This window comes from Chrysemys picta, chromosome 11 (assembly GCF_011386835.1).
Source record: "Chrysemys picta bellii isolate R12L10 chromosome 11, ASM1138683v2, whole genome shotgun sequence".
NCBI lineage: Eukaryota > Metazoa > Chordata > Testudines > Emydidae > Chrysemys > Chrysemys picta.
In genome coordinates, this window is record NC_088801.1 from 60,589,043 (window position 1) to 61,629,773 (window position 1,040,731).

A 1,040,731-nucleotide genomic window follows, 5' to 3' on the forward strand; every position below is an offset into this window, starting at 1 on the left:
GTTTGGGTTAGTTTCTATGTGTATATTTATATTATATATTTATAGTGTTTGGGGGATGACAGATGCAACTTGCTGAATTCCAAGTGTCCTTCAGTAGCTGGAACATTGCACTCTAATGCATTCTGATTAGTCAGATTACTTATTTGTCACATATGTTGGTAATGCAAGGAAATGTATTCAGTCCAAAATTAATCCAGGCAGCCAGCCATGGACAGATGAATGAAAGTGACCAAAAGCAGATCGGAACAGAAAGCAATGGGTGGGAAGGACCTTTAAGGCGGTTTAGGCTCCAAATATATCAGATAAAAGGCTTAAGGGAGCAAACATCAACATTTCCCAATAAAGAATGCAGAAATCCTTCTCCTTCTGGTCTTGTGCAGCGATCCTGGCTTGAGAGACCACTGCATACGTTCTCTTTCTCTAGGTTTGTATGTTTCACTTCCGTGACCCATTCATCCACCACTGATCCAAGGATGGAGGAGAAAAAGCAGCTCGAGTGCTGGGAAGCTGTTCACCAGAGATTTGGAGAGTATATGGACTCTCTGGCATGGCCTGTTGAGGATGCTTGTTTGGGAGGAACAGGAAGGCTGAAAGCATTGCCAACCTTGTGCTGAGCTGCTGGTCTCTGGAGCTCAGCAAGGTTGTGAATGCAGAGAACTACACCTGGGCCACTAGCCACCAGCCCCGCCCCTTCCCGCCGAGGCCCCACCCCTTCCATGCCCCTCCCACCCTGCTGCAGCCCAGAGCCCTCCCTCCACTGCGGCCACCGGCACCTGCCCCAGGCTAGCAGCCCCAGCCCCGCCCCAGACCCGGAGTGCCAGGCAGGCAGGTGGCACAGCCCAGCCCCGGAGCACCAGGAGGGCAGGCGGCATGCACGGCCCCAGTACCAGACTCAGTCTGACCTGAGCCGGGGCTACTGCATGGGGGAACTGGGAAGAGTGGGCCAAAATGGGAAGTAGGAGGGGGCCTGGCTGTTTGGAAAGGCGCAGCCTTCCCCAACCTATGATACCTGTCATCCATGTCCAACACTGTCTGGACCAATGTGCGAAGTGAAAGGAGGGGGAGCAGTACTTGTTCCATTGTCTAGTGGTGGTGGGTGGTGGCAGTAAACTGCTTGGAAGGGGGTGGTTCTTCAGTTTGATAGGGGAGGGTTCAGAGCTGTCAATCAGATTGCATTTTTAGCATAGGCAGCTCATTCAGACTGTCCCCATCCAGAGAAGACATTCACCTGCTGGGACATCAGGGAAGCTGCAGAATCCCCGGCACTGCTCCAGTAGAAGCGAGTAAGCGGGATTGGGCCTTTAAATATTTTCTGGAATACATGTGTCCTTAGGAGCAAACTTTTCCCAAGCCATCCCCATCCTGGCTGGGTGTGGATATCTCGCTGTAACCTGGGAGATGCCTTCAGGCCACACAACTGACTCAGACTCTCCCTTTTCTGGGATTTAGCCAGGGAGGTGAGGCCTCACCATGCTGGGATAACCATGTTGGACTCTGCATTAAGTTTCATTGTTTTGCCTCAAGGAAATGGTGTATTCCCCCTCAGAATCAACGTAGCCATCCCTAGCTGTGCAACACAGCCACAGCTGAGGCCTAGACTGGCTCTTGTAAGGTATATTTGGGGCCATTACTATAGAACAGGGGCGGGCAAACTTTTTGGCCTGAGGCCCACATCGGGTTTCCAAAATTGTGTGGAGGGCTGGCCCCCACCCCCATCTGACCCCCCCTGCTTCTCGCCCCCTGATGTCCCCCCCCAGGTCCCCTTCCCCATCCAACCCCACCTGTTCCCTGTCCCCTGACCGCCCCCGGATCCCCTGCCACCCCATCCAACCCCTCCTCTCATTCCTGACTGCTCCCCCAGGATCCCTGCCCCATCCAACCATCCCTTCTCCCTGACTGCCCCCCACCCCCGGGATCCCTGCCCCTGACTGCCCCCTGCTGCCCCATTCAATCCCCCTGTTCCCCACCCTCTGACAGCCCCAACCCCTATCCACACCACCGCCCCCTGACCACCACCCTGAACTCCCCAGCCCTCTATCCAACCCCCCCTGCTCCCTGCCCCCTTACCGCACTGCCTGGAGCACCAGTGGCTGGCGGTGCTACAGCTGCGCTGCCCTGAGCACCAGGACAGGCAGCTGTGCCGCCCAGCTGGAACCAGCCACGCCTCCGCGCAGCACAGAGCACTGGGTCAGGCCGCGTCTCTGCAGCTGCGCTGCCCGGCAAGAGCTCACAGCCCCGCCGCCCAGAGCATTGCGCTGGTGGCGCAGTGAGCTGAGGCTGCGGGGGAGGGAGAACATCAGGGGAGGAGCTGGGGGCAAGCCTCCCTGGCCGGGAGCTCAGGGGCCGGGCAGGAGGGTCCCGCGGGCCAGATGTCTATAGACCCCCAAACCACCTATACCCGCAGGCCGTAGTTTGCCCACTCCTCTGCTATAGAGTGTGGTGGTGTTTTTTAAATAAGGGAAATCAAATATTTCATTATTTGATCACTTTTGCTGATTTTATTTCTTTCCTCTGAGAAAGGAAGCTGAAATCCCTGAGGCCAGGAAGGCGTCAAAGGAATTTCAAATCCTAGACTAATACATTTTGGTCTTACTTGTACCGTAGTAAATCCAAAATAACTCCATTGACTTCATTGGATTTACTCTTACGTTTACACTGGTGTTTCAGAGCTCAGAATTGGAACATAATATTGTCTGAGACATCCCGCTGTTCCTGTAGAAAGGGTTTTACGTAACGCAGTCTTTCCTCTCTCTCCCCTTATGGCCTCACATACACTTTGAATAGGAAGGGTAACAGAATAGAACCCCATACGAGAGGCCCCTCACAATCCCAAGAGATTTAATTGTCCCAGCTTGCTTTCCAACTCTTCATTACAAAACTTGAGTAAAAAATTATATATCCCTCTCCCCCATTTGTGGTTTGAGCATTGGTCCCCTGAACCTAGGGTTGTGAGTTCAGTCCTTAAGAGGGCCATTTAGAGAACTGGGGTAAAAAAATCTGTCTGGGGATTGGCCCTGCTTTGAGCAGGGGGTTGGACTAGATGACCTCCTGAGGTTCCTTCCAACCCTGATATTCTATGATTCTATGATTCCTTGCTACAGAAATACTGTCAGCTCATAAGACAGAGGTGGGCAAACTATGGCCCATGGGCCACGTCCAGCCGCGGGACCCTCCTGCCCAGCCCCTGAGCTCCTGGCCCGGGAGGCTATGCCCCTCCCCCGCAGCCTCAGCTCACTGTGCCGCTGGCGCAATGCTCTGGGCGGCAGGGCTGCGAGGTCTTGCCGGGCAGCACCGCTGCAGAGCTGCGGCCTGACCCGGTGCTCTGTGCTGCACGGTGGTGTGGCTGGCTCCCTAACCGGCCCGCCATACAATTTTGGAAACCCGATGTGGCCCTCAGGCCAAAAAGTTTGCCCTGTCATAAGAGTTCTCTGGGCTGAAATATTGTAAGTTTAACTTACGGACTCTAGTAAAACTCATTTGTATTAATTTAAGTGACTCCTAGACAATGCTGCTGTTCACTTCCCAGGGCTTTAAAAAGGCAGCATGATGATTCCCCACTTTAAACCTACTCCATCAAAGCCTTTCATCACATCCACGACCCTTTCGGAGGACTGGATAGAACCCATTTCAGAGTATATCAATCACCTTCCTTGATTGCCCAGATGGGATTGTTCTGACCATGTGTGTCACTCTACTGATTGCCTTGTCTCCACAGCTCTCCCAGACCCTGCTGACCCAGGGACCATAATCCAGATCCAGAATCACAACCTCCTTTCACACAGACCCGTGCACACCACTACTGCAACCCCGCCAGCGTGCACACTGAAGTTCTTACTTACTTGTATGAGTGACCATTTGTCTGTAGACCCCCAAACCACCTATATCCCAGAAAATCGGTTTGTATAAATTCAGTATACAGGCTTATCTCCCCGATCTCTGTGTTGTCATAGCAACCTGTTTCACAGGCAGTCACGTTGGACCTTTCTCCACCTACCATTCTATAGAGTTACAAACGGCAGACACAAAGCTGGGAAAGGGTTAGTCAAACTAGCTTTGTCTTAGGTCTGACATAAAACTCCAGGCTAAGGATGCAGAAGAAACCTAGGGATTTTACACAATCAAACACATTTTAAAGAGACAGGCAGTTACTTTAGAAATAACTTTCATAACAATCTCTGACCAGTCCTTCCTGATACCTATTCCGCTTCTCGATGGTAGCCGCTCCCTGAGGCACACTGTACCCAGGAAACAGCCTCTGGAAAGCTGTGTGCACTTTAGAGGGTTTCCATCTTGTGGTCTCTTAGGTCTTCTGACGCTGGAGCGGATCAGCCAAGGACTCCAACCTTGGATTAAGCTGTTTAGGAGCCTTCAAATTTTGTCTCCTCTTACCAGCCACCACACAAATGGGCCAATTTCGCTATTGGCCTAAGCAGGCTCAGCTGTACTGTCTTCAGTGGATTTGCAACCACTCCTGCCAGCAGAGACTGTGGTTCAATATGTCTTAGCAACCACAACCCTTTCAATGTGACTCCCAACTCTAGACTTCCAACTAATTACCCACTTTTCCTTTGTGGTTTCCAGCTCCAGAATTCTCTGCAAGCCATTCAGCTCCAAACAAAGAGGCCTACCACATGCATTCCTAGGGTGCCTTAGAGATAGACAGCCAAAGTTAGCTCTGGCTGCAGCCGCCAACTCCCTAGCAAGTCAACGGGAATTGTTTCTGCTTAAACCAGAGCTGAGTTTGGTTCCCCAGGATAGAGATCTCTTCCCGTTTCAGTGCTACTAGCAGAACATTCTTACATTCCAGCCTCATTCTGCCCATTTATTTCATAGTTCAAAAACTAATATTCCCCATTTGTAAGCATTTCACAATGAGTTATTTGTTTAGTGGCAAAGGAAAGTGATTAAAATACATAACACAGCTAAAATCATATTCTCCTCTTCAGCACTTCTATATAATTCACCATGAAGAACAATGAGATTACAGTTCTGGGACTGTATCCAGAGTAAGTTACATTTGTCCTCTTTCCCATTCTTGTTATGCTCTTAGTCAAGACAGTTGAATGATATGTCCCATTTGCACCCCCTCTCACAACATTTGTCAGGTTGGTGCATTAATAGAATTGCCTGACACCATATACATGATATGAATTATTTTTTAATGTTAGGGAAGGTTGTTTGCATAGAAAGCATTCTGTTTGACTAATTCAGCCCTTCCCATTAAAGCTGTAAGCAGGTACAGGTCACCATTATTCCTTTTTACTGCTGTTAAGATCACATTTTCTGTTCAGAGTCTTTTCTTTAGCGGGGCAAGGGGTGGAATGACAGATGCAGTGTATCATTTTGCTAATTGCAAAGAGAGATGCAGGTGTTAATGAAAACCAGAAAGACTAATATAATATCAGCAGCCCTGAAGGACAAATAATTACAGCACATAAACAGCACAGTGTTCAATAAACTTGCCATTAAAACAGCCGCCTATCCCCAAGCAAACAGCTTTGAGAAAACTTATCTTCTTATGCAAGCACTTGTGTAGGATTGATAGTCATCAACTAACAGCATTTATTTAAGCTTACTTCAAAAGTGGATAAGCTCTGGTAGCTCCTGAGTAAATGCAAATAGGGAAAGCAATGGAAATAAATGAAAAATTCTGGTGAGGCTTCAAAATATATTGTAGAGTGGGGTGGGGGGGTAGTTATTTACCTACCTTGCTCTCACCAAGAGGAATGTCTCACATGAATACTAAGATGGACCAGTTTAGCTGGCCATACCACCGGTTTACGATTTCTTCTGAGTCTTCTTTTGAGAATGTCCTTATTGCCATGTCATCGTAGCTTCTCACCTTTTCCCATTGAGATCTTCCCCGTGACACAGGCTATCACCATGATCAACAGCCACAGACTTAGGGCTAACATTGGTGCAGTCTAACTTTCACTTCAAAGGGACTTGTTCCAAAACACGTTCAGATCACTGCTGTAGGTGATTTCCGTAGGGCAGTACCATAGCTATTAAATCCTCAGACACTTATTTCCATAGCCGTTCTGTTTGTGCAAAAACAAAAAAAGAAAGAACCTCAAGAACCAGGGGGTTTCCCAATGTACCGCACCTTGCTTCAGGAAAGCAAGCAGATGGTATAATTATTCCAGCATGACATACGTGTGCATAAAATTAGGCCGCTCTAAATACCGGCAGTCAATAAACCCTTTAAGTCTATAAAAGAGTTTTTCAGAACACATTCAATTTTACCTATTGGGATGATGTCAAATAACTTGGGAAAGGAGGAAAGACTTTAATGCCACATTCAGACATGATCTTTAAGTACTGGCAAATGCTGAGCAGTTACTGGCAGTGCAAAATCTGAACACGTGTGTTTTCCTTTGTACACCATTTTAGCTTTTTATGCAAATCAAGAAGCATTTTTTTAAATGTCCATTATCACATCTCTTGGTGATTGGGAGGAAATTTTAGACCACTACGGAGTCCTAACCTTCACTCCTGCCCTCAGCACCATGCAGCGTTTGTTCCTTCAGCGGGGACCAGAGACATCAGCTCCCTGCCCCCCGATGTCACATACACAAGCATTCAAGTTACTCAAAAAATAAGTCACCCATCACCATGCCTCATGGTAAGAAAATTTCAGTGACTAATTTCAGAAACTTGCCAAAACTCTCTCCTCCACACCCACCTGCTAGCAGGGTGTGCTCTCAACAGAGCAGCTCTCACTGAAATACCTCTTGCCATCTCTTTGGGAAGAGGAGAGAGCTGCTCTGCGGCTCATGTGTGTCTGGCAGGGGCAGAGCAGGAAGAAGGTTGTTTGCCAGGGTCTGTTCGCCTCTCTCCTCTCCCAAGTCTTTTGGTCATATAAATTCTGAATAATAAGAGGGGAGATGCAAGAGCTGCCAGTCACCCAGTCCGCAGGATCCTGGCAAGAGGGAAGTAGGGCTGCAGCAGCTCCAGGGTAAGGAAACTCTCCCCTGCTGCTCACCCAGCAACCCTGGCTCAGTGCCAGCCCTGGTGACAGGAGGAGAGGACCCAAGAAGGGAGCCAAACCTGTTGGGGGTGATGTGTGGGAAGGGAGTGGAAACTTGAAGCAGTGGAAGTTATTGATGAGGGTTAACCAATGTAATCATGAGTGGACCTTCAGAGCTTCCATTTTGAGAGGCAGTACATGGGGGAGAGAGCTTCCCTCTGAACGAGTAGAAACTGTCAAAGAGGAGGAAACCTTTTAACTGTGCTCTTTGTATAAAGAGATACCAAATAGGGAAAGTACTGCAGGCACGTAGGTAACCTGATCTAAGGCAAAAACTAGAAGATTTTTAAAAGTGCAACCACTGTGTTATGTGGGAGGACATACATGGGCATGAAGGACGTTTAAAATGCTCCATAACCTTAAAAAATAAAACTGCCATACCATTCAATCTAAAGAGAAGTCGTAGAAATCATAGAATCATAGATATGGAAGGGACCTCGAGAGGTCATCTAATCCAGTCCCCTGCACTCAAGGAAGGACTAAGTATTATCTAGGCCATCCCTGACAGGTGTTTGTCCAACCTGCTCTTAAAAATCCCCAGTGATGGAGATTCCACCACCTCCCTAGGCAATTTATTCCAGTGCTTAACCACTCTGACAGTTAGGAAGTTTTTCCTAATGTCCAACCTAAACTGCCCTTGCTGCAATTTAAGCCCATTGCATCTTGTCCTATCCTCAGCGGTTAAGAAGAATAATTTTTCTCCCTCCTCCTTGTAATAACCTTTTATGTTTTTGAAAACTGTTATCATGTCCCCTCTCAGTCTTCTCTTTTCCAGACTAAACAAAGCCAATTTTTTCAATCTTCCCTCATAGGTCATGTTTTCTAGACCTTTAATAATTTTTGTTGCTCTCCTCTGGACTTTCTCCAATTTGTCCACATCTTTCCTGAAATGTGATGCCCAGAACAGGACACAATACTCCAGCTGAGGGCTAATCAGCGCGGAGTAGAGCGGAAAAATTACTTCTCGTGTCTTGCTTATAATACTACTGCTAATACATCCCAGAATGATGTTTGCTTTTTTTGCAACAGTGTTATACTGTTGACTCATATTTAGCTTGTGATCCACTATGACCCCCAGATCCCTTTCTGCAGCACTCCTTCCTAGGCAGTCATTTCCCATTTTGTATGTGTGCAACTGATTGTTCCTTCCTAAGTGGAGTACTTTGCATTTGTCCTTACTGAATATCATCCTATTTTACTTCAGACCATTTCTCTAGTTTGTCCAGATCATTTTGAATTTTAATCCTATCCTCCAAAGCACTTACAACCCCTGCCAGGTTGATATCGTCGGCAAACTTTATAAGTGTACTTTCTATGCCATTATCTAAATCATTGATGAAGATATTAAACAGAACCTGACCCAGAACTGACCCCTGCGGGACCACACTCATTATGCCCTTGCAGCATGCCTGTGAACCACTGATAACTACTCTCGGGGAACACTTTTCCAACCAGTTATGCACCCACCTTATAGTAGCTCCATCTAGTTTGTATTTCACTAGTTTGTTTATGAGAAGGTCATGTGAGACAGTATCAAAAGCCTTACTAAAGTCAAGATAAACCACATCTACCACTTCCCTCCATCCACAAAGCTTGTTATCCTGTCAAAGAAAGCTATCAGCTTGGTTTGACATGATTTGTTCTTGATATATGCATGCTGACTGCTACTTATCACCTTATTATCTTCTAGGTGTTTGCAAATTGATTGCTTAATTATTTGCTCCAGTATCTTTCCAGGTACAGAAGTTAAACTGATTGGTCTGTAATTCCCCGCATTGTCCTTATTTCCCTTTTTATAGATGGGCACTCTATTTGCCCTTTTCCAGTCTTCTGGAATGTCTCCCGTCTTCCGTGACTTTTCAGAGATAATTGCTAAGTGGGGCCTAATGCAATGTTGTATGTATTAAAAAAGTTGCCTTCACATAAATCATTGATTTGGTTAGTGAAATAAGATACTGTTACTTTCCTCTGTGTAACTTGTGCAGTCGGCAGTTCGGCTTCTTATACCTGGGAAGCTGTTGTGGCCTTTGACCTGAACTCTATGGCCTCTTGAGAAATGTAGTTTAATAACTGTGTGGCCATTTTGTTTTGTGAAAACGGGTCATTGTTATTTATATTTCAATGATCTGATTTTGCTATTGGTTCTTTGTTATTGGAGTGTGTGGTGATGAGTTAGCTGGTCTGTTCACATATGTGTGATTTAACTGGAAGGTTTGGGTTGTGGTTTTTTTAAAGCAACAGGAAGATTTTAATTAATTGAGTGATGGAACCATAAGCAATTTACTGGTAGCAGGGTAGCAGTATTTGCCTGAAAACCTCACCTTGTTAGCAGATTATAATTAATCTTGAAAGCATTACATAGGTTTTGCTGAATCACTGGCCTAGCTGGCTCATTACTCTACCCGGCTATATGGGAAGGGGAAGCAGTGTTCACACAGAGAGTGAGTGTGGATTTAGAGAGCCCCACTTCTGAGAGATGATAAAATTCAGCCAAGTTTAGGCTGAGATACAGCAACTCTAGAGACAGACTAGCCTGGGGAAGCTCAGGCTGGGTTTTCACATGTTGTTGTTTTAGAAGTGCCTTTTCATTAATAAATCATAACCCAGACAGAATGACTCTAGAAGGGTATAGTTCTGTTCGGAGGAGGAGGTGTACACTGACAGGCCCCGATAAGAGGCTGTGTGGTCAGTAGACACGTGGTTGGGAATTGGAACATTTTGATTCAGTTCCCAGCTCTCTACTGCTCATTTACAATGTGGTGTTGGACAAATTACTTCACCTCTTATTGACTCCTTTTCCCCTATCTGTAAAATGGGCAGAAAGATACCCCACCCACTTCACTGTGTGAAGTGCTGCGAGAGCTGGGAATCAGACATGTTTATACAACATACTGTGAGGGGAAGCTTCTCTTAGTAGAGATTTAGGATCTGCTAGAGGCAACATGGGAAGAGGCAGAAACGGGGCTGGGGGGGACAGGCGTTGAGTTAAAATGCTTCTCTGCACTGCTAATGATCAAACTTGGGCAGTAACAGTGTTTGTATATGGGCTGTCTTTTACTTTTTAAAACAAAAGAAACTTTCATGTAATCCTTCCTGATTCTTCCATGAAATTTCCCTGCCTCGCACAGTCAAAAGAGATGCATCAAAACTTGAGCTGCAGGCTGAATTTCTCGGGGGGAAGGAAAGTCCATTTTAACCCTCAGATTGATACCTGCCCCCATGTGTTTTGCTTCCAGGTTAACTCTAAAACCAGAAGGGGCTTATTTTATGTTTGTGAATTTGAATGGGGCTTAAATCTCCTGGGACCAACTGTTCTCTTGGCCCAAGAGAATGAAAATATCAGAGCAACAGCTAAGCTGGTGAGGTTTCCATCTTCATAACGTTGATTTTCAGAGAGGAATCTTGTGGCAATAAGGAGTGGGAAGCTGAATCCCCACTGTATCCTTAACAGAGCAAAATGGATCCTGACTTAGGACCTGCTCTAGTTCAAGTCACTGGGAGCTGGAGCAGGATCTCAGTGTCCAAAACTCAGCTCCATCTTGAGGGATGGTTTTGTTGATGATGCAGAATCAATAACACAGCATGAACCTCCGCCTTAGCTTCCTGGCTGAGCTTGGGTGATTTGAGGCTCTCTCCAGTCCATGTCTGTCCTAATTTTCTCTGGCCCAAAGAAACAATCCCATTCCCTTTATTTACATCCTGATTGGAACTAATGATCCAACAGCAATTTCTCTAAATCTTAATGGAGGATTTTCGCACCTAAAAAACGAAGTAGTCTCAGGAAAAGAACTAGAATGCAGCATTCTTTGGCCATGTCCCATCACCTGTGCAGAGTATTAACAGTCTGCCACCCTGGGGCAAACAATGTGAGATTTCAATACCATCGAATATGCACCCAAACTTTAGCCCTGATCAGCCTTGAACCTAAACCCCAAATTTGGGATTAACCTAAAACACTGCCTCCTTGGCCTAAATCTAGTCCTATTTTGAAAGAGAGGCTCTTTTTCTATTGATGATAGTTGTGTGTGAGAAATAAAAATTCAAGGAGAAGTCTAATGGCCCATCCCTGCCCTCAGTTTCTGTGACCAATAGTCATTAGTGGTGAAAAGATTTTTCATGGATATTACAAGCTAGATCCTCTCGTTTAGCCAAGCTATACTGTGGCTCAGGACCAGGGATGAGGCAAAGACAAGAAGAAGCTTAGTCACACTTGTGGGTCCCCAAACCTGAGTCAATTCAGCACCTGGTGCAAATCATAGCAGCCAAGGGGGTTGTTGCAGCACTGGGGACACATTGGACTGCAGCATTCTTTGGTCATGTCCCATTTCCCTGGTGAAGCCTCTTACACCAAGGCTCTCTGGTATCCTACATAGAATACCAGGATTGGAAGGGACCTCAGGAGGTCATCTAGTCCATCCCCCTGCTCAAAGCAGGGCCAATCCCCAACTAAATCCCCAAATGGCCCCCTCAAGGATTGAACTCACAACTGTGGGTTTAACAGGCCAATGCTCAAACCACTGAGCTATCTCTCCCCCACCTGGTGCGGGGGGGAGGGAGGGAGGGTCTTCAGGTAGCCAGTCAAAATGAGGCTCTAGCCCTAGGGGTGAATCAGCTTTCATGAAAAGTTCAGTCAGTGTCACCATTCGCCCACATCATCTCTTCAGCCTGCTGCAGGAAACCGGTGGACATTAGGGCTGAGATTTTTCAGAGCCCTGAGGGAGTCAAGCCAGTGGGAACTGAGTAGCTAATGCCCTTAGGCAGGTTTGAAAATCCCCACCTAGATCATTTTAGTAGCACACTTTTCGGCGGTGCGTACGTACGCTGTAAGTTCCCTTTTTGAAGCTCATCCTTGTGTCATCTAAACAGTGAAGAATTAAAAAGTAAGAGGATCCTTTTCTTACCCATTGGCAATATTTCTTCCTCTGCTTGGGCTAGGAAGGAAGTGTCTTTGAATCAGCTGGATTTTCAATGCGCACACTCGCCAAAGCTGAATGCATCAGTGATCACTGACCTGGGCCGGAGAGGGTTCTTGATCCTCTGGTCTCTGTTTTCAAGCATAAATTGTTAGCGCTTTGAGGCACGGTCTGTCTCTTCTCTCTGTTTCTACCATGCTTAGTACAGTGGTCTGTGGGCACCACAACAATATCAATAATAAATCAGTTAAGATGATTGTTGTGATTGCCTTCATAAGAAGTACAACTTCCACTTGGACATTCATGTTGGCAGCTAAATACATACAACGGCATGTACTATGTGTGTACATACATGATCTGAGCGTTTGGATCTCCTGGTAAGAGGCCTAGGTTTGAAAATTCAGCCCCTACTAGCATCTAGCTGGAGAGGTTCAGCATCTGATGAATGTGGATTTTAGGTCCTAAAGCATGGAGCACTCACACACCAATGGCAGGGACTGACAGCTTTTGACTAGGAATGGCCTGAAAAAAAAGTGCACAACCAGCACCTGCAATTTTTCAGTGATGTTCCTACAGCAAACAGACAACTGACTTGCTGAGCTGCTGTCATATGGCAACTGTAAAATTAGGGTGGAAGAGGGAGAACGACTCAACCATGCACGGTTTTTATCATCAGGAGAACTGGATTTGAGGAAAGGATGTGCAGGTCACTGTTCATTGAACTTAATCTGATGTGGGCTTGGTGAATGGAAGGGAGAGAATGGAAAGACCCCATTGTGTACTGTAACTGGAATATCCTCTGTGACATTCTACACCCTGGAGGAGCTCCCTGTAACCCCCATAGTCATCATTTGTATATAGTTGTGATAGCTCATATAAAGCAGGCCATGTGAGGTATCATGGGAAAGGCTATGATCTGCTGCAACCCACTGTTCCATCTAAATATGTATATCATTACTGCATATGAAGTTATGAGATTGTGTTGTATGGTTGTCACTAAAATATGCTGTCAGTTAGGGAACAGACCAGATATCAGATCCCCAGAGACAAGTGTAACTCCGACAGACCCCGGTCGTTGGCAGGCGGGATCAAACCTGAGACCTCTGGAGCTAAATGCATGAGCCTCTACTGCATGAGCTAAAAGCCCCATGCCTCTTAGCTAAAGCTATAGCAGACTCATTCATCTCTAAGTGGTCTCGGTGCCACTACATGGGACAGAGCACCACACCCAGGAGGTGTGTGGGTTACACAAGGACAAGTGAGCTAACCAATGCCAGGGCAGATGTCAAACAACAATCAACAGCCATTATCCAGCAAGGGAGTTACAATTCAATGACTCACTTGCACAAGGCCACACCAGGGGAATTGTTCAATCTTGCCTGGTGACTCAACAATGCCCACAAGACGTGCCTGGACTTACGTTCTCCAATCACGTGGATTACAGGTATAAAACAGAACACCGTGGCCCCATACTTTGCCTTTTCTCCTCCCCCACCTATGCTGCAAGCAACAAAGATGCTCAGAAGACTGAAGACTCCAACAGAGGAGACTGGGTGAAACCTGTGTATTATGAACTGCAACATCCAGTGGGCTGAGAAAACTCCTTGATCTAAATAGTGCCTAGTATCTTACAGATTTAAGATTTAGATTGTGCACTTATTTTGTTTTCTTTGGTAACTGTCTCTGACCTTTTGCCAATCACTTAAAACTATCTTTTATAATCAATAAACTTGTTTTAACTGTTTATCTTTACCAGTGAGTTTGCCTGAAGTGTTTGGTAAATCTGCTCAGGTTTACAAAGGCCACTTTCCATTGACAAAGAAAGGGTCTTGAGCAGTGCAAGATGGTATATTCCTAGGGTACAAGGCTGGGAGCTGTAGGGGATTTGGCTGGTGCCTCTCTCTGTGATTCATGAGAGGCTCTGGGAGCATTCATGCAATCCAGCTGGGTGTGGGGCTCCACATGCAGTTATACAGAGCGGTAACAGCAGCTGGAGGGGTGTGCTGCTTGCCACCGGTAAGGCATTGTGAGAGACAACCCAGAATAGTGAGTAAAAGGGGCACAGTCCCAGGTTGCACCTGCGGAGCCTGTCACACCCTCTTTGTTCTATAATGAGGCTGAAGAGTGCCTTAGACTAGGCATGATTCATGTTTACAGTGTTAGACAACTGGGAGGTTTCATGATAGAATTATTTGCATTTCTACTGTAAATCTTATGCTGAGTTGTTGTTGTTTTATTTCTCATTAGCACAAGAGCTGGGCAAATCCACCAGACAGCCCTCTGAAGAACAGCTTTCTTCATTTTCTCCTCCCTAAAATGAAACAAACTAACTAAATACCAAATCCCTCAATGTTTTGCATTGCCCCTCACCCAAGGCCCACTTTCCCCTGTAATCATCTCAGTGGTAGTGCCCAACCGATGAATATTATCACCCTGACTACTTAAATGTTTCTAAGCACTCAAACTTGTGCCACAGCATTAAATTAAAAAAAGCCAAACCAACAAGCAAGGAAACTACAGGCGGTCTTTGTTCTATCACTGCATCATGGCATCAGTCCAGAGTCAATTATGTAAAACAACAGCACCTCAACACCATTACCAACAGTCTCGTCAAGGGAAGAGTTGCACCTATTCAGATCTGGAAACATCTTGAAGAAATTTAATTATTTTTTTTAGTTTATTGCTTTGAGCGTTCTTCTTACCTTATTTCACTGTAAAGTGCCTGGGGGTATTATTCATGTAGAACATATGGAGTGCTATATAAATCCAAGTTGTTGCTGATTTTACTTAAAAGTCAGTTTTTATTTTCTGTTTTACTCCTGCCTGTTTACGCTTCCTTGAAACATCTTTTGCATTGCCACAGATGTCGTCTTCTCAGAGTGCTTTATCTTTTGAACACATTAATCTTGCTTCCTCAGTATATGTGACTCTGCCTTGCATCGTGATGGAAAGAAATGCAATGCCAAAAACTAATTTTCAAAGAAAATGGCAAAATGATTTAAGTTCATTTCTTTTAATTCGGTATCAATTAAGTTTAACGGTCAAAATTCCTTCATCGATTTATGGAACTAGGCAGATCATGATTTTTAAAGGAAGGAGTAACTCCAGGACGGCTCTTTTTAATTGAGAAAAGCTTTTTTTTAAAGTCTAATGTCTTAACTTTATTATACTAGGGAGATAATTTGTAGCCTTTTGTTCTTGTGTGGGATTTTCAATGATCCTGGTCCAGGATTCCAAGTAGACACCAGGTTTCTACGGGTTCCTATAGCAGCTGTAGACAAAGTATTTTCCCTGTACAGCAGTTGGTTATAAGAGAGACCAGTTTGAGAAAGGTTTACTCTCAGACCCTCCAGTGATGGACACTGTAGAATATCTGAAGATAGCTAGTCATTTGCTTTATGTCCTGGGGACATAGCAAGTCACCAAATAATGACCAAAGCTGTAGCACTCTTCTGTACTGAGACTACAGTGGTTCCTGATTTCTTACCTGGCACCCGCACAGCAGGAATATCTTGCAGATTGTGGCCATCTCTGGAAGGAGGTCCTGTGATCACCTCTTGGTGTGGTCTTTCTGGGGTCTCAGCTTCTCCTGATTGCAAACAAATGGAGGAGGGCCAGTTAGATCAGATCATGGCTCCGCACTTTAAATTGAGTCTGTCAGCCCTTCAATTGTAGGGCTTGCAGTCCCCTTCAGTCTCTTGGTTGCTTTCTCAGGTGCAGCCTAGTATGGGGCTGTAGCCCTTTTCCTATCTCTGGCCTTTCTATCTCCCTCTCCCCCTCTGTTCTCTCCCCTCTATAGAGGCTTCTGTTTTCTCTGTTGGTCACAGCTGTGGGCAGCTGTATCCATGGCCACATCCATGGGCACATCTACATGGGAATAAACAGGATCAGCAGGTTTGTATCATTTGTGGTGGTGCCCAAAATGGGTCCAAGTCCCGCCCCCGCCCTCCTCACCTGCCGAAGGCTCTGGGTTTCGGGGCTGGGTGCGGGCTCTGGGCTGGGACAGGGGGTTGGGGTGCAGGAGGGAGTTCAGGAGGGGGTTTGGGGAGCTGGGTGCAGGAGGGGGTTTGGGTACTGGGTGTGGGCTCTGGGAGGGGACAGAGGGTTGGGGTGGGGCTGGGCCAGGGATGAGGAGTTTGAGGTGCAGCAGGCAGGCTGCCTCAGGGCTGGGGCAGAGGGCCAGAGAAGAGGACTCCCCCAAGCCCTCTCCCCACCAGCAGCAGCGAACTCCAGGGCAGGAGGCCTTCCTGGCCCCCCCTGGCACGACACTCACCCAAGTCCCCCCAGGCTGCTGCTCAGGAGGTCCAGCCAGGATAACCCCCCACCCTGGGAGTCGACTCGGAGTCGCCTGGTGGGGGCGGGTGGGCAGCTGTGCTTCTCCTCCCCTCCTCAGGCGCAGCAGCTGCCTCAGCCTGCCCCTAGTGCCGCTCCCTTGTAGGAGGCGTGCGGGGGCGGCAGGCGGGGCCTGGGGACACTCCTGGAGAGGCGCGCGGGATGGCAGATGGGGTCGGGAGAGAGACCCGGCACCGAACATTGGTGGAGCTGGGCCCTGAATTTGCTGGAGCCCAGGCACCACGGGCCCATACAGCTCACTGCCCCTGGGAATAAAACCCCGCAGCTGGCCTGGGTCAGCTGACTGGGGCTCAGGCTCTGGGGCTGAAAAGTTGCTGTGTAGACATTCGGGCTCGGGCTCCAGCCTGAACCCAAATGTCTACATAACAATGTTTAGCCCCACAAGCCCCTTGCAGCTGACCCTGGCCAGCTGTGGCCGTGCTGCAGGCATTTAGCTCCATGTAGACATACCCCATGATTGGAAGTTCTAGCAGCTGTGTGGGGGTGTAATCAAGCAGTTTGCCTTGAAGCAGGAGTGGCTTTCCTCTCCCTTCTGCCTGTGCTCAGTAAGGGGTTTGTAAGCCCCACTTTGAGGCCCTTTTGTGGTTATAGTCTTGACTGACAGAGGGTCATCTCTGTTTATCACTGCATAATAGTTCACTGCCCAAAAAAGCAACACGTTTCTTTGTGTAACCATTAGCGTTGCATTTTTGATGAATATGTGGCTTGCTTATACTTCCTAAATAAACAGTTCTGAAAAAGGAAAGGGCCGGATAATTGTATCTCCATTGTAAAAGGGTAATCCAGTGTTAAGGGTCTTCACAGCCCCTGGTTCGTGGTATGAAATGACTACATGCCAGGGGGAGGGGAAATATTTTTCCTTCATGTACAGCACTACACAACTGGCTAGGTTGATGCATTACCAGCCTCTTTTCCACCTGGTTCTCAATTGTCTTGGATATTGGGCATTCCTGGAAGCAGGATACCAAGCTGTTTGGTGTTGATCCAACATGCAAATCTTATTACTTTAGCTTTTTAAGACAGTGGCTACAGGTCATCTTATTCCAACTAACATTATTTTATGCACAGCCCTTCTCTGATATGAACTGGTATCCTGGATCCTGAGAATAAAAGCCCCCATTTGAATACATTCTGGATATGCTTAGTTACTCATGCGACCATATAGCCATAAAACCTGTGTCATTTCAAATGTCCGTGGCCTGCGCAGGGGAAACTAGATTGCATGCCCAGGGAACCTGAAAGTTGAGGTAGTACATACTCGCAATTAATATACAGTACCAGCCGACAGCCAGGGCATCTCTTAGTATTGTAGACAAGGAAGAAGTAATAAAAGTATGAAAAATTGGAAGGAGGAAATGTGGATTCCATACTTAGATAAACACATTTCTGGTAACGTTATCAAACTTTTTTTTGGGGGGGGGGGTAAATGGGAGGGGTCTTATATGGCAGACTTTCATCTTGGTCCTCACTGGAAGACTCCACCCTCTGCCAGCTATGGTGGCCCTGCATCTCTGAAACCTTCCTCAGTCATTAAAGGCATTCTTCTGCTTCCACTTAAGTCAATGGGAATATTGACTTAATTTCTTACACAATCAGGCCATAGAAAGCCTATTTGCACTGGGCCGGATCCTCAGCTGGCCTCAGTCTGCATAGACATCAATAGAGCCCTGCTGATTCATACCGACTGAGGATGAGGCCCATGGTCTGTAGGTCAGGCACAGGGATTGCTGCAAGGGATTTTTAGCCCTTGTTAGCCTGGGGAACAAGAGATTGGGCCTGGGAACTGATGGGTTTCTCACACAGCGGCACGTTAACAATAGCACCACAGCCTTTTGCCATTTCACTTTCGGTAACGAAGAAGTGTGCTGTGACTCTGGCAGGAACCACTGCAGGCCCTCTCACTACATTATTAAATCCACTGTTCCTAGGTACTGCAGCTGATATATTGTTCCTTCCCCGTCCCCACTTCGAGATCTACTGTTCACATTGTTATAAGGGTGCCCCTGAGAGCTCCTTCAAAGGAAGGAGCTGTTTAACTGCTCGGTGAATGGGTTTCCTGAAGCCAGTGAATTGCACTAACAGACATTAAGAAAGCTGTGTTGGTTCTGCACAACTGCAGAAGCATTTCACTGGGATCACTGGAGTTCAGCAAATACAAACTGGAGACTACCGAAGGATTTGCTTTCCAAACAGCTAGGGGAGGCATTGCTTTCACTAAAGTAAACAAACATCAGCCTGCTTCCAGTAGTAACAGTTTGTTGGACACCCTAAGTCAGCTTGTGCCACTGATTGAGCTACTGCCTGCATTTGCGGCAGTTCAGAGCAGCACCACCCAAGGGGGAACTGCGGGAGGCACAGTGTCTCCAGGCGATCCCCTGCATGCAGCATGCTCTCCACTGACAATCTGGCCTGCGCACACAGCATCTTCTCCCCACACTCATTTGGGTGATGTTTGCACCACAGGGGATGCTAGCAGAGAGTAGTACCTGCACGTAGGAGAATGAAGGGACTGCACAAAGGGAGAGGGAAGTGCACAGGAAGGGAAAGTTTCTTGTACTCTCCCTCCAACGCCATTTTGAACACATACCCCCAGAGGGGCCAGCCGCCGGGTAAGCTATAGTGATGTTACTCTCCTGTTTGTCCACTGACAAATCCAATATGTTCTGTCTGATGTTTAAAATGGTCTGAATTTAGATACCTAGTTCCAAACTACTAATGCACTCTGTACCAGGACTCCTGAATACAGGGATTATAATCCTCGGCACTAACAGACATCCAGAAGGCAGTCCAGCATTAGGACCCAATCCAGCTCCATCTAAACATCAGTGGAACGATTCCCATTGACTTAATCTGGGGGGAAATCCTGGTCCCACTGAAGTCCATGGGAAAACTCCCATTGATTTCAATGGGGCCAGGATTTCACGGGCTTGTATTCTGGAAAAGTCCATTGGGCACTTCAGAGCTAGAGCCTGCATTTTGCATAATCTAGAGCTTTCGTTAAAAAAAAAAAGGGGGGGGGGAGGGTCCAACATCTGAAAGTGAAGCCAGCATTGAAAACCCAAACCACCGCATGCCTCTCTTGTTAAGTCTCCAGCCAGGCAAGACTGAAGCAACAGTGTCAAGAACATTATAAACTTCCCCGTTCACTTTAAAGCAGTGGTGGGCAACCTGCGGCCGGTCAGGGTAATCTGCTGGCGGGCCGTGAGACAGTTTGTTTACATTGTCCGTCCGCAGGCACAGCCTCCCACAGCTCCCAGCCTGTGGACGGTCAATGTAAATAAACTGTCTTGCAGCCCGCCAGAGGATTACCCTGATGGGCTGCGTGCGGCCCATGGGCCGCAGGTTGCCCACCACTGCTTTAAAGGAAAGGGCAGTATAGCGTGCTGTGATGCACCACTACGATAAGTGGGGTGCAAAACCCATACAGACCTCAATGAGTCTTGCACAATTTGCGTAAAGTCAGGCACCTGCTTAAGCACTTTGCTTAATCGTGGCATAAGTGACTTGCCCACCTTCACATAAGTCTGTAGCAGAGTCAGGAATTGACTACAGCTCTCACGGCCCTGTCCGGTCCATTAACCACAAAACCTACATTTCATCCTCAATGGCAACAGGCTAATGTAGTCGTCATGAGAGAAGCCTGCAGAAAAGGAAGGGAACTGGACAGCATCAAGCAAGAGCCATTGTCTACTGTTAAATTAACCAACCTGCCCCCCCCAATCTTTTATTAAAAGATAACATATAATAGAACTTACCTAACAATAACTTAGAAAATCTGATTTCCCATCCTTTCCACTAGCGAGAGCCATTTCCTTTGTCTCAATCTACTTCTCAGCAGGAGAGCCATGCTGATGAAGTATCATCAAATTGTCAGCTCCCACTGAGACAGTCCCAAGCACTGCTCACTGATTGGAGAGATGGAAGCAGTGACAGGTGTTGCTAAAAACTGTTGGGTTTTAAAATTAAAAAACAACTTTTTTTCCTCTCTCAAAGGATATTTCAGAAATAGAAAAGGTCCCCCAGAAGGGCAAAGAAAATGATATCAGAAGAGATTAAAGCAAAAATAGGACTATTTAGCAAAGCAAGGAGCTGAATTACAAGGGACACGATAGAAGTATACGGGAATAACAATTGCTATAGAAAAAGTCCATCAGGTGCTGCTAGTCATTATGCTACTAATAATGCTGGAACAAGAGAGTCACACAATAAAATTTAGAGGTTTCAGATTCAAACCGGGTGTTTCTGGGGCAAGCCGAGCTTTGCACTGTGTCAGAGTTGGGTACAGCCTCACCACTGAGTCCGTGTCCCAGGTGGGAGCTGCAGAGTGATCTCCCACCTCTGTGCAGCCAGTGGCCTGTGCTACCCAATGCCATGCTGGAGTCTCCACATTTATCTGACAAAATTTTCAGAATTTTGCAGAATCTTAAAATATTGTGTGCAGAATTTTAAATTTTTTGGCGCAGAATGCCCTCAGGAGTATTGTTAAGTAAGCACCATGTAATGGTGCATATCCTGGCCACTCTCCTGTTCCACCCCTGTCTTTGACCCCTGCCAACTCTCTTCTGATAGATGCACCGGGGGCAGGCCTACCCCTCCCCGCACTCACTTACACCCCTGTATGATGGAGCTGCAGTAGTCTCACTATACTCTGGGTTCTCAGAAAAGGGGACTGCAGTTGGGGCTAAATTCAGGTCAGAAATTATTTTCCCTCTTTAATGTGATTTTTTTCCTCCCCCCTTTTTTCTTCTCATATCCAGCCCCTTCTTATCGGGAAAGTCTCATAGAATTTAATAGGGATGAAACTGGTAGGGTTCTATACAAAGTAACCGAGTTCTATAGAAATCACATTAGAATTTAAATAGAGAATAGTATCCTTTCTCTTGTCTTTTTGAACCATCCCACAGGATTCTGTTCTACAGCAGAGATTTTAATTCTCTCATTTCTATAGGCTGGTTCAAAAATGTATAGACAGGTTATTATTTCCTATTAAATCCTATGGAGCTTTATAATAGGAGACAATATCACAGAACATGTAAAGCGGGCTCCACATGAAGTATGTCATCGTCTCTTTTGTTAGATGTTTTTTATTTTTGTATGAATTATTTTTTAATCATTAATACCGTTATATACACGGGGGGCGGGGATGGTGGTGGTAGTAAATTGTGCTCATGAATGTGACCAATAGGTGATAGAGGCCATGCGGTGATAATTACTGGAGTTTATGAGCTCTCTCAAGCCTATACAGGTTAAAGAAACATACCTTTGTCAATAGGCGAGGGGAAAACATAAGATAGTCTGGAATATTTAATATTTAATTTTGTAAGATGCTCAGATACCGTGGTGATGAGTGCAATATAAATACCTAGATAGACAGATGTCGTCCATTTATTCACCTGTAATTTTCATCCCATACACTCGTCACAGTGAAAGACAATACTAAAACACAGTACCAATAACATCCTGCCCTTATATAGAAGTTCCCAGTCCCCCCGCACCACCACCACCACTGAGCTTAGAGCACTTTACAAAGGTGGAAAAATAGAATCATCCCTTTTTACAAATGGGGAAACTGAGGAACAGAGAGCAGTGACATGACAAGCTAATGGCCACTCAGTAAATCTGCTACAGAGTCAGGAACAGAGCTCAACCATGAACAGAACACTTTGCTGTTTCCATCATTCTTATGTTATACAGAGCCACATATTTGCTTCCATTGTTACGGTCTACACAGTGCTGCTAGTCATCTGTTTTAATATGTCTAAGCCACTACTAAAATACCTCTGATATAACTGATCCGGAGGCCACCTTGGAATGAACACATTAGGGATACAGTACAATCATCACACCCGTCCCCTCATAATTGCATTTTGACCTTCTCAGGCAAGTTACCCCTGTGGCTGATCACCAATGCATTTAGCTGTAGACTCTCCTGCTCAAACACAGCCTTGTGCCTTGGTTCCCCTTCTGAAAGCTACTTACATTTTTGGCCCACTCTCTGCATGGCTGTTAGATAATTAGTTGCTAAAATAAGTACTTAATATAAATGCAGGAGCAAAACAACACAGCTCTACAAAATAGGTGCATTTTATGGAGCTGTCATTTAGGGCAGTATTTGGCTGATGATTTGAGCGATGCTTGCATACAGATGTTATTGGGGCGGGGGGGGGGTTCCATAGTCGAAGAGCAAATGTACTCTCTGCCTAGGTGGCTTGTTTTAGATTAAATGAAACAGAGAAACTTAACTAAAAAAAGGCTTTAATCCTACAATCAGATCTCACCAGGTGCACATGCATGGAGAGTCCCACTAACTTTATTGGGGCTACGTGCAGGGGTCCTCGCATGTGGATTGTGTTGTCTGTTTGGGGATAGCAAGATTTGTCAATGGAAATATACCAATGTAAAACTGGAGTAATGTGTATGACTTGCTCTGTGACAGCAGCTACCTTGGGACTCACAGGGAGCACCCCCTGTAGACAGACTACAGGGTCGCCTCAGCCTTAAAGGTACAGTTCAGAGAAAATAACCTTACAGTCACATAGCTGCATACGCCACAAGAAGCTATTTTCTTGTGCCAGTAAACATGGCTACCATCCTTTTAGAAGAGGGGGACTGACTGGGCATTAAACCTCCAAAGAAATTATAGTCAAACGGTACCAAGATCTCGCTCCTCAAACCCCACCCATGTTCAGCCTCAAGCCCACTAAGGGTTGACCGATCTCCTTGATTTATTTTGAACTTCTTATTTTATTTAATGTGTAAGCACATTATCAGATTTGATTATGCAACCTCAGAAAAAAAAATTAACATTGTATATATTTTCTACAGATCAGCAAACCAGTTCAGAAAAAAATCAAGTACAATAAATTCTCTGAACCACTAGTAAAAACTCCAACCTCTTTGAGGTTTAAAAAAATCTGGTTGATATTTTTCATTTCCGGACTCCTTTCACAGTCCAGCCAGCATTCACAGATGCATAGAGTCTAAGGCCAGAAGGGATCATTGTAATCTAGTCTGACATCCTGCATAGCACTGGCCACAAACCTTCCCCAAAATAATTCCTAGAGCAAATCTTTTAGAAAAACATCCAATCTTGATTCAAGATTTGCCAGTGATGGAGAATCTACCACGACTCTGGTAAATTGTTCCAATAGTTAATTACTATCACCATTAAAAATGTATGCTTTATTGCCAGTCTGTATTTGTCTCACTTCATCTTCCAGCCATTGAATTGCGTTGTACCTTTCTCTGCTAGATTGAAGAGCCCATTATTAAATATTTGTTCCCCAGATAGGGACTTATAGACTGTAATCAACGTACCCCTTAACCTTCTCTTTGTTAAGCTAAATAGATGAGCTTCTGGAGTCGATCACTTTAAGGCAGGTTTTCTAATCCTTTAATTATTCTCAGGGCTCTTCTCTGAACCCTCTCCAATTTATCCGCATCCTTCTTGAATTGTGGATCCCAGAACTGGACACAGTATTCCTGCAGCAGTTTCACCAGAGCCAAATACAAAGATGAAATAATTTATTTCTACTTGAGAGTCCCCTGTTTATACCTCCTAAGATCACATTAGCCATTTTGGCCACAGCATTGCACTGAGAGCTCATGTTCAAATGATTTTCCAAATCTTTTTCAGAGTCACTGGTTCCCCATATAGAATCCCCCATCCGGTAAGTATGGCCTGTGTTCTTTGTTCCCCCAAAAAACAGAAGTGTACTTTATACCATTTTTGTTGCCCATAAGTCAGTAAAGCATCCCTATTCAGGAAACTGCTAAAACATGTGCTTAACTTCAAGCATGTACGTATGTTGCAATGGGACTTTAATTTAATTATGTTTGTAAGTCTGTGCTTAAGTATTTTAGGCACGTGCTTAAGTATTTTCCTGAACAGGAATGGACTCAAACGCCTGTTCTTAAGTGCTTTCCTGAATTGTGTCCTTGGTATTTTAGGCCAACTGGAAGCAGGAAACATAGGAAGTCTCACAAGAAAGCTTACTTTTATATCAGCTGCAATCTAATTCTTCAGCCGTAAGAAGACTGAAACGTTTTTTTGAGAGCTTAGCTCAACCCAAACTACAAACATCACCAGCATTACCAGCCCCAAACATTCAAAAATCGTTAGTCAGGCAACAACAAATAATGAGATTTGCTTAAAAATAAAAAAATTATTAAAAGATAAAAATTTACAGTTCCTTTTATTTTCCTTCTGGGTTTCTTGAGCCTTTTGGGTTCAGGTTTTCAAGCTTTTCTCCACAATCTCTAGGGCCAGAATTTTTTGTTTTGTTTTGTTTTGTTAAATGAAAAGCTGAGATTCTCACAGCTCCAGGAGCTGGGGATTTAAGAAAATAATTCACCAAATATAACAAGACCCATGATAAAATCATGATTAGGCAACCCTGCAATCAATACGATCATCTCCTCTTGTCACAGCTTTCCCCACGGGCTTGGGCTTCGTATCAAACAAAGAACACACAGCACGTTCTCACCTACCGGAGTGTGACTCCATGCCTTACAGTCTGGCTTTATTTTCAAAGGTTTAACACTCACAGCTCCGCTGATGTCATTGGGAGATGCAGGTGCTCAGCCCCTCTGAAAATCAGACACTGTGTTCAAATCTTTTTTCATTCCATTCTTACTGCTGACCGGACAGTTTGCCCGTTTCTGATGGACACGTTCTATGAGCTTGTCTGTGCGATGAGCAGAAGAGTGGCTAAGTGGTGAGGGTGCTGGCCGGGGTGGGCATGAATTCAACTCCCTCCTATGCCACAGACTTCCTGTGGGATCTTGGGCAAGTCACTTAGTCTCTCTATGCCTCCGTTTCTCAGCTGTAAAATGAGGATAATAGCCCTGCCTCACAGGGGCATTGTGACTATAAAGCCCTTAAAGACTGAAATGTTCAAATGCTAGATAATAGGGGGCCTATAAATACAGGCACCGACTTTTCAAACTGCCGGGGGGTGTGCTCGACCCCCAGCTCTGCCCCAGGCCCCACCCCGCTCCATCCTCCCCCCAAGGCCCTACCTCCTGTTCGCGGCGGGAGGGAGGTGCTGGGAGGGAGAGGGAGAGGCTGATCCGTGGGGCCGCCAGCGGGCGGGAGGCATGGGGGGGGGCAGAAGCTGATAGGGGGGTTGCTGGTGGGTGCAGAGCACCCACCATTTTTTCCCCGTGGATGCTCCAGCCCCGGAACACCCACAGAGTCAGCGCCTATGCATATAAATACCCTAAATAGATGTCAGAGCAATATATCACCTAATCAGTGTGTTAGTAAAGGAATTTTTACTTCCAAATTACTCTTATTCCACTCGGGATGTTTTGTTTTGTTTTAAATATGCCATTCCCTTTCCCCTAAAGATCCTGTTGATAATAGAACTGTTTGGTTTGGTGATAGGCAAAGACAGAGGCCAACGACTACAGTAAGTGAATACAAGCAGGTGTTTGAATTGCACCCCCTCTAGAATTTGCAAATGCTTCAATTCCTATATCCTGCCTCTTCTCTTGATCTCAAATGTCCAGCCTAGCTTGGCTTCTTGACAGAAGCTTATTGGCTGCAATGAAGCCAACAGGAGCCGAGTTTGGCCAACATTGAGCGCTTGTGACCCTTCCACCCTATGTAACCTGGCCAGGGTCCTAAAGTGACTTGGTGAAAAATGAGAGACCAGAGGTCAAGAGCCTTGTTTGCTGCTCTCTTGCCATAATTGCCTGACCACCCCACCTGACATGGACATAAATATTTCCAATGAAAATAAGAAAACAGTAATAAAGAGAGTGGAAACCCAGAAATCATTCTTGAGGATAACACAGCTACTTCCCCATGTGTGATGAGTGAAAAGCAGCCTTCAACCATTAGATATGATGCCACCTTACCTAACCTGGCAAACATCTACATTTGAGTGGTAAAAGACACATCCTAATAAATACAGACTTGAAAAACAAAGTGGCTGGAATGTATCACACGTATCAAAGCAATAGAAACTTCACAGTACTGCAAGAGGGGTGTGCCTTTACAGTGGCTACCTCGCACAAGCACAGAGTGAGGCGAACAAAACCTGTCTCTTTTCAAAAGCTGCCCTCCTAATATGTATTCAGTACTTTCCTAAGTTGCAAACACCTGGGAACTAGCACAAGCTGGAGGGAAATATGGATTTCTCTCCCTGATGGTTCCGCGTTGATTACAATTAAAAAAAGAGGAATTGAAAGGAAAGCGTATTTGAGTGCATATCCCCCAACCAAGATGAGCTCTCGTTATTTGACTCTTTTCAGTATTTTTTTTCTGTTCGTTAAAAGTGCGAATTCTATAACTTTGCACAATGATGTGAGAGCACCGTTCACACATGGTAACAAATGTTACAATTCATTGGGATGCACAGCTTTTAATTTCAAGTTAATACAGTATAGAGGTTTTTATGTCCAACATTTCAAATGCCACAGCATGTTGATGAAAAGAAATTACATTGATGAAACAGTCTGGCAGTGATTAATATCATCCATAACTCCTAGTGATGTAACAGCTTCACTATTCTCTCTTCCACAAAGTGATGTCCAATTACTTGCTATTGATCAGATATTGCATTGCACCAAATGGAATGCCAGCATCAATTCATTCCATCCTATTGAATTTCAGCCAATATCAATGGATAGTTGGCACATGTTTCCCTGGAACATTTGTCTGCCATCAGGGAGTTGATTAACAGGTTGGCAGTTTTTGTTTGTGAAAGGGGTGAGGGGAAGAAAAGAAATGTGCAAATTCTGTTTGTGAATTTGTTCTTATAACTGTCACTGAGATAATGGGAATGTTTTTCCCCGCGTCTAAATTTGTTTTATGCAAGCAGCTGCGTGCGCCTTGCAGACATGTTAACATTCTAGGCCGCTCTTCACTTATTTTTTATTGATAATCAGGTGAAAAATTAAAGTCCAATAGCTACCTGAAAACCACACAAATCATCTTCTGTATCCAGTCATATGCTCAGTCATAACTCACATTCGAAATGAAGCCCCAGAAATCCATGATTCATACCAGCGTGTATCACTTCCTCATGCAAAGCTCATCAGAGCAAGCTTGTGTGCCAGCCAAAGCTCATTCCCACGAAAGGAAATGGAGACGAAGTGCATGGGTTATCTTAGGACACCAGTTTTGACTTCCCACCGCATAGAATGGTGCTTTGGGCTTTACATCTCTTCAGCTCAGCTGTCAATGTGTTACGTGGCCAGCTGATGTGTCATGAAATCTGATGTTCCCCTCCCTTCATTTTTATGGATTTATTTATTTTTTCATCCTGCTGTTATTGGTATACTTGTAGCATTATTTTCATACTCACTTGACAAAAAAAAAAAATCCTCACGAGTAGTGTCCGTGCCCATTAACCTCTCTTGGGAATGTCATCAGCCATGTGACTGACACGGGGGGGATTACTAGACAAAATGTAACAACATCTGCCATGCATGCTACAACTTCCCTTAGATTCCTCACACCTTATTTTCACTTTCAGCTCTGAACAGGAGTGAGATTTGTTCTGCTGTCTCTCGGCTGCCAGGCTGCTGGTAGTATGCCAATCTCCTACAGCGAACTGAGAAGATTAAGAAAACAGCCTCGTTAAAACTGGGCATTAAAATAAGGGTTGTCATGAGCTGTCCACAATGCTTTGCTGCTGATCTCTGAGGGCCTGTGCTTGGCACATGTTGCCCAAGAGCATGCTTGCACTTCCTTGAATAATAAATATTGCAGCTGAGAAATTACAAATTTAGGAGTCGCAGTCCTGCAAATACGTACACCCGCTTAACTTTGTGCACTTGAGTCATCCCATACGAGTAGTCAGGGGTGCAAAATTAAAGACATGTGCAAGTCTTTGTGGGATCAGGCCCTATGCCTTAGAGACCAGATGGTATGTCTTGGAAAGCTTTGCAAAATATTTTGTTTAGAAACAATTCTGCTTATTATTCTATTTGTGCATTTATTTAGTGATCAACGACGGTGTCCTTGGCACGATGCACACGCTGAGAAACAGTCCCTTCCCCGAGGAGTTTGCAATGTAACTTTTTGCTTCAGCTGTGGCACTCCGGCTTTTATTTATTTATTTTGCTTGGGACGGCAAAAAACCTGGAGCCGGCTCTGCATGGATAGAAGGTGACTAGTTACCTGATCTTTGTTTCTTAAGAGTTCATCTGCCTCCATCTGAAACCATAATTTTCTGTTTGTGACAGCCCAACCATTTCTACAATAGCCGACTGCAACGTCTCAAATGGGAGTAGGATTTATGGTGAGGAAGATGGTGAGTTTTGTAGGGCAGGACCAGCTTGCTTGTATGATTGAATGCACAACTCTGCTAGGAGCAAAGTGCAATATAGCACTAGTTTGGAAGGACAAACGTTCTCCTTTCCTAGAATGGTGGAGAGACGATTTAAGGGATAATCCCAATGGCATTGGCTTGTTCTTCCATGGACAACAATCTGAGTATGATGAATTAATCTGGTCCTCACACTTGAATTACATCAACCACGTTCCCTTAAGGAACAATATAATATCCCACGCTCTAGATCAGATCTTCTAATGTAGCAGGCCCTACATTTTCAAAAGTGACTAGTGATTTGGGGTACCCAATTTGAGAAGTCCTAAACCAGCCTGATTTTCAGAGAGCAAGTGCTCAGCATTTTCTGAAAATCAAACCCTTTGAAGTGTCTCAAATTGAGTACTCCAGTATCGAGGCACTCAAAATCAGGAGTCACATTTGAAAATTTAAGCCCATATACCTGCACAATGGAACGAATTCCCTTCTTTTTGAATTAACAGTATTGCCAACACTCATGATTTTATCATGAGTCTTACAATGTTTGATGAGATTTTTTTTGAAGACCCCCATTTCTGGAGTCATGTGATGAGGTGAGATTCTCCACTTTCAGTTTGTTTTTAAAAAAAGGTAATTTCAAGTTTTCATGGTTGTGCAGAAAAGTTTGAAAACATGACTCCTAATGGCTCAAAAACTGGATAGCAAATAAAAAAAAACCCAAAATTATTTTTTAAATCTCATGATTTTTGGACATGTGGGATTGGCAATACTGTGGGGGTGGGGGGAAATGATCAAATATGATTACATGGGGTTTAATAATTCTAAGACATTTTATGTGAACCTATGTTGTCTCTAACAAGAGATAATATTTCTTCTTATTCCCCTTTCTGAATATAAGAATAATACATTGCACTTATTGACTTCCACTCAGGGATCTCAAAGAGTTATACAAACCTTAATGAATTTAGTCTTACAACATCCTGTGTGGCAGGAAAATACTATTAACCCCAGTTCACAGCTAAGGACATTGATACAAGGCAGAAATTCAGTGTAGTGTGCACTGCTTTTTGCACCGCCTATACCCCTTGGGACTTGAATGGTGCAGGGGGGCATGAATTCCTCCCAGAAGGATGAAATAATTTGAACCCAGATCTCCTGATTCTCAGTCTTGTAGTTTAACCATAAGACCACCCTTTTTACGCACCTTTCTCAACAAAACTTGTTTGGAATCTGCGATGGGAGATGGATGGTGTCTTTGTCTAGTTTGTTTTTGTCCTCTGACATGTTTGTCAAGAAGCCAGGGGAAGAAGGCTTTAGTTTTTGTGAAACGTTTGCATTTATTATGATATTGATTAATATGTATGTTATGCTATGGACATTTTTATACAAACTCTGTTTGCTGCAATCTTCACTAGAAGTAGAGAATGAAGGAAAAGAAAATACAGAGACTGATTTCTATCAGCAGACTTTCTCTTTTTCCAAATGGAAAGTGTTTAAAACAGAGATGAGCCTCAGCCAAAGTCCTCCATTCAAATGTTCAAATTCACTGAACTTTTCACAAATTCAGATCCAGTTCTAGAACCAAAAAGCTCCGAAGAAGTGGGCTGTAGTCCACGAAAGCTTATGCTCTAATAAATATGTTAGTCTCTAAGGTGCCACAAGTACTCCTGTTCTTCTTTTTGCAAAAAACTCTGCAGTTCTGGTCTATCGCCAGCTTAATATTTTCTGAAACATGTCAGTGGTTCTTTAAATGGTAAAAAAACAACAACAACAGAGAAAGGCAGAGAAATATTCACACTTTGTATATTGCAACAGAGGGTCCTGTGGCACCTTTGAGACTAACAGAAGTACTGGGAGCATAAGCTTTCGTGGGTAAGAACCTCACTTCTTCAGATGCAAGACCCTCTGTTGCTTTTTACAGATTCAGACTAACACGGCTACCCCTCTGATACTTTGTATATTGTAGTATGTATATTAACCTCATCCTGAGTTTGCTAACCTTCGGCTCAGATCATGCCCCCTCCAGCCTCACACATGGCTTTCCTCCACTCTGTGCAGAAGGAAGGGAACAGTTCTGTCTCACACACCCCTCCAGGCCCTGCAGAGGACTCTCTGTGGGCCTCAGTGCCCAGTCAGGAGGAAGGGGTGGAGATTGTGTAGATCCAGAGAACCCATCACAGTATTGGCAACCCAAGCCTTTAAAAGTCATGAGTCAAGTCCCAGAAAAAATCACGTGGCTAAAATAAATAAGATTTTCTAAGAAAATAATAATTTGGGTTTTTTTTTAATGTTTAGGGTCTGCACCATTCATATTTTCAAGCTTTTGTCTGCAGCCGTGAGGCCTAGATAGATATGTACTCTCGTCCCGTCCCCCCCCCCCCCCCAGTCTTTTTAAGTGAGCTGAGATCTCGTCGTCTCCAAGAGCTGGGGATTTAAGAAAAAACAGAAATATCACAAGACTTTGTGATAACATCATGAGCATTGTCACCGCTGACATGGCCTTAGGTTGCATTACATCTTCCATGGAGATCTCACTGAGATTTCTGGGGAAGCTGCATCCCAAATACCTTGGAGCCTAGTATTTCTCCTTCCCAATCTGTACTCCAAGCTCTCCATCATACCAGAGGAAATCCAGAGTCACTTCCTTGGATGTTCTGGTACTTAACTCCATTGCAGTTACTCTAGATTTACACTGGAGGATCTGAGAAGAGATTCTGGTCTTAAATTGTAAGTGTGAGCGGCGGGGGGAGGGGGGGCGACTTCTCATTCCCACTGAGATCATACACATTCTGCAAAATTAGGGTTCAGATACAGTATTATTGCAGTATTCAGGTGAATAAAGAAGGTGGGGTGGGGGAGAGAATTGAGGAGACAACATGATTTAGCCAACACTCCATCCATGGCAAGAAGCTTCACAATTCTAGAAAGCCCTCAAATATTTAATAAAAAATACAGTAATAGGCTTAAGTGAAGAAGGCAGTGGGATAGGCATCATCTGATGCCCATGATAAGAGAGCCCTGTAATTGAGCTGGAATGAAGGAGCAGTCCCATCCCACCCCCTCCCTCCCCCCACATACAGTGATATTACATTTTTTCCACTTGGATGCCCTCTCCAAGCCCACTAATCTATAGGTCTCAGAAAGGATAATCCACTGACATCCAATTTTCTGGGAAGGTTTTTTTTTCCCCCCTGAATGAAGCAATTTGTTCACTGAGTGGTGAAAGTGTTAACTCTTTCCCTGCTAAATGGTCTTCACAAAGCAAAGATTAGCATGTTCGCAGGAGATTAGCGAACCAGTGCATCCAGTTGCCTCTCTGATGTCCTGAATGTGATGGGCAGCCACATCTTCGGTCTGAAAGTACATCCAAAGGGAAAACTCTGGATCACCCCTCTGCGAGTAAAATACAGGCAAAGCCACCAGCCCAATTTCAGGATCTCAAAAATTACAGACACCTAGATTAAGAGATGGGTTCAAACGGCACAGTTTTGGATCCATGCTCAGATTTAGATCACTCCATAGTTTTCTGGTGGTTGGATATGAGTCAAGCCCATTTCTAAGGCCAGGTCTACACTGGGGGGGCGGGGTCGATGTAAGATACGCAACTGCAGCTACGGGAATAGCGTAGCTGAAGTCGACGTATCTTATTTCAACTTACCTCCCGTCCTCACGACACGGGATCGACAGCCGCAGCTCCCCCATCGACTCCACTTCCGCCGCTCGCCCTGGTGGAGTTCCGGAGTCGACGGGAGCGCGTTCGGGGATCGATATGTCGTGTCTAGATGAGATGCGATATATCGATCCCCGATAGATCGATCGCTACCCACCGATCCAGTGGGTAGTCTGGACGTACCCTAAAATTGATATTCCTCTTTATTACAGCACTAATGTGTTTCTTTTCCCAATCATGAAGGCTTTGAAGATGGGATAAAGATGCTATTGAATCAGGATAGCACTTGATCCTTCTCCTGTTGAGGAAACTCCCCTTGACTTCACTGGAAGAATGATAAGAAGGAACCAGTATAGAGCACTTCCAGACCAGGGTGTGATGATCAGATACTAGCCAAACACTATGAAAGTGCTTTGGATCAAGACACTGCCCTGGGATTTAACTGGGACATCATACACAGCAACTGGGAAACTGAAAAGATATCCACAATTAATATACTTTGATCATATTATAGCTAGAGGAGGATGAATGTGGTTAATGCATCCGTACACACACTGTGCCCAGAGGAAAACACTCTGGGACTCTTTCCTTTGAGGTAAAAATACTGCTAGAAGACCTCACAATCTATTTATTGGAGGGCTCGCACACGCAGGCACAATCCATAATGTCAAATGAGAGCCTGGTGTTCTCTTTGATGAGAGGTCACTGGATGCAAATAACCTGTCCTCCAGCCAAAAGATCTGTGCTGTTCATAGGCGCAGCTAGGGGTATAAGTCAGGAAGCGTCCCCACTGCTCTGCCCAGTTTGAGGAACGATTTCTCTGACTCAAAATGCGGAAGCCTGAGGTGTTTCACATGACATCAGTCTCTTTACCTCCATCGGATGACTCAAATCCTGGCTGCAAGGAAGTGCAAGTGTGTGTGTGTGTGACATTGGGGGGTGGGAGGGGGAGACAGTTCCTAATGCTATAAATTAATCCCTTCACAGGAAGAAAGCAAGTAAAAATAAAAAAAGGCAGAGGAAGCGAAAAAAAGGACCTGTCAGAGACTTTCACTACCAATACAGAGGGCGTCGTTCTGGAAAAAGTTGGCCTGCAGTGCTCCAGCCTCAGGAAATCCTGAGCAAAACTGCAGTCTGCTCCCTGCACGGTATAAATTCCTTCCTCAGTGGGGCAGGACTCTTGTGGGGATGATCTCTAGGCTGACCTCGGTGGCTCTCAAGGGTTAATTGAGAGAAGAGCTACAATCTCCCACAACCTATTGCTAATTAAAGTCTTATCTAATAAGTGGGCTCCCTGAGGGATAAGTAGCATTTTACAACTAAGTCTCCTTGTTTCTTTTACAAACACACACACACCCCCACAGGCCCCTCATGTTTCATTAACTTTTCCCACGGGCTGTTACCCCTGTACCCTGACACTGGCCAGTAGCTGGCAGATTAGATGGCCAGGACTTCTCGGCACCTAGCTGTTCCCTGGCTGCTAATTCAGCACACCCTCCTCAAGTTGTACTGTACTCTCTTCAGCCAGAGCTGGGGATCTGGGCCAATGTTATTTAGTAGCCACTAAGCTGTTAGAACCTATCTTTCACTCTATGATTTGCTGGTGTGATTGCTTTCCCAGCAGAGAGATCTCCCATTTTCCTTCAGACTACTTCCACCCATTGGCTTCACCCTATGCCACCTTCTGGCATGAGGAGTTTGCGGCACTGCTCCTGAATTGGCAAGAGGGAGGCTGCAGTGGGAGCAGCCCCCTCCTTCCCCTCTGTCTACACTTACTCCCAGAGCAGAGCTGGGCAGATAGTGCAGAAACATTTCCATGCATATTAATTCACATTTTTACATTATACACAGAAATTATTTGGCCAATAATTTGGAATGACTAATAGAGAGTCAAGAGAACTGGGGCCGGAAAAGAGCAAAAAAAATAGTTGAATAATGTAATCACTGCAAATTATGGACTCAGATCCACTTATTCTACAGCACTCCCAGTCTCTGTTGGCATGAGAGCAAAAGGCCAAGACGGGATCTCAGAGTCTATCATATGACTTAATGTTACACTAGTTCTAGATGGATGAGCAGCTCACAATTCTTTCGAATCCAGGCGCTCCTCTGTGCTCCTACCTCTTCTCTCTTTAAATGAAATGTCTCAGTTCCCAAGGTGTTTACATGACGGCTTTGCCTCTCATACAGCTTCCTGCTCGTTCCCCACTTGGAAATGTGCACGTTGGTTTGTTTAATGTAAAGCCTTAGCCAAGGAAATTGTCAGATAAGACAGACTGGATGCGAGAAAGTTTTTTCTAGTCCTCGATTACTCGCTCCCTCTGTCTGCCTGTTACTGCTTCTAGCTGGTGAGGTCTGAGACAGCTGGCTGATGAAAAGAATGAGATGGGGGGGGGGGGCTTATATTCCATCAGGGCATGAGACAGAGTCTAGCTTGACATGAGCTCACCTCCCTTGGGGTGGCCGAGGCCTGGCTGGGCTGTCATTGTCTTACGGTCTGCGAGGATGCCCATGGTTTTGCAGAGGCAGAGTCCCCAGTGAGTAGCAAAGCAGAGTAGTAATGGGCTAGTTGGTTGTTATAGCAGTTGATGAAGTAATAGCGTTAGCCTGCTGTTTCCTCTCTCATCATTTCCATACTCGTTTGTTACAGGGGATGGCCACATGTCAATTCGACTCAAGTCGACATGGGAGTTCTTGTATTCCAACTGTGGTGATGTCCAGCGGCACCTGGAAATCTGTTGCAGTTATAGCTGTGATTCTTAAAGCTTTACGTGACAGTATTTTCAGGAAACAAACCTAAGGCAAGATTCTCACAACTGTAAACATGGACTACCTCTATTGAAATCAGTAGTGTTACCCCATATTTACACTGGTGTATCTGAGATCAGAATAGTACCCTAGTACAGAATAGACCCTAGTTCTAATAAACCGCCCAGATGGTCAAAATGGCATGAACCCATTGTAATCAAAGTATATATCTTAATAGCTCTGATTTTTCCAGCGGTCATGGCAGGATGTCACCTCTAAGGGGCAGTATGCGTGTGTGTTACAAGAAAGGTAGCAGAGCTAACGTTCAGTTGAGATAACTCTGCAACTTGTTTTCCTGGCTGAGAAATAAGACACAATATATAAAGTTGCTTTAAGGACAAGTATAATAAACACGTCCCATAAATAATGTAAGGCATGAGGAAAGTCCCGCATTGTTTAGAATATTTTATGAGAAATTTATTGCAGTTAATTGAAGGGGAGAGATTGATCACCGAGGAATCTAGCTCATTACTTTACAAAACCTGGATAAATGGCATGTCACTTCTCTGTCTGCTTAGCGTTCTCCTTTTAAAACCTCTCTCTTTAAAAAATGTATTCCAAACCACATCCAGCATGATGTCCCAAACCAGAGTTTCCCCTTCCCCCCGCCACTTAAATACGCAGGAAAATAAAAGGAGGCAGGCAGTATCATAATTCCAGTTCATTTCCTTTTTCTCTTCCCCGACATTTTGAAATGTATTTTAATCCTAGCACAGTGTTGTAAGAGGGGAGGCCAGGAAAAATGTCCCTTCATCTTGCCCCTTCTTCCCCTCCCTCGGTGGTTCCTTCAGTTGTGCTCACACAGTGAACTAGTGATGTCGAGCGCTAACAGTAGTGGCCTGCAATGCTGCTATAAGCTTCTTTGCAGTGGAACCCTGCCAGCCATTGATCCAACAGTGGGCGTTATCTCAGCAGTGCAACTGCACTCAGGGCCGGAGTCTCGCTTGTGGAATATTTCTGATAATAAGAGTGCCTAAATGAAGCATCCTTTAAAAGGTCTTCACTGTTAATTTGGCAGGGGGGAAAAGCCAGAACATTATGCTCGATTTTTCCAACTGCTTTGGCTGTACATGCCAGCCTCTGAATAGATGTCTGTAATTAGATGGCTCAAAACAGAAATATTACCTGACGTAGAATTAGACTAGGCTAACTAGACGTGTGTAGGGATGATGATTAGACCCAATCCTCTGCTACCACCCTCCGCTGACTGCGTGAGTATTATTCACTTCACAATTATAAGCCATGGGAAGGGAAATTGAAGGGTTCTAGAAAGTTGTTAGAGTAGAACCCGGCTATTTTGCACTGAAGACTGAGAATCACAGAACCTGGCAGGTTGGTGAGTGAGTGGTAAGAAAGCAAGGGAACTCCAGCACAAAATGGACTGTCCCTACTTGCTTTGCCTATAACCCTGGACCATAGCAGCCAGGAGGGAGCCACCCACCTAGTGCACAAGGGGCTGAGGGCTGGAGAAGCAGCACCTGATAGAAGCTGTGGGGGTTAGCTCTGCCCATGTGGCAACATCACAGCTCTAGCCTGCAGGGATATCGGAGGGTACACTGCCATGAGTAATCAGTGACCTCTCTGATCTCCTACCCCTGACAGTAGCACAGAAAACCTCCGAGGAGCCTGTAGACCTTTAGGCAGGTACCCCAGTGGGAAGGGTCCATGGTCCACCACCTAGTAACTGTGGGGATGATCTCTGTGCAGTTCCTGGTGGTCACCGGGCCAAGTGGGTACAGTAGGAGGGATTGGGGAACCAGGGCTCATCCGCTCCACTGAGTTCCAAACCCAGGGCCCATCCAGCGTCTTCCACCCGGGCACCTCAAGTAAGCCTCCCTGGGTCCCTTCTTATCCCCCCTTTCCTACAGCCTGCTGCAGTTTGTCCCTGTAAGTGCTATCTCATGGGCTGCCTACCTGGCTCTGGCCCGCAAGGACTGCTGCTCACCAACTTTCCTTCTTCCACTCTAGATCCGGCTATGTCCTCCTCCAGAACTCTCAGAGCAGGTCCTTCTCCTTGTCCTGTCCACCTGCAACTGAGCCAGCGGGCTCCCTTTTAAACCCCACCTCCAATTGGAGCATGCTCAGCAAGGGCAGAGAAGTGGGGCCTCCTGAGCCCAGACTTGCTCTTTAACCCTTTGCTGTCCAGTGAGGGGTTTGTACACCCTGTCACAGGTCTAGCAATATGGCCCTTCTTTATCCTCTTACAGTTGCATACAGTGACATGAAGCAAAGACATTCCCTTCATCCACATGGTGAACACTGAAAATGAGAGACTGATGTACATAGTGGTTTCCAGATGGGAACTGGGAGTCAAACTGTGCTGTGTCTCATGAGCAATAGACTACACACACACTCACGTGTACTCACACACACACAGAGTATCGCTGTCAAGGATTCATCACGGACACTATATAAAACAATAAATAGAATTGTTCTGCACTTGCTGTGAGCATGGGCGGTAACTGGGGTGCAGGTCCCTGGAGTAACAGTGCCTAGAGGGGGGGCAAGTGGGGCAATTTTCCCCAGGCCCCCATGAGAATATAGTATTCTATAGTATTGCAACTTTTTTTTATGAAAGGGGCCCCCAAAATTGCTTTGCCCCAGACCCCCTGAATCCTCTGGGTGGCCCTGTAACAGTGGGAGACAGACACCTGTGCACAGGGAGAAAATGGAGCTTATAAAAAGTGCTCTTACTTTGCTGACCCCCCTCCAATCAGATGTTAGACCAAAGCACAACCTTGATCTAGGTCAGTGAATAGTCTCAGTGTACCATGTACTGTGATCCTATACTGCATGTAGTTGCTCCTTCCGTATAAATGGAGGGCCTGATTCTCCAGGACTTACTCACTATAAATAGCAGTTATAGGGGCAATTGCTGAAACCAATCTCCTATATTGCCTTGTTGTCCTGAACTGCCATTGATCAAAGGGTACATGATGGGGACTGAAAGGAAAACACGGATGGCCACTTGTGCACATGCCCTGAAGGAAGGTCAGAGATTTGAAAAATGTTCAGATTTCTTTTTTAAAACTGCTGCCCTCTGGTCGTTACACTACTGCCACCCTCAGGGTCTTAGGCCTGGCCTAGACCTGCTACCTGGAAGTTCTTCTAGAACAATGTAGGGTGTGACTTTAAAGCAGATTAACTATTCCTGATTAACTCCATGTGTAGACAAGCACTTAGGCCTTGGCTACACTGGCACTGTACAGCGCTGCAACTTGCTGCACTCAGGGATGTGAAAACGCACCCCCCGAGCGCAGCGAGTGCAGTGCTGTAGAGCGCCAGTGTAATCAGCGCCTGCAGCGCTGCACGTTCGCTCGCAGCGCTGCAAGCTATTCCCCTCGCTGTTAATTGCCAAGTGTAGCCAAGGCCTTAGGTTTTGTCTATCTACGCTATGAACCCTTTGGCAGGAGAGCTAGCCCGGCAGAGCCCCCTGGTATAGGCGTGGTGTACACCGACACAAGGAGAAGTTCTGCCGGTGCAGGAATACCATGTCTCCTAATGACGTTAGCAATGCTAACAAAAATGTTCTTCTGTCGCCACAGCTGCATCTATACCAGGAGTTTTGCCTGTGCCAGCCGGGGGCGGGGAGGGGGGGAGGGTAGGTTTTTTTCACAATGTGACCGACATAGCTTTGTAGTGTACACCTGGCCTTATTCTCATTGACACGAAAGCCCTTTTGCACCATTCTGGCAGTGTGAAGGAGCCTCAAAGGGTCATTTACCAGCGCAGGGTAAAGGAGAAGCTTTCCCTCAGTGCCTCAGGAGCTATTGGCTGGGAACCTGATCTTGTTGACCCTTACTCGTGCAAGTAGCCCATTGACTGTAACGGGGTTGCTTCCATCTGCGGGAGTACGTGTGTCATCGGGGCTACTTGCAGGAGTATTAATCCCAGGAGTGAGGATTTTCAGGAACAGCTCCTGCTTTTGAGGAGCTGGTTACTAGACAATCATTTTTCAAGTGGGCTGGCCCTCTCCTGCCTTTCCCTGTTATTTTTATTCTTGGGCATTATCTGATTTGGTAGAATTATTGTGCTAAGGGTAACCAGCTCTCATGCAGCAGGCTGTAAACCAGTCATTCCCAACCATTGCTGGCCACGCTACCCTAGTGAACATTTAGCAACCCCTACACTCTGTCCTCCATGCTATGCCCTGTGTAGCCATCCATTTCCCCCCTCACCTCACCCTTTTTAGTCTCTCTGTGAAGGTACTAGGCATACAATTCCCCTGAGGTGAGAGGCCAGCCACTAGCTGGCTGGTTGATTAGCTCCACCTATAGGCACCGACTTCGTGGGTGCTCCGGGGCTCAAGCACCCATGGAAAAAAAATAGGGGGGTGCTCAGCACCCAACGGCCACAGTTGTTCGGCGGGGCTGCCAATCAGCTGTTTGGCAGCTGGCGGGAGGTGCTCGGGGGAGGGCGGAGAGCAGTGAGCGGTGAGGGGCCTCAGGGAAGGGGGGTGAAGTGGGGGCAGGGCCTCGGGGGAGAGGGCGGAGCAGGGGCGGAAGAGGCAGAGTGAGGGCAGGGCCTTGGGCAAGGGGCGGAATGGGGGAGGGGCTGCAGGGCGCAGCAGGAGTGGAGCACCCACAGGGAAAAATAAAAGTCAGCGCCTGTGGCCCCACTTGCTGCACTTGGGAAAAGGACCTGCAACTTAATTGGCTGATCCTCGTAAAAGAAGGTAGCTGGAAATGAAGGGCAGTCCCGCAGTACCAGCCAGAAAGCTGAGGGGCCAATGGCTCTGTGCCTGATGGACTGCAGCTGGAGCAGCCGCAGAGGGGTACTGCTCCCAAGCAACAAATGGCCAGAAAGGTGTCTGTGGGAAGTCCTGTTATCACTAAGGCTCTGAGGTAAGAGCCAGGAAAGTCTGGGTTGATGGATTTAGGGGTGGGAGAGACAGATTGGGGACGGGACTACGTAACTTGTACAAACTCTGAGGGCAGAGTCTGTGAAATTTTTGATCTTGTTTTGTTAAGGAGGCTTGAAATAAAAGAGAACAACCCACAACGACTAATCCTGCTGGAAACTGCATCCCCTGGGTTCTGGGAGAGGGCTCCAGGCAGAATTTCCCTGGCGGGGAGGTGGCTCAGCACGAGCTAACGCGGGTCCAGCAGAAGGAGGATGCTATAAGGTAGGCCCCAATCCTTTAACACTCTCCTTTACTTTCTCCCCTTGTTTCATTGCTCCTTCTCCCCTGGGGCTCTTCTTTGGAGCTGGGCAAATTCTAGCAAAAAGTGCAGTTTTGGGGCAACAAACTTTACAACTTTGGGTGCAATTCGGTGAATAGTTTGGGATGAATAAAAACAAGGAGGGGGACACTGAAAAGAGTCAAAAGAGTTCATTTCCACATCAATTAAAAGTGAACTGCTTTGACATTTTGCTTCAAACGGAGCAGTTTCATTTCAAAATGCCACTTCAAAATGACACTCAAAACATGTCAATGGACCCCACATGAAATTTTCTCAGTTGTTTCAGTAAGAAAAATAGAAAAAAATTCAGTTTGGGTTTGAAACAAACCAATTTTTTTCCTTCAGATTTTTTTGGTTTGACCACCAACCTGAAAAATCAATTATTCACTCAGCTCCCCTCTCCCTCTCCAACCCGCTGCTCACTGTAAACTTGCCTCTTGTTCTGGCTACTTCTGTGTGGGAACCTCTGCTGGCCGCTCCCTGGGGCCAGGCCGCAGGTGCTCCAGCAGCAGAGCTGACTGCAGTGGGAACAGAAACGGCTTTGCCTGAGGCTCCCTACGGGTGAGCTGCTTTCACAGCCAGGCCATCGTGAAGAAAGACAGGGAATGCGGACAAGGAGCCACCTGCTACTTCACCTGGAGCCATGGGAATGTGTTCACAGAGTGGGAATATGGGGTGATCATTGCAGGGACGCTTCCCACTTAAACCCTAATCCAACTCTCGCTGAAGTCGATGACAAGACACCTGTTGACCTGGGAGTTGGATTAGGCCCTTGCGTCTTTATTTATTCGGGCCCTGCTTTAGTGCATGCTGAATCAGAGCCTTGCCTAGTGCACTATAAGGGAGTTGCACCTTCTGAAGCATGAGCTATTGGCTCTGCTGGAGGAAACATAATGGAGTTGCTGGGACAGTGATGTGGTTTAGCATATCCTCCATCTCACGTCCTACTTGTCATTTCAAATTGTTGATGGCATCTTTTTACGAGTCTCAAATGAAATCTATATGTTAATTTACCGACCTTCTGTTCTCTCGCTATGCCCAGGAGAGGCGCATCTGTGTTGCCTCCAGCACTCAGTGAAGTTTGGTTCCTGATGCTCAGTCAGGAACATCTGGAACGTCATGATGTTGACTCGTCCTTTCAAGAGTCCTTTTCATTTCCAACATGTACCCACTTAACCATGAACAATAATATTTATGGAGAGAGCTGTCCATTCATACATGAATATTGTTGGTCATGCTGTCTGTGACAACTGCTACCTAGGCAGCCAGCTATTTCTCTGACAATGTAGGCAATGGATTAAAGCCCACCCAAGGTAATTAATCTCCTGACTGTACTGCTAACCCTGCAACAGATGTTGCCACCCTGATTAGCACTGAGTCAGTGCTGACCGCCTATTTGAGGAGTCTCCTCAATCCGAGCAAGGATGGCAGAACCGGGAGGGCAGGGGGGAGGAGGGGAACAACAGCAAGCAAATATGAGAGTCAAGACACTATGGACTGTGTCTGATTGGGACTTGGACAAAACACTGGTGCATGGAAGTAAAAGCCCCATCACACCTCTGCATCCAGACCTTGGGGCCAGGTACATGCTGTGTGCTGGCTTACTCACCCCTCCTAGAGCACGTGGGCCGGGAAGGGTGAGGAATGATCAGAGATTAGCTCCACCATCCTCCACTCTCCAACCAATGCATCTGAACCACCGTGTGCTGGTTGTCATTTGGGGCTGGTGTAGGAGAGCAGCAAATCACAAACCAAAGCAAGGGGGAAAGAATTGTGACGCAGAGGGGTGTGTTTGTGAGTCACAAGGCCTCTCAGGGCTCCCACTGGGGAGTGACACACAGTAGGAGTTGTTCCGGCTTCTGGGCTGTGCTTAGAGTTAGAATCCAGCTTCCGTTGACTGCCCAGAGAGTTTGGGGTGAATAAGCAATGCAAGGCTGGGCTCTGAAACATTTTACATGGTTAAGTTAAGATTTTAAACAAAAATTACTTTAAAATTAAACCAACTTGAAATTTTCAAAGAAAAATGTTGACAAAACTAAAAAATTTCAATTAAACTTTTTCACAGGGGAAAATCACTTCCCCTCCAGATCTCATTCCTTAGAATAAAACAATACAGAGGAAAAGAAAAAACAGAGAACTTGGATTGTAAGTTCTTTGGGGACAGGAACTGTCTTTTTGTTCTGTTTGTACAGCGCCCTGCACAATGGGGTCCTGGTCCATGACTAGAGCTCCTAGGCACTCCAGTAGTACAAATAATGAATCATGATAATAAATGAAAGCAAATGATTGTATTGGATGGTGATCTACCTTTCAGCTTATTAGTTTATAAGGCCCTCTGTCAGCTAGGTATATAGCCACTGTGTTGTGATAAGAAAATATGTAAATATCTGATATCTAATCTCGTCTTTTAAAAGGACGATTGCATGGTATTACATGAAGCCTAATTTAAATTCATCTCACCGCACTGCATTTATTGACTGTTGTACTGTTCCATGTTACTGTTTAATGGGTTGGAGACAAATGTTTTATATTAATTCTAATTTCCCTTAAATTGCCTTATTTCATGCTTTATAACAAATTAACACAAGGGCACCTTTTTTTGTTGGGTAGCTTATAGTTCATCATAAGAAATGAAAATGCTTTTTTAACTTCATGGTTCTCTCATGCATGCTTGCTGGACACACCGTGTAAGTACAGAGAGATTTTTCCTTAGGGCATCATCGACAGTAATGTTGGGATTAGAGATGGTCATAAAAATTCAGACAAAAATATTGTTTGGTCAACATTTGCTGATTTGGCAAAATTGTTCCATGGAGACAATTCAATGTTGCTGATGTTCCGACAGAATCCAGGGTCCACAGCTTCTGGGGTCTGTGACTCTGGGGCAGAGCCAGCTCCAGGGTTTTGGCCGCCCCAAGCAGCCAAACGAAAAAAAAAAAAAAGCCACGATCGCGATCTGTGGCGGCAATTTGGCGGGAGGTCCTTCGCTCCCAGCAGGAGTGAGGGACCGTCCACCGAATTGCCGCCGAACAGCTGGACCTGCCGCCCCTCTCCGAAGTGGCCGCCCCAAGCACCTGCTTGGTAAGCTGGTGCCTGGAGCTGGCCCTGCTCTGGGGCAACCAGCCACGTGGACTGCCTGGCAGATGGGAACCCAAGAATTCCAGCATCCGTGGCCCTGGGGTAGTCCACGAGGTGGACCACCTCAGAACTGGGGAGCCCAGGGCTTCTAAAGCCGGTAGCTCCAGGACTCCATTCCCTTTTCTGGAGAGTTGAGATGTTTGGTTTTCCTAATCGGAATGAAACCAAGTTTCACAATATTAAAATCCTCCATGAAACAGAATTAGCTTCCTCCACCCAGTGCTAGCTGGGCTGTCCAGAAGCGCTCATCATTGGCCTAACTGCTCTCACTGAAATTTGGAAGCTGAGTAAGGCCAGTTGTTGATAATTCCAGCCTACCTTTCTAATACCCAAAAGCTGTCTAGAATAATGTGAACTGCAAAAAAGGTTGATTCAAAGAATGATCATTCTGTATTACAGAAGCTTCTAGAAACCAAGCCCTTTTGGTGCTATGCACTGTACAGACATACGATGTAATTCTTAGTTCCCCAGAGCTACCTCCCTCCCCAGTGTAATTTCAAATGTCTTCTCCCATCACACATGCTCAGGAGATAGGTACAATTCACACCTCACCTTGGGTGACAGACTATTGTGCCATGGAGAGTGTGCACCACAAGCCTCAAGAGGAAATGTAGCGTAGCCAGGTTGTGGGAGAGCATGGCCAGTCCTCCCCCGCCTGCATTCCTGTTGAACAGCTGGCACTGGAAAAAGAGCACAAGGCTCCACTCTAAGGTTGGCATAAGGAGCGTTCAGCAACACGCGTCCATGAGCGCTCCAGGGGGCAGGATATTCCAAAGCACTACCAATGAGTGCGGCAGCCGCACAGTCACTCCAGAGAGGAAGGTGGCAAGCAGTGGGCCACAGATGTCTAATATGAAAGCTCTGTTTTGCTACTGGTGAGGGACGTGCCAACCTGTAGCGAATGTGTGTGCTGGGACCTAAATGGGAAGGGAGTTCTCTCTCTCAGAGACAACGTAAGTTAATCCCTGACACTGCTCCTGGAGCGAAGGGCATCTTTCTAGACCTAATTTAATTTCTCACATTTTCTAACTAGTGCAGGGGTTGCTTTTGTACCATTTTAGACTCTCTGATTCTGCTCATTCAAAATTTGTTTTATTTTCTGTTGAACAAACACCCCCAGAGCTATCACATACCCACATTCACTTACTTGGAAAGAAAGACTTTCAGAGGCAGAAGATAAATAGCATGTCAAACGTGGTTTGGAGGGGCGGCAGCTGAGTAATTCCTGGCTTCCTAGGACTTTCTCCAGCTGTTGTGTCCCACTGTAATTCGGCAGCTGTGCACGGCCTCAGCATAGCTGCTATTTAGTCAGATCAGATCAATACTTCTAAGCACTTGTCTGATGTAATAATCTCTGGTTAGTCCAGGAATTCGCACTTCTCCTCACATGGATTGGACAGACTGGCTGATAATGATCTGTCCATCCACCCATGATCAATCACTTACTAATCTGTAATTAGATCCCTTAGCAAGGAAACACAGAAAAAGAAATGATATGCTGGGAAAGAAATAGGCCCCAATTCAGCAAAGCCCTTAAGCACTGAAGTCCCACACTAGATGAAAGTTTGTCAGTTCCTTATGTGTAAGATCATATGCTTCCATGGATAGTGCTCCACAGAGGGAAGAAAATATATCAGTTTACTACCAATCCAGTCTCTAAAGTTCAAGAATTCTGGTTTATGAGGATGATTTATATTATGAGAGCACCTAAGGGTCTCAACCAGGCCAGGACCCCATTGTGGTAGGCATTGCACAAACACATGGTGTGTATCAGAGGGTCACTGCTCCAAGAACTCAGAGTCTAAAAGAACTGGTCAAGCTCTCCTGCCTGATATGATGATTGGTAGGGCTGGTCAAAATTTTTCCATTTAAGCTGTTTTTTTGATTAAACAATATTTTTTTGAAACACCTCTGCTTTCCATGGCAAATTTTGATTCTTCATCAAAAAATGAATAAAAAACCAAAATATATTTATTCTAAAATACTGTTGGGATGCCTCATAGGCGTTTGAGTCTGTGTGCTTCATACTGCCTTTCTCTTCTGGAGGCCGAGATTCCCAGCCAAACTACATCTTCCATGATGCACTATGGCCAGAGGACAGCCATGACATATCACCTCTCCTCTCCAAAAAAGGAGACTGTGGTGCATCAGAGGATATGTAGTCCAACCAGGGAGTCCAGGGTAGAGAGAAGAATGGAAACATGAGGCACCTGAACTGTATGTCCCATGAGGCCCTGCGGAGCATTTCAGAATTGAAATATTTTGTTTCACTTAAACACCCTGATAAAAACAGGACGGTGAATGTTGGTTTTGGCACTAGTTTCTTCAGGACAAGAACCCCATTTTACAACCAGTTTTAATGACTATATTGAATGACCAAAGCACCGAGTATGATACCCTGTAAACAAATACAGTGACTGCACCTCGACAGTGAAATGTGAAAACATGGCAGCAGATTTCCAAACAAACATCCTCCAACAACAGTGAGTGGGGATATGTATCTGGTACTGTGCATCTTCCCGGACTTCAGTTCCGTATAATAATGTTTTGTGGCTGTTTTCCCTTCAGTTGATACATGTTTTTCCCCACAACTCCAGTAACTAAAGATTTTGAGGTTGATCATTTTGAAGGAGCAGCACAGGAGATGTGGCTATTACATAAGCTCCATGACTACAGTAAATAATAGGTTGGCAAGTAAATGTTCAGCACTGTGGGCAAAATTCTCCTCTGAGAGCCACTCAGCTGATCTCATCAAGTCAACTGTAATATTCTGCTCTCCATACAGGCAGGGAACCTCCCATTAACTTCAACTGAACATTGCACAAGTAGGGAAAGCAAAATATCAGAGCCAAGTTCTGCTGTAGGGAGAGGAGAATGTTGCCAAAAGTTGGGAAATCTGTTCCTGTGGAACAGTGAATGAAATATCGGTTTGAGTGGGAGAGCTAAAATGGACAATTACAACAAGTCAAATCGTGAAACACAAACAAGCATTTAAAGGGAAGATTTTTTAAAAAAAAACATATAAACTAAAGTAAAAGCTGCTGCTCTCTGGCTGGCAACTCCGATTTAAAAAAAACCCCATAGATTGAATTAAAAGCTTAATTTTTGAAGCAGCACTTGAAGCAGCGCTTGAAGTGGAACCACTTGTGCTCAGAGAAGACTCCATTTCATTACAACACAAAAACGCTCCCTTCCACAATTGGTTTATGGCGCTAGTACAGTATATCTAGAGAGGAAAATAGATTAGTTGAGCTATATCTGTGAATGACTGTGCTTATACATTCCCACACATGCTGTATGTGCATTTGTCATTGTAATGATTGTTATTAATTTGCTTATTGTATGAACAGTGTGCTGGAAGCTTTACAGATAAGGCATCTTCCCCCAAAAACTTCCAGTCTAACTGGGCCAGGCACAAATGAGGGCTGGGGAATGGGATATATTGAAAAGCAGGATGCCTGAATGGGGAAGTTTTGCATGCCTCTTGCTAGCAAGAATTTTTTTTTTTAAACACGGATTTTCATGTGACTTAATACTTCTTGGCAGGACAAACTAGGTGCCTTAGGAAAGAAATGAATGTTTGACCTTGAGGACAAAGGAGTTGAAGCATGAACAGGGAAGGGGGTCAGGAGTAAGTGGGGGTAGTCACGGAAGAAGATTTGGAGGCAAAAGTGAAAGGAAAATCATGACTGGATGAAGGAGGGAACATTGCTGATAAAGTTTGCAGATGACTCAAATTGATGGAGCGGTAAATAATAATGACCAATCAATTCTGCGGAGTGACCTGGATTGCTGGGTAACCTGGGTTTTTCTGAAAAACGTGCTTTTAATACATCTACAAACCAAGAATGGTCACACTTTCCAGATAGAGGCTGAATTCTAGAAGGCAATGATTTTGAAAAGGACTTAGAGGGTCATGGTGGATAACCAACTGAACATGAGCTCTCAGCGTGATACTATGGCTAACAAAGCTAATGCAATCCTTGGATGTATAAGAGGAATATAGTAGGAATAGTGAGGGCATATTACCTCTGTATACTGTATTAGTGAGACTCTTACTGGAATACTGCATCCAGACTTCAAAGAGGATGCTGAAAACTTCAAAGGGACTCGGAAAAAATCTTGAAGAATTATTCAGGTTCTGGAAAACCTGCCTTGCAGTGAGAGACTTAAAAAGCTCAGGCCATTTAGCTTATCCAAAAGAAAGTTGAGTTGATCATTATATGTAAGTACTGATGTGGGGAGAAGATTTCTGATGATAGAGAGCTTATTAATCTAGCAAAGAAAAGCATAGTGCGATCCAATGGCTGGCGGCTGGAGCTAGACAAATTCAGAATAGAAATAAGACACAATTTTTTTAACAGTGCAGGTAATTAACCATTGGGTCAAGGTGAATTCTCTGTCACTTGGCTTCTTTAAATCAGGACTGGATGTCTTTGTAAAAGAAATGTTACCGCTCAAACAGAAGTTATGAGCTTGATGCAGAAATTCCTGAGGGAAATTCTATGGTCTGTATTATGCGGAGGTCAGACTAGACGATCCAAATGGTCCCTTCCGGCCTTAAGCTCTACGAATCTGTGAAAACTGAAGAGAGAACTGAGACATAAAGAGGAGCTGGATAGAGCAGGGCCTGGAAAGCAAGGACAAGATTCTGAAATTAGATGCAGAAGGTGCGAGGAAGCTCTTGAAAGGGATTTGAAGAGGAGCTGGATGTACCAAGGGACATGATTTTTGTTTCGGCATGTGGGACAGATTGAAGATGATACTAAACTGCTCAAGATAGTTAAGACCAAAGCAGACTGTGAAGAACTTCAAAAAGATCTCGCAAAACTAAGTGATTGAGCAACAAAATGGCAAATGAAATTTAATGTGGATAAATGTAAAGTAATGCACATTGGAAAAAATAACCCCAACTATACATACAATATGATGGGGGCTAATTTAGCTACAACTAATCAGGAAAAAGATCTTGGAGTCATCGTGGATAGTTCTCTGAAGACGTCCACACAGTGTGCAGCGGCAGTCAAAAAAGCAAACAGGATGTTAGGAATCATTAAGAAAGGGACAGAGAATAAGACAAAGAATATCTTATTGCCCTTATATAAATCCATGGTACGCCCACATCTTGAATACTGCGTACAGATGTGGTCTCCTTATCTCAAAAAAGATATACTGGCATTAGAAAAGGTTCAGAGAAGGGCAACTAAAATGATTAGGGGTTTGGAATGGGTCCCATATGAGGAGAGATTAAAGAGGCTAGGACTTTTCAGCTTGGAAAAGAGGAGACTAAGGGGGGGATATGATAGAGGTATATAAAATCATGAGTGATGTGGAGAAAGTGAATAAGGAAAAGTTACTTACTTGTTCCCATAATATAAGAACTAGGAGCCACCAAATGAAATTAATGGGCAGCAGGTTTAAAACAAATAAAAGGAAGTTCTTCACATAGCACACAGTCAACCTGTGGAACTCCTTGCCTGAGGAGCTTGTGAAGGGTTTAAAAGAGAACTAGATAAATTCATGGAGGTTAAGTCCATTAATGGCTATTAGCCAGGATGGGTAAGGAATGGTGTCCCTAGCCTCTGTTTGTCAGAGGGTGAAGATGGATGGCAAGAGAGAAATCACTTATGAAGGGGACAAGGTGAGAGTCTAGGAGGTCCAGAAAGAAGGAGGATGCTGTAGTTGAGGCAAAGAAATAACCAATGCCTGTACAAGCGCTCTTTGCAGTAGGAGTAGAGAGAAATGTACGGATCTTGGGAGAGACAAATACATCCCCATTATGAGGACATGTCACTACCTGTATAAGGGACAGGGAGGATAGCAGGATTGCCACTGATGACAGAGAAGGGAGGAAGAGTGGAAGTTCTTGCCATGTTAATTTTGACCTGGGGCTGGGATATCCAGGAAGAGATGGCACAGAGGGTACGTCTACACTTCAAGGTGACAGTGTGATTTCCAGCTCGAGGAGATATACTCACGCTAGCCATGATCAAGCTAGTACACATGGCATGGCAGAGTAATGGTGGGAGACATGGCAGCATGAGCTAGCTACCTGCATGTACCTGTCTGAGATCCTAGGCACATATTTGGGACAGCTAGCCCCTCCCACTGCTCAGGCAGCCATGCCTACGCTCTACTTTTAGCGTGCTACCTTGATCAGAGCTAGTACAGGTATTTCCTCTCAAGCTGGGAATCACACCCCCAGCTCAAAGTGTAGGCATACCCACAGACAGAGAGATGGATCAGGCCTGCGGAGTGATCCGAGTGTAATTTGCATTGAAGCGACAGTAGAACCATAGCAACATGAGATCTGATTCTGAGCTACACGGATGTAACTAAAGTTATCTTCAGTGGTGCTACCTGTGGCTTACACTAGCGTCAGCAAGATTAGAACCGGGCCTCCAAGGTAGAAACACAACAAACTACATTTCAGCTGCTCCAGGCTCAAAACCAAATCATTCCTTTCCAAAATACCAGATTGATGGCAAAATAGTTAGAACTCAGTAAGTTAGATAATATTGCACTGAATATAAATGAGAGTTATAAGATAAATGACATTTAGTGACATTAATTAACTGATTAAATTAAACCTGATATTTTAATCAGAATTTGTTTATGCAAAGCTCTGGATAAAAAATATAGTTTAACCTAGTTACTTTTAAAATTCTGGTTACCATAACAACTTCTCATGATATCAATTAAAGGTGGTCTTTTCTTTGCATTATTTTTAGAACTTTAGTTACCATAACAACAGGATGCCAGTTCATTTGCAAAGAGTTAAAATATGTTGTTGTTCTTTGAGAGACAATCAAAATATGATAAGTGGGGTGCCAGGAATTAATACCCCAAAATGGTTGCATGAACACATTTTTCAAACTCCTCATATGTGGAATAAGAGACTTGAGAGATTTCTTGGTGGCTGAAATAAAGAAGTTGGGAAGGAATGGGGCCGTCAGACCCCAGGGGTATCATGGACTATCAGAACTACAAGGAGGAACGACGCAAATGACAAATCCTTTCATGCTAGATCTCTTGCACTATCAAAGGGGAGAGCGTATCCCAGAAGTGAGACAATGACCGGGATTGGCCCCTCCTACAGCAGTTCACTTCAGCAGAAGGAAAACTCTGAAAGGAGCCCCTCATGATGTTCCCCAGCCCAGATCTTTCTGGTCCTTGGTCTATGAATACAGTCCTGGTAACACAGTCCTGGCAGACAGCCCTGCTGAGCAAGCAGGCCACATCAGCTGAAGCTTCCAGATACTTCTTGGAGGGAGCTAGGATGTAGGTGCATTCAAGTAACCCAATCCGAACATCACGGTGGCTTGGGTGATCAAGGCAAGATCCACAAATGAAAGAAAAACACATCGTCAGTGCACCAATCACATACAGAAAGGCTACTGCTACCACCTGGCATTTTAGGGGTAACCAGCAATGCCAAGGCCCCACCTGAATTCCATACCTGGCTCACAAAGGATGGGCAAGGTGTGTGAGCCGAAACCATTCTTGCCCCATTCTCTCGGTGTTACCTCCAGATCACTTGCCTCCTATTGGGACTGAGCCTCAGCAAGGTCATTCTCAGACAAGTCCTTATCACAGCCAGATACTAGGAATAGGGGGTCATCACATTGCCCTAGGGTGAAGAAGAGAGACACTGATCTAAACGTCCTTCACTTGCCCAGGGCACTGCAGCCAACACGACCTCACTAGATTGGAATGCCTAGAACAGCGGAGTGGATGGAGCCCATCACAGGAGAGAGTACTCTGAGTGGATGAACCATTGTCCAATGCAGGGACCTCTTAGAAAAGAAGGAATAAAGTTACATAAATGTGATCCCATTCATCTCTGTTACGGTTCACAGTAATGTCAACAAATCCTTGTGGTTGATGGTATCAAAGGCTGCTGTCAAATCTAAAAGCAAATCAGGCTGGGTGTCTGAATGTATAAACTGCTATGAGATGCATCTGTCGATCCGAAGGAAAGAACAAACAGCAGCTTTCACTCCTGCCTAGTGAATGCAGCGAAAAGAAAGATCCATATTAGATCTCTCTGTTACTGCCCTTTGACCACAGGACAGGGCCGCCCAGAGGATTTAGGAGACCTGGGGCAAAGCAAGGGAGCGGACATAAAAAAAGGCGCCACCCACTGCGGCGCTTGTACTCACCAGGCGGCACTCTGAGTCTTCGGCGGCGGGTCCTTCACTGGCTCCGGGTCTTCCGCGGCACTGAAGGACCCGCCACCGAAGTGCCGCCAAAGTCCTGGAGCGAGGTGAAAGACCCCCCGCCGCCGAAGTGCCTCCGAAGACCCGGAGCACCGCCGGGTGAGTAAAAATTAAAAAGGCGCCTCTAGCCAGGAAAGGGATTCTCGGCCAGGGCTCTCGGGGGCCCCTGCGGAGCCTGGGGCAAATTGCCCCACTTGCCCCCCGCCTCTGGGCAGCCCTGCCACAGGATGAGAAGACAGTGTGCTCCAGATTGCATTACTCTGTGCTGTCCTTGGTCCATACAAAGAAAGGCAGGCAACTGCCTGAAAGAAGGAGGGCCAACCCTGCATTCTTGGTTTAATGGGGATCCCTTTTCTTAATGAGGAAGAGAAGGCGGTGGCTGTGGGGGGGTTTGTGTGTGCTCGAGTGGCTGGGGGTTATTTAATTAAAAAACAATAAAAATGTCAGCTGCTGCCAGTTAACAGGCTGCATTCCTCCTCCCTTCTTGGTTCTTCCTCAAAAGCAAACAAATAAAAGTGAGGGGAGGGGCAGGGAGGGAGCTGTTGTAAAATGCCAGTTTGTATAGCTTCCTCCCGTGCTTTCTGGTAGATCTCTTACGCCAAACACCCCCTTTCCCCACCAGAAAGTCAGTGCTGGTTGTTCTGTTGCAGCAAATGTCACTAAAAGACAGGATCGGATGTGTCAAACATTCCTCTCTCCCTGACAGCCTTATTCTCCTCCCAGGGAGAAACAAATAGGCTGCCTTGTATCTGATCTAGGAATTAGTGATGATGAAATAATAATATTCTCCTTCCCCAGCCCCAAGAGGAGACCTTTGAGTCTTTTTCAGATTCCTGGAGATTTCCCCTACTTTAACCCCTCACCTCTGGGCTTTGGCACTCATGTGTCACCACCTACAATTTTAATTTCGTAGGAGAAACTTTAAAAATCTCACACGGCCTTTTATAATAGCTGAGTGGCTGTAGCTCTCTGCATCCGCTGGGTGTGCCAGCATTGTGGGTGCTGCTATCAGCTACCTTGATGCAGAACAGATTTACCAGGGACAAGTGGGCAGGCCAGCGGATAGAGTTTGTCAGTGTTCCAGATTCTTAACTACAAGCCTTCCCTCATGCTGAGATGAGACTCCTTTTGAGACCAAGCAACATCTCTGTTTCACCACTTTTCTGTTATGTTCTGCAGGAGCTTCCGAATGCAGCAGCCTTTGTCTGAAGTGCCCCCCCTCCCCAGCAACGCCAGTGCACACGTGTGGTGGCAATTTGAATACGCTTTGCCTATGTGTTGGATAGGTGTGGCTGGCTGGGGCACTCCTTGATTAATCAGTCAAGGAGGGTCAATACTGAGCAACACCAGGCATTCTCTCCTAAGCACTTGGCCTGCAGCTTCAGCAATGCTCCCATGCAGTAGATACACGGGGCCTGATTTTCAAATATGCAGAGCACCCACAACACTGGGTCAAGTCAGTGGGATTTTCAAAGGCTCAACGCCTCTGAAAAATCAGACCCTAAATGTACTCAGTGAATGCTAAATATCTAATTATTTATCATAACCGCTGGAAGAAAGCTACAGTACTGATGAGGTTATAGATGTCCCATGTGTTTTATGGCCAGTCACTGGGGTAGCCACTTCTTTGGAAGGTAGGGTGGTTTTACTATTAAAAAAAAGGAGGAGAGAGAGAAAAATGTATTGACAAGTGAGAAGAATCAGTGTTCTGCATCCTCCATCCTATAGATGTGTCTGACGTACCAAATTATGATGTAACTGGAGGAGTGATGGCTGCAGCTGTTGCCCCTGTAAAGTGATCTACAATACCACATGATAATAAGTAAGACAACATGTCTAAGTCACTTTATACAATACCAGCAAACTAATCCCATGCCACACACGCACAATGCCAAGAGTGGTCATAACACAGCAGTAGGATCAGTCCTGGAATAATCACATCCTTAGGAAAAAATCCTCTGTGTAATACAGTGAAATCCCACTTAAACAAGTCAACCTTGTGAATCTATTATAGCAGCATCCCCAGAGATCTGCTACCACAGCTTCCCTTTAACACAAAACGGAACATTCATGTGTAAAAATGAATACAGGAGTAGAATATTTACTAGTGCGAAAACAGGCTTTTAGTGGGAATAACAATGAGTAAGCTGATATGATTTCCATGAAGAGGATGATGAAACTTACAAGCACGTGGCTAAAATTAGCTTAGCTTCAGCCCTGCTCTGTGCTCCTCACTTGTGAAAAATTCCCATTGCCTTCAGTCAGAGTTTTGTTTGAGTAAAGAATGCAGGATCACCCTCCTAATCTAAATAAATGGAGACTTTTGTTGAGATCTTCTATTATAAATTTGAACAGGAGCTCGGTGTCCCCGTTCCTGCAGCAGTTTTGAAAATCGAATCCTTCATACCTATAAAAGCTGAATTGATTTTTTCATTTATTTTGTTTTAGTTCCAACACCGCCTTTGCGGGGGGGGGGGGGGGGGGGGGGGGGGGGGGGGAATGTGAGAACTGCTTACTTATAAGATAATGAACCCAGCCTGGCTAATTCGGCTGTGTGCTGTGGACCAACCTGATTTGCCTAACACCGGGGGGTTACCACTTAAGTTACTAACGGCTCTTTCCTTCTATGCCCCAGAAGTGGACAGGAGCATGTGGTCCTTAAATAAGCAAGGCGATGGTTGACAGCACCTAAAGCAACAATCACTTTTATGAAGCATTAGTCATAACACTGATGAGGCCACAACCAGCTATAATAGCCTCTGTCTTCATCTTATCATCACTCCAACACTGTTTAACCAAAAAGGAAAGAAGGGTCCTTAGACAGAGGCAACTGATTTGCTCACTGACTCACCTTCATCCTTTTCACCCAAGCAACTCTCAAAACTATCACTACAGCTGCACGAAGGGTCTGGTGGAGCTCTCAAAGCTCTTCCTACACAAAGAAATTCTGCTCTGCATGTGATACTGCATATTCCGGGAGTTCCCCAAAATGGCTGGCCTCTCCAGACCAGAAGTCCTATAACTGTATTGTAAATATTTTGATCAGTTTCCCATGCAGCCAATAAAATTTACTCAGGATGGAACATTTTGTGGCTTAGCCATTGAAAACAGCTTGAAATTATTTACTGAAGAAGAATGTTGTTTGGGGGCGAGAACATTGTCTGAAAAAGATCAGATAATTTTCAAAGTGTAAATAAAACAACTCTGCTCTTAAGCATTTTCTTTCCTCCTTTCTTCCTCTACCCCGTTCCCTCATTACTTATTTTCCTGTCAGTTTGGCAGGGTGTCTTGATTTACAATGGTGCTCTCTTAGAAAATTTGCTTTGGGAATGTCAGCTAATTAATTATTGTTTCAACATCATTTTTAGTCTCGACCTTTGACCTCTTGGCAGCTCTGCAAAGCACTCTGATGCATTCCACATTTGCTCAGTAAATATTTCTTTCAAACCATTAATTGAGAAACCAGGGAAAGAATTCATTGTCTTGAAAGAGAGCGAGGGAGAAAAAGAGAGGGAGAGAAAACACAGACTTAGCTAACTGATCAGACACTAAACACAGATCAATGCAGATGACATTAGGTCCTGTATAAAAACGTAGTAGCTGACTGTGTACTTATTTGATGGTGGAAATGAACTGGCCAAGTACTATTACTCTTCTACAATTTTTTATAATCCACTTTCTCTCATTGTTTTGATTCCTCAGTTCCCTACATAAATACACACACTATCTCTTGAATGAACCATTTATCTTTACCCTGGCGGGTAGGTGATCATTCTTTTCAGAGACTGACACCAATACCACAATGTGAATTAGTGGCAACTGTTGTTCTCCAAGTGATCCATCTGACACTTTCCCTCTCAGACCCTATCAGTATTTATTCCACCTTCATCCCCCTCTGCCAGCCTCCAAGACCTGTCCAGAGAACATGAACTGTCTAGGACTGCATTCTCTTCTTACAGGTGTAAGCCAGCAATCATTCTACGGAAGTCAACGGACTGACACCACTGTAAAATGGGTACAAATGAGGAGATTCTGTTCCTGAGGCTTCTCTGCTCCCTCCTCTGTTACCAAATGGTACCCCACCTCCATCCCCATTTCTCTTTTAGACTCTGATCCTGCAAGGAGCTCAGCGCAGGCTGACCCTGTGTTTTAGCAAAGTCAGTGGAGTTCCATATGAGTCCAAGGATCAGTCCATGCTGAGCTCCTTGCAGGATTAAGGCCTAAGGAGGGAAATGGAATTGACAAAATGTTCAGTCTGGATCTCGGTCATGGCCAAGCCTGTACATTTATGATAGGCACCATCATTAAAACAACAGCCAATCGGATGTGATGAGATCCACAGTTTAGCCTGGCTTTTTTTTTTTTTTTTAATTTTTATTTCAAACACGTTTATTTCTAAAAATCAGTACTTTTTCAATACAGTTAAAACTAGAGATGGCCCAAAGCTGGGTCCTGATTTCAGATCAGAATTTCCCCACACTCAGGTGAGATCTGGATCTTTGCCCATTTCTGGCTGAAATAGGTACTTAGTTCAAATTAATCTGCTGAAGTGCATTCAGCGCTTTTTTTGATAAATTGGAGGCTCTTATTTGTTACAGGAGGAAAAAATTATCACAAAAATGCAAAAAAGTGGTCTTTTGGTTAAAGCCCAAGACTCAGAGTTTTGTCAACTCTGCTACACACTGCCTACGTGACTTTGGGCAAGTCATTTAAGCCCAGTTAGGTGTCTGCATCCCTAATAGCGTGAAAATAATGTGCCTGATTTTCAAAGATGATGAGAACCCACAGCTCTCATAAAAATAAAAAAATGTTTGGTATTTAAATATGGATTTAGGTGCTTAACTTTAAGGTACACAACTTGGAAAATTTTGACATTTGGCTTTAATCTCTCTGTGTCTCAATTTTCACATCTGTATAATAGGTATAGTATTAGTTCACTACCTTGTAGGGGCATTGAGAAGGTTAATTCAGTAATGTTTGCAAAGTGTTCGGAGAGCTAGGATGGAAGGCATTATATAAATGCAAAGTATTATTTTATAAAGATCGGCTAGTAGTACTTCATCATTTCAAATGGCACCAATTATACACAACGTACATTGATATATACTCTCTATTTTCATAAAGTGCTGCTGCATTTGGTTCGGACTTATTTGCAGTCTGATAACTACACAGATATGAATAATGCCAGGAAGAAGAGCGTTTTACATAGTTTATCATTCATAAAACTATCTTTCCAAGAATTATTTTGTATGTACTATGGGCCAGACCCACGTGCTCCGGCTGTTCAAACTGCTCTGGTAATGCAAAGCAGCCATAAACCTTAACTCTGTTTGTGTCACCAGAGTGGTGCGAAGCGGTTGAAAGAAATGGACTAGTGAAACTCACCCTGTTTTACACACTGACTTATGGTAGGTGCAGACTTTGTGATGGCCTTTAAAATAGACTATATTTTACTCCCTAAAAAACTACTAAAAATGTTCTGTAGATACATCAAATTAAGGTCATACTTGTAATTCCAAATTCCTTTTCAACACACAAAAGCATTACTCCTTCTCCAATGTCAAATTTGCAGGGGTCCCCTAAAAACTACTTATTTTTGGAGGTCTGTGAGCACTATCTTATCTGGGCCAGACACACAGTATTGCTTTCAAAAGTTACAATATCATACTTTGTAAGGTTTAGAAAACTGGAGAACTCATGCAAATGAAATAGTGCCCTAAATCTGCATGTTCAGTTCATATACATGACCTCATTAACGTAACCCAATCCTTGAATTCTTTGCTCCCTCTCCCCGTCACACTTTTCATTTCCCCCCTCAGGTTTTCCTTCTCTTTCCAACCCAGTTACTTGGCTCCCCTCCTCGAATTTCCCCTCCATTCTACCTGGCCTAGTTCTCCAAGCTGCCAGCTCTTGTGATTTTATTGAGAGTCTTGTGACATTTGGTGTTTTTCTTAAACCCAAGCTCCAGGAGTGGAGCAATTAGATGAGGATCTCAGCTTTCATTATATGTGTTTCCAGCCTTCCAGCCACTATTGTGATGGAGAAAAAGCTTGAAAAAATGAGACTTAAAGGCTCAAAAACCAGACCGTGAATACAAATAACCCCACATTTATTACTGTTATGTCTCATGTTTTTTAAGCCAAGATTTTTGGGGGCCTCACTCATGATTTTTGGATGGTTGGAGTTAGCAGCCCAGGGCTTCCCCACTTCTTTCTCTAGCTTCCCACATTCCTCGCTTTGATGTTTATCTTCTGGCTTCCTCCTCATGAGTGTGGCCTCCAACATACCCACAACCCTTAATAATGTTTACACTAGCACCCTATGGGACAGCCGTCTTTGCATTGCACTCAGGATCCTCCTATGGGGTTGTACTAAGGCGGTAGGGAAGGGGCGCCAGAACCCAATTCACCCACACAGGGACTGCTGCAATTCGGCACAGCATGTTCGTGCTGGTAGGGGGAGAAGCGGTAAGATTATTTTCACAGATGTATCTCCGCTGGAAGTCCTTCTCTCTGTGTTCATAAGGACACAGACAGGTAGGCCAAAGGGCAGAACAAGGCGCTTGTGTTTTGAATTTGTTGTTCACTTCAACTCTGTTTTTAAAAAGCCTTTCATTTGAATACATAACGTATTAGCTCCCCAACTACTTCACATGTCATTTGAAAAAAAATCATTCAGAGCTCTGCAACCTCTCCCAGTGGTCCAGACAGTCTGGGGGTGAAAAAAATCCAGCAACTACAAAGAAATTATATTTTCAAATGAATATATTTTCATCAAGTCTTCTGACAGCTGCACTGTTAGTGAGTCTGAGCAATTTGAAGACAGCTGCATAATTTTAGTTATTGATAAAAATACCTGTAAGATAAAGATTTTGGTTTTCCCATTTTTTTAAACAATATCTTATTTCCTTTATGTCCACCCCAGCAGAGTGGGTTTAAATTATGGATGTCAAACAATTAATAAAATTAATCACAATTAATTGCGTGATTAATCGTGTGATCAATCGCACTGTTCAACAATAATAGAATCCCATTTATTTAAATATTTTGGGATGTTTTCTACATTTTCAAATAGATTGATTTCAATTACAACACAGAATACAAAGTGTACAGTGCTCACTTTATATATATTTTTGATTACAAAATATTTGCAACTCTAAAAATAACAAAAGAAACAGTATTTTTCAGTTCACCTAATACAAGTACTGTGGTGCTCTCTTTATCATAAAAGTTGAACTTACAAATGTAGAATTATGTAAAAAAAATAACTGCATTCAAAAATAAAACAATGTAAAATTTTAGAGCCTACAAGTCCACTCATTCCTATTTCTTGTTCAATCAATCGCTTAGACCAGGGCCGGCTCTAGGATTTTTGCCACCCAAAGCAAAAACAATTTTGGCCGCCCCCCCCCCTTATTTAATTACCCCACCCCCGGCCCCGCCTCAACTCCGCCCCTTCCCCAAATCCCCAGCCCTTCCTCCTCCCCCCAGGCTCTCAAGCCTAGGAGGGAGGGAGGGAGGGAGGGGGAGAAGCGGCGCCACGCCGTGGCCACTCGGCGTCTCCCCCTCCCTCCCAGGTTTGAGAGCCTGGGAGGGAGGGGGAGACTCCGAGTGGCTGCAGCACGGGCGCCGCTTCTCCCCCTCCCTCCCAGGCTCTCAAGCCTGGGAGGGAGGGGGAGCAGCGGCGCGCGAAACGGCCGCTCGGGATCTCCCCCTCCCTCCCAGGTTTGAGAGCCTGGGAGGGAGGGGGAGACCCCGAGTCGCCGCAGCGCGCGAAACAGCTGATTCGCGCGCCGCTGCTCCCCCTCCCTCCCAGGCTTGAGACCCTGGGAGGGAGGGCGAGTAGCGGCGCGTGAATCAGCTGTTTCGCGCGCCCTGGCAGCAGCAGCGGAGGTGAGCTAGGGCGGCCGGGGCACATTTTTAGGGGCGGTATTCTGGTGCCGGCCATGCCGCCCCTAAAAATGTGCCGCCCCAAGCACCAGCTTGTTTTGCTGGTGCCTAGAGCCGGCCCTGGCTTAGACAAACAAGTTTGTTTACATTTGCAGGAGATAATGCTGCCTGCTTCTTGTTCACAACATCACCTGAAAGGCGTTCACATGGCACTGTTCTAGCCGGCATCGCAAGATATTTATGTGTCAGATGTGCTAAAGATTCAGATGTCTCTTCATGCTTCACCATTCCAGGGGACATGCATCCAGGCTGATGCCAGGTTCTGCTTGATAACAATTCAAAGCAGTGTGGACTGACGCATGTTCATTTTCATAATCTGAGTCAGATGCCACCAGCAGAAGGTTGATTTTCTTTTTTGGTGGTTCGGGTTCTATAGTTTCCGCATCAGTGTGTTGCTCTTTTAAGACTTCTGAAAGCATGCTGCACACCTCGTCCCTCTCGGATTTTGGAAGGCACTTCAGATTCTTAAACCTTGGGCTGAGTGCTGTAGCTATCTTTAGAAATCTGATATTGGAACCTTCTTTATGTTTTGTCAAATCTGCAGCAAAAGTGCTGAGTCATCATCCGAGACTGCTATAACATGAAATATATAAGGCGGTTAAAACAGAGCAGGGGACATACAATTCTCCCCTAAGGAGTTCAGTGACAAATTTAATTAATCCATTATTTTTTTAACAAGCTTCATCAGCATGGAAGCATACCCTCTGGAATGGCGGCTGAAGCATGAAGGGGCATACAAATGTTTAGAATATCTGGCACGTAAATACCTTGCAACGTCAGCTACAAAAGTGCCATGCGAATGCCTGTTCTCACTTTCTGGTGACATTGTAAATAAGAAGCAGGCAGCATTATCTCCCATAAATGTAAACAAACGTGTTTGTCTTAGCAATTGGCTGAACAAGGTGTAGGACTGAGTGGACTTGTAGGCTCTAAAGTTTTACATTGTTTTGTTTTTGAGTGCAGTTATGTAACAAAAAAAAATCTACATTTGTAAGTTGCATTTTCACGATAAAGAGATTGCACTACTGAAAAATATTATTACTTTTGTTTATCATTTTTACAGTGCAAATATTTGTAATCAAAAATAATAATATAAAGTGAGCAGTGTACACTTCGTATTCTGTGTTGTAACTGAAATCAATATATTTGAACATGTAGAAAAACATCCAAAAATATTTAATACATTTCAATTGGTATTCTATTGTTTAACAGTGTGATTAAAACTGCGATTAATAGCAATTAATTTTTTTAATCACGATTAATTTTTTGAATTAATCAAGTGAGTTAACTGCGATTAACTGACAGCCCTAGTTTAAATATTTTATGGTAAGAAAATGGTTTTGTTGAGTTTACAGGCGACATGAAAAATTTTCTGGGACTTTAGCTACAAATAAAATCTCAGTGAAGGATTCAGAGCAGAAATAACCTTCAGAATGTGGATTGCACATTCAAGCAAAAGGTTTTCACCTTAAGGCCAAAATTTTCAAACCTGAATGCCTAAAATCAGACTCTCAAATTCATACTTGGGCACCTTAAATAGAATAGCCTGATTTTCAAAGATGCTGAGTGACTTCAGATGCACAGTACTTCTGAAAATCAGACCATTGTTATTTAGGTTTCTAGCCATGGAAATAGGATGCTAACTTTAAGCACTCAGCTGTGGCCTGAAATCCTTTCAATTCCCATGTACAGAGGTATCTTTCTAGCTAAGGTTTTCTATAGGGTCCATCACTACCATGTCTTCTACACACTGCAACCCCACTGTAGTTGAATAAAAACATTCTTATAAGGGCAGAGTGCTATAGAGCGTTCCTACCCCAGACTTTCACCGTTGGTGACCTGAGATGGAACTTTGGGTAGATAACAAATGAGAACTCATCTTAGATTCTAGGGGGAATTTTTCCACAAACAACAAAACAAATCTTCTCCACTGCTGCCTCCCCAGGAAACACCCATGTGTGAACTATCCAGAATATTACAATAAATAAGTAGAGCTCTGTAACAAAGCTTATCTCAGTGTTTGCTTATCCTATGCCAGGGGCTCCCAAACTTTTTGCCAGCATGGCCCCATTTTAAGGAAGTATTTCCTGCTGGGACCCCAGACAGCATGGAAGACACCATATTGAAGAGCAAAATGGCATCCTCCACACAGCATGACCTCGCATGCATTTTGCTCTACAAAATGGCATCCTCTGCACAATGTGTCCTTGTACATATGGTGCACATATGGTGCATGCGAGGTTACGTTGTTGTGCAGAGGATGCCTTTTATAGAGCAAAATGGCATCCTTCATGCATCATGACCTCACACGCACCGTACATATGAGGTCAGGCTGTGAGGAGCAAAATGGTGTCCTCCACACAAAAGAGATCACCATGACCCCATCTGCTGATGGCATGACTCCATTTGGGGGCCTGACCCACAGTTTGGAAACCACTGTCCGATGTTTTGATCAAACCAATGCTATTTGTCCATCTCCCTTCTTTTAATGCCACTATCTAATGCACTATTTGTATAGTGTTCCAAATCAAGGGAAAAGCTGGTGCTATGTTCTCGGAGGAGTTATTGGTATTACCAACATTTTAAGAAGTTGACTTATTTAGTGGGGTAGCACTCAGAAGGTTTTGTTACACAAATTTAAGGCAATAATCCCCATAGGAAATGTAACAGCCATTAGTTATAAAATCCCTCTCCCTGTTGTCATCTCAGGATTGGCCGGTATAATTAAGGAATTAATTACAACAGGAGCCGGAGTAGTTCTGGCTCAGCAGACCCCATCTGCTGATGGCATGACTCCATTTGGGGGCCTGACCCACAGTTTGGAAACCACTGTCCGATGTTTTGATCAAACCAATGCTATTTGTCCATCTCCCTTCTTTTAATGCCACTATCTAATGCACTATTTGTATAGTGTTCCAAATCAAGGGAAAAGCTGGTGCTATGTTCTCGGAGGAGTTATTGGTATTACCAACATTTTAAGAAGTTGACTTATTTAGTGGGGTAGCACTCAGAAGGTTTTGTTACACAAATTTAAGGCAATAATCCCCATAGGAAATGTAACAGCCATTAGTTATAAAATCCCTCTCCCTGTTGTCATCTCAGGATTGGCCGGTATAATTAAGGAATTAATTACAACAGGAGCCGGAGTAGTTCTGGCTCAATAGATGTTGATGGATAGAAGATGAAGAATGTAAATGCAGTCTTTCCCAAACCTAACCTCAGAGTGGGCAAATATGGCAGCATACTTAAAATAACTGGGGTTGGACTATGCACAATGAGGAACACCCTAAATGGGTTGATGTACTCAATGAAGGAAATGCCAAAAGACTTATCAGATACCTGGATCAGGAAGCCAGAATCATCAAATACTGACCACTGATGAAGCCAGGTTACCAGACAAGATGGGCTGGGCTGGCATGGCAAATTGTACATTCCAATGACTAGCATATGCAGCATCTTTATCAACAATACCCCCAACCCGACCAATGATCTTGACTCCTCAACTCAAACTGAAGCTCCTCCTTGCCAAACTTGATGATTGTGACAATAGAAGGCAGAGGGAACAATCTTCTTATAATATTCAAAGATATCTTAAAACCAGACCTAGAAATGGGATGAATCCTGAAACAGGCCTGGGATTTGTTGGACTCAAATGAATCAGTTTATGAACATGACCAAGTATTTTAGGCTTTTACTTCTTTTGATAATCGTACCTCTTGTGGTTTCATTTTATTTGAACTCAGGTTTTGAGATGTATTTGGATTCGTTGTATTGTGGAAAAACACTGTGAGATATTCTTGGTGTTCGGATATAAATATGGGGTTCTCACAGATGTTTTCAGTTGAATTTTAATGGCAAAGCTGACATAGGTTTTTATATAAAGGCAAAATGTCCAGGCTAACTTTTAGCCACAGTTGCACAAATCCCCTGGATTGACTAATCCTAGCCCTGTCATGCTAAATAAAAAGCTAGACAGATCTGGAATGTGGAGACAAGCCTACAGGTTGCTGTCAGTCCAGTTATGATAGCAGCAACTATCTTAACCAACACAACATGGGAAATGTGCATGGGTAATGAGCGTGGTTTGAACAATCTCCCAGAAAAGTACTTGATAAATAATGCCTTTTGAAGATAGCTAATAAAGTGCAATTTGGGTCTAGACTGTCTGAACTCTTGGATGAAATGGAGTGATCATGCTCTCCTCTCTCATATAAGAGCACAGGGACAGGCTCAATACACCAATTACTGCAGGAGATGATGCAGCAGCTATCAAATTAATGAAATTAAACAAATCCCCAGAGCCAGCTGGCATACTCTGGGATTTTGCTGCTTAATTAGTGGGCTTTGTTCTTATCCTGCTTCAGTGGTTCCATGGGATTCTGAACTCAAGAGAGGAGCTGTGCTCCATGAATCTTGTTTCTATATTTTTTAGTCCATAAGAAAGCTAAGGAGGGCCCCAAGAAGTGGCCTGGACATTAACATTTTGGCAAAGGTACTGAAGGGATCAGGCCAAGAATTCTATGACCAAAATCCACTGCAGCTGATCAGTCAGGATACTGGACTTGATCCTGCACAGTGTTGTGTATATAAATCCAAATTATAAGGTGATGAGCAGGGCAGGGAATTCAGGGAACCGAGATCCTATGCTAGTGAAGCCACTGCTGTGCAGATGTCAAGTAACTCTTCCTTAGCAGCGGGAGGAAAGCCAAAGATGGAAATACACAGCTAAGGAACTCACTTGCATGCTGGTGTCTCTTCAGACGTGTGCATTTTTGACTCACACCCCACTACTTTATTAGCATGTGCTCCTATGTGTGAAGGAGGAGGGCGAAATTTACCCTGTGCAGAGGGCCAGCACAAGGTCTGCTTGCCACTGGAGTCCCTGAAAGCTGAAATAGGACTTCAGAGATTTTAATACACATTGTTGTGTGGGCTTCTTTAAAGGGTGCACAGGGATATGGAGATTTACTGCATGTCAATGTTTGAAACTATGCCTATTGCGTAACAATACCTGCACCCATAGCTGGGTTCTGTTCACATTGTTGTCTCCATATTCAGGTAAGTATGTAGGTCACCAACTCCAGGCAGTAGTGGAACACAACAGGGGACAGGAGGCATGAATTCCAAAGCCAAGGACTCTACCAAGAACACCCTGTCACCAGCCTCCTCCCATTTAACCTGAGAGCATAGCTCGAACACTTCCAATGACACATCAAAACCGTCATGGGAATTCATGGAGACGGAGGCATCGCTCGAATAGTCAAGAGCCAAGCCATTTAGGACTTTATAGGACAAAAAACAATCTTGGAGTCAATTTAGAGTCAATATGGTCTAGTGGATACGGCCCTGGATTAGCAGTCACCTGCTGTCAGGGCCGGCTCCAGGCACCAGCCCACCAAGCATGTGCTTGGGGCGGCGCCTGGAGGGGGGCGGCGTGGCGGGGCCCCAGCCGGGCTCGCCGCCGGGGAGAGCAGAGAGCCCTGCTCCCAGAGCTCTGGCCGCCGGGGAGAGCGGAGAGCCCCGGCTGGGCTCTCCGCCCTCCTCCCGGCGCTCTGGCTGGTCGGGGATTGCGGGCCCGCGGCCGGGCTCTGCGCCCTCCCCTGACGCGCGGGGGTGTGGGGAGGGCAGCGGGTGGCTTTTTTTGCCTAGGGCGGCAAAAAAGCCAGAGCCAGCCCTGCCTGCTGTGGCAAATCATTGCCACCCTTTATGCCTTTTTTCCCCTCCCACCTTTCCTTTGTATTGTCTATTTACATTGCAAGGTCCTTAGGACAAGGACTCTCTCTTACTAAGTGTGTGCACAGTGTCTAGAGCAGTGGTCACCAACCGGTCAATTGCGATCGACTGGTCGATCCTGGAGACTCTCCCCAGGGCCGGCTCCAGCTTTTTTGTCGCCCCAAGAGGTGAAGAGAAAAGTCCGAGAGGGCCTGAGGGACCCGCCACCGAATTGCCGCTGAAGACGCGGACATGCCGCCCCCTTCCCAGGGCCACCCAGAGGATTCAGGGGGTCTGGGGTCTTCGGTGGCGGAGGTCCTTCCACTCTGGGTCTTCGGGCACTTCGGCGGTAGGTCCTGGAGCGAGTGAAGGACCCGCCACTGGATTGCCACCGAAGACCCGGAGCAGAATAAGCCCTCACCGCCGAATTGCCACCAAAAACTCTCGTGGGGGCCCCTGAAAACTCTCGTGTGGGCCCCTGCGGGGCCTGGGGCAAATTGCCCCACTTGACCCCCCCTCTGGGCAGCCCTGCCCCTTCCATGGGCCGCCCCAAGCACCAGCTTGCTGCGCTGGTGCCTGGAGCCGGCCCTGACTCTCCCAGGCGATCACAATCTCTGGCTGCTAAAAGTCTGGCAGTGCAGTGGGACTGTTGCTAAGGCAGGCTCCCTGCCTGCCCCGGCCCCATGCCGTTCCCGGAAGCAGCCAGCACGGCCCTGCAGCCCCAGGGGAGGAGGGGGCAGGGGTCTCTGTGCGCTGCTCCTGCCTGGAAGCACCATCCCCACAGCTCCCATTGGCCGGGAATGGACCAGCGGGAGCTGCGGGGGTGGTGACTGCAGAGTGGGGCAGTGCGCGGAGCCACGTGCCACCCCCCAAGGGGCTGCAGTGCATTGGCCCCTTCTGGGAGCAGTGTGGGGCCAGGGCTGGCCTGCCTTAGCCCTGCTGTGCTGCCAAAGAGAGCCACCCAAGGTAAATGCCGCCTGGCGGGAGCCCACACCCCAACCCCCAGCCCTGAGCCCCCTCCTGGAGCCAGCACCCCATACCCCCTCCTGCACCCCAACCCGCTGCCCCAGGCTCAGCCCAGAGCCCCCCCACACACTCTGAACCCCTCGGCCCCAGCCCAGAGTCCGCACCCCCTCCCAAACCCCAGCACGGTGAAAATGAGTGAGGGTGGGGGACAGCGAGTGACGGAGAGAGGGGGGATGGAGTGAGCAGGGCGGGGCTTTGGGGAAGGGGTGGGACCTTGGGGAATGGGAGGGGTAGATCTTGGGTTGCACTTAAATTCAAAAAGTAATCTTGTGCGTAAAAAGTAATCTTGTGCGTAAAAAGGTCACTGGTCTAGAACAACGGGGCCCTGATCTCATTTCGGTCCTACAGGTGTTACCATAATATTAATAATAATCAATAAAATGTGGACAAGGGTGATCCAGTGGATATAGTGTACTTGGACTTTCAAAAAGCCTTTGATAAGGTCCCTCACCAAATGCTCTTAAGCAAAGTAAGCAGTCATAGGATAAGAGGAAAGGTCTTCTCATGGATCAGTAACTGGTAGAAAGACAGGAAACAAAGAGTAGGAATAAATGGTCAGTTTTCACAGTGGAGAGAGGTAAATAGAGCATCCCCCAAGGATCTGTAATAGGACCAGTGATGTTCAACATATTCATAAATGATCTGGAAAGAGAGGTAAACAGTGAGGTGCCAAAATTTGCAGACAACACAAAATTTGTCAAGATAGTAAAGGCCAAAGCTGACTGCAAAGAGCTATAAAGGGATCTCACAAAACTGGGTGACTGGGCAACAAAATGACAGATGAAATTCAATGTTCATAAATGCAAAGTAATGCACATTGGGAAACATAATTAAGGCTATGTTTTAGTCACGGGTATTTTTAGTAAAAGTCATGGATAGATCACGGGCAGTCCATGACTTGTACTATATACCCCAGACTAAATCTTGGGGAAGGGGGGATGGCCCAGGGGTGCCACGGGTGCTCAGGGGGGCCTGGGACTGCCACGAGTGCTGGGGGCTCAACCTGAGACCCCTGCTGGTGCTGGGGGGAGCAGGTGGCGGCATGCAGCCTGGGACCCCTGTTGGTGCCGGGAAAAGGGGGGGTTGGGCAGGCTCCCTACCTGGCTCCGCGCCTCCCCAGAAGCAGTGACATCCCCCTCACTCAACTCCTAGGCAGAGGTATGGCCAGGCAACTCTGCACGCTGTCTCCGCCCTGAGCTATGGCTCCGCAGCTCCCATTGGCCGGGGACCATGCATGCGGTGCCTGCGGACAGAAGCAGCGCACAGAGCTGCCTGGCCATGCCTCCGCCTAGGATCTGAAGTAGGGGGATGTCGTTGCTTCTGGGGAACCTCCCTCCCAGGTAAGTTCCGCCCACAGCCCTCACCCCCTCCTGTGCCCCAACCTCCTGCCCCCTTCCGCACACAAATTCCTGCTGCTGCTGGGGGAGGGGAGCGTGGTGGCCCAAAACTGCCACAGCAGTGGCCGGTGCAACTGGCCCAGGGGCTGCCTGAGCGGCTCAGGTGGCCCCCGGGCCAGGCCTACCAACTGCTGCAGAAGGCATGGAGTCATGGAAAGTCATAGAATCCGTGAATTCCATGATCTTCATGAGAAACCTTAAATATAATCCCAAGAACACATACAAAATGATGGGGTCTAAATTAGCTGTTACCTGTCAAGAAAGAGATCTTGGAGTCATTGTGGATAGTTCTCTGAAAACATCTTTTCAATGTGCAGCAGCAGTCAAAAAAATAAACCTAACAGAATGTTAGGAAACATTAGGAAATAGATAGCTAATAAGACAGAAAGTATCATAATGCCACTATATAAATCCATGGTACGCCCCCCTTGAATACTGCATGCAGATCTAGTTTCCCCGTTTAAAAAAAGATATATTAGAATTGGAAAAAGTACAGAGAAGGACAACAAAAACAATTAGGGGTATGGAAGAGTTTCCATATGAGGCGAGATTAAAAAGACTGGGACTGTTCAGTTTAGAAAAGAGATGACTAAGGGGGGGACATGATAGAGGTCCATAAATTCAAGATTGGTGTGGAGAAAGTGAATAAACAAGTGTTTATTTACTCCTTCATGTAGCACAAGAACCACAGGATCTCACAATGAAATTAATAGGTGGCAGCTTTAAAACAAACAAAAGGAAGTATTTCTTCACACACCACACAGTCAACCTGTGGAACTCCTCGCCAGCAGATGTTGTGAAGGCCAAAAAAATAATAGGGTTAAAAAAAGAATTAGATGAGTGCATGGAGGATAGGTCCATCAATGGCTATTAGCCAAGATGGTCAGGGACACAACCCCATGCACTGGGTTTCCCTAAACCCAGAAGCTGGGCCTGGATGACAGGGGATGGATCACTCAATAAATTGCCCTGTTCTGCTCATTCCCTCTAAAGCATCTGGGACCAGCCACTGTTGGATGACAGGATACAGAGCTAGATGGGTCTTTGGTCTGACCACGTGTAGCCGTTCTTGTGTTTAAAACTGAGAGCCAATGCAGAGCACAGGTGTAACATGCTTGCTACATAAAACTTTATTTAATAAACAGGCTGCGTAAAGTGGTCTGAAAGCATAGCCCCGTGTAGAGTGCCTTGAAGTAATTCTCTCTGAAGGTGACAAAGACATAGACAAATGTGGTAAAAGTCTACCTTTGACAGGAAAAGACACAATCTTTTTGCCCAGCGTAAATGGTTAAAAGCATTCTTGGCTGCCGCTGCTCCCTGGGTACTCACAGGCCAGCTGGGGACCTAGCAAGATGCACAAGGTGCATAGCTTAGCTACAAATAACAGACAAGCTCCCCCAACCAGAGGCACTGCTATAATTGTCACCCGTTCTTGTTGGTTCCCGCAGTCAACAGCATTCCCATCCTAGCTGGGTAGAGTCCCACAACAGCAGGAGTGAAAGGGGTGGAAATAGTAAGACCCAGTCCTTGCCATGAAGGTATCCTGAGTCCAAGTCCAACACCTTAACCACAAGACCATCCTTCCTCTCTGCCAGCTTCTTTCTCACATAGACCATGAGTAGGGTTACCAGATAGCAACTGTGAAAAAACAGGACAGGGGGGTGGGGGATAATAGGCGCCTATATAAGAAAAAGTCTCAAAAAACGGAACTGTCCCTTTAAAAACGGGACAGATGGTCACCCTAACATGAGTCATTAATACCTTACCTCCGCCACGCTGATTGAAAAGGATACCCACCCTACATTGAGTTGAATTGGGCTATCCCAAGGTGACTATTATTAACTGGTGTGTTACTCTTGCAATGGCATTCTCTCAAAAGAATGGTCAAAATTTTAACCAACAAAGCTACAGTGGGATTTAATTCACAGCCTTGGTTCCTTATTGCTCCAGATGCTAGGGTGTGCTATAGGACAATGAAAATGCTCTGATGTCTACTACAAAAACTATACATGGTTATTAGAAAATCCATCGGGTTGGCAACAAAGAGGGCACTTTGGGGTATAAGCCATGGATCTCTCGAGCCATAAAAACAGCTTGGGCTGTCTCTTTCTAAACACATTTCTGAAAGGCACTTCCATTCCTCTGTATCCTATTTCACTGGCTAGAGAAGAGTCATCTCTGTACTCATCTGCTGTCAGAAAAGATTTGTTACACTGCTGATTATTCATTGCTCAGCAAGTCATTCTAAGGAACTGGAGGAGAAATAATCCACCCAAAAGTGCTGTTGACTGTTGAAACTGGCAGAACTGAAACAAAGGCCCTTTGCTCAAATCTACTGCTTCAGGATCATGGGGAAGTCTGGGGCTTTTCAAAGACACTGCTGTTTGATGGGATGATGACCATCAGGGAGGCCGGGAATTTCGAAGGATCTTAAGGGAGTTAGGAGTCCAACACCGACTGGACTGGGAAACAGATGCCTAACTCTGTTAGACCCTTTGTAAAGCCCAGCCAGTGTCTGTGCTTATGTGATTTGTCAGAATTGAATCAATAGTTTATTTGTTGCTGCTCTTGACAGGCTTAGGTGTAGCCTGTAGACTAAATCTCCCCTCATCTAAACTCCATCCAGCCCCACTGAAGCCAATGAACACATGGATCAAGATGGGTGGAAGACAGCACACGACAGTCAATAAGTAATACACGCTACGCTTCCTGCACCTGGACATCACTAGGTCAAAAATAAACGTCTTGCTTTGTGGAACTGCTCTGCTTCATTCTGCAGGTTTAATGTAAAGTAAAGTATTCTGTAGGGATAATCAGTTGAATGAAATGGGACCAGGATGACACTCTAATGGGGTGGTTGGAGGCTCTAACAGAAATTAGCTTTCTTAGTACAGTATAGTGGCAAACACAAGGGAAATCTGAAAGGCGACAGCAAGCAGTAAGTCTCTGACCCAAAGACTGCCAAAATGGGTAGGTTTGCATTCCCAAAACACACAGTAGAAAGAACATCCAACACGATTACATGCATGGCAACTTGGAGAGCAACTAACCCCAGGCTGTGTATAATATTGAAGACTCTCGCATACGCTGTAGAGCATAAACGCCTTCTTTAAAGCTGTCCTCATTTCCTCTGGTGTAGCTATATGTGCTGAATTTGGTTGGGAAGTTAGTAGAACAGACATGGACTTTATATGTTTATTTTGGTATCATATTAATGGGGTCAATTTTTTGCACAGAGTTTGTGCTTATATATATATATGGCTTGATTTTTCAGAGGTGTTGCAAACCAAGAACTCTCACTGACTTCAAATGGCGAGATGGGCACTCATCCCTTCTAAAATCAGGCCCATCCTGTGTGTATAATAAATCTATCTTTTTTATTTACCTCAAAACTAAAAAGAGGTTTTCATATGAAGTTTGCTTTACATCTATTTCATACAGATAACATGTAGAATATCCTCTAGGGTTTTACATTTACATCCTTTCGCAATTAACCCTAATGGGACAAATGTAGCATTTTTCCAAGCAGATATACTCAAAGCTGAAAAATACACCGTGTTTAAATAGATCTCATTAGATCAGCTACCCCAAATCTCTCCTCTTTATATACAGAGGATTAGGCTTCTTTTCACTGTCATGCAACATTAAAATAGGAAGGCATACACACGGCTGACACGGATTTGACAAAAAATTAATGATTTGTACATCACTTTAATGCTTTAAATCTGCAATTCATGTATGCTAATTAGGTCATAATGGGGCTGTCTGAGAACAGAACTGTCATCAGGCTTCTCTGTAGGTTTCTGGAAAGAGAGATACAGCGCTGCCTGCCCCTGGTTGGCTCCTGGAATCTGCGCTGTAACCTGGCAGATCTCTGATACCATTTTTTTCTTACACAATTGTTTCCTGGCTGTGGTGCTTTAATCTATCAGAGTGATGATGGCATATCTCAAATAGCTAGCTCCTGGATTCTGTGATACATCCTAGTGGAAACTGTGTACAGTCACTATATCTCAGTGATTGATTCGTGGATTTTAAGCTGTCATACTGTATCTCTGAGGGCAGCTGTCAGCTTCCTGGATGCATGAGGATGTATTTATGCAGCACGTTATGAAAAAAAATATATAACTCTTTTATTTACAGATAAGTATGGTTGTAAAACTTAGGAAAAAAACAAAGGGGAATTCAAAGCAGGGCTGTATTTTATTCTCCTGATGAAAAGCCTTGCATATCTTTCTGTGACAGGAAAATAAAACTGCTCCCTTATTCAGAGATCTCTTCTTTAGTCTTACACCAGTGATGCAAAGACACAGGCTGTCACAGCAGAAAGAGAAAGCCACTTCACCAATCGAACAACAGGAATCAGCGTGTCTTGCTAAATGGTAACACTGCAGAATATCTTGCTATATGATAGCACAAGGTTCTGGTTCTGTTGACTGTTTTTTTTAAATGAGTTGTAGCAAAACTCCAAGTTTCTTGACAGCCTGCATGAGGGCATAAAGCAATAGAGAAGGAAGTTTTGCTTTCCTAGGGGACTGCTGCCCGGGAATAATCCCATACAGCTATCATAGACCTCCCTGATCCAAAGCCCATTGAAGTCAGTGAGATTCTTCAATGGCCCTTTGATTAGGCCCTAAATGAGCAGTTTAGGCAGTGGACATATGATACTGCCATGTGCAGAAGGACAGGGAGAGGCTAATTAACATTACAGACAAACATGTAAGTGATGTTGGTTTTATGGCATGTGGAGATGATGTGTCTATAAAAACAAACAAAAAGCAATATGGAACCAACAAGACCACATGGCATTTGTCAAGAAGATGACTTGTCAAGACTACACGGCATATGTCAACAAGATGACCAGTTTTGTTCAACATCTTTATCAGTGATCTGGATGACAGGATTAATTGGACCCTCAGCAAGTTCGCAGATGACACTAAACTGAGGGGAGAGGTACATACGCTGGAGGGTAGGGATAGGGTCCAGAGAGACCTAGACAAATTGGAGGATTGGGCCAAAAGAAATCTGATGAGGTTCAACAAGGACAAATGCAGAGTCCTGCACTTAGGAAGGAAGAATCCCATGCACTGCCTCAGGCTGGGGACCGACTGGCTAAGTAGCAGTTCTGCAGAAAAGGACCTGGGGATTACAGTAGATGAGAAGCTGGATACGAGTCAGCAGTGAGCCCTCGTTGCCAAGAAGGCCAACAGCATATTGGGCTGTATTAGTAGCAGCATTGCCAGCAGATCGAGGAAGTGATTATTCCCCCCATTCGACACTGGTGAGGCCACACCTGGAGTACTGCATCCAGTTTTGGTCCCCCCACTACAGAAGGGACGTGAACAAATTAGAGAGAGTCCAGCAGAGGGCAACAAAAATTATTAGGGGGCTGGGGCACATGACTTACAAGGAGAGGCTGAGGTAACTGGGGTTATTTAGTCTGCAGAAGAGAAGAGTGAGGGGGGATTTGATAGCAGCCTTCAACTACCTGAAGTGGGGTTCCAAAGAGGATGGAGCTAGGCTGTTCTCAGTGGTGGCAGATGACCGAACAAGAAGCAATGGTCTGAAGTTGCAGTGGGGGAGGTCTAGTTTGGATATTAGGAAACACTATTTCACTAGGAGGGTGGTGAAGCACTGGAATGCGTTACCTAAGGAGGTGGTGGAGTCTCCTTCCTTGGAGGTTTTTAAGGCCCGGCTTGACAAAGCCTTGGCTGGGATGATTTAGTTGGGGATTGGTCCTGCTTTGAGCGGGGGGCTGGACTAGATGACCTCCTGAGGTCTCTTCCAACCCCAATATTCTATGAGTTTAGTTGTTGAATTTCTTCCCCATCAGCTTCTCTTTTAGGACAGTGAGCTCTTTAGCACAGGGACTATATAAGGCCAGAACTTGAGGACTGTAAATCATTGTGAAATCCAGTGATGTCAATGGTGCTAGGCCCACTTACACCAGAGGAGGATCTGGCCCTCGATCTTCCTATGTGTCTGTACATCACCTTGCACATTTTGGGCACTGTCATAGTATAAATAATAATGTCCACCAGCAGGCATTTATGAGGGTGTAATCATCACAGGTCATTTTTTTTCCTCATGCCATGGTTATTCCTACAAAAGTGAGCCTTCTTATAATGCCACATGTTCACTGTGCAATGCAGATATATTCAAGGACTGAGCAAAGTGGTCTCCCATATATCCTTTTGGACATAGCCCCATGAAAAGCAGCATTGTAGTCCACATAAGCGATCACTATTAATTGTATTACAGGAGAGCCTGGAAGTCCCAGCTGAGAGCAGGGCTCCATTGTGCTAGGCACTGTACAAACACATGGTGAGAGTCAGTCCCAATCCAAAAGTGCTCACAGGCTAAGTAGCCAGGACAGACCGGGGGGGGGGGGGGGAGGGGAAGGATGGAAGAAAGGGAGGGGGAGGGAAACTGAGGCACGGAGAGGTAAAGTGACTTGCCCTGAGTCACACAGCAGGTCAGCGGCAGAGCCAGGAGCATAGCCCAGGTTTCCTGAGTTCCAATATAGCATCCTTTTAACTAGGCTATACGTCAGGAGTGGACAAACTTTTTGGCCTGAGGGCCACATCGGGGTTCCAAAACAGTATGGAGGGCAAGGTAGAGAAGGCGGTCTTCTTCAGGTATAGTGAGGAGTTTTGGAATATCATACAACATCCCAAATATACTGCTGTGTTCCTTGAGCTGCATGAAACGTTCAACTGACTGTATTGCACAATCTAGCACCTGGTTAAAGAATTCAACTTTGAATTGTTGTTTGGGGTCTCTTATGGGATTATCCCATGCCTCATAATCAAAATGTCTTCTTGTTCAGTGGCTCTTGTATTTTGAATGGGTGGGAAAATAGCTTCAGTGTGAAGTTCCTCTGCCAACTTCTGTGCACTCTTCAGAACGTTTTGAAATCCCTCATCTGACCGGTAAGACTGTAGGTATGACTTTGCTTTGTCCAGTTGTTCCATTGCTCCAGATATATCAAGGTCAACACCTTGGAGTCTCTTGCTTACAACATTTATTTCAAACAGTATGTCATGCAACAACACTAAGCCACACCGAAATTTGAAGTTATATATGTTTCTGGTGATTCCATTTCCTTCTGCCATTGTTCTCCCATGAACAGTTCCTGTCATAGCATTATCCTCCATAATGGCAACTATGGCATCATCTATCTTCCCAATTTGGTGTTTGATAGGCTTTATCGCCTCCACTCGACTTTCCCATCATGTGGCACTCAGTGGTTTCAGTGTTAGAGAGGATGTTCCCAGATTTTGCTTCAAAAATTGCCATCGATGAGTTGATGCAGAGAAAAATACACAGATGCTTTGAATTACATTAAAAAATTCAGCAGCCTCACTAGAAGCTGATGCTGCATCACTGACCACCAAGTTCATTGAATGAGAACTGCATGGGACAAAAGCAGCTCAAGGGTTTAACTCTCAGATCCTCTGTTCTTTCCTCTCATGTTGGCACCATTATCGTAGCCCTGACCTCTCATGTCAGCTATCACAATTCCTGTATCTTCCAGCTTTTTAAGAAGCACATTTGTCATACCAGCTCCTGTAGTATCATCAATGTCAATAAATTCTAGAAAATGCTCTCTGACAGTCACCATTGCAGGGACATTTTTACCAGGTTCTGTTGTTGTTACAAAGGCACCATTAAAGTCATTTGTTCCGTATGGTTGATGTCAGGTGTGCAGTCCAGAATAACAGAGTAATATCTTGCTGACTTCAGATCAGCCACAATCTTCTGTTTGTTGCCAGTAACTGCATGATCTCATTTTGAATTGTTTTTCCAAGGTAGTGGGTGGTGACTCTTCTCAGATGCTTCTGGAGTACAGCATCAAACTCAGCCATCAGCTCCACAATTTTAAGGAAGTTTCCATTGTTTGGCACATACAGCTGATCTGAAGTGCCACGCAGTGCTAGGTTTTGGGTAGCCAGCATTCTCACAATGGCAATGAGCCTTTTCAGAACATTTTGCCGGTAAAGAGAGACTGATGCAATCTTCTCTTGATGCTGATCATCTATGGTGGCCTTTAACCTTAGTCTCATCTCAAGCTCTTTTCACCTATGGAATGCTCTCTGGTGATTTGCTGCCTTCTCATGGCATGCCAGATTTATGGCCAGATTTTTCCAGTCCTTTGTTCCTGTAGAACCCAATGTGGCTGGAACAGTAGACTGGAAGAGTTTGCTACAAAAACAGTATGCAGCATTCTGGGTTTTTGAGTACATAAGCCATGGCCTCTCCACTTTGTCACCACTGGGGATTTCACACCAGTAATGTGTGGGAGGAAATTTCTATTTTCATTGTCTTTGGGGAACATGAAGTTTTTCACTTGCTGTGGCCCATGCAGTACAAGGAAGTCCCTCAGGCTACTGCTCAAGTGGATCCACAGTCCTGGATCATTTAGTCTTAAGGAACTAAACTCAGCAGCAGCTGTTTCTTGCACCTCCACCACACTCTTCTCTGATCTACACTTTTCTTCAGGACTGTGCATGGTTACATCCATTTGAGATGGAGATGTAGACGCTGCAGTAGCTGCCAGGTCACCTGCACTCTGACTAACTGGAAGATCAGGCATCTCCTCACCACTCACATCACTGGGGCCAGAAGGCTCACCGTGAACATTTGGGTCTATGTATCTCAGGAGAGCTCCTTCCTGCTTAGATAGAAAAGTTTCCTTTGCTTTCTTTCTTTTTCTGAATGCTGCCCCAGAGGGACGTTTTCTTCTTTCACTCATGACTGCTGTTCTGTCCAGCTATAGTGGCTCTCAACACTCAATTGAAGGGGACAAATAAGCAGGCTGGTAGCAGGGCCTGAGTAAGGGAAGATATCAGCATCTTAAGGGCCTAACTGGCTCCTATTACTTCAGTTGACTGCCTGTTCTCCTCAAGTAGGGTGACCAGACGTCCCGATTTTATCGGGACTGTCCTGATATTTGCTTCTTTGTCCCACGTCCCGACCAATATTTGGTCGGGACACTGGACAAAGAAGAAATTTTCCCTTCCGCTCCGGCGCTCGGGCCCCCCCCCCGCCCCGGCTCCGCCCTCTCCTTCCCCCATTGGCTCCCTCCCCAAATCCCCGCCTCTTCCCTAGCATTCCTCCTCCCTCCCAGGCTTGCAGCATGGCGGTGCAAGCCTGGAGGGAGGGGGTGGCGGTGGCGGTGCCTGGATCCTGGAGCTGGTGAGTCAGCTCCAGCACCCGGGCACCGGACGGGCGAGCGGGCAAAGGGGGCCTGGCAAGGGAGGGAGACAGGGAGGCTCAGCTGTGAGCCCCCCCGCCGCGCCAGAGGGCTTCTGCCCGGGCTGCCTCACCCGGGGCCGGGAGTGCAGCCTGGAGGCTGCTCCAGCCCTGCAGCCCGCAGGGCAGCGCGGTGGGTCCGGGCGGGGGCAGCGCGGAGCGGGCGGGGGCTGGGTGGGTGGCGTGGGCCGAATCCCTGCTGCTGCTGGGGAGCCCCGCGCCTCTCCGTCCAGCTCGCGGCTGCGGCTCCTTCCCGGCCGGACGCGCCCCCCCGGCTTGCCCCGCGCACATGCGGCGCACGTCCAGCTGCTCCTTCCCGGCGGGAGGGGGACTAGGCGTGGGGGACGTGTGCCGCATGTGCCCGGGACAGCGGAGGGCGCGTCGCGCCGGGAAGGAACCACAGCCGCGAGCGGGAGGGAGAGGCGCGGGGCTCCCTGGCAGCAGCGGGGATTCGGCCCCTGCCACCCACCCGGCTCCTGCCTGTTCCCCCCTCCCCCTGCCCGGACCCACTGCGCCCCGCATATGCCCGTGGCGGGCCAGGGGGCGGGAGGCTCCGCGGGGAGGGCAGCGCGCGGGGCCTGCTAATGCCCCAGGCCCCTTAAAACTTTTTTTTTTTGCTCCGTTCCCCCCCTTTTTTTGCTCCGCCCCCCCTTTTTGGCTCCGCCCCCGTCCCGATATTTTACACTGGTAATCTGGTCACCCTATCCTCAAGTGGGTTCAGAGAAGCAGCAAGAAACACGAAGCTCCCTGAGAAGCTGGTGTTAATCAGTCCAGGCTCCTGGGGGTGCTAGAGACAGGGTCGGCTCCAGGCACCAGCTGAGCAAGCTGGTGCTTGGGGCAGCAGATTGTTGGAGGCAGCATTCTGCCCAATCCTAGGGCGGCACGGCCGTTTTGTTGTTGTTGTTGTTGTTCTTGTTCCGCTCCGGCTGCCCTGTAGGGGGTGGCAGCGCGGAGAACCAGAGTGCCCTGCAGGGCAGTCCTCTTCCTTCCCTCCCCGCCGACCAGAGCGGAGCCCTCGCAGCAGGCGGCAGGAGGCGGCGCAGCGGGAGGGGCCACGTGACAGCGCTCCTGCTGTAGCCCTGGCCGCCCCCTTCCCGCCCACTCCCTCCCCTTCCCCCCCCCCCCCCAGCCGGTCCCCCTGCACCCGCGCTCTGGCCACACCGCAGGTTTTGTGTTTTTGGTTTTTTGGGGTTTTTTTGCTTTGCCGTTCTGGCCGCCCGGTTTTTTTTCGGGGGGGTTTTTTTTGCTTGGGGCGGCCAAAAAGCCAGAGCCGGCCCTGGCTAGAGAGGTACATAAGAGGCTCCTCCTCCTCTCTCTCCTGCAGCTCTTGCTGCTTTCTCTTATTCCCTCTCACTTTTTCTCCTGCCTGCCTGTTACGTCTCTTGTGCCCTCCTTCCTCCAGCACAGAACTCCACCATCTCTGTGCATCTAGAGCAGAGAGAATACATATGCACCAGCAGCAGACACAATTTTCTACACTTTGGGTCCTAGTGGCACCTCCCCCCCCAGTCTGACACCTGAGGCGGCCTCTCAGTTCGCCTCATGGTAAGGCCAGCCCTGCACACGAGTGGTCTTCATGGGGTTTGAAGGTATGCACTGCAGTATAAACAGTGTGAGCCTTTATGAATGCCCCGGCTTTGTCCCTTTGCTGTTCAGGTATTCTTGTTCCAGTATTGAGCAGGATGTGTAGACAGGTAAATAACACTGGCCTTCACACAGAAGGGGGCCTTGCTACAGAACAGATATCATTTGAAGCATTAGAGTCATCTACATTAAAAACTCAGCCTTTGCCAACAGTTGCTACATAGAGATATCCTTTTTTCCTCTAGACTCCAAGGACAGTAGAACAGCTGTAGCCCCTGTGTGTTATTGGTTGGTAAATGTTTGTCTAATGACTGCATACTTATTCATTATGCACAGGCTGTAGCTCCTGTAAGCGTAGGTAGGCTAGAGACCACATATGAGCATGAAATATGTTTGTTTAGAGCAATATTTCCAGCACCTTTGTAAGGTGTTATGCCAACGCTAATCCAGCCCTAAACTGGCTTCGGGCTGAATACAAACTGATGCTTCTGCAGCCCTGCAAGATCATACAAAGGCAGAGACAGCTATTCTTATGAACTTTCCACCCTCTGTTTGCTTTTCAGCTAAGGCCCATATACAGCAAGCCAACCCGCACTTTTGTGGCAGGGCCAAGTGAAGCAAGAGGAAGTCCAGATACAAAGCACTTGTTATAAAAAGAGAGTCCCTATGCATTTCAAGTGTTTGGCTAATATTCAGGTGTGCGAGTGTTCATGCGTGGGCGTGAGAGAATGAATTGTTTTAGGCCCCGGTCCTACGAGTCCTTACATAGAGGTAGCCTAAGGGTATGGTGCTCCGGTTCAGAGCAAAAGTGGGTGGAAGCTACCAGTAAGTTTAACCACTAGGTGTAAGTATCAGGGGGTAGCCATGTTAGTCTGTATCTACAAAAACAACAAGGAGTCTGGTGGCACCTTAAAGACTAACAGATTTATTTGGGCATAAGCTTTCATGGATAAAAACCTCACTTCTTCAGATGCATCTTTGTCCTTATTCTTGCTATTACTCAGGAGGAACTTATCAGCCAAACCGCAGTGTGTTAATGCAGCACTGAATTGCACTGTACTCTGTCCAACCCACCGTTCTTCATGTTGTGATGCTTCCCAGTGGTACCCATGGTTGAGAGGCACCTCACGACCACCTGCCCTTAGCAGGCAGAAGCCTTGTCTGTGCCTGCTGTGGGTCTGCTCCCTAACTGCTCTGGCCATGGGCAACACAAACATCCCCCACGGCCTCACAGATCCCCCGTCACTCTACAAGTTAGCAATAGCCTCACCCCAACCTGCAAGCCCTATGAGAATCTCCATGGTGCTGACAGCCCCATATACACTGGACTCTTGCAGTAGTCACAGATTTGCTGCTTCCACAGAAAACAGTACATCCCAGCTTACCAATTCTACCTCAGGGCACCGCTCCACTTCACGCAGAACTGTTTATAGTGAAATTAAGTATAAATTTATTTAACAAAGCATGGGGGTTCAAGTAGTAGCAAATAGAAGTATTAGAAACAAATGGTCACATATAAAACATCATCATAACATACATTCTAGAGCTTAGACTTTATTCAGAAGATACTTGTGTCTTGTAGACTATTGCTCACCTAAAATCCTTGCAGTGCTTTACAGCTTCCTTTCATGACAAGTACGCAGAGCCATCTTGCCCCTCAGGTGAAAGATTCCCCAAGATATACCAGTCCCATCCTTTGTTGTTATTCATGACCAGGACATTCCCTGCTTTTAGTTTCATCTTGTAGATTTCACCACTAGCTTAGTATGCACATTGGTGGAAGCCAGGATGAGCCTTTTATGCTTGTGGGGCAGTAGCGTAGCAGCCGCTTCCCCTGCCTTTCCAAAAGCGAGGAGGAGCAAGGTGGGGGGCGCAGGCTGGCGGCCCGCAGCGTGGCCGGCAGCCATGGGGGGTGGCGGGCGCGGCCGGAGGAGCGGGGGGGAGCAGCATGGCAGCCAGCAGCCACGGCCGGAGGAGCGAGGGGGGGGCCACGGGGGTGGCACGGCAGGGCTGGAGGAGCCATGGGGGGGAGGGGCGGTACGGCCGGAGGAGGAGCCAAGGAGGGGCGCAGAGCAGCCGGAGGAGGAGCCAAGGAGGGGCGCAGAGCAGCCGGAGGAGGAGCCAAGGGGGGCGTGGCCAGAGGAGGAGCCAAGGGGGGCGCCTTTTTTATGTTTGCTCCCCCTCCTCTTAGAAGCTGGCTACGCCACTGTTGTGGGGTGGCTATTGGTGTCAGGGCTCCGATTCATAGTAGCATAAGATTAACCCCAGGTTACAGGGCAGGCAGCGACTGAACTCCTTACTGGTTTGGATAGTCCCCAAAACATCACAGGGAGGCAGTCATTAGTCAACGGAATTCATCTTGCAGGGCAGGAAATTCCTCACAGAAAAGGAGGCATGTTAAGGCTCTGGGACAATATCTGTACAAACAGTCCTCTAAGTCACCAATATTACCCAACCCAAGACACTGGGGACCTGATTTGCCTAGGTGCCGAGTTCCCAGAACCAAATCATTGGAAGCTGTGGGTACTTAGAACCTCTGAAACTTAGGACCAAGGTATAGTCAAGTTGGATACACAACAATTCGGCCGCCCTGAATCAGAAGCCAGCTTTACAAAACATTGACCTAAATGCCTGAAATATCTACGGGTCAGCTTTGATACCCTTATCATTGCACCTTACTGCTTGAGTGAGCCCAGTGATTTTTCAAGTTCCCCTATACTTTGCTTTCTTCTTTATTTTAGCTGCTTCCCCGTTTCTGCACCTCTGTCAGCCAGCCTCCTCCATATGCATGTTGCTTGTCATTTTACTTGGAAAATACAACTGCAAAGCATAATTAGTATTAATGATGCGAGAGATTGAGTTTCTTATTTGTATTAATTACTGATTAATGCTTTAAATATCTCTAGCACTTACAAGTATTTGGAATTAGATGTATTCCTTTCTGTAGTGTCTTCTCTGAGGGGAGGCTCTTACCGACAGGCATTGACTCAACTGGAGCGCGCAGTGAAGTTGTTTATATGCTCAGCGTCTGTTACTACAAAAACAGGGAAAACACTGAAGGAGCTTCCTTTAGGGGGAAGAATTATTTCACAGCTAGCGCTGAACAAAGATGTGTGTTGAGCTGGAGGGGCCTTACAGGGCTCATGTGAGAGCGCTCCTTGTTAGCACTGAGACCTGGGGCCCAGTGGGGGAGGATCTCAGCTTTCAGCTAAAGAAACACACACACACGGAAGTCTCTAGCCCTTTACTTTGCAAAGATAGCCTGGAAAATAGATGCAAATTGATCGTTAGGGCTCAAAGGAATAGGCATAGGGCTCCATTCGTTCAGGGGAGGTCTGGACAATCCCCTAGACACAATTTTGATGTAGTCTGAGTCAAATCCTCAGTCCGGCCCTATACATAGCAGTGCCATTACAGTGAACAGGAGTCAGTGACATGCTGGGGCAGGGCAGGGAAGGGGAAATTGCTACACAGGCTGTCTCAAAAAGGCCAGCTCCGTTTGTTAAAAGCATACAAGTCTTCTGAGGCCTTGTCCGTACACCCAAGTTGTGGGATGGGGAAATAAGCTACACCAGTATCAGGCACCTGTCCAGGGACATAACCGTGTTCAAGCTTGGGGTTGTACTGGTATAACTATTGCATTTAAAATAAATCATTCCCCCCAAACTGACAGTTACACTGGTTCAAATTCTGTGGGTAGAGCAGGTCTGAGGCATCCATATTAGGAGAGAGGAGAGGAAAGGAGGTTGCAGTGGAAAGGCGTGATTGGAAGAAGTTAGCCTGGAGAAGGGTTGTAAATCAAGAGAATATTCTTGGGACTCAGGATACAGTGAGTCTCCTCCTGTCCACATAGTGCCAAACACAAGAATTACTGTTTACCAAATGCATCCCAAAGAAATGGTTAGAGCCTGCAGTAGGGAGCAAATACTGTCTCTTTCCAACCTGAGCAGGTGACTGAGGCCTGGTGGGCAATGGACCCCAGTGGACGGGACTGCTGAATGTAGGGTGCCTACCAAGCGGGCTGATAAGCCAGGCACTTTGCAAGTTTCACCTTCCCCCATGAACAGAGGGGCTTACAAGGACTCAGTGGCCTTCCCCATCTCTATACAGGGGGTAACAGGCCCTACTGCAGCCCTGTGGCTGGAGTTGCTGTTGTGGAGGTGCTAAGCTCCAACCCAGAGCTCTTCCGGAGAGCTGGGGGAAGGCAGAGGAATCTCTTACTGTCAGTCCATGCATAGTTTCCCTGCATAAATCCTGTTTACTCAGGTTTGGAGCAGCCAGGGGATGCATTTCACTCCAGGGATGTTCAGATGATAATCTAGTGTCATGGCAGCGTCACCTGCTTGCTGTCTAGAAGAGCTACCTACCCTCGCTGGCAGCAAGGGGCTGTGACGGGTTGGATCACAGAAACCCCCTTGGGAGCTGCCACCCGATGTGCAAAGACTACCCCTGCTTCTGTTTTCCCTGCCAGCTCAGGACTCCAGCACCCTGTCTTGCTGAGCCAGACACTCCCGTCTGGCTCCAGACACAGATCCAGGGTCTGAATCTCCTGTCCCAAAGCTGCAAGTTTACCTGAAAACAGCGTACAGAAGTGCGCTTGTCTTTAGCACTCAGATGCTCAACTCCCAATGGGGTCTAAACCCAAATAAATCTGTTTTACCCTGCATAAAGTTTATGCAGGGCAAACTCATAAATTGTTCGCCCTCTATAACACTGATAGAGAGATATGCACAGTTGTTTGCTCCCCCAGGTATTAATACATACTCTGAGTGAATTACTGAATAGAAAGTGATTTTATTAAGTACAGACAGTAGGATTTAAGTGGTTCAAAGTAGTAACAGACAGAGCAAAGTAAGTCACCAAGCAAACTAAAATAAAATGCGCAAATCTATGCCTAATCAAACTAAATACAGATAATCTCACCCTCAGAGATGTTTCAGTAAGTTTTTCTCAGACTGGACACCTTCCAGGCCTGGGCACAGTTCTTTCCCCTGGTACAGCTCTTGTTGCAGCTCAGGTGGTAGCTAGGGGATTCTTCATGATGGCTTCTCCCTCTCTCTGTTCTCTTCCCCCCCTTTATATATCTTTTGCATAAGGCGGGAACTCTTTGTCTCTCTGGGTTTCCACCCCCCCTCACTGGAAAAGCACCAGGTTAAAGATGGATTCCAGTTCAGGTGACATGATCACATGTCACTGCAAGACTTCATTACTCACTTGCCAGCACACACATATACAGGAAGACTCACAGGTAAATACAGCCATCTGCAGACAATGGGAGTCATCAAGATTCCAAACCATCATTAATGGTCCACACTTTACACAATTACAATAGGCCCTCAGAGTTACATTTTATATTTCTAGTTTCAGATACAAGAGTGGTACATTTATAGAAATCAGATGATCACACTCAGTAGATTATAAGCTTTGTAATGATACCTTACAAGAGACCTTTTGCATGAGGCATATCCCAGTTACTTACATTCACTTATTACCGTATTTTCTCTAAAACTATCTCAGTTACATTATATTGACTTATTATCAAGTTTTTATAAAACCATATAGACTGCACAACGTCACAGGGGCCTCGTGAGCTTTCACGTTTAAAAGACTACATTTAAAACTAAAACCCTGGAGGTAGATATTTTAAGTATGAAATGGCCATTGACCCAACACCTGGAGATGTCTCAGTCTCCATATCAGAGACATGGCTTTCAGGGAAGGTACCAAACTCTGGATTCAATTTATCCAAAGAGGAACCCATTCACTTCTGTCTGATTGATGCCGCTTATGCTCCTGGAGGGACGCTTACTACTGGAGAGGGCTGTGAAGCTGATTGCAGGGACCACATCTGGAGAGGTCTAATTTTGGTTGGGCCACAGTGGAGTCAAAGTCATCTTTGTCCTGAACTTGTTCTTTGAATTCAGTTCGTCCCACCTCTTTGCTAGTGCTGTCTAGAATCACTTGATGGGCTACCTAGCACCAAAGTGACCTGTGTCTCCTGCAACTGTCCAGTCTACACCCCTTTGACACATGACTGTCCTCTGGATATTTTAGAGTTACAACATTCCCACCTCCTTCTTAGTGTTGTGACTCTTAGGCAGGAAGGAAGTGACACATTTTCCAGCCCATGTAACTTTCCTGCTTGATTGAATTTTTCTTCATGTGTATGAGCCTCACAAGTTCAAACATCAATATATATTTTTAATTTTTTTTAATGTTTTCTGGTCACCCTGAAGAGAGGCTGATGAACAGGCCAGAACCAGGTAATACAAATGGGCATAAAACACAGCATGGGAGTGACATTCACTACAGGATAATACACAGGGTTCTAAAACAAAACTAAGAGCCCAGGGTTCCTTAGCTCAGGCCAAAGAGATGTGCTAGTGCATTGTGGGAAAATCTGGGCACAAGTTAAGTCTTCTCCTCCCTGATTTATAGCAATGCTGGTACAGAATAGCTACTGAATTCTGCACCAGAGATGGCTGCATTTAAGTGGTAGAAGAGTAAGGAGAGTATATAAAACACTTAAGAACTTCCAGGGTGACAAGTTTATTATATTTATATTCCATATATAAATCTATATTATGGTGTCTTCTATAAACATGCTCTAGTTTCTTTTTGCTAGCCTTGAGGTACAGAATCCTGGATACCTCTCTTCTCAATTGAAACCACTTTGTGTACTTAAACCACAGCCCTGTGTAGGAAAGTGTTAAAAAAAAAAGGTGCCAGCCCCTCCCATCCTTTTAAGAGGGTCCAGTATGAACGATCAGTCAAGCTGGCCAGCACCACTGGATGGGTGGGTTATGGTCTCACTTCATCCCCTTTGTTTTTGAAGAGTTTAGCAGGAGTGGGGCACTAGCCCTAAGTAGACTTCACACTTGGAGGAGTGCAAAGTCTGTAATTGTGGCCTCTCAGAAGGGGATAGGCAACTACTTCTGTGCACACCTGGCTGCCATCTCATCTTTAATCTTTGACAGCCCCTTTCCATCCTTGGTTTGAAAATCCTATTTTCACTTTCATTTCTCTTCACTACTTAACTCTACTCTCTTTGCAGCCTAACTGCACTAGTCTTCGCCCTGCTTAAATTGACACTTAATTACTCAGCAGACTGGAATGTGGTCTAGTCCCCACTTCTTCCTACACCTTCTCCCATTAAGATATTATTAGAGATAATTCCAGAGTACCCAGCAGCCAGGATATGATAGGAGGTCCTCACACGCTGGTTCTGGACCCAAATATATTTGTCTAAAGGGTCCATCTATGCCCATTAGCCTGCTCGCTTTTTATTTTTTCCCAGCTAACTTTTAGTCCCTTCTCTGGCTTAGGCTGTTCCAACCTAAGGCTGGTTCAAAGAGACACTTATCTTTCTGGCCTGACTACTTTGTCTCCTCTCCCTTGCCTCCTTCTTGGTAAATGAGAGTCCAGGTTTCTCAGGCCTAGTTCTGGAGACAAGCAGGGGAAATGAGATTAAGGGCTTGTCTATAATTGGAAATTAAGCCAAATTAAGTTGTGTTAATTTAAACTCATTAAACCCCTGTGTGGAGGTTCCAGTGGAGAAGTAAACTAGCCTTAAGGTTTGTCTACACAAACAATTAGACCACACCAATGTGAGGGGTGAATCTACCCTCACTAGCCTGCCCAGGTCTAACTGTCTGCATAGACCTTGCTGACGTGTATTAAATTTGTTAGAACACTTTTGGTCTAGTTCCTTTTGAAACTGGATTAGCTCAAAGTGCAGTAACAAACTATTAACACATGTCAGCAGGGTCCACACCGGCAGTTAGACCAAGGCAGGCTAGTGTGTGGTAGATTCACCCCTCACCTTGCTGTGGGGTAATTGCTTATGTAGACAAGCCCTCAGTTAATGGAGTCCCTTAGTGAATTCACTAATGCTAATTAAGATAAGCAAACTGAGGCATTGAAGAGACCATCTACACAGGGATTTAATGTACTTTAGCTAATACCCTTTAAATTGCACCTTTAGTTAACCAAGATAATTTTCCTCAGTCACCTCTCTCCCCCTACTCCTCCTCCTCCCCCAGAACAAAAGAAAAGTCACACATTCCCTCCCTTTCTCTCCACAGGCAGGAGAGTGCTTGAGTTGCTGCCGCTCTGGGTGGGCCTTCACTGGTTGCCTGAGGAACTTTCCCTGTATGTATCTAGCTCATGTAGTTAGGTGTATGCATTGTTCTGAAATACTACTGTTGTGTTCCCCTTCCCCCACAGTAGCCATTAAAATGCCTACATTCCATGACCCAAAGAAAATCTCTGCATAAGCTCAAAAGCTTCTCGCTCTCACCAACAGAAGATGGTCCAATAAAAGATATTTCCTCACCCACCTTGGCTCTCTGGGACCAACATGGCTACAACAACACTGCATATGTTCCAGGCTGTGAGCCCTTAACAAGAGACTGTTTCATAAGGGATCAACAACATACATCAGTTTAGATTCCCTCTAAATGCATCTCCATACACAACCTTAGGAGGGCTAGAGGATTGTAGTGTTGTAGCAAAGGTGAGGAAGAAATTCCCATGGCTATAGTGAAGTTAGATAAATGGAGTTGGGACATGAAAGGGTTAGCAGCTGTAGTTACTGCAGCCACACCTATCCCAGCATCATTAGCAAGTGATCCTCAGGGTGTTCCCAAGCTGCCCTTGAAAGCTATTGTCATTAAGAATGGGTGCTTTTTTTCCGTCCCAGATCCAGGGATTCCTAAACTGAGTTGGTTTTGGGTGGTGATAGGCCACATGGTCAAGGTGATTTGAATTTTAAACACAAGGGATTATTCCTGTGCTTTCAGGAAGATTTAAAAAAAAGACTCAGTAGTATAGTCAGAGAAGTACAGACCATTGCTGGCTGCAGTTGTTCAAGCACAGCAGCTTTTGTCAAAATTCTCAAAGCAGAGCTGGGCCTGTGACAATGTGAACTGGGCTGATGCCTTTACTATCATATTCCCTGGGGAAGAGAAAGAAAACCTGTGAACAAAATACAGGCACACAGTATTGTGTGTCCACTCATCCAGTGAGTGAGTAGCCTAGGCCTGGAGCTCAATCGCAGCTGCTGAGAAACCATGACAGAAGTCTTCAAGGTAAGGTGACTATTTTCCAATATCAAAAGCCAGGATGTTTTTGTGGTAACATTTTTAGGGCTGTGTGCAGTGTGGGGTGATGGGGTTTTTTGTATTTATTATTGCAATGGTTTCAGATCTTTATGAAATCTCACCATGCAACCATGCACAATTTGCACACAAAGTCCACATGGCTCTGGTACTCCTACAGAGAAAGGAAGTGAGGGTCAAAGGCAGCAGCACCCACCCTCTCCACCACCCCACCTGAATGGCCAGATCAGTTTTGCACTGACTAGACTGATTTTGATTGAGTTAAAAAAAAAAAAAAGTGAGGGGGAATGTTTCTGGCATCCCAGAAGTTCTTGAGATGCCAGGACACTGTATAATAACTATATAGTATATTTTGACTATACTAGGGAAACCGGGATGTTTACTTAAAGATACACTACAAGGCTTACTATAAATCAGCTGTCCAGGCTCCTCAGAACGTAACCCAACGCACATAAAGGCCAGATTGTGCCTGTTAAGTACAGGTAATGTAGAACCTTGTTCCCTCACAATGAGGGGCTACCAGCAGGGGCTACACAGACCAACTAATGTGCAACGCATTTGTGTCCTTTAGAAATCACGTCTCTGTACATTGCCCCACCATGTAGACCAGCCCAGCTTAGGAAGGGGAATGTAAGCGGAGCTGCTTTTAAAATTTATTTATCAAACCTGGGTCAGAGGTGGGGGAGTCGTTAAGTGTAGGCAGATATTTTTTAGCTTGAACATAGTTTGGATTTTTGGATCTTCATTTTTGCTGTTTTAGTATTTTCACCTATCGCAATTCACCTGTAGCATAGTAATGAGAGAGGTGTTAGATGGTACCCATTCTCAGGCTTCTCATACCTCGACATAAGAATTTTAATGATGCAATAAATTCTGTGAAAGATGGGAGGGACTGTACTATGGTGACCTTTTCACTATTCTGCAGTCTCTTTGGCTGCCCATTCCAGCCCTTCTAACAGGTTCAGTGTGGTGGCTGCAGGTCTGGGAGGAGTGGAAATGCCAGCCAATCAAAACCTAGAATATTGAAAAGGTCAACATAGTAGAGCTGCTGCTATAATTCACAGAGACATTAAAAGTCTAATATTTAATCTGATGACAAAGATTGTAATGAGAGTCGAAAATGGCATAACGTTAATTCATCTTTTTGACAAACACTGTAATGAGAATGGAAGTGTACAAGCTTCTCATATCCTTGTTACAGATTTTAGATTGTGGTCTGTGCCCCTTCTACTGTAATGGGGACACAATCCTCTGTCGCTTCGGAAAGGTACAAAGCCCAAACCGGCCTGGACAGCCATGTTATCATATGTTCACATTCTAAAATAGACAAATGGGTAGTGACGTGGCCATTTTAAACAAAACCTGGGAGGAATGTATAATCATGACCACTGGATTGTATGCATGGCTCTTTCATTTTAGCTGTGTGTGTGCATGTGGTTCTGTGATTGAGCAGTGGACAATTTGAATTAGTCTCCTATCCGTGATACTTTCACTTGGGAAGTCAGTACCAGTACCGCTTTGAGTTGGGTTGTTTTGTTTGTTTGGAGTGCAGTATGTGAGGGAAATAACTGGTTTGCAGATGTCCCAGGCATTAGCAGTAGGTGTTCAGATATGCTTTATTTTCTGGGCACATTTACTCTTAATGCAAATGATGCGTGTGTTTGTATTGGTCAGATATTGTAGATAAGGCATTTTCACCTACTTTATCATTTTCACTAACTTCTTCTAAGTTTTATCCTAATCCCCTGGCAATGCTACTCAAAGATGCATTGCAAAGTCAAATATTTCTTTTTGTAAGAGTCACTGCACGTTATAGGAGATGTGCCGTGATGCTTCTAGGAACTGGCATGTGGAAATTCTGGGATTTGTGCAATAAACAGAGAATGTAAAGTAAACAATGTTCTAAAACCTCTGCTTCTCCACTATGCATCATTGTACCTTTGGCTCCAGTCCAGCAAGGCAATCAACACAGGTGAGCCTTTAAACCTATGCAAAGTCCCACAGACATTTCTAAGATTATCAAAAGTGACTGAGGATTTGGGCATCCAAATGCTGAGGTATCCAAAAAAGAAAAAAAGGTCACTTTTGAAAATCTTGGCCAATGGCATGGCTCAGCTAGTGGGATTGGCGTCTTTATTAGGGCTTATTATTTGAGGCATTTCATCTAACCAGGAATGCTGGACAAGATTTAGAAGTGTTCTGAAAGTGTAATTTCACTTTAACATTTTATTTCAAGGATTCTCAAGCTTTTTCAGAGAATGGACCCCATCTTAGTAGAGAGAGAGTCTGGTTGCTCAGCCCCCTCCTGCTTGCAATTGCAGAACATCCCTGAGGCAATGAAAGCCATTTACTTAGGAAAGTAATGTTAGGAAGTTATTTAATGTGTATTTAACAGTGTCATAATACAATTTAGCAGCTGGAGACAAGGAGCAGAGCCTGCACCATGTGACCTGCCAGCTCTCAGTGGGCCACCCCCAAGTGCTCCATGGAGCACACTTTAAAAGCTATCGTCTTACTTCATTTCTTTTTAAAAACCCTTATATGAACAGAGTACCTTTCAAACTCCTCCCCCCTGTGACATTACAAGCTACATATACCAAAGTCAAGTCATCCAGCACCAAAGTGCAGCTCTGGGAAGGACTACAGGAGATGTTTAAGAGCACACAGTCATACTACATACCAGATTAGGCTAGGAAATGAAGAAGACTATTGTACTCAAGAGGGTTGTAACTCCAGGGGGAATTTAGGTAAATAAGAACGGGATGGGCACCTAAAGTGGAACTTGATCAGAGCACCTCTGCCAACAGACACCCTCCTACAAAAATAGTGTCACGGGATCATTAGTGAGCATGAGCGGCCCCATTATTACTGTACGTTGTACTTGGCAATATACAAACACACAAGAAGCTATGATCCCTGTCCTGCAGAGTCTATAATCTGAGGCCCCAGTGCTGCGAATACTTCATTTTTAAAGTACCAGGCTTAATCCCGTTGGCTTCAATGAGGCTACCCACAGTGCACAAAGTTAAGCCTGTGTATAAGTTTTTGCAGGATCAGGGCTTAGTTTAAGAAAAGACTCAACAAATCATGAGAGACAAATAGTAGAAGAGAAGGGGTGGGAGGCAGACAAAAGTAAGTGTAGACATATATATATATAGGTAGTTTTTATAGGGTGACCAGATGTCCCGATTTTATAGGGACAGTCCTGATTTTGGGGTCTTTTTCTTATATAGGCTCCTATTACCCCCAACCTCCTGTCCCGATTTTTCACACTTGCTATCTGGTCACACTCTAGATTTGGTACTGTCCAACTTCATGGTTCCTAGTCATTTGAAAAGGTGTTATCCTTTTATAAATAAATGAATACATATATAGCAGCTGTCCACAACCACCAAGAATAGCTTTGATTTGATTCATTCATAACTCATTTTAAAGGCAGCACCTTCAGCGTGTTACACTGAATAGCTAATGCAGCCTGAGGTTTTCTCCTTCGAGGTCCACTAACAAAGTCCTGGACAAGCCTGGCCCTCTCCAGCTTAGCTTGTGAGATATGATGGTATTATAGGTCGATGTGGTATTGTTTCAAAACACTTGGGTGGAATCCTGGCCTTATTGAAGTCAATGGCAAAACTCCAGTTGGGCCAGGATTTTCCTTCTTGATACTTCCATGAAGGGGGGAAAAAAAAGGTTAGAAATTCCATTACATTTTAACTGATTATAGCAGTGTTCTGAGCACTCCTCTCATGCTGGAATGTCACTTTAATTGGTTTTTAATCGAGCCTGTGCTTCCAATTTTCTAAATCCAAAAAAAGTCTAAAACTGGAGAAGTCTCTGCTTTTAAAGCTTATTGGCAGAGATACAGTCTCTAAGGCTTAAATTTTCACAGAAGAAGGAAGCTGTAGTTTTTGCTAAGCTCGACTGAAGGGGGATATTTCTTGAGTTGACATTATTTTTTTTATTTTATTTTTTCCCTCCCAAAGACAGTTCTTTAACTCTGGTTGTTTTCAGTGCATTTGATCCCAAGGGATAAGAAAACGATTGGACTGCCATGGTTACTTGAATTCTGCATACAGTATTTGGCCACCTGAATATAGTTGCGGGACTATTCCAGGGCAGAAAAAGGACCATAATATGTGAGGAATGTCCTGATGATAATCTGGACTATGGCCATACTGATTAAGAATATTCAAGCTACTACTGGAAGGGAAATCTTTAAACTGTAAGTCTTATTTTCTCATTTGAAATTGTTTAGTGTAAAATTATCAGGCTTACTTAAATCAAGACTGTCTTTCCTATCTGTGGCTTCAGAACTGTAACAATCTGTAGATAGACTTGACTTCTCTTTCTGGGGAAATACTGCTAGAAATGTACAGAGTATTATGAATTTGTAGAATTTGAAAGAATAAGCTCATGGCTTCTTTTGTGTCAGAAAAGAGAAAAAATTGCTTCTCATACTTCCATTTGGCATTTATTTTGTATCTTCTGCAATTAAAGTAGGGTTATAGTCTAAGTGACTCTAAAAATGACACATTTATCCTCTCTCAGTGACTTCTGTATCAAATTTGCTAAGATGATAAATCGAGAGTAGATTTTTCTACTGTCAACACTGCAAATTCATACTGGGATCTCAAACTCTAAGCTGTATTCTTTATGCTTATTACAATATCACTTGTAACAAAGATCTAGCAATAAGAACTTAATTGACGATGTATGATTCAAAATAGAATCCAGCTCACTTTTCCATAGCTTTACTGAGGGCTTATCTACATGGAGACATTGACCGGCATAGCTGTAAGCAGAATGTCACTTTTATTCCAGAATAGGAAATCCACACTGGGGAGTTGTATTGAAATAGGTATAGTGGAATAGTTATTCCACTGTAACTATTGTCACTCAGTTTCTCTGTGTAAGAAATCCCTGACTCTTCAGTACTAAAACTCATTTCATTAGGAAAATAAGCCATAATGACCCAGACACATAGGCAGTAAATATGTTGATTTGTGTTTTAATAGAGAAAAGCTTGACCTACTAAATACAAGATCTGGAGCCAATTCCTCAGAAACTGGGTGTGTTCAGGTCCATATCCTTCATTTGGGTCCATCTCTCTAACTTTTACATACATCAAAAAAGTGACTATTACTATGTTTTAAATGTCTACTGCTTATTTTTATGAATACAGTTCTTTTAGAGGAAATCCCTTTAAGCTGTCTTTAAGTCTGACAGTCACTGTACAGCTAGGGGGTGGTTATCCAATGGTTTTTCTGGAAATACTGTCATCACCAAGGTGAAGTTCAAACAAAGATGTTCTAAGAGACCAACAATCACCTTGCTTCAGGCTTATTTATCACCAGCCCGAGGTGTGGGAGTCCTTTGACATCAAATCCTACGTAACAATTAAGTATACTGCCACCACATCTTCAAGCTAATTACACTCATTCTCTAAGTACCTATCCCTCTTGCTAGAACAAGAATAGTGCAAGGCTAGCTAGGGAACAAAATACAGAAGAAGAGATTACATCAGTGTGATGCTGGGAGAGAAGAGAGATGTTAGCCTCCATACAGATGCAATAATAAAAGAAACATTTGAGAGAAGAATGTATTGACACATTGTTCCATCTTTCAAAGAAACAGACACTCTATTCTACAGCCAGGGGGTCCTGGCTACAAAGAGGTTTTGTGAACAAACTAATATGTCAGCCTGCCATTAATGTCTATATTCTCTTTTCTGGACAGTCTGTCAAAAGAAAAAAATCACATCAATAATAGGGCATTTTTCACAATTATATGGAAATAGTCAATCTAACTGTGCTTTCTAAAAGTAATAAATTGAGAAGCCTGACAGTGCAAGGTGAGAGCTGCATAACCGTCTCTTCAGCTGGCTCCTGCAGGAATTTGGGGTGGGGCTGGGGGGAGAATATCTTTCTTTGCTTCTCATGAGCACAGATTCTCCCCTGGATATCATATCCCCATGGGAAATCTGACTCTCCAGTTCCATTCCTTTGGAAACTGAAGACTCCAGATTCAATCCCCGCCCCCCAGCCCCCAAATAGCTTAAAGACCATCCAAAAATAAATAGTTCTCGGGTTGTCTCTATTGTGTGGCAAGCTCTGGGCATCTTCAGAGGGGCTGGTTCATCCTTGAGCTGCCTCTTGCACCTTCCCTGATCATTTGTATTTGTACACATAATGATGTAGTGCCATAAAGGAAAGCAGAATTAGACAGCGGGCCTACCCAGAAGCGCTTACGCTCTAAGTCAGACAAAAGTAAAAAAGAGGGCAGTACTTTAAATATAGGACTAGGTGTAGAAAGGACAGCAGTCTCCTCTTTGATGTCGGAAGGCTTTATGAAACAGGCATCCTATGAAAAAGGGAGCTGAAGGGGAAAGAAGGTGCCTGTTGGAGCTGGGAGGCTGTTCCAAACATGGGTCCTAATTCAGGAAAGCATCCCTCTTAAGATTAGCACTTAAGCATGTGTTTAAGACCCCTGGAAGTCAATGGGACATAGTGAACCAGGGTCCTAGATTGTAGGTAGAAGCATAGAAAAAGATGTGAAGATGAATATGGGTAAAGAAGAAAAAAAGTGAGGAGAGGATTGGTAGGCATACAGGGAAAGAACAAGAGGAAAGGGACCAGACCTTAAACTTGGAGTCAGAGATGTATCCCAACAAAGTGATACAAGGATGGAGTTAAACATGGTTGGACTAAAACTCCATGAAAGGAAGATTGCTTAGTGACATTTGGAGTCCTTGCCTAGATGAGAAACAAGAAATGCTTTTCTTTACTTCTTGGTTTTATCTATTTTTTTCTCTCTTAAATAAAGCGGGCGGAGTGTCTTGTTTAATTTCATTCGTGATTTGGATTTGACTGTTAGTGTTCAGGAGAACAACACTGACTAACTTTCCCCGGAGTCCATGTTTTTCAGGGGTGAAATGGCTCACAAGATCATAAAAAGGAAGATCAGGACAGGCTCCAGTTCCTACCTATGGCAGTTCCACAGACAGCTGAACAGGGCTGTGGGCTGGTGTACAGTTAGCCTTCAGATGACAGAGGAATACAGGCTATTGTGACACACTATTACAGAGAAGAGAGAATAACCTACAAAAGAGGAGGAATTCAGCATGGAACTTTCTCCAAAGTATTCAGCACAGCAGCTGCAGAAACAGAAGGAAAGACTTGCGGGGAGGGAGGGGAGAACCAAGACTGGGTGTTCAGGTGGAAAGAGCCATGAGAGTAGGAGCAAAGGGGTCAAGGGCAGAAAAGATCATCTGATTTTCATACAGCCAGTTTCAGAAAAAGGAGTTAAGAGCAGTTTCTCTCCTTCAGTATAACAGTTCAACTGGTTTTATTGAGTCATCAACATCTGTTTTACCAGCATTAGCTATTATATTTTGACCTGTATTTTTTTTTCTTATGCTTGGGGTGTTAGTGTGGGAAAACACTAGCGTGAGTTGTACACTGAATAGAAGTAAGTGCCCTGCTCAAGGGGATATAGTCTAAAAATCAAGTCTAACTCTTGGGGAAATTTTTCTTTACATAAAAACACCTTTTAAAGAATTTCTCCTGAAAAATGGAAGTTGACCCAGCAACAGTGGGAGGCAAAACACAATGCAACAAAAAGAAAAATCCAAAACGTTAGAGATGGGAGTTATCATGTCTTTGTCTGCACTCTTTGAAGCATTCAGCTTGCTACAGATAAGATGGCTATTTATTTCAGGCTGCAGCTTAGAGCTACCTTAGCTGTCAGAAGTCCTACATAAAAATATCCTTTCTTCAAGAGTGCCATTCATCATTCAACCAGTAAATATTACTCACTCCATTGATTATACTGTGATTATATTTTCTCTTTAAATGGCTGTTAGAATTGGGTATAAAAGACTTATTTTATTCTAGTATAAGTAGTCTCTAAGACTTTAAATACTTCAATGTTTGAATTAGTTAGTGCAGCTGCAATGCAAAGTGGGACATCTTTCTTGGTGAAGTCCTGGTGTTGTATCCATCAGCCTTTCTCTTCCTCCTTTTTACAGCCTATAACTGAGTTTCCACATTTGCTAAATATGCATAACTGTCTCTACTCATAGTCATAGCACCTATTTGCCTCAAGAGTCAGCACTGCACCTCTATCATCCCCTTTGGCTGCTTCTTCTGCACTACAGTATAGTCCTACCTCCTTTATAGTCTTTCTCTTACTGAGCTCCCTCAGCCTAGTTATAAGGACCAAGCGTCTAATGGAGCATCACCTGCCTCTGCCCTGGAGGCAATTTGTCACCCCACAGGTGTGAAGCGTGTATCTAATGGAGGTTTTTGATTTGATTTCCCCCACACACACACTTCTCTAGCAGATGATGAGGAACCCCATCACAACATGTTTGATATCTCCTTTTTTTTTTTTATTGCCCTGATATGCTGATTGGCCTTCCAAGTGCATCAGAAGCTACCCCAAACCTCTCAAATAATAAAAAATGCTGCTGCTGAAACAACATGATCTAGCAATTTGATCAAGGGACTGAGAGCACGGAGACTTGAGTTCTAAACCCAACTCTCTGCCCTGGCTCAGTATGTGGCATTGGCCACAGCACTTCTCACTGCCTCTGTTTCCCTATCAGTAATTTGAGGATAATGATGCCCTGTGAAGTGTTTTTTGAAATCTTTAGTGAACACTGCTATAAAAGCACATTGTAGTCTCACTATATTTCACTGAGTACCCACATATACTGATGGTATATAACAGAGGTCGGCAACCTTTCAGAAGTGGTGTGCCGAGTCTTCATTTAATCATTCTAATTTAAAGTTTTGCATGCCAGTAATACATTTTAACGTTTTTAGAAGGTCTCTTTCTATAAGTCTATAATATATAACTAAACTATTGTTGTATGTAAAATAAATAAGGTTTTTAAAATGTTTAAGAAGCTTCATTTAAACTTAAATTAAAATGCAGAGCCCCCCGGACTGGTGGCCAGGACCCGGGCAATGTGAGTGCCACTGAAAATCAGTTTGCGTGCTGCCTTTGGCATGCGTGCCGTAGGTTGCCTACCCCTGGTATATAATAAGAATACTTCCTGCTTTCAGAGAGTAGTGCAATATACTACATATGCCCAATGTCCAATATATATTTTTGCTACAACCAAGCATAGGTAATATGTTGCTTTTTGTTCTGTGGTCATCACTGTTCTTTCATAATTCCTTCATCCTGTTCCCTGCAGTTCACCACTGCAGCTCTCATAATCCAATACACAATGTCCTTTGAGGCTACTGTCAATCTGTGAACAGGCCAGCAGGTGATTCTCTGAGTGCCACTCACCCCTCACAAGAGCTGCGTGCAATACTCACCGAACATCACGCCCCCACATACTCGCCTTAGATTTGAGGAGTTTAAGAACCTGCAAAAGCCCAGTAAACATGGGAGGAGGTTATTCACACCACAAGAGAGTTGGAAAACCTCCCTTCCCACTGCCCAGCTTCTCTCTTCCCCTTCCCCCCCGAACATTTCCTTCTTTCCTGAGGTCCCCAGGTAAGGTAGAGAAGGAAGTTGTGGTGTGAAAGGACAGCTATAGAGGAACTTGAACCTTAATGGGTGGGGTTGCTTCCAGCCCCTGCAGCCTCAATGGCAGGGTTCTCCCATGCTTCACCCAAGGCCACTCCAGCAATGCAATATGTTGTACCTTTGCTAACGAGCCGCTCTAAACTAGTGGTTTTTAGTAGTTTTTCATTGTGGAAAATAATCTGCAACATTAAGTAAATTTAATGTGCAGTAGAGTCTGGTAGCAATGCTAAATTTTGTAGCCCTTATGAGAAAAGCAAAGCTAGCTTTACAAAAAAAAATTCAAGGGTACAAGCAAGATAATCTCACTGCGGGCCATGACGTTATATCCAGATCCATCTATCCATTATCTTCAAATTAGGAACCACCTGCTCTTCATAACTGTCTGTTTGTATGAATGAGGAACTCTGAGTTTAATTAAATAGCACGTGTGGGTGGAACAGGCTTTCCAACAGCCGTGAGGTTATTAATGGACGTCTATATTGAAGTTCTTCACGTTTCTGAAAGGCTAATTACAATGTAAATTTAGTTTTAAATTATTGCTTTGCTGTGGGATGGGAGTTGTCATTTATTATTAAGTATTTTTTAGATCCCAGAGAAAACATTGGTTTGGCTGAATAAACATTCTATATTCCTTTATTTTGCTCTAATTTAAACTGCTCACTCATGGCTCAATGAATTATAAAATATGCCTACATCTTTTACCTTCATTATTTTTACAGCTCTTCCTGGACTGTTTCAGGGCAGAAACAAAACCTATGTTCTGAATGAACGGAGGCCAAGATTTTTTAAAATGGCTCTAAATGTGTGACCTGACCTTCAATAGTCACTCCCATCGACTTCCCAAGTGAGGGGGTGACCGTTATTATAAAACATTATATGTGGTGCATCATTTTAGCACTATAAGCGCAATGCACTGGATATTAAATCTTACACTGTAATATTAACCTGCAATAATCAAAATCATCCCTCAAATCCTTTAGTCCTTGGCTTGTCATTTAAGTCATGGGCTGAAAAGAAAGGATAGGTCTTGGGTGGAACAGACCCGTTTAGGCATGGTGAAAAAGCAGTACTTAAATAGAATTTTGTCATCCGAGTGCAGTGTTTCCCAAACTTGGGATGCCGCTTGTGTAGGGAAAGCCCCTGGCGGGCCAGGCTGGTTTGTTTACCTGCCCCGTCTGCAGATCCAGCCGATTGCGGCTCCCACTGGCCGCAGTTCGCCGCTCCAGGCCAATGGGAGCCGCTGGAAGCGGTGCGGGCCGAGGGACATGCTGGCCGCCGCTTCGAGCAGCTCCCATTGGCCTGGAGCAGCGAACCACGGCCAGTAGGAGCCGCGATCAACCGAACCTGTGAACGCGGCAGGTAAACAAACCGGCTCGGCCCGCCAGGGGCTTTCCCTGAACAAGCGGCATCCCAAGTTTGGGAAACACTGTCCAAGTGTATTGAGAAATGTACTGGGACTCGGAAGACTAGGTTCTATTCCTAGTTCTGCTACTAGCCTGTTGGGTGACCTGGGGCAACTTACTTCACCTCTGTGCTTTGAGATCTACTGGTAAAAATCACTATGTTAGAGCTAGGTACTGTTATCATTAATAAGCAAAATTGTGGCACCAAAAGCCCAACCATTGACACAAATATGCCTGACACCAACTTTTTTATTTTAACTAAACGTGTGGATTTCACAAATTTCACAAAACTGCTGACCAGGAGAGAAGGTTCATTTGCAATTGAGGCTCTGGATTGAGAGGATGGGAGCTGCATTGTATTGCCGACCCTGCCCCAGGCTCCCTGTATGACTTTGGCCAAGTCTCCTTATCTTGCTGTGTCTCCTGAGGATAGTCACACTTCCCAATCTCACAGTGTGACCAATTAACTGTCTCTAAAGTACTTTGACTTCCTCCGATGAAAACTACTATAAAAATACAAAATATGATTTTCTGTTTCTTTACTCCTTAGTCCAGCTGCAATGGGGGGAAGAGATAGCTCGGTGGTTTGAGCATTGGCCTACTAAACCCCGGGTTGTGAGTTCAATACTTGAGGGGGCCATTTAGGGATATGGGGCAAAAGTCTGTCTGGGGATTGGTCCTGCTTTGAGTAGGGGGCTGGACTAGATACCTCCTGAGGTCCCTTCCAACCCTGATACTCTATGCAGGGCCAGCTCCAGGCACCAGCTTACCAAGCAGGTGCTTGGGGCAGCCACTTTGGAGAGGGGCGGCACATCCAACTGTTCAGTGGCAATTCAGCAGATGTCCCTCAGTCCTGCTCGGACCAAAGGACCTCCTGCTGAATTGCCATCACGATCATGGCTTTTTGTTTGTTTGTTTGTTTTGGCTGCTTGGGGCAGCCAAAACCCTGGAGACGGCCCTGACTCTATGATTTTAAGTGTCACAACACAGTGTTAGCTTTTCATTTTGACCATTCCCCTTTTCACCCACCTCCACCTTTAAGGATCTCCTTCTATTTTTTATGTACTATAAAGTTTCACTCCTTTCTTCATGGCCACATAGTCATTCGTTTTTATGTTATTAACTCTAGGAAGAATGCCTCCAGGTGAAAGGAGACTAATAAGTCTGTTAGATCTTTAATTTCAGGAATGGAGCCTGATTTATGTGTTACAATTTGGGAATGATAGTAACTCAAATTTCCTTGATAAAATGAGAAAATGCATGTACGTTATAGAAAAATGGTTAGGCTTTTTTAAAAATCCTACTGTTTTATTTTATCTACACTCGCTTTAAAAGTGAAATAACAGTAATATTATTAAAATATCCCAACCCATAAATTAATCATTCTTTCTAAATCCTATGAGAGTGGAGTCTGTATATCTTCCTCTAATCCTACACCAGCGAGGCAGTGGGTTCACTGTCCACATGCTTACATTAGTGTCCCACTGGTGTAACTAATCTGATTTCGGTGACACTGCTGCTCAGGAGCAACTCAATAGTTAAGTTTGCAAGTTCTGCTTCTAACTGTGCCAGCTACACTTATGCTTGCTCCAGTCAAGAACTATGCATGTTATGACCCTGAGGGTCCTGAACCTGGGTCCACACAGTTCCCCACTGGCACACCACCCTGCTCCCAACCAACTGAATGGAGAGACCATGAAACCTGAAGCTACATCAGGGAGGGCTTCCCTGGATCCTGATCTGAGGAAAACCTGGAACTCTGGTCAGGGCTTTCTTTTTAAATCCAACGAGAGGCACAGGAAGTAGTCTGCACAACTGGGCTCTGCTTCTATGCTACTTTGGACTCTGTTTCCCTGCCTTGCTCCTGCTTTCCTGGCTGTTCCTGGTTCCTGCCTTGTTTCTGACCCTTGCCCCCGGTCTCCAACTCCAGTTCCAACCCCTGGCTCCACTCCTGACCCTGACTCCAGCTCCGTCCCTTGGCTTGACTCCTGCTCGAATCACTGCACCTGGCCCTAACAATGTAACATTATTTCAGAGCTGGTACAGTAAGAGGGGTAATATCACACTTCACAACATTCTGCAGACCCCTTTCATTCAATGTATACACCATTTTCTCCAGTTATCTAATGGCGGGTGGAGGGAAATGTTTTGTAACAACTAATTAAATGAAGCATCGGTAACAGATTTTAATAGCCCTGCATATATGGATAAAAGGAACTCATTGAATTATGGGTTCAGAATTTCCCAAGGCCTGATTGTGGCTTCACATAAGTTCCAATGTTCTGGATATTGCATTTGCATCTCTGTTTGCTGAATAGCATATCGGAAAATGGCTTCCTGTTGAATATGTATCCAAAGAGGCTGTGCATGTGCATGGCTTATTCCTACAGGTCAACAATTTCAAATGTGAGTTTCTGAATTTAGGCACTTAAATCCATATTCAGGCACCAAAATATGTGACCCAACATTTTTGAAGATGTTGTAGGTGCTCGGTGACTCTGTAGCCAAGGTGAAAATCAAGGCACGCACTTAGGTGCCTAAATTTGCACATCCTTGTTTGAAAATTTTAGCCTTTGGAGGCAGCCTGTGGATTACATTGTGCTCAGAAAATGTGCTCAACATATAATTCTTTCCTCCCATCCTGCCCATGGTTAATATATGTTTTTGTTTTTTAATCAAAACACACCCCTTTTCTCAACTATCATTTGGATTTACATACAATTATTTGTCTTCAAGCACCTTTTGGAAGATGAGCAACAACTGCAGCAACACTGTGATACTGAGGCTGCTTTTAGTAGCTCGCATCACACACACACACACACGTTGTTTCACTTTTGGACCTATATTGGAGATCAGCATCAAGCCTTAAAATACTAACATGACAATTGGCACCAGGCCATAAAGGAAGTGTAAGTGAGATGTAATAAGACAGGGAAGAATTAGAATCCAGTGATATCACTAATAATATAATGCACCCTTCTAAAGTTGAAGGCTGTCAGAAATAAGAGGCAGAAAATAAGAATCAGAGCAATTTAGCTGAAAGAGTAAATAGAATGCAAAATGTACAGACGTGAATTTGCATTTATCGTAAGTGACATGGTTAATATTGGGTTTTCCTCATGTTTGTATCTGATTCTTCAGACAACCCTTTACTATGCTCTGATTGGAGAAAAGGGATATGTGGACCTGAGAACTTCATGACTGTAAGGAGTGCATAGGCATGAAAGGAGAAAACGTGCTGTCGCTCCATTATGCAGGTGTTGAGGTGCGTGATAATCGTGTGACGTTCTCTGAGAATGTGACTGACGATTCTGAAGGATGCCAGCCTGCTATTGCTGAAAGTTTTAATCCAAAAGAAAACACTGAATATGTAAATTCCAAAACACCAAAAAAAATCCATAGATGCACTCACAACTTGCCGACCAAAAATATGTGGCATGTACAAATACCTAATAAAGGCAAAGAAAATAAAACACACCAGTAGATTATCCTGATGTCATTTGTCCTCATTCAGAAAACTAACTATTAAATGTGGCCATAACTCTAGAAAGCACTTAAGCTTTATGTATGAGCTTAAGTCCCTTTGACGTCAGTTGGCCTTAAGCATCTGCTTAAACTTAAGCATCCTGATTAGGGATGTTTTACTGACTCTAGGTCCATTGCAGGGATGGGTTGAACTGGAGCTATTGAATACGGCACAGAAGGCAACATTTTAAAATATAGGAGCCTACATTTAGGATGCTAAATAATGAGCCAAGATGCTCAGTGTTCTGTCCTTTTGAAAATCTGGCCAATTATTTAGGCACCTACATCCGTACTTAGGCTCCTAACTTTAGAAACATTTAAAAACAAAACCTTGGGCCAAGTATTCCACTAGGAAGCCTTCAGGGAAAGAGAAAAAGCAAAGCACAGCCCACTGTCAGAAATGTACTAGGTAATACAAGTATGGCCAGGAATGTCTTCCTCACAGAGATGGTTGCCCTCTAAAAGGTCACCTATCATATAAGTGGTCCAAACCCAGTCACTTTGTGCTGCTCTTCGTGCTGTTCATTTCACGCAGATATTTTCTCCTTGAATAAGCCGGATGAAAAAGAATGCGATGCGCTGAAGCATTTAGAAAAAAATCATCATGTAAAGAGAGCTATCATCAGTTAAACCAAGGCTCCAGAGATCAAAAGTTCAGCCACTGAAACATGTATGCTGAATACCAATGTTCTTATTATACTGGTGAATGCAGAGCCCACGCTGAACGTTAGCCACATTAAAGAAAACATGAAATCAAAGTTACAACAAATGTGGAATTTGCCCAAATGATTCCACATCACCCTTGAAAGTGCCAGGTGTCCAAGACAGTCTGACTCCTTAATAGGGAGACACGAAAAAAAATGCCCTGCAACTTTCTTTGTAATTGAAGGCAATGGAGGATGCAGGCTGGGTCACTCAGCTGCTAAAACGTTAACACAGACCAACATTGGATGTGAGAAATGTAAACCTCCTACAGCAATGTTCACTCTGGCATGTGAGAGGCAATAGATAGATAGATGCTCCACAGGTGGGGGTCATTCTTTCACGCGTGCTATCCATTTATCTGACATGCCCCTTCTCCCCTTGGTTCACCCTCCTCGCTTCAAATATCACCTTGAAAGCTACCTGTTCACTTTAGCCTATGATTGATTCTAAGCATTACCTGGCATTAGAGAATTACCAAGGAGGCAATGTCTGGTAAAGATTAGGTTCAGAATTTGAATACGTAGATGAAACTGCGCTAGGATTCAGGTATGAATCCGGCGCTGTCAAAAATCTTATGAGCCATTCTCATGAGATTTTTATCCCACCAGTGCCACCACAGTGCTGCTTCCACAAGATTTCTTCACAGGCCAACTGCTCAAAAATCTCGAGTCAACCCATTTGGATCCTGAATTGTAACAGTCTAGAAGAATTTGGATCCAGGGATATGAAACTGACAGGAGAAATGTGAAGGAGTTTGAAGATGAGGTTCTAGTTTGTGCCCCTGGCCCCACCCAAATTAAAAAACAACATCAACGACAACCATGGAAAGTGCTTTAACATTCCATTCCTCACTGATTGCAGCTATGCCTCTACACTCCCTGCTTCTATCCCTGTTGCTCTTACCTATCAGGTGCTTTTTGTAAGGAGTTATCCCTCTCTTCTGCCTTTTTCCGTCAAGCATTTTTCTGATCGTTCATGTGAAAGTTGCTTTGTAGAAAGGTGCTCTAGTTTGGAACCTTTAAATGTGTTAACATGTAGCCTAATCAGAGTATCCCACTGCACAGCCATATATGTGAAATCTCATCTAAGAAAACAAGGGGATGATGAATCATGGAACTCCAAAGAATAAGGATGGCCAAAACCCTGTATTCAAGTTGTGCTCCACTTTGCATGGTTGTGGAAGAAGCTCTATGACATTCTGATGTGACAAAGTGGGGATTTTCCCTTGTTATGTTGTATGTGAGTCTTACTGTTGAGCCTATGTGAGTTTTACTGTTTTGCATGAATACTGTGTGTGCCTCAGTTTCCCTGTGTGCTGCACCAATACCTTGTGGAGGGAATAGGGGTGTGTGACTTTGGCTGAGACCTCTGGGGCAGATGAGGCTGCTCCAGCTGCCTGTACAAATGCTATGACTGGTGCCCTTCGTAACCTGAGACCCAGGAGGGGGGACGCAACCAAGTGACTCTTTGCCCAGGAAGTGAGACAAAGACAAGGAGGAGGGCAACGGGGTGTCTGAGGTCGGGTCACAGGGAGCTGGCTGGCGGTCTGCTTGGGGGCACTGGAAGAGGGAGAGTCCAGGGCATCTGGCCCAGGACTCCCCAAGATGGACTTGGCTGAAAGTCACTGATTTCTGTGCTAACAAGTTCTGGTCTATGCTGTGTTCCTGGTAAATAATAAACCTTCTGTTTTACTGGCTGTCTGAGAGTCACGTCTGACTGCGGAGCTGGGGTGCAGGGCTCTCCAGGCAGACTCGCTGCGGGAAGTGCATGGTGTGGAAGGGGATGCTGAATGCTCCGAGGTCAGATCCAGGAAGGTCAAAGCTGTGTAAGCTTCTTGCCCTGGTGACAGTATGCTCAGAGAGAGAAGGCTCCCCCAGAGTCCTGACTGGCCTCATATGGAGTAGTTCCAGAGCATCGCCCGGGGACGCCGTGACAACACTCCCTTACTCTTTTGCACCAGCTCCCTGGATCATGGGTAGCAGCACTGTGGGGAAAGCAGCCTCAGTGGAACTGCTGTGTTCCCTTCCCCCTGGGAGAGTGGGCAGGGAGCAAGCTAACATACCCTGGGCTGTGTCTACACAGTGGCACGGCTGTCCCCCTTGCAGCAAGGGGAACCTGGAGGGTAGCCTGTGACTCTCAAAATCACAATCTGCCTTCCTGTCTGCCCTACGGGAAGCACGCTGCTCAGAACTCATGGCAATACCATGACTGAGTCCTCAGTTAAAAATTCTATTGCCTGCAACAGGAGCGTTAATAGGGTATCGGCAAAGGACTGTAAGCTGCATCTCATTATTGTAAAGGCTGCCATTGAACCAGTGGATAAGCTAACTGTCTCTGACAAGCCAGCTTTCTTTTTTTCCTTTTTTTTAAAGTGACCCTCTGAATTTGTACCAACCTCTTATTTGAAAAAGCATTTTCTGCCTGCATTGTCTCAGACAGCACAAAAGATTAATGTGTGGAATATTCTCAGCTGTTGACAATTTTAAAGATCATATCAGGAAAGTAATTCAACGTGTTCCCAACACACTTAACCACAGTGACGAAATTCTAATCTCTGGCAAAATTCAGGAAGAACATTGTCACCCTTTCAGAGCAATTTGAGTGTCTAGCAGCTTACAATAAGCAGAGTCAAATGGGAATCCAGTAAAGCATCACCTACATTCGGTGGCCATGTTTTCCACCCAGAAGAGGGAAACCAGGCAGTGTGCTGAGGAAGTCAGACCTTGTGGTTAAGGTGCTAGACTGTGATTTTAAGGCTGGGGTCTGTTTCTGGCTCTGCCATAGACTTCCTGTGTAACCTTGGGCAAGTCAGTTCTGTTCTCACATCGGTAAAACAGGGAAATATTGATATTTCCTTTGTAGGGCTTGGGTATTTAGTCAGTCAGAGATTGCCCTGAAGAGATTACAATGTGTGTGTACGGTATCTAGTACAATGGGGCCCTAATCTCAGCTGGGACCTCTAGGCACTGCTGTAAAACAAATAATAAAAATAATAATGGATTGAAAAAAGAGAATCAAGCAAACAGACAACATTACTTAAAGGACTCGTCTACACTGCTATGTGAATAGCAAGTACGCACCAAAATAGTGCGCTGTCACTCCTGGGAGTGGATAGTGTGGATGAAAACGAGTTTGCAAACTAGTTTGTGCCTTTTAGTTTGCAAACTAGGAACCTTTTAGTTTGTGCCCCCAGCATCCACAAGGAGGAATTACAGTGCAGCACTTGGGTGCGCATTGCTGTTCATGTTCCTGTAGTCCAAAATGCGGGACAATGTAGACATAGTCATAGTATGTTCCTTTGTAGGTGTAACCCATGCTTGCTCAGTGTGGTACTCTGTCCCCCTCTAGTGGTGGCCAGAGATTGGTGAGCCTGCTACCACTGTGGCTAAGAGGAAGGTGTTTTTAAGCTCAGGCGGTCGAGGCTAACATATTAAGTTCAAGAGGTTCCTGGTTTGATCCCCACTGACAGCAACCGGTGTCTGTTGGCATTACTTAGGGAAAGGCATGTTGCATATCAGCTTCTTCAAACCGGAAGTGCACCATGGGGAGGAAATATCGAATTTCACTGATGAGCTTCACACCAACTTCTATGTAGTGACCCCAGTTGAAGAGCCAGAAAAGAATTACCTGTATGACAAATCAGACATAACAAAGGTGCATGCTGATCCCAAACCTGGATGTAGCAAAGCCAGGTGAAAGTACATTGGTGGGATGTATACACTGGAAGCAGATCTAACAAAGTACTTTGCAGCCTAGCACCCATCTAGGCATGTAAATGATATCGCATCTGTTTATGAACCTCCATTTACAATCGTAATAGATCACCGGGCATCTCTGACAACTTTATGTACTGCCAGCCCCAAATGTTAAAAATCATGAGTCAGGCCCTCAGAGATCATGATATTTCTTAAAATTGCCTTCTGGGTTTAGAGCATTTATGCATTTGTGTCACAATTTCAAACCTTTCTCAGCAAGTCTAAGAGCCAGAAACAGCTTCTCCCCACCCCCCAAGCTGCAATTTTCTTGTAATCTCTTGACTCCAAGACCTGGAATTTTAAGTAAAACACCAAATACACGAGACTCTCAATAAAATTGTGAGCGCTGGCAACACTGCGCAGTGCACACTGAAATGTAGGATTTGCAATAGCTATAAGTTATGATTATAAAATTGTATGGTCCAGAGAAAGAAAATAACCCAACAGACTATATTTCAAGGTACCCATTAGTGCAATAACACTATATACGCTATTGGTAGCAGAACAATACTTCATCTTCATAGCTACCCCTGCAGTTTTATAAGCTTTAACTTTACCAGAAATGCAAGAAGTAATAAAAGAAAAGACTCTAATGCTGTAATAGACCTAATGGGAGCACAGATATGGCAGAAGATTACAGCACTGTATGGAAATTGATGTGTCAGAATGGAAATTTTCCTCAAAGTTTGAAATGAGGTTACTGTTCTTGATATTGTTTAATGCTAATAGATACTAGAATCCTGGTATGGTTCTCCTTAAGAAATAAAATATAATAATATTTTTGCATGTGTATTGCAGTGGTTTTCATCTGAGGATCTCTGAGCATTTATGCCTGATTTTCAAAAGCTTATCCAAGTGCAAGCGACGTCTTTGCATGCTTCAAATTGATCTCAGCCCATGTATTCCGAGGCAAATTCTTAGTTGCACCCATTTTCCCTGGGTGCTGAGCTCTCCAAGGGGAAAAGTTTGGGGCTTTGTTAATAGGCTCTTCCCTCTTAAAGTGTTCCAGCTGTCATATTGGGAATACTATACAAACAAGGCCAACCCAATTCACAACCTATAAATAGTTTGTTTTAATAAATATTTCAAAAGTTGGCATTATGCTCTCAAACCCACAATGGGAACGTAATAATTTGTTAACTAAGGATTGATATGTAAACAAAAATGAATCCCACTGGAAATATTTTGTAGGCATCATAATTACTGCAAGAACCTTAATGGCAAAAAAAAAAGGGGGGGGGGATCTTCTTTTTTTCACTTTGAGCTCATTTAATATAAACAAGAAAGGGGGGGGGGGGAAAGCCTGTAGGTGTTTCATTTTCTGTAGCAAGCATTCAAATCTACAATAAATACCACAGAGGAACTTTCATCTCAGGCATTTTCCAGCTCCCAAAATGTAAAATATCACTTGTTTTTTTTTATAGCATTTCTAAATCTCTAATCACTACATTTTCCCCACTTGTGTGTTTAATCACTGCTCATCAACACTCTTCCTTATAATCTTGCTAAATATGTCTGTTTGCAATTGACCCTCCTGTTCTGTACTGTTCAGTTTCTCATGCATAACTACCTATGCAGAGTATTAATACCCTATTCAGGTAATACAGAGAACACTGTGATACATCAGCATAATTAAATAATGTCATCAGGCTCTGAAGTATACTCCCTACTGTGGCGCACTGCATGAGAAACCTCCTATTACAACACCTCGGGGTCTCTCACACAAAACTGACTTAACTGTAATGTACTCCATTAGCAGAGCTGAAGTTTAATAGAGAAATCATTGTTTTATTATACGGGGTAACGTTGCATAATGCTTCCAACCGCTGGATCTTGTTATGCCTTTTTCTGGTAAGGAACTGTCTACTTCAGAAATCTTGTCCCCATGAAGGTACTAATAGGTCATGATCAAGTCACCTCTTAACATTCTCTTGGATAAACTAAAGAGATCAGACTTCTTTAGTCTCTCACTATAAGGCATGTTTTAGGCATAATTCTTGTAGCTCGTTTCTAAACCCTTTACAATCTTTCAACATCCTTTTTGAAATCTTGACACCAGAAGTGAACACTGTGTTCCAGTAGTGATCTCCCTGAAGTTAAATTTAACCCCCCTCTGCTAGAACAGTCTGAGAAAATCTGAGCAGGGCTGCTGCCTTCTCTGCCTCCCATCTTAGCCCCTCCCGCTCTTATATTCCTGCTTTCTCTTTTTCACTGGTACTATTTACTGTCACTTTTGCTCTGCTCTGTTTTTTCAACTCCCTCCATTTCTGGCATCTTCTTTACTATCTATCTTTTTATACTATGCTCAAGACTATAGTATTGGAGCACAAAACTACTTAAAAAACTGTCTAGGCTTGGCTCGATCTGTTTGTGTTTATGTTGGTTGCCTGGTAGCAACTGCTATAATCAAAGTTGCAAAACTGTTTCTGTTAAAGCCCCTTGTTTTCAAACAGTCATAATTTTAAAAATAAAATCACCAACTGGGTTGAAGTTTTCCATATTTCAGCCCTGTCCAAAGGTAATTTTTATGTAGTTAGTTATTTAATTTAGAAAGTACAAGCATCCTTTTTAAAGTTCTTCAGGGGTGAATAAAGAAAAAAAAAAAACACTTTTGCCCAATATAACTTCTTAAAATCTTAACATGCATCCTTAATGTTGCATTAACATGACTGCAAAAAAAAACCCCAAATAAACTTTATTGTACAGCATCCTGTTGGAAGGTGGTGGGTTGACTGAATGGTGCTTCAAGTATCTATGAAAATGGCAACAGAGGCATTTCATGTTTATTGTCTCTCGGGTTTCAGAGTGGTAGCCGTGTTAGTCTGTATCAGCAAAAACAACGAGGAGTCCTTGTGGCACCTTAAGAGACTAACAAATGTATTTGGGCATAAGCTTTCATGGGCTAGAACCCACTACATCAGATGCATGAAGTGAAAAATACAGGAGCAGGTATAAATACATGAAAGGATGGGGGTTGCTTTACAAGTGTGAGGTCAATGTAACGAGATAAATCGATAAACAGCAGGATACCAAGGGATGAAAAATAACTTTTGAAGTGGTAAGAGAGTGGCCCATTACAGACAGTTGACAAGAAGGCCTAATCTAATGTACATTGGCCAAACCGGACAGTCTCTACACAAAAGAATAAATGGACACAAATCTCACATCAAGAATCATAACATTCAAAAACCAGTAGGAGAACACTTCGACCTCTCTGGTCACTCAATAACAGACCTAAAAGTGGCAATTCTTCAACAAAAAAACTTCAAAAACAGACTCCAATGTGAAGCTGGAGAACTGGAATTAATTTGCAAACTGGATACCATCAGATTAGGCCTGAATAAAGACTGGGGGTGGTTGGATCATTACAAAACCTAAACTTAATTTCCCCAATACTAATTTCTCCCTACTGTTACTCACACCTTCTTGTCAACTGTCCCATGAAAGCTTATGCCCAAATAAATGTGATAGTGTCTAAGATGCCACAAGAACTCCTCGTTGTTTTTATTATTTCTCAGTGATTTACACCCTACGGTGATCAGTTTTGAAGCCACAAAGATGTTGTTTCCAGCTGCCAGCCCTGCAGACTCTGCCTAGGAGCTGACAGTCCAGCTGAGTTCTTTCCATTTCACTTATTATCACTGGGGCTGGGAGGTGGGGAAGAGGGAATGCACGCAAGAATGTAGCCACATTATCATCAAATTCTGCCTTCAGGGACACCTGTGCAATCTTAGAGCCATGAATGAGATTTGCACAGATGCACCTGATTTGACTTAGCACACACTTCTGTTGATGATAAACAAGAAGGAACAGAATCCAGCTCACTTCATCTTAGCTATGTTGGAGCTGCAAGGCTAACAGGAATAGATGGCAGCAAAAATGCATTTTGCTACAATTTCAGAAGCACTCCCACCACAAGAGAAGTTTGTAGAAAGTGTGGAGGTGCTGGGAAGAGAAGTGCAAAAAGTAGGTCAGCTTCTAATGAAAACCAACCTTGTAATCTCCTGTTGACCCTACTTTGCTTTTATTTAGGGTTAGAATAAAATAGATCTAAACACATCCACACATATTGTACAAAAACTTTAAACACCCCATGAAGGCCTGGTCCGCCTGCAGAGGACTGAGTGAACTGCACTCCCACTGATATCAGTAGGCATTGATGGTGCTCAGAACCTTGTAGAAAGCATTCCATGCCATGCAGGAATGCGCCCTTAAGTGACCATAAAATTAACTTCAGTTCAGTCTACAAATTATAGCTTCTGCACTCCATAGCACCACAATAATTTGTGTGGAAACAGATGAAAAACTAATTATTAACCTTACAATGGAAAATCCACACTATGTAAATCACGGGGAAAGAGAGAGATTTCATGAAAATGGCAAATTTCACACTTTGTCAAATTAACTGAAAAGCATCTAAAAACACCAATAAAATTACTTCATAATATTTTAAAAAAAGAGTTATTCAATGCTCAAAGTTATTGAATAATGAATCCAAATATAAACAAAATTAGCACGACAGAATCGAATTCTGTATTTTAAAATAAGGAACGTGACGTGAAACAACCAGCAAAACAAGTCAAAAAATGTTTTTTTCTCATGTAATCAGCGGGTGCTTTTTACTCGGGAATGCTGATGAAGAGAGAAAGGAGCATTCTAAAATCCATTTAATGCAGGTTCTGGACAGGGTGGCAATCTGTTCTCGCTGCCAACGTGAAAGCTTCCTTTTTGTGATTCGCGCAGAGGACTGAAAATGTGAACTTCTGGGTCCTGTACGTGGCTTTATTTCTGACTTGCTGTATGACTGTGGACAAACCACTTTGGACCACGTTTCCAAGAGTCTACAACAATTTGGGGTGCTTCTGTTTAGGGAAGGGCTAATTTTAGATACCTGGAGGCTGGTTTTCAGGGGTGTTGAGCACCGAAACTTCATTTAGAGTTGCTGGGGCTCAGCACGTCTGAAAATCAGGGCCCTTAACATCTGACACTGAGCATCCAGAAATTGAGACACTTGATATTGGCGGATAACTTCAAAAAATGTTGGCTTTAATCTCTGGGTGCCTTAATTTACCAATTTCTAAAATGGGAATAATACTGATCTACCACCTAGGGCTGTTGTAAGCCTAAACGTGTTAATTGCTGCAGTATGTTTTAGCATCCTGGGATAAGAGACTCTGAACTACAATTGCAAAATATTATTGTATATTGTATATTCACCATAGGATTTACTTACAAACTAAAGATTACAACCATGTGTACTTTTTGCTCTTAATAGACTGCACCAGGTACTCTTGGGACTGCTTAACATTTCTGTTTATACAGATATAGTCTTGACTTATTTTATGCAAATCCCTTTAGTTTTTCTTTTAGAGACGCATGACCTATACTCTTTTCCCCAATTTTAGATTCCACCTTCTCAGCCTGACATCAGATGTTACATCCACCTTTGCCTTGACCCTAATATTCAATAAAATAGCCAGTGGTTTTTTGGGAGGATGATGGGGGGAGGGGTGTTTTTTGTTTTGTTTTTTCCCAGTTGTCCCTCCTCTCAATATTGTGTGAAGGAGCCTTAAATTGTCTAGTGTTCTAAGGTTATAGGTTTTAGAAGCTAAGAGAACTGATGCTAAATTGCTCTAGGAGAGACTGACAGTGAGTCAGCAATGTCTCAACAGTTTTGAGAAGAAACGGTTTTGGAAGAGTCTATGATATCCCTGTTCAACTCCTAGTGTAGTCAATGACTTCACTTGGAAAGGGTTCGGGCCCCTAGTGAAGGCAAAAAGAATTGGCCATTGGAGCAGATTGAGAAGTGAGGGAAGCTGTTGTCAGAAACTCTTTTTTGGTGTGTTCACCGCACACGGAAGAAAGCAAGGACATGTGGGATGGGTTTTAACCAGCCCACAACTTTATTGGTCAATTTACACCCAAAGTTCCCATCGGGGGACAGCCCAGTGCAGTCACTCGCACTGATACTCTGCCAATTTTGGGGTTGCTCCCACCACAGGGGGAACCAATTATCCCAGCACCTCCGCCTGCCCTTTCAGGGATTGAGATGAGAAGGGACCAGCGTAAAGAGCATTGGTGGGATGATCTGGCCAGAGTAGCATCCTGACCCATGGTTTGCATTTGCTCCTGGGGGTTAGACGTGTTTCACCCGTCTCATAAGGAGATGCCCTCTGCATGCCCACTATTGTTATCTTTTTGGATCTGGTGCCTAAATCAGTGAGTTCATGCACTGGACATCCGCCACAAGGAGGTGCCAGCATCAGCTGCCTCGAACCCACCCCTGCTGGACTACCGAGGAGTTTGGCCAACTGTGACAGGGAATACAAACCCCACACTGTGCAACAAAGGATTAAGGAGCTGCTCTGGGTTCATCCAGCCCTTCCCTGCGACACCTGCAAGAGATGCACCAACTGGAGGAGGAGTTAAAAGGGAGCAGAACAGCTCACTTGTAGCCAGGACCAGGATCTTGGAAAGGCAGGATCTCTCCCATCAACAACTGCCTGAAGGTCAATCTCTGATGGAAGGGAGGACCTGCATCTGATAGACCCTGAGTGGGAGGCATTTCCCCCACTCACATACTAACCCAGTTTATTTGTGCTGCTTCCTTGTGTTTTGTTTATGGACAACAAGGGCTGGAGGGCCAAGGCACAAGAGGAGGCAGCTGCCGCCCCAGGAAGGAGAGAGCTGCTATGCCAGGCCTGGCTGTAAAGATGAGCTGCCCCCCTTCCCGTTACAGACTGGGAACTGTGGACAATAGCGGAGTGATAGGAAGTGGCCCAGGGATGGCAGCTTTAAGGCACTCCTGAGCCTCAGACCCTTTTGTCGCCCTCACAGGACCCTGGCTGGAACCCGGAGGAGTGGGAAGGCCTGGGTTCCCCTACCAAACCCCCTCTCTGCATGTTGAATGGCCTAAACCCCTGACCACTAGGCAATGCTCCCCACAAGTGAAAACCATCACGCCAACCTGACACCAAGCTCATTCAGGAACAAATCAGCACCTATTTCAGAGAAGTGCAAGGCTATGCGGCCATGTTGGATAACCAAGTCACCTCCATTTCAATACTTGCTGGTTGGTCTTCCTCTCAGCCCTCTCAGTCCACCAAAGCCTGCAGGTTAGTATCTCCAACCATATTATCCCCATGCCAGGAAATGTGCCCACTAGCAGTCCAATCAGCCTTCCAAATCAGCTGAAGTCCAGAACACATTCCAAGGTCGTTCCCCCATAGCAGCGGCGTATTATCACCTAGGCCTATAAGGCCTAGGCCTAGGGCGGCAAATTTGCAGGGGTGGCATATTTATAATAGCAGCATTTTTGTAATCGCAGCATCAGTGATGCCATGATTCTACCAATCATAGCGCGTACTGAAACCACCAATGACGGCACGACGCCATTTAGTAAACATACTCGCAAGAATCCTAAACTGAACCAGACCCCCGCTTGAACGCGGGGTTTTGGATCCATGTGCGGTCCTGCGCTATAAGCGAAATCGCGCTATACAGACACGCGTTCAAGCGAGGGTCCACTGTACTTGTAATTTTATTTATAATAAAACTTGTAAATGTTCAATTATTTTAATGATATTTAGATTCATTTTAGTTCAAACAAATTTGTAAAAAAACTAAAACAAGTTCATATGGGGCCGGGGGCGGCAATTATTTCAGGGCCTAGGGGCGGCAAAATCATTAATCTGCCACTGCCCCCTAGGTGTATAACAATGATGTTCCCCATTCCTGCAGACAACTGGTGTGTTCTGTGACCCCCTTATTCATGTTGCCCTTGTGCTCCCCCGCAGGCCTGACCCTGAAGCCACTCAGAGCCCCACCCATCTCTCCCCCCAGCACTGCCCACCTGAGACTATGCAGCCCACTAGTGGGAATGTGGGGTCGGCTTATAAACGGATCTACACCAAAATTTGATGATTTTAAACTCTATGGAATCATTGAATTGAATATCTAATACATTGTCATTTTGTTTACCTGGAGCGTCTGCAGGCATGGAGCCCCTCAGCTCCCTGTAGCCGCGGTTTGCCATTCCCAGCCAATGGGAGCTGCGGGAAGTGGCGTGTCTGCAGGCATGGAGCCCCTCAGCCCCCTGTAGCCGCGGTTTGCCATTCCCAGCCAATGGGAGCTGCGGGAAGTGGCGTGTCTGCAGGCATGGAGCCCCTCAGCTCCCTGTAGCCGCGGTTTGCCGTTCCCAGCCAGTGGGAGCTGCGGGAAGTGGTGCGCCACTTCCCACAGCTCCCATTGGCTGGGAACGGCAAACTGCGGACAGGGGGAGCTGAGAGGCTCCGTGCCTGCAGACGCTCCAAGTAAACAAAACGTCTGACCTGCCAGCAGCTTACCCTGACGGGCTGGGAGCCAAAGTTTGCCGACCTTTGAAATTTAGGGTCGGCTTATGAAAGGGTCATACAGTTTTTGCTATTTTTACCTAACCATCTTGGGGGGTCGGCTTATAAATGAACAGGCTAATGAACGCGTATATACGGTAGCTATGCATTCTCCTCTCAGGCCTCAGTTCAGAAAAGAATATGAATATTCACATCCCTGAACAACATAAATTTTGCCGACATAGGCTGTAGTGTAGACATAGCCTAAGAGGAGTTTGGAAAATCTTTTCCTGACATCCACATGTTCAAGCTTCGCAGGTATGAGTGCCGTTGCTGCAGTTGGCAGAGAAAACACTGATTAATGAACATGGAGAGATGCCAAAGTAGCAAGGATGTGATAAAATGACTGAGCAGACAAGGATAGCACAAAGGCTGGTTAGGTGTGACCAGAAAGCATATGTTAATGAGAAACAAGCCAAATTCTCCTCTCACTTACACCTGTGAAACCCCATTGAAGTAAAGAAAGGGAGAGCTTGAGTGACAACAATATCTGCAAAACTCTTGTAGCTTGTTAATTGTTGTCAGAAAGCTTCCAAAAGATTTCAGGGTGCGTGATGCGATACCCAGCATGAATAAATATCAGAGTAAAATCCTGATAGAAATACATGAAAATAAACCAAGGTGGTGAAGGGAGTAAAACTTTCTTAAAGTCTGATGTCATGTATTTTTTCACTGCAGGGAAGATGTGAAGCGTTTAGCTATTGTTAAAAAAGAACCTCCAGCCCTGAGGGCTGCAATAGAAAAGACACTAAAAAAGAAAAAACTCTTGTACATTTTGATGTCTGTTGATGCAAGATGCTATTCATTCTGTTACCAAAGAGAAAAGATCTGAAAGCCTGTGCAATTACTAGCAACTCACTTGCAATAATGTGCGATTACTAACAATGCAATCACAAGGCAGGGCAATAACTAAGCAATTACACACTTATTAGTAAAGCACTGCTATTGGCCACCTTTGAATGAATTAAGAGAAAAGGAGAATTAGATGTGGTGCCACAAGGTAAGAACAAAGTCAAATACCTTTTCTCACAGCCATCACAGAAATGGCAAGACAATCATTCAGCAACAAGAATCAGGGCCGGCTCTAGGTACCAGCAAACCAAACACGTGCTTGGGGCAGCACGTTTTCAGGGACATCATTCCGGCCTTTTTTTTTTTTGCTTCTGGTGGCAAAAGCCTAGAGCCGGCCCTGACAGCAGCAGCACCTCATGAGCAGGGGCACCCTGGGGCCGCTGCAGTTTGTGCCGCGGGGGAGCAGCGCCCGCACCTTGTGGCTGGGCCAGGCAGGCTCTGAGTGGGGGACACTCGGGCTGGGGGCCGCCCTGCGAGGCACACTGAGCCGCCTGCAGGTGCCGCAGCCCAGGCGCCCCCCAGCGCCGCAGCCGGGGCTGGGCGAAGCGGCAGGGCAGCCAGAAGCAGCAGCAGCGGGGCCATAGAGGGCGGGGCGCTGCCGTGCGGGCCCCCTGTCCCACTCTCCGGGGCTCCGCTCCCTCTGGGGCTGCCCTGCCCCAGCACCTCAGCCCCCTGCCGGGGCGGTTCCCCGGCTCTGCCCTCCTGAGTCCCGGCCGGTCCTGGAGGCGGGAGCCCTGGCTTGAGGGACCCTGGGCTGAGGCACGTCCGGGAGCCTCGCTGCTTACCCCAACCCTGCCAGCGCCGGACTGGCTGGAGGCAAGGGGGGAGCGGGCGGAGTCAGCACTGGTAGGAGAGAGCCCAGGGCTGGGGCGACAAGCGGGGGGGGGGGGGGACAGCCAAATTTTTTTTTTGCTTGGGGCGGCAAAAGACCTAGAGCCGGCCCTGACAAGAATTCATGTTTATGTGATCTAGACCAAATAATGGCCATAGTACGGATAATGGAAGTTTAACATTGTCTTTAATGGGATGAGGATTTTGCCTTCTAAGACTTAATTCGTCATTCAAAGCCCTGGATATCTCTGTTGGAAATGAGCTTTCCTGCATACTTGTTAAATTACGGTACTGTTTCAACTGTGTCCAGAAACAGCACTCAGAATACCAAATATCTCCATGCTATGATTTTATTTTTCACAGTGATACCAAGAGGGTTCCCACTTAGAGCGGTGGCCCTGTTGTGTTCTCTCTCGAAGACTGGTACATCATCAAGAAATTCAATCTGTACTGAAACAGTAATGCATGCCACTGCTGGTGACACTGGTGACATTTGAATTGGCAAGAGCAAATTCCATGAGTTCATTATACTAATATCCTTGTTATTGAATCTGAGCAAGATTTTCAATATGCAGTAATGACAGGCTCTGAAGTGGGGTGTGGAATATGAGTTTCATGTTGGTATGCGGAGGGTGGGGCAATCACACTACTTCACTGAAGCTGTTGGGTGTGACAGCCACCTTCCATTCATGCTGACTGAGGGGACAATTAAATCATCGAATGTTTAGTGTCCCCGAAACAATGGAAAACCACTGCCTGAGGACTAGACCTCATGCAAGCCTGAGCAATGGCTGGGCCATGCAGTCCAAGGAGATTCCAGGGGGTCTGATAATAAACACAGGGGTGGAGGACTGATTTGATTGCAGCTGTGTGTGTGTGTGTGAGAGAGAGAGAGAGAGAAGCAGCAGAAATATCACAGAATCAGTGAAGGCAGTGGGAAAGCCCAGCAGCAGTTAGAGGAGGACTTGTAGTGTAACCCTGAGGAAGAAGCTCAGAGAGCGAGCTTTTTGGGTAGAGTGCTGGTTGGAAAGAGGCTTGACACTGTGAGTACAGAAACTTCCCTGTTTGGTTCCTACCATGTTCAGTGAAACAGAATATTGTGTACATTCTTTGTAAATAAACAGGATTGCATTGAAAAAAATACCTGGTGCTTATCATCAGTTTCTCCTAACAACCCTAAAGACCCCAAAAATTGTCTAATCACTCTGGCAAAAAGGAGTAACAATATGGACATAAAAAGGGCAAAAATGCATAGCTCATGAGAAGTCATAGATTTCACCAATACAAACTGGCTGAGAAAAAGTATTTCTGTTGGCCAGGTTCCATACTATATGAATTCGTGGATTATTCCAGAAAAATGTTCAGTGTTCGTGCGAATGACTATCGCTTCAAAGGAAAAGTGTGCATCAGTTACTATAAAAGTCAGACTGATGCACCCCATTGGCTATCAAGATACAGCGTACTGTACAGGTGTCAAAACTGGATTCTGATGGCAGTATATGGAAAAGAAGGAAGCTTTTGAAATGGTGTTAGGAAATACTGAGAATGTCATGGAAACAGAACAATATGTAGTGTATACACTATGTCATGGTTTTCAACCTGTGGTTCACGGACCCCTTGGGGTCCACAGACTATGTCTAAGATTTCCAAAGGGGTCGGCACCTCCATTTGAAATTTTGTAGGGGCCCGCAAATGAAAAAAGGTTGAAAATCATTGCACTATGCCATATACACTATCAGCGGCGGATTATGGTTTTGTGAGGCCTTGGACCAGAGCAAGTGGGGGTCCCTCTCCACCCCTTCCACCTGCAGTCCCCCCTTTCCAGCTTGCTCCCCCCCAGTGCTCTTGCCAGGGAGTGAGGTCTGGGCACAGGGGGTTTGTCCTACTCCCCAGCAGGAGCACTGGGTGGGCGGAGAGGGGTAAGCCCCCGCGCCCTGACCCCCCTTCCCAGCAGGAGCAGTCGGCGGGTGGGTAGAGCAGGTCAGGGTGCAGGGGCACCCATTTTTCCAGGGCCCCCACTTGGCCCAGTGGCTAATCCGCCACTGCAAACTATTGTAATAATTTTTGTGCAAGGTATGCCTTATGAGGTATCTTTTGAAAACTCGTAACTTGCTGAATGGTAATATCATGGTAAAGTGCATATAGCAACATTCTATGTAACATTACAAATATAAGCTGAAAGCATGACTGAAGTAGGAAGTAGGTTTCCCAAATAAGTCTGGGGAGTGATTAAACCAGTTTCCCAAAGACAAAGGGCAAGCTGACACCCCAGCCAGGTATCAACAAAGCTAATAGGCCAGCACCTATCAAGTAGGGAGTCTTTGGCAAAGAAGTGGGGCAGGGACAAAGAGATCAGCATTTTAGCAAGAAACAGCATGGTCCTTCCTCCAACAGTCTGCATGTCTCCTTGTTCTCAGCTGTAAATGCTTTTTAAAGGACTAAAAACCTCTAAAAAGGAGGGGCAAACACCCCAAGACATCCTTCTCTCTCTCTTCCTGCCCATCTCAGTCTCTACACCTGAGAAGACAAAGAAAATACCCTTTGGATTCTGAGGAAGGGGTCCTGACCTGAAGAGTTTGGTCAGTAATGCTGCTGGAAGCATGTGGTGAGAAACTTTTCTTGAATCTAATATAGATTAAGTTAGGCACTGGAGAGCATTTTATCTTTATTTTTCTTGTAACCATTTCTGATTTTTATGCCTCATTATTTGTACTCACTTAAAATCTGTCTCTTTGTAGTTAACAAGCTTGTTTTATTTAATCCAGTGTGTTTAAGTTACAGTGCCTGGATAGCTCTATTTAAGGTAATAAACTGTAGTGTATATTATTCCCTTAAAGGAATAACTGACTTAATATATTTGTACTGTCCAGGAGAGGGCTGGGCAGTACAAGACATATATTTCTGGGGGGAAATCCAGGACTGGGAGTGTGTTGGGGTCTCCCTGCAGTATAATCCAGGCTGGTGAGAGCCAGGTGTGACTGGCAGGCTGCAGTTACACACAGACACATCTGGGAGTGACCTGCATGCTGGCAAGCTGTTTGTGAGAGGTCCATGTTGGGAGATACAACAATAGGCATTGCAAGGAACCCCAGGTTACATGGCAGGTCTAGATTGATTGTCAAAGGAGGCCTAGAAATTATAGCTGGAATATTTTGGATATGTACAAGAAATGGAGACCATGTGGGAAAAGGATAATGCTTGGGGGTGTACCTGGTAAAAGGATGAAGGAAAGACAGATTGTTTAGCTGGTCTGTTCCAGATGGCTTTGTTAATAGGCAGTGCTGCTCCTTAGAATGCTTTAAATCCCAATTCCATTTTTAGTGTATGTTTGAATTCTGGAATGAGCTGAACTTGTGTGATGTTACAAAACTTCCCTTCCCGTGGGCTGCATTTAAACCCCCATTTAACTGTATTTTTTAAAGGTGTAGCTGATTGGGTTTGGTTTCTTAAATGGCTGGAGTTGGATTGGGCTGGATTGATCAGGGTAAGAGTTGTAGCAGATTCTGTCTTAAACTGCAAAGGACAGTGTAACATTTGTCTGAGATTCTAGGAGGAAAAAAATGAAATACAAGAAAACATTTTAAGGGAAGGCAAAAGAGCGCCGAGTTAGACAACCTTTGGGAATGGCTGAGCAACAGGACAGAGCAAGTGAAATGAACAAATAATCAGGGGCCTCATGCTCTTTTCCATTGGGAGGCGTGGAGTTGAGCAAACCACTGTAAAAAAGAAGGGAGTGAAGGCAATGCAGCATGCTAACTCTTTTCCTTTCGGAACCCCCCTTAAGCCAACCCTTTATAGCCAGGATTCTGTGGGTCAGGGGATGGGAATAGTCGCTCTATTCCACGTTGCTCCTTTTAGACACTGATGGTATTCCCACCAGAAACAGCAGGAGCAACTTTCATTTCTACTGTGCACTTTCCACTCCCTGCAGAGACTGAAGTAGTTTACATTCAGGAGATGCTGATAGATGAGGGGTGGATCTGTGTCTTCAGTACTAGAACCTCCTCTCTCTTTAGTCCCTCCACTAACATTAGTTTTGGAGCCTATGTTCCTTCCACACTCTGTACAAATCCTTCCCCCTTGAGGAATGCACCTGGGAGAAACTCTTGTTTTATCATCTCTAGATTTTATCATCAGATGGTATCATAGAGCCATGAGAAAAAGGGACAAAGGAAAATAAACAATTATTTACAAAGAAATAAGATTAGATAAAAACAGCCTATTCAAAAACCGCTATTTGGCAACTCTCACTTTAAAAATAAATATTATTCATTAAAACAAGTACATGGATATACACTGGCCAAGTTACAGCAAATATAAGTGTAGATGGTACCAGCCAAAAATATGTCTGTAAACTGAACTATTAATGAAACATGTAAAGTATAAAATAACAAAGAAAAACAGTGGTAGAAAACTGTAAGTAGGTAAATATAATCTGGAAATGACATGTAGCTAGTAGGCACAATACAGGGGTGGCCTCCTAAAAACTAGCACTTTCCTGTATTTAAAAGGCCAGAGTGGGCTTTTAGGCACAGCTTTGAGCAAGGGGGCGAGAGGAATGCATAAATCGCACCACCACAGCAATAGCCCCAGGTTGTAAAGAACAGAGGGTGGGTGTGACATCACAGCTGCTCACATCAGTGAAGAAATATACCACTCTATTCTGCACAAGCTGCAAGCAGTGGAGCTCTGCTGAGAGCCCTGCTGAGGGAGAATTACATTTGTCCAGCCTCATGGTCATGAAGACATATTACTGTTGCAAAGCTCTCGTGTGACATAGAGGCATCCCTGTGGAAATTTTGCAGCTGAAACCCTTCTCCTCCATGCATGGACTTTTTAACACTACATTCAACGGATTGCTTTCAATATCAAGCACGGAGATGAGAGACACACCAAGATAGATCTTAACCTGACTCCCTACCTCTTCATTAAGCTCCTCACTAAATGGGAATGGGAAAGAGCAGCACCGGCAATCCCTATTCTGCAACAAGGTTTCTGGGCTGAGAATAGGATACTTCCAACATAACCTGCTGACATTTTTGGCCAAACATTCCAACAGGGCAAAGATCGAATTTGTGCTGTTGGCAGTACAGCATATATACCGGTGTATATCTTCAGTTTACTATACACCTTACTTGGAAATAATCCCTCCTGCTGGCCTCTGTTACACTATGGCCTTGGCTACACTTGGCAATTCACAGCGCTGCCGCGGCAGCGCTGTGAAGCACGAGTGTAGTCGCGCTGCCAGTGCTGTGAGAGCTCTCTCGCAGCGCTGTAAGTACTCCACCTCTCCGAGGGGAATAGCTTGCAGCGCTGCGAGCGAGCGTGCAGCGCTGCAGGCGCTGATTACACTGGCGCTTTACAGTGCTGCACTCGCTGCGCTCGGGGGGGGGGGGTGTTTCACACCCCTGGGCGCAGCAAGTTGCAGCGCTGTACAGCGCCAGTGTAGCCAAGGCCTGAACTACATGGAGATGAGAGAGATCCCTGAGGGACAGCTGGTATGAAATCCTTTGGGATGACACATAGTTGCCATTAATACAAAATGTTGGAAATTTGTATTTTATTCCTTATTGTTTGAATGTTTGTGTTGAATAAGATTAAAACACTGACAAAAATAGACAAAAAAGGGGCAAATTTTAATCTATAATCAGGGCTGAATTAAGACATAGGCCTGTGCCTAAGGGCCCAGGTTCTGAGGTCATGTGATTATAATAGAATCTCAGTGTTTATTTAAGAAACAAAAACAAAACAACCCCCCCCCCTCCCCAATGGCTGGGGGAGAAAAACTTTCAAATGTGACTCAGGGACTCGGCTATAGCTGATGCAGTGATATCTGCCTGAGTCTGCAGAGAGCCTGAAATAACAGCTCTGAGAAGTTTGAATTGCCTCATGCACCTCACTGAGGTGTTAACTCAAATACCCACTGCTTTGGGAGGCCCTGCCAACTCTACTCCAGTATGTGTGGCAAGAGAAGAGCGATGTGAGCTCAGCCCACTCACCAAGCACAAACCTTGCATGCTGGCCAAAGTACTGGGGACCACCTGGCTGCCACCCTGAGGGAAAGGGGTGCTGCTCCTGATAGGTGAGGGAAGGGGCAAAAGAAGGGAACTCTGTTCCTTTGCTTTTGTCTCACTGAAGTGGGACAGGGGCCGCCTTCAACTACCATCCAAGAGGGGGAGGAAGGGCCATGGAGGAGCTCTGTGTTACATAGAGCCTGGAGGTCCTATATTACCTTAGTCTGGCTCAGACTATTCTACCTTGGTATTGCCATTCATATAGTACTGTTTATTTCAATCACAGACATTTTTCAGGTTCTTGAACTATCTAGATATAAAAGGCCAGATTCTCTACTGTCCTAATTCCATTGACATCAGTAGAATTAGATCAGCAGAGAATTTGGTCACACCTGTTATAAGGATTGTATCACAACTATTAACTTGCTTTTTGCCAGTACATAGCAAATTATTATTTTAAAGGGACACCGTCCACTTTAAATTTGACCCAAGTTTAAATTTTGTAAAACATTAGCCTTATACAATGCAGCAACAACAGAATGTTTCCCCAATTATTTTTGAATTTCCCTGAAACACTTTTGCAAAAACAAAAAACACTGCAGAAGAATGTTTATTTGTTAAAATGCAAACATTGCGGCACTGGGAACCTGCAAGTGAAACTGACTTCATTGACTTTTATTGTCCAAGCTAAGAGAAACCATTCCAGTCTAATGATTTACTCGTTGTCTACACTGGCAAGTTTCTGCGCAGTAAAGCAGCTTTTTGCAGTGTAACTCCCAAGTTGTACACACTGCCAAGCCACTTAGTGCACAGAAACTGCGCAGTTGCAGTGCAGTAAAAAAACCACCCTGGTGAAAGGTGCACAGCTTTCTGTGCCAAGGCTACAGCACTGTGGTGGCAGTGTAGACACCCTGGTTGATTACAGCACTGCAATTGACCTCCAGGAGGTGTCCCACAATGCCTGTTCTCGCCTCTCTGGTCATCAGTTTGAACTCTACTGCCCTGCCCACAGGTGACCAACCGTGAGCCCCACCCCTTAAATTCCTTGGGAATTCTGAAAGTCCCCTTCCTGTTTGCCCGGTGACGTGTGCAGTGGTTGCAGCGCATCTTTCCAGGTGACCATGCTTGCTCCACGCAGCAGGCGATCCCCCGCTTGGAGCAATGCCAAGCTGCTGGACCTCATCGGTATTTGGGGAATGGAGGCTGTCCAGTCCCAGCTGCGCTCCAGCTGTAGGAATTGATACCTACGGACAGATTTCACGATGCATGACAGAAAGGTGCAATGACGAGGACACACTGCAGTGCAGGGTCAAAGTGAAGGAGCTGCGGAACGCCTACCACAAGGTGCGGGAGGCAAACCGCCGTTCCAGTGCTGCGCCCATGAGCTGCCGGTTCTACAAAGAGCCGGACGCAATACTCGGTGGCGACCCCACCTCCACTGCGAAGGCCACTGTGGATACTTTGGTGGCTCATGTGCCAGTCGAGAATGGACCGAGCCAGGAGGAGGAAATCTTGGATGAAGATGTGAAGGGGGACCTAGAGGCAGAGGATGACTCGGAGGTCAGAGTTGTATGCAGCCAGGAGCACTTCTCTACCCCGGGGGAGGCTAGCCAGCCACTGCAGTCAGAGCTTGGTGAAGCACAAACAGGAGAGGAGGCCCCTGGTAAGTTGCTTTGATTTTGGGAATCACTGAGGCAAGTTGTTGGGGGCAGGAGGGTTGCAGAAAGCAGGCTTGTGTCTGTATGGTGCGCGTACCACCACATGCCTTGTCTGAGCGGTGGAACAGGGTGTTGATTGACTCCCGCACTTCACAGGAATCTGCCTCAAAGATCTACATGCAACTCTCATGGAGATACTGGGCAATCTGCTGCTGCAGGTTCTTTGGTAGAGCTGCTTTGTTTCTTGCCCCATTAAGTGGCCCTGCGCCACTCTGCTGTCACTCGGGGGGAACCATTGCTGTACACAGGCGAGATGCATAAGGGCCAGGGTGGAAGCCGCAGTCTTGGAGAAGACCCTCCCTTGATTCCCTGCTCACCCTCAGCAGCAAGATATCTTCCATAATGAACACAACTTGTGGAAAATATGGGGACAGGAATAATTATAAGGCCCCTCCTCAATGCTGGCTCTCCCCAAGAGCCACATGCCGAGTGTACAGTAAGGTCCTGGAACACTGATTTCCCCTGCCCCTGCGGTTACTCACCATTTTCGGGATCTTATGGCTCATGTGTGCTTGCCTGGGTCAGCCAGTTAGTGACAGGTATGTGAATAGTGGCTGTGTTTTAAGTCAGTGGTCTGTGTGTTGCAAACAACACTGCTTCTGTAAAATGTTGCATTTTGGCTTCACAGATATGATCTTGGGAGCCCAGCTTCCCTCTTTGTTATCGCTGGCTGAACGGCTGCGCAGAATGAGAAAGCGGCCACGAAGAATGAAAGAGGACTTTCTGCGTGATGTCACGATGCACTCCCCGGCCGAAAAACAAGAATTGAAGGAGTGGCAGGATAGCGAGAAGAGGGACTGAAAAAAGAACACGGCACGCCAGAACAAAGCCAAAGAGCACCTCTTAGGCTCCAGGCGCTACTAGCACTACAAACCGAGCAGCTCCGTGCCTGCTCTCCCCTGCAGCTGCTGTCGCAAAACTCTTTCCCATGCACCCCCGAGACTCTGCCAACACACTCTTACCAACCTCCTGGCTCCAGGCTGTACCCGCTGCATTCCACTCCTGCCCCGTTACAGTCCAGCCCTGCGGACTCCCACTACCCACTGCACTCAACACCCATCCCTCTGCAGTTTATGAAGTACAGTACCCACTGCACTGTACTCCAAAGGAGAAGGATGGATATGATACCCGGACATACACAAATCTTTAACTGTCCCAGGACCCCACCTCCTCCCTTCCCCCATCCCCCTCAGTGCTGATGTGTTCTTTTGTTTTTCTCTCTCCTCCAGTTGTTGTTTTTTAATAAAATAATTGTTTTGGTTTGCAAGCAATCTTTATTCCATTAATTAAAGCAAACGGAGCCCTGTAAAGCAACAGGCAATTTTCTTAATATTCTTCATAGTGCATTGTCTGCAACAATCACAATCACCTCCTAGCATTACAAGCACTGCAATCCAGAGCATAGCAACAAATATTAGTGGATTTCAGCTTTAAATTGCTGTCTCAAGGCATCCCTGATCCTTATGGCCCTGCGCCATAGGCGCTGACTCCGTGGGTGCTTTGGGGCTGGAGCACCCATGGGGAAAAATTGGTGGGTGTTCTGCACCCACCAGCAGCTCCCTGCCCCAGCTCACCTTCGCCTCTGCTCCGCCTCCTCCCCTGAGCGCGCCGCTGTGTCCTGCTTCTCCCCCCTCCCTCCCAGCGCTTGCGTCCCGAAACAGCTGTTTTGCGCGGCAAGCAGTGGGAGGGAGGGGGAGGAGGAGGAACACGGCACACTCATGGAAGAGGTGGGGCTGGGGATTTGGGGAAGGGTCCAATAGGGGCAGGGAGGGGGCGGAGTCGGGGTGGGGCCGGGGGGGTGCGAGCACCCACCGGTGCCAGCGAAAGTTGGCGCCTGTGCCCTGCGCTGCGCTCCTCTAATAGCCCTGGTCTCTGGCTGTTCAAATTCAGCCTCCAGGTGCTAAGCCTCAGTGGTCCAGCCCTTAGTGAAGCTTTCACCCTTCCCTTCACAAATATTATGGAGCATACAGTATGTGGCTATAAGCATAGGAATATTGTCATCAGCCAGGGCCAGCCTCCCATATAGGCAGCGCCAGCAGGCCTTTAAATGGCCAAAAGTACACTCAACAGTCATTCTGCACTTGCTCAGCTTGTTGTTGAACCGCTCCTTGCTGCTGTCAAGGTGCCCCGTGTATGGCTTCATAAGCTATGGCATTAAGGGGTGGACAGGGTCTCCCAGGATCCCAATGGACATTTTGACTTCCCCTCCGGTGATCTTCTGGTCCAGGAATAAAGTCCCTGCTTCCAGCTTCCTGAACAGGCCAGTGTTCCGAAAGATGTGTGCGTCATGCACCTTTCTGGACCAGCCTGTGTTAATATCTGTGAAACGCCCACAGTGATCCACAAGCTCCTGGAGAACCATAGAGAGCATGAACACCGCTCCAAATACTGCTGTAAGTGTGAACACACTATTGCGCAGGCAGCTGACAGTGTGAACACACAACAGCGGTTTCCCTGCAGCACTCTCTGAGTGGTGTTGTAACTGCTGGCGATGTAACTCTGCCAGTGTAGACATACCCTAAATTAAAACTTCATCTAGTTTAGCTTTTTAAAAAACCTAAACAAACGGCAAAAGGTTAACAGTGACTCCCTGGGCCATAATTACCACCCAGTCCCCTTCTACAGATTTTTAAGCTCTGGGTGTCAAACGTGTATCTCATCCATAGGTGCTGGATGGTTTGGAATCCTTAGGTGCAGCTTGGATGAATAACTTTTTCCAGGTAATCAATTTCCCCAATGAGAGGACTTTGATCATTCCTATAACAATTATCATTCCGGTAAATATTGGGCCTGATTGTTCATGCTCACACATTTACAAAGCTTGCAACATCAGTACTACTATTTTTTCAGTGGTGGTTTTAAATGATTTGTCTTTGTTTTCAAGTTCTAAAATGCCACTGTCTTGTGGCAGACACTTCCAGATTTAATAAAGAGAGTTTTGCAAAACCCCGGTAGTTTCAATTCACAAGGAATTTGTGTGATTCTTTTGTTTGTTATATGCAGTGTTGTAGTCGTGTTGGTCCCAGGATATTAGGAATATATTTTATTGGACCAACTTCTGTTGGTGAAAAGAGACAAAAGTTGGTCCAATAAAAGATATTACCTCACCAACTTTGTCTGTCTTTTCTTTGTGTCTGTTGCCTGAGTTCATGCGGCTTTATCACCTCATACCAAAGTTTCACTTTGAGTTTCTTTGAATCTCAAAATCAAATAGTTTTGGCCTGGTTTCATTGTGATTTCCACCTGATACTGTAATTTGGTTCAGGATAGATTAAACAAATTTTGAGCAATCTGAGAACATGGATTGCATTTTGAGACTGTAATTTGAGTTGATAAGGGGTTTAATTTTGCATAGCTGTGCTTATAGTCCCTGTGTGTTGTATTGTGTGTGTTTAATGTGTATGATGCATATTTTGGTGCTGTGGTATGTACAATGTTTTATGTATTGTGGTGTTTCCTGGTATCTTTGTTATGGTTTGCTAAGCTATGTGGTGTGTTATGGTGTGCTGTAAGTAGTATGATGTTTCTGGTGTATGCTGTGGAGTTAGACTGGCAGACTTCATTTTTGCAAAAAATAATGTCAGTGGAAAATATCTGTTTATTTTTAAGCATTTATTATTTTACATTTTCACAGATATGCAACATAATGGGTTTTAAATATTTTAATTTTTTTATAGAGCTAAATTTTCATAGTTATGGAAAATGATGGGGCGTGGATCATTATTTTATGACAGTAGACACTGAGATTCACAAAGTTAAATTTTATAACCATTAAAACAATAATGCCTGGTCTACACTACTGAGTCAGGTTGACATAAGCTGCCTTAAGTCAACCTAACTCTGTCAGTTTCTACCCTGCAATGGTGCTCCCGCTGATGTAAGTCACCCACTATCTTGACTTAGGCTATGTCTACACTGGCAACTGAACGACAAAACTTTTGTCTTTCAGAGGTGTTAAAAAAACACCCCCCTGGAAAGACAAAAGTTTTGCCAATGACAAGTGCCAGTATGAACAGCTCTTTGTTGGTGTGAGGTGCAGCTGTGCAGGTTTGATGTGTAGCTGTGTGTGATCTGTTAGGTGGGGTGAAGCTGTGCGGGCTGTAACTGTGCAGAATGTGGTGTGTGGCTGTGTGGGGTGTGAGGTGTAGCTGTGTGTGATCTGTGCGGTAGGGAGTAGCTGTGCAGGGTTTAGCTGTGTGGCGTGTAGCTGTGTGTGATCTGTGCGGGGTGAGAAGTATAGCTGTGGGGTGTGAGGTGTAAGTGTATGTGATCTGTGCTACGGGGTGTAGCTGTGCAGGGTGTGAGGTGTAGTTGTGTATGATCTGTGCTGCGGGGTGTAGCTGTGTCAGGTGTAGCTGTGCAGGGTGTGAGGTGTACTGTTTGTGATCAGTGTGGGATGTAGCTATGTGAGTTGTAGCTGTTCTGCGGGGAGTGAGGTATACTGTGTGTGATCTGTGTGAGATGTAGCTGTGCGGGGTGTGAGGTGTACTGTGTGTGATCTGTGTGAGGTGTAGCTATGCTGCGGGATGTCGGGTGTAGCTGTGTGTGATCTGTGCGGGGTGAGAGGTATAGCTGTGGGGTGTGAGGTGTAACTGTATGTGATCTGTGCTGCGGGGTGTAGCGGTGTGAGGTGTAGCTGTGCGGGGTGTGAGGTGTAGCTGTGTGTGATCTGTGCTGCGGGGTGTTGCTGTGTGAGGTGTAGCTGTGCAGGGTGTGTGGGGTGTGAGGTGTACTGTGTGTGATTGGTGTGGGATGTAGCTGTGTGAGGTGTAGCTGTTCTGCGGGGTGTGAAGTGTAGCTGTGTGAGGTGTAGCTGTTCTGCGGGGTGTGAGGTGTACTGTGTGTGATCTGTGTGGGGTGCGGGATGTAGCTGTGTGGGGAGGTGTACTGTGTGTGACCCGCGCTGGGGACTCGGTTACCGTGGTGCCGCAGGCCCTGCAGCCAGTGGCTCAAGGCGCTGCGGCCCCTTTAAGAGCCGGAGCCAGGCGGGCAGGCCAGGCCCGGCTGTGAGCGGAGGAGCCGGCACAAAGTTTTCCCTTTACGGCTCCGGGAGCAGCGGCCCGGGCGGGCGGCACCGAGCGCGGGGGGAGCCAGGGCCCGGGGGAACCGGTGGCCGCAACTAGGAGCCGCGCGGAGCCGTCCCGGCATGAGGAAGAGCCGCGGCCGCTGCATCCCCGAGCTCGGCCCGGGCTTCCCTTGAGAGCCGAGCGGGCGCCCGGCCGCAGCCGCTTCCCCTGCCCCTTCGGAGAGAGCCGCCTGGCAGGGCCCTTCCCAGCCCCCGGGGAGAGACTCGGCGCCTGGGGCCTCCCTGACTCCCTCCCCCCGGTGCGAGTGGTGCCCTTGTCCTGAGCGCCCCAGTGAAGGTCGGGGGTGGGGTTAGTGGCCCTCTCCTAGCCCTGCCCCCCCCGAGCCTGGGACAGGCACCTGCTCCTGACAGCAGGGCTCAGCCCCCCCCCCCCCGCCCGCGCCCAGGGGGCTGGGTTTGTCTGGAGGTGTGTTGTGACTTCCTGCCCCACGGTTTCAGGGAAGCAGCTCCCTCCTCTGCTCCTAGGCCTGCTCTTTGTCACCCTTGTTTTAATGACTGGTTGGGGTGATTGGCTGAGATGAAAGTGACTGTTTCTTTTGGGAAGACGGGGATTGTGGTTCCCTGTAAGGATGGGCGGCTCCGTGTCAGAGACTTAACCCAGCAGGCTCTTCAGAGATACCTCAAAACCAAAGAAAAGGTAAGACAAAAACACACCACATTACCACATCCACTTCACACCAAGATCACTTAAGTACACTGCACCCTTATACCAGACAGTCTGCTTATTAGTTAGCCCAAGTATACGGTGGATTTTTTCATTTAAAGGTGTACATTTTGCAATTGGTGACTTTACAGTTGAAATAGTAGATGGCTATGAGAGGAATGCTGAATCTGCGGGTTCAGAATGAGATGCAGCAGAGACACCGAAGACCAGAACTACTCAGCTTTGAAACAGAAGTTGGGTTTCAGTAGTTACTGTAATAAATAAGGACTAGAAGTCAGAGCTTGGTGGACTAGTGTTGTGAACAACACTGTCAAATAGTTGCGTGAACAGTTGATAATAGACAAGCTAAAAATGTGTTCCATTAGTCTAAATGTGTAAAGTTTCTTGTATTTTAGATTGTATGTTGTGCCACAGACGCTGTGCCACAAAGATAACTTATTTATCTACAATAAAGTCTACGTAGTGTGGTAGGACTTAGGCTCAGACCTTATGATCCTAGGGATACTGCATGAATAGAGGTGCCACTCTTCAGATGAATGTTGATCAAGGCTTCTTTTACCTGGGTCTGGTTGAGATTAAAAATAGTAGGACTGGCCAGTGAATAATTTCAGTATGGTACTGATCAATAGTTTCTGTTCAAAGACCTGATTTTGCAAGCACTTGTTCAGATGAATAGTTTGTGACTTCATTGAGACTGCTCCCATGAGTAAGGGCTTGCAGGATTGGGTCTTCAGAGAGTGAGGGAGATGTGAGTGCAAAAGGGCAATCAAAAACCCATGAGACTTGATTACTTCTCTGTTGCTGACTCATTCTGTGACTTCGGGCAAATCATCTGATTTCTCTGCCTTTGTTTTTCTCATGTGTAAAACTGGGATTATAATATTTACCATCCCTTCATAAGAGTGTTTTGAATATTAATATATGAAAACTTCTACTGAAGTGCTAAATTTATTATTGTACAAATCTGTATTAACTGTGGTAGTTACAGTGACTTCCATGTTTGCCTACACAAGCACCTGTAGTTCTTTGGCTATCATTGGCTATCTTTGGCATATTATACAGTATCTCCCTATGTGAGATACTGTATAAAACAGGACTACTGTATTTCTTTTCTATCCATACTGGTACATCGTGTGTATCTAGATAATCACTACTATGTATTGAATCAGCTGAGGATTAAATATTGTCATAATAGTGTTATGGAAATTAGCAAATATTATTTAGGCTTTGGGCCATCAGGATGGCTCAAACTGTACAAATATGCATGAACTTTGCATTAATGCTGAGGATTTATAAGAAGCAAAAGGACTTTTGGCCTAGGTAAACTTCTTTTAAAAAATATTGATTTCAGCTCTCTTCTTATGGTGGTGAAGTTTTGGACTCAAGTGCTGAGCCATCTGAACAACTAATGAGGAAAGTTTCAAGGTGACCTGAAAAATTTGGCTTGTGCTCTCTCTGCGGTGTGTGAAGAAGGACCAAAAGAAACAAGCAGGAAAAAAACGTATTCCAGATGGGCAGATCCTGCCTAGTCTAGAATTCTTTCTTTGATGGCTGGAGAATTAATGAAATTATTAACAAGTGTCCAGAATGAAGGCTGAACAATTGAGTGGATTTTTTTTAGACAGACTGTCAAACTTTTTGTTTGTTTGTTTTTGTTAATACCTACCTAGTTAATCAAGTGAGACAAGGTGGATGAGGTGATATCTTTTATTGGACCAACTTCTGTTGGTGAGAGAGACAAGCTTTCGAGCTTACACAGAACTCTGTATCTCTCTAGTATCCTGGGACCAACATGGTTATAACAACAGTATATATGGTTAAATAATGTTTCAAGAAAAGATTTTTTTTTTTTTGTTAAAGATTCAACACCTCTGCCCCCTTAAGTTAAGGTGTGAGAACTGACCCTATATACCTCTGAAACATCCAGTAGGTTCTTCAGCCAATCTTGGGGGAAACCAGATGTTGCATTCTTGATATTTCTAAGATAAAACGAAGCAAAATCCATTCTCACATTTCTCATCCCTTCTCAAACTTTTCAGGCTCTCTTTATACATCATAAGGAAACCAAAAAAGTTTATTTTAAAACTCTGGTCAGCTTTAATGTTGGTAATTTGAAACTACAATAAATGCACATAATAGGAAAAATCAAAAGAAAACAACGTAAGAGGCTCAAACAGTACTGACCAGATTTGGATTTAAATCTCTAATTCAGTGGCTGAGATTATGGTGTGTTCCTTTTCTATTTCACCGTGAGTTGCACAGTTAAATTTCTATGCACTTCTTTGAATAGCTGGTTTCTGGCAAATCTTATTGGCTGTCTTAGACCTTAATGCAAAATATTAAGTAACTTCAGTTTATTTAGCTAAGTATCATTGGAGGTTGTACTATTAGAAGAATTCCAAAGAATTATTACTGTTGTATTTTGGGTTGTTTAATTATACAATATATAGAATTCACTAACCATTCTAGTGGGCCTGTGATTTTTTTTCTTTTTTCTTTTTTTTTTTTCATTGTCTAACATGGATGGATTAGGCCTGTTATCACTTTATTCCCAATTTTAAAAATATAATTAATACACTTACAGATGTTAATATTAGTAAAAATATGAATACAGACTTGGGACCCTGTAGCACTAGTCACTACCTGAAATCTGCTGTAAAGTATGGGCATATAATACGTGTGAATTTCTAAAAGGCTTGTTATTAAAGACATTTACTGACTTAAGTTTAAAATATATGTATTTAGAATGTCTGGATCACTTTATTTGGAATGAAGTTAGAGTACAGAATAATAGTGATAACACTCTAAAACTGTTTCTCATATGATTATTGGAGTGTAAATAACTTAAAATGTATCAGGTTGGAAAATTGAGTTAAGAAAAGGGCCAGAAGTATGTAGCGATGGGATAGGGGAGGAGGAAAGTAGACACAGAAGGGGAATGTACCAAAGTTTGAGAATGAGAGGTTTGGGAAGGAAGAGAGTTGGAGAAGACCGATTTAGAGAAGACACTTTTTTTTTTTAATATTAAATAAAACAACTATAGCACCACATTTTACAATACTCATAATGTGTATGTAAGGTTTTAATTCCGTCTTGGGGATTCTACTGATATAAACAGACAACTTGAACTTTGCATTTATTTCTTATCTTGCCATATTCATTTGATGGAATTCCAGCCTTTGATAAAGCTGAGGGTGTGGGGGAAGTATTCTTTTTATGTATGTTGTACAAGTACTTTTACTATTATTTTTTATATTAGTCATATTTGTGATAGGGACAAAAATGTACAGTAAATTGATAGCTATTCCACTTCAAAATGATTTTGCAAATAAATAACTGAAAGTCTTGGAGGCACTTTACTTGCTATTTTATTAACAAACTTGGACTGATCTCATGGCAAGATTTGACCATAAAGGCTCATTAACAATTACTGTTAATAAGTCAGAATTATTTTATTTATCAGCTGAAAAGTCATGCAATAAGACAATTTTTCATTGTTGTGCATGAAGGTCAACTATTGGGACAGAATTCCCAATAAATAGGTGCAATTTTAAATGGTCAAACCTCTTGCTCTACATCCCAATTGACTCAACAGAGATTAAAAAGAACTTTACTGGACACTTAAATTCCCCATAAAACATAGAGGTAAATTCTCCCCATGAAAATATCAGTTAAAAAAGGTTGTTATACTTAGGAATTTTATGTTCAGAAAGAAGAGAATTCCAGATATTTTTGAAAAACAACAAACTGTGTGTGTGTGTGTGTGTGTGTGTGTGTGAGAGAGAGAGAGAGAGAGAGAGATGCGGAGAGAGAGAAATTTATAAGAATTCTAGTACTTGTTTTCTTGAGAATCAAGATGTATTGTTCTGAGAAGGCAATGTCTACTTTTGCTTCATCTCAGTCAATATTTACCTCAAGTAAACAAATCTTCAGTACAAGTCAATATCTACTTTTATTATTGTTTTTGTAGTGTGTAAATTAAGGTTTCCTATGTCTAGTTATACCCAGTAGGACTAATAGGCAGGGCTTTGGAGTGGAGCCCGGAGCTGGAGTGCGGAGCAGCTCCGGAGCAGTGAAGCTGCAGGTTTTTGCCTGGAGCTGGAGCGGAGCCGGAGCACAGCTCCAAAGCCCTGTAAATAGGTTCATATAATCTTTCTGAATGCCTCCATACCATCTCTTACTTCACTTGGACCACAGCTCAGAGAGCCAAGAAGCGATCTCTCTTTATTTAGATATTTCTACTATCTTAGGATATGTCTTCATTGCATAGCTAACTAGAGTTACCTCTCTTGAGTTAGTCAGGCTTCAGTGAGAGAGGCCACACTGCAAAATAACGCTTGAGTTGCTGTGTTTGCTTGTGTGCAGTGCTAAGACTTCTAAGGGTAAATATCATGGGAAGTCAAAGTGAGTGAAATTCTTTTGGACTTTTTTTTTTTTCCATGCCAAAGTGTATATCTGCCTCTGAAACATTTTGCAAATTTGACACAAATTTGCAAAATAAGTTTTTTTTTTTTTTTTTTTTTTTTTTTTTTTTTTTTAAACTAAAACAGACAGAAAACAGCACCTTAAAAAAAAAATCTAAACACTTTTAAAATACGTTTTTAATTCTGTTGCAAAGTGAATTTTTTTGCTTCAGGGTTTTCATGTTTTGGATAAAATTACTCTAACACTTAAAATGGTCAAAATCTAAATAAAATGTTTAGTTTGACCCTAAATGATTATCTCTTCCCCTCCCCCCACCTGAATTGCCAGCAAATGGAAAATCTGTTATTTGCCCAGCTCTAACAGTAAACCAAGTCACTTTCTGAATTCTTTCCCAGTGAATTGTGGGAGAATTTGTCTATCTTTTTAGGGTACGGAGGGAATTCTAGGAAGGTACCCAAGAATTCCAAATGCTTGAGTGCTATTAGCTTGTGTCTGAACTGCAGAGTGTTTGTGTTAGCAGCTGTTGCACTGTGCTCACTTGAGTTTTAGCCAGTTCCCGCTTTGGTGCCAGCCTACTTCAGTTAAAAACCCAGTGCACTTGAATTAGAGGTTTTTGCACATGGAAGGAAGGAACTGAAGTTTGGGGCAATGCTTGAATTATAACGAGTTAATTTTGCAGTGAAGGCAATCCCTTAATTAAGGCTGGACATTGAAACTTTAACTATATATTGTTTTTGTCTTGTTAACTTTGTCAGACTTTCAGTGGTATTTTATTAACTTAAAACATGAGCTTTTGTTCTCCTGGATGTTCAGTAGAAAGGAACAGCAGTGAGCCTGGAGAATGAAATATACAACATCCCTTCTTCTAGATAAAGTGACATTTACTTTATTTCCTTTTGAAACAAAATTTACAGCATTCCTGTAAACTTTCATAAAAGAACAGACAAAGTATACAATAGGGAAGAGCCTTACATGTAGATATGATCATATTCTGTTTGAATGCACATCAGTCCTCCTAAGGTAGAAACATTTATGTTCTGTCATCAAAACAAAGATGGTCTGTGTCCATAATCCCCTTCTCAAATCTGGGATCTGTTTTTAACCATTAGATAGTTCACTTGGTGGGACCACTTCAGACGGTGACTAAATTGCTGTGCCAACTGAATGCTTGGCTTCCCCCCCTTGAAAAGCCAACTAGACTACTAGAGTGTCAGTTATGGTTTTGTGATGTAGGTACCCACTGATTAGAAACTATACCGAAAACACTAATTTGTTCCACAGAGGTAGTGGTAAACTCCTTGACTACCAAACTGGATATCGGTGACATAGTGGTGAAGGCAATACAGTGGTCACACATCTCTGATTGGATAGGAAATAGTGTTTATTGACTTATTTGTGTATCGGCAGCACTGTGCTGAAAGGTATTTAGCGGGTTAATGTTATAGGCTGACTATCTCTGTCACCTTCAATTTTTTTGCTAATAAAATATTTCTCTCTGTTGTAACTTCATAAACCTCTCTGTTCTCATGCCTGCCTCCTAACGTGACAATCTCAGCTTTTGGAACGGTCTCTAGCTGCTGCTAAGCAGCCAGCAGAAGGAGTACTAAATGTTCTTTTGCAGTTTCTTTAAAAACAGAAGCTTTAAAAAAAAAAAAAAAATTTTTGAACCAAAACTCAGTATCTGACTTGCAAAAACAGTCCAAGTTTCCACAGATATTGTGGAAGATGTCAAAATGTAGAAAATGAACAGTGTTTTGCCCACTCTTCTGCTTGTTCAAATGTTGTGTTTTAATTTATGAGCAAAGTAGAAGGTGGGTAATAGAGGCAGAATATTAATGCATTTGTACTGCTTGTTTCCTCTTCCAGAAGTAGGTTTTAGCTTTTGTGGGCTTTTCCATGACCAGGTAGATTGTGGCTTAAAATTGTTCATTCTTTTTATATTTTAATACCATTTGTATTTATCCACAATCTGCTTTCTACATCAGGAATAATTTACGTATTTCCAAGCTCTGCTTTTAAACACTCTTACTCATATATATATATATATATATATATATTTTTTTTTAATTTCTCATCCCCATATCTATATTAACATTCTCTTGTCCTCTTATTAACTGCAGTTTGTTATCAAGTTTCTAATTTGTCTTTGGGGCTTTGATATATATTTTTGTATGTGAAAATCATAATTAAGCTTTCAAGTTTGCTCATTATGATAGCGCACTAATAAACTGGAGTCTAATTTGGTATATTAGATTTCCCACATTATTATGAGTGACTGCTTGAGAAGTCCTCTTCCAGATAAGTAAGAGGGGGGGGAAACCAAATTACTCCACTAACCTCAGTATTAAACAGGAGTTCAGACAGGAGTAACTTGACAATGGTATTGCTATTTCCAGTAATAGTGGGGAATATAACCTTCTATGGCCTCCTTTTTTTAACATACATGTACTATTGGCTAATTTGTGCCTCACTTCAACCTTTTGGAAGATATATCACGTTGACATTAGCTTTTTCTGTGACAATGGTTTTATTCTTCCATTTTTTTGCTTGAGTGCTGGTAAAGATGAACCCATTGATAAGCATAATAGCTGGAACTTCTTCAATGCTTTGTATTTAGACTAACATCATAGTTAAGATAGTAAATCTTTCTTGGCTGTTGAAAAACACTGGCTTTGGTATTTAAACAACACATTTAACATGTTTGTGTGGGAATTTCTTTAGATGATGGTTTCATGGGAACAAAGACGCTTTTTGATCTAGGGCTAACAGTATATTTTTTAATACAATTTTAAAATTGCTTCCATAGCCTAGTGTATTCCTTTAATTTCCCATAATTAAATTAAATTATCTCTTTGATAAGAAGCTACCATAACTACCGGTATTCTTTCTAATTGCTCTTGGACATCATTCCAGTGCATAATTTTTGGGGGGGAGAGGTGGAGGCAGAGGAGACATTTTAGCCATTAATATCAAAGGTATGCTGTCCTCAATTTTTCATGAAGTCTTAATTTTGATTAGTCTGATAACTCTATCAGTTTGCAAAGTTATAGTTAAAACTTAAACATTTTTCTGTGCAACATAGTTTATGGAATAGCAATAATGGTTACTGGTGCACTTCCATCACTCCCATTAATGCTGATATACTGTTAAGGCTTTTTTCCCATTCTTTTCCTGCCTATCATAGGTGTTTATAAATTGGCTAGAAAAACCGTCTTTGTGCTGAAAATCAAACTTGTCATACAAGACATTGTCCTGTGGGGTTTTCTTTACTTTACCTTAAAAAATAAAATGTCATGCCACTTTTCAGGTTTGATCAGTAAAAAGAGAGAATAGATTATTGGCTTCAGTTAATATTGAGTGCCTTGCTTAAAACACACAGGCATCAGGTAATCTATCAAATAAGTAGAGATGGATGAAATTGGTGAAAATGCAGTATGTCCATTCAGAATGACCCACGCTGGAAATACTGTAAATGTGTATGCTACATACATGATCATTCTGGGGTCTATAAATTTAAATCTTTGATCTTGTTTATCAAGTTCAAAGTGTGAAGAGTTGTCTGAAGTGTTTGAGAGCTAGACTAGAATACTCAGATATTGAAAGTGGAGTTCTAGAAGGAAGCTATTAGAGGGCTTCATAAAGTAGTACATACTGATAGGTTGCAATTCAACCTTCATTTGGGCAAACAGCAGTAGAAACCAATCTAGTCTGAATTGATTTACAGAAGATAGAGAGAGACAATTAGCAGGCAAAATTTCTATTATCCATTCACTTCTTCGAAATCAATATGCACACACTCTCCTTCCCTGATTACTTGCTTTATCATCTTCAAAAAAGCTTCTGGCAAAGGATGAAATTGAAATAAATTGATCTAAACACTTATTTCCCACAAAGGGAAAATGTTTTTGCTTGTATAGAATGTCGGTTTAACATGATTGTCAACTGCTTGTTAGAAATGACAGGCAGTATGTATCCTATTGATATTGTATAAAATGCCAAACAACTCTTGAAATAGGGGCTAAAGTTACTTGCCAATAATAGTTGTACTTTCTATGAAATATACTTTCCCCCATATTTGTTCTGTATGGTGCATCAATTGAATTGCACCATGCTGTGCTGAACCTTGCATCCTGCTGTTGAACCAGCAGACTTCCTCCCACATGGAGCACAGCATTTTTCAGCCTTTCTTAATCAATCGGATGCCATAAGAACTGCAGGTTTCAGTATAAACACCTGTCTTATCTAAAATATCCTCCAGTATTAATTAAAATGTCTGTCTTTTAGCCTTAGAATAATGGTGCCAAAAGGCTATAGCAATTAATACAATGCAAAAGCTGTTTTCAGCTGTGATTTGTCTTTATAAATAAAAAGGCTCAATAATATTTTCCTATTTCAAGACAGTTTTTTTTTTTTTTAAATAAAACAAGTATGGTTAGACTTGACCATCTTGATGATCAGAAACAAATTTTTGAATGCTAGTGAACACTCAGATCCATAAATTCACTAAAGAAAGGAAATTCCTTCAGGGAGCAAGTCTTTGAAAGTCAGTGTGTACAGTACTTATTACCCAGGTATCATGTCCAAATTCTCAGTGTATCATTCTTTCCTCTTCTTGGGCATGCACACTTTTCTGGTTGCTCTCTGTGGAACCTATTTACCAGTGGTCAGTGATGCTGGAGCAGTTTTGTATGGGGTGTGTGTATGGGATATCAAGTGGAGTGCCCCAAAGATCGGTCCTGGGGCTGGTTTTGTTCAATATCTTCATTAATGATCTGGAGGATGGCATGGACTGCACTCTCAGCAAGTTTGCAGGTGACACTAAACTGGGAGGAGTGGTAGATACTCTGGAGGGTAGGGATAGGCTACAGAGGGACCTAAATGAATTAGAGGATTGGTCCAAAAGAAACCTGATGAATTTCAACAAGGACAAGTGCAGAGTCCTGCACTTAGGACAGAAAAATCCCATGCACTGCTACAGACTAGGAACCGAATGGCTAGGCAGCAGTTCTGCAGAAAACTACTTAGGGGTTACAGTGGATGAGAAGCTGGATGAGAGTCGACAGTGTGCCCTTGTTGCCAAGAAGGCTAATGGCATTTTGGTCTGTATAAGTAGGGGCATTGCCAGCAGATCGAGGGATGTGATCATTCCCCTCTATTCGACATTGGTGAGGCCTCATCTGGAGTATTGTGTCCAGTTTTGGGCCCCACACCACAAGAAGGATGTGGAAAAATTGGAAAGAGTCCAGCGGAGGGCAACAAAAATGATTAGGGGTCTGGAGCACATGACTTATGAGGAGAGGCTGAGGGAACTGGGATTGTTTAGTCTGCAGAAGAGAAGAATGAGGGGGGATTTGATAGCTGCTTTCAACTACCTGAAAGGAGGTTCCAAAGAAGATGGAGCTCGACTGTTCTCAGTGGCACCAGATGACAGAACAAGAAGTAATGGTCTCAAGTTGCAGTGAGGGAGGTTTAGGTTGGATATTAGGAAAAACTTTTTCACTAGGAGGGTGGTGAAGCACTGGAATGGGTTACATAGGGAGGTGGTGGAATCTCCTTCCTTAGAGGTTTTTAAGGACAGGCTTGACAAAGCCCTGGCTGGGATGATTTAGTTGGGAATTGGTCCTGCTTTGAACAGGGGGTTGGACTAGATGACCTCCTGACGTCCCTTCCAACCCTGATATTCTATAATTCTATGAACTGAACTGTAAACCCTGTATATGATAGAAATAACCTCAAGCCAGGGGGTGCAGCAGTAGCACCCCTAGTTCCAGCACCTAAGCCGGTGGTTAACTTTTCATACAGAGTTACTTTTTTAACTGTGAGGAAAGGAGAATTTACAATATTAAAAAACAGTGATTGGATTCGAAGGGATTCTGGATCATGCTTCCTACTTTAGGCAAAAAAAAAAAAAGGCTAAGACTCTTCTCCCCCCCCCCCCCCATAAATGTATATAAATTTTCCTTAGATGTCTAGTGATTGTGCCATAGATACCTCCAATAGGTAAACTGCTGCAAAGTCTGATCTTATTATCAGTCTTTGCAATTATCTAAGATAAAATTATCATTTCTGCGCCATCATCAGTACTTGCATTCAGAAGTGATGTTTGTTCATGCTGTGGCACTACCTCACAAGACCCTGTGATACTCCTGTGCTTTGAAGTCTAAACCAGTTGTTCTTTGGCTTCCCAAGGATAATGGTAGCAGCTGTTGCTGAATAGAGACCTTTATTTTTAATTAATAAAGCAAAATGTCATCAAATTTTTAAGACACAAAAATGCAATCTACTTGAGTGCAAACCATATTTACAAGCAACAACAGACTGGCACCTAGGTTTCTTCTCCCTTTACCCCTTTATGAAAGGTTGTCTTTGCAGGTTACTATGATTTTAAATGGCTGACTGTGGTTGTCTGGAGGTGAGTCAGAACTTCAGTGGTGGAATTCTTGCTCCAAGTCTGTTGGGTTGCAGCCTAAAGGACTTGTTTGTATGTGTTTGTTTTTTGAGTAGCTATGCCACTGCTCTTTGGAGGGTAACAAATCATTTGTTTTTCTATATGAGGTGTTGACTAATGGAACTCTTCAGAGTGGTGGGTGTACTAACCAATTCAGAATGTTTACTCTGAAAAAGTTACTTCCAATAAAGAATTTGTCTTTAGGAAACCGACCAAAATCTATATTAATGAAGATGTTTGACATCGTGGCTACAGAATTGCAGGTAGGAAATGCACCACTTATTTTCATTCCCCCTCACCACCCTCAGTGATGTGGAGGATGTGCTGAGAGCTATGCCTGCCCACCTGGAGTTTGGACCCATACTTCTCATGGCTCGCTAATTCTGTAGTAAGGCTTTGGATTTTCTATTATAGTGAATTTTAATATTTCCTTTTGGGGAAGGTAAAGATTTAGCTGCCCCTAAACTGGTGGTTAGACACATACTGAAGATATGTTGCTTGACACTCCAACTTTATTCAAGTTTTGTACCTTCTTTTGGGGGGGTGGGGGAGGGAAAGGTGGTGGTATGGCAGCTCCAATCTCAGTGCTTTCTTGATCTCTATCAGAAAGGTCTAAAAATGAAACCTGATGAATGACATGAAGTGATGGATGCGGGAAAGGTGTCCATGCTGATTTATGTTAAGTCTCTCATCAGCCTCTGATGCCATGGCTTGCTCTGAGGCAATATTGACTCATCTAGGTTGGAAGGGGTATCCCTGGGGTGGTTCTGGTGCTTACTTGTTAATCCTTTGTAAAAAGGATGATGCAGAGTAGTTCTCCTCTCAGAATTCTCATGTGTGAGTTACTGCAGTTTGTTCTTATTGTGCATGTCTCCTGTTCAGTGTGAGAGAGAGGGGGAGATTGTGAGGTAGCTTATGGATTCCAGTGCTACTGTTGTGTAAATGACGCTCTGTTTCTCTTTGCATCAAATTTGGATTCATCTTGGTTTTGTGAGGGTGCTGTGCCCCACCTTTATTCACCCCTTTAGACCCTATAAAGATTTGGACCTGCATGGATGAGACAAAGGGTCCAGCAAGAGCAGTGGTCTCAAACTATGGGGCAGGCCTCCCAAGGGAGGCGCAAACTGTGTGTGAGAGAGAGAGAGAGCGCTCTGGCTGTCCGCCGTGGTGGCTGGGGCTTTTGCAGAAGGGCCGTATACACCCAGGAGGCAGGGATAAAAGCGACAGCCGGAACCCTGCCACCCTCGTGCTGACAGCCAGAGCCCTGCCATCCAGTCTCAGGCTCTCCTCTCAACCCCTTCCCCGATCCCTCACCAAGAGGTAGTGGGGCTCTGGCTGTCAGCCCCAGGGAGTGGGGGGCTAAGTCTGCTGTGAAAAGTGATATTCTGAATATCACTGTTCACATTGCCACCCCTACTTCTGTGCTGGTGCGGCGCGGCTTTCAGAGCTGGGTGCCCAGCAAGCAGCTGCTGCTCTACTTCAGAGCTGGGTGGAATATGTTTACACCTCCCCCCACCCCAAGTACAGAAGGGGGGGGGGGCAATAAATATGTTTGAGAACCCCTGAGCTGGAGGAATGGAAGGAGGATTGTGCCTTCATTGCTGACTGGGGTGTAGTGCTTCTCTTTGTCAAATGCCCAAAGATCTGCACTCAACACCAGCAAGGCTGTTCATTTCTGCAAATCAGGACCCCAAACAAAGCCCCTGGGTGGTGGTGGGGTGTGTGGGTTTTTTTTTTGTTTTTTGTTTGTTCTGCCAGTTGCAGAAGTGGTAGCTGCGAAAAGATGTTGATCCCAGGGTTTTGGCTGTTTCATCTCTGAAAGGGAAAGTGATAAATTATGCCTCAGACCACATACAGTTTTGGTCAAGAAATCATCTCCATTGTATTTGGAATTTGCTTGGGGTGTCTATGCCCGGAACTCCTGCTCTGAGGTCTGTTGCAGGAAGCTTACTTGAAGACCTGTAAGGTCTGACTGCCTAGCTGTTGTAGCTTGAATTTAGAGAGCGTCAAATCTTTCTGCAAGGTGCTGCTTTTTTTTTTTTTTTTTTTTTTTTTATTCAGTCAGGATTTTGACTGAGGTTTTTTTGTGATTTGATAACTACTGTGTATCATGTACGTAAGTTTTTGTTATATGTACTATGTCAGACAATAAATAACTCTAGTTCCAGCAAGTCAGCAGTACTCTTAAAAGTAATGTGGTGCTCTAGGGATTCTGTAGATGTGTGCTAGAACTAGGAATACTGGTTCTGAGACAGTCTAAGGCAGTGGTGGGCAAACGTTTTGGCCCGAGGGCAATATGTGGGTATGGAAATTGTATGGTGGGCCATGAATGCTCAAGAAAGTGGGGGTTAGGGTACGGAAGGGAGTGAGGGCTTCGGCTGGTGGTACAGGCTCTGGGGTGGGGCCAGAAATGAGGAGTTCAGGTGTGGGAGGGGGCTTCAGGCTGGGGCAGGGGGTTGGGGTGAGGGCTCTGGGGTGCAGGAGGGTGGGACCAAGGAGTTCGGATAGGGTGACCAGATGTCCCGATTTTATAGGGACAGTCCCGATTTTTGGGTCTTTTTCCTACGTAAGCTCCTATAACCCCCCCACCCCTGTCCTGATTTTTCACATTTGTTGTCTGGTCACCCTAGGTTTGGAGGGTGGGTGGGGGATCAGGGCAGGGGGTTGGGGTGGGGGAGGGGGTCTGGGGTGAAGTCTCTGGGCGGTGCTTACCTCAAGCAGCTCCCTGAAGCAGCGTCATGTCCCCCCTCCAGTTCCTACGCGAAGGTGCGGCCAGGCAACTCTGTGCACTGCCCTGTCCACAGGTGCCGCCCCTGCAGCTCCCATTGGCCCCATTTGCCGGCCAATGGGAGCCGCAGGGGTGGTGCTTGGGGTGGGGGCAGCGTGCAGAGCCCCCCTGGCTGTCCCTACGCGTAGGAGCAGGAGGGGGATGTGCCACTGCTTCTGGGAGCCGTGCAGAGCAAGCCCCTGACCCCGTTCCCCAGCAAGGGCTCTAGGACCGGATTAAAATGTCTGAAGGGACGGATGTGGCCCCCGGGTCGTAGCTTGTCTACCCTGGTCAAAGGGAAGCTATTGAGGTATTGCCAGGTTAAATCATGAGGATGCCACTCTGGCAGTTGCTATTCTTGGGCTTATAGAATCTAACCCCAAATATGCCAGAGTAAGGAAATCTAGCTGAATTCTATGAAGCTTGGTGGTAGGTAGTGGCTGTCTACAACTAGAGAGGGGGAGAAGCAGTGGAATGTGGGACAGAGCTTGTGTGTGCTGGGGGAACATCAAACTGCTCCTGCTTGGCTGAGACTACTATCCCAAACGTGGTGAAAACTGAAGCAGTATAAACACCTTTGAGAGCCAGGGGGAGAAGATCCTTGATAGAGGAGCATTTGCTGTAGATTCAGAATGAAAGATGTGTGTATTCATTCATTCTCTCTCTCTCATACTAGGGAGGGAAGGTATTTGTTAGTGTTAGCTAAGTTATCCACTCTCTCTGACTGTTTTTATCTGCATAATATGGAATAGCCACTCTACCTATAAGTGTCCTGCATTCTAGGTGTGTGCCCTAATGCCATTGGGCTATAGAGTCAGTCTCTCTCTCTCTCTCTCATCCAATGAATATTTAGTTAATTGATACAAAGTGAAACAGTTCCAGTAGCGTAGACTTTGAAACGGAGACAGAGACTGACTCTGTAGTCCAGTGGTTAGGGCAGTCACTTAGGATGCGGGAGACATGGACTCAAATCTCTGCTTCAAATGATGTACAGTAGGGGTTTGAACATGGGTCTCCCATATCCCAAATGAGTCACTCCCACATAGCTAGTAGCCTGGTGGGTAGGGTAGTCTGTCTTCCTCAGTTTGACCAGAAACTCTATCCTGGATTTGAGAACGCTTTCCTGGTGAAAATTTTCATTGAAACTGATACATATCCACAAAATCTTTAGTTTCAACACACTGATGTTTTCTGACAGTTGTCAAAAAATTCCTTATCAGTTCTAATGTAAATTACAGTGTTTGCTACATTTGTAGACTGAAAATAATGACTTAATGAAGTACATGCCATTGTGACATATTTGTAAAGTTTGAGTTGACCTCAGAAGTTAGATGTTTTTCTCCCTGATTTAAAAAAAAAAAAAAATGTAATTACAAACAGAATTAGGACCCTTTAACTTACTGAAATTTGGAGACTCATTGATGAAGCCAATTTTTTTATTTACTTAAATGGTTTTAATATTGTAGTAAGTTTAGGTGTTCATTTCAAATTTAATTTTAATCTGTTATGACAAACATGTATTTAAAAATGTATTTAAAGAAAAGATTTTATTTTTATTTTTTATATGTGTATATATATATATAAAAATTTTTTTTTTTAAATCCACCCACCAAAGAACACTTTATATTCTGCATTGAGGACTCATCACCTGTGGTAATATATTCCTTTTCCTTTAGGTTAGTCACCCAGCTGAGCATGACTACAAAAGTGGTGGTAATTTGGGTAGTTTTTTGGGATAGATATAGCAATATTCTGATATCTGGTTGACATGTTCATCAGTATATTTTTTTCAAAAGGCAGATACTTCATATGTCCATCTGGTATTCTAATTGTCCCTTGTAAGCAAGAGGACCTTATCACTGACTATTGTAAAACATTCAGCAATGTTCTTAAACATCAGCCTAAAGAATTTTTTACCCCTGCTGTCCTACCCAAAACACAGAAAATCAGAAACCAGATAAGCTACTTTCAGGAAATGGTCCCTTTCAAAAAGGTTACTTCCCATTGCTCTCCTTGTATCTCATATAAAGGTAGAAAGAGTGGCTGGGATTTCTTGAAGTAGCCTAAAGGAGATAGGTGTGCAACTCCCATTTCATTATGGCCTTTTGAGAAGTCCAAGTTGCTGCTAATTTAAATTTGTTTTTTTTTTATCCTAATAAGTTTCTGGAGAAGTTGCTCAGAATGTGCTCAAATCTCTGTGACATACAAAAGGAAAATTTCCTAAGAGTTGCAGGGTTTATGAAACTAGAATAGAAAAGTCGCAAGCCAGTCAATACATGTTACAGGCAGCTCACGGTTCTCAGTACAGGCTGGATTCCCTTCTCAGCCTGGGACTGAACTCCCTAGTTCAAAGTCTTTGTCTTCCAGATGATCTTCCAGCTATTGAGATGGAGGAGGAGAGAGGCCAAGTGAAGTCACTGTCCCTCTTTTATACTTTCTACCAACTGCTAGAATGATTCTTGCTGTGACATGGGGGCCTAAGCAGCCCTCATTGCATACGTGCCCTCTCCAGGGAGTCTGAGATATTGAATTCTTCTTGATGGGCCATCAAAGCCTGTCTGGCCAGTGATAGTTGCTCCTTTGTCACTATTGAAAGGCCAGCTGTGGGCATCTCACAACATATTTTAGTAACTTGTATAGCAATACTTCATAACTTCACATACAAAGATAGTATATAGAATTCAAGAGGCTATTAAGGTTCAACCGATAAAGACTTTAAAAATGATAACTCACGAGGCATGCATTGTACAAAGCATATCATATGACAGTGGTGAATATGGGGGTTTTAGGGTGCTACTTTGAGGTACAGAATGTTCACCTGCATCAGTGATTTTCAACCTTTTTTCATTTGTGGACTCCTAAAAAATTGAAAAGGGGGAGGGCAGACCCCTTTAGAAATCTTAAACATAGCCTGCGGACCCCTGGGGTCTGCGAACCACAGTTTGAAAACCACTACTCTAACCGTTGTTAGAGAGAAACCAACCTTTGCATAAATATCCCAGACATAAAATCAGTCGCGTCTTCTAAATTTTATTCCCAACTTCGATTTAAAATTGGCTTTTCTTATCAGGACTGTCCACTCTGTCCAACGTTAACTTTGCTAAATAGGCAACAAGAGATGAGAGCAGAACCTGTGTTTGTAAGTTCTAGAAGACTTTGAACTCTGCTGAAAATATTCTATTGATAGACAGTGAAAATGATTCCATATTGGGTACACAAAGCTGGAAAAAGGATTATTTGATTGCAATCCACTTTAAAGTTGTTCTCCTATGTAATTTTTGGAAAAACATCCTTCAACTTTAGGGATCTCTCATTTACTGATTTTTCTCAGTTAAAACAAGCAAGTCCCTTAGATTCTTCCACCTTCTTTGAATTCTGATAGCTTATTATCCTTATTATTGCAGGTTTGACAATGTTTATTAATGACAATGGATTTGAAATGAGCATTTTACTAAATGCAAGTCTTGGGCCAGCCTCTGTCCCTTTGTCTTAAAGGTTTGAGAACAGATAATGTGAAAGAATACGTTTGTTTCCAGATGGCTGAATGCTTGATGCTCCTTTATGTTTAGCTGTCATTCAGATGTGAATGCTGTGGTGATTATAAGTGTCTTCCATTTTGCTGGGTTGAAATGAAACCTTTTATGCATTGTGTATTAAGAAATTAACTGTTTGGCTGATCAATAGGGAAACTAGAACAATAGGAAGCAACTAGATGTTGTTGTAGTACAAGAATATTCTGCTAGCTGAGAGGTTGGGGTTCATGAGGAAACTTAAGAGCTCTCTTCTCAAGTTTGGGAAGTTAGTTCTATTGGTGAAATGAGATTGGTTTGTATCTTTTTATTTAAAAAAAAAAAACAACCCACAAACTGTCTGTCTTACTGCGTCACTGCCATCCTGTAAAATTTTGCCATATTCAGTCATGGTGATGATATCTCATGCTTAACAAAAAAATTATCCTAGTGCCCTGTCTGGGTGAAAATGTGACTTGTTTCTAGTTAACAATAGGTGGGAAAAGAGCGTATAGAAGGTTTGATGTTAGAATGAAGCTTGGGATTCTTTTATGCATGTGTGAGAAACTTTAGGTTTATACTGACTTCACTAGTGCTTTTTATGTAACGTGTTGTAAAACTAGGCATATATTTAGATGAGTTGATGTAATCCCTGGAAGACCTCTGCGTGCGACCAGGGGCACTCGTACCCTTGGATGAGAACCACTACTCTAGCAAGTGTGGTGTTCTTGGTAAAATCAGTGCAAGGAGATTCAAGCAAAGGAATATGTATAGCCATGTGAGATGGGGTGGCAGACTAAGGACTTCTCTACACTTGTTGGCCTCTGTTTCAGTCGTCAGTGTAGCTGTACCAGCGCAAACCACTAGCGTAGGCAAGAAAAGCTGCTTGTGGAGTTTACCTGTTAGGGGGAGCATGACTGGGGCCATAGGGGAAGTGCTCTGCCAAGAAACTGAATTTTATCTGAGGCAGCAGTCATCTTAAAAGACAAGCTTCTTAAAACTTAATTTGTGCAAAAATGGGTGTAAAGTATTTGATAATTATGGGTGTTCATGCACATGACATTTTTTACACCACTATAAATGTCGTCACAATATTGATTGCCTCTCATCTTGTATTCTGTCTGTAGTAACAATGAGTTCTTAGTATTTTTATATGTATGTATGTTTTGGAAAGGTTAATGTGGTCGAAAACTTGTATAGGTTAAAATTGGGACAGTCATTAAGACAAGTAGATTTAAAGAAGTGAAGCAGCAACCTAGATGGAAATCTTGTTGTTCAAATATAGAAACCAACTTGAGAATTGGATTATTATTGCTGCATCTTGTACTTAAAAAAAAATAATTAAAAACCTAGTTCTCCAAAGTAGTGTTCACTTTTTGGTTAATTTGAAATACTTGGTATCTGATGTTAATATTGTGTTTCCAAAGGTTAGTGATAATTCTGTTTGCTGTTAGTGTAATATTGCTCAACAATAACTTTAGTGTTGAGAGATCCCTTCTGGCTAGGCTTTTCTATGTGCATGATTACAGGGTTATCCATGGAAAAACCCAGTGGATGCGAATATTCCACATACCTCTCCCATAATTGCTTCTCATTATTCTTATTAAACTTTCAGGGCCAGCTCTTGACCTTCAAAACATCATCATAGCATCAGAAAGTGGAATTTTGTGTTTTTGAGCATATAGCAACTTTTGTCAGAGGGTCGTCATCTTGAAATCCTGACTTCCTGTTTTTTTTTTTTTTTGTTTGTTTTTAAAGTACACCTCTACCCCAATATCATGCTGTCCTCGGGAGCCGAAAAAAATCGTAGAGCATTATATCGAACCTACTTTGATACGCCCGAGTGCGCAGCCCCCCACCCCCAGAGCACTGCTTTACCGCGTTATATCCGAATTTGTGTTATATCGGGGTAGAGGTGTACATGACAATAGCTGCATGTCTGTATTAAAAGGTCCCTAAAGTTGTCCACAGTTGATCCAGAGGTAGGAATCTTTATATCCTGCCATGCAAACATTCGTGCCGGAATACACTTCATTTTATTTCATGAACCAGTTCATACATGTTCTCTGGTTCAGTGGTGGCTTCTTCAAAACTTTTAATGTTACTAGGAGGCTGTCAGGTTTCATACAACTTTCTCCTCCATATCCCCCTACTCTCCCCCCCCCTTTACCCCCACCTCCAGAGATTTAAATGCAAAAATGCAGCTCTTAGTTGACATGGATTTTTGTTCTTCTCTTTGGGAATGTAAAGCATTAAATATGAACTTATTTTCAGACTTATTTTTCTGTCAGAGACTACTTTATACAGATGAGGTGTATAAATGGCAATGCATAAGTTAAAGTTAAAATTAATGTTTTCTATTAAAATATCATATGTAAAAGACTGGAGATGACGTCTACAAATGTGAGTGAGGAAAGGTCCAGCATGGAGATAAAAGGTATTTATCTTCATTGACATTCATGTTACATGTGTCTCACTACTATAGTTTAGGATAGGCTTGAGCATAGAGGGGAAGACTTCCGACACCTGTTTATGGGTTTTTACTATTAAGCTCTTGTTTCTGTTTGAGTATGAGCCTGACATAATTGGTAATGTATAAGCTTTTGTGGAGGGTGCACAGTCCAAAAAAATGAATGATTTGGGAGTGATTCAGAGGATAAATTTGTGTTTATCTGTATATGATTGGAGGGATTCAGAGTAAGGAGATGGTTATCTGGAGTGTGTCAGACACAGGGAATAAGGTGAAGTGTGTGTGTGTGTGTGTGTGTGTGTGTGTGTGTGTGTGTGTGTGTCCTGACTGAAATGTTGTGGACTTAATCTGTGTGGAAAAGTCCTGTTGAGTCCATTTTGATATGTTTACAGATTTGTCACCCCATTTCATTAATAAGTGTAGTAAAATAATTGCCTTTCATATGTAACATGGATAGAATACAAGGTGGATTTGATTTAAATCACGATTTTAATCACTAGTCAGGAAGACTCAATTTAATCATGGATTTCTACGTAAAAGTGCATTCTTGTTGATTGTTATAACCTTAATACATATTCTTCACAACTCAGAGATAGATGTAGGTTTAATTTTTAAAGTGATTAATCTGAAAAGTTTTCAAAATAAGTTTTACAGCTATATCAGAAAATGAATGATTGTCTGGTTATTTAATTTACCAAAGGTAACTGAAGCAGATAGTTCACCTCCCAATGACTTCATAAATATCTCCAATTCCACAGGTTAATCATTAATATTTGGAGGATTTTCTTGCCATGCTGTATTAGGAGGAGACCATCACCAGACAGACATTTAAATTGTTTTATTTAACTAAAACAACAATGTTATGTATTCTGGATTTTTTTTCTTCAACAGCAAACATACAATATTTTAACAAAACAGGTATATGAATGTCTGAATTTAGTTAAACATTCAAGTTTTTTTAAAATCAGGCTTGTTTTTGTTAAAATTGTTTTAAACTAAAACAGTTAAATGAAATATTAAAACCAAAAATTAAATAGACTATGTCAGCCAGGTCTCATGTTCTTATGTAATCATGGAGGATAGGTCTATCAATGGCTATTAGCCAGGATTGGCAGGAATGGTGTCCCTAACCTCTGTTTTGCCAGAAGCTGGGAATGAGCGATAGGGGATGGGTCACTTGATGATTACCTGTTCTGTTCATTCCCCTGGGGCACCTGGCACTGGCCACTGTCGGAAGACAGGATACTGGGCTGGATGGACCTTTGGTCTGACCCAGTGGGGCCATTCTTATGCTCTTATGTCAACATGAGAAACTTAAAATATTGGCTTCTGCAGCTAACTCAGTCGTCTTTACCTTCATTTTCCTGTTCGTTCATAATCTGGAAAAGAAAAACAAGCTTTCCTGCTTTTTCAGGTCCCAAACAATTTCTCAATTTGGAATGAATTTGTCCAAAGGAAGAAAATATTCTTTCTACGCTGGCAGAAGAAGCTACTGCTGTTAAAAGTGAGATTATCACTTCAACAGTCTCTGAATCCAAGTGCTTAAGTGACTTCCACCAGTTCCCTGGTGTGACTTTCTTTAAAACATTATCGGCAAACATCTATTTCTTGAATGGTTCACCCTTAGCTCTGAAGTTTATTATAGTTGGCATTATGGAGAGGTGATTGCTGGACGTCCATGTCATAGCTAACTCCTCTTCTTCAGCAGTTAAGGTTTGACCCTGATACCTAGTATTGAATATTTGCAAGAAAATGAGCTGGAGATAGTGCTTGTCCCATTCGTTTTTTTTTTTTTAATGATTGTAATTTAACTCTGTCATTGCCTATTTCTCTTTTTAAGATCTCACTCAGTTTTTTCCAAATTTCAACAGCGTCAGCAATAAAACGGCTATTTCCCTGCGTTTTGGTCAAGGCTACAGAAGCAGGCTTCAGGGTACTCAGCATGTGTTCAACATTTCTCTTAAGCTCAGCGTTGAGAACTTTGGCTGTGACAGTGCTATCTATTTTTTCACGATTTTGTTCACAAACTGTCATCAGATTAGGCCAGTTCTTGATATAGTGCTCAAAATAGTCCACTACTGAGTTCCATCACACATCTTGTGGGAGGGTTAGCTTGGTTCCTCCCACTTTTTTTCAGAGCAGCTGCTGCAAAATGGTTGTTACGGAAGGATTTTGCAATTTCAACAACATTAGCCTTTATTTCTGGAACACTGAAGTCTTTGGCTAGGAGGTGCATCAAATAAGCACTGCAACAGTGTTATTAGCTTGGGACTCTCTTCGCTCCTAAATTTCTTCTCATTTTTGATACATTTGCAGCATTGTCCGTGACCAAGCTGTGTACTAGACATTTCAATTTTTTTTCACAGTTTGTTGTAGCTTTTACTGCTACTTCTTGTAAGTATTCTGCTGTGTGTGCATTTCTTGATATATCAGTTGTTTCTATAAGGAAGACATTCCCTTCTTTGTTGTCACAAGAGCACATACAACAGGATCATTGTGGACATTGCTCCACCTATCAAGACTTAGGTTAACAATTTCACCCTCTAGACGAGTGTTTCCCAAACTTGGGACGCCGCTTGTGTAGGGAAAGCCCCTGGTGAGCCAGGCCAGTTTGTTTACCTGCCGCGTCCGCAGGTCGGGCCGATCGCAGCTCCCAGTGGCCACGGTTCGCTGCTCCAGGCCAATGGGGGCTGCTGGAAGCAGCGTGGGCCGAGGGATGTGCTGGCTGCTGCTTCCAGCAGCTGTCATTGGCCTGGAGCAGCGAACCGTGGCCACTGGGAGCCGCGATCGGCCGGACCTGCGGACGCGGCAGGTAAACAAACTGGCCTGGCTCACCAGGGGCTTTCCCTACACAAGCGGCGTCCCAAGTTTGGGAAACACTAGTCTAGACCTTTTGCACACTGCTCAATTTCTCTTTCATGCACTTTACCCAGCAATTTGCCTGCGACATCTGCCCTGTTGGGTGGACTGTATCTTAATGACTGAACCATGTTAATGAAGTTTGGGTTCTCAATCATACGGAAAGGAGAGTTTTTGTTGCATAAACAAACCAAGCAATTTTTTCATCAGTTACCTTTTTTTGTAATCTGCTGGTTCTTAGCATGAACTTATCTATGGTTGTTTCTGGATGATGGAGGGTTTTTTCCTTTTTGCTACAGGTGATGTACTCCATTCAGTCACATGGTGTGACTGAAACACTATCATTGGCAGATAACTTTGAAACTATAGAAAATGATGGTGATATTGAAGGTGGATAGTTTCAGAATCCTGTATGTTGAGGATGGATTCTCCTAAACAAAATAAGTCAATGCAGTTATTTAATGATTATTACCATACTGCTCATTTAGTCTTGCTCATTGGATTCACTGACACTCAGTATTACTTTAAAAGTGAAATTGTAAAAAGAAGATCTGCCTATTTCAGTTATTTATTTTTTATCACAACTGCATCTAAGATGATAGTACCATCGAGTAACAACTATATTTTTTTTTTGATCAAACATGAGAATTCAAGAATAGTCCAGAAGGAAGACCGGAAGTCCTTAAGAAAGAAGTATGAAATAAAAAAGTTTACCAACCTGAAGATCCTGCATGTTCATCCTTTCATCATCGTCTTTAGTGCAGCTTCCTCCTGAGAAGGAACACTTCTCATGATGTTGTTTGATATGGGCAACCAGGCCTTGCATTTCTTTGTTGCACTGTTTGCATTTTGCATGCATGCCTGTCTTACCCACAGGTAGAGGAACTTCATTAAAATATTCCCAAACTGGGTCTCTTTCATAGCCTGCTGCCATTATAGGTTTTCCCTTCTAGTAAGAGAATGCTATGGTAGATATCAAATCAAAGAAGGCTACACTCGGAAAGACCTCAAGACTTCTGGAATATGCTGCTCAAACAGTTTCACCTTTGTTTCTACTACCTTTTCTCTCCCACCCCCCACATTTATCTCTTCTTCTCCTTGTCCAGATCAATTCCGCCCCCAACAATCTTTTATTCATTTAACTTTTTGAAACTTTGCACTTTTAGAGAGAGGTAAGAGATTGACTCTGTGTACACAAATTTGCAGAGGGACAATAGGGTTGAGATCTGTTATTTCTCACATCTATATATTTATTTATTTAAAAAAATTTTTTTGCTGTTATTAAGCATGGTATCTCAAAAGCTTTAGCAAAGCTTTGGATACGGTCTCCCACAGTATTCTTGCTGGCAAGTTAAAGAAGTATGGGCTGGATGAATGGACTATAAGGTGGTTAGAAAGCTGGCTAGATCGTCGGGCTCAACGGGTAGTGATCAATGGCTCTACGTTTAGTTGGCAGCCGGTTTCAAGCAGAGTGCCCAAAGGGTCGGTCCTGGAGCCGGTTTTGTTCCAGATCTTCATTAACGATCTGGAGGATGGCGTGGACTGCACTCTCAGCAAGTTTGCAGATGACACTAAACTGGGAGGAGTGGTAGATACGCTGGAGGGTAGGGATAGGATACAGAGGGACCTAGGCATATTAGAGGATTGGGCCAAAAGAAACCTGATGAGGTTCAACAAGGATAAGTGCAGAGTCCATTCACTGTTACAGACTAGGGACTGAATGGCTAGGAAGCAGTTCCGCAGAAAAGGACCTAGGGGTCACAGTGGACGAGAAGCTGAATATGAGTGAACAGTGTGCCCTTGTTGCCAAGAAGGCTAACGGCATTTTGGGCTGTATAAGTAGGGGCATTGCCAGCAGATCGAGGGACATGTTCATTCCCCTCTATTAGACATTGGTGAGGCCTCATCTGGAATACTGTGTCCAGTTTTGGGCCCCACGCTACAAGAAGGATGTGGAAAAATTGGAAAGAGTCCAGCGGAGGGCAACAAAAATGATTAGGGGTCTGGAGCACATGACTTGTGAGGAGAGGCTGAGGGAACTGGGATTGTTTAGTCTCCAGAAGAGAAGAATGAGGGGGGATTTGATAGCTGCTTTCAACTATCTGAAAGGGGGTTCCAAAGAAGATGGAGCTCGGCTGTTCTCAGTGGTACCAGATGACAGAACAAGAAGTAATGGTCTCAAGTTGCAGTGCGGGAGGTTTAGGTTGGATATTAGGAAAAACTTTTTCACTAGGAGGGTGGTGAAGCACTGGAATGGGTTACATAGGGAGGTGGTGGAATCTCCTTCCTTAGAGGTTTTTAAGGACAGACTTGACAAAGCCCTGGCTGGGATGATTTAGTTGGGGATTAGGTCCTGCTTTGAGCAGGGGGTTGGACTAGATGACCTCCTGAGGTCCCTTCCAACCCTGATATTCTATGATCTCTGGAGACACAAATCCACAGTTTGATAACTGCAAAACTAAGCATCTCTGATGGTATCTTCTAGGCTAAGAACTGAGTCCCATTGGATAGATAGAAAGATTAACCTAAATCTATGTAGAAGCCCCTGGAACCCCATATAATGGTGTCCCTAATCCAAGAACTATTGGAACTCATTTACAGAACTTTTCTTAAACATTACATGAATATATTGTCTCATACTATAGAATTAGAATTTATAATCCCTATTCCATGATGAGACATCTTTGAGCTATAATGTATCTTAATTAAAACTATGTTTAGATAGGTTTTTTTTTCCTCAAGAAACATTTTATTTAAAAAATCTGATTTTTTTTTAATTCATTGATTTTTAGCCACCCTGACAGAATATTAAACTTGATCTGACACAGAAGTGAAGTGTCTGAAGCGTTTAAACTTCATTTTCTTCCTTGTCACCTTCCATTTAACCTAAGCCTGTTGTATTGGAAGGGGGTAGGTGCACAGTGGTGGTTGTGTGGAATGACTGCATCTGTAAGATCTGGAACATTCTGTATTCCAATAACTCTTCTAGTCTGCTTCTAGAACAGGCCATCTAGCTGAGCTTACTTAGCTTAGTTTGTCTTGTTTTAAGCCAAGGAAAGTCACTGTAGTTAAACTGAAAGGTATGATTGGCTGATTAGATTTTTGGGACACATAAAACAGTAGGGTGGAAAGAAAAGTCAAGTTCCAAGAAAGTCATCATGGAGAACCTAGTCCCAGATATTCCATAACCTGCATAAGCCACATCAGTACAAGTAGGATTTTTGGTATTTTGACAAAGTTTCTGCTACATATTTGTTAGAAAGAACTGAAGCAACACCGTGTTCTATTTCATCTTGTTTTAAAAATACATCCTTTTACATTACTCAGTATGAAATAGGTCAGTTTGAGGTATTAAAAAAAATTATATAAAAGATGTCTTTGTTTTGCTTAACTTCTTAATCTCCATTCTCTCAAATGGTGGGCAGAAACAAACTTTCCAATTTTTGTGGACACTAGATAAATCTCACTTATCTATGTTCTGAAGATATGAACTGATTTACCTTTCTAGACAAAAAAAGTTTGATATTTGCCTGTCAAATGAAATTGTAGTGAAAATGTAATGGTTTACCAACCCAGGCAAAAACTTTCTTGTCCACACTTAGCGGAAATACCTTCGCACCAATTCTTCGCTATGCCCTATCCTCTCCTAAACACCATTTCTGTGTTTCCTTGCTCACTTCTCCTTTCCCTCCCATTCATCAATTTTTTTCTTTCCCTTTCAATTCCATAATTCTTTTTCTCACCTTCTTGCCTGCCCTCCCTCACACAGTTGCAAAGTTGTCCATTTTCCTCTCCATTACATCTCAGAAATGTCTGGTCAAAGCTGCAGTAGCTGCCTCAGCACCTTTCCCATAGTTGAGCCTGAAATCTTCTTCTTATGACTCTTTCTTCACTTGGTCCCCCAACTTGAAACACTATGACCCTAGTTGCTGCAAGAATCCATGTCCTTCCCTCGTTTTGGGGGACAAGGGAGAGATACCAAAGCTATTCTTGGACCTTACTTAGAAGGGAAATAAGGAATTGAGTAATTGCCTGTAGTGTGCCAGAGTAGGAATACTTTAGGCCTGGTCTTGGCCTGTTGGGGATTGAGAAGAGAAACAGGCCTGATCAGGGTTAGGAGAGTTTGTGGGAGCAAGAGTAACTGCTGAATACACTCACCTCAGAATCTGGAATAAATCAAAAAATTCCTGAGTCTCTGCTGTCAATCCTACCAGCAAACTGTGTCCTCACCTCCTTCTTGTGACTGACTGATATTATGGATGGGCCCATCTACTGCTGCTATCAGTCACTCTGTTAGCTGAAGTGACCAGAGTTATGTACTCTGTATCTGAAGGTTCCAGTCCTGCTCACAAAGTGATGAAAAAATATTTCCATCGAGAAGAATTGAAACCTAAAGTAAGAAAAATGCTGCTTGAGAAATTATTAATTTGTTTTAATTTTTGTCAATATCCTGTCACAATGTGTTTTAACAATTATAAAGCTTTAACTTCTTGAATCTGTGTCTACTGTTATTAAATTGTTTTCCCTTGTAACTTCCTGTAACTGTGAAAATTTAACTTGATAAAAATTGAAAAACTTCTTAACCTATAATTTTGCACAACTCTGAATATTTATAAAGTAAAAATCCATTTTTAAATGAAAAATGCTTAAATCATTGATATCTGTTTGAAATTATCAAATTAAAAAATCTAATTCTGTCAAACCTGATTATGGTATAGTCTTTGGGCAGATGCATTGCGATCATGTCATTAATGTGGCCAACCTTAATTCTGGACCTTCCTAAGTTCTGAGTGCTTGACTTTGCAACTTTAACTTATTTTTAGGTAATGTATAAAAGAGGGTGGGGGGAACCACAAAGGCATAAAGAGAGCTTTGTCCAGACTGCAGATGTTTCTCTCTTTTGATTTCCCCTTGACAGCAATGGAGAATGTGGGTAGTGGTGATGTAAAATATTAATTCCAAAAGTGATGACTAAATTCTTACCGTGGTTCAGGGTTAAAATATTAAAAAAAAAAAAAAAAAAAAAATGCCCAGGACGACTTGAGGGATTCACAAGAGAATGATTTATGCTGCTTAAGAAATTACTGCTGGCATTATTGTGCATCAGATAAAGAACAGAATGTTTAGAGGACTCGGTGAAGACCTGAACATGGCTTTTGTGAATCCAGTTGAGATCTAGTTCCAGAAATTGTGGAATCCAGATCAAACAATAGATCCTGTGCATGTGAATGGGAGTTCCCAATATTTTGTTTTCTTGCTGAAAGCCACATTTGTTATGTAATGAATGCAGTGCAGCCTGCTTTCTCCCCTCCTCCTCTCCTCCAAGTTTATCTGGCCAAAGTGAAGGCAATAGCTTTTAATATTATGACTAAAATGCTTTGGGACTCCTCATTCTGCTGAGAACCTGCTGGGAGACTAGAACAAATATATATATTTTTTTCTCCGTGAACGGAAAAATGGTGCATCATTGTTTTTGATTGTTGAAACAACAAGGAGTCTGGTGGCACCTTAAAGACTAACAGATTTATTTGGGCATAAGTTTCGTGAGTAAAAACCTCACTTCTTCGGATGCATAGGGATGCATCCCTATGCATCTGAAGAAGTGAGGTTTTTACTCACGAAAGCTTATGCCCAACTATGCATCCGAAGAAGTGAGGTTTTTACTCACGAAACTTATGCCCAAATAAATCTGTTAGTCTTTAAGGTGCCACCAGACTCCTTGTTGTTTTTGTAGATACAGACTAACACGGCTACCCCCTGATATTTGATTGTTGAGATGTTCAGAATGGGTGTAGGAAAAGATTGACAATCTATGGCATAAAATTAAGAGCTTTAGTAGATGTGTTGTACATGGGGTAGGGAACATATAGTTAGAGAGTAGAAATATGTGGAGAACCTTGACCACGTTGGGCCCTGATGGGCAACAGTGGACTGGAAAGATGTTCTCTACCCGTAATATCTGTACTAAGGAAAATAGTGTAGCTAATATTCTATACAAGCTTTTTATCCATACATACTGAGTCACTTTTCAAATTAAGGTAAGTATCCTTATCCTAAAGAGCTTTAGATCATACTAGTTTTGATTTGTTTTTTAATTAGCCTGGTGGCATCTGAATTGTATCTTAAAGGAGGATGGAATCAGCTACTGCAGTTGCATATTTGAAAGTCCAACTGTGCTGATAAGTGATTGACTGAAGGCAAGCCCAAAGAGTTAACCTCAAGCTGCTTCTGAATCTAGGAGTGAAGCGTTGAGTACACGGCTTTTCTTTCTTTCAGAACTGTAAACTTGTAGCCATGTGTCCTTTTTCTTTTTCAATATCTCAGTTGCTGTAAATCAGCATAGCTCTGTTAACTTGAGTAGAGCTGTATGGATTCACTCCAGCTGAGATAATACTAGCCCTCCATTCTGATTAACTGTAGTGGGATTAGATAATCTGGGTGCATAGTATTTTTAAAATTAGCTGGTACTATACACTTGCTGATCATATTTAATCTCAACTGACTCATAAAACCTTCCCAATAAAGTAGAGTTTAGGAAGTGGTAACTTTCTTCATCACTTCACAGTATAGTAATTAAGTATTGGCAGATTTAAGGAACAGATCAAGTTTACAATCCCATATGATATTGTCATTATATTAATTTGGAATTTTGGAACTGTGTCCTAACTGTTTTTCAGTAGAACTGCCTGCTTTTAATTTTTTTATTGTTGTAAAAACTAATACATAATTTTTTTCCCCCCAAGGTATTTACAGATGCTTCACAAGTTGGCCAATATAGTGTTCACAGTACCATTAGTGAACATTTATTTAAAAAAACAAAACAAAAAAACCCTCATTTGGCATACAAATCTTAAAATGCAAAAGCAACAAAATATTTGTAATGCTTTGGAAACGTGCAGAAGGAGTTTTCGTGGAGTTGTGGCTATGTTCACTTGAAAAATAAAAGTTATGTAAGACGTGCATCTTTGGAATATTTGCCTTTATATTAATGCGACAGTAATATAGTTCAACATAAATACTAGATATGTATGTTGGTCATCTGGTCTGAATTTTTTTTCTTATATACAGCAAGGTTTTTAGTTTTTTGTTGTTAGCATCTTGTGAATTTTTCTCTGTAAAATGAATACCAAAAACTGGTATGCAGCTCAACCGTTTAAACCTTTTTAAAAAAGGTTCTCTTAAAAGAGAGTTTTGTGTTCCCATGGTGAGAATTGCATGCCCAAGTCTATCTGAACCTGTGTTTGAATAGCCAATCTCAAATGTTTGATGATTTCTTTTAAAACCTCATGTGTTTGGAAAAAGAGCAGAAAGACTGGCTATATGATTACTTGGGGTAGGCTGCTGTTTGTCAGCTACTGTCAGGAAAGTGTGTTTCTCCATTGCTTATCCTCTAGAGAGGATTACATTTTATTCCTCAGTGTCAAGATATATACTTGCTTATTGTATGATTTGGTAGAGCATCTGTCTTTCTTTCAGAAGGATCTCAAAGCTGCAGACTGAATAGCAACTTGCAATCAGTTCGTATTGGATCCACAAATCCATAGTTTGGACACTTACCTCTTTTTAAAAACCTAGTGCTGGGGAGTTACCTGGCCACCTAATTCTTTTACCCCAACTAAGTGGTCAGTTCCTTGGGCAAGCAGAGTCTGGAGTGACCCACAATATTATTACGTGGGGCTTGCCACAGGAGAACACTGCTTCTTTTCCAAAGAGCTCCCCATGTATTGAGTGGAGGCATATAAGGAAGGCTTTATAGTTAGAGGTAAGGAACAGTAGAGGAGAAAGGGGAGGGAAAAAAATTGTCCTCAGCTGAAATACTGTGTAGTAGTCGTTTTTTCATTTGTTTTTGTATTGCAGGGGTCGGCAACCTTGCAGAAGTGGTGTGCCGAATCTTCATTTAGTCATTCTAATTAAGATTTCGCGTGCCTGTAATACATTTGAATGTTTTTAGAAGGTCTCTTTCTATAAGTCTATAATATATAACTAAACTATTGTTGTATGCAAAGTAAATAAGGTTTTAAATGAAGCTTCTTAAACATTCTAAAAATTAAATTAAAATGCAGAGCCCCCCGGACTGGTGGCCAGGACCTGGGCAGTGTGAGTGCCACTGAAAATCAGCCATAGGTTGCCTACCCCTGTTGTGTTGTGTGTTTGTTTTTTTTTTTTTTTTTTTTTTAAGCAAAGGTATGGATATCATGCAATGGTGTGGGGAAAGGCAGGAATAATTATTAATCCCTGTTGTTTTGCCCCATTGTTCATTTCCATCTGATGCTGCTACTATTTGTCCTTCTTCTGTCTTTTCCTTTCCTTTTAAAGGTAATGGAGTTATGGCTTTTGACACTGGGCGGAAAACTTGTCCAGGCCTTCCTGACCACGTATAGATACAAAGTATGTTAAATAGTGAAGAAATCATTAGATATGAGGCCTGATTAGAATGAACCATATTGTGCTGTGTTTATTGAAGTGCAAAGATTATCAAAGAGAATGTTGAGATGGAGTGTTCCAGGTTTGTGTCTAGGCACTTTCTTATACATTTTAGAATATCTAGCAAGCTGTTGGGTTATCCCTCCTCTCTTTGCAGACATTGAGAGCAGGTCAAACCTGTTAATTGGTGGTTGTTGCTTAGTCCCTCCTCTGCTGACGAACTGCCAGAATTGCCCTGCTTTCTCAAGAGGTACAATTTCCTTGATCTCTTCTGGAGCATGAGAGGATAGGACTATCCTCCCCTTTCCTTTTAAACAGGCTAAAAATTAATCATTTGAATTGGATTGACATTGTAAATGTATTAAACTTTTTTCCTTTAATCTATGTGGATGAGTTACATAAATAAGAGCCTTTTGACACCCCTTGTAAAGCACCACAGACCTAGCTCCTTTCACTGGCTGAGCCCATCTTTAATGCACCTGACAGAAGTAAGAAAATTAAGCAGTGCTCTACATAGTGTGTTACTTATTTTACTCCGCTCCTGCTGTGCATCAATAGCCCATTCTGCCTTTCTGTCTTGGTACTTATATTCTCTTCATCATCATCATCATCATCATCATCATCATCATCATCTGTCTCTCAATCATTGAATGAATTTTTCCTCTAACATCTATTTGAGGTTGGGAAATAGTGCTATCCCCATTTTCACACATAAGAAGTCAGTGCAACTGGAGATACAGCCCTGGTCTACACTACAGGATTACTTCAGTATAACTACATTGCTCAGGGCATGAATAATCCATGCCCCAGGGTGACGTAGTTATACCGACAGAGTGCTTTCTCGGCAAGAGAGCTTCTCCTGCCAACCTAGCTACCGCCTCTTGCAGAGGTGGAGTTATTAATCTGATGGGTTTACCTTAATTATACTACCTTAAGGGTCTGCTATAACAAATTACTGAGGTTCAATACTGCTGTTTTGGTGGGGCGGCACTGGGGAAGGAGGGTTTGTTTCCGCGGGGCAGGTGGTGCTGGAGGGGTGGGGGGTGGGGTGTTTCGGCGGCGCTGGGGGGGGTTGTTTCTGTGGGGCGGGCGGGTGGCGCTGGGGGGGGTGTTTCGGGGGGGTTGGGTGGCGCTGGGGAGGAGGGGTTGGCGGCGCTCGGGGGGTTTCGGCCCTCAGCTGTTTTCTTTGGCGTAATATGGTCCTCGCCGCTTTACGAGTTTGGCAGGCCTGGTTTAGAGCATCTTCACCAGAGGGGCTACAGCAGCACAGCTGCATCATTGCAAGTTTCTAGTGTAGACAAACCGTAAGACTCTGGTCCAGCAAACATTTAGGTGTGTGCTTGACTTTATTCACCTGAGTAGTCTCATTGATTTCAGAGGGAAAACCTGGTAGCGTTAGCGAAGAAATATGGTCTTGTGGTTAATGGGACGTCTTCATTAGCAATGTTAAAGCGCTGTCGCGGCAGCGCTGCCCTTTAACGTGGCTGTGTAGTCACGGCATAGCGCTGGGAGAGAGCTGTCCCAGCACTATTTAAAAAACAAAAATCTCCCACCTCCACGAGTGGAATAGCTTCCAGCGCTGGTGCAGTGTCTACATTGGCACTTTACAGCACTGAAACTTGCAACGCTCAGGGAGTGTTTTTTCACACCCCTGAGTGAGAAAGTTGCAGCTCTGTAAAGTGCCAGTGTAGACAAGCCCCAAGTCACTAAACTGGGGCTCAGGAGATGTGAGTGCAGTTAGCCATGATCTTCCAGTGTGACCTTGGGCAAACTGTAGGTTATGATTCTGCAGATATCTTTTGCTCTTTCCAATTTGACCCCTGCAGCTAACAAGCCAAAAGGGAGGTGCAGAGCTCAGGTGCTTCAGAGCCCCAGTGCATTGGAACCAAGCTTGTCAACCCTAAATCCTAGCAAATTGAGATTAATGAGCAGGTTTTAAAAATATTATCAGAATCTTCTCTGAGGATTTAATTTAGCATCTCCAGTAGGAAGAGTGTTCTATGGTTGGAACTTTCAAGAGGACTGCTATTCTTTTTACTCCTTCATTTTGACTTCTGAGTTTGCTGACAACTGAGATGGTAAAGCCTTTTAAAAAAACAAAAACAAATAAAATGATGTGTGACTCACTGGTATTCTTAAGAGATCAATGCGATCAATCTTGTATGAATTCCTAGAGCGCCCATTGCTAGTTTAAGTGTTCTGTTGAGCTTGAGTATGAGTTCTGCTGCGTTAACTCAATGACTATGTTAAAGTGGCCTTGTAAAAATTCTACTCTCTCAGGCCGGCTTTATTTATTTTTGATAAATGAGGGATTTTTTTTTCTCCATTCCCTCTCCTGTGTCTTTTTTTTTTTTTTTTTTTTTTTTTATCATGGTAAAAATCAGGTGAGTAGAATGTTTTGGGGTGATAATTTTTCATGACAATTTTGTAGTCATGGTAATACCTGTGATTGCATAAAAGTTTGGCTTCTATGAAATACATGGTGTAGAAAAACTGGTTTTCAGACATATTTTGCTTGCTTCAAATGTCTCTTGAGTGTATTATGAAAACCAATCTTCTAAAACGGTAGAAAAAACCTGATGCTTGTCCTTCTATTGCATTGTACTGTTTTACTTTAGCTTCAAATCATATTTGTTTATGTAGTTTCTGTACTAGATATTGTGGGGATTTCTATCTTCTGATTGTCATCTTGCTGAACAAATGAAGCCATTTAATTGTTTCTCTAAGAATTAATATCCATATTTTGGCAGCAAACCAAGTAGCAGACACACATTATCCTGAGAGGTCTTATTTCCCATGACTTTGCGTATTTCCTAGATTTGATTCCAGACCTTGCTTATGTATCGTAGGCATGAGCAGATCATTTCCCAATGTACTCTTTGTAGCTACAAACACCCCAGCATAAATGGCAGGGTGACCGGTGTTACAGGAGTCCCAGGGGCCACGCTGAAATTGCCCAATCAGGGCAAACTGCAAAAAATGGGGCAGATGATCCCCAAAACTGGAGGTTATTTCTAATAATTAGATTCACCAATCTAGCAACAAAACAGCTTCTACAACACGTTACCGGTTACCCAGAAGCCAAAAACAGTTTCTTGAAAACAATCCAGCCTTGGGCTCCCACCCAGACAGCCAAGTCATATATGATGAGGATTACTGAAAATCTTGTTCATCATATAAAAAGGTCTACCAATCCCAAAAGATCGGACACATTACCCACGAGGTCAATGAATATTTCAGATCTTACCCAATTATACACTTAGCCAATTCTTGTTAACTAAACTTAGATTTATTAAAAGAGAATATTGGTTAAAAATCATTATACATACAGATATGAATAAAGTTCTTAGGTTAGTTTCATAGTAGAGATGGTGAGCTGTATGTCTGGGGAGGCACAAAGGGGGAGCCAGAGCACCGGTTGGCTGCAGAGCCACTTAAGCAGTGGTCGGTGTAGCTGTCCTCATGGCTACCTCTGCACCTGGCGTCAGCCACACTGTCCACTGCAGAAGTCACAGAGGTTGCAGGAAGTCACGGAATCCGTGACCTCCGTGGAAATAGATGAAGCCATAGTGATAATCAATGGGACGCGGTAATACCAGGATACAAACTATATAGGAATGACAGAGTCGGTTGTGCTGGTGAGGGAATGGCACTGTATGTGAAAGAAAGCATAGAGTCAAATATAATAAAAATCTTAAATGACTCAAACTTTACTATAGAATCTCTATTGATAGAAATTCCCTGCTTGAATAATACGAATATAGCAGAAGGGATAACTACCAAGCACCTGATCAGGATGGTGACTGTGAAATTCTCCAGGAGATTAGAATGGCTATAAAAATAGAAAACGTAATAATAATTAATAATTAATTAATAATAACAATGGGGGATTTCAATTAGCTCAGGACGGGATGCAGAAATAAAGCTTCTAGATACCATAAATGGCTGCTTGCTTCTACAAGAGGAGAGGCAATCCTTGATTTAGTCCTAAGTGGAGCACAGTATCTGGTACAAGAGGTGAATATAGCTGAACCACTTAGTAATAGTGACCATAATATAAATAAATTTAACAGTAATAAGACACCAGGACCAGATGGTATTTACCCAAGAGTTTTGAAGGAACTTGGATATGAAATTGTTGAACTACTAACTGGGGTATGTAAGCTATCATTTAAATCCGCTTCTGTACCAGATGACTGGAGGATAGCTAATGTGACATCAATTTTTAAAAAAGGTGCCAGAGGATATCCTGGCAATTACAGGCTGGTAAGCCGAACTTCAGTACCAGGCAAACTGGTTGAAACTATAGTAAAGAACAGAATTATCAGACACCTAGATGACCACAATTTGTTGGGGAAGAGTCAACATGGCTTTTGAGAAGGGAAATCGTGTGTCTCCAATCTACTATAATTCTTTGAGCGTGTCCACAACCATGTAGACAAGGGTGATCCAGTGGATATAGTGTATTTAGACTTTCAGAAAGCCTTTGATAAGGCCTCTGACCAAAAGCTCTTAAGGAAAGTAAGCAGTCATGGGATAAGAGGGAAGGTCCTCTTCTGGATCACTAACTGGTTAAAAGACAGAAAAGAAAGGGTAGGAATAAATGGTCAGTTTTCAGAATGTAGAGCGGTAAATAGTGGTGTCCCCTAGAAGTCTGTACTGGGACCAGTGCTGTTCAACATATTCACAAATGATCTGGAAAAAGGGGTGAACAGTGAAGTGGCAAAATTTTGCAGATGATTCAAAATTACTGAAGATAATTAAATCCAAAGTAGACTGTGAAGAGTCGCAAAGGGATCTCACGAAACTGGGTGAGTGGGCAACAAAATGATGGATGAAATTCAATGTTGATGATAAATGCAAAGTAATTCACATTGGAATACATAATCCCAACTATGCGTACAAAATGATGGGGTCTAAATTAGCTGTTAGCACTCAAGAAAGAGATCTTGGAGTTATCAAGGATAGTTCGCTGAAAACATCTGCTCAATTGCAGTGACAGTCAAAAAGCTAACAATGTTAGGAACAATTAGGACAGGGATAGATAATAAGATAGAAAATATAATAATTCCACTATATAAATTCATGGTTTGCCCATATTTTGAATACTGCATGCAGTTCTGGACACCTCATCTCAAAACAGCTCTATTCTGTACTTTCTCCAATTCTAAAAGGACAATGATTAGGGGTATGGAATAGCTTCTGTATGAGGAGAGAGTAAAAAGACTGGGACTGTTCCGCTTGGAAAAGAAACAACTGGGGGGGGGGAATATGATAGAGGTCTATAAAATCATGAATGGCATGGAGAAGGTGAATAAGGAAATGTTATTTACTCCTTCATATAATGCAAGATCCAGGGCTCATGAAATTAATAGGTGGCAGGTTTAAAAGAAACACAAGGAAGTACTTCACACAATGCACGGTCAACCCATGGAACTCCTTGGTGTGGGTGTTGTGAAGGCCAAAAATATAATTGGGTTCAAAAAAGAATTTGATAAGTTGATGGAGCCAAGATGGTCAGAGATCTGGGTGTCCCTAGTCCGTTTGCCAAAAGCTTTTAGTGGATGATGGAATGGATCACTTGATGGTTGCCTGTTTTGTTCATTCCCTCTGAAGTATCTGGCATTGGCCACTATCAGAAGACAGGATATTGGGCTAGATAGACCATTGGTCTGACCCAATATGGCCTTTTTTATGTGAGGCCTGTCATGGTGCAGTTTAAATACGAGAAGTGGTTGTTAGTATTTTTATCACGAATCTTACACTACACAGCCACAATGTAATCTGGACTAACTTAAACTCATTTTATTGGTTTACGTGGCAAAGTGCAGAGGGCTCTTGGCTTATTTTTGAAAATGCACAATATCCCATCTACTTGTGACAGCTTGTACTGTCTCTCCTTCATACCACTGTTGGCTGTCTTGGCTTGGAGAAAAGCCTGTAGCCAAGTCCTATAGCCTGATGGAAATTGCAATGCTCATGTAACTTGTGTATTTAGGCCCTGATACGGTAAAGCTGTTAGGCACATGATTAAGTCCCATTGACTGCAATAGACTTAAGCATGTGCTTGAGTACTTCGCTGAACTGGTGCCATAAGTAATGTCCACCTCTTATGATGGGGAAATTGAGGTTGAGAGAAGTTCTGGCTTGCCCAAGGCAGCAAGGAGAGTAAATGCAGGAACTGCAACTAGAACTTTGTTTTGATCTCCAGTCCTGTACTGAGTCATGGTGTATTTTAATAAGATTTTAAAGATTCTTGCCCATGTACACAGAGATTTAACTATAGAGAAGAAATTCCCACCCCTCAAAACCAAAACACACATACAGGAAAGGACCTTCTGTTGGAACTAAGTCCTCTAGACTAGAGGGTTGAGTGGGGAGCATTCATTAGGATTACTTCACACAGCTGTCTTCTGCCCACTGAAGTCACAGGGCCTTAATCTTTTCCATTATTTTGTTGAAGAGGCTGACGCTGCATGCTTGAGTGCATTGTCACATCCTTCTGAATAGATTTTGGTATTTTTTGGTCTGATTTTAAATTCTAAGCAAGCTTTGGATTTGGGCCTGGACTTGGACCTCTGTCTAGTAAAGTTCTGATAAATGTGAAGTTACATCCACTCACTGCTAGAAGGGAGAAGCAGCTTTGTCTCCTTCTTCCTCTCTGTAGTCCAGAGACTCCTCGCTGCTTTGAATGGAGGGGCGGAGGGAAATAATTACTCTTTATTTCTTCATGCAGTGTTGTTGTAACCATCTAGGTCCCAGGATATTAGAGAGAGGGAAAAGTGGGTGAGGTAATGTCTTTTATTGGACTAATTTCTATTTGTGTGAGAGAGACAAGCTTTTGAGCTTACAAGAGCTCTTCTGCAGGTCTGGGAAACTAAGCCCTTGTCTACACTGCCACTTACAGCGCTGAAACTTTCTTCACTCAGGGGTGTGAAAAAACACACCCCTTGAGCGATGCAAGTTTCAGCACTGTAAAGTGGCAGTGTAGACAGTGCTACAGCGCTGGGAGCTAGTCCCCTCGTGGAGGTGGTTTTATTACAGCGTTGCGAGAGCTCTCTCCCAGCGCTGAAGCTGCAACTACACAGCCACGTTAACATCGGCTGTGTAGACATACCCTTAGAGTGTCAATTAAATACAAGGTGGAACAGATGGTTTGTTGGTTTTAAGTTTCAAGGGATCATTCAAGGTCATGGGGGGAGGGGGGAGGAGAGGAGAAAGGAATGGAACTGGGGAAACTAAAATGAGAGTGGGGATATTACATTTCCCAGACCTGAAGAAGGGCTCTGGGTAAGCTTGTCTCTCACCAATTGAAGTTGGTCCAGTAGAAGATATTACTTCACCCACCAGTTTCAGAGTGGTAGCCGTGTTAGTCTGTATCAGCAAAAACAATGAGGAGTCCTTGTGGTACCTTAGAGACTGACAAATTTATTTGGGCATAAGCTTTCGTGGGCTAAAACCCACTTCATCAGATGCATGGAGTGGAAAATACAGTAGGGAGATATAAATACAGAGCATATGAAAAGATGGGAGTTGCCTTACCAAGTGCTAAGAGTGCTTACCAAGTGCTGAGATCAGTGCTAATGAGCCAATTCAATTAAGGTTGAAGTGGGCTATTCTCAACAGTTGACAAGAAGGTGTGAGTATCAGCAGGAGGAAATTAGTTTTTGTAGTGACCCATCCACTCCCAGTCTTTATTTAAGCCTAATTTGATGGTGTCCAGTTGGCAAATTAATTCCAGTTCTGCAGTTTCTTGTTGGAGTCTGTTTTTTGAATTTTGCTGTTGTTGAAGAATTGCCACTTTTAAGTCTGTTATTGAGTGTCCAGGGAGATTGAAGTGCTCTCCTACTGGTTTTTGAATGTTATAATTCTTGATAACAGATTTGTGTCCATTTATTCTTTTGCGTAGAGACTGTCCAGTTTGGCCAGTGTATATGGCAGAGGGGCATTGCTGGCACATGATGGCATATCACATTGGTAGATGTGCAGGTAAACGAGCCCCTGATGGTGTAGCTGATGTGGTTAGGTCCTATGATGGTGTCCCTGTGGACAGAGTTGGCACCACGGTTTGTTGCAGGTTTTGGTTCCTGGGTTAGTGTTTTTGTTGTGTGGTGTGTATTTGCTGGTGAGTATTTGCTGCAGGTTGGGGGGCTGTCTGTAAGCGAGGACTGGCCTGTCTCCCAGGGTCTGTGAGAGTGAGGGATTGTCCTTCAGGATAGTTTATAGATCCTTGATGATGCGCTGGAGAGGTTTTAGTTGGGGGCTGTAGGTGACGGCTTGTGGTGTTCTTTTATTTTCTTTGTTGGGCCTGTCCTGTAGTAGGTGACTTCTGGGTACCCTTCTGGCTCTGTCAATCTGTTTCTTCATTTCACCAGGTGGGTTCTGGAGTTTTAAGAAAGCTTGATAGAGATCCTGTAGTTGTTTGTCTGTGTCTGAGGGATTGGAGCAAATGCGGTTGTATCTTAGAGCTTGGCTGTAGACAATGGATCATGTGATGTGGTCTGGATGAAAGCTGGAGGGATGTAGGTAAATATAGCGGTCAGTAGTTTTCTGGTATAGGGTGGTGTTTGTGACCATCACTTATTTGCACTGTATTTTCACCCACCTTATCTTTTATTACTTCCTCGGGGGGTGGTGGTGGGGAGGGCTTCTGTGTGTGACTAAGGCCTGATCTACACTAAAATGTTAAGGTCAACTGTTACCTTGCTCAAAGGTGTGAAAAATTCACACCCTTGAGCAATGTAGTTAAGCCAACCTAACCTCCGGTGTAGACAGCAGTAGATTGACAGACATAGCTATCGTGTCTCTCCGGATGGGAGACTCCCTCCCTTTGGTGTAAGTAGTGTCTACACTTAAGCATTACAGTAGCACAGCTGCTGTGCCACTGTAGTAGTATTTCAAGTGTAGACATACCCCAACTCCAATACCTGTCTTTGCCAAAAAGCTATAAGCATAATTCTTGATGGTGGCAGCAGTGCAACTAAGGTTCTGAATGATCAGTTTTGCTGCTGCCAATCTTGTTAATTTCATGATGCTGCTGCTGCTCTGCAAAGCTACGGAGAGGAATAAAATGCTGTATCGATTTAAATTCGGTTCCAGTTTGGAAAGTATCTTCAACAATGAGAGCTAGAAACTTAGGTTTGTAATAGCTTTTTAAAAAATGAAAGCCTAATTTTTGCAGAAATTGAGGCTGAGCAGGGAAAAATTGCTACTGACAAATGTTTTTTCAAGTCTTAGTCTATAACCAGTCAGACTTCATAAACTGATCATGGTTTGGTTTGGTCAGCATCTGGATAAGAAACATCTGTCTTTTGTGGAATAAACTGCAGCTGCTACATCTCCTTTGCTGCAGAAAGGGGTCTCTGCAATTAGTTTCTCTTAATATAATTCTAATATATTTTAATATTTAAAGAAAGAAATATAATCAAAAATTTAATATTGAATGTCACAACAATCAGATTTAAGATTCCTACAGCAGATTCTGTACTCCCTTGGGTGCAGGCATTACAGTTTGTTCTTTGATATGTGATCACTCCACAGTGGACAATTTTAATATAGGCAGGCCAGGATTCAGGTATACTATCCTGTTACTGACCCAGAACGGTGACGTTAGATCTGGCTGAGGGGCTCTAACAATCAGCAGAGTTGCTAAGTGATTATTTATCAGCTGCATAGTATGCAAATCCCCTGCTCTGAAATGAGCAGGCAATCAGAACTCCTTATCCATATGCCCCTAACAAAAATCTTCTGATAGCAATGGAGTAGTCTGCTGGCATTTGTACCTTTTTTTGTGTTTTCTAGATCTGCTTTAAGCTGGTTTAGGTAACATGGTGGGTTTAAAAAAAAATGTTAAATACAAAACTCCATGCAGACACAGCCAAACTTGGCTACCTGAGTTTCTCATTTCCCCCTATGCAATTACTTTTCTCAATACTGCTTCTGGGTTTTGAAGAAGGCGATCACATTCTCTCTTTCTCCAACTAAATTTATTTTTTAATGTGTCTTTATAGACTACATAGACTTCCCCTCTGTAACCTTTTCACCTTTCCCTCCAGTCTCTCACCTTTGCAGGCTGTGGTTTGTAAGTGTAATACTTTAAAATGTTGTGTGGTCTGGTAGATAAGATAGCCTGAGGATGTCATATGTCAGGAGATAATAGATCACATTTTTGAAAAACGTCACCACAAAAAGATTGTGACATTGATTTAGGAGAGACATGATTGAAACATTTACAAGAAGAAATCTCTTACAAGCTGCGTTAGTTTGTTTATATGAACATATTTAGTGTATGTGTGTTTAAATTGGATAAAAAAATTAAAATGTATCTATAATGCACATAGAAAATTGAATAAATAGAATTTAATACAGGAATCTTTAGCTCATGATTTTCTTTTTCACCTTTATTTATGACTGAGGACAAAAATAAATAAACTACATAAACACTTTTTTTGTCTCTTTTCAAAAAGTTTCTTTTAAACCTATTAAATATCAGACATCCAAATAACCAGGTTCCAAATGCTCCCTAAGCCATAAAGCAGTAAGATACATGTTTTTTACATCTGTGACAAGATGACCCTGCTGGACACTTACTAACTAGGCTAATCCCAACACTGTATTTGTGTGCTATTAGTGCCCCTGTGGTCTGGGTAGGCTGTAGGAACTACTAGGCACACTCCCTGGGCATAGACTTTGTCTGGTATCGCTTTCAGAAGTGGGACCCTGCAGTCCAGCTGCCCAATCCAAGACTCTCCAGTAGCTTAAGCACACTCTTCCCAGAGCTCCATTCTTGTGGTTACTCTGGTGTACAGTTTACCCTTTCAGGGACACTGGATGATTGAAGCAAATAATTAGGGTTACCATATTTCCACAATCAAAAAAGAGGACACTGGGGGGAGGGGAGGAAGCCCCGCCCCACCCCACCCCCATCCACTCTCTCCCACTTCCCACCCCCTGACTGCCCCCTCAGAATCCCAACCCCCCCTGCTTCTTGTCTCCTGACTGCCCCCTGCTGAGAACTGCCCCCCCAGGACCCTACCTGTCTCCTGACTGCCCTGACCCTTATCCACTCGCATGGGTGGCAGGGTTGTAGAAATTTTGGTGATGCCCAGAACCCCCTCCCCCTCCCCACCTGCCTAAGGCTCTGGGAGGGGGGTTGGAGGTCTGGGGTACAGGTCCTGGGCTGGGGATTAGGGTGCAGGAGGGGTGCAGGCTCTGGGATAGAGTTTGGGTGCTGGGTGCAGGCTCAGGGCTGGGGCAGGGGGTGGGTGTGCAGGAGGGGATGAGGGGTGCAGGCTCTGGGATGGAGTTTGAGGGTGGGAGGCAGAGCAAAGGGAGGGGGTGCAGGCTTTGGGAGGGAGTTTGAAGGCAGGGGGTGTGTGGGAAGGGGGGAGGGGGTTTGGGAGGGAGTTTGGGGATAGGAGGGAATGCAGGGGTGAGGGCTGTGGGTCTGAGGATGAGGGGTTCATGATGCAGGAGGGGGCTCAGGGCTGGGGCAGAGGATTAGAGTGTGGGGGGATGAGGGCTGGGGATGAGGGGTTTGGGGTGTTGGAGAGGTTCGGGACTAGGGTGGAAGGGCAGGGTAAGGGCAGCCTGTCTTCCCATTAGTGGATGGGGGACGCTAGGACCTGGGGGCAGCAGACAGCAGTTACTGCTGGCTCTGGCAGTACAAGCAGGCAAGGGAGAGGCAGGCAGGGAAGGGGGGCCCCACGGGGGGGGGACACGTGGAACGGGGGTGGCAGGTAGAGGCCGGGGACCCATCCAATACTCCCCTGCTCCCTGATTTCCACACCCCCCCCGGACTCCCCTTACCATTCTGGCTCCACGTGTTTGCAAAACACGCTGCCCTGTGGGTCGGTTTGTGTGTTACACAGAGCTGCAGACAGAGGGAGGGGGGGAGCAGGGGAGGGCTCTGGCTGCTGGAGGCCAATGGGAGCAGCTCAATCAGCCCAGCCGCCCAATCATTAGCTGCACTCTGCATGGAAGGGAGGGAGGGAGGCGAGGGAGGAAAACCCCCCGGACATTTTAACCTTGTTACCAATTCCTCCCAGATGGCTGTTTAGAGATGCAAAAGCCAGACATGTCTGGGGAAATACGGACGGATGGTAACCCTAAAATAATGCATAGATTTTGCAGAAGAACCTGCTAAATCACCCCCACTTCTGAATTTCTCAGTGTGTCTTGTCTTCTATGTATCTTCCAATGTACTGTACATTCATAAAGACAGACTGTTTATTTTTGTGTGCTGTATAGTGCAAAGCATGGCACTAAACAAATAGTAATCCCAAACTACCAAAAGAGTAAACAGCATTGTACATTGTACAAGAGGACTGGTTTCTCACATCTATTTAACATTTAGTAAGGTTCTCCTTACTCATAATGTTAAACTTAATAGTCCTTACTACATAGCTCACTTTGGGTGATGTTATAGGTGGCAGTGTAGCCAAGTATTTAAAAAAAGTGATAAGCTACTTCTGTCTGAATATATTATTGGAAGAAATGAGGATCAGGATGGTGTGGCATGATTTTTTTTCCCTTTATTTGGTTCAAAACCGTGTCCATTTCAAGCTGTAGAACTCCTACAGTGAATGAGTAAACTAACTTGGTACACACAATGCAAATTTAATTAAAAAGACAAACCATGTACTCTTACGCTATGTCCAGGCTTTTGCTTTTGACCAAAATAAATAATCTTGTACTTGATTGTTACATTTTATGTGCAAATCTTTGCTATTGAAGTTGGCTGTTGCCATATAGGTATATTTTAATTTTAACGAAAGCCTAAACTTATTGGTTGAGTGAAGCAAGGTCTTAAGCTCAATCGAAGGGTATTTCTGTGCCTACTTGGCATTTATGCATTCATGTGACCTGGCTTTAATTTAGCATTTGGTAAATATTTGCATAGTAATTCCTAATATGCTGTCCCTCGCATAAAGGAATAGATGATAAACAGCCTTTAAATGGTTTGATGTTAAACATAAACATGACTTGCAGCCCTAAGGCAGAATGAATATTGAACAGTTGTATTAATGTGCATGTGTATTTGAGAAATGCTGAGGTGAATTAGACCAGGTAATGTCTCAACATTTTTTTCTTTAAATTTAGGATAATGCCTTGATAAAGGTATAGATAGACTGTATAACATATGTAGCGTTCCAGGGAATACACACCCCCATTCATGTAATTAGGATTTCAGGAGCTATTCAGAAGAGGCGGCTACAAATGTTTTTCTTAAATGACCCCATTAACACAAGAGTGCATTGAGTGACACAAGCATACTGTATGCATTCTTCAGCAGTTGGCTACAGTTTCTCTGTAGCTATTAACGTTTTATGTTTTCAGGATACTAGTTTTCTTGCTCTACTTAAAAAGGGAACTATTTGGACTTGCAAACTTCCTGTCAGGAGGGCTTAGAAGGAATCATTCTAGCAGCAGATGCACCTTAGAAGATAGTTACCAACAAGAGCTGTGAGAAGTAAACAAAAAGAAAAAAACCCTCCACGTTTCCCCAAACCCCAAACATCTTTGCTTTTTATGTGTGAATGTTTTTGGGGTCTTGAGATTTTTCTGAGTAGCCTTAGCACTGGTCAACTTTTCCTCCATTTTAACTTAGTGAAAAACATTTATCCTTTTGTCAGTGTTACAATAGTTGAAATTTTCCAACTAGCTCTATCAACCTAGATAAATTCATAACAAATTTATAATTATTATAGTTGATTCTGTATCCAAGAAACAAATTGACCTCATTTGACTTGTTTTGATTTCAGCGAAACTCATTGAAGTGATGCTGGTATGTGCATTGAATACTGGAAATCATACCACTTAACAATTACAACCCCTACGCGATTGAAAGTATGCAGCTCTGATAAATCTTGAGTTTGGTTTTGGTGTTGTATTTTGATGATTTCCAGACTGTATTTAAGCTCCTGAAGGTGTTCCTGGCTTTATTGATTTTGTTTCGGCTCTCCTGGCTTGTTCCTTTAACCTGTGGGTAAACACTTTTCACAAGCAATCACTCTATATCTGCTCTCTGTCCTCATCCTCAAAGGAAACCTGCACAACACCTTCAAAAGATGAGCCTCAAAGCTTAAATTCATAATTTTGCTAGGCACTAAAAATCATGGACTGAACAGACACTGGATTTATGGATTATTACAACAATCAATATCCCCCTCCCCTCCCCAGGACTAATGTGAGGGGTGTTAACTGTTCACTTCACCTTGAATGGTCCATTTAAAATATGTTTTAACTACTTACGCTAAACCAGAGCTGGGCAAACTACGGCAGCCTGCGGGACCATTCTTCCCGGCCCCTGAGCTCCTGGCCTGGGAGGCTAGCCCCTGGCCCCTCCCCCACTGTCCTCCCTCCCCCGCAGCCTCAGCTCACTGCGCTGCAGGTGCAATGTTCTTGGCAGCGGTGCTGCAAGGTCCTGGGGCAGCGCAGCTGCAGAGCCTGGCCTGACCCGGTGCTCTGTGCTGCATGGTGCGTGGCTGGCTCCAGCCGGGTGGCGTGGCTGGCTCCAGCCGGGTGGCGTGGCTGCTTGTCCTGGTGCAGCCGCGCCGCCAGCCACCGGTGCTCCAGGCAGCGCAGTAAGGGGGCAGGGAGCAGTTGGATAGAGGGCACGGGAGTTCGGGGGGTGGGCAGAGACCAGGGGGTTGAATGGGGGTGGGGCTTCCGGGGGCGGTCAGGGAGAAGGGGTGGTTGGATGGGGCAGGGGTGCCGGGGGGCAGTGGTGAGCTGGAGTCGGTTCACAAGAACTGGTTGTTAAATTTAAAAGCCGGTGTAGAACCGGTTCCTAAAGGGGCGGGCGGGTGAGCAAACTCTGGTCCGCGGGCCACATCCGGCCCGCGGGACCGTCCTGCCCGGCCTGCCTGAGCTCGCAGCTGGGGAGGCTCCCTTGCCCCCCTTCTCCTCACAGAGCCCCAGTGCGCCGCGCTGCCGGCGCCAGCGCTCTGGGCAGCTCTACAGCTCTGCCTCTTTGAGCGGCATGGTAAGGGGGTGGGGCTGCGAGCTCCAGCGGCCGCGCAGCATCCTTACACAGCAGCATGGTAACGGGGGCCAGGGCGGAGCTGGGAGGAGGGGTTGGATAAGGGGCAGGGAGCAGTTGGAGGGGGCAGAGGCTCTGGGGGGGGCGGTCAGGGGCGGGGAACGGGGAGGGGTTGGGTAGGCATGGGAATTCCGGGCATCTGTCGGGGTGGAGGTGGATGGGGTCGGGGCAGTCAGGGGACAGGGAGCGGGGCAAGTTGGCTAGGGGGTGGGGTCCTGGGAGGCAGTTAGGGTGGGGGGTCTCAAGAGGGGGTGGCCAGGGGACAAGGAGCAGGGGGGGGTTGATGGGTTGCAGGTTCTGAGGGGGGCAGTCGGGGGCAGGATGTGGGTTGGGGTTGGATGGCGGGAGAGGGAGACAGGCACATGGGGCTTGTACTCACTGTGCGGTTCCGTACCAGGTCTTCGGCGGCACTGCAGTGGGGCGGGGTGGGGGGGGTCTTCACTCACTCCGGGTGAAGTACTTGCTGCCGAAAACCTGGAGCGAGTGAAGACCACCTGCCGCTGCCGCCGAAGTGCCACCGAGGACCCGGTAGGGAACTGATTCTTAGGATTTTGGAAGCTCATCACTGCCGGGGGGGGTGGGGGTATTGGATAGTGGGCGGGGGCCGGGCCACGCCTGGCTGTTGGGGTGGCACAGTCTCCCCTAACCAGCTCTCCATACAATTTCTGAAACCTGATGCGGCCCTCAGGCCAAAAAGTTTGCCCACCCCACCTTGTATTTCCCTGTGGCACTCTGAATAGTACATTTCCCAGACCTGAAGAAGAGTTCCGTGTAAGTTCAAAAGCTTGTTTCTCACCAACAAAAGTTGGTCCAGTAAAAGATATCTGTAAATATGGTAAAGGGACTTGATCTGGTATGGGGGTATATTATTTAGGCTGTGTTCAGGGGGAATGCATTTTCCTATGGAGAGCAGGTGGCCCTTCCACCCCGGGGGAGAAGAAGTGATAGTTGGGGAAGATGGTTGAGGGACTGAGGCAGCCAGGAAGAAGCCCAAGGCCAGGTCTACAATATAAACTTACATCAGTATAATTGCGTTGCTTGGGGTGTGAAAAATCCACCCTCCTGACTGACATAACTATACTGACCTAACCCCCAGTGTAGACAGCACTATGTCGACAGGAGAGCTATTCTGTCAGTTTAGCTATTGCCTGTCACAGAGGTGAAGTGCTACAGCGGCGCAGCTGCACCATTTTAAGTGTAGACCTACCCTAATTGTGTGTGTGTGTGTGTGTGTGTGTGTGTGTGTGTGTGTGTGTGTGTGTGAGAGAGAGAGAGAGATGGAAATAAACAGTCTGTGAGTAAACGGAGAGATACAGGGGGAGGGGAGAGAGCAGCCAGAGAGATGAAGGGAAACCAGGACTGAGAGAAACTGAGAGTAAGTGGAGAGACTGAGGTTGAACTGGACAGACAAATGTGCAGCAGATGGTCCCTTTAGTTTAGGGCAGGGGTCGGCAACCTTTCAGAAGTGGCAACCTTATTCACTCTAAGGTTTCGCGTGCCAGTAATACATTTTAACTTTTTTAGAAGGTCTCTTTCTATAAGTCTATAATATATAACTAAACTATTGCTGTGTGTAAGTAAATAAGGTTTTTAAAATGTTTAAGAAGCTTCATTTAAAATTAAATTAAAATGCAGAGCCCCCTGGACCGGTGGCCAGGACCCGGGCAGTGTGAGTGCCACTGAAAATCAGCTCGCGTGCCACCTTCAGCACATGTGCCATAGGTTGCCTACCCCTGGTTTAGGGCTTGTCAAATCAGTTCATGTTTGATGGTGCGTTCCTGTTTGTTCTTGATCATTGGTTCTGGCTGTCTCTTATTGATCCATGTGGTCCTGAAGATGTGGAACAGGAGAACCAAAGGTACTTTAGATCCTGTGGGTCTGGTCTAATGTCCCCCACACCAGCGAGCACCATTGGAGTCGAGTCCATGACTTCAGGAAGTCACAAGAGGCACGTAAAGCTCAAAGACTGCCTTGAGCATTTGACAGTACCCAGCAAGATATCTGGGGAAAAGGGAACCTTGAAGAGAATACAGTGATAATAATCTATAATATAATAGCCTGTGCATACAGAGGTATAGATATTTCTTTATTTAGAGGGTTATATTTAGTTACACACAACTTACTGAAGGGTACTTATTTGAATTATTCTAAATTTTTATTATATATATTCTTCGTCAATTTAATGAATCCAAGTGGAATCCAGTTCCATTGGTTCCAATTTAAATGAAATATTTTTTTGTTTTTGTGGGTTTTTTGGACACCAGTTGTATGATCTTGGCTACCATTGAATAACCTTTTATTGTGGTGTAACCTCTGTTTTCCCACCTCCCCCCCCAGCTCTCACCTGCCTGGTAAATTATATTACCACTGGGGCAGACCATTACTAAATCTTAGGCTTGGTCTACACTACCCCCCTAATTCGAACTAAGGTACGCAACTTCAGCTACGTGAATAACGTAGCTGAAGTCGAAGTACCTTAGTTCGAACTTACCTTGGTCCACACTCGGCAGGCAGGCTCCCCCGTCGACTCCGCGGTACTCCTCTCGCCGAGCTGGAGTACCGCAGTCGACGGCAAGCACTTCCGGGTTCGACTTATCGCGTCCAGACTAGACGCGATAAGTCGAATCCAGAAGTTCGATTTCCAGCCGTCGAACTAGGGGGTAAGTGTAGCCAAGGCCTAAGAGCGGTTTTGGAACGGGGTAACCCTCGGCTATATTTCAAATTATAACACAATAACTCTATTCTGAGAGGTTTGTTTACCTATTACCTCTTCACCTGGTCTCTCATATCTCCTCAGACCGACAAACCTTTGCATCCCTAGATGAAGTTTCACTTCCACTTTTGTACCACAACTACCTCTTCTGTAGACTCCAATTCGGTACATTAAAAAATAAAGCAATTGTGCTGGACATGCAGCCAGAAATACAAGAGGCAAGGGACGTGGATTAACTAGGCCACAATTGCATTGACTCGTTTGGAATAACACAAACAATGAAAAGGTCCTCTATCATTTACTAACTTGTTCAGTCTTGTAGAAGGGCTGCTTAGCAGCCCATTGTGGTGAGGGTGAAAGGGTTGGGGAAAAGGGGACTGGGTCTTTGCTGTATCAGACATTAGGAGCCTGAACCCCATCCATCAGCTTCTTTAGGAGATGCCTTCACCTAATTCTGGTTTATCAAGGAATGGGAGCTCCACTGCCTTGTACAGCTGCCAACAGAAGGTGCCAGCAATTAGCCTGTCTGCCTGCCCTTCACCTCCAGCTGAGTTTACAAATAGTTAACTCCCTTTCTGATATCAGCCAACATATATATCCACTCCCTAATCAAAGAAGTGTTCCCCATCTTCTCTGCAAACTTGGGCACCAAATATATATATATTTTTGATTTGTAATCTCCCTGCTTGCATATGAATGTAGCCACCTTTCAATTCACACATACTGTGGCTTGCTCAACTTGTAAAGGCCTGCCAGGTCCCTCACATATTGTCTGCTACAGCATTTCATGCCAGTTTACAATTACCCCTGGGAAAAGGTCTCGCATCTACACCTACCCTAAATCTCTTTGCTCTAATGATTAAGGCTGTGTCTATACTGCCTTACAATTTGGACCATGGGGGTGTGAATAGCAGTTTGTACCAAACTGCTGTGCTGTAACCTTCCCTGTGTGGACACTAGGCACGAGTTAAAAGATTCCTAGGTTGCATTAATGTAGTCCTGCTGGAAGAGGACTATGTTAATTGGGGTGCTGGAACAATTTGTATAGTGCGGGTGCTGAGAGCCATTGAACCAAACATGGGCGTCAGGTTTGTATAATTTTTGGTGGTGCCTAGAACGGGTCCAAGCAGAGCCGTCCGGTCCTTAGGAGGGAGCAGGGAAACCGTCCTGGGCCCCACGCTTTGGGGGGCCCTGTGCTTCAGGGGGATGTGGGGTCCAAGGCGGCCTGGGGGATTAGCAGGGGGCCTGGTGCGGACTCCTGGTGTCACTCGGGGGAGGGGGTGGAAACCAGAAAGAGGCGGGGCAGAGGCTTGGGGGAAGGGTGGAATGGGGGCGAAGAGGGTGCGGAGCAGGAGCGGGCTGGGATTGGGTTGCTTGCTACGGCCAGCAGCAAGCTCCCCGCTAATCTCCCAGGCCGTCCTGGACCCCACATCCCCCCGAAGCGTGGTAAGCCCAAACATTTGTGGAACTGGGTCCACGTTCCTAAATATTGGTGGAGCACGGGCACCACGGGCCCATATAACTCTCTGCTTATGGAACCAAACTGTAAACCCTGTATATAATGGAAGACAGGCGGTGCTGCAGCCCCCCACACCTCTATTTCCAGCACCCATGATGTTAATGCAAACAAGGAATCTTTTAGTTCATGCTTGCAGTGTTCACATGGGGGTTACAGCACAGCAGTTTAGTACAAACCTCTTGGTCCAGACCGGAGGGCAGTGTGGATGAGCCATTATTCAACCCCTTTACAAAATCCAAAACTGCTTTCACACATGTGTACAATAATTTCAGATAGCTGCTTTATGGCTGCTGAAGAGGGGCATCTGCTGGTTCCATAGCATGTGCCTCTTTTTCCATGCCAACTCAGAATGACCTTACCACTGAGACCCGGTTGTGAACCTTTGGGGAACTGGCTTTCGGCCTATGGACCCAGTGCACAAATCTGTCACCGGCTGTTGTGCCCCATTTACTTGCTCCTGAAAATAGGGTAAATAGCAAAATGTTAACACACACTCATCTTAATATCTTGTTTTCATTAAGGATACAGTTATTGCCTTTAGAAGAAGACATGGTTACTGATTTTGGGTACAAACCTCAATTTTCTAGCATTTGAGTCTGTCAATAAATATTTTGTATATTAATTCATTCCAATCCTAAGCAAAAATGGGGAGATGTATGTACCCTGATTTTTATTTTTATATCCAAATTACGCCAGGATGTGGCAAAATATTAAATTATTAGTTGATAGGATATAGTTTTGTTTTTGAGTGTGGGAAGCAAGGTGCTACTTCAGCTAACAAACTTTACAAATTGTTACAGTCAACTCTTCCTTATGTATATAAACTGTTTTCCTTTGGTAAAAGTCTGTAACTTTACAACTTAAACTCTAACTTCCCTACTGCAGTCAGGGAATGGTGCCTATTAAGTCTGAATGAAAATACTCCTCTTCTAGTTGTAGTGCATCCTTAAAAAATGGTCTGTAACTCCAATGGTACTCAATTTTTTTTTTTTTTTTTTTTTTTTTAAAGAATCTCATGACATCAGAAAGACCAAGACCTTTAAAGTCCAGGGAGACCCAAAGTCTTCTTGATGCTCATAATAGAGAAGATCATATGGAACCTGTCAAATCAAAAAGTTTTTAAATAAAATTAACTTTATAGATCTTATGGTTTCTATTTTCCTTTACAGAAAGTTTAGATTCTTCAGATGTTGATGGTACCATCAGAGAAGTGCTGGAACTGCTTTCAGGCCTGTTCCTACTCACTTTGTACCTTAGCTGTGAATTTGTTTGTTAGTTGATTAGACTTGTAGTCCTTCTCTTTCCTTAAAATAAAGGTGGTGTTTTGGCTTTTTTAATCTTAAGGGATGGGGGCGGGGAGATAAATGCCATGAGAACAACTGACTTCACATCAACTGGAGGTGAATGGCTTGTGCCTAATTTGCAACTCTAGAGGTTGGAGTCAGGGAGGGTGTTATATTTATTGCAGTGATTTAGACTTTGAGTGGAAACAGTTTTTTCCTTCTTGTGCATAAGAATGTTTGGAGTCTGCTGAGAGAGTAAAATATTCTTCAGACTTGAGATGTATATGGAATGGATGGGTAATCTTGCAAATCTGACTATTTGTGCTTTTGGAGGTGAACCAAAATAATTTTCTACAATTAGGCTGTCCATAACAAGTTGATATTGTTATTTTGTAAACATCAAGTATGAACAAATCTTCTCTCTTCTTATGAGATAGCTGTTTACAAGGCTTAAAAGTCATTAGAAACATCCATGTGAAATTTGATCTCTTAAAACCAAATGTTTAATGCAGTCTTCTTTGGAGGTTACGTTCATAAGGTTATGATGCTTCACCAAGTGCTGGTCTTCTACTATATAGAAATGGCCAGAAATGTTAAGCAAAGGAGGAAAGTAGCACACACAAAAAAATTCTTATTTTTTCTGCTAATGTTGTTTAGTTGCTCATCTTTGTATTTTAGTGTAAATCTTAACAATTCCTTATGCTCACACATGTGAATACTGAAGAGTCTGTTAAAGTTCCTCTTGAATGTCTTGGTTTTTTTTTTTTAATCTTATTTATGAGAATGAGAAGCTAAATTTTATATTGGCAGTGTTTGTCTTAGGATGCTTGTGAGGAAAGTTTAAACTCTGCTGCTTCAGACTCATGCAGGAATTTGTTTTCTCTTACTTATGCCCACCCACACAAGCATTCTGTTGCTGGATTCTTTTTGTGGTCCCAGGTTACAGAAAAGTTAAGACTTTATTATCACATGTGGGGGTGGCTTTTAGTTGTTGAGCTTTTTGGTCTTGTATTTTGGGCAGCATGTTGCATTCTTTAGGACCACACAGCTTTTCTTCCTAAAACATTGGCATCTTGGATTATAGAAGCTATAAAATGTCAAGTAGACACAAACAGTGGAAAACAAAAAATATTTTCACCAGCTGTTTTTTCTTTAAAAGCATCTTAAAGCCTTGTACAGCAGACTTACGAAATAGCATAAAATTTATAACTTGTTTTAATATAGTTTGATATAAACACACTACCCCACAGAAATTTGTGTAATTTGCAAGTGTAATATTTAAATCAAAGGTCCCAGTTTTACGAACTATGAATACATTTATATGACCATTGAAAGGTAGGGGATAAGCATCTATTGTTAATGATGCAGTTTGAGTCATATTTTATAAGTTTATTCTTTTTACAAGGTTTCTGCATTAAACAAATTGTTTTGTTCATGAGATCACGTTTGTCTATGATAGATACATTTCTTTGATTTATTTTATTTTATTTTATAAATCTCAGAATTTGGTAAGCACATTGAAAATGCTCAAAACAGTTGAATTCTTAGCTTTAAAAAGTAATGTTTTGAGGTGTAATAGTGATCTGAAATTCAGATTAAGGTAATTAATAGACTGAATTTCATCATTATAAATACTGGTTTTGTCTTTGCATATTTTTAGTAGATTTTTGTCATTCAAGCCTTTTGATATTTAAGATGAACAATTTTGGTGGGTGGTTTCAATGCAACATTGGAGGGTGAAAACGCTGCCAAATTCCCAGAATATATAGGAGTATTTCAAATAAAGATACTTTTATTGAATTGTATGCTTGTTAAGCCACACTGCACCTTACAAATACCGAATCAAGGAAGAACAAGACAGACAATATTGAGTATATGGCTAGTGGTCCAACATGTGGGACTCTCTGGACTGAGAGAGAGGATACCTTGACAGTAGTGCATGCTAATGTCTTGTATAATATTACCCTGCAACTGAAGATGGGAGAGTGACTGTACGATCCTGGAACTAAGATTGGGCGAAATATATGTGAAAATTGTAATGTGTATAATTTAAAAACATATAGATTGAGGTGTGACGTTGCACTCTGTGATTTATGAAAGTATGCTCATGAGTGTGAATATAATGTAATTAAAATATGCTTCATGCAAAAGGTCTCGTGTAAGGTATCATTACAAAGCTTTTAATTTACTGAGTGTGGTCATCCTATTTGTATAAATGTATAACTCTTGTATCTGAAACTAGAAATGTGAAATATAACTCTGAGGGCCTATTGTAATTATGCAAAGTGTGGGCCATTAATGGTGGTTTGGAATCTTGATGGCTCCCATCAACCAGGACAATTGACTGTGGATGGCTCTGTTTGCAGGCAGGCCTTCCTGTGAGTCAGGCTGGGAGGAATGAAGGCTTGAGGTCTTACAGTGACATGTGATCCTGTCACCTGAACTGGAATGGATCTTTAACCTGGTGCTTTTCCATTGAGAAGGAGGGGTGGGAACCCAGAGGGACAAAGGATTCCCACCTTATGAAAAAGCTATATAAGTGGGTGGAACAGAGCAAAGGGAGTGGCCATCATGGGAAATCCCCTTGCTACCACCTGAGCTGGAACAAGGGCTGTACCAGGGGAAAGGATTGTGCCCAGACTAGGAAGGCGTTCAGTCTGTGAAAGAAACTTATTGAAACATCGCTGAGGATGAGATTTTATCTGTATTCAGTTTTATTACTGTACTAGGCTTAGACTTGCGTGTTTTATTTTATTTTGCTTGGTAATTCACTTTGTTCTGTCTGTCACTACGTGGAACCACTTAAATCCTACTTTCTATATTTAATAAAATCACTTTTTACTTATTAATTAACCCAGAGTATGTATTAATACCTGTGTGTGTGTGGGGAGGGGGGGGTAAACAGCTGTGCATATCTCTCTATCTGTGTTAGAGGGTGAACAACTTATGGATAAGCTGTATACAGGGTAAAACGGATTTATTTGGGGTTTGGACACCATTGGGAGTGGAGCATCTGAGTGTTAAAGTCAGGAACACTTCTTAAGTTGCTTTCAGTTAAGTCTGCAGCTTTGGGGCACGTGGTTCAGACCCTGGGTCGGTACTGGAGCAGACTGGTGTGTCCAGCTCAACAAGACACGGTGCGGAGTCCCAAGCTGGCAGGGAAAGCAGGGGCAGAAGTAGTCTTGGCACATCAGTTGGCAGCACCAAGGGGGTTTCTGTAATCCAACCCGTCACATGAGGTTTAAGCACGGGAAAAAGGTGAAATGAATTTTTGCTCATGCAATCAGATATTAATATATATGAAAATTCTCTGAGAGCTGTATCAAATATTCAATTTCAATTAAAATAGCATGTGGTAGTAAAGATGCTGTTAATTAGCTATTGAAACTATATAATGGGAAGTAAACTTGCCCTTTAAGTGCTCTTATGGAAACCCCTTTTCCTGGTTTATAAACTTCCCTTTATCAGTATAAAATTAGTTCAGTTTACAACTTGTAGGTAAAGGGAAGATAGATAAAGGTTGCTACAGAAAAATGACTTGTTTAAACATTACCTATGGCAGGGTGGAATTGGCTGGCTTCCCAGTAGATGTGTGGGTTTTATCAGAGTTTCTGTGGAGGGTGTGTGTGTGTGTGTGTGTGACTTGCTGTGTGAGGGAACACGGACTCACTTGGAAACTTTGCAGTGCAGACAAGGTAAGGTGGTAGCATGTAATGGACTGATACCCCACCCCCATTCTGATTTTTTTTTTTTTTGAGGCACTTAGCACTTCTTGGCTTTGGTACAGATGATAAGAATAGGCTTAGTCAAAATTGGTCCATAACGTGCATATATAGTCAGCCAACATGTCATTAATGTCTCTTGCTCATCTGCTGTAGGGTTTCTTCAGGTGGTCAGAATCTGCAGGTTTTTATGAAAACTCTGACAAAATATCACTTTATATAAATATGGTGAGGGACAATTTTAATTTTCAGGGGGTTATTTTGTTGCCTGTATCATAAGAGCACCCCAACCAAGATTGAGTTTTCATTGAGCTAGATATTATACAAACCTATGCAAATGTTCTCTGCTTCAAAGAACTTAAAATCTAAATAGACATGACAGAGACAAGGGGGTGGGAGAAATAGTTACGTTGCAGAAGAATCAGGATGGTGGCTGACAAACCTCTGGTTAGTTCAGTGTGGTTTTTCCCCCTCATGTAGCTTTTGTCAGTTTTGTGATTTATTTTGTGTGTGTGTGTGTGTGTGTGGGGGGGACTTTTAAAGAGTCTAGGAAATGGGATGGAGAGGGAAGGCTGGAGGGGAAGAATTAATAGGAGCAAAAGCGAAGGGGAAAATGATAGCAGCAGAGACGATGGGAACAATGGTGATGAGTGTGGAGGGCAAGGAGAGTCAGGCTGGGCACATAGGTCCTGTGTGGGAGAGGGTGGGAGGAAATCGGTGATGACGTGAGTCTAGTCGGGAAGTCAGGCCATGTCTACACTACAGGAACTAAACCAGGATAGTTACAGCACCGTAGCTATGCTTGCATAACCCTGTAGTGTACATGCAGTCTACATTGACAGAAGAGGGTTTTACTGCAGTGTAGGGATACTACCTCCCTGAGCTATGGTACCCATGTCGACAGAAGCATTCTTCCATCCACCTATCTGCATCTACACTGGGAGTTAGGTTGGTATTGCTACGGCACTTGGGTGTGTTTGCCTTTCCCCCCACAATATTTCAAAATTTTCAATGCAGATCAGGCCTCAGTCTGATATTACCAACATCCAAGAGGTTATAGAGGTACAAGGGAAGCCCTAGCTCGACTGTTTCTCTCTCAGCCTGTGATTTCGCTGTTTCTAACTTTATTGTTAGAGGGTAGCTCTCAGTGCTGGTTCCACCCTTAAAGTGTAGGTGCTTTTGCTTTTAACTTCCCCATGGATTTAAAATTGCTCAATCTTTTAAGGTGTGGATTTAATTATTAACTACTTTATTCAAATTCAGTGGGGTAACTTAAGAGTAGAATGGCATAATTTTTTCTAAATTTGTTTTTAATTTGTAAGGCACAATATGCTTTCTTTGAGTTCTTTTATTTAACTAAGCAGGTTGTCCTTTTTTTAGCCTGCTACAGAGAGGAGATCCAAGCCAGCACTATGTTTGCCAATATTATTGATGATTAACTCTGGTTCAGTGCTTAACCTCAGGAATGACACTTGAAATTCTCTAGTAAGCAATTCATTTAGAAACAAAACCTTCTTCCACTGAAGTTGATAATTGTGCCATTGGCTTCAGGGGAAGCATTGTGTAGCGTTCTGGTAAAGTTGGGGAGTGGGGAGCGTGCTGTCTTCAGAGGACTGAAACTTTGGTTCCTGTTGTGCCTTGTCAAATTACATGAGTAAGCCTACCCGTTCACAAACATTGTCTTCTGCATTTTGCCTCAGTGAATCCCATTCTCAGTTGTCTCTGTTGGGGGAGCGACTTTCATAAGCCGGGACTTCTTGGTGGACGGTGTAGGTGAGATGGGGTATGGTATGAGTGTGTGATTTGCAAAACTCTATAAATTTTTCCCCAACTTGTCAGGCAGTAAATTTTCTTTAAATTACAGTGGTTTACAGTGAAATAGCATGGTTTCTTTACATTTCTTTCTTGTAATGTGTAAAATCCATCTAACCTCATTTACATTTGGTAAAGGATTAAAATGTACAGTAAATCAATGCAGATATACATCTTAAGATCATATTGGACGTTATTCCATTGGTAGTAACCGGACATAAAAATTCACACTGTTTGTATCAGTAGATGTTTCTTTGAACTCTTCAACCAGAAATAGTCTGTCTAAAATGGAATATTTTGTAAACGTCTTTACCAAAGGAGAGAGAAGTAAAAATGGAATACAAAAATCTTATTGGCTTGATAGAACTAAAAAGCTGAAGTTTGGTTTGATAAAATACCTTGTTTTTGTTGTTGTTCCGCAGGACCCTGCTTACTGGGTGAACATTCACCACCTCGAGTATACAGATGGGGGGATCCTGGACCCAGATGATGTGCTGGCAGATGTTGTGGAGGACAAAGATAAGGTAGATTAAAAAGAGAGAGGTGGTGGTGGTGGCTGCAGAGTTTGAATTACAATATTGTACTTTCCTGTGTACCTTCAATAACCTTATGTACTTGCTTGGTACTTGAGTACCAAGAGTGTGGTGCAGTATTCAGTACCCTTAAATCAAATACATCTGCCTAGACATGTTGCAGCTATGTTCTTCATTCAGCACTACTGCAAAAGCAAAATGTATGACCAAAACAGCTGATATATTCACATAAGATTAGTATTTGATTTAAAACTTAATTCTTTAATTCAAGACATTTTATGGTTCTCTTGTAGTTTTATGAAACGGGGGTGGTTTTTGATGAGGAGAGGATGTGGAGTTGGATGGGATATTAATTTTATCCCAGTAATATTTCTAACTTTTTTTTTTTTAAATATCTCTAGAGGAAAGTTTGAGAACCACTCATGATAAGTCATGGATTAATGTGAAGAACTGCAGCAATTCTATTTTGTAATTCACATAGAATCAATGTGCTTCAGAACGGAACTGAAAGTCTGGGCAGGTCACACCCACTCCAGTACACTCGAGTGTGTGTGTGTTATATATATTCCCAAAGGCTATGGGTGTCCAGCTTGGGAATTCCTGATCCAAGGTATCCTATATGTACATAGAAATAGCTCACCTAAAAATACCTAGTATTGCTGCTTAATTACCCTGGCAGAATAGTGTAGTTTAAGTGAATTCATCAATAAATTACTTGCAGTATGTAGTCTGAAGAGTGTAGTTCAGCTCTGATTAACATTTCATTATTGTATTTGAATTATAATCTAATCCATAAGAGTATTCATGCCAAGAAAAATATATTAAAGCAGATGTCCAAAAAACTGGTTTCTGTTTATATATTTTTGAAAATGTGAAATTTGTTTTCCTATCCTGCAGAAAAAGCCTTTTCAATGTAGGACTCTTCGTCTCAGAGAGTAATCTTTTTCCTGACATGAGTAGCACCGATAATTACAGATTGATTCATAGCTTGCTAAACTAATTTATATCCTGGAGATGTGTGTGAGAGAGAAAAAAATGAGATTAGTGCTTATTGAAAGAAAAGTGCTTGACTGTTAGAGTTGACTTGCTGCTTGGAATAATTCCGACTTCAAAACAGTAGGTTGCTGTGTAACACTACAAAACATACTGTAATGTAGGATGACTAAAACTACATAATTTTAAAGCTCAGTGTATACAGAGTGGCAGCAGCAAGGTCTTTGAAGGATTTCATGTCACATTAGCTGTATTTCACTAAATTAACAAATGCAAGAAAAAACAGTTCCACTGTGTGTAATTAAAGTTGACCTTTCTAATACATTTTATAATCTAGCAGTGGTCTCCCTTGAATTGTACATTGTGGTGAGGTCTCATGAGGTTGCCACTGAGATCATGATGGGCCATCTTACTATGAAACCTTGTTCCAAAAAAACCCCCAAAAACCCAACAAAAAACAATAGCTCACATTGGAAAGAGTTTCATTTAAATATAATGGTAGGGGTTTGGATAACTCAGGAAATGGTTATGAAATTTAGACCTTTCACCTCTGTCACTTTGTTCTTTCCTAAAAAGAACAAGGAATACTTGTGGCACCTTAGAGACTAACATTTATTTGGGCATAAGCTTTCGTGGGCTAAAAGCCACTGCAGTTTTAGCCCACGAAAGCTTATGCCCAAATACATTTGTTAGGCCTGGTCTACACTAACCCCCCAATTCGAACTAAGGTACGCAACTTCAGCTACGTGAATAACGTAGCTGAAGTCGAAGTACCTTAGTTCGAACTTACCACGGGTCCAGACGCGGCAGGCAGGCTCCCCCGTCGACTCCGCGTACTCCTCTCGCCGAGCAGGATTACCAGAGTCGATGGTGAGCACTTCTGGGTTCGATTTATCGAGTCCAGACAAGACGTGATAAATCGAACCCAGAAGTTCGATTGCCTGCCGCCGAACCAGTGCGTAAGTATAGACAAGCCCTAAGTCTCTAAGGTGCCACGAGTACTCCTTGTTCTTTTTGCTGATACAGACTAACATGGCTACCGCTCTGAAACCTGTCATCTTTGTTCTTTCTGTATCTCTGGCAGAAATAAGATTCAGAACAGAAAGTATTCCAGGACTTTTTAAAACATTTCAAAGAATGACGGGAGAATTATTGTATCTTACGCAAATGCTTGGAAACAGTTATTTGAGCATATCATACTTGTCCTGGTTTTATGCACACACAAATACAAAGAGCAATGCAGCACCTAAATCCTTCAGTTTGTCTTTTGGACTAATCATTGGTAACTGTTTTAAATCTGATATTGCTCAGAAGCAACCAGCAGTGCTATTGAGCCCTGCTTCACAAAATTCCCAGGAACATTTTTGTATCAAACCAGGAACAACAGCTGGATGATGGTGGCATACATAAATTGCCAAGGAAAAACACAGCAATAATCTGAAGCACAAGGCCACTGGAATCCTTTATACTTGGAGAAACAGAACCTCTCTACCACAGCTTACATGGATGCCCGGCAAAACAAGAGTAAAGGTCAAATGGCTTAATTTTCAAATACTACCAGCAGGGAAATGGCGAGCTAAAATACGACATGTTTGATCTTTTGTCTCTTTGTGGCTTTCTCGCTCATCTAGACTCATTTGTAACTTAAAACAGCAGGCTGGTATTTTGCTCTCAATTAATGGAATACATGAACATAAAAGATGGACATCTTCACTTTTTCCATATATGTACTGGTATATACATTCTCAGAAATAACTTGAAAAATAAGACTAGATAAAGTGTGTGTAATTCTAATTACAGTGTATTGGCTTCACAGACTAATATTAACTAGGTTCTTAAAGATGGAAACTGCAAAACCAGGAAGCATCCAGTTTTTCAAAAGCTAGTTTTTTATCAGTACCCCCTTATTCACCTTAAACGTCATAACATTTGAGTGTTACATGGATGCTCCTGTTAACTAACATCCTATTTCAAAATCCCAGAAATTTCCTACAGTTGGAGCACACAAGGATTTGTGGGGTGGGGGTCTTAGTCACCTAGTACGTAGACTGAGGTCTGTCCAAACGTCTGTCACAGATTCAGTTTCTTATGTCAGGTTTCAGAGTAGCAGCTGTGTTAGTCTGTATCCGCAAAAAGAAGAACAGGAGTACTTGTGGCACCTTAGGCCTTGGCTACACTTACCAGCTAGTTCGACGGCTGGAAATCGAAGTTCTGGGTTCGACTTATCGCGTCTAGTCTGGACGCGATAAGTCGAACCCGGAAGTGCTTGCCGTCGACTGCGGTACTCCAGCTCGGCGAGAGGAGTACCGCGGAGTCGACGGGGGAGCCTGCCTGCCGAGTGTGGACCAAGGTAAGTTCGAACTAAGGTACTTCGACTTCAGCTACGTTATTCACGTAGCTGAAGTTGCGTACCTTAGTTCGAATTAGGGGGGTAGTGTAGACCAAGCCTTAGAGACTAACAAATTTATTAGAGCATAAGCTGTGTATATATATGTCCTCAATATATGTTCCATTCTATATGCATCCGAAGAAGTGGGCTGTAGTCCACGAAAGCTTATGCTCTAATAAATTTGTTAGTCTCTAAGGTGCCACAAGTACTCCTGTAGTTTCTTATGTGAGGCCTTAAGGGATTAAACCTCAGTTCTTTGTTGAGTAACGGTTCCTTTGTATCCCACTGTGGGTTTATGCGTATGCCCAATGCAAGAGAATTTGAAAGTAGTGTTTGTTGGTCCATGCCTTTGCCCTGGCTCTCCTCATACTTCTGGCTGAGGGGATAAAGGGTAGGGTGAATTGACCATTTCTCCAGTTACTTCTCACCACCGCATGGTCCAGGTTGGAACCGCCAATGTCAGTAGCTCTGTCTTCATCCTACAAAATAAGGTTTAGATTTTTGCTTTGTAAATAGTTTTAACAGCTTATATAGTTATTATAGTTGAGTGTTTGGATTGTCTCTTTGGCAGACACCCTCCACTCCATCTCCCTGTATCACGTTCAGGTACCCGACTATGCCCAGGACTCCAAGCTTCAAACTCTGTTTCTTGCTGACGATCCTTCTTGGTCAGTGATGACCATCAGTGCTGCCTGTACTGGCTTGGGGAAGCCCACATAGCGATGAGATGCAGTATCTGCTGATCGTTCTCCAGCTGTACCTGAGAAGACTGAGAACTTTGTCTCTGGAAACACATCATGGAGAAGGCCATGAAGTCTCAATCAGACCCTGGCCAGGGAACCCTCCCTCTACATCTGCCTGATTCAGCAAGGAGAATGCCTCCTGCTGCGAAGTCGAACTCTGGTGTGGGAGTGTCTACCCTCAGAGGCCCACCAGTAGAATTTATTTTCTCACCCTGCTCCCAACTCTACTGCTGGTCCAGGCCACTTTTGAAAGGGCTAGACCGCAACATCCCCAGTCTACTCCTATGGATAAAGAGGGCAAATGTCTGGACCTGTTTGGGAGAAAGTTTTGTCATTTAGCCTCCAGTTTAGGGTAGTCAATTACGACTTCCTGAACTATGCCAAGTTTGCAAAGATTACTGACAGGCATCTGCAACAGGACAGAGCTCCTTTCTAAGCTTTGATAGATGAAGGCAGGGCCGGCTCTAGGATTTTTGCCGCCCCAAGCAAAAACAATTTTGGCCGCCCCCCTCCCCCCCGTTTTTTCTTACCTGGCCCCGCCTCAACTCCACCCCTTCCCCAAATCCCCACCCCTGCCTCTTCCCCCCCAGGCTCTCAAGCCTAGGAGGGAGGGAGGGAAGGTGAGAGAGAAGCAGCGCGCGCGCCGCAGCCACTCGGGATCTCCCCCTCCCTCCCAGGTTTGAGAGCCTGGGAGGGAGGGCGAGCAGTGGCGCGCGAGCGGCAGCAGTGGAGGTGAGCTAGGGCGGCTGGGGCACATTTTTAGGGGAGGCATGGCCGGCGCCAGAATGCCGCCCCTAGAAATGTGCCGCCCCAAGCACCAGCTTGTTTTGCTGGTGCCTAGAGCCGGCCCTGGATGAAGGCAAAGTAATAACCAAGACCACGCTCCAATCCGCAGTTGACAACTCTGATACCTCCTCTAGAGCTATGGCTACTGCTGCTGTTATGTGCAGGGAATCATGGCTCCATGCATCAGGGTTCCCTAGTGAGGCCCAGAATACCGTTGAGGTCCTTCCCTTTGGTGAATTGCAGCTCTTCAACCAAAAGATGGACGAGTCCCTCCATACCCCAAATTGACACTACTTCCAAATTTTCCAGCTCTAGCTGTATAGTGCGCATGCATGCAACCCACAGAGGAATACAAATGGGGACTACACCTCTCGAAGAATGTTCAGTTGCAGATCAGTAACTTCCTCTTATCTAAAGGTTCAATTTTTCTACCCTCTGGTTTATTATTCAAGATTTTTTTTGTACTCTTCCCACATCTTTTTTTTCTCTTAGCTGTTGCATAGTTGAAACTTCCAGTGGGTCTCCTGCACTTCATCCTGGTTCTGCAGATCTTCAAAACATCTCTGTGTAATCTTCAAGAGGGTGCTTTGCCATGTTTGTTTGTTCCCTTCCTTATAGAAATGATATAAGGGGAGAGTGTTGGGAGTTCTGTCTGTTAAGGAAGCCTATATTGAGTTTTTCCTTAAAGTTTGGCCCAGGTTCTAACTGGTACACAGCCAACATGTAGGTTTCAGAGTAGCAGCTGTGTTAGTCTGTATCCACAAAAAGAACAGGAGTACTTGTGGCATCTTAGAGATTAACAAATTTATTAGAGCATAAGCTTTCGTGCCCAAATCTGGGCTGTAGTCCACGAAAGTTTATGCTCTAATAAATTTGTTAGTCTCTAAGGTGCCACAAGTACTCCTGTTCTTTTAGCCAACATACAGTTTCAAACTTTAGATTTGGAATCCGCTTGTAATGTCTTTCTACGCTTGAGTGTAGAGAATTGGCTATCTTACTGATTGTTCATGGGGATCTTAAATGCTTAAAGGCTCAGTCTCTCTGAATGGACCAATTCATATATATCAAGCATGTAGAATGGGTCGGCAACCTTTCAGAAGCGGTGTGCCGAGTCTTCATTTATTCACTTAAATTTAAGGTTTCAAGTGCTGGTAATACATTTTAATGTTTTTTTAGAAGGTCTCTCTTTATAAGTCTATATATTATATAACTAAGCTATTATTTTATTTGTAAAATAAACAAGCTTTTCAAAATGTTTAAGAAGCTTCATTTAAAATTAAATTAAAATGTTGAACTTACACCGCCGGCCCGCTCAGCCTGCTGCTGGTCTGGGGTTCTGTTCACCTCGGCCAGCAGTGGCCTGAGCGGGGCCTGCGGCCGGGACCCTGGCCAGCCAGGGTCTGGCAGCCAGAACCCCAGACCGGCAGCGGGCTGTGTGGGGCTGGCGGCTGGGACCCCAAACCGGCAGTGGGCTGAGCGGCTCAGCCTGCTGCCGCTCAGGGGTTCCATCCGCTGGCTCCTGCCAGCCGGGATCCCAGCTGCTGGACCCGCTCAGCCCGCTGTCAGTCTGGGGTTCTGGCCCTGCCCACATACAGTGGGTACCTACCTTCTCCCTGGTTCTGGCCCATTCTGTTCCTCTCGCTCTCTGCACTGAGCTGAGGGTGGGAGTGCACTGAGCACAGGGCTGGGGGTGAAGGAGCAGGCTGGGGGTTGGGGTGTAGGGTCTGGCCAGCAGCTAGAATGAGGGAGAGGGCTCAGGGTTGGGGCAGGAGGTTTGGGTGTGGAGTGCTTACCTGGGCAGCTCCTAGGGTGACCAGATGTCCCGATTTTATAGGGACAGTCCAGATTTTGGAGTTTTTTTCTTATATAGGCTCCTATTACCCCCCACCCCCGTCCCGATTATTCACACTTGCGGTCTGGTCACACTAGCAGCTCCCATTTGGTGTGAGGGGTGCAGGTAGGAATGTTGGGGGTGTGTGTGTGTGTGTGTGCAGGAACTCCCATTTGGTGCTCGGGGTGGGGGGTCCAAGAGTCAGGATGTGGGGGTGCATGAGGTGGGGGGCTGGGTATGTGGGGGGGTGCAAGAGTCAGGGCAGAGGGCTGGGGGCATGTGAGGTGGGTGCAGGTATCAGGGCATAGGGTGTGGAGGGCCTGGGTATGTGTGGGGTGCCAGAGTCAGGGCTGGGGTCATAGGGGGAGTGAAGGAGTCAAGCAGAGGGCTGGGTGTGTGTGAGGGGGGTACAGGGCTCAGGGCAGAGGGGTGTGTGTGTGTGTGTGGCTGCAGGGCTCAGGGCACAGGCCTGGGGTGTGTGTGTGGGGGGGGGGGGGTGCTGGGCCTGGGGTGTGTGTGGGGTGGGGTACAGGGCTCAGGGCACGGGCCTGGGGTGTGTGTGTGTGGGGGGTACAGGGCTCAGGGCAGAGGACTGGGGGTGTGGGATAGGGTCAGGGGGTGCTCACCGCAGGGGGCTGGAGGGGATATGCCCCTATTCCACCCCACCCCTCTTCCCCAAGGCCCTGCCTCCACTTCTTCTCTGCCTCCACCGGGAGCAGCGAGCACGCTGACTCCACTCCTCTCCCACCCCCTCCCTCGCAAGGGCCATCAACTGATCGGCAGGGAAGGAGGGACAGAGAGGAAGGAACCCAGCACACTGCAGGGAGAGGCAGGGGAGCCGGCAGGACCAAGCTTCTGCCCCTTTCCCCCGTGGGATGGGATGGGGGCGGGGAGGGGGGCGGAGAAGAGCGGGCTGGGCAGGATTTTTAATGGCACGCTGCCGCCTGCCGGGACCCTGATGTAGAACATCTAGTAAGGCTTACGGATACATCAAAGTGCATTTCAGGAGGTGCTCTTCAAAGGCTGTGAAATCTAGAGCTTCATACAAGGAGACTTGCCATTCGTCTACTGGAAGTTTGCAAATACTTCACCAAATGCTACAATACTGACATTCTGTCCTTGGGTGATGCAGCAGTTGGTCGTTCCATCTTCCCTCAATCTAAATTAAGGCAGGAAGGAAATTAGCATTAATTTTAATTTCCATTTTTATATCTCCTATGGGGATTTTTGGCTTAGGATGTGAAGTTTTTTTTCCCTTTCTAGGAATTGTTCTGAAGCTATTTCCTATCAGTAATATCCAGACAAATGTACAAGAGGGAGAAAACTAGTTCCCTGGACTGTACTTTCTATTTCTCAAAATGAAGGGGCAGGAAAAGGGTGAAGGAATATGGAGCAGTCTAAGTGGCATTGATTTTTGGTTGCACGAGCAAGTCTCCTCCTTGAGTAATATCTAGGGCAGGGAATGTCCTCAATGATAGAAAATAGTTTTCTCAGATAAATATTTCCTATGTAAGGAAACACATTCTGTGTGTCTGTCTCTTTCTCTCTCAATCTGAAGACAATGAAGTTCAGATATAGCCACCACCACAGAGATTTCCTAATACAAGATGCAATAACTGTACTAAAGAATGAATAATAATCAGCAGAGGGCAAACTGGTGTGAATTATGTAGAGTGTTCCTGTGTATGTATGAAGACAATGGTGTGAAATGTGTACAAAATATAAGGTGGCTTCTATGCGGAAAGAAAATATGGAGGGCTTGAATGGTAACTGAAGTCTTGCAAACAAACCAGGGAGAGACCAAAGGGAATAATTATCACGAGAGACAAAGCAGATTGAGACCTTCAAAAGGGAGAATACGTATGTGGGGAAAAAATGAAGGCATGATGAATCAAGAAAACAAGCAATGAAGGCATGTTATATGTTAGAAGAGCAGAGGAAAAATGTACTAGTGCAGCCAATTGATCTTCATATCTATAGTAGGAGTGCTGACTTTGGCAAAATTGTGGCTTGGCAGAGAGTCCAAGTGAGTTCAGTAGCCCAACCAGTGATCAAAATGCACTAAAAGGCAGCCATCAGAAAGAAAGGGAAGACAACAGTCCTAATTAGTAACTGGGAGGAATGGTAAAAGTAACATCCCTTTTGTGATAAACTTAACATAGCCTTTATCTTAGTACCAACTCACTGGTAGAGCTGCTGCCTTTGGACCCCAGGTTCCCAACCAAACTTCCTATTTGCAGTAATAGGCATGTCACACAACTTTTGGTTAGTCTAATTCAGTTTTAGTGTCTGGCAACTGCCAGTGTCAGAACTGGCTATATAATGCGTTTCTAAGAGGATAGATTGGATTTTTAATTGGATAAGAAACATAGTTCTAAAATGTTCTTGAAGTCTGTCTTGCACTATATGTATTCGTTGTTTTTTATTTGCTTACCTTGCTTCCTAAGATTCATAGGTCTTTAAGGTCAGAAGGGATCTAGTCTGACTTCCTGTATAACAGAGGCCATAAAATTTCACCCGTTTACTCCTTTACTGCGCTTGATAATTAAGTGCTTGTATAGGAGAGAAAATGTATTTTAGTTTGAAAATGAAGACCTAAATGTAGGGTATACCTCTAAATTCAGACAAATAACTTCTGTCTACAAGCAAAATCATGTATTCAATAATAATTTTATAAAAAGGAAAGTTTGCTATATTACATGGAGTAATGCCAGGGTTTTCCATGCTGATGAGCAGAGTGATTTTAATATAGTTATTAAATGGAAAGTGGATTACAAAGTTAAAACCTCTAGAAAGGGCTTCTCTATTCCAGTGCACCAACATTGAATGTCTACACTAAAGCATATTCTGCGTACCTCTAGTAGGATCCATATGGACGTGCTTACAGACAAGGAGACTGTGCTTAGCATGGATTCATTTGCTTTCTGACACATTTCTTTACTTACTGCAGAATATTTGTAGGCTGTTAAACACATTTATAGAATCTAGGGAGATTTAGCACTGGAATCCAAAGATGAATGTTGACACGTATTAAGCATGTAGACAGATTTTTGTGAGCAAATTCTATTGTGGAATGTTAAATAATCAAAGCAAAGGAAACTATTTTTTCATAGTATCCCCTGAAAAAGGAAAATCTGTTGTAACCAATTTAAAAGATGCATAAAAGTCCTGATACAGGAGCTCTTCAACTTACACCAATCATTTGTTTAACAAGTCTTATTTCACATTTTTTCTAACTTTAATATAAGGGAGAATTATTGTGGGTTTTAAAAAGTGTAGAATAAAAGCTTTAAAAATAACAAGCATTAAAATTAGCCCTTTTTAAAATGTGGAAATTTTTTTTCAGATACTTGTAATGTGAAAATAGAAGGTATTACTGAACTTCAAGATTCAGACAAAAAGAACGAGGAGTACTTGTGGCACCTTAGAGACTAACACATTTATTTAAGCATAAGCTTTCGTGGGCTAAACCCCATTTCATCGGATGCATGCAGTGGAAAATACAGTCGGAAGATATATATACACAGAGGACATGAAAAAATGGGTTTTGCCATACTAACTGTAACAAGAATAATCAGTTAAGGTGGGCTATTATCAGCAGGAGAAAAAAAACTTTTGTAGTGATAATCAGGATGGCCCGTTTCCAAGTTGACAAGAAGGGGTGGGTAACAGGAGGGGAAAAAATTAGCATGGGGAAATAGGTTTTACTTTGTGTAATGACCCATCCACTCCCTGTCTTTATTCAAGCCTAATTTAATGGTGTCCAGTTTACAAATTAATTCCAATTCTGCAGTTTCTTGTTGGAGTCTGTTTTTTGAAGGTTTTTTTTTTTTGTTGGAGTATTGTTTTTTTTTTTCTCCTGCTGATAATAGTCTCACCTTCTGGCGAGGAAGATGCTGAGACCGAGACCTTAAGAAAGGCACAGTCAATAAGGAGGATAGAAAGACCCCAGTATTTCCTTACGTTTCCTATCTTTTAAGTCTGCACTTGTAGAGCCCTTATGGGGGGCGGGGAAGGCCTGCTTCTTACAGGATTGAGGGGATGAGCAGTGAGAATTACCAGGTGCAATTACATTCCCTCTAGAAGGTATTCTACAAGTAGAATAGGCCCCATTCTTTCTCTCTGGCCTTGTGCATGAGCGGTCAGGATGGGACCTTCCCACAAGGAAAAGGGTATTGTGGTCTCGTCTCAATTTCTTGACTCCTATCTTCCCTCCTGTGTCCTCCAAGAGGGAAGCCTCTTCTCCCTCACCCCCCAGTGAGAGAGCAAGCCAGAGCTAGGGTTGCCAACTTTCTAATCCCACAAAACTGAACACTCTAGCCCTGTCTCTTCCCCGAGGTCCTGCTCGCTGTTCTCTATATTCCCCCTCCCTCGGTGACTCGCTCTGCCCTACCCTCACTCACTTTCACTGGGCTGGTCAGGGGATTGGAGTGTGGGAGGGGGTGAGGGCTCTAAATGGGGGGTGTGGGCTCCAGGGTGGGGCCAGAAATGAGGGGTTCAGGGTGCAGGTTGGGGCAGAGGGTTGGGGTGTGGGAGGGGGTGAGGGCTCTGGGATGTGGCCAGGGATGAGGGTTTTGGGTTCAGGTGGGAGCTCTAGGCTGGGGGGGTGGGGTGGGGGGGGGCAGAGGGATTCAGGATGTGGAGGGAGCTGTGGGCTGGGGCAGAGGGGACGGCTCCGTGTGGGTATGCAGGCTCTGGGTTGGGGCCCGGGGTGATGTGTTTCTGGTGCAGGAGAGGGCTCCGGGTTGGGGGGGGGCTCAAGGCTGTGGCAGGGGATTGGGGCTCGGCGTTGGGGCATGGGCTTATCTCTGGTGGCTCCCGGTCAGTGGCGCAGTGGAGAGGGGCAAGGCGGGCTTCCTGTCTGTCCTGGCACTGCGCACCGCGCTGCACCCCGGAAGCAGCCAGCAGGTCCGGCTCCTAGGCAGAGGCATGGCAGGCGGCTCTGTGCACTGCTCTTGCCAGCAGGCACCTCCCCTGAAGCTCCCATTGGCTGTGGTTCCTAGCCAGTGGAAGTGTGGAGCTGGTGCTTGGGACGGGGGCAGCGTGTGGAGCTCCGTGGCCCCATCGCCTAGGAGTTGGACCTGCTGGCCTCTTCTGGCGCTGCGCTGCACCCAGGAACGGGTAGGGACTAGCCTGCCTTAGTTCTGCAGTACTGCCAACCGGACATTTAATGGCCTGATTGGCGGTGCTGACCAGAGCTGTCAGAGTCACTTTTCGACCATGTGTTCCTGTTGAAAACGGGACACCCTGGCATCCTAGCCAGAGCACTGGCAACTGAAGGCCTCGAATATATTTTGGAGGCAGTGTCCAAAGTTCATGATTTGTCTGAGGAAGATTCCCACAACGGAGAGTCATGATGCAGGGGTCTTTTATGACTCAGGAGTTGCACCAGACCTAATCATTTCTGGTTATAAATATGAGGAGGTGCTGGAACAAATTGCCACATTTAAAGAACAGGTGGACCACCAAAGCTTTATGGTACAAGTCTGTCTCATCTTACGCTGGGGTTACATTCCGCGATCAGCGCATAAAGCGAAAACCACGTATAGTCAACATTACATTAAGTGTAATGGCGGGCGGAATCGCCCGCACTACAGGAACAGTATTTAAATTGTTGTTTTTCTATTTTTTTGTTTTTGTTTTTTGTTTTTGCCGACCGTGTAAAGCTGAATTTGCGCATGTTAAATGCGTGTAAGATGTGACAGACCTATATTCCTTTAAGTGTTCTGAAGAATTTAAGAATGCAGTGGCTGGGGGACAGATTTTTAAATCAGTGGCAGTTAGGCATGTAAATACCTTTTAAAATCTGGCCCTTAGCGCCTAGCAAAATAATGTAGTCTCGTTAAAATCGTTACACTCCAGTCCTTTTATAGAGTATCAGAGATTGTCTTTTAGAAAAGACATTACGGTTATTCTTGGAATTACCAACCAGTAAATTTTGCTTCAGTATCAGGTAGCCTAGTTGAAGTGATGATTTAAAAAAAATAAATGCCCCTAGATCATTGCATGATGGCAATAAATGAGCACAGCTTCTGAAAAAGAAAATATGATCACCAACCTATTAAGTCTTGTAGTGTGTGAACAAAATAGCAAACAAGAGAATCAGCAGCTATAACTTATTTGGACTTTCAAAAATCCTTTCTCAGAGTCCTTCACAATAGATTATTAAGGAGACAAAGTACTGTCGTAGATCAGAAATTGGTTTAGAGACAGAAAACAAAAAGAAATTTGTTTAGAGATGGGATTAAATGGTTAATTTTCAGGATTGCAGACTGTTGACTGTAGAACTTCTAATATATATAATGGTGGTTAGTATATTTAAGAATGCTTTGAGTCAGGGCCGGCTCCAGGCACCAGCTGAGCAAGCTGGTGCTTGGGGCGGCAGATTGTTGGAGGCGGCATTCTGCCCAATCCTAGGGCGGCACGGCCGCTTTTGTTTGTTTGTTTGTTTTTGTTTTGCTCCAGCCGCCCTGTAGGGGGCGGCAGCGCGGAGAACCAGAGCGGCCTGCAGGGCAGTCCTCTTCCTTCCCTCCCCGCCGACCGGAGCGGAGCCCTCGCAGCAGGCGGCAGCGCAGCAGGAGGGGCCGCGTGGCAGCGCCCCTGCTGTAGCCCTGGCAGCCCCCTTCTCTCCTGCCCACTCCCCCCGGTCCCCCTGCACCCGCGCTTCGGCCGCGCCGCAATTTTTTTTTTCTTCGCTTTGCCGTTCTGGCCGCCCCGTTTTTTTTTTTTTTTTTTTTTTTTTTTTGCTTGGGGTGGCCAAAAAGCCAGAGCCGGCCCTGCTTTGAGTAATGAAGTGACAAAATTATTTAGGTTGTGTTAAGATTGTAGAATGCTATAGGGATGTTGAGGTATGTAAGAAAGCTAGCTGAATAAATGAGCAGCACAGTGGAAGATGGAAATTAATTTTTGACAACTATGAAGTTATTCACATTGGAAGGGCTATCTTTAACTACTCAGATACATTGCAAGACCCTAAATTAACCAGATGCACGAGATAAAAAACAGTGTCACTGTGGATAGCTCAGTGAAACATCTTCTCAATGAGAATTTTTCTGTTCTCAGTGTCTGTAGCGATGAATTTGATGTCAAGACTGGAGTCAATTGTTTAAAAGCTATTGGAATCTCAAGCTAGTTTATATAGTATCTGATGGGGATTTGTGACTGTTTTAACAGTAAGGCTTTTCTGTTTTTGAATTGTACATAACTTTAATAGACCATAACAAAGGTTTTTATTTTGTCTTTGGAAATATTCTGATATCTCTTTCACATGCTAATTTTGCAAAATCTCACTTAGTTCACTGGTTTTCTCCTTTTACTTGTGGGGAAATAGCTTAAAATAACTTAGTTTCTTTATGGAGGGCCACATTCAAGGGTAGAGAATTTGTCTGCAGTTAAAATATGGGGAAAATGCATTTTTTTCATAGGGCTGTGTCTATTTTGACTCTGTAGACATTTGCATGTACTGTCCAGTTTTCCATCATGTTTTTAAAAAATGTAAATCTGTGTAAATACTTAATACAACCCTGCTCCCATTATTTCAATTGCAAAACTCATATTAACTTAAATGGAAATAGGAATGGGTACTTAACGTCCATTATATGCCATAATTCTATTAGGAATTTTGAAGTTATGTTATTTGTTAACATTGCGGGAATAAGAAAAAGGAACACAAGAGCCTATCTTCATGATGTTCTATTTTGTAAATTTAGAATCGCCTAAATGCTTGCAGATTTTAAAAATGGCCCTGTGCACACACTTGAATCTAGGAACAAACATTTAATTCTCCCTATGAACTGTCTCTGATTTTATAGGGTTTTTCTTTGAGGGTTATTTTTTGTTCCCCATATTTATGCTTTTTGAGGGTTATTTTTTGTTGAACACTTGAACATTTAATTATTCACTGTATTTAAGAAGTCTAAAGTTCCAAGGATGGAACAAAGGGCTGCACCAGCAAAATGAGCATGAATCTGATGACTCCACAAAGTGTCATTTCCATGAGCAACTGGCACTCAAGATGCAGTGACCAGTTTTTGAAATGCAAATGACTGTCATGCACAAATGTTGTTGTTGTTGTTTTTTTTTCCTCCCAGTTGCAGTTTCCACCTTTGAAATGTTTTTAACTTCCTGTTAAACCTGTTGCATGTTTAATATTACGAACATTTCCCTCCCTCCTCTCCCCCTCCCCCCTACCGGCCTGAATGTTATTTACAGTGTTTCTGTTGTATACATGGCTTGGTTTTCCTTTGTGCAGGTAGAGTGAGTACTTTAAAATGAGAAAGTACATTAGGGTTTCCTGATGAGAAAATATAAATATAATCTCCATTTATACACTTACCAAGTGGTGATTTTAAACTGAAAATATGCATTCACTGAAAATTTGTCTACGTAAAATTGGCATCTCCTTATTCAGTAGATCTGGTTTCTGTGTTTGTTTAAAACCATGTCGTCATGCCAAAGAGAGAAGTTTTTCAGTCCTCCCAGTCACCTCCCATTTTCATTGCATTCTCATGCAATTGAGAGAGTGAGCAAAATCACTGTCTGTCTTGTTCATGAGCAGAATTGGTTTTTAAGTTTCAGGTATGACCAAATTCAGAATGGTAGATGTGCACAGGTGAAACTGGTAGGCAGAATTTGGGTTGTGGTTATTACTACTGATGATGCACAAGCCAGAAAGAACATGGCTTGACTTGAAGCTTCCAAGGTGGGCTTGCAGGCTGGTAGCTAAAAAAAAAAAAAATCTTGTAAACTAAGCATATTTCAATTTTAAAGTTTTAACATAATTAATATAGATTCCCTGGTACTATTTTTAGTCTGTTTCAGAGCAGAATTTCACTTTGAGAAAATCTTATCGTATTAATGATTTAACATTAACAAACATTAGTGTAAATTCTTGTCAAACTGTAACAGTTGCTTTTTAAATCAATTAAATAATTTTAATCATTTTGAGCACATAATATTTTTCTGTAAGCGTTCTATCTATCCCTTCTTATACAGTAGTGATGTATAGTTTTGCCATCAAACTTGACCAACATTTTTAAAAAGTGCCAATATCTATAACTAACGTAGCCCCCCCACATTTTTCTGTCATAATGGAGCTTGTTTCTCACTCTCACTTTCTTCCTAATATGTATGGGTTTTCTCCTTCCTTCATCCACCTGCCTCTTATGTACTCGTCATATCTCTGTATGTGAGAGAGGTATAATAATTTTTTTAAATTGTTTTCCGTGAGCGTGAGCCAAAGCCTTCACAAAAGATTATGTACATACATACCTGTTAGCCACATGTAATACACCAACTTCTTTCTCCAGTGCAAGTAACAGCCTCCTAGTTTTTATGGAGGTGAGAAAAGGAGTATGACTACTGATTAGCACTCCAGGCAGAACTGCCATGGGCAAGCTTTCATAGTGTGGGGTGTGAAGGAGTGTATGTGAGTTTGACAAGACAGTATTCGGATTTTCACAGGATCTCCTTAGGAGGTGGCATGGAAGGTGGCAATTGGGATTTGTTTGTAGATGGCAAAGGATTTTTGGTAGTTGCTAGGATGGGGCTAGGGAGAAAGCAGTTGCAGAGGAGTTGCAATCTGCCCCTGTGAATGCAAAGAAGAGTGTTGGGGAAGAAGCTAAGCATGTTGAGTTGAAATGAAAACAATGTAAACATACACACTTGCAATATTCATGCCCATTTAATAACATTATTTGATTGTACATTCACTTTGCTGAAGCTATACCAACAGTGCAACTGCATTACGTGTAGTTCTTTAAGAAGTAGAAAGAAAAGGCTGCATGATTATAATTGTCACTATACTGATTCACAAGAACCAAGATTTTAATACTGTCTTAAATGTAAACAACAAAATAAAAAGCTTTTTAGGTTGACATTTGACATAAAATTTCAGTTTTAAGTTCTAATTTTAGTAGCAACATGTTTTCAAATTGAGTCACAGAAAAGAGACAGCATACAATTATAGAGTTACCCTTAAAGAATCTCATAAGAGCAGTAGCCATTAAGATGGTTACTCTGAGTAGATCAGATGAATGCAATAAACAGAGCATGGTACAAAGGATGTCAAAATGAATGTTTTAATTGCTTTTATATTAATAATTAAATATACAAAATAGCAAAACAATGAATTGCTTCCTATTAAATTCTTCAACAACAAAAAATATTATGGATTGTCTGTCTGTTTTATGGTGTTTAGAAACCTACTCTGCCATCTGGATAATGCCCAAATGCTACAGGAATCCTCAGCTGATCAATGAAACTGACTTTATGGCCCATGTGTGCCACTGTTGTAGGGCTGAGTATGTCTCAAGTTGTTGAGGGGTTTTGTTTTGCCCTTTTTTTTGGGGTAGGCTTTTAAAAGAATACTTCTGAGGGTTCACTTAGAAGTGAATTGAGTTTTGATGAGGAATTTAAAGGAGGAAAGTGTGCTAGATGTGCAAATGGGCTTGGGGAGGGTGTTCCAGATCTAGATGCTATCATGGAAAATGGCACAGAGGTAGGAATGAAAGAAGGAATCAAATAAGGTGTCAAGGTTGGTGTTGCTTGCAAAACTGTAGGGGAAAGGAGTGCAGTTAGAAGGCAAGGTCAGGTGCAGACTTGGAATAAAACTGTCAGCTCCATTCTGGACAAATACAAAACCTCTTTTAGGGTGATATAAGGTTCTTGTATTCTTAAAACAGCCTTCACTCTTAGGGCTTGTCTACATCATGGTGTTGTTCCTAACCCAGTTCCTGTTCACACTAATCTCGAGCTCACATACGTGGTGCTCAAAATTCAAGCTAGCTGGCCCATCAGGGGATATGGGTTGAAGCTTGAGTTTTGAACTAGTAACGCAGTTAGGGATGCAACTACTTTGGGCTGCTGATCCATTTGCTTGTGTGGGTGGAGTGCACGTTTGTTTTACGGTATGACCTCTCGAACTTGAGCTAGGCTAATGTGAGAGAAAGTAAGTTGAATATAGATAACTTGAGGCAACACTGAAGTGAAGATAAGCCCTTAGAGATCTCTGTGACATAAAAACCTTAATAACCCATCTGAGGTGTTGCATTCTTATAACCTTTAAGTGTACTACGGGCTTATACCTGGAGAACACATAACTGCTGCTGTGCAGCTTATTCTCATGAGATTGCTCAGATCTCTCACAACCCAAATGAAAAAGGGTCTTTTTAAGAGGTTCCAGAGCACTATTCAGCCCAACTCAACAATGAGAAAAGCCCACCATAAAAGCAGGGCCGGCTCTAGGGTTTTGGCCGCCCCAAGCCACCTCCCCTCCCCCCCACGCAAAAAAAAAAGTCGCGATCTGCAGCGGCAATTCGGCGGGAGGTCCGTCGCTCCGAGCTGGAGTGAGGGACTGTCCGCTGGGCGTGCCGCCCCCTCCGGAGTGGCTGCTCCAAGCACCTGCTTGACAAGCTGGTGCCTGGAGCCGGCCCTGCTTAAAAGACTAAGTGCATCTGATCTGATGCTGAGCCCCTGTGTCCATGTCAAATGTGCAGTTTGACAGGCAGACAAGGTTAGCAGCAGTTTTCTCTTACTGCTCACTTTGAGGGGTAAAACTATTAACCACATAGCTTCACGGGCTCCCTAACATGGAATATAAACAAAGATGTGGTTCCCTCTGAGAAACTCAGGTTGATGGACCATAATCCGGGTATGGTAATCGGACTGGGGTTCTCTTTAGTCCCATCTACAAGTCCTGATGCAGAGAAGGCTGCAGTTCTGACTAGTCAGAGAACTATGAGGAGCAGGCCAATAGTAAATGAAGCTCTGTTGTCTAGTTCTTTATTTAAAAAAAGGTCTTTGCTATCCAGTATACATTGTCTTTGAGTAGCCCCTCAGCCCAGCATGTCTCAGGCTGAACACTGTGTATTCTGCTTAGCTTATTAGGCCAGTGTACTGGTGACCCCTTTCACATAGCAAGCTTCTGAGTGCGACCCCCCTCCCCCTTATAAATTAAAAACACTTTTTGATATATTTAACACCATTATAAATGCTGGATGCAAAGCGGGGTCTGGGGTTGGGGGCTGACAGCTCACGACCCCCCAGGTAGTAACCTCATGACCCCCTGAGGGGTCCTGACCTCCAGTTTGAGAACCCTTGTGTTAGACTCTTTACTCATCACAGGGGTATTTCTCTTCATATAGCCTTGAGGCATGCCTTTTATTTTAGCAGATGCCCTAATCTTTCCATTACTCACAGTTAGGAGTAGTTAGGAATGATAGGGAAGATGTGCTGGTATTATACAGTGGTTCTCTACAACTCTATTTGCCTTTGGGTCTTCTGAGTTGAGTACCCCTGCTATAGATAAAGGTGACAAGCACAATTGTCCATGCATTGTAGTGCATATTTATTAATATAGATTGTCTAGTATTCCCCAGTTTTTCCCCACTGTTCTTCCTTGTATTCAGTTGTGCATTTCCCCCGCCCCCATAAAATATTTCTAGAGAGGGAATGTAGCTAAAGGCTTTCTGAGGACATGGATGGCGAAGAAATAGATAACCTGCATGTTAGTGTTGGACCAATTGAAGTGTGGCAAGGATCTACTTTAATACTATCAATATAACAAGGCAAATAGAGAAGAGTAATCTGAACAATAAAATGATGTGGAAAAGGTATGATGAAACTGAGGAAACTTTTTTTCTTAATATGAAATGAAATATTAACTTTGCTATTTTAGAACAATCCTACTCAGTGATTCACTTGGGGAGACACAGACCTTTAGACTGTTCAGGCTTTCTCTCTTTCTCAAACTGAAAGTTCCGTTTAAAGAAGGTAAGTGTTTAACGACATTCACTGAACATAATGATGTTACAGTTTCTACTTGACAGAATTTTTTTTGCCTGAAATGAACCTCATGCTCATATATAATACATATAAGTATAGAAAACCTTTCTGCTTGGCTAAATGTGATTTAAAGTCTAGTTTTGTGTAGGTGGTGGGGTGTGGGTGGGTGCTGGGTTCCTTGTAAACCCTTCTAGTAACTAAAAGTCAGGTAGAAATTAGGTTTTTTTTTTTTTTTTTTTTAAGTTATATTGTGCTAATCATATGCATTTTGAAAGTTCTGTTAAAATATTAAAGCTAGATATGTAGGGATTTTTTTTTGTGATTCTATTAATTTTTTTCAACAATGGAAGTGTAAACTGTAGACTTTCTGTTTATCCTGTTTTATGAGATTATTTTCAAGTTACCTAAATCTTTCCTTTGGAAGGTACAACATTTTTTTCTTTCTCTCTGAAAGGCACTGATGGTGTAAAGGACAGCGTGACACATGTCATGCTGTCGGGAGTGGCTCAAGAGCATGGGTACCAACCTTTGACTGGACTGTTAAAAAGCAGGGCACAAAGCCTAAACTATTTGTGAATTCTGTATTTAGATTTCACCAGCCAAGTATCAAGTGTAAGCTCCTCTGGCACTATAACATCCTAACCATGGAGTCAGAGTCCTCTTGGGTATTCTATCTTGCCACCTCAGCAAGCTTGTCGTTGTGATAGATGGTTCCTTATACCAAAAATCAAATGATACCCAAAGAACCAGTCACCCACCCCAGGTCAATTGCACTTCAGATCTTACACCGAAGATAGTGCTTGTAGTCAGTGCTACAATAAACTAACTAAAGATTTATTAGCTGAGAAAAAGAAATGTTGTTTTACAAAATTAAAGCAGGTAAACATAGTCACAGAAATGAGTTAGTCTTAGGTTCCAAAAGGTGGTAGAGGCTGCTGTAATATGCAAGCTCTATATGTCCTTTAGGGCCAAGCAGCTGGAGGGGTCTGTTGCTTATGCTTGCTTGGAAATCGTGCTCTCTCAAAGTTCAAGCAGCATAGAGGTCCTCCAGTTTCTTTCTGTCGGGGATTTTTATTCCAGTCTTCCCAGAGTTCAGGCTGATGGGATGAGTTCACACACAGGTCTCCTCTTCATGGGCGGGGGGACAAATGCAGTTAACAAAGTCTTTGTTCTTTGATGTTTCACAATGGCTCAGTTGGTTTCAGTGGGCCTTCTTGGTGGGCAAAACCTACCACTTTCTGTAGGAAGCCAACAGAGGTTTACAATGCAAACATTCAATATAACTTTTGTAACATGAAGTTATAGATGTTAAAAGTGAGATTAATGCATGCAGTATCCTACAAGCATTTGATAAAGTCTAAACACATTCTTATAAATGTAACCTCTATTTTAACACTGTTAACAAATGGTTGAGCCAGACTGGTTTCCAGCTGTGTATCGGTCAGTGTTCAGTTGACACATAGGGGCCTTGGCCTGAGCTGGCATCAGGTCTGCCAGCATCACAACACAGATAAAATCATTATTATTATTAATTTTTTAAAAAACATTATAGTAACTGATAAAATGGGTTTAAATCCTTTACTGTGAAATGTATGTATAATAATACAGGCCATTGTATTGTAAAACAAACTCTTGACTTTAATGAAACTTACCAAACAAGACGTTTTTGGGTTTTGTTTTTTTGTCTGTTAAAGAAAATGAGTGCTTTTCCTTATAAGGTATGGAATGCTGTTCTGGACTGAATTTTTGACACACAATCTTTTATTATGACTTCCAATTAATTAATACCATAGCAAAATCATTGTTTTAACATATCTGTTTTCCCTGGCCATTAAATCTGTTTCTGCAAGCATGCATAGAAAACTGACATGTGCGTCAAACTTTTTTTAGTTTACTTTGGGCTTCTGCCAGTATCTTAGTTGTAGTCTTGAAAGTTTGAATGCCTTGTTTCAGAAAACTATTCTTCCAAGGGCAGTCAGTTCTTGTATTTTAAGTTTCTTGGTGCTAAAGAGATGATACAGGGATTGCCAGTTCTAAAGTTAGGGATTTTCAGGATGGAAAAGGGGGAATGTAGTAGATACATAAAAAGAACCCATAAAAATCTTTCAAACCAGTTTTAAGTGTCATCTTGAGGCAACAGTTAATATCCCTGTCAAAATATGCTTAGATATCAGCCAAAGTGACACCCTGCTACTCAGTTCTTTGGAGTTTTCACTCATATTTTGTGTTGCTTCAGTAATGATCGAATGTATGTAGGGGGAAAGTACATTCTAACATTTGTGTGTCAGAGATTGGTAACTAAAAAGGTCATTTTTGTCAGCTTTGTTTTTTATATAGACTTTCAATTTTAAAAAAGTGTTTGATTATTCCTAGTAATACGACTGTAGCTTCTAAAAGCTATCTTTCAGTATTCCCATTTTTAGCTTTGCTACATTCAGGATACGGGTCTATGGTTCTCCATTCTGTATCTATATACTGTATGTCTGAGGATATACTTAATTTAACAGCAATAATATGTAAGATGACGTAACATTGTTTGCCCATGAGTTTAAATACTCCCTCATGTTTTGCCATTTACTTAAATTTCTTGGGATGAAAATCTTTTACCCATGTTAGGAAAATGTTGATAAATGGTATTTACGTGTTCTTAACTAATTCTCAGCAATCAAAATGTAAAAATAAAAATGTTTTTGAGAATCATTTGCATATTTTAAAAAGTAGCAGTTATATTCAAAACATCCTTCAGTAGGAATAAATATTATACAGTATGTAGTTACTAACTATGTAGCTGCCACTTGGGGATATCTTTCACTTAGAAGGAAGAGAATTGGAAGGAAGAAAATAATTTTAAAATAAAAAAATTACCCCTCACTACTCTTGTTTTAAAGCAGAAATACATTTGCAGGAGCTGTTCTAATAGCTCTTCCCAATATTTCATAAGTGACTTTAAATTTGATCTGGAAAAAGATTCTGACTTGTTGAAAAATAGTAGAGCTGTGTGAATCTCCACACTCTTCCCTTACAGGGACTCTGAGGACCTTTTTTCTCTCATCTCGATTTGTGTTGGATTGCACATTCTGAGTTTGTCTCTAAGAGTTTGGATTTGTTTTAAAAACACAAAGCAAAATTCTGCTAAAACTAGTGATTTTTTTCCACTGGATTTTTTTATTGAAACCATGTAAAAAGCATGTGAGTTCTGCATGATTTTGTTGTGAAAAAATCTTTAGGTCCTGGTTTGTTAATTTTTTGATGAACTAAGACAGAAGGTGGTTGTTTTTTAAAAATTAAATAATAACACCATGCCTTGAAAAACTCCTCTAGTTCCTGTTTTGTATTTGTCCCCTCCACCAAACCACACCATTTTTAAGGGGGGAGGAGGGAAGAGGTGATGCTATTGGGTCAATTCAGCGCATTTAGAGAACAGACTGTCTAGTTTAGCCTCTCTCTGAAAGAGTTGTGCCATGAATACAACTGTATTTCAAATGTAGTTAGTCAGTTCACCTGAGATGGGATCTGACTGATGAGTGCTAGAGAGGAAAAAATCAGCAACATCGAGTGCTTACTGGACTAAATGTTGCTTAGTGGCTCATTGTTTCTTGCAGAATATAGATTATGAATCTCTGCATTTTTATGAAATTTGTTTTAATTTCTTGCTGCAGAGGTGCCATGCATTATTCAAGGTTATAAAATGATTTGGATTTCAGGAGCAGTTGGATTTGCTGATGAGGATTTCAAGCTGTGTAATTATGAAACTGTATCCACATAGGCTGGAAGTTCAGAACTCATTAGCCTAATCATTAAAATAAGTGTAGTATTACATTCCAGGCTATGCAATTACGGTATCGTATACTTACTACTTGGATACTGGAGGCACTCTTGTGTTTGACTTCATGTTTCATAACGTGCTTCATAGTGTTCATGGCCACATAACTTTACAACTGGTCATATATTACTGCTTAGCACATTAAAGAAAAATCACTTTTATAAATTTAAAGCCATATTGCAATTCCTGTTTGAGTAAATTAACCTCTTCTTCATCCATTGAAGCTTTTAAACCTGAAGAAGTTTATGCTGTAAGTTCAGGTGACATGGTATTTTGTTAAAATAGATATTCTTGGGGCATGCTGCAAAGAAGAATAGTTTATTTCAACTAAACTACCAGAAGCAAATGTGATAGAAAGGACACTTACTTATGAACTCCAACATTTTAATTTTTTTCTAAAGTTAATGTAATATTTTTGTATCATAAAAGTCTTTTATCGCAAATTTTCTATGAACTGTGGGTGTGTTTTTTAAGGATCAGTTCAGACTGAGAAGGATCAAGCATGTATCTTTAATAAATAACAGCAAATATTTCAAAGCTCATAAGTAGCAATTTGTACAATTAAAAGCTTTGATTAGTAAGTATGTCTGGTAAAAATGTGACTACCATGGATCTTTGACCATCCCTAACCATCTAATATCAGCCTGCTTTATTAGTCAACATAATTGGAATTTCATTGCCAGTTTAAATGTGAAGAATGGGATTTTACATCTAGCATTCTTTCCATTTAAAATTACACACAAGCCTTAATGGACTCTGAGAAGGTAAAAATATTTTCCTCAAGTAATGCTTTGCTAAGTTGATTTTTAAAAGAAATTAAACAAAAAAAGTACTGACAGATGACACACAGGGTTGTGGGTCTGAGTCATTTCATTCTTGGAAAGATTCTAAATGTCAAAATATTATAAAATCTTATGCCTAAAGACAGGAACACCAAGAACTGCAGAGAGATTGAGCAAGACTTCATGTATTAGTGTTCGTTAGCATTTCCCAGTTTTAATGTTTTTTCAACTATTTATGTATTAAAGGGGGTGGGGAAAGGGAGGAGGAGGAGAAAAATGCATCGTGAACACAACAGTGTTGAGCACTAGTAGTGGGATCAATTGAAAAGTATTGTACCATAGAAACAGAACCTAAAATTTTGCTTGTGGGATATGCAACACTTCATTTGTAAACATTGTGCTTAAAGTCAAACGACATACACATTTGGTAGTAAGTACTTTCCAAACATTTAAATAGGGGTGTGGTTTGTGAAAATATATACATTGATTCTGAGGGAAAAGGCTTTTGAAAGATTAGATTTCAAATTCTCACTTTTAAATAAATTCAATAGTAAAACATATTTTTGCAAAGATGTAATAAATTCTTTTATATGCATTTGAGTATTTATAATGTGTACTACTACTACTACTACTACAGTATTTCTTTTGGTGAGTGGATTTCAGTGGTGATGTGATCTCAGTGGGAATACTTGTGTGTTAAGTTATGCCTGTGCTTAAGTGTTTGCAATGGTACTTAATATAACAAGACTAATATACTTTGGCATAGCAACTGCTGCAGTATTCTTAATTAGATATAAGGAGATATGCTATGTTTTAAGCAATTAAAACATAATTCTGTGATTTTTTTTTTTTGGGCAGCTGTTTCACTGCCTACACTGTTTTGTATTAGTTTTGACATTCATGTGGCTAAAAATGTATAGAACATTTGCTCTATTAATTTCCATGGGCCTTTTTGTAGTAAGCAAATACGGTGCTAATGAATCTTATGTGGCATTTGAAGTGGGAATACAAATCACTTTTACACTGCAGCAGGTGTGAAGAGTTAAGGACATGTGCTTTGTGACTTTCCTCTTTTAATGGAAGTATACTACCAATGGGCTCATGCGTAAGTATTATGACAAGGCAGATGCTTCATGAGAGAAAGCAAAGAACATCAGTGCTTGAGTTCAGGCTGAGATTACTTAGACTTGAAGAATAATGGACTTAGACCGTGTCAAGTTTTGAAGTAGATTAAGGCAGCATCGCTTCTCTCTCATAACATTTACACAATCTTTTTCATAGTAACTCCCACATCTTATGTGATACTGATTCTTACAGATTGCTCCCTTCAACTTAAATTGGTGAGTACAAATGAGGGGGCAGTAGTTCCACTCTTATATAGTCGAAGATTGTCACACAGAGGCCCAGTAAAAAGCATTTGGTGCAGAGTGAGCAGTTCTCTCACCATGTACATTCCTCCTAACCTGGTGGAATTCCATTAGGAAAGTTCCATAGCCCTCTTGGGGATGGGATAGAGATAGGAAGTGGTGGAGACATGGGAAGAGACCTGATGACAGTGTGGTTCCTGCCAAGGCAGAAGGCTTGGCCACTGCGCAGAGGGGACAGCTAAGGACACTATTGCCTCTTGAGCTGTGGAAAGGCAGAGGGGTGCTAGTCATGCTTCATCATCCATTGTGAGTTCAGAAACCCTTTCTTCTGCAGGGGAAATAAATTTCTCCTCATCCTCTAACTCTAGTCTCCTGCAATAGGTTTTTTCTTGTTCCCTCTTGTAATGAACTCTTTCAATGTTAGTATTCACTAATGGTTAAGAGACCAATGTAGGTAAAGCCTGGGATATTCCTCAAAGTATCTTACTTATTTCACATAATAGTTTGAGTTGCAAATGGAAATATAAAATTAGAAATTAAATATTAAACTTAATGATTGAAGCAAAATAGTTTATTAACTAGATTACTAGTATTTTATGCTATCTGCATATTCAAAATGTACAGAGGAATGGAGGTGGTTGTCTATAGCTATGGCTCTTCCCTCCCACCATGGCTCTCTCTGATACCATTAAAGTTGTAAAATGATTGATTAACTTGCACTATGGCAAAAAAAAAAAAAATTGTATGTGAGATTGGATAGCTCTAGCCTGTTGAGACCATAGTCTTGCATTGGTTTGCACTCTTCAAATCCTAAATTGAATTGTTATGAGCCTGGTTTGTTTGTTTGTTTTTCAAAATATGCAAGACAACTTAAATTGCATTGCTTTTAATGGCTGAATGTGCTGAAAATTAGTTTCTTAACCATTAATAATGGCATATTGCAGAAGATAAAGAACATTTATATCTGTGTAGCCTTAATGAAAAGAAGACTGAAGGGCCTGCCTTCACAAAAATAAGGTAATTCATAGTTGACCTATACTTTTAAATTATGTTTTTGTGTAGTATCATCTTTGTGCTAGACACTGAGTTATAGTATCCAGGAACAGTGGATGGGTCAGAAATGGGTAGAAAGCCTCAGCCTTTTTTCCTTGCTTTTCTGTTGTAAAAGACGGGGCCTTAATGTTAATGTAAATCTTTTTGCTTTGGTTGAAGTGGTTAACTTTGTGCAAATTGTGCTGCATATTAAAATAAATCAATAAATATTTTTTATTTTTTATTTTTCTTGAACTGAAACACGTTTTAGGTGGCTAGACTGGTTTTCCTTTCAATCCTCCATTTCTAGAAAGTTGTGCTGAAGTCTTGATTTTAACCGTGTTTCACTTCACAGGTTTTCTGAAGCAGATGCTGTTTTTCTTACCGTTGCCACTGTTGAGGAACAAAAAATATTGGTATTGCCACTGTTGACAGCACTTGATCAATTAAGTAACTAAGCTTGTACCCTATAAACTTCCTTGTTGTGTAGCTTATACTTTCATCACATGACTTCTTTGCAGTATAAACACTTTATTTATTTCACATTTTAATTTGGAATGTTCTGCTAAAAAGGCATTAGGAAAAAAATTAACTTGAGATAATTTGAAAATTCAGGTCTTTCTCCATTTTGATTCCCTTCTCCTTCCCCCCCCCCCCCACACTTAGTGTATAACTTCAGCAGTAGCTCCACAATATGTCTATAGTTTCCCATTAACAAACAAATGAACATAATTGCTGTTTTGAGGACCAGTGTTTAATGCTTCTTTTCTCTTGTCAAAGTTCAACTAATTAGCTATAAAAAGTGAAATAAAAATCTCTATTACATTTAAAACGTTATATCTCTCTTCATACAAGTAATCTGATATCCAGGAATAAAACACTTCAGCTGCAAAACAAAATCAAAAAGGTTAAAACATTCATAACTCCATGGCATGATAATAGCATAACACATGCATTACAATTCAAGAAACCTTGATTAGGCCTGTTTCTGTCTCTTCTGTTTTGTATCTCTGATGTAGCTCTGTACTAGGGGTGTAATCTCAATGTAATAAACATAGCCAGCGCTTTCGGATTCATTTTTTTTTTAATAAAAAAGATATCCCCTTCAGACAGTTGAATTGGAATCTGGTTTATAGGAAGCTATTAGTCCCCTCTCAGACGAAATTGAGATAATCAAGATGCTATCCAAAAAGGTAGGGGTTGCAGCCAAGGCAAAATAATAGACCATGTAAACAAGATGAGTGGGACAGCTGTGATAGGAACATAGGAATGGCTGCATCAGACCACTGGTTGATTTAGTCTGTTATCCAGTCTCTGACAATAGCCAGTCCCAGATGCTTCAGAGCAGTAGTTCTCAAACTTCTGTACTGGTGACCCCATTCACGTAGCAAGCCTCTGAGTGTGACCTCCCCCGCTTATAAATTAAAAACACTTTAAAATATATTTAACACCATTATAAATGCTGGAGGCAAAGCAGGGTTTGGGGTGGAGGCTGACAGCTCGCGACCCCCAATGTAATAACCTCGCGACCCTCTGAGGGGTCCTGACCCCCCGTTTGAGAACCACAGATTCAGAGGAAGGTGGGTTTTTTTGTTTTTTGTTTTTTAATCCCATCCTTTTTTTTTTAACAGATATAATGTGTAACTATAGGTATTTTCATTTATTCACTGTAAGGTGGCTTCTTACTACCACACACACCTGTGTCTCTCTCTGTGGAATCTAATGTCAACACTTGTCTGTGTCTCTGTATGAACTTTCACTTTCCCTGAGTGTCGCTGTATGTCAGAAAGGTTGATTCCAGGCCAGAACTCTCACCTTGACCAGCATGGAAGCAACACTGGCAGGAGCCAAAGTACAAGCATGCTCTAGCCTCCTTCCCCATGCTCCCATTGGACCAGGGCTGAACTGCACCAGGGGCACTGCAGACCTCCCTCCATTCATATGGAGCCTCGCTTACTTGGCCAAGGACTGTTTCAAAGTAGTTCTCAATGGCTTGTGACCCTCCCAGGAATGTTTGAGCCCCTTTTCAGTAGGCAGCCAGAATGGGTGACACTGTGGTGTTGAGTGCTGTTATCTAAGGTGTGGGTGTGGGAGGGTTGATTCATAGGAGGGGAGGTAGAGGGTTTTCCTTGATTGGGATGGGGCCTGTGTCTGGCAAATAGGGTTTGGGGGAGCATGATTGCAATTATTCTCTGTATCTCAAATGAAAAGATAGATAATTATAATTCTCTCAAATTTAAAAGGAGGAGTGGATGGGAGGAGGGAGACCAGAGCCTAGAGATTAAATGTTGAGACTACAGGGCCTGAGGCCACATGGGAAGAGAGGAAGGGGAAATGTTGAAGGGTCTGAGGAGGCCATGGGCTAGGTGAGGGGAAAATCCTTGGCCTGAATGGAAGGTGTGGGGGTCTGTACTAGGGACAGAAACAACCTGCCATTGTAGCTGTCTGAGTGGATTTGATGGTCAGGCCACTTTTTCCTGGTAGGAGAAGCCTTTCAATTACTTGTTCGGTTTGGGAGGTGGTGGTATTGGAATGTCCATTGAAAATAGAATTCTAAACGGAACTACTGTCTGAGTAAAGTCTGCAGGGATTGTGGATAAAGGTGAGCTGGCAGATTGCACACAAGTGCTGTGTAGTATACCGTTGCTGGAGTAGGGAAAAGACTGCTATTTCTGGGTTGCTATCCTGTTGCTGCCATCTGATTTGGAGGAGTGCTAGGCTTGGAGACTATATCCAGGTTGTTCAGTCCGAGCCTTGATCTAAACTACAAATTTATGTCGGTATAACTACATCACTCGGGTGTGAAAAATCTTCACTGTTGGGTGACCCAGTTATATCAACCCAGCTTCCTGTGTAGACAGCACTATGTCAATGGGAGGGCTTCTCCTGTCGACATAGCTATATGATTCTCCTGTCGGCATAGGTAGCATCTTCAGTAAGGGTGGAAGACGCCTGGATGCCTTCTTCACCACCCATACCTTTGATTTGCTGTCCCAAGGGAAAAGTTAGGGCAAAAAGTTTGAAAAGTCTCTTATAAAGCGTGTAGAAGATGGCGACACTCTAGGATGATCAGAGAGCGGAAAAGAGACTTCACTGGAGCATGCTCCATGTGTCAGACAAGAAGCATTTTTTTAAACATGTTACTGCTAAATTTGTTTCATCAAATGTATTAGCAGTTTAGCAGTGGGTGCCTTTTCTGGTGTGTGTGTGGTGGGCCGAGGGGGACTAAAGGGAGGAAGATGCAACACGGCGTGCCAAATCAACTTCTGTTGCGGCAGTTGGGCAGCTAATGCATAACATCATTATATATATATGTACATCTTTGTAACAAATGTACCATATTCAACATGAACAATTAAAGTATCTACCTGGGGAACAGAAATTTGATAGAGGGCTATTCAATCTATCAGACGAAGAGACAACAAGATACAGTGTCTAAAAGTTGAAGCTAGACAAATTCAGAATAGAAACAAGGTACAAATTTTTAACTATGAAGGTAATTAATCATTGGAACAATCTACCAAGGACTGTGGTGGATTCTCCATTACTGGAAAGTTTTTAATCAAGAGTGGATATTTTTCTAAGACATGCTAGTTCAGAGAGGTAAGGTGGGGGAGGTAATCTCTTTTATTGGACCACCTTCTGCAGGTGAGAGACACGCGCTTTTGAGCGCGTCTCTCACCTGCAGAAATTTGTCCAATAAAAGAGATTACTTCACCCAACTTGTCTTTCTAATAACCTGGGGCTGACACGGCTACAACTACACTGCACACAACATGTGCTAGTTCAAGCACAGCTTGTTGGACTTGAAGCAGAAATTAATACAGGATGGTCCTATAGCTGTGTTGAGGTCAGAAGGGACCAACTTAGTCCTAAAATCAATGAATCTATGAACGTCTTACAGTCATTCACAAGACTGTAACTTGAGAGCAGTGCAGAGTAGTTCAAGTATACAGTAAAGTCGTTGCTGTTGATAACACTTCTCTGCATTAATTTTCACTGAATTTTAAAGTTCTAATTTTACAAGTTCCTGTTATTCTAATTTTTTTTTGTCAAATCTTCTAGCATTTTATTATGAGTTGTCATTTATGGGTTTTTTAGAATATAGTTTTTTTCCCCACACAATTGGAATTTACATTTGTTTCGTATCCATGCTTAAGTCTGTATTGTAAAGATGTACATAGCAAATTGGGTTCCCTTAAACTATAAAGGTAGACACCATGTTGGTAAAACAAAGAACAGAAAAATGGTAAAGGGTAGTTTCTAAACTAAAATTACATATTTCATTTATTGTAGGGCCTAAAATCCCCAACTAGATTTTGAAGCTTTATTTTGCAGATGCCGTTCCTGCCCCATAGAGTTTACAATCAAACTTAAGACAAAGTAGCAAAGTTTACTTTAGTCAGAGTCAGGAGATGTGATTTGTAAATGCACAGATGGAGTCAGTTAGTTGAGAAGGAAGGTGCCATTTTCTACAGTCTCTTCTTCTCCAATAGAGTACTGGAGTAAAGCCAGCTAACTTTCATGCGTTAGCTTTGCAAACACAAATATTTTTTCATATTGTTGCTTACTTGACTTCATGCTGCTTTGTTAGAAAATAGTTTTGTTTTTGCTTGTGTTGATAAAATAGAAGAATCATTATTATAAAATGAGATGGCCCGCATAAAAAGGGGCATGAAAAAGGATATTACCTGCTGAACTAAAGCTCTTCCCTACATAAAACTATTTCCGTAGGTTACAGTGCTTATTTTTCTTTTAAAACACTAATTACTATTTTTTTCTAGTACATTATGTATACCTTGTATCACTAAATTATAACTTGCAAGTGGATAATAAAGCGCTTTCTGGTAGAACATTGGTGCAATCCAGTTGATACTCACTTTCTTGGAAGACATTTCGTTACAGAAGGTGAAGACTTGATCCTCTTTTGCAGAAGAAATTGTCCTCATTTACTACTGATTTGAGGTCCCAGGCTTAAGAAACTGCTGGGGTTAGTTTGACCTAGGTTATTGGCAGACCTACTTTAAAGTTATGAATGCTTGGTGTCCTGGGACTACACAGAGATTAGTGACTGTCAAGGAATCAAAAAAAGGGTATTTCACAGTCCTGAGGTTTTCCGATCTCAGTGTTTTACTTGTTAAAATCTATGGAGTCTTTCATTTGATGCAAGTGTATTTTGTATTAAAAACTTTTCAAAAGTGTTTTTTAGATTGGTATGTATGTTCCTTTTTTGTTTTTTGAATTTAAAGATGTTTCCAGAATTTCCCTTTATATCGAATGTTGTTCCATGGCAACCACTGTAAGTATGGAAAGGCTTGTATGGCCTTTGTATTAGGCTACAGGAAGTCCCTGTAGCCTAATATAGCATTATGGTAATTGGATCAACGAACGATGAGGCAGAAGGGACCAGGTGTCTTAAGATATATTGCAGTGCCTTTTATGACATTTAAGTTAAACTGCTGGAATAGGTAGGAAATACAGTATGTGAGCAGTTTTGATCACCATGTATAGGGCACTGAGTTTCAAGATATCAGATCTATATGAAATTAAAATTGCCTTTTGATTTTACTTGTAACCCTTGTGTAAATATATGTAGTTTGTTCTTTCAAAACTGACTACAGTCATTGTGATAATAGTGAATAGATCTAAGCAATCCCCCCTTTTTTTTTTTTTAAGATGAGTGTCATGCTTCTATTTTACCTTTTCTTGTCCTAGAGAAGGTACCTTTCTCGGCTAAAGTGATCTAAGATGAAAACCTGTCTTGGTATAATTATTTTGATAAGAGTGATTATTATTTGGAGACAGTGTATAGCCTTTTTGCCTCCCTCTGCCCCAGGAACGTACTGTAGCTTTAATACTATTTTTCTCAGCTGTGTAGCATTCTGTATTTGCCAATGGTACAAGCAAGTTGAGCTATCTTGTGACCAAGTTTTTTGTTTTATTTTTCTTTAAACCACTATTTATTAGTTGAAGAATTTATGCTATTGAAGACTTGACGAATGTTATGGGGGGTGGGGAGGGGACAACAAGGGGAGCTTTCCAGTCCAAAAATATCAAATTGCTTGGTCCTGATCTCTGCAGTATGATTTACTCAAACTAATTTTACCACCAATTGCAGCATATTGTGAGCAGTGCTAGTGACAAACTGCCATAAATCATGCAAATTATCCTGTTGGCATAGCACACTTATGCCACTGTTTTATATCAGTAAGCAGAAGAAAACATAAAACATTTACTTTTGATTTTCATGATAAGTATTTCTTACTTTTTAAAAATTTTTTGCTTGAGAGCAATTGGAATCTCTCTTCATATAGTATAGTAGATTAGCCAACGCCTTTACATATCAAATCTGAGTTGTTTCAAAAATCTTAAAATTTAAGTCTTTCCTGTAATATAAGATGATAATACTGGGCAAACTGGTTGAAACTATAGTAAAGAACAAAATTGTCAGACACCATAGATGAACATAATTTACTGGGGAAGAGTCAACATGGTTTTTGTAAAGGGAAATCATGCTTTACCAATCTACTAGAATTCTTTGAGTGAGTCAACAAGCATGTGAACAAGGGGGATCCAGTGGATTTAGCGTACTTAAATTTTCAAAAAGCTTTTGACAAGGTCCCTCACCAAAGGCTTTTATGCAAAGTAAGCTGTGATGGGTTAAGAGGGAAGGTCCTCTCATGGACTGGTAACTGGTTAAAAGATAGGAAACAAAGGGTAGGAATAAATGTTCAGTTTTCGGAATGGAGAGTGGTTAATAGTGATGTCCCCCAGGGGTCTGTACTGGGACCAGTCCTATTCAGCATATTCATAAATGATCTGGAAAAATGGATAAACAGTGAGGTGGCAAAATTTGCAGATGATACAAAACTACTCAAGATAGCTAAGTCCCAAGCAGACTGCGAAGAGCTACAAAAGGACTCTCAAAACGGAGTGACTGGTCAACAAAATGGCAAATGAAATTCAGTGTTGATAAATGAAAAGTAATGCATATTGGAAAACATAATCCCAACTATACATATAAAATGATGGGGTCTAAATTAACTGTTACCACTCAAGAAAGGGATCTTGGAGTCATTGTGGATAGTTCTCTGAAAACATCCATTCAATGTGAAGCGGCAGTCAAAAAAGTGAACAGAATGTTGGGAATCCTTAAGGGATAGATAATAAGACAGAAAATATCATTGCCTCTATATAAATCCATGGTACACCCACATCTAGAATACTGTGTGCAGATGTGGTCATACCATCTCAAAAAAGATGCATTGGAATTGGAAAAGGTTCAGAAAAGGGCAACAATTATTAGGGGTATGGAACAGCTTCCATATGAGACATGATTAATAAGACTGGGGCTTTTCATCTTGGAAAAGAGACGACTAAGGAGGGATATGATAGAGGTCTATAAAATCATAACGTGTGGAGAAAGTAAATAAGGACGTGTTATTTACTTCTCATAAACACAAGAACTAGGGGAGACCAAATGAAATTAATAGACAGCAGGATTAAAACAAACAAAATGAAGTATTTTTTCACACAACGTACAGTCAACCTGTCCTTGACAGAGGATGTTGTGAAGGCCAAGACTATAACAGGATTCAAAAAAGAACTAGATAAATTCATGGAGGATAGATCCATCAATGGCTATTAGCCAGGATGGGCAGGGATGGTGTCCTGAACCTCTGTTTGCCAGAAGTTGAGAATGGGTGAGAAGGGATGGGTCACTTGATGATTATCTGTTCTGTTCATTCCCTCTGGGGCCCTTGGCATTGAGGACATGATACTGGGTTAGATGGACCTTTGGTCTAACCCAGTGTTGCCGTTCTTATGTTCTTAAACTAATACTTTTTATAATGAAAGCTTTTCTCCAGTAATAGCTTCTAGTTGCCATAGTAGTATTCACAGTGGTTTCTTAGGATTGAAGATAACACCATCAATCTCTCGGTTTCCCTAGTAGAAAGGTGAGCATTATAAAGGGATTATTTATCACTTCAGACAGTGGCTTAAAATGGGTGCCTTCTCTTTCCTTTTTATTTTGTGTTCTTAAAGGATACCGCTTGGAATATTTTTAACCTTGTGTGTTAGCTTTGTACCATGTTCCTTAACAATAGCAGGAACAGTCTCACTTTATTTCTTAATGAGTTAGCACTGAAGCATGCAATTTATATACCTTTGGATAACTTCAAATACTTGACCAGTGTTTGTAATGTAAGAAGGTGTCACTATTAGACGTTGGCCAAAGAATTTTTAAGCAAACGGTCCTGTTCCAAATGGGAACTTTTAGTCCCTATTCAGCAAGGAGTTTAAGTTGATTGATTGATTTTAAATGGGATTACTCATATGCCTGAAATTAGGCACATACTTGACCCTGATGTAGCAAGATATTTAGTGCCAAAAGTCTACATGAGAGTTGTTTCAGTGATATCTGGCAGCCTTGAGTCTGTTACCAGTTAGGATATTGGGCCAGGTTCTTGGCTGGTGTAGTTCGGCCTTGCTCTGTGGACATTAGCAGAACTGTGCCAGTGTATTCCAGATGAGGATCTGGTTCACTATATTGCTGCTAATATACTGGCCAATAATTACAGAAGGGAAGACGTCGGTCTTCAGTTATCCACGTGCCATTTCCACTGGAATCTGAGAGTTGCTTGTGTTTAAGGACAGAATTTGGCCCTTAGATTTTTGGTTCAGTAGCACCATGGATTATTTCTTTTGATTTCCAGATCACTTCTATCCTCTCTCTATCTAGTGAAACCTTTACTTGGGATACACTGAAATAAGACAGAAGGAGAACCCCTCCTGTTAGTGTAGGTAGTGTCTATATTGAAGCATTACAACAGCATATCAGGATCATTCTAGCTATTCTGCTATGACATTATGTACTTCAAAGCAGCACCCTGGAACCTCCATATCCACCCTGGTTATATTATTATATGTTTCGTGCAAAGTCCATCTTGTGAGGTATCATTTTAAATCTTGTTCTGTTGAACATTAATAATCTATTGGATTGTATGTACTATCATTGTATTTGAAATTATGAAGTACTGCTATATGTGTTACTGAAATATTTTAACACCCACAACCAGCCTTTCAGTTCCAACAAAGAAGTAGCCTCCAATGATAATGGCTCATCAACACATAGCTCACTATTCTCGAGACTTCTCGGAGGAGGCACATGCGCCATGGGGGTGGACTAACCTACATCACAGTAAATATCTTTTCAACAAGCTGAAAGAAAATATTAGAGAGAGTGACATCATCAGCTGGCCTCTATCATCCCCCAGCTCAACAGCTGGAAGAATGTGTGGGGGATGACTTTGAACTAGAGAATGGTGGTCCTAGGCTGGAAGGTAGTCCCAGCCTGTGTATTGAGGAACTGCAAGCTGCTTTGTTACCAGATTTGCCCATTACTTTGGGGTACATTCATTTATTCGGGTTACTCTTCTGGTGTGTGTGGGGGATTTCTGTAATTCTATCAATGTACTGCTTGTGTCACGTTTTGTGTTTTCATATGGAGCTCTACTCCTCCCTTATGCAAGTCCCTCCCAATGGAGCTATCCTGCAGGACCTAGGTTCCCTAGGGCTGGGTTCCTCCAGCCCCAGAACCAGATGAACGAAAACACCCACACACACAAAGTCTGAGTGGACTGGGTCAATCAGCACTTTCAAGTTGACCTCTTACATGTCTCTGGACTCAATGGGCTGAATTGAGCAGTACTTTCAAGCTGCTCCCCCTTATGCTTCCCAGATTCAGCTCGTCCCTATCCCCAATCTGACATCACAATTGTACTCGTAGTCACCTACTGATGAGCAAACCCCACAGTATTTTGGGTGCTGCAGGGATCTTTAGCTTAGGTAAAAGAAGCGTTGCTGTAGAGTAAATGGGGGAAGCTAAAAACACAAGAGTAAAGCTCAGCAAGAGAGAGAGAGAAGCAACCAGCTTAACCATAGAAATTATTTATTGAATAATAGCGATAACTATACAAGGAGGGCTAAACCAACATAACCTACGTTATTAAAGGTTAATACCTAAGGTAGAAAGGAAAATGGAGAGAGAAAGAAGTGGAATCTCACTGCTCCCTGAAGCTTGAACTCGTTGGGGTTCCCAGGTGATGGTGGTAGCTCAGGGCACTGAGGGCTGGAGACAGGCAAAGCCGCCAGCATGATCAGTCAGGAGATGGAGTCCCAGTGGAACTGATGCAGAGCTTGGGTCTATGCATCAGAACACTTACTGGAGGGTGAGTAGGGATTTGTGTAGGGAGAGCACTAGATTTGTTTATAGGTAAACTGATGACTTAAGGGTTTTCTTTAGGCTAGACCAGGGGTGGCAAACTTTTTGGCCTGAGGGCCACATTGGAGTTGTAAAACGGTAGGGAAGGCTGTGCCTCCCCAAACAGCCTGCCCCCCCGCTCCCTCCCACTTCCCAACCCCCTCTGCTCCTTGTCTCCTGACTCCTCTGATCCCATCCACACCCCTGTCCCTTGACAGGCCCCCCAGGACACCAACCCCTATCCAAACCTCCCCCGTCCCCTGACCGGGACCCCTGCCCCAACCACCCCCCCCCCGGAACTCCACCCCCCCAACCTCTTTTGGAATGTGGCCCTGCGAACATGGATAGAGGACTCAGGAGGAGCAGGGACAGCTGCGCAGCCGGAGAGAAGCGGCGGTTTCCCTTTTAAAGCGCAGGTTCTCTCCGGCCGGCTGCGTGCTTGCCCGGTGCTCCTCCTGATTCCTCCGGCCGCGTTTGCCATGCTCCTGCTGCCTGCACCTCCCCTGAGGCTGTGGGTGAGCCTCCCTCCCTGCTTTCCCCTGCCCCCCTGCAGGGGGTGCGCCGGTGCTGAGCTACCTGGCGACGCAGTTAGCCGAGGCTGCAGCGGAAGGGAAGGGGAGGGGCCGGGGGTGAGCCTCCCCAGCTGGGAGCTCAGGGGCTGGGCAGGATGGTCCCGCGGGCTGGATGTGGCCCGTGGGCCATACTTTGCCCACCTCTGGGCTAGAGGTTTATAGAATTTAGTTTGTAAATTTATTTTTATTTCTTAAGTAACCAACTTTGATCTCTATGCTTGCTACTTATAATCACTTAAAATCTATCTTTCTTTGGTTAATAAACCAGTGTGTTTTGGTTGAAGTGCTTGGGAAATCTCAGCTCAGGTTAACAAGAGCTGTTGCCTGTCCACTACACTTTTGTCAGAGTGGTGAGCATGCTAATGAACTTACACTGGCCAGTATAGTTCTGGGGTGCAAGGCTCCGGAGCTGGGGGGAATTGGCTGGAGCCTCCCTATTGATGGTTCATGAATGGCTGGGAGATCATTCATGTAACAAATGGGCGTGTCTCTGCCTGTGGATGTCTGTGTAAGTGCAGTGCCTATCCGAGGCTTGTAGCCTGACATCAGTGTGGGGTCATACCCCAGGCTTGTGTATTTTGGAGGGCTCCGTGGTCCCACAGTCTAGGTTGCACCCATCACAGCTGCTGTAGCATTTTAAGTGTAGACATTTCCTCTATTTCAAGATTAGTACCCTCTCCTATAGTACAGCTGACAAAAGGTGTAAAAGCTTAATTTCAAATATTTTAATGTCAGTTTTCAGTAGACATACTTTATTACTGGAAAGGTGACCTGCAAAGGGGGAGTAGGGATTTGAGCTTGCGCATATTTTATGCTGTATAATGGAAAAAAAACAAGATTGAGTGTATTCTTCCCCCTCCCACCCTACTTTTTTTTTTTTTTTTTTTTTTTAATTCTGCTCTTGAGGGAGCTTGTCTGAGACAGCATGGCTTTGCTGGTCTCATATGCCTTGCTCATTGCTTTACTTAACCACTCCCCTTTCCTCCTATCCCTTAACATCTATGGATGTCTGTATTTGAACAATGACAAGGAGAGGAGATTACATTGCCTAGGGGGTTAGAAACGCGACTGACTATACAGCAATATGTTGATAGAATCTGCTTTAATTTCTAAAGGAGGGGCCCTCACTTTAACCTATTATGTTCTGATTCAAAGGTCTTCTTGGAAGTGGACGTGGTAGGTCTATCTCAGGTTCAGTTTAGTTGCTAAGAAGTTAGGTCCCCAACTCATTTTGCCGGTGGGACCCAAGCAAGAGTATAATGGAATCAGACAAAAATAAGATAATGTGGCTAAATAAGGTCAGAATTCTCCTTTAGAGATTAGGGTAGATTCTGTCAGGGTACTGCTGAGTAGAAATGTCCATCCCCCTGTCCTCCCTTCGGATTCCACCAACCTACTTTCTAGTCAGGTTTGTTAAGATCTGCTATGAGATTTTTCTGATAGGTGAAGCAGCAATAAAAACACCTAAGTGGAATCTGGTAGCCAGCAAACCCTTCTCTACAGGGGCAATGATATTGCAAAAAAAAAAGTTCATGTCTCCATTGCTGGAAAAAAGGAAGTTTTATACTCTTGTCTGGTATAGCATAAAGGGACTCACTGAAAACGAATGAACCATTCCACTGCAGAGTTTAGGAAATTGAACAGTTGGCCATGTACGGAAAATTTGCGCTGAAGTCAAACCATCTAGAACCCTGGCATTCTTACTTGAAAACAACTGATGGGAGTACAAATGATTCCACAATATTACAGGGTAATACCTATTAAAAATATGAGAGATACCTGGGGGTAGAGACTGTAGGATCTGGCTGGAAAAAAAAAATCAGATTCTGAAAATCATCTTGCCTGCTTAATAACTAATATCTGAGCACCTAAAAACCAAGAGGTTCCCAGACTGAGCAAAGTTCATCTGTATTTGAAAACGGTATCTTCCCCCATCCGCTCCCTTATTTGTGCAATATTATGGCTCTAGATGTCTCTGTGATAAAGAACTCTTGAAAATTTCAAACAAAAATCCTTCTTCTGTCTATTTTCTACTCTTCCCCCCCCCCCCAAGTGGAATTCAGTTTTTGTTTTTTTTAACTGTCCCTATAAACACTTTCCACTGTTTTACAAGCCATTTGATTAGTAACAGTGGCCGCTCTGTGGAGGATGGCTGAGAATATAAACAAACTTTACATCTCTTCTAGTTATAAAAGGTAACAATATTGAAAATATCACAAAAAAGTATAAGAAATATTTTTTAAATTCCTAAGATTTGACTGTATTGCAAACAGTAGGTGTTACTGTGAATTATAATACTTCGAATTTTCCCCAGTGTGCTCCTTTCTCCAGATTTTTTTTATTGAACATTGACTTGATAGCATTCTCATAATACAATGTTAAAGCATTATCATAGTAACTTGGTAAACCTCTTGTACAGCACAATTTCAAATAGTGTAAAATAACTATCCATTTTCTGGATTGTACAAATTGTTTACTACACTCTATGACAGAGAAAATGAAAATATTTATTAAAGATAATGAACTATTGATTTCTAATCTGTTTTGAATGTTCAGGAGGAGAAGGGTAAAATAAAATTATTTCACTATGGAAAACTAACAAATGTCTCTAATAGTCCGGTGCCATCTTTATTTGGGACATAGGCATCCTTCCTTGTAGTGATCCACTAGTTTTCAGAATGGCATGGTTTTTGTGTCACCCTCTTCCATGTAACCTAACCATCATTTATCATTCTTTCAAAGCCTTTTCTTTTGTGCATTAACTTAAATAAGATATTTTTGGTATGTTCCCATTTCCCCTCCCCCCCAACACTAACCATCTTCCCAAGAGAAGATCTTTCCCACACAATTATAATACTTAGCAGTTTTTATAGCTTTTTACACCTTCAGACCACTATTAACGTTATCTAATCCTTAATGTACAGATTACGATATGGATGCAGTCAGGTTTTTTGGACTTCAGTGTAGAATATTCCAAAGTATCTTTTCACTTATTAAGGATGTTAACATTAGTAGGTTCTTAATATTTTTGGCAAAATAGTCATCTGTAATTGACAAAGATATTGTTGCTTTTGAATGTGTAGATACAGATGGATAACCCTAAACATTCCCTCAGGGTGAGTGAATGCAGCACTTGAAACAAAGGGCTGGTCCACACTAACCCCCGAGTTCGAACTAAGATACGCAACTTCAGCTATGTGAATAACGTAGCTGAAGTACCTTAGTTCGAACTTAAAGGTACTTACCAAAGGTCCACACGCAGCAGGCAGGCTCCCCCATCGACTCTGCCTACTCCTCTCGCAGAGCAGGAGTACCGGCGTCGACAGCGAGCGCTTCCGGGATCGATTTATCGCGTCTAGACAAGACGCGATAAATCGATCCCAGAAGATCGATTGGGTACGTCTATACTTGCCTCCGGGTTTGGCGGTAAGCAAAGTTACAAGATACCAGTGTGCTAATGAAGAGATTTTTAACAACTAAATAAATAAACTCAAAATTTTTTGGTTTCCTGGTATATTGTCTTTAAAATTACATTAGTCCCCCAAATAGATCGTTTAAACAGTAATAAACTAAGTGTAATTGTGTAGATTTGTATTATGCAAAAAAAGTCATATAAGGGCTTGGTGTTTGTGGCTGCATCTGTGCTGGTTATTGTGTCTGGTGATTAAGAGTTTTGAAAAATAAAAAGGAGAAAGCGAATGTAAAAAACCCTATATCAGTGTACAGCTACAATGACTGAATTCTGTTTTAGTAATTGAAAAGAATATTTAAAACTGTATTAGCTAATCGGTGTCACTTCAATCCCAAACTCGTCATCCATTACTTTTGGCACATTAAAATATAGTGCCTATAAAATTGTCTTTTTATTTTATTTTATTTTTTTAATGGGATTCATTGTTCCCTTTTTGGTTAGTTTCCATGTTTAAAGCCAGAGATACGGACTAAATTAAGTGCCTAGCACATTGTTGGTTATACACAAATATTTAAAACATTACGCTTTTGTTTAGGAGTTCTGATAAACTAAGTCTAGTCACGTTGAGACCTATGGGAATGTCTCAAGTTAGTGTAGTATGAGTACTCATTAATATTAATTCATTTCAATAAATGTGAAATGTGTTAATTTTAAGGTCTAACACTTGTCCGGGTTTATAATATTTACTTTAAGGATACCATCAATCTAATAAATTTTAGAACAGTTATCACTTAAACTAACTCTTTCATCCCCAGTTTAATTACAGTACGTTGTAATTAAACTGTGTACATGTGTAATGTATTATGTCACAGCCCACATATCCCAGTTTCTCCACCCTAGTCCAGGAGCACCACTTCTATGGACTCACTGAAAACAAAATACCTTTCACATCTGTTGATAAGCATGCCAATAATGATTGGTCAACAGTTAATATGAAGTTTGAGGTACATTTAACTCTTCTCCTTTATAACTTGGCAATTTGAAAGTGTAATTAGGGAAGGAGAATGTACCCATTCATGTACTGAGACTATAACTCTTTTTGTTTTTAAGTTAACATGCTTTAAGGAGTATTTAGTGTGCAAATATATACAGGGAATTATAATCCATTTGTAAAACCTGGGAAATGTCAAGAAACAAAGACTGGAACACTTTTCAAACTGTTACACTAGTGATTATGCTGCATTTTAAAAATAGACATCAATTTGAATAACTTTTTTTTTCTTTTAAATTTTAAGAATTACAGCATAATTTAAACATGGCAGTTTTCGCGTTTGCAGTGTCGCACTGCTAATTAACTGACTAACAGCTGTTTGACATAATAGAAGTGGAAAGTATGTTTTAGGTGATTGAGGTGTGTGTGTGAGAGAGAGAGAGCGAGAGAAAATAAGTGAAAGACTAAATAAAGTTTTGTAAAACTCTTCAAATGTTGTTTTTCCCCCATCCTACAAAGAAACCGTCCTTTTACGGAGGGCTGTATGTCTTAATTTGCCTCAAAGATGTGAAAAACTGTCAGTGATGGCTCATGTAACTAGTAATTTGTTTATTTAGCTGGCCTTTTTTTGGAAGAAGGGGGGGAGAGAGAGAGAAAAAGAGGGACTGAATTACATACATGGTTTTGCCATTTTTGGATGGCCATTGTATTTTGTATTTCTGTATTAACTTTCATCAAATAGTCACAAAATGCTTTACGAAGTTGTAATTGACTTCCAGCCTTTCTGTGAGGTAGCAAGTTTTATCACTCCTGATTTGCATATGGGGCGAAAAAGTGAGTCTCAACGAGGTTGACTTGTCCAACGCCATGCAACACGTGAGCATCAGACCTAGGATTAGCACCCAGATCACTTAGTCCTATATGTAACTAACTGTGAAGAAATACATTGTTTTCATGAATAGCACTTAACATCCCTGTGCCTCTTTCTCCATCTTCAACATGTATCTATATGCACACACAATGAGTTTTTGTTTCTTTAGAAATTTGAAAATGTGTACATAAATGTTGTTTGTTGAAATATTCTGTATATATTGAGAGATCAGAGAACAGCACCGCATCCAGGATAGCAAACATCTCCTGGTTCTGCTGTCTTCAAAAGACTAGCCCCTGAGTCCTAGATCTCAGAGATGTTAGGCGGCAAATTTTACTTCAGTTTTTGCCTGTCATCAGTGTGCACCCTACTTAGAGTTTGATGCATGACTGACAAGTATCACAGCGAGTTGACATGCTAAGTCCATGTATAGTGGCTTCATGTTAAACTCAGGACTTGAGAAAAATACATAATGTTATCTCAGTATTTGCTGCATATTAATGAAGCAAAATTCCTTTTGTGTTCTCTATAGTAAATATAGGAAATTACAAGGTAGTAAATCCCAAACTATTTATCTCAGCTAAAATATAGTCCAAACTAAGAAGTGTGAGAACCTATGTTCAAAGAGAACAGGAGTACTTGTGGCACCTTAGAGACTAACAAAGAGATGTTCAAAGAGATGCAATGAACAAACTACTTACCTAATGCAAAACACTGACAAATTTTTAAGGGTTACTTGTGTATCCTGGTAGTTTAGCCAGTTACTAAGGAGCCCTGGGACATCTTAAATGTCAGATATTTTGGCACTTCACGTACAACTGTGGATTTATTAAACCACATCAATTGCTGTTTATGCAGTAGACTGTATGTGGTGAATTGCAAGGAGTAGACAGTGTTTGAAAATGTCACAACTACAAGATGTGTCAAACTAGTGTAGGCAGTTAAGGATTTTAAATGGTAACTAGTAGTTTGTTTATTTAGTTGGTTTTAGAGTAAGGGGAATATATTTGGAAAGTGGGTTCTTTTCTTTTTTTTCTCTCCTTTTTCCCTCTTTTCCTTATTCCATTTTTCTTCAATATCCTATGTCTTTTTCAGTGTTGCTCACGCCCTCTTTTCTCCATGTCTCTATCTTGAGGTTTTTTATCATGAAATCTCTCCTCTCTTTGGATATGTCTACACTGCCTATGTTACAGCGCGGTCGCTGTAGTCGCACTTCATTCCCGGGGTAGAGCTCTCCTGGCAATAAAAAATAACCACCCCAAACGAAGGGTGGTAGCTTTATCGCTGGGATGATGTGCTTTCAACTATCTTGACCTTGAATGGCTGACTAGCAGAAATCCAAAAATGTTTTTACTAGTGCTACTGCTAATATATCCAATTTAGGAGTTTGAAACAAATGTTTCACAGTTTTGTTTTATTTAATTGGAAAATAAGTACAGTACTATGGGACCAATTTCAAAGAGCCTTCCAAACTGTGCCTACAAACATTGTTCATGCATCTGGTTGCTTGTGAAAAATGGCTAATTGTGCAGATAAGTGCCCATAACTGTGTGCACAAATTTGGCCCCTCTGGAAAATTTGGACTTCTAAAACAGTAAGCTAATAGCCTGGAGGGTTGTACCTTTTTAAAGAGTTCATTTTTTTCAGGATTAAGAGGTCTTCTGCATTAACTCTTTTCTTGAAGAAATTGAGCTTTGTACCTGATCACAGTAAGCTGCGAGGGCTTCTAGGTGCTATGGTAATACAAATAATCAGAAATAAACATGTATCTTACATTGGTTGCTGTAAGTGTCCCTTATGTACTTTGTCAGATATTTTGTAAATGTAAATTAACTGTAGATCGAGTCGGATGCTATCAAAAGATTATAGAGAGAAAAGCAGACTAAAATAAAAAGTCTGAACATTTTAACAATGTGATACTTCTTGGCCTGTTTTATGCCCGCTTGGGTTGCTGGAGTGGGAGGAGGGACCAGGCCTGTACATCTTTTTTTCATCACTTATCCCCACTCTTCACACCTGCCCTCATGCTCCTTCTGTCCCCTTCTTCCACTCCATTTCCATTCAGTTCTTTAGGCATGGAACACCCCTTCCCAAGCTTCTATCCACTCCAAGCAAGCTGTGAACTGCAGATAACTTGAAGTTTTTTCTTTTGTTGGTGGTTTTTAATGTTCTTTCCCTGTACCTTGTATCTTCTCTATTCCATTTTGAAATTTTTGTGCGGTGGGGAAACTCTTTATTTTGTATCTTATACAGTGCCCAGCACACTCTTTGGCTAAAAATAAATAAGAAACCCTTCAGGACTTAACTACGTTTGTGAAATAAAACCACATGAACTAACAACATTGAGAATCCTGTGATTTTTGTAGTTGCCTTTACAAACTAATGAAAATTGGATTAGAAGTGAACTGTTAATTTGATTTCCAGTTGATAGCTCTACACTGGACTGCTGCTGACTCTGATTTCACTTTTTTAAACACCGTTTTACAGCCTAGTTAAAAATAATTCTCCTACACGTGGGAAATATTGAAGTAATTAAACACATTTGGGTTTTATGCATAAATTTTCTAAAATTAACTGTCTTTTTCACACTAATCTTTCTTGTCTCTAATTGGGTTGAAATGTGTGAAAGGGAAAAAACTTTGATATGGAACTATTTTTCAAAGAGTAGCTTAACTACAGTATACATACAGGTGTTATTAGATATGGTTTGAAAAACTTCTCTGTTAACAGGAGCAGTAGCTTTTATATTAATATCTGTTGCATAAGTTTGAATAAAAACCTGTTATTTCCAGATTGCTGTAGCTTTCATTCATGTGAAAAACTTAGACATGTCTCATTTGAGGACTGCATCATTTCAGGAATTAAGGGAAAAATTCAGGTTCTGTAATCAGCATGTCAATCACAGTAGATTTTTCCTTCCCATATCTTCAGAAAGTTACATCACATTGTTAGATGGATTTATATTGGATTTGGTTAGTTTTTGCCATTTTTTGATTGCATAGCAAAGAAAAGTCTATAGCAGTATTCCCCAGCCTTTTCAGTCCTTTAACCTGTCTCTAACAAATATAACCAATGAATGCCCCAGTTGCATGATAAACCACACTGTAACACGTCTAATATTAGGAATAGATACATTGATTATTTTGTATCACAATATTGTTGTAGTTGAGTTATTGCAATATAATGAAACCAGTGGTTAAAATCTTTAGACCAGCAGTTCTCAACTGGGGGGGCACCGAGCAGGTTTCAGGGAATCTATCAAGCATGCCGGCCCTGGCTTTTATATACAGAAAAACAGCTGTTATGGAGTTTTTATAACATGTTGGTGGGGGGCTCAGAAAGAAAAAGGTTGAGAACCCCCCCTTTAGACTATATCATCAGTTCTTCTGATTACCAGGTTATTTAAGTGGTGCACATGTTTGTTTATGGCAGAAACCCTAAGCATTTCCCTACGTAAGGCAATAGCATCAACTTTTCTCTAGCAGTAAGAGACTTTTACATTTTTAAATTTTGGGTTGCACAGAGTAGGAAGCTTCCACAGTTTGCACACTTTGCCTGGTTAACTTTTGTAATATGGGCCTAATTAGAGGTGGCTTTTCTAGTCTCAAGTCTCAGAGAGAATTCCTGACCCTTGTTGGCATTTTGGCCCAAAATGTGATTATGCTGAAATGCTGGCAAACTGCTTGAAATTTACTTCCCCATCCTCTGCAGAGGAGCCAAAGGTATTTCATAAAAACCTAAAGGAGAATAAGTCAGATGATTCCCACTGTGCAAATGCTAACTGATAACATTTGATCTGCACATAACTAATTGCATCCTTCCAGCCAATTCATCTAATCTTTAGAAGTTACCCATTGAAAAGAAAAGGTCTGTGAATTACTGCTCCTAATAGAGATTTGATTTTAGCTGTAGATCTGTAATAGAGGTCAACACCACATCTTCAGATACTTTGGCTCAAACAGCTGGGTAGCTCTCTAAAGGACTTATAAAGGAGTTGGTCTTGCGTGGTGCTGTCTACCAACTATGCCTCACTATTGTTTTTATTGAACGAATTGCTGTGCTCCTCTCTCTTCCACACAAGTCTCCCCATGAGGCAAGAAGTTCTCTGGCTTACTAGACGTGGTATCCACACACATGCTTTCTGAGATGCTCATAAGTCGAAAAAAGAACTGAAACTTTAGCTTATTTAAGCATATATTGGATTATATTATAAACAAATTAGCTTTCAACCTCAAAAGCAATTTTTGCCTAAGGATGGATAAAAGCTCTGAGATCCTATTTCATTTTCCTTTTTTATTTTTGCCGTTTATATTGTACTATTGACACATGAATCAAATTAAAGAACTATAAGTTATAAATCACCAGTTTGTACTATGATTTACAGTTCACAGAAGCAATTTGTAAGTATTCTGTATTTACTTTTTGTGAGCTTAATAAAATCCCCAACAAATATCAAATGGTGCAGGAGAGTACTGTTTTAAATAGCAAAGCAGAAAGAATTTGGAAAAATCTTGTTTTGTTGTTTTCTCATTAAACCTTCTTCTGGCCTCAAGTCCATGTCTTAGCACTTTGTGCAAAATTACTTTGATCTTTTAGCTGTCTCTAAAGTGTCTCTTTCATGTATCTTTAGGAAAGTCCTTCTTTACATTCTCTCCCTAAAGTAGTTGGCCTATGAATTGCTCTTTGTGTGTGCCCCACCAAAATATGTTACATGAAACTTCATACATAACTTGTGATAAATGCATCTGTCACAGTTCAGCGTAACTGTTTTGTATTCCTTCTCTATAGTCCAGCAAGGGCACTCACTTTAGGCTTCTGGCTCCCCAGCCATTGCCTATCTTTGGTGGAGACATATGTTTCTCTCCCTTCCCAGGCTGCACAGTACCCTGACTATACTTTGATATCCTCAGCAAAAGATCGGCTGCCAATGCAGGCTTCTTTGAGACAGTACACTGTCTTCTTCTTCTGAGACAGTACACTGTGTAATTGCCACAAGTGTAAGTCACCATGCAGATCGTTCGAAGCAAGACCATTTTATTCTCAAGGAAAAAGCATTACAGAAAAAAATATATTAAAAACAATAAAAGAACCTAAACACATGCTAATAAGTTTACCAGAGATTTCTCTGACTCCAACATGGACTCTGGCAGGTGAGGAGCAGTCCTTCAAAACTCATCCCAGGATTTCCTGTAGTTTCAAGTTCATAACACCCTTTACTCAGAAGAACAACACCGGTGACTGAGGACTTGGCGACAAAACTTGCTAGTGTAGACAAAACTGCCGTTTGCTGACCCGAATAATGAGCGAGTACACACTGTGAGGTGACTTCTGTTGGGGAAAATGCCCGGTTTGGGCGACAAAATACGTCCACCCTCATGAAAGATTTGTCTTTGTTGACAAAAACATAGAGGGAAAAAGTGGCAAGTGCAGAAACCACACTTCATTTCGTCGCTTTAATTGGCCTCCAGGAGGTGTCCCACAATGCCCATCCTGACCACTCTGGTCAGCAGTTTGAACTCCACTGTCCTGCAGCCAGCTAAACAACCATCTGCTCCTCCCCCTTAGAAGCCCAATCCTCTTGCTGTGTTGTTAACTAGAAAGAATTTCCCTAACCAAGGTTTATAAATATTTTATTTCAATAGGTTCATTTGTTTAGTTATAGCACTATTCATAATATTGTATATGCCTTCCATCTTCTAATGGGATTGCTTCGTTGTTGGTTTAAAAATCCACTGAGCTTGCTCTGAAGCCTGGAGATATTTTCCATATTTGCACCAATTTTAGGAATTCTTAAACCAGGAAAAAGGCTTGCCTTGTAGCTAAATGTCATCAAACTCGCTGATGTATTTAGACTGACTTTACGGGCAATCTGTGTAGTGGGCTCATTAGTGTATGTATCTACTTTATTCCCCAGTTGTACGGAAAGTGAATATAGATAGTTTCTTGCTTCAAATGTATTTTGTTGGCCAGTGATATTTCAACTTTCACTTGGAAATATTGTGCCAATGTTGTGTGTATATATAGTAGGGTTTTGGTGTACAATATCTGTACATGGGAAAAATAGGGGAGGAGGAGACGTTATCTCTGCCTCCTCTAGGTTCCCCATCACAAGTGAATCTTTTCTATCCGTGAGAAGTCAGGAGGCCATGCTGCAAGCAATCTTTTCTCTTTTCCCCCCTTCCCGGGCCCGAGCTGTTGGGCTGCAAAACACTGGTAATTTCAAAATTACAGCAATGACAACTGATCTTTTCCTTTTTGCCTCCCATTGCTGTTGAAAATAAAAGGAACAGCCCTGAAGAAATAATGTGTGGTATTTACTTGTCCAAGAGGGAGTGGGAGGTGGAAGGTGGAAGGAACACTGTTGGCAGTCGTCCTCGGGCAGTAAACTAATAATGGAAGATATAGCTCAGTGTCTATAAAAACCTGGTCAAGGATGAATACATCTCTGTGCCTGCACAATAGGTATGTTAGTTCGACTATGTTTCACCAGGCCATTGAAAATCTGTTGCGGTATCTGTTGAAACTAGATGTAATTTAAACAATTTAAAGATGACTGAATGGTGCTACTGTAGTTATAGCCTGTATAGGCAATAAATGATGAATTAGGAAGATGTGATTATTTGCATAACTGTGAACTTACATATAAAATACAAAAAATAGAAAAGTACATAATTTATAGAGTACTGCATTGTAGATCTACCCAGAGCTTTGTAGAACACTTAAGGATTTGAAGTCTCCATTCAGAAGGATTTTTAGTATAGCTTGTACAAATATAAAAGACCAACAGTTCAGATATAAGATTGGAGAGACAAAGATGGTGAGAATAAACATTACTGGAATCTTAGAATTTTTTCCATATTACCTTAGGTAGTAATTGTAGACTTTATTTCTTCTTCTAGACTAGCAAAATAGAAATACTGTATTGAATTGCATTTGAATACTTAATATTTGCTTTATATATTTCTGTAGACCATAATAAAGGAACAGGCAGGCTTATCTACAAAATGAGCAACTTAACATTAGAAACAGAATACTATCTAGATCTGTGTAATGTGTTCTTAATATAATCAGACAATAAAATGTCGTCTTGGTGTCTAGGTTTCAGAGCCTCTGTATTTCATGTTTCATAATTTATACTTCATTGTCATTGCCTTATTTTGCTTTGCAGACTAATGATACTGATACATTTCTGTGGCCAAATTCCGGCCTTCGCAGGCTTTGAGATGCTGCTAGGTATACGTTAATGATACAAACCCAACATTAATATGGGCAAGGAGGGAGGGTAACAGCTTTCCATGAGAGACACAAGTTTTCAAACCACACAGAGCTCTTCTTCAGGTCTGGGAAAGGAACTCCCAACCGCATCACAGCAAAATGCAAGGTGGAACAGATTGTTTAGCATAAGTTGTTAGTGCATACTGTAAGGGACAGAATGGCCCATTAACACCTCTGCCCTCAGAAGAGAAAAAGGGGGAGTTAGTGGATTACAGATTGTTTATAATAAACTGTAAATCCAGTATCACTACTTCAATCCATGAGTTTTGTTGTCTAGTAGATCCCATGCTCACCTTTTGAAAGTGTTGTGCAAGTTTTTTTGAGGATGAGGACAGATAGGTCAGATACAGAGTGATCGCTTTGCGAAATGGGCATGCATTTGGTTCCATGTGCAGATTATTTTTACCATGGGCAAGAAAAAAATCTGGGTGAGAGATTGGTCTTGGGTTTGAACTAAAGCTGCCCCTGCGCTGTGCCCAGAATGCACTCTGCAGCTCTAACCGCAGAAGACCAAGGAGGCAAATGGTGGGGAAACCCAGAGAGGGGATGCAACAGTTATGTCCCACTTTATGTGTACACGGAAGATCAGCTTGTATATAAAGAAAAACTGGTGGCTAAATTTAAAATATGAATTCTCTGAAACCTAGTTTAAATTTTGTTTTCTGTTGGGAAGTTTGTTTTAATATCCATAAAATGTTCATGTAACTTCCAGTAAGATGCCCCAGAATTTTGGAAAATGGCAGGTAAATTTGTGTTGGCGAAGCATAGTATTGTTGGGGGGGAAAAAAATCTTTACAGTGCTCCTGCTGAGGTGTGTGGTTGCTTTTGTGTCTCTTTTTTATTACACGAATCTGTATGACGGTTTTGTCTCATATTAACACACTTAATCTGCTATTGAAAAGCATCAGTAATGATTTTCCACTTTTTGCACCAGGCTATTTTTAAAAACAGTTCCTTTAAAAAAAAAAATCTGCTGTACAATTTTGGCAAACAGCATGAGCCCTGCATTTGATAACAAAGAAGTAGCAGATTGTAATGTTTTTGTTGGGGGAAGAAAAAAGTGCAATCAAAAAAAGAATTGAAATGATATAAATTAGCTTTATTGTTCAGCAAATTGCAAGAGTTAGGTAGGAATTGTAGATAAGAATAGCCCTTAGCCCTCTTAAGGATCACCAGAGACGTATGTGCATGCATGAGAAAACCAAGCCTTTGTTAGTGTCCTTTCTGAAATGGCTATTAAAATAATTATAGTAATTTATACATTTTTTTCCCCCCAATTTAAAATGAGTTCCATTTTCCTCATCCTTTGTCTTGATTTCCTGTTTTTGTGGTAGCAGTTGGGTAGCCTTTGAATTATCTGTACCCATTGCGAATTAGGTGTGGTATGTAAAGAACTATAATGTTTTGTGGAGATTGGAGAGGTAGTTTTGTCAGCTTTACTATCAGAAAGACTTGGTAATAAGAATTTTAATGTACAATGCTGTGGCTTAATGTTTAATTATAGTTTGTCATGGGACCATTTAAAATTGCTGTTTTGATTTTAAAAGACATTTTAAGATGCCTTTTAAAAAAAATTACTGTTCACAGCTTAAAAACAGATTTTGCTATTATCCTTTGTTGCTTTTTATCATTTTAATCTTGAATGGATATCAGAGCAGTATTACTTAATGTGCGAGGCTTTTAGGTGGTCTTTCTTTCTTTCTTTCTTTCTTTCTTTCTTTCTTTCTTTCTTTTAGTATAACTTTAATATTTTTTAATATATAAAATGCTCTTAAGGCAGGTTCTGTTAATATAATTTTTTAACTAGCAAGCAAATCTGAGAACATTCTGATTTTTTTTTTCATTAGACAAACTCAAGCCTTTTAGATTGACTCTTGCAGCTATTTTTGTTAAATGGACAGCTTACCAAGCATTTGGACAAGGGAGAAATACTTTTTTCAAACATAATATAAAACATCTTAAAAGAGATGATAGCATATAGTGAGTGATGTAGGGGTGCGTGATGGTTGATCAGCCATTTGCATTACTGATTAGTATGTTTAATGTATTGGACATAGGGTTGTTTTCTCCTAACCGTAGGGTCATATATGTTGCCTTTTAAAATTTCATGAAATATTATCGGTATTTTAACTTGCATTTTAATTTTGCAAAAGAGACAATGGCATCACTGATTTACAGTAAGCTTTTAGTTTTATACTGAGGAGGTTAAGGTAAAGTAACTTTGGTTGTTGTCTTTGGATCATTGCAACCACAGTGTAAAAGGGTGGCTTGCCCTTAAGGTGGAGTGGACAAACTTTTTGGCCCGAGGGCCATATCGGGGTATGGAAATTGTATGGTGGGCCATGAATGCTCAAGAAATTGTAGGTTGGGGGTGCGGGCTTTGGGGTGCAGGAGGGTGGAAGAGAGGGGTTTGGAGGGCGGAAGGGGGATCAGGGCTGGGGCAGGGGGTTGGGGCACGGGAGGGGTCAGGGGTGCAGGCTCTGAGCGGTGCTTACCTCAAGCAGCTCCCAGAAGCAGCGCCATGTCCCCCCTCTGGCTCCAACGCGGAAACGTGGCCAGGCAGCTCTGCGCGCTGCGCTGTCCACAGGCACCGTCCCTGCAGCTCCCATTGGCCCCATTTGCTGGCCAATGGGAGCTGCGGGGGCGGCACTTGCACAGGGGCAGTGTGCGGAGCCCTGGGCTGTCCCTACACATAGGAGCCAGAGAGGTGATGTGCTGCTTCTTCCGGGAGCTGCGTGAAGGAAGCCCCTGACCCTGCTCCCTGGCAGGAGCTTGAGGGCTGGATTAAAACATCTGAAGGGCTGGATGTGGCCCCCGGGTTGTAATTTGCCCACCCCTGCCTTAAGGGATGTAGGGCTGGGGCTAGCCAATCTGATTACAGAATGAGGCATACCTTCCTTGAATATGGTAATTCCCTGTACAGGGCAGCAGTGGGTGGAGTGAAGGGGAAAGCGTAGGCAGCAGTGGCAGAGTCTTCAAGGAGTGAGGAAGGGCTGCTGCAGGAAAGACCCAGAGACCAGGGTAGTTGCTCTAGGCAGGGAGACCTGGGACCAAGTAGGGGAAGGACTGCAAACATAGGTGCCACCGACTCGTGGGTGATCTGGGGCTGGAGCACCCACAGGGGAAAAAATCGTGGGTGCTGAGCACCCCCCGGCAGCGCCCCTATCAGCCCCTCTTCCTCTTGCCCGCTGGCAGGCCCTGCCAATCAGCGTTTCCCCCTCCCTCCCCATGCCTCCTGCCTGTCACAATCCGCTGTTTTGCTACATGCAGGAGGAGGATGGGCGGGGGAGCGGGGATGCAGCATGCTTGGGGGAGGGGGTGAAACGGGGCAGGAAGAGGTGGAGCGGGGGTGTGGCCTTGAGGGAAGGGGTGGAGTGGGGGCGGGGTCTGGGGCAGAGCCAGAAGCTGAGCACCCGCCAGCACAATGGAAAGTCGGCACCTGTGACTGCAAAGCTCTCCAGGCAGGGAGGCCTTGAAAAGACCTTGCTTCCTAAGGGGAGGAGGAAGAGAAAACTTGTGTGGAATTAGGAATGGACTTAGTTTTGGGATTTTGAGTTTTATTTGCAGTTTATTTTATATTAATAAACCTAGTCACAAAGGCGGGTTATTTTTGACCAGGAAAATGCTTGAAGGAATAGTTTTATTTGAACAGTCCAAGAGGGGAAACTGAGGCAGGTTGCCTGTCTCATGACCCCAGGCCACAAGGAGGTGCACAAGAGACAGCTAGCCCTGTTACAGCGAGCATAGCTGGCAGGATCCTGCAGACCTCTTCCCATCAAGGAGGGAAATTGAAAGTGTGGGACTTGTCAGATGCACAGAATGGAGGAAGTTGGTCATTTGTTGGCTGACCAGCAGCAATAGACATTGGCAGTTCTTCTGCAGAATGGAAGATGCAGTTGGCCATGCAGCAAAAAGTACAGATGGCAGGGTTATGGAAACCTGTCTACAAGAAACCTATTTCACACAATGGCACCAACAGGCATCAAATGGTAATTACAATACTTTTGGTCACTATAAACCAGGTTTGGATTTGAATTGATGACTTAGAGGTGAAAGACTCCCTATATTGTATTGCATTACCAACCACTTGAACCATTCAGATAATCTAGAACAGTGGCTTTCAACCAGGAGTCCGGGGCTCCCTGGGGGCCCGCAAGCAGGTCTCAGGGGGTCCATCAAGCAGGGCCAGTGTTAGACTTGCTGGGGCCCAGGGCAAGAAGCTGAAGCCCCACCACATGGGGCTGAAGCCCAGGGCCCTGAGCAACATACTTTCGTTGGCCCTGTAGTAGAGGCACCAGGCAATTGCCCTGCTTGCTACCCCCTAACACCAACCCTGGCTTTTATAGACCAAAAACCAGTTATTGTGGCAGAGGTGGACCAGGGAATTTTCGTAGCGTGTTGGAGGGGGGGCTCGGAAAGAAAAAGGTTGAGGCCCCCTGATCTAGAATGCATTTTAAATACAACCCCCTATCCAATTGAAGGATTTCTACCCAGCAAAGCTTCCTCCAAATTATATTTAGTGTTTGGAGAGAGGGAACAAAAATCCAGGCTCAAGTAGGAGTTAAAGAAAACATTTCATGTAACCCCAGCCTAATCTCAAATTAAATATATTGACTACAGTATCACAATGCTGGCTACATTGCCACAAAGCAGGATAGTGAGAGTAAAGGTTGGTAATCTAGTTGACAAAAGGTACTGTAGAAGCTGTTCTGTTGCTAGTTTGGTGGATCTAAGTATTAGAATAACCACCAGCTTTGGAGATTGTCTGCCCCATTCTTTGCAGTTTTTCCTAATTGAGGAACCTCAGCATCCTTGTCCTCCTCCCTCAAAACCCCGGTCACAGGGTAAGGGAATGAAAGCTTCCCCAGCTGCTCACTAATGTGCCTCACCCTGAAGCAGGACAGTGGATTGGCCTGGATGCATGTCAGTTCAACCCTTGCCTTCTCTACAAATCCTACCAAAACAAAAAAAACTTTACAAGAAAAAAATATGCCAGAGTTTCTTCCAGAGGCTGTGTGCAGTACATTTGGAGCACTTTTAGATCCCCCTGAGAAAGAGACGTCTCTTCTGTCCCTTTTGAGTCTCCACCTGGAAGTGCATTTATAGCCTTAGACCAGCTCTCTTTGCTGGTAAGAACCTCTGGCTGAACCCAGAGCCTTTGATTGTAGAGTTAGGGTAGGAAGATTAAGAGTAATTTAAGGCATTTTGTGGGGCCCTGGGAAGGTGCAGATTGTGTGCCTACGTAATACGTGTTTGGGAAGATCGAGGCAGTGCTAAAAAAATTAATATATCCTATGTGGATAAAACACTAGTGTTTACTCCCAAAATCTTTGATTCATGTCCACATCTGGAGTATATCTGATCTTAAATTTTATATTTTCCATTAGTCAGGTGGGTTTGGTCAGAAAGTGTCATGTGTTCAGCACATTTGCTATTTTTTGTTTGGAAGTGCCATGAAGAGATGGCATGGCATGGCAACGAAAACATCCTTTTATGCTATGTTTTGAGGATGGGGGAGTGGCGGAAAGGGAAAGAGGACAGGGCTGAGGTGCCTTTTCAGAACAGGATTATGGTAATTGGTTGGGCAGTGTTGTGGGGGAAAAGGATGTACTGGGGCTGCCTGCTGCATACTCTAGTTGGCTTGTGCATAAGTAGAGACTTTAAATTCCCTGTGTTGCCAGAACCTAAAGATACATTTATATTTGTATTTGACTAGCTTATTTGAGGACCTGTGCTTAAAAATTTAGATCTATTTGTGTTCTCTGCCACTCCAACAAGTGTTCCGTGCATTGTGAGATTCAGTGCTTTACTTCCTGCTAAGAATTTGAGGTCTTAGCCTAATTAATCATTAAATGTTGTCAGTCCATCATGATGTGGTTAATTATGAGCGACACTGTATGCATTTCAGATAGTCATGACCCTTTCATGAGTAACTATAGAAACCTAAGCAACCATAGTTATTTGCTAAAATTATGGAATTTAAAAGCATTTCAGCCTGTGTCAGTGATTAAAAATTTGCGAGTCTGAAATAATGAAGAAAAGCTTTTTAAAAACTCCATAATTTTGGCTCATTTATATTTTAAACAGTGAAGTTATCAAGAGAGATGTTTTTGTTGTAGTTTATAGATTTAGCTTTATAAGGCCTCCCGGTCCTGTCTTTCTGAGGAGTTACAAAATACTTGTGTGAACTGTTGGAGAGTATCAAACAGCGCAAGCTTCAAGCTCAGCAGCAGATTCCCAGTTCCTGGAATTACCCAAATAGTAACTGAAAGCCTTTTATAAGTTCCTGAAATGTATAGGGTAGGAGGAAGAGTACCTTTAAAAAAAAATGTATTACATAGTAAATATGTAAAAAGCAACAGAGAGTCCTGTGGCACCTTTAAGACTAACAGAAGTATTGGAGCATAAGCTTTCGTGGGTGAATGCCCACTTCATCAGACGCAAGTAATGGAAATTTCCAGAGGCAGGTATAAATCGGTATGGAGATAACGAGGTTAGTTCAGTCAGGGAGGGTGAGGTGCTCTGCTAGCAGTTGAGGTGTGAACACCAAGGGAGGAGAAACTGCTTCTGTAGTTGGATAGCCATTCACAGTCTTTGTTTAATCCTGATCTGATGGTGTCAAATTTGCAAATGAACTGGAGCTCAGCAGTTTCTCTTTGGAGTCTGGTCCTGAAGTTGTTTTGCTGTAAGATGGCTACCTTAACATCTGCTATTGTGTGGCCAAGGAGGTTGAAGTGTTCTCCTACAGGTTTTTGTGTATTGCCATTCCTGATATCTGACTTGTGTCCATTTATCCTCTTGCGTAGTGACTGTCCAGTTTGGCCAATGTACATAGCAGAGGGGCATTGCTGGCACATGATGGCATATATAACATTGGTGGACGTGCCGGTGAATGAGCCAGTGATGTTGTAGCTGATCTGGTTAGGTCCTGTGATGGTGTTGCTGGTGTAGATATGTGGGCAGAGTTGTCATCGAGGTTTGTTGTGTGGGTTGGTTCCTGAGTTAGAGTTGTTATGGTGCGGTGCGTGGTTGCTGGTGAGAATATGCTTAAGGTTGGCGGGTTGTCTGTGGGCGAGGACTGGCCTGCCTTCCAAGGTCTGTGAAAGTGAGGGATCATTGTCCAGGATGGGTTGTAGATCACTGATGATGTGTTGGAGAGGTTTAAGCTGAGGACTGTAGGTGATGGCCAGTGGAGTTCTGTTGGTTTCTTTTTTGGGCCTGTCTTGTAGCAGGAGGCTTCTGGGTACACGTCTGGCTCTGTTGATTTGTTTCTTTATTTCCTTGTGTGGGTATCGTAGTTTAGAGAATGCTTGGTGAAGATCTTGTAGGTGTTGGTCTCTGTCTGAGGGGTTGGAGCAGATGCAGTTGTAACCCCTCTGTTGCTTTTTACAGATTCAGACTAACACGGCTACCCTTCTGATAGTAAATATGGTGGCTGGAACCTTGTAAAAAGCTGCAAGCAACTGTCTTCTCCTAATGAATATAAAAATGTCTAGCCAGAATAAATCGGGAGCTGTGGGAGAAGCTGGCCTGGCCTCTTGAAACTGCATCTGTCTGAAGAAGAGAACCAGAGCTGGGGGGCCTAATTGTCAGTTTTCTCCCCATGAAGCACTGTCAGCAGATTCTCTGGAGAAGAGTTTCTTTACTAGCAGGCCTGTTGGCCAACAAAAACTCTAAGGAAGATCCTAGTCTACGACAAGTGAGGTGTAAGAAGAACGGGAGCTATAGAGTAACCCTTGTTTGCATAGCAGTATTTCATAGTCAGAGCATAAATGTTTCAGAAAATAGGTGCTTACATTATTGGTGTTCCCTCAGCAGATTGGTGGCATTGGGTTTAAGGAATTTATTTTTGCAATAATAGATTCTCTCTAGTTCTTCATAGGCCAGAAACTGTATATTTGATGTGCAACTTAAGCCAAGTATTTTCTTTAGTTTTTCTTTCCTTTTGCATGTCCACTTACATTCAGGTGAAACATGAAGTGAGGAGAAGTGGAGCATTCTTCTATGTTTTAGGTACAATAGCATAATACTAGATTATTGATGGGTGTTAGTTCTAGTCCCATGGCTTTTATTTTCAATTGATTGTAATGAAATCATAGTAATATACTTACTGTAGGGGTACGATAAAGAAAAGAGAACCAATGTAATTTTTATTTTAAGGTATTGTTCTAGTCAAAATGATTGTAAATAACAATGTGGAATTGTCTGTAAATTAGTTATTCTTTTTCAATGTTCTTGATCTATAAACTTTTTGTTCAGATTATAAACAAAAACTTTATTTTTTAACTGCCAGTGCCGGGCTCTAATATTAAGCCATGTTCTTTCTGCTTCTTACATCATCACTAGTAGTAAAGATTCTGGAATCAGAATCCCACTGACAGTTCGATTGAGGCAGAATGGAAATCTGCTCCCTTTATTAAAAAAATAAAAATAAAAAAATAAAAAATAGATTGTAGATCTGCAGTGTAAATATGTTGAGTACTAGGTTTCTGTATGAAGTTATTTCCTGTATGTAAATATACATTTAAAAAAAAAAGTTATTTGCTTCGGTAAGAGGAATGTCTGTGAACTTAGTTTCACTAGTCACCATGTTAAACAAATATGCTCAACATTTTTTGTTAAACAAAAGCTTGATTTTTAGAAGTCAAAATTTATAGTGATTGTGGACATCAGAAACTGATATTTTTAGGGATATCTTAAAAGTGTTTTTGGGGGGGCTTTTTGTTACTTACATACAATAACTCTATTTTCATTACATTATACAGTAACTTGCTTTGTAATTCTTTCTTTTAATTCTTCAGTAATAAGTGATATTATTTAAGATAACTAGACGTATGGTAACTTTTTAAAATTCACTTAAATCACAAATATTACAAGTACACAGCGTTCGTGTTTAAATTGTAATATGTAGAATGTAATGTGATGCTGGAATAGTGATCAACCTAATTATCTGACAATCTTATTGTTCTGTAGCATGCTGTAGCTGTAACTCTTTCTTTGTGCCTTATTCTGAATTTCATTTACATTGTTATAAACCTAATATAACACCATTGAGGTCAATGAAATTCCCCCTTTTAAAGTGAGTGTAGCAGTGAATTTACACATTGCTTATGAACTTGAGAACATTTTATCTGATCGCTAAATTACTTATGAGTTTAACTTCTAATTAATGGATGAACTGATGGATAATTATAAGCTTTTTTCCCCTCAATTATCATACCTGTAATGCAGGTTATGGAGTAGCTTTAACCTAAAAATGGTTTCCTTATAGGGGGAAAGAGGGAGAAATTTCAGGATTTGGACATGGCCTATAAATATATAATTAAACTGTGGAACTTATTGCCACAGGATGTTGGTAAGGCCAAAAATTGAACAAGATGGGGGGGGGAAAAAGGGGATTGGACATTAATATGGAAAACAAGTTACAATAATTAATGATAACCAATGTTAGAAGAAATAGTAAACATCATACTTCATGGTTTAAATGAATTTTTGGGGGATTAGGAGAAGCCTTAATGTGGGGAGGGGCGAACATTATCTCTCTGTTTCATGTGGTACTGACCACTGTTGGAGACAAGATACTGGACTACATCTAGTCCAGTATCTTGTTCTGATACAGTTCTGATACCGTATGGTAATTCCCGAGTGTCGCTATAGCAGTTAAAAGCTTTAAACTAGGGTCATTCTAACCCAGATCTGTGTACAGTGGTGTGGGTTAGGAAATGGGAATATATTGTAACTGCTTTCTTCAGAGAACAAGAATTACACGTTATTTTCAATATTGGCTGTTATTTTAAGTAGTTTTAATCTTGTCACTATGGACATTTTGTGAGATCAGATTTATTTCCTTTATTTTTTTAAAAAAAGGTAAATTTTATTAAAAACAAAAAGGAAAAAAGTTACTGTTGTGAGATGCTACCGGGGTGGTGCTTCTGCTTTCTCCTGTTGATATCACTCGGCTGCGTGCGTGTGTTCCCTCTGTGTGCTGCCCCAGCTCTGCAGATAGCTGACACAGCAAACCCGACAAGAACCCCCAATGACCACAGAGTCTTAGTAAGGTACAAAGGCACCTCGGCCAGGTTTATTGCGATCTCGGACACAATTGCAGTTCCCTGTAGGTTTCTGAGCCTAATTCAGGGCATACTACGAGAAAAGTGCCTCTTGGCAAGGACCCGGCTCAGTGGCGGGACTTTCCACTGCCCCCGTGGCCGGACAAAGACACCACCCCAGGGACACATTCTTATACACAGGTACAAACAAGTTACACATCACTCCTGACGTATTGAGGTGCAACCCCTCTACGTAGCAAGGTACAACCCCTCTACGCAGTAAGGTGCCGCCTCGCACCTTGTACCTGTTGGTTTGATCAAAACAACTCTATCCATCATTTTACCCTTTTGCCCCTGTCATTGGGATGGGTCGGTCTGTTCCCTGTTATCTGTGGAATGTTCCGGTATCGTGTATCTTGGTACCATGTTTATACTGTAACTATGCTAAATGAATATGTATTTCTGCAACATCGGCCCTTTCCTTGCCAACTTCTGTGAGCAGGGCCTGCCTCTTGCTCACAGCTTAACTTTGCTTCATATTAGCAAAGTCTTAACCATTACTTTAGTTCAGGCCTCATACTGGGCCTTCATTAGGCCTTCACTTACTACATTGCCTTCACTTACTACAGATACAACTGGAATTTAGGCTTTTGCTAGATTTTAAAAGAGCAATTCCAAATATTAAGCACCCAAAATAGCTTTCTTGGGGGTTCAGCTTAAAGGTTACAAGCAAACAAAAGCATCTGGGGTTAGCACAGAGAAGATCCACAAGCCAAAATAAATAAAAAAAATCAACCTGATCGCATCTATCTAAACATTTCTAATTTACTTGCATATTTGGGGGTTTCAAATAAAGCTTTACACAGCATTCCTGCTGCGTGACGGAGAACAACCACTGATAACAAAGGGGAGTCTTGTTTTCCAGTTTTAAAAAGTTCTAGCCTTCCCATTGGCTCTTTTGGTCAGGTGCCCACTCCTTTTCTTTTACCTGTGGACTTGTTAACCCTTTACAGATAAAGCAAGAAGAGAACAGACACAAGAGGGATTTTACAGCTAACTGGCTGGGTGGGTGTCCCTAAAAGGGAGCTACCCCCACTGCATTTATCACAAACACACTTAGTACACACTATTTATTATTACATTATTATTTATCGTTATTAATTTTACTACATTATGAAAATGGCAACACTCTTCCAGTATTTCACTTTTGTAGCTCATATCACTTCAATTAAGCCTCCTACATGTTTCATCAAGGAGTACCAGATGTGAAACAACATGAAGGTATTTAAGAAGCCAACTCAAATAAAGAGTTCCTCCCACAAGCATTCGGGTCTTGAGTAGTCCAGGCAAACAACTCAGGACTACAAGACAGCTTAAACTTGTTCTTCATAATAATTTTAAAAACAACACTTGCAGCCTATTTAATTTTAGAAACAGCAAAAAATATCCACGTCCCTTTCCATTTCTCGTAAGGAGTGTTGAAGTTTAAATCTCCTCAGTGTGAGGGATGCACTTGCTTTGATCTGCATAGCTCTTGGAAGTCCGGAGTCAGGTCTGGTTCAGCATTGAGTCTGCTTCTGTATTTGGTTTTGGCTTTTGCTGGGGACTTCTGTGTTTGATTTTTCAGATATGCGTACGAGGAAAATGCTTTCTCGCATAAGTATGTTGTTGAAAATAGTAATAAAACTATAGTAGCTTTTTCTGCTAGCAGGGGGTACTCGTTTCTTAAACTCAGCCAAAAGTTGATCAATAACTAGTCTGACCAGATAGTAAGTGTCAAAAATCAGGACAGGAGGTGGGGGAATAATAGGTGCCTATGTGAGCTAAGCATCAAAAATTGTGACTGTCCCTATAAAATTGGGACATCTGATCACCCTATCAATGACAGACTTCTGAAACTCCTTTTCCGTTCGTAATCACAGGTGATCTCAATCAATTTCTCTTTTTCCTCAGTGCTCAATATCTGCGTTGAGAAAATGATATCATCAAAGGGGTTGCGAAGCCAGTCATTATCACCTGACGTAGCTGGAAACTATTGTCTGAACGTTGTGCAAAGACCTTTTAGGTGTGCAGTTTTATATTGGTTTTAGTGCACTGATCCAACTGAAGTTTATGTTCTGCCAGGAAGTCATGGTCACGGGGCAGAGGCTGCCGGCCCCCGCGCGCAGAGTCCCTAGGGACTGCTCTGTCCGCCATTACAGTTTTTTTTCTGAGAACCCCCTGATAGATTTCGCAAACCCCCAAGGGTTCATGAACCCCATTTTGGGAACCACTGCTGTACAGAGACAAAATACAGCACAATCCAGTTTCCCTATCTATATATTGTGGCTAATTACTCCTGAGGGAATTATGCAGCCAACTGGCTGCATTGAGGTGGGAGATCATCCTGAAGCCCCCACCTCCCCCAGTACAGGGACTCGGCAGTGAGGATGCACCTGACCCTGACACAGTGCAAAGGCTGGACCTGCCCCAGAAACACCCCAGGGCCCCGACCCTCTGTGCCAGGTATGGGTAGGCAGGCTCAGCCAAGCAGGATCCAAGTGTGGAGGTGCTTAGTGTGGGGGGATCCACGTGTGGGGTGAAAGGTTTCTGTGTGGGGCGAGAGGTTTCTGTGTGGGGTAATCTGGTTGTGGGCATCTCAGTGGGAGATCTAGATGCACAGGGGCTCGTTGGGGGGTTCTGGGTGCAGGGGCAATGAGACTCTGCAGGGGATCCAGGTGATCGTGGTTGGGCTCAGCGAGGGAGTCTGGGTGTGGGGAGATGGGGCTTAGTGGGGGAGTTTGGAGGGTCCAGGTGTAGGGGGGTAGGGCTTGTCAGAGTGAGGGTTCGATGCCCCTCTCCCTCCTGATGGTGATCACGCAGGCATGCACATCCGGCCCCCTTCTCTGAGGTTGTTCCAGGCATGCTGGAACAGGCGCGCTGCCTGGGCTGCTGGGGAAAAAGCATGTGTCCCCCAGTAGATTTTTTTTTTTTATGCATTTTTCTGCGCAGGGAGCACAGAAAAATGCGGGCCATATGAATTCTGTTTCCCCGCATCGGCACAGAATCCTCCCAGGAGTAGATAATGATAGTTGACCTCCTTTGTAAAGCATTTTGCGATCTACTGATGAAAAATGCTGTGTAAGAACTAGATATTGTTGTTTATTGATGTGTCTCAGTAGATGACTTTTTGCAATAATAAATGGGAATCTGATTTAACAGAAGCCATTATTCTGAAGGGAAATCCTGTTACAGGACAGACTTGTGGAGTTGAGAGAGAACATTATCTGCAGTGGGATAGGACCGAATTGGCTGCCTACTGAGTCTGAGGGGTAGCTGCAAGGTGCCTAGCATGAATGAATGGCATGGAAGGAACAAGCTAGCAGACAGGAGTGCAACGTTTCATAGGCAGTCAGCATCTATCACTGCAATGGGGAATATGGAGATTAAAAGATGCTGTTAGAGGAGCAGATTCATAGAACCAGCATTTGTTTGAGATGTATCTAAATATTTAAGTTCCAATAAAATTGCTTATATCTTATTCTAGTTAATTATCACTCCCAGCCCCATAGTCTTTTGACTCAGTCAGTTAGGGCCAGATTGTGACCCCTTTAGCCACACTGGAGACCTGTTACACATGTAGGTCCATTGAAGTCAGTGGTGCTACTTGTGTGAGTAAGGGTTCTCAGTCTGGCCCTGAGTAGCATTGATTAAGTAGATCGTGAGTAGTAGTGCACTATACTGCATTACATGCTCATCAGAGAGAAACAGTTGTCCATACTATTGTGCGGGGGAGAGCTGGTTTTCTTTTATTTTTTGTTTTGTTTGTTTCTATTTCTCCTAACAATGTAGTTTATTATTATAACATGGGTTGTTCAATGCACAGGGAATGGATCACTTGATGATTACCTTCTCTGCCCCTTCCCTCTGGGGCACCTGGCATTGGCTGCTGTCAGAAGACAGGATACTGGGCTAGATGGACCTTTGATCTGACCCAGTATGGCAGTTCTTATGTTAACAGGAGCTTTTCTGGCAGAATGCCATTGGTTCACAGGGGAGGAGCTGCCCTCTAACATAAAAAATTAAATCTCTCTAGGTGAAAAAGTCTCTCTGAATAACATACAGTACTTCTCTAGAGTAGGAACAGTTCACAACTAACTCCTAGTTTAATAATTACTGTTTTGCCCTCTGTCACTAGTGGTGAGAGAATCTAACTTCATTCTTGTGTGTCCAATCAAAAATAGTGTATGTATGCATGTAATATAATTATGTATTTAAAAATACATAACCTGTCTGTGTGCATCCTCTGTATTTGCAGGTGTTATCCGGGTGGGTGGTGAATGCATTTCTGATGCACTTTTGAATGCTTCACTTGTCTTCCCCAGAAAATCTATCCACCTTCTTCCCTGGAACTTATTTCAGCATTCCAAGAAACTGAGAATTGTCAAATAGCCACCAGCTTTTTATAAACAACGTTTCAGAGAAGCATGTCTTTCTTTTCCCCTCATAAATATACCTGCCTGGTCCAAGTCAATTACAATTCAAGGTCTGATATTTTGTGACCCTTAAGTTGCATTTTATGCCTTTGGAATGTAGTAGATCTTCCCTTTTTTTAAAAATGAAAACAAGCCCCTGCCTCTAGCACCACTGTCTTTTGATTTTTAGATTTGAAAATGAAACAAGATTTTTATATACGTAAAAGCCATATTAGGTCATTCTTAAGAGGATTTTATGGCTATCCCTATGCAGTTGGCTTTATAGGTTGAGGTATACAAATTATAAAATTTCTTTGCAACATGTGCCATATTCAAAAATATATTATTAGCATGATGTTAATCACTTACGGCTTTGCTGCTTGTGATGAACGAGACCATGCCAAGTGCATGCAGATAAAACCTTTATATACAGCGTATATTTAGCATGCGTGCTTACACACACACACACACACACACACACACACACACACACACAATTTAAGATTCTCTGAGTGTATATGTTTCTGTGATTTAGCTTGGAAGGATTCGATTTTTATTAGTAAATCTAGATAAACAATTTCACCGAACACACACAAACCGACAAAAAAAAAAAAACAAAAAACCCCTAAACTTTTCATTGATCAAAATGTTCAGATAGGCCCAACAACAAAAACCCACATCGTTTTGAGAACTTATTAGAATTTGGTGTAAGGATGTTTACTTTATGTATTTTGATGTGATGACAATTTTGTGATTATAAAGATTGAACTTTTTTTAATCTCAATGTCCAGTCATTACATAATTGTATGACCCTTCATAATTTCCTGCAACTGTGAAAATTTAAATTGAGGGTGTGTGTGTGTGTGTGTGGAAATCAATATTATCCATCAAAATTAGAAAAAATTAATTTGACCAAGTCTATATATTGCATAGACTCAAATGTCGTGTATAGAAACATATTTTCTAAGATGTGGGCAATTTAACACTTATTAAAATTGCACAGTTTTTCTAAAGCTGAGACCCAGCCTGAGCACCCAGAATAAAATAAATGGACTTGGCAGAATTCAATTTTTATTTTATTTTTATTTTGATGGGTAATATGGATGTTTATTTTTAAGCATTTTTTTTTCATTTTGTATCTATTTAAATTTCCATAGTTATGAGAAATGGGATTGTGGTGGTGGGGAAATCAGACAGTTATTTAATGACAGTAGTCGTTCACATTCAAAAAATTAAAGCTTTATAGTGTTAAAACACAAGTTGTCAACATCACATGTCAAAATACACAAAGTAAATCTCCTTAAATCAAACTCTTAAGTGCTCAAGCAGCATTTTTTTTTTAAATTTAGCTTTTGTGTAAATTTTGATTATTCTCAATGGAAATATTTTTTTCACCAGTTTGTGTATATACCAATAAAAAAAATCTAATCCTGTCAAGTCTTAAAAGAATAAACCAGCCAGCAATCAAATAATGGTATGTAGAAATACTAAAAATCTATAACCGGTAACTTCTTAGTCTACTCATGCTGTATTTTGCAGACCCTTTCATATGTTTGGACAGTGTTCTAGGAGGGTTTTTGGGGGGAGGGGTCTTATTGGAAACATTCCTGATGATTTCTTCCCGTTCAGGTAGAGTTGTGGGAGATGGATCCTATTTCTCATTTATACTCAGAACTATTTTGTCGTTTTTTCACAAATGATTCCTTTTGGTAATTTGGCAGAAAATGTTCAGTTCCTTTAGATTTTCCAGCTTGTATTTTGCAGAGTCTAATAATTTATTGTTGTTACTATTCCCTTTAGCATTTCTGGGGCTGAAGGTTGCAGTGGAGTTCACAATGGTATTTGTTTTCCTGACTCTTTGTATATGTTAAATTTGGTCATTGCTCTAACCCTAGTGTCTAATTTTCTGTAGCACTCTTTACATAATTTTATAAATTGAGCAATTTTGACTGTCCAATCACCTGTTTTTCAGTGACACTATACGGTAAAGCTTGCTTCATTTCACATTCACAAGTTAGTTTTTCTTTGAAGTTATTCCATACAATATGTTTTTATTGTATGACCAGATACAGTGATATTTGAGCCTAGGAAGTCATCTAGTTTACTGATATGAAGTGGTAATGTCCTTGCTCTTGCTAACAGAACTAAAACAAAGGTATATTTAATGTAGAACATGGAAACACATAATTGCAAATAGATTTTTCCCTCAATCAAAATAGAAACAAAAGGAGTAAAAATATAAGGCAGATTCCACTGATTAACGTGTTAAAGTATCTTGGAGAGCCAAATTTAAGTGCAAAAAACAAAACAAAACAAACAAAAAATTGGGGGGTTCTGTAACTTTTGTGTGGCTGCAATACAGAAATGGGAGGTAGTTGTGTAGTTGAGGTGGGTTCATGTTTCTGGTTACTGCTAATATTTGAAATTTTATCATTGATTAGGTCTTGGCAGTGATGGCAGAATTTATCTCTAAAAGATAAAGGAGGGTGATGCTTTTTTTAAAAAAATTAATTTTATTTTTAAGTAAAAAGGTAGAAAATGGTGGGGGTATCTAAGTTCAATATAAATCAGTCTCTTGAGATTTGTTTTTATGTACAATTTAAAGGGAAGTTTGAGAGTAATTACTGTATTATGTGATATTCTTGAAAATAATTTCACCAGTGCATACGTTAATCCTGTTTAAAATACAGTGCTGAGGGGAAAAAAATGATAATATTACTAAAGAATAATTAGCAGAATGACATTGAGTTAATAGGTGCGACATCCAATTATTTTCTGCCCTGGAGATAAATATCAAGTGAAGGTTGAATATTACAACCTTAGTTTGGCACCCCTGCTTGTTCAAAGTCAGACTGAAAGGATAGTAGCCATATTGTGTAAGGAAAGAGATTCACTGTCTACCATTACTGCTATTGTGTGATTTAGACAGCTGCTGCTATCAGGAGTTCCTGCTCTTATTTGTTTTGAAGCTGGCATCATGGCAAGTTAATTTAAGTGTGTTTCTATGCTATGCAAGAAAACTATTCCAGGGACAATACTTCTACAAAAGGGTTGAAAATCTTCCTTATCTGGGTAACAGTTTAGTACATTTACACAGCAGATGTGCTTTTGACAGAACTGGTGAATCCCCATGCATCATCTGTCGCAACTGAAGTTGTATCCCTGCATTACTGATGTACGCAGTCCATAATTCCTACCATTATTATTAGGAGTGCTGGCTTTTGGCAATTGGTAAATACAATTGCATTGCATTGTGTAGTGGAGGATTGGACTGAGCCAGTGCACCTTCAATACTTTGGCTTCCTGATCCATATTGAGGGGGAAAACACCATAGCTTGAACCAGGTTAGGCAGAACTAAGTTATAGGCCTCTCCTTCATCGCAACCAAATTGTACAACCATTGCTTGTAAACTACCATAGATAGCTGTGTGAAATGTATTTCAAGTTTCTCTGAAATATTAAATAGACCGTAACTCTCTGAAGTAAAATACACTGAATTTTATACATTTTGCGTTTGCTGTTGGTGTGTTTGTATATTTTCGTCCGTTTTCTGGCATTGTGACTAGATCCAAGAGTTAGTGTACGTGTTCCCTAATATAGCTCTATCAGTGGACCTCAGTTCTGACTTCTGATACACTGCTAATGCAGTCTTCCACCTCCTCCTCATAGACCAGTGGTTCTCAAACTTTTGTATTGATGACCCCTTTCAGACAGGAAGCCTCTGAGTGTGACCCCCTTATAAATTAAAAACATTTTTTTTATATTTAACACTACTATAAATGCTGGAGGCAGAGGCTAACAGCTCGCGACCCCCCCATAATAACCTCGTGACCACTTGAGGGGTCACGACTCCCAGTTTGAGAACCCCTGGACTGTCAGATGTCAGACTGCCATGTTTTATGGATGTTTTGTAATGCAGACAAATGTCTACTGGGGACTAGATTTGAGAACGTCATACTCATTTCACTTGATTTGAGTATAACACAGGCATTCAGATGTGAAGAATAAGTTTATGAACTTCTAACACCATACAATTTAAACTCTTACGTAGAAGGAAGATGCACTGAGACATTAGTAAGGAGACTGACATCCATCACTCAAATGAAAAAAAAGTTGCAGGAATAATGGAAAGAATAACCTTGTCTTTCAAGTGCTACCTGGAAAATATGTAAATACTTTTGTAAAAATTAACAGAATTAATTTCATTTTCACTTTGATTGGATGAAACTTCAATTCCCATACCTTTCAGTTTTTCGTGTTGTATTTGTGTGGATCATTAACTTTTCTAGTAACTGGCAATAAGTGTTTGTTTGTTTCCTAGGAATAAACACAAGCTAAAAAAATCAGCGGTACTTTGTATAGAAATTTGAATAAAGCAATGATCCATACTCACTGTTGTTGAAATATTATTGTGTGTAGAACTAATGTAAGCAATCCAACATTAGCTGTGTCTTGCTGCATTTTTTTCAGATTTTGTCACATTGATGGAATAGGCAGAAAACCCCAGAGTGTTCTAGGGGAATTTACTAAATGTATCCTCTGTTGCACAGGAAACCGTAATGGTAGTGAAGACCTGTTCATTTGTGGTAATGAAATTCCAATTCCAGTGCTTTCAAAATCAGTTCAGAGATGTATATAGAGTTCCGTATAGAATATAAAAGCTGGAGAGAATTGACTATTGAGTTGTAATTTTTGGGAAACAAACCATCCCCTACGTTATAGGGTTGCCAGGTGTCCAGTTTTCGACTGGAACACCTGGTCGAAAAGGGACCCTGGCGATTCCAGTCAGCAGTGCTGACCGGGCCATTAAAAGTCTGGTTGGCGTGGCTGGCAGGCTCCCTATCTAGCTCCACGTAACTCCCCAGAAGCAGCGACATGTCCCTTGGCTCCTAGGCCGCGTGCTGCCCCCACCCTAAGTGCTGTTTCCGCAGCTCCCATTGGCTGGGAACCGCAGCCAATGGGAGCTGCAGGGGCGGAGCCTGCAGGCAGAGGCAGCGTGCACAGCGCAGAGCCACCTGGCTGCGCCTCTGTCTAGGAACATGTTGCCGCTTCCGGGGAGCCCCTCGTGGTAAGCGCCATTCGGAGTCCGCACCCCTTACCCTCTGCCCCACCCCGCACCCCCTCCTGCACCCAAACTCCCTCCCAGAGCCTGCACCCCCTCCCGAGCCCCCTCCCGCACCCAAACACTCTGCGGAGCCCACTCGTGCACCCTGAATGTCTCATTTCGAGCCCCACCTGACAGCCCGTACCCCCAGCCCAGAACCGGTACTCCCTCCCACACCCCAACCCCCTGCCTCAGCCTGGAACCCCCTCCCACACTCTGTACCTCTTGGCTCCATCCTCCCCAGCCTCGAGCCCCCTCCTGCACCCAAAGCCCTCATCCCTGGCCCCACCCCAGAGCCTGCACCCTGCCCAGTAGCCTAGCCTGGAGCACACCCCCCCCCCCCGCACCCTAAACCCCTGTGAGAATGCATGAGTGAGGGTGGGGGAGAGTGAGCGACAGAGGAAGGGGGGATGGAGTGGGAGGGGCAGAGCCTCGGAGAAGGGCCAGAGAAAGGGGCAGGGCAAGGGTGTTCGGTTTTGTGCGATTAGAAAGTTGGCAACCCTACCTGCGTAATGTGAAGCTTTACAACTAGTGTTTCTCTTGTGAAGTCCCTATGTATCCCTGAGCTCTTCGTAATAGCAGTTACATACTCTAATGGTAGACACCTTAATTATACAGTCATACCTCTCAGAAACTGAAGAATGAAACTCAAAGATTCATCAGAATAGAGGGGGAGCAAATATAAAACTCAAAAACAAATTGAAATCTATTTTGAACAAATTTGAGTTTTATTCAGTAAGTAGTGAACTATGAACTTGTTTTCTTGGATTTTTTGGCAATTGTTAATACACCATTGATTTGAGAATGTACAGCTTCCCCCCTTTAAAAAAAAATCTTTGAGATTATTGCTGTAAGATTCAGAAGTAAGGCCTGGTGCTTCAATTCAAATTATAAAATGAGTTTGAAAGCCAAATTCTGCTCTCCGTTATAACAGTGAATCTGGAGTATTTACATTTGCTGCCAACATGCAGGATACTAGAATGGCTGTTTCATTGATCATTTTAGCCTCAGCAGCTGAGAAACTCTTGGCTGTTTCAGCTACAAGGACAATTGATCAGATTGTTGCAGGTGATCATCTTCAGCGTAAACTCCCTCACTATGTGAATGTACTGACCCTGGAGGGTGTTAATATGAATATTGTTCTGCTTTGAGATATCAAATACACTGATGACATTTCCTGGTTTGGTGAAACACTGCAGCTGATTGCTGATCTGCTTGGACAAGAAACAGCACATATTGGTCCAATTATGAATCCAGATAAAACTAAGTCCCTGGCCATTACCATCAAGCAGCCTCCAGATTGCAACCAGCTCAGTGTTAACCTGTCTGGTTGGGACATAAAGCTGGTGACAACTGTCAAATACTTGGGCAGCATCATAGACAGCATTGGAGGCATCTCGAAAGATTTGGATGTTTGTATAGCAGAGCTGCTGTCGCATTTCAGTCCTTTTAGTGGTCTCTTTGGCGATGTCGTGATTTGAAGCTTGCTAGGAAGTGGTGGATCTATAGAACCAGGGTTTTACCAACTTTATTGTATAGTAGTGAAACGAGGGCACTAAGGAAGTCTGAAGAGCAGCAGATTGATAGTTTCAGTTATCATTGTCTTGGTCAGCTCTCCATATTAAGGACAAGATCAGAAATGAGGATATTCATAGTGGAAACCAGCAGCTGCCTCTGTCAGCACTGGTTTGGTTTCAGCGGCTTTCTTGGTACAGACATATGATTAGGACTGAAGATCAATGAATTATGAAACATGTTTATCAAGGAATGCTGCTACATGGCTGGTGATCATGTGGTCGCCAAAAGCTTTGATGGTTCAATAAAATGGCCAGTGATGACATATAAACTGAATAAGGTGGGCTGGATATACAAGAACCTATCTAGAGATCAGTCCAGGTTGCATTCTGTCTCCAATAGGGTGACCAGATGTCCTGATTTTATAGGGACAGTCCCGATTTTGGGGTCTTTTTCTTATATAGGTTCTTATTAACCCCCCCCCCCCCCCCGTCCCGATTTTTCACACTTGCTGTCTGGTCACCCTAGTCTCCAAGGATGCTATGTCCCTTTGGTATTTTTGGTGATGTAGATGAAGAAGAATAGACTGGAGTATTCTGGATTAACTCTAGTGTATGTGAACAGGATTTGGTCCTGACTGTTAATGCAATGTTCTAATTGCCTGGCTTGATCTTTATGGTTGTGTTGCAACTGTTTACTGAATCTCACTTAATATACCACTGAGACTTCATTCCTTACAACACTTGTAAGTCTATTCATCCATTATCTAAAGGCAGGGGTAAGAAAAAAGAAATGTTGACATTCTTCCCTTCTGCACTTCAATGATTTTTAAAAGAAAATAATATGGTTGTTAACTGCAAAGTAACCAAAACCTGTAATGCCAATGTCTTGATTAGCAGAGATCTGGGCTGTTTTGATCCACAGCAGGTGCAGACAAGACTTCTTTGCATCGGGGCAGGTGGTGGTCAGGTGCTGCCTCACAACTCTGGGTACCCCAGGAAGTGTCAGTCAGTCTATTAAGAGGAATGTCAACCCTGCAACGTTTTAAAGATATTGAATTATTGTTTACGTAATAATTTCGGCATTGAGGCTTGTCTATGCGATTCAACAATGCACAGTACAGAGGTGTGATTTCTAAAAGTGCACGATGTACTGGTGCACAACTGGCCTCTGGGGACCCTGCTGGCAGGCACTAAAAGTTCCCTAGTGCATGTTAATGTAATCCCATAAACTACACTGGGGAACTTTTAGTTCCTGCCAGCAGGGTCCTCATGGGCCAGTTGGTGTGCAACACATTGGTGCGCTGTAGAAATCACACTCCTCTAGTGCGCATTGCCGCGCTGCGTCAACAAGCCCTTGGACTGTTCATAATTAGGGCTTTTCTGAAGTTCTTACTAGACTTTCTCAGACAAAACTCTGATCGTTGGGGAGTTCCTAAGTCAGGATTTCAGGATGAGCTGGGTTCCTTTCATCTGAGCCTCTGCTTCTGACATGGAGAGAATGTGATTTGTTTTGTTTCTGGGCTATTTTTAAAAAATGGTCTCACATTTCATAATTATGGTAGATCTCTACCCATAATATGAGAGAGAGAGGGGGGGGAGAGAGAGAGAGAGTGTATGTGTGGGTGAGGCAATATCTTTTATTTAATTAACTTCTCATCCCTTCCAACAAGAGTTTTTGAGCTTCAGAGCTTTTTGAGTACAGGGCTAAAAAATGAGGAGGTAGCCAAAAATACAATCCAAACGGTATATGTGAAATATATTTCAAGTTTCTCTGAACATTAAATAGACCTTAACTCTTGGAAGTAACATATATTGAATTTTATACATTTTGCAAGTAAAATAGCAATAACCGGCATTCGTTATAAAGACTATAAATATAATACATTAATAATACAACTTCAATGACAGTTTTGCTTGAGATGAGACGCATTCAGGGTCATGCTCATTATACCATCTAAGAAAATCCACTTTCTTAATGTAAACTTTCAGAGCGAAATTCATACTTGTATAGATGGCTGGTACAATACCTTTGCATTTATGTCCCACTAACACACCCAAAATAGGGTTTATTTAGGGTTAAAAGTGGAAGTTTGTAAAGGTAAGAAGGGGTAGTTGGTGCCCAGCTCCTATAAAAAAATCAGTGGGTGTTGGTGCCTAATAAAATCTCCCCATAAGTGATGGAGCTTGTGCTGGACCTCTGTATATGGCTTGCCAACACCTCCAGTTTGAAGAGGAATAAGAAAACTGGAAATGCTTACAAGGTTTCATATAACTGCATATTCAGAACTATTGATTAGTTGTACTACTTGCACAATATCAAGAGACAAGAGTCAGTGGTTTGTTTTTTTTTAAGAAAAATTCTAAAATCCCTAAATGGTGTCAAGTATCAGTAGTCGTGTTTTCCTGTATCCGCAAAAACAATAAGGAGTCCGGTGGCACCTTAAAGACCAACAGTTTTATTTGGGCATAAACTTTCGTGGGTAAAAAACCACTTCTTGAGATGCATGGACTGAAAATTACAGATGCAGGCATTGTATACTGACACATGAAGAGAAGGGAGTTACCTTACAAATGGAGAACCAGTGTTGACAGTATTTTCCTTGTTGGGCCTGTCCTGTTGTAGGTGACTTCTGGGTACCCGTCTCACTCGGTCAGTCTGTTTCCTTACTTCCCCAGGTGGGTATTTTAGTTTTAGGAATGCTTGATAAAGATCTTGTAAATGGACACAAATCAGACCTCAGGAATGGTAACATACAAAAGCCAGTGGCAGAACACTTCAATCTTCCTGGACATTCTATAGCCGATTTAAAAGTAGCCATACTTGAACAAAAAAACTTCAGAAACAGACTTCAAAGAGAAACTGCAGAACTAAAATTCATTTGCAAAATTTAACACCATTAATTTAGGCTTGAATAGGAACTGGGAGTGGCTGGCTCACTACAAAAGCAGCTTTGCCTCTCTTGGAATTGACACCTCCTCATCTATTATTGGGAGTGGACTACATCCACCCTGATCGAACTGGCCCTGTCAACACTGGTTCTCCACTTATGAGGTAACTCCTTTCTCTTCATTTGTCAGTATATAATGCCTGCATCTGTAATTTTCAGTCAATGCATCTCAAGAAGTGTTTTTTTAACCCACGAAAGCTTATGCCCAAATAAATCTGTTAGTCTTTAAGGTGCCACCGGACTCCTTAAAATCCCTAAAAACATTGTAACGACTGAAGAGCTAAGTCCGTAATCATTCATGTAATGAATCATCCAATATTGTATTATTAAGGTACAAGAAACAGCTTTGATAAGAACTTGTCAGTTTAATTACAATACATTTAACTGTTCAGTTAATAGGACTATTTAGAATTTTGTTCTGAATATTGTTTTTAAAGTATTTTTTGTACAGAGATATGAAAGGAGAGATTGAAAACTAGCATCCTGAGTCTAGTTTTGACAATTTTTTTTGTCAATCAACTTTACTAGGAGTGGATGAAGACTCAGGTTGTTGCGTCACCCTTTCTATTGAAGTTGCCAATTACTCTGTATAATGTGTTCATATATAATTTTAAATATTTACAAGGAGATAGGTGGATGTCATCAAGATCTAGAGAACCTTTGCTAAACAAAAGGGACTTCTTTCTTAGTTTTGAGTTGATTCTGAGATATCTGGGAATGTTAACATTTTTTTTTAAACCACAAAACAACTTGTCACTTTGTAAAACTAACCCTAATTAACAAGCGTTCAGCATAAGAGAAAAAGAAAATTGTACGTTTCTTATAAGATTTGTTGGAACCTTCTAATTTGAATCTCATCGTTAATGATTTCTCAGGTTCTTCCTTGGCAGCCATTTCCATATGCTGTAACACTTCGCTTATAGGGGGAAAGCATGTCTTCCTAAAGGGGAGGAACTTCCTTTTTTATGAAAAGTTTTATAAAACTTAATTGCTAAATGTTCCATGGTGATCCTCATCACTATATTTTGAAAACTTGGGATTTCCAGTAAAGTCTTTTTTTTCAAAATTTCCTTTTTAATCAAATGCTTACATTGTCAGTGTGTCTCAGCCATTTTTAAGAAGGTTCCAAAAAAATTGTTTGTGGGGACATCACAAGGTTCTGATGCTGGCAAATTCAAAGGCAACTAATTACCCCGTCTGCTTTCTCCACTTTGCCATCTTGCTCCCCCCGTAGCAGTGCAGGAAAAATCTGTTGAAGCCAATGTTTCTTTTTGAGAGGAAGGAAGTAAAATACCACTCTACTAAAAAAGAGCTAAAAACACAATTTAGAGGAGTTGAGCAACACATTTGTTCAGTTATTTATTGATGTTTTAAAAGTGTATTAATTCTTGCTTTGCTTGTATTTACTAAATTCACATCTGAAGTTTTTAATGGGGTACTTCAAGCAGGCAGAGATTAAGACAAATATGTATATATTTTTAATTCTTGAAGCAGTATCGCTTCACATCAGTATGTTAATATACACCATACATCACATATAGTTATATATGTCATTGAAAACATTCTCATTTGCCTTTTTTAATTAACTTGGAGCAATAATAAAATGCACATAAATATTTTATAAGTGCATTACGTTTGCGATAATGAAATGATAACCGGTTTACAACTTAACTGGAAAATCCAAAATGGTATAGGATTGCAAGAAGAAGAATACTTGACGCTCCTGTTCATCAGAGATTTGTTTGTTAAATTATGTTTTCACTCATCTTTAGAGGGGAAGTTTAAAGAACTGTGTTGATTGCCAATTTGTACTTAAGTCTACATTACCTTGGCTTCTCACTACACTGGATTCATTATTATAACATGCACAGCTATTAAGATTGATCTGAGAGATATCTTGTCTTTTGTGGATGAAGGGACCCTGCTGTTCCCTGGGGAATTAGTATATCAAGTCACTTTTTAAAAATCTTTTGTTTGTAGCGCTCTTTTGAAAAGATTTTCTTTTGTGTGTTATCAGTCACCAGGCTCACCTTGCTCATGTTGAAAATGCTATAGGCTCTCGAATGCAGGCCTGCTTGATAATAGGCTCAGTCTGTAGTGGGGTTTACAGACACCGTTTACAGTGTGTTAGTTTACAGATACGGTTCGTTCTTGTGCAGCTTTATCTTTTTTTACTGAGGTCACCATTAAGAAAGCAAGTTGCCATACATCTGAAAAAAGTTATTTCCAATACTTAGTTTCTCAGATACAAAGGTGTGGTAACTATTCATTACAGCAGTAGTTCTCAAACTTTTGTACTGGTGACCCCTTTCACATAGCAAGCCTCTGAATGCAACCCCCCCCCCATACATTAAAGACACTTTTTTATATATTTAACACCATTATAAATGCTGGATGCAAAGCAGGGTTTGGGGAGGAGGCTGACAGCTCACAACCCCCCATGTAATAAACTCACAACTCCCTGAGGGGTCCCGACCCCCAGTTTGAGAACCCCTGCATTACAGCTTTCATGAACATAAACAGTCCTTCTGGAAAAGTCCTACAGAACTTTTCAAATTACTTTTCAGTAAGGTATTTTTACCATTTCTTTAATGTACTAATTAACATTTGCTATTAAATTGTATTGCTTTAAACTCTCTGGGCAGGGACCATCTTCTATGCAGTGCCTACCATGACCCTAATCCTTGTATGAGCCGTCTAGGCTATCACATAATACAAACAATAATAGTTTGTAGAGTCATTTCCATGGATTTTCTGACTTTATCCCTGTTAAATTCTATAATATTTTTACATATGCATACAATTACAGTTCCAGCTAGTCAGCGCAAATTTGCATTCACCTTGAGACTGGAGGATTTGGTATCTTCACTGAGTAACGCTGTGTAGCTGCAAATGTAACTGATTGTATGTGAAAGGACACTGTAAGATGGTACTTTTTTGGCATCTGGGAGCATCACTAAGATTTGTACCAGCTTGAGAAGAGTCCTAAAACTTCTCATCAACCTGCATCTTCCATAGGACAGTGCATAACACTGCCACTTAAGGACAATCTAACCACTCTAAAGTGGAGGAGAGTGCAAGGAGCCCTGTTATGTGGTGCTTGCACACCCAGAACTGTGAGCCATTGTGTTACCACTCTGGCTTAGCAAGAATGAGAGCTTTGCTGCTGCCAAGTTGTCAGTTCCCTGATGTACCAGTCTACTGCCTTGCCAGCTAAATTGTTCAAGGCTCTGCCAGTCTAAATCTTCCCTTGCAGGTAACAGTCAGTTCCTGAGTTCCCCAGAGGAATCTACGTGCAGTGTCTAGGCCCTATTGTTGGACACTCAGAAATTAAGTTCGCTACTCCAAAGAGACAGAGCACATGTCAGCCTGTTTGGTTAGCTGAAAATTCACCTTTCTTTTTAATACACAGCACTGAGATGGCTTTGTAATAAAACAAGAATCAGTTTAACAACAAAGACTAAAGATTTGTGATGCTAAGCAGGAATAAAAGAGGTGGGTATGAATACAAGCAAAACAAAATATGCCCTCTAATGACTAAAACTTTTATTTCAGCAACTTATAATCTGTATCTAAGTAGGTTTCGCGCTTACATCAAGTTTCCAGAAGCACTTGGCTTTCAGACCTAGAGGTAGGTTCCAGCTTTCGTAGGCGCAAAGAGTGCTGTACCCTATTGTCCCCTCAGTGATTGATAACTCTGTCTTTTTGCTCCCCTTACATTACCCAAAATTCATTTTCTCTGCCTCAACAGCCAGGAAGGATTTCTGGGGTGCAGACTCTGTCCCTCGGTGTGCTCACAAAGCTGCCATTTGTTAGCTTGATTGTTTTGTTTGTTATATGTAAATATACTTTCATTGCAGACTTGTGACAATCAGGGTGCAGACACTCTCTGAACTCCTCACGCAGGGGCCACCTGGAGGAAAGAACTGCATGGGACTAGACCTACTGTTGGCAGTAATGATCCTAATGGGGTATCACTGCCCATTCGGCCTTTGACTAGTGAACAGATTTGCCCATTTATCCATGATTGCCCTCTGCACCTGGAAACTCGAGAAGACAAACCTACCGGAAACACAGTGACTTACAGGCATAAGAGTTCTCAACCACTTGACCCTGGAATGTTTTCCTATTTGGTATTAAAAATAGAATGTAGTCAGTTCAGAGTCGATTGACCGCTCCTGTGATTTATGCAGTTGATGGCTACTTAACAATATTAGATTTATATATAGCTGTGTGCTGAGAATATGCTACAGAACTAAATTGTTCATTATTTTAATCGTAATATATCACAGTCACAGCTATATGCATCACCTGTACAGCCATAACATTTGCTGTGCTAGCATTGTTGTAAATAGGACACAAACGAAGAAATCACAAATTCAGGTATCAATGGGTTGATGACACTTTTAAAATTAATTTTAAACTTAAATAAATATTTTAATAGGTTTTTATTTCAAAATTCATAATGTTTGAAGCAACTGGATTTGCCCTATTTCCAACTACTGTTGCTTTATTTATGTTTTCGGAAGAGCAAAACGTCAAAGGTCCTTACTTGTTGATGTCACATGGATATTTATGATTTAGCAAGAGTATGAGCTCTTTTATTTAGCCAAGATTTGCCAGAACAATAGCTGGAAAATGCATCTAGCAACCTGTCCACGTGCTTCCAAATAGATTATCATTTTTAGCTTATTCGCTGTTAAGCATTGTATTTTTTCTTTCCTAAAACTGACAAGTAATTAAAAGAAGGTTAACAAGAAATATTTGATTAATAATGATACTTTATATTTATGAATGTTTTGTCTCCTGATCTTTAATGTCATGTGTGTCTGGTAGCATCCATAGTAAACTAACACTTTCCACTAACAACTTCCCCAAACTTGAAGACCAGATAGTGAATTATCTATTGCCAACAGCATGGCTCAGCAGTCAAAGCTCATTCTTTTCTAATGTCAGAGGACAGTATCTGTGAACACAGTTGCTAGATTTTCTGTGTCTGACAAATTTATTCAATAAATGCAGAATTAGTGTGTTTTTAAAAGGCTCCTCTCTAGAAATCTTACAACTAATTTTTTTCTTCAAGAATTCCAGATAGCATATTTTGTATTTGATTTTAACTCGGTGCAGCATTAAAATGATCCTGGATATTAATTGTTGAGTACAGTTTCTCTACTGTACATATTTTGTATATTGTCATCTCAGATGAAGTTCCATGTGATGACATTGACTCAAAAATTGGTTTTAGAAGATTAACTGAAAAATGAATCTGACAAGGCAAAAAATTGTAAAGTAACAGTCAATTTGGTATTGAAGGAAGCCATGCAGTCCAACTAGATCTGTCTCAAACCTGTTTATAGTGTTCATGGGGTGTGTGTGTGTGTGTGTGTGTAACTGCATGTTGATGAAAACACCTTTGCAGAATATTAACTAAACATTCTCTAGTACTGTTAACAAATGGCTTCTCTATTTATTATTTTTAATAATAAATAATTTTGACATTTCACCACTGATACAATTTCTTTTTTCCTTTTAGATCAGAGTTAGCACTTGCATTGAATTAACTGCCTCGGTGCAAAAGCATGAGTCTAAGACTCAATCAGTGATGAAATTGATTTAGAAAGCAGTACAGTGGTGCTGCAGATAACTAAGGCAATTGGATTGGAGTGCTGGGGGGTAAGTCCTTTAGTGTTACGTGAAGGGAGTAAATAAAATGTAATCACAGACAAACTGGTTTGATTCTTGCTTTAGGTCTGTGCTGTGCCCATCAGCTGAACAGAGTACTGGGTTTTCTTGCAATATAAAAAAGAACAGACGATTGTATTTGGTATCATTTGGTTAGAACTCATTTCACATCGGTTAAGTTTGGGGGCGGGGGGGTGGGGGAGAGAAAACCAGACTGAAAATGTAGTGATCGTATATTAACCAAGAATTACAAAGGGCAGAAAGCCATTTCTCTCAATCAATACGAGTTTTCTGATGGTAGGAGCCTTTCAGAATGTGTCTTGAGTACTGCAGCCCGCTCCTCAGTCTTGAGTGCAGCAATATTGTTCGTTTTTAATTCAGAATGCTGCAGCTACAGATGACATACTTGATAAAAAAGATAGATAGAGCAAAGCTAAATTGTGAAGGTCTTTAAAGGTAAGAGCAAGAAACCTCTATTGACTATAACTACATTAGCAACTCCAGACACTTCATTCTTAAGGCCTGAATCAGGAAAGCACTTGCATAACTAAGCATGTGAATAGCCACACTGACTTCATTGAAACTTCTGAGGACAAAATTCTGATTGCTCTTTAATTTATAAACTTGTTCCAACATTTCCGCCTTTGATACCTCAGTCTTTGACAATGCTCTCCCCTTCATTACTTGGAAAAAGTAGTATTAGAGAAGAAAATAAATATTTTTAGTATTGGTAATTCTGAAAGTTGGTGTGTCTACTATTTTCTACAAAATGAAGCAGATTATATTTTGCTATACCCCTCATGGTAGTACAATAGTTAGAAGTAGCATCATGGTTCAACTGCACATGTACCTGAACACTCAACCATAGTATCAGCACTGAGTTTTGGTAACGCGGAGCCAGATTCCTGTAGATACCAAGATTATAGCTCAGATCCTGAATCAAGGCACCCCCTATGTCCAACTAACTTTGTGCACAAGGATTGTGAATTTCCTGCTCTTCCTCTAATCACAGGAGGTCAACTGTGGACAACAGGGGAAAGGGGTGTGTGTGTGGGTGTGTGTGTACACACCCGCTAATACCAATATTCACATGTATGGAATTCTTGCAGGACATTTAAGATTGCTGTTCAGAGATACTGAGCCCTCACAATGTTAGCGGATATCTATGAGATCTGCAAGTGTTTTGCACCTCAGAAAACCAGGCCCTTAATTGTTGGACAGACAAAGTGGCTGGGATACTAGTGTAACCTACACACCTACTGGGTGCAGTGCTCTGTCCCCTTCTAGTGACACTGACACTGACACTGAGACCACTTAGAGATTAATGAATCTGCTTCAGCTAAGAGCCACATGGCTTTTAGTTCATGTAGTAGAGGCTCATGCATTAAGCTTCATAGGTCTCAGGTTCGATTCCACCGGGTTCTGTCGGTGTTACACTAGCACTACTGTTAGTGTCTATAGAGGGGGTTCTCAAACTTCATTGCACCGTGACTCCCTTCTGACAACAAAAATTACTACATGACCCCAAGAGTGGGGACTGAAGCTTGAGCCCACCAGAGCCTTTCCACCTGGGGAGGGGGAAGAGGCACTAATCAAAGTCCAAGGGCTTTAGCCCCAAGTAGGGGGCCTGTAACTTGAGCCCTGCTGCCCAGGCACCGGACGATGGTTCTCGGGTTTCAGCTTCGGCCTGAGGCCCCAGCAAGTCTAACGCCAGCCCTGGCGACCCCATTAAAATGGGGTTGCAACCTAAGTTCCCTCTAAGATGTGAGGCCATGCAGCTGCGCAGCTCCCATTAAGTCCCGCACAGGAGCTCAGGGCTGCAGTGGGGAGAGATGCCTCTCCCCCAGCACGAACCTGCCGCAGCGACCGGGAGATGCGCCCCTCCCTGCCGGCCCCAGCACGGACCTGCCATGGCGGCCAGGAGAGGCACCTATCCCCACCGGCCCCAGCGCGGACCTGCCGCAGCGGCTGGGAGAGGTGCCCCTCCCCAGCGCAGACCTGCCGGGGCGGCAGGGAGGGGTGCTTCTCTCTGCCGTCCCCAGCGAGGACCTGCCACGGCAGCCGGCAGAGGCACCCCTCCCCACCGGCCCCAGAGCCCGCATCCCTGCACCTCAACCCTCTGTCCCAGCCCTGAGCCTTCTCCCGCACCCCAATCTTCTCATCTCTGACCCCACCCCAGGGCCTTCACCCCTAGCCAGAGCCCTCACCCGCTGCACCCAACCCTCTGCCTCAGCCTTGAGCCCCCTCCCACACCCCGAGTCCCTTGGCCCCACCACATGGCACATAACAAAATTCATTCTGCACGTGGATCTAAAAAATTAGAGGGAACACTGGTTGTGACCCACTTTGGGGGCCCGACCCATAGATTGAAAACAGCTGCTTTGGAGAATCATCCCTGACTGCTGTATTGCAGTCATGCAGAAATGTTATCTGCTCTCACTTCTCCGGCTCATGCCCAGTAGCACTCGGATACTGATTGTTACTTTCAAGTAGTTACCAGGACCAAACTTAGTGTGACCCTATAAATGTGACTCTGTAAATACTGAGTTGGTGTGTTGCAGAAAGAAACTTCTTTTCACTTAAATGTGTTTGGTTTCAGTGGAGAACTGTTAATAATACAATTAGGTAATCTTAGAAATTAATTTCCTAACACTGTCAAAGGTTGTAGGAATAATGTATGAAGCATAGTGGTGTATGTGGAATTCAGATAAGTGAGGTAATAAAACTTAAGTTGGTATTTTTCCAGTGGTCATGTTAACTTCATAGAAAATTTACTATCAGAATAATTTATTGTTGAAGACTGAAAATAACTTGAAATATTATGTTTTCATGGTTTCTAAGGGATTCTTTGGGATCATGAAAATAATTCAGAAATGTAAATATTGCATTTATTTTTCTCATGTTCTTTTTAATCAAGTCAATCTCTGGTGTCATAAAGTAGGCAGTATAGAACACCCAGGCAGCTACTAAATTTTACATATGTTAGGAATGTCAGAAGAGAGAAGACGACTGAAGGATCGTATTGGGTTTATGTGCTATAGAATTAAAAGTAGACCAGGTTGTTTGCTTGTTTTTAAAAAAGAAAGTAAAACTTCTCTCAAATGTACAGAATGAAATAATAGATGTGAGTAGTTTACTCACATTTTGTGTGGAGAGTTGTAAATCATACTATGGATTAACAATAGAGGAAAATTAAAAGCAAACCCAAAACCCAGCGAACAAAAAACACCCAAAGAAGTTTTGGAAAATAAATACTTGTGATGAGTAAGGGAGTGGAATATGTTAAATTGTCTTCTGTTCATCAAGTTCCTAAATGGTTATTTTCTGTATTAACAGTTTTTATTGTTGTGTATTGAATGATGATGTGAACATATGTTGGTGGAATTTACAAAGGCTTCTTATGAGTATAATGAATGAATTGCGCTTGGTTTATAATTTAGTAGGTGTGTCCTGCAATTTTAGAATTATAAAAAGAATATAAGGTACTAAAAGTAGCCTAAGTAGTTCTGGAGTTAGGCAAAAACACATCCTGACAACCATAATGTCAGAAAATAAAATAATTAAAACACAGAAACCCTTTCATCTGAAGCTTTCAAAGCACTTTACAGGGGTGAATAAATATTATTCCTCTTATTTTACAGGTGGGGAAAATGAGGCAGGGAGGTTGAATGATGTGCCTAAGGGCAAACAATGGAGACAGTGGGTGAAGTGCAGTTAGAACCCATTCGTTCCTGGCTTCCATTGCTGTATTTAGACTGCTAGACAATGCTGTCTTTCTAGTTTGGCTTACATTTTAGAACCGTATAAATATACTGATGCCTTCATATTGTAAATGTGAAGAAATGCATACATTTGATACATGTAAAACTCATACTTCAAATTAAATTTATGATCAAATGAAGCCTGGTTATCTAGAAGACTTTTTATAACAGATCGTAGACCAATATCATTGATGCTCTCATACCCAGTAGGATAAGTCCGTGTTAACGTACCTAATTTGACAGACAAATCTCAAAGGCAACATGTAGGAATAACCTGCTTCTGAATGGAATTTTAAAATCAAGTTAGTATCTGCTTAGTTTTTTAAGATTTTACTGGTCTCGTTAAACTTGTATTTATTTATATATTATACAAATATAAACATAAATAATTTGGAATACAAGGAGATTCTTGTATTCCTAGGCACCTTCTGAAATTGTATCTGTTAAATATTAATTATAGAGGTAGGCAGAGAAAAGTATCCTGTTTCATGGAGAACTTTTGTCATAATTGAACTACCTCAGTGAACCTTTGATTTTGAGAAATCAGCAATTTTTAACGAAGAAATGTTTTGTCCGAATTTTTCCTATCAGCTTTAAGTACTTTTAGTCTTTTAGACATGATATATTCACCATGCAGGACCTAAAATATGTTTTTAACATGAGGTAAATTAACATCTATGTAGCTACAAAATAGGAAAGAAAGCTTCAATTTGAAAACATTTGTCAATTTTTTGTTAAAATATTTTAAAGCAGTTATTAAAAGCCCTTTATTTTAAGATTCACAGTGTTCCTTTTAATTTGTTCAAAATTCTTTTAATTACAAAAGGAAAGGCTGTGGCCAAATCGCCCCCTCAAATATATTAACTAGTAAATTTTAGCCTATATATTTATCTTAACATATAAGATACATGTCTGCTGTTTCAACACAAAACTTTCTTCTGCCAGTTAAAACCATCTGTTACCTTGAGGATGGAAAAACCTTATTTATGGAAAAGCTTCAGGTCATGAAGGAAAAATCTCCACATAGTTACTAATACCAGTTAAGGTCAATCACTGATCAAATACAAGTTGTTCCTATAAACAGCACAATTACCCAATAAGTCATTTGAAGCCATGGTGTTTCTAAAAGACCAAACAATAAAATGCATAATTTAATTAAAGCACAATTTGAATCAATTAATCTTGAATTCAATATTTTTTAAATGTGTTAGTAATTTCAGTTCACTTGAACTTATACAAATATTTACATTTTGGACAGACCAGGCAGAGAGACGTGGAGCCTGAATTATTTTTCCTTATCCTCAGATGTGGTCCTTTTGCTGTCCATTCATGGGGCACTCTGCTTATAAAGTTAATATAACTAATGGTAAATAAGGCCAGAGAGTAGAAAATAGCAAAACTCTTTTACAGATTTTTGAATTTAACTGTGTTCTATTGAAATAGCTTTTTTTCCTCTTATGGCATCTTTCAGTTGACATCATTGCAGCTAAAGTTTTGTATCTACAGTTGCTGTTCTTAAATTTCACTAAAATTGGGTGAATAAATTTTATTATTTGGATTTTGGATCCCAGCAGTTCACCTACTATATCATGGAAAGTACTACTAACCATTTTTAATATAAAATTACTGGTATCATAGCAAATTTCTGTAGTACTTGCTTCATGTTCAGTGTGTGTGTGTGTGTGTGTGTGTGTGTGTGTGTGTGTGTGAATATATGAGAGAATTAGCTTGTCATTCCCTCCTTCACCCTGATGCCTTAATACAAGGATTATGTATGTGCAGGTGTAGTTAAACAAAACAAATACTTTTCAAGCATAAGAGATTTCAAGTACAATGGCAGTTGACTTGACCTAAGCAGAGAATTTCTGTGGATTATTGTATTTCCCAAGAGGCTAAGTAAATTTGCCTTTGGCTTGTGCCTTAATGTACCAGACTAGACAAGTAGTAAATCTGCAGAAATGTAGTGCCCTAGAGTGTCTTATGTCTTAATTATATAAGAGTTCTAATTATTCTCCTCTAAGTGCTGACTTATTTGAAGTTCTGCATATAACTTAGTTGGAATGTGAACCAGGTGAATCAAATGAGGCTCACAAAAGATGATTCTAGAAAATGGACTTTAAGGTATTTTAGAAAGTATTAGTGATGAAAGGAGCCATCATTGATTGGATTAAGGATATTATTTAGAGAATCTAAGACTTTTAAATTATCTAAATCTGTACCACTTGTTTCTATGATGGCACCAACTCTCCCTGCTTAAGCAAGCAGTCGGACCAAACTTCTGTTTAGATTGGAAAATTGCAAGGAACTGCTAGATCTAGATGCATGCATCAGGAAGCAGTTATGTTGATTCATTAAGTATGCAGCATAGCTGTATCTCTGATAGTTAGGGTGACCAGACGTTCCGATTTTATCGGGACTGTCCTGATTTTTGCTTCTTTGTCCCGCGTCCCGACCGACGTTTGGTCGGGACACCGGACAAAAAAGAAATGTTGCGCTCCGCCCCACCTTTCCCCATTGGCTCCCTCCCCAAATCCCTGCCCTGGCCCCGCCTCTTCCCCAACCATGCAGCATTCCTCCTCCCTCCCAGGCTTGCAGCATGGCGGCGCAAGCCTGGGAGGGAGGGGGTGGCGGCGGTGCCTGGATCCTGGAGCTGGTGAGTCAGCTCCGGCACCCGGGCACCCGGCGGGCAAAGGGGGGCTGGCAAGGGAGGGAGACGGGGGGCTCAGCTTTAAGCCCCCCGCCGCGACAGAGGGCTCCTGCCCGGGCCGCTGAACCCGGGGCCGGGAGTGCAGCCTGGAGGCTGCTCCAGCCCTGCAGCCCGCGGGGTAGCGCGGTGGGTCCGGGTGGGGGCAGCGTGGAGCGGGCAGGGGCCAGTTGGGCAGCGTGGGCCGAATCCCTGCTGCTGCCAGGGAGCCCTGTGCCTCTCCCTCCCACTTGCGGCTGCGGCTCCTTCCCGGCGGGACGCGCCCCCCGGCCTGCCCCGGCCACATGCGGCACGCGTCCAGCTGCTCCTTCCCGGCGGGAGGGAGAGTAGGCGCGAGGGACGTGCACCGCATGTGGCTGGGGCGGCGGGAGGCGCGTCCCACCGGGAAGGTGCCGCAGCCGCGAGCGGGCGCAGGGCTCCCTGGCAGCAGCGGGGATTCGGCCCCTGCCGCCCACCCGGCTCCTGCCCGCTCCGCGTTGCCCCCGCTGGGATCCACCGCGTGCCGCATATGCCCGTGGTGGGTCGGGGGGCGGGAGGCTCCGCGGGGAGGGCAGCGCGGGGGGCTGGGCCTGCTAATGCCCCTGGCCCCTTTTAAACGCCTTTTTTTTTTTCTCCGCCCCTCCCCCCCCCCCCCCCCCCCCCGATATTTTGGACTGCTGATCTGGTCACCCTACTGATAGTCCCAGGAGAGACAAGGAAGCTTCTCCGCTCTCTATGAGCTGAGGGCTGAAAACATTATCTAGAGGAGGGAGAGATTTCAGAGTAGCAGGAGGGAGAGAGATGCTTTTGAGCCACACAGAGCTCTTCAGATCTGGGAAGGATCCCAGGGTTACAGCAAAATGCAAGGTGGAACAGATTGTTTAGCATAAGTAGTTAGCATGTATTGTAAGGGTAGAGTGGCCTGTTAACACCTCTCCAGTCATAGGACTAAAAGAGGGAGGCTAGGGTTACAGTGTGTGGCCCTTTTCCTTTGAAAACAATGCTCGAGTATGGTGTTTGGAGACATTACACTGCTGGAGTTGACATCCTTTAGATGAAACCTATAATCATTTTTACTGATTGTGATTTGAAGAGTCAAAGGCCTGTTTTTTTTGTAACAGGGTTGCTACTTTGATGTCCAATTTCAGTAGCTTCTCCTTGCAGTGTCAGGTGGGTACGTGTTATCTTCATTTCTTCTTCTGTAGTGTTGCTATGTGCTGTTAAAGCTACTTTATGTTCTATTCTAGTGGTAGCTGTGTTTATGGTGGCTGGTGAAGTGAACCTGATTATGCCACTAACAGGTTGCCAGAAAATTACATAGGGTCCAGGACTCACTTTTAAATGACTTTTTAAGGTGCCACAAGTACTCCTGTTCTTTTTGCGGATACAGACTAACACGGCTGCTACTCTGAAACTTTTAAATGACAGGTCAGATGGTGAGATTTATTATGTCAAATCCAAGAGATAGAAGAGGAGTTGGAGCCTCTCTGAGGTAGAGGGAAACTAGGAGCACAGACAGAGAGGGATCCCATAAGGAAAACCCTTGGAACAGCCAACCTGAGGAGAAACCTTCCGCCTAGGACTGGTTGTTGTTGTTTAAGTTAACAATAAATTCAAATCCCAGAAAGTACGTGCGCACTAAAAATGTGCGGAACTCTCTGTGGAGCAGGGTATGAATTCCACTTAATTACAGTGCTTTACCTACTGAACCTCAGAAAGGATGACAGGTTACTTAAACGTTAGTTAATTGTAAAACAGTTTGAAATCCTCCAATAAAAGGCGCCATTTATAAGATACTTTGTATTATTTTATTGCTAAGTTTTATAAGAAATAGGTCACTATTTCTGATAATCTTGTGGTATTTTGTTTACTCCACCTACCCTTAACTAATTCAATGAACAGAAAGGTAATTAAAAATAATAATGGCAGAGATTTTGGGCCTTTGTGTTCTATGGCTTGAGGGTGCAGTTCCATGGGGGGAAAAAAAGAAATGTTTGGTAGAGAGAATAATAATAATTTTATTTATTAAGCTTTGTTGTTGCTATGCAAATTAATTGTTTCTTCAATGCTGGTCTAGGAATTCTCACTTGGAAAGTATTCATTGTTTTACATTCTTCGAAACAGTGTCCTGAGATTGTGTAACGCAGTATAGCAGCAAGGCAGTGTGCGCATTCATGGGAGAGCCCTCAGCGGAATTCTTTAAGATAGTCATTTCAAGTCCACAATTTTTGGTTCCCTAACCATTTAAATCACAGAACTAGCTTTCCTTACCTCTATGGAATGCTTTTTTGATTATAAGAAAGATAGTATCAGTCCATATTCTTGTCTGCTCACTTTCTCAGTGCCTCTAACTCTGTCTGGGGCTAATGATTGTAAGTTTTCAGAAATCAAAATATCTCTGAACCACAGGCACCGACTTTCCAAAGTGTTGGGGTTGCTCAAACCTGGCTCTGTCCCAGGCCCCACTCCCGTTCCACCCCCACCCTGCCTCTTCCCATCCAGTTCCGACCCGTCCCCCCTTTCGCGCCGCATCCTCGCTCCTCCCTCCTGCCTGCACCCCGCGAAACAGCTGATTGGGGGAGGCGCTGATCCATGGGGCCTCCCGGCGGGTGGGAGGTGCTGGGGAGGTGGGGAGAGCTGATAGGGGGCAGCTGGTGGACACTCAGGACCCACCATTTTTTCTCCTTGGGTGCTCCAGCCCTGGAGCACCCAAGGGAGTCGGCGCCTCTGCACTGCATTCTTACTTAAACTGACTAATGGAAAGGATGGGTGGATGGATAGATAGATTCCAAAATCATCTCCCAGCAGCAGAAGAGACAGTAGCAGGGTCTGCATCTGCAGCTCCTGGAAAATAGTCAGCTAATTAGATGACTAATAGTTACTTAAGATACTGAAAATGAAAAGTGTTGACTCAATATACTGCTCCTGGGTCTGCCTGAATGGTTGGATCAGGGTTTTCCACTAAGCTTTTTCGGAATGGGTCCCAGAACGCTTAGATTCACAGGCAGAAGTGGTGTAAGTTTGTTTTTTTGTTTTTTTGTTTTTTTTAAGTGCCAAGTATAGCTATGAGCTGTAGCCCCGAACTGTAATTATTCTCCTATATTAATTTAGAGAAGACTCATCCATGAAAAAGAGATCTTGCTCAAAAAGGAGAGAACCATTTTATAGAGCTGGGGAATTGTGTTCAATCCAACAAGAAAACTACAGATTGGTTCCTGGATGGATTATTTCATACCCAATAGCACCGAAGAGTCTTAAAAGAACATAAACCATTCTCATTAATACCTTGGTGAAACTCTGAAATATGCAAAGACTCAAGAGCAGAAACTTAACAAGAGTCTTAAGGCACTTTTTTGTTTTAATGCTGGTGTGATATTAAATTGGCAGCACTATTTGTTATATGAAAGATATTTAAATAATTTTTTTTATTAGTTATAAGTATGCACTTAGCTTCAGTGATTTATAGGGGACATTTCCTGTAATAATTTTTATGACAGTCTATACTTTTGATGGTTTGGAATGAGCATAGTCTTTGCATTCCATATACTATATTCAGTGTATAATTAATGATATTGGTTCTGTGTTAACTTTAATAACTTGGACCCTACCAAATTCACAACCATGAAAAACGTGTCATGGATTGTGAAATCTGCTCTCCCTCATGAAATCTGGTCTCCCCCGTGAAATCTGGCTTGTGTGTGTGTGTGTGTGTGTGTGTGTGTGTGTGTGGTGGGGGGGAGGGGGCGTGGTATTGCCACCCTTACTTCCAGGGCCACCCAGAGGATTCAGGGAGCCTGGGGCAAAGCAATTTCAGGGGAGCGGACATAAAAAAAGGCACTACATGCTGCGGCGCTTGCACTCATCAGGCGGTGCTCCGAGTCTTTGGCGGCGGGTCCTTCACTCGCTCGGGGTCTTCCGCGGCACTGAAGGACCCGCCGCCAAAGACCCAGAGCGAGTGAAGAACCTGCCGCCGAAGTGCCGCCGAAGACCCGGAGCGCCGCCGGGTGAGTAAAAATTAAAAAGACGCCTCTAGCCAGGAAAGGGATTCTCGGCCAGGGCTCACGGGTCCCCTGTGGGGCCTGGGGCAAATTGCCCCACTTGGCCCCCCCCTCCTCTGGGCGGCCCTGCTTACTTCTGCGCTGCTTTCAGAGCTGGGTGGCTGGATAGCGGTGGCTGCTGGCAAGGCACCCAACCCCCCTACAATAGCCTTGTGACCCCTCCATCCCTGTGACTCTCTTTTGGGTTGGGGTCTCCATGGTTACAGCATTGTGAAATTTAAGATTTAACTATCTGAAACTGTGAAATTCAAGATTTTTTTTAAATGCTATGACTGTGAAATTTACTAAAATAAACCATGAATTTGGTAGGGCTATGTTCTATATTAAATCATGGCCATTTGCAAAGACTTTTTTTGTTTACAAACTGATATTTAATTGTGTATTCATGAAATAAAATACTATAAAAACACAATAATATAACAATAAAAATATAAAACTAATGTATACAAAGTCTAAATGGAAACAAAACTAGATCCAACATGAGTTTTTTAGAAGTATTATTTTATGGGAAACAGAAATTTCAACATTTTCCTGAGATTCAGAATGAATTTTTTTAACATGTTGGCATTTCCCATGGAACGGAAATGCCAACTTTCAACCACCTTGAGTAATGAGTCTGTTTGTGTATTTTGCCCTCAGCAGGGTAATCTATGTAGTTTTAGTGTGTAAGAATATTTTAAAATTTTGAAGGTTTTTTTGGTGTAATTATTCAGTTTTCATCAGACTGAGACCCAATAGTTTCCCTGTGAGAGGGTGTTTCTGGAAGGCAAAATTACATTTAGAACTGCCTGTTTAGACCAAAATTGGTTGGACAGACATTAAGAAATGCAGCCTCCCACCTGACTTGTACTTCATTATTTAGAGTTCTGTACATAGACGATTAAGGAAGTAATCACCCAATAAAATGTCAGGAAGTCCTCTTCTTTCATAAGAAATAAATCTGAATATTGCCTAATTCAGGAAACACCTCTAAATTATTGAATATAACAAATTAGGTGGGACAAGTAGTAGCTGCATTCCGTGCTACCTAGGAAGGAAAGAAGCTATATTAATACAAAAGAACTTAAGTTTTGTAATTACTTTAGTCACTGCAGATGAGAGAGGATGTTCTCTATTGTTTTCTAGTATACTGGCAATAATGTCTGATAAGGGTATAGATCTCCTGATAAATTTCTCAATTTTCTATCAGTTTTATGTACCAGTTATTCCTATCTAACAACTGAGTTCTTATTGGGAAAGACTTTAGTGCTGTGAAAACACAAATTCTATACTAGCCCCCTCCCCTCCAATTTCTAGATAAACAGAAAATCAAACCCTCAGTTCTGTCTTTGTGGAACAAGATGTATTGAATATCTGAAGGTGGCTAAACCCAAGTGGTAAAGATTTCATTTTTTTATGCCGATGTACATGATTCTCAACTAGAATACAATTTTTCAGTAAAAATGAAAAAGCTTTAAAATACTTAGTTTCTAAGATAAGTGTGGTACCTGTTTCAGATCATGCACCAGTATATGCAGTGATAGATTCACAATTATTTTAAAATAATTGTGAATCTATCTTGGGGGTTTATATTGCTGCCCATTATCACTGTATCTGAGCACCTGCCATATAAAATCAATAACAATAGTGAAGTCCTTTTGGGATTTTATGGAGTCTCTGGCCCCTCTCCATTTTCAGGTTAGAGTTTATTTATACATTTTATTTGATTGATTCCCCCTCCCCCTTGTTGGTAGAATGGGGTGTCAGCATTGTCATTCTGTTGTCATAGAATCATAGACTTTCAGGGTTGGAAGGGACCTCAGGAGAACACCTAGTCCAACCCCCTGCTTAAAGCAGGACTAATCCCCAGATAGATTTTTGTCCCAGATCCCTAAATGGTCCCCTCAAGGATTGAACTCACAACCCTGGGTTTAGCAGGCCAATGCTCAAACCACTGAGCTATCCTTCCCCCTGATATGACTGTCATTATGTTGAAAAGGCCTGTTCAGAGAGGAAGGTTTGGCACCTGATGTTCTCATGCTAGTCTAGACCATGGAAGACATGAGCGACTGCTTCCTGTACCAGCTGGAGCCTGTGCATTATTTTCACATTAAGGGCTTGTCTCCACTATCAGGGGGATCGACGCTGCTGCAATCAATGCATTGGGGATCATTTTAGCGGGTCTAGTGAAGACCCACTAAATCGACGGCAGAGCGCTCTCTGGGTATGTCTATACTTACGCGCTGGTTCGGCGGCAGGCAATCGAACTTCTGGGTTCGATTTTTTGCGTCTTGTCTGGACGCGATAAATCAAACCCAGAAGTGCTCGCTGTCGACTCCGGTAATCCTGCTCGGTGAGAGGAGAACGCGGAGTTGACGGGGGAGCCTGCTTGCTGTGTCTGGACCGCGGTAAGTTCGAACTAAGGTACGTCGACTTCAGCTACGTTATTCACGTAGCTGAAGTTGCGTACCTTAGTTCGAATTGGGGGGTTAGTGTAGACCAGGCCTCTGATCGACGCTGGTATTCCAGCTCTCTGAGAAGAGTAAGGTGTGTGTGTGTGGTTTTTTTTTTAAGTTAAACTTTTTTTAAGTGCCAAGTATAGCTATGAGTTGACCGGAGAGCATCCTCCGTTGTTGCAGTGCAGTGAAGACACCGGGATAAGTCTACCAAAGCTGTGTCGACTCCAGCTGGAGTAACGTGACTTAGATTGACTTACCCCAGTAGTGAAGGCAAGCCCTAAGCTTCAGATACAGTGAATTACAGCAATCCAGCCTAGAGATCACAGATTCGGGGATCACCGTGGCCAAGTTCTCATCTGGGAGGAAGGGACAAAGTTTCCTAGTGAGCTAGAGATGAAAGGCAGAATTTTTAGAAATGGATGCTACCTTTTATCCAAGTTTTGCGAGGAGTCAGCAGCTTTTCAACACTTTGAATGGAGGCTATATGCCTTCATTGGAAGGTAGAGACACTGTCTCTGCTAGCTGTCCAAAATATTTGCATTTACCTATGAGCATCACTTTGTTCCTGCCCAGGTTGATTTTGAGCCAGCTGCTCTTCATCCAATACCTGATTTCTTGTGGATTTTTTGACAACTTTGTTTGCAGTGTTGTTGTGGCCATGTTGTCCCAGAGTATTAGAGAGACAGGGTGGGTGAGGGTAATATATTTTATTGGACCAACTTCTGTTGATGAAAAATACAAGCTTTCAAGCTAGACAGAGCTCTTCTTCTGGTCTGGGAGAGGTACTCAGAGGGTCACAGCTAAAACCAAGGTGGAACAGATTGTTTAGCATAAGTAGTTAAGTAATATAAGTAGTTAAAACATATCCTAAGGGACAAACACACTATGAAACCAATGATATACCTGAGATACATCAATGATACTTTTATCCTCTGAAGAGAGGGTTAAACTCCCTCTCAGATTTCGGCCACAACTTCAACAACCACCACCTGTCCATTAAACTCTCTCTGTAACATTCCTGCACTAGCATCAACTTCATGAGCACCAGAATCAGTTTCACCAATAGAACCCCAGGGACAACTACATACAGGAAATCCATGGATCACCACACCTACCTTCATCGATCCAGTAACCACCCCAAACACACCAGGAAATCTGGTATCTACAGGCACTCAGATACCACAGAATATGCTCTGAGTAAAAAGTACAGGATACACTCGTTAACACCCTTGAAACCACCTTCACCAAACAAGGACACTCCAACAGATAAGTAGATCACATCATGGAATGGGCCACCCAAATACTGTGAGAGAACCTGCTTCAATTTAGAAATAAAACCCCCTGCTACTGCACACTCCTAGTTGTTATCTACCACTCCACACTGGAACCCATATGGGGTATCATTAAACAACTACATCCCATATTTGATGGAGACCCCATTCTGAAATCTTTCCTGAACCCCCTCTTCTGGCCTTCAGTCAAAAATTGGAACTACTGTATACTGGGCTATTTACTAAATTACAGTCATTCTGTAGGTTTTGTGGAGAGATTTAAGGAAATACCTTATAGGAATAACCATTATTATATACATGGTGCAAACCATAAGACCCCCTTTTAGCAGAGCAGTTGATCTTGGAAAGGAAATTGTAACAACATTGCTGCTTCCTAAGAAAAACTCAAGCCAAATAAATTCAGTTACAATTTTAAAACTGTCACAGACAACTCTCTTGCATGGCCCATAAGAGATTGGAAATACTGTATTGTTTAAAATTGTTAATAACCCAAATGTCTAACTCTCAGTTGTAATGGAAGAAAACAAAAAATGATTTAAAAAAATTAAGCACTACAAAATTTTTCATTAATTCTTGGAACCTCTTACTGCAACTCCAACATAGCTGTGCGTTGTCTGTATATTTGGGTGGGGTGTGTGTGTGTGGAGAGTTGAACCTAAAAATCCGACAGGTTACCAAATAACAAAATACTACTAATTACTGAAAAACGAAAAGTACAATTTTGAAACAGATGTAGTAGATGTAGAGGAAGTTCACAATTCTTCACAGGACCTTCCAAAAAGTTAATGTGCAGGGCCATAGGTCTTTAGCAGCAAGGTTTATAAATCCTTACAGAAATTCTAATACCTCAAACACTTTAAAGATTTTATCACTCCTTTTGAACAAGGAAAATTGCCCCAAATCCTGTTTAGAGTGCCAGTGTAACTGTACTTCTGAAAAAGGCTGAAAATTTCCTTTAAAAAAAGACACATCAGATTAATCCATATAATTAATTTAGACAATAAAATTTAGCAGAAGTCTTAATAAATGTGCTGTCACTTGCCCTACCATTATAATTCACACGGACCCATCTTGTTTTATTCCATGGGAAGCCACAAATCCTAATATTCAACAAGCACTGAATCGTTCATCACATTAAATGAGTAGATTAAAACTGTCTTTTGCCATCATTAGATGCAGAGAAAACATTCAATAGGGGTTTTCTTAGGACTATCATTTTGTAGTAGAGAAGAAATTTAACTTTAAACATCAATTTATGTCCGTCATACTGTTCTAGAATTTTTCATGTCCATTCTTAATTTGAGCTGGTTCCAGACAGACTTTCTCCTTGGAGAGCAGCACCAGGCAAGGGCATCCTTTATCACCATTCCTCTTTTGCTCCATTAGTTGAAACACTTGCAATAGCTATCAGAGTGCCCACTACAATGTCTCCACAATCCAGTGCTGGCTGAAATGACACCTTAAACAAAGATTTGTAGCTATTTGTCTTATTTTCAAGCGGCACGGGCATTTCTCAAGTTATTCCTAACATCGCCAGTAACTCTAATGGAAGATATAATTTTCCATGGTGACCTTCTACAGTAAGTTTCAGAAGTTCAAAATGTGACCTCTAACAATTCAACGAAATCTACTTAACCTTAATAAAAATAGCCCAGTGGACTAATGTGTGAAACAAATTTGATTCTAGATCAAGTCACTTTGGATTTATGCTTTTATAATTTTTTTTCTAAAAAACAAGCTTTTTTTGCAAGGTCGAGTCCCTTGTTTTTTGATTAACCTCAAACTTTAAAGAGCTTTGACCCTATAAAAGAAATTTTGGGAAATAAGGAAAGAAAGTTCAGTGATTATGGGTACAAAGGGAAAGGCTGTGTTTAAAAAACAAACAAACAATAAAATCCCACAAAGCGTCCTTTTGCCCCCTTTCCCACAGTTGGGAAACTGAGTCATAATTGTGGATCCATTGTGATAGACTATAGCTTGTTTTAAAGGCTTTAGTTCTGCTTCTAAATACAGTATCTGAAACTTAGATATAGAACTGCATCGTTTCTCACAAATGAGCCGGATAATCAGTTGAAACTTTATTTTTGTGACAGGGAGAGCAAACTTTGCAGTTTTCCAGATTTTACTGTTGCTGTGTTATTCTGGGACATCTGATGAGCATCTCAGAAAACAATCCCGGAAAGGAGGTTAGCCACTGATATAGACATTAGATAAACTCATTGTAGTAACAGACCTAGAAAGAAATACCCTGGAGTATAATCCACAGCAAAACCTAAACGCTTTTGCTTTAAGGAATTTCCTAGTAGCCCAAGGGAGGATATTAATGGAACTCCTAAGGTTTAACCTTGTTTTAAGACTATTATGCAGCCCTTGCTTTAAAGTGAGGAATTTTAACTAGATTAACATGACGAACAACATGGTACAGCATAAGGCTAGCATGACACTGTTGTTACTGTCCAACTGACTTATTCATTATAAGCATACTTGCTCCTTTAAAATCATGCAGATCAGTTCCTGGAGTTTTATTCTTTTTGGTTGAAGGGAAATATTTGACCTTCATTTAAAGGAATATTTTTCTTAATCTAAAAGAAAGATAAAACAATATGTATTTATGATAAATTGTTTGGCATTTTTACTTTAATGATTTTAAGTATGAAAGAGGGAGATCAAAATATATGTAACTTAAAGCATAATGTATTTGATTCTAATAGTAAATTAATAATTTACAGAGAACATTTCAAAGCACTGTTTAAAATTTACCAGAAAGTGCATCAAACATTTCTTTGATACCTATGAATGGGGCAGCTAATTTCTTGGGGATACTATGTTAAAACCATTAAACATACAAGTGGGATAGTTCACAAGCACTCTGACTTTTGCTGGGATTTTCAAAGGAGTCCAGGGGAGTTAGGTGTTCAGTACCATTACAGGTCAATGGAAGTTGGGTGCCTAACTCCTTAAGGCTTCTTTGAAAATCCCAATCCAAATCCAGAAATGCATATTTTATTTGTATTGGTGAAATAAAGGATAAGGAAAAATACTAGTACCAGTAAATCATGCTATTGTGGTTTAAATCTTTCCACACATCATTAGTTCTTGGTTTTGTTAGCCATGTAGTCATAACGAGTTACTTAAAAATTTGCTTCTAACCCTTGTTGTTCTTCTAAACCCTTAATCTTTTTCAGTAAGGAGTGTATTTGCATATACTTTACATCACATCCTTTTTTACTTACTGAAAGTATATGGTGACTTTTTCAGTAAGTACTAATTTATGGGTAATTGTGATGTCTACACATCTGTATGAGTATTCAAATTCAAAACTGTTTTGTATCAACTGAATGCTTTGCTGGGTGGGCCTAATTTAACTAAAGGAACTGGCGGAAAGTCGTTTTTATGCCTATCGTTTGATCTATTCTGTACTTCTAGTATATAAAGCAAGACCAGATAGAAGGTGTGTTGAAACAAAACAGGAAGAATTACAGCACAATTTCACTACTCAAACACGAAGAGCATTGAGGTCAAGCAAGAAGAACTGGAAGTGAAGTGATACTAAATGATGGAGGAACTAGAGAACATAATAGAAATTTGGTTGGGAGGATTCTCATAACAAGTATGTCACTATAGAGTAAGTAATATGAGCTATAAAGAAGAGATTAAATGAAGAAGAGGGAAAAGGGAGGATGTCAAAATTATGTACAATGCTATTGAGCTACAATCTGCCAGTGACTAAATTCTTTCAGAAAAAATTTAAAGAATGAAAATAAAGAAGTGACTGAGCATCTGCTACAGACTACCAGGACAGAAAGAAAAAAGGGACGAATTCTCAGACCTACAGTCAATATACTCTAAGGTACAGAGCACCATTTTATTTTCGGATTTCAACAATTGGACATGTGGTGGACAACAAACAATCTAACAGTTTTCATCAAAGAAGTTTCTAAGCTACAAAGAAGGGAAGTTTGAGTTGGAAAAATAAAGATTCCAAGTAGGGGAGAAGTCATCCAGTATCATCTACTTACTGATAGGGAATTTAGGAATCAGTGACCATGAGTTTCCTGAATTCAGCATATTAAGGAATGCGTTCATAGTACACTGCGGCCTGGTCTACACTACGGGGTTAGAACGAATTTAGCCGCTTTAGGTCGATTTAAAAATGAATATGTCCACACAACCAACCCCGTTCCGTTGACCTAAAGGGCTCTTAAAATCGACTTCTGTACTCCTCCCCGGCAAGGGGAGTAGCGCTAAAATCGACCTTGCTGGGTTGAATTTGGGGTAGTGCGGACGCAAATCGACGGTATTGGCCTCCGGGACCTATTCCAGAATGCTCCATTGTGACCGCTCTGGACAGCACTTTGAACTCCGATGCACTAGCCAGGTACACAGGAAAAGCCCCGGGAACTTTTGAATTTCATTTCCTGTTTGGTCAGCATGGCAAACTCAGCAGCACAGGTGACTATGCAGTCCCCCCAGAATTGTAGCGCATAGAATGTTCCTATTCTCCCCCTATCATCTCCGTCCCTGAGGTTATCACAGATTAGAAGGTGAAAAAACTGCACTCGCGATGACATGATTTCCGAGCTCATGCAGTCCTCCCGCACTGATAGGGCACAGCTTAATGCATGGAGGCATTCAGTGGCAGAGGCCAGGAAAGAATTAAGTGAGCATGAAGAGCGGAGGCAGGACGCGATGCTGAAGCTAATGGGGGAGCAAACAGACATGATGAAGCGTCTGTTGGAGCTGCAGGAAAGCCAAAAAGAGCACAGACCCCTGCTGCATCCACTGTATAACCGCCTCCCCTCCCCTCCTCCTCATGTTGCATAGCCTCCTCTCCCAGATGGCCAAGAATGTGGGGGAGATGGGGCTCTGGGCACCCAGCCACTCCAGAGGATGGCCCAAGCAACAGAAGGCTGTCATTCAAACAGTTTGATTTTTAGTGTGGCTACAATAAGCAATGTAGCCTTGTCCCTCCCCCCCACCCCCTCCCCCACCCCACCCGGGCTACCTTGTCCGTTTTCATTTTTTTTTTAATTAATAAAGAAGGAATGCATGGTTTCAAAACAATAGTTACTTTATCTCGAAGCGGGGAGGGTGGTTGGCTTACAGGGAATTAAAATCAACAAAGGGGGCGGGTTTGCATCAAGGAGAAAAACACACAATTGTCACACCGAAGCCTGGCCAGTCATGAAACTGGTTTTCAAAGCCTCTCTGACGCGCAGCGTGCCTTGCAGTGCTCTTCTAATCGCCTTGGTGTCTGGCTGCTCAAAATCGGATGCCAGGTGATTTGCTTCAACCTCCCACCCTGCCATAAAGGTCTCCCCCTTACTCTCACAGATATTATGGAGCACACAGCAAGCAGCAATAACAATGGGAATGTTGGTTGTGTTGAGGTCTGACCAACAGTGCCAGCGAGCTTTTAAACTCCAAAGGCACATTCTGCCACCATTCTGCACTTGCTCAGCCTATAGTTGAACTGCTTCTTACTACTGTCCAGGCTTCATGAACGGATCCCCTGAGCTCGTCGCTGGGGAGCAGGAGAGCAGAGTTGCAAGGGAAGTGATGGAGCCATACACCATGCCCTGGAGGTTGCTAGGAGCTGGGTAGGGAAGATGTTCCCAGAATCCCCAGCCAAGCTACATGTCTGATGAGGATGGTTACCAGTCCTACTGCACCGTCTGCTGCCAGCAGCGCCCAGGAGGACCAGTACGGATCCCCCGAGCTCGTTGCTGGGAAGCAGGAGAGCAGAATTGCAGCAGAAGTGATGGATGATGACGGTTAGCAGACCTACTGTACCGTCTGCTGTGAAGGTAAGGAGTTGGTGCTGTGTAGCAGTGCCAGCCGCTGCAGGTGCTTCTGTGTCGAATGCTTGGAGGTCCGGGTAGGGCAAGGTACCTCGTCCAAGGCAAAAGAGCAAGAGCCCTGGAGCTGTTACATGTATCAACCACAGAAGTGCAATGGGGTGTTACAGCGCCGACCGGACTGGCATGTACGGCTGCAAGACTTTTTCACTAGCGACAAAGGACAGGAATACGATGCACCTAAAATCTAAAAAGGCCCGCACATTTCCCAGAGTCACTACCCTTGATAACAGAATGTCAATGATTGCATTGGCTACTTGGATCACAGCAGCCCCCACAGTAGACTTGCGCACAACAGCAGCGGTGACAGTGAGCTGCGCTTAATATGGACATACGTAATAGCCTGTATAAAATCTATTTCTAAAAATCGACTTCTATAAAATTGACCTTATTTCGTAGTGTAGACATACCCTACTATTATAGTTCAAGGAAACAAATGTTGAGGAATTAAGAAAGCTATTGAATAAGGTGTGTTGTCAGATGCTACCGGTGTGGTGCTCTGCTTTCTCCTATGTTGATATCACTCGGCTGCGTGCGTGTGTTCCCTCTGTGTGCTGTTCCAGCTCTGCAGATAGCTGACACAGCAAACCCGACGAGAACCCCCAATAACCACAGAGTCTAGTAAGATGCAAAATCACGTCGACTAGGTTTATTGCATTCTCGGACACAATTGCAGTTCCCTGTAGATTACTTAGTCTACCGGGCATACTACTAATAGATGCCTCTTGGCAATGGACCCGGCTCAGTCAGTGGCGGGACTTTTCACTGCCCCCTCGGCGGGACAAAGACGCCACCCCAGGGATACATTCTTATACACAGGTACAAACCAGTTACACATCACTCCTGACATGTTGAGGTGCAACCCCTCTACGTAGCAAGGTACAACCCCTGTACATAGTAAGGTGCCGCCTCTCACCTTGTACATGTTGGTTCAATCAAAACAACTCTATCCATCATTTTACCCTTTTGCCCCTGTCATTAGGATGGGTCGGCCTGTTCCATGTTATCTGTGGAATGTTCCAGTATAGTGTATGTTCTGATATCTGGTGTCCCGTACCTTTCAGGTATGTCTCTCTTTGCAGCATCAGCCCTTTCCTTGCCAACTTCTGGGAGCAGGGCCTGCCTCTGGCTCACAGCTTAATTTTGCTTTATGTTAGCAAAGTCTTGACCATTACTTTAGTTCAGGCCTTAGGCCTCATACCAGGCCTCTGATACCAAGGTTTATCTCTCAGGGCCTCCTCTTACTACATTCCCCCACTTTTTGTCTTTTTACGGGGAGGATGTTTACCTATCGTCCCGGAAAAGCATAATGCATGGACTAAAGATAATCCAGTGGGCTAAACACTGTTATAGTTGGAGGGTGGCAGTCTGAAAGTGTTCAAATAGGAATTAAAGGATTTAAACCAAAGATTAGATTCTCTTTTTATCCAATAAACGCATAGACAAGATCAGTGGGACAGGTATGGTATCTACTACCTGGCCTGAGTGATCCATAGTAATAAAAGCATATTCCATATAGACAACCCATACCATTCCTGATAGGGTTTGGTAAATTCCACTTGGAATAAGTCACTCTTGACTTTCTAGATCCCCTGCAACTGACTATAGGAATTTCCACTGGAATGAGTATGGAGATTTTTATGTATTTACTTAATTTTTTGTCATGCTGAAGAAAACTTTATATAAACTGCAGTGGATTTGGTTTTCTTTTGGCATTTCTATTGTTAAATACATGAATTTGTTTTTGTAAAGATATACCACAGAGCCTCCCAAATTTTCACTTTGCTCATCTCTAAATAACCACAGTAATTATCACAAAGAGCATCGTTTCTACCCTCTAACTGGTGCAGTCAGAACTTGTTACTAAAACTTTCACTTATGAAAAATATGCAGCGCATGCTATGATTTAAAAATACTGTAGACTACAAGTGTCAAAATAAAGTAATGTTGTAAATTTTGTACTACAGTACAAAACCCTAAGGTTTTTAATATTGTTTGTTCGCTTATTGGGCAGTTTGCAAAAGTCTGTAACCCACAAAGCGTCTCCTAGTCGTACATACAAATCGATGAAATACTACTCTGTTGTTCATAGTGAGCTCATCCTGTCTCACTATTTTATCTGAAATTATATCAGGAATCTGAATTTATAACAGTTCAATCATTTCCGTTGCAAGAAAATGATGTAAAAACACAGGATTTTGCTTAACTGAAGAATCTATCAGACAAAACTCTCTATCAGTCCAGCTTAAACTTCTAATTAAATGAGTATCGTCAAAAATAGAAATTGAGGAAAATACTGATAAGAACATTTTTTAAATGTTCTCTTTAACTGCTGAAGTTTTGCATACATTTTTACTGACCCTTCCGCATTCAGATACAACATAGAAGTAGTGGATCAGTCTGGCAGCAGAATGGTTAAGCCAGTAAAATAGATGTTTCATTTTAAAAGTTAATAACTAATGCAGAGTCTGTATCTTAGCTGGTGATGTTTAACCCTTACGATAAACTTGCATGCTAAATGTGTCCTTAAAATAACATGTTCAACTGGAAACTAACTCATGTGTTTAGGAGAACTTGAAGTCTTCTCATAGTGTTTTGCAGGCTGTGTATTTTTCTGAGGCCTCTATTGACCTGTTGAGCAGTACTCATCCTGTAGCTCAGTGCATCTAATGCGCCTGCTAGGTCAATGAACGTTAACTTTGGAAAGGGTTTGATCCTTTGTCTTCTTGAATTAGAGAGTAGGTACGATGCATGTGAAACTAAGTGAGGTACGGCCGAGCATTTATAGGTTAAAAGCAGGAGAGTCCTAATTCCCCTCCCTTTGTTTTGGCAAATGAAGGATGAATTTTTATACATCAAGACTGCTACCTAGATGGAAAAAGATCAGAATGGAGAATAATCATATACATAAAAGAAATGGTTAGAACCAATTGTTTCATTTAAAAAAAAGTAAATTCACACCTATGCTAGTTATATAGTCAGTTTTTATATTACATTATTGTGTGCAAATCATGCTGAAATTTCCTGCTTCTGTATTTAGTTATTGCATTGAGTTCTGTTGTACAGAGCTAGATGGAGCTATAAGATCTTTTGTGGATAGATACAAGGCGAGGGACTTTTCTTCAAGTTCATTTGTAGCACCCACCAAGTTTCCCATTTTAAGAGGTTTCGTACCACCTTTCTCCTAAAAAGGGTGTCAGAAAGTGATTCTTGAGAGTTGCAGGTGCATAGTTCAAGTAGAAATATGATTCTGAATTTTATTATGGATTATTTGTCTGTGAGAAGCTTCTGAAAAGTAAAAACGTGCTAGCCCATAAATGTTCTCTAACTGAAGAGACATTGTCTAACTCACATTTTTTTAATCTGAAAAATGTGCTCCATTGATGAATGCAGACATTATTGAAACTGACAGGAGAGTGAATGTGATGGTAGCATATATAGGACCTGTCTGAAAAGTATGAGAGTGGAGGAGGCTGGAAGTGCAGACAACTTGGAGAAGCTGATAAACAGCTTTTTCTTTTCTAAAAGCATTTGGCTGGTATAGATAATTAACTACTCCATTCTTCATAAGTGTAGGGGCATGATGAGTAGTAGCAGAATATCATTTGTCAGAACTGTTACAGTAAACAAGTGCTTTCAGGCTCATCCTCTTCCCTACATTGAGAGAGCCATAATTTTGCCTTGTGCCTCAGAAAGCACCTGAGGCATATGAGCATTTAGCATGATGCACTGACTTTGTCTTATTACTTAAATAGGATTCTTGTGTATTTGTTAAGATGGTAGTTTATTAAAGGTCACCTTCTTCCTCTGATAAATTAATTGTAACAAATTACTGTGTTGGATGCTATAACTGGATTAGTTATGTCTTTACACTTTATGTATTTGGATAGTCAAGCTAGTGAGTTACTGCCATTTGTTAATTTTTCAAGCACTATTGGAATAAATTATCTCTCTTACTCTGTGCTTTAGCTCTCTAAATGTTGGTACATTTCTTATCTTGAATCTTCCTTTTTATCTGTCAACTTGCCTTCAGCCTGGTGAATACCACCAGACTATAGATCAGGGGTGGGCAAACAAAGGCCTGCAGGCCACATCTGGCCTGCCAGCTGTTTTAATCCGCCCTCGAGCTCCCGCAGGGGTCTGGAGCTTGCCTTGCTCCGGCGCTCCAGTTGGGGAGCAGGGTTGGGGGTCGCTCCATGTGGCTCCCGGAAGCAGCAGCATGTCCCCTCCCTCCGGCTCCTACGCCATGGGGCAGCCAGGGGGCTTAGCTGCCCCTGCCCCAAGCGCCACCCCCGCAGCTCCCATTGGTCGGGAACCATGGCCGATGGGCGTTGCAGGGGTGGTGCCTGCGGACGGGGCGGTGCGCAGCAGAGCCGCCTGGCCATGTAGGAGCCAGTGGGGGGACATGGGATAGCTCAGTGGTTTGAGCATTGGCCTGCTAAACCCAGGGTTATGAGTTCAATCCTTGAGGGGGCCATTCAGGGATTTAGTTGGGGATTGGTCCTGCTTTGAGCAGGGGGTTGGACTAGATGACCTCCTGAGGTCCCTTCCAACCCTGATGATCTATGATGCTTCCAGGAGCTGCTTGAGGTAAGCACTGCCTGGAGCTTGCACCTTGACCTTCTCCTGCCCCCTTGCCCCAGCCCTGTTTGAGCATTCATGGCCTGCCATATAATTTCTATACCCAGATGTGGCCCTTGGGCCAAAAAGTTTGTCCACCCCACTATAGATTCTTTGCAAGGTAACAGGGAAAAGGCCATAGAATTTTTACAGAAATATTATTGTGATGGTTTGGATGTTGTAATGAACGTATTTAATTCTGACTCTGCTATGCTGTCAGTCATGGTGACAAAAGTCCTCTATGTACAGAACATACAGTGACTGTGCGAAGTTCCCTAGTTAAAAGATATGCTGTTGTGCCTCAACCCTGGAAGGGCAACTTCCAAGACTGTGTGTGTAGTCCAGTCTCCAATCCTCTGCTGGATTGCCAACAAGTGTTTCAGTATTGGTGTTTGTTTTCTGATGTGCATGCATGTCCACTGGGTATTCGACTGAGGCTTCTCTTTATGTAGGAACATAATTGCCATTGTGGATCAGATCCTTTTTGTTTTTGTATTTTTAATTTGCTTATAGGGTTTTTGATGGCACTTACAATCTTGGCATGTAATTACCATATGTATTTCAGTGAATTTGTTCCCATAAGTCTCCCGAGGAGCTAGGGAAGTATTATTCATATTTTACAGATGGGGTACTTGGGTACGTACAGACTTTGTGTGTAACATTAAGCAACAGACCTTGGAACAAAACATAAACTTTCCTGAATTCCAGCCTTAACCAGAAGAGCATTCTCCTTTTTCAGCAATGGATCAGTGGTCCAACTAGTCTGATAGCCGGTCTCTGACTATGGCTACTATGAAAGGTATAAAATCCACGTAGTAACAAATATGAAATAGCTTGCCCATGGTTGAAATTTCTTTCTAATCCCCTGCAGTTAGTGATTGGCTTCTGCCTTGAAGTATATGGGTTTATATCTTTATCCATTTTCATCCTTTCTAATGTTACTGTGGATGTTCTCATTATCCATATAGACAGCTAATCCTTTTTTAAAAATTCTATTAAGCGCTTGGTTTCGGTATTTTATGCTAGTGAATTTCATAGGGTCATTATGTATTGTGTTTTTAAAAATGTTTTCTTTGATCATTTTTATTTTAACAGTTTAATTTCATTGAATGTCCTTTTTTTGCTTTCTGGTCCTAAATGACCCTTTCTGTGCTACCCATAATTTTTCATAACATAGACCATCAGTTGACCATTAGATGGTGACAGGTTCTGGTCACTCTGATCTTGGGCTGTATTTGAACTGACAACCTAGAAAAAGATTTCAAATCCCATTACCAATCTCCTGATCCATCTAATTCCCTTGTTTGCGTAACTCTTATCCAAATATTACTGTATTACATAATAACACTCTGAGCACTGAACTGTTCCTATACTGTCGCTGCACTTTGTTTTAATTGCTGTAGAATACTGCAGTATTTTAAGTGGTGGTGTAGCCCTCTTTGTTCTTGGATATGAGACTAGGGTGACCAGATGTCCCGATTTTGGGGTCTTTTTCTTGTATAGACTCCTATTACCCCTCACCCCCGTCCTGATTTTTCACATTTGCTGTCTGGTCACTGTATGAGACAGACAAGGTGGGTGAGGTAATACCTTCTATTGGACCAATATCTATTGGTGAAAGAGACAAGCTTTCGAGCTACACAATGCTCTTCTTCAGATCTATGAAGCTTTTGAGCCACATAGATGTGAAGAAGAGCATTGTGTAGCTCGAAAGCTTGTTTCTTTCACCAACAGAAATTGGTCCAATAAAAGAGATTATCTCATCCATCTTGTTTCTCACAGTATTGTAAGGCAGTAATCCTTTAATGTATTCATAAACTTAAGTCTCTTCTTGCTTGTTAGTTCATAACTACTTGTTACTGGACCACCACCCAACTACAATTTAATGAATGTAATTTAATACACTAAATTTTGCAACAAACACATGTAAAACCTTTTTTAGGTTTTTGATAGTGTGTTAATATATGATAACAAAGGCTGTTTAGCTGTAAAATATTGGAATGTGACACAGTGTGTTTGTTTTGGAATATCCTATTTATGTGATAACTAAATATGCAGACATAACTAAAATTGTCTGAAGCTTCTCCATTTAAGTATTTGTCATATTTCTGTTGCTGGACAAAATTACTGTAATGCCTACCTTGAACTGATTCCATTTTCTCTTATTTATAGACTATACGTTTATCAGAATACGTTTACAATGGTTCTCACAGCAACAAAAGATTGAACAAACATTTTAGCAGGAATGTTGTACTGTACTGTTGTACAGGGGTACTGTGTCCTGTTCTGGCTGCCACATTTCAGGAAAGATATGGACAAATTGGAGAAGTCTAGAGAAGAATAACAATGATTAAAGGTCTAGAAAATATGACCTATGAGGATTTTTTTTTTTTTTTAAATTGGGTTTGTTTGGTCTGGAGAAGAGAAGACTGAGAGGGGACATAATAACAGCCTTCAATTACATACAAGGCTGTTACAAGAAGAAGGGAGAAAAATTGTTCTCCTTAATCTCTGAGGATAGGACAAGATGCAATGGGCTTAAATTGCAGCAAGGGCGGTTTAGGTTGGACATTAGGAAAAACTTCCCAACTGTCAGAGTGGTTAAGCATTGGAATAAATTGCCTAGGGAGGTTGTGGAATCTCCCTCATTGGAGATTTTTAAGAGCAGGTTGGTCAAACACCTGTCAGGGATGGTCTAGATAATTCTTCATCCTGCCATGAATGCAGGGGACTGGACTAGATGACCTCTTGAGGTCCATTATAGTCCTATGATTCTATGATTTATCAGGGAAATTCTGGTTTTGTTACCCCGTTTTATTTATAACTGAAAGCATGTTAATATCTAGCTCCTGTATAGTTTAGCTCACAGTTTTAAATGTTTTTTGGTTTTGAAGTACTCAGAAAAATGGCTCTACTTTACAAAAGTAGATATTTTGCCAAAACTTTCAAACCTGGTTCCCTAGAATTGGGCACCTGAATCTATATTTAAGCACCTAAATAAGTAGCCTGACTTTTCAAAGATGAGCACCCACAGATCTCATCTTCAGGCATCTCTATCCTGTGTGATCAACCAGGTCTCTCTCATAGGTGTCTACATGCACACTTAAGTAGCTACCTTTAGCCACTCAGGTTTGAAAATGTTGACAATAGGCCTTAAATAGGACAGATGATTGGTAGTTTGCCTGGTGTTTTCTTTCTTCTTGGGTGGAGTCATGTAACACGATGTAATGGTGCTCTGTCTGTAGGATGGGGGGGGGGGGCGGAACCTTGACAAACTGAACTAATTACAATCTTTAGCTTTTTTTTTTAAAAAAGTGAAAATTATAGCAATACCAATAATACACGCACAGTACATCTGCAGTACTTGTTTAGGTTTACAAGAATAACTTTTAAAAAAAGAAGATTCTGCATTCTAAACTAACCTGGAGGTTGTAATTGTTGGGTGCTGTAGTTGCCCTCTGTTATTTGTGCCTCATCTACATCAGCCTACAAGAGTGCTGCTATAAATGTTCTACGACTATAATTTTCATTGCTGCAGAACATTTCAATTTCAGTTAGTTGCCAGGAAAGGAGGTAAGCAAATGGTATATGGTAGCCTAATAAAATGATGGCCTTTCAATTTCAAAAACTGCAAAACTTAGCACATTTCTATATGACTTGATCATTATGTTATTAAAAGAAATTAAGGTGTAGTACAGATATTTTCAGTTTTAGAGTTTTTCATTAGAGTTGGCAGCAATGAAATTACTGTGTAGAAGTTGTGACAAGCTTATTGCTCAGTAGGGATAGTGGGTGTCTGTTTGTGGGTCTTTTACATTTTTTCTTAGAATCACAATTAATCTTTTTATTGTTTTAAAGGCTTTTATATAAAGGGCAGGGGAAGAAAAAGGGCAAATTGATAAAATTGATGCAATTTGCCATTTCCCCCCCGGTCCTCTTTCTCTCCCCTCGTCCCCCCTCTCTTTAGTTCCTGTGCTGAGCAGGAACCGGGACCCACAAGACTCTATTCATGGAGGATAGGACCTTTAGTGGCAGTCAAGGACGCAACCCCATGCTCTGTGTCCCCCTAAACCTCCAACTGCCAGAAGCACCTGACACTGGCCACTGTCAGAGACAGGATACTGGGCTAGATGGACCATTGATCTGACCCACTATGGCCATTCTTCGGTTCTGAAATTCAAATTGCTGTTCCAACTCAGGCGGAAGGGAGATTTGAACCTCGGTCTCATGCTCTAATCTCTGGGTGTGGGTTTAGGTGTGCGCTCAGCATGCCTATGGATCAGACCCCAAAGACATTATAGGCAGGGAAATGCCTAGTTTGTGAGTCCTGCTGGAGCGTAGATGTGTTAAGTGCAGAGCTGCTGGGCTGCTACTTAAGCGGCTGTGTGCATGTCCTGCCCCTGCAATTTAGGCACCTCAGGGACTGTAAGTGTGGAAACGTAAGTGTGTAGGGACTTTAGGCACCTGCAGGGATAGTGGCGGCTGAGGAGAGCATTTTGTGAATGCTAGCGGCACCAAAATGTTGAACTTTGGCAACTAAGTCCCTCTTGTGAACCTTACTTTTTTCATCACCTCATATGTCTCTAGCATAGACGCGAACTCCGTGGGTGCTCCGGGGCTGGAGCACCCACGGGGGAAAAAATAATGGGTGCTAAGCACCCACTGACAGCCCCCCATCACTGCCTCCCACCCCCGCCAGCACCTTCCTCCTATCGGCGGGCCCTGTGGATCAGAACCTTCCCCTCTCTCCCTGCACCTCGCGCTCGCCTCAACCAGCTGTTTTGTGGTGTGCAGGCAGAAGGCTTGGGGGACAGGGAGGAGGAGTGAGGATGCAGTGCGCACGGGGGAGGGGGTGGAACTGGGCAGGAAGAGGCGGGGTACGGGTGGAACAGTGATGGGAAGAGGTGGGGCAGGGGTGGGGCCTTGGGGGAAAAGGGTGGAGTGGGGGCGGGACCTGGGGCAGAGCCAGGGGTCGAGCATCCCCCCCCCAGCACTTTGAAAAGTCGGCGCCTGTGGCCTCGAGTAAGAAAAACATCAAATATCATGAGATTTGTGTTAAAATGTTGAGAATTGTCAAAATGAACTGCATCTTGGGCTGTTTTGTGTGTGTGTGTGTGTGTGTGTGTGTGTGTGTGTGTGCGCGCACGCACTAGAAGAATTCCATCTTTGGTGGCAACAGCTTTCAGTATCCTGTGGCTTCTTTTGCTCTACCCTTCCATAGTCTTCTGAATCCAGTGAGTCTTTTAGGTATCTCTGCTTTGACACCACATGATAATAGATTCGTGGCTATTCCCTAAGTTGGCATGGGACTAAACTTTGTCCACCTCAATCCGTCATAACCTGCTTATCAAATTACAAATCAAAAAATAAAATAATAAATTCAGCTTCCTTAGGTGTGTTCTTACTTTTAATTTCTGTTAATCCCTGTGTGGTGTTAACGCATGGTTTTATACCAGGTCTCACAATATTTGGTGTTTTTCTTACAGTTCTGGGTACTGGAATCAGATGATTATGTGAAACTCTCAGCATACTTTTTTTTTTAATGAGTTTCTGTCCTTTATGGTTGTGTAATTAAGATTTAAAATGTAGCCTCCAAAGGAAAAAATAAATAAATAAAAAGTACCCAGAATTTATTTTTGTTTAAATCTCATGACTTTTAAAATCAGATTAGGATTTTTGAATGCTTGACAATACCAGATCCCTTTTTAATGGCACTAAATTATTTGAACATTTAACTTGTCTCTAGCTTTTAGATGTACTTAAATATATTTTAATTGTTACTGGGGAGGTATCTCTTCCAGCATCTTGCCAGAAAACGCCTTCTGCTTGAGTGGTGAAGTGGGTTGTCCTCCAAGAGAACTTGTCAGAGAATGCAGATGGGCGTAAGGAAAGGCGGAGAAAGATGGGGGAGGGGGAGAAAGGTGGGAGGGAAGAGTATTCTGGGTCTGTGAACGGGAAGGAGAGAATCTGTGTGGGGAATGCGAATGCCAGTGCTGGGTTGGTGGCAAATTTATTTAAGGTTTAGGTAGTGTGACAAAGTTCCTCCTCTATCTTGGTGGGTCCTGCGCTTATTGGTGGATTTTCTTGCCTGAGAGATTCACCATGTGGGTTAGGGAACAGCCCAGAGACCTTCCCCTCTGGGGGAACCCACAGTCCAGGTCAATTGGGAGGTTTGGGGGGAATCCGGGCCCGCCCTCTACTCTGGGTTCCAGCCCAGGGCCCTGTGGACTGCAGCTGTCCATAGTGCCTTCTGGAACAGCTGCATGACAGCTACAACTCCCTGGGCTACTTCCCCATGGCCTCCTTGAAACACCTTCCTTATTCTCACCACAGGACCTTCCTCCTGGTGTCTGATAACACTTGTGCTCCTCAGTCCTCCCAGCAGTACACCCTCTCCCTCTCAGCTCCTTGCGCCTCTTGCTCCCAGCTCCTCACACTCTCACCACAAACTGAAGTGAGCTCCTTTTAAAACCCAGGTGCCCTGATTAGCCTGCCTTAATTGATCCTAGCAGCTTCTTCTTAATTGGCTCCAGGTGTCCTAATTAGCCTGCTGGCCTTAACTGGTTCTAGCAGGCTCCTGATTACTCTAGTGCAGCCCCTTCTCTGGTCACTCAGGGAACAGAAAACTACTCATCCAGTGACAAGTATATTTGCCCTCTACCAGACTCCTGTACCCCACTGGTCTGGGTCTGTCGCAGTAGACTTCACATGTTTAAACCTTTGTATGACTAGGAAGTTCCGAGCAATCTGAGGTTTGACCATTACAATTTTTAAAAGACTAAAGAATAGAAATTTGTATCTGGTGATTCTGCCAGTAGAGTGCTATGCATGTTGTGATTTTGGAACTCAGACTGCTGAGCATCTTGCTGGAACTCTTGTTGCTAGTACCAGATTAATTTTGGATGGGAGTTTGCCAACAATATCCAGGGGCCAGGTGCTATAGAGTCTTAACTGGACATGTACTGATGTCTTTCAGGAATGTTAGTTTGGAGAAGAGAGACATCGTGCCTATGTGTTTGAAATAATTGGTGAGATTGTGGAATGTTTTCTTAGGCTTAAAAGGAAAAAATATTGTGATCGTATGGCTGTTGGATGAGTTCCATTTCTTATGTGCAATAGAAATTCCCAGCTGGAGATAAATTGTATTCCCTGGGAAGAAAGAGGGTGTGGACCATTACCTTTCTTTACCAAACCACTAGCTGCTAACTGGCTTTTTCTGCTCTGAATCACTCATTTCTAGACAAGAGTTTGCCTGGTTTTAATATCATTTCTTGCTATTTTAATACAGGGTATGGGAGACTGAAAGCAAGTAAATGAAGGCTGGTGGTGACATCCTGAGGGAAAGAGTCTAGAGGAGGAGCTAAAGATTTAATGTAACTGTAGGCCTTCAAAGTCATCAGCTCCTCTATATCTCCATCTCCTTTGGCTAGTTGCCTGAATGTTCCAAACAGCATTTTGAAAATACTGGGGAGTGTGTAAAAAGCCTCGTTATCTCACAGAAACTTACAGCTGATGTGTAGCTGCACACAAATTACTTTCCCATGGACAGGATAACTAGTTCTTCTTTTTTTTTTAATTTGCATAACCCTATAGGGAACAGGGGCTAACTAATGTAATAATTACTTAGGAGCAGAGCCAGCATCCTGCAATTATTTTAGAGAAAATATGCTGCAGTGTTTCTGTTTATTGATGTACTTCCCCTGACTTCTTGAATCAATGTTTTATAATCTTTCATAAGGAAAATACCTAGTGATAGAGACTTGGGAGTGAAATGGGCAGTTCCCTTATGTAGCAAGAATGGGAAATGATTCTTTGAGCCAAATCTGAGATGTCTTCGCACAAAATAAATTTTACTCCATTATATCATTTAGGACACTTGATACATACATTTGTGTGCTGAGCTGAGACCAAACAGGTTCTATCAGGTCTGTGAATGAGGGCAGAATAGAATTGGATGGAAATTTTGGTTAGAATTTTGACGGGTTACACCCCCACTCTGGCGTGCCCCCTGATGTACTGGGGTACGATTGAGCCGACCTATTCCACTAGCCTCGGCTCCCTTACACTGTCCTGCTGAGCCAGGCCCTTCAAGTCTCCTCCAGCCTGCACACAGGTAAGGTAGGGACACACCCAGCTGCAGAAAGACACACACACTGAAATCAGCTCTGCCTGGGAAGACTCAGCTAGGGAATTGCCCAGGACTCAAGTGCACACCCCCTGATTCTGGGGAGTTCCAAGTTGGCGTAGAGCCAGCACTTCCAGCTTCTCTTGCAGCCGCAATGCTGGGGGTGGCGTATGACTGGAATACTACTGGGCCAACTATTTTTAGGTGGTATACTGGCCCTTCAGGTCCATAGCTAGAGGGCACGGCTAGTGTCAGTGTAGAAATGACCTCAGGAGCCACAGCCAGCTCCTTCACATGCAAAAACCTTCCTGGTGCCTGTACTCAGCAGGGAATCTAGATCGATCGATCGATCTAATCTATCTATCTTTATATGAGACGTACTGAGAGTATATACAACTACAGATAACCCATGGTGATGTTGCTTGTTAGGTCATGGTGTGTGTGTCTAGACCTAGTAAGTGTTCGTTATTTGTTTAGTACTTAGAACTTTTTTGACTTGTTAGACAAAGAGGAGTCTATAATGAGAGTATGCTGACAACTTCAGTACTGTGTAGTAGTAGTAATTAATATTTAGTGTGGTATATGGTAATTTTCAGCTTCAGTGCACTTCACAAACATTAATTAATAGTCACAACACCCCCGTGCAGTAGGTAAATGCCTCTTTTTCTGCCATTTTATACAGCTGGCTGGCAGCCCTAAGATTTACAGATTTGCTGGGTTTGACTTATTGAGCTGTGTGTTTTTTTTTTTTTTTTTTTAAAGAAAAATTCTTCTGTTAAATTAGGATAATTTGTTATTGATGCTGGGTAAAATCAGTGATGATTGTATTATCATAGCAACAGATTCTGTAGTGTTGTCTTTCTGTGTTAGAGCCCACAAATTACCAAAAGAAGGCAAAATACAGCTTTAAAGACCATGATTGTTTTGTTTGCATTTAGATGTCTTGTGGATGCTGAGTAACCCCCTTCTGAGCTTTTCTTTGTTTATTTGAAAAATATTGAGTGAACACTGCTGAAACTGATATCTTTATAATGATTTTCAGTGGCATTTATACCCTGGCGTGTTGGTATCCCAAAAATATTCCTCATCTCTTTTGAGAACATAAGAACGGCTATACCAGGTCAGACTAATGGTCCATCTAGCCCAGTATTCTGCCTTCCGACAGTGGCCAATGCCAGGTACCCCAGAGGGAATGAACAGAATAGGCAATCAAGTAATGCATCCCCTGTCGTCCACTGCCAGCTTCTGGCAAACGGAGGGTAGGATGGTGCTGCATCCCTGTCCATCCTGGCTAATAGCCATTGATGGACCTACCCTCCAGGAGGTTATCTACTTCTTTTTTTAACCTTGCTATAGTTTTGGCCTTCACAAAATCCCCTGGCAAGGAGTTCCACATGTTGACTGTGCATTGTGTGAGTATGCAAGTACGTCTTTTGTTTCGTTTAAACCTGTTGCCTATTAATTTCATTGGGTGCCCCCTACTTCTTCTGTTCTGTGAAGGAATCAATAACATTTCCTTATTCATTTTCTCCGCATCAGTCAAGATTTTATAGACTTCTATCATATTCCTCCCCCCCCTCCCCCCCCCCTTAGTCATCTCTTTTCCAAAAGTCCTGGACTTTTTAATCTCTCCTCATATGGAAGCTGTTCCATACTGCTCATCATTTTTGTTGCCCTTCTCTGTACCTTTTCCAGTTCCAATATCTTTTTTGAGATGGGGTGACCAGATCTGCACGCAGTATTTTAGATGTGGGCGTACTGTGGATTTATATAGAGTCATTATGGTATTTTCTGTCTTATTATAGATCCCTGTCCTAATGGTTCCTAACATTGCTCGCTTTCTTGACTGCTGCTGCACATTGAGTGGCTGTTTCCAGAGAACTATCCACAATGACTCCAAGATCCCTTTCTTGAGTGGTAACAGCTAGTTTAGACCCCATCATTTTGTATGTATAGTTGAGCTTGTTTTCCAATGTGCCTTACTTTGCATTTATCAACATTGAAATTCATCTGTTGTTTTGTTGCCCACTCAGCCAGTTTTGTGAGATCCCTTTGAAACTCTTTGCAGTCTGCTTTGGATTTAACTATCTTGAGTAGTTTTGTATCGTCTGCAAATTTTGCCACCTCACTGTTTATCCCGTTTTCCAGATCATTTGTGAATATGTTGAACAGCACTGGTCCTAGTTCAGACCCCTGGGGGACGCCAGTATTTACCTCTCTCTATTTTGAAAACTGACCATTTATTCCTACTCTTTGTTTCCTGTCTTTTAACCGCTTACTGATCCATGAGAGAATCTTCTCTCTTACCCCATGACTACTTATTTTGTTTAAGAGCCTTTGGTGAGGGACCTCTTCAAAGGCTTTCTGAAAATCTAAATACACTCTATTCATCGGCTCACCCGTGTCCATATAATTGTTGACACCCCCCACCCTGCCCAGAGTATTCTAATAGATTGTTGAGGTATCATTTCCATTTACAAAAGCCATGTTGACTGTTCTCCAACAAATCATGTTCATCTATGTGTTTGATAATTCTGTTCTTTACTATAGTTTCAACGAATTTGCCTGGTACAGAAGTTAGGCTTGTAATTGCTGGGATTGCTTCTGGTGCCTTTTTAAAAAAATTGGGGTCACATTAGCTGTCCTCTAGTCACTTGGTATAGAAGCTGATTTAAATGATAGGTTACAGACTTCAGTTAGTAGTTCTGCAATTTCATATTTGAGTTCCTTCAGAGCACTTGGGTGAATACCATCTGGTCCTGGTGACTTATTACTGTTTAATATATCAATTTGTTCCAAAACCTTCTCTAATGATGCCTCAATCTAGGGCAATTCCTCAGATTTGTCACCTAAAAAGAATCGCTCAGGTGTGGGAATCTGCAGTGAAGACTGATGCAAAGAATTCATTTAGTTTCTTCGCGATGGCGGAGTGCTCCTTTAGCACCTCGACCCTGCAGTGGCCTGGCCACTGATTGTTTAGCAGGCTTTCTGCTTCTGATGTACTCAGATTTTTGTTTGCTGTTTTATTGGTTTTTGTGATGCTCTTGCCTATATTTATAAGAGTATTGCTCCTCATTGAGTCCTGGAAGTCTTGAGGGATACAGTGGAGTGTCCCTTTCTGGCCACTGTAATTGTTGTGATTTAAGAACTAAGCATTGCTGGAAGTTTGGTGCAAGAGTTCTGAGAGTGAGAAACAGGCTGCTAGAATTCTGCTAATAAAACAATGTTGAACATATACTTGTGGTGGTAAAAATCCACCACACACAAGTGACACCTCAGAGTCTTGAACTATATAAATCATGGCATGAAGTTAGGGTTACCATTCGTCCGGATTTTTAGAGTTAAAAATAGCGTCTGGGGGGAATTTGTAAATGTCTGGACTCCCCTCCCCCCCCCCTCCCCCCCATGCAGAGCGCGTGCGGCTAACAGGGCAGCCGGCCGGATAGTGCCATTTACATGGGGCTCCGACAGCCAGAGAGAGCCCCCTCCTCCACTTCCCCCTCCTCTCCCCTGCAGCTGAGAGCACTCCCTCCCTCCCTCCCTCCCTCCCTGCATTCGCAGATCACCAGCCAGCCGTTCGCACCGGCAGTCTGGAGCTCCTCCCCCTGCTCCTCCTCCCCGGCACGCTGGTCTGAGCGGCAGGGTAAGGGGGCCAGGGGGTCGGAGAAGGGGCAGGGAGGTTATGGAGCGGGCAGTCAAGAGACAGGGAGCGGGGGGGGGGTCAGGAGTTGGGGGGGGCTTTCAGGGGGAGGAGTGGATAAGGTTTTGGGCAGTCAGGGTACAGGCAGGGGGTAGGGTCGGGGGGGCAGTTAGGGTCGGGGGGTCTCAGGAGGGGGCAGTTAGGGGACAAGGAACAGGGAGGCTTAGGTAGGGGGTGGGGTTCTGGAGGGCAGTTAGGAGCAGGGGTCCCAGGAGGGGGCAGTCAGGGGACAAGGAGCGAGGGGGGGTTTGGGAGTTGTGGGAGGGCTGTCGGGGCAGGAGCGGGGAGAGGGATCGGAGCAGTCAATGGGACAGGGAGCAGAGCGGTTTAGATGGGTCGGGAGTTCTGGGGGGGGCTATCAGGGGGTGGGGAGTGGTTGGATGGGGCGTGGGAGTCCCAGGAGTCTGTCTGGGGGTGGGGGTGTGGATAAGGGTTGGAGCAGTCAAGGGACAGGTAGGGGGTAGGGTCCTAGGGGGCCAGTTAGGATGGGGGGAGGGTTTCAGGAGGGGGCAGTCAGGGGACAAGAGGCAGGGAGGCTTAGGGAGGGGGTGGAGTCCTGGGAGGCAGTTAGGGGCAGGGGTCCCAGGAGGGGTCAGTCAGGGGACAAGGAGCAGGGGGAGGGTTGGAGGTTCTGAGGGGAGCGGGAAGTGGGAGGGGGAGGGGCGGGGCTAGGGCAGGACGGGGGCGGGGCTAGGGCGGGGCTCCTCCTGTCCTCTTTTTTGCTTGCTGAAATATGGTAACCCTAATGAAGTCCTTTGTACATATGGCTATTGTCTGCGGTCTTCTGTTTGCTCAGTTCTGTATAAATCTCAAGCATAGCAGCTCTGACTGAAGACTTCCTGCTACTGTATTGCTTCACTCTAGAATCCAATTCTAATTAGAGCTGCTGACACCTCATGAAAGCATTTGAAAAACATTTTGCTTACAGGAACAATTCTACTGACATTTTCTTTCCTATCTTTTTATTACAAGTAGCATTTGCATGAAAACAGGGTCTCTGTTTATTGAGAGTTCACAATCCTCAGTTTGACAACATAATCAGATCAGTGTTCAACTTTCATAATGGAACTAGATGAAACTCCCCTGATTTTTCTCACTAACCTGAAACTCAGGCCCAGTTTAATGAGTTAGAAGCAAGATTGGCTCAAGTCATAGTTCTGAGTGGAAACCAGGCAAGATTAAGAATGAAGCTTGAGGGGTTCACAGGAGAACCCCCTGCTATAATTCCATCTCTGATCAGTGTGATCCATCTCCACAGCAACTAATTGTGATGTCTTTGTAGGCTAGGATTTTAGGTGAGGAATAAGCAGCAGAAGCAGATGAACTTCTGAGCAGCAAATATCCTGTTATCCAGATATGACTCGTATAGTTTTTTTTTTTTTTTTTTTTTAAAGGCTGGCTGTGAGGAGTCAGGGAAGGATTCACACGAAATCTGATCCATGTAAACAAAATTGTCTCTAAATAGATTTTTCATGTAAAAAGTGGCTCTTTAACAGTGAACAAAACAGCTGCCCTGACAGTGCCTAAATCTGTTGCCTCTGCCTCCTCTTAACACAGAAATCCCTAGTTGTTTATGCAGAACACAGATACGTAGATGTGCAGGGTTCTGTATTTTATGGTGAATGTTTTTTAGGAATTGTCTAATCCACCCATGACACAGATATTTGATAGTGTGCAAATGTTTCTTCATTTGCTCTTTACTAAAATAATGTGTTTATTAATTCACTCATGCATATTTTCCTCTCCTTCCCCTTTTCTAAACTGTATCTGGTGTTAATACTTTCTGAGGTTTGGAGTGTTCAGTGCAGATTTTTGCACTGCTCTGGTTTAAATGAATACCAGCTGGGTTCTACTGCTTCAACAGTTTGGAGGATTTTTTATTTTTATGTTGTTTGTTTGGAGTACCATCTGTTTTTTCTTGCAGGTAACTTTTTAAAAGAAACAGAGATTAGTTACTGTAGTTTCATAATCTTTTTCCATGATTATTTTTAAGGTGTACAGTAGCAGAAAATAGAAAAGGTTTTTTTGTTGTTGTTGTTGTTTTTTTTGTTGTTTTTTTTATGGTGCTCTGTTTAGAGAGCTTTCTGAAAAGTAGATTTTGGATGGGGGATAAGTTAAGTATTCTGAAGGAGACAGTAAAAGTATTGGAATGGCAGCAATATATTATTTTAGAAGTGTATGTTCTTCCATTGTTTCAGATTGCAAAACAATTTCAATACTTATAACTTCCTATGTCTATTTTTGAAATTGTAGAGTGGTATCATATTTTTTGCTGTGTTCTAGAATATTCTACCCAGTGTGCTTCCATTTTTTTCTATATTTTTTCATTTCAAGAAACAACTATCAGAATGTAAACATATCTGCTGCCTTGTTACATAGCCTTGCAGTAGATTGTCTGCAGTCAAGCTATGGTCTTGATCCTATAGACTCTTACTCATGTGAGTAATGGTTTGCAGAATTGGACCCTATGACAGTAGCAAAAATGTAAACTCTAACCCTTTATCATCTTTTATCTTAATGAAGTGTAAATTTCTTCTAAATGTAATTGACACTACATAAATGCTAATTTTAATAAATATTAACATTTTCTAGCTTTTGCCTTTCTTTTAAAAAAAATAACAGGGAGAACGATGTGCAAAGAGCAGCTCTTTTGGCCATTAAAAGGTTTCATGTAGTATTTTGTGAAGTACTTTGCGATGTTGAGATGAAATGTGCCGTATAAAAGTAAAGTGTTACTATAAATTCATCCTATAATTAACGTAAAATCTTTTTTCACAAATGTACCACTTGATTTTTCATGAAAGGAAGAAAAATCTAAATGAATTGTCTAAAAGTAGTTTTAAAACAATTTTATCTGTTAATTTTTATATTTCCAGTGTTGTAATAGTCCATTTTGGAACTATTGAAAATAAATTGCCCTAACAGTTTTGTTATCTTATATTAAGACAAGATACATTTTTTGCTTATTTTCTATTATTTTTTTAAATAATGGCACTATAAATGCATGGGAATGATTTTAAAAGCTTTATTTTATATACATACACTAAAATGTTTTGTTGTTTTCATTAAATACCAGCAGAAATGAGATTGAGAGTCCTGAAATGGTTTAGTTGCTGCTACAGACCAGAGGAAAGTCGAAGATAGTGACTACTTAATGTTAAATTTCTTAACAATGGAGTGGTACAATAGATAATTATTGGTGGTGGTGGGGGGGAACCCTAGTCTATAAAAATTTGAATATTCAATGTTCACATAAAACTTTGCAATTATAAATGTTGTTTATCCTTTTGATGCATAGTTTAAAAAATAATGGGTCAGTGTCTGAAGTATTATCCAGGGTCATGACATTCCCCTGTAATTATGTTGGGATATTCTGAAGTACTATATATTCTGACTGCCTCTTGCAAGTGAAGCAGAATGAATAACGGTATTTCCTTTTCATGTCTGTCTTATCACACCAAATTGGATTATATTCCTACTTGGTGGCTGCTGACAAAATTGCTGCAGGACCACTTGTAATATCCATGACTCGCTGGCAGCTCTGTTAATTCCTATGACACAGCTGCACAGTGGCTTTTCTTTTTTTTTTTTTTGGTTTATTTTTTGGAAGCAGTATGCTATTAAATACCTATATATCCGATTCATCTTCCTGCAGCTCCATTTGTTTGATTAGTATTACGATGGCATGACAAGGCAATATATCAGTAGTAATCGATCTGATTAGTATGGAGACGATATAAACACAGATTGTATTGATGTTTAATAGCACAGGCACCCAGGTGCTGTAAATATTATAGATGTTTTATATGCTGCACGAAAGGTCTCTATAATGAAGAAGCAACCACAGCAGATTTTTGAGCCAGACTTTTTTCTGCCAAATTCCACAGTAGGTCTTGGATAGTATATGACTCAGCTATGTTGGATATGGTGGTCAGATGAGCTTGCACTAAATGTTTTTAATTGGTTCTCAAAATATGCACACATTTTCACAAAGCAGATATTAATCTTTACTACTTAAATTTATTTACATTATTAACAGTTTATCGCAGCACCGTATTCAATATTGCACTGCAGATTTACATGAAAACAAATGCCCTTTTTCATTATTTGTTATCTTCATGTTATATTTCCATTTCCTATTTTCACTTCTAAATCTTGATCTGTAGAACAAGATTTTTCATATGGGGGAAACATTCTCTCTCCCCTCTCTTCTTCTGTTCCTCTCCCTGCCCCCACCCCAGGAAAAAAAAAAAAGACTGGTAAGAAAATAAGATAAGATGTAGATAAATAGGGTGAAGTCCATTAATAGTACAAAATATATATGGTAGCCTATTTTATTCAATGAATAAATAGAAATTAACAAGAGGTGTGGAAATAGAACTATATGGTAAAATTATGGAATGAAGCAGATATAATTATTTACTTTGAAGAGGAGGAGGATTAATTCAATATTCTATTAAGTTCCGAGTACTTCATTGGAATAATTATTTTAAAAGAGAAAATGGAGATACAATTTAAGTAATGTAGAGTAGTCCGAATGCATTACAGAAACAACATCCTTAACTATTGTGTACTGGCATCTGCTAATAGCACATTATAACTCTTATGGTTCAAAGTGGGGGGGGGGGGGAAATCAGTGGTACTTTTTCAAGCTCCTCTCTCTCACCAGTCTCTACCCATCTGAGACACAGTCTAAGATGCCTCGCTCAGTGCAGATGAAAAGATTATGTTAATATATGTCCTGCTGAGCTCCTCAAAGTTTGCACCCTTTAGGAGGGCTCATATGCCCAGTTGGGCCACTCAGGCTTCATTCTGGCTTGGTGGGGAATAACTCAGATGCTATCCTTGGACTTGCCTCAGTGGAGGTGCCCTGCTAGTCTCTGTTGGGATGCTTGCTCTTGGCTCTGCTTTGGTGGGCTCAGATGCCCTTCTGTGCTGTGTCAATCCCTTCTGGCTTGTCTCCTTCATGAGTCAGAGGGGGGAAAGTGTGTGTGGGTTAGGTTTCTTTGTAACCATTAGGGCTAGAGAGACTTGCATTCTCGTTTAAATGAAAGATGAAATTCTGAAGTTCAGAGTGGCAGCCTTTTAAAAAAAAAATTCCACAGAGCTGCCACAAGCTGGCTCAATTTGAGCCCTGATTATGCTGCAACTGACAGACTCCAAAAAGCCATCTTCCTGTAGTAGTTCAGCCCTCCCTCCTTCCTTCCCTCCCCCCACTACCTGACTGAAAGACACACAGATAATATATCCATGCTGCCATTTGTATTCTCTGCACTTGAAATATTTTCTCATTTCTTCCTATCAAGCTGAATCCTTGAGAGGAATTGGAAGGGGTGATTTTCCCCTTAGTTCTGACAGTGCCTTGGCATGGTTCCTGAAAACCCCAAACAAGAAAATCCAGATGAAAATATTACTCTTAAAATGTTAGTGCAGTTCAGATCTTCCTGCTAGGAGGGGAGAAAGGAGCAGGCCCCAAGCTGCAGACTCCAGAAAGAGGATTGGTTTGTAAAATGGAAAGTTGTGTGGGAGATGGAAGTGGAAATGAAAACAGCACTTCAGGTCTGACTTTTATTAAGGTCTACATCTATGTAAAATTGTTCAAAGTTCAATATTTTTTCCTACTAATGATCAGTATTGTTCCTTTTACATTCAGGGGACATAGCCAGTGCAGCTTAGTAGTTACTTTAACACCTGTAAAATCTCTTATTTTTAATAAACAAAGAATGTGCAAACAGTGGAAGAAAAAACACATTTCAAAGGTATTGCTTTCAGATCCTATATTACCTTGTGTAGCTTGACCATTTTAAATGGAAAGCCTTTTTCTTACCTGTTTATTTTTATAGCTATTTCTTATTTATATAACTGAACCATTCTCTTTCTAACTTCCCTTTTAAAAAAAAAAGTGAAATGTTTTGGATCAGATGATACCTAATTTGAACCAGGCGTCTGGTTAAAAATTCAGTTGAGGAGGGAAAAGAAGGTTGATTTACCCAACTGCCTTAATATCATTGAATATATGTCCTAATCTGTATTCAGCTACAAAATTGTTTGGAAACAGCTGCAGATCACTGTATGTTTTCTATTTGTATAATTACAAACAAAAATAGTGACTGAGGTTTGTAGACATTGATAGGAACAGACAATTTTTTGGGTAGCGCTTTGGTGAATTCCTTAGCTAAAGGAATTTAAGGATAGATGGAATACAAATACTAGTGTGGGAAAGAAGTGCGTAAATCCATGTTTATTAATGAAAAGTTTTGGTTTATAAAATGTAGGAGAGACTTGTTTGGGAAAACGATTCTTTTAAATAGCTGTTTTCCAGTGGCTTTTTTCCTAGATGAAAGGAATAATATAATCCAAGATATTTTGGGGTCTGAGTGGTCACATTTTTTTAAATTTATTGGATACAGTTCCTAATACTGGATTCAGCTTCCAATATTGTACCTTTGCCATTTAAGGAAGATAAACATATCACTGTATGTGAGGGGAAAAGAGTACTCTTCAGGTTCTTATAGCCATCCTTGGCATGACATTTTTTGGGTCCCTTCTTCAACTTCTAGAAAACTGTGCACAGTAAAGCTTTAAAATATTCATTTTGGTGGAGGGGTAGCAATGCTATAGTTAAGGACATGGCAGTGTTCATTTGGCAGTGTTCATTTTAATGGCACAGTTTAAGCCTTCATTTTTAAGTGTTTTTGTAAAAGTGTTTTATTTTGTGATAAATAAAACAAATTAGAATTTGTTTAGCTATCACTAGTACATTATATTTGAATTTTCTGTTTTGCTTTCGTGTGGTTCAGGTTCATACACAAAGAACAACAAGACTTCAAAAATTGTCACTTTACAAATTTTTTAGTGGGGTGCCTCACCATTTTTGTATCCTTCCTGCAAAACATCTGTGGGACTCACTTTTACATTATACTCTCTGTTTATGTAGAATATTGAGAGAGAGAGAACACGAGTGCTAGCTAGAACAAGAACAATTAGAAGTAATGTTTTTTATTTATTTTTTCAATTTTAAAAATTACTGTTGTTAAATATCTTGATATCCCCTTATTAGAGTGGTGATAATATTTTCAGCAGGTACTACAACAAAGTGTTTTCAGCATAGATTTTAAGTCAACATTAGATGATACAATGGCAGTCATTTACTTAAAATTTACATATTGGAGATGATTTCTCTCCACCACCTGATTTCAAGGATTTCAGTTATTAGCATCCCTTAATGGGGGTAGGGATGCATCAAGGAACCCCTCTGCTCCCCTATTCTGAAAAATAAGGAATGTTGGAAACTCACTGTGACTCAGGTGCTTACTTGGCTGTTGGTCTTATGCACAGGAGTCCCTTATCCATGTGCATCTGTGGCCTACTGACCCTCAAACCCTGATTTTTTGACTCCTTTCTCCATGATCCTTGCTGCGCTGACAGATTGACCAGCCTTATTTAGGCTGAAGCTGAAATATTGTCTTCAGTGTGTGCGTGCGTGTGTTTGTGCGCGCTTGCATGTGTTTTAAGTCTCAAGGATAAATGCCGCTTAATCCGCAAACAATTGTGCGGGAAAATGTTTGAATACACACGTTTTGGTCCCTTCTCACACACCTAGGATGCTAGTCATGTACTGGCAGATTTGAAAGCTTGAGAGATACATTTCACACTGGTACAGATGGTGGACCCAGAAGGAGAGGAAGTAGAATATGCAGAGCTGCTGCTGGAGTGCCTGTCTGTACACTCTGTGGCTGCAGTCACTCTTGTCCAATTTCCAGATATGCATGAGAGTCAGCAGCATGTTCTGGGAAGTGAGTGAGGATGCAGATTCCTTTGCAGAGGTTCTCTTTCCTGCTAAGTATGGTGGGTTGCTCCTGGTGTACATACTTTCAATAACTTTTAAGTAGTTATTTTAAACAAGGATAAAATGTTATAGATACAAAGACCTTCCTGATGCACATTGCAGCCTTTCATGTCCTTCAGAAGGATCAACATATTCAGGAGCAACTTCAGAAGTACAGTTTATCCCTCTGATTCCCAGGCAGGTGCAACTTCCTTACCACTTTCACCTCCCGGTGTCTGGAGGGAGAGCCACTGAAGCACACCAGCCTCGTGTGTGTATTATATTAATCTGTCCATTCATCTACGTGCCAAGGAAATTAACACAAACCACTAAGATTGCATCAGGGCACACCCCACGCATCCAAAATCTTATAAGATATTGAAGGGAAAGTCTCTGACATTCATTGCCACCATCATGTTGTCCATGAAGCTATCACTAGTGCATTCCATAAGCCATTCATTTTCATCTCAAATGGATACCAAAAAGCAATGTGTACCCCCCAAAAGCTTAACCGAGACTTCATCAATATTAAGGCAGAATAACTTTTCAATGTATGGATTGTGTGACAGTCAGATGTGTCGATCTGGTGATACAGTAGCAGATGAGGTGGCTGTTCATGTTTTGTGAGAGAGCATAAGTATGTCCTGACTCAACCTTAACTGTCTCTCTAAACAAGGGTGGTGTGGTTGAGCGAGAGAGAGAATGAATGAATTCTCAGCAGGCATCCTTCCTGAGAAATTGTTTAGAATTAATGACAGGTTTCAGAGTAGCAGCCGTGTTAGTCTGTATCCGCAAAAAGAACAGGAGTACTTGTGGCACCTTAGAAACTAACTAATTTATTTGAGCATAAGCTTTCGTGGGCTATAGCCCACTTCATCGGATGCATGTAGTGGAAAATACAGTAGGAAGATATAGATAGATATACACACAGAGAACATGGAACAGTGGGTGTTACTATACACACTTTAAGGAGAGTGATCAGTTAAGGTGAGCTTTTATCAGCAGGAGAGAAAAAGAACTGTTTGTAGTGGTAATGAAAATGGCCCATTTCCAGCAATTGACAAGGAGATATGAGGAACTGGGGGGTGGGGGTGGGAGAGAATAAATGGATACAAATCAGACGTCAAGAATTATAACATTCAAAAACCAATTGGAGAACACTTCAGTCTCCCTGGCCACTGGATTACAGACCTAAAAGTCACAATATTACAACAACAAAAACTTCAAAAACAGACTCCAGCGAGAGACTGCTGAATTGGAATTAATTTGCAAATTGGACACCACTAAATTAGCCTTGAATAAAGACTGGGAGTGGATGGGCCATTACACAAAGTAAAACTATTTTCCTATGCTTATTTCCCCACCCCCCCAGTCTTTTGGTTAAGGCACTGGACTGGGAATGAGGAGACCTGGGTTCGATTCCTGACTGCCACAGGCTTCCTGAGAACCTTGAGCAGTCTCTTAATCTCTGTGCTTCAGTTTCCTATCTGTAAAATGGGGATGGAAATTCGTCCTTTCTACTGTTCTTTCCTATTTGGATTATGAACTCGTCTGTCACCGTACAGTATATATCACAATGGGGCCCCTGATTTTGGCTGGAACCAGGATTTAATCCCAGATATCTGATGCAGTTCTGAACATGAATTGGCCAGATCTGAATTGGCTGTACAATCGTAGTCAGCATCATGTCATATCACTCAGTGTTTCATACCCATCTTCAAATGTCTCTGGTCACTCATCTTGAGTAACATTGCCTTCCCAAAATGGGTGAATAGGTTGTAGTTTTAGAAGTATAGGGAAAAAATACTAGGAACTTTTATCATATGCTAAATTATGATACTGTCAATGAGTAAATTTATCAAAAATGATTTTTGTATAGAAATAGATATTTATAGAAAACAAGTACTTTAGTGGATCATGTCACAATTCAGTATTTATGGTGTTGCATTTTACTCAAAGTATAGAAAATTAAAAGTTGACATTGGAACTTCTTGTTTAAAATGTAGCTGTAGAAAAATGATTGGGAATATCATTGTTGTTAATATTATGCAATTGAAAAGTACCTATTTTCAGTTTTTTCATAAATCAGTCCCATTATGGTAGCATTTTCCCAAAGAATTCATTTCAAAATGCAGTTGCAGTAAAGAAAGCAAATATATAGTGGGGATATATTGTTGGAAGGCTGAAGTGTGAATAAAAGGTAATTCTATGAATCAAAAATAACTGCCTGCCATTCAGCTCATGACTTCAGGTCAGTAACTCCCAAAGCTACTTCATTCTCAGCATGCTGCTGCTTTCCATTTAACAATATTCTCCATGTTTATTCTTTCTTTTAAAAGTTTTTCTAAATTTAGCTGCAACTTTTCAGAGTGAAAATACCCATTGACTACACTGTTTTCACAAATCCTTTCAGTTGCCTAATCTGCAAACATGAAAAATCCCTCTTCTGCCCTGAGATATATGTACGCAATCCTCATTGTCTTTACTGAGTTCCATAAGTTCATATGAGAGCAAAAGTCTCAATATCTTTATCTAATTCTCATGCATAATAATTGAATGTGGAGATCCATCATTCATTCTCTTTATTAGTAATCATTTTCTAAGTTGGAAAGGTTCCATATATGCTTAAACCTTTTGTTTCCTTACCTCAGTAACGTTTGATATCTGCTTATTTCAAGATTCCATCCCCCATGTGGAATTCAGTCAGCCATTTTGTTGCAAATCTATATCTAGAATTTTTCTTATTTACGCTGGCAGTAGTGTCCTCAAATAATTCCAACATTAGTGAGGCATGATCTTCTCATAAAATTGTCAGTGATTTTAAATTAAGTGTAAACGTGCCCATGACTGCTATAATGAACAGGGCCGGCTCCAGGCACCAGCTTGCCAAGCAGGTGCTTGGGGCGGCCACTCCGGAGAGGGGCGGCACGTCCAGGTATTCAGCGGCAATTCGGTGGACGGTCCCTCACTCCCGCTCGGAGCGAAGGACCTCCCGCCGAATTGCTGCCGCTTGGGGTGGCAAAAACCCTGGAGCCGGCTCTGATAATGAAATAGTTCTTAAGATAGTCTACTACAACTGAAGTCCATACAACAGGCCCATTATAAGCTGGATCCTGCAATGGGGCTGGTTTTCTGTCCCCAGAACAGTAAAGTAGTTAAGCAAGTGCTTAACTTTAAGAATATGTGTAGACCTATTGACTTCAGTGGGATTGTTCATGTGTTTAAAATTAAGCATGTGTGTAAGTGCTATGCTGGAATAGGGGCAGAGTGCTCAGCACCATGGAGGATGGAGCCCCCTATTGCTTGGTTTATTAAATCACCCAGTGTCTGATGTAGCCAATCTCAAAAGTGGAAACCTGTAATTACCAGCTTTCTGAATGTCTCCCTATTGTCTCTTATTGAAGCATATACCTATGGTAAAGCCTTCCTGATTAAAAATTTAAAATGCTGTCTGTATGCTATGCTCACTTGGGAGAATGGCTACAACACATTGTATGGTACTGAAGCAACAGTGGGACTCCACTTTACCCTAGTTAGGCTATTAAGCAGAAGTTACTAAAAGACCCATTAAATTCCAAAGTAGATGGATTGTTTTAAATTTTTATGGGTTGCCTTAAATAGAGTTGGTTATGATTCAAGCTTGTTTGGTGTGTGATGGAATGTTGTTTAATGAATTCTCTGCTAACAGCTCTAGTGTTTGGCCATATGCTGATTCATGAAGAGCTGTACAAACATAAGATCTTAACCAGGGAAAGTGTGAGGGTGGATTGTTTTCCACAATTTCCTTCTCGGACTTGTTGTAATTTACATTTTGGAATATAAGGCTGTGATGGATTTTATTAATTTTATTTATTGTAATTTTACTTTGTAATCAGAAGTTATTAATGTTCTATTGTGATCTTCCAAGATGCCTCCTGTGAAGTACAGATCACCGTTAACTCCCATTGCTGTTACTGGGAATTAAGATCAATCAACACTTCATTGGATCACACCCAGAAATTGGGCTGCAGTTATTGCTCTTTTTGAAAAATCTAGGACAGATGTGTATCTAGTATAGTCGTACACAAGATATCGTTACTCAAATAAAAGTTGTTATATTTTTAAATTGTTGATTTTTAAAAATGCTTCAGTGTAAGGAGACATAAAATGAAAATATATATTTTATCATCAGTTTAACATTTGAAACACTATAGTCTTTGGGAGCTTGCTTTTTTACGTAGGAAGCTCAAGTGGCACCCTCAGCTCAAACCGACAAGAACTTGAACAGTTTTGCTATTGGTGGCCACATTCCTTCCGCTCCAGATTCCATGGCAACTGACCTCAGATTGGCAGAACCAGAATGACTAACTTAAAATAAACACCTGAAAGGGTAAATGTTTTGAGGACCCTTGTCTCATTTTTGCAGATCCCACATTTGTTTCGTGAAAACAACATCCAGAATTGTTAAAACTCTTCCACATTTCCTCTAGGGTTCCCCAATGAACTCAGAGTACTATATTTGAGACATCCATTGTCTACAATCGTTAAGATCCAGTAGATTGCTAAAGAATGCAGATTTGAACTTTACAAAAAGAAAGAACTGACTTGAGGGATGGTTAATTAGCTGACTAAGAAGTGATACTGGGTGAGGAGCTGGGGCTAGAGCTGGAACTGGCCAGGCGGCGGAGAGGGAATGAAGACAGAGCTGGGTTGAGGATGGAGCAGGGGACGGAGTGGAGCTGTGTCTGGTGCTGGAGCTGGGTTTGGGGGTGGAGTGGAGCTGTGGTTGGGGCCGTCGCTGGGCTGGAGGCAGAGCAGGGCTGGGTGGTGCTCCCTTCCCCACCCCTTATGAGGGCTGGCCCAGTTCCTGCCGTGCCTCTCCAAATGTCCTCTGTGCCTCTCCTAGGTGTGTGGGGACTGCTGCATTAAAAGGTGTTCGAGGTTTTTGTATTTTTCAAACCTGGAGAAGAGACCAGCAGCTGCAGAAGACAGCTTTGGGCTTCTTCCTGTATTATGATCCCTGTTTGAACTACCGTCCTCTGCTTCTTTCATGGCTACAGGGAATCTTTGTAGAACTGGGTACAACCAATTGCAGATTATAGCCACATTTGCGTACCTGGGACCTTGTGCTGCAAAAATTCCCCAGAGGAATTCACATAATCTGTCCCAGCTCATTCATTAATATATCTCTGGTTACTACTGGCCAAGGAAACGATTGATTCCTTCTCTTCTTTGTTGAATAATAGTATTTTGGGGGTGGTGGTGGTGGGGGGGGGTCTGTGCATTATGGAAAGAAGCATTTGTAGTGGAACTACCCCTGCTTGTGAATTAACTATTGTGTGGTGCTAAGTGTTTCATACTACCTTATGTGATATCTGTATAAAGTGCTTTTTAAAAAATATGTACTGTTCAGTGCTGTGGCCATTTTTAAAAGTTACGTTTTATCAACTGAATATTTTGTGGAAAATATTAATATATTTTTGATTTATGTTGATGAAATTGTTGGTAAATGAATCCTTGAGATTAGATTAGATATGGTTTATGGGAAGGCGTACACACTTTGTCCACTTTTTTCCTCTCTTCCTGTGTGCTCAGTTCTGCCAAGCAGATGTTGAAACAATGATTAGTTCTGCTTTCTATAAAAGTTTGGGATTGTTTGTTTATTTTTTGGTTTGTTATTTTCTGGAAAATACGGTAATATTGTTTGTGTTAATGCTGATTTTGGAGTACTAAAAATGTATAGCTTTTTAATCATGGGGATGATTTATCTATATTTAACTAACATTGCTCCCTTCACCCCTCTGTTGAAGAAATGTTGTTTTCAGTCCTTTTAATTGCTTCTCAGGAGACAGACATTTTCTTCTTGACTCATGAAGAAACCAAGGGAAGGTGCTCTCCCATGATATAATGAGATTGGAAAGCACAAACGTAGCCAATTAACACACACAAAATATGTTTAAGTAACATTGAGGTTTTGACACAACATGACAGATGCAAGGAAATTAAAAGGTATGGCTGACGGTTCTTAATTCAACACATTTTGCCTAGATCCTGAGCATATATGGTACACTGCAACATCATTCATTGCTTGAAGTTCCATGCAGTACCTCATGAATGGTGGGCATAACAGGATAGGTAGCTTTAACTTGGAATTTCCTTGCTTTTGTCTGTTTACATCATATCTTCATTAAATATTCTTGAGTAAAATTTGTAAAGCTTTCAATGAGAAAAACCCATAAAACTATGAGAGTCTTTGTACTAAACCAAATCAACTTAATACCATTTATTGTCTAAGAAAATTAGAATTTAAGAAAATGTTTACAAACTAGATAAAGCTGGAGGAAGCTACTTGTACTGAATTCTGCTACAGTGAAGCTCCGGTTAAAGAGAAACTGTTAAATTGACTGACTTTAACTAATTTCCAAAAATTCCAGTTTCCATTTAAATAGTTGACACTGCACCCCATATTCATCATAGTAATATTATTATGATACGATTATGGCATAATTATGATGCATTTTGTACAAGATGGGTCATGTACGGTGTCATTGGAAAAGTTATGATTTGCTGAGTCTGATTATCCTATTTGTATGCATGTATCATTTTTGTATCTTAAGTTATGATTGACTATGGAGCTATATTTCAAATTGGCTTACTCTGGAAAACACCCACCACCAGCCTTTCAGGTATAACAATGAAGAAGCCAGACAGTGCTAATGGCTCATTGTCAAAGACAATGGGCTGTGGAATAGCTTAGCCTTCCCGAGAATGCTCCAGACAGCCTGTAAGTAATGGCTGCTATGACTCTGCAAGGGCATGTGACCAGACCACATGTGTCTGGACTCCATTTTGGGTACCTGTATTTTTCCACAAACTGGGCTGGGAACTGTTTTTGGAACAAAAGGTTCCTGCCATATGCTAAAGCTATATAAGGCAGGGAATTACATCATCTGTTGTTTTTCACTCCCCCACAACTGAGCACCTGAGAGAAGCTCCGAAAGAGAAGGACTTGGAACGGGGGCGGGGATCCCAAGCTGCAAAGCAAGTGCAGCTTGTGCCTTGAGAATCTGCAAGGCTGCTTGTGTGATTGTGGTGAGAAATTGCTAATTCATATCCAGTCATTGTGTTCCTGCCTGTGTGAATGCTGGAGGAAGTGTAGAACTGGGAGTGGTCTATAGCTTGTCACAGCAGCACAGTGTGAGAGGGAGCCCAGGCTGGTGAGTCAGAGCTCTTAGTGGTACCCCAGTTCCAGGAGGCACCTGGGGGGAACCCATCATAAGTCCTGGATTCTCCGCCTCCCCCCCCAAAAAATTGTAAGGGCTTTCTGTTCCCCTATAGGTGTTGTTAAGGGACAAATTGACTGACTGTTTATACTGGGGAAACACTAAAAACTAGCCCAGTAATGGTGGATGCACAAAGTTAACAAACAGGAAAAAAGTCAGGTTTCAGAGTAGCAGCCGTGTTAGTCTGTATCTGCAAAAAGAAGAACAGGAGTACTTCGGATGCATCCGAAGAAGTGGGCTGTAGTCCACGAAAGCTTATGCTCTAATAAATTTGTTAGTCTCTAAGGTGCCACAAGTACTCCTGTTCTTCTTTTTGAGGAAAAAAGTCATTTGTGGTGGTGAGACAAGGAGCTCATTTTAAAACCGCTTTCTGTGTCCTCAATGACCAACTTTCTGCACAGCCTATCTGTCCCTCTCTTCTTGTAAAGGGTTTACTACAGTCATCCTGGTGTAGTTTTGGGGGAAGGGAGAAGGAATTGGGCCTGCTGTGTGGAAAAATATGTATAATACAGGTTTGGAAAAGCTCAAATGATTTGGGATGGGGCAGCTTTGCCTTCAGTCCATTCAAGCCCATCTTTCATCCATAAATGACAGCTGTGTCTTGGATCCCAGGGACATTCTGTAAATTATTGGACCTAGTCATTCTCTGCTCTCACTGTGCTGAGGAAAAACAGCCTCCTTGCCCCAAAGGTACTGTGGATGTGCTGTCTACTTTGATCCTCAGCTGTCATGGACTGTGTTTCTGGGGAGGGAGGATGGGTTGATTACCATGCTTGAGGGAGTGTCCTCTACACATAATTCAGTTTTGTTTATGTGGAGCATAGGCAGACTGCCTTCTCTGAGAGCTATGCCATGGAGGAGTCACTCCTTCAGAGTCATCAAGTTTCCACTTGCTATTCTTATTGGAAGCAGCAGGTTCCACTGTACTATTTCCCATGGAATTCAGCGATCACATGCCAGATAGGTGTCAAAGGATGATTCTACTCTGAAAAGTGTCTTTGTAAAAATTACATTGTTTGTCTCCAGAGTCATTGTATCCCACTGATTCCGCATGTAATTCGCTCAGGTTTAAAATAAATAGGTGCTTAGTATCCTGCAAACTTGCCTTAGGGCTTGGCTACATTTGCAGCTGTAGAGCGCTTTGGGTTAAACCAGCCTTCGGAGAGCGCACTAGGGAAAGCGCTGCAATCTGTCCACACTGACAGCTGCAAGCGCCCTGATGTGGCCACATTTGCAGCACTTGCAGTGGCATTGGGAGCGGTGGATTATGGGCAGCTATCCCAGCATTCAAGTGGCTGCAGAGTGCTTTTCAAATGAGGGGGGTGGGGTGGCGTGGGTTGTGTGTATGTGTGGGGAGAGAGAGAGTGAGTTTTTGGAGTGCTGAGAGTGTCTCAGCACGCTAAGTTCAGATCCCACTAGCCCCCCTACCTCTCTCTCACTCACTCAGTAAACTTGCTTTGCCCCGTTGCAGATAAGCAGCCACTGTCTGAAATGGAGCTCTGAAAAGGCACGTCCGCATTCCTCAGCTGATTTCACAACAAAGAGAAGAGAGGCCACTTGACTTAAGGGGAATATGGAACATTTCCGGAGGTCAATCAGAGTGCTGTAATGTAACTCCTCGTTCACACAGGCCCTGCGGTGTCTCAGCCAATACTCAATAGCCGTTATCCCTCTCATGGAGGTGGAGTACCAGGAGCGCTCTAGCCAGGGAGTCAGAGCGCTCTACGTGCCTTGCCAGTGTGGACGGGGGAGTAAGGTAGAACGCTCTGGGAGGCTTTATTGCGGTATAAAGTGCCAGTGTAGCCAAGCCCTTAGGCTCTGACACTGAAGCTGGATTCTTTTAATCTCACATAATCACCAATAATGCAAGTATCAGAGGGGTAGCCGTGTTAGTTTGGATCTGTAAAAAGCGATAGAGTCCTGTGGCACCTTATAGACTAACAGATGTATTAGAGCATAAGCTTTCGTGGGTGAATACCCACTTTGTCAGATGCAGATTCTGCAGGCAAAATTGGGCCCTCATTGACACCTGTTCAATTTCATTGGGCCTTGAGTCATTGAAGGAAGGATCAGAAGACAATAGAGTTGTTAAAGGTGTAGATGAGGACCTATTTTGGCTTGGCTTCCTGAGGCTGTACTGGTGGTGCATGAGGTTGGAAAAAACCCAGGGTGAATTCGCAGGTCTATCAAAATATATATCACTGATCTATAGACCTCTACCCTGATATAACGCTGTCCTCAGGAGCCAAAATATCTTACCGTGTTATAGGTGAAACAGCATTATATTGAACTTGCTTTGATCCGCCCGAGTGTGCAGCCCCGCCCTCCCAGAGCACTGCTTTACTGTGTTATATCCGAATTCGTGTTATATCGGGTCGCAGTATATCGGGGTAGAGGTGTACATAAATTGTAGCGTTTACAAAGGTGTGTGCATGTCTGTATAATTTCTTGCAAACTTCATAATTTCAATATTAAATCAGTGAGATACCATCTACTGTATATCAGTGTTTTTTAACCCACAGCCCGCAGGGCCACTTGCGGCCCAATCAGCACGTAGCCGCAGCCCATGTGACATCCACAGGGCCGTACAGGTGGTATATATATTTTATGGATGCAGCCCACATACCACACAGAGAGCTGCCTATGTGGCTCACAGTGGAAAATAGGTTGAGAACCACTTATCTATATAGAGCACTATAGTACTGTTTTCTTTTAGACTATCATGTTTTTAAGGTATTCCTACATTAAATGCTGCATTTGAAGGCAATGGTCACCTTCTGTTTATCTTCAGCTATAGTAGAAGAGGAGAGAGAGAGAGAGAAAAGAAGTTGTATTTATCACAGGAATCCCTGACTCCTGGTCTTGATCCTGCTATTCTCAGCCATTGGTGAAGACAGGCTGATCTGGTCTTGTAGTGGGTGTGTTTGTTTGGGTGAGTTAACGATAAGGGCTTCCACAGCATCCTCACATCTATTGCTGCCAAAGTTCCCTGCAGCAATAGATGTTAGGCAGGCCCATATTGACTAAATCCAAAGCCTTAGGAGCACTTATGGGACTACGCATGGCTCCTCTCTTAACTCCATCTCTGTGCCATAGCCCTGACCCCACTTAGGAGCGTTGGTGGCAGAGGAGCAAGAGCATTGGCATGTGCACCCCCCTTTCCTTCCTGGAGTAGCAAAAGGGTTCTGTTCTCCCTTCTAGACAGGCTGCCGAAGGGACCTCTGGTATTTACTTTAGCAGGTGGGGTGGTATAGCTGTTTGGATGAATGGGCCAGGCTTGCTGCCAAGCACAGAATTTTCTCCTGGGGTGGTGGTGGGGAAAATGAAAACACATGCACACACTGTTTTTCTTTCTTGCTCTTTGCTGACTCAGAAGTCCCAACATCACCCACACTTAATGTTTTTAAGCTTTTGTTCACAACCATGATGCCTAGAACCTAATTTTTCTTTTAAATGAGAGTTGAGATGCTGGTATCATCACATGATTCCAGGAGCTGTGGCCCGAACCACAGACCTTCAGTGCCTATCCCTTAATCTAGCCTTTGCTGACCCTTTTCTTGTTACAGTGACATTTCACCTGTAATGAAGTGTTTTTGATTTTTAAATGCTTTATGAAATGCAGAATATTGAATCACTTACTGTAGCAACTATTTTAGTATAGAAATCAATATTGAAAATGATCAGGCTCTTCCACAAACAGAGCTTCAACACTTGTTTTGCAGCAGATATGTACACCAGGGCCTCTCTTGAAAATTTAAAAGAGAATAAAAAAGTTCCTCTTTTTTTTTTAAACAAGAAACCTACTGGAATTAAATAGAAGATTAAAGGAATAGAAAGAAGAAAGGAGTAAAGAATGGTTAATTCAAGTCTTATCTTATCTGTTAAGTGCTTGCTCCAGCATTACCATATTGCCTATGATCTACTCCTCAGCTCAGCCCTGTGCTGTAACGTTACAGGACTTTCTCTCATGCAGTAGTGGAGATGAAAAGGTATTATGAAAATGTTTTAAAATATAGAATTTTTAAATGAGTATCACGTCTTCAAATAAGCCAATACCAACTGGTCATGTTTTTGTATTTAGACCAATTGTGAAATGCTAATTGGGCTATCTGTATAATAATAATTCACCTTTTCAAAAGTGTAACCACAACCATTGTAAATATATATTTTGTTCACAATATATAAAACCTATGAGTTGCCATAACAGTTATCTGTTCAGTGTTTTGTTTTCTTTAATACAATAATAATATGTGTAGTTAAAAAAATATAACCAAAATTGTGCTGTTAAAAGATATTGTACAGCATGTTTGATCCTAGAAGAAATTTTGATGGTGCAGTTGTGAGGAATAATATAATCTTAACTTTAACATTGCAGGTAATATCAAAACAAACTCTCTTATACCACAGGATATGCTCCTAATGTGTTTTTTAAATGACTGTTTAGCCATGTGAGGTAGGGTATCATTAACAGGACCTGTATAGCTAAATCTCTGTACCAATACATTAAGAATTTGCCTCTAACTCTTACTGGCCACATTTTCAGTGAGTTCTATTTTGTGCTTTTGGTATGTTTTCATATGAACAGATACCAGTCGGGGCATGTAAATGATTGTGTGCACAAATATTGTATTCACACAAGGGAGTGGTCAGATAAAAATTTGGTACTAAATGTTAAGATTTTTGGGAGATGTCATCTTTAAAGATTCTGATATATGCTGTGATTTTGTTGTCACTGATGCATATTAACATAATCAGACAAATGAAGTGCCTTTCATAATTGCCCATTTCAAAGCATTGTAAAAATCCAATATGAAACAATTAAAAAATCATTTGAAGTTTACGGTTGTTAATTTGACTGATTAAAGGTTGAGAGATCAGTTCATAAATGTTCTTTAATAGACTGAGTTGTGGCTTCCTAAGGATATCACTTCTTCCCTCCATTGGTCATTCACTGTTGATATTAAAATGTCATATGAAGATGTGCCCTTTTCTTGTTATCCAAAAAAATTAAACAAAATATTGAGATACATTCAGTGAGATGGAGTTCAAAAAACTAAAACCGGTCTAGACTTGATTGCCAATCTGGGGTACAGCCCAGGCAACATCTACCACTAAAACTTTATTCTTTGTACTTTTGTACAGACCTGTTACACTCCAACAAAAGAGGTGAAGAAGACATTTAATACAGACTGTATAGCATATGCTGTCGGAGAAGAAATCCCCTCTATAGAAATATTTCAGGATTTTTGCTTATTAATGTATTTATTTAGAAGAAGCAAAATGCACAGTTACTCATGAAAAGTAAGTCACCAGTGCAGTATATTTTGGCAAGCTGTAACATATCATCATCATCATCCAGTTGGTCACTAGGCTACACTGCCACTAGGAAGCATGGGAAAAGGAGGTCATCCAGTATTCCTAATGTTTCCCCCAAAGAAGCTCCCTTGTACATACCTGGCTGCTGGTGCTGTACTGTGGCTAGGATTTGAACCTTGGGCAGTTCCCTTCCCTTGGTTTCTTGCTAGCTGTCTGCAAGATATATCCTTTCATATTAGGAAGGTTACCTTCATAACCGTAAGGGCTAGAAGCTTAACCTGGGGAGACGGAAAATTTAGGTTCTGCAGAAACTCCTGGGTAAACCCCCTGCTAGCCTTTCTCCATGGGCAAGTGGATTTGTCAAGCCCTATTTTTATGTAAATATCAATATGTTTGATTGCCTGGTTAGATAATGAATAATTAAACTGTGACAGAATAAAAATGGCTGGATTAAAAGAGAGTTCATGGTTTATGGCCTCAATCTTGCATTGTGACATATGCAGTCACCTTACCATGCCCACGTGGAAACCTAGTAAAGTTTATCTCCCAAATCACGCTGAATTCAGTGGGTCTCTATATGGGTACTGCAGCGCACCTGTATGCTATCAGTTGCAGAATTGTAGCCTAAATAGCAGCTATAAATGATACAATCCAAGGTACTTTGTTTCTGGAGTTGCACAAAACTTTAATTTAGGAGCAGTGAATTGGTAAGACTGGACCAAGTTTGCCATAGTTGTTTAACTAAGTTGGCCAGCATCTGTTATTTTTGCATACCTGTAAGTGTGCATATAGATATAGCCACATAAAGATATTATATTTTAACTTAGTATGTTTTATATGTGAAATGTTTAGTATCATGCATAAATTACTTTTTTAGTTAATCTGTATCAAGAAGATTCATTTCACATTAATTTTTTATTTTTAAATGTATGTAGGGTTCTTTAAACTGACAGTGACACTCCTGTAGCCCAGTTCTGCTAGATATTTTAAGGTGTAAAGAGATAACAGCCAATTAGTTTTTCCACTAATGGTTATCTTTTTTTCTTTAAACATGTAGGTGTTCTCAAGATTTTCTAAGACTAAAGCTGATCTTTTTAGGATTGGAGGATAATGAAGATTTTAATATTTAATAGAATATTAAAGTTCACTATCGTATATAATATTTTAATGTTAGATAGTGTTGGTGACTCGAAACAATGTACAACAGAAGTACAGAATGGTATATGTCAGGTGAAATACTAACAAATGTTTCACTGTGTTTTCTCCTTTTAGGAGAGGCAGAAGGTAGTGTAATTATCAAGAATCTTGACTAAAGATGAGTGCAATAATACTTTTTACGCAACTTTTTAACAACAATGTTTTCTACTTTGGCCTTTTTTCTTGGTTGTCTGTTTGTGAACAGTGGTTGCATGTGCACAGATGCATCAACTCTGATATTAGCTCAGAGTGATGAGACTTGCCATTGCTAGCTGTCTAGATCTGGAGAAGAATGGTTTTATAGTTAATGCACTGGCTGAGACTCAGGACCTCTGGTTTAGTGACTGGCTTTGCCAAAGACTTCCTGTGTGGCTTTGAGCACGTCACTTAATCTGCCTGTACCGGAGTTCCTTTTCTATATAATGGGGATAATAATAATCCTTTTCTCCATCCTTTGTCTGTCTTGTCAGACTTAAACTGGATGGGCAGGGACAGTGTCCCTAGCCTCTGTTTGCCAGAAGCTGGGAATGGGCGACAGGGGATGGATCACTTGATGATTACCCGTTCTGTTCATTCCCCCTGCATTGGCCACTGTCAGAAGCCAGGATACTGGGCTAGATGGATCTGTGGTCTGACCCAGTATGGCCGTTCTTACGTTTTTACGGAAGGTCTTTGGGTCAGCATCAGTCTCTTAGTACATGTTTGTGTTTATAAAGCACCTAGCACAGTTGGTCCCGAATCTTGGTTGGCGCTTCTAGTACAAATATCTAATAATAATAATTAATAATGACATAATATCCTGCCAGTTTTTAAGTGTGGGGACCATTCTTCCAGTGTCTCTACACCATATGTGAAAGAAGTGAACTCCAAATATTTATGGCCCTCAAGATATCTAGGAAGGGAGGACCATGGTGGATCTGATGTAGTTGAACCAGTACATGAAATACCAAAGCCAAGTCTCTCTGATGTTGACAGCCATTCACAAATGAACTTCTTTGCTTCCATTGTGTGTATTTGCATCCTGATTGTGTAGTCCCATCAGATTCCTTAGGTATGTGTCAGGTTATATTTTATCTTTCAGCAAGTAAAGGTTCCTCTTCTTTGGTTTGGCCTCACTCCTTGCCCCCCACAGGCAGTTACCAGACTTAGTCATTGCAGCATCCCTCTAAAAGGACAGAGTCTTTGTGATCCCATGCTCAAACAACACTTCCATTTGGGCAAAATCACATAGAGAAGCAAACAATGCAGTTGCCACATAAATCCTGATGTTCCAGGCCATGGTCCCCTAGTGGCCAAGAATAGAGTTCTTTGGAACCTTCAAAGACTGACATATCTCTGGTCAGAAGGATGCAGGAAAACTTGCCCTTCCCAGAAGGGGATTTCCATGGTCCAGTCCATTATCAGGCACACTGGGACAGCCACTTCATCAGCATGTCCTTGATCCAGATCCTGCTCTTGTGTCAGGATTTAATCCTATGGACACAGTTCCATTCTTATCCTCTCCAATAGCTCCCTTAGATATCCCTTCAGTAGACATTTTAATAGCATCTACTGTTTTCTTTATTTGGCTTTTGAGTTCTTCATCTCACAACCTTAACGTTACTTTAATACTAACAGAATATGTCTCTAGTGATCACAATAACAATTATAATGCATCCTTGCATTAGCCACTCCTATTAAAGGCTCAATCCAGTGTGGTTTAAAGCAAGACATTATTTGATTTGATTAAATGCAAAAATCTTTTCTTCTCTTATAAGCTTGCTTGCTTTTTTCCAGTGTGTGTATTGTATAGGCTTTTTATTTACACTGCCAGATTGACAAGATTATAAATGAGAGCTGTGTGTGGAAGCCTCTAATTTTTCATAAGTAAATGAATTAATTTATCATAGCTGTTGTGTTTTATTGCTGTCTCCATGCCAGGCTGGCCAGCTCCTTTATTCCCTTTTACCTTCTAAATACTGAATCCATGTCATTGTGTTTGACAGCTTTCTGATTCCCCTGTCAGATGCAATTTGGCGCTAATCACATTTCCTTTGCTTAGTGTCAGTGCTACAGGCCATGCATAATATTCCTGTATGTCCACTTACTTACTTGCCACAAAGCTGAAATGTCTTGGGCATTAATCTGATAGAGCTGCTACATTGAAATGCAAAAATGATGCTTGAGTAGTAACATAATGTGGTATGGCAGATGTGCAATAGATAAGTGAGGCTAAACTGGTGATCTTCACCAAGCTCTGGTGCATTTTATTTATCAGTTTTGAATACCTTTTGCAAAATGGAGACTCTAATCAGTACTGGTTCAATAGAGCCACATAATTTATAACAGAATTTCTTCTGTGTGGTCAATGTCTGAAATAATTAATTTTTATTTCCCCTCCCCCCTTTAAGCAGGTTATAGAATTTTTAAAATGTAGGGCAAAGTGTTCTAGATTGCTAACTAGTCACTACTAGCTATTTGGTTTTTTTGGGGTTTGGAAATGAATTTTGACTTTAAAATTCAGTATCCTGCATTTAAAATTATTTTTTTCAAGTTTTAAGCTTAGTTCTTGCATTGTTTGACAGCTTTCTCTTCACAGCTGTTGTTTTTAAGTGACTGCTGTACTTTAAATATTTAAGTTTTTTATAAATATTGGTAGCATGCAATAGCTGGTGACAGAGGTAGGTACTGTGGGTGCTCTTAGTCTGTTGAACTCCTGTCAAAGTTAGTTTGCAGCACTTAGCCAAAGCTATGTTTTATATAATATATTTTCTCCAGTATACTATTTACATTTTTGCTTTATGGGTAATTTTTTAATGTCTTTAACACTTCAAAAGGAAATGGACATTCCTATGGGATGTGAAGCAATAGAATCCTTTGAAACTTGGTTCCCTGTGGGGTATATAAAAATTTAGGTAACTACTAATAAAATGTAAAATTATTTTAATTATGCAATTTCTTTAGTTTCAGCATAATTTACATCTGCCCTGAAATACTGGTGCCTAATATCGTATTTCCTTTTAACAGCAGTGACTCCAAATGATGGGGCAACTCAGTAAGGTTATAGCTGCTTTGTGTGATTACTGAAGATTTTCTCTCTTCTTTCTAAAAATGTATCCTTAATGGTAAAATTGGAGAATGAGGGTTTTTTTTTTTTTTTTGGTGCTTGTGGCTCTGTCACCTAAATTGACTTTTTAAAGATACATATATTTTTTTTACCATGTTTTGCACTTGTCAACTGTGCAGTTAGTTGCTTCTTTAAGAAGTTTTCCTCTAATATTTGGTCTTTTTCCTTTTTCCATTCTATGACGAGCCTCAGTGAAAGGATTTATTTCTTTGAGGATCTATACTGCTGCCAAAGTGAGTACTTCAGCAGTATAGTTCATCACATTTAAATCTCCTGTGCATGTCGACTCCTTGCTCGGAAATTCCAGGCTGAAATAGTGCCCGATGGAGAACAACCCAGTCATCCATGAAGAGTAAAACTTGAATAATATGAAGTAAATCTCAAGTTCCCAGTATTTTAATCAAGTGGTAAGGGGATTACACAGCTAGAAGTTCCACAACAGTTCAGTCCCATGTGAAAACTCCCGGAAAGTCTCATAGCAACTCATGAGCAATATTCATGAAAACTGGTGGTTCACGTTGAAATATTCAATTAATCTCATTTGCTGTTTCTTCAGTCTGTGCAGAAATTGCCCTTCAGAACTTGGAACAAAAATGCTTGGATCCTAGACCAGTAAAGTTACAATTAAAGAAAGTGGATTAAAATCTCTAATCACTATCTGTAGCAGTAGTGTGTATATACACTTTGCTAACCTCTAGCCACTGAGGGTGCGTGACCATTGCAGTTTGTTGCTAACATGTTTAATATGAGCTGTACGTTTTTAATCTACCACAAGTCTAAGACCTGCGTATCTATTCCCAGCAGAACACCAGTTTTAGGAAGCTCACTGTTGTGTCTCAAATTGGCAGGTGAGCAAGCCTTTTCTGTAGTGGGCACTCAGGTCTGGATATCACTCCCGTGTGATTTCTGCCTCAGTCTGTTTCTGCCTACTTGTAAGAGACCCCTTTTAAAACTATGTATTTCTTAGTATACCCCTATGTTTGTTTGTTTGTTTTTGGCATGGGAGTGTGTTCCACACTGAGACTGTAAGATCTGAAAGGGAGTGTTGGTATTTGGGTGAATAAGATAGACAAAAGCTGAGATGTGGAAAGAATAGTTGCTGCCCATAATGTTACATGTATTGGTGAAGTGTGGGTCAGTTGAAGAGTTTTTTTTCTTAACAGTTGGGTTGGGTTGAAATTCTTGATAAGATACTGTTTTATGGCTCATGATAGTATTCAGGCAACAATGCTGAGATTATTTCTCTTGGTTAAAAATTTGCTTGGTCCAGCTTCAGGAGGATAAAATGTTCACATTCATGTGTAGTATTGTCATTGTGTTCTTAAGTGTTGCAAAGGGCAAATACGAAAGTCCTGCTTTTTTGCTCATAAAAATTAGTTGCAAAATGTCATGGATCATTAGATTAGCTGAAGCCCCAATTCCAGTGGGAGGAAGGTCAAAGCACTCCAGGCAGTAAAAGCTTTTTAAGAGTCCTCCATCTCAAATCTTACATTTCTGGTGTGAAGGCACGCTTTCGTTGAGATTTCAGTAAGTGTAGTGTACTTGCAATAATTTCCTAACAATAACTGTTCTCATCATTAGAATTAATAAAAAACATAGCGCTCTGTGCACATATCTGCCTTGGGTAAAATTATCCCTAGCCGTCGATAAATAAAATTTACAAAGAAACTAGTGCAGATGAGTAAAGTACTGGATTGCATAGTTACAGAGCCGCAATTAATGTACAGTGGATTTTAATTGATGGGACCCTGCGTTATCGGAGGGGTTTTAAATTAAGGAACTAGAATGTAGGCGTTTTGAAATATTGGTAAATGGAAATAGAGGAGGTTTAACTAATGAAGTGTGGGTTTATTAAACATTTCATCCATTAAGGGAAAAATCTGAGGAATTTCTATAGATGGTCTTCTCTTTGTAGGCTTAAAAAAGTAAAGTATTTAGACAACCTTGCAGGTAGACTATTATTTTTGTTATAGTTTGTATAAAAATTTACACGATTTGCTCTACTAGAAACCTACTTTCAGTGGAAAATCAGGAATATTTTTGTTGTTCCTGTTAATTTAATATTTAGTTATATTTATTTGCAATTTATATTTACTTATCTTTTTTTAGATTATTATCAGTAGTGTAGCTACTTAGTTACAAACACACAGATGAGTCCTCATACGTCAGTAGTAGAAAGACTTAAGCTCAAGTGTGAATTGTATTATTAGAACCAAATATACTTTTTGTAGAGTTTAATAAAGTGAGCTCAGATTTATAGGACAATACATAGAGCTACAAAATTTGAGTGCTAACACTCTGTCCCCTTCATTGTTTAAGGTAACCATACTCCTGATATATAATAGGTGTTTTTTATTTTATGTATTTGGAGTAAATTTTATCACCCCGAAAGTGTCAGATCGACATAACTGTAGACCAGTCTTCTGTTTGGGAACCCTTTTTAGAGAGATATGCTTCAGCATCCATGCCCATTCATTTCTTGTTCTTTCTGATGAAACTCCCAGTAGTAGTGGTACATTTTGTAATGTGGATACTTGTCCATGAGAAATTGGACTGAGACTCCCAAATTTTTTGTTTAGGTCATCATCAGTCAAGAGACTTCACATCCTTACTAATGTGGATCAGGTTTGGACAAATGACTTAGATAAGGCTCCTTAGGTACTAACAAATTCATGAACCGGTTATACCCCTGGCCCCACTCATGGTCCTGCTCCTCAAGGATAATGTACATTTGTGTTATTTAATGTCAGAAAATTATTAGTAGAAGGGTGACCAGTAGGGTACTGTGCTACGAACTGTTGTTCAGATGCATATGTGTACACTACAGGAAATGCTAATCTATATTCAGTGTCATTTAATAATATCTGGGAGAATCCAGTTTTAAGGAATGACTAAGCAAGATGATCTCTAGAGATCAAAGATGAAATGATATTTCTCTAGAACCCTGGAGAGAGAATAAGAGACTGGCATACATATATAAACTGGGAAGTTAGGTGAATTGAATGTATGCAATGCTGATTAGGAAATCTTGGACTTGCAGGATTGTGTGTGAGAGAGAACATGTAATGAATACTGAAAGGGGTTCAGATACCAGAGAAGAGCCACTCACCTACTAAAAGTTCAACCTTCTTCTAAAAGTAAAGTGTTGTTCTCCCCCAAAATTTCCTATTTGTCCATTCTAAAGAGTGGAATTTTAGATAGCATCTTCCGTGTTGTGTGTACTGGTGAAATTGTTTGATGGTAACTGATTGATTGATTTAGCCTCTTTGTACACAAGATAAGTCTTTAGAATATAATGTTTAGTCTTTTAAAGGCAATCTAGAAAGTACATTTTGTGCTGAAGGATATTTGGTATAACAGCCCAATGTTTTGGAAGAATATCATGATCAAGTTTAAAAAGAATTTAAAGAAAACCTTCTAGAGGTATGGTCATGAAAGCCTCTTTGGAAGGCAAATACAAACAGGGATGTTGAATAAACTGATTGTACAACTGAGTTGGTGCTTTCATTAGCAAATTCTTGTATATCACATTCATGACAATGAGTTCATCCTGTTTTTGCTGGTGCTTTTATAGGGGAAAACTTTCTGAGACAGTTAGCTGCATAATCAAAATGGCAATAGTCACCTTTTTGTTGTCATCGTTCACTTAGCCATAGTGTCTGCAATATCTTCATTTTTTGCAAACACGACTTACTATTAGAATTAATGTCTGATGTTGGGTCTGAAGAACGGCTTTGAATGTTAATGCTATTATGCATGCTTTATCTACCCCTTTCTGCTTGCATTTTAATAGGGTTGGCAAGAATTTTTTAGTTTTAATGGCATTTGAGAAGTTCGGTCAAGAGAGTAAATGTGTGGGTATCCCATCAGTGATGCACACTTTTGTGAGAAGCCCAGGTCTCCTCCATTCTCACTTTGCATGCACACACATACACGCACCTGATGCTCTTATTTACTGCAAAAATGGAAGGTGCTGAGATTTTTAGGATTCTGTCCCAGGACCCTGGTTGGTGACAGCAGCTTTTGTAATGAGCTAGTAGAATGTGTGATAAATTTGAACTTACACTTTCCTCTGCCTCTTTGCTGCTCCAGGAGAGGAGTTCCCACGCTAGCATTTCCCTAGCCTGTAAGGAGGAGAGAGAAAAATGATCTGTTTCTCCATCATTCCTGTAGCCTTTATTTCTGTGACCTCCTCAGTGAGCAACACCAGTGTTTGCCTCTGCTAATGTCCAGATTTTCAATGGTAGCATTGTGAAAATGGCATGATTCTTACAAGTTTCACTGCTGCCCACCTGGTTCTGATAACAGCAGACAAAACTGACTCAACTTCAGAATGCTGCTAATTGGCAGGGCTGTGAGCAGCAGCTGAGTCACTTCGCGTGTCAGTCTGCAGTCTAAGAAAAACACTGTTTCGGTTTTACATGGGATTCCCTTTTGGAGAATTCTTTGTGACCATAAAGGGTAGAACGTGTGGTTTCTTTTTTTTTTTTTTTTAAATAAAAGTTTTTTATTTTTATTTTTTTTTTATTTTGTAGAGATTGATGGTGAATGTCCCCCATGCTTTTGATGTAAGCGTCCCATTCACCATTGTTGAGTGGATTTTTGAAGCCGTCTGCCTCTGTAAATCAGAAATGATCTTATTCTGGAGATTTTACCAAACACCATTATGTATGGCTACTGACTTACTGATGGGAATGTTTGTTACAGATTAGATCTCTCTCTCCCCATCATGTGCACCCACTGAATCAGGAGACTACATCCGCTACTGTGCCCATTTCTTCCATCAACTTGAACATTCATAGATCTCAGTGTACTAGAAGAATGCCAATTTAGAAGACTTTAAAAACAGCGTAGTAACACTGTGATCTTAGTCAGGGACAGGACAGCATAAATGCCTGATTGTCAAAGATTTCCTGTTGTTTATCCTGCTCCATTTGTATGTATGTATTTATTTTAGGTTATGTTGAAGCCACAGGATCAATTTTACCCCAGTTATAAGTGTATACAGCTCTTGTAGTTAATGGGTCTGCACTGTCTTATGTCAGTGTGACCGGAGTCCCAGGAGAGCCAGCTGAGGTCACTCAATTAGGGTGAACTGCAAAGAATGAGGCAGACAATCCCCAAAGCTGGTGGATATTCCAGGACTTAGATTTACTAAGCAGGCATGAAACAGCTTCTATAATACCTTACTGGTTACCCAGAAGCCAACAACTCGGTTCTCTTAAAGCAACCCAGCCTCAGGCTTCTACCCAGACACCCAAGTCAAATATGATGAGGATTACTGAAAATCTTATTCATCATATAAAAAAGTTCTACCAATTCCAAAGGATCAGACACATTACCTCCCAGGTTAATGAATATTACAGATCTTACCCAAATGCATGCTTACAGCCAATTCTTATTAACTATCTTTTCTTTTTTAATAAATTTTATTTTAGAGAGCATTGGTTAAAAGATCAGTATACATACAGACATGAGTACAGTTCTTGAGATTCAGATTCATAACAGAGATGGTGAGCTTTGTAGTTGCAAAGAGTTCTTTCAGAAATAGTTCATAGGTTATAGTCCAATGTTTATATTCAGGATGGTCCAGTCAGGACTGGGATCTCAGTCCTTATGGTTTAGGCTTCCCCTGCATGAAGCCTCAAGCAGATCTGAGATTAAAAAAAGGATTGGGACCAAAGGTCTTTTATACAGTTTCAGGCCCTCTTGTGACAGCTTGGAGTCCTTCGGCAAACAATAGGCACTCATGGGGACTTTGACATGGACCCATTTTCTAAGCATCACTGGTAATTATCGAGACAGAGTAACATAAGGGAATTGCCTGTTTTTCTACCATGCACAGATGATTTGCTGTACATTTCAAAGAGAGATGAATACAGTGATATCCTATGTGTACAGTTCATTTAAATGTTAAGATGTCCCTTTGGTCTCTGAATTAACAGAATACAGCATAGACAAGGGACTGTTTGATTACATTGTTGACCTCTACCAATATATATGTATATACACAAAAACACGAACATTATCTACCCCTGTGCCTTTAAGGGTTGAATATGAGTCCTTTATCCTGCAGGATGGGATGCTTAACCTTTCTGGCTATGCGTTACAGTCAGGTTCTTACACCTGGTCTACACTACAAAGTTAGATCAATGTAAGCAGTCTTGCATCAATTAAGTTGTGCATGTGTCTACACTTAAAATTTGTCTCCCACTGATGTAAGCACTGCAATATGCCGACATAGTCATACCGCCAACATAGTCATACCACCTCCATAAGCAGCAGTGAGCCTTGGTTGATCTGTTGAGGTTGATGCAGTGCGAATGTAGACACTGTTACCTGTGTCAGCCCTAATAGTCTTACAACAGCTGTCCCACGATGCCTGATACTGACTGCTCTGGTCACAATTGTGAACTCCATTGCCCAGGGATTATGGCAACTGGAAGGCCTCCCCACCCTTTAAAGCCCCGAGAATTTTTGAAATGCATTTTTTTCTAATTGTCCACCTACGAGGTCTCCACTGTTGTGCACAACTGCCCAGGTGACCATTCTGGTTACATACTCCCGACATGCTCCAGTTTGTTGTAGACAGGAGATATTGGATCTCCTGGTCCTGTAGGGAGAAGAGGCTGTGCAAGCATAGCTATGGACCAGCTGTAGAAACATGGCCATCTCCAAGCAGATTGCATGGAGGATGCAGGAGAAGATGAGAGGGATCAGCAGCAGTGCCGCGTGAAAGCAAAGGAACTGCGGCAGGCATACCAGAAGGCCAGGGAGTCCAGTAGTCTATCCAGTGCCGAGCCACAGACCTCTGCTTTTACAAAGAGATGTATGCCATAATTGGCGGGAACACCAGCACCACCCCATGCACCGCTGTGGATACCTCGGAGAAGCTCAAGTCACTGACCCCTGGTGTGAGGAAGGATGAGGAACATGCAACCAGGGAGAAGGCGGGTGCAGCAATGCCATGAGCCAGAACCTATTTGAGACTCCACTGCAGTCCAGTCAGTCTCAGCAGGCGAGCATAGGTAAGCCTGATGCAGGGACAGCAACCTTGGGTGAGTGTGTATATTTATTTCTCATTCTGGTGGTGGCACCCCCAATGTCGCAGGACACAGGTATCGTCTTTTCATTAATTTACTCATAGTAGAAGAGAGAGCAGTACAACAAAGAGAGGCAGAGTTATCTGTTTTTCATTCCTGTGTTCAGTTAGGTGGGGAGGGCGTGCAGGGTAATTTGTTCATCTACACTGGGATATCGCTTGAATCTTCCTGAGAGAGCTCAGTGAAACTTTCATGGAGGTACTCTGCAATCCTCTCCTGAAGGTTTCTAGGGATGGCAGCCTTATTTCTTCCTCCATGGGAGGACGCTTTCCTATACCAGTTGACGATAACTTGGGCAGGCACCATTGCAGTAACAGCAGCGTGCGGGCCTGGGACGGCTTAGGGACGTCTGTAGCAGCTGTGCTCTCTCTGCCTTTGTTACCCTCAGGAGTGAGAGATCTAAAATCACCACCACCTGTCAAAAATCGTGCCATTATTCACTGCCATTGCCCTATACTCATAGTTTCATGCAACTGAGCAATTCCCTCCTCTTCCTGGTGGGCTATATTCACCATGGCTGGAGCCGTGAGTGGCACTGTGCAGAAGCACTCTAAAGCAGAAGTTTCAACATGTCCTCTGTAAAACATCAGGGGAGCAAGAGAAGGGAGTTCTGAAACTTAACTTCCGCTTTCTGTTGTGACTGTACTGACAACGGTACCTCTGTGCGTTATCTGTAATTGCTGCTGTTGTGGCCTTGAGGGGTTTCTCCTCTCCCCCTCCCCCATTTCTTTCCCCCCCACCCATGGAACACCTGAGCCAGATAAGGATGAGAATGGAGATGACTCGGGGTGACGTGTTCAGTGAGATCCTGCCAGCTTGTGCTGCATCAGACCATGAACAGAGGGCCTGGAGGATGAACATTACAGATTTTATGGAGAAGGAAAGAGGCCAAGGAGTCAGAGAAGATGTACCAGGACATAATGGGGCTTCTACGGCAGCAGAAACAGATGCTGCAGACTTGTGTACCTACAGGTTCAAAAATCCCAGACTCACCTCCCTATGCAATTCATGCAGAATTCCAGTATAGTACGTCCCTCCGCCCCTCCCCCCGCCCCCAAGTGGCATCAGGGACTGTTCCTACCACTCCACTCCAGGGGACATGAAAAACAACCACAGCTTCACATTTACATACACATCTGACCTGTGAGAGCCATGGTTGCTGTATGTGTAGCTAAAATGCACATGAATGTTCCTTCTCTTTCTTTAAGCTCTGTTTCATATATTTATTAAGGTTTTAATGTATTTGCTTTTAACTTGCATGGAATTTTTGGAGTGTTTTTGTTGCTCAGTAATACTCTGTTATTTGGAAAACAATTCCTCTTTAATAGTTCCCCACATATGCTGCAGAATGGCTGGTGTTATTGAAAGCATCCTCTTAATTGTGACACTTTAACACAACTCATAAGATCAGTGACAAACACGGTGTAATAATCATACGTGTACAAGAAGCACCACAAAAGGAATAGGTGCATTGTCACTTTTATTCGTAGATGTGCACCAAGCACCACCCAACTCCAAACTGCCCCCCACCCCCAAAGTGCAGGAGCAGGTAGAGCACTGTATACCACATGTTACTTAAGCTCACTGTGAAAAGTCTCCCTGAGCCCTATAACTCCTCATTGAGCTCTTCTGATCGCCCTTATATCTGGCTGTTCAAACACAGCAGACAGCCATTCCACCTCCAACCTGGCAGCAACTTTTCCCTCTTTGTCTCACAGATAGTATGCAGGACACACCAGCACCCTTTCAGTCTACCAAAAACACATTCAACTGCCATTCTGCACCTACTGAGATGGTAGTTGAGTCTTTTCTTGGTGCTGTCGAGGTGGCCAGCGTACAGCTTCATGAGCCCAGGGGAGTAAGGGAGATGCTGCATCCCCTTGGATCGCTATTGGCATTTCAACATTGCCAGTGGTCATCTGCCGGTTGGGGGAGAGAGGCCCTGCTTGCAGCTTTCTGAAAAGTCCTGTGTTCTTAGAGAGTCCCCAGTGATCCACCAGGGTTTTATAACTATAGAAATATAGCTCTTTCTGTTGATGTACTCTGGCAAGGTGTCTGGTGCCAAAATAGGGATATGCTTGCTGTCTCTTGCTCCCCCGCGGTTCAGGAACCCCATTGCTGAAAATCCATTATTATGTCCTTCACGTTGCTGAGAGTCGCAGTCCTGTGCTTCGGGAAATGATTAAAGGCCCTGCACACTTGCATGACAATGGCTCTCACTGTGGAATTTCGAATTCCAGAATGATTTCCTACTGACTAGTAGCAATCTGGTGTTGCAAGTTTCCACAATATGATCGCCACTCGCTTCTCCACTGTCAGAGCAGTCCTCATTTTGGTGTCCATGCACTGGAGGGCTGGGGTGAACTCGGCACACTGATCCAGAAATGTGACCTTGCACATCTGAAAGTTCTGCAGCTACTGCTCATCATCCCAAACCTGCATTATGATGCAATCTTAACAGTCAGTGCTCATTTCTCGGTCCCAGGAGTGGCGCTTTACCAGTTGCAGCTGCTTCATAAACGACACCAACAACTTTGAATTAGTTTTCACTGTGTCCCATGGCACTCTGTCCTTTACAAAATCGTGATTTTCTGCACAGCTCTTCTTGTGTCTCTGCAGATACTGGAGTATCATGTGTCTTGTGCTTTCAATGCTTATGACAACAGTGCAGAACTGTGCAGGGTCCATGCTTCTGTCACAGATGGCAGATAGTGACAAGTCCTGGGCAGGTTCATGGGATTTTCAAAATAGGTGCACATATTATAGAGAAGGCATTGTGGGGTGGAGAAAGTTGCATGATGGGAATTTGACCACTTGTTCCCAGTCACCTCTGTGCGACTTGTTTCTGCCCCACCATGCCTTGCCAAAACTTCCCAAAAGACACTGTGCGTGGATGGTTACAAGTTGCACACTGGGACACCTATCATGGTGCATTACACTGTGCATGGAAACAAGCACTCCTGGTGAATATGCGCATTGCTGATGCGAGACACCAAGTATGCATGTGCACAAACCTAACTGCGGTGGCTTTATGCTGATGTAACTTGTGTTGGCAAAAGTTTGTGGTGTAGACATGCCCTTAATGCACTGTTTTGTTAATCATAGAATGTATTTGATAATTTGAAGCCTTTCTACGTAATGTGCTGGAATATAGTTTTTAAGATGCACCTCTACCCCGATATAACATGAATTCGGATATAACGCGGTAAAGCAGCGCTCCAGAGGGGCGGGGCTGCGCACTCTGGCGGATCAAAGCAAGTTCGATATAACACAGTTTCACCTATAACACGGTAAGATTTTTTTGTCTCCCGAGGACAGCGTTATATTGGGGTACAGGTGTATGTTCTTTTATCCTTTAAAAACATCATTAGTTCTATGGCTGAATCTCTACCACTGTAATATTTTGATCCACTAGAGGTGCTGTATTGCTGACAGAACTATAGTAGGTGAACTTATCATACTAGGTATCTCCATTGACTTCTTATACTTGGAATAGGAGATAATGTAGTACAATGCACTGTGAAGTAGCAGATCAGTTTTTATTGGTGCCCTCTTGTACTATGATTAAGGCTACGATTTAGTCATGGGTATTTATAGTAAAAGGCATGGAGAGGTCACAGGCAACAAAAAGTCATGGCCAGTGACCTGTCCATGACTTTTACTAAAAATACCCCTAACTAATCTTATGTGCTGGGGAAGGCAGATGCTGCTGCTCTGGGCAGTGGGGGGCGGCCCAAGGCCCCACCACTGCTCCTGGGAGGGGCAGCTGCCTGGGGCTGCCTGAGCAGTGGCCGGTGCAGCTGGCCCCGGGGCTGCCAGAGCAGTGGCTGGCCCCAGGGCCATGCCCGGCTGCTCAGGCAGCCCTGGGGTCAGCTGCTGCTGCAGTGGAAGTCACAGAGGTCCAGGAAAGTCACGGAATCTGAGACTTCCATGACCTCCATGAAAGACTCGCAGGCTTAACTATAATGAATACATCTGCAACCACTGAAATCTCCTGTCTTGTCTATTATTAATATTTATTTTTCGGAATATGATATCTGTTGTCTTAAATGAAATAAAGATTTTGTAACATGTTGAAGTAATTAGGGATCTGATTGTGCAACCGTTACTCGCCTTGAGCGGCACTTACGTGAGAAGACCCATTGACTTGAATGGTTTACAGTAGAGCTATTTACATGCATAAATGCTTCTCAACATGAAGAATCTAGACAAACGAGAAAGTGGGAGCACTAGTCTTAAGTTATAGTGACAATTTTAAAATATTATCAAATCCATATAATTTCAGGAGCCAGAAAATTCTTCTTTGGCCAAAAGTGTTTATCACCCTCGAGGAACATGGTAGAGTTTGTTTAACTTTGGAACCATAGAATATTGGAGTCTAGTTCACAATTCATTTTTGTGCATGGGAATGCAAAAAGTTCTGTCTATGTTTTATGAATAAGTTCTTAAAATAAATGGCCAGCAATTTTCCCTTGAAGAAAACTACATTTTAAATTTATTATATGTGCACTGACCAGTCAAATGCGATTGTTCCCAAGGTGAATCCTTGTTTTGCAGAGAACTTGAGCTAATTTGATCAAAAGTAAATTATTTCCTAAACATGCAAAAGTTTTACAATGATATGAGGTCTTACTGGTCAGTCAGACTGATATTTTATCAAATAATATTATTCTGGAATGTGGATTTTTTCGCCAAATGTACTTTTGAACAATTTTATTGCCTAAATATTAGGCATTTTAGCTTGATTTAATTAGTAGGTGTTCCGTATGTTCAGTTCACTGGTAAAAGTGTGCATCCAACAGGATTGTTTCCCTTTGTTTTGCTGCCTTCCTAGTTTTAACTGAGGAAGATGTTCTCTAACTTTTTCATGTAGATTTACAGTAAGAATAGTTTTAACCTTTGTTCATACTGGAGATGTACAGAATTACAATGCTCTACTTTTTATAACTAAGTGAAACAAAAAATGGGTATGAGTCTGAAGTATTCAGCGAAACACTTGAAGTAAAGGTACTCTGAAACACAGCCTGACATTTAGGGCAATTCGAGAATCTAGGGAAGAAGGGCAATTACAGCACAATTTAAGAAAGAAATTCTAGTGTTATGTTTTGAATCCTGCATTTCATTTGGGATAAAAGTATTCCTAATACAGCAGTCTTCTGAATATTCGTTATTCATCATATGTATTCTGTTTGGAAAGGAGATGTGCACGCTCTGAATATGAAATGCAAGTGCTATATCACTTGCAGTAAACAGAAGAAGTGGTGCATTCTTGAAGCCCTGCTCATTCACAAATCTAACAGCATGTATGTGTGCATATGCACGTACAATATGTATGCACACGCACACCTCTCTCTAACTTTACATATAGTTCTCCATCAGCAGTAGTAGTCTGAATTCACTGTGAATTACAGCAGCTAAAAATATTGTACTTAATATCCTTATGAGTTTTGGGTGTGATGTCAGCGTTCTAGTTGTTTACTAAGAAACTGTGAAATTTAACTATGAAATTATACTGTAGGAAGCTAATGCTAGGAAAGAAAACGGACTGAAATTTGCAGCATGTAGACCATTCTTTTAAGGACTATAATAAGCAAAGCAGCAGTAGGATGTCTGCTACGAACTGATTGCTGAAGTGAGTAATTGTCACTGAAGGGTTTTTTTTTTTATTATTATTGCTAGAGCTGTGACTTTATCTCTGGAAATGTTACTTTTAGTTTCATTGTTTTCACAATAACGCTGCATTAAGATGTTGAGTCAAAATAGTTTTTCAAGTCTCTCCTTTTGATAGTTTGTTTGAGAACTAATATTTCTAAAAATGTAATGTTGAGGATCACAATTCTTCTAAATTAAGTTACTAAATGTTGCATGATTTTGCATTTTATTGATCTTCTCCTAAGAGGAACATAGCTTTATAGAAATGTTCTTTTTCACCCATTCTAGACATATGGATATCTCTTTTTTTAATCTTTGCCTTTAGAAAGAAAATAGATTATATATAAACACAAGTCAGCTGTGTGGGTCAGTAATTGAATATGCAGTCAATTATTAATTTATGTGGTAATATGAATCTTATGAACAGACCAATTACTTAAACCAGTTCTGAAGATTTTTGTGCAATTCCTGTTCACTTTTTTCCTCTTATGAATTTCATCTTCATGAAGAATGTATTCAAGGAATTATTAGAGGGTTTCTTTAGGGTCATGCCTGCCTGAGACAAGGTCACATTTAGTGTGCTCATAAGGGATAAGACTTTAGGGTTATTCCTAGTATGAGACTAGGTCACTCACAGTGCACATAAGACCATAGGAAGTGTTTTCTTGTTTCAAAAGTGTGTATAGTTTTTATAACAGACCAGGAGCCCCCCAGAATATCTTTTAGTGTTGGAGGGCCCTCAAAGATTTGTAACATCATCTTACTATTGGATACAACCTTGTCCACGTCATAATGACTCTCAGTTATGTATAAACTGTTGGAAGCTGGGCAAATGGTACAGACTTGCTAAACCAAACATCAGTAAGACTAATAGTTGTGGCAGCTGTAAATAACGAATGTTTTTCTGCATGAACAGGAATAGTGCTAGAGCTCCGTGATGAGTTGGCAGCATCCCAAGATTTATCAAGTCTGCATGTACTAATGAAAGTTGTCATGCACGTTGTGCTGTACAGATGGTTTTACATTTTCTCCTAGGCTTGGCCAGTTAAAGTATTGTTTGCATTTCTTTTTCTTTTCTTTCTACCCCTCAAGCCTCCTTATCTCCATTTCCACCCTCTTACCCCCACCCCCACACACTAAACCCTGGCATCAGCTAACAAAAAAACACCACCACCAAAATCTTATTTCAGTCAACCTTGAAAATAAAATTAACATCTATATTACATACCAAGGATGACAAATGTGGCTTAAGGACAGACCATATTGTCACACCTGGTGTAATACTTGAAGATTCATATGGTGCAGGGGGGAGAGAATAGACTGCTAGAAGTTCCTCCAGGCCACGTCAGTCCCTCTTTATTTTAATAGCATCTAGCTTGTATTTAAAGAGATTTTTGCTCTGGTTTTATGAAAATAACCAACCAAAATTAATGACTTTTACAAAAATGGGGTTGGAATCTGTAAAGAAAATTAAACAGTAAAATTATAAAAGCTTAATTGATTAGTTTACAGAGAAGCATGGCAATTTTTTGCTGTTCTGTATCATAAATATTTTATTAACTAAAAAGGCCAAGTAAATAGCTGTGTAAAACCTGCACAGGCTTGGAGGAAGCAAAGAGAAAGGGTCATATGTAGGATGAAAAAACGGGTATTTCAGTTACAGAAAAATAACTAGCACTGTACATAAGGCCAAATTTGGATTTGGTATGCAGATTTACTATATCTGAGAGCAACCAGGTGCTTACAGTTAGCTTGCTGTGGTTTGAAAAATCAGAACACATGCTGTAAAAGGCACATACAGTTCATATTCTCTCTCTGATGTATTAAATGGAATTATGCTCTCTCCAAATACCATTCAGTCCGCTTCCTTTAGAATGTTCACTTTTGTGTTTCTACTACTTTGAAATTCTTTAGAGAATTGAGAGTTGGCAATCCCAATAAAGATATAGTGATGTATCTCAGACATCATAGTGCAATAAAAGTTGCATATTTTATGGCAACCATTTGACAATCATACGTATTATATCTAATAAAGATCTTACAATCTGATTTTTATGGTGTATCTCAGTGTGACTTTAAAAGGTGTTCTCCAAAACCAGCCAGTCGTCTATAAAGTCCTCATATGTGACAGTAATCAGTTTGAAGGTAAATCAGAAAGCAAACAATCCATCTTGAATTTAATAGTGTTTCCTCTGTTTGTTTTTACTGGGACAGATGAAAAATGAAAACAAAGGGCATTTCTTATCGAGCAAAACTCAGAAGCAGTATCACATGAAAACATAATGAGTATGACAGCCTACAAATAACATTGAATGTGAATTTTCTTACACAAGAAAGGAAAAAGGTTCTTTGGGATATTTACTTCAATCAACACTAATAAGTCTTGCTTTATGTATTTTATGCATCTGCCATCATAATTATAAATCCTTGACATTTTAGCATGAACATTTATATATGTCAGGAAAGCAGCCTACAGTCAGCCTTAAAGGAATGGCTATATTGTTATTATAGATCTGCATAACTGTATTAAAATACTTGCTAAGTGGCTTAAGAAAATTATAATTCAGTCACGCGTGAAGAGTTCATCAGCTAAATTTTGCCCCAAATCTTAGTGTTAACTACTCAATCTACTGTCACCCATGCTAACCACAGCCAGAATTGGACTGAAATGAATAAATGCAGTCTCATCAATCAATTAGATATGCACACCTGGCACATAAATACGATGGGTCAGAAGATGAAAACTTTGGCCAGATTTGAAGCGAAATTGCTCAGATGATTTGAGAGATGAGAATTAGAAACATTGAGTATTTTGCCTGTTTTACAAATTAACACTTTATCACATTGTGACAAACTTTAAACTTGGTTTGTTGAGAAGATTTGAAGATTCTGCAACACACTGCCTTTGTCATTGACACTGCCTTTGTCATTTTCAAAAAATGGTGGTATGTATTTAGGAAGTTAATGGGGTTAATTATAAATGTCAGAGTGTACTGTCAATGCATGAAGCCCACCAATGTTCCACAGATCCTGTATGTAACTAAGATGTCCACAAACACGAGGACAAGGGTGATCCAGTGGATATAGTGTAATTGGACTTTCAGAAAGTCAATGACAAGGTCCCTCACCGAATGCTTTTAAGCAAAGTAGGTAGTCATGAGATAAGAGAGAAGGTCCTCTCGAGGATCAGTGACTGACTGAAATATAGGAAACAACGTGTAGCCATAAATGGTCAGTTTTTACAGTGTAGAGAGGTAAATAGAGGGGTCTCCCAAGGATTTGTACTGGGACCAGTGCAGTTCAACATAGTCATAAATGATCTGGAAAGAGGGGTAAACAGTGAGGTGGCAAAGTTTGCTGATGATGCAAAATTAGTCAAGATACTTAAATCCAAAGCAGACAGCAAAGAGTCTTAAAGGAATTTCACAAAACTGGGTAACTGGGCAACAAAATGACAGATGAAATTCAGTGTTGGTAAATGCAAAGTAATGCCCAGTGGAAAAAATAATCCACATTATATATACAAAATGATGGGGTCTAAATTAGCTGTTACCATTCATGAAACAGCTCTTGAAATCATTGTGGATAGTTCTCTGAAAACATCTGCTCAGTGTGTTGTGGCAGTCAAAAAAGCTAGCAGAATGTTAAGAACCATTAGGAAAGTGATAGATAAGACAGAAAAAATTGTAATGCCACTGTATACGTCCATGGTATGCCCACGTCTTGAATACTATGTTGCAGTTCTGGTTGCCCCATCTCAAAAAAGATATATTAGAACTGGAAAAAGTACAGAGAAGGTGAACAAAAATAATTAGAGGTATGGAACAGCTTCCACATGAGAGATTAAAAAAAACTGGGACTGTCCAGCTTGGACAAGAGACGACAAAGAAAGAATATGGGAGAAATCTTAAAATCATGAATGGTATGGAAAAAATGAATAAAGAGGTGTTATTTACCCCTATAAATAACATATGAACCAGGAGTCACTAAATGAAATGAATAGGTTTAAAACAAACAAAGAATTCCTTCACACAATGTACAGTTAACCTGTGGAACTTATTGCCAGAGGATGTAATGGCCAAAAGTATAACTGAGTTAAAAATAGAATTAGCTAAGTTAATGGAGGATAGAGCCATCAATGGCTATTTGTTTAGATGGTCAGGGACACAATCCTGTGTTCCTGAACTTCTGAGTGCCAGAAGCTGGGACTGGATGACAAGTGATGGATCACTCAATACATTTCCTTTTTCTTTTCACTTTCTCTGAAGTATCTGGCACTGGCTGGGTTAGATAGACCATTGGTCTGACCCAGTGTGGCCAATTTTACGTTATGTTCAAACTTGCAAAGGATCTGATGGATTGGCAACTTGGCCAAACAAATGCGTATCAGACTTCAGCAGAATTGCTAAGCCTCCGAAAGGGTGTAGCAGGCACTGGAAACATAAATACACTACATGGAGCATCCTAATCACTGCAGAACTCTTGAGGTCTTTAGAGTCTGATACAGAGGTTCTGAATGGAATTCAGAATTTAAGAAATTTTCAGGTGCTCCTTGGAAGATACTTTGGTGCAGATATAACAAGAAGGCAAAGAAGTTATGATGAGTAACATGGCTTTCACCTAAAAGAGGGTGTAAATCTGTTTACATACTTGGATGTAACTGAATGCTTCCATATGGCATGCATTTTTGTATTTTACCTAGGCAGCTTTCACAAAAAGCTAAAGACGTTGCAAAACAAAACATCATTAAACAAGATTTAACATTGCAAATACATGTCAATAACTTAGGGTAAAATATCTTAACTCTAAAGAAAGACATTAAAAAGCCAGGAAAGTTTAAATTTAAAAATTAAATAAAAATGGTGTGTGATCACTGAAGCCATGATATATTCTAGATCTGCAAACTTTCTTGTAGTGGACAGGTTCCTTACTGGTGCAGTTACATGATAGCTTGACTATCAAGCTGTGTCTAATGTCTCAGCCGAGCCATTTATGACTCTATCACCTTTTCTTGACACTAGGCACACCTGAGCCACAATGTCTTGGTACTTCCCAGATGCCTTATTTCATAAGATGGGGAAGAACATGTCCTCCAGGGAATTTCCTTTTTATCTTCCTGCAATCTGCACTAGTAGATCTAGAAGGTGGAAAGGGTTTTTCTCCTTGATCTCCATTCCCAGATTTGTGATCTTGGTAGGAGATGTGGCACCATGTATAAGTACTGGAGCTAAGAGCTATTTATCTAACCAGCAAGGCTTTCTCCTCTTCATAAAATCCAAATCTATGTAAATTGTGAAGGAATGCACTACACAGACCACCAAAGGGGTTCGTTCTAGCCAGCCGAGTCGAGAAATTTCTTAATAAATTCAGTATCCTCATTGATCGGGTTAAGATTTTGCCACAGTTATTTTTAGTAAATGTCATGGACAGGTCGCGGACAATACACAAAAATTCACGGAAGCCCATGATCTGTCTGTGAATTTTACTAAAAATAATGGGAGGGAGGGCAGGTTTGACATGGGGGCTGACTGAAGCCCGAGTCCCGCCACGGGGGGTGGTGGTGGTGGTGGTATGTATTTGAGGAGAAAGATCCTGAGCCTTGTTGCGGGGGGGACGGCATCTAGCACCCATCGCTGAGCTTAGCCGCTCAGAGCTCTGGTGCCCCTGTCACAGCTCCAGGGGCTCAGAGCTCAGGCCTCCACTATCCACAGCAGCTGACTGCTCCAGGATCCTTGTGTTACCTCGGACCTCCAGCATTCCTGCCATCCGCGGTGGCTTACGGCTTCGTGGCCTCCACCACGTGTGCTGCCTTGGAGCTCCAAGGCCTACTACTATCCGTGATGGCTGACAGGTGCACATCCCTGCGCTGCACCAGGGCTGAAGTAGAAAATGTCACGTATGTCACAGAATCCATTACTTCCGTGACCTCCATGACACAATCTTATCCTTATTTACAACAAAGTTCTCTGACTATGAAAAGTATGACACCTGCCTCCTTAAATGTAAATGAGGCTAAGGGACAAACCGATATTGTAGTGGTCTGAAAGAGATGGAGATACCAGGTATCTTACATAGTTAGGAAGGAGATGCAGGCAGGATCACCTGTTCAGTAAGAATGCAACTTATATCGCAATAAAGCTCTAAAAAGTCAAGAATGGCTTTATAGAAATACAGTACAAAGAACAATCTGACCAGTGTTTAAATGGAAGACTATTAGTTTTATAAACAAAAAAAATTACAATATCTGAGTTTATGCTAGAAGGGGACACCCTTAGGATGAGACAAATGAACCTATTCTTCAGTATTTGCAGTACATCCCAAGAATAACAATGCCAAGTTTAGTCCACATTTCTGTAGCTCTCACAGCAAAGTACTATCCCAAGCAGCTTTAGGTATATACTGAGCAACTCTGTCATAGATAAGGTTATTCAAAGTGAGGAAAGACTCTCTATCTGCAGCAGTGGTTGTAATAGAAAAATAACTAAATGTCTCTTGGTAGAAATCCAAAAAGGTGGGTTTTTTGGGTCTCTTTTGGGTGGGTTTGTTTTTGTTTTTTGTTTTTTAAACTATCCGAAGTATAATAATCTAGAACAGTCAAGGAGGATCTTATCAGATCCACTCACTCAGATGCTACATAGATGAAGAATCTGTTTCAATTCATGGAGTATGTTTGACTGATCAAAGACACCGCCTTTTTAATAGGATCTTTTAGACCTCAGAATAACACTCAGAATCAAGAATCCCAGAAATCTGGAATCAAGATGCCAAATATAGTCTGCTGGGTCTCCTTCCCCTGAAATGAGCCTCCTCCCATCATTTCAAAGGCTGGAGACCCAGCAGTTTGCAAAGCAAAAATTTATGGCAGTTAATATCTTACCCATGATATTGAATGACAGAATCACCAATCTTTAATGATGTCATGGAGGTCACAGAATTCGTGACATTTTCTGCTTCAGTGCAGGGGCAGAGCGGGCAGCGGGGGGGACCCCAGAGCTCCGAGCTGCGGCGGGAGGGACCCCCAGAGCCATCAGCTGCCAACGGTGGCGGGGGGTGGGAGGCCTGGAGCTCTCAGCTGCTGCAGGCAGTGGTGGGCCCTGGAGCTCCAAGGCACCATGGGCAGTGGGGGCCATAGAGCAGTCAGCCACAGCGGGTGGTGGGGACCTTCGAGGGGGCCTTGGAGCTGTCAGCTGCTGTGGGCAGGGGGCCCAGAGTTCTGAGCCACACGGGCTGTGGTGGGGTCCTCGGAGCACTGAGCTACTGGATGCCCACCCTCCTGCTGCGGGGCTTGGGCTTCAGACCCTTACCCACCGCTCGTTATATCCTTGGAATACTCCGGGATGTAAGGGGGAGGAAGGGGTAAGTGGCCCCAATGGACACTGCATTTCAGAATGTTCCGGAAATTCACAGTGTAGGCGCCCTGATCCCACAAGTATTAATATACAGAACATCATCTTGAAGAAGTCCGGTTACAGTTAAGTAACCTTCATTTATTTTTGTGAAGTAGGAAAGTGACAAAGTTGTATGAGACTGTACTAAACCTCAGCTTTTACTTCCATCATTTCTACGTAGGTCACAGAGTTCAATGGCAAGCCCATTGAACCATTCCTTTACTATGTACCAACAATTTTTTGTTGAAACATGAGTGATTCTTGATTGAAAATTCTTTGGTGAATTAGGAAATGTGTTTGTTATGAGGCTTAAGATGTTGAGAAATACTGTTCATGAAGGAGCACTGTCAAGTAGGAATTAGAAACTTATAGTTTGTTTAAAAATTAAGGTTTTTTAAAAACTTTTTTTCCTGCAGTGTTTGCAGTCACAAGCATGTATCATCAGAACTGAAACAAAGCTGATTGTAAATAAAGCAGGACCCTGTCTAGTCTGCATTCACAGTCCAAACTGAGTGAAGGGCATTTAAAAAACCCAAACCAAACTATGACTGGTGAAAACTATTTGAGGGGGGGAGAGGAGGTTATATTATCAAAGGCACAAAGTGCAGTTAGTCACCCATCTCCAACTGAAAGTTAATGGAAGTTGGTCACCTAACTCCTATTTGTAACTTTGAAAAGTATCCCCCTGCTTCTTAAAAAATCCTTCCTTTTTAATCTTCTAATGTGTTATTAACATAGGTAAAAACATTTACTTTTTAAATGATTTTTAACCTGTCAGTACTTGAAAGCTGATGAATTTAATTGCATGCAAGTTTTGTTATTTTCCTTTGAGGTTTACACCAAAGTGGCACTATGTAGATGAAGAATGTTTTGGGTTGGAGAGGAAATAGAAGTATCTCTTTAGTTCCACTTATGTTGGCTGAAATTAGTGAAGTCATATTTTTATGCCTGTTCTTGTACCCATGAAGACTCTTATTAAAAAAAAAAAAAATTAACAACACTAATCTAGTTGTCAAAAGCATTTTTTTAAAAAGAGAAATCATTTATGAAGTCTTTGTTTAAAACGGTATACAAAAAGCCAGTTGCTGTTGAGGTACAGATAGACAAATGCTTTCAAATAAGTCTACAACGTTCCACCATTCATTCAAAGGTGATAATTTGTTTTTCTCTCCTTGTGAAATTGTGAAACTTCACGGTACTATTTAGATTTAATTGTGCTTGGTTAAAACTTGAAACTAATCAGATTTTTCATTGGAACATATTATGTAGTTTGCTTCTTTTTATATTGTTGCATGCTAATAAATACAGTGTATATGATTAAACAATGTACTGTATATGTATGTATATGTTTATATATGCATGCACACTCTGGAAGTGGGGAGAACATGCAGTTGCTGAAGGTTATTAGGGTAGAATGTAGCCAGTTTTGAAAAGACTGATAGCCCTTGGAAAACATGCCATTTCTTATGGGGAGAAGGGATGAGGGAACATTTTATCTTTGGGTGACTCTTAAATGAAACATTCCATCAATTTTCTGCATCTTAGTGGGCCACTGATTCCCTCAGGTGCAACACTTTACTGATTTGTATTCAGTCCCTCTCATTCAATAGCATTATTTTCCTCCTATTGTCGTTTACCCTTCTTCTCGTATATGAGATTATATCTGTGTTTGCTGAATGCATGTTTGTAGCTCTGTGTTCGGGTATATATTCTCTAAACTTGTACACACATTTTTTCTGTAAATTATGTAATTGGAATAATTATAAAATGTTGATAGTTTTAGTACCTCTTGATATGCCTTTAACATAGAACACCCTTACAAAATCAAAATTTGACTTTACTAAATTGCTTTACAATAAGCTTTCCACACTTACTGGCAACTGTAGTGGTAATAAAATATCTGTTCCATGTTGCTATTATGGTGGGTTTTTGCATACTTAAAATCCTTTGTGTACAAAATAACAAGTAAGTGCAATAGATCTGATAATTTATTATTTGTCTTGGTGACTGATAGATTATTAAAAGGTGCTAGATGTAAATGGAGGTCACAATGATGTGTGGAGTTGAAGTCCTAATTATACAAAAATGCCTTTTAAAGATACTCCATAATGACAAATACTTGTATATTCTTTCCTCAAGTCACTTTTTTTTTAAAATGGAATATTTTTAACAAATATACCAAGTGGACAATTTTTATCAATAGAATAATGGGATCACATTTTGCAGATTGTTTGTATATATTGATAGAATAATCTTTTGATACACTGATGTATTTAAAATAATTAGTATGCTGATCCACATAGCTTAACTTAACAGAGTGACCATTTGAAAACATGAGGATATTTGGTAATATATATTAATGTAGGATTTTTTAAAATCTTGCTTGGAGACCATCATGTCTTTCCTGATGTGAGAGGATAGTAGTCTTCTCCAATTAAAGAATTTTCAATTCTGGAAATGAGAAGTCAATTACTAACATTATTTTTGAATAGCTATTTTGCATATCCTTAATTGTATTCATTCCTTTTTGAGAGGCTGAAGTTGATATTTATAATGTTTTGATTGATTAGTAATGCATTTGTAATGTTAATATGGTTACAAGCTAGGTGCTGTTGTAAATGGAGTCCTAAGTAGCTCTTCTGAATAAATGTTTTTAATAAATAAATTAGTTTTTATTTCATTGATGAAGGAAGATCTTAAATTTTTTAGCTACTAGTATCCTCAGTGCATGAAATATCACCTCTTTTACACGGCGTAAAAGATGGAAGTTTAAGTCCAGTTCAAATAACGTAATTGGTGGTGACTGTTATAGAATAGAGGTGAATGGAGCATGGTAGTGATGTGTTTTTGTCACCCTGTGTTGGTCAGCGGGTGGTGTATTGCATGTTATACCATGTGGAATTTCTTCACTACCTGTGGTTTTATTTCTCAGTACATTGCAATAATATACTATTATGATTACTGCTAATGTTTCATTTAATCTGTCTCTCATTTTACGGATGTGTAAAATGGGGATAATAATGCTTTCCTCACCTCCTGTAAAATGCTTCAAATCTATAGATGAAAGATGCTGTACCATTACATAGTAGTAGTATTATAAAATACTATTGTAATATGTGTGCTGTTGTATTGAGAGATATTATACTATTGTCATGCACTGGGGAATGAAACCACAGAGAAACTCCACCTGGTGCAACACAGAACAGTGTGCCTGTTGATCATCACATCACACTCACGCTCCATTCGCTTCACTATTTACCCATCAAATACCAAAATGAGTTTCAAATCCTGTGTTGATCTTCAAAGCTTTCAGTGAATTGGACCTGTGCTATCTGGCTCTCCTTCTCCCTCAGTAACAGCTACAATCCTTGGGAATGGAGGAAAGTTATTATGGGAAAGGTGAGACTGGTAAGAGCTGAAGACTAAGCCTTCTGGGAAGCTAACCCACAACTGTGAACTTCCTTGAACTATGAATGATACAGTCTTTACTACATTCATGAAAAAATGTGTGACACCTTTTTATCATAGCTTTCCCATGACATTACTGTTAATAGTTATTTAACAAACAAGAAAAGCAAGACAAATACTCTTGTCTTCGTCTTGATGTGTATGGCTACATCTACACTACAGGGGGGAGTCGATTTAAGATACGCAAATTCAGCTACGAGAATAGCGTAGCTGAATTCGACGTATCGCAGCCGACTTACCCCGCTGTGAGGACGGTGGCAAAATCGACCTCTGCGGCTTCCTGTCGACGGCGCTTACTCCCACCTCCGCTGGTGGAGTAAGAGCGTCGATTCAGGGATCGATTGTCCCCGAGAGGTCGATTTCTACCCGCCGATTCAGGCGGGTAGTGTAGACCTAGCCTATGTCTCGCTCTAGTTCCCCCATTTGGATGTATGTATTTGGTAAGGTGCACAGATACTATGATGGTGAGTTTCCTTGTACTTTACCATGACTTGCATTGCAAAAAAAGTTCTGTTACTAGAATTAGTCTTTTCTAATAAGTTTAGGTTAAATACAAAACAAATTATGTGTAATAAGAATATAAGCGTAGTCTTGGAAAGAAAGCAGTCTTCGTCTAAAAAGGAAAGCAAGTTTTCTTCCTAATTATTCAGGGTGTTTTGTGTGTTGCTGGAATATGTATTGGTAAACATGAACTGACACATTTCTAGCAACCAAATTATAAATGAGTGGGAGACCTAAAAATGTCAGTTTCTTCCTTAGAAGCACTTCAGTTTTTTTCCTCCTCTTATTCCCTCCTTTATTTTGTCTCTCATTCCTTTATCTTGTATACTTCTTTATTCCCTTAGGCAAACGAGTGTCTTTAAATGTTTGTCTCTTTGCTTCAATATTTTACTTATCTCAGTGTATCTTTTTGATACAAATCTTCAAGGTATATCTATATACGTGTATTCTCTCTCTCTCTCTCACACACACACATACATACACACACACACACACACACACACACACACACACACACACACACACACACACACACATATATATATATATATATATATATATATATATATATATATATATATATATATATATATATATATAACCAAGCATTAAGGTTCGGGTTATTTTTTTATATATATATATATACACACACACACACTATATCTTTGTATTGTGTATATATAAAATACAAAGATATATATTATATAGCGTGTGTGTGTGTGTATATGTGTGTGTATGTATGTATGTATATGTGTGTGTATGTATGTATATGTGTGTGTGTGTATGTATGTATATATATATAAAAACCCCGAACCTTAATGCTTGGTTTTTGGAATATTCTAGAAAGTATAGACTAAATCAATCTCTTAATAAATCCTAAGTATTAAAACAAAATACGTACATCCTAAACTGCAGAAACCATTTCAGATGATATTCAGTGGACAACATATGTCCATTTAAAGCACAGAATGAGAACTTTCTCAATGAAATGCACTGATTATGAAGTTGTTAATATTGTTGCAGTCACATCCTCTGCCCTTGATGCCAGTGGATACTCTGAGAATGGATCAAAAGACACGTGCCTTAAATTTAATCTCCAAAAGCTCTCTGATGTAAATGACACTGGGATTTTAAAACTGGAAAAACAAAAGAGGTTATTCAGTGATATTTTGTATTCTTGAACATGCTGTCTTATAAATAGCTTAGGATATTGTAAGATCACAGTATTCACCTATTGTCCCATTTTTATTTACCAGAAGATAAACCGAAAACAACGAAAAGTCTTGTATACCTCACTTATATGTACCTGCGTTGTACTCTGGGACCCCCTCCCCCCCAAGTGTTTAAACTTGGCCAACTGGATTTCTCTCCCCCCCACCCCCAATTTTGGTCTCTGAAAGTTAGCCTAGAAGAGTATGGAAGCAGTGCTTCAGTTAAGAGTTATTTTTTATGGCTGAAATATGGATTTCTCTAAATAGAGGTTTGTAATGAAAATCCTAATAGAAATTTTCCATTACACTAAGGTGCTAACTAATAATGACACCACATTGTGGCCTTGATTCAAACAAGCATCTCTTTTCGGGTCACCACTTTAAGAACGTGCTTAAGTCCCATTGAAGTCAGTGGATTTAAGCACACGTTTAAGTACTTTCCTGAATCTGTGCCTCTATCATCTGTCATTTTAAAATCTGTTTGATACTTTTATCCTATCGTCAAGGCAATATTTGTACTGAAAAACAGTGTCAGCCATCTTTTAAATATAAACTGTAATATCTTTTGTTTTACAGCTGATTGCCGTGTACGATGAACAAGAATTGCACAATAAGATTGACAGCATCAGTGGCAGTTTGACAGACAGACCCAGCCCAGAACCTTTTGAGATGGAGGTGGCTGCCCAGCTGGCTGCCTTTCAGCCGATTGGTGGTGAGATTGAGGTGACTCCTTCTGCACTGAAATTGGGTACGTGCGCGTTGTCTTCCAATTTTTAAAATGATTACTGGTCATCATCTAGGAGGGTTGTGTGCCTTAGCCTCTCTACATTGCTGGTCTCTTGCCTCTTTATTTTCATCCTTCCTGTTGGTGTGTGTTTGTTGCTTCTGTCTTCACTGGTGATAATGCGGTGGTGAGGCCACACAGAATTTTTCAGAAACAGATTGAAGGTGACTCCCATTCTGGTGTGCCCTCAAAGCAGCAGCACTGCCTGACAGGTATCCAGAAAATTAATGACACTAAGGGATGTTTTCCTGTTTTCTACGAGATCTCTCTTCAAAATTTTAATAGTGATCTCCCTAATAAACCAAGTATGTGGCTTAGAACACAAAACGTAAGAAGTAAGGCTACTACCCTGCCTTACTTTACCCTAAAGTGACTATGTATTATAGGGGTCTCTGACCAGTGTGTGATAAAATTCCTGAGCACGTGTGGGTGGGTTAAGGATAGAATTTCAGTCTTGGGTCTGAAATGTTTGTGCCTTTGTTGGTTTAAAGTTAGACCACTTATGACTTTTGAAATTGAATGTTTTAATTTCATTTTTTTTAAAGGAAAAGACTGATAAAAAGAACATTCCACCAACATTTTATTGAAAAGGAAGTTAATGCTGTGAACAGAACCTTTACTGTTCTAGTTTGTGCCTGTCAGGGAAAGCATTCAATTTAACTGAAGTCAATGAAACCTTCCAGACTAAGGTTTACATTATAATAGGTCATTCAGAGTGTTTGTAATTTCAACCTTCTGCAGGATTTCTTCGGGCCTGTAGTCTTGGGAAATGATGTATTCTTGCTGTAACTTCCATATATTTCAGAATGTTATGAACTGTATTCTTGATATGTATGGAAAGGCTTCATCTATCTGAAGGACCTCTAATTGAATGAGTTAACATTCTATGTTACACACACAAGATCTTGCATGAAATGTAAAAGATATCTTAACGTGTTTTGAAAAATAAATACTGTTCAGATAATCCCCCTGAAGCATATTTTAATGGGCCAGTACACATGCCCTGTCTTAGCTCAATACTGTATTCACATCTTGGGAGAGGGAAGGAATTATATTTCATATTTTAGCCTCCATGCAAACTTATGTAAAGCAACTAAATTGAATTTTTGTTCAGAATGGCAATGCCAATAGACCTTTAATTTTAGCAGTGCTGGAGGTCACCACTATGTCATTTACCAGATAGTTTCATTTTCATAACAGAAATGATGCTAGGATGTTCTGGAGTATTAAGGAGAATGAAGATAGTGTAAAAAGATCAGCCAATTATGGTCCCAGTTAATTTCCAATCTATACACATGTTTCTCTGGAAATAAAAGTAAATGTCTCCTCTAAAAAGGGACTATGTAAAAATGAGGATGTTGGGCTTCCATATTTGTCTCAATGATTGCATTTCAAATTGGTTTCATTTAAATGAAGGGTTTTCTGACTGTCTGCCCTACAAACTCAATATGAGTTCTGAAAGTCCACCTGTTTTCTTTCTGGCTATTACATCTCATTGATGACAAAAATTCTGCAAAGCTAATTTTGCCCTTATTGTCGTCTATGCAAGTCTATTGTCTTTTGTCCTCCGTTATACTAGATCCAAATGCAAACTGAATTAAAAATGCAAATAAAACATAGTTATCAATACTATTGAGGTATGAGCTAGATTAGAATATGGTGCATCCTCTTGATTCTGCATTGGCTACCAGCAGCAAAAAGTAGTAAAGTGTTTTCACTGAAGAAAGATATGACTGTGAATATACATAGTGAGCAAATCCCTGGAGTAAGAAGATAACCATTTTTATGTAGTCACTTTTCAGGATAGGCGTGTACTTTAAGCATGTGCCAGAGTTCTCAGACTTTTAAGGAGTCTCTAAATGTACAAAAGATCTCTGAATTTACTTAAATAGGGATTATATCTATGTGGTTCAAATGGACAAAATATATAGTTATACACCTCTACCTCGATATAACGCTGTCCTCGGGAGCCAAAAAATCTTGCCGTGTTATAGGTGAAACCGCGTTATATTGAACTTGCTTTGATCCACCGGAGTGCGCCCCCCCGGAGCACTGCTTTACCGCGTTTTATCTGAATTCGTGTTATATCGGGTCATGTTATATAGGGGTAGCGGTGTAGTCTGCTTTTAATATTCATTGAAGAATCTATACTTTAGAAGTCTGGGTCCACCATATTGTCCATATGATGGACAAGGTTTTAATGATGTCCCCAGAAGAATACCTAGAATTTGGGGCTGAGTAAACAGAAGATTACTAAACTATTTCTTTTACAACCATGAGGGAATCCATATAAAATTTAAGAAACTATATCGTAAGTGTTGGCTAATCAGTCTTTATTTATACTAGATATGTTACTAGATAGCTCTTTTGTTATTTTTTTCTCTTTACTTTGTCTTAGAATTACTTATTTCATATCCTTTGTGATCAGTGCTTTCCAGATAGTAACCAGTCCTACTAAGACTACGATTTTAGTTTTCCCTTTACCAAGTTAGTTATTCTTGGTTTTCTGTTAGCAAATCACTTGAACTTTGAAAATGATCCAATTCTTATTTCAAAAACAACCCTTTTTGACTTTAAAACTAAAAGTATGCCAGACGCTATATTGTTTCCATATGTGTGTTAACAAAAATTTTTCAAAAAAGTATATGAACCTTGGTTTTTATCTAATTGTTTTCATAATATTTAGCATTTATCTCTTTTCAGAAGTTTACAGATAATTATATAACTTGATTATTGTCAAATTTTATATAGTTTTCTGTTAAGTTAAATCAAAATTATTGCATGGAGAAACACATGGAAGTATTTGCATGCACTGTTCTAGAAAGCTAAAACCCTCTTCTGGTGTTGCCTTTAAGAAAATGAAGGGAAATGTGATGCCTTTAATTAGGCCGCAGTGTCTAAGTATCTGCCATGCCCATAATATGAGGTTAAATATTGGCATCTGATCCTAGACAAACATACTTGCACCACACGCACAGCAGAACTGAAGCAGGGTATCTGGTATTGCTGCTGACAGTGTCTGAATTCAGACTACAAAGCAAGTAAGTATGTAATGGTTTCTTATTGCTAGAAGGGCTTTGCTAAAGTCTTTGGAATTGAGGAATGAAATTTACTGCAGGAACTGGAGTTGTTTGCTTCAGTTAGCTCCATAAGTCACAATTTGGTCATGGGCTTTAATCTTACCGGTTTTGTTGTTAGGCCTGATTACCAAACAATTAACACTGAGGAGAAGGCCTTTTTCTTAGTCTAATGTCTTATCTATGCAATAGAGGAATGATCTAGTAATTAGCTATGGTAACTTTCTACTTTTCATTCAGGTACAGATATATAGATATATGAAGATCTTGCATACTTTCACATGACCAATTTCCTTGTTTCTTCAAGAAGAGTAGCAATGTTATTTTCATTCTGTTGGGCGGGAAGAGGACAGTAACAGAAAAGTTGGGTGGGACTGAGTTCATTCTCCCTATTTCTTGCCTTTCTTTGTTTTGTGAAATGGAAAGCACTCCAGTATACTGTGTACACTACAGGGCACTTGCCCCTTCAATTCATAACTCAGATATACTTCATGAGACTGTCAAGGCTGCCAAGAATCACTGGCTACACTGAGTTGCCCTAAAACAAAACCTGCCTTTTTAAACTCATATTGAAAATATTAATTGCAAAGGTAATGTCAAAAGTTAAATAAATTTAAATCAGATTTTCAGATATAAGTTTCATACCCATTTTTCAGTAATTATTCAGGAGGTGGGAGTGGGAGAGTGAAGAATTTTATCTCCTCCTCCCTCCCCCACAAACTCACTTCTTGACCCCTCTTCAGGGACCACTGTCCTGAGGAAATCCTCCATCAGGAGGTGGACTCTTTCCTCTAGTGAGGGCTATAGAGCAGAGGTCCCCAAACTGTTGGGCGCAGAGGGACATTTTGGGGGGCCCAGTTGCCTGGTCCAGCCCCCACGGGGGGTGGGGAAGATGCGCCACCCAGTTCCACTCCTGACCCTGGCTCCAGCTGCCCACCCTGCCCCCAGCTGTGGCCCCAGCCTTGGCTTCCCTTACTCCTGTCCACATCTCCCTGCTCCAGCTGAGCGGGGGCTGCAGACAGGAACAAAGGACGGGGTGTGACCCTAAAACATTTGGGGACCACTGCTCTATAGCAAGTGCAACCTCAGCATCAAGGGAATAGGGGTTTTTCTCCCCATATTTCATAGCTTCGAAGAGAAGAGGAGAATGGAGACCCATTCTTCATCTACACCAGCTGAATCATTATTCACAAATCTAAATTTCACTTGGTAACATGGGCATCAATAATTTCCTCCCTGGAGAAGGACAGATGGTTCGCGACTCTTGACACGAAAGTTGCTTACTTTCATGTGCATGTTTATCCATCCCGCAGAATGTTCATCAGATTCATAGTGGGACAAGACCACCACTAGTGTACTTCTAGAGTACTTCTTGTTCAAGCTGGCAACAGCACCCAGGATCTTCAGGAAGGTTCTCTCAGTGATGGTGGCCCAGATGAGACAAAAGGGCTTGACTGTCCTCCCATAACTTGGATGATTGTCTCCTAAAGGGCAGATCCAACCAAGAAGTTCAGTCAGCAACACTATCCTTGCTCCATCTTCCGTAGTCATTGGGAATCTGTGTAAACCGGAAAAAAGTCTCCTTTGACTCCCACAAATATTGTAGACTGTATAGGATGAGCCCTAGACTCAACCTCAGCAAAGGTCTACCTCCCCATGAACAGATTCCAGGCCATGAGCAGCCTGATTAAACAAGTCATCCTCTGACCTCCAATCACAGTCAAGATGTCCTTCTCCTCTTTTAGGTCCCGTGTCCTCATGTACTTGCATAACACTGTTCAGCAGGTTTCACCTCCATTGCTTACAGGCCTGGTTCTAGTCTGTTTACTCTACAGATAGAGACAACATGAATACCAAGGTAACAACTCCTGCCAAGGTCATGGCTTCTCTTGTATGGTGGATGAACCCAGAACAAGTGCGTGCAGGAGTCCCTTTCTTTCCACCCACACCTGATGCAACCATAATCACAGGTGCATCCCTTGTAGTCTAGGGAGCACACATGGGCAGTCATGCTGCGCCGGACACATGGACACCTATCAATCTCCTAGATTTAAGGGCAGTCTGCATAGCCTGCAATGCATTCCTCCCATTGAGAGTCCTGTCGCATCCAGATAATGTCGGACAACATGGCAACCGCCTTTTATATAAACAAACATGGTGGGGCAAAATTTCTTCCTCTATATATAGAGGCAGTCAATTTATGAAACTGGTGCATCAGAAACGACATCACACTTTTGGAAGCAGAGCTACCAGGTATTCAGAGCTCTCTAGCAGACAGTCTCTGTAGTCGCTTCCTTACAGGCTAGTGGGAGATACACAGTTCCACCCTAAACAAAATCCCCACCACCACCTCCCCCAGTGGGAAACACCATCCTGGGACCTTTTCGACTCCCAGATGAACAAGAAGTTCAGTTTATACTGCCACAGCACTGGGCTGGGACTCCAGGGGCAATGCCCTTCTGTTATCCTGGACAGAGCACTTGAGATACGCCTTTTCTCCAATGACACGGCTACCACAGATCCTGCAAAATATTCATCACATCAAAGCTTAGGCCATTCTCATTGCACCAGCTGGCCCAGACAGTTTTGGTTTCCTGACGTTTTACGAATGTCAACCTGTCCTCCCATCAAAATTCGTCCCTTCCTGGATCTATTAATTTTGGAGATTGACAAGATCAAGCATCTCAGCCCAGATGGTTGCCACCTCACAGTTAAGTATTCGGAGGGGCATGAGACCTAAAGCGTTCATATTCAGACACCATTCAATCAAAGCAGAAAATACTCCACTAGAAAATGCTGTCTGGTTAAAATGAGGCATTTATCTATCTGGACGCAACAGAACCAATTATCCCCAGAAACTGTGGATACTTCTGCTATTTTAGACTACTTCCTCATCCTCAAGATGTCAGGGCTTTCCATTTGCTTCCTGTATGTCCATTGAGCAGCAATCAGTGCCTTCCATACTCTGGTTGAAGGCTATTTTATTTTTAAATACCCCACAACAGTCACATTCCTGAAAGGTCTTATTTGGACTTTTCCACCGTGATAAAATGAACACTGCAATTGGACCTTATTCTTGAACTCTAACTATTTACAAGCCCACCCTTTGAACCACTGGCCAATTTCCCACCTGTCCATGAAGGTTGCCTACCTAGTTGCCATCATGTCAGCCAGAAAGGTGAGCAAATTTGGAGCATTCATAGCTGCCTTCAATATACTATATTTCATAAGAAGAAGGTTATGCTATTTCATTCATTGAATGGAGAATGTCTTGAAGAAAATACTGGTAAAACCCTGGACAAATTCAACAGGTTTAACAAATTTATTCTACAAAAATTAGCACCATTTTCATTTTGAAAGGGCACTTCATTTCCTGTAGAAACTATCTTCCTCTTCAAAACTAAGAAAGAATATTGATGCAGAACCACAAAATGTCTGTGAAACTTCCCCCCTCCCACTTTCACCAGAGATGAACATTTTCTCACAGATCTTTACTAAAGACTGCTGAAAGTTTGTAAAGCACTCTCAAAATGCTTGTCTAAAGGAGTCCTTTTAAAATGAAATTAACTACCATATAACAGCTCTATGTACCCAGGTGCAAGAGAAGCACAATTTGAAAAATCTCTTACAAAGGCAACAAAGATTTTTTTTTTAAAGATTGTTTGTTTGAAACCTGTGACATTATTATTTTATACTTCAGCCAAATTTTTTTGCTGGTCAGTCACAGGGGGAAAAATGTGTTTGGATCTGAAGCTAGAATGTATTTATAATAAATGTATGCACTTGTGCCCAATAGGTCTCCAACTTTTAGACTAAATGACACATTTTGCAATAGTATGGGTGTCAGTTTCAGGGCAAGCTGTGCTTTTGACCCCTTTTAGTCCTTCTCGAGTGCATCCATCAGGTAACAGGCTTAGCCTCTTTCACCTCTCTCAGAGGGTAGAACCCCATGAACCAACTACTGTTGGACTAGATCTGTGGGTGGCGAACCTCCTGTTTCTCAACCATGTTAACACAAGAGGCCTAACTGTGTTTGGCAACTGTAAGCCCCTTCACTCCAGGGACCAGCAAGCTGATTAAAGTGACTCAAAAGCAACTTCTTCAAAACAAAACATTCTTTATTTTTCCACTCACAGGTATATAGCATTCAGAGGGAAGGGTTAAAACAATAAAAACCATACTTCCCTTACGTGATCCCTGATCTTTCCTTGCAAATTTTGGTAAATTCCATTCAGCCCAGTTACCTCGATCTCTGGATTTAGAGACGCAGACTGCTGCTGTAGAATGCTATTTCTCTCTATCAGAGACTAACCTCCAGTTGATGGCTGATGATCCTCCTTCCTGCGTAGGCTAGGATCTTTTCTAGTATCCCCTTGGATCCTAAGTTCAGCATGGGAAGAATAAACCTTGCCAGATTAGTTGGAGCCAAGTTGTAGCTACCCTGTTTGTTTCCCCAAGGCCCCAAAAATAGTACCTCATCTTTGCCATTGCTGTTGGTTTCCCTCTCACAGCCTCCTTTGATTTAACTCTGTGCAGTCAGTCAGGATAATGTCAACAGGTAAACTGAGGTACACATATATTTACAAAACATAATACAGATATTACCCTCATTTTCCACAACAGGTATTAATTTTGGTGTCCTGGCCAAATTTCTATTTGGCTGATTGAAAATAACAGTAGATAGGCATAATGTAGTGTGTGTGTGTATGTATGTATGTGTGTACATACATACATATAATATAAAAAAATTATATTGCACCAAAACATAGTGTGTGAAATGCTTTGCAGGGAGATACATGTTATCTGCCTAATTTATAATACAAGTATCCAACATACTAACAAACATTCATAATTGATAAACATAGGGGGAATCAGAAACAACCTATACAAAGCATTGTAAATGAGCAGTGGAATTAGTTATGAGTTTTATTAGCTCTCTGAATTTTTACATTATTTTTTTTCTATTTATTGAGTTAATGTTTGATTTTTCAGTTGTATATTTAGTGATGCTTCTTTTTGGCTAGTGGTGGTTTACCAACAGGCTTTATAGAAAAGGAACTAAATTCCTTTTGTAGATTTAATTGACTGGTACTCTTCATTACTTGTTGTAAACTATTGTTGTAGTGATATTAGACACAGCGTTGTCATGTTTCCCCTTAGAGGTACATTCTATTAGCAAACGATATACATGCTTTTCATCCATTACTTAAATGCTTTTCTATAGCTCAAGATGAAACGGGTTACATAAATGTAATAGATACTAAAAATAAGTCATCTACAGTACTATCTGAGTATTTTTTATTCTAATAGATTGAGATGTTAAAGCAGATAAGCACTTAATCTCAGGACTGTTAAAAAAAATGAACCAGTGACACAGGAGAGGTAAGACGTGCTTTGTTAGTAAAGAGAGATCTAATGTGTTATGTATCAATTGATTGCAGGTCCACTAAAATATTGTCAACTCTTCTTCTCTGAGCTGCTTACCAGTATTGGACCCATATTGAGTCACTCTCTCTACAAATCTCTTCCATGTGAAAGGCCACCCACATACAATACTGTGCTCATAATAGTACAGAGTGCCCATGATTTTTTTAAATCTCTGTTGCATGTTGCTGCTAATCTAATATCTAGTGAAAATATGCTTGCTAAACACCCATCTATAAATATAGGGAATACTTTCAGTGTGATCATCAGCTTCATCCACACTGATAAGTTGTGTTACTAGAAACCACTCAGCACCTAATATTTCACTATATTTGCAATTGTCCTCTGCTTTCTAAATATTGTTACATATTATTTAGAGTATAGCAAGGTTTAGCTTTCCATTTCTGCCTTTGGTGATTTGAGGAAACACTTTTTACTCTTTCTTTAAGAAAATATTACTTCAATCTCTTTCTCCGCCTCTGGAAGCTGCTGTCTTAATAGTGGTATCATTCCTGTGCACTGTTTGGTCAGAGGTTTTATGTGGATGACAGCATGCTTGATAGCTCTTCTCCTCTGCAGCATTGTTTAATTTGGTTTTAAATAATTGTGATGATCATTTAAAGCCTACTAGTGCTTTTTAAAACAAATGGTGCCTGTTTCTGGAGATCTGAAGGTTTGACGATAACTTCTCTTTTCAGTCAGTGTGTAGGCATGATGTACTTTGAGTTTGTGACTTAAGGTTGAGCTTGAATCATGGAGTTAAGGTTTGCACTAGTTCCTCTTGATGGAACTGGAATCGTATTTCAGTGGTTTTGTAAAGAGACAGAGGAACAAGAATCATAGAATATCAGGGTTGGAAGGGACCTCAGGAGGTCATCTAGTCCACCCCCCTGCTCAAAGCAGGACCAATCCCCAACTAAATCATCCCAGCCAGGGCTTTGTCAAGCCTGACCTTAAAAACCTCTAAGGAAGGAGATTCCACGACCTCCCTAGGTAACTCATTCCGGTGCTTCACCACCCTCCTAGTGAAAAAGTTTTTCCTAATATCCAACCTAAACCTCCCACACTACAACTTGAGACCATTACTCCTTGTTCTGTCATCTGCTACCACTGAGAACAGCCTAGATCCATCCTCTTTGGAACCCCCTTTCAGGTAGTTGAAAGCAGCTATCAAATCCCCCCTCATTCTTCTCTTCTGCAGACTAAACAATACAATAATATGTATGTCTTCCAGCACATTAAGTAAGGAGTAAATGACTTTCTGGCTTGACTTCTATCTCCTATCCGAAAGTGACGCCGTGCCTGAAATGTCCAGGCTTTCAGAGCTTGTAGGTTTTTTTTTTTAAAGATAGGATTGTTTTTCTGTGGAAACTATGATGCATTTTCTGGGTATTAGACTCCTTTTAAACATATGTTTTCTGTGCGGATTTTAACCTCACACAAATTGTTTCTTGATTCCCTCTTTTACTGAGTATTATTGCATCTCTTGCTATGAAAATTGACATCTGTTTGTTTTTAAGAAATACGAAGAAAAACTATATTTTAGATTAAGAAGCGTAAAAGTATTAAGTTATATTAATATTAATTTTTTCAGCAGTTATAGTCAAAGTAAGACTGTGTTAGCAAAATAAAAACCCCTAAAGAAGGCCAAAAAAATAATAATCCTGGCCTCATGGTAGCAACCACCTTTTTTTCTTTTTTAAATCTAGGAGTCCAATTATATAATTTTTCATGTATATATTTAATTTGTATTAACCTATGTCTGTTTGCTATAGACATCAACATACCCATTGTACAGTTTGACCAAAATAAAATACAATTAAGGATTCAGACAGTTTGCCCACTGCCATATAATCCTTACTCATTTTCTATCATCCACCGTAACTTTAGCACTTTCAGGCCCTCACGTTGTGTTTAATTTTTGTTAGCCATTGGCTTTGGGAGAAGCATCCCTTCATATCTTGTTGGTTTTCAGGACAGAAATTTAGCGTCTTAGCCAGAACTGGAGAAAGAATCATTAATTTATTCTATTTTAAAGTACCTGGATTTCTTTTTCCTTGATTCAGTCCATGGTTTCCCCCTAGATGCACTGTGAGCTGCCCTTTATTTTGTTTTCTTCATAACTCTGTTACCCTAGTACCAAGAACTCTGTTTTCAGTAGACATTAAGCAAATGAAGAATGCAACTGCAGGCAAATGTGTCTCGTTTTCATGCCAAGGAGCTCTCTGCATATGCTTAATGAGATCTGTGACCAGATGAAACCACACAGAATATTTGGATGGGAAGAATAAGTGCTCTTATTACCCTTTGAGACTTGTTTGAAAGGCAGTAATGAATCCCTTCCCACACACTCCTTCACAAAGCCCATTGATATTGCCAGGAGAAGTTCTGAAGCTATTGGGTCTGTTACCATTGCTGTACTACATCCAGGCCTAAAACCAGTCCATAGGGTCCAAGTATGCCTATGAGATTATGAAGTAATTAGAGCTGCTCCAATACCAATTTAACCTTCCCTGAGAAATGGAAGATTAGACAAAGTGTAGCAACAGGTGAGGTTAAAAACGAGATTGGTTCAGGCAGGTGTTTGACCTGATTAAAGGTAACTGGTACCCTGCCTTCACAAAAGGAAGTGGTAATTCTTGTAATTCTCCAGAACCTCCCTCGCCATGAGGAGGCAAGGGTCTAGTTCAAGCTATTTGGAGCAAAACAGGATAAAACCCATCTAGAGACAATGATTTGTTTGATCTGACACTCATGGTTTCATCCAAATAATCTTGGATACAGTCTGTGTCTTCAGAAACATTGATGGAAAATTCCTTATAGTAAGAAGCTTGATATCCTAATAAAGTTAAGGCAACCTGTTGGTGACATAAATGCAGATAAAGAAATGATTTCACTTCTCTCCCCATCACACACAAATGTGTAAATTTTCTATACCCAATTGATAGCACTTGGAGTGAGGTTTTTCACGACTAGCACTCTAGCCTCTTTCCTTGCCACTTCATTGCCCATAGGTGTTCTATAAGTGGTTGTCTATACATGAAATTTGTTGTAGGGTAACTTGAATTATGTAATGTTTAAGTGCCTTATGTGCACAACCACATTGTTTTTGTTACAAATCATCTGGCTTTTCAATATGGGTTATTAAAGTGGGGTTATGAGATGCAGGATGAGTTTATCTGCAGTAGAGTAGAGGTGGATGCACCCCTACCCCGAAACAACTATTGCACATCTGCCAAGACCTCCCACAGTTATCCCACACAGTGTTTCTGGCTACCTGGGTTGGCCTGTCTGTTTACCTGTGTGGGCTGTACTGTTCCAGGGTCATTCTGACCAGATGTTACCTCTCTGTTTAAATGCTTGTGTGTAGCCAGGTGTTGTCCTTTGCAATTCCAGCCTGAGAGTTTAGATACCTGAGTTATACTCCTATTTATTGATCAGTCATGCCTCATGCTTCATCATGGTCTGATGCAGAGGTCCTTGACTTCATTGCCCTTTGGCAAGAGGAGTATGTACAGGCCCATCTAAATTCTAGCCACTGGAATGCACAACTATAAAGCAGCTGTCTGAGTAAATGAAGGAAAGGGGGTACAACTGGGACCCAAACCAGTGGCTCATTATGACAGCCTGTATCCCTATCTTCACCTTTTTTTACAAAACAACAGTGGATTTTGGAACAAAGTATGCCTCGTGAGGTATCATTTCAAAACTCATAATTCGCTGATCATTATTGTCCTGGTACAATATGTGTGGCAACATTGTATGTAAAGTTATAAGATTCTACTGTATGACATTAGTGAGAGATTACAAGTCTGCAAAAATAGCAACAAACCAGTTCCTCAGAAACAAAAGGCAAACCGACACCTCAGCCAGGTGTCAACAAGATCAAATAGATTATCACCTGGTCAAATGACCATTCTTCGGCAGGAAAAGGGGTGTGAATGAGAAATATACATCTTGGCACAGAAACAAGTTAGAGGTTCCTGTCTCCACTGACCATCTGTTTCCTGAACCTCAAGTGGAGATGATTTTCAAAGAAAGAGAAGTATAAGAATGGGGAACAGACACCCCAAAATATTTCTCCCTTCATCTCTACCCTCGGCATCGGCAACACTTGAAGGACAAAGGAAGCATCATGGGACTCGGGAGGGATCCTGGCTGAAAGATTCAGCTGGTAACACTGCTAGAATAGGAGGTGAGAGAGACCTTTTGCTTTGAATTCATTTAGCTTGTTAAATTAGATATTAATTGCATTTTACCTTTTATTTTCTTGTAACCCGTTCTGACTTTTTATGCATCATTTTCTGTAATCACTTAAAATCTATCTTTCTGTAGATAATAAACTTGTTTTATCAAAAACAGTGTGCTTGGATTGAAGTGTTTGGGAAACTTCATTTGTGATGATAAGATCTGTGCAAATCATTTTCTGTTAATGAAATGACAGACTTTATATGAGCTTGTATTGTCCAGGAAGGTGCTGGGGAGTACAAGATGCACATTTCTGGGGGAAAGTCTGGGGCTGGGTGTTTGCTGGTGTTGCCTTGCAGTGTAATTAATGAGTAGCTGGTTATAACACTCATACAGTATAGCTGTGAGTAATTTACATGCTGAAGGCTGTGTGTGGGCAGGCCAGGAGTGGTTGCTCTCACAGCGAAGCAGTGTAAAAAGTCAGCCCCAGCTGGAGAATTGAGGGGACACAGCTGTTTAACAGTCCAGATTGTACCCTGGGTAATGTCACACTCAGTAAGGGAAAGAAGCTCTGTCTGGGTTATAAGAATGTGAAAGATAATGATAGGGAGAGCTGTAAGGATTTCACTCCGCTTTGTGCTATGCAGAATGTCTGTTTTACAGTGCACTTTGTGCTGATCTAAGGGTGTTCAGAAAAGAGAATTTAAGCCAAAGGAAGTGTTCTGATTTGACATGAAGATTGCACAGCAGTGAAACTCTGTTGGCAGTACTCGTATGGGTTGTGGTTCCCTTCCATTTCTGCACCAGCTATGGGGACACCATCCTGGCAAACAGCAGCACACTATATTTTCCCAGTTTGCCCATTGCCTTTTTAATAAAACCCTTCTCTGTCTTTTTGGGGACATGCTTCAGGATAATATCTACCAAAGGAAGGAGAGTCTGCAGAAGTGCACGTACAGTTATTGACCTGTGTCTGCTGTTGGTTCCTGAACTGCTATCCTATTGGCGATCTGCAGAAGTGCATAGGCAATTACTAATCTGCCTCTACTGCACTGTCTTTACCTAGCGCCACCCCCAATGCCCACAGTCCACCTTATATTCATTACTCCTTCTCCCAAGTTGGCAGAACCATCCCACAGCCACTCCCCCTCACTCCACAGGCCCAGGGGACATGCATGAGTATTGAAAATATATTACAATCTGCAGGCTCACCCAAAGGACGGGGTGCTAACATTAAGTGAACTCCTGTCTGTGTAGGAAGAAGAGAAGCTCCAGGGTTGAGATGTTCAAAGAACTCTTGTGCGCATCCCAGGGGAGGGATAAAAATACAGAGAAGTGGAGGCAGGGGTTCCTGGAACAAGACAAAGAGGAAAGAGAAAAGGACAGAAAAATGGCTAGATCCTCACAGGCACATCTGCTGAGGATGGTATTGAGGCAGACACTCCTCTGGGCTGTTTTCTGATCAAGGACTGCACCACAACTAAGGCATGCCATGTAGCCCTCTACCTCTGAAATCTCCACATTCTAGGACACACCATTCACTGCAACAGTGCCCAGAAAAAGGGCCTTTTGGAGGCATTCTACACCACAGAACAACAAAGGAAAACAGGAGACAATGGGAGTTCTCACCTACAAGAGGCTCTTTTATTGCCATCCCACATCCCAAGATGCAGAGAGCAGTTTTGAGTGCCCCGTGTGCATACATTTGTGACCTCAGAAGTGTAAAATTGTTTTCACGCTACTCTTTACAATTTCTTAAGGTTGTTTGCTTTTCAATTTGCACATTACGTATGTGTAATAATATTTTTGTAGTGCTCTCAATGTTTAAAATGTTGTATTTATTATTTATTAAAATTCATTGAAAATGTCTTTGCAGTTATGGTTCTGTATCTAGAACAATTCATTAGTGTCTAACTCCACTGCACTAATTCAGTAAACAATTCATGAAAATGTTCACCTGCACGTGCAATATAATAAAATCCACAAGTATACTCTGAAAATTCGTGCATATTTGAGAATCCTCACCTGTTGCATAACCAAAGCTTTGCAGCACTGCATATACAGTACACATTGATATGTGTGCAGTAATCCTGATTTATTCTTTACCTGTAAGCATGTACATTGTTCACAAGTGAGCTGCTAGCTTCAAATTTAGAGCACAGTGCATCCCTGACTGTGCCCCTCAGTTAGTTGCAGCATGTTGTAGAGCAGAGGTAGGCAACCTATGGCACGTGCGCCGAAGGCGGCACGTGAGCCGATTTTCAGTGGCACTCACACTGCCCGGGTCTTGGCCACCAGTCCGGGGGGGCTCTACATTTTAATTTAATTTTAAATGAAGCTTCTTAAAACATTTTAAAAACCTTATTTACTTTACATACAGTAATAGTTTAGTTATATATTATAGACTTAGAGAAAGAGACCTTCTAAAAACGTTAAATGTATTACTGGCACGCGAAACCTTAAATTAGAGTGAATAAATGGAGAATCGGCACACCACTTCTGAAAGGTTGCCGACCCCTGCTGTAGAGGCATTGTCTCTGGCTGATGAAAACATTTAGCAAGCTTGCCACCCTTTTCCTCCCATCCATGTTCAAGGCTCTCCCCTTTTTCTCACAATGGTTGTGTAAAACACAACAAGCAGCTATTTCTCATCAGCCTCCAGCCTGGGCATTCTACCTTTGAATGAATGTTCCAAATGAACATTCCACTGTCTTTCTGCAGATACTCAGGGTTTAGTTCTTCTCTCATCCAACTGTCCGGTAAAAGGCTTTTTTAAGAGAGGAAAGAAGAGGGTAAGATGAATCTCCCAGAATGACTAGAGGAATGGCAATGCTATGAATGTCTATAGAGACCATGGGAGATGTCCAACTTGTAGTGACAGCAAACAGTCCAGAGTTTCTAAAGGTCCTGGTATCCTGTACCCTTACAGACCACCCTACATTAATAGTGGTGAACCTTCTGCAGTGATCAACCAGGTCTTGCTGCATCATGGAGAAATAGCCTTTTCTGTTTCTGAACTCTGAGGCATGGTGTGGGGTGCAAAGAATAGCCGTGCCCTCTCCCCCCCGCCCCCATGACCCCAACAGTGCCAAATCATTAATAAACTCCTGTGCATTGTCCAGTCTTATGACCTTTATTGGATTGCACCTTCTTGACAGGAGTGCACTCTTACTGGACAACAGCCTTGATGGTTGATCTGCTAACACCAAACTGGTTAGCTACTGACTGGTAGTGTTCAGCTGTGGCAAGCTTCCAGACGATGAAGGACACTTGCTTCCTCTATGCTGAGGAGAGCTCTCACGTAGGCATTCTGCTGCTGCAGCTCCCGGACAAGCGCTGCATAGATTTCTGGGAAAGTGTCTTTTGATACCTTGCAGAACTGCCATCACTGCTGGTCATCCCAGGTCTGCATCGTTATTGTTATCCCATCCGACTAGTCAGGCCCCAGAACAGCAGTCTATCAGGTGAAACTGCTCCAGGAAAAAATGTAGGAGACATGTCAGCTCAACTTCAGCCTCCTCCTCAGGTGCCCTCATTGCCCTGGTTCTGATTTCATTGCACAACTTTAGATATGCTTGCAACAGCCTGTTGATATTCATCACCATGGGGTTTGCAGATCTTGCCAGTGTTTCCTCCATGCTGCCTGACAGTGCTTTAAAAATGGTGCTGGCTTGCAAACTCCAGATGGATGATGGGAGGAAAGGAGAGTAATCAGGGGACTTATTTAGTTTGAGCTGAAGCCATCGAATTCCATTGCCTTCTGGGAGGAATACCACAATGCGCAGTGAGAAAAGTCCCAACATTTATGAAGCACAATGACAGTGCAATGCACTATGGGATGTCTGACCAGAATGCGAAGTGCTGATTTTGAACCATCGCTGTGCTCTGTGGCTGCAGTGATATGAGGCAAATGTACTTCCCTTGCGAAATGATGTGGTGTGCATGCATGGCTTGTGCAACAGGTGTTGCAGATCACATGACATAACATGGGTACACCAAAAAATAAGTTACAAGTTTAGACAACTGCCTACAATCAGTAGTGATTCAGTGAAGAAGAATTGTCCCTCAGAGGCACCTTGAACTCAATTCAATGTATACACTTCCTCAGTGGAGCATTAAAAACAGCTGCTCCACGATGACAGAGGTGATTGTAGGCTTTGATATCAATCTGCATCTGGCAGATGTAGTGATTTAACCAGGATCTATTCAAACTCCAAATTTCAGTCCTGAAGATAAGATCTCTTTTAAGCATGGTACATTAGGGAAAAAAAAAAATGTCTACAAGCAGTGCAGTTACTGGTAATTCTTCTGTAAATGTGTAATGTCGTAAGATAAGGAGGCATTAACTTCGTTTCATGCTGATATTTCAGTTCTGAAGTTTAAGGGTCTGGATTAAATGTACTACTGAAAATTTAACATCCAAGATTCTCGTTCTAGTAGGTAAATGTGTGAACCCAAGATGATTTATTTTAAAAATGTTCAATTCCTTAATAGTTCTATGATGTGACTCTAAACACCACGGTACGAATAAGTGACAGTCACGTTAACACCACCCTATACCGAAAACTCACCAACCGCTATGCCTACCTTCATGCTTCCAGCCTCCATCCTGGACACACCACACGATCCATTGTCTACAACCAAGCGCTGACGTATAACCGCATTTGCTCCAACCCCTCAGACAGAGACCAACACCTACAAGATCTTCACCAAGCATTCTCAAAACTACAATACCCACACGAGGAAATAAGGAAACTAATCAACAGAGCCAGACATGTACCCAGAAGCCTCCTACTCCAAGACAAGCCCAAGAAAGAAACCAACACAACTCCACTGGCCATCACCTACAGTCCTCAGCTTAAACCTCTCCAAAACCTCATCAGTGATCTATAACCCATCCTGGACAATGACCCCTCGCTTTCACAGGCCTTGGGAGGCAGGCCAGTCCTTGCACAGGCAACCTGCCAACCTTAAGCATATTCTCACCAACAACCACACACCACACCATAGTAACTGTAACTCAGGAACCAATCCCTGCAACAAACCTCGATGCCAACTCTGCCCACATATTTACACCAGTGACACCATCACAGAACCTAACCAGATCAGCCACATCATCACCGGTTCATTCACCTGCACGTCCACCAATGTAATATACGCCATCATGTGCCAGCAATGCCCCTCTACTATGTACATCGGCCAAAATGGACAATCCCTACGTAAAAGGATAAATGGACACAAGTCAAACATTAGGAATGGCAATATACAAAAACTTGTAGGAGAACACTTCAACCTCCCTGGACACACAATAGCAGATTTAAAGGTAGCCATCTTGCAGCAAAAAAACTTCAGGACTGGACTCCAAAGAGAAACTGCAAATTTGACACCATCAGCTCAGGATTAAACAAAGACTGTGAATTGCTATCCAGCTACAGAAGCAGTTTCTCCTCCCTTGGTGTTCGCACCTCAACTGCTACCAGAGCACCCCACCCTCCCTGATTGAACTGACCTCGTTATCTCCAGATTGATTCTGGCCTGCATGTTTATACCTGCCCCTGGAAGTTTCCACCACATGCGTCTGACGGAGTGGGCATTCACCCACGGAAGCTCATGCTCCAATACGTCTGTTAGTCTAAGGTGCCACAGGACTCTCTGTTGCTTTCTAAACAGTGAGAACCCCAAAGACGTTTGGCTGTGAATGTATAAAGCATAGGCGCAATTACTGTGTTTTATAAAATGTAATGAATGAAAATAAGTAAGTGTTTTATAATGTGTGCGACAGGAAAAGATCATGGTGTTGAACCTTCTTCCGGCACCGTTCAAAACAAATATATAAATAAAAGGCCCTGTTTTTGTTAAAGCCTCTTTAAGATTTTACTTGCACTTGCTTTTTCCTTATATGAGAAAAACCATTTCACTTTATGGGGTAGGGTTGCTTTATGAATTAATTCAAACGGGAGCATACAAAAGGGTTCATACTTTAGAAATGGATTTACTTCCATTTGGAGGATTGGATTGAGTCAATTGCCTGATTGTTTGCCTAGTCCCAGTCTGTTAATCTAATCCTTGTACCATGAGAATTTAAATATCACGGTGATAGGCACTCTAAAAATACCTAAGACAGATAGTCAAACATCTTCAATTATATAGATAGCTGCTATTATGAGTAATTAAAATTGGCTTTAACCTAAAAAGTAGAGGCGCATTACATAAGAGAAAGTGGCATAGCTTTGTAATGAGCATGGACTGCCTACTGAGAGTTACATTTTAAGTACATGTTAGGACAAATGCACATTGCCTCAGGTGATATTAAGTAACGAGACTGAAGGGTGAGTGAATTTAACTATCCTAGTTAATATGCACTGTCTTAAAATGCACTGACTGGCTGGAGTATCTCTTTGATTGTAACATGAAATTTCTGTAGAAAACTAAGGAAAACAGACCCATTTACTGAATACGAAGGGGTATAATATGTTACTGACAACCAAACTGGAGTTCTAATTGTATCTCGGGTTCTTATGATATTAAATAAATTGTAGCAATGCGCTTTCCTGGATTAAAAAAAAATCTTATTTTGTAATGCTTGCTTTATTTTCAGTGCCTGGGTTGATTCATTATAGAACCAGTTTAAAAGCCAGTGTGAGTCCTGGTTTGTATGGTTTTTACTGTCTGTTTCGTATGCCAGATATTTTTCAATCAATAATTATCCAACTACACTGAGACTGCAATTTCAGACTTAGATGGTGGTTTGTATTTTTGTGTACGTTCAACACTGGATAAAAGTTTTGAGATTTGAGCAAAGGCAGTTGTTCTAAAATTTCTAGGGGTGGGTGTGAGAGAGAATTCTTATTGTCTGCTGTAGAATATGTAATGCATAGCCAGTCAAAAGAGTAATTGTCATTGGAATGACTTCTCCAATTGACAATTTGATACACACTTGATGGGCAGCTTTTTCCCATCACAGTCAGCCTTTTAGTGTGCAGGAACAACATTTGAAATTATGACTTTAATTTTGTAGATGGTTTATTACAAATCTCCTTCCATCCAGTTTATGGTACTCAATCCAAGCATGTATGCTCACTTCTATAGTCATTCTTCCTTTTTATCTGAACAAACCAAGACAGAGGTGCCGACTCCAGGGGTGTGCTCCGGAGCTCAAGCTCCCATGGAAAAAAAAGTGTGCTCAGCTCTCACCAGCCACAGCTGTTTGGCGGGTCTGCTGATCAGCTGTTTGGCAGCTGGCTGGAGGTGCTTGGGGGAGGATGGAGAGCTGCGGGGGTGGGGCTTCGGGGCAGGAGACGGAGTGGAATGGGAGGGGGGTGAGGACGGGACCTGGGGGAAAGGGCGGAGTGGGGGTGGAGAACCCGCTGGAAAAAATAAGTCATCGCCTGTGAACCAAGACACAGAGAGTTAGAGAGTTAACACTTGCTAACATGATTTAACCATAGTATTAGTATTTTGTACATTAACATTACTTCTCTGGGCTGTTTCATCCCAAACTAGTGGTGTAGCCACTTGGTTGTATTCCCAATAACCAATGACAATAAAACTCACTTTCAAATTCACCGTATGTGATTTGATATTCACCTATCCAGCACTGTGTTAATGTGGTGGAGGTGGACAAATGCCACAGTGGACCAGAACAGGAAGTGGCCAATGATCTCCGGGGACAAGGGCTGAAGCTGGCCCCACAACACTTACGTGCAACATCAAGCCTAGAGGAAATAAAAAGGGAGGAATCAGGTTTCAGAGCTGATGCAGAGAGAAGCTAGACATTCGGCTGAGCAATCGAGAGCAAAGAACTCTAAGGGTATGTCTACACTGGCAGGGTTACAGCACCGGCAGTTACAGCGCCGCTAAGAGAGCGCTGAAAGGAAACCGCTGTTGTGTGTTCACACTGTCAGCTGCCTGTGCAATAGCGTGTTCACACTTGCGGCACTTGCATCAGTATTTGGAGTGGTGCACTCTGGGTAGCTATCCCACAGAGCATCTCTTCCTTTTCTGCCGCTAAGAGTTGTGGGAAGGCAGAGGGGATCATGGGGCATCCTGGGTCCTGTCCCAAAGATGCATTGCTTCACATCTCAGCTATCCCTGTGCTTCCATCTGCATTTGGCACTGTCTTCCAACAGTTTGTGTACTGTGTGCTCTGCCTCTTGGGTCTGCAGGAATGGATCCTGTACTGTTGACAAATATGCTGCTTGCTCTCAATAACGCGTCATGAGTGGCAGTGGAGTTATTCCTTCAACTACAAAGGCAAGAGGAATTCTACATTGATCTTGCCACACGTAGTAGCTACGACACGAGATTGCTTTTGGGCTTGGGAAACGAACACTGACTGGTGGGATTACATTGTCATGCATGTCTGGGATGACGAGCAGTGGCTGCAGAACTTTCGGATGAGGAAAGCCACATTCATGGGACTGTGTGATGAGTTTGCCCCAGCCCTGGGGCACAAGGACACAAGAATGAGAGCTGACCTGTCGCTGGAGAAGCACGTGGCGATTGCACTGTGGAAGCTGCTACTCCAGACTGCTACCGATCAGTTGCTAACCAGTTCGGAGTGGGAAAGTCGACCGTTGGACTTGTGTTGACTGAAGTCTGCAGGGCCATTAATCGCATCCTGCTCTGAAAGACTGTGACTCTGAGCAACGTGCATGACATTGTGGCTGGCTTTGCACAAATGGGCTTCCCTAACTGCTGAGGGGTGATAGATGACACGCATATTCCAATTCTGGGACCAGACCACCTAGCCACCGAGTACATTAATTGGAAGGTATTTCTCTATGGTTCTCCAGGCGCTTGTGAATCACCATAGGCATTTCACAGACATTAACGCAGGCTGGTCCAGAAAGGTGCATGATGCACACATCTTTCGGAACACTGGTCTGTTCAGGAAGCTGCCAGCAGGGACTTTCTTCCCGGACCAGAAGATCACCGTAGGGGAAGTTGAAATGCCCATCCTGGGAGACCTTGCCTACCCCTTAATGGCATGGCTTATGAAGCCATATACTGGGCACCTTGACACCAGCAAGTAGGTTCAACAACAGGCTGATCAAGTGCAGAATGACTGTTGAGTGCTTTTGGCCGATTAAAGACCTGCTGACGCTCTGTGGCTTCGTTCTGGTGCACCGCGTTCTCCTTTTGGTTCCTCTTCTTGCTGTCCCGCCACTCCTTGAATTCTTGTTTTTCGTCTGGCGAGTGCATCATGACCTCATGCAGAAAGTCCTCTTTAGTTCTTCGTGGCTGCTTTCTGATTCTGCGCAGCTGTTCAGCTGGCGATAACAGAGGGAGGCTGGGCTCCCAAGGTCCTATCTGTGAATGCAAAATGCACCATTTTACGGAAGCAGTATTGTTTGCAACACAGAGACCACTGATTCAGTGATTTAAAACACAGCCACTATTCACATACATGTCACTAGCTGGCTGACCTCAGGCAAGCACACATGAGCCACAAGACCCCCAAAATGGTGAGTAACCACAGGGGCAGGGGAAATCAGTGTCCCAGGACCGTACTGTACACTGGGCATGTGGCTCTTGGGGACAGCCAGTGCTGTAGGGGGGGCTGTGTTCATTATGGAAGATATCTCGCTGCTGAGGGTGAGCAGGGAATCAAGGGAAGGTCTTCTCCAAGACGACAGCTTCTGCCCTGGCCCTTATGCATCTCGCCTGTGTGCAGCAATGGTCGCCATCTCCCTCCCCCCGAGTGATGGCAGAGTGGCACGGGAAAGTTACCCTTAATGGGGCAAGACACAAAGCAGCTCTGCCAAAGAACCTGCAGCAGCGGATTGCCCAGTATCTCCATGAGAGTTACATGGAGATCTCTGGGACAGATTCCAGAAGTGAGGGAATCAATCAACACCCTGTTCCACTGCTCAGACTAGGCATGTGGTGGTAGGCACATCATACAGAGACAAGCCTGCTTTCTGTAACCCTCCTGCCCCCAACAACTCGCTTCTGTGATTCCCAAAATCAAAGGCACTTACCAGGGGCCTCCTCTCCTGTTTGTGCTTCAGAAAGCTCCGACAGCTGTGACTGGCTAGCCTCCGCCGGGGTAGAGAAGCGCTCCTGACTGCACACATCTCTGACCTCAGAGTTGTCCTCTGCCTCTGGGTCCCCCTCCACATCCTCATCCAAGATTTCCTCCTCCTGGCTCGGTCCACTCTCGACTGGCATGCGAGCCATCGAGGCATCCACAGTGACCTTCGCAGTGGAGGTGGGGTCTCTTTGTAGAACCGGCAGCTCGTGGGCACAGCACCAGAGCAGCAGTTTGCCTCCCGCGCCTTGTGGTAGGCGTTCCGTAGCTCCTTCACTTTGACACTGCACTGCAGTGTGTCCCGGTCATGACCCCTTTCTGTCATGCATCATGAAATCTGTCCATAGGTAGTATAATTCCTATGGCTGGAGCGCAGCTGGGACTGGACAGTCTCCTCTCCCCAAATGCTGATGAGGTCCAGCAGCTTGGCATTGCTCCAAGCGGGGGATCGCCTGGTGCATGGAGCAGCCATGGCCATCTGGAAAGATGTGCTGAGACCACTGCACGCATCACCGAGGAAACAGGAAGGGGACTTTCAATATTACTAAGGAATTTAAGGGGTGGGGCTCATGGTTGGTCACCTGAGGGCAGGGCAGTAGAGTTCAAACCGATGACTAGAGAGGTGAGAACAGGCATTGTGGGACGCCTCCCAGAGGCCAATCGCAGTGCAGTAATAGATCAGGGTGTCTACACTGGCACCGTGGTGCTGTAGCCCTGGCACAGAAAGTATACACCTCTCATCAGGGTGTGTTGTGGTGGTGGTGGTGTTTTTTTAACAGCGCTGCAACTGCGCCATTTCTGCGCACTAAGTGGCTTGGCAGTGTGTACGCCTCGGGAGCTACGCCGCAGAAAGCTGTTTTAGTGCGCAGGAACTTGCCAGTGTAGACAAGGCCTCAGAACAGGCAACTTTGAGCTTAAGGCTTGGAACACTGTTGTGTTATTGCTCACTTAGTTTCCCTAAAGTCAATCACTGGGAAAAGTGGTGAGTTTGAGCCTACACAGGGCATGTGAACTGTGCCTTAGAATGGAGGGGAAAGTAACCTCGTTAGTGTACGCATTCATATCTCATAAATACATTTGATGAACTTTTTCTAAAATAAAAATAAAGTAGTGCTTAAATGTATTCTGTATGGAGATATTTCCTCTGACATTGTATTTATCCAAATGTTTCAGTTATTAATTGGGCTCAAATAGCAGAACTGCTCTCCTCTACTTTCCCTAATGTAATTAATTTAAAATCTACGTGTAAAAAAGGCTGTGGTTTATACCATATGCTTGTTTCAACTATTATTTCAGTTTAAAAAAAAATTCTTTCCAAAACATAAGGATTAGTGGAAAATGTATTGTTAACAGTGAATCTCTGTAGATACTAATCCTTTGGCAAGGTTAAATGGAAAATGATTGATCTATATTGCTTGAAACTAGATAATACACAGTTTACTTTAAGGGAAAGATCGCAGGGCGTTTTCTTATCAGCCTTGTCAAAGTTTAAATATATAACAATAACGTTGACACAGCCATATGCACATTAGAGCCTTTAACATGCAATAGGATGTTGAATTTTTGGTTCTACATTAAAATTATAGAGTGGGGGAAACTCCCTGCATTAATTGAGGTTATAAAATATGGTCACAAGGGGCATTTACAATTTTAGAGGTGCATTTGAATTTGTCATCTGGAATTTATGAATTTCACAAAAGATGAGATAATACTTTCAGTTCTTGAACATAAATTTGGGGGTTTTACAATATCACCAAATACTTTACCTGCAAACAATAGTGTTTCTAGATAATCTGATTACTTGCCCTACCGAGAAAAGGATGTTATGTGTTTTGGCATTCAAAGAAAGAACTGCATTGTCTATCTGATCTTATATGGATTATTATAAATATTCAAAGCCAATGCCACAGCATAAGTAGAATAATATAGAAATACAAGGTAATAAAAGGAGAGCGGAACCCTCCGCCCCCTTTAATAAGACCCAATAAACTAACAAAGACACTTTGTTCCCTAACTGAGGTAAGGAAAAAGATGATAGAACTGTCTATATTTATTTTTTAAAAAAAAGTGTCCGGTTATCTAAAATAGATCGGCACTGGATGGAAAAAAAATGATGGTGCTCAGTGTGTGTTATCAGTGTTCGGAGGGGAGATAGTAGTGAATACGCTTAAGATATGTATGTGTAATGGGCACACACCATGCTTTTACTGTATGTATTATCAAGGTACCATTATCTATATACAGAGTTTCCTAATTATTCCTTAGTACTAACACTGGTTAGAGAGTATATTTGTATCACTATCAGAAGGTCCATATTTTTTTCACAAGCATTGACAGCTGGTTTGCACTGGAGTTTCGTGAGTACTGTACAGCTAGGTTTGGAAAGATTCAATTTTTATTGGTAACTGTCGGTAAACATCGATTTCACCACACACGCACACAAACCTATGAGAAAATATTTCCATCAGTAATAATCAAAATTTACAGATAGGCAAAGTAAGAAAAATGCTGCTTGAGAATTTATTAAAATTGTATTTAAAGATATTTATTTTGTATATGTTAACAATTTGTTTTAACAGTTATAAAGCTTTAACTTTTTGAATCTCAACATTTACTGTCATTAAATAATTGTTTAACCTTCCCCCCATAGGTTTGTGGAACGGTGAAAATTTAAATAGATGGAAATCTAAAAATAGCTTTAAAATAAACATGGATATTACCCATTGAATTCTTCCAAGCCTATGTACATCCTTATTACAGTTCTTTAATTCTTGTTAGCTTTCTCAAACAGATTTTTTTTGTTAAGTTTATCGTGTAAAGGTGACAATAGACCCTTGATTTCCACACTATTTGTCTCTTTCACAGGGTAGTAGCCAGTGACTTAGTAGGAATGTATCTTTATGAAATACCCGAAACAATAAATGACATACCAAAATAGTATCTGGTTTTCCCATGGCTGGCCTTTAATTGCAGAAAACAAATGGCCTTGGCTTTATTTATTGCAATAAGATGAGATTAAATAAATGCCACTCATTGGGTTCTGATTACTTTCTGTGGCTTTGTTTGCATGCTGCTTAGCTGGGAAATAGTTTTTCAGATACAACTGATCCTGGCATATGACAGAGGTCCCCAGACTGTGGGGCGTGCTTCTCTAGGGAGGTGCAGAGGAATGTCCAGGGGGGCGTGGCGGGGCCTGGGTCAGCCCCAATGGGGGGTGGGTGGGAGCACCACTCAGCCCCTCCCCACCCCCAGCTCTGCTCTGGCCCAGCCCTGCCCCCAGCCACGTTCCTAGCCCTGGGCCCCTCCCCATCCCCAGCCTCAGCGCAGCTCATTCCTGGCCCAGGGCCGGGAGCAGCCCACACCTGGCCACAGGCCCAGCTTCCAGCCCCAGTCTCCCCCTCCCCCCCAGCCACGGCCCCTCCCCCCCCAGCTCCCTCTCCAGGGCTGTGTGGGGGCAAACACAGGGTAAGGAGAGGCGCCACCTTCAAAAGTATGGGGATCACTGGCATATGATGCAAGTACAGTGTGGCACTGAACTGTTAAGACTATAATTATCTCACACAATATATATATATTTCAGATTCTTTACCACTTACGTGTACTGTAGCTTTTCTTGATCTTTAACCTCTTATTCCATGAAATGAAGAAGAAAATGGAACACAGCCAGTGCAACCATCAGTTTTTGACTGATTTTCTTAGGTTCATAATCAAGGCTAAAACTGTACACTTTTATGGGAGCTATTCTTATTACTGGACCAAATGACCCAGGCCATAGAAGCAGCAACAGTATAAATGATGTATCTTCTTCTAGTGTAAGCATGGTTTGTGAACCATGAGAAAATGCAGTTTGAGAGAGTGGCAACTACAGGATTGACTGGGTTTATTTCTCTGTTGCAATTTTCCTTTCCTATTTTGTTGGATTCAGTTTGAGGTTGATGTTGTTTACCAACCTTTATAACGTTGGGACTGGTTTATGAGAGTTCCGTGGGAAATTTGCTCGTGTAAGTAGAAATATAAGCTAAATGTTGAGTTGATGCAAATTGGTGATATGTTCAGCGTACGAAGGGAAGAAAACAAAGTAATAACTGCAGTAGTAATGGAGTATAGCTAGAGCTGGGTGGGATGTTCTGCCAAAAAACACTTGAGTTACAACGTGCTGATTCATCAAACTGAAACTGTTTGCAGGAAATGGTTGGCTTTAACAAATCTCCCAATTTGAAATTAAAAAAAAAAAAAAAAAAATTGTTGAAATGTCCCGTTGTGATGTTTTGAAGCGAAGTGTTGTTTTGGGGTTCAAAATTACTTTTTGTTTTGGAATTTCATGCCAAGAAAGCTAAACATTTTTAAAAGGTCAAAATATAAATGAAATGGTTCAAAATTATCAAAACAAAATGTTTTAATTCACACAATCCAAAAAATGTATGGATTATCAGTTTGTGAAAAAATTTGAGATTTTTTTTTTTTTTACTTTTTGTCCCGATTCAGGACTGGAAAATTTTTAGAAATCTTGAAAATTTTTGCAGGATGGGAAAACCATTTCCCTCCCACCTCTTAAGCTATTAATACTGTTATGACGTGAGTCATGCACCAGATGGCACTGTTACAAAGTATTTTTACTTAAGATGGGAGCACATATGTGAGCACCACTCAACCTTTTGAAGGAATCCTTGTACAGTATTGTTAGTTTTTTGATTGGGTTTCTTTTGGGGAGTAGCTGTTGCAAGCAGCAGGAACATTTGCCCTCTGCCTTAATATCATCAAGAGTGTGTCTATACTACCCGCCGGATTGGCGGGCAGCAATCAATCCAGTGGGGGTTGATCTATCGCATCTAGTCTAGACACGATAAATCGACCCCCGAGCGCTTTGCCATCGACTCCTGTACTCCACCACCGCGAGAGGCGTAGGCAGAGTTGACGGGGGAGCGGCAGCAGTTGACTCACCGTAGTAAAGACACCGCGGTGAGTAGATCTAAGTACGTCGACTTAAGCTACGTTATTCACGTAGCTGAAGGTTCGTAACTTCGATCGATTTTTTCCCCCTCTCCCCATCCCCCCCAGTGTAGACCAGGCCTAATTCTTGGGGGCAAAGCTGTTCCCAGAGTACCTAGCACTGGTGTCTGAGTTGAGATTTCTGAAGTATTTTAATGGGAAGAGGTCTCCAAAACAGAGGCTGTGGGTTGAGTAGAGTAGGGGAGATCACCTTGCAGCAGCCAAAAAATTAAGGGAAAGGTAGAATAACAAACACACACTGATTCATCCTATTAGCCAAGAAGCTGTTGGATGAAAGACCGAATGTCCCTTCTCTCACCAGTCTTGGGAGATTAGAGACTTCAAATATGTTAGTTACTAGCCGGAGACTGATATGGAAGATGGGGAGACCCTGAGCAGGGGTCCAGGTACAGCAACTTCGTAGGGACACTAGCACCTTCTACTTTCACAGCACTTAAGTTTAAAGGGGGTGGTGTTGGCCCCTTTATATGGGCATTGTTTTTGGACAGTAGGCCAGCCCATCTTTTGTGCATGTCTTTTGGTTGATAGGTTATCTAGCTATTAATTTTCAGATAAACTTTCTAAGGCCTGTGAGTGATTAGATAAGTGGGAGGGATGGGATGACAAGGAAAAGACAAAGCAGTCACAGAAGCCAATCCTAAAAAAGGAAACCTTTTTAAATTGCAGGGGGTGTGGTTTTGGAAGGGGGCATGACCTAGGGGGTTGGGGCTGGTGTTTTTCTCCCCCACTAACAGGTGTTGGGTAAATTCTTCCCTCCCTGCAAATCTTGATTTGTGACCCTGAGAGGAGGGAGTCATGAGGTTGGGATAGTGGCCTTTAAATAGGGTGACCAGATGACACAACTGAAATATCGGGACACAGGGGGGAGGAAAAATAAGAAGGCGGAGGAAAAAAAAAAAAAAAGCCTGAGTGCCCCCCCCCCCCCCCCCGGCATGCCTTGTCTCCACCTCCCCCCATGCAATCCCATCAGAGTGGCGGCCCCGGAGTTGGGGGAGCGGGGGCTTTCACAGTCAGGGTCCGAGGCAAGGCTTTCGCAGCCCCGCTCACGCCTGACTATCCCTCCACGCGGGTTCAAGTTCCAGCCATCCACTGGGGAATGGAGCGCAGTGGCAGCAGAGGCTCTGCGCGATTTTACAGCGCACGCTGTGCGGGGCCCGAGAGCCTGCGTGCACTGAGCTGGCTTATGCCCACTCGGGTCCCGGCTGCTTCCGCCCCAGGGCCGGGGCACACATGGTGGAAGTGAAACCCTGAGGAACCGGAGTCCCCACGCGGGCAGCTACTGCCCCCCCACCCCCACTCCCACCCCCACCCATTGGCACGTAGGGAGCCAGTTCCCCTGGCCGGACCCGGGGCTGCCCCCCCTGCAGGTACCGCCCCGCCCTCCTGCCTGTGCTCGGGCCGGGGCCAGGCCGGACTCACCCCACCGTCCCCGGGCCTCCTCCCTCCAGCGCTTGCCTGGGAGAGAGGAGGAATGCGGCGTGCTTGGGGAAGCAGTGGGGATTTGGGGAGGGATCCAATGGGGCAGTGAGGGGGCGGGGCCAGGGCGGGGATTTGGGGAGCTATGCAATGGGGGGACAAGGGGCGGAGTCGGGCTGGGGGGTGGGGCGCGAGCCAGAGCGGAGGGCAGAAATTGCTTGTTTGTCCAGTGTCCCGACCAAACATCGGGACGCGGGACAAACAAGCAAATATCGGGACAGTCCTGATAAACATCTGGTCACCCTACCTTTAAAGTATAGTTGTGTTTTTAGCTTTCCTTTTAAAAAGTGTATTGGGTGGAGTTGAAGTAAGAATCACAGAGTTTTGGAAGATATTAACAAAAATACCAATCTGACACTAGCCTTGGTAGCTTAGAGAGAGAGAGATCTTTCTTCTATGGTGTTTGCATTACATGAAAAGAGAATGGGCTATTAGAAGACACCAACTGATTCAAATTGTAATGTCTCAGGAGTTGTTTTGAAATCATTACGGAAGAGGAGAGAAAAAGGAAATTGTAGACAGCTCTTTCGAAACTGCCTGTTCCTACAAGGAAAAAATTTCTTTTAAAGAATAGGTAGCTTATCTGAGCAATCAAGGAGTGGCTTGTTTTTTCAAGTCTGAGTGCTTTGAAGCTGTTGGCTTGGCTATAAAATAAATGTTTCACACACAATTTTATCAAGACAGTTAGTTAATCTACAGTTAGGTTTCAGCTGGCATTTCCATTATGAATCCCAAGTTTCGGGTTTAATATTTGACTACCATCTGACAAACTATCAATATACAAATGATCAGCCACCATATTTTTATAATTCAGATAATTATCTAGTTAACTACTGTTGTGGTTCTTGAGGTTTAATATATTTTATTATTTTATTGAGTGAGAGTCCTATGTCCTGCAGGATTCCAGAACGTTGACTGGCAGAGCTCGCTCACAATAGTTTCACTTTGAATAGCCCGACATAAAAGTTATTGCTGCACAGCTGAATAATATTTGTAGAGAGAGTAAGAGATAAATTGAGACATAGGCAAAGGAGGAAGATAATTTCAGCTGAGATTTGAAATAAATTGAATCAGTGGGGCAAAGTGACATAGTAAGGTTAGTCTCGACATCCAAAGCTTGTGAGGAGAGTGTGGTATGCTCACGATGGTGAGACTGAATGAAGGGACAAAGAGGTTAATGCTGGGTCACCAAGAAAGGGGATGGAGAGAGTCTGGGTCAGTGAGAGAACTTGAAGTATATCTATGGAGGGCTTTTTAAAAAAAGAGGGCCGGTTTGACTTGGCAGTGAGGTTGTTTGAAGATGGGAGTGATGTGGATGTACATACTTCTCTGCACGTGGGAGGAGGCAGGCAACTGCATTCGGCACATGATACAGGTTAGCTGTCATTTGGAGAGGCCACAGAAAAGGTACTGCTGTAGTTGAAGTGAGAGGAAATTAAGACATGAGAGATGTGGGCGATTGAGAGACTATCAGAGTCCAGGATGATGCCAGGGTTACGGACCCTGCAGTTAAATGGAAGGTTAAAATCAAGGGAGATAAGAGTTTTATGTAAGATTGAGGATGTTTCTTATGCCCAACACAAGCTCTTTTATTTTGAGATATCTAGCTAAAGGAAGTTGAGATGAAGATGTAGTTTGATTTAATTTGTAGAAGATGTAGTTTGTAGCTTGAAGGCTGGCAGAGAAAGTGGATGGATTAGAGTTGGAGGTAAAAATCTGTACACGTAATATCGTTAGTATTAAAATATTAGTTAAGGGGAAAAGTAAAGACAGGATAACCAAAAAGGCAAATGTGCCTATGGATAAAATAGAGCAGAGTTCTGAAATTTATGGAGTGCAATAGAAGAGGGGTCTTGAAACATACATAGAGTTGTCACCGAAGGTAGGTAGGAATGAAACCTTCACAGGAAAGAAACAAACATGGAGTCTGTCCAAAAGGTCTGAATTGGCTAATTGCAGTAACTATGCTTAGGTCAAGGTTAGATTAGGAAGGAAAAGTAACTTTCATAAGCAGAAAGGTGTGTGACTAATTTTGTGGAATTGAGCAGATTCTGTGCTATTGGTAGACCTGAAATTGGTCCAGAATATTAGTGTCAAAGGTGTCTAGAGAGAGGAGGAAAGCCTACTGTCTCAAGCACTTTGCTAAGGATGGTAAGATTTGCAATATGACAGGTTAAAGAAAAGTGATAAAGTTACAGGACAAATGTGAACAGGATGTTTGGAATAAACACCAAACCGGATGGAATGGAATGTCACAAAAATATGTGTACTGATATCATCTTGGTCTTCTGGGGTAACCCCAGATAGAGTGCACTGGCAGTCATAAAGGCATGAATAACTTTGGTGAGATCCAAATCAGAGAGAAATGGCTGCAATAGGTGAGCCAAGTGCATGCATGCAGATAGATAGATATAGATATAAACTGCATTTGGCCACAGATGCTACCTTAGAATCCAGGCACAAGTCGGGGATCAAGAAGAACTGCCAAGGTTGTGAAACCTGTTGATGGAAGGTCTAGGCATGCTCAGTAATGTGGAACAGATACTGCTACTACTACAATAGATGTAGATGCTTGCTTCTGCCTAACACCACCACCACCACCTCTGTTCTGGACTGTGTCTGTCCGCTTCAGGCCCTTCCTGAGTCAGGCATTGGGAAAGCAGAGAGATGTACCATTTAAGTCTCGTGGAAAAGAGACTTAGAAAGGTATATTATTTCTCTGCTTGTGGCATTGCAGCCCAAATGGCCTCAGATGTATGTTGAATAGGGGACTATAATCTTTCAGAGCATTGCATAAAAGGCTTGAGACAGATGAGTAATTGCCCATACTGCTTTGGGATACCTTTGATGAAAGGAGAGAATTACTGAAATGTGTTCCTGAGATCTAATTCTACCAAGCTAGTGTCTGTAGTAAAACAATAAAATAAAAGTTGGCCTGAAACATGAAAGGCTGTTGGTACATCTGAAAATGTCAGCCTGGACACCTAACCTCTATTTATCACTGGAAACTAACAAAACTAGCAGTCTTTGTACCCTATGGGGTCATTCCTTAAAGTGGGCATATGGTTTCCATATTGGAATGTGATTCTACATATGGCCATAAAGCCCTGCAGTGGTTATTTTATTGGTTTTGAAAGACTGTCACTTCCCCCCCTGCTTGTCAGCATTTTTTTATTTTAGCGTCCGTGTGGTCAATTTAGCGTTGCCATCGTGGAGGATTGTGCAGTTGGGTCTATGGCTTTTGTGATGTCTGTATGTCAGTGGATAATAAGTGACAGAATACGATCAGATCGAATAATTTACAGGCACCTATAGAAATAATAAGCTTGTGTGAAAAAGGAATCTGCAAGTCTTTTGAATTAAATTGCACAGAGCTTTACCCTGAAGCTCTTTTGACTCAACCTTTTATTTTGTCTTTTAGGCACACCGCTGCTAGTGAGGAGGAGCAGTGACCCAGCGCTGGGCCCACCTGCTGGCTTCCACCCAGGTGTTGCACACCCCACCGACAATAGTCTGAAATCCGTTGTGGCTGTAAGTATCACGTCATTTATGTTTTTAAGAAGGGTGAAATTTGTTTTTCCAGTACTTGCATATATAACTTTGTTTTGTGAACTAAATTAATATGTCCTTGAAACAGGGGTGTCAAGCTCATTCTGTGGAGAGGGCGGAATTCTATTTACGCTCTGTCAGAGTATAATTTTTGGATTATATAATATCCTTAATTCACAGTGAGTCTCTTCTCTTATTAATGGGAGATTTAAGTAAAGAGTGAGAGTAGACTACGACTTTTGTGCAGTAGCTGAACTTTTAGTAATTCTCCTCATTCATTATTTGTTCAATACCATATAGTCCAATACAGCATCACTCAGTGGCAAAATTCTTTTTTTTAGGACCACCACAGTTTGTATCCTTTGTTTATTTTTTCTTCATCCTCCTTTCTTTCTGTGCTTTCTTTCCTCTTTTCTTCACTCTGCATTTCTTTCCTCCTGCATCATCCAGTCACCATTCTCCGAGGCCTTCACTTCACCCACTTCCTGATTTTACAGACTATTTAATTGCTGATCACTTTAATGTTGATATAGCTGTTCTCATTAGGCATTAGTGCTAACATACAAATAAGATTAATGGGATGGCCAGGGAGTTTATACCTCACTGGACCATTGTTTCAGGCTGTGTGCAGATTCATGAAAGCAATACAGTTCGGTTACAGTTGGGTCACATTTGGAAGGTTTTATTTGCAAATATAAGGTTAAAAACCTTTTTTTAAACATAAGACTAGATTCTGCAGAATCTGACTGTGTCCGATGGGTCACACAAATCTATCATGCAGGAGAGAGTCAGTCTGTGGGCCTGGTTTTTGCTCACGAAGCTCAATGGGCCTGATTCTGCACTTCTTTACCTTCGTTATTTGCTGGTGTAACTAATGAGTCACAGCATTCTAGAACTGAAATAACATAGGAGAGAATCAAACTACATATGTAGTAATGCTATGTGTGCTACTCTTAATTTTGCAAATGCTGCAGACTCACACTGTATATTATCTCTCTTACTGGATATTATTTACCTGTCCATTGATCCTGTTCATATGACTAACTCTTTTTTTACGTCCTGTTTTCTCATACGCATCCTAGTTTATAGAGTTGCTGTGTTGGTTATTTGCAAAGTAGTATGGTTCGAGTGTGCCAGAGATCCTCATGTATATAATATCCTACTTCAACACTCTACAAGGTCAATGTACTAATTCAGTTGTCAGTTCTTTTTAAGCTGAGAGGTAGATTTTCCTTGTCAGATGCCCATTGTCAACAACAATGAATTTTAAAAGGGTCAACTTAGTTGACACACGAGAATTCTCAGCACTTTAAAACACCTTTTTTTGTTTGAGTCCTTGAGTGGCCTGCAAAATAGGCACAGTGGTAAATAGTACCATCTGCACCATAGATGGTTGTCAGGGCAAGCTGGTAGTTTGGGCTGCTGAGTAGGGGCTGTCATCGCTTTTGGCACATGGGGCACCATCAATGAAATAGTTGACAATATTAGAATTCAAATGATCATCTTTTGGGTTGAAGATTTAACACCCAATTGAGGTGAATGGGGCAGCTCACACCTCTCAGCTATTCTATAGACTCATAAAGGGTTTAACTGTACCAGACCTAGCTACATCGCTCAGGGCTGTGGAAAATCTCTGGTACGTAGTTAGGTTGATCTAACTCCCACTGTAGATGTAGCTAGGTCAATGGAAGTATTCTTCTGTTGACTTAGCTACTGCTTCTTGGTGAATTTACTGCAGTGACAGAAAACCCCATTCTGTTGCTGTAGTAAGGGTCTAGGCTACAATGGTATAGCTGGAGCTGTGCTGCTGACGTGCTTGTAGTGTAGCCATACCTGTGTCCGTTCATATTTTCAGGGTTTTCTTTGCAACCATGAGGGCTAGAAAGATTTTTTTTTTTTAAACGTAAAGGTGAGATTCTGGGGTAAAAGCTTTGTAGCAAATGTGAATTTCGTGGCATTAAAGAATACATGGGACTCCTATTTCCCCACTTTATATAGATGGGAGACACAGAATGACTTGAATCAGATCACACACAAGATGCCTCTGTGCCTCAAACACAGGACAATCACTTCCATTATGGGTGCAACAAGAAAAACCAAACACCTAATAATAGTGGGGAAAGGCATCAGATTTTTAAATATCATCTAATTATTGCCTTAAAATCTCTTCTGGTGTCAAGAAGACAGAGAGGACAATGGCAATGTTTTGTGATATAAAAACATGTCTGGTATAGTACTTAGAGAAGCCTCTTTTTGTTGCAGCAGCACTAACAAACCCCATTCCTAGAACTTGCACAGTTAATAGTGCTGATGCTTTGTCAAAAAAGTTATTGAATTAAAAATCGTTACTAGCTAAAGATTGTTTTAGATCACAGGGAGAAAAAAAATCAATCTCTGGCAAACTGAAAAATGCAGTATCAAAAACTTACTTTGAACATCTGTAAGATCTTCCAAATGTATGCTAAAAAATTATTTTAACAAAAATTACATTGGATTTCCAACAGCAGAAGACTGAACAAATTATCCTCCCCCGCATATAACATTAATTTAATTTAAATTACCTTCATGAATGCAGAGCCAAAGGTAAATTACATCTGGTTATCCCTAACAGATGATGCCAATTTAGAACAGTGTGTGTAATACAAATAAGTATACATGTTCATGGCACAGCTGACTTTCCTTAAAGCTTTACATTATAATTGTGGTTAACTTTTATAATTAGATTGGTTTATGCTGACATTTGAACTAAGAGTAGAGAGAAATAAAAAGTTAGTATAGAATATATAGTTCAAAAAGTTGTATTCATTTGCTATATGGATATGTATTTACTAACACAACATTCTCTCTGTACTGTTACATTGGCTTACAAATATATTTCCAGGTCTTGAGAGGTGTATTATCATCTGAGTCCCAATGGAAGTGAACACTGATTTGGCTTACAAAGAATACACTACAAACAGATATGAGAGGATATTCTAGAAAATAAAATAACTAGGGTTGTCGATTAATCTCAGTTAACTCACACGATTAACTCAAAAAATTAATTGCGATTAAAAAAATTAATAGTGATTAATTGCAGTTTTAATCACACAGTTAAACAATAGAATACTAATTCAAATTTATTAAATATTTTGGATGTTTTTCTACTTTTTCAAATATATTGATATAAATTACAATACAGAATACAAAGTGTACAGTGCTCACTTTGTATTATTTTTGATTACAAATATTGATGATAAACAAAAATAGTATTCTTCAGTTCACCTCATACAAGTGCTGTAGTGCAATCTATTGTGCAAGTGCAACTTACAAATGTAGGGTTTTTTTTTTGTTACATACTGCACTCAAAAACAAAACAATGTAAAACTTTAGCGCCTGCAAGTCCACTCGGTCCTACTTCTTGTTCAGCCAATCACTAAGACAAAGAAGTTTGTTTACATTTACAGGAGATAATGCTGCCTGCTTCTTATTTACAATGTCATGAGAAAGTGAGAACAGGCATTTACATGGCACTTTTGTAGCAAGCATTACGAGATATTTACGTGCCAGATATGCTAAACCAGGGGTCAGCAACCTACGGCACGTGTTCCAAACATGGCACGCAAGCCGATTTTGAGTGGCACACTGCTGCCTGCCGCGGTCCCAGCCCCCAGCCCCACTCAGCCCCGCCCCGCTCTCCCCTGCAGGGGCAGGAGGCAGAAGCTTGGTCCTGCGGCAGGCAAGCTTCCACCCACCCCCCGCTTCTTCCCCCAGCGTGGTGCTTTCTTGCCCCATCTTCTCTCCTTCCCTGTGCCGATCAGCTGGTGGCCCTTGCAAGGGGGAGGGGAAGGAGTGGCAGCGTGCTCGCTGTTCCGTAGAGGAGGCAGAGAAGAGGTAGGGTCGGGGCCTTGGGGAAGGGGGTGTAACAGGGCATATCCCTTCCAGCCCCCTGCCATGAGCCGCTCAGGGCAGGGAGCTGGGAGCATCCCCACCAGCTGAGCACCCCAGCCCTCTGCCCTGCACCTCCACACACCCCCAGCCCTCTGCCCTGACCCCTGAACTCCCCCCACACACACCCAGCCTTCTGCCCTGACCCCTGAACCCCCCCACCTCCAGTCTTCTGCCCTGCATCCTCCCATACCCCCAGCCCTCTGCCCTGAACCCCCCCCCACACCCAGCTTCTGCCCTGCACCCCCCATGCCCCCAGTCCTCTGCCCTGACCCCTGAACCCCCCACACACCCCAGCCCTCTGCCCTGAACCTCCCCACCCCCACCGTCCTCTGCCCTGACCCCTGAACCCCCCACACCCAGCCTTCTGCCCTGCACCTCCCGCACCCCCCAGCCCTCTGGCCTAACCCCTGAACCCCCCCACACCCAGCCTTCTGCCCTGCACCCCCCGCACCTCCCAGCCCTCTGGCCTAACCCCTGCACCCCCTGCACCCCCAGCCCTCTGGCCTGACCCCTGACCCCCCCCCCCAGGTCTGGGGTCCCGACTGCCGGCCCCTTTCCAGCCGGCGTCCCAGCCGCAGGCCCTGCTCAGCCCGCTGCCGGCCCAGGTGAACAGAACCCCAGACTGACAGCGAGCTGAGCAGGCTGGCAGCGTAAGATCAGCATTTTAATTTAATTTTAAATGAAGCTTCTTAAACATTTTGAAAACCTTATTTACTTTACATAGAACAATAGTTTAGTTATATATTATATATATATATTATTGGCACGTGAAACCTTAAATTAAAGTGAATAAATGAAGACTCGGCACCCCACTTCTGAAAGGTTGCCGACCCCTGTGCTAAACATTCGTATGCCCCTTCATGCTTCAGCCACCATTCCAGGGGACTTATATTAGGTGAATTGAAAAATACTATTTCTTTTGTTTTTTATAGTGCAAATATTTGTAATAAAAAATAAATGTAAAGTAAGCACTGTACACTTTTTATTGTGTTTTGTAACTGAAAACTATATATTTGAAGATGTAGAAAACATCCAAAAATATTTAAAGGTATTCTCCAGTATAATTTTTTAACATCTCTATTAATCACGATTAATTTTTTTAATCGCGTGACAGCCCTAAAAATAACACATATTCAGCAATTTAATAAAAGGAAGTTCTGTCTTGGAGTTCTGGTGACAAATCACATGACAAGCTCCATGTCTGCTGTTTATAATGCCCGCAGGACCCAAATGGAAGTATTTGTATTACATGGTTGTTTATCTGGAACACATATATACAAATGAATAAATCATAAATATGTGATAACTGAAAGAACATTACAACTAATGTATAAGCAAGAAGTAATCATAGGTTACAGTAAGCTAATCTAAAATATATTTTTCTTGAAATTCACAAGCTGCAGGTCAGAAGCGTCTGTGGTATCACATAAGTATTACTGTTATAATGATGTTAAGTGTCATAACTTTCAAAGAGATGCCAACAGATATGTCGATATACATTGTTGGAAGTTGTGGTAAAGGAATACTGAATACGTGTGAGTTTGCAATAGAATGCCTTAATGTGGGTATGGATTACATTTGGTGCAGCCAGTAGGCTTCACAGCAGTGATGGACAATCTGCTGGCGGGCTGCCAGACAGTTTGTTTACATTTGCCCGGTTTCCCGCAGCTCCCAGTGGCTACGGTTTGCCATTCCAGCTAATCTGAATCTGAAATCATTCTAAATATTGATGGATGAAATGTTCCAACCAAAATCTGAATCCAAAATCATAACCCCATTGTATCTGTCACAAGATATCATAGTTTGATAAACTCACAAACAAGGTTCACTTTGAGAAATCCTGGCCCCAATGAAATGAATGAGAGTTTTTCCATTTACTTCAGTGAGGCCAGGATTCCACCCGCAGTGAACTCTCTGGCCTAATTTGGGGAAACATTATGACTTCCTTTATGTTGTCTTGGTCCCTGAGAAGATGTTTAGCTGACCTCTGAGTTAATCATTGGGCTGTTTAAATTGCATTTAGTCCATATTTTAAAGATTAAGAGCTGCTCCCATGGCTCAACCTACTCTCAATTTTTTGCTAAACATGTCAAAACTGGTTTCATTTTCTGTATTGTGGACATGTAATTTGCAATTTTGGATAAGGTTCATATTTAATCAGAACCTTTTCATGTTTCAAGTCCTTGTTAAAAAGGGTCAGAACCTCCTCCAGTTCTTCCAACGTTAATTGTGATTTTAAAGTATCAGCCTTTGTGATTAAGTGTCTGAAGATTAGCATAAAGTGTGTATGTGTATGCACCAGCCCAACTCAATTGTTTGTTCCCTTTACATATGCTTCTATATAAATGTGTAAACACAGATGTAAATTAATGCTGCAATTCAAAGCTTTCATTTGGGGTAAAGATTTATCAATAGTTTTTTCCAAAATAAAAAAGACAGAAATATTGTAAGAAAAAAATGGGCAAATACTATGTTGTTTAATCTCATTATTTAAAAGCACTGCAGGGCAGAAAAGGTCTTTTTGACGCAGTGATTTTAATAATAGCTGTAGACTTTGTAAATCCAGCAGTTCAAGCTGGATTCTGGTAAGACTAGAGCTAGGAGACTGCATTGCAATGAGGCTTTTTCATATAGCTTCGTTTTTAAAAGATGAAATCTATCTCCTAGAACTGGAAGGGACCCTGAAAGGTCATTGAGTCCAGCCTCCTGCCTTCACTAGCAGGACCAAGTACTGATTTTGCCCCAGATACCTAAGTGGCCCTCTCAAGGATTGAACTCATATCCTTGGATTTAGCAGGCCAAGGCTCAAACCACTAAGCTATCCCTCCCCCAAAAAACCTCTGTCCCATATGCTTAGCAGGGCCAAACGTTCACTCACGCTGGTCAGTTCAGGCAGTTTTAATTTCTGGTGTCTTTGTACATGATAGAATTTAAAGCTGAAATTCTTCCACAACTCCAGGAGCTGGGGCTTTAGGAAAGACACTAAACATGATGAGACTTGCGATAGAATTGCAAGAGTTGGCAACACTGGAACAGTCGTACACTTGATTTATTTCATGAAAGAAGGGAGAGGGAGGATCATATTTTGAGGATTTGCGCAATCAACTATGAGTGACACCTCACTTTGCGATTATGAATGAGGTGGGACAAGGACATACTGCCATCCACTTCGGTGTTCTTCCCTGGGTCATTAAGGAGCCTAGAAGGGCCCAGTGGAGTATCTGAGGTTCCCTTTGCCTTGCACCCCCAATAGGAAAACCAAGGTTAAAAAGGACAGTGGAGCATATGAGCCTCACTGGGGGAAAGCCAAGCACAGGCAGCCCAATAGAGCCTGTGTGTCCATGGACCCCACTGAGCAACAAACCCAAGGAGTTCAGAGACCTTGTGTAATTGTGATTTCAACCTCTGCAAATTCTACTGTAAGTGGCATCTCTGTAGGCTGAGACTATAGCATGGACAGAGTTTGAAAGCATATCACTAAGTTCACCCCCTCCCCCCAATCTGCCTTCTGATCAGATATGACCGTATTAGAGACATAGATGGAAAGTAAGCAAAAGCGGGGGATATCTTTTGTGTAAACTGTGTTTTGAATGCCACTTTTCTGCCAGGGAATCTAATGGGGTGCTTCTACTGATGTATGAAAGAAATACAGCCAGGAACATTTCTTATTTCTTAGATCCCACCTTCCCTGGGACAACAACAAACAAAAAACTAAGTGGAACAATTGAATTGGAACAATCTGACACACAAAGCCTGGATCTTTGTGAACCAGGTCTGCAAACTGGTGTTTCCAAGGCCGTGCTTGAGCGTCCAGACTGTGTTGGAAACCTGAGCCTCACAACCATTTTGACACATCCACACAGGCCCAGGTCAGAGCTTCAGCGTCCATAAGTGTATACTATTGTATCCCAGGATTTCTAGTACCCTCGCCAGATGAAGCTACTCTAGGGCTTGTTTCATAGTGGATTCTGAGAGAACTTGCCTGTGGATCCAGACTCAGTCGTACTTTGGGAAACAGGCAGAGCATCTGTGAGATGTTGATGACACTTTGGAGGCAATTTTTGAAGTGGCAGAAGGACCTCTCAGGGGCATGCTGACATGCCGGCTGTGACCCAGCTGATGCCGCTCATGCTTGTTGTCTTAGTGGCAGATTCCCCGCTGTGTAGAGCAGCACTTCTGGAGCACAGCCACAGACACAGGCTGGTGAGATCACATTGCTATGAGGACCTAGGATGATCAGCAGCATGTCCAGAATTTTTGCAAGAAGAAGCAGGTGTTTCTGCCATTGTGTGATTGGTTTGCCCCCCAGCATCAGGACATAGGCATGACGGAGGCCATGATGGTCCAGAAGAGGGTCGCTATAGCCATCTGGAAGCTGGCTACCCCAGCCTGCTATGGGTCTGTGGCTAACTAGTTTGGAGTTAGCAAATCAACTGTGGGGTTGTTGTGGCAGAGGTCTGTGAGTTGATCAGAACTGTGATGCACCCAAACGGTTGGACATTACAAATGTTCCTGAAATAATTGCTGGCTTTGAGAGAATGGGCTCTCCAAACTACACAGGGGCCATTGATGGGACTCATGTGCCTGTAGTTCGCCCACTACAAGGAGCACATAAACCGCAGAGGGTACTACTCCGTTGTTATGGTTAGCCCGGTTGACCATGGGGCAGATTCATGGACACTGATGTGGACGTGCACTGGCAGGATGCGTGATGCCAGGGTCTTCTGGAGAATGGGACTTTACCTTCATGGACAAAAAGAAGAACAGGAGGACTTGTGGCACCTTAGAGACTAACAAATTTATTAGAGCATAAGCTTTCGTGGACTACAGCCCACTTCTTCGGATGCATATAGAATGGAACATATATTGAGGAGATATATATACACACATACAGAGAGCATAAACAGGTGGGAGTTGTCTTACCACCTCTGAGAGGCCAATTAATTAAGAGAAAAAAAAAAACTTTTGAAGTGATAATCAAGCTAGCCCAGTACAGACAGTTAGATAACAAGTGTGAGAATACTTACAAGGGGAGATAGATTCAATGTTTGTAATGGCTCAGCCATTCCCAGTCCTTATTCAAACCGGAGTTGATTGTGTCTAGTTTGACACAATCAAACTAGACACAATCAACTCCGGTTTGAATAAGGACTGGGAATGGCTGAGCCATTACAAACATTGAATCTATCTCCCCTTGTAAGTATTCTCACACTTGTTATCTAACTGTCTGTACTGGGCTAGCTTGATTATCACTTCAAAAAATTTTTTTTGTCTCTTAATTAATTGGCCTCTCAGAGGTGGTAAGACAACTCCCACCTGTTTATGCTCTCTGTATGTGTGTATATATATCTCCTCAATATATGTTCCATTCTATATGCATCCGAAGAAGTGGGCTGTAGTCCACGAAAGCTTATGCTCTAATAAATTTGTTAGTCTCTAAGGTGCCACAAGTCCTCCTGTTCTTCTTTTTGCGGATACAGACTAACACGGCTGCTACTCTGAAACCTTCATGGACAAAGTGGGTCATTATTCCCACTGAGTGATGTTATAAATGGAGTCAAGTATCAGAGGGGTAGCCGTGTTAGTCTGAATCTGTAAAAAGTAACAGAGGGTCCTGTGGTACCTTTAAGACTAACAGAAGTATTGGGAGCATAAGCTTTCGTGGGTAAGAACCTCACTTTTTCAGATGCACTTGCTAAGACTAACTTCTGTTAGTCTTAAAGGTGCCACAGGACCCTCTGTTACTTGTTATAAATGGAGTCACTGTCCCTACTGTTATACTAGGGGACCCAATTTAACTGCTGTTGCCATGGCTTATTACCCTGATTTCAGAGGACCTGGCCAAAAAAGGTTCAGCTACACACTCAGTAGCTGTAGGATGGTGGTGGAATGTGCATTTGGCAGATTGAAATCCCATTGGTGCTGCCTTTAAAACTGCTTTAATGTCATCAGTGTAGTCCATGTTATTGTGGCGTGCTATGTTCTGCAAAATGTCAGCAAGAAGAAGGGGCTGTTCTGGGCACCACCAAAAATTATACAAACCTGACGCCCCTGCTTGGGGGTCCCCTCTGCCTCTGTTTTCCTGGGTTTTTCTGGTACATTTTCCACACATGGGCTATGGCTGGACAGACGTGGATGAATGCACAGAGTACATTTGTCTGTTCCATGTGTTACTGTTCATTACCTGATACATTGTCCAGCCATCCCCTATATTGTCCAAAGGACACACAGTCTGCAGGGTATGCTAGCATGGAGGAGACTCGGTGTGGGGCAAGTGCAGGAGCTGAAGGTGGCAGTGGAGCTTGCAATGTGGTAACCAAGAGTGCAAGTAATCTCTCGAGCAGCTCCTTCTGCTGCTCTCCGTCTTCCTCCCTCAATCTGCAGTCATGCTCCATGAGTCTGTCCACCAGTTTCCTCTTGTGTTGTGCAGCCTCTGTGTCTCTTCCACTCTTCGTGCATCCTTATCCTTGTGGAACCCTATCTGCCAATTTGTTTTATCTAGCAGCTTTCCCATCAATTCACCTTGGACTCTTACTCTTCCCCAGGCTCCTGGTGCCATGTGTTTGCACTGTGGAGGTGGAAAGACCTTGAAAGGAGAGAAAAGAGCATGTTGTCTGACCATGATGAAAAATTATATTTCCCACTCCGTCAATGGGCTGTATTTTATTCTCACACATAACACCGCTCCCTTCAGACATCCCTGGAGCAGCACTGAAAACCATCACACATCGTGGCAAGTCACACATACAAAATTCAGTTAAAATTATTTCTATATCCCCCACTTAGGAGTGGTCTGGTCATTAGCTGTGTGTTTTCAGTCATGTCAGGTGGGACAAGCTCTAGAGAACATTGATATTCTGGAGTCCCCCAGGTGGCAGCATGGGAACTTCTGTTTCAGGCCAGCAGAGGACAGCTATCAGTGCATGCTAAGGAGATACTTAGGCATCTAGTGACCAAACAGCCCATCATGGAATGACGGGAACTTGTGAGTTACAGTGGGGCCCTAAGTATGCTGTGCCGCACAATGTCATCAACCAAATGAAGTGCCTGCTGTTTGAGAAGTTCGCTTTCATCACCAGTCAGCAATGGGTGAAGAATCATAATAAAATCAAAAAGATGCTGATTTGGCAGAACACCCGTGTCCATGAACATGCCCAACTCACTGCCAGCCATGGGGATTGCTAAAACAGAGACACTGCCACCCTCTGCTGTAATTTGGACTTGTATATTAAAGCCAGCAATGGATCAAATACACACTCCAGTTTTCTTTGGACTCGTTACGGCCAGTTTTTTGGGGACTCAGTTTATAGGAAGGTTGACGTAGTGCAGGCGTGGCCGATGTATAAGGTGTGCTGTATTACTCGGGAGGGGTATGTGGAGTCACAACCCATACTTAAAACAATCAGTGAGTAACTAGTACAAGTTTAATGATAACTGCTTTAACTTTTTTCCTCCTTTTGTGTGGTCCATTTTGAATCCCATGTGGCGTGCGGGAAAAGTAGGGGGACTGTGCTAGGGGAATGGCATGGATTCTGCCCTGAATACCAAAACCACAGCTTGTAGTAATAACTTAATAGCCCATATTCCAGAAATAGCTCCCATCCCATCCATCTATCAATAAAAACAAACATGGCAGCAGAAACTTACCAGGCTCTGTCTCTGGCTCCAGCTTCAGCATCTTTTGTTTTGATGCCAGTTCTGCAGCGCGCTGCTGCCAAGGCCCGTCTGCAAATAACTCTTCTGAGTACAGATCCAGGAGGTGCTGTAGCTGCTCCAGCAGCATATTCTGTTTCCACCCTCAACTCTAGGGTCACTTCTTGCCCTTCGGCTGGCAGCTGGCTCTCTTCCAGTGGTGCCTGTGACCGTGGAGGCATTATAAGGGTGCCGTCCCAATCAGCAAATTGTCATGCACCACTGGGTTCAGTGCTTGCTACAGTTCCCAGTATGTGGTCACATTCCTCAGAAGGCAGGCAGACAGGGTGTTCCCAGGGGTGCCATTAGCATCCCTGACTTTGTGGTACTCTGTCTTCAGCCACTTGATTTGCTCGCTTCAGTGTTCTGCTGTCTGATCGCCAGTGCCTCCAGCTGCTTGGATATAGTTTTGTAGTCCTGATCACTTCTTGCGCTCTTACTGAAGTTGAGTGTCTTGCTTGCCTCTTGTCAGAAGTTAACCAGAATCTGTCTGTTTCTCTCTGGCCTGCTACCAATGTGCTTGATGCAGGATTTTTTTATTGCTGGCCATAGATAATGCATCAGCTGACATGTAATAAATGAGCACTGACTGTGTTTCCAGTTGAGCAGTATGCACAGAAATGAAGGGTTAAATGCTGTGAAGCTGCATTTAAATCAGGAGATTGCTTTGCTTTCCTGGCACGGAAAGTTTTGGAATTGAAGGACTGTGGGATAGCATTGGTAGATTCTTCATATCTGAATCTGGTGATCTGGACTTGAGCTCTGTCCACAGTGGAAAAATGTCTGGGCTTTGACCTGTGTCACAGCAGGGTTCAGGCTGTGACCCACCTCTCAGCAGGGCCTGAGCCCAGAGGGGTTCCTGACACCAGTCAGACTAATTTCTGTGTGGATGGAATGAGGGCTTGGGCTTAAAGCTGAATCAAACCCCAGATTTAGTGTGAGGTGTAGACATAACACGAGAATACTTTATACAGGTTCTAAACCACATACTTACAACTATGTAGTGCTGTTTTTTATATTCATTATGTGCTCCTATCCTTGACTCTTATGCACTTCAAATTTTATTTATCTTTGTAGTAATAATGTGAAAGAAAGAGATTATAGTATTCTGAGGTTTATCTAGTAATAGCCAGTTTGATTAAACTTACTTTTACATAGGACTAAAAGGGGCTGTTACTGTATTGTAGGTATTCTCAAACTAAGCTTAGAAAAAACAATTGCCCCTTCCCATAATTTACTAAGACAACACAAAGAATTGAAAATGCTGTGCTTTGCAAGAATACGAGTAGTAAAGTAGAAGGCTTTGATCTATATACAGTAGAACCTCAGAGTTATGAACACCTCGGGAATGGTGTTCATGGAGGTTGTTCGTAACTCTGAACAAAATGTTATGGTTCTTTCAGAATTTTACAACAGTACACTTACTTAATACGGCTTTGAAACTTTATTATGCAGAAGAAAAATGCTTCTTTTAACCATCTTAATTTAAATGAAACAAGCACAGAAGCAGTTTCCTACCTTGTCAAATCTTTTTTTAAACTTTTCCTTTTATTTTTTTAGTAGTAGTACTGTACTGTATTTGCTTTCTGTCTGTCTGTCTGTCTTGCCTCTGCTGCCTGATTGCGTACATCCAGTTCCAAATGAGGTGTGGGGTTGACTGTTCAGTTTTAACTCTGGTGTTCCTAACTCTGAAGTTCTACTGTAGTTATAAAGACAGTATTAGTGTCATAAATACTAATTTCATTTCATAAAGCACCCTTTTGCGTTATCACACAGTTCTGTTCAAAAAGAGTACCAATCGCAGCAGCTAAAATAATGCTGCACAAACATTTTAGGAAATCATAACACCCACTGATTGTGTGACACTTCCTGCTCTTACCAATTTGCACGGGCTCCAGGATGAAGAGAACAGGGCTCGTGGGTGCTGGGCTCACAGGAAGGGAGCAGAGCCTCTTTTAAGTGCAGGCGGAGCCCCCAGGCAGGCGGCAGACCAGGGGGTTCAGAGTGAGGCACTCACGAGTCCATCAGCACTTTGAGGTCTGTGTCAGTATGGTGCAGCAGGAAGTCAATGACGATGCTGGGTAACCTCCTCCAGGGATGGGGAAGGCCAGGTCGAGGCGAGGTCACCCCCAGCCAGGACCAGCTGCTTTACTTAGACTCCAGATGTACATTCTGCCATGGGGGAAGCACCACATCACTCAGGGCAGGAACTATGTGGGACCCAGCTCCTTGACCCAGGAGGAGCTCTGGTTGCATCTGCCCCAACCCCATGCTGAGTGGAGTTCTGGATATTCTCCAGCATCTCTACGTCCCTGGCCAAAAGACAGGGCTACTGGCCCTTCCCTGGCGCACTCCCATGCCTCATAGTTTGAGAACCCCTGCTGTATTGTATATCTCCTCTTCGTAACAGGTACCCAAGGAGCATGGTAGAACACTTTCTTAGGCAGGACAGTAACGTTGGTATGAGTATAGAAGAGAGGCAAGATTCTGGTACACTGAAGTACTGCAGCACCCAGTCCTCTCCACAGAGAATGGCAAGGTTATTAGATGTTTATAAGACATGAAAAAATTTCAGTATCAGGTTCTCCTATTAATAATCCAGTTTAACTGCTACTCTTGAAACATTTGCCATTGCAGTGTACAGAAAATTTTGGGGAGGTTTAAAAGATTTTTCTATCACTCAAAAGGTAGAGAATTTCTTCTCTGAACTGCTCATGTGTTTTAAAATAGAATTCTGATTTAGATGAATCCCATTTTTAAAGTAGCAACTGTGTGTGTGCATGTGTGTGTGCGGGTGTGTGTGTATGTGTTTATGCTGTGGAAACATATATAGAATACTTATAATCAGTGTGAGAGCTTGTCAGTGTACTGTTTTTGATGTCTGATTAGATGATCATAGGGACATCTGGAGTGAGTTAGTTTTGAAGTTGTTGGCGTGAGGCACTGCAGAAGCTGTCTGGCAGTTTTAAACCACAAAAAATGCTACTTTTTAAAGAATCTTTTATAAAGCATAGCATGCAACTAGCTGAGGACTGTCAAGTTAACAAATGCTGCTCTTTCGTCCTGATTTTTCTCTTGTTTCTCAATCCTGTACTAGTTTTCCTTCTACCTTTATTGTGAAGGGTGCTATGGTATATGTGCCAAAAGGAAACCGTATGTACTTCAGAAGAAAGGCGAGGGCATTACAAAAATTATGTTCAAACATTCAACAAGATTTCAGTACAATAAATTGATTAACTGGAAGAGGAGGTGAAAGTGTCCTGTGCTAGGTGATGCTTTTAGTTCTTTGTGATTGCTTGCTCTATTGGAACGTCAGATTTTACTGTTTTTTCTATGCTTTTGAGAACCAACTAAGGATTAGTGGAAATAAAAAGGCAAAAATAAATACATATAAATATTTGAAATGGGCAGCTAGGCCTTTTTGTGGTATTTAATAAGAGCTAGAAATTAACAGTTGCTATTTTAGTAAAATTGTTAGAGTAACATGTATGTTTACTCACACTTTAAATGTGTACATCCAGTAGAAGCAATGGACATTACCGTCATGAATATGTTACTTTCCATAGTTTGAGAGTTCCCTATGAGAGAAACGTAGTTGGTTTTTATGAATATGTATGAACAAAAATATGTAATACATAAAAGGTTTCAAAGATGGATGTTTGCTTGGTGCTGGAGCTGTACTTATTGTTAATTTTGTTTTTCTGTTGTAAAATACTCAGTCGGCCTTCGCTCTTACTTCAAAGAATCCTAGGGCCTGATTTGTCACCACCTTCTACCTTGTGCAGTTGTTTGATTGTACAAATAGAAGGCAGTGGAGAATCAGGCAAAAAAGAAGAGAGAATGTTTTGGAGAGAAAGGAATAAAAACACAGGTGAGGGAGGTGACACGTGGCTGACCAAAAGCGTGACTGGCTTTCAATGCCGTTTACACATTCCATCTCTCCCCACATTTTAGAGGTCCTACCAAATATTATTCTATCTGGGAAAAAATTTTATAGGCAGCTTAGTTAATTATGAGTTTCATAAACTGCACCATCACTGGCTTATTGCACAGATGTTGGAGTAAAACTTTAGTAAGTTACTTCACTGACAAGCTTGACAGTGAAATTTAAAAACTGAAGTGGAGAACCACAGTCAACATGTCTCATGCAGTTCTCTCACGTACAAGCTCTAGAAACATTTTGTTAAAATAAAGTGGAATCTTACATGAGTCTGACCTAATAAAATGTATATTTGTCCATCTGCTAGTCCACTCTGAGAGTAGTGGCAGAGATCTTACTGAGTGATGCATTGGTAACCTCTAAGAAATATATGGAATTTAAGAAAAACTGTGCTCAAACATTTTAATATAACATATCTTAGCGTATTGAAATATGATGCTTATCTCTCAGATTCTAGGTCATTTCTGTATGCTATTGCAAATGGGTTCAGTGGCTTTTTTCAGTCTCTAATTGACAGTGTACAGATACTCAGTGTTTAATTTGGCTCAATTAGCTGTGTGTGTTTGGATGAGTGAGCAGGATTCTTTACCTGTCCCTAGAGATTTTTCAAGTCTGGGGTTCAGTCATCGTGGGTACCCAATGTCTCCCCTGACCTGTAGTTACATGTCTTGAAATTATCATGTTGGTCTGCCACTGTTCAGCACATACATGAGCACTGGAAAAATCTTAATTCTTGGCAATCATAACTTACTTTAAGTTCATAGAGGAATTTAGTAAAAACTGAAATTAGAATATTCCTCTGAAGATTCCAGTTTTTACATACCCTTTATAGTTTTGATGTCACTTGTATTTATTTATATTTTATTGTATTTATACTAGTGACGTACCAAAGCTGGAACTAATAATCTTAGACACCTTTAAATTTGGAAGGCAGGTGGTGAGGGAGAATCAACAATCAGGATTTTGAGCCAAATATATGGCTTTGCTTGCATGTCAGATCCAAAACAAGGAGGGGCCTATTTTTCAATTCCAGTTTCACTGCAGTTGAAATGTCACAGGAGAATACAAATTTTGGCCCAAAGTAGGAGAATCTTGCAGAAATCTGATGATTATATCAGCTGTTATTGCAACTTTGGTTGAAAAATCAACTGGGAATAGCTATGAGATGTTGGTGGTACTGACTCAGCCCATAAATCTCAACTTAATCTAGATCTGAATCCAGACACCTCGATCCCCATCTCTGATTTTTATTAGTAAAGTATACAGATCTGTACGATCTTTTTCCTACTTGAATTGATCATACAATCGTTTGTGAGTAATATTTTAAATGCATAAATTGCAAAACATAGGGGAATTTGTTGAAGGAGTATTGTGAGACCTAAAATAGTTCCATATTACTCTCCCGGCTAGTCAATAATTGTTTGCATCCAGACTATTGTCTATTAAGCAATTGGCTGAGACAGGGTAACATGACCCTGTAACCTACAATAAAAGAGCCTCTGCACAAGGTAGGTCTGCTACAGCTCATCGAAGGCTAAATAACCCCATATTTGAGGCAATCACACTTATTCTACATTTAATACTCTTAGAGGTAAATTGGGCTCTTTTTCTTCCTCTCCTGCTGCTTTTTTAGTCGTATTAACCACAGTCTGTGAAATAGACTGTGAAAAAATTAAATAAAAATGGCATGAAAGTAGCATACACGTTAGCTTTTCTGAAAGAAAGAAGGTCCTCCATTTCTGCTGGCCTAATGTAAGGCTAGGAAATATGATGACTGCTCTTCCAATTTGGAGTTGGGGGGTGGGTGGGGCGGGGGGGGGGGGAAAGACTGTGCAAGATCTGCTGTTCTTTAGACAGCAGAATAGACATCAAACGGAAAATGCTGCTTTGGGGTGAGTGCGTTTCTGTGAGCAGCAATGCTGAGCAAGGGCCAGCTGTTCTCCATCCTCCTCATCTTTTGACATTTTCTACGGGAGCCAAAATTAATTATCTGCTTCTGACCCAGGAGAGGCGTATTCCAAGGGGGATTTTATGAAACACTTTTTAGAAAAGTTGCAAGGACATTGGGGAAAGAGGAAGGTCAAGGAACAAGACAAAAGATTAAATAGTTTCTAAAACCATGAAGGAGAAATATTTCCATTTAACAGTAAAAGAAATGATGTTATTCCCTTCTACTTGGTCTGAAAGTCGAACCAAAACTTGAATGTGCCAACAACAAAGATGCCAGACAGCCAGTATTCTTAGTAACAAATTTTATTATAGTGGTCTGTCAAAAATTCATATTCCCCTTTGTGACGGGTTGGATCACAGAGACCCCCTTGGGACTGCCACCTGATGTGCTGAGACTACCCCTGAGGCTGTTTTCCCTGCCAGCTTGGGTCTTAAGTACCCTGTCTTGTTGAGCCAGACACACTAGCCTGCTGCAAACACGGACCCAGGTCTGAACCATGTCCCCCCAAAGCTGCAGACTTAACTGAAAATGGCTTAGAAAGTGCTCCTGTCTCTAGCACCCAGATACCCAGTTCCCAATGGGATCCAAACCCCAAATAAATCTGTTTTACTCTGTATAAAGCTCATACAGAGTAAACTCATAAATTGTCTGCCCTCTATATCACTGATAGAGAGAGATGCACAGCTGTTTGCTCCCCCAGGTATTAGTCACTAACTCTGGGTTCAATAATAAGCAACAGTGATTTTATTAAATATAAAAAGTAGGATTTAAGTGGCTCTAAGTAATAACAGAACAAAGTAAGTTACCAAGCAAAATAAAAAAACAACACCACGCAAGTCTAAGCCTAATACATTAAAAAACTGATTTCAGATGAAATCTCACCCCCAGAGATGTTCCAATAAGCTTCTTTCACAGACTGGACTCCTTCCTAGTCTGGGTCCAGCAATCACACACATCCCCGTAGTTACTGTCCTTTGTTCCAATTTCTTTCAGTCCTCTCTTTGGGGTGGAGAGGCCATCTCATAAGCCAGCTGAAGACAAAATGGATCAGGGCTTTTTATATTTTCTCTCTTGTGAGCAGAAACCCCTTTGTTCTTCTGTGCAAAGTCACAGCAACAAGACGGAGTTTGTAGCCACCTGGGCAAGTCACATGTCTATGAATGATTCAGCTTTTTGCAGGCCAACACCATTGTTTACACATTAATTTGAACGTTCCCAGGAAAGCTCAGATGTGGAATGACGTCTCCCAAAGTCCGTTGTCAGTTAAGTGTTTCTTGATTGGCCACTTACTGAGGATAAGAACAGGAGTACTTGTGGCACCTTAGAGACTAACAAATTTATTTGAGCATAAGCTTTCGTGGGCTACAGCCCGCTTCTTCAGATGCATAGAATGGAACATATATATACACACACACACACACACACACACACAGAGCATGAAAAGGTGGGAGTTTGTCTTACCAACTCTGAGAGGCCAATTAAGTAAGAGAAAAAACTTTTGAAGTGATAATCAAGATAGCCCAGTACAGACAGTTTGATAAGAAGTGTGAGAATACTTATATGGGGAGATAGATTCAATGTTTGTAATGGTTCAGCCATTCCCAGTCTCTATTCAAGACTAAGTTGATTGTATCTAGCTTGCATATCAATTCAAGTTCAGCAGTTTCTCATTGGAGTCTATTTTTGAAGCTTTTCTGTTGCAAAATTGCCACCCTCAGGTCTGTTATTGAGTGACCAGACAGGTTGAAGTGTTCTCCTACTGGTTTTTGAATGTTATGATTCCTGATGTCAGATTTGAGTCCGTTTATTCCTTTGCGTAGAGACTATCCGGTTTGGCCAATGTACAAGGAATAGTCCTTTCTCAAGAAGCTGACCAAATGCTTCACTGAGGCTTCTTAAAATCAAACACATTGAGATAGAAGTATATAGCCAATATTCATAACTTCAAATACAGAAATGATGCATACACACAGCATAATCATATCCAGCAAACTACAACCTTTCCATAGACACCCCACTTGACGTCCTCTGTACAAGACCTGGTGCAACCATAGAACTCTGGTTCAACAATGATCTATACAGTCACAGTTCATGTCAATAATGTTACACCCTTCTCCAAAGAATTTTCTGCTCTTCTCATAGATGAGGTGTTTTTGTTTGTTTGTCTTTTGTTTTAAATTCCTGTGTTCACCACACAGGAACATGGAATCTTCACTCAAAGGCATCAACAGTTTCCACATGCTTTCACAGGGGCATCCTTTTTTGGCTTAATGATCTTAGTGAAAATACAGAAGCACAAAACACAAGTATCAAGGCTAAGATAATAATTTGAGGGATTACCATATTACTTCACAAGTGGCAGAGCCAAAGCTGGGATCTGAAGGTGACTTCAGTGATCAGAAATCTTTGCCTAATGCCCAAACATTATCTTAACAACTTTCCCCTTGTCTTGTAGTTGAAGCAAGAAACGTAATGATATAGAGGTTTTTATAGAATTGATTTTGCTCTGTCAGTGTCCAGTTCATTTGTGTGCAATTGCCATTTAAAAAAAACACAATAGTTTGAGAGACAAATTAACTGCAGTATTCCATTAAATAAACCAAAAAGGCATTTGTTATTGACAAGTAAAGTAAGATACATTTCTAATACTAATAAACCTTTGCAAACTCAAGAAATTGTGCTGTTGCTTAATGCTCCCTTTGGTTTTTACTGAGGTGCCATGTACGTAGAGTACTGCAATTTTTGAGTTTTTACTCTGACTAGAATATGTATTTAAAAATACGATGGTAAATATACAAAATATTATCAAATTATAGGTCTCCGGCCTTTTAACACTTATTACTCTATATAGTGCTTACTGCCACAAGTGGTCTTATTTACCTATTTTTATGAGTTTCCCAAATATAAGTTTCACACACAGGGTTTTATCAGTAAATGGTTTGTTTTATTAATACCTTGTTGGTGGCGGCATTATACCCCTGACCATGGAAACACTTTGTGGTTATTTCTTTAAATTATTAATTATTCATACTGAGTTTGAATCTGATCTTTCTTGCTATGAGCTCAGCCAGAAGGCTCTATATTTGGGGCTAGTTTGCAACTTTGAGGAATTGTAGGGATAATACCCAAAGACACATGGTTAGTAAGTGAAAATTAAACCTCAGAAACTATATTTGTTGTTTTGATATGTACAGTTTGCTACTGACTTATTTTGCAGTTTGAATAAGATGAAATTTCGGTTTTTGGCTGGTGTATATTAACTATCTCAAACATTTTTAGCAAGAGGAACATTTTTAAGTGGTACAATATAGATTAACCAGGAATACAAGTCTTACTTATTGGCTTCTGGAAACAAATCAGAGTATAATAAAAATTAAGAGAGGACACCAGGAGCTCTGTTGATTGGTGAAGACATGCTACATCATTGGGAAATAATTCTAAGCAATGCTGTCTGGTGACTTGTATCTATCAAGTGTGCATTCACCTAATACATTGTATTGCCAAGATATATTGTAAATTCAGTTCTTTTCTTATCTCAGATATTTTGTTGTTTGACAAGAGTGGACTAAATGTATGTATTTAGTTAGATTTAAAAATATTAGATGATGGTAGTCAACACTGTATGCACCCCAGTGCCTTCATTAGTTATAAAATATAATTGTATTCTATCAGCACTGAAATGATCATTCCAGCAGGACACTGACCAAAACTATTTCCCACCCCTTCCTCATCTAGGAAGCATTCCCTCAGCCCTCTCCAAACACTGTTTCAAACAGGGGCCATTTGCAGTGTGTCTGAAGATCACCAAAAATGGGCTATTTTGGGACAAGGGTGGGGGGACAAGTTCCAGAGTCCTGGAGCCCTCACAGAGATCAGTTGAACAGCCGCCCTCTCTTAGAGTGAGGAGGATCCAGTTCAGGTGTCCCTGCTGACCCGCAGGTGTGATGGTGTGAGAGGCAATCCCTCAGGCAGACCTGTCCCAGGCCATCTAGCACTTTTTATATTATAGTCAACACTTTGAACTCCACCCAGACACCATCAAAGACATTTAAAAACTGTAAAGGCTTTTTCTGATGTGGAATCACTTTGGTCCTGATGCAACAAGGTATTTTTGCATAACTTTGAGCATGTTAGTGGTCTAACTGGCACATGCTTAAGTACCTTGCTGAATTGAGACCTTAATCGTTTTTGGGGGGGTGGGGATGGGGTTCAGTTAATTCAAGTAAACAAGAGGGATTAAAACTTGGGTCTAAACTTTTTTGAGCTCTCCCTGTTGGTAATTCTAACTGGAATGAGTGTGAGAAAAGCTTGCTGTATTCTACACATAACTGGCATAGGGGAACAGAAGACAAAATAAGACAAATGGAACTGAAAGTGTTTAGCTTCTATTCCAGGGGTCGGCAACGTTCGGCACGCGGCTTGCCAGGGCAAGCACCCTAGCGGGCCGGGCCAGTTTATTTACCTGCTGACGCGGCAGGTTCGGCCGATCGTGGCCCCCACTGGCCAGCACATCCCTCGGCCCGCGCCGCTTCCCGCCGCCCCCATTGGCCCGGGACGGTGAACCGCGGCGAGTGGGGGCCGCGATCGGCCGAACCTGCCGCGTCAGCAGGTAAATAAACTGGCCCAGCCTGCTAGGGTGCTTACCCTGGCAAGCCGCGTGCCCAATGTTGCCGACCCCTGTTCTATTCTAATATGTTTTTCACACTGCAAATGGCACTCCTGGGTTCATTATAGTGTGTGCTCTTGTAAATAGTCTTTTCTGACTCAAGGCTGTTGTGCCTTGCAATTTAAAGCAGATAGAAGCTGGCACATTTTTTCTGTTTTAATTTTACAAACATGTCAGATACTGAAACTGTTCCTTATACTGGAAGTGCTTTGAAGTGGGGAGATAAACAAAGAGCTAAAATAAAATTAAAAGGAACACAAACAACTTTTCATCTTAGTGCTTTTTGAATTAATCTGAATGGATGTAGTAGCCTTGTGCCACTGTAGTAAGTCTGCAGACGTTATCCGATCAATCTAAATTGAGTTAGTGTATATGCAGTAAGCAGAAACAGGTGGAAATTAGTTTATCTGTGCCAGACTCTTTCTATTTACTTTGAACAGCGCAACATAAACTAGTTTTTAGACCTGATTAGTTTTGTTTATTTTCAGAGATGGGTGGAGGCAGAGCATGTGCTAGATCTATACTAGCTTTTAGGGCAGGAAACCATTGTAAAGTCATAGCTGCAAGTGCGACATCTGTAGATAAGAGAAAGGTCTTTCTATAGCTAAGTTTGAAATGAAGCTATGACCTTGGTCGTCTTAAGTCTCATTTTTATAAACAACTGGATTTATCTGCTCATTCCTTCATGGTTTACTAACAAGGGGAAGAGAACCTTCTTCCTCCACCTCCCTCCCCCCCCCCCCTTTTCTCCCCACGATCCAGAAACACTAAGCAACTGCAGCCTGGAAAAAGGTTAAAATCACCTCTGCCAGTTCTGCAGGTTTGCTTTTCTCCTCCATCCTCCACAGGAAAGAACATGTTCAGCATGAGCAAATGGTGTTTTAGCATCAACTCTTATGTATATTTGTATACATACATATATTTGTAGGTATAGCACTAATTTTTCAGCTTAATGGGATTTAGGGATCCAAATCCCTTAGGCATCTTAGAAAATCTTAGCCATCCATATATAACCTCTCTCCAGTAATGAGAAGTATTCACCAGGCAGAGGAACACAGACCTCTCAGAAACAGTGGAGTGGGTCACCTCTGTGCTACCAGGAACCAATTTCACTTCCTGGGTCTGATAGTGTCACTGCCCTGACTCTGAAAGTAGTAACTCGCACTTCCCCTTCACAGCAGGCAGCAGAGCACCTTCTCCAGCTCAGGCAATATTCAGCACCACCATGGGACATAGGCTAAATCTGAACCCAAGGCTGCCTCTACACTGCCACTTTCAGCTCTAGAACTTTAGTCGTTCAGGGGTGTGAAAAAACGCCTCCCCACCCACCCCCGAGCGACAAAAGTTTTAGTGCTGAAAAGCATCAGTATAGACAGCACTTTATTGCCGGGAGAGGTTTATCATTCAGGATAGTTATTTTTTATCACCGGAAGAGCTGTCCATCTAAAATCTCCATAATATCCACCTATCCAAACCTAAAATCTCCAAACTATCCACCTTAGGTTGCTCATAGGTAAACTTCAGACTCTCACGCATTGCCATCTATACCCTGGTTTGCATGTGTTCATAAGAAATTCAAGAATTTTGTGTCCCCCTATCTGATTAGACCAATTCCTCCTTCAGGTGGAAATAAGAATTCCATTGCAAGACAAGAAGAAATCACCACCGTGTTCTTCCCCTGAAATGTCTTGGGCTATGTCTACGCTGCACTGCGGACTATGCGAGTATGAATTGCAGAGCGTACCAGAGTGTTTCACTCTGACTGCCCCATGTGGACACTGCTGGCACAAACTAAAAGATACCTAGTTCGCATTAATGTAGTCCTGTTTTATTTTGCACCAGTGGTGTTCACGCAGGGCAGTTTGAGCACAGCGATTTGATGCGCTCTGCAGTTCACACCCATGTAGTTTACGCTGTGGCGTGGTGTAGACAAGCCCTAGGACTCTTAAATTACAAAACTTTGCCCAACGTAGAGGCGGAGTGAGCAAGCAGTACAATTTCCAGACTGCCTCCACTCAGCCCCTGAACTCAACATTTCTTAGAGTGAAGAATTATTTTATTCCGCACAGATTAGATTTGTCAGATCCAGGATGGTTTCATGGGCCACCAAGAACAACAAGCTGAACATAGGACAAGAAGCACTATGTCCTTCTTTCAGGAATTCAGCTCGCTCTCACAAGTAGTAGTCTTGAAGCATTGATGGCATTTGGGCTCTCCACTGATGACTTGAACACCTGTTTATCCTGGATAGCAAAAGCAAATAATCTTACTAGCTGAGAGAGTCAATGCTTCCTTTGAGAAAGACGATCCATCACCACCCTAAAATGTGCAATAGACTGAAAAGTATTAATTGCTTGGCACTAATTACTTCCCAAACTACTACTTGCTACCAGCCTCCCTTTTAGAAGCAAGCTAATTGCAGACTGGTTTTTGCTAGCTTCTCAACAACAGCAGTCAGTATACTGACTCCTATTTAATCAGGCTTCCAACGAGACTATGGTACAGATGCAGTCCATGTTGTTCTTGTGGATGATCTCCTTCTAGCTACAGAGAAGGGAGGGACATTCATTGTGTGTGTTCTCTGACATTTGATACCATTGATAATCAAATACTCCTGCCCTGCCTTCAAGTGGTTGGGAAGGTGAACAGGAAATAACTTGAGGTGGCTCAGGTCCTTCCCATCAGACTGAAGCTAGAGATGCATTATGGGCAACTCTTCCTCCACCTCCAAAGCCCTCATCTGCAGAGTCCCACAAGGCTCAGTTCTTTCCTCCTTTATATTATTCAACATCTGTATGAAGTCAATGGGAGGGCTGTTCCTCCACCGCCTTTGGAGGTGGAGGAACAGTTGTCCATAATACACCTCTAGGTTCAGTCTGACGGGAAGGACCTGTGCCACTTCAGGTTATTGGGCTGAAGTTGCAGGTGACACTGAGGTCAACATCTTTATGTCCAATGTAAGCAATATTATCTCCCAACTTTCTCATTGCCCAGACAAAATCAGGCAAGATTGAAGTGTTACAGGTAGGCAGAGGGAAGAACTTAAAGAATTTGACTGCCTCTTTATTATCCCTCACTTTCAACAGCATCTGGGTTCAGGCTTTTAAGTGGGTCTGCTGTATTGGGGTCTTATTGGTTGTTGCTGTTGATGTGTGAATAGCCATGATGACACAAACATCCACTTAAGTCTGATTGGCTAGAAGATTGTGCCCCTTGATATGGGGCTCAGACAGAACCATGGTAATCCATGCATACATGACATCAAGGCTTGTTTATTGCAATTTATATCTAGGAGTGAAACCACCTACCCTCAAAAAGCTCCAGTTGATACAAAATGCAGCAGTCTATCTACTTAGCCACACAGGTCAGCATGATCACATTGCCTTAGTTCTCTGTTCCCTGTATTCGCTATTCCCCATTGAATATAGAGTTCCATACAAGGTTTCTGTGCTGAATTTCAAAGCATTCAATGGGATTATACCCAACTACTTGAGATTAGTGCCTTTCCCTTCGTGACTGTGACTTCCACTGGACGTTACATTGCCCTAGAAATATGAAACTCTTGCACTCGCAAACCATGATTGAGAGAGAGAACTTTGACAGGATCCTAGACTAGGGACCTGGGCTGTGGAGTGAGTGACTACTATCCCTTGCCCCATTCAGAAGTAAAAATGCAAAACGAAATCCTTTGACTTGGCTTTTGTTCAATAAGGTGTGTGTATGTATACACACACACAGAGCTATTTCTCCTACACTCTGGGAAGAAAGCATGAGCTGTATTTTTACTTATAGTTTTTAAATACATGGAAGACATTCACATACTACAGTCACTTTTGTAGGCTATTAAGTATGCAGATAAATAGAAACTATAGTGTTCACTATAAGCTAAACTGCAAGCAAAGTACAATAACCTGAAATCAATTGTTCATACTATTAAAAAGATCTGTGGGAAATGCCTTACAATTCCATGAGGCAAAGTGGGGAAGCTTTAACGTGTGACCTCAGTACACAAAACATTCTACTAGCTAATTTATTTTTACCAGGTGTTTGTTTCAATTAGTTTAGCATAGATCTTCTTGTTTTCCAATAGGTGCATAGACATGTTGTTGTTCTTTCAGCAGTTCTGCCTGTGAAGTATTTCTAATTATAATCAGACCTGGATAATTCATGTTTGGTTTATCCGTAAGGAATAATATTTGAAATAATCAAGTGGTAAACAAAACTGCACTATTTGCTGTGTATAAGCTTATTAAACGGAAGTTTTAAAACCTAAATAATATATATACATACATACACACTCTCTCTCTCTCTCTCTCTCTTTTTAACTTATATTTAAGGTTGCCCAAGTAAATTTCCTATCAACATAGTCATTACAAATCAAGGAAATCACCAATTAAGGCAACTTTAATATTTAGGATGAACTTCAATCCACATTCTAAGCATTATAAGTACTCAGTCTCAGACTCCTTGTCACTTCCAACATCCATCCATCATATTCCTCCAACTCAATCACAGGCAAAACTTTAACTCTGACTCTGGAACTTTTTAAGGTGGTACTAGATTATGGCTTCTGAATTAAAAGTTTAGCAATAAGATTTTGAGGAACTGGAAGGGTGTGCATTACGTTTGGGTTGTATGTTGAACATGAGGGGAGGGTTTTTTTTTCTTTTTTTTGGATGGATTTTAATTTCTGTGTGAAGATGTGCTCGTTCTATCATGTTATGACTCATTACTGCCTCTGTGCAAAACAAATCTTTCAATCAACCCTACCTTTTCCTGGCACACTTGTACTAAGTGACCATACTTAGGTTTTAGGAGCTACTTTGAACTTTAAGCTGCCATGCTTTCTTTTCTCTCCTGCTATTTCCAGGAATGAACTGATTTTCAAAATATGAACAAGCAGACAGACAAACAGTATACAAAAACCCAACCTCAGACCAAGGTAGTTTGCAAACTAGTGGATATTAATGGCATACTCGTCTTCCATTTACTTCAATAACACTTTGATTTTCGTTTACAGCAGGGAAAGGAAATTATCACTGGACTAGGGTTGCCAACTTTCTAATTCCACAAAACCGAACACCCTTGCCCTGCCCCCTGCTTCGCCCCTTCTCTGAGGCCTCACCCCTGCTCACTCCAGCCCCCCTCCCTCCATCACTTGTTCTCCCTCACTCATTTTTACTGGGCTGGGGAAGGTGGTTGGGGTGCGGGCTCCAGCTGGGGGTGCGGGCTCTGGGGTGGGGCCAGAAATGAGGGGTTCAGGGTGTGGGAGGGAGGTTTCGACATGGGACAGGGGTGTTTGGGGTGCAGGCTCCGGACGGGCAGTGCTTATCTCAGGCGCCTCCCAGTTGGTGGTGCAGTGGGGCTAAGGCAGGCTCCCTGGCTTTCCTGGCTCCGCGCTGCTCCCGGAAGCGGCTGACATTTCTAGTCCCTAGGCAGAGGGGCCAGGTAACTCTGTGAGATGCATGCTGCCCACGTCCGCAGCTTCCATTGGCCATGGTTCCCGTGCAATGGGAGCTGCGGAGGTGGTGCTCGAAGTGGGTGCAGCGCGCAGAGCTTTCCTGATCACCCCTGTGCCTAGGGGCCGGATGTGCTGGCCGCTTCCAAGAGCTGTGCAGAGACAGAGCAGGCAGAGAGCTTCCCTTAGCCCCCACTGTGCCGCCGACCGGGAACGGCACTCACCACTGGGGAACGCCACTTTTGGGCTCGGGAAACAAGCACTGAGTGGTGGGATCACATCATCATACAAGTCTGGGATGATGAGCAGTGGCTGCAGAAATTTCGGATGAGGAAAACCACTTTCATGGGACTGTGTGCTGAGCTCGCCCCCACCCTGCGGCTCAAGGACACAAGATTGAGAGCTGCCCTGCCGGTGGAGAAGCGGGTGACTATTGCAGTCTGGAAGCTGGCAACTCCAGATAGTTACCGATTGGTCGCTAACCAGTTTGGAATGGGAAAGTCGACCGTTGGAATCATGTTGATGCAAGTTTGCAGGGCCATTAATCGCATCCTGCTTAGAAGAACCGTGACTCTGGACAACGTGCGTGACGTGGCTGGCTTTGCACAAATGGGTTTCCTTAACTGCGGAGAGGCGACAGATGGGATGCGTATTCCAATTCTGGCACCTGACCACCTAGCCTCTGAGTACATAAATCAGAAGGGGCATTTCTCAATGGTTCTCCAGGCGCTTGTGGATCACCGTGGGCATTTCATCGACATTAACGCAGGCTGGTCTGGAAAGGTGCATGACGCACGCATCTTCGGAACACTGGCCTGTTCAGGAACCTGCAAGCCAGGACTTTCTTCCCAGACCAGAAGATCACCGTAGCGGAAGTTGAAATGCCCATTGTGATCCTTGGAGACCCCACTTACCCTTTAATGCCATGGCTCATGAAACCCTACACAGGGAGCCTTGACAGCAGCAAGGAGCGGTTCAACAACAGGCTGAGTCGGTGCAGAATGACTGTGGAGTGTGCTTTTGGCCTTTTAAAGGGCTGCTGGCACTGTCTGTATGGGAAGCTGGACCTGGCCGATGACAACATCCCCATGGTTATAGCTGGGTGCTGTACCCTCCATAACATTTGTGAAGGGAAGGGTGAAAGCTTCACTCAGGCATGGACCACAAAGGTTCAACACTTGGAGGCTGAATTTGAACAGCCAGAGACCAGAGCTATTAGAGGGGCCCAGCGCGGGGCTGTAAGGATTAGGGATGCCTTGAGGCAGCAATTCGATGCTGAAAGCCACCAGTAATGTTTGGTGCCCTGCACGGGAGTGAAGTGCAGTGGTTCCAATGCTAGTAGGCATCTGTGTTTGCTATGTATGATGCCCTGACTTGCAGTGCCTGTTGTGTTCCTGGGCTACGGTATCTTTTACTTAATGCAATAAAGAATGTTTTCAAAGCCAAAAAAATCATTTATTGAAAAGAAACACAACAGCTGAGGAAACAGAAAGGGCATGACACATCTGTGCTATGTGGGAGGAGGAAAGGGGCGGGGTGGGGAACCGGACAGTCACAGATTTGTGTATGTCCTGTTAACATATTCAACCTTCCTGTCTGGAGTGCCGTGCAATGAGTGCTGCACTTCCGGCTGGCTAAAATGCATGGTGATGGGGGTTGAGTGTAGTGGGTAAGGGTCACAGTTTGCAGGGCTGGGTGGTGAAGCTACAGGTATTGGAGGCAGCTGGTGGCGATGATAAACTGGATATTGGGGGAAGTGGGTTGGCGGTGACATGGGGGCAGAAGGGAAAGAGTTTTGGGGCAGGGGCTAGGGCTGCGGTGTTGGGGGTGCGGATCTGCTCCATCTGCAGTGCTATGAGCATCTGCATCGAGTCCGCTTGGCGCTCCATAATGCTTAGGCGCCGCTCTATGTTTTGGTGCTGGCGATCCGCATTCTGCTGGCAGAGCCTGCTTTCAGTCTCCCACCACTCCTGTACTTGTTGATTTTCAGTAAGGTACTGCTGCATGAAGTCATGCAGCAGGTCCTCTTTGGTTCTTCACGGACGCTTCCTGATTCTTTGGAGTCTTTCGGCCATTGATAACAAGGATGGCTGGCATCTCAAGGTTGCACCTGTAAAGCCAAAATGCAACACTTAACAGAGGCAGCATTGTTCACACCAGACAGCGCAATGATTCAGCTGTACTTAAAGACAAGTACAGTGTTCAAAGTAGCAGAAAGTGCCGGTCCCAAAACGAGCGCACATAACCCACAGGAGCCCCAAAATGGTGAGTAAGCACAGGGGCAAAGGGGACTGATTGTTTCAGGGCCATACTGTCCTCTGGGGTTCTGTGCCTTGGGGAGAGCCAACAGCTGCAAGGGGCCCCTATACTGAACACTGTCTCCACATTTTCCACAGGATGAGTTTGTCCTGGAAGATATCTTGCAGCTGAGGGTGACCTGGGAAGCAAGGGAGGGTCGTCTTCTACAATGCAGCTTCCGCCCTGGCCCATATGCCCCTTGCCTGTGTGCAGCAATTGTTCCCCCACCTCTCACGGCACAGTGAGGCGGACATGTTAGCCTTACTGGGACAAGGAGTACAGTAGCTCTGCCAAGGAACCTGTGCAAGTGGATTACCCTTCTTCTGCATGAGACCTCTGAAGAGATCACTGAGGCCGATTACCATGATGTCAGAGAGCACATGAACGCCCTATTCCGCATCGAGGCATGCACACAGCCTTCTTTCTGTAACCCTCCTCGCCCCAAGAGCCCACACCGAACAACTACCTTCCCAAAATAAAAGCCAGTTACCAGGCACCTCCTTTGGTGTTTGTTCTTCCCCAAGCACCGTCCGCTGCAACTGGCTACCTTCCTCCTGGCTTGAAAACAGCTCCTGGCAGCATGCATCTAGGGATGCCAGGCCGTCCTCTGGATCTGGTCCCCCCTCCTCCTCAGCACCCTCGCTCCGCTTTCCTCCTCCTGCCTCGTTGAACTCTGGGCTGCTACGGCCTCTGAAGTGTCCAGGGTGCTCTTCGGAGTGGAGGTGGGGTCGCCTCCAAGTATCTCATCCAGCTGTTTGTAGAAACGGCAGGTCATGGGGGCAGCACTGAAGCAGCGGTTTGCCTCTCGCACTTTGCGGTAGGCATTCCGCAGCTCCTTCACTTTAACCCTGAACTGCACTGCGTCCCAGTCATGGCCCCTTTCTATCATAGCCCTTGATATCTGCCCATAGGTATCATAATTCCTATGGCTGGAGTGCAGCTGGGACTGGACAGCTTCCTCCCCACAAACACTGAAGAGATCCAGCACCTCGCCATTGCTCCATACTGGGGATCACCTGGTGCGTGGAGGCATGGTCACCTGGAAAGATGCGCTGAGAGCACTCCACGCCTTGCTGAGCAAACAGGAAGGGGATTTTCAAAATTCCCAGAGAATTTAAAGGGTGGGTCTGACAATTGGTCACCTGAGGGCAGGGCAGTAGAGTTCAAAGCGATGACCAGAGTGGCTAGAACAGGCATTGTGGGACACTTCTGGAAGCCGATCAGAGCGCATTAACAGACCCGGGCGTCCACACTGGCACCGCGACGCTCCAGCCAGGGTGCAGCAAACTTTGTTCTCGTGGAGGTGGATTATCAGGGGTGCTCCAGCCATAGAGTCCAGGTGCTCTAAGTGCCTTCCCAGTGTGGACACCTCAGGAGTTAGGGCGCCCGGGGCTGCTTTAATGCACTCTGACTTGCAAGTGTAGCCAAGGCCTAAGAAGCTGACCAAAATATAGCTACCCGCATCTAGTTAAAAAAATGTCAAAGCACTTCATGGAAACCTGAACAGAAAATCACAAGCATGTTAACACGAGCAGCAGTCTTATATGCTACTCAGATATAAGGTTTTTTATTATTATACATTCCGTGCATTAGTTAAAGTGATCCTAACATGGAATTTGACTGATTGTCATGAAGTCATTTGTTTTGATTGAGATTTAAGTGTGGAAAGACCAAGCTGATAGAATGACAATTTAGTCAACACCTACTAACAACAGATTAGGAATGTTGTTTGATTTTGTTATATGGAGCCAAATGTTGGTAACGGAGGTTACACTGTGAAGTTTATTGCGTCTCTGAGATATGACTATCCCTTATTTGAAGGAAGCAAAGAAAAGAGAGTTATTCTGTCACAGTGGATGTGTTTCCATTGAAATTGAAACTAGCTTGAAGATCTCCTACAGAGGCATGGGGAGATGATGGAACTAGTTAATGGCACTAGCGGAGATAGATTAGATGTCGCCTTTCACTTTGTATCACAGACGTCTGTACTAAACATGCTTCTGGGGATATCTTGTTTACAGGAAACCACCGTATAAGTGATAACATTTACTTAAAAAACAGTTACTGCTGCTAGAAGCTCATTTTATTGCTAACTACCCTTACAGCTCACTTATTTCCCTGTCTGAACAATGGGAGACCAGTGGGCCAGAGAACTTTGCATGTTTGTGTAGGGAGGTACACAAGAAACAGGAGATCTAATAACCTGTTCTATTGTCTCTCTTATTGAGTAGTACTCATTTGCTCATGTTACTTGTCATGCTTACCTAAGCAGCAACAATCTACTCCCTGACCCTTGCTCTTGCAATTAAGGATGCAGCTCTATTAGTTTACAGCTATAGTGCAATTAAACCCTTCTATAATCCCAAAGAAGTGATTTCAGTCAATAAACATACCTGTATGATATGAAAATGAAGTTAGCGATGGGTATCATGTTGTTATTTTCCTTGAATTAATTAGAAATCAGGCGCATTAGTAGCAGGTCTTACAGTACTTGTGATTGGTCCCTTTGTATTTATAATCTTTACCAGTAGGAGATTATGCAAGACTCTGTTTGTTATAGTATTTCAACCCTAATTAATTTTATATGGCTTTATTATTGCTGTGGTGGTTTGTACCCAGTGAATTTCCATCTGATGAACTGTCTTTGCTTAAAAAATTTCAGTGCACCTTAGCTTCTCTCAATCATTTTTTTAATAAAATAATTATTTTGCCTTTTCCATAGCAATTTATACCACCATGCTGTCAAATTATTTACTCACCCAGGCTGTTACTTCAAAAAGCAGTTAATAATTAACATAAAACCAAAAGCATTTTACAAAAGGTTATTTTCTAGTGTATTTTTAAACCCTGAGAGAGGTTGAAAATACCTTCATGGATTCAAAAGGATTTGTTAGAAATTTTCTCTCAGGTGATCACTCTTTGTGTTTTAAATTACGTTGTGGATTTAAGATAAGCCAGTGGTATTAATGTCTTAGTCGTGTGAGTCAACTCCTATGGATTTATTATAAGTATCCACTCATAAATATAGGGTTATACTAAAGCTGCAATTTCAGATCCTAAAATGAAGTTTACAATATTGCACGTTTTTGTATATAGAATTGTACAAAATTAAAATGCTAAAATTTAATTGTAGAGAATTAAAATAATACAGAGTTGCCTTAGTTCCCTTTGAGGATTAGGATCAAGATCAAGAGCTCTATCTAGGGCAATATATTTTCTTACGTTTAAATGGCAATCCTTAATTCTTCAAAGAGATTCAGGCTTTCATTTAACCCGTATTATGCCTGTATTGTGTTGGCTGTCTTAAACTCCCCTCCTCCCTCCCCTCCAACCAAGGAGAATGTTTGATTGGACTTGCAGGGGGGAGAGACCTACAGGCGTTTTGAAAGGAGGGGCAGGACTGTCTACTCTAGGGCTCCCCCTTCTCCCTGAGTAGCTATAGATGGATATCCTGCCTAGGTGGTGGTAAGAGGGGGAGGCGAGTATTCTCTACCTCTCCCCACTGCCATTGTTTAGGCTGGGGGTAGCTGATTGTCTCCCATATCTTTCCCCTTCCTGTATATGAAGCCCATAAAGCGTGCAGCATGCATTCTGCTGCGGCTGCTTGTTGCTGCCCCACCCTCGCACTCTTTTATGATGGAGGAGTAGCTTGAACTGGTGCTGCAGATCTGACTGCCAGCTTTTGGGATCAGGAAGGAAGTTTTCTCTCCGTGCAGGATTGGCAAGGTGTCCGGCCAGTGGACTTTTTTGCCTTCCTCGCCACATTCTGGAGGCTAATAAAGAGTAAGAACAGGATTTAAAAGTTGTAAGTTTGTAAGTGAGTTAATAATTAAAACATGGCTCACAACTGGGGTCTTATGCGGGTGAGAGGCTCAAACCTCCCAGAGGTAAATGTGAGACCCAGGAGATCAACTGGTGGACACTATTAGACTGGAGGAAGAGCATAAGTCTTTGCAGACTGATGTACCCTCATTCCACCCCATAAAATGGGCTGAATGCTATGGGTTAGGTTGAAGAGGGCTAACCTTGAATTTGTGATTTGATATGGAGGCTATTTAACACAGCTCTGGATTTAAATAATGGTTTTATTTGTTTGTTTATTTAGCACCAGTAAGGCTAAAAGTGAATTGTGTCCTTCCACTTCAAAATTTATCCCTATGTTTATGTCCCGTTCTCCTGCAAGTTTTGCTCAATACCCAGTTATCCGTGTGCACAGTAGGCCAGGAAGATCACATTTGGTGAATTTATTTTTTGAGGAATTCACCTGTCTTTGAGGATAGATTCTGCAAATACAAACGTGTTCAGTATATTGGCATTTAACAGGAAATACTTTATTTTAACAACCTATGTACATCCACAAAGTTAAAAGAGGTATTGGCTGGCTTTATATTTCCCGTATCCTGGTGCAGAATAAAGAAAAATGGGACCCTGGGGATTTGTGCACTGTACTGGGAAATGTTATGAAGCTTTTTATTGTCCTTATGTCCAGATATAACTTTGGGGGGCTTTTTTAGCTCTAGTTTTTTAAATTTCTTATGAGACTGAAGCTTCATCTATAATTGGGCGGTAAAGGCTAAACTATAAATGTCTGAGGGGATCATGCTTAGTGTTAGGGTTACCATATTTCCACAAGCAAAAAAGAGGACACTGAGGGGGAGGAGCCCCCTCTAGCCCCTCCCCTGCCCCCATCCACCCCTCCCACTTCCCACCCCCTGATTGCCCCCCCTCAGAACTCTCAACCCCCCCCCTGCTCCTTGTCCCCTGACTGCCCCCTCCTGGGACCCCGCCACTAACTGCCCCCTAGGACCTCACCCCCTATCTAAGCCACCCTGCTTCTTGTCCCCTGACTGTCCCCTCCTGAGAACCCCCTACGACCCTACCTGTCCCCTGACTGCCCCGACCCTTATCCACACCCCCACCCCATATTCACACCCCCACCCCCAGACAGACCCCCGGGGACTCCCATGCCCTATCCAACTGCTCCCCGCCCCTTGACAGGACCCCCAGAACTCCTGACCCATCCAACCCCCTCTGCTGCCTGTCTGCCTCGACCCCTCTCCACATCCCTGCCGCCCTGACAGCCCCCCCTGAACCCCAGACCCATCTAACCCCCCCGCTCCCTGTCCCTGACTGTCCCAACCCCTCTCCACACCCCTGCCCCCCTGACTGCCCCCCTGACACTCCCCCCCCCAAACTCCCGACCCATACAACCCCCCTCCCTGTCCCCTGACCAGGACCAGCTTTAAAGAGCCCAGGAATCAGGCTGCACTCCGGCCGGGGTTGCGGGGCTTGGGGCCGGGCTGGAGGTGCTTGGCCGGGGCTGGGCCGGCGCTGCTGGGGCCCGAGCCGGGCCGGGCCCGAGCTGGGCCAGAGCCGCTGGGGCCGCCGGGCACTGCTCAGCCCGGGCCGCGCCTCCCCAGAGCTCTCCTCTTCGCGTCCCCGTCCCCCCCCGCCCCAGTTTACCTGCTGCTGCCTCCTCCCGCTTGCCCCTGCTTCTTTTCAGACTTCCCGGGAGGATCTGATTCGCGGGAAGCAGGGGAGGGGGAGGAGCAGGTGGGCGGAGCGTTCAGGGGAGTGGAGGAGGGGGAAGACAGCTGCGGGGCAGGACAGCGTGGTAAGGCTGCAGGGGATGGGGGGAGCCGGGAAGGGGCTTTGGGTGCCCAGCGGCACTTGGCCGCCGCTTTTCTGTCTATAAATAGCCAACCGGGGGGGAAATCCCGGACATTTTTAGATTTTTAAAGATCACCCCCGGACGGCCATTTATAGATCGAAAAGCCATACATGTCCAGGGAAATCCGGACATATGGTAGCCCTACTTAGTGTGTTACAAATAAGCTACTTGCATTGAAGTGAGCTGATAAGTCTTTCATTAACTCAGTCCCTGAATGTATTGAAGAGCAAATAAATGTGCAGTCTACCCTCACCCCCTACACACACACAAAAGTGAATACTTTACTCTCACCAGGAACAAAAATTCCTTTTATCTAACTAAGTGATGTCACATTGGTGCACGGTGTTCAAGGGGTGGGGTTTAAGATGGGAAAGTTCTAAAGTAACCAGAAAGCCTGATTGCAGGCTTGTTCTGGAACTTTCTTGGGAAAGTGTTGGGTAAGTGGGTCTCAATCAAGTTGCTCCCTTTCCCTCTCAGTGTCCTGATCTTGAGTTACATAAAGATTTAGATAGTCATGGAGAATGATACTGTAAGTTTCAGGAAGTGGATATGTACTTTTACCAAATAACTATTTTTCAGCAAGGCATTCCTGTATAAATCCTGTTTTTAATTTCATGCTTCCTCAGTTGGTGTTCGACCTTGTAAATAGTGTCAAATAAATACTATATCCAGAATACCTTTTGACTGCACTGTATTTCCAGCGAGTTCATTCTTGTCCTACATCTTGACAGCATGTCCATTGGTGGCAGATCTGTAAGTCGTTGTTAGCCACCAAAAAGGGAAGAGGGCTTAAATTAAAGCCCTAATATCTAAATTGTGTGTGTGTGTACACACCCTTTTTAAATGCAAGACATGAGAGTTTGCACCCCTGTGCACTGAAGGGATGTGGGCCTTGCTCATCTGGGAAAGATATTTTTTAGTTGCTCTCTTTTCTCTTGTTACATTTTATAGAGGGCTAGATTGCTGCATAATAAGAAAAATGTAGAGCCTGATATTCTGCTACTTGCAAGGGCTTGGGTAGCATTGGTTTCTTTAAGTCATTCATAGTTGTTGTCTCCCCCCCCCCCCCCCTTCAGAGGTTAACTGGAGGCTAGAATATCCTGAATGGGATGTATTTCCACTTGTCCCTTTCGGAGTGAGACTAGTGAGTATTTTTCCTGGTTTGCCCTGCATCTTGCCCTGTGCCTTGTTCCCTAGTAGGCCACAATTCCTACATTGGTGGCAGGGAAGAACAGTTGGTATAGGAGCTATGGCATCGGAGGATCCCTGTACACTGAGTTTATCCTTCCATGGCCAGGTATAGGGCCATAATCTGCTAGTGATATAATGTAAAATAGCCTCTCTATACTGGAAGGTCAGGGCCATGTGATCTGCTTCTTATCATGTCCAAGTTTTATCTGTTGAGTTTATTGACAATTGGCCAAGTCACTTCCTTACCAACTGAACCTAAATCAATATAAGGGACCTTTAAAACAAAATAAAGGCATCCCCACACCAGGAGATTGCATTGATTTAACTAAGTTTCTAAACCAATTTAGCTAAATCAGCACAATTTTTTCATGTAGACAGGGCCTAACTTTTGCCCTCCCTCGCTATAGGATATTAGGTGTTGAAGACATGATGTGCCTGAAAGACAAGACATTCTTCTTCTCAGCAGTGCAGAATGAACAGAACAGTGGAAAAGCAAGCCATACTATTTTGTGATCACAAGCGTTAAGCTGTCTCTGATTTTAGAGTTAAAATCATTGGTGGTGAAGTGCAAACAAAAAAAATACATACCTTGAAATTTTAATAATGGGCAAAACTGGAAGCTGGTTTGGATTTTGACATTTGGAAACCAAGCTCACTGCAGTTTATGGTGAGGGGGTGGTTTCAGATAAATGCTTTTTGCACCATCACTGTTGATTTTCAGATACCAGCATAAGCTTGTGTGTGTGTCATTTAAAAAAAAAAAGGAATTGTTTTTGTCTATGAAACTCAGCTAAATTTGATAATGGGTTAACTGAAGGGAATAAAGATATAACACTAAGCTGTCATTTGTACAATCAGTTTTCAGAATATAAGTGTACTTTCAGGTGTTTCAGATAGGACTGAATACACATTGGTTGCTGTTAAAGAAAGGGTTTAGGTTTTAATTTGTTACTACTAACTAAATTTGTAAAGATTTTTCCATGTAACTGTATGTAATTTTGAAAATATTCCTTCTTGTCTCATATGCTGGTACTAAAATTTGGATTCCATTTTTCAGTGATTGGAGATGTGCAATAGCATGCATGACTGCACAGGATACAATTTAGAACATTAACTAGATGAAATAAAACTGTGCTTTTAGTGATTATTTTTAAAAGGGATGTGACCTATTACTCTTTGCACAACTGACAAAGAAACCAAACTGTAGACTTGTAGTCTTCAAATCTTGTCTACACATAACAGCGGTGCAGCTGCACGGCCACGCACCGTGACTGGTAAAGACGCTCTATGCTGACAGGAGAGAGCTCTCCCGTTAGCATAATAAAACCACCTCTGTGAGTGGCGGTAGCTTCTCCTGTCAACATAGCACTGTTTGCACCGGCGCTTATGTTGGTGTAACTCATATCCCTGAGCGACATAAGTTATGCTGACATAAGCTGTAGTGTAGACATAGCCCAGGAATCAACTCTTCCCCATCCTCCAAATACTATTGATCCAAAGAAAAGTACCATTCCCAAATAGTGCCATTTAGTGGTGTTTTCTGCTGCTTGTGGCAGAAATACAAAGAGAAAAGTATATCTGAAGTGCAGGAAAAAAATAAACTTATTGTTTTTTGTTAAATCATGTTGTATGCATACATACTGTTAACGTAAACCATTCAGTATCCAATATACACCTCTACCTCGATATAACACGAATTCGGATATAACGCAGTAAAGCAGTGATCCGGGGGGGCGGGGCTGCGCACTCCGGTGGATCAAAGCAAGTTCGATATATCGCGGTAAGATTCTTTGGCTCCCGAGGACAGCATTATATTGAGGTAGAGATGTACTAGTTGTAAATATACTAGATAGATTAAAATATAGATTTCCAGTGTGAATATTCTGAGCAACCTTCCACTAGTTTTCATTGCTAGTGTCTTACAAGAAAATTTATTTGCAGTTAATGCAAATGCTGAAAATGAACTAAGGTTGTCCTAGTGCCAAGGTGCAAATAATAATAAAAGTGGAGTATAAAAACTGCTAAGTTTAGTTCTGTTGTTTAATGGACAGATGTTACACTGGAAATAGACTATCCACCCTCTCTAATTGATATGTCTCTAGAGGTATTATACATATGTTTTTTCTCAAATAATATGCTTCATTCTATGCCTTTAAATTCAAAGACACTGCTTTATATTACAGTGGGGAGCAAAGGAAAATGAGCACAAAGTACCCAAAACTAATACAAGTGCAGAGTGGGCAGCATGACAGAATAATTTCCTGTTTCTCCTCCCCCTTGTGGGAAAGTCCTTCATGTAAACCATGTTTTGGGCTCTGGATTTTGAGGGGCTGGAGGTGGCATGTCAGGCTGGAAGGCGATGACATTAAGTTTTGTTCATTTACTCTGAGACCAATTGGTAGATTTCCTGGCAGAAATATATGTGAGATTAAATGCTACTTTTTGCATTTATTTATTGCCCCAAGGGAATTCCCACCCAGCTGGGAAAGAGGTAAGTGTTTTTGGAGCCAAAGTAGTTTCTCAGTGATCTTTGTTCCCATGTGAATGCTCCAAAACAACTCTGGTGGGAACTCAAATGTCCAAAGGTTATGCACCATACTTGAATACAAACCTCTCATGTCCAAGAGTGGGAAGCAGTGGGAACGGTAAATTTCAGCTCATAATACCTGGTTCTTCACTGTCTTGCACTGATGTTTAGTGTTGGTATATATTTTCCATAAATAAAGTAAGTCATGGATTTGCAGGACTGTTAATCTAGCACGTTTCTACTAAATCCACATCAAATTAATTAAAAGACCAAAAGATAAATAAGGTATTAAAATTAAAAAGTACATTTGCACAGCTGGAACCATCCACAGTGCCTGCCCATGCGATATCTGGCTCTTAGCAGTGCTTTCAGTGCTTTATTTACACAAGCTCGAAAATCTGCAAAGTAGAATCTATGTTGCTCAAAGACAGAGCAGTTTTTATTATCAATAAGACTTCTGCCTTCTGTCTTAGGTCTTATTTTTATTCTTTCTCGAAGCACTTAGGGTAAGTGATTGATTATAGATTTATACATTTTGAATAATTACTTAATTTTTCTGCTACTTTCTCTGTTAGCATGCATTCCATTTAAAAAAACAAAACAAACACAATTCTTTCTGCAGTTAGTTAGCTGATCTTTAGTATGTGATATAGTGCAGGCTTCTAATTGTGGAAAGATAGTCTTATTTAAAAAAAATTCTGAAGGTCTAATTAAAGACTCTTACATGTATATAGCTTCTTTCATCATGACGGTTCTCAAAGGATTTTAAAAACGCATGCATCTATGTAGGTGTATACATACACTAGACTGTGAAGTTGATATCTATGTGATGGGTGATAAATGTAGTCATCACACACCTCTGCTTATTAGATTCATATAATCACATGACTGGCCCATTCTATCTTCCTGGGATTTATTTTAATATTCCAAATCCCTGAGCAACTTCAAACAGCCGCTATGTTTTTTTCTTTCCAGAAATGTTTCCTTTTCTTCATCCCAAATGCTGAATTTCCTTTGCAAAAGTTTATTGCCACCTGAAGTCTAAGACAGGCAAAATTCAGTCTTAGGGCTTGTCTGAATTTAAAATGCTATAGCAGGAAACTGCAACTGTGCTGCTGTAGAATTTCAGTGTAGACACTGCCTATGCCAACGGGAGGGGATCTCCTGCCTGCTCCACTCAGGGCTGTGGATTTTTCACACTGCTGAATGATGTAGTTATGCTAGGGTTGCCAACTTTCTAATCACACAAAACCTAACACCCCCGCCCCGCTCCTTCCCTGAGGCCCTGCCATGGCAAGCTCCATCCCCCCTCCCTCCATTGCTCGCCCTCCCCCATCCTCACTCACTTTCACTGGGCTGTGGCAGGGGGTTGAGGTGTGGGAAGGGGGTGAGGGCTCTGGCTGGGGGTGCAGACTGGGGCAGGAGGTTGGGGTAAGGGGGGGTATGGGCTCTGGGCTGGGGGTGCGGGCTGCAGGTGGGGCCAGAAATGAGGGGTTCAGGGTGTGGGAGAGGGCTTCGGGCTGGGGCAGGGGGTTAAGGGTGCAGGGGGGGTGAGGGCTCTGGGGCGGGGGCTGGGGATGAGGGGTTTTGGGTGCAGGAGGGGGCGGGGGGTTGGGGTGAGGGGGGGTATGGGCTCTGGGTTGGGGGTACGGATTCTGGGGTGGGGCCGGGGATGAGGGGTTTGGGGTGCCGGAGAGGGCAAAAGGTTGAGGGGGGGGGCTCTGGGAGGACGTAGATGCATGGGCAGCTAGGGAAGCGCCAGGCCCGCCCCCCATGCCTGCAGGCGCCGCCCCCCCCCATGCCTGCAGGCGCCGCCCCCCCCCCCCCATGCCTGCAGGCGCCGCCCTTGCAGCTCCCATTAGTCGCGGTTTCCGGCCAATGTTAGTTGTGGAGCAGGCCTTTGGGGCAGGGGCAGCGCACAGAGCCTCCCTGACTGCTCATGCATCTAGGGGCTGCAGGGACCTGGCGTCCGCTTCCGGGCTCCATGCGGAGCTAGGGCAGACAGGGAGCCTGCCTTAGTCCTGGGCCCCTGCTGTGCTGCCGACCGGACTTTTAATGGTCCGGTTGGCAGTGCCAGCTGGAGCTGCCAAGGTTCCTTTTCGACCAGGTGTTCCGGTCGAAAACTGGACACCTGGCAACTCTAAGCTATGCTGACCTAATTTTCTGGTGTAGACATGGCCTTAGACCAGTAATGGCTTTAAATCCCAATATCTTGTATCCTTTGCAAGGCTTACAAAAGGCAGCTTTTATACCACGCTGGAGAAGAGACTGCTCATGTGTAGCCCTGGAAGCTCTCAAGTCTCAAGCCCTGGACTTAAGTCCTGACAGGTTTTGTGTGCAGAGGAGTGATGTGACATCACTTCTGAAGACGTTTACCAATATTAGTATTAATTTTTCTCTTCCTTTGAGCCCTGCGCTTAGTTACACTAGGATTTGCTCTGTCTGTTCTTCCTAGCCCCCCTCACAAAGCAACTGACTAAAAAAGGTGTAAATGCTAATACTATTACAGCTAATAGAGAGTTTCCTTTACCTTAAGTGTTAAGAGGACTTTGATTTTGGTGCTGAGGCCTTGTGTTTCATTGCCCTGGCAGCTTTTATACAGTTTGTTGGCTAGGGTTACCATATTTCAGCAAGCAAAAAAGAAGACGTGAGGAGCCCCGTCCCTGTCCTGCCCTAGCCCTGCCCCTCCCACTTCCCGCCCCCCTCAGAACCCCCAACCCTTCCCCCGCTCCTTGTCCCCTGACTGCCGCCTCCTGGGACCCCTGCCCCTAACTGCCCCCCCAGGACTCCACCCCCTACCTAAGCCTCCCTGCCTCTTGTCCCCTGACTGCCCCCTCCTGAGACCCTCCCCCCCCATCCTAACTTGCCCCCTAGGACCCTACCCCCTACCTGTACCCTGACTGCTCCAACCCTTATCCACACCCCCACCCCCAGACAGACTCCTGGGACTCCCACGCCCCATCCAACCACTCCCCATCCCCTGATAGCCCCCCCCAGAACTCCCGACCCATCTAAACCCCTCTGCTCCCGGTCCCCTGACTGCTCCGATCCCTCTCTCCACTCCTGCCCCCTGACAGCCCCCCCACAACTCCCAACCCCCCCCTCGCTCCTTGTCCCCTGACTGCCCCCTCCTCGGACCCCTGCTCCTAACTGCCCTCCAGAACCCCACTCCCTACCTAAGCCTCCCTGTTCCTTTTCCCCTAACTGCCCCCCAGGACCCTACCCCCTACCTGTACCCTGACTGCCCAAAACCTTATCCACACCCCCCTAGAAAGCCTCCCCCCCCCAAACTCCCGACCCCCCATCTCTTGACTGCCCCCTCCAGAACCTCCCTGCCCCTTCTCCGACCCCCTGACCCCCTTACCCTGCCGTTCATCCCGGCACGCTGGGCAGCAGTGGAGGAGGAGCGGGGGAGGAGCTCCAGACTGCTGGAGGCGATCTGCGAATGCAGGGAGAGAGGGAGGGAGGGAGTGATCTCTGCTGCAGGGGAAGCGGAGGAGGGGCTCTCTCTGGCTGTCAGAGCCCCATGTAAGTGGCACCATCCGGCCGGCTGTCCTGTTAGCCACGCGCGCTCTGCATGGGGAGGGGGCGGGGAGTCCGGACATTTACAAATTCCCCCCGGACGCTATTTTTAGCTCAAAAAGCCGGACATGTCCGGGGGAATCCGGATGAATGGTAACCCTATTGTTGGCAGACCAATACTGTGTGTACTAGTTACAATTTCCCAGGCCTGAAATGATCTCTGCTCTACTTAAATCTATTAAAATGCATAATTTACTCTTCACTTGCATCATAATCCCTTTCCTCTGAAGGAGCACAAATATTACTATTTCTACACCATCTCAGATTTTGTATAGCTCTGTACAAAATTCTTTAAGATACACATTGTTATACTACATTCAAATGTACACACAACATTATTTTCCTGGCCTTCAGTTTTACTTTAGGGTGAGATACAAGACAGCCTCTATCCAGCTTTTCATGTTATGATTATTTCTGCATGTATCATGATGCAATGCCTGAATTTTCAAATATTTACATTGGCCCTTGTGCAGTATATCTGTGTAGAGTTTTTACTGTAGCAGAAACTTTCCAAGGACAGCATGGTTTAGTTTTAAAAGATATTTAACATACTGTGTATATATATAATTTTATTAATATAGAATTTAAAATTACTGACCATAGTGATTAATGCTCATAATAGAGAAAACTCACAAAGAATGTGTGCAAACCCAAACAAATAACTGAAAACTAAACCCAGATTAAGATGTTTAAAATAAATAAGGGCGGGATTCCCCCCCTCCCTTTTTTTTTTTTTTTTTTTTTTTTTGCAGTCAGTAAGTTTTTTCATTTGAACTTTTGTTTCCTCTCCCCGTACCCCCTTTTGTCAAATTTTCCAGTGTTATTTTGATGATGGTACCATAACAGGTGTTCCTAACCACTAGCTCTTTCCTTCCTTGTCCCAATTCTCATCCTGGCACCAATTCAGCAAGATACTAAAGCATGTGCTTAACTTTAAGCACATGCGTAGTCCCATTGATTACCTAAGCACATGCTTAGGAACTATTTTATTGAATTGGAGCCTCTAGTGGCACATGCAGTCATCCAGGAAATCCCCATGTAGTCATGGGGGGTGGGAGGGGGAGGGAAATGTTGCTGCCACCATTTCTCGACTTATCACATGTTGGAAGTCAAAATATATGTGGCCTAAACGTAGTTACTAAACGTCAGATCACTTGAATATTGTGTTAAGAACATCTGAAGAAGTTGAATTTTTTTCTATTTTTTTTTTTTTAAATGAGCCCTTTGCTTAATCAGTCTACCAACTGGCCTCATACTACTTTCCCAAATCATATCAAGGAGTCCAGTGGAATACATTTCAATTGACAAAACTGAAAGAAGGTTTAAGATTCATGTTTTCATATTTGTTGCCTATGCCTGCCCTAAAACCATCTTCAGCAAGGGATTAATTGCATTTGTAGACACTGCACAATTCCATCAATTATCTATTTCAAATGAATTTTATTCTGAATGGTTAAGAGGATGATGTAGTTTAATCAGTACGTGAAATGGAAGTATTGCAGGCTGTTTAAGAATACGAATCACGTTTTATGGTGGCAGAGTGATCTACATTAAGCATACTTCTGGAAAGATTGGAAAAGTCTGGTAGAAAATATTGCAATCTTTTCCTTCAGTTTAGCAGTATTTTATTGGCTGGCATGTACATTAGTTTGGCTTATTTAAAAAGAGTCTGGTTGATGTTTTGATGGTAGTTATGCTATGGGGCTCCTAGACGAATGGGTGTTATACAATTAGGAATGTTTCATTCTTTTTAAAATATATATTTACAGTTATAAAAATATTGGTTAAAATATGGCAGTTTAGATGTCCATCAGTCAGCATCTTCATCTTTGAGATGGACTTTGCAATTAAGAGCATGCTCAGAAATGCATTTTTCTCTGACTGGCTGTTTTTCAAGGGACTAGTTTCATGTTTGAATTTAGTGGAGGAAATAAATAGCAAGGTGTTAAAATGAAGCCAGAATTCTCTTGAAGCCTCTTTTAGCTCTACATATGCAGTACTAAACATTCTGCTTGCAAACATCTATTTCAGACAGCTTTTTTCTCCTTTTATTTGTTACTGTGTGGGTAGAGACAGACAGGGTGGTGATAGCCTAATGTTGAAAGATTTGCTGAACAGATGAAATGCTGATCTTGACATCAATAGTTTTTGTTTCTGATACCTAAATGAGTTTAATCTTTTGTGTAGTCCACCAAAAGTATTTAATACACAGCAGGCTTGTGTTTTTTCTTTGCTGTTTAAAAAGTCTTTTTTGTATTGAGCCATCCTTTCTTCTACAAAGATGGCAAAGAACAGATTGCTGATAACTGACTGCTTATTTTGTAAGATACATCACAGTCAATATATTGTCTAGCTTTAAAATACCCTTGCTCTGTAGAAGAAGAAATAGCTAATGGTTACTTTTATTTAAAGTAAATGTCTGTTTAATGTTCACAGATATTAGCTTTCCCTGTGGTGCTTTCTTAATAACCAGTTAAAATTTACTTGGAGTTAGGCAACTGGTAATATTTAACTGCAAGCTACTTCATACAGACTTTTATGTTAAACTATTTGCCGAAAGGCTACTAGATTAGGGCTGGACCTATAAACCCAAAATACCACTGGAAGTTTTGTAATAATAATACTGCAGTAGTTAGAAATGAGCCTGAGATCAGTTATTTAGATTGGAATCCAGAGTCTGAATACCTCCTCCCAACTATCTTTCACACCCTAAAACTGAGAAGTGTTTGCATCCAAGGTTTAGATTAGGCCCATAGTAGACTTAGGGACACTAAATGTGCAGCAGGACAATGCAGATAAGGTTTGGATTCTGAACCCTTTACAATATTTCTAGGGTTTTTGGATTTGAAACCTGTAGTAATACTGTAATAATAAAAGACACTGATTATTGTAATTCAACAAACAGTGCTTCATTTGGTTTTTACACACACACACACACACACACACACACTGTTTATGTGTATATGTATGTGTTTATATATCAGTAGTCTTTGCTTTGTTCTAACAGAGCAAGGTGAAAAAAATACGAAGTTTTTCTGAGGAAATGCATTAAGATGTGGAATCATTCTATCAAAATCTTAAAAGCTGTACAACAGGTGTTTTTGAACATTTTGAACAGTTCTCAGTTAGTCGCACGTGTGTCTGTGTGATTCAACTGATTTACATTAAGGTTAAGTTAAAATATGTTAAAATTAAACAGGGTAAATTTGTATTCACCCCTTGATAGTCGATTGGGCTTGCGCTCTTTTGTCTCTTATGTGGAGTCTGGAAATTGTTGGGTCTAGTCCTAACTAAATGTAAACACCTTTACTTTCTAGCTGCTGCTAATTGGTTTGGGAATATTTATGAAAGTGTTTATTTTTAAAGCTAAAAATAGTGCTGCGGTGTTTAAACTCATTCTGGCTGTCAGAAATGCTCCCGTGATCCTGAAAGTGTTGCTAAAAATGTTCACTTTTTAAATGTGGTAATTAAACTTGTCTGTGAGAACAACAGATGATACATTTCCTGCATTTGTAAACTAAGTATCCCTTTAAGCCCACAAGTTTCCTTGCATGGTTCTTTCTCCATTAGGTTGGTAAGATCTGAACTCCTGCTGAACTTTCTTGAAAGGAGGGCTGCTATTGGCCAAATAAGGAAATAAAGAGCTGTAACCTGCTGCTGCTGCTTTATGACCTTTTACTTTTAGGATTAGGATTTTCTGGTACTGCGTTTCCTTTGTTAATAAAAGCCTGTGTCCTCAAGGGATGCGGCACTGTAAGCTTGAACTTCAAATAACTATTTTCACTTTTAACTCTTTCAATTAAAATAAAGTTCCAAATCAAGATATTTCACTTTGGGCTTCGTCTATATGTACATAAACTCCCCTAGTTGATGCATTCTTCAAAATGATAAAAGATAGTGTTAAGTGCACATCTTATGCACTAGGTGCAAGGTGTTCCTCCTGCAGGGCTGCCACCTGGGGTTTTCTTCAGGCATTTACACAGCACTACTCTCTCAACTCAGCATCTGATTCTGAGACTTGCTTTGGGAACCATCATCATCATGGCAAATCCCAAAGGAACATGGTCTCCTAGCAGACTGAGCACCTCCCAGATTGATCTCTAGATGGGTTCTTAAGGTAGTCTGGCTGAATACTCAGTTTGTCCATCCCTAGAAATCTTATCGCACCTCTGAAGTTTTTGGCGACCACCTGATCGCCAGCTGTGTAGCAGCATTCCTTGGTAAAGATGCTTCAGAATTTGTTGGACTTTCATCCTAATAACATGTCCATGCCAAGAAAGCTGCCTAAGCTGAACTAGTGCTGATGGAGGCAATTGCTGTGTTTGGCTTAGAATATCCTCATTTCTGATCTTGTCCTGACACTTAATGTGGAGCAGCTGGCAAACACAATAGGAATTGAAAATGTCAGTCCAGTGCTCTTCAGACTTGGTCAGTGCCATGTTTTGCTGCTATGCAACAAAGTTGATATAACCAAGGGTTCTATTGATATGCAGCTTTGAAGCAAGCTTTGATGTTGTGGCATCTCCACAGAGGCTGCCGAAGGGCCCAAAATATGGCAGCAGCTGCTGCTATACAGGTGTCTACATCTCTTGAGCATCCTCCATTACTGTCTATGATGCTGTCCAAGTCTTCAACAGTTGCCACTTTCCCAATGTCCTGCCCGGACAGGTTAATACTGAGCTGGTTATAATCTGGAGCTAGAGGTTGCATCATAGTGATGGTCAGGGTCTTTGTTTTAGCCTGCTTAATAACCAGACCAATGTGTGCTGCTTCTTGCCTGACAAGATTGACCTGTGAGTGCAGCGATTCACCAAATTGAGTCAACAAGAAATGTCATTGGCTTATTCAAGATCTCAAAACAGAATAGTGCTCAGCTCAGCAGCATCGACAGCTGCCTCTTCAAGCTTATCCATCACCCAGTCGATGCTAATATTGAAAACAATGGTGGCAGAACTCCTGTGGAGGTAGGAAACCACGCTGTGTATCTGCCATTGACTGGCCCACAAGAAGAAAATTATGGTTACTTGTCATAACTGTACTCTTCAAGAGTTTTGTATCAGCATTTTCACACTGCCTGCCCATCTTCCCCATTGCCTATAAGTACTAATCTCACAGCATTCTTGGTTTACCAGGAGGAATTGAGGTAGTTGGGGGTCCCTTTATAACCTGAGCTCTGAATATTTATGAAGCTGAGCATTGCTGAGTTGGGGACACATTCCTCTCTAGTGTGACTATGCAGACATAGTGCTGTTGAAGAATCACAATAAAAGGTAAGTAGCCATTTTATCATCCTAGCTTTGTAATGGAACATTTTTACACCTGTTTGCCTGGTTATCTCTAACATCTTCTCAGTGTTGTGTTTAATGTACAGCAAATCTAAACAGTATTTTTTGTTGAGAAGGAATGATAGTACATCTTCTCAAGGTGGGAGGTTTTTAATATATCTCAATCAATGGTTTGCACACACTCTCAGGCGCATGCAGGCGTGCGCAATTTGAGAGCTGTAACAAAAGGAATACAAGAAATTTTCAAGCACTTGGGTTATATGTGTTTGTACAGGACTGGCCAAGAGAATAGATTTCAAAGTTGACTTTATTACAGAAGGCTTGTTTTCTCCCTTCTGATTCTAATTTGAAAGACATGTTTTTAACAGCACTTTCTTTAAATTTCTTAAATAAGCTGAAAGTAAAAATATTTTCTCTATTTTTAGATATGTGCAATTTCATGACTTTCCTTTCACCACATGATTTAGCATGTTATACTCTTTATTTGCAAAATACAAACTGTAGTGCTTTTGTATTATGCTGTCAGTTGACTTTGAGTAAATTATGTGGTGACACAGTTATTACTTCTGCTGCTGTTGAAAAATCTAAAATCCGCCCTGGAAGCATTGTTGTGGGATTATTTGTTGGTTTTTTTTAATGGTTCTTGTGTTGCCATAAGCTTACGTGCTAGCATTCTCACATTTGGGCCAGAAGGTGATGGTCTTAAACCTAGTACACTTCTACAGGTTAGCTACGGTATTACATGGAATTCCCTTCTGTCCATTTCTGGCGATTATCGCACTGAAACAAGAGAGTCCATTCCACTTCTCCGATGGTAAACTCAGTGTTCTGGTCCACCTTCCCTCTGTCAATAAGAGGTTTTAATATGTAAGGCTGTGTGCATACTATTTGTCAGCTCCTAATAATGACTATTGTGATTGAGTGCCTTATGTCTTTGAGTCGAGAGTACAGCTCGAACAGAAGTTTTGGGTTTGATGCAGAAATTACGGGGTGAGTTTCTAAGGTCTTTGTTATGCTGGAGATCAGGTGATCAAAAAGGTCCTTTATGTCTTAAAATCTAGGAATACTTGTGAGTAAAAGGCGCAGTATGAGATCAAATTCTGATATTTCTATTCCTGTTACTATTGCCAAACCTATACAAAGGCAAAAGCCTCTTCGGCACCAGTATTACCATATTGTTATAGGGTTTGCTTTGCTAGTGAGTTGCTAGATCTCGTACATTCTTGTTAATGAAGTTTGTCTGCTTGTGGACCTTATTGTCATCAAGGCTGGATTTGCTAGGAAGTGGAAGTCATCACTTGGAGACTGTGTGTCAGATTTGCATCACTTACCCTTTGTTTGAGATTGCATTGTTCATTTAGGAGATAATACTGAGTAGGGAATTCTTACAGTTTATCAGAGAATTGTCCCTTGAAGAGTGGTTCCACTATGAAAATGTCTGCAAAATATTTGCCTCCTCTGTGTACTCAGTCTTATTTACTTACTTTAATGACAAAAAATAGATTTTGTTCTTATTAGCTGTATTGGTTTTACTGTTCTACATTGGAGTGAGCTGGCTTCTATTCAGATTAGGTAACAATTCTGTTGATATGTTAGATTCCACTTACAAAATAGTTTGTGAACAAGATAAAACCCAGCTTGATCTACCGATTCCAAACTTAGTTTGCAAGAAAACTCTATCTTTTTTCCACCTTGTTACTTATAAACTGAACAACTTGTCATAGAAATCATCGAGACACCATATGTATTGCTCCCACCAATGCCAGTCTTACAAAATCATATTTCTCTGAGAAATGGAAAGTTATAATATAGTTTCTTCTTAGGCCATAAGCTCTTATTATTGAGAAATAGAATAACCAATCCAGCTGGTATTTTTAGATTTGATATACAACCTTGCCACTCTGGTTACCTGAAGACAACTTGGTAACAGCAAGAATATACACTGGAAGAATGTGTGCCATTGCACCAAAAAAAAAAAAAAATTAACTTTATTTTTTATCTGGTTAAGATCAAACAATGAATTGAATTCTCTTTGTGTGTTGACATCTGAAGATTTATATCTTCCAGCTATATTCCTGTTACAGAGCTGGCAGAAGTGACCTCTCCAGAGAAGGTCTTTGTTATGGATTTTGCTCTGTTTACATTATTGCCATGAGGGTCACAGTGAAGTACAGTACATTAAAGCTAATACATCACAAGCTGACAGTTGTCTTATCTCTTTGGTACCTCTTCCCTTTCCCAAATAAAGAAAAAAGCAAACACAAAGAACATGAGGTTCTGGAACAGAAAGTTAAATAATAGTTTCCAAAGTGCTTTGGTGTTAATGTCAGGTCCCTGTGTGCAACAAATTTTGCGTCTGGTCAAATGGCTGTGTCATGTCCTTTTCTGTGAGGTTGTTGCAAAAAAACTGCTTTTACCACATAAATATTCTCCCTCGTATAGCACGATTGCCAAAGCAGATAATGAAGAAGAGGCAAAGCTATTGGGTTTCTTCAAAGCCAGCCAGTTCATCATGGGCTGAGGAGGTGGCTCTGGATCAGAAAAAGTGAGAGTTTCAGGCCAGCTCTGCATAAGAGAGAGTACCTCTACTATACCTCCATGGAGCTCAGAAGCTCCAGAAAAATTCAGCTTCAAGTACTTTCTTGCAGAGTTTCGGTGATTCTTCACAACACTTTCCCTCCAGCTATTCCCCCTCATCCTCTGGCAAATGGCATTGGGGAAGCCAGAAGGCTTTTTCTGTTTCCAAGCAGGTTTTTGGGTATGCAAGCTCTAGTCTGCAGCGTCTGCACTGTCCCTTCAATTTGGAGAGTGCTGTGGGGGCCACATGAGTATGTCATGCCTCTCTCTCTGACTCATGAGGGTAGAGGAGATCTAGACTTGTGGGGCAAGATGGCCAAGTGAGCCAGGCTCCAGCAGAATCAGTTTTCCTCCTCTCTGATCCCCTTCCACCCTGACCTGGCAGTCACTGAGCATATCTGAGTCACCAATGGACCATGTAAATTTGGGGAGGGAATAAACTGCTCAGGGAAGGCGAAGAAAATGAGGAATTAGGCACAACCACGAGATAAAAGGGGAGGTGCCTCACCAAATCCCTCAACAAGCCAAATAAGTTTGGGCAGGGGAGATTGCTGCTATATAATATAGACCTAATGTACCGTATAATACATGTGGCCTTAATTGCTGTACAGTATGTTAGCATTTGAGTTCTGAAAGATCCTTTCTGAAAGCAAATAATGATCATGGACTTCCCAGAGTATTAAACCAGAAAGTCATTGTAAACACGAAGGACGCTGTTCAGTAAGGAAAACACCTCAGATACAAAGTACTCAGAGAAACAGCAGAGTGCCTCACATTCTATATATAGAACAGAATCTCTCCTTTCAACTGCCAATTGGAATGCTGAGAATACTTCTTGTTCTTGTTTTCCATTTCAAGCAGAGACTCAAATATCATACAACTATTGTTTCAAATCCATAAAAATATATTTTGTTTCAAAATGTGACTCTCTCAATAGGGTGCAACACAATTATCTTTTGAAGATGGAGAAATGGATCTCACTGGGCACACTGAACAGCTGACATCTATGAAGGCCAAGTTCACTTTCAGGTATGAGCACCTTCTGTTTAATATTGATTCATGAATACGTTTGCCAGCATGCAGGACAAGAAGATTATTACATTTTTATTTCAAGTACATGTGCTCATCATCATAGTGCCTCCCTCCTTTTTTCCTTTTCCACCCTGAAAATTCACTTCACTCGCATACTTAAGCACTTTTATGTATGTGAGTACCGTTTACCTTGGATGATGAACGTTTATGACTTTGACTTGTATTGTATGTTCTGACTGGTTGTGGGATATGGGGGAAGGAAGAAATATGCTGTTCTTTTATATGTTTGTATTTTGCTTTTTAAACAATTTCACAAGCAGCTTAAAGACTTAAGATAGGTGGAGTGCATGTATCTAAACAAATAAGCACTCCTCTGAGCCACAATATCCCACAAAAAGTAGATAATTTTCTTGGTTAAAATGTCATCTCTCTTTTTATTATTAAGGTTATTCCTTCAGTTGCTTTTTAAATTTTTATTATATTTGTAGATACACTCTTATAACCTGTAAAATGCTATATCCAGAGCATCCACTATACAGGATAGGCAAATTTGCATAGGCACCTTTTGTGAGACCTGTTCCTCTGGGACAATCGGATGAGTAACTCCTCTTTCTCCCTCAGTTATACTAGGCAGGAGATAACTGGTGCAGAAGTCTAACACTGTTGTTGTGATCTAAATTGTTGGTTAGTTATTCTGACTGCTTGGGAAAGACTGCTGAAAGGGTAAACCTAGGCCAAGTTTTGAGTGAAATAAAGATGATTTCCAATTTGGATTGGAAACCATGGAAGATTTGGTATAAACTAGGTGTTTCACTTTGAGTTTTTGGGTTTCTTCCAATCTGAAATTCTAAGCAAAACTCAGAATGTGAACCAAAACAGAAAATAACCTTTGGGTAAACCCAGTGAACCAAAGTAATCAAGTTTCAAGGTGGGTCAGATCCTCCACTGGTATAACTGGTGCCATGCTGCATTTCATTAAGGACTTAGTCTAGTGAGTTCAGAGCAAAATGATTCCATGCTAGTGTTCACCTGTCCTTATGCCAAGTTAAATCTTAATCTTGGGAAGTTATTCATATGAATCACATTGCTATGAAGTCACTTTTTAGAATGTGAAATAATCTGGTGTCCGTTAATATGCTTTGTCGTAGAAAACTAGTTATGACAATACATTGCCTAACTGTGAAATAAAAGGTGTAATTTGGAAAACTAAACATGACAGCTAAGATATCATAATCAAACTAACAACTCAATTTTGGTGAAGGCAAATAATCCTTTCCTATAATTTTGCATTTTCTAGTCAGTTGTCAAAACTGTGTGAACTAAAAGCCCTGAGCAGTATGTATAAAACTCCATCCCCACATACAGCTTTGCTTTCATTTTGTTCTTCTCTTTTGCTCACTCCACTCCGTGCTATCTCACTCATCTTTGCCTTCCTTTAGTCTGCTCCTATGCTTGGAATCACCTACTATTTCTGTGTACTAAGCACCTTCCATTTTCTACTTTTAAATACCTCCTTAAAATCCACTTCTTTAATGTAAGCTTATTACACTGATTCGCTCTGAAATTGTCTCCAACTTCTTGTGACTAAATTGTTGTCCCGTGTTTCACACTTTAGCAGAGTTGGATAATAAGCTATTAGAAACAGTAAACTTGTTTTTTCTCCACGTTTGTTTTGTACATCTTCTGTACCATCTTATGGTGCTCTAAATCTAAATAAAGATTTCCCCATCCCTATCCTTCCTACAGTGTAGATGTATATTCATGTAGAAGACACAGGATGCCACAAGGATATTTAACCACTGTTTCACACTCTTTTTAGGACCCCTCTGGACATATGACAGTCTGTTCATGGAATACTTTTTCTTCCTTATTGAGCAGTCTTTGTTTTGAAATCTATTTTCTAATCACAGTATTGCTAACTTCTGTGATTTTTATCATGTCTAGCAATTTCGGGGTGTTTTTTAACCTCTCTCATGAAAACGTGATAAAAGGCTTATTCCCTTATTCAGAATGGCCACCATCTCCTATTACTGTCAATGGGGCTGAACTTGCAAGATAGCCACCAATCTCTCATGATTTTTGATCTCTTGAAATTTGGCTTACTGTAATCAGCACTGTCATGAGGATTTCTTATCTAATTTACCTGTCACACTTATATGGTCCCCATCACTCCAGTACCTGAGCCAGTCGCAATATTTAATGTGTTATTCGTACAACTCCCATGTGAAGTAAGGAAGCACTATTTATCCCCATTTTACAGATGGGGAACTGAGACAGAGATGGTAAGGACTTGCTGAGATCACACAGGAAGTCTGTTGCCTCTCACAAGACCCAGGCTACAGCTCTTAACTACCAGATCATCTTTCCTTTTTGGGCACATCACCAATTCCTTTTGCCCTATCAATAAAGATGCTTCTTTGTTTGTTTCTTTCTCTTTCTTTCTCTGTTTTTGTCATTTCACTTTGTGTCTGGCTTTCTCCTCTTTTAAGGAACAGTGGAGAAGGCCATGGTCTTCAACCCATCTGTCTGATTTGTTTTGTTTGTTTAGCCTCCCTCTTTGGGACCCTGGTCATCATCTGGATGATATGGCAATTTCCAGTTTCTTTTTAAATCCTTTCTGACATCGGTCTGTTTGTAGAATGGTAACGTTGTTGTGAAGAGGTATCAAAGTTTTTTTTTTTTTTTTTCCAGCTTGCTATGCACCTGCCAGGTCTCCAAGCTATATGCTTGCTGATTAGCGTTCATCAGACATGTATTGAACCTAGTCAGCTTGGTTGCCAATGTTTTTTATAAAATTTAGTGAAAGGCTGCTACAGCCTGTTTCACCTGATGTAATTATTATGCATCGCCAAATCTGTGCATTCATTTGTTTCTTTCATGTCTCTTGATCCCATTAATTTGTAATTGGGATTAATCAAGCCCTGCTCACGATATACTCATGATTATTGTTGTCCTTATCTTATGCTTGTACCCAGTGTGTTTTTGATAATGTCACTTCTTCCCTGATTCATATTGTTCTTGTTATTTGACATGTTTATCAAGATAACTAAGACCTTGCCTCTACTCAGGATTCTTCATAATTGTGTGCATCTCCAGCTATCAATCACTTGTCTTTTTGTATTATTGAGGTGCCTCCCAAGTAAATTAGACTTACAAGGTGAGGTCTCTAGTTCATGAAGTCTTCTGCACTTCTCTCTCACCCTAGTACAGAAGGCTATATTGTCTGTTTGCATTTAATCTCTGTATCCTGCACCTCATTCTGGTTGTGGTATGAAGACTTTCACACAAATAGCAGGGTTTTATAGCATGCCCATAAACTGATCAAACTCTGAACTAGTCTGACTTTGTCTGGAAGCTCATTTCACAGCCATTGAATGAGAATAGTTGATCTCCAGATCTTATATGATTCATCTTGAGTTTTGTAAACTCTCTGGCGGTTCATGGCTGGAGATATGCCATAGGAGATGTAATTGGCTCTTGATCCATTGAAGACTTTGAACATTGAAATCAAAGCTTGAACAGGCCGGGGAAGCACATTAGGAGCCAATGGAGGGGCCAGAACAAAGCGATGATATGTTTTGTAGTATATTCTGTCTGTGTTCCTTCTACCTGCAGTCACAGATACAGTGAGCTACCATATCCAGTCTGGGACTGATGAATTCAAGGATAATGGTGGCCAAATTTGAAAGTGGGGAGTAGGAAATGGATCCTAATGAATCCTAATCAGATAAAAAGCTGCACTAAATTAATTTTCTGGCAGAAAATACCTTGTTCATGCATATCACAATTTTAAACTTGTTTAAATGCGAGAGATTTGATATATTTAAAAACAATACTTTTCCCCTCCCCAAAACATTAAAGTGAGGCGTCTGAAACTCTTCTCCCCATAGTTTGGAAATATGTACTGGGGTAATTTCTTGCATTTTAGAGGATTTAAAGTAAATTCAAGACAAAGATTTCATCCTGAAAAAACAAAGGTGACCTGCGATTTCTGTGGAATTCAGCCAGCAGTGGATATAATCTATTAAAAACTCGGAGCAAAATTTCAGTTCTTAAATTTCAAGGGCTTTGCTTTGTTATCATGCATGCTTTCCCTTAGTAAAGAAGGGGAAGACTACCTTAAAAAAATTGACAGTCTTTGCTCTCTAAACAACTGACTTCTAAAGAAAATAGTGAGATGAGTACTGAAGAGAAACTATCCACCTTACTAATACCTCAATTTGACTGCCTGAAAATATTAAAAATATTAGCAATATTTGTAATAATAACAGTTCTTGCCAGAAATTAGCAAAATAGTTTTGTCTTTTATTAAGTTTCAAATTAGATCCTTTTGCTATGCTATTTCTGGAACAAGTATTGTCCTGTATATGCAAGTATTATTTCTTTTTATATTTTGCTGTCTTCTCTTTTTTTCCTCTTTAATTGTCTAAATGTATCTCATGTTTTTCTTGAGGCCTTTCTAAATGTTTAAGACTCTAAATTGTTACTGTCAGATGAGAATGATGTATCTTGAAATAACGTTCAAAACAAACTCCACAAACAGTTGCCAAAACCACCAGAACCCAAACCTTGTTGAATACTGTTCACCATATTCACAAACTTTTTTTTTCCCAACTGTGGCAAAATTGTTTCAGTGATTTTGAGTCATGCAAATGTAAAAAATAAATAAATTGAAAATCTTTATGCATATGTTATGATTGAAATTTTATGACTTTATAATTCAGTCAGGTGAAGTTAAAAGCTTCAGACAACTTGTTTTATACTCTTCATTAAAGTAGGAAAAACTATTCCATTTGAAGAAAAACAGTTCATTTACTGAAAGCTCTGAACATTTATATGTGGCGTCTCATGAAAATAGAAATGGAAGGTGCTAAGCACTTTCAGAAGGTGCTAAGAACCTCATAGGATGAGCCCTTATCTGCCTAGACTGTCCAAGCACTTTCCCTGTAAAGGTGCTTTGATACCCTGTGGACCTTACTTATCCTGTAGGGTTCTGAGACTCTTTTGAGAACTGAAGGTATTCAACACCTTGCAGGCAGAGAACCTGTGTTCTATCACTGACCCTCCCTAGGTTTTCTGTTTGTTTGGGTGGCAGGGGGGTGTTTGGTTTTTTTAACATACGGTATGAAGGCTGGAGTTTGTTACAATCCACTGTAGGTCTATTTTTTGCAATTTTTGAAGGTGTCATTTTTATTTTGGATCTGCTACAGGATGAAGATATTCAGGGGAAGAAGGGGGTGTTTTGTTTGTATAGCAGGTGGGGGAAATAATGGTCAAAGGGGAAGGAACAAATTGCATTGTTCAGTAATAAATGCTCCAATAAACATGTATAAAATAAAAGAAACACTTATTAAAATCAAATCCATATTTTTCTACTTAGCATGCAGATCACAATTTTATGGACTGTTATACAAGAACAGTAATACATTTGTGCAGAATAAATATGGTATTTCTCCTCACTACCATTCCCCTTTCCTGACTGGATCTACTTGAGTGAAGGGGTTTACAGCTAGCAGAAGGACTCTGGACTCTACAGTAGTTCAGTAGGAATTTATCGCCAGCCCTGAAATTCCACCCCTTGGCACACCATGTGGAAACAGAAGTGTTGTTTTTGCAGATCTCATTTTAAAAAGTTTTTCCATAGTAAAAATAACTCTTTTAACAAAAAATAAACCTAATCTATTTGAAAGTAGATATTTAGTTTATTAACATTGGATTACTTGGAATTCAGAGAATATTTCATGCATGGATAATTCATTAAGTGTTTAATTACACTTGTCCCCTCTTGCCTTCCATTTCTTTTTAGCAGAGGCGAGGGTCACAGTTTCTTGACCCACTTGATTTAAACGCTGCGAATATATAAATAAAGCATATCTGTAGCACCTTCCTTCTCCTCCTCTCTTCACTTTGCTTATGTTTTTCTTTGTCTTGCTGTATCATGACAGCCTGGAAAGCAGAGGTGGAGCATATTGTTAAAACCTGGTACCTGCAAGCTGTGTGATTTGTTTCTGCATTTTTAGGCAGTTGATCTAATGTGAATTAAGCAAAAAGAACAGGTTTTTAGTGGACAGATTCTTGATTTTGGTGCTCAGTAGTTTGAGTCTCTCCTAGATAAATACATTTAAGTTACATACATGAGGTGGGGAAGGTGAGGCTTCTTTTTAAAACTGATTTTGGAGGTTTCTTAAACTCTTTCACATTTAATGTATTTATTTTTCCTTTTTTTTTGGTGGCAATTCATTTGTAGGGTAGGGAGAATCTGTGGTTCTCCTCCTCTCTCTGACTGCAACTCCCACACCATTCTCTGAATGTTCAGCTGCCTTCTTCATCTCATGACAGTGTATTCTCCACTACCTTTTAGTGTTGTTAAGATCTTTCCCTTTATCTTCCACAGCACTCATCCCACCTAGCATCGCCATCCACAAACTCTCCTTTTAGGTTCTACGTCATTTTGGTTTGATTCTGACCATCTCTGTTTTTTTTTTAAAAATCCATTTGTCTTCTGACTGAGTCTGTTGGAATCACTACTAGAAGCAGATGCATCCTGGGGGGGCAGTTTACTCTCTCAACCAGTGAGTGTCTGCTGGCAGCTTTTAAAAATTCCAGGTTTGGTGTAGACATTGAATTAGCATATGCAAATACATTAGTATAATATGTAAATAAAATATTGGGTCAGAACCATGTACATTCCCTATATGGATAAAAATATTTATGCTTCCTCTGAAATTCCCATTAGTAATTGGGCACAGAGCATATTTTTGCCCCTGAAAAAGCACAACCCTGTGCTTGCCAAACAAACAGCACAGCCTGTGTTTGCGGGTGTTTTACCTTGTGGATGTTTTCCCTTATGGCAGGGCAGGCTCTGGCTTTTTTGCCACCCCAGGCAAAAAAGCCTCCCGCCGTCCCCAACCCCCCAGCGTGGCAGGGGAGGGCGCCGAGCCCGGCCGCGGGCCGCTCTCCCCAACCGGCCGGAGCGCAGGGAGGAGGGCGGCGAGCCCGCCGCGGCTCCGCTGGTGGCCGGAGCCCCGGGAGGAGGGCGGAGAGCCCGGCCGGGGCTCCGCTCTCCCCGGTGGCCAGAGCGCCGCGGGGAGGGCGGCGAGCCCGGCCGGGGCTCCGCTCTCCCCGGCGGCCAGAGCCAGAGCACCGCACCGCGCCGCCCCCCTCCAGATGCTGCCCCAAACACAAGCTTGGTGGGCTGGTGCCTGGAGCCAGCTCCAGGATGGAATGCTCACAGCCGTTGATATGGCTGGATATGTTTGTGTAATACAAGCAAGGGATGAAAAGCACAGTTCAGTAAATACATTTAACCCCCCTGTATTTGGGAGTAAACATTTCCTTTGCTTCTCATTTATCTATGGTCACTGTAGACTCCACAGGGTGTGCTCAGGGTTGCAACTCTGCATTCCTACTTGTTCTGGAGAATTCAATTCCAGAGGCAGCAATTTCATAATCTTCATTTTTTTCCTCTTACAAATTTCCATGGAATTTATAGTTTTCAGCCCAAGAAATGCTGCCTCACCAAGTTCAGCCTGTGCTAAGGATTATTTGGCACACCGCCTGGACAAGGCTGTAACAGTACTGGAGCTAAAGGAATAAGTAAATAGCATGTTGGGTATTTGACCTTTACCTTATTTATTCAGTTTGTTGCTGCTTGTTGGGTTACACACAATCTCACATACAGTTGAATGAGATGATTTTTCTCCTGTCCTCAGTCTGGAGGGAGGCTTCTTTCAGCAGAGATGGGGATACTTCCCCATCATGTCCTGAGGCCAACAGCCCAATATGGGTCCAATCCAGGGAATTCCATCAAGGCCCGGGTCCTCACGTTAACTTTATGAAAGTAAAAAAGAACAGGCTTCATTAGTTGTCTCTGAACAAATCCTATACAGCAGTCCAGATCCGTTGTCTGTGTTTTTCTGAAAAGTTTGTGTAGAATGCCTTAGTTTAAGAACTCATCAGATTAATTTTCCCATTTTAAATTTCACAAAACATTAATTCCTAATATAGTATGTTTGGGCGGTTGTTGGGGGGGAAAGAGTCAGGTATCTGGCTACAAAGGCATTGTAGGTACACAGCAACTCTGAAGATCAGGCTATGTACTTAGGGCACCTAAGATTAGGCCTTAACTTAGAAAATTTTGCCCTTGGTGTTTCAAATGAACTATTGAGCATGCATGCTACTACATTTTTTTTTTAAACCATACTCATCAGCATTTTTAACAGTGTGCTTGGAAGCCCATACTGACCAATGTGATGGACTGTAAAAGATCTGGCAGAGATCAATAAACCATTGAGCAATGAAGAATTTAAATAGTAAATGATAATAGCACCTTTGGTCCACGGTATGCCAGACTGTGGTCTCAGTTACCACAGTATGGTATCATCAGGCAGATATTCTCTTTTTAATATAGACCACTGTAGTAGATTTAGCACAATAGACTTGGAGGCACACAAGCACATACTTAGATTATCCTAAATATGCTAGTGAGGGGCGAACCTTGAAAGGCTGGCAAGTTTGATTCAAATAAAAGTGCTTGTTAAATTCTCATAGGATGCAAAATAATCTGTACTTTTTTTGTATAGAAATTATGTTGAAAGTCTGATAAGTCATAGACCTAACTGGTGCTATGGAACCTAGAAAGGCAGCGCGCAGACGCACATTCCATGCATCATTCCATGCACCAAAGTTCCCCTTTGTTGCTGTTCTGACTTACTGGGCCAGACCTGCTCTTTCCATTACAAATGTATTAAAATGCTTAAGATATGTAGGATGAGTTTTAAACATGGTTAAGGCAAAACAAACAAACATCACAAACATTTTGTGAGGGTGTGTTCCCCCCTGGCTCCACTGAGATGGTAGTGCTTGCTTACCCGTTTTTCAAGCCTTCACCCTTCTGTGTACGCTGGGTGGAACAGAGTCTATAAAGACCCTCTCCTGTGGGTCCACTCCTGGGTTCTTGTTTTGTGGGGAAACTTTTTTTCCTCTCTGAATTTTTAAACTTCAGCTGTCAAGAATTTATAAGGCCTGTGAGCACATTGTCAGCAGAGCTTGTAATTGCTGAGAGCACCACAGTCTACTAGATGTAGCTGTGCCTGTGGAATTCATTAATTTCTGAGGCCTGAAATTTGGGGCTCATTCATGTGATCATAAGCTCAGAAATTTTGCTGAAATAGCTTTTGAACTACTGCTCTCTACCTTCCCTCCGGTTATTCACCAAGTGATATGACATAATCTGCAGGGGCAGAGATACATCTATTGCGTCTTTTTTTTCCCTCCTCAGTATCAGCTTGTATATTGCTTGTTGACAAAATTCAATCAAGGGCCTGGATGTGAAGGCTGTAAGCACCCGTCTTTAAAGTACCCAAATATCCCTTCTATCCACCGTGGGCTGACTGGACGTGTGGAAGAGTACACTGTTGTAATTCATATACTCTAAGGCAGTGGTTTTCAAACTTTTTTTTCTGGGAACCCTGTTGAAGCAAATTGTTGATGCCCGTTACCCAGTAGAGCTGGGGATGGGGGGGTTGGGGTATGGAAGGGGCTCAGGGATGGGGCAGAAGGTTGGGGGGTGAGGGGTCGGACCGGGAATGAGGGGTTCAGGGTGTGGGAGGGGGCTCTGGGCTGGGGGTTAGGAGGCAGTAGGGGCTCTAGGCAGGTGGTGTAGGCTCTGGGGTGGGGTCGGAGATGAGGGGTTTGGGGTGCAGGAGGGGTTCTGGGTTTGGGGCAGGGGCTCAGGACTGGGACAGGGGATTGGGCGTGGAGTAGGGGTGCACACTTACCTCCGTTGGCTCCCGGTCAGCGGCGCAGCCGGGGTGCAGAGGCAGGCTTCCTGCCTGTCCTGGCACCATGGACCGCGCTGCGCCCCGGAAGCGGCCAGCAACGGCAACCTAGGCGGAGATGTGCAAGCGGTTTCACGCAACTTTCACCCGCAGGCACCGTCCCCGTCCCCAACTCCCATTGGCCGGTGCTCGGGGCGGGGGCAGTGTGCGGAGCCCCGTGGCCCCCCTGTCTAGAAGCCGGACCTGCCTTAGCTGGGCAGCACCGCCGACGGGACTTTTAACGTCCTGGTCAGCAGTGCTGACCAGAGCAAGGCAACTCAGTGCCTTCCATGCCGCGACCGAGTACTGCGACCCATACCGCGACCCATGGTTTGAAAAACACTGCTCTAAGGGACAGACTAAAGTGACAGCTAGCTACTCCAGATTGTGGGTACAGGGTGCACATGTATATAGGGAAGATGTTGGAAGTTTAATTGCAAATGTCTTGAGTGTCTGCTCTTCAGGATTTTTAAACCTATAAAGAATTATTTTCTGTTCTTGCACTGTGGCATTTTCATAGGTCTAACGAAAAGCAGAATTTGCTCCTAATAGTCTATTAATGTTGTTCTAAAGAGCAATATCTTCTCATCTTAAACAGTTTGGTTAAGAGAAAGTTAATCTGGGAGTAAAAATTCATTTAGATAAGGACTAGTGATCATTTTTTGGTTTAAAAAAAGTTTAAAGTATTTTTTCCTAGTGCATATATGAAATGTGCTCTTCCTATTTTAGGCCTCAATATTGCAGATACTCTGCACATGTGTAACTGTTAAGCACATGCTTAAGTGTTTGTGGAATGAGGACATTAATATATAAGTTGTCCATCTCCTGTTTTAAAAACCTTGTATTTCTGTTCATTTGTTTTTATGTTCGACTTAAAAATAAACGTGTATGTTTTCATTGGCTTTGAGCCTAAGTTTTTACCGGTAAATATATTAATTTAAGGTGACAGACCCTATCTGTCATGATTATCCTTACAATATTCCTCTATAATACACAGAAAGAACAGGAAGACAACCCCTAGCCCATAGAACTTAAACAAAATAGTAGTTACTTGGAGAAAGCTGTAATTCTTGCTAATTTTCCCTCTACAAATCAAACACCAAATTCACTTCTTGTGGTTGTCTTTTTTGGGTCTGTAGGAGTCAGCAGTTTAATTTCTTCGGTTCTGAACAGGTCTACAATATCAGAAAAGTAGTCGTCTTGTTTTTTCGTGATTCCACTTCTATCTGAAAGCAGGAATTGGAGGAAAGACTGAAAAAAATTAATCAAACTTTTTCTCTCACACAAGATTTTTACAGAGTTTTTGACAGTAGTTCTGATCAGACCTTAATTTTTCTGAACAATTTCATCAGTTAAATTTAGTCTATTAATTACCTAGAAATTCTACGTGAATTTATACTAATACTTTGATAATCCATCCCTCCCCTTCTAAATCTTGAAGGTGAAGTAAAGAAAAAGAAGGAAAATATGTAGCAAAATAAAGCAGAGATTTTGAAAGTCTATTGCTTGCGACTGCTATAGGAATAAAATTCCACACAAGATAAAGTATTTCATAGAAGACATTTATTTTGGGATTGATTTTTTTAAGTGGTCTCCATTCCATTTTTAGAGAGTATGCATTTTTTAAAACAGAATATATTTTAGCAGTAGCTGTGTTGAAAAACAAAGTTGCAAAAGATCATGTGACAAGGCTACTTTTAATTAGCTTTTCATTTCCACATTATCTTTAGCAAACCAGCCTAATTTCTAAATCAAGTTGCTTCCAAGTCATCATTATGCAATTGAATAAAGAATCTTAACCTGGAAATTTACTTCATTAAGGGAAAAGAAATGCCTAAATCTGTCAACATGCACTTGCAATCAGTGTCCTCTTCCTGGTCAAAGACGGTGGATGACTCACTCTTGGCAATATGTGGAGTGGCCCCCTTGGTGTAGCTTCACACTTTCTCTAAACAGTGAATTAACATCCGTTGTTTAATGTAACTTCTTGTAGTCTGATTACATTTGGATCTGCTTAAGATTGAAGAAACATCCAGCAGACTTTTGTTAGATGGTGAGCCTTCCCTTCTGCTCTTTTCAACACTGGTTTTGGAGGTTCCAACACTCTAGATGGCATAAGGAAATGGAAATCAGACTGACAAAAGAGAGTGGGAAATTTTTTCTACCTGATGGTTTTTCTTGAGATTTTATGTCAATCCAAATGCCTTCTTTTTTCATATCAGCAACTGCTGATGTATAGTTTACATTTTAATGCCTATGGAGAAGTCATGTGTTTCAAGATATTGTGTAAGCGAGTTTCATGTGACCTTCATTGAGCCAACAAGCAGCAAAAAAATATTAGCATCATCTCCAGCAGCTAGCAGGAAGGACTATATCCCACATCTGAACCGTCATAGAGGATCTCAAAAATTTTCAGGATGGAAATATTTCCCATTTAAGTGGGCCAAATTGTGTCTTCAGAGGTGCTCATTCTAAGTCAGTAGGGTTGCATGCATGTAATTGAGGGCACAGTGTATGGACCACTTTGTTGTAATTACATGTTGACTGCTTTTCATATTGGTTTGATATCCTTAAAATATAGTATGCATATTTAGGGATTGTCTGCATAGGGAAACTGACTGAAATAGCTATTTCAGTCAAGCTATTTTGCAGTAGTTCCCTATGTGGCTATTCTGTTCTGGAACAAGTCACTTTATTCTGGAACAACAATTATTCTGCAATAAAACAACTTTTATTCCAGAATAGAGTGCTCACACGGGGAGCTATAGCTCATTCTGCAATAGCTGCTCCAGTCAATTTCCCCATGTAGACAACTAATGTAATGTCTTCCTTTCTCATTCAAAACATATAAAATCAAAGAGATGTCAGCCATTTCTAGTTGCAACATCTCTTATGTACATTGAATTCTGCACTTAAATTCCTTTGACTGCCTTTCTTGTCTGTCTTAATGTGTTTTTTTTATAGATATTTCTCATGTATTCCTTAGTACTTCATGTGTGTTTTTGCTCCCTCTTTCTTAGTGATATGACAAGAACAGTAGAGATTTCTGGGGAAGGTGGCCCTCTGGGGATCCATGTAGTACCCTTCTTTTCATCTCTGAGTGGAAGGTAAGATGTTTTCCATATTTTAGAGAAGCATGTTAATGAAAAAGGTGTCAGCTATGTTTATTTCTCTTAAAATATCTCTACTGTGAAAACATGAGGGGGAGCTAAAACTGTTTTTTCACAGTGGATAACCAAGCCCAATATACTGTATTCCTCCACTGACATCTATTTTGTTCTGTGTGTATATTCGGAGAACAGAACTCATTTCTGTTGTATGTTCATAATGTTTGTACTTGCAAGGATCTCTGAATTTTTTTTCTGAATGAAAACATGGTAACATGGTCTCTAGTTAAGATTATTGTACTTCTTGAAAGGTGGTTTTTTATCCAGTTGGATTTTTCTCCCCGACCCCTTATTGCTAAATAGCAGAGCAGACATAGAAAAGTCAAAATGACTTGCTTGTCAGTTCTTCGTTCATTTTTTTTTTCTCAAGTCCCCTTTCGAATTAGGTTCTTTAGCATTTACAAAAAGTGTACTATACCATGAACTTTTCTTTGGCATGGTAAGATTATTTTAATTGTAAATGATTAAATATAGCTTATTGAGATCACAAAAGACTACCTTAGTGGAAAGTTCATATTGATGTATTGTAGTTGAGTATATGTCAGCATTTTCATTATAACTCCCTATTTTCCAAGTTATGTAACTCAGATGTAAAAATTTTCTCTAGACTGAAATTTGACATATGAGGTTTCTGCCAAAGAGCTAATTTGTAGTGCTGTCAGTATGAGAGCCCTGTGACAGGGATCGAAAATTGCTAGTGTCATAAATGGCATCACTTTATAGTAAAATGGCTGCTTCTAGTATTAGGCCAATTATAATTACAAACTTTAAAAAAGGTCATAGTCTAATAAGGAAAAGAAATGTTTCTTAATTTATTGATTTCACTACTCTACAGCCAAAATACTTCTGAAATAAATGTAGTCAAACTTTACTAATTCTGGGTCACTGAGAACAAAAACGATGCTTAAAATTGTTGATTGGCTCTAGTTTTAAAGATATGCTATTGGGTCAGTATATACGACCCTTGACTTGGGAATGGCGGAGGATAAGTGAGTTATAAAGGGAAGGGATCTCGATTTAAACCAGAAATGACTAAAAAACATCTTTGACTGGATCTATGAATAAATCTATGACTGGGTTTGGACAGTACTTGCTTTTTAGGCAAAACAGTGAATGATGCAATCTGAAGCTGGTATTGCGTCATATATGATATGAATTGCATCATGTTATTCCTAGAAGTCCTGGATGATGCAATCATAACAAAGCTTACATCACTCTGCTGAACAAATTGCCCTATATCAGTTCTAGAAATCATACAGTGTCGTGCTCTCTTATTTGTCAGTGTTTGATTTTGCAAAGGGACACATTTCTGTTTAGCCAAAGTGAGCAGAGATGCCTCGTACTTGTGTGAACAGTGCAGATAACTTCTGCTATGTTTGTGGTGAAGTGACTTTTGCATCACAAAAGCGCAGTATAACCACTATGGTTAAGAAAGCCTATCACCTTTATTTTGGCTACAAAATTGGAGATCAGGACAAGAGGTGGGCCCCATACATATGCTGCAACACTTGTGCAACAAATCTTCGCCAGTGGTTGAACAGGAAAAGGAAATCTATGTCTTCTGCAGTGCCGATGATTTGGAGAGAGCCAACAGATCATACCAGTAATTGTTACTTCTGCATGGTGCCTCCAGTTGGGAAAGGTGTGTCAAAGAAGAAAAAGTGGACTGTGCATTATCCAAACATTCCATCAGCTATATGCCCAATACCCCACAGAGAAGGACTGCTGGTTCGTGATGCACCAGAATCATTCTCACTTGAGTCAGATGAGGAAGAGGATGAAACTTCTGGTCCTGAACCATCAATGTCACAGGACCCACATTTTCTCCCATCCTCCTTCTCTGAACCACACCTCATAACACAAGGTGAACTGAATGACCTTGTCAGGGATTTGGAACTACCCAAGAGTAAGGCAGAACTGTTGGGCTCCAGACTACAGCAGTGGAATCTCCTGGCAGGTGATATTAAGGTTTCCATGTTCCATGACTGTCAAAAGGATCTTGTCCCATTCTTCTCCATGGAAGGTGATCTTGTAGCCTGCAACAACATAGATGGTGTGATGGCAGCCCTCAACATCGTTCACGATCCAGATGAGTGGAGACTGTTCATTGATTCATCGAAGACGAGTCTTAAAGCTGTTTTACTGCATAATGGCAATGTTTTGCCATCAATTCCAGTTGGTCATGCAGTCCATATGAAGGAAACCTATGACAACATGAAACAACTTTTGAGGTGCATAAACTATGACCAACATCAGTGGCAGCTTTGTGGTGATTTGAAGGTTGTTGCTCTCTTGCTTGGTCTGCAGACTGGATACACAAAGTACTGCTGCTTTCTCTGCAAATGGGATAGTCGTGCAAGAGATTCCCGCTACATCAAGAAAGATTGGCCACTCCGACAGTCATTGGAGCCTGGGAGGAAAAGTGTTCAGCATCCACCACTCGTTGAATCAAGGAAGATTTTGTTACCACCCTTACACATCAAGCTGGGTCTGATGAAGAACTTTGTCAAGGCCATTGACAAAACACAAGCAGCTTTCAAGTACCTCCGTGGAAAATTTCCAAGGTTAAGTGAAGCTAAGATAAAGGAAGGTGTCTTTGTTGGTCCTCAGATTCGTGAACTTCTTCGAGATGATGCATTTGACCATGCAATGCGTGGCAAGGAAAAGACGGCATGGAAAGCCTTCCAGTTAGTGGCAATAAATTTTCTCGGAAACAACAAGGCAGACAACTATAGGTTGCTGGTGGAAAACCTCCTCAAGGCATACAAAAGCCTTGGTTGCAACATGTCACTAAAGATACATGTTTTGCACTCTCATCTAGATTTTTTTCCACCAAACTGCGGAGCAGTGAGCAACGAGCACGGCGAGCGATTTCACCAGGACATTGCAACAATGGAGAAACGCTATCAGGGCAAATGGATCCCATCAATGCTTGCAGACTATTGCTGGACAGTGACAAGAGATGTTCCATTTAATGAATACAAAAGACAAGCCAAGAAGCGCCGAGTAGACACCGAATAGGACAAAACTATGTACATAATAGTTTTTTGCCTTTTGTTTCATAATAAATTTTATTTATATAATCCTTTTGCTGATTTTTAAAGTGTTACATAAACAGGACAGGTGACATATTATCATGTAAAGCAACCATAAACACATGAAAAGACCTAGGTTTACAATTTATGATTAAAACTCTACTATCTACACAACATACATAGACATAAAATGTAAAAACTTAAATATCTTAGAAACAGTAGCCAATCAGTTGTTTTAATTGTCATATTTGAATTCAGCACATCAAAATACATAATAAATAGCACATTTTATCTCTGAAGCAGACGACTTCTCAAAAATTGTAGACCAGTGTTTTCAGAATGTTACGGTGAGGAGAAAAAAGTGGTATGTGTTTCTTTTCAAGTAGTATATTGTTTGTGAATATTTCCTCAGCAGGATCTGAGACTTTAGATGGACTCATTCAACTGGGGTATTTTAGTTGCCAAATCAAAAAGCAGGTTGACCATTTGCTGCTAGAAAAAAATGTCATCACCTTATTTCAGGAGGAAGGATTGGAAGTCAGGAGTTCTGAGTTCTATCATTGGCTCCATCACAGACTTCCTGTTTTACCTTGGGCAAGCCATTCTGTTTCCCCATCTCTAAAACATAGGCAATGCTTCCTTATATTATAGGGGCATAGTGAGGCTTAATTTGCTAATTCTTCTTTGAGATCCTCAGATGGAAGGCACTATAAAATTGCAAAATATCAGTAATTTAATATTACTGCAATACTTGTGATGCTGAATTCTAACTGCTTAGGGTTCATCTTTAAAAGAATTCACTGAATAACCAGCAGAGCTCCTTGGCCTACTTTCTGTGCATGTTAATATTCTTGTTTACAAATGCTGTGGAGCATGGCTTACAGCAAGCTATTTTTTGACAGACAGGCTGAGTGTTTACCCAGTTGTCTTGAGAAATTCTAATGACACTTGGCAGAATTGTACTGGTGTCTTTTGTAAAATACCAGAATGGTTTAACCACTTGTTCCTGTTATTTAATCAAACAGGGACTAGTGCATACATTTCATAATTCATCAAAACACAAGAAAGAACAGAAGTGTTTTCCATTTCTGTTGATAACCGGGCAGGTTTTATCAAGCATGTTGGCCATCCACCTTGACTGGTATTTTTGTTGTAACAGTTTGTAGAAAACGGGTATTTTCTAATAAGAATAGTATTGATATTACACTAATAACAGGTATTCATCTTCAGTGAATAACATTTAGGAATAACATTTCATTGTAATCCTGTTCTGTTTGTTTTTTTTCAGAATGAGTTTAAGCAAAATGCTTGGCACTTAGGCTTTAGTATACAAATGAGCAACAATAACTAGTTGAAATAATGTTTCATTTTCTTTGCACTTTAGACTTACCATAAAAGAAAGGAAATTAAATTTAAAAATCACATTAAGGTAATGTTAAAGTTGAGACTTCAAACAATAAAAGTAATGAAGTAACGAGGTTAGGCTGTCACAGCATATTTAACTCAACCCATGTGTCCAGATAATGCAGCACATATGGGGAATATCAGGCCAGTCAGTGATCTTATAGTTCTATGTGGTGTTGAGTCTGGGCACAGTGGGATTAGTTAAGATCATAGCAACAGACTTAATTTTCAATTTCTTTAATTTCCTTATTTTTACTAGATTGAATCTTAATGTAATTATTTGAAATTAAATTGTAATATTTAACTCCTTGGTTGCAGCTAATTGGCTGTTTCTATTGGTATTCATGGAAATTGTCAAATTTTGCCTGCCCCAAAATAAAAAGCTTTCTTTATTACACTACAATGTTACTAGGGGTTCTTCTACATGACAAATTTATTACAATGCAAAATTCCAATCTACTAATGCTCCTTAGTGGAAAACACACACTTAAAAAAAAAAAGTGTAGATAAACAAAACTCATATCTTTTTGCCATTCTGTTACTTAGTAGATTTAAATACTAATCAGATGAATAGTACTGGTGTAAAGGAACTGTGAAGTTGAAAATTACATATTGGTGCTTTACTGAGTGAAACCAATGAAAAGGGCCTCTAAGGCAATGTCTACACTATAATGTAAGCCTAGGGTTAGTGGATCTCAAGTCAGTAGGTCCTGGGTTAGAGAACCCAGGTCTTGAGCATCTACATTGATTGTCAACCATAGATTCGGAATTTTCTAACCCAGGCCTAACTCGAGGCTCCGACGTTCATGTTGCAGTACGCAGACTCAGATCCAACCAACCATATCCCAGACTTCCTAGCGCCCTCCCGAAATGTGGCCGCTCTAGCCCTTGGTTTGTGGTGCAGCGTGGAAAAACTTGACTGTCCACCAAACTTGATTGTCCAAAGGAAGAGAGAGTTGTTTCATAGGATTGTGGGATCCTTTTAGTGATCTCCCAGTACACAAGTCTACTAAGACTGCATATATACTGCAGAGCAATAGGACTTGGACCCAGGGACTGACTTGACTCAGGTTTGGACCCACCACCCCTGTGGGGTCCTATGACCCTGGGTCCAGGCCCTGGATTAGCACGATTTTGTGTGTAGATGGAGGTCAAAGGTAGGCTTGAGACTGAGTTCAAACCCTGAGTTTACATTGCAGTGTAGACATATCCTAAATGTCATCTATGTTATGGCATGTGTAGGTTAATGCATAAAAATGAGATTATAAGGGCTCTGTGTACACAAAGTCTTCAATTACATGGAATGTCTCGGTGACACCCCAGGTTTTTAATCCAGTCTCAAGCAAGTACAGTTTTTTACCTGAAATCATTCCCATTTGCAGATTTAGTGCTTAGCATAGTGCTTAGCATGCTATGAGAAGGACATCATCCTCTCTAAGGCAGAAGTCTGACTCTTCTTTATGTAATTTACTTTGCACTTGTACAACAACACTTTCTGTTTGAGCTTCTGAAAGCACTTTACAAATATTAATGTAGTAAACTTCACAATACACCTGTGAGGTAGGAAATTAATATTGATCTCATTTGTCATGGAAATGAGGAAACTGTGAGTCAGTGGGGATTTAATTGACTTGAGAAACGATGTATAGGAAGTCCATAGGAATACAACACAGATCTCCTTGCGAGGGCTTTTCAAAATGTTAATAACAAATTCACACTGCCCCTCCACCTGGATCACTGTGGTTTGCAGTGGTTCAAGAAACCCTAGGCCTCAATACAGGCAAGATTAGCCTAATTTCTCGGTTTCTTCGGATTTGACTAGAAAGAGATTGTTCCTTGTGCACGTCATCCTTTCCTCAGCAGAAACAGGCTTCCAATTCCTTGTAGCAATGCCTCTGTATTTTGATCTAGTATAATTAGAACCACTGTTTTGCACTTAACTTTAACCTTTTCCTTGTAATTGATTCCATCATATTTGTTAACATGTATCTATCCTGCATAAATTCTATCCTAACATTTTGTCTGGAAGGATGGGGCTGGTTTCCCCCTCGCTTTCTCCAACCCCTGATTAATGCAGTTAACACTTTCTGAAGTGTTAGGAAGGGTTACCAACAGTGTCAGCCGACTAAAATTATACTGGCTGGTTTCATATTCTTTTTGGAGTCCTGGTTCATTAATGGAAAATAAATTTTAGAAATCTCTCCTTTAGACTAAAGACTTAATATGGTGTGATTAGTAGACCACAAGAAGAACTTTGTTCCTTCCTTAGTAGAGACCAATATCTATTTGTAATTATTATAAATGTCTTGTATACAAATCTAATACAGAATAATCATCAGCTTTATTATTGCTTTTCAGGATTCTAGGACTCTTTATTCGTGGTATTGAGGAGAACAGCAGGTCTAGGCGTGATGGTCTTTTCCATGAAAATGAGTGTATTGTGAAAATTAACAATGTGGACCTCGTAGATAAAACCTTTGCACAGTGAGTGCTACTTAATTACTTAATTGATTCTGTTAACCACCAGAATTTTATATAATGCTGTACTTATTGAGGTGATTAATGTAGCATGTTGCAAGTAAAATACCATAAAATTTGTATATAACTAAAGCATCATAATTCTCTTTCATGAAACTTCCAAATGCAGTAATATATAGTTCCCATCATAGACTCAAATTATAGAAATTATAATATTGGAAAAACCTTCACCTGCCAGTGAAGCAGAACTTCCTACAATGTATTCTAAATTGTTTTGTCCACTCCAGTTTTAAAGAATTCAAACAATGGAACACTACTTCCGATGAGATACTATTCAGCATTAGGAAATTTTTCCTTACATCAGTGCTTTTGTATTTCATTACTCCTTATTGCATGCCTTTGGAACATCCTAAATAAATCCTCTCCCTCCTTTGTGTTTACACTTCAGAAAGGTATTGGCTTTACATTATCACCTACTAGTAATTGTTTAGCCAAACAATACTGTGCAGATTTAGTTTGCATAACTTTTAAATATAAGTCAATCCCTTCACCCCCACTTACTTTTTTTACTCGTCATAGAATCATAGAATATCAGGGTTGGAAGGGACCTCAAGAGGTCATCTAGTCCAACCCCCTGCTCAAAGTAGGACCAATTCCCAACTAAATCATCCCAGCCAGGGCTTTGTCAAGCCGGGCCTTAAAAACCTCCAAGGAAGGAGACTCCACCACCTCCCTAGGTAACGCATTCCAGTGCTTCACCACCCTCCTAGTGAAATGGTGTTTCCTAATATCCAACCTGGACCTCCCCCACTGCAACTTGAGACCATTGCTCCTTGTTCTGTCATCTGCCACCACTGAGAACAGCCGAGCTCCATCCTCTTTGGAACCCCCCTTCAGGTAGTTGAAGGCTGCTATCAAATTCTTCTCTTCTGGAGACTAAACAATCCCAGTTCCCTCAGCCTCTCCTCATAAGTCATGTGCTCCAGACCCCTAATCATTTTTGTTGCCCTCTGCTGGACTCTTTCCAATTTTTCCACATCCTTCTTGTAGTGTGGGGCCCAAAACTGGACACAGTATTCCAGATGAGGCCTCACCAATGTCGAATAAAGGGGAATGATCACGTTCCTCGATCTGCTGGCAATGCCCCTACTTATACAGCCCAAAATGCCGTTAGCCTTCTTGGCAACAAGAGCACACTGTTGACTCATATCCAGCTTCTCGTCCACTGTGACCCCTAGGTCTTTTTCTGCAGAACTGCTACCTAGCCATTCGGTCCCTAGTCTGTAACAGTGCATGGGATTCTTCCGTCCTAAGTGCAGGACTCTGCACTTGTCCTTGTTGAACCTCATCAGGTGTTTTTTGGCCCAATCCTCTAATTTGTCTAGGTCCCTCTGCATCTTTTGCCTTCCAATCGGTGGAGTCTCCTTCTGCTCCCTTCCCTCACATGGGTCATCTAGTCCACTCTCCGCATTAGTACCTGTAGAGAGAACATGGAAATGATTGCTCACCTGTATCTCCATTGCTGGTGCATGGACGCTCTTCTTTCTCCTTCTGGAGGTCACATGCTGCCAAACCTCTTCACAATCCTTCTGTCCCTGCTGCACCTGCTTTGAATCTTCAGAACATTGTAGCTGTAGAAGCATCTCCTGACATCTGTCCAGGAAATCTTCATTTTCCCGTATGCAACGCAGAGTCGATACTCGTTTCTCCAGCCCTCGAACCTTCTCTTCCAATATGGAAACCAACTTGCACTTTGTACAGACAAAGTCGCTTCTGTCCTGTGGAAGAAAGACAAACATGGCACAACCTGTGCAGGTTACAACAGCTGATCGCTCACCTTCCATATCACCGTCCTCTTAAGAGCTTCCTCAACTGTTGCAGGAACTACTCAGAGAAACCTGCAGATGAAAGCCTCAGTGAGCTCTCCCCAGGTGAGCTCCCGGGCAAACTCCCTCTGTTAGCCTCTGCTGTTCGCCGCTCTGCTAGTTCGCTGCTGACTGCCCTTATATACCAGTCAGGCCTACTCAAGGCCCACCTGGAACAAAGCACTCCCAATTCACACTTTTCAGACAAGCAAGCAATCAAGCACACGGTCAAACTGACCAACTGTCCCAGCAGCAGACACTCAGATACTCACCAACACAGCCTTTTTAGTCTTTTATTTCCTTCCAGTTTTTTGAGAAATTTCTAGTATTAAGGTATCCAAAACTGAACATATAGTATTTTTGGTGGTGCCCACAACTTCTGAGAATGTGGTGTTTCTGTAAATAGTTAAGAAGAAAGAGAGAATCTCTTGTGCTACAACTCTTTTCAGGTGTCTAAAAATGGTTAAAGATTAATGATTTCCAACACAAAGTATAAAGCAGTTGAACTAAGTTGCAAGGCTAACTTTAGGTTAAAAGCATAGAGTAATAAGTTTTGTAGTTTTGACTTAAAATCTGTTGACGTTATTGTTCATCCCTAATTGGTTTATGTAACAGAGAATACTTTGGATAATCTGTGCATTCAAGACGACTTTTTTTTTGCTGGAATGAATAGCCTCTTAAATTTCACAGTCACAAATATTTGCTTAAAATTAAATAGTAATTTATTTTTATTTTTAATCCCTATATTACAAGACACGAGTGATATTCATCAGACAACAAAATCTGTTGAGGGCTCAAGGGAGTTGATGCTTAACATTTTAAACCATAAGCCAAATGCTCAATGTTTATGCTCAATGCAAAATTTCAGTGTTACATATGAATATGTGCAGTTCTACAGTAGTTTGATTAAAAACAGTGCTGATCTTATGCTTTAGTGGCTAAGGTTTTTGTGGATTCCCTCCCCCCTTTTTCCCTGGTTGTACATGTTCAAAATATCTGATAATAAGCCTATTCCATGGTACATTTTCGTTTTGGTGATTGATAAGTGTCAGAACCTAACCAATCTTTTCCCCCCTGCAGTGGAAAATAGTTTCCACATCATAACAGAGACCAATAGGGAGTTCCATGACCCCATGAATTCCCTGCTCCCACCTGCCAAATGTTCACAGATGATGCTAGGAAAACCTGGTGACTTCAGCTTCAAATTAGCAAAGTGTATGCTTAAGTAAAATCCTTATTCAACATGTTTAAGCACATGCTTCACTAGAAGTATCTACTCAGGTGCTATTGCAGTTAACAGACATTGGGCATGTGCTTAATTTTAAGGACCTTCTTAAGTGCTTTGCTGAATAGCTATGGACTGCTAAATCAAGGCATTTGTCCCATAAAACTGAAATGATGAAAAAAGTTTTAATGCTACATTTGAGTGCCTTCTGCATTTCTAGTCCATGCCAGAAAAGGGAAATTTTAAGAAAAAGGAAATTTAGACAAGAAAAACAATAGATTTAAATGTGATGTGTAAGGTAAACATAACAAAACCCCATCAACCTATATTGTTTGTATTTTCATATGGATATTTTTAGCCTACTACATAGGTAGATATATTTGGTGTGGTATTATACAGGTAAGAATGCAAGTATACAAATGTGTTGCAGTATGAATGTAGATGTGGTCCAGCACTGTTGTACACAGGTAGACATACTGGTATTTGGTGCAGTATTGTTATATGCTAGTAATAAGTCAATAAGCAATTGATGTAAAGCTTTTATACATAAATAACGTAGATGTTTGTTGCAGACTAATTTTTGCAAAATCAATCCCTTTTACTTATTTAGTTATCAATTATACCACAAAATAATTTGATCCCTAAATTGTCAAATGAATTTTAAGTTATGGGGTTGTAACGTAAAGGCCAATGGTCTTACCTAGCAGCTAGTGTTTTATTAAGAAAATAAAATACATCTTTCTCAAATGATTTTTTGCATTGATCAAATGATTTTTTGAAATTTTGAATGACTGAGTAGAAGTTTGCAGTCCCCTTCCTGCCTCCTCTGGAACACACTATAGATTTTGAATGCCTCTGGCCTGTAGCAATGTGGAGAATTTCACCCTCTGATTTCTCTGCAATACTGCTAGCTTTCTGGAATACTTGGAAGCACTACAGTAACTGCCAGTTCTCTATCAGTTTCCCTTTTAAACTGAGAGATTAAGGAGACTTCACTTGCTCAGTTTTTGCCAAAGATTTAATTTTCTTCTGACACCATGTAACCTACAAGAGTAACATAATAGTTTTTACTTCCTGGCCCCATCACCTGAAATGAATCGGAGGTACAAAAGTTTGATGCCTCTGTCAAATGACAGGGGTTTATAGTCACTTGTTGCATTGGCTACTGATACAGAAAGAGCAATCAGTTTGACTGTATTAGTGGTAAGGTCATGGTTTCTCCTGCTGATTGCAAAGGGTCCTTTAATGGTTAGCAAAGACTGTAGTGATTACATGTTCTTTTTCAGTTTGTCTATTTTAGATGGAAGTTTTTGAATACTGCTCTGAAAGGTTGCTTTTCCTCACTAGAAGGCAATTTGTTGTAGTTTCATGTTCATAATGGTTTTATATCTCTCTACTGTGAGTCTCCTTTTTCATTTTGTGTTAATAAATTCAATTATATTCTGCTGTGTTCTGGAGATCTTAGCACCTCTTTTGGTTGAGTCTTTGCCTTTTATTTCTTTAAGTATGCATTTGGGGGCTCAAAGAATTTGACTTTCACTGCCCATTACATTTTTCTAAAAAAAAAGTCCTGGCAATTATTTCCCCCTCAGGTACTGCTTCTATGTTTCCTACAGATTTACTGGTGTTCTCACCATTATTTTTAGTTTGTGAGAGATCTCCTATTTCTATCTCTCTGATAAGTTTAAAATGTGCATCTCCTAAAAATGAGCTTTTAAGCCACCATACAGTGTATTGTCACGTGGCTGCTTGCAATGATATGAGAATGGGGAGTGGTCTGAGATAAATTAAGTGAGGATTTTACATTCTTAAATATCTATTAGCTGGTGGTTTAGGGATGAGAAAGAAGTTTGTTTTGAAATAAACAGTATATGGTACAGAAGCAGGCATAACCTACAACTCTAATGTCTGTGGAGAATATGGACTGAGGAGCATAGTTCTTTCACTACTGTAGTTAAAGCATTTTTGAGCTTTATCTTGTGTGTATAATAGAGTTGGGGCACTTTTAAACTCTTCTGCTCAGATTAATCTAGGGAGAGTTTGTTCCAGAGATCCCTTTCAACTAGGATTACCATATTTAAAAAACAAAAACAAAAAGAGGACACTCCATGGGGCCCCGGCCCCGCCCCAACTCCACCCCCAGCCCTGTCCCAACTCCGCCCCTTCCCCACCCCAACTCCGCCCCTTCCCCAAAGTCCCCACCCCCTCTTCCCCCTCCCCTGCACACTCCGCCCCCCTGCTCCTCCCCCTCCCCTGCTTCCCGCAAATCAAATGTTCGCGGAAAGCCTGAAACAGGCAGGTAGCAGGTAAGCTGGGGCGGGGCGGGGGGGGGGGGGGAGGCGGCCCAGCCCGGCCCCCCCAGCCGAGCGGCTCTGGCCCCGGTGTCTCTGGCCCGGCTTGGCTCGGGCCCTGGGGCGCTGGCCCCGGTTCCGGCCGAGTGGCTCCAGCCCGGCCACTTCAGCTCAGCTCGGGCCCCAATCATTAATATTCTTGTGTGATGTATGCACATGGTGTGTATTAAGAGTTTTGACTATACTCTGGAATTAAAGTGTGTTTAAACTGTGCAACACAAGTATGTAGGGACAGAATTAGAAAGGCCAAGGCAGAAAATGAGATTAAACTAGCTAGAGACATAAAAGGTAAAAAGAAAACATTCTACAAATACATTAGCAGCAAGAGGGAAGACCAAGAACAGGGTACGCCCATTACTCAGTGAAGGGGGTAGCGGGGGGTGGAAACAATAACAAAAAACGTGGAAATGGCAGAAGTGTTTAAATTATTTTTTTTTGGTCAATTTTCACCAAAAAGTTTAGTAGCAATTGGACATCTAACTTAATGAATGCCAATGAAAATGAGGTAGAATTATAGACTAAAATAAAGAAAGAACAAGTTAAAAATTACTTAGACAATTTAGATGTTTTCAAGTCACCAGTGCCTGATGAAATATATGCTAGAATATTCAAGGAGCTGACTGAGGAGATATCTGAACCATTAGTGATTATCTTCTAAAAGTCATGGAAGATGGGTCAGATTCCAGAGGACTGGAAAAGGGCAAGTGTAGTGCCAATCTATAAAAAGGGGAATAAGGACAACCCAGGAAATTACAGACCAGTCAGTTTAAGTTCAGTACCGGGAAAGATAATAGGGAAATAATTAAGCAATCAGTTTGCAGAAACATAGAAGATAATAAGTAACAGCACGGATTTGTCAAGAACAAATCGTGTCAAACCAACCTAATAGCTTTCTTTGACAGAATAACAAGCCTCGGGGATGGGGGGAAGCAGTAGATGTGGTATATATTGACTTTTGTAAGGCTTTTGATACCCTCTCACATGACCATCTGATAAACAAACTAGGGAAATACAACCTAGATGGAGCTACTATAAGGTGGATGCATAACTGATTGGAAAACCGTTCCCAGAGGGTAGTTATCAGTGGTTCACAGTTGAGCTGGAAGGGCGTATCAAGTGGGGTTCCACAGGGATCAGTTCTGGGTCTGGTTCTATTCAATATCTTCATCAATGATTTAGATAATGGCATAGAGGACAATACCAAGCTGGGAGGAGTTGCAAGTGCTTTGGAGGATAAGATTAAAATTCAAAATGGAATGGACAAACTGGAGAAATGGTTTGAAATAAATAGGATGAAATTCAATAAGGACAAATGCAATATATTCCTGTAGCAGGGTGAATGCCCGCTCCAGCCCTGAAGGGGTTGGAAAAGTCCTGCAGAGGGCTGGGGCTGTGGAAAGGGGCAAAACCCCGGCTGATTGGGGAAGTGGCTACAGCTGGGGCCATGCCCCAAACTGAGCCACTCAGCCTTATAAGAAGGCCAGGTTAGCCAGAGCTGAGGAGTCTCCCTCTGACAGGAGAGAGAGAGACAGACCTGGCTGCAGGGAACTCACCAGGGACCTAGAGTGAGGCAGGGCTGGGGAAAGGCCTTGGGGGCTGGGAAGCCATAGACCAGCAACTCCCCAGGCTGCAGGGCCTGGTCCTAGGCCCACATAGGTATTGAGGTTACAGAGGGGCAACCTGAGGATGGTTAAAGGCAAATGTATGGATCAACACTATATGAGGAAATATGGATACTTAATGATATTATGCTTTAAAGTCTGTGGCCAAACAGGGAGAAACAGGTTCCCTCTCAGACAGGAGAGAAAGCAGCTATTTATCTGTCTCCTATGTATATTAAGCATGGTGGAATGAAAATAGTGGAAACCCCATTAATGTACAGGGGAATGGGAAATCCAAAGGAAGGGAAAAACAACATGAGTTCATCATGCCCCTTGAAACAAAGGCATTGAACTTTAGAAGAAGTAAGCAAAAATAGAAGCCGTCTTTGTCATCCCTCACTAGACGGAGACCAGAGGCCAGAGCTCTTGCAAGATGAGAAATATGGGTTCTTCAACCATGGAGGGGTTGAAGTCTCTGGAAACTGAATATAGTTGACACTTAGGAAGACAAGGGAAGCCAGTGCTTTGTCTTCTGTGGAAGGTCCTGACTGAGGGAAAGTCAACCATGGTTGGAAAGGAGGAAGACTGATGAGGGAAACCATCTAGAACAAAACATATAACTTGCTAGATTAAGTTTTAGACTTTTATGTTCATGTTTTCACTTTTGTTTGTATGTAGCCCTGTCTAGCTTTATTCCTTTAAATTGGTATCACTTAACCTATGTCCAATTGTTAATAAACTTGGTTCATTTTCCCTATAAACCAGCTCAGTTCTATGTTTGTAGGGAAGGGTGTATTTACCCCAGTTAAGTTACTAAGTTGTGATGTACCTTATTGTTTCTCTGAACTGTCCTGGAGAGGGCTGGACATTGCAGAACACATGGTTTTGGAAAATTTGGGACTGAGGGTGTATGGGGGTCACCCTGCAAGTAGTAACTGAGGCTGGTAGAAGTCGATGTGGGGCGGCAGACAGGCAGCTAAAGTCAGAGCTGCTGAACCATGGTGTGACTTGCATGCTGGTAGGCTGGCTGTGAGTGGCCCAGCCTGGAAGCTGCAGCAGCAAAGCATTGTAAGGCACTCAAGCTTGCTGGCAGGTCTTACTGGTCTGCATTGCACCCCAAACCCCATAACACACAGATTTTCTGGTTTTGATGAATCTGTTTTCATGCCTTTCTTTAAAGGGCTCAGGATATCTTCCGTCAGGCAATGAAATCTCCAAGTGTCTTCTTGGAAGTGGTTCCTCCATATAATCGTGAACAATATGAAAAGTCTGTCATTGCTCCCCTTTGTTTGCTCGATAATGATGAAGGAGTTCCAAAAACAAAGGTTTCACCTCCTGTTCTTACGAAACCAACTGTGAAAACAGTAGATCTCTCTGGAATGAACAGCCTGGAGACAGATCTGCAGGCAACACTACAACACGCTAAGAGCCCCAATCTCCCAAGGTTGGGTAAGAAACCATCTTCGCCATCACTGTCTCCTCTGATGGGCTTCGGCAACAAGAAAAATGCAAAGAGAATAAAGATAGACCTTAAGAAAGGTAAAGGTTCAACAATCAGCAGTGATGTACTGTAACAACTCCATGTTCTCTGTATTGGTACCTTAACTTTTAACTGAACTAGTGACACGGGGCCATCTGAGTGTTTAAACAGTTTAGTTATTGATACTTTAGTAAAAGATAAACACAATATTCTGAATATGTCACCGGGGACTCTTGCCACGTTTTTCCTGCCCTGTTTTGTTTTTACATGCTGGTGTGACATCGTTGGGGGAGGAAGTTCATATAAGGTGATGTTGTTGCATTCTGCACTTAGGAAAAAATGAGCAGAACAGGAAAAACAAATACAAAATTTCCATGGCTTTGTAGTTAGAAGAGCCAGAGGCCACATAATCTGAAGCGAAGAAGAAGCTGTGTAGAGTGTGCAAGGGGGATAGTTTAAAAGAACAATAAAGTAGAGTAAATACATGGGATGCAGCAATTAAATTTGAGAATGTGCGGTGGAGCCCCACAGATTAATTGGAGTGGAGCTTTCAGGCACATCCCTGTAATTCATGGATTTTGAAGCCAGAAAGGACCATTATGATCATTTGGTCTGACCTGATATGTGGTTCATGATATGTAACACAGGCCAGAGGAGTTCCTGTTATGAATGCCTGCATCATGTCCAGTAGTTAGAGCACATCTTTTATAAAAACATCCAGTCTTGATTTTAAAATTTCCGGTGATCGAGAATCTTCTACAACCTTTGATAAATGGTTTCAATGTTTAATTACTTTCACTGTTACAATCAGCACCTTATTTCTAGTCTGAATTTGTCTAGCTCCATCTCCCAGCCATTGGCTCTTGTTATACTTTTGTTTGTTTAACTGAATAATTCTTTATTCTCCCCATGTAGATGCTTAATTTTCTCTTTGATAAGCTTGAGTCTATCACTGTAAGGCATGTTTTCCAGTCCCTTAATCAGTGTTTTGACTTTTCTCTGAATTTCTTCCGATTGAATATCCTTTTTGAAATATGGATACCAGAACAGGACAGTGTGTTCCCATAGGAGTTGCACTGGTGCCCAATACAGAGATATTGCCTCCCTATTCCTACTTGATATTCCTCGGTTTATATGTCATGACTCCCTCAGTCCTTTTCAGAGTCACTGCTTCGCAGGATAGAGTCCCACATCCTGTAAGTATGGCCTCCATTCTTTGTTCCTAGATGGTATGACCTTATATTTGACTATATTGAAATTTGCCTGCACTCACCTTGCTAAGCAATCCAGATCTATCACCTTAATTATTTACCACTTCCACAATCTCTGTGTCATCTGCAAACTTTATCAGTAGTGATTTTGTTTTCTTCCAGAGCATTGATAAAAATATTAAATAGCTTAGAGACCAGAACCAATCCCTGCAGGACCTTACTGGAAACACACCCTTTAATGATGATTCCCTATTTACAATTATATTTCGCTATCAGTATGCTAGTTTTTAATCCATTTAATATGTGCCATGTTATTTTTTTTTTAGAATTCTAGTTTTTTAATCAAAATGTCATGCTACCAAGCCAAATGCCTTACCGAAGTCTAAGTGTATTTATCAACCAAACCTATTCTCTCATCAAAAAATGATGCTAACTTAGTTTGACAAGATATATTTTCCATAAACCCACGTTAGTTGGCATTATAAAAACATTAATTCTTTATTAATCAAGTCCCGCATCAGCCATTCTATTTTAGAGAGAGAGAGAGAGAGAGAGAGAGAGAGTTAGGTCATCCTATTTACTCTTTTTAAATATTGGTAAAATGTTATCTTTTTCTAGAACATCCATGGTGTTCCAAGTCTTACTAAACATAAGCAGTTAACGCTCAAGAGAGTTCTTTGGTCAGCTCTTTTAAAACTACTGATTTAAAGATGTGTAACTTTAGCTGCTGTTTAACATTCTGTGTAGTTATTGTTGGAATGGAAAGTGTATGATAGGAATATATCATCTGGCTTTTTTCCTAAGTACAGAACAGAAATATTTATTTAACATTTCTTTTTGTTATTATTACTGACAATTCTACCATTTCCATCTAGTAATGGGCCAATATCATTGTTAAGGTTTTTTTTTATTTGTGATGTTTTTAAAAAAACATAAAACCCTCTTTCTTACTGTGTGGTCTCTTCTGGCCATATATTTCTGCTTGTGTCCTTTTGCGTCCCTTATTAATTTTCCACAATTCCTAGCATCTGACTTGTATTTATTGTTATCAGTGCCTCTTTTTTCCATTTATTATAAATGGGGTTGTTTTGGTTCTGTTTATATTGCTGTTTTTTTGCTTCCCTTTTGAACCAGGCTGAGGTTTATTTTTTGTTTTTAAACTATCCTAGCCTGCGTTCTCGATTCGTGGCTTTTTGGGTGTTGGAGAAAAATGTTCTCAAACAGTTCCCAATTATCATTCATATTTTTATTTAAATTTTTTCTCCCAGCTGATTTGGTTCATAATTGTTTTCTGCTTTGCAATATAGGCTCTTTTAAATTCTGTTTACACATAACAAATGTAAGATAGTCATGATCACTTGCACTAAGCAACCGCTAATTTTTAGTTCTGTGATATATTCTTCTTTAGCTGTCAAACTGAGGTTCAATATAGAATTCCCCTGTTATAGCTGCCACACTTTTTGTGTTAGGAAATAGTCATATATGACTTTTAGAAATTACAAGGATGTTCTAATACTGGCAACATGCGAACTCTAGTATATGTCACCCAAATTGAAATCGCTCATGATGAGTTTTCACTATACATTACAGATGGGTGCTTAAGAAGACAGTCGTCTTCTTCTCTCTTGATTTGGTGGTCTAGAGCAGACACGCATTGGCACCAGTCTTGAGCTGTAACTGTTAAAACATTGATCCATAAGCATTCAAGATTGTTTGCGTCCAAAGTTGTCGGTGACTTGGAAATAGGCAATGCCATCATGACACAGAGTCTACTCCTCATCTCCTTTTGCACACTTGAACCTTCCTTGAATAGGTTATAACCAGAGATGTTGACATTCCAATCATGCAAATCTTCCCACCATGTTTCAATAATATCAACAAGGTTGAATTTATCCTCATAAATGAGCAATTCTAATTGCTCGTTTATTACCCACTCTCCTAGCGTTGGTGTACAGGCAATTAAAAATTTTCTTCTCTTGGTGCCTTGATTAATTTGGTTCATGGCATCTTGATTTTGCACTAAATAAATGCTCATTTGTCCGTCCTCTCCTCGCTTCACTCGCTCCTTTTGTTGTTAAACATCCTGCTGTTCCCTAGAAGCTTGGTTCGCCTTCTGCTAAAATGGAAGCTATCCCATCTATACAACCACTCTCTCCATAAGGGGTAGGTCAATGTTCCTCACAATTAAAACCTGTTACCTTACGCTACTTAGTCAGCAGTTCTTTACCAGAATCTCCTTCTTTCTGTCTTCCTTCACTCTTGGGACAGAAAGGATCTCAAGAAAAATCATTTGGACATGGCTCCTTCAGCACTCTTCCAAGTTCTCTGAAGTTGTCTGTAACATGTGAGATATCATGTGAAGCAGTGTCTTTAATGCCAATATGCAGGGCTGGCTTGCATAACCTCAATCTCCCAGACCCTTGCCAGACCGATGAAAAGTGTGCATAGATTTCTGCTTAAGATAATACTGAGTCATTCTGCATTACTAAGACTTAAGTAGAATTTTCCATACCCTTTGAATGGTATAAAGTTTTTGTGCTCTTCATCACTGTCACCATATTTCTGCCTTTAAATTAATTTTGGCATATTTTGGGTAACAATCATGCCATTGATTATAGGCACACAATATGGTGTCAGTCAGTCCCCCTTCCTGTATTTGTGCTGCTTTGCCTAATTTTTTTACCATAATTTTTTTTTGCTTTACCCCACTATACGCAAAATATTTTATGAGATGATATGACTCTAAAGGATTAATATCTAAAGCAGTCCCAAAACTACCTGGGAAAGAGGCATTATATTTAGAGTGTGAGCCCTCCATTTAGTTTCTGATTGGAACATGGGTAATTCAAAACTATTTTAGTTTATGCATATTAACAGCAGGGTCTGAACCTGTCTCTTCTGACAGTGGCATAATACTTACTCTTCTGGTCTTCCGTGAAATCATGCTCAATGGCTGAAGCAGCTTTCGTTGAAAGCTCATCTAAATGCTTGCTCTTGATACTTACACTTTTAAATTTTACTGTTCCGTTATTTTAATTAATATCATTTTCTTGTTGAAATTTACAATGAGCCTTCTCTGTCTGCACTCTAGGTCCTGAAGGACTTGGTTTCACTGTGGTTACCAGAGACTCTTCAGTTCATGGTCCTGGTCCTATTTTTGTGAAGAATATTTTGCCAAAGGGGGCAGCAGTCAAAGATGGTCGTTTGCAGTCAGGAGACCGAATACTGGAGGTTAGCAGAACTGGGAATATCAAACATCCCTTCCTTTTTCACCACTAAATATTTTTTTATTGACTTTTAAAATATATATTTTAGATATATTTGTATTTTCTGTAATTACTAGTGACTAACATAGCATGGCATGTTCCTAATTTAAACCCCATATTTCCCCATTTTGCAGGTTGGTGGGTTGTTGTTTTTTAAAGTACAGTGCTTTCATACTGCTTGTTGACTTAAATATACAGTTCAGAATCAGGTGCCTATGAAAATAGTCTTGCAAGGCATTCAAACAAGGGAGAGCTGATAAAATGGCTGCCTGATTTTTGAAAGTAGATACATCAATTGAAATAATATCCAAGAATCTGTGTATTCACTGTGAATGTTTTTCTAATGCACATTTTAAATCAGTTGCATTGTATTTTCTCGGTTTTAAATGTTCATACTTGTATGACTTATGAACTCATTATCTATGGGGCTATTTTTACTTGCTAACCTCAAAGAGCGCTAATGTAAACAATATTAATACTTACCTCTTGTTTAGTGGTTTTCATTTTCAAAGAGCTTTACAAACTGATTAATCTTTACAAAACCCCTGCCAGGTAGGTATTATAAATCCCCATTAACAGATGGTGAAAACTAGCAAAGAGGATAAGTGATTTGTGCAGGCCTGAGAGGAAACTCACTGTGGCAACCAAATTAAGAGCTTGGGTGCATGGCTCTAAAGCACAGATTACAGGGGTGTGAATTTCAGCATGCACTGAAGTGTTGCTCTGTAACTGCCCCATATAAATCTTGCTAGTATGAAGTCACAGGTTTGCAGTAATGTAGTCCCAGAAGACTATGTCAATGCAAGCTAGGTACTTTGTAGTTCCCGCTAGTAGGGTCTACACGGGGCATTCACAGCTCAACACTTCAATGTGGGCTGCAACTCACGGTCCCGTGGTCTGTGCTACAGGACCTTAAAACTCAATATTTCTTGGTTCTCAGACCACTGAACCACACCTCTCCCAGTTTAGAAAGTCAAAGACAGCACTCGTTAGTCAGAATTATTGTTTGTTTGTTTCCTAATTATGTCCATTAGGTGAATGGCAGAGATGTCACTGGCAGGACCCAGGAAGAACTAGTGGCTATGTTAAGAAGCACTAAGCAAGGGGAGACTGTCTCTCTGATCGTGGCTCGGCAGGAGGAAGCCTTTCTGCCTCGAGAGCTGGTAATGTTTTTTTCCGCTATGCCGAATCAGACTAGTTCTCTGTGTTTAAAAATTGACCTAAGAAATACAAGTAAACTGTCGCTGGATGAGAAGCCAGTGAAGGGCAATTATTTAAGGCTGGTCTTGGAGAAGTATTTATATTTAATTTTATCCATTATTTAATATAATTCTTTGAAATTTGATTTTCATCCCAGAAGTGACATCATAGGCATAATTCACAAGGGAATACTGTAAATGAATTATGTAATGATGAGATTGAGCATGTCTGAAAATAGAGTACTCTTTTTTTAGGCTTCGGGTTTTGTTTTAAGTTTGAGTGTATCTAGTGAATTTCATTGCTTGTGAAAGTAATGGACTAATGACACTGGTTGCTGACAGGCTCTGAAGCTTCCCTACACAATACTGACAGTGCCTCTAAAACATGCGTTGTTCAGAACTGGGCATCTCCTAAATTGGGAATGCCAATTGTGTGGTGGTTATATGTGCTGAAGGGAAAATTCCATAGTAGTTCTCAGGGCTAATAGGGGAGAACCTTGCTTTCTTGGCAAACATTCTAATATGTGTGAGCTATTCTTAAGCTGTTTAACAGATTTCACATTCATTTACTAAGCCAGTGTACTACTGTCAAATAGAGCAGTGCTTTGGGAAACCTTGAATGTAAAACCATATTCCTTTCCACCCTAAATATACATAGGAGGAGTCCATTAATGTAGAAATACATACTTGTTTCCTCTCAAAGAAGGCCATCTCTTTTCCCTTATCTTGACCGATGCATATACTTGTCTTTTCAGTGAGAGCTCTGCAGGATAAAGGAAGGACAGCACTTCCTGCCTTTGTCTCATTCTATTTTCTTTGAAGAAAACAAATGGCCTTTCTTGTTTTCTTACTTGAAGAACTTGCCTTCTCCCTTTTGTCAGGACTTCGCTTTTCCTTTTGCTTTACCCCCTGTTAGCACCATCTCCTTTTGCAATCCACTTTGGTATGTTTTCTCATACTTTTCCTCTTGTTTCCTTGTTATCACTTAGTCCTTGTTGAGCAAAGTGTGTGTGTTGCCTGCACTCCTATCGGAAGCCCTGGAGTAGGTTAGTTGCTGTGATGTGACCCTCTGTCTTTCTGCAACTGCTAGCCACTGCTTCCTGTACATGTACTACTGGTCCAGAGCCAAAATGAAGTGTGCTGAGCTAATCTATTTTTGTTTTAATTTTCCTTTTTGCTTGAGCAATTATGTAAGGGGAAAAATTAGTGATGGAATGCTATCAAATCCATCCCAGGTTTATTAAAGAGATAACATTGCTAATTAGTGGTTCCCAGAGCTGCCAACCATGCTGACCTTTGTGAGGCCCTATTTAGAAAGATCCTGAGCTCTAAATTCACTGTGTGTATGGGCATGAAGGAGAGAATTTCTAAGTAAATGTACAAACCTGTCCATCATATTTAGGATCAGAACTCAAATGCAATTCTCCTTCTTCCTCTCCCCAATTTTTTTAAACAATAAAGATAAAGGGGGAAAAAAGCAAACAGTGTTGTTATGTAAGTTAGAAAATACCATTGCTTGAGAAGTGTATGGGTTTTTTTAAGTGTGCCATACTTTTTTTTTTTTTAACCATTTCCGTGTCTATATCTTTCCCACCTAACGTTATGTTTTCTGCTTTGCTGCCAGATTATGCTGGAAATCACAGCAATCCCTGGTGGGTAAAAGAGGCTGTAGAGATTTCTATCTGCCAAGCTTGCTTTCTATTCAATTCTAGACCCTACAGCAAGGATTAGCTATATTTCACAAGTTACTTCTGACTGGCAAGATTGAGACCCAAAAGGTAGCCACATTTATCCTGCTGGTTTGGCCTTCACTTAAATTGCTTTCTCTATGAGAGTGATGCACAGATGGCCCTCAGAGCAACAGTGATGGCATGTGAATTCTAATACAGTACTATAGTCCTTGTAAACCCATTGACTTACCATATAACATATTTTAGTAACTGAAATTTATATTGGATGCTTTTAAGGGACATGTCCTTCTGATTTAGAAGCCTTTCAGTAATAGCTACTTGGTAGCTTGCTATAGAAATATGGCTTACAATACTGCTTGGCTACCAGATGTTCAGATTAATGCGATGTTTGATGGAAGTCATGTGGCATCTGAAAATAGTCTCAGCAGAGATTTAAAAGGAATCAAAACTACTTGATGTGCCTTTTTTGTTGTTTTTAATTTTAAGATTGAATAAGAGTAATCCTCTGCCACCAACAATACATTTTTGGTGGCAGAGGATTAGAAGAGAAGAAAGAATTAGAGGATTAGAAGAGGAGGAGAAGAAAACACAAACAAAATAACTTAGAATGTTTGTTTGTAGGAGGAAAGTAGATGGTTAATCCAATATTTGTTAAGGATGATTTTAGCTACAGGTTGAGACCCTGTGTACTGCATGTAGAATATGACCCAAAAGTTTGTTGTGGTGGTGGTGGTTTTAACAATAGGGTAAATGCTGCTACAGCAAACCTGTTCCTCATTTGAGCAGTGCTCTGAATATATGAGTTCACTTCAGGTTGTTGTTGGTAATCTCAAAAGATCTGAATGGTTTGGCAACTTTGCTGTTGAAAGGTCCAATTCAAATACTCCGTGTCCTCATGGCAGACTCTGTCTTTCACAGTCTCCAAGGCATGGTGCAAAACACCTTTATTTTGTTTATCATTCCATTATTTAAATAAACATATTGGCTGCTTCAAGCACCTGTCCCAACAGAAATGAGTAAAATAACACAGGGTGACATTCTGGTACCTGCCCCCTAACAGTATGTTATAAGGTAAAGTAATAGGGAGGGTAAAACAAAACCCCTTTTTATGAAGGCTTGCCCTCAGTAACATTTCAACTGTATTAGATTGCACAGGAGCACTATTTGAGGGTATTGCCATTCTGATCTTATGCTGATAATTTGCTATCAAATATAAAAATTAGATATTGAGAGCAGTAAACCTTTATCCTGAGTGTCTCTTGCTGCTGGTGTAGGTGAGTGGATGTTGTAAAAAGAAGATATTATTGGATTGCAGAGGATTGGGATTTAGTTATACTAACCCTGTCAAAGTTAACATCTGAGAGCTGTATGACTACATTGTTCATACATTATAAACATTAAATAAAACCTAAAGCATGCTCTTTGAGTTATTGTCATTACTCAAAAAGAGAATAAGGGGCTCTTATGAGATTTTCTTATTGAAGCAGATGAGCAACGTGGAATTTGGACCAACCACATACTGTCCAGTTAGCCAAAAGGCACTAGGAATTCCTGCTGCTTGTTAACCATGTAATAGCTGAGTAAGGAGGTGGTTACAAACTCAGGATGAGCTTGAATTGCTTAATTATCCCCGACTACAGACTAGCCTGTGACTAGTGCATACTATAGGTGCATTTTGTATTTGTTATGCAGTATTGTGTACGTTTTCTAAAGTGTTTAAAGATTAGAGAAAAAATGACTCACTGATCAGGGTTGGATTATCCAGCTATTACAAAATAAATAAAACATACATCAAACTGAGGCTACTGTTCCATCCTATTCTGAAAATATACACAGAGTTTTGATCATGTATTTATCTGTCTCTCTCTCTTCTCTCATTTTCCCCAGGAAAAAATGTGTGATCTTAAGGTGGCACTCTCTTTTTTTAAATGATTTAAAGATCATTTTTCTTTTTCTCCAAGTTGGTAAAATACAAAGCCACTTAAATTAGAATCAGCTAAAACTTAACCCTTCTATGGCATGGCACTGTTCATTCTCGGGGCAGTGGCTTTTAAAAATGTTCTTATTATTTTTAATGAGTGTTCAAGCTACAGGATGTGTATGCACAGAGGCAGAGAAGTGCCCTTCCACCAAACTTGTCACAAATAATAAAGCATTGAAAAGGTTAATATGTATTTTTATGTATTTTAAGCCTTGGCATGCACATTACTGTAAGCTTTGTTTTAAAGATGGTTTTAAATAATCAAGTCTAGTTGTGATCATTATTTGTCTTGTTACCGCACACATTTTTCCCCCGAGGGAGGAAGTAAACAAAGCAAAACAACAAACAAACAAAAAACCCTCACACTGGTGTTTTTATAACAAATGCTATAGGAGAAGAACCTGTATAATGTAACTGTTGATCTTTAAATCTAGAATTCTCTCTTTTTACATATTTATTACACAGTATGGAAGGAAGCACGGTTAGTGGCAAGTTCAGTTATGCTTTTTCTTCCACTCACTCAGTTGTGATTAACTTTTACGTTTTAGCTTTTTTCTAATTAATTCTTTGCACTACCTGGAATTCTTCACCTAAAGGAAGATTTCTTGCTTGTCTGAAATGTTGTCCTTTTTATTTTAAGTATTCAAAGCTTGATTTCTTTATTGTTTCTTACCTGTTAATCTGCAGGAAAGACTGCACCAAATTTCAGTGCAGCCTTAACCATTATTGTACCTCCTATTGTTTGTACTCCCAATTTCAATAACTTATATGTTTAAAATCCCTGATTTGGAACTCCTCTCATATACAAGTATCCTAAATTATGGTTCAAATAAATTCAGTCACCTCAGCAATTAACTGTTCTCTCTCAAAAATGAAGTCTAGTTTTTGAAAATCTGGCCCATGATACACATCACATGTTAATGCTTTTAAAGACTATATAATACAATTTCTATATGAATATTTTTGTACCTTATATAGATACAGGGGAGAAAATCTTAAATGTATATAGAACCTTTCATTCCAAGGTATAGAGTATATACATATCAAAATCACATCTCCCTCAAGAATTTCTTGTGCAGAGAGTCTTGGTTGTGGGGTTGTGGGCACCACTAATCTGGAACAATCTAAAAAGTATTGACAGAGGGGACCATGCACATGCATCTTTGTACATCAGAACATTTTGCACAAGGGTATAGTAGTCAGCCTTTAAACTCTGCAGTTTACATGAACTAAATGTATACAGTTACCTCAGTATTTGCAGGATTAGCTATACTTACTGTAGATAACAGCTAGAGTACTAGAAATATTGTACTGAGGTAGTGTTATTTAGTTATCTTGTTCATTATCTAAAATAACTATCACGTTTTTTATGCAGGGGATCATAGCATGAAGTATGGCGAGCTGGTCTTGATATCATCTACCTGTTTATTTCTGCTGCTTAGAATAATTTGTTTGAGTTTAGCTTTTTGTTAAGATTTTTTTTTATTGAGTGGGTGTTATTTTTGCACCATTTTGGCAGTGCTGTTGTGCATCAGTCTAGCTCCCATTAAAACAAAGAATTTTAGTTGGTTCCCAACCTTTCTCAAGGAGGGTCAGCAATATCTGTGTTGAGAGCTGCAGGGGAGCTGACTTCATTTGGAACTGGCGTTGCTTTGGACCCAAATCCTTTGAAGGTGTTTAAGGGTGGCTGTCTTGGATTTTGAATCAGGATCGTCTGTCTGTTTCCAAAGACTTATGAAAAACGCCTTGAAGATCTGCAGATAAGATCAGTGTATTTGGCATCATATACACCAGAGAGCTCAGAAGTCTTAGTTGGCATCACACTTGAATCCATGAAATTAGAAACCAAAAAGACTTATGAATAGGAGTGGAGACACTATAACATATGGCTCTCAACAGAAACTTAGGCTTTGTATGCCTCAACTCCCAGCTATCTGGGCTACAATATTTATTTGCTGTAAAATCAAGATTTGCTTTGGCCATTACTTAAATCCACTTGGCAGCTAGAGTGGGTTACCATCTGAAAGCATCATCAGATCTGATTTATCTACCCATCAGCAATGATGATCATGGTCCCTTCTGGCCCCAAGATCTATGAATGTATCTATGAAAAAGTTCTTCCAGGACAGTGGTTTTCAAACTTTTTTTCTGGTGACCCAGTTGATGAAAATTGTTGATGCCTGCAACCCAACGGAGCTGGGGATGAGAGGTTTGGGGTGTGGGAGTGGCTGAGGGCTGGGGCAGAAGGTTGGGGTGCAGGGGTGAGGGCTGTGGGGTGGTGCCGAGAATGAGGGGTTCAGTGTATGGGAGGTGCCTCCGGGTTGGGGAAGGGGGTCAGGGCTCTGGGCTGGGGGTGAAGGCTCAGGGGTGGGGCATGGGATGAGGGGTTTGGGGTGCAGGGCGGGGCTCTGGGTTTGGGGGGGGGCTCAGGGCTGGGGCATGGGGTTGGGGCGTGAGCTTACCTCAGGCAGCTCCGGGTCAGCGGCGCAGCAGGGCTGCTAAGGCAGGCTTCCTGCCTGTCCTGGCACCGCGGACTGCGCTGCGCCATGGAAGCAGCCAGCAGCAGGTCAGCAGGTCCGGCTCTTAGGCGGAAGTGCACAAGTGGCTCTGCGTGGCTCTTGCCCGCAGGCCCCCCGCCCCAGCTCCCATTGGTCGGTTCTGGTCAATGGAGTGCAGAGCCGAGTTCGGGGTGGGGGCAGCACGCGCAGCCCCGTGGACCCCTGCCTAGGAGCTGGACCTGCTGCTGGCTGCTTCCGGGGTGCAACGCGGTGTCAGAACAGGTAGGGACTAGCCTGCCTTAGCCAGGCAGCACCAACGATGGGACTTTTAACGGCGCAGTCGTTGGTGCTGACCAGAGCCGCTGTGACTTAGTGCCTAGACCTAGTCCTGGGTCGCAACCTGCAGTTTGAAAACCACTGTTCTAGGATATGACTTCTTATTGTGAACCTCTCTGGGATTTGAAGTGGGTAGACAAAACTATCCAAAGGGTATTCTCTTTACCATCCCTACTTTAAAACTGTAGTTATTAAGTCAGTTAGAAAAATTAATAAGATTTGTATGTGGCTGACCATCTACTAACAGTATTCCATAGAGTCTGTGTAATATCTCAGTGCTGTGCTAAACTCTTCTTTAAGGTAGTGTGCAAATTTAGGTCCTGATTCAGCAAGGTCTTCAACCATATGCCTGCCTTCAAGTATGTTAGATGTTAGTGGGATTACTTGCATGATTAAATGTCTTGCTGAAATGTGTCTTTGGTCTTAACTAGTTAATGTGCCTCCCAGTCTACTTCCCAGAGTCTCATAACTTACAAAAGGAAGCGAGGCTGGATAGTTAGGTGTTAAGAGTGCAGTAAGGCACTGAGCTATTACTTATGACAAAACCCTTTCACAAAGGGAGACCATTTTCTCTCATAAAAATCACCATGAGATTTTGAATAATTATACAAAGGAAGTTGGAGGATCTTGTTTTTGAAGTCTCTGACGGAGTCTCACATGGTAAAATGTGAAATGCAATTTATCATCCTTGGAGGATTGAAGTGCTGAATCTGATTCTGTCAGTATTCAAAGCTGTGGTTCCAAGGCGTCTAGGTATTTCAAACTAAAGCCTTTCTATCCAATGTGACATGAACTTGCAGTGCACTACATTAATGTGCAAAATACCCAAGCACAATAGAACATTCACCTCTGTCCTTTTAACAGGAGTTACCATTAGTGACTATTTTTATCACAATATAGTAGATAGATAAATGCAGATAAAAAGCTTTTGTAAAAGTGTGGTAAGGGATATATGCAACAGTGACGTCAGTTATTTACCTCATTGTGACATTACATCAGACCATTACCTTGGAGCATTGTTTTCAGAAGCGTCACAGTATATCTACCACAACATATAATATGGTAACTCACTAAAGAATTGGCCACCAAAGTGTGTGTATGTGTTTTTAAACTGTGTCTACGTTCTTATTGGAAAGAAGGTAACGAATGGTGTAAACAATTCGGCATGTTTTTTCAGACCTTTCTGTCAAATCATAGTCAATGTTCAGAGACTGCTCTTTAACCTGTAGGGTTTCTTGCAGAAAATAGTAGTGAAAGCATGTAAATGTCTTATTTCCTTCATAAGCCTTTGAAAATAATCCTCCTGGGTACATTGCCTCTCACTCTGAGCTCTGAATGGCACTCAAGGGAGTTGGCATCTCTTATCAGAACTGAGCAGCTAGGCAAGGGGCAGCCAGCACATTGAGAGGCCATGATAGTGTGTTGGTCAAGGGCATCAGTCAGGTAGTGAAAGGCCTCTTGTTGTGTTAAACAAATGCTATTTCCTTCCTGGCTTCAGTGAGAACTGTTTTTTGTAAGCTTCTCTTTTGGCAAAAGAACAATGGGGATAAATAAGGCAGCCCTTCCAGTCAGGGAGATGTGCATTAGATTATCATAAATCCACAGATAAAAAGTGCAGTGGTCAATGAGAACAGGCGTTCTGAGATTAAATAAGAGGTTTAATTGAAAGTGGTGTCTCAGGAGATGGAGGATTGAGCATAATATTTAGTAGATACCATGGACCGTATTGAGAAGAAATAACACAATGAAAAGTACTTATTTTTAAAACCTTCCAGTTCTGTTTCTTTTGTAGGTAGAAGACAGTTTCTACTGTAGACAGTGGGGAAGATTGAAGATGCATTTTGACTGTGCCCTGTAGGTGTGGAAAGATATTAGGAGTATATAAGTAGATATTACACTGTTTGAAGCATTACATATAGTTTTTTAATTAACAAGTCAGAGATCTGTAACACAGATGCACTTGTTAAAGCTAAGTAAAAACCAGTGGTGACACTTACTTGCATACACTGCTAGCTAACTAAGTCTCCTGAAACTCTCAATTCAAGATTTTCTATCTATTGCATTGACCATTGGTTTGCTATAGTTGTAAGTTTTTCTGCTAATATGTCTAACAGGTTTACACAGTCCTCTCACCTTTTTTTGAAGTGTAGTCCTTTATGAACTTTGTTGGCCATTTTCTGACTAATTTGACTAATGAGTAAGAGTTTGTAGGAGAGAGGGCTTTGGGGTGTTTTTGTTTTGTTATGTTATCAAACTCCAGTCATCAATCCCAGGTTTGGGAGCAAAACTTCTCAAACAAGAGCCTTGGTTTTACTGATATAACAGTGAAGTGATTTGCATTTTGAAACAATTGATTCTATTGTTCAGTCATATCAAACAAATTATAAAATTGCTGCAGATTGCCTATATCCAATATACATTGAATTTTCAGAGGTCTGCCATAAGATTTAAGAGAGATTTGATTACAGCAAGTGTTTAATTTTTGGAAAATTACTGTTTTCACTCATTTCAAATCTTGTAGTTGCCAAGTAATACCAGCTGTCATAATAATCTATGTTATTATTAATAATCCGGAGGCATAGGGGCTGCCCAAAGCCCAAGCACTACCGGCTTCACAGTTTGCCGGGCAGCCTCCAGACCCTGCGCCCCCGGCTGGGCGCTTCCCCTCCCGAGCTCCAGCTGTGCTGGGGAAGCGCCGGCTGGGGGCGCAGGGTCTGGGGGCTGCCCGGCAAACCCTGAAGCAGGTAGCACTAGGGCAGCCCTTTCCCCTTGGCTGGGAGTGGGAGGGAGGAGGGGGTGGAGTTAGGGTGGGGAAGGGGCGGAGTTGGGGCGGGGCTAGGGGTGGGGAAATGGGCGGGGCCAGGGCCCGTGGAGGGTCCTCTTTTTTTATTTATGAGATATTGTAACCCTAGTTCAAGAGGCCCACAGACAATGAGCTTGTGGTATAAAGGGCCAGACTGAACTGGCTGAGAAGGTTTCTCAGTTTGATCCAAAAACAACATAAGATTTTATCGAAGAAGGAAAAACCCTGCTGGAAGGGTTTCAGGGACTGGAAACCTAATAGTGTCTCCATGTGGAAGACGAGTGACGCTTGCTAAGCTTAGCATGCATATAGACTGTTTTTTCTTTGTAATACTTTTGTCCTAAAATAAATAGACTGTACTTTGTGAAAGCTGGTTGGCCACTGGTAACCCTGGCATTGTTCCCAAGAGAGCAATCTGCAGATGCTGGACTGACATCAAACCTGCTGGGATAGTCACAGTGAATTGCAGGGGACTGCACCTAAATCCCAGGTCTGGAGGGAGAGACGCAAGTCCTTTCCCATAGAGAGGTGAGGCCTAATACCTAAAGGGCACCCTTGAGGATACTGTGGAGGGAGCAGAGGTGCTGTTAAACACAGAACTGTGACCCACCGTACCCCTGAATTGCTTACCTGACTCTGTAGTGGAATGCAACTTCAACAGTACACTACACTTTAAGAGATGTGGGTGTATAGTCTATATACTGTGGAGAAAAATTCACCTTAATTACTGCCTGGAGTAATTCTAAAATATTGGTTGTGTTGAAAGAGAAACCCTGAGGTGATCCAGCAGAAACCCAAGTTTGTGTCACTTTGGACAGTCACTGTGTTCTTTCTGGAACAGAAACTAATTAGTGTTGCAGCTCATTGCATTCACACCATCCTCAAGTGAACTAGGATTATAGGATGATATCAGTTTTGAAGTAACGAACTGAGAGCAAAGGTATTTCTAATAGAATTGAAGACTTAGTGCATCAGAGTGGAGGTTGCTTTACCAGACCATAAGTCTTTCAGTCAAAGATTGCTGCTCTGCTGTAAAATATTGATGCATTGGGATAGTGTTCTGGCAATATAAGGGAAATTTAGGATTGGGGAAAATTGTTACTAACAAATGAATATTCATGAGACTGGTTGCTCAAAAAAGGCAGTTAATTGGACAGATTCCCTTACTTTTAGGAAGTTGCAGCTGTTTACGGTCACCGGTGAAGGGACATCTATTATAAAGAACAGAAGGAGTTACGAGGATGAGAATTTAAAGTTACTGGTGTATTGAAGGAAACCAAACTTTTAGGAAATATATTTGTATTTCTTCCTCTGCCAACAGAAATTTTCAGTAGGTTTTTCATTGCTGTAGTTGTCTGTGATGAAGTAATTGCTACTTGCTATGCTGAGCATCCAAGCATTTGCGGTTAGATTCCACGTAATAGGTAAGGAATGGTATGTCTTAAGTGAAGAGATAAGGACAGGGCTACTGTAGTTTCACACTGAGCTGTGGAATTGGCTTTTACGTATGATGCAGCTTTCCTCTCACCTATCCTCTAAAGAGTTGTAGTCAGTGGGATTTCATCCAGTTTCATTTCATGGCTAGCTAGTGTGTGACATTACAGTTAAAACAAACCAGGCTTAGTTTGATTTTAAGTCACAGTTAGCTGGATCTTAGGATAAACTTCACTTCATTTTTTGACTCCTTTTCCCATTTACACTGGATCAGAGGTGCCCACAATTCTTCGCCATCCTTCCAGTCCATAGCATGGGTTCATATGTCTTGGAGTTCCGTTCCTTTTCTCTTCAAACTTCTCTTAACACAGTCTTTCCACTGTATCCTTGGTCTTCCTTATCCTTTTTTGCTGTCCTCTTCCGCCCACACTTTCTTTGCTGATCATTATCACATGTGCCGCCCACCTCAAACATGTGCTTCCCAGGCTTTCTATAACTAAGGGTATGTCTACACTGCAGTTAGACCCCTCTGGCTGGCCTGTGTCAGCTGACTCAGACTCGTGGGGCTCGGGCTAAGGAAATGTTTGATTGTGGTGTAAACATTTGGACTTGGGCACCGGTCCCTCTCTTCTCGTGAGGTCCCAGAGCTCACTCTCCAGCCCAAGCCCAAACATCTACACCGCAGTTAAACAGCCCCATTGCCCAAGTCAGCTGACATGGGCCAGCTGTGGGTTTTTAATTGCAGTGTAGACATACCCAAAGAGTTCCAAGTTCATCTTTCCCCTGATTTCTTCCATGTGCCCTCTAAGCTCTGCTTGTTTTCCTTTCTCCTCAGTATATTGTTGTTTACTACCTATATATTTTTTTCTTCCCTTTCCATCAGATCCACCCTTTCCAAACCGTAGGCAGGCAGGGACAAACACATGCCTTGTACACTTTTCCTTTCAGTTTGTTCCTTGATTGCTGGTCCCACAGTGCTCCTGCCACCTTTTTCACAGCTGCCCATGCATACTGGGTGGTTCTTTTCAGTTCTCCAGAATTCTCTCCGTTGGCAGTAAGTGTATTTCCCAATACAAAATTATTTCTTCTGATTCAGCTTCTCTCCTGAAACTCCTATCAACAGTTCTTTCTCCACCTTCGTTGCTTGCATAACTTCAGTTTGCTTTGCATTTACTTTCAAACACAGATGTCCACTCTGATACCATGTTTACCACTTCCTTTTTGCTATCAGCCAAAAGGGCCAGCGATTGTCAGCATTCATTAGCTGGATCTTAGGGTAAAGCTGAATGTAAATATGCACCCAAGAAGGGGCAGTTTTTAAACCAATTTAGCGCTACTGCATAAGGAGCAGTTGTGAAAGGTATTAGGGGGATTGTCTGGAGAGTTCCTTGAGTAATAGGTACAAGCAGCTGTTGTTTTAAATTGAACTTTAATTTACTGAGGTTTTCTTATAATAAAATTACACAATACTTAGAGCGCTGCAGTGAAAGGGTTGTGAAACTATAAGGATTCCAAACTGGGTATTGAAGGAGAGCTGAAAGAAACCTAATACTGAAAAAAAAAATAGTATTTGTCTCACTGAACACATTTTAAAATCTCATTTGATACAAATAGCATGTCTAGGCACTCAGATGATAACCCAATGGATTAGTGAAAAGCACTAATGCACAGAATACCTTTATTAAATAAATGTAAAAATGTTGTCCAAAACTTGAAGAGTTTGGTTAGCTTTTCACATGTTTTAGCAGTCTACTTATATAGGAATCTAGTTTAAAACTGAACTCACTTATATTTAGAAACAATGTTATAAAGCACATGTTTGTAGTTATTATTTATAGCATACAAATATAAAGTAATTGCCTAGTTATTGTAATGTTGTCCACTAGAATTAGCAGCATTTTGCAGCTTCTTTTATAAAATATTCTGTCCTTTGTAGGGACATGGCAAAAAAGAAGAAAAGACACACACACACACACACACACACACACACACACACACACACACACACACACACACACACACACACACACACACACACACACACAACTTGACAGAGCTGTTCAGGAGTGAACAGTCTGTTTTATCTATGCTGTCTCTCCTGTCATCATTTAAGGACATGAGCAATTTTCCAACTTCTTCACTATAAAGATCTGTCTTACAGCCAGACTTCCTTGCACTGTGCTGAGGGGGCACAAAGGTTTCAGTTGTACTGGCCTGGTATGAAGATAGGGAGTTGTTTTATGTTTTGTGTTGTTTCAGCAGCTGTTTATTTTGTGATCCAAAAGGATACTGACAGAAAATCCCAGAGACTATATAAGTGAATGATGTCAGCAAGTGCACCCAATATTCATGATGTGAAATGATATGATTATATGAGTTATCATGGATGTTACCTGTCCATTTCCTATGCTGTTAGTTGAAAATAAAGCTCATATTTGGTGCAGCAAGCAAGTAGCAGGCAGAAATGTAGGTGATCCAGTTTATATAAGGCATTTGGGGTGCTATCATTGCATTAGGAGATACTTGAGATGTTTGGTGTGGTTGTGGTATATATTTCAGTGAGAAGCCAGAATTTTTTTGTTGTTGGTATTTTACTTTGGGTCCAAAATTTAGTGCCACGCCTCCCTCCCTCCCCACCCTCCTCCCGCATTTCAAATGTGCGCTCTCTCTCTCTCAGTATTTATTTAGAGCCTCATCTCCATAATATCTGAGTGTTTATGCTAAAACTCATCTTCCCTCACACTGATCCTGGGATTGTCAGATTTGGGCTTCAGTTCGCTCCACATCTAAGATTTCTTGTGGCTGGACAAAATACATCTTAAATCAAGGATTCCCTCTTTTGAGCCACGTTGTGGGATACGTATCTTAGCATTAGATTCCTAGCAGCCCCATTGTGGTAACATATTTCATAACTACAAATCATTAATCAGTAAGATCCAGTCTAATTAACTTCAGCTAGAGGTGAGGCTGAGGCGCTGCTCATGGGCCATGTGATTAAGTGACTTGACAGAACTCATATGATGAGTCATTGTCACAGGCGACAATACAAATCCACAAAAAGAACAGGAGTACTTGTGGCACCTTAGAGACTAACACATTTATTAGAGCATAAGCTTTCGTGGACTACCCGAAGAAATGGGCTGTAGTCCACGAAAGCTTATGCTCTAATAAATGTGTTAGTCTCTAAGGTGCCACAAGTACTCCTGTTCTTTTTGCGGATACAGACTAACACGGCTGCTATTCTGAAACCAATACAAATCCAGACATCCAACCATATTCTCTAATCGCTCTAGCCCAGTTTCCCTTATTTATTTTTATTCATTGGCTTTGGGAACTTTTACAGGACTGTTGCCTCCATATGTTATAATTTTGTTAATTACTTATGTAAGAAAAAAATGCCACAGAAAGTTGTGTACTTCAGGTGAACAAAGGCAAGAGCACAGAAGTGGAGCAAGAGTACTGGAGATAAGCTAATGTCATCAAGACAGTAATTATCAGTGTCAACACCGTGCCATTTTTGTATTTTCCAATTAAATTAAATGAATTGACTTTCATGCAATTAATTTTTAATAAATATTTGTATATGGTACATATTAGAATCAAGGTTTATAGTTCTAGCTCACTGAATAGTATGACCCCTCCCTCAGACAGTAGTTTCTCTCCATCAGCAATAGTGGTACCTTAGATACATGTAAGTGAGTCATGTATTCAGTTGATACTATTTCAATGGTTGACATTCACTTACATTTAGTTTTTACCCTTATCTTTTTTGATCACACCTCTTGCTGCCCATGTAGGGTGTTAAATGTATTGTATAGTGGCCTCAGTCCACTGCCAGTTGGACCAAATAATAAACTTTAAGGTCATAAAGGAACCATTATGATTATCCAGAAACCAGCCCCACAACTGCCACACATTGATACTGTGTGGACAATCTCAGCAGAGATGGCAAGGGGGTGGGGCGTGAACTTCCTTGTACCCATTGACGTGGTACAGTAGAACCTCTGAGTTACAAACACGTCGGGAATGGTTCGTAACTCTGAACAAAACGTTATGGTTATTCATTCAAAAGTTTACAATTGAACATTGACTTAATACAACTTTGAAACTTTACTGTGCAGAAGAAAAATGCAGCTTGTAGGCTATCTTAATTTAAATGAAACAAGCATAGAAACGGTTTCCTTATCTTGCCAAATATTTTTTTTAAACTTTCCCTTTATTTTTTTTTACTAGTGTGTGTTTAACACAGTACTGTGCTGTATTTGCTTTTTTTGGTCTCTGCTGCTGCCCGATTGTGTACTTCCGGTTCCAAATGGCTGATTGGTCAGTTCCTAATTCTGGTGTTTGTAACTCTGAGGTTCTACTATACCTCCAAGTTAGGTTTGAGGAACATTGGCAGGACAGTGTTGAGAAGTTTCCACTCCCACTTCCAGTATGGTGCCCACTTCCTGTGTGGATTAACAGAGGACTTCAGTCCAGCACTTTTGAGAAATGCTAACTTCATGTTCTGCTTTTTAAAATGGTATTTTTCTGCATATACCATTTTTCTATTAATTTTGTTTCTTACCCTGCTGCTCCAAACTTTAAAAGATATCCAAAGCATGCACCAATTCATCCACTAAGGGTGCAATAATTTTTTAAGGATTTTACTTAGAGCGGTATGAAATCTAACCACACAACTCCTATTAAAATCAGTGAGCGCTACATGTAAGGGCAGTGGGAATTATATGAGTACATTTTTAATGTAGCTGTTTGTATATGTTTGAAATGCAGAGTCCTTCGCCTTAAATGTCTTGCAGCATCAAACTTGTAGTACCTTGAACTGAAGTGTTTCCATATTCCATGTAATCATATTTATAAATATTTTTAATCATATATATTAGGTCACAAAATCATGTGACCAAATCATAGGCAATAGCCCAAAAGCTATTGACTAGATAAAGGAACTATGGCGTAAAACTATTTTTAGTTACATGAACCTGTCCAAAGGTTTAGATCTGGGAAACCTAGAATGCACTGTGTTAATATTCTCTCTTTTTTTTTTTTTTCTTCCACTGGTTTCATCTTTCAATTTCTCCAACAGAAAGGAGAGCCCAACTGCAGTATTCTTTCACTGGAGACCACAGAACAGCTGACCTTTGAGATACCCCTGAATGATTCAGGTTCTGCTGGACTTGGTGTCAGCTTGAAAGGCAACAAATCTCGGGAGACTGGGGCTGACCTTGGGATTTTCATCAAATCCATTATCCATGGAGGTGCAGCTTTTAAGGTATGGAAGAATTCTATTAGCTCTTGTCTCTGGTAGCATTCAGATGTTCACATGCTCTTCTAGGAGTTTTTATTGAGAGAGTTCTTGTCTTCTAACTTCCAGAAAATTACTGGAATGCTCGTCTAAATAGTGTTAATTCCAACACATCACATAATATCCCATGTACATTAACATATATAAATATATATATATTTAGCTCACACACCAATATTTACCTCATAGTTAAGATTGCTCAAGTGTTTCTTTACTCTATAAAAAGATCTTACAAAGATGCATACTTGTATTGAAAAAAAATGTATATTTTTCTCCTTTTTTTTACAGTGATGTCAGAATTAAGGCTGTGCATTTGAGTGAACTTTTGCGGAATTGACTGTGAGCTTTGTGGTTAGTGTATTTTGGAGTGAAATGGGATTTGGATAGAATTTCCAAAAGTGCCTACGTGAAGAGGACTTAGGCCTCCTTCATCACATAGGCATTTTTGAAAAGTCCACCCTTTGTCTCAGGCTACATCTACACTACGGGGGGGATCGATTTTAGATACGCAAATTCAGCTACAGGAATAGCGTAGCTGAATTCGACGTATCTGATCCGATTTACCCCACTGTGAGGATGACGGCAAATCGACCGCTGCGGCTCCCCCGTCGACGGCGCTTACTCCTACCTGGGCTGGTTCGATTCAGGGATCGATTATCGCATCCCGACGAGACGCGATAAATCGATCCCCAAGAGATCGATTTCTACCCGCCGATCCGGGCGGGTAGTGAAGACAAGCCCTTAGAGTTGAGGAGTCTGTGATTGTATTTGGTGGGGGTAAAAGATGTGAATTGAGGTTTGTTTGGATGTTAATGTTGCCTAAACTGGTGATTTCCTTGATTTTTAATTTGTGCTGATAGGAAATACACTCGAGCAACTTTAACTGTACGTTAATGGCATTTTTGGTGTGAGAATTTCCTTGGTGTGTGGTGGTTTTGTTTTAACAACAAAAGTTTTAAGTAGTCCTGGCGGGTAAGTACTGAAGGGGGAAAACTAAGCTCTGGTAGATGTCATGAGGCACACCATAGCAATGGTGGGTACTGCAGTGGACTCTTCTGCTTGTAGATTTTTATATATGGGGTGTGTGTGTTGAGGGGGGATTTATAGCTTCATGGAATGTGAAGGAAGGAAGATAGTTCAGGCAAGCTCTTTTTCCAAGTTGAAAGTGCTAAACTTTGCATGCTTAAAATGTCTAACAGGGAGAAAGGTGTTTCTCTGTCCCTGTGCCCCCTATGCTGCCTTCTCATTCCACGTTTGTCCCCGACCCCTATAGGTGCCTTCTGTACCCTCTGAAGTTGCGGCTTCCTTGTTATCTGTCATCCTCTAAATCACCCATTCCCCTTAATTTTTTGTAGACTTGCTAGAGTTTGAGACCGAAAGCCCTGAATTCGCATACCTAGCAAGGTCTGTCAGAATGAATGCCGATCTGGTAAGGTGCTCTGGAAGGTGTTTAGACTCCACAGTACAGTGCGGTGTAAGAACCTGGATAGGATTGTCAGATGGGGAGGTGGCCTTCCTCATGACCTGGGAAGCAACCGAAGCTGGCTGTGAACATTCAGTACTCTTCCAGCCTCCGTGGCGCAAGAAAACAAACCAAAACAAAGTTATAACAGAAAAACCAAATCACATTTTATATTTTTATTTTTCCTCACAAATAACTCCAGGTTGGGCTTTAATGCAAGTTGAAACCCTTGTGAAATTGTACATTTGTGACTTGAGATTGTGATGTTATGTGACCTTGGGGGGAAAAAAAATCGGTGGAAACCTGAAAAAAGCGATTTTAAACCTTTTTGAATTGTACCACTGTGGCACTTAAAAGTGTGAATGTTTCTGTGAATGTTCCTGTTTTAATTAAGGGATTCATACCTTGCTTTAAGTGGAGAACTCAAAACAGCCTTAACTACTGAGCCATTAGGGCAGTGGTGTCCAAATTGTGGTGCATGCCCCGCTAGGGGGGTGCGTAGGAACTTTTTTTGGGGGGGTGGAGGAGTGGCGAGGCCTGGGCGAGTGGCGAGGCCTGAGCCAGCCCCTACGGGGGATGGGGGGGAGGGCTCTGCCCCCAGCCATAACTCCACTCTGCCCCCGCTCCACTGCCAGGCCATCTCCGCCTCTAGCCCCAGCTCCTCCCCCATCCCGAGTTCAGCCCCCAGCTGCACCTTCAGCCCAAACTCCTCTGCTGAGCCAACTGTGCCGTAATGGAGGGGATTCCATTACTGGTAGGGGGGCGGGGAGGGCATGACAGGAAAAGTTTGGACACCGCTGCATTAGGGCATTTCTATAATAGCGTATTGCATGTAGCATTCTCTCTGGGCTGCTTTTAGTCTTTCCAGAGTTCCAAGGGTGACACCGCTGGACCCATAAAGCAGTGTAAAGACAATGACATTACAAACTTATTTAGTGTTTACAAGAATAAAAATTCAGCAAGCCTGTGAGATAGAGAATAATGTATTCAATCTGAACTGTCAGTGGAAACCTAGTTTGTCATATTCTTATTCCTTGCCAATCAAAATATTGTTAGTATTATGGACAAAGCATGCCTTAGTTGAGGTTAACAACAGTTGCATAGAACTGATGTCTGAGCTGAACACAAACTGATAAATCACAACATTATGACTTGTTCATCTCTCTCATGGAAGTAAGGACTCTTGTTCACTTTTTTGATTAAAAAGCACTTGAATAACTTGCTAATGTTTAGAAAATTTATTGGCAGCAAATTCACCAAATAAAATTTGAATAGAGATAGCTTTAGTGAAATTAAAAACAAGAGTCTTAATCATCTTGTCATGTAATACGTTTAGCTGTTTTGGATCTATAATGTAATATTTTCTTTTGTGTTATCTCAGCAGATCCGAACAATTCTATTTTCTGTAGAAACACCTTTAATTCAGTTTGTGTAAATTCCTCTCCTGATACTAGCCTGCTGAGTAAGACAATTCACAACATTAAAACTACACAACCACATATTTACAGCTGGTATTAAATGCCAGATGGCATCAATCAAGGCTTTAGCCTTTATATGATTGTTTAATACTTAGTTGCCTTTATTTACCTTTCCAAAAAAGGAAGGGGGTTGTTCTTGTGACAGCAAGAATTGATTAACCAAGAAACAAAGTTTATTTCACTGTTGTTGTTTTTCTTTGCTGGGGTTTCAAGCATCAGAATTTTACCCACATGACCTACTCCCCTTTTACCAACAATGGGATGAGCATTTTTCCCTGTTCTCCAGTTCTAGAATTGTGAGAGGGTTTTAAACTTTGTTTATTGTAGTATTGTGAATCCATGTATAGTTAGAAACATCTATAACAGATTTAAACTAAAATATTAACAATTAACACGTCTGCCAAATTCCTCCCATCATCTCCCCAACTCTTTCCGTTGCTGTTGTTTATAACAGTACATTTCCCTTTGTAGAGAGTGAAATTATAAAGAACATAAGGGAAAGAATACATATAATTTCTTTCATTCTAGGGTCACTGTTTGTTTCTTTTCCCACCTGTATAGTTGCTAGCACAGTACTTTGGGATAGATAGCTGTATCAGAAATGGATCTATGGAGGTGGTACTAAATTGTATGTTAAAGATTTTAATAGATTTTAATCTATGATAATGCAGCCTGACTACAGTGCTATTATCCTCATTTTATAGATGGGTCACTGAGAGACACAGTAACTTGGCCAAAGTCACAAAGGGTAGGGAATTGAATCCTGGTCTCCCAAGTCCCAGGCTAATCACTGGACCATCCTTCCTCTCACTGTACTTATATATGAATGCACTATTAACTACTGGGCAAAATCTGCTTACAATGCTCTAGGCATGAGCCACCCAAATGACCTGTTAACAAAAGTTCCATTTCACAAGTTGTTACATTAGGGCCAGTACAACCCTTAAAACCCAGACTGGATACAAAACGTCCTTTCACAAGGAGGAATAACATGCAGCAATGGAAGGGGGCAATCCAAAAAGAGGTTGCTCATTGTCCACACCTGCTTGGAACAGAATGATAAATGAGTTAGACAAAGCAAACGTGGTAAGATAATGTAAAGAGTATCAGAACTCGTATAGCTGTTGATATAAGGAACATAACTTTTGGAGGAACAAAGAAGCCAGGTATTCCTATAAAGCCTAGGGACTTCCTCAGACAGACACACACACTCATGCTGTTGCTGGACATACAACCCAAAGCTATTCTCTGACTACCAACTGGCTAGCTCCTCCCTCCTGTTTAGAGCAAAGGTAGTGGGAACTTTCTATGCACTATGAAAACAGCCTTCTACTGACACAGATAGCAAGTCCCACAGTCACTCCCAAGTCTGGATCTTCTTCAGAGTAGCCCAGTATGATACAGCCAAGTCACCACACCAACCTTAATTGTATTATGTAAATAAAGCTACTCTTTCTGAGTTTCCAATTCTCTGTGTTCCTGTGGTTGGATATCTTGCACAGAACAGTCGACACCCAACTGTGAACAACTATAAATTTCCTTGCATCAATTTAAAAAGAGTGTGTGTGTGTGTGTGTGTGTGTGTGTAAATCAGGACTTCTAACATTTATGTTAAAAACCTTATGTATTGGGAATTTTAAATTCAAATTTGCACTTATTCTGAGCATTTGCCCCTGCAGTTTATTGTACTAGATTCTAGAACCAAAAACACTTGGATTTAAGCACATGTATTGCTTTTCAGTAAACCACGGTTCTTTTGTGAAATTGTGACTACTGCAAAATCAAGACGTTCATAACCCTTTAGGCATGAGGATGATCTCAGTATCTCACTTTTGTGGCTGGAATGTAAAAACGAATCTGGTCTTTGTTATATTGTTAGATGTTACAGTTTTGAAAAACAACCTCCTCCCACACAATCACAATTGGTCTTCAGAAGAGCATGAATACAGGCTTTGCAGATCAGCTTGAAGTCATCAGATTATTTCTTACCCTTTTATAGATCACACATACCAGCAAGAGACCAACAAATTTGTCTCAGCATTGCAATAGATGTAGTGCTACAAATTGGATATTTATTCATGGAAAGTGCCTTTTTATGCTGTCCAAATGTCTTTAAAGTGTCAGAGTTTGAGACTTCTTTCACTGATGTCTATTTTCCAGAATGAAAAGAATGTATTAGGTTATGTACAAAATGCAAACAATTTGGTTGGTTAGTATTATCTCTTATCAGTCTGGACAGAAGGTCTGAAGACAGGCCAACATTTTTCAATGACTTCTGAAATTTTAGCACAGTGATTTAACTCACTTGTTTGAGCAGGCAGTGAAGAAACCCAGTAAATAAATTGTGGAAAATGTAGGGGGAAATTGAAATCTTTAGGCTAATTTTTATATATCTTATAGATTTTTAGAGAATCCCAACTCATGCAGTTTACCCACAGAAACCACCAGAATACCTAGTGATCATTGGATAACTTAAGTCCTCCAGCCGTTAGTGTCTTAAAAAAAAAAATTAGTGACATGGAAAAACTTAATAATCCTAATAAGAATCCTGATGCGTTTAAAGAACTGTACAAGATTAAACCACTGTTCTACTTGATGATTGCTCTTTAATGGCCCACATCAACATCCTTTTGTGATTTTTGCAAAGAATGTACTCTTTGGCTTCAATAGCTATAAGTGAGGTATTACCAATGTACATGACATTTGCAGTTATATAGGACAGGATGCTAAAGATGCTTTCATCTGAGGACAAGATGCTAAGGTGCCTATTGAGATGAATGTGCTTAGATGCATCCTCTCACTCTTTAATTGTATTGTTTGCCATTTCCTGTCTTGTACATATTGGCAGGGCACTTGGGATGGAATCCTGCTCCTCCTACACACATCCTCCTCTGTAGTGGAAATGAAGTAGAACTACTACTGTAAGCTTTTCAGGGCAGAGATTGTTTCTTCCTGTATGTTTGTACCACATCCAACACAATGGAGTCCAAGTCTCTTCGGAGGCTCTAGATGCAATAGTAATGTAAATATTAATAGTTAATTATATGGGTTGGGTCAGGGAACAGAATGGCTGCACTGAATGCCAGGAAGCAGTTCACTCAGAGGGAAGAAGGTCAAAGGTGGTCCCAGGGAGTGGCCAGAGTGTGATTTAAGGGGGCAAACTCCACATAGGAGAATACAGTGCCATGGCCATTGCAGTCAAAATGCTAAGTGTCCTGTGGCCTGCCTACAAATAGAGGTGGCCATAAATTTACCTTTTGCTTTGATTCCCCACATAAATCACATTTACTCAGACTATGCCAGGGGACATTAATTTCATTCTTAATGACTGTGGCCCACTTGCAGGTTCAAAGATAGAATGAAAAAATACCTAATTTGTTCAGACTCTAAAAGTTGTTTTCCTAATCAAAAGGCAGAAAGAAACCTTTTAGAGATAAAAGGAAAAGTACAAATACTGTACAGCAGCACAAACATGTGGCTTGTCTTGAGCCAAGTGGATTATCTTGCAGTACAGTGTACTAACACTAGACCATAACACCAGTAATGTGCAAATCTGAGTTTGAGGGTTGTTCAAACATTTTCCCCACTCCTCAAAATCACAGAAAGTCTCTGTGCTAAATAACTTTCTCCTGTTCCCCTGCAAAAACAGTATTCAGCTGCCTTCCAACTGTTTATTATCTTTGGTGGGATGGTTTAGTAGTTCTAAATGTACTGCATTGTAAAACATGTAGGACTACTTTGCTTTTATTCAGTCCATGTCATGAGCTTTGCATTTAAGCCTACCACATTTAAAGAGGTCAAAAGAGCTTTTAAGAACTGACTTTATAAAAGACAGCCAACATTTGCAGAAATACTAAATCTCACATGAAAGAATTGCAAAGCAAAAACCTGACAGTACAGGAGTTTCTAAGACTGTACTGATTAATTAAAAATAATTTATTGGCATATTCCTGTATGTAGGCTAAAATTTGAAAATGTCGAGTGTGTACTTGTACATATTTGTGAAAGCAGCTTCAACAGATTTTTAAGCAAGAGGGCTTACTCACAGATATATGCTCAGAACAGGAAAGAGACTATGGGATTGTACGAGAAGAATATTAATCTGTTTAAAAAAAAAATCAAAATCTTTAGAGGCTTACAAAAAGGCGGCTTTTTTTTCCCTCATGCTCCCCTTGAAATCAAGGGAATCATTATTTTCAGTGAATTTTATTAGGGCACAAAGGAATTATAACTGATGTGCAAGTAATCAAGGGCCCTGTCCCAAAGTGTTAATTCTTTTCACCTTCACATATCCTCAGGCACCATTTTTTGTATGGGGTGGAAGGGTGGAGCTAGCATATTCCTTTGGCTATATGTAAATTTATGTTGGCATCAAACACAAACAATGGAGTGTTTTCCATTATATTCCTCCCAAATGGTACTACTGCTTCCTGTGCTCTTTTCCTGGTCCCTCTCTATGAAGGTCATAATCATCCTTATTTTCTTCTGTCCTTTCACCCTCCCTCATTGTTTCACTCATCTTCCAGTCCTCTCCCTCCTAGTCCCTTCCTGTTTATTTTCCTTTTCTGGCCTCTATTGTTCCGTTTAGTACTATGACAGTGCTTTCTCATCGTACCCTGCTCTGGTAACAATGATTGATTCCCAGTTCCAGCTAAAATAATACTTAAGAAAACTGGGTTTAACATGGCTACTGTTACTCACACAAAAATCATTTAGTTAGACCTAGCAGCAATGCTACAAGAGTTAATTGAACATCAGTGTGATAGAAAAACAAAAATGGAAAAGTATACACATTTTGGACTGCACAGCTATGAGATGTATAAACAGTTCTGATGAGGGCATTATGAAGAACACATAAGTGAACCAAATTCATTTTAAGCCAGCTAATGTTTTTTTGGTCCCACTTCCTTTCCTGCTATTCTTTCAGCCCTTCTTCCCATTCATGATAGATTTCTTCAGTCTCAGCCCCTTTCTTTTTCTTCTTTCAGAGTTTTGACACCAACTTGATAGTTGTGAACTGACTGAACTCTATGGGTATGTCTTCACTACCAACGTAGCGCTTTAACATGGCTTTGTAGTCACGGCACCAGTGCTGGGAGAGCTCTCCCAACGCTATAAAAAAACCCCACCCCCATGAGGGGAGTTAGCTACCAGTGCTGGGGGCGCGGCTCCCAGCGCTGGTGCACTGTCTACACTGCCACTTTACAGCTATGAAACTTGCATCGCTCAGGGGGGTGTTTTTTTACACCCCTGAGCACGAAAGTTTCAGCGCTGTAAAGTGGCAGTGTAGACAAGGCCTAAGAGAAACCTTCAATTCTTGATCAGCAGAATTTCTCTGTATTTTTATTTCTCTGTATTCTCTGCATACAGAAACAAAAAAATCATTCACAGATATTAATAAAAGCAACAATATGCCTACTAAAGGCAGAAAATAAGTGTCCATACGTTTATTATGCCTACAGCTGTCAGCAAACTCCGGCAATGAAAGTGAATGGATTTCTTCAAAAACACAAACCGCTCTAGATGGCACAACTTCAATTTTGTTATTGGCAGCACGGTTAGCTGTTAAAATACATGAAGAGCTTTTCATTAAAATGTGGATGCTTTCGTCTTAGTGACCATTCTGTATGAGAACACTTCCTTATATGGTGGCATATTAACTATGGCATGATGAGCACTATAGGACAGAGTAATTTGTGGAGCTGTATCATTTCTTAGCAGATTCTGACAACAGATGCACAGAATTTAAAAATATGCTGCAATGTTCATTCTTGGTTGTACAACTGATACTAACAGATGTGGTATAAGTTCTCTATCCCAGAGTCCATATTCCCATTTTCTTCTCTTTAGGACTGGCACAAAGTGCCTATGCTTTTGTAATTGTCTCGTGAACTGTACTTCTCAAATACTGGGAATTGGCCAGCTAGCGCTACCTAGACTTTTTACATAGACTTGGTGATATTTACAACTGGATTGTATGTAGCTTCTAAGAAAGAAACACGACTGTATCTTGCTCTCCTATATATGTTGCCCCTACATGGTATTACTTTAATATTTTTGGTTGCCTTCTAGGATGGCCGCCTGCGAATAAATGACCAGCTGATTGCAGTGAATGGAGAGTCTCTTCTGGGGAAATCCAACCATGAAGCCATGGAGACACTGAGACGTTCCATGTCTATGGAAGGGAACATTCGCGGGATGATTCAGTTGGTGGTTCTCAGGAGACTGGATAGACAAATGCAGGTGATGCAAAAAACTTGTTCATGAGTTAGACCTCCTTGTGGTAAGCAAAGTATTGTATTCACAGTTCCATTAATAATAGCTATTGGGGCAATTCTCCATCCACCATTTTGAAAATATCTTCCTATTTCTATGTGCGTCTTAAAGATACTGGGTGAAAAATCTTGGCCTCATTGAAGTCAATGGCAAAACCCCTAATTGATTTCAATGGGGTTACAATTTCACTCACCGTATGGCTTTAACTAACACTTAAAAAATAAACTCATTTAAATTATAGTTCTGACTCCCTAAACCTGGCACATCCCTGCACTGATTCAAAAGAGTGCATTAGTACTTGCATTAAGCAAAGCCACTTTTTAAAAAAGTTACTACAGTTTTGAATTCTTGAATTTTTTTAACTCAACTCTAGGAAATGAGGTAAACGATCTGTCTGTGTGCCTTTACTATTCTTGTAAAGAAATATGCTGTCTGCCCTTGGCTTCTGGAGGTGCTTATCCACCCGTCACACTAATTTTAACGTTCACTTTTAAATAACAATTTTTTAGTGGATTTTCAATATATATACTGTTCACAAGAAACAGATACAACTGTGATTAAGATCAAAAAGAAAAAAGGGCCTTTAGAAATCACATGATAGTACTCTGGGTGAATGTTTGAGAATAATATTTTGTGTATGTATTTATGTATAAAAGATAAGAAAGAATGGTTGTTCTGTGGAAGGGAAGCTGTCTTCCCTTAAGCTGTGAATAGTTAACTCTGTATGGTAGATTCCACTTCACTAGTTATATTTAAACTTGCTTTACCTCCCACCTGGATTGACATTAAAAAAAAAAATTGCTAAATTTTATACTGTTACTGCACTGGGAAGTTGCTTTTCACAAAGGCTGTCTCATGTGGATACACTGTGACACAGCAGAGGGGAGACAAGGAAAGCAAGTGTGTACTTTACCTGGGGCATTTTCTGAGATTACTGGCTAATATTTTCAAATCTTTTCCTGTAGGAGACGTAGACCCTTTATAGTCTTATTACCACAATTAGACAATCGATGGTGATACCACTCTAGACAGGTTGAAAGCATATTCTAGGGTTATTATACTTAAATTTAAGAAAACTGCAGTTGAATCAATTTGCTATCTTTCATGGTCTGTACCTCATGTAAAACTAGTATTATGCATTTATATTTATTCTGTGTTCTGATGAAGTATGAATGATAATCCACCGACTGAGAAAACTAGAAAGAAAGCTTATCATTGCTACCTTCTATTTTTAAAAAGTCAACTTTGGCAAAAATACTACAACTGAATTATTGATGTAATAAAAATACAAGAAGCTGCTTTTCATAGTCAGAGTATATAGTTTTATACATTACCCAGATGTATGAAACACATAAACAATTCTGACACATGCCCTGTGAAGAATACATAATGAGCTCTTGATTGAATCAAATTCATTTTAAACAGAAATTAATTTTTATAGAATGTGCTCGAGGTTCAATTGTAATTCCATTTGAGGCTGGAGACTATAGCAAAATGGGCCATGACCCATTCTTTCCCTTCCCCAAAACTGTTTCCTGCCTGCTACATTCCAGCTTGGTATAAACAGAATATGTTTTAAAATCCATTATTTGTTTTATTGGTCAGGACACTAATGGAGGCCTTCCTTGACAGCTCTGTTTTACAAGCTGAATACTCTAATTAAGCTGGTTACTGATCAGTTGTTGGGATATCGATTGTGTCATTTATCAAAGAGCTGGAAAAGCAGATTTTTTGGGGGGGGGTGGTTTTTGTTAATTTAAGGCTGCCTCTCCCAGTGGATCCCCATCTTTAATTTAGTAGTAGTAGTTTGTATCAGTGCAGGGGTTGATTTTAGTCGGCATTATACTTGCAAAAGGTAATAGATGTGGATCACTTGGCATAAGGAATAAGTGTTAAATCTTCCCAATGTAACTTCAAGAATTCTGGTACACCGGAGGCATGTACAATTGTTAACCATGGGTGTTCCCCATAGTAAAGAGACTCTGAATATACTATTTAACTGTCTGTGAATGGAACATTCTAATGAGGTGGAGGGGAAAACAGTCAACATGTTATTTGGCCAGTGGCTACTGAAAGAAAAGAAGAAGCTTATGAGACTAGGTCTGTAGCTGTCTCTGTGTTGTCACCAGTAGGCTCTCAAAATTGATGAAGTGGTCTTAGTAAAGGTGGCCTTATGGCCAGCCTGTTTTTCTCTGGAAAATCACTAGTCTTATCAGGCAAAAGAAGAACCATGTAATGATCAATGGCAAATGGCAACGCTCACTGACAGATGCGAAAGTGAGAAGGGGTGCAGATGTTGGCAGCCACCACAACCTTGTGACAGCTTCCATCAAGCTAAAACTGAGAAGTGTGGGTCCACCAAACAAGGGACAGAGACATTATGATATTGACAAGCTAAAGTCCCTTGAAATACAGAGAGCCTTCGTTCTGCAGTTAAAGAACAGGTTTGAAGCACTTGCAGATCTTGATGAATAGAAGGGGAATGCAGATGTGGAGATCAACAAGAAGTTGGACAAAGTAACAGCAATTTATAAACAGAGCAGTGAAGCCTGTCTAGGCTACAGGCAGAAGAGAAGGAAGTAGTGGGTTACACCCAGCACATGGAACGCCATAGTAACCCTGAAGAAAAAAGTTTTAGACACAAAATCCCCGAAGCAAAAGGACAAATACCATGAGCAGTATAGCAAGGCACACTGGGAGGTCAAACGCCTTGTGAGAGCAGACAAACTGCATTATATTGATAATCTGGCAACACAAGCAGAGGATGCAGCTGCTTGTGGTGAACAAGGAATAGTCTACAAAATGATGGGGCTTATCAGTGGTAAATGGCAGACACCAACAAACACTCTCATCAGGGACAAACAAGGACACCTGCTAACAATCGAAAAAGAACAAGAAATGCGCTGGACAGAGCATTTCAAAGAATTGCTGAACAGGGAGCCACCTAAAGAGAAGGCAAACATCCAGGAGGCAGAAGAAGATCTTGATATCAACACAGACACCCCAACTAAGGAAGAGATCATTCAAGCCATCAAATCCGTAAATGGGAAAGCTTCTGGCAAGGATAACTTGAATGCAGAATTTTTGAAGGTAAATCCTAAATTAGCTGCATCTATCCCGACCCCTCTATTTACATCAGTCTGAGAAAGGGGAAAAGTGCCAGATGAGTGGACCAGTGGGGTTATAGTGAAGATACCAAAGAAATGAACTCTCAGTGATTGTAATAACTGGCGTGGTATCACACGTTTATCTGTGCCAAGCAAAGTATTGTGTAAGATCATAGTCCAGTGTATATCAAAGGCAGTTGATAGTGTTCTGAGAAAAGAGCAAGCTGGTTTTTGGAAAGGGCGTGAATGCACAGATCAGATCTTCACTCTACGAAACATAATAGAACAGTGCTTAGAATGCGACGGCAACTCGACATAAATTTCATAGACTTTGAGAAGGCTTTTGGTAGCATTCACGGGACTAGCTTATGGCGCATTCTGTGGGCATATGGAATTCCTTTCTATATAATCAACGTCATCAAAAGCTTCTATTTCAACTTTACATGCAGTGTTGATCACAGTGAGCTCAGTTTTGAAGTCAAAACAGAAGTACGTTGGGGTGTGTCATGTCTGCAATCCTCTTCAACATTGCCATCGACTGGGTAATGCGGTGTAAAACAGAAGACATGTCAAGAGGCATTAAATGGACACTCTTCTCATCCCTAGAAGACCTGGACTTCGCAGATGATGTCGCTCTCCTATCACATATGCAACACCATATACAAGAAAAAACAACCCGACTCAATGCATTCAGCCAGCATATTGGACTGAAAATCAACTGCAATAAGACAACTATCATGACCTTTAATGTTGCCTCACCATCACCAGTACGGATAGAGGATTATGTTCTCACCAATGTAGAAACATTTACATATTTGGGCAGCACCATCAGCCAGAACGGAGGAACAAGCCAGGACAATCCAGAACAAAATCAGTAAAGCCAGGAACACCTTCAGGAGCTTAAATACAGTCTGGAAATTATCAAAATACAATACCAAAACCAAACTGAAGATTTATCAGAGCTGCGTACTTTCAACACTACTTTATAGTGCAGAATGCTTCGGAATGAGAAAGTATGACATGTCCAAACTGTCTTCATTCCATACAACCTGCCTCAGCAAAATCCTCCGTATCTTTTGGCCCAGAACAATCTCAAACCAAGATCTATTGACACAGTGCAGCCAAGAAGATCTGAGCACCATCATTGCCAGGAGATGGATCGGTCATGTGCTTCCGATGGAAACTGATTCCATTGCCAGAATAGCAATAAGATGGACACCTAAAGGCAAGCGGAAACGAGGCTGCCCGAAAACAACATGGCGATGAGCTGTGGAAGCTGAGCTGAAAAACCTGGGGAACCATTGAAAGACTTGCCAGAAACAGACTGGAGTGGTGGAGCTTCGTCAGTGCACTAAACTCCAGAGGCGTAATAGGAACATGATGATGATGATGAAAAGTTTCAAAGGCAATTTAACCCAGTCTCTATTGCTTTGAGCATAACTTTGCAGACATGCTCACTTGCATGCATTTTTCAGTACCATCAGTTATGCGCATAGAAGATAAAAGTTATACACACAAAACGCTTAATCTGTGTGCACAAGTGATAGTACCCGAAAAGGGATGCATAAGTGTTGGTGCCTGTGTTGCACTCTCAGGACCAGGCGTGCTGTTTAAAACTGGAACATTTTATTAAAACCGTAATCAGAATTAGGCAAACACAGAGTGTGCAAAAGCCCACTGCAATAGAGGCCTTGGCTACACTTGCAAGTTACAGCGCTGTAAAGTCTCCCCCAACGCTGTAACTCACTCCCCGTCCACACTGGCAGGGCACTTACAGCGCTGTATCTCCCTGGGTACACCACTGCAGGTACTCCACATCTCCGAGAGGAATAACAGCTGCAGCGGAGTGGCTATGACTCACAGGTGTGAGTGCAAACGCTTGCAGCGTTGTACTAATCACCTTGTCAAGTGGCCAATCCTCTCCATTGTTGTGACCGGCTGCAGGAATGCGGAAGTGCCGGTTTCAAAGCTCGTACCACAGAGAAAAGCAAACAGTTTGCAGCTTGCTTTGAGTGAGTGAATGAATGAGCAGGGGGCCGGGAGTTCGGAACTTGCAAAATAGAGAGCTGACATGCTCCAAAAAGCACTCTCTCTCCCCCCACACTCCCTGTCACAATCCACCCCACCCCCCCATTTTGAAAAGCACGTTGCAGCCACATGAATGCTGGGATAGCTGCCCATAATGCATCGCTCCCAGTGCAGCTGCAAATGTTACAAGTGTGGCCACACCACTGCGCTGGCAGCTGTCAGTGTGGACAGACTGCAGCGCTTTTCCCTACTCAGCTGTACGAAGACAGGTTTACCTCACAGCGCTGTACAGCTGCAAGTGTAGCCAAAGCCAGAGTCTTCCAGGAGTGCTAGACTCTTCTTTCACCACACCCTGCTCCCTTTGACCTCTTCAGCACAGTTCCTTGCCTTAAAGTAGGCGTCTCAAACTCCTGGCCTACATCTGTGGCCCGAGAACCTCTCCAATGTGGGGCTCCAGCAATTTTGGGACCGGGTCTCTCCCTTGGCCCCGCCTGCCACCCCCACATGTGCTACCCCCTGCGCGTCCCCTGGGCGATTTAAAATGGCCCTGGGGCCCCGCCCACCACTGGCATCACAGTGGAGCTGAGTGGCTTCCGGCTTGCTCGCTCCACGTGGCTGCTGGTCCCTCCCTGCGGCCCCGGGACGGGGCTGTGCCTCTACACACTGCCCCCACCCCAAGCATCCCTGCAGCCAATGGGAAGCTGCAGGGGCGGTGCCTGGGGGCAGCAGCGCCCGGAGGCTCCCCAGGCCGCCCTGCCTTGGAGCCCCAGGTAAGTGCTGCACCCCCTGATCCCCTCCCAGAGCCTGCACCCACACCCCCTCCAAAACATACTCCCTCCTGCCTCCAAACTCCCTCCCAGAGCCTGCAGCCCCTCCCCACACCCCATCCTGTCCCCAATCTCCCTCCCAGAGCCTGCACCCCCTTCCCACACATCTCCTCCTACCCCCAAACTCCCTCCCAGAGCCTGCAACCCCTCCTCCTGCACCTCCACTCCCTGCACCAGTCCAGAGCCTGCATCCAGCACCCAAACTCCCCAGAGCCTTTGGCAGGTGGGGGCGGAGTTTTGGGGGGTGGGTTCTGGGCAGCATGAGTGACATTATTGGCCCATTGGGAGGATTTGAGGACTGGTGCTGGCCCTAAGGTAAATTGAGTTTGAGACCCTGCCTTAAAGGGACAGGATGTAGGTAAATATAGCCTTGGCATTCCATCTACTTCTTACTAAAAGATTCTAACATACATGCTCTAAAATGTATAAGTGCTACACCTGCAATATGAAATCCGCTGGCCCAGGTGAAGTCAACTTTGTAAAATGAAGGCCAAGTGGAGGCTCCTTTCTGGTTATGTATCAGCTTTTCAAAGAAACTACAATATTGAGAATATCATTCTACCTGGTAATAATTAGCCAAAGCATTTTACTGTCTATATTAATAATTTCCCCTGTACAACAACTACAGAAGTGCCTTTTTGGGTTTGTCCCAGTTTGATAAATTGTGCATTTTTTAACTGCAACTGTCAGGAGAATAAATTAGGAGCTGCAATATGGATATGGGGTGGGGGGGGGAATATCTCAAAAGAAAAACAGACTAGAGGTGTGGCAAAAGTTTGTTCAGCTGCCAGCCAGAAGACCTAGGTTTAGGGGTTACAAGGCTGCTTTAGTGTGTGATCATCAGAGCATACACACTCAGTCTCTGAGCGAAGGGAACCAGCTGGCTGGCAAAGAAATATCACTGGCATTGCCTGTGCCCTTATGTTGACAATGCCACAAGCTGCCCTCGCAGATGGAGGAATAACATGAAGCCAGTTGTGGGTCAGAAAAGAAGTCCTTTTCTCTGTTTATCATCCTTCATGATCATTTCTCATGTAAGGGTAATCTCTTTTTTCATGGTCAGCAATGGTCTGAAGACATCTTTCATGTTTCTCATTGCAGAGTTAATAATGTACAATAAACGCCTGACAAATAATGCACAAACCCCAGTGTGATTTAGTGATTACTGTTCCTTGGCTCTGTTGGACATTTATTTTTTACATTAAAATATGTGATTCTGTTTCTTCTTAGGAACACTCAGATCATGGTTTTTTTCCAAAACGAGCACTTGAGGGCAGTCAGACCTTTACCACTATCTCCAGGCGCAATGATGCTGTCCTGCAGCAATTTGTAACTTACAGTCCTCAGGAAAGACTAAAAGGTATGTACTGTACAGCCTTCTTCATGCCAAAAAAAAAAAAAAGGGCTCTTTTTGTTTTCAGAAATCCATATCAACTAGAAAAACAGTTAATTAGAGTAAGTGCAGGCTCTGTTACTTTGAAGCTTGAAGATCCGGGGAGGGTGGGAGAGCTGACTCAGAAGTTGTGAATTAAATTCCTGGCACACGTTCCAGTTTAAGTAACAGTTTCTAGCTCACTGCCCAACACGTAAGTTTGGATAAAAAACAAATGATGATTGCAAAATATATATTGTCAAAATGTTTATTTTCTATACATCCTTGATGGGTACAGTGATTATTTTTAAAAGCAAATTGTCTAGTTTGTGTCACGTTTTATAATCCAGTAGGAATTTATACTATACCATAATATTCGTAAGATTTGCTATTTTAGTTTATTAAGATTTAAAATATTTTTAAGGTTCGAAACAGATCCTTAATGTACAATAGAATTAGGACAACATATTTACATACCCCATTCCAGACTTTGAAACTAGTAACTATAATTTTCTTAGTCTGTAAATAACGGAGTACAACACCCAGCTTTAACACTGACACTTTATGTTCCTACCTCCTCCCCGTACCAGCAGAAAACCCCCACTGGCGGCCATGTGTAGCCTTGACTCCACAAGGTATTTAAGCATATGCCTAATTTTAAGCATTTGAGAAGTCTCATTAGGTGTTCTCACCCATTCAGTGGGACTCCTCATGTTCCTAATCAGGCACTTTTTAAAGTACCTAGATAAGGATCAGAATAAGTCCTGTTTGGAAGAGCTATACTTTCTGAGGGATCCTAGCAGCAGAAGTTGCTAGTGTGTGTCTTTTTGTTTTGCTCGTTCTTTGTGTTACATTTTTGAGGGGCTAAAGGAAGGAGACAACCCACCACGATGTGAGAGGTGAATGGATGTTAGATGTTGAGAAGACACCACAGACATAGGGCAAAGAGAGACCCCTTTATGAGGGAGGAAAGAGAGAGAGAGAGAGAAACCAAGGCCTGGGAAGATATGCGTGATGTCAGTCAAAGGGCTAAGGAGAGAGAATTTTAAATATTACTGAGAACTAAGTGAAGTATCTTTGTATTGTGACTTACATTTAAAAAAAGATTTATTTAGTGAAATCCAATAGAATTGGGGGGGTAGGGACGGGGAGAATGGGACACGCATTTGCCTAGAGTAGCAAAATACCTAGTAGAGGGTTCTGTATATCAGAGCTGAAATCCTTCAGGTAGATGTGAGCAGAGGATATGGCCCTAAAATAATACAGTGCACATACATGTGACATGTATTTTACTGTAGAAATAGTTTAATTTTGAACATTTAACCTACTTTAACCCACATTCCTCTCAGTGTTACCCTTTTCTCCATGCCCACCCCCATATCATTTGTTACAAAAAGTTTTTGCATTTTCTTTTATAATAGGCTCCGATCCTACAATGGTATCTGCACACGTGAAACCATGCAACCCCACAGGGCCACAGTGAACCCATGTGCTTGTGTGTCTTCCCACACTGAACAAGTTGCAGGATTACAGTCTTATATCGGATACAGGGATTGTCTCTTGCTATATGTTTTCATGGTGCCTTGCCCATTGAAGTTCCAGTCCTGATCTGAAACTTTGGGTGCTACCATAATGTAAATAGTAATAAAAGATAGCAGAGATGTCAATACAATACCCAGTGTGCCCAATGCAAAAAAAATTTGTGGCAGAAGTTGAATTGTGTTTAATAAATATACTCTCAGTTAATGTTTTCAAATAAGTTACTTCTAATACTAGGCACTACTCTACACATAAGACTGTTCTAGAAGCTCAATAAAAATAGATTGAAGCTTGGCTTATTAATACTAGATTTTTTTTTAAAGGATCTTTTTTGTTATACACGAGCAAGATCAAATGTAATGTCTGAGGAAAAGCTGTTATAGCCAAAACATTACATTTTGTCTTGCCTGTGGATATTTCAATAAAGGAGGGTTTTTAATCCAATATTGAAATGCCAATGTTCAGTCTATTTTTGCATGAATAATGCTTGCCACCCACAGGTCCCTACTTTTTTTTCTTGCCAAGCTGTTGTGCAGAAATAGCAGTTTTAGAACAACCTCTTCGAGAAGCAATACTTCAGTGCCAGCAACTTCACATTTCTGGTGCTGAAAGATTACTGGAATCTGCCTCATCAGAAGCTCTTTTACATCCAAAAAATGATCAGAGTTGCAAGGGAATTGATGTCATCTCTCTAGTTAAGAAATATTGTAAAGATAAAGTATCTACCCTCCAATAGCTTCGCATGCTGAATCTTCATGGATGTACAAGTATCTACATTTAAAAGTGGCATGTGTGCATGAAAAGATTAATTGATATAGAAAATAACTATTACTATTTTATTTTTAAAAATTTGCATGCTGTAAAAACAATACCAGAAATTCCCTACTCCAAATGGCATAAAACGTAAGGCCCAACTGTCACAGTTAGTGAGCTACTTGCACTGTTGACCCACTTGGTCTCTTAGAGCGCACTTCCCTCATGTGTCTATCTCAAGCCATATCTTCTCTCCTGGATTGGAATCATGCAATTCTCCTATTCTCAGATCAGGTCTTGGGCCACAACCTCCTGTAATTTAACCATGCTTATCTTAGCAGATCTGATTTATCTTCAATACCTGCAGCTTTGTCCCCTCCAGGTGCGATGATAGTGGTAACCAGTGACCAGACAGCCATCTTAAAGCAAAGTGTTATTTATTTAGAACCAAAACATTTCAAAGAACATTTTAAAATAATAAGCCAGTCTGTACGCAGACCTGTCTACTGAGAGTTTACCATCTCTCTGATGTTACTGTGGCAGGCCCATGCCCAGCTCCCTCAGACTCTCTGTGCAGAGCCTCTCTTTATGCCACCCTGTCCCCCGGGACAGCCCTTGACAGCTGACCCCTCCTTCTCTCCTGAGAGGGGCTTTTTAACTGTTGGGTGCCTTTTTTTGGTTTCTAGGCCCTGAGCCTGGCAAAACAAACCATATATCTTCATGGGAGACAGGATATAGGATCCTCAAAGCTAACAGCTGTCTTCATTGTCTCTCAAGTGTGTGCTGTGATGATCTTCTCTGGAAGCCATACTGTTGCTTTCCTGCTTGTTTTTTCCAACAGCCTCTACTAAACTAGATGAATATATTCATTCAGGAAAGTCTAATAGCCCAATATACTGTAACTTCACCTCATTGATCAGTTCACATGTATCGTAATTTTATGAATACTGTATCAGTATTAATAGATTATTACATGGCAGCTCTGCATCCACCACACCAACCCTCAGATGTACTGAGTACACACCATTCCCACTGAATTTCAGTGGAGTAAAGTCAGTGGGAATTTAAGGGCACGCACTATATTGCAAAATGCACTTGGTAACTCACAGGATCAGGGCCTTTAGGGAGGGAACTGATGTAATAGATTAGCTTGTGGTATAGGTCAATTTGGGACAGTGGGAGTAATGCTGTCTAGAAAGGAAAAAGGGCAGATTGGAAGGATGAGGGAGTGAGAACACGCAGTGGAAGAAGTCAGTATAGTCACTAGTTGTTCTCCAGAGATACTCAGTAATGTGAGACCAGAATGGAGGTAGCATATAATGGGGAGGTCAAGGGTGGGGCTTACGGGAGCATTCAGAATGGCATGAGAGGAAATGAGGAGTTACGGGGAGAGGGACAGAGTTGAAAGTGGCAATCATGATGCTGATGGCAGTTAGTGACGACAAGGAGAAAAGTGAAGACTAGGAGAAAGAAAAGTCAGAGATGTTCATAGACTGGTGATCACAAAGGGAGTAAGTGATAGGAAAGTACAGAGTAGAAGGAAGGAATGATGGTGAAGAGGAACTTGTCATGTTCGTAGTCGTAGACGGGTATTACAGGAGGAATTTAGACAATGATCCGGGGCTTCGGGCTTATCCATCCTGTCATGGGATAGTAGCAACTTTTCTTTTCTCCTATTAAGAACAGAGAAGGAGAAGAAGGAGATATCTGCAGGGAAGGCACCTTACTACCTATCTCGAAGTTAGTAAATGTTGCAAACCAAAAAACTTAAAACAGTTGAACTTACTATTATTTAGTTAGTTTAGGTATTTGTATAATTTGTGGATCACTTCAGGCCTTCCAGTCCAGTTATGGATCAGTGAACTGGTGTAATATAATTGCTGCTCCTACTTTGTTTAACCCTTTTTAGTTTCAGAGCTGACTATGTCTGATCGTGGGAGTGCCGAGAATGAAGTTCCACCTCCCCTGCCCCCACATCCCAGTGAGGAGCTGCTTTCTGAAGATTATAATCATAGGTTTGGATTTACTTTTTATTGCAGTTATTTTTATTATTTACAGCTAGAATGTCTCAGTTCTCACTGATAATTGTGATGTTATTTCTCATTGATTAAAAGCACTGTGTGTGTGTGTGTGTGTGTGTGTGTGTGTGTGTGTAAGTAGATGTGGAATCTGCACCATAATAGTTATGGTCAAGTTGACATTTCTGCAATATAAATCATGCTTGGTTATTTTGGAATGTAATATCCTGTTTATTTCAGTAGTTTTCAAATTATGGTACATCTATCACTCTTCATTGGTACACAGATTTAAAAAAAAAAATTATTTTCATAATCATGCACTATTTTGCAAAGAAAACAGTATATCATAGAGTTTTTTTCTATAACCTTAAACCAGTGATGGGCAACCTGTAGCCCTTCAGGGTAATCCGCTGGCAGGTCGCGAGACAGTTTGTTTACATTGACCGTCCGCAGGCATGGCCGCTCGTTGTTCCCATTGGCTGGGAACGGCGAACTGCAGCCACTGGGAGCTGCGGATGGTCGTGCCTGCGGACAATCAATGTAAACAAACTGTCTCATGACCTGCCAGCGGATTACCCTGATGAGCCGCAGATTGCCCACCACTGCCTTAAACACTTCATACCCAGGTAGATTCTTATAATTTTTTTTATTCTGTTTTACTTAATGTACATGAATTTCATTGGTGTCAATTTTGTTTTTTTAATATGATGTTCTCTTGTCTCTAAGGTGTATAACACACTCACGCATACAAACTAACATAAACACGCAAACAAAATCCTTTGTAAACTAATCAAATGATGGGCCAGATTCTCAGTTGCTTTACCCTCAGTGAGGATTTGGCTATATATCTCCTGCAGACTGGGAAGGAAGGGAGGAAGAGAGAGATTGTTGTTCTTATTTCTCTTTTTAAATATTTCGGATATGCTCATCTGACATGGATTGAAACTGAGAGTAGAGCTGGTCAGAAAAACTTGAAACCATTTTCTGTCAGAAAATGCAGTTGCAACTAAATTGAAATGCTTTGCAAAATTGTGTCTGTCTTGCTGAAATTCCCTTTGGGGGAAAAATGGGCAGTGGGGAGGAATCAAATTCTTGAAACATCCTTTTTCAATATTCTTTGAATGAAATTTTCCAGTCTTTCGTTTTGAAATTACTTTTGTTTGAAATTATCTTAAATTTTGAATTATATGTTTAAATATAAAATCAAAATGAAAACAAAAAGTTTTCATTGAGCCAAAATTGCTTTTTGGGGGGGCAGGCAGGGAGAATTTTCCTTCATAGAGAATTTTGAAATTTTCAGGTTTCATTCCAATTCTAAACTGAACCAAATTTCAAATCTCAGTCCTTTGTGAAACAGAATTTTGCTCCTCCATGCAGGTTTATTTCTGGTGAGCTTCTGTGAAATGGCGATGGGTGGTGGTGTTTTTAAATGCCATCATTCACATAGATTGTTGACATGTCAGAGAGTGTGAACCAGGTGCAGGGGCTGCATTTTGTGCAACCTCTTTGGTAAACAATTCAGACAGGAGGTAGTTAAATAGGAGCTCAGCAGAAGAGAAAACAAGACTGTTGGCACTGGATATTTCCCCTTCTGTTCTGTTAAATAAAATCATATTTAAATATTAAGCATGTAAAATCAGCAGTTATCTTCACGAAGAATCTGTATTCAAATATATATAATTAAATACATGTGAGTAGAGGTGCTAAATCTCACAAAAGAAACGTGACAATCAGAGATTGATTTAAGATGCATGATTGCAAACAACTGGAGGGGAAAATACATTTATATTGTGAAAGTTTTAATTACTTCACTTGGTTTTGTATTAGTGCCTAAATGTTTTGCATGGCTTTTTCCACAGCTCTGTAGTGGATTCAGCAGCATATTTAACAGATCAGAACATCAACTTCAGATCTTTGACAACAGCCAAGCAGCCTGAATCAATTAATCTGAAAACCTCCAAAAGCATGGATCTTGGTAAGATGGAGGGGGGTGAGGGTCATCAGGTCATCGTTTTAGCCATAGCACATCTGCAGTATCTCCTTATTTTCCGCTTTTGTTACTTAAACACATAGATCAGTGAGCATATTCTTCAGCAGAGCTGCTGTGGTAGGGACAATAGTCTGCCTCCTATAACATCTAATCACAATTACCATTTTTATCGAATTAAGCATATTTTTTCCCCAAATATCATTTTGTTGTCATGCATTGTATAGAAATTTCAGCTGAGGGAAAGAGAGCTTTTGTGAAAATAAGGTAGAAGAATTGCCAGAGTTATGTCTTTAAACAATCCATGCATGTCTAAGTTTATAACAAAACAATAAACATATTATTTTCTGATAGAATTTAGACGATTGTAAAACTGAATTAGACAACCGCTGACTTTCTTAGGACAAGATCATTGACAATAACAAAGTTGAACGATCAAAACATCGCAGTAGATTTTCATAGAGGCTTGAAAGGAGTACGGTTATGGTACAATACCCATCAGAGCTGTGTAGAAAATTTTGCAGTGTGGGTGACACTGAGGGAAAATTGTTTTTACAATATTAGCAAACTGTTTGTGCAAGGGTTGATTTATTGTTTTGTTTTGTTTTTACCCAATACTTTTCTATGGGGAAAACTGAGTTGTATTTTAGCAGTACCAAGAAGAAAAGTCTCCAAGCCTTTTAAAATTCAAAGGATCAGGAACCAAATAAAACCTTTTATATTTCTTCTGTATGGCACATCTCACTTTTTCTGGGTATTTCATATTTAGACACTGATCCAGTAGGTTTGAGTAGTTCCACTGGTGTGGCGCTAAGCATGTGCTTAGGTGTTCTGCTGGATGAGGGCCTTAAATATATCATGAGTCGTTTATTTATACACACACAGAGCCAACAGATTAAAGCTTCTTAAATGATGGTCGCACTGTATTTCCTTCTGACATAGTGCATGTTTATCTTAGTATTTTGTGTTCTGATTTTTTTTTTATCCAGAAAATATGTGCATTTTCATAGTAGGCAGGAAGTGAGCAACAGGGGCAGGGCCTTGGAGGGGTGGGGGCAAGAAGTGAAGAAGGGGTGTGGCCTGGGGGGAAGAGGTAGAGCAGGGGTGGGCCTTTGAGGGAAGAGGTGGGGCACTGGGCGGAGTCTTGGGGGTCTGATTACCAGCATTTAGAAAGGTGGCAACCCCAATAGACCTGTGGAATGAGATTAGACATACTGAAATCTCTGAGGAACCTTTACAAACATGCCTTTTATGCAGCTTTTTCCCTTTTAAACCAGGGAACTCTAATTTGAGTCCCTACATGGATACAATTGCCACAGTATCACATGGTAGAGAGAGCCAGTCTCTTCAGTTGCAAGGTCCAAAACCATTTAAGGCTTTCAGTGTCAACATTTGGAACTCTATATACAACCAGTACAGAACATGGAGCACTAGTGAAACAGTTTCTGAGTAGTCCCTAGGGTAGTCAAATGTACGATACGTTACAATAGCCTAATCTCAAGATGACAAAGGCACAGATAACTGCAGCAAGATCTGCATCAGAAAGATCACCCAGCCCAGAGGGCACATCCTTCTGCCTGGCATCCAGGAGCAACCTCAAACAGTGAACTTGTCTGACACACTCCCTAAATCCAGGGTTCCAGTCAGCACTTCTTCTAGTTGCTTCTCCCATTGCACCAATATTGTATTGAATTCTTCCTGCATTAAACCGGAACCAGCTCTCTTATCCATGCTCCCATCTTTTAAGAGACTGGGTCATTTGCTTCATTGCACAAGCCAGGCCAAGCATGGAGAACAGTGAGTTGGATGTTGGCATTATTCAAACACACCACGGCCCATGTCCCTTCACTGTCCCTTTCAACTAACGTGCATATCTGTTGAACTGGAGGGTGACAAAATCTATTTCTGAGGTATCCCTCATGACAGAGCCCTTAGAGCACAAGACCAGTTGTCCAAAACTATCCACTGGGGTCTCTCTCACAAAGACAATAGCAGTCCTACTTGCCCTGTTGGGTACCACAGATGAGCCCATAATATCTGTTGATCAGAGGCATCAAAAACTGCTGACAAACAAAAGAACTGTCATGAATACTTGACCTTCATCCATTGTTAGCAGGTCATCAGCCAGGCCATTTTCCGTCTTGTTCTCAGGCCTGAAACCTGTGTGACTTAAAGTCAAGGAAACCTGATTGAAAAAGGATCATAGTTTCCCTCAGAAAAGGCAGATTAGATCCAGATGGATAGCTGTCAAGACTGTCAGTGTCAACAATTGGTTTTCTGAATTAGCTGTCTTACAAGAACTTGGTTAAAAATAAGTCACACCCTACTCCCTCTTCCATGTTTCCTCATCCCATAGGGAACAATCTTAGCCAGTACTGAGCCCAGTACTTCCCTACTTGCCTTCCTTCACCACCAAGACGCGTGAGGGTCCAAATTACAGGTTGTAATCTGGAGCACCTCCCAGAATCAAGGTGAGCAACCCTGGTGGCTGAAACTGCAGAAGAAACAGTATTTGTAATCTCAAAAAAACCTCTGCCTCATCTCCATAGAGGCAGACAGCTCAGTTGTGATCTGACTAATTTTATTTACAAAGTATAATGAAAATTCTTCAGTGAAAAATATTCAGCTGTGATAGCGAATACTATGCAGTTTAACTAGGCTAATCACCATTCAAAAAGATCTGTTATCTGAGAGTTTGCAGACACTATGGGGGTAGAGACAAAGACAATCTTCTTTGCCTCCTGTACAGCAGTGACAAAGACTTCAAAAATGCTTTGTCACTATCAGTCTGACTCGTCATGGGATTTCTGCCACTGGTATTCTAGCATCTTCTAACTCATTTCATTTGTTGCAGATCATTAAAAAAGCATAGCGGCCTATGGCTACGGATCCAGCAAATGGTCATTTAGAAGCCACAATATCAAAAGTCAAGGACATATGGTTATTATAAAATTCTAGTAGTGGTTAGTGTGATCTGTCGGCAAAATAGTATTCTTCAAAGCCATCTGGAATATGATATGCTCCATTAGTCTAGAAGGACAGACCCTTGGGTCCATCACATTGATAAAAGAGGAGTCTTACCATTTATTAAATCACGACCCTCCCAGGGCAGCCTTTTACACAAGTTGGAGTTGAAGTGGGTACTTAGTTTTTATGTCCCAAGAAAATCAGACCTTGGTAAATCACACTCTCTCGCTTGCATATGGAGTATAGTCCAAAGTGAAATTTGTTTCTGTCCTAAGGCTGTGTAAACTGACACCTTCTGTGAAGAGACTCATGTTACAGCAACAAAAGCTCTCAAGACTCATTTTGCCAATGTTACGATAGCACAGCTACTGGGAGTTTTGTGCAGTTCTCCACATCATTGCTGTTGAGCTGCTGAGGCTAGGTCAAATGCTTGCTTGTGGAATATGATTAAGTTTATTCCTCTGCCCCCCTTTGAGAGTTTACACCTCGCTAGTCATCGAGGCTGGAGATCTTAGATGCAAATATTCTGATGCTTTCAAAAGTTTACTAGTATATGCTTTTAAATGATGCTGTATCATATCCTTGTTATGTACCAGCGTTCTCTTTGTGCAGTTTACTTACAGCAAAAGCCAGGTACTAGTTAATTGAAATACCAAAGAAACTCGGACACTGACATTAGTCATCCACAGAAAGTTGCAGACACTTACTAAAATGTGAAAATCAGTAATAATAGTTTGGATTTCTGTGCTTTCATTCTATTAAAGTATGTTGTGTACCCACCATTAGCTTTTATTGCACACACAGAAGTATCTCTGCAAGATAGGCTAGGGAGACATCTTCCAGGCATCAACAATAGTCTACTTCAGCTGTTTTTTGTTGTTTTTCACTTGCCCATTCCAGCTACATAGTCTTCACTGCAGTTGACCAGGTGTCACTGATTAGACCTGTAATTGGAAATTAGTAAACGCGTCTATTGGTGACACAAGAAAGAGAAGAGCCCAACTCACTACCTCTTATCTGGTTTGCACTGTGGAGCTAACAAGTTTATGAAATAGTAAAAACCTTTTTGTCTCTAAAATGAGCTGATATATACACAAGGAGCAATTCTGTTGAGTAAGAATATACTGCTGTTATATACTCACTTTTCCGAGTAGAATCATGCTTAAAACTATCATTATTTTCCCTTCACTTCTACTTTTTTTTGTAGGTCTGAAAACCTTTGTGGAAGACCAGTCTGTTTTCCAATTGTGGCAATACAAATTAAGTTAAATCATTACTAATACCTTTAATGACTGACACTTAATAGCAGGAAATAAGAGGGAGTGATCAAATAGTATAGGGGACTTAATATACAGCATCACTTTGTCATTTTAAATCTCCTCTGTACAGTTGAGGGAGCTGCACATATGAAGATAAAGCTAGAGATTACTTAGCAGTAGCTACTCCTCTTTTACAGTATTACTGTCTCCTAATTTCTGTCTCCATTGCTGATTGTACACAGGGGCAGCAACTAAGGGGGTTGGACCCTGGCACCTGTTTTTGTAGATGCAGTCTCTGTAATGCATATGTGATGAATCATATGGTCTGGCTCAAGGTTAATAATGACTCGAAGGTGCATGTGGTATAGCATTTGACTTCAAAAATGAGGCTCTAGGGAGCCTATATATTTGGAGAAACCCCCAGTTACTTGTAGGGTACCTAGTTTCTACTGGAATACACTAGCAGTGATTAAAGTGTTTATTGTTGGAAATACTAATTAAATTTTACATCCTTTGAAGTCTGAGAAAAATCTACATAGCAAGTGTGCTGATACTGTTTTTCAGGGAGGGGAGTGAAAGCATACCTTTTCTGTGTTGGTACAAAACATCCATGTGTGAGGATACTTGTAGATTGTTCTGCTATGTGTCTGGCTCAAGGCCCGAGCCTTCATTATTGTAGGGTAAAAGTCAAGGGATCTCTCAAACCTTTTATTGCCACCACTATAGCGGCAGGATACAGAGGGGTTCTAAGTCACCAGCAGATCCTAATGACATTCTGCCTGATTTTGAGGTAAAGGAGCCAGAATACCTCCAGGAGCATAGGGGGAGCTTATGTGAGAGCAACATTACCATTTGAAAGATGTGGTATATGTTTCCTTCCCTCCCCTGCTCTGATTTGAGTCCAACAGTTAGTGCAGGAGGAGGGTGACAGCATGACCTTTCCCCTTTTGTGGAGTCTATTGCTCCTTGTGGATCTCGACCCGCCGCTCCTTGTGCTGCAGGTGCGCACACATTCGGTATGAGCGATGCCCCTTGCTCTGTTGTGCAAGGAGGAGGAGGGCTCCTTATACCTTGCTGCCAGACACCAGTGCAAGGCCAGCCAAAATCCAATCCTGACGCTTGCACAATTAGATTTAGATTACTGGCCAAATTTAGACCTGTGCATTAGGTACCCTTATAAACCCCAGCACAACAAATTCAAAACTGTAGAAATGAAAATGTGTTGTATCTTCCTCTTCACAAATAAGTCAGACACTTATCTCAAAAGATAATGGCACATGAGAAAGAAGAGGCAGCAATCAATTCATCGAAAGAATGATTTTTCCCTCTCCTTTAACCACCTTCTATACATGCACATGTCCCCACACAGTTGTATAGAAAATAACTACCATAATAACTCACCAACATCCATTTACACTAGCTTTCTTCCCCCTCAACTGTTTTTCCCCCCCAAAAAGTAATACTATATGGCAACATGGATTTTTTTTGTTGCTGTTGTTGACCTGGAGGGTGAAAATTAGTGTGTTTTAAAAGAAAAAGGGGTGTTTTATTGTTTGCTTATAAACCCCTTTGATTTCCATAAATTGTTACGCACAGGAATAACTTGGGCTTTGCATAAATATACTATAAAAACTACATCCATGAGAACTGTATGCAAAACATGAAAGTGCTGCTTGCTTTAACCTGCAGCCACATGAAATTGAAGGATATTAGTGTATAGCAATTTTGTTTTATATCAGTTCAAGCAAAATACTCTGTAGACTAGATATTTAAAGATATCATTTTTATGTGCAACACAACACCCATGACCAGTATCCTATGGTGCTTTTCAGAACATCTTTCTACAACAAGCAGACCTCAGTTGGTTAGGCTGCATGATCTGGAAAAACAGGGAGGTTTTTCACCTGTTTTTAAATGTGGGTGAAGAATTAGCTGTTATAACATCATTAGACATATTCATAGAGTTCCTTAACCTTGTGGCATGATTAGTGGAGACACCAGCCAACTCCATTTATGTATTTAGGGGTAATTATTAAATGATATGCTAAAACACAGGGTATGGGATGTTCTGCAAGGAGGCAAACATTTAGCATTTCTCTGACAACGAAGGATTTTGTAGGTTACATATCAGACTTTTCAAGTCATCTCAAAATTGTGAGAAGTCAGTGTTTTAGAGAAGGGTATGGGAGATAGGATCTTTATCAGTTACCTTATTGGATTGCTCTGAGCCGGATGATGCTTTGGGAGACTGAGATAGAAGTCTGAGATCCCAGGAAGTAACTAAGCTGGGGCAGACAGAGTGGTAGTGGAGATAATTATTTCTCAAATGGAGGAATGTCTTGATTGGATGAAAAGCTACTTAGGGGAAGATCTGTGCTGACTGTTACAGAGACCAAATAGAAGAAAGTGACTCTGTCTGTGTTGGTGAGTAAGTTACTTCAGAATATAAATCAGACGTGTTTGAGTTGTGAACAAGTTTAAAACCCAGTCAAATTCCTGAGAGAATGAATGAAGAGATTGAAGACATGCTGGAGGATCACCACTTTCTAATATACTTTCTTAATAAGAATTTGGGTACAACTTTAATTTGCCAAATCATCCATTGGAGGGCAGGACTTTTTTAAAAATAAAAGTCAGACTCTCCTTTCAGCTAATATGGGGCTAAGCAAAATTATAATACACAAGCCCTTGGCTGTCTGGGGGACAAAGTATTAACCAGCATCTCAAAACGCTTCCATCTCACATCACAAGTAACTTTCTAATACTGTAAAATTTTCTGAGGGCAGATTACAGGGTGAAGTATTAGAAATGGATGCTATTGTGTTCTCAAAAATTAGGGAAACATTTGAACGCCTTAGTAGATTTCTAATTAGAGAACAAACCCCAATCTGTTGTAAAATTTGGGGTTACTTGATTTAGACAATTAAAATATTAGAACAAATTAATTATATGCATGTATTGATGTTCTGAACATGAAGAGACTAGTGGTAATCAAGTTTAAATTTTAGATCAGTTTTAAGATAATTACATTATAAACCTTATTCCCCACCCAGTGGCTCTAACTTATAAATGACAGATTTGATTATGAACTTTTGGATTAACTCTGGGAGCCTAGGAGAAGTGATAATGGCATAGTGTAGGTTTATAGTCAAGCTAGATCAGTATTAATGTTGTACTGTGTTTCATTAGAAAGATTCGTCTGCTTCGGTAGAGGTCAGAGAGAATTAGAAAAGGCAACTGTAGCCTTCATAATGTTGATGGGTTGATATTGCCAATGGTATGTCAAACTATAGTAGCCTGTGCCAAAGGTTCGAGCTCCCTAAGGGCTGCAATATCTGAATTAGCAGGGTGACAACCACTAATAGAAATATCATTAGGTCTGGAGACTGTAGGAGCACACAGGGAGCAATAGCAGTGACCACAAAAACATTCACAAGTTATCAATCGTCCCTTTATTAAAAACCATAATACACAGATAATGTTTTAGATACATAAATGAAAATGGAGGATTACCATAAAATGTCCAGCATCAATGTTTTCAGACTCACATCCCCAATGGTACCACTGAGATGGGTGGATCTCTCATCAGGTGGACATCTGTGGAAGGTGGAGGTGGATTTTTCCTCCCTATTGATGCTGAGGAAACACTTTTATTCTGTGTTACACTCTCACACCCGTAATCCTTATGCAGATGCATGATAGTTCCAACCCTTTCCCTTATCAGGACTTCCATACCCCATAAATCCCAAACCCCACTTTCCATCGCCTATATTCTGAGTTCCCCATATCATCATTTACATCAATAAGTTCCCATGGTAATTTTCAGTTATTGCAGAATTTCCCATGATGTTACCATCGGGCAACTTGCGGTAATGACGGGCACATGGTCGCATATTTTCCTGAACATCACCCATTAACACATCTTTTATGATAATCTTGCAACTTTGCTGGTACAGGGTTACCCTTGGGTCAACTAGTCATGTCAACTTCTTTCAGGCCTAAGGCCTTATGTGGCTAAGCTGAAATTTGACAGGTCTCATTTTACAGTCTTACCTTACTTGTATACCTAACACACTCTTACGAATAATATATGCATATCAATCCTATACCCCTATAATATTATCCTACATGTTCCTACACTATTACCTACAACATAAATTTATTCATCACACATTGATTACATATGAATTAACCCCAACAATAGAAAACAATGAAATTATTATATAAGGTATTTAGCTACACAACAAAGGTGTGAAATAAGGGGGATGGCCTCAGTTGACAGTGTAACACTGAAGAATGAAGTTGATGTGCCACTAAAAGAAAAGGAAGAATTTGGCGACTGTGATGGTACAATGAGGCGGTATGCTGCCAAATAAAAAGCTTTAATTTAAAAATAGAAATGTGGTCCCTGTGTACTGTGCAGCACTGAGTGTATATAGTCGGTTCTTTAGTAGTAATAGTTGGTGCAAGCAGAAGCTTGTGCCAAAGTATGGGTTGTATTGAATCTACAATGTCAGGGAAGCTCTTGGAACATAACTGAATTAAGCTGTCAAGTTAATTACAATCTTTCTTAAAAGAACAGTTTAGAGCAAAGAAGTACAGATGAGAAAAGGAATCTGAGAAGTCTTTCAGCTCCTTGATGCTTCAGGCTCTAAGTAGCTCACGTTGGACACCCAAATATTAAGGCACTTCGGAAAATGTTGCCCTTTGTTACTACTTAAAAGCCATACTTTATCCTCAGTCTTTGGGCAAACCTCCCATTAGGCTTCATGCTGGGAATGTTGAGTATCTGTAACTCCCATTAAAGTGAGCAGAGCTAGCCAGTGCTCAGCATCTCTCAGGATCAGGCCCATTGTTATCAGTAGGGGAGAGTGGTTATGGACTGCGGATAATTTATGTCTCTCACTTTGTAGACCTGGCCCATGATCACAATTTAAAATGTAAGATGGCCCTTGCGTGCTTTAGAGCATCACTAGAAACCGTAAATTCTAGAGGAAAAGAGGTATGAAATACGACTGCTTAGGGAATTGATCTGAGTTTTCAGCTTGTATCCTACCATGTAACAGTAAACCATCCTCCCCAGTACAGAGGGGATAAAAGTCCACCGCACTTCTAAAATGTAGTAGGGAGATTCCAAAAAATAAATGAAACGGCTAGCAAACATTCACAGGGATGGGTGAGAGCCAAAATTTGACGCCATCCCTGTGAGTAATTTACTCCCACGTCTAGATTGGGAGCCACTGCACCAAAAAAATAAAAGCTGCAAGAGAGTCATGTCATTGGCACGATCATTGACTACAATTAATTGATAGTGCTATGTCTTGATTATGCTGAAAGGGCTGTGTAAGGATAACATCCATCTGGAAAGCCAGTGACCGATTTGTCGCCTTGTTTTACTGTAATATGTTTACATCAGAAAAAGTAATTTATTTCGATTCTAAAAAGCAGCGTTTGTGTATGTAGCTAGGGAGTAAAGTCCTTGCTAATTAATGTGTTTATTATAAAAAGTTTTTTGTTAGGCTTTCTCAAACAGACGTTTGTTTGAGGAATTAGTTTTCCAGGAAATGTCTTGATGTTTTATTGGTTTAGGTTTGCTTTTTTTATTTTTATAATCAGAAACGCAAAACTGTGTCATTTTGTTGACAAGAAGTATGGTACTATAGCCTATGGTACTATAGCCTTCACACACTTTTAAAGGTTTTTTTAAATCGGTATCAGTCAGTGTGTAAAACCTGTGATGTAAAGAGGCACTGCAAGTTAAAATAGTAATACCCTGCTTTTGGTAAAAAAGAGCAACTTGATTTTTTGTACAGAACAGCTTTATATTAGCTTGAGAAAAGAAAGCTATGGTGCTAAAACTGATCTGCAAAAAAGGAGGAACATTGATTATCACTATTGGCAGATGAATTGATTTTGATTTTCTAAATAACTGTTTGAAATTAATTTACTGACCATTAAGGAAAGTGTTATTGTATCTAGAGAAGCAAAACTCTTATGACCCTATTTAGAATATGCACTGCATGCTACTCCACTGAAAAGAAAAACATTGATGTAAAACACATAACTTGGTTGTCTTGAGCGTGGCATGGAGATGCCAATCAAAGAGTATGTCTACACTACGGGATTAATCCGAATTTACAGAATTCGAATTTTGGAAACCGATTGTATAAAGTCGAATGTATGCGGCCACACTAAGCACATTAATTCGGCAGCGTATGTCCATGTACCGGGGCTAGCATCGATTTCCGGAGCGTTGCACTGTGGGTAGTTATCCCATAGCTATCCCATAGTTCCCGCAGTCTCCCCCGCCCATTGGAATTCTGAGTTGAGATCCCAGTGCCTGATGGGGCAAAAAACATTGTCGCAGGTGGTTCTGGGTACAGCCTCACCCCTCCCTCCATGAAAGCAATGGCAGACAACCATTTCGTGCCTTTTTTCCTGGGTGAACACTGCAGACTCCATACCACGGCAAGCATGGAGCCCGCTCAGCTCAAGACAGCAGTCACGAACATTGTAAACACCTCGCGTATTCTCGTGCAGTTTATGCTGAACCAAGACCAGAAAAACAAGGCGAGGAGGAGGCGGCGATGGCAGCGCAGCGACAAGAGTGATGAGGATATGGACATGGACACAGAATTCTCTCAAACCGCGGGCCCCGGTGCTTTGGAGATCATGCTGTTAATGGGGCAGGTTCTATCCATGGAACGCCGATTCTGGGCCCAGGAAACAAGCACAGACTGGTGGGACCGCATAGTGTTGCAGGTATGGGATGATTCCCAGTGGCTGCGAAACTTTCGCATGTGTAAGGGCACTTTCATGGAACTTTGTGACTTGCTTTCCCCTGCCCTGAAGCACCAGAATACCAAGATGAGAGCAGCCCTCACAGTTGAGAAGCGCGTGGCGATAGCCCTGTGGAAGCTTGCAACACCAGACAGCTACCGGTCAGTCGGGAATCAATTTGGAGTGGGCAAATCTACTGTGGGGGCTGCTGTGATGCAAGTAGCCAAAGCAATCACTGAGCTGCTGCTATGAAAGGTAGTGACTCTGGGAAATGTGCAGGTCATAGTGGATGGCTTTGCTGCAATGGGATTCCCCTAACTTGGCACCGGAGCACCAGGGTACCCAGTACATAAACCGCAAGGGGTACTTTTCAATGGTGCTGCAAGCACTTGTGGATCACAAGGGACGTTTCACCAACATCAACGTGGGCTGGCCGGGAGGGGTTCATTACGCTCGCGTCTTCAGGAACACTAATCTGTTTAAACGGCTGCAGCAAGGGACTTACTTCCCGGACCAGAAAATAACCGTTGGGGATGTTGAAATGCCAATAGTTATTCTTGGGGACCCAGCCTACCCCTTAATGCCATGGCTTATGAAGCCATACACAGGCAGCATGGACAGGAGTCAGGAGCTGTTCAACTACAGGCTAAGCAAGTGCAGAATGGTGGTAGATGTGCATTTGGCTGTTTAAAAGGTTGCTGGCAATCGTTACTGACTCGCTCAGACCTCAGCCAAACCAATATCCCCATTGTTATTGCTGCTTGCTGTGTGCGCCACAATCTCTGTGAAAGTAAGGGGGAGACCTTTATGGCAGGGTGGGAGGCTGAGGCAAATGACCTGGCTGCTGATTACGCACAGCCAGACACCAGGGCGATTACAAGATCACACCAGGAAGCGCTGTGCATCAGAGAAGCTTTGAAAACCAGTTTCATGACTGGCCAGGCTACAGTGTGAAATTTCTGTTTGTTTCTCCTTCATGAAAACCCGCCCCCTTTATTGACTCCTTCTCTGTAAGGAACCCACCCGCCCCCTTCCCCCAGCTTGCTTTCAAACCAAGTAAAGTCACTATAGTTTAAAAATCATTTATTCTTTATTAATTGATTATAAAAAGAGGGAGAGAACCCAGGTGGGGTTTGGGAGGAGGATCGGCGGGAAGGAAAAGGCCACTAAAAAAAGGTTAAAAAAATGACAGCCTTTTGCTTGGGCTGTCCACTGGGGTGGAATGGGAGTGTGTACGGAGCCTTCCCCCCACCCCCCCGCGTTCTTACATGTCTGGGTGAGGAGGCTATGGAACATGGTGAGTGGGGAGGGGGGTTATACAGGGGCTGTAGCGGCACTCTGTTATCCTGCTGCCGTTCCTGAAGCTCCACCAGACGCCGGAGCATGTCTCTTTGCTCGCACAGCAACCCCAGCGTTGCATCCTGCCTCCTCTGATCTTCCTGCCGCCACCTCTCATCTCGAGCATCTCTCCTATCCTCACGTTCACTGGCATCTTTCTTATACTTTGAAACCGTATCCTTCCACTCATTCAGATGAGCTCTTTCACTGCGGGTGGATTCCATGATTTCTGCGAACATCTCGTCTCGCGTCTTCTTTTTCCGATGCCTTATCTGAGATAGCCTTCGGGACGGAGGTGGGAGGCTTGAAAAATTTGCAGCTGCTGGAGGGAGGGGAAAAAAGGAGAGAATTTTTTTAAAAGATACATTTTACAGAACAATGCTTATACTCTTTCACGGTGACCAACACTATTCACATTACATAGCACATGTGATTTCTGTGCAAGGTCGCATTTTGCCTCTTAATATTGAGTGCCTGTGGCTTTGCTGCTAGAGATCACAGACACAGGTCCGGGCAACAGAATTCAGCTTGCATGCGGCCATGGTAAGCCATTGTCTTTCGGCTTCTGCGCCTTCCTTTCCCACATACCAAGCAAAGCCCGTTGAGTGTTGCGGTTTTCCTGTTAACCTTCAGCAGCAGAAAACAAACTAACTCCCCTCCCCAATCCAATTCTCTGGATGATCGCTTTACCCCTTCCCCCACCGCGTGGCTGGTATCAGGGAAGATCCCTGCTAGCCAAACGCGAAAAGCTCAGGGCCAATCCTCCCCCGCGCGCTTGATTAACTGCAGGGAAGGATTTCTTTTCAGCCACAGGCAAACAGCCCAGTAGGAACGGCCACCTCTGTCCCCTTAATTAAATTCCCGTATTTCAACCAGGTTACCATGAGCGATATCACTCTCCTGAGGATTGCACAGCGAGATAAAAAAGGGATGTTGCTTGAATGCCAGTGTGACGGGTTGGATCACAGAAACCCCCTTGGGAGCTGCCACCCGATGTGCAAAGACTACCCCTGCTTCTGTTTTCCCTGCCAGCTCAGGACACCAGCACCCTGTCTTGCTGAGCCAGACACTCCCGTCTGGCTCCAGACACAGATCCAGGGTCTGAATCTCCTGTCCCAAAGCTGCAGGTTACCTAAAAACAGCTTACAGAAGCGCGCTTGTCTTTAGCACTCAGATGCTCAACTCCCAATGGAGTCTAAACCCAAATAAATCCGTTTTACCCTGCATAAAGCTTATGCAGGGCAAACTCATAAGTTGTTCGCCCTCTATAACACTGATAGAGAGATATGCACAGTTGTTTGCTCCCCCAGGTATTAATACATACTCTGAGTGAATTACTAAATAGAAAGTGATTTTATTAAATACAGACAGTAGGATTTAAGTGGTTCAAAGTAGTAACAGACAGGACAAAGTAAGTCACCAAGCAAAATAAAATAAAATGCGCAAATCTATGCCTAATCAAACTAAATACAGATAATCTCACCCTCAGAAATGTTTCAGTAAGTTTTTCTCAGACTGGACACCTTCCAGGCCTGGGCACAATTCTTTCCCCTGGTACAGCTCTTGTTGCAGCTCAGGTGGTAGCTAGGGGATTCTTCATGATGGCTTCTTCCCTTCTCTGTTCTCTTCCCCCCCTTTATATATCTTTTGCATAAGGCGGGAACTCTTTGTCTCTCTGGGTTTCCACCCCCCCTCACTGGAAAAGCACCAGGTTAAAGATGGATTCCAGTTCAGGTGACATGATCACATGTCACTGCAAGACTTTATTACTCACTTGCCAGCACACACATATACAGGAAGACTCACAGGTAAATACAGCCATCTGCAGACAATGGGAGTCATCAAGATTCCAAACCATCATTAATGGTCCACACTTTACACAATTACAATAGGCCCTCAGAGTTACATTTTATATTTCTAGTTTTAGATACAAGAGTGGTACATTTATACAAATCAGATGATCACACTCAGTAGATTATAAGCTTTGTAATGATACCTTACAAGAGACCTTTTGCGTGAGGCATATCCCAGTTACTTACATTCACTTATTACCGTATTTTCTCTAAAACTATCTCAGTTACATTATATTGACTTATTATCAAGTTTTTATAAAACCATATAGACTGCACAACGTCACAGCCAGCAAACATCGGGACCATACGCTGCCAGGCTTTGTCATGCAATGATACCAGATTACTTGCTGCAAGCATGGCGTGGTCAAGTGTCCTATCATGGAGGACGGAATAAGGCTGCACTGCCCAGAAACCTTGTGGCAAGGCTTTTGGAGTACCTCCAGGAGAGCTTCATGGAGATGTCCCTGGAGGATTTCCGCTCCATCCCCAGACACGTTAACAGACTTTTCCAGTAGCTGTACTGGCCGCAAATACATCCCAAGTCCTCAGGGCAAAGTAATCATTAAAAAACGCTTGCTTTTAAAACAAGTTTTATATTTTAAAAGGTAAACTCACCTGAGGTCCCTTCCATGGGGTCATGGTGTTGGATAGTGGGTTGGGAGGGTACTTCAGTCAGGCTGAGAAAAAGATCCTGGCTGTTGGGGAGAATGGAGTGCTGGGTGCTCTCCGCAAGCTCGTCCTCCTCCTCCTCCTCTTCCCCGTCCGCAGAATCCTCAGGTGTAGCTGATGAGATTATCCCCGCCTCGGAATCCACGGTCAGAGGTGGGGTAGTGGTGGCGGCCCCCACAGAACTGCATGCAGCTCGGCGTAGAAGCGGCATGTCCGCGGCTCTGACCCGGAGCGACCGTTTGCCTCCTTTGTTTTTTGATAGGCTTGTCTGAGCTCCTTGACTTTCACGCGGCACTGATGTGAGTCCCTATTGTGGCCTCTCTCCATCATGCCCTTGGAGATTTTTTCAAAAGTTTTGGCATTTCGTCTTTTCGAACGAAGTTCTGCTAGCACTGAATCCTCTCCCCATATAGCGATCAGATTCAGTACCTCCCGTATGGTCCATGCTGGTGCTCTTTTTCGATTATCGGCCTGCATGGTTACCTGTGCTGATGAACTATCTGTGGTCAAACAGGAAATAAAATTCCACGCTGGCCAAACAGGAAATAAAATAAAATGTTCGCGGGGCTTTTCCTGTCTACCTGGCCAGTGCATCCGAGTTCAGATTGCTGTCCAGAGCGGTCACAATGGTGCACTGTGGGATAGCTCCCGGAGGCCAATACCATCGAATTGCAGCCACACTAACCCTAATTCAAAATGACAATATCGATTTTGGCGCTACTCTGCTCGTCGGGGTGGAGTACAGAAATCGATTTTAAGAGCCCTTTATTTAGAAATAAATGGCTTCGTTGTGTGGACGGGTGCAGGGTTAATTCGATTTAACGCTGCTAAATCCGAATTAAAGTCATAGTGTAGACCAGGCCAAAGACTGAGTAGAAGGGAGTAGACAAGCATTTTTACCATCATGCTACTTCTACTGATACTAAGCATTACATCATGTTCTAGAGTGCTGCTTTACTTCAAGCATTTCAACATGAAATATTGGAAATCTTAACATAATTGCATATTCATGTTATAGAGTTTTTCCACCTCTTGACATAGTGTTGGCATTGTAAAAAGAGTAATGCTAGCTGTGAGTGTTTAACTGGAGAGATTTCTGCTTATTAGCAATATGCCATCTTCTGTCATCAGAGGATGATCATGTGGGTCTTGCAAACTCCCCAGATCTGTACACTTGTATTAAGTGGTTGTAGTCCTTAGTAGGCACTTACATTTCAATGAGCATTGCAGGTGCTGGCTGCAAACAAGTGGCTGGTTTCACCAGTTATAATTAGGGCTAGGATTTTGTCATGGAGGTCACGGAATCCGTGACTTCCAGAAACGTCCATGACTTGAGCCCATGGTGCCTGGGAGCTGCAGGGTCCCCCCACCACAGGTGATGGCTGGGGACTGTGGTGGCCCCAAGCTCTCAGCCACTGCAGGAGGTGCCCTGGAGCTGAGAGCCACCGCAGGTGGTTGGTATGCCCCGCAGCTCCCAGCTGCTGTGGGCGGTGGGGGTTCCCCAGGAGCTCCCAGTCCCCATGGGCAGAAGGGCCCCCGGGAGCTCCCAGCTGCCACAGGCGGCGTGAGTGCCTCGAAACTCAGAGCTGCCACGGCGGCCAGGGTGCCCCAGAGCTTGGAGCCACAGGCAGTGGGGAGACCCTGCAGCTCTGAGCTGGGGCCCTGGAGTGGTGTGGGGACTGCGGAGCTTCCCAGTTTGTCATGCATATTTTTAGTAAAAGTCGCCAAGAGGTCACTGGCTTCCGTGAATTTTTCTTTATTGCCCATGACCTGTCGGTGACTTTTACTAAAAATATGCGTGACAAAACCTTATCCTTAATTATAATGTATTTCTTGAGATGTGCAGATAACTGACAAACAGATAATGCATATTATGAAAATAATCATTTCATTATATAGATGTATTCTACAATGATCCAAATGTATGTCTCATTTTTTTTTAATTCAGCAACAGAAAGTATCTTTAATGTGCATACATTTACTCCTGGATTTTGCGCCAAAAAATTAAAAATTCTGCACCTAAAAAATAAAAATTCTGCGCACAATATTTTAAAATTCTGCAAATTTTAATTGTCAAAATAACACTACATAATCACACCAGTTTCAATTATTTTGGCAATTTATTTCAAAATACCTGTCAGCAAGTATGTCTGTAACAACACAGACACACACAAATTCCCCAAGGAGTAGAGAGTTAAAGAAACCCCTATGACAACCTGGTCTCTGTTTCTCTGTCCCCTTCCCCTCCCCCAAGAGCCCAGCTTGGGGGTGGGGGGAGGGCAGACACCCACAATCCCTCTTCCCTTAAGAGCCCAGCCATGATCCTCCCTCCCACCCCCAGCCAATACACCCAAGCCCCCTCTTCCCCCAGAGCCCAGACGCAGGGCCCCCCTTGCCCAGATACCGACATCCACTCCCCCCCAGAGCCCAGCTGTGGCCTCCCCCAGCCCAGACACCTGCCCCCCTTCCCCACCCAGAGCCCAGGGATCTAGAGGGAGAAACAGCCTGATGCTGGGTCCAGGGCTTGTGTGGAGTTTCCTGTGCGCCGCCGTCTCCTTCCCTCAGGGCGTGCTGGGAACTGCAGCTGCCATGAACCCCCTAGTTCCCTCTCTCTCCCTCTGGCAGTGTCTTCTAGGTGCAAGCTGGGCTCTGCTGGGTCCAGAGGTCCTTAGTGGCTGCCAGGAGAACTGCAGCCCATTTCTGTGGGGGAAAGAAAATTCTGCGTGCACAGTGTTAATTTCTGCAAAATTCTGCATTGCGCAGTGGCGCAGAATTCCTCCAGAAGTAATACATCTTTATACTGCTCATTTCCATTTGTTTGTTTGCTCCCCATGCCTTACTTCCTGGTCCCAGAAATAAATAGATTTTTTTTGTAGTTTATCACATTTAACTTTCTTACATTAAAAACATATATATGTATATATAGCATTCTCATTAGGTAAAGTTATAGTTGAATTTTTGTACTGTGAAGTTTTTCTGTATGCACTGCTATCTTGAGATGCTCAGAACATTCTCAGGCATTTTTCTTTTGGGCTGAAACTTTCCATGGTTAGTCTTTTGTTATGATTTCAGAGGTAATTTCTTCTCTAAATGTTTCTTCAAAAACAATCCAGCTATTATTGAGTTAGTAGTGATTTGGAGAGAGGGTTTTCCCTCCCCCAACTTAAAAAAAAAAATCAGATGCCTTTCTGCAGAGATACTCCAACAGTGGCTGAAATTTAAAAATAAAACTTTCCATGTGGCTAGGCCTTGCTGAAGAAAAAAGAACACAAATGAAAAATGAATGTTGTCATTATTGTGCAGTACTCAGCTTATTAATGTTTTTTTATATTACTTAGATGTGAGGCATTATGATGGAATACATCCCTTTATTCACACCCTGCACATTTTTGTAATAATCTTTATACAATATATGCCTTGTGAGATCTCATTTGGAAAGTCAGAACTTGCTGATCAGTAATATCATGGTAAAGTGCCTGTTTACAACAGTATACGTAAAGTTATAAACATAAGCTGAAATCATGACTGAAGTGTGTTTTCCAGTTAAGTCTGGGGAATGTTTAAACGAGTTTCTCAAAGACAAAGGGCAAGCTGACGTATTTTTTGTAAGATTTTTCAGTTTATAATCATTTCACTCTTCTTCTTTCCCTCCAATATTAAAATCTAATTTTTATATGTGAAGCCAGTATGTAGGTATGCTTGAGTTAAATGGGTTTATCCCTTTTAATAATATAAACCTGTCTCAGGCAAATACAATCCTCAACAGAGTTTTAAAAAAAATCTATGAATCTTGGTATCTTGTTTTTTTTATAGTTACCATGTACTGTAATACAACCTGCTTCAGGTAATTACCATATATTATAGCGGTTGCCATTAGTGACTGCTATAATTAAGGTTGCAAATCAGTTTCCATTATAATCCCTTGTTTTCACACAATCATAACTTGTCAAAACATTAACCTTTGGGACTGAAGTTTTCATGCTTACTTTCAGCTTGAAGGTAGATATTTTCGGGGGCACAGTTTGAAATATCATGCAGGAAACTCATTTCCAGTCTTTTTGAGTTCTGAGGGCTGTTTAACTGGGTAGTGAAATGTGTGTCTGACTGTCATCTCCTCCAGAGATATGCCCTAAAGAATGAGTATAGGTCCTGGAGCCCATACCTCTTTTTTGTGTTCCCTTCCCACTTTGGCCTGGCCTCAACAATACTTTGCGCTTATACAGAAATTTACAAAGATTACTTGGGCCTGGCTACACTACCACTTATTTCAGCAAAATGTATGTTGCTCACTCAAGGGTGTGAAAAAACACACCTCTGAGCAACCTAAATTACACCGACAAAAGCGCTGATGTGTACAGCACTTTGTCGGTGGGAGAGCTTCTCCCGCTGACATGGCTACTGCTGCTCGTTGGGGGTGGTTAAATTATGTCGATGGGAGAGCTCTCTCCCGTCCACATAAAGGGGTTACATCATGAGCGATCTTACAGCTGCATCGGTACAGCTGTGCTGCTGTAAGCTCTCTAGTGTAGATATAGTCCCAGTCATTTTTCACAAGAGTCTCTCCCCATAAAGTAGTCCAAATTAAATTGTCTGTTTTACTGATGAGGAATGTGGGCTTTGTGTATTGAGAGTGTGGGGGACATAGTGGTCTAGTGACTTGATCATGGTCCTGTGCATCAGGCGACCTGGATTCTAATGCTGAATCTGACGCTGCCGTTCAGGTTGACTTTGGGCAAGACTCTTTACCAGACTGTTCCTCTGTTTACCATTTGTAAAACTGGGATGATATTTACCTACCTTTTAGATCTCCATTGAGACTTAAACATCAAGCCAGGTCTGATGGCTACATACAATACTGTAAATTATTGTACAGTAGTTGCTGTTCAATTTTGTCATTTACCTACATTTACCACACAGGGGTATCTAAGATTCTACAGTTTTTCCACATAGCGAGAATATGAAGTTTCCCTCGTATTACAAGTCTTACTGTGGTCTTTCCTGCAACTGTGGGTAAACATTGACTTTTTAATGGTGGTCACTACAGGGAAGGTTGTATAATAAATTCCAGTTTGTATTATATTTTGTATGACTTGACAATCTGTTATGCTGTAAAGGGAGACCAGGCATAAGTCCAAAGAGGTGGCTAGGCAGGTAGAGTTAAGGATAAGCGATCAGCCTTAATGCTCATTTCTCTGCTTGATTTGTGAGCCTTAACATTACATTAGCACTTGTTCTTTTGCATAAATTTCTTTTTAAGAAAAGATGATTGGTTTTTCCACACAAGCTTCTGCGAGAATGTTTTAATTAGTTTCATGAGATATATGATAATAAATTGAAGTATACTTACTATGCAAAATTACAGTTTTTTGTTAAGTTTAGAAATAGTTCTCCATGATTTATTCTGTATGCAGACTGATATGACTATATAGATCCATGCTTTGCAAGATGATGTAGACTGTAAAGGTATGAGTTATAAACCAGCTTTTTTCATAACTATAAGAAAGCACAAATCCTACAAAGGGATCTGCTTCCAGGAGACCTGATGCCTGCACAGAATCCATTGACTTCAGTGGGACTGCATGCAGATGTGAGGGTCCCCGCTTGTGGATTCTTTCCCAGGATTGTGGCCTCCGACCTGAAAATGTTACACTTCTCCAAAGTCCTATGATTTTTCTGGCAAAATATGGTATTTACAAAATCAGTTGCCCTGGCCACAACTGCATTTCAAATGTAGAAATGCTATGGGACTGTTCCATTGAATTTAACAGGCGTTGGATCAGGTGCTAGATCTCTGAGGTATCCCAGGTGGATGAGAGGAAAAAAAGCCTTTATGCAAATCATTACAAACTAAAAAATTAATATATCATGTGTCTGAAATGGTTTGACATTATTTCAAAGACTACTCGTTTTAAATGAATTTCTGATCTCTGTCTCTCGCTCTTTCTTTGTCTCCTCCAGTGGCAGATGAAAGCCAGGTTAGTTCATTGGCTGGACACAAACAAGGTAAGAACTTTCTTGTACCTTATTTCACCTGCCCTTCCCTCAAAAAAGAGCCAATCTGTGAGCAACAGCTGGATCTCGCTTATAGCAACTGTGGAGGCTGAAAGGTTTGCAAATTAATGCATAACTTCACTTCCACAGTGATAAATTAAGGCTTACTTATTGCTTGGCAGTGTATGTAGTTCCATACATAGGCTGGGCTCATTTGCAGGAAAAGCAATAACGGTTTCTTTAAAAATATATCTATTGAACATTGAGCAGAGTGTGAGTTAAAATAAGTAAAGGACAAAACCTGTAATCTTTTCATGTGCCAATGTAGGCACTTAAACAGTGTAAATTGTGAACAATATAAATGTCTTATTCTCTTTGTCCCCCTGGAAGAATTTCAGTTTTCCACTCTCACAATCTGAAATATTGAAGATAGACAGCCCTACCGAAGCTTTCACTATTGTTTTTTTATTCCCATTTATTCATCTGCAGAAGTTGTTCTTTCAGTGTGACTATACTAATGAAAGGATCCACTTTTTCTTAAACTGCTTAAGATCTATATTTGTTAGCAATGAAGGTTTATATCCAGCAGTTTTACCATAAAGTCTTGTAATAACAATTCTGTGAAACAAGTTGCAGTACTGTACAAGGTGCAGTTGCTTTATTACAGTAACAAGCCTTGTGGATAAGCGGGGAAAGTGATAGATGTGGTGTATCTTGACTTTAGTAAGGCTTTTGATATTGTCTCGCATGAACTTCTCATAAACAAGCTAGGGAAATGCAACCTAGATGGAGCTACTATAAGGTGGGTTTATAACTGGTTGAAAAATCATTCCCAGAGTAGTTATCAGTGGTTCACAGTCAAGCTGGAAGGGCGTATCAAGTGGGGCCCTGCAGGGATCAGTTTTGGGTCCAGTTCTGTTAAATATCTTCATCAGTGATTTAGATAATGGCATAGAGAGTACACTTATAAATTTTGTGGATGATACCAAACTGGGAGGGGTTGCAAGTGGTTTGGAGGATAGGATTAAAATTCAAAATGATCTGGACAAACTGGAGAAATAGTCTGAAGTAAATAGATGAAATTCAATAAGGACAAATGCAAAGTACTCCATTTAGGAAGGAAAAATCAGTTTCACACATACAAAATGGGAAATGACTGCATAGGAAGGAGTACTGCAGAAAGGGATTTGGGAGTCATAGTGGATCACAAGCTAAATATGAGTCAACAGTGTAACCCTGTTGCAAAAAAAGCAAACATCATTCTGGGATGTATTAGCAAGAGTATTGTAAGCAAGACACGAGAAGTAATTCTTCTGCTCTACTCTGCGCTGATTAGGCCTCAACTAGAGTATTGTGTTCAGTTCTAGGCACCACATTTCAGGAAAGATGTGGACAAATTGGAGAAAGTCCAGAGAAGAGCAACAAAAATGATTAAAAGTCTAGAAAACATGACCTATGAGGGAAAATTGAAAAAATTGGGTTTGTTTAGTCTGGAGAAGAGAAGACTGAGAGGGGACATAACAGTTTTCAGGTACATAAAAGGTTGTTACAAGGAGGAGGGAGAAAAATTGTTCTTCTTAACCTCTGAGGATACGACAAGAAGCAATAGGCTTAAATTGCAGCAAGGGTGGTTTAGGTTGAACATTAGGAAAAACTTCCTAACTGTCAGAGTGATTAAGCACTGGAATAAATTGCCTACAGAGGTTGTGGAATCTCCATCATTGGGGATTTTTAAGAGTAGGTTAGACATACACCTGGCAGGGATGGTCTAGATAATACTTAGTCTTGCCATGAGTGCAGGGGACTGGACTAGAAGACCTCTTGCGATCCCTTCCAGTCCTACGATTCTATGATTAATTTTCAAGTATGCATCCCAAAGGATTGTTATTTTTAGGGTAACCATTAAACAATGATGCAAAAACTCATGTGACTTAGGAGACATGGAAACAGGGTTTCTAGAAATTTCAGGTTATCCACTGATGAACTTTTACGTATAATAGATAACCACGAAATTCAGTGCTGTTCCTTATTACATGTTTTGATGCTATATTTTTACATCAGTTTGTGAGATCTGAAACAAGTTCACCTTTCTATTTCATTCGACAAAGTTTAATTTTTTCGTAAGTCTGTTGTTTTCCTAGTACAAGTATATATCTAATCATTTTTGACCATTAGAGCAGTGGTTCTAGTAAAAAAAAAAAAAAAAAAAAAAAAAATTCTTTCAACGTCTAACCCTGAGAAAAGTAGCAAATGAAAATTCAAGGCTCTCGGGGGAAATGTTTTTATGAAATGTCCATCACAGACCAGCATTTGCTCTACTTATTAGGTACAGTGACAGTCCCTATGAAGTCATGAGCCTGGTTTGTCACTTATTGTCTTTCTCTGATCTGGCACAAGAAATGACTGTGCCTGTGTTCCAGATCTTCTCACATGTGTGGACAGCTCCAGCTTTGCTTTCTGATAGTTGTTTTCTTTGTTTAGCTCTTCAGTTTTTCTCATGACATGCCTTTCTCTGCATGGAACATCCACTGATTTCCTGATTCAGTTCTCAAAGAGTTACTGTACAGATTTCCTTACAGCCACTTTTGTTTCAAAAACCTGGATTTAAAGACCAGTCAATAACGAGATTTCTTCATATTTATGGTGTACCTGGCCTATACAGCCTTACATGTCAGCTGTAGCTTTGTTGTTATACAGCTCTCTGATTTAGGCATTCCATACTTGAAGACCATTTCCTTAACTTAGGGAAAGCGCCCTTTAAATTCTTCCTCTGGCTTCCTCCTCTCGTTTGTGTACCTCAAATATTCTTTCTGAAACTAGAGGATCAGCTCATATGTCCTGTTCCTACAGCTGAGGAGGAACATTTTGTTTCAGCTGCCTCTCCTTTGGGTATGAAAAAGCTTCTAAAAATGACTCATCAGATAGAAAGGTCTTTGGGTGTGCCCCTTTTCTCCAGTCAGGAGAAGGTTCACAAATATTGCAACATCATTCAATTTGCCAAGGATAAAAAGAGGGTCTTCCAATCAACGAACACTGGAACAGAGCCTGTTGAGATCATAAATTGTTGGCAGTCAGTTGCTAAAAGGTGCTAATAACCTAAATATCAGGTTCTTAAGCAGCACTTCCAATTTTCTTTACACACCCTTCTCCAGCTTCTCTATAGACGACCTAATGAAAGATGCAGCAGTCCCAAGTCTTTTATTGTTTGGGGGTATTTTTAGACATTTTGGCCAATTTTAGGGAGACAAGAGCAACTGCTATCCTTTGGATTTGTCTGACCTCAACATGGAAAGCAACTCTGTCAGCGGAGGATTGAAAAGCACTTTTTCCCATGGATACCAGCATCTAGTATTGCCTAAACCACTTTTCAAAAAAACAAACCAAACAAACAAAAAGCAACAGACTCCTCCTTTCAGCTTCTTAAGCACCTTCCTGCATTGGCCCCTGCAAACAGTCATATTTAAAATGTGCTCAAGAGCATGGAGTTATTTTCCTACTGTTCCTGTTTGCCTGACATATTCTGTCACTTTATACTATTGGGTCTTAAAGGTTGAAAGACCAGGGCTATCCTTTCCTGTTTCATCTTCCATCACATAGCCTTCCTAGGTTTCCCATTTCTGCTGCAGGAAGCAAAACAGCCTATTATTTTCTCATTGCAAAAAGGAGAGATTCCACCTCATCCTAGACTTCAGGAAATTAAACATATTTCTCTAGTGAATTAATTATCACATACTGACAATCAATGCAATTATCCCTTCTCTCCTTCAGCATGACTAGTTCTATGAGATGTGTGGTTCAATAACTCTCGAAGGAAAAATCCTTCTGGTATGTAGTGGATGGAAAATGCTTCCATCCTTTAGTCTCACCCTTTGGTCTAGTTACAGTTTGGAGGGTATTTACTAGTTACTGGGCAGAAGTGATAGCACATTTTGGTCTTACCTCTGCCTAGGCAAATGTTTTTTCAGAGCTATGTCCCAAGGCAAGGCATTAGAAGCATGTGTAGCTATAGCCTCCTATTTCTATTTCCTGGTATATTTCACCCACAAAAAGTAGTCTTTTTTTATTCTCTAATGAAAATACGTGCTTTTAGAAACATCCCTGGATTTCCCCAGGACTGAAGCATTCCTATTGGAAGATTTGTCCCTGCAGGTACCTCTATTTCACTCACATGCACCACAAACAACAAGAGAATGACTGTACGTTCAGGTTATTGTGACATTAGGCACCTTGATTGTGCGCGTGGCCTGTCTGAGAATGAGGCTACTGCAAAACCTATTTTAAGTTCTTAGAACTGCAGATGTTTTCTGCAGAAACTTCTGCTCATTGCAGTGGAAAGAGAAGAATCCCTGAATTAGTGTGTTGATATGTCCCATTTAGCCTGCCCTGGAAAGAACCTAGAAGCTCAAAATTCCTTCAGGAAGACAGGAGTGTTTTCTTATCTCCACCTCCCCTTGCGTTTAGCATAGTAAACTTTTTCATTCCCTAAATCTCAGTGATAACAAAGTTGAGAGGGAGAGAGAGACAAACAGTGCCTCTTTAAAAATGTGAATGACCCAAAAATATCCAAGAGATCAAAATCTAGAGAATATTAGTTCAGTTTTGTATGAGCTCTTCCTTAAACTTGTCTTTCATTTTCTTTCACTAGAAGAACAATAACAGGAGGAGGAGGAAGATATTATTTACAAGAAAAGAACAGGAGTCCTTGTGGCACCTTAGAGACTAACAAATTTATTAGAGCATAAGCTTTCGTGGACTACAGCCCACTTCTTCGGATGCATATAGAGTGAAACATATATTTATATATATATTAGAGCTTATGCTCTAATAAATTTGTTAGTCTCTAAGGTGCCACAAGGACTCCTGTTCTTTTTGCAGATACAGACTAACACGGCTGCTACTCTGAAACCTGTCATTATTTACAAGATCCTTGTGATGTAGAAAAAAATACTGCCATTTCTTGATTTTATTAAAAGACCCAAATCATGTACTGGTAGCTTATAGCTATTTGTGTTTTATTTTCTTTTTTTCCCCCACTTTCCTTTTCTATTTTGATTTACTGCTTGAAATTCTTTTAATATGTATTGACTGTCTGCTGAGGTCCTTGCTGACACAGCTCTTTAAGATGATGCAGTACTGGAGAAAAGCTGATGAGTTCTTCTTTATGAGCTTTGACATATTAATTAGTAAAATGGGCTAAAAAAGCTTTCCTATATCTGTTTTAATGTCTCATTTTCCAAAACACCCTTCTGTATAGATGTAAAACAGAAAGGCACCATAAAAGCACCAGTGAGTGAAAGGGGTAAAGCTACTTGTTAGCAAGTTTATGATCTGTGTTTTACTTTCGATAGTCCAGATCACAAGATCAGGTGGATGGGGAAGCTGCAGTGTCTTCTCATAAAGGGTCTCGCTGTTTTACAAAGCAAGTGCTCCCTGTGACACAGATATCATTGTGGCTGGAAATTTCAAAGGGGCCTAAGGGCACCAGGCACTCAGCGCCCAGGGAATTTCAATGGGAGATAGATCCCAAAATGCCAGCCAAAGAAAATAGTTTAATAGTTTAAATCACTGCTGACCTACTTGACACTTGCAATTGGAAGCCCTGCTCTAAAAAGGACCTTACCATCATCTGACTGGAGGGGGGCAGTATATAAAGTCCTGCCATTTCCTTTGAATTGTGGGGGCTTTATTTATTTGTTTATTCATTTTGGATAATGTTCCCAGATGGGCCTCTCATTCTTGTTAGTGTTATTGGCGCTCTCATGGTTTGAATCTTTGGATTGTGGGGTGATGTTGGATGACTTCTTATTGTGCACATTTTGGCAGATAATCTTGATATCTTTTTTTCTTTATTCATGATGGATTTGCCTCTTTGATCCATTTTTTAAGTTCTGTTAAACCTTGGTTTGGCTTCTCTAGGTATATTGGCGCAAAGAAGTTGTCACCTGAAAATTCACACCATCATATGCAACTGGGAAACCTGAAATAGTTTGCTTTATGATTTTTTACCTCCCAGTTAGGTAGATTGTGTCTTCTGTGGGATTAGAATCAATACGTAGGCGGAGAAATAATCTGCTCAATCTGCAGCAAGGGAGATTTAGTTTAGATAAACTTTAGGAAAACTTTCTAACTAGAAGGATAGTTAACATCTGGAGGATAGGGATAATTTCTTCTTGTCAGGGATTTTGATTCTCTTCCCCCAGAGCTCAAGCTGTGCTGGAATGAATCTTTGTGCAAGTCTCCTCTTCATGAGTGTGGGGGAAGCAATCAACAAAGTCTTTTGTCCACTGATGTTCCATATTGACTCATCTGGTGTCTATGGGCCTTCTTTTGTGGGGCAGGAGATGACACTTCTTGTGGTAAACTAGTATTTCACACTTGGTAACGCTTCTCTCCTGACTGTGAGGGTTTACAGTAGTAGAGCAAACACTTTTATAGTCACAAAGCAAACACTTAAATATTACCCTATAGCATAAAAACAATGAGGAGTCTGGTGGCACCTTAAAGACTAACAGATTTATTTGGGCATAAGCTTTTGTGGGTAAAAAACTCACTTCAGATGCATGGAGTGAAAATTACAGATAAAGGTATAAATACATATTGGCACATGAAGGGAAGGGAGTTACATTACAAAGTGGAGAACCAATGTTGAAGGCCAGTTTAGTCAGGGTGGATGTAGTCCCCTACCAATAATCGATGAGGAGGTGTCAATACCAAGAAAGGGAAAATTGCTTTTGTAGTGAGCCAGCCACTCCCAGTCCTTATTCAAGCCCAAATTGATCATGTTAAGTTTGCAAATGAATTGTAGCTCAGCAGTTTCTCTTTGAAATATGTTTTTGAATTTTTTGTTGTTGAAGAACGGCTACTTTTAAATCTATTATTGAATGTCCAGGGAGATTAAAGTGTTCTCCTTCTGGCTTTTGTATGTTACCATTCCTGGTATCTGATTTGTGTCCATTTATCCGTTTACATAGAGACAGTCTGGTTTGGCCAATGTACGTGGCAGAGGGCATTGCTGGCACATAATGGCATATATCACATTAATAGATGTGCAAGTGAATGAGTCTGATGGTGTGGCTGGTGTGGTTGGGTCCTATGATGGTGTCGCTAGAGTAGATATGGGGCAGAGAAGGCAACGGGGTTTGTTACAGGGATTGGTTCCTGGGTTAGTGTTTCTGTGGTGTGGTGTGTAGTTGCTGGTGAGTATTTGCTTCAGGTTGGGTGGCTGTCTGTAAGCGAGGATTGGCCTGCCTCCCAAGGCTTGTGAGAGTGGGGGATCATTTTCCAGGATAGGTTGTAGATTGTTGATGATGCGCTGGAGTGGTAGGTTTTAGCTGGGGGCTGTATGTGATAGCCAGTGGCATTCTGTTATTTTCCTTGTGGGGCCTGTCCTGTTGTAGGTGATTTCTGGGTACCCGTCTCGCTCTGTCAGTCTGTTTCCTCACTTCTGCAGGTGGGTATTGTAGTTTTAAGAATGCCTGATAGAGATCTTGTAGGTGTTTGTCTCTGTCTGAGGGATTGGAGCAAATTCGGTTGTATCTTAAGGCTTGGCTGTAGACAGTGGATCGTGTGATGTGTCCTGGATGGAAGCTGAAGGCATATAGGTAAGAATAGCAGTCAGTAGGTTTCCGGTATAGGGTCATGTTTATGTGACCATCACTTATGTGCACTGTAGTGCCCAGGAAGTGGATCTCTTGTGAGGACTGGTCCAGGCTGAGGTTGATGGTGGGGTGGAAATTGTTGAAATCCACGTGAAATTCTTCAAGGGCCTCCTTCCCATGGGTCCATATGATGAAGATGTCATCAATGTAGCGTAAGTAGAGGAAGGGCGCTAGGGGATGAGAGCTGAGGAAGCGTTGTTCTAAGTCAGCCGTAAAAATATTATCATACTGTGGGGGCCATGCAGGTACCCCTAGCAGTGCCGTTGACTTGAAGTTATAGATTGTCCCCAAATCTGAAGTGGTTGTGGATGAGGACAAAGTCACAAAGCTCAGCCACCAAGTGTGCCGTGGCTACATCAGGGATACTGTTCCTGACAGCTTGTAGTCCATCCTCATGTGGAATGTTGGTGTAAAGAGCTTCTACATCCATGGTGGCCAGGATGGTGTTTTCAGGAAGATCACCAATGCATTGTAGTTTCCTCAGGAAGTCAGTGGTGTCTCGAAGACAGCTAGGAGGTACCTCCCTTCTCTTCATGTGCCAATATATATTTATGCCTGTATCTGTAATTTTCACTCCATGCATCTGAAGAAGTGAGCTTTTTACCCACGAAGGCTTATGCCCAAATAAATCTGCTAGTCTTTAAGGTGCCACTGGGCTCCTCGTTGTTTTTGTGGATACAGACTAACATGGTTACCCCTCTGATATCTGGTACCCTATAGCATGGCACACAGATGTTATAAGTGAGATTAACGCATGCAGCAACTCACAAACATTTCATTAAATCTAAACACTCAACACATTTTTATAAATCTAATACCTGTGTTAACAATACGAACACATAGGTGAGCCAGACTGGTTTCCAGCTCTGCATTTGTCAGTGTTCAGTGAGGCCTATGGGCCTTGGATGAGCTGGGACTTGGTCTGCCTGCATCACAGTATAATTACACTGATACAAAAAAAAAATCACACCCCTAACCCACGTAGTTATACTAGTACAAAAACTGTGCGTACACCATGCATAAGGGACAGGAACAGAACAATACTGAACTGTAAGAATCTTTATGGTATCTTAATACAGGATAATGTTACATTTCATCATAGATTGGAGGCTCGAGAGAATAAATCCTAGGCCTGTAACTTTCACTAGGTCTTAAGGAAGAATATGAATGAGATGATCCTTTACTTGCCCTAGTACTAAAGGTACTGACTATGAATTTTGAAACTTTTGTTATAGAAAAAACATGTCTTCCTACTCGAACTTTACTGATGCAATAAGCTGTTAATGAGTAAGCAGGAAAGCTAGGAAACAGAAGGAGTACACTTATCAAGTTCTAATGTTTCTTGTTTTAGCAAGGGAAACTCAGACTGGGTATTCCAGATGTTGATTATTATAATGCTGTACAAAAATTGAGACTGATGCAGCAATCTTTTTCCCCTATTGAATTGTGTGTACTTTTACATGATGACTTAAATTTCTCACTGACTCAGGAGGTGACAGGCTAGACACTTATTAGTTCTTGTGCCTCTAACGGTTGTTAGACAAGAACTTTGAGTTGACAAAATCTGCTGTATCATTTAATTTGAGTAAATAGCAACTTCTTCTTTAGAATCTTCTCTGAATGCATGCCTGGCAGTCCTCACTGATGATCCTCACTGCCAGAGACTGGAGACAGGCTACCAGGAGATCCATTGACCTGCCCTGTTCACAGCACTCCTGGGTTGCTTGGCTGGGTGATCTTCCACCCTGGAAGAGAACAGGCAGTCACTTCAACCCTGAGAAGGGAATTTTTTTTTTCACCTAAAAACACCTTCCCACCTATAACTTTTCTTGCCAACAGTGCCAGACGGTAATCAGTTTGGCCCCTTTTACGTTTTGGCATTGAGATGGAGAGAGAATGAAATGCTGGCCCATTGAGTCAATAGCACAACTTCCACCGATTTAAAATGGGCCAGTATTTCACCCTCTGTAAGCAACCTCCCTAGTGGCAGGGAAAGGGGGTGACAAAATGATGGACAAGCCTCGGCAAGAAAGAAATGTTTCCTCATTGTCTGGTTGCTAGAGCAAGGTGCCTGAGAAGGTTTTTAGGTGTCAAGAGTCCCACTAACAGTCTTCTTCTCCTGCCCTTATGAATCAACTGGTATAGGGCAGGACAATAAGGATAGTCCAGCCTCAGCAGAATAAGCCCTGAGTTTGGGCTGTGTCTGAACTGTGCTCAGCATAACTAGAGAATGGAGGCAAAGGGAGCTTTACAATACCTTTATGTACCTTTCTTCCCTCTACAGATGAGTCTCTGATGTAGATTAGAGAAGCTTCAGGTCTGCTCCAATTTACATAAAACTGCAAAGGGGTTGTTCTGGCATCCAGGGATTACTGGGGTAATATCCCCTTTTTCCAGATACATCCCTATTCAGGGGGCTGGTAAGAGGTGTTGGAGCCACTACAGCAGAATTACATTACGCAGGGAATCCTCCACCAGCCTATTAATCCAACTTTATAGCTTCCATGTGTTCCTGGAGCAGAAAAAGCAGCTGTAGACCTTGCTGTCTCCTGCCCCATGCTTCCTCTTCCTGTTTGGCCCCCTCTATTTCTGTGTTTTTCTTTATTTAACCCCCTTCTGCTCACCTGGTCTCTCTTGTTCTACTCCTGGTAAGTTTCCACTTCTCCTATTTTCCCCGTTCGAGGAATCCGCTAAAATGGTTTTCTAAGGAGACAGCTCACCCACGTTTCCAGATGTTTGCACCTGAATAGGGTCTTTACGCCATAAGCACCTTCTATTGTATCTGTCTGATGCGTACTTTCTACAGGGCTTGTCAGCGATGGTGGATCCACGCATGTACAGGCACTCATAATACAGCTGTGTTTCATAATACAATTTCACAATATCAATCGCAATTCATAAGTTGTACAGACATAGCCCCAGTTCATCACAGGGTTTTTCTTTTATCTTCCCATTACATAAACTTTGCTAACCAGAGTTTTATGTTGCTGGAATTTCTTCCTGTTGCTAGGCATTACTAGATGTTGTTCTGTATTTAATTCAGTGAAGCCAATCCAATTGGGGTGTGGCAAAATACCACAAGCATATTAAAAACAGGAAAATGTTTTATTAGTGTAGCATTCAATAAAGCCATACAGATTTTTAAGAGCTGTAATTAATATTTCCTTTTTGCATATGGTCTTTTAGTGTCTAAAATGAACACACACACCCTCTTTTGAGACTGAATATGTTGGCTGTCAGATTACAGTGGACTAAAAGGAGGCACACACGCAGAGGACTCAATCTGTTGCAGGCTGAAATACTCATCCTGGGAATGGTGCAATGTCAGCATGAGTGATTGGAGGGTGTTCACCGCTTGCATGTTCCAGCTGAAAATCACAGTCTCTTTTCTTATGCCTGCCTGCACTTGTTCCTAACCTGCCACATTTCATGTCCCCGCTGCAGAGTTCTGCTTTGAGTCAGAGCTTTCTGCTGCAGATGCTCTTGTATCATTTTCAGGCTTGAGGGCAGGAAAACTCTTAAACACTATGTCTCCGCTTCTCCCTTATTTGTCTTGCACCTTGTTGTTGCAATTTATACTTGTGCCGTGTGGATGCAAAATGCTGCCATTCTGATTTGGAAGCATTTATACCCACTTCGCACTGACGTAAATGAGAACCCAGTCTGACCTGCCACCCAGTCTGCTGGCGATGTGAAGAGGTCAGAGATTTCTCAAAGAGAGCTGTTAATTGAAACTGTCTTGGGATGTAATAGTCCACCTACCTCTGCGAAGTGAAAGGGACAAGGAACTTTCTGATCTGCCTTCAAAGCTTCCTGCGTGCTGTGAAGGCTGTGGGGAGGTCTGCACTATTATGCCACATACACACACACCCCACTAGAGCCTACTGGCTGATGGGGGGAGGAGGGGAGAGAACACCTCAATTTTGGGATCTTCCTTGCCCATGAATATCTCCAGGCCCACCACTTGCTGCTACCCCCTAGCTTTGTCAAGCAGCTGCTTAATTCTTGTCAGTTTCACCTCTGCCCACCTCTGTTCTGAATAGCAACTATCATGACTAGAAACAATTATTTTTAAATGAAACTTTTAACTTCTGCAGTAATGAATAGTTTATGGCCCCTGTAGCCTGCCAGAGAAAGTGTCCCACGTGCTGTGAATTAGGTTTGAGCTCAGTTTGTTGAATATAGGTCGTAAACTGATATGTTTTCACGTGCATAGGATGTGCAACTAAGGCAGTGGTTGGAACTACATCAAATCAAAATAACTATAGATTAGATTGCTGACATTGCACGCACATTTACAGGAATACACGCATACACACACCCAATCAAATTCTAAAATGATTTACATCCGGTGCAATCACACTAGAAAAGGGATGTAAATACGCATAGAATACATAAGTTCTTAAGACAGCTCTTTATGATACTCCAAACCCCTCAATCTCTGCTCCTAGCAGCAATGCTGTGAGTGAATGTGTGACGTTTCACTCCATATTCTTTATGAAAATATGCTTATTATATGAATGACATAACTGAGATATGCTTTATGCGAGATGGCTCATGTGAGATATCATTGGGAAGGTTATGATTTACTGAATGTGATTATCCCATGTATATGCCTGTATCGTTTCTGTATCTGAAATTAGGAATATTAACTACGTATCTGTATTTCAAATGTGTTACTTTGGGTTTCACCCCCAACCAGCCCTTCAGGTACAATAATGGAAAAGCCAGACAGGGCTCAAGGGCCCTTAGCAGAGACAAGGGACTGTGAAAGGGCTTAGTCTTCCTGTGGGCACTGGAGACCGCTTACGAGGAATGGCTGCCAGAGCCTTGCAGAGACATGGGTCCGAGTCACTTGGCCCTGGATACCCCTCCTCCTCTTTTGGAATGCCAGTGGGTTCCACTAGAAGACAAAGGGTTCCCGCCTTACACAAGAGCTATATAAGGCAGGGGAGTGACATTTTCATGGTTCTCCTCTGCCTCCCCACCCAAAGAGACACTGAAAAAACACCAGGAAGCGAAAAACTGGGGGTGGGGAGAAGGGTTGAGTCCAAGCTGGGAGGGCGTCTAGCTTGTGAGTAATAATACCTGAGGTCTCAAGAGGGAGACCAGTGCAGCTGCCTTTCAAGACTTTCTGTAATCTGCCTGCAATAATATCTAGGGTGAGAAATACTGTTTGTAACCAATTTCTTTAGTGAAACTAGCTTAGTTTGCGTGTCTGGTTTCATTTGCTTAGTAATCTGCTTTGTTCTGTTTGCTACCCCTTTTACCACTTAAAATCTGCCTTATATAGTTCATTAAATTTGTTCTGTTTATTAGTAAACCCAGTTTCTGTCATTTCTAATGTGGGGGGGAGAGGAGAAGTTGCACATACCTTCCTCCACATTGAGGGAGGAGGCGGATTTCATAATATATCTGTGGGTCTGCACTCCAAGGGAGGTGGACACTTGTGTGCTGGGGCAAGTCCCTTAAGCTGAGCCTTTCCAGAACTGATCTCAGTGTCTGTTCTGCAGTTGGGTGTGGCCCTGCCTGTGTATGTGTTGGAAGAGGCTTAATAGCCTGGCTCAGCAAGACAGGTAAAAAGGGTGCCCAACCTGGCATAACAGGCGGGCTCAGCGGTATCTCTGCACGTCGGGTGGCATCCTAAGGGCGGCAACCTGTCCAATAAGATTAAGAAATAATATCTAGAGTTTTTCTTTAATGAGCAGTGATGGTAAAATCTTAAATATAACGGAGTCTGCAATAGATGTAGCCAGAAGAAAAGGCCTAATATTTAGAAGTACTGAGGTCTTCCAACTCCCATTCACTTCTGTTGGAACTGTGGATGCTCAGGACTCTTTCAAGTTAAGCGTCACCTTGGGAGCAGTCAGTAAGGTGAATTTAACATTTAGAATCTTGGGAATTTTGACGTTGTTAATCTCTAAATCAAGGATCGCTTGCCTGCTCGTTGCATCTGAGAGTAAAGCAAAATGCTCAAAGGACCTGTATTTGGCTGATAAAACTTCAGTTTCTACATGGAAATTCTCTGATCTAAAGAAAACTCTTGAATCCTGCAAATGGGTCAGGCAGTTTCCATTCATGTATAGGGCCTTCTAAGCAAAGGGCTCTTCAAGAAGTAATGTTGATCAGATATGGTGACTGATTACAGCAGGCAGACTGAGTCCATTGCAGAAAGCACCAGGAGTGGCTTGAGAACCTGTGTCAGCCACTAGTGAGAAGAAACTGCTCATGTGATTCTAAAACCATTGGGCTACATATTTACAAATGTACAAATTCAGATCTTACTGTGTACCCTCATCACCAGTCTTTCTTCTCTGCATCTCACTGCTATGTTTAGTCCCCCAGCTAGTGTGTGTACCATTTCTCAAGCCCTGTTCATGACAATGGTCTGCAGATGTTTGGGAAAACCCTTGAGTGTATTAGGGAGTGAAAAGCATTGGCAGTTACTATGGTTCTTTTAGTTGTTCATTGTGACTGAAGAAACCTGCAGCCACTGTTGAGTGCCTCATTTCTTAATCCTTTCCCTCCAGGAGTTAAGTTTTTATGGGCATAACAGCCAGTGCTGGCAATGGGCACACTGAAATCACTGGCGCCAAGGAGTTGATGAATTTGGAAAACTTCCCAGATGACACATCTGCCCCTCTAACTTACAGTTCAGCGGATGAGGCAGTGAAGGAGGATTAGTGAACAACTGTATGCCCCCTTTTTCTAGCTATGCAACAAAATTGGGGGGAAGCAAGAATAGGTTATTGGTGACTCACTGGAAAATACAAAATGAAATAACTCATAGATTTACCTGGGTTTTTTTTCTGCTCCAACTCCACTGCTTACTGCATGCATCTTGTTCTACTTTCTGGGGGTTGGGTCTGTGGGAGAGAGGGGATCTATAATCCTCAGCAGAGTTGAGAATTTTTTATTATTATAATTTAAATCCTCTCATCTTTCTTTGCTAAGATGTAGGTTTTTAAGGGTAGCAGTGGGTAATTGATATTCCAACTCCAGTTTATTTCTCAAACATTGTCTTATGTAGTATTTACTTTTCATAACATTTTAAATAAGGTTTTATTGTAAGAAATAGGTTGCCAGCACTATTAATATACGTCTTTGCATAGTAAAAACTGTACACAGTAATATTATGCAGGGGGAAAAAACTTTGAAGAAAGAATTGTGTAGTTGCTCATGGAACAGCATCAATCATTTTTAGCAGTTCTTGCAATAATAACAACAATACCACCTAGCACTTTTCATACAAATTGCTTCCAAAAGGTTACTAAAATACTTTTTACTGTACATAGACAGCATGCTTAGGACAGTCAGTTTTAATTGTATTCCTGTTTCTGCTTTGCATTTGTTTGATCTTTACTGTTAATTATGAAGGGTGGCACTGACTGGATTAAGCAGTAATCCCTTAAATTTAGTTATCACTAGCAGTTCAGTTGTTAGTTAACCAGCAGAACTGAAGATTAAGCCAATGGCAGTTACTGCAGTTAACAATCAATTCTGGTTTCACTGTAATAGTGAACAGTCTGTGTGTGCTTGCAATAAGCTGTTAAGGAGAAAGCCAGTTGTAGGTTGTTTTGATGATGTTTGATTCTGTTAGAGACCAAGAAATAGGCTTGAAACAAGTTGGAAAACACCAGCCAGGGAAGGTGAAATCACACTCTGAAGGCACAGCTCCAATTCTCTTTTCAGGGTTTTTCATTATTAACAAAAGGTTCAAAACAAACCCATGCACCTCAAAGCAGCCTCACAGCCCTGCAGGGTCTTACCTTTGCTCACATCTCCAGGACTTCCTAGCCCTTCCCAATAGCCAGCCCCTACTCCCTGCAAGCATCTCCTTTTTATGCCCTTTGCCTTACAGATATGGAGTCAATCTCTGTCTCTTCTTTCCCTGACCAGGTATCCACCTACCTGCTCTTATGCGTCAGAGCAGGAAGCCTTCCTGTAGGGCACCTTACTAGGAGCTAGCAAGTGACCTGCAATGACAACTCTCCGTTTTAAAGGCTGTAAAAGGTGTATTGAGATGTAACAGGCCCAGTGCCCTGTTACAATGAGTATGTGTGCATATGTCTGTATGTATACAGATAAAAACATCATATGGTAATACATGCATAATTGTAAAATAGATCATTGGAGCCAAATTCTTTGGTTGGCCCTAAATTTAGCCCACGTCTGAGGATAAGAGGTGAAAAGGCAGCTTTAAGCCACCTTTGCTTTGAATTTATCCTGTAGCCCTTCTAGTTCTAGTCAACTCCCTGATGCTGTTCCTGTATAGGCTGCCCACAGCCCCAGGGGGCCATCAGCTGGGCCCAGGGATTATTGACTATGGTCTGGGGGAAGGGATAGCTCAGTAGGGGGAAGGGATAGCTCAGTGGTTTGAGTATTGGCTTGCTAAACCCAGGGTTGTGAGTTCAGTCCTTGAGGGGGCCACTTGGGGATCTGGGGCAAAATCAGTACTTGGTCCTGCTAGTGAAGGCAGGGGGCTGGACTCGATGACCTTTCAGGGTCCCTTCCAGCTTTAGGAGATAGGTATCTCTCTCTCTCTCTCTCTCTCTCTCTCTATATATATATATATATATATTGATGCTTGCACAGAATTTTTGTTGAGACTATTAATACTGTATTGACTTCCTGTGGATGATCTCATGCGGTCTTATTCATACTAAAGGCATAAAATGTGTTACTTTAAGTTTGAAAACTCGACAGAGAATATGAGGGAGATATATTGTGTTCATTTTTGAAGGGCTCATTAGGGACAAAGCACCTTGAGCGGAGAAGTTATTACAGAGACATAGAGTCTAATCCTGCAAAGCACTGAATTTCCTCATCACCCACTGACTTCACGGAGGTTGAGGTTGCTCAGTGTCTTGTAGGCACAAGGCCAAAATTGTGATGCCACAATGAAGGTTTTCTTCATGAGATCCAGTTCCTCCAGTTCAGCCAAGCTACACCCTATTTTTAGGACCTGGATGGGCCGGGAGAGAAATGTGTCTAGTTTGTCCCATGGTGGAAGTCTGCTCTGACGTTCGTTAGCTTATAGCAGCCCTTTAGGTGTCATTACACTAGTGAGGATTGCAAAAAAAAAAAAATCCCCAGGTAACCTGCTAGGGCAGTTTTCCTGCCTCTTTGTACTGTGGGAGTAGTGCATAGGGGCCTGAAGAGGAACTGAACATCTAGCATGGATTTGTTTGGGATTTTGATGTAATTACAGTATATGTGATTATATGCTAGATGTCAAGCAACAAATATCAAAAGAAGCAAACAACTTCCAAAACCTTGAAAAGATTTGGAAAAGGTGGCATGTTTGGCACTGACAAAAAACATAAATCTTTAATACCGTTGTTATGTCTGTCCTCCTTTTTGGAGCAGAGTCAAGGAAACCTACACAAGAAATTGATAAAATCAATTCATTCCAAAATAAATGCCTGTAGATCTTCTGAGTCCATTGGAAAGAGTTTCTTGCAACTTCAGAAATTCTAAGTAAAAGCAAACCAATCTAAAGTGTCAAATAGGGATAAGAATACAATGATGGACATGTTTAGGAACATGCTTAAAGGAGCCACTAACATGGCAAGTATATGGAGACCACCTGGAAAGAGAAAAAGAGGATCATAGAATCATATCATAGAATATCAGGGTTGGAAGGGACCTCAGGAGGTCATCTAGTCCAACCCTCTGCTCAAAGCAGGACCAATCCCCAACTAAATCATCCCAGTCAGGGCTTTGTCAAGCCTGACCTTAGAAACCTCTAAGGAAGGAGATTCCACCACCTCCCTAGGTAACCCATTCTAGTGCTTCACCACCCTCCTAGTGAAAAAGTTTTTCCTAATATCCAACCTAAACCTCCCCCATTGCAACTTGAGACCATTACTCCTTTGTCTAGGTCCCTCTGTATCCTATCCCTACCCTCCAGCGTATCTACCACTCCTCCCAGGTTAGTGTAATCTGCAAACTTGCTATGGGTGCAATCCACGTCATTCTCCAGATCATTAATGAAGATATTGAACTAAACCGGCCCCAGGACCGACCCTTGGGGCACTCCGCTTGATACCAGCTGCCAACTAGACATGGAGCATTGATCACTACACGTTGAGCCCGATGATCTAGCCAGCTTTCTGTCCACCTTATAGTCCATTCATCCAGCCCATACTTCTTTAACTTGCTGGCAAGAATACTGTGGGAGACCATATCAAAAGCTTTGCTAAAGTCAAGGAATAACACGTCCACTGCTTTCTTCTCGTCCACAGAGCCAGTTATCACATTATAGAATGCAATTAGGTTAGTCAGGCATGACTTGGTGAATCCATGCTCACTGTTCCTGATCACTTTCCTCTCCTCAAAGTGCTTCAAAATTCATTTCATGAGGACATGCTCCATGATTTTTCCAGGTGGGGTTGACTGGCCTGTAGTTCCCCGGATCCTTTTTTAAAGATGGGCACTACATTAGCCTTTTTCCAGTCATCCGGGACTTTCCCCGATCACCATGAGTTTTCTAAGATAATGGCCAATGGTTCTGCAATCACATCCGCCAGCTCCTTTAGCACCCTCGGATGCAGTGCATCTGTCCCCATGGACTTGTGGTCGTCCAGCTTTTCTAAATAGTCCTGAAACAGTCCTAGAGAAGTAATATACAGAACAATAGAGAAAGAATGCATCAATATGATCATGAAATGGTAGAGTTCATGATCTAAGGAATGATAGGAGGGAGAAAAGCACAATAAAGACAATGGATTTCAAGAAGGCAACTTTAGCAAACTCAGGGAGTTGGTAGGTAAAATCCCATGGGAAGCAAATCTAAGGGGAAAAACAATTGAAGACAGTTGGCAATTTTTCAAAGAGACATTATTAAGGGCACAAGAGCAAACTGTCCCACTGCATAGGAAAGATAGGAAGTATGGCCAGAGACCATCCTGGCTTAACCAGGAGATCTTCAAACTCAAACTCAAAAAACTCAGAGTCCTACAAAAAGTGGAAACTCTGTCAAATTACAAAGGATAAATATAAACAAATAACACAAGTATGTAGGGACAAAATTAGAAAAGCCAAGGCACAAAACGAGATCAAACTAGCTAGGGACATAAAAGGAAACAAGAAAACATTCTACAAATACATTAGAAGCAAGAGGAAGACTGAGAACAGAGTAGGCCCATTACTCAATGAGGGGGGGGGGGGTAAGACAATAACAGAACATGTGGAAATGGCAGAGGTGATTAATGACTTCTTTGTTTCGGTTTTCACCAAGAAGGTTGGTGGTGATTGGATGTCTAACATAGGCCTGATCTACACTGCGGGTGGTCGATCTAAGATACACAACTTCAGCTACGAGAATAGCGTAGCTGAAGTCGACGTATCTTACATCGACTTAGATTGACTTACTTCACGTCCTCGCGGCGCGGGATCGATGGCCGCCGCTCCCCCATCGACTCCGCTTCCGCCTCTCACCCTGGTGGAGTTCCAGAGTCAACGGGGAGCATGTTCGGGGGTCGATTTATCGCGTCGAGATGAGACACAATACATCAATCCCCGATAGATCGATCACTACCCGCCAAGACAAGTTAGAAGTCTTCAAATCACCAGGGCCTGATTAAATGCATCCTAGAATACTCAAGAAGCTGACTTAGGAGATATCTGAACTATTAGTGATTATCTTCTAAAAGTCATGGAAGATGGGTGAGATTCCAGAAGACTGGGAAAGGGCAAATATAGTGCCAATCTATAAAAAGGGGAATAAGGACAATCCGGGAAATTACAGACAAGTCAGTTTAAGTTCAGTATCGGGAAAGATAATGGAGCAAATAATTAAGCAATCAGTTTGCAGAAATGTAAAAGATAATAAGGTGATAAGTAACAACATGGATTTGTCAAGAATAAATCACGTCAAACCAACCTGATAGCTTACTTTGACAGGGTAACAAGCTTTGTGAATGGGGGGAAGCAGTAGATGTGGTATATCTTGACTTTAGTAAGACTTTTGAGTCTGTCTCGCATGACCTTCTCATAAAGAAACTAGGGAAATACAACCTAGATGGAGCTACTATAAGGTGGGTGCATAGCTGGTTGGAAAATCGTTCCCAGAGAGTAGTTATCAGTGGTTCACAGTCAAGCTGGAAGGGCGTATCAAGTGGGGCCCTGCAGGGATCAGTTTTGGGTCCAGTTCTGTTAAATATCTTCATCAATGATTTAGATAATGGCATAGAGAGTACACTTATAAAGTTTGCGGATGATACCAAGCTGGGAGGGGTTGCAAATGCTTTAGAGGATACGATTAAAATTCAAAATGATCTGGACAAACTGGAGAAATGGTCTGAAGTAAATAAGATGAAATTCAATAAGGACAAATGCAAAATACTCCATTTAGGAAGGAAAAATCAGTTTCACACATACAAAATGGGAAATGACTGCATAGGAAGGAGTACTGCAGAAAGGGATTTGGGAGTCATAGTGGATCACAAGCTAAATATGAGTCAACAGTGTAACCCTGTTGCAAAAAAAGCAAACATCATTCTGGGATGTATTAGCAGGAGTATTGTAAGCAAGACACGAGAAGTAATTCTTCTGCTCTACTCTGCGCTGATTAGGCCTCAACTGGAGTATTGTGTCCAGTTCTAGGCACCACATTTCAGGAAAGATGTGGACAAATTGGAGAAAGTCCAGAGAAGAGCAACAAAAATGATTAAAAGTCTAGAAAACATGAACTATGAGGGAAAATTGAAAAAAATTGGGTTTGTTTAGTCTGGAGAAGAGAAGACTGAGAGGGGACATAACAGTTTTCAGGTACATAAAAGGAGGAGGGAGAAAAATTGTTCTTTCTTAACCTCTGAGGATACGACAAGAAGCAAAAGGCTTAAATTGCAGCAAGGGCGGTTTAGGTTGAACATTAGGAAAAACTTCCTAACTGTCAGAGTGATTAAGCACTGGAATAAATTGCCTACGGAGGTTGTGGAATCTCCATCATCGGGGATTTTTAAGAGCAGGTTGGACCAACACCTGTCAGGGATGGTCTAGATAATACTTAGTCCTGCCTTGGGTGCAGGGGACTGGACTAGATGACCTCTCGAGGTCCCTTCCAGTTCTATGATTCTATGAGTATAATGTGACACTCGGAAGCCTGAACAGACATGACTGAAATAAATGGTGGAAACTGATGGAGGCTGAATGTACCGCATTGTGCAGGAGGATAAAGAAGAAAGTTAGTATTTGTTGCCTGTCTGCAGTTGGCATGATTTCCTATATTCACAAAAGGTTTATTTTTCAGTTTTAGATAAGAGAAATTAAATAAAATATGGCTATTCAGATGCCTCTTTTTTCATTGCTTTATAATCTGTTCAAATATTTAAATTCTGAAAATAAAATGATGAAATTCTTTGACTGAAGCCCTCTGGAATTGATACATTATTTTAAAATAAAACACTTCCTATTCATTTTACAGATACAGAAAATAGAAAAAAATTACATGTCGAGCTAAGTGTTTTCAACTATTATATAAAATAACTTGCTGCTTATTTTTGAAACCTACAACACGATAAAAATAAATGCAAATAGTAGTCAAAATATCATCCTAATCCTATTCCTCCAAATTATATTAAATATTGAATACACCAATAATAGATCCACGCATAAGGCTATTTATTAGAGTATTTCTTGTCTTTCTATCTATCCTTTAGACAATAAAGACAAACTACTAAAGTTATTAAATATCAGTTAATCCCTGTTCTCAAACCTATCATAACTAAAAAAAGTATTAGTACAGAGTGTCTAATATACAGATTAGTGTATTCTTTTTAACTACTTAGCAAATGAGTAAGAAAATGGAAATAAATTATGCACTTTATTTTTCATATGGTAGATACAGTATTATAGGGTTGGTAAACAAATTAGAATGTAGAAAGTGCAGTGCAGTCTATAAACAATATCTAGTTTAAAAAAATATTTACTGCTACTGAAATGAACGATAGCTAACAGTGAGGGTAAATGCACCAGCTTTTGAACAGTGTAGTGCAACAGAAGATAATTATAGAATACCTCATGCCATTGAAATAAATTTGTGAGATCATTACAAAATCAAGGGCCATGGTTTTCAGAAGTGACTAGTGATTTTTGAGGTACATCTTGACACATTAAAGTGCATGTTTTTGAGAGGGCAGTATCACAGTTAACTGCACCTATGTGGTCTCCTCAAGGGTTCCCCTTTTGGTCTCAGACCTCCAGCTGTCACCTCTCTATGATGGGGGCCCATATTCCTCTCCCTTCAGACTGGAGAGTTTGCAGTCTCCCTGCAATTCACTGTGACTATCCCAGCAGGTCTGACCTTAGTCCAGTACCTGTGGTTCTGCTTTTTTTCAGATATGACGACAGGGTTACCAGTGACCCTTTCACAAAGTGCCATACATTGATTTTAGGATAAAAATGCTATAAAGAAACAACAGTCTACACGCATGCTAAGCTTACATAGGCAACCCTAGGAGGTTTCCTATCCTTCAAACAATTTCAGCTGGGTTTTACTTTCTTGGTTACGATCTCATGTCAGTTTCTCCAACCAAGGTTGGAGAAATTTCAACAGAACCATACTCCATTGGTATATGTGGTTCCATCGAAACTGAGTTGATTTTCACTGAATTTTGTTTTGGAAGCAAACTGGAGAAAAAAGTTCTGCCAATGTTGAAGAATCCTGTTCTGACATTTTTGGAATAAAACATTTTGATTTTGAAATGACTTTTTGTTTAGAATTTGTTAAAAATTTAATGTGTAACGTACTACAAAATAGTAAAAATCTAAATGGAACTTATCGATCAACCCAAACAAAACAATATGGGGATTTTCAGTCATAGAGTATTTTTCAGTTTTATTCCAGTTCAGAATGAAGCAATTTCAAAATTTCTAAATCCTCTCTGAAACGGAACTTCCATCCTCTACACAGGTCTATTGAGCACTCTGAAAATCCCATCCATTTAAGGGGTTTAAAGTTAGGAACCCAACAAATTAAAGCACCCAAAATCACGAGCCACTTTTGAAAATCCTGACTTGGGCATTTATCTACTAAAGAAGTTAAACACACCAGAAAAAAATACTGCTTTGTTTTATGCCTCTATTTTTCCAAAGGCACCTGTGGAACAGAGGAAATTTAGGTAGGCCCAATGCATTTACCCAAAGACAGCCAATTTAGATACACATTTAAGAGCTCAGTGCCAAAACAAAATAATAAAAGAACTCTTAAGTGACTTTTATTCTTCAGAGTCATGAAACAACTTTCCTAGTAGCATGTATGCAGACCCTCAAAAGATTAATACCTTCTTCTGACTGGAATTTCAAGATAAAGCCAGATTCTGACATCCTTTCTCATGTTTAGTACCTTGTTTTCACTAGGAGAACAAGGAACTCCTAGTATCTAACATCAATGGTAAAATTGCCAGATATGGAGCAAACTCTGCTCCCTATGTTCATGTTGAATAGTTACTTACGTGAAAATAGTCTGATTCATTTCAATATAATTCTTCAAATGTTACAATTATAGTAAATGTGTATATAGTAAGTATTTGTTGTCATATATGATTTTATCTGGTTTGAAATAAAAACTGTACCTTCTTTCTCTTGTACTCTTTTGTTAGAGCAAATTTTCTGCAACTCCAGGTAAAAGATGAGAACTTGAACATCCATAAAGCAATTCTTTATAGTACAAGAAGTAGAAGCAAGATTTCTCTCTCCACTCTAATGATGAGTTACACTTACAATATATGAAGTGACTCCACTTACACTCTAATTTACATTAGTAGGAAAGACACTCCCATTTTGTGTGGTTTTTTAGAAAATGGAAACCATGAGTGGATTCTTGAGTAAATAGAATCAATAAACAATGAAATTAAGAACAATACTAGAATCACTAATGTTGAGATGTGCTTTAACAATTTTGATTGTGCCCACCTGTGTGTTCTCTTTGATAGGGAATTATTTTTAATTTCAAGTAGAATTTCTCAGTGTCTTTATATTAATCAATAGCCTGAAGTTTTCAAGATAACCAGTTTAATTTCTAAACCAGATTAAGAAAATCTAGTGATTGAAATGCAGCAGTCATACATTATATGGCAACATCAATGTTGGTTATTAATCAAACTAGCTATTTTCGATTAAACTGCCAAAATACTATCCTTCCAATTTCTTCAGTGTGCTCCACTGAATTTGAACATCATTCAAACCGACTACAGCAGGCAAGAATGCTGACATTGAAGACTTATATAGTTAACTATACAAATGTATTAATGCTGTGTCAAAATGTGAGCTACTGATGACTAGGTGGTCAGTGCTAAAGTAGATTACAGGCTTTTGATTAGAATGTACAGTATTAGGAAAATTTACCTTTTTTTGTAAAAATGGAAGGGCAGGGCTATTAACATTGACTCAGAATAATTGATTCTCAAAAACAGTTTACATATCAACAGCAGAAAATTCTGTGCTTGACTTCAGGAGCCAAGTTGATTGTATTATTTTTCAGAAGAGATGAACCACTTGTGTCTTCATCTGAAAGATACTATGAGGAGTTGACACTGACTCAATTACAGGCTGACACTCACAACATTCATCTGAAATACTATACTTAACTAAACAACAATTCAGGTTCAATCTCAACATAAATCTGAGAGAATTAATTTTACATCAAAACAGTTGCTTATTTCCACCTTAAAGTGGAAAACATCTGAATGGGCTGGAGAGAGAGAGACATAGGGGCATGTTGAGGTGACATGCTCATAAAGAGGAGGCATGTACTGTATACTACCCTTTTGCAGCTCATACAATGCTGAATGATCATCTGCAAGTAAAGTAGAACACTGCAAAGACAAGGAGTCTACAGCCTAGCCACTCAAAAGGAATACTGTGCATTGAAATTAGCCAGGGCTGCAGAAGGGCAACGAAACACTCTTAGGCTGTAAACCCTTTGGGGAAGTACCATCTTTTTTGTTCTGTGTTTTCACAGCACCTATCCCAAGGCGTTACTGCAATACAAATAATAATAATATAATTGAATGAAAAGTGTGAAGTGATGTTAAAAACAGCAGCCCCCTTTGTTGGTCGATTTTAGTCAGAAATTTCACAGAAGACGTTAAAGCAAGAAAATATTCCACCAAGCCAAGAAGCAATAAAATCATAATAGGAGGCAACGAAATTGAGAAAAACTTAATGAATAATTGGTTATTTTTACTAATATCCTTGATTGATGGTTTACCCCCTTATTGAGAGATCAGTCTGCTCTATAGAATCTCTAGCACTGGGAAATTGTGTTATTCACTGAAATTTCTATTTCAAGTGGGAATTATCCAGGCAATACTGGATTTACTGTGCCAGCACTTTTAGGGGAAAATATCAGGCCCTACAATTGGAGCAAAAATGTTCAGTGTTACTACTGTGTGGAATGTCCACTGTTCCATCATATTTGGGTTGCGTCTCCTTACTTTAGAGATGCAGGAAACTAGAGTTCTCAAAGTGAGTGAATTAAGGGTTCCCTACTACCAACTTCCATTCAAAAGTCTTTCTCTGCTAAGCTGCAGCTGACAGTAGTAGCTCCAATTTCCTCTTCTTACCAAGCTGCAGGAAGACATCAGCGACTGACTTTCTGCTGCTTTATTGTCTGAACTATTGCTTCATATTTTTTTCTTTTTTCACTTGCTCTCCCCTATAGCACAGAGTTTGGCGAATTCGGGCAGCCAGTATGTTAAAGATGGTAGATTTCCAAGAGACTTTCTGTTTTTCCCACCGTGGGGAGTACATCCGGACATAGTTCCAAGTGTCTCCCCTTGCTCACAGGCACCTGAGACTGACCCGGAACTCCTCAATTTGAAGAAAGTGAGTCTAGAAGTGACCTGGATTCTAGGAGTGCTTCCCTGTCAAGGTCCATGTGCATAAAGATGTCAGCTCTACCCCAATCTATAACTACATTAAATAAGCTTAGAGAGCTAATGGGATGGTAGCTTCAAAAGGGCTTAGAGCTTACTCAACCAAATCCGCTGGGGCTTGTTGGACAGAGAAGTCCTGTTCATCAGAAGAAGAAATCTGTGAAGCAGCAACCTGATCTGTCTTACACACATTCATATACAATTATATACTGGATCTCCAGACTTCTGCCAATGCATCCTTTGGCTTCTTTATGCTTTGGTATCTCTGTAATCTTGTGCCAGTATTTTTCCCTTGCCTCAGTTTTCTTTCACTCTGGACACATCCCATGTGTGATGGATCAATGGCCATGTAACTAGGAAGAGAGACTACTTTTGTCTTGCCTGTTAAGTTCTTTTATTTTATTTTAGAGAGACATGCCCTGCCTCTTATCCCATGTCCACCATGTGTGCAGACACCTTTTCTTGACAGGGATATGATTCAGCATGCTATTGGTCACATATAAAATTAATCTTTATGTTCCAAATATTTGAGTTTAGCTTCCTGGTCTGAGGTAAACGCCTTAATATGTATATGTATCAGTTGGGAGTTACCAGAGTATTTGTTGAAATGGATCTTTAATGGCCCACAGCGGGGCAAATTGTTACCGGCACCAATGAAAATTCAGATTCAATTTGCTCAGTGCACAGCAATTTATTTGAGAAAGAATTACACAAGCAGTAAAAGGTTATATAATACCTCTCCCTAGTAAGATTCAATTCCCCAAGCATAAACCCTCAGTAACTATGTTGGCCTTACACAGTAGCCTAATTGGCAAACAAAGCAGGTACAGCAACCAGTCCTAGATGGAGACTTCTTTTCCCCTCTCAAGTACTTGGTCTGTCAAATGTCCCCCGAAGCAGGGTCTTGGTTATCTTGAGGCTCTCTGTCTTACAGCGTCACAGACCTCTTCAGATGTTAATTGGGGAACTACTAACTAACTTCCTCTGCTTAGCATTTATACCTCTTGTTCTCAAAGGAGTCCCATGTCCCAGAAATGTGCCTTGTGGGCGTTTCATTACAGGTTTTTCTAATTAATATTGTAAAACAGACAGAAACAAAAGATCAGTTGGCGTTTACCCTCTCATCAATCATTCACTTGAGCTCCTAGTGCAGTGTCATCCAAAAGGGGTTATTTTGACCTGGGTCAACCTGTACCAAGCCCACTGATCGGGTGTTTTTGCATTTTCTTTACTTTGTGAGCTGGTCAATCGGCTGACATGTTTCAAAGTCTCATGTTAAAACACGCACAGATAGAGATTCAATTAAACATTTAAGTGCAATTTAAGCACCCTCAGTAAATTTCCACACCACCTGTCTGATGTTAAGAGAATCCTGCTCCCAAAATCCTCTAGCACATTCAGATGTACCAAGCCATACAAACTTCATGTTCACCACATTCATTCATATCAGTCACAGTAATTTATAATAATAATTTGTTAAGCATAAGGAGAAAAAGCTATTGAGTAATACTAGTTAGCCATGCCATGGTAATCATAAAGTTTTGAAATTTTTATAAATATTGAAGTAATTGATCATGAGTCAGTCCCTAATCATAATACAGGTTGCTATTAATTACCTTCCCAAAGAATTAGAATAGAATAACTTTTATAGTTTAGCACAAAAAATCCTCTTTTTTTTTAGTACAAATAATATATTTTATTGGTCTATAGCAGGGGTCGGCAACCTTTCAGAAGTGGTGTACCGAGTCTTCATTTATTCACTCTAATTTAAGGTTTCGTGTGCCAGTAATACATTGTAACGTTTTTAGAAAGTCTCTTTCTTCAAGTCTATAATATATAACTAAACTATTGTTATATGTAAAGTAAATAAGGTTTTTAAAATGTTTAAGAAGCTTCCTTTAAAATTAAATTAAAATGCAGAGCCCCCCGGACCGGTGGCCAGGACCCGGGCAGTGTGAGTGCCACTGAAAATCAGCTCGCGTGCTGCCTTTGGCACACGTGCCATAGGTTGCCTACCCCTGGTCTATAGAGAGAGATTGCAGGTAAAGAAAGAAAAATAGGATGTGTGCCAAATAATGGAATACAGGTTCAGGTATTCAGTCTTCAAATACTTACAGAAGAAACAAAGGCATAAAATAAAAGAGTTGATATAATTGTATGGGTTACAAAAAGGTTTGATTAAGCAGATCATGGAACACTCTAGAGAAGCTATTTTCCTCCACATTTGGTCAACTTAAAGTGTAATTTAAATTGTAGCAGTAGTCACAGTAACAAAAGGTACAATAAGATGTTCTGACATTGGAAAAGAAGTGTAGCAGAGCTGTTTAATATCTTTGCAATTGTTCAAAATGCTAATGTACATTGTTCTTAATGGTTATGAGGGAGGTGTTAACTTTAGTTGAAGCAGAAGCTATAATCTCTGGTATGTTAGCGATATTGTCATTATTTAGTCTTAAGACTCTATTAAAGAGCTAGTAACACAAGTAATGGTATCTAATGTGTATTTCCGACTCTTCTAACATTTAGAAATAAAATTGATGCATCCGAGAGGCAGCATATTACCACAAGAAGTGAAAGTTTGTACTTTTAGGTTGTAAATAAAAGTGTTTGACGATAGAGATAATTCAGATAAACAAGGCAGAAAATATTTTAGCAAAAGCCTGTTAAGAGTTTGGAAAGGGAAGGCTTTATCAGGGGAAAGGAACATGTTGAGGAGCTTGAAGATCAGGGCAGTGCAAGGTCCCTCATTTTCTGGGTGTCCAACTTAATACCCCGTGACCTGATTTACAGAAGTGCTGAGCATTCAGGTCTGCAACTGAACTCAACGGGAGCCATGTTTTGAACCTATAAAGTGCTGTATAATGGTAAGTGCTCTGAAAAAACAGGTCCTAGATGTCAAATTGGGCACCCAAAATTAGTGGAAGTTTTGACCTTAATCTATCTCTCTGTGCCTCAGTTCCCCACCTATAAAATAGTGATAATATCACCCTTTCATCTCAAAGGTGTTATGAAGATAAATTAATTGTTTGTAAGCCACTGGGATACTATAGTGATGAGCACCATAGAAAAGCTCAGGAGGAAATTAATCTGTCTTGAAAGCATGGGGTGAACAGTGTGCACTAAATAAGGCATGCGGGTCACAAATTGAACAATGAGGAGAAAACAAAATATTCACCACCTTCTTACACTGTGTGTGTGTGTCTGTGTGTGTAGGGGGTGGGTGAGTGGGAGGGCAGCAGCTAGAGTGAGACCTGGAAGCCAACTGATAGAGAATGTTGTGCTGTCACGCAAGCACTAAGTAATCAGAATGTAACACACAAAGAGAGATTACTGGAAGGGGGAGCATTTATTTCTGAGAACGCTTGAGGATCTAAAAAGCACATTGTAAACTAAAATATCACACTTGTATCTCAAAATTTTATATCTACTAACACTGAAAATTACCAGAGCAGAAAGAGATGGAAGAAAAATATTTTTCCTCCCTTGATTCCTGCCATCAGTATTAGAACAATAACTTTGTTCTCATAAAATGTTGTGGTTAGAGATCATGTCCACAACCCTTCCTCCGGCTCAGCAAGAGGATGGTCACTGGGAATAATGGCAGCAGTGAAACTGAAGAGTCTATAAATAGGCATTTGCACTGAGAATGCCTGACCCAATATACGTCTGAAGATGTTATCAGGCCCAAAAATGGCCATCTGGACATCAGCAGAAGAGTCGGGAACCCTATATATATTCACACACACACACACACTCTCACACACTATTTAAAAGGTGCTCTTATCAAAAATATATTTCACTAATTTAAAAAAAAATTCAAAAAGGAAGTGTTCTTTTTCATACATATTGGAAATATCTTTATAGCTAAAAGAAAATGAAAACTAGAAGAAGAAAAGACTATGCAGGGAAGAACTTGCAGTAAATAGACTCAAAGAAATGAGTAGTTTGGCAAAGTCAGGTAGCTAGACCTCACAAGAGAGTGGAGGAAGCAGTAATCAAGCCTGCTTTCATGGAGTGTAGTTTGCAGGAGTGCCCTCACAGATGATGGTTGCACATAGTTATGTACTTTGAGGTGTAGGATAATATTTCATGAACCACTGATAATCTGAGAAGGGATAATTTTATACAGTTTTTTAAAATCTTTATGATCTTATTTCTTTCCTCATGGTGTGAATTTCTTGAATAAATGAAAACAGAATTTACAGAACAGTAAAAATATGTTTGTGGTATTGGAAAAAGAAAAGCCTTGGATTCATGGTTATGGGGATTACCATAGCCTGACTGAAAATATTTTTTCTGGGGAACTAATATAGAGGGCTTAGTGGATTGTGAAAGCAATGAAAAGCTTTTCAAATGCACAGTAGAACCTCAGAGTTACGAACAGACAGTCAACCACACACTTGATTTGGAACTGGAAGTATGCAATCATGCAGCAGCTGGGGAGGGGGGGCAGAAAATACAGTACAGTACTATTAAACATAAACTACTAAAAATATAAATGGAAAGGTTAAAAAAAAAGATTTGGCAAGGTAAGGAAACTGTTTCCATGCTTGTTTCATTTAAATTCAGATGGTTAAAAGCAGCAATTTTATTCTGCATAGTAAAGTTTCAAAGCTGTATTAAGTCAGTGTTCATTTGTAAAGAACAACTGTAACGTTTGTTCAGAGTTACGAATATTTCAGAGTTATGAACAACCTCCATTCCCGAGGTGTTCGTAACTCTCAGGTTCTACCATAAGTCATTAGTATGAATTCAACGCAGGCTATAGTTGTTAACATCTGATCTTTGTGCTGTAATTTATATGAAATGGGTTATACTCTGACTGATTCCTTGTGGGCAGGTATCTCCTGGCAAAAAGTAACACCAAAATTTGGTGCCTGTATTCCAAATGTAAGCAGCGAGACCAAGGGTCAGATCCTCAGCTAGTGTAAATTGGTGTCCATTGCAGCAAGTGGATATTTGATTATTTACACCAACTGAGGATCTGGCCCTTGGTCTCCAGCCCTAAATATGGTCCCTGATGGTCTGGGTGAAGGTCTATTAGGATAGTATTTGTAGAATGGCCATCATCCACCCTTAGGTACCTGAATTAAGCAAAGATTTCAGTGTTCTCTGCTATTAATCTTTCATATGTGTCGGCTCACTTTAATGGGAGCAACAAACATTTCTGTGAACTGAACATTATTTTTTTTAAGATCATTATGATCATTTAGATCAGAAGTGGCCAACCTGTGACTCCGGAGCCACATGCGGCTCTTCAAAAGTTAATATGCGGCTCCTTGTATAGGCACCGACTCTGGAGCTGGAGCTACAGGCGCCAACTTTCCAATGTGCCAGGGGGTGCTCAGTGCTCAACCCCTGGCTCTGCCACAGGCCCTGCCCCCACTCCACCCCTTCCCTCCCCCGAGCCTGCTGTGCCCTCGCTCCTTCCCCTCCCCCCCACCCCTTTCTCCCGAGCCACCTGCACAACATGAAACAGCTAATCAGGAGGGGAGGGGAGGGAGGGAGAGGCACAGATTGGCAAGGCTGCCAGTGGGCGGGAGGTGCTGGGAGCGGGGGCGGGGAGGGGGCACGGTGTGAGCTGATGGTGCGGGGGGATGCTGACTTATTACTGTGGCTCTTTGGCAATGTACATTGGTAAATTCTGGCTCCTTCTCAACCTCAGGTTGGCCACCCCTGATTTAAATTTGCATTCTGTATTGCCTTAAAATTGCAGCTCTATCTATCCATCCCAACAACTTGTGGCTGAACTAGAGCCTACCTTTCAGAAAGACATACCTTAATATAAAGATTTCAACTGAAGGAGAATTTATCACATCCCTCGATTAGTTGTAACTGTGACCTGTCCTCAATGTTATTTATCATCCCACCAATATTAGCGTCACCTGCAAACTTTGGCCCTGAGTCAGGAAAACACTTTAAGTGCATGGTTAAGTCCATTCCTTTTTGGTATTTAAGCACGTGTTTTACCAAATGAGGATGCTTTCCTAAATTTGGGGCCTTTATCAGTAATTATTTTATATTTTCTTCCAGATCATGGATAAAATTATTAAATAGTGTTGGGCCAGAAACTAGGTCCTATGTGGCCTGACTAGAAATACACTAATTTGTTGATCATTCTCTATAAACAATTACATTTAGAGATCACTCTTTGTCTTCCTCTGACCCTGTATTTCCTGTAGTCTGGTCCAGTGTTACTGCTAGGAAGAATCTTTGCACCCATTCTCCATCTACTGGGCAGATGGATGGAAACCTAGCACTCTCATACACACACAGAACCAAATGTTCTAAACTTTGCACAGGTGACGTGAAGTGGAAGACCAGGGCGAGTGACTACATATATTATATTTAGGCATTCATTTGCTTGAAGTAGTAATCTAGCCCGCTGTATTTAAACCACGTGCATAGATGTGAACCATGCAAAAAAGGGAGGAGATGGAGGAGGAGATTCACTCTTTTGGAGCAACAATCCTACCCACATATTTATAATTTGCAATTAAAACAAGTCTTAGCAGTACAGAACTGTGTATGTATTTGTCAACTGTTTAAACACACAAGTAATTAGTAGTATGGTAAGGCTTATTTAAGGGTTTTAAAAGACAGACGTCAAAATCCTCCAAATAATATTGGGAAAAGGCTGTAATGGTAATGGAGACAGAGGAGACTAACAAGAAGAGATTTAGGAAGGCTTAGTCTTTTAAGATGATATTTAGGGTTAGAGCATATTTTGTAAATGTCTGAGTGGAGTGGGTTTTACAAAAATACAGATTTGAGGAAACTAGCTTTATTTGGTCTCTCATTCACTCTTGCCAATTTCTTTTTAAAAATAACTTTTGTACTGAAGGAACACATCATGACATAAAAATCCCATGGGGGAGCTACAAAACTCTTTTAAGAAGGATAGCACCATGTACCCAAACAGATTTAAAATACAAAGTAATACATGATAGAATTAAGCCTCAACCTTAATCAACATAGGTAGCTAAGGAGGTATTTTTTGTCGTATTTTTAGCTGAGGCTGGGTTTCTAAGCCAGTTGCGGATGCCAGCTAATCCCAACAAGGCTGCCAAATGTCATATTAGTCCATGTCTTTGCATATTGTATAATACTTCGTAAGACCTTCTGTTGTAGCTGCTTAGAAGAACATTTTTTTTTGCCACTTTCTGCCTGAATTGGACATGTTTTTATAACTATTCACTTTCATGGAAAAAGCCATAAAATCAGTCTGCTCGGTACTAAAGTTTTTCTTAATTTACTGATTTTTCCCCCACATCCATTTTGCCTTCCAGAGTTTACCACTTGTATCTTACCAAAGTTGTCGGTTGAGGAGCATTTGCAAGTATCCCTTTATAGCTGCGGGTGGGTGGATGGACAGATAATTGCTTGTTAATTGTTCATCTAAGTATTGCTAACAATGAATCTGAAATATGTCTGCATATTCTCTTGCCTGTGGGAAATGTTCTGTAGGTGCAAGATTATTGCCAAAATTAAACAGATCCAAATAAAGTTAGAGGAAATAAACCAGACATGGAAATTAAACTTCCCTTCTCCCCAAATCCTAGAAAGGAATCTAGTTCTCAGACTATTTACATGCAAAGTTTGGAAGATTTTCTGAGTTTTTGGTGAATGGGAAAAGAGTATTATACTTATGTTAAAATGTTCTTTTTCCCCTACTCAGTAACTCAAACATAGTTGAAGGGAGTTTTATTTATCCCCCCCCCCCCCATTTCCCCCCAAAAAAAAAAATCCCACCAAAAACAAAAAAAAACAAGACTTCATCTCTGGGCTGGGACCATGCATGGAAAGTTTCAGGATAATTTCAAGAAAGAGAGTCCTAATGTAACTTCAGCTGTAGCTCCAGCTATTAAGAAAGCTATAATAAAAAACTTTTTAAAAATTCTGATAATCTTTTTAGAACACAGAAGGGGATAAAAAGGACCTTTTGATGAGGGCACTTTTGTAGAAAACCTACATAATCCTTTCCCAGATCTTTTGGACTTTTTGAGAGAGAGATGTACCATAAAACCCCTTTTCTTGATTAATAATAGGTCTGATAAAATTCTGTATTTGCCAGTTTGAAAGCTGTATTTTTGTTTTAGTTTAGATACAATGGCTTTTTTTAACCCTTTTCCAAGAAAAAAATTATTTAAGTTTATAACCTGTAATTTCAAATGCATCAATGTTTTTGTGGAGTAACCTGTGTGCATGGGCCTCAACTGAATCTGCATCTTTTATGTGGGTAATTTAAAGGCATCTTCTGGCAAAAAGTGTGATAATTTCCCAGACTGAAACTTAACCAGCACATTTCCTCATAAACACATGTAGATAAGTACAAAAAAATGGGTTTGCATGATGACTCTTGAAAATCTAGTCACAAATTGAGCCAAATTTAGGTTTAGGATTAAGAGACCTGAAAGCAGTTCTGTTCTTTGATTCTGTTTTGTTTTCAAGTGCAATGAAGACTAATCTGTCAAGGTTTCTGTACTACTGGACATACTAATTATTGCTATAGGTGATTTTGTTTGCACTCAGGGATTACAGTTATGGGGGTAGGTGGCTGAAATGTACTAGGGGAAGCACATCTCAATGTCCACTGAAGCTTTTGTGCATAAGTGTTGCAGGATCTTCACAGACAGAGATGCATTTGTGTTTGTAGTCTGCTAATCTAAAAGTGGTTTTCTGATAAGGTTAATGCCCACATAATTCCTCAGGGCCTTGACATAGGGTTTAATTGCCACTTGGCCAACAAATGTTTGTTTCTTTTCCTGTGTGGAATTTGAGGGGACCCAGCAATGCAAACTATTGACTGATGGAGGGCAAACAAAGAAAATACAGTATTTTATGTTCTTTTAATTCAGATCCAAGTGGATTTGGATTAAGTGTTTATTCAGTTTGCTGGCTGCTTCAGATGCTGTGGCATATTGATTCCTTTTATTACTAGCAGCCATTTAACCTGACCTCTCCCAGATCCAGTATTTTAAAAGCCATAAATTTTAACTTTACTTATGAGCAAAGGCTGAAATGCTGTGAAAAGCCTTTTTATTAGCTGAGCTTTCCCTTGCTCCGTGTTCATGTGTCACCCATGGCAACAATATTTAGAGCTTCTTAAATGAGAGTGGCTGTTGGGCAGTTATAGGAGCGGGGGGGAACGGCAATAAAATGAACTCATAAACATCTCCAGTATGCAGGACTCACTGAGCAGAGAGCAGGCAGGTGTACAGAAGAAATATTTTATAAGCAAAGGATTTTCCCCCATTTATTTTGTTAGAGATTTAGTTTTCTGCTAGTCTTCTAATTTCTGCAGAAGGGGAAAAAAAAGGATTATTTTATGCAATGATTTTTTTTTTAATTGCAGGTTAAATCAGTAACATTGAAATGTTTTTCTTCGCTCTCCTAACCCTGGCTTTTCTTTTATAATAACGATAATCTTCCCATGTTGCTATAATACCCTTGATTAATCCCCAAAATGATTCTTGAAAAATTTTTCACCGCGGAGCCCCATATGGGGGTGTGTGTGTGTGTGTGTGTGTGTGTGTTTGTAAAAATGTGTCCAGACTGAAACTTGCTGTAAAAAATTGGCTTGGCACTTCTTAATTTAATCAATTGTAAATAAGATGACTGATTTTAAAAGGATTTTTTTCATTCACATGCAAATAACTCAGAAACAGCTTCAATTAGAAAACACTGAAAAGCTAGAAGCTCATAATAAGATTTTTTATTTTCTGTTTTTAATTTCAATATAGATATTTATATAAGATATGTTTCTAAAAAATCTGATTGCAAGATCGGAGCCTAAGATGATTAAGTGGTTACTCTGGCCCTCATTCAACAAACAGTTTAAATACATGCCTAAATCCCACTGAAGTCAGTGGAATTTAAGAATAGGCTTAACTTAAAGCATATGCTTAATTACTTGGCTAAATATAGATGGATTTAAATATGTGTCTAAAGTTAAGCATTTGCTGGAGTGCTTTACCAAATCAAAGCTATAAGTATAATTTCCATTGACTTGAAGTCAATGGGGTTTTTACCTTTGATTCTAATGAAATAGCATCAGGCTCCATATTTCCAGTCCCTGGGGCAACAGTGCTTTGTGTCACTCACCAGATCTCTGTCCTGTTCTACACCGTGGACCTACTGTGCTCTACCATGATTAACATTTTGAAAAGATGTTCCACTTCCTTTCTTTCTTTGGCATTAATCCACATCTAATACAGAAAATTAAGGCAAGCTTTTTACATTGAAGTCATTGCAAAAGGGGCAGTATTTCCCAATGTATAGATAGCCTAAATTTAAAGGAACAACAAAATGTCACACTGGGAAAATACACCTGTCTTAAAACAAATCCATGTACCTTGTATCTTTTATTTATTTATTTATTAAGAAAAACTGCCTATTTTGCTGATTATCAGAGCTTTTATTGTTTAAATGAGCGTTTTCTTCCTCAACCTATCAGCCCTTATTATGTTGCATATGGGTAGTTCCCTGTGCCCACACGGAGCCATGTTGAAGCAGATGCAGGGGTTCTCCTGTGCATAATACAGTGCAGAATCAGGGTCTGAATTTGTTTCTGAGACAAGTCATTATTGTGGATTTGAGATATCTGTCATTTCCTTAGCAACAGACTGATGTAATAAAAACAAGGTTATTACTTCACTGCAGTATCAAGCAAGAACAGAAGCTGAGAAGGCTCAAATGAAAATATTTGCAACTAAAGAAAGGGAAACGGAAACTAGCAAAGTAAATGGCATTTTGTATAAATGTCCACTTTTTTCATATTTCTCAGTAAAAAGAAGTCTCTCTCAAAGAAATGTTGTCTAATTGATTTGTCTTATTTTCCCCCATATCATCCTTCCTCCTACAGTCTATGAAGAATCATGCTACTGTGCTCAGAAGTAAAATTTAACGTTGTAGATAGCCCCATGTTCTCACACACACAGAAGTGAAGTTGCGTGGATATTAGCATTGGGCCCCTCATTTATTGTGCAGCTTTGGATTGGATTGTTTTATGTCTGTGCCTTTGTAATCTAGATGGATTTATTGAAAGTATCACGTCCCCTGGTCAACTGTAGCATGGAAAAGAACTGTGATTTTTATCAGAGAGTGGGGGGAATCGAAGTAAACAGGGCACTGGAACTCTTACTACTTTTCAGTTTTGGACTGATCAATTTACAAATTGCCTGAACTCACTCGGAATCATATTTTCTGAAACCTGGAGATTTTCCAGTCTGTTTGGCCTTTCCCATATGCATTCTCCACTAGTAGCTTGTAACAGCTAAATCCTAGAATGCATTTAATAGACATAAATCATCGTTAGGAGAAATCTCCTGTTTTGAAGACGGTAAAGTAGCTTAATTTATTCCTAGAGTCACACTAACTGCAGGCCCCTCAATTTGCACCAAATGGGAAAAAACTACAAGCTATCTTGGGGTAGAGACTTAAATTTCCTATGAAAACATTTTGCTGCATGTAGTGCTGTGGTATAAAGTAAAAGGTTGTGTCAGAGGTTAAACTGTGCCATCAAATAAAGAAAGCTAATTATTCTAATGGGGGCATCAAATTTTGTGAAGAGACTAACTTAGTTTGTATTTTGTCTAAAATGTTCATCAGAAAGCTAAACATGCCTTTGCTTGAAACTAACTTTCTTTTTAATTCGTACTCTTATTTCTGTGACTCTGTGAAGCTCATTACCATTTTGCTGAGATGTATAGAAAAACTCATGTTTAGTGACAGGCAGTTTTTCTTCTTGAAATATTAACACATTGCCTCACAACTGCAATATCTGTTAGTGGTAGACTGTCAAGAATGGCTACACCAGTGTTCGTTCCCAGCACAGCATAGTCCTGCATTTCTGACTAATATCTAGTGACTGCATTAGTCCATGCATTTCCTCCTCAGCTAACGAACGGCATCCTTTCCTGGCCTTCGAGATGTAAACCGCCATTATTCATAGTTGAAATTGTAGATCATACAAGTATGAACTAATTTGCAATCATGATGTACAGTAAAGTAGATTGAAATGTCAGTAAATCTTAAGTCTGTAGCAAACTTTTTCAATCAGAGAACTTGTTAAATTCCCCGATGTGTTGATTTTTCTTTCTTAGATGTATCTGTCAGGTGTAACATTATTCAGCACTTGGTATTTCTGCTTCTAATTTAGGATACTTGGCTTGAAGTATAAACCAACTAGAAGATGCACGTTATCTCTTATTTGTGAGTGCAGGAAATTTAGCACATTTTCCTTGCTTTTATCTAGTTTTTCATAATGTCTTCCATGCTAAATGAACCAGTGCTGAAAGGGCCATAGCATCATTAAGGTCTCTCTACAGAAACAGCCTCTGATAGCTGCTTGCTTGAAAAGCACAAACTAAACAGTGCAATGACTTTGAAATCCGTCCTTTCCAAATCATTCTGAGCATCTGAGCAGTTGATGTTTCGGGAAGTTTGAGTGAGAGAGAGAGAGAGAGAGGAGAAGTCCTTTTCAACTGTACACATTGTGACGCCTACCAGAAATATATGTAATCATGTTAAACTAAGACTGTTTGCAAAAAAGTGAATATGAATTAACTGAGTCACTGTATAATCTTACGAGACGCTTGTGGGCAGGGACCATGACTATCTTTCTGTTTTCTGAGGTGCCTAGCGCACCAGGTTGTTAATAATGACAACTACTTTCTCTTGTGACCTAGTGCTTATTAGAAGGGAAACTTATACTTTTTCTTTTATACATCAATTTATTTAGAGGAGGATTTTCAAAGGCATACAGGAGAATTAGGCAATCTACTTTCACTGGCTGCCTACCTCCCCTTTTGCCTTTGGAAATTCTCCCCCTGACCTTAAGTTGACCAAGTCTGTTGTTGTTGTATACTTTACTGTAGTTTGAATACTTCTGTGTGTGATTTTTGGGAAGCCTGAAGGCACCATTTTATGAGCTTGATACCAATACCTTAAGATTCTGTACAGTTGTGACCCTGCCTTACTCTCCTTGACTGAGAGCTACAGTGCTTCTGTAATTCTGTTTTCCTTTTCAACTCTGCTGTGTCAAGTTAAAAATAGCAATACATTGTCTGCTTATTTACTAGTGTAAATTAATCAGTTGACCAAACACATTTTTAGTTTAACATCAGCACACACATGGGTATCAGCACAGTCGTACAAAATTCAACCTATTCCATCAGTTCCTTTGCATGTAAGCAAAAGATCGAGGTCATATGCCCAAGTCAAGTCAAGTTTGGGTCCGGTTATTCTTTGCCAAATGACTCTGTAGTTGAGTAGTCTGGCTGCTGGGAGTGGTTTTGTTAACAATCTTCACATTGTCCCAGTTCCCAGAGGCGTAAATGGTAGGATATCCACTCTCCTTTGGTAAAAATTCTTTTTTGCCTGTTCAGCTATAAAAAAACACTCTCAGCATGCACCATGCAGCAGAAAGTAGTAATACGTATTCAGGGTTTCGGTAAATCTAATTCCTGACCATTCATAATCCAATACAACATTGTATTTAACAATTATTCCATTCCCCTTTCCCTTCCATTTTTCTTCAGAAATGGTCGTAACCACGTTATAGCTCCAAATACTCTCTCTTAAGCATGTTATTCTCATTTTTGTTATTATGAGGAATCACCATATACAATATAATATTAATGATAAACATGAGTTCAGGCTGTTTTAGGGGCTTTTTTTTATTAACATAGCCAATACAGGTTGATACCTCTTCCTGTTCCCCTCTTTCTTCAACCTCGTTCCCCCGCACCATTCTGGATGGCCACTTCTCCCCATAATGGTTGCATTATTTAACTATTTACCAGTCTTTTAGGTGGCTGAACAAGGGGCAGCATGCCTCAACCTGGTCTGTTCCCATCCGGCATAAGAGATTAAGGTGTAGGTTTGTTTGCATGTTGGAGAGAGAGAGATGGGATGTGAATGGAAATGTATGACCCCTACAAAGATAGGGTAGAAACAGGAAGAAAATTTGTCCTCTATTTCAGAGTAACAGCCGTGTTAATCTGTATCCGCAAAAAGAAGAACAGGAGTACTTGTGGCACCTTAGAGACTAACAAATAGTTTGTTAGTCTCTAAGGTGCCACAAGTACTCCTGTTCTTCTTTTTGTCCTCTATTTGTATATCAAAGAAGAACATAGTTATCGTATTGGTGTCAAAGAATGAATCAGGCAAACAATAGAGCTACACATGACACCATTTTCCTGTTAAAGATAATCACTTCTAGGTTGCTTCTTTGACCAGGGTCAGTAAGAGGGAAATTGCCCGCCTAACATATGGTCCAAAATAAATGTTGGTCTCCAAAGAAAGAAATCACTGAGATCAGAAAGACACGACCTCCAATACTTTGGAAGTTAGCCTAGGAGATAATTATTCGAGCCATCATGGAAAGAAAGAAAGATCTGCATAGCATAAGCTAAATTTAGATCTTGGAATATTGCACATAAACACTGTCAGAATTATTCATTTTGAATTGGTCCTGTTTCTGTTTATGAACTATTCCTGATTTTATTAATGTATTCTTTGTTCATAAGTATTCACTGAATCATCTAGACAAGCAGTTTTCAACATAGGACTTTACACAGCTGATTCACCTACAACCTTCATTATTTGCTGTTTTTGTTTGTTTGTTTGTGATTTTTAATTGGTCACCTAAGTCCCAGGGTATTGTTTCTGGAAAAATAATGAATGAAGAACCCTCTTGTTTGAACACAAATATCCTGGTTTACATGTGAGTTCAGGTATTCATAAGAACAACAACCAGTACCCAAAGAACCATATGAAAAAAAAACTGCTTATGAATACTGTATAAATAGTATGGACATTGTCAAACCAAACAGCCATTCATAACTCAGAGGATTTTTCACATATGCTGCTTATGCTCTACTAGCAGACCGTTTTTAAACTTAGTGTATTAGGAGCAAAACAGATTTATCAAGGGATATAAGAGAACTGATTCATCAGTAAGAGAAATCTAATAATAAACTGACAATTTCAGTAAAGTTGATCTACAAAGGATAATAGAGAAGGATTCACCCACTTTTTGGACACTGCGGTTAAGTTCAGATCAGTCTATCACAAAAGGGTTATGGCATCACCAGAAAGGGTCCCGAGAGAGCCAAAATTGTCAGAAGAAAGGAAATATACATAGGGGAGGAGATTTTAAAAATTAGGAATATGTATTTTAGAAGTAAAGGTATATAAAATAATGAACAGCTTACAAAAAGTAAATCAGGTGCTCCTATTTACACTTTATTATAAAACTATAACAAGGGGACATCCAATAAAATGAAAACACAACAGATTTAAAACTGATGATAGGAAATATTTTGTACATGGTGAATTAACCTGTGAAACTCATTGCTTCACTATTAGTGCCCAAAAGCTTGTTAGGAATCAGTAAAGGAATAGATGTTTACATGAACAGTAAGAATATCTACAGTTATTGCATAGGATGGATTTTGTACAAGGGATATAAATTCTCATGCTTCACCGTATAAGCCAATCATAAATTGCTGGTGGGGAGGGGGTAAGGGGAACACTTCCACAAAGAGCAGTCTATTCCATAATTGTTCATTATGGGGTTTGTGCATCTTAAAGCATCTGGTAATGGCCACTGTCTGTGAAAGGATAGTAAAGTAGAGGGGTCGTTGGTCTGCCTATTTGTGGCAGTTCCTACATCTCTTAACAAGTAGATTGACTAGCACGATTGCCACAGCCTCACGGAGAAAGATGAAGGAAATAAAAACTGAAATGGAAAAGGTGTTAACTGTAAAACCGTCTGAGAGTTAGACCTAACTCTCCTCTTAAAGTAAACACCTTCACTAAATATTCCCATTTTAATAAGGGAATAATTTAATAATTGATAGCACTGACATCAATAATGAAAAATTTAATCAATGTTCATCTGGATTCAGATAGTCTTTCATTGGCAGATTTTAGTGCTAGAGCGGGAAGTTCCAGTGTTGCCAATGAAATCTCAGCCTAAATGATTATAGCCTGAGGAAAAGGGGAACTAAATGCTCAACTATTAATCTGTTAGAGAAGGGCCTTGATAAGCTTTTGAATAAATGAAGATACCTTTTAAAATGACAGAAAATGGGGAGCTCACAGATGAAATTTCACTTTCATTTCTAGTGAGTGGGAAGTGTAGTTAATCTTTAGTATTTCAGCACATCTTTTGAAGGTAACACAATATTTTATAATATTAGGCCATAAAATGATCACAAGCTATTGAACTTTTGCTTTAATTTTAGGGACATTAGCAAGGATTTCAATTATTTAATGAAGCATTTGACTGAATTTACTAGATAAATAAATAGTGCTCCTTTTTTTCTCTCTTTTTGAACAGCAAACCTAAAACATTACATGAAAGTGACTAAGTGTTCTTAGGGGAAAAAAACAGGAAGTTCCTAGTTACTGCTAAAATTAATTCCTCAGAGGGACTTTCACGGTAGGACAAGCTGGCAAAATAAAGAATGCTTATACAAAAAGTTGAATACTTTGCCAATAACTTTGTGTTTCCCATGCAATTGTTGAAGATTTAAGAGTCTTCTCTCACAACCCAGATTGTTCTGGATAATATGGTATCATGTAACGAAAGACTGCATCTTAATATCTACATACAAACTGTCTGAGGGGTTGGTGGGATGGGGAAGAGGTGTTGGGTAGAGTGATGGGCAGGAGCTCAATAAGGTGGCGTACAGAAACATGAGCAGATGAGGGGACAGGGTTTAAAGCTTGGTGCCGGGACAAATTAAGGTTGTGCAAGTAACTTTAATTCTGGCATTTCCTATGTCCTGAGTGCTTGACTTTGCAACAGGAACAATGCTCTCTCTCTCTATGTAAGCGACTGCATTTGAAAAATAAAAACACTTACAATTTTAAAAATAACCCTTGTTTCTTTATGTGGAATTATATTGACCCCCACATGGGTCATCTGTAGCGCTGCAATCTTTATATCCATAGAACAGTCTTCTATCACTTGAGCTAATGGAGCAACTGGTAGCAGTAGAAGGTGGTTACCTTCTATACGGATGGGGATGGAGACATGCACTTTGCCGGTTGGCTTCACAGCTATTTGCTACACAGTAAGGGAGTATAGAGACTCCGGAATAGTGGGTTCAATTCCAAATTCTGTAAGGGATTGCTCTCAAGGGGTTACAGAGTCATCTTCCTGTGTCCCCTTCTGCTTCCATCCCACCCCTTCCTACCTCTTTCCCCTCCTCTGCTGCACACTCCTCTTGCCCTATTCTTGTTCCTGTCCTCCCCTATCTTCCTCCTGCTTCTGCCTCTATCCTTTTTCTTGTTCCTATCCCCCATCTGCTCCTGTTTTTAACACACCTTCCTCCTGAGTTCCTGCCTGTCATCCCACCCTCTACTGTTCCCCCTCCCAGACCCCATTCCCTACCCCTCTGCATTCGAGTCAGACTGTTTCCTCCTCATCATCATTAGTGCGTAGGCTCTGGGCTGTAGGGTGAATCCTCCAGGGAGTGTAGAGATGTCACACTTGGACACTTTTCATGCAGTCTTTGATGCCTCGGCACACTTTCTGCTGGTGCAGAAACTAGGCAGCCTGACTTGGAGCAGTTGCAGGCTGCAGCGACACAGAGCAGGAGGGAGTTTGTTATTTCACTGCTGTCCATAGTCCCTGTTCATAATAAAGAGTGTATCTTGATGCCACGCTGCTCAGCAGTGAGATACACTGTGGTGCCAGGAATGGGGCACAGCATGCTGGAAAACCTAGTGAGAGAGAACATTGAACTGGCTATTAAAGAGCCTGTGCAACTGCAAGTGACTCCTCCACCAGCCATGAGAATCAGTGGAAAAGCGGAATATGCCTAGAAACCATTCAAACAGCAGTATGAGCTCTATGTGAAAGCCACTGGGGCAAATAAACTGGAGGTTGAGCAAAAGATTGATCTGCTGTTAACAGTGGCAGACACAGAAGCCTTAGATGTATACAGTGTGTTCCATACAGATGGTGGTGGGGAAGGAGAGAAAAGCTTTGCAGAAATAATGAAAATGTTTAAGGATCATTTTGTTCGTAGAAAAAATGTACCGATGAAAGAGATGTCCAGGATAAGACCACGGAATGAAGGGGAAACAATAGAGGAGTTTGTCAGACTTAAAACTAAAAAGTCAGTCCTGTGACTATGGAATATTAAAAGACTCTCTTTAAAGACCACATTGTTCTGTGGTGTAACAATAACAAAGTCTATGAACAGTTACTAAGGGAGATGGATCTGACACTAGAAAGAGCAATATGTGTATGCCAAGCATCTTAAACAACAACAAAGCCTAGAGAAAGACACGCACCACATAACTGTGAGTATCAGAACTTAACCAGCAAGGGAAAGTTCACAAAAAATAAATTGGCCAAGGATGGAAACCAGGAAGTAATGCCAGTGATGAGGCAACCAGCATGTGTATAGGAAATGCCCAGCATTCAGGCAAATATGTAGAAACTGTAATAAACCCAACCATTGTGCTAAAATGTGCAGAGAAAGTGCATGTATTGGGTGCAGAAAGGAATTCCTGAAGTGAAGAGAAAAAGCTGTTCTTAACACAATGTTGGAGGAGGCTGAAAACTCAAAAGATTGGCTAATTAAAATGTGCACAAATGGCACTTATGTGAGATACAAGATAGACACTGGGGCACGAGTAAATGTGATAACAGAAAATGAAATTGAGATGTAAGGAGCACAGGAAAGTGGGAGTTTAAAAAGTGTCTATGAAAGTCTATAATGGAGGAACAATTCCAGTGTTGGGAGAGTACACACTGATGCTTCAATACAAAGGGAAATCATAGAACAAGAGTTTGTGATAATACACGGAGACAAGCAACCAGACTTGTGCCTACACACGAGAGACGCTTGGTCTTGTTAAGAGGATGTATGCTATAGAGAGTCATAAAGATAACACAGAACTGGATATTCAAGTATTGCTATGGTCACGTAAAGCTGTATTCACAGGAAATGGATGTCTCCCAGTAAAATACAAGATACGGTTAAGAGAAGATGCAGACCCTGTGGTGCATGCTACATGAAAAGCTCAAAAACCTTAAAAGAGAGGCTAGAAGAGGAGTTGCAAAACATGACGTCAAATACTATCATTTGGAGAAGAGAAGAGTCAACTGGTCGGATTCGCTCTTTAATAATGGTAGAAAAAAATGGGCTGTGTTCAGACCCTAGGGAGCTGAACAAAAACATACAAAGAGAACACTTCCAGTTGCCCACAAAGACGTGAACTGTTGTCTGAAACAGCAGGAGCCAAATTCTTCAGCAAATTAGACGCATCGAGGGATTTTGGCAGATCATCTTTTGAACACGGAGAGCTCCAAGATCTGCACTTTCAAAACAGACCTTGGCAGATACTGCTTCCTAGGACTGTTTTTTGGCGTATGTTTGGCTCAAGAAGTATTTCACCGTACAATGAGCCATTTGCTAGAGGGTCTGGCAGGCGTAAAAGTGCACATCGATGATGTAATGATTTGGGCCAGTTCTGTGATTGAGCATCAGGAATGAGGAGAGTACAGTAAATTGTAAGAGCTAATAACCAATTGAATAAGACCAAATGTCAATTTCAAACAACAGAAATTACATACTTGGGAGAGATTGACCTCCAAGGGTAGCTTTTCCAATCAATCAAAGATTCAAGTAAACCTGAACATGACTTTCATGACTTTCCCTATAGTCGGAGTGCCAAAGCAGAAACTCTCACAAACCACTGACTGCACTACACAAAAAGTGGCTTGGTGAAGCACCACCAACGATACAGTGGCTGCTTTTGAAAAAGAAAAAGTATGATGTAACCCTGAAGTGCCAGCTGATGCCACCACAGGTGCCAGCTTTTTCCTTTCCCTGGGGGTGCCCAACCCCTGCTCAGCCCCAGACCCCACCCACACTCCACTCCTTCCCCCAAGGCACCGCCCCTGCTCTGCCCCACCCACACCTTCCCCCAAGACACTGCCCCAGGCCCTCGCCGACCCATCCCTTTCCCCAAGGTGCCGCCCGCCTCTTCCTTTTCTGCCCAGTTCCGCCCCCTCCACCGAGCATGCCCCATCCCCGCTCCTCCCCATGCCTACTATTGCCTCCTGCATGCTGCAGAACAGCTGATCGTGGTAGGCGAGAGGCACTGGGCGGGGAGGGGAAGAGTTGATCGGTGGGGCCACCGGTGGGCAGAAGGCACGAGGAGGGGGCAGGGAGGAGCTGGCTGCCAGTGGGTGCTAAGCACCTGCTAATTTTTTTCTGTGGGTGCTCTAGTCCTGGAGCACCCACGGAGTTGGCGCCCTGTTGATGCCACATAGTAAAGGCAGACACTCTCCCAAGAGCACAAGCTCCATCTTACAATACATAGCCTGGAATAGACAGTAAACATATACAGAAACAGCTAAAAGTGAAATGTTGCAAGGAGTGATACAAGCAATAAGCAAAGGAGTCAAAAATCAACCCTTCCCACCGGCATACCCCTGCTGTAAAAAGGAGGTTTCTGTGATCTCAGGAGTGCTCTTGAAGGGAACACACATTGTGGTTCTCCAAGTGATGAGAAGGAAAATATTGGAGTGAATACATGAAGGGTACCTGGGAATGACCAAATCCAAAAAGGAGAGCTAGAGAAGTTGTTTTCTGGCCGCAGATGAATAGTGACATCAAAGTAATGGCAAGCAGCTGTGGAACATGTCAGAAGTACAGAACTCCTCTACAACTGATGTATAAATACTCAATTACCAGATAAAAACAAAGGATGACCAAGGCTATGGCTACGCTACAGCATAAGTCGACATAAGTTATGTCACTCGGGGCGTGAATTAGCCACCCCCCTGAGCAATATAACTTATGCCAATTTAAGTGCTGGTGTTGACAGATGATGTCAGCGGGAGAAGCTCTGACATCGATTTTGCCACTCGGGGGTGGATTAATTAAATCAACGGGAGAGGTCTCTCCCATTGGCTTAGAGCGGCTCCACTAGCAGCTCTCTAGTGTAGCCATAGCCGAAGAAGTCTGTTGATAATGAGGAAAGGACTGGGAAAGTACAGTCAGACACAATTTTACAATAAAAAAGCAAGACCTCCCACAGTTAAGAAAACAAAGAGTCAGTGAGAATTGGGCAAGAGGGGCACTGGCCAAGTCAAAGTTAAAGTGATGGAAGAGTCAACTCACTCACACTCAGTGATCACAGATGAAGGCAAAATCTTACTAAGGAATCGAAGTGTCTGCTCAAAGATACCTGACAACTTGACATGGTTGTGTCTGCTCTCACTTCAGTTAAGATTAAAGCAATTCATAAACTGACCCTGTTATTGACCATGAGACTGACCAGTCTGTTACAAATGAGGATTTGACAAAAGAAGGTTTGCAATGCAGCAGATTGGGAAGACTGCTGAAATGCCCTAAGAGATTGAATGAGGCATGTTAGGGTTGTGTTTAAGTGACCTGAACAGTTGAGTCAGAGTTACTGTATTTGTAATAGTTTGGTAGTGTTTTAGTTCCATCAGGAAATTTTTAAAAGGATCTAAAAAAAGGAAGTTGTGTTTTGAAGTAAATCCTCCAGAAAGTGTACAGATGCTACGTTTCCTGTACACTCCAGATACAGTCTTTGTTTTCTTAGACACACTGTATGGCTGGGGGCAGAAACAAAGAACACCAGCACAAGGCAGTCGCAGACTGCAACTACATAGAATAGTAGGAAGTTTCTTGCCTCTTTGTATACATAGGTCAATTCATAATAAAAAGTTTAGTCCTTGAAACAGGACTGCTCATCAGTGAAATACAACAGGCACTAGCAATAGGGGTCATTCACAGCATAGGATACATGGTCACTCTGTTCTCAGTTCCAGCACCGACAGCCCTGGGTAACGGGAGGCCCAATTGCAGAAAAAGGCCTGATTCATCTCTGAAGATCTGAAATGGAGCATGCTCAGTCACGCTGTGGGGGTGGCATATGTGCCGTCCACTCAATATGTAGGAGCTGTGAGAGGCTAGAACATGCCCAATACAATTGGAATCTTCAGAGAATTTAGCTGCCAAACTTTAACAAGTCTGTATTGAGCATAGGCTAACCAAGATTTTTCAGAGGCTCGTAACTTGACCAAATTAGATCAAATTTTCACGAACATGGTAAAACACAATTCTGACAGCAGGGCTATTCCCCCGCCAAATTTCAAGTCCCTGCTCCAAATCATGGAGACACTAGAGCATCTCAGTTAAACATCTGTATGAATATTTGAGAACACTTCAATCTCCCTGGACACTCAATAACAGACTTAAAAGTGGCAATTCTTCAACAAAAAAACTTCAAAAACAGATTCCAATGAGAAACTGCAGTATTGGAATTAATTTGCAAACTGACACCATCAAATTAGGCCTGAATAAAGACTGGGAGTGGATGGGTCACTATAAAAACTAATTTTCCCCTGCTGATACTTACACCTTCTTGTCAACTGTTTGAAATGAGCCACCTTGGTTACATTGGCCACATTAGAATTCACCCCTTCTTGTCCACTGTTGAGAATAGCCCACTTCCACCTTAATTGAATTGGTTCGTTAGCACTGCCCCCTCCCCCAAGGCATCTTTTTGTGTGCTGTGTATTTATACCTGCCTCTGTATTTTTCACTCCATGCATCTGGTGAAGTAGGTTTTAGCCCACGAAAGCTTATGCCCAAATACATTTCTTAGTCTCTAAGGTGCCACAAGGACTCCTCGTTTTTGCTGATACAGACTAACACGGCTACCACTTTGGGGAAAAAAACCATGTTTCCCTAACCTTGTTCTCAAAAAGAGCTGAACCATTTTAGCTGAAACTTAAAAAAAAAAAAAAAAAAAAAAAAAAAAAAAACAGCATGAGGCAGACATAATGTGAGAAATTTCACCCCAAATGGTTATATTTAGTGTGATATAGTTTTAAATTCAACATTTTCTCTAACCTCTCTCACAGTGCCTTAGCATAAGTGCAAATGCTGTGTAAAATGTCCTACTTATTTGGAAATCGATATGGATTTCATTGATGAGTTAAGGATAGTCTTCCAGCCTGAATTGCTGGCTTATTTCTATTTAAGGTACCTAGTTTTTATATATTACTTGTTTCTTGTGGAGGTGGGAACTCTGTGCATGACCTTCTCCAAACCTGCTGTTAACGATGCTCTATTAATTATTTGCCAGTGATGCAGGAAGCAGCTGCTCCCCATGGAAGTCAAAGGCATCACCTCTGTAATAACCTTGCCTACATTTGTCCAGACAGAAGTCCTAACCCTAGGTCTGCTTCATGGTTCAGTCCAGTTCCAGGGTTGTATTTAGTTTAGCTGATGCAATGTACCATGCTCTAATTTATTGAGAGCTGTGTAGTGGCTTCCTGTCCAAACCTAGCAATCAGAGCTGTTTTCTGACTGAAAAGCTCTTTCTGTGCTGATCAGAGAGGTTTTCACTTTGCCCTTTCTTTTGCAGTGATTATGCTTCCCTTGTCTCTTGTTCCTCACTCTCTGCCTGAGACAGACACCACAGTGCCTTTTACTGATGCACACGTTTTGAGTGATTTTAAGCACCTTTATGTTGTATGCAAGTCAATGCTCTAAATCCATTTTAGCACTCGCTAATTTGGCAATAATGGTAGTCTCCAGAATGGCAATTAATGAACAAAAGAAGGTTGCACTTCGTGACCTAGCAACCAGGTTTCCCTTAAACTGGGTTTCTGTCTTTTCATTTTTTTTTAACCTCATGTCAAAGTCCCAGGAAATGGCAGTGTAAATTGCTTTGTGTAGACTCTTATGATGATTCGACATTTGGTGCCAATGCTTAGCTTTTCCCATTTCTTTTTAAGATTTCACTAATTGCATTTTTTTTATTTCTCAGCTCTTATTTTTTACAAAAAAAAATGGACATTTAAAATGACTGAGACTTTTTCGAGAATTGCTGAAATAACAGCATAGTATCAATATTTCTGGTTTTCTTGTGATCCTAGAATCTCTTCAATAGGGACAGTCAGTGAAATTGTATGTGATAGTCTCTTGTTCAGATGTCATCCAGCTACTTGTGGTGGTAACACCTATCGACACGGTTTTATATATTGTGCCTTTTAATATGGCTTACTCTGAAGCCTTGGAGTACATAAGCTGCTTTTATTTTCTACCTTTATTGGTTCTATTTCCTGGCTTGTCATATACAAATTAAGTAAAAACCAAAATACTATTTCAAATTGAGTCATTTCCTACATTTCCCTCCGGATTAGTGTATCTCAGAACTCTCACTTTCTTTTTAGCTTTCCCGCCTCTTGAAACCTGTTTTTGTAAGTGAAAAATCTTGGTGAATTGCAGTGTGGCACAGCAATTATATTAACAGTAGCCTCCCCCAAAAATTCAGTCAGCCATGAGATGGATGTGTTCATAGACAGAAGATATCTACTAGGAATCTACTTGCTTTCTCCTGAAAAGGAAAGAGGCAGCATCCCTGGGCAAATAAGTTTATATTTTGTTTGTTTTGCTAGAAATGTTTATGCTTTGTTCCTGAAAACCATTATGAGTGTATTGATAGCATAGCACAGCATTCAGCTTATGTGACTTGAAGTGAAGGCTTTGGATAAAGACCTTGTAGGAGATCTGGAGATCTATTCTCACAAGAAATTTGTTTGCAAATATCTACCACCCATGCAATCTGAGCCATTCCAAAAGCCAAAAGTTTGTTTTTCATAAATATTTCTGTGAGCTCTAAGGATACGTCATTTCTAACAGCAATGTCCTGAATTGGGGTGTTTGCTGTCGGCAGGGCCGGCTCCAGGCACCAGTGCAGGAAGCAGGTGCTTGGGGCGGCCAATGGAAAGGGGTGGCATGACCGGGTCTTCAGTGGCAATTCAGCGGCGGGTCCCTCGGTCCCTCTCGGAGGGAAGGACCGGCCACCGAATTGCCGCCAAAGAATGAAGCGGCGTGGTAGAGCTGCCGCCGATCGCGGTTTTTGTTTTTTTTCCTTCTTCTTCGCCTCTTGGGGCGTCAAAAAAGCTGGAGCTGGCCCTGGCTGTCGGTACAGGAATCATTGCAAACCTCACCTTAAGTTTGGTCAGAGGGGAGCTCCAGAACAGCACTAGTAAAATGTCTCCTCTGTAAAGACACAAATCTTAGCTGGAATCTCTATAGAACTTTGTTTATCTTGATGTTGTTAAAATTAATTCCATTGATTGCATTGTATTTTAAAGCCACTGAGTAATGGATGTGTACAGTTAAACATGTATAATTGTTAGGGCAGTCGATTAAACGCAGTTAACTCATGCGATTAACTCAAAAAAAATTAATCACGATTAATCGCAGTTTTAATAATCAAATCCCAATTGAAATTTATTAAATATTTTTGGATGTTTTTCAACATTTTCAAATATATTGACTTCAGTTACAACACGGAATACGAAGTATACAGTGTTCACTTCATTTTTCATTACAAATATATGCACTGTAAAAATGATAGACAAAAGAAATAGTATTTTTCAATTCACCTCATACAAGTACCATAGTGTAATCTATTTATCGTGGAAGTGTAACTTACAAATGTAGATATTTCTTTTGTTACATAACTGCACTCAAAAACAAAACAGTGTAAAACTTTAGAGCCTACAAGTCCACTCAGTCCTACTTCTTGTTCAGCCAATTGCTAAGACAAACAAGTTCATTTACATTTACGGGAGATAATGCTGCCCTCTTCTTATTTACAGTGACACCTGAAAGTGAGAACAGATGTTCACATGGCACTGTTGTAGCTGGCATTGGAAGGTATTTACATGCCAGATATGCTAAACATTCGTATGCCCCTTCATGCTTTGGCCACCATTCAGAGGACATGCTTCCATGCGGATGTCGCTCGTTAAAAAAAAGAATGCTTTAATTCAATTTGTGACTGATCTCCTTGTGGGAGAATTGTATACCTCCTTCTCTGTTTTACCCGTATTCTGCCATATATTTCATGTTATAGCAGTCTCGGATGATGATCCAGCACGTTGTTCATTTTAAGAACACTTTCACTGCAGATTTGACAAAACGCAAAGAAGGTACCAATGTGAGATTTCTAAGGATAGATACAGTACTTGACCCAAGGTTTAAGAATCTGAAGTGCCTTCCAAAATCTGAGAGGGACGAGATGTGGAGCATGCTTTCAGATATCTTAAAAGAGCAATACTCGGATGCAGAAACTACAGAACCCGAACCACCAAAAAGGAAAATCAGTCTTCTGCTGGTGGCATCTGACTCAGATGATGAAAATAAACATGAATTGGTCTGCACTGTTTTGAATAGTTATTGAGCAGAACCTGTCATCAGCATGAACGAATGTCCTCTAGAATGGTGGTTGCAGCATGAAGAGACTTATGAATCTTTAGCGCATATGGCATGTAACTATCTTGTGAACACTGGCTATGACAGTCCCATGCGACACCTATTCTCACTTTCAGGTGACATTGTAAACAAGAAGCAGGCAGTATTATCTCCTGAAAATGTAAACAAACTTCTTTGTCTGAGCAATTGGCTGAACAAGTAGTAGGACTGAGTGGACTTGTAGGCGCTAAAGTTTTACAGTGTTTAATTTTTGAATTAAGGCTTTTTGTACATAATTGTACATTAGTAAGTTCAACTTTCATGATAGAGATTGCAGTACAGTACTTGTAATGGGGGAATTGAAAAATACTGTTTCTTTTGTTTTCAAAAATAAATATAAAGTGAGCACTGTACATTTTGTATTGTGTTGTAATTAAAATCAAAATATAGAAAACGTCCAAAAATATTTAAATAAATGGTATTCTATTATTGTTTAACAGTGCGATTAATTAATGTTTTAATCGCACAATTAATTGATTAAATTTTTAATTGCTTGACTGCCCTAATTGTATTGCTTTTATTTCTATGTACTTTAAATGTAAACATTAAGTTTTCCTTCCCCAGAATCTCCTGGCAAAGATTTTGGTCCCACTCTGGGCTTAAAAAAGTCCAGCTCCCTGGAGAGCTTGCAGACGGCTGTGGCTGAAGTCAGGAAGAACGAACTTCCTTTCCACAGACCCAGACCTCACATGGTCCGTGGTCGGGGCTGTAACGAGAGCTTCAGAGCTGCCATTGACAAATCTTATGATGGACCTGAAGATGCAGAAGAGGGTATGCTGTTTCATGTACTTATTTGGGAAGCTTTCACCAGTTAGTACAGACTAAGGCTCCATTCAGCAAAGCATTCAAAGGAGGTGCTTAAATCCAGTTGAAGGCATTGTGCATAAGTGTTCTGCTGAATTAGGGCCAAATTACTGTGTATGCTGTCCTAGAGCCTGAGCCAACTTCCACTGAAGTCTCGGCAGTGAGTCTCAGCCTTTTCCTTTGCAGCTCCCTTTTCCATACGGAGACCATACCGGAACCCCCTCCCGTCTAGCAGGAGCCCTGTTTAGCAATACAGGAAGGACAGAGTAGCCACAACACCTTGACCCCACTTGTTCATGACACCTATGGGGGTCACAATCCCCAGACTGGGAACCCCCTGCTTTACAGCATGAACTGCATCATTATGTTCAGTTCTTGAGTTCCTAAAGTGAAACTACCCTAGCTCTCCTCTAAACAGGCAGAGAAATTGTCTTGCTGTTCCTTTTAGAGACATCAGAAATAGCCTGAGAGCAAGGAGTGACTGCAGTAGTTTTGTACAGTAGTTAGGATATGCAGGTTCTTAGAACCTCTTGTTGAAATAAGCTCTCGCTGTTTGTGTCCCAGCTTGTGGGCTTTCTTGACTTGATGGAAGTTAACAAGCCAGATTTCAAAAAGAAGTATGTTTTACCACATGTCAAGATTTTCATACAAGAAATAATAACTAGAAAACAAGTAACTATAATAATTCTGTGCTTAATTGACAATAGAGCCCTGCTTGAATTAACTAGATATATGTTTAATCTGCTTTTTTAAATGATACGATTAAATGAACGTGCATTGTGAACTATTGCAGCACTTTATTCTACATTGATTCCATATTGCTCGTTTGCATTTTCCTGATCATAAATGGCCCATAACCATGTTTACTGATTCTCTTTCTGTCTCTGCAGATGGTCTGTCTGATAAGAGCTCTCTCTCTGCTCAAGAAACTCAGAACTTTGAATCAGCCCCGCAAGGGAATCCTGAACTAGAAGATGTAGAAACCAAGGCAAAGAAAGACAAAAAAAATAAAGAGAAGGAGAAGAAAAAAGGAAAGAGCAAAGCTAAAGTCAAAGAGAAGAAAAGGAAGGAAGAAAATGAAGATCCAGAGAAGAAAACGAAGAAGAAGGGTTTTGGTGCCATGTTGAGGTATGGTTCTTGTGCTTAAAACATATGCACGCACGCGCGCACACACACACACGCACACATATTTTCCTGAAGAAGCTCATGAAAATATTCTGTGAAATCACTGATGATCTCAACAAGCAGACAAAAATGTTTGTCAGTTAAAAAGAAAGCACTATCGATTTTTATACCAAACCATTAGCTAAGGGGAAAGACCTTTAGCTGGCAAAACTTTTTGTGCCCTTGGAATTCATGTGCATTTGGTAGGAAAACTGTATGAGGCTTGAGCATAAAGAAAATATAAGGGAAAAATGCATTTGGAGGGAATGTTTGCTATTTCCAGGTATTACATTAAACTTTTGGACACTACTGGTATATTCTGGCCTGTAGGCCAACCTAGTATGGAACAAAACCTTGGTGCATAGTTTAAATGGAAGAAGTGTTTTGCTGTAACCTCAGAAATTCTACTACAAAGATGCCCCACAGATCATGCTTTTCAAAATATAGAGATTGGAACATACAAACTAGGGCTTGTTTCCTCTTGATGTCCTTGATACACCGCATAAGGAGTTTGTTTCCAAAGTGTTATGTGCAAGGACTTCACTGTTTTTCTTCCACATAATGTCAATACAACCCTATTAAATTTGTGCACACCATTTAGAAATTTTCCATGTGTTTATGGACTGCCAGGGTATGATTGTCCAAACTATACGTGCACAAGTGTATACTTAATTTGCACATACAGTTACCACAATGATTAATGAGAATAAGATAGCTGTCCATAAATGCACAGATATGCATACTATTTGAATAATTATACATGCTAACTAAGTGTGCAATTTGCACACACATTTGTGTTCATAGAGTTTAAAGAAATCTGTCTTAAAATGAATCTGTCAGGGTTTTTTTAATTAATTATAATAGTGAGTTCTTCAACAGCTCTTCTCTTTGTGTATCTTTAGTCTCATATCTGCTTTTGTGCTCCCGTTAACCCTGGAGAGCTAATAAAGCTGTGAGAATGGAAACTGGATTGCACGCTAATTTGGCAAAAATGTAATTATTCTGGCTCATGCATCACCAACAGATCTGTTGACTAAGATCCACATTCAAAATCTTTATTACTGGTGAAGATGTATGCTTGATTTCAGATCCAAGATCGAGTTTGTTCGGTTGGCAGTGTTATTGATAAACAAGAAACATGGAACCAAAGGACTCCAGTACTACTGATTCACTTTTTAGAGTATAACTTCACTTCAAGCAAAAGTAATACTGTTTTTCTAGAGAGAGATAACAACATGAAGTCTACATGTTTCATATTTTGACTACATGCATATATTATTCATCTGAACTTTTCCCACAGTTAGATTTAATTTTGATAGGGAGTCTTATCAACTGATATTTTTCATTATTACTGTTTATTATATATCCATCAAGCATGACAAAGGGACAGGACAAAGATGGAATTCCTGCCTCAAATTGTTTACAGTCTAAATTAAGACACATGGAAAATGGAGGTGACAAGATTAGATGGAACAGAAGGAGGGAAGTTTGTAGGCAAGGACAATATAATTGTGTACTCACTTGGGAAGTTTGTAGATCTTCTAAAGAGTAACTAAGGGTTTTCTTTTTGTTTTTCATTTGTTTGTGTTTTTAAAACATGATTATAATTTATATCTGTTTTAATGTTAGGGGGCTATCACTTAAAAGCTTTCTTGAAGAGTGGATTTTGAGAAGGGACTTGGAGGAGGAGCAGGTGGAGGCATGATGGGTGGGGTCAGGAAGGATGTCCCAGTCATAGAGGGGAGCATGAAACAAGGAATGGAGATGAGCAATTTGGGCTGAGCAACGAGGGCATTTGAGGAAATAAGAGTAGGATTTAGCAAAGCACCTAAGTGACTCAGAACACGTCTTATTGACTATCAAATCAAACCTAAATGGGGGAGGGGCAAATGCAGACAGGTATGGGGGGGGGAGGCAATTGTGGATGGCCTTAAAAGCATGAACAAGGAGCTTTGGGGCACAAGTGAAAGAATTTTAAAAGGTAGCATTAGGTATCAGAGGTGATATTCACAGCAAAGTTTTGGATTGATTAGAGTAAGGAGAGTGTCAGAAGGGTCAGAAAGAAGGGGATTGAAGTAATAAAGGTTCAGGATGATCAAGGATTTTAGCAGCAGGAATGTAAAGAAAGAGGCAGATTTTTAAGATGTTACAGAAGTGAAACTGGCATGATTTAGTGGTAGAACATCTGTAGGGTAGAGAGAGAAGATGAAGATGACACAAAGGTGGTGAGTGCTACATGGAGGATGGCGGATAATAGTTAATATTTATAGCGAAAGAAGTGGTGGGAAGTTTTTTTTTTTTTTTTTAATAAAGAAAGTCGAGTTCGGTTTTTGACATGTTGAATTCCAGCTGGCAGAAGGAAATGTCATAGGAGTTATAAGAAATACGAGTGCAAACAAGGAAGAGAAAGTTTGGATGGAGAAAGAAACCTGGGAGTCTGCGTTATAGAGATGGTAGTTCTAGTTACAAGGTTGCCCCGAAAAAGTGTAGAGTGAGAGGAGGATGAGGGCAAAGGACGTAACCCTGTGATAGACTGATAGAGGAAGGGAGGAAGTGCCAACAGAGGAGACACTGAAGGAGCAGCTAGAAGAAGTAGGAGAACTGGCAAAGCAGAATTGTTGAAACCAAGCAAGGAAGAGGTTTTAAGAAGGGTGGTTCTGCCATGTTGACGGTCCCAGATCTAGGAAGATAACAATGGAGAAGCAGCCTTGAGATTTGATCAGGAAGAGATCATTGTTAACCATGATACAGGTCGTTTCAGAGGAATAGGAGGAGGCTAGACTGTAAAGAGAGAGATAATGACGAGCTGTTCAAGGCACAAATTAATCCATTACCTACTAGGAAAGTTACACTAGGCCGGAGTGGGCCAACTTTTTGGCCCAAGGACTACATCGGGGTTGTGAAACAGTATGGAGGGCCGGGTAAGGAAGGCTGTGCCTCCCCAAACAGACTGGCCTCCGCCTCCTCCCACTTCCCGCCCCCTGACTGCTCCCCTCAGAGCCTCCAACCCATCCAACCACCCCCTCCCAGGACCCCAACCCTATCCGCCCCCCCGGAACCCTCCCCATCCAACCCCTGTGCTCCTTGTCCCCTGACCACCTCCTCCCAGGACCGCCCCCTATCTAACCCCTCCCCCCCGTTCCCTGTTCCCTGACTGCCCCGACCCCTATCCACACCCCCGACCCCTGACAGGGCTCCCCCCCAGGACTCCCACGCCTATCCAACCCCCCTGTTCTCCGTCCCCTGACTGCCCCCCCCAGAACCTCCAACCCATCCAACTGCGCCCTGTCACCTGACCGCCCCCCGGGACTCCCCGCCCCCCCCCAGGACCCCTTATCCCACCCCACTGCTCCCTGCCCCCTTACCATGCCTCTCAGAATGGCAGGACTGGCTTATTAGAAAGCCTGGGAGGTAGGCGGGCGCAAGCTGTGCAGCCTGACAGGAGCGACAGGCCAGAGCGCTCCCCATGCGGCAGCGCGGCTGCGGGGAGGAGGGGCAGCAGGGGAGGGGCCAGGGACTAGCCTCCCCCACTGGGAGCTCAGGGGCCGGGTAGGACCGTCTTGCCGGCTGGATGTGGCCCGCGGGCCGTAGTTTGCCCACCCCTGCACTAGACTGTGGTGGATATTTTTATGCACTACATGCATACTTACTATGCAGTATATAGTGATTGCATATTTTTCATATCTGTAATATGGCTATGTGAGCTTGCTTGTTTCGCTTGTCAACACCAATGCAGTTTAATGTATTAAAACCACCCCTAACCTTTGTCTTTAGTACGAAAAAAGTAACTGCTGCTATAGCCTTTCTCAGATGAGATTTCTGAACATATTGGAATCGCTGCTGAACACTTTCCCCTCCCCTCCCCCCCTTTTAACAACAGAAAATATCAAAGCTGTTACCAGTTGCTAACAGATTTCACTTAGTTCCTCATCTGTTGCTCAGCTGCTATTTACTTGTGGATTGTGAATCTTTTTTTTTTTTTAATTAAAAAAATAATTGCTTTCCTGCTAAATTTCTCATGGATTGAAGTTTTATTTAGGTGGATATGATTCAGGGAGACCATCAAGCACGAATGCTTGTATTGTTCTAATCACTGTTTAAAAACTCAGTGTTATATTTTAAACAGTTAAACATGGACTGTCAGCTTCCACATTTTCTGGGTTTATCCCTTTTGGCCAGGTGTGAGATTTTTAAACATAGCTGAAGCTGGTTCTCAATTTGACAGTTTTTTAAAATCCATAATAGTGTTTGATGGTGTTTAGTTGCAGGACACTTCATTGTACGATGTTTGATGTTCTACTTCTTGGTAGTAAGGGCTAGGTATTGTGAGTAGTGATGTATTTATGACCTCCCTCAATATTGGCCCATATATGTACTATCCAAAGAATAACAGACATCTACTTGAGTAAGATGTTTGCATTTAGGATTAGCTCACATAGCGTCATTATGTATTTTACCGTACCCTGTTACATTGGCTCATAATGACTTATAAAGTGACCCAACACAAGACAACATAATTAAAGTTATTTGATGTTGTATATCAGGTAATAATTACTGTATATTAAATATTGTCATTAATGGAGCTGTGATTGAATTTATGCCATAACGTCAGGAAAAGCCAATGTCTAGCACCAAGCAATTACTCTTTTTGAATATATCAAAATATTCTCATTCAGTTACACTCTAAACTTTTATGTATTTCATAGAAACCTGAAACAGCAGTGAGACTAGACAGTATCCCATTAAGTTCTCAGTTCAGCCCTTTCTTCCTGCACTAATCATTGTTTCAGGCCATGGCAAGGTTTGGGGAGGCGTGCTCTTCCTCAAGTCAACTCTCTTCATCTTGAAGGATTCTTCATTTGCATGAGAAACTGTGTGCTGTAATGACATACTTTATGCTTTAAATAAGGCCATTGTGTCATTCATTGTTTCAGAATTGCATCTAAGCCCTTTCTAAATTACTCTTTTGGCTGTTTTGAAGGGTTAATTAACCCCTTGGTGCAGGGCATTGGAATTTCCTGATGTTGAACACTAATGTAAAATGCATTAGCACTTAGCATTGGGAGCTCTGGACAGATCTAACCAAGAGGTTAATCTGAGGAAAATATCTTTTTCCAGAGTTTGCTAGGTGAGGGACTCTAGATTCTTAATTTGTGGTCTATAGTTATTTAATTGTCCTGCCTGTCATTATATACTTTCCCCACAAAGCTGGGCTTTAACTCAGGTTTCAAATTAAGTTAAAGACTGAACCTTTAAATCCCCAAGGGAATGTGACATCTGTCCTACTCTGTCCCTGATCCCACCACAGCTGCTACGGGCCTAGTGTATAATAAATGTCACATGTCTATGGCCCTGTTATTACCTTTTCCAGATAGGGTTGTAAAATTTCTGGCTAGCCATTCAGCTTTATGGGTAAGAAGGTAAGTTAGCTAATGGACTGCAGCCATGCCAGTGAAATTTTAATAGCTAGTTCCCTGCAGGCAGAGGCCAACAGGCTGCAGTCATGATGTTTTGCTGTAGTACCAGACCAACTGTGTACTTGATGATGATTCAGAGGCAAAAGGACAGCCAAACTGGCGCGCACAGGGAAGAAGCTTCTCATTCTTTCTTCAGTTTGGGTTCAGAAGCCCACTGAAAAGAAGAACTCTTGTCTTAATGTAACATAACTCCATTTGTACAATTAGCTTTACTGGATTGGTATCAGTAAAAAAAACACTAGATTTGCATGTCAATGGCCACTGCCGTTCACATAAGTGGTTCAAGAAATAGAGAAGAGAATATTAGTTACAGTCACTTTTTTCCTCTTTGGAAATGCTACTTTTCCTCACATAACAATTCATCTTAAATTATTTACTTTCCTTTTCACAATATGAGCCATGAATATTTTATTTTTTGTACTCTTAATTTGCCAATTTTCCTTTGAGCTAAGTGCCCTAGTGATTTTAATTTTTCATTTTAGTTGGAAGAGAGAAATGACCCTCGTTCCCTCTATTCCCACCCCCTGTTATTACCATTACAGGCCTTGTACTCAGATACTTTTTATGACTGGCGGTGTTGATCCTGTAATGGTATTGCAGAGTAGATAGCATAATATTCAGGTATTGACTTCCATTAAGTGTAGTGGTGTGATACCTTATAGTATCATTTTTTTCTAGCCTGTGTTGCTCTGCAAAATTAAGCGTTTGTGAGAAAAGTTAGCAATATAACGTAGACCGATAGGGCAAATAATAGCTATCTGCTGCCTGGAGAGAAATTTAATATGTATAGAGAGAGTGATGGAAATAAATAGGTAGACATGGGTAAACAAAAAAGAGACAACTAAATTAAATTATAATCAGATTAATTTAAGGTGATTTTAGAGTCATTTGTATCTCAACTAACAGAGAAATCTGAGACAGATTGTCCTTTTGTATTTGGTGGAGAGGACCAGTTGAGGTGGCCAGTGTTCTGGGAAGCTGTTAAGCTATTATGAGACCTTAATTTCCTTTCATCTGTTAAGCACATCTACTGTACAAATATCTCAGTAAAATAAAACTGTTTATTTTCGTGTGTACAGAAGGGGGGGGAGGTTGCAGCTATTGAATTTAAAAATGTATTGGTGGTTTGTCAAATCATTTTTTTTTAAACTGAATGATGTATGACACGTTCTTCCTCCTCCTCCATAGTATTGATGACTACTTAGTTATGTTTATAGTTTGTCCAAAGCAGAGACAAGAGGATTTTTCTGTACTAAAAATGATCATGCAGACTGCCTACTAAAGACTTATTTGTTTAATTAGGGGTCTGTTCTCCTCTTAATATGCATGCATAAATCTCATTAATGTTAATGAGACTTGTACAAGTGCACTGAAGAAGAATAGACCCCTTATTCTCATTCCTTCACTTGGATAATGAGATATTTGCTTAACAGATCAGAGCACAAAGTCCAGCTTGATTACTTTTAAAGACTAGAAATCACAAACTTGTATTTTGAGAAGCAAAGTATACTTTTATAAAATAGCTGCATCTCTACTTCAAGTTAAAATACCATTATTTAATATGTAATTAAATGAATACAATTGAGAGCTGTATCTTTAAAGGACAATTTGCATACTCATTTACTTAAATATACACACACACACTTAATTTTCATGTCTGTGTATGTAGTGCTTGTTAAAACAAATGGGATCTCCAGTGCTGCTTAAAATATGAGTTCTAATTTAATAAGCAGGACTTTCCTGGGGATGACAAGGTTCTCACAGGCTTTTCTGGGCTTCTGTGTTCGAGTTAGTGCATGACTCAATCTACAGGGCACTAGCTTGTTGTGCACTAACTCGCCGTGTTGCTCCTGCTACTGAATTCACTATGGAACTTAGTGTGCAGTAGCAAGGTCCACGCGATGTGTTAATGCAGTGGTGCCCAAACTTTTCCTGTCATGCCCGCCCCCTTAACAGTAATAGAATCTGTCTGCGTCCCCCCTACATTACGGCACAGTTGGCTCAGCGGAGAAGCTTGGGCTGAAGATGGAGTTGGTGGCTAAACTGGGGATAGGGGAGGAGGTGGGGCTAGAGATGGAGCTGGCCTGGGGGGTGGAGAGGGAATGAGGGCAGAGCTCGGCTGGAGGCGGAACAGGGGGAGAGTAGAGCTGTGGATGGGGGCAGAGTGGAGCTGGGGTTGGAGCTGGGCTGGGGGCAGAGTGGAGCTGGGGTTGGAGCTGGGCTGGGGGCAGAGTGGAGCTGGGGTTGGAGCTGGGCTGGGGGCGGAGTGGGGCTGGGGCTGGACAGGTGGCGGAGCAGGGGCCGGAGTGGAGTTGTGGCTGAGGACAGAGCCGGGCTGGGGGCAGAGCAGTGGGTGGCACTCCCTCCCCACTCCCCCTGGGGGCTGGCCCAGGTCCCACCTCATGCCCCCATGCAAAAATTCCTCCACGTTTCCCTAATTGGGCATGCCTCACAGTTTGGGGACCACTGTGTTAATGCACGGCAGGCTAGCATGCTGCACATTCACACCCTGGTTTGCAACATATAAACCCACTATATAGACCAGACCTCAGACTCCAATTTACTTGTTTCCCAGAGTACTCCTCTGCGGAAGTGGCCTAACACAAACTGCAAGATGAGTCCTTGAAGTGTTTCCTCAGTGGGTACACTTTAGTGTTGTGTTTATTCTTCATTCAATAGACTTTTCCATTACTCATTTTAACAACCTTTATCAACAAGAAATAAATACAGTGCAAGTACCAGACATTAATTCTACCTTTAAAGAACAGTATTTTTTCTTTGGCTCGTGTACTTCAATAATTCTTGCTACATAAATAAAGAAAAAATACTTAACAGCAAATTTATAGAAATAGGGACATATAATAGGAATACTAACAGATTCCTTAACTACAAAGTTTTGGCAGGTGCCAGTTTAACAGGTATTGCCATTAACAGCCATCTGTACAGAAAGTGAAATGTACTTATCTCACTGAATTATGATTTATGCCAGACAAAGCAGTCAAACTAAAGTAATATTTATTTTATAATACAGAGACATTGATTAAATGCACATGGCATCTCAAATCCAATTGACATTTTAAATCACAATGATTAAAGACATGCAGCCATTTATTTAACTATTGCTTTAAAAAATATGTCTTGCTGTTACTAGACGAAAGTCAGGCCTTGCCAGTATTTTTTTAGCAGGCTGACCTTTTGTTTTGCTGACATGTAAAAGGGAGCAAAGCTGATTTCTGGGTAATCATAATTTTAGAGCATGTGGAGTTAGTCACTTAAGAATACCAGACCCCTTTGAGCCACTCTTCCCCACACTCCTGCTCCTTTTTCTCAGTGCAGGATGTTAGAGGAGGATAGTCCAGAGAGGAAGAATAGTCCAGTGGATACAGTATTAGTGTGGGACTTGAGAATCCTAGATTCAATTCCTTAGTCTGTGGCACCTTGGGAAAGTCCTGTGGGACCAGATTTTTAAAGGTATTTAGACACCTAACTCCCATTGATTTTGATGCCTCAGTTCTCTACTTGTACAGTGGGGATAATATCACTTCCCTACCTCACAAGGTAGCTGTGAGGATAAATATATTAAAGATTGTGAGATGCTCAGATACTACATTAATAGATGTCATATAAGTACTTAAGATTGTTTTCTTTCTTAAAAATATAAGATGATCTGGCATGACTTCCCCCAGCCCTTTTTCCTCCAGCTCTCTAGTATACCCTCCTCCTCTTCTCCTGTCACTGAGACTTTCTGCCTGCTTTCTTCCAGCCTTTCAACTCTTTACCTCCATGGTATCTACTCTCACCTCCCCTCTCAATTCTCTCATCAACTTCTCATTCTCAGTAGGTTCTTTTCTCCCCAAGTATTAGCATGCTTTAAACTCCCCTATCTTAAAAAATGACCCACCCTCAAGCCATTACCCTATCTTTCTCCTCCTCTTTGTCTCCACCTCCTTGAACATGCTGTCTACAATCATCACCTGAATCTCCTTTCTTGCAGTTTCTTGACCCTACCTAATCAAGCTTCAATCCTCGACACTCCACTAAAACTGTTCTTGCCAGAGTCTCTAATGACTTCTTCTTAGCCAGTCTCTGGGCCTGTGTTCTGTTATCCTCCTTGACATGTCAGAATCTTTTAGCACTCGTAGCTTTTAGAATGTTGAGTTCTGACCTTCATTAGCTTCTGCTGTCTGTTCGCTCAGCTTCTCCTATTCCTCTGATTGTTCCAGCTAAGTCTTGTTTCTTAATTGTCCTCTTCACTTTTCCCCCTTTCTCTGGGTATCTCGCAAGGCTCCATTTGTGGTCCCTTCCTCTCCCTCTACTCCCTATCTATAATGAGGAAACTAAGGCACAGAGAAATTAAGGCAAGGTCACAGAGGACGTCTGGCAGCCATTGCTATGTGGAATTCTAGGTAAATGATGACTATGCTGTATAATTTGTGGTGAGATATATATTGCTGCCTATTGCCAGTAGTCTAGGAACTTTAAAAAATGTGTTTTGAGTCTTGAAAATTGACTCACAAGTTGAATAGTAGTCTGTGTATATGTATAGTATCTGTTATACAAAGTTCTGAGACTACTGTAGCTCTTCACTATTTAACTTCAGCGTTAGGTTTGAAATAATATACCATAGTCTTGTGCCCTTTATTGTTCTGTATTTGAAGGTAGTGGAGACCTGGCCTTGCACTAACCCCGGATTATCAGATTTATAGGTAATAAAGTGAAAATAGAGTTGTAAAAATTATTTTCCAGTGACAGATGGCCAGTAGAGTTATATAGAGACTTTTTTTTCTGGTAAGAAAATAACAAGGTAAAAGGCAAGCTGTACTTCTTTGTATTCTTTCTGCTCCACAACCGTGTTTTGTTGTTCTTTTGTTTTGTTTTTCATCGTCTGGAAACCTGGATGCTTTTGCTGTTGGAGTTGTTTAATATAAGTGACATACTAATGTTCTGCATTGAATTAAAAACTAGATTGATGAGTAAACTATTCAAAGAAATCCACTTTCCTTTATTCTCTTGTTGTGGAAGGGTGTGTCCCTTAAAGTGCTGCTCAGCCTCCCTGACAACCAACAAAAGGTGACTGAAAGAGTTCACTGGGTTAAAATATATTTAGTCTTGTTAGAGATACATGATAACATGATTGATTTTTTTTTTAATGTGACTGACACTATAAAATAACAATCTAAATGTGAGAGCTTTGTGACAAAAGGTGGAGATTTTGCAGTACGGTACTTCCCATTACATTTCTGTAAAGCAATAATTCATGCTCCATAAAAGGACCAGGAAATGTGATATTTCCTTGAGGCTGGAAGTAACCTGCTTGACCTAAATTACTCTAAAATAAATTAGTAATTATTTCTTTCCCGTAAAAAAGTTAAGAGCAATAGATTAATTCACTAGCCTTTCTCCTCTGGACACAATTTTTTCTTAATGTCTACCTGTTTAGTCTTTTTCTGCTTCCTACTGGATATTTGTCTCTTCATAAAGCCACTCTTCACCTGGAACACTTCAGCCTGCTTAACAAAGGGTCAGGACTGCAATGGTAGATCCAGACTGAAATGCTTTGGAAAGTTACATGGAGAAATTTTCAAGCATGGTACTCTGTGTCTGCCTATAGCCACTAGTGTTAACCACTTCCATCATGTATAGTAAATATTTGCTGAATTCATTTAAATTTAAAATAGCAGTTTAAAATCCTTCAAACAATAGATAAAACTGTATCTGTGGCATCCTTAATATGAACACCGATGGCGTTTTATGAAATCTCCCCATTATGATGTTTGTAATTCTTGCAGACTGGTTCTGTGTGAAACTGCCTAATTTGTTGATTTGCATGTGATGTATGTTGTACCCAGTGAGTAGTGAAAACCCATCTGGCATGCCTTTTCCTAGTTCTGAATGGATAACTGGCTTTAGTCCTTACTAAAGTCCCGTACTTCAACGTTCTAGAAAGACCTTTCTGGATTTTTGGCAGGGAGAGAGAGGAAGCCGTGCTGTGATGTAATATGTGATCTATCATCCCAGTTAGAAACCCATCACATTTTAGACAGTCTGAAATACACTAAAAATATTTCTGTGTGTGTGTGTTTGTATAATCCTTCACATTTATTTTAGTTGAAATACTGGCTTCCTCTTATCTTGTGAAAGTATTCAAACTGGAGTGAATGGGTTTTAATCATTTCTGGGTTTAGCGCGGAGTTAAAAAAAATTGTAAGTGGATGATCCTGTCATAGTGGGGGAAAAAATCACTACAGACTAGGGCCTACTGTGGAAAACTTATGTCATACTATAAACTGCTGTCCACACACTTGCTCCATTTTCAGTTGGGTACACAGACAAGTTAATCTTTGACTGGAGGAAGTATTTTTTTTTTAAACTACCAAAAGTAAAAAATAAAATCTCCGTGGACTGAAGTTTGAATAGTTAAAAGTTCAGGACTTACCTCTGCAGTTAATTAACTTACAGATATCTCAGTCCAACACCAAGCAAAGGAACATGCAATAAATACAACTCTACTATCAATACATTATCTTTTTTTGGTCTAGATTTTTATTAAAACACTGTATGTACACACATAGTAAAAGTCTACAGCAAAGCTAAAATTAGAGCATTTAACCATCTCTTCTGAGATGTGTGTATGTATATAATGTATAATATATAGTGAAGGTCCATAACATTACTGTTTTAAATTCCTAGCTATATTCACACACAGACCCTGTGGATCGATATGAGTCACCTGAAATGTTATTAATTTAGTTTTCAGAAGAACACTACACATCTTTTTCGGAAAAATTAGGTATTATTCTGTCTCTTAACTCTTATATAATGCTTTGCATCAGTTGATCCCAAAATGCCTCACAACCATTCATGTGTCTATCCTCACCGCACCCTTGTGAGAAAGGGAAATGTTATTAGCTCCATTTTACAGATATCTAACTTGAGGCACAGAGAAGCTAAGGGACTTGCCCAAGATCCCACACAAAGTCTTTGGCAGAACAGGGAATTGAACCAGGATCTCCCAAGTCCTAATAGGTGGCCTAACCATTGGCCATCCTTCATATCAGTGTTTGTAAGCAGGCATAACACATTTGAGTCATGGGATGTCAGTGTTTTTTGTTTTTTGGTGTGGGAAGGATGCCTGTTACAGAGAGGGAAAATTAAGGAATAAAGAAACCAAGAATAATCTTGTGGAGAAAACTCATTATGAAGTGTTTCATTGGTCTGCCCACAGAGACTGATGGACCTAAATCTGTGGATGACATCTCTAAGGGAAGACATCAAATGGCTAATGGATCTTAATATTAGTGGCCTTGGGGGATATTGTAGCTGTTAATACAGTGACTCTTAATTGTCCTTCTCAGATATTTATTTATTGTAAATTGTCATCTCATCAGTCACCTTGGTGACCACATGACCTGTCAGAAGTTATTGGGAAGAGATTAGATCATTCATGATGGTCCTTTCACTGTGAGGCTCTTTGTGGCAGCCATGTGTTGCTTTTTGTTTTGTTTTGTTTTTGACATCTGCAGAGCACTTATCACAGTCGTATCCAAGCATACAGGAATTAAAATACAGTGCAGTTGTTCCAGGTGGTGGACAGCTTGGTGAATTTGGGCTGTCATCATTTGGAAACAGTCAAAAAAATTCATCGTGAAGAGTTTTCTATCTTCTTTTTGCAGATCAGATTTAGACTGGATCACTCACTTCTATAAAGGTGGGTCCATGCCTAGAAGGGGCAAACATTACATCGTCTCTGCTTCAGCTAAGACCAGTTTCATTCATAGGTTTCCATAAAACTTAATGGGAAAATTACTTAAACAGTTCAAAGCTTTAAGCTTAATGAAGCAGGGGAGGCAGAATATAGACACAAAACAAGCCTTGTAAAGGTGTAGCAGAGATCTGTGCCTTAAATATCAGAAAGAATTCTAAACCTTAATCTTTAAAATCTAGAAATGACCAGTGCCTGAAATGAGTAGTTTAGAAGAAAGAGGGAACAATGAAAATGAAATGGACTGTGTAATGCTATACCGATTTATAATCCCAAAGGAGAATGTTTGTGACGTCTAGCAAGAAGATCTTGCTTGTGATAAAGCAGAGAAACACTCGAGCTTAGTCACAAAATCTATCAGCCAGTCTTCAATTTGGGAAATATTTAGCAAATGCAATCTGAAGTTTCCAATTATTTACTTGAAATTTGAGTTTAAAAAGTCAGAGTATAAAAAATACTCCCAAATGTCACAGTCTACAAACCAGTTAAACGGAAGGAAGTGTTTTTCTCAAAGCAAAAAGACCAAAAGTAGAAAACGAAAACTTATTGTATAGCTACAGTTACCTCATATTCTTGTTCAAATAAGAAGCTCATGTACTCAGTTGCAAAGATCAGCCAAAGAGAGAAACATTCTAAGGTAGAAGCCTTCAGAAAAAGATCCTCAGGAGGAAACAGACAGACACCTAACACCTAGAAAGAATTTCAGAGTAGCAGCCGTGTTAGTCTGTATCCGCAAAAAGAAGAACAGGAGTACTTGTGGCACCTTAGAGACTAACAAATTTATTAGAACATAAGCTTTCGTGGACTACAGCCCACTTCTTCGGATGCATATAGAATATATATGTTCCATTCTATATGCATCCGAAGAAGTGGGCTGTAGTCCACGAAAGCTTATGCTCTAATAAATTTGTTAGTCTCTAAGGTGCCACAAGTACTCCTGTTCTTCTTTTTACCTAGAAAGAAATGTCAATTGACACATCATCTACATACAGATAATTGAAGCAATGAGATTTAATTAACCACACCAAGTGACTATTGCTATTAAGAATAAAGCAGTGGGCCCAGAAAAGAATCCCACTGATTATCCACAGGAAATTTAAAAACGCAAGATAAGGAGAAGAAGAATTTTACCATAGACTACACAGAAAAAGACATTACGTGAGGAAGGACTCAAACCATAAGAGTGCAAAACCACTGGATACCAAATTTAGATGACATTGTATAAACCTCTTACGATCAATTGTATTGAATGGTGCAGACAAGTTACATAGAATCAACACAAATGACAATCCTCATAACTGAGCAATAGTAAGATCATTATAGACCTTTAATAAGGCAGTGTCAGTTCAGTATCTATTCAGTCATAAAATCCAGTTTTTAAATAATCATGTTGGTCTTTTGAAGAAACAGCAAAATTTGATTCAGGTCAATACACTTTTGCAATTTTGAGATATAGAACAAAGAAGTTGGGCAAAAATTACTGACAACATGCAGTTTTATATTAGACTTCTTTAGAACCGAGGCTAGCAATCTTAGGGCTGGTCCACACTAACCCCCCAGTTCGAACGAAGATACGCAACTTCAGCTACAAGTACCTTAGTTCGAACTACAAGGTACATACCGCAGATCCACACGCAGCAGGCAGGCTCCCCCGTCGACTCCGCGTACTCCTCTCGTGGAGCAGGAGTACCGGTGTCGACGGCGAGCACTTCCGGGATCGATTTATCGCGTCGTCTAGACGCGATAAATCAATCCCAGAAGATCAATTGCTTACTGCCGAACCCGGAGGTAAGTATAGACGTACCCTTAGATGCTGATGGAAAAATCCCAGAAACAAGGAACAAATTAGTATCACCAGTGATGGGACTGACAATAAAATGTTAATTGCTTCAGGGAAAAAATAAAGAATAGGGATACGCTGAACAAGTATTCATACTCAGCTTGACTACAGAACTCAAAAAAACAGCAGTGTCAACTGAAGCTGAGTAAAATGGTCAGAATGAAGCAAAAGGTGCTAAAGGAAGCCATCGGGAAGCTGGATGCTAAATAATACCCCTAATCTAGCAGAGGACATCCTGAAGCATTCTGATCTTATTAGAGAAGAAATTAGGAAACTTGTCAAGCTAATATATATTGGTGTGAAACCATAAAACCAAGAAGACATTGCCTTAAGCAGTGTCAAAATCATCCAGGGCCAGATTCAAAGCTCACTGAAGTCAATGGGTGTCTCAGTTCACTTCAGTGGGCGTTGGATCAGGCCCCCAAAATTGCCATGGATTATGCCTTTGTGATTCAACTGATCCAATATAAAACTGTTGTTTAGGACTAATGCATTTTCTTTTGGGTTAAAAGGTTACAGTGGAATTTACTCTGAGTTCTACCGAGACTTCAGAGTGAAGCTTTTCCCAAACTTCCTAGAAAGAGCTTAGCTTGAGATAGAGGACTCTTTAAGTGCACTTCTTCCCTGAATAGTGACTCTAAAAGTGGCATGGCCAAGTTCTGTGTTTCTCTCATTAACTCCATATCAGATTTTCTCAGTTCACAAGTAAGTTTTAACTGCTAGCCCTACAAACTCTCCCTGGGATGGGAAAATCAAGACATTTCTTCCTGCTCAGTCATTATCCCCAAATACAAAGTTTTTGAGGCCAGGTGGCTATTCCCTTTGTTAAATCTGTGCAATCCCATTCTCTTGAGTGGCATTTCACAGGTATAATTCAGAGCAGAATTTAGCCTGTTAATTGGAATGGAGTTTACAATTCTGTTGATCATTCAAAATGGGAATAAAATCCTGTTCTCCCTCTTTTAGCTGTGTTGGGTCTGCTAGATTAACAGAATAAAAAGTAGTAAAAACTTGTTATTTCTAATGTAAACTAATATAACTGAATTTGAGGGAAGCAGTCTGTTATGTAAGAAGGTAACATGTCTCTTTTGTAGAGCTGGGCAAGAAACATTTCCCTCCCTGCAAGAGTTTGAGATTTCAAAAATTTCCCCATCTTGAAATGGGACAAAAAGTCAATCTTGAAAGTTTTCACAAACCAGTACTGGGGAGGTGGGGGAAGGGGTGGAGATTCAGATTGGGTAAATTGAAATTTTATTTTTGATAATTCAGAATGTTTTGTTTCCATTTTGACCTTTTAAAAAAATTTACCCTTTTTTTAGGGTAAGTTAACTAAAATTTCAAATCAAAAAGGCGTTTTGAAATGAAAATGAAACTTTTTGTTTTGAAAATGTCCAAACAGGGCATTTCAATAATTTTGGGGGGTGGGGGGGATAAAAAAGAATTCAAATTGGGAGCATCTTAGAAACCAAACTTTTTCCCTCAAACAGTTTCTGTTTTGACAACTTGACATTTCTCATGAAAAACGTTTCACCTGAAAATTCCCATCCAGCTCTACTCTTGTGTTACTTTTAGAGTACAATTTACTAGCTGGCAAACCACAGGATTATTAATATGTTAGGAAAATAGCTGTTTTAATGTTGAACCCAGAGTTTAAATAATAAAATATGCACAAGATGTGGGGGGAGCAGGGAAAGGATACAGAGGAAAAGCGAAGGATGGTGACTAACAGCTGTTCTCAGAATATGGAGAGAGACTACTAAACTTGAAACTCGATGCATTTATTTGTCTTCTTTGCTTCCTCTCACTTTATTAAAAGATGGATTCAGGAAGAGAGTAATCTTGATCTTTTTTTTTCTTCCTCTCGAAAAGGAAAAAAAAGGATGATGATTTGGGGGCTTCCCAGTAACGAGTCTCATCTTTCTGTCACTTGGAGAAGGTCCCCTGAGCAAACCCACTGCATAGGACGAGCTCTGCTGCGGTGGGGGGGGGGACACAGAGCTCTGCCATTCCCCTTCTCTAGGGCACCAAATGCCATTGGGCTTGGTTCCTGCACACATGTGTAAGGGGATTAAAGCACCTTGCACCTGCTTTCTTTCTGCTGCCTCCATCCCATGCAGGTATGGACACAAGTCCCAAGATTGGATTTGCACAACTGATCCCTCACTGTATGAAGGGAAAACAAGGTTACAGTTGGTTGCATTAGCCAATGTAAAGTGCCCATGTTAGCCTGTGAAAAATATCTAAACCTTTAGCTAGAGAAAAGGTGTAAGTCAACTTCACTGCCTTTGCCCCTTTACATAAGGGACTCTAAGATAATACATTGGGGGGTAGAGGGTAGGGATGGCAAAGTCCTCTTAACATAACCATGGCTAGTCAATACAAAAGTCTACAAGAAAACACCAATATAATACATATGAATAAGTGAAATAAATATAATTGAAGACAAAATTCGAGGTAAATTAAGGACAGAATGGTCATTAAAACTGTGATTGCCCTTCATTATTTAACGCTATTTTTTTTTTCTTAATTTTAACTTTCTGGCATGTTTTTCTCTTAGTCCAGGAAAGCATTCTCTTTATACTGTAGCTCCCAGAATCCCCGATATGGGATTTTCCTTTGTGTTAATCACTCATGGGTTTGTGTCAAGATATCCTCCTCAGCTTGTTTCTAAAATGAAAGTGGGCGTTATGCTTGTTATTGTTCAGTTAGACACAAAGTGAAACAGCCTTTGAAAAATCATTTACAGAAGAATTGCTATGACCATTGATGTTTTTTGACAGTCTAATTTCCTCCTACAGGCCCTCTTGCCGTCCCTGTCACTGAACAGCAGAAATATATGTGGGGCAGGGAAAAGCATATGAATCCAACTTTTAAATATCCTCTAACTGACCTTAGGCAGACACTTAGATGGAGCTAAGGTTGCAGATGGTCCATATTGACAAGTCTGTTTATATTAGATGATGATGTGCTCCGAGCCTGGTGTTTGAGTATTCTTTTACAACACATAAGGAACAGGCTCAGTCCCATTCATTCTTAAAAGAATATGGTGTCGGTTTTTCTTAACATGACCCAGTCCTTTTGATGAGGGGGACGTTTGTCGCTGGTTTAACAGAAGATCGCTTTTCGGGGAAACGATGCTTAAAATCATAGGTTCTGAAGCAGAACCTATCTTTGTCCTTTAGGATACTGATATAAATGCCTAATGCTTTCAGAAAGAAAAGAGCAAGAAAGTCTGGAGAGTCATGTAAAAATTGGATGTTTGTGGCTTTTGGAGTAGACAGTATAACATGGGATTGTGATTCAAACTAACTTTAAACGTAATTTAATCTGAGAATTTATCCACAAACTAACCCATGGAATGTAGCAGGATATCAATAATACTGTGAGCTTTATTGCTCACATTATGTCAACACATGATCATTTACCTCCAAAAACCTTCATTTTTACTGGGGTAATCTTTTAATAGTGATTAGCTGAATTGTCTATGTAATTCATTACCCCCTGAGCTGTAGTATGAATGGGATATGTTATGGGTTGTCATTATTCTCCATGGTGGCATGGAGAATAGACTGGAGATTTAAATTGCCTTCCACTGCATGAGCTAGATACATTCTGATGACTTGCTGTGAAATTGCATTTAGTTTTGGGGTCTCTGATGCTTCAGAATATAGTACAGTCAGTTGTACTGATGAACGAAGGTATGCGATTTATATAGATAGACGAGGTAAAATGAAAGAGGACTAGGGGAAAATACAATTAAAATGTTAGTTGATGTTATTTTTAAGTGTGACTTGTTGAATACATGGAAAGAGTAAAAAATTGCTATCAAGAGGAACATAAGTGTAATAGCAGAAATATTATATAACTATGGATATCTATCTATATATATGTAAAGATATAAAATGTGAGACATAGTATAATCTTAACATTGACATTGTACTCTTATGACTGCACTGGCTCATTACCCATTGCATCAAGGATCCTAAAGTGTTTATTATGCCATTTACCAAATGATAGTTATTTCCAGAACAACTGGCCTCTACTGACTGTACTTGTATTCTGTCCATCTTTAATAATGAAGCCTGCACTTTTCAGCAGAGAAATGATCAGCAGGAAATAAGAGAGAATTGGTAATCTCTTTAGCTCTGCTATTTTACATTGTTTCATTTGCTTCTCCAAGTATTCATTTAGAGAACTTGGGTATTGTGGATCGGGCAGATGGATCTCTTAGTGGATATTTGAAAGCAGGCTAGAAAACAAATAATTCTCAAGTCAATTGTATACAGCATTTTTCTCGATCAGATCTAAGATTAATAAACTACAACTGTATAGCACTTCACAAGCTTAAATTAATCACAACAAGATCCCAGCCAGTAAATAATCATTGTTATCACCATTTGATAAATAAGTTAGGCAGGGCCAGTAGAGGTCAAGTGAGTTGTCAAAAGTTCAGGCAGTAACTTAAGAGCACAACCAATTTAAGAACTCGTAAGTTCCTGGCTATATACTGAGTCATAGATTATGTTAACCAAACGGTCGTGGTCCTGTTATAGTAAACAAATTTCAGAAATTAGATGGCGAATGTTAAACAATTTTTATTGTCATATCTCTTAAAAGTAGCATTGATGTTTTAAAAAATAGGCTTTAAAAAATAAATCTGTGCATTTTGGTTTCTAAACATACCTTTGATTAACACTGAAAGAACTTTAAAAATCCTGTCTGCTGTGTACCTTCTATGATGTGTTTCATTTTTTCCATTTCACTCATTTGGGACATTGAGAATAGATGAGTCAATTTCACTTCCTATTCCTTATGCGTTAGCACAATGCCACAATATCTAAGCCTCGGCAAGGCTATTTGGATCTAATTATAAAAACAGTTTTTATTTTATTTTAACATTCAGAAAAATGTTTCTCATAAGTTTTGAAAAATTGCTCTAAATAAAACCTTCACCTTGGGACACTGTCCCTTAAATTATATATACAAAACAGCTGCAAAATACCTTCAAATGATGGGGAGTGCATTACAGTGTGATAAATGAATATTTTGATTTTAATTTAGGATCTTTTGTTTTTAACATTTTTTTTCAGAGAAACAAAAGGAGAAATGTGATTAAATTATCCAATGAGAATTTTGGATAAATTTAGTGCACCAAATTGCTATGCGTGACATTTTGCAAATAATTCAAAATTAAATGCTGCTTACGATATGGTTTAGTCAGGAAAAAAATGTAGGGTTTTTTTCTTTTTAAAAGGAAAGGTAAAAGGACTGCTTTTCGTCATAAAGAGTTAAACATGGTGCCTTTTGAGTCCTTTAAACATACTGAGTAATTACACAAAACTAGTATTGTAAAGGTACCAGCAGTCAGCTCTCAAAGTTGGTTGTTTCTGTGTAGTTGGAATACAGCTGCATCCTCTTTAGGTTCTAAATGTTTTTTCTCTTCTCAATACTGTGTACCATTGCTGTTGTAATAGAGAGCAGTGGTCTGGTTTGGTTTATTAAAAACTTGGGTTTAAGTTAAAAGTACATCAGAGACAGACATGTGTTGAACATTATTCTGTGTCTGGACTTTAAGAGCACTCAGGTATATTTAGAATTTTGTATGATGAGGAGCTGAATTAGGTTTTAAGGTACTTGAATCCACCCTAATTTTATTGCCAATCTTTTTCTTTACAAGAGATGCTCTCCAGCCCCTAAGTCCATGCATCTGCATTTGATAAGGCTGACAAATGTCTTTGATTAGACTTTTTGGAGTAGCCATTCAGAAGCAATCTTCTCCTGTATTCTGTTGTATCTCATAAAGAAAGATTTTTCACATTAAAGCACTTGATTACACTGAAGCAACGTAGTTCTGTGTTATAAACTTGTTTGGATTTAAAAAACAAAACAAATGTTGCCATATTTTGTTCTGATTTGGTTTTCTTTAGTTCCTTCCGTGTTGTTTCATCCATTCTGTCCTCTTAGAAATTTTGTCATGATACTTAAAGCACCTAGTAACTTCAAAGCAAGAAGCAAGAGATCAACTTTTTCCCAGATAAGATTCCACACTTGTACTGTGAATTTAGAATTGCTACAAAGGTTAGCTAGAGCTCTAACAGCACTTTTTTTCTCCTGAAAAGAGAACTTAACACATCTATCATGTCTGGAAATTTCTGCCTTCATAGAGGAAAATGTGTCACTACTGTGCATGTACTCTGACCTGACTATCCTAGAGATTTGTATTCCTTTTATCTCCTACACTCGTATATAATGAAGGAAGTCCTCGTAGGCATGATCAGCCACAGTGAGTGAGTGAAACATAATGGTTTCAATCAAGGCTTCTGCTAACCCAAGTTAGTTGTTACTCCTTTAGTCAAAGGTGCTGGCATTCACCTTGGAAACTGAAGATAACGATTCTATTCTCAGACGTGTTCCTCAGATATTTTACTAGTATGTACTAAGGAGCCACTGGTCACATCCTTACATTTAAACTTGCAAGATATTTTTCATTCTAAATCCTGTTCTTTCCCCTTTCTTAAAATAACCTACTTGTGATCTAAATTTGTTCTTCATTTAGGGAATTTCATGATGGCTTCCACTTTGCATACATAGCAAGATAGGAAAGATTTCCAAATACTTTGTGTCAATCTGCCTACGTTCCAGATGTGTATGTGGTTGTTCAGGAGGCACAATCATAGTTAACTGAGAGAAAACAGACTCTTTATACAGCAGATAGCTTTCTACAACACTGAAATAGCTGAAGAAAGATTTACAGTGAAAAGTCTTAAAGCTGCTATATGCAGCACTGTTTATCATTACCAAGTTATCCCTAGGATCCTTGGAGAGAGAGAGAGAGTGTGTGTGTGTGTGTGTGTGTGTGTGTGTGTGTGTGTGTGTGTGTGTGTGTGTGTGTGTGTGTGTGTGATAAAAAGATGGTATTTTTATAAAAATGGAAAAAATAATTTCCATTTCGCAGAAGATTTTGATATTTCAGAATTTGGTTTTGTTCTGATTAGGAACAAACCCCCACAATTTTGAAATTGTCAGCAAAAGGAAATAGAGCCACAGCTGCAGGATAGTCCAAGTGGTGAGCTGCCCCTGAAAGCCCTGGGGTCCCCGGCCATGTGGACTGCTGCAGACCAAGGCAGGCTGCTGAGGGGGTGAGCTGGCCTGAAACCAGGCAGTTTTTCATCTGTCTGTGTTCCATTGGAACACTGGCAAAATCAGGCTATCTCCAGGAAAGGTTTTCATGCTGCCAAATCAGCAAATTCAGAGAAAACTGTATTTCATCAAAATTTTTCCGACCAGTTCCACTTTGTAGTGGCTGCAAATCATAGATTCCCTTATAATGATAGCAGAATGCAACAGCAAGCACAAACCAAGGACTGAATATTTAAACTTTGTGTGTGTACAGAAAAATCACAGCAACGCTTTTCTTTGCATTGCACAGTTATGGATTATCTTTTATGGCTGGAAATTCATTGCAGACCTTTGTGGTTTCTTGTGTCCTGGATTACAGGGATTTCTGTAAATAGGTTTCATATGGTTAATGCATGACTCTAGAAGTCTCTCTTAAAGGTAATTATTTTCACAGTTTTCGTTTGATCCTTTCTACCCAGAGAATGACTTATCTGAGCATTTGTTAGTGGCCTAAAAGTTTAACTTATATAAAATAAAATAGATTCTTCTCAATACTTTTTCCCTGGTTTTGGTGTAAATTATTTGACTATTAGAATGGCGATCCAGAAGCTGAAAATGGGGTGAGTGAAATGGCCCTTATTTCTCTTTAGATTGAGTCTGCAAGAGGAAAGTCCAGTTTTCTCAGTTTGGAACACCATTGCAGTAAGCTATGTATGTATGTGTGTGTGTGTGTGTGTGTGTGTGTATATATATTGACTAAAGGTAATAGCGTTGATATAATATACTTCTGGTAAGGCATTTGACTTGATAAATTAGAAGGACACAAAATCAACATAGCACACATTAAATGGATTAAGGAGTACTTGTGGTACCTTAGAGACTAACAAATTTATTTGGGCATAAGCTTTCGTGGGCTAAAACCCACTTCATCGGATGCATGAAGTGGAAAATACAGTAGGAAGATATATATAGAGAGAGAGAGAGAGAACATGAAAAATGGGTGTTGCCATACCAATTATAACAAGACTAAGCAATTAAGGTGGGCTATTATCAGCAGGAGAAAAAAAAACTTTTCTGTAATAATCAGGATGGCCCATTTCCAACAGTTTATAAGAAGGTGTGAGTAACAGTAGGGGGAAAAAATTAGCATGGGGAAATAGTTTTTACTTTGTGTAATGATCCATCCACTCCCAGTCTTTATTCAAGCCTAATTTAATGGTGTCCTGTTAGCAAATTAATTCCAATTCTGCAGTTTCTCATTGGAGTCTGTGTTTGAAGTTTTTTTGTTGGAGTATTGCGACTTTTAGGTATGTAATTGAGTGACCAGGGAGGTTGAAGTGTTCTCTGACTGGCTTTTGAATGTTATAATTCTTGATGTCTGATTTGTGTCCATTTATTCTTTTGCATAGAAGTAACTCAAAACATAATTGTAATTGCGGAGTCATCATTGATGGGGTGTGTTTTTAGTGGAGTCCTGAAGGGATCGGTTCCTGGCCCTATGCTATTTTAACATTTTAGCAATGATCTGGAAGAAAACATAAAATTATTATTAATAAACTTTGCAGATGATACAAAAATGGGGAAGTGGGGCATAATGATTATAGGCCACTGATACAGAGTGAGCTGAATTGTTTGGTAAGCTGAATGCTGGGGAAAAAATTTGTGTTTGAACATGGTCAGATATAAAGTCATACTTCTAGGAATAAAGAATATAGGCCATACTTTCAGGTTGTGAGACTCTATCCTGGGAAGCAGTGAATCTGAAAAGGATAGTGTAATGTTATGGCCAAATGGGCTAATGCTAGCCTGGGGTGTAAAAACAGGGGAATATTCAGTAGGAGTAGGGATGTTATATTACCTTTGTACTTGGCTCTGGTGCAACCATTACTGGAATGCTGTGTCCATATCGGTGTTCACAATTCAAGTAGGATGTTGATAAATTGAAGAGAGTTCAGAGAAGGGCTACAAGAATGATTCAAGGAATGGAAAACCTGCCTTATAGTAACAGATTCAAGGAGCTCAGTCTGTTTAGTTCCACAAAGAGAAGGTTAAGGAGAGACTTGATCAGTCTATAAGTACCTACTTGGGAAACATAAATTTGATAATAAAGGGCTCTTCAGTCTAGTAGGCAAAGGTACACCAAGATCCAATGGCTGGAAGTTGAAGCTAGACAAATTCAGACTGGAAATAAGGCGCAAACTTTTAACAGTGAGGATAATTTGCTATTGGAACCATTTTTGTGGTGGATTCTCCATCAATTAAAAATTCTAAATTAAAATTAGATATTTTTCTAAAAAATATACTCTAGTTCAAATGAGAAGTAATTCAAGAAAATCTAATGATCCGTGATATACAGGAATTTGAATTAAATGATCACAATGGTCCCTTCTGGTTATAATCTATGAATCATCAATTATTATTAACAGACCCGTTTTAACCCTAACTATATGTGATACAGGATGTTATTCTTAAGTAAGAAAGTGAGTAGTGCTCCCTTATTGCTTTTTAAAAAAGATGCACTGAAGCCTGTAGCACTGATTTGGCCAAAGACCCTTTTTGCATTTGTATTTTTGAAACTTGAATCTCTTCCATGAAATTAGAAACTCCTTTCACATCTGCATGTGCCACTGAACTTGCAAAAATCCTCCTTTCTTGTCTGAAGACTGTTAATTTCTTTGCTCATTCTGTGATTAAAAAAAGGACTTGAAGTTAAACAGTGTCACTTAGGTTAAAAAAATATTCAGTGTAGAGTAGTTATTGCATTAGAAGGGAAAAGATGTTTGGATGAGAGGGCAGAATTGGTAACAATAATAACTTAAATTTATGTACTTAAGAAAAAAAGTTTAAATCCTCCACTTTAACTTTTAATATGAAAATATCAGCAAATGAATAATGAAAATGCAAGTATGTGCCAGATACCGATAAGACTCAGTACCCCTGTCAATTGTCTAGAGATGGACTGCAAACGCTTCTAACCCTACATCAAACACAGTTTTGTCCCCTTATGCATAGGTATTACAATACTTTTCTGAAATGAGCTTTTGCTATGACTCAAGCTCATTCCCCCTAGTTCAAAGAGAGTGGGCAGGCAGTGACATCTTGGGATAACTTTTTGTTTTAGGAAGTGGAGCAAGTAACCAGGGAGACAGCCATTTTAGACTTGATTCTGACTAACAAGAAGGAAATGGTTGTGAATATGAAGGTTGAAGGCAATTTGGGTGAAAATGATCCTGAAATGATAAAGTTTATGATTTTAAGAACAGGAAGGAGGAGTGAGAACAGCAGACTAAGGATAGTGGATTTAAAAAAAAAAGATTTTAACAAATGCAGAGAACTGGTAGGTAAGGTCTCATGAGAAGGAAGAATCAAGGAGTTCAGGAGAGCTAGCAGTTTCTCAAGGAGACAGTATTTAAGGCACAACTGCCAACTATCCAAATGCAAAGGAAAGATAGGAAAAATAGTAAGAGGCCAATATGGCTCCATCAGGATTTCTTTAATGCCCTGAAACCCAAAAAGAAATCCTACAAAAAGTGGAAACAGGTGAATTTCTAAGGAGGTGTACAAAAGAATAACACAAGTATGTAGGGACAAAATCAGAAAAGCTAAGGCACAAAATGAGTTACACCTATCAAGGGACATAAAAGGCAATTAGAAGAGGTTCATTAAATACATTAGGAGCAAGAAAAAGACAAAGTAAAGTGTAGGACCTGTATCTAGTGGGGATGGAGAGCTAATAACTGATGACATCAGAAGGCTGAGGTGTTAAATGCCTGCTTTGCTTCAGGTCTTCACTAAAAGGTTTAATGGTGACCAGATATTCAAAACAATTAATATTAATAACAAGGGGGAAGGAATGCAAGCCAAAATAGGGAAAGAATAGGTTAAAGAATATTTAGATAAGTTAAATTAATTCAAGGCTTGATGAAATTCATCCTAGAATACTTAAGAAACTACCTGAAGCAATCTCAGAATCATTAGCGGTTATCAAGAAATCATGAAGGATAAGTGACGTCCCCGAGGATTGGAGATGGGCAAACATAGTACCAATTTTTTAAAAGGGGAGCAGACAGGACCCAGAGAGTTGTAGACCTGTCAGTCTAACTTGAATTCCTGTAAAGATACTGGAAGAAATTGTTAAACAATCAATTTGGAAGCACAGAGAGGGCAATAGGGTTATAAGATACTGCTAGCATGGATTTGTCAAGAACAAATCATGCCAAACCAACCTAATTTCCTTCTTTGATGAGGTTACTGGCCCAGTGGATGGGGGAAGCAGTAGATGTGATATATCTTGATTTTAGTAAGGCTTTTGACACCGTCCCACATTACATTCTTGTAAGCAAACTAGGAAAATGTGGTCTAGATAAAATTACTATAAAATGGGTGCACAATTATTAGTGGTTTGCTATCAAACTGGGAGCACGCATTTAGTGGAGTCACACAGGGGTCTTTCCTGGTTCCAGTACTAGTCAATATTTCCATTAATGACTCCAAACTGGGAGGGGTTTTAAGTACATTTGAGGACAGGTTTAGAATTCAAAATGACCTTGACAAATTAGAGAATTGGTCTGAAATCAACAAAATGAAATTCAATAAAGATAAATGTGAAGTACTACAATTAGGAAGGAAAAATCAAATGAACAGCTGCAAAATGGGGAATAACTGGCTAGGTAGTAATACTACTGAAAAGGATCTGGGAGTTATAGTGGATCACAAATTGAATAGCAGTCAACAATGTGATGCAGTTGTGAAAAAGGCTAATATAATCCTGGGGTGGATTAACAGGAGTGTCGTATGTAAGACATGGGAGGTAATTGTCCTGCTCTACTTGGCACTGGTGAGGCGTCAGCTGAAATATTGTGTCCAGTTCTGGGCACCACACTTTAGGAAATATGTGGATAAATTAGAGAGAGTCCAGAAGAGAGCAAGAACTATTATAAAAGGTTTAGAAAACCTGACCTATGAGGAAAGGTTGAAAAAAACAGGCATGTTTAATCTTGACCAAAGAAGACTGAGTGGGAACCTGATAAAAGCCTTCAAATATGTTAAGGGCTGTTTTAAAGAAGATAGTGATCAATTGTTCTTCATGTCCAGTAAAGGTAGGACAAGACATAATGGGCTAAATCTGCAGCAAGGGAAATTCAGGTTATATGTTAGGGAAAACTTTCTAACTATAGGGTAGTAAGTTTTGGAATAGGCTTCCAAGGATGGTTGTGGAATCTCCATTCTTGCAGGGTTTTAAGAACAGGTTGGAAAAACACATGTCGGGAATGGTATAGGTTTAATTTGTCCTTGCTCAATGCAAGGTCTCTTACAGCCCTACGTTTCTATGATTCTGTGATTGGTATCTCTGATCATGTTAAGATGGTGAACTGGGTGATAAATTTATAGGATGAGAATATACGTGCAATGAATTGTTGGCTTAATTGGTAACACTTAAACATCTAACTGCAGATAAGCAGCCCAAAGAGTTAATTAGTGTTACCAATTGTGTGTCTAAAATTAGAAGCCATTGCTGAAAATTAGGACCATTGAAACAATACATCTGTAACCTAGACTAATCAACTGCATAATGAAGTGTTATGGTTCTTTGTATTTATCTAGTCTAGAAATATGTATGTGCTTAAAGGGTGGGGGAGATCCCCACAGACACACGCTCATTTTAAGCCCCAGATCTCCCTTTTTGCAGCTGTACAAGGCCTCCATGTCCCTACAATCCTAATCCAAGTGTCATATACTGTGTATTGTAATGTGTGACCGCAGGAAGGAAGACCTGAGTTTTGGGAGGATTTTGGTAGTGGCGGGGAGTGGCATTGTGGGTTTAGAGGGCCCGATCTAACACCCTTTGAAGTCAGTGGGCAACTTTCCACTAATTTCAGTGAGAACTGGATCGAGCCTGTAATGAGGCTAGAGAGAGGGAAATTAGTCTCCTGCTTGGGATTCCTATTTAAATATGCACATATTTAAATAAGGGAGGATTGCAGAATTTGGCTATGTACATATGAGTATAATTATATGTATATTCAAATATGTTCATGGCCAAGACAACAAATATTTACATACATACCCGAGCAATGTTCCGCCTCCATCCCAGCCTGGGGGAAATGGTCCCAAGTGGTTATCTTGTCTCCACCACTGCTAATGGAATCTTGCCTGAAGTGGGTGGGGAGAAGTGTTTTGTGCCTTTTCAGAGCCAGTGGGTAAGTTGCACCCATGGAGAGTGCCATTGTTCATCTCCAAGTACCTGCCTCTTCTGTTGCCTGTTGGTTTCTGCATTTGCTACTGTAATTGGAGGTTGTAATTTCTGTTGGTGCTAACTAACTCAGAACCTGGCAGTTAAGAATTCAAAAGTGAATAACGCTTTAATGTATAAATCCAGCCTCTTCCACTGTGCACTTGAATGTATAGAGGGCTATGTACATGAGATGTAAAGGTGATGATTTAAAAGGTAGCCATTATGTATGTTTGTTTGTGGGATATAGGCTACAACTTTCTATGCATTATCCCCAAACCACATTTTTACACTTAAAAAAAAATGGAAAGGAGATTTTTTTTAAAGTGATTATATTCACAACAGGTACTGTACGCTCATCACTGGCCTCAGGATGCCTACATAGGCTCCATGGCTGACTCCCCTACTGCTAATACCAGCGGTAATAGTTCATCGAGCCTGCACACATGCTTGCTTGCTCTCTGATAAGCTCACATGGAGGGTGGATTGATTTAAATCACCAATTTGAATGTGTTTTCCATTTGTACTATGCTACTTGCTAATTTGGTGCTTCTTTTTGCTAACCAGGAGGACACGCTTTATCTATACATATTTATTTAAGCAATTATGTAGCTTAATTTTTATTTATTCAGATTCTTAATTTTTCCATTTTTTACTATATTAGAAAATGGTGATGCATTTCTTATTTACTGGATGATTAATTTTTTACTTGTGATTTGTGTCAAGCTCTAGTTGGATGGAAATTCAAAATCAATTAAAAATGCACTAAAAGAGCTTTTTTTTTTTTTTTTTTTAACTAATAGTACCTTACATGTGCTGGATACATTAGAAAAACATTTATCAAAACATGTTTTGCATTCAAAACTAACTGCTTTATTAAACAAAGGAAGTATTATCTGTAGTTAGTGAATTGAACTGATTTATTTGGTCACGATATCCTTCAGAATTTTAGAACTAGTAGATCTCATCCTCTCAACCTACTTTTTATTTATGGATTGAAAGAGGAAAACAAGCTTCTCTGCTTTTCCAACTCCCAATTCTTTACTTTGAATGAACTTGTCATTGAACTGAACTAAATTGAATAAACGGAAAGAAAATATTTTCTCTGCATCTGCAGAAGAGGCTACTGCTGTCAAAAGCCAGTTTGGCACTTCAGCAAATTCTGCTTCCAGGTGCTTAGCCAGTTCAGTTGTCTGACTTTCTTTAAAACTTGGCAGCAAATGTGTACTGCTTAATAGTATTTTTGTATTTAATTTAAATTATTTGAATATATTATAAAAAGTTTAGTACTTAGCCCTGCTTGTCAATTTCAAATTTAATTTTAAATCGTTTTTTTTAAATGTATTTAATTTAAATTTAAAAAAAAAAACTTTTTTTCCTGCCCACATGTATCCACCTTAATACCAGCACTGGTGCTTTCAGTATTCCTCTTCCTGCTCCATTAGCTCTGTATTAGCAGGGGCTCTGCAGTAGTAGATTTAAACATTTATCATTCAACTGTTTACCTAGATCCAGAGGTGCTGGAACTAGGGGTGCTGCAGCACCCCCTGGCTTGAAGTGGTTTCCATTATATACAGGGTTTACAGTTTGGTTCAGTGGCTCTCAGCACCCACTGTATAAAAATTGTTCCATCACACCTGCCTAGATCATTTGGGAGGTCAGTTTCTGCTTAAGGCAAATTTAACCCACTTGTTGTTACTTAACCAGCTATTGCTGTTGTCCCACTGCCAGGATATGAAATGTGAGAAGTTGGGGATTGTGGTGGGGGAGGGAATCTAAGTGCTGGGATCCTCCTGTGAATTGTGGTTCTGGGGAAGCTCTGTGAAACCAAGGCAACAAAGATGACTGAGCCCTAAGGACAGTGCTTGGACAAGGACTCCCAATAATAGCCAGTGCTACTTCACCTTTGTCTGATTGCTGCTGGTTCTGTGGGAGCACCTGATAATTCTACCCCTCCAACAGAGTTAACATGGAGGAGCAGGAAGAGCACTGTGATAGGTGCATCAGTAGGGAAGCATGTAAGGGTGTTCTGGATATGTTTGCCCAGCTCCATTGTCCAAGCATAGTATCATGGCTGACTGTCAGGCTCATGTGCAAGGAAAGTCATTCTAGCATTTAGCAATGGCCTGATTCCACCTACCATGGTAACATGGAAACCAAAGAGAGACACAATAGAAGTCAACAGATGGTGCTCTTGCATCTACGTAAATCTGCAGGCAGCTCTCTTGCTATCTGCAGGAATCAGCTAAGCTACAGACTGGGTCCTGTGTGCATTATTTTATAGAAAAGTTCAGCTGAAAAGTCCCCAGGATTTATGACCGTACAGGTAGCTGGCAATGTAAAAGCAGTAGTTGGAGATTTAAATATTTTCATGGTTTCAATCTTGGCACGCACAATTTGCTCTCAGTATGAAACAGAAGCTCTACTATACAATTAAAGTCAGAACAAAATAGCCTAGTTTTATTCTGATTTTGTTTTCCACTGTTCCAGTAGATATTTATTCTTGTTGGTACAGCTAAAAAAAGATTCAGCTTCTTGTTCAATATGTTATGCAGCACAGCTGATAGCTTGTTAAATAATTGTATATAGTCTCGTGAAATCCTATGTAAAATTTTGTAACTAAGTGAAAGGCTTGCTGTGAAGTTCACCTACTCAAATTACTCCAAGTATGTGGTCATGTTTGCCAGGTTTAGGACAGGATTTCGCAAAGATTTTGCAAGTGCCTTGAGGATCCAGGTTCCATCTTTCTTTTCCTCTTTGGCTTTACTAATGAATTTCACTTCAGTGCAGATGAATTGATTAATATATGCTAACAAATCAAAAGTGTCATTGCCTTATGAGGCAAAGTGCAGGCTTTTGTAGGATGCTGCAAGATCTATGAAATTTTGTCACCCTTTGCCAGGGAGGAGCAAATTCTCTCATCCATTTGTAAAGCTTAAAGAGGGTGACTTTCAAAGGCAAAAAGAGGAAATGGACCCCGAACTTCCACCTATCCAGGGAGACCAAACTCCCTTTTGTGCCTTTGAATATCACACTATTAAAGCCAAATGTAGCATCGGGCACGGTGGGTGGACCATGTTCCATGCCTATGTGCAAAAAGTTTTTAAAAGTTTCATTTTTTCTATTTGTTTCACTTAAAGTCTTTAAAGCTTTAAAAGGTAAGAAAAGTAAAAACAGTGTCTTACTCAGAGGGATTGAAAATGAGAGTCACAAGATGGTGTGTGGAGAGATCACGCTGTTTCCCAGGATGGGAATTTTATGACATCTATAGGTCCAATTCTTTCAAAGTGGTGGCATTGTAGTAAAAGTTCAGCCTGCACCACTCTCCATCAGTCTTTAATGACTGGCTTTGCAGCTAAGGAGGAGGCTGCTTGCACTTATTTATTTAGTAATGCTTAAAAACATTTACTATGATATGTACTTGCTTTTATAAAAAAGAAAGACATTCTTATATTGTGCTCTGAAGATCATCTAACTCTTGACCTGGCAAAGAGCAGCAGATTCCAGAGATGTGGGTCCTCAAGCAAGAAAGTCAGTCTCAGAAAGTAGAGCAGCCCAGCTGGTTTTAATTGCTGTGGTATGATCTAAGGTGGGATCTAAGGTGAAAAGCAGTTTCTTGGGTAGCCATGGCCCCGATCTGTCTAGGACTGTTACCACCACTTGAATGGCACCCAAAAGTGAACAGTGAGTCATCGCAGAGCCTGGAGCAGATTGCTATGTGCTCCTAGCAGATCCCTCCCAAACCTCGACAATTTGTGTCAGCTGACTTCTTAGGGTACGTCTACACTGAGGTAAAAAATCCGTGGCAGAGAGTATCAAAGCCTGGGTCAGCTGGCACAGGCTGCAGGGATATAAAATTGCAGTGTTGACATTTAGGCTTGGGCTAGAGCCCAGACTCCAGCCGAAGCCTGCATGTCTGTACTGGAATTTTATAGCCCTGCAAGCCCAAGTCAGCTGACTCAGGTCAGGTGCAGCCATACCATGGGTCTTTTATTGCAGTGTAGTCGTATCCTTATCCTCTTCAAGGATCCTAAAGCAGACAAGCCTGGAGATGACAAAGGTGTGAATGAGTTATGAGGCCTGTATTAGGCTTTGTCTACACTGCACTTTCATCAGTAAAACTTCTGTACTTCAGTGGTGTGGAAAAAAACACGCACACACACCCCGAACAACAAAAGTTTTACTGACAAAAAGCACCATGTGAACAGCACTTTGTTGGCAGGACAGTTCTCCCAACAACAAAGCTACCATCTCTCATTGGGGGTGGATTAATTTTGTTGACGGGACAGTTCTCTCCTGCCGACAAAGAGCAGCTACACTGCGTGCCTTTTAGCGGCACAGCTGTCTCGCTAAAAGGTGTGTAGTGTAGACATAGTCTTAGAGAGGAGATATCTCAATCTCTTGGCTAGTCACCTATGTACAGTGGCACTGTGGGCCACCTCAGTGCCTTTGCGATCAGAGAGTGGTAATGAATACATTAGTGCTATAAGGCTGTGAACCATCTTGACAAAATGCAGACAACCCCCCACTGCAGATAAGCAAACACTGCCTTTCCCCATTCATCTCAACACTTTCCCTGGCAGACAGTCATCACTTTTGACTTGTCGAGATTAAATTGCAGCCAGTTTCTTTCAACCAGATCCCTATCTTGGTCAGATACTGGGAAAGTAATGTGGCTGTGTGGTAAATCTACGTTCGATGACAGGAGAGACAGAATGAGTATTGTTGATATGATCACTTGATAACTGCAGGACAAGCATAATATTTGAATTAGTTCGGAGCAGCTGTTCTGTAAAATGGTAAATTCTAGCTGTACTAGGAAAAAAAGATGCACTAGGGTGAGAGACTTTTTGGTGTCATTTGTCTCTGCCTCAGGGAAACGAAATTCCTCTGAACATGCCATGGCTGGAGCCAAATAGACAGGAAAAGGCTTAAATGCCTACTCACTAACACAGGCACACGTGCGCATGCTCTCACACACAAAACAATGCAACTACTAGAACTAGAGGATGGGGAAGAGAATTCCCAGCAAGTTTGTTCAGATTTCATTACTCATTTATTTCTATTTAATTGTATTGATAAAAAATAAATTAGTATAAACTACCTAGAAAATAAAATAACATTTAAAATTAATGGTCAGAATATAAATAAATCTGACTTTACTCTGGGAGTCACTATTCTGGGAGTCAGGGGGTTGGTGATTCCTGTGTCAGCTTCCTTGAGAATAGTTCAATGTAAGTATTTCTCCTTCTGTGTTTTGTTTAAATTAAAGTGACGTAAATAAGAGACTTGTTCCTCCCTGGTGTACTATTTTCTTTGTCCCTTATTGTTTAAGCCTAGAAATTACATCTGAGTTCTTTTGTGTTCAGGTGACAAAAAGCATATTTTGCATTTCAATGCAGTTAAATCCTTAGGTTACTTCCTTTCTTAAACTGCCCAGGCATTTAAACTCAAACTCTCCATTCTGCCTCCTTGGTATTTCCGAGGCAGAGAAGAGCATTCAACTATCTCCACTGAAGAGGCTTCTGAGTGTCAATCTATTTCTAAATAATACTGATCATATTACACAAAGGATGATTTTTCATTGTCATATATTTCATATGAAGCTACAATGCTTAAAGTGAGGTTCTATCTGCCAGAAGTCAAGCAGAGCTGGATTTTTCAAAGGAAATTAAACCAATAGTGAAAGATTCTTTAGCCATATTAAAAAAAAAAACAAAGTAAGGAAAGAGTAAGTGGGGCCACTTAAGCACCGAGGATGGGGTGGAGATTAAAGATAATCTAGTTATGGCCCAACAGCTAAACGAATATTTTGCCTCAATTTTTAATGAGAGTAATGAGGCGCTTGGAGACAGGGTGGGTACTGGGAACGAAGATATGAAAGTAGAAATTACCACATCCAAGGTGGAAGCCAAACTCAAACAGCTTAATGGGACCAAATCGGGGACCCAGATAATTTCCACCCAAGAATATTAAAGGAACTGGTACATGAAATTGCAAGCCCAATAGCAAGGATTTTTTATGAATCATAAACTCAGGGATGATACCCTCTGACTAGAGAATTGCAAAATCAGTACCTATATTTAAGAAAGGGGAAAGAAGTGATCCAGGAAAGTACAGGCCCTTTAGTTTGACCTCAGTTGTATGCAAGGTCTTAGAACAAATTTTGAGAGAGAGAGTGGTTAAGGACATATAGAGGTAAACAATAATTGGGATAAAATAAAACCTGGTTTTACAAAAGATAGATCTTGCCAGACCAACCTGATTTCTTTCTTTGAGAAGATAGCTGACTTTCTAGACAAAAGAAATGCAGTAGATCTAGTCTACCTGGATTTCAGTAAAGCATTTGATACAGTTCCAGATGGGAAATTATTAGCAAATTGGAAAAGATGTGGATTAATACAAGAATTGAAAGGTGGGTAAGAACCGGTTAAAGAGGAGGCTAGAACAGGTTATGCTGAAAGGTGAACTGTCCAGCAAGAGGGAGGTTACTAGTGGAGTTCCTCAGAGATTGGTCTTGGGACCGATCTTATTTAACATTTTCATTAATGACCTTGGCTCGAAAAGTGGGAGAATTTGTGGATGACACACATGGAGGAGGACTGGAATACCATACAAGAATATTTGGACAACCTTGAAAACTGGAGTAATAGAAATGGGATGAAATTTAATAATTCAGAGTGCAAGGCCATGCATTTAGGGACTAACAGCAAAAAATTTTGCTATAAACTGGGGACTTACCAGTTGAAAGTGACAGAGGAAGAGAGAGACCAGGGTGTATTGGTTGATGACAGGATGACAATGAGTCACCAATGTGATGCAACCATGAAAAAGGCTAATGCAACCCTAAAATGCATCAGGTGAGGTATTGCCAATAGAGATGGTGGAGTGTGATTACATTAGACACTAGTGAGACCTCTTCTGGAATACTATGTGCAATTTTGATCTCCCATGTTTAAGAAAGATAAATTCAAACTGGAACAGGTGCAGAGGAGGGCTACTAGGATGATCAGAGAAATGGAGAACCTATCTTTAGAGAGGAAACTCAAGGAGTTTGGCTTGGTTAGCCTACCAAAATGAAGGCTGTGAGGGGAGACATGATTGCTCTTTAGATAGATAGATAGATTAGATCGATCACAGAGATAAACAACAAAGGAGGAGCAGCACAAGAACAAATGGATATAAAGTGGCCATCAATAAGTTTAGTCTTGAAATTAGATTAAAGTTTCTAACGATCAAAAGAGTGGAGTTGTGGAACAGCCTTCCCAGGAGAACAGTGGGGGCAAAAAACCTAACTTGTTTCAAGACTGGGCTTGATAAGTTTATGGAGGGGATGGTATGATGAGGTTGCCTTACAATGGGACATGGTCCATCTACAACTGCTATTAGCAAATATCTCCAATGACCAGAAATGGGACACTAGATGAGGAGGGCTCTGAGTTACTACAGAGAATTCTTTCCCGTGTGTGACTGCTGGGTCTCACTCACATGCTCAGGGTCTAACTGATCTCCATATTTGGGGCCAGGAATTTCCGCCCAGGTCAAATTGCAGAGATCCTGGGGGGTTTTGCCTTCCTCTGCAGCATGGGGCATGGGCCACTTGCTGCTTTGAACTAAAATAAATGGTGGATTCTCTGTAACTTGAAGTCTTTAAATCCAGATTTGAGGACTTCAATAACTCAGCCAGAGGTTTTGAGTCTATTAGTAGATAGGTGAGGTTCTGTGGCCTGCAATGTGCCAAAGGCCAGACTAGATAATTATCATGGCCCCTTCTGGCCGTAAAGTCTATGAGTCTATCTTTCCATAAAATTCACACAGGCTTCAACTGACCTGGTAAATAAAGTGTTCGTTACCGGCTTTGGTTAAAGCTTTCTGGCTGAAGATTGGAAATAACCCTTATAACGATGGAGAAGTTACTCAATTTTAATATTACCTTTATTTTAAAGAAATAAGTTAGGTATCTGTTATAGTAAGAATATCTAGCAGCACAAAAGAGGCATTTGTTGAATTCAGCTGTTGTAACTAAACTCAGCAGATTTTATTTTCCAGGTATGCAACTTTCCAGAGACTGTAGTTCAGGACCTTGGATTTGACCCTGATTTTTTGCTTCATGCTCCTGTGTCTGTTACTCTTCTCCTCCAAAGATTATTGGGCTACGTGTTTCTAAGGCTAATCTCCCATCCAGAAGCAGCTGGGAAAAAGACACAGTGGTAGACTTCACCAGCGACTGTTGAAAGAGTAGAGCAGAAAGTGACAGGAAATTGTGTGACTGGAGAGAAAAGAATAGCAGTGACTTCGTTCCCAACCACTGGACCCAACCAAGGGGAAGAAAAAAATAATTGAGACCAGAGTGCTTTAGTTATATAATGCCGTTATATAAATCAATAGTACATCCTCACCTGGAATTCATGTCTGGCCAGACTGTCTCAAACGATATAACAAAAATATAGGGGGTCAATAGGATGAAGGAAATTATTGGTAATGTGCAGAGGCGGCTCCAGGCAACAGCCAGCAAGCGCGTGCCTGGGGTGGCAAGCCGCGGGGGGCGGCGTGCCGGTTGCTGTGAGGGCGGCAGTCAGGAGGCCTTCGGCAGCGTGCCTGCAGGAGGTCTGCCGATCCCGTGGTTTCGGCGGAAATTCGGCAGCAGGTACGCCAAAGCTACGGCACCGGCAGATCACCCGCAGAAACACCGCCGAATCCGCATGACCGTGGACCGCCCACAGCCATGCCACCGAAGGCTGCCTGACTGCCGTGCTTGTGGCGGCAAAAAACATAGAAAACTTCCAGATGAAGAAAGTTTGAAAAGGCTGAACTGTTAAGTTTAGAGTAGTAAAAGAGGAGGGGACATTATAGAGAGAGATCAAATAATGAATGAATGATATAGAGAAGGTAAATCTGCTTTTACCCTTTTCATAATACAAGATCAAGGAGACATCCAGTGAAATTGAAAGCAAGTGTTGAAGTCTTTTCAGAATCAGGGCTCTAGTTTGTTCTCCAGCCCAGATAAATTATATCTCACTGAAACTATCAACTGTGAATGGATGCATTACAGTTGGTCAAATAGTGTAAAAGCCTGTTCACAAACATTTGCATGGTTGAACCTTTGTTCATACAGTTGTTCTCATGCAGCAAACTTTGGGCCTATAGCCAAAATATGTTCAATCAAGAAATGAAGTGTTTAAGGAAATAGTTTCTAAATATTAGGTCATCCAGTCGGGGAGCAGAAACAATACTATGCTACCAATCACAGACAACAAATATCCAAAATGTTCAGTATGATGAATAACCCTAATGTGCAATTCATGGGTAGCTAAAATTTGTTCACACAAGTGATTTGATGAACAAACACTGATAACTACAAATTCAGGAGAACCATGATTGATTTGTGGACAGTTTGGGACAAAAAAATTGCTAAATTAATTGACTATGTTATTTACAAATAGTCTGGTATTTATCCATACAATTTCCTTGTCATTCTTACAGTAATAGTGAAATGGAATGAATTAATAAAATCTCAGATAATGCAAAGGGGAAAATTGTGAACAGAAATCAAAGGGAAACCCTGGTAGCAAGCGTGGTGTCACTACACATAAATAAGAAAGTAGCAGAGAGTCATTAAAGTTTTTACTATATTTCATGGAAAATAATGGCAGGCTGTCACCATAAACTTGCTAACAAATGCAATAAAATGAGTTTAAACCGATCTGTTTCAAGTAACCAAAGCATAATGGACAAGAAAATGCAGGGAGAGAAAAGATTCTGGGAGCTGGCATAGCCTAGCCAAAATTAGAATGTTCATATTGTTTTAAGCTACCTTGTTAGAATGTAGATGGCAATACATAAGTACTTAAAGTTTTTAAGATCTGTTCTACAAATTCTCCATGCCCTTGTCTATCAAAATGAATTTATCTGACTGTTAGCTCAAAAAGCAGGGCTTCTTTGATATTAAAGAAATAGAAATGATCGTCAAGTTTTTATTGAAACCATATGTATTTGGTAAGCAATACCTGAAATATAATATTGAAAATATTGTGTCTAATGTATAGCAGAACTGGGTAGTTCATATAATAGTGGTCATAAAGTTTTCAGCTGTGATTGCAGCTTCCCATTGTTCTGAGATTTATTTTTGTACATAAAGCAGGCACTGAGAAAAACGTGTAGTATGTGCGGCCTACTTTCTTCAGAGTTTGATGAGAGAATGTATTGTGTATCACAGATGGACAACTCCTCCCGTGTCTTGAGCTCTGTCACTGAGGTGCCAGAGACATCTTGTGATTATGGTATAGTCCTCAGCTTTTACCTTTATTGATTGGTCACTCTGCTGTCATGAAATTAGCAGCAGAGTGACCAAAATGTTCTAAGTCGTACTGACTTGTTTTTATACACCGTTTTTGATTATCCACAAGAGGAAATAACTAGTATCCAAAGCTACCATATCCTGAGTCCCTCCATTGAAGGTACTTTGTCATTCTCTCCAAAACTTAAACACAGCTGTAACTAACTATTTGATTTCTAATAACTACTTTCAAAGTCCACATAAATTCAGTAGCGAAGTGTTAGGGCAAAGGGAAGTTGAAATGTATCTACTGTGCTTTTCCGTTAATGTCATCCTCTCAACAGGGAGCTCTCGCCATTCTTGACATTTGACAATTGGCTTTGTGTCAACCATGGCAAGAGCTCCCTCTTGAGATTGATAACCGAGGTTCTTGTTTAATTAACTAGCAGAGATGCTGCCTGAGAATGACAGCGTGTACCTCCCTCAGTCCCCAAAATGAGGTGCAGTTAATCTCCTGCAATATACAGTACATGGGAGCATGTTCTCCTCAATATGTTTGTATAACTCTTAGTAATACTAATGAGACTTACGTGCTTGTATCAAAGGGCAAATAGCTAACTCTGCTCCAGAGTTCGGTCCTAAATTAGGTTCTTCTAGTGAACAGTGTAATTGCAGCCTTCAGCTAGCTGTTTTTTATGCATTCTATTTTTCAACCGTTCCATTATTTCCTCTCCGATTTAGTAACATTGTAACTGTCTAAATGTTTTGCTAAGAAGTCAGCTACAGAAATGAGCTGGAGCCATATTTGTCAAGTTGTCCCATTTAAACTCTTTAAAACAGGAATCTCTGTGTAAGGCTTTCTGGGGAAAATATCTCAAAGGGCGTTTGAGAAGACTAGACGCTAATTCTCCTGGACTCTAGGTTGAAAAATCATAGTGCATTTGTGTCATGTGGGCAGATGTTTCTCCCACAGCCCCTCTAGCGCAATAGAAAATCACTCAGACCCATGCATCGCTTGAAATCTCTACTACCACCAAGATATTTAAAGGAATTGTATTTATAGTTATAATTGATAGCCACTGTTTTGACAGGCAGACAGATTTCTCCTCCCAGTGGCTTCTTGTTATTGGCCTCCAGTGGACCTTAACATTAACAGAATTCTGCTGAAAAGAGTCTATAAGCTAACAATAAATCTCTAGGGAATGATGTTAACCACATTCTGCTATGTCTAATTAGAAATGTACAATAGCTCCATGGTTATGGCCACGGAGGAAAGGTATTTTTTATCATGCAGCCTGATTTTGACAGTTAAAAATGCAAAAACATCTATTATTTATTGTACTGAAACACATCTTTCAAATGATAACACAACAAATCTTTTTTTGTTGTTTGTTTTTTGCTTTGTTCTGCATTACACCTAAAAATGTCACACATACAAGAGACTGTGGGGTTGGAATTAGTAATGGCTAAACCATAAAAGTTCACTGTGGATCCTACTGTGAATCTTTTAATGTCTTCTCTTTGCCTGTACTCCCTTTCCTGCTCTTCCTAGCTATCTTTCCCCCTCTTCCAGACCAATCACTGGAAGGAGGCCCAGGAGCTCTGTTTTTCCTGCTTTCCAAGACTGATCCCTTCTTGTGGTGTCTCCAACAGAAATTTTCAAATATCAAGAACTTGTATTTCTATAGCATCCTTCACAGCCACATTTCAGGGCACTGTAGAATAAACCATGAAAGGGGAATGGAGGAAGTAGAAGATGGAGAGAGAGAGGAGGGAAAGGGGAAATGAAAGGCAGAAGAGATTTAGAAAATGGAAAAAATAATAGTAGGGAAAAGAGGCACTTAAACTGATAGAAATGAGGAAGGCAGTGATGCAAACTAAACGTAGCCATTTCTATTGGATAGAACATGTAGTGGGAGCCCGGTATCTCTTCAATTCTTTTCCTGGCTATACCATTACATTTCTGTGTGACCTTGGCCAAGTCACTTAACCTCTCCATCTCAATTTCTTCATTTGTAAAATGGGTATAATAAAATCCGCCTAATGGATGTTGTGAGGATTGATTGTTTCTGAAGCTTTTTGAAAGGTGTGAAGTGCTGTGGACATTAGGGTGAATGTGTCTCCCGAGAACAGGGGGGAATGTCCTTAGCGTCCATGTCAGTTTTACCCAAAACTGTTTTGTCTTGTTTTTCTTATAAGCCTACAGGCCCCAGGGGGCTTCCAGTGAGCAGCCCCATTCTGCAGAATCCCCCAAGCCGGCTCACCCCGAGTCAAATCTACAAGGTGGCAGAGAAGGAGAGAGAAGCATGTGGCTTGGCCGAGGAGGGCAATATTGCCAACCCCAAGAATTGGAGAAATCATGAATCTGGAACCTCAAAAAATGATGAGATTAGCTTTAAAACTGAGATTTTTAAAAATAAATGTTGGGGTCTTTTAATTTGTCTTCTGGTTTCTGAGCCTTTAAGATACACCCACTTCACATTTTCAGGCTGTTCTCCACAACCATGAAGGCTAGAAACTAACTTTCCTTTCAAATCAGAGTGGCGATTCTTGTGCACAGTCTTGATTCTAGCAGCTGGAGCTTTAAGAAATACCATGAGACTTGTCAACACTGGGAAAAGAAGTGTTTCCCTTAGCTGCAAATCCCCTCCTATGTACATCTCGCTGATTCCCACCAAAATTATCCACAGTGTACCTGCCATGACCTATATCCCAGCTTTCTACTTAGAAATTCTGGTCAGCCCATAAGTTAAGTAGAAGCAGCATTACTAATAGTAGAAAAAAAGTGAAGTGGAATGAAGGAAGAGAGAGAGAGAACAGAACCAAGGGAGATGTGGTAGATTTTTTTAAAAAATTGTTTTATAAAGTTTGGATCCCTAATGACTGTCTGATTGCAGCATTCATGTGACAACTGAGTCTTTTCCTTTCCACACCCTCCAAACTTCTCTGACCTTGACTGTTAGGAGGTGGAGGGAGTGAAGTAGAGCGCACCAAGGAACCATGTCCCGGTGTAGCCTATGTAAAGTAGAAATTAGGGTTTGTCCTAAGTTAGCCTAAGCATAGAGAGGTATGGAAAATTGAGTTCCAGTGTGAGTAGAAGTTAGAGATAAGTTGGAGACAGTAAGATGGGGAAAATGGAAGTTAGCAAGGTTATGTTGCTGTTAAGTTTCAGTTACAACTGGTTTGAGCAAGGTTTTTAATGAGTTCTTTGGAGAATTGTGAAATGTATTGAAATGGTATCTATACTGATAGTATTGGAAGGGCATTGGTGAAAGTGTTAATTTAAAGACTGTGTAATTTAAAGAGCCAGTAAGGTAGCAGAAATGTGAATCTGGTAATGGGGAGGTTTGTTAATTAGTGTTATAATGGATTATAAAGGGGGTAGTTTTTGTTAATTTGGGGAGAGTGCCAGTTAACCTCAAAGTGGTACTGTTAAGTTCCAGGGCTATGACACTGTGCTTCACTCTATTGCCAATGGACTGATCACCCACTGATAAGCTATTTCGTCTTTGAGTGCAAGTGTAATTGAACTATTGTGTAAGTGGTGATTGCATGCCTGTTTGCTTAACTAATCATTTTTCTTTTAAGTAAAGTTTGTTGTTATCATTGAGTGTCACCCAGGGGTCGTCTACTAAATACATTTTCTGTAACTGACCCAGAGGCTCAAACCTGGAAAATGTTGGGTTTTATTGCACCCTTATCTTTAACAACTTAATATTAACTGGGAACATTTCAACATAAAGATTACAAAGGGTTACACCAATTCAGCAGAATCCCCAGTTGCACCCAGAGGGAGAAGCAAATTTAGCAGGGAGTGACAGAGACACACCTCAATTTGAAGCACCAGTTGGTTGCTCTGTGAGTCTCTCTCTTCACCCTCTAGGCTTGGCCTTGCCTCCTTCAAAAGCTAACACTAAGAAGGACAGACTCCAATCAAAACCTGCATTTGTTTTCTCCTCCCTGCATGAAACAGGGCCCCAGACTCCTCAGAAGGGGAAAAGGTAGGAGGCCATCCTGGCTACCAGTTCTTCCTGTCAGGATTGGGAATCCATTGTGCTGGGGTGCTCTACAAAGAGAATGGAAGGCCTAGGCCCTGCTCCTAAGATCTTTTTAAAATTAGACTCAATCCAAAAAATGTTAAGCTTTGGGTTTAGTTTGTGAATTGGGCTATTACGGTTTTGCCAGTTGCCTCTCTGACACAGTGTGTTAGTGTATTTAGCTGTTAACCGCAAGATTGGTGGTTCGAGCCCACCCAAAGACAGTTTTTGAAATGGGACCTGATAAGTCTTCACATATGTGAAGGGCTGTTATAAAGAGGACAGCAATCAATTATTTTCCTTGTCCACTGAAGGTAGGACGAGAAGTAATGGACTTAATCTGCAGCCGGGGAGATTTCAGTTAGATTTTAGGAAAAACTTTCCAACTAGAAGGATAGTTAAATTCTGCAATAGTCTTCCAGTGGAGGTGGTGGAATCCTCACTATTAGTTTTTAAGAAGAGGTTGGACAAACACCTGTCAGGGATGGTTAGGTTTACTTGCTCCTGCCCCAGAGCAGGAGCAAGTAATGACATCTTGAGGTCCCTTCCAGCCCTACCTTTCTATAAGGCTATTATTCTGTTTTGATCAGAACTAACTTAACCATCTGTACTTTGAAAGAGCCTTGTTAGAACTCTGATTTCTGAGGATGACGCTTCATTGTTAAAAAGGACAGCTTAGTGCAGCACCGTGGGCAGAGGGTGAACCCTGGGCTCAGAGAGGCTAGCCCCCAGCCCGCCCCTTCTGTCCAAGGCCCCGCCCTTCCCACCCTCCTCCCCCTGCCCCACACGGCCTCCAGCACACACACCCCAGCCCCAGAGTGCCAGGTGGGCAGTGTGCCCCCTAGCCCCCAAACACCAGGCTGGCGGCGCAAGCACTAGGGTTGCCAACTTTCTAATTGCACAAAACTGAACACCCTAGCCCCACCTCTTCCCAAAGGCCCCGCCATCCCGCTCACTACATTCCCCCTCCCTCAGTGGCTTTCTCTCCCCCACCCTCAATCACTTTCACTGGGCAGGAGCTTGAGGTGCAAGAAGGGGTGAGGGCTCTAACTGGGGGTCTGGGCGCCAGGGTGGGGCCAGAAATGAGGGTTTCAGGGTACAGGAGGGGGCTCCTGGCTGGGCAGGGAGTTGGGGTGCAGGAGGGGATGAGGGCTCCAGCTGGGGGTCCAGGCTCTGGGGTGGGGCTGGGGTTGAGGGATTTGGGGTATAGATAGGGCCTCCATGCTGGGGCCGAGGGATTCGGAAAGTGGGAGGGGGCTGCGGGTTGAGGCAGGGGGTTGAGGTGCAGGAAGGGGTGAGGGCTCTGGGGTGGGGGCAGCACGTGGATCCCCATGTCCTTAGGAGCTGGACCTGCTAGGTGCCAGGACAGGTAGGGACTAGCCTGCCTTAGCCCTACAGCACTGCCAACTGGACTTTTAACAGCCCGGTCGGCAGTGCTGACCGGAGCCACCAGGGTCCTTTTCAAATGGATGTTCCAGTCAAAAACCGGACAGCTGGTCACCCTAGCAAGCACCAGTTCCAGCCACCTATAGTCCCTGGGCACAGGCCGGCCCTATCCCCAGCCTCAGCTCCAGCCACGGGGGGAAGACTGGCAGAATGCCAGCGGGAAGCAGGAGAGGGAGCATCACTTACTGGACTATCCCACTGACTAAGAATAAATGAATTCAAGTTCTATTACTTTACTACAAAATTAGTTATAAATATTTTAGTAGAAATAAATACAGTTGTTATGGGGGATAGATGTTAGTGCACATAAAAATAAGGGAATGACACCATTGAATGAGGCCAAGTAGATATGAGCAGATGCTTTGCAAGCCTTATTCTCCTTACTCTGCTAGCATGTTTCAGTCTTGACCCACAAGAAGTTTGTGATTCCATCTCTGAGTGTTCTGAGCAGAGGTCGCCAGTGGCGTTTAAATGTGTCAGATTATGTTAACGTTGATGTATAAGGGTATGTCTACACTACGAGAGTAGTTCGATTTTACTTAAAGCGAATTTGTGGAACCGATATTACAAAGTCGAACGTGTGTATCCACACTAAGGACAGTAATTCGACTTTGTGAGTCCACACTAACGGGGCAAGCGTCGACATTGGAAGCGGTGCACTGTGGGTAGCTATCCCACAGTTCCCGCAGTCCCCGTTGCCCATTGGAATTCTGGGTCGAGCCCCCAATGCCTGCTGGGGCAAAAAAATGTGTCGACGGTGGTTTTGGGTAACAGTCGTCATTCAACCCTCATTCCCGCCCTCCCTCCGTGAAAGCGCCAGTGGACAATCAGTTCCCGCACTTTTCTGGTGATTGACAGCACGGACGCCACAGCACCGCGAGCATGGAGCCCGCTGCGATCATCGCTGCAGTTATGGCCGTTGTCAACACCTCACGCCTTATCATGCACCTTTTTCAGAGGCAGATGCTGAGAAATCGGGTGAGGAGGCTACGGCAGCGCGGTGAGGACATTAAGTCTGAGAGGGGCACAGACGTCTCACAAAGCACAGGACCCCGCACCGTGGACATCATGGTGGCAATGGGTCATGTTGATGCTCTGGAACGGCGATTCTGGGCCCGGGAAACAAGCACGGCCTGGTGGGACCGCATAGTGCTGCAGGTCTGGGATGAATCACAGTGACTGCGAAACTTTCGGATGTGTAAGGGAACTTTCCTGGAACTTTGTGAGTTGCTGTCCCCTGCCCTGAAGTGCAAGGACACCCGGATGCGAGCAGCCCTGACTGTCCAGAAGCGAGTGGCCATAGCCAGACAGCTACTGGTCAGTCGCCAATCAATTTGGAGTGGGCAAATCTACCGTGGGGGTTGCTGTGATGCAAGTAGCCAACGCAATCGTTGAGCTACTGCTCTCAAAGGTAGTGACTCTGGGAAACGGTGACCCGTGCAGGTGATCATAGATGGCTTCGCTGCAATGGGATTCCCAAACTGCGGTGGGGCTATAGATGGAACTCACATCCCTATCCTGGGACCGGACCACCAGGCCAGCCAGTACATTAACTGAAAGGGCTACTTTTCAATGGTGCTGCAAGCACTGGTGGACCATAGGGGACGTTTTACCAACATCAACGTCGGATGGCCGGGCAAGGTTCATGATGCTCACGTTTTCAGGAACTCTGATCTGTTTAGACGGCTGCAGGAAGGTATTTACTTCCCGGACCACAAAATAACTGTTGGGGATGTGGAGATGCCTATAGTCATCCTCGGGGACCCAGCCTACCCGCTAATGCCCTGGCTCATGAAGCCCTATACAGGTGCCCTGGACAGTGAAAAAGAACTCTTCAACTACCGGCTGAACAAGTGCAGAATGGTGGTGGAGTGTGCTTTTGGACGTCTGAAGGGGAGATGGAGAAGCTTACTGACTCGCTCTGATCTCAGCGAAACCAATATCCCCATTGTTATTGCAGCTTGCTGTGTGCTCCACAATCTCTGTGAGAGCAAGGGGGAGACGTTTATGACTGGGTGGGAGGTTGAGGCAAATCGCCTGGCTGCTGATTACGCCCAACCAGACACCCGGACGATTAGAAGAGCCCAGCGGGACGCGCTGTGCATCCTGGAAGCTTTGAAAGCTAGGTTCCAGAGTGAGCAGGATAACCTGGGACTATTACGTTTGTTTACAGAGAAGCTGAACCTGCCCCCGTTTCTTTACCCAATTAATGTTGACTATCCTCTCCAGTTACCAATCACCTTCCCCCCCATCCAACACACCTTTAAAAATAAAATAAATGAAACTTTGTTCATTAACACCGTTTTCTTTATTAAGGATTTTGCGGTAAAGTGTTGAAACTGGGATGCAGACTGTGGTGGGGAGCGGGTGTAGTGATGGAAAGGACGCTTCTGAACTCGAGGAATGACAGGCTCCTGCTCCTAGAGCAGTCCACAGTGGTGGACTGGCCTGCCACCCCTCCTTTTCGGGACTCTGTGTGTGGGGGCTATGTGACTTTGTGGCGGGGGAGGGCGGTTACAGATCCCCTGCTGCGTGGCTCTGTCATCCAGGCTAAGGACTGCTGCATAAGATCTGTAATCGCCCTCCCCTGCCACAAACTCACATAGCCCCCCCACACAGAACATGAAAACCGCCTCCCAGACTGACCAATGTGCCTAGTGACTGCAGTGTGTGTGTGACCTGCTGCTGAACCTGCCCCCATGTCTGTACCCTAGTAAAGGTGACTGTGCTCTCCAATTACCCCTTCAAACACACTGTCCTCTAAAAGAACACGAGGGAAACAGTAATTAACAGAAACATATTTTTTATTAAGAACTACACAGGGGATGAAACTGGGACGGGGGCTTGGGTGAGGTGCATTTGGAGGGAAGGAAAGGACGTATCAAATCTTTGGGAATGAGAGCCTTCTACAATTTGAGCAGTCTGCAGGGGTGGAGTGACTGTTTTCACGGCCCCTGTTGTCCCTCCTTCTTGGGACTTTGGGTGAGGGGGGGATGGGACTTTGTGGCGGGGGAGGGCAGTTAGAGAGAGAATGCAGGGGGGCTCTGTCCTCCTGCCTCCGGTCCTGCAGAACATCTACAAGGCTCCGGAGTGTGTCCGTTTGCTCCCTCATTAGTCCAAGCAGCGTTTGAGTTGCCTGCTGGTCTTCCTGCCGCCACCTGTCCTCCCTTTCGCTGTGTGATCGCTGGTATTGCGACATGTTCTCCCCCCCACTGGGTCTGCTGTGCCGCCTTGGCTCGGGAACAGACCATAAGTGCTGAGAACATCTCGTCCCATGTCCTCTTCTTTCGCCACCTGATCTGCGCCAGCCTCTGGGAGAGGGATGCCGGGGTAGCTCAGGAGACGCTTTCAGCTGTGGGATGGGAAAAAGGGAGTGAATTCCTCAAAAAGATACATTTTTGCAAACAATGAATATAGTCTTTCTCTGTGAACAAGACCATGCACAGTACCTATCACATGTGCACTCAGTACAAGGTTGAATTTTCTGTCTTCGCCTTGAGTGCCTGGGGTCTTGCTGTACAGATCACACAAGCGGGGCCGGACACCGGAATTCTGCTAGCAGGCGGCCATGGTAAGCCGTAAACTTTTGGCTGCTTAAAGCTTAATTTACAGCAGTGCCCTTCTTTCACATTCCAAGCAATGCTCCTAGCGTTGGCTAGTTCCTGCTGCCGGCGATCCGGCCGGCATGAACTCTGCCCCTGTCATACCCCTGTCGCGGCTGTCCCCAGGAAAGATCCCTGCATGCTGCCGGCAAACCGCTTAGCAGGAATGGTTCGCCTCCCCGCCCCCACCACGTGGCTGGGCTCGGGAAAGATCCCTGCACGCTGCCGGCGAACCACTCAGCAAGAACAGTTCGCCTCCCCGCCCCCACCGCGTGGCTGTAAACCGCCGGTTACAGTTATTTAAAGGAACAGGCAATCAGTCCCCATACTAAAATTCCCCTAATTCAAAGCAGGTCACCATGAGTGATATCACTCTGATGAGAATTACAGAGGCAGAGAAAGACCGCATGCTGCGTGAATGCCAGCAAACACCAGGGCCGTATGCTGCCATGCTTTGCCAGGCAATGATACCGGAGTACCTGCTGCTAGCCTGGCACGGAAAAGTTTCCTACCATGGAGGAGTCAATAAGGCCGCTCTCCCCAGGAAAACTGATGCAAGGGCTTTCACATTACATCCAGGAGAGCTTCGTGGAGATGTCCCTGGAGGATTTCTACTCTATCCCCGGACATGTTAACAGACTTTTCCAGTAGCTGCACTGGCAAGGACTAAAAAGTTAAGCGCCTAGGGCAAACTAATCATTAAAAACCCATTGCTAACATACCATGCCTATTCTATTCAAAATAAATGTTTAAAACACTTACCTACTGATGTTTCCCCTGATTCACGGTCCGGGTTACCGCCTTGAGATGGTTGGTAGGGGATCTCCGTGAGGGTGATGAAGAGATCCTGGCTGTCAGGGAAATCAGCGTTGAAAGCGCTGTCGACTGCCTCGTCCTCCTCATCCCCTTCCTCATCTTCCCCGTCCGCGAACAGCTCCGAGGAAGTGGCCGTCGATAATACCCTATCATCAGAGTCCATGGACAGTGGTGGGGTAGTGGTGGCGGCCGCACCTAGAATGGAATGCAGTGCCTCATAGAAATGGCATGTCTGGGGCTGGGATCCGGAGCGTCCGTTTGACTCTTTGGTCTTCTGGTACGCTTGTCTCAGCTCCTTGATTTTCACTACGTTGCATCCCGGCTGTATCCTCTCTCCGTCATGGCTTTTGAGATCTTCTCGTAGATCTTCGCATTCCGTCTTTTCGATTGCAGCTCCGAAAGCACGGACTCATTGCCCCACACAGCGATCAGATCCAAGACTTCCCGATCAGTCCATGCTGGGGCCCTCTTTCTATTCAGCGATTGCATGGTCACCTCTGCTGGAGAGCTCTGCATCGTTGCCAGTGCTGCTGAGCTCGCCACGATGTCCAAACAGGAAATGAGATTCAAACTGGCCAGACAGGAAAAGGAATTCAGATTTTCCTGGGGCTTTTCCTGTGTGGCTGGTCAGAGCATCTGAGCTCGGACTGCTGTCCAGAGCGTCAACAGAGTGGTGCACTGTGGGATAGCTCCCGGAGCTATTAGCGTCGAATTCCGTCCACACTAACCCTAATTCGACATGGCCATGTCGAATTTAGCGCTACTCCCCTCGTCGGGGAGGAGTACAGAAATCGATTTAAAGAGACCTCTATGTCGAAATAAATAGCTTAATTGTGTGGACGGGTGCAGGGTTAATTCGAATTAACGCTGCTAAATGCAACATAACCTTCTAGTGTAGACCAGGCCTAAGTAATTGTTCAGTGAGATCTAGACTTAAGACCTCCAACCTCATTCCTGTTTGTGACTTAATCCAGATTTACCCTAGGTGCCCAAAAAGGGGTGGGGGGGGAATAAACACAACAGCGTATTAACTCACTTTGTAACTCAGCCACTGACCCAATATTAGGCATCAGCAAGGTAAGCAGCCCCTAGAGTGCCAAAATATTAGGGAGGGCTTTCTGTGAAATCTGCCCAGCTTTGTAGTGGCCTGGCACTGAAATCTTTCAAGAAGCTCTTGCTATGGGCTTTGTGATGGGAATAAGTAGGGGGCTTTAGTGATGCCTGATATGCAACCTAGTTGTCAGCGGTATCTATTCTGACTCTGCCTACCCCCACGCACATGCCCACAGTCTTGTTAAAATGTACTAGGTATCACAGCTGGTACGTTTTTCTGACCACAGATTTCAGATTCATTATATGATGCATTTTAGGAGTTGACACTTAAATTTAACACCAAAACAATAAGGAACATTTTCAAAGTAACATAAGTGACCAAGGAGCCTAAATCCCTTTTCAAAAAATGACTTTTAGGCATTTAAGAGCCAAAGATTTATTGAAAATCAGTGGAAAGTCGGTCATTTTTGACTATGGGATGTAGCTGCCTTTGAAAATTTCTGGGCTACCACAGGGATTACATTTGCAAACTCCATATAGGCTAATATCTAGAACAGTATTTGCTTTCACTTTAGATGTAATTACTTGCCTGTGGTATTGAACAAAGGGGGAAAAATCAGCCACTGATATGGGAAAGGAAGAAAATATAAGAATATATGGGAGTATGGTAGTTACACAGTCTAGTGGACAAGCAAATAGAACTTGGTGGATTGGACAGACTATAAATCAATTTCTGATTCCTCTGGTCAAGTTGTAAATCATAGCTATGCCACAGTACTGTAGGGTTGATATGCTTGATGTGGGCGTATACACTGCTTGGAATGGGTGCCCCTTGCAAGATAGAAAGAAAATGTTAATTAGGAGATCTGAGCACTAGCTTGTGTGAACATGGAAATAGAAGCAAGGGCACCATTCGATGTCACAGATTTCCTAGTTAATATCACAGGAAAACACCACTTAGTAAAGGCACAATTCCCGCTCCCCCCTCCCATTCCGTACAATGTGAATACTTTATCACTTGCTCCAAAAATAAATATCTTAAACTGTTGTTATCCTTAATAACCACCCTTTATCCCTAGTATTTACATAGCTCGAGAAGCTAATGAGAGTTATTCCATGCAACTGATTCAATAGATTGGCACAGTGCTTTTGCAGATGGCCTCTTCTAACACAGAAGACCTGAGTAGGAGAGTGGAGTGCTTTCAGATGTCTCTTCCTTTCTGGCTCTGGTGGAACTACTGTATTGCAGAGGTGCTGCTCGGCTTTTGGTGATGGGGGATAGAGCTGCCCTACTAGATAAGCATTTCCTACCAGCCAATTCACACAACGTGGTGCAGTGCTCACTGCTATTGAAGTTGAGGACAAATTCAGCATTTAAAAGGAGGGATTTGAGCCATATAGACGTAAGGATAATGACGATTCTAGAGAGAAAATTGTAGGGGACCTGTCTAGACCAGCTTTAGTCTGCAATATCTATGGAAAAGAGCTGACTCGCAGAAGACTAGATGGGGTGTATTTGTTTATCTGATATTGGAGCTTGTATTCTGTCCAAAACACCAAAATCAGGAGACATTTAATCCTAGATGACCATTTTTTATTGCTTTTCACATGGACGCTACAGTATTAAGCTTCACTGTGTAATGTAGGTCTTGCATTTGACATTTAGCTTCTGAATTTGGTCCTCTGCATTTAATATAGATATTTATTTGTCAAGTACTACAGCAAAGAAACTCTTCAGAAGATGTGATACTAGGAGTTTCTGGACTGACCCTTAAAGGTAGTAACAATTTTGGGAGCCAAGCATTTATATAAATGCTATTGGACTCTGTTTGCTTCATTCTATTGATGCCTCTGAATTTACGTAATCAGCTGAATGTAAAAATAAACACTTCAAGATTTGCATGTTCCAATGGAAAAGTTCTCTGCTGTGGCAACTTTTGAGTCAAGAGTCTTTTTCTTTCTAGAAGAACTTGAGTAGAAAAATATTGCACTATTGGTTTATTTTGTCAGGGAATTCAGAAGGCGGATAGTATGGGATGTAGAAAGTTACATGGAATATGGAGGGTTAATGCTCTGTGTTCTTAATTTTAAATTCCAGTAAATATGGTTTCAGCTTTGATCCTATCAGGACTAATTCCTTTGTCACTCTACTAATTAATTCAGCATGCTGGAGGAAAGATGCTAATTTGAGCATCAAAGAAGTAGAGGGTGGGGTTTTTTTTGTTTTTTTGTTTTTAATCAGAGTTGTTAAAAAGATACGTTTTACTCCCATTAGACTGAATCTGAAAGCTCGGTCATTTTAGTCTTGTTCCCAACAGTTGAATATAATAAAAAATATGTCCTTGTTTCTCTCAAAATGGCATAAAAAACCAGCAGCAACCAATATTAGTGTTATTAATGTAGGCTTCTTTAATGAGACTGCTTCATCCTTAATAAAGAGAGAAATCTGAATATCAACTTTTTCTGCTTAACCTTTCCTTTTCCTGTTGCCTGGAATCAGCTAAACCCCATTGTTTTATTGCTGCAATTGAACTCTCTCCAAAATGGGTTTGAAGATGGTTAGCATGAGCATACTTTGATTTACCAAAATGTAGCTGAATTTAGAGCTTAATTTAAAAAATTCACATCAGATTTATAGTTACAGAAAATCTAATAAATTGACCTGGACTGCACATAACTAAATTCATTAGCCTGTGGCCAGATCAGTTTTCTCTTTCCTCAGATTGTCTCAGCAGCCCTATGAATGCAGAGTTCGATTGTGTTTACTGCTTAGAACTACTTCCATCTGCAAATAATTCTGTGCTCAGTGCAGCTTTTGAAGTGATCCATAGCAGGTTGAGTGGATTTGAGAATCCCAAGATGTCTATGTAACCCACACCCTGCTGGCAAAAGAAACCAAATCTGCTTACAGATCCTATTGCTCCCTCATAGTTTGTGGAAAGGGTGGTGCCAGGCATGAAAGAAAAGGAAGGCGGGTACCTGCCTTTGCCGAGCAGAGGCAATTATTTTCTATAGTGCTTTATTTTAAACTCTGACTGACTTGTGCTTTATATTTGTGTTGAGTGCACTTGTTCTCCAATCGTGGGCTACTTCTACTGAGACCTGCTGTATAGTCTCTGTAGTATGGTAACGTCAGTAAAATCTTTTCTTCCAATAATATTATACGGCTTGCTTAGCTTCTGTCCAATAAGTAAACATTTAATAACAACCCTTTTAGGTAGTTAGAAAAACACTAAAAATATAAAACAAATATTTAATTAACATTGCTGTTAAAATAAATATAAGCATAAAATGAGTCTGGAGCAGTAATCACAAGCAGTTAATCTGACTCACTAAAGATCTTTACAGCAATGTCTAATACCCTGTAAAAGTGTATGTATGAAACTAATTAATCAAAGCACAGCATTGCTTCTAGAGAGTATTTCTTCTGCTGTAAAGCTGAGTGATAAAATAACTTAAAACACACGGCAGTAGCAGCAGTTAATAAGCTTTTTATAGTCCCTGTGTGGACCTGAAAATCATACCTTATTAGTATCTTTATCTTTCTTGCTCACCCATCTTACTTGCATTCAGATTTAATTTTGAGGGTTATTTTTATATTTCTAGTCTTTCATAGTGGAGCTGCTTTAATAATCTCAGCATGGGTTTTTTGTTCATTTGCTGTGAAATGGGTGTTTCTGTTATATACACTTTACAAACCACTCTAGGGTTTTTTTCCAAATCATTTCTGGAGATGCCATGGCATTGTTGGGATATGTGTGTGTTTGGTTTTTTCATGTCTTGGACCAGTTGAATTATTTTTCTTTCACCACAGATGTTTGTAATTCCATTCTTTATTAGCTGCAGTGACACCTACCGATAGGGGGAACCTAATTAACTAAAGAATTCCCAATTGCTGAATTTAGCTAGCAAGCTGCTTGGGACTGTACCCAGCAGATGTTTCTCCTGCTTAGAAGTATGGGGACTTTATAGACCTCCCTGCTTTTTAATCCTTGAAGCAAATATCAACACATTTGAGATCTGGAAATTCACTGTTCAACACAGAAATGAAATGTTGCCATGACCACAGTTTTAGGTCTTGCATTTAAGACATTTTCCCCAGGAACAACAGGGAAGGACCATAGAACAGGAGGTTTGCTTTTGTCCTTGAAATCTTGAAATTTAAAAAGGGATGAAGACATTGACAGAATGAACAGTCCAGTCGCGTTTTTTCACAATCTTTTAACATTCACTGTAGAAATATAAACATTCCCTCTTTATATACCAGAACCAATAATATAGTCATAAATATTCCAGTAAGAAATCACACATTTGGTATTCAAAGAGTTGATTCACTCAGTGTTTCTAATGGAAAATACCTTAATTATTCTCAGGACGTTGGTGATTTCTTTCAATGGGTAAAGCTAATGCTAGCAAAGGGAAATCCATCTGAGTAGTACAACACGTTTGCAAGAATAGTACATGGGCTTTCACATGAGGATGACTCACTCATTTTCATCTTTCTGAGGGCAGATCACGTAAAGAAAATCCCTCGCTACTTCTGCATGCAGGCGTAGTGTGCTCAGAGCATTTGGAATATTGCCCTTGTATAGTGAAAAGCATACTAATGATTCTACGTCTACAACTTCCTTCACAGGCATTACACCAGGTAATCACTACATTGCGTAGGACACATAAATGCATAACTTTGCTACATGTTTTTTCCCCTCTATTATTATTTTAAGTGGTTTCATTCCACACAAAACAATCTAAGCAGATGTATACAATCTATTCATTTTTCAGGTCTTCTAATTATATTCCTCCCTTTGCTATGTAAGTTTTTAAATAAGTAACAACTCGTCAGATAGTACCTTAAGAGAATTTTGCTACATACAGTGTAGTGGAAAGAACTTTTAAAGATTGGTGTGCAATAAATTTATTCACTAATGGTTTCGGTCTTATATCAATCATTTTAATATAAAAAGCAGGTTTTACTGTAATCCAGTTATTTGTTGTCTGTAGATTTTGTAAGCCTCGAGGCCAAAAGCCATTCACTTTTCACAAAATTTTCATCTTAACTTGATTAATACCCATAACACAGTTGTTACAACAGCCTTGTTCCCATACATTAAACTCAGTGGGAGTTTAGAATCAGGCCCAATGTGAGGTTAGTAAGAAAAGAATTTTGTCCCCCAAACGTTAGAGAAATAACAAAATTATGCAAAATTACAATAAGTAGAAGTTAATTTCATCAGCATATGTCTGTGGTAATTTAGAACACATCAGAGAACACAGACCTTTGCAAATACCATAACTTTCAGGGAATGATGTATACATGCAGTCAGAGAAGATGCTGGATATTTTGTGGTTTTATGCAGTACATATGGTTTTTTAAATTGGTGTTGAATTTTTGCAATTTATATATACACCCTCTCTCTCTCTCTCTCTCTCTCTCCCCCTTAATGTCCATGCTGGATTTTTGCTGTTCTGCAAAACATCATCATCATAATTAACAATAATAATAATAATAATAATAATAATAAGGAATAGATTTTTAAGAGTTTAGTAATGAACGGAAGAGGCCAAAATCAGAACATTTCCCCAGCCTTAGGCAACATATTGCATATTTAGTATGGAAGGTAAATATTGTAAGCCCACACAGCTCTAGGGTGAAGTCAAAAATAGCAGAAAAACTTGTTTTCATCAAGACCAACCCACCATTGCTAGTTTATAATTATATTTGACCTTACCAATTTGTGGCAACAGCCGCTATACTAGCAGACAGCAGTGTTTGTGCAAAGAGATGTCAAACTGGCAGTTATTACAAGCAAAATTATCATTTTATTAAAAAAATATTTCCTTTTGTAAGCAACAAATAATACCCAGACTTGAAAGTCAGAGGGGTTCAATCTTTTTTTTTTGGTATGCTACATATCTAACTTTACCTCCCTACAGCAACACAAAATGCCCAAGAATAATGTTTTCAATGTCTATAAATACTCAAAACAAATACTAGACTCCACAAAGCCCTAACTGATACTGTGGGGGAACTGTAGGCAGGAAGAATATAAACAAATTGCCAGAGTCAGATCAGGGCCAGGACTCAAGAGCTAATACATTCTCTCGTGAGGATACTGCCATGAGAGATCTTCAGTGAATATGCAGGTGCCGGAAAACAGATTATTTTCCCATCCATCCTGCAGGTGTTGGACTAAGGTGTGTAGGTGGGTTTGGTTTGGTTTGTTTTTTCCCTCCCTTCCTATATGAAATAACATCTGCAAGGTCCCATGTAGCTTTTCTTTTATGCCTGTGTCTTTTCACCAGTCTCTGTGTCCATCTTTCTTGCTCAGTATTCTCTCACACACGCATGTTCTCAATCACTCTCTCGCATATAGGTATACACACCCACATGCCTGCCCTTACCCGTCTCTTCCTAGCTGCAATGTTCCCCCCTCAGATTGTGGAAAACTTCCCTTCACATGTATGCGGCTCCAGAGTCTCTGGAGACCACAGGAACCCAGAAGCTGATAATGGAGCCAGAGTGTAGACTTTCTGCTCAGAAAGAGCACAGTTATGAAATGTAATGATTCTGATAGCACCGTAGTGAGATGGGACTATAGAAGGAGAACCAAGTGTGGCTTGTGGGTCAGGTATGTGTTTGGAACAGGGATCCCTAAAAAAGTGGCATGTATTTTCTGGAGCAGCAGGCCGTTACTGCTTTAAATAGGACTTGGGGTGTGGCTGCTACTGCAGAGACGTGGGGAAGAGTAAAATGAGGTATGTACAGACACATCCATCATACCGCCAATATACCCAGTCTCCTTCCTCATTCTATTGCAAAGAGCCACCCTGGAGCTCTTCCGTACCTTTACAAGGGAGGGTCAAGTCCTCTTGCCTGGCACCTCTGCTGCTTCCCCCTCCTCCTCCACCCTCACCATGTCTCTTTCTCTCACTCACCCACAAACATGTAGTGGGGGTGCTGACAGCCAGCCCCCTGACCTCTGTCCATGCCCCTCCTCCCCCAAGCTGAGGCTGGGAGCAGGGCTGTGTCTCTGTGAGGAGGGACCTGTAGAGGTGTAAGGGGGCGGAAGCTATGGCCAGAGCTGGGAGTGGGCATGGGGCCAGGAGCGGAGCCTGGGCAGGGGACAGCCGCTGGGACCGCACGTGTACCGCCACTCCCCACTGCCTATGATACCATGGTTACACTACTATTTTTATGTGAGCATGTCTGCTTGAGCTGGGCCTCACACCTCTAGCTCCACAGGTAGACGTAGTCTGACTGAACAGTCACAGTAATTCCGCTTTGGTCAAAGGAGGTCTGCGTTCTCCAACGTAAGTCTATGTAGTGTAGTTCAGCTATCGTACTGAAGGCAGTTTGGACTGAAATGAAAAATAAAAAAGGATAAAGGAAAGATCACCGAGGAAATGTTACTGACTTCCATAGAACTATTCAAAAAGTTGTGAGGCGTAGTAATGAAGTTAAAATACTGCATGCTCCATGAAGAAATATTTTTTGTAAATTGTTAGCCTTAATTTGCATGTAAAGGCACTTGGAAGGTTGCAATATGATAAAAATGACTGATCATTTGTAACATATGAAATTCAGGAATTCAAATTTGGGGGGATGGGAGGGTTAGCCCATAATGCCGTGTGTGTCCAACCTCAAGATCTAACTCAATGAGAAATGAAATATAGCTCTGCCACTTAATAACCTCTTGCAAGCTCTGTGAAGAAAGGAATATAGTTTTGCATATCTTCGTACAATGCCTAATACAATGGAACCCCAGGAGTGACTGGGATCTCTGGAGCACTCTCATAATATCAATATTAAATAATAGTATATTATTAGATAGAAAGTAAAGCATTTAAGAGGGGACTTTTGTGAAGTCGCTCGCTCTCTCTCATCTTGCAATAGGGCAAGATTTATTTTTGATCCTGATTGCACCTTCCTGTGATTTTAAACAAAAATCAACCCTGTACCTTTAAATTAAAGTCATATGCGAACGAGTGACAATTTTTACCAATAGGAGTAGAACATGTGGTCAACTCTGTATGTTGGCACATATGATTGCTCTGAAGATCGCTTTCAGAGAGCCTATTCTCTGGTAAGAAGAAACTTCAGCTACTTTGAAATGTATGCTAATAATAGCTTAGCATAGCAGCTGCTTTTGTTTCAGGTCTTGAGTGCGTTCGAGAAATGACCACCCCGCAAGGTTCAAATACATTCATGATCAAATACTGTGTAAATGGTCTATAGTCAGAATTATTGGTAATTAATTTTATTATTGCGATAGGTCCCTTACTCTAGGCAATCGCTCACTACGTTATCGTTGTGTAAATCTCCAGCTTTGTAGTCTACTCAGTAAATATTGCATTTTTCCTCTACTAATTCTCTCCTCTTCTCCTGACCCTTCCCTAATGTCTTAATCAGATTTGGAAAGAAGAAAGAGGATAAAGGTGGGAAAGCTGACCAGAAGGGAAATCCAAAACACAGCACACTGAGAGAAGAAGAACTAGAAAAGATGAAAGATGAGCGTGAAAGGTGAGTAAATCATGTAAACATCTGTGTTGATTAGAAGAACAGACGGCAAAGACCTCCTATGTAGGAGGGAAAACCAGGGCAGTTGTTCCAGGCCTAGGCCAGTGATATGCCATCCCAGCCCTCTGCCAGTCGGTCTCTGCAGTGCAACGTTGTTAGGCCAGACTTCTGGCTTTCCCTTCCTGAGGCTTCTGCCATGCTGGACTACTGCATAACAACATCTGTTCTGCTTCCTCTACTTCTCTGATAGTGCTTAATGCATTCTCTGCCCAGCCTGGTGCAGCAGCTCCTCTTCAGGGCCCACAGTACCCAATGCCAGTAAGGGGACCTTCTCCTGAGGCCTAGCCTCATTTCTCCTCCCTTCCCTCCCAATGCTACGACCTGCTACTTCTGGAGCTCTGTGCACTGGGCTCCCCCTCTCCTCCATAAGGCAGTAGGAGCAGCTTCTTATGGGCCTCCAGGTTCCCTTTCTTCTGATAGCCCCCATAGTGGTTTCCAGCACTCCAGGCCTCTTCTGACTTTGACTGACTAAGGTGCCAATCAATAGGTTTTCTGCTTTAAGTGCAGCTTTGGTATATTCATCTTTATGTTGTTTCCTCCTTTTTTGTGCTGTGTTCACTCAAGGTTATAGAAGAAATTAATCTCTAGATTCATGTTGTAATAATATAAAGTACACAAATGCTGAATATGCCTAAGGACAATGGGAATAAAGTAGTGCCCAAAGGTTAGGACAGGTCCTGAGACTGAAGAACCATTGTAAACCAAGGAGGTTTTATTTTACTTCTGTTTTTTTTTTTTCCTCTCTCATAAAATATACAGTGAAACCCCGCTATACCGCGATGCTTGGGGTCCAAAAAATTACATCGCGCTAAATGCGGGGTCGCGGTATAGCAGGGTTTCAAGCCCGTCAGTGGTCCCCAAGGTGGTGCATTGATGTGCGCCGCCTAGTGCCCCTAGTGCCTAGTGCCCAGCAGGGGAGAGAAGCTGCGGCCCCGCACCTGCCGGGGACAGAGAGCACCGGCGCCGGCAGCCCTGTTCTTCTCTATCCCCGGCAGGCGCGGGGCCGAGGCTTCTCTTGAAGCTGGAGAGGAGCCGCGGCCCCCTCACCTGTCCGGGACCGAGAGCACCGGCGCCCGCAGCCCTGGAGCTCTCTGTCCCCGGCAGGCACGGGGCCGCAGCTTCTTCCCCTGCCTGGCACTAGGCGGGGGCACATCAATGTCCCGGCAGCCATCATGGCGTTGCGGACCACTGGTACAGTACATACAGTACTGTATTACTGTGTGTCTTAAAGGGGGGCCAAATTGTGGTCACGTTATATGCGATTTCGCGTTATGGCGGGACGCCTTATTGCGGGGTTTGACTGTATCTGTCCCATCCATAATCTCAACAACCTCTCTGCTTTTCCAGCCCAATAGAACTAATAGCTTTTACTTCTCCTGACTCCCACCCTCCTGAGTTCCCACTCTTGAAAAAGCCTGGAAAAATAGGTAATCCTTGCAGTGCTGCCCCGAAGGTGAGCAAACGCTTCTCTCCTGCTCCCCAATAAAGACTAGCCTTCTGGGTGCAACCACATTCCCACAAGGTGAGTCTTTGTTCCCCTCCAGTAGGTGGTGCACGTAGGGTGACCAGACAGCAAATGTGAAAAATCGGAACAGGGGGTGGGGAGCAATAGGAGCCTATATAAGAAAAAAGACCCAAAAATTGGGACTGTCCCTATAAAATCGGGACATCTGGTCACCCTAGGTGCACTTAAGAGGTTAATGAGACTGCTACAGTTGCCATCCAGGGGACGCAGTCTCTTAGCTCAAGCAATAGTGGCACGTGCTTTTCATATGAGACGTCCCACGCTGTGGTAATGTGTGTTACCTGGGGAGGGAGGCACACTGCAGGGCCCTCCTACCCTCATTAGAATATTCTGCTCGTTGGGAGATGGGGAGAAAATGGGCATCGCTGCTTTCTCAATGTACCCGGGCAGCTGCCTTCTCTCTCTTTGCAGGGATGTCACACACACAAGAGTTAAGGGGACAGCACTACCTTTGTGTTGCTGGTGACAAGCCATTTGAGACATCTAGCCTCCCTTCATGCACTGTTACCCAGTTGGGAGACTATTGCACAATGTATTTTAGTCATGTGACCTGGTGACTAATGGGATTTGCTGGGAGAAAATATCCCAAAGGTCACTAATAATATTTATTCCACTCATTTCAGGAGATGGTGAGCTATCCAGTTACTGCAGTACTGATATTGAATATATTTACCCAATGTTTTAATAGGTAGTTTATCTAAATTAAATAATTTCAGGGTAGGATTTATACCATTTGCTTTAAAATTTCTGTAGCATGTCCCTGGTTTTGCCAGGCAGTTGAGTGCCACCTTTATTTTAAACTGCTGATTCCCAGTTTGGATGCTGGCAATTTGAGAGGTATGTGTCCTTCATTTTAAAGAAGCCAGTGTCTTTTATTAGGATACTGGCAAGCTAAGAAGTATGTATCCCATCTGTTAAAGGGCCAGTGTCATTTACTAAAATGTTGGCAGACTGAAAGGAATGAGCCCTTCTGTCTAAAGGGCTAATGTTCCAACTGGACATGAGATAATTGTTCTTAACATTTCTTTCGTGTTAACTGCTTTTTAAAAATCCATAGTCACTGACTGACAGTAAATCGGCACGGGTGTATTAGAAACAGGCAGACTAATGTCTTCATCATTCTGTTTTCTCTTCTCTAATAATGATTTAACTTTCTGCCCTGGAAGTGTTTGAACTGAAATGGAGAACAGCAGGTGTGTTGAGAAGTTGATGAACTTAACTGATATTTTTAACTCACTTATTTGATTCTTCTTCCACAATGCAGATGAATAGAAATATCGCCCTCTCCCCGTCAGATAATTCTGCTTACATAAAAAAAAATACTCGTATTATCCCCAAAGTGGTATAACATACATTGTATATACAAGCAGGTCATGACGCTTCTCTAACTAAAACAAGAACATAGTTCTCTATGTTTGGTAGTTCAAGACTATCTACTAGTTGACTCTTGAACCCTATCTTGTACTACTGCTCACAGGATGGCAAAGATTTTAGCAATGATAAAGGAAAAGTGCATACTGTAGCTGGTTTTCTCACCACACGTTCCTGTGCAAGAATAATATGAGGGGTTGATTAAGATCAGCTCAAGATAAGTAACCCAGTTTAAATGAAATTGAGTACTTTATATTGTTGTTGACTACTCACCTAATGATGATGCTTATGAAGACAGTATAGATGAGTTTTATAACTGTGTCCCAAGATTCAGTAATCCTATAATGTATAATGTAATTCAAGCCTAAGATTTTAATGCACATATTGGCAAAGAAAACCATGCGGAGAGCCTACACCATAGATCTCGCTGCTAGTATGACTTCACTAACTGCAATTCTGCATACGTTGTCTCATCTTTAACAAACCAGGCTTCACTAAAGATTTACTAGAATGTAGGCATCATATTTTCAACTGCTCTCTTGTTTGGAGTGAAATGTATTTATGACAAAACTAACAAGTACTTGACTGTAGAGTGATTGTCTTGTTTACAGTTCTGTAGTCTATCTCCTAACTAACCTTGAGCAAAGTATTAATTACTTTTCTAATTTTGACTTTCATAAGTGATATTAATTACCTATCTAATTTTACCTTTCCATGAATAGTTACATGAGTAATTTTTATTGTGAAGTCTCAATTCCATCCCTAGAATAACAAACTTAGTTTGGCTGCTTGAGGTTGTATGTCAGTTAAATGCTGACTGCCTGGGTTTTTCAAAGGTCTACCACACTAACCAATACTCCTTCACCACACGTGTGTGTACATCGATCTGACACATTTTTTTTCAGACCCTGAGCTATCTATATCAGGTGTTAGTGGCAGAGGTCCAAGTCGTTGATTTTTTGGGGTGGGTGGGATAGGATTAATGATCAAGTACATTTCAGCATCCTAGCAGCTGTGTGGACCTTGCATGATGTCGGGAGATTGGTTTTGCATGCACTGCACGTTTGGCATGCCTCCAAAGGCACAAGATCTCTGTGGGGTGTGTTTTCCAGTAGGAAGTGCATTCACAACTTAGAAGAGTAGGATTTCTTTGGAGTTTTGCAAAGTGCAAATATCCCCCCCACCCAATAAGATCATATTTCATAAAGTCCAGTGGGCATCAGGCTGCATATATGACTCTTACAAGGTGAAATGTTGTTGCTGTACCCATGTAAACCTTATTGCCATTTCACGTCTTTCTTTTTTAATCCTTTCTTTTCTGTGTTTCCTTTCCTTGCTTCTCTGTACCAGTTTTGTACCAGCAACACACCCTACGCTAAAATGTGAAGGTAAAACATCATCATTATTATTTATAGTGCTGGCTAGAAAGCAAGAGTTCCATTCCGCAAAAGAAATTTGAGGTTTTGAAATTTGAAATGAAAACATGAGAGAGAACTAATTAAATGTTCACTGGGCCAGAGAGAGACTGACTCTGTAGCCTAGTCATTGGGGCATTTACCAGCAATGTAGGGGAACCAGGTTCAAGTCCCCGCTCCAATTCAGGCTGAGCAGGGACTTAAAACCTGGATCTTCCATAGCCCAGCCGTAACCACCAGGCTATTGGCTATTTTGGGGTGGGTTTCTCTGTGGTTTTGGCTAGAAATTGTTTCCTGGACCTGAAAAACCTTCCCAACGAAGATGATAAATTTTTGCAAAAAGTTTGTTTCAATAAATTGGCACGTTCCATTGAAAAACTCTCGACCAGCTCTAATGATTTATTGTTTATATTAGTAGTAGTTCCTAGAGGTCCCAACCAAGATCAGGTCTTCGTTGTGTTAGATGCTGTAAAAATACATACTAAGCCTCAGACCTTGCCCCAAGAGCTTACAGGATAGATATAAAAGACAATGGTTGGGAGAAAGAAAATAGCATCATTATTCTAATTTTATGGATGCCAATTCAGTGATTTGTCCAGGATCACAAAAGAAAGTTTCTATCAGAGCTGGGAACTGGGCCCACATTTCCTGATTCACCATCTACCGCCTCAACCAAAAACCTACCCTTTCTTTCTGCAACCTGTATTACATTCTATGATTGATGCTACTATGGGCTTGAAGTGGTTAATGGGAATTTAGGATGTTAGTCTTACTTCCTCAGTAATAGCCTTATCTATATCTAATTGTATATGAAGTCAGCACCTCCTCTAAATTTCACAGTTTATTCCTTTTTTCCACTCTCCTTCAGTCTTTCATTGCTCATAGTAGCACATCTGACTAAACCCTCACAGAAGGATGTTAGAACTTCATGGCGATATTGTATTAGGAGGTTTTCCTTATCCGGCTACTTGATTCTCTGAGCTGATAGTTTGTCCTTTCTAATGCAAGTCAATGGTTCATTGGACTGAGGCCCAATTTTAAATAAACTCATCATTTTGTTCGCGCTTCGGAGGCTTTGGCCATAATTAAACATCAGCTCCAAAGGGCTAGAATCTGCCCATAAAAGGAATAAAAGCAAATATTATGTATAAGGCTGATTTTTTTTTTAAAGTTGATCAACCTGAGTCAAATTTATATTTTTAGTGTGTTCAGAGTCAGTTACTACCAAATTGTCATTTTTTACATTTTAAAAACAAGCTGTTATTTTAGTAAATTATTAAGTACCGAAGGCGTGGTCATTTTATTTGTTTAATTTTTTCAACCCAGGCTTTTTCCCTTCCTTTTCTGTCTAGCTCATGTAGGGATGCCTTTTAATTTTTTAACATTTGAAAACTATTGTAAAACAAACAAGAAAAATATATTAGGTACTTGAGTTTTACATGTAGTAATTTATTCTCTTTTCAAATGCAAATAAAGTGAGTATCAGTTGAAAGAGAACTATTTTTTCCTGTTTGTTTAGGATGATTTTACTGGAGCATCCCTGCTGAGACCAAAGTCTCCTTTCCAGCAGTCGAACATCTTACAGACGTTAGAATAAAATTTCCCTAAATGAAGCTCCTCATTGACACCGGGGTGATTTTAATAAATAACATATGACTTAGTGAATATAAAGACACATTGTGTACAGACTAATGCCCTGCACTGCTTCCTTAGGAGAGGTAGCTAGTTTATTTTGTTAATTAAACCTTAGTTTTGTGTTTCTCATTGAAATTAATTGAGGAGATTTCAAAAAGTAGCATTTAAGTTTTTGTGCAGAAAGGAAGGAAAGCAAAGGAAATGGTCCTTATTTTCAAAAACTGGCCTGAACTGAAGGTAGGTAAGAGCAAATCTCAAATTTGGAGAAAGTTAATTGGATTCAATTTCTACATTGAAGATTCTAAATTTTCATTCCAAAAGCTGTGAGACCTTCTCCCTTGTCTTATCGGCTGCTGCATTTGTTGCCCGTTCTCATAGTTTAAATCAATACATGTGTTTTTGATATTTGGCAAACTGAAATTTAATTTTGCAGCTGCGTGATTCCTGTAGAAACTAAATGCGTCTTACAGAAATAAAAACATTCAGAGAGAAAACATTTTGAGAGAATGCTAGTGAGGGAAAATCTATTCCTGTTCTATCAGCATTTATTTCATTTTATTTAATTACAGAGGATTTGTATGTTACTGGAAATGAAAATGAAAACCGGAATAGCCACATGAGCTGCAATCTGATAAAACAGCCAGCTATTGTTTGGAATGAAAAGTGAATGCTTGTGGTGTGCAAAAACAAAATTTTAAGAGTTTTAACTGTACAGTATATTTTAAAACCTACACACACAGATAGCTAACAAACCCATGTGGTTTTTGTGCGATAATCTGCTAAATCTTGGAGTATTATTATTATTATTTTAATAAAAATAAAAACCTGGAGATGGTCATATTGAGTCTCTGATAAAATCTTGGTAATTGATTTCTTTCCCAGCTCAGTTCTGAGAAGACCATACCTGTTTGGGACGTCCATGTTTTTTGGTATCACTATTTATTAAGGGTTAATCCAACCTGGCATTACTGTTCATTGAATATTCCTGACTTTGCAGCACAGCTAGGTCCTGTGGTTTAGACAAAATAAAGTGTTGGATGGGATCCCAGTTTTAATAGTCCCAATTTATTATAACCATTGAACCCTGATCAGATCACAGATTGGATTAGATCCCAGTTTTTTAAATGTCCCAATTTATTGCTGCCTTGGAACCCTGATAAGAATACATATTTGATTAAGGCTTAGGTTTTCAAAAAATTCCAGTTAATTACTTGTAGATTCTTATTAGATCATAGCAGGGTAGCACGGTATGTAGGAGTTCTGAAAAAATTACTGGATGATGTTACACAGGTCAAGGTCAGCGCTTCATTTTGTGCTGACAGTATGAAGTTATCAGATTTCTGTTTATTACAGTGGCAGCATTTGCACTGGACAGGAGGACAGACGAATCCCATCCCATTGATTCTCAGTGATTCTCATTTTAGATCTGCTGCTGCTATATATACCAGAAAGTGTAATAAAAGCCTACCAGTGAGCAGTGAGGGTCTGATATGTGGCTATGACTGACTGATGTCAGCAATCCTCTCCCACCTTTCATAGGGGATGACATTGCATTTAAACCAAGTGGTGGGTTTTAAGCTTCCAGTTCCAATTTACATTGTTACTAAAACAGAATTTGCTCTGACAGACTCAGCAAGCCGCATACTGCTAGTCCACAAAGAAGGACACCTCCAGTACAGAGCTGGTTTGGGGCTTGAACCCAGAATGTTCTGGCTCAGAGCTGAGTACTGTACTGGGTGTGGGAGCCAGACTGACGCACGGTGTAGATTATTTGACAGATGATCCTTTTGTCCAATCACCAGGTTTCTTTCCCAGATGCCGCAGTCCAGTTGGCACTTTCCAATATGTCATAGCCTGGCCCTCTAAAGAACCCCCGAGTTTCATTCCCATAGCATCGCTGGCTTGCCCTTCATTGAGACAATAATTTCACTATGATCCGGATGCTCTTTTTCAAAGACTATGCTGTCTGGCCATCTAAAGAGTCAAAACATTTTGTTGGTAATGGCCTCGCTTTCTCTGGAGTACTATGCTAAGCTGTGACACTTTTTTTTTGAAGATACATCTTTAAAATGATGCTGTCAAAGAGAATTATAACTGATTGCATTATTGATTGCTTACAAGCCAAAGGCATACTTCATAGGAAACATAGGATTAAAATGGAACTTGGAAAAGTAATAATCAAGTTGTTTTGTTATTGTTGCTGGAAAGTTTAGTTGCAGAGACAGAGATTGAGATCCTCCGCTAAGGGAAATTCTCTTTGGTACTGCTCAAGCAATGCAGAGGGCACTTCAAGCTATCTTGATGTAGGGGAGCTTCCTAGTGCTATAAAGCTGGATCTATGCATTCTGCTGCACACAGGGGACATTCAAAGATGGGGCTCATGCATGCCACTGTTCTATGATCCTGGACTCACAGAATGGTTCCCAGGAGACTGTTTCATCTGACATAAGCTAGAGAAGTCTGGTGGCTGCTCTAACTTACCAGTGGAGCTAGTTCAGCTTCTTGCCAATGCCAGGGTCAGAGGAGGCAGAAAAATGGCTCGGAAAGCCCACCCTGCTTCCCCACATAGAAATCTGTATGCCCTTCAGCACTTTGCATCAGCATGTGCTTGGGGAAATACCATAATTGCAGACTTCCTCTTCTCTCTCCCCCTCTCTGCCAGAGAGTCTAAGGCAAACGTTTGTAGGCATGGGCAGTTAGCAAAGGAGTTTTTCATAGAATCGTAGGACTGGAAGGGACTTTGAGTGGTTATCTAATCCAGTCCCCTGCATTCATGGCAGGACTAAGTATTATCTAGACCATTCCTGACAGGTGTTTGTCTAACCTGCTCTTAAAAATCTCTAGTGATGCAGTTTCCACAACCTCCCTGGGCAATTTAGTCCAGTGCTTAACCTGACAGGAAGTTTTTCCTAATGTCCAACCTAAACCGCTCTTGCTGCAATTTAAGCCCATTGCTTCTTGTTCTATCCTCAGAAGTTAAGAAGAACAATTTTTCTTCCGCCTCCTTGTAACCACCTTTTATGTATTTGAAAACTGTTATCATGTCCCCTCTGTCTTCTCTTCTCCAGATTAAACAAACCCAATTTTTTCAATCTTCCCTCATAGGTCATGTTTTGTAGACCTTTAATCGTTTTTTTTGTTGCTCTTCTCTGGACTTTCTCCAATTTGTCTACATCTTTCCTGAAATATGGCACCCAGAACTAGACACAGTATTCCAGCTGAAGCCTAATTAGCACAGGGTAGAGTGGAAGAATTACTTCTTGTGTCTTGCTTACAACACTCCTGCTAATAAATCCCAGAATTATGTTTGCTTTTTTTGCAATAATGTTACCCTGTTGAGGCTTGTGATCCACTATGATCCCCATATCCCTTTCTGAAGTTCTCCTTCCTAGGCAGTCATTTCCCATTTCGTATGTGTACAGCAGATTGTTCCTTCCTGAGTGGAGTACTTGGCATTTGTCCTTATTGAATTTAATCTATTTACTTCAGACCATTTCTCCAGTTTGTCCAGATCATTTTGAATTTTAATCCTATTCTCCAAAGCACTTGCAACTCCTCCTAGCTTGGTATCATCCACAAACGTTATAAGTGTACTCCCTATGCCATTATCTAAATCATTGATGAAGATACTGAACAGAACCGGAACCAGAAATGATCCCTGCGAGACTCTACTTGATATGCTTTTCTAGCTTGACTGTGAACCACTGATAACTACTCTCTGGGAACAGTTTTTCAACCAGTTTTGCATCCACCTTATAGTAGCTCCATCTAGGTTGTATTTCCCTAGTTTGTTTATGAGAAGGTCATGTGAGACAGTATAAAAATCTTCACTAAAGTCAAGCTGTACCACATCTACCGCTTCTTCCCATCCACAAGGCATATTACTCTGTCAAAGAAAGCTATTACGATGGTTTAACATGATTTGATCTTGACGAATCCATGCCGACTGTTACTTATCACCTTATTATCTTCTAGATGTTTGCAATTTGTGTGTGTGTGTGTGTGTGTGTGTGTGCAGTGCACACATTTAATTCTCCACAACATATTTAGTACTGGAAAACTAAAAAGTCCCATCTCTTCATGTTCAGCTTAGTTTTAAATCAGGGACTATTAATTAAAAAGTAAACCTTTCATTCCCAAACTCAGGTGAATTTGTCTCTATTTCATGCAGGTAGACTCTGTATATGTGTCTATAAACCTAAATTGAATATAATATATAATGAAGAAATTTTTAGGGAAAAATCATATCACAGGGATATCGTTTTAAATCTTCCACTCTTTGAATTTCTTTCAGATGGAGAAAAATAACATCATTTATGCACTCCAGTACTTTGTGCTGTAAGCTCATAAGATCTCACTAACCTAAGCAAAGTTGTGACAGCTTAGTGTTGGACAGGAGACTTTCCAAGGATACCTAGCGCTACAGGAAATGCTGTTGGTGATTGAGTAAATGTCAGTCTTCCCTTTGAGTTGGTCATGAACCAACATTGCAGCATGAAGTTTCAGATGCTGTCTTTTGAATGCAGTGTAAAATCAAAATCTTCACATCCTGGGATCAGTACAGGTCACATGGTATTTTTCTTAAGAACAGTGGTATTAATCTCTTTTTTTTTTTTTGCCAGATTCCAAATCCGATACTCACTAGAGCTGAGCAAATAATGTGCAAGTAAATTACAATTTCCTCACATTGAGTCATCATTCAATTTATCTGGTTGTTTGTTTATGAAATATTTACTTTATGGAAAGATCATAGATATTCAGAACTTGAGCTGTGTTGTATAGTTGTGATTGTTTGTTTCTTTTCCTTGATTGGTTAAGTTGCAAGGACTTTGGGGAGAATATTTTCATCAACAAATACGTGCCATTTGCAATTCTCTTTCTACGGCTATTTGCTCCAGTAAAAGTTGACCACTTTTAAATTGACTGAAACACACACACAAGAGATAAAACCATGATCAAAACAAATTCACTGAAAAATATTGAAATTACATTAATGGAAAACCTTATATAGCCTTCACCCTGCTGTTCAAAAAGTAGCAAATGTTCTAGTATGTTTTGCCTACCTAAATTTCTCCTGTAATTTCAATTGGACGTGTTGCTGTTCACTGTTAAACAGCCATGTGTCACCTCAAAGATGGTTGCACTTCAGTGGTGGACAAAGTAATCTCTCTAGTATGTATCTCCTAGCTACCTTACAGGGATGTTGACGCTTACTAAATTAATGTTTGATCCTACATAGCACAGGTTTGGTGCGGGGTGGGAGTGTGAGCTCAGGGTAAAGAGTGATGAGCAGGAGAGGAGGTGCAGGGAATATGAATCTGCATTAAGCAGAGCTCTGCAAGCATTGCCATGCATCTTGTTACAGTTGCCTACAATTATGCAAACTGGGTGTAATGTACTCGACCAGCTTAGAATAGTAGAGTTTTACACTTGTGTATATTACTATACACAGTGCAAAGCAATTGAAAAGAAGCCCTGGTAGTCAAGCTGGGTTCTTTCCTTTTCATGCTTGATATACCTAGTAATAACAATACTGCAGTCACACTTATACTGGTCCAACCCAGCTGCCTTCAGATGATTCCTTCAGTTACCCATTGTTTTGGGGGTTGAAGACTAAAGCACTGAACTATGAGAAATACTTAATTTTCCACTTTAAAATATTGGGCCTCACCAGAGAATAAAAGATTGACAAACACAAATGAGACTTTTAAAGGTAACACATTCAGGTTATGAATAAGATTTGTTAATACTTGTATGAAAAGTTCATGCATATTAATAATGATAAAATAAAAAATTTAAAGTATTTGACCAGATGCTGCCTCAGATAGTCACATGAAATACTCAATTCACTTTAGTGAGTGCTGCATATGAAGGTCTAAAGGCAGAATTTATTTGGTCCACTTTTATGTAGATGAATGAAAATCTGATGTTTTAACCATTGGAATATATTGTGCTACCAGATAGAAAAAAGTATTGAAACCTTAAACCCAACTGAAATCCAAATGACCTCCTGGGGCAGTAGGGTACTTTCTCCTAGATAACGCTTTTTTCAGTCTATGTATGAATTAGGGAAATGAGAGACAAAAGCAGAAATGTTATGTAAAATCACAGTTGAGATATTAAGACTCTAAATCAGATGTAAATTGAGTAATCATTGCGGTTTGGAGATCTCAGGCAGCATCACGTGAGTGGAAAAATGCAGCGGCTTTTATTCTGCTGCACACAAGGAAAGAGCGAATGAATGGAAGAATGTGTATTACACCAATTAACCTGATTAAAAGACTCACAGGATTGGGCCTTTTTGTGAAAGTCCAGCTGCATCTCAAGCCGCTTTCACAACCACTCCCTTTTCACTATATTAATTGCAAATCGAATACTAATTATCGTAAATGACCTATGCCTCCTGCCTATCTATTCCTATTGTACACTTCACCTTTGCTAGTTATTGTTCCTTCTCCTATTTTGCCTTTGGGAACTTCCTTCACTGATGCACTAATGCTTGGTCAAATCGCTGCTTAAAACATACATTTTCTGCAAAGCCTATCAATTTTAATCCTTTGTATCTAAATATATTGCTGTACTCTATTAAAAATGAAGCAATCCCTCCCCACCACCATTGTTTGGTCACCAGGTGTATTTTCTGTTTGACTGTATTGTCTACTTAGATTGGCACCTTGGAGCATGGATCATGGCATTCCATGTGCTCTACACAGCATCAGGCACACAATCTGTACTTGACGTATAATAAAACAGATTGTTGTACTTCTTGTTGTACATTTTCAGCAGAAAGTTTGTTCTTGCTGGCTAGAAGAAAATAGTACATTATCTGCCTTTTGGGATCCCTCAAGCAATTTCAGTGCTGTCAGTAGGAGCCTTTGAGCTGTGTCTACATGGCCACAATTGTAACTGCAGCCTTTCTGCAGTAGCTAGCAATTTTTGTTCATGTTTTCATTACAGATGGTAACTGGCAGCATTTGGTTTGCATGCTGCACATTGTGCTAACCAGTTGTTCTTCTCACCTGAGATATACAACAGAGAAGAACTTGAAGGCTGGAATGTTCTGCTCCTTCCCACTAAGAAAAGATGTGGTTATTGAATAGAAGTTCCTTACAGAGTTCATACTTGTGGTACACAAAAAAGGTGCCAGCTATGGAATTTGTGTTAATGGATCATATTTAGGGCCCTACCAAATTCACAGCCAAGAAAAACACGTCATGGACCATGAAATCTGGTCTCTCCCTGAGAAATCTGGTCTTTTGTGTGCTTTTACCCTCTGCTATACAGATTACATGGGTGAGACCAGCATTTCTCAAATTGGGGGTCCTGACCCCAAAAGGGAGTTGCCGGAGGGGTTGCAAGATTATTTTAGGGGTGTTGCCTTATTGCCACCCTTCCTTCTGCGCTGCCTTCAGCGCTGGGTGGCCGGAGAGCGGCAGCTGTTCACTGGGCCCCACCAGCAGCAACAGCGCAGAAGTAAGGGTGGTAATACCATACCAGGCCATCCTTACTTCTGCGCTGCGGCTGGCGGCGGCTCTGCCTTCAGAACTGGGCTCCTGGCCAGCAGCCGCCACTCTCCAGCTGCTCTGTTCTGAAGGCAGCAGTGCAGAAGTAAGGATGGCATGGTATGGTATTGCCACCCTTACTTCTGCGCTGCTGGTGGCGAGCTGCCTTCAGAGCTGTGTGCCCGGCCAACAGCTGCCGCGCTCCGGCCGCCCAGCTCTGAAGGCAGCGCAGAAGTAAGGGTAGCGGTACTGCAACCCCTCGCTACAACAGCCTTGGGACACCACCACTGCCAACTCCTTTTTGGGTCAGGACCCCTACCATTACAACACTGTGAAATTTCAGCTTTAAATAGCTGAAATCACAACATTTACGATTTTAAAAATCCTATGACCATGAAATGGACTGTGAATTTGGTAGGGTCCTAGTCATATTGGAAGGAGGTCTGAGGAATAAATGAACGTGTATACCATAAATTATTGTTCTTGTGCTGAGCAGCCCCAGATATGGGGTAAAAGTTTCAAATGCACATAAGTTCAATTTTTCAGAACTGAATTTTTCTAGACATTTAGAAGCCTAAGGCCCATTGACTTTCAATGAGATTTAGACTCCTTCAATGTCTTAAGCCACTTTTGAAAATGGTACTTAAGTTATTTTGAAAACTTTACCCATATTCTTATCAGGGTTATATAAAAAATCTGCAATGTGAGCATTTGGCCTTTGCAGCCCAAAATTATTGGCTTATATGTGGCTAGGAAAAGTTATGCATGATAGATTCTGGGATTTGGAAGCTACGGAAAATCTTTAGGCAGGAACTATGTGTTTGGCTTTGGATGACAATTAAAAGAGAGGGGGAATCACAGGAGGTTAAGAGGGCAGGACATGCTACAGCATTTCTAAGATGCCTATGCTCTAGCTACCTAGGTGAGAGGGCTGTGTTTTCACAGATGCACAGCTAACGGAAGTTGATGCATTCGTCATGCAGTGATTTAACTGGATGCTTGGTTTCAGGTGGCAGAATAGAGTGAGCAGAATTGATATGGGATACAGAAGGGAAATGTGACTGGCTTCCTTCCATCCTATGTGGTTTATTTCCCATTCCCTCATCAGGAAGTTTATATAAACTTAGTATTAGGCTAAACTGTTCAGATTGTGACCTGTGCCTCTCCTCTTTAGTTTCACTGCTGGTGTCAGGGTGGTGAGTGACATGTAATCTCTTGCTTCCACTTGTTTAACCAGACCCATCCTGTGATACATGTTGGTCTCTTCTGTAATTGTAGTACGCTAGTTGTAGTTTCAAGGCTGTTTGCGGTGACAATTCTGTTGATTTGGCAGATTTCTGTGATGAGGGTAAGAGGTGGAACTAGTCTAAATTATAAGAAAAATCAACAAAAGAGAAGTAAGAGTAGGGGAACAGGGCAAAACACTGTACAAATGTGCAACACATAGCAGGTTGGGGAGGCAAGACAGAATGTTATATGGGAGAGGAAGGTAATAGGGTGAAGCAGGATAAAAGATTATTAGGCACTTATTGGTATGTTTTGTAGAAAACAAATGTTCTTAAAGATTGGGTCAGAACATGGTGATGTTATGCAATCAGGATATTTAAAACTTTAGAAAATGGAAAATGGAAAAACTTTAGAAAATAGAAACTACAATGGTAAGAGGAATAAAGGAAGGTTTAGTAAAATAGGTAGATACAAAATTGAAATTATACAGCCTGTGTAGTTCAATTCTCACATCAGGTAGAGCTTGGATTGAAATGAAAAACAGAAACAGTAAAAGAGAGATCATTGAGCAGATGTTATAGATTTCCATGGAAGAGTGAGAAAGAAACAAGAAATATTAATACAATTACAATAGCCCTATTGAAAAGATGAGGCATTGATCATCAAGAAATTCACATAAACTGGCATTGACTGGTCAGCATAATATAGAAAGTAAGTAATTTGTTCTTGAGCAGGTACAGATCATAGCAGTGAAAGTGACTGTAGGCTGCATTCATAAGGAAAATTTGAAGACGCTAGGCTTATTCACAGTAACAAAAGAAAATTGTGCTAACCTAATTCCAGCTTTTGTTGTGCAGAAGGTACCAGTATTGATGGCAGAACAAATTACTTTCACTGTCAAACATGAAAGCAAGTTACACATGATGCCACTGTGTTGTGCTACTCTGTTACCGTCAAGTCTGCAATCTCTAAGGGGTATCGTACGTATCAGTTCAGAGTCCATTTCCGTTCACCGTTGCAATTCCCATGAGTTGCCCCAAGTCTTCTCCTCTAGAGAATGTTATGTGCTGCTGCTTTTGCCCTCCCTCATGAGACCATCCAAGGAGATACAACATCCCATCATTAAGGCTAATAGAAAACCTGTACGTTATCCCACCCGTAGAAATTCCCTGATGTGCAGCATAAAGGTATTGGGCTAGCTCCTCAGCTGATGTCAATAGGCGCACCCCCACTGAAGTCAATCGAGTTATGCCATTTTAGACCAGTTGAGGATCTGGTCTATTGTCTTCGGTTTCCTGGATATATTTGCAAATGCTCAGCATCTCTCAGGATTTGGCCCAATAGCAGAAATAATCTTAAATTGCTATAAAAGCATTTAATGGGCAAAAGGCAGAACTTTCAGAGATAGGGACTGTAGAACTGATAAATGTACTGGGTCCAATAGCTATAAGCTATTTGGGGTGTGTGGGTGGGGGTTAAACAAATAGAGTGCTTTCATCTTTCCATTTCTAAACAGAACACCATGTGGGGCATGTAAAATATTAATCTTTCTGCAAGATGATTTCTTGTGAAGGCACTTTATGGATAAAAGACAGAAACCAGTGATACAGCCCCGCTCCCTGCTGTATTGATGTCTGTAGCTGTATTGCAAATGGAAATCCATCCCTGTCATCATAGTACAGTAAGCACTCCCTGACAACAGGATCCATACTGCACTCGCCCTGGAAAGATTGTTTTGTTGCAAGAATTGATCGGATTAGAACTTTTTCCAAAATGACTTAACATAAAATGTGGTGAGTTTGTTCTGGCAGCTCTGACGCAGGCAGGCTGGGTCCCTCCTGCTGTGTAGTCTTTCTTTTATCGTTATTCAGGAACCCGTAGAGGATGAAGCCTTTTGCATATTTTCATCTACTCACTAATTATTCGTGCTAGGGCTGGTTTGAGGTTTGATGCTACAGTATAGAAAGGAAAACCAATCACTGCTTATTAGTGTTTGTTTTCATCTGTGGTAATTTCAGCATAGACTTCAGCTGTATATCCATGCTTGCCTTTTTCTCCACCCCAGAGTACCCATGTGTCCCTGAGTAAAGGAATGTCCCTTTTCCTCAATATCTATCCCAGTGTCCCTGTGTGTTTTACAAAAAACAGACGTCTCCCCCACTTTATGTAAACCCCATCAAACTCTGGCCCTCCAAAGGAGTCAGAAACTAGCTGAGCCAATGAAATTGACAGCAGGTTAGCTGAGAGCATGTGTGCCTCACTGACCAGGTCTGTTGTATGTCAACCCCATGATATACCCTCCATGAGACGCCCCACTCCCCCCCCCAGTGAAATCTCCCATTCGCATAGTAACAGATCCATGTGGAATCAAAGACACTCTGAATCCTGGCAGTGCTATGAGTTGTGAGCCTACAGGCTGGTCAGCCTCCACCATCCACACAGGGCTACTGACCTGGCTGGGCCAGCATGTGAATTAGAGACAAAGAATGTGTGTGGTGGAATGAGAGAATGAGGGGAGTAGAAAAGCAGAGAAGACTGAAGGGTACAGAGAGAGCAGGATTGGGTAGAGGAGAGAAACAGGAAAAGGCCAAAAGAAAAAAACAAAACATAGAAGGTATAAGAACAGAAAGCCCAAGTGGTTTGAGGAACTTAGTAGGAACAAAGAAATAAAAAAGGAAACAGAAGAAATACACTAAGAGCCAGAATAAATAAATGTAGCCTTATCTGCAGAAAATGCAGTAAATGGATGAGGGCTAGAGGACTTGGAGAAAACAGTAGAGAGGACACAGAAAACTACTGTTCTTTCACCCACCTGTTACTGACTGTACACGTTAGGTTTTATTCTGAAAGAGGAAGGGTGACCTGGGAGGAGGAGGAGAGAAGTGTTCCATGGCTGAGGAAGTGGGAGAGGAAAAATTGAACACACTTTCCTCTTTTCCATCCCTCCCTCCCGCCAGCTGCCAAAACCTTGGTGTGTGCACCTCACTGACACCCATCAAAGCTGTCTGCTGCATCGTCCCTCCCCACCACAAGATGCATCTTGGTTTTTCATACTGAAATATATTTTCTAATGAAGCAAAATAAAAATCCTCAGGTACATATTCCAGTTGGTTGCACATATCTGGAAAGAATGGATCAACTGGATGTACAGCAATGCTTTAATATCTCAGTGTGGTTTAGTCGTCTTATTTCCAGGGCTATGTATGTTTCAGGGCCCTTCCAAATTTTCTCCAAAACCTCTTCTTTTCTCATCTCCAGGCTTCTGACTATTTGTCCTGCACACTCTGTGTGTTTTTGGCCACAGTCATCACCAATGTTTAACCACATTAAGTATTTTCCTACCTCTTATTCTTTCTATAGACTCACTATATTTATCAAGTATCAGAGGGGTAGCCGTGTTAGTCTGTATCTGTAAAAAGTGACACAGAGTCCTGTGGCAGATTATAGATTAACAGATGTATTGGAGCATAAGCTTTCGTGGCTGAATACATCTGACGAAGTGGATATTCACCCACGAAAGCTTATGCTCCAATACATCTTTTAGTCTATACGGTGCCACAGGACTCTGTCGCTATATTTATTAAATATGGGGAAATGCTACTATACTTCAGATACAGTGACAGTGGGTAAATGTTGACTTTTACAGGTGTGCTACATGCTTCTGCCTTGCATCTTTTCCTACATCAAACACTTCCATAAGTACAGTCTCCATACTACGGTCAGCACGCTGCTGTCATTCTTCTCTTTGTGTTTAATTATGCCATCTTAAAGAGGAACTGAACATTTAACAGAAGTTGCACATTCATGGAACTTTATTGTATTTTTTTGATTCAGGAGTAAATATTGAATCGTTGAAGTTTGGGTTTGAAATTTACCTGAATATGTTTTACTATTCCTATTCCCCACAGATTACACAATGGCACTGATTAGCAGAAGCGTTTTGTAATACCACTTAAGGCTTTATCACAGTGGAGCACTGCCAGTAATAGTCTTTAATTCACTTATATGTACCAATCCATCTCTGTCAGGTTTCTATTAATTTCTTCCCTGTTTTACTCTGTCCCTAGCCCCTATATAATGAGGCATGAGGTCTTCCATTTATGGAAAAAAAATATATATATATATTTTAAATCTCAAGCAAATTGCTTTTGCTCCTGCTTTGCAAACAACTGTGCCATCTTCACATTTATTTCATGTTTAATCCACTTTTCGCAAGTTAATTTATTTAGAAGAATATGTGTCGGTCAAGAGGCCAAAGAGGCAATAATATTTTTATTAGCTAATTTAGATGAAAAGTTTGAAGATTAGGTTAGATATTTAAGCCTGCGTTGTGGTTTTAACACAAACCTTTAGTAGAGATGTTTTTCTAAAATATTAGATCTGTGTATGATTAAAACTGTGTTTGTGCACATATACACAAACAGCACTTACCAGGAATACTTGTGAAAAATTGCAGCCTGTTCTGCAATAATCTGTTGTCAGAGTGCGGAATGATAACAAGACTTGTTTACAAAGATGCATGCCAAAGGAATAGAACCTAGAGATTTCTGCTTGCATTGGAGTTCTACTGTCTTGAAATATACATATAGTTATAACAGCTGAGAGATGTTTTTAAAATTTTCCTTGATGCATCACTGGTTTGCTGTCATTGCTGGAGTAAATCCAAATGTGTTGTCTTTCTTTGTTTCTTTCTAATGATTAGGATTGGTGCAAAACATCAGGAATTACGGCAAAAGCAGGCAAGAGGGCTTGCTGATTACTCCACAAGCCCTGTAGGTCCACCACCTGATGATGATGATGATGATATGGACCCAAATTATGCCAGAGTGAATCACTTCAGAGAGGCTTACCCAGCAGCAAATGTCTACAGGCCATCGTCTCCACCTGTAGCAGAAACCTTTGGATACCCACGGGATATCCCTTCAGTATCAGGAGAGAGGGAACATTTGGAAGGACTGTATGCAAAGATAAACAAGCAGCACCATCCCCAGACGTCTGCTGACAGGTAATACTTCCCAATGGCTGCAGATCACCTGATTTTTCAATTTCACGTGCACTTGTATTTACCGAATAGAAAAAAATGGTTTTACTCTTGATTTACATTGTTTTAACCAAGAACAGCCTTTGCCCCAACAGCACCCCTGAAGGGTCTACATAAAGCAGCAGACAAATAAAAATCATTATAGAAAGGTCCATATTTCACAAACAGAATGAATGAACTGCCTCCTATCCAATTCCTATGCTGCTGAGAAAGTGTTTTTTTCTCTTTTAGACAGGAAAAGTTCTTCTTCTTCAGCAAAACTCTGACTTTTGGTCCTGATGATCACCCAGTGCCCATTCGTAACGGGTTTTTTTGTGATAGTGTGATATATTGCATATGTTTACAGTTTACATTTCCCCAGCTGTGAGATATTATGCACTTTCAATTAGGTTGGGGAGAGAACTGGGAATCATGGCATTTTATGCAGACTGTAAAGTGTAGCTTCACAAGACTGATTACCTTTCACAGCCTTTCCAATAACCAAGTGAGAAAGAAGGAGCAATTTTTAATCCTTACTGTCAAGCTTCCGGGTTGATAGCATTAAAGAAAGATGGTGAAGTTTTTCTTTGAATTAAAAAGAAAACCCTGTGACTCAGTGATGCAGCCATCACTGTGAGGTTTCTAAAGCTGGTTACTTCTGGAGGTAGGGGGTATAAAAAATATATGATTTCATTAGTGTCATGGTGTTAATAAATGTACATGGGATTTTTCTGGCCAGTATGTGACTGTGCAAGGAAGATGGGTGAATGGACATTAGAGGAATTGGGAATATGGGATGGGGGAGCAGTTTAAATATTAGTGAATGAATCTTGTACTGTGGCTTGTAATGTGGTTCCTCACTGCCACATTCTATGCTGGATGTGTTTGAGAGGCTGTGTGAGCATAGACTTGGGAGAGTTTTGAGTTTGTAGAGATACAATACTTTGGATATGTCTTAGGCAGGGCCAGGCCACAACATTTTGGCACCTGAGGTGGGGAGCTCAAATGACGCCCCATGCCCCCTCGCTTGGGCCAAAACTTAGAAAGGTCTCAATTCTGCGTTCTTCCTGTTCTACTCCTCTAGTGGTACTGCTCTGCTACCTACCCCAATAAAGGAGAACTAACAACTTAAAATGCCTCGTTCAAAAATTTTAAGTAACACTTAACTTTCAAATGCCTGAACAGCAAATGTAACTTTTCTTGTCTGCATAGTAAACACTGGCATTTTTATCTGTTTGAATAACCAAAGTGGTGCCTTCTTGGTTGTAAAGATTTGAACTGCTTCCTGAAGGTCCACAGTCTGGGCCAGCTCATGCTCTATTGAGATGGTTGCAAGGCCGACCAGCCTCTCCTGTGTCATTATGGAGTATAGATGTGTTTTTATTAACTTCAGCTTGGAGAAGCTGCGTTCTCCACTGGCAACTGTTACAGGAAGTGTTAGAAGTATGCGCAGAGCAACAAAAGCATTTGGAAAGAGGGTGGTCATCTTATTTGTGCACATATATTCCAGAATAGCCTTTGGAGTTGATCCTGCTGAAATGTATCTTGAAAGGGCTTTCAGTTCATCGCCTAAATCACTCGCATCAATATCGTGCATGTCATCATGTGTCAACACTGTCTCTAGTGCCCTGCATTGCTGGTGTAGGTCTTCTTCAGGTATAGTGAGGAGTTTTGGAATATCATACAACAAATATACTGCTGCGTTCCTTGAGCTGCATGAAATATTCTTCAACTGACTGTATTGCACAATCTAGCATCTGGTTAAAGAATTCAACTTTGAATTGTTGTTTGGGATCTCTTATGGGATTATCCTGTGCCTCATAATCAAAATGTCGTCGTCTTCTTCGGTGACTCTTGTATTCTTGAATGGGTGGGAAAATAGCTTCAGTGTGAAGTTCCTCTGTGCACTCTTCAGAAATCCCTCATCTGACCGGTAAGACTGTAGGTATGACTTTGCTTTGTCCAGTTGTTCCATTGCTCCAGATATATCAAGGTCAACACCTTGGAGTCTCTTGCTTACAACATTTATTTCAAACAGTATGTCATGCAACAACAGTAAGCCACGCAGAAATTTGAAGTTATGTATATTTCTGGTGATTCCATTTTCCTCTGCCACTGTTCTCCCACGAACAGTTCCTGTCATAGCATTAAGTGTTAAATCATAGCATTATCCTCCATAATGGCAACTATGGCATCATCTATCTTCCCAGTTTGGTGTTTGATAGGCTTTATCGCCTCTACTCGACTTTCCCATCGTGTGGCACTCAGTGGTTTCAGTGTCAGAGAGGATGTCGCTTCAAAATTTGCCATCGATGAGTTGATGCAGAGAAAAATACATAGATGCTTTGAATTACATTAAAAAATTCAGCAGCCTCACTAGAAGCTGATGCTGCATCACTGACCACCAAGTTCAGTGAATGAGAACTGCATGGGACAAAAAAAGCTCAAGGGTTTAACTCTCAGATCCGTGTCTGCACTCCTCTGTTCTTTCCTCTCATGTTGGCACCATTATTGTAGCCCTGACCTCTCATGTCAGCTATCGCAATTCCTGTATCTTCCAGCTTTTTAAGAAGCACATTTGTCATACCAGCTCCTGTAGTATCATCAATGTCAATAAATTCTAGAAAATGCTCTCTGACAGTCACCATTGCAGGGACATTTTCACTAGGTTCTGTTGTTACAAACGCACCATTAAAGTCATTTGTTCCGTATGGCTGATGTCAGGTGTGCAGTCCAGAATAACAGAGTAATAAACAGATCTGCCACAAGCTTCTGTTTGACTTTTGTTGCCAGTAACTGTATGATCTCATTTTGAATTGTTTTTCCAAGGTAATGGTGTGTGTATATTTCTTGGGTGGTGACTCTTCTCAGATGCTCCTGGAGTACAGCATCAAACTCAGCCATCAGCTCCACAATTTTAAGGAAGTTTCCATTGTTTGGCACATACAGCTGATCTGAAGTGCCACGCCGTGCTAGGTTTTGGGTAGCCAGCATTCTCACAATGGCAATGAGCCTTTTCAAAATGTTTTGCCAGTAGAGAGACACTGATGCAATCTTCTCTTGATGCTGATCATCTGTGGTGGCCTTTAACTTTAGTCTCATCTCAAGCTCTTTCCACCTATGGAATGCTCTCTGGTGATTTGCTGCCTTCTCATAGCATATCAGATTTCTAGCCAGATTTTTCCAGTCCTTTGTTCCTGTAGAACCCAATGTGGCTGGAACATTAGACTGGAAGAGTTTGCAACAAAACATTCTGGGTTTTTGAGTACATAAGCCATGGCCTCTCCACTTTGTCACCATTGGGGATTTCATGCCAGTAATGTGTAGGAGGAAACTTCTATTTTCATTGTCTTTGGGGAACATAAAGTTTTTCACTTGCTGTGGCCCATGCAGTACAAAGAAGTCCCTCAGGCTACTGCTCAAGTGGGTCCACAGTCCTGGGTCATCTAGACTTAAGGAACTAAACTCAGCAGCAGCTGTTTCTTGCGCCTCCACCACACTCTTCTCTGATCTACACTTTTCTTCAGGAATGTGCATGGTTACATACGTTTGAGATGGAGATATGGACGCTGCAGTTGCGGCTTGGTCACCTGCACTCTGACTAACTGGAAGATCAGGCATCTCCTCACCACTCACATCCTCACTAGAGTGACCAGACAGCAAGTGTGAAAAATTAGGACTGGTGGTGGGGGGGCAGTAGGAGCCTATATAAGAAAAAAAAAACAAAATCAGGACTGTCCCTATAAAATCGGGACATCTGGTCACCCTAACCCTCCCTGGGGCGGAAGGCTCACCGTGAACATTTGTGTCTATGTATCTCAGGAGAGCTCCTTCCTGCTTAGACAGAAAAGCTTCCTTTGCTTTCTTTCCTTTTCTGAATGCTGCCCCAGAGGGGCGTTTTCTTCTTTCACTCATGACTGCTGTTCTGTCCAGCTATAGTGGCTCTCAACACTCAATTGAAGGGGACAAATAAGCAGGCTGGTAGCAGGGCCTGAGTGAGGGAAGATATCAGCGTCTTAAGGGCCTAACTGGCTCCTAGTACTTCAGTTGACTGCCTGTTCTCCTCAAGTGGGTTCAGGGAAGCAGCAGGAAACAGGAAGCTCCCTGAGAAGGTGGTGTTAATCAGTCCAGGCTCCTGGGGGTGCTAGCGAGGTACATAAGAGGCTCCTCCTCCTCTCTCTCCCTGCAGCTCCTGCTGCTTTCTGTTATTCCCTCTCACCTTTTCTCCTGGCTGCCTGTTATGTCTCTTGTGCCCTCCTTCCTCCAGCACAGCACTCCACCATCTCTGTGCATCTAGAGCAGAGAGAATACATATGCCATTAGAGTTGTGCCCAACCTGAATAAACGGATATGAATTTATAGAATGGCTTGTGACATCTAAACCAACAGTTACTGAAAATACTGACAACTGGAGGCAAGGAAATCCTGCCAGTGTGGGCTACTGAGAGGAGATGAAGATGTGGAAAGAAAAACTACATTACCAAACAAATCTATCTTAGGTCAGGTGTGAAAATGACCTTGTCTGCATCAGAATAATGGGGAGGTGGATAATGGATGCTTATTAGCCAAACAAAAGTTATTTTGCTTTTATCAGCAGGTTGTTCATGGAATAGTTCATGTTTTGCTAGGTTTCCCTCTCTCTCTCTCTCTCTCTCTCTCATGATTTTTTGCTGTTAATTTTTCTTCAGAATACTGTCTTTTCCCTCCCACTTCTGAATCACAGCTGGTGATATAGTGTGTGGGGACTTGAGTAGTGACTAAAGTTTAAAAAAAAAATCTTTTTTGGTTTCAGCAAAGCGTAGATGATCTCATTTTAGTCTGGGAATTCCAGTTATGTGTCATTGCCAGAGAGAATTAAAACTCATCAGTTGAATCAAGCAATCAGATTTTTTTTTTAAATGTATTATCATTTTTATGACTTTTATAAAATTATAAAGCCACTTATAATGAGAGAATCTCTGTGGCCAGATAAGTGCTACTAATAGCTGATATATAATTAACCGCCTTTCCCTTCCCCCACTAAAAAACACATAACGATCTGAATTTATTCTTTTACTATAGTGACCCACTCATGGGTTGTCCCATACCGACCTGGGAACCCTCTACAGTGCAAAATGCAGGCTGCAGTGCACTACGCATGTGCTGAGATTATTACTCAGGTGATTAGGAAGTACATGATTAACCCCTGCTATATAAATGCATCCATTTGGGGCAGGTTCCTCTTGTACTTCCAACATGCATAGTTACATCCCTTCTACCTAAAACTCCATCTGTAATTTCAGTTTTGCATAGTTTTCTTTTCTTCTTGTTTTAAACTGCTATGTAGCATTCCTGTGCACTGTTAAACAGTTGGTGCATTTCTTCTCAGTGATGGCTGCATTGCAGTGAAGGTGAAGTAATCCTATGTATATTTTGCCAAGATTTTTGAGATGAGAGGTGCTATAGAAATTTAAGTGGTTCTTCTTCGTGAATGTAGCCAAAGCATTAGTATGATCAGTGCACTCTGGGAATCCTAAGAACTGACATAAGTTAAAAATAGAAACACATTAACTTGAAAAAAAAATCACACTTATTTCTTTGTCAACCAGCATTTTTCTGTTTATTTCTAATCACCCTAAATTTTTGGTAATGCAGCCTCTTGTATGTATCCAGGGCTATGCCTTTTAATAGTGCAAACTTTCTATGAGACGGTAGAGGAGGTAGGACTTCAGTATCAAAAAGCCATATAGTTGTCTCTTCAGAGGACATAGTCCATTCACAACCATGTAGTGTAAAATTTTCAGAAGTCGAAGGGCTTGTCTCCATAGGAAAAATCACCAGTGACCAGGAGGCGAACCCTTAAGTTATCCTTTACCTGATGAGAAAATGTCTTGGCCATTAGAAAGTTCACTCCTCTTTATAGTCCAGTAAACCTTTGCAATGTATTCTTCTGAAATGTATCCCCACATAAAGCTTCTTTTCCCAGCTAGGTGTGGGTGCCGTGCTGTCTGGTTGTGATGGGTGCTCAACTCACCACTAGGCTGGCACTGGGAAATAGCTCATGAGGTTGATGCTCCTTTCTGCAGTGGCATGCTATCGCTCTGCCTCTCTCTCTCTCTGGGTCTGCAGCCCCTCTCACTCCATGAGCTGCTGCTGCCTCTTCACGACTCAGCCCTCCGGCCAGATCCCTGTACATGTTTTCCCCTTCTGGGATATCAAAATCTTCCTTCAGCAGTCCTAGGAAGTTGTCCCATTCAGTGCCTTATTGCCACTCCCTCAGTGGCTGGCAGGGGAATCTGGGCCCACCCTCAAGCACCCTCTAGACAGCAGTCAAGGTCTGTTTCCTTTTAGGCCTTTCCCTGAGCCCCTTTCCTTACCGTCTGGCACTCCGCCATCTCTGGGTTTGCTGGCTTCACCACTCCCTCCTCCCAGGGAGCAGCTGTAGCCTACATGTCTCTGCAGCCTCCGAAGGCTAGGACTATAACAGTGTTTAAAAAAGAACTAGATACATTCATGGAGTTTAAGTCCATTAATGGCTGTTAGCCAGGATGGGGTAAGGAATGGTGTCCCTAGCCTCTGTTTGTCAGAGGGTGGAGATGGATGGCAGGAGAGAGATCACTTGATCATTACCTGTTAGGGTCACTCCCTCTGGGACATCTGGCATTGGTCACTTTCGGTAGACAGGATATTGGGCTGGATGGACCTTTGGTCTGACCTAGTACGGCCATTCTTATGTTCTTATGAAACACTCCTCCCTTCTCCAGGCAGTGACTGCAGCATATTTCCCTACTGCCCCCTTCCGCAACCAATTTCCTGGCTTTATAAATCCAGCACAGCTCTTTCCTCCTCAGCTGGGCTCCCTCCTTCAGTCACGGGATTACTTAAACCACCTGATTCCTGTCAGCTATGGCCTGTCTGGTTAATTGGCCAGCTTCTTAGCCTACATTAACCCTTTCCAGGCAAGTGTGGGGTATATACTCCATCACACTGGTGCAGACTCCATGTTGTCTTTTCTGCTGTTGGTAATGTTTACAATACAAATTATCTCTTCCTGCAACTTCTGATACAAATGCCTAGCCCATTAACCAGGTATGGCCAAATTCAGAGGAGTTAACCTCTTTCCTTTGTCTGGAGAAAGCCTGTTTATCAACACCCCTTGAAATACCTGGAGGAGTTTAAACATTTTTAGTCACAGACTGTAAAGCATAATAGCAGTGAGTATCCATAAATCCACATACAACATTGTCACACATGTTTATTATTGACCAGTGTGGTGTTAGTTTTCAGATGTACCTTACAAGGTACAAATATCATTGCAATCGTGTATAGAGTGTGAATACAGAGGTGCCTTGGGTCACACTCGCCTCTTTCCTGTCAATACCATGGGATAGCTTGTATGGACCATGTATAGGTTGGGATGGAGACTGAGCAGAGAACTTCCAATCCCTCTTGTATGCCCTATATAAGGACCAGCCACAGTTATATTTATTGCACTGGGAGGACCACAAGGTCTTCTCACTTAATGTGTCCATATGCCACTCATATCACCCTACCAATCTGTGGAATACCTTTACCCTACCAAGAGGAGAAAGCTATATGATCGCAAAGGGTGATGCAGTCTGTGCCATCACCATGTGCACCTGGGGAACTCAGGAGGGACTGTACCTGAGACAAATGCGTATTGTCTCAATATACAATAGTGGCTGCGGTATTTTGTGGTACATATGTTACTGAAAGGAATAGTGAGTCACACATCTCTTACAGTGCTTACTCATCTAGGCTGTCTCATAATATTGCTAACTTCTGCCATAGCACAACCTAGGTGTCACTGTGCCTCAGTGGGTCACAGCTGAGGATGCCAGATTTAGGACAAACTTCTGAGAAATAGAGCAGACTCACCCTAAATTGGTGGTTATTCTTCCATAAGATATACCAAACCAGAAACAAAAGTAAACTTCTGTCTCACCACACTGGCTAACAAGAAGTCAGAAATGCAGTATCCTCAGATATCCCAGCCCTTGTTTCACTGCCCAGACACTAGACTTAATGATGAGTGGTTATTTAAAACCAGTGTAATCAACCAAAGGGTTCTTATGATCCCAAAGGACCATCCACATACCCAGGTCAATATATAATGTAGATCTTACTCAATAATCATGTTGTTGCCAATCCTTTAGTATATAATATCTAGGGTTACCATCCGTCCGGGTTTCCCCAGACATGTCCGGCTTTTTCAGTGTTAAATGGCTGTCCGGGGGAGATTTCTAATCAAGTAGAAATGTCCGGGATTTCCCCCTTCCCCTCGTGCGGCGCAGCTGATTGGACGCCTGGCCTGATTGAAAGCTGCTCGCAGCCACTAGGGCCTCTAGCTGCCAGAGTCCCTCCCCCTCCCCCGCTCCCTCCTCCCCCACAGAGCAGTGGGGCTGTGTTTGATTCCACGTGGAGCCTGCAGCTCTCCCTCTGCCGGGTGAGCGGGGGGGGGGGAGAAGGGCAGGCGGCGGGGGGTGTGTGTGTGTGTGTGGAGGCTGCAGGGGCGGGGGGTGCAGGGTCTGCAGGGCGAGTGGGGAGCAGGGGGCACAGAGGCTGCAGGGACGGGGGGTGCAGAGGCTGCAGGGCGAGTGGGGAGCAGGGGGCACAGAGGCTGCAGGGGCGGGGGGGTGCAGAGGCTGCAGGGCGAGTGGGGAGCAGGGGACACAGAGGCTGCAGGGCCGGGGGGTGCAGGGGCTGCAGGGCGAGTGGGGAGCAGGGGGCACAGAGGCTGCAGGGGCGGGGGGGTGCAGAGGCTGCAGGGGCGGGGGGGTGCAGAGGCTGCAGGGCGAGGAGGAGCAGGGGGCACAGAGGCTGCAGGGGCGGGGGGGTGCAGAGGCTGCAGGGCGAGGAGGAGCAGGGCAGGCAGGGGTCGCAGAGGCTGTAGGGCAAGTGGCGAGCAGGGGTCGCAGAGGCTGCAGGGCGAGTGGGGAACAGGGAGCACAGAGGCTGCAGGGGCGGGGGGGTGCAGAGGCTGCAGGGCGAGTGGGGAACAGGGGGCACAGAGGCTGAAGGGGCGGGGGGGTGCAGAGGCTGCTGGGTGAGGAGGAGCAGGGCAGGCAAGGGCATAGGGGCTGCGGGTCGAGTGGGGAGCAGGGAAGCACTTAGCAACCCCCAACCAAGATCAGAGCGGGAGGGAGGAGGGGAAATGCAGGGTGCTCAGAGGAGGGGGCAGAGTTGGGGCAGGGACTTTGGGGAAGGAGTTGGAATGGGGGCGGAGAAGGGGTGGAGTTGGGGCCGGGGTGGGGAAAGGGCGGAGTTGGGGCGGGGCCAGGGCCCTGTGGAGTGTCCTCTTTTTTAAATGTTTGAATATGGTAACCCTAATAATATCCAAAGGTTTATTTATAAGAGAAAAGAAAAAGGAGAGAGTTAAAATGGTCAAAGGAATCAAATACATACAATCATTGCAAAGTTCTTGGATCAGATTTGTAGCAGTGATGGAATAAACTGCTGGCTTATAATGTCTCTGGTAACATCCAAAAGATTAGAGGGTCCTCAGTCCATTGGCTGTAATACTGCTGCTAGTGTAAATCCATAATCCAGAAATCAGAGCCGGAAAGAGGCAAAATGGAGATGCTTCCTCGGCCTTCTATACTTTCTCCCATGTGGAGGGAAAACTCTCAGTCTTAGTTTGTGGAAAAGTACATGCACAAGATGGAGTTCATGGTCACATGAGCAAGTCACATGTCCTTGCATGCTTCGATGACTCAGGAGCAGCCATTACCCATATTGAGGCTGAAGTATTCCCATATTCAGGAAGGCCCATCGGGTGGAGATAAGCTTCTTCCATGGCCCATTGTGTTTGTTGATGGGCCATCAACTTGAATGGTCCATTCACAATGTGCTGGCTAGACTAGATGTAAACTAACCACCTTATGGGTGTTACCACAGGAGCAAACACATTTGAAACACAGGTATATAGTTAATATTCATAACTTTCAATACAAAAATGATATGCACATACAATAGTCATCAAATCATAACTTTTCCATTGACACCTTATGACATACTTTGTACAAGATTTGTTCCAATTGTATAACAATGGTAGCAACAATGATATACATGGTCATACTTTAATCAGGTGTCACATCATAGTCAAAAAGTGATATAGTCCACATTCCTATCCCTTAGATGACACGCATGGTGCATGCTGCAACCCCATTTCACACTTTAAAAAAGCAATTTCCTCTTTTTCCTTTAAAACATAGTGATGTAAAAGATTTATGAAACACTTGATATATCTCAGGAACGGTGCTAAAGAAGAACAAATCGCTCAATGTGTTTGCTCAGCCCAGTAGTATGCATTTTAAAGTATGCCAAATTCATTGCCAAATATAGTTCTTAATTTATTTATGCTACTTATCTTTGGAAATTTCAAAGTGCTAGTCTGAGGAAAATGAGTACAGTTTTCCTTTACATAACATGAATAACTTTGAAGCTGCATCTGCCGCAGATTAAAATTCACTATTTTATTTATATAGCAGTAAAGTCTCAAGCCATAGTCAGAACCAGTGTTCCTCTGTGGTAGGTACTAAGATGGTCACTGCCTGGAAGAGCTTACAATAATACATACATTCTTCCTGTAAGCTGTCCACTGGTTAGCAGACCTAATATCTCCTGGGACTGGTCACAAATCCAGCCAAGGACATCCTGAGTGCTAGGTTTGCATTTGGATCATTTTCCTTATTGACAGATGTGTAAAATCTTATATACTATAATCCAGCAACTCCCTAGGAACTGCTCTGCTACAGAGGCTGATGAGTCTGTTATTGCAGATGTGATAAGCATTCATGTATATCAGATTTTTTCCCCTCCAGATCCACCTTTTCTTATGTGATAATACTGCCTGGTATCATTCTGTGATAACTTTGCCTATTTACTGTTAACCCCACATCCTTTTTTTTGCAGTCCTTGGACACATATGCAAAAGGCATATATGTGTCTGAGCATCTGTCCTCACTTGTGTTGGAGGATGGTGTTGCCAGCTTCTTAAATGTATAAATAAAAGCGAAAGTTGAGATCTTTCCATACAGCTTGAATGGTATTATATGGCCCTGCCTGTCTCTCTTCCATTGATGATTTTTCTGGCTGAGGGCAAAAGGTCCCAATTTCTGTCTTGTGCAGGAGGTTGTTTGACCAAAAGCTGGTTTTTGTACCTTTAACAAGCAGGAGAATAATCTGAGTATTAACTTTTCTCTGCACATTAAGTCTTTTTAAAAAACGGCCATTTAATTTTAAATGCTAATATGTATGTGATTAATTAAGAAGCCAAAATTGACTATAGGGTTGGTGAGCTCTAAGAAAGAGAGAGGGAGATCATTACGCTATTGCTCATGGATAGCTATTTGTGTACCAGCTGATAATGTGCAAAATTAAGATTTCGTAAGTGGCATTTTAAATGAATGGTTAATGGCTAAAGATTAATTAAACAGTCAGAGCTGTTCAAAAGAGAAGCTGTTAAAATCTTGTTTATAGGCCAGTCACTTGCATATTGAAAGTGCAAACCTCTAATAGCTTGTGGTATTTCCATTTAGCAGGCTAGCAATTTAACTAAACAGTTCTTCTTGAACAGGAAAATCTACCTTAGTAGATGTGCTGTAAGGAAATACGTTTTTTCTACATTTTTTTTCATACTTAATAGCTGCACAATGGGAACATGAACAGAGAAATACATAACCTCTGGGATGTTGGTAATCCTAAATAAAAATACCAAATCTAATTCTAATTAAAAAGTGGAGAAAATTATTAAAACTCTCATGTAATTTTATTTTCCCGCTAGTTTCCAGTGGTCTGTAGCTCTCAGCTAGAGCTGGACGGAAAATGATTTTCCTGTCCCACAAGACATTTTGAGATTTCAGAAATGTTCCTGTTTCACATCAGGACAAAACCGATACCTTTTGAAGCTTTTTGTGAAAAATAAGAGAAAATGAGATTCCCCTCGTACCAGCTCGGTAGTTCAGGGACACGCTTGGGTTGTTCAAGACCAAGGCTCAGCTCCAGGCTGATTTGGAGCAAGAACTTTAATGGGGAGTTACAGCCCTGGGGAGTGCCCTAGCCACAGGCTATTGGCTAGTCTAGTATGGGTCTCTTTCAGTCTCTCTCCTGCTGGAGCTGTTCTGCTTTGTATAAAAAATTGGGCCAGAGAAAGAGAGAGAGGCTGATTCTATAACCCAGTGGTCTGGGTACTCGCCTGGGATGTTGGAGACTCCAATTTAAGTCCCTGTTCCAGTGTATATTTAATTATTTATTTTTAAAAAATTGAACCACTCCAACAGGAATGTTCTCTACCCAGAATAGCCAGTAGTCTGGTGGGTAGGACGCTCTCCTGGGATGTGGGAGATCAAGATTCAAATCCTTGGTCTGAATCAGGCAGAGTCGGGAGCTGAACCTGGCTCTTCCACGTTATTTGAGTTCCTGAACCACTGGACAGTTGGCTATTCTGGGGAGAGGAGGTGTCTCTCACTCTAGTTTTGTCCAGAAATTGCATCCTTAACCTTTCCCAATGAAAGTTTAATCAAAACTGAGAGACGCCCGCAAAAAATTTTATTTCAGTGAATTGAAAATTCACAGTCATCTCTATTCTCAACTAATACTGGAAGGGATTCTCACCCCTTTCCTCCTCTTGGAGTCAATGGGAATTGTTGTCTCATTGGCCCAATGAACTAGCCAATTTGCAGGACTTACAGGATTGTTTCCATTAGGGAGAGAAATTGATGATACAAGTTACGTATATTCTTTGGTACAATCCTGTTTGTTTACAAAGACTGTTCACAAAGTCCTGTTTCCCTGAAGACAGTAGATACAAACAGCAGATAGTGCCTTACTCAAAATTTCCACGTCTGTCTCTCCAGTCGGTTATGTGTCTAAGCAACCCTGGCTCTCTGCTCCCTCTAAAGGCCATGGCCACAATCGTTACTCTCGCTGTCTGGTGCCTTTTTTTGGTTGTGTGGAGGAGAGGGGGAAGTAGACACAACATTGTTTTGCTGGCCCACCCCAAAAGTCTAGCTGTGTTTAAGACAGCACAGAGCTCAAGGCCAATAAATATGGAGAAGTGGTTCCTAGACTTGGCAAGGAAGAGTGACATCAGTGGACATGGATTGAATGGATTTGAATGAGAGAAAGTTGAGGTACCAGAAAAAGAGAACACAATAATTAAACTACATCTTTAAAGAAAAGAAAAAAAGTTTTACCTGCTTGCAGTTCTGGATGGGACATTGACTGCCAGTTATATCTTCACTTTGAGAGTTGACTCAGGCTCTTACTTGGGTCTCACTCCTAACTCTTCTCCTGTCCACACATAAAAATCTCTGACCCATGTTTAGTGGTGCTTTCAATCTGAGCTAGCTAGCTTGACTGGGGGTATAGGCTTAAGCTTGAGTGAGGACACCCACTTTTTAGTGAGGACACATGCTAAATAACTCGAGTGCTGATGGTCCTCCAATGTTTTCGCACAATTCCCCCCTGTGTGCCCAGAATAACAGACAAGTTCTCCCATGATTCATTGGAAAGAATTATAGCAACTCACCTTACTGCAGCACAAAGAACCAAGGAATCTACACTCAAGTGAGCGAAGCACCAGTGTGGAACTTAGTGACGGCTTTGCAGTGTGGCTGCTAACCTGGGTGCGCAGACCTGGATGCCAATCACTTGAGTTAACTCTGAAGTGGAGACATACGCCTAGGTGTCTATAAGTACAGTAGGTAGAGTTCTTGCTCTATTCTGAGCAGAATAGACAAATACTGGATTTACAGTAGTGCAAACTTACCCCTTCTTGGGGCTTGCATTTATTGTTAACTTAAATAATAACAAAACATAAACTTCAGCCTACGCTTTCTCCCCAGCTTGGCTGTTCTCTAGAATTTTCCCTGCAGGACCAATCAGTCCCAGCCCCTAGTTTCCTCTGTCTCGGAGAATCAGTCAAATCCTTTTCTATCCTGGGCTAGAACTAATAGGATCCACCTGATCAGAACTCAGAGTGAGTCAACAAAAATAACACTACATCTTTATGCAGTGTCAAGTGTGTGACATTAGGAGAGATCAATGGAAAAGCCTTATTATTCCTAAACAGAGTCCAGGACCCTGATAGTGTCAAGATGTAATTGATGGAAAGACAAGCAAAGACTGAGTAACACTGCAGTAGTATTGATGGCAAATATAGACAGGAGGAAAAAAACTGGATCCTGTAGTCACTAGAAAAAACAAGAATCTATCTTGTTTTAAAAATGTAGTCATTACTATATGTTGCTAACAAAAATATTTGGATGACTGGAGAGAGGTGGAAGAACTGGGTAGAGGCAAGATTCACTATAAAAAGAGAAAAATTGTGATATTGCCTGGCAGTTGTGCAGGGCATGCAGTTGATGATAGACTTAGAAACGTTATTTTTCTACCAGTGATCATGATGTCATTGATATAGCCAGTAGTCCAAAGGGTCACAGCAAACTTTGAGAGGCGGTATGGTATCATTCTCTTTTCTTCATCAGCTCAGGCATACTATTGATGTTAGAAGTGATAAATGAGCAGCTACTCTGGTAAAGACTCTGAACTCTTTGACTGCTTACATCTACAAAGGGAAGCCTGGCACCATATGGCAACCAAAGTAAGTGCTGCTGAGGGGCTTGACTCACTAACAGATTCGTTGCCAGGTGTGACATTCTGCAGCAGATTTGTTGTTGACATTGGTAGTCCAATAGAATTTTGGCCATTGTACAGAGACTGACACTGGGACTGCTACAGAAAGAAAAATAACTTATTTGTAACCATAGTCTGGATTGTATCCCAGAGAAAGCAAGGCCTCTTGTGAGGACACAGGGACATGGGAAAGTCATATTGCTTCAGCTAACCCAGCGGCAAGTATCTTTATATCACTACACATCCTAGATGTCTGGAGTCCATTTTTAGAGACCAACAGAGAGCACTCACATGAAACATTTTGTGCTGTCCAGTTACCTACAAAACAGGTGGCTGCCTCTGTTTGTCACTCCTTCAAGCTGAAGGAGAAAAACTCTCAAATTAATTTGAAAAGATTTTTAAAAAAAAATTTTAAAAAGCAAAGCAAACCAACTTTAGAAACTTCTGGAATGGTTTGAATGCAACTGTGGGAACAAAAACAAGCTCATCCAGTCTTTGGCTCATTTCCTTCCTACCTCCCATCTCTCCCCTGATCATCTCTTCTTTGTCCCGCAGGCCATCAAGGCTCTTCTCCGCAGAATAGCAGTCAAATGTTGTGTTTGCATTGTTTGCTTGCATTGGAAGAATCCATACTCTTCCCTCCCAATTCAGGGTGGAGGGTGCATGACTTTTCTTGATTTGCAGGGAAGGTGTGGGCTGGGAGCAAGAGAATCATGAGGAGAGGAGGGCTAATGGAGCAAGATAGGGCCAAACAAGTGTTTTAACTTTTTAAACACTCATTTGACAGCCCAATTTTATGGGCTTTGTTCATTTAAAATTTCAATTTTAAATTAAAATGTTCAGTGTAATAACAACTTGAGGGTGTTTCCTATCAATGTGGTATTAACTAAAGTATATCCTTCAGCCTCAGAGTTTATCTACCATAAACACGTCCGCCTTGGGCCTTAGAGTTGTATTCAGCCCATTATTACCTCATAAATGGGAATCAGCCTCAGATAATCATTATGGTATCTGCATAAAATCCATGAAAAACAAATAATGAGTCTGAGGATAGTCTAGAAGTTTATAGTTCAGGACACAAGGGGTGTGTGTGTGTGTGTGTGTGTGTGTGTGTGTGTGTGTGTGTGTGTGTGTGTGTGTGTGTGTGTGTGTGTAAAAAAACTTTAGGGGTTTAAAGAAAACCTTCAAAACAGAATAACCTGGTGATTCTCTTGCAGCTTTGTTATTGCCCAGCTAGAAAATGTACAGCTTTGATGGAGGGGTGAAAGCACATTCTATTTTTTGGGGCTATTTTCTATGTCTGAGTTGCTGTAATGCTCAATAATTGTCTGAAAGGGCTGCTTTAATTGAGCACTTGTATGCAGTAAGTGTGCCGCTAACCAGGGAACCTGAAGTGCTTCTGCTCTGTTCTCAGGTAATGATAGAGGAAGCTTGTTGCAATGCAAGTCCTTGCTTTACAAATCAGCAGCTACTTCCATAATAATGTGACAGGGGTATGGGTTAGTGTAGGAAGGCTTGGGGAACAGCATTAAATCAGCAAAGCGCCTGTTCCTAATTGTTATTGATTGTTAAGTACACAAATTACAGGCAGATGGTCTGCAGTCCCTCACCTGAAGAAAGTGTTTTCTTTCTTTGAAATTTTCAGTTATTGCTATCCCTGGTTTGAAAAAATACAAAGGACAGTTGCTTTATGTTTTATACAGTGTTTATGCAGCTGCTTCAGAAAAGGGAGAATAAAGGGGGTGGGTTGATCTTTTCCTTCTTTTCTCTGTAAATGCCACCGTCTACATCAGTGTTGATGCTTTGACCTCCTTGCTGCACAGCTTGAGAAGTCTTGTGCACCTTACCAACACATTCTGACTCCACAGCTGAACAGGCAGAAATCTAATGTTCATTCTGGAGCACCACTGCCAACTTGCCAGTTCTTTGCCAATGATGTACAGTATCTCAATCTATCTCCACCAAACCCAGTTCATCTGAACTAAATATTCCCATTTATACCACATGTGTCCATGTGACAAGCAATATTTATTTTGTATCTTTGATCATTTAACCTGCACTCTGCCCACTAATTCATCTCTGGTAGGTCTACTTCTAATATGGCAAACCTCTGTACAGCTTCTAACCGCTGTTGTTTTTTTTTTTAATAACTTCACACAAACATGTATTTTCCTTTCTCCTTAGATGTGAAAATCTATCCCCTCCCATGGATCCAAGACTAACAGTATTCAATTCTTGGCTAGTGAAAGGATTGAGGTATCATATGCTTTATCCCACTGGAGAGTGTTTGCAGTGACAAAGCATTTTAATCTAGTCCTGTTTTTTTTTCATAATGAATTATAGCACATGGCAACACCACTATAGTTAAAGTTGTGTCAAGTTCTGTTTAAAGTTTGACCTTTCTAAGTCCTCTCAAATCAACATGCTTAGTTGGATTGCTTTGAAATTTGGTGTACCTCAGGAGAGTGCAGAATAGGATTTGTGACCCAGATTTGGGATCATTTGAGCTATAGGTTGCAGAGATATATGACCTGGAAAAAATAGCCATTTTTCAGAATGTTTATTGTTGGGTTTTTTGTTTTTTTTCCCCCTCAGAGCTAGGGATCAAACTATTGATGTTATGCAGGTAAAAATGGTTTTAGTCTGTTGAGTTTTCCCCAACATAGTGCATGGCACCTACTAAATCTTTGGGGCACCCAAATTGAGACCGGCATTTAAGAGCATGTTCACTACTACGCTTACATAGATGTGTAATCTGGAAGGATTACAGTGTGCATTCTCCAATAAAGGGAAAACAGAGAGAGGGTTTCTAGGCAGCCACTTTATGCATGCCCGGGTAGTTCAAGGGAATGTGCTGATGCCATTGCCCCAGTGAACACCCCACCACTGATCTTTCTAGTCTGAACCTCTGCAAACCGGGTACTAAAGATTTATTAAGTCATGTTGCTTGCTACAAATTGTCTCAGTTATAAAATAGAAGCCCATAATAGAGGCTCAGACTAAATATATATCCCAAATCAAAAAGACAGTAGAAGGGCCAAAAGAATACCACCGGGGCTAAACAGCACAGTAATGGAGGTCATTAGAAGCAAAAAGGCAGCCTTTAAAATTTGGAAATCAGATACTACTGAGGAAAATAGGAAGGAGCGCAAACCTGGCAAGTAAATTGAAAAGAAAGAGTTAGGGCTTGTCTACACTAGCAATTAACAGTGCTGCAACTTTTGGCTCAGGGGAATGAAAAAACACCCCCCTGAGCGCTGCAAGTTCCAGCGCTGTAAAGTGCCAGTGCAGACAGTGCACCAGCGCTGGGAGCTACGCCCCGCGTGGAGGTGGTTTTTTAGAGAGCTGCGACCACACAAGGCACGTTAAAGCGCTGCCAGTGTAGACGAGCCCTCAGAGAAGCAACTTGCCAGAGACTCAAAAACTAATCATAACTTTTTTTTTTAAGTACATCATAAGCAGGAATCTAGTTGGGCCACTAGACGCCAAAGGTGTTAAAGGAGCTCTCAAGGAAGACAAGGTCCTTGTAGAGAAGCTAAATGAATTGTTTTGCATTAGTCTTCACTGCCAAGGATGTGGGGAAGAGATCCCCATCAGAGCTATTCTTTTTGGGTGACATTCTGAGGTACTGTCCCAAATTGATGCGTCAGTAGAAGTTTTAGAACAAATTGATAAATTAAACAGTAATCGGTCACCAGAAGCAGATGGTATTCACCCAAGAGTTCAGATGATACTCAAATAGGAAAGTGCAAAGCTGCTACCTGTAGTCTGTAACTTGTCATTGAAATCAGCCTCTGGGTGACGAGGCAGCACAATGGCAGATGAAATGCAACATTGATAAGTGCCAAGTAATGCACGCTGGAAGAAATAATCCCGACTATCCAGATACAATGATAGGTTCTAAATACGCTGTTACCACCCAAGAAAGGGATCTTGGAATCACCCTGGCTAAGTTCTCTGAGAAATTCTGCTCAGAGCACAGCAGCAGTCAAAAAAGCTAACAGAATATTAGCAACTATTAGGAAAGGGATAGAAGATAAGACCGAAAATATCATAATGACACTATACAAATCCATGGTGTGCCCACATAGATGAACACACTTTGTTGGGGACCAGTCAACATGGCTTTTGTAAAGGGAAACCACACCTCACCAATCTACTAGAATTCTTGGAGGAGGTCAACTACCGTGGATAAGGGTGATCCAGTGTTCTTAGATGTAGTGTTCTTAGATTTTCAGAGAGCTCTTAACAAGTTCCCTCACGGAAGGCTCTTAAGCAAGATAAGAGGGAAGGTTCACTCATGATTCAATAACTGGTTAAAAGACAGCAGTATCAATGGCCAATGAGGGTCTGGCTGGAGAATCTTGCCTACATGCTCGGGGTTCTACTGATCGCCATATTTGGGGTTGGAAAGGAATTTTCCTCCAGGGTAGATTGGCAGAGGCCCTGGAGGTTTTTTGCCTTCCTCCGCAGCATGGGGCAGGGGTCACTAGCTGGAGGATTCTCTGCTACTTGAAGTCTCTAAACCAGGATTTGTGGACTTCAACAGCAGAGTCAAGGGAAAGGGTTGGGACGGCTTTGTGGCCTGCATCATGCGGGAGGTCAGACTAGATGATCATAATGGTCCCTTCTGACCTTAAAGTCTATGAGTCTATGAGACAGGAAACAAAAGGTAGGAATAAATGACCAGTTTTCAGAATGGAAAGAGGTAAATAGTGGTGTCCCCCAGGGGTCTGTCCTGGGACTAGTGCCATTCATAATGTTCAGAAATGATCTGGAAAAAGGGATCAGCAGTGAGGTGGCAAAATTTGCAGACAATACAAAATTAATCAAGATAGTTAAGTCCAAAGCAGACTGCAAAAAGTTGCAAAGGGGTCTCAAAACTGGGTGAGTGGGCAACAAAATGGCAGCTGAAATTCAGTATTGATAAATTCAAAGTAAAGCATATTGGAAAACAAAATCCCAGTTATACATACAAAATGATGTAAATAGTGCCAAGAAAAAATGTTTCTATTAAAAAAATTTCAGAATACATTTTCTGTAAAGTGTGACATAACAAAATACATGACATAAGGTTTGTTGGCACTTGTTTGGGATGACCTAACTCACTTCTTGTTTCACCACTTGTTTGATTCTAATACTTAGTGTTTATGTAGCACTTTACATCTTAAAAGCAATGTACAAAACATTAATTCCCCCACCAACTCTGCCGGGTAAGTGAGAAGACGATAGTGAACCTGATTCAGCAATATGCACTGGTGTAAAACTGGAGTAATGCAGTAGTGAATCTGGACTGGTATAATTTGCTTTAATAGAGTAGTTCTTTAAAATGCTCAGAAAATCAACCTGTTGATTTAAATGTAATATATATGAATACATGTATACTGGGAAGAAATGTGATAATCCAGTGTCAGAATGCAGGTAGGCATCTTTATAAATTTAGTTAATAAATACTATAGACAGTAAACATGTAATCACAGCGGTATAGGGTATGGTAAAAGGAATTACCACACTACATAACCGCATACAGTAACATGTGAAATCATTATTGATTTCATTCTCTGTTCTCTTATTTCAGCTAAGATAGCATGCTGGTGCTTAAGGATGTGTATCTTTGAAAATCAGCAGGTATGATTTTCCAGAATACACAGAAATTTGTATCCAATATCAGAGGCAAAAATGATCCATTAGACCTGACATTTGAAAAAATTGCAAATTATGTCCTTGTTACCTTTATCTAGTCCAGATGTTGTAGGTTTCCTTTCTGCAGCCTGAAATGCAAATAATTGTTGCCTATGGACTCATGTTGTCTGTTGTGAAGGCTGAATTCTAAAATAAAATCCTGACCTCATTGAAGTAAATGACAAAACTCCTGTTGATTACGATGGAAGGATCAGGATTTCACCCCTAGTCCCTGGGATCTCCCTGTAAAGAATGATGAAGTGATGTTTTCTTTTCCATTTTATACTCATTAGTTTCACAGCCAGATTACTGTAACCTGAGCTCTTTTTTTGCCATATTCCTGCAGGGCTGTTTTTTGTTAACTGTATTTTTTACCTTTTGACCTGTTCTTTTAAAGTCATGCTATTGGGGAAAATGAGTTTTACATTGTTTTCAAAGTTTAGAACTAGTAATACAGAGAAAATTCGTAACAAATTGTCTGCAACATTAATTGGACTAGACTGTAGCATTTAAAGTAACCTGTTCTATCGTCCATTTACCTCCTATGTGAAATGAAAACTCTATTTTGATCTGAACTGTCACAGATAATTTCTGCATATAAAACACATCCAGGGACAGCTTTCAAATGGAGTTGTCACTTCTTGTTTAGCAGGCAAGGGACTCTCTATTGTTGTCAAACCCTCTTTGCAAAAGCATCACTAACACACTGATATGCACAGTTATGTGTAAGAGGGGAAATGGTTGCACAGCCCTGTGAAACAAGAACCTGTGTGTATTGGATTCTCCATCACTATTGTAGATGCTAGTATCCTCCGGTGTCGCACTCATCGACTCCTTAGGGACAAATGTTTTTAAAGTGTTTTACAAAAGCGATGGAGAGTAAGAAAATCTAGTTAAGTGTGAATTGATTAATAGGTCTTTATTTATTAAAATATTTTTCCTTGGCAGTGATTTACAGTATGACCAGTATTGTATGCATTGGAGGATGTCAGAGTGAGGAATGCACTAATGAAAAATAAGAAAGTTTAAAAAAAACATACCTTGGGCAGAGTATGTTTGATTTCGTATGCGTCCCTCTTTGTGAATTGTTTCCCTTTCATTAGATGTAATAATAATGAATAGTACTTTGTACTTCTGTAGAGAGAGTCTGCCATTTTAGGATCTGAACACAATTAACAAATGTTACAGTAGTCTCTCAACTCCCTTTTGAGGTAGGTAAATATAATTTTTCTGTCTCCTGACTTCTGTTCCAATCCATCATTCATGGGCTTTGCCTCCGCTCAACTGATCTCTGAGACAATCCATAGTCTAGGTGAAAATGCTCAGTTTCATAGGAGTAAGGGTATAGTCTGTGCATAGCATTAATCTGGATTTGAGGGATTGTGATGTTGTCTCGCGGGCTTTAGACAACGGCCAAGTGAAGGAAGCACATATGACTGATGCACTGTATCTTACACTGGCTGTCCGTACATTTCTGGATCTTTTTCAGTGTGTCAGTCCTGATCTTTAAATCCCTTGATGGGCTAGGTCCATGCTAGCTCAGAGACCACCTGAGTGCGTGTCTCTCTCTGTCTGCCTCTGTCCCTCTGTATGCCCCATCATAGCAGCTATGATTAAACAAGCTGACAATCTCCAAGCAAGTTATCCAAGAGCGTTCTAGACGAAAGGCCCTCCTTGGCTATGGAAGTACCCACAACTGGAGATCAGGATGAGTCTGCATATTAAGCATGCTATGAAATTCATCTCTTTATGTAAGCTTTCCCGCAATAGCAGACTGAGATAACTTGTTGCGGATCTTTTGGAAAACGACTGACAGCATAAGAAACGAGGGAAGAGTTGAACTGGGTTTGTTCTATTCCAGACACACAGTTCATTGTGAATCTCCGAGCTTGTCTTCACTGCAGTGTTAGCTTGAAGTATATCTCAAGTGTTGCCCCTACCCCGATTCTCGTACACGCACAAAAATCTCCAGCACAAGTGGTGCTTTCAACTCGAGCTAGCTGACCCTCCGGGAGTAGGGGTTGAAGCTCGAGGGCTGCTGATGCTCCAGCTAACAATGCAGTGAGAGCTCAGCTACTCTGTCATTGTCATTGACTTCCACAGGACCACTATGTCACCCATAACCTTGTTACAGATTTTTAAGAATTCCTAAGAAAGCACATTGAGCGCATATCTGAATTATAAAATCTACTATCCAAGCATATATTCCTGCCAAGAAACAATGAAGAGATGCAGATAAGAACTCTAGGAAGCTAGTTTCAAAACTGCTATTCTGGTGCAGACCACCATCCTCTGGAACATCAGAGCTATGAAATACCCGAGTAAGTTAATACATTCTTTGGGATATTATTTCCCTTTTAATTAAATGAAAAGTTGAAATACCATTCTGCAAGGATTCTATTTTTATACCACTTGCAAAGCACTGGAATATGATCTGTTTTCTTAAAGGAAATTTGCCCACGGATCCAGATTGCACCCACATGAGTATATGTTGTTGGAATGCTCAGCTGAACTGCAGTAATATAGCGCCTTTTATTTTATTTTTCTCTGAAGGACAAAGAATTGACTGATTCTGCCCTAGGATTTAGGGGTGGAGGATTTAGTTAGTGTGATGAGTGAGCCATAGGCACTTCATCATTGTCTCCATGACTACCATAGGCAGTACTGAACTATTTTGTAATGTTCTGTTCGTCGTAGTAAGCTTGTAATTGGCACAATTCTCATAGGGCCTGATGTCAATGGAACCTTTGCCATTGTCTTTAGTGGGCACAGGATCCGGTCAATATTTTACAGGTGGTCACAATATTGCAATGCCAATGTGAACATATAGTCCCGTGTTTTCTTCCTGGGTGTGAATTCTGTGGCTGTCTCCTTCATGTCAGTTGTTTTGTTTTGTTTCCTACATTAATAAAAAAGATACAGCAGAAATCTGGAATAGAAAACAAAACTGACAGTGCAAAGCAGCCTGAGGGATTAGGGAAAGCACATTTTGCAGCCAAACAGAAAACCCAGGACCAAGATCAGATTCTGATTTCCAGACTGCATGCCTGAAGATTCAGGGTATATTCAAGAAGCACATATTCAATATGTCACAGGCTCTCCACTGGAGAGGAGTAAGATGGTGAGAGTGTATCTCTGTTCTTGCTTTTGCCTGTAAATGGAGCTAATTCATGGAACAGCCTTAATGACTATTCCATAGGGAGCACTGTTCAGGTGGAAAGAAAAGGAAGGGTAATTTTGTGCATATTAATAAGATCAGAAATCCATTTGATTATCGACAAATGGGTTTCAAGGGAAATGAGAAATTTTAAGGTGATTGTGCTTTAGACAGTAATAATCTACCTCCTTTGGGGTTTAGAATCACTGGTCATTACAAAATGCATCAGATGGAAACTTGATATCAATTTTTTTTCCAGTCTGGTTGTACGTTTTTTTTTATGACCCAGCTTTATTTCTTCCCTACAATTAGTGCTCATGAAGGATGCTGGATAGACAGCACTAAATAATGACATTCTCTGTCCACTGAACAGATATAGTGCGGTCAGCAGTGCAAATTCCCTCAATCCAATCTGCCAAAGTGCATCATACCAGCCCCGCAGGAACATCCTTGATGGGTGATACTCTGGGGTTGGAAGCTCTGATCCATTTGTATGCTTATTTGGTCCTTGATTTTTTCTGCTGAGATTGCCAATTGTGATATGGGCATCTGTCCATCATTACTACCTACGCTGGGAAACTGAAATGCCTGAGACTTTACTCTTGGCTGACCCTTACACACTTCCCTTCCACCAAAGTTGCTTTTTCCAGTTTGCCAAGAAAATATATCCAGTCATTTAAAAAAAAAATCAGGCAAATAATATACGGTAGACTTTAAAGAGAATCCAGACAACAGGGGGTCTCAGGCTCATGAACTGTCTTCTTTGCAGCCTGCCTAGGCAAGACACATCTTTCTTTCTCTTCTAATATATTCAGCATCACTGTCACACATAGTGCTACCTTGTGTCCTCCCCCCCGCCCCATCTTCCTGTTGTATCTGTCTACTCCCACATAAGCTTCTTATGTCATACTTAGATTGTAAACTCTTTGGGGCAGGGACGGCCTATTTTGTTCTGTGTTTGTACAGCACGTGCCACAATGGGGCTTTCTCCATGACTGAGGATCTTAGGTGCAACTGCAATACAAATAATAATAGTCTCTTTTATGTTTTGTACTACTGAAAATCCTAAGATTTTGTAGGCAGTTTCACAGGCCAGAGAAATTTCCAAAAGCCTGTGGGTAGGCAAGTATGCTATCCATTAGAAACTGGAGTAAGACCCGCACTGCATTTCACATAAATGACACTGAAAAACCATCTGATGGTAATGAATTTTGGTCACAATTGATCAAAGCCAGATTCAAACTTGTGTCCAAGAGGGGAAAGGTTATGTATATCTTATTACCCTTGAACTATACATTTCCCAACATAAACAAGGGCTAGTTTTAGTTGATCAAACCAAATAGAACCAGAGGAGAAAAGAGAAGATAGGACTGGAGAGAATGAGTGTGAAGGAAGGGAGGAAGAGAATGGAAGGGGGGCTGTGAAGTTTGAGATAAATTGTAAAAAAAACAGGTACAAAGATAGAAAACAGGAGAGAAATTAAGAAAGAGGAATGAAATGATTGAGAAAATGTGTATGGTGCACTTCTTGTCATTGACAGACAGGGAGTTTAGCCTAAAGAAAAGTTAATTCAGGTATTGAAAATTGCATGAACAGTCTGGAAGACCTGAATTACATGATTAAAGTGAAATCTTGGAACAGAAACAAATGTTTGAGGGAAAGAGAGAGAAAGTGGGTGTATATCTCTTGCACTTCCAAAATTATTACTCCTCCCCGTCAGAGCCCTTTAATAATATTGTAGCTACCTCAGACACTGTTAAACATTGTTTTTTAAACGTTCATGGGTATTAATGTTAAATTGGATCACTCTATTGGCATCTGAAAATATTTTTTTTAATTATAATTATATTTCAGCCTCTGCATTTTCACAGCAACTTCTGTGCTTATCGAACAGTGCCAATATCCATCACTGCAGTAAGAAATGTACCATTCAGTAGACATGCCAAGAGAATCCTCTGGTTAAGACCTGTTAAAGATGTCTTCCAGTAACAAAAAATCCCATTCAAATGGAGGAGGCTGCAGCATTATTCATTTCTACATGTTAGGGTATCACCTATTGCATAGCAATATACTGTGTTTCATATTATTGTTGTTTGTTTGTATCACTGTAATTCCTAGGAGCCCTAGTCATAGACCTGAACCCCATTGTGCAGGGTGCTGTACAAACAGAATGAAAAGACAGTCCCTTCCCCAATACCAAGTTACTTTCACTAGAAACAGTACTGAAACAAATATAAATGTAAATACAAAACTTCATACTGAGGGCCATATACGATGATAAAAGAAAGGCCATTCCCAACAGTAAGGCAGCATGGCATCTTTAACCCAACCCAAAGTGTGTCTAAATCTTTAAGGGCTAATAAATAAATAAATTAAATAAATTAATGGAGATATCCCATCTCCTAGAACTGGAAGGGACCTTGAAAGGTCATCGAGTCCAGCCCCCTGCCTTCACTAGCAGGACCAAGTACTGGTTTTGCCCCAGATCCCCAAGTGGCCCCCTCAAGGATTGAAGGCTACCTTCTGCCCTTGTGTGCACTCCTTGCAATCTCACTGCAATCAATTGCATCACAGTAAAATGGAGGCACAATTTGGCCCTTAACCTTTATTAAGCTCTATAAGTAGAGCCCTACCAAATTCACGGACTGTGAAATCTGGTTTCCCGCCCCCCATGAAATCTGGTCTTTTGTGTGCTTTTACCCTATACTATACCAATTTCACGGGGGAGACCAGCGTTTCTCAAATTGGGGGTCCTGATCCAAAAGGGAGTTGCTGGGGGGGTTGCAAGGTTATTTTAGAGGGATCGTGGAATTGCCACCCTTACTTCTGCGCTGCCTTCAGAGCTGGGTGGCCAGAGAATGTTGGCTGCTGACTGATGGCCCAGCTCTGCAGGCAGCAGCACAGAAGAAAGGGTGGCCATACTATGCCATCCTTACTTCTGCATTGCTACTGGTGGTGGCTCTGCCTTCAGAGCTGGGCTCCTGGCCAGCAGCCACCGCTCTCCAGCTGCTCAGTTCTGAAGGTAGCAGCGCCGCCAGCAGCAGCACAGAAGTAAGGGTAGCAGTACCGCAAACCCTCCTACAATAGCCACCCCCACACACACTGCTCCTTTTTTGGGCCAGACCCCCTACAATTACAACACTGTGAAATTTCAGATTTAAATAGCTGAAATCATGAAATTTACAATAATAAAAAAACTATGACCGTGAAATTGATTAAAGTGGACCATTAAATGGGTAGGGCCCTATCTATAAGGGGACTTCACAATGCTGTGGGATGATATGGCTCTGTATATGCTACATTGCCTGCTAACACTGGAGAACTGATTGCCCATTGCCATTGGTGGCATATCCCATTACTGACCATAAATGAGCAATATCAGCTGCTTGTTTTAAGTGCTTATTTCAAAAATTACCTTGGAGTGCGTGTCCCCAATAACCCTTAACATTATCCAAATTTAGTTTTCAGTATTTAATTTTATGTGTGTTAGCTCAGCAGCAAGAGAAGAAGAGATTTCTTCGTTTTCTGATTCTTTGCCTGTGTAGTGGGGCGGCTGCCCCACTCCCTGAGATTATGGGCTGCGGCAGACCAGGAGGCCTGTGCAGATGCACAGCCAATGAGAGAAGGGCTTACTGGGAGCCAATCAGGTTGGAGACAGCCAATCAGGGCCAGGCTCAGCTCTATAAAAGGCTGCTCAGGGAAAGAGCAGTCGGTCTGTCCCAGGCCTTCGAGAGGGGAAGGTCTATCCACAATGGGAGGCTAGCACCGCGGACAGTGCAGTGCTGGGCAGGCCCGGGGGAGTAAAGGGAAACTCCAGCCTGGTGTCTGCCAGGCTGAAGGCCCTGAGTGGAAGGGCCTAGCGGGTGCAAGGGGCCGTAGGGGAAGCGGCCCAGGGAAGTGGACAGACGAGGACAGCGAGGCTGCTGCCAGAGGGTCCCTGGGTTGGGACCCAGAGTAGAGCAGTACAACCAGCCATTGGCCGTAGGGAGCGGCTATTACAGACCATGCCAGATACCTGACGAGAGGGATTAGACTTTGGGGGTGTGTGATTGACCGCAGTGGCTGGAACATAGGGACTGCAGATTGACCCCTGCCCCGGAAGGGTGTGTGGAAGGACTAAGGGGCACTGCCGGAGGCAGTGGTCCTGAAGAGGACGCCGCGAGTTGGTGAGCGACGTGGGCTCAGAAGCCAACCGAGGGCCAGATAACAGACGGGACACCACCAGGAGTGGGGCGCTGTGGTGGCGAGTCCCAACCCTGTTACAGCCTGGAATAAATGTATGAATTGAATTGAATGAATTAATGGAGACATCCTATCTCTTAGAATGGAAGGGACCTTGAAAGGTCATTGTGTCCAGCCCCCTGCCTTCACTAGCAGGACCAAGTACTGATATTTGCCCCAGATCCCTAAGTGGCCCCTTCAAGGATTGAACTCACAACCCTGGGTTTAGTAGACCAATGCTCAAACCACTGAGCTATTCCTCCCCCCTTCAACACTCCGTAACTCTTCTTTAACATTCACTATTCAGCTTCAGCTATGTTCCCAAAGGCTAAGGTTTCCATCACGGTATAATAAACAATGAGACTGCTAGGCTTTGTGTCACCACCAACACTTACATTTCAGATTGATCTGAGCAGCAAAGATCATGGTAATGTGTGATGATAAGCCTGCATAAGAATTAATCTAGACTTTTTTTTTGTCTATTCCACTCTGATTCTTATATCATCCCCATCATTGTGGTATCTAATTGATGAAGCAACTCTGGGATGTAGATAGCTAGAACCCCTCCAAATGTAAATTCATAAGGCAAATCACAGTGACCAATCGCTTGTCAAACTGTGCCAGATAATTTTTTTATCATGTTAATGTGATATTATGAGGAAGATTTTGCTTGATTCCACACAAATGTCAGTTTAAGAGAGAGAGAGGGGGGAAAAAAAAGACACAGGGATTTACAGTAAGGGGTCTGTCTAAAACCAGGCTGGCTCTTTGTGAGAGGAATACTAACTTTGCTGCAAAAACAAGCACCTGGTATGTTTATTTGTTATAATAAATTCATATATACAGCATAGTGCAGGGTTATGAATTTATATTGTGCTCCCACCTACAGACATTCGCAGAGTAGCTTCCTAAAGTTAAAAATAAAATAAAATAAAATTATGCCCTGCTTCTGTACCTTGATAATGTTTCCTTCTGGCTAGTTTTACTGGAATGATAATTTCACAGAGGAAAATACATTCTCTGTAACTTGTGATCACAGTATCTGTCAAATGGTAGGAAATGAAGAAAACTGCCAGACAGTGTCAGATTTATTAGCAGCTCTAAGAAGTCCAAAATTAATGCATTTTCTTGTCTTTGATGGGTGAGATATCCATGTGCTGTACTTATCCTAATGGACAAGTGAAGGAAGTAGCACTCGTCAATTAGCTATCTCATTAAGCTGACTGCAGCTTCATATGGAACACATGCAGGAGTGGTACCTACTCACCCAGCCAGCCCTCCAATTTGTTGTTGTTCTGTAATATTTATATTGCGGTTGTGCTGAAAGGTCAGAATCAGGTCTCCACGGTGACAGATGTTGTACAAAACATATGATGACTCTGTTCCTGGTCCAAGAAGCTTACAATTTCCGAAGACAGTTCACATATGAAGAGTGGAAGAAGTATCATACAGTCAAATATATTCCACTCTTCTTATGAGCAGAGCTGGTAGTGACACTTTCCATTATAAGATCCTGATCTCCCTTGTTTATAACTTTGCTGAACTTTAACCATTCAGATTCAGTTTTCCCATGTTGGGTGTCTGCCTCAGGCTGAATTTTTTTGGAAAGCTAAAATAGTTTTTCCGTTTTCACTGATTCCAAGGCCAGAAGGAATCATTGTGATCGTAATATAGTCTGACCTCCTCTAGAACAGAGGCCATAGAAGTTCCCCAAAATAATTCCTAGCATGTATCTTTATAGAAAAGCATCCAATCTTGATTTAAAAATTGTCAAAAGTGATGGAGAATCCACCACGGTCCCTGGTAAATTGTTCCAATGGTTAATTACCCTTACTGCCAAAAATTTCCACCTTATTTCCAGTTTAAATGTGTCTAGCTTCAACTTCCAGCTATTGGATTGTGTTATATCTGTCTCTGCCAGATTGAAGAGTCCATTATTAAATATTTGTTTCCCATGTAGGTACTTAGACACTGTAATCGAGTCACCCCTTAACCTTCTCTTTGTTAAACTAAAGAGATTGAGCTCTTTCAGTCTCACTATTTTGACAGAGAGATTAGGGGGAAATATATTGTTTTACCCATATTTAAAAAGAATCTTGTTTCATTGTGTAAGCCGTAGTGCCTCTATGCTTTGGAATAGGGACTTGGAATTTGGGAGGGGAGTCAGTCTAGTCTCAGTGACGTGCCTTTTGCCCAGGAAAATCCACCCCAGTTTGGCCAAGTTATAAGCCTTAGAGAATTTGCAGTTCTCACATACTCAATAGAGAGACAAGGGCAGAAGAGGAGAATTTCTTTTATTGGACCAACTTTTGTTGGTAAAAAAGAGAAACTTTACACAGAGCTCTTCTTCAGATCTTGAAGAACGTTTTCTAACTTTTAAGTGTTTGACTTGACAGTATTAATATTTTGATGAAGTAGTTGTTAATGAAGTATGCATTATAGCCATTAGCATTTTTAAATTGTTGAGAAAGATAAAGGATGTGTCTACTATCCCCATCTGCCCCACAATCTATCCATTATTAACCGACTGACTGCTTTATGAGTATCTCTGGAGAGATGGATCTCAAAGGTGGATTTGATGGCAGAGAGGTAGTCACTTCACCCACTAGAGAAGGCTTTATGTGTAAGGCCAGCCTAGGGGAAGGGAAAGAGTTGGTGGGAGAAGCTAACAAATGGGTGGATGAGGCTGGCATCCCCTAGCCTGCAGGGCATTCAGGAGGAGATGTCAGAAAGACAGGCTGAGGTGCAAGAAGGAGGGGAGAAAGACAAGTCAAGTATGGAAAGATAGATTTCTAAGTCATATCCCTAAGGATGGTCACTGAAACAGTGTGATCAGATGTAATTGGAGAAGAGGAGAGGGTTAAGGACGGAGCTCTGTGGAAGGGGGGAGGAAGACCCATTGAAAGATACAGGGAAATGCTGGCCATCACTTCCCGCAGCTCCCATTGGCTGGGAACGGCAAACCACGGTCACTGGGAGCTATGGGCGGTGGTCAATGTAAACAAAATGTCTCTCGGCCCGCCAGCAGATTACGCTGATGGGACGCATGCGGCCCGCGGGCTGCAGATTGCCCACCACAGCTTTGGAGTAAGTTCCAACTCAAAGCCAAAATGTTTTGCTTGTTCCTTTCTCTACAGTGGGTCATACCAATGCAAACACCTTTAACTTTGGGGAAATTTGGAATGGGGTCTGAATCCAGAGCCAAACTCTGTGGTGTGGTCCAGTTGTAGTTTATACATTTTTGACCGCCTGATTTAATTTAACATTGTCATAATAACTATATATAAGAATGAAGCTAGAACATCTGTCAGGGCAGATGTGCCGTTGGGCAGGTAGAGGAACACATAAAAGGGGCCAGCCGAAAGAATCCATCCATCAAACAGTACTTTTAGAGAGGGAAAACTTTTGGGACTTAACAACATAAAGGACATGGAAAGAGTAGCCCAGACAGGAATGCCCAGGAATGGCAGAGCCTTGTTCGTGCCCTATATATAAATGAGGGGGAAAGGTAGAAGCCAAATTTGCAAACCTTCAGTGCACATCAAACATTAGGGCCTCCAGGTTTGAAATATTTGGCCAAAATGCAGTTCCAATCAAACCCTTTTTTAAATTACAGAATTTACCATAAAGTGCATTTTATCCCCTGAGATATGTCAGTCTTTGTTGATGTAAACTAAGATGCGTCTAGAAAACGTGCATGTGCAACTTTGCACGCTAGCTTTTGTGCACACAAGAGACAGTGTTTAGATCTTACATGTGTAAAATCTGTTTGTGCCTCAGTTGCAGACATGGCCCTTTGTCTATCATGTGCACACCTGTGAGAATGCATACATGTGAGCCATAGCTTGAAAATGTGACCATATCATTTTGACAGCTAAAATGAATTTGTCTTGCTGCACCACCCATGGCAGAGCTAATGTATTGCAATAGAGATTTTAGTCCCTTGAACTGCAGCTTCCCCAAGAAAGTAACTCTTTTAAGCCCACCCTATGTATTAAGTGTAATTTTGAACATCCATGTTGCATCTGTATTAAAACCCTCTTGTATCATTTCAGTGATATATTTAAGATGAGTGAATTTTGGATCATTATATTAGACCTGGGATGTTCCAAAGATTTCCTGTAAATGCATCTCTAATAAGAAGCCCCATGTTTCTAAGGGCTATTCTAGCATGTTTGGATACTAGGTAGTATCGTTTTCTCTTGCCACACATTGCACTGACAGCTAATGAAATACATTAAAAGCTATTTCATTTGCTATTTACACTATTCCTCTTTGTTTTGTAGTTAGAATAGTATATTCTTCCTTGTAAGGTTTACACTTTTCACCTTATACATGCTGGTGGCTTAAGAATATCTATTGTCTTTCTATAGAAAATGTGATTTTCTCTTTTCACGTGGTTGGTTGTACATAAAAGTAGAATTAGATGTATGTGAAGATGCACATCAAATTGGAAAGAGTAACAAGTAATATCAGCTCTTCTGTATTTCAGATTGTCAGGGTTCTGAATTGAAAACAAGGCCATGAAGTCTCCAAATAACATCTTTATTTACACAGTAAGGTGTATGAGAGTACATCCTAACCTAATTAGATCTCTGATTTCTTAGGAGTGGGCCGTATATCCACTACTGTCTCAATAGTCCAGATTTGTTCTTTCATTATATTTGGCTTGTTATACAGTGAAGCGTAGGAGAGCATTACTCCAGATGTCTTTATTTGTTGGCTCCCTTTACCATTTTCGTTGCTGTCAGCAGCAAAATTCAGTTTCAGCTCAACAGTGCAAATTCCCTTTAAATTTTTGGATGCCCTAACCAGGGCAATGTTGGACTATGTGTAAACGTCTGCACAGTATGGCAGTTGGAGTGGCTGATGTAAGAGAAGCTAGGAAATGGCTCCAGCTGGGGAACATTCTTGAGGGAAGCATAAAATTCTTTCCAAATTGTCAGCATGCCGCTCAGTAAAAACATGAGAAATAGATCATTCTTAGCCTGCTTTGCTTTCTTTAATGCACATTCGATATCGCCAAAGGAGGCAACTTTAGTTTTCAACAGTTTATATAAAATAGTCCTTAGGTTTTACTTCCATTTTTCAGTATTTATGAATATATTTTTTCCATCTGGTCGTGTGTGTAGTCTTAGTGTAGGTATATTTGTATAGATATTTAACACCATGTGTGTTTTAATAAGTACTGTGTATTTGTCCATTAATAATATTTATATGGAACTGAGGGCTTTGGTTCTTGTGATTTTTAATAAACATTGATGGTGTTACTAGTTTGTACTAAGCATTCAGTATGCTCCATCAAAATGGCAGCTCTAATTAGGTTCCTTGAATTAGCTAATGGATTTTGAGAAAGATAGCTTACAAAGCTCTTACAGCTGTCCAAGATATTCCTGCCATGGCAGAAAGACAAAAGGCCCCTGGAAGCTACAGACTTTAAAGCTCTAGAAATGCAGCTGACAGTTAAAGAGATAAATTACATTTGTATTTTTTTTCCCGTAAAAGTCCTAATACTAGATTAATGTTATCCCAGTAGTGATCATCCATTAAAAAAACCACTTTATAATGGGGATGCATTTTGACCATATGATCTATCGTCCCTTCCCCACCCCTGACATTTTGGGCAGGGTATAAATAATTTTTTTTAAAGAAGAGAGGAGTCCATTATTTCTTCGACAGGGTTACAAACTCAGTGAATTGTAATTTTAAGTTTAGGGAACTTCACTGATGACATTTAAAATGTTCAGTATTTTCTACTTAGGCCAGGTATTGTAGAAAGAATCCACACGGTGAATTAGTTCCCGCTGCTCTACAAGTAGCATGGGTTTGCATGTGTGTAACAGAGCGGAATGTAGTCCCTTGTGAAGAACTTGGAGAGGTGCTTTCTTTGACATAATAGATAAAGTCAACTCTGGGTTTGCTGTTTTCAGCAAAATATATTTTAGGATGTGGATTGCATTGCTCACTATGCTTGAGTTCTCAGATCCTCCATCTCGTACATCACATGGGAGCTCAGAAATGAATGCTGCAGTGTACTGTCACCCAGTATCTATCCTGCTTTTGTTTTTTGTAGTAAGTGGCTTGCTGGGGGGCTCTTCCGAGAAGTCTTCAAGGTGTTTTATTTAATTTTTCTGCCTTTTTAAAAAAAGGTTAGTAAACTCAAGTGCAGAAAAGCAGTAGTGTGCAAATAAAAAAAACCTAGTTGCCAATTACATACAGGTGCGATAGCCATTAAGAAATGTAACTGTATTTCCTTGCAATGATTTAACATTCAGCATTTGCTTTGTTGAATTGTTAAAGCTGCTGTAAATGGTGTGGGAGGGTTGAAAACATGCACTCTGTGTTGGTGTGACCTATACATTGCAAATATGCCAGCTGCTTTTCTTCAGTAAAATAAAAGAACAAAACCCTGTTGTAATACAAAGTGCCAAAAAAGGCAATTTAAGTACTTTGCCTTATAAATCCAAAAGAAATTACCTCAGAGAGAAGGCCCTCAATTATGCCTAGCACGTGACTTTATCATGATGGATAAAATGCATAATTGATATCATCTTTACCGAAGAAACCAGAAACTGTTGCATTGTCTAGAGGCTACTGACAATACCAGGAAAATCTGTTTTTCATTATTTTTACTGTGTATTGTTTATGGAGAGTTCAGTTGTAATCAGCACCCGAGTCCCTAATCTGTCTGCTCTTCCTAACCCTTCTGAGACACATTCACATCTCAGATCAACAAGACAGAAGTAAACTGTTTCACATGCCAGAAACTCAGGCATTACCACTAACTAGACTGAACTGTAAGCCACCTTTTTTTTTATATTAATTAAAATCTGGTGATTGCTTCCCCCTAACAGGCATAATAAACTGAGCAGAACAAAACAATCCCTTTCCATCACAAAGAATACATGCTTGTTATGCACAAGAAATGTTAAAAAAATTGTCTTTCCCTCCCATTTGATCACAAATAACCTGTTTTAATTGGAATTACATATGTCTCTCCCTTTTATACCTGCTCATGATGAGGTTAACCCTTTGGTATGCCAGCTTTGTTTCTCTAAGGCAAAAGGAGGCTGACTTCCCATTTTCATGTGACACGGTGATAGCCAGCTACAGGTTGTAAAAGGAACAGGGATGGAGACAAAATGTGGCCCTGAATGAAGAGATGGTCCTCGCCTGAGTGGCTGGGCCATCTGCCACCACAAATAAGAAACGGTGCTGCATGTCACGAGAAAGGGGGGGACAATAAATAGATGCTTCATGTCCAGTCACAGAGAGATGGTTTATAAACAGTTTTGATAAAAGTTATCTCTCAGTCTCCGTCTTCAAATAATTCTGCGAGGTTCTTGTGAATACATTGTCAGCTGGTTTGGGCAGGAAAGGGTTAATTATACAGCTAATTGCCCTGGTAAGGATAGGAAAGAGAGAAAACTTTAAAAAAAAATGAATCCACAGGAGCCTAGGAATATTATCTGCCTTCTATCCACTAAGCTCCTAATGTCAAAGGGTCAGCGATGATGTTATAAGGTCAGTCGGGCTCAATTTACATCCGGACAAATGATGGTCATGTGCTGCTTTAGGAGTCTTTGACCTTTTGGACATAAGTGGTTGTAGTGCTTTTATGTTGCTCTGCAGAGTTGAAAGGTGACAACGTATGTGCAGCTGAGTAACTTTTATGACTTTTTCTTTAGGTATTGTAGAGCAAATTATGACTCAAGGATGCTCGTCAGAAATTTTAGTATGTAGACTTAAACTTATAAAGGAAGTTATCTCTAATTTGGTTTTTCTCTAATTATCTGTGTACGCATGCAGCTTGAGATGTATCTGTGTACGTTTCTAGATATAGAGAGGTGTATGCTTCTCGGTATCTATCTGCTACTTGTCTATCAACCTGTCTATGCACACACCTCTTAATATATCCCCATTCAAATGGTTAGGCGGAATCACAGACTCTGTTCCCAGGATCTGACAAGCATTTCACAGTTGCCAAATGAAGCGTCCTGCTGTGGCCCCTTTTCCACTGGTGAAGTCTGTAATTACATACACACAAGGTACCTTCCTGCTCAGAGCAGAAAGGTAAGTGCTGCAGAGTCCATCAAGCTCAGGGAATTTCCATAGCTCAGAACGCTAAAGATTTATATTTCCCAGATTTGGTTGTCAGTGCCTGATGTATATTCCTAAAACTTGAGTTGTGTCTCTATGAACCTTTAAGACATTACTTTTATTATCTTGCAGGTTCTGGAATTGTCAATGAGAATTTTTCTGACAAGCCTTTTATTGGAATATCATTCATTTACTCAAGTGCAGATGTCAATAACAAAAGCTCATTGCTTCCTAAACTCTCTCTTTCTCGGTGGCTGACAAAGATGGACGTTGAAATATTGTAGAATTATGTTCTGACTATGGATTTTCTTTGTCATTTTTTCAACCATTTTTTCCTCTTCCCCCCATATTATTGAGGTTGCTAAAACACTTTGATAAACAACGTAACATTTCAGTGTAGGGAGATAAATGCTGGCACCATATTGTATCCTCTGAAATGCTTTGGTCTTGACTTCTTAAATGAGAGGTACCATAGATGAACAGTACTAATCTGCAGTGTGGTGTATTGTTTCTTTATATTCTATATGTATATTCAAGGCAATAAATTCTTTTCAGTAGCTTTGATATAATTAGTTTTGTGTTATAATAGGAAGTGAATGGAAGATTCAGCCCATTCTTTTGAATCAACATGAGATTCGTTTTGTATATTATTCATTTGTGAATGAAAGCTTCAGCAAGTATTCATTTTTCATAATTGTTGGGGGGGGAATTAAAATGTAATCACGAGTTGCTTATAGGCTGCCAGTCAACTGAGGAAAATTAGATCCTGAGGTAAGCGGCCGAAAAGAAGAGCTTTGCAATATTAATGCATTTAGGAAACCCACTGGAAACCAAATGTTCTTTGCCTTTTAGAAATATATGTATGTCTTTAAAGGATTCAGCTGAGTCCTTACATGCTACATTTGTTTGTAATTTTGCAGTGTGCAGAGACACAAATCTAGTCAAGCACCTCCTCTTGGCCACTCAGACTGCTGTGAGCGGATCCAGCCACTGAATCCCCAGGTGTCTTAGGCCTCTGGAATCTGAACAGAGTCCATGCACTGTGCACACCCTTGGGGTGCAGATCCTCTGTCTAGCACTCTCCCCTAAGAGGTGTGGCCAGGGTTTACTGAGTCTCCCAGGGGGGTCGTGTGGCTCAACTCTCCAGCTGGATGATTGTCACAGTATTCTTCCAGGGTAACAAAAGTCCAAATAACCCAAGTACTAGGAGAGGAAAGTCAGATGCACAACTACAACATGGGGAATAACTGGCGAGGTGGTAGTACTGCTGAAAAGGATCTGGGGGTTATAGTGGATCAGAAATTGAATGAGAGGCAGCAATGTGATGCGATTGTGAAAAAGGCTAATATCATCCTGGGATGTGTGTGTAAGACACTGGAGGTAATTGTCCTGCTCTGCTCGACCATGGGAAGGCCTCATCTGGAGTACTGTGTTCAGTTTTGGGCACCACACTATAGAAAAGAGGTGGGCAAACTGGAGAGAGTCCAGAGGAGACCAGCAAAAATGTTAAAAGGTTTAGAAAACCTGACCTACGAGGAAAGGTTTAAACTGGGCATGTTTAGTCTTAAGGAAAGACGACTGTGGGGGGAGCTAATAAGAGTCTTCAAAATGTTAAGGATGGTTATAAAGAGGACGGAGATCAATTGTTCTCCATTTCCACTGAAAGTTGGATAAGAAGTAATAGACTTAATCTGTGGCAAGGGAGATCTAGGTTAGATATTAGGAAACATTTTCAAGCAGTTAAGTCTGGAATAAGCTTCCAAGGGAGGTTGTGGAAGCCCCATCATTGGAGGTATTTAAGAAGAGGTTGTCAGGGGTGGCCTAGGCTTAGCTTGTTCTGCCTCAGTGCAGGGGACTCCTCCTAGGCCTACATTTCAATGATTCTGTGATTCATGCCAACCTCAGCCACTTCTAATTCAATCGCATTAAATTCATGAAAATCATTCTGAAATCTGCTACAAAGTCTTCTGGCTTTATATGGAGTGGGTGGTTCACTTGAAATCTTTTCTCAACAGGTGACAACTCTGTAGCTTTCTTAAATTTTTTGTGTGAATGTGTGTGATCAGGTGTATTGTGTAACTCTATGTGTGAAGAGCTTATTGTGTGAGAAGCTAAGTCAATTAAATTAGCTAGGCACTAAATTGTGTAAGTGGCAATGTCTGTGGTCATTTTTAGCTCTTTCAGGATGTGAGCACCAAATTGTAGGTTGGCCTCCTGCAATAGTTCTGTCTTCTGAACTCACAAGCCTAAATGAGTATTTCCAATGGGTTTATTTAATATAAATTGACTTTGATTGGGACATTGTTTTTATATTTCTTCTGTAAGGTCAGGCTTCTTTTCAGCATAAGCAGACATGCATTCTAAGCATTTGAATTGGTATTCTTCTACTGTTCTCCTACTTGAGAACTGCTATCTGATCAAACCCATATTTTTTAATTATGTATTTATAGGCAGATGGGAGAATAGTTTACAGGCAACATATGATCTTCCCTGCAAATGTCGGAAAATTGTGGATTTTTTTAATATTGCCTTATCGGTTTCTTTTTTTTATTACTGATGACTTCATTCTCTCTGAATTCAATGCTTCAGTTTCTTTGGGGGTAAACTAATAGATTATGTATGCGATATTTGCACAGCACTGATTGAATTCATCTGGTGAGTTTGAATGTGGTTCATATATTCACATAATTGTCAGGAGCCAAGTTGAAATTCAGAACTGTTGCATGAGCATTGGAGAAGGCATCATATTCATCTCACATTTCTCCAGAGTGAGTGAGACTGCTTTATGTTACACTAGCACAGCTCTAAGTTCTCTCCCAATATAAAGAGGGGGACTTGAGCCTTAAAAAGCAGGAATCTCTTTAAATGTTTTGCTAGAGAGAAAAATCAGGATTTTTTCACCCTCAAAAGCTATGCTTATTGTTTATATGTTATGGATAAAATAGGGCACATTGCTGAGGTCTGCCTTTATTAAATGAGTAACTTTTCTTTCAAAAGCATCTTTAGCTTATATTTGCCTGTTGAATCTTATCACTGCAACCTGCAGGTGAATTTGGGTTGACTCTGGGGTTTGCTAAAGAAAAGGTACCAAATACAGTCTTTAACATATATCGAGGGTGAAGATTCCCTACACTGTGCCCTGGCACATCTATGCATGGTCCATGTGCTTATGTGATTAGCATCTTTATTGTTTTGCGTACACACAAAATGGAAGAGTTAAGGTTGCAGGATAAGAGAATATATGATTGTGCCTCAATATTAAAGTTTTGTTCGTATGAGTTTGGGGTGACCACATTACTGCAAAGCCATTAGGCACACGTCTTAAATAAGTGCCAATAAAACCTTTATTCTGCCATGTAGTCTGCATTTGCCGTATATGATACATTACAGAAAAACTATTTTAGAAGAGTTCCATAGACTCGGACTAGCGGGGCTTGCGCTAGTGCTCTAAAAATAGGTATGCAGACAGTGCTTCTAGTGTTCCAACCTTGGGAAATAGGGGAAGAAAAAAAAAGTCAAGCTATAAAATAGTGACATTATTATAAATGGGAACGTAGTATCTGATCATTTTAAATGTTTGTCAAATGTATTCAGCCCTAATCCTACAAAGACTTACGCATGTGCTGAACTCGCGCGCTGTCAGTCGCTCCATTGACTTGATTACGACTATTCTCAGTGCATAAAGTTCAGCATGTATAAGTCTTTGCAGTATTAGGGTTGAATACATTTTACAAACATTTAAAAGTACCAGATGCTACTCTTCCATATGTAATAATGTCCCCATTTTATAGTTTGACTCCCCCACCATTTCTCAAGGCTGGAACCTTAGTTCTTTCTGTAATTGAGAGTGGGATTCCTGCCTTTTTTATGGTATAGAACTTTTTGTTCCTAGCCCTGATAGCTCATGAAATATCAGACCAGAAAGTGTATACTGCTCCAGGTCTGAGTGCTACTTACCTCAGTCATACGCAATTTCAGGGAAAATTCCGTAGTTAGAGTGACAAAGTAAATATTTCTGTGGCAGTTGATTATTATTATTTATTTAAATATGGTAGCCATTGGTCATTGTTCATAGAAATGCCTGTGCAGGGTACAGGTGAGAGGGTCAGAGTTCATCACATTGGTATCAGCATTATATGGAGGGTGGGGAGTGTACATATGTAATTTATTATTTTATTTTCCAGTGGCTGTCCAGCTGGTGGGAATGCAGACCGTATCCAGAAGCTACGGAAGGAATACCATCAGGCCAGGCGAGACGGTTTACCTTTCTACGAGGATGATGAGATGAGAACACGGTCATCTGATTATGATCAGCACTGGGTAGGTTGCTATCCAGCAAATCTTTTTGAAGTATAGAAAGCTTGCAGAAGACATTGGCTGGTTTGTTTTTGTTTTCCAGATACTGTGTCTCTGTATCAGTTTAACATGACTATTTGGGTTTTGTAAGTAACTTCAGCCCATCAAACAAATCATTTATATAATTTAATTTCTACTAAAGTGAGTCATTTCCAATGCTGTCATGTCCACCCACTGTTAGATGTAAGCACTGGCCCAGATTTGCCCCATCCCTGGGGCAACTCGCTGCAGGTGGTCCCAGCCTGCATGATTCCTCCCAAAACATTCAGGCACACAAGGCGGCACTAGGTCTCTTAGCAGGATGCAGTACGGTCCCTCTGCTCGTCAAGCTGTTTCCCTTTGGGGTGACGTGGGGATTAGGAGAACACAGACTCAAATTGTGCCTGGTTGCTGCATGGGAATGAGGAGACGCAAGTGTGGGGGGCAAGGTTACTCTCACCCTCCCCTTGCACACCTGTGCCAGGGCCATTAACAGTCCGGGCCAAAAACTTCCCTTGCCTCCCCTTGTTTCATGTTTTAAGTGAAGAAACTAATACCTTGCCCTTTCATAGAGCCTTCACTCAGAGGATCTCTAAGTGGTTTACCAATAGGATTGAATTAAGTTTAATAACACAGCTGTCTAGTAGGAAAATTCCGTTTTCCCCATATTACAGGTAGGGATACTGGGGAACAAAGTGCTGTGACTGTCCCAAGGGCATACCGTGCCAGTGTGGGATAGAGCCAGCAATAGAATCCAGTGCTCCTGACTCCTCTGATGCCTTAAATATATGGAATATCTTAATATCATAGGAGACCATTATGGGGGCCTGCAGCTCTCTGAGTTCTGCCTGGACAAGAATTTCAGGGTTGTGCTTGGTCTCTAAAAATAAATAAGGCCAATCAATGTTCAGACATGCAACTCTCTATCATGCTGCCATTCGTGGTGCAGTTTAAACTAAATTCAAACTTTGTTTTAAAAAACAAACGTAACAATTTAAAACATTTTAAAACCCAAGTATAATTGAATTTTTATAAGTACTAACATCATCAATGTCTCCAGTATTCCCCAAACTTGCCAGACTATCAGTTTGAATGAAAAATTGAAATCTTCAGTTACTGTGCTTTGTGTTCCTAAAAAACAAAACGTGGCTTTATCGCAATCACAAGTGTATATTACGCATGTGTGAATTTCAGAAATATCATTCCCAGCAAGATCCCTTAGAGCAATTAATTTTGTTCTGTGGGTTTGAAGGTTGTGAACCAAATTTGGGAATCTGTTAAATTTCCATTCTTGGTTTAAAAAAATCTTTTAACAAACCAAATTTATAATCTAAATAAAATATATCTATCTATCCAAGACAGAGGCTAAAGAAATAATCAGTGTTTTGGCAGATACTCCAGACCTGGCCAATGATGCACCTAAAGCAGACTGAGGATTTCCACTTCTTATCTGAAACTGATAAGGCTTTATTACCCCTCCAAAGAGGTTCAGATTTATGGTCCAATATAATTTCCAAAGATTCACTAAGGTCCCTTATAGGTAATCCCTTTTAAGCCTTTTCTATTAAATGTAATGCCCAAAGATTACCGATTTCCAAAGCTTCCTTTTTCCTGTGAGGCAAGATGTCCTTAATCAAAGCACCCGAGAGAGCTTTAAAGCTCTCAGTCTTAGATTGATTAATATCAGAGGCATCAAGATAGTTTCTGTTCCTCTTTCTAAGGCATGAATTTTTAACTGTTTTTGTTGAGAGGAAGACCTGCTATATAGTGTCTGCTCTAAATTCTAACTTTACCTTGATGGCTGAAGTTTGTTGCAACACCTAAATAGTTCCACCAGTCGAAGTCACTTGTACAGTTTCAAAGGCCTTGAGTGCCTGACCTTCTCTAAAAAGTATCAACAACTGGGAAGATACAAGAGCGAAATCTCCTGCCTGCCACAATCTCTCCATCCCCAGTTTGGTATTGCACCATATTCTGGACCAGGAAAAATGGTGGCCACTGCTCCATTTCTCCTCACACTTGTTGGTAGTTCAAGAGCAGCCCTCTGATTTGGGCCCTTCCACTGCTGGTTTTAACACTGATCCCTGGCAGCGTTATGGTAACACAGATTGAGCAACAGCCAATTTCCTCAACCTCTGTTCGCCAGTAAAAAGACAATCTGATGACTAATTCCATCACTGTAAATAAAGAAAAACTTACTTTAGTCTCCACTTGTCAGATCTCTCCCCTAAAGAGGCAGCAGGCGGCTGAGCAGGAGGAAATCCTGCTGTTATGGGCTTTATGGGCTTTTCTTCTCACAGCTGGAGAAGAAGAGAGGCCTCCTGATGTATTTTTAATACTAGATAAGTTTAATACTATGCTTTTGTCAGTCAGCATGATACCTAAGCCAGCTCTCCTTTAAGATGTCTTGCTAATGTACAGCAGCTGCTGTAATCACTGTACACCAGCTAATGAAACATTCAGATAAATTGGAAAATAACATAAGATCATTTAAGAAGACACTATCCACAGCGAAGCAGGAGGTTCAGAGATGGACGTTAGGGCTTGTCCTCCAAAAAATAAGTCTGAGAGCTCACACCGCACATTTCTATCTTACAAAGCTGACATTGACAAGTGGCCTTTAGCTGACACTATAATGGGACAGAATTTCTGGTGGAAAGGGTATTTCTAACAATCTACTTTTTAAAAAATGGGATAAATCAAGTTAAAGTGCAGAGCCAGCTGAAAAGCCAGCATTGTAAGGGAACATAATCTCATGACAGGCAATTGGGATCCATAAATGTTTTAAAAATAAGGTCAAAAATTCATTTTAAATAAGCTTTCTAGTCGCTCTTCATTCCTTCCCCCACCTCCATGTTTTTTTCAATTCTCCTCTGTTCTTCTCATTTGTTGTTGTATATATTTTTGCTCCCTCGCTCTTTTTTCTGCTCTCCCTCTTTCTCAGCCTGCTTTTTCTTTTTCTAAGGAACAGCTGAATAATTCAGTTTTAGTATGTCTAAGGAAAGAGATACATTTATATGGCACGGTTTGTACTATCTAGCATAAAACTTCAAAATTGTTTCCAGTTACTCTGTTTTTTTGGGTGGCTGTTTGGTTTCGTGCTCTTTAGACTCTCTCTCTCCAGCTTCATTACTCTAGGGAAAAATGATAAGCCAGATTCACAAGGGTTAGATGGCTTAAAGTGAAACATCTTTATTTCTCTAGGGCCAGTTAAGTAAAGGGAGATGTTGATTATAAAATATAAATACTTTCCAGAAAAAAAATGGCTGTTTTATTTTCATTGAAAAAAACTGAAGTCCACTGGTAACCATGTGGGTGTATTATTGGAGTGTACTGGTTCCCATGTCAGTGAGTGCGTGTGTGCACGTATGTATACGTCTGAATAGCCCACCCGTTAAATAATGCACATTTTCATGACAATATCAAAGCCCATTAGAGAGTCCCATTGACTTAAAATGAGCTGTTGTTCAAATCCTAAGAGAACTTTGTTAGAGATGGGCCATAGGAATTTAGGACAGTCACTTTAGGAATTGGAGGGAATTACAGCAGGCACATTTTATGAGTGCTGCCCTTCCCATTGCTTCACAAACAAGAAAACAAAACAAAAAATAAGGGGGGGAAACGAATGTTCAGTCAAGGCAATAAAGTATGTGTGTGGGAGGGAGAGAGAGAGAAAGTTTGAAAAACTCAGAATAAAAAACCTATTTGTGGATTTACTTGGATTGTGTCACAGATTTCATACCTATCCTGTTACTTAAAACCTCAGTCCTGTCTTCACTGGGACATTAAATTCTTCCTGCAGCCTTATTTTGTTCATGTTCTTCCAGGGACTGTGTATAATTCATTACAAATCGAGTGTGGTTCTTCACCTGTAGGAAACTGCAGCAGCCTGACAATATCCTATAGGATACCTTGTATATAGCAGATCTTACGACTTTTTATTCCTCATTTGCAAATTAGATTTATATGTTGACAAAAAATTAAAGGAAAAAAATCCTTTCTTCAGCTATCTGATCTCCACTCAGATCTGTGCACTAGGCCTTAATATATTATCTGTCAACGGGTTTTGATTGAAGCAATTTTGTAATGTAGTGAATTTTGTCAGTTCCCAATTAAGGTTACAAAAAGAAGAATCATACCCTTTTGTGTTAAAGGCCAAGCAGTTTATTGTGTATCTGGCAAAGGTCCATACCTAAAAATCAAACAGAGAAAAGGAAGGTTGAGAACTGCATTATTTTTCCATAATGTGTCAAAAGGTTCTATACTTACTTTGGAGTGAAAAAGGAGCTCTTTGTGTTTTAATGAGCAATTAATTCCAGCTTCAGGATGTTGAGTTTAAAGCAGGTTAGGTTCCAAAAAACCACAAACGTTTGTTTTGGATCATGGTTAAAAACCAAAATTCCAACTTCTAGAATAATAACATTCCTGTCTTCTAGTGCAATGGGAGAAATGACAATTTTATGTACTAAGGGAAACCATAGGAGAGCTCCTATGAATTCCAGATTTTCTGAAAGGCTGCTGACGACTACTCAGTTGAATACATTTAATTCTTTTTAGGGGAAAAGTAAACTCGTTTAGAGTAGAGCAACTTTGAAAACTAGCATTCAGAAATACTTGTGCTATTACAAAAGCATCTTATGACTAATGAAGATTAAAACCTCCTATTAAAATGTGTTTTTACCCATCAAGAACTCCTCTTTGGCCAAAGCTTCTATTCTGTCTGACCTGTGAAGAGTTTGGATTGGGATAATTCTGAAATGATGTCATCTGCTCTGACAAGCAATGAGATTCTGATTTTTTGGGGGATGCGGGAGGATTGTCGTGGTGAAATCTTAGCCAAACCTCATGTGAAAAATAAACTGTTCCAGAAAGGACACACAAAGAGACCCAAATCTACCCATTATTAGTGGTAAGCATGAGTGACTCCATAATTTGGAGTCACTCCTCCTTATGCCAAAGTTGAATTAGGCACAAAATATCTAAACTAGAGCAGAATCTGAAATGCTGATGTCTCTTAGCTAACGTTGTCAAAGTACTCTCTTCTCTTTACCAAGGGAAGCAATACTATTACATACCATCTTAATAAACTCCACTGGGTAGCATGCATGCCTTAAAAATTATGTTGAATTCCAATAATATGTAGTGTCGCTTATTCTGAAAATCAAGATGTTGCTTTTCACAATATTTAAATGTAGAAGTTGGCGTCTGAGGGGAGCAAATATTAAAGCTTCTCTGTTACATCTCCAAGTGAATGATTTAAATAAACAGAAGCAAATAATATCCTGTTTCTTTCCTTTGCTTACTGCTGTAAAAGACTACTACTTTGATACATCAACAATGCCTCTTGTATATATGGATGAAGTCATCTTTAAACAGCTCCCAGCACACTCAGGAGAACTTTATATATTAACGCATGCTGCAGTGGTCACATCTCGTGCAGTTAGTGAATGATCATCTCGTCTCTCTCAAGCTGAGAATTTGAGCACAATATCACAAAAAACGTAACAGCTGCTGCCGCATGTGTTGATGTATTGTAAAGAACCCCAGAGGTTTTATTTTATAATTTTTAAGTACAAACTAACCCACTTAGCTGAAACATTTAAGGGACATCAGAAACAAACATCTAATTGGTGATTTAGACGATCAGTGGAGTTACTGAATAAGTGATTATGCCATGGGAGGTGTGAGCAATTACTGCCACTTGTGTGCTTAAACAGGCGTTTGCATGTCATTTGGTGCACAGTTTTCTGCATACAAAAATGGGCTTTTAAAAGCTTGGACCTATGTGTATTTATTTGTGGGTTTGTATTTGCTAGTGGGGCAATGTGGTTTATCTGAGTGGTAAGGTAGCTGGCTCTTTGAGAATTCTTTCCTTTTTTGGCAAACCATTTCTAGTCCAGCTTTTCCAATTTTCTAGCCACCTGCTGGCTTTTCTAAGAATCACTCCATACATGAGCATGTGTGCACACTCATAAACATGCCAGATATCAGGCTTGCCTCATATGTGAGAGAGCGTGAATCATGGTGAAAGTGAAAGAGGATGGGGGTTTTAATGCTGAGCCTTCATGAGAAGTTGTCAGAGCTAGTATTTCTCTCTGTGAACCTTCCCTTTCCCTTGCAGAAATGTATTCCTGCATGACAGCTCAATTCCTGACCTCCAGCAAGTGAGTGCCCCCACATACCATAGGAACAAATACAGCTGCTCACAACTCTGACTACAGTGGGGACAAAAAGTAAAAACTGACCTCCCTCTTCCACTAGTAAGGGATTTTTCTGACTTCTGGAATGGGGCCTTGGTCAGCAGAGCACTTAACTTTAAGCACATGAAATCAGTGGGACTACTCAGGTGCTTGAGTACTTTGTTGGGTTGGGGTCTGATAGACCAAAATCAAGGCTCAAAGTCAGATCCCCATATGGAAGGAGTTGCAAAAGGTTTTATTTTTAATATTAAATATCTAGTGTATTTTAAAATAAATTGACTTTTTGGCTCCTAACTCTTGCAGTGTTATATACAAATCTCTCTATATTGTATGTCTTCATTTTTATGCGATACTGATCTGTCAAGTTCCCTAAAATAGCTTACAGAAGATCTACCTAGCTACTGTAGAATGAGAAGGTAAATGTTGCTCCATATCCCTGCAGTCCTTACTTAGGAAAACTTCCAGAAATCAATAGGCATTTTGAGTAAGGACTTTCAAAACTTTGTCCATTTAAGGTAATTGAAGGCAGCTTTCAGAATAACGTCGGTTCAGCAGCCCACAGTGGTTTATACAGAACTCATGGAATAACGTAGAGGCCAAAATGAGTTGGATCATACAAAGCAACAATTTCATTGAGCGTATGCCAAAGTACAGCTCTCTCATTTGTAAAAATAACATCGCTATAGTTAAATATTATAGCTATTGAAGATATTTTAAAATATATTTTCAAAAACATGAATTTTTTGAACTGACCTTTTTATGATATATCTATATAGTTGGGAGGTTGTGGGGGTTTTTTGTTGTTGTTTTGTTTTTTGTGGTGTGCTTTGGTTTTTTTAATGTTACGGCATAAGCCAGTGGTTCTCAAACTTTTGTACTGGTGACCCCTTTCATGTAGCAAGCCTTTGAGTGCAACCCCCCCTTACAAATTAAAAAACCCTGGCATAAGCTGTAAGATATATTTCCTTAAAGTTTCCTTAAAGTTAAAGTATTTCCTTAAAGTTTCTCTGAAGGAAATGCTCACTGCAAAATGCATTTAGCAGAACTGTTTGTTAAATTACATCATAGCCACAAGTCCAGTAGCACTGAGCTTTGAAAGTAGCGTGGGTATGTTGTTGTCAGGCAGTTGAGAACACTAGAGTTTTCAAGATTTCTTCACAGCAAAGATGTGAAAAGTAATTAGAATGTATCGCTGGATGTTGTGTATAAGCAATTATCTATGAATATATAGAGGGTTGATTTTTCTCAGCAAACAGGCGACATTGTTATAATTATTTAGAATGAAAAATAAAGTCAGTGACTCAGACACCGAGAGATTGGGTGGATAACTTTATTAGTTCCTAGTATAAGGTCTGAAGTGCAGATGCTAATCTAATAACAAGACAGCATTAAAATACAGTACAAAAAATGGGAGAAGAAAACTCCATTTACCAGGTCAGGCTGATGCATTACATGACTTTGGCTCTTTTGTCCAAGACCTAGTCTCTTTTTCAATTTTCGGTCCACATTTTTGTGACCAACTCTAATTGTTAATGGGAGCTTGGAAAAAGGAGCACTGACCTCTTAATGCTAAAGATGTGATGTAATGAAAAGAGAGACAAGGTGGGTGAAGTAATATCTTTTATTGGACCAACTTCTGTTGATGAAAGGGACAAACTCCACAGAGCTCTTCTTCAGGTCCCCACAGAGCTCTGTGAAGCTCAAAAGTTTGTCTCTTTCACCAGTCCAATAAAAGGCATTACCTGACCCACTTTGTCTCTCATAGCCTGAGTCCAATATGACAACCACAACACTGCAAACATCTAATTAAAAAGCATTCCATCTAGTGAATATGCTGTGTTAAGGAGCTCTGCACAAATTCTTAGTTAATTCTTTTTGTGTTTGCATTTCTAATTTTAAAATCTGTTTTTTTAATGTTCATGTATACTTTAGTAAATTGGATTTTTTTTAAAGTCTCTGTGCTTAGAAATTTACCAGTACAAAAAAGGACTCTGTCTGAGTCATGATAACAGACACTTGTTCAAAGTAAACTGATCTAAGGGATCAACCTTGATGTTAAGCTGGTTTTTGTCTTTTTATGGTACTTGCAGATCAGCCATTTATTTGTTTGGCAATTAGTGTGGCAAATGCCACAGTTTGTTTTGTTACCTTTTTCTATTGTAGTCATGTAAATAATAGTCTAGCTAATATGTATGTGTCTCACTGCCACTGCATGGACTCATTGCTGCTGAGTTGCATGTCGTATGTCCCATACTGGCAATAGCTAACTAAATTCTCCTTTATATCAAGTGGTAGAGGTTTGAATGCTTTTTGGAGCAGAAAGATATGGGTTCTATCCCTACCACCTCCACTAAGGCCCAGGTAGTCATGGTGCATAATCTGTTAATCCTGAAGTGCTAGGTCACCACCGATGTGTTACCAATAATATATACCTCTACCCCGATAGAACACAGTCCTTGGGAGCCAAAAAATCTTACCACGTTATAGGTGAAAACGCGTTATATTGAACTTGCTTTGATCCGCCGGAGCGCGCAGCCCCGTCCCACCGGAGCGCTGCTTTACCGCGTTATATCCGAATTCATGTTATATCGGGGTAGAGGTGTATTAAATTCTGTATTAATACCATCAGTATCTGCTAGTCGTGTGAGACGGTGTAAAAGAGAGGCTATTCCAGGATTTCTTCTGACATTCTGTTTAGTCCAGTTTTGGTCGTGAGTACATTGTTCTACTCTTAAATGTTTATATTTGCTGTGCCAAAAGTTGTGATTGTCATAATTATTATACATCGCATTATTGTGAACAATATAATCATATATTCAGCAGGCTATTAGATGTGCCCCTTTGTAGGTTATTGAAAGTACTGTATATGTAATTAATGTGAGAGTAGTTACTTTGGGACCTGGAGGCCGTTGGTATCTGAGAACAGAGTGGGTAAGTTTTTTACACATTAAGGTATTCCCAAGAACAAATCATAGCAGCAGCGGATAAAGATCAGGATGAAATCTTGACCCTGGTGAAGTCAATGGCAGAAGTCCTATTTCACCATAGGTCATTCCAAACAAGGTAAGCAGAGCCTGACCCCTGCAGACATCCCACACTCTTCCTTCTATTTAATATACCTCTACTTGAATTACATATAAGGCACAGTAATTTCACAACATATTTTCCAAAAAAAGTGGTACACATGTATCATTCAAAGTACATGACGGTGCCCTACATATCCGTCCTGCCATCAGCAAAACAGAAATTTTGACAATCTAAATTCTGCCTTTCCTGAGGAATTACATAGGGAATTAATAAAGTACTGTTTGGTGGCTACCAACTAGCAGATCCATATTAACATTTCTATTTGCATTAGAGGCTAATTTTCAAAGTATTTTCCATTAATTTGCCAGGGAGATACCTGTCAAGTTAGCAATTAAACTGTAATTGGTCACCCAGGTGCTTACAGGGATTAATAGATCTCTCCCTTCAACATATGTTCCCAAGTTTGAAATAATAGCTATACTGTATGGTAGCATGACCCCACTTGAGTCTAACAAAAAAAAAATCAAATTCCATCATATTTTAATGCAAATTTTACCTTTGTAAATGATGGCCTGGAAAGAAAGAGTTTCCATGGTAACCTTAGGGAACACATAACCTGTTTATCATAACTTCTCTATGAAGCAAATTGGGGGGTGGGGAATATGCTTTGATGTCAGCTATATTTTCCATCAGACATCATTCTAGTGCTGAGTGTATAGATAATTTAACTAAGCGCAACTGTATTTTCTTAAGTAAACTTTGAAAAAAATCTTACAGAATGGCATTGGAAGTAACTGTGGTATGCAGCATTTAAAACCACTAACTGACCTTTTTACTTCTGTCTCCAGTTTGACAATCAGGTCAACAACTTGAAAGACCCAAATCAAAAATTAATACTTATAACAGGTCTCTTCCACTGCTTTCTCTCTTTTTTCTTCTCTCTCCATGCTTTGTACTCAGTATTAAGGTATCCCTGATACTGTTCAAAGGCACTTAAAGTTGTTGTTTTCTTGTTATTCCATTTTGCCACTAAAAATACTGTTTGAAAGCTGCCCTACTGTATCTCTGAACTTCTATATTGTGGCACTATTACAGAAAAAGAATATATTGATTATACTTCACATTCAGTCCTGACCGTAGTAGTTGAGGTGGTAGCTTCTGGAGCTGCCATTAGCCAGGAGTGAGTATGATGTCTGCAAGCTGTTGGAAGGTTGTATTTTCCTGCAGATGTATTGTAACTCCTTGGATAAAGGAAAGTATGACTATAACATTTTTTAAGGTCATTAGGAGTAAGGAACAGATGTTGAGATTTTTCAGAGTACTGCTTTGAAGTGCCATTTAGGAGTCAACTAACTGACCAGACTGACCCTCTCGGCAGTGAATTTGGGACTGGAACACAGGGAAGGCATTGCCCACAATACCCCATCTGGTATCCATCTGGTACCAGCAAACAACAGACAGTACCAGATCACAGAGAAACTATACCAACTGCTCAACTGGTATCAGCAAGCAAGGAAGGTCGCCACCCGACAGCAGTTGCAAGCATGAGAAACAATGTCTGTAGCATTTGCAGACTGGTACCACAGGATCCAAAAGAACCTGATGCCAGAGCATATGGAAAGCAACTGCTCTTGAAACCTGCTCATGCTGATGCAGTTTGCTCAGTATTAATCCAGGGATTTTTTTTTTCAGACAGATTGAATTGGCAGTGTGGAGAGCTTTTGTCATAATGCCATTGCAAGAGAGAGACTCTCTTTAGTCATATCTGTGTTTAACAGGATTAAGGTGGATTTAATACCCCGTGATACAGACTAACCATTGAAATTCTAAGAAGGTTGTTCCAGTGTGCTGTTAAATCACAATAGAAGGAATTGGGGTTAAATTTTAACAACTTGATGATAACTGTTTGCTGTTTTCTTTAACATGAGCTATTTGGGGGGCGGGATTGTGGAGGGGGTTTGTTTTCCACTTTTATCTGCTGGCTTGCTTGCTTTTTTCTTTGTTCTGGTTTTCCCCCTCTATCTCCTTTTCTTCCCTGAGGTAGTGCACTGGTTGGTACAGTAGCTAAGTGTTTAGAATGTAATAATACAAGTGAGAGATTTACTGCCTCTAGGCTACCCCTTCCACTCTTGAGGACCTCCAGCAAGGCAAGATTTGATAGACAATGAAAGGCTTTCTCTCCCCTGTGAGTCTGCCTAACTGTAGGAAGCTTTTCACTGTCTATTTCCACCACTTGCTCTGCAATTTTGTTCCATGCCCTGCTATTTCCCTCCCTCTCCAACACAGACACACACACCACCCCCGCATCCAGCATCAACACCAGATGCAGGCAGATATGGCAGTATATCAGAGTCAGATTCTGAACATTAAATGCTACAAAAGCTGGCCTGGAGACTTTAGTCTGCCATCACCATAATGAATGTAAATCTTGAGATGCTCTCCTGTTTGCTCCCCAGGTTCTAACATCACAATCCCATTTTCCCTAGTAAAGTTAAATGATTGTGCCTGTGCTACAAAGAGTAACCATTGCACATTGGCATTGGGTGCTGAGAACTCTGCTGACTTAGCTGAAGAAAGATGCTGAAAGCCCCTGACTTTGAGGGGAAAAAAAATTCAATTCAATTTACTCCATACAGTGTCTCTTATACAAAGTATTTCAAAATGCTTTATATTAAGAGATAACATAATGAGAAAATGCCTTCTAGAACTGGGTACACGGCTAGCAAGTCAAAATGATGCAAGATGATGAACTGGAGTAAAAGAAAAGAAGACTGTAATTTAAAAGCGGTAATCATGTGGATAAGTAGTCTTGTAAACTAATTACAGTGAAGGGAAAAGCAAAGAATGCAAGACTGGGAGGAGCAAAAAGGGGCTTAGTCTCAATCATAGGCTAACACAAAGAGTTGGATTTAAGGTAGATTTTTGAAGCGATGGGAAGAACTGGCTCACAGCATTTTGTAACATACTTAAAAGGGAGATGGCCTATGCTGCTTCCCCCCCCACCAACCCCCCAAAAAAAGTTAATCATAAGTTAAATGGCTCCTCCTCTTAGAGGTTTGGGATGAGACTATGTGAATTGATCTGGTTCCATGTTAAAGTAATTGAAATGCACCTACTGTCTGAGGAAGAAACGGCAGATATGATATAAGTCTCTCTACTGAAGTTTGGGGGTGGGGGGAGGGTTAATGTTCTTCTATTATTAGTTGAAGGGTCTCTGTTTTAACCATGAGTAGTAAGTATTGTGAGTGAGGATCACCAGTCTGGTGTTCATTAAAGACAATTAAGAGGTAGAATTAACAAAAACACATTATAGGATTAATGGAAAGAAAAACCACCCAGGGAGAAAGTCACGGGCCAGGAAATTATCTAATTTAGCCTGGGCAAAGGAAACTGATAGCCCTCAAGGATCTGGGACCAGGGGATCGTTGAGCGGAGGTTCAGAAAACAGAATATCCACTCAGAGTAACTATGCTCAAAACCTTTTTTAGTTTTGCCTTAGATAACTTCATCTCCCCCTTTGCTGAAATCTCTATATTTAGTTATAGGGGATACGGCAAATGATGAGATCATGTTTGCTATTCATCTATGGCAATTGCCATGTTTTTAAACACAACCACTGTATAGGAACAGCCTGTTTCTCTTTTAAAATTCCCATCTACGTTTGTAGTCCCTCAGTCTATTGTCTTTATAAAGATTTTTTTCTCTGTATCTAAATCTAAGTCACAAGTTCACCTCAATGAGTAAGAGCTAGGGCCTTACTGAGGAGAAAAAATAAATACTAAGTTAATCAGCCCTACTAGTTTCAAGTTTGATGCACAGTTGTCATTGAAGTTTCCTGGTGGTTTTGGGATAAGGAAGAGGGATGCTGACAAACAAAATCATTGTATATCAGCAACACCACTATCTAAGCCCTATTGTTTATATCTCTTTTTGTTTGTTTGTTTTCCAAAAGAAGAGGGCTCATGAGATTAAGAAACACTTAATTGTCTAGCAAGCTGATTGTCAAATTAATGTTCTGACTGCTTTGGCTGATCTTTTAAGCAAAACTGTTCAAAACCACTAACCAGGGAAACCAAGATCATCAGTAACTCTGATGTGCTTGTCTCTGTGCATTTTTTATGGGAAAGAGGAAGGATGGTGTGATTATCATCTTTTTTCTTTATACAAGAATGTTTTCTTCACCCAAGGGAAATGCATTCTAGCAGCATGAACATAACTATTAATCAACGCTTATAGTGATAATCAGTGAATGAAAAATGATGACCAGAAACTGAAAATGTGCTAGCATAGCTGCCTTGAAGATCTTCCTTTGAGATCATGCCCTTGCATTTTAACATGGATAATTCTTTAAAATGGATAATTCTTACAAAATTAATGTTGATGTATTCTGAAATGCAGTGATTTAGAAAACTAGTGCTTATTTTTCACCCTGTGTGGAAAAATATATACACACTAAGAGTGGGCGATAGATTAAGATAGTGAGAGGTAATGTTTTAAAGACATTCCAGTATATTACTTGCTGTCCTAAAAATGTTTGAGGCAGATCATCAACAGGGGTAATCAGCATAGCATCTGTGAATTAATTTGGACATAGGGACACAGGGTTCTCCACTGTTAGAATGGTGGTGAAGTGTGTGCGAAAACATGTCTGGTTCCTGCTTTAATTATATATTTTCACTGAGAAAAGGAAGTGAGCCTGAGGAGAGATGCAGGTGTATCTCAGTTCTCAGGATTTTTCCAAGAAGAATTTGATGCTATTAACATGATGACAAACATTGTCAAAAATAGTAGGAGGGGCAAAGGAGGTATTACTCTGAGTCTTTAATCCTGCAAAGTGCTGAGTACTCTGGCCCGGATTCAGCATGTAAACACACCCCTAACTTGTTAAGCATGTGAGTAGTCCTATTGAAATCAATGGGACTATACATGTGCTTAAAGTTAAGCACATGCTTAAGTACTTTGCTGGATCAGGTCCAGAATGCTCGGCACCTTATAAGCCTGAGCCCATAGAGCATTAATTTAAAAATCAGTGAGGCCTTGACCCTGCACCTGGGACTCTGTGCAGACACAGGGGTCAACCCACACAGGGCCATTGTTGGATCAGGTCCCTAAAATATTTGCTCATCATTCTGAGCTGTCAAGGAGATGCTAAGGGTAAGAATTAGTTGCCTCCCCACCCAACATAAGATATTCAGGGCATCATGTAATAATTTAAGACATAAATATAAAATTACACACCCCAAACTTAAAATAGAAACAAAGGCAAGAAATTCCTCAGAAGCCATAGTGCAGTTCCATGAGCACATGGAAAACATTGATTCCTTCTTCATTCTCCAAAACTATCCTGTATGTAGGTTTAGCATTTACTAGGGAAGTCAAAGTGATCTCAGTCAAATAGAGGCGATTCTGAGGTTTTCCATTGAACGTCATTTGGGTTTGCCATCACAGCCACTTGAAAAAGAAAAGAGTATACAATGGAGAAGTATTGAAGGTGCTATCCTATGTCCAAACAATGGCAGAGCGGTATTGATGGGATCATATAACACTCGCCCCTTCTTTGAGGACTGCTTCTGTCATTAAAATCAATGCAACTTAATTAAAGCAAATTATAGATAGATACATCTATAAATAAGATATTAAAGTGTGCTGCTGAATATGATAATTGCCGCATATTTAGCAATCAGCGTGTGTGTTCTGCTTTTGCCAGGAGGGATTTCTTTCAGTGAAATCAATGGAGCTTTATTAAAAACCATCCAAATTAGAGGGAGAAATGATGAGTGTTATAATAACGCAAAATCACTGTTTCAACTTTCATTGCAAAACCAGGAAACCAAAATACATCCCTTTTTCTGTCTGTAAGGAAAACATCCGAAATATTCTTTTGAACTAGGGACACAGTTAGAATTTTTAAATTTAAATGTTTGCCTTTTGATTTAAAAATTAAACAGAGATGGATGAAGGTCTTGAAAGACATAGTAATGAGGGTATCATAGAATCCAGGGGTGAAAAAGACCTGTTTGGCCAACTCCCTGAGTTCAGCAAATCCATCTCCCTGTATAACACCCTTTCTTCCACTTTGACTAGAAAAGAAAAATGTATCAAGTCAAATGGCTGTTTTTTAAAATGTCCAGTCGCTAGAGCTGTGTGAATGGTAAAAATGGTGAGTTTTGAATTTTGACATGTGCACAAAACATTAAGAGGGAGATGGGGACAAATTCATTTTTACCTCCTTCAGTTTTTCTCAATTTTCACCTAATAGAAAACAAAAACCAAGTGTGTCTCAGCAGAGGGGAGACCTGCAGGTCAAAGAGCAAATTCCTCTTACCAGGGCTCTTTTTCGCATGCTGAATGGCAACCTATGTGATTAGAAGTGCTCACAGACAAAAGGAGAGCCTTGAGAAGGGAGGTCAGACAAGCATCTGGAGCAAGCCCTTTAACAGATAATCACAAGAAATGTACTAAGCAGCAAAGCATATAGCATGCTATGCTTATTTTCAGCCTCCTGTCCAAAGATCTCAGGGTGCTGGGTAGATATTGGGTGGGCTTTTCAAAAAACCCAAACTGACTTAGGAGCACAAGTCTCATTGAAAGTCTAAGGACTCATGCACTGGGTCCCACCCATTAAGTCTCACATCACCCCTGTGAGCTAGGTGAGTTTATTATTATTATTATGTCCTGTGTGTCCTACATGCGCCTGTCCTACCCCATCCCAGGCAGTGGCTTTGTATCATTGCCTTCTCTGGTGTAGTTCAGTGGAAGCTGGAGTTTTCAGTCAGCATGAGAGCTGTGTTACACTCCATATAACTCCATTCTAACAAACCACAAGCTGAAAGGACATAGCAGGGAACTCCAGTAGCTCACCAGGGAATTCATGACCTATCAAATAGGCAAGGTAGAACCCAAGAGAGAAGTAGAATGCCATCCAGAGTGAGATCTCCCCCCAAAAAGGGAGCATGGGAGTTATGGGAAGAGAATTATTATTATTATTATTTATATTGTGGTAGCACCTTCGGACCCCAATCATAACCCAGGACCCCTTCATGTTAGGCAGTGTACAAACACATAGACAGTCCCTGCACTGAGACGTTTAATGGTCTCCCTATGTCAATCTATAGATTTTTAGAGGTTTGTTTGTGTACAAAAAATACCCAACCAGCGCCAGGCGTGCTCACTGGCCCCTGTATTGAACGGCAAAGCCCAAATAGTTCCTGGCTAAGTAATTTCCTAGCCCTAAACTTATGTTGGATTCAGAGAACAGACCGTAAGACAAGTCAAGTGTGGACAAGGAGGAATGAAATGAAACCCTTCCTGAGCAAAAGAAGTGAGACTACCGTTTGCAAAGTAGTCTCATTCTCCGCATGAAAGAGAGCACTTCTCTGCTTGTGGCCATACTCTTTTTTGGTACCACCAATTATTTGTAGGTAAATCCAAGGAAGTATTTCCAAATACCCAATTAACAGTCAGTTCATGACAACACTCGCTGGCACATGACAACTCATGGCTTGTCATTCCAGCACAGGCCCTCTGCTGCTCTAAGATATTTGTTCACTGGGTTTAATCTTTATGTGCATATTCACATAATTTTTGGTTTGGGGGCAGTTTTCTTCGGAAGAATTGGCAGGTTGGGGAAATTATTTGCAACCAGCCTATCATTTTTTCTTCTTAGAAGTCTCAGATAAAGTACCATACAGCTATCGTAGTTGGCAGGGCCATCGCTTACTGTGACGTCAGCTGATTTAAAAATATGACCATATAGATCATTTTGCAACCACTGTTACATATTTGCAGCAAATATTGTACAAAGGTTGTCGAGTAAGATGCTAACTCCCACGAAGTAATCAACCAGATATGCCATGTAAGATATCTGCAAAGATGTCCTAATTTGCCAGATATGATAATTGTGTTTATATATTTGTATCACCCTTGTATTATGAGTTATAGATATGTACGTATGTCTGTATTTCAAACTTGTGCTATGCTTCTGGGTGACACCCCCAGACAGTTTGGCATCAGCACTGCCTAGCCTGCGTTATGGCCCTTTAAGGACCATCAGCTATACAATTAATCCATTGAGAGAAGGCAGATACACCTTGTGATTCAGCAAGGCATGCAGGGAAATGCCTATGGAGAGAACTCTAAGGCTTCCAAGCCATGTGCTGGGCAGCTTGTGTTTGAAACAAAGGATGCATCGGCCGCATGGCAAGAAACTATAAAAGGCAGCTGCATCTTCTCCATTTTGTCTTCAATCCTGCTTCTTACCTCTGGAGGAACCTTGCTACAAACTGAAGCTCTGAAAAATGGACTGAATGACCCATCCAAGCTGTGGATGTACTCCAGAGACTTGACCTAAACCAGCAGTTTATTCCATTACTGCTACAAGCCTGAGCCAAGAACTTTACCATTACTGTATGTAATTGATTCCTTTAACCAACTTTAACTCTCACCTTTCTTTTGTTTTCTTTTCTTTTCTTTTTACAAATAAACCTTTAGATTTTAGTTAATAAGAATTGGCTGTAGCACGTATTTGGGTAAGATCTGAAACATTCATTAACCTGGGAGGTAATGTGTCCGATCCTTTGGGATTGGTAGAACCTGTTCTTTTATTTGATGAAATAAGATTTACAGAAATTTTCATTATATTCGACGTGGATGGAGGCCTGAGGCTGGATCACTTTAAGGGAATTGTGTTGTTTGGACTTCTGAGTAACCAGTAAGGTAATAAAGAAGCTTGTTTTGTGCTGGCTTGGTGAATCTAAGTATTGGAATATCCACCAGCTTTTTGGCTGCCCCATTCTTTGCAGTTCACCCTAACTGAGTGACCACAGCTGGCTCCCCACTAGGACCCCAGGCACAGTGGCGTAGTCGGCAGGATACACATTACCACAGGTTAATTGGGGTTTTGGATCAGAACCACACGCTTGTCAAAATTTAATTTTGATATTGGAGAGTTTAAGGGTTAAAAATCAGTTACAATGAGTGACCCATGATCAAGATCCTGACAGAAAAAGTCTGGAAGAATTGTGCTTACAGAGAGGATTGTATTTTAAGCAAAAAGCCCCAGAGCAGGAACTGAAAAATCTGTTAATTGCCAGTGATAAGGAAGCAGACCCAGAGAAAATGCTTGCAGTGAGAAACCAGTACCTAGAACTTGAACAAAAGCAAAAAATAGCTGATATGGAAGGAGAAACTGCTGAAAGAGAATGTGCCTGTGTTTTGAACATGGACAAAAAATGGCATATATTTGATTGAGGAACTAGAAGCTAAGGCAAAAGTGGACAGACTTAAGCTCCAACTCAAGAGAATAAAGGAACAACAGGAACTGTATCATACTGAAAAAACAGTTCCTTGCAATAACAAAGATGGGGATGGAATCTATCCAGTTTGTAACAATGTTGGTATGTTGTTTGACTCTGAGCAGTTGTCTGCGTGTAACCAAATTTATCCCAACACTGCCACTTTTATGTAAATGCTTTTACTGCGAGTTTGAGTGAAGGTAACCCCATAACTTGTGCAGAGAATGTAAAAGTCAATGGTAAACGCTGTTTAGGGCAAATTACAGCTTCTAATATCACTCTTGTTAAAGCAGATCTTGTCAAAGAGGAAGATTATTTACCAAATCAGAGTATGAATATTGTAATCCTCTATGAGTTTACTGGAAGTGTGCCTTTAGCCCCAGAATCCATCTTGAATGGAATGGTATTAAACATGAAGTTATAGCTGGTGTAAGGAAGTTATTGCCTAAGGATCTTTTGATTGGGGATGATATTAAAGCTTTGTTCAGTCAGGTTGACATAAACCAGTCACAAGAAAGAAATAATCCTGAACCTGTGTCTATTGGGGCAAGGATTTGCCTATGGAGGGTTTCTCCAAATGTTTATCTGAGGAAGATGGCTGCTTGTCTGTGCAAAGAAGCAGTGCATATGTGGAAAAAATTTCTGTGTGTGTGTCTGGTATCTCAGAAGTGAATCTGGCATTAGATAAGGCTCAGGAAGATGTTTCTCTAGAACAAATTAAAATTGGTGATCAGGTTAAAGCCCTAACTGAGGAAGGAAAGGGTACATTCTTGATGAGTGATAAATTGTTGGCTAGTAAAGCTTGGGAAAGTAAGCCTGACCCAGGTAAAAGTGATGTGGTTAAAGTAGCTCAGTGTAATAAGGCACTGTTTGTGGAAAACAGCAGTTTATCTATTAAGGGAGGAGAAGGCAAAGAAAGTTTAGATGAGCATAGGCTGCCTTCTGGGCTGATGGCTTTGTCTAATCAGCAGTTTGGGACGGCAAGGTTAGTGGAACATGAGTATCCCTACACCTTACCTGCTCCCCCGTCTCCCTCCTGGAGGAGCAGCCCCCTTGCCCGCCCGGTGCCGGAGCTCGTACTCACCAGCTCCAGGAAGTGGAAGCCGTGCCACCACCTCCTCCCTCCGACTTGCACCGCCATTACAGCTGCAAGCCTGGGAGGGAGGAGGAATGCCGCTCAGCTGAGGAGCCAGGATGAGGGGGGGAGGGGGAAACTCGGCTTCTTACCTGGCCTGTGGCAGCCGGCGGGACGTGCTGGCGCGGGGCGGGGACGGTACCCCCCTACACAGGCGAGGAGCCGGCCGGGGTCCCCCTCGAGCCGATAAACTTTACATGGCCTGCTCGTGGCCCGAGCCGCTCTCCCCTGCCACTGCCGGGGTCCGGAGCTCCCCCGTCTCCCTCCTGGGGGAGCAGCCCCCTTGCCCACCCGGTGCCGGAGCTCGTACTCACCAGCTTCAGGAAGTGGAAGCTGCACCACCACCCTCTCCCTCCAGGCTTGCGCTGCCATTACAGCTTCAAGCCTGGGAGGGAGGAGGAATGTCACATGCTTGGGGAAGAGGCGGGGCCAGGCCGGGGATTTGGGGAGGGATCCAATGGGGGAAGGAGGGGACGGCATCGGGCGGGGGGGGGTGAGAGTTCCTCCGGGAGGGCAGAAATTGCTTGTTTGTCCAGTGTCCCGATCGCACATCAGTAGGGACGCGGGAAAAACAAGCAAATATCGGGACAGTCCCAATAAAATCGGGACGTCTGGTCACCCTAGAGCTACCCCAATCTCCAAGCAATTGTCCGTGAACAGCCATGTGTTCTGGGACAAAGGAAAGGATATAAGCTGTTTGTCTGTTAAAGGGGACTGTTTCTGTTTGCAGAGCAGACAGAAGAAGGCTGTCAGCCTATGATGGTTGAAATTATCAGCTGACCCAAAGTTGGTTCTGGATACAACTAAAGCCCAGGAAGGAAGTATTCCTAAATTTGTGTCTGCTAGGGAGGGTGACATTGTAATTAGGTTGCATCCAGTTAATGTCATAAATAGTTCTGTTTTGCCTGTTGCTAGTGTGTTGCTGGGTAAAGGTACAACAGCTCTGTTTAACCAGGTTGATATCATAGCCAGGACACAAGGAGAGCATGAAGGTGATTTAACTGTGTTACCCACTAACAGTGTGAAAACTTGTAACAAGGAGGAAATGATTCCCAAGCTTGTGTGTGGCAGAGGGAAAGAAAGTGCTTCTAACCTTTTGACTAGTGAATCTATCAGCTTGCCTTGTTTCAGTTCCTAACTGCCAGAGTCTTTCTGAGGTGTAGAGCCACTGACTTTGCTTTGGAAAGACCCAGTGTGGATAGCTTTGAGGAGATTTCAGATGGAATAAACATTATTAGGGACTTTAAACAGCCCTATAAGCTTAAGCAGCTTGTTGGGAAGACCGTAGTGTTGGAACTGTCTCCATGTTGATTCTTTGAGTAAATGATCTGTATCTCAGGTTCAGAGGGAAGACTGGACAGCTGAATCTGCAGAGCAGGAGGACAGTTGTGCAGTTAATCTCTCAAGAATACAGGGAATGGCAAGTAAACTCTTTTCTAGACACTTTGGAAATGTCTTGTAGTGTCTTAGTGGACTTGACATCTGATTCCATGTGGAAGCAGAGGTTGGTAATGGAAGGACAAAAGAACCTTGAGTCTAACATGCTAGAGAAAATCTCTTTAAGACAGAGTCCAGCCTTGGAATTGGTAACAGTTAAGGATCTGAAAACTAATAAACAAGCTAGTGTCTGTGTTGATGCAAATTACCTGACTGACTGAGGGAGAGAAAGACCTGCCTGTAGCTGTTAGCAAAAAGGACACACCCAGCCGGCCAATGAATTCGGTTAAGCAAAAGAGCTCAGATTTTGACCCTCCAGAACAGGAAGTAAGGGGAAAAGTTTATCATGCTAATGAAAGCCACAGGTTATCCCTAAAATGCCAGGACCACAATGGTATTGAGCCAAAGGTGTGTCATGACAAAAATAAACATAAATGTACACCCGCAATGAATTTAATGTTAATAGTAATGCTAATGTTAACTTTTGTGACTAACATGTTGCTAATAACAAGAATTGTAAAAATGTACAATGTGTCTAATCTTTTGGAAAAACCCTTGAACATGTTAAGAGTAATACATAAAAGCACACTTTATGTTAAGACTTTGTGATACTAATATTTCACAGTTACTGCCTGTAACTAGGCAAATATAGTGCCCATCTTTTTAAAAAAGGGAAGGAGGAGAACCCGGCAAACTACAGACCGGTCAGGCTCACCTCAGTCCCTGGAAAAATCATGGAGCAGGTCCTCAAGGAAACCATTTTGAAGCACTTGGAGGAGAGAAAGGTGATCAGGAACAGTCAACATGGATTCACCAACCTGATTACCTTCTATGATGAGATAACTGGCTCTGTGGATATGGGGAAGGCGGTGGATGTGATATATCTTGACTTTAGCAAAGCTTTTGATACCGTCTCCCACAGTATTCTTGCCAAAAAGTTAAAGTATGGATTGGATGAATGGACTATAAGGTGGATGGAAAGCTGGCTTGATTGTTGGGCTCAATGGGTAGTGATCAACCAGCTCGATGTCTAGTAGGCAGCCGGTATCAAGCGGAGTGTCCCAGGGGTCAGTCCTGGGACCGGTTTTGTTCAACATGTTTATTAACGATGGGATAGATTGCATCCTCAGCAAGTTCGCGGATGACACTAAGTTGCGGGTAGAGGTAAATACGCTGGAGGGTAGAGATAGGGTCCAGAGTGGCCTAGACAAATTGGAGGATTGGGCCAAAAAAATTTGATGAGGTTCAAGTGCAGAGTCCTGCACTTAGGATGGAAGAATCCCATGGGGACCAACTGGCTAAGTAGCAGTTCTGCAGAAAAGGACCTGGGGATTATGGATATGAGTCAATGGTGTGCCCTTGTTGCTAAGAAGGCTAACAGCATATTGGGCTGCATTAGTAGGAGCATTGCCAGCAGACCGAGGGAAGTGATTATTCCCCTCTATTCAGCACTGGGGAGGCAACATCTGGAGTAGTGTGTCCAGTTTTGGTCCCCCTGCTACAGAAAGGATGTGGACAAATTGGAAAGAGTCCAGTGGAGGGCAACAAAAATGATCAGGGGGCTGGGGCACATGACTTATGAGGAGAGGCTGTGGGAACTGGGCTTGTTTAGTCTGCAGAAAAGAAGAGTGAGGGGGGATTTGATAGCAACTGTCAACTACCTGAAGGGGGTGGGGAGAGGTTCCAAAGAGGATGGAGCTCAGCTGTTCTCAGTGGTGGCAGATGACAGAACAAGGAGCAATGATCTCAAGTTGCAGTGGGGGAGGTCTAGGTTGGATATTAGGAAACACTGTTTCACTAGGAGGGTGGTAAAGCACTGGAATAGGTTACCTAGGGAGGGGGTGGAATCTCCATCCTTAGAGGTTTTTAAGGCCCAGGTTGACAAAGCCCAGGCTGGGATGATTTAGTTGGTGTTGGTCCTGCTTTGAGCAGGGGCTGGACTAGATGACTCCTGAGGTCTCTTCCAACCCTAATCTTCTATGATTCTATGCTTCCAGTAATTTTTCACCATTTCTACTATATTCTATAGAATAATTGAAAGTGAGCACAGTATTCCAGCTAAAGCCATTGCGCTGATTTATTTAATTGTATTATAAAAGTTTCTGCATAATTCTCTATCTCATTCCTTTTGCATCCCAATATTTTGCTTGCGTTCTTTGACCACTTCTATAAATTGAGCAAAGATCTATAGCGAACTCTCCACAGTGATGGCTAGGTCTTTTTTCTGAGTTAATACAGTTAATTATTTATAGTTAATACTAAGGCAAGTAAATACGGTGTTTAAAACTTATTGTGTACCAATGCTTGGACCTGAAGATCAACTTTGTTCTTACTGGTTGGTGCTTGATCTTTTAAGTTAGTCCTTCTAAAACAAATTATTAGCCTAACTAATCCCAAAGAGCATAGAGACTGATACAGAACCATCCTTTAAATTGTTCGCTATGTTCTGGGAACAGTATAAAGAGGTAGACATTTCTAGTGCAATAACTTTTTCCTTTGTCTTTTCGTCAGGTCAATATCTTCTTTCAGAAATCATTTTACTTGTGATTCAGTAATGTATCATCTTTACTGATGTGTAGACAGATGGGGAAAAGGAAATGAGAAGGGATGGCTAAGTCTTTAATTAAAGACACAGAGTTTGCTCTTTAAGCTTATTGGACAGTTCTACATGGGGTGCAGAGAATCATCATAGAGCCCCATGTTTTTCATGAATGTGAAATAACATGAAATAAAACAAAAAAAAACTAACCTCACAGCAGCAGCTCCTGTGCAGTGGGGCTGGGCTCTGCTCCAGGTGTTGTGACCTGGCGCACGGAGTCACTCTGCCGCTCTGGGTTGATCCAGCCACCCACCAGGATGGAAGGGTTGCCGGGCCAAACCTGAGGGCAGCACAGTGCCCGGAGCGGGCAGGCAGGCCCAGCACCATGGCACAGGAGCCGCCACTGCTCAGTGAGTGTCAGGCAGGCTCATTCTGCAACTGCAGGGCATCCCGACCACCCCACCTGGCCCCCAAAATGAAATGGAAAAACTATAAAATGAAAAAGGGTTTCACAGGGGTCTACTCATCAGCTACGTGGAGCCAAATTTGTGAAATTGTATCCACAATTAGTTTCTATGGTAACTGTATCTCAGAGCACAAACACAAACAGAACTGGCAGGAGGCACCTGATTTTATTTTCTCGGTAAGAAACAATCAGAAGATTGATGTTTCAGGTTGTTACAATGCACACATCTAATGTAGATACTTTTTACTTGCATAGTGACTACATACGTTTTCCTTGGTAAACACCCAGTAAATTTCATCATTTCGTGTTGCTGTACGTTGATTGCTGTTACACTTAGTAGGCTTAAAAGTAATCACCAGGAAACTTGCATTCCGGTTTAGAATTTGGAATTAACTACCCGTGTGTATCATTTATCCTGTATCCTCTATCATGAATCAAGCAGGTAGACCGTATTTTACATGATTTTTGTGCTCAGTAAACAAAAGCTTAAATCTGTTTTCTTTCCTTTGCTTTTCCGCAAAAAATAGCAAAAAGTTCTGGGATTGTCTATCACCAGAGTACCCAGCTATTTAAGGAAAATTACCGAAGTGTGAGAACAGCTGAAGTGACTGTGAATTTTTGTATTCACTTTCTGTATAAAACGTGTCTCACTTTTACTGGTGGAAAAATGAACAAAACAATCTGTTTGGCCTTCTACCCACCTTATGAAATCTAGGACAGTGATTTTTTTTTTCCTCAGTGAGGCACTATTAAAGTAGGGTTATTTCAAATCAGAGATGATTATTTTCTGGTACTCATCAACCCCTTAACGTCCCCTTACCATTTTGATTCAAATCAAGAGGCATTAGCCAAGGGCCCCTCCAGAATAAATTGTTCACTTAGCAAAAGGCTGGATTATTACTAATATTAGCTCGGAATATTAGGCGGCAGACTTGGCATAATGCTACTAGTCTACAATAATTCCTGAAACTCTCTCTGCCTAGCAACTTAGCCTGATAACACTGCTCTACAGCCAAAACGCTTCTGAAATAAATGTAGTCAAACTTTACTAATTCTGGGTCACTGAGAACGAAAATGATGCTTAAAATTGTTGCTTGGCTCTAGTTTTCAAGATATGCTATTGGGTCAGTATATACGACCCTTGACTTGGGAATGGCGGAGGATAAGTGAGTTATAAAGGGAAGGGATCTCAATTTAAACCAGAAATGACTAAAATACATCTTTGACTGGATCTATGAATAAATCTATGACTGGGTTTGGACAGTACTTGCTTTTTAGGCAAAACAATGAATGATGCAATCTGAAGCTGGTATTGCATCATACATGATATGAATTGTATCATGTTATTCCTAGAAGTCATGGATGATGCAATCATAACGAAGCTTACATCACTCTGCTGAACAAATTGCCCTATATCAGCTCTAGAAATCATACAGTGTCGTGCTCTCTTATTTGTCAGTGTTTGATTTTGCAAAGGGACACATTTCTGTTTAGCCAAAGTGAGCAGAGATGCCTCGTACTTGTGTGAACAGTGCAGATAACTTCTGCTATGTTTGTGGTGAAGTGACTTTTGCATCACAAAAGTGCAGTATAACCACTATGGTTAAGAAAGCCTATCACCTTTATTTTGGCTGCAAAATTGGAGATCAGGACAACAGGTGGGCCCCACACATATGCTGCAACACTTGTGCAACAAATCTTCGCCAGTGCTTGAACAGGAAAAGGAAATCTATGCCTTTTGCAGTGCCGATGATTTGGAGAGAGCCAACAGATCATACCAGCAATTGTCACTTCTGCATGGTGCCTCCAGTTGGGAAAGGTGTGTCAAAGAAGAAAAAGTGGACTGTGCATTATCCAAACATTCCATCAGCTATACGCCCAGTACCCCACGGAGAAGGACTGCCGGTTCCTGATGTATCAGAATCATTCTCACTTGAGTGAGACGAGGAAGAGGATGAAACTTCTGGTCCTGAACCATCAATGTCACAGGACCCACATTTTCTCCCATCCTCCTCCTCTGAACCACACCTCATAACACAAGGTGAACTGAATGACCTTGTCAGGGATTTGGAACTACCCAAGAGTAAGGCAGAGCTGTTGGGCTCCAGACTACAGCAGTGGAATCTCCTGGCAGGTGATGTTAGGGTTTCCATGTTCCATGACCGTCAAAAGGATCTTGTCCCATTCTTCTTCATGGAAGGTGATCTTGTAGCCTGCAACAACATCAATGGTGTGATGGCAGCCCTCAACATCGTTCACGATCCAGATGAGTGGAGACTGTTCAATGATTCATCAAAGACGAGTCTTAAAGCTGTTTTATTGCATAATGGCAAAGTTTTGCCATCAATTCCAGTTGGTCATGCAGTCCATATGAAGGAAACCTATGACAACATGAAACAACTTTTGAGGTGCATAAACTATGACCAACATCAGTAGCAGCTTTGTGGCGATTTGAAGGTTGTTGCTCTCTTGCTTGGTCTGCAGACTGGATACACAAAGTACTGCTGTTTTCTCTGCGAATGGGATAGTCGTGCAAGAGATTCCCACTACATCAAGAAAGATTGGCCACTCCGACAGTCATTGGAGCCTGGGAGGAAAAGTGTTCAGCATCCACCACTTGTTGAATCAAGGAAGATTTTGTTATCACCCTTACACATCAAGCTGGGTCTGATGAAGAACTTTGTCAAGGCCATTGACAAAACACAAGCAGCTTTCAAGTACCTCCGTGGAAAATTTCCAAGGTTAAGTGAAGCTAAAATAAAGGAAGGTGTCTTTGTTGGTCCTCAGATTCGTGAACTTCTTCGAGATGATGATGATGATGCATTTGACCATGCACTGCGTGGCAAGGAAAAGACGGCATGGAAAGCCTTCCAGTTAGTGGCAATAAATTTTCTCGGAAACAACAAGGCAGACAACTACAGGTTGTTGGTGGAAAACCTCCTCAAGGCATACAAAAGCCTTGGTTGCAACATGTCACTAAAGATACATTTTTTGCACTCTCATCTAGATTTTTTTCCACCGAACTGTGGAGCAGTGAGCAACGAGCACAGCGAGTGATTTCACCAGGACATTGCAACAATGGAGAAACGCTATCAGGGCAAATGGAGCCCATCAATGCTTGCAGACTATTGCTGGACAGTGCCGAGATGCTCCATTTAATGAATACAAGAGACAAGCCAAGAAGCACCGAGTAGACACTGAATAGGACTAAACTATGTACATAATAGTTTTTTGCCTTTTGTTTCATAATAAATTTTATTTATATAATCCTTTTGCTGATTTTTAAAGTGTTACATAAACAGGACAGGTGACATATTATCATGTAAAGCAACCATAAACACATGAAAAGACCTAGGTTTACAATTTATGATTAAAACTCTACTATCTACACAATATACATAGACATAAAATGTAAAAACTTAACTGTCTTAGAAACAGTAGCCAATCAGTTGTTTTAATTGTCATATTTGAATTCAGCACATCAAAATACATAATAAATAGCACATTTTATCTCTGAAGCAGATGACTTCTCAAAAATTGTAGACCAGTGTAATACATCTGTTTACACTGGACTTGGTTTTTGTTATGGATCTCTCTAAGAGATATTTTACATGAAAACATTATATACAGGTGAATAAGCCTAATTAACTCACTGCACAAACTTTCCATCACGACAGATTTTAAATCTCTTTAGTGAAACTGACGTATTGTGCATAAATGCCAAGATTGACAGAAGGGTGCTCTCTAACCTGTAGAATGTGAAAAACATGTTACTTTTAGTTTGTGTTTCCTCTTTTTATAATCAGACATTTACAGAAAGCCGAGTGTGATTTATTCTTTTCTTCTTAATGAATTGTTAAGAAGTGTTTGAAAAGGCATTAAATCTTCCCTTCTGCCATGAATCTGTAAAAGGGGAAGAGGATTTTAAATGGCCTCACGGTATATTGCTTTATAAAACTGCTGATTCTAGCAGTGCCAGAATAGGACTACATACTTTAATGTAGGAAACACTGAATGCAGTCAGTGAGCCTTCTGCATTTATGGAGGAAAAGACTAATAGCTACATTTGAACAAGGCTCTTAACACTTGGGCCATCAGCAGGCATTGAGTGAGTGAAATTGGGAAAACTCCTATGAGCTAAAAGCATCTAAGTTCAGCATTCTTCCCTCAGTTTGAGTCTTCCTGATAGGATTTCACACTCCAGCCAACTCGAGCTGCCATCTTGAAAACAAACCAAGTAGAGAACTGATGTTTTCACTGAGCGCATTAATGCTTCACTTCTGAAATGACACTAGAGCATGATAAATGCACCGACGTCCCTGTTGGATATTCAGCTTTACAACAGTGTTAGGGAAAGCTTCTAGATTTGTGTTGTGAGTGAAAGCAAAGGTTGTTTATATCACCTTTTTTACTGTAGAAAACTTAACAGATGATAAACAGATCTGGAACTAGTATGTAAACTCATTCTTTCCTTTGAATAATGTGTGCATTACTCAGCAATATTAAAATGCTTTTATTTAATCAGGTTTATCTCCTGATTTTACTGAATTACAGGTGGGAGACTAACCAAAAAAGTTTACAGTATCCCTGCTGGCCTACTGCCAAGGGAACCGCACTGAGGAAGGTACCTGTTCTAAACAGTCCTTTGATATGGAACCCTTTCTTGTTAGCAGTGATAAGATTAAGTATGGGATTTGTGGATTCTCTGAGCCTCTGCCTTTCTTTTGTTGATTTTGGCACCCTGCAGCATCATTTGTTCTCTGATTATCATTTTGAGATGCATTGTCAGTAACCAGGGTGTATAATTGATCTTCATCTCTAATTACTCTTCTCTCCACAGGTGCCTGGAAAAGGTCCAGATGGGAGTTCACACAATCTCCACTTTGAAGGGATGGAAAGGCAATATGCATCCTTACCCAGGTACATCATTGAGGCTTCCTCATGCACTGATTTTATCTGCATAGAACAGCCGTCTGGCTCTGAAATGAGAGATTATGTTGCAGTTTTGTCTCGCTGCCTTCTGCTGATGATTTAGTGCCATCTTTATAACTGTATTAATAATTTAGACAGTTGATTTAAAAAAAAATAAAGTCGTTCTCATTGAACATGTCAGCAAGAGTCATGATCCACAGGGGAAGAACATGACATTGAGGAAGCTTAGTGTGCTAGAGTTATAGCAGGTCTTAGCAGGGCATAACTGTGACAAAGTTTATAGTGCTAAAATCATAGCTGGCAATGACAGAGCATTGCTGTGAGGCGTTTGCACTGCAGCAGTGACAGCTCCTACAGTCCCACCATTGCTGGAAGGAAAATTTGACTAGCAATCCTGTTCCAGTATGGTAACTATATACTGTAATTCAACCCTATTGGAAATGAGAGAGAATTCTTAGGGTTTGGGGGGCTTTTTTATGAATAATTTTAGTCTGGAATCAGCAGGGCATGACAAAGAGGACACCTTTCAAAGATTACACTCCAGATTCTGTGGGAGTTATAATAGCAGAGTGTGAGAATTAGCAAGCTAGAAAAAGAAATGAAGAAAGGTTAGAGCAGTGGGGAGAAAATGAAAATAGAGAATATTTATCCTCCAAGCATGCTAAGCAAGAAAGTGGCTCTTAGGTAGAGATGTGGAAGAGCAAGTTTTCCTAAATGAGGGTGAGACAATCAACTAGTGCCACATTTCCTGGGGACCCCAAAGGGCATGGCACATCGGTGCTGGTATTTTTAGGAAATAAATGAATGTGCATTCTAGCTATATCTTTTCTTCTATTTTTTTCCATTTGACTGTTTGTTTCTAAATGTGTTATTGCAAAGGCTGATTGACCTTAATGTAATATGACTTACCACTATGAACTAGAATATAGAGAATAGCTCAATGCTTGAAAATAATGAGATCTCTCTAAGAAAAGCTGTTTCACAAACTTCAGCATTGTTGGACTTAAGTAAGAACTTTTTAATGCATGATGTGTTGTTTAAACCACAGAATGCATCTGTGGTTCAATGACTGCCTTTTATCAACTTGTATTGGTGGTTGTTTGCAGTGGTGGTCTAGTGATGTTGGTCCCAGGATATTAGACAGACAAGGTGGGTGAGTTAATATCTTTTATTGGACCAACTTCTGTTGGTGGAGGAATATGCTTTCAAGCTTCACAAAGCCTCAAAAGACCTGATGAAAAGTTCTTTGAAGCTTGAAACTGTGTCTCTTCCGTCAACAGAAGCCGGTCCAATAAAAGTCTCACCCACTTGTCTCTCATATACTGGGACCAACACTGCTGCAGCAACACAGCTTAACAGAGTGCTGTTTGATTCCCAGCAATTTTTTTTATATTTTTTCCTGTTCTCATTATCCATAATATATGTCCAATTCTTTTTTCTGAATCCTACTAAGTTCTTGTCCTCAGTTATCTTTTAGCAGCAAGTTCCACAGGTTAAATATATGTAGAGTTAAAAAAAATTGCCTTTTTATCAGTTTTAAAATTTACTGCCTTTCAGTTTTATTGATCATCCACTTGTTCTTGAATCACGAGAAAAACTTGAACAGTAATACCCAATATACCTTCTCTGCACCATTCATTGTTTTGCATTCCTCTTTCATGTCCTCTCTTATTCATCTGCTCTCCAAACTAAACAATCCTATTCTTTTCAATCTCTCTTAATATGGTAAAAAGAAGAACAGGAGTACTTGTGGCACCTTAGAGACTAACAAATTTATTAGAGCATAAGCTTTCGTGGACTACAGCCCACTTCTTCGGATGCATATAGAATGGAACATATATTGAGGAGATATATATACACACATACAGAGATACATATATATCTCCTCAATATATGTTCCATTCTATATGCATCCGAAGAAGTGGGCTGTAGTCCACGAAAGCTTATGCTCTAATAAATTTGTTAGTCTCTAAGGTGCCACAAGTACTCCTGTTCTTCTTTTTGCGGATACAGACTAACACGGCTGCTACTCTGAAACTTAATATGGTAGTCTTCCTATGCCTCTAATCACTTTAATTACCCATCTCTGAATTCCCTCTTATTTCAGCTATATCTTTTTTTGAGATAGGATGACCAGAACTGATCACAGTGTTCCAGATATGAGCATACCATTCTTTTATATGACATTAGACTGTTTTCACTACTATTTTCCATCCTGTTCTTTTTGCATCCTATGTCTTGTTTGCTTTTGTGAGTGCTGCTACATCCTTAGTAGGCAATTCCTGTGAGCTATTCACAATGACACCCAATTGTTTTTTTCCCAAGTAGTTCCATCTGATTCAACCCATTAATCTCCCCATGTTCTTCTCAAAAGCTCAATTTCGGCTAGTGGAAACTAGACTCGATACCCTAAATCTCGACAGGGCTTGGAGGGTTTAGCTGGATAGGACGGGGAATTTAGGAAGTTATCAAGACTTTCTATAGCCTTTGGGGATCCGTGTAAAGAGGGAGTCACTTCTGCTCAGTGCCTGCCTAAGAAGATTAGGCTGTACCATGAGTCACACTGTACTTTAGTTGGGGTGTCAGTATCTCATGGTTTTAGCATCCACGCTGTCAGGGTTCATGCAATATCAGTAGTTTGCCTCCATAGTGTTTCTATTATGGAGAGAGCAGAGCACTGGAGTGATGTGCTGTCGACTGCATGTGTTGTTCAGCAGACGGGCTGCTGTGTTATGAACCAATTCTAAAGAGCTCTTGTAAGTTTACTTCTCTGAAACCACCATAGTAATCAAGCCCAGAGCTCATAAATGAGTGGGTCACCGGGGCAAAGTCTGAATCCAGCAGAAGAGGCTGCAGTCTTCCTGGCAGCCACTAATGGAAATGCGGATTTTTTGCAGAGCTGGCCATTTGAATATCTGGAAGTACAGAGGAGTCCGGGTGAAAACCAAGGCCGAGAACTCTGGAAATCTGCCTTCAAATTATTAATAATCTATTTTACATGGAAAGCACTCGGATACTATGAGGAATGGGCAGCAGTACAAAACCTTAAGATAGATAGATGTCCTTATCAAGATGGCATGTTCTTCAATGTACTTCCCTCTCCCCATCGGTATCGCCTCCTTCTTTCCGGGGCTCAGCTTTTCTTCATCCAGTTCTCCATCCTGTTCTTCATCCAGTTGTTGAACTCAGTCAAGCCATTGGACTCCTGTGGGAGGGTGCTGTTTCCGTCTGCTCTGGATGTGATGTATAGCTGAATGTCGTCCACACACTGCTGGCATTTTAGTCTATGCTGTTCACATTCTCCATTAGAGATCTCGCTCAGCTGCCCATCGCTGACTGCGGCCTGACTGGTCTGCAATAGGCTAGCGTTTTCCCCAAGCTCGTCATGGGAAGTACGATCAAACTGAGCATCTTGAACATTGTGGGAAATTTGTAAAAAATGTGGGTGGTCTGATCTAACGGTAAATTATCAAAATCCTTCTCACCTTCCTTTTATCAGCCAATCAATGCAAAAAGGTGTAATTGAATGTAAACAACTGGCTTTTAGGACTAGACAGGGGTGGCGGAATCAGGTTGCAGAGACCATTTCCTAACAAATTAAGCACATTTCTAATCTTACACAGTTTTATAAAAGTAAGTCTGTGTCACCAGCACGTGGGACTTACCTAAATTTGCCAAGCTTCAAAAGTCCCAGGGAGGAAGGGAGAACACTTCTGCAACAGAAAGGAGAGCATCCGGGCTTGGGCTGTGGCTGATTTCTCTTGGGAAAAAAATCACCACAATAGCTGGAATAATGAGATGCCCATGCAATAAAACTGTTACTGCTACCTGGCAACAAGAAGGAGCCATGTTGGAGGGCATGAGAGATTGGAATGAACGAATGAATAGGAGAGCTTTGGCATCCCTCTGAAATGGGCAAGCGAGAACTAGGGTCATCATCACATTATTTTGAAAAATAAGCCGTACGTTCCCAGGGCGCCCGTTCAGCTCTGAAGGTGTGCGAGGCTACCTACAAAGAAGGCATGATTGTCACTGGTAGCATCATACCCAAGCTCTCCTGCTATATCTTTCATTAAAGTTCAAATCCCAGCTTTAAAACACCATGGCACTTTGCCCTATGGCCTTATGTTTTCATTTCCCTTCCCTGTGGGTGCTGAGAAGTTTAACCAAAGCACAATGGATCAGATTCTTAGCTGGTGTAAATCAATGTAGCTTCACTGGCTCATGACCTCTATTTTATAGCAGAATTAGAGAAAACGCGGTTCTGTACGTGTGCTTGCCTTGTCAACAAAAGAAGCAAAGAATTTAAAATATATGGAGGTAATCCTGCTCCTATTGAGCTCAGTGACAAAACCCTGCTGGTTTTGATGGGAGCAGGATCTGCTCTATGTAAGGTTATTTTTTAATTAAAAGTTGAAATACTTCTGTCTGTTTTTTTTTTTTTAAGTAGGCAACAGCCTTAAAGGAAGCTTTAATATGTGACTAGCTTAATCAGTAGCCAACTGAGTTACGTGGTCAAGTTTTTATCGAAGCTAGTATCAGATTATGGGCTTTATTTGAAAACATCTAGAGAGAGGCAAATGTTATCTACTGAGTTATTGGTGTGTTACTATGGCAGGCTAGTGGCAGGTCCCCGTCTCATACTGCACTGTGCTATATCATCTCCTGAAGGGAAGCAAAATGGTAAAGGCAGAACATAAAGCTTTGCAAGAAAGATACAGTTCTTGGCACTCAGTAGTTATGCAATGCCCCAGGGCTAAGGCTGAGTAGTGCTGAATGGTATTATTAAGCAATGTTAAATCCTCCCTCTTAGAAGGAAAAGGGCTTGATTCTTAGGCTCCTCGGGGTACTATTTGGGAAATAGGAGCATGGCTATAATATGAGGAGCTAGAAAAATATTTTTGGTCGTTTGTTTGTCTTCAGTAACCCACCTCTCTCTCTCACACACATTTGGTTAAACCAGTGGACAAATATGAACTTGAAGCTGGTTTATTTGCTCACAGGTTTGTTTGTTTTTTGCACTTCAATTTCATTGCAGTCTGTCATAGTGTAAGCTATAATTTTGCTCATGGCAGCCCCAATTGGAGAAATATTGTGTCCTAAGCACGAAGAGTTATTCCTTTCTCCTAATGGATTCGATAGTAGGCTCTGACTAGTAACTGGGCTGACAGTCACTAAGACAGGCCCAGGGATTGGTGATGCTGTGATATATACCACAAATCTCAGTCCCCTTGCTAGTAAGAAATGCTGATGCCAAAAAAAGTCAATGTTTCAGTTCCTCTCATGATCCAAGAACAAGTGTTTGTGGCAAAAAGAGCATTAAAAAATAACTGTAAAGACTAAAAAATGAATTCAGATTGTATCGATCATTTCCATGGCCAAGGAGAAGAGGGCTGAGCAGAATGGCACTTTACATTCACAAGAGTGTTTAAGTTCAGTATAATATGTACCATAAAGATGGGAAATCTATTAATGTATTAATTAAAGAAGTGGCAGCAAAATGCCTTTCCATTGTCAGGAGACTCATGTTCAGGATCCACTCTGCAACTTGCACCTCCTAGGTCAGTAAATAAAAGGGGTATCGTAGATTCCAAGGCCAGACAGGACCATTGTGACCACCTAGTCTGACCTGCTTAATAACACAGGCCCCTAGAACCTTACCCAGTAGTTTCTGCATCAAGATCATAACTTCTGTTTGAGCTATGCATGGGTAGCCAAACTGTGGCTCACGAGCCACATGCAGCTCTTTACCGTTAACGTGCGGCTCGCTGAGCCTCCTATGCCACCCACCCCATTCTCCACCCACCACACTTGGGGGGGAGCTCAGGACCTCCGCCTTGCAGCGGGGTGGGGTAAGGTAGGGACTTCTGCCCAGTGGGGAGGCGGGCCTTGGGGCTTGAGCCCCACAGCGCACCAGCCGGGCCTCATGGCTTCAGCAGGAGTGGGGCTGAAGCCCCAAGCCCCAGCAGGCATCTCTTGTGGGGCTGAAGTCCCAAGCTCCAGCAGATGTGCCCCAGCTCTCGAACTTCTGAAGATTGTCGTATGAAGCTTAGAGGGTCAGTAAGTTTGGCCATCCCGGAGCTATGGAATGTCTTCTACAAAGATATCTAGTCTTGATTTTAAGACTTCACTGATGGAGAATCCACCACTTCTCTAGATAAATTGTTCCACAGGTTCTTCACCCTCAGGATTAAAAAATTGTGCCTTGTTTCTAGTCTGAATTTATCTAGCTTCAGCTTCCATTCATTGGATCTTGTTGTGCCTTTTTTGGCTAGATTAAAGAGCTGCCTACTATCAGTAATCTCTGCTCAAGTAGGTGCTTGTACTCTGTGATCACTTCATCTCTTAACCTTCTCTTGGATAAATTATAGAGGCTGAGCTGCTTACGTTTCTCACTAAAGACATGAAGACAGCATTGTCAAAGGGGCTGGAGCCTTCCCTGCCGGACAGTTTGTGAGGCAGCATTGACAGTCATGTAGGCAAAAGCCATTTCCCACCATTCTGGGCAAAAGAAGAGTTTCCATAACAGTTGCCCTCATAAAGGAAGCTCTCAGAGAGACAAATAGGAGGCGTAGGTTCCTCACCAAGCTCTACTGGCTTCCTCATCAAGTTCACGCTAGTTGCCATCATTTCGAGATTGTGAAGTCTCCTTTGCCTACAAGTCTGCTCTCATTTTACAGCTCCATTGCTTTTCCCTTGTGCACTGCAAATAACTCCCCACCTCGCCTGGCCCTTCATAACCTTCAACTCTCATCTCATCTGCTCTTCCATGCTGCCTTCATCTTCTGGAAATGCCTCTCACTCCCACTGTACAAGGCAACGACCCTCTTTCCATACGAATAATTCCTTAAAATTCTTTTTTGAAACCTGCATCTGTATTAACCTGCTTCAGTAAAAATGTCACCTGCCAATTAAAAATGGCTCCCTTCTTGGATAGAACCGCCATCTGGCTCATCCAGTGCATTCTGTGTTTGATTTGTATTGTCTGTCCCATTTAAACTGCTCTCCTTTGGTACACATATAACCAAAAAATAATCACTCTGTCCTATGATATTATTCCTGTGATGATCTACCTAGTTATCTTCTGACACCTTTCCTAGTGCTTAAAACTTATCTGCCCTTCTGTTTTCCTTTGTTTGTCTCTTCAATTAATATCTGCATTATACACTGCCTTGGAATTTCCATTTGCTTACTGCAGCATTGTTTTTAGCACATGCAAGAGGGTGGCAATGATATTACATTCAACAGATATGTATTCCAAGTAATGCCAGTACTGATCATTGGCGCCACTGCAACTTTAGTAGCAATAACCTGGGACAAAGGAGAGTGCACAGAATGACCCATATGTTGTATGTTTATAAATCTGTCGTTCTTGCCAAACTTTTATCAGCAATGAAATAATTTATTAATCCAAGTCCAGACAGATCTTGAGAATTATCAAAGGTCTGTTCCTTCATGGCAGCTGCGTTACTGAGTATATCTTACGCATTTGTATAAAGCCGATCCGTCAACTTTTGATGTTCAGTAGAATATACTTCCCTGTTACAGTCATCATAGAATTCGAAATGTTCACCTTGAGGTTGAAACAACTCCGATTTAGCTGCATTTATTTTTTTTCCTGCAAAATTCTGTAGAGAGGTAGGCAACTTTCTCATCTTGGGATAAGCAACAATTAATCTTTATCCCTCCCTCCTCCACTCCATCACTGACCACTCTATCCTATATCTATCTTAGTGATATCATACTAATGTATTTTGATATCCATTCTTGTCCTTAAGTCACTGCACTGTAAACTGTTGATTGTCACACAGATTATGTGGTCACACACATATCTAAACTGGTTAACTTGCCTCAAATCTTGCCTTCTACTTCCACACATGACAAATCTTGAAAAATCAACGAAGTTCATGGACAGTGGAGGATTAAACTTCCTCCTTTCCATCAGTTTTCCCAGATGGAAAATGCAGTCCCAAGCACCTCTCCCTATTGTGTCTCGAGCCTGTCTGAATGACATCTCTGACTCCACCTCACTCCTAGGGGCTACCTACACTACAGAAACGTCAGAGGACTGGTGTGACGAACTGGGACTGTTCTTAATGTGGTCTGTGAATGCTGACAGGGGAGTGTGGCTAGGATAGTCTGCATTGGGGAATGGGAGACTGACTGACAGAGAATACCTGAGCATGTAACATGAGAACCCAGGAAGGGGTTAGAGGCCAGGTGACACCTTTGCCCGGGAAACTGAACAAAGGCTGTGGGAGGGGTCGCTGAAGGCAGAGTCTGAGGAGCTGGTTTGTGAGGTGGCTGGGAGGCAGAGAGGGCTCTGACCTCCCAAGGGGGCTGGAGTGCCCAAGGACCCCAAGATGGACCTAACTGAGGGGTATCCTGTTGTCTGTGCCTGCAAGACCTGTCTTGGACTGTGTCGCTGTCATCTAAATAAACCTTCTGCTTTACTGGCTGGCTGAGAGTCATGGTGAATCGCAGGAAGCCGGGGGTGCAGGGCCCTGAGTTCCCCCACACTCCGTGACAACTGGTTACAACATGATTGTCCATCACCTGGTTAAAGTTTGTAGTGTGCACTGGGACCTAATAATGGTATAACTGGGCAAAAGTGTGGGATGTATATGTGCAATCATGCAGGGAGATCAGTTTGAGAAGGTCAAGTCCACTATTCTCAGTTGGGGCCAGGATGTGGGGCTGCAGCTTCTCCATGCCACTTGTGCAATCTAGCTACTGGAACCATGTAAAACTTGATTCTCTGGCCCCTTTCTTGTGTGCAAAACAGTGAGGAATAAGGCACCACCATGTGGTCACTCCAGCTGCAGTCCAGCATAAGGGTTGAGTGATGCAGGAAAAACTCTGCTGGCCCCTCTACTCCAGTGTAAACTTCCTTAGGGAAGAAATAAATCTTTTGATACTGAAAAGATCTAAAATGATGGTTCTTCAGTATCTGGAGCCTTGAATCCTCCTGAGTTGGTACCAGCTACGTGTCAGTTTCCTGACTGTAATGTTTGTATGTACTTCCCCATTTGCTCCCAAAATGGGGTTCTTTCATAGCTAGGTTGATGCTTAGGAAAGTCCAGATCTCCCTCATTTCTTATATTATTCTCCGAGCTCTCAATGTTTTTCTTTTTTATTGTCACTCTCCCATCTGCCTCCTATTGCTTATTGCTGTGGGAATCATTGTTGTGCTGAGTTTCTTGACTGTGCTCAAATGTTTTGCTCAATACGCCACTCTCATTCTGCATACTTCTCTCTTCTGTCCTCATCTTGGCACACTGTCAACCATTGTTTCTCAATCAGGGAGCTTCTATTCATTGTATTCTATGTGGTGGTCTCATGAAGTCATCCTAATGTGATACTTGTCTGATCTCCACTCTGCCTAGCTCCTTCTCTGTTACTTTTATTTTCTGCCACATCAAATAGCAGTTTTACAATACAAAAGGGGGAAAAAAAGATGATGATGATATGATGGAACTTCTTGTAAGAATTAAAATGCTTTCAAAGTCAAGGAAAGGATACTTAACTATGCTAATTAAATGTGAGTTTACAAAAATAACACTTAATTTTAGATTGGCATTTTAAATCTGCCTTTGGTAAAAAAAAGTACCCAATGATTAGTGGTTCATGGCAATTACAAAACGTGGCCCTTTTATTGAAAATACAGCAAAATCTTAAAATCTGATATCTTCCCATGCAATGATCTCATTATAAGTAAAATATGTGTAGGGTTTTAGTTGGTTTTAGTTGGTTTTAAAGTCCTGACAGGTGCGTTTTGAATCAGTTTTAATGGGAATATTGGTCTTCCCAAGGACCTCCAAGAAAAAAGTTGTCATTAAACAGCCAAGATGAAATACATGCAGAGAAAAAAAAGAGATTGTTCCTCTCTGATAGAGCACTAGCTTGGGAACTGAGCTGATGTGCTCATTTAAAGATTAGCTTAAATCCAAAATCACAGTGGAGTCTAACTACCTAACTTACTGTACTTACCACTGCCAGGTAATAAAACTGATTACTACAAAAACTGCCTAAAAGCCAGAGCTATCAAGAAAGTCATTATGCTTCGAGGAGGACAGAGTCTAAATCCTGAATGGAATTTCTCATACCAATGATCGTTCCATACATGTCAACCATTCAAAGCAGAAACGTGGAGATTCTCTCATTTCTGCATATTGGTACATGCAGCATTTTATGGTGAAATCGTGACCCAGTATCACACTGATAGCTTCAGTCTTATTTTGAAACACAGAGTCAAAATCTAATCCCCAAAAAGTGCGTAGAGATCATAAACAAGTGTATTTATTATCTTAAATAAATAAAGCAGGCAGCGAAGTGGGACGGTTGGTGTTTATTTTAAACATATCTCACAAAATGGGCTTGCATCTAAGCAGACATGACTTCTCCAAAACTCTTGTCTAAAAGGAGGGGTTAAAGATTGTAAACAGGATCATAGTTACAAAAACCTTATCGTAGAATTTGAAAGTGAAGACGGTTTGTTTTTAGGAGTAATTTCAGCTTCCTTAAAAACAGAGTGGAACATTAGTTGAAATTAACAAGATGCTTCCTATCTAAGCCAAATTAGGTCTTTACTACTGAAAGGCATTCTTTAAGAAGTCAAGAAGGTCAAGGGTCAAGACATCAAGTCACGAAGTGCAGCTGTCAGGCCACCTCTGAAATTTCCATGGGAGTAACTAAAGAAAATTTAGCAAAGAAAATATCTACAGCAGCAGGGATATTTCTTATAAAAAAACAAAAACTAAAAAACAGATCTCCCAGAAGAATACTTTGGAGGTGGACAGGGGGGCTGACAGAGGTGGGTTTTGTCAGTTTTTCTAATAAAGCCTCTCAACTCCTCATAGCGAAGAGCCAGTTGATGCAATATGGAATGGTTTAAAAGTCAATTAATTTTTTGAAACTAAACAGCTGGCCTAGGTTGTAAGTAGATATTAGTTGGGATAAATAAATATTCTTTAAAGTGTCACGTGAACAAAAAGCATGAGTCTTGTAGAGAATTTAATGTATGTTGAGGCATAAGGGCCTCCTACTAAATATAAGGGTACTAAATTCTGCTTTAAAAAAATTAGAGATCTAGAAAAAAGGCTGTCTCCAAGGAGAAGCATTTGAGTTAATATTATATTACACATAGTGAAATTATGGAGACATGGCCTCATTAACAGAAAAAGAAGCACTATTAGCCAGCCCTCCAATGAGTACAAGAACAAAACAAATTTTCAGCAACAAAACATTAATGAAAGAAATAAGTGTCAGTAAAAACGTTTTAGGTTGAGATGAAGGATCTGTGGAAAAAAGATAAGTGAATGCAAATTAAAAAGAGTAAGCTCAAATTAAAAAACAAAGAGTATGTCCCACAGAATACATCAACAGAGTGACATGCTGAGTGAAATCTGGGGAATGAGATGTGCTACGAAATGCAAATGTATCCTCTGCATTATCAACATTGATGTTGAAATCGCCCAGGAGACCAACAGATCGGGAAACTCAACTGGCTGGTTTATAAATAGAAGATCTGTATACATAGGGTGAAAACATAGCTACTTAAGATGTATTATAAATGAAATCTGAAAAAGTGTAGACCTTGGATTTTTAAAGTGAGGAAATGGCACTTTGTTTTTCCTTGAGGTTCACTTAAAATAAGTTGAGGAAGAGACAACTCTTCCAGCCCAAGCTCTTGAGATTCACTTTCTCTATATAAATAGACCTGGAGGTAAGGTTGAGAGACAGGCCTTCACCAGTGAAAAATGGCAGTAATACCCAATAGATACCGCCAGCAAAGGAGGAAGGAAAGAATCCATTAATACATAGCTCTGACACACAGAACGTAGTAGGTCCAATTTTGTAGTTTGCTCCATCAATATTCTTCAGCAAGCTTCTAACAGCATAATCCATGAATGTCTTACCCCTTCTATCAAGTTTCAGCTAGACTCCAATAAACAAATAGCTGTTCAACCATTGTACTGTTGGTGTCCACTAGTAAGGCAAGCTGCTGTTGGTTTTTATAACCTCCGCCCGTCACCTAGCCTTTATCCAATCTTTACAGGACAGATGTGGTAGTTTAATTATAGCAAAGAAGGTTTTATCACAGAGTTATGCTGTCATAGTATCAGGATGCTGGCTCTCATAATAAACATATAAAGCGCCCTTAGCAACTATGCTATTATGGAACAGGAAAGAAGAAAATATGATAAGAAAATAGAAAGGTAAGTTTTTTGTGGGCCATCTTAATTGGACAGCTTACGAAATTTACAGGCCATGTAAACCTCAGCGACTGAAATATAGTTCTGGTTCATTAGCAAATATGCAGCACACATACTACAAGCACAAATGATACCACATACTAAGAAAGCAAAATAAAATGGAATGCCAGGAGGGATAAACCGAGCCATATAGAAGCAGTAGGGCCAGACTTCTTAACAAAAATGAAGTCAGTGGTCACTAGTGTTCTCAGTGAAACCATGGGCCACCTTGTGTGGAGAAAGTTTCACAATATTAAAAAGCAACAGAGGGTCCTGTGGCACCTTTAAGACTAACAGAAGTATTGGAGCATAAGCTCCAATAAGCTTTCGTGGTGAATGGCCACTTCATCAGACCTAATTGGGGATTGAGAGAGATCACTGAAGAAGTTAATAGTAAAAGTTAATAGTAAAAGCAGTTGGTAGTGCAGCTGTTACCACACAGCTCATACAGGTGGCAGCCAGACTGCTTCCATTGCATGAGTGAGGGATGTATTTCTCTGAACAGTTTAGATATCGGCCTACTAAAAACATGTCAAGACAGTTTTCTAAATTTCATTTTTCATCCATCTTTCTCTTCTTCCATTTATCCATCCAAGGTTCTTTTATTGCACGCATCAGCATAGTATCCAAGTGTGATATTTTCTAAGGACCTGATACTGTCATACATTGAGTAATAGCAAGAAGTGACATTCAGGTCAATATGGGCATGAATTAATGGCAGTTGAAATCACTGGAAATATTCCCATTGACTTCAGCAGGTGTTGGGTCAGACCTAAATGCAATCATGGAACTCATGAATAAATTCCTTCATTTCTTCAACCACACAGTAAATTCCATAATAACGTGATTAAACTCTGGAGCTGTGGAATACACAGAATTTACTCATTTGATTTTCTTAGCTATACTCTGCCCACCGACCCAGGACTGCTCCTAGCATTCCAACCTTTCAAATAGCAACTATTTTGGTTTTTTAAACAAAAGAACCTTCCACAGCATTCTATCTATCTTCTCCCCAAATATGAATCAAGTAAAACCTGGACTGGAAAATTATTGTGGTCCAAGCTCCTATCTAGGATTGGTAGTGTTCAGACCAGTAACAGTATTGGAGGTTACGGTTAACATTAAGATCCCATATCTCCTGACAAGTTGGAGCTAGTAACACCTGTTGTGTCCTATGATGCCATTAGAAAAATTTAAGTCCCTGCTTACCTGAAACGTGCAACATTCATTTCTAGCCCTGGAAAAATTTTGATTGTTTATCTATATATACAATATGGTGTAAAATGGCACAAAGGTTTTATTCACCCTAATTTGGGAGGATTTGCATAACGCTATTCTGGCTTCACCACAAGTAATGTTAATAAGTAATGTGCCCATGCCAATAAAAACTTTATACATGTGTGCATGTGAGTATATATAATACATATACCATTAGACTGGAGTTTTACATAACTTTGGAAACAGTAAAGATATTAAAAGCTTAGCTGTGTCTTTAAGCCGTGTTAGTATCTTGTTGCACTTAAAATCTTTGTGCCACAGAGCAAAGTTTAAAATACAACTGTATATGATTAAGTAGGTGTTAACAAAATTCATACTTGCTACTGACTTTAATCTATATTAATGTGGGCCTCACTTTGCTAGCATACTGCTCCTTTTTGATGTGTTAAAAGCTGAGCAGGAAGTATCCCATTGTGGAAAATATTACTTTAAAAAGGGTTAATCCACTCTGATGAGACATTTAATGGAAAAAGGGAGAGAGAGCTCTGCTTCGAGAAGACTCAAATAGGCATTAATTTAAATGTTACAGCAATTGATAGAGAGGTGAGAAGTAACGTGAGCTAGGAGCCGTTCCTCTGGTCAGCATCCTCTGTGCACGAAGTAATTGATATCCCATACTCTTGCAACAGCTGAAAAAACAAAGCAGAACATGGAAACATGTCCACTACATAATAGCCATAGGAAGTAAGAGAAGGCGGGTGTTACGCTTTATCGAAAGTGAATTACCTACCATTTTTGTTCCACTTCAGATGTAATTCGACAAAGAGAATGTGAAATGTGTCTTAGATTCTGTCAGACCAAGCTTTGGAAATTGACAGCCATGCATGGTGGAAGAGAGAAGAACTAGTGGTAGCAAGCCTGTGTAAAAATCCCCCATGTTAACAGTGGGCCTTGAGTCAGTGGGAGGTCCTCACATATTTAATAGTAGAAGCTTTTTTCCTTTCAAGAAGAAAAATAGCCTTTGTTGTTGAGGTCAAAAAAGGTATTTTGCCGTGCAATCTACTGTAGGACGCAACAAAATCTGGCAAGCAAAAACAATCTCAGCGGGATTTCACAGCTGAAAATCCATGCGAATGACTTTTTACATGGATCAAGGTACCAGCACACTGTGTTCATATGACAGTATTTCACCCTTTTGTTGAGACGGATTTGGCATTTTCATTATGAATTTTGACTCCATTTATTGAAAAACGGAGAAGCAATATATACAAACAGAATGGTGTGTGCACGTTTACAGGACTGTATGAGTCTCAGTTAAAAAAAAAAAACTCAGCCAATCAGGAGCAAATGTACTGTTATGCTGTACAACCAACAACAAGTAATAATTCATACTGCAGATACAGCGCAAAACCAAAATAAAACTGTAGAAAATTAACGCCAGAATGTTCTAATGTAAGAAAAATTGACATTTACATAGTGCCTTTCATCTAACAATCCCAAAACAGTCAACATACTTTACAACTACATGTAAAGAGAATAAAATGTTCAGCATCGCTTCTTTGCAGTATTGTTGTAAACATGTTGGTTCAGGATATTAGAGAAACCTGAAGAAGAGCTCCGTGTAAGCTCGAAAGCTTGTCTCTTTCATCAATAGAAGTTGATCCAATAAAAGATATCGCTTAACACACCTTGCCTCTCCATCACTTATATTACTAAGGCATTTCTGAAAATTGTATCCAGGGATCACTTTACCTGTGGCTATAATGCAGCCACCTATGGAGTGAAATGTGAAAGTTGTTTAACAGTACATACTAATGCTACCCAATAGCTTGTGGCAGACAGTGAAGAACAGTGGAGCTTATCCAATTGAAACTACAGGGAATTTTGAGTAGGTAGAATGTAATTACCCAATTGGAATTGAGCTAGAGCTAACAACTAGGATTTTTAGGCCCAGCAAAGTAATTAAGCATCTGCTTAACTTTGATATTTGGTAGGAATTGGGTGCCTACTTCTCTTAGGCTCCTTTGAAAATCCCAGCCTAAATGCACGCTAAGGCCCTTCATTTTCAGTTTTTATTGATTTTTACTGAAAAATTCCTGGGTTCTACAATGCTATTATTTGCTTTGTATTGATTTTTCACCCAAAATTTGGAACACTCAAATACATGAAAATATTAATTTTGTTATGAAAATCCAAGACATTACATTAGGTAGATGTGTTCATGTTAATAATAAGTTAGTCTAAGTGCAAATGTGAGGCCGTCTGTTAAAGTAAGGCAACGTAAAGGAAGACGTGTACACATGCATATGTGTATGTACAGTTCATGAAATAAACCACATTATTGAACTTCTTTTATTTTCAATACTCTTATTTTTTTTCTTTGTTGCTTTTTTTCTATCCCCCATCCTCCAGTATTAACACAGTAAAATGTGATGTTAATTTTTTGCACTTTTTTTTTTTTACCATGTTTTAATTTTTGTAAGAAACACTGATAAATTCCCAGGAAATGTTAAAATAAAAACTGAAAAAAGGAGAGCCTGTGTGCGGACTATAAAACACACAGGAGGTGCAACGTGGCTGAATCAATGTTGCTTGCTGAAACTTAGCTTTTGCATCTCCTAGTTTTTTTGCAATTTGAACTGTGCCTCCTTAACATTGCATTAATGCAGTATTTTCCACTTAACATTGTAAACAATAATGAAACAAATTATTTGCTGAATTCTACAACTGTTTTTCTCAGCCACTTGTGAGCACTCTTAACACAGAATTTCTTTGATATTATTGGAGCGAGTATCAACCCTAATGTCATTTTAACGTAATTCTTTTGTGTGACGAGCTGGCTGCTCTCCCTTCTCTTTTGTTATCGAACATCTAAGGAAAGCTCTGTTAGTGAGAGATTACTCCAGTGGTTCCTTGGTCTTACAGAGATTTCATCAGAAATGTTTCTTCTTTTTTAATGGACAATGGAAAATGTTCGACTGTCCGTTATTACACTTCTTTGTACACAGTCTACAAATATAAATGGAAATTATAATTACATCTAGTGTTGGGTCACAATGGAAATCACTTTAATCCCAGTGTGGAGGTAGGAGGGGGAGAATCAATAAAAAACCCTTAACCCTGATCTTTTCTTCTTAGACATTTCATTTTGAGTTGCATCAGCTTGCACCAGTAGTGTTAAAAGTTTAAAGGACGACTTCTTCGGTACACAGAGAACCATTTTGCATCCTTAGAAAAGTAACGCTGTCTTGCCTTATTCCCATGTAGAAAACATCAAGAGGATTCTTTTTAAGCGTTTATCAAGTGTTTTGTATTATGTAGAATGCTCCACATGTTCATCCTTCGCTTATTTCAAAAAAAAAAAAAACGGGGGGGACCATCAAATATTTAAACTTTTCTACTGGAAATAGCACTTACTATGTTTGTACTATAGAATGATAGAAGATTAGGGTTGGAAGAGACCTCAGGAGGTCATTCTAGTCCAATCCCATGCTCAAAGCCGGACCAACACCAACTAGATCATCCCAGCCAGGCCTTTGTCAAGCCGGGCCTTAAAAACCTCTAAGGATGGAGATTCCACCACCTCCATTCCAGTGCTTCACCACCCTCCTAGTGAAATAGTGTTTCCTAATATCCAACCTAGACCTCCCCCACTGCAATTTGAGCCCAGTGCTTCTTGTTCTGTCATCTGCCACCACTGAGAATAGCCTAGCTCCATCCTCTTTGGAACCCCCCTTCAGGTAGTTGAAGGCTGCTGTAGATGGGTGTGAGCCAAAATCACAGATCAGAACAGTCCTGAACTTTGGAAAAGTACAGACCTGGGTGTAAACATCACAGCTGGCACTTATTTCTATGATGGGCTTTGCCAATTCCCAAAACTCAGACCTTTGAACTTTGGGGATGGATGCTCAATTCAGGATCTGAATTTTATCTTGGCTCATCTCAAGATCTTGCATTGAAAATCTTTAAAACTGAGTTTTGATAACTTCCAATAGCGCACCAAGTGTTCTGTTGTTCTGCAGCTTTGGATCCACCTCTTACTGCAGAATTGTGTTCTAGAACCAATGGCTTCATTTTTTACAATTGTTTGTTTGGATTTTTAAAAATATTTTCTTTATGCTTTGAGGCATAAGCCAACAACTAACTGATGAGGTTGGGAAGAAGCTTCCTTATTTGGTGGGTTATGCCATAATTGTCCACAATGGAATTTTGTGAAACTTTCTCAGAAAGGTCTGATTCTGGCCACTGTCAGAGACAACATATTGAAATAGCCCACTGGTCTGATACCTGTGTTCCTAATTAGATACAACATCTACAGAATGTAATTAAGATCCATTCCATGCAATATCCTGTTCCTTCCTGATTGCATGCAGAATTCAGAGTTCTCTCTGGACAATGAAAATTTATTTGAAAGTATGAAAATCATTTTATTCCAGTCTTTCTTTTCTTAGAAGAAAATAATCTAACAGAACTTTTCAATATGTACAATGGGTTTTCTTAGCAATCCAAACCTAGTACTTTGGGGGGTTCACTTTCTCCATTAGGTTGTTGATTTTGAGCCTTAACTACAGTACTTGCTGGGGACTCCCTGGATACAGATATTTCGTGAATTTATTTTGTTCTTCTATTCTTAATGTAATTTCCCTTTAAAAAGGCCTAATCCAAAATTTATTGAAGTCTTTGGACGAAACCGCAATTAATTTATGCCACCATGTTTCTCATTTCATTGCATTGTTGCCCTTCCTGCCTCTGTTGTATTCAGCCATGGTAAAGCATTCTTTCTGTTCTACCTCCCTCTGGGAAGCATCCTGATTCTTTTTACAAACATCCTGCACAAAGATACATTGCACTATATGGTCTAAAAATACATTGCACTGTGTTGTATCGAAGTGACCTTTGTTATTCATTAGTGAATCAGCAGCCTGGGGAACTGTGGCTTTCAATGAGCTATTTTAATAGGTCTTTATTGTCAGTGATGATTTCCTTGATTTAAATATACTGGAGCAAGGATAATTCTTTGATTGATTCATTATGTAAAATATTTGTTTCAGTGTTAGAATTTAATTCTTTACATACTAGTTGGCCAAATTGAGAGATTCCTTCTTTAAACCACTCTGAAATATCTTCCAGATTCTCAACAGGTTCCACTGAGGAGGTACTGTTTCTTCTATTTCCCTCACTTCTGGGCAAATCCTACCACTCCTCTTGGCATGGAGGTTCCCTTATGCAGTCGTTCAGGGGGTGCACATCTTATACATGAAATATAGTTCTGTGAGGCTATCCAAGGTGGGCAAGGACTGGAGGATGTGTCTGGGACCAGTGCATTCACTCCTACACATATTCACTTGCTATTGCACCATGTGGACATGGCCCTCTGCAGTTCCCCTACACACACACACACACACACACACACACACACACACACACACACACACACACACACACACACACACACACACACCCTGTGGAAATCCCTCTCTACCCCCCACCCCCTGCACACAGCCTAATACCTAGGAATATGCACTAAATTGTTTATGTGCATTTTACTCTTTTAAACAAGGAAATTAAATGCAACAAAATGAAAAAAATACTTCCACAATGTTAATGTGGAGATTTTTAAGCACATAAAAGTCAGCAATTATGGTTTCCACATCTGTGAACAGGCCAAATTGTTCATATATATCTAAAAGCATTAAAGTTAATGCCATGTATAGTAATAAAAATACTACATATGCACAAAGGGCTGAATTACAGTTGCTTGTGGGAACTATATCTTGAATTTCCTGAATTTTGTGCAGTTAATGTCTCAACTTAACATTGCATTGATGTCTCTGTGTCTCTCTCTCTCTCTCTCACACACACACACACACACACACACACACACACTCTCTCACACACACACACACACACACACACACACATTGTATGTGTTGAGGTGGCGTTTGAAGAATTAAATGGATTCACAGCAGTTTCTCACTTTTCAGTACAATATGCTTCCTGCTACTAGAATTGGGTTCATTAAACCTTCTTAATCTAATCAAATAAGCAGACCATCCCAGGCTGCCATTTTGGAGAATAGCAAGGACTTTGTAAACAAGTAAAACAATTGAATGGTAAGTTCACACTTCATCACACTGCTTAACAGCCTGATAACAGTTAATTACATACAGTATTTATAAAATGCATGCAAGAGACAGAGAATTCAGACAGAGATGGGGCACAAACACTCATTCCACAGAGCCATGGGTTAACCTCTCAGTAGCCAACTATCACTACAACAGGATTACAGCCTTCTAGTTCTGAATCCGGCCAGTATTACACATTTACTTTTAGCTAACTTTTTACAATGCCTGCGGCCATATCTTGGCTCTTCCTCAACTGCAGTTGTGCTGTGGAAAGGAATGGGGCTGGACTGGGGAGACTGCTTAAGCACTCTACATCCTCAGTGATCTTCAGAACTCTGTTCTGTGGAGGTTTCCTGTTTCCCTAGAGGCGTGGGGAAGGGTTGAGATGTGGAAGAGCTTGGATCCATGACTAGGCAGATCTATTGACCATTTCCCTTCCACAGAAGGTGGTGGTGTTTACACTGTCATTTTTCTTTAAATCATCTTGCGTACTGCATTGTCTGTAGTGTAAAAAGAGGGCTTCACCTGGTCTGATCTGAATTAGGCAAAATGGTGGTAAAAACCCCACGCCCTGCTCAGTTTTGAGCCAGAAAGGGGACAAATGGCAGAGACTCCCTGAAGTCCACTGCAGACTTTGCTATTGACTTTACATGGAAGATGCTAAGATACTACGGTGATGGGCAGCAATATAAAACAAGGTAATTCTGTAGGCAATGTCAAACCTTTAGCTAGAGTATGTCCAATCTACAGTTGTTCCCCAGATGCAGCTGCACTTACGCTAGTGTAACAGTGGGAGATTTTAAGAATAAACCAGCATAAACACAGCTCAAATGTACCCCAGCTCCAAGGGTTATTGCAGCTATAATGTTGTTGTAGTAGCCTCTAGGCAACGCTACAGCTACTCTATGCACCGTGTAGTATTCCTATGCACCGTGTAGGATTCCTGTCCTCTCGGCCTGGGAGATTACCAGCTCACAGGTGTGCACGGGTTCCAGGATTTGACCCCTGTTATTTAGGGCCAAACTTGAGGAGCCCCACAACATTTGTAACCTTGCTTGTGGCTGCAAATTGAGTAGTTGTCAGGTATAATTACCTGATTTGCCTTCACAAATATGGAGATTTACACACTTTGTAAGTGCCTTAACTGCAGCTGTAAAATTATATGTTCAGTCACTTATCCTATTATAAACCTTTAGATTTATATTATATAAATTATTGCAGCTGATGTTTCCTGACTAGCTGAAGAGGGGGTTGTTAGTGGAGTATTAATGGAGCGCAGTATGTTGAGAAATCTATAGCCTACACCAGCAGTTCTCAAACTGTGGGTCAGGACCCCAAAGTTGCTACCCTGGTATAATGGGGTCACCAGGGCTGGCGTTAGACTTGCTGGGGTCCGGGGCTGAAGCTGACGCCTGAGCCGCACTGCCCAGGGTTGAAGCCCTAGGGCGGGGTCGGCAACCTTTGAGAAGTGGTGTGCCAAGTCTTCATTAATTTATGGTTTTGCATGCTAGTAAAATGTTTCGCGTTCCAGACCGGCAGCACAGACAGCAGATGGAACCCCAGATTGGCCGCGGGCTGAGCCGCTCAGCCCGTTGCCGGTCTGGGGCTCCTTCTGCCCCTGCCAGCCAGTGTCCATCCAGGCCGGCAGCGGGCTGAGCGGGGCCGGCCACTGGGACCCCGGTGGGCAATGGGCTGGCGGCCGGAACCCCAGACCAGCAGCGGGCTGAGCAGCTCATCCCGCTACTGGTCTGAGGTTCCATAATCCAGGTCGGCAGCGGGCTGAGGAGGGCCGGCGGCCGGGACCCCGGCTGGCAGCAGCGTGCCACTAAAAATCAGCCCACATGCCACAGGTTGCCAACCCCTGCCCTAGGGCTTCAGGTTACAGGCTCCCTGCCTGGAGCTGAAGCCCTTGGCCTTCAGATTTGGCCACCCCACTCAGGGTGGTGGGGCTTGGGTGGGTTCAAGCTTTGGTCCTCCCTTCTGGGGTTGTGTAGAAATTTTTGTTGTCAGAAGGGGGTCAGGGCGCAAGGAAGATTGAGAACCCCGGTCTACCAGCATATGTAAATGTGTGTAGAAGTAAATGTCTAGATTCAAACAAAATACAAATAGGGAATAAAGAATGAATTACAGTTTCTTTGAGTTGTTTAGGAACAAATCACTAAATCAGAGGCTTGGAGACAATGCAGGTTGAAATAGCATCTAAAGAAAGACGACAAAAGCTTTTATGCAAAAGCAACTGTCAGCTTCCTTAGGACTTTTAGCTTTGGTTTTACTGCAAGGAAGAAAAAACAAAACAGGACGTCTCAGTGAGTTTAACTGAATCCAGAAACAAAAAGAAATGAAGAGGAAAATAACCAGCTACCATTAATTCCAACTGTATATCTCCTTTATGTATTGAAGCATGATTTTACCACCCAGTTTGTACCATGGGAGGTAGAGCTGACAGCCGTACTCCATCATGGCAATGGGGGGAAAACTGCTAGGAATGCTTTAATTTAGATGAAGAATGATTTTTTTAAAAAATAAAAGCTTGGTAATAACATTAATAACCCATTCTTACAGGTTTTTACTAGCCTGCTGAAGATCAGACAGTATGTTCAGATCCCAGTGGCTGAATAGTGAAAACCTCAGCTTGGGTTGTTATTACTTCGAAAGACTCTTTTAATGACTTCTATTATTTGTTGAAAATCATTTTAACAACACAGCTGAATAATCACTGTGCTTTAAATTCATTTCATGTGACGAATGGAATGGAATTTGGTTTTAGTGTCTTTCAAAGCGCTGTGCAAAATGAGTTGGATACTGTAGTTCAGCGAGTGTACAGGCAAAAGGAGGAACTATTATATGTTCAGCAATAGCTCTCATGTGGCCCTGGACATTACACACAACCTGTGAGCTTTTTTTAAGAGAAGAAATTTTGGATGGGGCACTGGGATTAGGTTTTTTAGAACACCATGGGACCTTTAATTTCCACCTTGGAAGCACCCAGAAAAGCAGCAGTACTGGGTAGGACACTGGACTAACCTGTGTTCTAGTCTTGGTTCTTCCACTGACTTGCTGGGTGACCTTGGTCAAGTTACCTTACCCCCTCTCTGCTTCTCTTTCCCCGTTACCCTTTGTCTGATTTGGCTAGCTAGATAGTAATCTTTTGGGGGCAGTTACTGTCTCTTACAGTGCCTAGCACAATGGGGTCCCAGTTTTAACTGGAAGCCTCTAGGAGCTCATGTAATACAAATAACATCAGCTAGAGAGACTTGGGTGTAACCTGGCTCACAGTAGTGGCAGTGTTGCACCTGTTCAGTATTTGTCATCCTTGGGTATGAGTCTAAATCTAAATGTAGTATTCAGCGGGATCCTGAGCTTACTTCTCTTTTGCCGGCTTCAGATGTGTGAGCTTGATTTTTTTTTCTTCTAAATATTGAGTGACTTTTAGTGTATTGAGCTGATATTACTGAAAATAACCCTCTTACACAGGCTCCATTTGTTTAAGGTTTGAAAATACAAGATTCCTCATATAAAAATGGATTTTTCTACACTCAGAATGTAACTTGATTTCCCCCCCCCCAGCCCTCACCAGACACAAAATCTTCCCTTGGTTCACACCTGCCCACAGGTCATAAGACCCCCATGTTACAATAGTCAAGACAAGTTGGGTAGGATTCCCATTAGTGCATAACTCCCTTGATTGGTCAGAGAAGTTATTGCAGTGTGATGCAAGACAGTCTTACAAAAGGCTTTCGTCTCTATAGTGAGCTTTCAGCGCATGCTGATCTAGGAAACAAAAGGCCAAGGGGACCTGAAAATCTAATCCAAGCCTTTCACATGATAGCACGTGGAGGTTCCCAGTGCAAGAGACACGACTGCCTAGTATTGAGACTGGGTTGCTTATGCTAAGAGGTTAATGACTCACAAGGCATTATGCAGTGTCGAATAATGAGTAACATTCGAAATGACATATGTGGTAAAGACTCACCACTTAAGTTACCGATCTATTTAAGACCCCTGTAAGCTTGAAAAGATCACAGAATAGAAATGTCTTGCTCAACGGGCAATTCTTTATTCCATATACCCCACCAGAGGAGATGTTTCACGCTTGAGAGCATATGAACAAAATGAGAGGGAGCGACCTAGGGAAGATTACCAGAGCAGTTGTCTTGTATCCGTATCAGGTACTTATAAAATACCAACCACCGTGCTTGGAGTTTTTTAGGTTTTTAACCTAATTACTTAATTATCATGGCTCCTGATATTTGTAGGCAGGGTTTTTTGCCTGGGGGCGGGGTAGCTTTTGCGTGGAGGGTGGGATTTTCAAAAGTTGGCCTAATTCCTTCCACTGAAATCAATTGGAGTTTCACACTTACTTTCAATAGGAGCAGAATTTAGCCAGTGCTGAGTGTTTTGTGAAAATCCCTCCCTAAATTCTGATGCTGGCCAGACTAGAGCACAGTTCATTCCTATTTTCTATAAGAGGCTCAGTATAGTTGCCGTTACGGTGGTGCTCATATGTACAAAAGGAATCATTAAGCTCCCTAAGGAAAGCCTCACATCATGTGTTATTGTCATCTCATGGTAGACGTTTAAAACATTCTTTCAGGTTACTAAATTGCATTTTTTTAATTCTTTCTGTACCTCTTTTGACCTATGTGGAGAGTTGTCATCAGTAGCTAAATTCCCTGATTTGGTCCCAGTTTTGAGAGGCACTGAGCACCTGATAAATATCTTCAACTCCTAATAAGTTCAGGTGTCCAGCACCTCTCAAAATGAGCCCCTATGCTGCTGCTTCTGTGGCGTCTGCATTACAGAAAGTTTGCAATCATGGCAGTCCATTCTGTATGATCCTCTGCTAGTCTCTTTATGGATGAATAGTCCTTTTAATCCACCCAGGATACCACATTGTCCATCCAAGACTTTATTTTTCTGCCTCATGTTCTTCTGCCATCAAGTTTCCCTTCCAGTACCCATAAACATGCATCACCTGCTGAACCCCTTAAAATGTGTCCTGCAAACAAAAGCAATGTTTTCATAAGATCTCTGACTAGCATTTGCTGAGTTCCAGTCATCTCCAATACTTTTTATTGGCTAGAGGCTATCCATGATATGCTTTCAAATAGAAAAAGGCCTGATTTTCCAGTCACTTAAGGCTGGTCTACACACCATTTTTGTCCTGCTATAACCAGGGGTAGGCAACCTATGGCACGTGTGCCAAAGGCGGCATGCGAGCTGATTTTCAGTGGCACTCACACTGCCCGGGTCCTGGCCACCGGTCCGGGGGGCTCTGCATTTTAATTTAATTTTAAATGAAGCTTCTTAAACATTTTAAAAACTTTATTTACTTTACATACAACAATAGTTTAGTTCTATATTATAGACTTATAGAAAGAGACTTTCTAAAAACGTTAAAATGTGTCCCTGACACGCGAAACCTTAAATTAGAGTGAATAAATGAAGACTCGGCACACCACTTCTGAAAGGTTGCCAACCCCTGAACTATACCAATATGAAGAACAGGAGTACTTGTGGCACCTTATATACCAATATGAGCATCCTTATATGGTCTAACTGCACACATATTTGGGAATTTACTACTTTATACTGGTTTCTAAACTATATTCAAAACGTTAACTCTTTTGTTATAGTAGCACAAAAACTGTGCAGACAAGCTCTTACACTAGGATCAGTCAGGGGTAACTGTTGAAGTTAGAGGAGTTTCAACGGTGTAAAACTGCTGTGAACGGAGGATCAGGCCCTAGGTATCTGCTTCGTGTCTGTAATTTATCCCTGCTTGAATTCCCAGCAAACTGTGAGGGACCTCTCTGCCTTGCAATCCAAAGCAAACACAAGTAGCAAAAGTAGATGTTTTTCCATTTCCCCCCCAGTAATATAGGTCATGAAATGATCGTTATTTTTATGGGTCCGCAAATCCTATAGAAATCAAAGCTATGTAATATACATTGCAAAGTGTTCTGCTAATCCTGTCCAACCGCATTCGTGCCTTCACTGGGGATGAGGGGTCTGGTAACTGGAAACCTGACACTGAAGGAATTCCAAACAACAGTCCTCCAACTAAAAACAGCTCTCTCTGCATGGCATGTGCTACATGAGACACTAGGATTGTATTAGTTTACATTATCTGATTTTTTAAGTTGTGCATTGTTGATAAAAGAACAGGAGGAGAAAGCACCTCCACCAGCTCTGCCCATAAATAATCTGTGTGGGGTGTGTTTGAGGTTAGTATGACATTGCTAGACATCTGCCTTCTGCTGAGAGGTACAACCATCTCTCACTGACAGCAGCAACAGAGCAATGCCTTGTGCTGCAGTTTCCTCCTTGTCATAGGATACAAAATTTGGTTTCATTCAGCTTTTTAAATGCAAAAAACATGATCTTAATTGATAAAGGTTGGTTTGAAATGACACAGAAAATTTGTTTTAGGAGTAACCAGCCTGCAAATGAGAGACTTTAATGAAACTCAGAACCATGCAGTGACTTTTTTAAAAACCTGCAATTGACTTTTTAGGTATCGCACCCTGAATATTAAGCTGCTGACGTTTTTGGTGCTACTGCCTAGAACCAGCACTTCTTTCTCTATTAGGTGCCATGACTTTAAATATCAGAGAGCGAGACTACATAGCCACTGAGCCAGGATTTTTAAAAATATAAGTCAGAAACAGTTTTATAAGGTCCGCTCTCAGAAGAAACACTTTGTATGTTTGTTGTAAGATTGTTTGCCTCATTTAATTCCTAGATCTGTTCTTGGTTTTTATCTTCTTCTTTAAATGTAGTTAGGGCCCTTATCACAGAGAACAGGCAGCACTCCATTGTGATGCATATATAGAGAATGCTTTGCTGACATCCTAGGACACAGACAGAACTCTGTTCTCTTTGGCCCTCTAATCACCGCCTTTGTTGCCTCATGCCATCACCCAGGATCTCTGTAAGGCTACATCTACACTACGGGGGGGGGTCGATTTAAGATACGCAAATCGCGTAGCTGAATTCGACGTATCGCAGCCGACTTACCCCGCTGTAGGGACGGCGGCAAAATCGACCTCTGCGGCTTCCTGTCGACGGCGCTTACTCCCACCTCCGCTGGTGGAGTAAGAGCGTCGATTGGGACGCGATAAATCGATCCCCGAGAGGTCGATTTCTACCCGCCGATTCAGGCGGGTAGTGTAGACCCAGCCTAAGTCTTGCATAGACTAAACAGTCATGGAAGAGGATGCAAAAGAGGCTGCAGCCAAGTATGAGTTTCCATTAGCTACAAAGTATGCGACTTCTTTGGGTGTATTTCAACAAGTACTTCCCCTCGGAGTAGGAGAAATTCTTTTCTCTGATAACTGGAGAATTACTGAAATGGGGACATCACAAGACCCAAGAGAGCAGAAGTTGAGCAAGTGAGAGGAGAAACAATTTGTAATCCATTTTTTATTGACGCCCATTTAACGTCAATCACTAATTGGAAAGAGGAAGATCTTCCTTAAAGAGTCTGCTCCTTTCAGTTAGGTTGTAAACAACCCTGAAAGCTCTCTGAGCTTCGTGGCAAAATGTTCAGGCCTTCTTTATCCATCAGCAAGAAGTAAAAAAGGGCACAAGCATAATATTTTAATCATCCTTTGCAGGTCACCTTTAAAACAAGGGTTATATTGGGCTTAGGGTGACCAGACAGCAAGTGTAAAAAATCAGGACGGGGGTGGGGGGTAATAGGAGCCTATATAAGAAAAAGACCCAAAAATCGGGACTGTCCCTATAAAATCGGGACATCTGGTCACCCTAATTGGGCTCCTAATTACAGAAATGGATCAGAGTTCCTAACTGATCAGTGTCTTGAAGATCAACCAGCACAGCTCCGAACCAGTAGGTTAAGGTGGAAACAAGTTGGCAGGAAGTGTGGGGAAGTTTGCATTACTTCTATCTGTGCCATACCTCCTCTGTGGGGGTGGGTGTTTTCCATCATCATAATTCAATACACAGGCTTTTGGAAGGCACTTTGCCTACATCAGGTCACTATTTGGGGAGAGAGTTTTCACGCGGCTCTAATGGCTTTGATTCCTTCCTTGAAGTCAGTGCTCCCGCCTTCTCTCTTTCCACAACTTCCTTAACAAGAAGTATGTTAACGTAGCTGGTCCTGTATCTTCTGCTCCCAACTCCTGCACTGGGAAAAGGCACAAGTGAGCCAGTCAGTAAAAGGCTGAGCTACAAGATCAGCTCCTTCCCGTGCTGTTGTGTAAGTTCCCTATCTACAGCCAGACATTGAGCCCACTGGCCCCCTAGGTCAAACAACTGACCAGAAAGCAAACAGCTGACGGTCAGAGCAGTTCATGCCCAGCGTGTCCTCTTAAAGGGCACGCTCCTAATCAGGCCCTTTGGAGTGGCTGGACCTGCTTGACCCAATTTGTGGGGTTTGGATGGGTCCCATGGGTCAGTGATTTTCCACTTCTAGTTGTTGGTCTGACCCACAAGCTGTGGGTCACTGGGGAGGTGTGAGCCAGCCTTCTGAACTCTGAACCCACCAGGAGCTAACAAAAACAGAGCGGGAGGGGGAAAGAATTTCATTAGGGCCTCTGCCGAGAGAAAATGCAGTGTTGTTTTGCTTCTACTCAGAAATGAACACCGTGTCCAAGGGGCTGCAATTGAAAAGGTGTTTGGTTTGGCTTATGGGTTGTTGTTTTTTTTTTAAAGAAAAGTAATAACATACACAAGCAGACTGTATAAGGTCAAATGAAAATTGAGGTGCTTCAAAGTGGCAATGCATTCGCTCTCCGGAATCACCATTATTAGAAATTGCCCCCAAATCTCCCTTTATTCGTGTGAGTCCAGCTTTTCCTGGTGACGGCATTTCTGATGCTGCAGGTTGCCTTAGAAATACTGACTTTCTGTCCACTTAAAAAAATAATAAAAGGGGACGTTCAGGGTTGGTCAAGCGCCAGCCATTCTTTCCTTTTCTTCATCTTACAAATTCTTAGCTGCTGGTTAATGTGATGTGGGGACTGGGGGCTTCAAAAAGTGCTTCGAACCCCTCTCTGACTCCCTTTTAAAATCACTAATGCCAGCAGGCCTGGATTTGGGAGGAAATCATCCATAATAAACCAACAAGCATGAGGCAGGGGAGGGGAGAGAGTAATAGAAACATAGAGCTTAAGGCCAGTAGGGATCATGAGATGATCTAGAATGAATCATCAGGGAATAGTTCAGTTTCAACATCCAGGGCTTATTATAAATAGGAACAATGGCCTGGGTCATCCCCTCCCCTCCTTTCAGAAATACCCTGGGGAAGTGAGCTGGGCAAGGGGGGCTGACACATCCACAAGGACCCTTTGTTGAGTTTCCCTCAGCTCGTTCTCCTCAGGGGTCGCCAGCGGAGCAGAATTGCCAGGCTCCCCCAGCCTTCCCTGCCCACAGAGACTCCCTTGAAGTGTTCGTGGCTTTGTATCCGAAGGGTGGCGGAAGCTGCAAAAGTATTAACACGCTGACTTTTCCGAAGCCTCTGTGTGAAGTGGAACCATGCCCGGCTCTACCCACTCCTTCCCCAGCCTGACCATCCTCCAGCTGTCAATCCCGACCCCATAGGCATAGCTGAGCCATTTGTACTCCACCCCCAGAAGAGGTGAAGAGGGGCCTGGAGAGGGAACGCTCTGCATGGTAAAATTGGCCATCATACCTGATCCCAATATTTTTACGGTGGAACCTGGTTTCTTCCTTCCCAAGCGTTACTCTAAAGGGTTCCACATCCCCAGCACACTCAACTCTCCTGAAAAGAAGCCATTCCCTATAGGCGCCGACTCCGTGGGTGCGCCGGAGCACCCACCAGCAGCCCCGCCAATCAGCTCCTACCCCTCCTTCCCAGTGCCTCCTGCCTGCCTTGATCAGCTATTCAGCAGGGTGCAGGAGGCACTGGGGGGAGGAGGAGTGGGGGCGAGGGTGGAACGAGGCGGGGGCTTGTGGGAAGGGGTGGAGTGGGGGTAGAGCCCCGCCCCCCGAAACAGAGGAAGTCAGCGCCTATGCTCTACAGCCTCCTGCCCCTCCTCCATGCTGTGTGGACACGTAATGCTGCTCCTTTGCCACACCCAGACCCCGAAGAGTGAAGGTCTGTTGAGGTGCCACTGGTGATCACAGCAGCTTGTTCCAAGAGCAACTCTAACTGCAGCTTGAACAGAATCTGTTTTCCACCAATTACATTTGAAATACTTTAAAATCATAAATTCAGCTTTCCATTAAGGGCTCAATTCAAAGCTGCCCAGATTCCCACTGGACTTTGCATCTGTCCTAAGCACGTTTGCATTATTTTGATTTTTTTAAAACACAATTAGCAAAAATTCTGTCTAATGATAACAGCTAAGAAAAATTACATTAAAACATATGACCATTATCTTGACAAATATCCTTTTAAGCATTGCACGTCTCTCGAGTCTTGAAAAAGGAAACTAAAGCCAAGTATGACACACTAACATTTGTTCCTTTTGTTTTATTCCTTGACACACAACTGCTTCCTCTTTTAATTTCTCTTGCACATAAACACAAGCTTCCAGTTGCAAGATATGGTGTGGATGGCTCGTCCACCAGTCTTGTCATCGTTCCGGCCACCTCTGATAGAAACACACGGCACAACCCTTTGGCTTGCTGTGGAAGTTAGACTTTGTTGCAAGGCCTATGTGTGAGAGTAGAGATACAAGTTGTCTGAACACATGTGGGTTAAGAGTCCTTTTAGTATCTCAGAGGGTGGTTTGAACCCCTTCAGCACTTTGCCTGGACTGTCTCATGAACAAAACAGGAGGGCCTGTCTTTTATAATGTTCTGTTTTTAAAGCAAAATGTCTCTAGGGACCGTAGGGTCCTAAAAGTCCAAGGCCTGGAATTCTTCCTTTCTCTCTTTCCATTTTAAACAGGAAACATTTGCACTAAGCGATTCCAGGGGGAGTGTTGTAGGTTCATTTCAAGGCAGATAATGTTTGTTCATTGCCTATGTCTGTGATTTACCCCATGGGCTTAAACGAGTGCAGCAGAAAACCACATGTTGTGTTTCACTTCATGCAAAACAATTTTCGATGGCATCTGGGAGGGGAGCCCCGGTTAAGAAATGAGAAGCATGCTTATAAAATCCCTGTGTGAACAAAAGAGAGAGTTTGGTGGAGGAAGTAAAAGTCATCAGCAAATTGGACACCTGATATCTTTTACAATAGAGATTTTTTTTTTAATAAATCCACAAAAATGTATTTCAACAACAGCTGATGAATGTAGTCCTGTGCCCCTAGGGCAGGTGTGTCTAATTTACATTTTCAGTCTTCTCTTTGGGTCAAAATCCTGCAGTTCCTTCAGCTTGTCCTCGGGCAAAAAATTCAATGGGAGGTTTTGCCCTAGTGAAGTATAAGGACATTTGCAGTCACAACAGTAAAACTCCTAATTGTGCTGAACTGTTGTGGATGCTGCAGTGACATATCTATGCAGAACAATTATTTTTGCCATTTAGAAGTATCACATGTTAAACTATTCTAGGGAGAAATATCAATCCCTCATTAGTGTAAATCATGGCATTTAAGACACTGAAAGGTACAGAGGGGACTTTATAGCACATCCTCTGGGATTACATGTTCACATGTTGCTTTTCACATGCACCAGAGCTTGCCAAACCCTTATGGATGCAGACAAGTTACAGAGCAGACTTAACATCAGGCTCTCCAGCTCACAGGGGGGTTTTGAAACCTCACTGGCGGCTAGCCCATTAAACACAGATACTGTATCCTAACATCCCTGTTGTTTCTTCCAGGAGTTCCAAGATTTCCAACTATGGTGTTTTGAGAGTTTTACAGTCTGACATGTTAGAAGAAAAAAGTGGGCCAGGGCTGGGAGGTGTGATTATTTGTGCACATACGGCTTATGGGATTTGCAAAGCTGTAGCCCAAACTCATCTGTTTATCCTCAGGCTAGATAAGACACAGTCAAACACACATTGTTTGAAGGATCTTTGTTTCCATTATGACAAATGGATCAAAGGAGGCTGGCTTTGTGAGCTGCAGAGCTCTTCCTTCGTCAGTGGGCTGTGATGGGCGCAGGACCCTTGCGCCCAGTATCCTGTGAATTAGAAATACTGCATCATGTAGCTGGGAGGGTTTTTTTTACTCTCAAGTTCTGTTTTGACTCATCAGGTCAAGTTACTGCTGAGGTGGCATTTCCTGTCCCACATTAAATGTAGAATTTTAACGACAGTGTGTTGCTGGCTTGGAATACTGCTTTATTTATCTAGATGTATTTTCTTCCTTCCCAGGTGTGGCCCAGCAGAACCAATGGAGTATTTAACAGGGCCCCGAGTGATCTACAAAGAGCGAGATCTTCCATACTACCAAGGAGGGCAGCCTGCTGTCCACCCCTCTAAAGGAAACTACTCTCGTGCACAAGACATGAGGGCAGCAGAATTGCGGTATCCCCAGTATTACCCCGGCCAACAACTAACCACCCAGCACAAGGGACCCCTCCGCCAGGATGTCCCACCTTCACCTCCCCAACCACACAGAGTGCCAGCTTATAATGAAATGGGCCGAACAGGACAGCGTGGGAGCAGCCCGGATCAATACCAATATAGACATCAGGATTCCAGGCAGAAGAATCCCATGACTGCAGCTGTATAGCCTGAAACTGGACTTTGTCAACATGGGCTGGGATGGAGGATTCCTGACATTCCCTTTTTTACAGTTGGTCCTGGCAAGCTTAACAGCATGTAGGAATGGTACCTTAACTGGAATCGTTCTTACTGAACCTGCCTCAGGATAGGCTCGTTTTCATAGGAATCTTGGGCCATATCAAATTAAGAGACTGTGTCTTTTAGGTACGTGCGTTGCCAGACATTCAAATGTTTTTAACACCAGTTAAAAATAGAAAGTGATGGCTGAAAAGTAAGTGTAACTGTTAGTACAGCTCAGGGCTATTTACCACATCTGGCTACACACACACACACACACACACACACACACACACACAGCGAGCCCTCTGTACAAGACCAGTCGTGATACCACCAGAGTCCATTTTGGATCCAAACCACAGGAGTATTATATCACAGAAGCCTTCTGGTGACCTGACACTGTGTTCAGGGCAGTGCTGCTCTTCTTGGGATCAGAGAGTCTTGTGTAATCTAGTGCCGTGTGCAGTGGTGACTTTACCAATGACGTCCCTGCTGTCCCACTCCCACTCGGACCAGCAGTTTTATATTTTGAGAATGCCGTAGTGATTGGTTTTTAATCTTGCCTGTATCTTCCTCTTTCTGCTTGTTTGCTGGAGCATGCATCTGGGAGCCCTCCTTTTTGGTAGTTCTGCATCAAGCTTATCCTCTTTTCATATTGCAAATAACACAGTTGGGCTAAAATGAACTAAACTTCCTCAGCTGTACTTGGGCAGTTTAGAGAGTATTCATAGAACTGTCCTACAGGATCATTAGGGGATGAGGCAACCATCTGAAAAATGTTTCTGTCTGTCTGTTCCCATTTGTACATATATTATGCAGTGCACGGCTCTTAAATGTAAGGCCTAGGGGCCAGGTGCGCAGCAGCTTTCAATGAGTGTAGCTTCCTTGACTTCAGTGGAGCTAATCCTATTTATACCTGCTGAGGATCTGGCCCGAGGTGTGAAGTACAGTAAGTGCTATTAAAGTTGTTACTCCATCACGTATTCAGATGGATCAAGGAGGGCAGAGCCTGTACTTGCCCCCACTCTAGTCAGGTTTGCATAAAGGTGTCTGCTGGCGTATCAGTTAATGAATTCTGAGCCTGCAGTTGTAAGCTTCTATCCTATTCTTCTGCTGTCACTGTGCATGGCTCCTGCCGTTCGAATTGTCACCTGTTAATGCAGGGCCCGCTGCTGATCATGGCAAGGAAGCTCAGGCTCTGGCAGTGCCGGTACTGTGCGAAGTGCCAAACAATGCCAATTCGCCTGGCAGTGCTCCGCACGGCAACTGGAAAAGGGGGGTGGGTGGGAGGCGTTAGGCTTTTAAAAGCAACAGGGGATGGAGAAGAGAATGAGGATAACAGAGGAGAGATTGCTTTAGAAACGTTGGGGGCAAAGAGAAAAGGAATGAGGAGAATGGTTTAAACAATTAAGGTTTTTTAAAACAATTAGGCGAGGAGAGGAGAGACACTGAGGTTGATGGAGAAAGAGAAGAGAAGGGGAAGGACAAGTGGGTCAGGAGGGGGAGAAGGTAGGAGAAGGACCTAGCTTCTTTCCCCCAGCTCTCTGCAGACATTAGCTCAGGGCTGCTCTGGCCTTAAGGAGGTAAATGATGCTCTGAGGCAGTTTGAAATGTGCCTCCCAGCCATGCGACTTCCCAACTCCACAGACATTTGCTGCGCCGTCTAACCTGGCTTCAGATGCTTGGATGCTTTGCTCAATGATTTGTCATGCTAAACATTGGGGAACCACAGAGCCTGTAACTAGGAACACATTTTAAGTAGCTTCTGAGTGTTCGTAATTCTTCAAGCTCTGCCTTTGGAAGCAACAGAAGCTCGTTTGGGCCCCTCTCCTCTGAGGGAGAGGTCTGGGACCTGGCCTGGCTGACGCCCTTTGGTATGCAGCAAATGCATCAGGATTCATTGCACAGGTCACCTCCCAGTTATAGATCACACGAAGGGTCCATTCATCCAGTGTGTATCCCTTTATCAGGACTGGTAAGGATTCATTTGATCTCTAGAGACTGGCGCATGGTGTATCTGAGTCTCACACAGGTTTGCACAGCTGCATTCCAAGGGGCTCTTCCAACCACTAGCTGCATTCCCATTCCACTGTAAACACTGTGTAGGGTACATGCCACACACAGCCTTGTACTTCTTTGAACAAGCTTTCTGTACTGGGTGGTATACTCGGTTAATAAAGATTTGGCAGCCACAGGGTAGCTGCTAGTGACATGAACGTCCACCTAAAGCGAAGTGAAAACAAATTAAAATACTTTCCTTTCCTCTTTTGAAATACAGCCCCAGATACATTTGATCCAGCTGTAAAGAAACTAATACGTTTGTGACAGTGGCTTGATCAAGCCAGACCACAATTAAGAACAGCTCTGAATATAAGCTACTGCCTTATCATTCATTATCTACTAACCCTTCAAATGCTCCGCAGCACAGCTTACAGAACTCATTTAGAGTATTTCACGAGCCAGGGCCAAATAAAAACAGGATGGAAACAGCTTCTGGGTTATTTATGGCCTTTGAAGGGCTTGCTCAATTGTGTCTCTGTAACCTGAAACCTCCCGTGGAGGCTCACATTGACTGCCCTGGCACCGCTTGGTTTGGGCCGACAGATCAAACGAGCACCTTCCAAGTTGTTAATCTTACCCAACAGGTTACACAGACGAGACTTAACAAAAAGTAGTGGATACTATTATAATCTATGGACACATCGTACACTGCTGGAAGCTATGAAGGAGAAAACTTCTGACCTTGCTGGGGGACAGGAGCAAAAGGTATTACAGACCATCTCATTAATCTGTGGTGCTGGTCTAGGAGAAAATTGCAATTTGCTGGTTTAATATCTTGTAGAGGTACGGTATTTGCAAAGCATGATATATAACTACTGTATATATAGTCTGCTTCTGTGCAATGTAAAATGTATGATTTTAGCACCATATTGTGGAAAATATGTACCGTGCAAATTTCACGAGGTGCTACAACTGACAGTTGAAAATACACCACTTGCAAAATCCAAAAGAGCCGTTCAGTAACAGGTTGCTCTTTTCCCCATATGTCCATATGTTTTGGAGTGTTACGTGTCTGAAATGCTCTTGACACATAGTTGCCTCACACTCCTTCATCAGAAATGTGCCAATCCAGCAAAAACCTTCCTGCCATGCTCTGGGTTTGCCAGGAGCGCCCAGGTTGCTGCTGGAGCCGGAACATGGTACATTTGCACGGTGGCATGAGTCAAGATTAAACAAGAGCAACCTGCTTGTATGCCAGGAGGGCTGCTGTGACTCCCAAGCTGCTGTGCTGGCTGAGTTGCATCATCGGTTTCTGATTCTGGTAAAGGGGCAGGTGGGCAGTGAAGGATTTAGAGACACAAATAGAAACGGGTGACTTGCTGAGTGACCGAGCACTAGTGATCCACTGACATTGGCCCGTGAGGAACCATTACCACTGTGATAACTACTATTATAAGGAGGCTCTGTGGGCACTCCTGCAAAGATGTCTTTGTGAAAAACGGAGGGGACCCAAGAATAAAAACAACCACTGTCCCTAAATAATGCCTGCAGCCCTGAACACCAGCTCACACAAACGTCCTAAACTAGAAATAGCTTCACATGCTGCCTAATTTTTGTACAGAGTGAAAGTGCTACCTCCTCCTCCTCATCATCATCACAAGCAGCCTCAAAGATTTGCTTTTCAGACAGAGAGAGTTCTGCGTAAATCCCATTACTCTTCTGGGGCCTGATCCTTTCCACCGAATTGAAGTTGTTTATCTCCTCCCAGGGTGAGGCCCTATCCTGCAGTCTCGATTGCAGTTGTTTGCGAGAGTATTCTAACCTTACGTGCACTGTCTGGAGAGCGCCGTTTACTATCAACATATAATAAACCAGGACGTTTTGTTTCTAAGTCACTTTTCTATTATTTCTTCGCTTTTTTATGATACTTGACTCTGGTTGTGTGTGTTGAATAAAAAAATATAGTGAAATCAGTGGGGGGGAGGATTCAACACCAAATTTGAGAAAAAATTTTGGTACCATAAATGATTTTGCATTTTTTTGTTATATATAACTGTATAAATTTTACCTGTTTTATTTTGCATTAAAATAAAGGCTTTACGACTACAAACTACCATCTATTTGCATATTGATTCTCTCACTTCTTTGCATTTCTGAAGGCATCATCTTTTTGGGTTGTGATCTGGCGTGGTCAGGATTAGTGGGAGAACTTCAAGGAAAACCCACCATTGCTGCAGAAAATGGTGATAATGACTCATTACACTTAAGTTGGATTCCCTCAGAGCCAGCTTTGAATCAGTGCTCCAGCTTTGTGGTTCGGGATGCTCTGCTGTTGGACATTCCATGTTCCAGATGAGTTGTAAAACCAAGGTCCTGATCCCATGGCACCTTTCACAGAGATGTTAGCTTCTGTCACCTGCTGACTGACCCCTTTAAGAGGGGACCGGCTCCAGCGCACCTGTGACTGATTAACTGCTGCCCGGTTGGGCTTAAGAGAAGGCACCTGAGCCTTGTAGAGGAAGCTATGGCAGAGGCTGCAGAAGAGTTGCAGCAAGCAGGAGGTGCCTGTAGGAGACCCTTGACTGGAGGAAGGGTTTTGAGGCTGGAAGCCAGACCTAGAAATCTGAGCTCCAGCTAGGAAGGGCTAGGAGTGGCTTCGTGAACAGCAGGCTGGGACGGAACAAGAGCTCTGGATGTGGTAGAAAACTCCAGAGAATGAACTTTGCAGATGTGGAGACAGCCTATATTTTGGAACCTTGAGTCTTGCTTTTGAACTGTTCCTGTAATTCAACCAGCCCCAGGCAGGGGTGATGTCAGCCATAAAAAAGTCTGTGTGGAGTTCCTAAGGGCCCAGAAGATGGGGAAACTCAGGCAGGGCTCGACAGGGGGCGCATAAGAGATGGTCAACTCTGTTACAGCCATGACCAAATTCCAGTTTCGGCAGCTACATTTGGCCTACCTAAATTCCCCCCACCATTTCAATTCAAAGCAGAATTCATCATTTCCTGTTCTCAACTGAAGCGTAGTGTTGCTGTGTGTTATGTAACAGCTACCCCATTCCACCCCAGCTGAGGTTGCATTTCAATGCGATGGGTGCAGTGCTTCCTTTACATACATTTCAGAACCCTTGAAACTCTGATGCAGGTGCTTAACTTGAAGTATGAGAATCGTCCTATTAAAGTCAATGGCAAACTACTTACATGCTCAACGTTATGCACACATGGAAGCATCAGGGCCATAGTTTGTATAGTACATTGGCATCTGTTCAGATGTAATAATGAAATTCTCCAAACCGAATATAAAGATGTTCAGTGTTTAGGAGGAAAGTCACTGGGCCAGGGAGCCACTAAAGATGTATCACTTCTATGAATAATGTTCTCTGTGTTGCTTCTAAGAAACATAGGAAATGGAGAAAGAGGACAATGAGACAGGGGAAATGAAGGACTGAAAATAGGAAAGGCTTACAAAATGGGGTATATCAAAAGTCATGACTGTTGTTTATTAAAAACATGTGCAACACTCAAGAAAATTCAGTACAAGTAAATGCAGATTGTCATGTATCTCCATGTGGATGGAGAAAACACCCTACACAGGCCCTGAATGGGTTAATACAGGCCAGAGAGGCCAGTTATGTTATCTGGCTGCACCTGGAGAGAGAGTCAGGCTTAATCATCCTGAAGCCCAGCTGGGCAGGAGGAGGCTCCTTAAAAGAGAAGAGGCCTGTAGCAGGACGGGTGCTGCAGTCACCCTCCAGGAATAGAGATGTGGTGAGAAGGAAGCCCGGGGGGGGGGGGGGGGAGAATAAGCCCTGGGATCCTAGCCTAACTCACAAACAGCTGAGAAAGTGTAAAGCAGCCCCTGAGATGGAGCAGGCCCTGGTGGTGCGCCCTGAAAGAAGGGCAGAATTTGGACTGCTAGGGAGCGAGAGTCCTGGGAGGTGTTCTGTGGAGGAACAGAATAAGGGGAACTGACAAGGCTTAGTAGGAAGGAGCCCAGGGAAACAGCAGCAAGGAATGGGAGTGTGCAGTCCTTGGCTGCTGGTGATACGGTCCCTGGGTTTGAACCCAGTATAGTGGGAGGGCCTGGGTTCCTCTTCCTCCGTGGCAAGATGGCATGAGTCCGGAGATGGGAACAAGGACATTGGAAAGCCCTGAGGTAAGGGTGTGAGGACCAGGGACCTGGATTTGGGGCCAAAGACCCTCTGGTGAGGACATTGGACTGTTTCATGTTGGGCTTTCTGTTATCCTGGAGGTGACTGACTAAATTGTGAGGTGGCCAGAGGGCCGAGTTTCAGGAAGAGACACAGACCACCGCAGCACCAGAGTGACCATCAGCAGGGGGAGAGAACTGCTTTGTCACACCTGGGCACAAAGAGATGCTCCTGTGGTGAGTGAACCTCTTCACACCAACACAGTCATCAAGCCACACTGAGTCAGCTTTAGCACATATTAAATTCTAATCCATGCAGACACCAGGTTTGAAAGGGATCCGGCCAAAGAAGAGGGACCTTTCGCTAAAGCTGGACTAGTAGATAAAGTTTTGATGTCTTAATTCCTCCTTTGCTAATGATAACCAGAGAGCTCACTAGAGATAGTTAGAAGGCAAGGTAAGAGCTGAAAACTCAGTAATCATGATTTCAAAATAGTTCTCTTGATCCCTGGCTATTTGTTTTCCAAGGCTTCCCAACTGCAGCACTCTCCTCACCTGGGAACTGTGCTCCCAAGGTGTCGAGCCGAGTGCCTGTCCTCCAATCACTGCTGCTCTTTGCATAAAGAGCTATGTGGCGTTTTAGCCAGGTGAGGCCCATCCATTTTAATGAGCCATGCAGCTAAAACCTAGCACAGATCTTTATTCTAATACTAATAACATTATTTTCTGTCAAGCCTTTCAGTGTAGAGGATCCCAAATGGGTGTGTGTGTGGGTGTGGGTGTGGACTACTCACACAGCACTGAAATGCAGTCACCTCCAGGTAGGGTGACCAGACGTCCCGATTTTATAGGGACAGTCCCGATTTTTGGGTCTTTTTCTTATATAGGCTCCTATTACCCCCCACCCCCTGTCCCGATTTTTCACATTTGCTGTCTGGTCACCCTACCTCCAGGGTGGAATGTGACAACACTGTGGTGCAACACTGCATAACCTGCTTCAATGTACGAAGGACAACTTCAGCTGAGACTTGGGAGACTTTCAGGAAGCAAAGTGTAATTATCTAAGCTGGAATTTGGCAAGGGTTGATATAATGAATGATTACAAGTGGCCAGGAGCTCACCTTTCTGTCTCATCCAACACTCAGCAGTTCCAGAGCCTCGTGTTGAGGTTGCATGTGCTTTACGCTCCTTTGCAATGCTGTGATATAACGAAAGAGAGAATTCTGGGGCAGGAAGAATGTATTGGACTGTGCTGGGGGAAGGGGAACGTTGCTAGAGACGGCAAATGTGGCAGAATGGATTTATCCAAACACAAATTACTTGTGGGCAGCCAAGAAGTAAGCTGGGGGCTCCCAGGTAATCTGATGTCGCTGCCCAGGTAATTTTTGCATTTGCCTCAGAAGTTGCCTAGTGCCTCCTGGAGCCATTCAGGTTAGGTACCTTTTTAAAGTACAAAATAACCATTGCCACTTTAAGAGGTGGAGGGGGTATAGAATGGAGTGGCAGAGCCAAGCTAGCTACCAGCTAGCGCTAAGCAATGGGTAATAAAGGAATTTGGCTGGGAGGGATAGTTCCTCTTATGGAAACGAAGTGTTTCTCTTCACCACATAATTATGCTGAGTCAGAACACATGCTCGGGGATTGGTGGTAACTAACACAACATGGACTCTCATTGAGTAGTCACTGTAGACAGAGAGAATGCTGAATATAACTTGTATCAGCTGGTTGTGGGTCAAATTGGAACCAAGCGGCTGATTGGTCTCTCATAAGATCCTTCTCTCTTAGATGTGAGTCTGTATGATTTAAAGTGAGCCAAAGCTTCATCATCTCCGACCTGTCTAAATATCCCCAAGCAGCTCCTGGGAACAATGGTGTGATCACAGTGTTTAAGAGGGAAATAACTTTTGAATGGGCCTGAAAAGGTACTTGACAAGCCATCCACCCAAAGAGCCAATGCTGGCAGCGCTCGCAGCAGAAAACCTCGCACAGAGGGGCTCTAAGTGGAAACTGCCTTGCATCACTTTTCCAGAAGAACATCTGCATCTGAAAGAAAATAATATCTTGGGAAACATGTACAGTGGAGTAAAACTGCAAAATAAGACATTCAATTGAGAATTCTATATAAAACCCATGCCCTTTGCCTCCAGCAAGTAATGAATAAAAATGCTATAAAGAAGCAATGAACATTCAATGTTTTATATTTTAAATATGTTTTGTGAGGAAAACAATGCGCCATAGAAATGGGACTGAAAGGTTCTCAGAGATAATGCCAGAAACTGCAAGATGTTAACTGCATTGTCATATAAGTTTCAAGGTAGGATTTTAATTTTCTCATATGAATCATAGACGCATAGTGAAAGCTGCCATTAAAATTCATTAGAAGAAACGTAAACTTACATTAAAATCTACCCCATTCTTCTCTGAATTCTTGGTCCTATTAGTATGAGCTGTCTGCCAGTCTGCCAAACCTTACCTACGCCGTGTGATTTAATCTAAGAGGCTCTGCGAAATTGGAGTTTTTCATGCATCACATCCTTGAATCCAAGGTAAAACAAAAACAAAACAAAACAAAAATACCCTACAAAACACTGCTCTAAATTGCAGCCTATATTTTAAAAACAGCAAGCTCATGTTTTAAGAGACTGGGTATGTCAGTGTTTTTCTGTGCATATGAAAGAACAGCAGGTTTGAAAAGGTGGCTTGAAAATAAAAGGGGAAATGTGTCTCTGCATATTTGTGCCTGTTCGCCCCAAATCTAATTGGCTTGTCCCAGCAATTTTCTCCACGACACAATGAACCCAGTTCAGGGATGTAAGATGCACATCTGGGGATCTGGCAAAATGGTGCCTAGTGCACTGATTTGGTATCGAGTGGTGTGCAAATGAGTGTGATTACACACCCAGCGCATGGCGGGGGGCCGTTTAGCAGCAAGAGGTAAAGATGAAGCAGACTTTCCCCATGCTGTGCGGACCCCTGCACTTCCACTGAGCACCGAATAGAGGTAAGGGACACGCATGCTCCACAAGCAGGGCCTGATTCTCTCTTGTGGGGTGGCCCGTGGACACTGCTTGAGTCATGTGAATGGGCCTCACAGGCAACATATCTTGCCACCATCCCTGCCTGGGGACATTCCCCTGGTAGCATTGGGCTGCTGCTCTGTGCTTGACTCGCTTGCCAGGTGCAGTGTGGATGAGGAGGAAGAGAGGAAGGATGGACTGCAGTGCACTCGAGCTACTCTCACCTGGCAGATAGCCCCTGTGGGGCTATTATAGTCAGTGCAACCCTGAGGCTGCTCTAATATACAGCCAGGGGGGGAGAGGAGCTGAACAGTTCCCTTACTGCCCTGGATAGGGCATATAAAGGCCTTTAAATGGAGGCACAGATCGCCATGACCCTGCTCAGTGCTAATCCAGCTGCCCTTCTGTATCTAAGGTGCAGAGAATATTAGAGAATGGGTCACTGTGAGCTTGCGCTCTCTCGTTCTGTAGGTCGCTGTGCACTTTCGCGCTCTCTCTCTTTCTGGGTCGCTGTGCGCTTGCGCGCTCTCACTCTGCGGGTCACTGCTAGATCTGAAGATGAAGCCATAATTGCTGAGATCACAGCTGTTTTGATTACACGAGATGATGGGGGAGGGAGGAGGGAGTCAATCACCTGCTGCGTTTTTTTAACTATTTATTTAGGAAGTTTTAGCAAGTTTACAAATCCTTCCCATGTAAATATCAGAAACAAAACAGCATCATTACAACAGTGAGCTTTTGTTCAAAGAGACATTACACAGGAGTATAGTCAGCGGATCTTTCTGCTTAACAGGGTGTCACCATATTACAGAGTAAGCATCATTGCAACACCTATAATACGTTGTTTCTAGTGATTTTATTAAATTGACTGAACTTTCTATATGCACATACTTAACAGACCAGGTATGTCGATCAAATGTTGTTAATCAAAAAAATTGGACAGGTGTGCTGGCTTTCTTGCAGGTGAATATACTTTGTGTGAGTACTGAATAAAAGGTAACCAAAATATCTAAGTATTTATCTGTCCTCTATCTGTTTTGCTGGGTAATAATTGGTGTGTTAATTTTTCCATGACCACAACCTCCTCTATTTCTGTGAACCATTCCTCAATGATAGGGCTATTTTTCTTTTTCCAGTGGGAGGCCACCAAAAGTCAAGCAGCTACTGGCCGATGAGAGATGAATTCTTCATTCCCTTTTATGTGACCATTTCCACTAGGATGTCCCAAGACGATTACCAACGGCTCATTTGGTAATAAAGATCCAACCATTTGTGATGTTTGGTGACAAATTGTATCCCCAAACTCTTGAATGACTGGACATGGCCACCATATATGCATAAAATCTTTCACATGATTTTTGCAACGTTTATACCCATTCAATCGTTCTATATTTTTCAACTTGACAGTTGTGAGGTACCATTAAACAGTATCTTAAAGAAATTTTCTTTTATTGTGCTACAGACTGAGGTTGCTGGTCCTCTTTTCCGGATCAAATCCCATTCCTCTGGGGTAATTTGTTTATCCAGTGTGTCACTTTTTTGTTAGAAAAGCTGCCTGCAAAGATTGATACAAATTAGTTGTAATTGTTTTGTTTCCTAATTGACCAAACGCCATCACTTCTATTAAGTTAGGTTTCTGTATAAAACAGGTTTTCTAGAAAGTCGAAAAACATAATGTCTAACTTGAACATACTTGTACCGGGGAGAGTGGGCCAGTTAAAGTTAGTTAGAAAAGTTTCTTTTGAGAATAGCTGGCCAACCGTGTGTACTGCATGGCTCTCCCAATCTTTGAACCTCTCTGGTTTGCGATTTGGAGTAAGATCTGGGTGACATTGGCAAGGGAAAAGAACTGATCTTGGCTCTAGTTCTATCCCAGACTCAGAGAGTAGGCTTTGCTAAAGGATTTGTGTAAATTTCTGTGGGGGCGTGTTTTTTTTTTTTTAATTAATCCATGGTAGCCTAGTGATGCCACAATTTTCTTGTTCAATGAAGACCTGGCGTTTGGCTGAGTAATAGGGCCCCCAATCTGTTACTGCTTTGAGCTGGCTGGCTTGATAGACATGCTGCATTTTTAATTAATATAATTAGGAAGGCCTCTGAATAATGGACAGCTTGACATGGAGCCAGATCCTGCAGGCCAGTTATTAACCTGTGTGCTTTGCAGGTTCACTACTGTCTATACCCTTGTAACTCCTGTCACCGACGTCCATGCGCAGCGGGGGTGAAATTCCACCGCTCTGATTTGGTACCATTTTACACCCAGTGGCACGCGGCTAAATGACAACGCAAGATGCAGGGCAATGGAGTATCCAGCCCTATGCCTTCCAAGGAGGAATGATGGCAAGGCGCCGAGCTCCTCGGTTAATAAACCCGCCTTTTGTTCTCAGCGCTCCTGTACTTCTGTGGTGTTGTTTGTAAATCAGACCCGCTAAGTCGAAATAGAAAATGAAGGATTTGTGTTTTCACTGCACCTTTTGTCCTGGGATCTGAGTGGCTTTACAGCACTGATGAATTAGGCCCTGATCCAAAGCCCATGGAAGACAATGAGAGTCTTGCCACTGACTCCAGTGGGCTTTGTGTGACTCGCTGGCCAGTGGGTTACACGACGTCCCCACTCCGTGCCCGGTCCCCAGGGATATGAGTCAGGTACAGCCCCCAGCTTCCATAGAAACTCTAGAGTTCCTGGTGTCAGCCAGCAGCCATCACCTCAATGGGGATCAGGCTTTTAAGCCTAAGAACAACCCTGTGAGGAGGAAGATGCCGTGTCCATTTTACAGACCGGGACATTGGTGGTGCTGAGAGATTAATGCCAATACATTGTCAGAGGTGCTGAGCCCCCACAGACTTCACCCAGCGTTGTGGGTACTCAGCACTGCTGAAAAAACAGGCCCAAAGTGTCTCAGGCGGAGCACTCAGCATCAGAGACTCTCTTTGAAAGCCCGTCAGCACCACGCCTGGTCAGTGGCAAAGCCAACAATGGAGCTGAGGCTCCCTTTGGTGTGAGGCCATGAGGATCCCGGCTTCTGCCTCAGAACAGAGCCACGTCTATTACAAATCAAGCACATCTCTTTAAAGGAGACCAACCTCTGTCATGCAGCAGTTTTGCCGCCCTGTAATTGTTAGTATTCATTTCGTGCCAACAATGTGGCCTGTGCTGTGCCGGCAGCAGGCAGAGAATGGGAAATCCTGCTGTATTTGGCTGGGGTGTTTATCCCTGACTCGTAATGACACTGCTCTGACAGGGATGGATGTGGGCTTTGCAGAGAGATGGGGGAGGGAGGCAGGGGCTGAGGTTCTACGGCATTTGCCAGGCTGGCGATTCTGATCCTGGGGGTGTCTGTATTGAGTGAGTCAAGCATATGTAAAGTGGGTGTGCCTTTGTTGTGGTGCACATGAGTCTTGCATGTGTTTTATGTCATGCACGTTTGTGACTGTATTGAGAGGACGGTGCTATTTGATGGCCATGCTGGGTGTGGGCTCTGTTCACATCTACCCCTTCTCGGAGCGCTCTCAAATGAAGATGTTTCAGCTTGTCCTCATGGTCTGATGACTAGTGTTACACTGTGGGAGTGTAAACACAGGAAAAGAACAAGACAAAAAAACACCCACAAAAATTTCAGGCTGGTGTTGTGCAGCCAGGATATTTCTCTTCCTAACAGGATATGGGATCTCAAGAAAATATATGTGCTTGTTCTGTGGGTTGTTTTTTTTTCTTTTCGGAAAGATGAGCTGGAAAATAAAACTCCAGAAAACAAATGAAACTAGACCATGCAGCATCAGACCCTTGCAGCTGTAGGCCTGTGGCTGACCCAGCTCAGATAAGTGAACATTTCTGGGGCTGAACAGTGATGCATGTATAAGGTTTCTGACAATCTCCCACCCTCACCTACACTGTTGGCACGTGGAGCCACTATGGGGCAGCACTGAGGGTGCACAGCTACTTGTGGTGATGGGTTCTTACCCCACCATGTCAGCTGACACAGTGATTGATTAAAAATGTCAACAGCCTGGCCAGCGCTCTTACCATTGCTATCCCTGGTGGAGCTGCACCAGGTGACGGTGGGAGACTTCCGCAAGTTTACCAGTGTAGAGTGGGTCCTTGTTTACTTCCGTAATCTCAGATTGTCCCAGAACAACAACAACAAAAAACCATCCCACCCCTCACCCCCGTGACCTGTTAAATCCCAGCAGGTAGGAGAAGGGAAAACAAGGAAGAGTTTGCAGAAAGGGTGTTTATTAAAATCAGAGCCAGTAGCTATCCATGGGAAACCTTGCTTCCTTGTTCTCACGCACACACGCCCTTCCCTAGGGCATCAGGGAAGTGTCGCTGCCTTCACCCAGAGGGTAGGAGGACTGGAACTCAGCAAACATCCTGCCCTCCGTAGGGAGAAGAGCAAGAGATGGCAGGAAAAGCCTCACACCCTGCCACTGGGTTATGAATACTGACTGCCCTACAGAGAGGCCGTGCGCTGGTGGAGGGGGAGAGAAGCCAAACTCGTGGTATTTCTGCCCTGGTTGGAAGGAAGGAGTCCTGGGACTCAGTTCCCAGGGGGGTTCCAGCCCAGTATTGATTTTGCAAAGAGGCTCAGGTAGTGTGAGTGAGCTCTGGATAAACCCCAAGTGTCTGATTCCTCACTGCATTGGAGTCTCACCAGTGTGACACTTGGGAGAATCAGGCCCTCAGCTTATTAACCAAACGCCTGAGCTGCAGCCACCACCAGTCTCTCGCTGGACAGTCTGGCTTCTGCTGAATGGGAGTTGCTAGAGAACTAACAGTGCTAGGGACTCTTTTAATAATTTTTTTTTTTTAATTAATGGAGATATCCCATCTCCTAGAACCTGAAAGGTCATCGAGTCCAGCCCCCTGCCTTCACTAGACTAGCAGGACCAAGTACTGATTTTGCCCCAGTTCCCTAAATGGCCCCCTCAAGGATTGAACTCACAACACTGGGTTTAGCAGGCCAATGCTTATCCCTCCCCCCCAAACTTTTGAGTGAGTTCGTCCTTTTCCTTCATCTGGGATCAATTCCAGAAGCACATCACCTCCACCTAATACTAGGTTTGCGCCACAGCTCAAAGTACTAAACACTGCTTGAGCTCTGCGGCTTGTCCTTCTCCTGGAAGATGGTGATATATGGACCTTGTTACTGATGAACCTTCTTTCAACCAGCCTCGATCCCCAGTGAAATTCTCCCTGCATGTGCTAAAGCAAAGCACATCTGCTGATCAAGAATGACTGATGCCAGGTTCCCCAATCTCGTCTAGAGGTACAAAAAGCCAATATGGTGGTGGGGGTCCAGAGATGTATGGGGGAGACACAGCTGAAGGAGGGGTGGATTCCAGTCAGCTGAACCCAGACAAAGCCAGGAAGCTGATCCCACTCAGCCAGTTCAGGGAGAGCAAGATTTCCACAACAATAAACACATCTGATTACCAGGAAAACATGGTCTTTGAGCAGGGCCTTGCACACAAAGGGAGACTAGCTCCTGCGCCCTCTGAATGGGAAGTGGCCGCTGTGACAGAGCAGGAAAGAGAAGTGCGCTGTCTCTTAGAAACTTTGATCAGCCACTCTTAATTATGCAGGCTCCGAAAACTGATGGCAACAACAAGATTCCCACTGGGGAGAGTTGGAATGTCTCTCTCCCACCTACCAGGCTCTCCGCTCTGCCTCTTTGAAATCCCTCACTGCCACCGGCATGGGGTTCCAGCAGCTGGCCATTCAGCCTCCTGCGAAGTTCCTTCCTTCCAGCCCCTCGCCAGTCTCAGCGAGCTCCCTTCTAATCCGCTGCTGCAGGCAAACACCGTCAGGGTGGGACTCTGTTCCCCCCCCACACACACAGGGCATCAGAGAGTGCCTTGTGTTTCTGAAGTGTACTCATCTGGGTCTCCCTGCAAACAAGCCTGAGCAAAAGAGGCCCTTTCATCCACTCATTATCCTTAGACCAGACCGCCAGACAGAGAGACTTCATAGTGCCAGGCGAAGTTTGATTCTAATTTGGTAACAGATTGCGGATGAGCAAAGGCGTCAAAGGGCAAGTAATGAGAGCATCTTCCAATTCCACCTCTCGCGGCGCTTCAGTCGTCTGTTCACAGTAACAGGCAGTCTGGTGTTTTCCTTCTTTTTTGGATCTCTCTGTTATTGTGTCTATTCGAAAAACAAGAGTCCCAGAGACGGGGTCCCCGCAGCGCTATAATATCGGCTCAGTCTGGTGAGAATCCTTTATTTAGCGGGACATTTCGAACGGCTCCTTCGCCTTGCGCGGCGGACTTGCCAATAGTTATGGAGAGGCCTCTGCTGCGGTGCCTGCATTTTGATGGATTAGTATAACCCTCCTCTTGGTTTGTATAAGGCTAATAATTATCCTGCGTGAGCACTTCACTGGGAAAGGATATCATTTGGCTGTTGGTGATAGATTTTGCATCTTTGCAACTTTCAGTGGTCTGCAGCCAGGGCCGGCTCCAGGCACCAGCTTGCCAAGCAGGTGCTTGCGGCGGTCACTCCGGAGAGGGGCGGCACGTCCAGGTATTCGGCGGCAATTCGGCGGACCGTCCCTCACTCCCGTTTGGAGCGAAGGACCTCCCGCCAAATTGCTGCCGAAGATCGCGATCGCGGAATTTTTTTTTTTTTTTGCGCCGCTTGGGGTGGCAAAAACCCTGGAACCGGCTCTGTCTGCAGCAGCTAACAACCAAAGCCTTCCTGCTGTAAATACCTATGCATGAGTAACTTTACACATGGGAGTAGTCCCATCTTACCCCAAGGGATTACTCGTGTGTGTAAAGATTTGCAGGATTAGGGCTCACATATATATTCCATCAGACTGCACTACAATAAACTGCAAAGGTGACCCTTCATGTAACTGTATTTGGCCCAGGGCATCATAGTATCTGAAAGTAATAACAATGCTTGACACTTAAAGTGCTGCTCATCTGAGGATTTCAAAGCACTTTACAAATGTAAATTAATGAATTAAACCTCACACACTTTTGTAAGAGAATTAAACATTAGTGCACCTGGAATGGAAGTGGGCAAACAACATGGAAAAATGCACTGACGCTCCAAGGCAAATTCAGCTAAACCAAAAAAGATCACTGCTCTTCTGAGTAAGAGTGTTCACATGGGGAGTTATAGTGGTATAATTATATAGAGCTAGTAATGCCAGTAAGTTTTCCCATGTAGACAAACCTGAAGGTCTTGTCTAGGTTATGTTTCACAGTTTCGATAATTACATCTGAAAACATATATTAAAAATCAACTCCAGTCTTCACTTCTTATTCTGGGTGTTTGCTTTCTGAAGAACTCTCAGCTTGGATGAATTGCAGAACAGATGCAGTAGCTACAGTTTAACTGAAATGCAGCTTTTTGCTCTTGGCTTGGATGAGATGCAGAATAAGCCATTACAAAGTCATTTTTATTTGCAATTGTTTTTTAATCAGTTTCATTTTCTGGTCTCTGGTAGGAGCACAGAGCCGGTGAATGTTTGCAGCCATTGCTACTTGCACTATCCTGCTGACGCACATGCAGGGAAGAGAAATGGTAGACGTATTCGGTCTCCCCTCTGGTTGTCAGAAATAATCTGAACCGTTCAGTTGCTGGGGAATGATGCTGCTGCATGTGCTCACAAATGGAAAACAGAGCCTCACATCAGTGTAGGTAGGTAATCCACCTCCCCAAAAGCTGGTAGCAAGGTCAGTGGAAGAAAACGTGCGTTAATCTAGCACTGTCTACATAGAGACTTAGGTTGGCTTAACTATGTCACTCAGGGGTGTGAATTTTTCATACCCCTGAGTGACATAGTTAAGATAACCTACTTTTCTAGTGTAGACCAAGCCCTACTGCCATTTTCAGAGTACAGCAGAACCTCAGAGTTATGAACACCTTGGGAATGGAGGTGGTTCGTAACTCTGAAATGTTCGTAACTCTGAACAAAACATTATGGCTCTTTCAAATGTTTACAACTGAACATTGATGTAATACAGCTTTGACACTTTACTATGCAGAAGAAAAACGCTGCTTTCCTTTTATTTTTTTAGTAGTTTACATTTAACACTGTACAGTACTGTATTTGTTTTGTTGTTGTTGTTGTTTTTGTGTCTGCTGCTGCCTGGTTACATACTGCCGGTTCCAAATGAGATGTGTGGTTGACTGCTCAGTTCGTAACTCTGGTGTTCATAACTCTGAGGTTCGACTGTACTTGGCACTGTACAGTCCCTGCCCAAAGGACTTCACACCCTAAAATGCTCTTTGGTGGGTCTCATGACTTTTCAAGATGTTTCTTAACTGAGGGCGAGGGTGACCCAGGAGGTGGGTGATGGAACAGGGGATGTGGTGAAAACAGGTTTCCTGGGTAAAGATTGAATGAAAGGTAGGACCCTACCAAATTCATGGTCCATTTTGGTCAATTTCGCGGTCATAGGATTTGAAAAATTGCAAATTTCATGATTTCAGCTATTTAAATCTGAAATGTCATGGTGTTGTCATTGTAGGGGTCCTGACCCAAAAAAAGGAGTTGAGGGGAGTTCACAAGGTTATTGTAGGGGGGGCTGCCACCCTTACTTCTGCGCTGCTGTTGGAGGCGGCGCTGCCTTCTGAGCTGCTGCTGGCAGGGTGCTGCCTAGGGTGACCAGATGTCCTGTTTTTAAAGGGACAGTCCCATTTTGGGGGATTTTTTTCTTATATAGGCACCTATTACCCCCCACTCCCTGTCCTGTTTTTTCACAGTTGCTATCTGGGCACCACAGTGCTGCCGGCCAACAGCCGCCACTCTCCAGCCACCCAGCTCTGAAGGCAGCGCAGAAATAAGGGTGGCAATACTGTAACCCCCTAAAATAACCTTGTGACCCTCCTGCAACTCCCTCTTGGGTCAGGACCCCCAATTTGAGAAATGCTGGTCTCTCCCATGAAATCTGTTCTAGTATAGGGTAAAAGCACCCAAAAGACCAGATCTCACGGGTGGGACACCAGATCTCACGGTCCATGACGCATTTTTCAGGGCTGTGAATTTGGTAGGGCAAATGACAGAGGAACACAGGATTTTGGTGCTCTCCTGTCTCAGCTTTGAGATGTTAAATCAGACCGAGATCTACAGGGCTGTGGTTAACTGGTGGTTAATAGTGTGACTGAAAACCATTTCTCTAGCCTGATCCTAGTTAGAGGATACTGTGAACCTTGGACAATCCCAGGGGAATCCCCGGCTGGGGAGCTGTGTCTAGCCACAAAAAGGAAAAAGAGTGCGAAGATTTCCAGATACAGCCTGTCCCTGCTCAGTGTCATCTCTGTACATAAAAAAATGGGGGGAGAAGTGGGGGGAGCCTACAGCAATGCCCATTTGGCCTAGACCAGCCTACTGCATTGCTTTCCTAGGTTACATTCAAGGAATTATATATTTTCAGTAGGGTTAGTCAGAATTGTCTAGCACAGCAACATCAGCAGCCATTAATCCTCAGCAGTGACTGATGCATAGAGGCAGAGCAGTCACTAAAAACATGGTTTCTGCCCCAATTACAATATTTCTAATAGATCATGGGGGAATTGCTTACACGTCACGTGGCCCTTGTACGGCCTGTGTTGATTGTTTACTGTTTATAATAGCGTAACTCCAACAACCAGCCCTGGGAAAGCTGCACTCCACATTCTCCAAGAACCAGAAAAAATTGAAGCGGGAGTTAAAAAGAAAGAGTGTGTTGTGTCATCTCCTCAGCAACTGTGAGCTCTGAAAAGAAGAAATACAGAATGAATGGTTGTTTATCTGCAAAAGTAGAGGGCCCAATTCCCATCTGCTCTGCATCTCGGCTGTCATTTATATGAGTGCAAAGCAGGCAAAAAAAACCCACCACCTCCAAATTCTCCGCTCACCCCAGTAGTAGTATTTTACATCCACTTGGCACAGTCTAACTGACTTCACTCGATACAAGGCAGTGGGGAGTCAGGCAAATAATGTGGAAGCAGCACGGGATTTAGATTTGGCAAAGGAAACTCTGATAGCTCAGATCTTATAAGAAGTTTGTGCCTCAAAGCAGCAAAATATATCCCCAATTTGAGTCTTGAAAAATTGTGGTAGAGAAATCAGAATAACAGCGTCTTACAGGTATACAGTCAGTGCATTTCATCTCAAAGTAATTAACAACTCTAACAGAACTCTACAGAAGGATTGCTTACTCCATTTCTTTACTTCGATTGTAAGATCTTTGGGGGCATGGATTGTCTCTTTGTTAGATGTTTACACGGTGCCTAGCACACTTGGGCTCTGATCCTGGATTGGAGCATCCAGGTACTACCACAATACAAATAATAAATGATGCTAAGGTGCAGCTGCCTCTGGGGTGAAACATGGCAGATATTTAACAGTGCACAGCAACACACTATAACACTTCATGACAAGAAGTGAAAAAACACAGAATCCACTTAAAACTGGTAGACAGAATGTAATGTGACCCAAGATGGAATATGGCTAGCACACTGGAACTAACATCCCTGTTCCTATGAAAAGTGCCCTAAGATCCTTAATAACTACAAATAGTCAGGAGCTTAATTGTGTGTCTCATTGGCCAGATGACATTTCCAGTAGCAAGAGCTCCCTAACACAATGCATTCATTCAGTACAACACCCCGTGAGGGGCATTAGCATTATCCCCATTTTTCCAGCTAAGGAAAGCTGAGAGGCTTGCTTAAAGTCACACACAGGCAATCTGGCCACAGAGTATAGGACTAAGTTAATGTCTCTTTAAATAATTTGTGAGCCCTCTAGTGACTCTCAGGATGTTCTAGGTTTAGAAGCCACCAGAACCTGGTCCCAGCTGACTGTAGGTAGGCCTTGTATGTTGGTATATATTTTGTTAACATGGTTATTTGGGAACCAGCTCTTTCTGTGTTGGGTCTTCAAGTTGCTTTTGTTGAATAACGAGCAAAAGACATCAGTGACTCACAAGCTTGTGCCTTTAGCTGCTCCTTTCCTTGGAGTGGGGGGATGTGGACATGGAGTTTACAGAGTGACAACGGACAAGTCTTTACTTCTCCTTTTTCTTTCTGGAAATCGCGATGGATGGATTTGTATGGAGTTAGTTCCAGGACTCATGATTCTATAGAGAGGAAGGCATGAGAGCAGCAAAGTAAGGACAAATGGACTTCAAAAAAAGCAGACTTTAACAAACTCATGAAAAGTGGCACTGTAGGTAGGATCCCCTGGGAAGAAAATCTAAGGGATAATGGAGTTCAGGAGAGCTGGCAGTTTCTCACGGAGACAATATTTAAGGCACATCTGCAAGTTATTCAGATGTGAAGGAAAGAGAGGAAGACTAGTAAAGGCCAATGCAGCTGTATCAGGAGTTCTTTAATGATCTGAAAATCAAAAAAGAATCCTACAAAAAGTGGAAATATGGAGGAGTACAAAAGACTAGCACAAGCATACAGGACAAAATAAGAAAGAATAAGGCACCAAATGAGTTAAAAGGCAGTAAGAAGAGGTTCTATAACTACATTAGGAGCTAAAGAAAGATGACGGAAAGTGTGTCTGTTAACTACTTGGTGGGGAAGAAGAGCTAATAACAGAGGTGGTTTTTAATGCAAATTTTGTTTCAGTCTTCACTGAAAAGAGAAACTGTGACTAAATGCTTAACATAATTAATATAAACAACAAGGAGGAAGGAACACAAGCCAGAGTAGGGAAGGAACAGGTTAAATCATATTTAGATAAGTTGATGTATTCAAGTTGGCAAGGCCTGACAAAACTCACCCTAGGGTACTTAAGGAACGAGCTGAAGCAATATCAGAACCATTAGTGATTATCTTTGAGAACTCAGGGAGGATGGGTGAGGTCCCAAAGGACTGGAAAAGGGCATATGTAGTACTTTGTCTTTAAAAAGGGGAACAGAGAGAATCTGTGGAATTATAGACCTGTCAGCCTAACTTCAATACCTGGAAAGATACAGGAACAAATTATTAAACAATCAATTTGAAAGCACCTAGAGGATAATAGGGTGATAAGTAACAGCCAATATGGATTTGTCAAGAACAAATCATGCCAGACCAACCTAATTTCTTTCTTTAGCAGGTTACTGGCCTAGTGGATAGGGGGAAGCAATAGACATGATATATCTTGATTTTATTAAGACTTTTGACACAGTTCCACATGACATTCTCATGAGCAAACTAGGGAAATGGAGTCTAGATGAAATTATTAAAGGTGGATGCACAATTGGTTAAAAGACCATACTCAAAGAGTAGTTATCAATGGTTTACTGTCAAAATGGGAGGGTGTACCTAGTGGGGTCCCTCAGCAGTCAGTCAGCAGCAGTCCCGGGTCCAATACTAGCCAAAATTTTCATTAATGACTTGTGTCATGAAGTGGAGAATATGCTTATAAAATTTGCTGTGAGGGGTGACAAGCATTTAGGAGGCCTAGAATTCAAAACAACCTGGACAAACTGGAGAATTGGTCTGAAATCAACAAGATGAAATTCAATAAAGAGCAGTGCAAAGTACTACACTTAGGAAGAAAAAATCAAATGCAGCTACAAAATGGGGAATAACTGGCTAGGTAGTAGTATTGTTGAAAAGGATCTGAAGGTTATAGTGGATCACAAATTGAACATGAGTCAATGATGTGTCAACGATGTAGTTGCTAAAAAGGCTAATATCATCCTAGGTCCTAGGATGTGTTTAGCAGGAGTACTGTACATAAGACGCAGGAGGTAATTGACCTGAGCTACTAAGCACTGGTGAGGCCTCAGCTGGAGTATTGTGTCAGTTCTGGGTGCTGTACTTTGACAGATGACAAACTGGAGACAGTCCAGAGGAGAGCAACAAGAATGATAAAAGGTTTAGAAAACTGGACCTATGAGAAAAGGTTAAAAAACTGGTTATGTTTAGTCTTGAGAAAAGAAGACTGAGTGGGGACTTGATAGGAGTCTTCTAATATGTTAAGGGGAGTTATAAAGAGGACAGTGATCAATAGTTTTCCATATCTACAGAAGGTAGGACAAGAAGTAATCAGCTTAATCTGCAGTAAGGGAGATTTAGGTTAGATATTAAGAAAAACGTTTTATCTCTAAGGATAGTTAAGTACCGGAATAGGTTACCAAGGGAGGTTGTAGAATCTCCATCCTTGGAGATGTTTATGAACAAGTTAGACAAATAGGGATGGCCTACGTTTATTTGACCCTGCCTCAGCATGGGCAGACGGACTAGATTAGAGGTTCTCAAACTGTGGTCCTCAGACCACCAGAGGTCCGCGAGCTCCATTCAGGTGGTCCGCGGATAGTTCCTGCTAAGGTGCACACTTGGGTGGCCACACACCTAATTAGTGGACCACGCCTGGACCCTGGAGAAGATGCACATGTAAGGTGAGGTGGCGGCCTTGGGGGGAGTAGGAGGTAGGTGGGAAGGGGCAGTGGGGTGAAATATGGGGAATAGGGGGTAGGTGGGGGAGGAAGTGGGGTGAGAAGTGGGGGTAGGGGGAATTTGGGACGTGCAGGGCTGTGGCGGCCAGAGAAAAAGGTGACTTTCTCCAGCTCCAGGGCTGCAGCTGCCAGGGAGAGACGGCCCTCCTTCCCAGCCCCAGCTTGGGGGTTGCCACGGCGGGGCAGAGACTACTGATATTAAAGTATGAGTTGTGTGCTTTTATTTGTAGAACAAAAACATGTTAATTATTATTTAGGTTTTTTTATATAGCCCTTTTATCCAAAGCGCTTTACAATAGTTAGCTAACGGTACAAACAACATTTGGAAAGATCATTAGGTGGTCCGCCAAGACCCTCAGCAATTTTCAAGTGGTCCACGGAAAAAAAAGTTTGAGAACCACTGGACTAGATCACAGAATCATAGATTAGGATTGGAAGAGACCTCAGAAGGTCATCTAGTCCAACTCCCTGCACAAAGCAGGACCAACCAACTAAATCATCCCAGCCAGGGCTTTGTCAAGCCGGGCCTTAAAAACCTCTAAGAATGGAGATTCCACCACCTCCCTAGGTAACCCATTCCAGTGCTTCACCACCCTCCTAGTGAAATAGTGTTTCCTAATAGCAGGAGCGGTGCCAGGGTTTTTGCCGCCCTAGGTGGCAGCGCTCCTCCTCTGAGCATTCGGTGGCCGGGGTCCTTCTGCTCTGCGTCTTCGGGGCACTTCGGCGGCAGGTCCCGGAGTGAGTGAAGGACCCACCGCCGAATTTCCGCCAAAGACCTGGAGCGGAAGGACCCACCGCCGCCAAATTTCCGCCGAGGGTACCAAAATGCCACCCTAGGCAACCGCCTAGGGTCGCCTAGTGGAAGCACCGGCCCTGCCTAATAGCCAACCTGGACCACCCCCACTGCAACTTGAGCCCATTGCTCCTTGTTCTGTCATCTGCCACCACTGAGAACAGCCTCGCTCCATTCTCTCTGGAACCCCCTTCAGGTAGTTGAAGGCTGTTATCAAATCCCCCCTCACTCTTCTCTTCTGCAGACTAAATAACCCCCATTCCCTCAGCCTCTCCTTGTAAGTCATGTCCCCCAGCCCCCTAATTCTTTTTGTTGCCCTCTGCTGGACTCTCTCCAATGTATCCATATCCTTTCTGTAGATGATCCCTTCCAGCCCTACATTTCAAAGATTCTGTTCTCTCAGAAGTTCTCTGGAGTCATGCATCAGCAGCTAGGCATACTGAAGCATTTCTCTGCCTTTAGGAGCCATTTTTCTTTTCTGAACCCTACTGGATTCCAAATAACAGACTCCTCTGTCTCCTCTCCTAGCCTCATTCCCACCACCTTCCCCCTCTCACCTTCAGCACCCTGGTTTGGATCCATTACACAATACCCTGAAATTCTGACTTCCATTTACATGTTGCACAGAAGTTCCTCCTTCCTGGAATCTCATTTCCCAATAATTGATAGAGAAGGGGAGGAATCTAAAATATACATTAACAAAGCAGAGATCCAGGAAGCAACTGGTTACACTGATTTTTAAAGTGAAAGTCCAGGTGCAATATCTCCAGTGTGGATACTATCTGCCTTTCAACCAGATGTCTTCATGTAAAGCTCCCGCTGGCGTCCCATTCCCTTTGTGTATCGGTGCACAGAGAACTAGAATGAGAGACAATATAAATTAATATCCATTGGAATGACAGCTGCTTGTGCCTCGCATAGCTCCGAACACGTGCCCTAGAAGTAGAGGGATTAGTAGTAGAGCTGGATATTTGTGCTTGATCAATTACAGAAAAACAACAAAGAGAACAGGAGTACTTGTGGCACCTTAGAGACTTAGAGATGCATCCGAAGGAGTGGGTTGTAGCCCACGAAAGCTTATGCTCTAATAAATTTGTTAGTCTCTAAGGTGCCACAAGTACTCCTGTTCTTTTTGAGGATACAGACTAACACGGCTGCTACCCTGAAAGAAAAACAACAGATTGTTTTTTCCCTACCAGGGCCGGGGTAATAGCATTTTCAATAGCCACAAACAATTTGGGATCGGACTTGCAGAGGGGGTGGGAACCAGTGGCTCCCAGCAAAGTCAGTGATTGCTGGGAATCCACAGGACCTCTGAAAATTAGTCCTGGGTTTATTCTACAAGCATCCTAATGCAGTAGAGCTGTAGATGCAAATGCCCAAGGCTAGGCTTAGCTGATGCCTCATGATATCCAAGTAGATAACAATGCAAAACATTAGGCACTAGTACCTGTAGCCATAAGGAGTTGTTTCATTTTGTTTTGTCCCTAATTGTCTTTTTTCTCCCAGTTAAGCAATAAGGTGCTTGTCAGATGAGTGTCCAATTAGTAGCTGTAATGAGTTACAGTAATATGACGATGACTTCAATTCCAATTCCTTAGCAACTGTAATTGCAGAAACAGATTGCGTTCCCCTTCCCCAAAGAAGTTGAGTTACATGTAGCAATATTTTTAATGGAAATACGAATGGGGTGAACAGTAATATTCAGCCAGTCAATGATCAAGCAATTGCATTTGTGCTGGCAACAGAGGACCCTCTAAACACTGCTCAGGTAATTCTTCCTCTCATTAGGAGCACAATAATTCATAGGCATAAATCTATAGGCATTTGCTTTATTGTTAAAACATCCATGGAAATAAAAAGAAATACATACAGCTTTCAAGTGGTACAGCATGTGCTAGTCATAAATCAATCCACAAGGGGGCTGGTTCTGCTCCCACTGAAGCCAGTGGGGATTTTGCCATTGACTTCAGTGGAAGCGGGCTGGGGTTTTAAGTCATTTTTTTGGACTTATTTTAAACTGGGACTTTGTTGCTGTGGGAAGCATTCAGTCCACAGATATATTTCAGTCCTAGGTTTGAACTCCGGTCTGTTCACCTTCCATGTGCTTACAATATGGGGCTTCTCACCGCTCCCCTGCTGTTTAACTCCACAATGCAGCCATCGGGCTGTAGGGGTGACGGCACCATTGTATCTATGCCATCAGACGCAGAACGGGGGCTGCAATGTGGAACCAATATGTGGAGGAGAATAAATAAGAATGCGGCGCCTTTACGGGATGCCTTCCACCTGAGAGCGTCAGAGACTTCTGAAGGGAGAAAGCCCCCCATTCAAACTCAAAGGGACCACAGGGAAGAAATGCTTTTAACATGAAAAGGGATTAGTGTAGTCTACTAAGGGGAGGTCAGGAGATCTATGTTCTGACCAGACAGTGCTAATAACTGTCTGCGTGGTGCATATAAGGATTCCATGCCTCAGTTTCCCCATCTCTAAAATGGCAGTATTACTATGACTGGCCCACCCTCCCAAACCACTCTGAGCCCTGCAGATGAAAGGCGCAATGGATGTTCCCACTATCATTAATGAATGTCCTTGTACTGGTATTGGTTTTTGTTTGCCCCAGTGTGAAGGCCCCCTCCCCCACCCTTAGCCACTTTTTCTCCTCAGAGCGTATACTCCCAGTCAGCTCCTTTCCACTGGGGCTCCTTCATCCCGCCACCCCTGCCTGCCTTTCTCTCCTTGCTGTTCCTGCTCCTGCCTCCCAACCTCTGCCTGCTGCTCCAGCTGCCCACTCCTGCCAAAACTCTCGTACTGCAGCTCTCTGCGATACCTCCTTCCCCCGGCACCTCTCTAAGTCCCCTCTTGCATTATTCACCCACGACACCCTGCTCTGCTCTCGCTACCCCCCAGCCCCCCTCCCAGCTGCTGCTGATTTACCCCCCCCCCCCCAACACACTTCCTAAATTTTCCACCACAACAAAAAACTCAGGAATGAGGCAATTAATATGTATTATTTCAATAGGAGAGTTAAAAACAAAGAGCTTTTGCGACAACTTCCCAGTCAGAACTGCAGAGACTATTGTGAGGCAGAAAACCTATGAAATGGCAGCTGTAAAATATATTAAAAAGCCTTTATTCACTGCTATCACAATGGGGCAAAAGAGACTAAATACAGCTTTTCATTTGTTTAACTAAAAGCTGCCATTCCTCCATCTCTCTGATGATAATGATCCCCACGGTTACCATCAAACTCACACACACTCACAAGACACTGAGTTTCATACTAACTTTGCTCGGTATCTCCTTGTTAGCGAGGTTCACAGAACCGCCCGCTCCAGACGCGGTCAGAGCGACCGAGTTCTGAACGCATTACAGCTGTGGCTGATGCATGGAATGTCTCACACTGAGAGATGAGGCACGAAGAAGACACTACAATTGTTATTATCTGTCTTATGGTAGCACGTGTGCTAGGCGCTGTACAGGCAATAGAATAAGAGACAGTCCCTGACAGGAGCCGCCCATCTAATAAAGACAGACAACAGGTGAGAGAGGAAGTAGTATTACCCCTAGTGTACAGATGGGGAACTGAGACACAGAGAGATTAAGGGTCCAATCCAGAGCTGATTGATTTCAATTGGATTGGGCCCCAGGTGACATGACCAAGTCACTCATGGAGTCTTGGCCATTAAACTCAGCTCTCCTGGTTCCCACCCCAGTGCCTTAGCTTTCTTCCTCTCAAGGTACCCTTTCTCCCTTTGTTGCAATTTTATTTTATTTTTGTTTACAAGTTCCAAGCGCTTACGGGCAACATTTTAAAATGTGGGCACCCAAAACTAGACCCCTAAATCCACATTAAGACACTTAAATAAGTGGCCTGAATTTCAGAGGGGCCGAGTGCCTGCAGTTCCCCTTGGAGTCAGCTTTAGGGACTTGGATTGGAAAACATTGGGCCTATGATAAAATAACATTAAAGGGGTGGCCTGCTTGTTCTGTGCTATAAAGAGAGACAGGCATGGTTCCCAATCCCAGCGCCCCAGAGTACTGTGCATTGAGTCCAGTATGACATAGCTCTCGATGCCTGGGAGCCATATCATGCTATTGAGGGTTAAGCAGGCTTCACCATTAATCTCAATGAGAAGTTCTGCTGACAAATCGATGACGTAACATGGGCCTAGGTTTGGCATGTTAAGAGATGGTGCACGTTCACCTCTGGGGGTGAAGGAACCACTCAGCAGTGCTTAAGGAGCAGCACTGACTGGGAGCCACATAACATCCACCTTGACCAAATAGGGGGTGACGTCTCAGGGCCTTCGAGTTGGGAGGCAGGAAAGCAGGCAAAATGTGGGGCTGTGTCAGGGATGAAGTCTCTTTATGTGGGTGGGGCATAATATTCGGGGCCTGATTGAAGGGGCTTGCACTTGTCAGAGAAACTCTTACGAGGGGGACCTTCACTCTGAAACATCAGAGCTGTCTCATGTCAGACCCCAGCATGGAGTTGGTGTAACATGCAATTACGGGTGTAACATGCAGGTTCAGGCTGCTGAGATCAGCCCCAAATGTGGGACCAAACTTTCCCGACACCAAATCCGTTTGCACCTCAGGGCCTCCTGTTCTCTGCCTGTGTCACACAGTAGCTGACTCTGCTGAGGGCAGTAATGCTTTGGTCTAACTCTGGTTGTTGGGTTTGGTGTGGGGGTGGCAGGGTGGTGTTTAGAGGCCTGTGCTATACAGGAGGTCAGATTAGATAATCTGATCATCCTATGACTTTGAAACTAACCGGTTCTTAGATTGTGAGGTTCTCAGGGCATGGGCCATCCCTCCTTGAGTAGCTGGAAAGTGCCTAGTGTGCTGTGGGTACCTCTACACAGGGGTAAAAGACCCACAGCAAAGCTGCATCTGGCCCGGATCAGCTGACTCACACTTGCAGGGCTCAGGCTTATCTACACAGCAATTTTTTTCAGCTCTGGAGCCTGACCCCTGTGAGCCCGAATCAGTTGAAAAGATCCTACCATCATGGACCTTTCCAGACCACTCTGCATTAATGTTTGTGAACCCGCCACAGTGATCAACCAAGCCTTGCAACACTGTGGAGAAATATCCCTTTCTGTTTATAGACTTGAGGCCTGGTGGGGGGCAAATGGCAGGCACATAGATCCCATTAGTTGCCCCAGTACAATTTAGGAACCCCGTGCATGCAAAGCTATCAATAACCTGAGCATTGGCAAGCCAGCCACAGGTTTTTTATCCCTGTGTAGACGTACCCTGTAACACAACTATCAACTAATACAATTCTGTACTTTCGCCCTATTGTTGTTGTTTGTATTGTGGCCTCAGCTGAGATTAAGGCCCCGTATGTACTAGGCACCGCACATACATAACAAAAAGACTGCAAACTCCTGGGGCAGGGGCTATCTATGTAAATGTTGCAAGTATAATCAATGCACATGTCGCATAGTTTTTGGTTGGCTATTAGTTTCTATCTGGTCTATTTAGATTGTAAACTCTTTGGGATTGTCTTTTATTTGGTGTTGGTACGGTGCCTAGCACAATGGAATCCCAATCTTTATTGAGGCGCTACTGTAATACAAATAATAATAATATAGGGAGCAAATGAAATATTTTTTTCAAAAATCATATAAAGAAACCCAAACCTTTTCCTAATGGTCCAGAAGAGGGCATTATCTTCTAGAGGGGTGTATATGAATCTATTTGTAGCTGTGAGAACTATGGGACTGCATCACAAAGAGAATACACTGCAGAATGTGCATGAATATTAGAGCAGAGGAGAGGTCAAAAGCTAAAACATGATAAGAAAAGAAAAAGCATCTTTAAATATACACATGCATTTTCTTGCCAGGATCTATCAAACCAAATGCCAAAATAATGGTAATGACATTTTGTTTATAAGAAAGAAGAAATTGCTTCTGGCTGAGACTTTGTTTGCCAAGTTTCAGGCAGGAGACCCTGTGATAATGGGGTTTAGGAATGCATGTGTTTTAAAGAGGTGTGATAATGGGATTGCTTGCAAACCCCCCGTAACACTGTGCAGTTAGGGACCAGTCCTGCACCAGCACTTACTACCCATGTATAGTGCTTATGTCCGTGAACAGCCCTGCTGAAGTCAATGGCACGGCTTATAATTAGTATTATTTATTATTTGTATTATTGTAGTATCTAGAGGCCCCAGTCATGGACCCAGACCCCATTGTGCTAGGCTCTATACAAACACGGAACAAAAAGACAGTCCCAACCCCAAGGGGTTTACAGTCTAAGTATAAGACAAGGGACAACAGATGGAGACAGGCAGATGAGGGAACACAAGGAAACAATGAGACAATATTGGTCAGCATGATAGCACTGGTCTCTGCACACCAGCAGCTGAACTATTATCAAGTTTTTAGTAGGCAACACAGCAAAGGAGAGTTTTGAGGAGGGATTTGGAGGTGATTAAAGAGGTAGCTTTGCTTACAGTGATCGGCTCTATGCTTTGTAGTGTTTCAGGTCTGACCCCTTTGAGTCTGACCCAAATCTCAATGACGTCAATGGACGACACCCGCTCTCCCTCCCCCCCCCCCCGTCCTCCCCCCCGAAATCAATGGCCCTCGGATAAGGCCCTTAGTTTGTGACTGTAGTTGACTGGGTGCCCAATCCGACTCCTGTTCAATTCACTATGTGGAAGTTTTGCCATTGACACTATTGGGAGCAGAGTCAGGCCCTAGTTGTTCACAGGCAGGAGGGGATAAGGTGAGGCCCATCGAACACTGCAACGTGGCTACTGAACTTCATCATCATCATCATGTTCCTATTATGCCTCTGGCGTTTAGGGCAGTAACGAAGCTCCTCCACTCCTGTCTGTTTCTGGCAAGTCTTTCAACGGTTCCCCAGCTATGCCCCAGGTTTTTCAGCTCGGCTTCCACAGCTCTTCGCCATGTTGTTTTCGGGCAGCCTAGTTTTCGCTTGCCTTCAGGTGTCCATCTTATTGCTACTCTGGTGATGGAATCAGTTTCCATCCGAAGCACGTGACCGATCCATCTCCAACCCCTCCTGGCCATGATGGTGCTCAGATCCTCTTGGCTGCACTGTGTCAATAGATCTTGGTTTGAGATTGTTCTGAGCCAAAAGATATGGAGGATTTTTCTGAGGCAGGTTGTATGTAGTGACCTTACTCATCATTAAAACAGAGGTGCTGTCTGTGGAGACCACGGGTCCCAGCAGGCAATGTACCATCTTGGATCCACTCAAAGGCTGGATATGTGGGGCCCAATTCTCCTCTCAATCATGCTGGGGTAATTCTGACTTTGAGGGAGTTAGCTGCACCTGAGTTACAGTGGCGTAAGAAAGTCAAGGCCATGTCAAAGCCACAACACTTGGCAATGGAACTACTTGGTTGAGAGTCAGAGAGGAATCAGCAGTTGAGTCTCTGCAAGTCACCCTTCACCATTACTGACGAAAATCTCTGCTACATACACCATTTCCTGTAAATGAGGGCCTGATCCAAAGTCTGGTGACATTATTGGGAGCCTTGCCATTGACCTCAGTAGGCTTTGGATTAGTCCCTTAATGTGGTCCTTGGGCTCCTGGCAAGTTGCCTCTGCAGCCCTTGGTTGGGCAAACTCAGATGTCCCCTCTTTAAGGGAATTGGGGAATTCAGAATCCAGAAGGGAAACCCCACTCCCATCATCTGCAGAAAACAGTCCCCAGGGGATAAACATCACTTCCTGGCATCAGCTGCTGTACAGAGAAAGGGGAACTAAAGAAACCCTGTAACCACTTCAACTGTTCATCACAAAGAGATCAGGGGCAGCAGGAAAGTTCAGCTCCAGCCCCAAACTTCCCTATGGTTTGGTCTGGCCTGAGGTTTTGGTTCCGTGACCACCCTAACCATCAGTGTAGCGCCAGGTCCTTGCTTGCTATTACAGTAGCTGAGGAGGCAGCCCCTACATCCCAGGCTCTGTGTTCCCTCTTCATTCCACTTCCCATGCAAACCATCAACTTACAATCATCCCACTGGGGGTTGTTGCTGCCTAATGCACCCACCCAGTGGGGAGCCCATCAAACATTAAAGCAGTGGATGGAGCCTTTAATGAAGTTAACCTGCTGAAACCAGGAGAGTGCATTTGGCTGAAGTACACCCGAAAGCCCTGGATTATACTGCAGCTGCTTCAAAAGAAATCCATTCCCTCCTTTCACAGTGCTGCTGTATTGAGAAATAATACGGCACCTTTATATTCACAGCCTAATTTAGTCAGCTTGCTGAAGTCTGAAAGCTTTTTTATTAACTCTGAAGATGCAGCTTTTTTCCTCTAGTATCACAAACCCTTCCCATGCACACCAGCTCAGAGCAGGCTTTGAACAGCCGGGCTCAGAGTAGAACCTCAGGGTTTAAAGTCCTCTCAGAGAGAGAGAGACATCTCCTAGAGCAAGGATGAATCATTTCCTCTGCTAATCCGATTATGTATTTTAACTCTATTAGTTCATTTTCTTTCTTCTCTTTCACATTTCTTTTTATTGGTTCATTTTCCTATTCCCTTGTTGTGGTTTTGACTATTCTCTTTTTCTTCATTTCCCTTTTCTGCTTTCTTCATGTTTTGCGCTCATATTTTTTCCCTTCTTTTTCCTCTTTCATGTCTTTCCTGACTTGCCTCCGTATTTCCTTAATTTCCTCCTTAGTCTCTTCTTTTCCTTTCCCCTTTGTTTTCTCTTGCTGTGTTCTTTTTTGGTCACAGCTGCCCCCTGATGGTTCCCAGGAACATTTCAGCTCAATGCTAGAAGGAAAAACAGAGCAATGCCTAATATGGGTAATAATGATGAATGTGAATAGGGGTGGGAAATGCGTGAATTCAGTTTTAGTTTAAACACAATAAAGGCAGAGAAGCAAAAAGTAAGACTGTCCTCTCCAGGCAAGTAACTTTGTTAATTACAAAGTGAACAGAAGAGGAGGAGACTCAACCCCAACCCCACAGTCTGAAGTTTGACTGACATCTTAGTAAACTGTGTAGGAGTAAATATTGGAAGGAAGACTGTGAACTAATGACTAAAGTGGGTGTGAGTTGACCCACCCTGAAGCATCTTCAGTAGCAAAAGGTCAACGTCCCCAGCCCTACCCTTTCAATCACTATTTTCAGACTCAAATTAGCAGCAATTGCACTGGCAATGAAACAATAACCAGATTGCTAACTATAGTTTGAAAGGTTATCCGCTTAGAAAAACTAGTTCAGAAATTGAATTGGAGTTGGTCTCTATATAACTAGGAGTACAACTTCCCAGATGAGATTTTGACCCTATTTAAGTTCATACTCATAGGACATTTGGTTAATTATTATTTGTGGCCATAAATTGAGACAGACACAGATCTGATAGACAAATAGTAGTAATTAATATTTTGCACTTGTATAGTGCTTTTCATCTGTGGACCTCAAAGTGCTTTACAAAGGTAGGGAAGCATTATTTTATAATGGGAGGATTGAGGCACAGACATCTTAAGTTCCAGGCCTAATGTCACAGTGCATCAGTAAGAGAACGCAGGTCTCCTGACCCAGTCCTGAGCTCTAACTGCTAGGTTATGTGGCCCCAGAATCTTTGAATCGTCTCTCTCTTGCTATTGGCCCAATCTCTGTTTATATTCTCATGCAGGCCCAGGTATCAGTTTTTAGTCCCAATTCTAACAGTGTTTCAGCCCTGCCATTTTGTTTGTTTGCTTTGCAAAATTGTCAAGTGTCTGATGGAAATATGTCCTGATATAAAGGTGGAAAGAACCTGTTTTGTCTCACTGCTCTGGGGCCCTGAGAGTGGTATAAAAATATATGACACACCTTTGATTAATTATTTAAATAAGGATGAAGAGAGGTGTTAAGGTAAGGCTGAAGATTTCCTATCTTACTAGCACCTCCTGTTGGCCAGTTCACGGAGTAACATGGCATCAGTCAGGGTGAAAGCTGCTGCACCAATCAAAGAAAAAGTGATTGGATGGCTGCTATTGAAAAGATGGGATAATTAGGGGAAAGGGCAAAGCTAACGAGTGCCAGGGAAATCCTACCTATATTAGTCCTTAGGTCAGGAGCAGAAAAAACGAGGAAGAGTCAATATTTGAGGAAGCCAATGTTCTCGGCTACAGAGGAGTGGGAGGGAGAGAATTCCATTACATCTAAACTGTAACCAACACTTCGTCTGTGAAATTCTTTCAACCAAATCTAATGCAGATGGTGCAATAAATGATATATTAAAGTACAATTAAATTACATATTGTCTCATTTTCAGTGAGGTTTTGTGGCTGTTTCTTATAGTCAAATATGGAAAAAACGTTGCTATGCCCACTACGCCTGGTGAATACTTGCTGAGCCTTAAAACTCCAGGGAAATGGCATAACGAGCCTGATGCTAAGAAAGAGCCTTCTATGAGCAGAGCTCCCGGTGAAGTAAAGGGGGGTTCTACATGTTGGAGAGCTTGCAAAATCCAGCCCTAAATTTTGCACTGAGCCATGCTCATTGTTGTGAACAACTATTGGCAAGTGATACACAGGAGGGCAGACTAGATGGTCTGGGGTCCCTTCTAACCTTTAAATCCATGTTAGGACTAAACAGCTTCAGCTCAAAGTAGGTACCTTCAAAGGGCCTGGTCCCGTATTTTGCGGGAATCAATGGCAAAGCTCCCAGTGGCTTTTGGTCCAAAGCTAATATTTGACCCATCCCTGTCCTGACCCATTTCAGAGGGGTGAAATATTGGAACGGCCTACCGAGGGAAACGGTGGGGGCGACGGACCTGTCTGGTTTTAAGATAAAGTTAGATAAGTTTATGGAGGGAATGGTTTAATGGTAAAACATAGTAGTCAAGGAAAGCCAAGCAATGGTGGGTAAATAGTATAATGGCTAACGGGGTCGGGCTGCAGACTCTTGCCTATATGCTCGGGGTCTTACTGATCGCCACATTTGGGGTCGGGAAGGAATTTTCCTCCAGGGCAGATTGGCTGAGCCTCTGGAGGTTTTTCGCCTTCCTCCGCAGCATGGGGCAGGGATCTCTAGCAGGAGGGTCTCTGCCGATTGCAGTCACTAAAAACAGGATTGGGGACTTCAACAGCAGAGTCCAGGGAAGGGGTAGGGACGGTTTTATGGCCTGCAGCATGCAGGGGGTCAGACCAGATGATCATAATGGTCCCTGCTGACCTTAAAGTCTATGAGTCTATGAGTCCTAACTCCAAACTGGTAGATGCCACCAACTTGGTTGTCTTCATCTCCTGAAGTCACATAAGAACGGCCATACTGGGTCAGACCAAAGGTCCATCCAGCCAAGTATCTTGTCTTCTGACAGTGGCCAATGCCAGGTGCCCCAGAGGGAATGAACAAAACAGGTAATCATCAAGTGACCCATCCCCTGTCACTCATTCCCAGCTTCTGGCAAACAGAAGCTGGGGACACCATCCCTGCCCATCCTGGCTAATAGCCATTGATGGACCTATCCTCCATGAATTTATCTAGTTCTTTTTTGCACCTTGTTGTAGTCTTGGCCTTCACAACATCCTCTGCCAAGGAGTTCCACAGGTTGACTGTGCATTGTGTGAAAAAATACTTCCTTTTGTTTGTTTTAAACCTGCTACCTATTAATTTCATTTGGTGACCCCTAATTCTTGTGTTATGAGAAAGAGTAAATAACACTTCCTTGTTTACTTTCTCCACACCAGTAATGATTTTATAGACCTCTATCACAGTTGTCTTTTTTCCAAGCTGAAAAGCCCCAGTCTTATTAATCTCTCCTCATATGGCAGCCATTCCTTACCCCTAATCATTTGTGTAGCCTTTTTCTGAACCTTTTTCAATTACAATTCCAATATATCTTTTTTGAGATGGGGTGACCACATTTGCACGCGATATTCCACATAGTGGAAAGTGGAGCTTAAAGGAATTACTACATTGGGCAATGCTGATTGGTATTCTAATTCTGCCTTTAGTAGAAATAGCACATTCTGGAGAGGATACTTCCAGGGATGATATTATTAAACCCTTGACAGCCCCCACTGGTGTGTAGTGTCCATGGAGAGGTACTGAAAAGTGATTGGGAGAAATCTCTAAGGAGCAGCAGGTAACTTCAGATTTGACCGCTGATATTTTTTTACTTAAGTTTATCGTCTTCTCTTACCCCGTGGCAGAAGAGTGCTGCAACAGCAAAAACTCATTTACAAATGTAGCTTTCCCTTAGACTGTAAAGAATCCAATCAGACAACAACCCCTAGCCAGATAAAACACCCAATGAAATCAGTCCGAATTTTGCTCACATACTGTAACTCTGCAAGATCAGAACCAAAGCAAAGTCAGCTTTCTCTCTGATTAGGACTTGGTAACCTTTCCTTTTTCTATGCTCTTTTGATACACATCTCAAGAGAGGAATGATTCATTCTGTGGATTTTTGTAACACTCTGATATCTGTGTTATGGTTTGTGACAACTATTTATATACTAAAAATCACACTTTGCTAGTTTGCTAGTCATCTAACCATTAGCAAATAGTAAATAATTGTCATATATTTTCAAACTGGAAATGCAATAAATACGGGAGCTAGTTCTACTCCCGCTGAAGTAAATGGGAATCTTTTCATTGACTTCAATGGGAATTTGATCAGACCTAAGATGAAGTCTCAAAATGAGGTATCAAAACACACAGATGAAACCAGCACTGCATAGCACTGAAGGTAACACTCATTATAGATCCCGTACCAAGTGGGCCCAATCCAGCACCCACTGGTGTCAATGGAAAGACTCTCAGGCCTGGACCCACAAAGGGACTTAGGCATCTCTCTCAGGCCTAATGACTATTTAAGTATTTATCCAAAATGGGCCAGAGAGAAAGCAAGAGAATGGCACTATAGGCCTGTGGTTAGGGCACCCCCCTGGGAGGTAGGAGACTGTGGGTCCAGTCCCCCTGCTCCAATCACTCTTCCATTATTTATCCATAGTGGAACAGCTTCAACAGGAGCAACTGAGGGAGCCCCACATCAGACTATCCTCTAGCTCAGTGGTTAGAGAAGACTCCTGAGAGGTGGGAGACCCCCTGTTTAAATTGCTTCTCCTGAACAGGCGGGGGTGGGGGTGGTGGAATTGAACATGAGTCTTCTACATCCCAGATGAGTTCTCTAACCACTGGGCGGTGACAACAGCTCTTCCTCTGGCTGGATTTCCAAGAGGACTCGACAGAGGGCAAGTCTACACTACAGTGCTACATTGGTGCAACTGTGGTAGAGCGTCGCCTGCCAACATAGTGCCAGTGTGGACAGCACTTAAGCCAATGTAACTTACGTCGCTCAGGGGATCTCTTTCACACCCCTGAGTGCCATAAGTTGCATCGACTTAAGCAGTAGTGTACACCAGCCCTGAGTGGTCTTTGAGCATGTCTCCCAGATCGGGCCCCACAAGATAGGTGAGCAAACACCTATCTTCCCCAGGTTTGTGAATCGCTCTGGGGCTTAGGTGGCAGATAGGTGTCCGAACATCTAGTGAGAGGCAGCAGTGCACATACCCAGCGACAGGAACTTAGGCTCTGAGAGAACTTTCACGGCAAGAACATAGGCACTGAGTCAGTTTAGGCATGTATAGGGTTTGGCAGGAGTCTTGTGGACGGCATTGGAGCCTATAAGTGGGACTTTGGCGCCTAAACCTGAAAGTTAGGCACCTGTCATTTATGATCAGGGCCTCACTCATTTCCATGATAACAGAATCAGTCCCCATTTGTGTATGTGTGTTCACATTGTATTGTAAAGATTCTATTGGCACGAATTGATAAAATTACACATACATTATAAGCGGTGGAACTCAAGTAAATTATGCCCATCACCCTAAACAAATTCTGATGAAACTTTTATACCCCCCCCACACGCACGCACCCATTATGTATTTTGCAACAGAGTGTCCTGTGGCACCTTTAAGACTAACAGAAGTATTGGGAGCATAAGCTTTCATGGGTAAGAACCTCACTTCTTCAGATGCAGTGAGGTTCTTACTCACGAAAGCTTATGCTCCCAATACTTCTGTTAGTCTTAGAGGTGCCACAGGACCCTCTGTTGCTTTTTACAGATTCAGACTAACACGGCTACCCCTCTGATACTTGACATTATGTATTTTGTTTCTGTTGCCTTTTAGTGACCAACTTTTTTATAATTGGAGCATTTTGGTATTTTTCAGTCCATCTGCCTCAGGTAAACCGAGGTTACCTTAAATTGCCATATACAAACTTGTGAGTGTTGGGAAATATAGCCTAGACTGGTTAAACGACTCTATAAATAGCTTTTCTGCATATCAGACTGTAGAGTTCACTCTAACTTTGTCCTCTTAGTCTGAAATTCCAGCTCTCAGGGCTTGTCTACACTTTCAGCACTGCAACTGCACTCATGCAGCTGCACCACTGTAGCACTTAGTGAAGACACTACCTATTCTTCTTCTTCTGTAGGCATAGGTACCCTCCCCCCCCCCTCCTCAAGAGGCAGTAGTTAAATTGACTTTTGTGGCATTCTTTTTTTTTTTTTTAAGATAACTTTAAAAGTTGCTCTGAAGTTTGGAATGTTAAAGTCCTGCTGCAGAGCAGGGAGATGAATGCAGGTGAAACAGTCAAAGGTGTGAAATAACAGCAGTTTAATGGTTGTAGAATGAATGGGATTCTTCATGTAGCTATCATTGCCATCTACATGATATAATATATATGGGATGAGGAAGAGATTTTTTATTTTCTCAGTTTTATTTAATTTGTATTATATACGGATGGCCTTAAGCATAGGCGAAGGAAGCAGTCACTTGGATTCTTATGTTATGGAAGCACTGGATTTTCCCCTCCAGCAGCAGATGTAGAGAGGAAGCAATTTGCCCTCAGAATTGCCCAGGGGCGTAAGAAATTCTTGTCCTGATGCTTCCCCATCTGACATTTTTTCCGTGTCCTACTTTTGCATGGAGTCACACCAAAAGCCAGGCTAGCCCTGGTGTTGTGTCATTATTTTAATCATTTTGGCTATTTACAGCCTTTGTGATAATGCAGTAATGAATGTTTATTGAAGTAAGACAACTTGGAACCCACAAGCTCATCCTAAAATACAAGGTGCAGCCGATGTGTTTCAGAAACTGTTAGCCTGGGGCTCTATGTAAACATTTTTTTCCCCATCTTGCTTTAAAAATAGTTAGTTCGCATAAATTGTCTGCTTCTTGGAACATTTGTGACTGTGCTACCATCAGGATAAAAGTTTCTTCACTTCTTCCTGTCTTCGTTTCTCCTCTTTTCCAACTGGCTTCTTTCTGGTTTTTTGCTTGTTTGTTTTCCCTTGCACTGACCATTTTATACCTAGCTAAAATCCCACAAAAATTTTTAATTCCAAAAAAGTATTTACACATCAGCATGTGTAGTTATTTAAAAAAAAATCTAACCATCAATTAATGCTTTCCTGATCATTATGAAAAATACGTATTTTAATTATGTGATTATTTAGCAGCCAGTGCAACATTTTTTTCTTTCATGGTATAAGGAAAAGTATAATTAACTTCTGAGTGTTTTGGTTTGATTTAAATCAGAATGTCTGATGAATTCAAGGCTGCTGCACCGTTATCTTTCTTTGGACGTTGACCTAGCTTCATCTGTTCATCTGCTGCAGCATTGTATTGGGTGCCTGCTAACCTTGGGTATAGTTGAGGTTACATCAAAGCAGTCCCTGCATCTTCATATGCCCATATCTTTGTGAGGAATTCTCTTTTTGGGGACTAAAATTTGTCATGCTCGGTCTCAGCCTAGAGGCTCTGTATGTATTTATTTTGCTGGCGAGTTTGAGCAAAATCCTTTCAGCTATTTGAAGAATGGCGGTTAGGCCCTGATGGTCAGAGATGCAACCCCATGCTCTGGATGTCCCAAAGCCTCTCACTGCCAGGTGTTGGGACTGGAGGGCAGGGGACAGATCACTTGATAACTGCCCTGTTCGATTCATTCCCTCTGAAGCATCTAGCATTGGCCACTGGCGGGAGACTGGATGCTGGGCTAGATGGACCATTAGCCTGACCCAGTGTGGCTGTTATGTTGTAGCTAGTATGGCTCCAGCCTGTAGCTGCTATTGGGAGGGAGGGGCGCATTGGGAGCCCAGGCGGTTGCTGGAGGAAGCTGTGATGTCCACTAGCTCCCAGGGGCCAGGTCCTGGTTAGCTAGTTAGTCGCTAGTTAGTTACTAACCTGGTTAGTAACCTCCCCCTCCCCCCTTGAGTGGGGCTTGGGGTCAGTGAGGGGACCCAGGTGTGGCTCTTGGATGGGGCAAGTCTTAGGTCTGCTCCAGCCCTGTCGGGAGAGGAGGGGCGGTGCGGCTGGCGGCTGGCTGCGCGCTGGGTGCCCGCCGGGTGGCCGCTTTCCTGGGGAACACAGAAGGGGCGGGCCCTGGGCGAGCGTGTAATCGGATAGCTCTGCCTCTCCGCGCTGACATGCACGCGCGGCGGCCTGAAAAGGCTGCGAGGAGCCGGGAGGGAGGCACAGGCAGGCTCCCAGCGCTGCGCGCCTGAACCTCTCCAGAGAGAGACGCAGGCGGGAGCGGGGTGTGTGCGTGTGTGTGGCTAGGGAGACACGCGCGCACACCACTCGCGGCCCGGCCAGCGGCACGTGAACCCTCCGCCTCTCCCAGTGCCACTGCCCGGAGCCCCGGCCACAGCCACGCAGGGCAGGGAAACCACGCGCCGCGGCGCCACCCTGCAGCCTCCAGCCCCGGGGCGGTGCGATGCCCCGGGCGAGTCATTTCTGCCGCTGGCTCTCGGGAAGTGGGGGCGATGGTACGTTGAAGGAAATGACCCGCTGAGGGACTGTGGCGATCACACACACACGCGCGTTTGCAGGCACGCGCGGTTTGTAGACTAGATTTTGGGGGTGGAGGGGAAGCAGCAGCCGGCTTCCCTCGCTTCTGCATTAAAGGAGTTCCTGGGCTTCTGCTCCTGCTAGTGGGTTTGTACAAGGCAGCGGAGCGGGGGCAAGGCAGGACGCCAAGGCACGGAGGAGGAGGAGGAGAAGCGAAAGACAACTCGGAACATTTGCCGAGGAAATTTTCTAAGGTGCGGGGTGAAGACCAGCGTGACTTCCAGTTCCCGAGGAAAGCCCCTAGCAAACCCAGCGGGGGAGAAAACCACCCTTTCCCCGCTAAACATGGATACATTGCCTCTCGTTTGGGGATTTTTAGCTCTGTCCTTGGCTGGATCCGGAGTGCTAGGCGAAGCAGGTAAGACACACAAAAGTTAATTTCCTCAGCTGTACATGTTAATCATTTGCCTTTGAAAGCAGGCAGGGGATGAGGCGTCCTCTCTTCCCGTTACACAATTCCACAGCAGGTTTGCTTAGCTAGAGCCAGGACTCTCTCCCCTTGCTGGAAACACAACTTTTCTCTCCCTGGATGCAGTGTGCTGAGGTCTGGGTGTCTATGTTTTGAAACACACTCACACGGAGACAGGCTTTGGCTGTGTTCAGATGTCACATATGGAATAAATCAAAAGGGTTTTTTTTACAAAAAAAAAAACTACAAAGCCTTTGCATTACAGTTTTCGGGAGATTTTTTTTTTAATGTTTTGAAGCAGAACATATCTCCCTGGAGTTTTTTTCCCCAACCCAGCCAGAAAGGCATAAATAATTTATAGCCACTCGGTTGTAGATACATTTACCAAGTCTAATTAAATAAGGTTTGAATGGGCAAGGGAGGAAAGCAACCTACTTTTGCATCTGAAAAAGTTCGTATGTTTTTAAGACGGGGTGGCGGTTTTAAAAAACACCCACATGGCTCTTAGCAGATCATTTTGTGCCTACTGTCTAATAAAATACACCGCTCTGTAGCAGCTGGGGATGCCCCCCTCCTCCCTTCAGTGTCTGTGTTTCCAGGGAAAGAGAAGCTAGTGCATATACATTTTTATTAATAAAACAAACAGCGCGGACCTCAGAGGTCTAAGGAACCCTCTGAAGTGGTTAGAAACTTTTCTTGATGGAATTCGGTCCCAAGCAGTGGCCAAAAGAGAGAAAAAAAAATGAGGGGTGTGGGGGGAGCGGAGGGATGAGGACAAACTGTGTTGAGATAAGGGAAACAAAGAGACTCTGATCAAATTCCAAATCCCCTGTTTAATTCGGACAATCGGTAAATACATTTTGGGCTGCGCAGAACAGCCGTGGAGGGACTGGCGTGTGGCTGGCTAACTCCCTGCTCACTGGCGAAGGGCACACTAAACCCATTCTGCTTAATTACTCCGCCGGAGATCTGACAGAGCCCTTTCCAGCTCATTAACCGCTGGGCAGGGAGTGAAACCCTGATAAGACAGATCGGGGAGGGAGGGAGAACCCGCAAGAATAAATATACAAACCTCACATGTCCTACTGTTTAGCGTCGTTCTTAAAAGATGTGCAAGTCCTGGAAGCCGCTAGCTAACAGCCGGGAGGCGGGGTGAGCCGAGGCGAAGCTAGCATCATGCTCCCCCATGGCTCCGCGTGGAGGCACTCGCTATATGTCAGTGAACATCATTATTTCATTGAGAGCGGAGCCTTCGTGCCACCACAGGCTGCGGATCCTGTCACTTCTGATTCCCCCGGGCGTGTGCCGAGGCGGAAGGAGCCTCTCTCATTCAGAACCCAGTGCCTGGCGCTGGGAAGCCCGGACACCTCCTGGCACGTTATGTGAGGCGGCAAAGTCCGGCTAAGGTGACACCGGTGCCAGGGTTTTGCATTTGAAAGTGCAGCTCGGCGCCTGGTCGGGGCTGCAGGCCGGGGGGTGCCCCTGGCCTGTCACAGAGCTCAGCCGGGCAGAAATGCAGCGCGCAAGGGGCCCTGAGCGATGCACCTCACACAAACGCACCGAGGCCAGCTCGGACTGAGAAACCTCCGCGCCTGCCCCCGGGGGGCCGTGCACCGAAAGCAGCGGGGGTCCGGGGGCATCTCCCTCGGCTGGGTCTGGATCCTGCTGCCGGCGAAGCCAACGGGAAGCAGGATCGGGGCCGCAGCGGAGGGCGCCTGCCTCCCGTAGACGTGTTTGTGCTGCCACCTCCTACACCCAGCGTCCGCCTGCTGCCATGTCCCCCCTTCACCTCTCCCTCCCCGATCCGGGGCCAGGCGCGCCGCGGGGGAAGATCTAGCGCAATCGGCAGCGGGGGAGAAACTTTCAAGGGAAACCCTTTGAATGGGATTTACACTCAGACCAGCTCCGAGGGGTGTGTGTGTGTGTGTGTGTGTGTGGGGCTCTAAAGCGTGTCCCGCACACACCCCAGCCTCTCCAATGCAGCGGCGGCGGTGCAGAAACAAGCGGGGATGGGAACTGAGCCACACACCCCGTCTCCTTCCTCCAGCGAGAAAGGGCTTTCTGGTCGCTCCCTCCCCCGCCTCCAGCCGGTGGCGGCTGCGGCTCTCGTGTGCACGGGCAGCCTCGCTCCCACTTGGCATCGATCTGCTTGGGCCGGTGGAGCGGAGAGAAAGGCGGGGCGATCCGTACCAGTCCTGCCAGCACAGCGCTTCCCCCGCCTAAGCCGGAGGCGAGACCGCTCAGCCAGAGACGCCCATTGACTGGAGGGAACCTCTGCTCGCTTCCACCGCGCCCTGCCACCAGCCCCTCCTGGTCCGGGCTCTCTGGAGGGGCTGCCTGCATTGGGGGGGGGGGGTGCATATGTCTCTCCCCTCCCAGTCGTAGAGTGAGACTCTCTCATTCGCTCCACCAGAAGTGATTTCAGTTGCAAATGAGCCTGGGGGTGTTGTTGCTTTTCCCACGTGAGGAGGAAATGCTGCTGGCTAATGCTTCATTTCAGCTGCCTGATTCCTCCCTAAAACCAACAGCAGGTAATAGGGGAGATCAGAGCTGTGGTTAATTAAGCTCCCGTTTGCCGGAGCTGGGCTGAACTGCAGTTCTTCCCCGGCACCAAAGAACCTGAACCTAGTTTGGATCAGCACAGCAGTGACTGGTCTGTGGATGCATTAGTGTTGCCCCCTTAAGGGGAAGTGCCATGGTAGAGGAAACTAGATCATTTATACCAAAGGGATTGGACGCCGACAGTCCCGTTAGGTTTCTTTTGCTATTATTTAAGATTCTTTTTTTGGTGAATTTAGTGCTCATGAAAGGTAGGCGCCGGCTTTCACAGCCCTGGCCTGACCCAGGCAGAACACTTCTAAGGGAGAGTGTGTGGGAGTTCACAGTCCCTGCCCGTTCAGGCCTGGGCCTTTCTGAAGAGCTTGCCAATTAGCGCTGGTGATGATGTTTGATGTGGACATCTGTTCACTTAGGAACTAGGCTGACACTGTAAAGAAAATATGTGCTGTAGGGAGCGGGCACAAGTACTGAATCACACACACTTGCAGAGGTAGGACTAGAACATGGCCCTTCAGCTCCAAAACTACAGGCTTGTCCGCTGAAAGGAATCCATAGATGATTGTAGTTGTAGGTTCTTTCCCCTACCTCTGGACAAGCCATGAGAGGGCAAAACCACACCCACCCACTACTAGAGGGCAAATGTATTCATTCTTTTGCAACCCTCCCTCCTAGAGGGCCCCCTCCCTCCAACTGAGGACCATCTAACTCAGGGGTTCTCAAACTTCATTGCACCGTGACCCCTTTCTGACAACAAACATTACTACACAACCCCAGGAGGGGGGACTGAAGCCTGAGCCCACCCAAACCCACCACCCCAGATGGAGGGTGGGGGGGTCCAAAGCCAAAGCCTGAGCCCCACTGTCCCTGGTGGTGATGGTGGTGGGGTCAAAGCTAAAGCCAGAAGGCTTCAGCCCCAGACAGAGGGCCTGTAAACTGAGCCCCACTGCCCAGGACTTGGGCTTCAGTGCCAGGTGGTTGGGCTTGGGCTTTGGCCCCAGCAAGTCTAAGCCAACCCTGGCAACCCCATTAAAATGGGGTCCCAACCCACTTTTGGGTCCCAACCCACAGTTTGAGAATGCCAGGTCTAACTCATACAGCATATGCCACCAAGCAGCTCAAATGATGCCCTGGGAGATTTTAGCAGTCTGCCCCTGACTGACTGAGTTCATCCCTGTCCTGGACATCTCTGTCAGAGCAGATTTATCCCTGGAATTTCATAACGCTCCTAAAGAAGACATTTATTGCCTTTGTTATGGACCAGATGACAGTTGTTTTTCTTAAAAAAGGTCTCGTGAAGAAATCCACAGGCTCCTCCTGCACGTTCTCCTGCTTCGCCCCACCCTCTGCCCCACAAGCCTTGCACTTCAAATTACAAAATGGGAAGACTTTGCTATCTGGGAGATTCAGTGGATGTTACTGGAATGATGCATACTTCACTCTCTCCTATGCCGGCACAGGCATGTGTGGGAAAAGGGTTTTTTCACAGTCTGAAAGGGGACATTGTGGGGGACACCCTTAGTTGATGAAACAAGTCTCAGTACTTTCCCTAGAAACTGAAATTAGAGGGGTGTTCAAATTTACAGGGGTGTTGGAAAACAGCTAAATTGGCAACAACACACACAACTCTGATTCTGTTAGGTGTTGTGTGCCCTCATGTCCTTGAGTAGATACAGAATCAGGTTCCTAGAGGTGAAGGGCTCTGTATCCATTACCATTCCCTGGTGCCATGCAGTTCAATGAAAATATTTGGGTGAGTGCCTTCCTCCTCCCCGCAATCCAGCCTCCGGTGCTGTTTGCGTTTGCAATGAAGTTCTCATCCTGTTTGACATGAGACTTTTTGTTGTCAAGGAAGTGGTTGTGATATCACAAATACTGGAATATGACATCATTGTGTAATCCAATAAGAGACAATAAACTGTGACAGGGCGCACACTCTGATTTATATACAAGTAGTTTTAGTAATTAGCAAACATGGTAAGAAAAACATGTCAGAGGTGGATGGATTTATATTGGAAGTCTGGTGTATTTGAAAGCTTTCCCCCATTATGAGAGTCCCTCTTTAAGCTCCCCCAAGGGATGTAAATAGAGAGGGGAGAGATTTTTTAATAGACAATAATATGATAATCCACACAGAAAAAAACCTCTTCCAGTCATTTTTACTGTAAGAGATAAACACTGCAGCTGCCAATTTATTTGTAGTCAAGCAAAGACTAAGATAACTATGTAGGGAGTGGGTTGGAGACCCTGGAAAGATAAATCTGATGGTTGGACGTCTGTGTGTTTTTCATCTTCCCTCAGCTAGTTGCAAAACCAATCATATAAGAAAGTAAAGGTTTTGAGTGACCCAAGTACAGAGTGATTCAGATGATGTTTATGCAACTCTGAGCAATGCTCACTTGTAAAGACTTTCAAATATTTTCCTAAAAGCTGGTATTTTTAGAAATGACTTCTATAATCTAGCAGAACCAACAACCCACTTGCATGCACACACGCGTGGGCGGCACACAAACTCTCATTGCTTTGCCTTTTAAATCCTGTTATCCTGTTAACTGAAAACTTACTGGGAGAGAGAGGATTTTTAGACTAGGAATCTGGCAGTTGCCAAGAGCTTCATTAAAACATACGAGTATGTGCTCAGTGAGGGACTATAACCCATGTCAAGGGGGTATTTGTTTTTCTAACTTTTTTCTGGCACAGAATTATCATTGTTTGTGGCGTCTGCTGTAGCAGGCAGACATGCTTTTCCCCAGAGGGCTCGAGGAGACACTTTCCATCTCCATCTCCCGGCTTTCCCTCCTCCCATTATTTACTCTTTGCTTTAGGTACATTGTGCCAGGCTAAGGGGGCTGAGATCAGAAAGCAAACTAGTTCCGTTCTGGGAAGCTGTGCTGGAGAAGAAGCTCTCCCCCACTTCAACAGTATGTCACTTTGCACAGGCCATTGGATTGGCTTCCTAACCGGATCTAGTGCAGTTGGGTTCCCGGACACAGTGGCCTTGTATCACGGATAGCCTTAGAGGAGAAAGCATCCTTCACAGGGTTTAGGAAGCTGTCAGGTTCAGATAAGGCTGGGATCCTATCCTGTGGGACCCCCAGTTGTATTAATAAGGAAAAATTAATTTTTAAGCGCTGGGACGGCTGCCAAATTATGTGACCTCTGACAGACCAGCTGTGCTGTATAAATACATCGTATGTATCTGAACACCGTGATCCGATCTGAAGTTGAAATATTGAAGCAAGCATTTAGCAGTTTTGGTGGGGGCCATTTGCAGCAGTGTGAGAGAAAACTGCAAGCTGCTAAACTCTCTTCCATTGTGATATGAAGTCGCAGAGGCAAGCCTCACATCTTGGGGTCTCCCGCTTGGGGTCTCTAATCCAGAAAGCAGGGAAAGATGACAGAATATACACACTGGGGAGTGAGGGGGAGGCGTGAACAGCTCCAGTTTTACCCTCATCATACAAGAGCCCTTTGACACATTTCTAATTGAAACAAAGGGCTAACTAGGTTATTTTCAAAATCCCTCTTCACACACACTGGTTTAAACTGTGGTAGCGGCATACACACAGATCAGGGTTGTTGCTAGCACAGTTTTGCAGTGGTTTGGGCTACAGTGGCATGGTTTTAATCACAATCAGAATCAAATGGTCATCTCCCAGAAGTCAAAGTCACATCAAAGTCTCAAAGGGCCAAGTTGTTCTCCAGAGATAGACACAAGAACTGACTTCAGTGGGAGTTTTGTCTAAAGGAGGAGTTCAGGAATTGGTCCAGATTGATCAACCTGTTCGGCTCCCCTCAAAAACAAGGACTCATCCCAGTAAGCCTTTATTCACACAAGTAGTCCAGCTGAATTCAATGGGACTGCTTACATAAGGGCATGTAGGACTGGGCCCCAATCCTGGCTGTTAAACAAAGACTTAGTGTTTAAAAAAAAATTCCAGGTGACCTTCTGGCATTTTGACTTCATCTACAAATTTTGTTTTGGGGAAAGGATTTTCCTTTGTGCCTTTAGTTTTTTTTTAAATGGTCTCTTAGAGCTGTTCCTTTTCCTTAGAGGGATGTAGAGGAAGTGATCCAAGTGTCGTGGGGAGGGATCGATCGTGATAAAGATTGCATTAGCTGGCATGCAAAGTGAACCCACATATTAATAGAAGAGGGTGGACAGCACTGGAACCTTTTATCTGAATTGCCCCTTTCCTCTCCAGACTTGATGGTTCAAGAAAAATTGGATCCAAAGCTTGAACCACCCATGTTTTGGGTCTTTTCTGATTTGCCCATTATGTAGGTAAGACAAAAGCGATAGCTCGTATACAGACATGCTGAGCTCTGAACCACTCTTGGTTTGGGTTTTGAAAACCTGGCCTTCTCTGGCCCACCTCTACATGATAGGACTAATAAGCCAATAGGCTTCCATGCCAATGCCATTCATTTTCAGTTCGCATGTGTTTCTTAGAGGGATCCCTCAGAACCTAGCCCTGGCCTGGAATTCTCTCTTCCAGAGTGGGGAGGGCGAGAGAGAGCTGTAAAGAAACATGTTCATGTGCAAGCCACACCCACCCTTCCTTTCCTCCCTGACCACTGAATGTTTGCTCAGCAGGAAACAATGTATTTAAGACATTTTCCAGAATGTGTAATAACTTCTGCTCTGGTATGAAGGCTTAGCAGTAGCTGCATTTGAGAGAGCCCTCAGAAAGACAAAATAGCTTTTGCCCAGCAAGGCTCTTAAATAATACCATCTCCTCCTGTGTCTCCATAAAAGAACCACGATCTAATCCAGAAGAGTGGGGGAAGACGACAGCAGGGGGATTGTGTCCAGTGTGGCGGTGCACATTAGCATGCTACTGACACGCCTGTTGGACAGCACAGTGCCAAATGCTCAGTGTAAAGCCGTTTAACTTGCTCTGTAGCTTCAGCAGGTCCTCTGATAAGGATCCTTCTTCTTGGAGAGCCTGGCCCCGTGAAGGGGAGGAAGGGAACAGTAGTTGACTGGATGAGGATTGCAACAATAAGTGTTGGATACAGAAGGCGTTATGAGGTGGGGGTGGGGGTGGGGGGGTAAGATGCAGGATCTCCTTGGCATTGTAGTAATAATAATAATTAATAATTTCAGATTTATATAACACCTGTCATCAAAAGAGATCAAAGCTCTTTACACATGTATCCTAGGTGAATGCACGGTCCCTTCCTTAATTCATGAAAGTCAATTGCCTCTTAATCTTCTTCCACTATCCCCCCCACCTGCCTTTTTGCAGGGGGAAGATGATCACAGTATTTTGCTTATTATGTGTTCTGTGGCTAAGTGGATAGGGGACCTGGGTTCTACTCCCAGTGCTGCTGTGTGACCCTGGGCAAGTCATTTCACTACTCTGTGCCTCAGTTTCCCCATCTGTAAAGCAGAGGTTATGATACCTCCTGTGCAAAGTGCTTTGAGATCTACAGATGAAAAGCACTCTGCAGGCCCTAGATATCATTATGAAACAGTAGTAGTCCTTTCTGCAATTTCAGTTGCTCGGAATTATAATACAAAAGCAAGTGGAAACAGACGCTGTTCCTTGTTGACCTGAAAGTTCTAATGTTGTTTGTTCCTCCACTCAAATGACTATTGGAGTAGCCATGAATTGTAATTCCAGACCTATCACCAATGGTTCCAGAATTACATTTGCAGTAAGGCCTGGAGAAGAGTGGACATAAATATAAACTAACACTATTAGATCAGTTGCCCTATTGGAATTGCATTTGTTTATGATATCAGATGACAAATAATGAGGTTAGTGCAGGTGGCATTATGTGAAATGGCTATGATGTGAAATCTCATCAAAGTAACATTTTTTTAAAATGAAATGAGAATTTTTAAAGGCTAGGGGTCAGATCCTCAACTACTGTAAATCAATCTAGCTGCATTGATTTACACCAGCTGAGGTTCTGGCCCTGTGATTTTTCAGGGAAGAGTTTCTAGTTGTCCCAGTGTTAGTTTCTATTTCAAGTTCCTCCCTGGATTAAGGTAGCAAGGAAGGGTGCAAAGATTGGAAATCTTTTAATTTGTCACTTTTTTAAAAAGTTAATATGATTTTTCCTTGTAGAAGTTCACAGGGAACAGTTCCATTTGATCAGTTACCAGGAGGTCACCGTTCACTGCTGTCCAGTGCTAGGAAGTAAATATATTGTATCCCTTCCAGTTGCCTTAGGAAGTGGTCGAACGGCTGCATTCCTAGCCTGATGGATTGGCTCGTTTCTTTTTTGCTTAAGCCCAGACAGAGTTTTTATGAGGCTGTCTCGTGACATGCTGAAGTCACTCTGAATAAAACAAAATCCTAGTTCAGATCACAGACAGAGCCCTTACAATCGGCTTAGCTGTGGCTCTAGCATGAAATTTAGTTAAACTCTGAGTGCAGCTTGGAGGGACTCAGATGAGACGGGATGGCATCTGGGGCACTTCCCGTTTTATAAAATCCTGAAAAGTGTGTGCGTGTGCTTAATCACTTGGTGATCATCTTACAGAAGGCGCTGTATAGCTAAATAAGTGCATTTACATGTGTGTGTATATCTGTATCTATTAAGTTGTTCAGGAAGCCTTTGAAACTTTATCCCACAACAGAAATCAAACCAATGTGACACCTCAGTTAAATATGACCTCCACTTTTGGGCTAAAATAGCTAACCTTATTAGCTCTCCCCTGTGCTATGTGTCTTTCCTTGACAGATCATTAAGCAATGTTTAAATCAGAGATACCACATTTGTGGTGTTTGATCCCTGTTCATATTCCTAGATTGGAAACTCCCTGGGGCAGGTTTCAGAGTAGCAGCCGTGTTAGTCTGTATCCGCAAAAAGAACAGGAGTCCTTGTGGCACCTTAGAGACTAACAAATTTATTTGAGCATAAGCTTTCGTGGGCTTTCGTGCATCTGAAGAAGTGAGCTGTAGCCCACAAAAGCTTATGCTCAAATAAATTTGTTAGTCTCTAAGGTGCCACAAGTACTCCTGTTCTTTTTCCCTGGGGCAAGGATTTTATCTTATGGTAGGGGCTCAGATAGCACTGTGATGTGGAACCCTATAAAAACCTATATAGATACTTCAAAAGCACTGTGGATGGTGGTAATAATAATGAATTCACCAAGATGTTAGAACGCTAGTTTTTCCTACCCAGGCAAAGGACTTAAGCACGTGCTTAAGTGCTTTACTGAATGGGGATGGTTTGCTGAATTGGGGCTGAAGGTCTGATCCTGGGAGGCGCTGAGCACCCTCAACTCTCATTCACGTCCCTGGGAGCTGAGGGCATTCTGCTCTTCACAAGGGGCACTCAGCCTGTGGCAGGATCCCTTCGTTACTGAGCTATACGTGGATATGTGCTGGCATGAAAAGGAGCCGTTAGGGCAAGAGTTCTCACAACACATTTTTTGGTGGTCTCAGAGTACAGCCACCAACTCTTGCTGGTGGCCGCACTGACATTTCCCCCTATAATACGTCATTAACTTTAGGAAAAACAAATAAATACACACAGATATACATCTAAATCATTGTCATTTATTTATGTGGGGGGTTTTTTTGTGTGGCCTCAATAATAAAAATAATTCTGTGAAAAGTGATAGTTGTATGTTCATTAATATCGCTTTTCACAGCACACTTTTTCTCAGGAAGCCCCAGGACAAATTAAGCCCTAAATTGGGAGTCAGAGCGGGAGGTAGCAGGGACCAGGACGATGATGGAATGGATGTGGGGCCAGGAAGGCAGTGGGAGTCCAGGGGGATGGATGGGGAGCCTGGGGAGGCAGCAAGGGTCTGGGGCGATGGGGTGGGGGGAGCCTACATGGCCGGAGCCGAGGGTCAGCACCCGCTGCTGCATGGTCAGAGCCAGAGGCCGCACAGTTGAAGCCGGGGGTTGGAGCCCGCTGCCTTGTGGCTGGAGCCAGGGGTCAGTACCCAGGGCTGACTCCTGCTGCCACACAGCTGGAGCCCGGGACCTGAGCCAGGGGCCAGCGTCCAGAGCCAGGGGCTGGAGCCCAAAGCTGAGGCCACATGGCCAGAAAAGCCATGCAGCCAGGCTCCCAAAGTCCCGCCACTGGAGCCTGCCGCCTAACCACTGAGCGCCACCAAGGTGGGTCGAGAATTCACCTTGCTCCTGCAGCGTTGTGCCCCACGTGTCTCCAGAGGTGGTGCAAGGCAGCAACAGGAAGGGAGGGAGGGGAAGAAGCCAATAGTTTGCTTCCCTTCCCATCACCACCCAGGAGGCTGTCATGGCTGCAGGGTGGCCGCATTTGAGAAACACTGCTTTAGGGCATCTCTCCTTTGTGCTGAATTCCGAGGAGCAGAGATCTTTGGGCCTGTGAGGGAGGAGGGAGTGGAGCGCGGGCTGCAGTGTTCATGGCATTTAAAAAAAAGTACATAACGAATGCAGCTTGAGGGGATGGAGCCCTGACCACCAATAAGCAACCACTGCTCATCCTCCCCTCCTGTCTCTTTGCCCTCGGACAGAGATCTCACAGCCTGCTTCGCGCATCCTTCTTTTTCCCTGGCTGTGGTTTCAGGGAATACTGGCTCTTTGATCTCATTTATTCCTAACTCAGATGTACTTGAGTGATACTCCTGACCCAGATAAAGCTCATTTGTTTTCTGTGGGCCAGATGACAGGCACAGTTTGTAGGGGCGGGCACCACGGAAACAGCCTACGGCTCCGTGCCTGGGCAGCCCTGATGTTTTGCAGATGCTCCCAATTTGGCTGCAAGGAGCTTTGACTCTCACTCTCCTTGGACTCTGACATACAACAAACGGACTCAAAGGGTCTGCATGTCACCCAGCTACTGAGAGCTCCTTAAATCAAGGCATTGGGACTTGGTAGGGAGGTACATAAACTTCATAGTTCATTCATGTCTGATCAGTGTGTGTGTTGACATGGCTCTGGTTACGCCCCCAAAGTCCTGTCCCAGCATGCACTGGGCTCAGCCAAAGGATTCTCTGGGCAGCAGCCTCCTCTTTGGTGGTTCTAAAGTCCTGGTTGTGACTCTCCACAAAATGTTACCTAGTCTTGTCCTCACTCTTGGTGCAGGCAGAACTCCCACTACCTACCTGGTGCTGGAATGTCTCAGCTCTGTCTCCTTCCTTGAATGGGTATGAGAGCAGGAGCTGCTCCTATGTCATGTGCTATTTTTGCATGAATGCATCGTAACCAAATATGACCCTAGTGAATCAAAAAGATTTATTGGTGGTTTCTTGTTGGAAGCCACCAACTCTGAGCGGCTGCAGCATGTGTGTTTGTTTTGAAATGCACCTCTTTGGCCAGGGTAAGTTTAAGTTACACTTGGAGTTGGCCGTTGCTTTTTGCATCCAAGATCAGAGGATGCATTGAACCCTGCTCTTCTGATGTCAGCAAAATCTGGTGTGATTTAATTGGCAGAAAACTCACTCAGTGGGAGAACACCCTCTCTCTCAAGACTTCAGAGCATTCGAAGGCGGCAGGGCACTCTCATATCATCTCTTAGGCAGATCCCTGGGCCCAAGCATCTGCTTTGATCCACTTGTGTAATGCTTGCCAGGCCAACTTCAAAGGGAGTGGTGTGCACATGCACTTGAGGGGCTGATCTTGGCCAGTGAATTTCAGCAAGGAGAGGTTTCTCCTAATTTTCCCATGGGGAGATGAGGGGAAATATGTTCTGCACCACGGAGTGGGCAAGGATCTCGGCTCTCCAAACCCAGCTGTGTGGGGAAACCTTGCAGTTCTCAGGACACCTTTGGAGGGCTGGAGCCTTTGTGCTGTGTCCAATGTTTTTATGTGATGCCTCAGGCCTTTGGTTCCCCACCATTACATTGCACAGTACTCAGGGAGCTGTATTACCATGGGCTTCCCATCAACCTTCCAGGGTCAGTCCCAGACTCCCAGTGTGGCAGGGGAAGCAGTGTAAGGTCATGCTGGAATGATCTTACTCCCCTGGGGATCTGAGGGAGGATGATGCCCAGGAGAGCAGCTGCCCCTGCCCCCACCAGAGCCATGACAGCACTGTAGAGTTGGTTTAGAGAAGTTTCCCTGTGATTGAGGGCAGGGGAGGAGCTCTGCTGCTTCCCCTGCTGACCCACCACCCTAGATCTAGCTCCCCTCCTCCAGCAAGCCTGGGAGGGAGCACAGGAGAGCGGTTTCCAAACAGCGCATTTAGCTACTGAGTGGCGGAACATACTGGGACCCTAGCAGACCTGGCTAATATTTAACGTTTCATTTTAATTTTATTAAGTGAATTTAAGGCTGGTGAAAGCTTCCAGGGCATGCTGAAGACTGACGTCTTCTGTTTAATCCATACAACATACATAGCTTGTGCGGCAGCAGTTCCTGCTTCCTTCACCCTGCCCAGCCCACGTGCCTCAAGTCCTGACCTGTGTGGACAGACTTGGGCTGGAAATGTGGCTCAGGCCTTGTCCACACACAAACTTGCACCGGTTTAGTTAAACCAGCTTGAGTGGATTCTGTGATTTCGGTTTAAGAGTGTCTTATTTCTGTTTAGCTTAAGCCTGTGGGCTAGCTTGCCTTTATTATATTCACTGCTTTGCATTATATTCTGCTTTGCATTATATTCAGCAGTAATGCAAGAAACCCACAGGCCTGTATTCTGTAAGACATTAGCTTCAGCAAGTTAGCATAAGGCTTGCGGCCTCTGAACGCTGAACAGATAAACTTTGCACAGATAAATGGCCCAACAGAAAACCCAAAGTATTTGGGGAGCTGATAATAGAGTTAAAGGGGAAGTTCTGACCACAGATACGAGTCACCACAGAAGTGTCCTGGCAATGAACTGACGTACATAACAGATACATGAGATACATCTAAGGCTAACCTGCTTACTTGCCTAGACATCTTTTCTTCTAAGTTTCTTATTTTCTTATGGGTTTAATTATTTATTTTATAGGTTTATATTACAGTATATTTTGGTTGTAACACAAGGGACCTACAGGCTACATCCTGTATGTTGAGCTAAGGCAAAGTTCACATACATGTTTGGACCTTTCACCTAGAGAGATGGTGATGAGCTAAAGCATAAGGTCCATATATGGCTGCGACCTTTAACATAGAGGATGCATTGAAATAGGTTGGTATGGGACACAGGCGCCGGCTTCTAATTTTCCCTGGGGTGCTCAACCCCCACTCAGTTCCAGGCCACCCACCCCCACCCCTTTCCCTAAACCCCCACTCCTGCCCAGCCTCTTCCCACCCCCGCTCCACCCCTTTCCCCAAGGTCCCACCTCCGCCCAGCCTCTTCCCGCCTCTGCTCCAACTCCACCCTGCCTCTTTCCGCCCCCTCCCCCAAGCGCACCCCCTCCGTACTCCTCCCCCTCCCTCCCAGCACCTCCTGCACGCTGCAAAACAACTGATCTGCAGCGTTCAGGAGGCGCTGGGAGGGAGGAAGAGGAGTTGATCGGCGGGGGCCACTGGTGGGGGGCAGGGAGGGGAGCTGGCTGCCAGTGGGTGCTAAGCACCAGCTAATTTTTCTCTGTGGGTGCTCCAACCCTGGAGCACCTACGGAATTGGCGCCTATGCATAGAGGGATTCCTAAGTTCACGATGCATCACAACTTGGAATTTGGAAAGAACCAAAAAACCTGGTTAGGACAGAAATAACAAATGTGATACCTACCCACAAAAGGGCCATGGTAACGAATTGACGTATACGATAATAAGTTGAGATCATTGATATACTAACCTATAGGAAAAAGCCGCGTCGATATTAGTAAAGTGAGGAAGTACAAATAAGGAAAAGGGGAAAAATCCCCTACTGAATATGCATCAAACATAACGGCAGCGTAACATATTATAAAAGTGGCATCACAGCCGAGGGGCAGTAGGAGAAGGAGATGTAGTTCTTGGGAGATGCCAGAATGATGGCCACTGGTGATGGTGATGGTGATGAGGAAGGTGATGGCTAACACTTCAGGGGATGATGTGAGTATATGGACGTGCAGATGTACATTCTGTAGTATCTCTATCTACCTTACTGAGTTGGGGTGTTGTCATTGTGCTAAATGTATTCATAAACTATATTTATAAATAGAGAAGAGTTCCTATAGTGTGAGTGTTGCAGCTGTGCACATCGGGGTTCCCAACTATATCATAATTTGAATAATACTGGGCCTGATCTTGGGGCAAGGACCTGTCAACCCTCAAAGTGATAACTGGGGATTCTTAAGTAATCAATATAATTAATACATAATCTAAAGATCAGGCAACTTAATTGACTTAAGCTAAATTGAAACAAGCCTGATTTTTGCTGAAATGCAAACACCCACACAGCCTTTTGCACCAATTAAGCTGAACTGGCTTAAAATGACACTGTTATTTCAATGCGGTATGTAAACTAGCCTTCAGTTTTCATGCACATCAGTACTTGGCCGCTCCGCTGGGGCTGCCAACAAGGGGTGACCATTCTGGTGGTGCATTTTTGTGGTGAGGGCATTTGTCCACTGGAAGCTGGACTGACACCAGCGCCAAATTGTCTAGCCCCCCTCCCACCCCCCCAAGGAGCCATTAGATCATTTGGTCAGACAGGGTTGCTTCATGAGGCCTCATCTAGCTGATGTAATATCCGCCGTCATAGTATCTAAGTGCTGATTATGGACCAGCTGCTGCTGTGGTGTATACCCTTTGCAACCCTGTTTATTTCAACGGGGCTGCTAAGGGAGGAATGCCACAGCAGCCTCTGGCCCTGTTAGAGTAGCAGGTGACATGTTCCTGCAGGTGAGGTGTTCTAACAGTAACAAAGAGAAACACAGTTGTCGATCTCCCTAGTATCTATGGAGCTGAGAAATGCAGCCCCCCCCCACCCCATCTGTTTGTTTCATTCAGTTCAATTACATTTTGTCTTTTAGACTGTAATCATAAAAGGAATTTGGGTGTAAAACCGTTGGGCCTGATTGTGATCTCACCTACCTGGTATAAATCAGGAGTATCTCCACTGAAGTCAGTGAAAATGCTCAGAGTCAAAACTGGTGGGAGATAAGAATCAAGCCCATGGGATCAGTCAGTCCCGCCCTGTCTACCTGGTATGGGTTTACACAGAAATGTGTGAACCCAAGATTTGGGGTGAAAGTAGATTTCTGCACCTCATTTTATCAGCCAAGAATGAAAGAAGAAAGGTCAGATTCTGATACCCATGTTCACATGGTGGATCTCCTTAATGCATGAGTTATCTTATTGACTTTATTGGGACTGCCTCTGGAGTATTCATTCTGTTGTTCAGCATGAGTAAGGGTGCGAGAATCCTGTGACTAGTTGGTGATACCAGACTAGTGAGTAAGCATGTTGAAAAAGCTGGAGAGAGGATGATGATGAGTGGAAGGATTGAATTTGTTTTCATTGCTTCAAGACTTCACCCTTTCCAAGAAAAGCAGTCTGCAGCTTGAATATTTATCTTCATTAGCAGGGTGTACAAGTGTGCAAATGATGTGTGGATTTTTATGGGAGGGTGTGGAAGTGTGTACATGAGTGAAGTGTGAATCACACATATATATCTCGGCATCAACAGATAGTGCGCGCCGATGTGTCTGCCTGTCTAAAATCCACATAGCCACATGTAGGTGCATGTGCTTCAGAAGAGAGGGAAAGAGATCTGCGCAAGAATGTGCGTTTGTAAATATTTTTGTATTGAGCAAGCTCTCTGTGGAACAAAACCAGATGTTTTTATGAGTCCTCAGCTCTTAACTGTTTTGTTTTGTTTTGTTTTTAGGATTTTGTTTTATTTGGGGAAAGGGAAAGTCACAGCGATGCCCTTTAAGGTGCGAGGAGAAAGCTATTTTTAAGGAGGAATATGGTTTAGAACATCAACAAGTAGGAGGGGATAAAAATAGTCCTGTTTTGTGGCAAAGGAAGTGATTACTCCATTGTGGGAAGGACAGAGCACCCCTCCTCCTTTGAGGAGGCTTCCTGTGGCTATTGTTCACCGCTGGGTCTGCATGCAGCACAGGCTTTTTCTTTTTTCTAAGGAATTTGCAGGGAAGAGGCAGCGGGTTAAGTTGAAGTGATCTCTTACGAACCATCCCACCTGGCTGCACGGGTCTCATTGCAGAAAGACCGGCACGGAGCAAGTCGATTGCTGGGCTGTGGTTTTCCTGCAAAGAGCACTGGCAGAGGAGCATACACATTGGAAAATCACACCCTCTGCAGCCTATAGGGCAGCTGCTGCTCCACGTTCAGACACCTTTAAGGCCAGATCCTCAGCTGGCGTAAATCAGAGTAGTTCCATTGGCATCAATGGAGTTAGGCCGGTTTGCACCAGCTAAGCATCTTGGCCTTAAATCTTCCCAAAGGATAAGCCTATATTTCCAGTTGCACTGACTAACAAGATGTTACAAAACCTGTATGAGTGCTGTCCTGCAGTGTATGCGGTACACAGAGCACCCAGAGGAATGTAATTTAGTTTGCTTAAAGAGGCGAGGGAGTAACTTTCAGAAGTGGGCTCATTTGTGATGGGCTAATTATCTCTGCCTTTGTGTAAGACCTGGTGTAATTGTTCATCTGTGCTAGAGATCAGGCTCCCTCCTGTGCTTTGTCAGTGAGTACAAGATTGTGCATCCCCCTTAAAGGAAACGGCCTGGCTCTGTTTTGTGATCTAATGCAGATTAGCACATCAGAGCTGGAACAAGTGGAGGAGGCATAGCTTTAGTGCAGTGCTGCACGCGTGCCCTTTCTTTCCCCGGTGCATTTGAACTCTAGACAAGCTGTTTGTTTGTCTAAGATGGAAATGGCGCAGACAATAATATTGCCAGGCTGGGGAATGGCTGAACTGCACCTGTAGCGAAGAAGATCCGGTCCTGATGGGTGGCTGCTGAGAGGTAATCTATAATTCACAAGGCCTTGCTGCTTCATGCAGATGGTGATATTGAAGCATGACTGATGCCAGCGGCGCAAAATCTCGGAGGCATTTCCTTCCGCCACCCCACCCCCCTTTTGTCTTATTCTTTCCTCCTGGTTTGCTGTGGCTCTTAAATTAAAACCTTCCCAAGGCTAAGTGCGCCTGGTACTGAGGAATTTCAGCCTTTGCTCACAAACATCCCACATTTTTAGTGGCGGGTGGTACACTTCCCACATATGGCTTCAGTGACAATTGAGGTCACTCAGTCTGTTAACAAGAGTGGGCTTGGGCTGGTTTATAGCTTGGGAATGAGTGGGGACACACATGCACTAGTCTATTTCATTGTTCTAGTCTAGGCTGGGTGTGGCAGGGAGGAGGAAGCCTGTCTCTGAACCAGGAATCAGGCTACAAGAGTGACTTAACTATTGTCTGAATAGTGTCTGCATCTGGGAAGGCGACACAAGCACTTTCCATAGCCACTTGATGCTGTTGGCTTAGCATCATCTGGTTGGCAGCCCCCATTGGATTGCTATGGAGCAGCACGATTGGCTGAATGGAGCCAGCGGCGGCATGCAGTGGTGGCAGGGATGGCCGCTCTGCTGGGATTGAGGGAATCAAGGAATGTAAACTATAGATGTCTATTGTAGAAAGGTACTTTGTTAGGAATCTTAGTATGTTATCAATTGACTCTATGATGCAGATTTTCCTCCCAGCGAGTAATGAAATAATAAATCAGATTTGTGGTGTTCATAAGATTAAATGTTTTTTTGAAGATGAAATCGCCCTCTAGGGCCTGTTATAACCCAAAGCTGAAAGTGCTTCCTTTGCTCAACATGTAATTGTTACCAGGCTATTTCTGGGCCACAAAACCACCATTGTTGATTATTGGAGTCTGTAATTCCAACTGCTCCGTGGCTTGAAGTGTTTCAAGAGGAGAGAGACAAAACTGAGAGGAGAGATACTTAGAAGAGGGGAAGGAAGAAGGGAGTGGAAAGACTGTCTTGTGGTTTAAAGCACGAGGCAGGGAGTCAGGCGATTGGGGATCTATTCCCGTCTCTGTCACATACTTCCTGTATGAACTTGGGCAAGTCACTTAACCCTCTGTGCCTCAGTTTCCTTACCTGCAACGTTAGGATGATGCTACTTCCCTAAGTTGCAGGGGTATTTTGTGCATTTTCATCCAGCAATGTTTGTACAGTGCCTTTGTGGTTTCTATGGAAGAGTGCCATAGGAAGCTTGTAAAAGAGCCAATAGAGGGAGAAAATAAAGGCTGCTCCAAATGATCTGATATCTCACTGCCTCTTTTTTAATAAATCTGTAATTGCATAGGGAGGAGCGTTTATGGCTCTTTTCTGGTCTGTCTAAAATGTGGTATGTGTGTGTGTATCGGGGGGGGGGGGATTGCGGTATATAATAATCGCCTTCACTGTAAGCACCCAGTGATTAGCTTTGTAGTTGCAGACCGCACTGCCGTAAAGGCCTGTTAAACATTGTTTATCAGACAACCAAAGGCATAAATGTGAATGTTTTGAAGTTCATAGCCAGTTTCAGCCACTTGTTCTCTTGATTGTTTTTGCAGTTCAGTCGTGCGGGGGTCGTTTGAATTCAAAGGATGCTGGTTACATCACTTCACCAGAATACCCACAGGACTACCCCTCCCACCAGAACTGCGAGTGGGTCATTTACGCCCCGGAAGCAAATCAGAAGATTATCCTCAACTTCAACCCTCATTTTGAAATTGAGAAACATGACTGCAAGTAAGAGCCTTCCTCTTCTTCTTTACTAGATAATCTGCTCCTCCTCCTCTTCCTCTCTTAATCTAGAAATGTCAGGACCAAGCACTCCCGGAAACAGGAAACTGGGTGGTGGCCCCAGTCTCCAAAGCAGACCTCGTTATGTCACCCTCCTTCAGAGTAAGCAAAAGTCTGGCTTACCTTGTAGCAGGCTGTCACACTCAAAAGGAAAGGCTCTGAATCCAAGCCTTGGGTAGCGATCCTTGGCACATAGACGGTGTTGGGTTCTATTCCCTGCATCGCTGCTGATTCTGCCACACTTGGTGAATTGTGATTTTGAAGGAGAGACCAGGAAGCGGGATATCCAGGAAAATCAATTAGCAGCTAGTAAATAATTAACAGCATCAATGGGCACCATTAAAGGTTGAATTAATGATGTGGTCTCTGTGGATTTATAATCGGTATGTGCCCTCCGGAGTCCATGACTAACTATTGAGATGTCTGAAATGTGGAAAAGTTTAGAGTCTCCTAAAATGGGGCTGATTCTGCAATCTTTCCACACACAGTATTTCCTTTGATTTATGAAAGAATCCACATATGAGACTCTAGGATCAGGAAAAAGAAGAACAGGAGTACTTGTGGCACCTTAGAGACTAACAAATTTATTAGAACATAAGCTTTCGTGGACTACAGCCCACTTCTTCGGATGCATATAGCATATGCATATAGCATCCGAAGAAGTGGGCTGTAGTCCACGAAAGCTTATGCTCTAATAAATTTGTTAGTCTCTAAGGTGCCACAAGTACTCCTGTTCTTCTTTTTGCGGATACAGACTAACACGGCTGCTACTCTGAAATCTAGGATCAGGCCCACTGACACAAAACAATCAGCAAAATCTTAGGTGAAGATTAAAAATTATGGCGCCAGATCCTCAGCAGGTGTAAATCAGCATAGCTCCATTGGTTTCAATGGAAGCGCACTGCTTTACACCAGTTGAGGATGTGGCCCATTATATACACATGGGCCTTGATCCAACCAGTGCTGAAGTCGGTGAGTGTTGAGGGAATTCAGCACTTTTGCAGGATCAGGCCCATGTACAGTGCGGGGAGCGGGGCTGAACATGGACATAAAGGGACACAGGTGATCTAAGCAAAATTGTGAGGGAGTGATCCTGGTTTTATTGTTGTGCGTTTAGGCAGAGCTGCTTAACTTACTGGCGGCTAAATGCAGTCACCCAAAACTCATGATAATAAAATATTATAGTTCCACTGGAGTGTGACTCAGGAGACTTGGAGTCTATTTCTGGCTCTGCAACTGGCGTATTGGGTGACCTTGGGCAAGTCATTTCCCCTCTCTGGGTGCCAGTTTCCCCTTTTGTAAAATGGGTACTGATCTCCCTTGTAAAACACTTTGAGATCTACTGATGAAAACCCTGTAAGAGCTTGGTAATATTAGCTTTGAGTATATAGAGGGGAGTGTGCTATGGTAGTTGGAGTTAAGAGTCCTGGTTCTGACATTGGCTCATTCTGTTGCCTTGGGCAAGTTAAGGCCAATATTGCAAAAGTGCTTCACTCCCACAGGCAGCCCCAGCTTTCAGAAGAACCGAGTATGTTGGAAGCTGAATGCTTTTGGAAATCTGGCCCTTTAGCAGTCTGTGGGAGCTGAGCTCTTTTTGAAAAGCTGTCCCCAGCTGCGGGTGTAAGCACTTGAAAATCTGACCCTGAAACTGTTGCCTCACGTCTTGCCTGTTTTCCCATCTATAAAATGGGGATAAGAATGCAGTTGTGGCAAGCACCACCAGCTGTCATTATTACAGCTAGTTATCCAAGTTCTTTTTCTTATTGTGTGTGAGCAATTTTGTTGCCTGAGAAGAAAGGTTGGTGTTGGTACTTTTGGTTCCATAAGGCTCTAGGTGGAGGGAGTTTTGTGAGCAGCAAGAGAATTTGCTGTCCGCAGTGGTCTCTGGTTAGAATCAATTCTTGAGGCAGAGTAGCTCCCTAGGAACTAGGGATCAGTGCTGGGCTGAGAGTGCTGAAGTTGGAGATTGCCTGCATCTCTGTTCTAGGACTAGTGCATGTGTGTAATTAATGCAAGTTACACTTTTGGAATATGCCCACACCACTGATTCCGCCTCCTCCTTCTTTGAGCTGCAAGGGCCTGGATGCCTACTTCAGCTCCACAAGGGTGCAAGGCTGGTGTTAGAATGGGATATTGGTGTTGGAAGGGGCACTAAATATGTGTTAATTCCTGGGTAAGGCTCAGTCAGTGAGCTTTCTGAGATCACTGCAAAGAAGTTTCTCCCACGGTGCTGATTATTTTAATTATTTTCTCTTTTGCCAGGTTTTTTTTTTTTTTTTTGGAGGCACATCTGTGCAGTCCCATATTTCTTTTTCTTTTTTTAAGCGTGTCCAGCCACATTGGGAAGTAACTGGGCCTTCCCCCTCACTCCCCCCATCATGAAAGGAATAATTTGGTGTAATTGAAGCCCTCGAAGGCCTTTCTCTCTCTCTGCTTCATCCCTGCTCCAAAGAAGCTCCTTAGTTTGGAAAGCACTTCAAAACAAAGAAAATTGGCCGTCTTCTGTTATTTTCTCCTCCTGTGTATTAGTCACAGCCAGGATCTTAATGCTTGTAGGGTGGGCGCTTTCTAAAATGAAGCTTGGAAAAAACAGGCCATTGTCTGTGCTGCCCTTCCGACGCAATAATGCAGCAGTAAAGCCGGGAGCAAAAGGGGAAAGGGAAAGAGAGATGCTCTCGTTAAGACCAGCCAAACTATTCGGAAATAATTGTAATAGCCCGTCTGCTCGCCATTTCTTCCTCTCAGCACTGCGAGTGCAGCTGCCGTTTTCCTACTGCTGCTCTTCAGTCCCATGCAGTGGGATTGGGTGTCTGCTATCTGAACCGGGAAGCGGTATCCAGTTTGAAAAGAGCATGCTGCTTTTGTGAAAGGTTGCCATTCTGTCACATTGCATTGCGTAAGCCCTGCAGTCCTGCACATGCCAAGTTTTATTTTGATCTCAGGAGAGACTTGAACCAGCCTCCCATAGATGAGAAATGAAGATTTTCTCTATAAGTGGCTGTTCTACCCCATCCTTCGTAATTGCCATTTCTCTGTTCAGTCTGTGCTGTTTGCTTGGAAAATCCAACTCAGAAGCTTCAGTGTTGCGTGAATCACTGCATTCTATAGCCACCTTTTCCAGTCACGTGTCCCTTCTCCAGCTACGTTTCTCTTTGGACCTTTAAAAGCCCCTTCCAGAGATTGTCTCCTGAAATCTACCATCCACTGCTCTGCTGAACTAATGGTGCTGAAGGATTAGACTGGGTAGAGCTGCCTTTGAATTCCAAGTCTTTTCTGTATAAACAAGGTGGAGGCAGATTCATTTCACATCATAGTGGAACAGTCTTGCTCCCACTACAAACAAAAGAACCTCTCATTCGAGTCATAACAGCTTAACCAGGAAAGCATTATCTAAAAATATACATACATAAAAAACAGCCCAGCATGTTTTTTCTGTCGACTTTTTCTGAACATGAAATGCAGTTGAATTATGAATAACCCAATGGACATGCTGTCTCTGGCTGTGATGATTTCACATACAGTATTGGCTTCAACAAGAGTACTTGTAGCCCCCTCTGGTGGTACCATGCCAAACAAGGCATATATCTCAAGAGAGTTTGGACCTTGTGAGAGGTGGCTGTTCAGAGAGCTGGCAGAATGAAAACCAAAGATGAGCCTGAGCCACAGAGTTTGGACCTTCCGCCGAATTTGGATCCAAAGGAGTGGCCTCATCGTGAATGAAAACTGTTTTTAGAAAAAGGGTACGGTAGAAAGTACTATGGGAAATTCATGCACATTTACCCTCCTGTAAGGAGAACAGAACTTAAAGGGACAGTGCTCCCAGTCTTGTGCTGACCTGCCCATAATTTAACTCACCTTACACATGTCTCATATTTTGTTTTAAAGCTACTCTGCTGATCTTGGAAAATATCAGTTTCCCCAAAGTGGGGTAGCAGCATTGACTGATAGCCAAATTCTCTGCTGCTGATTAATTATTTGTATTACAGTAGCACCTAGTGTTCCCAACTAAGATCGGGACACCATGGTGCTAGACTGTACCAACACAGAAGGGGAGACAGTCCCACCCCCAAAGAGTGGCTGCTCTAAATAGACAAGACACACAACGGGTGGGAGGGGAAAGAGAGGTGAAGTTTCTTGCCTAGGGTCATATAGTTTGTCAGTCAGGGAGCCAAGAGTAGAACCCAGGGCTCATGACTCCTAGATCAACCAAAACACATCTCCTTTGCTACTAGACACCAATGATAACAACCATGCTGTGTGTGTTCCATGGAAGCCGTGGGTGTTTGATGTGGGATGGGATCCCATTAGACACATCAAACTAGAGTCCAGTTAGCCTGCAAGGTCTTGTTGTGGTTGCATGAACCTCTCAGTATTTCTAGCAACCTGGGCACTGAAGCAAGCAAACAAAAATATTCTGCTTTCCGGGCTGAGTCCTGTAGATTTAATATTCTGTGTGCTCACAAGAAAAGAGCAGGGCAGAGTCAATGCAAAGAGGGGGTGAGTGCCCACAAACCAAACCACAGCTTGCAACTATAATTTTAGGCCCAGCACCCTTGACCAAATCCCTTCACACAAGAACATAACATTGCAAGAAATCTTCCTTCCATCAGCAGAGGTTAAAGAGCAGACAAGACAGCAATTATAGGTGACTAATTAGTAAATGTTTTGAAAAAATATGCAGAATTAGCTCAATAGTAAACATTTTAGAAACAATGCCATTTCTTTCTGAATTGGGAAAATCCCTAGAAAATAGAAATATATGAATAATGTTAGAGAGAGATGTGTTTTGAGGGGACGTAGTAAGCAACCATACTGTATCTTCTGTGAATGAAACAATGGGGAGAGTTCAACTTTAAGCATGAAGGGAAGGGAAATCATAGAGGAAACATTCGTGAAGGCATTTGGTTGCTTGTAGGTTTATGGGCTGGACAAGCAGAAACAGTGTTTTGAGCTGGAGCTGTTCGGACATCAGCACTGTCTGCAGTGGAATCTGTGGTTAAACTGGGGCATACTGTAACCTAACTCTGCCACCATCCCAATCTCCATTCATAATCCCTGGGTAGGTGGGCGCATTTGCCAGAACAATCAACAGCAAATGAGTCAACCATGTTGACATTTAAACATTGCATTAGTCTTCAGAGTTAACAGCCACAGAATTGAATGGAACAACTCACCTGACTCTTTGAGTTATTGTGGCCCGTTGACTGTCAACAGAAGCATACAGCCAGCTCTGAATCAGTTTGTGCTTGTGTTCTCAGTTGTAAATCCTTAAAGGATAGTTTGAATTCTTCAGACACTGATGAGGCAGAAGAAGTGCTGCTATGTTTATCCCACCACACTATTTTACCCAGCCTGCTGGGCACAGGAAGGTCAGGATTTGGTTCTGTACAGTGTATCCCTGTTGGAACTGTTAGAAATTAAGGGCCAAATTGTGGCTTTAGACACTGCCCCTGTGGGCCTCAGAGACATACTTCTGAGTCACCGTTCTGCCCCTGTTTCATCCTGGCACCTGGGGGGTAGTGATTTACTGCTAGCCTATCTCCTCAATAAATTACTACTCACACTGCACTCGCTCAGCTTGTCTGGGTAGAGAGGAAGGGGACAGAGCCAAGGCACTGGTCACCTATTGCAAGGAGGGAGTAGGCAAATGAATAGCCCTGCTTATTCCTGTGTACCTGGACCCAAGATCCAGACAGCCCAATGGAAGAATAAGGGGGATTCCTGCTGCCCGACACAGTCACTCTCTAGCCTGACGGTATTTCTTCTGTATTTCCTCCTGTATCCTGTATTGACCACATGTAATGAAAATCCAATGTAAAAGTAATGAAGCAGTCTAATTAAAACAAATGGACAATAACCACAAGGAGTGAAATACTAGTGGCTGTGGGTCAGCATGCTTGGGTTCTGTTGGTGGCAATGCTCCAGACTTGCTGTGTAGCCTTGAGAATATCACTTGTCTCTTCTTTTTGTGTCAGTTTCTCCTTCTACAAAATGGGGATAATAGTGCTTACACATTTCAGGGGATTGTTATGAGGATTAGTGAATTATTATTTGTGGAGAACTTTGAGGCTGTATGAAAGGTGCCATATGTATAAAAATGTATTCTTTAAGTGCCTGATACAAAGCCTACTGCTATCAGTATAAGCCTTTCCACTGACTTTTAGGGGCATTGGAGCTGTCCTTTAATGAGATTCCAGCTACCTTTGCTGCATGTAGTTTCTTAATTTATGTTTTTCAGACATTTATTTATGTATGGGAGAAAGGAGGGGCCTGCAGCTAATATCTAGGACTGGGAGTTAAGAGATCTGGATTCTATTCCTGCCTGCTGCCTCCATCTTTGGCTTACTGTGTGGCCTGGGGCAAATCACGTAGGGTGCTTTAGTTTCCCCATATGTAAAATGGGAGACACTATTTAACTCATAGCCCACTCCAAGCATAAGGAGAGGTGGAGTTCCTGCAATGGGGGAATTCTGTACAAAGGATACCATGTCATAACAACACACAGCATCAGGTCAGAATGCTAAGCACCAGGCACATTGCTCATCTAAGAACAGAGGCCAAGAAGTCCTCTTCTGACCAGACATGAGTTTCACCATCAAGTGTGAAATCTGCAATAAACAAAGGCAGCAGAATGCAAAAGAGTCACTGGAACCACAGGAGATTTTTGATTTTCCAAGGTTGGCACTGATCTATTTGAATTAAAAGAGAGAGATTATCTCTTATTAGGAGACTAGCATTCAACATTTATTTGAAATGCAGCTGTTGCACAACACATCGAGTAGCAATGTAATAACACATTTAGTGTAAATCAGTTTGTTTGCTGTGCAATTCCTGATGGGCTAATAACAGGTATGGCCTATAGTTCATGACTAGCTCATTTTAGCCACACTGACATATCAGTTCAAGCACACTGTGTCAGACCCTCACTATGCTGATTAGTAGAAAAATCATTACAAATAGCAAAGAACTTGATTTTTTTTTTCTTTAAAGAAAGAAGCCCTGGGAGATTCGTGGGATCCACACAGAGCGTTGTTAGACTACTGCAACTCGGGGCTTTTATTTTTTAATAGTCAAAACAACTCAGAGATGAAGGTTGCCAGTATCTAATAAGCTTCTTGAGCCAAAGCCAATTAATCCTGGGGAAACTATCAGAGCAAGATCCTGTACCAAGGATGTCAGAGAGTGACCCCTCTTGCAAGTGGGACAGGATTACGTGCCACAGTTGCCACTGAGGGTCAGTCCTACAGGAGGAACAGAAGATCCCAAAATAAAAGCAAGGAAGAGAGTGACTCTTTCTTGAGGACATTCAGAATTCTCCTTTGCTGACACAAGGACCACAGGCACTGATCATGAGAAACACCCCCCGCAACAAACACAGACTGCAGTTCACAGATCTTCCTTAGTTCCTCACATGAGGAACTTCCATGAGAACAAGAAGTGGCCAATGCATCAGAAATTCAGTGGGATTCAGAGCCAGTAGTTATTGACAGACATCCAATGAGAGCTAAAATGTTAGGGGGATCAGGGCATCTGCCCTGACTTCTTTCCTAGGACCGTTGTTTGATTTGTGCATGCTAATGTAATATTTTAGTTCCATTTTTATTAAAATAAAAAGGGGAAGATATAACAGTAGCCCCAGGAGTTGGGATACTGACCCTGACATTTGACAAAGGTGTTAATCTTTGGTAGTCTTGACCTGTGGCAGGTGGCTATCAGCGGGAAATAAATACTGGTCCCTTATCAGCACGCCTGTGTGTCACATGATTATTACAGGGGCAAGAACCCACAGTATCCTGTGTTTGCTGTGGCTTGCTTAAAGTTATTTTGCTCCATTTGATTTCTTAAGATTTCCTTTGTGATCATTTCCTGCCATGCGCCTTCCAGTTGCGGGCAGGTGGTCAAGGAGTGAGACATCTTTCTGTCTCTTTAATTATGGCAGCTTGGGGTACCCCGACCCTCCCATGCCCCCTCCTTCTTCTCCCTTTTCATCTGGAATCTGGAGATGTGAGGCTACAGTATAATAGAGTGTCAGAGGAAGTAATTGATTCCTCATACACACAGAGAATTCTCTTGCCTTTAGTGTCAATGGAGCTGAACCAAAGCCTTGGAGGGTGAGAAAGGCGTGTAACGCTCCCTGGCTGAGTTGTCAGGGCAAAACAGACATGCTGGGGGAGACTGAGTGAGAGAGTGAAACAAAGGATTGTTTTAATAGTAAAGGAAATAAATATCTCTGAACAAAGAAGTAGCAGGGCATTGTTTGTGGGGGGAGCAGGGAGATTTCAGTTGCCTAGATTGATAGATTATAGTCACCCTACTTCCAAATCGTTCCTCAATAAGAGGAAATATATCGATCCACTTCACATTCCCACCCACTGCTCCTTCTGCTTTTCCCCAAGTTTGTTCCTCTCGGGCCTTGCTTCCATTAGACTGTGTTATCACTCATGCAGATGCTGTACTCACATCGTATGTGACTCGGCAGTAAAAATGCTTATCTCTAGTCTGCGCTAGTTCTTGGCCCGGTGCTAGTGTCTGTGGAGCACTAACCATTGGGAATAGTGGGCAAGAACATTTCTAGTGCGGACACAACCTTTGAGGAAGTTGCAGTTTCGGCTATTCTGCTAAGGGTGGATTTCAACTGGCACAGGAGATCTACTTTCTACTGTAGGACTATTGAGAAGGGAAACGCTTTCTCCCCACTGCAGGTCCTATCCTCATCCAGCCTCTTCTCCTGTGATACAGATCCCGGTGTTCTTGCCTGCTTTCTGGTGAATGGCCTGTATTTCTAGCTGGTGTGCAAAATTAACATTTGAAAATTGTACTCTAGCCAGGCCAAACTGCAGGATATTTACCAGACAAGTCAGGATGCTTTTAGCATCTGAGTCACCCTGGCTTGATCCATCCCTGCATTGCACTGTATATATGCAAATTATCAAATACATGATGGTGCTCTAGGGTATGGTGGAATACAGTAAGTAGCTTTCCTAATGTATAGACATTGTCAATTGCACAACCAGTCCAGCCCCTAAGAAGGAGGGAGAAAGAGTAGAACTTCAGTCCAGCCTTACTGTAACAGGGTTGCTTTTAAACTGAGCAATGTCTTCATAATTCCTCTGACAGAAAAGGAGCCAGAATATAAACTAGAGGAGAGTGAAAAACTACTGAGCAAAAGAAGTCAGCTTAGCAGACCAGCCATTGGAAGACCTTCCCATACCATCATTAAGGACAGGACTATTACAGGGAAGGTGGGAAACAAACTGCTAGGAGGATTAGGGTGAGCTGATCATTTTTGGGTTCTCATAGTTTTAGGTTAATGTGGCTGGTGCTATATTTGTTCCAAGAGTGAAACAAACAAAAGGCTGCGCAGTAAGCAACAAAGTGTGAATGGGTTCGAGGTAGTAGTGGGCCTGAGTGACAAATTTCCCACCTGACTCTGACTGTGAACTAGGTGAGGAATCAGGCCCAGGTCTGTGGCTGTGATATGACACCAACTTGGTCTGTCGCTGAGCTTCTGCCTTGTACTTTCCTTCAGTGAACCTTCTGCTACTTATTATTATATTATTATTAGCTCTTATTTATTATATTTCTTCTGCTAGTGAGCAAGCGCCAGTGAGTGGTGACAGTAAAATGAAATAGAAAACAAAGTCCAATTTTCTCCACAAATGGATTGTAGCAGAAGCAGGGAGGTGCAAATGGAGTTTCTCAAGTGTCTGTGTGACAGGATGGGCTGTGAGTTGTTTCAATTCTATTACAATATTAACAAAGTAGAACAGTGTGGAAGCTGGGGGTGATCCTTGAAGTATTTAATCCATTTTATTCCTGTTTTCATTCTGATTTACTTTCTTTTTTGGAATACTAAAGACTTCTTGCAACAAAAGAGCCCCGAAGCTAAAGATAGAAAGGTGAGGAATGTATAGAGATGGCTTTAGAGACAGAAATAAAATTAAACAGCCACGTGTAACTCCTGAATAACAGCCTGCAGAAAACCCCTAACGTGCACATTAGCACATCTTATTTTCTTCTATAATGAACAGTTTTCCAGATATGTCCCAGATGCAAGCTCTTCTCTCCTCCAACGCTCCTTTCGGCTGAGATCTGCCACAGGAATGCAGCCTGAAGAAGGGATGGTAACAAATGTGGGGGAAGTATTCAGAGTTCATTTTGGCGAGGGGCAGTGAATGGGAAGCTGGAACTAAATTCTCATCTGAGTCTAAACTTGCCAAAGAAGCAGTTTTAAAAATCTTTGATTCTCCTTTCTGCAAGGTATATTTGGCTGGATTTCACGTAATGTACAGTAATTGCTGGAAGAATCTCTACATCGGCACTGCTATCATGTCAGTGAAAAAAAACAAAGATTATAAATAGATGTTATTTGTGGTTTCCATTTATTTATTTATTTTTGTCTCTGAGGCATTTTGGAAGCAGTCTTCCAATCTGTTTTGGGTTATTCTCTCTCTTTCTACTGCCTGAACTGGATGGCTAGTTTTTCTCTCTTCTCAGAAGTTCTGGTCATTTGGGTTAGGAAGAGTTGAGAGAATAACCCAAAACAGAGTGGAAGAATTGTTTGTTCATAAAACCCCATAATACCACGTACACACCACACAACTCTAGGCCTGAGTCTCCTCTCACTTACACCAGTTTTAAACCACTGTAACTTCATTGACTCCAGTGAAGTCACTTCTGATTTGCACATTAGATGAGGATCAGGCCCTTTGGGCTTTGCTACTCCACTGCCCTGCAATGAGAGCAAAGTGGGCATAAAACACTACCATTCTGAATTAGTAGCATTCTATGGCCATTGTGCACTGCATGAATGAGTATACAAGCGGCAGACTAGAATCACACCCTTTATGTCTACACACCAATTTATAGATACAAATACCGATATACATCAGGCCTGGTTCTGCTCTCAGACCCATGTAAATTAGGAGTGACTCCACATAAATTGATGAATTACACCCATGTAAAACCAATGTAAGTCAAATCCATCTGCCATATTTATAATTAATGGCTATAGATAAAATCCCACTGGCAGCAAATATAAGTTCTTTGCTATGATGTCATCAGAAAGATTACTTTCATGCCTCTGACATCATGACCATAAAATATGCCATTTAAAAATCCCCTGCACCTTTTGCAACAGTTTGACTTGTGTTATTTGTATGCTGCTATTGCTTAAGATTCTATAATCCTCACGCTTCCAAAATCCTCTGTTTGATTTGAAAGCGGTTTATGGAAAAGCACAATGTTGGGTGGTGACATCAGAGCAACTGACAGAGCCAACCAGCATGCAGTTGACATTAATTCTGCCTGCTGCAAAACATCAGTGTTAGACTGAGTTGCTGGTTCACCTACCTCTTTCCCCACCTAATGCTGAACTGTTCCGTAACCATTTTTAATAAAACTATTGATTCTCAGCTCTGACATCATCACCATGAAATAGGATATTCTTAAAGCATGTTTAAAAAACACCCACAACTTTCGGAGGATTTTATAAAAGGGATATTGTGAACAGGACCGGCCAGAGGATTCAGGGAACCTGGGGTCTTCGGCGGCGGGGGACCCCGGGGCGGAAGGACCCCCCGCCGCTGAATTGCCACTGAAGACCCGGAGCAGAAGAAGCTCTGGGGGCCCGGGGCCCGCAAGAGTTTTCCGGGCCTCCCGGAGCAAATGAAGGACCCCACTCCAGGGGCCCCGAAAAACTCTCGTGGGGGCCCCTGTGGGGCCCGGGGCAAATTGCCCCACTTGCCCCCCCCCCCCCCCCCCGGGCGGCCCTGATTGTGAAAGAGGCAATTAAATTGGCTGGCAAAAGTTCTGGCTAAGCAGTCTGCCCATATACCTGCACTAGCTGGCAGTATATTAGCCCTTTCGGGCGAGAATTTGCAATATAATAGTGATTCACACACACACCCTTCCAATTTTTTCCTATTATGAGCACTTACAGTAGGACATGCTGTGCTAAACAGGACAAAGGAGTGAGTGCAGGGCTGGGAGGCCTAAATCAACATTGACCATTCCCAAATTTGAGAATGTTTGGATTTAATCTAAGTATCTATTTGTCTGTCTTTCTGTTGGTCTGTCTGTGTAGCCTAGACTAGTCTAATATAATGTAATCTGTTTAATCAAGTCTGGATCCTATTCCTGGCTCCATTGCAAACTTCCTGTGTGACCTTGGGCAAGTCACCAATCCTCTCGACTTTCCTACCTCCCAGGGTCTTCTGAGGATACATTCATTAATGTTTGCCAGGTGCTGAGATATTGCAGTCACGAGCACCATGGAAATGCTTCTACTATAAATAAAACTAATAATAAAATGTGGGGAAAGTTGAGATTATAACTTTGCGGCTAGTTCTCATCTCTAGATCACAAGCGTGGTTTCATGAGATAAACGGCAAATAGGGTCGGTTTTATCTAATCTCTCTCCTTTTTAAAAAGGTGAAAGTAAAAAATGTAGAGAAAATACCATCCGAGCTAAAGTTTTGCATGTGACCATTGCAGTTGGGAAACTAACGGTTTGAGCATTGGCCTGCTAAACCCAGGGTTGTGAGTTCAATCCTAGAGGGGGCCACTTAGGGATCTGAGGCAAAATCAGTACTTGGTCCTGCTAGTGAAGGCAGGGGGCTGGACTTGATGCTTTCAGGGTCCCTTCCAGTTCTATGATATAGCTATATCTCCATATATTATAATTCAGGCTTTTGTGGTAAGCACGGGGGTTACGCTGGGCAGTCATGAGGGTCTATAGACCCTCTGTTGCTTTTTATGAGGGTCTATGTGTTTTTCTTTGTCCTGCTTTAAGCTCTGCCTTCCATTCCCAGTGACTGCATCCCCTCCTCCTCCTGCTACCACTTGCTTACATGTCCCTGCAGTGTTATCTTACCATGTTTGAATGACTCTGGCCTCAGCAGCTAGGAGGATGTGGTTGACAGTAGGTTCGTTGATCTCTGCTTTTGCACTGAGCAGCATGAATTTAGGCTCTGCAATTTTGGCTGTGTTGCTCAGCATGGTAGCTGCAGGGTGAGTCTGCTGGAGAGCCCAGAGGTATCTGGTTAAATTCTTGCTAGGTGTATACTGATGTTTCTGGACTTTGTCTCTTCCTGGGACCATGCAAGAGTGGAGGTGTATGTTGCCTCAGGTCGATTGTGAGGAGGAAGCACTGGTGTATCTACATCCCAAGGAGCAGCATAGCTCTTTGCCTGTCTGGGTGCCATTTTGGGGCCAAGCTGCAAGAAAGAACCGAGGTGCAAACCGGGGCAGCAGGACTTTGGTTGGTTTGTGATAGTCACACACTGATTCCACTTAGACTACTCCTGTGAGTGAGGCAAGCTGGATTCACTCCAGCATATGAACTGGTTGCCAGTGTAACCTTACAGTACTACAATACTAATGCCTGCAACCCCAAACCTGGCCTTCAGTGTTCTAAGGTCTAACACCAAAGCTGCTTACAAACCGGAGAAAACACAGAGTAGCAAGATACTGAGCAATAGACAGGGCTGGCAATAAGAAAAAAGAAAGTAGTAGAGACATTAAAAGGCCTTATACTGAATTATAAAAACTCTCTTAACACCGGTAAAGCAAGGTCACTTTCTGTTAAGAAAGAATCTTTAATAAATTGCAACACCATTTGTAAGTGATAGATGTTTTCTGGCTCGCTTTGTTACACAATTTCAAGAAGAGTAGCTAAGCATGTATTCCCTGCTCTCTCTGCTCTCTCCCCCCATTGCCTAGGTAGGCAGAAGCACTTCGACTTTCACTCCCTGCATCACAAAACACCCAATGATGTGTGTACCATGCTGAGAATAAACAAAACCCTGTGTTTGAGACTGTTTCAAGCCCAGTAACCCCCCTTCCTCCTTTAGCTGCTGTTGCAAGTAGTTGTTCCATTGGTGTAGACTGTGGTCTGCATCCATGTAAAAAAACATACTTAATCCCTTGACCACGTTTTCTTGTGCTGGGTGTTGATTGCTGGGCCAACCGTTTGCATCGCTGTCTTGTTGGGGATTGGAATAGGAATTGGTTATGGTATTTGACAGTAGTTTCCTCTGTGCAGATATGACTTAGGAGTTCCGCTAACCAGTAAAATTGTGCCTTGTGTTGGGCTATGTTTACTTAACCAATGGAATTATAGTATTGCATATGAATGAAAACCAGCTGTTTTGTGATTGGCTGAGATAGTTCAGATGCCATCATGCCATTATGCTGCCCCACCCAACAATGAGCTGTTCCATAACCGTCTGGAAATGAAACTGTAAGTGCTGAAAAAGTCCAAAGGGTTCCACCACCACCCCCCAACCCCCAACACACTGGAAAAGGAACCAAGTTTGGAAATTGTGCTTAAACTCAATGTAAACAAAATTCTAGCAAAACCAGATTTTAACATGGTTTGGCCAGTGACCCCAGCATAACAGAAGTACATTTCACAACGTACTTGAGCTTGGGCCAGTGTGTGGGCAGAACCTAAGTGTGAAAGAAAATGAGCAGTCTCCATTGCGGAAGTTAGCCTAGATTCTCAATTTAGTATGTGAATTCTTGGAATGAACATATTTGCTCTTTCACTTTTAAGGAATCAAGCATGAAGTCTAACTTGCTCTTATAGTGCATTCTGGCAGAAGTAATCTCCTGGTGTGAATACTGTCCCACTTTGCAGATCTGTTTATGAGTACTGTAAAAACATAATGAGAATTTTGCCTGAGTAAGGACTGCAGGGTTTGGGCCAAGATTTTTAACAACAACAACAAAAATCCCTTATGTGTTTATATTAATTCCCCATTTGGCAAAAACGATCTCTCGACCTCCCGCAGACTTATTTAGTTGGTTGTAAGATTTGATTTATTAAGGATTAGTTTCATGAGGAGAAAACTCCTCTTTAAATGCTTGGATGAGGCCAAATGTTTTAATGTAGAGAGGAGCAATTATTCCCCAATGAATAACTCATTAGATGAATTTAGCCTTTTTTTTTTTTCTATTTGCAAATTGTCTTTGAGCAGATTGCAAAATTCATGAGTTTTATTTGTTTTTTGAAATTATTCACTAATTCTTGGTCTACAGGATGTTATAGATCTTGTCATTTCATAATGTGTTGCTTGATTTCATAAGTCATGTATCTTTTCTTCTGGATACTGATTGGTTGATTTATGTCACGGAGACAGCATGAACTCACAATTCCTGCTGTGCTGTTGAGTTACATAAACGAGAGAACAGAAACGACGCGATTTGACTTACGGGGATGTAAACCAGCCTATTCAGCACAAATGGCAAATTTTATAATCAAATGTACAATTTGAAATTCACTTTTGATGAATTTTCAAGAATTCGTGCTAATTAACTTGGGTGCACACAAATATTCACTGAATGTGAAAGGGCTGCAAAGGTGGTTAGAAAAAAAAAGTCTTTTGAATTTGAGTAGATATTCACTAGAAAAAAAAAGGTCTCCTCTGTTTGCTGGGCTCTGGTTGAAACAAACAGAGAAACAAAACCCTACCAAAACAAAGCATTGCTCGGCACATACAATTTTTCCCCTGGGGAGAGGATGAGAGAGAGAACAAACCACATGTGACAGATGTTAATCATGTTGCTTAATGCGCTAATGGAAGCTGCTTAGATATCCCGTGTGAGGCCAGATCCTCGGCTGGTGTAAATCAGTGTAGCTCCATACACCAGCTGAGGTTCTAGCCCCATGCACGCTCTTCTTTTGGTAGATCACTCTTTTTAGAGGAGGTTTAAAATGTGATTTGGTTTCTTTCACGCTGGCCAGCCAAATTGTGTTTGTCACCAAATTATAGGCTGGCTAGTTATTGCTAATTCAGTGCCTGGCCAAGTATAGATAGCACTTTAGCTTCAGGCATTTTTCAGTTGGAGTCCAGCCTGATTAACTCCCTGAAAGGAGTGAGACCGGCCTATCCGGACTACGGTCCTTTCTGAGCAGCACATTTAGTTCTGGGGTTGTTGCTTAATGATGTATGTGTGTCTTGCAGAACAGGAATGAGTCACATGAGAATCCTTCTGTGTCCAACAAGCGACTTCTGCTTTCAACTCTCAGTTTCCAAATAGAGGATCTTGTGACGAAGTGGAAAGTAAGAAGCCTGGCAGTGTGTAACATTTCTGCGTTCTCCTGTCCCCTGGAGGAGAAGAGGCATAGCATGTTGTTTTCACAGGTTGATGCTAAGCAAATAAACAGAGAAAGAAAGATGGGTAGTTTTCTGTAAATAATGGTAGGCTGGTCAGAGACTAAACACAGAAAGGAGAGAGAAAGTGTGTAAAGATTGCATGATGTTCATGTAAAAACTACTTATCTGCCACACAGAAATACCAGTGCTACCCTGCCACTAGACATGCGGCAAGAGGAACACTCCAAGGGGTTTAGTGGGAGTTTTAGATTCAGATGAGAATTTCACAGTGGGCTTTTATCTCTAATGGGCCATACTAAAACCAGAATTATTATTTATTTGTAGCGCCTAAGAGCCCTAGTCGTGGACCAGGACTCCATTGTGCCAGGCTCTGTACAAACACTGAACAGAGAGACAGTCCCTGCCCCCAAAAGCTTACAATGTAAGTGTAAGAGAAGAAAAACAGGTGGATACAGACAGACAGGGGAATGCAAAGAAACAATAAGATTATATTGGTCATTATATAATAGACAGAATGGTCTTGGCACACTGGTAAGGATCCAACACCATTAAGCTTTGGATGATTTGAAATCTGGCTGTAGATCTGAATTCTCAAAAACAACAAGGAGTCCAGTGGATAGTAGACTAACTATCTGGATACAGACTAACACGGCTATCCCCGATCTGAATTCTATGACTTGGGCCCATCTCTAATAGCCTTGAGGGTTTCATTTCTCTCTCTCTTTCTCTCTCTCTCTCTCTCTCTCTCTATATATATATACTTAGCATGATGTCTGCCCAAGTGCTGATCACAGCAAGGTTCTGTATGTGATTAATTAGACCTCGTTATCAGCAGTCACTTTTATGTTGCTTCTCTCAGCAGTGTGTGCGCCTGATGATGATGATGTGAATTACAGAGTGCGGTTTCCAAACTTTGGCACCCACACTGAGCGCCCAAATGCCTCATCTGGGCTTATAAATGTCCAGTTAGGCATGTCAAATAGAATTTGGGCATCTATGTGCCAAAACAGCACCAGAATACAGGCTGCAGGTGCTTAATTTAGGCATAAATTTGCAATTCGTTCCCCAATATTTGCATTTAGGGTTTCACCCAGTGCTTTAGGAGGAGTTGGTAGAGTAATGATAATAATACGGAGCTCTTATCTAGCACTTTTGATCCATAGTTCTCAAAGCGCTTTACAAAGATAAATATCATTATCCTGGATTTACAGATGGGGAAACTGAGGCACCGAGCAGTGACATCACCTGACAGGCCAGAGGCAGAGCCAGGAGTAGAACCTCGAGTCCTAGGGCACAGCTCTGTTCACTAGGCCACACTGCCTCTATTTGTTATAATGTCACATTTGGTATGATATGTATGTTGAACTAAATGGTTACATGGCCATGTTGTTTGAGCATTTACTGCTTGTCTAACTTTTGTACGCCTACAGCCACATACTATTTGATGGGCGTGTAATAGATCAACATATAAATAAATATATATATATTTCCTTCCAGTTACTTCAATTACTGGTTAATTAGAGCTTCTATTTAATTTGATCAAAACCTAAAGAAATAAATAATTGTGGTAAAAATAACCCAAATTCCACCCTTTATTCGGATCAGTTTAAAGAGGTAGCAGATTATTCAATCCGTATCCTTGGGATATTCTGTTTAATTAATACAGGGGGGTAAACATTCTGAATGAAATCAAAGAAGGAGCAGCAGGAAGTCCCTTCTGATGACAAAAGATGGCTAAAATGAAAAGATCTGTTGTTCAGCCACTGTTATCCATGTTGTTACAGATGGCTTTCAACTACTAAATTTAGGGGGTCAGGTCCTAAACTGGTGTAAACTGACATACATCTGTTGATGGCAGTTGAGGATCTCCTTCCGGATATGGACCCAAATTGCCCAAGTTCTGAAGGTGTTTGGATCTGGAGTTTTGTCTTGGGCCCATCTCTGCCTTCTGTGGACTGAGCTGGTGGGGTGTGTGTGTGTGTGTGTGTTAACTAATCCTTAAATTGTTACATGAACTTCCTTTGAAGTCAATAGGGGATGCGTGTAAAGACTTCAGGGTTAGGCACAAGATACCTCCACCCCTACTTGATGGTCATATGGATAATGCCATAACCCACTTAAGTCAATCAAAGTGAGAGGTATGGAAAACTGTGTATAGAGAGTGTTAGAATGGAAACTCTTACCAAGTAGGCTAGAGGAATAAGCCTGGGTCTGGGGGTTAAGAGTGTTTTATTCCTGTCTTTGCCACTGCCCTCCTGTGTGCCCTTAGGCAAATCATCTATGGAGGGATTGTCAAATCCCTTGGGATTTATGCTCCTAAATCACTTAGGTGCATTTGAAAATCCCATCGTTACCTCTCTGGCAAGTGTGAAATAGGGATAATGATAGTAACGTACCTACTGTGCAGGAGTGCTTGGAGAGTGAATGATCATTTGGACAGAGAGCGATATCTGAGAGCTGAATATAAATAACAAATAATACAACTTACTAGAGAGAACAAGGGAAGGAATTGAGGGAAAGGAAACACACAAGCTAGTTATGGAATGGGAGGTAGGTCTAGGAGCAAAGTTTCAGTAGAGGGAGGTGTTTGTTATAATTAAGATTGCTTATTATTTGTATCGTGGGTAACACCTAGAGGCCTCAGTCCCATTGTGCCAGGGGCTGTTCAGACTATAACAAAGAGATGACCCAGGCCCCAATGTTTAAGATGAAAGACAACAGGTGGATACAGCAAACTGCTGGGAGACAAGGAAGCAGTGAGGCCATTAGGAACAGTGGAATAAGCAGTGATCACCGCACACCAGCTGTCTAAGAATTGTCAAGTGTTTTGTAGGCATCATGGGACAGTGCCTTTTAAGAAGAGATGTAAAGGAGGATAGTGGCCTGGAAGATTTTTATAGGGTGCTTCTCCTTCGCATAAGTGGTAGCACGGGAGACTGCATGATGACCGCTTGTCTGAAAATTTGGCAAATGGGCAATCAAGGGTGACATTGTGGGCAAAGTGGAGGTGAGAGTTTACACCTGTCTAGCGGATTAGAGATCCTAGGTAGGACAGGCATAAGCCATAAAGGGCCTAAAAGGTGAAGACAAGTAGCTTGTGCTTACTGCAGTGGAAATGGAGAGATGCAAGCAAGGGGGTGATATGGTCGAAGCAAGCAGCCTGGCAGATGCTTCTGTGAAGTATGTAGGCACGTATAGGGTGGGAAGAAGGACGCATTGTGTTTGTGCTATACATTCTGTAACATCACCCTGTTTGTCATGTGTCTCTTCTGTCTCCCTTTTCACTCCCTTGGACAGATATGACTTTATCGAGATACGGGACGGAGACAGCGAGTCGGCAGACCTGCTGGGCAAACACTGTGGGAACATCGCTCCTCCGACCATCATCTCCTCAGGCTCCTCTCTCTACATTAAGTTCACCTCAGACTACGCACGGCAAGGCGCTGGCTTCTCTTTGCGCTATGAGATCTACAAGACAGGTCAGTGTCAAAGGCAGACTTCGGACTGGCAGACCTACAGCACCTATCTTCCCAGCAGTTGACATTGGGATCATCACAGAGCAAATCCCATAAGCCACATTTTCAGTAGGGTTTTTAGCATGTGCTCAGTACAAAGGGTATTATTTTTTGGCAAGTCTGTTTCATCACATTTCCAAGAAGGTAAAGATTTTAGTGGTGCGTTATAGTGCTTTTTGATTCGTATCTTGGCATGAAAAGCAGGTTTCCTCATTAAATTCTCTTGCATTCCAGAACTACAAACAGTCTATCTTTTCTTCATGGCATGTAAGCGCTTGTTAAGTCAGGGCTAAGTGAAGATTGTCCCTCCTTTAGAACTGTGTAGAGCTCCTGTGGATATACAACTTAAGCACTGATCAATGACTCTGTTTTCTCTTTCTGGAAGGCAAGGGTTTTTGTAACGGGTGGACTTCTCATTTAAAGGGGCTGCTGCCTGCAGTGTCAGCAAGGGAGTCAGACAGGCGGCTGTTGAGTTCAGTATAACAGGAACTATTTATAATTCTGTTTTATACAAAACTATTCTGGAAGAAAGTAAAAGCTGCTCAAAAGGCCTTTTTATATTAGCTCTGTCTAAATATTTGTCAGAACTGTATGCATGAGAACAAGTAGTCTCAAGAAAATACGAAACTCTATGTTTGTGTGTGCACACGCATGAGTATGTGTGTGTGAGAGAGAGAGGAGAGATTGAGGGGTTGTACATACTTCCACTTATGTCGGTATAACTTATGTCGCTCAGGGGTGTGAATAATGTCTTCCCCTCCTGCTCCGCCCCCCATGCAATATAGCCGGTGTGGATAGCGCTATGTCGGTAGGATTGCTTCTCCCACGGACATAGCTACCACCTCTCATGGAGATGGCTTACGTCGATGGGAGAGCGCTCTCCCATCGGCATAAAGCGTCTTCTCTAGACGCGCTACAGCGGCGCAGCTGCATACAGCTGCGCTGCTGTAGCGCTTCTCGTGTACAGTAGCCCTGAGAGAGAGAGAGAGAAAGAGAGAGCTTGTGTGCACATGAACGGCATAAGTATGTTTTGCACAAGGATACCCGAAGCTATCTGTCATAGGACCAGGCCCTCTGCCCACATTCCATTGCTAGAGTAGTGGAAGAAAACACACAACTGTCACATCATCAGCAGAATATGAAACAAATACATGAATATACTGGAGAATCAAAAATAGACGCAGCTTTGTTTGTTTCTTTTTCAGAATCTTAATACAAGCACATAAGTATTTAGTGGTTTTGAGCACAGTTATATATTATTTAGAGACAGATGCTTGTAAATACACAGAGACATACTCACATACAGACTCGGGTGCTGATGACAGGCTGCCTGGGGATGGGAATACAAATGAAATAGGACTTCCTGACTTTAATTTAGAAGGGGAGAGGGTGGATTAAAAAAATCTATCAGTGTATCTATCTATTCCTGGGGTGACTCGTTAAAATGGAGAATCGTTATGAGGGTGTGGCCATGTAAAGCCTCTGGCACACAGTTGAGCAGTTCTTTTTCCATCCAGTAGAGGGCAGTGGTGCACATACACACCAGCCAGTTCATGACATGATTGTCTCACTTAATGGTTGAACATTGATTAATCCTGAAGGGGTTAGTTAACCCATCAGGACTGGCAGTTTTTGTGGGATTTGCTGAGGGAATAGTGGACACTGAGGCAGGGATCAGGATGAGTCTTTGTACAGGTGGAAAGATAGTTGACTCAAACCAGGGCTGTCTTGCCTCTTCCTACCCATAACCCTTAATCCTATCCCAGTCCCTCTTGTGTGCCTTGTCCCACTTGCCCTTGCTGCCAGTCCCAGGCCCTGACTTTTATGTCATGAAGCAGGACTGGGAGTAGTCCAGGATGCAGCAGTGGCCAGGATGAGGCTGAGCTGACACAAAACCAGGCAGCGACGCTGTGCCGAGAGGCCGGCTGGCAGGGAGGTACAATGGGCAGGGAGTGAGAAGCACTCTGTCCATTGAGTACGAACCAGGAAGGGGCTAACGTCATTGGAAAAGACCATCGGAGGAAGAGGAAGTAAGGGCTGCGTCACAGAGGCAGAAGGAGTAGGAGGAAGGCAGGCGCTGAGTTTTCTCATTTCCTGTCCCTCAGCTTGGATTCCCTAGACAAATATACTTCCCTTCAGGTAGAAGACCTCGGGCTGGGGCTTCATCAAGTACAGGCCTCCTTGTTGGTACTGAGTGCTGTTAAAATGCTCACTGTCCTCTCTGAAGAGGGCTCTTGGCTTGAAACCACTCTAGACAAAATTCAAAACATAAGCAAGGTTTCAGTTCCTGGAGGGTGGGAGGCACTGAAGCCAGTTGTTTACCCAATCTCAGAGTGCACACAGCCCACCTAGAGAGATCAGTGTCCCCTGAAGCCATCTTTAGGGGTAGGAGGGTCTCTGGCCTCAGATCTGTGGGGTAAACAAATCCTGCCTTTTGTGTGTAGACAAATAGATAGGGCAGATGGATCAGAGCTAAGGTTTGGTGCTTAGCCTGAAGTTCCACTGGCTTTAAAGGGCATCCAGTTAAGATACTCCATGTCAGTCACACACACACACACACACACACATACGCACACACACACACACACACAAAATTAAGAGAGGCACTTGGCATATAAACAGCTGCTTCCTAATGGTTAAGTCCCCTGGTTTTGTATTGGTCAGTTTTGCTGTGACACCCCAAAAGATGACATCCAGGTCACAATTTTCAAACATGTCTAATGAGTTTGAGCACCCAACTCAAGCAATACAGCTTAACAGAGCCTGAATTTCAGAAAATGCTGAGCACACCCGTCCTCTGAAAATCAGGCCTCATTAAGGGTGTCTCAAGTTTGGCCCCCAGAATCATTACGCTTTTGAAAAGTTTGGCCCCATGACACTCCCTCATACTAAGGAAACTCTGCTGCCAGGTACATCCCAGGTTAGTTCTTATTTCTTTTACTACCTGGTAGAGTTTTCAAAGCTCCTTTTTATTATTAAAAATGGAAGAATAATAAATTAAGCACACTTTGAAAACCATTCCAAAAAAAGAAAAACAATCCACTCCCCTTTATGCAGGAGTTCATGTATATAGCCATGATATTGATGCCTTCCAGGAGAGATGAGTCCAAACCAACACCCTCTCACCAAATGCCACTATACTTTGGGAGAGATCAGATCTGAACTTCATGGCTCCAGCCATCCCTACCTCTGGGGCGTGACAGTGAGAGCAGTTGGACAAGCCTGTTTTTAAGGGCATGTCTACACTGCCCACATTACAGCGTGGCAACGCGGCCACACTGTGACGTGGGCAGTGTAGTCACACTTTATCGCTGGGGGAGAGCTCTCCTGGCGATAAAAAATAACTACCCCGAACAAGGGGTGGTAGCTTTATCACCGGGAGTGCGGCTCCTGGCGATAAAGCACTGTCTATACTGGCGCTTTTCAGCACTAAAACTTTTGTCGCTTCTGGGTGTGTTTTTTCACACCTTGACCGAGAAAGTTGCAGCGCTGTAAAGTGCCAGCTAGACAAGCTCTAAGTGGTTTCCTTTTAGTTGTTTATGTGCTGAATTGTTCCCTCAGCCTGGTGAGTGGGAGCATTTAGCACATATTGCTGAAGTAAACATGATTTCCATTTATTATTTGCAGGTTACCTGTAAAGCCAGTCATTGTTTGCTGGTTACCGTCAAGCTATTGACAAAGATACTAACCGCTACAAGCGACCCAAATGAGGAAATCGTTGCTATCTAACAGTATCACAGTTACATTTCTGTACAGTCCCTAGGGGACATTTCCTGACAGTCAACATCTGGTTTATTGAATATTTCTGTGCTTTCCTCCTTGGCTTGGAGTGTGTATTAGTCTCTTCATAAATCTGGCTGCCTTTTTATTTGATCACGAGTAAATACATTCTTATTCTTGTTCATTGTGTTGTCTTGCGATTTGTGCTTGGCCTCTTCTATTTCCCTCTGCATTATCACACCAGAGAAGCTGGCTGCTCTCCTATAGCCAGTTAAGAAATTCCTCTCAATGTTACTCCACCTAGGGGTACTACAGTACCAGTGGTCCAGCTGTTATCTCAAGTTGCTCTCCTAACTTGCGTAGGCTAGTGCAGATCTTAATAACAAGGTCCAATTGGTCCCAAGAAGACTTGCACCGACTTGGTGAGTGGGAGCAGTGAGTTTATAGAGGAGAAGTGCAGCATCCCTATAAAACAAAAGTCAAAGCCTTAGTGAATGTTAACCCTCTGTTACAGTCATGGAGATAAAGGACTCTGTAACACCCTCTTTGCCCCTCCGATGGCCCACAGGCTGGAGATTTCCATTGTCAATTGTCCAGCCTCTAAAGAGCAGTGGTTTTAAAGCAGCCATGGTATGAATAGGACACAACCTCCTCTTCTCCCCCACCACCCTGAGGCACCTTGAGCAGGCTGTGGTACGAGGGAGGCCAGCGTCAAGGTCAGCAATAAATAAGTGGCAACATTGTCTGCCCTGTTGGCAATCAGAAAGTCTTCCTCAAGAATAGAAATAACTAACATTTCTGGTGCAGACAGCTGAATAAGAAAGAAAGAGCGCTCTGTTCCTCCTGTCAACAGAATCTCTCTCACACACGCATGTGCGCGCACACACACACACACCAGTCCTCCGACCCCCGAAATCTTTCAGCAGCCACTGTCTGGAGACATAGGCTGGACCAGCCATTCATACGCTCTACAGCTAAGGTCCTAGGCTTTGGGTGAAGTTGCGGAGAGGTTGCTCTGCTAATTGCCACTCCGATGGAAAATAAAATACATAATAGCGATAATGAATCATTGATCATTTATACTTCGCTAGCAATTGCCCATGTGAGGATTTCAGAATGCTTTATAAGCAGTACTGAAGTAAGCCTCACAGCAGCATTGTTTCTAGGTAAACATTAGTATCCCTATTTTGCTGATAGGGAAACTGAGGTACATAAAGGTTAAGTGACTTGCCCAAGGCCTTGCAGGAAGTCTGTGCCACAGCTGAGAAAATAACCCAGATCTCATGACTCTCAAGAGGAAATTTTAGCTCAGATACTGCAGTGATGGGTGCTAGTGCTAAGTTCTAAGATAGATAAGCAGACAGACACAAAATCAGTAAGTCAGGGAGATCTCTTTTAAAAATTAGACAATTCCTTGGCCCTGCCAGATTCCATTCCTTTCTCCTTCCTCCCTTTGTCAGTCACCCTCCCTGATTGTGGGTCATGATTCCCTCAATTAGTTCCCCAAATATAGCCCTAGAGAGCTAGATCTTTAGTCTGGCAATATATGTGTTTTACCCCTTATGCCCATTTCTCCCCCTGCCTCCCCACAATATGCTGGGGGAACCGGTATATTATTTACACTAGCCCAATTGCAGTCTGCTGAGTTGACCCCGAACATTCTGAGTCCAGGTCCATTGTTGGTGATGGTGTGTCACAAGAATGGTTGCATCTTGGTTGCATTCATGTCACAGTGCCAGCTAAGAAGACCCTGTGCTCCAAGAGCCCATTGGTAGACTGTAGGAATGGGGTGAAAAAGAACAGCAAACTCTTCCTCATGCCTGACCCACTACTGCTGACCGTGCTGTTGCCTCAGAGCATAACCCCTGTACTGCTGGCATGGTGACATTATAACATTGTGTTGCAACAGGTGTTGGCGCATTGCAGTGCAGCTTGGGCTTCCAACCTTTTGGGCTTTCCTATTCCCTTAATACCATTTTCAGAGTATTTGCAGTGGGATTAGCTATCGATTCTGAGTGAGGTTTTCAAAGCAGTCTAGGCACACGTCTACAGTGAACGTGAGATGTTCAGTCCAAAGCCCGTCGGAATTATTTAACAAGCTCACCCTCTGTCTTTATGAAATGTACAAAGCTCTTGTGTCCCAAGAAGTTGCTAGCAAAAATCCTGACAACACTCTGGATACAGAGTGAATATTGCCAAGCGCACAAGGAGGCGAGAGCTGTCAATGTCAGTCATGTTGTTGTTAGTTACGTCCACTTTTTCTACCCCTGCAGGCTCTGAAGACTGTTCTAGAAACTTCACCAGCTCCAATGGCACTATTGAGTCCCCAGGATTCCCTGATAAGTATCCCCACAACTTGGACTGCACTTTCACCATCATGGCCAAGCCAAAGATGGAAATCATCCTTCAGTTTCTGACCTTTGACCTGGAGCATGACCCCTTGCAGGTCGGAGAGGGAGATTGCAAGTATGATTGGCTGGACATCTGGGATGGCATTCCTCAAGGTAAGCACTGGGGCGATGTATCACCAAGGCTTTTCTCTATGTCTGACTAGTCTCCCATTAACCAGCTGTAATGATGAGTCCGGAAAATTCCATAGCGGGGCATGACTTGTCGGTATTCTGCAGCACTAACAAATGCAAAATATTGTTGGCCTTTTCTCAGCTGTTAGGATTTGCATCATCACCATATTTATCTGTCCCCAATACTGGGTTTGTCCCCATGGAGTGTCAACATAGACTTCATATTACTGATGAACCTACACTTTTAATTTTCTAATTGTATCATTGGATCATTTGAGTTAGAGATGAAAAAGATCTATTGATCACTGAGTCCATCTCCCTGCAAGTACAGAATAACATCTGTCCTATAGAGGATGTATCAGATGTGTTATATAGTACATGCAGTAGAAATGCAGATAGATGAACACACAAATGTGCACTAGAAATTCGGAGAGGTGAACAAACTGATATTACACTTGATCTACCTCTGTTCTTGTAAAAATATAAGTGATAGAAACTAAACAATCAAAAATGCCTTCATTTCATCCGGATTGGTTCTGTAGGGTTGATTATTACTCGCTTTCCACTACCAATGTATTCTTGCCAAGTAGTGCTGACTTGTCAGGTTAGATAAAGACTAACGAGTCCAACCAAAAGGCTGGAGCTACTTTGCTGCTCTTTCTTTTGCAGTTGGCCCTTTGATAGGCAGGTACTGTGGCACTAGGACACCTTCTGAGATCCGCTCAGCTACTGGTATTCTCTCGCTTACCTTCCATACTGATCTGGCAGTGGCTAAAGATGGCTTCTCTGCCCGCTACTACTTGGTCCAGCAGGAGATCCCGGAAAGTAAGTTGGAAATTTTACAGTCAGGCCTGTTGGTGGGACTCATGCAGTCATGTGGGATTTTTATTGAATTTCTGGGAGTGTTTCCATCATTCAGTGTGTCGGTGTATGCAAGCATTTGTATGAGTGAGCCAGGATGAGGGTTTTCAAGAGGTTGTTTTCCCAGACAGCCGTACAGAGAGAAAGGATACTATGTATATTTTAGCTTCTGTGTGGAAACTATAGTTACTGATTGTGACGGGTTGGACCCCCATTCTGGGACGCCACCTGATATACAGGTATTTCACTGAGCCTTCCCTGCACAATCAGCCTGCGTTCCCTCTCCCTGCTTTGCTGAATTAGGCTGTCTGACCTCTTGCAGCACACACACAGGTAGGTCCACACCCCACTGCAGACACAGACTGAAGTCAGCTCTGTGTGAGAGGACTCCCCCAGCACTCACGTGCACACCCCTTTTGGGAGAGAAACCCAAAATAATACTGTCTTGCATTGTATAGAAAAATCTGCACAGTGCAAGCTCATAAAAATCCGCCCTCTTCCTCAATCTGAAGAGAGATGTGCACACTTTTTGCCCCCCCAGTTAGAAATGGCATAAACTGGGTTTTATTATAAACAAGAAATAAGTTTATTAACTACCAAAGGTGGATTTTAAGTGAATATAAGAGATAACAGACAGAACAAAGCAGATTACTAACCAAATGAAACCAAACACGCAAACTAAGCTAATTTCACTAAAGAAATTGGTTACAAACAGTATTTCTCACCCTAGATATTATTGCAGGCAGATTACAGAAAGCCTTGAAAGGCAGCTGCACTGGTCTCCCACTTGAGACCTCAAGTATTATTACTCACAAGCTAGACGCCCTCCCAGCTTGGGCTCAACCCTTCCCCCCACAGTTCAGTTCTTGCTTCCAGGTCTTTTTACAGTGTCTCTTTTGGTGGGGAGGCAGAGGAGAACCCATGATAATGTCACTCCCCTGCCTTATATAGCTCTAGTGTAAGGCGGGAACCCTTTATCGTCAGTGGAACCCACTGGCATTCCAAAAGAGGAGGAGGGGTATCCAGGGCCAGGTGACTTGGACTCATGTCTCTGCAAGGCTGTGGCAGCCATTGCTCGTAAGCTGTCTCCAGCCTCCACAGGAAGACTAAGCCCTTTCACAGTCCATTGTCTCTGCTAATGGCCCCTGAGCCCTGTCTGGCTTTTCCATTGTTGTACCTCAAGGGCTGGTTGGGGGTGACACCCAAAATAACACATTTGAAATACAGATACATAGTTAATATTCTCAACTTCAGATACAGAAATGATACAGGCATACAAATTGGATAATCACATTCAGTAAATCATAACCTTCCCAATGATATCTCACATGAGCCATCTTGCATAAAGTGTATCTCAGTTATGTCAGATTCATATCATAAGCATATTTTCATAAAGAATATGGAGTGAAACGTCACACTCGTGAATTGCAGTTTCCATCTTAGTCCCACCTTTTCACTTGTTCATAATGTTCTCATATTCCTTTTGTACTGAAACTCTCCATGTCTGGTCTCAATCCAAACAATTTTTGGAAAATTTGGGCAAAATTGGTGCAGCCATATTATTGATAGAGTGGGGGAAAATACAGTTTTCCCAAAATACACTTTACCAAATTGCCAATTGGAATTTTGCACTTGTCTAATTCAAAAATGCCTGAAGCTAGAAAGTTCAAACTTAATCTTGTTTTGTTAGCCCTTGTTAAGGAAGGGGAAAGTATTTGATAAAAATAAGTTCTGTACTTTTAAAATTATGAACGTTTAAACTCAGCAAGTTAACACATGCATGTTAGAAATTTTCTTTTTATTTTTCTTCGTGGCATCCTCCACCTAAGACCCTGGTCAAAACCTTTCTGTAGTGTGATGCCATGTTACAACCGAAAATAGTTTCAGGACACCCGTCTCAGAAGTTTCAAGCCCCACCCCCACCCCAAAAAAGAAAGAAAGAAAGGGAGGCTGGCTGTTGAGAACCCATGACCTAGAGCAGTTTAGAAGTTTAGAATACTGGACATGCACAGTCAGGGTCTGCTCTGCTAAGGACATTTGCATTATGGCTGCCTTTGTGCAGTAGTCTTGCATTCAATATATCTCAGTTAGGAATGCCTCAGCTAGGGTTGCATGAGTTAAGGATGCCTCAGTTAAGGACACTTCCGTTTTTCATTTATTCCCCCTCCCCCCCTGTTTTTGTCTCCTTTTTATTCTCTTCTTTAAAAAAACAAGGACATTAAATGTACACGCTAATGGTCAAGTTTGAAAAATCAAGGGGACTAAAGTCAGAAAATGAAAAATTATGCATCAAATCCTGCTCTCACTCACGCTGGTGTAAATTGAGACTTTAATGGCACCACTTAGAGCATAATTTGGCCCAGTTTCTAGTGCAGTGTTAACTCAGCCGTGTTCAACATATGGGACGTTAGTAGAGCTATATCAGTTTACACCAGCTTAGGGTCTGGCCCATGTAGTACTTGCTACTGATGTGTTCTTTGTGGAATGTATCTTACTGTTTCTTAGGAAACATATGCCGTAAAATATACAAGACATGACCCATGGCTGAGTTAATGTGGATTTAAAAGCCTTAAAAGTGAGGAAATTCAAAAAGTTGAATTCTAGATTTCTCAGTCTTAATGGTAGCGACCTTTTAAGCCAGTCTACCCTATGCAGCCACCTGTGGACCCACACTTCCCCATAGGGCAACACATACCCACACATAGACATCTTTCAAACCTGCGCACCATTCTTGATCACTCATGTATGTTCCCATCTGTCTCTGGCATCTGTGGGATATGGCAGAGAGTGGATTCCTTGGTGTATTCCTTTCCTGCTTTCCCAGCTTTGGCTAGAATTCACCTCTTGGCTTCAAGAGGTTATAAGTTGCCAAGCAGCTTCACAATCAGGTAGGGGGCTTGGCACACCTTGAAAAGAGACTGGGGGAGTCGTAAACAGGGTATGGCCAGGGGGAGGGTTGTGGATCTGCAAAGGTGGAAGAACCCTATTATAGAGGGGAAAGGATTTGGACTGAGCCCCCCACATGTGTTAATTTACAGAGGGTCTTGCAAACCTAAGGCCAGTCCTGTACTTAATGTTGAATAGTTTTTTGCATTGGATGTGTGCACCGATATTTCTGTGTAAATGTGATCATTGTGACAGACATATGGGTTTGATCTAGGATGCTGGGGAGTAATTCATGGCTTACTTCCAGTTGGGAGTGAAAGATACAGAATTTGTAATTGTCTGTGTGTTTGTGTGTGCGCGTCTGCTCCAGACTTCCAGTGCAACGTTCCTTTGGGGATGGAATCTGGCAGAATCTCCAATGAACAGATCAGTGCCTCCTCCACCTACTCGGATGGAAGGTGGACCCCACAGCAGAGCCGGCTCAACAGTGATGACAACGGATGGACCCCCAACCTGGATTCCAACAAGGAGTTCCTCCAGGTTCGTACAGGTCCCCGGGACAGGAATTGGAAATCATTGAGGATGAATATTAGATCTTGATTTTATTAAGGCATTTGACACAGTCCCACATGACAAACTAAGCAAATTAGGGAAATGTGGACTAAATGAAAATACCATAAGGTGGGCACAAGTGCGTGAAGAATTGTATTCAAAGAGTAATTATCAATGGTTCACTCTCAAACTAGGAGGAAAGGTTTCATAGGGGTAGCCGTGTTAGTCTCTATCAGTAAAAAAAATGGGCTCTGCATTTTAATTTAATTTTAAATGAAGCTTCTTAAACATTTTAAAATCCTTATTTACTTTACATACAACAATAGTTTAGTTATATATTATAGACTTATAGAAAGAGACCTAAAAACGTTACAATGTATTACTGGCACGCGAAACCCTAAATTAGAGTGAATAAATGAAGACTCGGCACACCACTTCTGAAAGGTTGCCGATCCCGTTGTAGAATCTCCATCCTTGGAGGTTTTTAAGAACAGGTTAGACAAACATCTTGCTGGGATGGTCTGTGTTTACTTGGTTTTACCTGGCCCTGCTGCATCATGGGAGGGCTGGTCTAGATGACCTCTCAAGGTCCCTTCCAGCCCTACATGTCTATGATTCTATGATTAATGTGCTGTGGAGATGGGGAATTGGGGCTATAATACTGGGCTTAGCAACAGTTTTGTGTTGCCAGGCAGCTGCTGCAGTGTGCAGTATTGAACTGACCTCTAGATCACTTTTGTCAAAAGCATGGTCTGCTAGAGGCCCAGTCAGCATTGTCCTCTGAGCAAGTGCTGAAAGGGCACGCTGGCACTGGCAGGCACTGCTGTGCGGGCCTGGTAGCCAGCACTGGCAGAGTGATGCTGTGAGAAAGCATCTCTGCTGGACGCCAAGCCAGCATTGGCAAAGCCCCACCATTGCACTCCAAACCTTCAGCTTTCCTCCCTCCCCCACTTTGAGCCACATTTGAGTGTCCTGCTGTTAAACTGACCCTTGAACATAATAAGGCTTGTGGACTCTTTTATTGCCTTTGTGACATGCAGAGAGTCAGCGGTGGCTGAGCTGCTGTTTAGGGATGTCAGGATGACTCTGCCTTTGTGAAAGGAGCCAGCCCTGCTGCTGGCCCATTAACATTCCTGCACAAGTCCTGACTTGACCTTATGCCCCCTGAACCTCCATGGACTTTCGAGAGAGCTGAGAGAGAGAGAGAGAGAGAGAGAGTCTCCTGCTACTTACAAGGACCATTGACTCTGCAGCCACCCTGATGGCTGGAATCTTAAAAAAATGTTGTGAATGTGCAGCTAGAATAATATTGATTGTGCTGGAGATGTAGTGAGCATTGTCAGTGTGGATTTCAATTCGGGACTTCAGAGCAAAGGCTTTCCTTAGGCCCTTCGTTAGAAACACATTGTCTCTCCACAAAGGGTTTCTGAGGGGCTATAGCGCAGATGGTGCTTGCTAATGGGCATTAAGAACTGTAGGTACGGAAGTGTCATTGCCTGAAGCAGATGTCCAAGGGCTTGTCTACACTACTGCGCGGGTTCGATCTAAGATCCGCAACTTCAGCTATGTGAATAGCGTAGCTGAAGTCGACGTACTTAGATCTACTTACCGCTGTGTCTGTAAGTCGACAGCTGATGCTCTCCCATCTACTCCGCTTGAGCACCTCATTCTGGTGGAGTCGATGGGAGAGCGTTCAGCAATTGATTTATCGTGTCTATAGTAGACGCGATAAATCGACACCCGCTGGATCGATCGCTGCCCGCCGAGCTAGCGGGTAGTGTAGACAAGCCCTAAGGCTACATTCGTGGCAGTGCTAGCAAGCCAGATTGCGTGATCTTTTTTAACCCACATAACTAAAATAAACATTAAAAACATTGAAAACTGCTGCTCTTGCTAATTGGCCATCATGACTTTATTTTACATGGGAAAGCTCTGTCCGGTGGCTTCTGTCCCATTTAAAAGGACACAAGCATTCAATTTTAGTGACGATCCTGTTGTCTGGTCTGAGGGGAGACTTTGTACTTTAATTTATGGCCAAACTTCAAAGTCCTTAATCAGTTTCACCCAGTCCTCACACTAGCTAAATTCCTGCTGAGGTCAAACCCTGCTTTTTTTCCATTGAAATCAATGGGAGTTTACTTAAAGACTAAGTACAAACTGCGAAAGGGCATCAAGATTTTGCCCCTTGTTATCAATCACACATTCGTACACAGTCACTTAGCCTGTTTCATACTTAAACAGAGACAGAGACACTTGCAACATACTTTCCCCTCGCTTTCCCCCGAAAGTATAAAATTGCTTGAAAACTGCAGAGCATGAAACATTTTTTCTCTGTGGCATGTTCTTCAGTTAAGTGGTCTGAAAATCAGCCCTGGAACAGTACTGCTGAGTTTCCAAACCAGTGCGACCCTTGTTGCACAGAACTCTCAAGCAATGCAGTGGCAAAAGCCACAGCTGTGTCTACAGGCTCTAACAAAAGCAAATGGGATATTAGATCCGCTGCTGGTATAAATCAACAAAGCTCCAATCGAGCCATGCTGGTTTGCACCCTCTGAGCAACTGGCCCTTAGTTTTTAAAAATGAGGGGATGATCCCATCCATCGTGGGACGGTTGGTAGTCACCATTTTCTTCCTTGTCCTCCTTTCCCTTCTCTCCTCACCCCCCGATCAGGTGGACCTTCGTTTCCTGACCATGTTGACGGCCATTGCTACCCAGGGTGCCATCTCCAGAGAAACGCAGAATGGCTACTATGTCCGCTCCTACAAGCTGGAGGTCAGCACCAATGGCGAGGACTGGATGATGTACCGGCATGGTAAAAACCATAAGGTAAATGCATTGTCCCTTAACAGCTGCACCCGTGGGAGCCTGGCCATCAGCGGAGGAGCGGGAGGGAAAAGGCGAGAATACATTTTACGGACTTAGGGATTTATTTTGCAAGGCCTGTTTTGCTGCCGCTGCTTGGTCGGGTCTGACAAGCTGCGTGGAGAGGCCTTCCCCAGAAATGATCTTTCTCATCGATAGAGCGATCACTGTTCCTTAGAAAACCTGGCTGCTGTTGAGTCTTGCTCAGTGGAGAGAGCCTGCAGTATGTTCTTTGACTGCAAATGAAGGAGAAAATGCTTTTCACAGCCCGTGTTTTGCCATACAAGATTCATTGAGAATTTATGGCTGGAGCCCCATCCCCATGCTGGGTTAACAATCACAAAACCACATGAAACTGCAATTCAGGAGTTATTGAGGCCTGGAAATGAAAGGGCACAAATCCTAGGAGGGGATCACTATGTCCCGGAGAATAAAGCGAACAATAAATAACGAGGGGCAATTCAGTTTGTCAGGCACACGGGATCTGCAGTAGCAATCACAGTTGGCAGTGCTGCTTCTGCCTGCTGTAGCCGCAGCTCCTGGAGGTGTGTAGTGGGGTGGGGAGGTGGATTGTGTGTAATATGGATGTTTGCCCCTTGGAGATCTTTGAGCCTCCAGATGCACCATGAATGCACAATGAAGGGAACGCTCGTGTGGCGCTGTGTTTTTGAGAGTGGGTAGGGGAACAGCTGACTGCACAGAGTGCAGCTGTATATAAAACAGACGTGGCTTTAGGAAGGTGCGGCACTGTAATTTGCCTGGGCTGTACAGGTGCCCTTTAATTAAAGGAACTTCTGAAATGCCCCTGAGAGCATTTGGCACTGAAGTTGGCTGCTGTGTTGGCGTCCCCTAGTGGATCGTGTACATAGGCACTATACAGTGCGTGGAACAGGAGCAGTTATGCCACAAACAAGAATTTCGTCTGCACAATCTGTTCTGTTACATTAACTGCTGAGGGTTGGGCACAAAACTGAGATGAAGGTGAAGTGATTTCGCTGGGACTTAATTTATTTCTTTTTCATTTTCCTGAGTGAGGCTCTCAGCCCTCCATTGGCAGAGGGCATGAAACCCTTTGGCTCAACTTTGCAGCCATTCGTCCAAACATTTTCTTTCCTCTGTGTCCTCGTGGTTTCACCTACCCCACAAGTGTCTTTCACTGTGTGTCTCAGGTTCAAACTAACTGTCTAAGGTGCTTATTTGGTCCCCATTAGCATTGTATTTGACACCTCACACTGACGTATTTGTCCCCAGAACACCCCTGCTGAGGTATGGAGGGGAAACTGAGGCAGAGAGAGGCTAAGTGACTTGCCCAGGTCACACAGAAAGTCTGTGGCAGAGCAGGGAATTGAATGCAGGTCTCCTGTGTCCTATGATAATGCCCTAACCATTGACAGACCCTTCCTCTCAAAGCTCACTGCAAATCAACTAGCACCCCTTGGATTCACACTGAAAGCATGAAACTCCACATTTCCTGAAGATGGGCCTGACCCAAACTCCCAGATCCAAACATCTTTGGGCAGATTGGCTCTGGAGCTGCACGTGGCGGCTAGGGCCCATCTCTTAAATGTCACATCATCAGGGCTGGTGCTACCATTAAGGCAAACTAGGTGGTTGCCTAGGGTGCCAAGATTTGGGGGCGCCAAAAAGTGGTGCCCCCAATTTTTTTTAAAGCATTCCTATGTCCCCTCCCCGAGCGCGCGCCACTCCACTTCTCCCACCTCCCAGGCTTGCGTCGCCAATCAGCTTTTTGGCACTGCAAGCCTGGGAGAGGAGGAAAATTAGAGCGGGGGCAGCGTGCTCGGGGAGGAGGCGGAGCAGAGGTGAGCTGGGGTGGGGAGCTGTCGCACGGCTCCCCGGGGGGGGGAGCTGCCGTGGGGGGGACGCCTCAGGGCAGAAGGGGGGGAGCTGCTGCGGGGGGGGTGGGGAGCTGCCGCAGGGCTGGGGGGGGGGCGTAAGGTGGAAGTTTCGCCTAGGGCATGAAACTTCCTTGCACCGGCCCTGCACACCATTCCAGTACAAAATTATCCGGCGTCTGTGGCTGCCTCCCAGCTGGGCCCAGGTTATCTCTGAAGGCTCCTAGGCCTTAGCAGACCTCTTGATGAGCGTTGGCTGAGTTTCCAGACCGCAACAAAACATACAATCAGAGGAGTTTGAAGTTTCATTGGGACCATTTTTGCGCAGCATACAGAGAATGGGCAAAACTATGGTTAGAAAGATGTGCTCTGAAAAACCAAGTTGGTCAGGCTGGTGTTTAAATTGCCATTTGCAGGAATTTGCAAGTCAGGGTCAGTTTCAGTGTGAAGCAGATTTAGATAGTGATTTTTGTCACCTCTGACTTTATCCTTCCCTGCCACGGGACTCTGTAGACATGAAACCAGATCCTCAGCTGGTGTCAATTAGGGTAGCTGGGTTGACTTCAATGGAGCTAAGTTCTTCTACACCGGCTGGAGATCTAGTCCACAAAGCGTGAGATCCGTCAGCCCAGAACCTCAGCTGGGGTCACTCAGTGCAGTTCACAGCAGTCAGTGGAGCTGTACTCATTGACACCAGCTGAGGATCTGGCCCCTTCGTATGTAGAAAGACCAGCTCAGCTACACAACCTCCTTCAAGCCCATTCTCTGCCTTAGTTTTTAAATATAAATCTCTCCCTCTTTACTCCTTTATGCTCATTCCAGTCTCTCTCCCTCTCCCTTGTGCTGGACTCAATTTAGCAGACACCTCCTGAGGCTGGTGGAGAAGTAATTGCTTTTTGGTGACCTGCCTAGCCTGAAATGAGGGGGACTGGTTTGTTCCCCTCCCCTTTAAACGTTCAGCCTCCAGCAGCTGAACAGTAGCAGGATGAGTGCGGAACCGTCTGATTGGACTGTACATCCCTGAGCCCTGTAGCACAGCTCAGTGCCTGGAGCACGAGCGAGCTGCCCATGCTTCCCGTTTAACGTTAATCACTGCTGGTCTTTCATCAGGAAACCTCCCAGATGTCTGTATTTAATGTGCAGATTCCACACTGTTCCTGGTGCGTCAGTGCAGCTCTCCGCACGGTTCAAAGTGAAATAGTTGAGCGAACCGTGCCAAACAGATTTGTCAAGTCTGCCGCAGTTTGATTTGATGCCACGAGGAGTGGGGAGGGGCGGGGGACTTGGTATTCCTGTGTATACACGTATAGATGGATCAGCCCATCTCCCTCTTGCTTGTGTAAGGTGGGCAGGGAGCCAAGCTTAACTGGCGCTACCCGCGAATCGGCTAACATCTACATCTTCCTCCGAGAGAGATACAAAAGAGGAGAAGGAGTGAGCATAGGAGGGGTGGATGGCAGATAATGTTCTCTCCAGAAAGTGGAGGGCAGGTATGACCTCCCCTCCAGTGCTTATGGTGCCAAGGAAGAGGAAAGGGTGGGTAGATGTGGTGTTTACTGCAGAATTTGAAGGCTAGACTTCAATTCCCTGGCTGCTGTCAGCGTTGATACAGTGTACCAAAGGCAAGGGAACAGGAAAAAGGAGAATAAATTGGAGGAAAACAAGATTAATGAGAGCTCAAGGCAGTGGGGGACGACTGTTGTTGTCTTGCAGAGTGCTAATATATTTGGGGGAGAGGGAAGGGAGGGTAGCCAAATTGCAGACATGCTGCCTGAATGAGATCAGGACTAATCAGAGTCTTTCTGTTTCCACTCCTGTCCACCAACCTGCCTCCTCAGCCCAGCTGCTCCCAGTCAACAGGTGAGGGAGGCTGTGCTGTGCAGAGGAAAGCGATTACAGCTTAGTCTGGGGCATTGCAGGCATGCTTCTCTCCAGATTTAGCCTAGAAAATTGTACACATAGGCAATACGTCCACAGTCATCTACATAAATATGGAACAGACGTGCCTGTTATACATTAGTCCATTAGTGTCTCTCTCTCGTACACACACACACACGTATGAGACATGGGCCCAGGGAGGAAAATATGGATGCAAATTTCCAATGCTCCCAAATACGTGGTTTATCTCTGTAACAGAGAGAAGGGGCAGAGTTGGGGGCTTCCTCTCTGCCATGCACACACACTGTGTATAATTACACCACAGAACAGAGAATCAATGGACCCAATGGGCCATATTTCTGAGCGCAGTATTGTGTCCATTTACATCAGTCCCTTGTCAGGCATTTTTTTAAGATGTAACAAAAAGAACTTGAACTCTCACTTTGGACATCTGGGTGGAAGCTCAGTCCTGTGGCTTCTTTATCTAGAGAGCTGCAGGGAAGATCTAGCCCTCAGCCCACACTCTCCTCTGCACTAAGGTACCCGTCTCCCAAATCCTGACTTGCTTTCTCTGTTTGTGCAGACGAAACAAGGCTCACTTCGGATTTGTCCATATTTGGAAAATTAGGGCCTAGAATTCACCCCTGGAGCTGCGCCTGTGGAGAACTACAGGTCCCAGCTCTCCTAGCATAGCTGCAATCCTATGCTTATGGGGCCCAATTCATCCTTTGTAGCATACCAGTAGCTCCCATTGCCCTTGGGTACCAGCTGACTCCTTGATCCAGGATTGGTCTAGGTATATAGGATCCTATACACCTCTACCCCGATATAACACAGCCTGATACAACATGAATTCGGATATAACGCGGTAAAGCAGCGCTCCAGGGCGGGCGGGGCTGCACACTCCGGCGGATCAAAGCAAGTTCGATATAACACGGTTTCACCTATAACACGGTAAGATTTTTTGGCTCCCTAGGACAGCGTTATATCGGGGTAGAGGTGTATTATATCTTTAATGGGAATAACTTTTGATCCAGTAAAGGGCACACTCAGATGCAGAGATTCCGCCCCAGCGATGGCTCTCTGCCCAGTCTACACAGAGCCCAGTCTTGCATGCATTCCTCAGGCAATGCTCCCATGGCAGGCAATGGGAGTGAAGTGTAGAGGCTGAGGTGCACTGTCTGGCTGCAGGAGCATTTCTCTCCCCCCCCCCCCCTTCCGCTGTTCCTGGATTTAATAAATGCAGAACTATCCATCTCCTCTTTTCCAGGATCCTCACGCCACCAAGCTGCCCTGCTCCTCATGTCAAGTCCTCCCTATCTGGCAAGAAAAATAATCTCCCCGACTTTTCTCCTTCATGCTTCTCTGTCTCAAATCCTGAAACCCTAATCCCGTTAACGCGCTCTGTTCCAGGCCTCTGTCTCCATGGGGTAACCTAATCCTGCCGTAAATCTAGTCCGTGCAGAGAGAGAGACACACGCAGCTGGGGGAGGAGCGGCTGCTATTCCCGCCCCCACCCTAGAAAACACAAAACCTGTCTCTGGAATGTCCCAAGAAATTGCATGATGACAAAAACAGCACTAAAAATAAATAAGGCAAGAGACTGTCCCCAGCCATAAACTGCTTTTTGGATTTAATGGTGCTTTTCTCACCTTTGCTTCACTTCTGACTTGGCAGCTGGCAGGATTCCCACACCCGCTGGAACTAATGCAGCTTAAAAAAATCCCCTAGCCGACAAGGGGAAGTTTTAAAGTGAAGAGTGTCCTGGGTATGATTTACAAGTGGAGGCAGGAGGTGGAAAACCCACCCTGGCATCCTCCAGCCCCGGCTTCCTCCCCCTTCCCTGTGTTTCTGCAGCAAATTAATTAAGCGAGTCAGCTCTCATTGATTATCAATTTAATTTTACATGTAGACCTGTTGGCTGGACTAAAACGGAAGTAAAAATAAAAGTGTAGGGAGGGGACAGGCAGGCCTTTGATGCTGCAGTGAAAGTGTGCCGCCTTGGTCGCTGCTTAGAAGATGCTTTTAATTTGTTAATGGTTTTTACATTTGTCTTCCAACTCTGCCACCCTTGTGTGTGTACTTTCATCGATCACAGCCAGCTCCGCGGATTGTGTAAATCATTGCAGATCCGTATAAGTCAATGGATCTACCTGGATTTACACCAGCTCTGGATCTGGCGCGTCATGTGTGTTGAGTGGCTTGCAGTGTACAAAAGGTAGGGAGACAATGTGCTGTTCTCATTGTGTAACAAAACATATCTGCTTCCTTGGAGCGCTGGGTTTCACCAGTTCTCCTGCTGGTCCTTCCTGGGCTATGAAAGTTAACTCCGGGCATGATTCAAAGCCTACTGAAATCAATGGGAATCTTTCCCTGGATCTCAAGGGGCTTTGGATCAGAGTTTTAGTTAAAACAAATTCAATCAACAATAGATTTCTCACCAACAGGTCAGCATCCAGCAGCTCAAAAGAAGGAAGGGGGCCAAGGTTTCCAGAAGGGATCAGGGATGGTGGGTGTCTCAATTTGGGGAGGGTGCATTCCACTTGAGACACCTTAAGGGGCCTGATTTTCTGAAAGTGCTGAGCACCCACCCTCTGAAAATCTGGCCCCTTAAAGGTGTTCCACGCTGGACACCCAAACACCCCAAATGCAGGCCGTGTGCGGGTCTGAGGCTGATCCCGTCAATGCCGACGATAGGAAAATTAGAGGTAACGTGTAGCAATGCAATCAGCTTCAAAAGGGGTTAAGTGTTTAGGGGACTGGCAAAAAACATCTCCTGGAGTAACGCAAAGTAAGTAACCTTGCAGCAAATAGCCAAAGTTAAGGGATCTGATCAGGGCAAGGATCTGGGACTTAGGGCAGGTCTACACTAACCCCCCAATTCGAACTAAGGTACGCAACTTCAGCTACGTGAATAACGTAGCTGAAGTTCGAAGTACCTTAGTTCGAACTTACCTCGGTCCAGACGCGGCAGGCAGGCTCCCCCGTCGACTTCGCGGTACTCCTCTCACCGAGCTGGAGTACCGCAGTCAACGGCGAGCACTTCCGGGTTCGACTTATCTCGTCCAGACAAGACGCGATAAGTCGAACCCAGAAGTTCGATTTGCTTGCCGCCGAACTACCGGGTAGTGTAGACCTACCCTTATTGTGGAAAAACCATTAAAACCGTCAGCCCGGAGCAGAGGTACAGTAATAAAGGTGCAGGAGATGCTAGGGCCAGGTCTGCACTACAGAGACTAGAGCAGCATAGCTCTGGTGCGGTAGCTGTGCCGGCATAACCACTTAACACAGACTCCGCCCACACCAACAGAAGGGATTTTTCCATCACTGTAGGGACACCACCTCCCCAAGCAATGAGAGCGAGGTTAACCAAGCTGCCTCTACACCTGGGGGTAGGTCACCCCCGGGTGCCATAGCTACGTCGACCTCAGTGTTAAGTGTAGACCAGGCCTCGGTCCTATAGTATATAAGAGGTGGTATTGTTACTGATTAAAGCGCTTAAAAGACATACCACAAGTGCTGCCTCCTGTCTGCTCTGTTTAGTATTAATCTCTGCGCAGTACCAAAGGGAGGATGCAGCAAAGGCAACAAAGATGCCATCTGGCTTTAAAAAACAAATTGGGGTCACTTCGGGCCTGCACATCCTTACCAGCCGCTCCTATTGATGGGAGTTGCACGTAACTCATAACCAAGGCCCGGATTCAGCACAGTTCTTACATGCGTGCCTAACTTGAAGCACATGCTGAAGTGCTTCCCTGAATCGGGTTCTGTCTGGGGAAGAAACGTGGCCCTAAGTTCTGAAGCCAAATGTAAGGGCAAGGGACTCATCTCATTAGAAACAGGAGGAGGATTTCAGGCAACCTAAGAGATGTTTTCAGCATTACAAAAGAGATTGATAAAGTTATAAGGCCCAATTCTGGAATTTATTTCATGGGTGTAAATCCAGAGTCACTCTGCTGAAGTCCATGGCACCCTGTACTGAAGTAAATTCAGAATTAGGCCCATGTTTTTCATACTGCAAAGGGAGTTCAAAAATTAGGTAACATAAACCAGGAAACAAGCCAGAATGGGAGTAATCAGCAAATGGGCCAGAGGGGGGGTAATCCTCAAATGGAATAAATTATCAGGAAAGGTGCCTGAAATGAGGAGAATAAATACATCTAAAAGAGAGACGTAGATGTGTTTGGAGAAGGACGGGATTGATGCACAGGGTGAAAAAGCAAGAAACTGGGATTATATTTAAACCAAATAAAAGGTGGTTACATTAGAGCCGGATAAACATTTCCCGTTCTCCTGTCTTATGTTCTTAGGTGATTTGCTGCACATCAGCTTTTCAGGTGACATAAAGCTGGAGCCTTTGGTTTAGGGTGGAAATATATCCTCTCACTCAGAGTGTGGGCCTTCTCTCTCTCTCTCTCTCTGTCTCACACACACACTGAGCCTTCTCTCTCTCACACATACACGCATACAGCCTTCTCTCTCTCTCTCTCACACACACACACCCTTCTCTCTCTCACACACACACACACTCTCTCTCTTTTTCTCACACACACACACACACACACTGAGCCTTCTCTCTCTCTCTCTCTCTCTCACACACACACACACACACACACACAGAGCCTTCTCTCTCTCACACACACACACACACTTTCTCTCTCTCTCTCTCTCTCTCTCTCTCACACACACACACACACACACTGAGCCTTCTCTCTCTCTCTCTCTCTCTCTCTGTCTCTCACACACACACATACTCACTCACTCACTCACTCACTCACTCACAACAGCCACCATTTGTCTAGCCCTCCTGCTGGAAAAAGGGTGTTTGGTGACTGCTGAGCAAGGAAAGGATGGGACGTGGGGGTCGGACAGGGATAAAATAGGATATTAAAAACCCATAAACCATGCTGTGTTGCTAAACAGTACCAGCATGATCTATAGTCTCTGGATTAGCATTTCTGTTGAAGTTCATATCTACTCCAAATCCCAATTATCAACCAGATTTGCAGACAGAGCCTTGCACAGCCCCCATCTCCTCACCACTCCATTACTAATGCCGTAACTTCCTAGAGGCAGGATCCCAGCACTTTGCATGGAGCGCAGAGTTCAGGTTGCGGCGCTGTGAACACTGACAGCAGCCGTCACGGGTTTGGTGCTGAATTACTTTCTCCCTGCTGTAACAATCTCCATGCCCCAGTGTGTTGGATTCCAGGAGAGCTGCATTAATGTGTCCTGTCTGCAGGCTTTTAAAAAAATATGTCAGTGGGAGCCTTGCTCCTGTTCAAGGCAACGGGCCAGGTTACAGCCTCACTTGCTTTTCTCCGAATCGCAGGGATCTATGGTTGAATTATTTAACTCTTGCCTCTGACAGAGGTGAGCCAGTGCCAGGCATTTTCTTTCTCCTCCCTCTTGGTTTACTCTCAGATAAACTTCATGGAAGCTCTTGTGCTTAGCAAAGCATATGCAGGGTAGGAGAGAGCATAAAGCGTAGCCAGCGTTGCAGTGTCTATGCAGTTCCTGGCTTGCAACAGATGATGCGCTAACCCTGAAAGCCTGGCATGCTCAGAAAGGAAAGCATCAGCTTCTCTCTGGAAGTAATGACTTCAGCGCCCCAGGGTGGGCAGTTGTAGGGCACAGAGAACCCGTTTAAAACTGCACTCAAGTTGGATGTTTCCTTTTTCACTTGTTCCACCCGATGGCACTGAAAACTAAGACAGACCCACGAGTATACCGTATAATGGAAGAGCGAGCGAGCGAGAAAAAACGCCACATGGTAGTTATTGATTATGGCCATCTGGTAAGACAGTAGCTTGTTTGTACCATGCTGGATCACAGACTGCCCCTGAAAGCTTTCTTTTACGTGAGTGGCACGGGTGGTCATTGATTATAAAGAGGCAGCCACAGCGTGGTCCTAAATAACGATGCTTCGAACTTGCACACTGATGTTCTCTGTAGATCTCGGTACATGTCACAAAGATGGGAAAGGGCTATTATCTCCACTTTAGAAATGAGGAAACTCAGGCACAGAAAAGTTAAGGTCAAAATTGGCCTTTTATTTTATTTATTCAGGTTTTTAGGGCCAAACATCCACTGCTCCAGATGAAGCCAATGGGAAAGGAGGCCCAACTGGGCACCCAAAATCAGAGGCCATTTTTGGCCTAAGCGACTTCCCCAAGGTCACACAATGAATCAATGGCAGCGCACCCTGCCCACTCCAGCCAGTCCAGCTCCCTGTGCACTGCTCCTCAAAGCTTCCTGCTGGTCGGGCACTAGCCCATCTTAGAAAGCTTTTGCTTTGGGTGATTATTTTGCTTAGCCAAGGACATCCTGATATTTTCTCCCCATTGCAGGTATTTCAAGCTAACACTGATGTCACTGAAGTGGTCCTGAACAAGATCCACGCTCCGGTGCTGACTCGGTTTGTCCGGATCCGTCCCCAAGTCTGGCACAATGGGATTGCTCTCAGACTTGAGCTCTATGGCTGCCGCATCACAGGTTAGGAGATTTCTAGTTCTTTCCCTTCTTCCTCCCCCCTCCTGTTCCTCTTGCCTGTGTGAGCCTCTCCTATGTAAAGCAGAGCAAAGGACATTAATTCTTCAATACTCCTTCGGGACAGATCACAGACACACCCTGCCCCTTATTCTGCCTGCCTTAGCCTCCTCAGGGGCAGTGCCGAAGTCCTGGCCTTGCAGGGGGAGGACACACCCAGGCTTTTTTGACAGGACATACCTTTTGTAAAGGAAGCTGTGACCGTATGATCAGCAGCCAGGACTCTGCTATGAAAGAGATGTTTTTAACAGACTCAGAAGTAGATGTGGGTGAGAAGCCAGCAATTGGAGGCAGGGGATGATTTGCACAGAGCTTCCAAAAGTGAGGATGTTCTGAACGTCCGTTGAGAGGTTCCTGTAGCCTCTGAGGGCGGCAATAAAGGGAATTACAGCTGGTGTAAGTGTTTTGACATTTCAGTACCTAGCAGTTAAGCGCAGTGGGACGTTGCCCTGTTAGCATAACGCTGACACACTTCAATGTGTTATTGTATGGTTTCTCTCTCTCCCCTGCTCCTTTTCTCTCTGCGCAGATTCACCCTGCTCCAACATGCTGGGGATGCTTTCCGGCCTTATCTCAGACTCCCAGATCTCTGCCTCCTCAATCAGAGGGTACGACTGGTCCCCTAGCATGGCGCGGCTGGTCAGCAGCCGCTCTGGATGGTTCCCACGAATCCCCCAAGCCCAGCCAGGGGAAGAGTGGCTGCAGGTGGACCTGGGAGTCCCTAAGAATGTGAAAGGAGTGGTTATCCAAGGAGCCCGAGGAGGAGACAGCATCACCATGGTAGAGGCTCGATCCTTCGTGAAGAAGTTTAAAGTGGCCTACAGCATGAATGGCAAGGACTGGGAGTATATACAGGACACCAAAACCATGCAACCCAAGGTAGGGCCCGTCTATCGGAATAAGACCTTTGAGGACGATAATACTGGGTTGGATAGCTCCACATCCAGCCTTTGCCCCACTCACTGTCCCTGCTGGCCTGTTTTTCTTCACAGTGGGGTTGGTTAGTCCTCAGAGCGAGCACAGCATGCAAGGGCTGTGGTGGTGTGGGGATTGGGCCATCAGCCCCAGGCTTTCACGACATTATCCCCATATTATTGCACTCCATACCTGCTCTGCCTGGGGAAGGTCTGATTCCCTTCATCTCCTGCACCAGCCACTGAGAATGGAGAGCTCTTTCTGGAGCTCCCATCCAGTGCCTGGTAGGAGCAGGCAGAGCTGATGGTACATCAGGAGGAACCTTCCCCTCCAGGAGGTGTGACCATCACCCATGCGATCCTCCCAGCTCCTACAAGTAGGAGGATGAAGGAACCCATTGGACAGTGTGTGGTTTCCCTGCAGAGAGGCTAAATACACCTTTTAAAGGAAGATGCCTTCTAGGTGTTACTTAGGGTACGTCTTCACTACCCGCCATATCGGCAGGTAGCAATCAATTTATCCAGGATCGATATATCGCGTCTTGTTAAGACGCGATATATCGATCCCCGAACGCGCTCCCCGTTGCCTCCGGAACTCCACCAGAGTGAGCGGCAGTAGCGCAGTCGACGGGGGAGCCGCAGCCATCGATCCCGTGCCGTGTGGACCCCAGGTAATTCGATCTAAGATACTTCGACTTCAGCTACGCTATTCACGTAGCTGAAGTTGCGTATCTTAGATCGATTCCCCCCTACCCCCCAGTGTAGACCAGCCCTTACCCTCTGAGACAAGAAGGTGATGTAGGACACATGATGTTCTCCACCTTTTCTATACCACAAATCTCTTTTTGCCTATGGGGACAATCCTGAAACCTCCCTTTCCCATCTACGTGGGACTCCCACTGCCCCCAGATGTAGCACTTACGGGACAGGCAGGATGATTGTGATCCCCCTGCTCTAAGGAATTAAGTCATTGGATTCTAGTGAACTTCTTCGTGCATGTGTATGTGAATGTTTCTCATCTTGAAGGCTTGAAAGAGTTGAACTTTTTGCAACACTGTAACAATCCCAATCCCACAAATGAGTTTTGCAGGACTAGCTGCGACAATAAACTTAAATTTGATCCCAATACACAGGCAACTGAAAGGGGAGATGTCTGCAATGCTTGTTCAGTAGCCACTGCTTAGACACGGGAAAAATGAGAATTCAAATGATCCCAGACAATAGCCTCTCTATAAAAGCCAGGGACAAAATGTGATGTCATTTATGCTGGAAGCCAGTGGAGTAAGGCCAGCCTTGCACCAGCGTGTAGCTTGGATGGGAATCTGGCATGGGCGATATAAAGTTTGGGCCGAGGCATGTGGTATGGTTTCATTAGAAACAGACTCTGTGGTTCTCTTGAGACTGAGTTGGGGACAGCATATGTTCACTCACAGAGCTACAAATTGGAAATAAGACCCAGAGTAGTACAGCCAAAACTGTCTGTTTCAGGTAACAAAGGACATTGCCAGATCTGCGCTATCTAGGCTGAACCTGAGGTGCCTTCTAATACAAGTTTGTTTTAGCCTCTTGTTTTCCTGCACTTCCTTCCCCATTTTCATACTTTGTCCCTGATCTGTCATACATGCATGGACTGTAGGATAGCCCCAAGTCTGGAAATCCTCCTCATGCTTCTGTAGCTTACTGCTACAGATACCTTGTTGTATCTACTGTGCTTCAAGTTCTTTTGCTTTATGACAATGGACAGTGATTTTGGACTGTGGAACAAAAGGTTCAAATGAACATGAACTAGTAATTGGTTTGCCAGAATGCTTCATGTTCCAGGTTTGTTGGGGGATAATATACATGATGCATAGAGTAGCTTCTCTCTCTTTGCAGCTTTTTGAAGGTAACATGCATTATGACATCCCTGAAGTCCGAAGGTTTGATCCCGTTCCTGCACAGTACATCCGGGTTCACCCAGAACGGTGGTCTCCAGCAGGGATTGGGATGCGTTTGGAGGTGTTGGGCTGCGATTGGACAGGTATGAACCTTGCTTTCATTTCTATACCTGGTCAGTAGGACATGGTACTATTTCTTGAAATAATAAAGTAGGTGGGATATAGTTATTTCTGTCTCCCTACATTCCCACAGGAGGTGGTGTTCTAATTCTGCAACCTCAGCAGAGGTAAACCTGAGCTGTGAAGCTACAATTTAGAGCATGATCCAAATCCAAACTTTTCCATACTAAAATGTGGTCAGATTTGGTGCTCCGCTTGAGACCAGATCTCGTTGCAAAGTTTGGACCCAGATTCAAGCTATCCCAAAGTTTTGCAGGATTCAGATGTGGGGTTTGGGCGCAGGCCTGTCTCTGATTCTCATTTACTATCTAAAGGGCGATCATTTCCCATTTTTAATGTTAATAATTATACTACACATATGTTTAGAGGCCCTAACCAAGATCAAGGCCTTGTGCTAGTCATTGTACAGACATGTAGAAAGAAACAGTCTCTCTCCTGAAGATACAGGAGATACAGCAAGGTGCAGAGTGACTATACAAGGTCACAGAGCAGGTCATTGCCAGAGGCAGGAATAGAGCCATGGTGACTTGATTCCCAGCCCAGTGTCCTGTCTGCTAGATCTCTGCTAAGGAATTTTTTCTCTGCCGTGGAGTACCACAGAAATCCTGATGCTGATGCATCTTGAGACAGTTCTAGAACTTCTAGGACAGAGGTGGGCCACATCCGGCCCGTGGGACTGTCTTGCCTGGCCCCTGAGCTCCCGGCCGGGGAGGTTAGCCCCTTCCTCTCCCCCGCGCCACCAGTGCTCTGGCCTGCTGCTCCTGCCGGGCAGCACGGGCGGCGGGGCTGGCTCCAGCTGGGTGGCGAGGCTGCGAGCTCCTGCTGCTCTGAGCAGCATGGTAAGGGGGCGGGGCGGGATGGATAAGGGGCAGGGGGTCCCCGGGGGCAGTCAGGGGACAGGGAACAGGGGGGGTTGGATAGGGGGTGGGGTCCCAAGGGGTGGTTAGGGGCAGGGGTCCCAGGAGGGGGCAGTCAGGGGACAAGGAGCAGGAGGGGTTGGATGGGTCGGAGGTTCTGAGGGGGGCAGTCAGGGGGCAGGAAGTGGGAGGGGGCGGATAGGGGGCGGAGGCCAGGCTGTTTGGGGAGGCACAGCCTTCCCTACCCAGCCCTCCATACAGTTTTGCAACACCAATGTGGCCCTTGGGCCAAAAAGTTTGCCCACCCCTGTTCTAGGATCAGGGAACCAAAAGTTTATCCACCTCATTTTCATAACTGGAGCAGCTGCTCTTGCCTTGAATGCAGAGGTATGGCCCATGAAAACTGCAGAACAAATTCACAGAGGTCATGGGGAGTTGTGCCCATTTACACCAGAACTAAATTTGGTCCTCTGAGTCGCAGTGTGAAATGGTCCATCTTGGTCCATATTTGAAAAGACCAAAAAAAAAAGCAAATTCAGCTTGATGCTGTCCCTTTGGGCTAGAGGAATATCCCTGTGTTTTTTGGGTTTTTCTAAATAATACAATGATCTGTTTAAATCTGGATCTGGTCTCCAGATGTCAGTGATAAAGAGGTATGATTTCCATGTAAAACAACATCTGTATAAGGCATTTTCTTGTAAGAATTCCTGCTCCAAGAAGCTTAAATGACGTATAGCCCACTGCTAGCCTTTTGCTGGATTTTTACTACCTCTTTCTTCTATTATGTATACAAAATATGTTACGATCATTTACCAGCAAATTATAAAACAAAACAAAAACCAGTAAGGGTGAAATCTTGCCTCCATAGAAATCAATGGCAAAAGGTCCCATTGAGTTCAGTGGGGCCAGGGTCTCACCCTAAATTATTTAACTTTCAATCAAGACAGGATATCTTTCTAAAAGATAAGTAATAGGACAAACTGAAATTCCAGGCTTGATGTGGACACCTCATGCTGAAGTTTTATGGCCTGTGATATGCAGTGGTCAAACCACATAGTCATAATGGTCCCTTCTGGCCTTAAGATCTATGACATTTTGAAAACATTGATTCGTAGCCTGCGGCAGGTTTTCAGCAGAGCAACCTCCCTTTTGGCAGGTGTAAATTGCACCCTCAGTTGAATTGTGGAGGCAGATCTGAGTACTTTTGTCTTTGCCTGTTATATATTTAGTAAGGTGACCAGATGTCCCGAATTTACAGGGACAGTCCCGATATTCAGGGCTTTGTCTTATATAGGCGCCTGTTACCCCCCACTCCCTGTCCTGATTTTTCACATTTGCTGTCTGGTCACCCTAGTACTTAGACATCCACATACTCAGACATGCTCTGGCGATTCATTTTGTGTGTACAAATTTTTTAGATGTAACCCCCAGGTCAGCATGTGTTGCGTGTCGCCCTCTGTGCCTGATCCACAGTGGATGTGAGTCTGTTACAGCATCCAGCTAGAGCCTGGCTCTTTGAGGCAAGCTGTAGAGATTCTTGCTTTTAACTAGGGAGATCCCTGCTCCAATCCCTGGTGTGTCCGTCAAGATAGCAGGCTCAGACAGCCACAGTTTATACCCAGAAAAGAGAGAACAGGCCTTAGAGTAGCTGAAGATGTACTCATTCTGGGCCAGATTTTCTCCTCTGCTCCATCACTTGTGTGCTGCTCTGGCAGTGCCAAGGGAACAGGAACTGGTGCAATCCCGGTTGAGACCTCCCCTAGCACGGAGGAGTCAACAATGGGTGTAGAGTCAGCAGAGCAAGCTTCTATGCCTCCTTCCCTCTGCAGCTTTCTGCTATCCCCAGATGACAGACAGTCCCTTGGGGACCATTGCCAGCTAGTGTAGCTTAGAGCAGCCCCCAGGCTACTCTAACCTGTGCTAAGCCAGGCAGAGAATTGACTCCATGATGTATCTCCCACCTTCCCCCACAGCTCACTCTGTTGCAGCAAAGAATCCAGACCATACTCTACAGTGCAGCTGTCTCAATCCTTTCTGCTTTTTGTGTAAGTTCACCTGCATGGCTCTGTCCACAGTGAGCTTTGAACTTGTGCTAGCAACAACCTTGTTAAAAAAGGCTCGTCAAGCACAGTTTTTCCAAGTAGTGTCCTTGACCATCATTTCCCAACATGACTGTGTAGTCCTTTGTAGTTTGCAACTTTTAAAAGGAAAAACTGCTGGCCACAAATGCGCTTAACTTAATTTATTTACAAGAATTCATCGCTGTAACGGTAGCATGGTTTGTAATTCTGGAAGTGTGGGAGCAAACCTTGTTACAGTTGCTTTTTCAAGCGATCTGGGGAGTGGAGAGTACCTGGGGTTTCATGTAAACTACAAAACCCAACCAGTTACAATGAGGCAATCCCTCGGTGTGACTAACGGCTTGTCTACACAAACAATTAGAGTGTGAGAAGCTGGGGTGTGAATCCACGCTGCACTACCCTGCCTCGGTCTGGCTATCCATGTGCACTCTGCTGATCCTTGGAGCTAGTCCTATTTCAAAGAGGACTAGATCAAAGCGCTCTAACAGCTGTCAGCAGGGTGCACATGGTTAGTCTGCAGCAAGGTAGCGTGGGGTAGATTCACCCCCCCTCCCCCAGCTTGCTGCAACCTACTCGTTCGTGTAGCTGAGCCTTAAGACATGGCTCTGTTCAGTAGGTGAGACCCAAACATGTTACCGAGCTGTGCTTAAGTCTGGCTGTGAAGCCCAAGGCTGTAGCACTTGCTTGGGAACAAGGTCAGGAGCGTGGTTAAAACACAACGATTGAAAATGTTTTCAAATAGGGTTACACATTGTAGAGTGGACCCTGCCCAACTGCCACTGTTTCTATCAATATCTAGTGACTTTATCGATTCAAACAGGTAACTAATAGCAACTAGGGTCAAAAATGGGTTGTTGGCAGGTAGCTAAAAAAAAGCTGAAGTGACCGGTCAGCAACTGGCTCATATCAAAGACGTGCTAACATTTTTCCTCTGAAGACTGGAGATTGATGAACATGAGCTTGTGATTGCTCTTCTCTCCTTTGAAGTTCCACACATCTGGTTTCAGTTGCCCAACAAATTTGCACCATGATCAGCAGGTACCTCTCGCCGCACGGACACTGCCCAGTGGAAGAGAAACCTTCTCCTTCTCACTTTCCATTTCACACCCCACGTTGGCCCTACGATTTTCATTATCTCGTCTCACCATCTTGTCATGCTCCACCATAGTCACTGATTCTCAGGGTACACAGTGCTGGGCAGTGGAACGATACCAATTGACAGCAGCCGAGCATCTGGACTGCATATAGTACTTTGCCTTTCAAGGTCCTTTCCCATTGTCACATTCCTACTATAAATCTCAAAGCCCAAGAACAGCAACAACAAAAACACATACCGAGTGGAAGTAACTTGCAGCTTTTGACGTGTTGCCTTCAGCTGATGGTTTTTTGGTTTTTTTTTTAATGACCGTTTTTGTGCCTTGCTGCTTGCAATTTGCTTCTCGGTAACATTTTGCAGTTTTATGGGGTAGTAACAAATTTGGACTTAAATATTAGGAGGCTTTGAGGTTGTTCAGTATTTTACCATGAATAAAAGGCAGCTGAAAGGAAAAAAGGAACCCAAGAGTTTATGTGCAATATGTTCAATCACAGAAGCTGGGAAGCAGTGTATGGAAAATATTCAATGTATTTAGCCATTTCCTTCAGCTGCTGGCTTTATTAAATAATATCCTGAAGGGTGCCGATAAAGAATCCTATTCACATGTAATAGAGCAAAGAAACCTTTTTAAAACTGGGAAGAATGCTGGACTCTGCTGACTGCTCTACTCCCCATGTAAACAGAGAGGAAGATGGAACTTAATGTCATGTACCATTGGTCTTAATATCTTCTTGCTTAAATTTCCTTGCCACCTGCTTTTAGGTAGGTTCCCAGAGTCTATATGGAGGAGAGGGAAATAGGACAGAGCCACTTTAAATCGTCAGGAAGATGGAGCATGAAACCAGATGCTTTCTGCTTTGAGCCAGAGCGTGCTAGGGATTCTCTGGGTCCATTTGTGGTTACATCATTTGTGGTGTTGAGTGACTTGTTTTTATAAAACTGGCACAATTGGTGGGAATATGTTTTTATGTAGTTATGTCTTTATGAAAGAAAGGAATGTGCTGCCTGGGATCTCTGTTATCCAGCGTAACAACAAACCTGCTAGAGCTAGTATATACATACATAGTAAAAAAACAGCCTGTCGGTTTAAAGGCGATCTTTATCCTACAGGGTCCACAGCTCAGAGAATTCCGTATTTCCACTTCGGGTGTAAAAGAAGCCTCACAAGTGATTCAAGCCATGCTGACATTTGTAGCATGTTGGAAATTATTGCTGCTTTCTTGCCCTCTCATGATAAGATTCAGAAAGAAGAGTTCTGTTTGGTTTCCTCTGTTGGGCTCTCTGAGGATGAGGCTCATTATCACCTGTTCTCCTTCATTGTCTTTATGCAGATGTAAAGCCCACTTCAGAGACACTGAAGCCCACCTTGAAGAGTGAGGAGACCACGTCTCCATTCCCTACTGATGAGGAGACAACAGAGTGTGGTGATGGCTGTGGAGAAGGTGATGGTACGTACCAGACCCAGGCACCCTTAGCGCAGTAATTGATTGGTTAACAGTTAAGTGAACACTCTTGTCTTTCCATTGGCTCCTACCCAGTGGGACTCAGTCCTGGAAACCTGTAGAATGATAGTACTCATAAGACTCAGGGTCAAAGTCTGATCTGTTATACCAGGGAAGGATAATACAGTGAGGGAGAAAGGAAGGATAATACAGTGGTAAGGACACTAGCCTGGGACTTGGGCGATTTGGGTTCAATTCCCTGCTCTACCACGGATTCCCTGTGGTCTCTCCATGCCTCAGTTTCCCATCTGTAACATGGGGATAGTAGCACTGCCCTACCTCAAACACGTGTTGAGAGGATAAAAGCATTAAAGGTTGTGGGATGCTCATATACTATGTTAAAGGGACCACATAAGCACCATAAATATGTAGGGCATTGACTCCACTGAATTCAATGGGCTTACTCCGTTGTAATTGGAAGCAGAGTTTGACCCTTAGAGTTGAGGGTTTGGATAAGTACCCTACAGCATGGACATTTATTCAGACCTCATGATTTGGCAAACTTTGACTAGAAATTGCATCAGAAGAGGCTTCCAGGTGAGATTTCTGCCAGTGTTTTGACCCATCAGCTTTAAGGCCTGGATGGAAACATAAAAGGGGAACCTAATGAGATCTTGAAACTATTTCACACCGTTCATAATGATTCAGTTCTAGAAATGTGAGCCGCAGCACAAAGGGCCTGATCCTCGCTGCACCAGTGTTACACCTGTTGAACTCCTCTGACGTCCAGTGGAGTGACTTTGGAATTCAGGATGCCATTTTTCGTTAAAGCCACAGAAATCAGGAGTGCCATGCAGTGCAGTGTGAGACGTACTTTCTACCCTGGTGATACGTTTTAACGTGTAGAGCCAGTACCCAAGATGGTCCCCTTCATATTTTGCTGTGATTTTCATCCTCCAACTTCACAAGCAATGAGGCATATTTCTCTGGACCATCAGATTTATGAGACTTCAACAGAAAGAGTCCTTCTCCCTGGGGAGCTAGATTAGGTTGTAATAAAAGGAGCCAGGTCCACACTGCTTTATTCTAACCTGGGACTGGGTAGGGAATGGCTCTTTCCACTGCACCGTAGTGTTCACCTGATGGCTATTGCCTGGGTCACTGAGCTCTTGCTGACTGTCATTAACTTTGGGGGCGTGATGATGTAAAATTTCCTCTTTGTTCAGGAAAGCTACAAACAAGCCTTTGCTATATTTGGCCCCTCCACTGGTGCTTCCCAGTCAGGAGCGTATCCTCTGACATTCTCAGCGTGCTGCTTTAGAACCTAAGTCCCTTCTCTAGCCTTCATGCAGTGACTGCCCTGCTCAGATGGCATTGCAGCCTCTTCTCTCCGAGACTAAGCCTCCTCCGGGCCGTTCATTGTGCTATAGCAGTGTCCATACAGGATGTTACTGCACAGCAAGCTGGCATGCTGTAGAGTCACACATTGGCTTGCCACACGGTGTTAGACATGGCCTGAACTTCAAGCCTCCTCTGACACCCGCCCCTGTGGCCCAAGAGCTATCCCTGTCCAAAGTTCTGCTACTGAGGGCTCTGTTCACTTCATATAATAATGCTTTGAGCTGAGAATGAAATCTGTCCAGAGGTTTCAAAGCACTATGCAAAGGTAGGCAAGCATTGTCCTCATTTTATAGATGGGAAAACTGAGAGGTTAAGTGACTTGCTCAGGGTCACAAAGTGAGTCAGTGGTGGAGCTGGGAATAGAACCTAGCTCTCTTCCGGATTATTCCACTAGACCACTGCTGCCCCATAGCTGCATAGGTAGCATTTTCATTAGTGGATAGTGACCCAGGGGTGACCATTCATAATTCCAGGCATCCTGTTCTCTTCTGGCACGAATGCTTAGATCTGTCACTCGATAGCTGGGCTTTTGAGGCACTTGAGATTCTTCCTTTTTTGGAGCCAGAGTGGAACTACACTGCACCACAAGGGCACTTGGGAAACATTCGTCTCTGACATTTAAGAAGGAATTTAATATTTGGCCACTCCAGGGGATGAAGAGAAGGTGCTGATTAGAGCCTGGAAGCATTTGGTGCCTGCATTTATATTTGCTTAGTTTGGTGGATTAGCTGAAGGACTTGATGTGAGCATTTTGATGATGCAGAATTTAAGGCTGATCCTCAGAGCTGTCGAAACATGAGATAGGTTGAAAGCATCCGTGAGAGAGAGATTTCATGGTTTCTTCAGTATTTATGACTTGCCAGCTATTTTAGTTTTTAAATAGTATCCTTCTATTGCAGGTTGTTCTTTAATCAAATTTTATTTTGTTATGTTCCTTTTATAAGATGCCCAGCTTCCTGTAGGATTCAATTGCAACTTTGACCTCCCTGAAGACCTGTGTGGTTGGTCTAATGACCCTGAAACAGATTATACGTGGTCTTTCCATTCTAGAAGCACCTGGTTCAGCAATTCAGGACCAAGCACCGGGTCCTTACCTGGTAAGCCATTTCATACATTATAAGGGGAAAGGGGGAAAGGCTATGGCATTTTCTCCATGGAAAAGATTATTGCAACGCTGCTTAACAGTGGTAGAGATTCTGGAGAAGTGGATGTTTTCCTTTGTTAATTCTTCGGATATTCAGCTTTGTGGTCCGATAACCATGTCACTGAATTACACTAACTCTCCACTAGAGATGGGCTTGAACCAAGCAGCCTGGTGCTGAATCTCCTCCCCCACCCCATATAGGGAAGTTTGGACTTGCATCAAAATCCTGATCCAGTTTCCTCACGGGGACCCATCAGTACTCCCCACCGTGTGTTTCCCTTCTTGCTATGGGCACACACATCATAATAAGTCCATGGCTGGACAGAGCTTGACTTCAGCTATTCTGCACCCTGTGGTTGCATGGGATAGACTTAAGTCATCTGTCGGGATTGAACTCGCCAGGACCTAAAGATACACAAAATTCTGCTTAAGTTTTACTCTTGATCCGTTCCGGCATAGGCCTGTGTTGTGGGAACAGAGGATTTGGTGTTCTAACTAGAGCTGAGTGAGCCTTGCAGGGCTTAGCTGAAGAGAGTTTTGCTAAGATTTGTTTGCAGAGATTGGAATGAGACAACCCCTGCAAGTTTGCTTGGAGGCAGAAGTTCCCTATCCCTGTATCTTGGAACCAGCCCTGAGACCTGTGCCATCTTCTTACCTGAGGTGTTGTTGGGGGTACAAAGCAGGTTCACCAGCTTCCAAATAACTTGAACCTATGTTCACTTAATTTTGATGAACATGGACTGAGTTTTGTGCAGGAAATTCAAGGGTCCCATTGAGTCAGCCTGAGGTTCAGATGAATATTTCACCCAGCTTTGCTTCCGTTCCAGATGCCACATGGAGGCACAAGGACTTTAATGCCTGTATCTAAAGAGCATGAGGATTTGATGGATCGAGTTGACCCCTCCCATTAGCTCTTACCAATAGATTTGAGTGTTGAAACCAAAACATTCAACCTGTCAGCCACATGACAGAGGCACTGGCCAGAGTGACAGTTCTAACAGCCAACTAGAAGGCAGCATAGGGAGCACCTGGCAGGCAAAGCCAAAGAGGAATGCATATATATATATGAAATACATTGACCGATGAGAGTCCACTACACCTCTACAGACACCTCACTCTTAAACACACACATGCGTGCACACACACTTTTACTTATACACACACACACGCACACTTTTTCCCATTGATCAATGGGGCGCCCAGATCTCTTACAACCCCCATCAGCGCTGTATTAAGCACAGGCTCTCTGGACATCTGACAGATTCTTTGGCTTGACACAGGTTACAGTGTGAAAAACGGAGAAACACATTTTCATATTTTGAGTGTTTATCTCTTCAGCCTTTGAGTGCTTGAGAAGATTAATATCTGAAGATCACTGGGGCCTCAGGCAACAGGAGAGAACACTTACCGCCAGTCCCAGGCTTAATAACCCTCCCCATCTCATTCGCTGTAATAATGTTTAATTAATGTAATAAGCCTCCTGCAAGTAGGAAAAAAAATTACTTATTTTTATAACTCAGACTCAATTTTTCATTTCATTTCCTCTCCCCCGAGTCTTCCTACAATTAATTGCCCTTTTTTTCCTTAAAAGACTCGTGTGTGTTTGTTTAGGGACAATCTGGGATGAGTGATGCTCCTGCAGAGGATATGGCCTTCTCTGTGTGTCTGCAACATTAGTGGAGTTTTCTTCCTCTGTCCTTCAGTTTCTTACCCTGCCTCTCTTTTTCTCTGCTACTTCTGAATTGCAGGTCCCTCTAGTCCTTAGGGCCTGTTCCCCAGCCCAGTGAAGCCAGTGGGAGTCTTTCCGTTGATTTAGTGAGCTTTGCAGCTGGCCACCACAGAGAGATTTCTCTGAGTAGTTGTTGTTTGCATTACAGTGGCAGCTAGAGTGTAGCGGTGGCCAGGTTGGTCCCAGGATATTAGAGAGACAAGGTGGGTGTTGTCTCTACAGTAGCGCCTAGAGTCCCCCACGCACTTTGGGGCCCCATTGTGCTAGATCCTTTACAGACACATAGGACAAGAGAGTCCCTGCCCTGAAGAGCTTACAGTCTAAACAGACAGGACAGACAGGGAGGAAACAGAGGCATCGAGGGAGGAAGTGATTTGCCCAAGATCACACAGCAGATCAGTGGCAGAGCTTCGAATAGAGCCTAGGTCTCTTTCTGAGCCTGGAATGCTTCATGACGACAAAGGCTGCTGAAAGGCGAGCTGGCTCCCCAAAGTGGTGCTGGCCCCTTCTCCTCCCTCTGCCGCCACTCTCACCTGAAGCGCCGAGTCCGTGAGAAGAGCTAGTGGCTTTAGAATCACAGCTGGCCCTGCCACGTTGCTCAGTTACACCCTGTTGTTTTGAGAAGAAAGTCAGACACGATCATGTATGAGCCTGGCTGGCTGTGAGCGTGTCTAGCTTTTCACTGCATTGAAGAAATATAAAGGGATGTATACAAAAAAGGACCATTGGGTCTAACTTTGTTCCCACTTTAAGAAATTAGGAAGGAAAACACAACACAAAGGGAAACAACTATTTGCTTTTTCCAGCTTTAAAAAGAGACCTGTAATGTTAAAAAGAGCCTCTTGTAGCCTGCTGACTGGGAGCAGAATAGCTATATTGTTAGTTCAGACTCCTTCATTCCTCTGATGGTTTTCTAGTCACCCCCTCCGGCATTTTGCTTCTACTTATAAAACTCATCGTCAGATACCAGGCAAGAAAGGATGAAAAGTCCTTTCTGTTCAGGGTGGTCTTTCCTTCTGAACCCCTGCTCCTACAAAGGGTGAGCAGTTGGGTGAAGGAGAGCAGCTGTGCTTAGTTTAGGGGCAGGGCACATGCTAATGAGGGGTTCAAAGTTGTTGGAGATCCTTAAATTTTAAGGTGCTGACCTGGAACGTTTGGCTCTCCCATGATAGAAAGAAATGCACTGTGCCTTTAAGAGGTATTTGGAATGTGTTTCTGTTTCTTCTTCAGATGGCAAAACAAAAAAATTAAATTAGAAGGAGGGGCCCTGGCTGAGTGAGCATGGGAAGGAGGAAGTGGCCGTGCCGAAATATCATCTGAAAGGCATTTAAAGTCTGTCGAAAAACAGGCTCAGATTCCTTAGATATCTTCCCATTTCATTGTGTGTGTGTGTGCTCACAATTATTTCTCTTCTTTAGCATGGGTAATGGCTCCTCGAGACTGCCAAGACATCCTCTGCTTTCATTCCACTAGTTTTATTTCCAAGATACTCTCACAGGCACCTTGGAGTTTCTTTTATCAGCACCATGTTCCTTGTGCTTTTAGCGACATGGATTGTCTCTATTTCATTCCTTAAAACCTCCTATGACAAATTCAGCTATCCCTACTGGTGAAAGTGGAGCCAAGCTGCTCAACTCAGCAGAAGCCTGTTCTTACTCCAGCTGCTATTTGCCTTTTTGTGGGGCAAAGGAACCCAGTTTCTTCCACAGTCGTGCCCCGAAGAGGGATTGCAGTTTTTTCTCTATGGATTTTCACATGCTTCCCAGATTTCCCCCGTTAGCTGCCTTGATGGAATTTATCACAATTTGCAACAAGATCAGGTTTCAATGAGGTTCTGGTCCTACTCCCCCGGAAGTCAATGGCAAAACGCCCATTGGTGTCAGCGGAGCAGGATCCAGGCCTGAGAGACCTGAAGATAAACCCACTTATTCCAGTTGTTAAGCTGAGTGTCTTGAGACGGATAGGTGCTGACGAGCCCTGCCAAAGTCATCATCTTCACTGACTGCCAGGAGTCTGAAAAGACACTGGGCATCATATTTCCAACTGGTATAAATCGGTCTTGTTCCATTGCCATCAGCGGAATACGCCAGCTGAGAATCTGGACCACGGATGTTTAGACTTTTTTACGGTTGTTAAGGAAATGATTAGAAGATGTTACAAGAACACTGTCAGTTTAGAAATCCTGGGACTGCATCGTCCCTCCCTTATACGTCCACTCCTATCTAGCCAAGTGAGCAAAGGTTTTTCAGATCTACGTATGGGAAATAAGCACCTGTATGAATCCACCATTGCTAACCACACCTGTGACTCTACAAAACTAAAATTTTACAATGTATCTTTCCCCCTATTGTTGTACTTTCTCTGAGACTGAGCCATGAAATCAATGGAGAGAATTTCACTGTGTTTTTTGGTCTGTAGCCTGCTTCACTTTGGGGGGCAGAAGTGCTGCCGTACTTGGGTTGCAGACCCAGCAGGGGAAGGTTTATTTGTTTAAAAATATTTCCAATGGGGAAATGTTTGCATTGCTCTGAGGTTTTGCAAGAGCTCATTTTGTAAAAATAACACAAATATTGGGCCATACTAAAGCTGCTAGTGACCCTTTTACCATCCTTGTGTTATTCCTCTGGAGTTTTTAAGGGCTAATTTTTTATCGCAGTCCATGAGAATTTAGGCACTCGGACCCCAATCCTGCCCCACTGAATCAATAAAAGCCAGGACAGGTCCCAGTGAGGTTCGGGGCAGTATTTGCAGTGTTACGTCCTGCTCAGTGTCACTAAGGGTGACACAGTTTAACCCTTTGAGGCCAAGCCCCATCGCTTTGAAGTCAGTGGGAGTTTTGCCATTGATTCAGTTGGAGCCGAGTGAGCCGTCCAGTCCTAACTTCCGTGAATAGACCTTGATCCTTGCGAGCTTTGCCAATACCCCAGCTAAGAAGGAGGTAAGCTGCACCGCCCCAAGAACAGACCCCGAACCACATAGTGAGTTACAGTGTGATTGCTGATTCTTCCCTTGCTCCCAGCCCTACACCTGGTGCTGATCCCTTCACCTGGTGCACCAACTAAGCTGCTCAAGCCACTCCCCACACCCATGCACAAGAGGGAGAGCAGCAGCCCGGCAATGGCGGTTCTTTGGCCCCTCCCTTCCCCCTGTGATGCAGGTAGCCTGAGCCAGGGAGAAAGGGAGTCCTTATGGCCCTTACCCTCCTGCACTGCAGCACAGCCAGTGCTGTGTCCACACTCTGTCCCTGAAGGCCTGGCAGAACTCCCGTTAACTTCAGTGACGGTAGTACTTGGCCCTAGGCTTATACACAGAGGCCAGTCTTCCTTTTGTGGCATATACATGGACGTTTGCATTCCTTTGCTGGTGTTTGGCTCCACGTACAAACACCCACATATTGCCTGTAAAACTGGGCGGGAGTATTCTTTGGAAAGCAAAGAGGATTTTTTAAAATGTTAGGTAGTGGACTGGCTCGCCCCATGGATTCATGAAAATGGCTCAATGGCGAGTGACTCCCAGGGCCAGGTTTTGAAACGTGTGAGTGCCCAACATGGGTCAACAAAAACGGATGCCCGGATTGTGTATGGCATGCCTTTATTTGTGGGTTGATGGCTTTCGTTGTGCATGCATAAAAGTGTGTAGGCACACAGATCGATGTGTGGGAGCCTGGGCACATGCACATCCAATTCATACAAAAGTGCGCCGTTTCCATTGGTTTGTAGGTGATCCTCATACAAATACTGAGAACATTTATCATAAACATCTGGCTCTAACTACTACTTGAGCGTCTGAGGGACTGAGCACCCACCACCAGAATTCATATGGCCCTCATCACCATATTGGAGAACCCCACAATCAGTATGAATTTTTAGCATACCAACACCCCTGTGAGGTAGGGGAGGATTTCACAGATGGAGAGCTAAGTACAGGGTCACACAGCAGGTCAGTAGCATAGCTCGGAATTGAACCTCAGATCAGTGCCCCGTCCACTGGACCATTTACTGCAAGCTTGGAAGAGCAGGAGCTAGCTATAGATACATAGATACAGATGGACGTGGTAGTTGTGAATATGACCTAGTGATGGAAATCACAGACAACAAAGCTCTGCAGCTAGCAGCAGGACATGAAGACCTAAAGGAGTGGGAGAATGTATTTGCTTTAGCCAATATGAGGCAGGTGTTGGTGAGGTGCGGTGCTTTCACTGAAAGTCCCAGAGGAATTAGCTTGGTAATAATGATCAGTGCAGTGACTTGTGAAAGAGGTCTAGGTGAATGCAAAGATCCTGCATAAGAGTAGCAGTTGTAAGTCAACAATGTCCAGTGAAGAGGAAACTCTATGACCTTTGACTGAGAATTGTGGTAATTGATTGTCTATATCCGACCCAATGTGTTCTGTTGGAACACCGCCAGATGTGCTGCTGTGACCAGTCATTGTATCTGTTTTTCTTGGGAGCCAATTGTTGTGTATTCAGGAACCAAGTACAGATAGATTGACCTTGTGAGATAAACTGCTGTACCAACTCATGATTTAAGCATGACCTGAGCTGTGAGACTTCATCTCCTGCTGCACCTAATACTCTCTCAGATGGCTCGCTAGTAGGAGGGGAAGGTGCTAGCCAAAAGAAGTGTGTGTTGGCCAGATGGTTTGTTTGGATTTCCAGATGGTTTGTTTGGAGGATCAGTCTTCTGATTGATCTGGGGCTCACTAAGGTGCACATATAATTGATTATGCTGTTGTCTGGTCGGTGACGGTTGCATGTTCACGCTGCTCTTGCTCTACTAAATCCAGATGCATCCATAAATCTCCATGGGAAGTGACAGAAGGACCGATTGCAGAAACAGCAGTAGGCTAACATGCCTGAACATATTTGTCCTGCGCGCTGGCCTTTTGAACCTCTGATCCCAGGTCTGTGGGAGCCTTATCGACTGTGTCATTAGCAAGAACAGATGCTTTGAATCAAAGATCCAGGGAAGTGGCTGAAATGCATTTTTTGATCCTGAAAGGATTGATCAAATCTGTATAGTCTTTCTTCAAATGTTTTAGCAACACAAGAGATTTTCTTTCAGGTGTCTTCTCTGCGCTGCAAGCCTTCCATTAACTGTGTCAAAAATATCAACGACTGGAACAGCAAGGCTCAGACATGCTGAGTCAGCAATTAGCTCTGCGGTGGCCTTGTTTAGTTGGTCTCAGCATGTTCACAAGGCTTTTCATTAAGGTCCCTCCAGCCATTAGAATGACCCTCTAGCTTCATGTTCAAATGGCATAGCAAGTAATGTCTGCCTTTGCTCAACTAGTCTCTCTAAACTGCATTATAAAGCACAAAAACACATCCCAACAAAACCCGCTGTCCGCTGCAGGGGAGCAGTTGGTGGAATTGCCCAAAGAATGAGCACACCTGTGAATCATACTACTTGGTATTGTTCAAATAGGTCAAGGCAGCACTTTATCACTCCAAAAAGAGATCAGCCAACAGTCCTTATAAACACAGGGAACTTAGAGTTTCAGCAGGCTACTACATCTCTGAAAGAGGTTGTGTTGAGGCGATATTGGATTGTTTTTGGCAGCATTTCAGAAGATTCTTTGATTACACATACTGCTGGAAATGGGAAGAGTTAACAGGTCAAATCAGCCCTGCTATATAAGTAGACACAATTCTACTGAAGTCAACATATTTTCTCCAGGGCTGGATTTAGCCCAGGATGTTTTCCTGGCCCAGCGGTGGCGTGATGCACAGCCAGATCAATGTGTGCATGTGCACAAAGCAAGGTGCCGGTGCCATGTTTTCTTCAACTATGTAATTTGTGCAACCTCCTGCTTTTTTCAGAGCCTTTGACCATCTTCAAGACCTTCAGTGGGAGCTAGGGTTGCTCAGCACCTCACTCGATGAGGCCACTTTTATTTAGATGCCTAAATGAGGATTGACTCTAGCTTTGGGAAGCTAGGTATACAGAGGCCACATTTAGGATCGAGGCCCCCATTGTGCTAGGTGCTGTACAAACGCATAGGAAGACATCCCTACCCCAAACAGCTTACAGTTCAAGGCACCAGTTCAGCAATTGGATCCACCAGACAGCCCCTGGTACCAGACAGCGCCCCGTTGACTTGACTGGATCTCTCCAGGGACACAAGGATCTCATGGCAGGATCAAAGTCTAAGAAGTCAAGCAACACATGGAGGATGAGGATACAGTCAAATATACTCCATTTTCAGAAAGTGCTAAAAACTCAGAAATCCAAGTGGTGTTTTTTATTCATGACTGGGTGACTTGCCTGGGAAGCAGTTTTAACTTCAAGATAATTATACTGTTGCTGTTTGTTTTTTTCTTTTGAGGATATTTTTTTGTTTGGTTGGTTGGTTTTGTTTTTCTTTTGAAAAGACTGGCGGTGAATTACAGAAAGAGAATTTGAATTCTGGAGACCTTGGCGACTGATTATATCTTATCACTGCTTATGCGTGAAGTACAGCTTGTTCTCTTTGCTTCCTCCACTTGTTTATCTCTTGCATCTTCTCCTCCTCCACCACCACTCTGTAGTGAATCACTAGTCCCCTCCTCCATTAGAGAACAGCATGGTACTTTTTCAAATGATTTTCATTCAGCTGGGACTTGGCAAACACTCTTTGATCTTTTCTTTGCTGATGTTTGCATTAAAGTGGACAAAGTGGACAAATTCATGTGAAGTCATTGGAATTTCTCAAGGAATGAATGTGTCTCTGTTACTTTTTGATCATATGTCTAGGAAGTACACAAAAGTTTGGTATTTTGGTCAGACAAAATTTGACTTTAACTTCATTTAGCTGTTGCAGCAGCAGTAGAAAATTGATTGTATGGGTTTTTTTGGGTGGGAGGGGAGGGATCTGCCTTTTGGTGTTTTGAAACCTGAGTTCAGTCAATCTACAGGTCTCTGTTTTAAGTTCTGGAGATGCATTTGGTCTGATTTTCAAATTGCTCAGTGTTGAACTAATTCTTCTGTTGATATTGGTGGTAAAACTTCAATGGGAGCAGACTTAGGCCAATTAAGAGCTTTTCAAAATCCCACCCATCAAGGTCAAAGGAGCTAAGACAGCAGAAGTGCAGTAGGGAGAGGAAACTACACATCACTAAGCCTGGTGTTATCCGTGTCAGAGTGAAGGAAAGGAGAAAAGGGCTGCCACATGTATGCTAATGACAAATACCAGCTATAGAGTTCATTTTTGTATTGGATAGGCAGAAGAACTGGCACAGAAAGTACAGTAATATCCGCAATAACTTTCCTTCTAAATTCAATGTATTTCAGAATTCCAGGGCTTCCTCATATTGTATTACAGGAGTAGCGCATAGAGGGGACCACATGGTTCTTTTGTGGAATTTATTTTAATGCCATGGGTTAGATAAAGATATCGAGTAGTCTAGATCAACCCAGCCAAGTGCCATGCTAAAGGCCTTTTGCTGCTACATGCATTTCCGAGTCCAGTTACATCTGTGGACTTCGTCTGTGTGATCAGATGTGGTTGGCCTTTATAAGTACTGCTATCTGTTCCTCCTCCCTAGGGATTGTTATATGGTTATAGTCTGAAAAGTGACTTGTGTGTTTTAAAAAAGCATCACTGTACTCAACACACCTGCTCCTGGTGTTTAATGCTGTCTGAGTCATATTTGCTTATTTTTCTTAGAAAAACAAGTTTGATCTCTTATTTGCACTTCAGGGCCAATCCAGCTACAGCATGGAAAAACGGAGAGCTGGGTTTATTCTGCCTCACGTATCATCAACAAAATTGTCAGCTAGGTTTTGATTGCAAAGTACTTACCGCTGGTGATGAAAAGAGTCACAAAGAACACAGCTTGATAAGCTTGATATCCAGATAGTAAGATGCGTTTGCAATGCTGGCGGTTAGAAAAATCAACTTCAAGCTTGTAAGCTAAGCAAATTTCAGGCAGAATAAATATGAACCCCCCCCCCCCCAGTGTCATTATTATAGAGTCATTTTTTCTGATGATAACTGCACTGAAACTTGTCCTAATTACGTCAATCTTTGGCTTATGCTTCCCAGTGTCATTATTGGTATCCTACTGCACTATGGCTGCTGGTGAAAAAGACATCTCCCTTACTGCTCAGGCTTTTTATTTATACAGTGGGTATTTCTCTTTCAAACACTAAACTCCACAGAAGTACTGAGTGTATGCTTGGTACAGCCCAGGTTTTCTAACTCCCAGTAATATCTCTTGATTTATCTGGATTGTTTGCAATGTTGCCCTTGGCAGGGCTAGTTTTGTCTCAGTCCCTGTAAAATCCTGATCTTGTCACAGAATTCTTTTCTCTAGAATGTTTCTGTCACTATTGGTTTTCACTTCACAGACATACGTCTCAGATTTCCCAACAGCAGGAACAAAGTTTTCAGTTTATTTGTTATTCCAGTCTCTCCCTCCCAACAGCTACCACCCTGTGTATCTCCCCTCCATGAAACAGTGCTGAATGAATGTGCAGCAGTGTTTTTGTTTGTTTTTAAAATGAGAAACACCTCAGGATTGCCCTAAGTATTGCCCAGGGTATTTTGTTGGGATCCCTGTTGTGAATCCTCTGAGGCTATGTTCTGAGCTAGTTCATGCTGGATGTACAGCAAGAATGGACACACTTATTCTTTCTGCCCATTTTTTGATTCAGCACCAGTAGAAATTAAGCCCAGTATTCATGTTCCAAATAAAAAGAAAATCCCAGTTTGGGGATATGTTTGAATCTGAATATGAAGTTCACCTGGCTCTATAAAGCAGATGACTCACTAAACAATTGTGTGTGAGTTTCAATTACTATATGATACTCAAAAAGGGTGCCCCTTAATGTCCACAGTGTAGGTTCTAAGGACCAGCATACTCCATGAAGCAAAATATGAGTTGATGTCCTTTAGAAGAACCAAGAGATGAAGCATCACACAAAGAATGTATTGTGGGCTCCGTTTTCAAACCTGAATACCTAAGTTAGAGCACCCAACTTTGCCCGTGGGTACTCAAATCAACATGGGCACCCAAAGACCCATTTAGGGCTCTTGTTCCCATTTGAGCATCCAGGTATAGATCCAAGTGCCCTAACTTAACTACCTGGGTTTGAAAATTGGTCCAACTAATAGGTGGAAAAGTAATCAACCCTCTGGGACAACAACATTGGGTTCCTATTGGAGAACTTCTCCTTTGGATGAGAACTATGAAGTGCCATCAGCTGTGCTTGCTATCCTCTCCAACTGAGAACTGGAAGGTGTAACATTCATTACAAATGCTAAGAGGTGATCTGATCAGGTTTTACTTCTTTTCTCCTTGAACAGAGAGTAAAAGCTACTTGCGGCCGCAGAGCAGTGGAGGGAGAGAGGAACAGCACACCCGGCTCCTCAGCCCCATGATCTACTTGCCCAGGAGTGCTGTCTGCATGGTGTTCCAGTACCAAGCATCGGGCGGGAGTGGGATAATGCTGCAGGTGTGGCGGGAAGCGAGCCAGGAGAAAAAGCTGTTGTGGATCATCTCGGAAGACCAAGGGGATGAGTGGAAAGAGGGACGGATCATTCTGCCAAGCTATGATATGGCCTATCGAGTAAGATGATAAAGGGCCATTTGTTCTGAGCTTCCAGTGGCTTTTAGTGATAGTTATGTCAATATTTCAAAGGGCTGTGCCCATTCATCATTAGGGAACGTTGTCGAGCGGAGCCGTTTTCATTGTATTTCTTATGTTGCTATAGTAACTAAATAACACTCTATTTGTTATTCAGAATGTGCCTGTCTTTATACACAGACTTAGGTCTTTGTTCATCCTGTTGCCTTTTATATTCCTGAAATCTCCCCTTTTACAAATATTTTCCTCCCTTTTCTTTTAGATGATTATCAGGTAATCTGACAAGAGACACAAAGCCCTAAGGAGTAAACACAAACAAATCCTGCCAGCAGAAAGGTGGGGAGGTGGGAGGGAGGGAGCCCACTCTGAAAAAGTGAATGAAAAAAAAGCAAACACCACTTTCCTGACATTGGCTCCAAGTCGGGGTGTTGCGGATGGGGGAGGGTGAAATAAGGTCTGTGTGCACCTTGAGACCAGAAGGCATTCAAGGCAAGCAAACTTAAGTGCCCGATCCTGCCTCCATTGTGTCAGTGGGAAGAGGATCGGGCCCACATAGATACGACCCATGTGCCCAGTCCTGCAAAATCTCTCCAAAACTGCCAGCACCCCATTGTGAAGTTAATGAAAGGGTTTGCAGAACAGCGTATCAATCTCTTCTCCAGCCAAAGAGCAGCTACGGTTGGCTGGTAAGGCAAGCCAAAACTCAGCCAGCTAGCCAGAGAACATGTGCTGCCTATTCTTACTTATTATTGAGTCACTGTGCTCAGCATTGTCCAAAACAGAAGGGAAAACATGGTCCCCGCCCTGTGGAACTTAGGGTCTGACCCTGCAGTCTCGACTCCTGCAAAACTCCCAGTTGAGGTCAGGAGGGGCTTTGCTTCTGTGAGGACTGCAGGATTGGGCTTCAAGTTATCAGTGAAAAGGAAGCAGTGGCTACAAACATGAAGCAAAGGTCTTTGCGCCGGTGTCCCTGGAGATGTATTACTGGTTTGTGTGCGTTCCTTTGGCTTTTTAATAAAATACCAATGCACGCAATGTGCTTACAGATAGGGTACTTGGCATTTGGATAGTACTTTGCATGTTAAAAATGATGTACAGCCATTAACTAACTAACTGAATATTACTTAAATAATGCAGGTATTTTCACTCAGCATTTTTCACAGCTAACTATTATCACTTTAAACTTACTCCAGGTATTAAACCTCTTTTTTATCATGTCCTGTGTCCAGTATTAACTCAATCAGCTAGCACCTCAGCTGGTATAAATCCATGTTGCTCCATTGACTTCACTGGAACTATGCTGATTCAGTCCTGCTGAGCCCAGGATAACCAATGAAACCCCAAGTCCATCACCCTGTTTTGTAGTCCCTGAAAAATGCGTTATATTCAAATAAACTGCGAGTTGGGAATCCAGCTGTCAATTGATGGGCCAAAGGATGAACTCCCTGAATTTTTACTCAGTCCCTACTCAGACAGAACTCTCACTGCCAATGGAAGTTTTGCCGCAGTGAGGACTGGTAAAACCGGGTAAGGACGCTAGCATTTGGCCCCTGGCCATTAGCTTCTCAGGTGTGACTGAAAAGTGGGGAGCACATTTTCAGCTCTTTCTCCCAGGGGAACAAGGACTGCGTGCACTGCTTGGGAGTGGAAGCCTAACGGTGACATTTCTGTTCTGATTTGCTCGTAGATTGTGTTCGACGGTGTTATACGCAAAGGAGATTCGGGAGAAATTGCCATCGATGACATCCGGATTGGCTCCGATATCTCCCTAGAGAATTGTATGGGTACGTAAACATCTGTCTCGCAGACTTATAGATTTTTAGGGCCAGAATGGATCTTTGTGACATCTAGTCTGACCTCCAGCAGAACGCAGCTCATGGAATTACACCCGGTGATTCTGGTATCCTCTCGGCTGCACATAATGAGACAAGGAATCACTGTTGCATGCAGCAAAAGTAGTCCAGTTCATGAGAGCCTTTGTTTCTAGGATTCTGCCAAGGGACTGGAACTCTTCTCCTGCCTGAGCTATAGTGATTTTCTGGATTTCAATAAAGCTACTCTTTGCATCTGAAGGAAATCAGGGAAAATAAGTCCCTAGGGAACATAGGTACTGGTGTCAAAGGCATCAAAGGGAATATATATGTCTACAGAGGAGGGCTGAAACAATAGGTGGGGTTATTAAAGAATACGCTGTATAAAAAGGACATACACAAAATTTAAAAGGAAAGTGCTAGACACAGGAAACCAGCTGCCAGTCAGCATTACATGCTTGGAGGGGCTGATGGGTTCAATAGGAGCCTTTTCTAATGAGAAATAAATAGCAGAGGGGTTTTATAGCAGTGTTAACACAATAATGAAAGAGGAGCTTGTGCTAGAATTCATCATTTCCCAGTCCAGGGCAAAAGTCAGGTAGACAGGTTCATTAAACATGAAAGCTACATAAGCTTTAAAAACGTTTATTAGAGGAATGGTAATTCAACCGTTCATCCATCTAGCCTACCCATCCCTCTATTGTATTTAGATAATGGCAGTCCCCAGATAATGAACATGGGATAGAGTCTGCCAAGATGTCCCGGCAGGGTCTGGCCCTAGAGGAGCAGTGGGTGGAGTTGGACTACGTAAAATATCTAATTAGCAGGGTCTGTGTTGGCAGATGTCCATGGGAGTGGGCCTCCCATTCTGTACAGCGGCAGGAGAAGAGCTTCGCTGTTACACACCTCCTAAAGGGCCACACCCAACTGGACTGAAATCAGAGTCTTTCCTTTGGAGCTGGCCGTAGCCCAAGGTGGACTTAAAAAGGTTCACATCAGCAAGATGTCTCTGCACAGGTTGCCAGGGGCCTCCTAAATCCAGCAAGATAGGGCACTAGGACGAGCGAGAAAATGAACCACACATGACAGTTGTTAGTCACGTTGCTTAATGCACCGCTGGAAGGCTCAGATACTGCGGTGATGAGGGCAGTACAAGAACCTGAATAGAATAGAATAGAATAGAATAGAATAGAATAGAGGTCAACTGCTTGTCCTGGAGTGGTTCTGAGCTCCGTGGGTCCAAGTTTCTTTGAAGTTTTGAACTCTACTGACCGCTTGCCCTCGTGCCAGAAGAGCTAATGTTGCATGTGAAAAATTCTGTGCTGGCATTTGACAAACATGGCATGGCGTCCATAGCATAAGAAAGAAACACGAATGATGAATAATGCTAATATCTTTTCTTTTCTAGCTTTTTAAAAATACTCAAACTTGCCTGATTAGCTAACATTTTGTTTTTATCTACATGTAAGAAAAGCTTTAAGTGTTAAAACAAAGCCCTTTGTAAGTCATAAAGGTCCAAAAAATGTTAGACACTAGCTCTAAAAATTGCTTCAAACTGCTACATAGATTTACTTGTATCTTTTCAGGAACTTAAATCTGGACCTATGAACCTAATAGTAAATGGTGATATTTTGGTTTTGATCATGCCTGACAAAGGGATTTTTAAATGGTTTTAACTGAAAAATGTAACGCTATTTCAGCTGTAAGGTCACTTCTGAAGCCACCATAGTAATATGAAACAATATGCGCATACCACATTCCCTCTTTGTCAGCACCATAAAAATAACTGACAAGGGTAACAGGCTACTGTTTTTAAAATGTAATCCTGGGAAGTAATCGGATTCCTTTTTAGCCTGAAAAGAACTCTAACTCTCAATAATTTTTTCCTTTCGAAAACCTGTCACTCGTGTTCTGAACTTGAGCGATGATTTCACAGTGCTCTATACAGCCACAGCCTGGTTCTGTGACTCACAGGCGTAATGCAGAAGTAATCTAAAAATACTCAGAAGTCTATTACTTTTGAGATCAAGTAATTACTAATAAGCACTGATTATTGCTTTTCAGATCCAGTAATTTGTAACAGATCACTTCTTCAAAGTAACTGCAAAAATCACGCTCCTTTGTTTATTGGTATTGTAAGACAGAGGGATGCATGGCTAGCCAGAAGTGACGTGGCCTGTGAAAATTGAAACTAGAGATGGGCTGGAACCCAGACCCCAGATTCAAACACCGCCCACCTTTCAGGGTGTTTTGGAATCTGAACACTGATTCAGATTGGGATTTGGTAGCAGGCTCCTATTTCTATGATGAGTGAATCCCTGAATTCAAACACGTCTGAACTTGGGGCATATTGTACCCTGAAGTCTGGATCTAAATCCAACTTTTTAGCTCAGGCCAATCTCAGACTGCCTATGATGGCATGTGGCCCATGGGTAATGGCCAGTAGCAAAAATTCCCAATGGCTGGAGACGGGACACTAGATGGGAGGGCTCTGAGTTACTACTAGGGTTACCATACGTCCGGATTTTCCCGGACATGTCCGGCTTTTGGGGGCTCAAATCCCCGTCCGGGGGGAAATCCCCAAAAGCCGGGCATGTCCGGGAAAATCGGGAGGGGAGGGAGGGCTCGGCCGGGGCCTCTTTGGCCGGGGTCGCAGTGCCGGGCCGGGCTGGGCGCGGGGCCGGGCGGGGAACAGGGGCCGCGGAGCCGCGGGGGTGCGCCGGGCCGGGAGCCGCGGGAGTGCGCAGGGCCGGGGGGCCGGGCCGGGGTCGCGGGGCCGGAGGGTGCGCCGGGCCGCCGGGGGCCGGCAGTGCTGGGCGGGCCGGGGGTGGTCGGCCGGGGCCGGCACCCCAGGGCCCGAGCCGACCCAGGCTGGAGCCGCCGGGGGGGCCAGCCTGGGCCGCACCTCCTCCCCCCATCCCCCCCCCTTACCTGCTTCAGGCTTCCCGCGAATTAAATGTTCGCGGGAAGCAGGGGAGGGGGCGGAGACTTTGGGGAGGGGGCGGAGTTGGGGTGTGGGCGGGGCTGGGGGCGGGGCTGGGGCCCCGTGGAGTGTCCTCCATTTGGAGGCACAAAATATGGTAACCCTAGTTACTACAGATAATTCTTTCCCAGGTATCTGCCTGGTAGATCTTGCCCACATGCTCGGGATCTAACTGATCACCATATTTGGGGCGGGGAAGGAATTTTCCTCCAGGTCAGATTGGCAGAGACCCTGGGGTTGGGTTTTTTTTGCCTTCCTCTGCAGCCTGGGGCCCAAGTCATTTGCAGGTTTAAACTAGTGTAAATGGTGGATTCTCTGTAACCTGAAGTCTTTAAACCATGATTTGAGGACTTCAGTAACTCAGCCAGACGTGAGGGGTTGATTTCAGGAGTGGGTGGGCGAGGTTCTGTGGCCTGCAATGTGCAGGAGGTGAGACTAGATGATCCTGATGGTCTCTTCTGGCCTTAAAGTCTATAAGTCTATGGAAGAGGGGCCTCTGCAATATTGTGAAATCCACACCCCTGCTTCCATTGAGGGGCTCCTGTGAGTTATCGCAGTGTTTCCTAGATAGGGTTACCACCTTTTAAATGCAAAAAAACCCCTATCCCCCCTGGCCCGCCCAGGCAAGCCTACCACAACCCCAACAACAAGGTAACTCCACAACACCTCCTTCAACACCCACTTATAGTATCTAGATAGAGAGGTAATGATTGATAACTTCATTGATAACAAATGGGCATTTGTTTTATCAGCACATTTTGCAAGCCAATCTTTGTAGTCTGTTTCGTTTAGCCCATTGTCACTGAAAGTGCAGTTTCTGATTCAAACTTTTTTTTTTCTGTGTGTAGTAGGATCACTTGCACCAATTCCTTGATCCTCCATATATCGTCCATAGGCCTCGCACATCTCGTGACTCAAACCCTCTCTAACACACGCGCTTGCGTGTTGGTGGGCAGACAGCTGCTGTATTTTCAACAGTTTTGATCTGTTATCACTTAAACTGCGGAAGTGGGAATACTGCAGCATCTTTAGCTGGACACAGAAACTTTTAACATCAGCTATCCCAGTGTATTGTGATAATAACGCAAATCTTTAGACCCACATTAAAAAAAACCTGGCAGATTACATTATTTTTCTGGCAACTGGCAAATCCATAAAAAAACAGCCAGACCAGTCAAATTCTGGCCAGGTGGTAACCCTGTCCCAGACAGTGGCTTGTGGGGCCCAGTGTGGAGGAGGCCTGGACAAGCGGTTTGGAGAGCAAGCCCACCCCGCACTCACCCCACAGCCTCAGCTCCTGTCCTGCTTCAGCAGCCAGGCCAAAACTGAGTGGCACTGCGACCCAGCAGGCCAGGTCACAACACCCAGTATGGGGAGCTGGGCCCAATCCCGTGGGCAAGAGCTGCTACTGCCAGGTGGGTGCAGGGCAGGCTTGCTCTCCAAAACCTTCCTCCTCCACCCCACCCTGGGCCTCTCCTCGACCCCAGCCCAGGATTAGGGCTGCAGTGCCGGGGCAGAGGGTGTAGCTGCAGGTGGTGAGTGCCTCCTAACATGGCCAGGAGAACGCAGCGGAGGAGGAGAAGGACGCTGGTGTATGATTTTGGGCCCCACCCAGGAATTTATATACAATTGGTGCATCGCCTTAATAAAAAGTTTGGGAACCATTGGATTAGGGCTCGCCATTTAGTCACAGGAGTCACAGATACCAATGTCGGGCCTGAGGAGATGTCACTGATAAGTAACTAGGGACGCATCCGATGTGATCTTCTGTTTGTTTTAAACATTCTCCTTTCTAAAATCAGAATATTATTTTCCCTTTGCAGAACCCATCACAGCTTTCCCAGGTGAGAACTTCTACATTCCAGGTAAAATGACACTTATTTGAGTAATTTCTCTGATGGCATGATTTCATTTTTGGTTTTTATTTTTATTTTTAATCGGTGTGCGTGCATATGAAAATAATGTGTGCTGTTACGAGACAAGAGAAACTGTAAATGTGCAATATGCCTTCCCATCAGCAGATGGCACTAGCCTATGCGCTCTTTGGGGAGGGGAGGGAAGGGGAGAGGATAGCAGAGCAGGCTTTGCTACCTCATGTCTAATTAAAGTTCAGAAACCCATAATCGAGACATATAAGACCAGATAAAGTTCTCTGCTTTGCAATGCCCAGTGAGGCACAATAAAGCTTAAATGTAGGACCCAGAGCAAGAGAAACCACCAACAGATTTAACCAAAAAAATTGGTAGTGAATTAAGAGTAAAAGGGTGGCAGTGATTTATTTTAGCTGAAGATGGGTGCTTTCCAGCGTACAGATGCCAAAGCTATTAGTGAGGTACAGTGACAGCAGGCCTGCTTGCAAGGAGAAGGAAATTAGGCGTAGAATTGGAAGAACAACTGCCACCAGGAGTTTGGAAGTTGACATTCAATAAAAGGGAAACAAGGTGAAATGGTGCATTTAATAGTGTAATGCTAGTCTAAAGAATAGCAAATGGGATTCTTCTCTTTGATAAAACCTACAGAGTAAAACAAAAGGAAGCGAATTCAGAGATAGTGCCTGCTCATTAAACATGTTTCTGGTTCAGCAGGGATGCTGTTTTCTACACTGAAAAAATGTGAGCTGTCCTCTTTTGGGGAAGATTTTTCATCTCTTTTTCAGTGTCTAAGGCTGACTACCTCTCCAGGAGTGAATGTGTAGGTTGTCAAACTCCAAAAAAGGAAAAGCAGGAGGACTCCTTAGTTTAAAAGGCATTCTGCCTATTTAAAAATGGCCCCTTTATTTTCAGCTGGTAGATTCTCCATCACCTGATGGTGGTAGATTCTCCATCATTAAAATGGATGTCTGTCTAGCTCTAGGTCAACCAGCAGGTATGGGCTTGATGCTGGAGTCATTTGGTTGAAATACTATGGCCTGTGTTATACAGGAGGTCAGACTAGATAGTCAGAATGGCCCTTTCTGGCCTAGAATCTATGAAAAACACTGCCATGTTAATAGTCCATATTGGCATATTTTTCAGTGATTTCTAAGAGGACTGTGTATCTGTGACATGGTTGTGGCACAGGGCCACAGACTTAGGGGTTCTAGACATATTATTTTCTACTTTTGTCCTTTATGATTTTTGTTCTTACCTAACTAAATCTTTGGTTTTAATGTTAAATCCTGAAATTGCTGTGTGGCTGGGAGGGTGGGGTGGTAGTGTGTAGACAGCACAAGGGTGAACATCAGCACACGTTGCACACACACAAAATGTCCCAGAGCCTGTGGTCTGAATCAGACTTACAATGATATGCATCCCAAGTCATGCATAAAACAAAGTGCACACAAACCTGACGGAAACAGAAAAGTGTTTTTTTTAGAACTAGGGCTCTAATGAATGAAAGAAAGGAGAGAGCGTGGAATATGTGGGAGAATGTAAGGGCGACCAGAAAAGTGATGCAGTTAAGAGGATGGGTTTTTTTAATCTTAGCAGAGCACTTTTCTATATATAAAATAAACTTCCAGAAAACAAAGAGCCAATAAAAACAGAGCGGATAACATCGGTGTACTGTATGCATGTACTGAATGACTGGCAGCTATTTTTAGCAGTCGACAGCATAAGGAAGAACTACATTTAATGCTAGAAGTTGGTTTTGTTAATGCTTAAAGACAAATGAGTGGGATTCCTTACCTAGCTGAGTTGCTAAATTGACTTTCCAGACCTCTGCTATCTCCTCAGCCTACCTTGGGCCAGTGTGATGTAGTAATTAAAGCAAGAGACCTGGTGCTAGATCCTTGGGATTGGGCTGGAGTAGAGCAGAGGTGGCTTGAAGCCATCTTTATGCCCTCCCAGTTCTGAGCTGGCCCTGGCCTGGCTCAGTTTCTGGAGCAAGTTAGAGTAGCGTACGGGTTGCTCTAAGTTGCACTGGGCCTTAGCCTCGAAGGAGCTAGGTATCTTTGGAGTCCAATGGTGCTCTAGTCACACTCTCTCTCGCCCCTTCCCCCAATCATGCCAGCTGCACCAGTGGGGCTGGGAAGGAGTGGTATAGAGTTGACTGCACAGGCCCTATACCATCCGGGATCCCCCTCTACTTGGGGGAATAAGAGCTAACCTAGTTTTGTGGCTGCTGGGGTCAGGACTTCTAGTTTCTCTTCACATTTCTGGCCCCACCTAATGTACAGCCCTGGGCGTTAACCTCTCTATGCCTCAGTGTGCTTCTCAAATAAATGCATAGGATAATGAATTCATGTCTGGTAGTCAGGGCCCCCTGGACTCCATTTCACAGGGAGACCAAACTCTGCAGCCACAACCCCTAAAATTCACTGTGACATTAACTGATCACCCTTTTGTTCCCCTCTCCTCAATCCCCACACATGCACTGGCCCAGACCTGAAGATGCTCACGACTGTGAAATTCATGACAATAGTTTTCAAGGATGGGTTCTTTCTCTGTACTCTCCCAAGAGGTTTAGCTCCCACAGAGTTCTTCGGCAGCCAGGCTCAGCACCTCCTTTCCCCCTCATGTGTGCCAGGGAAGGGGAAGCTTATACCTATCTTCAGCAGCTCATTACCCTGGCTCCCAAGGTCCTGGTGGCTGTACTGTTTGTTCTCCAGGCCGCCTAGCTTGCCAGCCTACGCTTCTGGCTCCCCTTCGCCTGGCTGTAAGATGGCCTCCCGCTCTGGCTTCCCAACCCCCTGCTGCCCAGTTGCATGGTACAGTGCAGAACATGAATTCCAATAAATGCCCTCTTGTGGAGAAATCTGGAGAGCAAGAGGCAGGTTCCAGAAGGGTGGGGAGACAGACTCAAAATCAGGTGCTTGGCTGCAACAAAATGGCAAACTCTCCAGCAAAACTGCTGAACTTCAAGGGATCTTAGGAAAATGCCAAATTCCACAGATACAGAATTGCAGAGTCCACTGGGCCCTGACTGAGGTGAATGGTTCAGTTCACACCTCTCAACGCGATTGTTTCAGACTCTCTGCAGACTCAGGCAGGCATTTCTATCTTGGTTTACACTGTTCACATTTTAAGATTATGTCTGCAAGCATAAAGGGACAAAACTTTCTTTGAATGAACATTGAGATTCTGGGCATGATTTCTGTGGCCAGGAGCAAATTCGATGGTAAATTCCATGATGTACCTGGGGTCGTAGCTCAGAGTAGCTATGTGAGGCGAAGTTAATTGTTTGTAAAGCTCTCTTCAATGGAAAGTGTTATGTAAGCACATCATATTGTTATCCAGGCTATGTACTACTGGCCTTTGCACCCAGAATTGAGCCTTCAGTGTTTGAGAGGCAGCTGCTGTATTGCTACTTCTCATGCCCCATCTAGCTGTCAGATTAAGAGTAGGTGTTTTTGAGCAAGCAAGGATGGTGATTAGACATACGTAAATTTGTTAGGACTCAGCTAAGTGGATTTGCTTTTGGAAACAGTGACTGGTTATCTCTGAGACTCGCTGGTATATTATACACCCTCACAGAGCTCTGGCAAAGCCCCCGTCATTTAAAATTAAATAACTGTCCAGGTCCATTTGGCAGAGGGAAGGCAAGTTTCTTTCACACACTTCTGCAGCCTTCACCTAAAGAAAGCGCAATCCTTGATTTTAAAGAGAAGAAAGCAGCAAGCCTTTGGGAATGGAGAAGAGACGACTACTCTCTTTTCCAGCCAGGGCATGAATTTAAGGTATTTGGGGCCAGATCCTCAGCTGGTGTGAGTAGGCCTCACTCCTCCCACTTCGATAGTGCTATGCTGGTATACACCAGCTGAGAATCTGGGCCTTGAAGTGCCAGTTAGCGCCAAACAGCATAATTAAAACGTCTGTACGTTTCCATTCCTATGCTGCCTGGGCGGCAAGCAGAGATCTAGTGGAGATATTTGCATCGTTTGTCATTTTGCAGGACAGTTTGTACTTTTACACCCTCCCCAAAGAGATCAGCAGTTTATTACTTGGGTATTGTTTTATGACCACATTGTAAACTCTCTTCTCAGCGCACCAGCCAGCTTGAAATAAGGCAGTTTTTCTACAAGAACATTAAATAAACATTCTCATTTGGAATTTTTTTCCGTCGGCACTTGTGTGCACTTCCGTTTAGCTCAGTGTAGTCAGTAATCTACTCTTACGCATCCCCTCACACTTTGCACACTGCCTATCAACGACAACACACTGCCATCGGATAGCCACATGTGCCCACATGGGGCGCAGAACTGTGCTAGCTACAGCGGTGTGCAGAGTATCTGTGCCCTTACCTTTGCATGTCAGAAATAACCTAATATGGGTCTATTTAAAGGAAAAAAACTGGGGTGGGGGGATTTTAGGACCCCCCTCCAAATATTTGATAGGGAGCAAACCAGGCTCCCTCATGGTAGCAACTATGGGAAGGAGCAAGGAGCCCCTGCAGTGGCGTGAGGTGACAACAGCGCCCAGGGCCCCTTATAGCCAGGTATGTGGGGAGGAGGGGGCAGATTGGCCAACCCCATCCAGGAGTCTTGGAGAGTCAAAACTGGCACCACCACCACTACTCACCCCTCAGGAACTGGCTCAGGGAGAGTGGCCAGGAGGACGATAGTCAAATGGTGTTTTATTATTTAGCATGTGTATTATTGTAGCTCCTAGTCATGTTGTGCTTTTCTTTCCTTGTCTTTCATGGCCCCCCACTACCATAGCATCTGTGATGTATTTATCCTCACCAAGGAGCTAGGGCAGTGCTGTTATCCCCATTGTACACAGGGCCATCCTTACCCATACGCAAAGTACGCAGCTGTGTAGGGCACCGGGGGCACCAAATTTCCTGGTGCCCTGCGCAGCTGCGTGCTGCTCCAGCCCCTGCTCCGGCAATTCCCCGGGGCCCCCGCCCCTGCTCCGCCCCAGCCCCACCTCTTCCCACTCCTGCTCCGTCCCCACTCCCCTGAGGACTCCAGAAGCTATCGGGCCTGCACTCACCAGTAAGTGGAGCAACCCGGCCCCAGCCTGCTCTGGTTCCCTGGCTCCCAGCTGCGCCGCTGGGCGGTTCCCCCTCCCCCCAAGCCTGGGAGCCAGGGGAGCAGAACAGGCTGGGGCCGGGTCACTCCACTTCCCGCAGGAAGTGGCCATCCCCCACAGAGGCCTGGGGCCAGCCTCCCCTCGTTACTCCCCGCGGAGGCCTGGGGCCCCACACAGCCCCCCCACGGGGGGGCTGCATGGGGCACCAAAATAGCTAGGGACAGCCCTGATTGTACAGATGAGGAACTGAGGCACAGAGAGGTTCAATGACTTGCCCAACGTCACGTAGGTCAGACATTCTTGGCATCTCTGCTTATGCCCAGAATAGGTGCAGCATGGGCAGCCACACTACAAGCTTCTCCCATGCTGCCTCCCCCCCCATGTCCCTCCACTCTATTCTGGAGAGACTGCCTCTGGGGGAGGGTGAAAGGAGAGTTCATCCTTCTGTTACCATCCAGTAAATGGCCTCTCTGCTGAGACAGAGGCCAGTTAATGATGGTTGAGACAGTGTGTGTATCAGGGGAGGAACGTACATTTCTTCTGAGAAAGGAGACTCTTTCTTGCCTGGAATTACAAACGTGTGGGTCGTTTCCAATCTCCTGCGCCGAAGAAGCAGGATGTACCCTATCAATCTTTACCAAGCTCTCTGAATGTAGTTTTGATCCCTGTTTTTCACTCCTATCACTTTTTGTGACTAAGAAGCAACTGATCTCCTATGTAGGCTACAGCAGAACAAAACTCTGCAGACCTACCACATAGATCACCACCTCCATCTCGTAGGACACCTGGGGGAGGTGGGGACTGTTATGGGAAACATCCTTGTTGTGTGCATAGCAGGGCTCATCATTCAGTATTTCGTTTTCCCCTTGGAATCTTCTGCGCATGCACTGAAAACAGACACAGAGTTGGTTGCCAAGCAGCAGTTATTATCAGTGAGCTGAATAATAAGTTGACACCAATTCACAGAAGCCCACAAACTATCCACTTTAAGACGCTCCTGGCAACTCCGTCTGTGTGGGAAGAGTCCTTCTATTGCAGAAACGATAGCAAAATGAGAGGAGCGTCAGGCTGCCTCCAGAGAAATACTAAAATGTCTTTGTTCAACAACAGAACAAGTGATCTGGAAAGTTTCCTCAGAGACTCTCGCCCATGGACCAGCCAATCAATAAATTCCAAAAGTGCATCCCCAGTTAGATAGGACTTGTCTCCAAAAGCAACATTTGAGCAGTCTGAGTAATAGTTGCGTGAGCATTAGTGCCGCCCTGCTTTAGTGAGATAGGTGGGTTTTAGCCTAAACATACCACTTAGCATCTTCTGAGTCTGTTGGAGGACGTATGTGCGCGGGGGCTGGCAGTAAAACAGAATTCGTATGTATGCCGTATTGTCCGGACATGACCTTTAAAACAAATAGCTCGGCCACAAAACGATACATGCCTCCCCCCACCTTCCTTTTTTGTGTGAGATATGTGCTGGCACAAAAAGGGTTAAACATGGCGGAACAGGGAGACACTTAACCAAGCCTGAATTCAGCGACACAGGTGGCTGACAGTAGTTTAGTTTTCAGCAGCGTGGATTGTGCATCCCTGGCTTGCTAGACGATCATCATGGTCCCATCTCTGTATAGGTGTCTAGGGCACTCTGGGTGAGAGATCTTTTTCACGGTTTTTCCCTTAACAATGAAGAATATTTCTCCCTCTGATTTCTTTCCCGGCATTCTACTGCGACTTCCTTATTGCTTTGCTATAAAACTCTACCTCCAGTTAAAACGGTGACGTTTTGTCATTGCCTGACACAACTGTCATGTGGAGACAAAACCAAGCTGATTCGGGGAAGGTCTCCCCCTCCCCCCCCCCAAAAATAAAAAAAAAATCCTGGATTTTGTTCATATCAAAAGTGCTGGAATTTGTATTTAAGTCCAGGTTGGCTAATTAATAATCTGCTTTAATATGTCTGCTCATCAAACACCCAAATTGTGTTTCTCCCAAAGAGGAAGTTTTGTATCTGGAGCTGGGTCACATAACCTCACTTAATGCTGCGCTGTACTCTTGAAAGCATGTGTGTTTCTTTTTATTAGTCTGCATGCATCCCACCTAGCAACACTCTTCTATGTCTCTCCACCAGGGGGCACCCTTCTGCCAGGGAGCGAGCCCACAGTGGACACGGTGTCAGTGCAGCCCATCCCAGCCTACTGGTATTACGTTATGGCCGCCGGAGGTGCTGTTCTGGTGCTGGTCTCCGTCGCGCTGGCCCTTGTGCTCCACTACCACCGGTTCCGCTATGCGGCCAAGAAGAGTGATCACGCCATCACCTACAAAACCTCCCACTATACCAACGGGGCCCCTTTGGCAGTGGAGCCCACCTTAACAATAAAACTAGAGCAAGACCACAGCTCGCGCTGCTGAGAGCCGAACAGGAGCAAGAACAAAACAAACAAAAACAAAAATTCAGACTTCAAATACGTTGCCTCGATTTTTGCACTTTTCTCCTCACCTAGCGTCTGTGTGAACTCTAGACATCTCTGTCCCTGTCCCCTACCTTCCCAGCCCTTCCTGTTCTTTTACAACCTCTAAACTAATGCTGCAGCTTGGAGCGCCAGACGAGAGATCCCGCCCATGTCACTTTGAGAGGGAACGCTCCTCTTTATTGTTTTCAAAGACTGATTCTCCCAGTAGGCAACCTGCAAGGAAACTTGATGGCAAGTCGAGAAGCTGGTGTGCGTGCGTGCGTGTGTCTGTATAAATATATGTATGTACGTGTGCATGGGAGTGTGTGAGGCTGACTGACTGAATGTATATTTAAAAGAGGCCCCTTTTTAACTTGCTTGTATTGCTTCTGCTTACACAGGGAATGCGTTATCCCTGTGGAAGGCCTGGGATACCATTTGCGATAAATATACTGATTTGTTTACTTGGGGAAGAAAACAATGCTTTTTGTTGCCTTATCTAGCTTTGGCTGGGTTTATATTTCATATCGTAATGTCAGCGGGTGCATAATGAAAAGAACAGGCCATGCTGGACAGTCCAAAAGACCCCCTTGGATGGTGGGAAGAATCCAGAGAGGTTCATAGCCATTCAAAATTAAGACCTGTCTTATTATTTCTTCAGCCAGCATGATAACACAGCCATTGTTTGGTAGCGGAAACCACCTCCCACCCCACCCCTGTCCAGAAGTGAAGCTATTTCAAGTTGCCTTATAACAGAGACGCTCATAAAGAATGTTTAGTTTATATTTGTTAAACCCAGCCTTGGAGTAATGTGTAGACTTAAAGCAAATCTAAGGTGGATGTTAAATACTGTAGTTTCTTGAATCTGAGGTTTATTTATTTTTTAAGGAACCTCACTCCGGATGCTGATGTTTTTATGTTTATCTTTTTGCAGGGGAAGTGGGAATCCTCTTCCTTGTCATTTTACTAGAAATTTACAAAAGACGAGTCTAATTTACCTTCTGTTTTCTCTGCCCAAGTTCGTAGCTGCTGGATCATAAAATGGTTAATTGACTTTCTAGAATGTCAATTAGTTTTGCATTTGCTAATGTTCTGCTTCTTAGAGCATCAGTAACATCTAGCAAACAAAGCACTAGCAGGCAGGCCTGGTGCAATCCAGATATTGCTGCATCTTTAACTAAGGAGAAATAATGGAAACCAAGATAAGCCTCCACCTATTGATTGGCTCTGAAGTAATGCAGTGAAAATGCCTTATATAAATTACCAAGCGATGACACGCAAAGGTGGTTTGAATCATTAAGTCTGATCTATTTGTGCAGAATGCGCCTCCATGGAACAAAGTTCAGGCTTTTTCATGTTCGGTTGTCGCAAGTGATCAGATTCCCCCCATTAAGACCTCCAGCCACCCTTTCTGCCCCCTGCCCCCAGAAAAAAAGATAACAGTTCTACTAACTGTTTGCAGTCTTGCTCATTCTGTCAGATCAGGAAAGTATGTCCTACACATGCAGGCTTGGCACGTATCACGACAGAGACCAAGGCTGCTCGAGTCTTAGCCAATCCCCAATGGCGCACGTCCATGGGGATGTCACTCTTGTTCTCTCCTTCCCAGCCTTAGTCAGTAGCATGCTTCAGTGCACGCGGCAGTTTACTCTGCCGATTTCGGAGATGCCCGCTTAGCTGGTAACATCACACAGTGCTGCTTTGGTAGGGAGATAGTTTTTAAAGTGCACAACGTCTAAAACCGATTCTCCGCATTGAGCGCATGTGGTGGTGGATGCATCTAGAAAGAGAGAGATGTGCAGAGTAAACACACATCTGGGATTGCAAGCCTGGGGGCCAGGGGACTAAGTGCCTTCAACTCCCATTGAAGTCAGGAGGCACTCAGGGGCATCCATCACCTCTCAGGATACGTTCAGTACCACGTGAGCCCTAGGAGAGCTTCTTCCAGCATGGAAGTCATTTATTAGTGAGCATCTTCATTATGTAGCACTAGCAGGATCGAACATATCACTTCTGCTATGAAATCCCCAATGCTAAGTTATCAGAGATAATAATGGACATAAAATATTGAAAGACTGTTGCTGCGTTTTCAGATCAAACCTACAGTTTCAATCGGGTAGGGAAGCCTCTAGTAATATTTCCGAAGTTGGTACGACATCCCTGTGTAAAATTTTCCTCTCGGCTACAGCAAGGCAAGCCTGCTGACGTTAGGGAGGGTGCTTTGGTGTACGTGAGAGGAGGATTTGAGGGCCAATCTTAAAAATAAAAATCACCAAAGACGACAACAACAAAAATCACTTAAAAGATTTTTACTCCCGATTCTCCTCCTCCTAGAACTGTGACATCCCCAGCATCGCGCAGTTGCCTGTGTGTGAAAATAACTTGTGGAAATTTGAAACTCTTTAAAGATGTATTGTGTGGAATGTAATAAAAGGATAATATTTTTATACAAACATCTGGGAAGGGTTTCTTTGTTTGTTTATGAGAACAACAATGGGCAAACTGACGTTTCATTACACGTTCCCTTCAGAGTTGTAGGGCTCTTTCCTTTAGCAACTCAAAGCTTGATTATGCTTCCATTCAAGTCACTAACAAAAACCTCATGGCCAGATCCCCAGCTGGTGTACATGAAGTCACTGTAGGTGTGCCAAGATTATAATCAACTGAGAATCTGACCCCCCTATGCTCAGGATCAGGTCCTTAACAGTGGCTTTTAGACTCTCTTGTACCATTCCTAGGTTAGGAGTTTGGGACAGCTGAGCCAACACATGATTGTTTGGGGATTTTGCTAAAGTTACTTAAGTGCTAAATTGCTACATGTGATTATATGGAATTTCTCGGGATGGTAATCCTGGGACCTATAATTTCATAGTGCCCCAGGGGAAGCTGGCTAGCTCAACTAAATTGTGCACTTAGTCCCTACATGAGATACACACAATATACCATTAAAAAAAATTGCAACGGTTTTTTTAAAAAAACCTTTCTGCTCCTCTGAATGTCAGCTGTACAGAAAAGTGGCAGCGGTTTGTTCACCGTTGCCAGGAGTTTGTCACATGGACTGGCACAGTGTTTAGAATTAAATGGTCAAGGCAGCGTGGGCCAGACCCTTGCTGGGGTCTGTGGGCACCACTCCAGTAACACCAGTTGAATTGCGCCATTTTACACCAACCGAGGACCTCGGCCCCCCTGCCTTTTGTGCTCAAAAGCACCAAAAGAGGCCGATGGCTACTGTGGAGATGGCTCTGGGCGTGAGGGATAAAGTTTTGTAGTTAAAGGACTCTGTCATGTAATGGTTATAAACCAAAGCTAAAATAGGAAGTGAGGGCCAGAGCCTCAGCTAGCGTTAGTCAACACAGCACAGTTGCTTTCAGTGCAGCTTATTGGAGCCGCAGGCAGGTGGGGGGGGGGGGGGGGGAGTGAGTCTCAGCTCACAGAGATGTACCTCTGCTCGAGCTAGCTTGCTAAAAATAGCAATGTAGCCGGCATAGCAGGGTGATGGCTCAGGAGAGCCGCCCCAGTACAAAAGAAGAGGCGCTCAGCAGCCCTTGGGTTTAGGGTACATCTAGGCTGCAGCTGGGAGGTGGAATTTCCAGCTCAGGTAGCCATAGATACTCTCACTCTGATTAAGCCAGCAGCTAAAAAATAGCATGACCAGGGCAGCTTGGGCTAATTACCCAAGCCCAGAGACCCTCGGTACGTATGTGGGTGACTAGCCTGAGCTGCTGAAGCCATTCTTCTGTTCTTAGCGCCAGGGCCGGCTCCAGGCACCAGATGAGCAAGCAGGTGCTTGGAGAGGCCAAGGGGAAGGGGCGGCACGTCGGGCTCTTCGGCGGCAATTCGGCGGAGGGTCCCTCGGTCCCTCTCGGAGGGAATGACCTGCCGCCGAAGAAGAAAGCGGTGTGGTGGCGCTGCCGCGAATCTAGGGTTACCATTCGTCCGGATTTACCCAGACATGTCCTCCTTTTGTGTGCTAAAAATAGCGTCCGGGGGGAATTTGTAAAGCACTCACAATGTCCGGGATTAGCAGAGCGAGTGGCTGGGAGGGCTGCAGGGAAGTCCCGGGCTGGACTCAGGAGCAGCTGTAGAGGAGCCGGATCCGCCCTGCATTCTGAGCCAGCAGCTCCCTTGCAGCCCAGTCCAGTAGCACTGTGCAGGGCCAGACCGGGTTTTGTTGTGCAGGGCCAGGGACCAGGTTTTGTTGTGCTGGGGAGCTCAGCCACGTGTCCGGCTCGGCTGCACAGAGCCCAACACTCTGTTCTGAGCAGCAGGGTAAGGAGGTCAGGGGGCAGGAAGGTTCTGGAGGTGGAGGTCAAGAAACGGGGGGGGCTTTTTGGGGGGAGTGGAGAAAGTTTTGGGCAGTCAGGGTACAGGTAGGGGGTAGGGTCCTGGGGGGCAGTTGGGGGGGGTCTTAGGAGGGGGCAGTTAGGGGACAAGGAACAGGGAGTCTTAGGTAGGGGGTGGGGTTCTGGAGGGCAGTTAGGAGCAGGGGTCCCAGGAGGGGGCAGTCAGGGGACAAGGAGCAGGGGGGAGGGTTGGGGGTTCTGGGGGGGGCTGTCAGGTGGCAGGGGTGGGGAGATGGATCGGAGCAGTCAGGGGACAGGGAGCAGAGGGGTTTAGATGGGTTGGGAGTTCTGGGGGGGGCTGTCAGGGGGTGGGGAGTGGTTGGATGGGGCGTGGGAGTCCCAGGGGTCTGTCTGGGGGTGGGGGTGTGGATAAGGGTTGGGGCAGTCAGGGGACAAGAGGCAGGGAGGCTTAGATAGGGAGTGGAGTCCTGGGGGGCAGTTAGGGGCAGGGGTCCCAGGAGGGGGCAGTCAGGGGACAAGGAACGGGGGGAGGGTTGGGGGTTCTGGGGGGGCGGGAAGTGGGAGGGGCAGGGGCGGGGCTAGGGCGGGGCTCCTCCCGTCCTCTTTTTTTCTTGCTGAAATATGGTAACCTTAGCGAATCGCGATCGCGGCTTTTTTTTTTTTTTTCCGCCGCTTGGGGCGGCAAAAACCCTGGAGCCGGCCCTGCTTAGCGCTCTAGCTCCAGCCGAGCTAACGCGTGTCTGTCTACCCACATTGGGAAGCAGGGGCCCAGCTGCACTGTAGAAAGCCCTAGGATTAATACAGATGCCTCTGGTGTAGTATTTCTCCTTGTCCTGGGCTTTATGTTGGCCTGTGCATCTTACGCTGTCTCAGAAGAGCCAGCAACTAGGCCTCTGATTTTAAATCTATTTTGACGCCAGTTCTATTTTTTTCTAAAGAGAACATTTATGTATATATTTATTTTTCTTCGGCATTAAGCTTTAGTCTGACATTCATATAGCTTTGCAGTGGCACTTCCTGGATTTACTTGGATTTTAGGCCAAAATCAAAGAATTCAGAGTTCAAATTTTGTCCTCTTGCTGTGGCTGTACAAATATAAGCATAGCCGAAGAGCTGTAGACCTTTTATTTATTTATTTTTTTTTTGCTTTAATTGTGCAGCTCACTGGAGCTCCAACACTCGTAATTTGCATTTTGTACACTTCAGTGACCATCCAAGCAAAATGCAAAACAAACATGCACAAAAAAGAGAGCGGGCGAGAAAATGTCTGATGGTCTCACTATGAGCAAAAATCTTTTAAGTAAACAAATGAAAAGGGAGGGGTAGTTCGGGGGTTAATTACGCCTTATACACTTCACACACAAGTCAACCAAGATTCAAACAGGAGCACATACAGGCTGGATGGGGAGCATGTCGTGCACAAACAGCCAAAATTAGCACATGATTGCAAAAAACAAAGCGTACGTGCAATTCCAGTAAGCTCTCTTTAGCAATAAATATGAAGCACAGAGTTCATCCCTAGAAAGCAATCTCAAAACTGTAGAGCAGGGATGGTCAATAGGCAGCCAAATCCCGCCCACCAGAGACTTTTGAATGGACTCTGCAGTCTTTTTATTTACTTATCATTAGTGTTGGGGTTTTTTTTTTATTATTTTCTCTGGAATCTAGACCTTTCCCATACCTTGACCAGGAAATTTGGCCCTTGACAAAAAATAATTGACTACCTCTCTGGTAGAGCTTTCCTGGGCAGGGCCAGCTGACCAGTGAAGGATCAGCGTTCCAATATGCAGCATTCCCCTCCTTTAGAGCAAAGAATGGAAGCAGGTCATATCTATTGTGCAATAGGCAGAAGACCCAGTGGCAGCCTCCGCAGTTATATACACAAAGTGATTGTGAGTATCTTTGTCATCATAAGCACACCTTTGTGGATATAACCCGGCGCTCTACCCATGGAGACGTACCCTGAGCATGCTGACAGATAAAGAAATACAGTCAGCCATTGTGTGATTGAAGGAAGACTTGAGGGGCTTGTGTTAGTGACGCAGGGCTTTGCTTACACTTTAAACACTACAGTAGTGCTTCAGTGTAGACACTACCTACGCCAAGGGGCGACTCCCATCAGTGCAGGTAATCCACTTCCCCCAGAGGTGGTAGCTACGTCACCAGGCGAATTCTTCCATCAGCCTAGCGCTGTCTACTCAGGGACTTTGGTCGGCGTCACTACGGCACTCAGGGAGGTGGATTTTTTCAAACTCCAACCAACACAGTTAAACCAACCTAGTTCTCTAGTGTAGATCTGGCCGTTGGAGAATAACTGCAATAGGTTCATGGCGTTCAGGTCTCAGCTTGAGTATCAGTCCTGTAGTATGAGTAGTATAGCGGCTGGTCACACAAGGCACCCATGTATATGCTTGAGGAAAAGCATCTCACTCTCCTGTAGCATCAAAGAACACAGGTGATTTAAAGCAAGTGGTTAAGTTCTAATACATAAAACTATCTTAGCTACAAAACTACTAGGTAGTTAACTTAGGTATCAGGATCTGATTGGTTGGCTAAGCCAATTTATACCAGCTGAAGATCTGGTCCTTAAAATCCCACTGGTCCTTCAGGAAAGGAAAGAGGGTTTTTTGGTTTGCTTGCTTTTTACAGGAACTCAAGGTTATTCAATGGAATTCACCCTGCAGGACAAATAGAATTTTAAAGTGCTAGGATTCCAAGTTGATCTAAATCTAAGTTAAGTGGAGTTGACAAGTGAAAGTGAGATCAGAAGCAGAACTACTGTCTGTACACGGCCCTCAAAAATATTCCAGAAAGGTTCATTTAAATGCTAGTATAGTGGTGGGGCTGTTTCAGTGTATATAATATATAAGTACTTATTTAGTTTTTACTCTAATTTAAAATAGCTCCATTTGTAGGGACATGGTGGGTGAGTTTCTTTGGTGCGTTTGTTGCCTGTGAAACGTACCAGATTAACTGTCTTGGAGGCTGAAGCTGCCTGGGCATTTTCTGTCCTTGGCCTCTTTGCTGAGAGTGCCATTGTATGGCAATTCTGACAGTAGCTTTTGGTTGCTCTATGATTAATTGTGAAGGATCATATTTATGCCAGAAAAGTATGTTCACGGTAATCAGCCTTTATGGGTGACTCTGGACACCAAAGTGAAGCCAAGGCATCTGATGATTTTATTTGTATTATGGAAGCACTTATAGGCTGCAGCTCCATTGTACTAGGCACAATCAAAACAAACACCATGAATAGTAAGTGTGCATCTGCCTGAATATTCTACCCATTGTAGGACAGGACAAAAGAAGCAGCAACAAATCACAGCATTAAAGAAGAAAAAGATTGTGTGTTGTGTTGTGCTGTTGAAAGTTCTGGGCTGCTTCCTTCTTGGGCTACCCCTTCACATCGAGGGTGTGACTTAGATGAAGAATTGCTCAGAAGAGGTCCAGAAGGTGCAATAATTATTCAGTGAGCAGCATGACTGGACACACACTGGGCCACATGCCTTGCTGGGAGAATGCCATTGATTTCAGGGCAGCTCCCCCAGGAGTGCCTATGGCAGATAGCATCAATAATTGGATTTTGTTTCTCATTTGAGAGGGTGCATTTGCTTTTCCTGACCTGTGAACTGAGGAGGCGAGAGTCTGTTCTCCTCGACACCGGTTTTACACTGCCAGATTTACAAGACTTCAGCACAGCTTTTCCTGATTTACACCAGAGTAAGTGCAGCAGACTCAGGCTCAAAGACTCTAGGAAGGGACCAGAAGTTAGGCAGCATCCTGGCTCTTGGCCACAGCACTTCCATTAGTGGCTTGAGACACCAATAGCAATCACAGGCGTGACTGCCGGTTTGAGGGATAGCGGCATTACCCATTATCCAAAAAAAAGGCAACAAGGAGGGAGATGAAAAGATCAAGAGGTAGTAGAGCAGCTCGTTCCTTTTCTCCTCACCATTTTTAGTGTTCATGAAAGGTGGCGGCTTGGCAGCTCTAACCACCAAACATGGCCGAGCTGTCTTCAGCCCTGTTCTGCAGGTAGCACCTGTCAGTGTGAGATGGTTGGTCAGTCTCCACGCGCATTCAACATTCGGCCTCTCGGCTGGAAATGACAACTGGCAGCACCAACTTAGAGAGTTCTGTTTTGTCACCTGGACAACTTATTCCACACCAGACATCAGATTGGAAACAACTTTCTCTGATCACCGCCCTTGGATGGCATCGAACCAGTGACCTGCAAGTGAAGGGCTCCATTATGAATCACTTCACTCAGCCAGTTGCCTAGATAGCTCAGCACAGCGGCACCACTGGCACACCAGCAGCGTAGTCTGTTGCTTACTCCGTACGTTAGAAGGAGTGAGAGCAAAATATCTGTTAGGTACCTGGTCGCCTCGACTCAGGAGATGAGGCAGTTTCCGATTATACTGTTTGTGTGTGAGCACACCAGGGCAGGAGACAGTCAAGCTATAGTCTAACACTGGGTAGCATAACACAGATGTTGGTACATCTGCTCATCATTAGACACATCTGCAATCTGCATCATTTCACCGCAGCTTTCACTGGTGATATGCAAAAATCAGAAGCCTTCCAGGATCCTATGTGGAACGGCTTAAGGCTCTAATGATGGGGGTCTTCGTTTGCTACATACCTGCTAAAGTCAGCCCTGGCGTGACATCATCGCTGAATCTCTCACATCCACTTTGTTCTTATTGCTTCCTGTGCCAATCTGTTAGGTAAAATGTATGACCAACCCCCTGTCTAGAGGCCTGATCCCATACCATTGAAATGGTTGGGACTCTTGAGATTGACTTCAATGGGAGCAGGTTGAGCCATAGGGGAGGAAGCTTTCTGAAGAAAGAGGGATATGACTATACGTCCCCCATGCTCTCGTCCCCTCCTGTTTATCCTTGCACCTTTTTTTCTGAATCGCCATTCTTTAGTTTTCCTTTTTTAGTGAAAATCCCTCTTTCTATATTTAACTGAAAACGCAAACTGACCCTGAGGTTCGCATGGATTCAGAATGTAGCATACAGCAAGAGCACGAGAATGTCCCTCTAGATCAGTGGTTTCCAAACTTTAACAACCTGTGAACCCCTTTCACTAAAATGTCAAGTCTCGCAAACCCCCTCCTAAAAATGAATATTTCCAGGGATTTTCTCCTTTACCTGAGTATAAATTATAAAAGCACTGATCTTGGAAATATAAAATTTGTTTTTATGACATGCTTATTACACAGTATTAATTATTAATTATTATTTATAATTACACTATTTTTATTACATTATGAAAATGGCAACACTCTTCGAAGATCTCACTTCCGTAGCTTGTATCACTTTGAATAAGCCTGTTATAAGACAAAGCTCCTATGTTTCATCAAGGAGTATCAGATTTGAAACAGCATGAAGGTATTTAAGAAGCCAACTCAAAGAGTTCCTCCTACATAAGCATTCAGGTCTTGAGTAGTCAAAGGCAAACAACGCACGTTACAACAAAGCTTAAACTTGTTCTTCATAATAATTTTAAAAACAATACTACCTGCCTATTTAATTTTAAAAACAGCAAAAAATATCCACCTCCCTTTTCCATTTCTTATAAGGAGTCTTGAAGTTTAAATCTCCTCAGTATGATAGATATGCTTGCTTTGATCTGCTTAGCTCTTGGAAGTCCAGGGGCTCTGGGCTGCTGGCCCCGTGCTGTCTGGGGATCCTAGGGACAGCTCTGTCCGCCATTAGGGAATTTTTTCCTGAGAACTCCCTGTAACATTTCGTGAACCCCCAGGGGTTCACGAACCCCAGTTTGGGAACCACTGCTCTAGATACATCTGCACAGCAGCTAACGGGTGTAATTCCCAGCTTGGGTGACATACTGAAGCCAGCTCTGCTCGAGCTACCATGCAAACAACAGTAGTGTTGCTGGGCGGCACAGTCGGTGGCTAGGGCTAGCCACCCAAGTACCACCCCATTTGACATCCTATGTACAGACTTGGGCAGCTAGCCCAAGCCATCTCCCTGTGCCACCACGGCCAGTGGCTATTTTTAACATGCTAACTAGAGCAGAGCTAGTGCATGCATGTTGATCCAAGCTCGGAAGGACTCCTCCAGCTGCTGTATAGGTGTGTCCATAGTGACATACGCTGTCACGTGCCCCACACCTTTCTGAGTTCTGAGGTTAGTCCCAAGCCAGGGCTTCCTGGGAGGTGGTTTAAATACAAAGTACAGAAGTTACAATACCAAGCAGGACAGTCAAGCTGATACTAGGGGCTTTTTTCCTTTTACGTTAAGCTCTATCCAAAACACGGCTTTCCTTTAAAATTGGGCAGGGATTTAGTCTGTGTGTAAACTAAATGTGTTTAGTGTTCGGGGGTAAAAATTGTTTGGAAATGGTGAGGATATTTCATTTAGAAAAACAGCTACTAAGCGTATGAGATAGTAACCCTTCCTGCGGTGCGTGTGTTTGTTAAGTGTTTTTCCATTCGCTCGCACTGGGACCTATCAACCTCACAACAACCGATCACATCTATAGAGACAACACTGCAGTGGGGAAGGGAAATGAAGCAATGGCAAGGAGGGTCCATACAGGCTGCTTCACGATGACAAAACAAAACGACGTCCATTTGAGTTGTTATTCCGTTGTTTTAAAAAAAGAGCTAGAAATAAACAACTAAAGGAAGTAAAAGGCTAGTTAAAAGGATGTTAAAGTTGGAGCCCTTATTCCTTATGGACAGATAAGTTCTAGTTTCCGCCACAGCGTTTTTGATACAGCATGCAAGTACCGGTGCACTGCTTTATATGCTGTATATGCTACACACTGTTACAGGCCTTTGGGGGACATATTTCTGCAGTGTGGTCTCCTTGTGTGCCTTGTACTAGTACTGCACTCTATGTGCAGGGCCGGCTCTGGCTTTTTTGCCACCCCAGCGCGGCAGGGGAGGGTGGCCGGAGCCCTGGCGGGAGGGCGGTGAGCCCCGGCCGGGGCGCCGGGGGGGGAGGGCGGCCAGAGCCCTGGGAGGAGGGCGGAATGCCCGGCCGGGGCTCCGCTCTCCCTGGCGGCCAGAGCGCCGGGGGGAGGGCGGCGAGCCCGGCCGTGGCCCCGCTCTCCCCAGCAGCCAGAGCACCACACCGCGCCGCCCCCCTCCAGGTGCCGCCCCAAGCACAAGCTTGGTGGGCTGGTGCCTGGAGCCGGCCCTGTCTATGTGTAAAAAACCATAGAGATTACATGATATCACCCAGTAATGTGCGACATTCAGAGTAGAGGACCAAAGGTGTTGCAATGTCTAGATACAATGGAGCTGAGCGTATGGGTGCATGGAAATGACAGATAGAAGAGTTCGCACTGTGATGACCTTTAAAAGCTTGCTATGTTAGCTTACCTCACGCTGGTTCTGAGTCAGGAAAATACTTAAGCACACACTCTACCCCAACTCTAGTCAGCAAAACACATAAGGACTTATTTAACGTTAAGCTTTGCTGTCCTGGGCTGCTTTCCTGAATCAGGCCCTTAATCGATACCACTACTAACAATCCCTAGCTCATACATAGCACTGGGCATCCATAGATCCCAAAGCACTTACAAAGGAAGTCAGTATCATTATCTCCATTTAACGGGAGGGAAGTGACTTGCATCCCTCGTAGGATGGTGGCAGAGCTGGGACTAGGACCGAGGTCTCCTGAGTTCCAGGCCAGTGTTCTGTCCACTAGGCCACACTACCTCCTTAATAACTGTAACAACATACCTAGGAAATACCAAAAACACAAAGGCAATTGACAGATTCTAAAGATAATTGTTGTCGGTCAGTTAGTCCATTTCCGGCCAACGCAAGGATTATTCTCTGCAGTACATTTCCAGCCTTTCCTTTATGAAAATATTACAGTAGCCTATGATAGTCCATTTTTCTGCTAGCACAAGGCTGGTCCCTACCGTACATTGCCCAGTGCTCCCTTTTTTAAAATACTGGAGTGATCCACGCTCCTACTAAGGCAAGAGTGTATTGGCCCAAAATACTTGTAAACTGTAGGGCTTCAGATCATTCCTCTAAATCTTTTTAAAAGAAATGGCTCGGCTTTAAGTGGCTGAGGCAATAAAAGTTCCCAGGTGGGCAGGACAACTTTAACCCTGAGTGTCCATGCATGTCCGAGTTTAATATCAAGCTGTCCTGTGCATTATTGTTTGGTCACATGGTGGTACTCAGTCTCTCTGGTCACCAATACTCCATTATAATCACTCATTTACAATTGCACTCATGCTGCGCTGCCCACTCAACATGTTCTCTCTCCAGCGGATGGGGTAGTGATAAGTGTGTAAGTGGGAGTGATGAATATGTAGGTGGATTTCTTTCTTTGAGGAAATTCCCAGTGCACTATGTCAGCAAATAACCTGCTGTTATTTTAAGCGATCACTTTGGCACTCGGTCAGATTTCAAAGTACACCAAGCATGCAAAATAAACTAGAGTCATTCAGATACGTTCTAAAAAAAAGAAAGAAATAGATGTTTGCATACATCGCTGATGAGTGAAATGCAGTGAAAAACAGGAGTTTTGTATGAGTCACCCTCATGGAGCTCTGACAGGTCACCTCAGTCCCGGCGTCTACAAAATCCCTACAAGGTTCTTCTAAGTAAAGTGTGTCATGTATACGGTAGCTGTAGTATTTGGGAGCAGACAACCCAAAGCAACTCAGGTTCTGATTACGTGCAAACGTCAGTGAACCTGGAACCTTTCCTGCGTTGGAAAATAGTGGTGTTTGCATCATGACACTGCCACATTGTGAGCCCACGTTCTGGGAGCCCACCTCAGAGCACCAGCAGGGTTCCACAGGGAAAGCAGCCTGTCAAGATGAGCCCTGCAGTCTAGAAGCCCGTCCTTAGACCTATCTAAGGTCTAACTGAATGTGAGCTCCCAAGGCAATGTTGTAGCTAAGAAAGCAAATGCAAACATTGGATCCCTGAGCAGAGGGATATCAAATGGGAGGAGGGAGGTAATATTAACTCTGTATAGGGCATTAGTGAGACCATTACTGGAACACTGTGTTCAGTTCGGGGTCCACACTTCAAAAAGGATGTTGACAAATTGGAAAGAGTTCAGAAAATAACTACAAGAATGATTTGAGGTCTGGAAAACTGGCCTTCTAGACAGAGAAACAGGCCCCCTAGAGAGAAATATATGGGCATGATGCAAAATTTACGGCGCGTGGTTCTGTTGTGGCCCATGTTGTAGATAGACTCTGCTAGGCACGCTGGTTTTGAGATGTCAATGTGGTTTGAACAAGTGTCGTTCCCTCAACAATGCCACTGCACTGAAACCAAACTTCATAGACCGAAGCGGAGCTTGTTGGGTGGGCTTAAAGACATTTAGCCAGCACACTAACCGAAACATACACATGCATATCGGCTCCAGACTACTCTGACATCTCTATGCTGTTTTCACTTACAACATAAGCCCAATCTGAGTGAAAGCCGCAAAAAAGGTCAGCACATTACCTCCTATGTCACATCCCCTGCGATCATTATGTTCAGTCACTTTTTTAATGTAGCGTACATTAAACCTCCTAATGTCTCTGAAAATACCAACCTCTGTCCTGCTAGCCCCATGTCTTGAGCTTCTATGTTCATTCTATTTAAGATGTTTCAACTACATTGATTAAAACCTCCTCATCTTCCTTTTTCAGGATTCATAAATTAGCCTTTTAGCTTGCTGGCGGTGATCTCAGATACAATAGATAACAGGCTCTGCTAGGCATCCGGCCATTTCGAAAGCCATCACTTACGTTGGCTTCACCTTTACTGCTTTTCAGCGTGAATAGCTGGGGGTTTGTAGCCATAATTCAACACATTTTTCTTAAAAAGGGCCTTTCACACCGGGCAAAGCTTTCAAATGCATCATACTTAAATAGAGTTTCACTTAACTTTCTTGCATAACTTTCCTTAATGATTTTTTCATTTAACATTTTCAAGTAACTTTAGTACATGTGAAAGATAGCAGATGGATAGCCCTTGAAGAATGAAAGCCCTCTGTTTATGCACAGGAGAGGTGCATTAAATCCTGTTTATGCACATGATGGGTGTGGCACAACACATGGGCAAGTCATGGTTCCGCCAACGTGCCTGGAACCTGACTTAGAGGGAGTACGTCCAAGGGGTCAGTTTTCATGGCCCACACAGGTCTTCACATCTGTGCTGAGACTTGTCAACAAAGGTGCTAATTAATGCCAAATGCAGGGCTGTTTTCTGCGATGGGAGCACATAGCTACTAGGAACTGGATGTGAGTCTGGTGGTCTCAGCGCCACAGGCCACCAAAAAGCCAAGGCTGATTTTGCTAATTACTTATGGAAAAAAGAAGGGGTTTTTTTGGGTTTCGTCCATAGACAGCGCATTGGAGCAGATGCATGACATCACAAACAAGTCGATGGCAATAGCATGCTGTGTGATAAATAGAGGATCCTGGCTCTGCTACAGGACTAAGCTGAAAGAGGAAATGGATTGTGTAGGAGAAAGCTCTTAAAACACAAATATCAGCAATATTAGCAAAGGGAGTAGAGAAAATTGCTAGCAGAGTAAATAGCATTTTGTATAAATGTTCTCTTTATTCAAGTTTTCCCCAGTGCTCAGTCCTCCCTTTAAGGCTTGGAGAATTGATGTTCTTTTAAAAGCGTTGATTATCCGATATGCTTTTAGTTCCTTCCTGCTCACCAAAACTAACAGAGAAGAAACTAAAACAGAGTTGAGTTTCTCATGCGTTTTCGGACAAAATGAATAGCCTTTGGAATAGCCCAAGGCAGGCACCTACTCTGCTGTCTCAGTGGAGTCCAGAGATTCCCTTTCCAGGCAGTTGGCCAAATTCTAGCTTAATTTATGCTCATGCTCTCTATGTTTTCAAAATGGTTGCATGGATGAAACTGACAGCAGAATTTGACCTCTTGTCTCCTGATTGATGATTAGCTTGAAGCACTTTCTGAGTGATTTTTGGACATGAACAATTCCAAATACTTGCACGAGGCCCTCAGGCAGCTCTTCAGATCCTAAAAGGTTTCCATCTGGGTGGGTCAAGTCCTAGAAGTGCTCAGAAATCAGGTGAACTTGCTCCTTCTTTTTTGAAAAACTACTGATAGAAGAGCCTCAGCTTAATTAATTGGGTCTCTCCTTGCTGATCATTATGAGGGACACAAACAATCCCTTCTGTGTTCATATTCCCATCTTCACTTGAAAATTAAAAGAAACATTTTTAACTACTTGAATAATGAGGGTGAAGGGAAATGCTGTGCTCATGACTATGTGGGAAGTAATAGCATTAACACCAGTGTTAAGGATACTGCAGTCAGTCTCCAATCTTTCCTTGGGAGCTGAAGAAATGCCGAGACAAAGACCTAAGTTCAGCCTAGCCTGAGCCTATAGAGCTCAAACCTGCACTGACTCCATCTGAAAAACATTCGATCTGATCTTCCCCAACGTTTAGGGTGATTTGGACCTGGGGTTTTATATTGGGCTTATCTCTAGGTCTGGAGTGAGAGACCTGTAGACGGTGAACCATTCCATTCTACATCCTTATGCTTTGAAAGTTAAATCCCAAACTCACAGGCTTTTCCAAGTATCTGTGTTGTTGTTTCCTCTAATAAGGCACCTGATCCAACGCCCAGTTAAGTCAATGAAAAACTCTCGTTGACTTTAGTAGGTTCTGGGATCAGGCCCAAAGGCTGCGGGAGGTAGATACGTCTGCTCCATCCAGGTCTCTCACCCTCCCTTTATGCCCGATTCAAACAGAGCATCTGAATTACCATCTAGAAGTGCCTCTCTGCATTCTGTGACCTCTCCAGGCAGGAGCTTTCTATTTAAAGCCATGATGCCCAATAAACGATACCATTTTGATGTGGAGATCATTGCACTGACGATCATGATGGTGGTACTGAACGTTCTTGGCAGGATTGCCACCGTGGCCTAGTGGCGGTGCTTTCCCATGTAAACACCCACTGTTAAATTCCCAGTTCTGGATTCATTTCTCCTGAAGAGGCCAAGAACTATGAGGAGAGACAGTGGAACAAACTGCTTACACCAGCAGTGAATTTGGTCCACCAGGCCCTTGAAGGAAGGCGTGTCTCATGCTGCTTAATGGCCCAGTGAGCTCCCTTTACTCATATTGCCTTTAAAGAAGCCTGATTTACATAGGGTGAGTGCTCAGTAATTCTGGCCTCTTTAAGGCACCCCAACATTGAAGCATCTCAACACGTACTCATTTGGCCCTGTAGGAGCAACATTGATGTGTTCGGAAGGCGAATTGCACCCGGTCTCTCCTTAACCAGAACGATGGTGGGGCTTCAATGGCGTGGTGGGAATCTAGGGTTCGGGCGGGGACAGAGAGGCGCTCTTGAGGGGGACAGTGCTGCTGATACACACCCAGGATTCTAGGGTAATGCACATGGAGGCAGTGATGGATAGACTATTGATTTTGTTTGCTAAGACACTGAAGTTCTTTCCCTCTTGATAAGTGTTGATGGGGTAACAGTTCAAACTACTCAATGGATGTGTGTATGTCTTTCCCCCTTCTTGTCAAGCTTAGTCATTCTGCAATATAAATTGCCCTAACTCGATAAATGAATAGTATTAAACTGGAGGTCTTGAAAACAGTAGAGCCCTATACAAATTTCTGAACAGAGGCACCTGTGTAACAGTCTCATGGCAAACACATTAATTCAGGTTTAATCAGTAGCTTGCAATTTTTGGAAAGGCGAGATTTTGCTTTTTAGGCACATTACACTTCTTTGACCTTGTCATTTTTAGGTGTTTTTTTTTTTTAATTACATTGATCTCTTTCTTCTTTTGCAACTCGTGTAAGATACACAACAGTAGCTTATATTCTCAAAAGTGACTCTTTTTTGGAGTGTGTAACTTGAGATGCTTTGGAGGAGTCTGATTTTCAGATGGCTGGGTGCTCAGCAAGTTTGGTCTTCTTTAAGTGTCTCCAGGTGGGCACCCAAAAAAACATAGTTAGTTTTGAAAAATGTAGGCAGTGTAAATACAAAGGCATTTATCCTAGAATAGAGCTAATACTGGAAAGATTACATGGAAAAGTAACTTAGCTCTACTCCGACTGCAGCAAGCACATTTGGTTAGTAGGGTTTGATCTATGCTGAACAATAAAAAGAAATGTCACCACTAAAAGGCGTTTGGATCAGAGAGATGTTAACATAAATGCCTGAATATGGACACCCAGTTACAAATCTCCCCGTCTCGCTCGGTCTCAACCAGCTTTTACATTAAAACTTGTAATGATGATACATGACTTCCTTAAATTACTATGAATTTATTTGAAACCAAAGAGAAAGTGGGTCATTGAGGCTTTGTGTCCACTAAGATGTATGTGGGATGATGAAATGTAGAGTGTGTTAAATGGATCTACCATTAATGGCAACTAATGATGGGCACTAAGATACTATTGAAAGTTATAAGTATAATACCCATGACCATGTTAATAATGAGTTATGGCCATTACGAAGACAGTAGTGACAATATTTCAATGGTATGCAGATTCTCCAGTTTCTTTCTTTTTCCTCTGTTTCATTTTCTTAAAAGCTGGTCATTTAGTGGGGAAAAAATGTGATGCGAATGCCCATGAAGCACCTGTTCTGTTGTACACTCAAGATAATTCATTGCCTTTGGCCATAGCTATGGAAAACTTTGCAATAGTTCAAACCTGGCAGGTCTCATAACAAAGTGACCGTTTTCAATACTCCAAAAACATGTTTTGTCTTTCCAGTGGACTTCCCAAGGTTAGAGGACGGCTTTGCAATCCCTGGGCAAGACACTGGAGATGACAATGAAGCTGGTAAGTATAAAACGGACAATTTAGGGGGAAACTTATGTTGCAGGTTCTGGTTCATGCCTATCTCTAATTATTACATGGTTCCAATCCCCAAGGGGCCCACTCATCTCAGTTCCCCCTTCCTGATCCTAACAGCCCTCCAGAAACCATCTTACCCCTCAACTCCCGTCCCCCAATCCCAAACCGACTCTCTATATTTGGTAATAAACCATCATTGGGAGGGTAGACAGACAGTGTCACACCTGACAATCACAGTGATTCTCAACCAGGAGTACATGTACCCCTGGGGGTACACTGAGGTCTTCCAGGGGGTACATTAATTCATCTAGATATTTGCCTAGTTTTACAACAGGCTACATAAAAAGCATTTATGAAGTCAGTACAAACTAAAATGTCATACAATGATTTGTTTATACTGCTCTATATACTATACACTGAAATGTAAGTACAATATTTATATTCCAGTTGATTTATTTTATAATGATATCATTAAAAACGAGAAAGTAAGCAATTTTTCAGTAATACTGTGCTTTTGTTAGGTGAAACTTGGGAGTACACAAGACAAATCAGACTCCTTAAAGGGGTACAGTTGTCTGGAAAGATTGAGAGCCACTGGTCTATCGGGTGGGTTCTGAATGGCTGGTCTGTTAAAATCTCACATGCTCCAACTCTTCCCCCAGATCATAGCTTGTTTAGAATCCTCTGCTCTGAACTAGGAGCAGTGTACATTGTTTACAAAATTTGAAGAAGCAGTGTGGTCTAGTGGTCACAGCATCAGGAGAGCAGAGTTTTAGTTCAACTCTGCTACTGGCTCTTCGTGTGGCCTTGGACCAGTCATCAATCTCTCTGTGTTTTGGTTTCCCCCTCTCCAAAGTGGGGGTAATAATACTCTTCTCTCCTTAGCAAAGTACTTTGAGATCTGCAGAGTATTACAATTAAGACAGCAGCCGGACGGTTTAAGAGACACTGGCTGATTTCAGAAAAGGAAGGAGACACCTCTTCAGGCAGGGAGAGCTGGGCCTTAAATATAATTGAACATTACAAATCTTCAAAAATTCTTAGGGATTCATTTCAGGATTTGGGATGAGGTTTGGCCATTTTTTTTTTTTAATCAAAATAACGGGCCAGATCTTCAACTGGTGAATCAGCGTAGTTCCACTGAACCCAGCTCACGGCCCCTGAGAATCTGCCCCTTATGTCTTTATGGAGCCTATGACTAAAGTTCACCTGAGCATAGGGTTTGAAGTCTGGGAGTCCTCACTAGGCAGCCTTGGGATGCTAATACTTATCCCCCTGCCTCACAGGGGCTGTTGTGAGAATTAACAAATGTGTGTGCCTACAGGGTTTTGAACACGTCTCAGTTACTGATGGAAATGTACTACAATAGTAGTTACAAGTAACACTCTTGCCTTCAGTGAAACCCAACAATGATATTGCATAGGAAGTATGGGCCTGATCCTGTGCCCATTTCATAAATAACAAAGCTCCGATTGACACCAGTGGTGCAGGATAAGGTCCTGTTGGATGAGTGCTTTCTATAGATGAAGCGTCCTTTCAGTCAAGACCGATGTACTTAGTATAGGAACGTTTATAGTGATGCTGCTTAACACCTTCTCTGTTTATTTCTCAAGGACTTAAAATGCGGTATGGTAAAAAAAAGTGGTTATATAAAAGCAGGCACCTTGTTACTAAATCTATGCTGTCCCTATTACTGTATATGTGCCATTCAAGTGGCATCTAAGTTTCTAAAAAATACAAATTTTCCCTTTTTTTACTACTATCAGCACTGCAAAGTCGACAAACTGTTTTTGTGGTGGCACCAACAGAATTGAACGTTCAAACATTAATTGGAGCTCACATTGCATCTTGTCTTGTAAATGGAGCAAAGCTTTGACAGGTCACAGAGACCCTGAGAGGTGATTCCCACAGAACCAGATTTCTGACTACAACTGCACTTGAAAAGTCAGATCCTCAGCTGGTTTAAACTGTTATAGCTCCATTGACTTAAAGCTCTGCTGATTTATGCCAGCCGAGGATCTGGCCCTAAATCTGACCATCGCAGATTCCGTTATTTACAAATAAGTTTAAGGTGAATAAATTATCTCTGTCAATTATATTGCAGATTATTTTGATCTGGATAACAACACCACACTGTTCTCTACTAACTCTCCAGTAGCCCCAAAACTGGACAAAGACAAGAGCTGGCTCTACACTCTGGATCCAATCCTAGTCACCATCATAGCTATGAGTTCGCTTGGAGTTCTCCTAGGGGCCATTTGTGCTGGGTTATTGCTCTACTGTACATGCTCCTATACTGGTCTTTCCTCTCGAAGCTCCACCACTCTGGAGAACTACAACTTTGAGCTGTATGATGGCATCAAGCACAAAGTCAAAATGAACCACCAGAAGTGCTGTTCTGAGGCATGACTGATTGCACCGGAATCACATGTGACATTTCATTCCAGCGAGAGTAGCTGGTGAAGATTACTTGTTGTCTATGGGAATGGAATGCCATAATCTCAAACCAATCTGGAATACAGAAGGGGGCATGGGCATGAGGCCCCTGTCGTAAACTACAGTTGTAGACTCCAGTAAGCGGATTACAATCTGCAAGGACTACGGTAGCTGAATAATTATTTTAATGATGAGAACTGTGTTGGAACAAGGAAAGGAGCTCAGATGCTCCCCTGCCCCTTTATGTGAATGATTGAGACGTGTCCAAGGAAATGTTGCTTTATCTTTTGGATGTGAGAAATAAAATGTTGATCATTATTTCCCACTTCCTTTCCCGAATACGTGGCTGAAAATTCCTCAGCAATTCTGTCTTTAGAAATAACACACACACAAAAGCCCATCCCGCTTCTCTCCCCATTCAGATATTCTTTTGAGTTAAGGGATTTGTTCTCGGTGCACGTTATACAAACCTGGCGATCTGCACTTTCTACGCCTAAAATGAAAGCAGTTTGTTGCCTTTAACTTTCCATATCCAGGCGGCGTAGGGGGTGGAAAGAATTACACCAGTTTTAGGGTCAATGGAAACAGCCGTGCTGTCTTAAGAGATTAAGAAGCAAAATGGAAAGGAAACCTTACATGTAGACGCACCCCTCAGAGAGAAGCTGAAGAGCCTTAAAGTGATTTATGAATAAGAGCCATTTATTAAATCCAGAACTTGGATTGAAACAGCAGTGACCTTCCTCAGAAGCGCTCTTTTTATTTCTTTTATCCTTTTTTAAAGTATATATATATAAGAAAATTGCAGCAAACAAAAGACACACAATTGTAAGGTTCCCAAGACTCTGGAGATGGCTTTTTTGAGAGAATGGTCTGCTATATATATAGCTATATATTTAAATTCTTTGATAATGTGATGGCCACTCAGAATAAGAAGGAAAAAATTAACTATTATCATGCACCATTCCGTGGAGTGGGATGCGGCGCGGGGTGAGACCCAACACACTTAGATTAATTGACTGCCCTACTAAGACGGTAACCATTCTTTCTCCTTTGGGTTATGGTAACTTCCTCTGCTTTCCACGGAGTCAGGTATGTGCTGCAAGACTCCAGTCTGGATATCAAGTAAACAGTTTAGACCAAAATGCGGTCATCTTCTCATCCCTCCAGAGCGAAGTGCTCTGCTTCTGACCTTTTGCCAACACCAACAACAAAATTATGTGGTGTTTTGTTTTGTTTGTTAATCAAGTGCCTTAGAAAAACATAGTGTTTCTATGTCTAGAGATCAGTGATGTATCAGACTACAAGCAAGGCGTTCATCCTTCCCCTCTTCGTAATATATTCTTCATGGGCGCTCTACTGAGTAGAGCCTAATTGAAGAGTCTTATCTTTGTACTTGCAAATGGTCTGGCTATATTTTCTCTCTGTGTCTGTGTGATCATGCCACACAAGAGATGTGTTATGTCCATAGTGTAGTAAATGAAAAGGTTTAAAATCCCTGGTTTCACATCAATGATGTTATTTCAGTTTTAATACAGCTGGGTTATCTATATGAATGTTTCCATATTACTGCACATGGATTATCCATATGCCAGCAAGAACCCAACACCCAATTTTATTCCTAAAGGGTCCATACATCCTGTTGTTTTCATATGATCTTCCAGGATCTTCTTGTGAGAACCTGACGTGGCTTTGCTTTTCATTTCAGATATCGACGTTTTTTGGGGTTGTTTTTTTTTTTTTTTTTTTTTTTTTTTACAGTCTCAAAGTTTTCTGGGCATAACGCTACATGGAGCAGCATTTGCTGTGTGTACTAGGAACAAGCCAGCCAATAGAACAAGTGCTCAGTGTGATGAGCAGCATTTGGAGTGAAGAAGTAGAATGACTGTGGGCACAATTCAAGGGTTCTTTAGCTCACCATGAATGTTAATGGCTCTTGCTGAGAGTTTCATGAAAAGCTCACTTGGAAAAATCCGCCTGAAAAATAAGCATGGACCCTTGTTGAGTTGGAAGCTGGCAGGTGTGACACTTACACACACTTTTTGAAAAGTGCATTCTTATCTAGTATGTGACTATTTCATGTCCCTAAAAAAAAAAAAACATTGGCACAAAACCATCCCGGTTTTTTTATTTTGAAAAATTGGTCACTTTAGCGTGGTCATTCTCCACACACAAACTACCCATTACTCTGCCCCCCCCCCACCCAAAAAAACTAAACCCACCAACCATACACACAGTGATAGTAAAATATATCAGACCATTTCAAAGGTGGATTGCTGCTACTCATCAACTTTATCCCTCTTCTAAATCACACAAAAGGGGAAGGGTGAATGGAAAATGACCATAGTCACCCACCTGTAAAAGTCAACTTATAGAAACAATAGTCACTAATATATGGTAATGTTACAGTGTCTAGTAGGCAGCTAGAGGGGGAGAGGTCGTATATACATAGAGTCAGTTTGATGTGTGTTTATGCACACGTGAATTCTCTGTATGTATTGTGTATGTGAATGATTACGTGGGACTGAATAGTGTTACTGTAGCTCTGGTCTGGGGCAGGAGAGTACTGCTGTTCGTGGCACTAATTTGGGAGGGACCTAGCCAAACTGTGCTTAATGGAAAAGCACACCCCATAAGAGTCCTGCATTTCAAGTCCATGTGGGTTGGTACAGGGACCTGAACGTGCACACTTGCTGAGCAGAAACAGGCCAATAATGCTGCATAGCTGATACCTCACTCACCGCTGCTGTGTGCTTTACTGTTCTAATACAGTATAATAACTGTGTTTGCTTGTAACTTTAACAGGAAAAATAAAATTGGTGCAGTCTCATCTGCAAATACAAACTATTTGTTAACCCATGTTCTCAAGCAATGCCCTTTCCAAAATACACTAATAACGCAGTGTTAATAATGCCTTTGCTGATGTATGTTATCTCCACACCCTCTCAGTGTCAGGTAATCATTACTAACAGGCATGTTTGTCATGTTGCTGATTTCATTTTGCAGGGAGGTGAGCATGGGAATTAACCCTTAAGAAACTGTATGCAGAAGCTGAACTTTTCCAAGGTTTGCTGTGCAAGGTAGTCAACCATTCACTGGCTGAGCCAGGACATATGAGCTTCAGCTCTTTTACTGTGATTCTTCAGTGTAAAAAGACAAATCAAACTGTGTTTATATGATTTGTATAAAAACCCTTTAAAAATGCCTATTTAATAAACATTACAGTAGAGGGGCTGTTCCAGTTTGTTTTGTAAAAGGAAAACTTAAAAGTAAGGGGTGGGGAGTATGCTGGCGTCTTCATGTGGGTGTGTTGTGAGCCCCCAGTTATTGGTGGCTTGGCCTGTTAACGCAAAGGAACCCAAGGAAAAGTAGTTTTGAGGCAGGGCTGAGGAGTGATGTAACCCCAGATGGAAATCACATGCTTTCGGGAATGTCTACAAGGCAAGGCTATGGCTCACTCTAGTGAAGTTTCGGTAGCAGTAAGACCAAGATCTCCATCAGGGCCAGATAGCTGGCCTGAGGCATGGAGCTTGGGAGGGTTCTTAGAGCAGGCAGGAGAAAGACATTAAAGAGGTGGTAGAAGGAAAAGTCCTGAGGCAGTACGGTACAGCTTGGCTGGAGGCCCACTGATGGAACTAGCATTCATTTAGAGGCAGGAGGCGTCCCAAGGAGGAAGGACATCCTGCTTTCCTGCCCTCTCAAATCCAGCCCTGCAGGAATCTTTACCCTGATTAGGCCTGGTAAGGACAAAAGACTATTGATTGACTCCACGAAGATCAAATCGTTACTAATGTACTCTGGGGAGGGTGAAGCTGCTGGGTAAGGCTGAGAGGGTTCACCAGAGTGAAACACGCCTCCAGCTGAGGTGGGCTGAACATCCAGCTTGTGTTTCCATTGGACTCTCCTTTAAACTCTGGAAAGAGGCGGGGGGAGGGGGGAGGGGGACTTCTTGGGTTTTCAACAGAGGATCCAAAGTATCCCATCGACCTACATGCCTGAGGCAAACTGTCAGCAGCAGGCAAACAAAGGCAAAGCTGCAGGACTCATGCTGGAGTGGTAAATCGCTTGTCTCAAGGGAGACTGGATAGAGCAGGAGATTGGCTCTTCTGCCTCGATATTGCTAGTTTAAATTGCCCCAGGTCAGTAGTAACCAAAACTTCCTAGTATGGTGATATTTGTTGTAGGTGAAGTAAGCTGCTGGGCTCAGTTAACAGCTGTAGATGTCACCAGTGATCTTCACCGCTGGCACTAATCCACTCGAATTGTCACACCCAGTCCCTGAAGTCAGCAAGGAAATGGGCAGGAGGGTTTGACTGCCTCTTCAGCCCTCTAGCGACTAGCTCAGGGAGGAGGGAGGGTGGTGAGGCATTGTAGGACAGCGTCCAATGCAGTTGCCCTAACTGCCCATTCCATGGATAGACCTGTGAAGCCTGATTTCATTGGTGATCCTGTTATAGACACAACCCCCATGCCAGTGTGAGCCTGCAGTCACCTTTTACACAATTCCACAAGCCTGGAAGCTGTTTGACTGTTGGCCTAGTTACTAATCTTCAGGACAAAAATAAGGTTCAGAAAAAGAAAACAAGTTACGAGTCTTGCATTTTTTGCAGCTCGGTGTCCTTGGGGCAGGAGCTTTGACATTTCCACTGAATTAAAAAAATGCCTCCTGGCATGCCGCACTCCATTGTTTACGGAGAACTTTTCCTTCTTATCTGCGTCCTGCTGAAGATGTTGACACAGGCAGCGTGGAAGGCTGAGCCAGCTTCAGGAATGGCAGAGGTCTGAAAGTGGACCCAGTGCAGACATGATTAGGCCAAAACATGGTCCAGCTGCATTCTGGGGCCAGTCTGGGCCCTGGTGGCGGGGATGGTGATGAAGTGATGAAAGTGACACTTTGCCTTTCCATTCCCACATATTTCATGCGGTTATCTCAGCTGGTGCCAGAACAAATGGCTAGTTCTTGGGGGTGGAATGCTCAGCTATGCTGTTACCGCCTGCGTGTTTGACAGAGGTTGTTACAACCAGCCCCTTGCCAGGGAGGCCTATACTAATCACACACACCCCTTCATTAGAAATCTTCTCTCTTTTGTTATCCCTCCTCCGCCTCCCCCAACCACATACACTGTGGGTCCTTGGTGTGACTGAAAGATGGATCAAAACAAAAATTCTATGACCATTTCACAGCTTACGCCCCCCGCCCCCTCCTGAAAGAGTGTAGACAAACTCTGCTTATCAGCACAGAAGGAAGAACACTCCTGAAGGGGGTAAACTCAAGTCTTCCTCCATGCTCACCTCTGCTCAGAGCAATTATTCCCTGAGCCAGTTTTCTTGTGGTTTGGAATAGGAGCAGGGCCGGCTTAACCTTTTGTGGACCTGGCGCCAAACATTTGTGGGCCCCCATGGGGCAATGGAGCATGGCATGGGGGGAGGGGGAGGTGTTGGTCAGGGGCATGGCATGGCAGGGGTGGCCCAGCCCAGTGCAAGGGCACTATTTACAAACTGGCAGTTGCCAGACGCACAGTGACTGCCCGGCCCTGTGCTGTCAGCCTGCCCCTTCCCCTCGGGGGTGGGCCCATGCTGGGCCCCACGGCCCCACCCCCTGCTCAACACTGGAACACACACACCCAATTTCCTATGGCCAGAGTCCCCCGAGACTCGCTGTGCCCAGCATTCCCCTGCCACAAATGCACAGCGCCCTGCACAGCACCCCACAGCAACTGCCCAGGGCCAGCACCCCACACAGAACCCCCACTCCCTAGTGCCCCAGCACACACAGCTCTTCCCACCCCGACACAGCCCAGCACCCCTCCCCCAGACCCACACCCCCAAGCTCTGCCTCCCGGCTGCACTCACCAGCCCTGCTGGGAGGCGACTGCGTCTGCCGGACTGAGCCAACAGTGCAGCCAGGGCTGGACCCGGGGTGGGGAAATCGCTCCGGCCCCTCAGGAGTGGTGCGATCAGCCAGGCCAGGGCCTGTTCCAGCTGGGCTCCCTGAGGCCCCACTTGCTTAGCGGGGCCCAGCCAAGCCCCCCACACTGCACTCCCCCTCCCCAAACTGACCGAGACTGGCCAGGCTTCTGCACCACCTGCTTACACAATGGAGCAGACGGCGGCGTGCGCATTAACTGGTCACATGGATGACTGGCCTACATTTGCACCCGGGACAGATGGGGTGGGGGGGGGTTCAATGTAGCACAGTGAAGGACTTTTAGCTACCTAATCAACCAGGCTATGGTTAAAACAATTCATTGTTGCCCCTTCTTCTGCCGCTAATGTACCTTTGCCAAGTGGTAGCAGGCATCAGGGCCCTGGCAGGTTGGCTTCCTAGCAGAGGAGAAATTAGTGACATAAATGCTGCATCCATTCAAAGTAACTTACATGCACCCCAGTTCGGAAGCAGAGGCAGTCACAGACACAGGCAGTGCCCTCTTCCAGGCATACCAACGCACACGCCAATACCCGCGGCCGAGGAAGCTGCTGTGTGCCCAAAGTGCTGCCAAATAGAGAGAAGAAGAATGAGATTAAACTATCTGCCACAGCATCTCTCAAGGATTTCTGTCTCACACCACAGCAAGACAACACTGCTTTAAAGACTACATTTGCTGGCATGCTAAGACTCCAACAGCACCATCTGGTGACACCTGGCAGAACATCTTGAGTTACATTCCGAGCCGGTGGAAACAGGTAACACATTACTCCCATGCTTACACCCTATCAGAGCACCTGCCTAAATCTGGCAAGTTTATGCCATAGTTTTTAATGTCAAGTCTCCCATTATGTTAATAGTACAAATATTAGATTCCACTCATTAATATTCCCCACCGACGATTGCTTCCCATATTAAAGGCTCATTTGCCTTATGTGGAAGGTCACCAAGGAGTCGGTCAACAATCTGCAGCTGGATCGAGCAAGAGTCACTCCTTAAAAGGGATTTCTCCCCTTCTCCGCTTCCCTAAATGTCATTCGTGTGTACATGGGCTGATAGCTAAACCTGGCGTCAAAGTCAAACGCAAAGGCAACCTTTGTTTTGTCAGAGCATGAGACAGATGAACTTTTACTGGTACATTCTCCAAGACTCCTGGTACTTGTCGCTGATTCTGCTAACCGCCACACTGTCTCTCGCCTTTGCAAATCAGCCCCTAGAGTGTTCCTGTTCCAAACTTCAGCCTAAGGTGCGGCTGAACAGACGAACTATTCACACTGTAAAATGTTCAGTGTTGGGCTGTTATGACATGATCATGACCAACTACCCTGTACTATGGTTTGGCATTGTGTATGTACACAGGAGCCCAAGCTGCCATGACAATGCCAAGGAGCTTTGTTACAGCTGGGGGCGGTGGGGGCTGTTTACAAAGAAATTCTACGGACTTAAATGGAGTTACTCTGGATTTCCAGTGGCATAGCTGAGATTAGAATTTGTCCCTAGTTTTTAAAAGGAACATGTCATTTCTCCCCACCCTGGTTACTAGAACTACTTGTCTTATAGTGTTACCAAAGGCCAACCAACATCGAGGGATCCAGGACCTTTTTCACCAGGTGCTGGGCAAAACGCATTCCCCTGCCACAAGGAGCTTACACTCTAAATAGACAGGAGTGACAACAGAATTATTCCTTTCCTACTTTAGAGTGGAAACGGAGATCCTGGCTTCCCCGGAGTCTGTGGCAGCTCTAGAAATTGAATCCCAAAGTGACTGTGTCCCAGTTTTGGACTTTAATCACACCGACATAATACAGGAGGGGCCCAAGTGTGCTAGGACGTGGCTTGGTCTAACCTGTGTGGATAATACCACATCATATTCTAATTCTAGTACGGTCACTACACTGGTCCCAAACACTGCAGACATGACTAGCTCTTACACACAGTCCAATGATGTGCGATCAAACCACCTAGCAAAGTGCCCGTGCTGGACCTGACCATTCCATCATGCACTGGTCCTTGGGCGTAAGGCGATTGTAGCTCTTGCCGGGTAACGCCCCAGAGCCTTGCACTGCCTTTTCAGTGCTTTGGAAGCCTTCTACAACATGCAGATTGTCTAAAGCCCATCCAGCGTTAGTGTCAGCGTGTTCATTTTTCAGTACAGTGAAAGGAAAGCGTCATTGCAGTTGGGACTGAGCTGAAAGCCAGGCTCATGCACAGAGCGGATTCTTTCTTCCCCTCCCTTTACAGTGGGAGGACGTCCTGGCCGCTGCCTACTGGCATTTTAAATCGTCTTGCTAGCTCTGTTTGTTCCAAGACATTTGCATGTCTAGCCTATCTTCAGCATCTCACAGCAGTAATGACATCACAATTGTTTCGGCTGCATCAGCTTGTCAATGACCGAGTTAGGGCGAAGATTGCAGCCATTACCATGACAGGGGGAAGCAGGGCTGAGGAAAATTCCTGTTTACTTATGGATGGCCTCACAAATTAAAGCCAATCAGGCCCAGCCACCTCCAAAGCAAATGAAATTTTGCAGAAGTTGTGACTCTCGCCATGTTCAAAGCGTTGGCCCTCTGGGCGTAAAAGACCCTCTTTAAGCAATGAAGGGCAGCTGGCAGTTTAGATGAAGATGACAGTCAGAATGCAACCCTGACAGCTCTTCCCTCACCTAGGAATAAAGAACTGATGCGCTGATTGATACCTGAGGGAGAGGCTGTCATCTAGCGGGACACAGAAGGGAGATAAGCAACTCCATCAGTGTCAGACCTGTCCTGCCATAACACAGCCTGTAAATCACTGCTGTTCAAGAGTCCCCACTGCTAAAGTGGAGAGCAAAAAGCAGGTAATAGAAAAATGGGAGGCAAAGCAGTTGCATTTAAAATGTAATAGATGGGGATACAGCCCTGCCAATACTCCAGGGAGCATTAACCATTGACTCCAGAAAACCAAAATCCTCTCATTGTTACCAGAAGCTAGACTCGGTCTGTTGTTGTTACGGTTTTGTTTTTTTAATGGAGGTTTGAAACCAGGTGATGCCCCTTTTCTGTTGTGTTTGCACTCTGGAGAACAATGATGATGTACCACAGCCTAATCCTGACACCATCTGCAAGTGACAGGGAAGTGGCGGGGAGGGGGCTTTTATTGTGATACAAGAGTAATCAAAGGCCTAACAATCTAATGCAATAGATTTCCCCATTTTCAGATTGCTGAGAGACTGGGCTCAGCCACTCCAGAACACATGCAAGAGCCGATTCCAATCTAACATGCTTTTTTGTTTAAAAAAAAAAATGCTCTGAGTTTTGTTTCAATGAGGAATTTTTAAATAAAACACATTCTCTAAGGAACGACGGGGGACAGTGAGGAGACGGGGACCCAACTCCAGGTCTGAACTAATGAATGGATTAGTAATTAATTAATTACTGGCAGGAGCAGGTAGCGCAGCCTGTGGCTCTCCCCTGCTTATTCACTTTCTCTCCCCTAAGATCTTGTCTTTCTGATTTTTAATTAGTTTCTTGTCACCCGGGCACTTCTTCTATCAAATATTCAAATGAATTAAACAAATACATTATGGCTATACTGGCTTTTATGCCAAAAAATACCTACCATTAACACTACTGGTGAAGTCACAGTCCTGCCTATGAGACCAACAACAGGAACGCCAGAGGAGATGGGGCAGAGGTGGGTGGAGGTTTTTTTTACCCCTATGTAAGCTAAGGGAGGTTTTTTTTACCCCTATGTAAGCTAAGGTCTGCAATCAAGTTCCTTAACTCAAGTTAAATGATTGCTAATGAACTGAGTTATCTAATATGTAGGTCTAGTCTGGACAACCCACAAATGTTTATTCTTGGGCACCTACATCTGTAGGCAAAGCCCCGAGTAATAGCCGCTGGCTGCCTTCATTGTGCTTTAGTAAACCACAAACATACGGCACTTGAGTTAACTGGCACTCCATTAATTGGAGTTAAACTCAAGTGTAGACAGACTCTTGTAAGCAGGAGTTAGAATGTCGCACAGGGCATGGAAGTCCTCCAAGGCTCTGCACCAATTAGCCATGACCTACCTTTGAGATCATGGGTCTTATAGCTACAGTAACACCCACCTTCACGATTCCCAGCTATCCCATACACACACATAGCTTGTGCTATGTCATGCCATCCCTGTGCTTGGGAAAGACTCCGAAAAATGGTGACTCAGACCACTGTAACTGCTAACTTAAGCCTTCACCTGGCTCTCCTGTTACAGTGTCTGTAACAATTTAGAACTACAGTATCTTGACTGGATCATTGTGTTCTCTGTACGTATAGCGTGTGTTCATTCACTAGCTGATTTGCCAGGATTTGCACCCAGAAAGTGAGGATGGGTCCCAATATTCACATCCCTTCCTGGCAAACTTTTCAAGAGATAAGACACAATGCAGAGCCCTCAGCTTTGAAGTGTATCTCGATCACTCAGCTGGTATCACCAGGCACAGGACAGAACCAAGACCATTGGCTGATTTAAAAAGGGAGTCCCTGAAGGGGACCTAGGGGTTACAGTGGATGAGAAGCTGGATATGAGTCAACAGTGTGCCCTTGTTGCCAAAAAGGATAATGGCATTTTGGGCTGTATAAGCAGGAGCATTGCCAGCAGATCGAGGGACGTGATCATTCCCCTCTATTCGGCATTGGTGAGGCCTCATCTGGAGTACTGTGTCCAGTTTTGGGCCCCATGCTACAAGAAGGATGTGGAAAAATTGGAAAGAGTCCAACGGAGGGCAACAAAAATGATGATTGGGCTGGAGCACATGAGTTATGAGGAGAGGCTGAGGGAACTGGGATTGTTTAGTCTGCAGAAGAGAAGAGTGAGGGGGGATTTAGGGTGACCAGATCACCCAAGTCAAATATCGAGACGCGGGGGGGGCGTGGCGGGGGGGCGGGGCAAAAAAAACAAACATCCTTCCTCCACAAGCGCTGGAGGGAGGCCCGGGAGACGCAGGGGAAGCGCGGGGCCAGGGTGAGTAAGAGTCCGGCCTGGCCCCGAGCAGGCAGGACTCAGTTGGGTGGTAGGGAGAGGGGGGGCGGCCCGCGGTGCCAGGCGGCGGCTGTTCTCCCCCCTGGGCAGTGGGACTCGGGAGCAGTCGCTGCTGCAGCTCCCACTGCCGCGAGGGGAGGAAGCGGCCGATGGCCAAGCTCAGCGGCTGCGGCTCTGGCGCCCGGGCCCGAACCCCCCAAGCCTGGGCCTGCTTCAGGAACCCAGCAGCGCGTACGCTGCGCCCAGGCCCTGGCCAGTCGCGTCTGGGCTGCTGCCCAGCTGGTGCAATCCCATGGTGGCCCCAGAGTGGGGGCAGCAGGCCCCAGCCCCCCCGTCTCGCTCGGGTCCCACAGGGGAACGAACGGGGTTGGGCTGCTGATGCCTCCGCCCCGGGGCCGCCGCGGGATAGTATCAGCTGGGCAGCAGCCCAGACGCGACTGGCCAGGGGCTGGACGCAGCGTGCGCGCTGCTGGGTCCCCGCAACAGGCCCAGGCTCGGGGGGGTTCGGGGGCGCCAGAGCCGCAACTGCCAAGCGCCATGGCTGCTTCCTCCCCCCACGGCAGTGGGAGCTGCAGCAGTGGCTGCTCCCGAGTCCCGCTGCCCGGGGGGGGGAGAACAGCCCCGCGGGCCGCCCTCCTCCTCTCCCTACCACCCAACTGAGTCCTGCCTGCTCGGGGCCAGGCCGGACTCTCACTCACCCCGGCCCCGCGCTTCCTCTGAGTCTCCCAGGCCTCCCTCCAGTGCTTGCGGAGGGAGGAGGAATGGTGAGCCTGGGGAAGAGGCGGGGATTCGGGGAGGGAGCCAATCGGGGGAGGAGGGGGTAGAGTCGGGGGGGGGGGGGGTGTGAGCACTTCCGGGCTCCAGGCTCCGGCGCATTTCCTTGTTTGTCCAGTATCCCGACCGCACGTCGGTCGGGACGCAGGACAAACAAGGAAATATCGGGACAGTCCCGATAAAATCGGGACGTCTGGTCACCCTAGGGGGATTTGATAGCTGTTTTTTTTTTAACTACCTGAAAGGGGGTTCCAAAGAGGATGGAGCTAGGCTGTTCTCAGTGGTACCAGATGGCAGAAAAAGGAGCAATGGTCTCAAGTTGCAGTGCGGGAGGTTTAGGATATTAGGAAAAACTTTTTCACTAGGAGGGTGGTGAAGCACTGGAATGGGTTACCTAGAGAGGTGGTGGAATCTCCTTCCTTAGAGGTTTTTAAGGCCCGGCTTGACAAAGCTCTGGCTGGGATGATTTAGTTGGGGATTGGTCCTGCTTTGAGCAGGGGGTTGGACTAGATGACCTCCTGAGGTCCCTTCCAACCCTGATAGTCTATGATTCTAAGGACAGGAGGTAAGACTGAGGCAGAGGCTGTTGAGAGGCAGACTAGCAGCACCCAGACCCCAAGGCAGGTCAATAAGATAGACATATAGATTTTTTTATTTTTTTTTAAACAAAACTCTTGACTTATGCTTTGCCTTTTTCCTATTGTTAAGAATAAAGAATACTTTGTTTTAAGAAGGCTATTTTAGGTCTCTGAATTCATGATTGGTTACAGCTCCCAAGGGGAAGAACCATAGGTAGCGGCTCCAGTAGGACCTGCTGGGGGCAAGGTCTTTAGATGCTACCACGATAATAACAACAACTGTTGATGACTGTGACTCCTGTTCACACTAGTGCACCCACCATAGTTGCTCCCCGGCAGTTGTAGCTACCAGGGAAGTCTTACTGTTTTCCCCCCCACTGTAGACCAGGCCATAGGGCATAGCAAAACCAAGTGACTTGCTATGATATTTAATTGGAATTTCAATCCCTTTTTTTTTTTAAAGCAGGCATGAATCCCTGGGTTTGCTGAAGCTTTCACGTCTATCCTTGGAGTTTTCTTTTGCCACCTGGCTAATCACTCCCATATGTGTCAAGGGGGGGGGGGGGAGAGATTTCTTTTTTTATGCTGCCTGATTGGGTTAAGTCTCTGATCTTGTTGATTGCTTAACAGGCTGTGTCAGAAAACAAGCCTTGTACAACATCCAAGAACAAAGCAGGCTCCTTTACCCCCAGCAGCCTCTCGTCCTATCACTCCTCACTGTAACTGAGACTCTCCCACCCCCAGGCCTCCCCCCAATGTTCTGGCTTCTTTATAGGCTGCCCATTTGTTTGCAGCCATCCCTTGATCTGCCAGGTTTTTTGTTTGTTTTTTCCTTGATCTCTGTAATAACCATTTTAGCCCCTACATTAGTACAGCCAAGCAGCAGCAACAAAAAAGGAAGCAGACATTCGAAGAGAAGGAGATACACAGGAGATATGTTTTCTTAGCCCAACTCTAAACATCACTGCAGAATGAATTTTAGCCAAAAGGTTCACATTTAGCTGCCTAAAGCTGCCCCTGAAAGCCACATTTAAGCCCCTAAATAACCTGTCACGGTGCTGCAACAAACCGCTCCCATCGATTTCCAAGCCACTTACATAGGTGCTTAACATTCGGGCACCTACATCATTTTGGGCTCAGTGCGGAGACACTAATATTGTCCTCTGTTTTCTTTCCTATGGCACCTGTGGCAAGTGAAAGGCACCTGGAAAATGTGAACACCCATCTCAAGACACAAGCTGTTCACATCAAGCTGTTGTAAGGGCTTGTTTACACAGAGACTTAGCGCATAGCAAGCTGTGGTGTGACTTCAGCGTGCTAGCCAGCCGCGCATTAAGTGGCCATGTGGACCCTGCTACCATGCACTAAATGTTCCGTAGCGTGCACAGATGCATAGGCATTTCAAACAGCAGTAGGTCTTCCATGGGAAGCTCAATTTCATTTTTAATAATATTATAAAAATACCAAGGAACTAGACCATAAAAAATTCCGAGCGTCTGACCTTGACAATGCTTTGTTGAAAACTCTGAGCTGTCACTTCATCATTGACTTACCTGGATGTAGCGAGGTATCATAATGCAGACAGTAAATTGGCCATGCCAAATTCACCACCAGCCAAAGGGGTCGGGTCTCAACCATTTCCTCCAGAGGTGAAATGAGCCCATTAGGTAACGCCGCATAGGCACAGAGATGAACTTCACCCGTGTGCAGAGGGCCAGCACGAGATCTGTGCATCACACCTGTCCATTTTAAGCCCTATTTTGAGGTGTAAGTGGCACATAACAAGTGCATAGGCCTAGTGTCCCTCTTCCCCAGGGTGAATTCCCCCGCTGTCACTTAAGGACACTCAGGCCAGGCCCACACTGGGAAGGCTTTGCTGGTATAACTCTACGGGGATACTATGCCAGCAAAATGCCCCTAGTGTGGATATCCCATCTCCTAGAACTGGAAGGGACCTTGTTGAAAGGTCATTGAGTCCAGCCCCCTGCCTTCACTAGCAGGACCAAGTACTGATTTTGCCCTAAATCCCCAAGTGGCCCCCTCAAGGGTTGAACTCACAACCCTGGGTTTAACAGGCCAATGCTCAAACCACTGAGCTATCCCTCCCACTTAAATCATAGAATACCAGGGTTGGAAGGGACCTCAGGAGGTCATCTAGTCCAACCCCTTGCTCAAAGCAGGACCAATCCCCAGACAGATTTTTGTCCCAGATCCCTAAATGGCCCCTCAAGGATTGAATGCACAACCCTGGGTTTAGCAGGCCAATGCTCAAACCACTGAGCTATCCCTCCAGGGGGAGGGATTGCTCAGTGGTTTGAGCATTAGCCTGCTAAACGTAGGGTTGTGAGTTCAATCCTTGAGGGGGCCACTTAGGGAGCTGGGGCAAAATCAGTACTTGGTCCTGCTAGTGAAGGCAAGGGGCTGGACTTGATGACTTTTCAAAGTCCCTTCCAGTTCTAGGAGATAGGATATCTCCATTAATTTATTTTTTGGGGGGAGGGAGGGATAGCTCAGTGGTTTGAGCATTGGCCTGCTAAACCTAGGTTTGTGAGTTCAATCCTTAAGGGGGCCATTTAGGGAACCGGGATAAAAATCTGTCTGGGGATTGGTCCTGCTTTGAGCAGGGGATTGGACTAGATGCCTCCTGAGGTCCCTTCCAATTCTATGGATGCAGCTTATACTGGCCCAAACTGTGCTTTTGCTGGCATAGCTTATTACAGCCAGCCAGCCTCCCCCCCCCCCCCCAAAGTCAAATAAACTACGCTGGTAAAAGTGCACTTTGGCCAGTATAACTTCATCTATGTGTCGGTCACAGATCACACCTCTTCGGCCCAGGCTGGCAAAGGTTTGTAGTGTACAGTTGGCTTTGGGCCAGAGAGCTACATTCTGCCTATAGGTCATGCCCAGTCAGCCTCCAAGCACTCTCCTGTTCCCAGTGAAAACAATAGTTAAACTTTCATAGGTTAGGACACATGTGTTCTATTCTTGGCGCTACAACTTACCCGATGGGTGACTTGGAACAAGTCACATGAGTTCTCTGTGCCTAAGGTCCTCCATCTGTAGCGAGCTACTTTATACAGCACTGTGGTATCTACAGATGAAGAGTGCCACTTAAGTACATTGTATCATGCACTGTTACTTACAGATTCTGCTTACAGACTTCAGTGGTGTTATAATAGTGTAACTGAGGACAGAAACTTTATTACTACATTTATGATCCAAACCACTACAACTCACAATAGTGATGTTACAGTGTTTTGGGACAGTCCTATTGATGATTGAGAGAAGTTACACTTGTCCTGTTCTTGCAAGAGCACATGGAACATGTCACGTGCTGGCTATGTTTGTCATCCCCCCTGCTCCTCATGTCTAGCAGCAGATTCAGATAAAGGATAAGAGCTTACTACTACTACTATCAGTTAGTGGGTTTTTTGTTTAGAGCCAGTGGCCTGTGCGTTTGTCCACTGCCCCAACGGCTGGAGATACTCCTTTAACTCTAGTGGAAGCAGCCGGTGCTCCAGGACCCATGCTGGAGTTCATTATGCTGATTTCAGTCCCATCTCCTTCTTGCTCCCCTAGACTCTGGGAGAGCATCCAGGAGACGGCCCACTGCAATCGTCGAGCAATACGGGACAGAGGTGGTGAGCCCTTTAGCACCCTTCAAGGACAGCAATTGCCAATTGAATTTCAAAACCATGTTTTAGGAAGACATCCAGTGTGCTTAACAGCGCGGGGGAGCCCTTTATATCTCGGCAATAATCCGGCATTCTTCAACGAAATCCCAAGCACAATGGCGCTTCTATCCTTTTCAATGGGGAAGCTTTATTAACTTCTGGTGTGGCAAGCTTCTAAAAGCCAAAGTCTTGCTACTTCAGAGAGAAATCAGGATGATTTAAGCAGAGTCTGTGTATAATTGAGGGGGAGAAAGAGTCCCCCGTCCCTCCCCCGCTGACACAGAGAGGAAAAAATGTAAGCCTAAGATGCATTTATTAAAGAAAGAAGTTAGGGATCTGCAAAGCCAACCATTTTAAGCACTCACTGCTAGTATGTTAATAAAAACCACAACAATTCCACAGCAAATCATGGCTTTGAAGAAAAAAACGTCAATCCCTGTCAAGTTTTGAAGAATTGTCTGAGCCTATGGAAAACTAAATTCATCAGTAATGCTTTGCTCCCCCCCCGCTTCTTTCTCCCCCAGTCATACGCAACGAACAAATCCACTGCAAAATAGTGCATGAGAACAGCTGCAGAGCACAGTGTACGTTGGGGGTGGGGGGAAATATTATCAAATACCTGAAAGTTCTACGGAAGGACCAAAGCCGAAAGAAAATAAAAGCTATAGTCTCAGTATTACAATATTAAAGGACCTGAAGAACGGCAGTGAATCTGATTGGGTGCGGGGGGGGGGGGGGGAGGATCTGTCATCAGTCAGAGACATATGGCAGGAGTTCTTGACAACTCATAAATCTGACACAGGAGAAGAAATACAGCCCAATCAGACCCAAAATAAGAAAAGGGCAATAAAAAGATTTTAAGGCATTTGGGGGGGGGAGTGGAGATGGAAAAGGAGAGAGAGCAAAGGAAGATTAGAGCAGTGAAAGCAGCGATGAGATAAAAATAGGAGCAGCTATGGAGGGTGTGTGTGTAAAATTGTCAAGAGTGCCTAAATGTTTTCGGCACCTAAATCCCATTAGAAATCAATGAGAATTAGGCTCCTATCACTTAGGTACTTTTCACAAGTTTTCCCATCATGGCGTCTTCTTATTTTTATTACACTAGTGCCTAAAGGCCCCAAATGACTTAGGTACTGCATAGACACAGTCCCTGCCACAGAGAGTGTGCAATTTAAATAGACAAGACAGTCAGGGAGGAAATATTAACCCCATTTTACAGCTGGGGAACCAAGGCATGAGAAATTAAGTGACTTGTTCAAGGTCACACAGAACGACTGTGGCAAAACTGGGAGTTGAACCTCATTTTCCTGAGTAGTGCTTAACTATAGGACCACCTGAGGCTACTGTACGTGTTAGAGAAACCCAGAATCAAATAGACTCAGCAGGGAGTGAATACAGGGAGAATAAACCTACCTAGTATTCCATTTTAATCACCGAATACTCGTAGTTTACTGGGGTTTTCATCTTGGGAAAGCAGCATTCCCATACACGGAAATACACTAATACATGATTCATAGATAGTGCTTTCCATTGATAGATCCCAAGGGCTAGACTCTGACTATGCATCCAAGGAAGAAGGGATAAGAATTCCCTTTATATCCTTCATGGACTACCTGGCTCTTGGTTCTGCACACATAGGGTTAAGTGGGGCAGCTTCCCGCTTCCTCCCTCCCTGAAGCAGAGTCTTGGTTCCCTCCTTCTGCTCACTAGCCAGGGTGAGCCAAAGCAAAACAATCTACTGCGATGGCTAGCACTAAAACACCATCTCCTGGGGACAAGCCAAAAGAAGTGGGAGGGATTGTGACAAGGACGTGGATGTCTGTAGGCTAAATGCCCTCCGGGGGCTATTCCTGGGGTAATAGTATTTACACACTACCCCTTGCTCAAGGCTATGCTAGAGTCAGAGTCCAGCCCAAAGTGCTTCACAGAGGTGGGTAAATACTATCCCCATTTGACTGATGGGAAAATTGAACTGAATCCTGCACCACGCTGAGCACCCTCAACTCCACTGAACCCAGGGCAAAACCTGTATTGTGCAAACTAGCACCCACACATGCAAATCTAGTAACTGAATGTGCAAATTGGTGCTCAAAAGTGCAATACTTAACGTGGGTACTCAGATGCTAGGGCATGCATGCATTTTGCCTCATCTGTTGCATTAGGCTTTGAAAATAAATTGGTCCTTAGCACATTACAAAAGCTTTCACAAGGCCATTCGGCTAATTGCACAGCTTATTAACACTGCTGGAGACAAGGATTTTGCAGCAGTCCAGGCTCAATGTGCACGCCAACTCCTGCTGTAATTTTATGGCTTTCTCCCCTCATTGTCAGTGCTAGACACAAAATTAATGACTTTCAAGGAAGTTTCCTCATTGGCCAACGCCTGGCCGAGGTGCCTGAGAACAAAGCTGTCAAGTCAGCTCTGTTGCTGCCCTTACCCTTTCACATGGAATGACTGATTCGGAATGAAAACTAAAGCAGGACACATGAGAGGAATTAAACGGCCTGGCTTTCGCAGTGGGCTCATTTACATGAGGATGAGGAGAGATTTCAATCACGATGGAAACTGCAGCCAAAACTATTAGTAAGTTGGGAAACAGGGCGCAGGGCAGACCATATTTATGAAATATTGTCTTTTAGCCAAACCCTCTGAAACACTAAACAAAAACAACGTTCAGATATATTTCAGAGGAAAACAAGAAGCATCTGGTCCCCTTAGCTGGTGTACATAGCAAGGGAAGAGTTGGCAGTACATCTGATTACCATCAAAGAGAGAGCTATGCAGAAAAAGCCACAGTAGAGTAGCGTCGACCAAAACAAAGTCAAATGTCTGAATTGTGAATACATTTATGGTAGACATTTGAATAAAGGTCAGCCCAAATGAACAAGAACTGCAAATGAATTGGCTCGGTGGTAGCTGGTTCCTTGCCATGACATTTCACCCTGTGATTTTTGTTGTTGTTGTTGGGGGATTAAATGACCGACAACATGCAGAAATACTTTATGGGGGTTTCCCCTATCAGCAATCTTAGCAGCTTCTGAAGCAGGGCTCAGGAATCACTTGTTCGCATATCTTCACCTATGGCCTGTGTTATACAGGAGAAGGAGATCAGACTAGATGACCATGATGGTCCCCTTCTGGCTTGAAGTCTCTTTCCCCTCTCCTGCTTTTCTCTTCCCAAGGAAGCACCATTTCCAAGGCAACTGCTTCTGCCAAATTGGTCCATGGCTAATAGCAGTAGACATTCATCTGCCTGCGATTTCATTGAGTCAGGGAAGCAGCACATGTAGGGGACTAAGAGACAAGGAGAACTTGACTCTTCCTGATTCTGCCACGGACACATTGCGTGAGGTTGAGCAAGTCACCCGACTGCCCAGTGCCTCAGTTTCTTCATCTGTAAAATGGAAAGCGTCAGACGAAAAGCACGATAGCTACAGAGTGTTGGTATTATCGCGAGGCAACACGGTCTAGGGCCCTCAGCTGGCACCCAAGGACCTGGGGGTCCATTCCTTAATCTGCCACTGAGCTGCAGTGTGACTTGGAGCAAGTCACTTCACCTCTGTCCATCCCACACCCTTTTTCTGTCTTCTCTACTGAGAACGTTAGGGTAGGAACTGTCGCCTACTAATGTGTCTGGTCCCAGTATCCACTGGAATCGCTAGGTGCTAGTATCATACAAATAAAAATCATTATCACAAAAATAAACCACTGGATTTGACACCTCTTCTAAAGAAGTACAACAGGCTCCTCACTTTCAGAATAACACAGCCATTTTTAAGCCCCCTGTCCAGGTCGCTCTATACCGTAAAGGGTTTTCCTGCCTTTATTTCTGATCCTCTAGCAGGGATTGACAGCGAAAACAGTTGAAAACATTCTTTTAAAGAAAACAACCCTTGACAGCTGAGCCTCCTGCAAAGGAAATGCTAGCAAGTCAAACCTTGATTTTGCTGAACTTCAAATATACAAACACCTCCTCTGTCCAAATAGCTCCTTCCAACTTTGCATAGCAACACATGCTAAAAAGAGCTGAGTAAACAAGCAAGGAGAAAATGATTAAAGTCCAAGAGAAAGGGGAAGGAGAGGAAAAGGTCTACTATTCTATTAACCCTTCTGGAATTGCAAATGGCACCAGTCTGGATGTTAATGTACCTTGGGATCTTCATAAGGGGGTGAGGAACTCAATAAATATTGTGGTTTTATATCATTATTACTAGGCAGTAAAGGGGATCATTCTGCCACTGAAGGCCAGCCAGTGATTCCTTTTACCTCCATCAGAAGGAGAATATTTTATGCACCCTTTATCCAAAAGGAGGGAAGATCTTGGGGTTAAGGCACTGGGACCCAGAAAGTCTGGCTCTGCCACAGCTGTCTGAATGATTTGGGGCAAGTCACTTAGCAATGGCAGGATCTTTATTTAGAAGTGCCTAGGTAGGGAGGATGTATTCAGCCACTCAGCCTGGGTCTCCAAGAACAGGCGTTGCAAACAGACAGCTTCACCAGTTGTAAAGAGAACTGGAATGATAAAAACAGCAAGAGCAGAATGACACGGCGACAGATTTGCTGAAGAACTAAAAATGGAATGAACCGCCTACAAGTTACGCCAATATCAATCTGGAGTGACTCCATTCAGGAGAATCCAGCCCAGCTCAAAGGGGCTGCAGAGAAGGCAGTTAGATCACCCGGGAGGAATATCCTGGTGCCAGAGACCTTCTGCAGGAGCCGGAGTGAGCACTGACACAAGGGGCTTGTCTAGATGAGAAAACAGCCAGTTTAAATGTAAATCACGTTGACCCCACACGAGGAGTTACATTGAGTCAGTTATAGCCATTTCTAAACAGTTGTAATTTAACTAGCACACACACACAAAAAAAAACCAGTGTTTAGACCAGCCCTAAATCATTAAAAAAAACCCTACACCAATCGTTAAACGATTGCAACATGGTGTATAGCTCAGGCCTATGGAACCCCAGAGCAGGGGACCATTCCACAGCAGGATGGGCCAGCAAGGGGGTTTGCCCTAGTCTGTTCCAGAGGCTGAACCAGCTCCCTGCAACCCAGAGAACGGAAGGTGCAAACTGCCAGCGTTCTGTCCCTAGTGCCCCCATAAACCTGGCCCCACTGCAAATAGAGATCTAAGGGTATGTCTCTACCGCAACTGCTACAGCAACACACCTACCATGCTGCAGCTATGCCGCTGTAGTGTAGACGCTTCCTACATTAGTGGAAGGGGTTTTCTCATCAATGTAGTTAATCCATCTCTCCAAGAGGTGATAACCAGGTCGACAGACGAATTCTTCTGTTGACCTAGATGCATCAACACCAGGGGTATGTAATTATGGCACTCAGGACACTACATTTTTCACAGTCCTGAATCCACAGCTTTGCTGCTTGCTCAGAGGCCATGACAAATATCTACCTGAGCCACATACGACACCTCGCTGCCGCACAAGTAGGGTTACCATACATCCGGATTTTCCCGGACACGTCCGGCTTTTTGGGCTCCAAATCCCCATCCGGGGGGAAATCCCAAAAGCTGGACATGTCCGGGAAAATCGGGACATGCGGGGCCGGCGGTGCTGGGCCGGGGCTGGGCCGGCGGTGCCGAGCTGGGGGCCGGGGGCCGGGCCGGCAATGCCGAGCCGGGGGCCGGGGGCCGGGCCGGCGGTGCCGAGCCGGGGGCCGGGAGCCGGGCCGGCGGTGCCGAGCCGGGGGCCGGGGCCGGGCCGGCGGTGCCGAGCCGGGGCCGGGGGCCGGCGGTGCCGAGCCGGGGGCCGGGGGCCGGGCCGGCAATGCCGAGCCGGGGGCCGGGCCAGCGGTGCCGAGCCGGGGGCCGGGGACCCCAGGGCCCAAGCCGACCCAGGCTTGAGACGCCGGGGGGGGCCAGACTGGGCCGCGCCTCCTCCCTCCACCCCCCCCTTACCTGCTTCAGGCTTCCCGCAAATCAAATGTTCGCGGGAAGCAGGGGAGGGGGCGGAGTTGGGGCGGGGACTTTGGGGAAGGGGTGGAGTTGGGGCGTGGGCGTGGGCGGGGCTGGGGGCGGGGCCCCTTGGAGTGTCCTCCTTTTGGACACTCAAAATATGGTAACCCTACGCACAAGGGGGCCTGATCTCAGCTGAGACCGAAAGGCAGTATGACTCAGCTTCTTCACAGGGATTCAGACGTGCCTAACTCCCAGTTTAGGTGCCTAAATGCCTTTGAGGATCTGACCCCACCATACTACTACTGCTAATAACACCACACGCTTTCCGCCCTTTATACCACAGCCAGGCATAGTTAGAGTATTAATTTGTCCTTCTTTGCTGAAAGAAACACTCTAGATGGATACAAAAGGGAACAAGAGAGACGGAGAAAGGAAAATGAAATGAAGACCATTCGTTGCATCTTAGGCCCATTAAACACTGAGATTGAAATTGTGTTAGCACATAGCTAAAGAACCATGTTTAAACAGGTACTGACACTGTTGCCCATCTCTGTGCATCCAGGGACTACCTGTGTTATAAAATGGATTTTTACAGACCCTCGCTATGGGCTCCCATCCCCTCTAACATTGTTCATAAACAAGCTTTTTAAAAGCTAAGCCCTGTGGACTTTGAGATCTGAAACTGCGTCAGCATCATTGTAGAGAGAGCCACATTTCAGGGAAAGAGTCACAATTCTCTAACATCATTTCAAATCTTGGCTGTAGCCAAAAAGTGCTATCAGTGTTAATCCAGCAGGGGCACCAAACAGCCAATACACTCTGTACACACAACAGATTAATTAGCCTCGCTGACCGCTTTAAAAAACCCAATTCCACATCATTGATCTAATCTAAAAAGCTCATTAAAACATGCCAATGTCATACCCAGCAAAGATCTGCCTTAAAGCTTTTGGGTGCCATGTTAAAAACATTAAAACAGAGAGCCATAATCCATGAAGGATGCTGCCGTCTACATATGCTGGAGCATGTGGTGGAAAGGATATAAAGCAACCTGCAACAGAGCTGGTATAAATTGTGATCTGTTTCGAGGGACAGAGATGATAATAATGCTGCCCAAATGGCAAAGAATTCTGCAGATGGCTCTAGGGGAGAAAAAGCTTGGTGTGCATGTGATATTTTTGGATGTGCACAGTATGATAAACAGGACATTGCTCAATGACTTAAGAAATGAACAACTCTGCCTTAGGTTATCATCTCCTGGATAACGACAAGGTTATGAATGCAGCCATGTTGCCGAAATTGAACAGATTCAGTATTCTGACTCTGGAATAAGTTCTGATGATTCCCCCAGATACTCAGGGTGAAGTAGAGATAATGCTGATAAAATGCATGGCGTGGAGTGAGCAGTGTGAAAACAGTGACTCAATTGCAGCTGCCTCTGCCACTTGGCAACCTATAAAATATTTTAACTCACTTAAATGAGCCACCATCCATGTTTTCCTGATGCCTACAGGATACCCCTGTGAGTGCTGCTCTGATCTTGACAGGAACAAGAGAAAACTGGGGTTTCCCTGACTGTGAGGCCTGTTCAGGACTTTGATAGTTTTTTTTGCAGCATTCAATCCTTCATAGAGACAAAGGGTGATCTGGGGTTTAAGCACTAGACGGTGGCTCAGGAGATGTGGGTTCAGTTCTCACTCTGCCACTGCCTCCCCGTGCGACTTTCCCCAAGTCATTTAATCTCTGTGTCTCAGTTCCCACCCCGTAGATTGGGCTAATCGTAATCGTATCCCTTACTATGTGTCTGTACAACACCTGCCACAGTAGGGCCAAGTTCCCTAGGCCTGGCTGTAATCCATGTAATAAATAATATTGTTTCCAGCTCTTTCCAATGATAACCAACACAATTCAGGCTGTAAACCACGACATTCCTGCCCATGCCTGCACCAAAACTACATCCAGACAAAGAGCAGCACAGCTGTGAATTAATTCTCCCTCCCTGTTCACTTCAGGTAGGTGCTAGCATTTCCAATTAGGCTTTGAAATTAACATTATTGATCAGGGCAGACTAATCACCAACACCCTGCATAGGCTGCAAGCCAGTTACCTGCGTGGCCCTAGTTCCTTCCATGACAGCTGCGCTCTCCGGGAACCAGGCTTGTGAGAGCTGGAAACTAAGCGGTTTCTCAGAGATCGCGTCACTACTGTGAGCCACTCTTGAGCAGCTGATATGACCATTAACCTATCCGATCCCAACGCAGGGCTCACCTCTGTGTTCCAGCTTTCCCTGCTACTGAGCCAGACCCTCCGCTGGTACAAATCAGCATAAATGACTGCAATGGAGTGACACTGATTTACACCAACGGAGGATGTGGCCCACTCTATTTAATGTCTCCCCAGACCCTGGACCTCAGGTATGACGAACACTCCTTACTTTTGGAAGCCAGTTGCTTTTAAATTAACTCAAGGGATTCGGCCAGATCCTCAGCTTGTGTGACGGGGAACCCTCCACTGGAAAGTGGTGTCACTCCATTGACCTCACCAGCTGAGTACCCGGCCCAGTCTCTTTAAAGCAAACATTCCACCATTGCTTCACAAAACGCAGGCTGACCTGACAACGCGACATCCTGCTTCCATTATGGGTCCGTGATCGTTTAATTAATGAACATAATCACTGAGCCTGCTTTAACCCTTACTACCTTGTATACTCTAAATCCAGTTATAATAACCACCTTGGATCAAGCTAGCAGATAGAAACTCAGGATTAGCGTTCGTCAGTGCCCATTGTCCAAGGAAATAGGGAGTTCTCACCCTTCTGAACTGGAAACCCCTGTAACTATGCATCATGACTACTGGCAACACTTCAAATCTAGCATCAAACGATTCAACGGGATACGATTTCTTCTGTTAGAATGAGTTCTTTAGCCTCCTTTCTAAAATCAGAATGACCTAATATAGCTAAAACACAATCTGATTAGAACTCTACCCTGGCAATAACAACAACAAAAAGAAAGAAGTGAAGAGGCTTAAATATAAAATACCATTTTATGACTACCACACTTATTATAAGACTTATCAGCCTGCAAATGAAAACAACATTCCAAGCCCTGGGCTCTTTGCACTATTGTTACCCTAAATGAATGACTTCCCCACACCCCCACCCTGCCAGAATATACTCTGGCCTTCTTCAGTCCACTATAGAAACAAGTTCCCATGTCCATACAATTAAGGGACTGTATAACTAAAGGCTGGATCCAGCTCATTACTGGTATTTCATGCAACAGACATAGAGGAGACACCTTCACTGTATGCCAGCTCTGAGCTTGTTGGGTGTCAGCACCGAGGATAATGTCAGTGAGTGCGAAACTGATGCTATCAACACGTTTTCACTGATAGCTGATCTAAACTGGCAGATGTCGAAAGCAAAACCCCTGTCTGACAACTGGAAATTTGAAATAATTAATTATCTTAAGCGTACATACTATCTACAAGGGCAACACAGCAAATCTGCTGGCATATGCTTCACTTATTCAGAGCATGCAAGCTTTGGCTAGATCAGTACTCATCCCACACAGCCAGGTTTCTCCCACGCCTTACTGTACCAGTGAATATGAAAACTGTCCCAAGTTGGGACAAGCCCTCCAGAGCTACCATAGACTAATTCCCAATGTGAGCTTGGCACCTGAATATCTTTAAAAATGTGGCCCTCAGTGTCCAATATCTTACTAGGTGTGAGTATGTAACAACATGGAACTTGGCACGTAATGGGTTAATTATTTCATAAATACTTACCCTGCCTTCCTGATTCTTAAATAGTCTGTATTCCCTTCAAGGACAGTAAATTCTAATTAGTGCAAGTGGAAATTAAGGACCTTCTCCCCAATTCAGCATAGCATCTAGGTAGGTGCTTTGCTGAATCAGTGCCAAAATTGTTAAACCTAAACATTCATATGTTATCTTTGTTTAATTTACTTCTCCTTTATTCTTGTCTTTGTTGTTTTGTACAATAATTAGCATTCACACCCAGGAGTGCATGTGCACTCAGTTAATCAGGAAACAGTAACAATACCATGTAACAGACCCGGCCAAGCACAACTAGCCAATTCAGCTCAAAATAAATTCAAAGTCAATCTAGAGAGTTTTAAATATGTGACAATTGGGGCCTTTCCTAATCAGAAATATTGGAACCAGTGCGCTGACATGGTTTCACCAGTGCAAACCCCTAATGCTGATGCGCTGGACTGGTTTATAAATGGGGTTTATACTGATGCAGCTTAATCCAGTAACTTTATGGAGTCAACCACGCAGAGTAAACCCTGCCGGGCATTGATGTGGGCACATCTATGTGAGGGGTTTTCACTGCACCATCACTGCTCCATCAGTGCAACCATTTTGTCTAATGTGGACTGAGCCTTAATTTCCAATGCAGAGTACATCTGAGGGAACTGCAATCTGGTCATGGATATTCTGTGAGCAGGAAAAGATGCTAAATTCATTTGATAAATTATTCACTGTGAATTGTTCGCTCGTCTCTAAACGTGAGCCCCGCACACAAGTCTGGCTGACTGATCTGCTGGGAGAGGTTGCCTGCAACAGAGTTTGATCCTTGAAAAGATCTACAGTCTGCTCAGAAGAAAGAGACTAACAGCGACATCTGTGAGAGGAAAACTCTGTGCAAAAGGGCGGCAGGGTTTTTTAGCTTCCATTTTAAGCTTCTTTAAAGCGTAGTCGAGAATAGCCCTCGGCTGTTTAGACTGAACTCTTCGAGCCTTTTCAACTGAATTTAGTGCCAGTGAGAAGGGCCCATTTGACAGCTGTGAATCAGAAGTTCTCTACACAGCGGTAGTGATGTGCTAGCCAGCACCAAACTGTACTAACCAATACACCAAAAAGGAATAAAATGGATCCCTAACTAGAATAAGAAACATTGGAGCAGTTCTTCAGCTGGTGTAAATTGGCTGCTTTCAGTGGAGCTAAGCCAATTTCCACCAGCTGAGGGAGGATCTGGCCCACCATGCAGGAGCAGTATACTGACCATTCACATACAGGTTTGCCTCCAGGCATATTGGGAAGCAGACGAAGGGTGCTGAAGGAACCACAATCCAGCACTGGAGTGAGTGTAGACAGACACCATCCTCGTGGGAGCCTGTGAAGGGGAACACTCACTGCCTGTGCTGCCTAGGGGCCAGGCAGGGGTGCAGCAGGTAGCCTTCCTCCCGGGCTTCCCTCACTATAGCTCCGCCCTGTGGTGATCCATCCCTTGTTTGTGACTCATCCCTCAGGCCAAGTCAAACGTTCCAGTCCACCCCTTTCGGGGTACACACACACACACAAAGTCCAATAACGGGAAAATCTTCAGCTGTCTGCAAGGGCTTCCTCCTTAGGTCAGGGACTTTGGGCATGGACCCTTGTGTGTTCAGGGCCTTCCCCAGCTGGGTTCCCTGCTGAGGGAACTAGTTCCTATCATTGTCCCCTCTTTCAGGTTTGGTAGGGGAGCCTGGCCCCACCCTCTCCACTGGGTGCCAAGCCAGGCCCAATGGTGGGCAACTAAGTCCTGCACTTAGGGGCACTAAGCGGCTGCTTTCCTGGATCACTTCCTAGCAGAGTTCCCTTTTTCCCACGGGATAAATTAGAGCATGGAACATGAGATGAAGTTTCTGACCTTCCAGAGCCATCACCAGTCCCTCCTTCACAGGCTTGCTTCAGTATTGCCAGCCAGGTCTCAGGCAACAACCACGGCTCATTCCCAAGCACACAGATCTGCTCCCTTCCACTGGCTGCCTGCCTCTGAGCTGCTTCTGCTTCCCTTTGTCAGCTCCCCCTCCAGCATGTGCAGACACAGCTGGACAGGACCACCTGGGACCAGAGCAGCTCATTAACTCCACAGCCTCCAGTGTGGGGTTTGTATGCCCCATCCCAGAGCCCCAAGAGGAGTTCTGCCTCAGGCAGTCCTCCCTCACAGGAGCCCCCGGGGGGAGAAGGGCACACATAAGAATTAGGCTGCCGGGGAGCAGGGGGATGAGGGTGAAGGCACAAAAGTCAGGCTTCCAGGGTAGCGAGGTGGGGGGCACAAGGGCTACTTGATTCCTGGGAAGAAGGAGGGAGCCCAAAGGTTAGTCTCCTCCTACCCCCTCCCCGCTCACACACCAGGAGAGAGAACAAGACTCGTCTGGCTGGAAGTCAGCAAGCAATTCTTGTCTGTGCTTTCAATGTGTAAGAAAATGTTACTGAAGGCACCAACGTAGGAGTGGACGCATGGAAACAATGGCCACCAAAATCTAGTTACGTACGTCACAAGAACTAAACCGCCTCGAATGGGCTCATTGTCCCCAATGGATAGGCCATGTTTCCAACACCACCCAGCACTCTGTTCCCCAGGGCTTTCTGACTAGGGCTGAGCAGGAAAATGTAGTTTTCCCATCTCACAAAAATCTCATAAATTGTAAAAAAAAAAAAAAAATCTTGCCCAAATCAGGATGGAAAGTTGAAATTCTGAAAATTTTCATGAAGTGACAAATAAAAAAAAATAATGTGGTTCCACTCCATCAAAGCGTTTCATTTCCAGTTTTTCTTTTAAGGGGTTTTTTTTTTTTTTTTTTGGTCTAGAGATTTACTCAGATTTCAAAACAAAAAGTCATTTCAACTCAAAAACCCAAAACTGCTCATTTAGAAAAATGTCAAAACCGAATGTTTGAACAAATTAAAAAAAAAAAAAATTCCCCCCAAAAAAGTGTTTTTGAATTCAGAGATTCATCAAAATCAACGCTGCTTTACAAATAGTTTCGGTTTCAACAAGTTAGCATTTTTCAGCCCTCCCCCTGCCCCTCAAAAAAAACAGTTTGTCAAAAAATTCCTCACCAGCTCTGTTTCTGAGCAACAAGGCTTGACTACTTGCTTTCCTTAATGGGAGGAGATGGCTTTTAGGCCTTGATCCAATGTCCACTGAAGTCAATGTGGAGGCTTAACAGAATAATAAGAGTAAGAAGAGTTATTAAACGTTTTTAAAAGCAAAATCCCTGTTTATGTTGTCTTAGAAGAAGAAAACATACCCACGAATAAAAAATACATGGAAACAAATATATTAATTAATGAAATTCAATAAAAGAGTGGATAGGAACTGGACGAGTCATGATGCATATGCTCTTCTGAGTCGTGTTGCCTTTACTACCATTGGGACACATCCTGATGGCAGTATAATGGAGATTGAGATATTTACCTTCCTTTGCAAAATACTTTGCGATCTGCAGATGAAAAGCTTTACATAAGAGCTATTATTCCTCCATCATCACAGGCAAACTTCCCATTGAAGTCTATGGGAAGGCTTGTCTGCGCTAGAAATGCTTTGCTTGTATAGCTGCAATGCCAGAGCCCTCTAGTAGCGACGCAGCGTGAGCTGACAGGAGGAAGAGCTCCGTTGGCATACTTAAAAACCACCTGCTCAAAGGACACTAGCTAAAAGTTGCAACTACATCGGGGGTGTTGCCAGGCTAGCTATGTCAGCGAGGGGTGTGGTTTCTTCACACTCCTAGACGAAAAGAGAAGAACAGGAGTACTTGTGGCACCTTAGAGACTAACAAATTTATTAGAGCATAAGCTTTCGTGGACTACAGCCCACTTCTTTGACTATGCCAGCAGAACTTTGTAGTGGAAACTAAGCTAGAGTTTTGCCTAGGGATTTGTTAGCATAATCAATAGATGACATTTTTGGTGACATTGAGAGGAAAAGCATTCATACAAGAAGAGTTGTGAGCCACGGAACCACGCCAAAGTCTCTCCCTTTGTACAGTATGTAAAGCAACATGTGGCACTCTGCCAGCTGTGCCTTCTTTCTAACCAGGGAGGTTTTGCATAATTAATCATGAAAACACATTCTGTGACCTGAACAAAAAATCTGGCCTCTTCCCAGGTGCCATATGTCAAGCGGTTATGTACAGTCTGTGACACTGTACAAAATCCAGGACTCTGCCAGCACGCTGTGCAGAGCAATCAAAGTGGGTGTGAGTCATCACGGCCACATTATGCAAAATCCAGGATTCTGCCAGTTTGTTGCACAGACCAATTGGAATGCCCATTAGGGAATCACGAAAACACATCTGCAAGTGTTGAAAAGGATTCGGGACCCTGCTGGTGGTGCAGCGCCAGCTAATCAGAACATGCATAACCAATCAGGAAAACACATCCCGTGATCTGAGCAAACCTCTGGGCCCCTCCACCATGCTAACATGTCAACCAGTGACAGCGTGCATGACAAATCCTGAAACACATTCTGTGACAGGGTATGAAATGCTGGACACTGCCAGTGCCCCACGCGTACCATGCACAGCGAGCATGACTAATCGTGAAGCAGATGTTGTGACATTGCTGGGCTCTGCCAGAGTCCCGTGCAAGCCAACCGGGATGTGCCAGTGAATAATGAATCAAGGGGCTGCATTTGGTGAGTATCTTGCACTCTGCCAGCGGCCTGTGCCAGTCAATCAAAGGGGCATGACAAATCGTGATACACGGTCCATGACACGTTTTTAAAATATCCTGGATTCACAATCCAGAATTCGGCGGTTTTGCTTGTTCTTGTTCTTTTTTCCTTTCCTTTTTTTTTAAACTTGCCATGGAATGTGCTTTTTGATTTGTCACGCTCACTTTGCTACCACATCTGCTACCAAACTGAAAACGCACTGCTGGACAGCTATACAGGACAACAATATTCTAGTCCTATTCTCATCGGTTACCTTTCCCAAGTAATCTCAGCACTAACAACATAGACCTTAAGGCCAGAAGAGACCATCGTGACCATCTAGTCTCACCTCCTGCACATTGCAGGCCACAGAACCTCGCCCACCCACTCCTGAAATAGACCCCTAACCTCTGGCTGAATGACTGAAGTCCTCAAATTATGATTTAAAGACTTCAAGTTACAGAGAATCCACATTTACACTCATTTAAACTTGTGAGTGACCCATGCTCCATGCTGCAAAGGAAAGTGAAACCCCCCAGGGTCTCTGCCAATCTGACCCAAGGGAAAATACCTTCCTGACCCCAAATATGGCAATCAGTTAGACCCTGAGCATGTGGGCAAGACTCACCAGACAGATACCTGGGAAAGAATTCTCTGAAGTAACTCAGAGCCCTCCCATCTAGTGTCCCATCACCGGCCGTTGGAGATATTTGCTGCTAGCAGTCACAGATCGGGTATATGCCATGGTAGGCAGTCTCATCATACCATGCCCTCCATAAACTTAGCAAGCTCAGACTTGAAGCCAGTTAGGTTTTTTGCCCCCACCACTCCCCTTGAAAGACTGTTCCAGAACTTCACTCTTCTGATGGTTAGACACCATTCTGCTATAAGGGGCCAAATCTGGACGTCCACACTCAGGCTTTCATCAATCCTTCCTCAATTAAACTTACTTTGAAGTCAAGGTCTGTTGGGTTTGGGCTGATATTTTCAAAGCTGGGTGCCCAAAACTAGGAACCTAAAGACTAATTAAAGAGGCCCAATTTTCAGACGCACTAAGGGGAGAGTTTTGAAGGCACAAAGCAGACTTTCAATAGGAATTGAGGGCCAGATTTTTAAAGGTATTTAGGAACCTAATTCTCATTGATTTCAATGGGAGTTCGGCACCTACATAGCTTGAAAAAATCTGGCCCTGGGTGCCTTTGAAAAATCATCCCAAGCCCATTTGTCTCTTCTCTCTTTTATGGGCCAGCCTTTAAAGAAGCTATAAGCATCACAGCTGGGAACCTCTTAATTCCTATATGCCTGCATTAACCCCTTCCTTACTTCTCCAGTGCATCTCAGAATGTCACAAAAGTAATTAATGGGGGTCATTGCCCATGAGAAGAGGGAATGTATCCCATCATATTGTGCAACTGCAGTCCCAGCATGACCTCGACAATGGTGAAGAGAAGTTGAGAGGATGGTCTGGGGCAGGTAGGCGGGGGGAGAGAGCGGGAGGCTGTGGGTTATAGGTGGAGTAGGCCACCTTGGATTAGATAAGCAGGATCAGATTCTCTGTGCACCCAGTTTATGCTGGGTGGAAAGCAGGGCTGTCACGGGGCCAGTTACAACCCTTGTTTGCTGCCTCGCCCCTGGTCCTGAGAGCAGGTTAGAGCAGCCGTGGGAGCTGCACCAGTTGGCAATGACTTGTAAAGGACCAGCCACTAGCTGGAGATTGCCAGAGCACATTGCTCTTCCCAGCCCCCGACACATGCATTCCCCGGTGCCTGGAGAACCGCCACCGAGAGACTTGCAGACAAGCCTCCGCTCCCTTTGTGCTGCCTGAGCGAGCAGGGCAGGGAATGTGCCGCAACAGGGTTCAAACCACAGCCCTTTAAAAGCACTAAGCTAAGAAGGAGAAAAAGGACGAGCACCCTGAGCAGTGCTCAGCGGTTACAGCAAAAATGATCACCTGCTAACAGCAGCCTGTGTGCGGACGGGAAAGCCGCAGGGGCATGCAGACACCAGCCTGGCACATTGTGCTTTGTTTGCAAGGGAGCAGATTTCAATTTCTTACACACCGCGTATCTACCACACGAGCACGAGAACAGCGAGTGCGTGACCCCCACGAGGGAGCACACAAGCATCTGTGGCCCGGCAGGCAGCAGAGCTAGTGGACTGGAAGGGCCCATGTGCCACATTGTTTGAAGGCACACCGTTCGAATAGAAGAATTTCTCCAGAAAACAGACCGACCCATTCCCAAAGCAGAAGGGAAGTGCAGTGTGGCCCTACATATCCCTCACATTAGCTGTGTGAGTAGCGCCCTTCCCTCCCCCCCCCCCCCCCGAAAGGTACAACTCATTCTCACTCCTCCATCACGTTCTTGTTTTGGGGAGCCAGTGGATTTCATGCCACTTCCTTGGAGAGTCCTTTTATGTTTGCATTGTATGTACCCACACACATTTGGCATTGCCCCGGCCTTTTAGCACCAAATTAGGCCTTCCTTTCTGCTCCCACACAATGTAGAGGTACAGGTAATTGTGGGTGTAATCTTCCACTCACATCACAATTCTCTGCAGGCAATTACCATCCCTTGGACTTCTGTGGACTTGACTGAACTTGCGAACCAGGTTTTCGGACAATTCCATGCAACCAGTTTGCTAGCACAAATGGAGGTCAGCTTTTAAACACTTGGCAGGCGAGCCCAGATCTTCCAAGGTGTGTAGGCATCTCACTCCCACCTTTGCTGGAATTGTATTGATCCCAACTGGTGGCTTTTATTGGCTAGAACCTGAGCTGGGCCAAAGTTACACTCAGTGCAGCTGAGGTGAGAGAAGGGGGATGGTGACTCTAAACCACCTTTCTGCTCCCCTGACCCTACGCTGACAGGCGACCAAAATGGCCTCAGGGAGATTTAAATTGCACCTATTGTAGTGCTGTGCCAGCTGGGGAATGGGTCAAATGCCATGTGCTCTTCCCCATCTGCTCCGATCCCTGGCACACCCCTTATCCCACGGTTGACACAACTCCTGTACTGAGAGGCCAGCTGTGTCAGATCTCCAGCATCAGAGAATTGCTGCTCCCAGAGGAACCTTCCGGCAGCTTTCCTCAAAACTGGTGGTGTCAAGGCCAAGAACGGGGCCTATGTCTGGTCTGCAGTGCTAGTTCCTGTGTCATGACACATTAGGTTCCTTTATCTGTGAGTGGGTGTTTGCTTTATGTGAGAGTCACACGCTCAGTCCTCGGATGGCACGAGGGGAGGTAGGACCTTGCCCTTATTTTGTTCCGCTTTACCATGAAAATGACTTTTGAAAGAGTATTATTAAAAAATCCCACACTCCTATTTTTTTCCGCCAGCAGCAGCGATCCAGGATAATGAACTGCTGAGACTGTCATTCAAAGAGTTCTTAATGACAGTATTCACTGTCTGTGTGTGTGTGGAGCAACGGCGGCTCTCAAACCTCTCATTACGAATCGTTTTCAAGATGTTTTGACTATTATCCGCTACACAGAGAAACTCACTGTTAATTGCCTATTTCCAGAGCCCGAACTGTCCAATACAGGATATAGACTCTAGCTAGATTATGGGAACCAAGACCCAGCAGTGAGATCCTCAACATTACCCCCAGCCCTTTAAGGTCACATAAAAGGGCCGGAATGGTGTCAAAGCCCATGCTCCAGCCAGGGGAGGACTCTGCAGAGACAGCCATACTCTGTCTTCCACCACTCTCCTGGCATAGGGAGTGAGGGGGTGACAGGGGGGTGTCAGGGCAGGGCCATGGCACACAGCAACTGGAGATTGTGGACAGTATTGTGGTCCATAGGGCAGCGCCAGGGAGGCTGCAGTGATTTAGGCTCCTAGGGATGTCTATGTTATGCCCAGAGCCTTCCCAGCCTCTGAAGCAGCCCAGGATTGGGAGGGTGCAAAGGTGACTTAAAAAGACACTTTCTCCCCCCTCCCCCCTGAGCTGCAGATCCTGGGTCACAGAAGCTCATGCCACAGTTTCAAACCTGCGTACATAGAGTTAGGCACCTATAGCCATATTTAGTCACCTAAAAATTAATGGCCCCATTTTTAGAAGTGCTGAGCACAGACAAATTCTGTTGAAGCCAATGAGCGCTATAGGTGCCAAGTACTTTTGAAAACCAGGCTATTTTATGTAATAAATCATGAAGAATAATAAATAAATATATAATCTTTTATTCTTACATAGCACTTTCATCCAAAGATCTCAAAGCACTTGCCAAAGGAAGGTCAGTATCCTTATGCCCATTTTATAGATAGGGAAACTGAAGCATGGTTGACGTGACCGAGGTCACCCTGCGAGTCAGTGTGAGAGCCAGGAGTAGCATGTTGGCACCCTGACCGAGGTATCTTGGTGTGAGATTTTCAAGAGGGCTCAGAAGCAATCTTTTTGACTAGTAAGTGTTACAAATTGTTCCCACTGAATGCAATGATAAAACTTCCCTGGGGAGCAGAGTTAAATCAACACTGAGCACTTCTGAAAATCCTCCCTTAATGTGGATATAGGAACTTAACTATAGGCATCAGTGTTTGGACATTTTGTCCTGTCTTCCTTGTTGTTCTTTTGTGGGGGATATGTCCTTTGAGCTGTCCTCCCCTAGTCATCCATCCTTTTCCTCTCCTTTGGGTCCTTGTTTCAGGATCACAGTCCTTTCATCTCAACATCGGTAATTGGCAGCCCAACAGTGCATCTTCTGAACCGCCAGCAAGTTCGCCTTCTCCTCTAGGGCCGAGGGAGGAACGATGCCTTTTATTTCATACTGAAGCATGTGACAATGTGATGTGGTTGGAAAAGTTCAGGATTCCAGTAGAAGGTAATTCTCTTGGTGGGGAATAAAGGACTGGGCTGCTCGGTCCTATTGTTTAGTCTATTTAGGGTATGGCCACAGTGCCACTTACCGTTTTCAGCCAGGACTGATATTAAATAGCAAAAGCAGCAGGACAGCTTGCCGAGCTCCAGAGAGTAGCCGCATTCAAACCTCCAGCCAACCAGCAAACTCTGGCCCAAACTGCTGTGTCACCCTCTTGCTCTTCCCCAGGCACATTCAGATCCTGGGGACGCGAGCTGGCGAGGTTTAAAATCATACACTGTCCCCTCCCAGGGCTTGATCCCGTGGACTGCCAGGTGCCGATGAAGGCGGGGTGGTGAGGCAAAGCACTAGCAGTGAACACACGGCTTTGAGACATGCAGTGTGCGACACAACGTTCCGTCCCCATGTGCATCAGCTAGCAGAGAGGAGGGTGGCCTGCTGGGATGGAGGGAGAGAAATGGGGGGTAGGAGACAAGGTGTGGACAGGGCAAGGGGCCTGAAATGCTATCCTGGGCACAGGGCCACAAGTGCAAATGGCAGGTGCAGCAGCCAGGTTCATTATCCCAAGACCTGAGTGCCAGGAAGAGCTGACCTGGGGCCACGAAGCCTTGTTCCTCACCACTAGCCGCTCAGTGCTTCCCAGTGCATGCTGGGTAGTGGGTATACACCCAGTATCCCCAAGATGCCAGTTCATCATCATCATTCTGAAGCATCCACTCGCCTCACCCCCGCTTTGCTTTAGTGCAGGGATTCTCAACCTAGGGCTTGCAAACAGGTTTTGGAGGGTGGGGGGCTTGATGTCCCTCAATCCTTTATGGTTAGATGGAAGGCAAGTCCCAAAGCTTTCTTCCTTTGTGTTATGGAACTGTGGTATGGAAAAAGTTGAGAACCTCGGCCTGGGCTATTTGGATTGCAAGCAACAAACCGTCATGCACAACAGCCCTACTGATGGGATAGCCTTATTCTAAAACACTCATCCACACCCCAACTCCATGAGCTGGATGTAGGTTCACATCCCATCCCAGAGATAACATAAATATATGTTCCACATCTTCTTCACTTTTGCTACGAGTGCTGGGGTCTCTTGGCCACTCTGACATCCAGGCTGTTAGTACCATGCTCTAAGCTGCTAAAAGTCTTCCAGATGAGGAGAGTGCATTCATGATTTGCACTGATTCTGGTCCAACTATCAGCTACAGAGTAAGTGACACCATCTAGCTACTGTTGTTTTCTTCCCCAGCCCCTAAGGACAGAGCGAGAAGCATGCCACCATGTCATCCACCGATTTTACTCAGAAAGTCACAGGATGCAGCTTCAGACCCCAAAAGATCCATACAGACTTGTTTGTTGTGTTTTGGCTTCTGGGGCCTGTGTCTAATGAACACTGTCAGGCATGTTAATGAGTCAGGAAGCGAGTCTGCCTAGAGGTCTGCTCATTTGGAAGTCACCTCAGATTGCTATTAAAAATTAGCAGCAAAAGCTACAAGGTATCTGTGACATGTTTCAAGATAGATCAGGAGGCCAGAAGTTGATATATTATTTTTTCTGCTTATTTGCTAATTTTGGATTTGCATCCAAACAGCTGTTGTAACAGCCTCAGATTACCCAGGAGAAAGCTCCCAGACAGCAGAACATATTTAACACGTAAGACTGAATAACCATTCCATAATATTTATTCCCACCACCTTTGATGGCTGGAGGTATCAGGGGCCACATGATGACATTTGTGACTGTAAAACCCGTGACTGTTGCATTGGTGGTAACACACAGCATGCAGGAAGTGAACTTTCATTTTTGGGAGCTGTATAACGATGCAAACACAGCAGAATTGTTAATTAATGGGCAATTGTAGCAGCAGCAATGTTGGGGCAGTGGACACAGATATATTTCATATACCCACTTGGCAGAAGGAGCAACAGTGTGGTCCCAGCACCTCCAATAGTAACAATGACTGGAGGAGTAGTGGTTATGCCACTTCCAACTAGAACTGTGGTGTATTCATTTCTCTCCTAGTACCAAGAGATATCTAGCACTGGTAGCCTGCCAGGCTAATATCTTTACTTTGCATTTCTTTGGTTACCATTAGAGCTATGGAAATGTATTGACTTTGTCAAAATTTTCAACAGAAAATTATCAAAAGGATTAGTTTAAATAAAGCTATTTCATTTCGACTATCGAAACGTTGCATTTCAACATTATCTTTTTGCCTTTTATGTCACATGATATTTTATCGTAGAACAGTCAAAATATTTCAACTTTTATATCATAAATTATATGATAATGTAAAAGTAAAGTCAAGTTGATAAAGTCAAAACCAAATGTCATTTTGATGTTTCTGAAACAATTTTGGAATTTTCATTCTGCAAGAAATTTGGAATTTTCATTTAGATTCAGAATGGGGAAAAAATTAAAATATCAGAATTTCCTACAGAACAAGAATTCTGGGTTCCAACCAGCTCTACCTATTATTTTCCTTTAGCTCTTACCTTGTTGCTCCTTCTCAAAACAGCTCTGCAGTCTTGAAAAGATCATGCATATATCACCCAGCTGGGGATATTTTCTTTCCAATTCGTATTTCCCCAAGCTACCTCTCAGCTTCACAGAGACCACAAAACACAGCAAGAACACCCATTCACAATTCTACCACAATCCATTATAACCAATAGCTCGACTACAACTCCAATCAGCTTTCCAATGGACTATGAGAGACAACTCACATCTCTCTCACCACCAGTGGCATCATTGGTAGCATAGCAAAGAGAGCAGATGGCTCTACTCAGAGATTTTTGTGTTGTACCTAGGTTGTACCACTTAAATACAGTGGGCCAGAGCCTCAGCAGTGTGGTCTCCAACCCTTTGAAGCACAAGATCACTTTTTGAATTTAAGTGTAACCCAGGATCTACCCCGCCCCTTCCCTGAGGCCCTGCCCCCTCTCCAAGGCCCCGCCCCACTCCCTCCATCGCCCCTCCCTCCATCGTTCACTCTCCCCCACTCTCACTCACTTTCACCAGGCTGGGACAGGGGGTTGGGGTGTGGGAGGGGATGCGGGGTGCAAGCTCTGGCAGGGAGTTTGGGTGCAGGAGGGGGTTCCGGGCTGGGGCAGGGGGTTGGGGTGCAGGAGGGTGTTCAGGGTGTGGGAGGGAGTATGGGGTGCTGGTTCCGGGAGGGGGTTCAGGGCTGGGGCAGGCAGTTGGGAGGGGGGAGGGGTGTGGGCTCCTGCTGGGTGGCGCTTACCTCGGGCAGCGGCATGGCAGGGGTAAGGCAGGCTCTCTGCCTGCCCCAGCCCCATGCTGCTCCCAGAAATGGCCAGCAGCACATCACCGTGGCCCCTGGGCTGGGGGCACGTGGCTCCGCGTGCTGCCCCTCCCTGCAGGCACCACCCCCCACAGCTCCCAGTGGCTGTAGTTCCCCGTTCCCGGCCAATGGGAGCTGTGGTGGTGGTACCTGCAGGCAGGAGCAGTGCACGGAGACCCCCTGCCACTCTCCCTTCCCAGGGGCCGCAGGGACATGCTGCTGGCCGCTTCTGGGAGCAGTGTGGGGCCAGGGCAGGTAGGGAGCCTGCCTTAGCTCCATTGCACCGCCAGACTTTTAGCAGCCAGAGACTGTGATCGACTGGCAGAAGCTCCACGATCGACCAGTCAATCGCGATCTTCCAGTTGGTGACCACCGGCCTAGCAGATAGAACATTGGACTCAGACTTAGGGGACCTGCGTTCTATTCCTGGCACTACAGCTGGCCTGTTGGGTGACCATAGCTTAATCACTTCCCCAATTTGTGCCTTGATTTCCCCATCTGTGGCATGGGAATTATGATACTGATCTCCTTTGTAAAGCATTGTGTGGGAAGGAGGATAAAGGAGTTTGAGGTGTAAGTGGTGTTCTCATCCATCCTCCCTCTGGAAGGAAAAGGCCCGGGTAGAGACCTTCGAATCGTGGAAGTCAACGAATGGCTACGCAGGTGGTGTCGGAGAAAAGGTTTTGGATTCTTTGACCATGGGAAGGTGTTCCAAGAAGGAGGATTGGTAGGCAGAGACGGTCTCCACCTAACGAAGAGAGGGAAGAGCATCTTCGCAAGCAAGCTGGCTAACCTAGTGAGGAGGGCTTTAAACTAGGTTCACCGGGGGGAAGGAGACCAAAGCCCTGAGGTAAGTGGGGAAGTGGGATGCCGGGGGGAAGCATGAGCAGGAGAGCGCAAGAGGACTCCTGCCTCATACTGAGAAAGCAGGACAATCAGCGAGTTATCTTAAGTGCCTATACACAAATGCAAGAAGCCTGGGAAACAAGCAAGGAGAACTGGAAGTCTTGGCACAGTCAAGGAATTATGATGTGATTGGAATAACAGAGACTTGGTGGGATAACTCACATGACTGGAGTACTGTCATGGATGGATATAAACTGTTCAGGAAGGACAGGCAGAGCAGAAAAGGTGGGGGAGTTGCACTGTATGTAAGAGAGCAGTATGACTGCTCAGAGCTCCGGTATGAAACTGCAGAAAAACCTGAGAGTCTCTGGATTAAGTTTAGAAGTGTGAGCAACAAGGGTAATGTCGTGGTGGGAGTCTGCTATAGACCACCAGACCAGGGGGATGAGGTGGATGAGGCCTTCTTCCGGAAACTAACAGAAATTACTAGATCGCAGGCCCTGGTTCTCATGGGGGACTTCAATCACCCCGATATCTACTGGGAGAGCAATACAGCAGTATAGACAATCCAGGAAGTTTATGGAAAGTGTAGGGGACAATTTCTTGGTGCAAGTGCTGGAGGAACCAACTAGGGGCAGAGCTCTTCTTGATCTGGGAAGAATTAGTAGGGGAAGCAAAAGTGGATGGGAACCTGGAGGCAGTGACCATGAGATGGTCGAGTTCAGGATCCTGACACAAGGACAAAGGGAGAGCAGCAGAATACGGACCCTGGACTTCAGAAAAGCAGACTTTGACTCCCTCAGGGAACTGATAGGCAGGATCCCCTGGGAGAATAACATGAGGAGAAACAGAGTCCAGGAGACTAGCTGTATTTTAAAGAATCCTTATTGAGGTTGCATGAACAAACCATCCTGATGTATAGAAAGAATAGTAAGTATGGCAGGCGACCAGTTTGGTTTAACAGTGAAATCCTTGCTGATCTTAAACACAAAAAAGAAGCTTACAAGAAGTGGAAGATTGGACAAATGACCAGGGAGGAGTATAAAAATATTGCTCAGGCATGCAGGAGTTAAATCAGGAAGGCCAAATCACAATTGGAGTTACAGCTAGCAAGAGAGGTTAAGAGTAACAGGAAGGGTTTCTTCAGGTATGTTAGCAACAAAAAGAAGGTCAAGGAAAGTGTGGGCCCCTTACTGAATGAGGGAGGCAACCTAGTGACAGAGGATGTGGAAAAAGCTAATATACTCAATGCTTTTTTTGCCTCTGCCTTCACAAACGAGGTCAGCTCCCAGACTGCTGCACTGGGCAGCACAGTATGGGGAGGAGGTGACCAGCCCTCTGTGGAGAAAGAAGTGGTTTGGTACTATTTAGAAAAGCTGGACAAGCACAAGTCCATGGGGCCAGATGCGCTGCATCCGAGGGTGCTAAAGGAGTTGGCGGATGTGATTGCAGAGCCATTGGCCATTATCTTTGAAAACTCATGGCGATCGGGGGAGGTCCCGGATGACTGGAAAAAGGCCAATGTAGTGCCCATCTTTAAAAAAAGGGAAGAAGGAGGATCCGGAGAACTACAGGCCGGTCAGTCTCACCTCAATCCCTGGAAAAATCATGGAGCAGATCCTCAAGGAATCAATTCTGAAGCACTTAGAGTAGAGGAAAGTGATCAGGAACAGTCAGCATGGATTCACCAAGGGTAAGTCACACCTGACTAACCTAATTGCCTTCTATGACGAGATAACTGGCTCTGTGGATGAAGGGAAAGCCGTGGACGTGTTATTCCTTGACTTTAGCAAAGCTTTTGATACCATCTCCCATAGTATTCTTGCCGTCAAGTTAAAGAAGTATGGGTGGGATGAATGGACTATAAGGTGGATAGAAAGCTGGCTAGATCGTTGGGCTCATGTCTATTTGGCAGCCAGTATCAAGCAGAGTGCCCCCAGGGTTGGTCCTGGGCCGGTTTGTTCAATGTCTTCATTAATGATCTGGAGGATGGCGTGGACTGCACTCTCAGCAAGTTTGCAGATGACACTATACTGGGAGGAGTGGTAGATACGCTGGAGGGTAGGGATAGGATACAGAGGGACCTAGACAAATTAGAGGCCAAAAGAAATCTGATGAGGTTCAACAAGGACAAGTGCAGAGTCCTGCACTTAGGATGGAAGAATCCCATGCACTGCTACAGACTAGGGACCGAATGGCTATGCAGCAGTTCTGCAGAAAAGGACCTAAGGGTTACAGTGGATGAGAAGCTGGATATGAGTCGACAGTGTGCCCTTGTTGCCAAGAAGGCTAAAGGTATTTTGGGCTTTATAAGTAGGGGCATTGCCAGCAGATCGAGGGACGTGATCGTTCCCCTCTATTCAACATTGGTGAGGCCTCATCTGGAGTACTGTGTCCAGTTTTGGGCCCCACACTACAAGAAGGATGTGGAAAAATTGGAAACAGTACAGTGCAGGGCAACAAAAACAATTAGGGGGCTGGAGCACATGATTTATGAGGAGAGGCTGAGGGAACTGGGATTGTTTAGTCTGCAGAAGAGAAGAATGAGGGGGGATTTGATAGCTGCTTTCAACTACCTGAAAGGGGGTTCCAAAGAGGATGGATCTAGAATGTTCTCAGTGGTAGCAGATGACAGAAAAAGGAGTAATGGTCTCAAGTTGCAGTGGGGGAGGTTTAGGTTGGATATTAGGAAAAACTTTTTCAATAGGAGGGTGGTGAAGCACTGGAATGGGTTACCTAGGGAGGTGGTGGAATCTCCTTCCTTAGAGGTTTTTAAGGTCAGGCATGACAAAGCCCTGGCTGGGATGATTTAGTTGAGGATTGGTCCTGCTTTGAGCAGGATTTTGAACTAGATGACCTCCTGAGTTCCCTTCCATCCCTGATATTCTATGATTCTATAATCTACGGATGAAAGGCAGTGTATAAGAGCTAGGTGTTATCATTAGCTTTTGTGAACTGGCATATCTCTATTGACACCAGTGGAGTGGCACCAGTTCACACCAGCTGAAGATCTGGCTCATTATTCCTGCAATTCCACTGTTTCTGTTTTCGAGTGCCACCTGCCAGCTTGCAGTACCACTGTTGGCCCTACACACCCTGAACCTGTTTGTTTGTTTCCCACGCACTAGCAGGTTACCAGCAATAGTGTTAACACGCTGCGGAAAGCGTTGCTTGCGTTCACATACAGGGCAACTGGGAACGGCACTCAGAGCACTCTACAGCCTGTCACCCTCCTCTGACTGCCGGCGGGCCAGTCATGCAGAGGGAATGAGAACATGAAGAGGCTCCAGAGCCCTGAGCACTCAGCTAGGAGAACTGGAGATGCTCCTGCTCCACATACCAAACCAACCGAGTTCAACAATGGCTATTAAACTGTATTGTGGCTGAATCGGGTTATAAACCAGTTTACCCAGTAAGTGTGAATGCGGCAAGCCTAAGTGCCTACCAGCCTCTCTCCCTGGCTTGGCTACTTTGGCTGTGTCTATACTAACCTTTTTTGGGCAGACCCACCAGTGATGGCAATGTAGTACTAGGGGAGACAGGTACTGCTACCTTTACCACCTTGTCATCTAACCCCTTTGGAGCAGCTCTAGATGACACAATAGTCACAACACAAGTGGCCTGCTGAGCCTTGTCTACACTAGCACCTCCACGGTTGTTAGCACTGGTGGAGCTGCACGCATGGGAGATTCCCCCCCAAAATCTAGTGTGAACAAAGCCAACACCATGCAGCTGGACCAAACCATGTTATACTCCAGTTCAGCCACAGTCAAACATCACTTGTTTTCATGGTGTAAATAAAACCATGGAGAGGGGTGGGTTGATACCTAGATGGGAAGGGCAGAGTCAATGCTAAGAAAGGGAGGATGAGGAGCAACATCTCAGGACTGAGCTAATCATTTCAGCTACTGGGACACTGAGACACTGTGTGTAGCCTGGCAGCTTCTGTTCTCATATTATTATCTGCATTACCATCGTGTCCAGGAGCCTCAGGGCTGGACCAGGAACCCACTGTGCCAGGCACTGTGCACATGCAGAACAAGGAGATGGTGCCTGCCCCAAAGAGCTTACAATCTCCGTAATCATGTCTTCGATGTTTATACTGGAGAGCAGTTCTGAGCACTATCACCTTCTGGCAACATCATCATCTTCCTTGTGGGTATGTCCTTCCCCCCCAACCTTTACCTTTCCACCCTACAATCTATTACCCCCTCCACAGAAGCCATGACCAACACACAAAGCTGCGTGGGCTCCAAAAAGCACATCACAGCCACGTTCCCTGACTAGGACAAGGAGGTCCCGTAGCTTTGCTTCCAGACAGGCATAAAGTCTGTCATTCAAAATCAAATATTCCCCATCGTCTGGTCCTAACGCGCTTCTCTCCTGGAAATGCCACTGCACTGAAAGAGTTAACAGAGAAGAGAGAGGGGAAAAAAACCCAAAAGCTCCTTGTCAGCCTGTCAGAGCACTTCACAGGGATAATGTAAAGTCTGGCATTTCCTTTAGATAGCAGAGTCTAAGGTAACAATTATAGAGACAGTCTGAAGGAAAAAAATACAGCTGGTGTTATCGCCACGTCGCCTACCACACAGCCCGTCGCACGCCTGCCTCTGAATAACCATGCCAGGGATTCTTAGCAATCAGTTCCATCGGGCAGGGCGAGGTTATGCAATCCAGGCCCTGAGGCACCCCAGCTGTGTGTCATGGCCCTGCCCCTGGTTGGGGAGGCAACGGAGTGGCCACTCACACAGGAGCAATTTATCATCACTCCTCTTTGGGCAGGCTAGGGCCTGGATACGCCTCTGGCCCCTACTCTCCATCTTCAAGGCTCCATTCCCGAGGAGGGAGAACTCACCCTATGTGTAAGTGGTACCAACACCACCCCACCAGGGCCATGACTGTGGTGACAGCAAGAGTCCCACACACACGGCGTCCTCTGCTGGGGTTGTGTCAGAGCAGCAGGATACAGAGCTAGCAGCCTATGCCGATACTGGGGCTCTTCTGTAATACAGAAAACAATGCTACTAAATGTCCCCGCCCTTTCCTAACGTCCTTGCCATGAGAGGTGAGCAGATTGCCAAGAGGGCAGTTTAAATCACTTCTTGGAGACTGATCAGTTCCAGGTTTTGCTGTGCTCCATGTCGGAGGCTGGTTTGCTCTTTGTTGTTGGGCAGCAAATATGTTTCGTGGCTTCCTTTTTGAAAATGCTGCTTTAAAAAAAGGAAAAGAAACAGATGTCAGCTTCCAACATCCAAGGGGGGGCATGAAAACTACAGCGACGGGGAGTAAATCATTATTTAAATATTATGAAAAACACCTTGAACAGCATCTTTTGACTAAGAGCCCTTTGAACACTTGTTGCTTTGCTGAACAAGACCAAATCTAAGGCTGCTATTCGCACAGCTCAATAAAACCCCCATGGGATAGTTTGTGGTTCATTTTGGCAACTTGCTCAATATTCATGCTGTTTTCTTCATGTTTTATAAACCAATTACAAAGGGATGTTGTTTGAATGAGAAAAATCCTCCGCTTTCTCTCCTTGTTCTCCACTCAGTGGGTTCCCTTTCCAGCCAGGTGAGAAAACGGTGTCATTTGAATGTAGAGGTCTCTTTGAACGCCGCACAGGAGGTATAACGAACATGCCTAACTCAGACCTGGAACAGTTCCCAGACCCAAAACGAATGAACACCATGGTGTCTAAACAGAAGTCTGGCTTTCTTTCAGTCCAGGGACTTATTAGGTTTGATGCTTCCCTACGATGCTTTGTTCTGCCTCTCTAAATCCTCCTTCTGAAGTATTATGTAGCAAATACTGAGGAGCATCGTCCCTCTGTCGCCATAGTAACCTGAGTGCACTCTAGCAAGCACTATGCTCCGGATGAAATGTGCAAACAACCCACAGTACCCCCAGCTAATGCACAGAACCTCACCCCCTGAGCAACGGAACAGGGTAATTCTATTAAGCAAGAGTTGGCAAGAGCTGAAGAGTCTGCATCCAATTTAGGGAAATACCCTGCATCAGGATTAACCTTATGTTCCCTCTTCAGAGGTATGTAGCTCTGTTTCTCTGCACCTCACTTATCAGAACCCCCCAGCTACTCACATCAGGGTCAAGTCCATCGTCTTTAGCTGAGGCTGGGACCCTGTGTCAGAGAACAGAGGGGTTTCAGAGAAGTGATGCCTGGTTAATCAGGAAACCCAAGAGTCCGGATTGTGAGGGAAGCATTTAGTTAAATCAATCTCACTGAAAATGTTGTGTTAAAGACCCTCTGCTAAAGCGTTTGTGTTGGACCGTGGCTTAAGCACTGCACATCAGTTTGCACATGCTCTTCGTCACATTTGGCCCTTAAACTGCCCACTGTTCCCTGGTTTCCTCTTCTTGGGCGTCTCCTGCCAGATAATCAGGAACACCTGGGTTTCCTATCATCGAGTTTGCCCTTCACTTTGGGCCAGATCCGCAGCTGGTGTTAACTAGCCTAGGCCCATGAAAGTCGAAGGAGTTGTGCTGGTTGATACCAGCTTTCAGGGTCTGGCCCATATGCACTAATCTTTAGGTTCAAATTGCCATCATCAGGAAGATACTCCACCCACTAAAATTTACTCAGAGCCGATCTTGTGACTGGGGAGGTGAATGGGGACATAGGTACTTTCTGTCAAAATAATGTTTCGTTTTGATTACGTTAAACAACAAGGAAGTCAAGGCTCAGTGAGACAGCATGGCGTCTCCTCTGATACGCTGCACTAACTGTGAGGACAAAATGGCTGCTGAACTCTGACCACCAGTAAAGTTTTCAGACACTTAAACAGAGTACACACACACACAAACCCCCACCAGGCATCAGTGTCATAGCTACGTACATCTCATGTACCTCTAGAACAGCCCATAAAACAGGAAAACAAAGTTCATGAACATTTCAGCATGTCCTAGATGTTTACACGTCTGAAATGGACCCATTTGTCCTGACATTTTTAAGACATCCTTTTTGAAATCATGATCAACATTTTGCCAAAACCACGTACTCATAACATTAGGACTCCATGGATCCAAATACCAATCCGCAGTTTTCAGAAGGCTTTCGGACAATTTCAGATGAAGTTTCACAATCTCTCTAGGTCCTTTTATGTCCCACATCACCACAGAATCTGAGTGCCTCAAAATCCTGAAGTGACTTTACCCTCCAAAAACCTCTGTGGTGTAGGGATGTATGATCTCCATCTGACAGCTGGGGAATGGAAGTACAGGGTAGATTCAGAGAAGCATGGATTTTAAAGCCAGAAGGAACCATTATGATAATCTAAACTGACCTGCACAGCACAGGCCCCATGACTTGTCCAAGGTCATGGGAAGTTTCTGGCTGGGTTGAGAACTGAACCCAGGGCTTCTGAGCCCCAAACCAACCTTCTTCCACCACTCCAATGTGGCACAAAAGTTTCTAAAATTCATGACACAGCTTGACATATTCTTTGTAGTTTTAAATGGTGTCAGCTCATCCAAACACCCCACTTCTAGGAGGATAGTGTCAATGAATGCTGGTCACAGAATAATAAACAGACACTGAATTCTGCTGGAGTCAACACCTAGATTTATTGACTGAGACAAACTTAATCGACCTAGGCTTCACCTCGCTCAATATGTATCTGGAGAGACAATAAATCTTGACGCCGACCTAAACTGAAAGTTAATATAGGTGCACTGTAACATACTTTCCATTCCCACAAGTGATATGGATTTCAATATAGTTTCATTCTAAATTATCAACTGGGCACAGCTTACTAATGCATGTGGGAAATGCAGAGCTGGGAACACGATGGCTGTGTTTGTTCACTGTAATCCCATTGTCAGTGCAGGCAGGGCCGGCTCCAGGCACCAGCCCACCAAGCTTGTGCTTTGGGCGGCACCTGGAGGGGGGCAGCGCGGTGCAGTGCTCCGGCTGCCGGGGAGAGCGGAGCCCCGGCCAGGCACTCCGCCCTCCTCCCAGGGCTCCAGCTGCCCCCCCCCCGGCGCCCTCCCCCCGGCTGCCGGGGAGAGCGGAGCCCCGGCCAGGGCTCGCCGCCCTCCCCGCGGCGCTCTAGCCTCCGGGGAGAACGGAGCCCCAGCCGGGCACTCCGCCCTCCTCCCAGGGCTCCAGCTGCCCTCCCCCCCGGCGCCCTCCCCCCCGGCCGCCGGGGAGAGCGGAGCCCCAGCCGGGCACTCCGCCCCTCCCCCCGGCGCTCTGGCCGCCGGGGAGAATGGAGCCCCGGCCGGGCACTCCGCCCTGCTCCCAGGGCTCCGGCTGCCCTCCCCCCCGGCGCCCTCCCCCCAGCCGCCGGGGAGAGCGGAGCCTCAGCCAGGGCTTGCCGCCCTCCCCCCGGCACTCTGGCCGCCGGGGAGAGCGGAGCCCCGGCCGGGCACTCTGCCCCTCCCCCCGGCGCTCTGGCCACCGGGGAGAACGGAGCCCCAGCCGGGCACTCCGCCCTCCTCCCAGGGCTCCGGCTGCCCTCCCCCCAGCGCTCTGGCCGCCGGGGAAGGCGGATCCCTGGCCGGGGCTTGCCGCCCTCCCCCCGGGGCTCCGGCCGCCCCCCCCCCCTCGCCGTCCCCTGCCGCGCTCGGGGCGGGGCGGCCGGAGGCTTTTTTGCCTGGGGCGGCAAAAAAGCCAGAGCCGGCCCTGAGTGCAGGGTAGCTGTGTTTTGAACGATGCATTTTTACAGACAGCCGACTATCAGGCATTGGTCTGCAGCAGGACCATTTCATGCACAATGATGTCATTCTTGTTGGGAGAGTTCGTTGAGTCCCTTGTGAATACCCACTGGATATCTGTCCTTACAGAAAAAACAAATGGTGTATTATAATTGTCGCTCGGCCTACATTTCAGTTGGGAGCAATGCTGTCCTGCTAAGCAACAACTGAAAGAAACCTCCAGGAGGTCACATTCCACTGGAGATTTTTTTTATTATGTGGGCAGTGACCATCTTGACAATGGTAACAACTAGTTGGCAGATAATTGTAAACACTTTTCTCCAAAAGGGCCAGACCTACACAGGTTTCTTGGTCTCAGTTTCATCCCTGTAATATCTTGGTGTGTTCCCAAGAACAGTCATTATAGCCAGGTGATAAAAAGACTAGTATTTGTGAAGAATGATTGCCTTCATAAAAGCTCCCAACAGAAGTTTCATTCTGCACAGTGGATAATAACTGTCTTGGGCTTGATTCCCAAAGCAGATGCATTTTCCAAGGCTACAAAAGTTACTAAGATCCCTGGCGCCACATTTTTCAAGCGTCACTTACTGGCAGTCACAAAGCTTCTGAGTGTTGAAGTTAAGGCTCCTAGATGATTCTGAATATCATCAGGTTTTTCTACTTCCACAGACCAATTTTTTCTGGACTTCCTCGAGGCTCCTTCTGGCATCTTGGCAATGGGGAGAGGTAGTTGCGTGACCTCAAACAAGAGACTTCTTTAGGCACCTAAGCTTTTTTTATATATATCTTTTTCTTTTCCCCGTTGCAACTAGGAGAGAGAACTTTTTAAGCCCTCTTCTCTGAGACAAAACCTTCCTGTCCATGACTAGCTGTTTGCATTATGACATGCGATACATCACCACATCATGAGGCATATATTGTCGCCACCTCAGTGCTACATGATATCACCACATGAGACCATATCACAGGGCCCAGCAACATTTTACAGTTTTACCATGTCCTGCAATCAACACAACAGTGTTGTCAACGCTTGGACTGTTGACAGGCTGACAGCCACAACTGTGCGCCTTCCTTACCTTGACCTGATCATTTCTGAGGTCAGGGATAGGTTATGCCGGGCTAATCTACTCTGACCTTCCTGTATTTACTGGCAGAAAACGCACTTTTAAGGGCCCGTTCCCAACCAAGGACAGATACAAATCACACAGAAGTCAATGGGAATCTTTCCACTGACTTCAATGGGCCTCGGAGGTATTGCAGTTCTCCCATTGACTTCAACAAGAACAGGAGCCAGCCCACACTGGCTTTGTGATTAATGAAAAATCCCTTCTACACCAGTCTCCTGGAAATGAGACGTCAGCACAAACGTCTGACCATGTCACAATGTGCTGGCGATCTGGATATCGTCATTTTGGGAGGGTGACTGTTTTCTCTCTTTAAAATTCTGTTTAAAGGTTTCCGAAAGAAGCCGTTACATCTCTCCATCTTGAGTGACTTCAGGCCTCAGAACACAGGAGTCAACATTTTAGAAAAACATCTCGGTGTTGGGAGTACTGGGTTAGAGATTCCCAGCCCCCTGAGAGTCAGTCTGGGCTTTCGATTCATGTGAATCACATAAGTAAACAGTGATCCAGGGAGAGCTCGATGACAGAAAATGTATGAAATGTGTGTCCCTGCATCATCCTTCTCTTCTATTTCCTTTTCTTCCTTGCCTATGCGAGGAGGCCTGATCCAAAACCTACTGAAATCAATAGGAGTCTTTCCCTAGACTTCAGTGGGCTCTGGATCAGGCCCTAACAGCAGCATGTCAGTGGTAGAGCAGAACACTTGAAAAACGGAGATTATATTCAATTTCGCTGACATTGCTGCTAAGCTGCGGTGAAATTCTCCCCTCTGCAAGAACCTGCTCAAGGGGCCACCAATTAAATCCCATTTAAACCCTTAAAATAGGATTTAAGTGGTGCCCTGGATGCAGAGGTGATCCTTATCCATGGAAAGAGACAGGATAGAAAAGGGGGGGTAGGAGGGAGCAGGAGTACTCTGTGTGAGTGTGTGTGTGGGGGGGGAACCAATGGAAGGTTGGGGGAGAGAGATCCAACAAGAAAATGGAAATGGGGGAGTGGAGGAGACATAATCAGTGTTGCCGTCTTTCGCAATCTCACTGGGAGTCTTGTGATATTTGGAGTTTTTTCTTAAATCCCCAGCTCCTGGAGTCTGGTGATTACATAAGAATCTCAGCTTTCATATATATATATATATATATATATATATATATATATATATATATATATATATATATATATATATATATTTTAAAGGAAGTCTCTAGCACTTCAAAGTTGTGATCCCCCTCAGGGCTCAGAAACCAGAGGATAAATAAAAACACCCCAAATTTATTATTTTTTTTAAATCTCATGATTTTTAAGCCAATTTCATGACTTTTGCAGACCTGATTCATGATTTTTGAACACTTGGGATCAGCAGCAATGGACAACACATGTCTTTCCCTCTGTAACCATGTAGTCATCCTTCTCCTGCACTGCTTCCCCTCCCAGCACTTGTTCCTGCCCCCTACTCCTGTCCAGACCTCCTGATCCGCTCTCATAGATCCCCCAACCCATGTATCCATCCCAGTCCCCTTTCCTGGCTGCAAACTCTTACTATCAGTTCTGGTGACAGTACCTGTAGCCTCGCACCATGCTCAATTCCATACGAAATTCAGAGTTGGGGTTTCTCAAGTATTAGCCACTCAAGACAATAACTTGCGGCACTTGCACTGCTCTATGCAGATGGGCGGTGTTTGCATTTGTCATTAGCACCCGGTGCATGTCTCGTAATTCATTTCAGGGAATGCACTTTGGCAGTGCAAAACCAGAATGAGACAGTACAGCACTGAAGGGCGCTGTGAATGTATTGTTCCTACATGATGGATAGGGATCTTATAGGTTTCAACTTATTTTTTATCGTATAAATCCCATATACCAGTGTCATTTCCACTCAGCCCTTCCATCTATTCACCTGATCCAAGCACTTTACCATGTTGTACGTTTCTGCCTTTTTTCCCCTGGTGCTAGGATTTTCTGAATATAGCAGCCTTTGCTTGCTTCCCTTTTTTACCTTTTGAAATTCCTCATTGAATGAAGTTCTCATCATCTCCTACATATTCAGATACCAGTCTCAGCAGCTTGATGACTGTGAAGATCTGGAGGGGGGGTGGGGTTAGGAAGGTGAGCTTTTTAAAAAAAAAGATGGGCTTTGATGCTATTTACATGTTAAAAACTTAATTTGATCTTAAATTCATCTCAGTATAAAAGTTACATTAGTAGAGAACACGCTTAATATCCTAGAAAACATGCTGCCTAGCGATGATGAATGCCAAGGTCAGAACACTGGGGCTGGTGTTTTCCAAAGGGCCCGAGGTAGGTAGGCGCCCACCTGCCCCAGAATTTCAATGCACTTTAGGCTCTGTCGAAACGCCGAGCCAGGGCCAACGTCATCCCTTACTGAAGTTCATGGTGTTACATCAATGATGAATCTGAACCATTACCTATTGAATGAAGCCAGGTGTGCTTCTACTCAGAGTACAGTAGGTCTGGGTCCACTGAACACAGTTATTGCACTGGATCAGATGACTGCTCCAGCCTGCCCTTTAGCAGTGGCTAGTATCCTCCACTTCGGATACAGAAAAAAATCCTCCTTTTCTTATAGTTTCCTACATGCTGCTTCCAGCCCACTCCTATGCAGCACATCTTCAGCTAGGAACTCACTTTCTGCAGAGCACAGGAACGGACAGTCCCTCGCCCTATTCCCGTGCCTCTAAATATTGTTTTCCAAGCAGTTGGGGGTGACCGTTCTCAGCGGAACTACCATTTACCCCCTGGCTGTTGGGATTTGGGATTTCAGGACAGTAAGCACGGACGTTAAATGCCTGAGTGCTTAGTGGCAGAAGCTTCTGGCTGCTGGTGTCAAAAGAGGTTAAATAAGCATATTAACTAGATCCAGTCTGACATATCATGTTTACGGATAGGATGTTTGCCATGTTCTTTGATGACTTCAATAAGAGATTCTTTAAAGCTGAAGCCTCCACTTGGGAAATATATTTTCCAGCAGTTGTTCCAAACCGAAGAGTGCTTCATAGGCCTTTTGTCAATATGATTTTATGGTTTGTTTACAAATGGTTAAATGGCTATTGAATTTCTCTCACTGCCCTATCAAATCCCTCTTCAGCACCCACCCCTGCCACCAACTAAAAGTAATGACAAGGTAGACGGTAGTCGGGACTTCTGCTATTTCTCAGATGTGTTTACTTATAGCTCATCATTGATAAAGAAAAAAAATTGGTTTTTTTTTTTAAGTAAAATGTAACGGACTCAAACCCACGTGGACAGTCCCAGCGGCGTGCCTGGCACTTTGCACTCCAGGCTGAGCGAGGGGCTGCCTGGCGCTGTGCTGTCTGAGGAGCCGGGCCAGGACCAGACTGTGACTTCGGGTGTGTCGGCTCTGCAAGCAGAGGGGTGGCTGCAGCACACGGAGCCATTCCGAGCTAGCTTGGAGCTAGCTAGCTCAGGTACCAACAGCAGCCCCGGCCACTCGGGTGGCAGCTCAGGCTGTACAAGCCCACCCAGGACAGTGGGTGTGCACTCAAGCAGCTACTGCACCTTCATTGCTATTGCTAGATCAAAGCTAGCTCCAGTAAGTCTCCACGTGCCACCATCAGACCTCTGACGGCAGTGCAGACTTGCCCTTAGGGTATGTCTATGCTGCAACTAAAAACCTGCGGCTGGCCCGGAACAGCTGACTGCCGGTCGTCGGGACTCGGGCTAAGGGATCATTGTATTGCAGTGTAGACGTCCAGGCTTGGTCTGGAGCCCAGGCCCTGTGAGGTGGGAGGGTCCCAGAGCTTGGGCTCCAGCCCAAGCCCCAATTAAACAGCCCCTTAGCCCGCACCCTGTGAGCCTGAGTCAGCTGGCACCGGCCAACTGCGGGTGTCCAACTGAAATGTAGTCATACCCCCAGACTCCAGAGTCAGCCTCTGCATCCCCTTTGCTCCTTGAGGGAAGGAAGCAGAGTCATTTCTATTGCTGGCACAGGTTACTTCCCCCTCTGCACCGGACCAGCCTGCTAGGGAATGGGCGGGGCCAATGGGAATGGAAGCTACCCTCTCCTTGTGCAGGGGCTGGAGGATGGGAGTAGCTCGTACAGGGGGATAAGGGAATCCTTACTCCCCTGTGTGGGCATGCAGGGTGAGCCCATAGCTGGCCTACATACACACATGTTCTGATTACTGTTTCCCTCAACCTCCCGCCCCCATTGCCTCCAATGGCTTGTTACGCCCACCTGTTGTCTCTGGTCTCGCAAGTTCTCCGAGGCAGGGACTGTCTTTTGTGCAGCACCCAGCACAATGGGTCTCTGATCCCAACTAGAGCATCCAAGCGCTTCTGAAATACATATAGCGAATCATAGCCACCCTTAGACCCACCCTTCAAGGTTATTTTGCTGTAGAGAGACACAACTATTGTTCATCATCCATCATATCCATCACCTGCGACGTCCAAGGAGTTTAACTCTGGCTTACAAGCATTTTCTCTGCACTGAATTACAGTGCATAGCAACGGTGTGGAAATTCTCTCCTGCAAGATGCTCACGTACAGATCGCTTTGCCTGGTAATCCCATCCACATTCCAATCTATTTTATGTTGTGTTAGCAATAAATTGGGCAGCGGAGTTGTTAACCAAGTTTATTAGGACGTTCCCTTGCAGCTAAAGCTATAGTTAAGGCTCTGGTGAGACTTCCATTACTTCCTCTTTTCACATGGTTGTAACTTGCTGAAAAAATTGCTTCTGGCAGAAATGTTCCCTGCTTGGCTCCAAGTCCAAACATGGTGATTGTTTTTTTAACGTTTGAGAAAATCTATTTCCGAGTTGTGGAGAAGTGAATAAAATGGGCTCTTTTGAGCTGTGAAAGGGTTACGATCTTTTTGTTGGTGTTCACGCATAACTCAAAACCAGCTGAAGTGACCCGGATGGGCTCCGAGCCTCACTGAGGACTAGTTTGCAGGCCAAGCTAAGAGATCAAACTTTTCAAACTGGCCATTTTAAAGCAGTTGGATAGCTCATTCTGCACATGAGCTGTGAGAGAAATCACAGTAGTGCTGTGAACGTCTAGAAACTTGCTGGTCCGGAGCCCAAGCTGCAGCCAAAGAGGTACCTCAGGAGGAAAACTATTGTAAGCTCTTTGGGGCAAGGACTGTCTTTTTGTTCTGTGTTTGTCCAGCGCATGGCACAATGGGGTCCTGGTCCGTGTTTGGGGCTCCTAGTTGTGGCCACAGTGCAAATAGTAAATAAATAAATAAACAAACAACAGGCACCATAATGCAGAAGTTCAGGAGAGGGATGCTATCCTGAAACCTGGGTCTTCTGTGCACCAAACCAGTCCCTCAGTGTCTTTTAGAGCAGCCTGAAGGCTGCCCTAGATTATACTGGCTGCAAATGGCCTCAAGGGACATTCATGACAGTCAGGAATTACTGGGGAATAGAGAAGACCTGGCCACATCCCCTGCAGTAGCTGCAGGATAGCATAGGCGCCACTACGCCAGCTCTATACCACCAGAGGGTGCCCCTTCCCTGGGGTAGGTCTCCCATGGTCAGCTATGCCAGCTTTAGGGGCACTTTATCCCTGTATCCTGGTAGAAAGTAGCCCTAGCCCAGGGGAGAATTTGGGCCATATTATTTATAATAATAACAGTTATAGAGGTTGATTTTCAGCTTTTGTTTCATTATCAAGTCCTGGATTAGCGCATGCATTTGATTATAATGGAATATGTGCAGTAACACTGATTGCAGTTTGGTTATAGTGGATGTGGGCATTTAACATTAGGTGCATGTTATATGGCTCCTCTGGGCCCTAATTCAGCAAAGCACATAAGTGTGGTATTGGGGACTCTGCCTTTAAGGGCTAAACTTCCTAGACTGAGACTCTGAGTGGGGCACTGTGAAACTCTTGTTGTTCCGCACGGACAGCTGGAATCAGACACAAAATTAAGGAGGTCACTTGCAAACCCCTTAAGCACTGCGGGATCACTCAACAGCCCGTTAAGCACCCACTTACTTCAATGGAATTTAAGCACATGCTTAATTCTATGCCAAACAGAGGCCATAAAACAGTTGGGTTTGGAAGAGAAGATGGATCACTGGCCAGGTCCACTATAATAATAATTAATGGAGATATCCCATCTCCTAGAACTGGAAAGGACCTTGAGTCCAGCCCGCTGCCTTCACTAGCAGGACCAAGTACTGATTTTTGCCCCAGATCCCCAAGTGGCCCCCTCAAGGATTGAACTCACAACCCTGGGTTTAGCAGGCCAATGCTCAAACCACTGAGCTATCCCTCCCCCTATGACAAGCCCTCAGTTCTTATTTAACAGAGATGTTTCTGTAATACATGGGCTTAGCATGTATGGTCACATGTCCCTCTAGTAGCTGGTTCAAACCATTGTAACAGCTTGCTACATCTTTGTAGCTAAATGAGTTTATCTTTAGCTCAAATGGTAGAGACCTAGGACAAACTCCTGGCCCCTTTAAAATCAATGGGGATTTTGCCATTGACTTCAATTTGTCAATGACTTCAATGGGGCCAGGATTTCTCCTTGCAGGTTTTGATGTCTGAGTTTATGTGCCCAGTTACTGTTCTAGTTAATTAATACTTTGTTACATTTTCAGAGTAAGTCGCTTATAATTTCTGATCTTTGCAATTTTTCCCATTTATAGATATCCATGCAATTATACATATCTGTTCATAAAACAACACTGCTCAGAGCAAACAAAGCAGAAACCTGGTTTTGCTAATTTAAATGCTTTTCCTATTGACTAAGGCCTGGTCTACACTAGGCGTTTATGTCGAAGTTAGCGCCGTTAAATCGAATTAACCCTGCACCCGTCCACACTGCGATGCTATTTAGTTCGACATAGAGGTCTCTTTAATTCGACTTCTGTACTCCTCCCCGACGAGGGGAGTAGCGCTAAATTCGACATGGCCATGTCGAATTAGGCTAGGTGTGGATGGAAATCGACGCTAATAGCTCCGGGAGCTATCCCACAGTGCACCACTCTGTTGACGCTCTGGACAGCAGTGCGAGCTCGGATGCTCTGACCAGCCACACAGGAAAAGCCCCGGGAAAATTTGAATTTGAATTCCTTTTCCTGTCTGGCCAGTTTGAATCTCATTTCCTGTCTGGACATCGTGGCGAGCACAGCAGCACTGGCAACGATGCAGAGCTCTCCAGCAGTGATGGCCGTGCAGTCTGGGAATAGAAAGAGAGCCCCAGCATGGACTGATCGTGAAGTCTTGGATCTCATCGCTGTGTGGGGCGATGAGTCCGTGCTTTCCGAGCTGCGATCCAAAAGAAGGAATGCAAAGATCTACGAGAAGATCTCTAAAGACATGGCAGAGAGAGGATACAGCCGGGATGCAACGCAGTGCCGCGTGAAAATCAAGGAGCTGAGACAAGGCTACCAGAAGACCAAAGAGGCAAACGGACGCTCCGGATCCCATCCCCAGACATCCCGTTTCTACGAGGCACTGCATTCCATCCTCGGTGCTGCCGCCACCACTACCCCACCAGTGACCGTGGACTCTGAGGATGGGATACTGTCCACGGCCGGTTCCTCAGACATGTTAGGGGACGGGGAAGATGAGGAAGGAGATGAGGAGGGCGAGGCAGTTGGCAGCTCTCACAACGCTGATTTCCCCGACAGCCAGGATCTCTTCATCACCCTTACAGAGATCCCCTACGAAGCGTCCCCAGCCGTTACCCCGGACACAGAATCTGGTGAAGGATCAGCCAGTAAGTGTTGTAAACATCTAAACATTTATTTTTAACAAAACAGGAATATTAACAATTAAAAGAATGGGTTGTTCATGATTAGTGTGCCCTAGGCGCTTAACGGTTTAGTAAGGGGCAGTGCAAGTTTTGAAAAGAAATCTAGCAATGTCCGGTTTTCAGTGATTGTCCTGCACAAGCCGCTCTACTGTGTATTCCCTGCTACTGCAGCTACAGTAAAATGCGGTCTATATGTGCGGGGATAGAGCAGTAATCCTCCTGGGACATCTCGATGAAGCTCTCCTGGAGGTAACTTGAAAGCCGTTGCATGAGGTTCTTGGGGAGAGCGGCCTTATTGGGTCCTCCGAAGTACGACACGTTGCCGCGCCACGAGATTATCAGGTACTCGGGGATCATTGCTCTGCACAGCAGGGCGGCATACGGCCCTGGTCTTTGGAGGCTTTCCCGGAGCATTCTCTCTTTGTCGCTCTCGGAGATCCTCATCAGGGTGATGTCGGCCATGGTGACCTGCTTTTAATTAGGTAGGGGAATGTTAGTGTTGGGACTGCTTTCCCGTTCCTTTACAGAACTGTCACCGCTGGTTTGCAGCCACGCGGTGGAGGCGGGAGAGGGGCAGCCGAAAGGGATCATTCCCGGGGACAGCCGCGAGGGGGTGGGACAGGGGCAGAGTTCCCGCTTGCCGGATTGCTGGCAGCAGGGACTGACATTGATTTAAATGTGAAATGAGGCCAGTGGTAATATAAAAGTTTTAAACTGCCACAAGTGTACGGCTTACCATGTCTGCCTGCAACAGAAATTCCGTTGTGCTGCCTCGCTTCTCAAATGTGCTGTTCAAGACCCCAGGCACAGAATGCGAAGGCCGAGAATTCGACCTTGTGCTGAGTGCGCATGTGAAAGGTGCTGTGCATGGTCTTGTTCACAGAGAAAGACTATGTTCTTTGTTCACAACTACATTTATCTTTCAGAGGAATTCACTCCCTTTTTCCCATTTCCACAGCCCCGTCTGCGACTGTCTCACAACCTAGCCTGGAATCACACTCCCAGAGGCTAGCGCGGATTAGGCGTAGGAAGAAGAGGACACGGGAGGACATGTTCTCTGAGCTTATGGCCTCTTCCCAAGCCCAGGCAGCACAGCAGACCCAGTGGCGGGAGAACTTGACCCGAATGCACCAAGCCAACATGGATCGGGAGGAGAGGTGGCGGCAGGAAGACCAGCAGGCGACTCAAACGCTGCTTGGACTACTGAGGGAGCAAACGGACACGCTCCGGCGCCTTGTGGATGTTCTGCAGGAACGGAGGCAGGAGGACAGAGCCCCGCTGCAGTCCATCTCTAACCGCCCTCCCCCGCCACCAAGTCCCATACCCACCTCACCCAAAGTGCAAAGAAGGAGAGGCGGCAGAGTCCCTGCTAACTCTCACTCCACCCCTGCAGAGAGCTCTAGTAGCAGAAGGCTCTCATTTCCCAAAATTTGAAAAGTTCTTTCCTTCCCGCCTGACACAAGCCCACGTCCAAGTTTCACCTCCCAATGCCATGTGTAGTTGATAATAAAAAATTCGTTTCTGTTAACTACTGTTTCAATCATGTTCTTTTGGAGGAGGAGGGGAAAGGGGGTTGGAAATTGGACAGGACAGTCTCCTTTGGCAGGGTACATAGTCGGGGGCAGGCACAGCAGCAGGGCACATACACAGTGCAGTGATGCAGTGACTAGTTGCCCCGGTTAGTCTGGGAGGTTGTTTTGATGTAATGTTGGGGGGGGTGGGTTGCTCTGTGACTTTGTGGCGGGGGAGGGCAGTTACAGATCTTAAGCGCCGGTCCTTAGACAGGATCACAGAGCCACACAGCATGGGATCTGTAACCGTCCTCCCCCTGCCACAAAGTCAAATAGACCTCCCATACACACAGTCCCGATCAGGAGGGGTGACAGGCTCCGTTGAAACAAGCATCCCACCGCAGCGGAGCCTGTCAATCCTTGAGTTTAGAAGCTGCATTCGCATCACAACACTAGACCCGCCCCGCACCACAGTCTGCGTCCCAGTTTTAAAAAATTCCCGCTAAAACAGTATTAAAGAAAACGGTGTGCTTTAACAAAGTAGAACTATTTTTATTTCGACACGTGTGTTGGAGGGGGGGTGAAGGGGGTATGTAACTGGATAGGATAGTCAACATTACCTGGGTAAAGAAACGGGGGCAGGTTTAGCTTCTCAGTACACAAACTATAAAATCACAGGTTACCCTGCTCACTCAGGAACTTTGCTTTCAAAGCCTCCCGGATGCACAGCGCTTCCCGCTGGTCTCTTCTAATCGCCCGGCTGTCTGGCTGTGAGTAATCACCAGCCAGGCTATTTTCCTCAACCTCCCACCCCGCCATAAAGGTCTCCCCCTTGCTCTCACAGAGATTGTGGAGCACACAGCAAGCTGCTATAACAATGGGGATATTGGTTTCGCTGAGATCACAGCGAGTCAGTAAGCTTCTCCATCTCCCCTTGAGACGGCCAAAAGCACACTCCACCACCATTCTGCACTTGCTCAGCCGGTAGTTGAAGAGTTCTTTTTCAGTGTCCAGGGCGCCAGTATAGGGCTTCATGAGCCAGGGCATTAGCGGGTAGGCTGGGTCCCCGAGGATGACTATAGGCATCTCCACATCCCCAACAGTTATTTTGTGGTCCGGGAAGTAAATACCTTGTTGCAGCCGTCTAAACAGACCAGAGTTCCTGAAAACACGAGCGTCATGAACCTTGCCCGGCCATCCCACGTAGATGTTGGTAAAACGTCCCCTGTGGTCCACCAGTGCTTGCAGCACCATGGAAAAGTATCCCTTTCGGTTAATGTACTGGGTGGCCTGGTGGTCCGGTGCCAGGATAGGGATGTGAGTTCCATCTATGGCCCCACCGCAGTTTGGGAATCCCATCGCTGCGAAGCCATCTATGATCGCCTCCACGTTTCCCAGGGTCACTACCTTTGGCAGCAGTACATCAACGATTGCCTTCGCTACTTGCATCACAACAACCCCCACGGTAGATTTGCCCACCCCAAACTGGTTCGCGACTGACCGGTAGCTGTCTGGCGTTGCAAGCTTCCACAGGGCTATGGCCACTCGCTTCTGTACACTCAGTGCAGCTCGCAACCGGGTGTCACTGCGCTTCAGGGCAGGGGACAGCAACTCACAAAGTTCCAGGAAAGTTCCCTTCCGCATGCGAAAGTTTCGCAGCCACTGGGATTCATCCCAGACCTGCAGCACTATGCGGTCCCACCACTCAGTGCTTGTCTCCCGTGCCCAGAATCGCCGTTCCACGGCATCAACATGACCCATTGCCACTGTGATGTCCTCGGCGCTGGGTCGCCTGCTTTCTGACAGGTCTGTGCTACTCTCAGACTTCAGGACATCACCGCGGTGCCGTAGCCTCCTTGCCTGACTTTTCTGCATCTGCCTCAGGGAAACCTTTATGATAAGCTGCGAGACGTTGAGAGCGGCCACAACTGCAGCGATGGTCGCAGCGGGCTCCATGCTCGGAGTACAGTGGCGTCCGCGCTGTCAATGACTGGAAAAGCGCGCGAACTGTTTTCCCGCCGGCGCTTTCAGGGAGGGAGGGCGGGAGTGATGGACGGATGACGACAGTTTCCCAAAAGCACCCTCGACTCATTTTGTTACCCAGAAGGCATTGCCGGCTACACCCAGAATTCCAATGGGCAGAGGGGACTGCGGGAACTGTGGGATAGCTGACCACAGTGCACCGCTTCGAATGTCGACGCTATCACCGTTAGTGTGGACGCACAAAGTCGAATTACTGTCCTTAGTGTGGACACACACGTTCGACTTTGCAATATCGATTACAAAAATTCGATGCAAGTAAAATCGAACTACTCTCGTAGTGTAGACAAGGCCTAAGGAATTAACTAAGGGAAAAAAAACATGGTTTTCAAAAAAGCATCCCTTTAAGCAAACAGATCTATTAAAGGCTTTTCCACTCTCTCTCAGCCGCACTTCTTACACTTCATCAGCAATTTAATTTAAAGGTGACTGTGATCTGAAGTTGAAGTTTCACAGTTTATTTGGAGGATAATCTACTTTTCTTTCAAAAACCATCATTCTTACAAGTCACCCCTGTCTGAGAAAGCAAAGCACTGACTCCCCATCCAAAAACATTTGCTCGTGATAGTAAATATTTTGTATCATGCTGATCTAATTTACAGTCTGCGTGCGAGCAGTTTAGGGAGTCAGTATGCACACAACACTAAATGAAGCCATATATGCTGTGAGAATTCTACCCTCTTCCTGAGTCAGCACTTTCCTGGTCATTTACATTCTGCCATTTTGGACTGCGGCCATCACCTCACCTTTACCACTTTGGTATGGTGGAGTGGATTCTCAGTCGGTGTAAAATGGAGTACTTCCATTTACCTCAATGGAGTGATGCCAGTTTCCACCAGCTCAGGAGCTGGCCCTTCATATTGTCTTTTACCACTTAGGAACATTTTCTAAGCAGCTGGGAATATCACCCTCCAGTAACACAGTATCCATTCCCAGCCCCTTGGCACCTCCTTCTTCCCCGCATGGTCTGTTATGACATACAGCAAATGCCATTTCGGCATCGATCCCTGCAGACCAACTCCAGATCCCAACAACATCAAGGGAAGTTTTGGTCACTGACTTCAACAGAAGGAGGAAATGGTCCTTTGTTCTTGGGGCCAGAGTGTTGGCTGGTGTAAAGGAGACACTCCAATTTACATCAGCTCAGGATCTGGCTCTTCAAATTTAGTTTTTTCTTAATTAGCTCTGGTGCCTAGAGATGGGCTCATACAAGATGTATTCCAAGATCTCCTGCAGCACATGGGCAAACGGAGTAAGTGGAAGACCTAGTGGCATTCTTACCCATTACTGTGGTTCTTTTGACCTTTAATTGCTTCTTTATGTTTGCCCCAGAGACCCTCTAAATCCCTCATCATCCCGCTTTCCTCACTTTAAAAGTCTCTCTACCAAGGCCCAGCCAACACTGTGGCTTTCTTTCTCCTAACAGAGGACAAGTGGACAAGGGTCCCTTTGGAGCCCAACTGTGCAGCGGTAGGCCATTTGGAAATGTTGATTTTCATTTGTCTGGCAGCCCAGAAAGGACATGTTCCCATAGAACAGAGAGCTCATAAAACCAGAAGAGCTATACGTCCACTGCCTGCTGAAATACTCCTCTTCCAAGTGTTCCTTATCCCGGGTTTATAAGTTGGTTGAGTGCGGCGGGAAGGAGTGGGTGTTGATCTTCTGCCAGTGGCTTGTGGAGTCTGCAGTTTTATGGACTTTGGCACAACAGACATGTCTGTTTTCGACTGGATGAAAGCTGGTGTTTGCATGGTTGCACAGTGTCTCCTAAATATCTTTGGCATCACTCCTGCTTCTTAATCAGCTGTGGGAATGGCTGGCTTGCTAACAGCTGTGGGTGTTTGTGATGTTCCCCTCTGGTGTTGTCCAGACCGGTGATCTGCTAGGTCACTCCTATCCTTGACTCTGGGAGCCAGCCTTACCCTGCTGTGCTGTGAGAACCCCCACTCCTGGGCTGTTCACACACAGCCTCTGGCATGTAAGCTGCTCCCAGCTACTTGCAACCGAATGACACTAGACAATATCTCCGGTCCCAGACACAACCCTAGGAACCTCCGTCTTGCAGTGTCCAGTTATGCCCGCTGGACGCTGCAAGCTTATATAAGTTTGTCAATTTAACAAAGAGATTTACATGTACCAGACTTGTTATCCCAAGGGGAGCCTCTGACACACTTCCAACCAAATGCACTGCTTCAGGTAGAATAAACAGATTTATTAACTGTAAAGATAGATTTTAAGTGATTATAAGTCAAAGCATAACAAGTCAGATTTGGTCAAATGAAATAAAAGCAAAACACATTCTAAGCTGATCTTAACACTTTCAATGTCCATACAAACTTAGATGCTTCTCACCACAGGCTGGCTGATTGCTTTTCAGCCAGGCTCTCCCTTTTGATCAGCGCTTCAGTCGCTTGGTGTGGTGTCTGTGGTGTAGGTGGAGGAGAGAGGAAGAGCATGGCAAATGTCTCTGCCTTTTATTATGTCCTTTCCTTCCTCTTGGCTTTGCCCCCCCACCCTTTAGAGTCAGATGAGTATTCCTGAGTCTCTCCAAGCAAGGTTGAGCAATTCCTCTGCTGTGGCCTCATACAGGCAGGGCCGGCTCCAGGCACCAGCCGACTAAGCACGTGCTTGGGGCGGCACCTTAGAAGGGGTGGCCAATGTTGGGGGGGTGGGAGGGGCGCTTGCGGTGTTTTTGTTTTTTTGTTCGGCGGGGCGGCGCTTGAGGGTTTTTTTTGTTTGTTTTGGCTGGCAGCGCGGGGAGTGTTTTGGCGGTGCGGTGCTGGGGGGGGTTGGGCGGCCCGGTGCACCGGGGGTTTGGCCGGCCCAGCCCGGCGCTGGGGGGGTTTGGGCGGCGTGGCACGGTGCTCAGGGGTGGGGGTTTGAGCAGCACGGTGCTCCGGGGGTTTGGGCGGCCCGGACCTGTGCTCGGGGAGGGGCGGGGGGTTCGGCAGCCTGGCCCAGCATGGTGCGGCGCTCAGGGGGGACGGGGGGAGTTGAGCGGCCCAGCGCTCCGGGGGTTTGGGCAGCCTGGCCCGGCCCGGCCCAGCACTGTGGGGGGGAGTTACGGCAGGGCGGCACTCTTCTTTTTTGCCTGGGGCGGCAAAAAAGTTAGAGCCGGCCCTGCATACAGATGAGTCATTGCATTGTAGTTCCCTTGCTGGACAATGGTTGTTGATGGGTTGTTTGACACCCTGCCCGGGCGTTGGTTACTTTCCTTGCTGTTGCCTTTGGGGAGCTAATATCTGGCTGATTTCCCCAACATACAGCATGTTTTAGTGACAACCATACTACACATTTCTTATAACTTCATATGCATTAATGATACACCTATATGGATAGAGAAATGACTTTCAGCAGATCATAACTTTTCCCCTGATACCTTACAAGGCATGCTTTATATGTAAGATCACAATTACGTGAAAATGAGGAATATGGAGGTTGCAGTACGTTCCCTCAAGGTATAGAACCTCACAGTGTTGCAGTCACAGGGCCCCCCACCCCCATCCTCTGTCTGGGGAGTAAGATGCTGGAGATGGAGAAGTCAGATGTTCTACTGCATTATGACAGTTCTATGCTGCTGTTATTCCATTTAAATCAATGGAGTTTCACCAGTTGAAGACTGGAGTAATGAGCAGTAGAGAACCTGGGTATTCTGTATGGCACTGCTGAATGCTATGGCTAAGCCAGTGACCAACCTCTTAACTTGATTTTAAAGGACTGCAAGTGTATTCAGTGTGAAATAAGGCAGATTAGGGTATTTCAGCAAGGTTTTCAGTCAAAAGCAAAGTAAGTAGATACCAGAGCAAGGCACAGACCTCTGCCGTAAGGAAAAATTCAAAATTGGGAGCAGATACAGGGTTGAAGTAAGAAAAGAAAATTATCCCGAGGTAAAGACACAAAGGATTATAGCTACATTCCATGGTCTTTGTTTGACAAAGAGTAATCTCACTCATTTAAATTCATTTGGCAATACACTGGATGAGCATGCACTTACCTTCATGGGAAGTGGTTGAAACATCTTGTGTTTATGCATTAGATCGAAATAACTCTCTTAGCGCAACAGAAGATGCAATGGACAGAATTCAGTACATAATGTCACTGGCAATGTGACTAAATGAAATCCCATCTCAAGCAGCAAAGCGGTAATCAGCCAGATGTATCGTTCTTTCATGTAATTTCTCCCTCCACATTTTCTTCCCAGACCACTTATAAATAAAGTGACTTCATTCTCAGCTAGTTGTGGCCAGCTCAGTTTTACGATACAATACCGGAACCAGCTTCTATTACCATTTAAGTCAGGGCCTCAATCAGTACCAATGGACCACCATCTCCTCACCAATTTTGGATCCAGATCCAGACTACCTTTTGCAAAACCAAAAAGCCACCAAGAAAGTCTTGCTAAGCCAGAAAAGCCAGCTAGTCCTGCCTAGCTCCACTCATCAGCAGAGGGTGCATCGCAAACTAATGTGCTCAAATTTCCTTTACTGTTGATTTGAGGTTAACAGGCTTTTTCGGAGCACTGGACATTCCCACAGCCTGTCCCAGACTTCGCCACACTGATTAAGCACTCAACAAGGGCCGATGAGGTGTTCAATAAAATCAGCCCCTTGACCCTCACAGATTTCAAAGAACTGCAGCACCACTGAAGAATCTTTTCTTCCATAATTGGAAATACAGTGAGCCCTTCATTAAAAAATTATTGGCAAATATCGCTTCCCTTAGGTGAGGCTGCCACACCATGGCAAACCCTTCAGCCCATCAACAGAGTATAACCTACTGACCTGACAAAGACTGCATCAATCCCTTTCACATTAACCCTAGTAAATCTTTATCACTTCCTGTGCCTTTGCTTTGGACCACATTAATCACCAATATTGCAGCACTCCCCATATCCCATAATGCAGAAAATCATTTGTTTGGAGGATTAACCAGTCTAAATGGCAATTTAGCCATTTCCAGCATCAGACTATTCGTATTATTATGTTTATTACAGTAACACACACCAAGATCAGGGCCCCATTATCCCAGGCACAATGCAAAGACTGAAAGATAATCCCTGTCCCGAAGAGTCTAAATCGACAAGAGAGTGATTTATTTGTCCAGCTCTGTAGTAGAAATGGGACTAGAACGAATGTCTTACTGCGTGCTAGGCCAGTTCTCTAGCTCTGGCCCACACTGCCTCCCAACGCAAATTGTAAAATATACAGCTATAGCGAGGTGAGGGTTTTTGTCTGTCTACTGTAGCCTAATCTCTAGATATCAAAGAGTATCATTCATCACATGATAAAAAACTAGCAGTCAATTCCGTTTGCAGCCATCCAAATTTCAGCAGGCTCGGAAAACTCATTGTGCCTCAAGATTTGCACAAGTTGGGTTATTTTTATTTTTAGTGTTCTGGTCTGTCATAAAAAAAATTACCGAGTGCAAATCCTTGTGTTTCTTTTCTGCCGGCATCATAACTTTCAAATGTATTATTGCTGAGAGATTCCACTCTCTCTGCCAGCAAGTCCCTGGAGAGACGCACTAGCAGAAGAAAAGAACTTTGTACAGCTTCTTCATAAGAGAAAGTCAGCAATCCACTGGACCTAATCAAGTTTTCCTAGACATGAGGGGGTGCGATCCTCAGCTGGTGTAAATTGGTGTAACCTCATTTAAATCAACTGCGTTCTGTCAATTTACAGCTGAGGATCTAGCCCTTGATCTCATAAGAGAAGGACAGAAGAAGGTTCCAGCTGTGTTCTTCCCCTTTGTTTTCTTTCTTCTTGGTAGGAATTTGTTACTTCTCCCACTGCAAACTGTGATGGGCGATAGTGATGGATTGATATTGCAGCCTAGGAAGCACTAATAGAAAAAGAGTAGTGTGTAAGTAAAAACACTTACCAGGACTATAGATCTACTTAACGGGTCAGCCTGATAATGTATCAGCACAGCTGGAAGATGTGAATAAAAGAACCCCTGGTTGAACAGTCTGGTGGCTTTTAGACTGCTCTTCTTGCTCAATAGCAGAGCACTAGTGCTAGAAATTTCAGCTCTAGCCCCATTAGTGACTGATCTCTGCCTTTAGGAGCTGTGTGATGTACAGGAGCAGAGTTCCATTTAGAAAGTGCACCATGGCCTCTAAGGTCATTTCACTTACTTTTAGAGCTAAAGGCATCCGCGGATGTGGTTACAACTTAGAATGTCAAAAATCATTTGAGAATGTTTCTCATCAGAGAGGAACCTCTTGGAAATTGTTGGCTTATGTATAGTCAATTTCGCTGGCAGGCTAAAAAAGGCCAGCGTACTAAGAGTTAATAATAGACAGAGTCATTGAATATGGTATAAAGCCAAGCTATTAGATAGAAAACTGTCACCCTTGTAAAACAAACACTGGTGCAGGCTGCAGGAATCACCAAAAAGCTGCAAAAGCTCTATTATAAAATGTTCATTTTGATTCACCCCAGGGCTGCAGGCTGGATGGGGATGCCATGAATGAACCCAAGCAAGGATTCACCTCCAGGGAGGAGGTCGGCAGTGGTACAGCACCACTCTCCACCACAGTGGATAACTTTAAATTGGGCTCTGTTCCCACTCTGCCACTGCCCTTCTGGGCAGCCTTGGGCAAGTCCCTTCACCTCTGTTCCCCAGTTTTGCCATCTATAAAACAGGGACACTGATATTTGTCTTCCTTTGTCAAGCACATTGAGTGCTACATGGGTCCGATCCAGTGATCAATTATTTCACTGAAAGCTGGATCACGACTTCAGGAACTGAGTATTATCCTCGAACTGGAGCTGGAGCCCTGGACACTGTGCAGGAGACGGACTGAATCAACACTTCTTACCAGCCACTTGATGGGTGCCACGGGCCAGCTGCAGTGGAGCAGGGCCTGGGGCAGCTTGCACCTCCCACAGCAGGACATTCCCCTCCAGGCCCAGTTATGGATCTGGCATGTGGTCTGTTGGTCTACAAGTTAAGATAGATTATGTAGCTCTCTCTCCTTCCTTGTGTGATGCCTACAACACCTTGATCACTGCTAGTGGACAAGGTGAGCAGCAGGTGGGTATAGCTGATGTGTATTTATTTAGTATGAAAGCTCCCAAAACCGCCACAAAAATGGATCGCTTCCCTCGCCCTATATTTGACTGGCAGTCTGTGTGCTGACTGGCCATGTATTATGCTTGTCTTCTTAGGGACACATTGCGGTACACTTACTAACACACACCGAAAGGCACCTTTTGCCCTGAGCAGTCCCACTGACATCTATTGGGTCACCTGCACAGGAAGGCGTTATTCAGGATGAGTAAGGGTGTCACCATCTGGCCTGTGAGACATATACCACTTTGGGGGCAGGGAATTTGTCTTCCTGGATGTAGCTCATTATAATGTGCAGGAGTTAGGAATCCACAATGTGACAAATGGAACCCTGGAGAGCTAGTGAACGCAAAGGCTAAACAAACAGGGCAAGATCTCAGCTGGAGTAAACCAACAGCGCTTCATTGACATCCATCTCCAAATTTCTCTTGCCCAAACAGATGCCTTTGGTGGTAGACATTGTCCATGCTTGGTGTCTGTCCAAAGGTGACTTTTGTGTCTGTGTGGAAAGGGAACCTGATGGAATACCAATGTCAATGGAACTACAGCCATTTACAACAGCTGACGAGTTAGCCCAGAGCATAAATAACAAAGCCGAGTTATTCAAGGAAGGCATCTCAAATGCAAAAGTAATAGGAGTACTTGTGGCACCTTAGAGACTAACAAATTTATTAGAGCATAAGCTTTCGTGGGCTACAGCCAAATGCAAAAGTGAGTGTCAATACAACATGAAGGTTGCGAAATCAAGGACTCAGCAAGTTGAGGGTTTTCCAGTGTACCTAGAGGAGATCCAAAAATGGGGAGATTTTGCCACATAAACTTGGAGTTTTAAACTGAGAAACAAAAGTCAAATTTGCACTTCATCAACCAAATCTCCCCCGCCTGCCCCCCCTAAAAGAATTCAGTGGAAAACGGCATCTTTTTGGCTTTCTGATACAAAGATTGAACATTTTTAGGAATTCAGACACATGCCATGAAAATTTTCATTTAATCTAAAACCCAATTTTCTAGCAAAAAAGTTTTGAAAGAAAAATTTTGACCAGCCCTAAATGCACCCTTAGATCAAGCCATACTGTAGGACTTATTTAGCTTCTGGCACACATTTAATTACCAGTCGTGCCCATGACAGCTGCACCCCTCAGGACCTATGTGGTCTGTTCAAGCTCCATGACTCAAACTTTTCACATACGAAAAATTCATCTCTGGGTAAAACCAAACATGGAAAATTTCTGCTACAAAGGAATCTGTCCGTGAAAGTATGAGCCATCGAAAAATGAGGGTTCAAATGGAAACTACCCGTGTACAGTGTAACAAATGACATGACATACAGGATTGGTTTCTAGAGAGAGAAAGAGTTGTGGAGTGTGGAGCAAAAAACCCAGAATCTGGGATTATCTTCATCCAGAAACTGACAGCCAAATTGAGCAGTTCTGCAGCAACAGTCCACTACCAAGAATAAATCAAGAGTAGATGCAATAGATGTCACGTCCAGAAGGGACTATTACACTGACCTCCTGTGTAACAGGCCACAGCAGCTCAAGCCCAGAGCATATCTTTTAGGAAGACGGCCAATCTTGATTTCAAGTCTTCAGGGGATGGAGAATCCACTGTGTTCCTAGATAAGTTGTTCTAATGTTCACTGTTAAAAATTTGTTCCTTATTTCTAGTCTGAATTTGTCTAGCTTCAGCTTCCAACCACTGGATCTAGTTATGCCTTTATCTGGTAGATTAAAGAGCCCTCTGCTATCAGAAATATCTTCCCCAGGTATATATCTTCCCCAAGGCCCTACCCCTCCCCTCTGTCTGCTGGAGCCCCTAGCGCCTGCCCCCACCATTCACCAAAGCCCTGAGCAACCCCCATCCCAAGACCAGGGGATCCCCGGCCGAACCGCCCAGTGCCCCCAGCCAGCACCAGCACTGGGCCATTGGGCCATCCCAGCGCCGGTCCCCAGTGCCGGGCCGCCATCACACCAGCTCCCAGTGCCAGGTTGGCCTCAGCGCCAGCCCCCAGCACCGGGCCACCAGCCAGTCTCAGCACTAGGTGGCCCCCAGCGCCGGCCACCCCCAGTGCTGACCCGCTAGCCTCTGGCCAGCAGTGGAGCTGAGCTCCTGCTGGCTTGGGCCCCGGCATGGGGGAGAGGGCAGAGCATAGGTGGAGCCAGGGCATGGCTTAGGGGAGGCTTATCCTCCCCTGGCCTATTATACCCACTGCCCATGCCAGGTAGTTACTTTTAGGGTCTAGCTACCCTGAGATAAGAGACCCACAGCACAGCCTGGGTCAGCTGACTTGGGTTCACGGGCCTATACAATTGCAATGCAGCTGTTCAGGCTCTGCCTGGAGCCCAGGCTTTGAGACGCCGTGAAGAGGGGAGGGCCTCAGAGCCTGGCCCCGAACATCTACACTGCAATATCTAGCCCTGCAGCCCGAGCCCAAGTCACCTGACCCAGCGTCTCAGACTCAGTGCCATGGGGTTTTATTGCAGTGTAGACATACCCTCTGGTGATCAAGCCACTTTTTCAGCTTCTCTTTCTTCTGCTAAAATTAATTTTCGCTTCCTCGCTGTAAGGCAGGTTTTCAAAACCTCAGAACATTCCCGCAGCTCTTTTCTGAGCCCTTTTCAATTTGTCAATATCCTTTGAACAGTGTGGGCACTGGAACTGGACCCAGTGTTGCAGTAAGGTCTCACTAATGCCATAAAGTGGTAATAATGGTATAAAAGATGTTGAGATTAAACAGGAAATTGAGACTATAATTATCTGGTAGGCAAGTAAGGACATGTTCTTATCCTGTTCCCAACACTTTCCCCAAAGCTATTTACAAGAATATATTGGCTTCCAACCTGGACATACTAAGCGATCCATCTGAGAGGGGCAATGGAAAGGAAATGTCATTCATTCTCTACTTAACAAACATTGCATTTCTAATGCTGGAGGCATCAGCATGAGCAGCTGATCTTGGTCCGATTCTCTGCCTGAGCACCCTCGTCTCCCTTAAGGATGCCTGACAGCAAGTTGACAGCTCAAGCAATAATATCAGTTAGTTAACAGCAGGGAGAGCTCATGGGCGGTTTTTATATGTGGCTCACCAAAATTCTGAATGTTCGTTTCATTTGTTCACTGCTTCCTTGGCAACTGACTGATGGATTTCAACAAATATCTCCTGTTGCTGACTAGATAATACTTTGGGGGCCAAAAAAATAGGTAAGTGTCCCTTTATCCTCGCTTTGAAGAAAAGGTTCCAGCAAAAATCTTTGTGCTTTCTCCTATGCCTCCACTTACTTATGCATAGAAGGAGGTCCCATAAATATTCACAAAGCCACCTCACCATCCTCCTTCACACTCTCCTCTGCGGTGACTACAAAGCACTCAGCATTGGTCAGGCAGCTGACGCACTGTTTTTCATATTAAATTAAATTAATGGAGATATCCTATCTCCTAGAACTGGAAGGGACCTTGAAATGTCATCGAGTCCAGCCCCCTGCCTTCACTAGCAGGACCAAGTACTGATTTTGCCCCAGATCCCTAAGTGGCCCCCTCAAGGATTGAACTCACAACCCTGGGTTTAGCAGGCCAATGCTCAAACCACTGAGCTATCCCTGCCCTCCTCATTCTTTCCTTCTGCTGTGTCATCTCCATTTCTCACGGCTACCTGTTGTCTATTAGATTGTGAGCTCTTCAGGGCAAGGAGACTGTCTCTTTGTTTGTACAGTGCCTAGCACAATGGGTGTTGCCTCTTGGCCCTAGTGTGATACATATATTAAATACTGTAAATAGGGCAGAATAAGGAAGGCAGAAGTCGACAAAATATCACTTACAATAAAGTTTCTCCCATTTACCCAGAGGCTCCTATATTTTTATATCTCCTCCTCGGAAAAATATCATCATGACAACAGTTTGCACCAGATAATGCATTTTTTATCAGCATTACCTTACCCTGCTCCATGGCTGCTGACACAAGCTGGTCAATATGCCCCATGGGCAAGTCAGTCTGTAGAAACCGGGGAAGGTGGCAACGAAGATCATCTTAGCCTTTAAACTCATTTGTAGGGTTGTCATAGCCGTATTGGGCCCAGGATATTAGAAAGACAAGGTGGGTGAGGTAATATCTTTTATTGGACCAGCTTCTGTTGGTGAGAGACATGCTCTTGAGCTATACAGAGCTCTTCTTCAGGGCTGGGAACAGAGCGTCACAGTGAAATACCTGGTGGAACAGATTGTTTAGCATAAGCGGATAACACTTATTCTAAGGGACCATTCAAGGTGAAGTTGCCCATTAACACCTCTGCAATGACCATAACAACCCTGTGTCAATGAGAACAGGAGTACTTGTGGCACCTTAGAGACTAACAAATTGATTAGAGCATAAGCTTTCGTGGACTACAGCCCACTTCTTCGGATGCATATAGAGTGGAATAAATATTGAGGAGATATATATACACACATACAGAGAGCATAAACAGGTGGGAGTTGTCTTACCAACTCTGAGAGGCCAGTTAAGTAAGAGAAAAAAAACTTTTGAAGTGATAATCAAGATAGCCCAGTACAGACAGTTTGATAAGAAGTGTGAGAATACTTACAAGGGGAATGTTTGTAATGGCTCAGCCATTCCCAGTCCTTATTCAATCCTGAGTTGATTGTGTCTAGTTTGCATATCAATTCAAGCTCAGCAGTCTCTCGTTGGAGACTGTTTTTGAAATTTTTCTGTTGTAATATAGCCACCCGCAGGTCTGTCATTGAATGACCAGACAGGTTAAAGTGTTCTCCCATTGGTTTTTGAGTATTATGATTCCTGATGTCAGATTTGTGTCCATTAATTCTTTTGCGTAGAGACTGTCCGGTTTGGCCAATGTACATGGCGGAGGGGCATTGCTAGCACATGATGCCATATATCACATTGGTAGATGTGCAGGTGAATGAGCCCCTGATGGTATGGCTGATGTGATTAGGTCCTATGATGATGTCACTTGAATAGATATGTGGACAGAGTTGGTATCGGGCTTTGTTACAAGGATAGGTTCCTGGGTCAGTGGTTTTGTTCAGTGATGTGTGGTTGCTGGTGAGTATTTGCTTTAGGTTGGGGGGTTGTCTGTAAGCGAGACATGTGTCAATGAGACCAACCGACAACTCTCCTACACCACCTGCTTTAAAAAGAACTCAAAGAAGACCTCACACCATAATTTATGCAGGAATTTAAGAATACTGTCAAATCCTTTCCCAAACAACTCCAAGAGAAACTCTACAACCTCATCCCTCACAAACCCCCTCCAGGGACCTTCTGCATGCTTCCCAAGATACACAAACAAGGGAACCCAGGCACACCCGTCATATCTGGCCACGACACTCTGACTGAAGGAATATCTTCAGGACTCATAGAAACCATCCTCAAACCACTCACCACACAAAGGGCCAGCTTCCTCCATGACACAACCAACTTTCTCCAGAAACTCCGCAACATTAACAATCTCCTTCAGAAGACCATCCTTGCCACCATGGATGTCACTTCCCTGTACACCAACATCCCTCACAATGATGACATTGCTGCCTGCCTCAAATATTTACAAGATAATGGACAGTCCTCAGATATCCACCCCAAACACATCACCGAACTCATCCATTTCGTCCTCGCCCATAGCAATTTTACATTCAACAACAAACACTTTGTCCAATGCATGGGTATTGCCATGGGTACTAGGATGGTTCCTCAATATGCCAACCTCTTCATGGGCCACCTTGAGGGAGAGTTTCTGGACAATTGCACCATGAAATAAATGATATACGTGGGATACATCAATAATATTTTCATCCTCTGGACAGACAACCTAAATGCCATCATGGATTTCCACCACAGGTTCAACAATCACCACCCATCCATCAGATTCTCTCTAGAACATTCTCACACCAGAACCAACTTCCTAGACACTGTGATCAGATTCAACAATGCAACCTTACAGACCACTCTATACAAAAACCCACAGATCACCATGTCTACCTTCACAGATTCAGTAACCACCCCAAACACACCTAGAAATCTTAGATACCACAGCATAAGCTCTGAGGAGAAAGTCCAGGATATACACAGTAACACTCTTAAAACCACCTTCACCAAACAAGAACATTCCATCAGAGAAGTAGATTGCATCATGGAATGGGTCACCCAAATACCCCCAGGGAACCTGCTTCAATACAGAAAAAAAAAAAAAAAAAAACTCTCCAGCCATCCACACCTAGTTGTCACCTACCACCCCACACTGGAACCCATTCAGGAGATCACTAAACAATTACAGCCCATACTCAATGGGGACTACTATCTGAAAGAAATCTTTCCTGAACCCCTTTTTCTGGCCTTCAAACAACCCTCCAACCTCACCAATCTCATCATCCAAAGCAAGCTTCCCTCAGATCAGGACACACCAACTCAAAATGGCACCAGACCCTGCCATAACAACAGATGCAAAACCTATAGACATATCTCCACTCTACAATGATCAATACCCTCTCAACACATTTTACCAGATCCCTGGGTCCTACACATGCCCATCACAACATGTGGTGTACCTCATCCAAAGCACTGAATGTCCCAGTAACAACTGTGTGGGTGAAGCCAGGCAATCACTGTGCTCTCAGATGGGAAAATGATAAGAGACAAAAACACCCTATCACCAATGGGCGAACACTTTTCACAGAATGATCCCTCTATATCTGACCTCTCAGTCCTCATCCTCAAACGAAACCTGCACAGCACTTTCAAAAGACACGCCTGGGAGCTTCAATTCATCACTTTGCTAGACACTGACCATCACGGTTTTCATAAAGGCACTGGATTTATGACTCATTGCAACAATCTGTAGCCCACTAACCTGTCCCCCTCGCCCCCACCCCCTTTTTTTTGTCCTACGATTAGGCCTTCCATTTCTGTCCACAGAGGGGTAGACAAGCCAAACTGGAGTGTGCTGCATCCCACTTTAGCCCATTTAATGGCCACTTCACCTTGAATGGCTCCCTTAGAGTACGTTTTAACTACTTATGCTAAATAATCTGTTCCACCTTGTGTTTAGTTGTGACTGGGTATGGCTACACAGCAACTAAACACCCCGGGCTGGCCAGGTCAGCTAACGCAGGCTCGCAGGGCTGTAAAATCGCAGTGTAGACGTTCAGGCTCGGGCTGGAGCCCGAGCTCTGGGACCCCGTGGGAGGCAGGGAGGGGGTCTCTTTCAAATGCAGTCAGTTCAATAACAAATATTATCTCACCCACTTTGTCTCTTTAAACTGGTGACATTTCTCCAAAAGGTGAAGGAGAGCAGACAGGCCTAGTGAGGTCAGCAGCACTGTTCTTTCACCCCGGCCAAACCACCTGGGAAGAATGGTTCGTTAGGCCCTGCCTTTGCAGCTAGTCACAGCTTTACTTCCAGGGCTTCTCTTCACTGCAAGAGTTGGCTCAAATTAGTACTAACTCCGCTAGCTGGAGCGAGAGCAACCACCCTGGGAGACAAGACTCTGCACAGAGCGATTAGCAGCACAGTGTGACTGGATTAGCATGGGCATGAGTTGTTGTAGTAACTCAAGCTGCCGCTTCCCCACTCCATTGCTAGCTCTAGCAGCAGCAGCAGAGTTACACGCACACCCCCATCACACCTCTGATAGGCCATCTAGCTTCCATTTAAAGCACTATTTAACTCAAGCTAGAGATTTTTGGTGTGTGAAGGGGAGTCTGGTTAGTGGCAAAACTTGAGTGATACCATGAGCTAACACTGCAGGAAAGCCCTGTTGCTTTTAGGTACATGATCTCATCTCTGCATACTTCCCAACATTTCAAGTGGCTAAGCGGGAAGCAGCACCACTCCAGTTTGGCTTGTCTACCCCCCGTAGATGGAGACGGAAGCTGAGACAGGCCAAATTTGACTGGCATCATGACCTAATGCACATACAAATGCTAATCAAGTTTGGCCTGGTCACCCATCTGTAAATGGAGATAGGGCAAGCAGGCCAAACCTGAGTGGCGCTGCAGCCCTGTGCACAAGGTCGCAATGCCCCTCAAGTTGGGGTCCCTATCATATGGCGGGCCCCAGGAAATTACCCTTTTTCCTTTCCCCTCCTCTGGGCAGCTGTCAACATGGGAAATGTTTTGCTTCAAGTGGGACAAGAGTCTTGGGGGTGGAAAATGGAACAATTGGGAGATCTGGCCCCTGGATGCAAATTAGCTGCCGTAATAAACTGCTGGGAAATGTTCCTTGTTCACTGTTAAACCTCCTGCCTAATGAAGTGATCAGGAGATCACTGCTTCTCTGGGATTTGGAATTAACACTAATATCTGTTAAAGAGACATGGTGAGGGAGGTAATATCTTTTATTGGACCAACTTCTGTGAGAGAGAGAGACCAGCTTTCGAGCCACACAGAACATTTCTCCAGGTCACCAATACCTGTTGAAATGCTTCACTCCAGCTTCCGCCAATGCTCATTCACTCCCCACTGTCAGGACTGATAGTGAAAAACAATGACGACCAGTTTCCCCCCACCACCACCACCTTGCATTTATCAAAAGGCATGAGCATGACTGGGGGAGCAGTCAGTCAGGGGATGAAAGCACCATCACCTGCTCTTTGGAGGCTGTGCTTCTCTTCAGTGCAATGGCAAAGGAAACAAGAGACGCAGCTGGCTAGTCAACTCAGCCTTCACCTGTTCATGAACTCAGAGCTCCATCTAGTGGAGTGATCAGAGAAAAACAAGAATATTAAAAAAAAAATTAATTAAGTTTTAGGCGCTGAATTAAAGTTTGCTGCATCCTGACGTGTTCCCTTCTGCGAGATGCTTCTGGGTCATGGCAAAAAACTCTTCCTAAAATGTGCAGTCAAACTCAGAGACTTTCCAGGGGCATGGTTCCTGCCCTGTTCAACGAGGCTGACGTATTTTGTGGATTTCTAGCAAGAAAATGGATGTGACAGAGAATGTGTTGCAGATTATTACAAAAGCCAACCCCTAAATGTTTTTGCTCAAAGCTGGCGATGCCATGACAAATGGCTCCTGATATACCGTATATCAGCAGTCTGCAGAAAACACAATCCAAGCTAGGAAGGAGTTTAGCTCCACAATTCCCATCTGCTCCAGGCATGTGCATGAGCATCTCATGTAGTGATGCCAGAAGGTTCTGGCAAAAGAAGCAATCGGACCTGATCCAGATCTTCCTGACACAGGTGTAAATCGTAGCAATGGCATTGAGTCAATGGAGTTAGAGTGGTGTGAAGCGAATCAGAATGAGATCAGAATCTGGCCAAGAGTTTGTGTTTCCCTCTTTAAAAAGACACCATAAAAATAGATCTCTCAGTATGGACTAGCACAAAGTGAAATGAAAAAAGCTTGATTGGGGAGATTCACTTGAGTTGGCAATGATGGAATTTTTCTACACATCAAATTTAATCACTTCTGAAATGTACCAGATATGACAACAAACAAAACAGTATCTTCCACAGCATCTTTCGTGCCAAGTGTCCCAAAGAGGCCTTACAGAACAGAACTGAAGCGAGTGCTGAAATGAGAATCCATGCACCCTGGAAAAGAACCTTGTGCAGAGAAGCACTCCAGCCAAGATGGTTCATGCAGTCAGAGATATGTAAGTCCCATTATGTGAATGAGGTAAGAGTTCAGGGCGGGGGCAGCTACTGAAGGGTGACGAACGAATGGATTTCCCCTCCTTCCTAAATTCCAATGCTTTTAGCATTTGGCAGTGTTGTTGGCTCTTGTAAATTGCACCTTGCCTCTTCCCCTCCACATACCCCCAATGCCACCTCCCTCAAAGGTTTCTCTCATTAAAACTATTCAGCGCTGCTTTTCATGTGTTTATAGGTTAGTTATGATCTGCTGCCTACAAAGGTACAGTTCCTTGAACATCTTTAGATTTTCTCTATTTGTAGGGGCATGGAAACCCATGGATTCCTGGTCTAGGCCCAGGGGAGCTTGTTGAACAGTGCTCATCCCTGGAAAGTGCACAGCTCTTGTTCTGCAGTTGAATCCCTGTGTGGAATTACAAGGGCATGTCCCTACCACCAAATCCATTGGTTAGCCGGGGTGATAATTACCTAGGGGAATGTCCATTGCCTGAGGAACAGAGTGTTCGGACAGCCAGCTGGATTGCAGATTAATGTTTTTTCTAGAGATAAGCCCAATTCAGGAGTAGGGGCTGGAGTCCAAGGTTTGCATTCAAGAACCCAGGATCCTTTACCTTGATTTCTACAAAAAACTTGTCAATGATTAGGCTGTGGTGTGCTGAGAACACAGCCTGTCATGCTGACCAATATTGTCTCATTGTTTCCTTGTGCTCCCCCGTCTGTCTGTATCCACCTGTTGTGTCTTGTCTTACGCTTAGATTGTTAAGCTTTTTGAGGAAGGGCCTGTCTTTCTGTTCTGTGTTTATCCAGCACCAATGGTCCCGGTCCATGACTAGGGCTCCTAGGTGTGACAATACTACAAATAATAAAATAACGATGAAATCCGCCATCACTGGCACTTCTCCAGTAGACTTGATGAAAAACCATTTGTAAGGAACTAAACATTAGCAGATTCTGCGAGGAGGGAGCACTGATTTCACAACATTGTCTACATGCTTAAGTGTTTTCAGCAATTTCTGACAGCTATACAGCTACCACATGACTTGTATTTTAGAGCTGATTGGCTAAGTCACTGTCTGCCCCTGAAACTGAAACAAATGTAGCTGATTCAGTTACCTGGATGGAATTGCTATTTTGGTTTCTCGACACCCCGTATTCACACACGCATTTCAGATTCTAGCCAACTCCCACCTGCTCCTCCCACTTGTGAAACCAGTTTAAATCGCCTCTTGTTATTTCTGACAGATTACATATATTTACCTAGCATATATGTGTATGCCAGGAGTGATGCAGCTAACCCAAATGAGTATCAGTAAAACCTTTTGCCACCCTACCACTCAGTATATCCACAGACAAACTCTTTTAATAACATTTTAGTGAGTGTACATTTTTTTATTGGTGCTATATTATGTATCCTTCCACCTATAATGCCCAAGTACTTTGAGCTTGATCCAGTCCTGTTAAAGTCAACTGGAAACTTTCCATTGTTTTTCATGGCTGCTAGATCAGAAAATTAGTTACCATGGGTAGGATTTCTAAAGGGGCTGAAAGGAATCAGGTCTCTAACTCCCAATGAATTTCAATGGGATTTGGCTACCTAACTTCTTTAAGCTCCTTTGAAAATCCTAGCTCCTGAGTCCAACTGGGCAGGATTCTGGGGAGCCAAATGACCTACAACAGCTGCTCTAGACCTAAATATGTCACAACTTTGAAGTCCTTTATCCAGGGTCATATTTAGGGGATATGTGACCCACGCGACTGGCTAGGGTGCTGGGCCCAGGGGGCGCTGGGCTCTAGGTGCTGTTTTTGTTGTTAGCGACAAAAGGGAAAATAGATATGTTGGAAGTAACATGTTTCAGGTGTTCCGTATGTGGATTCATTTTTCACTAACTTCCTAGAATGTTCTGGACCTTTGCAGAATCTCATGGAACCTTCCAGACTTTCTGAGAACTACATTTTCCTCAGACCTCCTAGAATGTTTTCAACCATGCCCCCCGCGGGTATATAAGGGGCAGGGCGTTGCCAGTCAGTCAGTGAGTTATAAGAATGAAGTGAAGTCAAGTAAGAGCCAAGCTGAGATACTGTGAACCTTGTTTTATTGTGTAATTGTGAAAGTATATTTGTGTTTTAAGACTTGAAGAGTGTAAGCACTGACTAATAAAGGACATATTTAGTGAGATGCCAGAGATATCTATCAAACCCCTATCTATGCAGCAATATAAAGGAAATAGTTACTTCTTTTGCCATGCTTAACACATAACGTTTGATGAATTTCTAAGATTGCGGAACATACTTTTGCTCTCCCTAATACTGTTTGTTTTCCCCTGCAGACAATAAAAGATACCCCCAAAGAAGCCTTCGGGTGCTCAGTATAGGAAGTGAGATGCTCAGTTGCAATCTAGTTTGCAGCAAGGGCAAATTTGATGGGAAAATAACTGAAACAGAACAACATAGCCTGGACTTCAGGCAGTAGCGATTGACCCAGTGCAGAAGAAATTGAGGAGCAAAGCATAAATGATGGAAGTCCTAACACCAAGGAATTAGCAGATTTACTTGAAGATAAGGAATGGAAAGGTGAGAAAAGTGATGGAGAATCATCCGGTTTTCCTGGTGGTATAAAGGAGAGTGATAATAAAGAAGAATGTGGCTCACATGAAAAGGAGAGAAATGACAAAGAAAAATCTAGTTTACATGAAAAGGAGAGAAATGATAAAGAAGAATCAGCCTTGCATGATGACAGAAACAGCAGTGAGAAAAATGGCACTCCACAAATTGATACATCACATCCTGCTTTATGGCTGGCGATCCTAAACTCTGCCAATATTGATTGGGCTGGACAAAATCAAGAATATGACGTTTCCTGTAAATGAGCAGAAGGGACAACTCTCAGAGTCAAACTGCGGAAGAGTGCTCGAGAATGGTGAGAAACAGAACTGGCCCATTATTAATGTAGAAACCCAGCATTGGAGGAGCGTGATCGAGTGTCTGATCTCAATTACCCTCTTCCTTGGAAAGAATAATTCGGCTTTCCAGGGCTCGTCAGATAAATTGTTCACTGAACATAACGGTAATTTCCTCAGTTTGGTATTGCTGCTTGGGAAATACAATGATGTCATGCAGGAGTACCTACTCCCAGTAGTTCCTAAAGAAGCTATGGACCATTACTGCAGCAAAACAATTCAAAACGAATTGATTGACCTTATGGCAAGGAAGGTGCTTGATAACATATTGACGCGACTTGGCAAATCGAAGTACTACACTGTAATAATGGACTGTACTCCCGATATTAGTCACAGTGAAAAGATGTCGTTTACAGTAAGGTTTGTTGTCGACAAGGATGGCCGTATCCATATAGAGGAACACTTTATCTGTTTCCGGTCTGTGGAGGACTCTACTGGAATAGGCCTAACAGAACTGTTCATGAACATTTTGAATGAGAAGAAAATAAAGTGTCAGGACTGCTGCGGCCAAGGCTATGACAACGGCATGAACATGAAGGGAAGAAACAGTGGCATCTGGGTCAGGGATCCTTGCGCTGAATCCAACAGCTTTCTTCACACCTTGTGGCTGCCATTCACTCAACGTGGTTGTGTCAGATGCAGTGTCATCTTCTTTAGATTCAGTATCTCTCTTCGGAGTACTGCAAAGCATACATGTCCTGTTTTCAGCATCGACTATCAGGTAGAAGATCCTCATGGACAACGTTACGAACCTGATCGTGAAGCCACTAAGTGACACTTGCTGGGAGAGCCGCATTGACAGCATAAGGCCAGTGAGGTGCCAAGTGACTGAGGTTTATGATGCCCTAATGGACCTGGCAGAGTCGAGTAAAGCCGAGGCTGGACTCAGACACGAGGCGCAAAGCCTGGCAAACCAGTCACTGACTTAAAATTTCTGGTCTCAGTTGTGGTTTGGCACGATATCCTGTTCCAAGTAGAGGCTCAACTTAAATGTATTCCCCAAATTAAAAAACATAGTAAGAGAACCAAAAAAAGTTCCACTGTGACTAAACAACAAACTAAAAGAAGCAGTGAGATGCAAAAAGGCATCCTTTAAAAAGTGGAAGTTAAATCCTAGTGAGGAAATTGGAAAAGAGCATAAACTCTGGCAAATGAAGTACAAAAGTATAATTAGGAAGGCCAAAAAAGAATTTGAAGAACACCTAGCCAAAGACTCAAAAAGTAATAGCAAAAAAAATTATAAGTACATCAGAAGCAGGAAGCCTGCTAAACAACCAGTGGGGCCACTGGATGATCGAGATGCTAAAGGAGCACTCAAGGACAATAAGGCCATTGCAGAGAAACTAAATGAATTCTTTGCATCGGTCTTCACAGCTGAGGATGTGAGGGAGATTCCCAAACCTGAGCCAGTCTTTTTAAGTGACATATCTGAGGAATTGTCCCAGATTGAGGTGTCATTAGAGGAGGTTTTGAAACAAATTGATAAACTAAACAGTAATAAGTCACCAGGACCAGATGATATTCACCCAAGAATTCTGAAGGAACTCAAATGTGAAATTGCAGGACTACTAACTGTCGTCTGTAACCTATCACTTAAATCAGCTTCTGTACCAAATGACTGGAGGAGAGCTAATGTGACACCAATTTTTAAAAGGGACTCCAGAGGTGATCCCGGCAATTACAGGCTGGTAAGCCTGATTTCAGTACTGGGCAAACTGGTTGAAACTATAGTCAAGAACAAAATTGTCAGACACATAGATGAACATAATTTGTTTGGGATGAGTCAACATGTTTTTTGTAACCGGAAATCATGCCTCACCAATCTGCTAGAATTCTTTGAGGGGGTCAACAAGTATGTGGACAAGGAGGATCCAGTGGATATAGTGTACTTAGATTTTCAGAAAGCCTTTGACAAAGTCCCTCATCAAAGGCTCTTAAGAAAAGTAAGCTGTCGTGGGATAAGAGGGAAGGTCCTCTCATGGATTGGTAACTGGTTAAAAGATAGGAAACAAAGGATAGGAATAAATGGTCAGTTTTCAGAATAGAGAGAGGTAAACAGTGGTGTCCCCCAGGGTCTGTATTGGGACCAGTCCTATTCAACATGTTCATAAGTGATCTGGAAAAAGCGGTAAACAGTGAGGTGGCAAGATTCCAAAGAGCTACAAAAGGATCTCTCAAAACTGGGTGACTGGGCAACAAAATGGCAGATGAAATTCAATGTTGATAAATGCAAAGTAATGCACATTGGAAAACATAATCCCAACCACACATAAATGATGGGGTCTAAATTAGCTGTTACCACTCAAGAAAGAGATCTTGGAGTCACTGTGGATAGTTCTCTGAAAACATCCACTCAATGTGCAGCAGCAGTCAACAAAGTGAGCAGAATGTTGAGAATCATTAAGAAAGGGATAGATAAGAAGACAGAAAATATATTGCCTCTCTATAAATCCACGGTATGCCCACATCTTCAATACTGTATGCAGATGTGGTCACGCCATCTCAAAAAAGATATATTGGAATTGGAAAAAGTTCAGAAAAGGGCAACGAAAAAGATTAGGAGTATGGAATGGTTTCCTTATGAGGGGAGATTAATAAGACTGGGACTTTTCAGCTTGGAAAAGAGATGGCTAAGGAAGGATATGATTGAGGTCTATAAAATCATGACTGGCATGGAGAAAGTAAATAAGGAAGTGTTATTTACGCCTCATAACACAAGAACTAGGGGTCACCAAATGAAATTAATAGACAGAAGTTGTTAAAACAAACAAAAGGAAGTATTTCTTCACACAACGCACAGTCAACCTGTGGAACTCTTTGCCAAAGGATGCTGTGAAGACCAAAACTATAACAGGGTTCAAAAAAGAACTAGATAAATTCATGGAGGATAGATCCATCAGTGGCTATTAGCCAGGATGGGCAGGGATGGTCTCCCTAACCTCTGTTTGCCAGAAGCTGGGAATGAGCAACGGAATGGATCACTTGATGATTACCTGTTCATTCCCTCTGGGGCACCTGGCACTGGCCACTGTTAGAAGACAGGATCCTGGGCTAGATGGACCTTTGGACTGACCTGGGATGGCTGTTCTTAAGTAAACATTGTAAGCAAGGCATTATAAATTCAGTCAGTAGACATCACAACCACTACTACTTTGATAAGAAGCTGACTTGATTTTGTTGTGGCCTACAGCGACAACATATCTGAAGATGCCATCACTGCTGTCAAAGAAATGGCAGAAAACTTAGGAGTTGAGCCAGTCTTCAAGGAAACTTGCATTCATCAGAAGAAGAGACAGTTTGGTCAAGACGACAAAGATGAGGTGATGGGATGCTCAGAAGAAAAATTCAAGACGGAGCTTTTTTGCTCGCTCATTGACACTGCTCGAGTGTCCATTGAAGAAAGGTTTGGACAAATGAAGCACCACAAAAAGACCTGGGGGGTTTTGCATGAGCTTAGTAAGCTGCTGATGGACAGGAAAACGCTCTTGAACAATTGTACGGACCTTCACTGGACACTGAAATATGGGGAATGTTCAGACATCAATGATAAAGACCTCTATGTTGACCTGGACAATATCCATCACATTTTGCAACACGGGAAGCATTCTCCACTTCAAGTTCTCCAATTCATTCATGATGCCGAGCTGAAGGACACTTTTCCTAATGTGTGGATAGTTCTGAGGATTCTGCTCACGCTGCTGGTCACAGTCTCAAGTGGTGAGTGCAGCTTTTCGAAGCTCAGGATCATTAAAACATATCTTCAATCAACGATGGCCGACGAGAGACTGACATCGCTATTTTATCCCTTGAAAATGCCATTGGCCAGCCTTTGGCTCTCTCTGACACTGTGCTTCAGTTTGCGAGGGCACAAACTTAGAGGAAACAAATGTTTTTTATTTGCTTATATATGGCATGAATAAATACAGATTTACAGATCCTAGCGTGCAAATTTATTATCTTATATGACAGGGATAAATTATGCATGCAAATCATGCATCAAAGTTGTGAAATGGGCTACAAATGCAACAAAATATAAGGTATTCAAAAGCTTAACAAATGGAGGGGGGGCACCGAAGATGCTCCTCGCCTAGGGCACCATTTGGTCTAGGGCCGGCCATGCCTTTATCTCAGACCTTTGAATGTTAGAGGCAAGCAGTGGGTTCTATCGGGAATCTGAAATGCCCCTTTCCAAGAGCATAAAACTGCCCTTTCTCCCCCTGCAGGGTCACAAGATTTTGAACTTTAAAATCACACCATCGTTATGTGAAGAAAAATCTAGCATTGTCCTCAGACTGAATTTTGCCCATTCTGGGCCCTGGGTAGGTGTAATCTAGAAGGGAAAGTCCATATTTAAGAGGAGGAGGAAGAAACATTTCTGTGACAGGCTGGTTTTTGAGAAATGGCGGTGGTTTATTACTAGTATTGTCATACTACTTTCCCAGATGGTGCAGATTTACATTGACACGCCGGTGCACACACCTAACCAAAATCATCCCTGGTGTAACACCATTGGCTTTCACATCTAGGTCATCAAATTTTTAAACATTACATATGCCCACTAGACTACAATTTGCTCAGTTACATTTGAGCAGTCCCCCTGAAGTCGACATGGGCACCGCCACGTAACTGAGCATCTGAGTGTGTGTATGTCTTGTCTAGGTAACCCACACCAACTTCAGTGTGGTGCTCTGTCGCCCGCTAGTGGTAGCTGGGATACAGAGGGTGATGAACTTGCTAACAGAACTGGGTCTTTTAGCTTAGGTAATAGAGGCTCATGTTGGTAGATGACCCACCCAGGGGCATGGCATTACATGTAGTTATTAGAAGTGATTGCCATTTCAGATAGAATTACACCTGCCACCTGCTTTGATATCATACCGCGTGCTTCCAAGGCTGTGCCTGGATGACAGGCATGGAAAGCATAGCTATTCTGCCTATGTCTCAAACGCGCTCTCAAGTGTTTTTCTTGATTAGCAATTTCCTGTGGCCTGTTAGTTCAATGCAGATTGTCACTGCATGGAATCTTCACTTTCATTTCTTCTGCTTCATACTTTAAAGCATCTACATTCCAGATGCCTGGGATCCAAAGGGTGAGAGTAAATGCGCCTATTTACCGGCTTGGTCACTGTGTGAAATTCAGCAAAACTCGGCAGGAATTAGGGGTCTGGTCTCTCTGGAGAGTCTGAAGTAGCTCTTTCCTCTCAAATAAAAACTGTATGCAGCTAAATCAACTAAAATGTACCTGCAGAATATCCCTGTCAATAGATCCCCTGTTCTAGGGGTAGAGATGGCACAATATCAAACAGTTGCTTGTCTGGGGTGAGCTGATGACCTCGGACTGGTGCCCTCATCCCCTCCCCCACACCACTAACAAAATATTCCTCCAGCAGTGAACAAATCATTCATTTCACAGACAGTCACAAAAAAAAAATCAAAAGCTCAAGCCAGTTATTAATATCCTAGCGCTTCTTCCCCGGAGAAGGCTAATGTTGAGCTCTTTATCTCCTCTGCGTTCCTGCTTTCCCCGAGACTCTTTGATTTTTCTCAGTTGCAGGTAATTCCGCTCTGTTTGATCAGGGCTCACTCAGGTGTCTAATGACTTCAAATTATCTATTTATTCAGCTAGCCAACCAGATTTCACCGCACCAGTTCCGCTAAGGACTCCCAGATGCCTGGCCTCGTCTCTTGTCAGCAATTTAGCCAGAGATACTTTCTGCCACTGGGGAGAATGGAAAAAAGAATGAATTCGAAAGCTGGGAAAGGCTTAATTCATTGTGCACCCTAAGTATCTCTCTGTCTAGTCATTTCTAAGAGTGTTTCCATAACTGTTACTTTCACCAACCCTAATCTTCAGCTGTATCAGCCTCCTGAACAGTGCAGTGGGACAGATTCTTAACACAGACACACCAGTCTACGTCCCACATCATCCCATTGAATCAAGTCCATTGAAGTTACATTGGGCTAAAAGTCAGATCAGAATCCAGTCTGGAGGGCCCTCTCCAGCAGGGCCGGCTTTAGGAAGTGCGGGGCCCGATTCGAACAGTTTTGACGGGGCCCCGTCTAAACTAAAAAAACCCACAAAACACGTAAAAAAAACACGTGGGGGTTGTACTCACAGGGTGGCGCTCCTAGTCTTCAGCAGTGGTCCTTCACTTGCTCCGGGTCTTCGACAGCACTGAAGGACCTGCCGCCGAAGACCCGGAGCGAGTGAAGGACCCGCCGCCGAAGACCCGGAGCGCCGCCAGGTGAGTAAAAATTAAAAAGGAGCCTCTAGCCAGGAAAGGGATTCTCGGCCACTTTCCCCCACCCCGGCGGCCCTGCCACTGGGCGTGGGGCCCTCTTAGGCGCGGGGCCCGATTCGGGGGAATTGGTGGAATTGGCCTAAAGCCGGCCCTGCTCTCCAGTCCCCAGTGAAACCAACTAAAGGGCTCCATCTCATTGATTTCTAGAGGAGCTGGCATGGGCACTTTGTATTTCTGAGGATCTGAGTAGTAGCACTGGCTGGAGCCTGCAGGCAACATGTTTCCTTCCACAGCTTTGTGAACACAAATATCTTGGCTTGTCCTGTCTTGATCTTTCAAAACTAATGATTACCAAGTGGGCCTGCCCATGCAATAATTTGGTGATGTGCACATAAATTAATAATAATACCTAGCTCTTGGATAGCATTTTCCTCAGTAGCTCTCAAAGCGCTTTACAAAGGTGGTCAGTATCATCAGCATTAAATAGATGGGGAAACTGAGGCCCAAACCAGGGAAGTGACTTGCACATGGTCAGCCAGCAAAGCAGTAGCAAAGCCAGGCATAGTAACCAGGTCTTCTGAGTCCCGTCCATGAACTCCTAGGCCATCCTGCCTCTCTAAAGGGGCTAGGATAAGACCACCAACCTGTTTCACTACAAACCACAGGCACGATTTTAATTCAAGTCTCCAGGGGTGATCGGCTAGTGGCGCTACCTACTGCACCATCATATACTTGTTAAGAAAGTAATCATTACTATTGTAAAGCACTATGTGCCTGCGTGCCACATATCACTAACATGTTCAAAATACTGAGAAAACAACAGTGACTCAATCCCCACCACACCCCTGTGCAGGGCGCCCACTGAAGTCAATTGGAGTGGTGGACACCCAGCACCTGCAAAAAGCAAGCCCAGTGCCTTCATTTTACATATGGGGAAACTGAGGCAGACTAGCAGGGACGGTTGGACACAGTACAGATCTAGCCTAAGCATTTCTGACACTGGCCATTATGGATCTCTAAGGACTCCAATCAAATCTGGACAGATCACCTGTAGCTGTGAGTCTTCAGAATCAGGCCCATTCAGTCTTGTCTCCCAAGCGGGGTGCCAGCTATTATTGGTGCTTGTGACACCCGTGTGACACTGCACCCCATATTCTTCATAGAGATGGGCTGAGCAAATCTGCACTATTCCATATGTTGGCGTCCCGTGGATTCATATAGAGACAATATGATATTTTTCTCTTATTATCTATTCCTTTCCTAATGATTCCCAATATTCTGTTAGCTTTTTAATTGCCACTGCACATTGAGCAGATGCTTTCGGAGAACTATCCACAAATGACTCCAAGTTCTCTTTATTGACGGGTTCAGCTAATTTAGACCCCCTCATTTTGTATGAATAGTTGGGATTATATTTTGCCAAGTGCATTACTTTGCATTTATCAACATTGAATTTCTTCTGCCATTGTGTTGCCCAGTCACCCAGTTTTGTGAGATCCCTTTGTAACTTTTCACAGTCTGTTTGGACTTAAGTATCAGAGGGGTAGCCGTGTTAGTCTGGATCTGTAAAAAGCCTTAATTATGTTGAGTAATTTTGTATCATCTGCAAATGTTGCCACCTCCCGGTTTACCCTTTTTCCAGATCATTTATGAATATGTTGAATAGAACTGGTCCCAGTACAGACCCCTGCTGGACTATTTACCTCTCTCCATTCTCACCTTTTATTCCTACCCGTTGTTTCCTATCTTTTAACCGAAGTGCCTGGCAGTGCTTTCAGGATCGTCTAAGGATCCTTAATTTACTTTAATAATAACCGTTTTGTTACCTTAATTACACTCAAGCTGTTGCAGTTAAGAGCTCTGTCTGGGGCTAGGGTGAGTAGACGCCCCATCGAAACCTCGGGGGAGGGGGGGGACACTAAAGCCCTCCCCTGCCCCCTCCTAAATGGTGTCCCTGAAACACTGCAGCCCAGCTTATTAGGAATCCTTCAAAAGTGGATTTCTACAGCTTTGCAAAGAATTTTCAAACAAACTCCCATCCACCACCTTGCACAGTTGATGGATCACAGCTTTGTTTTTAAAACCATTTGTAACAAAGGGCCTGATTCAGCAGGAGACTTACTGAATGATGTCAGGCACATGCTTAATCTCAATGGGAGAACTCGTGTGCATAAAGCAAGGTGTGTGCTTATGTACCCGCAGAATCAGGTCTAAGAAGCTAATAATGAAATTGGTGTGGGGGGAACAGTCACTTCATTGGCTCTGCCACTCTCTAAATAGTAGCTAGAAATGACCAACACTTCCATTTATTTTTAATCTGTTTGGTTCAAAGAGTCCTCTTGCAATGTTCCTCAAGGAAGTGTCCTATACATCTTCAATTGTATTTCCCATTAATGTGGGGAGTTGGGGAAGTGGCACTCTTTATTTATGCACTTCCTTGTATTTTCTCTCCAGTGATGTCTGATTGGACAGGCTTGAAAGAGATCTAGCTCCCCTACAGCAGTGAGCCAAAGGAAATGTCTGCAGCCTCAAATGCATTCTTTCTATTATTTACTACATTGGGTCCAAGACTGGAGAACGTCACCAAAGACATGCACTTTGACCGTAAAAGCAGATGGGCTTTCCAGCTTCCCACATGCTTCCAGGACAATGAGTTTAAACTTACGTTTTCCATATGCAAAGAGCAAAACATGTACGTTCTCGATGACTTTAAGCTAGATTAAGGAAAAATAAAGAATGCACAAATAGAGAATCCCTGTTATTAGTTGTTAGGACGATGGTAAACCCCGGCTGATGTCAGGGCCCCATTGTGCTGAGCTTTGTACACGTAAGAGACACTCTCTGCCCTAAAATAGATGAGCCAGACAAAGGATGGGAGAAAGTAAAGATTATTGCCCCCATTGTCTATAGACAACTGAGATACAGAAGGACTGAGTGACTTGCCTAAAGACACACAGCAATGTCTATGGGTGGTGCTGTGATTAGAACCCAGAACCTCTTAAGTCCTATTCCAGTTCCTTAACCACCAGGACTTTCTTTGTCTCCAAAGAACAAACATAAAATCCTGACATCAGAGCGAAAACAGAGTCTCTCTCTAGAGCTTTCAGAGTAGCAGCCATGTTAGTCTGTATCCGCAAAAAGAACAGGAGAACTTGTGGCACCTTAGAGACTAACAAATTTATTAGAGCATAAGCTTTCGTGGACTACAGCCCACTTCTTCAATATGCATCCGAAGAAGTGGGCTGTAGTCCACGAAAGCTTATGCGCTAATAAATTTGTTAGTCTCTAAGGTGCCACAAGTACTCCTGTTCTTTCTTCTCTCGAGAGCCTCCATCTTGGACTAACCACTAGGAAGAGAGTCTCCCAAAGTCACTCTAGGGGGCCCAACACACTCTTAGAGGTGCAGTACAGAGAAAGACCAGCTTTACATCCTTCCCCACCGTTTGGCCAGCTCAAAGAGCTCACTCCTGCATTTCTGGGTCAGCAGTTTTTTAGCTGTGCAATGACCCCCTTACTCCCAACAGCACTTTTCACCAGGCCTTATGCTGACAATCAATTGTCTGAGGATTGTGCAAATTGATTTATTTCCTATTCCATACAATATTTTGGAAAAAATTTGAGTGGTGACTAAGATGTAAATAGCCTCTGCCAAAAGTCCTCAGCAGTTAGCTCTTGGTTCTCTGTGTGGAATCCAGCTGGAGAAAGACTGGGCCAGTAGCAAGTTTTTCTTGTCTTGGCCAGTTTTTTTTTTAAACTAAGCAAATTTAAGATTGAACAAAGGAAATTCTTTTTTCACAAAAAGCACAATGAGCCTGTGGAACTCATTGCCATATGAGATTGAAGCCAAGAGTTGAGCAGAATTCCAGAAAGGATCACACATTTATATGGAGAACCAGAACGTTCGGAGTTACAACAGTAAGGTTGGGGGTTTTTTTAAGAAGGGACACAAACCCTCCTGCATCAAGGCATAAATCAGCCACTAACAGGTGGGATGAAGAAAAACTTCCCAATGGGCAAATGACTCCAAACCTGCCTACCCCTGTTTTCTTCAGCCTTCCTCTGAAGGAGCTGATGCTACTTTCTTTTGAGGCTGGATATTGGTCAGATCCAGTCTGTCAAATTTCTGTTGAGACTTTTGGATTAGCAGTATTCTGTCCAGTCTCCTGCCCTATAAATACTGGTGGCTGATTTCATGTGTACACTTGGAATGTTGGCCCTTGATATGAAAATCTGTGTTGTTGTATGTTCTTTGCTGGTTTAAATTATGACTGATCCAATTCTATTATTGCCTCAAGGGCAATCTTCACCATCCCCAGATGGGGGACATCTGCATTTTATGAGATTATTATTCTTATTTGTATTGAAGAACTTTTCTCTCTTGGAAAGTCTAGGGTGCACGGATTGTTGTCCTGATCTCTTCTAGACAAGAAGCCCTGGTGTAAGTGGGTGTAGTTCCTACTGAGGCCAGCTGAGGCTGTGCTAGGCTCAGCTATGCACCACGGTAAATTAAAGGATCAGATTCTGACCTCATTCACACCAGGTGCAACTCCACTGCAGTCAACTGAGTTGTATTAGCATAAACCTGGAGTGAAATCGGAATCACGCCCCAAACAGGAAACGTGCTGCTTATTTATTTACACTAAAGCATGTCCAAGGAGTATATCATAAACAGGAACATTTTTAGCAGTAGGGGTGCTGAAAGCCAGCCCCCTTACACCTGTCCACCCCGCCAGCTGAGGCTGGGAGCAGGGCTGTGTCTCCGGGAGAGGGGGAACCAGACAGGAGGAAGGGGGCTGAGGCCACAGCTGGAGGGTGTGGGGGGGGGGCCACCAGCAGAGCCATGGGCAGGGGACGGCAGCCAGGACCCCATGTGCAGGGCCAAGAGCAGAGCTCCAGCTGTGGGGCTGGGTGTGGGACCCCGGGAGTGGAGCCCGGGAGCGGGGGCCCGGGGCCAGTAGCCAGGGAGCAGGGTCAGCCACCAGCGCCCCAGGATCAGAGCCCCGGGTGTAGGGGAGTGGAGGCCTGGGAGCAAGGGCTGGGTATGGGGCCCCAGGTAGGGGGGCAGCGGCCAGGACCTGAGCCCCAGGTGAGGTGAGGGGTTGGGGAGTGGAGTGTGGGCAGGGGGCCGGGCCAAGGTATAGGTGCAGGAAGCACACCCAGGTTTTTGCTCGGAGTCAGCGGCTGGGGAGTGGGGCCAGTGTCCCCACATAAAACCTGGGGGTTCTGCAGAAACTCTGCCCCTCACTGCCTGCGCCTGTGATAATAAAACATCTCTGTCATATTCACGGGAGAGGAACATACAAAGATCAACATTTTCAAAAATAGCCTCTAACAGTGGAGGTACAATTTTGTGCCCACATGTGGACCCTGTTTGGCCCTTATGTTGGGCATACTTACACATGGGCCTAAGCACATGCGCAACCCCATTGAACGCACTGGGACTGTTTACATGCTGAAAGTTATGTAAATGCATAAAGGTTTGCAGGATTGGAATCCCTTAGATTCTAAACTACCTGACTCAACTTGCAAATGAAGTAGCTTGATACTTAAATGTGCATAATTCACAGGTGCAATTAATTGTACCCACAATTTGGTGCCTGCGTTTAGCTGCAGGCAAAACATTTGCTGACATAAAAGAGCACCTGCAGTTCCGGAGTCTGGTTTGAGACCCACGTAAAAATCAGGACCAAAATAAGGTAACTAATGAAATATACAAAAGCTCCAAGTGACAAACACAATGGGCTTGATTCTGATCTCACAAATGCTTGTTTAAATCAGGTTCAATTCCACTGAAATGGTAGAGTTGCACATATAAAAATGGTGTGAAAGGAGAATCAGACACACTCGTGCAAGAATCTTTTATGCTGAAAATCCTACCACTTTCCTCCACAAAATTCTCTCCCCCACTCCAAATGCAAGCCCTGGCGTTGAATACAGAATAGGAGTTTCTGATGACAAAAGGAAAAAAAAAAAACCCTGAAAACAGTACACTCATCTAACAATGCTTCCTTTTCCATCAGACTGTCATTTGAAATGCCAAAAAATGTTCAAAGCTGAAAATGAGAGGAGAGGAAGCTTAGAGAGGTTCATTACACCTGAAAATGAGAGATACGATCAGAACACAAGATAGCAAGGTGGTATCATCAACAGATGTTTGGAGGGCTCCAGCATACAAATGGACCGTGCTGTCTCTCCCCTGATGGGGGCTGGTATCTAATAAGGGGCTTTTTTAACTTTGCCACAAAACATGGAAGAACTTTTAGAGAGACATGATGAAAGAAAAACTGAATGGGACCGAGGCTTTATATTATTAAAGCAAGCACAGGGCTTAGTTTCATGCTGCCATTTAAAGGTTGCTCAAAAACGAGATGAGCAGAGCGGAGAAAGGCTCGTTATGCTTGAGACATGAGATTCCTAGAAATCTCAGATGACTTGAATGGCAAGACAGCCTTTCCGATAGGTGGGGCTAACACATACACGTGCAGAGGTGATCTCAGTCCTCTGGTGCTGAAAGTCACTTATAGAATAAAATAAGGGTTTACTACAAATCTGTAGTAAACCCTTATCACCCACATTACCACGAAATCTGAGCACCTCACAATCTTCCTCCTCACAACACCCTGTGAGGTCGGGAAGTGCTATTGGGGAATTGAGGCATGAAGATACTGGGTGACTTGGCCTAAGGGAGTCTTTGGCAGAGCAGCGAATTGATCGCAAGCTCAAGGCTTGCTCCCTAACCACTAGACCATCCTGCCTCAGAACGTGAAGCTTCTAAAGACAACTCCACAGCATCATATAAATTACAGAATTCCTGCACAGGTGTAAATCAGTATAGCACCATCAAGTCAATATGGTTGAGGACCTGGCTGAAAATATACCCATCGGTCATATAGTCCATCCCCTTCCAATGCAGGCTTGTTCCCTACAGCAGTGCTTCTCAACGACTGGTCCATGGACCAGCACCAGTTTTTGAGATCTCCCTGGCACAATTTAGCAAGGCAGCAAGCCGGTCCTGATATCAGAAAGTTGAGAAACACTGCCGTATAGTATATCTTTCTAATGCTTTGTCTAGTCTCCTGTCTTAAACAACTCCAGTGACAGCTTCTATAAAAGTTGTCCATAAAAATGATACTCAAAAGCAGACCTTAAGACAAAATAATCACAATGATCTTTGTGAGCCTCAAAAATAATTGGTATGTTGTTCTGAGATAGGCCAGTCAAATGGCATTTTTGATCAACTGGAGTTCAAGTGTCACATTATGCCCCATTGATATCAAAACTCCATTGACGTAAGTAAAAACAAAACCGCAAGCCTTGGAAATGGATCCAAACATATGGAAGACGGATGGCGGAAGGCTTGAGAAAAACGTTTGCAGGGCTGCTAGAAGAAGCTTTACGCAGCGAGTCTGGAGCTGTCAAAAATCTGAGTTGTCAGGATAATTGAAGAAAAGCAATTTCCTAAAGAGTAATGAGCCAAAGAGATGAAAATGTATTTCCTCAGCTCTGGAAACAGGATATACGGAATTATCACATAGCGAGGGGTCCCACTGAGACATTTTGACATACGTCACTCAGGCATTAAAGATTTGCATCCTCCTTACGATATTAAGTGATGATGGTGAATAAGAATAAAGGGAAATGATGAAATGGGAGGATGAAAGGTGTGAATGCTTAGTATTATTTGGGGCTTGCAGCCCAGAAAACATAACAGACAACTCTGACGAAATATATAAGCCTTCACTTGAACAGTATCGAGCAAGAATCAAACCCAACATAAAAGCACAAATACAGAAAAGGAAACACAAAAGGAAATGAGAACTGAACAAGAATCTTCCCTTTAAAACGTAATAAAGATATCCCACTTCCCTGCTCCTTCTCCCTTATCTCATTCTGTCTGGCCACCACCAGTTCTGTCTGAATTAGTATATATGCACGCAGGAGTGAATATTACACAAAGTCATTTTTATTTCTGAAAAGGCCAAAGGATCATGAGAACTAAATGTATGGGCCAGCTCCTCCGCTGGTGGAAAGGAGCATAGCTCTGTTTAAATCCCCAGCGGAAGATCTGGACCCAGTTACTGCAGGGGTAAACCAGGAGTAACTCCCCTGGAGCAGTGGAATTACATCAGGGTAAAGCTGGTGCAAGTGAGAGGAGATTTCAGGCCCACAGCAAATATTACGGATAGCGTTTTATCACTCTGTATTCTAAAACACACTTGCTCGTTTTTGCAATAGGACGAGGGCGGCAAGTCAAGGAGAGGTGTAAAATCAAAGCTGACAGATGTACATAGCTCTGTCTATATATCCTGGAGGTAGAAGTTGGTGCAGCTCCATTATAGCCAAGAAAGTTGCATGAGAACCTGGCCCTGTGCCCTTTGTTTTTTCCATCCAAAGGTTAGTTCTTCATATATGGACTGATGCCACATTCGGCACTTACACATGCTTGCTGATGACTGTGCTGCTGAAGGAGGTTCTTTCATATATCCTGGGCCACGGCACATGGACTTGGGGGGAAATTCAGATGTGGGCCTGAATTTCAGAGCTTGGGCTCATTTTTAATTCAAGAGGGAACAAACAAGCCAGCATACAAGAGGCTTGTTACTCTTCCAGAAAGTTTCAATGGAGTCAAAAAAAGTCTAAGTCATTTAATTTGAAGCTTTCAGATCCTGACAGACAGCTCTGACTGACAGAGAGTTTGATACGCGGCCATCACACCAAGGTGCTCTTTGAAATCCTCAAGTCAAATAAGAGTTGGAAAGTTAAAATGATTCAAAAATATTGCTTAGATCCCGGTTCAGGTTTGCAGCAAATGGCCTATACCTAAGGCAAGAACGTATGACATTGCTAGACCCTTGCTGCTTTCGAGTCTACGTCTAGGGCTGTCTCCTGCCACCAGGATCACACACATTATGCACATACCTTTCTGGTTTAAGGTTGTGCCCCTGAAAGTACTCTTCATGAATTGGCTGAGGCCAGATCCTCAGCTGACGCAAATCACCACAACTCCATCAAAGTCAATAGCACTACATCAATTTACACCAGATTTCTTGTGTGGAGTAGGTGGCTTAGGGATGCGTTTCTCTCTGGTAGGATGTTGGGATCATTAATGACTATTGTTACTGACATTTCCTTTTTCATCTTTAAGAAGGAAGTTGATTGGGAAATTAATAAATGAAAAACGTAAGTCCAAACAAAGCAATTAAAGGTGAAAATATGTTCGTGAGGAACTTGCTGGCTCATGGGACTGGTGATAGGATACAGAATTTTTCACCTCTCAATTGTTGGTTCAAATCCAGATCAGGTCTGTGGTGAAAATAATTTCCACTTGGTAGTGTCCGCGAAATGAGTTGGCAGTCCAGTTCCTAATGCACCACTCGCAGACTTACCAGAAAGGCCAACAGTTGAAGGGGAATGCCCAAGAGTGGTCCCTCAAGTGTGTGTATAGCTTACACATCCATTAGGGAGAAGCTTGGTCTAGGTCAGTGGCTCTCAACCTTTCCAGACTACTGTGCCCCTTTCAGGGGTCTGATTTGTCTTATGAACCCCCAAGTTTCACCTCATTTAAAACTACTTGCTTACAAAAATCAGACAGAAATATAAAGGTGTCACAGCAAGCTATTACTGAAAAATTGCTGACTTTCTCATTTTTACCATATAATTATAAAATAAATCAATTGGAATATAAATATTGCACTTACATTTCAATGTATAGTATATAGAGCAATATAAATAAGTCATTGTATGAAATTTTAGTTTGTACTGACTTTGAAGTGCGTTTTATGTAGCCTGTTGTAAAAGGAGGCAAATATCTAGATGAGTTGATGTGCCCCCTGAAAGACCGCTGCATACCACCAGGGGTACATGTACCCTTGGTTGAGAACAACTGATCTAGTGAAAAGGGCATTGGGCCGAGCACAGGGAACACAGATTCATTTCCCAGCTTTATAACAGCCTGGCTGTGTAACCTTGGACAAGTCATTGATTCTACTTTAGTTCCCCATCTGTAAAATGGGGATAATACTTCCCTTCCTCACATAGCAGTTGTGAGGATCAGATCCATTAATGAGTACAAGGTGCTCAGAGACTATGGGCATGAGGACCATGTGATCCTTAGACAGGTGCTGGTGAATTACCTGTTCTGGGGATAAAAGAGAGAACCTCATTCTCCGCTGTTGGCAATCTGGTACCTTTCACAAGAAATTGCAGATATAAAAGCATAAATTTACAATGCAAGCATCACACAATCTCTCTTTTAAGTAATTTTCCCATAGTAAACTGAAACCCACAGAAACATTTTCCTCTGTATAAAAATGACAAGAAAAATAATCTGAGAAAAACGTCCAAAACTAAAAATAAAATAAGATGTGTTGATTTTCTAGGCCTGGAGGAGACATAAAACATAATATTCCAAGTACAGAAGATCAATGTAGCTTGTTTTGGTATGTATAGACCTTACATCAAATAACACATTCCACTGCAAATCAAGCCATGAATAGCTAATGGGAAAAGCAAGAGGCAGAGGGGAAACTAGACTGAATTATGAATGATATGAAAGAATACATTTATTTTTATGGCATTGAAGGATTTATAACAGAGGTAAGCGTAGGCAAAAAAATAGAATATTTTTTTTATGGGTTTTCCTTGATTTAAGAAGTGTGCAATACACGTCATATTCTAATTGCGGGACCCTAAAGTAATATTAACGTAAAATGGCATTGAAAAAGCATGACTGTGTTCCTTTAGAACATAAAATCTAGACCTGGGGGGATAGATATAACCGGGTCAGCAGCTTCACAGCACGTGCAGGGCAAATTGAAGGCTGGTGGGGTTGGCGGAATGGCTGGAGGACGAACCAGATAGCGCCATTTAAGAATAGTCATTTGGATCACTGACGGCAGCAAAGTGAAACCTTGGGCCACATGAGATAAATTGCTCATCTCAGTCCAAGACCTAAAGGACAATTACCCACATAATAGAAGACAACAGAACAATAGGGACTAACAAGACTGATGTCTTTTTAAAATTTCTTATGGGAAGCGGTATCTGATAGAGTGCTAAAAAGATTACAGCTGTGATAGGTAATTGCTACTGGTAGCCAGATTTACAAGGCATGCATAATGCAGTAGAAGATTTGCTTAGGTTTCACTCTGGAGGTCAGGAAGAGATTGAAAATAATTTTGATGTGCAACAACGTTTTTCCCTCTAACTGATCCAAAGTGATCTGCTTTAATATACATTCTGGCTCTCGGGTGTTGACATATAAAACAGCTGCTTCATGGAATAATTCTGCAGCTCGAAAGACAAATTCTTCTCTCAGTTACACCCATGTAAATCAGGAGGAATTCCATTGACCACCAAGGAAGGCTGGATTTATATCAGTGTAACTGAGAGCAGAGTTTGGCTCATGACTTGTAGTGCACGAACATTTCCCTTGCTTTCTAGGGAATCTGTCAGAATCCCTGGGCAAAATGTAACTTGGAATGAGAGACTCGGGGCAGATCTACACAACAAACTTGCATTGGTGCAGCTGCACTGCTTCTGGTGAAGACATTCTAAGCTGACGGGAGAGAGCTCGCCCATTGGCTTAATAACGCCACCTCCATGAGAGGCGGTAGCTATGTTGGCAGGAGAAGCTGTCTACATGGTGGGTTACGGTTGGTAGAACTATGTCACTGAGGGGCATGGATTTTTCACACACACACACACACACACACACACACACACACCCGCCCACGAGTGATGAAGTTATACTGAAGTGTGTAGTGTAGCCCTGGCCTACGGGTGTTTGCACACTTGCGTTACTCGGAAGTCACTCCACTGAAGTAAATGGCAGGCCCATGTAAATACTGGTGTGAGCAAGAGAATCAGGCTTGATGGAGTTAAAACCCAAGAAATTTAAGGAGAGGAGAAGGAAAACTATTTTGTTTCTTCACTTCTAATTTTGCCTGTCAGCCCCCCTATGATGTTAATGACAACCATGAAAAGAAAAGAAAAATGCTATGATGGGGCGGGGGAGGGGATTTAAAAAAAGGGTATTTTTAAAAGGGTGGGGGCAGGAGAGAAGAATACAAGAGCAATAAGGAAGCTAAATGGTTGACTCCATTAAGAGAACGTCAGGCTACGTCTACACTATGGACCTTACAGCGGCACAGCTGCGATGCTGCAAGCTCTCCCGTGTAGAGAGCTCTCCCGCTGGCCTAATTAAACCACGCCCAACGAGCGGCGGGAGCTATGTCAGCAGGAGAGCATCTCCTGCAGACATAGCACTGTCCACACCAGCGCTTTGGTCGGTGAAAATTATGTCAGACAGGGGTGTGGTTTTTTTCCCACACTCCTTGTCAGCAAAACTTTTGTCAGTCAAAGTGCTAGTGTAGACAAAGCCTTAGTCTTCAGTGGTTTCTGCAGGAAAATCTATTGCACCTAAGCAGTTTAATTGCGTCAAAGTGGCTGGTTTGGAAGAAACAAGCGCTCTCACAGCTTTAAGTCAAGTGGCTTTCCTGACTCCAAGCACTCAGACAGACAGAAAATGCTCTTTGCTAAAGCAGCCATGTCAAATGTATGCAAATTGCCAGTAGAACAATTATAGGAGACTAAGCATTTGGGAAGAGATACTCTAATGTTAATATGTGTTATTCCATTGACTCAAACAGCTGGTCCGAACTTCTGCAGCAAGAGACTGGTAGGGGAGAAACCTAGATGGCCTAGTCCCAGCTCCGCTACTGGCTTTCCGGGTGACCTCAGGAAAGTCATTTTAACCTCTCTATGACTCAGTTTCCCCACATGGGGATAAAGATCCTCTGTAAAGAACCTACTGATGAGAAGTGCTATATAAGAACTTGGTATTATTATTAGGTCTTCCCAAAATTGCTTAGAACAGCCTGGTAGCCTACAGGAGAACCTGGCTACCTGGATTCTAGCATACCCAGCTGACCAGTGTGACAGAGGTTGGGAGGTTGTCATGGTCTGTGTGTCCATATGTAGATGTGTGGACCAACCACCGGTATGTTTGTACAAATTATTCAAATATTTAGTAAGAAGGCACACATGAGGGGACACACACGGCTGATTTCAGGCCCAACACAGGCACATACTAGGCCTCATTCTGGTTCCCTTTAAACTGGTGTAAATCAGGATTAAGTCTACTGAAGTGACACCAGTATAAAGGAGAGGCAAATCAGACTCACTGACCTAAGACTAAACTTCTGCAGCGTGTGGACCAGATCCCCAGCTTGCGGGAATCGACATATTTACACCAGCTGGGGTTGCGATACTACAGATCTGTGGGAGGGTTACATCATTTCCCCTGCATTAGCTGGGATTTGGCTCCAAGATACATACCACCACTTTCCTGATGTACATCCATGCTGACAGCCACAAATGGAAGAAATAGGCAGCCTGAAAATGCTCCAATGCAGGAAAAACACCAAGTAATGACAGTGAATAGGGAAACACAAGTCAGATAAATCCTAGCAGCATTGACCATTTCATGGGAACGAAACTTTCCACATTTAGTTAAGACAGCAGCAGAGATGGCTCCAGCAGGCCAAACAAGGATCAGAGGGGAGTGCCAATAGAAGAACGTACATCATTGGCAAATGAGGATTTATTCAAACTCACTCAAGCTTTTAAAGTCAAAACCACAGACTAGTATTTCCAGCATGCGAGGGAAAAAATATTTAGCAGGAATAGCCAAAACCATGTGAAATGTGAGGTCCAGCAGATAAGGCACTGGACTAGGAGCCAGGAAAGGTGAGTTCTACACCCAGCTCCACCAGTCAGCTATGGTGGCAGGGCCCAGGTTGGTGGTGCCCCCTTGTGGCACAATCAAGCACTAACCCAGCCGTGGGGTCTCTGACAGTTGCTTACAGCCTCTCATTGCTTTAGCCCTCTGGCTGAGTCCCACTTGAGTCCCACACCTTCCGGGGTATTAAAAGTCCAAAAATAAAGGAATACTATGAACTTCAAACCCAAGGTCATCCGAGGAGTCTTCAGCAGAATCCCATCCTTCTACTCTACTATTTCTTTTGTTTTTTACAGTGCAAATATTTGTAATAAAAATAAACTTAAAGTGAGCACTGTACATTTTGTATTCTGTGTTGTAATTGAAATCAATATATTTGAAAATGTAGAAAACATCCAAAATATTTAAATAAATGGTATTCTATTATTAATAGCACAATTAATCATGATTAATTTGTTTAATCGCTTGACAGCCCTGCAAATAATACATTAATTGAGTAGTGATGAGCATAATAGCACAGTCTGCATAATGAAAACCATTGCCATGTCAACCAGCACGTTGGCAGTCTCAAATAAGAAGCAAAGAACGAATGGGTGCAGAGTCCACACTGCCCTCTGACTGCTCAGAGAGGTGTCAGGCGTACTGGTAGGAAGCTTGCATTGCTACCCTCCCCTCTGTAGATAAACAGAGGAATTCAGACCACCCCCTCAATCCCCCCCAAGGCTTTCAGGCCGGCACCTTCCACAAGCTCACCAATAATTAAAAACAAGCCAAAAACAACAAGGAGTCTGGTGGCACCTTAAAGACTAACAGATTTATTTGGGCATAAGCTTTCGTGGGTAAAAACCTCACTTCTTCAGATGCAACTTAAAAACAAGCCAGACATCTCCAGGGTAGACCTCATGCCAGGAAATGTGATGGTTACAGGTTAATATTTTTCCAAAAGGAAAAACTATCACACAACATTTAATTCAGAGGGGACATTTGCAAAGTGCTGTCTCCTCATGTGTGGCAGGGTCTGCTGTATTGTGAAGAGGATTTCATTCTAAATTCCTCACTGCAAGGCCATACTTTTCCAGTTATTGCCAGGGGATAGGAGTCCTAATGGAACGTGGTAATCTAGCTGAAAGGGCAGCTGACTCTAGCCTGCACAACTGGGTAACTCAATGGTTTATAAAGACAGCGAAACTCCATCCATTCCATTGCTTCCTGGCATATAAACATCAGCCATTGTATCCCTGCTGTAATAGAGTCATCTGCTTTTCGGGTAAAGAATTAAATGAGCTTTTCTATAAAAACCATTGCCAGTTATTAAAAAGGATTTGAAGCTCCTTGAGGAGCATCACAATATATGCAAGTAGTCAACAGAGTCTGCTGGGGCTGCTGCCTTGCTAGTAAATTAAACAAGATCCCTCTGGTTTTTGAAACACAGAGCTAGAGAGATGCTAGGTGCATAGCAGGTTGTTTTGAAGACTCAAAATGTGTCATTGATTTTAAAAAGCAGTGTAACATCTTTGAGGGTCACGGAAGTTAGAGATGGAAGAAGCCTACTAGATCACTGGCTCTCAACCGCTCCCCCTTTCAGGGATCTGATTTGTCTTGCGTACCCCAAGTTTCACCTCATTTAAAAACTCTTTGCTTACAAAATCAGAGATGAAAGTGCCATAGCCCACTAATACTGAAAAATGGCTGCCTTTCTCATTTTTACCATATAATTATAAAATAAATCAATTGGAATATATTGTACATACATTTCAGTGTATAATACAGCAGTATAAACAAGTCGTATGAAATTTTAGGTTGTACGGACTTCACTAGAGTATTTTATGTAGCCTGTTGTAAAATTAGTAAATATCTAGATAAGTTGATGTACCCCCTGGAAGACCTCTGTGTACGCCTAGTTGAGAACCACTGTCCTAGATCATTCACTCCATCCCCCTGGGTCAACATAGAGTTCCCTCGGTTTTCTAGTGTTTTGTCCAGTCATTTTAGAAATCCAAAGCTTCCCCCATTTCCCAGCCCAATCTTACCAGCAGGATGTACCGGATACGCAGCCTGAGTCTTTCTTTTGTTGATTTCCCACCTTATCACTCCTAATCAAATCCCATACTGAACATCTCCTTGGTTTTCTTGGTCCTTTACACCCTTCAAGTACCGGCACTGTTTATGGCATAGCTAGCCATATTTCTTTCCTTATAAACCAATCTGTTCAACCCCTCACCATTTTTGTTGTTCTTCTCTAAAGGGACTCGCCAGTCTCATCTTTCTAGCAGTGTGGTGTCCACATTGGCATATGATATTCCAGAGCCACTCCTCTTAGCTCCAGAAGGTCATGTCTGTGTGTGCACTCCATTGGCCTTGGCACATAGCAAATCTCCCCACTATCACCTTCACCCTCATTAGGTCTCATTATTTACAGCTGAGCGGGTTCCTCAGCACAAGTAGTTGTTTCTGATTTTCCCCAGCTGTATTAGTTAGCGTTTTTTTCCAAATTAGATCTGCTTTTGGTTTTTTACCTTCATGCCTGATCTTTCCAGATCCTTTTGTACCACTATCTTGACTGGTGTTTGCACACCGCACTAACATGTAGTTTACTCCTTCTTCCAGGAAGCCAAGATGTTAAAGTGTGAACCAGTATCCTCCTCAACTGTGCAATATGACAATACAGTGCATAAGTGTTAACATACAGGCTGTATCACTCATCATTAATCAGGCTAACTCTTGGATTGCATTACAAACAGACACCAAGAAAAGCAGCTGTAATTATGCTTTGTAGAACGCTTCAGGCACAGTTTATTAAAAAAAAAAAAAAAAAGTCAAAGTACTGACAGTAATCTCTATTCAGTTATTATTCTGACCATCAGTGCTATATTACTATAAAGATGTTTTATGGAAGATGGGAGATGAGAGTGTTTAGGGCATCACCTGCAAGTCACAAATTCAAGTCCAGTCAGTCAGCAATAACCGGTATCAGCTAGAAGAATGTGCTATATGCTCAGGAATAAGAAAGGGAAGACTAGGAAAAGGCATTACAGGAATAAAAATACTTACCCGATAGAGAGGGAGATACAGCCAATAGCAGTGAAGTATCCACTGTATAGCTGCAGCAGCTCTGCTCTGCCAAATTTAAAGGATCAACCCCAGAAAGGCATGTTGGGATGAAAGCTCTCACAAGAGGGCTAATTCTGCTCTAGGGAGTTAGTGGGGGCCAGGCCGTCCCAAAGGAGGGTGCAGCTTCTGTTTGTTGTCCACCACTGTATTTCACACCATCTGATGGCTACTCAATGACCTATCTCTGAAACAATCTGGGACCCAGTAGCCCTCATCCTACTGCAGAGCTCTCTACATCAAGAGTGGAAGAAAATGTCAATTAGTGATTCACATAATTACAATAGAAACCCCTTTGCTTGGCCTCCTCTAGCACCTATGCGTAGAAATCTAAAGTAACCCAATCATGAGTGGTTTCAGAGTAGCAGCCGTGTTAGTCTGTATCCGCAAAAAGATACATGCATCCGAAGAAGTGGGCTGTAGTCCACGAAAGCTTATGCTCTAATAAATTTGTTAGTCTCTGAGGTGCCACAAGTACTCCTGTTCTTCTTTTTGCCAATCATGAGTGGCACTTCTGAAGAATTACCCCAAATCAGGAGTAACCAGTTTGTGTGGTTAAGCCTATTGTAACACAATTTTTAAAATTATATATAATGGAAGGCACTCTAGTATGTAAAAATCTAGTTCTATTCCATACAACCTCAGATTGTACTTCAAATTAGGTCTCAGTTAAAAGAATCTTAAAAAAAAAAAAATCAATTTTCTGGGATCACTGCTCTGGAGTTGGACAATCCTAAAACTGGAATCTGGAGTATGTCCTAAGGTCCCAATTCTTATCTTTGAACTAAGAGTAACTCCACTGAAGTCAATGGAATTACAAATCAGCATAAAACTAGTGAGAGCAGAATAGATCCTAGATCTGTACCTACACGGGTACATAGAAGTACAGTCATTCATCTATAGGAAAATGATCTATACTTAAGATTTTATGGCCCAGGCAATATTCATACACCTTGTATTCTGCAAAATAAAAATAGTACGAATAATCTCCATGAATTCACCAGTAATACCTTGGGAGGGGATTTTGCTATAGTAAACAAGGCTACTTCACAGCAAGATTTATTAATACATCCAAAAGAAAGAAAGAAAATCATTTTGTCACACTATATACAGATAATACATACAGTGTTTTATACACATATTACATCAGTTTTTACACAAGAAAAATATACATAAAAATGTAAACTTTTGTATACAAAAACCCTTAAACAAATTAAACAAGGACCAGATAACAAAAGGAGACCAATCTATTATCATTTCATTGATTTTTTTAAAATGGTAATACAGTACATTCATTGAGAAGAATGAGGAACATGTGAGCTAACTCTTCCTATTTAAAGGGAAAGTACAAACACCAACCTGGCTACCCACCCCTGGAATGCTGTCCTCAAGTGCTCCAGCACTTAAAAGCATTAGTGTACGTTTCTATTGATGCTGGGGACTGTATGTGAAATGACTATTCTTCTCAAGCATCCCCATCCACCACATTCTTTAAAAGCAATGTATCTGCAGAAGCAAACTGGACTGGGCTTTTTTTGCATATTAGCTAGTCTTCTAGCTAATATCACGATAGAGGATACAGCAGTGCAAGTTTGTATGTTCCCTTTAAGCAGTTAATGTATTTAATTGTAGGTTATTTCCCCCCCCCAATGTATGGCATGTTAAACACATTTGTGTGTCGGGGGCGTGAACAGTCAGAGGGGTGTAGAGACTGCTAGACCTTGCTACCATGCAGTTATTTCAAAATCGGTTATGTTTACAAGCTGTGATTCACTGGCTTCAGAATGCACTGCCTCACCTTCGCCTTCCCACTGCAACTTGTTTACATTTTAAACTTTAGTGACCAAACAATTGCTATGAGACTCTTTGTCACAAGGCTGTTTCTGATATCAAGCTGCAATCAGATGACCTTTTAAAATGACACAAACATCAACTTCTTTAGGACAGCCAGAAGCATTTCAACATTTCATAGTGTCCATTTGCCGCCTTTTTTTCCAGTAAATTTAGATAAAGATATTTACTGCTAATTGTTCAAACAATATTTTACTTGTGTCCTTCATTTCTCCCCTACCTGTCCACAGACATACTGTTTGGAGATGGGGAAAAAAAGTACATGATGGTGAAGAAACAGCTGCAGAAATTCTTTGAAAAACATAGTTCCTTCCTGCTGAAGGCCTTTCATATTAAATAAATTAAAAGCTTGATTCCAGGCATCTTCATGAGAAATTCACTCTACATGGAATGAAAAGAGTAACAGAATAATAATGAGCTGACAAGGTGGGTGAGGTAATATCTTTTATTGGACCAACTTCTGTTGGTGAGGACAAGCTTTTGAGCTTACAGTTCCTTCAGGTTTGGGAAATGTACTCAGAGTATCACAGCTAAATAAAAGGTGGAACAGGTTGTTTAGCATAAGTAGTTAACACATATTCTAAGGGACCATTCAAGGTGAAGTGGCCCATTAACACCTTTCCATGAAAGCTGAAGGGCGGTGTTAGTTGATTATAGGTTATTGTAAATCTATAAATGCCATAACTCCAATGTCTCTATTCAGTCCATGATTTTTAGTGTCTAGCACAGTTATGAATTTAAACTCCCAGACTCATCTTGTGCAGGTTTCCTTTGAGGAGGAGTACTGAGAGGTGAGATATGCAGTGATCACTTTTTTTTCCACAAAGTGTTCACCCACAGGTAATACGATGTTTTTGTCTTTATTTTTCTGTGTGAGTTCATTCAAGAGGATAGTGATTGTCTCATTTCACCTACATAGATGTTATTGGGGCATTAAACGAGACAATCACTATGCTCTTGAATGAACTCACACACAAAACTGATAAAAGACAAAAACACTATCACTTGTTAGCAGAAACTTTTCACAAAGTGCTCTCTATATCTGATCTCTCAATCTTCATCCTCCAATGAAACCTGTACAACACCTTCAAATGATGAGCCTGGAAGCTTAAATACATAATTTTGCTAGACAATAAAGGTCATGGACTGAATAGAGCACTAGATTTGTGGCTTATTACAACAATATATAACCCACTAACTTCCACCTCCTTCTTCTCCTCCCTTCCCCGCCCCCCATGACTGGAGGGGTTTTAATAGGCCACTTCACCTTGAAGGGCCCCTTGAAATATGAAACTACTTACGCTAAACTCTCTGTTCCACGTTGTATTCAGCGGTGACACTCTGAGTAAGTTTCCTAGAAGAAGAGTTCTGCGTAAACTCAAAAGTTGTTTCTCTCACCAACAGAAGTTGCTCCAATAAAGGATATTACCTCACCCATCTTGTCTCTCTAATATCCTGGGACCAATACAGCTACAACACTGGATATAATAATGAATTGACATTTTTCCTGCAAAGGTGAGAGAATCTTAAAGCCTCCTTAGTGAAATTAATATTATTGAACGTATGAGGCAAACAGTGCAAAAATATTTGTGTTGAGAAAGTCTGGAGGAGGAACATTTCAAGGAAAATTTTCAGAGTAGCAGCCGTGTTAGTCTGCATCCGCAAAAAGAAGAACAGGAGGACTTGTGGCACCTTAGAGACTAACAAATTTATTAGAGCATAAGCTTTCGTGGACTATGCATCCGAAGAAGTGGGCTGTAGTCCACGAAAGCTTATGCTCTAATAAATTTGTTAGTCTCTAAGGTGCCACAAGTCCTCCTGTTCTTCTTTTTTCAAGGAAAATGTGAGTCTTTACTCGTTTAGTTGAACAGAAAGAAAAAAACCCTAATTACCGTATGCCTTGGCTTCAGAAAAACCAAAAAGAAAAACCATAAAAACTAGTGACTTAATTTCTTTATGATGCCTTTATGATGAATGGTTTTTTTTTTGTTTTTGTTTTTTTTTTTACAACAACCTCCTTCTAGTTAAAAGACTATTCAAATGACTTTGGATAATTAAGAGTCTCCTTTTTAAATAAAATTTTGATTATTATTTTCCGTTCATTATATATAAATGCAGTTTCAGTGAAAGTATTCCATAAGGGACAGCATTTTGCTAAAGGTAAAAAAAAAATTGGCAACCAAAATTCACACATATACATGTGTATATGCAGTATATCTACACTCTATATACATATTTAATACACATATGCATGAGTATATATCAGGAACCTACGAATGTGTTCTCCACGTTTATGTAAATTGAAATACTGTGTGTAATATGTGTGTGTGTGTGTGTGTGTGTGTGTGTATGTATATAAATATATATATACACACACACACACACACACACTCAGCACACAGATATACCCATACACACGCCCCAACATATGTATTACAGAAGTCTTCATGTGAAAGCGCAGATGGAACATTACCATAAGGTTACATTTTCCTATGGAATTGCCTGTAAGACAAAATTCCATAGCTTGAATTGTGACAAAATAAATATTAAAAATATTGAAAGCAATAAGACTTGAAAACAGAATTGGAAAAACTAAAATACTGGTTAGCCAGGAGCAGATTTTTAACTGTCACTTTCTGTTAAAAGGTTATTGAATCCAGATTTAGCTTTAAAAGGTGAACTAAAATACTGTTTTAAAACAAGAAATACAAAAAACTCGTTGAAAAAGCCAAATCATTTAATACATGAGTAGACAGAAGATATTAATTCAAATATCCTAAAGGGTAACTGATTTATTTTTTGAAGTCTCTAAGGTTGAATTTAGAGATCCGCATTTCTCGAGACATTTGATGAAATCACCAATGCCTAGAACAAAGCTGCATTCTCAGCATTGCTTTAAGCATCTGTGGATTCAGAACGTAGAACTCTCCTTTTGTCAGGAAAGTAAAAGGGAGGCTTGATTTTTCACTATTTTGTATTATAATTCTGAATTTTTAACTCAACATGCATTTGACTTAACATTCTTTGACACTGAACAGCTTTGTATATCGTTTTCAAAAAGTATTTCAGTTCACATCGCAAAAGAAAATGACCACAGTCACATTGAAATTCTGGATTTACATGAACAATCAGGAGAACAGTGTGCGCGCGCGCAGGGCCTGATTAAGCTGTCACTGCAGTCAATCAGAATCTTTCTACTGAGTACAATGAGAGCTGGATCAGGCTCTAAAGCGGACTGCTGATGGAAGTTTGATTTTGAAATGCTGGGGTAGGAGATTAGTTGGGATGAAGGTAATGGTGTAGAGCAGCATAAGAGGTGGGTATTGGAAGAGGCCTCACAAAACATTAATATAGTATAAACATAAGCAAAAATGTACCAGGAAATTCCATTTTGAGGGTTCAGGTAACAAGATCAATAGTTACAACACTGAAGTCATAGCGATTTATGCCATCCAAATTCCTCACTGGACCTATAACAACTTCATTTGTGACAGTTGCTTAATTGTTAAACAGGCATTTTGTGGATATTATACATATCTGGATCTTGCTCACACACACACATAATACGTATTGTGTGTATGAGATATGTATGTACATTTCATGTATGTATATATAGATTTAGATCTGGTGCATTCATATGCATGGACTGTACATCATGAGGGCAATTCCAAGTTCAGCAAAGTGCTACCCAGATCTCATATCTCTCTCTCTATACAGGTATACACAAGAGGGCTCTATTCTTCCCCATAAATGCATAAAATTGTTTATGCTGGTAACTCCCATTATGATCAACTAATGGGAGGAAAAGGCCTCAGACAACTTCCACCTCCCTGCCCTTCATTTATAGGTGTCTGTACAAGAATTAGCATCATTTAAAAAAATACATATAAACATATTTGAAAGTCTGGGGATGCAAAAACAAACAAACAAACAAACAAACAAAAAACCCCTAGTTCAACAACATAAAAAAGGTCTGGATTTGCAACTATTTTTTAAGGAAAAAAGTTGCCCCCCCCCCCCCAAATTAGAAGTATCTGTAATACTGGAAGCTCTAATAAACAGATTTTTAAAATTTCAGAATTTTCATGATTCAAACTAACAGCAACAGAACATGCATCATTTAGGATTTTACTCTCTCCAGCCTGGATGGTATAATGATGGATATCAGGATGAGAAGGAGAATAAGTAGGAATGTTTGGGGTTTCCTATGTCTCTCAGGTAAGAACTCCCATACAGATACATCATTTCCCTCTCAAATTATGAATAAATTTAAAATGCCCATAATTCAGTTTAGAATTCACAGCACAAACGAAACTCTCAGGATTGGAAATAAATTTTGTTTGTATACATTTGTAAGTCCCCAGCAACAAAGTTTTGGTTACAATTAAAATACATAGACCCCTTTAGGAAAACAAATCAGATAACTTTAAAAATGAAACCCTTTAAAGAGAATGGAAACTGGTTCAAAAATCACCCATCTCAATATTTTTTAACCTGAAAACACAAGGACGACTGATTGACAACATATTCCAAGTCAGAGTATGGGAGATTCTGGTATTAACTTGAAAATGGACATTAATTCCTATATCTCACCACCCTAAATATAAATCTTCTCATTTCAAAATTTTCTTTAAGAATACAACTCACCCCCCTTTTTTAAGGCTGTCTTGGGAGCCTGGGATTTTCGTGACATTTTAACAGGGCTCAATACAATTCAATTAAAAAGAATAAAATCAACATGATATCAGAGTTAGCCTTATAACAGAAGACTATGTAGCAGAGAGAGTTTGGTTATTTTTACAATAGTGAGGACAGAGTAACCCCCTACTAAATAATCACATTTCTACAAGTACATTCCATCACCTCTCAACTACTTTTCTCTTTACAAAAACTATGAGCTACGTACAGTATACACATTCATATCACACATACAACCCCCCTAAAATGCATATTTTTGTGTGTGTATATAATACATACATGCACACAAGCAGTCTAATTCTATTTATAAGTCACAGTGGGAATTCCTTTGTAAGGAAAGGAGGGGGGAAAGTTCCTGAATAAGACACTGTGGATTCCGAGATTTAATGTTCTGTCTTGTCAAATTCCAACTCGCATAACTGGAAACAAATACATTAAAAAAAAAAAAAGTTCTTACAAACTTGGTTCACAACTTCCAGCTTCAGTAGTTGGATTTTTAATTTGATCTATTTACCCTGTAACTAAACATCTAACCATTACTGGTACAAACCACAGATAAATTATTGCAGAATGTAGCCAAAAAAAAAAAAAAAAGTTAGAGGAGCAGTAATATAGGGACGGGTTAACAAGAGATCTATGTTTTGTTGATACAGGATACCATTTTATTTTTATATATCTGCAAGGTAGCAAAGAATAGCTGTAGACCTTGACACGGCAAAGATCCAGTGTAAAAAGGTGCTTTACTAGTTTTTGTTTTTCCAAAAAAGCTTGTATATAATTTTATAGCTATTAAAAACACATATGCAACATAATTCATTACACTCAATACAGCTTTAGTATAAAACTTATAATTTATGAGGTGATGTTAATAGCATAAATTAATATACCTTTTCTCTTAAAATCTACAATAAGTATTCTGAAAGCTCATTGGGGGAAGGGTATCTTTAAATAAAAGTTTAAAGCTGAGCGTGATGGAAAAAGATTCTGTATGTTGAATTTGAGAGGAGCACCCCGAGAAGAGAAAAAGTCCCTAAGCCAGACACCGTGGACTACAAAACTCAACAAAATTTCTCTTTCTTGCGCTCTTATTTAGATGAAGCTCTACCTTAAATTATTATTTACTTTTAAAACTATTTACTTTTTATGTTAACTGCCCTTATTTCCACAAGGAATCCCTGAGACATACCCAAAACTGTACAGTGAAAATAATCACTGTCCAGAGAAACTGGTTCAACCCCTTCTAAATAGATGTAGATACTTTGTATGAGAACCAAACTGTCCATCACTTCAGAATGGATCTATTTCCACTGGAATCAATTGTACTTTTTAAGACGCAGGTTAGAGTCATTTCAGGGTAAATCAGTCTACTCCGAAGTATAAGCAATGGTGTAGCAGTCAGCTGCATTAGAGCCATCTGCATCACAGTTAAAGTTTTCCAGGAGAGATTTGGGAGCATTACCTATCTAGAGTTTACTTCAGTGGGGACTGAAGGTGGGAAACACGTTAGTTTTACTAGACCAAGTTCAACATCTGTATCCAATTCACACACATACAATTTGTGTGTGTGTGGTCATGTGTGTGTTTTGGGGACCAGGGAGGGGAGGGGGAATGAAGAATGCACTTTTCTACACTGAATATATACAGTTTTAAGACTCAAAAGCCTATTTTTTTATCCTATTTGTTTTCAAATTGAATTCTATGAGCTATGGAAGACAAAAAAAAAATGTGCCGACTCAAGACTTCAGGCTACCTAGAAAAAAAGGAAAACTTCCAAATGCCATCTCCAAACTGCAATTCAAAGTCTGTTTCCTTCTTTCATGCTTCCACTACATATCCTTGTTCCAGGATAATTGGAAAACTAGCACATGAAAAACCACAATAAGGTGGGGTGAAAACAAGAGAGGTAACTGAATCATGACACAGCCAACAGAGTTACAGACTTTCTTAGAAAAAACTCCTAAGGATCCAGTCATTTTTCCCATATAGACCCAACCATCAGTGATCACAGAATTGCCTTTTGATATGTGGTTGCAGTTTGCTTTCTTCTGTTAATGAGTAGCTTTTTTCTACCCCAACCTCTGTTAGTTCACACAAACAGTATATTTTACTACTGTTTTTTACCTTCTGATAGAGCCAAAGTCCTTCATGAACTAATTTTGAAAGACCTGGGTTAAATCCTAATGAATCTGAATTTTGTTTTCCCATTGTCATAATCGTATTTTAGTGGGGTTCTTCCTGAGGGTATTTTATCAACTTTGTTTTTTAGATAAGGCTAATTCCATAAGTTTTTCCAGGTAATTTTCTACTGGCAACTTCCTTTAAAATAAAAGGAACTTATGGGAAGAAAAAGATTCCAAGTAATGTTCCTGGCATACAGAGCTCTCTCTCAGTTGCGACTACAGTTATAGTCTCAGCACCTAGCTCACAATGTACTGGTAATACCATGTGATACCACATGGTATTTTCATTTTACGCCATATTCTGTGAATTCTTACTCAATATTCTATTGCACTGTAGCTCTGGCTTCCAAACTTATATTATGACTCGCAGGAACCTCTCCTAATCCTTTTTTTAAACAATCGGAATATTTGCTCTTTATCAATCATACGGGATTTTAAAGGATTGGCAATTTTTGTGCCGGGGTGGTGGAGAAGCGTGAAAAAAGATGGCGAAGAGAGTGGGAAAGAGGGGATGAAATGTAAGGAGGCAAGAGGAACAGCCCAGACGACTCGTCCGCTCCCAGCCTAAGTCAAAGGGCCTTATGAGAAGGTTCTGAGGGCACAGCAGCTTGAATATATTCTTTCAGTTAAATATGCTTCCACCAACATGGGGCTTGGAATTCTGGATCCACATCTGATCTGGGCTATTTCAGTTTGCCTTGGGGCTGCGTTAAAGGCTCCTTCGCTGGCAAGAAGAGAAACAAGCCCTTTGATAAAAGCAACTGCTGAAGAGGAAAATTAAGCTAGACACACCCACCCATCTCAGTGTATGTCTTCACTTGTCTGTCTGCTCACACCCAGTCTACACTAAGGGTAGGTCTACACTTACCTCCGGGTCCGGCAGTAAGCAATCGATCTTCTGGGATCGATTTATCGCGTCTTGTCTAGACACGATAAATCGATCCCGGATCGATCCCGGAAGTGCTCACCGCCGATGCCGGTACTCCAGCTCGGCGAGAGGAGTACGCGGCATCGACGGGGGAGCCTGCCTGCCGCGTCTGGACCCCGCGGTAAGTTCAAAATAAGGTACTTCGAATTCAGCTACGTTATTAACGTAGCTGAATTTGCGTACCTTAGTTCAAAGTGGGGGGTTAGTGTGGACCAGGCCTAACACAGGTGCCCAGACTAGGACGCCTGGGCTAATTTTGAAGTGAAGGCACACTCTCCAAGGACTCATTTTCCTCTTACTTGGTGAACTTAGTTTTCCAACAGGGTAATTCAGCGGTCAGAGAAAGCTTTAACCAACTCAATTCAGTTCTGTGTTCCTGGTGAGACTCTCGCAGCCAGAGCTTGAGCTCTGGTAAATTAGCACAGCTTCAATGAAGCTGATACAGCCATGCTTATTTACACCAGCTGAGAATCTGACCTCTCAATGTCTAAATGTTAGGGTCACGATCGCCAATGAAAGCAATTCATGAAGTCAGTAATATAGCTTTCAATGAAGCTACTGTTTTTTAAAAGTTAGCTTCCTCTGCCCACTCCCACTGAAGAACAAACACACATTCCTGACAGCAAAAATATTTCTCTTGCATTTGCGCTTGCAATCTCATCTCCAATGTTTGCTGGCAGATTACAAGCTTCTCAAGGAGGGACCCTAGAAATGCTTACCAAATGAGAACCTTAAATTGCTTAAGAAAACAGTCCTTTGCTTCACTAACCTATGACATGAAACTGGAAAGTCCTTCTATTCCATAGTCTGGCACTCAGTAGGTTAAGCAGAACTGCAGTAAGTTATTTTTGAACAAATGTTCATTGTTAAGATGTGCAAATACATAAGGGCAATCAACAGAGGCAAGGAAACAAACAAACGTCTTGACCAAACGAAAGGTGGATGATATTCAAAGGTGCTTCTCATAATATAGCAATTAGTAGAGCCAATGGACCAGCCTTTCATTTCACCCCTCCTATCCCATTAAACAGCCAATGGGAGCTGAGTCCGCTTGCACCAGTGTTAAATTTGACTAAAACTGAATGGTCAAGGGAAATTCTCACAGTATGGAATATATATATTAAGTGTAACTGCTTTATAAACCAGGCCAGCATCATGCTGTCCCTCATTGGCCTCCATAAACTGTCCAAGCAAAGCTAATCTTTGTCAAGAGTGTAATCTCCGCCAATTCTTAGGCCTCTGTGCTAAAAATCACCTGACATTACTACCCAAACGGACATTATTGCTTCAAAACTTCTCTGTCAAATGCCTTCTAATTCTTTAAAACCCCAAATTTATAGAAAGAACATAATTTTTAGTTACTAAACTAGGTTTATTCTATTCATTTCATGTATAAGTAACATAGCGGATACTGATCATTTCAACAAATGGATTGGAATTGCTACACTGACTCTTTGGTGAAAGGGTAATTAGTGCTAATTGCTGTATTACAGGAGATGCACCCTTTTCAAGACAGGA

General features: G+C 42.8%; 3 protein-coding genes across 11 annotated transcripts; all 3 read left to right on the forward strand.

The window, feature by feature from the left end:
- Nucleotides 1–129,288: 129,288 nt before the first annotated feature.
- Nucleotides 129,289–770,393, forward strand: PARD3B (par-3 family cell polarity regulator beta). 4 transcript variants are annotated; one of them, XM_065562102.1, is made up of 23 exons: nt 129,294–130,093; nt 187,537–187,638; nt 354,459–354,630; nt 387,296–387,405; nt 439,129–439,220; nt 452,062–452,148; nt 459,006–459,131; nt 467,348–467,706; nt 471,950–472,089; nt 473,159–473,287; nt 489,150–489,335; nt 498,381–498,551; nt 505,777–505,906; nt 510,120–510,225; nt 512,088–512,203; nt 533,040–533,084; nt 585,519–585,725; nt 586,649–586,886; nt 644,993–645,103; nt 664,538–664,840; nt 704,837–704,972; nt 733,925–734,004; nt 765,872–770,393. In XM_065562102.1, the coding sequence occupies exons 1-23, from the start codon at nt 129,974–129,976 to the stop codon at nt 766,230–766,232; spliced, it is 3,627 nt and encodes a 1,208-aa protein (XP_065418174.1). In that variant the 5' UTR covers nt 129,294–129,973; the 3' UTR covers nt 766,233–770,393. The 4 variants fall into 4 exon arrangements, with proteins under 4 accessions (XP_023959798.2, XP_065418174.1, XP_065418175.1 ...); XM_065562103.1 differs by lacking the exon at nt 129,294–130,093 and adding an exon at nt 186,938–186,956; XM_024104030.3 differs by lacking the exons at nt 704,837–704,972; nt 733,925–734,004; nt 765,872–770,393 and adding an exon at nt 649,407–649,444 and having other exon boundaries at nt 129,289–130,093; nt 664,538–664,751.
- A 35,658-nt stretch (nt 770,394–806,051) lies between these two features.
- On the forward strand, nt 806,052–929,668 carry NRP2 (neuropilin 2). Of its 6 annotated transcripts, none has more exons than XM_005306052.5 (17): nt 806,073–806,841; nt 825,847–826,024; nt 845,497–845,678; nt 851,708–851,938; nt 852,626–852,781; nt 856,074–856,243; nt 858,927–859,082; nt 869,200–869,344; nt 869,928–870,277; nt 872,188–872,332; nt 877,735–877,851; nt 880,191–880,343; nt 891,408–891,670; nt 893,376–893,472; nt 898,306–898,347; nt 923,923–923,991; nt 926,111–929,668. In XM_005306052.5, exons 1-17 carry the CDS (start codon nt 806,769–806,771, stop codon nt 926,413–926,415), a joined length of 2,832 nt encoding a protein of 943 aa, XP_005306109.1. In that variant the 5' UTR covers nt 806,073–806,768; the 3' UTR covers nt 926,416–929,668. The 6 variants fall into 6 exon arrangements, with proteins under 6 accessions (XP_005306111.1, XP_005306109.1, XP_005306110.1 ...); XM_005306053.5 differs by having other exon boundaries at nt 898,306–898,326; XM_005306054.5 differs by lacking the exons at nt 923,923–923,991; nt 926,111–929,668 and adding an exon at nt 905,557–908,331 and having other exon boundaries at nt 806,052–806,841.
- Nucleotides 929,669–982,269: 52,601 nt separating this feature from the next.
- LOC135974389 (uncharacterized) lies at nt 982,270–984,808 on the forward strand. The gene is made up of 2 exons (XM_065562092.1): nt 982,270–983,244; nt 984,239–984,808. Exons 1-2 carry the CDS (start codon nt 982,668–982,670, stop codon nt 984,712–984,714), a joined length of 1,053 nt encoding a protein of 350 aa, XP_065418164.1. The 5' UTR covers nt 982,270–982,667; the 3' UTR covers nt 984,715–984,808.
- Nucleotides 984,809–1,040,731: the final 55,923 nt, after the last annotated feature.

Coding starts and splice junctions, on each gene's coding strand:
- PARD3B (XM_065562102.1), top strand. CDS start 129,974: ATGAAAGTGACTGTTTCTTTTGGGAAGACGGGGATTGTGGTTCCCTGT. Junction 187,639..354,458: donor TTGTGGAGGACAAAGATAAG/GTAGATTAAAAA, acceptor TTTGTTTTACAG/CTGATTGCCGTGTACGATGA. Junction 467,707..471,949: donor AAAGATAGACCTTAAGAAAG/GTAAAGGTTCAA, acceptor TCTGCACTCTAG/GTCCTGAAGGACTTGGTTTC.
- NRP2 (XM_005306052.5), top strand. CDS start 806,769: ATGGATACATTGCCTCTCGTTTGGGGATTTTTAGCTCTGTCCTTGGCT. Junction 806,842..825,846: donor CGGAGTGCTAGGCGAAGCAG/GTAAGACACACA, acceptor TTGTTTTTGCAG/TTCAGTCGTGCGGGGGTCGT. Junction 856,244..858,926: donor CCAACAAGGAGTTCCTCCAG/GTTCGTACAGGT, acceptor CCCCCCGATCAG/GTGGACCTTCGTTTCCTGAC.
- LOC135974389 (XM_065562092.1), top strand. CDS start 982,668: ATGCAGAGCTCTCCAGCAGTGATGGCCGTGCAGTCTGGGAATAGAAAG. Junction 983,245..984,238: donor ATCTGGTGAAGGATCAGCCA/GTAAGTGTTGTA, acceptor CCATTTCCACAG/CCCCGTCTGCGACTGTCTCA.